Source organism: Prionailurus bengalensis, chromosome C2 (genome assembly GCF_016509475.1).
Source record: "Prionailurus bengalensis isolate Pbe53 chromosome C2, Fcat_Pben_1.1_paternal_pri, whole genome shotgun sequence".
NCBI lineage: Eukaryota > Metazoa > Chordata > Mammalia > Carnivora > Felidae > Prionailurus > Prionailurus bengalensis.
In genome coordinates, this window is record NC_057350.1 from 4875001 (window position 1) to 5897500 (window position 1022500).

A 1022500-nucleotide genomic window follows, 5' to 3' on the forward strand; every position below is an offset into this window, starting at 1 on the left:
TTGGTTCCTTATTTGTGACAGTTGCACCATTCTGGTGGAGAATGTTGCAGGGGGGCTGTGTGTATGTGGGGTGGGTGCTCTCTCTGTGCGGTCCCCTCAATTTTGCTGTGATCCTAAAACTGCTCCAAAAAAGAAAGTCTTAATAGGAGAATATAAACAAGTAAACAAAGGAAACGGAGACGACCTATCTCCCTTCTCCCAAACTAAGAATACTCGTTCTCAATGACAAGGGGATGATAGAATACCCAGAATTGTGTGTTTCTCCCCCTTTGCACACGCAAATCTCACAATACCGTTGCTCATACCATCACAGGATTTTTGCTGGAAGCATCACACTTCGTGTTTGCACGTGTTCTCCCTGTTTGCTCTGATACCAGATCTATGTTGTCGGAATGCACAGCCAGTTCGCACCACACTCTTTCTTTTTGATCCCCCACGAAGACTTCGCTCTAGAAGGAATGCTACAGTAGATGCTTGGCAATAATAGTCGCGTCTACGAGTCCTCTGGTTTTCTGAAGCCGTTTCCTTAGCAGGTTCCCCAGGAAGAGCTCACACATGCTGAAAACAGTGCTCCTGTGCCTTTCATACACGGAAGTCAGCTTGTGGATCGTAAACCTTGGACTCACATTTTTTTCTCGTAGTCGTAAACATTTATTCATTTTTGAGAGACAGAGAGTGAGCAGGGGAGGGGCAGAGAGAGGGGGAGACACAGAATCCGAAGCAGCCTCCGGGCTCCGAGCTGTCAGCACAGAGCCTGACGCGGGGCTCGAACTCACGGACCGCGACATCGTGACCCGCGCCAAAGTCGGATGCCCAACCGACTGAGCCCCCCAGCGCCCCGCAAAGCACGCACTCTTTTCTCCTAGATGCCCAGGTAACTTTTCATTATGTATTTATTTAATATTGTTAATTTTTCCAAATACATTTTTAAAGCTCAGTCATTTTGGGGAGGGGGGGCACTTGGGTGGCTCAGTCGGTTAAGCGTCTGACTCGATTTCGGCTCAGGTCATGATCTCACGGTTCATGAGTTCAAGCCCCGTGTTGGGCTCTGTGCTGACAGCGTGGAGCCTGCTGGGGATTCTCTCTCTCTCGCTCTCTGCCCCTCCTCCCTCTCTCTCAAAATAAATAACTAAACTTAAAAAATTATCAAATTAGGTAATCTTGGTATGTGTTGGGAGGATAGGTTATGTCTGGGTCGTTCTGGGTCGTATCGTCAGATACACAATATTGTCAAGTTTGTTTATGGAAACAATGCTTTTCTGTGTATAATTTCCTATCAACATTTTAGTGGGACAGTAGCATTAGATTCCGGAATTTCGTGAACAAGGTTTGGGGAAGGTTCTGGGGCAAAGCTCATTGAACCACAGCCTGTAGGCCATATCCGCTGGCCACCTGGTTCCTTGGGGCCCACAAGCTAAGAATGGTTTTTACATTTTTAAATAGTTAAATTTGAAATGGTTACATAAGTTCCTACATAATATCTTCCATGTTGCCTTTTGGACCTCAAAGCCCAAAATATTTACCATCTGGCCTTTAAAAAAAAAGTATGTTGACCCCCGTTCTACAAGAATTATTGCAATAAACAGGGGGAAAGTATCCAGGGAATAGGAAGGGGCTGCTCAGAACAGGAGATGAAGTGTATTTGTCCCAGACACTGCAGGCTTTGGTCTCCTAGCTTCTGCCTTAGACATTCTGCAGCGACACCGAACCCCTCCTCCCTTCCTCTCTCTCTGTGTCTCTAGAAAGCTCCTCTCACAGTGGGGACTTGAGATTTCATTCTCATTCAGGTGTAAAAACCTGCTGGGAAATATTGCCCATTCAGAGAATTTTCATCTTTATAAAAGGGGATAATAGCTTTAAGACAAAAGAACAGGTGCCCAATTTTTTAACCCCAGGATTCAGCCTGTCAGTGTGTGTGTATGTGTGTGTGTGTGTGTGTGTGTGCATGTTTGCACGTATGCACATGCACGTGTGGGTGATAGTGTGGCAAAATTAGATGAGTACATAGGGGAGAAAAAGCCTGAGAATTACCTGGAAAATAATTAGAACAGTAGTGGGGAAATTTATACTACATTTATTTAACGTAATCAAATCAATATTGTTTTAGCATAAAACAGATGAATTAATGTCATAGAACAGAGGATCTCGAAGTCAATTCCAGTATGCAGGAAAATTTAATTTATGATAAAGATAGAATTGACATTTATTTGGAAAAGTTGGCTTATCAAAAAAAAAAAAGGATTCTGGCACAACTTATTGACTGTCTATCTGGAAAAAAACAACATTAGACCTTAAGTCAGATTATGCCCCAGAAGAAATTGCAGGTTGATTAAGGAACTATGGTGTTTAAAAACCCAACAAAGGTTGTAAAAGGAACTCTAAGGGTAGAGAGACATTGTTCACAAAGAAAACAGAAAAGCTACGAAGTAAAGAAACCCCTATTTTTCTCTCTCAACGCTCCTATGGTAGGAAGATGCCATGAACAAAATACAAAATGAATCGTCTGGCACTATGTTTGCAAAGGAGGTGCCCAACAGAGCTCTGATGTTTTATAAAAATGAAAAAGAGCCCCAGTGCAAGAGGACAACGGGCTGGGATAGAACAGGAAGATGGGACTCTCCTGGAACGGGACCAGGCCAGAGGAGGCTGGGACCAGGGCCCGCGTGGTGGAGAGAGAGTCACCACGCGCCTCCGGCACTCCTTACTGCTTTCCACGTCCCGTCACTCCTCCTGCCACAGGCGTCGGGCTCCCGCCGCGTCACCCCTGACTCGTGCTCCCGCCTTCCCTCAGGGAGGGGTCCTACAGCCCTGCCAGGTGTCTTAGCTCTGACATTTTCCTGCAGTGACAAGTTTCTCTCTCCCCAGTAGACTGGAAGCCCCAGAAGCTTCTAGAAACCCCATGGGAACAGAGACCATGACTGTCCTTTTCAGCATCTCGTGCCTAGACGCCACAGGGAGCCCAATCCACCTTGCTGTCCCGTGGGGGGTGTATGTTGCCATGTAAGACTGTCGTTTGCCCCCTTTTAAATAAATTGAGCCAACGTTGAAAACTCGTAGCTGGAAAAGCCACTTAAAAAAGGGAAAATCCGGCAGCGTGTGCCTGCACCCCCAATGTCTGCAGTGGCAGTGCTGGAGCTGCTGGGTCCCTCCCCCCCCCATTCAAACACCCCCCTGGCCTGCGGGCACTCGAGCTGGGAAGCTTGCAGGCTGGCCTCACACACGCTCCCCCCACCCCTCCCCCTCCCCACATACCCTTGGTTTTAGCCTGCTGCCCTCCGGCACCCTGGAGGGTTCTGGAAGGAGTCTACGTGACCGTACCGGGAACTTTGATTTCGCTCAAACCTGAGTTTGCTCTGGTGGCTTCTGCCTTTAGGCTCAGTAGACCTGGCTCCTGTTTTCCCAGCTTCTGAAAATGGCAAGTTTCATGGTTTGTGTCTGTCTGTCTTTCTACCTACCTGCCTACGTGTTTCTCTATCGCTTACCCATCCCTTTATCTACCTACTTACCGTCTATTAGTCTATTATCAGTCCTCTATCCACCCATCCATACACACCCACACATGCACTTACAGCTGCATACAAATAGATGTACGCGTGTGTGCATATACACGTATGTAGGCACACATGTGTCTCAACATTTATTTGCATATGTACATGCACTCACATACTGTACCCATGTATCTCAACCTTTTTTTAAACATTTATTCATTTTTTGAGAGACAGAGACAGTGCAAGCAGGGGAGGGATAGAGAGAGGGAGACACAGCATCCGAAGCAGGCTTGGGGCTCTGAGCTGTCAGCACAGAGCCCTACGCGGGGCTCGAAAGCACGAACCGTGAGATCATGACCTGAGCCAAAGTCGGATGCCCAACTGACTGAGCCACCCAGGCATCCCAATCTGTACCCAAATATCTGTACTCTAGATCTATACTTATATCTGTGTCTATACAATAACTTTTAGGCTATTTCTGTCCCAGGGATTAGGACTCAGTTTCCCGCTGCAGAAAACATATATGGAGACCTCCCTGCTGCTCGTTTGGGGATCAGTCATGCCCTCCTCAACACGCCCCTCTATTTGAAGTCTGTTATCATGAGCAGCACAGCAGACCCTTGTGGGAGCAAGGCCTCAGGAGAGCCCCGGGCCTGAGCTCTGGGAAGGGGCTCTGTTCGTCCAAGCTCTTGCAGCAAACAAAAGCAGAACCGAACTTTGAAACTCATATGAAAAACTTAGGCTTATGTTAAAAAAAAAACAGGGGCGCCTGGGTGGCTGAGTTGGTTAAGCGACCGACTTCAGCTCAGGTCATGGTCTCACGGGTTTGTGGGTCCGAGCCCCGCATCGGGCTCTGTGCTGACGGCTTGGAGCCTGGAGCCTGCTTCGGATTCTGGGTCTCCCTCTCTCTCTCCCCCTTCCCTGCCTGTGCTCTATCTCTCTCAATTAAAAAAAAAAAAAACAACAAAAACAAAAGCAAAGGCTTGTTTCCCCTTGTGATAAACCACCCTCCCAAGCTGCATTTTCTTATCCCTCGTTTACAGAAAAGTTAAAAAGGAAAATTATGAGATAAACCCCTTGAAATGTACAGATACGTTTATTTTCCAGTGTAAATTGTTTCAGAAAGCTGCCGGTCTCTGGTGGAGACACACCTGACCCACGATGCCGGGCTTCAGGTTCAGCAGGAACAAGCTGGTGACACCAGGCTTCCCGGATGCGTCTGGAGAGTGTCACCTGGGTTCCGGCCGCCCGTCTCTTGCTTTTGGCCTGAGCTTCGGCCTCAGCTGCAAGGCCCCCTTGGCTGACTTGTTCATTCCTACTCGTGCTCAAGAGAAAGCTCGGTGGGGCTCCCCATTTGTGTCCTTTGGGTGGTTGGAGCCCTCAGCTCTTCACAGATCTCCGGAAGGCAGTGCTTTCTCCTCCACCTTGCTCTTTTGGAATCACTAAGAGAGATGCAGGTTTTTTGAACTGTTTATTTATTTATTTTTGAGACAGAGAGAGAGGGAACGAGCAGGGGAGGGGCAGAGAGAGGGAGACAGAGGATCCGAAGCAGTCTCTGTGCTGACAGTAGAGAACTCCCATGCAGGGCTCGAACTCATCAACCACGAGATCGTGACCTGAGCCGAAGTCAGACACTTAACCGACTGAGCTTAACCGACTGTGTCCCAGGGAGATGTGGTTTTAATCGCCTGAAACCACCATTCAGCCGGCACCTCTGCTTGTCTATGCCCAGGAGAGGCGGGCAGCAGGGGCCTGTGGCTCAGGGGCATCCGGGAGCCGTCCCGGCCCCAGGGAAGCCAGCACTCTGTGGCTGTGTGGTTCTTGTTTGTCTTCCACAGGCTCCGTGTGCGGTGTGGGCCCTGCCCTGCTTGTCCCTGCTGCTCTAGAGGAGGGGACCGCAGCGGCCACCCCCACAATGCAGTGCAGGTTCTGACCTGGGGCAAGTTACTAAGGGTCACTGGGCTGAGCTTTTTGCAACTGAGCATTCGAGCAACTGAGTCTATGTGAATGCAGGTGACTGGCTTGGCGGGCAGGTCTGGTCCTGCCTGTCTCCCCACAGTGGGGGGCCGGGCACCGATGGCCTGGAGGAAAAGCGGGTCCCCCGCTTCCTGGCTGGGTGACCACTTACCCCCAGCACCTGTTTCCTCTTCTGCAGCATGTGGATGAAAGAGTCTCTCCTCTTAGGATCGGTGTGATCAGTAGTAACACGTTGAAACCCCAAAGCTCTCACGAGAGCCTGGACACATCCAAGGACCGGGTGTGGTCATTGTCCAGTCACCCCAGACAGGAAGACAGCATTTCTCAGGGAGAAACTGAGCCGATTAATTGTCAGGCATTTGCTACATCAGTGTCCGGATCACATTCTTTTTTCGTTATATTTTTTCCCTTTTCCTTGTTTGTTTTTACTGCTCTCAGATTTCAGTCGCGCCCAGGGTCTATTTTTCACAAACCCCAAACATCCACGTGTGCGGTGATGCTGTTGGGCTCCCAGAAAGCACACCTGCATGCGTGGTGATTCGTTACCCACATGGTAGTTACCCTGCATTTGGGGGAGCTAGAGCTTTCGAGAAACAGCCCTCATTTGGGTAGTGAGCACATATTTCCCCTGGTGGTGAAGGAGTCTTTGTGGTGACTCCCCTGTCTTCTCCAGGAAGTCACGGCAGGGAGAGGCAGCTGGAGTGCCTTGGGTCTCCGACTCGGTCCTTAATTAACCCCTTGGTGTTTAAGCCCCTGCAGGGATCTTACAGTCGTCATCTGACTCCTTCCCTGACCGTGGCCCTGGTTCTCCTCCTTCCCCACCTCCCAGGCTCTGCTGGGCGTCTACTCTGGAGGTACACCCAGGAGCCCAGGTCAGTGAGGAGAAGATTCCTGTTGTATCTCTTCTGCCTTTTCTCAGTCAGGCTGTCTCGGGAACCTCTACCCTTCCCGGCCACTCCCAGTTCTTAGGTCAACATGCCTCCATTTTTATCAGGCACTATTATGCGCTGAATCGTGTCCCCCGCCAAAATGCATAGGCTGAAGCCCTAATCCTTAAGTGATTGTATTTGGAGATGGGGGTTTTTAACAGAGGCAACTGAGGTCAAACAAGACCACTAGGGTGGACCCTAACTCAAGGTGTCCTTAGAAGGAGGGCAGATGAAGACACAGATACACACAGGGGCAACCACCAAAATACAGGGAGAAGATGGCCTTCTAGAAGCCCGGGACAGAGACCTCAGGAGAAACGAACCCTGCCCATGCCGTCCAGCCTCCAGGACTGAGAAATGATACATTTCTGTAGTTTGAGGCACCCAGTGTGGGGACCTTTGTTGTGGCCGCCCGACTAATCTGGGCATTCGGTGTCAGATACCAAAAGTCAGCTGTGACTCTGTCACTCTGAGCAAGCCGAGTGATGCACACAGAGCGGCCAGCCAGTGCCTCGTCTGCTCCCGGATGGTGTCGGGCACTGCACTTTCAGGGGGAGCGTGGGAGGGACGCAGGTGACCACACGTTGACTCAGAATATTTTTACACTGAGTGATCCCCTCCCCACCCTCCAAATTACATTAAAATAGATGATACGTAGGTTTTAGCAAGAAAAATAGTACTTCTCTTTCTCCTAATTAGCCATTTTTACTCTTGTTTTTTTTTTTTTCCGAACAAAGAAAGAGTGATATTTAGAATTCTGGCGGTAAATTATAAGAATCCCCATTGAATTCAAAGAGAATAGCTCTTCAGCTGGCACCTTTTTGCGTTTCGTCCTATTTTTTTTAATATGAAATTTATTGTCAGACTGGTTTCCATACAACACCCAGTGCTCATCCCAACAGGTGCCCTCCTCAATACCCATCCTCCACCCCTCCCTCCCTCCCACCCCCCATCAACCCTCAGTTTATTCTCAGTTTTTAAGAGTCTCTTATGTGACTCCCTCTCTCTCTAACTTTTTTTTTTCCTTCCCCTCCCCCATGGTCTTCTGTTAAGTTTCTCAGGATCCACATAAGAGTGGAAACATATGGTATCTGTCTTTCTCTCTATGACTTATTTCACTTAGCATAACACTCTCTAGTTCCATCCATGTTGCTACAAAAGGCCATATTTCATTCTATCTCATTGCTAAGTAGTATTCCATTGTGTATATAAGCCACAATTTCTTTATCTATTCATCAGTTGATGGCCTTTCGTCCTGTTTTTTGAGAACAAATTAACCGGAGGAAAGATATAAACAGAAGACAACTGAGGCAAGAAGGAAAGTTTATTTTAACGTCCACAGAATTTTTTATTTTTATCTTTTTAATTATAAATTTTTAATGTTTATTTTATTTTTGTTTTTGAGAGACAGAACATGAGCAGAGAAGGAGCAGAGAGAGGGAGACAGAAAATCTAAAGCAGGGTCAGCCCAGAGCCTGATGTAGGGCTCGGACCCACGAACCGTGAGATCATGACCTGAGCTCATGTCGGACACTCAACCATTGGAGCCACCCAGGAGCCCCAACATTCACAGATTTTTTTTTTCAACGTTTATTTATTTTTGGGACAGAGAGAGACAGAGCATGAATGGGGGAGGGGCAGAGAGAGAGGGAGACACAGAATCGGAAACAGGCTCCAAGCTCTGAGCCATCAGCCCAGAGCCTGACGCGGGGCTCGAACTCACGGACCGTGAGATCGTGACCTGGCTGAAGTCGGACGCTTAACCGACTGCGCCACCCAGGCGCCCCTCACAGATTTTTTTTTAAAAGAACCATGTGGCACCATGTTAATTCATTTTATCCAAGAAGGAAAATACCTTTCTGTAAAATAGCTCACCAGGTCCTCCTGAAACACGACATGTATTTCCAGGGTGCATAGATATGTTCAAGCCTCCAAACATGAGCTGCCTCCTGAATATTCTATGGCTTTGGACAAGGATGAGTGAACAGATGACATGCACCTATCTCTTGCACCTGTCCTCAGCACATGCGTCCTCATTGCTGGGTGGTGCACGAACCACGGGACTTTGGCTTTCATTTTTTACCGCCCTGAACATGCTGAGAAGAGAAACCGCATCACAAGAATCCAGTGGTTTAAATCTTGCTGTGCAGGTGTTGGAATGCCATCGAGTCTAGTTGCCCTTAGAAACCCAAGTTCGTTACTGATACCCGCCCTCCACGTATCTTCCCATGAACATCTAATCATAGAGCAATGCTGCCCCGCTTTACACCCCTTGGAGACTCTCTTCTGCACACAGAATAAGATCCAGACTCCTCACCAGGGCCACCCTTGATGGTGTCTTAGCCTTGACTTAGATTATTTGTCTTTAATGCATTGGTCTGAAGACGATTGTTGAGCTTTTCGAATATCCTAAGCCCTTTCCAGGTTCAGAGTTTCTCTGTCATCAGAGAGAACGGAGAGAGGTCACTCTCACCTTCCAACCTGAACCATGAGCCCTGTTCAATTGCCTCACGGTTTCCTAAGCTTTTCCTTTATGTCACCTGGCTTGGTTATCAAAATACATAATTTTGTGTGATCGTGGAATATCTATCTCCCCTAAGCTGTAAGCATCATGGAGGAGGGGCCCCAACTATTCTGTCCGGTTTCCCTCTGAGCTGATATGCACCCTTGCTGTCTCGCTACGTACTTGTTGAATATAGGAATTAATGAAGGCACAGGACTATTACCTGGCATCTGACTGTTGTTTTAATAAAAGTGAGTACAGACTTCCTGAGCCTCGCTTCTTTAGGAAAAGAATGCTATCTTGGGATACTCCGTATTTTGCTAACCGATACTCATTAGCAGCTGGGAATGAATTTTCAAGCAGTTTGAACTGGAGGACGTACTCGTCACCAGATGGGAGGAAATTACTCCTCCCTAGTCTTGAATGAGGTCTCTTAAGAACGATTGGTCTTAGACAGCTCCCTTGACCTTGGGCAATTGTGAGTTACCTCGCATGCAAATGAGGTCACGTGGATCCCCTTTTCCGGGGCCCCAGCCTTAACACGTGATGAGATCACAAACAGCAGTACTAGAATGCCTTTGATTGTGTAGCATTTCAGCATGTACAAAAGGGCAGTTTTGCCTTGCAGCTGGGATGCACAGGGAGAAAGCCTTGCCGTGCAAACCTCACCATATCCAGGCCTCATCCTTGGGGGTCTTTCAGCCCCGCTGCCCACCGCTGCCCACGACCTCCTTCTCGGCTCACCTCCAGGGTCCGTAAACTCCAGGCCATGGGCCAGATTAGGTCTGCCGTCTGTCTTGTGTCACCTGTGAGCTAAGAATGGGTTTTACATTTTCAATTGGTTGGGAAAAAATATCGAAGGAAGAATAATTTGTGACATACGAAAATGCCATGAAATTCAGATTTCAGTGTCCATAAATACATTTTTATGGGAGCACATCTTCTCTTGTTTATTTACTGTCTGTGGCTTGTGCTATAATGGCAGAGTTGAGTAGTTGGGACAGATGTGGTCTGCAAAGCTGACATTATTTTCTAGGTAATTCTTCATGGGGGAAGTTTGCCAACACCTTGCTTATGTGGGGTACGTTCCAAGGTTATCGCCTTGCCTGCCTGTCCACTGAGCTTCTGTCCCCTCCTTCAGCATCTCAGAGTCACTGTCCTTGCTTCCCGGAGGCCCTCTTTCCCCTGCTTGGTGTAGGTCCCCAGTCCCTAGTCTCTTGTGATTCCCCTCCCCTCCCCCACCCGCACTGTGTCTCTGTCCTAACACTCGCTACCATTGATACTGGTGGGATTAGGGGGTTCACATCCGTGCTGCTCCACAGACTCAGCTTTGTGAGAAGACCATGTCTGTTTGGCCCAACATTGTGTCCTCAGTACTCAACAGCAGGGAGATATTGCTAGAGTACATGACCGAGGTTTTGAATGCCCATCGCACACCCAGAACAACCTCATATACAAGAGAAGGAGCCTCCAGGAACTCAGACCATCAGAGCCTATTCTTCATACGGGCAACTCCTCCTGATCCTGAGCCACGAGACACGGCTAATCAGATCCAAGGGTGAAAACCTCCTACTTTAACTCAGGAAACCTCACAGAGATCGCTAATCAGAAGCAGAATAACCATGTTTACACTTCTTGGCAGAAATTTGTGTTTTAGGTTTATTTATTTATTTTTGGGAAAGAGAGAGAGCACAAGCAGGGGAGGGGCAGAGAGAGAAAGACACAGAATCCGAAGCAGGCTCCAGGCTCTGAGCTGTCAGCACAGAGCCTGACATGGGGCTCAAACCCACGCACTGTGAGATCATGACTTGAGCTGGAGGCTTAACCAACTGAGCTACCCAGGCTCCCCTTCTTGGCAGAAATTTTACCAAATGATGGAACAGGCGGTACCGAGCGATCTAGATGGTGAGCTCACTTTAATGGACTTTTACGATACACACATCAGGGCTAAGTTCTACAGGCATCATGAGGAAATACCCCTACGCCCATCTTAAAGATGCAAAACACAGGCAGAGGAGTCATATCCTTGTTCAGAGTCTGGATTAAAAACTATATCCACTTATCCCATTGTCCCGTGAGTGGGACAGGGTTGAGTATAAGGGTCCTTCACTAAATGTTAAGTCTAAAAGCTTGCCAATGCTTTGGCATCCCTCGGGGCCAGAAGGGGCTGTCAGACATGTGGAAAATGGGCTCCAAGGAGCGGCTGAGAGAATGTTCCAGACCCAGTTGCTGCTGATGGCTGCGGGGCACCTTACCTGGAGCTGATGATATGTTTATGACACAACACTGTAAAAACGATCCATTTAGAAGGTATTTGTCTCAAGATTTCCCTTGGGTAATTCTGAAGGGCAAAGTCATTTTGAGACCAGAAGCTCACGGTGTTGACTGTTCCACCTTGTAATGGGAATAATTGACTGCTTGGGGCCGCTGACTTCAAAATCAAGCTAAGGGGGTATGTGTAATAGACTGTTTTTCTCACACTAGGTAATGCTTACAACCCACGAATACTGTATACAGTGAACACGACTTTTGGTCATCATCCGCTAAACAATCCCCAATCAGTATTATTTTTTCCTCACCTCCATATCCAACCTGACAGGAAGCCTGGGTGTTTTTTGCCTTCAACATAGAGGACTTTGAAAGTCATTACTCCCAGCCTTACAACAAGAAAAATAGCTGAAAACCAACACGTTTCTCTGACCCCATTGGAGAACTGACATTGAAGGGAAAATGGACAATACAGAGTCTGGAGGGATGGATGCATTTGGGGAGAGATACAGCCACGGAGGTCTGCTCCCCAGAAGCAGAACCGCTGTGGCCATCCATGGGAACACTTGAATGGTAATTTTGATGAATTGCTGGAGGCTGAGTGTGCATAGTATGAGGGAAAGAAAGTCCTGGGAGTATCAGACTTCGGGGCCCCTGCTTCTGACTCGCCACCTGGTTATCACGTCGAAGAGCGAAGGAAGATGTTCTTGTGTCTCTGGTGAGGGGAGGGGCCAAGTAACGGCTTTGAAATGTGCCTGGGGCATCCCCCATGACAAAGACACCAGAAAAGATTTAACCAGAACCTCATTCCAACATCCCAGCTCTCCCCCTTTAGCCCTCTTGTCTCCCGGGAGGGAGGACAACAGCTAGGAAACACTTGTGAAGATCAGAGACCCACTGACAATACTACGACGTAAGCGCAGGTATTGGAATGCGTCCTCCCCCACATCTGAGCATCACATCGCCAGGCTGCAGTGTAGTGACAGTGGTTTAGAGCGGAAAGAACCACCAGGCACATACTCCACTTAAGGAAAAGTTCTTAGAGAAGCATAAGGACAACAGGGAAGGACCAAAATAAGGGCACCGGAGGAAGATGAAGTCACTAACACACAATAACACCAAAGAAGGAGGGTGAGGAGAAAGAAGACAGAAATACTGCGATGTAAATCTAACAAAGTGGGGGTGCTGGGGGCAGGTTTGTCACTGTTGAAGTGGTAAGTTTCTAGATAAGCAAGGGGAGGAGGCTAGAATGATCCGCGTGGCGATGGATGAGAGTTTGAGACATCAGTATACACTCATGTTTAGCTTAATATATGGATATAGATGGTGACATATAGGAGTATTTAGGAATATGTGTCTATACAGGATTAGCATGCACACGTATATTTGCTTGTTCTGTCTACTGACTGGGCTGAGAAGCAATGAAATCCCTGTAGCGAGGAGCACAGCTCGTGCTCAGATCTCGCGTTCTAGTGCCGTTCTCCAGGAAGAGGAACCAGCACTCCTCGGAGAAATGAGTAATCCTTTGACAAGTACGGGAAATATACCAGATGAGCCCGGAGCATCCTGAAGTGCCAAAAAGTAAGGAACATACACACACACGTACACACACACTGATGTGAATTTATCAAAGGAACACAAGCACCAATTGAAAGAACTCCCAGGGATCAGAGCTGGACCCTAGTGAACACCAACACATCGGATTATAACTCAGAGTATAAAATAAATATCCATGAGTCCATACTGATAGAAATGTGAGATAGAATGAATATAAACAAACAAACAAATAAATAAAATAATAAGGAAAAATCTCCTATGGAAAGAAGCGTACATCTATGTGGATACCACATCCTCAAGGAGATGGAATATAATTAATTACTCACACCTTAGGTGTGGACTATATATGGCGACTTCCTTTCAGAGAGGACAGTAATGGAAGGGGAAGGAAGAGATATTTTTACCATGAAGGCAGCTGAGAAACATGACCTCAATCAGGTGACCAAGGTCAACATCAACAGTGGACACTTCATGTTAATGTTATGTGTCCTTGATATGAAGCAAATGGTACTTTACCTCTGTGATCTGCCTCAAACCTACAACCTAGTCCAACTGTGAGAAGGACACTGGGCAAATCTTTTTTTTTTTTAATTTTTAATGTTTATTTCTTTTTGAAAGACAGAGAGGGAGGGAGACAGAGTGTGAGTGGGAGAGGGGCAGAGAGGGAGACACAGAATCTGAAGCAGGCTCCAGGCTCCAAGCTGTGAGCACAGAGTTGGACGCGGGGCTCGAACCCATGAACTGTGAGATCATGACCAACCTGAGCCGAAGTTGGATGCTCAACTGACTGAGCCACCCAGGCACCTGCTTGGTTTTTTTTTTTTTTTCGGGAAAATCTTAATTGGGGAACATTCTGCAAGTACCTGCTGTGTGTGTGTGTGTGTGTGTGTGTGTGTGTGTGCAAAATCTGTCTTCTCTGCTCTCCTATATGACAATTCCCATGTCATATACAACCATCCTACCTCGCACAGAGAGAGCTGTGGACATCATTTCTCAGCCCTCGTTCACTCGCAGGGCAGCCCATCCACATTTGGATCTTTCCCTCCCACTGGTCTGTTATTTCCCTGTTTTGAACCTTGTAAATAATATGAGGGGGATGGTCCTAGGATGGTTGTGAATATTTAGTAAGACAATGTAGTATTGTAAGACAATGTAAGAGTATTACCATGTAAGACAATGTAATATTGTCTTACTAAGTCCATATATGTACTAAATACAAAGAGTAGACCATCAGTCCATTTTAGTTTCTACCATCAAAAGTGCTGTATTTGGCTGTTTGGCTCTACGCTTGGGTCTTGACATCACTATCCTGACGAATTTCACCTTGTGTTACTCCCCACTCCGCAAGGACGGTTCCTCCTCGAGCAGGAGGCCCGTGTTTTCTTCTCTGTGAAGATATCTTTCTCCTTCTCTAGAGGTGACATCACCGCTGGGTGAGGCCACCAGGGCTGCAGTTGACAAGATAGTACGGAGACAGTACGGTAGGACACGCCGGGACTCTGAGCCAGACGCACTGTGGGTCCGTACCCTTCATATTAAACAGCTGTCGTCACGGTGTTGCTTTTAACAGTAAAGACAACGTGTTACAGAGTCTGCAAAAGAAGATGAAAACATCCGCTTCTCTCCTACATGAACAAAACTGCTTTTGGTCTTTTCCTTCTTCGTTCCAATCCACGCCGTGACGCACCTATGTAAAATATCACCGACCTGAAATAGAAAGGAAACATTTTGATTTAACTCCTGCGTTCCTACAAGCAGCCTCTATTTCCTTTACGCTGATGAAGATCTGAGGGCATAGAAGACAAACATCAGCACCCCTCTGATGGTTTCCTCAAGGCACGCAGGGATGACAGGACTTTTCCCGGCGTGGCCCTTTTCAGAGGAACATTAGTTTTTCCAGGGGGATCTGGAAAAGCTGAATCTCCGTGATATGCACGTGCAGCTTGTAATATGTCCCACTGTTTGGAACAATTCTTTTGCAAACACATGCTTTTCCCCACAAAAGCCTCTAGGGAGTATGCTACGTGAATATTTAGGAAAAGTTGCCTGTACGTGTGGTCTATGACAGGTCGGGAGAGACGCTTTTCCTGGATAAGGGGACCCTTTCCACCCCGACAGAGCTGGGCTGGAATAGTGACGTTCTTTCTTTTTTTTAAAAATTTTTATCTATTTTTGAAAGAGAGAGAGATCGGGGAGGAGGGCCAGAAGGAGAGGGGCACAGAGGATCCAAAGCAGGCTCCACACTGACAGCAGAGAGCCTGATGCAGTGCTTGAACCCACAAACCGTGAGATCATGACCTGAGCCGAAGTCGGACGCTCAACCGACTGAGCCACCCAGGCACCCCCAGTGAAGTTCTTTCCAAGAAAAGCAACGAAGGCCTAACAGAGATCACTTCTTGGCCTCTCGCCATGCATCGGTGTGGTCACCACTGCAGAGGTCCTGTCTGTCTTCGTGTCCAGCCCCCTCCAGCTGGCCAGACGTCGGCGTGTGCTCCAGGCCAGAAGGAGACGCCTGCCTTCCTTGGCATCGACCTATGATTGGCTTCGTTGTCAGAATATTCTGGCATCCAAGGGGCCAGGCGAGGTTGAAAGCCGTGCTAGGTGTTCAGATTACTCCTTTGTTAAAATTACGAGAAGGTGGTCACGATGCATCTCGGTCCCCCCTGAGGTGGCTCACGGGTCAACTCGGTGGGCTTGCTCTCTATCTTTAGGTAGGAAGCCCTTCCCATGACCTCTCCTGATCGGAGTTTTCGCTGAGAAAAGTTGGTGGGCACGCTTCAGGCAGATCTGTGTTTCACGGCCCGCTGTCCCACTCTGTCTCATCTAGTCCTCGTGATGTCATCTTACAAGTGGGGCGATGGGGGCGTGGAGAGGTTCTGTTGTCCGGAAGTGGCGGGCCGAGGGTCCCAGGCACCTGCTGCGATTCCAGAGCCTGGGAGGCCCCCGCGGCTGCTCTTCAGGGCAGCAGAGACATTGCCCTGTTCTCCACCCTGGCCGCCCCGGCGAGGCAGACCCCGTCCGGCGTTCTCGAACCGCTGCTGGCCATGAGCGTTCCCGGAGCAGACGGGCCTCCCCACCACCCTTCCCGGCCTCAGTGTCATCCCGGCAGCGTCCGGAGAGAAGGGGGAGAATCCAGACCCTTCGGGGCAACTGTCAAACCAATGGTATAACTTTCTTTCCATTCTGATGGGTGAGTGTGTGTGTGTGGTGCCTACTGTGTGCATGTTTGGTATTAATATGTGCTGTGTGTGCACGTGTGGTATGTGTGGGCACGTGTGAAGCGTGTGGGGCACGTTTCTGCGGGGGTGTGTTAGCAGCTTCGCCCTCCCCAGGTGAGGGTAAGAGACTCGCAGAGAGTAAGTCTCATGTCCTGGGGAACTGGGAGGAGGTCGTGACAGAGCCCTGGGAGAGCCCGTTCGGTGTTCCCTTCCCCAAACAGGCAATGTGCACGGTCCTCTTCCTGCTCCAGGACTAAGGCTGAGAGCTCAGATGGTCTTATCATCACAGAAGCGAACGTTTTTCTGCCAAGTAGCACACGAATTCGATCAAGTATCACGCCAAAGAAAAAGCACATTCGACTCCTTTTATTGGAGAAATGTGTTTGATGTTGCACCATAAAAATTTCGAATAGAACATGTAAACTCTACTTAATAAAGCAACAAATTGAAGAAGTCAATTTCTGAACGTCCATGCTTAGAAGAAGGGTAGGAGATTCTGAAATGGAATCCTGAAGAAAGAGGGAAGGAAGCTAGTCAAGTCTGAAGTGTGCCTGGGCTCCGGGATCCCACGCTCGAATTCTCATTTAAAAATTCTACAAATGTATTCCTTTCTGGTGGGTGGCACTCAACTGGTCTATCCTTGAGATCATATCCCGTTGTCCTAATTACTGTAGCTTTATCATATAACTGAGTTATATATTTCATTAAATCTTTTCCAGTATTTGGTTTGCAGTGTAGATTTCATGCATATCTTTTGTTACATTTATTCTCAAGCATTGATGTTTTCTAACATGATTTGCAATGATATTTAAATGTTTCATGTCATAGTCTTTGTTGATAGTATATAGGCAAACATTTCGATACTTATATATTTACTGTTTGTCCAGCAAACTTGGCAAATTCACCTTTTAATGCCATTATTCTCTTTGGAGGTCCACTCTGTCTTCTTAATGTACAATCATGTCATCTGTGAATAATGACAGTTTTATTTGATTCTTTCTAACACTTAAAATTTTTTTATTCCTTTTCTTGCCCTTTGCACTGTCCAGGACCCCTAGCACAACATTGGATGGGAGTGATGATAGTGGAATCTTTATATTTTTTTCTAAATTTTAGAGAAAGATTTTAATATTTCATCATTAAGTATCATATTAGCTGTTGGCAAACATTTTCAACAGACTAAAGATTCCTTCCATTTCTAGTTTGCAGAAAGGTTTTTTTTTTAATATTATGAAAGGTGTCAGATTTTATCACTGCTTTCTGCACCTACAGAGATGAACATATTATTTGTCGTCTTTATTTTGTTAATGTGGTGCATTTAATTGACCAGTTTTCAATGTTAAACCATCTTTTCATTCCCATAATGAGCTTCCTATGACCATGATATTTTGTCCCTTATATTTAGGGCTGGATTCAATTTGGTAATTTTAAAAAAGACTTTTGCACCCATAGACATAAAGAGATTGGCCCATAATTATCCTTTCTTGAAATGACCATGTCAATCAAGATTATAAAATTATTTGGGAAGAGTTCCCTGATTCTCTCTTTTCTGAAACTGTTTGTAAAAATTGCTATTATATATTCCTTAATATTTTTTTAAGTGTTTATTTTTGTGTGTGAGAGAGAGAGACAGAGACAGAGCATGAGCAGGGGAGGGACAGAGAGAGGGAGACACAGAATCCGAAGCAGGCTCCAGGCTCTGAGCTGTCAGCACAGACCCCGATGTGGGGCTCAAACTCACAGACTGTGAGGTCATGACCTGAGCTGAAGTCGGATGCTTAACTGAGCCACCCAGGCGCCCCCCTCCTTAATATATATATTTTTTAGGTTTACCCATTAGAGAGAGAGAGAAGGAAGGAAGGAAGGAAGGAAGGAAGGAAGGAAGGAAGGAAGGAAAGGAGGGAGGGAGGGAGGGAGGAAGAAAGAAGAAAGAGCGAGCGAGCATGTGTGCACCTGTGTGGGCAGGGGCAGGGGCAGAGAGAGAGGGAGACAGAGAATCCCAAGCAGGCTCTGTGCTCTCAGTGCAGACCCTGATGAGGCACTTGAGCCCATGAACCCCAAGATCATGACCTGGGCCGAAGCTGGACATTTAACTGACAGCCACCCAGGCTTCCCTCCTTAAATATTTTGAACAAGTTCACCAGGGAGGCCTTCTTAATCTAGAATTTTTGGTGGGAAAAATTTTAATGGGATCAACTCTTTAGAAAATACCCAATTCTTCAGGGTTTTCAATTCTTTTGACAGTGTTACTAGTGTGTGCTTTTAATATCTTGTCCACTTAATTTTTCAAAAAATTGGCATAAAATCATTAATAACATTATTATTTTTTTAATTTTATTTTTAATTTTTTTTAATTTACATCCAAATTAGTTAGCATAATAACATTATTTTTTAATGCCAGTAGGATTTATAGTTATGTTCTTTTGTAAATATTGATACCAAAAATTGGTAATTTTTCTCATTTTTCATTTCTCTTGGGTGGTCTTATAGAGGGCATAATGACACCATTAGTCTTTGCAAAATATCTGTTTTTGGCTTTATTGATTTTCTGTATTAACTGTTTTCTTTCTATTAAATTGATTTCTGCTCTTAATTTTACTATTTCCATCTCTTCTGTCGGGTTGAATTTGCTTTTCTTTTTTCTAGCTTATTCAGATGCAATTTTAGATGATTAATTAACCTTATTTTTAAACACATTTATTAAAGCCATAAATGTTCTCCTGCTTCTTTGGCTTCTTTCCACAAGATTGGAAATGTGAAATCATCATTATTATTTCGTTGAAAATATTCTATAATTTCCCTTGTGATTCCTTATTTAACTCAGTGTTCTTTCGACTCGCATTGCTTAATTTTCAAGTACCTGAGACTATCTTAGTTACCTGGTAGGGATGTGCAATTTAATACCACCAAGTTAGAGAATGTGATTTGTATGATTCTGACTTCTCAAAATTTGCTGAGATCTACTTCATGGCTCATCCTAACGCCTATTTTGGTGAATGTTGCGTGTGAACTGGAAGCATGTTTCTTTTGTATGTCAGGATTAGGTTTCTACAACGTCAGTTGGGTCTACTCAGCTAATCATATTGCTTAATTTTCCTATGGCCTTACTAAATTGATTTTCTTTTTTTTCCTTTTTTTTAAATATGAAATGTATTGTCTAAATTGATTTTTTTAAATATGAAATTTATTGTCTAAATTGATTTTCTGTTTGTTTCCTATTCTCTCAGTTACCAGGAGAGGTTTGATAAAATCTCCAAACTTGACAATGGATTGTTTATTTTTCCTTTGCGTTCTGCAAATGTCTGCTTTAGGTATGTTTTAGTTACGTTATTAAGTACATACACATTTAGGAGTCTGGTTTTTTTTTTAAGTTTATTTATTTATTTTGAGAGAGACAGAGGGAGTGCAACTGGGGGAGGGGCAGAGAGAGAGGGAGACAGAGAATCGCAAGCAGGTTCTGGACCATCAGCACGGAGCCCCACACGGAGCTCGAACTCATGAAAACCGTGAGATCATGACCGGAGCTGAAACCAAGAGTCAGACACTTAACCGACTAAGTCACCCAGGTGCCCCTTAGGAGGAATTTTATCTTCTGGCTCAGTGGATCCTTGTATCATTATGATAAAGTCCTTCCTAGTCTCTGATCTAATTGTTGCCTTACAGGTACGACACTAATGTAGAATATGGCCACTACAGCCTTTCCTGGTTCTGTTAGAAGGGAGTTATACCCACATCCATCCTTTGACTTTTTTTATGACAATATTCATCTGTTATTGTCTCTCGCGAACATTAAATTATTGGAGGGGCGCCTGGGCTGCTCAGTAGGTTGAATGTCCGATTTCGGCTCAGGTCATGATCTCACAGTTGGTGGGTTCAAGCCCCATGTCGGGCTCTGTGCTGACAGCTCGGAGCCTGGAGCCTGCTTCGGGGTCTGTGTCTCCCTCTCTCTCTGCCCCTCCCCCCGCTCATGTTCTGTGTCTCTCTGTCTCTGAAAAAATGAATAAATGTCTAAAAAAGTATTAAATTATTGGAGCTTGTTTTTAATAAGTTATTTGTCTTTTAATTCGGCTGTTTATTCCAGTCATCAGGAATGTAATTAAGAAAATAGTTGACTTTGGGGAGCCTGGGTGGCTCAGTCGGTTGAGTGTCTGACTTCGGCTCAGGTCATGATCTCACGGTTGGTGGGTTCAAGCCCCACGTCGGGCTCTGTGCTGACAGCTCGGAGCCTGGAGCCTGCTTCAGATTCTGTGTGTGTCTCTCTCTCTCTGCTCCTCCCCTGCTCGTGCTCTGTCTCTCTCTCTCCTTCAAAAAATAAATGAAAAAAAACATTTAAAAAATTAAAGAATGTAGTTGACTTTAATTTTATCATCTTTTCATTGTTTTCTGTCTCCTCTGTTTTTGATTCTTTTATTTGTCATTTCCTGACTCCCTTTGGATTAGGTGTATTTTTTCAAAAATTCTCACTCTTTAGGTTTTTGTTCTATATTCTTCTCATTTGTGTAGCGGTACTGTGGGAAATTAATGTTCATCCCAGAGGAGGATTTAGCCTCACCACGTCTGGGAGAATGGGAGACTCTTACCCCAGTGTGACCCCGTCTGTGCTCAGCACCTGCATGAGCAGAGTCATACATTTGTACTTCTGCTTATGTGGTTAACCACATGAGACGCTATCATCACTTTTTGGATTAATTCATTATTAAGATTAAGTTATTGCTATTAAACAGTTAATGACATTTGCTTTCACCCCTGTATTGACTCCTCCCAGGACTCCTAACTCCTTTAGAACTTCAGTGTCTGGAAGTGAATTAATTCAGCATTTACTCTCCTAAACATATCTTTATTTCGTGCATTTTTGAAGGAAGTTTATGAATTTATGATGGAATAAAATGCTGGGTTGGAAGGTTCATTTTTTTCCTTCTCTCAGAGATTTGTAGACATCACCCGTTGTTTCTGGCTTCTATATATTGTAGCTCTTGGAAGGTTATGTGTCTTTCCTTGTTGGAAAGATTTCCCTCCTGTATCTTGTTTTCAACATTTTAAATAAACCTGCTTTGGTACTTTTTTTTTTTGGAAGTGGGTAACCACCCTGCTTATGTCATGCTGAGTTACTACAATATATGGGTTGAGATCTTTTATCGGTTTTGAGAAATTCTTAGCCGTTTTTCCTTCAAATATTTTTCTGTCCACCTTCTCTCCTCCTTCCTTTCTGGAACTTCAATCACACATGTATTAGAGCTGTGGACTATGTCCTGACTTGTCTTTATGCTTTGAATTGGTTTTCCATTCTTTTATTTTTAATGTGTTTCAGCCTGGATATTTTCCATGCACTGTCTCTGAGCGCATCACTGCCATTTTCTGCTTTGCCAGCTCTTCTGTTAAATCTATACAACGTCTTCTTAACTTCAGACATTTAAAAAATTCCAGAATCTCCATTTGCTTATGTTTTCTACGTCTACTTTATAGCAATATTTGCTACCCTTTCATTACTTTCGCTGCTATTTTTCTTTCTATTATTTTACATATTAATTATAGTTGTTTTAAAGTCCTTGTCAACATTCTACAATACCTGGGTCTTCTGTGAGTGTACCCCTAGTTTTTGAACATTTAGGGCCTTTTTTTAAATAAACTTTTTACTCTAGAATGGTTCTATATTTACAAAAAAGGGGGTATGAGAAGAATGCAGAGAGTTTTATGTCCTCTGAACCCAGTTTCCCTTATTATTAATATATCAGTGCAGTATATTTTTCATAATTAATGAACCCATATGGATACGTGATTAACTAAACTCCATACTTTATTCAGATTCCTTTTGTTTTTACCTAGCGTCCTTTTTCTGTTCTAGGATTCTGCATTATATTAGTTGTCACGTCTCCTTAGGATCTTCCAGGCTGTGGCCATTTCTTAGCCTTCCCTTGTGTTTGATGACAGTTTTGAGAAGCTCTGGTCAGGTAGTTTGTAGAAAGTCCCCAGTCATTGCTGATTTGCTTGACGTTTTTCTCACGATTAGAGCAGACTTACAAGCTTGAGGGAAGAACAGATATAATGTGCCATTCTCATGCACGTATCTAGGACACACATTATCAACATGACTTACCACGAGTGATGTTAACCTCAATCCCGCAGTGGTGTTCCACAAGTTCCTCTATATTGCACACTTTGGAAGGAACTCCCTAAGCACAGTCCACACTCAAGCGGGGAGTTACGCTCCACTTCCTTGAAGGTGAAGTATCCACATAAATTATTTGGGATTCTTCCAAATAGGAAGACTGTCTCTTCTCCACGTAGTTACTTATTCAATCATTTATTAATATCGGTATGGACGAATGGATATATATGTTACATTTTAGGTAATAATCCAATATTACTTTATTTTTTGCCCCAATTAACCTACTTTTCACCCTTAGGAAATCTTCCAGTTGACTCTCGTGTTCCTTTGACATAAACTATCATTTGTTTTGCTTTTGAGCATTTCTTTACATTCTGGTAACATGCGGGTTCGTCTTGTGTATTTTCTGCTCTGGTCCTAGAATCAGACATTTCTCCAAGGAGCCCTGGTTCCTTTGATGAGAAAGTAGTATTAGAAACCAAGTTTTGGGGCCAGATGTGCTGCTTGATAACACATCGACAAACATTTCCATATGTAACCATCTGGACTATAGTCCGTGAACTGTGAGTTTGCATCGATGGCTCTGACTCCAACCCATTACCACCCAGATCATTCTAGCCTCCTCCCTCTGCTAATGTGTAAACTCCCACTACAACAGTGAGGCACCTACTTTCCACCCCTGCCACACTTGCTGTGCTAAGTCTAGTACACACCTGGATTAGTTCCAGAATTAATCCATAATCCCGTGGGAACCATTACCAACGAGAGCCCTCTGCCTATGTGCTGTTTCTTTCACTTTTAGACTTACGGGCTTCACTCCTTTCCAAAGCTCCTTAGGTCAGTATATTTTTCACTCCTTTCTTCACTGGGGTTGTTTAGTAGGGTTGAATATGCTTTGATCCTTTTGTTATATTCTACATTCCAGGCTGGGATCGCTGAACTCTGAAGTGATTTAAAATTTGTATACGTTATCATTTGCTCTTTGTGCTAGAAAATTCAGTGGGTTTTGGTAAAGGCATAGTGCCATATCTCCAACAATACAGTATCAGACAGTTTCAGATAGTTTCACCAAGTCCAAGAATAGGGCTATCCCGTCTATAGTATACTGCATGTTGGATTTCATCAAGGCCGGTTCTAACTTGAGTATACAACATGGTATAACATCCCTGAGTGCCCCTTCTAGCCATGACATCATCTAAGTGTGTATTTTTGGGTGTGTGTCTCTTTTGAAGCATACAAAATACCCTATCCTATCCCATCTTTCACTTTTGGAGGATAGCTTGCTTGTATATAATTACAAGTTGATTCTTTTTATTTTTCAAATTTAATGTTTCACTTCACATTCTTCTTACTTACATTGTTTCTGATGAGACATCTGCTGTAATTCTGATCCTTGTTCCTCTATAAGTTAGGTTATTGTTTTCCCCTCTGACTTTTTTTCCCCCAAGATCTTTTCTTTGCCTTTGGTTTTCTGTAGTTTGAATTTGGTGTGCCTTGGTAGTTTGGGGAGAGGGTTGGTATTTATGTCATTTGGTGTTCTCTGACCATCCTGGATCTGTGGTTTAGTGTCTGCTTTTCATTTTGGAGAATTCTTGGCCATTATTATTTCAAATGTTTCTTCTGCACTGCACTCTATTTCCTCTCCTGTACCAATTGCACATATGGTACAACTTTGAAATTATTCCACCATTTTTGGATATTCTATATCGGGATTGCTTTTTTCCCATTCTTTTTTCTCTTTGACTTTCAGTTTGGGAAGTTTTCCTTGATCTGTCTTCAAGTTCGTTAATGCCTTGGCTCTGTTGCATCGACAGATGAGCCCATCCAAATAGCCTTAGTGTCTCTTACAGTATTATTCTTAACATTTTTTTATTCTTAGAGTTTCCAACTCTCTGCTTACATTACTCATCTGTTTTCACATGTTGTCTGCATTTTCTCTTATATACATCAGCAGAGTAATCATAGTTTTTTAAAATATCCATCTTTTCAGGTTTTGCTTCTTCTTGCTTTTTTGTATGGCTTGTAATTTTTTTGTTGAGAGCTGGCTGTGGCATTTCAGCCGGTGGGAACAGGAACTAAAGTAAATAGGGCTACGGTGCTAGGTGTTCTAATAATCTGGCCAAGAGTTAGTCTGCACTCAATGCTGGTTGCTGTAGGTTCCAGCAACTTCCTATTTCTTCAGTGTCGCTGTTTTTTCCTCCCCTGCTGACTTCGGGCTTCCCTAGGTACTCTTCCCTATATAAAGTCTGCATTCTGCAGCTCTTTCAGCTTTAATCCATTGTTCCATACACCACCAGCCCTGTTGGTATGGTGGTAAGGTGCAGGGGAGGGGAAGCTCTTATAAACTTACGATTAAATCTCACTGGTTAGTGGGACTGTGACCTTCACAAGTGTCTCTCTAGCAACCCACCTTTTCCTTTTTGCCCTTGCCTCCTACTCTGCAGCATTCCCAATCTGCTTCCTTGAAGCCTTGACCCTCGATGACTATGTTTTTTTCCCCTTACGTGAGGCAGGAAGGACACATGGGGCTTGACTGGGAGGGATGCCCTCCTCCCAGCTGAGCTAAGGTTCTGACACCTTTTTTTTTTTTTCTACTGAACACTAGTCCTGTGTTTTGAAGATTCTTTCATTTCACAAGGATTGCTTTTCCCTACCAGAGCCAGAAGGACATCTTTCTCAGATCTTTACCAGGGGAACCTGGTGTAGTTCCTGAGAGTAAAGGTCACAATCCCAATACACACACGCTAAAACTATGTCCCCAGGAATATCTTAGTCTAGAAATTAATCAAAATTGCTGTTTAAACATTCCTACCAGTCTGCAATTGCAGTGGCTTCCACTCCAGATAAGCAGATTTCAGCTGGGATTCTCTAGAGTCTGAGGTAGTGGTTTAACCTATGACCTCAATTCAAGGATCAGTTCAAGGAAAGTCATTGATTTTCAGTGTGTCCAGACTTTTATTGTTGTTGGTAAGTATAGAATGATGAATTCCAAGTTCTTTACATGCCAGAACTGAAATCATATACTGCTAATTAAAAAACACACACACATTTTCTTGGTTGTTGGTCCAATTGCTTGTCGAGTGATATATATATATATTATCATATCCCAGACGTTGCATACAAGTAGATCATGTGTGCTCTAGATAATACTTTCAGTCAGTGTGGGTTCCCTTTTCCTCTAGTGGGCATTTAGAGAGAGGATCTGATCACTCCAATGCAATTAAGAATACCTTGGGTTGGGGCTGGATTGTAATCTTGGCCAGATTTGCTCCTATCTGGTAAATCCTTGTTTCTTGGCTATAGTGTTCCTCAGCTTTTGCTTATCTCCTCACCCCCACCAGAATGTTCTCCCCTTCCAAGTTTTTTGAGCTTAGCTGTTGCCTCACACAAATGAGACTATGGCCAATAACCTGAAAGGGAGACTGGCTCTGTGTTTTCTGCAGAGCTTCTCTCCCTAATGGGACTTAGTTTCTTAAGCACTGTATGAAATTTCCGTCTGTGTCAGTGTCTACGGTCCGCAGTTTCCAGCACTGCAGCAGAGCTCAGCAAATGTCTCAAGGGGAGACATGCTTGTTTGGGGGTTACTCTTTCAATCCATCACTCCATCCACAAGGGATGGCCCAAAGTCTTCTGGCTGCATTCCTCAGTTTGGGCAAGCTTAGTCTCCAACTAATGTTCAGAATTGGCAACCACACCAGAAGAATAACACAGTCTGCGATCAGCATCTTATCTAGGAGAAGCTGTTGTATCTCTCTGGCTTGAGTTCTTCTGGTCTCCACAAATTCTATGCCTCTTCAATCCAATTTTCTGTCAAAAATATGAGTTGTGTAATTTGTCCAGTGTTTTTTAAAAAACTGGCCGTGGTGGGGGCACTTGGGGGGCTCAGTCGGTTGAGCATCTGGCTCTTGGTTTTGGCTTAGGTCATGATTTCATGGTTTTGCGAGTTCGAGCCCCGCATTGGCCTCTGTCCTGATGGCGCAGAGCCTGCTTGAGGTTCTCCTTCTCTCTCTGCCTCTGCCCTGCCCACACTTTCTCTGTCTTTCTGAAGAAAAAAAAAAGAAAGAAAGAAACTTAAAAAAATTGCCATGGTAGTAGAGGTCTGCATGTATAGGTCTACCTGGAATCAGAAGATACAGATCATTATTTTTTCATAGGAAAAATTAGAATTCTTTTATTTGGCAATTTTCTGTATGTACCATTATACCAGTGGGGATTGGCAAATCTACCTAATTCTATCTGTTGACTCACAAAGCAGTCATCTCCACATGCTTAGTGTTGAACTGTCAACAAGAGTGGGCATCCAATATCGGTGTTTCCAACTTTGAAAACTATAATAAATATACACCTATGGTTCTTACGGGAATTTAAGGCAGCACAGTGGAGGAGAATCCTGCATCTGTAAAAAGGAGCAGAAAACGTAATAGACAAAATTGCACAATAGTACATGAAGCAGAAGAAAACGGGGATATCCTGTGGGACACTTTAATTAAAGCCCAGAAAATTGCAATTTCTTAGAATCAACACAGAAAACAGGAAACACCCGGTATAGATTCACAAAGGGCTACTTAGAGGTATACCAAAAAAATTATACTGGAAATGACGAACAGGGGAGGAAAACGTAGAAACAAAAGAAAAAAAAAAAGACATGAGCTTCAAAAAACAAAATCTCAAAATGTTCCAACATCGTATAATGCCAGTGGGGTCAGGGTGCTGCAGAAAAGCCAGGAAACCCCCACATTAATGTCTCCATGTCCCTGGAAAGGATGTGAATTGTCAAGTCCTTGGAGGAAAATGTGAAACAAATAGTCTGTATTGACTTCAACTTGGTTGGAGTGCAGGATAGATGGTGGAGGTTAGTAAGGTTGTAAGTTTCCGACTATAAAGAGATCTTTGTTCACTTTTGATGTTCCTTAGCATCAAAATGCCTGCCTGTTCACAATGTAGAGTGTATTACACACATGTATTTGTGGCGTGCGTGTGTGTGGTGCGTGCATGTGTGCAAAGCCTGAAGAATTGTGTGTCACTAGGTGCATCCATAAATATGAGAACTCTTCTTCCCAAAACAAATGAAGATCAACCATCTGACATATGTGCATGTGTACTGAGGGCTCCCGAGGGACACAGTGTCTAAAACCAATGATGTTCTGTAAAATTCAAGGCACATTGGGATGCCGTGCTGGAGCAGTAGAGAGAGTGTGGATTCTGTGGTCGGACTCGGGTGCAAATCCTGGCACCGCACTTAACTAATAAACGAGCATGAGAAGGTCATTAACCTTTCTGAGCTTCAGTCTCCTCGAGTGTGGAGTTGAGATAATGTCCACCTCCTGGAGTTTTTGTGGTGACGAAACTAAGTGATACATGGTGAACACCAGGCACAATACTAGTGTATTGTGGGACTGGTGTACCAGAAATGATAACGCTCATGACTGCACAGTGCACACGAAAGAAGAAAGATTGGGTTGTTGTGGCAGAGGCACGACTAGGAGGGACACCTCAGGTTGAGAGGGAGGGGCAGAGGTGGCTGTGCACTAAGTGAAGTCACTAGGAGATCAGAGGTGGGGGAGCAGAGGTAGAGGGTGAAGGATTCTGGTGCCAGTATTTCTAGAGAACATGGGTTCTAGGAAAGCAAGAAAAAAATGATGAAAAATGCAAGACACAGGTGGGAACCCCTCAGAGGCAATTCTCTGAGTGTGGCTTCTTCTAGGTTCTTCCGAGCTGTGGTTTAGTTGTGAGCCTTTCATAAGGAGGTCACAACAACTGGTAATCCAGGGGTCCTACACTGTGGCCACGTCTCCATGGTTGCCCTCCCACAAAGCTAGTACAGTGTCTGATAATTTCCGGATTCATGTGTGATCTAATCCTGCTCTCAGGAAAGCCACCATATGGGCTTTGGCAGGCCTTGCGACGGCATCGTTCCCACTAGCCTCATCTGCAAGAGGAGGGGTTGATATCTTTGAAGTTTCTTACAAAAGGTAAACAAAATCCATAATATATAAGTTGAATAAATGCCTTGTAATGTTTTTAAAAAGGTCAAAATAAGAAAATAAATGTACAAGTGTAATCTGCAAGAAGAGGTAAAGCAAATTACCAATTGTAAGAATAAGAGGAAAATGATGCAGAGGGTCATAGTGGGCTACAAGCCAGACACACATCCTTGTTTGTGGCCCTGCTGAAGAACAGAGGTTGACTGGGGGCAGGACAGGCAGAAGGAGCAATTTCAACTTGTGCAATCAGGTCAAATAACCCTTCTCTGAAGCCAGTGCTTCCAGGTTGAGAAATGGTGGCTACCTTCCTCTCCACAAGGAGCCATCCATAGAGAGGTTTAGAATGGGATTCATTTTTGCTTCCATGGATGGAAGTGCTTTCTCTCCTATGTTTAGCCTTTAGCCCAGGCATGCTTGGACTCGCTGAGTGACTGGCCTCTTAATTAAATTTACCTGATGAAGGAAACATTTTGTGCTTGGTCAAACAGTGAGTAAGGACAGGGTCTGGAAACATACCATCAGGTTGGAACAAACCTACTTCTAATGAGGTCAGAAAAGAATAAGGAACATTTAAGAGAAATTGGCCACAGTGGATGAGGGAAGGACCAGTCAGATTTCCGGGAGCAGAAGGTTGTATATGTGACCCCTCATTACAAAAGATGTTAGCTATGATCAAGCTTCAAGTGAAGGGCTTCTGGTCCTGCCCTTCGGAAAGAGGGGGGTCAGTGCTATCTCAGTTTTCCTGCCAGGGAACAGTGCCCCAAAAGTTTACAAGTTAACACCTCAGTATTTCATCCCAAGGTTTCTGAAAGGATGGTCTTTCCTCCCCTTCCCCCAGCCCCACTTTGTTTAGGCAACAGGTCACAGTCATGAATGGGTTGGGACCAGAGACCTATCACAGTGAGAGCCACTGCATGGGAAAGGAAACCATCCTGCAGAGTTCTGTTTTTCCTTTAACTTTCCCACCAGTGGGTAATGACAGAACTGTGGCAAATTGATGGTAACCATGTCTCGGTAAACAGCTGCTGGGAAGCTGTGCTGGGGGAGAGTTGCTATAACTCTTTTTTATTTTATTCCCTCCTGTGGTGAGCAGATCCTAAGGTGATCCCCAGTGATCCCTGCCTCCTGGTGTTCGTGCCTTTGTGAGCATAGGTGGGATCCACAGCTTACTTCTAGTCAATAGATGATGGCAAAGGTGGTAAGATGTGTGTTCTGTGATTGCACTGTGTTGTGTAAGACTCTGTGGCATTAGCAGACTCGCTCTTGCTCTCCTGTGGGCCTTGAAGAAGCAATATGCCATGCTGTAGACTGTCTGTGGGGAGACCCATGGGACAGGGCACTGTGGGCACCTTTAGGAGCTGTGGACAGTCTCCGGCCAACAGCCATCAGGGGATTCTGCCCACCTCCTGTGCGTGCTTGGAAGTGAATTCCTCCTCAACCCAGCTTCCGGATGAGAACGCAGCCCAGCGGGACACCTTAGTTGCAGCCCTGTGAGACCCTGAGCAGTAGACCAGGTAGGCTGTGCTTGGAAGTCCTGAACCACAGAAACTGAGATAATAAATAAGTGTTGTTTGAAGCCACTAAGGTTGTGGTAATCTGTTAGGCAGCATAGAAAAAATTAACACACCTCCGCAGACTATATTCGACGTGGGGATTTTGACGTCTTCCTATTGAGAGTCCTTGAGGCCTCGGGTGATGGCGCCCAGCCCTTCCTTCTGTAGGCTATCTACAGCAGCAGCTATGAGCATCTATCCATGATTGGACGACCTTCTGAAGCACGTCTTTAATCTTGAGGCACAGCCAGCAGTAGTGGTTCAATGAACACAGTGCTTCTCTTTGGCATGGATTCACCTACTTCATGATTCTCCCGATGTGTCAGATCCTGGGCTAACGCCTCAGCAGAAATATTAATGGCGAAGATAAGAACTGCCTACAAAAATCTAGAACCCAGTGGAGAAGAGGAGTATTTAGATAAGTAGCCTCAATGAAAGGCACATCTGTTGTCCAGGCAGTGAGGCAATAAGGAAGATGTGGACCATTCCTCTCTGAACGTCTTCTTCCCCATTTTGGCCCCACTTGCTGGGCTGCCTGGCCCTCCACATTCAAATGTGCTCGTCTGAGCTGACTTTGCTGCCTATTCCCTTCTCTTCTAACACAGGGGCACAAATGAACCTCACCTCCCATGTCAGAGCTGGCTGATTTTTATGACGTTCTCAAATGTGCATTTTGTTTTCTAAGTGATTTGGTATACAGTGGTGCTCATTCTCTGCAAAATTTTGTATGGGGTGAATCTGGTCTTTAGCACCACTGCTCTTTGGTTGCCGCATCTTCCCCTATTTCATCAGTCTCTCTCCCCTTCAGGACTCCCATCCTTCCCCTCTATCAAGTGCCGATCTCAAAACGACCATGCATCTGCTGGGTTAGTCATCCATTCTGACGGTCTTTCCCAAGTGGTCCTATACGGTGGTGGCACCTTTCGTGGGGATATTTGCAGATTCAGCTTAATCACCGTGGATGAAAAGGTTTGGTTACCATTTAAATGGGTTAATCATGGGGGTGTCTAGGAAAACCTCTTCGGACAAGGAGGAAACGATCTGATTGGGTTGGGTGTAAAACCAGTTTTTCCGATCTCATCTGTGACTGGGACCACGTGAAATGCACGGACTACGGTATCACATGTGCGTTTACCATAGTGGTTCTCAACCGGAGCGATTTTGCCCCCTACTGGACATTTGACGATGTCTGGGGACATTTTTGGTTGTCACGACTTAGGGGGAGGGGTGTTTCTATTGGCATCTGGCTTTCAGAGGCCAGGACTACTGCTCAATCTCCCCCAGTGCACAGGACAGTCCTCACAATAAAGAATTAGCTAGCCCAAAGTGTTAGCAGGGTTGAGATCGGGAACCCCTGATTTCATAGACTCAAACTCAACTCCCTATATTTGGCAAAGAAAATAGCAATGACAACAAAGATACATAACGTGAGAATTCTCTCCCCATACCCCATTTTTTCCCCTTCAGAACAATCCTTCCCTCCCCTGGACTCACCAAAAGTGAAGCTCAGAGAGAAATGAAGAAGGGTTTTTTTTTCCCTTTGAATTGCTATTAGGATTTAATATTCATCTTTATTAACTTTATCCTGAATGTGTACCTGAGGTGTTCTGGATTAGAGACAGATGATCATTATTCATTTAGAAAGCAAATAATGTCTGCAGGCTCCCGTGTTTTGATTCTCACCCCTGGGGTGACGTGGGGAAGTAGGCCAAGGCCACACACGTGCATGTACACAGAGTCTGCATCTGAGTGAAGAATGAATTCTCTCCTGATGCAGGGGGGCAGAGGGGCGGGAGAGGCAGCTGCCCTCCTGTCCCCTCCCCAAAGGAGGTGCTCCCTGGAGGAGGAAGAGAAAGGATCCAGGGTTCTCTGTTCTGTTTGGAGTGTGAATTCATCCCTTCAAAGGCCAGGTGAGCCCTGGCGTCAGTTTTCATGGCTTAGCGGTGTTTCCAAGTCTCTGGGCTCGAAGTGTAGACATCCAGCCAGAGCTGGTGCATCCCTCTGGGGTTCTCGCCCTTGCCACAGTTGTACTTTAACTTCCCGGGGCTCTCTCTGAGCCCGGGCTCCCCCTTTTGCAGACAACGGTGTTCAGAAAGCCCCAACACTGCCAGAACACACACATAGTTTCTTCCCACCCAGCCATTTCCAGGTCCTTTGGGGACTTGGGGATGGTTTAAGGACCTTTTGTGACTCCCTGTCCCGGTATGTTCTCCTGTCATGCAGTAGAAGAGCAGGACGCATGTGAGCAGAGCCTTCCTGAGAATCACGTTGAGGTTCTTCTCACACATCTCATCAGAAAATTCTGCTGAGTTAGTAGAGCGCCCGCCATTTTGCAGATGGAGGGTTTACAGTTGAGAAAGAGCCTCCATTCTTTCAGGGTGGGAATTTGGCCCTAGGGCCAACTGGGGTGGGAATACTTCTAAGTTTCCCTGAAATCAGCCTAAGGGAGTTGTCATTTGCACCCAACTGACCGGCAGCTCTGTGGCCCCACCATGGCAGCCCTGGCTAGGAAGGACATCTGCCTTTTCTGGATTCTTTTCTCCCCTGCCATGCGCACGGCTCACACAGTCAGCGGCCCTGTTTGACAGTCGTAACACACTCCTGGCCTTTGGGGATTATTAGAAACAGTGCTAAAAATGAAGGGAAAGTCATTTTAAGATTCCTTCAAATTGCACTATTTGGGGGTAAATGTGCTCTAAATTATTTCCAAGGGGAAAAAAAATAAAGCCATCAAGTCGCTACTGCATATCTAGAATATAAGAGACCGAATAGCACATATTAGGAAGCAGGTGTTTGTAGTTTATGAAATAAAGCTCTAAGGTGAAACATTAAATATATTACTTACACTTCGTTGTGGAGGTTTAAGTATTCACTGGGGAGAAATTGGTAAGAAACCAGAAGCTGAGCTTGGATCCTGTCTTCCATGCTGAACATCCCAGGGGTGAGGGGCCGTTTGGCCCAAGTCCATGTTCTAGAAGGTCAGTGGCAATGCAGCCTGTCAGATTCCAGTGGTACTCCAAGCCTCCTTTATCCAGAGAACAACACACACAATGGCGTCGCGTTGTAAAGATTAGCTATTGGGCACTGTATTCCGTGATTCCATCATGTGACATGAAACTCATTCTGTTTTGTTTTTTGTTTGTTTGTTTGTTTTTAAGTAATAAGTAGATATTTTCAAAGAGGGTGCCATTTGCACTGAAGCTCAGGGGTGACATGCACCAGTTGCCATCCAAAGGTGTCTATTGAGCTTGTAATTGTCCTAAGATGACACACGTTAAGAGAGCCCAAGTCCTGCCTCCCAGAAACTTCCTATCCATAATGGGCACCAGAACTATTGAAAGGGAAATTGGGCATCTGCCTCTGGGTTTATTTTCAACTAGAGAGGTTCCCCTGTTTTAAGCGGGAAGGTGAGGTGTAGTCTCTGGAATAGTTTAACAGACTAATGGTTCCACTTCTCCAAGAGCAGTGTGGACATGGCCCTGCGTGAAGTCACTGTTAGATTAGATGGTTTCAAGACTCTTCCATTTCACCTGAGTTAAATGTATGGCACTTGGAGCCCAAGGTTCAGAAGACTGTCGAGGCGGGGGAGCCAAGGAAGCTGCCCATGGACAGGTTGGTCACTGTTCTTTCCTCAAGATCCCCAGGGTCCAACCAAGCCATGTTTGCAAGAGCTCAGTACATGGTCAACCCAGGAAGACTATAAGAAAGGACACAACGTCCTTTGGTCTCCGGAGAACACAGAACCTGTAGGGCGTGAGCGTGAACGTGTTTAACGGGGCACTCTGAGCTCACTGACACAACGACTGCTGAGGGTCGACCAGATGGCTCAGGGAACGAGATCAGGAACATGACAGATACCATCCTTTTCCTCACAGAGTTTTACAATTTAACAGAGAAGAAAAGAAATTGCAAGAAGGTCGTGGCCACATGTGGCGAGCACCAGAGGGAAAGACCCAGCCTGTTTCCGAGGTCGTGGGAGGTGTCCCTGAAGAGGCTCTGTCAGAACGCAACGTGAGGCTGGGGCAAGGCCACCAGGTGTGTGGCCTGCAATGTTGGCTGCTGCCCTGGGATGTGCCCAGCAGAGTGCAGGGTCCTGAGCACCGGGGGCTCCTCTGGGAAAATAGCTGGGGATTTATTCTTCGGTCTCTGATAGTCAGAGAAACCCACGACACCCCCTCCTACTGCAACCATGGACACCATTTTACAGGACGCAGTGTTTTTTGTTTGTTTGCTTTTTATAATTTCTCTCTTCTTCCCTCTTTCCCTTCTCTTTTCTTCCTTTCCTGTCTCTCTTGTAGAAAATATAAGCCAGCCTCATTCATACCTGTGAGGGCTCACGTTTCAATATCTGCTCAGAACTGCTCAGCAAGAGACATGACATAGGGAGGCACAGAGACTGAAGGTTTGGCACTGAAGGGTGAAGCCAGCGCTAGGTGAGAGGGATGTATAGCGACCTCCAGAAGCGAACTCTGGTTGTGCGTGTATTTGATAGTACTTAGCAGCTGTTGGCAAACAATTTTTATTATGATCTTCGTTGCTTGCCTGGCTTTTGTCTGTTAGTGCTTGTGCTTTGTCTTGATGAAACCTGACGACCCAACCCCATTCCTGGTTCATGCAGAATGCAAACTAACAACTTCTTAGCTGGTGTGAGGGCCACTGGTCTGGTGTCCAGTGAAACAGCCCTTGTTACAAAATGGCATCTGCACAGGAGACCAGGAGACTATTCCTCTTTCCATTATGTGCTCCCGGCGTGGGTTTCCAGGGAGAAAAGATCGGGCAAGATGATTTGTCTTCTCTTCTTGCTCTGAGACCTTCGGGTTTGTGGAACGGGACTTTGCCAGTTTCGGGGCTTACCTGGACATGAAGGAGAAAACCCTACAGTCCTTGTAGGCACAACGGGACATCTCTGGAGATGCTCAAATGTAGGAAGATCAGGTGAAATGACCTCATTAATTAGGGGGTGAAAAATAGGTCACACTGATCTTTCAAAATACGGTGGCTTACAGAAATTCAAATAGCACACAAATCAGAATTTTGTGCTACAAAATGATCTTGTCACGTAAGTTGGCTGTGCTGACCCGGACAGTTGTGGTGACATAAATACTTTTAGTGAGCACAACCTTTGAGCCCTGGGGTGTGACTTAATGGTCCCAGGCTCAGACTTACAATCAGTAATTTTGTGAGTCTTTTTTTTTTTTTTTTTGTGAGAAAGGTAAATGTGGGCCATTATTCTTATGGCCCCACATTAATGTTGGCATGCCTTGCCAGGAGTCTCATTATATTACTTATTTCAGAGTCAAAGTGCTTATGTTATAAACAAGCTAAAATTTCACCTGTAAGAAAATTGGCGCAATTTCTTATTTTCCCATCCTCAGTGCCAAGCATAAAAAATGCACTTTCTGTTTGGGCAATTTTGCACAGCAGGAAATTTAAATTATTTACAGCTTTCCTTGTCTGGAAGCAGAGGAAACACACCATTTTCCAGGCCACAATTTATACTGTGAAATGTTCTTAAGATAAAAAATGGGAGTAAATTCCTGATGTGTGCAAGAATGAGAGAAAGAACAAAGGAGTGTCAAAAAACAAGGGGTGTCTTTCCCTTCCTCTAACCAAGGTGGATCTGAGGGAACCGCAGGGCAGGTAAACATCAAGGCAACTGGAAATTGTGCTGTTCTTGGAGGCTCCTGCAAAATGGTTCCAAAACAGCTGTGAATGACCACCAACGGGAATGACGTGATCAAAACCTGGGTGTGAAATTGGAAGCCAGTGCTGGATGGAGGCGAGAGCTGGTGGCTAAGGGTGCTGCATGAAGGTTGGTCTGTGTCTCCTGGGGGCCAGCCGAGGACGTGCGTTTTGGGAACTCAGTGCTCTGAGCATTTGCGCACCTGGGGAGGCAAAAGGGAGGAACAAAAGTCATTTTCCTTTCCTCTCTTCCCAGCCTTCAGTGTTCCACCAGCCTCTTGCTCACTCTCCCTGCCGACCGAATAGCCTGTGTGCTCCAAGCACCCTCCACACAGCGTTACTAAGCGTTGCCATATGTTAATCAGTGTTAGTCTCCACTGCTGATGAAGAATTTCACCTCTTGGTTTGGAACTGCTCGCCTGCCTGTTCAATTAGTGAACATGAGTCCATTAAGGTTAACATTCTGGACCTGCATGGTTGGAGACCTCACCTGACGGTGGAGAGAGGGGTCTATGCGCCACTCTTCTCGGGCTTTCCTTCTAGTTCTATTAATGGACTCATTTCAGCTAAACATAATAACAAATGGTTTATATTCACTGAGCAGCGTTATAGTGAGTCTCATGGGGTCTCCTCTCTTCATGCTTGTCTCCAATCTATAGACCAATTCAAATTTTACAGCTGGGGAGACTGAGGCTCACAAAGGTAGAAAGAGGTGCTGGTGAGATTCAGCCTAGGTGCTCTGCCTGCAGAAACGACCCTCCAGGCTGCTCTTCTGTCCTGAGGAGCGAGTAAACCCTCCCCGGCTGGAAGCTATCACTGGATGGATCTCAAGGCGCCCAGACATTCAAGAGCACAGAAAAGAGCGAGTAAGAGAGACAACGGGAGAGCTGGTCTGGTGGGATAGCACGTCACCCCACTGCTAGCACAGCTACCTCCAATACTCTTTAAACTGGTTCAGGGTATAGAAAAAAAAGAATATCTTACTTTTTAAAAAAAGATGGAAGCAAACACAGCTTTGTTATCAAAGGATAAAAAAAACCAAAAACAGTATAAAAACAAAAACCACAGGCAAATCTCACCTAATAACAGCATCCAGCAACACACTGGGAAAAAATAATGTCGAGAGAATTTTGTTCCCAGAATACAAATGTCCTTCATTATTAGGAAAGGTTTTAGGGGCGCCTGGGTGACTCAGTCAGTTAAGCATCTGACTCTTGCTTTCTGTTCAAGTCATGATCTCATTGTTCGGGGGTTCGAGCCCCACATTGGGGCTCCATGCCCAGCATGGAGGCTGTTTGGGATTCTCTCTCTCCTTTCTCTCTGCCCCTCCCCTACTCGCGCGCTCTCTCTCTCCAAGAAAAGAAAAGAAAAGAAAAGAAAAGAAAAGAAAAGAAAAGAAGAGAAAAGAAAAGAACCAATGCAAGATATAGCAAACCAAATGAAACTTGTGATTTATGATTATTTCCTGCCATGTAATCCATTTTGGGGTCATCTGGGCACCTTTGAAAAGGTGAGTATTATAATAATAAAGCTGGGTATAATAATTATTAATTTTGTTTCATTTAATAATGATTTGTGTCCATGTAGACAAACAGCATACTTCTTTAGAGATCCATGATTTCTGTTATTTGCTGGAAATCAGTCAGCAATGTGTGTATATACAGATATGTTGTGTGTGTGTGTGTAAAACAAATAAGACAAGGATGTTAGCAATTGCTGAATCTAGGTTATTGGGTTTATGATGTTTATTTTCTTATAATAAACATATATACTTTCTAATTTTATTCATGTTTTAAATATTTATGATAAAATATTTTTAAATAGACACCTCAATCCAAAAGGCACTTTCATGCTTCGTAGGGAAACACTGAAAACATCCCCATAAAGTCAGGAGTAAGACCGAAGGACACGAAGCATTACTACTCTTATTGATTTTAACTGGACAGTCAATGCAACTAGAAAGGACAAGGAAATTAGACATGGAGGAAGTAACATTTTCATCTTGCAAAAAAGTGGAAAAACCAAGAGGAAACACATGAGAGAATCCAGAAAGGGTCAGAACAGAACAATTAATATACAGGTATTAATTGCTATCATACCCCAGCGGAAGGAGGTTATGATGGAAGAGAAAAGCCACTTATAACATCTCTGAAAACCATGATGTAACTGGGGACGAGCTTACCAAGCAAGGGTGAAGATCATGAAGAAAACGGTCAAGTCTGTAAAAGGATATGACAGACTTGATAAATGGGAAGGCATACCCTGCTTGGACAGCACTCAGCTTTATGGAATTACCAACTCTCCCTTGGTGAATCCATACATTTCGTGTAATTACAATAGCCTAATGGCATTTTTTGCAAGAGGAATAAACAAGCATTCTGAAAATGAATTTTGAAATAAAATTGCAAGAATTAAATCAAGGGGCTGCTGGCATTAGAAAAGACAGACAAATGGAAAAAAGACACATATAATACAGATCCCATTAGGTAAAGAATTTCAAAACGTTATTTTAAATTAGAGAGGAAAATTTTCATTATTAAATAAGGATTGTATAGATAACAAGATAGTATTTGGAAGAAATAAATTGTGGAAAACAAATTTTCAATAGTTCAAACTATAAATATATATATAAATATATAAAGGATATATTTATATACAAATAATATATATTTATATACAGAATATGTATTTGCATATATACATAATATATATTTGGATATATAAAAATATATAAGAATATATAAAGAGTATATACAATATAAAGAATATATTTGTGTACAAATAATATGTATTTGTATATATAAAGAATATATATTTGTATATATAAGAATATGTATTTGTATATATAAAGAATATATATTTATATAAGAATATGTAGGGGTGCCTGGGTGGCTCAGTCAGTTAAGCGTCCGACTTCGGCTCAGGTCATGATCTCACGATCCGTGAGTTCGAGCCCCGCGTCAGGCTCTGTGCTGACTGCTCAGAGCCTGGAGCCTGTTTCAGATTCTGTGTCTCCCTCTCTCTCTGCCCCTCCCCCATTCATGCTCTGTCTCTCTCTGTCTCAAAAATAAATAAACGTTAAAAAAAAATTTTTTTAAAGAATATAAAGAATATATGTAATATAAAGAATATATATTCTTTATATAATAATATACAATAATATATAAAGAATATATAATATAAAGAATATATATTTGTATATATAAGAATATGTATTTGTATATATAAAGAGTATATATTTGTTTATATAAGAATATATAAAGAATATATATAATATAGAGTATGTATTCTTTATACATAAAGAATATATATAACATAAAGAATATATATTCTTTATATATAAAGAACATATATAACATAAAAATATATATCCTTTATATAGAAAGAATATATATAACATAAAAATATATATCCTTTATATATAAAGAATATATATAACATAAAAAATATATATTCTTTACATAAGAATATATAATATAATATAAAGAATACATATTCTTGATATTATGATACATATAATATATAATAATATATATGATATAAAGAATATATATTCTTTATATAATAATATATAAAGACATACATAATATAAAGAATATATATTTGTATATATGAATAATATATATTTGTATATATATAAACAGTAAAAGCACAGAAAGAAAGCACAAGAATGAATTTCTCTTTGGCTGTTACACTAGACCTGGGCTGATAAATTTCACTGCATATAGCCCTGAATCACAAACAAATTCAAAACAAAAATGACAGTCTTGCAAAAAAAATTGCAGTTTTTATCACAAAGGGTTAATTTTTCTAGCAAATCAAGAAGAAAATATTTGAAATAAAATAGAAATTGAGTAGGCCATAATACAGATAGTTTCCATCATTCCACCAAATACAAATGCAAGAAGCTTCTAGACACTTGGATATGTGTTCTGCCTCACTCAAGTCGGGATTCGTGCAGATTCAAATGATATCCTGACTGTGGTTCACCCATCAGGTTGACGTGGATCAAAGACAACAGCATTTGGGGAAGTTAGGGGGAGAGAGACAAGCTCTTGTTTGGGGCTGGAAATTGTCCTTTGATAGATCTTTTGAAGGTAAATTTGGCCATTTTTATTATGAATTCTAATTATGCTTAATTAATCATATTTCCTTATATATTTATGATATTTGAGGATATGTCAGTAGTATTATTTACTAATAATATAGAAGGTCTTTATTAGGGAGACTGTTAAGTCCATCATGACACATTCATTTAGTGGCCGCCATTACAAAGGATAAGGTAAGAGTTTGGTGCTGACATTGAAACACCTCCAAAGTGAATATGAAGTGAAAACCAGCAAACGCAACAATATTGTGCCCAGCATGTTATGAGGTGGATACTTTTTCCTCACACGATTGTCTTGCCCAAGTCCAGGATACCCATTTCCATGAGGATCCACAAGCAGCTGGTAGCCGTGCTCGCATTGGGGGGCAGGCAGTGGAGAGGGGATTGGGGAGAAGCTTACATCCTGCTGTACAACACTTCTACCTTAACTTTTGCATCATCTGCAGTATTTGTTTTTCAAATCATGACTACAGTTTTGAAGACAACGACCACAGGGGCAAACAGCACATTCACCATATGCCAGGTGCTGCTCCCAGGGCCGTAGACATCTTGGGCCACACTGTCCTCCTGGCCTCCGGAGGCAGGTGCTGTCATTACAGACAGCGAACGGAGTGCGAGGCACAGAGTGGAACAAAAGATGGGGAATCTTTGGCCATCTGCCTTGGCGTCTCTGCTGCATCAGGTGCTTGTGGAGGAAATCCCAGTAGAAAGGGGATTTCTCTGTGGCTGATGACGCTGGTTAAGAACGGGGCTACAGAGGATGGAGAGGAAGCCTTTTTCCAGAAGTGTGAGTGCATGGGGTCCAGACTCCAGGCTGGGTTGGAGCTGGTTCAGACAGAAGTTTCCTGCTCGTCTCAGAAGAGAAGGATGTGGGAAGGACTGATGCCGTCGGCACGTGATTTGCATGGCTGGTGATCAGATGCTTCAAGGTCAGCACCAAAGTCCTACCTCATCCTTTGTAACAGCTGCTTCCAAATAAATGCATCATGATGGATTACGTGTCTCTTCTTATAGGTATTTAGAGTTCGTTATTTTTTTCTGCGGGAGAGAGAGCAAGTGAAAGTGAGCAAACAGCATGGAGAGAGAGAGAGAGAGAGAGAGAGAGAGAGAGAGAGAGAAGTGGGGCTCATCCGATGCAGGGCTCGAGCTTACCTGATGTGGGGTTTGAACTCACAAACCGTGAGATCATGACTTGAGCCCAAGTCGGGTGCTTAACTGATTGAGACACCCAGGCGCCCTCGTTTGTTTTTTTAAAACTAATTTTCTATTATAGTTTTGTTATAGTTTATATGTTATATATTTCTATTATATTTCAATTTATGTTCTATATAATATAATCGTATTATACTTACTATAATAGTGAGGTAAGGACGTTCAAGAACCTGAAGACCCGCCGTGCAAATTAGAGCCGTGTTGACATGAAGATTCACCCCAGCCCGGAGGGCTAGAATCCACAAGATGAATACTGGGGGTGGGCCGGGATATGGAAGAACTGGAAATCTCGCACACGGCAGGTGGGAACGTACAATGGCGCAGCCACTTTGGAAAACAGTCTGGTAGTTTCTCAAATGGCCAAATACACCGTTACCCTATGACCCAACAATCCCTCTCCTAGATGTGTATACATAAGACAAATGAAAACACGTGTCCACACAAACGTCTGTACAAGAATGTTCATAGTGGCTTCCCCACCCCCACCCCCCACCCCCAGCAATAGCCAAAGAGTCAAACAACCCAAATGTCCCTCCCCCGAGAATGCAACAAGTGTGGTACATCTACCTGACGGAGTAGTCAAGAACCAAGTACAATATGGACTGAAAACCACCTTGAAACATTCTGCCGTGTGAAAAAAAAAGCCAGTCACAAAGGCCACATATGGTATGACCCCCCCTCCCCCCCCCCCCCCCGGTCTTAAACAGAAGCTCCAAGAACGCAGGACTTGACTTTGCTTGCTGAGCATGGTGTGTCCCCCGCGGTGGGTGGCTCGTGCACAGGGACGCTGGCTGGAGCCGCGCCTGAGAGCATCGTGCCCTGATGACACAGGCATTGCCACGCCCACCGTTCCAGGGGGCCGGTGCACCCCCACCCTGCCCATCAGCCCAGATTCCATCCCGGCAGTAACCACCACACTGGAGACACATACACTGTGCCCTGGCTTTTTTTTCCCCCTCCGAGGCTGTGCAAGCTCCTTTGCATAGATGGTTTTTCATGTCCACAGCCAGAAGTGTTATCGAGGCCACAGTACAGATCGTGGCCGGGACTCAGAGGTGGTGGGCAACCTACTCAGGCCACTCAACTTGCAGGCTTTGAGTTTGAGTCTGAAGTGGGTCTGGCGTCCAGGTCGGTAGGACGGCCACGATCCTAGGCCACCTCTTCATTCATTTCCTAAGTATTTATTGCGCCCCCCGCCCCACACACTGGGCACCCAGCTTGACGATAAGAACATAGAGATGGCCTCCAGGAACCTGCAGACCAGCTGGGGAGACCCCACTCTCCCGCGTGGTACCCCTCGCAGCACCCCCAGTGCTTAGGAACCAGAACTTTCATGCAGCTGTTAGACTTGTAGGACATTTTGACATCCCTGGTTGACATTACCTGGGTCATGATGACTTTGTCAACATGTAAAAATCGCCGTTCTTTAAAAATACCAAAAAACTGGGTGCCTGGGTGGCTCAATCAGTTAAGCATCCGACTTCGGCTCAGGTCATGATCTTACGGTCTGTGGGTTCGAGCCCCACGTCAGGCTCTGTCAGGCTGTCAGTGCAGAGCCTAGAACCTACTTTGGATTCTGTGTCTCTGTCTCTCTCTGCCCCTCCCCTGCTCATGCTCTGTCTCTCTCTCTCTCAAAAAAACAAATAAACATTTAAAAAAATGTAAAAAACCCAGAAAACTGCTTGCAACAGGCATTCTTGGGTCTGACTACATCCCTAACTCCCACCCTTGCCGAAAGTTATTTCCATAATCTATAGTAGCAAGTTCTAGAGAGTCCCTCTCTCTCTTTCTCTCCCTTTTTCCATGGCAAGGTAGTGCTTTTATGATCAGAAAAGTAGTAAGGGGTTTTTTTCAAAGTTGATTAGAAGTAGACTCTCTTCTAAGCCTAGTCGCCCCAAAAATCACACGCTGTTAAGGGGGTTTTATGATATCAAATCTATCACAGAGAGTATAGAAAGGACATTCAGTTTTTGAACTGAGGATTTCCTACTATTGCTAGACTCAGAATAAAGAATGATTTTGTGGCACTGATTTCCTTTCCTTCTCACTCGCCAGCCCAGTGGCCAAAGGAGGTGTGGTCAGTCAGGAGGAAAGGGTATTGTGAGCAGAACAGGTTCAGCAGCGTGGATAACTGGGTGGTTTTTTTTAATACTAGTTTTTTTCAGATGAACAGTTTTACCACTTTTGGATGATACGTTTACTTGCAAAATGTTTATCGAATACAGAAGAGGCGAAGTTTCCCTGCAGTTCTGTCCTCCAGCCACCCAATTTTCTTCCCGAGAGGACATACAGGTTCCAGAATCCCGCCAGAGCTCTTACACACATACACCAGCTCATGGTTAGGCGTGAGTGGGTACAGAGACACAGACATGCGGACATGCATTTATGTGCATGACGCATGGACCCATAACACAGATGTAATATACATTACAGATAGAGATTATGTATTTTTACGTGGATCGTAGCTTTGTTTCATGCTTTCCTCTCGTTGTTTCTCCCAAATCCTGCCTTAATGAACCATCTTCTACAAACCGACATCAGCTAATCTAAGATGCCTTGATAATAAGACATCCGATTATTTTATGTGCCACGAACAAGGGGAAAAAATGCCGCTAATTAAAACATGCCACAGTGTTGATTGTCAAACTCGGCCAATTTCCAAAATGCATCTTAAAAACTGATAAAATATAGCACACTGCCACTCAAGGCTCTAGGATAAACTTCCAGGGGTGGGACGGCACGTTCAAAATACAAGTTTATTTCTAGTTTTTAAATATCTAATTGTGCTCACTGAGGATCTGCTAACTTACACTTGAACGCATGAAAATGCCTGATTCCCCACTTCTTCTCAAATTCAGTGTCTAAACAGACTTCTACTTTTTTTCAATATAATAAATTAGAAAATGGCATAGTTTTGTTTTGCTTTTTTTTCCTTAGAAATGATGCTGAACTTGACTTAACAGCCATTTGAGTTTTCGTTCCCGAGAACTGTTAAATTCTTCGTGCATTTTCCTATTGACTTGCTGCATTTTATATGACTTTCTAGGTGCTTTTTCTATTTTCAGAAAGTCAGCCAATTGTGATATGAGTTGCACATTTTTCCCCAGAGTTTTCAATTTGCCTTTTACTTTGTGGTGTTTTGCGTTGCAGATTTTTTTGGTTCACATTTGTTTATTTTTGAGAGACAGAGAGACAGAGTGTGAATGAGGGAGGGGCAGAGAGAGAGGGAGACACAGAATACGAAGCAGCTCCAGGCTCTGAGCCATCAGCACAGAGCCTGACGCGGGGCTCAGACCCACAGACCGTGAGATCATGACCTGAGCTGAAGTCGGATGCTCAACCGACTGAGCCACCCAGGGGCCAGATTTATGGTTTTGAGTATAAATTCATAATATGTATATTTTCTGAATGGCTATCAAGTTGTCCCAGTGACATGAAGCATCACCCTAAGTAGATAATAAAATCCCACTTGCATTTGGATCTATTTCTGGAATCCTCCCAAGTTCTTATGATATTATCACCTATTTCCGTTCTTTCTTGAATCTTGTATCTTTCTACTGGATCTTATCCTTTGACCTTTGGGCTTAGACAAGGTTTTTTATTTACCACAAAATAATACTCTCTCTCAACACTACATGACCCCACATCTGAGTCTATGCCTTTTCACCTTTTTTTTTATAGTCAAGCTTCTAGAAAGAAAACAATTCCATATTTTCTGTCTCTATTTCTCCGTGTTCTTCATGATCTGGATTCTACTCAATGCTACCTTAAAATCGTTCTTTTTTAAATTTTTTATTTATTTTTTAATGTTTATTTATCTTTGAGAGAGAGAGAGAGAGAGAGACAGAGCTCAAGTGGGGGCGGGGCAGAGAGAGAGCGAGACACAAAATCCGAAGCGGGCTCCAGGCTCCAAGCTGTGAGCACAGAGCCCAACTCGGGGCTTGAACGCACGAAACTGTGAGATCATGACCTGAGCCGAAGTTGGCCGCTTGACCGACTGAGCCACCCAGGCACCCCAGTTGTGTGCCGAGTTGACTTGTGTTTGATTCATCACGGCTGATTGTTACATTTTCCAGAATGGTGTGAGCTGGTTGTTAAATGCCAAATTATAAAAATGTGATTATTAAAAATCAGTGTTATTAACTTCCAAGTAAGAAAGTTATACTAAAACAAAGGTAATAAATATTTGAAACCATCAGTTGCTATTATCTATGCTCTTGAGATTATTTTGCTCGGAAGTATCTGCCTGGTGGTAATCCCATCCCTCCTGCACGTCTTCCCAGCCCTGCCTTCAGTGACGTCACGTTGGCCGCCTGAACTGTGCCATGGCAGGAATATTTTCGCCATGGAAATTGGCAAACGTTACCAACCAGAGCTGGATGTATTGCTTTGTTAGTTTGTTGGACTTAAAGTGTTGGAGGAAATGTCAATAATGTGGATTGTGCGTTAGAGGGCGTCATGCCTTTAACCGTTATGATGAGAATAACTCAAGCGTTTGAGGAAAGCAGCTTCCAGGATTCAAAAATTCCTGGCCTATTCAGGAAAGAAATAGGTCAGGTCGTTGACCAATGATTGAAGTCCTGACCTACACCGTCATTATTCCACTTTGTGTTTCTTGTAAACGAAAATAGCGACCAGTATTTGTGTGGGAAATTTTATCAGTTGGAACACAGGTTCTCTAGAGATTTAAGGGTTCTGCAAAAATAAATAAGACATGTTGTGAGAATCCATTTGCTATGTGGAATTGACAATAAAGAAAGAGTATCCTGTACATTGCTATTATTTGCACATTGTGGGCTGCAGTTTTCTATGACAGTGAAATTCCCTATCTCAGTCCAGTCACTGCCTCCTCCCAAATGAATGATCATGCTGGACCCCAAGGCCTCTTTGGAGCCACTCCTGCTTGGCCTTGGAGCCGCTCTCCCCCAGCCCCACCCTGTGCATCTTTCCCTCATCCCTGTTCCCACTGAGCCAATGAGAAACCAGCCTGGTGAAAGCCTCAGGCTCAGAGTTTGCTTGCGAAAAGAATTTGAATAAAATCTGGAGCCTTATCCTTATTTCAAGTACAATTTGTTACCCAACATGATTGCTGGAGGGGAAATGTCTAGGGGGAGCGAAAATGTCATCGGAAGTGCGCATATTTTAAATGAAGGAGGTAGAATCGGATTGTGCCGCACAGTGACTGTGTCACGGGAGCTGTGCCCTACGCAAATGAGCCTTTCTTTCCATGGTTCCACCTGCTGTCAGTGGGCAAACGATGGCCAGTGAATCTGCTATGGTCGGGCCAGTGGGAGGAGGGCCTTCTCCTTCACAGTGGTGGAGCAGGTGCATTAGTTTCTATTGCTGCTGTAACAAATCACCACTACCTCCATGGCTTACAACACAAATCTATTGTGTCACAGTTCTGTAGATCAGAGGCCCAGCACCGTGTGGCTGGTTTCTCTTCCTGGGGCCTCACAAGGACGTAATCGACATTGGCCAGGCTGGGTTTTTATCTAGAGGCTCTGTGGCAGAGCCCTCTTTCCGACTTGCTCAGGAGTTGGAAGATTCATTTCCATGCATTTGCAAGACAGAAGTCCCTGTTCCTTTACTGGCAGCCAGAGGTCATTCACAGTTTCTAGAGGCCTCCACTTTCTTTGGCTCACAGCCCCTTCATCTCCAAAGCCAGCAACGGCCTATCAAACACTTCTCCTGATTCAAATCTTTCTGCCTCTTTTAAGGGCTCATGTGATGATATTGGGCCCACCATGATAATGTTGCATAATTAGTCCACCTTAAAATTTTATTTATTTATTTATTTATTTATTTATTTATTTATTTATTGAGAGAGAGAGAAAGCAGAAGAGAGGCAGGGAGAGAGAGAGAGAGAGAGAGAGAGAGAGAGAGAGAGAGAGAGAGAATCTCAAGCAGGCTCCACACTCAGCATGGAGCCCAATGCGGGGCTTGATCCCACGACCCTGGGATCATGACCTGAGCCAAAATCAAGAGTCAGACACTCAACTGACTGAGTCACCCAGGTGCCCCAATGTCTTTACGTTAGTAGCCTTAGTTACATCTGAAAAGTCCCTTTTGCCAAGGTACATAAAGCATTCATGGGCATAGCGCCAGGGGTTAAAGTCACGATGACCAAAATCAGCCCCTCCCAGTCTGTCTGTTTCATACCCATCCCTCTCGCCGCCTAATGTCCTCAAAGGTCCTGTCTCATCACAGCATCAACCCGGAGTCCAAAATCTCATCTAAATTTCATCCGTTCTAGAGACCAGCACTCATCATCTGAATCGGGCGCAGCTCCTGGCACATCCTTCCCCATCTACAGGCCGGTGGCTAAAAGAAACAAGTCACCTGCCCCCCACACAGAGCAGTGGGACAGGCGTAGGCTAAGCGGCAAATATTCCCCTTCAAAATCTGGAAAATGGAAGGTCGGGTGAAACCCCCAGTCCCAGCCAGGTGAATTTTCTGAATTTCCAGGCCTGGGGCTAATCTTCTGGGGCTCCCAGCTCTGCATCTGGGGTCACCTTTCCTTTTTCATGCAAGGGTAGCTTGCTCTTAGCTCAACAGTTTGATCAGCCTGCCAGGAAGGAATAGAGTCTGTGGGGAGGGTCCAAAGCCTTTCATTTCATCCTCTTGCTGTCCCTTCTGGTCCCAACTAGCCGCACCTCAGCTCATCTGAAATTCTCAAGGACCGTGTGGGCCCGCTGGGAATACCTCAGAGTTCACGCCATTGGATGAAAGTCTGCTTCGTGGGTCCCTCATCCTAAAATGCCAGTGTCGTCGTAAAATCATTATCATGGAACTGCCCGTTTAGAATGTCTTTGTTTCTCTCCCCCAATCTTGGCAAATTAATCAAGAGGTGACATGAGAGCACAGATGTTCATTTGTTTGAGGTGAACTTGATTTCTGGAAATCTGATTTCAGGAAAATAACAATCGAGGAAGCAACCTGACTCTCTTTTAGTCTTGTGGTTACAGAACTTAACACTGTTGCAGCCTTAAGCCTCTGTGGCTGATTTGCTCTTTGTTTTTCGCACCTGTGGATCATCTCATATCATGAATAAGAATATTACAAAATATAGGAAAGCCTGGGTGGCTCGGTCGGTTGAGCGTCCGGCTTCGGCTCAGGTCATGATCTCACGGTTCGTGAGTTAAAGGGCCACATCGAGCTCCGTCTGTCACTCTGTCAGTGCAGACCCCCATCGGATCCTGTGTCCCCTTCTCTCGGCCCCTCCCCTACTTGCACTGGCCCCAAAATAAAAATAAAATATTAAAGAAAGGGAATGTTACAAAATATCACTCGAGATTGCACTTTGAGAACCCCTGGTTGGAGATAAATGCTAAAATATCACATTCATTTAATACACATTTCTGAAGTCCCTACTTCATGCCTGGGGTTGTTCTAGGCACTTGGGAATCAGTAGCCAATGGGACAGGTACAAAGACTCTTTGCCCTCATGGAACTTATTTTCAGTGTCGAATGTCACACCGTCTTAGGGTAAGGACCGACATATGCAGCTTCCTGTGAGTTACATTCTGGGGGTCCACCAGCGATCTGACTGGAGGCACACTCCAGCCCTGGGCTATCATCAGCCCAGAGCCAGCCACACCGCGTGCAATGCGCTGACGAACAAGCGAGGCACAGGCTGACATGGGTGGCGGAGGCTTGTGAGTCATGAGCAGACTAGCGGAGAATCACGACAGGGATTGAGATAGTCCTGGCAATGCTTCCGAGGACACACAGGATGCATCTGAGAGAGAACCAAAACTTCACTGTGTTGCATGAGTTCCCTGAGCTGAGGAGGGCTGAGACACTTCCTTGTGAAATGGCGAGCTGGAATCAGGAGTTAGCCTAGTTAACCTGGTAGTTAACCTAGTTTCCATGGACAGCCAATTTCTTGAGGAGTTAGAGCCTTTTCTGGACAAGAGGAGCCTTGCAGGGACCAAGGCTTGGTTCCCTCCTTTGGAATCACTGACAGACATACTTACCAGCAGAAAATCCACAGGGGGCAGATGCCAGTGACCAGCATAAAAGCAGAGGTGGCTGGTGGCGAGGACTGAATTAGAGGGCACGGGTCTGCAGGAGGGGTTATGCACGGACTCGAAGCCACAGAACCTCTGTGGTCATAGCAGATGGCGCCCCTGCCAGGGAAGAGGCACAGGAGGGGGAGAATCTGTAATTACCAGGAAGACGCTATCAGACTGAGAATGTTTGGGTAGGGGAGGCACCAGACTGACCCAGGATCACAAGGAAAGTTGGATCAGGTGAGACCAGGAAGATCCCAGCCCCAGATTTCCAAACCCCTCGAGACCTCACCTCAAATCTGAAAGGGGTTTGTCTCCTTGAACTGATAAAAGAAATCGCCACAGACTGGGTGGTTTGGAACAACAGAAGTTTTCTCTCTCGCTTCAGGTGACCCCTAGTTGGAAATCCCCTAGTTGGCAGCATGGGCTCCTTCTTGGGGATTCTGAGGGAGAATCGTCCCGGCTTCTCTCCCAGCTTCTGGCTCCAGGCAATCCTGTAGACACCCCCTTCCAGCGTCTGCTTTGTCTCCTCATGGTGACCTTCTAGTGTGAATGTGTTCATCTCTTCCTTTATGAGGATGCCAGTCATTGGATTTAGGGCCCTCCCTAATCTGGGAGGGCCTCACCTCAAGATCCTTAACTCCATCACATCTGCAAAGACCCGATTTCTAAAAAAGTTTACCTTCACAGGAACGGGCGTTAGCGAATGTCTGTTGGGGTGGCAATGGAACCTCGTACCTTGTCCTGATTGCCACTCTCGTCTGCCTTCTCCACAGGGGTGAAACTGGGTTGTTGGGGCTGTGGGGCTGGAGGGGGAGTCGGAAAGGTCCAGCTGTGCCAGGCTTGAGAGAGCTTGGAGGGGACAGGGGAGAGGACAGTGAGAGACCTGGGACGAGAAATACAGAAAGCGCCTCGGGAAGGGGAGATTTTAAAGTAGCAACACTGTGGGGGCGCCTGGGTGGCGCAGTCGGTTAAGCGTCCGACTTCAGCCAGGTCACGATCTCACGGTCCATGGGTTCGAGCCCCGCGTCAGGCTCTGGGCCGATGGCTCAGAGCCTGGAGCCTGTTTCCGATTCTGTGTCTCCCTCTCTCTCCGCCCTTCCCCCGTTCATGCTCTGTCTCGCTCTGTCCCAAAAATAAATAAACGTTGAAAAAAAAAAATTAAAAAAAATAAAGTAGCAACACTGTGCTCTGCACATCATGAGTGGAATCTTCCTTTGCCAAGTTTGAAAGACTTCCTTACAGGTTTAAACTGCATTTACATAATCATCTGGTAGCCAGACTGGGGATTCTTTGTGACATTGTTGCCACGTAGCGAGAGATGGTCTTCGCGGCAAGAGCGAGAGGGTCCGGTTTTATACTTTTGGAGCAGACCTGAAACGACTGTTCTCCCACAGGGTAGTATTCCAAAAACCCGTGTTTTGAAAAAATGTTTATTTATTTATTTTGAGAGAGAGAGAGAATCCCAAGCAGGCTCCACGCTGTCAGCACAGAGCCTGACATGGGGCTCGATCCCACAAACCCTGAGATCATGACCTGAGTCAAAATCAAGAGTCAGATAGTTAACCAACTGAGCCACCCAGGTGCCCCCCACCCCCATGCCAAGCCATATTGATATAACTGTATTTTTCCTACAGGCCAGAAAGAGTTAATTCCAAGGAGTCAAAAGGTATTGCCCAATCACCTGAAGGGTTTGAATCATAAATACTGAGTGAGGAAGATTCTGTCCCTGCCTCCTTTATCTCCGGGACACCAGGCTACATCTGTTAGTGTCTCTTCCTATGGAGAAACACGTTTTCTGGAAGACTCAAGCTTCCGTCCCCTACTTTCCTCTGACGAGCCCCCATGTTTGACGGTCTCCGCTTCTCTTCTGGAAACTCCCTGCAGTAACCTGATGCACACCTGAGCACAGGGCATGTGTCTTCCTGAAGAGCCATGACTTGACATTGGCAGAGAGGAGAGCCACATCTCAGTTTCAGCCACTTTACAAATAATTCGTAATACAATTCGTAATACAATTCGTAATACAAATAAAGTACAAATGTACTTTAAAATAATGCTCAAGTTAGAGGCAGCGGGAGTGACATTACGTGCTGTATGGAACTGGGAAGCTATCACAATTTCTTGAGGAGTCCTTACTTCAGTTTATTTTTCTCCATAAAAGCAAATACCGCATGGAAGAATAGTAATTAGAAATGTATCCCATGGATAAATCATTCCTTATAGTTCCCAATTTTAGTTGATTTTCATGCGTTCGCCCAGCCCATATTTCTTGAACTCCTCCTATGTGCCAAGGTTGTCTGAACTGGTTGATCGAATACAGCTGACTCTGTATTTCGGTGTTTTTACCGGTTCTCTTTTCCTGTTTCCGTGCATGGCCACATGTAGTTCCTTCCCTATTTCTCAAGAAGTACATTGTTAAGGGGCGCCTGGGTGGCACAGTCGGTTAAGCGTCCGACTTCAGCCAGGTCACGATCTCGCAGTCCGGGAGTTCGAGCCCCGCGTCGGGCTCTGGGCTGATGGCTCGGAGCCTGGAGCCTGTTTCCGATTCTGTGTCTCCCTCTCTCTCTGCCCCTCCCCCGTTCATGCTCTGTCTCTCTCTGTCCCAAAAATAAATAAATGTTGGAAAAAAAATTAAAAAAAAAAAAAAAAAAAAAAGAAGTACATTGTTAAAATCTGAATTCCCTTCTCCCACTTTTCTAAAGCAATAGTAATAATGATTACAGTCAGAAGAGGTCAAGCTGACTTAATATATTAAAATATTAACTTGCTAGCCAATTTCAAGGCCAACATTTAAAACCGCTAATATGAAAAGGGTTAAATGTGACAAGAAAAATAGAAAACTCAGGTACATTGTGCCCGTCAATGACCTTGGGAGCCTGTTATAAAGTCCCTTAAATTTTGAAAGGGTAAAATAAATGATTGGAGAGAGACATTTAAAAAAAATCATACGCAGTTATAACAGTGGGGGCCTGTTTGCGGTAATGAACCAACCCGACGTCCATCAGCCACGCATCAGTCAGTGTCGACAATGGTGACATTGTGTGCTCGCGGGATGCAGAAGGTTGTGATGTGAAAATTATCCTTCTGTCGGCTCCTTCAACCCTGGTTCCAAATTGAACCCTTGGAGAAATATTTGGGTAGGCCTGTGCTTTTCAAAAGAAAGCAAATGTACTTTAAAAACATTAAAATAAGTTAGAGACAATGGCTTTACCAGAACCATGTGGATTAGGGGGATTTTGCTGTAATTTTAGACGAAACAAGGTTAGCTTCAGGAAAGTCACCAACAGTAGTTTTAAAAAGTTAAAACCTGCCAATATGTTGGCGGTCCACACTGACTGCCTGGGGGTGGGATGAAGTCATGGCCTCAAACAGGACCACCTCAGAACTATAATGATGACTTATTAAGACCAAGGGAAATCAACAGGTATAGAGTATGCCCAGAGGTTTTAAAGGAGTTTAATGATTTGGGGACACCTGGGTGGCTTGGTCGGTTAAGCGTCGACTCTTGGTGTTGGTTCAGGTCATGATCTCACTGTTTGTGGGTTCAAGCCCCACGTGGGGCTCTGCACTGACAGCTCAGAGCCTGCTTGGGATTCTCTCTCTCTCTCTCTCTCTCTCTCTCTCTCTCCCTCTCTCTCTCTCTCTCTCAAAATAAACTGTAAAAAGGGGGGGGAGAGTTTAATGATTTTGACTAAAATCATCGGTAGACAAAGATGAATTTGCACAAGGTCCACCAGTGGAAGGGCAAAGCAAGTTTATCATACGCAGCTCAAAAGGACCACCTCTCTGAAGTCAAACCCAAAACAAACTAGCTGATATCGAAGCAAAAAGGGGACCGTATTGCCCAGCGTGTGGAGATTAACGACAGGTACCAGCATCCCCGTGTGTCACCTCATCCCAGGCAGCACTTGGAAGGTCTTTACCGCGAGGCCGGATCACCACAGCAAGTTCAGTCCAAGGGTTTGCTGGTCTCCTAACAGCCAGAGAAAACCCGTGCTCTTTACCAGGTGTCCAAACCTGGGCTCTTGTTACTGGTTGTTTCTTCCAGCCTGTGTATCGCTGACGGCGAGGCTCCCTCTTACCCCTTTGCTTTTCTTTCTGTCCTTCTGTCTTTTCACTCCCCTCCAGCGCCCAGCACATTCATTAAGACCAGGAGTCCTTGGCTCATAGGAAATCTGAAAGCTTCTCTCCTGTCTTTATGAGTCTGACCCCCTTGAACTGAGTCCACTAGTTTCTAGAGGCTGCTGTAAGAAATGACCACAGACTCTGTGGCTCCAAACAGCAAGAGTTTGTTCTCGTATGGTGCCAGAACTCAGAAGTCCACCAGGGGTCACCCAGGACAAAAATCAAGGTGTCACCAGTCCTGGTTGCTCCTGGAGACTCCAGGGGAGAATCTTTTCCTTTGCTGCTCTTATGGTCTGAATGTTTGTGTCCCTTGCCCCAAATTCATATGCTGAAATCCTAACCCTCAATGTGGTGGTATTAGGAGGTGGGGCCTTTGGGAGGTGAATCATCACGATGGTGGGGGTCTCACGATGGGATCAGTGCCCTTATGAAAGGGAGCCACCCCCCGGCTCTTACACTTTCTCTGCCACGGTGGGGGTGGGGTGGACACAGGAAGACGTCTGTCATTTGCAACCCACAAGAGGGCTCTGCCCAGACCCCGACCATGCAGGCAGCTGGTCACAGACTGGCAGCCTCTAGAAGCGCGAGGAGTGAATATCTGTGGTCCGGATTCTCGGTCTGTGGTGCTCTGGCACAGAGGCCCTAGCCAACTAAGGCACCCGCCTTTCTCAGCTTCCGTAAGCTGCCCACGTTCTTTGGCTCGGGCCCCCTTTCTCACCTCACCCTGACCTCTGCTTATGTCATCACATCCCTGACTGTCTCCCTTCTGTCCTGCCTTTTTATAAAGAAATTTGAGCTTACCCTGGACGCACCCACATAATCCAAGATAACCTCCCCATCACAAAACCCTTCATTTAACCACATTTGCAGGTTCCTTCACCAAGGAAGGTAACCTATTCACTGGCTCCGGGGATTAGGATGCGGACACCTTCAGGGGCCATTGTGCTGCCCACCACAGGGCTGACTAAATTGTCCCCTACAAAATGTGTCCTGTCTCCTCCAGCAGCTGGGATCTACCAGCCTGCCTGAGAAGTTTCCAACCCCTCCTTGTGATGTGTGCTGGCCATTCAGCTCTGATCCTTAATGGGGCAGGTCTGGTCCAGTAACCAAGCCCTCAGGCATTCTGCTGGTGTCAGGCTGGGTTCCTGCAGGGGGAGGCAGGGAGGATCCAGGGCATTTCACATCCATCTCTGGGTGGGTGAGGCTCCTGGCATCAGTACATGGCCTCCATGGTTTCCCTCCTGCTGGTGGCCCCACTCTGGCTTTTGTCCCCTGCCCTAGCATCTCCAGCCCCAGGTGTGGCTGTGGCTCTGTCGTGCTGCTCCTCTCTGGGTTGTCTCACATCCCCTTGTGTCCTCTTCCAATTCTTCTCAGCACCTTTGTATTCAATTCTCCCAGTTGTATTCCTTCGATTTCATTTATCTGGTAGGATTTTGTTTTCCTGGCTAGACCACGACGGATGCACTATTTCAACAGTGTCAGGGAGGCGGACATAGAAAGTGGCTTGACTCTTGCTCTCAGAAGTTGACAGCGTGGCCGAGGACACATTGGATCAACTGGTGTCATGCAGTACGGGTGGGGCGAGGCCACAGTCCTACACCAACAAGGCGCCGTGGGGTGTAGAGATGGGACCCTTCTGGAGACTTGAAGCTTAAGACACCTTTGGTTTTGAAGGATGGGGAGAATTTCAAGACAATGGGCAGGGAGGACATTTCAGGAGGAGAGAGGAAATCAGCAGGAACACAGAGGTGGGACCGGGCAGGGGCACTGAGGAGGGGACAGTAGGCCCGCGTGACTGCAGACCACACACATCCTTAGTGGGGGAGGGCAAAGGAAGGGCGGTGAAAGGTGGCAGGGCTGTCCATGCTTGTCCTGGGGCTGCTGCAATGAGTTCCCACAAACCCTGTGGCTTTAAGCAACGGAAATCTGTTGTCTCGCATTTCTGAAAGCCAGCGGTCCCATATGAAGGCATGGCAGGCTGGGCTGTCTCAGACCTTTTCCAACTGCTGGTGGCTGCCTCTCTCCCGTCTCTGCCCGGGCTGTCACATGGCACCCCTGTATGTATCTCTGCGCTCTTGCCCAAATACCCCTCTTCTCGCAAGGACACCGGCCACTGGAATCAGGGCCACCCTGCTCCAGTCTGACCTGCTTGTAACTTCGTCACATCCGGAAGGCTGACCTTTGAGCAACACACGTTTAAAATTCATGGGTTGGGGCTCCTGGGTGGCTCAGTCAGTTAAGCGTTTGACTCGTGATTTCGGCTCAGGTCATGAGCTCACGGTTCGTGGGTTCGAGCCCCGAGTCAGGCTCTGTGCCAACGATGCTGAGCCTGTGTGGGACTCTCTTTCTCTCTCTTTGCCCCTCCCCCATGTGTACTCTCTTCTCTCAAAAAGTAAACTTAAAAAATAAAATAAAATTCATGGGTCCACTTAGATGCAGAATTTGGGGGGCGGTGTAGATACGGTACAGCAGTCTAAAGATATTTCCTCTTCCTTATGATTTCCTTTTCTCTAGCTTACTTTAAGAATATAGTATTTAATACATATAACAAAACAAAATATGTGATAAACGACTTTTGAGGTTATCTGTAAGGTCAACAGTAGGCTCAGTAGAGAAGTTTTGGGCGAGTCAAAAGCTATGCCTGGATTTTCGGCTGTGCAAGGGGTCAGGGGTTGTTCAAGGGTCAACTGTATTTCATATCACACTCACCAGTACTGAGGGTTAGGGTTTCAACATATCTTTTTGGGGGACACAAAGGCAGGTGATGGAGAGCCCCCAGGGCTTTGCTGAGGCCTGTGTATTTGACGACGGATTATGGTTTATTGGGTCAGGACCACAAGAGAACTCTTGTCTGCTGCTACGTTTTCATGAGCATTTAAATCAACCAAAATAGAGCTACCTGATGACCCAGCAATTACACCACTAGGTATTTATCCAAAGGACACGGGAGTGCTGATTCAAAGGGGCACATGTACCCTAATGTTTATAGCAGTGCTATCGACAATAGCCAAAGTATAAAAAGAGCCCAAATGTCCATTGACTGATGAATGACTAAAGATGTGGTGTATACATACAATGGAGTACTACGCAGTGATCAAAAAGAATGAAATCTTGCCATTTGTAACAACATGCATGGAACTAGAGTGCATTATGCTAAGCGAAATAAGTCAATCAGAGAAAGATAAATATCATATGATTTCACTCAGGGGTGGGATTTAAGAAATAAAACAGATGAACAGAGGGGAAGGGAAGGAAAAATAAGATAAAAAGAGAGGGAGACAAACCATAAGAGACTCTTGGATGCAGAGAACAAACTGAGGGCTGCTGGAGGGGAGGTGGGTGGGGGATGGGCTAGATGAGGGAGGTGCATTAAGGAGGGTGCTTGTCGGGATGAGCACTGGGTGTCCTGTGCAAGGGATGAATCACTGAATTCTACTCCTGAAACCAGGACTACACTGTATGTTAACTAACTTGGATTTAAATAAAATTTTTAAAAATAAAAAAAGAAACCAACGCAGTCTTTTATCAGCAAAAACAAAACAAGACAGCGACCTTCCCCAGCACCACGTGTTCACATGTGTCTCTCCCTCCTAGAAGACAGCTTGTCCACACTTGCTGTCCCCCCGCCATTCACATCCCATCTGCTCCTCTACCCGCTGGCTCTGACTCCCATTACTTTCTTGTGCTCTCCGCGTCGTCACCCTCCACCCCTCCATCTGCTTGCTGATGGTACCCCACCCTGCTAAATAGCGGCACTTACCTGTTCTGGCCCTTGCCTGCGACTCAACTTCTCCAAAACGGAACCGCCTACCTCCCCGTCCTTGAGTCCCCCATTGCCAGTGAATGACCCTGCTAACCCGCTAGCTCTCCAACCAGCTCCAGAGTCACCCCCAGTGCCTTCCTCTCGCTCATGCCGTGTCCCCTCGTCCTGGAAACTCACCATCTCTCATGGGGATTGCTCGACCATCTCCTAAATGGTTCCCGCCCCTCAGTCTGGCAGCCCTGAAATCCTCAGAGCAGCCACGGGGACTTTTCTTGACCGTGAGCCGGCCGTGCGCCTCAGACTACCTGTAAGGCACAGACGGACTGCTGGCAGGCTGCAGGGGCTGAGCCCGGCTGACTTCCGCTTCTCACCATGCAGGGGTGTGTTGCCTGCGTGCACCCACTCAAGTACGACGCTGCTCACATTTCCATCCCCGAAATATGCTGCTGCTCGCCTTTTACCTCAACGCCTCTGTCCAACGGAAGAACTCTCTTCCTTCCTTTTCACCCAGCCAATGCCTACTCACTTCTTTTTATTTTATTTTATTTTTTTTAACGTTTATTTATTTTTGAGACAGACAGAGACAGAGCATGAACGGGGGAGGGGCAGAGAGAGGGAGACACAGAATCTGAAACAGGCCCCAGGCTCTGAGCTGTCAGCACAGAGCCCGACGCGGGGCTCGAACTCACGGACTGCAAGATCATGACCTGAGCCAAAGTCGGCCGCTTAACCGACTGAGCCACCCAGGTGCCCCTCATTCCTTTTTAATGAAGCAGTGAGCAGAGAGATGAGTGAGAAACAGAGGATTGCAATTTTCCTTCTGTGACTACCTACTCCCTCCAATCCTCTCCACTTAGGACAAAACCCAGGCAACTGCTCTGCGCACATCACAGGACCGAGCCTGGCGCGAATGCAGGCCCAGCCCCAGGCCCGCCTCCCTAAATGATGGGAGCATTTCAAATACTCGTCGGATCTCTAATGGAGAGGGTAGAGCTGGCAGTTCAAATGACTCTCTGATGTCCAAGCCAAGATGATCTAATTTACATAAGTGACAAAAAATGCATGCTCCTTTACATCAAAGCCCTGTGCGGTTCCGCGTGGACCTGACCATCTGTGAAGGGTTTGGCTAACAGAATCCACTTTAGAAAGCACATCCAAGGGAAATTCGCCAATTTCTATTTCGGGACAGACCAATAATATCCAGGCTGAAAATGGCCTTGGCCGTCACCTGTGCAACCACTTTGCTCTCTACAGGCCAGAGCAGATGGGTGCAGAGGCGGCTGACTCCCTCCAAGGTGACTCAGCTCATCATGGGACCAGCGGACACAGGGGCTGGATGTCACTTGCCCAGCACCTGTTCTTTCTGCGGGCAGTCCTCACCCCCATCACAGCATAGAGATGAAAAGTCAACCGGGATTTAGAATCTAATCCCAAAGAGCGGCTGGCCAGCTCCATGATCCTGGGGGAGCTATCTGTGGCAGCGCAGTACCCCATCTATCCCCAGGGGATAGAGATCTCTTTCCTGCCAACCTCAGGGACCTGTTCAGTCCGCCATTATTCGTCTATCCCAACATGCACTCCTTCTCTTGCTGGGCATTGGGTGCCGTGCTGTGTGGTGTAATCCAGACAAATAACATGTGGTCCCAACAGGAGCCTCCAGGGCTATCTCCCCAGCTTGTGGAACCCCACGTTTCTCCTGACACACACTGGAAGCGCCATGGCTAAGGCCTGCTTTCAAAGATGCTCTCGGCAGGGAGAAGCTGGGCTGTGCCTCTGACATCAGGCCTGGGTCCCAGTGCTCTCCAGGGGCTTCTAGACAAGACTGCTGTGACCTCAGGTGTCGGTCTGCTCCAGCTGCCATAATGAAGTACCGTGACCTGGGGTCTTCAACAACAGACATGGATTCTGTCCGAGTGCTGGAGGATGGAAGTCCAAGATCAAGGTGCTGGATGATTAGCTTTCTGGTGAGGCCTCTCTTTCTGGAGGAAAGTATGGTACCTTTCAGATGGTACCTTCTTACTCCGTCCCCATGTGGCCTTTTCTCCACATGTGTCACACACAGAGGGAACCAGCAAGCTCTCTGATGTCTCCTAAGGACACTCATCCTGTGGAATCAGGGGTCATCCTCCTGACCTCCTTTAACCTCAGTTACTTCCTTTGTGGCCCCATCTCCAAGTGCAGTCGTTCTGGGGATTGGAGTTTCAGCATACAACTTTAGGGGGGGAGGGTGATCCCATAAGTTCAAGGGCTGGAGCAACCACTAGGCTTGATGCCATGATGTTCCTCTGCTGCCCAAACAGCTCATTCCATGATGCACGTACCTGAATCTTTGGGGTTCCCAGGGAAACGCACGGCTCTTGTAGGCTTTATTCTTTACTCGTTCAGATGAGCAGGGAAGCAATCTTCAAGGTGTTGGTTTCTCTCTCCGGAATGAAGATTATTATCCTTCCATTCACTGAATTGACACAGCAGGGCCGTGACAACTTTGTCGGCCACCTCCCAGGCTCCTCCTCCTCTTCCGCAGGTATCAGGTGGGCCCAGCGTGTCCTGAACAAAGACTGCATTCCTCAGCCTCCCTTCCAGAGTGAAGGTGTTGCCCCTCGTGCAGATCCTGGCTGAAGGGGCAACAACAAAATACGTTTGGCAAAACAAAAGTGAATGGGGAGAGCCTGGGCTGCAAGTGTGCACAGAAGGTGCGAGAAGGCATGCCTACAATGGATTCACGCTGAGCTGTGAAAACAGCCATGTTTTTAGTTTGTTTGTTTATTTTGGGTGGGGGAGAGGCAGAGAGAGAGGGAGAGAGAATCCCCAGCAGGCTCCACACTCTCAGCACAGAGCCCGATGCAGGGCTCCAACTTACAAACTGTGAAATCATGACCTGAGATGAAACCCAGAGTTGGACACTTAATTGACTAAGCCACCCAGGTGCGCCCACCAATTTTTAATGTTGATCGATGTGGATTTCAAGCTAGGCAGTAATAGTAAGAGAAAATAACCTTCGCAAGAAGGGGTGGGATAGAGCTACTGAGGTGGGAGAGACTGAAATTCTATACTTTGTTAGAATTACAGGAAAGCTAAGGTGTTACCAATTTTAGAGCAACAACCACAAAACAGAAAGCAATTTCTGACTTCCTAACAGATGGGGATTAAGTGCTGGTGAGGAAAACAAGGGGCGCCTGGGTGGCTCAGTCGGTTGAGCCTCTGACTTTGGCTCAGGACATGATCTCATGGTCCGTGAGTTTGAGCCCCGCGTTGGGCTCTGTGCTGACAGCTCGGAGCCTGGAGCCTGCTTCGGATTCTGTGTCTCCCTCTCTCTCTGCCCTTCCCCCTCTCATGCTCTGTCTCTCTCTCTCTCTCTCTCTCTCTCTCTCTCAAAAATAAATAAACATTAAAAAAATTGTTTTTAAAGTGCTGGTGAGGAAAACTTAAAGAAATCAATGCAACAAAAGGCAAGAAAGGGAAAAAAATAATCAAAGAAAAAAAGCAGGATAAACAGAGCATAGGATGGCAGAAAGAGATCACAATAAATATTAGGTTGAATGTTATGAGATCACCATTTTGTTTAAGTTTATTTATTTTGAAAGAGAGAAAGAGAGAGAGAGAGAGAATGTGAGTGGGGGAGGCACAGAGAGAGAGAGAGAGGGAGAGAGAGAATCCCAAGCAGGCTCCACACTGTCAACACAGAGCCGGACATGGGGCTCGAACCTACAAACTGTGAGATCGTGACCTGAGCCGAAATCAAGAGTTGAAATCAAGAGTCAAAATCAAGGGGCGCCTAGGTGGCGCAGTCGGTTAGGCGTCCGACTTCAGCCAGGTCACGATCTCGCGGTCCGGGAGTTCGAGCCCCGCGTCAGGCTCTGGGCTGATGGCTTGGAGCCTGGAGCCTGTTTCCGATTCTGTGTCTCCCTCTCTCTCTGCCCCTCCCCCGTTCATGCTCTGTCTCTCTCTGTCCCAAAAATAAATAAACTTTGAAAAAAAAATTTTAAAAAAAAGAGTCAAAATCAAGACTCAAATGCTTAACTGACTCAGCCACCCAGGTGCCCTGCAAGATGGCCCTATTTTAAGTAAGAATATCTAAATATTAGTAACTGCATATGGCTTAACTTATTATAAAGCAGGAGTACGTGTCCTCACTAAAAGAGGACAAATAAGGGAATGGATTTTTTAAAACTCAAGTTGATGATGTTGAAAAAGGCGTACCTAAACAGAACGCGGGAGAAAGACTAAACGCGCAGAGCAGTATAAGATGTGCAGTCAGTACTAACCGAAAGGAAGCCAATGCAGCTGCTGTCATTTCACCAAAATACACTTTAAGGCAAAAAGTGTCCTTAGATAGGGGGAAGGGAAGGAAAAATAAGATAAAAAGAGAGGGAGACAAACCATAAGAGACTCTTGGATGCAGAGAACAAACTGAGGGCTGATGGAGGGGAGGTGGGTGGGGGAGGGGCTAGACGGGGGATGGGCATTAAGGAGGGCGCCTGTCGGGATGAGCACTGGGTGTCCTATGTAAGTGATGAATCACTAAATTCTATTCTCAAAAATCACTATTACGCTATGAAACCCAACTTGGATTTAAATTTTTTTTTTAATAAAAACCAATCCATCAATCAATAATAAATGAAATTTTAAAAAGTGTCATTAGAGATGAAGAATTATGTGGTAAGGATAAAACCAACATTTTCCTGAGAACACGCAGCAGCCACAAGCCTGTGCATGTCTGAAAAATGTGTGGCTTAAGATACATGAAAAAGGCAAACTGTCAGACTAGTGCACTCACTCATCTATGTCTCTAGCCCAGGAAACCGTAAGAGGAAGCAGACCTGTGCACAATCTTAATGGGAAAATTTAAGATAACTCTCTCAGAAATTGATAGAACAGAATAAAAGGTTGTAATGTTATAAACGGTACGAAAAATACCCTTTTACACAGTGGATTGGAAAAAATATATATCCTTGCACTGAAAAAATGGAGGCCGTACATTCTTTTTAAGTTCATGTAGAACATTTACAATGGTCCTGCATGAAATCACCGAGAAAAGTCTTCAACAAATACAAAATAACGAATACTATTCAGATGGCAATGGGATGAAATCAAAGGGGAAATTAAAAACCCCCCAAAACCTTACTTTGTAGAAAATTGCCCTGATGCAACCGTTGATCCGAAGTACACTGTTAGGGGGGCCCTCCCAGGGATGATGCAACAGAAAGGAACACGGGCCGTATTCAGATGCTTGAATCACACAGTTTATTAAACTCAACCTAAGTCACACGGAGGGAAGTGAGGGGAGAGAGGAAGGGTAAGTTAACACACTTCAGAGCAGGTGAAGTTCCTGAATCCTAGGTACACGGTGCTCATGGGTCCTGTTTCTCTCCCTGCTGCATCAACCTTCCCCCCAAGGATGCTGTTATGAGGCCGAGTTTTGAAGAAGGGGCTCCACAAATGGAAGTTCCCTGGGTCACTGGCACCTGATATCTCTTCCTTGGAGAGACACAGGGGCAAGGAGGCTTGACTTGGCCGCAGCTCACTAGGCAGACCGTCGAGAAGTTGTGGTTTTCATCTGCGCTCCTCAGGCAGAACATCGGGGCTGCGGAGAGATCACCATGGGTGTCACTGATGGCTGGCCAAATCTGGGGGCAACACAGTTACCTGCCCAGAGGTGGCCTGATCATGACCTAATAAAGCATCTACTTTATTATGTCATATTTTAAGGATTTATTCTATCTAACCTTGATATATCTTACAGGTTACTAACCTTCCTTTCTATATGTAACACACTTATTGATTTTACTGTATTTCACAAGCTACTTTAATATACTTGAATATTCATGGCCTATATTTAACCAGCCATATGATTTTACTCAATCTCATAAACTAAAAGCTTCCTTAAGATCTATGTTTAACTCTTTTGTGAGTGTCCTAAGAAAAGCCACATGATCTCTGGACTACCTGAATTATCTCCTTCTTCAAAGCACTCCAAGGTTTTAGTATGGGTATAGCCTCAAAGGACTGCACCACTGCTCACAGAAATACACACACATGCGCACACACACACACACATGCACATTCGGATAGTTTTCCTTATGAAACAATTGAATATTTTCAGATAACAACACACACTTTTCTTAAAAAAAAGTTTTTCATTAATGGAAAAATCTCAGTGGAAATTATGAACTAGTTGGGACAACAATGGAACTCTGCTTCATAGGTCTTATGAGATGCAGCTAACGCCGTACTTGGGTATACATTTATAGCCCTAAATGCTATTATTGAAAATAAGACTAACAAGCATGAATTAAGCATTCAATTAAAGAAACTAGATAAAGAAAAACAGAGAAAAATAAAGACATAAAATAGAGAAGACTTTGATTAATAGGAAAGCCTAGGTGGTTTCAGTTAATGAAGAGCTCCCTGGCCCCAGTGGGTGCTGAATTAACCAAATGCAATGTGAGGCTTAATATAAATAAAATGCCATGTGCCAGTGGTGGTGATTGTCACAGAATGTTCCTTATTGCAAAGTTCTTCTCCTGGGCTTTAAGTTAGCAGACCAGTACGCAAGGAACACTGACTTGTTCAGAAATTACTGTAGAAACTGTGAGTGTTTCACCTGGATAAAAGATCTATGGGAGAATCTGTAGGAAAATGGATTAGACTCAACTTGTCCAGGAATTTAGGAATAATTCGTTTGGAATTACAAAAAGTCAAATGTCAGGTTGTCGTAAGTAAAGACACCCATCTAACAACTAGGCATTGGTGGCCATGTAGAGCTGTTTCTCTTGGTTCCATTCTGAAGGAGTCTATGGGGCTGGGTTCCAGGGAGGAGCAGAGGTGGTGGTGGGGGTTCTGCTCAGGTCAAAAAGTCTACTAATCCAGAATAATAATAGTCTGCTGGCATGGAGGAAGCCCTGGTATTTAAATGCTGCTTTCTTCCACCAAAACTCTGTTAATGATAAAAGTTAGAAAATTATAATATCATAACATGCTCCTGGGACATGAGTCACCTTGGGCTGGGTGACTTTTGTAATGGTCAGAAAGTCAGCATGGCCCGCATGGTCAGAAACGATCTTGTGTCTTATTTGCTTATCCACATACTGTCTTTGTTCTCCCTGAAGGCAGGGACCATTTTATCCCAGACTTTGGACTACTTGGCACCTGGAAATGTGCTGGGACCTAGTAGGTGTTTGATAAATATTTGTTCAAAGAATGTGTCTAGGGTTCTTAACTCTCTAAGTTATCCATGGGTCTGCTTCAGGGGGTTTACAAACTCGCCAAATTTGTGTCTAAATTGGGTTTCTGGGGGGAGAAGGCCCATAGATTTTATCAGAGGCTCAAATGAGCCCCAGATCCAAGCAAGGTTGAGAACTATGAGTTTAGTGATGCCAGGAAGAGACAAAGAGGAGTTTGTCTTTTAAAACATTATGGAAAATTTAGGGACACGTGGGTGGCTCAGTCGGTTAAGCATCCGACTTCGGCTTAGGTCATGATCTCACAGTTCACGAGTTCAAGCCCCGCATCGGGCTCTGTGCTGACAGCGCAGAGCCTGGAGCCTGTTTCAGATTCTGTGTCTCCCTCTCTCTCTGCCCTTCCCCCACTCATGCTCTGTCTCTCTCTCCCTCTCTCTCAAAAATAAATAAAACATTAAAAAAAAACAAATAAAACATTATGGAAAATTTAGATTTCATGGAGTTTCAGCTGAATGTTAATGTGCTTGCATTATTGGAAAATTATACGCATTTTCTAGAAGTTGATCATCTTTACAGGGTGTAAATCTGATAACTTAGCCTTAACCACAATAGTTGATTAGATGAATTCCTTCTTCTGCCCCATCACATTTGTTGCAGATTCTTTTCAGTTTTCAGGAATATTTGTACTTCTTAATAACACAAAAATTTAAAAATATCTCTGGAGCACCCAAATCACCTTTTTTTTTTTAAAGTACTCAAAGATTTTAGTATGGGTATGCTCCTGGGACAGAATCGCTGTTTAGAGAAATACACACACACACACACACACACACACACACACACACACGCACACACACACAGAAAACACACATACATACACAGAGTCAGTATACCAAAGGGGGAACAAAAGTGACTTTGGGCAGTTTCCATGGCAAAGATGCATCCTTAAACTGCAACATTTTTATTCCTGAACAGGTAATTTATCATTATGTGTTTATGGGAATGATTACGGCAAGTCCAACTCCGTTAGTGGTTAAGTACACACTTAAAATGAATCCTGCTAACAGTTGTGATTGGCGTACAAAAATAAAATATTTTATCATGTACATACCCTATTATTATCAGTATTTGCATTATATTATTTTATCATCATCCTATTATAATGTTGATAAGATATCATAAAATCTTACGGGTTTTTGCTCTGACTTTAAATGAGTTACTCTGTCTCTGAATATCACTCATTGTCTCTTCCCTCACACCCGCTATAAAGTCACAGGGAATTACAATCCCACTCAGGACTATCATGTTGGCCCTCAAATGTTCAGCTTCTTTCTTTCTGGCACCTGTTTTCTTCTTAGAAGGCTGGTGGGCCCTGGGATATACAACAAAATCAATCAGGCACATCTCACCATTCTGCCTAAATATAAGCCCTTGTCTGACCCTGAACCACAAATGAGAGACACCCCCTATCTTGGAGATGCTTCCTCAGGGTCTCACATGCAGGAAAGAGAGAGAGGGCTCCCTTACCTGTCCACACAGGTGAGTGTGGGCACCTCCTTGCTGTCCAGTATGGCGTTCATTCAAGAAGGAGAAAGAATTTTAAAAATGTGAAAATATCATCTCAGAGGGCTCTTTCCGTCTTGTCCTTTGGTCTGAAGCTAGAAAATGAGTAAGAGTGACTTTTTTTTTATTCAGAGGGCAGAGTTCAAGTGGGGAGTGGGGCAAACATCCTAGTTTCTGCTTCCAACTCGGAGAGACGCTTCCCAACTGGTTAGAAAAACAAATTCTGTTTAAATCAAGAACCCAGACTTTGAATTGGAGAGAGATTGCTTTTTCACGAGCCTTACCTCTCCCCGCCGCCCCCCCCCCCACCCCCGAGACACACAGCATATATGAATCTCTTTCCACAGGGAGCATCTGGGATTTTCAATTATTAAAAGGAAGCTCAGAGCCAGGCGCTTCCTTGGGGAGCCCAACGAGACTTAGGCTGCAGGTTCTGTGTAACCGCTGGCATTCAGTAACATTTCCAATACCTTGGCTTAAATCTGGACGTTTTAGATTTGGGGGTGAGCACTGGCATGGCGAACGCAAGGGGAATAAATAAATAAAGGCGTGAGTGAAGAGAGATCAGCAGTTCTCCCCCACCTCTCCCATGCAAGGACCATGTTTCTTGCAGCGATGTAAACAACCAACCAGCGGGCAGGCAGGTCGAGCATCCAGCTCCAGCATCTTTCTGGCTGGGCCCCTCCTCTGCCACTTCTTCCCCAGCCCTGCCGTGCCTCTCTCGGTAAGATCCAGACGCCATTCCCTGGCCTGACACGGGGATGAGCTTCGCCAGTGTCTGCTGTGCCTCCTTCCAGCCCTTGTGGTTGAACGGGGCTCTTTTCCTTGTTGGCTTCCTTTTCCTCTCCATGGCCCAACTCTTGTCGCCTCCTAACACTTCGGACAAATGAAGTTTGTGAGGTCATGATTTCCCCAGGGCCAAGTAGAAAGTCGCCTCCCACTCCCCAACACCACATTAGAAGGAGAGACTTTCTTCCCCCCCACCCCTGCCCCGTTCCGATTCATGGGACGGACTTGACTTTTCTGGCTGATCTCTCTGCCGCCTTTCGAAGCCTCTTGGTGTGAAAAAGCAGCAAATGGTGGTCACCTGGACACTGAGCTGAAGGATGGTGTGGGCACAAAATTGTACCAAGGCGCCACGTACAGAGAAAAAGATGGCACCCCAGTGGTGTTGCACCTAGAGTCCGTTACCACCCCTAGAATTACCCTGCAGATTCTATGTCCCGTTGTGCCACTTAATTGCACAAAGAATCACGTTGGGTGCAAGCATGCTCCAACACTGTCCCTCACTGTGCACGTCGACCTGCGCTGCGGGTCCAGGGGCAGGGGCTTCCACTCGTCTCGAACCAGGCTTTTTTTTCAGAATTCACCAGCTGGGAGTGTCAGGCAAGGACAGCCACCGACCCTCCTCCGTGGGTCCTCCCGGCATTTCCATCCTCACATGCCTATGAACATACAAAAGTGTCCCCTTCACACCAAAGCCGGGCAGCTGGTCAAGCTGGCGTTAAAGGGAGGTTAAGGCAAAGACGGAAAATAATGAGAATGGGAAGCATTCTTCAGAGCCCCAAATCAAGAAACGTTATTTCCTTTCTGCATTTCTAGAGACATTCAAAAACAATTCCTGGACGTGAAAAATCCATGCGGAATAATTGAAATCGAACTGTGGAAGGCCTTACGTGGCGCTAATCCATTTACAGTGGTGTGAATTGCTTCTCAAAGCCAACTGCCAGCCGGGCTGCTTTATTTAATGACTCGAATGCTCAAGTTCCCTCGGGGGAGGAGACGGTTTTGCCACCAACTGTGGCATTTCCCCACTTTCTCCTTTGTCCTGAGGTGGCCTGGCTGTGGTCCAGGCTCTCCTGAGATCTCAGCCAGCGGGAGCAGGTACCTGCTCAGTCTGCTCCCAGCACGGCACATGCTTTATCCCACACCTGCTGCGTCTCGAGGAGACACAAAGGGGGTGAAGAACACGTCCTGTTTTGTTCCCATGCGCTGATGGCTCAATTCTCGTAATTTATGGGAATCAAATATGCATGGCTGTTACACCTGAAAAGAAGGAACAGGAATCGTTAGCAATTTGTCCACAAATAGAACCATCAGAGAAAGTGCCTGAACCAAGGGCCCCCGGGGGAAAAGGTGTCAGGAAGACGGCCGTGGTCGAGCAGCTCCAGGCTCTGGGAACTGCTTCTCCTAAGAATCCAGGCACTCAGGGGCCGCACCAGGATGGCCCTCCTGTCTTCTTCCCCCAGACCCTGAGCTCTTCCTGCTGATCAGTTTTGACAGCGAGTCCATTTATTTGCCTCGTGGTGAAGATTTGACATTGTAGAGAAGTCAGGACGAAAAGCGAGGACAGCAGTTTTCCAGGTGTGGGCCATGGACCGCTGGGAACGCCAAGTGCTTTCACAGTCCAGGATCACGTCATCGAAACAATTTTCTTTTTTTATTATCTTTATTTTTTAATGTTTTATTTTTTTTGAGAGAGAGACAGAAAGAGACAGCGCAAGCGGGGAGGGGCAGAGAGAGAAGGAGACACAGAATCCGAAGCAGGTTCCAGGCTCCGAGCTGTCAGCACAGAGCCCGACGCGGGGCTCGAACTCACAAACTACGAGATCATGACCTGAGCCGAAGTCGGACGCTTAACCCACTGAGCCACCCAGGCGCCCAAAAACAATTTTCTTAATGCCTTTTTCTTTGCCTTTTTCACTGAGTTGACCTTTGCATTGATGATGCAGAAGCATTAATATTAATAGGTATATTAGTCTCCAGAGAAACAGAATAGGGTGTGTGTGTGTGTGTGTGTGTGTGTCTGTGTAGAGAGAGAGAGAGAGTGAGTGAGAGAGAGAGAAACAATGCTCTTTGGTGGGATAATACGAACGTATGTAATGTATATTAGATGGATACATACAGATAACACATACACACACACAAGAGAGAGATTTTAAGGAATTGGCTCACATGATTGTGGGAACTAACATGTTCAAAATCTGTAGGGCAGGTCAGCAGGCTGGAGACCCAGGGAGGAGTGAATGCTGTAGCTTGAGTCTGAAGGCAGCCTGGAGGAAGAATTCCCTCTTCCCCGGGGGACCTCGGTCTCTTCTTGTAAGCCTTCAACTGATTGGATGAGGCCCACCCACATCATAGAGAGTCATGGGCTTTACTTCATGTTCACCGATTTAATGTTAATCTCATGTAAATAATCTCTAGACTGGGGTTTGATGAGGCAATGGGGAAACATAGCTTAGCCAAGTTGACGCATAAAATTAACCATCACAGCAGGTAAAACTGCTCGTGCCTTAGCATAAATGAAGGCCATGGTGTTAAACTGGACAGTAGTCATTGGCTTCTTCACTACTGTGTACTCAGAGGAAAGAGAGAGAGAGAGAGAGAGAAGAAAAGAAAGAGAAGGAAAGAAAGAAAGAAAGAAGGAAGGGAGGAAAGAAAAAAGAAAAAAAGAAAAGAAAAGAAGAAAGGAGGAAAGGAAGGAAGGAAGGAAAGGAAGAAAAAAAGAAAGCCAGTTTCACCTAAGAATATCTTTGATGAAATGCAGGAAAGAGTCAATTTCACTAACCACCCCCAGGAGACTGCTCATGACATCTACCGCCCACCGTCGGCAGAGGGCAGCCTCCCGCACTGCCCACCCTCCCGCCTGCAGGCCCACATCCGTGGGGAGCTGAGGCCCACGTGCTAAGTAGCGCCCGCACTGCGCGACACCCACACGGGCTGCCTCTCCACCAGCGACAAGTTGGCACGCCGGGTCGTGCTGGGGCTGGGTGGCGCCCTGCTCGCCAATTCCTGCCTCCCCTCTACGCCACCAGCCTTGTGCTGGCCGACCCCTGCCACGACCCCCCCCCCCCCCCAACTCTGAGCAGGGCCATCCACACCTGGCCCAGCCTAGACCGGGTCTTGGGGCCGTGCCTGCCTCCTCCCTATGCCCGTACCACGCTGCGCCTGTTTGCAGGGCCCCTTGCGGCCCCCTTGGATCCTACCCCCAATGCCTGCCATTGCCCGAGCCTCAACTGGAGCCTGGAGGGGGGACACTGATGTCGAGGTTGTGGATGTGGGCACCGGGCGCGTGAAGGCTGAGGCCTCCCTCGGGCCTCCCTCCCGCCTCTGCAGGGCAGCCTTTCTCCGGGGCCTTCCTCCAGGCTGCCAGAGCCCTCTGGAAGTCCTGCCTCCTGGCCTTGAAGACCTACGAAGCAGCCAAGGCCGGACCCTACCAGGACGCTCGCAGGCAGCTGTTTCCCCTCCTGGACCAGCAGGGCCCGGGGGCTTGACCCTCAAAACCAGTGGTGGACAAATTCAGAGTCTGAAACCTACCTGCTGAAGCAGACGAGGTCCCCAGGAATCCCCTGCATCCCGGGCCCTCCCTGTGAAACCTCGCGGTGCGAGCCCCTCCCCTTTAGCCTCCACAGCAGCTTTGACCTCTGCGGCCCTAGTTCCATGGGGACCGTCATCAGGTGCTCGCTGTTTCCGTGGCACTCTTACGTCTGGGTCTGAGCACCGCCTCCCACCAGTGCAGGGACGCCGAAACCAAACTCGTTGACTTGCCCTCCGGGGAGCAATCGTCGTGTGCTGCCCCCTAAGGGGCCCGATGGGCCGCCCATCTCCCCAACGCGCCATCGCGCATGCGCAGCATTACCGTGCTCGTGGAACGTCTAGGAACAGGAAGGACGTGCACCGCGCGCGCGCGCCCGCTGCTGTAACGGAAACGCACCCCTTTGCTGTCGTCGCCGAGAGCCCTGCTGTGGCCACTGTTGATGGGCATATTGCCCAAATTCAGCTTCCGCAGGGCGGGGATTTTGTTGTCGCGCTGTCCCCACGGTCTAGAAGAGCGCACGGCCTGTGATCGGGTGCTGGATTCCTGCTTGTTAATTCAACAAATACACAAAAAGGGTTCAGGTTGCTTCGGGCTCCCGCAAGGTGAAGCTGCCTTAAGCGTTTTGCACGACTGAGGACGATGCTTCTCTGCGCACAGCCACCCTGCCCGTGCGGGTGGCCGCCGCGTGCCCCGCGTCTGCTCCTGTGGCCGGGCAGCCTCGGCTGGGCTTCCTCAGTTTGCTCCAGCGATTTCTGCCTTCCCCTCCTCCCCCGCTGCCCTCGGCCACTTTCCCGCCATCGCCGTGTCTTGTCAGCGGTGCGGCTTCTCATCTGATGTGGGACAGTCGTCGCCAGCGAGTGTTCGCACATAGCGCAGGTGGCAAGTGCTTCTCGCCTAGACGGTGTAACAGAGACCGACGAAGGAGCTTATTAGCGTTTTAAGGGCATTTCCTGTGATGTTTGAGGAGCCCCTCGGCCCAATGAGGACAAGCCTGGGGCCTGCAGAGGGCTCCGGAGGGGCCGGCCGAGCTGCAGGTGCACTGAGCACTGGCTGAGGACGGTGCAGCTGACTCCATCGTCGTGTTGGTTTTCAGCTGCGCGTGGACGTTGGCCGCAATTCGGACGGGAACTTGAATGGTGGTGTTCGTGCTTCTAAAGAAAGAGCGCATTTATGAGAATGGGAGCAGGAGAGGGACGGCAGCCAGAAAGGAAGATGGTCTCAAACACTGCCTGGGGGAGGGGACGGCTTCTGGAAGCCTCATGCGTACACAGAGGAAGAGGGGCCTCTCTGTTACAGGCGAGGTGGGGCTCCCACCCGCTGGCCGCTGGGCCCGGCTGATGCCTCAGAGCTTCCAGTCGTCCTTGGTCCTTGGGCGGTTCTGGGTCCTCAGGAAGCTGTGCCCTGAGCAATTAGACAGGCAAGAGGCTTGGGGGGGGGGTGGTGTGGGGAGGAGAGGGGGTGTCTGCGCGGATGAACGAGAGAGAGAGCACAAGCAGCCAGGGAGGGGCTCCCAGAAGCGGGGCTCCCATGCATGCAGAGCGGGAGGAGGGAGGGCTGTGTAGGAAGGGGCCTGGTACCGAGATGCTTGGCCAGGGAGCCCTGGTGCAGAGATGGCTTTAGAGCAGCCGCGTGTCGGGCAGAAATGGCCTGCCTCTTGCATTCAACGGGGGTGCAACGGGGGTGGCCCCGGGAGCGTGAGGCCTGAGGCTGGGCGCGGCCACCCAGTTAGGCACCTTGCAGCTGGTTTCTCTCCAAGGGCGAGCTGAGTGGGGCATGCCGGTGGCTGCCTCCGGGGCCCCATGACCGCTCACAGGCAGAGGGGCCCCTGGAAGGTGGCAGCTCAGAGGCGGCCTTCTCTTCCTCCCTCTGGCTTCTCCTGAGCTGCCCTCATATTCCTGGTCCTGGTTGTGTGCCAAGCTGTCCAGCCTCTCCGAGCAGTGTTCTGGACCCCATTAGAGAGGGGGCCGTGGGGAGAAAGAAGACGCGGCTAACGGAGGAGCAATGTCATCAGGAAGGTGTCAGGGAAGGCAATATATTCTGGTGACGGCATTTTCAAACGCTCAGTTCCTGGGAAGGGACCCCAGGCCATAACCGAAACACCAATGACTGAGGGAGAGTGAGTCCTTTGAGGGAAGCCACAGCGGGGTTGGCAAAAGAAACACACGGGGGAGGGGACAGCAAAGCCCCCGGTGGGTACAACTGGCATGATTGAAAAGCCACTGCCGGGTGAATCGTTATCCATGGCTAATAGCTTTTGTTGGTTTTCTTTTCTCTTTCAAGGGCATTGGTCAAATTTAGGCTACCTTACATAGAAAGGCAGTTTTTCAATGTCGGCTGGGCTGTGAGGGGCTGCCACGACTTTATACTATGGTTCCTCGTGCAGTTGTGCAGTGTGCAACCTGGAGCACTGTGCCCCTGCTACCCTGCCCTGTGGGCAGCTGGGGCCTGAGCTGAGATTAGCGGTCACAGCTGTGGCCCATGTATATGTATGTATGTATGTATGTATATATGTATGTATGTATGTGTATATATATGTATGGGCATATATGTATGCATATATTGCATACATATGCATACATATGTATTGCATACATATACCATACATACCATAATATATATGCATACATATATAATATAATATATTATATATGCATATAATATATATGCATGATTGCATATATAATATACACATATATATAATTGCATGTATATTCATACATAAATGCATATATATAATGCATATTATATATTATATATAATATGTATATAATATATAAGTAAATATATAATACATAATATATATATAAAATATATATAACATATAACATATTTTATATATATAATATATAATTTACATGCATAAATATATAAATGCATATATATGCATACATATATATTGCATATATATACACACCATACATACCATAATATATATGCATACATATATATATTGCATATATATAATATAATATATATTATATATGCATGTATGCATATATGTATGTATGTATGTGTGTATGTATATATGTATATATATTATGTATACAATATATATGTATGCAATATGTATGCAATATATATTCATTTATATTCATTATTTATTTACCTAAAGATGTGTATTTGTTCAGTGTAAATTTATTTATTTAAATGTATTTAGGCTCAAATGTTATCTTCTTTTGCATGTGTAACATAATTTCACCTTAATACACATTTGATGTTTTCTAGGAACATTTTGAGCACACCAGTTTTCCATTTTTTAAAGTTTATTTATTTATTTAGAGAGAGAGAGAGAAAGCGCACAAGAGTAAGGAAGGGTCAGAGGGAGAGAGAGGGAGAGAGAGAGAGAGAGATAATCCCAAGTAGGCTCCATGCTGAATGTGTTGGGCTGGAACTCAGGAACTGTGAAATCATGACCTGAGCTCAGTATGATCTCAATCTTTTTGTACTTGCTGAGGGCTGATTTGCATCCCAGTATGTGGTCTATTCTGGAGAATGTTCCATGTGTGCTGGAGAAGAATGTATATTCTGCTGCTTTAGGATGAAATGTTCTGAATGTATCTGTTAAGTCCATCTGGTCCAGTGTGTCACTCAAAACCTTTGTTTCCTTGTTGATTTTCTGATTAGATGATCTGTCCATTGTTGTAAGTGGGCTGTTGAAGTCCCCTACTATTATGGCATTATTATCAATGAGTTTTTTTATGTTGTGATTAATTGATTTATATATTTGGGCGCTTTCACATTTGGCACATAAATGTTTACAATTGTTAGGTCTTCGTGGTGGATAGACCCCTTGATTATGATATAATGCCCTTCTTCATCTCTTGTTACGGTCTTTATTTTAAAGTCCAGATTGTCTGATATAAGTATGGCTTCTCCAGCTTTCTTTTGTTGACTATTAGCATGATAGATGGTTCTCCATCCCCTTACTTTCAATCTGAAGGGGTCTTTAGGTCTACAGTGAGTGTCTTGTAAACAGCATATAGATGGATCTTGTTTTCTTATCCATTCTGTTACCCTCTGTCTTTTGATTGGAGCATTGAGTCCATTGATGTTTAGAGTGAGTACTGAAAGATATGAATTTATTGCCATTATGATGCTTGTGGAGTTAGAGTTTCTGGTGGTGTTCTCTGGTCCTCTCTAGTCTTTGTTGGTTTTAATATCTCCTTCTATTTTGAATGAATCCAGCCTTGCTGGATAAAGATTTCTTGGCTGCATATTTTTCTGACTCAGCACATTGAATATATCCCACCACTCCTTTCTGGCCTGCCAAGTTTCTGTAGATAGGTCTGCTGCAAACCTGATCTGTCTTCCCTTGTAGGTTAGGGACTTCTTTTCCCTTGCTGCTTTCATGATTCTCTCCTTGCCTGAGTATTTTGTGAATTTGACTCTGATATGCCTTGTTGATTGTCAGTTTTTGTTGAATCTAATGGGGGTCCTCGGTACTTCCTGGATTTTTATGTCTGTGTCTTTCCCCAGGTTAGGAAAGTTTTCCACTATGATTTGCTCAGATAACCCTTCTACCCCTATTTCTCTCTCTTCCTCTTCTGGGACCCCTATGATTCTGATGTTGTCCCTTTTTAATCAGTCACTGATTTCTCTAATTCTTAAATCATGCTCTTTTGCCTTAATCTCCCTCTTTTTTCCTGCTTCATTATTCTCTATAAGTTTGTCCTCTGTATTGCTGATTCTCTGCTCTGCCTCATCCATCCTTGCCACCATGGCACCATTCAAGATTGCAGCGCAGTTGTAACATTTTTTATTTCATCCTGACTAGCTTTTACTTCTTTTATCTCCACGGAAAGGGATTCTAATCTATTTTTGACTCCAGCTAGTATTCTTATTATCATGATTCTAAATTTTGGTTCAGACATCTTGCTTGTATCTGTGTTGGTTACGTCCCTGGCTGTCGTTTCGTCCTGCTCTTTCTTTTGGGTAAATTCCTTTGTTTTGTCATTTTGAAGGGAGAAAAGGAATTAATGAGGTGAAAAACAATTCAAATTAAAAAAGAATTTAAATTAAAAATTAAAAACAACACACACACACAAAATCAAATAAATGACGCTAGATCCTAGGTGTGTTTTGGTCTGGGTGTTGAAAGGTGCTTGATAGATTAGAGAAAAAAGGAGAAAGGGAAAAAAAAGGAAATTTTTTGAAAATTTGAAAAAATGAATACACTGAAATGGAATAAAATGAAATGATGGAAGTAAAATAGAATTTGAAAAAATTTACACAAAAGTAAAAAGTATAGTAGAAAAGAAAATTACAGAAATGTTTTTAATAAAAATTGAAAATAAAAATAAAATTTTTCTCTGTGTTCAAGAAAAAGAAACGAAAAAGAGGGGCAAAAAAGAATACTGAATAGATGGACCAGCAAACAGACTGAAATATGATTGAAATTACTTTGTTTTCCCCTAGAAGTCAAACTATGAAGCGCTTTATAGTCCGTAAACTAAGCAGGCGAAGAGACTTGTGTTCTTCAAGAGCGTGGTTGGCCCAGTTGGGCGGGGCTCAGTGTAACGGCTCCGCTCTCCACTAGATGGTGCTGCTCAGCTCACTGGGGTGGATTATTGTGGCGCTTGCAGGTGCGTATGAGCATGCGTGGGAGTGGTGAAAATGGCGTCACCCGGCTCCCCAGTCTCGAGTATCGGAACTCTGTTCCCCTCCAACAGCAATCGCGCACCTGTCCTTTGTCTTTGGCTTCCACCCGCTCCCCACTTTTACACTGTCTGTGACCAAGCCCCAGGCAGCACCTCTCGCCTGAGTTTTATCTCAGCTGCGGCTGTGTTTGCCGACCCCCTGCTTCGGAGGGACTGCAGCTTTGACCCATTCTGCCCCTCTGCGGAGGGTCTCACCCAGCAATGGCCGGTGCCGGCCACAGCCAGGACAGTTCGCAGGACCGTGCTGCTGCCGATGCCCAGAGACTGCGGCTAGGCACCAGCCCGCCCGAGAGAAAGTTCACACGATCGTGTAGCAGCAGCATTTCAGGGATTCTGGAAAATCACAGCACGCGTCCGGCACCAGGCTTCACCTCCAACGACCTTGTTCCAGTACCAGCAGATGTGGTTGTTCTCCGGGGTCTGCTGGCACCTTTGCCTGTTGGGGTTGGGGGGTGCCACACCGCCTCTACCAGATGTCCTCCCAGCAGGGGAACCGCCTCTGCGTGTGGCCCAAAGACACCCAAACCCCACTCTGCTCCCGGGGATTCGCCCTTCTTACCAGCGCACCTCCAGGTATCGAGCTGCAGAGTTGCAGACGCTGTGCTCCCCCTGTTTATAGAGTCTTCGTGGAATTTAAACCCTCTCCTTTCTCCCTTTTTAGTTCAGTCCCTGCGGCTTTTTCCACTTTTCCACTGTCTCTCCAGCTGCTTTTGAGGGGGGGGTGCTTTTCCTATATCCCCCCCCATCCTGTCTCTTCCTTCCACAGCTTCTCTCTCCCCCAGTTCACCTCTCCACGCCATGCACCTGCTGAGTTCTGTGGTTCAGGTTGTGCAGATTGTTGTGTTAATCCTCAAATCAGATTTCTGGGTGTGCAGGACGGTTTAGTGTTGATCTGGCTATATTTCATGGATGTGAGACACACACACAAAACCTTCCATGCTGTTCCGCCATCTTGGCTCCTTCCTGACCTGAGCCCAAATCAAGAGTCGGATGCTTAGCTGACTGAGCCCCCAGGCACCTGGAGCACACAAGTTTTCCTGATGTGCTACTGAGCGCTGTCTGTGGTGGTTTGGGTCTGGAGCGGGTCTGTAATTGACACGTGCATCGGGAAGCTTAATTACCTAACGATGGCATCTATTTTTGCTGGTAGAGGTGAGGCTGTTGATGTCCACATTTCTCATGCTCCCGCTCCCCCAGTGTAATCACGGTGGTGGGGGGTGGCTGGTTAAACACCTCTCCACCGAGGCTCTGTAACCAGCAACAAATGAGACCCAGAAATGTTTCAGGAAGATTTTCATCCTCCAGATGCTGGCAGCCTGGTCAGAGAGGAGACACAAGGAGTTCTTTCTAAGGATAGACGCTGACTAGGTACCCAGTGCGAGGCAGTGACGTTAAATTCCATGTGGGAGGAGTCAGTAACAATGCCACATTTGGCTTGTGGGTGTCCCTGCATAGAAGAAATTGGACTAATAATATTTAATTACTGTGATAGTGTCTGAGTGGAGTATTGTGGGGTGGGGCTCCCCAGATGGCAAGGATATGAGAAAGTGTGACAGGGAGGCACATGGTGCTCTGGGCAGGGAACCACATAGAAAGGTGCTGGGTGACTGAGGCTGGGACTCTGACCTGCTCGATTGAAGCAAAAGGTTCGTTAAAGTGGGGTGGTGAGAAATGAGTCTGGAAATTAGGACAGACACCTCAGGGCTGATAGTTCTAGGACGCACTAATTCTCAAGTGCTGTGCTTTCAGCAAAGATGGCCAGCCTACCCGTAGCCTGTGACTCATCAGTGCCTCTGCCATAATTTTATGTAAAAAGTAATCCGATGTGCCCCAATGGAGCCTTTGATTTGGAGTTTCAATGCCCCAAGGTTTCAGCCAAAAAGGAAGGGGTGGTGCCTGATGGGAAAAGATGCATGTCCTAGAGGCATATCCAGGATGAGCCGGGGACACTCAGGACTTCTATTTCATAAGGATCTTCTAAAGGCTGAGCCTTTGTCCACTCGGGCTGTGATAACAGAGTAGCATAGACAGCATGGCCTGAGACAACAGAAGTTTGTCACTCACAGTGCTGGAGGCTGGGGAAGTCTGAGGTTGGGGGCCCCTGTGTGGCTGGATGAGGTTGATCTTCAGGTGGCCGACCTCTCGTGTCGTGTGTCCTCACAGAGGAGAGAGGTAGGGAAATCTGTGGGATTTGTAAGAGCATGAATCCCATTCATGGGGGTGCCACCCTCGTGACCTGATCCCCTGTCAGAGGCACCCCCTAAAACCACCACCCGGAGCGTTAAGACGTCAGCATGTGAATTTTTGTTGAGACACAGTCGTCCAGACCGTAGCAGTCTGAGTTTACTATCATTGCCAAAGGTGTTGTTCTTTTCTTACCAAATATTAAAACTATGCCCTTCTCTTAACCCTTCTGCTTGTTCTTACTTTCATCTTGGGCCATATCAGAGTTAAAGCTGATGGCCGCAAAAGCCATTTTGTTTGGCAAATCAGTTTCGTTTCCTACAATATCTTGCTTCATGACAATTCAATGAGGAAGTTGATGTAACGATGTTAGACGCTCAGGTTTGGGACTTGCTCCTCTGGTCAGGTCCCGTTGGGGACAATGAGTGAGCCCACATGCCCACTGAGCTGGTGACTGGAGATTGGCCCGTCCTGGGTGTTCTCGGCTCTGCTGTGCTGAGCTGACCTCCAGTATGTGTCTTCCCAGTGCCCTTGCCCACTGGCTTCTGATGGGGTCACCAGTAGAAAGTGGGGCAAAAGACTTGAGGGTAGAAGGGGAGAAAAGTTTAGAAGTGGCTTCCGGTGGTAGTCCCCAGGTACTCGGTAGCTTCCTTGTCTGCCTACATCTCACAAGACGGTTCTTTAATTTAACTCTCTTCCAAGAGACCGATGAGAAGGTGAAGGCATTTCCCCCTCCTCTTGAGGGGGAGGGACTTCCAATGAAAAGAGCCAATCCTTTCCATGTGCCACGGATCAGGTACTAAGCAGCAGACACCTCGGTGTTACACACATCGCCTTCCTTCCTTTTCACAGCAACCCCTTGGGTTTTGAGGCCATTTGGCAGAGGAGGCAGGGAAAGCCGAAACCCGGGTCTCTGACCCTGTAGACCACATTCACCCGTATTTGTGCTTGCCCACTATGATTCTTCCACGTCCCGAGTTTTATTTGATTTTCTCAATGAGATTCCCCATTTTTGTCACATCCATTAATAGCCAAGTGGACATCATTTTGAAATATTGAAGTCTGAGGAAGGATTTTTCCAGTTCAGATATGCGGGGGGAAAAATATCATTTTTGGTCATTTATTTCATGGGTTTCTCAATTCTATTAACATTTGTATTAAACTGTTCAAATGACCCGGCTTCGTTTTTCACAGGAGCAGACCTGGTACACACTGGACTTTGCTCTGTGGTGTTGTAAACAGATAACAAGTAGCATTTCTGAATCTCATGGAAGCATTTGGAGAGAAGTTGTTTTATGAGGCTAACGAAACAGATTCAAAATGTAATCTACTGGGTGACCTGGCTGGCTCAGTCGGTCAAGTGTCTTACTCTTGGTTTTGGCTCAGGCCCAATCATAAATGTTTTAAATACTGGGTTCTTTTTTTGATTTAAACAATAGGCATTTATATTCTGTTGTATTGAAAGACAATACTTTTTTTTTTATTTTTGGTACTATTGGGTTCTTATTTGAATGTGTTATTTATATCGAAGTCATGGCTTACCCTTCCCTTTGCACAAGTTGCCGTCCCTGAACTTGGACTTGAAACCAACATAAACAGGAAAAGAAAGCTCCCTAGTACCTTCTCTAAACATGTTCTTGTCTTCAAACCCATCATGAGTGACAGGACCCTTAACACCCAAATTTGTCACAACATGGCAAGAGGTGACACATTGTACCTTGGCTTTTAGCTCTAACACCAAGAAGATTTTACATACAATAAGCCTATTTTGTTTCACTGGGACAACCTTTTTTGTTTTCATCATGCGTTATTTATTGTGGCAAAATACACATAATAAAAAATATGCCTTTTAGCCACTTTGGGTGAGCAGGTCAGCGGCATCAGGTGGGTGCACGCTGTCGTGTGACTGTCAGCACCATCCCTCAGCAGACCTTCCCTCTTCCCCCGCTGGAGCTCTGCCCCCATGGGAGCACTGGGGTGTTTTTTTTCTCTTTTTCTTTTTTTTTTAAATGTTCATTTTCGAGAGAGAGAGGGAGAGAGGCAGAGCACCAGTGGGGGAGGGTCACGGAGAGAGGGAGACCCAGAATCCGAAGCCAGCTCCAGGCTCCGAGCTGTCGGCATGGAGCCCGACGCGGGGCTCGAACTCACAAGCTGTGAGATCTTGACCTGAGCCGAAGCCGGCCGCCTAACCAACTGAAGCACCCAGGTGGCCCTCTTTTTCTTTTTAAAAGTATTTATTTTTGAGAGAGAGAGAGTAAGAACGAGAGTGGCCAGGGGAGGGGCAGAAAGAGAGGGAGACAGAGGATCTGAAGTGGGCTCTGTGCTGACCGCAGAGAGCTCCATGTGGGGCTTGAACTCACAAACCGTGACATCATGACCTAAGCCGAAGTTGGATGCTCAACCGACTGAACCCCTTAGCACCCCCTGCCCCAGCAGCAGTGGTTTTAAAGCTCGATTCTGCATTGATGTAGGGTCACCTGTGACAGTAGGTGTGGCACGGACAGTCAATGAGCACAGTGTCCTTGTCTGACTTGTTGAGGAAATACGAACGCGGAAAGTCAAGATCACGGCCCTTTAGTATGCCAGTAGAGAATTGCCTGTCCCTGTGACAACCTGTAACCCCGCCCTCTGGAGACAGTGCGCAACTGGCTACCATCGAACTGTTCAAGGAGTCTCCAGCTTATGACGTCCACTGTGTCACAAGAATGTCACCCCTTGGTCAAAGGACTTGCTGAAATCAAGCTAACATCCCCCTGTGATCTCGATCCCTGAGATTTGGCAGATTCTCTTGATCTAACAGATCGGTAATCTTGTCTTTTTTTTTAAAGATGCCTTTTTTTAAAAAGTTTCTTTTGAGAGAGACGGAGCGCGAGTTGGGGAGGGGCAGAGAGCGATGGAGGGAGAGAGAGAATTCCAAGCAGGCTCCACACCGTTAACGCGAAGCTTGACGTGGGGCTCAAACCAAAAACTGTGAGATCATGACCTGAGCCACAACCAAGGGTCAGATGCTTAACTGATCAAGTCACCCAGGCTCCCCCTTTTTTAAAATGCTTCCTCTTCATGAGCCCGTGCCGGTTCTTCAAATACTCAGAAACACATCTGCAGGGGCTGTGTGTCCAGCGTGTTCCATTGTCTTCCCCAGGGAATTTGGAGGGCCCACTTGTCTGTGCTGTAAAGTGCCAGGTAGGGTCTCGTGGTCTCATCGCTGCCTGCCACACCATTAGGCATCTCCGGACCTTCCCAGCTGCCACTGTCCCCTGCAAGTGTCCTGTGACGGTGTCCCTTCGGGTAGCTCAGATTCACCGAAACGGGCAGCTTTGTATGTCTGACTTATTCTCATAGAACCTACCACTTGCCAGGTATTGTTGTAAACTTCCAACCTCAGAACAATCTTTTGGGCTAAGTAGCATTTCCAACCTTCTTCTTTGGGCGAGGAGTTGGTCATGGAAAGGCTGAGTCACTGCCCAAGAATGGGGACCACGTGAAGCTCACAGTGTCCCCCCTCCAGCCTTGCGCTCTGCCGGGACCCCCGATCAGACCGGTTGTGTGTTAGCATTTGTATTAGATGTCTTCTTGTCTCTTCTTAAGTCTCCTGAGATCCAATTTTCAGCCTTGCTGGCAAGCCGATGATTTATTAGATGTTGTCACTTAAAAGAATGAGATTTCCTGGGCGCCTGGGTGGCTCAGTCGGTTAAGCCTCCGAGTTCGGCCCAGGTCATGATCTCACGGCTCATGGGTTCAAGCCCCGAGTCCGGGTCTGTGCTGACAGCTCAGAGCCTGGAGCCCGCTTCGGATTCTGTGTCTCCCTCTCTCTCTGCCCCTCCCCGACTCACACTCGGTCTCTAGCTCTCAAAAATAAATAAACGTTACAAAAAGTTTAAATGAATGAGACTTCCTTCGGATGCTCACACGATGGAAACCCCCCACGCTGTGGTTACAAATAATACAGCCAGTGCTCGCCTCTGACTGGGTACAGGAGAGCCCCTCTTTGCTCCCCTCCCCACATGCTCTTCATGGTTTTGTGGGCATTCGGATAGTCACATGTCCTCTGGGCACAGAGCACCACAACTTAATCTTCTCAACTAAATATTGAATTTGGAATGGAAGAAGGCAACAGTACGTGTCATAAGACCCAAAGGAGAAGTATTCGTATCTTTGATCTAAAATTCTAAGTGCTCCGGACCCAATGCCCACACCATCTCAGGTCTCACCGTGGATGCACGCAGGGAGTAAAGCCGCCTAAGATTCCTAGGATCTCTGTGGAAGTAACCAGTGACGATCAATAATTTGCAAAATTGTAACAGCAGCTGGGGCATCATTATTGCTCCTTCTGCTTCTTGCTGAAATTTTTTCCCCAGCGATTATTCCCCAAACAATTTTAACCTAAGTGCATCAAGTGTATTTTCTCATGAATTTATTTTTCCTTCAAATCGGTTTAAATAGCTGCTTATGTCAAAAGGCACTGAAATCCAGTCTCCCTTTAAGACTCGATCCCAGTAAAAAGAAGATTGACATCAGTACGTATTGTATAAACACAACAGTTCTCGGAGATTTTTAGTAAGTTCAAAGAAATTGCTGGAGTTTTAAAAACCTCGTAAGTCTTACAGTCTTGGCTCTGAAAAAGCATGGGCTGAAATCCAAAGCTTCAGGTAACCAGACACATTTTTTTTTTTTTTTTTTGGTGAGAGACTGTGAGCAGGGGAGGGGCAGAGAGAGAGAAAAGAGAGAATCCCAAACAGGCTCTGTAGCCAGTGCAGAGCCCATCATGGGGCTCAATCCCATGATCGTGAGATCGTGACCTGAGCAGAAATCAAGAGTCAGACACTTAACTGACTGAGCCACGCAGGCACCCCCCAAAATTGAGTTTTTAGTCCACCTCGGCCTCAGAGGGGTTGATGAGCACTGCATGGCTCTGGTTACATTTTGGATAAATCATGTGTCTCCACCGGACACGGTCTCTTCTTTCATGCTGCCTGCTATTTCTTTCTTCTTCCTTTTTTTAAAAATATAATTTACTGTCAAATTGGTTTCCATGCAACACCCAGTGCTCATCCCAACAGATGCCCTCCTCAATGTTCCATCACCCACTTTCCCCTCCCCCCACCGCCATCAACCCTCAGTTTGTTCTCAGTATTTAAGAGTCTCTTATGGTTTGCCTCCCTCCTTCTCTGTAACTTTTTTCTCCCTTTCCCCTCCCCCATGGTCTTCTTTTAAGTTTCTCAGGATCCACATAGGAGTGAAAACATATGGTATCTGTCTTTCTCTGCCTGACTTATTTCACTTAGCATCATACCCTCCAGTTCCATCCACATCGCTGCAAAGGAAACAATCAACACAACTGAAAGGCAACCGACGGAATGGGAAAAGATATTTGCAAATGACATATCGGATAAAGGGCTAGTATCCAAAATCTATAAAGAACTCACCAAACTCCATACCCCAAAAAACAGATAATCCAGTGAAGAAATGGGCAGAAGACATGAATAGACACTTCTCTAAAGAAGACATCCGGATGGCCAACAGGCACATGAAAAGATGCCCAACACCTTCTCTTTCAATCAATGATCTGTAAGTTCGCTTCTTGAATCAATAGTGTGTGATTTTTTTAAATTTTTAAAATATTTATTTTTGAGAGAGAGAGAGAGAGAATGAGTTTGTGTAAGCAGGGGGGCGGGACAGAGAGAGAGGGAGACACAGAATCCAAAGCAGGCACCAGACTCTGAGCAGTCAGCTCAGAGCCCGACTTGGGACTTGAACCCATGAACTGTGAGATCGGGACCTGAGCTTAACTGACTGAGCCACCCAGGTGCCCCAGTAGTCTACAATTCTAAATTGCCAGAATGAAAACCTCCGTGTATACCACATGGATTGGCCTCTTTGCCTTTCTGGGTTTTTGTGTTCAATTATGTTTGTCCCTAAAAAGTCAAGCCTCAGGCTTTTCAAAAGCAAGTTCTGCCAATTCTTTTGTGGTTTGATTCGGAGGGGGTTGGGGTCATCCCTGCCCCCGTCCCAGCTCTCTTAAACAATGTGGGTTCCCTCCACCCCTTAATAAACTATTTTTAAGAGCAGTTTTCAGTTCACAAAAAAATTGAGTGGAAAGTTCAGAAAGTTCCCATAGTTCCCCTGCCCCCACACAGGTGCAGTCTCTCCCACTGTGGGGTGCCTTTGTCACAGCTGATGAATCCACTTGTCATTATCATCCAAAGTTCATTGTTACTTGCACTGGGGTTCCCTCTTGGTGTTGCCCATTCTTCTGGTCTTGGCAAATGCATAATGATACGTATCCACCATTACAACAACATACAGAGTAGTTTCACTGTCCCCAAAATCCTCTGTGATGCTCTGTCTTTCGTCCTTCCTTCTCCAACCCCCGCGACTACCGATCTTTTCACTGTCCCTCTAGTTCTCCTTTTCTAGAATGTCATATAGTTGGAGTCATACAGTATGTGGCCTTTTCAGACTGGCTTCGTTCACTGAGTGACGTGGCTCAGGTTCCTCCGTGTCTTTTCATGGCACGATAGCTCATTTGTTTCTAGCACCGAATAATTTTCCATTGTCTGGATTGATCAGTTTATTTATCACTCCACCTACTGAAGGACACTGGTTGCTTCCAAGGTTGACGGTTATAAATAAACTCCTGTAGACACTGTCCACAAGTTTTTGCGTGGACATAAGTTTTTAGCTCCTTTGGGTAAATATCAAGGATGTGGTTTTTAAATGCCCAGTGACAAATGTCTGGCTCTGCACTGGGCAGAGTTCCTTGAGAAGTAAGGGCTTGTCAGCATCCTTCCCTGACCCCCTGGGTCCTATCACATGGTGGGGACTACAAAATGAGCCCCTACCAGGTGAACTGTGCTGTTTAATGCTGTGGGAGAGACAAAAGTTGTCCCATGTGGACATGGCACCTAAGGACCTCAAAGTTTGGACTAGGAAACAAGACGGGGGCTCCCTAGGGTACACGAGTGACACCGAGAGTGGTTAGCCAGGATGGCTCGGATTGGGAGGGTGCAATGGTCTGGGCTGCAGCGAGCTGGAAAGGCTCTGGGAGTTGATGGCAGGCGCCTGTGCCCTGGAGGATGAGGCATGCTGTGTGCTGGGCACAACCTGCAGGGTCCTTTGTGGGGAGGACTTTTACATTTTTTTAACGTTTATTTATTTTTGAGAGACAGAGCGAGACAGAGCATGAACGGGGGAGGGTCAGAGAGAGGGAGACACAGAATCTGAAACAGGCTCCAGGCTCTGAGCTGTCAGCACAGAGCCCGACGCGGGGCTCGAGCTCACGGACCGCGAGATCATGACCCGAGGAGAAGTCGGATGCTCAACCGACGGAGCCACCCAGGTGCCCCCGTCGTGGGGAGGATTTTTAAAGGCAACCGGGGGCAGAAAGGTTGAAGACATCCGCCCTGCCCTCCCGAGGTGTCTGCTTCCCTCCCAGAGTCACCCTTTGGATGTTGCCTTCGTCACTGGGCTGCTGATGGGCGTCAGGGTCTTGGCAGTGGCATTCAGCCTGACTGGGTGGTCATAGTTTCCTTTCTCACCCGCCACATTGTCTCTTTGTCACAGTAAGCGTTTTCTATCTTGTCCAGAAGTACCCATCAAAATGCTAAGACACAGTCCTGCATGGCCCTGGTACAACGAACATGTTTCGAAAAGTCATCTTCGATATTTCCTGTGGCCCCGCAGAAGCCGCAGAACTTGATGTGGGACGTGGGTTGTCTTGCCTTCTGCCTCTTTCTCGGATGCAGTCAATAAGTGAATGGTCTATTACTGCTAAGCTTGGCAAAGCCCGTGTGCCTTGGCAAGGTCCAATCCTCACCCCAGCGGCAGCAGGAGATGGGCCGTGTCCCCGGGGGCCAGCGCACGGGGCAGACCCCCATCCGGCTTCTTTCCTTTGCTGTCTTCGGACGCACTCCCTGGAAACACCGTCTCCAGTCCCAGTGGTGAACGCGCCGTGGAAAAACACATATTTGTGTAGAACCCAAAAGCTTCGCAATCGTCATTCAGGAGGAGACTACGGCTCGGGTGATCTGCCGTGATAAGCCAGATTCGGTGGGACAACCACGGGAATCATGACGATTCCCAAATGCTGCGGGAATCTACCATTGAGGCCAGCATGGGGCGGGCAGTGTTTGGCAGGCTCGGCGTTTGGGGCCAACCCCGTGTCCACTTTTTTATTTGTGCTTTTTGACAGACGATGGCTTCTGTGGTTTATCTGTAGCCCCACCATTCTGTTCTGTCTTCCAAACTTTGTGCTTCCCGCCTGGTCTGAACTGGCCAGCCCCCCTCCCCCCACCCCCAGTGACAGCAGCCTGGGGTCCTCCTTGGGGACCCTACTACAAAGTTACCCGAAATCATTTTTGTCTGTCTATCGCCTCGTGTCTTTTCCGCTAGCAAACGATAGCCGTAAAGGCAGAAACCTCTCTCCCCGGTTTACCATGTCCTGTCCAGGACCCAGCAGGGGCTCTGCGACTACAGGTTGAAAGAATGATGTCATTACTGGCGGGCACTCCAATGTCCCCGAGAGAATGCAGGACAGGCTGTCACCCCACCACTAATGACACAGAAATTAGCGGACAAACCATTCTGGTGTGTGTGGCCTGTCTTTGGTTCAGCTCTCGGATTTGAAAGTCTGGCATGTGGATCTTTTGTCTCTCCTCCGGGCTCGGCCTTCCCTCCCAGAACACGACGTACCTTTTCTTCTTTCTGGCTTTCTGCATTTTGAATGCAGTCTGATGACACAGTGGAATGGAACTCTCTGAACCAAGCTAGGTCCCTTGAAAGGAAATCACTCTTTCTGCCGTATATATATGGAAGTCTTCCATTTTTCCCCTTTAAAAACTTGGCCTGTTTCTGTTAAGCACCCAGAGAGGGTCCCGAATAGCGAATCCATACCCTCGTCTTCATGCCCTAAGAATCTGGAGACATGAAGGAGGGATGCAGGGCAGCTGCTTTCAAATCTGATGTGACTGTTTACCTGAGTCCCTCCTGTGGGACAAACACGACGCACTGTGCGTGCCTCTGCTTGATGACTAGCGAAGCATCTGTTTACCGGAGATGATAGTTATGGAAAAGGAACGGCCTCTGTGGCCATGAGCCCTTGTCATTCTTCGGGCCGAAGCGGGGAAGACCCCGGACCATTTTAAGCACAGAGAGGTCACTGGGGGGATAATAAGGTTGCACAAAGATAAGAAGGGTTATTTTGATTCTGGTCTCGGAGATCGGGAGGGAGGCTGCCATAACCACGTACAGGAGTCATTAGGGAGGTTGGACACAACACGCTTTAGGGCCCCCAGATAAAGCTGTGGCAGGTCACCGGGACAGAGTTTGGAGGGCACACACTATAGGAGCTTCACTGAAAAGAGCGGTTTCTCTCCCTGCCAGCAAAAAAAAAAAAAAAAAAACCCGAGTGGTACCAAGGGCTTTGTGTTGTATCGTTTGTTCTTCCTTATCGTCTGGCCTTTATGTGGGTCTGTCCTCTTCAAGGTTCAAGCAAATATGCAATCACCACAATACTCGAGTAGGCACCCTTTGAAAACTCCCCGCAGAGCAGAAATAAATGTCGCTGGTTTGGTGTTCTGCAAGCCATGCGGCTGGTAGCCACCCCCCCCCCCCCACCAGCCCAGACCTGGGTCCTGGCTACGGAGATGGGTGCAGCTGGACCATTGAGCCCGGAGGTGGAAATCACAGCAGCTCCCGGGGCTTGGTTCTGTGTTGGCCAGGGTTGCCTGACCTCGCGTGGAGTGCCCCTTTGGCCAATAGAAGGTGACTTCAAATTAAATCCCAAAAGCGTTCCAACAGCACGGTCATTTCCTATGCCTGCCCTCCCCGCACGTGCCCCATTTGGGTACCCAATAGCGAGGGGTCCTTGGAAACGGCCCCCTGCCTTTGCTAGCTGGCCTTCCCTCTGGGTGAGCAAGTGGAACCTCCGCGGAACGTTCTGAGGATGTCATCTGTTAAGAGTGTGCGTATTCCTGCCATAGTTTTGTTTTGTTTTTTTAACCTTTATCTATTTTTGAGACAGAGAGAGACAGAGCATGAACGGCGGAGGGGCAGAGCGCGAGGGAGACACAGAACAAGAAGCAGGCTCCAGGCTCTGAGCTGTCAGCACAGAGCCCTATGCAGGGCTCGAACTCACAAACCATGAGATCGTGACCTGAGCCGAAGTCGGATGCCCAACCGACTGAGCCACCCAGGCGCCCCCCTGCCATAGTTGTAAACTCTCGCAGGGTTTTCTGTGTCCCCGAGCGGGCCGAGCGAGCCCGGCAGCCTCTGTCCAGGCCGCTGGGGGAGGCTGAGCTGTCCTGCCATTTCCCTCCCATGGTGACTGCCAAGCCCAGGTTGACGGTCCCGCCCGGGCGGGCCGGCAGCGCTGAGAATCACAACGAATGTATCCTAGCAGGTGACTCGGACCAAGCCGGGACCGCGTCCACAGCTGTTCCGAGCTCTTTCCCGGTGCAGATTCGCTCCATCTTCTCCGCGGCCCCGGGAGGCCAGGCATCAGCTAGGGCTCGGCCGGGACCGTGGGGCGATGACGAGCCCGAGTCTCAGGAGGACGCCCGGGAAGCCCTGGCAGACCTCCACACCGGATGCCTGCACAGCCCCGGCCTGGCTCTGCCGCGTCTGTGCCAGCCTCTCCTGGGCAGAATCTAACGGGAACCCACCGGCACCGGGAGGGGAGACGGAGGCTCCGGGCTTTGCTCCTGGGAGCCCTCCTGGGAGCTGGGCGGGGGGGGGGGGGGGGAGGGTTTCTGAGGGCAGCCAGGTGCTGGAGGCCAACGCGTCAACATCCAGGACTAGGTGATGCTGCTCTCGCGTCTGTTGCACAGACGGGAAACTGAGGCACGGAGAACACAACTCACGTGTGACTTGCCCGAGGTGTGCAGCTCGGAAGTGGGCTCCAAACCCAGGAACTCAGCTTTGCGGCCGCACTCCCGCCACCTGGACCGTGTGATCTTTCTTCTAGAAACCACGCGAGCCAGCCGCTGCGGCCAGAGGGCTTTAGGGGGCCACTCTGTTCCTTCCTCTGGGCGGCGGAGGAGGGGGACAGCGGCAGAAAAGGGACCCTGGGACTGTCCCCGTCGAAGAGATCAGGAGACACGCCAGGAGTTGTGTTTCCCCCGGGCGTGCTGGCAGCTGCCTGACAGCAGACAAGGAGCTGAACCATGTCCCCCATCCCTCTGGGCTGATGCTACAGAAGGAGGCTGGGCCGAGCTCCCCAAGACAGGACTTTGCCCTCCCGGAGATGTCTGCTGTGGCTTCCACAGTGGCTGGGGATCACAGAGGTTTCTTTCTTTTTTTTTTCAAAAATTTTTAATGTGTATTTATTCCTGAGCAAGAGACAGACAGACGGAGGGGGAGGGGGGGTGAGAGAGGGAAACACGGAATCCAAAGCAGGCTCCAGGTTCTGAGCTGTCAGCACAGAGGCCGACACGGGGCTCGAGCCCATGAACCGTGAGATCGTGACCTGAGCCGAAGTCGGACGCTTAACCTACTGAGCTGCCCGGGTGCCCCCATCACAGAGGTTTCTTGCCCGGGGCGGGGGGGTGGCGGAGGGTGTGAGGTATGCTCTTGAAAAACCCATGAGATAGGGCACCTGGGCGGCTCAGTTGGTTTAGGCGTTGGACTTCTCGGCTCAGGTCATGATCTCACGGTTCGTGGGTTCGAGCCCCGCGTCAGGCTCTGCGCTGACGGCTTGGAGCCTGGAGCCTGCTTCGGATTCTGGGTCTCCCTCCCTCTCTACCCCTCCCCTGCTCCCTCTCTCTCTCTCAAAAATGCATAAACGTTAAAAAAATTAAAAAAAAAAAGAAAAACCCATGAAAGCGGCCCTGAGGGAAGGAGATTTAGGAATTAGGCGAGGCCGACTTTGTAATATTTGGAAAGGGAACCTTACAAATACCTGAAGGGGACGGAGAAGCGGTGTCCCAGAGACATCATCCAGCTCCAAGGAACGGGGATCTGAAGGCAGTTTGGAAGATGACGATGCGGTGAACGCAGCAGGACGATGTCCTGATCTACCCCACCCCCCACCCCCATTTGGCTCCTTCGGTAAACTGGTTGCCTGCACATCGTCACCTCGATCCTCTCAAAACACTCAGAGGTGACGTCATTACCCACATTTTACAGACAAGAAAGCTGAGTTTTCAGCGTGAACTGAGTCACCTGCTGTAAGGTCACAGGCTGGAAGACAGAACCGGACAGACAGGTGTTCCCGTGGGTCAACGGGTTAATGCAGGTAAGTCAGGTGAGGACCTGCCTGAGGTCGGATGTGCTGATTGAATCCTCCTGAGAGAGTCCATTCCTGGCTAGATGTTGGACACTTGGTGACGGCATTGTCATAAAACCTCGTGGAAGCTGTTATATTAGCGCTTAATGGGAAACTGGTGTGTAGTTAATGAATCCTTAATATTCCAGCGAAGAAGCCACTAATCGTGATGTTTGGTAAAGAATCCACGTCTGCGGAGCTATTAATGCTGGAACCTGACCTAGATTTATTCAGAAGGGCACTAGAGTGGGATTTCATTACTGGGCATGAGAGAGACCTGGCCGATGTGACAGATCTGGGAGGCCAATAATGCCGTAGGGATCGGTGGTCAGCTGGGGGGAAAGAGGCTATTGCGGGAACCGGGATATAATATTGCAGACTCCGTTCCATGCAGGGTGATGCCCAGGTCAGAACGTGCTGCACTTCGGGGTGCACCTGATGCCTGGGGTCCGAGAGGAAGTTGTGGTAAGTAAAGTCCTTGCAACCACGAAGGGCCACGGGTGCCCTTGGCTTTCTAGCGTCTCCAGGTGACCGTGATGCCAGCTGGGGCGGTTCTGATCCAGGTGGGTCTGCCCCTCGCTCCCTGCTGCCTGCATGTGTTAGTTCCTCTTCCCTGTCTTCAGGATTCCACTTATCTGCGTATCTATTCATCCTAAATAGTCGCTCCCCGGATTATTATTGCCACGCTGCCCCTGTTACCGCTATCCCCAGCATCACCATCACTAATCACTATGTCGTTCGTGCCCCTGCCCCCAGAATGTCTGCACTTCGGTCACAGTCCTATTAAAGTCATGCGCGAAATCACATGATTTTGTCCCGTGGAACACTCTTACAACCTGTAAGCACAGCAGCCACGCAGAAGGTCCAAAAAGTCTACCCCGTAAATGTAGAAGAAAACACAATATGGCGTAATATAAAGTAGCACGTGCTGGGGAAGGTAGTCCGGAAGGGCCGGGCGGAAGATGGAATCTTAGCTTCAAGATATGTTATTGTGCTTTTTCATTCAGCCTTGTGTATGTGAATCCACGTGCCTGCCAAAAACATAAAAGAAAAGGCTCCTATCTTGGGGCAAAACTTCCTAACTTCGAGGAAAACTGAACAAATTAAATTTTTTTTCCAAATCTTTATTTTTGAGAGAGAGGGAGAGAGAGAGTGCGAGCAGGGGAGGGGGTGGAGACAGACGGGGATACAGAATCCAAAGCAAAATCGAGGCTCTGAGCTGTCAGCACAGAGCCCGACGCGGGGCTCCGACTCCTAGACCATGAGGTCTTGACCTGAGCTGAAGTCGGACGCTTAACCCACTGAGCCACCCAGGCGCCCCCAAATGGGGCAAATTATATTAAGTCAAATAAAAGCATCAATGATTCATAATTCTGCGCCCCAGGCCATTAAGGAAGTTTCAAGGCGACGTGAAAACGGTGTCTTCCGGGCCTCCAACCTGCAGCGTCGCGACGTGGTCATACGACACAGCTGTCTGGTCTCACGCCCCAACGGCTCTGGGGGGACTCCGCCAGTGTGGGAGGGAGCCCACGGATGACGGCGGGACTCGACTTCTGTTACCCTCGGGCGTGAAGTCCCACGAAGGAATGACAACTTAGAAGTCACTTGCAAGGGTACCACGTAAAGGTTTGTTAGAAACTCCGCACGCCCGTGCCGTGTTTGCGCCCCCCGGTGCGGTTAGAAGTGCAGACCGAAGGGGAGTAGCCGTGTGTGAACTCCACCCTCAGCATTTCCTGTTTGATAGAACAGTTATTTGGGGGCGTGGGGGTCGTAGTGCCCTTTGCTTCTGGATCAGACAGGAGCTGTTTCCGGCCCTTGGAGCCACGCCTTCTCCTTTACGGAGACAGACGTCGTCAAGGCCAGGCGAGCGGTGACCTGAAATGAGTGGGATCGTGCGGAAGGCGCACCGTGGCGATTCTGGGGTCACAGCTGAGCCAACGCGCGAAGCCCGTGCTTTGCAGGATCCAGTTAAGACTGCAAGCCCTCAGCAGTGGATGAGTTTAAGACGATTTTCTTTTTTTTTTTTTTTAACTTTTTTAACGTTTATTTATTTTGGGGACAGAGAGAGACAGAGCATGAACGGGGAGGGGCAGAGAGAGAGGGAGACACAGAATCGGAAACAGGCTCCAGGCTCTGAGCTGTCAGCACAGAGCCCGACGCGGGGCTCGAACTCCCGGACCGCGAGATCGTGACCTGGCTGAAGTCGGACGCCCAACCGACTGCGCCACCCAGGCGCCCCAAGACGATTTTCATCATCAGCTTGGGTAGGAACAGGGCAAAACTCTTTGCTGTTCTTATTATATCGCTCAGGAGTCTAAAATATCTTTTTGGGGGGTTTAATTTTTTCAAGTTTATTTATTTTGAGAGAGACAGACAGCGTGAGTAGGGGAGGGGCAGAGGGAGAGGGAGAGAAAAATCCCAAGCAGGCTCTGGTGGGGCTGGAACCCACGCTGTGAGATCATGTGCTGAGCCAAAACCGAGAGTCAAACACTTAACTGACTGAGCCACCCAGGCGCCCCAGGCCTCAAATATCTTATTAAATCACCTAAAATAAAATCAAGTAATGTTTTAAAGCTTATTTATTTATTTATTTTTTAATTTTTTTTTTTCAACGTTTATTTATTTTTGGGACAGAGAGAGACAGAGCATGAACAGGGGAGGGGCAGAGAGAGAGGGAGACACAGAATTGGAAACAGGCTCCAGGCTCCGAACCATTAGCCCAGAGCCCGACGCGGGGCTCGAACTCACGGACCGTGAGATCGTGACCTGGCTGAAGTCGGACGCTTAACCGACTGCGCCACCCAGGCGCCCCAAAAGCTTATTTATTTATTTTTGAGATGGAGAATGTGCGTGCGTGCGTGGGTACGAGCCGGGGAGGGGCTGAGGGAGGAAGAGACGGAACCCCAAGCAGGCTCTGCACTGTCAGCACAGAGCCCTAAATGGGGCTCAAACACGCAAACCTTGAGATCATGACCTGACCTGAAACCAAGAGTCGGACGCTTAACCGACTGAGCCACCCAGGTGCCCCAAGCCCTGGGGTTTTAAACATAACAAGCTTACTGTCCGACACCCTTTTAACTAGAATTCTCTGTCAGCTTAAAAAAAAATCTCTCTACTATGAAAATTGATGTTCAGAATAATGGCTGTGGAGGGGAACAGGTGAAGCTGGTTGAGTTTGACTTTGAAGGCCCTGGCCTGACGTTCTGGATTCTTCTGCAGAATGGTGTTTCCATTTTTTTTTCTTCCCTCAGAACTTAAGACCCTTTTATTTCCCAGTAAAGTTCTGCTTTTACATCAGTAAGTGTACGTGCTTAAGGAGGTCCCTGTATGCCTCCAGGTGTAACTGAGATCTGTCTACAAGCAGGAGCTCACGTCACAGACATGAAATACTAAGAAATTCTAGCCACTGAAGCGTTGGAAAGGCATTTGGGAGGGAGACACAGTAATACAATCTTATATCCCTGAAGCCGTCTTACAGACACTGCTGTCCCATTCTGAAAATGCCCTTGGACTCATAAAGACAGAACTGTAGTCCAATGGTTGGGATGCAAAGTACTTTAGTGCAGTCTTCTGCGTTCAAAAAATAGCAATCAGCTTACATAGGATGATGGTTTTTTTTTTTTAAGAGTGCCTCAACGGAGTGCCAGCCATCGTGTTAAGTCTTTTCACGTTTGTTGTCTCGTGTAAGCCACGTTTTGTACGTGCCCAGATATCACCGCACCCCTCCCCCCAACTCTCTCTGGACCCATGCAAGTCCTTGACCTTCAGAAACCCTCTTCTGACCTCTCCTGCCCCAGTGATGCTCAGTCCCATTGAGAGCATTACATTTGTGGTTAATATGTTAGTCCAGGGCTTAGGAAACCGCAGCCCACAGACCAAATCCAGCCAGCCACAGTGGCCTTAACATTTTCACATGGTCGGAAAATCAAAAGAGGCGTATTTGTGACATGCGAAAATCATGTGAAGTTTAGATTGGTGTCCATGGGCAAAGTGTTGTCGGAGTTGCGTCACACGCATTCATTTCCGCGTTGTCCGTGTCTGCTTTTGTGCCACTAAGGCCTAGTTGAGCAGTTGAGACTGAGGCGTGGCCCACAAAATCTGAAATAGTTCCTCTCTGATCCTTTCGGAAGGAGTTTGCAGACCCCTGCGCAGGCCTTCACACTCCAGGTCTTTAACCTTTCAGTTCATGCTTGAATGTTTACTGACCTTCTCACATACTGAGAGCACAAAGGGAGCGTGTGCTTTGGTCTGAGCGTGAGGCTTACGAAGTGATTCCCAAAAGAAATGGATAATTCAGAGCGGATAATCAGGATCTGACTCAATACTGGAAAATGCAGTCAAAACAGTGCATAAGACTGGCTGCATTTACTCAGTGCTACCTATCATCCACACTCCTTACCGCTATCTCATTTAATTGTCACTTTGGTCCTGCCTGTGAAGTATTATTTTGCAGCCATTTTACAGATGGGAAAACTCAGGCAGAGACTGGTTAGGGGATTTCCAAAGCTCAGCTTGTCCGATGTGGAGGTCAGCTTTGAAGCCAAATCAACCTGGCTCTGAAGACTGCCGTCCTAGCCACTTTACCCTGCTGGGTCAAACCTTTGGTGGAAAGTCAAAAACCGAGTTCAAATCCTGGCTCCCCCAGTAATTAGCCACGGGATCTTGGGCAAGTCCTTGACCTCTCGGGGAGCACGGAAAGAGTTTCCACACAGGCTTGGGGTGAGGCTAAAAGAGGTGGTGTCTGAGGACGTGGCTGGTGCACCTCATATAAAACATGGCGGTCAATGTCAATGAGCTATGGGCTTTCTAAAATAGTCTAATGCCCGGCAACATTTATTCTTGATTTTAAGTGAACTGTTTCCATTAATCACAGTACTTTACTTATTTCAAGATTTTAAAAGTGATGTGGCTTTGATGTTGATCCACACCGTTGGGATGGGCACCTGCCACAGACACCAAGGCCCCGAGTCTGGTGTCTTGTGCCAGAACCCATGAAGCAGTAACAGGCTAACGTGTCAGCGTGTGAGTGGGGTCGAGGGTCTCCTCCTTCACGGTTCCTGACGTATGATGCTGCGGGTTTATCAGGATGCAGACAGCGGTAGATAAAAGTATGCGGACCTTTCGTTAGTTGTACTCAAAACAGTTTTCTGGGGCATGAGTAAATAATGATGATGATGATGATGATAATAATAATAATAATAATAATATCTGATGTGTACTGAGCCAAACGCTGTTCACTGTGCTTTGTCTGTATCTCTCTTTTTTTAAATGTTTATTTGTTTTTCAGAGAGACAGAGAGAGCATGAGCAAGCTGGGGAGGGGCAGAGAGAGAGGGAGACACAGAATCCGAAGCAGGCTCCGAGCTCCGAGCCGTCAGCACGGAGCCCGACGCGGGGCTCGAACCCACGGACCGCGAGATCGTGACCTGAGCTGAAGTCGGACGGTCAACCGACTGAGCCACCCAGGTGCCCCTGTATCTCTCTTTTTCTTAAAGTTTATTTATTTATTTATTTATTTTGAGAGAGAGAGGGAAAGAGAGAGAATCCCAAGTAGGCTCTGCACTGTCAGCACGGAGCGCGACGAGGGGCTCGAACTCATGAACTGTGAGGTCATGACCCTGAGCCGAAACCAAGTGTCGGACGCTTAACCACCTGAGCCACCCAGGCGAGGCGCCCCATGTCTGTATTTCATTTGTCACTAAAAGCACCTCTGTGAGGCAGGTTCTGTTACCACCATCATTCTGCAGATGAGGGAACTGAGGTGCTGAGAAGCTGTGTGGCCACCGCTAGGGAGCGGCAGAAGTGGAATCCAGCCCACTCTCCTGGCAGGGCCCTGCCCCTGAGCAGTCGGGTGACGAGAGGGTTGGGCCCCAGGGAGGCGTGGGCAGAAAATTATACTGGATTGTACAACTTTCAAGGAACTGTTATAAATAGCAGTTTAAACCCGGGATAGAACTAAGACCTTAAGCGGATAGAGGGAATGATATAGATCTATTTGAAAGACCTGCGTTCCAAATACTGATTCCAAAACCTATACCGTGAGTGTGCCCACCTGTACACGGCGGCTTGACAGGTCTAGGAAGAGAAAGTTCAATTCAGTAACGTAGTCAGACACGTGGTCTGGTTAAATTGTTTATTCTGCCCGTTGACGGTATTGGTATCGTAGATGCAACGTGAGAAAAGGTCTAGCCTCACCAAAAGGGGTCCAGGAGGGCACTGGACCCCTGTCTCCATCCCACGCTGCAATGGTGCCTCAGCGGGTGGGGGTCATTGCCATCTTTCCCAACAGTGGGCAAACATCTCTCAGGCTTCTGGCATTTGCAGCCCCAAAGGGCAAGGGGGGCATGGAGTCTGGCCGGAGGAATTAACCGAAGTGCCTAAAATCCGAGACAAGAGGGTCCAAGAAGAAAAGGTACGTGGAATGTGACACGGAGGAGAAGACCAAGATGTGACTTTAAAACTGTCCCCAAGGTCATCAAGGGCACTTTATGGACAATGATGCCTGCTCTAGAATTTCGCTGAATAAATGAATGCAAATCATAACAACAATGAGTTAGGGAAAGACATAAGACAAACATTTTTTTTTTCCTGAAAGAAAAGATTTGTTAAACATGGACCTGATTGAAAAATATCATGCAATGTGCCCTGGGCGGCTAAAGAAATATATTGTCAACTTTTTCTTTTCTTTCCTTTATTTTTTTTTTAACTGACAAAATGTGGCTTCACTATGTGCTAGAAAGTAGGAAGGGGAACCAGGAAAAGATTCCTGGAAGGTAACCCTTGGAGGGTCTAACGTTTGTTCTACTGTGCACCATGATGTTGCTGGCTAGGCTGGGCTGGGGTGGTGGTTCTTTTTCCTCAGATATTTAGTCTTGGCTTATAACACTTTTGTCCCTTAAATGTTTTATTATTTTTATGATTTTAAGAAGTCATACGGTTACTAAGAATAAAGTTGAAACAGGAACTGTTGTGATTCAGTATTGAAAACTGGCTTTAGAAAATGCAGGTATGACCTCGGTGGTAGGCAGTCCTGATTCTCCGTCCAGCAGAGGAAGGACCTGGGGAGAACGTTGAGACCAGAAGGGAAATGGCAGGAGACCCCAATTCAAAAAAGTAGCGAGATAAAGGACAGGTTCTTTGTTCCCAGTATTTCTCCAGTTCACCTTGCTTGGATCAAACCCCACCAAACAGGTGCCAGGTGCCGGGTCACCCGGAGAATCCAGGAATCGCCGCTACTTTCCCGGGAGCCCTGGAGAACCCTACAAACCCCAACTGTCCCGTTAGTAGGTAATCCTGTGTAGGCTTCAGCCACCAGGTGGGGCCCAACTGCACAAAGGACTAGCCCGGATTTGGCCATGTGCCCAGAACCCCTGGGCAGGCAAGCTCACCCTGGATATTCATTAGCCTTGAAAGAATGCCTCCCTGCATTGACATCATTTATTTTATTTAATTTTATTTATTTATTTTTACACTTATTTATTTTTGAGAGACAGAGAAAGACAGAGCACAAGCAGGAGAGGGGCAGAGAGAGAGGGAGACACAGAATCCGAAGCGGGCTCCAGGCTCCGAGCTGTCAGCACAGAGCCCAACGCGGGGCTCGAACTCACCAACCGTGAGATCATGACCTGAGCCAAAGTTGGACGCTCAACTGACTGAGCCACCCAGGCGCCCCTCACTGATTTATTTTAAACACTGTGTGTGTGTGTGTGTGTGTGTGTGTGTGTGTGTTTATTTTTTCAATGGCATTTTACTCTGGCATTCCTGGATTATTGAAAAAAAAAGGGTACCTTACTCCACCCTCCCCACCCCCAGCCTGCATTCCTCAGAAGCTCCTTTTCATTTTTTAAGCCTCTTCCCCATCTTCGTATTTATCTCCATATTTCTCAATAACCTGCTTACCTTGTGATCTCTCCATTTTGTTCAGGTGAAGACATTGTCTATTGACTTCCTTCCTGTGGCTAATGGGGTCTTGGTTCTCTAATACCTCTTTCTGCCCCAGAAGAGGGCACGGCCCTTCCCTCCTCGCTCCCGATATACTTGTGTACTGCCTATGGCTAACTCAGTCCCAGAGTTCACATACTCACTGTGTAAACACCGGTCATGGTTGAGCCAATCCAGTCCTTCAATTATGTTTCCTTTCTTGTATCAGTTTTGTTATTCCTGGAGGTAACAGGTGCTCCGTTTCTTCCCTTTGCTTTGTTTTCTCTCTCCCTCATTGACCAGTTCCAGACCTTCAAACAGAACTATCCCCTCCATCCACTCAGAAACATCAGGCAATCTGCTAGTAACTCTTTCTCCCCGGAAGCTCTCTCTTGCAGCTCTCTGTGCCCCTGCTCCAGTGTGGACTGGCTGCCCTCGCCACGGGTGACACTCTTGTCCCAGGACCTCCCTTATCAGTCCTTCTGCGGGTTTGCTTGCCTTTCCCTTGTGGGGGTTCCTGTCTTCCTGAAGGCACAGAGGATGTCTCTATCTCCCATGCTTCACTCCCTCGTTTTGGTGAAGGAAGACTTACGAGGATTCGTGGTGTGTGTGGGGGGGTGGGGGTAACACCTCAGAGATCTGGTTTATTTTTATTCTACCCTTACACGGTGAGATTGGGCGAGGCTACCGATTCTCTCTGCTCAGATTTCTAGACATTGCTCCCGTGTCCTAACATTTGGGATTGGTATGGAGAAACACGATGCTCTTCTGAATTACTATCCTTTAATGTGGACAGTTGTAGGAAACGTTAGCATATTGCCCTTATCCCTGGCAGTCAGACATTTTCTAATGAGTGCTTTGGAATTAATTAATTAATCAATTTTACATTTTTATTTATTTATTTATATTCAGGGTACTCAGTATGCCTTTTATTTTATGCCAGAAGCTCACGTGCTTCGGTCCTGGGAGACTTTCTTGGATGATTTCCTTGATGATATTTTTACCTCTAAATTCTTTCTTTTCTTGTCTTTTCTCTTTCTTTCTTTCTTTCTTTTTTTTGAAATTCCTATAATTCAGATATTGTGTCTCCTTGAGTCATTTTCTAATTATCTTTTTTTTTTCCTTCCTGTTTTCCATCCCTTTCCTTTTTGTTCACCTCTCTGGGAAATTTCCTCACAACTTTTACCTTTCGATCATCCTACTGACTTTGTGAAAACGTTGCTGCTATCGAATTTCAGTGCTCAAGAGCTCATTCCTACTTTATAAGTGATACTCTCACAACGTGTTATTCTTGTTACAGTTGACAAGGTTTTGGTTATTTCTCTGGGGTCATCAATCGTAGGATTCTTTGTTTTTTCTTTTACGTTCCCTTCTGCCCTGTGTTTTGTTCCTGTTGCTTTCCACTTGTCTCTTGTCTTTCGTGTTGGAACTTGCCTACAAATGTCTGTTAAGCCTTGGACGTACACTTATATTTCAGAAAGAGAATCAACGTGTTCACAGGAAACTACACACCGTGTGTGTGTGTGTGTGTGTGTGTGTGTGGTGGGACCGAGGACCCTGTCAATTAGAAGCCTTCTCTCTAGTGGCATTAGTTGGCTTTTACCACTGGGGAGTTGCAACGCCAGTATCTGGGAGTCTTTTCACCTGAAAACATCACTTCCCCAAGGAGCAGTCTGAGTCTCACAGAGGGAGCAGAGGGTTCAGGCAGGGATAAAGTAAGTTTTGCTGCCTGTGTTCTGGAGCCGGAGCAAGCAGAAGGGAGGCTACCAGTGCAGGGATGTGGATTTCAACTGAATTACTTCTTTCTAGAGGGATGAACCACGCCTGTCCACAAGGATCCTGGTGACTGATGACTGAGTCCAGATGCTCCCTGGAGGTTTGCCTAAGTCTCCTGCCACGATCTAGGAGACACCTGCATCAGGCTGCCTGGGGAAGGGGGTATCTGGGATATCACCTGCCCTTTGAAGACTCTACCTCCAGAGTACCTGTGCCCCCAGGGCTCTCAGTCATCCCAGTGTCCTAGAGTGAAACCGTCTTCCCCTTGTTGACCGCCCCCCCGCCATAGGCAAAGGACGCAGCTTCTCCCCCTTGTGAGCCACGCCAGTGAGCACACAACCTCCCTTTCCAGCCTGCTCAAACTATATTGGTACTTTTTGCCTGTGGATATCCCCTTCCATTCTCTTTGTCCTTTTGGATTCTTGAGTGGGGTTCATGAAGGGCACTTGTGTCCAGCTCTCCATGGTTACTGGATATCCCTTAGCTTCTATCATATCTTGCATATTTTTAGGCCTTTAGAGAACGAGCCACAAATAATTTAGGAAATGTTTGCTAAAAAAAAAAAAAAAAAAAAAAAAGTTAGGGACTGTGAAGACAATGTGAGCAAGCCACAGAATGGAACAGGGCCCGGGAACACAGGCCGGCAGTTGGAAAGACTGAACTTTGCTTGTCAACCATTTGCTTATTTGTGGACAGGTCACATTTCTCCAAATCTATTTTATCCTCTGGAAAATGAGCCTAATCTACTAATAGCTGCATTATACAGTTACTCTGAAGATGAGGAGCAACCGGGAATGTTAATGTCCTCTGAAAAGTCGGAAGTGTTTCGCCGTAAGCAGCCTGTTTGGATCACCTATCTTGAAGATGGCATGTTTATGAGTGCAATATAGTATTTGTTTAGCCTTTTGAAAAACATGCTAGAAACAATGATGTCAGGCTAGCTTTTGATAAAGGACCAGGACTATATGCATAGAAGTAGACCAGTGCCCTTTAAATTTTTTCCGGATTGGCATGCCTGGGTGGCTCCGTCAGTTGGGGAACTGGTTTCACCTGGGGCCATGAGCTCCTCCTGGTTTGTGAGTGTCAGCCCCGCACTGCACTGGGCTCACTGCTGTCAGAGCAGAGGTGGCTTCTGATCCTCTGTCCTCTTCTCTCTCTCTCTGCCCCTCCCAGCTCACACACACTCTGTCTCTCAAACAAACAAACAAACGAACAAACAAACATTTTTAAAAAAATTTATGGGGCACCTGGGTGGCTCAGTCGGTTAAGGCTTGGCTCAGGTCATGATCTCCAGGTGAGTGAGCCTGCATGGGGCTCTGTGCTGATGGCTCAGAGCCTGGAGCCTGCTTCAGATTCTGTGTCTCCCTGTCTCTGCCCCTCCCTTGCTTTTTCTCTCTTTCTCAAAAATAAGTAAACATTAAAACAAATTAAATAAATTTATAATTTTTTTCCGGATTGAGCCTCCTCCCTCTCTGCTGTTCCAGACTCCATGGCACCCTGGGCTCTCCGTGGCTGCTTTAAGACTGCAGAGCGCCCCAGCGGCCAGAGGCAGGGGAGGGGGTCCCCGCTCGCCTCCGCGCCGCTCGCTCGCTCGCTCGCTCGCTCCGCGCCCGCCCGCCCGCCTCCCAGGCAGGGAAGGTTAGCGAGGGCTCACTGCGATTCGGGCCGCGGGAGAGGAAAGATGAGCCTGCCCGCCCGCCTGCTGCCTGGATGTGGAGGCTGAGGGCCGGCGCACGGGAGGCCGCTTGCTGCGCAGTCGGGGCGCCGGGTGCCCGGGATGAGCTCACGCCCGCGTCTGCGGCTCCGTCCACCTGCCGACCTGCCGGCGGCCCCCTGAGCTGACGGCGCACCTGGGCTGCAGCCCCGCCGGCCCGCTCTGGCCGCAGCGTTGGGCGCGGCGCCCGGGAGCAGGTGTGCAGGAGCGCAGCGCGCGGCGAGCGCAGCCCTCGCCCCGGAGCCCGGCCGCGCCGCGTGCCCGGGCGGCTCGGCAGCAGCGGCGGCGGCGGCGGCGGGCGGGCGGCGGCCCCCGGGCAGGTGGCGAGCGAGCGGAGCCGGGCGGAGCGCGGGGGACGAGGCGGGGGGCCCGTGGGTACGCGGGCTCTTCGTCAGAGGGTGCGGCGACCGCGCCGCTGGCGAAGGTTGCTCGGCGGCTTCAGTTTCCGCGAATTCACGCGCGTCCTAAAAGGACACTGACCTTCTAAACAGCTTTCCACTGATTTTTTCCCTCGTTTGTGTTACAGCTGAGAAGCTGCCAACAACCGTGTTCCCCTGCAAGCTGGATTCGCTAGCAAAGCCAAGGCTAAACTAACTTGTAGCGAATGGCCCTTTGATTTTCTCACCACTCCTACCCTTCGGCCTCCCAGCGCACTTGCCCCTCTCTCTCCCCTAACATTTTGGAAGAGTCTCTATTTCTTACCAGGGTCCTCCTCGAGGTGGTTGGACAGGGACAGAGTCTGGGGTTGTGCACAATAGAGGTACTCAGTTGTATGTTGTTGAAAACTCACGGGGTAGAGCCCGCTGAGGGGGCCTATGGCGATGTCTTCACTCTGCTTCCACATTGGGCTTACATTAGTGCTGACACCCACCCATCCCTGATTTAACCCACTTCTTGGTTTTGCTTTTGCAGTTGGTCGGAGAGCATCAGCGATGCGTCTTTCCTGGACAGAACAGGAAGTGAAATGAGCTGTTTCTGGTCATACTCCATTAAGGTTGGTCTTTTGTGGAACACAGGATGCCACAGGTTTGGGCTCTTTGCTGTCTTAAAGTGCTGTCTGAGAAAGGCATCCTGATGAACCAGGTGTTTCAAGGTCTGGCAGAGTATTCCCTCTTTGGTGCCCCCGGCTGGTGTAGGTATCCTCTGGGGACACTCTTCTCAATGCTTTCTCTCACTACTATCTGTGAACAAACTTGCCATTCCTGACTGACTCATGCTGTTCCCTGCATGTGCCCAGGACATTGAAGAGAGGCAACTTTTTATCCTCATCCAAAAACTGGTTCCTGTCTAACTGCCCCATGTCTGCCCTAACTGACCGATACACCTCCAGTGGAGCTGCCTTCTTTGGGGCATGATCAGTGATTTGTAATTCATATGTTTTGGTCACATATGTTGTCTTCCTACCAATAACCAGCCATCACAGTTCTGCAACATTGCCTGAGCGCCTGCTGTGTACTCTGAATCCTGGGCTGGTACCCTGTAGGTATCAGCTCCGTTGATCCACACGTGGACCTTAATAGGTGAACATTAACCTCCCCAAGGTACAGGTCCAGCACTGGTGTTGGTAGGTAACATGCGGGTCACACAGCAGTACATTATGAACATACATAATCTAAGAGAGTGGCTTATAGATTGATCTGCAGAAATCAGCCCTGACCCTCATACGTTGCTGGTGGAAATGTACAGTGGTGTAGCCACCTTGGAAAACAGTCTTCGAGTTCCTCAAAAAGTTAAAAATAGCATTACCGTATGACCCAGCAAGCAGTTCCATTCCTAAGTTTCCACCCAAGAGAAAGGAAAAGGAGTCTCCGCACAGAAACGTGTGCATGAATATTCAGACCAGCGTTATTTCTAACAGCTCAAAGTGGAAACAACTCCAATGTCTGTAAGCTGATGAGTAGAGAAAGCGAACGTGGAATATCAATACAGTGGAATATTATCCAGCCGTTAAAAGGAATGAAGTCCTAGCACAAACTACTACATGGAGGAAGCCGGTCACAAAAGGGGACATACAGTACAGCTCCATTCATATGAAATGCCCAGAAGAGGCAAACCCACAGAGAAGCAAGTAGAAAGGAGCTTGTCTATCGATGGGGGGTGGGGGGAAATGGGGACAGATAGCTAAAGGGTGCAAGGTTTCTTTGTGGGGTGATGGAAGTCTTCTAAAATTAGATTTGATGATAGTTGCACACCTCTGTATACATACAAAATTATTGGGTTGTATAGTTTAAATGGGTCAAGTGTAAGATGTGAATTACCTCTCAATAATGCCATTATATACAATATCAGCTCTCTGAGTCATGATCGCTTGGACATACTGAATGTATACCAGTTGTCCCCCTTATCTGTGGGGGATCTGTTTCAAAACCCCCAGTGGATGCCTGAAACTGTGGATAGTACTGTTCCCTATGTATATTATGTTTTTTCCTATATGCACATTCCTGAGAAAGGGGGGAGCAAGCGAGGGGAAACTGCTGTAAGAGACTTAGGGCTTGGGAATAAAATACTTGTCCTTAAAAGGGAAGAACAGAAAATAATTGCCCTTTTGAAATCTCGGAGGTATTATTGTTTTTGTGGATTTATGGACACACAGGAATCAGGGTTTGAAAAATTGTAACCATTCTTTCCTGAGTAAAATATTCATCTGTATTTGCATGAACAAACAGGCAATAATCAATCCACACTATTTGTTCCTTAATTTGGTTCAATGAGGAAGCAAATAAACCACTACTTCTGGATCGCCATGGAATAAAAAAACTGCTTTAGTATTTGAAAAAAAAAACTGTAACCCTCAGAATTTAAATACTAAAATGCAAAGCATATTTTCTGCTTTCTATTTCTTAATTCATAGTAATAAAAATAGAGAAATCATAACAATAATCAGACATTCCTATAAGCGTTCATAGATTCTTAATAATTTTTTAATGTTTTATTTATTCTTGAGAGAGAAAAACAGAACATGAGCGAGGGAAGGGCAGAGCAAGAGAGGGACGCAGAATTCAAAGCAGACTCCAAGCTCCGAACTGTCAGCACAGAGCCCGACGTGGGGCTTGAAAACTCATGAGCCGTGAGATCATGACCTGAGCTGAAGTTGGATGCTCAACCGACTCAGCCACCCAGGTGCCCCAATAATTTTTAAATATTCTATTTTTTGTTTTAAAAATATATGAGAAAAATAGCACAAGCGATTCTCATTCGACAGGTGCTTAATATCAAGGGTTAGAGATGTCAAGCGATTTATGCCAAATCAAAGAACTTGCTGAGGTGGGTGAGCCTAAAATCCAGGGCACCGCACCCCTGCCTTACCATACTGGGCTGCTTCATTTCAACGCAAAGAGGTGACTTTGTTTCCCCGTCCTTACGGACACTGAGAGACACATGGAGATTGTTTTATATTTCAAATCCCTTCTCTAATCCTAATCCTCAAATTACATATGCGTTCAGGCTCCTAAAAATCGAGTGCAACACTGGGGGCAAACACAGACACGTGCTCCTAGATAACTTATCTCCCTGTGGAACCCCCTGGCCCTGCCCCCTTTCCACCCCTGGAGAAGAGACTGCTCCCTGCAGGAGACCAAGGGTCTGGAGTGACTCTTCTCTTGGAGACCCACCTTATGGGCTGTTTTAATTCTTTCCCTGTTTATAGCGGACCGAGGGCTGGAGCTATAAAAAAAGGAGACGAGCAAAGTCATACCATGTCTCTGTTCATGACCCGTGGCCAGCCGTGGGCCCCACACCGAGAGAGGAGGTGCTGTGTGGGAAGCTGGGCGTGTGCACTGGGGTCAAGACGGCTGGCGTTGATCTCAGCCCCATCACTGCCTGGCTGTCATCTTGAGGGAACCCTCGTTGGTTCTGATTATCTGTACCTATTGCTGAGGATCTTACCAGAGGCAGTGCGCGGGAAGGCAGTTTTTTTTTTTTTTAACTCTAAAGCCAAATGTGATTGTGCCCAGCGGACAGTCTAGCGACGAAGCGGGACTCGGCATTTTCTGTGGTTTTAACAGGGTACGCAGCCCGGTGCTAACCGATGTGGTGGAGGGGTGAGGCATATCCTTGATGTCCCTGCATCAGTGTCCTCTGGGCAACACAGGACCCCACCCGACACTCACGCACCCGATCTCCATCCTTCCGGCTTTGGGAGCAAGGATGGCATTCACCGAATCTATGGAGTTTCTGGCACTCTGTTAGGAAGTTGACATCTGGTCACCCTGCTATGGGGTTGATAACAGAGGCTATCTCAGGTAACCTGGCGGAGGATTAAGCTTTATGAAACCAACTGGCAGTCCTGGCAGGTCCCGGGGGTTGCACAGATAAGACGCTCACGCTGCCAGCCCGGTGAGGAGTGCGTGATTTGACGTCTGGCTCCCAGGTAGAGTGTGGGCGCCCGGAGCTGGCCCGGCGGGATCAGCATCTGGGCTCCAGTGGCCACTAGCCATGTAACTTTGGGCGAATGCTGCAGCTTTTCTGCATTTGGGGTTCCTGGTCAGTAAAACGGGAAAGGAGTTGCCTCTACCTCCTAGAGTATGAGGACACGTGTGAAAAGCCCCTCCACAAGGGAGGAGCGAGGAGTGCCCCGTCAAGAGCTGATGTTGTCGAGCGCGATCCGAGCATGGGGGCACTCGGCGGCCCCCCGACGTGCCGTGGGTCGACAGCCAGCTGTGTGGAAAGTCTGGGGAAGCAGAGAGGGTGCGGTAGCCCAGTCTGGGTGACGAGAGGTGACATGTGAACTGGGTCCAGAAGGGCTAGGGGCGGGCTCGCCTCAGACAGGGGGAAGAAGGGAATCTCTGGCAGAGACCGGCACGATGCCTTTGGTGTGTTTGGGGTGATGCCGGCACCTGGGTGACCTGGGGAAGATGAGAGTCCGGGTTGGGATGAGTGTCCAAGGGCCTTCCACGCCATGGGAAGGAGCCTGGATTTTATCAGTGGGAAACTGTTTTAAACAGAGCTCCCAAAATGTGTTCCTAGAACACTAATTCTTTAGGACTGCTTTTGACCTTCTACATGCTTGATATTAAATTTCTCTTTCTAATTTTTTTTTAATATTTCTTTTTTTTGAGACAGAGACAGAGGGAGACAGAATGTGAGCAAGGGAGGGGCAGAGAGAGAGGGAGACACAGAATTGGAAGCAGGCTCCAGGCTCTGAGCTGTCAGCACAGAGCCCGAACGGGGCTCGAACTCACGGACTGCGAGATCATGACCTGAACCGAAGTCGGACGCTTAACCGACGGAGCCACCCAGGAGCCCCTTAAATTTCTCAAGACGAAGTACTTAAGTAGTACTTCTTGTTACAAGAAAAATGATGCCATGTAATAAATGTCAACAATCTCTCTCCTGCCAGATCCCCTCCGGCTCCACCCCCCAAGGTAACAAGCATGGTCAGCCGGCCGTATCTTTCTCCACACACATGTGTAGACACACGCTTAAACAAGCCCCTGCTTGAAGGGATGACCCTGTCACCGCACAGGGACCAGTGGAGGGGTTGGTACTGTCTGACAAAGCTCTGCCTGGAGGTCCCTCAACCATACCATCCCCACGACTGACTTCTCTTAAAGTCGGCCTTTGTGGAGGTCACGAAGAGACAGGCTCATGACAAACGAAATGCCGTAAATAGTTCTCACACTGGGCCTTTGGCTTGCTGTAGCGAAAAAGCTTCTAAATACACCTTCAGCTAGCACGAGGAGATCTGATATCACGCAACCTGAAGGAGGAGAGGCACCCAGACCATACTCACCGTCGATTCGCTTGGGAGGAAAAACTGGACTTTTAAAGTCCAACTCTGTTACTTGCAAGGGCCGCTCTTGTCTGCTGGCAAACAGACAAGAGACAAGGCCACCAGGTGGAACCGCCTGACAACCCATCCTGGCCTGCCAACTCGAATCTGCGCGGCCAGGGGCTACTTGGCGTTTGTGGACACACAAACGCCGAAGGCCAGATGTGATGTGATGAGTCTGAAGGGTGGAACTAATGCCTCCTTTGACCCTAGAGGGTTTGTGTTGAGGAGGAAACTGATGTGAAATGCCCTGTCTCCACTGAGGCCCCCAGCAGAAAATAGATGGCAGGCCCAGCGGACTGGGTACTGAGGCAAGGGCACCAATGAGAGATGAGGAGGTAACCAAGGCATGGTCCCAGGGGAAAGCTTTTGCATTTCTAAGAATGAAGAGGCTAGGGGGCCGGGGGCGGGGGGTGTTGTAGGACGCTGAGACGGTTAGAAGTTGTGGAGGACAGTATGGTAGGGAACAGAAGTTGTAGTTATGACCAAATTGGTTATTGCCAAACCGTGGTGTGGCTGGGAGGAGGAGAGTTACAGGATCAGACCTCTCCCTTCCGGCCCTGTGGTCTCCTGCCCTTCTCTTTTGGCTGAACCTGGGGAAGCCCGGATACCAAGGAGCCTGGATGGTGCAGTCCACGGAAGTCAGCTGCTTGAGGCACAGGTGCAGGGAGGGGTGGAGGGGCAGGTGGAGACCAGCCGGTAATGCTACACCTGGGGCATAGGCATCAAATCTGCCTTCATTACACTTTTAACATTATAAATAAAAATGAGTTGAACCTATGTTTTAATTATTATGTTTCTAAGCCTGTATTTTCTAAGATTTTATATTTTTTATAATTTTTTTTAATGTTAGTTTATTTTTGAGCACGAGAGAGAGACAGAGTGTGAGCAGGGGAGGGGCAGAGAGAGAGGGAGACCCAGAATCCGAAGCAGGCTCCAGGCTCTGAGCTGTCAGCACAGAGCCCAACGTGGGGCTCGAACCCACAAACCGTGCGATCGTGACCTGAGCTGAAGTCGGATGCTTAACTGACTGAGCCACCCAGGTGGCCCCTAAGATTTTATTTTTTTAAAGTTATCTCTGCACCCAACTGGGGCTTGAACCAACAGCCCCAAGATTAAGGGTCACATGCTCTACCAAGTGAGTCAGCCAAGCACCCCATTATTTTTTAAAGTTTATGGTTTTTTTTTTAGTAATCTCTACACCCAATGTGGGGCTTGAACTCACGGCCCCAAGATCAAGCGTCGCCTGCTCTTCCCACTGAGCCAGACAGGCACCCCTGTTAACCTTGTATTTTTAAGAGATGATGGGCTATTGCTATGAAACATTTGATCTTACATGAAGAATATCATGGCTTCAGGGTGAAAAAAATGTAATCAGCAAAGAGTATCTATGCTCACTGAGAAATTTTGGTAAATATATATAGTCTGCAACATTCTAGCTGCCTCTTGCTTAAGTATTTTTTAAATAGCGGTAATGAGGGGCGCCTGGGTGGCGCAGTCGGTTGAGCGTCCGACTTCAGCCAGGTCACGATCTCGCGGTCCGTGAGTTCGAGCCCCGCGTCGGGCTCTGGGCTGATGGCTCAGAGCCTGGAGCCTGCTTCCGATTCTGTGTCTCCCTCTCTCTCTGCCCCTCCCCCGTTCATGCTCTGTCTCTCTCTGTCCCAAAAATAAAAAATAAACGTTGAAAAAAAAAATAGAGTTTAAATAGCGGTAATGAGATAGAAATCATGTACCGTGCAATTTACTCATTTAAGGTGTACATTTCAATCAAGGGCTCTTAGGATATTCACAAATGTACATCCATCATCAAATCTAACTTCAGGACATTTTTGTCACCCCGAAAAGAAACCACTTACCCCTTAGAAGTCAATTCCCCTTTCCTTATAGTACTTCCCCAGCCCTCAGGAACCATTCGTCTATTATCTCTATGATTTGCCTCATCTGGACATTTCATATAAATGGAATCAGGGGCGCCTGGGTGGCTCAGTCGGTCAAGGGTCCGACTTCGGCTCAGGTCATGATCTCGCGGTTCGTGAGTTCGAGCCCCGCGTCGGGCTCTGGGCTGACCGCTCGGAGCCTGGAGCCTGTTTCAGATTCTGTGTCTCCCTCTTTCTCTGACCCTCCCCCGTTCATGCTCTCTTTCTGTCTCAAAGTAAATACACGTTCGAAAAAATTTTAATGGGATCGTAGAGGACATGGCCCTTAGTGACTGGCTTCTCTCACTGAGCATATTTTCATCCTTGTTGTAGCATGTATCAGTCCTTTATGCCTTTTTATTTATTTTTATTTTTTTAAACATTTATTTTTTAATTTTTTTTATAAAGGTGACTTTTATTTTTTTTTTAATTTTTTTTTCAACGTTTTTTTTTTTATTTTTTATTTTTGGGACAGAGAGAGACAGAGCATGAACGGGGGAGGGGCAGAGAGAGAGGGAGACACAGAATCGGAAACAGGCTCCAGGCTCCGAGCCATCAGCCCAGAGCCCGACGCGGGGCTCGAACTCACGGACCGCGAGATCGTGACCTGGCTGAAGTCGGACGCTTAACCGACTGCGCCACCCAGGCGCCCCAAACATTTATTTATTTTTGAGAGACAGAGCACGAGCAGGAGGGGGCAGAGAGAGGGGGAGACACAAAATCCAAAGCAGGCTCCAGGCTCCAAGCTGTCAGCACAGAGCCCGATGCAGGGCTCCAATTCACAAATTGCTAGATCATGACCTGAGCCAAAGTCGGATACCTAACTGACTGAGCCACCCAGGCACCCCTATGCCTTTTTATTTTTGAATATGTCATCAAATGTATATGCCATATTTTATTGATCTATTCATCATGATAGTTACGAATTATTATGAAGAACATCTCTAAAATCTTTATGTACAAGTTTTTGTGGGACTTAAGTTTTCATTTCTGTTTCCAAAGAGGCTGAATCATTTTACATTTCTAGTGACAGTGAATGAGGGTTTCAGTTTCTTCAAGTTTGCAAACATTTGTATCATCTCTTTCTGATACTTAGTGAAGTGGTTTCTCATGGAGGTTTTGATTTGTATTTTCCTGATGACTAGTGATGCTGAGTGTGTTTTCACCTGTTATTGTCCACCCACGTATCTTCTTTGGTAGAATGTCAAATCGAGATCTCGTTAACTTAAGTGGGTTATTTATTCTTAAATCATTGTGCTCTAAGAGTTCTTCATCCTGGCTATGTCAGACATATGATTTGGAAATACTCTCTCATTCCATGGCTGTGTATTCACTTTTTGATAGTGTCACTTGCAGCACGAAAACTTTTATTTTTGATTTAGTCTGATTGATGCATTTTTCTTCTGTCCTTTGTGCTTTTGATGGTGTGTCTAATAAGGCTTTGCCTCATGCAAGGTCACAAAGTGTTATTCCTCTGTTTTCTTCTGAGAGTTTTCTAGTTGTGGCTCTTACATTTATTTCGGTCTGTGATCATTTTGAGCTAATTTTTGTGCATGGTGTGAAGTCCGGGTCCAATTTCATCCATTTGCATTGTGACATCCGGTTGTCTCACACTATTTGTTGAAAAGATTATTCTTTCTCCCTTGAATTGTCTTAACATTTTTGTTGCAAATGTAAGGGTTTATTTCTGGGCTCTTCAGTTCTGTTCCATTGACTTCCAGACCACACTGTCTTCATAACTGAAGCTTTGTTCTAAGTTCCTCCTCTCGGTTTTATTGAGATATAATTGATGTATAACATGTATAAGTTAAGGTGTACAGCATAATTATTTGCCATATGTATATATTATAAAATGATTACCCCAGTAAGTTTAGTTAACCTCTGTCACTTTACATAATTACAATATTTTCCCTTGTGGCGAGAACTTTTAAGATTTACTCTCTTTGTAGTAAGTTTTTGAATTGGGAGTGTGAGTCCTCCAACTTTATTCTTCCTTTTAAGATTGTTTTCACTATCCTTTTATATATGAATTTTAGGGTTAGTTTGTTATTTTCTGCAAGAAAGCCAGCTGGTATATTTTGAAGGACTGCATTGAATCTGTAGATCAATTTGGGGAGTATTGTCATCTTAATGATATTGTCTTCTTTTTTAAATTAAGAATTTTTTTTTAGTGTTTATTTATTTTCAGGAGAGAGATAGGCAGAGCATAAGCAGGGGAGGGGCAGGGAGAGAGGGAGAAATAGAATCCAAAACAGGCTCCAGGCTCCAAGCTGTCAGAACAGAGCCCAATGCGAGGTTCGAACCCACAAACTGTGAGATCATGACCTGAGCCGAAGTCAGATGCTTAACCAACTGAGCCACCCAGGCTCCCCAAATTTTTATTTTGTTTTTAATTTTTTAATTATAATTTTTTTATTTTATTAATTTTTTTCATCCTCCAAAATGACAAAATGAAGGAATTCACCCCAAAAGAAAGAACAGGAAGGAATGACAGCCAGGGGTTAATCAACACAGATAGAAGCAAAAATGTCTGAACTAGAATTTAGAGCCACAATTAAAGGAATACTAATTGGGGTTGAAAAAAGCATAGAATGCCCTTCTGCAGAGATAAAAGAAATCAAATCTAGTCAGGATGAAATTAAAATGCTATAACTGAGATGCAATCTTGAGGGATGCCATGATGGCAAGGATGGATGAAGTAAAGCAGCAAATCAGTGATCTAGAGGATAAAATTATGGAGAATAATGAAGGAGAAAATAAGAGGGGAACAAAGGCAAAAGATTATGATACAAGACTTAAAGAACTCAAAGTGTCTTAAGGTCACTTAAAGTGACTTATTAAAAAGGAATAACATCCGGATCATAGTTGTCCCAGAAGATGAAGAGAGAGGAAAAGGGGCAGAGGTTTATGTGAGCAAATTATAGCAGGAAACTTTCCTAATCTGGGGAAGGATGCAGACATCAAAATCCAAGAAGCACAGAGAACTCCCATTAGATTCCCCAAAAACCGACCATCACCAAGGTATATCAGTCAAATTCAAGAAATACATAGACAAGGAAAGAATTATGAAAGCAAGGAGAAAAAAGTCCTTAACCTATAAGGGAATATAGATCAGGTTTGCAGCAGACCATTCCGCAGGAACTTGGCAGGCCAGAAAGGAGTGGCAGGATATATTCAATGTGCTGAATCAGAAAAATAGGCAGCCAATAATTCTTTATCCAGCAAGGCTGTCATTCAAAATAGAAGGAGAGATAAAGAGCTTCCCAGACAAACAAAAATTAAAGGAATTCGTGACCACTCAACCAACCCTGCAAGAAATTTTAAGGAGGACTCTTCAAGTGGAGAAAAGACAAAACTAAACAAGAAAGACCAAATGCAACAAAGACCACATATGGCTGGATTCAGTGTCTAGCATTTGGATACAACTTTTTACATCTATATTCATAAGTGACATTGTTCTGTAGTTTTCTTGTGACATTTTTGGCTGGTGTTAGCCTCAGTTTAATATTGGCCTAGTGTGAATTGGCAAATTTCTCCCTAATTTTTGGAGGAGTTTATGAAGAGTTAGTATTATTTACTCTTTAAATGTTTGGTAGAATTAACCAGTGAAGCCATCTGAGTCTGAGCATTGTGGGTTTTTGGTTACTAATTCAATCTCTTTACTTGTTATAGGTCTGTTTAGATTTTCTATTTCTTTTTTTTAATGTTTATTTTGAGAGAGAGAGAGAGAGAGAGAGAGAATGGAGCGGGGGTGGGGGGGGAGAGAATCTCAAGCAGGCTGCACACCATCAGTGCAGAGCCTTAACATGGGGCTCAATCCCATGAATCTTTTTTTTTTTTTTTTAATTTTTTTTCAACGTTTTTAATTTATTTTTGGGACAGAGAGAGACAGAGCATGAACGGGGAGGGGCAGAGAGAGAGAGGGAGACACAGAATCAGAAACAGGCTCCAGGCTCCAAGCCATCAGCCCAGAGCCTGACGCGGGGCTCGAACTCACGGACCGCGAGATCGTGACCTGGCTGAAGTCGGACGCTTAACCGACTGCGCCACCCAGGGGCCCCTCAATCCCACGAATCTTGAGATCATGACCTGAGCTCAAATCAAGAGTCAGATGCTTAAACAACTGAGCCACGCAGACACCCCTTCTATTTCTTTTTGAGTAGTGTCAGGAATTTGTGTTTTTCCAGGAATTTGCCCATTTTGTATAAATTATATAATTTACTCATATGTATTTGTTCATTATATTCCCTCAATATTTTTTAGTAGATCCACAATTTCCCATTTATTTCCTAATTTTAGTAATTTGAATCTTTTCTCTTTTTTCTTAGTCAATCTACAAAAGGCATACCAATTTTGTTGATTTTTTAAGTGTTTATTTATTTTTGAGAGATAGAGAGACAGAGTATGAGCAGGGGAGGGGCAGAGAGAGAGGGAGACACAGAATCTGAAGCAGGCTACAGGCTCTGAGCCATCAGCACAGAGCCCGAGGCAGGGCTCAAACTCACAAACTGTGAGGTCATGACCCAGGCTGAAGTCAGCTACTTAACTAACTGAGCCACCCAGGCACCCCCAATTTTGTTGATCTTTCAGGAAACTTTTCATTTTATTGCTTTTCTCTATTGTTTTTTCTATTTTCTAATTCCATTCCTTTCTGTCTGATCTTTATTACTTCCTTCCATTTGCTTGCTTTAGGTTTACTTAACTTTTTTTCTTCCCGTGTCTTAACATAGAAATGTAGGTGACTGACTTGAGATCTTTCTTATTTTTTAATATAGGCATACTCAGCTATGAATTTCCCTCTAAAACACCACTTCATCTGCATTCCACAACTTTGCGTATGTTGAGTCTTTCATTTTCATTTCATCTCAAAATATTTTCCAATATCTTTTTAGATTTCTTCTCCAACCCATTGGTAATTTAGGAGCATGTAGTGTCATTTCTGAATATTTATGAAGTTCCAAAACTTCCCTTTGTTATTAATTACTCATCTATTTCATTTGTGGTTAGAGAACATACTTTGTATGATTTCAGTACTCTTTGTTCAGTCTCGTTTGATGGCTCTGTATATGGTCTACGTGGAGAATGTTCCATGTACACCTGAGAAGAATGTGTAATCTACTCTTGTTGGGTGCTTTAGAGATGTCTGTTAGGTCTAGTTGATTTCTGCTTCGTTGTTGCATCCATTATTGAAATGAAGTATTCAATAATTAATTTTTGTATTATTTAATCCTTTCTTTAGTTCTGTCAGTTTTGCTTCACTCATTTTGGGACTCTGTCATTAGGACATATGTGTTTATAACTGTTATATCTTGTTGAAGAATTGACGTTTTATCATTATAAAATTTCCTTCTTTATCTCTAGAAACACTTTTTTTGTTGTTTTGGTTGTAAAGTCTAATTTGTATAACATTTATATAGCTGCTCCAGTTCTTTTATGGTTGTTGTATATCTTTTCTACCCTCTTACTTTCAAAACTTTTTTTTAATCTTTGCATTTAAAATGTGTTCTCTAGATACCATGTAGTTAGGTCTTGTTTTTGTTTTGTCCAGTCTGACAATCTCTGCCTTTGGGTAGATTATTTAACCTATTCACATTTAGTGTTATTATTGATATGGTTGAATTTATGTACCCTTTTACTTTGTTTTCTATATGTTTTTTTTTGTTTGTTTCTTTGTCTCATATACAGATTTCTTTTGCATTAAGTGAACATTTTCTAATGTTAATTTCTTTAATGGCTTTCACTAGGATTTTTTTTCTTAGTGATTGCTCTAGATTTACAATATATATCTTCATATCAGAATGTATTTTAGGGGTCCCTGGGTGGCTCAGTCGGTTGAGTGTCCAACTCTTGGTTTTGGCTCAGGTCATGATCTAATGGTTTGTGAGTTGGAGCTCCCCATTGGGCTCTGTGCTGACAGAATGGGGCCTGCTTGAGATTCTTTCGCCCTCTCTCTCTGTCCTTACCTGGCTCTCTCTCCCTCTTAAAATAAATATATAAACTTAAAAAATGTATTTTAGGTTTAGACTAACTCAATTCAAGTGAGATTATAGAAATGGTAATCCTATTTAACTCCACTTCTTCCTCCACTTTCTTATATAATTAGAAATTTGTTATATTAACCTTATTCACCATTTCTGATTTTCTTCATTTATTTCTGTAGATTTGAGTTATCTTCTTGTGTCATTTTCTTCCTCCAATATAATTTTGTTTCCATTGGCCTCTTTTATATTGTTATTGCCAAATATGTTATAATTTTGTATGATAAAAGACCAATAATGCAATTACATGCATTTTTATGCAATTGATTTTTTAAAATCTTTTATTTTGTTTTTGAGAGAGAGAAAGACAGCATGTGAGCAGGGGAGAAGCAGAGAGAGGGAGATACAGAATCCAAAGCAGGCTCCAGGCTCTGAGCCGTCAGCACAGAGCCCAACACGGGGCTTGAACTCACGAGCTGTGAGATCGTGACCTGAGCTGAAGTCGGATGCTCAACCGACTGAGCCACCCAGGTGCCCTTTATGCAATTGATTTTTAAAACAGGAGAGAAAGGAGAAGATATTTGGAATTAACTACATATATATGTAACTACAATAACAATTAACTATGTGATTACCTTTATTGATTCTCCTTGTTTCTTTGTATGAATTTGGATTACTGTCTGATGTCAATTTCATTCAGTCTGAAGTACATCCTTTAGTATTTCTTGTAAGTCAAGTCTGCTAGCAATTAATTTTCTGTTTGTTTGTTTTTTCTTTCTTTCTAGTAATGTCATTATAGCACTTTCACTTTGGAAAGATAGGTTTGTAGGATATAAGATCCTTCGTTGACAGTATTTTTTTTTCCAGTGGGCAATTTGAATATGTCACCCCACTGCTTTGGCCTCCATTGTTGCTGACAGTCAGCTGTTAATATTGGTGGGGTTCCTTTGTATGTGATAAATTGTTTTTCTCTTGCTGCTTTCAAGATTCCTCTTTGTCTTTGGCACTCAAAATCTTCTCCATAACAGATATGGGTTTAGATCTCTTGCATTTATGTGACTTGGAGTTCATTGAACTTCTGAAATACATGGATTAAAGATTTTCATCAAATGTGGGCTGTTTTTAGCCATTGTTTTTGAATATCTTTTGTGTTCCTTCCTCTCTCTTCTGATGCACTCATTACCCTGATGTTGGCATGCCTAATAATTTCCCACATTTACTGAGACTGTGTTTACTCTTCTCAGTCTTTTTAAAAATTTTTTATCATTTCTTAACAACTTACTGTCAAGTTAACTAACATACAGTGTATACAGTGTAGTCTCATCTTTTTTTTTTTTTTTTTTTTTTAGTCTCATCGTTTTTTTCTCTGTTCTTCAGACTGCATGATCTCTATTGGCCCATGTTTAAGTTCATTGATACCTTCTTCTGCCAACTCATAGCTACTATTGAGCCCATCTAGTGAGTTTTTTTATTTTGATTATTAGGCTTTCAACTCCAGAATTCTCAGTTGGCTTGTTTTTATGATTCCTATCTCTTTGTTAATATTCTCAATTTGATAAGACATTGTTATCATACCATCTCTTAATCCTTGAAGCATGGCATCCTTTAGCTCTTTGAACATATTTACAAGATATGCTTTGAAGTTATTATTTACTTAAACCAAAATCTGAGTGGGAAGTGGGAACCTCATGTTCTTGGCTACATCTGCCTGAGGTAGAGCTGCTGCTTCTTCTTCTTCTTCTGCCTCTTTTTTGTTTAAGTTTGTTTGTTTATTTGTTTATGTATTTATTTTTATTTTTTTATTTTTTATTAAAATTTCTTTAATGTTTATTTATTTTTGAGAGAGAGACAGAGTGCAGGTGGGGGGTGGTGGCAGAGAGAGGGAGACACAGAATCTGAAGCAAGCTCCAGGCTCCGAGCTGTCAGTGCAGAGCCCGATGTGGGGCTCGAACTCACGAACCATTGAGATCATGACCTGAACCGAAGTCGGATGCTCAACTGACAGAGCCAACCAGGCGTCCCTGCAGTAGAGCTTCTATCACACTGAGGTTGGAGTGGGGTGGGGAGTGAGCAAATAATGGCTCAGATGCTACAGACACTCACTGTTCTTACCAAGATATAGTAGGTTTTCTTCAATAAATGTTTCTCCATTTAACATATGTCTGCTGTAGTCCTTTAGGACAATTTCCAAAGACTTAATATTTTTTTAAATAATTTTTTCCAATTATGGTTATTTCACTGGGGAGAGAGTATATGTAGCTTCTCATGTCACCATTCCAGAAGTGTTCCTTTTTATGTTGTCTATTTTTGTTTACAATTTTAGTTATTTAAACTTTTTTCTCAGACTTACACATGTACTACATTTGGAGTTGTATAGTTTACAGGGTTTGCTGCAGTAACACTATTCCCACCCTTTTTCTTTTCTCCTCCACAGAGAAAAATCACTCACTTCTTTTTAATTCACTTAAAAAAATTATCTCCTTGTTTAGAAGTAAGATGCTTATATAGCATCTTTTTCTTTCTTCTTATTTTTTAAAAATTTAAATCCAAGTTAGTTAACATATAGTGTATTAATGATTTCAGGAATAGAATTTAGTGATTCATCACTTACATATAACACCCAGTGCTCATCCCAACAAGTGCTGTCCTTAATGCCCACCACCCATGATAGTTGTCTTTTCTAACTGACTTATTATGCTTAGAATAATACACTCTAGTTCCATCCACATTGTTGCAAATGGCAGGATTTCATTCTTTTTGATTGTCAAGAAATATTCATATATATATATATATATATATATATATATATATATATATACCACATCTCCTGTATCCATTCATCAGTCGATGGGCATTTGGACTCTTTCCCTACTTTGGCTATTGTTGATAGTGCTTCTATAAACTTTGGAGTCCATGTGCCCCTTCAAAAGAACACTCCTGTATCTTTGGATAAATACCTACCACTGTAGTTGCTGGTTTTAGGGTAGTTCTATTTTTAATTTTTTGAGAAACCTCCATACTGTTTTTTTATTTTATTTTATTTTATTTTTAATTTTTTTTCAACATTTTTATTTATTTTTGGGAGAGAGACAGAGCATGAACGGGGGGGGGGTGGGGGTCAGAGAGAGGGAGACAGAGAATCTGAAACAGGCTCCAGGCTCTGAGCTGTCAGCACAGAGCCTGACGCGGGGCTCGAACTCACGGACCGCGAGATCATGACCTGAGCTGAAGTCGGCCGCTTAACCGACTGAGCCACCCAGGCGTCCCCTCCATACTGTTTTTTAGAGTGGCTGCACCAGTTTGCATTCCCACCAGCAGTGCAAAAGAGATCCTCTTTCTCCGCATCCTCGCCAACATCTGTTGTTGCCTGAGTTGTTAATTTTAGCCATTCTGACAGGTGTGAGGTGGTATCTTATTGTGGTTTTGATTTGTATTTCCTTGATGATGAGTGATGTTGAGCATTTTTTCATGTCTGTTAGCCATCTGGATGTCTTCTCTGGAAAAGTGTCTATTCATGTCTTTTCCCCATTTCTTCATTGGATAATTTGTTTTTTGGGTGTTGAGTTTGATAAGTTCTTTATAGATTTTGGGTACTCACCATTTATCCGATATGTCATTTGCAGACATCTTCTCCCATTCCGTTGGTTGCTTTTTAGTTTTGCTGATTGTTTCTTTTGCTGTGCAGAAGCTTTTTGTTCTGATGAGGTCTCAGTAGATCATTTTTCTTTTTGTTTCCCTTGTCTCCGGAGACATGTCAAGTAAGAAGTTGTTGCGGCCTAGGTAAAGAGGTTGTTGCCTGTTTTCTCCTCTAGGAGTTTGATGGTTTCCTGTCTTACATTTAGGTCCTTCATCCATTTTGAGTTTATTTTTGTGTATAGTGTAAGAAAGTGGTCCAGGTTCATTCTGCATGTCGTGTCCAGTTTTCCCAACATCATTTGCTGAAGAGACTCTCTTTTTTCCATTGGATATTCTTTCCTGCTTTGTCAAAAATTTGTTGGCCATACATTTGTGGGTCCATTCTGGGTTCTCTATTCTCTATTCCATTGATCTATGTGTCTGTTTTTGTGCCAAGTACCATACTGTCTTGATGATAACAGCTTTGTAATCCAGCTTAAAGTCTGGAATTGTGATGCCTCCTGCTTTGGTTTTCTTTTTCAGGATTTCTTTGGCTATTTGGGGTCTTCTCTGGTTCCATACAAATTTTAGGATTGTTTGGTCTAGCTCTGTGAAGAATGCTGGTGTTATTTTGATAGGGATTGTGCTTATCTAGCATCTTTAAAAAATATTCCAGTGGTTAGCTGTGTGGCTCAGTCAGATGAGTGTCCCACTCTTGATTTTGACTCAGGTCATGATCTCAAGGTTTGCGGGATTGAGCCCCATGTTGGGCTCTGTGCCAACAGTGTGGAGCCTGCTTGGGATTCTCTCCCTCCCTCTCCCTCTGCCCCTTCCCCCCTACCTCTCTCTCAAAATAAGTAAATAACAACCTAAACAAATTCCAGTTTTAGGTACTATTAACTTCCCATGACGGATGAGGATTGAGCTTTAGTTCACTCTGACTTTGCCCTGTGCACATGTGCTTCCATCATGCGTCTTTCAAGATAGTTGTAATGTTGATTATACCGACATCCCATGTTTCTATTTTCAATATCCAGCGTCTTGAGTACCATCAATTTTCACAGCTGAGCTACACAGTATACTCCTTTTGTTTTCCTTCCCATTTTTAAACATTTGTTTTCCCAAGAATTAACATCCATTTGGGTCTTTTGTTTGCTTGGTTTCCTAAGTGCTTACTGCTAATTCCACACCCTCTTCCATTTGTGCAATTCTCCCCACAATGTGTTCAAACACCCAGATGTCTTGCCAGTTTTACCTCTCTGAAGACATCTCTCCAGGAGCTTCTGAGCAGATACTGTCTGGACTCACTGCTCTCCGGGCTTGTGGTCCAGCTGCTCTCTGGGGGCCTCACCACGATCGATCCTGGAGACTGTCGGAATCTGTGACTTGTTTTAGACCTCTTATCTCCTGGATGTCACATCTTCTTTCTTGGTTTCAGTTTCATTGTCGTGAAGCTCATCCTTCAGTATGACCTTGATAAAGGGTGTAGGGGAGGTATATTTTTTGAAAGCTTGTATTATGAAAATGTATTGATGCCAGTTATTAATAGTTGGCTTACCTGGGCACAGGATTTTAGGTTGGAAATAATTTTACCTATGATTTTGTATGACATGTTCTTCTGCTTTCTAATTTCTAACACCATTTTTGAGAAATGCAATGTCATGCTGATTCTTAACCCTGTGTATTAAACCTGATTTTTTTTTTACTAGGAGTTTATAGTATCTTTAGTGCTGTGCTCTAAAATTTTATAGTGTGCTTAGGTATAGGTCTGTTTTCATCTTTTGTGCTGGATATTTGATGGTCCTCTTCAGTCCAGAAAATCGTGTCCTTTGGATCTAACAAAGTTTCTTGAATTATTTCATTGATGACTTTCTTCTTTCCATGTGATCCTTCCTCCTTCTTTATCTCCTTTAATTTAGATGTTAGCCTCCATGGACTGGTCCTCTAATTAAAAAAAAAAAAAACTTTTCTCTAAATTTTTGTTTCGCTTTCTAGATCATTCTTTCCAGCCCCTCTATTGGATTTATCAATGTTGCTATCATATTTTCAGTTTCTGAGAACTTTGATTTTGATTTTTGACTTTTCCTTTAAAAAGTAGCATTTGTTCTTATTTTTGGATATCGTATCTTTTATCTTTTCTCCCCGAGACTATTGGTTGATCTAATGAAGTTTTCTTGCTGAAGAGTCTCTTTCCTCTAAGTCACTATTTTTTTCCTATTTGTTTTGATCACTCACTTTCATAAGTAATGCTCTCTTCACGTGTCTTTGCACTTTTGAATATTTAATCTCTGTATTTTTAAATGTTTTTTTTAAGTTTTATTTATTTATTTTGAGAGAGCGTGAGAGAGAGAGAGAGAGAGAGAGAGAGAGAGAGGTAGAGAGGGAGGTGGATTCAGGATCTGAAGCCGGCTCTACACTGACAGCAGTGAGACCGATGTGGGACTTGAATTCACAAACTGTGAGATCGTGACCCGAGCTGAAGTCGGACATGCAACTGAACCACCCAGGCGCCCCTCTGTATTTAAGAGAAGAATTATAAAGTGTTGTTTGGCAGCTCATCAACTCTCATTGAGAGTCATGGTTCTCAAAGTATGGTCCGTGAGGACCAGCTGTGTCAGCATTCCCAGGTGCTTATTAGGTATGGATGTTCTGGAGACCCTCCTGGACCTTCTGAATATGAATTTCTGGTGGTTGCACCCAGGAATCTGTATTTTAATGCCCCTCTCCCCATAATTTTTATTCGTGCTGAAGTTTGAGAAGCACTGAAACCTATAGCGTATTCTGCCTGGATGGTTTCATTGGGGGAACTCTGCGTGGCAGTGTCTTTATGCCCTTTTCTTGGACTCACCAGGAATCCCAGGGTGATCTCTGGCTGCCAAACTGCAGAGAGCCTGAGTAGGGAAGAAGCTTGGGAAGTCCCGAATCAGGGCGTAAACGTTTCTTTAATGCCCTGTTTCCAATTTGTATTTAGTTCTCAACTGTGTCTGCTTCCACCCAGCCTAGAGATTCTCTCCTTCTCTAGAATTAAACCTTCAGTCATCAGCTGTGTGGCAGAGGGGCTCTTCCCTTTGTCTTTGCTGGTTCTGCTACACCTCACCCTCCACGCCTCTGGTTTCCATCTCCCCATTTGGCTCCCCCATTCCAAATAAAGTCTGCCAGAGCCTTGCAGGATTGGGCGGCTGCCTGCACCACCACACCTCTTTTCCTTGGTTATCAAATTCCTGCTCCAAGGACTCCCAGCTGTTCTGTGAGTGTAGCAGCCCTCCTGGCCTGGAGCCTTGGCACAAGCTTCTTCTCTAGTGATGCTTTCTTCATCCTCCTTCACCTAGCCCAATTCCTTGCCACATGTAATGGGTTGAGATGTGTCCGCCCTCCCCCAAAGCTATTGAAGTCCTAACCCACAGCATCTGTGAATGTGACTTAACTGCTTAACTGGAAATAAGGTCTTTGCAGATGATCAAGTTAAGATGAGATCATTAAGGTGGCCCTAAGCCAGTAATCCAATAAAATGGGGGAAATTTGGACAGAGACAGGACTGCACAGAGAGTGAGAGCACTATGCAAACATGAAGGCAGAAATTTGGGTGATGCTTCTACAAACCAAGGAACACTGAGGATGGCCAGGAAGCCACCAGAAGCTGGGACAGAGGCCTGGAGCAGAGTCTCTGTCATGGCCCTCAGAGGGAACCAGCCCTGCAGACATCTTGATCTTAGACTTCTGGTCTTCAGAACTGTGAGAAAATACACTTCTGTTGTGTAAGTGGCCCGGTATGTGGTGCTTTCTTACAGTAGTCCTAGCCGACCAGTACCCTACCCTGTGTTCCTCCTCTGTGATGCCTTGTCTGATCTCCCACCCTTGGTTAAGGACTCCTTTGGTATATCTCTAGCTTGTACTTTTCCACCAAAGTATTTTCATCAGTGCAATTATTTAATTGTAATGGACTTATTTATTAAGTAAGTGAATACTTACTCAATTTCTTGTGCAGTTATTGGTTGTATTGGATTTATTTATTAAGTACGTGAACACTTACTTTCTTGTGCAGTTATTGGTTGTATTAGATTTATTTATTAAGTAAGTGAATACTTACTCAATTTCTTGTGCAGTTATTGGTTTTATTTGCTCCACATGGGTCTCCTGCATGCAGGGAATTGGGGCCATGTCTATTTTGTTCACTCCTGCATTGCAAAGTGTCTGCCAGTACATGGTAACCTCAGCGCTGAAGGACTGAATTTGCTTTTGTTCCATTTTTCTATCTCCCTGGGGAAGCTAGGTTGGCTTTGGATTTATAAAGCAGTCTTTGACCTTGGCCCATCTATTGGATGGGACGTCCTGAGCCAGCCCTCCAGCCACACTTACTGCGGGTGGGTCTCCTACTGCACTTCCTGGGATGCCAACGGAGAATGAGGGAACTGACCTTTACTGACAAAGTGGGTGGCCCACTGAACTCATCTGGGCAACTTATGTCAGAGTTGCCAGAGCCTTGATCCCACTCCCGACCAACCTCCCTGGGTGATTCTAACATGAGAATCACTGCCCCTAAGCCCGTTTGCATCTGTCTTAAGTGGAATAGGAACTTACTTGGTCACCTGGATTCCGGGCTCATAGCAGATTGAAATATATGAATATGGAAGGGGAGATTTACCAGAAACTGCTCCCATACGCCAAACAATAGAGTTCCCCAGATGCAACAGGGCCACTAAGTACAGGGACAAATAGACCTCTGACCTACATTGTGAGGCTCATAATGATGAGGTTAAGTTATCAGCAAAAATTTTAGAGCTCCACATGCATTCCGTAAGAAGTCAGGATGCAACAAATCACTGTCAAGAGTATTGCCAAATCAAGCATTTCTGATGTTTCAGGCACAGCCCTGAGCAGGGAGGATGCTTTGTTTAAACCTTACAAGAGCCTTCCAGGTCATGTTCTGTTGATGTTTGCATTTTGCAGATGAGGAAACTGAGGCCCTGAGAGATGGAGTGAGCTGCTCGAGGTCCCTTTACTAGTAATTGGAAGGACAAACCATAGCCCTCATTTGTCTGAGTCTGAAGTTGGTGATATTAATCTTTATATGAAGAAATTCCTTTCGTTCACCTAAAAGACAAATTTTGTTAAGAAAGTTAATTTATGAAGAACATGTCATCATTTATCAGCACGGTATTAATGAACCACTGTTACATTACTTAAAAATTACCCACAGGAAAAAGGGGCACCTGGGTGACTCAGTTGGTTGAGCATCCGCTTTGGCTCACGTCATGATCTTGTGGTTCGTGAGTTCAAGCCCAGCATTGGGCTCTGTGCTGCCAGCACAGAGCCTGCTTCGGATCCGTTGTCCTGCTGTCTCCCCCACTCATTCTCTCTCTCTCTCTCTCTCTCTCTCAAAAGAATAAATATTAAAAAAAGAGTTCACAAAATTATCCATAGGAATGGATTTGATAATTGTTGACAAATGTGAACTTTTCGGTACTTATTTAATTTATAATCAGAGCACTTTGGTGGATAAAGAGAAAAACAGAACTATCGTGTTTCATTCCTTTGCATCTTCCGAACTGTGGCAGATCCATACGAGGGATATATGTGCTGCGTTTCCACGGTCTGCGTAGCACCGACCGGCAGAAGACTGCTATTCTCCCACACCTTCCCCCTGCTGGCCTGTCCGAGGCTACCCGGGGAAGGGGCTGGCCCGGCATAGGACGCTCCTGGTCAGCTGGGCGCCCCCCACTTTGGCCTCACTTCCCTGCGTGGTGAGTTCAGATCAGGTTGTGATGATAAGCCGACGCTCACACGGAAGTGTGGGAATAAGAGAGAGGGGAGCTTGCAGCGGTGTGAGATTTACTTTCTTCTCACGGTAGCAGGAAGCTCCCTCTGGATCTCTGCTTGCAGGTACGACCGCAGCTTTGCGTTTTCTCTGCAGCTTGGAAGTTCTGTCCTCTAAGACAGGTCATCGCATTTTCTTCTAGGAAGTCCAAAGACAGGAAACAGACATGGAGTGAGAGAGCGTTTTGTATTCATCCCCACTCTTTCCTCTAGTGGTTGATCATGGAAACCCCCAACCTGACAGATGGTTGGGTGTGGGGCTCTGTGTTGAAGATACTATTATTAACAAATGACATGCACGTGTCCTCCACAGAGAGTTCCAGGAGGCCAGCTCTCCAGCCAGACGATGCTCTGATATGTTATTGTCTGGGACTAAGGCGGCTCCATGCACAGAGGAGAGAATAAGCTGTGTTCTCTCTGAAGGGCAAGGATAAGAACTGAATAGCTTATTGGTTTGAATGGCTAGAAAATACGTAAGTTCCCACCGGATTGATTAAGAAGCACAGATGTAATTTTCAGAGTAGACATGGGTGGGTGATCCCTAACTGATTTGTTGGTTCTCTGTGTTTATTGAATCAGATATACTGATAGCAACCCTTAGGGCTCCATGGTTCCTCGAGCTTCACTCTTAGCTGGGATTATACTTGTGGCTTCTCAGAGTCGAGAGGGTCCTCAGAAGCCTAAACGAGTTAGAGAATGAGGGATCCAAAAAAGGGAGAAGGTTCCAGAATTTATACAGTAATGAAAAAAAAATAGGATGATTTGGGGCTGTCGCTTATTTTTGGTACTTTATTCTTGCAACCAGCGTCCATAACTATTGATCAATTTAGGTTGCCAGGTGGCAAAAGTCCCCAGACATGGTAATACTTAAAATATATACGAAATATTTTAGAGCTGTAAGTCATGACACTGTAAAAAGTTGTAGGGATGAGTTTCTCACGTTCCTGCTGGTTAACAAGGAGAGAGAGAGGGAGAGATGTACATTAATGCCTGCCTTGTTCTGTAATGCAAAATTCGTTCCCTATTTCTCTTTTGCATCAATTCTATGAGGAACACCGAAGACCGAGATATTTCAAGAAAAATTCTCTGGCTCTGGGTCCAGCACTGTCCGATGTAACTGTCCACAATAATGGAAATGTTCTCTGTGTTCACTGTCGATGTGCTAGCCACTACCCACGCATGACCGCTGGACCCTTGAAACGTGGGTAGTGCAACTGAGAAACTAAATTTTCATTCGATTTTCACTAATGCACCTTAACACGTAAATAGCCACATGGGGCTCAGAGCTAAGATATTGGTTCTGACCTATTGGACAGAGTTATGGACAATATCTTCCTATAGCTCATTGGTGTCTTTTTATGCTAGTGACTTTTGATTGAAAAAGTACAAATATGCATGTAAAGTGAAATAAAAGTAATCAGAAAACATCTGTTTGGTAAGAGAAGACTATTTTGTGAAATTACCCCGCCCGACTTCTTCCGCTTCAAAACATCCTGACGGCGGTATACGGGCTATGAGGTTGCCTCATCTTTTTAATGGCGGCATAGTATTCCATTGGCTAGCTGTACCGTATCTAACTGGGGCCAGTAGTGGATATATATTGTTTTCACTTGCAGTTCAGTGACTTTTCCATCCACTTACCTCTTTGCACGTGTGCGGGGCCGGTCTTTTCTGTGACAGCAAACGGCACGAGAAGAAAAGTCTCTAAGACAACCCCGGGATACAGATCAGTTAGGATTTAATAAGTGACCCTCCTTGCGTTGTTCTCCGAAACGAACCAGAGTGAGCAGAGTTTCCACGTGGTGGGTGTGACGCCGACGGGAAGCACCGCGGGAGAAGTGGTTGCCGCCCACTTGTGCCCACCATCCCAGTCCGTAACAGGAGCTCAACAAAGTTTGTTGAATGAACAAGGAGATGTTCCAGTTGTGAGTCGTACCCTGAGGTCTTTGGCCTACTTTGGAAAGCATCAGCTGAGGATTGAATGGGTGCCCCTTGTCATGGAGAGCAAAAGCTATCACTAGCTCTGGTAATCAAATATTAATTAATTAATTACTTTTAGAGAGAGAGAATTGGGAGAAGGGGCAGAAGGGGAGAGAGAGAGACAGAGACAGAGACAGAGAATCTCAAGCAGGCTCCATGCTGAGCATCCCATGAGGGGTTCCATCCCATGACCCTGGGATCATGACCTGAGCCAAAATCAAGAGCCCGATGCTCAACCAACCGAGCCATCCGGGCACTCCCAATATTATTTACTTTTTAATTGCCTCATACCCATTCCTGGAATAATATCCACTCCTGTTCCTAGAGAAATAGTAATAAAGAAGCTAAAATACTGAGAGTTGCTCTTCAAAAGTTTGCCTAAAATTTGGTAAAATCCCATGGAAACTGGTAGGAAGAAAGAGGTCATTGCCCAATTTGTGCACTGCCAGTTCTGCTTAGCTGCTCCCGTGGGCCTCCCTAAACTGAAAGGATCCCGTCCCCGGCCAGTGCACGATGTCACATTTCTGCAAGGCAACGGACGGGAGCCGTGGCACAGGAGAAGCCGAGTTTGCACGGCCGAACTTGGGCACAGTTTCCAAGTGGAAGGTCTCTCCTTTCCAGCTCTGCCCACCACAGAGCTCCACGAACGCTCTGCCCTTTCTTCCATAACCACCCCATCTCCCTTCCTTTCCCCCGAGCGCTCACCTGTGCAGGTGCTTGAACCAGGGGAGCCCTGGAGACCGGCCTCCTTTTCTTCTGTCACCTCCTCTGGGTGTTGGCTTCTGACTCCTCCCCTACCCGATGGCTCAGCGTCTGTGGGGCAGTGGGGAGGTGAACCTTCCCTAGGGGTTTTTGTAAGAGACAGTCGGAATGAGCTCTCACCCAACACATTTTCAGCGTAACGAGGCAGGACCAGAAAGGTCAGGAGGGAAGGAGACCAGCGAATGTGGACCTTTAGGGTCAGCACTCCCACTCCGCATGTGCCCTTTGCATTATGGCGCCCACAGACTGCGTCAGCCTTCCCAGCTGACTTAATTTTATTTCATTATTGCCTTTTAATTTAACATTTTTATTTTTATTAAAAAATTTTTTTTAATGTTTATTCATTTTCGAGAGACAGTGACAAAGCGTGAGTGGGGAAGGGCAGAGAGAGAGAGGGAGACACAGAATCCGGAGCCGGGTCCGGGCTCTGAGCTGTCAGCACAGAGCCCGACGCGGGGCTTGAACTCACAATGTGAGATCATGACCTGAGATGAAGTTGGACGCCCAACCGACTGAGCCACCCAGGCGCCCGTAATTTTAGATCTTCTTATCAAGAAAATAAAAGGGATCGAACAACCCAGAAAACGTAATAAACAAATAAAATATGGATCTACTGTTACGCAGACAACTACCGTTACGTTCATTGCAACCGACTTCACACAAAGAGCTCATGTTATACGTTGTTGTACTGGGTTTTTCTAAATCAACCTCTTCCTTTTTTTCTTTCAGTGATTTTCTTGCTTCTTTCTCCCCGTTTCCCATCCTCAGCCCAGTCGGGGAAGAGATGTTTCTATCTGGTGTGCAACATTTTCCCACCTTTACGAAGTTGCCTGCACACACATATGCACTTACATGCGCACACACACACATATAGGCTTTCTGTTATTGTTTGATTTTTTTTTTCAACGTTTATTTATTTTTGGGACAGAGAGAGACAGAGCATGAACGGGGGAGGGGCAGAGAGAGAGGGAGACACAGAATCGGAAACAGGCTCCAGGCTCTGAGCCATCAGCCCAGAGCCCGATGCGGGGCTCGAACTCGCGGACCGCAAGATCGTGACCTGGCTGAAGTCGGACGCTTAACCGACTGTGCCACCCAGGCGCCCCTATTATTGTTTGATTTATGAAATTAGATATTTTATATATTCCTCTGCATCTTTATTTTCTCAATTAAATGTGATGGAAGTGTCCTCACATCACTGATTTTTTTTTTTTGACTGTGATGTTCCAAATGTTTGCATGTTCTAAAATTCATACAGCATCCCTCACTGATGGGCGCTCAGATGATTTTTCTCTTATTCATTCTTTCTTTTTCTGTCTATTGTCTCAGCAAACAATGCTCAGTGGATAGCATTGTGCAAATAGCTTTAAGTACTGGTTATTTTTTACCTCAATGGGAGAGATTCCCAAGAGTAGGATTGCTAAGTTGAAGGTAAGTGTATTTTTGTTTTGTTTTGCTTTTTTTTTAAATACATATTGCCAGAATCTGTTAACAATAAAGAAAGCTACAAACACATTGCATCGCCACCAGCAGTATCTGAAAGTGCCTTTTCTCCCTGCACCCCGCCAACATTAGGATTCCACCTGCTTACTTTTGGGTTTTGCGGTGAGAGGCAATGTGTGATTGTTATTTAAATTTCCATTTTGTTGCCTATTTACGCGATTGAGCGTCCCCTCAGGTCCGCTGGCTGGTGTTGTCTTCTGTGGATGGTTGTGTTCAAATCCTGTACGTGTTTTTCTATTGGCTCGATCGTCTTTTTGTTATCGACTGGTGAGTGTTCAGTCTTCTGTTGCTGTTGGGACGTTAGCTGTCCTGTGTGTGGTGACAGGGCCCCCAAATCACTCCACCTTTGCCTTCTATGTTGTTTTGCTGTATTTTGCTGTTTAATGAATGCTCGCAGTTGACTCTCTTTTACTTTATAGCCTCTGGACTTTCTGTTGTGTTTACAGGTATATCCCTGGCCCCTCGGTCACAAATACGTTTTCCAGGATATTCTACTATCTGAATTGCTTGGTTCAAAAACATTTCTTTTTCATCTTTCCAACGAGGGGATTTTTTTGGTTAGTTTTTCACATGAAGCATTTAAATATGTCTGAAATGAGGGAAGGGTCCAATTTTATCGTATCCCGTTTGACTCCTGTAAAGATGTCCAGTTTTGGTTCCTGTAAATCAAGAGGAGACCTTTGCTTGTCTAGTGCCGTCTGGTGTGCTGAGCTGTGGCTGGGGACACGGGGATCACCCGACGGCCCCGGACTGCCTCCCCGACTGCTGCCCTCAGGGCTGCACTGGGTCGCTGTCAGACAATGCCAAAGTCACAAGCTAACCCCGCGTGTGATTCCTTCTCCACGTCCAGAGCCGGGGCACCACCTGACGGGAGGCCCAAAGCCAGCAGCGTTGAACCTCTCAAGTCTCACCAGGGGGTGGTTTGTAACCCCTGGTTTCGGACTCAGGCCGACTTGCACGGGCTCAGCCGCAAGGGCTCTTGGGCTCCTGCCGGTGGACTCTGTCATGCTCTGCCGTCTCCCCTCTTCCCGGCCAGGCCGCCCTCCTCCCGGCCAGGCCGCCCTCCTGCACTGAGCCCGGGGCTGCGTGATGCACCCGCTCCCACGGGCCCATGCTTCCCTGTGAAAAGTTCTCTGCTTCTGAGACGCCTCTGATACCAACCTGTTTTGACCTTTTCTTATAATTCAAATCTCTAGATTCGGGAACTCTTCATTTGAAAATTAACTTGTTAGAGTGGCTATCAGCAAGGCACCTGCCTGGTTGGGAGTAAAGAAGGATTTATTTTGATGAAATGTTTACGCAGATTGAGATGAGTTGACGTGTAAGAAGGCTTTCTCCCCCTTCCATCTGGGGTCCCTTCCCATTCTTCTAATCCGCTCTGCCTCCCAGCAGGTGGATGAAATGTAGCGAAGGCCTTGGGGGGGAGTCTTGCCTCATGTGCGGTTTCTCTTAAAACCCCGCTTTTCTTTGTCGTCGTTCAGCAGATGTCCACTGAGCACTTACTACATGCTGGGCACTGTTGTAGGGGTGCTGACTGCGACAGGGAAGAGAAAGACCAGGCCCCAGCCATCACACAGGTGGATGTACCTAGGAATAAATACCTGTGTGTGTAATTAAATATGGAGGGTAAATACTGCAGGGCAGAATATGCTGAGGTTTGGGGGCTTGTCAGGAAGGCTCTCTGTGGGCAGCCGAGGGAACGGTGTTTATGGAGAGGGTGGGGACGTGTTGGTTGTGTTTGAGGAGAGGCCAGGAGCCAATGTCCAGGGTGGGAGTGGGGAGGCAGCAGGAGACCTACCGCACAGAGCAGGGTGGAGGTGGCGGAGTTGGTGGTAGTGGAGGGGCACAGGGCCTGCAGCCATGGTGCGGACTGAGCGAAAGATCAGAAGGCAATGGACAGATGTGAACGGAGCTTCCCGTGATCTGGTGTGTGTGTGTGTGTGTGTGTGTGTGTAAAAGATCATGTTGGCTGCTTTACAGCGGTGGGTGTGATGGTAGAAGAGAACAGGACCATGAAAAGCCTCTGAGAGATGGTGGTGTCCCTGTTTTTGGTCAGCGGCTCCTCTGTCCACACAGGCACCCAGATGGATCCCGGGAGTCAGCTTAGTGTCCTCCCTCTCCCGCACCTCTTCCTCCCTATCCTTCTCATCACTTCCTGCTTTTCCCTCACCACTTCCTCCCTCTCTCTTACCACTTCCCCCCACTCTTCCTCACCGATTCCTCCTTCTCCCTCACATCACTTCCTGCTTCTCTGTCACCACTTCCTTCCTCTCCCTCGCCTTTCCTCCCTATCCCTCACCACTTCCTCCCTCCCCCTCAGTACTTCCTGCCTCTCTCACCACTCCCCCCTCCCTCTCACTACTTCCTCCCTTTCTCTGACCACTTCCTCCCTCTCTCCCTCACCCTTCCTCCTCCCTCACCACTTCCTCTCTCTCCATCACCACTTCCTCCTTCTCTCCCTCTCACCACTTCCTCCCTGCCCCTCACCACTGTCTCCTCTCTCTGTCCCCACTTCCTGCCGTCTCTTCCCTGTTCTGAGGACACTGATCCTTACCAGACATAGAGGGCTGTCCTTGGATTCAAGCTCTGCCCCTACCTGGATGTTTCTGGACCCTTCTGAGCTGAGGCTCCCCCAGCCGAAGAATGGGAATGACAGTCACGGCACTTATGTCACAGAGCAGAATTGAATTTGGTAAGCATCCACAGCACCGGACATGCCAGCACTGAATAACCACCACGATGATGGTGACGGCAGCTGTCATCGCCATCACTGGTGTTTCCGAGTTGGACGGTCTCACCTTCCTACTGTGTCCCAATATTACAGGATGCAAATGTCTTCGTCCCAGTACCGTGGCTCTCATGGGGTCTCAGTTGTTCTCCATCTGGACTCAGGCTAACTTTCTGACTGTCATCCTGTGACCTTCTCAAGTCCCCTGGCCATTCTCCGCTGCGTCCCTAGCAGGGAATGCTTCCAAAGCATAAATCTGATCACAGCCACTTCCTGCTTCCCATATGTCAGTGGCTTCCGCTTACCTTCACGATGAAGTCCAAACCCTTCTCACACCAGTTCCTCTGTTCCTGTCTCGTTTCCTGCACACTGTTCCCAACACACACCCACTAGCTGAATCAATATGCCACCCCCCAATTACAGAGTTTATTTCATCAAATTATCGTAACTATTATCTGAATCCCCCATCGAATTGTGAGGTTAGTAGGGACAGTGTCTTAGCCACGATTTTTTTTTAAATGTACAGTCAAGTGTGTAAGTGCACTAATCTTAGGTGTACAGCTTAATGAATGTTTATGTGTGTACGTATCCTTGTGACTTCCACTCAGACACAGAGAACATTTCAAGCAACCCAGAGGCTGCCTAGTGCCCCCTACCTCCCTGCTCCATACTGACTCCTCTCTGAGCTCCCGGGGACCATTCTAGCTGCTGTAAGTAGCAGGCATGCTCTGAGTATTTGCGGAAGGTGTCCATGAGCTCAGTGGAGGAAAAAAGGGACGGCCCCCGGACACTCTTGGCCCTCTCTACCCTTTGCAGTTCTCAGACCGGAAGTATAATAGTGCCTGATTTCAATTCAACCGAAGTACCAGCCTCCAGGATCATCAATTTACTCAGCATGTTTCTACAGGTCCGGCCTCAGACAGTAATGACCGTAGGTGGCGGTGCTCGGTGTAACCCCTATCAAACCAGCTCCCATACCTCATTTTGTCAGCTTGACAATCTGTAAGGTAAGAAGAACATATATGCTTATTTTCATTTTCCAAGGGAAGAAATCGAGGCTCCAGAGAGCCTGAAGTCCTTCTCTGGGCACCACGCGGGGGGCTCTGGTACACACAGCACGAGCAAAGGGGTGTGGGGTCCATGGCCATTTCTGTCGGGACACCCTTCCCATGCCTTTTGCTTTTTGATTTCAGGCTTCTTGGGTCCTGTTACGGGGTCAGTTGTGTCTCCTCCAAACCATATACTGAAACGCTAACCTCCGGTATCTCAGAATGCAACCGTATTTAGAAGCAGGGTCGTTACAAGTTGCAGATGTAAGATAGGCCCATACTGGATTAGGATGAGTCCCTCAATGAGTATGACTGCCATTCTTGTACAAAGAGCAGAAGAGACACGGTCACGCAGTGGGACGAGGCCACGTGAAGCTATGGGCTGGCGCGAGGCACCTACAAGCCAGACGACGGGGAGAACTGCCTGACGGCCACCAGAAGCTGGGAAAGGCAGAAAGGATTCCCCTACAGGCGTCAAAGTAAAGCTGTGCCCACACCTTAATTTTGGACTTCCATCCTCCAGGACTGTGAGACCAGACATTTCTGTGGCTTTCAGTCATCCGGTTTGGGCATCCAGAGGACGCTGCTGCAGGCTCACTTTGGGCAACTACTTGTCCCCTTGGTCAGAAAGGAGCGAGCCCTCCCACTGCGGCCACTGCTGACATTTCTAACCCCAAGTGCCTCCTCACCCATCCCATCTATGTGTCACCCCAGCCCCTCCTTTAGAACGTGGCTCAAATGCCACCATAGAGAGAGATGCTCTTCTCAATCCTGCAAGAGAACATGGAGAAGAAACAGACGATGAAATCAGATGCTGCCGCAGCCCCCCACCCCCACGGCCCTTGTTTCCTATTTAACATAATTCAAGTGGGCGAAAAGTAGCCTCCCACACTTTTATCAGTCTTGTGCCGGGGGTGAGGACGGGAAGACAATAACTTACGGAATGCTTTCATTTCAGGTCAGAGGTTGATTTTCAGGAGGCCAGGTGTTAACATTAAGTTGGAATACAAAAAAGAATTCCATTGTTGGGAGAGGTTATGGAGAGGACACAACCTCTGGTAGACTGAGGGCTGGCCTGAGGCTCTTTTCCCCTCCACCTGCCCCGCCCCCGCAAGCACCTTCAACGATACAACCTGGAGAGAGTAAGGTGCAACTGAGACCATCTGGAGGGTACACGGAACTGGATCTCTTCAAGGCCTCTCTATAAGCTTTTAGGATTCTGGAAGGCAGGGGGAGATGGGTTCTATGCAGGGGAGGGCAAGCCTCCCATGTAAGTTGCCTTGTTTATTGCACCTGGGGCCGACCTGGCTGAAGCAGCTGGTCAGTTTCCTCAGCCTCCCCTTGTCAGGCCACGTGCAGGGTGTCACTTTCAAGTTTCACCCTTTAGAACTGGCAGAACTCCTGAGGGGGTTTTGAAATAACACAAGTTAAAACCTAAGTGTATTTGGTCAAGTTCCTGGTGTCTGCTTGATCAGGGTAGATCGCCCCCTTCCCCCGATTCAATTTTGCGTCTTGACATCTTAATGGAACCGGAAGGCTCAGCTAGATGGCCATTTCCCTCCAAAAGACTTATCCAAGGGTGAGGGTGAGTATTCTCTTTCTCTTCTGAATTTCCACATAGCGTAACGTGTACGTATCTTAGAGCAGGCTTCGCTTGCTCCCTGCATTACAGATCTGCATTCCGCTTCACAGCTGTTTCCTGGGTGTGTACATGTGCCAGGCCTCGGGGACAGCTTCCTAAGCAGGAGACATAACGGCGCCTCCATTCACGGAGCTCACAGTTTTGTGGTATATGTGTGTTTTTATATTGAAATATGTTCTAGAAGTCTTTGTGGGAAGAGCTGCTCTGTTAAGCCTATTCTAGATCACTACTAACATAGTCAATCCGGGGCAGGTGTGTTAGATAGACCGCCACAGACACTTCACTGGCCTCCTGGGGGTCAAATCCCAGGCATTTGCACTGGGGTCCTGCCTCTCAGAAGGACGTGCACTTGGGGTTAAATGCTCTGCAGTTGCCATCTTGAAATGTTCATTGCTTTGAACAATTATGTTGATTTGGCATTTATGGCTCCCGTGCTATCCTGCCACCTTCGCAGGAGGGGTTCTTGCCTACCCACTCCCTCACTCCCGTGGTGCCCTGGGTCTTGACCAGGCTCCTCCCCACCCCATCCTATAGCCAGTGCCCTCTGGGTAATGTGAGAAGAGGAAGTCTGGATGCTGTCACCCTCAGTGTGCCTGGTAGGGGCCTTGGGTGGGCACGCGGGGAGTGTTGAGGCTGCGCATGCACATTGCGTGGTATTTTAGGGGAGGGCCTAGCGGGGACTGCCCCTGCCCCAGGCTGCCCTTGCCGGGATGCATTCCACAGGTGACCTGACCGGGGCCAGACTCTCACCGCCCCCGATCCGGCTACAAGTGCTTCCCGGCTTGCAGACGGAAGCCCCTTGAGAATCTTCTATCTACTGTGCACCGGGGCAGTGGCCTGTGGGAAAGACAGGACCCTGCTGGGGGCACAGTGCATTGGCCCAGTGGAGGGCGGTAGATGGGAGCTCCTGGGGCTGTGCTGAGTCACACGCCCTTGCCCGGGGACCATTCCCAGGCCCGAGGGAGCAAGGCATTAAATAGGAAATAAAAACCGCTGCGGTCGGTTGAGAGAGACTGAGAAACAAAGGGAAAAGTTTCATATTTTAGTCTCTAATAGCGATTCTTTCCCTTTTGAAAAAGGCACTCCCCGTTTTCATTTTGCAACGGATCCCAGCCCCAGCCATAGCCGTGCCATGATTTATTACAGGGACCACACAGGCTAAGGAGACGCACAACCACACGAGTAAGGAACCTTGGGAATGTTCGTTCTGCACGTGACAATAACCAGGCACAAGCCGCACCTCAGGTAAGTGGCCAAATGGTGCTCTGATGTCTGATCCCAGTGCCTGAGCGCCTGACTGTGAAGGCGGAGAGGAGCCTCACACATGGCCGCTGTGCAGTTAGCATTCTGTGCACTGAATGAATGGGTCGAGGAGCCGGACGTGGGAACAGAAATCACGCCCTCCCCTGCCCTCCCGGACTGCATTTAGGAGAGCCCGGTGAGCGAGCACCCCACGGGTGCAAAGCCGGAGGACACCCGGGGGCCGGGTAGGGCAGGGCTGGGCCTGCGGTCCTGAGTGGGCGGCAGCACGTGACCACCTGCAGCTGCAGAGCAATGGCGAGCGCGCAGCATCACTGGCTCAGCTGGCCCTTCCTCCCACACAGGGCCTGGCCATCTTGTGCCCAACTCTGGTAAAGCACCATTTTGTTTCTGCCTCACCATTTGCTTTTCCCTTCTTTTGCGAGCCGTTGTAGGTGTGCTTATCCCTCCTTTTGCATATGGAGGGAACCATGGGGCCCACTCGTTTCCCATGAGCCCACCCTCCTCCACCCCCGACGCTTCTCCTCCTCGGGCCTGATTGCCCTGTCCCTGAGCATTCTACCTTGGATCCGAAATTGGGGTGCATTCCAGCTTGTTTTGTTTGTTTTTTGCAAAGTGATGAAACATGGGTGCATGTCCCTTTTAAGGCTTTTATTTTAATATTGTGACTTCAAGAACCATACAGAACACTCAGGAAATATAATCATACTGGCTTTTCACAGTAACGTGGAAGGGGTTGTAGGTTTGGAATTACTCAAATTACCACCAATTTTAATCAGGCTTTTTTTTTTTTTGCACCATCCAGAGAGCAAAATTAGAATTGCCTGTGTTTGTGTTCTACAATGTATTTGAGCTAATTAAAAATTAGCCCGTGAAACCATCGAGATCATTATAGGAGCAGGAAGGATTTGGAGGCGGCCTTTTCCCTCCGGGCAAATGAACTGGACTTTTATGAGAGTAAATACGAAATCTGAATCCGGCTGCACATTTTACTAAAACTGCTAACATCTCATGGTCACCTCTGCCTAGCTGGCAGGCCTCCGGAATAGCCACCCCCGGCCGTGTCTTATTAGCAACCTGCAAGAAAATAACTAAAAATAATCGGCCGTTGAAATGATTATTTAAGCCTCTAAGAAACGCATCCTGATGACTGTGCGTGACTGTGTGGTGGCTGCGCTCTCGTCGCTCCTGCCTCTCCAGTCCGGCTCCACTTCTCCGCTGCTGCTTTAAGACTGCAGAGCGCCCCAGCGGCCAGAGGCAGGGGAGGGGGTCCCCGCTCGCCTCCGCGCCGCTCGCTCGCTCGCTCGCTCGCTCCGCGCCCGCCCGCCCGCCTCCCAGGCAGGGAAGGTTAGCGAGGGCTCACTGCGATTCGGGCCGCGGGAGAGGAAAGATGAGCCTGCCCGCCCGCCTGCTGCCTGGATGTGGAGGCTGAGGGCCGGCGCACGGGAGGCCGCTTGCTGCGCAGTCGGGGCGCCGGGTGCCCGGGATGAGCTCACGCCCGCGTCTGCGGCTCCGTCCACCTGCCGACCTGCCGGCGGCCCCCTGAGCTGACGGCGCACCTGGGCTGCAGCCCCGCCGGCCCGCTCTGGCCGCAGCGTTGGGCGCGGCGCCCGGGAGCAGGTGTGCAGGAGCGCAGCGCGCGGCGAGCGCAGCCCTCGCCCCGGAGCCCGGCCGCGCCGCGTGCCCGGGCGGCTCGGCAGCAGCGGCGGCGGCGGCGGCGGGCGGGCGGCGGCCCCCGGGCAGGTGGCGAGCGAGCGGAGCCGGGCGGAGCGCGGGGGGCGAGGCCGGCGCGTCGCTCGCGGGAGGCCGGGGAGCAGCAGGGGCATGTGGATACTGGCTCTCTCCTTGTTCCAGAGCTTCGCGAATGGTGAGCCTTTCGGTTTGTGGTCAATTTCCTTGCTTGTATTGACCGGAGTGTGGGGGGCATCGGATGCATGGGGGAAGTCCTTCCCTTCTCCTTCTCCCCATCTGTGCTTAAACTGTCATGCGTTTCTTTCTTTCTTTCTTTTTTTAAATATTATTTTTATTTCTTTTGGGAGGAGAGGAGGCAATGTAGAGAGGCCGGGGGTGGGGGGGGGGGAATTGCTCTGTAATCATTTAAAGGAGCTTACCTAGCAAAGTGACAGCTGCGAGCTAACTCCAGGGCTAGATAGCTACCTCATTCAGAATAAACCAGGTTTGGCGAGAGGAGGAGAGAGGGGAGATCGCCACTTTGACACATTACAACCTCAAAGGGACATGACATTCCAAGTGTGGGCAGGTGGGGGGTCAATTAAGAGCGGCTGGCTTCGCATTTAGAGCTTTTTGAGCTTTGAAAACATGTGCTTTAAATCTGCTACAATTCGTCTCCGGCAGCACTGAAGCCTTTAAGAAAGATCTGTCCTTCCTCCCCCCTCCCCCCTCGGTAGTACATATCCCTCACAGTCATTTATGTAAAATTATGCACTCCTCAGCATTACATCATCTGAGCTGTTGACAAATTTTTAAAAACACCTGTATAGTTGCACAAATGACATCAGCGAATATTGTAAAGAGGTTCCTTTCCTCGCGCCCATCAGTGTCACATTTTGAGATGCCTTCTTCCTGGGGATTCGAAAAGCTATTGCTCTTGCCTGAGTCAGACCCAATTAGTAAGTGTGCCTGCACCTCAGTTTGCCTGTCGCTGTGTAAATATGAACTTACATGTATGAATGGCTTCCTCTCACTTGGGAACTAAGGGAAACTGTCCTCATTTGGTATTGCCCGGGAGTAGTTACAGCTTCAATTCCCGTTCCAAATTTTGGAACACAAAGCTGCATCAAATGTATGACTTGCTGACAGTGAAAATTAAACCATTAAGCAGAATCCCCTGCCCAGGTGAGACAGAGGGTGGGGGTGGGGGTGGGGGTGGGGGTGAGGGGGTGGGAAGGAAGAAAGAAATCTCGCCCTTGTGAGAAAATACCAGAAGCCAAGGGGAGGCTCTCAGATTTTCTTGAAAGATGCGCACGGGTGCATTTTCTGTGCTGTCTAGATAGTGTCTAAATCATCCCACTGACAGGCCAGAGGAAACACAAGAAACTTTGTAAAATTAATAATAAAAAAAAAAAGGCGACTGAGAACAGGTAGAGAAGAAGGCACTCCTGAAATTAACAGGGAAATGATGCTTTGCTCTCTAATATAACCTACAGCAAAGTGTGCACAACTTTCATTTGGAGGTTTCCCAGCAGGAGAGGATTGCAACAAGTTCTGACATGACCCCATCTTTCCCAGAGGGCACTCTCCCTCTCCTGCAGCCTCCTGGGAATTTACCTTGGGGGAGAGATCTGCTGTAGCTAATGTGTGCTGATGCATCAGGAAAGTCGGCCCTTTATGCTGCTCTGCTAATGTGAACCAGGAGAAGACGTAAAAATGCTCCCATACATGTCCCTGTGCCTCAGAGCGTTGACGGCCTGTCTCACCTGTCAGGGCGTACCTCTCCGGACTCCTGGAAAGGGCCGGGATCATAGGATGAAATAAGGTTTCCATCCTGTGGGGAAATATGTGTTTCAGGATGACAGACGACTTTGTGCTTCTGAGTGTCAGTACCTGTTTTACGGTTTTACTGTTAGAGGTGACAGAAATAGTGTGGAAGAATTTCTGGAACAGTCTCTGATGCAGGGATGCTGTACGTGCGTATGACTTTTAAAAAAATCGATCTCCATACTGAAATGATAAGAAAATCATAGTGAGACAATTGTGGAAAACCTCAAATGTTCTACAAGGAAAATCTATGCAAAGAAATGCATGCACATTTTGAGCATTATCCTCTTACACCTTTTTCAAGACCTTTAGGGTTGATTGATGACCACCTTATTGGCTCTGTAATGAATGCAGGTAGATTTCACAATATACGGATGCATATGCAAATGAATATTGGATGTGGCTGTATTACGTGGTCTGACGCTATCTATCAGGAGGCTGTGGAACTCTTATATAAAAATGGCCCTCTCTTTTTATGACCCAAGCATTCAAAAAAAAAAAAAAAAAAAAAAGCCTGACTGTAGAGCTTTGGGCTCTTTTATTCCGCGGCGGGGGTGGGGGGAGGAATTAGCTTTAAAGAGTTTCTCGATGAATGATGTTCAATGGATACTGTGCAAAAGGATCATAAAATACAGAGTCATGTGAAAATAGAGTAAGAGTCCAAATTGGAATGCTATCTGTTCATAGGACCACATTTCAAAAATGTGAAATGAAATGGTTCCTACCCATCTATCTGAATGAGACTTTAAAAAAAAATAAAAGGATTTTTTTTTTTTTTAACAACTCTCATAGTTTGGTCTACCTTAATTTCGAAAAATTCCTGAATGTGTGTGATAAAAGGTCTGTGAATTTTAATACCTAAGCTGATTACCACTAGGCCTCAAATAGCAAAATGTCTGACAGGATTTACACAAATATATTTGTAAAGGATTATGCAGTTTGATAGTCTGGGGTGCTAACAACATAAGAACCCCACAGTGCATTTTACCAGTAGACAATAGCGTTTTTCCCGCTGATGTAATGCGGTGCACATGTATTTCTTAGTGAAAGCACGGCTGCTGGAGAGGCTGCAGACGGTATTTTGGGTGAAAAATAAAAGTGAGCGAGCAGTCCCTTCATGGGTTAAACGCTTGAATGAATTACCTCACCTGATCAGGTGCTGTCATCATGTTTAAAGCAGTCAACTTGCCCTGCAACGTTCTGGAAATACTCACCGGAGACCTTCTGTTACAGTGTGAGGAAACGGGGTCCATATCTGTGCAGACACACGTCCCTGGATGTCTCTTCAGGACAGGATCACACTGCATCGTGCTTGGCCACAATGTCTCTTGGTTTTAACCCCCCAGAGCACATTGTAGTTTAAGATTCCTGTTAAAAGCAGGAGCAGGCCTCTGGGTAAGCTGAATAAGGAACAGGGAGCATATTTATTGCATAGAATACATTTCTGCTAGTATCTTTGCGTCTCTTTATGTACACACGTGTCCCCGACATCTTTTCCTGAGCCGTGGAATCTTGACCTTTGTGGCTTTGCTGTTTTCACAGAGCTCGTGGAGATTACAGGAGGTGGGTGCTGGGAGAGAGACAGGTGCTCATCAGAACAAAAGTAGGGTGTCAGCCCCTTCCCGGCATCACGGGCTCGTCTCGACAGGATATTGCACGCTGCAAACTGGGCATTTTATTTAAATTTAGGAGCAGGCCTTTGTGAGTACAAATGCACCTTGAGACTTTTTAAAATGACTTTTATTTTATTCGGGTAAATAGACGTAAGTAAACAGTGTTGCCAGGTGAATAATTTCAGGGCCTCCTGCCCTCCTCTCCTTCCCCTGTTTTTATTAAGCAGGTTCAAATTCTATCTCAGAATTTCAGAGCTCATCTAAAATTTCTAGGTCTCTTAAGCTGTGTGCCCCTGCCAGATGCCCTCTGTAGGAAAACAAAATGCCATGCAGACCTTTATTAAAGGCCAGCCCATCCTTCTCGACTCTCTCCTGGATGCCCCTTTGGTGTGATGGCAGTTCATTGCTGCCCCCGGGGGGAATCAGGGGCCCACTGGGCAGGAAAGGGTTCCATATACAGAGGTGCTGGTAGGGGAAATAATGTTGAGCAAAAAAAAAAAAAAAAAAAAAAATCCCTAATTCCTGGACCTCCACGTAGCTATCAAAGTGTTCTATCATTGATATGTGTGAAATGGGATGCAGTGAGGCTTTCCTGAAGACACTCCATGCAATGTGCGTTGAAACTCGATGTAAGAGGGCCGAGAGAGAGAGAGAGAGAGAGAGAGAGAGAGAGAGAGAGAGAGAGATGGGGAAGGTCATTTTATAAGGAGAGACCTATGAACACAGCAGGAGACTAGAAATTTCTGTTTGACAAATTAAAGAATGGATTTCTCAGTGGATGCATTTACAGAATCGATGGCATCCGAATTTCACAAAATTAGCTGAACTCTCGGGGTGAGATCATGAATGTACCTCATCAATAATGAATAGGCAGTGAAAATGATACACTTAGCGTCAGGTTAGGCAGGGCAGCGGCAGCGTTTGCGTGGTGTGCGTGTGTGCGGGGCGCAGCGGGCACAGCGCGCAGGGCCCTGGGGCGTTTCTCGTGCAGACCCGCCGCGTCTGGGCATTTTCTCGGCTGCTGCGCGCGGAAGTGCACGCTGGCTCCTGGTGACCGGCTCCCTCGGCAGGCCCGGGAGGGAGAGAGGTGCTGGTACCTGCCTGTCAATTGTGTCCCCGCCATAGGACACTAGTGGGCGGCAGACCTCGCAAGACTGCTGCAGCCAGCCTTCCTCGGCAGAGCAGGCAAAACGGCCGCCTCCGGGGAAGCTCTGCCGTGTGTGCGTGGCGATCGGAGGCCCTCCTCCCCGCGGGTTCTCCGGTTCCAGTGCCCAGACCCCCGTGGCACGGTGCACTTGCCCGGGGGCAGTGCGCAGGCTGTGGCGGGGAGTTGGCGTCCGGCCGCGTTTGTTGCCGATTTTTACAAAGGAAGACCGCGTTCGTTCGTTCGCAGCGCTCTCCTGAAACCCAGAAGGTGCACGGCGAGGAAGGTGCATTTGCATAGCCCCTTCCAAACTGGCGGGGGAGCCCGGCCCAGGCGTGTGTGCGTCTCCTCCTGGAGGTGGCGGCTCCCGGAGCAGCCCCGCGCCTGATTGGCTGACCTTCCAATGTCATTCCAGGAGGCCCTGCTCGCTTCTCCTCCCGCTGCTGGCGACAGGGGTGATGCTGCCGCTCCTCTGCAGTCCGGCTGTCTCACTGCCCTGCCTGCGGGACTCTGCGGCCAGGAACCCCCTCCCTCGCCCCCCCCCCCGGCTCCCCCCCCCCCCCCCACTCCGCGGGCAAATTGGGCAGCACCTGTTCACCTGGACCAGGATTAACTCTTCACCTCCCAGAGAGCCAGGTCGCCCCCGCCCCCCCCCCCCCCCCGATTTGTGTTCTTTCCTTTAATGTTTTGAAAATAGAAAATTCGGAGTTGTGTTTCCCTCCCTGAGTTTATGGGTTAAGATAAGACAGTGGGCATGGAAGATTCCAGCAACCCCACATGTACTCTGTGGGTGCAGCCCACAGGGTGCCTTCTGCAGGTGACACCATCCACGAAGGTGGCAGGAGGGAAGTGCCACGGAGCGGGTAGATTAATGGTTTCCGGTTCAGAAGTCAGACAGCTTCTGGCCAGGATGTTGGGCAGGGCTGGATGCAGAGACCTCCCCCAGATTCGGTCCTTACATTTAACATAGAACCTTGGACATTCCCTCCACGGTGTCTAGGGCAGCAGATAACCTTATTCCTTTGCTGCTTACGTGGCTAGTGACTGTGTCCTCTCTAGAAGGTGAGACTCACGCAGTGCTCCAGTGTGCCCTTAGACACCCTGTGCTGAGCGTATGCACAGAATAGGTGGAAATAGATGTTGGCTGACTGGAAGGAGGCCCAGATGATGGGTAGAGCCCTCCTCCCCTTCCCTCCTCCCCTCCCTCCTCCCCTCCACTCCTCCCCTCCCCCCTCCACTCCTCCCCTCCCCCTTCCCTCCTGCCCTCCTCCCCTCCACTCCTCCCCTCCCCCTTCCCTCCTCCCCTCCACTCCTCCCCTCCCCCCTCCACTCCTCCCCTCCCCCTTCCCTCCTGCCCTCCTCCCCTTCCCTCCTCCCCTCCTCCTCTCCTCCCCTCCTCCCCTCCTCCCCTTCCCTCCTCCCCTCTTCCCCTTCCCTCCTCCCTTCCTGTCTGCACCCTTCTCTCCTGTCCCCACCTCACCCTTCCTTTGCTCCTTCTGGGCCCCTGTCTCTAAACCATTGTGAGAAAGGTACCTAAGCCACCGTGAGGATTCCTTGGCTCCTGCCATCTCGTTCTGACACACAGACCTGATGGCTGAAGAAGCATTTGCTAGAAATGCGTCTCGGGCATTTTCTGCTCTTTACTGAAGTGGATTCACATCTGGAGTACACGGTGGGACTCCATCACAGGGTCACTATGGTGATGCAGCTGTTTGAGGTGCTCTTCCTGGTGTGGATTGGGTCAAGTGTCACAGAAAGTAAGGTTACAAACACACCGGCCCCCCTTGTTCTCAAGCGAATGCTGCTAAGTGCACGATTCAGAAACCCTATACGATGTTTACTGCCCTGTTGCATTCTGAAAGCCCGTCAGAAGCGTCAGATCCACACAGAACTTTCCCTCGGGATTCTTGGGAATTCATTTCTTCATCAAAGGGCCACCCAGGACATCAAAACAAAGCTCAGTGTCTTAGGCCTTAATTGACTTAAAAAAGTCACATTATTATTTTCTTAAGCGTCCCACTGATTTTGGAGTTTCTCAGCATTCTCTCTCTTTTTTTCCTTTCTCATTTTGCAGCAGTTGGTTGCTTCCTCAAAGTAGCATGAAAAGAATACGTTTTATTCATTATTGAAATTTCAACTTCCGTTTAAACGAAAGAATCACGTTGGGTGTCACGGTGTACAGTATTTATTATCTTTTGATATCGGGAGATCTGTATTCTGTGTTGATCAGTAATTGCAGTATTTAAAAAAAAGTCATCCAGGTGGACTAATTTTTGGTCTTGAAGCCCCCCTGGATTCTGTAAATGTATATCCTAGGTCAGCAGAGGGGAGAGAACGGGGGTCGACAAGATATTTGTTGAGGAGGAAGGGTCTCCCCCGCAGCAGAATGACAGAGATTAATAAATCTTGCTCGCATCCCTATTTAAGTTATTTTTACGCAGACAACAGTGAGTAAGATTTAAGAGTGAGCCAGCAGTCCTATTTATAGAAAGCCGTTTTTAAATGCAGTGGTTGAGACAGTGAAAGAAAGCGCTGAAAACGTGAGAGATCACCTCCATACCGAATGCCGGCTTCCTCTAACTTCCCAGCAGGGTGCAGAATTTTTGGAGGAGACCAAAAAAGGCATCCCAGCCCTTGCTGAAGTACTGGGAAACCGCTTCGGATGCTGCAGAATGTTCTAGAAATGCTCTGCGGGTTTAAGACCGTGTCTGATTCGGGGGGTGGGGCGGGAGCCAGTGTATATACTGCTTGGAAACTGGGCTTGGGTAGGTCTGGGGGGTGGGTAAGGGGACGATGTGGAGCGGGCTGCATGGCCACAGATACTCGTTGGGCGGCATGCGTCGCCTCTCTCGCAGATGGTCAGCTGCAGAAAGGGAGAGGGTTGGGTCCGCGTGCGTGTTTGTGGCAGAGCAGTTAGTGAGAGAAAGGTTCGGATGTAGGGTCTTGTGATTATCACAGGTTCGTCCATGTTACCTAAGTTCTGGAGATTTAAATTATGCTGTGCACTCCTCTAAATGGTCAGTTCAGATGGGCGGGCCAAGTCCCCACCAGCTGATTGACTGGCGTAAATGTCACCGGGCAAAGAAAGAACACACCTGCTCTTAAAAATGATGTAGTCTAGGGGCGCCTGGGTGGCTCAGTCGGTTAAGTGTCCGACTTCGGCTCAGGTCGTGATCTCGCGGTCCGTGAGTTCGAGCCCCGCGTCGCGCTCTGTGCTGACAGCTCAGAGCCTGGAGCCTGTTTCGGATTCTGTGTCTCCCTCTCTGACCCTCTCCCGTTCATGCTCTGTCTCTCTCGGTCTCAAAAATAAATAAAGGTTAAAAAAAAAATGATGTAGTCTTGGGGTGCCTGGGTGGCTCATTTGGTGAAGCATGTGACTTCGGCCCAGGTCATGATCTCGCGGTTCGTGGGTTTGAGCCCCGTGTGGGTCTCTGTGCTGACAGCTCAGAGCCTGGAGCCTGCTTCGGATTCTGTGTCTCCCCCTCTCCCTGCCCCCTGCTCCCCTGCTCACGTTCTGTCTCTGTTAAAAATAAATGAACATTTAACAAATTTAATAAAACAATAAACAATTATGATGTAAGTATAAGTTTCCTGTTAAGAATTCCTGGGGGCGCCAGGGTGGCTCAGTCGGTTAAGCATCTGACTTCGGCTCAGGTCATGATCTCACAGTCTATGAGTTCGAGCCCTGCGTTGGGCTCTGTGCTGACAGCTCAGAGCCTGGAGCCTGCTTCGGATTCTGTGTCTCCCTCTCTCTCTCTCTGCCCCCCCCCCCCATCTCAAAAATAAATAAACATTAAAAAATAGTTAAAGGGACTCTGGGTGGCTCAGTCGGTTAAGCGTCTGACTTCAGCTCAGGTCATATCTCATGGTTCATGGGTTCGAGCCCCGTGTCAGGCTCTTTGCTGACCACTCATAGCCTGGCACCTCCTTCGGATTCTGTCTCTCCCTCTCTCTCTGCCCCTCCCTGCTTGTGCTCTCTCTCTCTCTCAAAAATAAATAAACATTAAAAAAATCAAAAAAAATATTTAAAAAAATGAAATAGTCTTCCTTCCTAGGACTGCATCTGTTTCTTAAATTTTTTTTTCAACGTTTTTATTTATTTTTGGGACAGAGAGAGACAGAGCATGAACGGGGGAGGGGCAGAGAGAGAGGGAGACACAGAATCGGAAACAGGTTCCAGGCTCTGAGCCATCAGCCCAGAGCCCGACGCGGGGCTCGAACTCACAGACCGCGAGATCATGACCTGGCTGAAGTCGGACGCTTAACCGACTGCGCCACCCAGGCGCCCCTGCATCTGTTTCTTGTAACATTTTGGTTTTTCTAGTCCCAAGTGGGTTGTCCTTTCTTTTAGGAGTAGAACTCTTTTATTTTTTTTTTAAATAAAAAGTCTTTAGGGGCGCCTGGGTGGCGCAGTCGGTTAAGCGTCCGACTTCAGCCAGGTCACGATCTCGCGGTCTGTGAGTTCGAGCCCCGCGTCGGGCTCTGGGCTGATGGCTCAGAGCCTGGAACCTGTTTCCGATTCTGTGTCTCCCTCTCTCTCTGCCCCTCCCCCGTTCATGCTCTGTTTCTCTCTGTCCCAAAAATAAATAAACGTTGAAAAAAAAATTAAAAAAAAATAAATAAAATAAATAAAAAGTCTTTATTTTACTTTTTAAAAAACTTATTTAAGTTCAAGTTAGTTAATATACAGTGTAGTATTGGCTTCAGGAGTCAACGCAGCGATCCATGACTCCTATGCAACACCCAGTACTCATCCCAACAAGTGCCCTCCTTGGGAGGAGAACTCTTTTTATTTTTTTTATTTTTTTTAACGTTTATTTATTTTTGAGACAGAGAGAGACAGAGTATGAACGGGGGAGGGGCAGAGAGAGAGGGAGACACAGAATCGGAAACAGGCTCCAGGCTCTGAGCCATCAGCCCAGAGCCCGACGCGGGGCTCGAACTCACGGACCACGAGATCGTGACCTGAGCTGAAGTCCTACGCTTAACCGACTAAGCCACCCAGGCGCCCCAAGGGAGGAGAACTCCTAAATTTGCATGGAAATACTGCTGGTTTACAGGTTGTAAATCTGAACAAAAGCCACGTCCTGACCTACCCTTGAGCCAGATGCTGTGAAAAGCATTTGCCTTTCATCTTGTGAAGAAGTCTCTGTAAAATGGGTCATTTTGTAGCCAGCGTCTCCAGACTGCATAATGGCCACGTTTGCTGAGGTGATAGAAAGAGATTCGAAGCCTTTAATTACCGATTTTGATTGATGTGAGCCTTGTCTCTTTTATTATTGGGATGAGGAACCAGGAAATGGCTTTAAGCTTTATTTTACACAGAATTTAAGCGATTCTTGTTGGTGCCCGCTGTGCCCAAATGCAGCGAAAGCTTACAGTTTTTTTCTATATTATGCAAATTCTCCAATTATTGGCTACTTCTGCAAAACTGCAGTGGCGATAACGCTCCCAGTGAAGATCCTGATGACCTCGGGGTCCCCGAGTGCCCTCTGCATCCTCATGGGACCTCCATGAGGATCACGTTAAACTGAGACTAGGGCCTCCCAGAGGCAGGATGCTTATGGAGGGACCAGGCCGTGTGAAATGGCCGATGGTGGTGGGAGACCCTCACCATTCATGCCTCTTCCTAACCTTGAACGAAGCACTGATGTACCTTGTGAAATCCCCATTCACTGCATGAACTTCAGGGTGATGGGAACATTTCTGTGATTATGTCCGAAGACAAAAGCAAAGCCTGAGGATAATGAGAACCACCGCATTCCTATGTGTTTTAAAATTGTATTCCTTTTTTTTTTTTTCCTACATAAAGGACCTGAGTTATAGCGTGGAAACTTCTGAGTAAACACATTTTTCTCAGTCGAGAAACCCGAGATTCATTTCTTCTCTCCATGGTGGCCTGATTTGATCTTGGGTTCCCATGGGACCCCAAAACCCCCAGATCCCAGCCTGCTTCATTACAGTGTTTGTTTCTCAGTATTGGCTATAGAGCATTTTTAATAACTTGATTTGTAGCTGCCAGGGTAGAAATAACAATGCTTGGTAATATTACGTGTGAGACTTAGGGGTGAGCTAAAGACCCCCAACCACAGTGGCAATTGGCTCTTGCAGACGACTGGGCAACTTGACCGAGAGAGGGCACCGGGGTTATTCTGTCATCCACCTTGGACCTTGCCATTGCTGTGCCTGCAAAGGGCAGTCATTTGCCCATCTGGTGGCCAGTGAACAAGAAATGCATAAAAAATCATTCTAAGAAAAAGAGTCATTCTTTCGTAAATTATTCAGGTCGGTAGAACCCAAGTTAGCAGACTCTGTCTGGTACCTTGACGTGAGAGCAGAAAGCAAGAGGGAATAATTTCCAGATGTGTGCGTGCGTCTTATGATCCACCAGAACCAATGCCTATTAAGCCTTTGGTGGCTACTGTTCTACAACAGACTTGATGGATATTTACGTAGAAAACCGGGAAGGAAAAATTTGACCTACACGTGATGTTGGTATTTGTCGTGGCTACTTACCTTGATCCGTGGTTCCTCTGTGTCTTGTGGCGTCTCACATGACCAGCCACAGCCACCCACCTTGTTATTAATGGTCACAAGAGACCCCTCTTGCTCCCCTTTGCCCTGTCGCTGATGAGGGGAGTGGGCGGATCTTCTTTAGGCTTCTGTGGCATCAGGTGCTTAAAGGCAATGGGAGGAAAGGTTATGGGAAGACCACGAATGTGGAGGAAGGGGCTGCACCAGCCCCCGTGTCAAGATAACAGGAATAGACGGGGAGGAAGGAGGATACAGGCTGCCTCCAGGCCGCAGTCTGTTGACGTCTTGGGTCTTGTTCTAGTTAACGTGTCTCCTTCTGGATCTTCTCAGCTAAGGGTCAAGGCCGTTGGTTCTCAGTGCCCATGTGGGCTGGGTCAGGGAGGAAGAAGTTACAGAAATTTCCTGGAGGGTTTTTCCCCTCACGAGTCTCGTACTGGAGATTCTAATGCCAGCACCATTTTGGGAATGGGCCATAATTGGAAAAGTTCCTCAGGTCTCCTTCCAATGGGTACCTTTGCCATCTCTCCTCCACCCCTATAGGCCCCCAACTTTGTGCAGAAGCCTCAGATAATAGTTGATATGGTCCCCCAGCTCCGACCACCAGGGAGTCTGGTTCTGCAGCCCTGGGGAATGTATGGTTTGGGAAACTGCATTGTTTTTCTAGGTGGCCCATAATCCACCTCTGGAAAACACCTGCTGGGCAAGGGGCTTCCCAGCCCCTGTTTGACAGAGGGCCAGACACGAGCTAGAAAGCCAACCCAAAGAAATTCCAAGAGGACCTCAATTCTTGGGGAACTCTGTATTGAGTAGTGACTCCTTGGGGCGTGGGATGTGTGGGGTTACGTAGTCACTGACTACATATGGTAACAGGGATTTGGGCAGGTTTGGGGAGAGTTGCGGTAAAAGCTGGTGACAGGGAAGCACCTGCATGCGGGGAGGTGTGATCCCACCAGGGACACTTTTAATTTGCATTCTAGTCGCTGGAGAATCATTTATGGCTATATCGAATCTCTGTTAGCATCTAAATGTGGATAGGTGTGCATATATACGTGTGCCATTTTTTCGGATTGTTTGAGTTCGTTGGCTGTTCAGGTTCATTGCTAGGTATGCGCTTTGCTTATGGACTTGGTTCCGTTGTGTTTTCTCACACTGACCCCCTCGTTGCAGCTGGGGTCCTAGCAGGGAAGCCTTTTGGAACCTGAATGTAGCGCCACAGCTCCAAGCAAGGGGCCAATAGTGTGCAACCGTTTGGGTCCCTGTATTGAGCAGTCTTGAGACATGAGCGAGAGTGGATTGAGACCGGACAGCAGAATGGATCTGTTTGCAGCATGAGGTTTTACTTCGGTGCCAAACTGGGAACATTACATGCGCCTTCATTCAAATATCAGTGCCCAAGCTCCTTCCAAAGCCACATATAAACGACTTGGGGATCGTCTGCTCTTTGGGTTCTCTTGGTCTCCGCTTCCTCCGTCTAGGCAAATGACCCCAAATGGACCGTATTTATCACATGAAGCCTGTGCTGTCATGCTACGTTGTCATAAAAAGGAAAAATGGCGTATAGGGACATATATGCATTTTTAGACCTTGTCACATGCATGATAAAATCGAGGACAATTACTGGCGGCAGGATAATCCTTTCAAAACACCGTGTCCTTGATTTTTGCACTAAAATAGACTTGAATGTGTGCCGGGGAGAGGCCTAAATTCAGAGCCTTAAAAAATACCCTTTTGTGTCCTGAGATCTTATTTTAGATAATATTAAAAATAACTTTCCCTCCTAGGCATCTTAAACAAGTTTGATGTGACAATGCTCTGGCGATTTTATTGTGATTCACCACAGAGATGATCTTTCAGAGCGGCTGTTTTGATACTTTGCTTTAGAAGAAAACGGTATGAAAGACGTAGCAGGCCGAAGAAGTGGGATTTCTGCTTACTCAGAACTACACGAATTAGGGGAGACCCTGTCTCTCTACAACAATAGGTTCCTACTTCTCCATTCCTTTAAAAGGGGGGCATTGTGTTAGGAAGTCACAGGCTCTGCCCCGGGGATTTCTGGAAGAAGGAATCAGTCTAAAATAGCTCCTCGTCCCTCTCTGATCTGGAGATTTCACAACCTGCACGGTTTGTACGGACTGTTCTCTTCAAAATTTTGTAGTTGGCCTAGGTCACTCTTTCTTGATCTCTCCTCCCCCCCCCACCACCCCCCGGAAAGGGCATAAATATTTCCATCATCAAATTTAATGACCTGCGGGAGACTCACGAGTCATTGCAAATGGTTAAACACTTTCCTTAGAAAAAATACGAACGAGAGGTCGTGTGACTCAGATTTATTATTAGAATAAATCACCTTAACTCATAGAAAATATTTATTACACCCTGTAGTACGTGTTGAGTGTTTTTTTCCCCTAGGTTCCCAGCATCTGTGTCCACAAGCACAAGCATCATTAGGGCTGGTCTGTCTAGTGGCCCAGCCGCTTTGGGCAGTGCAGTGAGCCTCCCGTAGTGGAGACAGATTCGCAGGGAACGGAGGAGCTTTCTGCATTTAGTCTCTTGTCATTATTTTCACCTTCCTCTCTCCCTCCTTGGAAACTGGAGCAAATATCAGAACTTAACGTGCACACAACCGGAGTGTGGGAAGAGAGCCGTATTTCCCCGGGGTCTGAGGCCTTTGCTGGCTGTACAGATTTCACAGGGGGTTTGCTGTCACATGGACAGGGGTAGGGATACCTGCTGTGATCCCTCAGCTGTAGTCTGGAAGCAAGGGACAGTGTCCTTTCAGCCTGTGGGTGACCCACTCAGGGGACCCCGTGGAAGTCTAGAGATCGTTGAGTGGGGGCAGGCTGGTATTTAAATATTCTTCTAACGTGTACAGGCCTAGGCATTACGGGTAGCTGTAGAGCTCTAAACGGAGCCATGAGGTACAATTAAACTCCATGGTGCTGTTATTTTAGGCTCATTATTTTTGGCAGATAGAAATACCACCCCCCCCCACCCCTCCCGCTTTTATGATGTGATCATTTTAAAAAGGGGTATGGCCTTGACAAATGTGTTCTTCAGTTAGATCAGTACTTCTAACTAGGGGCGATTTCACCTCCCAGGTGACGCTGGGCAGTATCTGGAAACATCTGCAGGTGTCGCAATGCTTGTGGGGGAGGAGAGGCCACTGGCGTCTAGTGGGTGGAGGCCCGGGGTGTCACTCAACATCCTGGAATGTGCAGGACAGACACCCCCGCCTGCCATGACAAAGAATTATCTGGTCCAAAATGTTAATAGTGCAGAGGTTGAGAAACCCTAGGTTAAACAGCATAGAGCCGAGATACTACCATAGAATATCAGTTTTGTGCTTTTCTGTGGATGCTGGCCTGACCCTGGAGAGAGAAAGCCAGAAGGGGGATGTTCTCAATCTCGGTTATAATTCCTTGGCTACAAAACTCAGAGCTGGCGATACTCGTCATTGATGAAGCTTTCTTTACGATTTGCTTTTTCTTTCTTTTTTTTTTTTTTTTCGCGAATAACAAGAAAACCAAATCTGGATCCCCTTTTAGGCCAAGTCGCTAAGAGCAGGAGCACCGAGGTGTTCCTGCGGCCATTTCTCCCCTCAAGTGGTTATGCTAATTAGTGTTTGATCAGATGATTAAATTATAATTCGATTAATCCGTGCAGTGCGCTCTTGGGATGCGCGGCTCTCGCCGGGTTACCTTGCGCCCGAAGCGCCCTCCGTAGGCCCGCTCTTCCTGAAGACGTGGATTTCTGTTTTCAAAGCACACTGCGGATCCTTTGTTGCCTGGTCAAAGGGAGAGGGGATATTTCTGTCACCTGCTCGCCCCGGGAAGAGGCCTCTGGGAAACGTGGGAAACGTGGAAACCCTGATTAGAAAGCACCAATTATTGGAAGATGTTGGATGCAGAGGATCCGGAAGGGCAGGGAGCGTGCCTGCCCCAGGGGAAGGCCGTGTGGCCCCCAAGGCTGCCAGCCAGGGCTCTTGCTCCTGGAAGCGGGGAGGGCACCTTCCCTGCCGCCTCCCTCCCCGACCCTGCAGCTGTGAGCTGCCTGTGTGCACGCTGGTGGTGGCCCCCGTTTTCTGTGTTTATTTCAAGTGTGTATTTCCTTAAAGGAGGCTTCCACCATTTTGTTTCTGTGTGTTTCAGCTTTTAACCCGCGGCTTGAGGTGTCGGTGTTGTTTAGTGACTGCTTTTCCCCGCCGGGCACTTCGGTCTAGGTGACTTTGAGGTTTGTCCAGGTAGATGCTTATGAAATGCCCTCTGACAGGAGGCACTTGAGGTGAATTGGAAAGAACGTGAGTGGGAGCTCCTGAAGGCCAAGCTGCTGTGAATGGATTTCGCCTCCAGGACGCGAGGTTGCCATGGCTCATTTTGTGGTTCCAGGAGATTTAGCAGTGGTTGGATTTTCCTTTATACCCTGTCACTTTTTTCTCCCATTATGTTCTTGTAATGGGGGTCGTTTGGTTACCGGAAGCATAAGTGTTTGGGATAGGTTTTCTTTTTAAGTTTATTTTATTTATTTTGAGAGAGAGAGAGAGAGAGAGAGAGAGAGAGAGAGAGGGAGGGAGGGACTGGGAACATGTGCATGTGAAGGGGGGAGGAGTGGAGAGAGAGAGAATCCCAAGCAGACCCCTTGCTGTTAGCGCAGAGCCCGATGTGGCACTCGATCCCACAAACTGTGAGATCATGACCTGAGCCGAAATCAAGAATCAGAAGCTTAGTTGTCTGAGCCTCCGAGGTGCCCCTGGATTTTTTTTTTTCTATCAAAATGTGTATGTGTTTGGATCTGTCTGGAACTTACAGCATTTGCATTTAGGAACAGGCCAGAAGGCGATACGTTCACCGGCCCCTCATACCTCATCCTGAGAACTACTTGGGACCACGGAATTTATGACAATATAGGGACTAAATACCTGCTTAGGTTTTCACATCTCCCCTACTCTGAAAATCTTGCGCTATTCATTTGTGAGAGATTCCAGTCTCTTGATGGAGTGAAATTTGGCTTGTAATTCTTCCCAATAAAAAAATGAAAGTAAGAGGAAACTCACTGAGCATCTGAAGTGTGCAGGCACTTGGCTTACTGTCTTGGGTGCACTTGCTGTGTTTCTTAGTAATAATAGTGAGGATAATGTTGGTAATCGCTGGCGTTACTTACTGCTAAGAGGCAGGTCCTCCTTTAAGAGTTTATGGTATTTCCTGTAATGCCCGGAGCTGGGAGGTAGGCATTATTACCAGCGTCATCTCCAGAAGGTGGGGTTAGATGGTTTGCTACGAGTTCCATAGCTACTAAATGGCAGGACAGGGCCTGAGCCCAGGTTGTGTACAAACCCACGCGGCTGTCGGGCTTCCGTCCATCCTTACACGGTTGAATGAGGAGGTACTTCAGTGCAAGTTTTGCAGAATAAGATGTGGGATTTGCAGATGCTGGATGTGGACCCTGGTCAGGTGGGGCCCTCTTGATTACAGGTCCCGGTTATCTCTGCGTTGGGAGCCTTTTCAGATTCTCCCAACGAAGCCACACTTCCTCCTCTGACTTTTTTTGAACTTCAGAAATGATGATGTTAAGTTTCCTTTGGAAGTTGAGCAGTAAAAAGTTGTCTTGAGAGAGTGAAACATCAGCTTTGAAGAATGGGTGTGTACGTGGGGAAAATGCATGTACTTTCCCTTGTCAGCCTCCATTTATGTATGTGCTAAGTTAGGCAAGTATGGGACAGGTTAATTAACTTCTGTCGCCTTCAAAGGTAGAGCTCTTTCGCGGTATCGTGTTCTGTTGTTGGTGCGCTTAAGAGGGACATTTATATTCCCTTCGTGTTACGTTACGCGCTGGGACCTTCCCCAGCCCCCAAATTTCGATCGCGTATCTGTTTTTAAGTACATTACATTTCATTTGTCCCGAACAGGTCAAGGTCAAAGTGTTAGAGTAAAACTAGTTTTTGAAGTTGGGAATTGAAGACTGGAACAGGGTGTGAGTTTGGTATCAGGGAAAAAGACACAAATTAGTTTTGTGCGCGCAAGTCTGCGCCTTCTCAGTGCAGCTAGATTATTTCCCTGGCTCGTCCAACGTATATCTGGAGTCGAGACGTTCACACTGACGGTAGCTGAGAATAACACCTGTGTGTGTACACGGTAGCCACCTCGCAGACCTTGGGTACTGGTCCCCCAGAAGACGCGACCACAGAGAGACGAGAAGGTATCGGGCGTCCTCTCTACTGGCCAGGCAGCCTGGCGTTTGTGGCCAAGTATCCCTCTACAGTCCCTTTCGCGTGGCATGCGGACCGAGCCTGTGCATAATTATTGCTGATACTTACGGAACACCGACTACGGCACCAGGCGCTGTGCTAATAAGTGCTGGATTGTATCATTTCCTTTAATCGCGAGTCCTATCTTTGGGATACTTACTCATATTATCCCTCGTTTTATCCTTGGGAGGAATCAAGGTGAGTCACCTTGTAAAGGTGAGTCTTGTAAAGGTGAAGAGACTTTCCAAAGTCTACCTGCCTATTCTCACCCTTTAGGGAGCTCCTAATATCTGGGCTGGTTCCTGAGTGCACACGCTAGTGTAAGCGGCAGTACTCGTCTGGAGATCTGGAAATGTGGGGTGTATCACTGGAGAGTTGCGACGGGCCGGTTTAAGTTTTCTTGGAGGAAGATGCTGGAAAAATGTGGCAATGTGGGACTTTCGGGGTTGGGTTGTTTTAATCCCATTTCTAGAATCTCCGCTCATTCCCGAATTCGGATGCTCAGTTGCCAAAGTGTCACCAAGCACACGCTGCCTATCTCATGCCACCAAGCACCAGTCAGCACCATTTCCCAGCCTGGAGCACGTGACCCGTGTCTCTTCATATCTATCGCGATGGCGTTCGGATTGAAAATTAAACTCTCCGAGGGCACCTGACTGGTTTAGTGGGTTCAGTGCCCGACTCGTGGTTTCAGCTCAGGTCACGATCTCATGGTTTCATGAGTTCGAGCTCTGCGTTGGGCTCTGCACTCACCGTGGGGAGCCTGTTTGGGATTCTCTCTCCCTCTCTCTCTGCACCGCCCCCAGCTCCCAATCCCTCTCTCTCTCTCCCCCTCTCTCAAAATAAATACATGAACATTAAAACGTATTGGGGCGCCTGGGTGGCTCGGTCGGTTAAGCGTCCAACTTCGGCTCAGGTCACGATCTCGTGGTCCGTGAGTTCGAGCCCCGCGTCGGGCTCTGTGCTGACAGCTCAGAGCCTGGAGCCTGTTTCCGATTCTGTGTCTCCCTCTCTCTCTGCCCCTCCCCTGTTCATGCTCTCTCTCTCTCTGTCTCAAAAATAAATAAACGTTAAAACGTATTAAAAAAAGAAAATTAAACCCTCCAGATTTCAGTAGACGATGCCCAAAGCCTTGTCTGGTACAGCACCTGATGGCTGGCATTGCTGTGTTCTCTCCAACACGCTTTCCCTCTGATCCCTTTCACCCAGGTGCTCAGGCCTTCCTTGACTTCTCCTTGCCTCAGAGACGTTAGACTTCAGGGTACCCCTGATACACCCAACCCAGCCTCTACGCCGCCACGCTGGGGCAGCTGGGCTTGGCCAGAGGAACACACACACTGCTGTTCTCGTTGGTCTTGTCTTATGTTGTGACCACACACCTCAGCTGAGCCCTCGGATCTGTCCTCGGTCCCGCCTGACTGCCCCATTGCCTCCGGCTTCCGTGGGAAAACTATCTTACACCTTCTCCCTCCTCCGCGAACCTCAGACTCCCCTTCCTTCCCCGCTTCCAGTCGATGACCTTGATTCCTTTACCAAGAACCTAGAAGAATTGAGGGAACCGCTTGGAATATCCCCTCCTCCCACACCCAGTTGATCATTCTGTCATGTCTGTACCTGCTTTGAGTTTCCCTTCCTGGTTAGTGAGGGAAGGGTTCAGGTACGGGGATGTCTGGACACCCGACACTGGACGCGGTAACAGGTGAGGTCGACAGTCAGTCTCTGGTCTTGTACGCCCATGGCCCGAGGGCTGAAGACGGCCACACGGGCCGGGCCACGCTCAGGAACAGATGGAGGGCGGAGCAGGCCGTGTCACGTCAGGAGCGTGAGTGCCCCCGGTTCACACGGAGGACACAGTTGGCTCGAACGACTCTGCAGGTCCACAGGCTGGCAGGGAATCAAACCTTGCTGCTCAAGGATGGGCAGGAACTGTGCCCGGTCCCTCGATAAGGAGCCTTATTTGGTGGTGGGGGGTGGGTGGCTGGGGGAACTTGGCCTGTGGGAGCAGAAGGAGACAGAAGAACTACTGGCCCGGCCGTTTGTAGCCCTTCTGATTTTCCCAGGTGGGGAGAACATTAATTTCAGGTCTTGCGCCCCGATACCCACATACACTGCCTTCCGCCCCTGACGGCGGAAGCACCTGCCTCGATCCCCACAAGGGCTGAGGCCTCCGTCCGAATCCAGAGTCGCAGCGTCTCCCATCCACTCGAGAACCTTGGCTTCACATCCGTGATCTCACTCCCCGGCACCTCCCGATTTCCCTGTCTTCTGGGTTGTGTGCCACACGACGTTCTCTCTCCCATAAACACACCAGCACGTGGAATACACCAACAGATACACCTGTTCCTCCCCCCCCTCCCCGTCCCGCCGCTCCCCTCACCTACCTCCTTTCTCGGACACTGTTGATTGAAAAACTACCCAGAAGAGTTGCGATTGCCAGTACTTGTCCCACGACTGGGGCGGGGATTTGTTTCAGTGTCCAGTCGCCGCAGAGTGATGTGACGTCCCACGGGACCTGGCTAGCACGCAGGTGGTTGTGCACGTGACTCGGTGCGCAGTTTCCACGCCTTTTGGAGCTGCGTGTACCCCTCTGGCCGGGATCAGAGGCGGGCCACACGCTCTGGGACCGTGTGGCATCTCGGGGTCACGCGAGGGGCGAGTGCTTGCAGGTCTGCGGAGGGCCATCTGAACCCCCCAGTGCCTCCATTGCTCAGTCTCTCAAACACGATCCCATCCGTGTCGTCTCCCAAGCTCCACGGAAGCTGCTTTGCGGGGGTCACCGCTGACCCCCGTGTGTCTGGTCTCGCCTCGTGAGACCCTCTGCAGCCTTTGACAGAGGAGGCCCCCCTCCTTCTCGAGGCACCTTCCCTGGGATCCTGGGTGCCCTAGTCTTTAGGTTTGTCTTTGCGTCTCTGGGTTCTCCTTCGTGTTGTCTTTGCTAAGTCTCCTCTCCAGTCAACGCCAAGGGCTGGGATGCCCCAGGGCTCCATTCGCAGCCTCCCCTCCTCATCTATGCTTACTCTTTCTGTGATTTAATTTAGGCTGAGGCACAAAATACCACCTGCATGCTGATGACGTCCGCATTCGTCTCTCTGTCCGTGGTTTCCCCTCTGAGCTCCCATCCAGACCCTCAGATCCAGTCGCCTACCCACCATCTCCCCCTGGAGATCCCGTAGGCGTCTCCAGCTTTGACCTAACACGGACCTGCTAGATTTTTCTCCCCTCGTCGGCTCCTGTCCCAGGTCTTTGTCATCCTCACTGAGCGCTGCTGCTCATCCACTGCTCAGGAGCGAGCCTGGCTCCGGATGGAGTCACCCTTGACTGCCGTCTTTCCTCCCTGACTCCTGTGCAAACCACCAGCAGGTGCCAGTGACTCTACCTTCAGAATATGACCATTTCTGGGGCACCCGAGGGGCTCAGTCAGGTGAGCATCCAACTCTTGATTTCAGCTCGAGTCATGATCTCAGGGTCGTGAGTTTGAGCCCCATGCTGGGCTCTGTGCGGAGCACGGAGCCTGGTTGGGTTCTCTCTCCCTCTGTCTCTGCCCCTCCCCTGCTTGCTCGTGCTCTCTCTAAAGATAAATAAATTAATCAATAAAAAAAGAGAACATGGCCTTTTCTTCTGCTTCCATCTCAATTCACGCCACTGTCCTCTCTTGCCGGGTTCTCTCTGCACCTGCTCCCACCCCACAGTTGGATTTAGTAGCCCCAGGGGCCTGCTGAAATTATAAATCAGACCACGTCACCCCTCTGCTCAAAGCGCGTAGGGACGTCTCCCATCACCGCTAAAATAAGCCCAACACTCCTTACTGCGACCGGAGGCCCCCCTAGGACGTGGCTCAGGCTGACCACACGGGCCGCCTCCTCTCCAGCCACCCCAGCCTCCTGGGATTTGTTCCAAAGTGCTGAACTGTATGTGCCCAGCAATACTCGCTGCTTTGCCTTCCTGGGATGCCCTCCTCTGGACCTTCCATCGTCTGCTTTTTCACGTCATTCAGTTCTCTGCCCAGACACCATCTCCTGGGAGAGGCCTCCCACGATCACACGAGCTAAGGCGAAGTGGCCTTCTCGATAACTCCGTTCCTCCTCACCACACTCCAGGTTTCCTCAGAGTTGCTATGCGTGCCTGGAATAACAGAGCTGTGTGTCTGTTATCTGTCTCCTCCAACCGGGGAAGCAGGGACCTTGTCTCCAGTGCTCACCTCTGAGTCTTGGGCCCCAAGAGAGTCCCTGAACACCTCAGGTATCCAGAAAGCAATTGGTGATTGAACGATTAAGTCAAGGACTGCTGTTTTACAGCGATCTAACCCTGAGAGCCTTGATGACATTGCTTTTTTAAATTTGACTCTGTTCTGTTTTTCCCCAGTGCAATCACAGTATCTCTCTGCACACAAGGAGTTTCTGGGGAAGATTTAGACGTGCATATTGATAGAAAGATCAGCAAGCATCATGCCCTACAATTTTCAACTCTGACCTGCCCTTAGAGGCTTAACAATAAAAGATGCCTTAATTAGAAAAAAACAAAACAAAAACCTTTGTCACTATACTGAGGATTGTGCAGAAAGGAGACCGTTTTTTAGGTCTTCTGTCGGTCATGGCAAAGTCCCAGGGAAGAGAGGACAAGCTCACGAGTGCAGAAGGACCTGGTAATGATCACCACACTGGACACGCAGAGAAGGTTCTGCAGTGTTTATGGAGGCAGAAACCACTTCCCATTCGACTATTTAAAAAGTGCTTTAAGGAGAGGGAGATTTCAAGACTTGGCTTTTAAGGATGTGTATATTTTCTTTTTTTAAGTGTTTATTTACTTTTGGGAGAAAGATTGAGAGACTCTCAAGCAGGCTCCGCGCTGTCAGCACAGAGCCCAACGTGGGGGTCAGACTCGTGAATCGTGAGGTCATGACCTGAGCCGAAGTCAAGAGTCGGAGGCTTAACCGACTGAACCACCCCGGTGCCCCTGGGACGTGTATATTTTCACTGGGCAAGGTGGACCGCAAAAAAATATCAGGAGTTACGGGGAAAAGAAGTGGGTCCATTCATTCAGCTTCTGTGTGACATCAGGGTGGAAGGTACATCTAAAAATGGGGCAGGGAGCAGAATCCAGAAGCCCAGTTTATAGTTATGTTCAAAATCTTTGTGTTAAAATCATAATCTAAGTCCTGTGAGTGATCAGTGCTGTATTTTGCCTGCGGTGCGCGGGAAAGGAGAGAACATCGGTGGGAGGGTGGCCAGGCAGAGCTACGTCTGTGGTGCAGGAAGGGGCCAGTTGGCTGCTGGGATGCAGTGGATGTCTGGGTGCTGACAGAGGGGCAGGAGGGGTGAAGAAAGAAATCAGCGAGGATAACCTAAGCTTGTCTGCTAGCAAGGTGGGGTCTAGATTACCCCACGGGCCATCTTACTATGTGGAGTCGCCAGGAAGCCAAGGGCGTGAATGGGTTTGTAGCTTTTGTATAATAATTATGCTCAGACTACTCCACTTGAATATACATGTTTTTGAGACTCTCTGGAGTTTGCCTGCTGGAGAACTGTATGCCATTGGCAGGGTCTCGTAGCACCCGATGAGGGCCACTGTGTCCTGTAGTTATCACCGCGTAACCCGAGAGAGGCTGGAAACTGGACGGCAGTCTGTACAGATCAGGGCCACGTCCCGAGGCGTGAATCAGTGAAGTTAAACCAGCGGAAAACCAACAATCTTCATTTCTTTCAGTTTTCATATTTCTCTCAAAAATAAATCATATAAAAATTTAATATCGACCATGGGTTTGAATTCTAGTTCCACTAGAGCGACCGCTGTCTATTATTTTGTGGATGATTGAGCTACATTTTGGATCCGTTTCGGGTGAACCTGTTCGGGTTCCGGAGTCACCAGAAAAGGAAGGGTCAAGCAGAAGTAGGAAGATGTATACTTTCTGTCATGTAACCTAACTAAATTAAACTTAAGAGGCTCCAGTGTGGAACGTCGTCACCCAGAAATCCATTTTCTTTTGCTTACGTACTGTGCTCCACAGAAATCCTCGGTATGGTTAAGAAATTGTAAGTGTGATGCCTGGGTGGCTCGGTCGGTTAAGCTTCCGTGTCTTGATTTTGGCATGATCTCACGGTTCACGGGATCGAGCCCCACGTCCAGCTCTGTGCTGACAGTGTGGAGCCTGCACACGCCCATACTCCTTCTCTCTCAAAATAAATAAATAAACTTAAAAAAATTATAAGTGAAAAATTTTCTTCTGTGCTGTGAGTTTCCTGAAGTTTCTCCATTTTAAAAAAAATTATTGTCAAGTTAGCTAACATACAGTGTAGTCTCGGCTTCAGGAGTAGATTCCCATGATTCATCACTTATGTACAACACCCCGTGCTCATCCCAACAAGTGCCCTCCTCAGTGCCCATCACCCATTTTCCCCATCCGCCTCACCCCCCCCCCATCAACCATCAGTTTGTTCTCTGTGTTGAAGAGTCTCTTATGGTTTGCCTCCCTCTTTGTATCTTATTTTTCCTTCCCTTCCCCTATGTTCTCCTATTAGTTTTCTCAAATTCCACCTGTGAGTGAAATCATATGATATGTGTCTTTCTCTGACTTTTTTCACTTAGCATAATACCTTCCAGTTCCATCCATGTTGTCACAAATGGCAAGATTTCATTCTTTTTCATTGCCAAGTAGTATTCCATCGTGTGTGTGTGTGTGTGTGTGTGTGTGTACGTATGTATATATGTGTGTATATGTATACACACACACGTATATACATACCACATCTTTATCCATTCATCAGTTGATGGACATTTGGGCTCTTTCCATAATTTGGCTATTGTTGAAAGTGCTGCTATAAACATTGCGGTACATGTGCCCCTATGCATCAGCACTCCAGTATCCTTTGGATAAATTCCTGGTAGTGCTATTGCTGGATTGTAGGGTAGTTCTATTTTTAATTTTTTGAGGAAACTCCACACTGTTTTCCAGAGCGGCTACACCAGTTTGCATTCCTACCAGTAGTATAAAAGGGTTCCCCTTTCTCCACATCCTCACCAACATGTTGTTTCCTGAGTTGTCAATTTTCTCCATTCTTAAGTCAAATTTAGATTCAGCAAAATTCAGCTTAGTATTAACTTCAGCCTCAAAATGATTTACAGTCCAGTTCATAATCCACATTCATGGTCTCATTTCTTGTTGCGCAACTTACAGGGTGTCTTTTACGATTTATCTCTTTTGCCAACTCCTTTCCTCTCTTCCTTTCTTTCCTCATCTTCTATACTTGTTCACACACAGACACACACACACACACACACACACTATATGTGTCCTTATTTTAAGAATTATTTTTATAATACATTTATTAAAAATTTTTTTGCTTTTGAATTTGCTGATAAAGGGTTGTGTTTTCAGAAATGAAAATTGAAAAATTCAGTTTTCAGGCCTGGAAGTCATACATATATATGATTGTGATGAACTGTGATCATCTTATGTGGTTGATCATTGCTAGCATGTTACTAATGACCGATCATGAAAGCAACATGAACTCAAAACTCACCCAATGGGTTTTCTTTGGGGAGGATTTCTTTTTTTCTTTTTTTTTTTTAATTTTTTTTCAACATTTATTTATTTTTGGGACAGAGAGAGACAGAACATGAACGGGGAAGGGGCAGAGAGAGAGGGAGACACAGAATCGGAAACAGGCTCCAGGCTCTGAGCCGTCAGCCCAGAGCCTGACGCGGGGCTCGAACTCCCGGACCGCGAGATCGTGACCTGGCTGAAGTCGGACGCTTAACCGACTGCGCCACCCAGGCGCCCCTAGGATTTCTTAATTAACCAGAAAATATTTACTGTGCATATTTTATGTCCATGGGGAATATGGAATAAGAGAAGAAAAGTGTGAAGAAGATTTCTGCCCTTGAAGAATTGACCATTTCGTTGGGAAATCGTGACATATATTAAGTATAAGGAAATAAGATCTTTCTAAAACCGAGAGAAGATAAACTGGGTAATCTAATTTAGACTAAAAGATGAGCTGCTGATGGTTCAGAAAAGGCATTACATTTAAGAAAAAGAGAAGAGAGTAAGCTTTGTGAGGTGAAATCGGGGAGGGCTTTATGGAAGAGTGACTTCAACAGAATCCGATGAGGCGTGGATCAGTGCTGGGCAGCAATTTGAGAGTGGGCTTGGCTTTGGCAGCAGTGGTGTGTGTGCGTGCGCGTGTGTGTGCACGTGCCTGTGTGTATGCATGGGCATGCGTGCACACGCAGGTATGCATGAAGCTTGCAGGCTTGGAAGTAGGGGTGGGTGTTACAAATTTGGAGACTGACCCATGGTTCTGTTAAGAGGCTGAGAAGTAAAATTCAGGCTACAACAAGAAGTTGTGAAAGACTCTCAAAAAGTTAAGTTTCCCACGAGAGCGGGGCATTTAGAAATGGTCAGAAGCACCCAGGCGCGTGGGTGGCTCAGTTGGTTAAACATGTGATTTCTGCTCAGGTCATGATCTGGCGGACTGTGAGTTCCAGCCCCGCAGCAGGCTCTGTGCGGACGGCTCGGAGCCCGGAGCCTGCTTTGGATTCTGTGTCTTCCTCGCTATCCGCCCCTCCCCCACTCATGATCTGTCTGTCTAGCTCTCAAAAGTCAATAAACGTAAGAAAAAAAAGAAATGGTCAGAAGCACCTCTGGGGGACTCGGACCCTTGGTGAACGGCTGTGGCGTAGAGGCAGCAAGGACCGCAGCTATTTCAAACCCCAGGATTGGCCCAGGGCGAGATAAATGGAAGAAGTAAAATAAGAAAAGACAAAACCCAGTGAATTCCCCATCAGTTACAAAGGAGGAGCTTTACAAAAGGTAAAATTTATGACCTCTCCGTATGCTAACACCAGCCATGTTTTATGATCCTATAATTATCTCAAATATCTTGTGATGTCTATACACACACAGAGGGGTTTACACCGTCGATAAAATGAGGAAAGGCAAAGTCTGTGCTAAGATTATTTGCCCAGAAGAGGGTCTTTATCACCCAGCAGGAGTCTCGGGAAAAAAAAAAGATCTTTAATTATTCATCAAAGTTATAACCTAGTCAAATTTAGTCTTATTTGAGACTTTCACCTCAACCTTTTAGGATGCAGACTGGGTTTATATTTTAGTTCTCGGACTCTATTTGAGTTCGTGATGTCTCTTAGCTTTTGTGATTTGCTGTATGTTTCCTTAGACGTCCTTCCCGAAGAGAAGCTTACGCTTTTTCGTATCTTCCCTCCTTAAAGAGAGTGATTCTGTTTTTTAAAATTCTACTGTGGTGACTCATTGAATGGTGGTTTTGGAAGAACATTCTGCAAGTGGCACACAGGAATGATGGACCCTGGGGGGACTTGAGAGGGGACAGCGAGCTGGGCACCAGAAGGCGAAGCCCAGAGTCAGGGGTGAGCCCTGCCGGGAGGGGAAAGGAGGAGATTGAAAATGCCCTGACTTCTCGGATGGGAAGAATAAAAAAAAAAAAAAATGACAGCGTGATAAAATCAAAACGCAGAGATGTTTTGAGAAATTGGAATAAACGTGTTTGCCACGTCGGAGTGAAGATGCTGCCCCGATTATTGATAGTGGAGTGATTATTGATATTGATAGTTAAAGGCATGTAGAATACAATCTGTTATTATGCTTTGAGGAAGTTATTGCGTAATGAGGGAATGAATGTTAGTTCGCACATGGAACGTGCGAGGCCCTGATGTTTAGGGTGGCTTAGAGCCTAGACAGAGCTGGGCTTCCCGTCTGAAGACGCTGCTTTTTCTTTTCTTTATCTTTCCTTATGCCTGTGGAGTTCAGCTTTAAGATAATTTTCTTTCCCTCAGTATACACTTGTGACTATAATCTTTAACTCAGGTATTTATTTATTTTTTACTTTGTTGGCCACCTGCAGAAAGCCTTCATTTATTTGTATGTCCCCATGCACATTATCCTCCACAAATTTTCACCTTCCCACCTCCTCACGTTCTTGATAGTGACACCCCGATTTTGATGCTGAAGGCCTCGGCGTCCTTGGAGCCGTGGACAAGGAGACAAGGAAGGGACCCTGGCAGCCACCTTTGAGAGGCCCGAGGGAAGGGGACCAAAGATAGAGCAGACTTCTTTCCTAAGACACATTATGATTTGGACAGAGCTAACATTCATCCAGCTGACCTGCCTCCCAGGTACAGATGATTTCCATCATGCTGAATATGTGAAGGGGAAGGACACCAGAAGGGACTGGAAAGTCACATACAGGTCAAAGCAGATCAAGATGTGCGTACTCTCTTGCGTGATCTCACAGCTTGGCTCATGCTCGACTGTGATGGGTTCCTTATACCAGGAGTTCGTGAGGATTAGCAATTATGTGGCATTAGCTCTATGTCCTTAAATTTGTGGCTTCGTGGACGGTAAATATGGCTGCGATTGGAAACATGTCCACCGCTGGTGTGTGTTTAATCCTTGCGTTTTTCTCCCAGGACTGAGTGTCTTTTGTGAAAGTCTGGAAAGATGTTCTACTGACAGGGACACCCCCCCTGTCCCTGGGAGGGATGAACATGGGGACGGAAGGTGCCCATCCCTGGGTGCAGCCCAGCACAAGACTCTGGCTGCAGGCGATCTGTGTTCAGTTACGGTAAAACGTTAAATTAGCTGAAAGAGAATTTTTCTGGTTACTTGAGTTTGCCTGTTGGACTCCATTAATTATTCAGTCATTAAATCATTTACATGAACTCTTTCTTAGTCTGAAAAATAATCAGCCTTTAGGCGGCTTACTGTTTGTTATTCCTCACTGGAGCTTTTGTGGACAAGTAGCCCTGGGCCATGGAAAAGAATCCAACACAAATTAAGGTGCGCAGGGTCGATTGAATGGAAGCAGATCCATTAGATCACATGTTCTGACTTCTTTTCCTGCTTTAGTGAGGAATACCCCAGGTGCGCTTCAAATCTAATTTTTATTTTAATCTAGGAGAAACTCTTCTACAGTGGTCATTTTATTTATTTTTAAAATTTTATTTTAGAGAGAGTGAGTGTGGGGGGAAGAGGCAGAGGGGCAGAGGGAGAGAAAGGGAGAATCTTAGGCAAGCTCTGGGCTCAATGAGAAGCCTGATGTGGGGCTCGAACCCACGACCCTGGGATCATGACCTGAGCTGAAATCAAGAGTTAGATGCTCAACCGACTGAGCCACCCAGGCGCCCTCGTAATTGGTCATTTTAAAGTCATGGTGTCTCATTCAAAACAAAACCCTACATCTGTTATCTTTTTTGTACATTCATTTCTTGTTTCCAAGGCGTTTTAGTTGTTACATGAATTTGGTGTTTCTCTTAGGGATTACCATATCTTCTAGAAATGAACTTTCATTTTTTTTTTATTAAAAGAAAAATTTTTTTAATGTTTATTCATTTTTGAGGGACAGAGAGAGGCAGAGCACAGGCAGGGGAGGAGCAGAGAGAGAGGGAGACACAGACTCCAAAGCAGGCTCCAGGCTCCGAGCTGTCAGCACAGAGCCCGACGCGGGGCTCGAACCCACGGACCGTGAGATCATGACCTGAGCCGAAGTCAGACGCTCAACCGACTGAGCCCCCCCCAGGCGCCCCTAGAAACGAACTTTTAGAAACAAGAATGTTTTCAGTGCCATTCCATCCTCAGCCATCTTGGTGGGGAATTGGAAAAGCAAATGGGAAGCTGGGAATCTCCAAACTTGGAGTCAACTTGGGCCATTCTAAGAGCAAACCATCCTCGCATGTGAGCACAGAGCACACTCCCATCTGCCGTGGCTCTTTCGTTTTGTTCACGGAGAAGCCTCGTGTCGCCCGGGGAGGGGCTGCGTGCCTGCGGGGCCCACAGGGACAGGCCGCTGCGTCTTTTCCCATCCGCGGCCTGGGGACAGCTTTCGTCACCAGGGGGCCTGCGAAGTGATGAACTGTGCGGCATCATATTCTTACCTTCTTCCCTCTCCTATAAATGATGACAAATTGCCTCGCTGTAAATTTGAAAGTCCCTAAATGGCGTTTTTGTCAAAGCCTTTAGAACAAAATGCTTACTCAGAGAGATTTTTAAGTATTGGGAGCCGGGGTGGCTGGGAGCAGGCCTAATTATTATGCATCATGACACAATGCATTATGCATCACCCTTGCTTTTCTGCTTCTTAAACACTTGTTATGGATGATGAAACTAATTCAAATGGACAAACGGGGCGCTCTCCTGCACGTCGTTCCTGTGATGTCATAGTCGTCTTCCAGGGGGCCTCAGCGCCGCCTCCCACGGAAGCCCCTCACACGTGCACATTTTAATAAGACACTTTAATAATTGGCTCAGAGATAATTGTCAGTCAAGGGAAAATAACCTTTTATCAAAGGTGCCTTGGAGGTGGCCTGTTCAGAGAAGAAACGAACGATCTCATTTGCATTTACTCTGGCTCCCCTTTCCCTCCTGGCATTTATAGCGAATAAGCTACCTCGAAGGAATGTCAAAGAAGGAAGGGTGTGGTGTGGAAGGGAAGGGGAGCTGTCAAATTGTTAAGACAAATGGGGCTTCGAGAATCCTAATTAAACCTCAGATTGCTTAGAAACGGGAAGTATGTATTCCTGATCATTGGCACCAGGGAAAAAAAAGGTCTAATTTACCACCTATCTATCTTTAGATAAGGGTAGCCCGTTATCTGGCTGTGCGAGGTGTTGGCCTCACCTGTCGTGTAGGTGAAGGTAATGGCTTCAAAGGCTGTGAAATCCGCATCTGAGGCTCCGCGTCCGATGTCATGGATACATTGACAAGCTGGAAAGTATGTGTAGAGTTTCGTTTTGAATTTTCTTCTCCTGGAAGCTTTCTGGTTGTGTCCTGGGAGAATTTTAGTGCATTCGAACCGTCCGCGGTGTTGTTCGGGTATCAGAAAAATACAATAAATAACAGATCCGTATTCTCGAGACTCAAGGTATATATTCGCAAGAAAATAGGTTTGTTTGGAAGACAGCCCTGCTTTCAAGGGGCGCCTGGGTGGCTCAGTCAAGTCAAATGTCTGACTCTTGATTTCAGCTCAGGTCATGATCTCACGGTTCGTGAGTTCAAGTCCGGCGTTAGGCTCTGTGTTGACAGACCCTGTGATTCTCTCTCTCCCTCCCTCCCTCTGCGCCCCTCCCCTGCACACACACGTGTGCATGCTCTCTGTCTCTGTCTCTGTCTCTGTCTCTCTCAGGATAAAGAAACAAACTTAGAAATCCTAAAATGATTTTGGTTCCTCTGGAGGTGCTGACGGTCTCTGATGCCGAGGGGGACCACGCTTTCTCCTGTCACTCACCTCGTGATGCAGAGCATCAGCCCTCCTTTTCATGAGGGAGGCCGAAAAGGCTTCCAGCATCACAGAATCTTGACTTCATCCTGATACAGTCAGCAGCAGAGCTGAGGACAACCCACTCCCATTTGTATAGCCTTCGCTCAAGCTGCAAACCATACTTCTCTTTCTATAGGACTTTGGCTTCCATTAATTTAAAATACACGTTTAATACAAAGCCTCGCCCTTTAATAAAACTTATTTTTTTTTCTTTTTAAAGTTGTTTCCTTGGTACAACTTGGATTGCTTTTGGAAAAAGCAATCGTCCTGGAGTAGGAGGCAGGGCAGTGTCTCTAACTTCGGGATCCTTCTGTTTCTAGTCGAGTCTTCGCCTCTGGGATCTGATGGGATCTTGGCAAGTGTCCCCATCTGGGGGGAAAACGACACCCATGCAGAATATAGTAATGAGGGCGACAGTCTGCGGAGCACTTGCCAAATGCCAGGCGCTGTACGAGGACTATCCCACGTGATCTTGCTGGCAGTCCTTTATTTTACGGCTCTCTGTCCTTTACGACGAGCGCACTCAGTCGCAGGAAGGTTGAGAAAGTTGCTGAAGGTCCGTTGGAACCCAGATCTTCTGACTCAGGACCAGTGTTAGTGCCCCAGATCCCCAAATTCTGGCTCATGCCACCTTTTTTGTCAACATTTTTTTTAACGTTTATTTATTTTTGGGACAGAGAGAGACAGAGCATGAACGGGGGAGGGGCAGAGAGAGAGGGAGACATAGAATCGGAAACAGGCTCCAGGCTCTGAGCCATCAGCCCAGAGCCCGACGCGGAGCTCGAACTCCCGGACCGCGAGATCGTGACCTGAGCTGAAGTCGGACGCTTAACCGACTGAGCCACCCAGGCGTGCCTCATGCCACCTTTCTCACGTACCTCATGAAGTCATTGTAAACATCGAACCAAATGGTCGTAATGCCTGTGGGAGCACCTCGAAAAGAGGACATTACCCTGGCGTCTGTCGCGCTGCTGTTCTGACCACTTTCTCATCTGGGAAGCAGACACAATCACAGCTGCCCTCGAAGACATTGGTGCTCATTTAAGTGGAAGGGAATTGCTTAGCGTTGGAAAATTCTGTCTTTGACTTCTTCCAGCAGAGGTTGGTGCCAGCTTTACCCTGGGAGATAAAGGGACCTACATTTGCTCATAGTCACTGAATAGGTTTCTTGGGTCTCCGGGGGGCAGCAGCCCGCCTTTGAGGCATTATCTATACCAGCCCAGGTTGTGGGCTCCAGGAGGAGAGCTTTGTTTGGGGGAGAAAAGGGCCTTATCTGGTGGAACTCTGTCCATCCCTATTTGTCCTGAGGACGTTACCCAGCACCAACTGATGGGCCCCTCACCAGGTGCCAACGCGGAAAGAAACAAAATGGCAACAGCATGAAGGTTGAGGCTGGTGACAGCTGGTCTCTTTCCTCCGTTCAGCCCCTAAACGGTCGGCTCGAACTTTCGGCCCCGTCGTGGTGCTGTAGCATTTGAGCGTGGTCTGCAGAAGCAGATCAGTTCACGTTTCGAGGGTTTGACACGTGGCTCTTGTCAGGAGCCCGTTTTCAATCTGTGCTTATTTTAAGCTTGTACGTTGCCATCAGGTTTGTAAACATGGCGATTGCTGGTTCTTACTGAGAAGAATATGGGATAAATAGGCCTTCGTTTGCCATCCCATAACCAAAGGTCAGTGCACGAAGCTCCTAGGCGGCTCAGTTATCTGGTCTACCTCTCGTTACCCGGATGGCCTCGTTGCTTCTCGTGGATGGTCCTGGTATTTTTATTTCTGTCCGTTCACCTGAAGGACTGAGACCCCGCGTCAGTCTCCGGGTCGGCATTTCATCTTGTTCTTCCGTTCTTTCCTTTTCTCTCTTTGCCCCAAGACGAGCTAAAATCTCTCGACGTCGGTGAACGATTTGTCCGTGTTGCTGCTAAGCCTTTGGTGGCAACGTGGTAGAGATGAAGTCTCCTTCCTCATCAGTGCGTATCTTTGTGTGAGCTTTGAAAATAGCTCTTAGATGTAACTGAGCAAAAGCAGCGTTTCTTTTCATGGCCCGTCTTTGCACAAGAAGTTCCAGCATCTCTAACTTTGATCCTTCCCCTCCTATGCCAGGAGGCGGGGCTCCCACACTGATCATTCTTAAGGTTTCAGTGACAGCGCTGGTAAAGCTATAAGCTTGGTAGCTTCAGGTCAAACATCGGACGCGTTTTCTAGAAGGGTTCTGGAAGGTGCGCCTGGTCGTGGACACAGCCGGAGAGGCGACATGGTTCTGTGGCCGGCTGTCCCCGTGCAGGAAAATTGTGCAGCTGGCACACCCAGCCCCTTGTTTGGGGGCACGAGAAAAGCGGTTTTTCAGAACGTTCTAGTTGCATTCTGGTCACAGCTGCTTATTTATTAGTGCCTTTGCTTCCCGCTTCCTCCGGGGTATCATGTGGTCGCTTGGCAAGTGGCAGTGAATTTCAGCTGCGTCCGTGTGACCGCTGGCAAATCGCCAGTGACCAAAAGATCCATGCATCAGGCCTGCTTCACACCCCTGTTTGCATGCTTCATGGTGTTTTAGACTAATAAGCACATGCATGGTCTCATCACCCTCTGTTCTTTTACCCCACCATGGCCTTCAGGTCAAACAGCATGGTTTCGACTTCTTTTTTATTTTTAAAAATTTAAAAAATGTTTATTTAGTTTTGAGAGAGAGAGAGAACATGAGCAGGGGACGGGCAGAGAGAGAGGGAGCCACGGAATCCGAAGCAGGCTCCAGGCTCCGAGCTGTCAGCACAGAGCCCGACACGGGGCTCAAACCTACGACCGGTGAGATCATGACCTGAGCCGGAGTCGGATGCCCAAAGGACCGAGCCCCCCAGGCGCCCTTTCGTGTGACTTCACATTCACTCAAAATCCCTCAGCCTTTTTGTAGAATGAAAATCACATCTCCATTACGTTCTTTAGAATATACTCGATTTGGCTGCATTTTCATGCAGATTTGCTGTTTGTCATTTACCCCACTTGCTACTCCCCTCTTACCTCCCTTTATACTTGAGGCAGAATTTCCCTCCGCAAGTCTACGTTCACTGCTCCCACGTCCTCACCTTGGACTCACTCAACACCCCATCTGTCAGTTCCATGTGGCCCTTTCTGCCCTGTCCCTTCACTGGAACGGACCACTCCCAGGCCACCGGGGACTTCCATAGCACCAGATCCAGTGGCCAGCTTGCATGCGGTCCTCACAACCCTTCTCAGTACCGGGGAGGCCTCTGTCCTCGCTGGGACAACCTCTTCCTTGGCTCCCAGCTTCCCACGCTCTCCTTTCTCCTGCCTCCCCAGTCTTCTTGGCCAGCTCATGCCTGGCCTTTCAGCATTAGGCTCCCCTAGCACTTTACCCCTCTATCTTTATCCCCCACTCTTGTCCCGGCTGATAAAATGCATGCCCAGGACGGACTGACGGTTTCCTGCTCTCCTCTGAGTCTCATACCTGTCTGCTCAGTTGTTGAGGCTCATCCGCTTAGAGCTCAGAGTCACTTCTAAAGTGAGTAGGACCAACCAAAGGCCGTCTTCTCCCTCTGTCCCCCACAAATAGGCATGCCGTAAGGTGCGGGCAAACATAGTTCAGATGCATCTGCAAAGAGAGTGCAGGAGGTGGGAGTGAATTCGGGTGTCTTGGGAGCCCCGGGAGTGATTGACTTTGAGAGGCATGGTGGCAGGGTTGTCTGAGTGTTGAGGGATGGTTCAGGGTGTAGCTTGTGGGCTCCTGAACTCAGGATGTGAGGCTTCCTTACCTGGGAAGCCTGGGGTGCTCGTCCCCCTCTCTCACATGCTCCAGTAGGATGGCCTCTGCCCTGAGAGCCCACAGTGAAAGTGAAAAGGTTCGTTTCTTGTAAAGAGTGGCTGTTCAGGGTGAGGAGCTTTGTGAGGTCAAGAGCTGGGGATTTCCGGATGTTTCTGTTGTATTTGTTATATTACTTGGTACTGCTTTCTGTCCCTCCTCGGTTACTTTTCCTCATCTAAATTTCCGCCTCCTTGTAAGACATTCCTTCTCCTGCCCAATACCAGGGGATTGGAGGATGGAGAAGGAATGTTCTATTTTCACTGGAGCACCAGCTCTGCAGATGGAGAACATAGTGATTGTGAATCAGAAGCCAAAGGGAGTGAGAAGGGAGAAAGCCAGAACCAGCCAGAAAGTTGGACTTGTGCTAGGCCACATGCCTGTCCTATAGGAGATGCCATACGAGTCTTTGAGAAATCTGCTCTGCTTGGTTCAGCCCAAAGAGAGGGTAAGTGGGAGATACAGATTTCTCAAGACGAGAAAGTAAGGCCAGACCTGAGAAGTGACCCAGAGCTGACTGGCCATCTGTCTCGGTCTCCAGACTCACAGTGTCCTACCTGTTTCTCTCTGAGTATTGGATCAATCCCCTGTCTGTAGATTTCTTCTATCTGTTCTCTAGCCCGGGCGCCCAGTTCTGCAGTTCTGGGACTTTCTTTCCAATCCCTGGAGGAAAGACTCTGTCCCCGGTTAGGCCTATCTTTGGGTGAAATTTAAACCTCTTTATAATATATGTTCTGTTCATGATTCATGTTGGCGAACTGGGGGGGAATATTTAAGTCAATGAAAGTTCAAGGAACAGTTTCGGGCATTTGTTCGGTATCAGATACTTGGCCGAGTGAAGTCAGGATTTGTTCTTGAAGGGTCAAGGTTTGAAAGGGAAATGCGCACTTGAAATGATGGCTCTCTAAAATACAGAGCCGCAGATGCTAATTTGGGGGTTCTGACTAATAGAGAAATCCCTCAAAAAGTCAGACTGAGTTTCATGTATCATACCGCACTCTTTTCCTTCCTTTCTGAGTCTGTGTGTTCAAACATACAGTGATGAATCAGACTCTGCCCGTCTCCGACAGACACCCACTGGAAAGGGCTTTGGAGACCCCGGTCAAGGGCACACCCAGCCTTCCGGTCTTACTCGATGACAGGCTATGCCAGGGCCTCTGTTCACTTAGCTTAATGACATGCCGTCCCTGGGGGGGGGCTCACAGCACCTAGCTGAGTGTTTCCCTGCACAATGCCATCAGTCATGGCACATCTCCTTTCAAACCTGCAACGGACTTGTGCACAAGTGAGGAAACTGAGGTCCAGAGAGGTTACAGATGGGCAGCTGGTAACGGATGGGGCCGGGACCCAAGCCCAGATGTCAGACCCCACAGTCTGGACACTCTGCTCACCTGGCTACATTCCTGGTTCAGAAACTCCCCAGCAAGAGTAGGCTGGGCCTCCTGGGCCTGGGAGAGCTCCCACATGAGCCCTCTTTTGCTCTAAGTCCCTTTGCAGGAAAAACCAACCTCTAAGTTCCTCTAAGAGAACTCCCCTCCCCAGAATATGCCTGTGCTGTCCCTCCTGTGTGCGTTCCTGCTGGTCCACAAGGACATGTGTGCACAGCAGCCTCTGGACGAAAATGCAGAACCGCTTCAGCTGTCTTCCCTTGGCCCCGAGTCCAGCCATGTGGGCCGTGATCTGACGGTTTTGGTGGAAGAGCCAAGCAGCCTCTGGCTTCTGTGCAGCAGCGGATGGACGGCTGCCCCTTCCGGAGTGCCACTGTCATCTGGCCCGAAATCAAGAGGCCACACCACACTCGCTGCGGATGGTTGTTTTTTTTGTTTTTTTCTTCTCCCCGAAGACTGATTTGCTGGGTCTTTAGCTAAATGTCATGTCTGCTTCTCACACCCACATCGTTGCACTTTTCCTAGACGCGGTGAGTCACTTACGAGGGGCCATTTGGGGAAAGGATTTTGTAAAACCTTTTGTTAAAGCATTGTAACTGATGTCCACCAAAATGCCCCCCCCAACCCTGCCCCCCGCCTCCACTAGAATTCAACTCAACAAATAATTGTTGAATGGTTGCTATAGGCAAAGAGCTCTGAATATAACAAAGATGAAAATGCCATTTGACAAGTGGCCTTGAAGCTCCTCGGGGACACGGACACATACCGATAACTCTAGTCTGAGCTGGGCGGGGTCTGTGCTGGGCGATCACAGGCTCCGTCTATTAACTACCTACCTACTTTCTAATTTTATTTTTTATATTTTTAGCATCTTTACGGGGGTATAATTTGCATGCCGTCTGATTCACTTGCTTCTAGTGTCTAAGTCATTGATCTTTAGGAAGTTTTACAGGGTTGTGCAGATATTTCCACCATCTAATCCTAGAATCACCCTAAAATACTCCTGCACCATCCAAAAATAGCCTTCGTGTGTATTTGGCAGCCATTCGCCATTCCAGCCTTTCCCCCTAGTCCCAGCCTTGGGCAGCCGCCTCTGCTCTACCTTGTTTAGAGATTGGCCTTTTCTGTATATTTCATACAAATGGAATCATGTAATATGTGGTCTGCTGCCTGGCCTCTTTCACTTACCATTATGTTTTTGAGGTTCACCCACCTGTCGGCCCTTCGTTCCATTTTTATTGCCAAATAATACTCCGTCACATAGACGGACCACGTTTTGTTTATCCATTCTCCAGTTGATGGAACGTTTGGGTTGTTTATGCTTTTTGGCTATCGTGAAGAATGTGGTGCCATGAAAATTCATGCCCCAGCTTTTATATGGACATATGTTTTCATTTCTCTTGGGTCTAGACTGCTGGTGGACTCTCTGGGTCACGCAGTAAACTTACATTGAACTTTTACAGCAGCTCCCAAGCTGTTTTCCTAAGGGGCTTGCCCTACTCTGCCTTCCCACCAGTAATGTTCGAGGGTTCCAGCTTCCCCGCTGCTTTGCCAACACTGGTATGGTTTCTCTTTTGTATCTACTGGGGGTGAATTGGTATCTCATGGTGGTTTTAATTTGCACTTCCCTCCAGACATAACGTGAAGCGTATTTTTGTATGCTTCCAAGCTATGCGTATATACATTTTCGGTGAAATATTCACTCCAACTGTTTGCTTGTTTTTTTTTTTTTTTTTCCTGTTGCTTTTTAAGGAAAGTATGGAGAAAGATGAGCGACACAAAAGTCTCCAGGGGTGGGTGGTCCATTTTAGAAATTAGCACCAATACAACGTTCGCTACGTTCTGGCTTATCCTGTCTGGTTGTTGACGTCTATCATGGCACCTACGTATTTCAACGGCCACGGTAGGGTGTCAGACTTAATCAGTCTACACCATGGCAGGAGAGGGGATGCAGTGGACAGGATGCAGGCTGTGTTGGCCATCTGACATGCCACCTGGCCCTAGCAGATGCTGGACTGATGCCCACCCAGGTGTCCAGATCTTTCTGTGTCAGTACACTCTAGAGATTTCCAACTGCCAGCATCTGCCTCCTCCTGCCCGTGGGCTTTGCCCACAAGCTTGGTCCGCCCATATGGGGCAGGCTGGAAGTTTCAGAGGATTCACATCCCCATAGCAGCCCTCAACCAACAGCTGGTGATTGGGGGTGGGTCTTACCAGTATAGGTTTTTATAACAGAGCACTATAGGCATGATATCTTTTCAGAGGCTTAAATATCAGTAGATATTTACCAGCTAAACTTGGAGAGATGAGTTTGTTGGTCACCACTGTTTACTGAGATCTTACAGGGCTTAGCAGCAGCAGGAATTTTTTTCTCCTAGTTCTGGATGCTGGAAGTCCGAGATCAGGAGGCCAGCATGGTCAGGCCCTGGTGAGGGCTCTCACATGGCAGAAAAAGAAGGAGAGAGAGCTCTCTGGGGTCTTTTGCATAAGGGCACTAATCCCATTCGTGAGGGTTCTTATTACCTCCCAAAGGCCCCACCTCAAAATGCCATTGCATTGGGGGTTTGGATTTCAATATGTGAATCGGGGTGGGGGGGCGGCCCACAGATACCCAGTCCACGCCAGTGGGTATATAAATAACCTGACTCCCTTGAACCACAAGTACGAATTCTGGGGTATGTGTTTTGTACTATGTCCCAGAGTTTCTCTGCAGAATGAAGCCTCAGGAGCACTCTGACAGAGTTGACAGTGTATGCCCCCTGGGGGGCAGGGGCAGTAGATGTCATACACTTGAACTCTTGGGTTAGGATCTGCCTCAAGAGAACCCACACCCACACTGCCCGTGGTCTAGTCTCATGGGCCGCTGGTCCTGCCTGGGACCCGGAGGCCCCTGCTGTGGCAGTGATTGTGCTGGCCTGGGGCGCCCCGAGCATTTCCATACGTATCCCGTATCCCGACAAACCAGAGCTGGTTGGATGCAAAAGGACTGTTAGGGTGGGGGCAGGGCTCTCACCCAGTGGGCAAAGGAACACCGGAGATTGTTCAGGAGAGGCCAGGTGGCACTGGGAACGGTCAGCCGAGAGGGTGTAGGGCGGTCTCTGGGATGAAAGTTAGAGGCTAGACACAGGTTGAGGAGGCTGGGCTTGATGATCTGGAGGGGTAACACCACGATGCGAGGCAGAGGGCTGGCGGCCTGTGGACCGCATGTGCTCTGGGCACGATTCCGACCCACGCCGGGCAGCAGGTGAGGGTGTGACCCCAAAAGTCTCTTTCAACTTTAATATTATAACAGCTCTTGTCAAAAGGCCAAGACTGCTTAGGATCTCAAGGTCAGAGGTCATGTTTAGTGGGCGTCTTTGGGCCTGCTGGTCTCCCTGGGGCCTGGTAAGCAGGGATGCTGACTGCTAGAAGGACAGTGAGGACGGGGCCTCCATTGCCCCAGTATCGGAGCAGGGAGGGTTTACGTCCTAGGTCACGTCCAGGGAGACGGATCCCGGGAAGATGTGCGTGCAGGAGATTTGGGGGAGATGTTCTCAGGAGCCACACCTGTGAGCAAATAAAGCCAGGAGGGCTGGGCAGAAGAGAAGTGCAGCAGATCCCGGGAGAAACCCTACAACCCAGGTGTCCCTCGGAGTTTTCCCGGTTGGGCCGGGCTCCCACACCGCCTCTGACCAGTCTTTGGATGAGTGACGTCTGCGGAGACAAGGTTTCTTTTGGTTGAGCGCAGTTCTCCCTGCAGGGGGTCTGCTCTGAGCTCTCAGCAGGTAGCGTGCCTGGGAAGTAGGGTCCAAGTACCCGAGTCCTGAAGCAGATTACAGGGTCCGCCACAGACAGCAGCCCAAACGAAGCCCCCCTGAGACACAACAGCCCCCACGATCCTACTCAATGGACCGGTGCCCCTGTGGCGGATGCTGGAGGAAGCTGGATGGAATCCAGGCTTTCGTCCCCCGTCTCAGCACCCGCTTCTCGCTTCTCCTCCTTCCCCGGCCTGTGGGCTGAAGCTTTTCAAGAGAGGTGGCGGGGAGGATTGTCCCCCAGAGGGGGTCAGGGTGGGAGGACCAAGAGGCTGTAATTTGGCGGATAGCCGGGCCAGGCACTCAAAAGACCAGTGGCAAGAAGGGGTTCCTGAGTGGCCATCCCAAGGCCCAGGAGGCTGACCTGGAGGAAAGCAGGCATGAGAACCCACATTCAGCCTCCAGGTTCATAGGACACAGATGTTTCCTTATAGTGAAGAGATTGGGACGCAGTAGCGTCAGGTGGTCAGCCCGCCATAGAGTTCAATAATAATCAACCACTGATCACATATTTATAATGCTTTTTATTACATATTGCCTCACGTCTGCCTCTGCAACACTAATTTCTTAGGTTGATAAAATGAATGGGAGCCAGCCCTTAAATATGTTCATACTGAGGTCCAAAATGAGGGATGAGTTTTGAATACCTCTAGGGTTTAAAAGTAAATGATGTCACTTTTTACCTCAGACTGTCCAAAGGTATTTATGTAGCAATGCTATGTTATACGAGAGCTAGATTTACTGCATTTAAAAAAAAATTTTTTTAATGTTTATATATTTTTTGACAGAGACAGAGCATGAGCAGGGGAGGGGCAGAGAGAGAGGGAGACACAGAATCCGAAGCAGGCTCCGAGCTGTCAGCACAGAGCCCGACGTGGGGCTCGAACTCACCGCGAGATCATGACCCCAGCCGAAGTCGGACGCTCAACCGACTGAGCCACCCAGGCGCCCCTAGATTTACTTTAAATATCAGATATGCACCAGGTAAACTTGGAGAGACGAGTTAGTTGGTCAGCACTATCTACTGAGCTCCTACAGGGCATCAGGCACTGAGGGAATTGGGTGTCACCCACACGGTCCCTGCCCTTGTGGGGATGACGTTAGAAAGTTACAGGAATGGGAGCATTTCGAAGGGCATCAGCACCAAAGTAGACCCCACACTGGGAGTATGTAGTAGGGGGCTTCATCTAGCCTGTGGGTCAGGGAGGGCAGAAAGACCAGCCTTGGTTGTGGCCTGGCCTCCGGGGATACAAAACGTGGCCTGCTGAAGGATCTGAGAAAAGGCCAGCCGGGCTGGAGAGCAGAGGATGAGGGTATAACAGGCAGGGTCCCAACAGGAAGGTGATGGCACTCGACAGTTAGAAAGCACCAGGAATGTTTAATGAAGAGACCGCTTATGAAAGTGTGGGCTGCGTATCAGGCGGGCACGAAGGACCGTGCAGTGCCCTGGGTCCCGAGATGGCTGACATGTCCCCGTGCATAGGCCCGGTCGGGTCAGGGTGTGAGGGACTGGTTCCCGGGACCTGGAAGGAGATGGCCACCTTGACAGGGTGGGTGACCGTTAGTTGACAGAGGCACAAGCCAAGGAGACTCGTCCGGGAGTGAGCCAGGGGGTTAATACGTGACCCTGCTCTCCTGCCTGCCTCTGACCTGCTATGAACTGAGCTCGCCAGGAGTCAGAGGGCACGGGCAGCTGCTGATGTAGTCAGCACTCGTCAGAAAACCAGGTAGGGATGCGATATGGACGAGCAAACGGAAGGAGTCTTCCGAGAAGGAGAGGGATGCAGATAGGAATGGGGGTGTGGGCAGTGGCCAGATTAAAAAGAGATGGTTGGCTCATATCCAGGATTCCGTTTCATTCAAAGGCTACCAGGCAGCGTTTCATGCATTGAAGCAAGGAAGTGACGTGAGCGTGTTATCGTAGAAACATAACAGCGTAGCAGAGGATAGACTTTGGAGGAGGAAGAAGGGATTTTGGAAGGCTGTTTAGGAGGTGGTGACAGCTCACTAGGAGGCAGAGTGGGGGCTTGGACCAGCTGAGCCCTGTGTCTGGGGAGAAGTGAGCCAATTCGAGGTGTCTCGTTTGGGCAGCTGGGTGCATGTTTCTGCCACTGATGCCGGGAACATTGGAGTAGGGTGAACCAAGAAGAGGGCCCAGGTTAGAATCCCTAAAAGCACCAGGGTTGGGGGATTCGGCAAAGAGCGATGACCCAGTAAAGAGGGCTGAGAAGCGCTGTCTGTGGATGGGAGAAAATCCACAAGAACAGGGCAGGGGAGGGGGCACACGGGGTTGTGGAGCGTCTGAGAAACGAGGACACGGAGCCTGGGGTGTTTGCGTCTCCCCAGGGGATGTCTGCTGGGAATGGGGAGGTGCAAAACCAGCCAGTAGTGGAGGGAGGTGGGGACAGGGGGAGCACTGTACTCTGTGAGAGGACTGGAGCATCCTAGATGGTGCCCGGAGTCGGCAGAGAGGCAAGGAGCCAGGAGGACCCCAACAGTCGAGAACAGGGTGGAAAGGAAGGAGAAGCCAAGCCTTGCCGCCCACAGAATATCCGTCCCCAGGCTTCATCACCTTCTGGAAGCACAGCCGCTGTGCTTCCATATGAAGGAAGGTGTGCAGACTTCAGGCTCTCCTGATTCCAAACCAGACTCAGCACTGGCAAGGCCACGCCCACTCTCACAACCGTGGGGGCCGGTAGAGGTTAGTGACCACGCATCGGTAACAGCGCCGGTTTGTCCACTTGTGGGATTTTCAACAGCCACACTCGAGGGTCTGATACAGGCATGAAGGTGGCGTTTCCCCATCCTCCCTCCCTCCCTCCCTCCCTCCTTCCCTCCTTCCTGTGAAGGTCAAAACCAGAGTTCGAAGTGTAAGGGTCTCTGTATTCTAGGAATTACCAGCTCCCCGGAGAGCTCAGAGGCTTGGTGATCACAGAAACACAGAATGTTCCTTGTACAGGTGATGAGCTTACGAGGAGAAGCAGAAGGGAAAGGTGGAGGCCTGGGGTTGGTCATGGGCGAGGTCCGCGATGGCAGAGGTGTCTGGTGAGGGGACGTCTCTGCCTCCCGGCTCCTTTATGCCACAGTAAAGCCTAAAGGTTTTACAGTTTTCTTTCGTGAGGTTTCAGACACGTCTGTGGTCCGCTTCAATTGTCCTTGTTTCCTCGGGCTGGGAAGGGTGACCGGGGTGGCACATGCGCGCTCACAGGGCAGAGGGGCCACGGGAAAGTCAAAGGCATCATTTGCATTTGTGAAGCAAAAGCCGCTGCTCACATCTGTGTCTGCCATATGGCACACGTGCCATAATTGTTTCTAGAACGTGAGTTTTCAGCTGTGCAGCACTCAGCAGAGACTTGGGGAAAGAGCAAGGAATTTAAGAATGAATATTGCTTTCCCTCTTAGAAACCCACTTGTGTGACTTACCTCTAACTTAGTGCTTCTGAAGAGAATCCTGGCTTATCGGAATTCCAATATGTCAACAAAAGCCTACCAAGTTGCTCCTCTGAGAGGCGGGATTCTGTAGGTTGGGCCTTGCCTAGCTGACTGGCATGTATGGTAACGTGAATTATGTGGCCACACCCAGCAGGATGGACACGTGCTAACCCCTAGAACCTGTGCACGACCTACTGCATGGCCAAGGAGACTTTGCAGGTGTATTTCAATTAAGGCTCTGGACATGGGGAGATTATGCTGGATTATCTAGAAGGCTTGATACATTCACAGGGTTCCTTCTAGGAGGGAGGCAGGTGGTCAGAAGGACAGGAGGAGATATGATGTGGAGCAAGAAAGGGGAAGGATGGGAGGAGGGGCCATGAGCCAAGATGGTGCAGGTGGCCTCAGGACACTGGAGAAGTCAAGGGGACAGATTCTCCCCCAGAGCCTCCAGAGGGAGGTCTGCTGACACTTTCACCTTAGCTATGTGAAACTGATCTTGGATTTCTGGCCTCCAGAACTATACGAGAATACATTTGTGTTGTTTTAAGCCACCAACTTTGCGTTAGTTTGTCAGATTGACAACGAGATATTAGTATTGTATAATAATTTATTTGGAAGTTCCCCCCCCCTTTTATTACACTGATCAGTTGCCCTGATGAATTTACATGTTTGGTTTCCCTAGATCAGAGGAGGTGATGCAAGCAGTGAACTTGAGTTAATATGCTAGCTCCCATTGGAGCCTTTTGGAGGCCTATAGATCAGAGTTAGTGAGGAGGAATTTCCAATGTAAAACACCAGCAGCCTGATCCTGTCAACCCAGCTTGCTCCAGAATATAGCAGGTGTTGTGGAAGGAGAGTCACCTTGCAAAACCGGACTCTGAATTTAGGAAGTGGAATTTTACTTTGGGTCCAAACCATCTCCTTACATGTGTGACTCAATATTGGTATCTAGAAATGTCTGTGTGGATGAATGGCATTTTTCGAAAATATGCCAGTTTACTCTTGGAAGTAAGAAATATCAGTGGTTTAGGATATAATTTGATGGGATTGGAAAGAATGTTCCCCCTCATTTATGCTAAAATGTTTTATCTGAACTGCTTCAGTTTTAAATTATTGTATTTTTTTAATGTTTATCATTTTTTTCTAATTGAAAACAATATATACTGAATGTATAAAATTTGTAATACACTTGAACACAAGCCAAAAAGGCAGGAGAACATTTGTAGTTCTACAGTGTGGAGATAGATACTGTTAACATTCCAGATATTTTTGTCAGATATTAATAATCAGGCGCTTGCCCGATTGTTTTATTGCTTCCTGAGCATTTCCACACGTCAGGATATATTCTTCTGCAACGTGGTTTTGTAATAGCAGCATTCTATTTTATTATATGTATCTTCCACAATTTACTTAGCCAATCTCCCTAATGTGCATTTAGGTTGTCCCTGAATTTTTATTGTTGCCTGTTCATGTGCATTGCCCATTTCTTTTTTGGTGTGTTATTTGAAAAATAGGTTTGCAAACTTTTTGTTGTTGTGTGTTAGGATTATTAATTTTTAAATAGATATGTACAATTTTGAAGGCCATTGTTTGCACTTTAATTTTGTTGATGGTGAGCTTTTTTGGACATATATGTATTATTAAGTTTTATGTACTCTAAACTATTTAGCTTTTCATTTCTTGGCATGTCTCTGGCGATTTCTGTTCTCTATAATTTACAGATTGATTTTCTCCAGTTCTGATGGCATGCCAGATCTTAACCAGCTTTTCCTTTTAGATCAAAGGCAACTTTCCTTCTTCATGGGGGAGCAGTGGTATTTCTAATCCTTAACCAATCACTTAGTTCATTTTAGGTTAAGAATAGTTTTTTTTTCCCTTTAGCATATTTTGACCCCGAATCTCCTCTGTTGGATAATTTGATGGTTTGGCCATGTAATCTCATCTTTTAGCAGCTCCAGGCAGAATTCAGAATACCTAGGGATCAGTATTATGTGAGTCTGTGAATGTGCACATATTTATATTGTGAGTTAAATACCTATGAAAAGTAATTTGCATCTAATGAAGAGCTGCTTTCCCCCCCGATGATAATGAAAGAGAAAATACCTAGTATATGGCTTCCATTTTCCACATTAAAGTGATGTCCCTACTCTTAACAACATAAACTGATAAATTAGAAAAAAAAATCAGATCCTTCCAATTGCATTAAAATTTGAAGAAAAAGAAATGATTTCTTTCTAACAAGGCAGGAAAAAAAAAAACCCAAGCTGAATAAGCTCTGGGCTTCTGGAATTTCACATTCAGCTCTTTCTCTGCTTATGTTCCAAACAATTGCATAAAAGCAATCCTAAACAAATGTTTATAGAGGCTGCACTCTGAAATACTGATAATGAATTCTACATAACAAGCACACTCTTTCCCCCGGCTGTTTGAATTTAAAGTATACATTTTGCAGTAATTTTGATGACTTCATTTTGAAACGGTTCTTAACAGACATTTTGGAAATGTCTCATGTCATGAATTTATTCATAAACCAGCCTGTCAAAACCCTTAGCTTTCACCAGGGAGAACGTGTCTCAGATGCATGGGTACTTGCTCTGCCTCTGTCATCCGCCATCTTGAAAGATCATTACTCATTTCCGTTACCACTTGGATGTTCTGGCTCACTGCCACTGGGTTTTAGGACGTGTAGAGGAGATCATGGCTGAGTTTTCAGTTATGTACCATCTGGTAAGGACTATATTCCTCTTCTGATTATTACAGTAACTTGTACTTGGGAAGCTGTGGTGTGTACTGTTATGTTTAGTGGTCAATGTCACTCAACAAAAGGGTGATAAACCAATAATGGGGTCTTGGAACAGGAGAGTACAGCACAATGTGTCATTTTTTCACATGTTCACAGTCCCTAATGAGGACTAATAGGCACTGATGTTTATTTGTTCAATAAACAAGCCATTGGGTTGTGAATACAAGGTCAGCATAGCCAGTCATAAGGTGTGAGCTGCTTTATCAAAGAGCATTATATGGTGGCTAGAGCAAGTACTGGAATATATTAGAATGCTGTCATGGTAGTTACCACACAGATCACTCCCCTTCTAATTGGGGAGGGAAATAAGGTGATGCTTCTGCTTCTCTCTCTCTCTCTCTCTCTCTCTCTCTCTCCCTCCCTCCCTCCCTCCCTCCCTCCCTCCCTCCCTCTCCCTGTCTCTCCCCTTCCCTCCTTCCTTTCCTTCCCTCCCCTGCTTCCTTCCTTCCTTTCTTTTTAGTGGGGGGGGGGCGCAGAGGGAGAGAGAGAGAGAGCGCAAGCATCTTAAGCAGGCTCCACACTCAGCACAGAGCCTAATGTGGGGCTCAATCCCATGGCCGTGGGATCATGACCTGAGCTGAAATCAAGGGTTGGATGCTCAACCCACTGAGCCACCCAGGTGCCTCTCTGCCTTTCCATTTGTAACTCATGGCCTGTTGATCTTGCCCTTTCATGAAGCATGACATCATGCAGGTGTGTTAAACCAGCACTTCTACTTCAGTGTGAACATATATCGTCTGAAGATTTTGTTAAAATTCCGACTCTGGAGTGAGAGACTGAGATTCTAGATTTTACCCAACTCCCAGGTGATGCTCATACTGTTGCAGGTCCCCAGATCATAGTGAGTTGTGTGCTCATTCTGGTCTGCGGGACAGAGGGTACAGAGCCCAACCCAGGTAGAGTCAGTGCTTAAGGGGCAGTGGAATATATTGGGATAACAGTGTTATCCAGTGTAATCCAGCATTAACAGACTCTGGATGTGAATCCTGGCTCTGCCATTGCTGAGTTTTGGGTCATAAAAACCATAAACAGAAAGAGGAATTATGATTACGAAAATGGCTTAGGTGAGGAGGAAATTATGAATTCGATATGGAGCATAAATTTATGTTGCCAAAGGGAGAACCTGACCATGAAGTTGGAAGAAGGGTTTCAGACAATCTACGAACCAGCTAACCAGATTCACCAACTGACGATCCATTAACTAATACATTCTAAAGGTGTATCAGTCTCCGTGTATAGAAGGGAGAGCGTAGACCAAGGCATATGCCGTGCTTGAGTGGTGAAGAAGAAGATCTTTATTAATGCAGTGGCTTATCTTACCAGGTGGGTAATCTTCTTGTCCAGTTTGACTAAGAATAATAGGCACAGAGTATTCACGACTGTCTGTATTTGGAGCGGTATGTTGCAGAACAAAGTTAATGTGTTAAATTTAACCGTGATTTAAATCGATGTTGCCCGAGTCCCCAGAGACCAATGAAACCCAAGTAGGGTGGGAAAAGCAGCCACTTCTGTTGTTGCCTAATGATAGAGAAGATTTGAAAATCAAAGGCATTGGTTTCGCCTCACTGTGCAGCAAGGAACAAAACCGAATTAATTATAAATAAGATGAATAAATAATTCAAATATATCACTTATTGCCTCTTTATTGCTCAACCCTTGAAAAATTATTTCAATTAGAAACTTAAACGCAGTTTGATAGACGACAAAGAGTGTGCAGCTGAAGATAAATGTAAATCCTTTTGTGATATAAAAAATTTGATTTTCAGTATGAGGTCTATTAAAATGAAATTAATAATCTCCAGAAAAAAGAGGTAGTGACAAGAAAGGTTGGCTTTTTCCCACAGAATATTGGTTATTCTAAGAGAAAAAAAAATCAATAAGCTTATTATAGAGATAATTAAAAAAAAATCAAAACGACAACATCCTAAGCACCAGCCTTCCAAACAACAAAACTAATAAGTATTTGTTTCCCTGGGTTTCATATTAACGTCATAGAGGAGATGTGCTACTTATATTACACGTGATCTCAATTTTCTGTGCTCAAGGAAGCAATTCATTTTCTCTGTGTTTGTTGGCTTTGTGAAGCACAGTAGAGCACTGTTCATCTGTGGCACCCGCAAAGCAAGGGATTTGTCTGGCTGGAGCCATACTGGATCCTTTTCAAGGCAAGAATGTCCTAGTAAGTTGGTTTGATCCCTGTGCTTCCATGTTCTGGTGCTGCAAAGCTCTCCTTCTGCCATCCCTGATGGGTATGGCTAATTGATAAGAGCGCTGTCTTTTGTATGTTCAGTCTAAACCTCATTCCTTCTCATCACAGACTCAAGGCAGTTACTTCTGAAAGTTGATCAGAATAGGCATGAAACCTACCTGCCATCTCTCTGAGGATCTAAGAATTTGGTAATATTTATCTGGCATGTTAACAGTTTGCCTCATTTGTTAATGACATGCAAACATCTTTCACCTTATGCTTTAGTTCAGGCTGTAGAAATGAGTTCTTTCTGTCCTCTATATAGACAGTCTTAATATGTACTGATCATCAGCTTCCCTTCTGCTTCTCATCCCATAAGAAATGAAATACTCATTACCCAACAAAGAGTAAACACAAAACATGCAAACAACTGCTGGGTCACCAGTGCTGGTCCAGGCAGTTTTCAACTGATTTGGAAAGTTGCCAGAGCATTCAAGGTGGCAGTGTCGGAGATCCTGAGCTCACCTTCTTCCGTGGGCACAACAAATCTACAACTACCTTTGAATAATTCTCTCTTAAGGGGATGTAGAAACTGGAAGAACAGAGCCTCTATGACAAGGGGCAGTGCTGAAACAGGTAAAGGAGTCAGAGATACAGTCACAATAAGGAGAACACTACACTCCAGACGTGGAATTCCATTGTTTGGAGAGATCTCAAAGGTGTGGAACCTTTCACTGTGCAGCAAGAAATTTGACCTGTACATCAGACACCCCAATCCATAGATCCTGTGATGGAGAGATGAGCCCCCAAAACACCTGGGTTTGCAAGCCAACAGGGACTATGTCCAGGAGAAGTATAGAACTCCAGGGAAGGGAAACCCATTCTTAGAGGGCTCAGTGCAGACTCAGCACTAGAAACCAGCACAAAAACACCAGATTGAAAATTGCATAGACCACAGGTTAAGGAGACCTACGTAATAGTCTTAGAGCTACTGCCAGAGAAGCAGGAGGAAGCTGGGCCTCTGCCTGGGGACGAAGACACCGGTGGTAACCATTTTTACTCCTTCTTTCTACCAGCTGATCCCAAGGCTGGTGGACACCATTTTGGAATTCTCACTCTAGACTTTTCACACCAGGGGGCATGTCTCACTGCGAGCCGGGTGCAACCCTGCACCTCTGCCGGGCCTCACAGCAGATAGGACAGTAACCGCACCCTCCAGCACACAGCAATCATACCTGCCACAACAAGAAGTGTGTGCAGTCCATACAGGGGACTCCTCTAAAGCATCTGGCCATGGTGGTCAAGGGAAATTGTGCTTCTGGGTCCCACAGAACATCTGCATAAGGCCACTCCTTCAATACTGGGAGACATAGCTGAACTACCTAACACATAGAAACAAACAGAGTTAAACAAAATGAAGAGAAAGAGGGATAGGTTCCGAATGAAAGAACAAGACAAAATCTCAGAGAACGAAGTGAAATGGAGATAGGCAACCTACGTGATAAAGAGTTCCAAGTGATGGTGATAAGGAAATTTCAGCATACTGAAATTGTGTGAAGTCTGGATGAACACAGTGAGAGCTGCAACAAAGAAAGAGAAAATATAAGAAAGTACCAGCTGGAGCTGAAGAATATAAGAACAAATGAAAAACACTAGAGGGAATAAACAGATTAGGCGACACAGAAGAATAGATCAGCGAACTGGAAGATTGGGTTCATACTGAACAAGAAAAAAGAAAAAAGAATTGTAAAAAATGAAGATAGCGTAAGCCACCTTGTGACAAAATCAAGCTACTAACATTTGCCTTATAGGGATCCCCAAAGGAGAAGGGAGAGCGAAAAGGCAGAAAACTTACTTGAAGAAATAATAGTTGAAAACTTCCCAAACCTGAGGAAGGCAGCACAGGGCTTTTTTCCAGGTCCAGGAAGAACAGAGAATCCCAAACAAGGTGAACCCAAAGAAATCCACAGCAAGAAACAAGTAGAAATGCCAAGAATTAAAAACAAAGAATCTTAAAAGTAGCAAGAGAAAAGAAATTAATTACATAAAAGGGAAGCTGTGTAAGTCTGTGAGTGGATTTTTCAGCAGAAACTTTGCAGGACAGAAGGACATGGCACGACGTATTCGAAGTGTTGAAAGGAAAAACTTAACCACCAAGAATACTCTTACCCAGAAAAGTTATTATTCAGAATTGAAGGGGAGGCAAAAAGTCACCAGGCGAACAAAAGCAAAAGGAGTTCATCACCACTAAACCAGCTTTACAAGAAATATTAAAGGGACTTCTATAAGTGGAAAAGATAAGGCTATAACTACAAATAAGAAAATACATGCAGGAAGAATCTCATTGGTAAAGGCAGATGTATAGGAAATGGAGTGGATTAACCACTTACAAAGATAGTATGAAGGTGAAAAGACAAAAATAGTAAAATCAACTGTATCTACAATAAGTAAGGGAGTACACAAAGTAAAATTATGTCAAGTATGATGTCAGAAACATAGAACGTGGGGTGGCGAAAGTAAAAAACAAAACGTAACACGACGAAGGTCATCAAATCACAAGGGAAGAGAGCAAGAGAAGAAAGAACAGAGAAGAAATACAAAAACAACCAGAAAGCAGTTAGCAAGATGGCAATAAGTAAATCTCAATAATTACTTTAAATGTAAATAGACTGAATGTTAAATCAAAAGAGATAGATCCATCTATATATTGCCTACAAGAGACTCACTTCAGATATAAAGACACACACACATACTGATAGTGAAGGGCTGGGAAAACATATACCATGACAATTAAAATGTAAAGAAGGCTGGGGCGGCACTACTTATGTTAGGCAAAGTTTAAAACAGGATGTGACAAGAGAAAAAGAAGGGACTTACGTAATGATAAAGAGATCAATCCAACAAAAAGATAGAACACTTGTAAATATTTAGGCACTCAACATATGAGAACCTAAATATATAAAGCAAATATTAACAGACCTAGAGTGATACATTTAAAGTAATACAATAATAGTAGGATACGTTAACACCCCAAGTACATCAATGGATGGGCCACCAAGACATGAAGTCAGTAAGGAAACGTTGGCCTTATATTAGTGCTTGAGCTCTGCTGCAATGATGAGAATGGTGAGGATGTTGAGATCCCATTTATATGATACTCCGTCTACCGACTTCCCAATCCACAGTTCATTTCCAGATCCCTTCTAGTTGTGGCCAAACTTGTGCCTACCCAGGCACATCAGCCTTACATCCAATTGAGAACTTTTTTTTATTGACACTTTCTACTGTTTAGAATTGGAATTCTTAATAAAGAGTTATTAAAGCCAAAAAGGTAACATTGGCCTTAAATGACACATTAGACCAAATGATGTAACAGATATATATGAAACATTCCATCCAAAAACAATGGAATACACATTCTTCTCAAGAATATGAGGCACATTCTCCAGGATGGATCACATGTTGGCCCACAAAACAAGTCTTGATAAATTTAAGAAGATTGAAATCAGATCCAACATCTTTTCCAACCACAATGGTATGAAAACTGGAAAAAAAAAAAAAAACCCAACTAACCCATGAACACATGGAGACTAAACAACATGCTGTTAAATAAGCAATGGGTCAACAAAGAATTCAAAGAGGAGGTAAAAAAATACATGGAGACAAATGAAAATGAAAAAACAAATGTCCCAACATTTTTGGGACACAGCAAAAGAGGTTCTAAGAGGGAAGTTCATAAAGATACAGACTCACCTCAAGAAAGAAGAAAAATCTCAGTTTAACCTTACACCTAAAGGAAATAGAAAAAGAACATACAAAACCCCAAGTTAGTAGGAGGAAGAAAATAATGAAGATGAGAATGGAATAAATGAATTAGAAACTAAAAAAAAAAATTAGAAAAGATCAATGAAACCAAGGACTGGTTCTTTGAAAAGACAAACAAAATTGATGAACCATTATCAAGACTCATCAAGGAAAAGAGAAAAGACTCAAATAAAATAAGAAATCAAAGAAGATAAGTTACAATTAATACCCAGCAATGTAAAGGATCATACAAGACTACTACAAATAATTGTATGCTAACAAACTGGACATTCTAGAAAGAAATGGATAAATTCCAAGATTCATACAATCTTCCCAAAGGGAATCAGGAATAAATGGAAAATCTGAACAGACCAATTGCTAGTAATGAAGTTGAATCAGCAATAAAAAAAAATTACCAACAAAAGCCCAGCATCAGACAGTTTTACAGGTGAATTCTATCAAAAATTTAAAGAAGAGTTAATGCCTATTATCCTTAAACTATTCAAAAAACTTGAAGAGGAAGGAATGCTTCCAAGGTCATTTTATGACACCAAGAATTACCCTGATACCTGAACCAAAGACACTCCCGCCCCCCAAAAATTTACAGGCTAATATACCTGATGAACAGCAATGCAAAAATCCTCAACAAATTATTAGCAAATATTTTGCTAATATTCAACAATGCATTCAAGAATACGTTAAAAGGATTATACACCATGATTAAGTGGGATTTATTCCAAGGATGCAAGGATTGTTCAGTGTCCACAAATCAATCAACATGCTGTACCATGTTAATAAAACACAGGATAAAATCATGTTATCATCTCAAAAGATGCGGAAAAATCATTTGACAAAATTCAACATTTATTTATAATAAAAACTATCAACAAAGTGGACATAGCGGGAACATACCTCAACATAATAAAGGCCATTTATGACAAGCCCACAGCTAACGTTGTACTTAATGGTGAAAAGCTGAAAGCCTTTTTTCTAAGATAAGGAACATGACAAGGATGTTGTGCACTATTGCCATTTTTATTCAACATAGTATTAGAAGTACTAGCCGCAGTAATTAGGCAAGAAAAAGAAATAAAATGTGTCCAAATTGGAAAGAAAGAAGTAAAACTGTCACTATTTGTATATTGAAAACCCTAAAGCCTCCACTAAAAGACTATTAGAACTGATAAATGAATTCAGAAAGTCACAAGATGAAAAATGAACACGGAAAGCTTGGTGCCTTTCTATATGCTAGTAATGAAATATCAGAGAGAAATTAAGAAAACCCATTAGCAATTGCCTCAGAAAGAATAAAATACCTAGGAATGAACTAATCAATGAGATGAAAGAATTGTACCCTGGAAATTATAAGACATTGGTCAAAGAAATTGAAGACAGCATGAATAAAGTGTGAAGATGTACTTTGCTCATGGATTGGAAGAATTGATTTTGTTGAAATATTGGTACCATGCAAAGAAATCTTACAGGTTCAATGCAATCCCTGTCCAAACATCAATGGCAGTTTTCATAGAACTAGAACAAATAATTCCAAAATTTTTGTGGAACCACACAGACCCCCAAAAAACCAAAGCGATCTTGAGAAAGAACAAAGTTGGAGTTATCAGACCTGCAGGTTTTACACTATACTACAAATCTGTAGTAATCCAAATAGTATGGTTACTGGCACAAAAACAGACACATGGATCTATGGGACAGAATAGAGATCCCAGAAATAAACCCACACTTAATGTGGTCATTTAATCTATGACAAAGGAGGCAAGAGTATACAATGGGGAAAGACAGTCTGTTCAATAAATGGTGCTGGGGAAAACTGGATAGCTACACGCAAAAGAATGAAACTGGACCACTTTATTACACTGTACATAAGAATACACTCAAAATGGATTGAAGACTTGAATGTACGATCTGAAACAGTAAAGCTTCCAGAAGAAAACTGTAGGCAGTAAACGAGTTGATGTTATTCATACTGAATTTTTTCCGATCTGTCTCCTCAGGCAAGGGCAACAAGAGGGAAAATAAATAAGACTACCTCAAACTAAAAGGCTTTTGCATAGTGAAGGAACCCATCAACAAAAAGGCAAACCAATGAATGAGAAGAGGTATTCACAAATGATATATTTATATATAAGTGTACAGATAAGAGGTTAACATCCAAAATATATAAAGAACCCACAAAACTTGGCATCAAAAACCAGTCTGATTGAAAAGTGGGCAGTGGATCCAAAACAGATATTTTTACAAAGAAAACACAAAGATGGTCAACAGGCACTTGAAAAGATCCTCAATGTCACTCATCATCAGGGAAATGCAAATCAAAACCACAATGAGCCATTACTGCACACCAATCAGAAAGGCTAGAATCAAAAAGGCAAGAAATAGCGATTATTAGTGAAGATGTAGAGAAAAGGGAACCCTCGTGCACGGTTGGTGGGAATGTACATTGGTGCAGCCACGGAAGACAGTATGGAGGTTCCCGAAAAAGTGAAAATAGAAACATTATACAATCCAGAAATTCTGCTTCTATATATTTATCCGAAGAAAATGAAAACACTGATTTGAAAAGATTTTAGCATTATTTAAATAGTCAAGATATGCAAACTATATATATATATGTGTGTGTGTGTGTATATATACACACATATATACGTATATATATATGATGTGTGTATATATATAAAGATATGCAAACTATATATATGTATGTATGATGTATGTATATATATAACACATGTATATGTGTACCTATACATATATGTACATGGAGATATGTACATACATATGTACATAAACACAGCGGAATATTATTTAGCCATAAAAAGAGTGAAATAGTGCCACTTGTGATGACATGGATGGACCTAGAGAGTATTATGCTAAGTGAAATAAGACAGAGAAAGACAAACATCGTATGATTTCACTTATATGTGGAATCTAAAAAAACCCACACAAAACAAACAAAACGGAGACTCACAGATAGAACAAACAGGTGGTTGCCAGAGAGCAGGCAGGTGGGGGAGGTGAGCAAAATAGATGAAGGGGTTGAGAGGTACAATCTTCTAGACACAGGGATGTAATGTACAGCAAAGGGAATATAATTAACAATATTGCAATAACTTCATAAGGTGATGGATGGTAATTATACTTATGATGAGCACTGTGTAATGTACATAAATACCAAATCACTATGTTGCACACCTGAAGCTAATGCAATTATTTGTATGTCAGTTCTTCAACTAGAAAAAAGGAAGCTGCCAGAAAGTGTACAACAGAGGTTGCAGACTGTTAGTGCTCAGCCCCCAGATGTGTTTTGTCTGGCCCACGGGCTGCTTATTTCTTTAATTTGCGTGTGGGGGTCCCCGCTCCGCAGACATCACAGGCTCCTCCCGTGCCTGTGGCTTGATCCTGATGATGCCTGAGGACAGCTGATGTTGTGACTCCTAGCAGCAGACTCTGTCCTTCCTTTATCTCAGTCCCTCCTCCTTCCTGTCATGGATTAGAAACGTGTCCTCCCCAAATCCATGAGTTGAAGCCCTAACCCTGCAACATGACCAGATTTGGGATGGAGCCTTAAAAAAAGAGGTAATGAAAGTCTAATGAGGTCACAGGGTGGGCTGCTAATCCAGTGGAACTGGTGTCCTTAGAAGAGGGGGAGACCCCCGGGATGCATGTGAACAGAGAAGAGGCCACCTGAGGACACAGTGCGAGGCGGGCCACCCACAAGGCAAGGGGAGAGGCCTCTGGGGACCTTCATCTTGGACGTCCAGTCTGCGGAACTGTTTAAGCCACACACTGTGTTCGTTGGAGTGGACTCAGACACCTCCCTTACTCCTGAAACCATGGGTGGGACTGTGGTAATCTCTGCCTGGCGCTCAGAGGGGACCCAAATCAGGGTGCTCTGCCCCCAAGGGTCCCCTCAGAATTCTTCCTGGTTTTCTCTTTTTCTGAGGGTCTAAAGAACCACCTTGATCCCTGAGCCAGAAGGGACTCACCACGAGTCCAAAAGACCTCAGGGCTTCTTGTAAGAAACCAGATTTTTTTTTGAAGGGGCAATATTTTTTTACTTTGAATCTTTGGCCAGCTAAAAGGAAAAGGCAGCGTTAAAATTAATTTCATTTTCTCCCCAGGCCTCACACCTCCTCCACCCTCCACCTGCTAAGGAGACACCTGTGTTGGACAGGAAGATAGTGACAATCTGGAAGGCGTGGGCAAGGGAAACAAAAGTTCGAGAACCCAGAAAATGAGGTGTTTCATATTGGGAAGGGCAGAGAGCTGTTGGTGGAGGAGGAGAATCCCTGTTGTAAAGGGGGAGAGATGTGGAGGGGGGTGGTGTGGCCCAGAGACCACGTGTTTGGAGAACTTGGAGGGTGATGGGAGAGCAGTCTGGCAGATCAGCCTCTGCGTGCGTGTGTGTGTATGTGTGTGCACATGTGCCTTTGCACACAGGCATGCACGTGTACGTCTGTGTGCCCATGTGCATGTGCGTGCGTGTGTGTGTGTGTTGAGGACCGTGTGATGGAGAATGAGGACTCTGTCTTTGTGACTTGGCATGATGAGTGAAGTTGCCCTTCGCCACGCTGCTAGAGATTTCTTTTTTTTTTTTTAATGTTTATTTATTTTTGAGAGAGATGGAGACAGAATGCAAGTGGGTTAGGGGCAGAGAGAGATGGAGACACAGAATCCGAAGGAGGCTCCAGGTTCCAAGCTGTCAGCACAGAGCCCAACGCGGGGCTCGAACTCACAAGCTGTGAGATCCAGACCTGAGCCGAAGTCGGACGCTCGACCGACTGAGCCACCCAGGCGCCCCTGCCATGCTGGTAGAGATTTCTTAAAGCTTTAATCTTACTCAAATTGCCTTTGCCTGTCAGCCTGGTGTTGTTTTGATTCGTTTTTCCCAGTAGCACTGACTTTTATCCATTCAGGTTACGTCACCTAAGATTGTTATCTGTTGGGTTTAAGATGCTCATTCATGTAAATGGATGAACAATTTCAGTGGATACTCAATATGCCACATAGTTAAGTCAGCCTAAAGTGTTTTTTGGTGTTTCTGTGCTCTAACTAATATCATGAGTGACAGCATCCTAGCAGCATATACGCAGGTATGCATATATATGTATTAATGCACATACATGTGCATATAAACATATACACACATATATGTGCGTATGCATCTATATAGTGGGTTAAAATGGTTTTGGCTTATAGTGGTCTTAATAATAAACAGGATTTGACCCGTATTATATCAAGCACAAACCAAAGCAATGGCTTCCCAGTTTATAATTTTAGACAAGTTCTTGTTTTAATCATGGTTTTCCTCTTCATATAATTTTGAGTCAATGCAAACTGGTCTTTGGTCCTTTGTTCGCGGGTCGTGTTCACTTTTCAGGAGGAAATACTTTCCTTTGCAGCATCATTGTGTGACAGTGATCTCACGGGATGTGAGGGACCTGTTTTTATCAACAGTGATAATGTCGCTCTTAAACTTGTACGGAATGAGAGGCCAGAGCTACAAGGGGTCAGCTGCTTGACGATGGTTATTATATTATAACGAAATCAACCAAGAACGTACATGCAGTGGACGTTTGCCAGGACTGTCCCAGCACAGCCCCATAGACACTTGCTGCCTCCCGGTTCTGGAGGCTGCAAGTGTGGGAGCAGGGTACCAGCCTGGTTGGTTCTTCCTGAGGCCATGAGGGACGATTTGTTTCAAGCTTCTCTCCCCGCTTCTGGTGGCTTGCTGGGAATTTCGGTGATCCTTGGCTTATCTATCACCGCTTTCATCTTTGCTCGTCTTTCTCCCTGTTTGCATGTCTCCGTGTGTTCAAATTTCCACTTTTTTTTTGTAAGGACACCAATCATACTGGGCTAGGGTCCCACCCTTCTCCAGACTAATTATATTTGCAATGGTTCTATTTCCAAACAGGGTCATATTCTGAGGGAATTGGGGTTAGGACCTCAACATAAACTTTTAAGGGGACATAATTCAACCCATGACGCAAGCTAATTTATTTACCTAACAACTATTACGTAAGGCTTTTCTGTCCATCTAAGGAAAATCAAACGCACCTCCAGAAAAATGAGTATTTCTTTTCCCTTTCCAGTTTGTGCTCTTGAAGGATGCCTTATTCACTTTCCTTAACTGAGCAGTGTGAGGGGTGATGGGACAGGACGCTTGGGAAGCATGCCTCAGTTAGTCCGGGAGCTTGAGGACATGCCTGCAGTGTGTGCTTCATGGCCCAGGTTTCTGAGCCTGGGTTTAAGACCATGTACAGAGAAGCACACTTATTTATAGTTCAAACAACGATGTAGCCCCTTAGGAATAGGACAACAAACGATTTCACTCCGTCTGGACTTCAAGAATGAAAATGGTGTATGTTGATATTGTTCCATTTATTATACAAATAAGTAGCAACACGTGACCGCTTAAGAGGATATTGTCACAGTACCGCCTGCTATTTCCCTCCTTGATTTATTAGGGCTTCTTAGAAGATAGGCACAAACCCGTCCCACCCTCCACCCATCTACACGAGTGCTCGTAAAGGCAGGCAGTCAGTGCTAAACATACCTCCTTAAGGATGTTTTCCCATTACATGAAGCATCAAGTGTGTCCTTTTGGCTAATAACAAATATGAGTGGAATATTTACTGTTTATTTCTTATGTGATTCCCTTGGAAATTTCACAAATTCTCATTTAACTTATTTACTGCACTCTATTTTATAGTATCCCAAACATCTTCAATGCTTTATTGCGCTAGAATCAACATACTCCCATGTATACGTGCACATATGCACATATGCGTGTACACACGCACACACACATTCATGCCCTTATTTTCTTCGAGAGTAAGCCAACCTCAATAGCCTGTGCAACTGATCTCATATAACGGGATGGGAATATGAATCTCAGAATCAGAATGATCAGAAATCATTTACATGAATTTATCCCATATAGCATTCTTTATTTTTTATTAAAAAATATTTAAGTTTATTTATTTTTGAGAGAGAGAGAGAGAGAGAGAGAGAGAGAGAGAGAGAGAGAGAGAGAGAAAGCTCATGGCAGGGGAGGGGCAGAGAGAGAAGGAGAGACAGAATCCCATGTGAGGCTCGAACTCCTATGAGATCATGACCTGAGCTGAGATCAAGGGTCAGATGCTTAACCAACTGAGCCACCCAGGCGCCCTTATTTTTTATTTTTTTATTAAGTTTTATTTATTTACTTTGAGAGAGAGGGACAGAGAGATGAGGAGCAGGGAGAGAGGAGGAGAGCGAGAATCCCAAGCAGGCTCTGCACTGTCAGCACGGAGTCCAACCCAGGACTTGAACCCATGAACAGTGAGATCATGACCTGAGCAGAAACCAAGAGTCGGAAGCTTAACTGACTGGCACCACACCATATAGCATTCTTTAAATTTCCAGCACTTGGAAGGGTGAGGAATTGTGAAAGAAGGCAAAACCCGTTGTCCGCACCAGTATGGGTTTTGTTACGTCTGGGATGCATTGGACTTGAATCAGGGCCCGTGGTAAAGGCCACCTATAGCACTCCATCAAGGCAAGCATTCATATCCTGGGGGTGCTTTTTAACTAGAAGGTTTGAGGTTTTCCTGTGAGTTCTGGATAGTGGCTTGTGGACCTCTGATACTGGGAAAAAAACAGGAGTCCTGCATCCCGGGATCAAGTCTTAAAAGTAATGGCTTGGCTATAGTGGGGAGGGAGCTAGATCGGCTGGGGAGCCCACGCAGATGGCCCAGGTTCCCGGTGCTGAGGCTGGGAAGGAACGTCTGACTTTAAGAAGTAGAACAGATGGGGCGCCTGGGTGGCGCAGTCGGTTAAGCGTCCGACTTCAGCCAGGTCACGATCTCGCGGTTCATGAGTTCGAGCCCCGCGTCAGGCTCTGGGCTGATGGCTCGGAGCCTGGAGCCTGTTTCCGATTCTGTGTCTCCCTCTCTCTCTGCCCCTCCCCCGTTCATGCTGTGTCTCTCCCTGTCCCAAAAATAAATAAACGTTGAAAAAAAAATTAAAAAAAAAAAAGAAGTAGAACAGAAGGAATCCCATCTACTCTCCTGCATCATGTGTGACGTTTTAATTACCGAGGCAGCTTATCAGGACATAGTGAAGCAGCTGGTATGATTATGGCATTTTGTCCCAATAATTTACAAAGCCACACAGCCACTTAAACACCGTTGTTGTCACATCTAGCAAGTTAGATTCTCGACTAGGTGTTAGGCCTGATTTATTGTCCGACTCAGATAATTATTCTATTGCTGTCGCTTTTTTGTTTTTGAGCCAGAGGATTAAGATTTGAGTTATTCTCTAAAAATGGGGTTGGTTTTTTGTCTCAGTTGTCTTCTTCTGCTCTCCGCGATCTTCCCTCATGTTCTGGATCGTCTCAGGGCTTCTCTGGTTTCATTCTGTCTTCTGGAAGGACCTTCCAAGTCAGATGCTCTGGAAGTATACTTAGAGCAGAGGGGTGCACGGTATTCTCTAAGGATCCCAAAAGGCAGGGTGAAGCATCCAGGAAAATACTTTTTGTAGGTTCTGGGCAGTATGTGGCTGTTTCAGCTTTAATGAGTGCCAAGCAGTGACTGAAAAATATTAATATTTTTCTAGTAGACATTCTAGGCCTACATTCTGATTGCTGAAGAGAAAACAATTCTTTTAATGGTCAAATCTAAAACTATAGGATTATTGTGTTGTTCCATTGCACCATAAACTAGGGTAAAAAAGACACTTTGCTGAATTAATCCTTTTGCTTGACTCTTCATGCCTTCCTAAATAATCTGGTTTAAAATAAAAGTTGGATTATGGCTTTAGACTTGAATCATCATGGGTTCCCCTCCATATGTTTTTACAGTAAGTGGATTCTCGTATTGAAACAAAATCCACATGTGATCTCCTTTAGGAAGTTAGACGTATTGTGTGTCCAAATCGCTGAATTAATAGGACGCTGGAGTTTGGAGAACGTGGCTAAAAATAGCTATGGCCAGAAATCACTTAATGTGAAGAGCCCCAGGGCAGGGAAGTTGGAGACCAGAACCAGTGATCCCAATTCAAAATGAACCAGGAGAAATGGACTGACGCGGGTAAGACATGTGCAGGTTTACGAGGCCAGGCTTATGCTCCTGTTCTGTCTGGAGATGCCAACGTACGGCATTTCGCCAGCGAAGCCATAAAATGAAAAGTTCTTTGTCCTCCACTCCAAAATTACACTTTCCCCCAAAGGGGAGCCAGATTTATTTACAAACACGTAGGATAGGTAGTGTCCTATCCCTATTGGCTGAATTCCATAATGTTCTTTTAGGTTGAAAAGAAATGTGCCCTGGGGGTGCCTGGGTGGCTTGGTCAGTTGAGCGTCTGACTCTGGATTTCGGCTCAGGTCACGATCCCACAGTTTGTGAGTTTGAGCCCCGCATCAGGCTCTGTACCTGACAGCGCAGAGCCTGCTTGGGATTCTCTCTCTCTCTCTCTCTCTCTCTCTCTCTCTCTCTCTCTTCCCCTCACCCCTATTTTTTTAAATAGACTTTAAAAAAATGTGTGCTGGTTCAACACTTATTTTTACTCAGAACGCAGGAATACAGATGTACAAACCAAAAATCAAATTATGTAATGGCATTTTCTTAGTTAAATGGCGTGTGTTCGTGTCAGAACTAAGCACCTTTAGTTTGTTGTGAGTGGTTCAGGAATTCTGGGAAGAGAGGTGAGGGAAGGAGAAGGCGTTTTTGATTCTGGTGCCAGTTTTCTTGGTGATGCACGCAGATGGACGGTCAGCTTTCTGTGGAGCAAACCGAGTCTTTGACTCTGGGTCAGCAGTGGCCATTTTGCGGTGGCTTCTTTTCCTACTTCACGTTTGCTGTTAATGATCGTTTAATACCAATATCCTCAGCATGAAATTGGGGATGCAGTGGAGAAGGTGAATGCTGCGGCCTGTTCCCATCCCCCTCCATAATCTTCGGGATCTGACCGAATTCTGATCCTTCTGCTCCCCTCTGCGTGATTGGCTGCCGTTGCGGAGTTCCGTTAATTTGGGTTTGAGCAGTTCGTAATTGTGAATGCGAAGAGCTTCCCGCGATATTGAACTGCTTCTTTGTGTGTAGCAGGGACTCAATATATAGATCCAGAGGGGGTGAATAACCATGACTGTGTACGGAAATATCAGGACTGAGTGGATTCTAAGATGAACCACAATTCAAGTTTAAGGAATACGAGATAATCCACGAGTGCTGACATTATAAGGAAGGTGGATCTTGAGAAATGGTGTGGGGTGTGAGTCCCAAGTATGATATGAGCACATGGTGGGTCCATTTGTACCAGCTGTTTAGGGACAATGGGAGGAGATTTACAGAAGTCTGCTGTGTGTCTCATAGGATTTTTATGTCCTATATGGTAGTGGCATGCCAATAAAGACAGAATTGAACAGGATGTAGCCAACGTGCTGGGACTAGAGGTGATCCTTAAGTTGTTTTGTGACCCAGTAAATGGCCGGAATGTAAGCCTTACATTTAAAATTGACTTTGGGGTGCCTGGGTGGCTCAGTCGGTTCAGGGGCCGACTTTGGCTCAGGTCATGATCTCGCGGTCTGGGAGTTCGAGCCCCGCATCAGGCTCTGGGCTGACAGCTCAGAGCCTGGAGCCTGCTTCCGATTCTGTGTCTCCCTCTCTCTGCCCCTCCCCTGCTCACACTCTGTATCTCTCTCTCTCTCTCTCTCAAAAATAGACATTAAAAAATTAAAAAAAAATAAGGGTATTTACTAATATTTTTCTGATAAGAGTGGCCAGTCAGTGAAAACCATTCCTGCCCCTTATTTTAGAAAGTTCCGGAGCAGGTAGGACCATGAAGGCAGTTTTCCACGAGGGTAGTTCTGCGGTGAGGCCACGGGAGGTGCACGAATACCTCTGGTTGTTTCTTCGTTTACAGCCCCTCAAACCCTCTGCACAAGAGTGCTTTCTTATTAATGCGTTATCACAACTCCTGGAGGAGCAACCAACCAACTGGGAAGGTCATGGAATCCAGATTTCCTACATACGTGCCTGTTTGTATGTGCAGGTTCCTGTGTGCAGCGTTGAACGTCACCAGAAATAGTTGATGTTTGTAGTTCAAGACAAATTGCTTTGCCCTGATGTGAATTCATCTCCACCTGAATTGTACTGGTCTCTACTTCTAAAAATATTTTCAGTGCGGAATCATTCAGTTGATGTGGAAACTGCCTGTCCATGTTTTGAGACTTTATGAGCTAGAATACTAGCTGATGTATTTTAAGTGGGTAACCAAAAGCATGGAGTTAATAAGATGTGCCATGGGAATGGCCTCGTCTAGAATGAATGTGTTTATGCAGAGGTGACTCTGATGAATGTTGACTTATTTCTAGAAATTAATCTGAAGATGTTTTGTATATTTGCCAATAAAATACAGCACACGAGCTATACATACATATACATATATATGTATATATATATGTATAAAAACCAACACTTGCCTTAAGACAAAATTTTTTTCTAACCTCCCCAAACACTGCATGTTCCTTAGATGATATACAGAATCAAATTTGACCTTTTCAGTATCTTAAAGGCGTGTATAAGAAGAGAGAGGGAAAGCAATTTTGGCAGCTGCTTTGGGATGTGACCCCAAACAGATGTCTGTGGAAAGCAATAGATTCTTCCAAGTGGGATTGTCAAAGCGTCACAACCGTTTGCTCTCAACGGTTTTGTGCTCATGCACATAAGAGGGACGTTTTTAGGCAGTTGTGTGTGTGGTGAGGTGAGTTAAAAATACCATCCGGGAGCTGCGTCATCCTGGTCACATGCGTGCCGTCCGTTGCTCCGGCTCGCAGTGCAACAATTGCAGACATTTTTTGGCAATTTACTCTCTGTCCCATGTGACTCCCTGGGTGCCTTTCCTTTGTGGAAATGGCCTTTCCATTTAAAGTCGTCTTAAAGAAGGCCCATTCTCCAAGAGCCGCACTGAGGACTTTCCATGGCTTGCTATTTTACACACACACACACACACACACACACACACACACACACACACAGTGGGAGGTTTCAAGCTACATGTACAATATCTAGTCTCACCCCACCTGCTGCTTTGTAAATGCTGGGTGCAGCTTGGTGATGACCGATAGATGTGTTGCTGTAGGTCATTCCTGGCAGTGACACGTGTTGCCACTGGTCAATGGTGCGAGAGCTGGGGGCCACTCCTCGTCTGCTGTGAATCAACCCCCCGGTCTTGGGAGGAATTGCATCCTGGCGTGAGAACTGGGTGTCACAGCATCAGCAAGTTCTGCCTCCTTTGCAAGAACATCATCCTTTGATCGGGCTTTCTCCGGCTCCCATTTTTTATCCTGTTTCCTCTCTCTTCTTACAGTAATTTGGTTTGTCTGGAGGATGAAGAACAATACCAGTAAAACCACCAGATGCCTCCCTGGCAGGTTCAGGGCATGAGCACCATGGTCTTAACCTGTCACACGTGTGTCATGAAGGCAGGTGACCGAATGGCTGCTGTGGTCAGCCTCAACTAAAGCGTATCATACAAAAATAAGCGGAAAGTATTCCTATTGAGTTATTTTTAAAACACTGATGATAATTGAAGAGATGAATGTTTAAACATATATTTTGTTTCATGGAACTTAATAAATCACCTTCAGTGGCTTCAGAAATGATTATATGAATATATGTATGTATACACACACACACACACACACACACACACACACACACACACTCCATGTATGAGTTTGCTTGGGCTGCCATGATGGAGTGCCCCAGACGGGGGTGGTGGGAGCTTTGTCAGCAGACATTTATTTTCTCACCGTCCTTGAGGCTGAAAGTCTGAGGTCAAGGTGTCTAGTTAGGTCATTTTACCTCAATGACCTCTTTCAAGGCTATACCTACAAATACACTTATAGCCTAAGGTCCTGAGGGTCAGGACTTCAACATATACATTTGGGGAGGACACGAATCAGTCCGTGACACTGATTGTCTGAAGTGTTATGACAGAAGGAGGGACTGTTGCTATGGAGGAGCAGTTAGAGTGGTGGACCTACCTTGGGTCTTGTTGGCTGGGACTATGACCGCTGGATTCACAGCAGTTATCCTGGGGAAGGGTCTTCTCGGTGAAGGTCATAGACTAAAGACGGGCATCTGGAATTCATTCTCTACTTTAAGGTGACTTGGTCACACCTTCTTTGGGATCACGGAAATAATCCCTTTAGTTTTTGATTGTTGTTTCCTCCCCTGATGGGACTCTGAAAGGGCCACCCGGTGTTAGAAACAGGTTACCCAGCTTGCTGTTCCAATCAGAGCTCCCAGCCCTGCTCGTCCATCTCCGGGCTGCATCGGACGTAGCCGTTCGGCAGTGATTGATTACCGCCGACTCTCTCCTTATCGTTACCCCTGGGAAGCTGGTTCCACAGCAAAGAGCAGATACAAAGGAAAATCAGATTGTTGTAAACTCAAGTCATGCATTTAGATTTTTCCTCCTTTTCCTCCTTTCCCCACTGTGTTCCGCTCCTTAATCTCCCTTTAAAGAGAGGGAAAAACATCTACCACGCGTCTTTTGCTGTAGCCTGTAACATTAACATTGGAAGATAGAAACCAGCGTTTTATTTTTTTTGCAAGGCTAAAGAACATTTTCTGAGCCCAGGCGTTCCCAGTGAGGGAAGCCATCTATCCAAAAGATTATAAAACAGAATACTCTGCTCTTCGGTGCCCGTGCGTGGCAGAGGGAAGATAAATCACTTGCCTGTGCACAGGGAGTCGGCAGCGAATTTGGTAATTTGATCTCCTCCCACTTTGCTCTTTCTGCAACTCTATTGGGTTAAGGTGGACGTTTGGTGTAAATAATGCATGACACAAATTGAAAGTGGGGCCTCTGATGTTTTACGTAAATGCAGATGGATGAGGAGACACTTGGAAGTCTTCCCAGTCTGATTCCGTGGCAAATGAGACGGTATTCCATGATCATTGAACGAATGGGTCCATGTCTGCCTTGAGGTGGATGACAAGTGGCGGCTGTAGTCAGCACGTGCTGAGGTCATTCTTGTACAAATAGGAGAGTTACTGCAAGTAACGTCCCCCCCCCCCATCCCGTTTTACTCAGGAGGCGTCGCAGCGTGGGGTTAATGAGCAGGGTCCCTGGCTTCAAATCCTGGCCTTATCACCGAGGAGCTAGATAGCTTTGGGAAAGTTACTGAGTCTCTCTGTGTCTCATAACTCCGTCCATAAAAGCAGGTTATCAATAATAATAATACTTCCTTGTAAGGCTGCTGTGCTTGTTGAGTGAGAGAATATATAAAACACTTAGAACAGTACCTGGCACGTGGTAAGAAATAACACAAATACTGGCCACTATTACAGTTGCCTGTTGGCACAATGCCTCACCTTGATGCTTCAGACTTTCCAGAATATTCTAGCACTCATATAGATCGTATGTGACAAGACCTCCAAGAAAGGATGATTCCTATCAACGTGTCTTGACTTGTGAGGATCACCTTTTGGGATTTTATTTTTATTTTTTTTATATGAAATTATGGTCAAATTGGTTTCCATAGACCTTTGGGGATTTTATATCCTACAGCTAATGAGTCTTTGTTGCTAGCCTACTCTACTGAGTCTGTGCAGTTGCGGGACTGGCATGTTTATTGTGTGTTCATTCAGGCTAGGAAGACTTCAGAAACACATTACAGGAATGCAGCCAGAGCTCGGTTCCAACTCTTTGTGTGCACACATAATGCTTATTAAATTTAGCTAACATTCAGAGCAGTTAAATTGGAGATGAGATCAGGTCACAGAGCTTTCTGCCCCTAAACTTGAATGTACTAGGTAAAGCACAGCAGAGTGTACATGGGCAGAAACTAACAATAGGGCAGGAGACGACGGTCTGACCTTCAAGCAGTGGGTCCTTTCTGGGTAAGGAGAGGCAGGAAAAAATCTCAGGAAATACTACATCCCTGAACAGTAGCACCAGGGAAGGAGAATAGACAAGGTTCTGAAAAACCTCAAGAGCGTACACATCTCCACCAAATTTGGAGAGAAGCAGACTGGTGGTAAAATCCAGTCAACCAAGCTAGAATCCAAAAGAACTCAGGAATGGAGGAACAGGGGCCGAAGAAGTGCTGGAGAACTTTTACGGCTACCTGCCTGCAGAGTTGTAGTTATAGGATTTAAATGTCATTAAACATGAAAATGTGGAATAATCTATATTAAACTGGGGATGAGGAGGAATAAGGAAGGGCAGGTAACAGAGCTGATGGGACACTGCTTGAAGCCACTGAACAAAGTAATGAGCACTTAATATTATAACCTCCAGAAGGACTAACACTACATATAAAACTTCAAGATTACCGAAGGGGAAATGCACACAACAGAGTAACATCCATCCAGAGGGACAAAGATAAATGGAAATGATGAGAGTCATAGGGATTGAGTGCTTACTGTACCTGCTATGTGTGAACTGCTTTCAATCAGTCACTCCTCAAAAGAATCCTATGTGACAGGTTCTGTTCAGGTTAATACTGTATACGTGAGAACAGTAGGGGAAAGAGAGGAACTTGTAGTTCCTTATGGCCCGTAAGTACAAGAGCTGGGATTTGAACCAGAGTCCAGTCCTTTGGGGAGAAGGCGAGAGAATTTTGTAAAAGAATTAGGTGGGTGTTACATGACTTGTACCTATTTATTCAGCTTGTCTTGGATGCAGAGGCAGTTGATTAGAATAGAAACAAGTCTGGAAATAGGTTCAATTACATGTGGGGATTTATTATACAACAAAGGTGGCTAAAATCAGGAAGGGAAAGATGAATCTTCAGTGAATGAAACTGGAGCCTCTGGTTATTATTTAGGAAAAAAAAATAAATCTGAATGTGCCCCTTAATTCTTCCACCAAAATCAGTGATAAATGAAATAAATATTTATATCTAAATGTGAACCAAAAAAATGCTAGAAAAATCGATCTTCGAATAATCCTGGGAAAATATTTGTAATAGTAATAAGAAAGAGATATAACAAAGAACTTTCTTCTCTTACAAGGAATGCTTAAAAAGAGAGAACGATGAGTCACTCAATAGAAAAATGAGCAAAGCATATGAACAGGCAGATGCACCAAATGAAATCTGAGTGTCCAGTAAAGACGTGAAAACCACCAACTCTCATGACTGACGAAGTGCAAATCAAATCGACACCATGCCGTCTTTTATTTAGCAGATGGATAAAAATGGAAATCTGATGCTGCACTGGCATGGATATGGGGACAGGCCCCCTCACTTCCCACTTCTGGTGGGAGTGTGGATTGGAGCAGGAGGCACTGGGAAATGAAAACACCCAGCATGCCCTCTGCTTGGAATACTCTGTGATATTCTCACACAGGAGACATGTGCAACGATATTCATGCAGCACTATTGGCAACGATGAAAACAGGAAGCAATGCTGTGATAAAATATGTGGCCATTTATATTTTTAAATGTCTATTTTTGAGAGAGCGAGCGAGAGAGAGCGAGAGAGCGTGATGAGTGGGGGAGGGTGAGAGAGAGAAGGAGACCGAGAATCCCAGGCAGGTTCCACACTACCCGCACAGAGCCCAACACGGGGCTGGATCCCAGGACTTTAGTAAGAGCATGACCTGAGCCGAAATCAAGAATTGGATGCTTAACTAACTGAGCCACCCAGGCACCTCAAAATATACTGCCATTTAAATTAGTGGAGTGAGGGTGTGCCTGGGTAGCTCAGTTGGTTAAGCATCCAACTTCAGCTTAGGTCATGATCTTGCAGTTTGTGGGTTTGAGCCCCGTGTCAGGCTCTGTGCTGACAGCACAGACCCTGGAGCTTGTTTAAGATTCCGTGTCTCCCCCCCACCTCTCTTTCTGCTCCTCCCCCCTCTCTCTTTCTCTCTTCTCTGTCTTTCTCTCTCAAAAATAAACATTAAAAAAGTGTTTAAATTAATGGAATGAGGGAGATCTATGTGCATTGACATAAAACAAATTATCAAATGACCAAAATGAGGTGCTGTTATAATTGCATACATATTTTAATCTTATTTATGTATTTCAAAAGTACATGTTATGTACTTTTACATATATATTATGCTTCTGATCTTGAAGAATTCATAGGAAAATATTACCCAGTGGCTTTTTCCTTTTGTACCTAAGTTTGGGAGTCGTAAAGGCAAATTTTTGCTCTTAATTTACAATTTTCCCATACTTTAAAAAGTGTTTTACTGTAAGCATCATAAAAGTATAAGTCATCAGTTTTGGGGTACTTGGGTGGCTCAGTTGGTTGAATGTCTGACTCTTAATTTTGGCTCAGGTCATGATCCCAGGGCCGTGGGATTGAGCCCTACCTTGGGCTCTGCATTGAGTGTGGAGCCTGCTTGGTATTCTCTCTCTTTCTCTCTCTGCTCCTCTCTCTCATTCTCTCTCTAAAAAGAAAAGAGTAAATCATCAGTTTCAAAGAATTGAATGAATCAATTTAATGGCCACTACTAAGAGGTTTGGGGTTCATCCATGTGTGTTGAGGGCAGTCCTGCCCCTGGAGTAGCTTCTGGGGAGTACACCCCAATAATGGTTCAGAAAGGTAGTAGTGTCCCATCAAGGCTCTGCCTCTTCTCAGTTTCTCCAGAATTCTTTCCAGCTGTTCTTCTGTGATCCTGCAGAACCTAGAGTTCAAATCCATCTCCTATAGCCAAAGACCATGGCTTGGGAGATTTTTTTTCACTAGGATTTGCTAAGTCTTTTGTTGAATGATGGGCCCAAATCTTTGTTGAACACTTCCCCCTGTTTAATTATGCAAACATTATTCCTTTAAAATGATCTCCCAATGTAGTCAACCCTGTGTTCAAAATCGAAACCCTTGCACTACCTGATATCACGTACTCCTACTTTGTTGGAGTTTCCTTCAAAATGTTTTCTCAGATTTTCTTTTCAACTAATTATGGCTCCTGTGTTGGGTGAGGATCCTTCAGACTCCTCTGCACCTGTGGGCATGGCTAGCGTTCCTCTTCCTACTCATTAAAAAACTTTTTTTAATGTTTATTCATTTTTGAGAGAGAGAGAGAGAGAGAGCGAGCGTGAGGGAGCATGCACAAGCGGGGGAGGGTCAGAGAGAAAGAGAGACACAGAATCTGAAGCAGGTTTCAGGCTCTGAGCTGTCAGCACAGAGCCTGATGTGGGGCTCAAACCCATGAACCATGAGATCATGACCTGAGCTGAAGTCAGACGCCCAACCAACTGGGCCACCTAGGGCCCCTCTTCCTGCTCATTTGAAAATGTTTGCAAGCCATTGGCAATCACCCACTTCTGGCTTATGTATCCCAGACCCGAAAGTGCTTCTGTAAGCACCATTTTCTCTTTATTTTTTAAATTTATTATTATTATTATTATTAGTTTATTTCAAGGAGAGAGAGCACAAGAGGGGGGCAGAGAGGAAGAGAGAGAGAATCTTAAGCAAGGTCCACGCTTAGTGCAGAGCATGATGCGGGGCTCGATCTCATGACCCTGGGATCATGACCTGAGCTGAAATCAAGTCAGATGTTCAGCTGACTGAGCCACCCAGGAAGCCCGCGCCGTTTTGTCTTTTAAAACTTGCCATGAGATCGTAGCTTTCAGTGTTACCATTCTGAATTTAAAGATCAGTTGGCAATCATAAGCGGAGTTTATTATCGCAGGGAGTAACAAGACTATCAGACAACAATTTCTAGTTTGAGTGTAGATGTAGCAGTGATTACCAGGAACTAAATTTAATTCTTACTTGTGATGGCTACTTCATCATAGGATGCTGCCATACTTAATTTTCTCTGCTCTCTATAGTTTCTCGTAATAATTACTTTCGGCTTATATGCAAGATGTATAATAAATAGTGTACACATAATTTGCATGTAGGTGGCTCATAAAATCACAAGTGGTCAATAAAGTTGTAAAAACCATTTCCCCTTTACAAGTTTTACATGCTTGCTCGAGTGGTTGTATGTCAGGGTCTCAAGCCTCATCCCGGTGTCACCGCAAGACAATGTCTCTTGGCTCATGGTGGGAATAACACGAACTTTGGAAGTCAGCCCAGTGTGGGTTTAAAGACTCTGCTTCTTGGAAGCCATGTGACTTGTCTTGCTCTGACTCTGCTTCCTCAACATGACGGTGGAGGTGATATTGTCTACATGTGCCATTTGTTGTCGTAATTGGAGAGATGGTGTGTATGAAGTTTAGAGCACGTAATAATGCCCACTAATGGCACGATCCCTGCCTTGTGTGAAGGAAGACACGCTTACGGGTGTGACATACTCAACAGTGTCTTTGTCGCTGCTCCCTTCCTCACAGACATGGGTGTGTATATAAATCTTGGCGATCTCTTTGAAAAGAGCCCAGTCAGCTCCTCACCCATCATACATGGGCCACGTGGGCATTTTTCTGTCCCTGGGCTCTGCCCTGGGAGTTCCGCTTCACAGATTACCCCCTGCTGTCCCTCTGCCAGAGATGCTCTTCTCTGGGTCACTCAAGTCCTGGCTCAGGAGACCTTCACTGACTCAGACCCATCACCTCACCAGTTTTATTTTCCTCCTAACATTTTATTATCTGAAATGATTATTTCTTTTTTTAATTTTTTGTAAAGATTTATTTATTTTTGAGAGGCAGAGAAAGAGAGAGAGAGAGAGAGGGAGACATGCCATCTGAAGCAGCCTCCAGGTCTGAGCACAGAGCCCCAGGCAGGGCTCGAACTCACAAGTTCATGAGATCATGACCTGAGCTGAAGTCGGACGCTCAACTGACCGAGCCCCCCAGGTGCCCCTGAAATGATTATTTCTTGACTTAATTTTTGTGTGAGTTGCCTTCCTGCCTGCATGGTATGATAGGTCCACGAAGATGTGGATTTTGTCTGAGTCAATCCCTCCTAGGATCTAGAAGAGTGCCTGCCCTTGGTTCATATGCAACAAGAATTTAGCAAGACTATTTATACATAACGTGGTAGCATCGAAGGGGGCATACTTCCTGGAGAGAAACTTGAGCAGTGCCTATTAGAGATTATAAACATTCACATCTCTTTGACCACACAATTTCTCTTCCTCGGAATTTAGTCTGTGGACACAGTTGAGCATGTCCTTGAAAAGTTGGCTGGAAGGGTGTTTGTCGTCACTCACGTAGGGTTGCCCTCATGACCTCCTGATAGCCAGCTTTGCATCTCTCCATTCTCTTTTTTTCATACTCAACCCAAGAATGTTTTCTTCCCCTTTAGTCAATATTCTTATCGAAATGATCCTGGTTAAGAAGTGAAAGTCTGGTAGACTGGGAACCATTGGTTTGCTGTCCCATCTCTCCTGGGCCCTTCTTGAGACAGTTGTGCAAACTCTAGCTTTGTCTGTGTGTGTTCGTTGTCAACAATTGGTGAGTTGAACTTCTTTTTCCTCCCTTACTTTTTTCCCAACTTGGTTATATTTATACTCTCTCTTATCTTTCTTTGTGTGATGCGTTTTTCTTTTTTTCTCTGCTTGTTTAGGATTTATGTTTTCTATTTCTTAAAAGTGTAGATGTCGCCTTGGAATTCTACCGTGTGTATCTAAACCAGCAATGTCTACAGTTAAAGAATAGCCTAGCTATTCTCTATGAGACACAGCCCAGTCTGCTTGGTTTTTTTTTAATGTTTTTATTTATTTTTGAGGCAGAGAGAGACAGAGCATGAGCAGAGGAGGGGCAGAGAGAGAGGGAGACACAGAATCCAAAGCAGGCTGCAAGTTCCCAGCTGTCAGCACAGAGCCTGATGCGGGGCTCAAACTCATGGACTGTGAGATCATGACCTGAGCCGAAGTCAGACGCTTAACCGACTGAGCTACCTGGGCGCCCCAGTTTGCTTGTTTTTTTTTTAAAGAACATTGTCATCATTATTAACCTCTTACTGACAGCATGCTAGTTGCCTGTAGAACAAAGACCAGGATCCTTGAGTTGGTCTCCAAGGTTCTTTTTTAAAATTTTTGTTAATGTTTATTTATTTTTTGAGTGAGAGATTGACAGAGTGTGAGCAGGGGAGGGGCAGAGAGAGAGGAAGACACAGAAGCAGGCTGCAGGCTCTGAGCTGTCAGCACAGAGCCCAACGCGGGGCCCGAACCCACGAACCGTGAGATCATGACCTGAGCTGTAGTCGGAGCCTCAACCGACTGAGCCACCCGGGTGCCCCAGGTCTCCAAGGTGCTAAATCGCTTTCTCCCCACGTGGGATTTCAGCCTCCTCTTAAATCATGGTCTGGCTTGCTTTCAGCACTCTTCTTGTTTCCGATGGTGTCTCAGGGATTTGCACACATCCCATTCTTTCTGTGCGAAGGGCCTTCTCCCTCGGGCCCTCTCAGCCTCTGACCCTCTCCTCCAACTCCCAAATAGATAAAATTACCCTTGCACATAGCCTCATGACATCATGGATCCTTTGTAGCACTTATCAGAAAGGTCATTTTACTTCCGTTTCAATGATCATTTGATCAAATCTGTCTCTCCCACGGGAGCACCGTAAAGATAGTAATTACATCTGACTTCGCTTCCCAGCTCTTCCCCAGTCTCTGTTGAGTGAACAAATGCATGAAGGAGTGAGAACTGAGTAACAGCGATAAGAAATATTGGATGGTCCGTCTCGGCCTGTTTTTTGAGGCTCTTGAGGAGATCGGAGTTGAGCCCGTTGAGTGATCGCGGCAAGATGTTTAACCACACTGACTCTTTGATGTGTCTGAGAAACAAGCAAGACTAAGGAATGATCCGCGTGGCTTCCAGTGTAAAGATGCTTTATTTATGTCTCAGGCTTTCAACGTAGTGTCCTCTTAACTTCACGCGATACTCCCTTGGTTCATTATAACGCGCTGCCATTAAGACTGACTCATGTTGGTGGTAAAGGATGTGTTTGGGTGTGAGGATGCTGGGATCCTCAGCTGGCCGGCCAAGGAGTGGTTGCCCGGGCGGACCTTCCAGAGCTGCAAGGCAGCGGAGGCCCCCAGACAGCTGTGGAGACCATGTTGTTTCCTTGGTCGTCCAGGTGCAACTCAGGGATCTTCACTCTGGTTCCCACCATGCACCTTCCGTTAGGTTCTGGGCATAGCTGCTCTTACCTGTGTCTCTCTCGTTTCACTGCCCACTATGCTACCAGTATGCTTGTTCTTTTTTTTATTGCTTTGGTGTTCTTTGACTCAGTGTTTTATATTAGACTCTCAGAGAGGAAGAAAATATGGGTCTTAGGGCAGAGCTCTCAGAAACAAGTCCTGGGTGACTGTCCTCGTAGCATGTGGTGTGAAGGGCACGGGTGTCTGAGGCGCTCGGGGACGTCTCTCCTGTGTGCTGGACAGTGTCTCTGCTGGTGCTGGGAGCTCAAAGCAATTTCAGCTTCCCGTGGGACCAATGGCTTCCTTCTTATTGGGGGTGCACCTGAGCCCAGCTTCCAGGGGCTCCCCAAGTCTCCTACGTGCTGGATATTCAGCCTTCCCAAACCACTGGCATGGAAACCCACACTCCCTGTGCCCCAGTAGCCTGGCTTTTCTCCTGCTGACAAGATTGCTGTCACACTTGCCTTGTAAGGGACAGCGGCATAGTGAAGGGGAATGCCCTGGAGGGCCATAGCCACGCTGCATGTCCGTCAGTGTTCTGGCCCCACGTACCTTGCTGTGGGGTCAGAGCAAAGATCGGATGACTGCTGCCTTCTGTTGCGGACTGTGGCTTGTAGTATTTGCTCAGTTGTCTTAGTTTGGTAGAATGGGCTGAAAAGTATCCCCCCCCCCCCAAATCCACGTTCACCTGGAACCTCAGGATGTGACCTTGAAAATAAGGTCTCCAGTTCGAGTAATGATTTAGAGAGGAAATCGTCTTGGATCAAGGGTGGCCTCTAAATTCGATAACCGATGTCCTTATAAGAGAAAGTAGACGGGGATTAAGACAGAGGCACAGGGAGAAGGCTGTGTGTGGAGAGGGGGGTGGCAGATATTGGAATGACGTGTCCACAAGCCCGGGTCCACCAACGATTGCTGACAGAACCAGAAGCTTGTTCCTTCCTCAGTCTCCAGAAACCCAACTCTGATTCCACCTCAGTCTCGGATCTCTGGCCTCCAGAACTGTGAGCGAATAAATTCCGGATGTTTTAGGCCACTCCATTTGTGGCGATTTGTCACGGCCACCCCGGGGACCCCATGCCGTTGGTTTCCAAGAAGTGGAAAGTGAGGACGGGTTTCTTGGGCAGGTTCCCGAAGGGTTCATTGAGGAGAGGCAGCACGAGGAGCAGGTGTATCAGGGATGTGGTTCCTGTTGATGGCTGGAGGTTAGTCCAGGCTGTGAGTGGTCCAGCCTGACCCCCCAGGGGAGCCCTGGAGCACAGAGCATCCACAGGGTTGCTCTGCCCGTGGGGCCGACCTCTTGAACCCTCAGTCAGCCAGAGATGGGCTGTGGGCTGCCAGGGAGGACGGGGAGGCATCCTCCAGGGTGATCTGGTTCCCATTTGGTGTAGACAGTTCTCTGGGGGCGAGGAGGCCTCTGGGCAAAGCTGAGGAGCTGTTAGCTGCTAACTCTCAGCAGGAAGATGGGCGCACTGGCTCGTGCCTGGGTACCACTGCTCCGACCGTGCTGGTCATTATTTCTCTATCCAAATCCTGATGCCTGACAAGTGGCAAACGCTTTGCCTGACTGGGGACACCCACAGAGGATACCCACCAAGGACACTGTTCTTCCAACTGTCTGCAGTCGGGAGGGGAAGTCATTGGCTACAGACAGGTGTCAGGGACAGACAGGTAGCAGGTACTGGGAATGTGGCTGGACTCCCGAGCTGACAGGGACAGCTGGGAAGGTTGGGGCTCCTGCTGGGGGAGGACGGGGGCACCTCCTGAACCTGCCTTGAGCTCCCCGCGGAGCCGTGAGTAGCAGAAAGTGTAGGACCCAGCTCTGAAGGAGCGAGAGAGGCTATGATCGCCAAATTGCTTTTTCACCTGTTACAAAACGTTCAATAACCAAACCTAGGAATCGAATTTGCCTTGACACAGCAGGACGTTGTCTCAATCCATGTTCTGAAAATTCTGTATCAATTCCTGTCCATCTTATATTGCCCATTATCAGCACAGGGAACACAAATGACTATTTTTCATGGCCTCTTTCCCATTAACAGGGTCACGTTTTACAAAATAGTAAAGAACATTCCCACAAAGATGACATCATAAACTCCAGTCTCCATTTTTATTTTCCCTCCGCTGTGTGCAACGTACGCATTTTCCCCGGACATAAAACATGCATGTGAAATCAAATTAGCTGGCTGTGTTAGCTTGCGTTCCCGGCGTACCCACTTGGAATGCCTTTCCAAATCAAAAGCAAGGTTTTGAGGCAGTAACAATAGCATCACAAATCAAGCAGATCGGTTTCAGAGTTTTACCTACAGTAATTGAGAATAAAAAATGTATTGTCCGGGGCTCCCCATTGTATCTTCCTATTTCCTTTAACTTGCGCTTGATCTGCTTAGAGGCACAGTCTAGGTGGCAATGAACCGCACACTGAGGGACAGAGGAGGCGGACTGAGCAGGTTCTGGCATTCGCTTCCCTTGGCCGTGGACGTGCGCCGCGCAGAAACGGGGTCAAGGATTTGCCTTGTCTCACCCAGTGGAGGTGCCAAGACATGACTTGGTCACGGTCCTAGGCAGTGGAATGCACGGTTCCAATTGTCAAGGAGTTCTGCCTTCAAAACTCCACATTTAGAAAAAGCTTCACGGGCGCCTGGGTGTCTCAGTCAGGGAAGCGTCTGACTTCGGCTCAGGTCATGATCTCAACAGTTCGTGAGTTCGAGCCCCGCGTCGGGCTCTGTGCAGACAGCTCGGAGCCTGGAGCCAGCCCCTCTCGCGCTCTGTCTCTCTCAAAAATAAGTAAACACTTAACAAATTTAAAAAAGCTTCAAAAGGCACAGTGTTCTTTGCGGTGACCTTCAGGCTTTTCCATTCCCAATACTACCGCCAGCATCCTGTTCCCTCCATCTCAGCAGCCTGCCCATGACCGAAGCCGTTGGAGGACACCCAGCCCAGTGCCCGCTCAAAGAGGCCACTGGCGAAATGAGCTCTGTGGGTTTTGTCCTGAAGGCTCATTTCCTTAAGCAGCCCGTTTGTCCCGCCTGCGCTCAACCCACCCAGCCAACCCCTTTCCTACCGCTTGGAGCCCAAGCCTCTATGTCTGCCCAGCCCCACTCACCACTGATGCTCAGCAGCCGCTAGCAGGTGCCTCGGAGGTCGGCCGGCCTGGAAGCGCTTGTCATGTTCACGCCCTACCCTCCCGGAAGCTGCCTTATGTTCATCCCATCCACTCGCCTTCCGTGGCTGCTGCTTCTGTTTCTAGATGTTCTAAATCTTTCTGCGAGTTTCCAGAAAAGACTCCCTAGGTCCTCACGTGCCCCTCAACATGGCAACTTTTGACCTCGTTTATTTTTTACGCTTATGCCCTCAACATGGTTTTGCTTTTGCTGAGTAACTTCAAGAAGGTTTCTTCCTTAGGCTATAAATATCTCAGGGTCAGGAGCTCTGTTCCCCTTCATTCTGTATGGTTCTGGCAGCTTGCCTAACGGTTTTGTGCCTCTGTTTTCTCATCTGGAAAGTGGGGATGGTAATAATGTGTGCCTCCCATAGGGTCGCTGTGAATTTGTGCACTCTAAAGAGGTTTAGAATCGTTTCTGGCCACAGGCAGCTGGTCACTGCTGGTTTTCTTCCTCCTTTGAGACAATACAAAGGGCTGTGTTACCTGAATTGGCCACACCGGTGACTTGGGCAATATTAAACTCTGATTTCACGGAGAAAGTCAAATAAGGGCTACTCAGGGGTGAGTCTCTGTGTTGGTGCACAACCACCCCCGTATTTCTGAGCCCCGGACTCTGGTGGGATGCTTGCACATGAGTTCACCACACTCCTGGGCACTGAATTGTAAGCCCCAGCATGCTACCCTGACACTGTGACCCTCACGTGCCAATAGAGAAAAAAATGTTGAAAAGTATTGGGAGCTGATTCCAAATTTGGTTTCCGTATGTCAATAAATGTGAGGACACACTGAAAACATTGAGAGAAAAGGCTCTTTAAAAAAAATGTGAGGGGCACCTGGATGGCTCAGTCAAGAGCATCTGACTCTTGATTTGGGCTCAGGTCTCGATCCCAGGACCCTGGGCTCTGTGCTAAGTGTGGAGTCTGCTTGGGATTGTCTCTCTCTCTCTCTCTCTCTCTCTCTCTCTCTCTCTCTCTCTCCCCCCCCCTCCCCCCCCACCGCCCCCTCCCCATCTCCCTCTGCCCCTCCCCTGTGCTCTCTCACTCTCTCCCTCTCCCTAAGAAAATAAATAAAAACAAAATAAAACCGTATGAAAGGCGACCTCCTCTTGTATCCCGGGGATAATGAAGACCAGTTATGTAACACCTCCTTTTGATTTTTAGGAAGATGTAACTTAGAGGATGTTCCCTGGTTTGACTTGGGGAACAGCTCAGGGTTCTCTGGGCCTGCACACAAGCTTCCCGGGTGTGGTCGAAGGGGGCCTGGCCTAGGATTCGGGGCCCTCTGCAGGGCTCTCGCTCTGATGATGTCGATGCTGGTGGTGCTCCTCCTGTGCTGGGGTGGGTGGTGGGGGGACTCACCTCCTTTGCCCCGCGGATGCAACACCACAGGCCCGCCTCAGTGCCGGAGGTCATCTATGGGTCTCTGGTCAGGACCCCCCACGTTCCCCAAGAGGAAAAGGGGCTCTGAGCATGTAAGGTGCTGCAGTATCTTTTCTAGAAGCCTGCTCAGAAAATTCAAACTATGAAGAATATTTATGGGGCGACACGCGGTTTATCACAGGTGTAAATGTCACTCTGGTTCTGGAATGGTCCTGGGGAGGGGAGGGATGTGGCACTGATCACGGCCACTCAGAGCCTCGGGGGAAATTGCAGAGGGCAGGGGCAGGACACCCGAGATGCTAAGGCATCTACTCCAGGGAGTCAATATGAGCCAACATCCCCCAGCTGCCCTCTAGAGAGGGGTCCAATTTTTTTAAGTTTGTTTATTTTTGAGAGAGAGAGAAAGAGTGCGAACTGGGGAGGTAGAGAGAGAGAGAGAAAGAGAGAGGGGGGGCAGGGAGCAAATCCCAAGCAGTCTCCATGCTCTCAGTGCAAAGCCCAACATGGGGCTCAATCTCACAAACCATGAGATCATGACCTGAGCTGAAATCAAGAGTCAGATGCTTAACAGACTGAGCCACCCAAGTGCCCCAAGACAGGTCTAATTTTTTAGCTGCGAAATGACTTCACTTTGACATTGAAGGAGGCCTTTAATTGCCATATTTAATATCAATCCTCCTATAACCTCCCCTTTTGGAGCAACTTCAGCCATACCCCACGCAGCTCTGTGCCTCCCTTTCCAAAGGAGAGCAGTTTTTGTCTCATTTGCCATCAGCCCTCCCTCCCTCGGGCCGTGCCTCTGTTCCTCACTCCTGGTAGCTTCTGGCTTCACTCTGATCACAATTACCACGATTCCTCCTTCCTCGGGGAGACTGCTTTTACCTGCAAGCACTTCCAGACGGGGCAAAGTGCATGGGAGCCTCTAACAGCAGATGGATTCCTAAGTTTGCCAGGGAAAGACCGTCCCGTGGTGTTCCCTGAAGCTGACAAACACCGAAAATGGAAATTGTGTATGATGAGAACGAACTCAAGTCGGGTGGATTTATGAAGCCCGAGATATTGGTCGGCCGCTGGTCTTGTCCTCACCAGGACTTGCTGGGAGGGATGGCGAACAGTCATTTCCATTGGTGGAAGACAGGACCTAATGGTGGTCAGCGTCAGATCAGACCCATAAAGTCATGGGGAAACTTGCAAAAAAAAAACGCAGGACAAATGTATATTATGATGCTGTTCTCAGGTTGATCACCCTGCAGCCCCAGAGGGAGTGTCACCGTAAACTGGTGGGGCAGGTGGGCAGGTCCCCTCTAGTGGCCCAGAGCTTAAGTCTGGGGTCAGAGTAGACCCGGGGTGACCTCATTTCCTTTAGTGGAGCCACAGCCTATGTGCTACAAGCCCAGATACATTTCTAAAACCCACCCCTGTGTTGTCTGCCATTAATCAACACCAAAGTGGTTTTTTTAATGTTTATTTTATTTGTATTTAGTTTTGAGAGAGAGAACGTGAGAGCAAGTGGGGGAGGGGCAGAGAGAGAGGGAGACAGAGGATCTGAAGCCGGTTCTGCGTGGACAGCAGAGAGCCCCATGTGAGGCTTGAACTCACAAACCTGTGAGATCATGACCTGAGCCGAAGGCAGACGCGTAACTGACTGAGCCACCCGAGTGCCCCGAAATGTTTATTTTGGGAGAGAGAGTGCTTGAGCGCATGAGTAGGGGAGGGGCGCTGAGAGGACGGGGGAACAGAGGTTCTGAAGCAGGATCCGTGCTGTCAGCACAGAGCCCCATGCGGGGCTCGAACTCCCCACCCAGGCGCCCCATCACCAATAAGTAGTTTCCCACTCAGTCACATTCTTTGTTATTTTTTTTTTTGTTTTTTGTTTTTTTTTTTTTTTGCCCATCACCAAGCCTTTGCATATGTAGGAAAATAAAACTTGATACATCTCTTGGTAAAACCACAGAGGGAGGGAGAGAATGAGAGAGAGAGAGAGAGAGAGAGAGAGAGAAGGAAGGAGGTGGGGAGACAGGGAGGGAGACAACGGTGAGTGATGTACCAGGACCGTAATTGGCAGACTGGTGATGTGAAGTCTCTGTGTTGCTCACAAGATCCCAAATGTCACACGGGGCCGCCATCAGCAGAACTGGTAGTTTATCCCGTCCGTTACCTGTGATGTCCAGAACCAAATATTAGCATGGCTGGAATTAATAATACCAAGTGATCATTTAATGTAGCGGGAGCCACCGTGAGATACCCAATCCCGAGGTCGCTGTTCTGAACATCGGCCAGGCTGACACTTGGACGAGGGTTTGCGTTCCCAAACGTAGACGGGGCGCGTGTTCTTCTGTGCATTTTCCTAGCTGCGTAAGCTTACACAGACGTGTCAGCCTAAAGGTCAGCCTTTTCAGGCTGAGAGAGAAAACAGGCGTTGGGCAAAGCCGAGGGCTGCTGTGTGTAGGGAGTGTCTGGCCTGACTTAGTGGGTGACGGGAGCCCCAGTCACCCTCCGTCCGGCACCCGCCGATCGTCCGGCACCCGCTTTGCGCTTGGCTGTGTTCTTGCTCCGAGGGATTTGGACCCCGAGTTACTGGCAAGGGCTGTCATCACCCTAGTTTTGCCTGACACGCCCCTCCCACCAGGCTGCTAGCGTGTTTGAGCTGACAGTGAAACCCATCTGTGAATTCCTTTCCTTTCTCTCCCCTCTCCAGCATCCCCCGACCGTGAGTCTTCATATTCTTAGCTGAGTATCTTTGCTTTCAAAACAGAGTGCAAAATAATTAAGAGGCTTTTATTGTTGTTTATATATATATATATGTTTCTATATATATCTATACACACACACACATATTAGCGATGGTTAAAACTTGGAAATTGTCACTTCCGTGAGGCTTTCAAGGTTATGTTTCTCTCCATTTGGTGCCTTACCAGCAGTCAGTTTCTTGCAGTAAAAATCATAGGGGAAAAGAATTCTAAATGACCTACTTTATCATTGAGATCAAGCCTTAATGCTCATAGTCAGTTTCTACGTAGTATCCCGCCTTCCATCAAGTACAGAATGGCGTATGGCAGATACTCTGTTCTGATACATATTGAGTTCTTTCATACACATCCATAAACACCACAACACATATAAAGTGGGAAGGGTGTACGTTGAGTTTGGATACATGGGGGAAATGGGGAGAATTTCACCTGACTTTGCAATTTGGCCCTACCAGTTCATTATTTTTAATAAGTAGCGACCTTACCCATAGCACTTTCCCATCGTAGATTTAATTAGTCTCCCCCCCCCCTTTTCCTAGTTGACAGAGCTGAGAGGAGGGAAACGGCGGCAATTTGAAACCTTGTTAGAAATTTATGAAGTGCTAAAATGTTTTATTCCCAGAGGGTGGCTTGCCAGCTGTCACCGGAACGTGCTCGCTGGCTGCCCCCCCTCCGCGGGTCGGGGAAGCAGGGTGGAGGTAGCCTGCCCTGAGAGCGGGCACGGGGCTGGGTAAATGATGCCTTCCGTAATTAGCACAGGGTGGAGGGAAGCTAATTATTTCCCCTGAAATTGACCAGTGGTGTGTAAGATGAGAAATGAGGGGGCATCTGGAGAAGAAAAGGCAGAGCCTGAGCTCAAGACCCTGGGCTGCCTTTAGGAAAATGCGCTGGCAGGGCAGTGAGAGGGGTCGGCTTTGAGTGTGGACATCAAAACAAAGAAACGCCTCGCTCGCTCGTCGGTGGCTTCCAGCAGATACTGAGCCTGTTTCTGGCAAAATGGCCCCGAATTCATTTTTTTCCTCTGGAGAAAACGCCTTCTTGCAAACCTCACAAAGTGTTCCGGATGGTCTTGTAAAGGGGCTGTATCTTAGCTGCAATGTGTTAACACCCGCCAAGTCCTTCCCCCACCGTCTCTGCAGGGCCCCAGATTTCTTCCTCAGGGGACATTTTGTAGTGCTCTTAGTTGGAGATATCACTTGTGACCACAGACACCCTGGAGAATAAGCAACTCATGATAAAGGTGCCACGTGGGACGTGATGGAGACTGGGGATCCCGCAGAGGCAGCGGGGGGGAGCCAAAGGGCTGACCGGGGACGAGAAAGGGGCCTGGCTGCCCCCTCAAAGTTTGCCACCTAGCCGTGCTCTGTGCAGGGAGGAGCTGATGGTCCCGGGGACGGCGTCCTGGGCTGCGGGAGGCTCAGACCTTTGTTTCAGTCTCCAAGCACTGAGAGCTGGCAAAGACGGGGGTCAGGGAATGGTGCCCTAAGTCGCCCCTCGCCCAGCCACCTCCCCTGCCTCTCCAAAGAGTGAAATGTTTTTGGTGGCACAGAACTTTCTGACAAGTTAATTTTTGAAAAGATCTTACCTGGGGTGTAGCAAGACACTCTGATTAGGTTTACTCTCTGTGTTCGTTCGCTGGGACCCTTGAGACAAAGCACCACGAGCTGGGCACTGTAAACAATAGACGGTCAAGGTGTCGGTGCTCTCTGGCCCGGGAGGCAAGAATATGGTCCAGGCCTGTCCCCTTGACCCGGTCAGTGGACATCACCATCTTCACGTGGCCTTCTCCCTGTGTGCGTGTCTGGGTCCAGATGTCCCCCTTTTTATGAGGAGACCAGTCGTTTTGGATGCCGGCGTACCCCAGTGACCTTGTTTTACCGTGATTGCTTTTGTAAAGATCCTGTCTCCGAAGAAGGTCACGTTCTGAGTTAATGGGGGTTAGGGTTTCAGTATATGAGTTTTGAAGGGAAACGACACCGTCCATTCATTTATCCAAGAACTGCATGTCAGGTGGCCATCCGGGACAAGGCCCTTCAAGATCTAAAACTTCAGAAGAGACGGCTTCTACCTTGTGAGTCCGCACAGCAGACCCGCATGGGGCATGGATTATGACCCAGGTGGAGACTTACAGGCTGGGTGATAACTACCTGGAACCTGCCTGTATGCCACCTTGCATGACAATGAGGACTTTGCAGATGCAATTAAGTTAAGGATCTTGAGATGGAAAGATGACCTGGGTCCTTAAAAGGGGAAAGCAGAAGGGAGAGTGGGATGGAGGGGAAGAGAGAGAGACAGAGAGAGAGAGAGAGAGAGAGAGAGAGAGAGAGAGAAAAGGAAGGGGCTGCAGCCAAGGACTGCATGTAAGCTTTGGAAGCCAGGACAGGAAAACACCTTCTTCTCTTGTAGCCTTTGGAAGGAACGTAGCCCCACCGACCCGTTTCGTTTCTGACCTCTGGAACCGTAAGATGATAAATTTGCGTTATGTGAAGCCACAAAGTTTATGGTTATAACAGCAATGGGAAGCTAATAGAGGTCCCAAGCTGGTGGGCTCGGAGCAGCCTGGAGCTGTACCTGGGCTTACAGAACTGCACGGAGTAAAGGTGATAAAGTCCAGGGGCGCCTGGGTGGCTCAGTCGGTTAAGCATCCGACTTCGGCTCAGGTCATGATCTCGCAGTTTGTGGGTTCAAGCCTCACGGGCTGTGCTGACAGCTCAGAGCCTGGAGCCTGCTTCGGATTCCGTGTCTCCCTCTCTCTCTGCCCCGCCCCCCCCCATTCTCTCTTTCTTTCTCTCTCTCAAAAATAAACATTAAAAAATTTAACAAAAAGGTGGTAAAGTCCACTGCTCAGGAAGAGGGTGGATGACGCCTGCTGCTCGACTTAGCGGCACTCCCTGGCAACATTCAGGCCCCTGCCCAGGTTGCATTCAGTTCAGATACCAGACCAGCTCGTCCCCTGGGGAGTTAGCTGGTTGCAGACCTGATGGAAGCTCCGCGGTGGGAGGGGGATGCTCAGCACTGATTCCTGCGTCGAATGAGGAGAAAGGGGGTGCACACGGTGCACACGGAGTGGTGATCTGGAGACTCTAAGCCCTGACTTACCTTTTGGAGCACAGCCCAGGTATCCACACACACACACACACACACACACACACACACACACACTGTGGGGTGTAAGTGGGTTGACTTGGGGAACCCTGTTCTGATTATGCTGGAGCTCCAGCTGAGAGGAGGATGGGATAGATGGAGGGCAGTTTGGGGTCAGGCAAGCAGGGCGCACTGTTCCCAGAGGCCCTGGGAGAGTCACACCCGGCTTCCCAGGGACAGGGGACGACCAGGCGAGGCCTCGGTGAGTAGACTCCCGGAAAAGCCGGCTTCCTCCACCTCTGTGGGAAATGCCACCGCTGTGGGACTTCCCTGGTGGTTGCCTGTCCCTGCTGTGGACACAGAGCATCTGCAGGCGGCCCTCTCCTGCTTCTTGAAAGGTCTGTGGCTGGGGCCTCTGGTGAACAGAGCTGCGTCTTTGGGGTAAGGCTGGCGGCAAGCAAATCCAAATTCTGCTCGAAGGGCGGATTTTTGTGCAAGATCAGCACCCCTCTCAGCCTCAGTTTTCCCATCCGAGAAATGGGAACGATCCTATAATGTTTGGAGCAGGACCAAGGCAAGGACCAATGGAATGGAGGGATGTGAAATTTCCAAAGGCAGTGCCGGGTTTTCTGTGGGGTTCTGAAAGGCGGGTGCCTGTGGGGTGTGGAGGGCAGTGGCTGGGATAGCGATGGGAGGGGGGAGGGCAGTGCTGCGGGCAGGGGCACCCCCCTGGTCTACACACTGACCTCCTCCAGGGAGCACACTCAACAAGAGATCCTGCAGTTGGAGGAACTGGGCTAGTATTTGAACCAGGGTTAGCTGGTTCTCGTGCCCATTTCGCGAGTGGTCTGGGCGCCCCACCAGCCCCCCCACCCAGCAATCTGAGAACAGCACTGGGTCTGTGCCGAAGGCGGCATAGAAGGGTGTGTGTCCCCTGGTGTCTTGGATCTAGAAGAGGAAGGGGAGGAGATAAGTGAGCCAGTGGGCTGCCCTCAAGAATATGGGCATTTGCCAGCGACTGGCAGGGCAGAGAGGAGACGCATGCTCTAAAGGTGGTTCGACTAGTTATTTTATTCAGATTTCCAAAAAAGCACACCTGTAATCCAACCCACAGAGACTCCAAAGGGAGGAGAGGAAGCCAGAGAGAAGTTGGCTGTCAGGCTGCCCTGATGTTGGAAGAAGCGGGGGCAGTTGGGGATACCCGACTGATGGGGTTTTAGGCAACGGTGGGGGTGAGACGGGACGGACAGGATGGGGTGAGGGTGTGGGAGAGTTTGAGAGCCTGGGGTCCACCTGGGCTATTGGTTGTTGTTCCCTTGCAGGAAGACCCGACACGGATGGAGTGGGACAGGCTAACGCCCTGCTGGGGAGGAGCCCTGTTTTCCCCTGTCCATCCCTCCTCCCCCTGGCCCTCTCTCTGCCCCCCTTCCCTCTCCTACATGGCTCCACCCCTCACCCATAGCCAGCACTGCTTTCTGGCAGCCCCGTGCAGCCTAGACTCCTCTCCTCTGAGAAATGTCCCAAATGCACATCCCGGGTCTTTGTTTGGGGTAGTTTACTCACTGGGATAAGTGTTGGGATGCAAAGCCAGATGAAGGGCTGCAGATCAGAAGTGTTCCTTCCCATCACCTGCTGGGGTGGGAGAATGTCCCAATCAGGCCTTGCGAAGAAACCCATTTCTCCTGAATTTCTGCCAGATGTGTTTTCGCTGGCAGGAAGACGACTTGGGATGTACTATTTTGGGGTAAAGGCTCTTTGAGGAGCCGGATTAGCTTCTTGGTCTCCCAAGGTCATAGAGCTGACCCTCCTGGCCCTCACCCGAGCAACAGCTGACGCGAAACCGGAGGTGGCCCCAGAGAAGAATGGGTATGACCAAGATGGTTCATCCATTTGATTCCAGAAGCTACTGCACCTCCTACTTTCTGTGTCTCCGTTTTGGTTCCTCACTTTGTGTTTTCCTTCTTTCATGCCCAGAACATGTATGTGTCAGTCTCCCGGGGCTGTGACAGAGCGCCACAGAGCGGCTTTAAACAAAAGAAATCGGTGATCTCACAGTTCTGCTGTCTGAAGTCGGAAGTTGAGGTGCTGGGAAGGTTGGGTCCTTCTGGAGAATCCAAGGGAGGATCTGTTCCATGTGTCCCAGCTCTTGTGGTTGACGGCAGCCCGTGGTTTGTGGCCACCTGACTCCAGTCTGTGCCTCTGTCATCACATGGCGTCCTCCCGTTGTCTCTGTCCCCGCATCCCTGGGTCTTTGATTACATCCACAAAGACCCTATTTCTGTACAAGGACACATTCACAGGGACTGTGAACAGGGACTTGAACAGCCCTTCTTGGGGGACACAGTTCTGCCCACAGTGCTGTGTATACTGGGTCCTTCACGCAAACCAGTAGCAGGTGCACAGGAAGGACCAGATGAATCCCAAGACCAGGAATCAGAAAGCAATGGGACGAAAATCCTGCAGGCCATTCTCTCTCCACTTGGTTTAAATAAAGGGATTGGGAATATTCTGTCACCAAGGCGCGGATAGAAGTGTCACATTTGGAAAGTGCCCCCTGGGTGCTCTAGCTGCCCATCCAGCCCAGCACCAGCTGGGTGCTTTCCCGGCCACTCCTCTGGAAGGACACAGCTCCTCTGTGGTTTTGCTGTGCGAGCTTTTCACGCCTCTGATGAAAATGTTGGCTTTCTCCTTGATGGGGGGATTACTGCTTCATCGTAGCTAGGTTGAAAAGTATGGCAATGTTAAATATTTCCCTGAGGGTTTGGGAATGCTTCCTGGCTGTTTCGTTTCGTTTCTTTTCTTTTCTTTTCTTTTCTTTTCTTTTCTTTTCTTTTCTTTTCTTTTCTTTTCTTTTCTTTTCTCTTCTCTTCTCTTCTCTTCTCTTCTTTTCTTTTCTTTTCTCTTTTCTCTTCTTTTCTTTCTTTCTTTCTTTCTTTCTTTCTTTCTTTCTTTCTTTCTTTCTTTCTTTCTTTCTTTCTTTCTTTCAGGTTTTTTTTTTAATGTAATTTATTGACAAATTGATTTCCATGCAACACCCAGTGCGGCCGTTCATAAATTAGCCTTTTGACTTAGACCTGGAGGAGGTGGCAGTTTGAAAGCTTTCTAGGTGTAGTTTTTTCCTTTGAGCTACGCTGGCTTGGCCCCGAGCATTTAACTCTCCCTTTAGACACCAGCGATTTGCTCAGGGCGTGAGTGAGGTGTTTGCCTTCAGACTGTTGTCAGTCAAGGCCATGGTATTTGTTTGCTTTAATTTTTTGTATTTATGTATTTTTAAAAAAATGTTTATTTTTGAGGGAGAGAGAGAGTGAGCGCAGGGGATGGGCAGAGAGAGGGAGAGAGAGGATCCCAAGCAGGCTCCGGGCTGTGAGAGTGGAGCCTGACGCGGGGCTGAACCCACGAACTGTGAGATTGTGACCTGAGACAAAGTCAAGAGTTGAGACCCTTAACCGACTGAGCCACCCAGGCGCCCCCTGCTTTAACTTAAAAAAAAAACCAAAACAGAAAAAAGATGGTTCATTTATAATGACTCTTTAAGTTAAATTTTGGTAATTTTTTTGGGGGGGCGCCTGGGTGGCTCAGTCGGTTGAGCGTCTGACTTCAGCTCAGGTCATGATCTCGCGGTCCGTGAGTTCGAGCCCCATGTCGGGCTCTGGGCTGACAGCTTGGAGCCTGGAGCCCGCTTTGGATTCTGTGTCTCCCTCTCTCTCTGCCCCTCCCCTGTTCATGCTCTGTCTCTCTCTGTCTCAAAAATAAATAAACGTTAAAAAATTTTTTTAAATTTTGGTAATTTTTGATTATTCCACTGTTATTCCACTGTTACCATGAGCTCATTTTATAGATGAAGAAACTGAGGTTTAGGGTAGCCTGGTCCCTCAGCACTGGAGGCAGGGCTGGGGCAGGAACAGTGGGAGAAGCCAGAACTCAGGGCTGTGGGCCGGCAGAGCAGGCTCGGATTCGTGTGTGAGCGTGTATTTGGGGTAGTTTTGTAGTGGGGTGGGGTGGGCTGACCCAGACACGAGTAAGACCTTACCAAGGAGATACCGGGTAGAAAGAAGCAACAAGAATATTCCTCACCTGCATCAGGCGGTCAGGCTGACCTGGAGGGAGAGTGCGGGGCGGGGGGTGGGGGTGCAGAGAAGGAGCCATGGCTCCCAATTCCCAGGACCCGAGGGGGCTTCGTACGACAGGTGGCGCATCTGTTTCCTGCGACTGCTCTAACAAACAAAGATTTGTAGCTGGAAACAACACAGATTTGCCATCTTCCCATTCTGGAGGTCAGGCATCTGGAAATAGGTTTTATTGAGCCAGACCCAGGGTTCCAGCAAGGCGGTGCTCCTCTCCAGAGGCGCTCTGGGAGAATGCGTTCCTCACCTTCTCCAGCCCCTTCAGGCCGCCTGCAGCCCTTGGCTCGTGGCCTCCTTCTGGTGATGGCGTCAGTCTGACCTCTGCTTCCACTGTCTCTGCACTCCCTCTGGGATGGACCTTCCTGCTTCCCTCTTAAAAGGACCCGTGTAACTACAGTGAACCCACCTGCACACTCCAGGATGCCTTCTATCTCAAAACTGAATCGCACCTGCGAGGTCCCTTTTGCCGCATCAGGTCACACGTTCCCAAGTTCCAGGCATTCAAGTGTGGACATCTTTGGAGGGGCCATTATTCTGCCACACACAGATGGTAGGGTTGTTTAACCAAAGGAGATTTCTAGGCTTGGAGATGAGCCTGAGGCAGGAGACAAGGGGAGGCACAAGATGCATTTGGGAAGCGGGGATGAAGCTGTGTCCGGTGGGCAGCGCATAAGGAGGGAAAGACAGGGAGACAGAGCTGGAAAGTAGGGCTGATCCGTGGAGGGTCTTGAATGCCAGGCTAAGGCCAGAGACAGGGATCACTGCAAAGCTGCAAAGAGGTGTATCAGATATTTATTGTTGTGAACAAACCCTGCCTGGACTTAGTGGCTTAAGGCGGCCACCATGATGATTTCATGACTCCGTGGGTTGGCTGGCGGTGTTCCAGTAAGAGCAGGCTCTGCTGGGAAGTTGCATTCATTACTTGTCCAGGCATTAGCTGGGATGGCTGGGAGAGCCGAGGCCCCTCCACGTGTTTCTTATCCCCCCCCGTGGTCTGGCCCAGCTTGTACACATGGTGGCCGTCCCACATCTCCACCCCACAGCCCCAGGCATTTTCAGCCCTCTGCTTGTGTTACGCTTGTCAGTGTCGTGTTGGTTAAAGCAAGTCACGTGGCCAAGCCCAGATTCAAGGAATGGAGCAGCAAAGTCACATTGCATAGGACGACGTGCACCCAGGAGCAGAACTTTCTAGGCCATCTCTCACAAATAATCTACTACAGAAGTTGAGTGACAGGATCTCGGGTATTTGTAGTATAGTAAACATGATGCATATATCGGCCCTTGTCTTACAGAGCTGTAGAATGTTCTAGAAATTAATTGCACAGGCTTGTGAGTTACATCACCGGGCACACAGTTCTGGTTCCAGGACGTACAAACTGTATCACCTCTGACCAACTTTTCTGTGGCTGTTTCCTCATCTGCAAAACAGGAATGATAATACCTCCCTCCTAGGGATGTGGGTGCTAAGGACCCAATGAGTTAAAATCTGGAAAGTGCTTATCACAGTACCTGGCATACTGCAGCTGCTAAGTAGATGCTCTTTGTTGTAGTTACGATTTCATTTTGCTCTTGAACTCGCATGTCAGCTAATGTATTATGGTGCGTGCGTGTGTGCACGTGTTGGGGACTGCTATAGACACCACAACCAGCCATGGCACACCATGATGTTACCTCGAGCCTGCTCTTCTGTGTCCTTCCATTCACCGTGTCCACGCTGCGGTGCTTCTCAGGGGAGCTGGGCCTCCCTCTCCTCTTTGGGTCACCCTCAGCCCACAGAGGGTGTCTGTCGTCTCAAACCACCCCTTCCCACGGGGCTAAGCCACCTCTCAAGAGCCGACATGACGTCTTCACTTCAGTCTTATCCCCCCACGTCTGTCCGTGTCCTGCATGCTGCCGCCCTCACCTCTCTTCAGGATGCAGGATCTCCGTCCTGAGGTCATATCTTTGGTCTTTTCCACGCCGTGTCTTATAGCTGGACTCCACCACCAGACCACTTGGCTTTGCTTGCTCGGATGGATTTGGGGATTTAGAAAATGCTTTTTTCTCTCCATTGCCCCGTAAGACCCTTATCTCAGACTTAAGAAACAAAATCGGGAGCTCAGGGCTGAATCTAGGCGTATCTGTCCTCTCTGACCCAGTAGCTATCATGTTCTTGGTGGTTGAAGGAGCCATGGGTCAATTAGTAAGTGAAAACGTGCGGTTTTGTAGCATAAGCTCTTGGTGCCCGCCCAGGCCCGCCCAGTCTTTAGCATTTCCGGGCAAGTAGTCAGACTTCTGGCTGCTGGCAGGAGCCACGCTTTGCCTAAGGGCTCAGCCCGGAGCACTTGGGAATTGACTCCCAGGAGTAGCCTTGAACCCATGTCCGTAGGAGTTAATAACACATACCTGAGCCTCTCGGGCAGGCTGACTGCGGTGTGGTTCTATACTGGGTCTCAACGTGTCCCAAAGCGTAAGTGACCATTGCTCCTAGTGGTGAGTTGCCTGAAAACTCACCCTTGACTCACTTGCCCCCTTCAGTGCCTCTGTTTCCTGCAAACGCCTCCCAATAGACTACTTTCACTTGGGTCCCTGTCTCAGGGTCCCTGTCTTCTGAGGGGATCCGGAGGTGAAGCGATTTAACGTGTCGCGTGCATTACTCCTGCTACAATTTCACCTGTTGGCACCGTGGAGAATGGATTGGAGAAGCGTGGAAGAGGAGGCTGTCACGGTGGTCCTGGAGGAGGGTCCTGTGCATGCACGGGATGGTGATGACGTCACCAGGAGGCTCCCCCCCGCCCCCCCGCCAAGAGGACAGGACAGTGGCGGGGCAGCAGGAGGATGGGCTTGGGTCCACGGTGTCTGGTGAGGTGACTGAGAGGGTGTCGGTCCCTCCAGTGGAGCCGAGCACGGCAGGGTGGGGCTGGCCTGATGGCAAGAAAGTCTTGGCCACTGTTTCTTTCCCTTTCGTTTCTGCCACATTCATAGATTCACTGCCCAGAGCAACGGAAAGAAATGTCAAACACACAATTCCCTTCGAGCTGCAGTCGGATATTTGAAGTGCGGAGAGACGGGAGCCGCAAGCCCAAGGTCATAAAGCTAGCAAGCTGCGGAACCATGAACCAGTCACATGAAGGCTGGGGCCAGCTTTGCTCCAAGGGCGCTGCAGATGTTTGTCTGTCTTCATTCTACAAAGCTTCATTTTATCTTATTTTTTTTTTTTTTACTTTTCACTTCTTGATTCTGTCAGTTGTCCTTTGTATGCATATGAGGTGTGTGTCCCCCATTAGGTTGATCTGTGGCATAATTTCTACAATAGAAAAGGGAGTTAAATGGGACATTTGAGATGACTGTCCTCATCTTAAGGTTATTTAAAAGCAATTACTACCACCAGTTGGAAGTGCTATCTCGGGCTCCACTGATAGTAATGTGCGCCTAAGAATCCAATTAGCTTGTAAATGGATTAGTCTATTTGTTGACCGATGCATTTGCTTCAAATTCAGCACAATTTAGGTCTAAGGAGTATCCGTTTTATCTGTTTAACCTTTGTTTAAAGGTGTGTTTCCTTTTTAAGTAGAGGATTTACTCATCCCCTTTCCCATTGAATGTTACTTCATTTATATTTTTGCTTCCTCAACTATAATTCACGTCCTGATTCCCTAATCCTTATTAAATCATTTCAGCCCCTTCTGTTGTTTTAAGGTGTGCTAGTGGGCTTATCCACAGATATCCCAGGCGAAGGTGATGCTGTGACATCAAATCACATGCTAGCTCGGTACTGTCTGGCCCAACTTTCGGTGATGATAGAGGTATTCTAGAACATGAAGCCGTTTAGTGGCTGGTAGCCACTCGGAAGACTTGACTACTGAGCCCTTGGAATGGGGATAGAATGAGTGGATAGAATGAGGGGTGGAATTAGTAGTTTTGTTTAGTCTTGGTGAATTTGAATTTAATAGTCAAGTGGCTGGTGGCTGCCATATTGGAGAGCATAGTTCTGGAGGACAGAGAACCCTAACCTAACCCTGACCCTAACCCACAGAAGGTTTTGACCAACTCACAGTCTTCGTAGTTCAGAGATACCAGTCTTCGCATCGCCACGTTGGACTTGCCAGGTACAACTAGATTTTCCACGGAGTGAAGTCGTTTCCTGGAACCTAACAGACCAAAGAAGACTTCCTGATAGGCTATATTGGATGGATGCTTGTAGATACTCTCCTGAAACATAAATTGATTAATATGTGTTTTTTGTTCATCAAGCACCTGCCATGGGGCAGGAGCACACACAGGCTGGCTTCCAAAAGAGAAGGGCCCGGGATCCAGGAGACAGAGGCAAAATGCGTGTTTACGTGAGCTTTGCCACATAGTGGAGACTGAAGGGCCGGTGTGGATTCAGATGTAGGACGATAAATAAGTGTTAGAGATTTTGGACCGTATTTTATCCTGTCGTTTGACATCCATCACTGCATTCATTCATTCGACAGGTATTTATTGTCTACTATTTAATAATTGCTGGGGGATATACTAGTGATCAAAGCAGATTCCCTTCCTGTCTGTCTGTCTGTCTCACATCTATTTATCTATTGATCTATCTGTCTATCTTCTATCCATTATCTATCTATTGATCTGTCTTTTCATTTAGCTATCTGTTATTTATCAATCAGTTATCTATCGTTTGTTTATTTCCTTGAGCTTTTTTCACAGGGCTTTATTTGACCGTTTGAGTTCTTATCCAGTCTTACAACAATATTTTAAAAATCAGGGCATGTTTTCTCACGTATCGCCTCTAATGTTCTTGGTCTTCATGCCGAGTGGTCAGCTATCAGTGGAGCCACAGGTTCCACTGATTTTCCTAAGGAAGGACGGTAGGGGAGTCTCTGCCTCATGAAGCAGTTTTCAGCTGCTTTCAGCAGAAAGCCCCTGTGTGGGAGAGGGGCTCAGCAAGAGAAAGGGTGGGAGGTGTGGCAGAAAAGAAAGCACCCACTTTGACAGAGCCTCTGGGGACTCCTCCTCCTTTCTGGGAACAAACCCTCACAGTTTAAGTAAAACCTGTGGCTTGTATAATTCATCATTAGGTATTTTTTCATCATTCCCTTGTGCAAAGCGTTGTCAGGGTTCAAAAGGACAGATAGCCTTCGCTTTCTTACCTTGACTGTTCTTGGAGGTCAGTCATCTGGGGGGGAGTTTCGCCATCCAGTTGGGCTGTGGACCTAAGAACAGGTAACCTGGTTTTGCTGCACGGTCAGTTTGTAGTACAGCCACAGAAACAGAGCAGGGCATCACATCAGTGACGGGGCCATTTATATATGAATATCGGATTCCAAAGAGGTGATGTGGTTGGGTGTGCTCTACATGATTTTTCTTGCCTTTTTAAAATGTAATTTGGGGGCTCCTGGGTGGCTCAGTCGGTTGAGCGTCTGACTTCGGCTCAGGTCACGATCTCACGGTTCGTGATTTCGAGCCCTGCGTCAGGCTCTGGGCTGATGGCTCGGAGCCTGGACCCTGCTTCCGATTCTGTGTCTCCCTCTCTCTCTGCCCCTCCCCCATTCATGCTCTGTCTCTCTCTGTCTCAAAAATAAATAAACATTAAAAAAAATTTTTTTAAAAATGCAATTTAAAAATTTGTTGCGCCGGGGCGCCTGGGTGGCTCAGTTGGTTAAGTGTCTGACTCTTGATTTCACCTTGGGTCATGATCTCATGGTTTGTGAGTTCAGGCCCCCGTGTCGGGCTGTGTGCTGGCAGTGTGGAGCCTGCTTGGGATTCTCTTTCTCTGTCCCTCTCCCTCTTGTACACATGCATGTGTGCTCTCTCACTCTCAAAATAAGTAAATCAACTTGGAAAAAAATGTTACATCGACAGAATACAAGCATGTGTAGAACCTGCCTATGTAAAGAAACATGAGTGTCCTTGAAAAGCCCGTGTGCTCCTCTCCCATGACTCCCCTCCCCAAGGAGGGAGCCCCTCCTGAGTTCTGTGTTAGTTAACCCCTGCCTCTCTCTCTCTCTCTCGTTGTACCTCATGCGCGTACAGCCCCGAGTTGTACCTTGCTGTGATGTGCATGGTCTTGAACTTGAGGCCATTACAGTCACAGAGGAGGTGTCCTCGACACCATTGCTTTGAGATTTTTCCATGACAACCCGTGTCATTTGTCCATCGTTAAAAACAAAAAGTTTTCTGGGCAACGAACGTGTGCCACATGTTGATGCTGGGTGCTGGGGAAACAGAGCGAACAAAATAGGCAAACCCCATGCCCTCATGTAGCTTCGTTCAAAGGGACAGGGGGGCAGCACACAAGAGGAACAGAATGTGTAGCACGTAACTGGTGTGAGGAGAAACCCGAGGCAGTGAAGGAGAGACATTGTGGGGAGATGTGGAGTCTCAGGTGGGGAGGCTAAGAGGGGGGCTTCTGAGTGAAAACTTGGAGGGGGTGAGGGAGAGAGGCTTGGAGACGCTGGGGGGAGCACTCCAGGCGGAGCAAACAGCAAGCGCCAAAGCCCTGCAGCAGCCTTGTGTCTGGCCTTTCAGGTACTTGGGGGGGGGGCAGGGTAAGTGGCGGCAGGGGTGTGGGGGGAGGAGGTGAGGACAGAGAGGAGGTGGGAGATGGACGCCACCGGAAGGGTGTGAGCGGTGACACGGGGTGACATTGCGCATTGGCGTTTTGACAAGGTGTATGTGGCTGCTGTGTTGAGAGGACGTGGGAGGACATGGAAGCAGCCCCCAGGGAGGAGTCCCTTAGCACTTTGAGAGATGGCACCACCCGTGAAGGGGGTCACCTTGTCGGCGTAGACATATGAAGGCTGCGTGTTGGGATGTCCCGATGCTTGCATTGAGGCTGGCAGAGAAAGTGACAGTTGCTTTTTAATTCTCATCTACTTCTGATGGCTGTGTGACGAGCAATACGATGGCAGAGGGGCGGGGTGGGGGGTGGGCAGCGAGAGAGGAGCCAGCGGAGGGAGGAGGGAGAGACCTGGGCTCAGCTGGGAGCCTGCTCAGTTTGTGATGCGAAGCCACATCCTGTCCTGGTGAGCCTGGAGGGGGCTTCACAGGGGAGGTCTGGGCTGGGACTGGAGAAGTAGGAGACGCCAATCTAGTGACACCGCTGAAACCCTCAGGGTGTGAGTGAGCGCAGGGAGCAGGTGTGTGGAGGGGAGAGAAAGGTCCGATTCTGAGTGCTGGGACGCTCAAGTTCAGAGTCAGGAAATGAGCGGGAACCAGGCATCATCAGTCGTGTCTACTGTCCCGCCTAGGGTGACGCGTGTGGTCACTGGTGACTTTTGTGACGGCAGTTTTGGTGGAGCGATGGGGACAAAAGTCTGCCAAGAATGTGAGAAGAGGAGGCCGGAGGGAAAGGTGAAGCCAAGGGAGGACTTGAGGGGAGGAATAACAACACTTCGGGTGTGTGTATGCACCTAGGAATGATCTAGTAGAGAAGGGAGATGTGATGGTTTAAAAAATAAGAGGAAATAAATGGTTCTACAGTCTCTCTAGTTCGATAGAAAGATAGGTAGATACATAGATTGACATGAGTGGGTAATTGGTAAAGAATATATTCTGTTGGTGACAGGCTTTTGGTTAGTTCACCGATTTGGGGTTTTTGTACAAATATATACCAGCAACAGAAGCATGTTTTCATTTCCATTGTTTCAGATCCTGGTCAGCACTTGGTATTGTTAAACTTCCTAATTTTTACTAATTTCATGTGAAATCTACATCCCCCCCCCCCTTTTTTAATGTTTATTTATTTTTGAGAGAGTCAGAGACAGAGCTTGAGTGGGGGAGGGGCAGAGAGAGAGGGAGACCCAGAATCCGAAACAGGCTCCAGGCTCCGAGCTGTCAGCACAGAGCCCGAGCGGGGCTCGAACTCACGGACCGCGAGATCATGACCTGAACCGAAGTCGGACACTCAACCGACTGAGCCACCCAGGCGCCCCTACATTTCCCTTTTAATGAGGCTGATCATCTTTTTTTTTTAAATTTTTTTTTTCAACGTTTTTTTTTTTTTTTTATTTTTGGGACAGAGAGAGACAGAGCATGAACGGGGGAGGGGCAGAGAGAGAGGGAGACACAGAATCGGAAACAGGCTCCAGGCTCTGAGCCATCAGCCCAGAGCCCGACGCGGGGCTCGAACTCACGGACCGCGAGATCGTGACCTGGCTGAAGTCGGGCGCTTAACCGACTGCGCCACCCAGGCGCCCCGAGGCTGATCATCTTTTTAAAAAAATTAAAGAAAAGTCTTTTTTAGAGAGAGTGCTAGTGGGGGGACAGTGAGACTCTTAAGCAGGTTCTGTGTTCAGCACAAGGCTTGACACGGGGCTCGATCCCACGATCCCGGGGTCACGACCTGAGCCGAAATCAAGAGTCAGATGCTCAACCTACGGAGCCGCGCAGGTGCCCCAGAGGCTGAGCATCTTTCCACGTGCGTGTTGCCAGTCGTGTGAGGTGCCTGCCTATGTCCAGCGCTCTGACTGTTGTCATCGTATTTGTTTACTTCCCCCTCTTTGTTTTTAAATGTTAATTATACATTGTTTATGCTGATCCCGTGTTAGTTGTATGGCTATAAATATTTTAATTTTTTTTTTCAACGTTTATTTATTTTTGGGACAGAGAGAGACAGAGCATGAACGGGGGAGGGGCAGAGAGAGAGGGAGACACAGAATCGGAAACGGGCCCCAGGCTCTGAGCCATCAGCCCAGAGCCTGATGCGGGGCTCGAACTCCCGGACCGCGAGATCGTGACCTGGCTGAAGTCGGATGCTCAACCGACTGCGCCACCCAGGCGCCCCTGGCTATAAATATTTTAAATGTTTTCCCATTCGTTGCTTATATTTTACCTTTTTGGTTCTCTTCTTGATGAATAGGTGATCTTAGATTCATTTCACTATTTTTTAAAATTTAATTTAATTTTTAAAAATTTATTTATTTAAATTCAAGTTAGTTAACATACCCCGTAGTCTTGGTTTCAGGAGTAGAACCCAATGAATCATCTCTTACACATGACACCCAGTGCTCATCCGGACAAGTGCCCTCCTTAATGCCCATTTAACTCCTCCCCCACCCACCTCCTTTCCAAAAACCTTCAGTCTGTTCTCTGTGTTTAAGAGTCTGTGATTCGCGGGGCGCCTGGGTGGCTCAGTCGGTTAAGCGTCCGACTTCGGCTCAGGTCATGATCTCACGGTCCGTGGGTTCGAGCCCCGCGTCGGGCTCTGTGCTGACAGCTCAGAGCCTGGAGCCCGTTTCAGATTCTGTGTCTCCCTCTCTATTTGCCCCTCCCCCATTCATGCTCTGTCTCTCTCTGTCTCAAAAATAAATAAACGTTAAAAAAATTAAAAAAAAAAAAGAGTCTGTGGTTCGTCTCCCTGTTTTCATCTCATTTGTCCACGTCACCATTTTTGATTAGTGTTTTGTGCCTTAAAACATGGCTTCCTACCATAAGCTTTCCTACCTTGTTTTCTAGAATAGTTGGTATTGGGTTTTCTCTCCTGAAGCCCTTGATTCATCTGGGGTGGACTTTTGTCTGGTGAGAGACAGGGATTCGATTTCATTGGCCTCCATCAAGATCACGAATAGTCCCAGCCTCATTCAGTCGGCATTTCCTCCTTTCATTGTCAATGGCTTCCCCCTACGCAGGTGGGCTTCCACACGTGTGCAAGGTCTCTTCTGGCCTCTGTCGTCTGTTCCAGAACCCACCCGTGTGGCCGGGCATCAACACCACACTGGCTCTGCGACCATGGCTTCTTAAGTAGTCTGCTTTTCTGGAAGGGCGAGTCTGTGCTCCTCTTGGCTCGTTAGGCTTTTGTGTAAATTGTGAAGCAAAATATCCAAATTTCTCTGAACGTCCTTTTAGGACTTTGTTGGAACAGCAAAACATTGTGTTTAAGAAGACCCTGGAGCCCGTATCCTTAGCACAGAATTCTGCTTCTTACTAACTGTGTGCGTCACTTCCTTCCCCAGCAAAACAGAGATGGTAGAAGGGTTTTCTCACCATGGGAAGAGTAAAGAGTTGCTGTCCACGAAGCCCTGGAGGGTTGCCTGGTATTCAGGAAGTGCTAAGTAAGTGTAAGGTATCCTAATTATTGTGATTTTTTATTGGGCTTACTTTTGATCTGTTGATCAGTTTAAGGAACTTTGACCTCTTTATATCGCAAGGGCAAAGATCAATTTTGAGGGATGATAGGGAGAGTTCTCTAGATCCAGGACTCGTGAGAAATATTGAGAACTTTTGACCAGACGGGAACATCGTATCTGAGTCACTCTCTGTGTCGGGAAGAGCTCTTATTTACGAAAGTATAAATTATGAATTAAAATTCGTAAAAACTTGTGTATTAATTTTAAAAAGTAATTTATCTTAGACATTTTACCTTTTTGTAAAAATTGGATTTTCCCCTTCTTTTTGAAAAAAAAATTTTCTTAACGTTTATTTATTTTTGAGACAGAGAGAGACAGAGCATGAACGGGGGAGGGGCAGAGAGAGAGGGAGACACAGAACCAGAAGCAGGCTCCAGGCTCCGACCCGTCAGCCCAGAGCCCGACACGGAGCTCGAACTCACGGTCCGTGAGATCGTGACCTGAGCTGAAGTCGGACGCTTAACCGACTGAGCCACCCAGGCGCCCCGGATTTTCCCCTTCTGATACGAGCAAATCCTCTTTGCTTTTTTTGGGGGGGGGTGAAATTCAATCTTTCTGGTAGGTTAACCTCTTTTATTATATCAGGGTAGGGAAACAAGTACAGAAAAATTTAGCTTGTGGAGAAAAGTCTCTCATTTTCTGGGACTCGTAAAGACCTTATTTGTTTCAGGTGACAGGCCCCAAGTGCGATCAGAGGACATTATTGTCAGAAATGGCAACTGTGATGTAGCAGAGTTGCTGCCAGGAGTTGATGATGCAGAAACAATTCATTTTGGGTCAGATGGTGCCGAATGGGGGGTTAGTAATAGCACTTTGCCATATTAATTTCTGTGTGAATAGCGTCTGTGGGACCACCCATTACGTTCACTCGCGGGATTGATTGCTCTTTGCAGGTTGCTACCAACAATCCTGCCCTGTTGCTTTTCAAAAGTGAGTGCTTCACCACTTCGCTTTCAGGCCGTAAGGACCATTAATTGAGATCCTGATCTGCTCCAAGTGGAGTAGGATTTTATAACTCAATGCAAAAATATAAAAGAAAAATATTACTGATGAAAATAATGATGATGATGAAGATGGAGGTGGTGATGATCGTTGTGATGATGGTAATCATGATGATGGTGGTGGTGATGATGGTACGAAGATGGTGATGATGATGATGGTGAAGATGGTGGTGATGATGATGGTGATGTTATGATGATGATAATGGTTATGTTATGGTGATGATGATGGTGATGGTGAAGATGGTGATGGTGAGGATGGTGGTGATAATGATGATGGTGGTGATGGTGAAGATGGTGATGATGTTGATGGTGATGGTGGTGATGATGTTATGATGATGATAATGGTGATGGTGGTAATGATGATGGTGATGATGTTATGATGATAATGGTGATGATGAGGTGATGATGATGATGGTGGTGATGATGATGGTGGTGGTGGTGATGATGGTGGTGATGATGGTACCAAAGATGGTGATGATGATAATGGTGATGATGAGGTGATGATGATGATGGTGATGATGATGGTGGTGGTGGTGGTGATGGGGATGATGGTGGTGGTGATGGTGGTGATGATGATGGTGGTGGTATGGTACTGAAGATGGTGATGATGATAATGGTGATGATGATGGTGAAGATGGTGGTGATAATGATGATGGTGGTGATGATAGTGAAGATGGTGATGATGGTGATGATGTTATGATGATGATAATGGTTATGGTGAGGATGGTGGTGATGATAGTGAAGATGGTGATGATGGTGATGATGTTATGATGATGATAATGGTTATGGTGAGGATGATGGTGATGATGGTGATGGTGACGATGATGGTGATGATGGTGGTGATGATGATGGTGATGATGTTATGATGATAATGGTTATGGTGAGGATGGTGGTGATGATGGTGATGATGATGGTGATGATGGTGGTGATGATGATGGTGATGATGTTATGATAATGGTTATGGTGATGGTGATGATGGTGATGATGGTGGTGGTGATAATGGTGGTGGTGATGATGGTGATGATGATAGTGAAGATGGTGATGATGGCGATGATGTTATGGTGATGATATGGTGATGATGGTGATGGTGATAGTGAAGGGGGTGATGATGATGGTGATGAAGGTGAAGATGGTGATGGTGGTGATGATGATGGTGATGATATGATGATGATGGTGAAGATGGTGATGATGGTGATGATGTTATGATGATGATAATGGTTATGGTGATGAGGGTGATGGTGATGATGATAGTGAAGATAGTGATGATGGTGATGATGTTATGATGATGATGATGGTGATGGTGATAGTGAAGGTGGTGATAGTGATGATGGTGGTGGTGATGGTGGTAGTCATGATGATGGTGGTGGTGATGATAATGGTGATGATATCACCTTTCTCATGTGGTTTTGTGAGGTTGGGACCTAATCCATGTAAAATAACCAGCACAGAGCCTGGCCTACTAAAGGGGATACATTAAATCTCAGCTGCCCTGAACTTCTCTCCCACACCTTCTATTCTATATCTTCTGTGTTGTCTGGATTTTCTTTATTGGGTTACATATATCAGTTTTACATTGTTGCTCTATCAAATAATTATAAATTTGATGACTTAAAACAACATACATTTGAGTTGGGAGATCAGAGGTCTGAAATCAGATCTCACGGGCCAAAATCAGTGTGTCAGGGCACTGTGCTCCCTCCTGAGGCTGTGGGAGAGAATCCATTGCCTTGTCTTTACTTTCTTTAGAGCTCCTTCGTCCATATATAAAGTGAGCAGTGTAGCATCTTGTTTTAGCGGTCACATTGTTTTATTCTATATCAAATATACCTCTGTCTCTCTCTGACAAGGACACTTGTGATTGCTTTTATGGCCTACCCAGTAATCTCCCCATCTCAGCCTTTAACTTAATCACATCTATGAAGCCTTATTGGCAGATAAGAAAGTGCTCATAGGCCTGGATACCTTTGGAGGCCATTGTTCAGTTTACCACAATAAGAATAAAATAAATTCAAAATGAAAACACTTCATATTGGTGCCAGTTTATTACAAAATAAACCTATCATGCCCAGCAAAGTCATATTTCACACAGTGTCCCTCATTCATTAGTAAATGTAGGAGTTACACATAGAGTGATAGAAATCAATTCACTGGCCTTGGACTCCCTGTGAAGATTTCGGTTGGCATAGCCAAGAGTTGAGGCTAAAGCTGCTTGGAAGTTATGTATTCTACGTCTTATGGTGCCAAAATTACCTTGGGTTTTGACCATGGATGCTGTGTGTGGCTTTATAGGTTAGATATAAAGATATGCAGGGCACCCACTAGAGTTGTGCAGTGCACAACATGTGTGGCTGTAAATGGTGGGCTTTTTGTGACGCCCACCAGATTCTAATCTCCAGAAACGTGAGGGCCACGTCTGTCTTGTGTCCCCACTACTTACTGCAGTGCCAGGCATAGAGTAGGCGTTCGAATTTAGGGAAGCAAAGCAATGAACAGATGCGAATTCGGTGTGAGAGCCACCAAGTAGCTCCTCATCTGTGGTTCCCAGAACAATGGCTTCTCAACATCGGCTGCACATTAGACTGACCTGAGGGAGATCTTAAAAAAGAAAGTTCTTGTGCTGGATCCTGTTCACAGAGATTCTGATTTATTTGGTCTGGGTGGGGCCATGGTATTACTACACTTTAGAAGGATCCTGGGTGCCTCCACTGTGCAGCCCGGTAGCTAACCATTGTTCCGATATCGTGATTCTTGGATTTCAGTGTGCATTAGAACTGCATTGTTGGAATGCAGGGTCTGGAGCTGGGGGCTGAGCTGTGCATTTCTAACAGGCCCCCAGGTAAGGCTCACGTGGTTGGTCTGGGGAACTACTGACACTCAGTGCTCTGGAAGGTAATAGAGAAGGTAAATCCCTCCAGTATGCACAGGAGAAAAATAGTTGGGGATGCCATTTTGGAAGTGTGTGTGCATGTTTAATGCGGAAGTAAGACACATGGTAAGAACCTACGCCGTGAATTTACAATAAATGATACTGTTCCTTTCATCCAACAGCCTTTCAAAGTAGGCATTTTAAATTTTTGATTTTTTTAGTGTTTTTAAAATTTGTTTTTTGTTTTGTTTCTGTTTTTGTTTTTAGCCAACAAACTAGAAAGAGAAGGGAGATGACTAATTTTGCTCAAGCTACGCGTGACCTTTCCGTGTGTCCCAAAGTCACACCCTGTGGGAGGCTAGAGGCCACTTGCCCTATCTTGGGCTCACCTTTCTCCCCTTCTGATCACTGTCCCTGCTCTGACCTCAGGGGACTGTGTGACCTCCAGGGGCCCATGGAGCTCTAACCGGATTTTCTCGCTAACTTCTGTGTAAGGGGAGCATCCTTGGTCCTCCCTGCATGGTAGCAATGCCTGTCCAGCTAGGACATCTTTGGTTAGCTTGAACCAAAAGTCTCCACACCGACCAATACACGTTTGGAAAGTGACAGCAGCCTGAGATTTGCTGACCTTCATGTCATTCTCAACTTCTGATATTTGGACCAGGACCTTGTACATCCCAGGAGGCATTTTTCAGAGCTGAGCCACTTTTCCCGAAGCCTCCTTGCTGGCTGTCCTCCCTGTCTTTCTGAGTCCTCCTCTGACCCCAGTGTCCCTACCACCCAGAAGTCTGTGGTCCCCAGCCCGCCTTGCTTGGGTCAAAGACCTTGATGTCATCCAGAGGGACCCAAGACTTCCTTCCATTCGCTTTATCCAAACTGATACTGTCTGTTTTTTGAAACACACAGCAACACTCAACGAACGCAAAAGATTATATGATTAAAGTAGTTTGCACTCCGATGTAAGCAAGGCTTGATGGACGTCTTGAATTTTAAAGAGGAACTTGTCATGACTTTCAAATGTGAGAAAATACCGGCAAGGGAGACATCTGTGGACAGAAAACGCCACGGGCAATTTCCCGACCTTCTTCCCTGGGCTGCCCTTCACTCGGGCAGGGAAGAAACCCACAGCTTTAGGATTCTGACCAGACCATCCCCTCAGCTTCCTTTAGCAAGGGGCGGGCGTGGCTGAAAGCTGGCTGTGAACATTTGAAACTGCACGTCTCAGATCTGGAAGGAGGCCTCCTGTATTCATTTGCTCCTCCCTACGAGGTGTGAGTTTCATTTATGGCAACATTTACGGCGCACTGTTTTAGGTGGTTCAGGCAGGGGCTTTCCAGGGTTGCTGGCTATGGGGTTGCCTCTGCTCACATACAGGTGTTCCTGCTGTTCTCTAGTTAGAGACTGGTGTGCGTTTGCTTGTAACGGTTTGCTGTCGATGATGGCGAGGAAGCGCCTCACGCACATCTCCCAGAGACGGTCCGCCTGATGAAAGTTTCCGCCCGGGGACAGTGGGCTGGCTGTTGGAAATCAGGTTCGAGAATTACAGGCTAAGGTGAAGGAAGCAGCGGAGATCAAACTCCACGCCAGAGTTAGAACTTCTTTGCTGGAAGAAAACTTTCACCTAGATGCTGTAAGTGACACAGCAACCGTGGGACATAAAAGCTGTATTTTATCCGCGGCGTTACGGGCCGAATTGTGTTCCCCGCCCCCAATGCTTACGTGGAAATCCTGATCCCCAGCACGTCAGCCTGTCACTGGGTTTGGAGACGGGGCCTTTAAAGAGGGCCTTAAGTTAAACTGATGTCATAGGCTGGGCCCTAACCCAGTGTGATCGGCGTACTTACAAGTCATGGGAAGTAGGACACGGACACATGCAGAGGGATGGCCGTGCGAGGACACAGGGAGAAGGTGTCACCCACATGTGTACCAGGGAGAGAGGCCTCAGGAGCTACCCAGCCTGCCAACACCTTGATGTCACTTTAATGTCAGACGGCTGGCCTCCAGGACGGAGAAAACAGATCTCTGTTGCGGAAGCCCCCGGGGTGCGGTGCTTTGTTATGGCACCCAGCAAACCGATGCACCCAGATTTAATGAATGAAAGGAAGGGAGAAGTGGCCGGTGAACGCACCCCTTCCCTTACAGGCTTCCCCCGGTCACCGCCCCGGCCCCACGCAGGTGGAGTTTCTCTGTCGGGGTCCTCAGCGGCTGACCCCGAGCCTTCGCTCCCCGGTGCTGCAGCAGAGCAGGCTCCTCCCTTTGTCCTGTTTCTGCCTGCCTACATTTGTGCATCCCTTCTTTCCCTGTGTCAGCGGCTCAGATAAAGGAAGGTGACAAGAGGGAACGTAATCCTCAGCCTAAGTAGGCAAAGCAAACACCATTTACCTAAGATCTGGAGAAGGGGAACGCAGGCTTCCAGGAGGATTCGTGGCCAGGACACTGGTTCTGTAAGAGAACGGCTGGACGCTGGTGGAGCTGGCCCTGCCCCTCGGGGCGGGGGCTGGAGGGTCCCCTTGACCAGCCCCTGCAGAATTGATTTGAATTGAACTGATACCACTCCTGGCCCTCGGTTAAGCAGGAGATGCGTGTCTCTGTGCTCTGTTGCCTCTCCGTTGGCTGGATTTGGGGCACTGGTTCTCAAAGTGTGGCGCCCCGACCAGGTACGTCGGCGTCACTTGGGCGCTCAGTGCCCGCTTCTGACGCACTGAATCAGACACTTTGGGGTGGGGTTCAGCAATCTCGTACCGAGCCCTCCAGGGGATTCCTATCATCCTCCAGTTTGAGAGCCACTGGGTTAAGGAATGAGGGGCCACTAGAAAATTCTGGAGAGCCTGAAGAGAGAGACGCTGTTGCTGCCTTCAAGGTGTTAATCCTTGAGGAGTGTTCTCCTGGGAGAAGGTGTAGAAGGGCGAGTCTGTGAGCCCAGAGTAAGGATGCCAGGATCAGACAAGAACCACCCTGCCCCCCTCCGTCCTTTGTAAGCCAAGCTGGTTTTGAGTTCGTATTAGTCAGGTGTATGCGGAGAAACAGAACCAACCATGTGTGATGTGCATATTTGCGTGTGTGTGTTTGTGTGTGTATAGATAGGCATTTGTTTTAAGGAATTGGTTCGTGTGATTGTGGAGGCTTGCTGAGTACAGCCGCAGGGTAGGCCGGCAGGCTGGGGGCCAGGGCCAGGGGAGAGTTGCAGTTCAAATGCAATGGTCGTCTGCTGACAGAATTTCCTCTCAGTTAGGGCAGGTCCTGTCTGGTTGATTAAATCCTTCAACTGCTTGGATGAGGCCCACTCCCATTGGGGAAGGTGGTCCGCCTGATTCACAGCCCGCTGATTTACATGTTAACCTCATCAAAAACAAAACAAAACAACAAACACCTTAATAGAAACATCTAGAATACTGTTTAACCAAATGTCTGGGTACTGTGGCCCTGCAACCTGATGCTTAAAATTAGTCATCACAAGCTTCTTGTCTTCTTTTTATTTCTGTCCCCTTTTTGTTGTCGACGTGAGTAAGTGAAACCTTTTTAATAGCTGCAGCCTGTCTCCCTGTTATAAGCAAACAGCATCTTGACAAAGACAATGGACAGCACCGAGTGACCATGCTGTTCTGAGTGCTCCCCCGTGCTGGTGAAGTCAACTCTCCTGTTATCTCAATCTTTTTTTTTTAAAGTATATTTATTTATTTTGAGAGAGTGAGAGCACAGAAGGAGCAGAGGGAGAGAGGGAGGGAGAGAGAGAATCCCAAGCAGGTTCCCCACTGACAGTGCGACGTGGGGCTCGAACTCACGAACCATGAGACCATGACTGGAGCCAAAACAAAAAGTTGGACGCTTCACCAACCAGGCCATCCGGGAGCCCCTGTTATCTCAATCTTAAAGACATGGAAAGAGAGGCGCCCAAAAGGTCAATAAGCTGCCTGAAGTCATGTGTTCGGAACGTAGTAGAGTTAAGATGCTGAGGAGTTTAGTTCTGGAATGTTCCTAACCACAGTCTGAGGTCTTGTAGGAGGAATCAGGTGTGTGTGTGTGTGTGTGTGTGTGTGTGTGTGTGTGTGTGTGTGTGTGTTTGGGTGGCCAAAGATAGAAACAGGTGTGTTAAAAGGTCCCCTGCTCTTCAAATGAAGGGAGGGAGGGAGAACAGATCTGGAAACAGATTCTTGCTGGGTAAACAACATCCATCAATAATAGCACTGGGCCCCCTGAAATGTGCTAATTTTTAGTCAGGTGGCTATATTATCAGCAGCAGTGTTTTCTTTATGATTGCCACTATGTTAATGCTAAAAATAGTAAAGACCCCTCATTAAACATTTATTGGCCAGAAATAACTCTTTAAGTGCCTCATCTAAATATAAGCCAGTTACGATCAGTCCCGTTTTCGTGATAAATTCTTTGAGGCTTGGGTAAGTTAATTCTCCCTAAATTCCATGGCTGATAAGCTAGATAGAGATCAAACAGAGCTGCCCAGAAAATAGAATGGTCCCAGAAAACTTCAACAAGAAGCTGGTAAAGGACCATAGATGTCAGTTGAGGCAAACATACAATGGGGAAGAGGGAGCCCCAGGCTCTCTCCTTCGGGGAAGTTCTGGCTGTTTGGTTCATCAGAAGGGGAGACAGAAGTGATGCTGAGCCAGGATCATTCTTGCCACCTTGCAGCTTAGTGCTGTCGCCCTATAATTAGGTGTTGATCCGTGACATATGAATCACCTGCCACTCAAACTGCTGAGCTTTTAAGTGCAAACATCTCCGGTAACAGGAGTAAAGTGGTATTTCCTTATAAAGCTCTGTGTCCTTTTAACAAGCATCACATAATCCTATAATATGCATCATTTCTGCCTTTCGGTGAAATCAAAACCTGCCTTTATAACTAACAGTCAAAATTCAAGAACTACAATAGTGAAAACAAGAAACTGGAATAAGGGAAAATACCTTTTATAGTCTTAATTGCCATAATTCTAGAATATTCCTTACCATTTTTTCTATATATAAACTTGTTTTCTAATTGAAATCACATTGCAATCACAATTTTGCTTTGTGTCTAACATTGTGTCTTAAATATGTCCTAGCGTATGTCATGATCTTTTTACACTTGATCTTAGCCAAAAGGCCGAGAAGCGATGTCATGATCTTTTTAAATACAATTTTTGGCCCATAATATTCCATTAACGTCTCATAGTTAATTGTTTTCTTCTGTGGTTTATTTAGATCATTTCCAACTTTGTGGATTTTTTTAAATGTTTATTTATATTTGAGAGAGAGAGAGAGATGGACAGAGCATGAGTTGGGGAGGGACAGAGAGAGACAGAGATAGAGACAGAATCTGAAACAGACTCCAGGCTCTGAGCTGTCAGCACACAGCCAGACATGGGGCCTGAACTCATGAGCCATGAGATCATGACCCAAGTGGAAGTCGGATGCTTAACCGACTGAGCCACCCAGGTGCCCCTAGATTTTTTTAATGTTTATTTTTTATTTTGAGAGAGAGAGAGGGGGAGAGAGAGAGAGAGAGACAGACAGACAGAGGCAGAGAGAGTACATGCAAGCAGGGGAGGGGCAGAGAGAGAATCCCAAGAAGGCTCCATGCCATGAACACGGAGCCCGACATGGGCTTGAGTGCATGAACCTCAAGATCATGACCTGAGCCAGAATCAAGGGTCAGACAGACGCTTAACCAACTGAGGTACCCAGGGGCCGCCCAGCTTTGTAGATTTTTAATAAATAAGATTGAAACGAACAAGCTGGTGCAGAAAACATGTGTGCTGTTTAAGATTATAACCTTGGGGGCACCTGGGTGGTGCAGTCAGTTAAGCGTCCAACTTCAGCCAGGTCACGATCTCGCGGTCCGGGAGTTCGAGCCCCGCGTCGGGCTCTGGGCTGATGGCTCGGAGCCTGGAGCCTGTTTCCGATTCTGTGTCTCCCTTTCTCTCTGCCCCTCCCCCGTTCATGCTCTGTCTCTCTCTGTCCCAAAAATAAATAAACGTTGAAAAAAGAATTAAAAAAAGAAAAGATTATAACCTTGGAATGCAATAGAGAAGAAGATGCCCACAGATCTGGTTTGAGTCGTGACTGTGTCTCCCCAGCCACGTGGCTGTCGTGGCCTGCCCTACCTTAGCTAATGTCTGGGGAACCTCTGCTTCTCATCCCTAAAACGGGGGTACTACCTGCACATGAGGTTGTTGTGGTCCTTGTCTCTTGAGGCTCAAAGGATACATTTAAAGAGTCTCATCACAATTGCAGTGAGGAAATTCATCAGTGGTGACTATTAGCATCGGGCTTTGTGCTGACAGCATGGAGCCTGCTCGGGATTCCCTCTCTCCCTCTCCCTCTGCCCCTCCCCACTTGTGTGTGTGTGTGTGTGTGTGTGTGTGTGTGCGCGCGTGTGTGTGTGCGCGCGCGCGCGCACGCACGCGTGTGCACGCACGCTTTCTCTCAAACCATTTATTTTAAAAAATAAAAATAAAATGGTTTTCTGAAAGCAGAAATATTGGGTGAAAGATTACAGTGTTTTTCCGGGTCTTGATCACAGGCGTCCGCTTTCATTTCAAATGAAGGCGGGTGCGTTTGGAACCCGTCGGCTACGTGTGGCATTTCTTTAATTGCTAGAAATTCTATATGCCCCTTAACTAGTTGCATTTCCTCCTCTGTGACTTGTCTGTTCCCGTATCCTTTGAACTGAATTAAATTCAGTAAACAACACTAGAGTAGCTCCCGTGTGTCAGCGCTTCTTTAGACGGTAGCCGTGCAGGGGCGAATGGGATTCGATCCTTGCCCCCCTGGAACGGTCGGTGAGTGCAGTGGGGGTGTGTGTTTGCACTGCCCTACACACAGTGACAGGCATGTGGCCGAAGGAAGTGGCGAGAGCCCTTAATTCCTTTGCCGACTTATCTCTGGATGCCTTCGCGCTTTTTCAGATTGATTTGTGAGTAGTTGACCCGCTTACACTTCAAGCCAGTGAGCATTTCTCTTTTGTGTCATGGATGGAAACAAAGGTGGCAAGTCAGGACTCTGGATTCTCTTACTTTGTCTACTCGCGGCTCTTGCAAAAGCACGTTTCGTTTTTCTTCCTCCTGAATAGGTGAGGCCACCCCTCGCCCTTTGGAGGCCTGGACCGTAGAGCTGGGGAGGGGGGAGAGGGGTACAGATGGCTTCTGTTAGCCGAGAAGCCAGCTCCATAGTCTGCATTTGGGCGTTCTGGAGGAAATAAGATATTAACTGCAGAGAGTGTTCTGGAAAATCAAGGGTGAACCACCCGTATTGAAACTCTGACGGCAAGTGTAACGGCGGGCTTAATTGAGTTTTTAGAGCCAAGACTGCCGTATAAGATCCTCATATTTTGCAAGCAATTCCATTTACCTTCAGAGAGCACGTCAGGCTCCCACTGCTGTGGGCAAAAAGAAAGTGCGGTGGTTTACATACGAGAAGGGACTCCCTCGTACTCCTGGCTTGACTCCAGGCTCTGGCCATTGTCTCCTACAGTGGCCTTTTCCGACGCGGTGGATCATTTAAAAATAGAGTTTTAAAAGTTTTATTTAAATTGGTTTTTTCACCGAGATACAACTGACATGCGACATTGTGTTAGCGTCAGATGTGCAACGCCGTGATTTGATATTTGTATCTGTTGTGAAACGACCGCCGTGGTATGTCTAGTTGACATTGTCCCCATGCATAGTGACATTTTTTTTTTTTAATTTAAAAAATATTTGAAAGGTGTTTCTAGAGTAGGATTACAGTCCTCTCTCTTTGGTGGCTGTTAAAGCCAAGACTCTCTCCTTAAGGTTTCCTCCGATTTGAGGTCCTTGATTTCACTGTCAGGCCTCCTTGCGAATTCCTTAGGCTCCCGTGGCTCTCCCGAGGACCCCAAGTCAGTGCACCTCTAATTCACTACTCGCCGCGCCCCATCAACGCGTTATTTACTAAGCGCTGATGTTTGCAGAATTCAGTTCAGGCCTGCCATACATTTCAGATTTGGGGGTCACTCACTGATGTTGGGATTTTATTTTTAGGAAGCCAATGAGACATTCTAGTTCTGCTCCTACATCCGGAACTGATGAAGAGAGACATGGGAGAGAGAGGAGTCAGATGTAACTCAAAATAGCGTCTAGAATTCTATGACAGTTTTCAGTTTGAACCCCAGAACCGGGCCGAGCTGGACCCCGCTCAGTTTACCATGGGGGCGAGAGCAGAGCGGAGGAGGCGCTCCCTCGCGGGCAGACGGGGGCTGGCAGGTGACAGGTGCCAGCAGGTGAGGGGAAGAGAAGGGGATGTGCCATGCTTCTCCCAACTCCCCTCTCGTCTGAGGGAGGGAGGGTCCCGAGGCTCATGGGTGTTACGCTCCAGCACGGGCTTTGTCATCTGTGGACCGCTGATGCTTGGGGCTGGATCACCGTCGCGGGGGCCTGTCCTGTGTCTTGAAGACATTTAGCAGCACCGTGGCCTCTGCTCACTAGATGCCATAGCACCGTGCAACTCTGCTGTGACAATCAGTGCTGTCTCCCAGGCGTTGGCCGCTGTTCCCTGGGCGCAAAATAGCCCTCAGTGGACAAGCGATTCTCCAGTACAGGGATCCTCCTGGAAGAAGAGGCAGAGTATCCTTCCCGGTGTGCTTCCTAATCCCAGCACATAGGGTCTACGGCCTTCTCTGCTCGTCCCAGCTCCCTGCGTGTGCCTCCTCCCTCCCATTTTCTCTATCCTCCCCTCTCATAATGACTGCCACCGGCGGACTGTTGCAGGGGCAGCAGCTCCCTGGCTTTGTGGCCCTCAAGGGCCTACCTGCACCTCTGTACCCCTCCCAGGGCCCCCGCACTGCCCTCGGCACGGCACGGCCTCATGTGCATGGTGGTAATGACTTCAGAGAATGTTGTTCAGATATTGGAAGGAAAACGGGTGTGAACATTTTCCCGTAAATATTTAGCTGCCAGTGTGATTCCCTCAAAGCATTTTATGCACTCATCTGACCCACCAGACGCATGGATCTTACCTAGCACAGAAAGCAGAGACTCTTAAAACAGTGGAGAGAGTAATAAGTCATGTCTGTGCTGCTGGCTGTAAGCCCAGTCTGAGCTAGCACAAAGTGCCATTAAAAAGTGATAATAGTCGCATAGATTACCTTCTTCACATGTGATTCCTCTGAAAAAGTGTGTTTTATTCATCATTCTTATGCTGCTATCTTGGATCCAAACTACAGTTTTCCAGCTATGTGATACATGTAGCTAATTAGGACTAGTTGGGGGGTCGAAAGCAACTTATTTTGCAAAGCATGAACTATTTTAGGAACTAGGGCTCATATGTCATTAATTACAGGACCCTTGGTCACATCACTCAGAAAAGCAGCTTCCAAGGAGATGTGAAGTAACAAAAATTCAAGCGAGTAATTTGAAGATTTGACGGGCTTCATTAAGCCACTCACGAATGGGGCAGCGCCCCATCCAGGGAGTACAGGGGGCTCGCGTTCCAACAAAATGGAAGGTTTTTGTAGGAAGGAGGGTGGGACAAGGAAGTTATTAGCAAAAGAAAGGAAGGGTTGTTTCAGGCCGGGTCACCTTCCCTGGGTGGGTGGGGGTTGATCCCGCAGATGCCCTCCTCTTCCTGGGGTGGGGGCAATGGGGAAGGTCCAGGAGACCGGTCACCCCATCTGTGCCCACCGGAGAATTCCTGACTCCCAGGCTGAGACTACATTTCTGCGGGAGGCCCGACCCACAGTCAGGTCAGGTGTAAAGTCACCCGGCCAAAGTGACACCGCTCGGGGGCTGTGGTTTTCTTTTTGACAGGGATCAAGTTATGGATCCAAGGCACAGAAATAGGCATCTCTTCAGTTATATCATGCTTCTTAATAGAAAGGTGTAAGAACCTAGACCTCGTCTAATCAACCTTCAGCGCCCTCGGCCGCACCAATACATCCTCCCCGTTGAAAAATTGCAACGCTAGCCTCAGTCACGGGCAGTTCTAAGTGTCAGAACATTCTACCTTAACTGGAGGCAAAATCTGCCTGCCTTGAACTTCCTTCTGGAGGGTCCTGGGGCCACAGAGAACACCCCATCCTCTCGTTGATAGCAATGGTTGCAGGATCTCCAAGATTCTTCTGTCACATTGTCCCGAGTTGCCTCTCCTCACACCTCTACCTGGTATGGGATGGATTGTGCCCCTCCGCCAACAAATTCGTCTGCTGAAGCCATCGCCTCTGACATCTCAGGGTGTGGCTATAGTGGACATACAGCCTTCAAAGGGGTGATTAAGTTAACAAGAGGCCTCAACCTAATCTGACTGGTGTCCTTGTAAGAAGAGGAAATGTGGATCCACGGAGAGACGGCGGGGATGCACGCATACAGAGGAAGGGCCGTGTGAGGACGCAGCAAGAATCTGGCCATCTACAAGCCATGAAGAGAGGCCTCAGAAGAGCACAAGCCTGCTGGCACGTTGATCTTGGACTTTCAGCCTCCAGACCCTGAGAGAATAGATGTCTGTTATTTAAGCCACCAAGTCTGTGTTTTGTTACGGCCGCTGGAGCTGACATATACATCCTCTATCCCTGACCCCACTATGAGTGTGACACGTTAGTGTCCTGTCTCAGCTTCCCGCTGTGTAATCAAGATAACAATAGCACCTGCCCCGTGGGGCTGGCGAGGGATTACCAGAGATAATGAACAGTGCCTGGCACGCTTTGATGAACGTTACTTCTTGTGAACATGCCTATCCTTATATTATCTTTAAGTAATAAAAATATTAAATGCGACAAATCTAATAGCACGATACTTCAGAATTTCTGTAAGGTTGACTTCGATCCATTCCTAAATACATTCAGACATTTGTACTTACGGCTCACATCCTTGTGCCCACACCTTCCTGGTTGAAATTTAGATTTGCTGCCTCTGACATTTTCCTAGTTTACTGGCCTTTTATTTTTTAAATAAATGATTAAAAATATTTAAATTATTTTGTTTTTAAGTGTGTAATTCTGGTCAAAATACACAAATGGGAAAACTGTTCTTGTGGGATGGTTACTTAGAATCATGAGTTTACTTTCTATTGGCTAAAATTTTTCTAACAGTAGTAGACTTGCTTTGTCGTATTTTGTAATGGCACCCATGTTGGGCTTTAGGCATCATGAGTGAATTGCATGCACTATGTCGTTAATATACTGTGGACCCCCCAAATATGCAAATGAAGACGCTACTGACCTGGAAGCTGGAGTGTGGGTTCTAGACTCCTCTCTCCTTCTGTCCTGCACTTTGCATTGCTCTGGAAACCTTCTTGGATCTCACACCAGGTTATTCTCACGTGGAGACAGACATGACAGGATCAAGGGCACACCAGGCTCGTGGTCCTTTGATAGGCTGTGCGGATCTCATTTCCTCCTTATCACACCACCTGAGGTCAGAACTCTTTTGTCTTTACACAGAAGATTTGATTTTTATCCACCACTGGGAAGTGCTGTGGCTGGCAGTGGCCTCACGCTCCCTCTTGGAAATGAGCGAGGTGGGGTTGGTTTAATGTGAAACGTTCCAGTAATAACTTTCAGACGTTACAACTCAATTTGATGTTCTGAAGTCATCATGGAGGGAATATTTTAAAAGTCTTACTCCTTTAAGTTTAAAAATGCTCTGCAGAATTAATGTGGCAACAGCCAGCCACCCCGTCCAACCCCAACCTTCTAGACAAGATATGCCTCCAGGACATTTCTCCAAATGAAGTGTCAAATCCAAATCAAGTCAAATTTCCAGTGTGGGATAATGGGCTCTATTTTATGACTTTCTTCTGTGCCCCAGGGGGTGCTTGGGCCCATTACACAGCTGGTTGGTGTATATTAGGTATATTAGCAGAGGGACTTTGAGTGGCTGTGGGCTCTGTGCTTGGTGAAGCCCAAGCCACAATTCATAGGTTCTGGGGTTATTAACAGTGCGCCGGGTTTCCCCAAGAATGCTCAAACTCCATTCTGTTATGAATACTTAATAGCAAGGAGAATGTGATTCTTCTCTTTTTAGGGAAGTTTCTGTGACTCAGCGAATCCATCCTAGTGTGATAGGCAAACTGTCAAAATTAATGAATGCCAACTGAGATGTGGTCCCTACAGGGAGAAACCCGGCGCGGTTGTGAATTAGCATTAACGCCCCCATGCATCTCGAACATGCTACATTTTCACCACGGATTCGGGCCTAGGGGATGTCTTTAGAGGAAACCACAGTTTTAATTTTGGAGAAGCAGTACACCAAGGTAGATAATTCGGATTTTTCTAGCACCAAAGGAAAAAGAAAAGAAAAGAAAGAGGAACTGTAATCAAAGACATTTCGATGGTAGAGACTTGTTTTGGTTTTCGTGTGGCTTCAGGTTGAGGCTGTCATGGCTGAGCCTTACTCTGTCTAGGGTAAGAGACGACGTGAGGGCAGGTGATTTCGAAGGCCTTGGAGTGAGCCCCCGGAAATACAGTGCACCAAGACAAACGCATCTGATTATGAGAATTGTACGTCATTACTCTGCAGTGGTGTTTCGACGAAAGGTGTATAACTTGGGGATTTTGGCCTTTAAGGGGCTGAACGCAGAAAGGCAGGTGCCTTGCCTCCCTTCTGAGAAAGAGCACCCAGCCCGTGCCCCTCATTTGTGGGGGAGTCTGGGTCCAAACACAGTCCCTGCTGAAATGACTCCTGTAGAGCGAACCCCAGGTCTGTGTCTCCCTGCAGAGTTCAAACGTTATTCGTGTTCTCATCTCTAATGTGAAAACAGCAGTAGTGGCTGCAAGATGGGCTTTGAGAATTTGTTTGCTACTAAAATACTTCACATAATTCGTATTCAATAAATATCAGTCATTCAGCTACACCCAAAACAAAAGCAATGATCGTCGAGTTAACAAAATTGAAAGTTGGGTAACGCACTTGGTGCCACCGTCTTGGCAGATGTGAGGCTCGCGAGTTGAGATGACAAGAATGTTGTGTGTGGGTGCAGCCACTAAGTAAAGGGGACACGCTCTCATCTTTGTACTGCCCAGAACACGAACGTGAGATCTTGGATAACTCACGCCCTTCCTTCTTTTTGGCCTTTGTTCTCTGACCTCATACGGTATGGACCAGCACGCCCTCCCAGGGATTTAAGGAGATGGGGGGCAGGTGTGGGGGGCGGGGGCTGCACTGGTATGGGTACCATGGTCTATAAAAGTACAGGTGGAATTATTAATCATGTATCACGAAAGCCTAATTTTAGAATGTTATATTTCACTGAGATTTACTTATTTATAGTTGGTCGAACTTAATCAAGCAGCCACGTATTCAAGAAGCACTTCCCGGGATTCGACTCCCCGCTCGAAATTGTTGGAGGGGTCACAGATCTATCAGGGAATTCGACCGACCAAGTGTTGACCGTTTAGAAACTCAAACTTTAAGGAAGGGGAGAGACAGATAATAAAAAACTATAACGAATAAGTACATTAGGCAGCGTGCTACAAAGTGATCAACATTGTGGAGAGAGACCGCAGATGAGGGCAATTGGGAGTATTCACCGTGGCGGAGTGCGGGGTGAGAGCAAGCCTCGATGAGGAGGGGCTCCGCAAACACTGGAGAAGGTGGGGGGAACCAGCCCTGCGCTCTCTGCGGGAGGAGCATCCCAGGCAGAGGGAGGAGTCTGCGGGCACGCTGTAGGGACTAGAGGCGGGAGTGGAAGGAGCAAGGGGGAGGAGTAGGAGGTGACAGCAGAGAAGGAACAGTGAGTATGGATCACAGGGAAATAGAAGCTTTTGTGCCAGAGAATGAAGACCCCGCAGGGTTCTGAGCAGAGGAGAGCGATGACCTGATGGGCTCGCCTGGATCGCTCTGGCTGATGGGTTAATGAGTCTGTAGGGGGCAGAAGTGGATGCCGAGAGAGCCACGGGGCATCCTTGGGACAAGGATGAGAGGAGGTGGTTTGGATCAGGGAGGTGGCAGGAGAGATGGCCAGGAGAGATGGCGAGGTGAGCACATTTTGGAGGTTCAACTGACAGACCTCCTGATGTAGCGAATGTAAGGACTCAGAAAAAGAGGGACATTGAAAGGTTTGGGCCCGGCACCTCTAAGAATGGATGGACCTTAGATCTCTTATTCAAAAGCAGGTATTTTACAGCTCTATTTTTTTTTTTGTACGTATCCTTTACGGTTTTAATTTATCTCTTTCTGAAATATTAACAAATGTGAAAAAGAATCACGTGGGAAGAGGAGGATGGCCAGAGAGCTTCATGAATGTGATACGTTCCGAATGGTGGATCCCAGAATAGGGGTGTGATGGAAGGAACCAGGAAATTAGAGCAACAATTTACCAGAGTTCCAGTCAACAGATTTCCACCCCCTAAAGTCTTAAGTGTTTGAGCCTCCCAAATAAAAGCTGTGTAGGTGGTGGGATTCCTGTATCCTACGTTCCGTCATTCAGAGCCCGTGGGGGGCTGTTAGGTTCCATGCTGGCCGATACGGGGTGAGAATCGGTTTGTACACGGGAGGATGCACTTACGTAAGGGTCGGTTAGGGCTGCTGCTTCATGTGATGGAATGAAACACACTCTCTAGAAGCACAGTCACCTACTGACTTTGCTTTCTGTATTTTTTTTTCCTGTTTAAGCTTTTTTTCTCCTAGTATTCAGATCTGTATTTTCAAATGCTCTGTTTACACTGAAATACTTAATTTTTGAGGGCTAGATATCTATTTAACTTAATTTTATGGACTATGAATGGCTGCCCTCTCCATCTTCTCCTACTTTTCTCGTATAATGATATTACCATTTTGGGTTAAATCAATATTTAGGGTTTACATTATTATAACCATGTAAATATTAGCTACAGCTGAGCCACATAGCACCTTATGAACGCTTTTCCTTTCTGCTATAGCTTTGTGTTTTCCCTGGGATTAATAATCACTGACTTTTTTGTTTACTTAGTCTTCACGGCATGTGTAACTAAATCATCCCCCAAATTCTCCAACAGGACTAAGTACTCCTTTTAATACATTCCGATACATCAGGGTCTTTGAATGCTTATTTATTATTATTTTTTTTTTTTGAAACATGTCTGGGAGCCTTTTTCCTGCAGGAGTCTGGGCTAGTTTCCACTCTACCACTGTTAACTGGGAATCTTACAGTTTTTTTTTAATGTTTATTTATTTTTGAGAGAGAGAGAGAGAGAGAGAGAGAGAGAGGGCAGGGGAGGGGCAGAGACAGAGGGAGATGCAGAATCCAAAGCAGGTTCCAGGCTCTGAGCTGTCAGCACAGAGCCTGAACCCATGAACTGAGATCATGACCTGAACCGAAGTCGGCCGCTTAACCGACTGAGCCACCCAGGCGCCCCTTCTCTTGGAATCATTGTCTCTCTGGAAACTGCTTTTCTTGAATTCCTCACCTGCATTTTAGTCTCGGTTTCCTCTGTACGTCATATATTCCTCTCCCTTGATTTGCTGCTTTATTCATTCTAGTAGCTTTCTGAATAGGGTGCAGGAGAGGTAAAATTTTTTGAGTTTGCGTTATCTAAAAATGTCTTTGTTTATTTGCTCAAATACCCTGGGTGTAGATTTCTAGGTCCACCCCATGACTTTTTCTATAAATGGGCACACCAAGGTTCAGAGGTGAAAGATATCACCTTCATACTGTTCCACGTCAGACAGCAGGTTTCAATGATGGAGAATCCCAAGGAAGATGGCACCTTTGGTCCAAAGAAATGCCTTTCTCCATCAACGGAGCTCTGATTTGAGTCATATTTAAGTGTCCGCTGCATTATCTTTGTACTCAGTGCTGTGTAAGCAGATGGTGTACAAGGATGATAACATCCCCTTTGTTGCATACGTGGTATAAATGTTTGAGCAATGAAGAAAGTCACATAAACGAGCCATATCTTGGTGAAGCAAGGGCAAAAAAGTGAGAAAAGTGACATCAGCGGGTATGAAGGTTCAGATGATGATGGAGGCAGGTGAGTTCCGTGCAATATTCCCCAGTGTCACGTGGGAAGAGAGAGAGGTGTATCATACCTGGAATCCAGACCCTGGTTCCTCCCATCACTGCTTTGGAGATAGTAGGTATTGCTGATAAGACAGGGCAACTGAACGTCTATACTCCGTCACTGCTCATTCATCCTGCTCCTGAAACTCTACTCAAATGGTAGGAAAGACATTTGTACATAATCCTAAGGACAAGGAGAAGGAGGTAAGATGGTGGCAGCCATGAGTTGGCAGTGGTGGTGTGAGTTGTCCGTGACGTAACATACTGGAGAAAGCTGAAGAAAGTCTCCTGAAAGGAAGCCAGTGAGCAGGCTGCTGAACTGAAGGGGCCAGGTTAGACTAGAGCCAATCCTCTGAGAATCCTTCTAATTGAAAAATCGTGTTGTCACTTGCCACTTAGGCTACATTTTCAGTATTTGGAATGGTCATTCATTTGATTACCGGAACATGAAGGAAACCTGTGAATTACCTGGAAGAATACAGTACTCTAAGAAGTAGGCTTATGGAAGTCCCGAGGCCAGAGCAAAATGGAAAATTGAGCGGCCCTGAGCTCGGTAAAGTGATGCTGAATGATGGAAAGTGATGCTAAAGAAAGTGATGCTGAACGATGAAATTAACTAAGAAGAATTTTTTTTTTTTTTTGGTCATTACACTTCAATGCTTTCACTTAATACTGGAGCTTAAGGTTTCACGTCTGGAATTAGATTTTACAGTTTTCTGTTGGGGTCCCCTTGCAATCTCTGGCTTTAATTTATTTTGTTCTTTAATCACACGGCAGGTAATTCAGTTGGCCTCAGTTAATTTCATTTCACCCCTCCCTTTGATAGTGTTATTTTATTGCTTTGCTGTTCTGTTTGCTTCTGGTTCACATCGCTGTGCTTTTGGACACGCCGCTCGTTTTTGTAGTATTTTCTCTCTCTCTCCAAGTCTTTCAGTCTTCAGGAAACAGTTCTGTCAGCATCGTTATGAGGCATCATTATTTCCCACTCTTTCTTTCCCGAGGATTTTCTTAATTTCCAATTCCTCGTATGAGTCTGCAGCCATACTTTTTAAATTAATTTGTGCTATTCTTGTTCCCGCCTTTGTTCCCACGTGTCGCCAAATGCTGACGAGTCCTTTACATCGTTTTGGATGATGCACGTGCTGTATTTCTGTGATCGTAATTCCCGGAGTGCCTTCTGCTCCTCCTCAATCACTGGCCGCTTTCATGCCTGTGGGAGAACTTGGAGCTTTAAGGGTAAATGCTGGCACATAGCAAACTACATACATACAATTCATTACGGTGTCTGTGCTCTCCTCTAAAAATGTACATTTAACTGCCAGCAGTGTTACTGAGAGTGACAGTCATCCATCTAAAGGGATGGAGAGACTTTATCTCTAAATGAATTCCCTCTGCACATATGGAAATACTTCTCTAGAAGGATGTTGCGAACAATACCGAGACATTTTCTGAGCAAAAACATTAACATTTTTCTTATTTTTTTCCTCCAGAGATTTGTAAAATACATAGCAAAATTGAACTTTTTTTTTTCCTTTTGAAAAATCGGTACAAATATTGGATAAAAAGAACCCTTTTACACATGGTAGCTAAACCTCATAAACGTGTTCTTATAATATCTGAGAAGTTCTTTCTCTCAGCTCCTCATTCTTATTGTCCCTTGACATCTATATAATGGAATTTTGATCATAATAGATGATGCATATGACATACAGATTAAATATTGTTCCTTAAAAAGATTTTTGGGGGCCTCACACAGTATGAAAGTCATAATATTTTTCTTTTTGAACATTTATTTATTCATTCCGTAACAATTGGAGAGCCTCTATTATATACTAGTCAGTACACCAGGGAATGGGAATAAGTTGCATCGCGTGTATGCAGTGCCCCTCTTGTGGATTATAATTCGGTGTGGGGTACACACCAAACGACGAAGAAAAGAATTATGAGCGAATCAGGTAGAAAGAAAAGGTAGGACCTCGGGTCTACTCTGAGAGGTGGAAGACCAGGAACACGTTTCTAAGGACTTGATGTATAAGCTGAGATTCAAAGAATGAATCGTATTCAAAGTATGAACAAAAGTATCCCAGCAAAAGGGCCCCGGATCTGTGCTGTCCCTCACAAGGGAAGACGCTTGGGGACCCAAGGCAGTGGGAAGTCCAGCGTGGCCGGACTCTAGGGAACCATCAGCGTGAGGTAAGATTGAGTTTTTTCTATGCATAATGTATTACCGTCAAAATAAAAGAAGGCAGATCCAATCTCAACAAAAAGCACTGAGAGGCCACCCCCATGGAGGTTAGCGCTGCACAAGAAAGAAATGTTGTTGTGTGCAAATTTATTAGGAGTTGCTGAACTGTTTTCCAAAGTCATTGTATAATTTTACATCCCCACCATCATATATGAGAGTTTCAGTTGCTCCAAATCCTACGAAAATTTTGTATTGTCTTCTTTTTAAATTTTGTATTGAAATTCTAGTTAGTTAACATACAATGTGATAGTCGTTTCAGGTGTACAATATAGTGATTCAACACTTCTATACAACACCCGTGCTCATCACGGTGAGTGTAACCCTTAATCCCCATCACCTATTTCACCCCCCACCCCCCCACAACCTACGTCCCCTCTGGTAACCATCAGTGTGTTCTCTGTAGTTAAGAGTCTGTTTCTTGGTTTGCCCCTCTCTCTTTCTCTTTTTCTCCCCTTTGCTCATTTACCTTGTTTCTTAAATTCCATATATGAGTGAAATCATATGATGTTTGCCTTTCTCTGACTGGCTTATTTCACTTAGTATAATACTCTCTACCTCCGTTTATGTCATTGCAAGTGGCAAGATTTCATTCTTTTTGATGGCTGAGTAATATTCTATTGTGTGATTTGTGTGTGTGTGTGTGTGTGTGTGTGTGTGTGTGTGTGTGTGTGTGTATGTATCACATCTGCTTTATCCATTCCTAAAGCTATGGAAACTTGGGCTGCTTCAGTATCTTGATTATTATAAATAATGCAGCAGTAAACGTCAGGGTGCATGTATCCCTTTGGATTGGTATTTCTGTATCCTTTGGGTAAATACCTTGTAGTGCAATTGCTGGATTGTAGGGTAATTCTGTTGAGGAGCCTCTGTACTCTTTTCCACGGTGGCTGTACCAGTGTGCGTTCCTGCAGGCGGTGCACGAGGGTTCCCCTTCCTCCACCTCCTCTCCAATTCCGGTTCTTCCAGCTTTCACTACTTTTTTTTTTACAGTGGTGCTAACATGGGATTTTCATTTATCCTTTTAATCTACCTGTTTCGTCATATTTTACAAGGAATTTCTCCTGGATAATGTATAGTTAGGTCTTGATTTTTCATCCAGTCTGACAATTTCTGCCTTTTACTTGGAGTGCTTAGCTATTAATTAATTAATTAATTAATTAATTAATTTCACAGAGAGAGACATGAGCAGGGGTGAGGGGGAGGGGGGGGGGGAGAGAGAGAGAGAGAGAGAGAGAGAGAGAGAGAGAGAGAGAGAGAGAATGGATCCCAAGAAGGCTCCGTGCTTAGCATGACCTGAGCCAAAATCAAGAGCCTGACACTCAACCAACTGAGCCACCCGGGTGCCCCCGTTTAGCCATTTATATGTGATGTGAACGTCAGTTGTTAAGATTTAAATCTACTGTCTTGTTACCTGCTTCCTATTTATTCCATCTGTTCTCTGTTCTTTTCCTTTTCTTGTCTACTTTTGGATTAGTGGAGTACTTTTTTAATGATCACATTTTTTATCTCTAATGGGTTAATATCTAAGTTTTGTTTTGCTTTACCTTTTGTTTTTTTTTTTTTTAAGTGGTTGCTTTAGGGTTTATCATATTGAAACTAACATGGCCTAGTTTCCAATGCTATTCTAGTGCTTCGTGTGTGGCAGAAGAAATTCTAGCAGTAGATTGTCATTTCCCTCTTCTCACCTGCCTTTGTGCTCTTATCCTCACTCATTTTATCCCTATATATGTTACAAACCCCACGATACATTAGTATCATTTTTGCTGTAAACAGTAAATTGTCTTTTGATTTTTTTTCTATAAATGGGTAAATACATATGGTTTTTTAAATTTTTACTTACATACTTGCTATCTTTTGGCTCTCTTCATTTCTTTTGTGAAGTCCTAAATGTCTATCTGGCATTTTCCTTTTCCCAAAAGACTTCCTTTAACATTTCTTACAATTGCTGATCTATTGTCATGGAGTTCTCTTAGCTTATGGATATGTGAAAAATCATTATTATTTTGCCTTCATTTTTTTTGTTGGGCTGTGTGTAGAATTTTATATGGCAGGGTTTTTTTTTTCTTTATTCTCTTTAAATAATGTTTTAATTTTTTGCTTCACTGTCTTCTGGTTTGCACTGTTTCTGAGAAGTCAGTCATCGTGCTTGTCTTTACTCTGTATGTAGTGTGTATTTTACTTAGAAATCTGGCTGCTTTTAAGATTTTTCTCTTTATCATCAGCCTTCAGAAATTTATGATGTGTCATGGTGTGGTTTTTTTTCATGTTTCTTCTGTTTGGGGTTCTTTGAATTTATGGGATATTTGGAGTTCTAGGATTCATTCAATGTTGAAAAATTTGGATGGTAATTTTTCAAAAAATGTTCTGTCTCACTTTCTCCTTCTGGAACTCCAATTATACATATATTAGGTCATGTGATATGGCCCCTACATCTCACCGATTTGTTGTTCATGCTCTTTAAGGCTATTTTCCTTTGCTTTTTAATTTATTTAGTTTCTACTGCTCCAATTTTGGTTCATTGATAGTTTCCTCTGCAAGGCCTACTCTGTTATTCGTTCCATTTGCATGTTTTTAATTCCATGTATCATATTTTCAATCTCCAAAAGTTTCATCTCGGCTATTTGTATAGCCTCCATTTCTTTTCATCAATATGCCCTTGCTTTTCTCTGCTGTCTTGAAAGTGTTGGGAGATTGTTTATAATAGCTATTGAATGTTTATGCCTGCTAATTCTGTCATCTGTCGTTTCTGTGTCTATTTCTATTGAATCAATTTATTCCTGATAATAGATCATCTTTTCCTGCTTGTGTCCAATTTTTTACTGAATACCAGACATTGAAAATCTTACATTATCGATGATTAGATTTTGTTCTTTTCCATTAACTAGTATTGAAATGTGTTTTTTTGGGCAGTTAAGTTCCTTGGAATCAATTTTATTCCTTCTGAGATCCATTCTGGGATCCCTTTTAGGCTCTGTTATGATTAATTTGGCCCCCACTGTTACGCTGATAACACTTCTAAGTACTTTATCTGATATCTGATATCCCATATGTCAGTTCTTTCCACCCTGGCTGGCAAGAATATGAATTGGTCCCTCCTCCATGTGAATTTCACAGCTTTTCCACCTGTTCCTCTCTGGTGTCTCTTATCCAGCACTGGCCGTTTCCTCACACACATGCAAACGTCCATACACAGCTAAGGCTGTGTGTGAAGACTCATCCAAGGAAAACTTCTTTGGGTCTCTTGATCTCCCCATCTGTGCAACTTCCTTCTCTCTGCTTTGTAAGTCTGGCAGCCTTGGCCTCCCCACACCTCACATTTGTGCTTCTCAGCTCCAAAGTTCCACCAAGTTCTACTTGGGTTTCCTCCTTTTGGGAGGATCTGGGACCTCTCTCCAGGCAGTAAGCTGGGCACTTGGGGCCCACCTTGTTTGTTTATTCCCTTCTTTTGTGCGTTACTGTTCTGTATCACCTGAATGTCTACTTGTGAGAGGGCAAATCTGGTTCCTGGCCTTTTGGTTCGTTTGTTTTGTTTTATCATGGGTAGAAACAGAATTTTGTGTTTAAAAGTTTTATACCACTGTGAAGTTTTATCCAACATTTATTCATGAGAACAATTTCACCATTGCTTCAATGCTGGGGAATAGATAGAATAATTGAAATACATTAGCGTTAAATGCATATACCATCTGAGCACAGTTTTAGAGCCTGACTTGAAATTAGTTTATGGAAGTTTGGAATGCTTTTCAAGTCATTATGAGACCATTCATTTATCTGCTTTCAGATCATCTGATAAAGACGACACTAAATTTCAAAGCATTTATTCAAGCATGAAAACATTTTGTAGTCTGTGAATCAGTGAAGAGTTCTGCTTTCTAGATAATATTTACCTAAGGCTAAGTTATATCCCTTTTCATTTTGGGAGACCTTTACAGAAGCAGTTCATTTTACTAATAAGCACATTCATTGGCATATTCCTGTAGAATCAGTAAACGTATTTCAGTCCAAAATGGCATTTCCATTCAAAGTGAATATATCCAATTTGCACATCTAATGGTCTGTTTTGGTTCTCATGTTTTCTGATCTCTCTGTAGCAGTTGCCACTGTTGAAAACAACTGGTTGACTTCCTAAAATACTGTCTTTTTCTTTCTAAGGCATCATTCTCTCTCTGATTTGGGCTCCTGATTTCATAATTTCCTCTTTATCTTCATGATGGCTTTTTCTTTTTTCATTACTTTAAAAACATTTAAGGGGTGCCTGGATGGCGCAGTCGGTTAAGCATCCGACTTCAGCCAGGTCACCATCTCGCGGTCCGTGAGTTCGAGCCCCGCGTCAGGCTCTGGGCTGATGGCTCAGAGCCTGGAGCCTGTTTCCAATTCTGTGTCTCCCTCTCTCTCTGCCCCTCCCCCGTTCATGCTCTGTCTCTCTCTGTCCCAAAAATAAATAAACATTGAAAAAAAAAAATAAAAAATAAAAAAATAAAAACATTTAACTTTTTTTTTTATTAAAAAATTTTTTTAATCTTTATTTACTTTTGAGAGAGAGAGAGAGAGAGAGAGAGAGAGAGAGAGAGCGCGAGCCGGGAGGAACAGGGAGACACAGAACCCGAAGCAGGCGCCAGGCTCCGAGCTGTCAGCACAGAGCCCGACGCGGGGCTCGAACTCACAAACTGCAAGATCATGACCTGAGCCGAAGTCAGACACTTAACTGACTGAGCCGCCCAGGCGCCCCCAAAGTATTTAACTTCTTAATGAAGTATGGAATATATACATACAAGTGTACCTATCACAGCGTATAGCTCAGGGAGTTTTCATTAGCTTAGCGCATCAGTGTACCCAGAACCCAGATCAAGAACATGTATGCAGCTGGCAGCTGGATGCCACCCTGTCCTTTCATTCTCTAGACCCACCCTGACCTGTGATTTCTTTTTTTCTTTTTAATTTTTTAATGTTTATTTATTTTTGAGAGAGAAAGAGAGACAGAGAGTGAGTGGGGGAGGGGCAGAGAGAGAGGGAGACAGACTCTGAAGCAGGCTCCAGGCTCTGGGCTGGCAGCACAGAGCCCGATATGGGGCTTGAACTCCTGAACCACGAGATCATGATCTGAGCTGAAGTCAGATGCTCAACCGACCGAGCCCCCCAGGAGCCCCAGCTGACCTGTGATTCTTAACATTCTGGATTAGTGTTTCCTATTTTTATGCTTGATATAAATGGAACAATACAGCGTGTACTCTTATTGTGTCTATTTGCTTTGCTTCAGCATTATGGTTGTGAGATTTATATATGTTTTGTAACTATAGATTGTTCATTCTCACGGTTATGTGGTGATTCAGTGTACAAATACATCCTACTCTATTTGCCCGTTTTTCTGTTGGTGGATATTTGAGTGGTTTCCAGCTTGGGCCTCTTAACAAATGGCGTCGCTAGGGACATTCCAGGGTGTGCTCTTTTGGTGAGGATATGCATACATTTCTGTTGGATAAACACCTTGCAGGTGAATTGTTGAGTCATAGGATATGCATATGTTCCGCTTCGGGAGATATCGGTGACCGGTTTTCCACAAAATATGATTTTATCAGATTCCACCCCCATCTGCACCGTAAGAAGTTCCGATTGCTGTATGTCCTTGAGCCCCTCAATATATATAGTCTGTCGTTCCCACTTTAATCATTCAGAAGGCTGTTTAGTGCTAACTCCTTATGCTTTTAATTTCATTTGTTTGTTGACTAGTTACATTCAGCATTTTCTCCTGTGCATATCGGCTATTTATATAATGGCTTTTGTGAAGTGACTCTCCAAGCCTTCTACTTTGTAATTGGATTCTCTTTTTCTTACTGGTTTGTAGGAGTTCGTTATGTATTTTGCACACCAGTCTTTGGCCAGGTATCTTTTGTGCAACTCACCTTTTGTATATTAACTGTCCCTGAGGATCCATCTCTTTGTTGGTTTTTTTTAACTTTTATTTTATTTTGAAAATTTTCATGCCAGTGTAATTGACGTGTGGTGTTCCCTCAGTTTCAGGTGTACAATACAGTGATTCGACACTTCCCTGTACGAATTACTCAGTGCTCATCAAGATAAGTGTACTTTTTAGTCCCCCTTGCCTATTTTACTCCCCCCCCACCCCGCACCACCCTATCTCTGGTTTTTGTATCTCCTTGTTCGTCCCACTCTCCTTGGTATGTCTCAGCCAGTGGTGAGCTTCGGTTTCCTGGACTATGGCATCTCTCGCCGGGGACTTAGAGCCCTATTCCCACCTCACTACTGAGTGGCCCAAAGGCAGTGCCCCCTTGACCTTAGTAAAACTGACATTGTTGTGTTCTCTGCCCACCTCCGTTCTGCCTTGTATGTTCTCTGTTTTTGTTCATGGGGCACCACGCGACCAGGCATATGAGCTGTTGAATTCTGACCATAATGACTTTTTCCTCTTCCTCTTTCACATTCCTTTCATGGCCCTGCCCACAAATTCTGGCGGGGTCACATCAAGACACACTCATATAGGCTTTCTCCTCCCTTCACCCCACCCATGACCACGCAGGTCTCGGCCACCCCCGCAGCAGCCTAGTTGGACTTCCAGCCTCCGCTCCTCGTAAGCCCAGTGTTAACTTTCTAAGACGACAATTTGGAAAATGGCTTGCCCTGCATCAAAACGTTCACTGTTTCTCTATTTTTGTTTAAACCGCTTTCTTGAGATGTAATTCACATGCAATAAAATTTACCCATTTGTATAATTCAGTGGTTTTTAGTCAGTTTGCAGATATGTACAACCTTCATCAAAGTCGAGTTTAAACCTTTTGAATGACCTCACAAAGAGCCCCTGCATCCCAAGGTTACCACCCTGTTACCCCACACCCTCACCGCTAGCTCTAAGGAAACCACTCCCTTCTTTTTGTCCTTGTAGAGTTCTCTCTTCCAGAGACTTCATGTGCTGTAATTACAGAGTACGCGGCCCTTTGTGATTGGCTTTTTTCACTTAGCATAATGTCGCCAAGGCTCATCCATGTCTGTATCAGGTGTCAGTATTTCATTTCTTGTCATTACTGGAGAAACTTCTGCTGAATGGACGTACCAGATCTTGCTTATCTGTTCTTCGGTTGATGGACGTGCTGGCTGTTCCCACACCTGGCTGTTGTAAATAATGCTGCTCTAAACACCTGTGCACAGGTTTTTGCAGGGACACGTGTATCCATTTCTCTTGGGTATATACCTATGGACGGGACTTCCTGTGGCCTGCAGAATTAAGCATATGCTTGTTAGCATGAGATCTGATATCACTTAGGATCTAGACTTTATAACAAGTATCTGAAATGGAAGCTTCCTGAGATCACCCTCCAAGCCTTGGTGGCAGTGTCCCCGGGCCTTGGCACAGTGCGAGGCCAGTAGTAGGTGATGGGTGAGTGTGTTCAGAGTGAGTGGGTCTGAAGACTCTCAAGTTCCCTCGCTCACATTGTGCATCACTCTTATTTCTGTCCCGAAGTTCCGATTATCCGGGATCTTCTCGCTTCTCTCCTGCCTGTGATTGACTCCGTGTCCTAACTTGTTTATGCCCCCTGCCTAGAATCTCCCTTCCGCTTCTCTTCTTGAGAGTTGGCCTCATCTTCCCCAGGTCGGGGTGGTCTCTCTCATCGATGCATCCGTAGCGTTTCGTGAGTAGTTCTGCCACAGCGCTCAGCAAAGAATTTTCATCCGTCTCTTTACTGACCGTGGTACCCCCTGGACGAATGAGCCATTGTTTTCTTTCATGTCTCTTCACCTCGCCAGATCTGAATTTTCAAGAAAGCAACGTAGACTTAGTTTTTTCTTTTTAGTGTAACATTCTTCTTTCTGTTGTCACTGGAGCCCTGCTTATGCCATCTGTTATAACGTGATAAAACGTGGAGAAATCTGTACATGAAAGACCAATCCTCCAAAGCCCCTTCCTTCGGCATCCTTGGTGTCCGTACCCCGGGATTTTATACGCTGAATGTTGGAGCGAGATTATGCCAAATGTTTTGTTTAGCTTTCTGTTATTAAACTGCAGTTGGTTTCTGGGAAGTTTCACACGCACGTAATTCACAGCGAGATCGCCTGTGCCCTTACTGGAGGGAGCAAATGTTGCTGTATTTAAAGTACGTGCAGCATGCTATAAAATGAAGTACTATTATTTAAGCAGATGGATGGTCCCTTAGATGGAAGAAACAGAAGCTGCTGGAATGTAGTTTGGGTTTTCTTTTGCCTGTGGCCATATGATGTGTATCTTAGAGAATGAGTTTATGTTACGTTATTAAACCCAGTGGTGTGAAATACAAAGACTAAAGTGAAATACCTTAAAAATGTAAGGAGAAGTGACAGTAATCCCCCGTGGGTCACTTATCTCCTTAACTATACTAGGATTAAACATTTATTTTGCATTTTTTCTTGCAGGCATTTGAATAATTTCACATTTATATATGAAATATTTCTCACATACATTCATGTGTTCAAAGACTATTCTTAACAAGGCTAACTTTCGTGAGACAAGAGAACGAATTCAGATATGACTAAATTTTATTTAGTTCAAATTACCTAAATCCAGTTGACAGAAGAGTAATGTGGGGTGGGAACAAAAAAGAATCTGGTGGAATTAATTAGCCTCAGAGAGTGACAGTTTCCTCCCTCCTAACAACGTGTTTGGGGTGATGTCAGTTTCCTAGAAAGCTCAAATGTAAAATCACCGTGCTACCGTCAGCATTTTTATTTGAGTTGAAAGCTGTAATGTTTAACTATTAACTGTGCTTCCGATCTGAGCCAATTTCTTAGTTAGCAATAATTTTCATATTCTGATTTATGGAGCATTGCTAAAGATTTTAGTTATGGTTGGGAGAGGAAGCCATCAAAGTTACTACTTGATGAACACCCCCCCCCCCTTTGCCTGTCTTCTCTTTGAGTGAGTCTGTCACTTTTACCAAGTGGCTTTTTCTCCACCATCTTCTGGCATCGTGGTGTCTCCTCCACGGTGTCCCCTCTTTTCTCAGCTCAGAAGTAGTCAGCACTGGCTCCCGTGGGCAAGCTGGTGGACACTTCCGCTGAGACAGATCAGCAGGAAGCGGGTGGATGTTCAGATGAGCTACCTGGGGGATGCTGAATGTCCTAAACACAGCTTCTCCGGGATTTGGCTTTATAGAGGAAAGGCAGCCATATGCTGAAAGTAAATCTTCATCAGAAAGACCGAATCTGGCCTCTGTGAGCTCCTAGCCCTGAATCCACGGTCAAGTGACAAAATCCCCGCCTCTTCTTCCATAAAGTGGAGCCTGTACTCTCCTGGCAGAGCTCCTGTTCACAAGACTAAAAGAACACCTTGAGGATCACAGCATTGCCTGGGATGGTATAGACGCTCAGTAAATGATACTCTCATCTGTGCCCAGTGAGATTGATTCCAGGCGTCGAGGGCGTCTTTTCTCGCGTGAATATGTGACGAAGAGTGCGTTTGTTTTTAGAAAGTCACACAGGGGGCGCCTGGGTGGCGCAGTCCGTTAAGCGTCCGACTTCAGCCAGGTCACGATCTCGTGGTCCGTGAGTTCGAGCCCCGCGTCAGGCTCTGGGCTGATGGCTCAGAGCCTGGAGCCTGTTTCCGATTCTATGTCTCCCTCTCTCTCTGCCCCTCCCCCGTTCATGCTCTGTCTCTCTCTGTCCCCCCCAAAAATAAATAAATAAATAAAATAAATAAATTTAAAAAAGAAAGTCACACAGAAGCACAAATGTCTGCGAGGTAGGTCTTCACAGCGTTTTAAAACCTTTCGTTAATTTTTGGATTCTAGAAGTTGTTCTCTTTGTTCATGGAAGTGACACTCTGTGACTACTGGTTACCGAGTGCAACATAGGCACTCAGTAAATGAATTAAAAAGCCAACTATGTGTGAAGAGGTTTGCAGATATCTTACTCGTAGCAATGAAAACAGTTTAAATAACTAAGATCAGGAAAACAGTTCACAGAATCATGTTATATAAAATGTGCATCCACTATTTACTTGGAAGGTCTGAATAGAAATATGGAATCTTGTATATGAAACAGTGTTAAGAGAATGAAGCATAACCTATAACAATTGCATGGTTTATGTATTCGCATTATTACGTAGAATTATCATAGAGGTGCATACGGCACGTGGGCAGATGGACCGGAAGAGGAAGCTGCCATGGGCCGGTGGGATTGAATGATACAGCTCTCAAAGTTCTCATTATCACCGCTGCCCATTTTTGAGTAAAAAATGCCCTGTCGAGGGGCGCCTGGGTGGCTCAGTCGGTTAAACGTCCGACTCCGGCTCAGGTCACGATCTCGCAGCTCGTGAGTTCGAGCCCCGCGTCGGGCTCTGTGCCTCCTTCGGATCCTGTGTGTGTCTCTCTCTCCCCCTCCCCTGCTCATGCTCTGTCGCTCTCTCCCTGTCAAAAATAAATAAACAGTAAAAAAATTAAAAACAAGTGCACCATTGCTTTGGTGCTATTTGTAGAAAATCAGTTGTGCTTTTCAAAAAACGTTTTACATACCCACGTAGATTTTCATTGGGAAAAATTGTGACTGATTTCGTTCGAGAATATGTCCCCGTGTGCCTCCCACCCAGAGCAATTTAGTCCTAGCAGCTGGATCCAGTCCTTCATCCTTTTAGCTTGTGCTAATCGAGCGCCCGCTGGCTGCCAAGCTCTGCACTCTAGGTGACAGACAGTGTGAGCGAATCATGACACTTTCCTCAGGGGTCTTACGTTCTAGAGGGGGAGACAAACAATAGAGGAATACGAAACACAGAGCATGATTCCCAGTAGTGGTCACTCCTGTGGAGACAGAGCAGGGTGTGGGGAACGGGCTGGTAAGTAACCTGTCACAAGTTAAGGTCCAGGGTAACTTCGCAGTTTGTGTACAGAGTGTGTGAAATGATGTTGACGCCTTATTTGTTCGTACCGGCCTCTGTGTCCGTAGTTGAGCAGTTTTGAATGGTTTCGTTGTAGTCAAACCTGGCGATCGTTTATCAGAACGACCTTCTGAGGCCAGGCTGATTGAAGGCCAAGTCCAGAGCGTGCACCTCCCTGACCGATTCTTGTGTTGTCTTCTTGTAGTTTTCAGTGAGGACCTTCACTCCAGCCTCTACTTTGTCAATGCATCTCTGCAAGAGGTAGTGTTTGCGAGCACCACGGGGACCCTGGTGCCCTGCCCCGCTGCAGGCATCCCTCCTGTGTCTCTCAGATGGTACCTAGCAACGGGCGAGGAGATCTACGATGTCCCCGGGATCCGCCACGTCCACCCCAACGGCACTCTCCAGATTTTCCCCTTCCCTCCTTCAAGCTTTAGTACCTTAATCCATGATAATACTTACTATTGCACAGCTGAAAATCCTTCAGGGAAAATTAGAAGTCAGGATGTCCACATCAAGGCTGGTGAGTACGTTTCCTCTGCTTTGTTCCTTCTGTGCCTGCTTTGGGGGGGGCTGGGGGAGGTGGGTGTTGACAGACAGGAAACCATCATCAGCTGAGGACCAATGAAAACCCTGTGGTCGGATCATTCCGGCACTCCTGACAGCTTCCTTGAGACGTCAGAGCATCCCTTGACGGGCTTTCAAAATGCCTTGTGTCGCTGGAGCTAAGACGTGGAATTAGCGATAGCAAGTGGGCGAAGTTCAAGCTGCAGACGTATTGTGTTTTGACTGATTGATACTCTGACTCGGACTTTCAGTGTCTCCAGTCCACTGTGTTTGCTTCCTGCCCTGTCTCTGCTCTTTCCTCCCCTAGAGGCAGGCAGTGTGGGGGCGGGGAGGAAAAGGGGAGAGAGGAGGGACACAGAGCTGAAGTGGAACGGCACTTTGGCCTCAAGGTGTGATGTAACGGGAAATGAAGCACACAGTAGGTCTAATATTCTTGTATTCGTGAAATTAAAAAAGGAGCATTTTAAACTTTTTTCGCTGTGTCACAGGTTGCTGGAATATTGTCAATGAATAAATCCTGAATTGGTTGTATTCTTTTTAATACCATACACACACACACACACACACACACACACACACACACATATATATATATACATATCAACGTTATTTTATTTTCAAGGGAGGGGAGGGGCAGAGAGAGGGAGAAGGGGACAGAGGATCCGAAGTGGTCTCCAGCAGAGAACCCGAGGTGGGGCCTGAACCCACTGAGCCGCCCAGATGCCCCAATTACATTTCTATAGGTCAGCCCAGGAATACAGTCTGAGATCCACAGACCATAAAAAAAGTTACACATACAGGACATATTGTGTCATTTTACAGATTGAACAAAGCCCCGAAAAACTAACTCACAGCTAGAGTCTAGTTAGCAACCAGCATTTTAGGTTTTTTTTAAGCTTTACCCTACACATATACAGGAGACTGACACAATACAATGTCAGGGCAAAGAGAAGGTGGCTCTGGTTGTTATCTTAGGCCCCAGGTAGCTGGGGGAGCCTGGTTATAATTTCTGTGGCAAGTGAGGAGATGCTTCTTGAAGGCTTTGCAACATGAGCAAATTATGAGATGTTTCTGCATCCCTGCATATGATCTCTTTGATGTAAGCAATCAAACGTTAGACTACAGTTCATTCTGCTAGTGACTCATTTTCCCAACTCTGTTTTGATCTCTGTGACACGCTCACGAATCCCAGCACCTGAGCAAGAACGTACTCGAGAAAGGAAGGAAACGATGGGCTTTAATCAGCAGATATGAAAAGCTGATACCCCGAATAATTAAAATAAAGCGAACGCAATTTGTAGGGAGACCTCTAAACCTGACAGTCAGGAGGACGTAGGGAGTGCCTTTTACTTGACAGGCTGACAATGTTCATGATGTGTTACAGAAACATATTTAGAGCCTACAAAGCGCCACTTACAGACGAACCTGGGACTTCAAACAGCTATGCTTGTGTGTGTGTGTGTGTTAATCCGCTGTTTCTGCCTTGGGTTTCTTGTCAGATAAGGAATTAAGTGCTTACTCCTGTATAACTGCCATTTTTGAAATTCGTCATGGAATCGATTGCTTTTGCGTGCCACTGAATGTGTCAGGGGGGTGGAAATCGCATCGCCTTGTCTGGTGGCTGTTCCTTCCACTTCTGCAGAAGTGCGTTCTTGCTGTTCACGCGCGCGTATTCCCGACATCGAATCGTCCTGAGTACACGTGCAGCAGACAGACGTGTGTTTGCTGCCTCAGTGTGGACTCACGAGATGGACAGGCACGCTGCCCAAATGCAATTTATTTTCCCATTTGACGTTCCTTCTTGTTGTGAAGACGTTATGACTGTGATGGTCTTTCAGCCTTTTTTATTGGATGCTTGAAAATCTGGTTTCCCCATTTTTATGTAGATGCTCGTGTAGAACCGGATGGCCGTTTGCAAGAGCAGGTGGTGGGTGACCGGTGACACTACCCAGTGACAGGTGTAGGGTAGAGTTGAGCAGAATGGGGGCTGGCCCCCCGGGTGGTGCCTCATCTCAGGTCTGCGTGCCTCAGTGTCCCTCTGGATTGGGGCTGGGATTTTCGCGGAGTAATCCTTTAGGTAAAATGGCCTCAAAATCCCTCCTTTGGTGGTTCAGGGATTTCTCATTCTTCACATTTTTCAGTGACTTTGACTTAGGTGTTGGTGTCACCAAAGCGGGATGGTTCCTCTGTCATGTTGCAGGAGCTTTTACGTCAGTACCCAGGATTCACAGTCTCGCTGCTTAGAAGAATGAAGTGGACACAAAATGAGCTCCAGGCAGAAGTTTATTAGACTGTAAGATTAAAAAGTAAGGATAATAGGGAGGCTCTCTTTACAGAGAGGGGCCCTTTGAAAGTGAATGCCCCAGGACCACAGGCAAGGATCCTTGTCGTAGAAGGTTCCGGTCAGCCCTCCCCCCTCCCTTTCCCCTCGTCCCCTCTCAGGTCCCACCCTTATGGGCCTCACGGCTCTGGGTGCTGGGTGGTCCCTTCCTGATTGGCTCATTTCCATTGTATGAGGGGTGGCCTGTAACCGTAGTTAGGTCTCTTGTCACATTCCTGAGGGAAACCTGAGGGGGAGTAGGTGGGTCTGTTACATCACGAATCCCAGCACCTGAGCAAGAACGTACTCGAGAAAGGAAGGAAACGAGGAACCTTACGCCTGGGTCGGGGAGGGGGGTTTCTGTGGTCAGATACTCCCAGCATTTTTCCAAAATAGGACTCCCCCCCCCCCCCCCCACCCACCTCAGGTCCTAATCCTCCCCTCTGGGCCTGTTTTATCCTACCTTTTCCTATCATCATGTCACATGAATCTGCAAGGCCGGTCACCTTGCACATCAAAGACCTTCTTCCCCTTTCTGTTCCAAGGACAGGATGCAGAATGCAGCATGCTTCCCCTGGCCCGCCCCTGGCCCCTAGCAAACAGGGGCCCATACTGCCCCTAGCAGTATGGCCTTGGGCAAGTACAAAGAAATTCTAGTGGTTGTTTCCTCCTTCATTGACTGTGGCTGGGGCTCGAACCCAAAACTGTGAGATCATGACCTGAGCCGAAGTCGGAAGCCCAACCCACTGAGCCACCCAGGCGCCCCTCCCCCAGCCCAGTCTTAGTAAAACTCCTACTGTTCGGTCCTCCCCTCCCTTTGACATCTGGCCACTCGTAGTTCTGATCAAGTTCCTCACTCTTGCTTTGATGTGTGAGTCTGTCCTACCTTTGGCCTTGATGTATCCTCTTGGTAAATCTTCCTCCTACTGAGACCCGCACTCTGCCCTTTGGCTAGAAAACCCCACTTCTCCTCGCTCTATTTGGAGTTGAGAAAAATTTCTCTCCGAGCCTGCTGGAATAGTCATGAGTCCTATTACAACAGTCTTGAATAAAGTCTTCCTTTACATTTTAACAAGCATCAGAATAATTGCAATTTTTTTCTTTAACAATAAACAAACCATGGTGAATCTATACCATGGAATACTATTAAGCAATGTAAAGAAACAAGCTACCAAGTTTTGAAAAGACAGGGAAGAACCTTAAATGCGTCTCACTGAGTGAAAGAAGCCAATCTGAAAAGGTTATAAACTGTGTGATTCCCACTCATACACATTCTGGAAAGGGTGAAACTATAGAGACGATAAAAAGATCAGTGGCTTCCAGGGGCTCCAGGGGAGGAAAGGAGGGATGGATAAGTGGATAACAGGACGTTTTTAAGGCAGTGATGCCTCCATTCTGGATGATACCTTAATGGTGGGTACATGGCATTCTTTTTTTTTTTTTAAGTATTTATGTATTTTGAGAGAGAGAAGAGAGAGTGTGCAAGTGTGAGTGGGGGAGGGGCAGAGAGAGAAAGGGAGAGAACATCCCAGGCAGGCTCCCTACTTTCAGCACAGAGCCCAATGTGGGGCTCGAACTCACGAGAGCCGTGAGGTCATGACCTGAGCCAAAATCAAGAGTCAGACATTTAACCGACTGAGCTACCTAAGCGCCCCTACATGACGTTCTTCATGGAACTGTACAGCATAGAAAGAACCTTCATGGAAACTATGAGCTTTAGTTAATAACAATGTATTAATACTACTCACGAATTGTAACAAACGTATAACACTGATGCACTAATGCAACTTGCTAACCATGAGAGAGACTGCAGGGGTGGGGTGAAGAAAGTGTATGGGAACACTCTGTACTTTCTGTGAAAGTTTTCTGTAAACCTACAAATGGCTCTAAAAAATAAAATCTATTCCAAAAGAAGTGAAAACCTTATTTCGGGTAGCTTGGTATACAAACAGAGTCCCCAAAGGAATGGATGGGAAAACAAACAGACAAAATAGATGAAGAGTGGAAATACTGGCTGAAATTTTTCAAATTTGATAAAAACCATAAACTTGAAGATCCAAGGAGCTCAACAAACCCCAAGCACAAGGTACACGAAGAAAATTCCACCGAGGCCCATCAGAATCCAATTTCTCAGGACCAGCCTAAAGACAAAATGTTAGAAATGGCCAGGAAAAAGACACGTTACACAGGGAAGAATAAATACGAGACCAGCAGCAGATTTCCCTTCAGAATCAATGTGAGAAGACAGAGAAGCAACACCTTTAAAATACTGAAAGGGAGTGTAATTTGTAAATCTAGAAATCTATGCCCAGTAGAAGTATTTTTCAAAAATAAAGGTGAAATAAAGGCTTTTTTTTTTTTTTTTTGGACACACGAAAGCTGAAAGAATTTATCAGCAGCTGACCTGCGCTTGTAGAAATCTTAAAGGAAGTTCTACAATCATAAGATAAATGGCTCCTGATGGGTTCTTGGATCTACTGGAAGGGAAGAAGAATGACAATGGTAGCTATATGGGTAAAGAAATTACGTTTTTCTAGAATTAAAGTATAACCGACATACAATATCCTATCAGTTTCAGATGTACATCATAGTGATTTGATATTTTTACACATTAAAAGATGATCTTCCTGGTAAGTCTAGTTACCACCCATCACCACAAAACGTTATTACAATATTATTGAGTCTGTTCCCTGTGCTTTACATGATATTCCCGTGACTTATTTATTTTATAACTGGAGGTTTGTACCTCCTAATCCCCTTTACCTAGTTCACCTCCCTGCTCTGGTAACCAGCAGTTTGTTTTCTGTGTCCATAAGTCTATTTCTGTTTTGTTTTGTTTGTTCATTTGTTCTATTTTTTTTGTTTTTGTTTTGTTTTTTTAGATTCCACGTATAAGTAAACTGATGTGCTGTCTCTCTCTGACTTATTTCATTTAGCACAATACCCTCTAGATCTGTCCATGTTGTCGCAAATGGCACGATTTCATTTTTCTTATGTCTGAGTAATATTCTGTTTCATACACACACACTCACCCACCTCCCCCTATATTCCCTATCTTCCTATCTGTGGACACTTAGGTTGCTTTCATATATTGGCTATTGTAAATAGCACTGCAGGGAACATAGGGGTGCATATATCTCTTTGAACTGGTGTTTTGTTTTTGTTTCGGAGAAACATCCAGAAGTAGAAGTGTTGGACTGTATGGTGGTTCTGCTTTAAACTCTTTGAGGAACCTTCGTACGGTTTTCCCTGGTGGCTGTGCCATGAGGGTCCCCTTTTCTCTATGTCCTCGCCAACACTTACTATTTCTTTTTGATGATAGAAAATCTGAGCAGTGTGAGGTGATACCTCATTTCCTTGATGATTAATGATATTGAGGATCTTTTCATATGCCTGTTGGTCATCTCCATGTCTTTGAAATGCCTTCCCAATCTTTAATCAGATTGTTTTTTTGTGTTTGCTGTTGTTTGATACTAAGTGCTGTGAGTTCTTTATATATTTTGGGTATTAACCCTTGTCAGATGTTTGATTTGCAAATATCTTTTCCCATTCTGTGGGTTGCCTTTTCATTTTCGATATGGTTTCTTTCACTTTGCAGAAGCTTTTTAGTTCAATGTGGTCCCACTTGTTTATTTTAGCTTTACTTATCCTTGTATGAGGAGACCGGTCCAAAAAAATATTGCTAAGACAAATGTCAAAGAGCTTACTGCCTGTGTTTTTTTTCCCTTTTCTAGGAGTGTTGTCTATGTTTTCTTCTAGGAGTTTCTTCTAGGAGTTTCTAGGTCTTACATTCAAGTTTTTAATCCATTTTGAGTTGATTTTAGTGTGTTGATATGGTGCAAGAAAGTGGTCCAGTTTAATTCTTTTGCATGTGGCTGTCCAGTTTTCCCAGCACCATTTATTAAAGAGATTGTCTTTCCCCCCTTGTATATTCTTGCCTCCTTTGTCATAGATTAATTGACCACAAATGCATGCGTTTATTTCTGGGCTCTCTGTCCTATTCCATTGATCTATGTGTCTGTTTTTGTGTGAGTACTATACTTTCTGGATCACTATAGCATTGTAGTATAGTTTGAAATCAGGGAGCATGATACCTCTGGCTTTGTTCTTTCTCAAGATTGTTTTGGACATTCATGGGCTCTTATGGTTCATAAAAATTTTAGGATTCTGTGAAAAATGCCATTGGAAATCTGTAGATGGCTTTAAATCATAATTTTTTGGTATTTATAATAGATTATAAAAGATTTATAATCTTTTAAAAGACCATCTGACTATTTAAACAAAAATAATAATAATGACTTGTGGAGTTTGTAACATATGTCTAAATAAAATGGATGATAATTAATAGCATTAAGGCCTGGCGTAGAAATGTGGCAGTATAATATTGTAAGGTTATTTTTTTATACGTGAAGTTGTATAATATCACCTGACTATAGATTGTGATAAGTTACAAATGTATAGTCTAAGATGTACAGCAACCGCTAAAATAGCAAAACAGAGAATTATGACTAATAAGCTAATCAAGGAGGAAAAAAATGGAATGACTCAAAAAAATTTCAGTGCTAAACATATAATTAAAAAATAGGAAAGAGGAAACAATAGATGGTGAAAATAGACATAAAATAACAAGATGATGAATTTAAACCTAACCATACCAATATTCACATTAAATATAAATGTTATAATTATCCGAATTAAAAGGCAGCAATTGCTAGATTAGATTCAAATACTGTTTAAAAGAAGTGTCCTTTATTTATTTATTTTTTTTTTAATTTAAATTTTTTTTTAATTTTTTTTTAACGTTTATTTATTTTGGGGACAGAGAGAGACAGAGCATGAACGGGGGAGGGGCAGAGAGAGAGGGAGACACAGAATCGGAAACAGGCTCCAGGCTCTGAGCCGTCAGCCCAGAGCATGACGCGGGGCTCGAACTCACGGACCAGACCGCGAGATCGTGACCTGGCTGAAATCGGACGCTTAACCGTCTGAGCCACCCAGGCGCCCCAAAGTGTCCTTTATTTTTAAAAAAATGTTTAAAATATTTATTTACTTTGGTAGAGAGAAAGTGAAAGGGAGAGTGCATATGAGTGGGGAGGGGCAGAGAGCGAGGGAAAGAGAGAATCCCAAGCAGACTGTTAGCAGGGGATTCAATCCCATGAACTGTGAGATTATGACCTGCGCTGAAATCAACAGTCAGATGCCTAACTGAATGAGCCACCCAGACACCCTGAAATGTACTTTAAATATAAAGATGCAGATATGTTAAAGGTAACAGGATGGGAAAATATGTATTACGCTCATCAAGTCAAATATGTTTAATCAAAAATATCGGAAGAAATCTAGAGTAAGCACATTAATATCAAAGTGTATTTCATAGCAAAGAATATTACCAGGGCTAAAGGTCATTTCCTAATATAAAAGAGTCATTTAATTCAGAAGATATTGACCATTCTAAATGTTTATGCCCCTTATGTCAGCACTTCAAAATACATGAAGTAAAAACCGGTCATGGCCAAATTATGGAAAGAGCCCAAATGTCCATCAACTGATGAATGCATAAAGGAGATGTGGTGGTGTGTGTATATATATATATACATACACACATACACACACACACACACATGCAATGGAAAACTAATCAACAATGAAAAAGAATGAAATCTTGCCATTTGAAACAATGTGGATGGAACTAGAGGGTAGTATGCTAAGCGAAGTAAGTCAGAGAAAGAAAGATACCATATAATTGCATTCATGTGGAATTTGAGAAACACAACAGATAACATTGGGGAAGGGAAGGAAAAATAAGGTAAAAACAGAGAGGAAGGCAAATCATAAGAAACTCTTAAATACAGAGCACAAACAGGATTGCCGGAGGGGAGGTGGGTGAGGGGATGGGCTAAATGGCTGATCAGTATTGAGGAGGGCACTTGTTGAGATGAACACTGGATGTCCTATGTAAGAGATGAATCACTGGGTTCTCCCCCTGAAGCCAAGACTACGTCGTATGTTAACTAATTTGAATTTAAATAACAAACGAGTAAAATTTCTAGGAGAAACAGACAAGTCAAACTTTATCATTGGAGATTTCAATATCCCTTTTTTATTAAGGAGCAGTAGACAGAATCAGCAAGAATAGAGAATACTTGAAGGGCAGTGTTAGATATTCGACCACATTGACGTTTAAATAGAGAACATTGAATCCAACAGTGGCACAATACACACACTTTTTAAGGTCACACGGAAATTTACCAAACCATATTATGGGAAATGAAGCAAGTCCGAGGTGGATTTTTTATTTTTTTTTAATGTTTATTTATTTTTGAGAGACATACAGCACATGCATGAGTGGGGGAGGGGCAGAGAACGAGGGGGACAGAGGATCCAAAGCGAGCTTTTACAGCAGACAGCTTGATGTGGAACCCATGAACCCGTGAACCACAGGATCACAACCGGAGCTGAAGTCGGACGCTTAACCAACTGAGCCACCCAGGCCCCCCTCAGATGAATTTTTTAAAAATAAAATTATATGAAATATGTTCTTTGACTGCAGTGGAATTAAGTTAGCAGTCACTAACTCCAGGAAATCCCCAAATACTGGGATACTAAATAACACACTTCTAAATAGTCGGTGTAAAAGAAAAAGCAGGAGGAAAACTAGAAGGTATTTTTATTTAAGTTTATTTTTTTTAAAAAAATTTTTTTTTCAACGTTTATTTATTTTTGGGACAGAGAGAGACAGAGCATGAACGGGGGAGGGGCAGAGAGAGAGGGAGACACAGAATCGGAAACAGGCTCCAGGCTCTGAGCCATCAGCCCAGAGCCCGACGCGGGGCTCGAACTCACGGACCGCGAGATCGTGACCTGGCTGAAGTCGGACGCTTAACCGACTGCGCCACCCAGGCGCCCCTTAAGTTTATTTTTGAGAGAGACAGAGACAGCATGAGTGCGGGAGCGGCAGAGAGACTCTTGAGAGAGAATCCCTAGATTCTTCCCTAGATTCTTGAGAGAGAATCCCAAGCAAGCTCTGTGCCACAGAGCCTGATGAGGGGCTCGAACTCACGAAACCATGAGATCATGACCTGAGCTGAAACCAAGAATACCTAATGGACTGAGCCACCCAGGTGCCCCAGAAGGTATTTTGAATGGAGTGAAAATGGAAGCACAGTATCTAAGAAAGAATTTGGGGGACACCACTAAAACAGTGCCTGGGGGGGCATTTATTGTTTAAAAAACCCCAATTAGAAATTAAAGATTGTTTCAAGTACTGATCTTGACTTCTATCCTAAAACAAGAAAACAAGAGCAAATTAAAACTAATATAAGCAGAAAGGAAATAATATAAGTCAGAGTCAAAAATCAATAAATTAAAACACATAGCAAATCCAGGAAGCCAAAACTTTTACACGGATATTCATAGCAGCTTTATTTGTAATAGCCCAAAATGGGTCAAAGCCCATCAACAGATGACTGAGTAAACAAATTGTGGTTCAGCTGTAAAATGGGGTGAAAAGGAATGTATTACAGAGCTCCCCCCACCTTATCTACGGGGGATGTGTTCCAAGATGCCCAGTGGATGCCTGAAACCACGGATAGTAACAAAGTCTACGTATACTGTGTGTTTTCCTATACGTACATTTCTGTGATAAAGTTTCATTTATAAATGATGCCCAGTCCGAGATGAACAACAAAAGTGATAAAACGGAATGGTTAAAACAATGTGCCGTGATAAAAGCTATGTGAATATGGTCTCTCCCTCAGAATGTCTTATTATAGTGTCCTCCCCCTTCCTGTGACGTGAGATGATAAAGTGCCTCTGAGGTTATATGAGATGGGGTGAGTGAAGTACGCATCGTGATGTAGCCTTCGGCTTACCGTTGACCTTCTGATGATACGTCAGAAGGGGGATCATGTGCTTCCAGACCTCGGTTGACCGAAGGTAACTGAAGCCATGAAGAAAAGGAAAACCACAGATGAGGGGCGGAGTGCTGTGTTGGTAAACACAGCAACAGGGGAGGAATCTCAAAATATCTATACTGAGTGAAAGAAGCCAGATAAAAATGTGTGCACTGTATGACTCCATTTATATAAAACTCTAAAATGTGTCACCTAGTCTGTAATTATGGAAAGCACACCAGTGGTAGCCTATAAAAGGGGGGGTGGGTGGGGAGGGAGGGTTGGCAAAGAGAACAAGCGAACTTTTTGGGTGATGGGTCTGTTCCTTATCTTGGTTGTGACCTCATAGGTGTATACACACATCAAAACTTGTCAGTAAACATGCTCTTTTATCGTATCCTAATTTTATGTTGATCAGGTTGTTTTAAGACAAAGCAAGTACTAATATCTGGCTGATCTGTTCACCTGAGAGAGTTGCCTTGATGTTAATAGAATAACAGTAGCTGATAGGGACTGCACGTTCGGTGGGCACCTCCGTGCTTCTGTGCCCAGCCCACAGGAAGCCTCTTAAGTATGTCTTGGCATCCACGTCACTCGAAAAAGTCTTGAGCCTCTGGTGACAGGTGATTGTCCTGAGGGGGAGCAGCCAACCAGTCTGGTTCATTGGTTTCCCTGCTTTCTGATTTTGAAATTGAAGTCCTGAGAGAGTGTCCATCTATCCTCAGGACGCTTGGGGACCTTCAGGTGGGTGGGGCACCTTCCATCCTCCATGGGAACCAGAAAGCCAGAGGAAGCGTGTCTGTGGAAGAGGAGAAGGGTGAAGCCAGAATCAAAGAGGAAGAGGTTGAGGTGCCCTTCCCAGAGCCCACTTGCAGGTTCCAAAGCAGTCATGTCTTCAAAGGTGTCTTGTCTTTGAGCCTAAGGTAGTTCAGATCAGCTCCCCTTGCCAGCGATCAGAGAGATCAGTGAATAAAACGGTTGTGTGCTAGACATTGTGCCAAGCGCTTGAAGACATTCTCTCTTTCATTTTGTTTTTGAATTAAAAAAAAATGTTTTATTTATTTTTGAGAGAGAGAGCACGAGCAGGAACAGGGGAAGGACAGAGAGGAGGGGGGACAGAAGATCGAAAGCAGGCTCTGCACTGACCGCAGCGAGCCCAGGGAGGGGCTCAAACTCACAAACTGTGAGATCGTGACCTGAGCCGATGCTGGACGCTTCACCGACTGAGCCACCCATGTGCCCGGCCATTCTCTATTTTAATCTGCACGACCAGGCAAGGTAGATAGTATTTCCATTTTCAGGTGAAGGGAAGGAGGTCTCTGTGGGCTTGTTGTTGGTTGTTCATAGGAATTGCGGTTGGGAAGTCAGTTTGGCTAAGAGGTATGGGGCCAGTCCTCACAGTTTCTGGAATGTTCCCTGCTCATATCACCTTCACTCCTCTCTCTTTCCTCTCCACCTCTGCATCTTCCTGTCCTTCGGGGCCAGCTCAAGTGCCTCCTTCCCCACCAGCTACTCACAGGCTCCATGGTTCCGTCCTTCCCGAGATTGTTATTACCTGTTGTGACTCTCACCTGTGCCCTCGTCTCTGTTTTCTTCTAGTTCTGCCGCCTGAACTTGCCTCCTTCAGCTAATTGTTCCATAGATGTTAGGATCTCCGTAGTCCCTGAGACCGTGCTTGACATGAGGGTGTGTTCAAGATGTAATTGTTTGAGGCAGATCTCTTAATTTATTAAGTAACCAGCTACAAAATACAATAGAACAAAAAACCAATTTCTATACAACTAGTGTGGCTTGAGGTCATGTTGTGCCTCAGATTACCATTTCCCAAACAGGAAAGATGGACATCAACCCTCCTCCTGGCCCTAAGTCTTCTGGTGTTCCGGAGAAACCCACATGGGCATTTGTTAGTGGTTTATCACTTTGGACAGAGAAATCAAAGGGGTAGAAATAGTCTGAATCCAACCCATCAGGGGAGGAAGGCCACCCAGACCTACCTTCCCCCCCGCAGTGCCCACTTCTTCACTTTCCCCTCACTCACCTCCACCCCATCGTCCCCCATTGTAGGTGGGTCCTACAAATGCATGCCATCGCCCCATTGCTCCATGGATGGAGTCTGGATCAGGACCAACCTCATGGGATGGGAGCAGTTCAGTCACATAGGGCCCAGTGCTGAGAAGGTCCCAGAGCTTCGGGTTAAACTTCTCCCATTGCCATCTTGAAACATTTAATGCTTTTATCTTTCTGTGTTTAGTAAGTGAAGTGTGATAGGGCACTGGAATGTGCTCTGGGAGCTTGGGGCCTCAGCTCTTACACGGTCCTGCCTCATGTCGCCTCCCCCAGAAGGGGTCTCAACAGTCCACTTCCCAGTTTCTGGGTTCCCAGACCCCCCACTTAGCCTCCGTCTCCCTAACCCCACTGTGTCCACTGCTGCCCCTCTGATCTCTGGTGCCCTGGCCCTGCCTGGCCTCTGCTCCCTGTACCTGTCCAGCAGCCACTGCCCCCTTCCCCCCTGGCCGGGGCCCGGGTGGGGTGTGGGTAGGAGTGGGTGCAGACACTCCCAAGTGGGGTATGGCAGAAGCCACCCTTCCCCCAGCCAGCATGGAGGCTGCAATCTCTTAGAGGTCGCCTGATCGCTGCGGGTTGAGGCAATGGAGACGGGAGATTGTCTTTCCTGTCCCCGGCTGGGGCTTCGCACTTCTGCCCAGACGCTGGCAGAAGGGAGCCCTGCAGCTGGTGGGCTGTGTGTGCCCGGTGAAGTGTGGCCCAGATCACCCGTGGAGGCCTGCACCTGTTCAGTGCCTCAGTGGTTGCTCTGTGCCCCAGGCCGTGCGTCATCGAGCAGCGAATGAAAAACACCGTGGCAGGGTGAGAGAAAGACCACAGGAAAAAAGAGCAAGTTTTCTAGTTTTAGGACCCTTATGGCACTTTTCCCCTCCTTGGTAAATAAGAGGTCCTGGATATTCAGTTTTCCCTGGGCCCCACAAATTAGGTGCTTGGCCTGACTTGCTTAAATTTAGTTTCATGGTAGACTGTGAAAAGAGACTGTTCCTTGTTTACTAACACTTAGGTTTGAAAGGGTCTTTCCATTTGGAAGGATGACGTCTAACAGGGAGGGGCGGGCCCTACAAAGGCACACCAGCTGTGTGATCTCTGCTCACTGTATGCGCCTGATTTTCCCCCCAAGCCACGTCACTGCAGATTGTCTCTTCTGACCCCTTTTCCCGCGTTAGATCTCAATGGCAAGATTTCAGAGCTGGTAGGTTTGACCAAGGCGGACTCCCGTCGGTAGCCCTGGAGTCAGATCCCCTGGCTCTCTGTGCTGGTTGCTGAGAACCCACACAGACAGGCTTCAGAAGACTGTTCGTGCCCCGGACCCGCTTCACACACGCACAGAGTGGGAGGTGCCTGGGAATGCCTTGCCCTGGGACCGGTCCCAAGCCAGGGACAGACTGCTCGAAGGATGAAGTCCCGGCTCCTGGCACGGGATGATGGAGCTCTGAGGCGGGACTCACGTTCACAGCTCCTCTGGGATCAGGTGGAGGCTGGGACCGCCCTGAAGTCACACTCTGGCTTAGCTGCCCGCCCTGCCCTGCGCTCCTTCCCCAGCCTCTCCCTGGTTCTCCGGGGATCCTGTCCACAATCAGCCGCTTTCACCCCGCTCCTGTCTGCTCTGGGGAGAGCCCAGCTTAGGACCCAGGGGGCGAGACCTAGGTCACACTATTTTGTGATGCAAATGTCAGTCGTGTTTCAAATAACACTTAGTGTTTGCCTGGGTCATACGCTTGCAGCCTGGTCTCTGTTCCCATAATTAGTTGTAGTGAGGCCTAGATTTACCCAAGTATCCTGGGAGGCTCGCTGTGACCTTGGGAGGCTTGTATTGTAATATGAGACGTATATCCTGATCGATAGTAGTGTTGGCCTCTTAAGCTGTGGGGGCCTCAGGAGTAAACATTTTTACTCACGAGGGGGAGATCTATCATGAAAACCCGGGTCGCTTTTTAAAAATAATAGGTAATGACTACAGAATCAAATGTAGAATATGTGTATATTCTAACAATAGGGTTAGAAGTGTGGGTGGTGGGCATTGAGGAGGGCACTTGTGGGGATGAGCACTGGGTGTTGTATGGAAGCGATGAACCACAAGAATCTACCCCTCAAAACCAAGAGCGCACCACTGTGCACACTATATGTTAGCCAATTGGACCATAATTTATATTAAAAAAGAAACAAAGAAATTACATCATTAAAAAAAGAAGTACATGTAAAAAGGAAGCCCTGTTACGTCTATGTATTCATTCTCCAAGCATTTATTGAGTACCGACTGTATGCCAAACATTGTTAAAAGTTCTACAGTAATTTTTTGAAAGGCCCCATGCGTGGTCTGTCTTTGCAGAAGGAAGAATCTAGTGAGGGAATGGAGCATTTCCTTTGACGTCTGTTGTCTCTGAGCTGGGTGGGGTGCGGTGCACCCAGTTTGTAGCCCTGATTCAAGGAGATCTGGGCTCTTTGGGGCTGGCTTGGGGGATGGAAGGAACAAAAGTCCCAGACATTTGACCCTGGCTCACGGGAGGCCAGCGGGAAGCTGTGTGTGAGGCCCGGACTGAGGGGTTCCGAGGCTGCAGGACTTTGGGTACAAACAGGGCAAGTCGCTAGTTGGTCACTGTATGTTTGTGACCCCGGTGACCAGGCCTAGTGCGTGGCCGCAGGCCTTTTAGGAAGGCACTTCTCCTGTCTCCCTATGGGCACCTTCCCTTGTCCCTGCTCTTCCTGGCTGGGACAGAGAGAGAGGCGCCCTGTTTTTGATTTGCGTTACAAATTCCTCCACCTGAGCCATTTATGTGCGTGAAGTGGGGTTCACAGGAAGTATGGGGAGCCGAAGTGATTTTATGGCTTGTAGCAAACATCCTACAAACACACAGACTTACATTGGACTCCTACACTTCGCTCAGGTGGCCTTGTCCCTGTGCCGAGGGACTCTGCGGCTCTTGGCCATGTTGTCTGGTCCCTCCCTCTTCTCTTGTCAACCCCTTTCTCTCTTCTGTCTTCTTCTCTCCACCACTCCCAAATTCTCGTTCATTGATGACTTTGGTTACTTTGCCTCTTCGTCACCTCTTTCCGTCCTATGACTGCAGACCTCCACTCTCCCCAGAGTTTCATTTATCGAGGTATTTTCCGGTACAAAGTGAGCTCCTGCCCCTGTGTGTGATGATGATGTTTCTGAGGCCAGACCTGGTCACCCTGAGCTGGTGCCCAGTGGACGTTTTTGCAAGAGGTGTCGAATTGCCCCCTGGCACATCGCACGGGACCGCGATGGAGTGCAGGGATGGGGGTCTCAGAAAAGTCCCAAACCTCTGAAAATCTCTCTGGTTTGAGACAGGAATGAACAAATTCTCCAGGTCGGGAAAATAATAAATACTGATATTACCAGTGGGGTTTGGGGAGCAATACTCTGAGTAGTGGCATACTCTAATACTAAAATGCATATCACAGAACCAGTGCCACTCTTAAAGATCATTCTCCTTGAGCATTCACCTATGCCTATTAAGAGATTCCCCTTTAGGAACTCATTCCTATTTTTGTCGGTATGCCAATTTCTTTAAAAGTTAATTTCATGGCCGGTTTTCTTGGCACACATTTGGCCAGTAGACGACTAAAAACATCAGGAGAGCCGGTTAGATGATGAGATAGGAAGCTGTCTCTGGGGCTGTTGGAGAAAACCGGAGACTTCTGAAATTCAGACTTTGAGAATCTTCCTGTCCCAACCCCCTCATTTTAAGTCGGAGGAAAGTAAAGGTCTGCAGAAGTGAGGCTTGCTTCCGTATTTATCAAGCTGGGGTGAGGCACAGCTGGGATTAGAGCACTGATTTCTCCTTATCCGGGAGGCAGAGGCCTCCCCCCACATCAGGCGATGGCGTGACTCCAGTTCTGGCTGTTGGTCCACGTAGCCTCACCCAACCTGCTCGTGGCAGGTGCCGTTCTGAGTGCGGTATCCACATTAACGGACTGAGTCATTATGCTTGCCCTCGTGGTAGATGTCTGTCATCAAAACCCCCATTATGTGGATGGTTAGGGCACTCACTCACTGTGCAGGTGGCTGGGCTTGGGTGTGAACCCAGTCAGGTGGACTTGAAGGGCGGGCAAAGGGTCCCACTGCCACCCCACCTCTAACCCAGACATCTGGCTCATGGATGTCTCCTCTGAAGGTTTTCCGGGTGCTCCTAAGGTGCTTGGGCAGAGGCTTCCTCATCAGCCTCCTTCCCTAAGCCACGGGAAGTGGAATAATTGTGTCCAAAACTGCTTTGCAGCTGGCACAAGAGATTACTTATGCGGAGTTATTTTAATCGTCAGATAGTCTTTAAGAATTCTCAGGAGAGGTTGCCTTTCTTGATCTTTTTAACCCCTTCTTCTTTATAGTCAGAAAATTCTTCCCTCGTCCTCAAAGGACACGGAGAGCAGTGTCTTATGATCGTGGCTCCTTGAAGAAGCTACTTCTCCCTTCCAGGTGTATGTAAGGGGGCAGATGAGCTGTTTCTAGATATGCTCTTGCCCTTTGGAAAATACATTTGTCCAGGGAATGCCAGTTTTCAAGACACGAACTGCAGGTTTCTCTAATTTATTTTGCAATAGCTGTAGTCGATGCAATCACTATATGTAAGCAACCATGTGTATATTCGAATGAGGTTGTCCCAGAATGAGCCCCTGCCAAGGTCTTACCAACGGTCCTCTCCTTGCCTTCCAGTTTTACGGGAGCCCTATACAGTCCGTGTGGAGGACCAGAAAACCATGAGAGGCAATGTTGCGGTCTTCAAGTGCATTATCCCCTCCTCGGTGGAGGCGTACGTCACCGTGGTCTCATGGGAGAAAGACACCGTGGTACTCATCTCAGGTAGGCTGGGCGTGTCCGGGGCGCAGGGCGCCAGGCTCACCTTCTCCGTGCTCGCTTCAGGTCTTGAATTGGGTCTCTGGCTATGTGTCCATCATAGCTAAGAATCGGCCTACATCTGATTGATGCTGTGTGATGATTGTGTGACATCACTGCTTTATATCGGTTTCCCGACTCGATGCAGACATTCCTCAGTGAATTGACTGGTGGATGGGTAGAAATGAGTTACTGTGCGTACCACCGTCATGTTATTCTCTGAGGCAATCTTGGCTTATATCTGCTGCTGAAAATAGGGCAGTATGGTCATCGCGTCTGGGAGAGTCATCAGTAATGTGCTTAGGACTGATAGCCTCCAACGATAATCTGGAAAACAGAAGCTCTGGTTTTGAATGTTGTGACCCTTTCAAATGCCTTGAGAGCTATGTGATGTCTCTGACCTCTTTATTGAAGATTCTTCTCAGAATATATATTCAGCACTGAGATATATATATATATATATATATATATGAAATATATAACATAGTATTATATATATGTATAATTTATTATATTATTTATTATTTAAATTTTAATTTATTTAATTAACTCTTTTAATTTATTATTTAATTATTTTAATTTATTACTTAAAAATTTTATATATATCTATATATCTCACATACATAATTTATTGGTTTTTTTCCGGAACCTGGAAGTGACATGACTGAAATTTGAGCTTCTAAGAGGTGCTAGTTCTTTTCTCATGGTTTTTAAGTAGATTTCTTGCCCCCTTGCTGCTTAGCTGGAAAGGCCCTATGGGCGGTACCCACGTTTCCTGTTTTGCTCGTCTTTGGAGAGTAAGTGACTGTGGGCTGGTCTTGGAGAAGAGCGATGATGAGTACCAAGTCAGCTAAAGCTGATTAAAATGGTTGCTTTCCTCTGTATGTCTGTGTGGATGCGTGTCCACATGGGCACACACACGTCTTATGCAACTCTTGAATACCGTCAAAATTTTGCCTGTTTACAGAGATAGGAAATTAGAACTCAGTTCTCATGGTGACCTAGCATTTATGCTTCTGAGCTTTTTGGTTTTCTAGACAGTATAGGTTACTATTCAGGGACCATTACAAAAAAAAAAAACCAGACAAACCACAAAACCATTAGAAAGTCCAAACCAAAAATTAAATCTTTGGTCTTTAAAGTACATCCAGTAAACTGTCACGTAATTGATGTTTTCAGGTTTTCTTAACACGTTCAGCTCAGACTCCCTCTAACTTCAGTGAACATTAAATGTCTAAACCACCACGATTTAACTTAAAGTATTGAAAACATAGTAGGCTTAATGACTGAAATATGATTACACGTAGTCAGAATGGACTCACCTGTGCACTTTTATTTGTTGTGGTGTTTTTTAAAAAAAATTATTTATTTGTGTTAAGCAATCCCTGTACCCAACGTGGAGCTCCAGCTCAGGGCCCCAAGATGAAGGGTCACACGTGCTCCCGCTGGAGCCAGACAGGCGCCCCCTCTTTGTTGTTTGGTGAAGGGTCTTACTGGCTTCTGTTTAAAGGTCATTTTAGTTTCTGAATGGCAGATGGAGAGATTTGATGACAAATCCATCTGGCTGAGCCCAAGGCCAGAGTGGAAGGGCATTCACATGCACATGTTGAGGGCCGGTGGGCTCACTGAGGGGGACAATGCAGGACGGTACTTGCTGTCTCTCACACTCAGGGGCCTGGGCTGAGGGAGGTGTGACCGTCATAGAACAGCCATGGGACAACTTCTGGGGTTTGCCGTGGAGGGGGAGGGAACAGGGGAGGATTACAAATGGATTTTTACTTGAGGAGACATATGTCATTTCTGTGAATATTTGATTGGCCAAAGCCAGTCACATGACCTGTCTGACTTGAGTGAGACGTGCCCAGGAGAGAACGACTGGAGATCTGAGTGGGAGATAGAAATAATCTACCAAGGTGTTATATACCTGTTGATATAAACATCTATATCGATAGGTATGTTTTATATGTTTGTAATACAGGTTATATATTAATATTTATCAATTTATTATTAAATATATTAATATTGTATATTAAATAATTATATGTTATATATAAATTATATACCATATATAATTATATGTGAAATGAAATATATTTAAAATATATTAATATTTGTTAATTTATTATTACATACATAACATTAATAAATATTAATAATACAGGTTATACATTAAAAATGTAATGTGTACATTCTTATGTTTCCTAGGCATCTTTTTTTTTTTTTAACATTGATTCATTTTTGAGAGACAGAGAGAGACAGAACATGAGCAGGGGAAGGGGCAGAGAGAGAGGGAGACACAGAATCGGAAGCAGGCTCCAGGCTCTGAGCTGTCAGTACAGAGCCCGACGCGGGGCTCGAACCCACGGACCGTGAGATCATGACCTGAGCTGAAGTTGGGCACTCAACCGACTGAGCCACCCGGGCACCCCCCTTGGCATCTTTAATTAGCGGTTTACCTATGCAGATTTCATCTTTTTGCAATCTATGTGAATAGACTTGTTTTCTTCAAACATGAACCTAATTAAATTAAAGGAATTTTATATCTGGCAAGCGGGAGAGGGTGCTGATATGCAAACCCAAAGCTGGTGTCTTCCTAACAGGAACTGATGACACTCTCGTCTCCTCAGTCACGCCTTAGAGCTTTATCCTTTGGCAAAATTTTGAAAACAATGTGTACCATGGATAAGCACTTGGCCTTTTTTTTTTTCCCACAAAAGTATCCACAAAAACCAATATAGTATAGGCTTTTATCTCATCAAGGAATACTTCAGTAGCAAGTTTTTGTTGGTTTATAAGCTAGCCATTTCATCAAACACGAGGTATTCCCAAGATACTCAGTGTGGTTCCCATGGCGTGTGTGTGTGTGTGTGTGTGTGTACGTTTGTACACAGAGAAAGAGATGGGGAGACAAAGACACAGAAACAGAGAGACTGAGACACGCACAGAAAGAGAGTGAGTTAGAGCTGTTTTCATTCTCAAGGAGTTTAACCTGAGAACAGGGCCCCGATGCAGCGTTATGACCTGTAAATAGGAAGTCCGGAAGTTAACCTTGTAATGTAACTGGTGCACCTGCTCCCAGCGCCTGGCCCCCACCCAGTGAGGCTGTCAAAAATGCCCAGGGAAGGAAGTCAGGAAGCCACTGGAGATGACAAAATGGTTAAAAGCATTGGGGATCTTAATCAATAAACGGGTTTTGGGTGATTTTGGTGGAGAAGGATTACATTTCTTGCTGGTGGCCGGGTCCCCGCGTGAGGCAGGGCACAGGTAACCACACGTAGGAGGCAGGGAGGCTCAGAGGCTGAGCCTGGGGTCTGCCTCCTCCGGGCAGCAGTGGGGGCAGCCTCACACAGTCCCAGGGACCCAGGGGCTTTTCTGAGTGAACTCTTAGCTCCAGCAAAGGCATCCCAGATCGCGTGCACGGTAGATGGTCCGCAAAATGTTAATGTGTCTGTGATTTGTAAATAAACCGATAACCCTGGTGGTCCCTTGCTGATCTGGTTTAGGTTTGGTGGTTGGCAGGGGCGGTCATCCGCCTCGGTCTTCCCGGGATTCCGAGACAGCCCAGCCTACGGTGAGTCTGGCTGGGAAATTTGTCCCAGGGGACATGCCTCCTCCGTACACGTCGCTTCCTTTGGTGGAAGAAGGCAGTGAGCCAAATCCGCCGTGAAAAGGAGCCTGTGTGTGTGTCTGCCTCAGCGGGTAGAGTGGGAAGAGAAGACCGACTGTGGGCCGATCCCAGAAAGCCGGAGCTCCCGCAGGTCACCGAGGGCCTGGCCGCTGTCCCCGCGTGTGCACATGGTGCTAGTGAAAGGAAGCTGCCTGTTCTCCGGGTCCCTGCTGTCCTCCCGCCGCTCTGTGGGTGCCACCACTCAGCCTCTCGAGTCCAGAGCACCCCGGGGAGAGGCCAGAGCGCCAGGCCTGCTCCTGGTCCGTGAGTGTCAGGCTTAGGCACACGTTCTAGGCCAGGGGTGTTTGGAAATCCAGGCTGAGGTAAGTGGGTGTCTGTCGCCTAGGAAATCCTTCCAGTGAAAAACATATTTAAATATTCGTGTGTTCCTATAAAAAGAAAGGGCACGTCTTCCTAGTTTTTGCTCTTTAGTTTGGTTGAGCAGATCGGTGACTGGGCTATGTTCTTCCAGGGGTGAGGGGCACCGGTCATGTCTGTCTGGGTTTCGGCGTGAGCTGCATGGTCTCATTAGCTTACTGCACATAAAGTCATCATTGATTTTTTCCGGGGGAGGTTTCAGGTGGCCTGACTCTAGACTCAGGCATCAAGCAGTGCCTCTCTGGCAGATGAGGTCGTTAGATCACCCCTAGTACGAGCATAAATGAGTGCATTTATTCTAAATGATCTTTGGAAAGAATCGTCCAGTGGTCTCGTTATGGACTACATGTTCATGTCCCCTTAAAGTTCGTGAGTTGAGGTCCCAGCCTCCAGTGTGATGGTATTTGGAGGTGGATGGAGCCTTTGGAGAAAATTAGAGTTAGAGGGGGTCGTGGGAGTGGGGCCCCCGTGATGGGATTTGTGTCCCTAAAAGAAGAGACACCAGAGCCCCCCCTCTCCACCAGAGGAGGGCAGTGAGCAGGTGGCCATCTGTATCCCAGAGGAGGGCTCTTAACAGAACTTGACTGTTCAGGCAGCCTGAACTTGGACTTCCAGCCTCCCAAACTGTGAGAGATAAGACTGGTGTTTAAGCCCCCCACTCTATGGCCTTTATTTTTTAATTTGTTTTTTTTTTGCTTGTTTATTTATTTTGAGAGAGAGAGAGTGAGTGCATACATGTGCAAATGGGGGAAGGGCAGAGAGAGAGAGAGAGAGAGAGAGAGAGAGAGAGAGAGAGAGAATCCCAAGCAGGCTCTGAGCTGGCAGTCTAGAGCCCGATGCAGGATTTGAACTCACAAGCTTTGAGATCATGACCTGAGCTGAAACCCAAGAGCTGGACACTTAACTGGCTGAGCCACACAGGTGCCCGTGGTATTTTTTTTAATAGCAGCCGAAGCTGAAAAGACAGGCTGAGAAGTAAGAGCCCCAAAACTCCCCCCGGGGAAGGAGGGGCACATAATGTCTGATGTTGCTGTGCTCTCTGCTTTGCTGTCTCCCTGGGCTGTCACCCGGCCACAGGATAGCACTTGGTTGACCTTCACTCTCGTACTCTGGCAGATGGATGATAGGAACCGGGGAACGTGTGGTGGGAGGGCATCTCAGGGACAGGCACACCCTGTGCATCTAGTGTCCTCCGTTAACCCCATGGATCCCGATGGGGCGCCTTCTTACCTAACGAAAATGAGCCCGGAAGAACAAGAGCGATGATGTCCATACTCATTTTCCAACATCCTTATCACCTCCTCTGAGCGCAGACGAGAGCCTTTTAAATATCAGAATATTAATATGGCCCAATGAAAACACAGTCGGGTGGATGGTGGTGTGCCTGGGGAGGTATGGCTGATGTGGAGATAGGGAAGACGCCGTCCCGGCAAAGAACAATATCGGCGATTTTATATTTGGGTTTCACTCAGTGGCCCGTTGTGAGTTTCTTCCCGATTAGGGAGGCTGGTGACGAGCGAGCCCAGTATTCTGTGTCTGTTTCCTCTGATAAAATTCTGAGAGTCTCACTGGGGGTTTAGCTACATTAACATCAAAGACACAGCCCAAGGGTAACCGGATTTGGAAAATGGAAAAAGTGAACATTTTACTATTCCCAGAGATCTGCCTCCCTCTTTAGCACTGGCCCAATTTTCCGTTAGGATATTTCCCATCTGAACACCTCTATTACTGATGACTCAAGGAGAATTTTATCTCCGAGGATCAATGAGTTCAAGTCCACGGGTGATTATCTTTTTCCTGTATTTTGGGTAAAAGTGAACAATTTTCTGCCCACATTAAATATCAAAGCCCCAGCACTTGACATGAAACACTCACTGTAGTTTACGAATGCTGTGTTTGGGTCTGGTTGCCGTAGATAAGGCAGGATCTGGGCTTGAAGACACCCCCCCCCCCCCCCCCCCCGCTCCATGGAGATGACTTCTGCTCCCAGGGAGCTGCGGGTAGAGGTTACGGTGCTGTGTGTGGGGTGAGCTTGGTGACAGGCAAAGAGGTAGACACCACAGGAACGCGTACCTTCGGCGTTTCTGCCTGGGGAGGTGTGGAAGGTTTCACCAAAGAGGTGGCCATTTGAGAAAATGGTGGTTTGCATCTTAGGGTGAGGAAAGCAGTTGCATCATAGGTAGAGTGACCCCAGTTAGGCCGGGTTTTTCAAGTTTCAGCAAACTTAAACTAAGAGAAGATTTGAGGTGCCCTGTTCCCTTTTGGAGTTGGGGGCATAGCTGCTGGGGGCAGGGAGGGCTGTGATGTGGCTGGTTGTCTCTGTATTTGTGCCCCCCCGCCCCCGGCTATAAGAGAGTCCATGTTCCCGCCTTCGAAGGCACTTATAGTTTAATTTTACTCCTGGTCGCTGGGCATTTTCAAGGCAATCTCTGCAAAGCTGCTCAGGTTGCCATGGTGATAAGACCCAGTTCTGCCCTCAAGGTGCTTATGAGTAAAGGGAATGAGATCAGCATCAAAATGATTTCAGGGACCTAAATCACCCATCGTCACCTGAAAGCCCCGTCTTTGATTCTAAAAGTCCTAGGATGTTGCAGGAACAAAAAGAAGCATTAATTTAACATTCACTGAAAAAGACATTTTTAGGACTAAATGGAAGTTGTTAAAGGGGCATTTTCCTTTCTTTCTTCTTTACTTCCACTCATCCCTCTGTCTGTCCATCCTTCTGTCTGTCTGTCTGTCTGTCTATCCATCCATCCATCCATCCTTCTGTCTGTGTATTCATCCATCCATCTATTCATCTGTCCATCTATCATTTATCTGTCTATCTATCTATCTATCTATCTAATCTATCTAGATTCTAGATTTCTGGCAAGTCAGAGCCTCATTAAAAACACTGGAAATGATTCTTAGCACAGGAGGGATTCAGCAGACTAGAATTGGAAAGGTGGAGACATGTTGCATTTTCACTGCACCGTGTTTTGGGAGAGTAGGACAACTAAAACCTGGGCAGGTGCACAGGAAGCGGCGAGGTACCTGGTCTCATTCCTTTTTAAAGCCACTAATTGGTTACACTTCTGCCATGTAAGTCTATTCTCACGAAGTAAGTTTTTGCATGTTATTCCACTGCCACCTGAAAGTGATTCTCAACAGGGCTGTTTCCAACACAGAGCAAACTCCACCTGACTCTGGGAATGACAGGTAAGTTAGATGAGCTGCTCGAGTCTGCCATTCCAGAAAGAACCCACCAGTGGGATCCTGAAAGAGCCAGAGTAAACAGAAGGTCTACTAAGTGTGAGCCTTCAGAGAGACGACACATTCCTCATTCTCAACATTAGAAATTGTATTGAAGATTATAGCTTCAAGCAAACAAAAAAAATACGTTTTTGACTTTTGAACTTCTGAGACAAGTAGACACATGGCTAAAGACTTGTTAACATAATATTTAAAAAATATTTATATTGGAGTATAAAAAATATTTATACTGGAGCATCTCAGTGTGTGTGTGTGTGTGTGTGTGTGTGTGTGTGTAGAAAACACACCTTCTGCCATGAAGGTATTGGGTCAGCCTAACATGCCCCTTGGTTTCCTACCAAGGATCACCAGAGGAATATGGCCTCACCGCTGTGATGTATTACAGCGAGAGGGTGCAGAGTGAGACCAGCAAAGGGAAAAGGTGCGTGGGGACAGGTCTGGAGGAAACCAGGCAAAAGCTTCCAGCACTTTTCTCCTCATGGAATCGTATAGGACACACTTAATCCCGGCAGCAGGGACTAATGACAGCAAATGTAAAATACTGTCTCCCGAGCACTTTAGAGATGCATTAGAGGTTCATTGTCCAAGGATTTTCCTGGAGGCTGGTCACGTGGGCACCCTCTGACTGGCATGTCCCAAAATTCCAGACTCCCGGAAGGAGAGCAGGTGTTCTGGTGTTCAGTAAACCATATTGTTTGTATAGTTCAGGCACAGGAAGGTGGTGGGGACTCTCCTGAAATTCCAGTTCCTAGACATCGGCCAAGAGGCAGTCTCACAAGCAGGCTTGTCTAATGAAAGCAGCTCTAGACGTTCCACGTTGACTCCTTTCTGTCCAGGGCTGTTTTCTCAGAGATGGCGGCTCAGTCCACTCAATCACGTTCTGAATGTGCCCAGCATCAAATGGGCAGGTTCAAAAAGCAGGTTCCAGGCTCTGAGCTGTCAGCACAGAGCCCCATGCGGGACTTAAACTCATGAACCACAAGATCACGACCTGAGCCATCCAGGCGCCCCTGCTCAGTCCATAGTTTAAAGGTTTTATCACCTCATATCCATATTGCCGCCGTCTTTAGGCAGATGTCACCCCAGTTTTTTAAATATCCCCAAACACATTGACCCAGATTTTCCCCTTGCCTCCACCTAAATGTAAACGTAGTTTCATTTTGTCTTCTGCTAACAGGGGCCTTCTGCCTGCTCTCTCTATGATGTTGGGTTCTTTCTAGAGAGGAGAAACAGATGGTCAGCCAAGTCAGTCAGTTCTAATTTGGACCCAAGTGCATTTTCTTCTGGTCTTTTGTTCGTCTGTGAGATTTTATTTCAGGAACACTGAAGAGAACAACAGGATCATTTGCAAAATAATATCAGGCAGTGATGGCAATAATACGGTCATCGTTATCATCAAGCTAAAATCAGATGTCATGAATCGAAATATGTTGAGGCAGTGCGCCATTCTGTAAGAAAACAGGATTCGCAATTTATAGATGTAATTTTTGACTCAGAATAAGAGATCAGAGTGAATTCAAGGTCAGGACCTGAGTTAAGTGTAGATTACATTGTATGCGGCTTTTGGTGCTTCTTCCTGTGCGCTAGGTTAACCCAAGGGCAGGAAAGTCCCTCCCTAGGTGGTTTGGTGGCGGGAACTCCAGAAAGCCGCCGGGCAGAGTCACAAGGCCTGTCAGCCCTTTGTGACTTCGCTTCTGGGCAGATGAGACAGGACAGCACATCTCCCAGCAGCCTAGACTCCCTCTCTCCTCAGTAACCCCATGACCAGTAGAATCCCCAGTCAAGATGGTTGCCACCATTTTATTTTCTCTTCTCCAGCCTTGGGAGAAGCCAGAGGCCGGGTACCCTGACCATTTGCGCCAGTCAGTTTTTCACTGGCCCTTCATCGTTTCCCAAGATTTGGGGGTATTTCTGTTGATTGCTTGTACGTTACGGACAGTGGGTTTCCCAAGCTTCTCCTCGGGAGTCTGAAAATTTCCACTCCTAGCCCCTCACGGATCTGTTCTCCAGTCCTCAAGAGGTAGTCACTTTCTACTTCTGGAGCCTGAGCCCTGCTCCTCCTCCCTCAAACGTTGTCTTCGTGCTTCCTGTCATAGGAAGACACAGACAGACACAGACTCTCCTGTCCACTCTGATCCCCCACGTGTGCTGCTGTCAGGACGCCTCTTGCTTGTCTCGGACCTTCTCCTCTGGCACCTCTGCCATCACCTCTTTGGTGATTATCATATTTCTTTTTTTTTTTACTTTTTTTTATTAAAATTTTTTTATTTTTATTTTATTTATTTTTGAGAGAGAGACAGAGTGTGAGCAGGGGAGGAGCAGAGAGAGAGGGAGACACAGAATCTGAAGCAGGCTCCAGACCCCGACGTGGGGCTCAAACTCACGAACCGTGAGATCATGACCCGAGCCGAAGTCGGATGCTCAACCGACTGAGCCACCCAGGCACCCCTGATTATCATATTTCTTATGACACCGATGCTCAGCGGTTATCGCAACTTTCATGTTACTGTTTCCATTCATACTTTTTTTCCCCTCTTGGAAAGCTTATTGAAAGGAGAGTCTGAACCCCCTACTCTTCCTAATCTCGTGTGGTCTGGGCTCTGCCACTTGCATGGTACTGAAACTCAACATTTTCAAGGTCACCCACGACTTCTAGTATCACGTGCCAAGGGCAAGTTCTGACTTCCTTGAAGAATCTGTGCCCTTGACCTTCTTCCTCCATTGGTTGCCCTCCTTTGGTTGGCGAACTACCGTACCCTGTCCTGATTGACTGCGTCCATATTTCTACATTATCTCTTTCCTTATCTTTTCTTCCTTGCTCAGAAGTGTAAATAGACCCCGGAAATCAGTCTTCACGCCCTCTCCTTTCAATCTCCACTTTCTTTAGTGGTCATTTCATTTCTTTCCCAGGGCTTCATCCACCACGTCTGTGTAGATGACCCTAACCTTGGAACTGTCTTCTCTCCTGGGCTTGCTTATTCCCCACTGTCTGCTCCCCTCCTGCCACCTCTAACAGAGCGTAACTAAAGCAGAATTGAGTATTTCTTCCAACCAGTAATTCATTTTGCCTTTGAATTACTTTCTTTTCTTTTCTTTTTTTTCCAGATTGTACCTATTAGACTCCAAAGTATCACAAACTAGGTGATAAACAACACACATTAAAATAACAGAAATGTGTTCTATCACAACTCTAGAGACTGGAAATACAGGGTCAAAATGTCAGCAGGGCTGTGCCCTCTCTGAAGGCTCTGGGGAACAATCCATTCTGCGCATTTCGCCCAGCTTCTGGTAGCCGAGGTGGTCCTTTGGGTTCTTCACTTTATAGATGCATCACTACAATCTCTGCCTCTCTTGTCACAGGGCCTCTGTCCTGTGCGTGTGCCTCTGTGTCCCTTCTCTTCTTATAAGGACACCAGTCAGATTGGATTAAGTGCCCACCCTCTTCCAGGATGATCTCATCTTAACTAATTACATTTACGATGACCCGATTTCCAAATAAGGTCGTATTTTGAGGTTCCAGGAAGGACATGACTTTTGGAAGGAGGCTCTTCAGCCCAGTACACGAACAAATCCTTCTGATTCCTTTTGACCCTCTCTCACACCTATTTTCCATCTTTTTCTCTCCTGCTTGACAACTGACGGATGTACATTAAATGAGATCCTTAAATGAAAATAACTTGGAAAGGAAGGAAACCACAAGCAGAGAGTTTCAGGGACGAGTATCCACACCTGAGGGAGTGTTCCTGTGCTGGCCTCTTTGCCCTGCCCAGCCGTGCTCGAATGCCAGCTGGTAGCCACACCATCAGCTGTATGTGGCCCGCCCTGGTGTCAGACTGGGCCGGGGGCCAGGATGGGGACAGAATCAAGATGTTCCAGAGCCAAGACACCAGGGACTGTAGGCAAACTGCTTGATTTGTATTTTCAGATCATGCTGTGGACTGAAAGGTGCCCCCACGCTCAGCAGCCCTAACCCCTTATAGGGTTTCTAGTTACCAAATAAGGTTAAATGAGGTCCTAAAGGTTGGGCTCTCATTCAATAGGACTGTGGCCTTATGAAAAGAGGGAGGAAGACATGTGACCACATGTGAGAAGCAAAGAGAGCTCTCACCAGACACTGATCATGCTGGCACCCCAATCTCTGACTTCCAGGCTCCAGAACTGTGAGAAGTACATTCCTGTTGTGTAAGGCCCTCAGTCTATGGGATTTCGTTACGGCAGTCTGAGCTAATACAGATAATACGCATATCAACTCACTTTCTCAGTCTAATTCTGCAAATTCTGAATGTCACGTGTCACCTTGCTCCCTACCCAGCTTTCTTTGTTGTACAGACACATGAGTAAATAACGTATATGAAGCAGTCTGATGATAAAATGAGCTCTCACCCTTTTGATGAATGATTCTATTTTCAGGTGCGGTGTTTTCTTTTGGGGGGGGGAGAAATTTAAAGTCCAGGCTTCCCTCCTCTAAGGGGAAAGGGGGACATTTATGACTGGAAAAATGAATGATAAATTTCCCAAGGGACTAGTCATCTGAAAACTTATACGCAATATAAAATGTCCCATGCGAGTGAAATCATATGGTATTTGTTTATGCCTGAAACCAGCATAACATTTTGTGTCAACTAAAATTAAAAAATCGAAAAAAAATTTCCTCCCAAAGAACCCCAGATTCAAAAGTCAGTCCCCAAGTAACTGTATTCTTGTTGGGTAAGCAATCATTTAGGATTGAAACATCTACAACTAAGCCTGGTTTGCATTGACTGTGCTGTGTCTATGTGTGGGGAACTGATGGGAATATTTACAGAATGTTTTAGTCTGTTTAGTTTCTGGAAATAGAGTGATGATGCACACTATTGAGTGTCCAGAATTGGGCTTTTCAAAGAACTGAAGATCTCCAGTGCATGTTGCTCTGCGTGAGCACAGTCAAGATGTTCTCTGTAGAGAAGCTAATAAGCAAGTACAGTAAAGAAGCAGATATAGACTGTTTTTAAAATCTCCGGTTGGGTCACATGCTCTTCCAGGAAAGGTTTCAGGCTACTGTTCACCTTTCACTTTGCCAACAGTCTGCGTGAGGTCTTGGATTTGAACTTAGAGAGATCTGGCTTTGGGTCCTAACTTCATAGCTGTGAGGGATTTAAGTTAATTACTTCTCTGTGGAATTGGACTCAGTGTTTTTCTAAATATTAGAGATGCCAGGGATGTGCTCCATGAGTTATAGATACCTGACCAATTCTTGGTCTCTAGCTGTGCATTTGTCTTTTTAGTCTAAAGGCAAGAGGGTTGACCCTCAAGCTGATGTCTAGGTCCATGTTCCCAACCCATCATAGACCACACTGTGACCTTGGGCTAATAGTATAACTTTCCTGTGCCTCAGTTTCCTCGATTGTAGAATGACAGCAACAATAATAAGTACATCAGAAGATTGTTGTAATGATGAAATGAGTGAATATGCGTAAAGTAGAAATTACAGAAATAGAAATAATTCTATTTAAGAAGAGTTACTAAAATGCCAGGGGTGCTGAATGATGAAATCCTGTAATGTCAACATTAAGGTGCTAGAATGCTACTGAACTAACCTGTTGTATTTTATCAAAGTAAACACACTTCCTTTATTAAATGTTTACTATTTTTTTTCTTTTAGAGAGAGACAGAAAGTGCGAGCAGTGGGGGGAGAGGCAGAGGGCGAGAGCAAGAATCTTAAGCGGACTCCAGGCTCCGTGTGGAGCCTGACGTGGGCTCAGTCCCACGACACTGGGATCATGAGCTGAGCCAAAATCAAGAGTCAGACACTCAATCACTGAGCCACCCAGGCGCCCCAAATGCTTACTTTTCTTAAACAGAGACCAGATGATGTGAAATGAGCAATACATTAGAAAAAAGGCTCTTACTTTTTGCCTTACCCCGGAGGTAAATCAGAAGACATGTTTGAAGGGGCGTCTGGGTGGCTTAGTCGGTTGAGCGTCCGACTTCGGCTCAGGTCACGATCTCACGGTTCGTGAGTTCGAGCCCTGCGTTGGGCTCTGTGCTCACAGCTCAGAGCCTGGAGCCTGCTTCTGCTTCTGTGTCTCCCTCTCTCTCTGCCCCTAACCCACTCGCATTCTGTCTCTGTCTCTCTCAAAAAATAAACAAACATTAAAAAAATTTTTTAAGATAAAAAGAAGACATGTTTGAGAGGAAGTTTGAAGTTACATCAAAGCACTTGCAACACTTTTGGGTCAGTAAGTAACTGACAATGTATGTTAGGTTCTATAGAACAGCTCCAACTGTCCCCGTAGGTGGTGTCAGCAGCCCCCACTTCCCAGGTGAGAACACTGAGGCACACAGTCCTTGATGCTCTCACCCAGGGTCTCCCCTTGCAATTTTTCCTTTCTAGAAAGTAGAGATTCTGCCTTCTGAGAAGTCTTCCGGTTTTTTTACAGCACCCAAGTGTGTAAGCGTCGACAAAAATTGTCACTTGAATGACAAACAACTTGTAACAGCTGTAACTTGAGCGTAGGGACTTACTTAAATAAGAAAAACATTTTCAAATATGGTATGATTCTGGATAGTTGACACATCTAGGACATTTCATGTGGTTTGGGGACAATATGCTTAATGTTTTTTGAAACAGTATCCTGCAACTAAAAAAAAAATCCAAATAGAGGAAATTGCCTCGGATAAAAATAATTTTCTTAATTTCAATTTTATTTAAAATCATCCCTTCCCACTGGCCCCCAGTATAACATTAGGATGCCTGGCAGACCATAGTAGCTTGATTGGTATTTATTGAACGAATGTTGAATGAGCAAATGCTCCATCGAAATTGTGGTATTTTCTTTCAAATTAGTCGTAATGCTTTAAGAAGTGTTTTACTTTCCTGTATATTTTTCCTACTACTCTGAAGCACAGTTTCACATCAACTTGTCCTTCCGTGCAAAGTGTCTGGGCCGGCCAAATCCCAGGCAACATGCGCTCTCACAGCCGACTTTTCACCAAATGATGCTGTTGTAAGGGAAACAGATAGTCCAGGATCCTCAGTATTTATTAGTCCCAAAGCAAAAGTGATCGCCCGTTATTTTCACGAAATGATTTTATCTTTATAACCCCACAGTTTTATGCTGTGACGTTTGTTAAAATACGGCACTAATGGACAATGGAGACCCTTACACGCCAAGACCTCTAGAGGCATTTTAGAACATTTGTGAAGGCACCAGGCCCACAGTCAAGCCATTCTTCCTCACATCCTTACTCATTTCTCTAAAGGGAGGCACGCACATGTGCACACACACATGCACACACGCAGACACACGTGTGCGCATGCACATATACACACACACACAGACACCTTCAGTAAACACAGCCACCTCTTCCGTATGGCTTTTGCATGTGGGGATGCTTGTTTCAAACACGGATCGGCGTGCTTCACCAATTTATGACGCTGTGTCTGAGAACGATAGATTTCTGTGTAGCGGATGGTCAGAGTAGCTTCCTGATGCAGACAGTGGAGCCCAGGAAGGGTCCCCTGGCAGGGAATGGCGGCTGCCTCACTGGCGGGCTCCCCCGTGTGCATTGGGGTGAGGGTGGGGATATTGCCTAGAGCATCAGTCCTCTCTGTCACAGGATCAGATGTCGTGTTGGAAAATTATTTCATGGAGGAAGGAGGAGTCACCTGGGCTCTGGATGGCAAAGTGGGGGCTCAAACCTGGGATTTTTTTTTTTTTTTTGGTGTGGTTGTTTTACACTAGTAACTTAAAGATCTTCTGTTAATTTCATTTAAGTACTTACTGTACATAAGGCATTGTTTTTAAAGTTGCCGTTTGGAATGATGTGACCTGCGTAAGAGGCACACAGGCAAGAAAGAGGTACCTGCTCAGGATTTATTTCAAGTCAGTGTGTTTACTGTAGTAAAGGTGTTGGCCTCGCTAGCACGTTTTTGGAACTGTTGATTGAAAAACAGTTCATGGAAAACTGTGAATTTTACATTTCTGAGGGGTGCTTGGGTGGCTCTCAGCCGGTTGAGCATCTAGCTCTTGATTTTGGCTGAAGTCATGGTCCCAGGGTCCTGGGATCCAGCCCTGCATCAGGCTCTTTGCTGAGTGTGGAGCCTGCTTGAGATTCTCATTCTCTCTCTCTCTCTCCCTCCCCCCCCCCCACCCCGCTCCTCTCCCCTGCTCACATGTTCTGTCTCTCAATTAACGGGTGGTTGGTTGGGCGTCCAACTTCAGCTCAGGTCATGATCTCGCAGTTCGTGGGTTCGGGCCCTATGTCGGGCTCTGTGCTGACAGCTCAGAGCCTGGAGCCTGCTTCGGATTCTGTGTCTCCTCTCTCTGTTCCTCCCCTGCTCACGCTCTGTCTCTCTCTCTCTCTCTCTCAAAAATAAATAACGATTAAAAAAAATTAAAAAAATTTAAATTCTGAGTTTCTGAGTTTTGTTTCAATATGCAATATTTAAACGCATTTTGATGCAAACAAGATGTTATATATCTGGGGATGTGGGTAGTTTCTAAACTCTAAATATATTCCTTTAGAGGTAGAAATGTTCTTAGCTGAACGTTTCTAGACTTTTTTGGATCAGGACCAGCTGAGGAAGTAATGTGAACTATACAACAGTGGATCCCCAGGAAACACATACGCACCCAAACCCGCACGAATTCTAGGCTTTTTGTGCTTTGCTTCATTCAACCTTGCAACTCATCTACACCCTCAGCTACCCTCACCCAGACTAACTGGGTGTTCATCCAGGTGACGCCTCCTGATAGGTATGTTGAGTAGTGCTTTTTTTTTCTTTTTTTTAGCGACGTTTGACCTTGAAATCTTAAGCCTCATCCTTTTTCTGCTCTCTTATTTGCCCTCGTTCCTTCAGCTCCCTCGGTTAGGCGTACATTTCCTCTGCTTCTGTGCCCATCGCCTTGTACCAGTGGTTTTCAGTACAATAGTTCTTGTACCGGGAAAAGTGAGAGGCTTTTATAAAAAGCCTTCATCAAGTCATTTTCAAACTACAGATGATTAGGAAAGAAAGGCCATACTGAGTCTCCCCCTCCCTAATTAGATGGTGAAATTTTTAGTTCTTGGCATTGTTATCTGTTTGAATCGAAACCCTATCATTGAGAAAGCCAAAATGAACTCGAAACCGAGGAGGGCCATTTCCCAAAAGGGAATGCAGCCAGACTTGAACCCTCCGTGGAAAGCCAAAGCACACGCCATCTGGACGCATGTGACGCGTGTCTACGGCTCCGGTTTCCGAGTTTCAAGTAATTGGTTCTTTAAAAAAATTATTCTAGATTTCAGGAGTTAAAAAGAAATTGTCTATATTGCAAATACCCACCGTGAATAATCAAATGTGGAAGAGAAGTGTGTCTCAGCTTTGTAGATATTCTTTTTTTTTATTTAAAAAATTTTTTTTAACGTTTATTTATTTTTGAGACAGAGAGAGAGCATGAACGGGGGAGGGTCAGAGAGAGGGAGACACAGAATCTGAAACAGGCTCCAGGCTCTGAGCTGTCAGCACAGAGCCCAACGCGGGGCTCGAGCTCACGGACCGCGAGATCATGACCTGAGCCGAAGTCGGCCGCTCAACCGACTGAGCCATCCAGGCGCCCCTGTAGATATTCTTTAAATGACCCGCACACGTTATCCAGGTCCTCCAAACTTCGCATCGTCTTTATTTTCTGTCACTCTGTGTCCCAATCTGTGTCCCAGTCATGTCCCTCTTTTGCTGAGTTTTCCTCAGTCTCCTGCCACTAAGTGGGGAGAAAATATACCAATACATGTTTCAGCTCTTTCCTCTTCTGCTGAATTCTGTGCCGTCCCATCCATCAGCAAGAAAAGGAAGCCTGAGCACCCACTTGCTGGCTGTGCCTTCAGTGACTCTCCAGCAAAATGTTTCTACAGAACTCCGAAGCCAATTTTATGTGCGAGATGCTCAGGACCTCTGATTTCCTTGGGGCCTGATGAGTGATTTTCATTGGTCTCCTTGTGTAATTTATTTATGGCCCTCAACACTTGAACCCGGGTTTATTTTCCCGAATCCCTTGCTCTTTGTTTACTGGATTTGATTTCATTGCTACAAAAGGTAATTCATATATGTTCCTCTCTTCCTTATCAAAACTACCAAAGTCTTTATTTATTTTTAAATTTTTTAAATGTTTGTTTATTTTTGAGAGAGAGAGAGAGAGAGAGAGAGAGAGAGAGAGAGAGAGAGAGAGAGAAGCTGACCAGAAGTGGGAAAGGGGCAGAGAGAGAGGGAGACGCAGAATCCCAAGCAGGCTCTGGGCTCCGAGCTGTCAGCACAGAACCCGACGACGCGGGGCTCAAATTTGTGAACCGTGCGGTCATGACCCAAGCCGAAGTTGGACACTTAACCAACTGAGCCCCCCAGGCACCCCCCCAAAGTCTTTGTTTTAAATGTCTTTAATTTTATGTTGAGATTTTTAAAAAGAAATCCTTTGTAGATGGTGAGGGCATGCATAATTACCGTCTTTCAAGGAAAAGTGATGAATCCGGACAACCCATTTTCTGTACTTAACATGTACACGGAGTATACATTCATCACTGATGATCTCAAATTTTATACCTGTTTGCTGTACACGGGAAAAATACACATCCATAGTTGCCTTGGTTTAGAATCTAAGATTGGGTTACTTCTTAGTAATGGGGGCTGTTGATTTACAGATGTTTTATATGTGCCCTTGTGAGCTAGTTACTCAGAAGTAGAATTGGAAGTCCTGTGGATGTGTGATTTAGGGGATTTCTGTTTTGGAGGGTCATTAAATGGTGACGGCATGAGTGTCGATGTTCTTAAATGCCGTGTGTAACAGCAGGATATCCAAGGTGGTGGGAGTCTGCACCCACGTAAAGGTTCAGCAAATTCTTTGTGTACATAAGGTTATTAGGTGAGATGTAAAATCCAATTTTGCAGAGAAGTGTATTTGTTTGTTAATAACCATCATACGCAACCAGAATTCAAAGCAAGTTAGGATGTACTTTTTCCTTTAATGTAGATTTGGCTCGTTTATCTCCCGTCTCAAATCCTTTTCTAAAAGAGTTAGGGGGGACAGAAACTATAAATTACGGGCAGTCACTTGCGCTCAGGTATTGGAGTGGGTGTCCTGGACCAGGGCATGCACGCCAGGTGGAAATGAGAGAAAAACACAAGAAGTTAACCATACGTATATGCTTCGTCCTGCTCGCCCACATTCTCCCTGACAGCCGCATGATTCATTCAAAGGTTTATTGATTTTTTTTCTTTTCTGCTGACCTGCTTTGTTGACAGGTGTGTGTGGATCACAGCGATTTGACAGGCCAGAAGTGTGCTACCCCATTAGTCCCTGTGGTCTGGGAGAAATATTTTATACCTAGTAGTCCTCATCCACAGTAAGAGAGAGATCCATTAACACACCTTCTTCCTATGAATTCATGTCATGAGTTCAGAGATGGCAGCCTGAAACCAGAAGCAGCTAGAATTACTTGTTAGAGTGACTGTGCAAGGTGTAGATGAGTGTGTGTGTGAGTGTGTACGCGTGTGTTTATGTATAACTATAGGATGGTTTGAGAGCTGTGGCTTTCTCACTCTTAGCAACAAACATTAGCCAATATTTCGTTCTTTTTTTTTTTGAAAAAATTTTTTTTTTCAACGTTTATTTATTTTTGGGACAGAGAGAGACAGAGCATGAACGGGGGAGGGGCAGAGAGAGAGGGAGACACAGAATCGGAAACAGGCTCCAGGCTCCGAGCCATCAGCCCAGAGCCCGACGCGGGGCTCGAACTCCCGGACCGCGAGATCGTGACCTGGCTGAAGTCGGACGCTTAACCGACTGCGCCACCCAGGCGCCCCTATTTCGTTCTTTAAAAATACCTTTTTGGGGAGCCTGGGTGGCTCAGTTAGTAAAGCATCCGGCTGCGGCTCAGGTCGTGATCTCGCAGTCCGTGAGTTCGAGCCCCGCGTCGGGCTCTGTGCTGACAGCTCCGAGCCTGGAGCCTGCTTCGGATTCTGCGTCTCCCTCTCTCTCTGCTCCTCCTCCCCCACTCATGCTCTGTCTCTCTATCAAAAATAAATAAGCATTAAAAAAAGAAACCTTTTTGATATGTGGGATTGGCTTCAAATTAACCCAGTGTGTGTGGGAGACCGGGGCTGGATGCGGCAGGAGGGGATCATTGCTGAAATGGGTGATAGATATATGGACGTTCCTTATGGTCGTATTTATCTTTTGTGTATGTTTAAAATACACTGTAATGAGAAGCTGAGGGAAAAACACCTGGGTAACAACCCTAAGACTTTTTATTTGAACCTTCTGAGTACACGGTTACACATGAACTATTGGCACATCATCAAGCCAGAAGTCGGCAGATTATGAATGTCATATTTTAAAAATTAATGATACATTAAGTGCAGTGTTGTATTCCTGCTGGTTATGAGCTCTGAAATTCTGGGACACCACTAGAACCATAAAAAGAATGTCCTTTAAAATTAGTGATGCTTCTCCAAGTTGAGAGTGTTCCTTCTCAGTTAATGAGATGGGATATTTTCGACCAGCATCTCCTAAGCTGTGTCCATGGAGAGGTTGAGAGCATAGAAAACATTCATGGATTCTGGGCTGAAAAAAATTCGGGAAGGATGTATTAAACAATAGGACCATGGCTCTTTATGATAGGACCATGCACTGTGAATCCTAAGTGATCATGGCAATGTTTATTTTTATTTACTTTTATCTTCTAAGACCATCTATGATATTCCTTAGAATGCAGTTTGGGAAACAGTATGTTGGAATTTAAGGCCACTAAAGCTGATCTGTATAAAAGTGTTCCTTTAGGGGTGCCTGGGTGGCTCAGTGGGCTAAGCATCCGACTTCTGCTCAGGTCATGGTCTCGCGGTTCGTGGGTTCAAGCCCTGCGTCGGGCTCTGTGCTGACAGCTCAGAGCCTGGAGCCTGCTTCCGATTCAGTGTCTCCCTCTTTCTCTGCCCCTCCCCTGTTCATGCTCTGCCTCTCTCTCTCTCTGTCTCAAAAATAAACATTTAAAAAAAGTGTTCCTCTTAAAAAAATTGTTTTCTATTTATTTTTGACAGAGAGAGAGAGAGAGAGAGAGAGAGACAGAGCACAAGTGGAGGAGGGGCAGAGAGAGAAGGAGACACAGAATCGGAAGCAGGCTCCCAGCTCCGAGCTGTCAGTACAAAGCCCGACGCGGGGCTCGAACCCACGAACCGCGAGATCATGACCTGAGCCAAAGTCAGACGCTTAACCCACTGAGCCTCCCAGGCGCCCCCAAAAAGCATTCCTTTAAACCTTAGGTTCAGTGATTAAGGGTTAAATATGGACTGGATGTTGTCATAGGATCAAATGCCACCCAGGGGTAGAATAAATCTGAAAATTCTGTTTTTCTAGTATCTAGGGTGTAGGTGTCTCTGATTTTGTTGGATTCTGATTCTATTTTGTACCTCTAGGCATCATTTGTATCCTTTGGACTGTAAGGCGAGGCACCATCGTGCCCAGCTCCAGAACAGCCCGGTAGAGAGTGGGAAGGAAAGGGCGTGTGCTTATGCTGAGTTGGAACAGCAAGAGGGGGCCAGCCCCTTGGGGTCCTCAAGTGAGTCAGAGACACCTAAGAGGGACAAGCATGGGAGGTGGGCAAGGCTAGTGCATCAAGAACCTTCTCAGCTCAGTCAAGGCGATTGGATTTTTTGTAGGGATGATGGAAAACTGTTGAAATCTGGGCACGGGGCTGATGTGACTGTGGCTGCTGTATGGACCATAGCGGGAGGGTAGGGAACAAGTGGATGGTTGGATGGGTGAGCACGAGACACGTCGGAGACTGGATCGGGTCGGTAGACATGGTGACAGAGAGAAGAGGACAGATCTGGGAGACGTTTGGGGAAGATTTGGTATGTTGGCTAGGTGCAACGGGAGACAGATGAAAGAAAGTTGTTGGCATAGGGAGTTTACCGGATGGCACTACCATGAACAGGTGGAGAAACCGTATTGTTTAATTTCATCAACCAGAAATTGATCAGCTTGAATAACAGGGAAAACCCCTCAGGAATTCTCTTCTTGAGGGCCGGTGGGAGAGGAGGCCTGTTAGCCCCTTATGCTCACCAGAAACGTCTTCAGGAAGCTGGCTCAGGACCTGCTTCTCTCTTGGTTTCGATCCCAGTGTTATTCTGTGTCGCCGTGGGCTTTACGTGGCTTACCACGCTCCTGCCTCACCCCCTGACCTCACCCTGTTCCCCGGGGCTCATTCAGGAGGGTCCACACCAAGGCGAGTGAACGGTGGAGGCATCTGGGACAAGAAGGCTGCCCTGCTCTGGACCCCGTACAGCAGCCGACCGCGCACAGCAGTGGTCAGCGACCGTTCAATTTCACTTAATTGATTTGAGCCCGAAGTCAAAACCCCATGGCACCTTCCCACTCTTCTTTGTGGACGCGGTTTCTCAGAGAAGTGCTGTCTCGCGTCCACTCGCCCACTGGTGACCAGCTGCCACGCACAGGGCCTCCGCGGTCGGCTGGCTTTGGTTCGTCTTCACGACCTTGAACTCTTCTGCTTTGCCCACGGTCGTCCTCTTCTCCGCTTTTGTTTCATGAGCACAGACTTGTTCTTTTCCAGTCTGCTCCATTAGTCGTCTCTTCTTCAGGAGACCTTCTTTCCACCTCTTCTGAGTTTTCCAATTTCTAACCTTCGGGTCATTTTCTTCGCTGCCTTTGATCTCTCTCCGAATATTCCTTCATTAAGGACAGCACGTAAATTTTCTTCTAAACTCATGCGGGGGTGGGGGGGGGGGAAGAGAATAAAATTTTATGTCTCTGCAAGAAAGTAAGTGCAGTGAAAGACGGTACTGGAGTTTCTTCGCAGAAACTTAAAATTTTTTTTTTCAACGTTTATTTATTTTTGGGACAGAGAGAGACAGAGCATGAACGGGGGAGGGGCAGAGAGAGGGGGAGACACAGAATCGGAAACAGGCTCCAGGCTCCGAGCCATCAGCCCAGAGCCCGACGTGGGGCTCGAACTCCCGGACCACGAGATCGTGACCTGGCTGAAGTTGGACGCTTAACCGACTGCGCCACCCAGGCACCCCACGCAGAAACTTTATGTGGTCATGTTTCTAATTAGAACACGGATGTAAATCTTGCCCTCCGTTCACTTGTCTCATGCCATGTCCCGCAGGAGGCCTGCCTCGCTTCTGCTTTAAATTGAGGGATGCGCTCTCTCCTAAGGGAAGAGCCATATTACCTGATGAACACCAAGCATTGTCTCTGGCACGAGTTACATGAAAAACACCCGTTGGACTTGTCTTCTGTTCGTTCTAACTGATGGCGTTTTCAGGAGAAATGCTGTCACCTGTGCGAAAGCAGTCGGAGGCTGATTTTTAAACATAAACTGTGGTAGAGGGGCGCCTGGGTGGTTCAGCCGGCGGAGCGTCGTTTCGGCTCAGGCCGTGATCCCAGGGTCGTGGGATCGAGCCCTGCGTCGGGCTCTGCGCTGAGCAGGGAGCTTCCTTGGGATTCTGTCCATCTCTCCCTCTGCCCCTCCCCCACGTGTGGTCTCCCCCCAAATAAATACATATTTAAAAAAAATGGTTGAGAAAGTAAATTTCATATTATACATACGTAACCACAATTTAAGACTCGTTTTAAAGTAGATTATTTCGTCTTCTCCCTTAAATAATTACATGGGGAAATGGGAAAACTGATTTTGTTCATGGAAAAGACCTAGGTGAGTTCACAGTATCATGTGTAACACTGTATTTTACAAACAACGTTAAAAATCATAAGAGTTGTTTTGTCCTAGTATTTTTAATTTTTTAAATTATTATTATTTTTTAATTTTATTCAAGTCCAAGCTAGTTAACTAGTGTAAACATGGTTTTTGGAGTAGAATTTAGTGATTTGTCACTTACATAGGACACCCGGTGCTCATCCCAACAGGTGCCCTCCTTAATGCCCGTCACCATTTAGCCCATCCCCCCCCTCCAGCAGCCCTCAGGTTGTTCTCTGTATTGAAGAGTCTCTTATGGTTTGCCTCCCTCTCTGTTTTCATCTTATTTTTCCTTCTCTTCCCCTATGGTCATCTGCTTTGTTCCTTAAATTCCACATATGAGTGAAATCATAACGGTATTTGTCTTTCTCTGACCCATTTCGCTTAGCGTTTCACACTCTAGTTCCATCCACGTTGTTGCAAATGGCAAGATTTCATTCTTTTTGATTGCCGAGAAATACTCCGTTGTGTATACATACCACATCTTCTTTATCCATTCGTCAGTCAATGGACATTTGGGCAGTTTCCATAATTTGGTATTATTGATAACGCCGCTATAAACATTGGGGTGCACGTGTCCTTTCAAATCAGCATTTTTGTATCCTTTGGATACCTTCCTAGTGGTGCAATCACTGGGTTATAGGGTAGTTCTATTTTTAATTTTTTTGAGGAACCTCCATACTGTTTTCCAGAGCGGCTGCACCAGCTTGCATTCCCACCAGCAGTGCAGGAGGGTTCCCATTTCTCCGCATCCTCGCCAGCATCTGTTGTTTCTTGAGTCGTTAATGTTAGCCACTCTGACAGGCGTGAGGTGGTGTCTCCTTGTGGTTTTGATTTGTATTTCCCTGATATTTAGCATCTTTTCATGCGTCTGATACCCATCTGTATGTCTTCTTTGGAAAATTGTCTGTTGATGCCTTTTGCCTATTATTTTCTTTACTTTGAGAAAGGGGGAGGGGCAAAGGGAGAGGGAGAGAGAGAATCCCAAGCAGACTCTACTGTCCGAGTGAGCCTGACGTGGGGTTTGATCCCATGAACTGTGAGATTATGACCTGACCTGAAATCAGGAGTCAGACGCTTAGCCAACTGAGCTACCCGGGTACTCCTGTCCTAGTATTTTTTAAAAGAATGTGGTTGATGACATTGAATTTGGATTTTTAAAATGATAGCCATATGTTGGAAAAAGCCCTTAGAAAACAAAATACAAGTAAACGGTAGACTTAACAGTGTGGAGGTTCCTCAAAAAACTAAAAATAGAACTCCCCTATGACCCAGCAATTGCACTACTAGGCATTTATCCAAGTGATACAGGTGTGCTGTTTCGAAGGGACACATGCACCCCAATGTTTATGTGTTTATAGCAGCACTGTCAACAATAGCCGAAGTGTGGAAAGAGCCCAAATGTCCATCGATGGACGAATGGATAAAAAAGATGTGGTATATATATTCAATGGAGTATTACTCGGCAATCAAAAAAAGACGAAATCTTGCCATTTGTGACTATGTGGATGGAACTGGAGGGGATTATGCTAAGTGAAATTAGAGAAAGACAAAAACCATAAGACTTCACTCATATGAGGACTTTAAGAGACAAAACAGATGAACATAAGGGAAGGGAAACAAAAATAATATAAAAACAGGGAGGGGGACAAAACAGAAGAGACTCCTAAATATGGAGAACAAACTGAGGGTTGCTGGAGGGGTTGTGGGAGGGAAGGATGGGCTAAAGGGGGAAGGGGCACTAAGGAATCTACTCCTGAAATCATTGCTGCACTAGATGCTAACTAAATTTGGATGCAAATTTTAAAAAATAAAAAATAAAATGAAAAAAATACCTTTTTTTAAAAAAAGAATGTAATAATCTAAAAAATAGAGTATTTTACTAGTGTTTATTTTCTTTATCACTGTGGTTGCCCAAATGGCATATATCTGGGGTACAGGCTACAAGAAGGCAGGGATTTTGATCTGTGTTGTTAACGTCTAGAATAGTAGGTGGCCCCAAGTGTCAACTCGGTGAATATTTGTTTAATGAGTGCATCTGGGGGATCTGTGCTAGTCGGCACTCCAGTATGTGCCGTGTAAACCAGTAGGTTCCTCAAGCAATCATATGGAACTTCTGAGAGGGGAGATGGGGAGCTTTTGGTTATGGGGGACACAGCGTCAGTTTTGCAAGATTAAAGAGTTCTGGAGATGGATGCGGTGGTGATGGCGATCAGGAGCCTTCCCTGTGTCTAGCACATAATTGTTACCAGTGAGCTTTCAGTTGCTAAGGGTGTTGTATCTCGGAGTAAATAATTTAAGCAGATGCTGCAGATGAAAACACTGAAAAGCAGCGGGGCGGAGAGATTCGTCCATTGCCTCAAATTAGATAAGTAACAGGGCCGCCCTCTGTTTAGGACACTAGATGAGGCACCGCACATTTAGTGAGCACCTACTACGTGCCGGCCCTGTGCTTGGCTTTGTGAACGTCACTGTGATCAAGAGAGATACACTCAGGGAAGGTATACTCTGACGTGTGTGCAGAGGGGGATAGAACCACGTTCTGAGGTTCATACTGTCTACCCTCTTCCATATTGCCTTCTCTTAGCCCCAACATTTTTACTTATTTTTTTTTTTCCTAATTGTAGTTGTTTGGTGGGATTATCTTAAAGAGAGAGAGTAGGCCCCTTTGTCACCTCTGGGTGGTCTGGGTGAAAGCGACATGACAGGCAGCCTGCTGTAGGGCAATCTGTTAATCCAGTAAAGTTTCATCTAAAGTAATATCCTCGAACAGCGTGTCTTAAACTGCTGCGTGCACACCAGTCACCGGAAAATCCTGTTAAAACTGATTCTCATTCAGTTGTTCAGGAAGGAGGCTGAGACTCTGAATTTTTTTTTTTTAAACTTTATTTGTTTTGAGAGAGAGACAGGGTGTGAGCAGGGGAGGGGCAGAGAGAGAGAGGGAGAGAGAGGATCCCAAGCAGGCTTTACGCTGTCAGCACAGAGCCCTAAATGGGGCTCAAACACGCAAACCTTGAGATCGTGACCTGAGCTGAAACCAAGAGTCGGACGCTTAACTGACTGAGCCACCCGGGCGCCCCTAGACTCTGAATTCTTTTTTTTAAAAATTTTTTTTCAACGTTTATTTTTATTTTTGGGACAGAGAGAGACAGAGCATGAACGGGCGAGGGGCAGAGAGAGAGGGAGACACAGAATCGGAAACAGGCTCCAGGCTCCGAGCCATCAGCCCAGAGCCTGACGCGGGGCTCGAACTCACGGACCGCGAGATCGTGACCTGGCTGAAGTCGGACGCTTAACCGACTGCGCCACCCAGGCGCCCCTAGACTCTGAATTCTAATGAGCTCTCAAGTGTTGCTGAATTTTTTGGTCCAGGGGTCACACTGTGAGTGGCAGGACTGTAAGTTCTCAGCCCTACCTGTATGTTAGAACCATCTGGGGGGATTTTTTTAAATACCGGTGCTCTGTTCTTAGAGGTTCCCTCTAAGTAGTCAGGGCGGGGCCCTCACATCTGTATTTTAAAAGCCCTCCAAGTGACTAAATGAGCGGCCAGCACTGAAGGCCAGTGCCCTGGACTTGTCTGTCACCCCATGTAACTGGGTCCACCGATGTGATCTGTGCAGACCAGCGTCGCTTGGGGTCTAAGGAAGGCGGGGAAGTTGTCAGAAGACAGGGCCCAGCACGGGGACTAGTGTGCAGAAATAAGTGTGCTGGGCAAGTGAGTGGTCCTTTTCAGACATCGTAGATTACGGTGAGCAACTAACTTGATCCCACGGCTGTGGCTCTGGTGCTCCAGGCCCTGACTTCATGGAGGCAGGAAGGGGCCTTGCCCTCTGAGATGGAAGTTGGGACAGGTACCGGAAAGAAAGTGGCAGGAAGATAACTTTACATCTGCGGTAGATAGGTGGGTGATGGATGGATAGTTGATGGAGGGACGGATGGATGGATGGATTATGGATTATGGATTATGGATTATAGATAAAATAAGGTAAGAAACGAATGAAATGAAGAATGGAGACCATAAATTCATGGTAACTTGCCAGGCAGTAAAGTCAGAAGAACAGGTAGACACAATGCACACATCATTTCAATATGCTCAGCGTATTAAGCAATATAAGCAAGCATTTATTTTTCGGTACTAGGTCTCAACGAAAATAGAAACCGAGCCTTGGGGCGCCTGGGTGGCTCAGTCGGTTAAGCGTCCGACTTTGGCTCAGGTCGTGATCTCTCGGTCCGTGGGTTCGAGCCCCGCGTCAGGCTCTGGGCTGACGGCTCAGAGCCTGGAGCCTGTTTCCGATTCTGTGTCTCCCTCTCTCTCTGCCCCTCCCCCGTTCATGCTCTGTCTCTCTCTGTCTCAAAAATAAATAAACGTTAAAAAAAAAATTAAAAAAAAAAAAAAAGAAGATAGAAACTGAGCCTTAAAAAGTTGCTTCTGGATAAAAATCCATTTCTCTGGCTAAGGAGTGCTTCTCAGGTACTGTTCATTTGCTTCCCAGCCCGTGACAGTGTCTCCAAGAGGCGTGACCTTGCTGTGCAGGTTGGGGGGTGGGGACATGCATCGTTCCGTCTGAGCAAAAAGCACTTTCTGGCTCTGTCCCGAGACCTCGTTTTCACTGCATTGTCAGATCCAGGCAGGAAGTGGCTTTCATGGGGTTCTGTCGTCCTGGTTGTGTTCCTGACGTCCGTGTTGGGAAACGTTTTCCCCGACGGGAGGCTCAGCTCAGCAAGATCATGTACTGCCAATGTGGCTCCGAGGGTGACCGCAGGAGGTGGCCCCTGCAGACAGGAGGGCCGCGCGGGAGCTCTGCAGTGTCCCTCTCGCAAAACGCCCGCCTTTGTTCACGCTCGGGATAAAGTCGCAGGGCCGGCCGAGGAAGCCAGCTAGCTGGGAGACGTGAACTTGAGAAGAGAATTAACCGGCCACGGTGGCTTTCGGCATCTCTTGGGCTCTGCCCCACACACCGCTTTGAACCAGTCTGTGGACTCCTTGCTCCGGGCCCCTGGAGCACCGGGTTGGCTTTGTATCTCTCAGTGGTCCTGGCAACAGCTGGCTCCCTGGAGCGGACCCGAGGGACAGAGCAGGGCCCGGCCATGAGTGCTGGTGGCTTCACCACTCCAAGGGGACATTGAGGGATGTGTCCCCTAGAAAGTGGCAAGGAGTCCTTTAAATGGGTGAGAGACAAGGTGGGAAAGGAGCATTCAGTCAGGGAACAGCATGTGTGGGGCCCCTGAGGCAGGAGGTGAGGGCAGAGGTGATGAAGCAGGAACAGACAGCAGTCAGGAGGAGCTTGAGGGAGGACAGAACGGCCCTTCCCTGGTCACTGAGTCCGGTCTTGTCCCCTCGTTCCTGCTTTGGGGATTTTTTCCCATGTGTCTCCCGCCAGAATATTCTGTCCCCAGCTATTCACGGGGCCTGTTTGATCCCTCCTGGCCAGCCATGGTTGGGGACACACCTTTCTTCTGTACTCGCTGCTTCATGGTGGTTACCACCGTCGGAAGTTCTGTTGTTCCCTCGTTCCTTTGCTTGTTCCCCACCTGTCATCCCTCATCTATGTGAAAGGCCCTGGGGGCGCCTGGGGGGCCTAGTGAGTTAAGCGGCCGACTCTTGGTTTTGGCTCAGGTCGTGATCTCACGGTTCGTGAGCCCGAGCCCCACGTCGGGCCCTGCACTGGGTGTGGAGCCTGCCTGGGATGCTCTCTCTCTCTCCCTCTCTGTCTGCTCCTCCCCCCCCAAAAAACAAATAAATAAACGTAAAAAAAAGAAAGTTCCTGGAAGTAGGTCCTTTGTTGTGTCCAGCGCCCTTCCCGGTGTTGAGAACAGCGTGTGGCATGCACTAAGCCCTCTCTGTTTACGCAGCCACGGATGAGGGTTTCCAGTCTGGCCAAAGTTCCGGAAATATACCAATGTGAAAAACGCCTGCTCTCATAGGCGCCAGTTTGCAGGGCAGTGCTGGGCATGGCTGGCTTGCGGCAGCTGCTGGGCTGGTCCAAGTCACCGATTTGGGGACTTTGAGCCTACCAAGCGGGAAGGGGGGGATGGGCTTGCTCCCTCAGCCCGCTTGCAGTCTGGTATTTTTCTTAGCGTTTGTAACCCTCGGATGGTTCCCAGGTGCGCCTTCCTCCCTGCATGGGGGGGGGGGGGCCCTTACCCTAATGAGAGGAGGGTCCCTCCAGAGGGTGCTCTTGTCAGGAAAAAGGACCCCAGTCTTAAGGTGGCCACTGCTCTGGTCCCTCAAGGCCCACACTCATGGTTTTTGTCATTTTTTCGGAGGCAGCTTTGTAGTCCCCATAATCCACACCTTCATCCGTAGGGACACCCAACAACCTTCTTCTCCAGTGACTAACGATGCACAGAAGCAAGCTTGAGGCTTGATGAGGAGGGTGACCAGATCTTTACAAATCTGATGAGAAAACCCGGGAGTCCCTGGGGGAAGGACCCCTCTCTCTCCTTCCATGAAAGTACAGATTTTCCTTCAGACTTCACAGCTGGTTCTATGGACACCAGATGGCATTGGGACGCTTCTCTGCCTGTTGGAAGAACCCACTTCTCTTACCTCAGGCTGTGGACGAGGGGTCGTTTGCAGATGGAGATAGAATTCTGAAGAGGAGGAACACTGGCTTTGTAAATCTGAATATGATTTGTGTGTATGTTGTACTCAGACAATACGTGGGCAGAGTGACATCTGAATACATAGTTACAACATAGTATAAGCTTCTCGTTTGAAAGTATTATACTTAACAGCAACAAACTGAGTTCAGGGGTTCGCAGTTCTTTGTATTAGCCAGGACTATTTTGATGGCAAATGACAAAGCACCCAAGAGGATGTTATTGGCTCACATAACCAAAAAGTCCAGCAGTAACCACCTTCAGGTCCAGCTAGATCAAGGTGTTCAAGCAACTCCAGTGGGAGCACATCTCACTCTTGCTGTCAGGCTCACTATAGTGGGATTTCCTCTGGGTTAGACTGGCCCCTCAGCACGCAGGTACAGCACACATCTTATTACCAGGAGAGCAGCTTGGCAGGCGAGAGGAAGAGTTGTCTTTCTCCTGTCCCTGAGATGGGCTCACGTCACATGCACGTCTATGAACTACTCGCTATGTATAGAGATATGATGGTGGTGACCTTGGCCCCACGTCAGTGATGGAGGGCTCCTCACAGGAAAGCCCAGGTGCTCTTACCTTGAGAGGGGGAGACGGATGCCTAGAGACAAAAGTGACAGATGTGCACAGATGGTGCTTAAGGGGCAGGAAGAGAGTGTTGGCGACGTGGATGATGCCGTGATGTGTGGGATGGCCCGTGAATGGCTGGGTGGCCCTGGGCCCTCGCGCTGGCAGGCCACACACACACATCATTGACGACCACAGTAAGCCCTTGTGTATTCCGAAACCCCCTAAAACTGGGCTTCTGATGAACACTCTTCTACTTCTGTGTTTTTTTTTTTTTTCTATTTACTTCTATTTTCATTCAGTGCCTCGAAAGGGAGCTAGGCCAATCCCAGTGTGCCATTTTGGGGTAAAGGAAAACTTGGGGAGGACCATCCCTGACACCTGTTCTCCACCTGTGCACGTGGAGGGAAGATTTGGATCTTGTGTTCCCTGTGGGCCAAGGCGCGACACTCCCGTCTGCTCTCAAGTTCAAAGGCACCACTGCCCAGGGAAAGCATGGGACTCCTTGTGTTAAAAACAACACAAACTTAGATTGACAGCGCTCGCAGGAAATACATTTTGAGAGATGGCAGATAAAAGGGAAACGTCTGTAGACTTGAAGAATAAGAGATACCTGAGATTGGACCTTTCAAGAAAGAAATATCAGCAGCGAACTTCCTTTTGACATTTGTTTCTTACATAATTGTAGGTGCTCATAAATTCGAATGCTTTTGTCTCCTCGCAGATTTTTTTTTACAACTTAATGCCATGAGTATTACATTTTTAGGATCTCTCTGTAACACTAACCAAGCGCCAATTCCCAGGGGCTCCCAAGAGAGCGATTACGTGATTTTATGCTCCACTCCTGCGTGCATAATCACTTTGAAAAAAAAATAATATCTTCATAGGAATAGTCTGAGTAATAAATACCTCAATTTGATGATCTTATTTCTTCAAATATTTATTTGCTATATCATTTGCATTTATTTACCAGGCCAAGAACTTTTGCTCAAAGAATTGGCCCACTTGTGGAAAATGGGGCTCGACACCTGTCTGTTTCCCTGTTACCTTCTGTCCCTTTGGGGACCTATAGAGCAGAGGTACGGCTTACCGCAGAGGCCCTCACGGTCTCCTGTCCCTCTGTCCTTCCCTCGCTCCCTGGGAATACCTGACGTTTCTGTATAGTTTGAGAATATGTCCATTTTGTTAGGGAAACCTACTATGGTTTGCAAATCAGCAAGCCAAGCACTGTTCTCACCCATGCTGAGAAAAGCGTGTTTTCTAGACCTAAGAAGACACAGTAAATTCATACAAGTTTTTTCTATTAACAAAGCCTTTCAAATAGGGATTTTTGTCTGTGTTCTCCCTCATCTGCTCGATGCCTGGTACAGGGCTGGCATTCACTGAGGATTGTTTTTCTTGAGACAAATGTCGAATGAATAGATGCACTCCAGCCAGACAGAAAAAGACAGAGAATAACGAAACAGGCGCTTCAGTCCAGCACAGAGATGGACGTTTGTACTTTGCCACGTTTTATCCGTTCTTTTCGTAAATAATACTGTTAGAACTGGGGTCCCACTGATGTTTTCACGTGCAGGTTCATACTTTACAATATGTTTATAAATTCATACATCACAGAAGCTGCGGCTCGTTGGGTTTAGAAATGGGTAGACATCCTATCATACACGTTAAATCTGCCCTTCTTATAAATCATTTCTCTAGTCCCTTCTCTGTTTTCCTACAGAAACCACTGCACCAAAATATTGCACTTCCCAGTTGGGGGTTGGTGAGCCTGGGGGTGGGGGTTGGGGGCACAAATGTAATCAGGGTCCAGAAGTGGCTGTCCTTGGGCTCAAACCAAACTGGGTTATGAAATTAGCCTGGAGGGGAGAGAGGATGATGTCAGATCCTAATGTGATAACATTGCCATGGGCTCTCCTGGCAACCGAGCAGGCTGCTCGTTCTTTTTTTTCCCCCCATCAGTTATTGAGATGTATGTTCCTTTTGTCATTAAGTTTATGTCATCGCTGGTTTGACTTTGGCCTCAAGTCGTTTCCTGGTCCCTCTGATTGCGAAGGACATCTCATGGTGCGGGGGGCAGGGGGGGGATTCTCTGGGTCAGTGGACACTACGTGCTCTCAGCCCTTGTCCAAACCTTGGGGGCCGAATGTGTTTCGGAACCCTTGGATTTCACACAGGCGACGGTGTGCACACCCTGGATGTTTTCTGCACCGCCCCCCATCTGCTCCCCCCTGCCCCACTGTGGAGCGCGGGGCACTATTGCTCTGACAGTTCTCTGCAGCAGAATGTTGGACTTTTCATTCTGAGTGGGATACACAAGGACCGAATGGAGTCTCCTGTCCATTCAGGTTTTCCTGGCAGGTGAATCAGGAAAATTCTTTTTCGGTTTTCAGACAGTTTTCGATCAAGGAACTGCAGATAAGAGATTGTAGATGTTTGTTATTATGCTTATGATGATGATTCCATTATAAGTTCACGTACTTTCTGGCCAGTTGATGGCATCGTCCTCTGTTTATTAGCACTGACTCAGATTCCCTTCTTCCTCCCTTCCTCCCTTCCTCCCTTCCTCCCTCCCTCCCTTCCTTCCTTCCTTCTTTCCTTCCTTCCTTCCCTCTTTCTTTCTTCCACCCTTCCTTCCTCTCTCTTTCCCTCTCTCCCTCCTTCCCTTCTCCTTCCCTCCTTCCCTCTTTCCTTCCTCCCTTCCTCCTTTCTTCTCCTCCTTTCCTTCCTCCCTTCCTCCCTTCCTCCCTTCCTCCCTTCCTCTTCCTCCCTTCCTCTTCCTCTTCCTCTTCCTCTTCCTCTTCCTCTTCCTCTCATTATTTCAGTAAGATTGGGAGAGACACAGCAGTGTGTATGGCCTTTCAAGACTCAGGTTTTCAAGTCAAACAGATCCATGGCCCCATCCTGTTTCTGCCGCTCATTCTCTGTGTGATCATTGTTCCGTGTAACTCCTGGGACTTGATTCCTGAGATAATCATCACATCTGCCTCCTCAGGGATATTGTGCAGACACAACAAGGGGATGGGTGTGAGAACACTTAAAATGGTTCCCAGCACATAGCTAGTGCTCGGTGGACTGCAACGGCCATCGTGGCTGCTGTTGGCCTGGTGTACAATATCCCACCACATTTGCTATTCTCTTTTGAGCAATGAATTTACTCATATTTAATTGTTTGTAACTGGGAAGTGAATTTGGTCTTCATGCACATGTAAGTTCTTTGGCAATAACTGTCTGAAACTGTTCTCCATAATGGTTATCTCCATCAGCCTTAGCTTCAAATGTTATGTGAGAGTTTGTCGTAAATAGCCGTATGCCTGACCACGTAAGGGTGCACAGCTGCTGCATCCTGTGAGTTATAGATGGATGATAGATAGATAGATACATAGATAGATAGATAGATAGATAGATAGATAGGTGATGGATGGACAGATGGATGATAGATGATAGATGGATGGATAATGAATAGATTATGGATGGATGATAGATAGATAGATAGATAGATAGATAGATAGATAGATAGATGATGGATGATAGATGGATGATGGATGGTTGGATAGATGGATGATTGATGGATGGATGGGTAGATAGACGATGAATGGATTGATGCCTGGATGATAGATGGATGATGATAGATAGGTTGATAGATAGATAGATAGGGATGATACATAGGTGATAGGTGGATAAGTGAATAGATAGGTATTCATCTGAACCCCGAGAGGTTGTGAACAGGAAATGCCATGAAATACCCCGGGATTCTATGTTTACTATGAGCCAAAGCACACCAGAGAATCTCTCCAAAAGGGGAAAAAGAAGGATTCATACAGGCAGAGGTCATTTCTTTGCTTGGCATTCGTAGCCCTGCCGGAGTTAACTGCCTCCGTTTTCTAATGTTTTTTTTTTTTTCAACGTTTTTTATTTATTTTTGGGACAGAGAGAGACAGAGCATGAACGGGGGAGGGGCAGAGAGAGAGAGGGAGACACAAAATCGGAAACAGGCTCCAGCCTCCGAGCCATCAGCCCAGAGCCTGACGCGGGGCTCGAACTCACGGACCGCGAGACCGTGACCTGGCTGAAGTCGGACGCCTAACCGACTGCGCCACCCAGGCGCCCCGTCCGTTTTCATCAGAGAGTCAGACACGCGGAGGTAGCTGTTGTCCCGCAGGCCACGCTGGCAGGTCCGTGTAGGCACAGCGCTGCTATGGGGGTTCTGTCCCTCTGTTGCCAAAGCCCCTCAGCCTCGGTTATTTCAAGACGCTTCTTCCCCCTCCTCCCCAGAGGAACACTTAGGATTTCAAGTTGGTTAACGCAGGGGCTTCAAGACGGAGCCTCATTGGGACCATTCGCGAACAGATGGGACGCGTGTGCGGCCCTCTGCCACTTCGTACTCATCCCTGTAACGAAAACGTGTATTATCCGTAGGACTAATGTCTTAAACTTGTGATTTTATTTAGTTCTTTCTTCGCCCCTTTGAATGTTATGGTTGATGACGAGTGCATAATAAGACCCGTTCTGTGATTGGCCTTTTCACTTCTCTGGGTAAGTGGAGTGCCTCTTGATGTGTTTTTGTTTGTCCTCCCTTCCCCCCCGAATTCCCTCTCACGTGTGCCCTCTCTGCACACACGGCCGGGGTGTCTCAGGGGGACCGTCGTCTCCTTGTTCGTGTTTCATACTTGAAAGTAGTATTCAAATGCAGCCGTATTTTACAGATTGGCAATTTTGCTATAATTAAGCTTCATGAATATGAAGATTCTTGTAGAATTCCCCCGGTGCCCCATGGTGAGGGTTTGCAATAAAATTCCTTCTCAGCTCACTGTGCCCCATTGGGGTGTCAGTCTGGCTCAATTACAGCATGATGTTTACTCCCAGGAAGGGCGCACCACGTATTAGATCGTTTTTAAACCTTGGCAGAAACGGTCTGAGAGGCACATTTGTTCAGAGGGCTTGACAAACAAACAGACAAAACCAAACAAAAACCCCAAAACAACAACAACAACACCCCCCCCCCCACCCCCGCCGCCGAGAAGGTCAGTGTTTCACAGATCCAGGGATGTTCAGATGTTAAAGGCTAAAGTTAAGGACCTGGGAGGAGGCGCCATTTGTGGAATGGCCTGTTGGGTTTTCTTCTGATTGGCTTCGTCCCTGCAAAATCTAGGAATGAGCCAACCTCTCTGTAACTGAAACGGGCTTCCTCCTCCTGGGTGGCTCTTTTGTGACGGCCCCGGGCAGCTCCTGAATTGGAGATCACTGTTGGTTTCTTCTTGTTCGTTTATTTACTTTTGTAAACAGGTGATGCGTTTGTAATCCAGAACTCAAGAAGCATTTTATTTTATTTTGTTTTACTTTATTTTTTATTTTTTGAGAGAGAGAGAGAGAGCACACGTACACAAGCAGGGGAGGGGCAGAGAGAGGGAGAGAGAGGCACCCACACACACAGAATCTGAAGCAGGCTCCAGGCTCTGTGCTCTCAGCACAGAGCCTGATGTGACGTGGGGCTCGAACCCATAAACCGCGAGATCGCGACCCGAGCCGAAGCCAGATGCTTAACCGACGGAGCCACCCAGGCGCCCCCAAAAGTATTTTTAAAAAGTACGTACAGGAAATTCTAGTCTCACCACAGACCCTCACCCTAATTCCCCCGTAGGCGTACCCCGCCCTCAAGTAGGTGCCTACAGTCACTCTCGCTCCTTTGTGTGCTGTCCTTCTGGAAATTTCTCTGTGCATACATGCATGCACAGATACACGTGTACTGCTTTGCACCCCTAGTACTCACCCATCAGGCGGCGTTGGCTCTCTGACTGAGCACTCCCTAATCTAACTGCCACACTCTGTCTGTCGCTCGGATCTCCAGGAAACCGTGGCCACGTTGTTTCAGGAGCTCTCCTGTTCTCAGCCGAAAGTAAAACCTTGGACTTCGTCCATTTCATTTTTTTTTTTTTTCCTTGCAGTTTGAAAGGCACTTGAACCAGCCCCCTGATGTTGCTTTTAACATCTTTTACATTTTAAAAAGAGTTGTACTCTGGTCTGTTTGCTTTTATCCTCGGTGAAAATGGCCCGAATAATTAGGCCAACAGAGAATTGCATCTTAAGGGATAATTATTGATGTATTCCTCGTGTCAGCCCGAAAGTAACCTCTGGGGGTGAATGATCGGATGGAGCCTCCTCGCCTGTGAACAGCAGCGTCTCATGACTCCGAAAGCTTCAATCCATCGAAGATCACGCTGAGGTGGTTTATGCCCTCTGCTGTGGTTTGGGAACATGGCCACCCATGTGGAGCTTGTGGATACCATGAAATCAACCCACTCCTGCGCAAAACCTTCTTAGGCTATAGGCTCAGCCAGAAAACCTTAAGACGTTTTATTAAGCAGTAACAAGTTTTATCTTAAAAATCTATTTAATTTTTAAAACAGTTGCTTCTATTTTTTTTAATAGACATAAAATTTGGGGGGTACCCTACTTGTATTAGGGGGTTAGGTGAAGCAGTGCTTCCTCTGCAGCTGGGACTTAGTATTTTCACCTCTGGTCTGCATTCGTTACTATGAAATGAAGGGCATCCTACCATCACGCCCTTACTTAGGGTTCCGTGGGTTCCTGTGTTCTTGCTTTCATTTGCTGTGGGTGTGGAATGACCGGGCTTGGCCGTTTTGTCCCAACCGCGTCACATGCAATTAAACTCGAGGCTTTAAATGGCCACCATCAAAGACGGCTCGGACGAAAACTCACATTGTTGCAGTTCATTGTCTCGGGGTAGAAGCCACGACAAAAGTGGCCCAGAAATGTGGCAGCGAGAGTGCGCGGGATGATCTCCCTTGTTCCATTGCAGGCTTGTGCCGGCGAACACGCTTTTTACGGAAGCGTCTAGCAGTGCATCTCGGCTCTCCCTGTCAACTCGAGGCCGGAGCCAAGAAACAACACAGAGCCCGTTTGACAGTGCGGCTGCTAATGGAGCAAGCGACAATAGCTTTCGCTCAGGCACGACAGGGCTTGGCGACGGGCTCTGCAAAAACAGGTGAAAACCGTTCACGCTAGGATCTGGACGGCGCTTGCAAGGAACCTGGAAGTCATCAGCATGGGTGTGCGGAAATAAAATAGAAACGCTAATAAAGGATAGAAGGTGACCTTAAAAAGGGGTGAAAAGGACAAAATGAAACAAGAGTAATGTTTTGGGCTCCTGACAAAGGGAAAAAGCCACAGGCATAATCCTCGAACGCCCAGTTTCTGGCAGGACCTCGACACGCGTGGGGCATGTCTGGGACCGTGCGCGGCAAAAAGGCAGGAGCCAGACTCTCTGTCTTCCGGTGGCTGCTTCAGAGGCTGCTTAAACCAGTGGTCACACGGCATGAGTTTGGGTTCCCGTGGTCATCTCCCCGGTGGGACCGAGCCCCTTGACGGCAGAGATGGGTAATTTCATTCACGAGGTTGCAGCTTAACCCCTGGGCTAGAGTCTGGTACTTACTAAATGTGGACAGCAGAGTGATTGGTCCTAAGGATCCCCACGTCCTCACTTCCAGGACCCGTGACAATGTTAGCTTACACGGTGAAAAGGACTTTGCAGATGTGATTGAGGCTCGAGATGGGGAAGCATGTCCTGGATTATCTCCATGGGTCCCAGGTAATCACACGGGTCCTTTCAAGGAAAGGGGGGGGGCAGGGTCAGATGCAGAGGGATCCCAGGTGAGAAAGACTCTATTCCCCATTGCTGGCTCTGAAGACGGGGCCACGAGCCAGGGAATGTGGGAGCCGCTTGAGGCTGGAAAAGGCAAGGAACAGACCTCCCCCGGAGGCTCCAGAAGGAACAGCCCTGCCAACAGTCAGCAAGATCCATTTATGATTCTGATCTCTCATTCTATAAGACAATAAGTTTGTGTTGTGGTTTTTTATATATAATTAAATAAATTTTTAATGTTTATTTTGGAGAGAGAGAGAGAGAGAGAGAGAGAGAGAGAGAGAGAGAGAGAGAGAGCGCGAGCAGGGGCAGGGGAGGGGCGGAGAGATGGAGACACAGAATTGGAAGCAGGCTCCGGGTCTGAGTTGTCAGCACAGAGCCTGATGCGGGGCTTGAACCCAGGAATGGTGAGATCATGACCTGGGCTGAAATCGGACGTGTAGCCTTCTGAGGCACCTGGACACCTCTAAATTTGGGTGGTTTTAAGCCACCAAGTTTGTGGTAATTTGTTGCAGCAGCCTCAGGGAACTAATACAGTAAGCAGTCAAGGTGGAACAGGTCCCTTGCTGCACATGACCTGTGATGCGTGCTGGGACCAAAGCACTGCCAGGGATCACTGCTCTTGGTTCTGTACCAACACCGGAAAGGCAAAAATTCGACCTAGAAAGCCGTTTCTATCGGAGCAGTTACATGGGGCTTTGTCTCGCGTATATTGTGTTTGTGCTCATTCTCCTGATGGCCTGTGTGATTTGTACAGAAAAACAAGAGGTTTACCGGCCTTAAGACTATGTGTAGGTGATTGGGTCAAAAAGGAACATCTTGTGGGGCACCTGAGTGGCTCAGTCGGTTGAACGTCGGACTTCAGCTTGGGTCATGATCTCACAGTTCGTGGGTTTGCGCCCCACGTCGGGCTCGCTGATATCGGTGTGGAGCCCGATTTGGATCCTCTCTCTCCCTCTCTCTCGGCCTCTCCCCTGCTCGTGCTCTCCCCCCCCCCTCAAAAATAAATAAACGTCAAAAAAAGGAACATCTTTTTATGTGTGTAACGGGTATATGTGGCATATTCCGGGCTTCCTCCTTGGGGGCCGGGCATGACGATGTAGGTAAACGTTGCCTAAGTACCTCTACCCCGTTGAGGTGAAACACTTAGATAATGATGAGTGGGGATGTTGCCTCTAGAATAATGCACAAGGTGATACGTAGGTGGTAAGTGCTCACAGATCCTTGGATGGAAAGGAGGCCCTTCCCCCAACGAGAGGTTTTTGTTTTCGTCTTTGGGCTCTGGAAGCAGTTCCAGTCAAAAGAAGAAGTCCCCAGCCACGACTTTGTGGCACCACGTAAAATGCTTCCCCACCCCTCCGCTTCTCCAAGCCCCCAGAAAGTGGTGTTCTTTGTCCCGCGGGTTTGTCACCACTGCTGTTGCAGCATGGGACACGCTGAAGTGGCCCCCCACCCTCCTGCAGTCTCTAGGGGTGCACCTGGACCGAACGCTCCTCTCCCTCCGCCAGGTCTCTCTCCAGAAGGCAGTGCTAACGGGTAGAGCAGGTGAGGCAAAGGGACCCGGTGCCAGCTGATCCAGAGAGGACCCAGCCTGGCCTGCGGTGCCCTACGCGCAACAGTCTCTCTCTTCGGTGACGTCACGGTGGTGGCCACCTCTCAAGCTCCTTCCTAGACTCCCTCTCACCTGGAGCTTCCAGGCCTTGTGTTTTTCCACCACCGCTTATTACCATCTGCACGCCATTGTTCTCATTTCCAGCTGGTTCTACCGGGGTTTCATCGCCAGGGCAAAAGGGACCTTATATTCAGAGTGGACATTCAGCTGAGAGACAACCATGTGACGTTATCTGTTGTTAAATACATATATTTTAAATGTTTATTATTTTGAGAGAGAGAGAGAGAGAGAGAGAGAGCGTGAACAGGGGAAAGGGCAGAGAGAGAGGGAGACACAGAATCAGAAGCAGGTTCCAGGCTCCGAGCTGTCAGCACAGAGCCTGACGCGGCGCTCCATCCCACGAACCGAGAGATCATGACCTGAGCCAAAGTCAGGAGTTGGATGCTGACGGTTCTCCTGTTGCTAAATATGTTTTAGAAAAATCTTCTGTACCGTTTGGGAAACAGAAATCGTCTACTTCTTGAGACTACAAAGGATGTAATGGCATTGCCCCGTGGAGGCCATGGAGGTGGTGAGCACGTGACAGTGGGGATGTCGTAGATGTGGACAGGGATGGGGGTTAGAGGCGGGGATACGTGTGATGCCCCTGTTGCTTGGGTGTGGTCCAGAGTGGAGGAGATGTGAATGGCTGACAGGCCAAAGGCGGTGGAAGGGAGCTGGGATTGGGGTCAAGATAACGGTCCGTTAAGTCCGGGCCATGTGGAAACTCCCGGCGTCCCGGGCACACCCAGCCCAGATGCCTCCTCCGCAGCCAGGTACAGGGGCCCGAAGACAATCTGCGTAGTGGGAAGCTCGTGAAAGTGATGCCAAATCATGGCTCACCATTCAGCCGGGACACGAGCAGCCAACGAACCATCACACCGGCAGTTTCTAAAAGTCAGAAATATAGGAGTTATTTGGTGAACAGTTGGTGCTCCGGCTTCGGGGACCTGCCGAGTGGTCGCCGTGTGTGTGCCTGTGTGTGCAGACGTACGTGCTCAGGAAAAAGGGTGGGGGGAGGTGTTCACTTATTTCATGTAATTAATGACTTGTGTAATTGTATGGGTTGTTGAGTATTTTTTTTTAATTTTTTTTTCAACGTTTATTTATTTTTGGGACAGAGAGAGACAGAGCATGAACGGGGGAGGGGCAGAGAGAGAGGGAGACACAGAATCGGAAACAGGCTCCAGGCTCCGAGCCATCAGCCCAGAGCCCGACGCGGGGCTCGAACTCACGGACCACGAGATCGTGACCTGGCTGAAGTCGAACGCTTAACCGACTGCGCCACCCAGGCGCCCCATGGTTGTTGAGTATTTTAACATCACCCCGGGGACTATGTGCCGTGCAGTAGCTCCTGAGTCTTTTCCTTTTTCTACTTTTCCAAAACCCTGTTGTTTTTTGGTTGTGGCAAGCACACAAAATACGCTTTTGCCAGTTTTGTTTTTCCGTGTACTGTTTCCTCAGTCTGTGCGTCTTCTCTTCCATGTACCCCCTTAACTCATCGTACCTCTCTAGGTAACGGTTAACTCTAACCTGAGGAGTTTGGAAGGTAAAAAGTTGCAGCGGGAATATTTGCAATGGACGTGATTTGTTAGGTGACATACAGTTTACATTCCAGCTATCCCAAAGGTTCTGTCTTATAACTAGGCTGGCACTGTTAGATCCTTGTCCTGGCCCGAGCAATTTTAGCATTTTAGGTAAGGAGAACAGACCTTGGGCAGTGGTTTATGGAATGGGATTTCTTGGAGGTCCGTCAAATTTATTTAGTAATAACAAAAACTCACATAAAATTTGCCATAGCACTTCAGATGTTACTCTGTGTTATTAATTGAAAACTGATGTTTGATCAGATTTTTATTTGAAATGTCAGATTCGAAACATTTGATGGGCTACTTATGGCTATTTTCTCAAATATGTCTGATGGAGAAACAAAAATTCGAAATCTCTTTGCAGAAAGAAGGGTATAATTATCAGAGAAATGGTACTTATACACGTAGGGACTAAGGCAAAGATTGTTGCATTTGTAATTCAGGAGCAAACCGATTGGCCTTTCTAAGCTCTAATGATAGTGCATACATCTTTGCAGTAACATTTGGCTGATGCCAGTCTTGTGAATTTTAACAACTCCTATAATGCAGAAGCCAATAAAGTGATAATTATAGGGTTGGAAAACTTACCTTCACAATGGTAGATCAGGTTGGCCCCGTGACTATTCATGGCTTGAACTTTTCCTCCTTTAAAAAGCCAGAGCACAATTTAAAACAACTTTGTGTCTTTAAAGGGTTATAGATTCCCAGCGAGAACGCACAGGGCCATAGCTAAGAGCAAAGAGAAGCTTTGGAAGATGACCTGGGGGCTGGGTGGGCTCGCGGCTTCCCATCATACGTGTGCACCTGCACGTTGGGGGGCAGACACTGAGCTGCTCAGAAGCTCTGGTGAGGCCTTGGGGGGGGCAGTCCAGTTCTACCTGGAGAGTCTATAAGGGACTGGAAAGAAGAATCAAGGTTTTGTGCTCCCTTGTCTTTGGAGTGGGCAGGTCAGCCCCCCTGAAATTCAACCACGTGCCAGGTCTCCCTGTACTGTTGATTTCGTGTTCCGTTTTCCCCGTAATCCTTTCTATATTTTATGTTTGAGGTCACTCTTCCTGTCCTCTCTAAATATTTCATCCAAGGAAGAAAAACTAAGTTGAACTCAGAGAAAAGAAGTGAAGTTGGGAAGAAGTTCAGTGGGCACAGAATGGACTCTAGACCGAGGCAGTGGCTCATTATTTCTCTTTGGGAAAATGAAATCAGAAGTCAGGGTTTCAGGCGAACACCTGCTTCTTTTGGTGAGTTGCAGGGTAGTTACATCCTGGGCCTTAGGCTCCAGCCATGCCTCTCTCTTCAGTCATGATGCTTTCCCCAGCCGAGTGCCTTCCTTGACTGGAACAGCACGGTAGCAGTTTATCCCCAGCCTCCTCCCTGACAAGGGTCTCTCTGTGGTTAACACAGTTATTTCATGGTCCAGAGCATCATGGCCCGATGTGTACTTTGCATTACGCACTATCTGCTCTGTGTCCCCTGTAGTCCATAGACAGTGTGTCTTTAATGTCACAAGACTTTTTTTTAATGTTTATTTTTATTTTTGAGGGAGAGAGAGAGAGAATGAGTGGGGGAGGGGCAGAGAGAAGAGGGAGACACAGAATCCGAAGCAGGTTCCAGGCTCTGAGCGGTCAGCATGGAGCCCAATGCGGGGCTCGAACTTACGAACCGCGAGATCGTGACCTCAGCCGAAGTCGGATGCTTAACCGCCTGAGCCACCCAGGCGCCCCACAAGACCATTTACATAACCCGTTGCTTTGGAATATTCCGTGTGTAGAACAACATGTTTTTTAGGTTAAGGAGCGTTTTCTTTCCTTGTTGCCTCCACCCCTCCTCCTTCCGCACGAGTTACCTTTAGTTTACCAAGAAACCGTGGTAAATACACTTCCATGTTAAAAGATTCCTTTTTTTTGTTTTAAGCCAAATTGAGTTGGATGTTAAAGTGAATGGGATAAGTTGCCTGTGTAATAACTACACGGTGTTTTGACCCTTGGCCCAGTACCCCCAAATAAGGACCATGTTTTGCTCAGACAGAGAAAAGGATGCATGTTTATTACACGAAAGAGGAGTGGGGGAGCCTTGCGGTCTTGCCAAATGGCCGTGAGGTTTGGGTGCCCCTGCTCCCCACTTGTTCTTGTTTTACTGTGGGTATAAACTAACTAGTGCATGCCTTGAATAGGGTGGCATCGAACCCTCACAGCGCTCCATGTATATGCACGGGTTTCCATTTTCACCCCTCTCCCGTAATTCAGCTAACAGGCTTCTACACTCCGTCCAGCTTTCATCTTTGTGTCTCATCACCTCTAATAGTCTTTTGCTCTTGGCGCATGACTTGCGAGGCTGTTTATAGGGACTTCATATTCAGTGACTACATCTTCGTGGCTCCAAATGCCTCTGTAGCGTATTAAACCAAAACCACGAGAAACTCTGTGGATTGTTATTCCTGAGCTTCACAGTTTCCTTAATTGCTGTAGCTTCCAGGGCATCCAACAATCACCAGAGAAAGAAGAAAGGGGGAGATGTTAGGGAGAAAAGTTGTAGGGAAAGAGTGCATAAAATCTTCATGAGAGACTCCATTATACTGTTATACTAGGAAAATGTCATCGCTTTGACAGCTCCCACTGTGTGTTTCTGTGGTCAAATCTGGAAGAAAACGAAACGCCCCCCGCCAACTCTCCTTAGTTGTAAAACGTGGTAAAAGACTGTGAGTTGTGTGGCTTTTAGTTACTTCAAAAATAATTTTATAAATCTTGAAGTTTTTTTTTTTTAAATCTATTGTTTTGAGACAGCGAAGTGGGGGAGGGGCAAAGGGAGAGGAAGAGAGACGGAATCCCAAGCCGGCTCCCTGCTGTCAGCACAGAGCCTGATGTGGGGCTTGATCTCATGACCCGTGAGATCGCGACCTGAGCTGGGATCAAGAGTTGGGAGCTCAACCTACTGAGCCCCCCAGGTGCCCCTTAAATCTATTTTCAAATGAAAAAATATCATAAATCCCCTCAGGTTGGAAGTTGTGTATCCTATGGTTTCATGTTCCAGGATTTTCATGTTTGTACATGTGCTCGTTGAGGGTGTTGACTACAGACAGATCACCTTGGTCCTTCCCCAAACACTACTTGCCACGGCGAGAAACGTCATAAAATCTGAGTTCAGCTTTATACTCTTATTAGAAAGAGTTAGTTCATGCATCCCTCCAGAAAGTATTTATTGAGCATGTACTATGTGATGGCTTTTCTTGCTCTGTCAGGCTATCAAATCTAAGCAGAGCTCTGAAACCACACACATTCTGAGTCTTCGTCTTGGACCAGTTGAATCAGAACTGCCGGGCTGGGCCTTGAGAAGTTGGGTGTATAATACCCAAATGACTATTTTTTTTTTTACTTTATTTTTTTTCCAGTTTGATTAAGAAATCATTGCCACCCATCACTGTATTGGTTTAAGGTGCACAGCGTGTTGGTTTGATGACATCTGTTGTGAAACGGTCACTACGATAGGTTTAGTTAACAGCTGTCACCTCTTACGGATACAATGAAAAGAAATAGAGAAAAAAAGTCTCCTTGCGCTGGGAATTCTTAGGATCTCTCAGCTCTGTTGTGTGTCACACAGCAGTGGCAGCCGTATCACGTTGTGCGTCGTATCCCCTCACGTGTTTATTTCTTCACTGGAAGTTCCCATCTTTGCACCCACCTCCCTCCAGGTCCCCCTTGTGTTGCTTCCACAGCGACTTGTGCGCAGTGAGCCTGATGGCCTCAGCAGAGCGCGTGTGGACCAAAGGGAGTGTGTATTAGTTTGCTTGGGCAGTCGGGACAAAAAGCACAGACTTGGTGGCTTAATCAACCCAAGCGCGTTGTCTCAGAATTGAGGCTGGGTGTCCAAGATCAAGCTGTCGGCAGGGATGATTCTTCCCGAGGGCTATCTCCTTGGCTCATCGACGGCCACCTTCCCGGTGTGCCTTCATGTGCTTAAATGACCTCTTCTCACAAGGACGCAGTCAGATTGTATTAGGACCAACTCCGGTGCCCCCTGTTAACTTAAACTCTGTAAAGAGCCTGTCTCCACAGACGGTCACATCCTGACTGTCACCTTCTGTCACATTCTGTTGGGCTCAGGACTTCAACGTACGAATGGGGGATCGTGGGCACCGTTCGGCCCATGACAGGCTGAATTGGCTGCACTCTTAGCTGGTGTCCTGGTCCGCTCTGTGGAATGCTCTGTGTGGATGTGGTTCCCTCTCTCTCGAGCCTCGCGCTTCTGTTGCGGCCCTCGGGATTCCTCCCAGGGAGGCTTGTGTAAACTGAATCGAACCCAAAGTATCTCAAGCTATTGGATCGTGATGCTCCAATGTTTGCCAGCTTCCTATTGATAACACGTTGCTCACTCATAAAATATGTTGTGCATCCGAGTTAGAGACAATAAAACAAGAAGTCAGGCCCTTGACTGAAGGCCACCCGAGTGTGAGTTAGAGTTGAGAAGTTGTTTTACTTAATTCAAGATTTTGATAAATACGAAGTGTCTGTTTACACATAGTAGCCATCACGCACATCCACCTCATGCAGATATGAGCTGCGTTTAAGAATAATTTTATTATATTCCTCCCTACACTTTCTCCGTCTACCCACCCATCACTCACCATCTACTGGAAAACATTTTATTCTGTTCCAGATGCTGTGCCGCATGCCAGAAAGGCATGCCACAAGACAGCCCTACTCTGTGCAGTCACAGAGCACAGAATCCAGGCTCTAGGCTCTTATCAGAGCAAATACGACCCCCTCACTGGCTGGCTGGGGGGCTGGCCCCCAGGATCATGGCAGGTGTATCAAGGTCACAGGAGAGCTTGTAAAAAGGCTTCCTCGTAGACTCAACACTCATCTCCAGAACAACATCTTATGTGAGTGGGGGTGGAGACTGGGGTTCTAGACTGTGAGTCTCTACAATTTCATCTCTCGTGGCTTCTAAGGGGAGCTTTTGACCGTGACCCGGGGCAGTCCTTCCCTGCCATTTGCCTCCACTGCAGTGTTCTTCCCCTGGGCGTCTCTTCATCCCGTAGCCCAGCAGCCGCCCCTCCCGCACCATGAAGCCCGCTTAGTGGTTAGAGCCCATGTAGAGATTTTCATCTCTGAGTTCCTTCTGGGTTATGGAGTGCTGTGTAACAAGATATGTGACCCCGGACAAATTACTTCACTTCTCTGAGCCTCCATTTTCCCATCCAAGAGCCTAAGTGTGAATAATAACCATTATATTGTAATGACACCATAAGGATAAGTGAGAGAACGTCTCTAAATCATCCTGGCGATATTAACACCTAGTGGGCCCACTAGGAAATGGTACATCCTCCCATGGTTTGTGCCAGCACTGAATTTTGCGACCTTCTTTTATTCTCTAGATCAAAAGAAGTAGAGCAGCAACCACAAAGATTAACAAAAAAGGAAAAAGAAAGAAGGTGAAACATTAAAAAATAACAGTGTGAAACGTTGGTCTCTCTTTTTTTTTTTTTCCCCCTCGAAGTGCAGTATAGATTTATTCAAAGGAGCAACTTTTGCACTTGGTTTTGGTCTCACGGTGTCTGGCAAAGAGAGCATTCTGCACATAGTAGATGTTTCATGTCCGTTATTAAAGGGTCTTGCCCTGAAAGCATCCAGTAACGAGCCTCAGAGTGCAGCGCTAACATGGGGAACGCGTTTTCCTGAAGTTATGCTCCCCTCTCCAGTTTAACTTTGTACGACGTCCTTTGTCAGTTGATGGCATGTCATATATGGATATTTCTTGAAAACTGATGCTATTAACGTATAATTTTCAAGTGTCCTAGTCGTGATTCAGCTATTATTATTTTTTGCTACTGCACATCTTTGAAATACATGCTCACTTGGCTTCTGCCAGTCGGTAAGTATCTCCATTTGGGAGCAGAAAAGTCCGCTGAATTGGGAATCAAATCAATTCTTCTCTGATGTCTTAAGATCAAGGTATTCTAGAACTTGCCTTCTAGATATTTTCAGTCGTAGTAAGTCTTTCATGGTACATACTTAAAAGAAGGGAAGGAGAACGCTTCTTTTGAAAGCCAGTGGCCTCTGATGACCAAAATGGACCACCGAGAAAAGCATCTGGTTTGTTTCCATTGAATGTCTGTCTGCCTGACTTAGATATGACCCGTCTAGTGGGTATTAATTAGCACATGACACGCGAACCCTTTTGGAGCATTTAGAGAAAGAGGAGGCATCCTTGAATGCTTAGTCAAGATACCTTTTCCTACAAGTAGCCCCAGTGTCTTGCCCATCTCCTCTTTTCTGTGTCCAGCACCTGTGGCATTGCGGTGACATAAGCTTAAATGTCCAGCACACGGACCGCACTGACGTGGCCACCAAGACCATAATGTGGCTTGCCAGATGCCTCTTCTCCACGCGGCCACACACTGTCCACCTCTGTAGAAGAACCAGGAGGAAGCACAGACACTGACTTACACATACAAAGCTTCATGCCACGGGTTCCTTACATATTAATGGGGGCAAGGATTTCACGTGAGGATGGGATCTCCCTCCCCCCTAAGCCGTAGGGTTTCCTGTGCCCGTACTCTTCCCACATGAGCACAATGGAGTGGGTAGCAGGGACTGTCTGTGTTTCTTGCAGAAAGTAGAAATGTTTTCCTAAATTGCTTTCACATACTGTTTGAAAGCACTGTAGAATTTTTTAGCAGCTTATCCAACATCTCCCCCTCTGGAGTGTGCGTGTGCGTGTGTGTGTGTGTGTGTGTGTGTGTGTGTGTGTGGTGGTGGGAAAGGCAGGGTAAGCAGGACAGAGAAAAAGGGGGGGCTATTTTATCTGTCCTGTTTCTGCCTTCTTCCTTTCTCTGTACACCGTTTTGGATCATTATGGCAGACTGGGCCCTTGCACACACAACAAGTGTCTAAACCAGTGTCTCCCACCCACACCTTCTTTTCCTTCTTTCCCCTGCTCCCTTTGCCTCAGCAGCTGGCTGCCTAGGAGACCCAGCCCCCACCCCTCTCACATTCGCGTCCATCAATCATTGGCTAGCCATGAACCCAACTGGCTTTAGGTTATTTACTTCCCGTACCACATGTCTCGCTCAAATTGTATGACGCTAGTTTGCACACCGATGAAGGCAGGGATGCCTCACCTTCCCCTCTTCCCCTCGTTTGCGGGAAGCTGTGGATCAGGGGCTGATTAGGGTTACACAGATGTAAGGGGCACGGACCAGAGCCGACTCCGGATCTGCCTGATGTCAGCCGATTGTGGAACTGCTCACGGTCACTGCTCTGGAGTGGGGTCTGCGCATCCCCCCCGCCCCCGCCCCGTTGCCCCATTGTCAGGGAGGAACCCTGGGGAGCAGCAGGCTGCAGCAGCTTCTCCTACAAGAGAGGAGGTGTCTTTGCCTCCAGCTCTGCTCGCAGGTTCCACCCCTCCCACGTTTTTCTGCCACTTGCTCTTCTCGGCTCCCCTCTTGATGGCTGCTCCGAGACAGGTTTTCTCCAGTCGCACACTTGCCCCTGCTTTGCATGCTGCATAGTGGTAACAGCACGATCGGAGGCTCATTAAGGGAACTAATCAATTCCACGCGCCGCACCAGCACAGCAGATCGCCACACGGGCAGAGCCATTAGCAAGTCGGTGCATTAACACATGGCATTTCCGTGAATCAATATGGAGCCCATGTCGCACAAGCATGTGTGTGCCTTTTCTCCCAGTCAGGAAAACTGATGCCAGAAACAACTGTTCAGATGTTTTCAAGTATGCCTTCTTGGAAGGGGAAAATATTTTTTGTTTTTCTTGAAAAATCATGCTTTTGCGGGGGCCCGTGGTGGACCGTGATGGCTTTTATTTCTCCTGGGACTGTGTCATCCAGGGCTGAGGATTTGGAGTCATACCCTCAGCCATCATGATTCACAAAATGCTTTGTAAAGCGTCACAGCGACAACAACAACAAAGAAACCCTGTGCAAATGGAGAACCCATCTTACACACGGGGACTTACTCTAAAATAGGTGTCATTTTTAATATTAGCTGAAATCTATGCCCAAGGAATGGCCATTCAGTGTGGGCTCCTCTGTCATGAATAGTTCTCTCCAAATAGCATAATTTTCTGGCCCACATAAATTAAAAATGAATAATACTGGCTGGAAGCATGGTTGCTGAAAACGCATTCGGGTGTATTTCCCCACTGGTGAAATCCTGCTCACGCCTTGTCGGGAACTAACATGTAAATATCGTGGGATCTGAAAAGTGATGTCACTTACAGTGAAGGGCTTCCCAGGAGAACCTGAGTGAGGAGCTCAGTATTCCTGTTTCCTGGACAATGTGTATCATTTAACAGCGGTGGGAGGGAAATGGACTTCTAGTCCTAAAACCCACGAAGACAATAGCCGCGATGTGTTTTCGCGGTCCTGGCTTCCTCCAGACACAGGTGAGTCTCTGCTCTCCTTGGTCACTGGACACAAAAGGAAGGAGCGTGAGGGGGAAAACGGGTGCCGGTATTTCGGGTGCCTGTGACGGCCCGAATAATTAGCACACGTGGAAGTCCCCTTCTGGAAAGCCACCACAGAAAGGAAGGCTGCCTCCGAGTATTTTAAGAATACTTCCATCATCTCAATAGGATCTAAAATGAGCATTCTGTCAGTATAGATCAGGAAGAAGGGCCTCCTTCTATTTTTAAAAAAATACCCAACATTCCTATTTTTCATATTTTTCTAGCCTGTAATTACTCTTAATCAAAGTACAACAAATAGTAAGCAGTAAAAATGAAATAAATGTGGAGACAGTTTGCCAATAACGAGGAGAAAACGCTCCATCTGTCTAGCCGCGAGTGAAATGGGTGTAATTACTGCTCATTTTTCTCGTAATTGCTGAGTTATTAGTTTAAAGCTTACACCCAACTGGTGTGCAGTGAATGGTACCCATTCCCTAATTACACCCCAGCCTTGCCGAGCTTGGAATCAGGGAACACAAGAGCCGAGAGGACGACCTGAATTAACCCTGAGTGCTTGCCTAGCGTTGCGACTGTCTGCTTAATTTGAATTTGATAAACTCTGGGTTCCCTCGCCACCCAAATACCAAACCACAGTGCTTGTCATTCTGTTTCCAATTGCAATTTACTTTTGGCCAATAATCTTGAATCCCTTTCCAGTGACAAACTCACGAGGTTATTGTTGCTAGAAATGATCCAAGCCGACTTCCGCCTTTGCATCACACATGTCCTGGTCGTCCACGGTTTCTTTATGTGCAGGGTTATAGTCGCGCCTTGTCGTCAAGGAAATTCCATTGGAAAGTTCAGGATTACCCGTGGGTGGAGATGTCTGACGGCACAGATTGCATAGCGGGGCACATATAGAAAAGAAGACTTCCTTCCTCATTTCTGTTTAATATGAATTGGAGCCCTGAAGGCAAATAGAGCTGTGATTTGTTTATTCTTCTAACACGTTGTCTTATCTCTGAGGCTCACGTGAGAAACACTAACCTCAGTTATAGTCTCATCAGAAAAAGGAAGTCTGTAGATACTTCTGCCTATGACTGTTATAGCAAGAGTGCATTTTTCTGGGTTAATTCTATCTGGATCCCTCTTTCTGTCTCAACGTCACCATTACTGCCTTTGGACAAAGACAGCGTGTGAGTGACGGAGGTAGGCTTGATCTGTATTGATCACTGGGGTCCTGGGGCGTACTTAATGAAACCTGACTTTGCGGCGTGCTGCTGAGGACAGGGATGACAGGAACATTTATTTGAGGGGCGTATTCTCAAGCCATCAGTATTTGTTGAACGAGATGCTACGTGTGGAAGCCATGAGCTTCCTAGACCACAGTCCTCAGACTGGCATGGCATTTCTTTTCTTAGCAGGTCGTTTGAGTTACAGAGGAGGAGACAATGGAAATATAGCACATTATATTCATTTCATTCCCCTTAGCCTAAGCGATAGCAAGGCATATTTTTCTATGCTGGAGATACGACTCTGAAAAAAAGAATCACTCTGGTGAAATTTGGTATGGCATATTCCCTGGTGTAAACCTCACACTTGGAGAAAGAGGGGAGATGAGCAAAGGCCTCAGTGGTTATTAGAAAACCTAAAATCAAAGAATCAAAGTCATTTTCATTCCTGGCTGCAGGAGCAGCAAATCCCACCGCCCCCCCGCCCCCACCTCTCTCTGCAAAAGAGAGAGAATATTTAACCTCTTGGTTGAGATAAGCTGGTGAAAATCATGGAACTGTATTTTAACAATCTTCCTTCTAAGCCCCCGAGACCTGCAGTATCCCAGATCCTTCTGAGCTCCGCATAAATGTCTTTGCTGCCGGATAGGGAGTGCATTACGCATAATCCTTTGGTTGTGCTCGCCAGCTGGGGAGCAGAGATAGGGAATGTTGGGGGCTTACAGCTTTAAAATGGTGCCGATACGTCACCCAAAAGCAGAGAAATGAAATGAGTATTTGCATAATCTATCAGAGTTTCCCAGCTTTCTTTCCATCTTCTTATCATGTTTTAAAAAAATCTATTAAGAGAATATTAGAACAAAATGTATTTTCCTCTTCAGAGAATTCATTTTGCCTCTGTCTTTGGTCCTATAGGGCTTTTCATTTGTTTTAATTTTTTACGCAGGCTTTTTTTTTTTTTGCTTTGTTCCTACTATTCTCTTTTTGAGTCAACAGCACGTTTAGGTCGATTCTTTTGACCTGAAGACTTAGCTCTGAGCTGTCTTAAAATTATTATCTGAAAAGGTCCTAAATAAATGCAAGTGTGGACGTGGTGATAGCTTATCTCCTAGAATTGAAATAGAGAAACCAAAATTCACTGTGTCAATGGCATTTTAATTCCATGTTAATTTCTCCTGCCTCCTTAAAAGAAAATGTGGTGAGGTCAGTTCTTGAGGCGTTGAAGGGACTCCTCCCGGGTTGTCCACCACCCCGTCGGTCAGCCACACATTCAGACACACAGGCACCCCCCACCCCCACACTCAGAGATGCACACTCGTCCATGAACGCTGACACGCACTCACACGTATTTACTCAAAACATACAGACACACATTGGTGACATACACATGCATACATACACACACACACACACACACACACAACTCTGAAGGCAGTAAGCCTTCTTTCTAGATTCTGGGCTGCTAAGAACGCTGACCAGCCTGCCTCCCTCATTCCCTCTTTCTCGGTTAGATTATTTTCATCAACACTGTTTTCTAAATCTTTCCTTTAACTTCTTAGCAATCGGCAGTCTGGACCATCGTGCTGAAAGTGCTCTCTTGACAGTCACTGATGATGGTTTAATTGTGAAATCCGGTGGTGGCCGCCCTGTTGGACCTCAGTCGAGCGGTTGGCCTCATCTGCTGTCCTGCCCCTCTCCTTCTGAGACCCCTCCTGCCCTTGCTCGTTTCTGTCCCACTGCTCCTGATGGGCTGTCTCTCCATTCTCCTGCCCTGGCTGCCCCTTGTCTGCGTCCTGTCCTCCTTAAACTCCGGCCTCCGTAGAAGGTCCCCGGTGCATTCATCGCTTTGTTCCCCAAGTATGTACTAAGTCCCTTGTGTATGCCAGGGGCTGTGGATACAACAGAGAACAACCAGGATGAAGCACCTGCCCTCAGGGTGCCTGCCTTCCAGTGGGGGAAGAAGACCAACTAGTATTACAGAGATCATGTACACTGTGGTGTCATTGCTGATAAGTGCTGCAGGGAGAAGCAAACGCAGTGTGATCAGAGGTTTTAGACTATTTAACACTTGCAGTAGGATGGTGGGTGAAGGCCTCTTGGAGATGCAGACGTCTAGACAGACGTGAAGGGAAAAGATGGGAGTATATGTGGAGGAAGAGCCCTCCGGGCAGGCGGGAAGTGGAAAATTAGTGCTATTATGTTTCCATAGCAGAAGCCACAGAAGGCCCTGTGGCTGAGACCATGAGAGCGTCACGCTGCAGTCACAAGGTCCCACTGTGTGGGCACAGATAGTGGGCACAGCTCTGTGGGCGGGTGCAGAGAGCTGTCATTGCAGGTGGTGTGCACGCCAAGAGGAACGGCCATTCCTCAGTCGATTTAAATAGAGAAGCTTACATTTTGTATCTTTGAGACTTTTTTAATTTTTTATTTATTTTTTATTAAAAAAAATGTTTAATGTTTATTTTTGAGAGAGAGAGAGAGAGACAGACAGACAGACAGATGATGAGTGGGGGAGGGGCATAGAGAGAGGGAGACACAGAATCGGAAGCAGGCTCCAGGCTCTGAGCCATCAGCACAGAGCCCGATGCGGGGCTCAAACTCAGGAACCGCGAGATCAGGACCTGAGCCGAAGCCGGACGCTTAACCAACTGAGCCACCCAGGCGCCCCTTTGAGACTTTTTTTTTTAAGGAATGTATCCCAGAAATAACTGCTGTTTTTTGTTTGTTTGTTTAATTAGTCCATATTCCTGGGTCAAGAAAAAGATGGCAAATCCATCACGTCCTTCCTCTGGAGGAAATAAGCTTGTGTTTTCCATATATGGTCCTCTCCAAGGTACACGCTCAAAGATCTTCTGTTGGACATTCCCTCCCACAACTCGCTCATCTGTCGTGGATTTGCTCTATTTGTCCCCATCAAATTGTCTTTCCCCTACGGTCCTAACTGTTGCTCTTTATGGGTAATCCTCTTATCCCCAATTTCTAGCTAGTCCCCTCCTTCCTTCCCACTCACTTAACTGCCCAAATGGAAAAATCAGTACGTGTACTTTCTAAGGACATAAAGACGGATAAAGGCTTCCAATGAATATATTGAGATGAACCCATTTCTTGACGCTGGGATTTTTTGAAAGAATTGTTTTAGATTTATTTATTTGGTTTATGCATATTTTATTTTATTCATTGCTCATGTCATTTATTTAGGTGCTGTTTTATTTCCAGGACCTATTGATAGCGAGTAGTGGGTGACAGGTTTGAAATGACGGCTGTCCTGTTGCATCCGAGCTGTGGCTCTTTGTGCTCCCAGAAGTGATGGGAAGGCAGGTTGCCTTCTTATCTTGCGGGGTCATTGCCTGCCTCCCAGGGCCACCGCCATTTGGTTGTGAGGACTGTGTGTTCCTCCATGGCCGTGTGATGGATGCTATAGAAGAAATCGTTTCAGGCTGTTGTTCTTTCCTTCCAAACCAAGAACCACATCCAGAGGTGCGATCTATTAAAGTAATTGTCATTCAGCAGTTAAAAACAAAATTCTCTGGTGGTGATATATTAAATAAGAGAGAAGCACAGACTGGGAAGATATCAATAAACAATTTAAAGGCTGTTTTGGATAACAAATCGATATGGAACAATGAATGTAGGCAACACGATGAAATGGGTAATTAACTCCCCCACTAGCTCTTTTGCAGGATCTCTGGGAATAAATTCTCTGAGGAGAAATAAAAGGGCAAGGTGATGCAGGTGAATGCCTTCAGCACATGATCTGAGCGTTGGTACCGAACATGATTCAGGTACTTGTGGATCAGGATGTGATCCACCCCTTGAAGGGGTGTCACCCTTGATCACTATTCTCAATCTTGGTTCCAGAGCTGCTGGGCTTCATGTCAGTCTGATTGTGTAGCTCCCTCTTTCCAAAACTATTACACAAAGTCAGGACTGAATAAAAACTATAGGCTTAGAAATAAAGAGTGAGGGGCGCCTGGGTGGCGCAGTCGGTTAGGCGTCCGACTTCAGCCAGGTCACGATCTCGCGGTCCGTGAGTTCGAGCCCCGCGTCAGGCTCTGGGCTGATGGCTCGGAGCCTGGAGCCTGCTTCCGATTCTGTGTCTCCCTCTCTCTCTGCCCCTCCCGCGTTCATGCTCTGTCTCTCTCTGTCCCAAAAATAAATAAATGTTGAAAAAAAAATTTAGAAATAAAGAGTGAATGAGAGCACTTGTGAATTCCAAGTGAGCAGTTTCAGTTCTATAATATGATCAGCCGTGTCCTCCCAGTAGGCACAGCGCACGATTTCATGTTGGACTTAGTATTTGATACACTAAGGGCGGTTATAATATCCCGTGTTTGTGGCACACTCACAGGGACCCTTAGGCATTTTATACGTCTTACCTCTTTAGTGTGTGTGTGAAACAACCCTTGGATATATGTATGTATACAAGACAATTCTATGTGTGTATGTATGTATATATCTGTATCTATATCTATATCATCTATAATGCACGTGTTATACTCATGTATATAACATAGTCCATTGTTATATATATATATATGCACATGCATGTGTGATTATATTTGCACATATGCATGTATATATGTGTACACATATGTAAGGGAGTATGTGCGTGCGTGCGTGTGTGTGTGTGTGTGTGTGTGTGTGTAAAGTGATCCTGCTGAATCGCCACTGTTATTCTTCTCATTTTATGGATGGGGACTCCACTTGCTGCGGCGCCCATGTCTACCAGATGAGGACCTGTGGGAGCCCCAGGGACCCCTAGCCTGTAGGGACTGTGCTTTTTCCCTCTATATGGATAACTCTGATGGTCCACTGTGTAAGTGAGTAGATTTTCTCTTCAGTTATGCTTTCAAATTTGGCCGTTGAAAAACATGTCTGTCAGGGCGTCTGAGCGGCTAGGTTGGTTAAATGTCCGACTTCAACTCAGATTATGATCTCATGGTTTGTGAGTTCGAGCCCTGCATCCAGCTCTGTGCTGACAGCTCAGAGCTGGGACCCTGCTTCGGATTCTGTCTCTCCCTCTCTCTGCCCCTCCCCTGCTTACACTCTCTCTCTCAAAAGTAAATAAACATAAAAAAAATTAAAAAAATGTCTGTCTAATCAATGCTTAGAAGTATTCCCAAGATGGTCCTGATGAAGAGGTAGAAAGAAGAGCTGTGATTTCACCTCCTCCAGCCACTCCCTTCCCCAGCCCTTAATCCTGCCCTCCTGCCCCAGGTCAGGACTCAAGGATTGCCCTCACTGCCTGGAAGAAATTCAGGGCTTTTCCTTGGTTAATAGTTACAGTCTCAGTCTGTTATTCATCATGCTTTTGTGATATAGTTGGTACATCAAAGTTTGAAAGATTTTATACTTAATATGATTTTTCTGATTCAACCACAAATAGCTATACACTCTCTTGACCTCCCATATTCTATCCAGTGTCTCTAGGTAAACATTTATTGAATGCCTGCTATGAGACAGTCTGTTCCAGGGTCCAGAGATGGTGTCCACGTGGTTCTTATGGTCCAGGAGATAAATAAATTGCTACCAGCCATACACTGATGGATGTCTTGGGTCTGTGAACATGGCTATTGGTGACTGCTGAGACCAGCAGTCACTGATAAATAGGTACTAATCAGGAATGCCAGAGAGGAAAGGACATTGGGAATGTCAGAGCACTGCTATCTGCAGATTCATGGAATCATGTGTGTGAAATGTATCCACAGTAACATATTTATTCATTCTTTGTTTCAAAGCTAAGTTTTGAGCACTAACTTTGTATAGTAAGGCCTTGTGTTAAACTTAGTTGGGTGACAGAGTCGGATACAACTTAGTCTCTGTCTTCAAGGAGATCAGAATTAGGTGGGTAGAAAATCAGAGGCACTCGCTAACTATAAAATAAAGTACTAAGGCACTTGTATGGGAGGAGAGGGGAGTAAACAAGCAGGGGAGCTCAATGCCACATGCCTACCCCCATGGGATAGCAGGGAAGGTATCAGAAAATGCTGTATTTCTCTGGGGCTTTTATCTCTGCTCCTAGATTCTGACATCTCTGTTTTTTTGCCACAACTTTGTAACAGTCTTGCACTCTCTCACTTTCTGGGTTCCATTCTCATCGTCACTTGAAATTTTTAGTACAAACTAATTCCATTGGAACTTTGCCTTATTCACTCACCTCCACGCCCTGACGTTGTTTGTTGAATAAAGTACTGGGTCTGTTAACCTTAAAAAATAAAACAGGCAGTTATCATACCACCAAAATGCATTTATTCTGGAATAGCAGGGAATTGTAATTTTCAAACTACAGCAAAACCATAAACAAGTCCAACAAACTAATGAGAGGGATGGTGTTTTATGGAGAAGAAGGTAGATGTTGCTTTGAGTAAAACTCGTTTGGAGAAAAGCAAGTGTTCAAGGTGATGATGGTCTCGCTGGCTGATTTGCAGGGGTGGCTGACTGCTTGTAGGAGATGCAGAGCACTTCTTTCCCTGTCGGGACCGGTAACAGATGATTCTTTACTGTTGAGGATTCTTCTGTTGAGTCTGTAATTGACAGCTCTTCCTGTAATTGATGTGGATTGGTACAGCTTTCCCTCTGGCCTCCCCTTCTGGCCTTCTGACTCCATTTTAGTGAGGTTTCCCTTTATTAATTTTCATGGGTCACATCAGGATTTGCTTTAACCAATGTGTTTCTAAAAAGAATTTTGACTCAGTATCAAACCTCAGACTTTGGAGGAGCCATTTACCTTTATGGTTTTTATATAAGCTGCTAATTTAATTAAATGTGTTGATTTAAAATATATATGAGGGGCGCCTGGGTGGCGCAGTCGGTTAAGCGTCCGACTTCAGCCAGGTCACGATCTCGCGGTCCGGGAGTTCGAGTCCCGCGTCGGGCTCTGGGCTGATGGCTCAGAGCCTGGAGCCTGTTTCCGATTCTGTGTCTCCCTCTCTCTCCGCCCCTCCCCCGTTCATGCTCTGTCTCTCTCTGTCCCAAAAATAAATAAAAAAAATAAACGTTGAAAAAAAAATTAAAAAAAAAAATTAAATATATATGAGTTAGGGCTGGGGAATTTTGAAATCTCTGAAGTGTATCAAAGTGTGCTCTTTTGGCAAAGAACATCGACTTTGGTTTTTTTTATTCAGACCGGCGGCAGCACTGTTGCAGACCTTTTTTCTTTTCCTTTCTTTGTCACAAGGTTAGCAGTGCCGCAGAGAACGAGGGGACACTTAGCAGAGACCTTGCTACATAGGCACGTGTAGAAAGCCAGGCTGGACCCCTCTTTCCTGCCATGCCTGTTGATGGGGTGCACCGAGGTTGATAAAGGCTATGTGGTCAATCGACTGCCTAAGAGGCATTATTACTAAAAGGAAAACAAAGGCCACGAACAAGCTTCCAGCTTTGAGCCAAAGCAGCCAAGTTCCAAAGCCAGGGTCAAGTCAAGAAGAACCCGGTTCACCAAAGTGCCGCTGGGGTGTCCAGGGCCATCCGTGCTCTCAGGTGGCCCAGAAGGGCCACGAGTGGACAGGGCGGCCTTGGTGGGGGAAGCACCAACGGCGAGGTGAGGAGATGCCCATAGGGGACACCCAGATGGGCCCGACTCAGTTGGGTGGCACCGAATACCTTTCTTCTGGGCCAGCGGATGGCTGCTGTGGCGGACGCTGACAAACGAAGGTCTCTCTGAGTGCTGGGAGCTACAGCTGGTTCCTGGGTGGGCTTTGGTTAGGAGCAGCCCACATTTCCAAGTATGAAAAGGTACACTGTTCTCAGACATTTGGACCATGCCCTTTTAGGGGGCCTTGCTTAAGTCTGCCTACTCAGCTGCTCCTGGCTTTCCTCCCCTTTGTGTTCAGCCTCCTAGAGGGAGTCCCGGCATCTAGGGCCCCACTCTCCTTGGTAGCCTCTTTTCATCCCTCTCTCCCTCTCACTCTGTCCTGCCTCCCTTCCTCTCTATCCCCCCACTCCTTGCTCAACTTCCTTTTAATCTTGTGAGCTGCTTTCGTGTAGAGAATGATACATATTAATACAACCAGGCATAGGCAGATTCTACAGTGGGCTATAGTCCTGGACTCGTTTGGGGGCGATTTCAGTTATTACTTCTGCCCTCCTGTGTCCAAAAGGCCTTTGAAGCCTGGTTATTGCAGTCACCCGGCCTCGCCCAGGAGCACATCCATCAGCATTGGTGTCAGCAGTTCTGGAAGCCGGCACAGCTCCTCGGAGGCCTCACGCACAGCCAGAGCTACCCTTGCAAACTCAAACCTGTAAAGGGGCGCCCACTTCCGCTGCGTGAACACGTGCTTCCAAAGGCCCACTCTTCTAGAACCTTCCAGGGTGCAGGGAGGCAGGCATTGCTGCTGTCCCTGTTTGACAAGCAGAGTTTGAGGAACCTGTTCACAGTTGCAGGGACAGTGTCACAGCCTGGTTTCCATCCCTGGGAACTTCTGTCACCATTGGTCCTTTTTCTTTGTCTGCACTAGAAGCTCGTGTCTCATGTTAGACTGGGAGGCTTCGTGGACATGAGGTCGACAGAGGCTGTGAATGACTACATGTTGTCGTAAACGCCTAGTTTAGCACAGAGATAATCATTGAGACGTCCCTGGCTCTCCCAGCTCTGAGATTCTATCATCCAGTTTCATTTGGGCAAATATGGAAAACCATCTATATTGTTTCCAAGTGAGCAGAAATGATCTCTTTAGATGGCAGATTCCAGTGTCTTAGCTCCTTCTCATCATTCCCAACATTAGGGCACATGAGAGAGAGGGCAAAGAAAGAAATGATACTGGGAAGTAATTTGGAGGGCACAAAGGTGCAGCGTTCATTGGAGGAAAACTGTGCGTTCACTTGTATGAGCAACCCAACTATCACATGGGCCCAGAGTCCCACCCAAAAGCCATGGCCAGGAAAGCCAACAAGTTTCATTTAGAAGAAATAACAAAAGTGGTCAATGAGGAAGATGTGGGAACAGTTTACTAGAACTGATCTGAAAGGCAGGAAAGGAGATATGAGCCAGTAGAGCAGGTAAGCAACTGGTTTAAGTATCAGGTGGAGTAGTTTGCCAAGAAGAGTCGCTTAGGAACCAAGAAGACAAATGAGGGGTTGCAGGAAGCGTGGCCTGGCTGAGCTGACCTGCAGGCCCATGGAGGTGGGGGTGAGAGCCTTCTGAGCCATATGGAGAGGGCATGGGGTGCCCCTAAAAAGGAGCACCTATAAAGTAATTCCAGGTGACTTGGAATAAATGTGTAAGAGCAAAGGGTCAATTCAACACTGGCATACAAACTTTCTACTTAGTGTGTGGTGTATTTAGGGGGTGCCTGGGTGGCTCAGTTGAGAGCTGGACTCTTGATTTTGACTCAGGTCATGATCCCAGGGTTGTGGGAGGGAGCTCTGTGTTGGAGTCTGTGCTGAGCCTGGAGCCTGCTTAAGGATTCTGTCTTTCTCTCCCTCTGGCCCTCTCCCCCACTCATGCTCTCTCTAAAATAAAAATAATAATAATAATAATAATAATAATAATAATAATAATAATAACAACATGGCGTATTTAATGGTTATAACTGCTCAAAAGCATGGGAAAAAGTTTTGTTATCTAATTTTGGAAAATCATAGTATTTTCACTCTCCAGATTTACTACAAAGATATTCCAACTTCCAGGGTCTTTCCTTTGTCAGCTGCTTGACCTGGGTTCTCTGCAGGGGCTCCTCTCGCTGGCCAGCCTCAAAAGCCCATTCTTTTTGTCTGACTTCCCAGGCATCCTGCCTCCCCAGGGCCCATTAGCCCTGACTCCTCCTCCTCCTCCAGATGGCCAGAGACAAAGGATTGCATCCTCCACATTTCTCAACTGAATGTCCTCAAGAGTCCCAGTTAAACATCAAATTATGTTGTAATTCTTTGTCTATTTAGGGATTACTCATCATTGGCCAGACTAAGTCACATGGCCAGTCCTGATGTCAGTAGACTATGAGCATGTGATTTTTCCCCAGAGGAGTTTGACTTGTTGTCATTTAGCTGCATATGCAGTCTGCACACAAAAGATACACAGTTACATGTTTCCATGAGACTCACTCCTTCTGAAGAAGTCCTTCCTGTTAATTTTCTTTCAATTTAATTTTTATTTCCCTGAAACTAAAGGGCTCAAGGAATTTTATAAGGATAATCACATCCAATTCCAGGACTGTTTCACCCATGGTTCCCAACCTCTGGGCCTCTGTGTGGGGATAGGGAATGAATGACCTTGGAGAGCTAGCACTACAGCATATATCCTAGTACTTCCTGCCAACTAATATGTATGACACACACACACATGAAGCTAGACAGGCAGGCAGATAGATAATAGACAGATAATCATGATAGATAGATGGATAGATGGATGGATGGATGGATAGATAGATGAATGGATGGATGTTTGGATGGTTTGATGAAGAGATATAGAGATAGATGGATAGATGAATGGATAGATGGATTGATGGATTGATGAAGAGATGATAGACATGGATGGATGGATGGATAGATAGATGGATGAATGGATGGATTGATGGAGAGATTATAGAGATAGATGGATGGAAGGATGGAAGGATGGATGGATGGATAGATGGATGGATGGATAGGATAGATAGATAGATAGATAGATAGATCGATCGATCAATATGTAGATAGAGTACTTATGAGACGCCACTGACTGTTCTACACCTGATCTTAGCCGGAAGGCTGAGAAGCAATGCCGGTGACTGTTCTAAGGGCTTTACATATATTAACTCAAGAGTTAATAAACTTTTTCAGGGAAGGGAAATATGCTAAATCTTTTAGTCTTTGGGGACCATGAGTTCTATGTTTTCACTACGTAACTGTGCCATTATGTAGAGCAAAAGTGATTGCAAACACCCTGCAAACAGTTGAGCATGGCTTTGTTCCAATACAGATCAGCTTACAAAAGCAGGACGTGAACTGGCTTGACCCCTGGGCTATATAGTTTGTCATATATTTGCTTATTTTTTCCTTACAACAACCTTACAGTTATTCTTAATTTATAGGTAAGGAGACTGAGGCTCATAGAGGTACAGTAACTTATTAGAGGTCACCCAGCTGGTAAGTGGGGAAGCCAAGTTTTTTTTTTTTATTTAAAAAAAAATTTTTTTTTAACCTTTATTTATTTTTGAGACAGAGAGAGACAGAGCATGAACAGGGGAGGGGCAGAGAGAGAGGGAGACACAGAATCGGAAGCAGGCTCCAGGCTCTGAGCTGTCAGAACAGAGCCCGACACGGGGCTCGAACTCACGGACTGAGATCATGACCTGAGCCGAAGTCGGAAACTTAACCAACCGAGCCACCCAGGCGCCCCATGGGGAAGCCAAGTTTTGATGAGGCAGCCTGGCCCCAGGACCCGTGTTTCTAACCACTGGAATGAACTGCTTCTCTGTGATGCGGCTCTGGTGGGTTCAGATAGGCTGTTGAAGTGTAGATCAGATAAAGAGGGATCGGCTTTCCAGGTATTTAATAGCTTGGTCCTTTTGCTATGTAAACAAAGACACAAATTATTCAAGCTCCCCTCATGCTGGGGTTGTGTGCCCTGGTTAATATAAGCGCATGAGACCCCAAACTGGAAAATCTACAGAGTGGTAACAACGTACCATCTGAATGTTTTTCACCGTTCACTTACAACTTAGGGGACCTTCAGGTTTCTTTCTGGTGCCTCTCCACAAGGGGGGCATAAAAGGCAAAGTCACCGCAGAGGCGCTCCACCCAGGAACAAGGAAAAGTCATTGTGGTGTGTGGGAAACAAGTACTGTTAGAAGGGCTGAATGTGTGTGGCCGTCAGTCATTTCTGCTGAGGGACCATGCACCAATCACTGTGCTTCTCTAAATCTGAGTTTTCTCTTATGAAAAATGGAGGTAAAGATATCTAGCTACAGTTGGGCGGTGAGTAATGGAGGAGTTGAACTAAATGTAACTTAACACCTCACAGACACGTAAGGAATCCTCTGTCTTTGTCGCCTTCAGGGTAGGGTTTTGCTTTTGTTGTATTTCTCAGTTGATTGTGTTTAGAGAAGGCTCTGACCGTGTATTAACTGCAAATGAGAGTCATTGAATTCCAAGTTGCTCATACCTGTTTAAGGAAAATGACTAGCTCTTTAAATTTCAAGTGATTTTCTAGAAAAGTCAGAATGTTCGGGATCTCTGGAGCATTTTCTTGTAAGTGATGGTACAAGCCATGTGGTCAGCTTTCTTTACTTTTTCTGCTTATTCTAGTGCCACATAACATTCAAGACTTGGCCCTCCCAATTGTTGTTATGATCTCCAAGTACATGTATCCCTGATTCTTCTGTCCTTACCTGGTCCTTTGTCCTTCCCTCTGTTTACAAGAGGTCACTAGGTTACCTCTGTCTACCAGAGGTTACGTTTGTTCGTTCATTGATTCAACACATATGAAGCTGTCTGCTATGGGTCAGGCAACGTGCTAGCTTCTGGGGAAACAAAGGCATGAAATAGACATGACTCGTGTCCTCAGTACATCTCTCTCTTCCCAGCATTGGAATGACTTGGCACGACAGGCGCTTTCCTACTTTGCTGAGGATCTGAAAACTGGATGTCCAGTTTTTTTTAGTTATTATGTCGCTGGTTTATAAAGAGCGAATCCAAGAACTCAAGGTACTTTTTATGAATAAATTTTTTAAGTTTGATCGCATTGGCTTTGTACTACCTGTTCTGACCTTGCTGAGAAGTTTTATTTCTGTTAGCATCCTAATTCCTTATCATTCTAGCAACAAATACTTACTTAGCATCTGCTATGTGATGGTCACTCTGGGAAAACATTGGCAAATTCTAGTGATGGACTCCTGCCTTCAAGGAGCTTACAGTCTAGCAACAAAGATAGGCAGGAAAAGACCTCAACAACTTAAACGTAATGAATGAAAATAATGCCATCAATGTGAAGGATGAGTTGGAGGCGAGAGAGACAAGGCAGGCAAGGGGATTATTCAGAGGGTTATTGTAGACAAGGCGGAATAAATAGAAATTATCGAATTTTCCGAATACAAAAGTAAAAGGTATGACTTCACCGCAAGAACTATTTGAGTTGAATAAATTGAAATAATTAAGGTTTGTTGTAAATGTTCCAAAGGAAACAAACAGGGGAGAGAGGTAGAGTGGTGGTACAGGGTGGGAGAGCATCTATTTTGAGTTAGGGAAGCAGGAAGGTCCCTCCATGTCCTGAGGAATGAGAAAGGACCAACCACTTGAAGAGCAGAGGGTGACATCAATGAAGGATGCAAGGAGACAGTGTGGCTGGAACTGAGTGAGACTAAAAAGAGACAAGGTCACAGAGAGGGGCGATTTAGACTTCCTGTTGCTATCCCGAGGCTGGGAGGCAATGGGAAAAGTTTTGATTTTATTTCAACTTCAGTGGGAAGTCAAGTGAAGGACTTTGACAAGGAACATGACCTGATTCGATGTTGGGTTAAAGAGGTCACTCTCACTAATGAAGATCAGAAGGAATAAATTGTAGAAGAGAACGTGTGAATGCAGAGAGACTAGGTAGGGAGCTATTTCAGATGCCTACCTAAGAGATGATGGTGAACTCAACTGAAGTAGAGACACATGGACTGACATGTGAGCTATGTTTTGGAAATAGAATAGGATCTGTTGAAAGATGTGCTGAGGTAGAATGAGAGGGGGGAAGGAACGTAGGGCAGAAGGACGGTGAAATCAAGAGCAATTCCTGATTTGAGGGATTGGGTTAATGGCGGTCCATTTCCCTGAGAAGAAGAAATGTGTAAGAGGTTGTATGAGGGGAGTTAAGAATGCTTTAAAACAGATTAGGTTTTAAATACAATAGACACTCATGTGGAAGGGCCAGGTTGGCAGTTAAATATGTGGATTTTATGTGGCCACATAAATCTGTGAGTTATCAGCTATATAATTGTATCTAAAGTGCGTGGACGAATGTGATACTCTATGAAGGGAAGGAAAGAGAGCCCAGGACAAATTCGTGAAGAACACTAACATTTAGAGATGAGACAAAGGGGGAGGAGACGTCAGTGCAGCACCCAGTGGATCGGGAGGAAATGTAAGAATGTGGGGTGTCATGGACGTCATGACAATAATGGTAGCGGGAGGCTTTAGCTGTATCAGATGCTGCTGAGAGGTTAAGATGAGATCCATGAGATTGTCACCTGGACAAGGCCAGTGTCTTGAGGGACATAAGTTATATTGAAGAGGTTGAAGGCAAATGGCTGGTGAACATGTGAAGATGAATATTGGACCTGCTCCTTTGAAAAACGTGGTTGTGCATGAGAAGCAAAAAAAAAAAAAATGGGATAGTAGTAAAAGAGAAAATCTAGTAAAGGGAATTTGGTTTTATTGTTGTTATTTGTTTATGTGTTTGTCGTAGAACAAATAGCAAGCATGGTTGCATGATGGTCACAGTGATCCAACAGAGAATAAGATACTGAGAAGCAGTTACAAAGAAAGAAGAAAGCAGAAGGACCGAGGTCCTCAAGAAGCCCACAAGGTGGGGGCTTCCAGAGCTCCGGCCGGGGAGTTTGTCTTAAGAGGGAAACTGGAGATGGGTGCAGAGTTGAGGTTAGATTCTAACTGAGAAAGTTGAAGGTGAGATTTCTGTTCAGAGAAAGGGTGGGGAAGGCCTTGGGAGAGCTTTTAGGAGAGAAGGCGGAGATGAGAAACTTAAGGTTCTGGCTCAGGGAGATGGGAAGAAGCTCGTTAGACACAGGGTTGTGGACCCTTGTTGAGCAACTTCTTCAGGTGAGGAAGACTCTGGGAGAGCTGGGTTCTGGAGAATTTAAGTGTAACTGTACAGGACTTGGTAGTGCCTCTTGATGGAATATTTTTCTCTTGATCCCCACGGTTTTTTATTTTCCTTTGGAGAACCTGGACGAATTGGTCTCCATGTTTATCTCTGTAGTGTTTCCACTCCTGGGTAAATTTTACTTGAGGTTTGGTATCTATTGAATTTCATAAACATCTCTCACTTTTCCACGTCACCCACGTCTCCTTCAGAAATTGTGTCAGTGTTCGTTTTGTCCATTTGGGAGCCCTAAAAAATAAAGATTTAAAATGAAAATTTGCTTAAACTTCAAGATGTAGATATTATTTGCATCTTTTGTAATATATTTGTATAATACATAATCAAAACAGTAACAACCAACATAATAAACATATTCTTAGATTACAAAAACTCAATTTATATAAACAAAGATTATTTTTCTGTATGTTGCTTGAGAAATGATTGGTATGAATAAGCTCTTTGGAAGATTATTCCATTAATTATACTGCCTCAGCTTTTCAAAATATATTTGAAACATTTTATAATTTAGATTTGCCTGTAAAATTGACTTGTATGAGTGTGTATGTGTGTGCGTGCACAAAGATGTCTTCTGACATTTCCTTGGAATATATAATGGTCAAGGTCACTAAAAGCCAATGTTTAGGAACACAGAAGACGCCAGTATTGACGTTCCATCTTCCTCCGTGCTTCTGTCCTTTGTCTGGAAGTTTCTTCTGCAGATCCTACTCTGCTCATCTGTAGTATGGCCATGCAGTTCAGATGCCCACCACCCCATCTGGAGACGAGGCTGCTTTATTTCCCTACCTTCTGTAATCTTCTGCCTCCGTTCTAAGGGTCTGGGGAAAAAAATAAACAATCTTAGGAGTTGTTGTTGTTGTTTTTTTTAATCTGGTTGTTTTCCGACAACGCTGGGGATATCTTCTTCTAGATAGATGTTCAGATAAGACAGGTCTGAAAAAAAGGTTTGCTATCTCTGTGCCTTGTTCACCTGTTTCTAACTTGTATTACCAGAAGCTAACTGAGAGCCAGTTCTGTTTCCTTCCATGTGAGGGCAGTGGTAGAGGAAAGGACATGTTTCCATGTTGGTGATGGATGATGAGGAGGGAGGCTGAGGGGTGAAGCAGGGTCTGGATAGCGAGCTGGTGAGTCCAGCGTCCTGTTGGGATGCTGTGCCATCGGGGTAGGCGGGCACCCCCCCCCCCCCGCATGACATAACTTGGAATGGGGGGGAAATGTGTGTTCAGAACATGGCCCCAAATCAGCGTCAGGGCCTAGCCCCACAGGAATACTGGAAAACAAAACAAAACAAAACAGAAAAACCCTCTGAGAGTGAACTCATTGGAAAAACCGTGTGCCTTAAAACATTCCGAGAGGAGACCACCCCTTAGGCTGTAGGATGACGGGTGATCAAGGTCACGATCAGGCCAGTTAGAGGTAAGCTTTTTGGAGCACAAAGTTGCAGTACTTGGCCATACCTTAAACAACTAAACAAGACAAAAACACCCGCCATGCCCGGGCCCAGTGTTTTCTCCTGACCCTGTATTCACACATACTAGTCTATTCTGGGGGAGGAACAGGACAGAAAATGATGGCAGAGTCGCCTTTGGAACCTCTAGTTGCTTTCAAGAGGCCTGTGTGTCAAGGGCGAGCCCTCCACACCTTTGTGTTTGCAGAGCCTCAATTGGTCCTGTATTTATTTAGTCTCTTATTTGAAAAGACGCTTCCCTCTTGCCTTAGAAGAAGCTCATTACAGATAGACTTCACCTTTCTGTTGCCAAAGATGTTTCCTTGAAATGAACATGTAAAGAATGTTAGATCAGTAGCATGTCGCTGCGAGGCTATCCCTTTGATCCAGTTCGGAATGCATTTGTTAAAAAGCCGCTTTATTGATTTTTTTTTTTTTTTAGCTGCTTTTTGCTGTGTTTGGAGCATTTGTACATATGCACATCACAATTTTTGCTACATCAAAGTGCTTAATAAGTTCACTGCACTCAGGAAACAGCATGCAAAACAGAGCGACTTTTCTCCAGGAAGATTTCTGCCACTTAACCTGCGGTATGAAAGTTGTTTTTAATGCGGTCCTTCTGCATAGCTTCAGAATAGGTTACGCAGTCTTCCCTGGAAGAGGCAGCCTGGCTCCACCCTGCTTCTCGGAAAAAGGTGCAGTGTTGAAAAGGGGGAGTTTCATCGAGCCAGGCGATGCATCTGATGGCCTTCTGTTGGACAAGAGTGATTTCACTTCAATTAATTATTTAATTGCTCACATTTGTGGGTGTCACTGGCTTCCAGGGAAGTGTTGACAGTGTTCGATGTATATGAGGCTCGTCCTTCATTTAGTAATAAATTGAAATCTATTTAGGTGACTAAGGTGATGTTTCTGTATTAGGTCCAATTATATTATTAGGCATGAGCACGGTAGGACCCTTATTTTTATTTATTTATTTTTTGTATGGGGTACTGCAAAGCAGTGTAGAGTGCTTTTAATTCAAAATAAGGAGGGCGGGGCGGCTCTGCCAGAGGAGGCTGTTAAAGACACCTCATGCAGGTATACAGGTGAACGCGTGTTAAAGATGTAACTTCTTTAATGACGGAGCAGAGAAGATGTTGTAACCAGTTCCAGTATTCATCAGGAATATTGAAATAAATGCGCCAGTGCCGTCAAAACTGCCTTTTCCATGGGGAGGAGGGGGGAGGGCTGGGGAGGGAAGTCAATCAGACCCCTACCAGCTAAGGCAGAATTTGTGTCTATCAGTTCCCGACAAACTATACGATTCAAAAGTAGCTCCAAAGTGATGAAAGCCCAGAATAATCTCTGCACATTTTGCAGTTTTTTCGGTGAAGCACACATTGGTTTTTTTTTTTTCTCTCTGCACCTCCGACAGAGTGGCTGATCCTCAAATCCTTTATTTGGCTTTAATACTAGACAAGCACCTGACTTGGGGGGACTAGCTGAAGGTCAAGGAGTAAGGAAAGAGCAGAATAGGTATACGGAGCCAAAGAAATTCAGCCTAAAACAAGCAACCCGTCAACTTAGTATTTAAACACCTTTTGTCTCTTAGAGATTTATTTTTATTTCATGTTCATTTATTTTTGAAGAAGCCAGAGACGGAGCATGAGCGGGGGAGGGGCAGAGAGAGAGGGAGACACAGAATCCTAAACGGGGCTCCGGGTTCTAAGCTGTCAGCACAGAGCCCAACACGGGTCTCGAACTCATGAACCTTAAGATCATGACCTGAGCTGAAGTTGGAGGCTTCCAGGTGCCCCTGTCTCTTAGAAGATTTTTTTTTTTTATTGTGCTGGGAATTGAGGTAAAAGGTGGCTTTCCTGATTTCTGACTCCTGTCTCTTGGACTGTTCTTGCAGCCAATCCATGACTTGGCTCAGACCCTGCCCTTCATTCCACTCTGATGTCTCCCTGTGCACCAGACTCTCCACTCTCTGTAAAAGCCATCCCTAATTGGGCCGTGGGATGGGCATTTGGGGCCATCTCTGTGCAGAGCCTGCAAATAGAGTGACCAAATGCCCTTGATGCAGAATCTCAGTCCCTCCCGGCAGCTTAAAGAACACAGAGGGGGGCGCCCAGCAGCCCAGGCCTGCTGCCTGCTGCTCAGGCATTGTTCTGTAAATTAGAGCTTCTGACAACTGGATCCTCAGGCCTCTTCCAGCTGCCTCTTGGGGGTGATCCACATCCTGAGACATCCGCTTTCTTGCTGTTTTCTTCTTGGCCCGAATGAAATCTTACCCCAAGTGCTAGAACATTGAAACGACGTCCACAACAGGTCTCACAAAAGGCTCCTTGGGAGTCCGGTCGTGAACCCCGAAGGCTAAAATGTGGGCGAGAGGGTCCAGAAGAATGTCTGGTGTGAGGAGAGCACCCCATGTCCCTCTCTGTAAGTAAGCTCACCTCACCTCAAAATTGCTGGCTTTGCTACTGCATACGGGCTAGCTGGGTTTTTTTTTCTTTTTATGATGCGATAATTATATATATAACAAAATTACGTTTTAATGTACAATTCTGCAAGTTTTGACAAATGCCCGGAGTCGAAAAACTGCTGCCACAATCAGAGAGGAAACATTGGCACTGAACTCCCCCAAATACCGTGAGGGTTAGTTAGTTACCTCACCTCTCATCTCCGTTCCCCCACCTGTCCCCTGCTGGTGCCACCTTGCCTCTGAGTGTGGCTTTTTTCACTTTAGATCTGCCCCTGTGATTACGTATATCGTGCGTGCTGGGTAGCGGCACTCTGCTGACTGCAGTGGAACACGGTGGCTGACAGGTGTTCCATTGTAGGGACGTACAGCTTTTTTATTGTCACACTTGTAGAGAGACGTCGTTTTGTTTTGTTGTGTTTACTTACGGGAGATTATGAATACAGCCATTATAAACATTCATTTACAGGTTTTATATGAACGTGAGTTTTTATTTCACTGGGGTAAATACCTAGCAGTAGCATTTCTGAGTTGCAGGGTAAGTGAATGTTTAACTTGGTAAAGAACAAATAGTTTTTCAGAATGGCTAATTCATTTTGAGTTCCCACCAGCAACATGAGAATCCCACATGCTACCTGTCCTCACGTCCTAACCCCTAACCGGTACTTGGTACTATTAGATGTCCTTCCCTTCCTCCCTCCCTTCCTCCCTCCCTTCCCTACTTCCCCTTCCCTCCCTCTGTCCCTCTGGCTCTCTGTCCCTCCATCCTTCCTTCTTTCCTTCCCTCCTTCCCTCCGTCCCTCTGTCCCTCCGTCCCTCCGTCCCTCTGTCCCTTCTTCCCTTCCTCTGGCCTGCCTGTGTTCCTTTTTTCCTCCCTTCCCTTCCCTTCCCTTCCCTTCCCTTCCCTTCCCTTCCCTTCCCTTCCCTTCCCTTCCCTTCCCTTCCCTTCCCTTCCCTTCCCTTCCCTTCCTTCTTCCCTTCCTTCTTCCCTTCCCTTCTTCCCTCCCTCCCTCCTTCCCTTCCTCTGGCCGGCCTGCCTTCCTTCCTTCCTCCCTCCCTCCCTCCCCTCCCCTCCCCTCCCCTCCCCTCCCCTCCCCTCCCCTTCCCTTCCCTTCCCTTCCTTCTTCCCTCCTTCCTTCCCTCCCTCCCTCTCTTTCTTTGCCATTCTGATAGGCATGTAGTGTTGTCTCACATGATTTAAATTGCATTTCCTTGGTAACTAATATATTGGAGCTTCCCCCCCCCCCATTTGCTTATTTACTATTTGTATATTTTTTTTTTAATTTTTTTTTCAACGTTTATTTATTTTTGGGACAGAGAGAGACAGAGCATGAACGGGGGAGGGACAGAGAGAGAGGGAGACACAGAATCAGAAACAGGCTCCAGGCTCCGAGCCATCAGCCCAGAGCCTGATGTGGGGCTCGAACTCACAGACCGCGAGATCGTGACCTGGCTGAAGTCGGACGCTTAACCGACTGCGCCACCCAGGCGCCCCTGTATATTTTCTTTATTGAAGTACCTATTCAAATCCTCTGACTGGGCTTTTTTAAAAATAGCTCTCCCATCCCCATTTTGTCTTTCATAAAACAAGAATGCAGTTTCGGGTCTCGGAACTACAGATTGGCACGTCCACAATGCCTCTGGATGTGGTGGGAAAACAAACTGGGAGGACAGATTATTTTGTGGATCCTTGAGGAGCAGATATTAAATAAAGTCGTAATCAACAGAAGCCTTCACTAAAAATAAGTTATGCCAAAGGGACCTGATTTCCTTCCTTTCTGATGAGTTAATTAAATTGTATATTAAAATAATTTCATAGATACAATATTGTGTTTCAGGCTTGTGAACAAAATGGAGAGATGTGGACTGCATGACAATAAGATTAGAGTGAATTATATTTTGTTGAAATAATATTACCCTAAGATATTGATTTTTCTTTTTCTTTTCTTTTTTTTTTTTTTTTTTGAGTCTGCCAACCTAGAGGGATGTTCCTGGCCCCACATCACTTACTCATCTGTAATATTCAAATTAAGTCATCCAGAATTAAGTGTTCTGTAGATTCTATCTGACAGGGCATAAATGTGCCGCAAAGCCTTAGGCAGAATGGACCCAGATGTCCAGAATGTGGATCTGTGGTCCTCCCTGCCCTCCCCCCGCCACTGCCCCTCCCCGGGCCATCAACGGGAAGGTAGGGGTGGTGCCTGCTAGGAGGAGAGCTTTGAGGTGCCACCCCCAATTCAGCCTGCAGATGCAGGGGTGGCTGTCGACCTCTCCTCCCCTCTTTCTTTAGACCACGTCTAGTGGACGTCTTTTTAAGGGCTGAGACCACAGAGAGTTTATCTGTGGATTTCATGAGGTGACGTTTGCAAATGCATTTATTCATTCTTCATTTAGATTTTATGAAAAAGGAGCACGCGTTTTGAGAGGCATGGAGAAGCCCATTGATTTTTGGTGTGCCAACTAGCAATTTTCTTCTTATCAGAGATGTTTATTGAAACGCGATGCTTTAATTTCTTAAAGCAATGCCATATTTTAATCAGTCCCACGCAGCTCTTCCTTCAGGAGCCAGAAAGTGAGGAAGGAAAATGTTCTTTGGAAAGCAGACATGATGACATTTCTGTTGCTTTCCACCCTTTACCGTGACAAAGATCCGAGGTTGTTTCCAAGTGGACGGACGCCTCCCGTTGGAACGTCCCTCCTCCGTCTGGGGGTTTGTCTGGCATCGTTTTGGCGGAGGGAGGAGCTGTCAGGAGAGTCTCAGTCTCTGGCTGTGCTTGTAGCTACCACCGGACCCCTGACCCAGCTGCCTCCAAGTCAGCGGTTCCCGACCGAGGGCCGTTTCCCCCCCAGGAGTCCCGAGGCAACGTCTGTAGACGCTTGATGGTCCCAATCCGGAGGGAGTTGCTGGCATCTAGTGTGTAGAAGTCCGGGCACTGCTGACATCCTACGTTGCCCGGAACGTCCCCACAGCCAAGAATTATGTGGCCCCAAATGTCTACGGTGCTGAGGATGATAAACCCTGCAGTCCCCGGGGGCCAGCGATGTCACGATGTAGGGATCTCAGGTCCATTCTGACTGCGGGTCATTGGGTGTCTGGAGCAGTGACGGAATCTGGGTCTTGACTTCTGTTGGGCTCGTTGTTTTTTTTAATGTTTATTTATTTTTGAGAGAGAGAGAGAGAGAGTGCTAGAAAGTAGGGGAGGGGCAGAGAGAGAGGGAAGCAGAATCTGAAGCAGGCTCCAGGCTTTGAGCTGTCAGCCCAGGGGGGGGGGTCTCGAACTCCTGGACCGCGAGATCATGACCTGAGCTGAAGTTGGACGCTTGACCGACTGATCTCAGTGACGGATGCCCAGGGTCCCAGGCCAGGGAAGCCACTGGGCTCTCAGAGTCCGTGGCTCCTGGGGGGGGTGTGGTCACATAGGCACACACACGACCGGAAGGAATGCTGACGACCGCCACCCATCACACCGATGGCACAAATAAGCCAGGTGAGCTCGTGCGGCATGTTTGCAGGTCCCCGGTGTCTCAAACGGCCTTATTCACGTGTAGCACAGGGAAGATTTCAAGGGTTCAGGCCAAGGTCAGTTGTGTAAGCAGGCCCCCCGAAGATGTGGGAGGTGAGCAGCATCATCCTGCCTTTTTCACACGCTGCAGTCATCAGTACCCTTCTAGCCAAGTCCTTCTGTTTCGGTCAGACAGGGTTGGTTACTGGTGCTTGCAGCCCGCAAGCGGGAGCTGGCTTGTGCATGACGTCATTCACAAAATGACAACCAAGGCCACTTCTGTGCTTTGCATTGATTGCGCGTGTGTGTGCGTGTGCGTGTGTCATTTCAAACTGTTATCTCATCATTTACATCAAAAGTGAGCTCTTTGGGGGCGCCTGGGTGGCTCAGTCAGTTAAGCGTCCGACTTTAGCTCAGGTTATGTCCTCGCGGTTCGTGGGTTCGAGCCCTGCGTCTGGCTCTGTGCCGACAGCTCAGAGCCTGCAGCCTGCTTCAGATTCTGTCTCTCTCTCTCTCTCTCTCTCTCTCTCTCTCTCTCTCTGCCCCCGCCCTGCTCATGCTTTGTGTCTCTCTCAAAATAAATAAAATAAAATAAACGTTAAAAAAATTTGTTAAAGGGGCGCCTGGGTGGCGCAGTCGGTTGAACGTCCGACTTCAGCCAGGTCACGATCTCGCGGTCCGGGAGTTCGAGCCCCGCGTCGGGCTCTGGGCTGATGGCTCAGAGCCTGGAGCCTGTTTCCGATTCTGTGTCTCCCTCTTTCTCGGCTCCTCCCCCGTTCATGCTCTGTCTCTCTCTGTCGCAAAAATAAATAAAAACGTTGAAAAAAAAATTAAAAAAAAAAATTTGTTAAAAGTGAGCTCTTTGAAGGCTCCACTGGAGACCGTACCTGAGTCAGGGGGAGGGTATAATAGGGAATGCCATTTACCTCCCTATGGCTTTAAAAATTTTATATTTAAAATATTTTCTTTTTTCTTTTTTTATTTTATTAAAACATTTGTTTAATGTTTATTTATTTTTGAGAGACAGAGACAGCGCGAGCAAGAGAGGGACCGAGAGAGGGGGAGACACAGAATCCGAAGCAGGCTCCAGGCTCTGAGCTGTCAGCACAGAGCTGGATGCGGGACTCGAACCCGCGAACCGTGAGATCATGACCTGAGCCGAAGGCTGACGCTTAACCGAGTGAGAGCCACCCAGGCGCCCCTCTGTCTTTTTAAAAATAGACTAGAGTCAGCAGCCTTGCAGAGGTGTTGCCTACATCACGTTTAGACCTTTGTCAGTGTGCAGCTCTGTGCCTCGGGGTGCCTTTAGCTCTGGTGTCCGGGTGTTGGTACAGGTCCCAGGCCACCTCGGGGGTCTGCCGTTGCGTTGTCTGAGGCATCCTGGTTTTCTTATGTGCGTACTAAATGTAACTCACGTATGTAGTGCAGATGACAATCTCCAAGGAAAGCAATGTTACCACCCGCAATAATGAAAGAGTTCGGTGGGAAACGTTTGGCCATGGCTGGGGCACATCGGCCTGATTTTCTCCCGCACCAGGCTCCTCTCTTCTCTCTCGGATTCGTCGAGGATGACGATGAGACTGCTGTTAAGATACTTTTTCCCCTTTCTTTCAGATTGTAAAAGTAGTTCAGAGTTATTATTTAACACCTAAAGACACAGGAAGATGTCAAGTTGGTCATGAAAATAATTCATAATTCTGTTATTTAGAAAATTGTTGCCATTTTGGTGCATAATATCCCCACCTATTTTGAAGGCATCTAGATGGGGACTGTAATGTGTGTGTGCGTGTGGATATGCATACACATGCCTATGAATATGCATCCACGTAGTTGTAACGTATATGTAAGTGATATCCTTTAGGTCCTATTGATGTCCTTCTGTGACATGCTTTTCACTTGCTCTGTTGACACTACGTCAACATTGCATATTCATCCACACTTTTGAAGGATGTTACGTGGCCTCGTGAGTCTCCATCCCATGGCTGTGCCATAGTTAGAAGTGCTGGCATCGACATACGGCTGCGTCCACGTTTTATATCACGTGTCATGCTGTGATGAGAATTTTCCATCAAATCTTGGTACACATAGGATTTTCCCTCAAGAATATGTTCTTACGGGTGGCATTTCTGAATGGAAGGACAGGCACGTTTTTCCAATTTTAACTTGTGGTTTTGGTGGCTCAGTGGGTTGAGCATCCAACTCTTGATTTCAGCTCACATCACGGTCTCACATTTCGTGGGTTTGAGCCCCACGTTGGGTTGGGATTCTCTCTCTCTCTCTCTGACCCTCCCCCACTCACAGTCTCCCTCTCCTTCCCTCAAAATAAATAGACTTAAAAAAAAGGGAGAGAAATTTATGGTCAGTGTCCTCCATAGAAGGTTCCAAATTTCACAGAGGGCCTACTTGCTCACAGATTTACCCATCTTTTTTTTTTTTCAACATTTATTTATTTTTGGGACAGAGAGAGACAGAGCATGAACGGGGGAGGGGCAGAGAGAGAGGGAGACACAGAATCGGAAACAGGCTCCAGACTCTGAGCCATCAGCCCAGAGCCTGACGCGGGGCTCGAACTCACGGACCGCAAGATCGTGACCTGGCTGAAGTCGGACACTTAACCGACTGCGCCACCCAGGCACCCCAACAGATTTACCCATCTTAACAATTAGTGTGTGTGTGTGTATGTGTGTGTGTGTGTGTGTGTGTAAAATCTGAGCACTTGGTGTACAGAAATGGCTTTTCATCATAATTAAAATGTAAAATAATTTTCACTAGTAAGGATTAGCCAGAAAACCTTGAAATGAACTCTGTTGGCTTCTCTTTTTTTTTTTTAATTTTTTTTTTTAACGTTTATTTTTGAGACAGAGAGAGACAGAGCATGAACAGGGGAGGGTCAGAGAGAGAGGGAGACACAGAATCCGAAACAGGCTCCAGGCTCTGAGCGGTCAGCACAGAGCCCGATGCGGGGCACGAACTCACGGACCGTGAGATCATGACCTGAGCCGAAGTCGGACACTTAACCGACCAAGCCACCCAGGCGCCCCTGTTGGCTTCTCTTTTAATCAGAATGTCAGCCTGGTCAAACGTACCAAATAACACGAAGTAGCAAACGAAGCAAAGTGGTTTCTTGACCCTAAAGAAGCTGTTGGTGTGGATGATCGCCTGACCCCCCGCACTTTTGTGACCTTGGGTCGGTTACTCCTGCAGGAAGCCCGGGGCCCGTGGGTGCTGAGGGGGCCATGTCTACAAGGCCCGGCTCTTGGGGCCGGGACTGGGTTCTGGTTGACGGGGTGCCTCTCAAGGGCTCTCCGAATCTCAGGGGGGCAGTCTCTGTCAGTATGCTTTTCTCCCTGGGCAGGACTGGTTTTCGGGACCCACAGAGACTTTTTCTTCATGTGCAGGAGAAGTAATTTGTCTCCCAGATTTTGATTATGTCACACTTATTCCTTTTCTAATTATCCCTTATTTGTTCAATATAAGATAATAAATTCTGACAAACAATCAGCGAATGGGTACCAAGCGATGTGCTTCATTTTAATTGGCTTGCTTTTTTTTTTTCCTTCTCTGCTAAATTATAGCCCATCAGCATGAGGTTCCCTGTGGTGAACAGCTAATAATATGCCCAGGTGCAGCCAATTTTACTTCCTAAATAAGAAATAATAGCTACGGATCCCCCAAATGTGAAGTGGAAAAGTGGGCCTTAATATCGCTTCTCAGCAGTATGCTTGCTGGGGCAAATTTTACATCCCGATCTCTATTCTAACAATGTGGCCTTCAGTGAGGCGCAGATGGCTTTCTTAGAGACGTCCGAGAAATCTCTTGTTTACAGTAGGTGGCCTTAGATTTCACAGTAAAAAAAGCTTCTTTAAGACTCGAGAGCATAAAACTAGTTGAGATAAATACAAATGAAAAGATCCCCGTTAAATGACCCACTTCAACAAAATTTCACCCCATTTGTTTCCCAGAACGGTGCTAGGAGGTGGGGTTGGATTCGTGCGACGACCCCAGGCAGATCTATCCAGTTGCTGGGGACTCTTTCCTCTTGTCACTTGACCACTAGTAATACTTGTTCCGAGTTAGGGACACTGTCATGGGTTTTAATTAGCTACAATGGGGTGAAGGTAGATGGTTGTAATTTTTTTCCAATTAACTTCATTATTTCTTACGCCGCCTGACTCAAAGAGGTACGGTTTCCGGCAAATCCAAGCATCCTCTTTCCGAGGATAGGTTGACCGGCATTTTCTCTTGGCAATATGGATGTTATTTTCATGGCCAGGTGGCTACAGACACTCTTGAGACCCCTCCTCCCCCCAAAACATAGGGGAAAGGTAGCAAAGGAGAAAGAATTAAAGATCCTTACCTTAGTTCTCCGATGCCGTAAGTACAATTATGGATGCGAAAGCTAAGATGAAAAGAATAACATAGGTTGCCGACCCCTTCCCTCCTTCCCTCCTGCAGATTTCTGGCTCACGCACTATTTTCCACATGCCCTTGTTCCCTTGTCGGCCACCTCTGCACCACAGCCAAAGGGATTATCAGAAACCATCCAAGTTATCCATGGCTGTGAAACAAACATTTCCAAACTTGGTTGCTTAAAAGAACTACCCTTTCCTTGGCTCGTGGGCAGGAGATTTGGGCAGAGCTCAGCAGAGAAGCTCACCTGTCCTCTGAGATGCGTGGACCTCAGCTGTGATGGCATGAATGACCAGCAGGATAGAAATCTGCTCTCTCCTTGGGGAAAGGCTGATTTGGAGACTAGTGGAGACTGTTCTCATTCACAGGATGACCTTTCTCTTTAGCTCATCACCTTGGGCCCTCTCCCCTTGGTATCGCTCTTGATTTGGCTCTCTTGCAGCAGCTAGACTTCTTACACGGTGGTTCAGGGCTCCCAGAGACAGTGTGTCCAGTGATTAGGGCAGAGCTACAAGGCTTTTTATGACCTGGCCTTACAAATCCCAGAACTTGACATCCACCAAATTCTCTTAGATCGTTAAGGTCAACTTGGATTCAAAGAGAGGAATTAGACCCCCACTCTCAATGAGAAGTGTAGCCAAGAATCTCCATCTATCTCTCTAATTCCTCATAAAAACACAGTGGATATTTTCTTTGGGGGAGCTTAAAATACATTCTTATTAGATTACAGTATTTTTAGTTTTCACCACCCTCCTATTACCAGGAAACCAGATAGGATTAGACAGGTTGACACCCCCCCCCCACCTTCCAGCCCCTTTGATATTTTCACTCTCTAGCTTAAAACCCTCCAAGGCTTCCCAGTGCTTTTAAGATAAAATCCAATACTGATTCAGAGCCCCCTACGTGTTTCTGTCAACCAGGCTCATCTAACATGGCTCTCCCAGGGTCTGCGGTCTGTATTTTAATATCCCAACTTTCCTCCCCTTTCTTGAACCAACCACCACAGTGGTGGTCCCCACCTCATGTTCTTCTCTTTATACGTCGTCTGTATGATGCCTGGCTAAAGCCAAAGTATCTTCCAGTATCCATTTAAATGTCACTTATTGGGAAGCCTTTATTTACCTCTGGATGCAGTCAGGTGTCCTTTCTTAGCACTCAGTGTTAAATGTTAGTTGTGTAATCCAATGCTTGCATACCTCAGTGGAATGAAAGTCTCATTAAGGTAGGGTTTTGTAAAAAAAAAAAATACTGTCCAGTACCGTTTGTATAGCACCTAACCCAGTACCTAGTATACAGTAGGCATCTAACAAATATTTATTAAATGAGTTAATATCCCATTGGCCTACATCCCCAAGTAGTGCTTACCTGTACATCTCAAATCCTACCAAGTCCGTGAAACTTGCTTGGTTTCCCAAGATACTTGTGGATCTGCACCATCCAGTAGGGCAGCCACGGCCACATGTGATGCCACACTGAACCCTGGACATGTGGCTGGTCTGAACTGAGAGTGCCCCAAGAGTGACCTACGTACCGCATTCCAAAGATGTAGTGCGACAAAAAAGAATGTAAATGTCCTCATTCATAATATTTGATGCAGATTATCTGTTGAAATGATAATAGTTTTGCTCTACCGTGCTAATGAAGTGTATTAGGAAAATTAATTTCACCTGCTTCTTTTTACATTTTTAGTGTGACTTAATCTTAAGATCTTGAATCACATACATGGCTTTCATTTGGGGGTTGTGTTGTGCTTCTATCGAACAATGCTGCCCTGGACAGAGGGCTCGATGGTGAAATCTGCTGGGAGAAATGCCACCAAATTCTCCCCGTTTAGGAGATTTATAATGAATGCACCAAAGGTGCCGAGAAGTCTTGCAATGGCACACCTGTTTCCTTTAAGCCAGTGTTTTTGGAAGTGATTTGACCACGCATGGGATCTATTTTAGCACCCTAGGTATTCATTTTCCATGAAGCACCCTTAGGGAAACATAGCTAGGTACCTGTCCCCAGAATGCCTGATCCTGAAGTCATGGAGTGTGACTTTCTTAAAATCTTGAATCACCTACACGGCTTTCGTTGTTGGTAGGAGGTGGAGTGGGAGACATTGAAGAGAAAGCCAGATTTAGGGACCCCGCCAGAATTGCAGAACACCTCGTAAAGCCACGTAAGACCTGCGTGTCCCCCTGGGCGGTGGAAGTCATGTCCATTCAGGTAGACAGAGCCTCCCCAGCCCCGGAGGTAGGAACGGCCCGCTCTGGGATCTTCACAGAGGTCTGGGCTGTTTTTGGATTTGCCTTATTCAACTAGTTTGTTTTAGTTTGCTCAAGAGGTGAACCAGAGGTGTGGTGTACAACTTGGCCAGATACAGTGTGTGTGCGGAGGCGTGCCCAAGGGACGGGGCGGAGGGGGAGTAAACGTGTCACAGTCACAGTGCCATATCGTCCTGCGGTTGCCTTGAACTGGCTGCCAGAAATGTGGCAGAAATGCCAGAAATGTGGGCGTTTTATTCTTGCCACCATCAACGATAGATGTTTTCCTCCCTGGCCATTCCACATTTTGGTCTTGAGGGGAGAGACAAGAGACGGAAATGTGCCATGTATCAACACGGAATCCTCCAGATTGCCTCTTGGACTCTGCCGCAGGCCTCGTTTCTGTTTTAAAGGTGTTTAGTCCTCGCGAAATTGTGTTCTGCAGCTCTCTGAAACTGGGAAATCATCCTTCTCCCCGTAAGGAAGAACTATGGCATCTTACGAATTAATCTCCAGAGGACTGGGACGCTCTTTGATGGACTGTTACTGGACCACAGATGTAAGAAGTACAAAGAGCTCTAACCAGAGCTTGACAAGGTCTTGACAGCCTTACCACCTTGCTCTCATCCTGGCACTAGCCTTTCCCAGGAAGGCCAGCCTGCCCTTTGTCAGAGCCAATACTGGGCTCTCATTGCCACCTAATTCCAATAAAGTGTTTCCAGTTTAGAGTTCTCCTCCTCAGTCAGCATCTCCAATGCTATTTTCATCCCGATCCCCAACATTTTTCTCTTTCTCATGGAGATTTGGCCCCCCTCCCCACTGGGTGATTAGAAGGAACATTGCACTGTGTTATTCTACACAGAGCAGAGCGGCAAAGCATTTCCTATAAGCATAAATCTTAATTGCTATCCTTGCTCTAAATCATAAATAACCCTAGCCCAAGTATCATCCCACACGAGAAGGAAGAAAGCCAGGCAGAACATAATAAAAAGGTATTAATTGATAACTAACCAGGTGCTCTATCTCGCTTCAGTATAAATTTTATGACAACAATATTGTATAATTACTTCTTCTGGCGTTGAAAATTCCATATGATGTGCATACTTTAACTCTTTCTAGACCTAGCTGGAAAGAAAGCACTGCTTTGGAAATCCGAAGCAATTCAGCATATTCAAGATATTTGACACAGAAAGGACATGAGAATTGCACTGGGAATGGAACCACAACCTTGATTTAAGGAAGGAGGGAAGAAATGGTGGCCTGGTACCCTTATAACCAAAATTGTGGCATCCTTTAAGAAAATTTCAAATTTAAATTCTTTATATATGAAGTTGTTATTTAAGCTTGCCAACAGTTAAAATAGACCAGTCTTTCCCAAATTATGCTCCCTTAAGTGCTTCTTTGGGGGAGAGTTTATAATTTGTTCATTTGCCTACAGGCTTTGATGGCCAGCAAATTTGACAAATACTTTCACAGCAGAGAGATGTTATTGAGGGTGCAGCGTATGAAGCATAGTAAAAAGGCTGAGAGATTTTATGGTAAAAATACCTGTTTAAATTTATCTAACCTGCATTTCCACAACCTGTTGGGCCACAAAACAATTTATTTTGAGCCACCTGTCTTATTTTTCTTTAGAATACCAATTTAGGAAATGTTGAAATATACAGCGATGGGGGGGGTGTGTGTGTGATGGGCTGGTTTCTTTTACGTTACTCTGCCCAGTAGACCCAGCCCTCTGTCCCCGGTTTTATTGAACACATTGGATCACAACATTTTATTGTTCTTTCCAGCTTAAAATATATTTTTGAAACATCCAGTCCTAACACCTGTATCCATTAAAAAAATACTCCAATGGCAGTCCAAGATTATAGCAATGAAATATAATGTGATGTCAGCAGGTTTTTAGGATAATTCTTTTTTTCTGCTGTTGACGTGAAAATCTTTCCAGTGAGTTCATTATGATTGTGTATATTTGATAATCAATCTCTACCAGTCGTAGAGCCTTCCGGAGTCGATACTCTTTTGAAAAACTCCCAGTCAAGAGCTCTCGATAGAAGGTAACGAGAAACTGGAGGCTGGCCTCTCTGTAAGTCCCCCACTGAAAGCTTTGTTCTCCTCCCTGTCCCTCCGTCCTCCGCCGTCAGCCTCCATGGAGTCCCCTTGGTCCTACCCCTTTGTGCCAACTTCCTGCTCCATCTGGGATAGCGCACAGTGGGTGGGAACATACTAACCATTCTCTTGCTCTCATTTTGGCCCTGAAGTCCCTAGAAAGATGAATGCTTTTGAGCAGCTCAGAATTAAGCAGGACCGTGTTACACAGGAAAGTAGGATATGAATAACTTGAAGCACATTTTTTTGAATAAGATGTTCTTTGCAGACTTCCTGTAACTGATTGGGATCATTTATCTTGCTGTGATTTCACAGCACAAACATAATTGTGGTTGTTGTTCTTTGCTGATTTAAGTGAAACATAATTGTCCTCTTTGAAAAAAATGAAAAAAAAAACCGATGAAGTTGGTTAATTTAAAAAGCTACCTGGGTTTGTTAAGCATGGAGATTATTGATATTGTGAGAAGGAAGTGACACCATGGCTAGACCAAATACAGAGCAGGGGACGCCGATCCTGTGGAGGCTAAAGGGACATTTGATGGGGGATATGAACAGACCCAGAAGTGGTTACTTTGTAGCTACAGCACATATCCCACCTGGCCATCTCAAGGCTGTGTGACCTTGGGAAAGTTCTTAGCTCCTAGGCTCCGCGTCGAGAAAACTTGGAGTTGTCCTAGACTGGAGGACAAATTCAGCCAAGGGCCAAGTTCAGCCGGCTTTAATATTTGCATTTGGTCTAACACACTGTTGGCCTGTATGATATTGAATGTTTATTTTGAGTAATTGGCAACATTGAACATGGTAAAGGTGTGCTATGAAATCTAGATTTCTGGCTCCTCTTGAAAAACTTTAATTCTGGCTATGGAGACTCGTACTCCCATGGGGTTGCAGCTGGCTACTCTGCTTTCCAGTTCATCACTGTCCCCACCAACCCCAGTGTCCCTGGCATTGAGGCAAACCACCAGTCACCAATCATATTCGCCACGTGTGCTGTTTGCTTATAGTAATTTAGAATTACTGAATGATCGGTGGGACCCGCATTTCTAGCCAAAGTAAAATGTTTTCTCAAGAAAAATGAGATCTGCCCTATTTCTTTGTATTAGTAAACAGTGTGTATTTCATATAAAAGCCAAGTGCATTTTATTTTTTATTGACACGCATCCAACTTTGCTCATGTTGGCTACCATCTTGTCCTTTGGAGCATTTCAGTTCGTGACCTGGTTTGGGGCTGCTAAACACATCTCTGCCTACTTTTTTTGGAAACAAAGTTTTATCGGGACATGACGTACCTATTCATTTGCATTCTGTCTGTGATTGCATTCACATTCCAGCTGCAGACTTGAGTCGCCACAATAAAGACTATATATTTGACAAAGCCAAAAACATTTATTATTTGACCATTTATACAAAAAGCTTGATGACTTTTTTTTTTGAAACTTCAGCTCTGACATATATAGAACCTGGAAGTCATTCAACTTCTTATAACAAGAAAAAGAAAAGAGAGAGAGAATGTGTGTAAAAGAAAGGACAATAAACATCATACTCGCGTCTTGTTATTACAAAGTAAGAAGAGCAGAAATGATAAAAAAAAAACACACAAACAACTCAACAACCAAAGACCGATGGCTTTTCTTAGATCCATCAGAGAATTGAAGTCATGGGGCCAACTGCCACTCTGAAATATTGAAGCAATAGGTTGAAACACAGAATGACGGCTAAGGTCAGTTTACTGGGAGAAGAATTGGTCAGAACATTTCAATGGTAAGTTTGACAAATTGCAGGGGGTTAAGCATGGATGGTTAAAGAAGTAACATTTTCTGGATGCTCCCATATACTTTCTTCAGTTTTACCTCCAGGAGCCTCATTAAGTTCTCACCTGGAGATCAGAGAAAATCCCCTTTGTGTTTTGTGCACAGGGAGTGGAAAAGCATCATTTGAAATAAGCCTAGTGCCTTCTCCATAACAAAGCCTTGTCTTCCCAGGGAAGTTACTTTACCAGAGCCTTATCTAACCTGGGAAAGACCACTTAGCCAACAGCGGACCCCTCTAGGTTCCTTCTGGTCTTGCCCAGAAAGGGAGAAAGAAGAGATTCAACAAACAAACAACAACAACAACGAAAACAACATTTGAAAGTTACAACCCAAGGACTCAGAGATACTGAAAACTGAGATTCAGTTGTAAGATTATAGAAAGCTCCCCCTTCTCAGCCCCTTCCCATCACATCAACAGGGCTCCAAAGTAAAAGCAGTGTATTACCACTGAGAAAGCTACAAGACACAAACTCCAAGGAGTTCTACAGAAACACAGAAAACAGAAGAGAAATAAAATACAATAAAAATAAAATAAAATAAAATAATAAATAAAATAAAATAAAATAAAATAAAATAAAATAAAATAAAATAGAAACCCAGAGCAAGCTGAAGTCTCTGGCCCCTATAGCCACAACAGTATTAAGTATAGGCAAGCTGCTTCTCAGACTTGACATAAAATATCACACTAAAAGTCTAATTATCACAGTTCCTATTACTCAATATACCATGTCTATCTGTTAAGAAAAATTTATGAGGAATGCGGTACAAGTAAAGACACACATGAAGGGACAAAGCAAGACTTAGGACCAGACTCAGGTATGACACAAATGTTAGATTTATCAGACTTGGAATTTAAAATAACTTTGGTTAATGTGCTAAGGGATCTAATGGAAACAGTAGGTAAATGCAAGAGCATATGGGTGGTACACACAGAGTTGAAAACTCTAGGGGCGTCTGGGGGGCTCCTTCGGTTAAGTGGCCGGCTTCGGCTCAGGTCATGATCTCACAGTTCGTGAGTTCGAGCCCCACGTCGGGCTCTGTGTTGACAGCTCGGAGCCTGGAGCCTGCTTTGGATTCTGTGTCTCCCCTTCTTTTGGCCCCTCCTCCACTCATGTTCTGTCTCTCTCTGTCTCTCAATAATAAATAGATGTTAAAAAAAGTTAAGAAAAGAAAACTTTGAGAAAGAGGTAAAAGAAATGCTACAATAGAAAACAATGCAACAACAATGAAGAATGCCTTTGATAGGCTCATTACTAGAATAGGCACAGGCAAGAATGAACAATGAGCCTGAAGATATGTCAATCGAGACATCAAACTGAAATGTAAAGAGGAAACACATGAAAAAGGAGCAGAATATTCAAGAATTGTGGGAAAATTACAAAAGCTAACATACGCAAAATGTGAAAGCTAGAGGAGAAAAAAGAAAAAGGTACAGAAGGAAAATTTCAAGAAATGATAACTGGGAATTATCCAAAATTGATGGACACCAAATCACAGATCCAAGAGGCTCAGAGAATACCAAACAGGATAATCATTCCCAGATTTGACACCCAAGCATATTATATCCAAACGTCAGAAAACCAAAGAAAAAGAGAAAATAGTAAAAGAAGTTGGAGGCAGGGGACCTTACCTGTAAAGGAACTGGGATAATAATTATATTGGACTTTTTGCCACAAACAATGTAAGCAAGAGAGTGGAGTGAAATATGTAATGTATTGAAAGAAAAACAAAAGCTATGGACACACAATTCTATATCCCACATAATTATTCTTCAAGAGTGAAGGAGAAGTCTTTTTTTTTTTTAACGTTTTATTTATTTTTGAGACAGGGAGAGACAGAGCATGAACAGGGGAGGGTCAGAGAGAGAGGGAGACACAGAATCGGAAACAGGCTCCAGGCTCTGAGCCGTCAGCCCAGAGCCCGACGCGGGGCTCGAACTCACGGACCGCGAGATCGTGACCTGGGCGGAAGTCGGCCGCTTAACCGACTGAGCCACCCCAGGCGCCGCAAGAAGTATTTTCTTAGACACGTAAAAACTGAAGAAATTTGTCAACAGTGACTTGCCTTGTAAGTAAGACATGTTAAAAGTTGTTCTACAGAGAGAAGGAAAATAACATAAAGTCAGAAACCAGACCTGCGTACAGAAAGAAGGCATATCGTAGAAGGAATAAATGATAGAAAAATAACATTTGGAAGGCAAAACAGACAAATCCACTATTATAGAGACTGTAATACCTCTCTGTCAGGAATTGACAGCAGGCAGAAAATGAGTAAGGATATAGATGACCTGAACATCGCCATCAAACAAGCAAATCTAATTGACATTTATAAAATACTTCATTAACAGCAGAATACACATTCTTTTCAAATGGAATGTTCACCCAGATCACATTCTGGGCCATAAAACACACTCCACCAAAATTAAAATCATAGAAACCACACAGAACATGGTCTCACACCACAACAGAATTAAACCACAGTGGAATTAAATTTGATTCAGTTAAAGATAGTTACAAAGTCTCTAAATATTTGGAGAATAAAAACACACTTCTAAATAACACATGAATCAAAGAAAGTCTCAAGGGAAATTTAAAAACATTTTGAACTAAATGAAAACACAACTTATAAAAATGTGTAGAATACAATGAGAGAGCATTACCTCAACAGAAACTTACAGTATTTAATGTGTATGTCAGAAAAAGAGGACTGTCTGAAATCCATCATATAAGCTTCCAACTTTGGAAACTAGAGAAGGAAGTAAAATATAAGCCTAACACAAGCAGAAGAAAAGAAATCATAAGAATCAGAGCAGAAATCAATTAATTGAAAATGGGAAGCCAATAGGAAAAAGAAACAAAAGTAAAATCTTTGAAATATCAATAAAATTGGTAAACCTCCAGCTAGGTTACCAAGAAAAAAAAGTGAGAAGACGTAAACAACTAATATCAGAAATGAAAGAGGGGTCATCGCTAATGATTCCATGACCGTTAAAATGATAATAAAAGAGTATTATAAAAGACCCTATGCCCACAAATTTGATAAATGAAAAAAACTAATTTCCTGGAGGACACAAACTATGAAAATTCATGCAAGGAGAAATAGATCATCTTAATGAGGCTATATATATTTTTAAAAATTGAGTTGGAGTTAGTAACCTTCCAAAAAAGGCAACAGCGGGCCAAAATGGCTTCACAGGTGCATTCTACCAACCAGTTAAGGAAGAAATTACATAAATTCTCTACAACCTCTTCCTAAGACTAAAAGCAGAGGAAATATTTCATAATTCCTTCTAGGAGACCAATATTACTCCAATACCAAAACCAAATAAAAACGTCACAAGAAAGCTGCAGACAAGCGTCTCCCATGAACATGGATACAAAAGTCTTCAATGAAGTATTAGCAGATCCAATCCAACCATGTATAAAAAGGATTATAGTCCACAACCAAGCTGACTTATTCCAGGTATGGAAGGCTGGTTCCACATTTGAAAATCAATTAATATAATCCATGATGATTAATAATCTAAAGAAAGAAGTCAACTGATCATAACTGATCATAATAGATGCAGAAAAAAAAACATTTGATAAAACCAACATTTATCTGTGATTGAAAACTTTCAGCAAATTAGGAATACAGTGGAACTTTCTCATCCTTTTTTCATAGCCACAAAAAATATACAACAAACATTATACTTAATGGTGAGAAAGTACTTTCCCTCTCAGACTGGGAACAAGACAAGGATGTCCCCTCTCACTGATCCTATTCACGATCACACTGGAAATCCTAGCTAATTCAGTAAGGCAAGAAAAGGAGATAAAAGGTATATAAATTAGGAGGGAAGAAATAACACTGTCTTTGTTCACAGATGACATGATTGTCTATTTAGAAAATTCAAAAAAAAATCAACAATAAAACTCCTGAAAGTAATGAGCAGTTATGGCAAGATTTCAGGGTACAAGATTAATATACAAAGTCAATTACCTTCCTGTATACCAGCAATAGGCAATTGAAAATAAAAACACAGTATCATTTATGTTAGCATGAACAAACAAAAAAAATAAAAAAAAAAACTTAGGTATTAATCTAACAGGATGTATACAGGATCTATATAAAGAAAACTATAAAACTCTAATGAAAGAAATACAAGATCTACATAAATGGAAAGATATCCCATGTTCATGAATGGGAAGATTCAATATTGCAAAGATGTGATTTTTTTCCCCCCAACTTGGGTCTATAGATTCCATGGAATCCCAGTAAAAATCTCAGAAAGTCAATTTTTGCATATCAGCTAATTGATTCTAAAGCTTATTTGGAAAGTCAAAAGACTCAGAAGAGTCAATACAACAGTGCAGAAGAACAAAGAGTACTACCACTACTTGACCTTAAGACTTCCAATGATTATGACGGTGTGATTTTGACAAAGGGATGCCAAATACATTAATGCAACAGAATGAGCCCAGAAGTAGATCCACACAAATACATTCAAGTGAGTGTTGACAAATGAGCAAAGGTAATTCAATGGGAAAAAGATAGTCTTTTCAACAAATAGTGCTGAACACAATTGGATATTCATATGCAGAATGAATAAACAAACAAAAAACAAAACCAAAACCCCCCTGAGAAACTAGACACAAACTTTAAGAGTACAGAATTTACTTTCACGAAAATTAACTCAACGTGGATTGTAGATTTTTAATATAAAATGCAAAACTGTGCAGTCCTTAGAACACAGAAGAAAATCTAAGGGACCCTTGAATTTGGTTATGACTTTTTAGCTTCTGTGTAAGCACAGAAGCACAATCCGTGAGAAAAAATGATGTAAGATTTTATTAAAATTAAAAAATCCTACTCTGGGGGCACCTGGGTGGCTCAGTTGGTTAAGCATCTGACTTCCCAGGTCATGATCTCGTGGTTCCTGAGTTCGGGCCCCATGTTAGGCTCTGTGCTGATAGCTGAGAGCCTGGACCCTGCTTCAGATTCTGTGTCTCCCTCTCTCTCTGCCCCTCCCCCACTTGCACAACTCTCTCTCTCTCTCTCAAAAATAAACATTAAAAAAAATCCTACTCTGTGAAAGACGCTGTTAAGAGCATCAAATGATAAGCCACACACTGGGGGAAAATCTTTGCAAAACATATGTTTGAAAAAGACTTGTGTCTAAAATATACAAAGAACCTTTAAAAATCAGCAATAAGAGGGGCACCTGGGTGGCTCAGTCGGTTAAGCGGCCGACTTCGGCTCGGGTCATGATCTCGCAGTCTGTGGGTTCGAGCCCCGCGTCGGGCTCTGGGCTGATGGCTCAGAGCCTGGAGCCTGTTTCGGATTCTGTGTCTCCCTCTCTCTGACCCTCCCCCGTTCATGCTCTGTCTCTCTCTGTCTCAAAAATAAATAAACGTTAAAAAAATTAAAAAAAAATCAGCAATAAGAAAAACAATCCACTTTTAAAAAGGACAAAAGTGTTATGAGCAGACACTTCACCAAAGGAAATATACACAGATAGTAAATAAGCATATGAAAAGATACTCATCATCATACATCACTGGGGAATTGCAAATTAAAACAACAGTAAGATACTAGTACGTATCTGTTAAAATGGCTAGAATCCAAAAACCTGACAATACCAAATGCTGACGAGGAGATGGAGAAACAGAAGATACTGGTAGGACTACAAAATGAGAGAGCTACATTCAAAGACAGGCTCTCAGTTTCTTTCGAACTGCATGAAGTGTTACCATACAATCCATGAATCACGTTCTTAGGTATTTACTCAATGGGTTGAAAACTTAAGTCCAAACAAAAGCCTGCAAAAAATGTTTATGGAAACTTCATAATTGCCTCAAACTGGAAGCCACCAAAATGTCCTTCAAAATTGAATGAATAAGCCTCCTGTGGGGCATCTGGACAGTGGAATATTATATAGTGATGAAGAGAAATGAGCTATCAAAGTATGAAAAGACATGGCCAAACCTTAGATGTATATTGTTAAGTGAAGACAGCCAGTCTGAAAAAGTTACATACTGTATGATTCCAATGATGTGACCTTCTAGAAAAGTCAAAACTGTAGAGACAGTAAAAGGACCAAGGGTTTGGGGTTACGGGCAAGAGAAAGAAAGAAAAGAAAGAAAGAGAAAGAAATATGGAGGATTTTTAGGACGGCGAAACTATTCTGTATGATACCGTAATGGTGAATATGTGACGTTATGCATTTGTAAAAACCCATCAAATGTATAAGACAGAGTGTTGCTTAATATAAACTATGGTTTTAGTTAATAAAAATCAATAGAGCTTCTTCAGTTGAATCAAATACACTGATACAAGGTTTTCACAAGAGGGGAATCTAGGGGGTTGGGGTGGAGAGAGAGGTATATGGAAACTCTGTACTATCTGCTCAGGTTTTTCTATACATTTACGACTGTTCTAAAAAAATGCAGTCTACTAATTTTCAAAAGAAAAGTGAAAAAAAAAAGTTGGCCATTCTTGATCTGGAGCCATGAACCTTTCTGTCCAAAAACTCTGTGGGATGCGTGGTATCCCATTTCTGTAATCACTCCAACAGAGGAGATCTTTCATTTGTTTGAAGAGGACATTTTTCCAAGAAATCAACCTTCAGTGTAAAATACGCAAGGTCATCTTACATTGGGAAGGTAGGTTATTTTGATTTGCCCTATATGCTGTTTACACTTGAGACATAATGGTGATGTCTTATCAGGCAGAAGCTCATTTAAGCCAGCAACAGCCAAATTAGCTTAGACGGGAGACTATAAATACATTCTGTACATTATGAGTGCTTACAGTGTATTAAAGGAGCACTGTGTTATTTGAATTATGTGATTGTGGATTCTTAAAATATGTTAAAATATTGAAATTGGTAAAAAATAACTGGCAAAAATATGAAAAAAAAAAACCACACACTCCCACAGAACCTTAATTACAAAGAAAACTATAAGGTGTTTTAAGTGTGGGGGAAAATGCAAAAGGCAATGCTATTTATTTTGTTTTTAATATAGCCTCACACTGACTCACCTGTTATCTCGTGATAGATTCTAGAACATGGAGCAAAATGAACACATGTATATATTTATATTTATATACATGTACGTGTATAGTTTCACATATTTATATTCATTTGATATATTCAAGAAACAAGGCACCTATGAGCTATTTCATTTTTCCTCCAGAGTGATTTTCAGCTATGAAACTGTCATGTGAGCCAAGCCTTAAATCACAGAAGAAAGCATTATATTTCCCTTAAAGATAGCGTGAATAGAGTTCAGCCACTTAATGTGCACATTTAGTATAACCCAGATTGTTTCGGAGGGGTGATGTTTAAGAATATTTTCTTGCTGAGAGGCAAGTGGGTGGCTCAGTCCATTAAGCATCCGACTCTTGGTTTCGGCTCAGGTCACGATCTCACAGTTTCGTGAGTTCGAGCCCCACGTTGGGCTCTGTGCTGACAGCATGGAGGCTGCTTGGGATTCTCTCTCTCTCTCCTTCTCTCTTTCTTTCTGCCCCTCCCCTGCTCATATCTCTGCCTCTCCCAATATAGATAAATAAACTTAAAAAAAGAATATTTTCTTGCTTCAAGGAATTACCACGATAATGTATTCTGTTTTCTTTTGTTGTTGTTTTTTTCCCCTAAGATACCTACCTGTCAAGCATACAGCATGTTTGTTCTTCCCACCTCTCCAGTAAAGACTCTTGGTTTCCTTGTATTGTAGAACTTTGAAGAGCAAAGAGGTTTCTTGTTTTTAATAAATTGATAATGGAACATGGAGTCAGCTGCTGGACAAGGAATGGGCACTGAGAACTTCTGATTCACCAGCTCCTACCCTTCAGTGAATATCAGAATATTGACTCTACTATGCTTTGAAAACAGTAGTTCCTTAAAAGGTTATCATTCGGGGAGCAATTTTGTATTTGAAAGTATCCCGACAGTTCGATATTGCAACTAATCCTGTGGATAGAAAGTTATTTTGGTGATTTTTCTAAAACACCCATTTTTATAAGTAGTAGTTATGCATTCTTTTTTTAAAATGTTTATTCATTTTATAGAGAGAGCACAAGCAGGGAGGGGCAGAGAGAGAGGGAGACACAGAATCCAAAGCAGGCTCCAGGCTCCGAGCTGTCAGCACCGAGCCCGACGTGGGGCTCGAGCTCAGGAACGGTGAGCTCATGACCTGAGCCGAAGTCGAACAGCTTGACGGACTGAGCCACCCAGGCATCCCAGTAGCTATGCGTTCTCATAGAACAAGTGAGCCAGCTGTAGTCCTATGGCAATGGTAGGGGGTGTCTTGCTCTATACTCCTGTGCCGTTTTAAGGCTTGTGCTAGTGCTTGAGCTCAGCAAACCAATGCAGGAAAAATGGGTTTCTCAGAGTGCCCTGCCTTGTTAGTCTTTGTCGAAAGTAAAACCGGAGGCCAGCTGGGACCTAAGAATAAGGCCAGATGCACACACACTCAGAACAAAGAGGCCACAGTTTGCTGCAGCCTATATCCCATTAGCAATGGGGGGGGGGGAACATTAGATGCTAGGACACCTGGTCTCATAAATTTTACTTTGCTGAAAGAATTCATCATTAGCAATGTTTGTGTCCTAGGACCATTATAGATGTGGATCTCCTTCCTCCCTCCCTCCCTCTCTCCCTCTCTCCCTCCCTCCCTCCCTCCTTCCCTTCTCCCTCCCTCCCTCCCTCCTTCCCTCCCTCCCTCCCTCCCTTCCTTCCTTCCTTCCTCCCTCCCTCCTCCCTCCCTCCTTCCCTCCCTCCTTTCCTCCCTCCCTCCCTTCCTTCCTTCCTTCCTCCTCCCTCCCTCTCTTCCCTCTTTTTAAAAATGTTGCATTGTCAGACATTCCTTTCAGTATAACATTAAACAGAGTTTGGATCTGGTCCAAATGCTTACAAACTGGAACCGTAATGTGGTTGCCTTTTGCCTTTTCTTTCCTGTTGATAAGCATTCCTTCTGTAAATCGAGTTGGCAGAAGCGATGAATTAAACATCAGCTGGTCTGATAAGCAAACTATTGAACGCTTTCCCCTCAAAGAAAGGAGGCATTTCACTTAAGACGTACCTGTAAGATTCACAGTCTGTATGGATTGAACAGAAGCGAACAAGTCAAATGTTACTCTTTTCTGGGGCACAAAGGTGTTCCGGCAAGTGTGTGCAGCTGTTCCAACGTAAACAAGTCCGTGCACGCACAGATCTTTTCAGCAACTCAGTCTGTTTTGAATAGTCTTGTTCCCAGTACATCCAAGTACCACGGTGCCATCATTTCACAGTCACATTCCGTTGAAGTCGGGGGTCTGTAACAGCAATTTCATGTATGTGCATCGACGCATTTGGGCTACCCCCCGAAAGAACGTTCATCCCAGATTCGGAGGGATCAAAAGAATAGCTCTGATGGCTTATGGTAAAAAGTCTATTACGAGGAAGAAGGAGCTACGTGGGGGAGTTTCTCAAGAAGTTACTGACTTCTGGGTGGGAAGGGTGCGTTCGTATTCCGTAGCCCAGCAGAAGCCACTGGCCGTGAGCTGCCTGGTGGAGCTTGGGTGTGCTTCTTGCAGTATGAGCTTGCAACGTGCCTTTGAGTGGAGGTGGCTCCTTAAAACCTCAGTATGTTCCCTTCCCTGGAAAGTCCCTGATGCAGAGAAGGTAAACATGATTGTCCATTCATCCGTTCATCCGTTGTGGCATACCTACCACGGACCTCGGGCTGTTTCAGATGAAATTTCGAAAAGAGGCGGCTTCTGGTACCTACGAGGTGGATGGGTGGATGGGAGAGATGATGGGGGGGGGGTTGGTGAAGTCACTGGTGAGCACAGAGACACATCGTGGCACCAGACGAGGCGTGACCGGTGCTCCCTGGGACCGGGGGCACTCTAATGAGCTAGCATTAGAAGATGCTAGCGAATGCGGGCTCCCTCGCGGAACCCAGGGTCATCAGACAGCGCACAGAAGTGGCACCAGGGGCCTGAAACGTTCTCCGGCGGTACCGTGAGCATACGTAGTGGCCTCCGGACTGCGGTTGCCTTGTTGGCGTCAGCCTCTGAACACCACCACGGTCACGGTAATTTGTTCCTCCTCCGTGGCTTCCATTGCTGTACCCCGTTGAGACCTCCCATCTCGGGACTGCAGATGGCCCGGTCATGTTGGAATGGGCATCATTCCTCCGGTCGTGACTCTGTGCTCTGCCGTCCCCTTGGCCTCACCGTCTCCGGGACTGGCAGAGAAGCCGTCGCTTATTCATCCCCCACCTGATGCCAAATACAGTGTGACAGCCTCACAAATGCCATTTCAGTTCATAGTCCTAACAATCTTATGAGACCATCAGTAGCGTTTTTATTTTTCAGACGGTTAAAAGGGAGTTTCAGGGGAGCCCGGGTGGCTCAGTCAGTGAAGTGTCCGGCTTTGGCTCAGGTCATAATCTCGTGGTTCGTGAGTTCAAGCCCCACGTCGGGTTCTGGGCTGACGGCGTAGAGCCTGGAGCCTGCTTTGGATTCCGAGTCTCCCTCTTTCTCTGCCGCTCTCCCAGTAGTGTGCTTTGTCTTTCTCTCTCTCTCTCTCTCTCTCTCTCTCTCTCTCTCAAAAATAAATAAGCATTAAAAAAAAAAGTGAGTTCCAAAGACGTAAGTGTCTTGCCCGGGGCATACTCTGCCCGCCTGTGTGAGTTGAGTCCGATCCCGGGCTCCCACCTACTACGGTGGCCCACCGGCCTCTGCCCCCCTGTACAGCATGCACGTGTCCTGGTCACCTTCCAGTGACTCGCGGCTCTGCAGACTCTCTGTCAACAACACATTTCCCAAACCCATTGCCTCGCGCATATCGCGCCCAATCTCATATTGGGTCCTGCTGCCCTCGTTGACCTTTTAGCACGTAACCCCTTCCTGACCTTGTTCCGGTAATTTGGTGCGGAGCGGGGCAGGGGCATCTTCCTGAAAACAAAACAAGCAATGATACCATCCGGTTTACCCTGTGTGTACACAGATTTAGGATTCCATTTTGGAACGTCAGATTCAGTGGAAAACACTTGCAGCTTAGCTACTGAATGTTAGCGGCCACCTAAGACCTACGTCTAGCTTATTCACTCTTGACCGTCGGAAATGGGTCACTCGGAAATTCAGCCTGCCCGCCAGACGCTCAGAGGTGCTCAGCTTGCTCAGATCTCTCCACCTCGGGACACGTGCCGTCTTGAGCCACGCCAACCAAGTTCACCCGTTAGAAGTTCACAGGGCACGGGGGACAGCCCGGCAGCCGCGTGCCTGGTCTGCATCCCTTCCCCTCCATTCACGTTAAACACGTTAACAACTTGCGACTCTAACACCTTTGCTGTTCCCTCCCTCAGTTTCCCCACATTTTCCCTGGCCGTGCTTCGAGCTGACCGTGACTCTGGACCGTCATTTTCAGTTTTGGAGTGTCTGTGACTCCTCCCTTCACGGTTATGGGTTTGTTCCCTGGTGTTGCATGACAGTCCTGTGCAGCCCCAGAGAGGGGAAATCCCTGCTTTGTGCGGTCAGCCCGGACAGACGAGGGGTCTATACCTGTCTCCACCTGCCACTACCTGGGGATCTTGATCAAAGCACAGTCCTCCACGTTGATCAGCTGGGGCTCTCCCGGAGGCTTAGCACTGAATGACATGTTCAGATCATTTCGTACGGTTTTGTAATATTGAAGCATCTCACGCGAAGGTGAAGATTGGAGGGCTGACAGGTGACATGGCCAGGTCGTGACTCAAGTCCAGGAGTTTAGACTTCATTCCATGGGTTAGTGATTTCTAATTTCTAATTACTAATTGCTATTAATAAGACTTAAAATAACCTGTAGCTCTTTAATGAAGTTCTAATCTAGAAAACATATGCTTCAATTCATAAGTAGTGTGGTTTAAGTTAGCTGAAAGATATCTAAGGCAGTTCTAAACTTCAGCTGGGGACAGAAAATATTTTTGTTTTTGTCCTACTTTGGAACAATTCGACACCTGTTCTGGTTCTTCAACTATTTAAAATCGTCAAGTGTTGGGGCGCCTGGGTGGCGCAGTCGGTTAAGCGTCCGACTTCAGCCAGGTCACGATCTCGCGGTCCGGGAGTTCGAGCCCCGCGTCAGGCTCTGGGCTGATGGCTCAGAGCCTGGAGCCAGTTTCCGATTCTGTGTCTCCCTCTCTCTGCCCCTCCCCCGTTCATGCTCTGTCTCTCTCTGTCCCAAAAATAAATAAATGTTGAAAAAAAAAATTTTAAATCGTCAAGTGTATTTTGTTTTGCACGTTTTCTTACCTGATTTCAGTTTAACCACTGACAAATGATCTGCAGCTCAATGACTCAGCAAATATTGAGTACCTGTGATGAGTTCCTATGAACTCTCTTAAGGGCCGGGGACAGCAATGGGTTAGAATGATGTGTGTGCCCTCATGGGGCTTCTATTCTGTGAGAAAGGCGTTCATATGCAATCAGAGGGGATGCCCACGTTGCACTGAAAGATGACCCAGGGTGTGGGGCTAGAGAGGACCTGGGGTGGGCTGATGGAAGGGGCTATCAATGAGAGGTCTTTAAGGGTTTCATCAGGACTTGAATGGAAAGGATCTTCCTTTCCAGCCTGGCAGAGGGAACAGCACCAGCAAACGCACAGAGGCAGGAAGGGGCTAGGTGTCCTGGAGGACAGAGAGAATGTTTGTTTCAGAAAGACCAGCTGAGGAGGAGGATGGTTTAAGGTGACGTGGGAAGGACTTCAGGGAATCAAGCTGAGCCTTGTAGGTGAAGGGGGGCATTTACATTTTATTGTAATCGTGATAGGAAGCCATTGCCCTTTTGTTTGTTGACAACTGGAGTCTTGTTCAACTTATTAAAAATTCTGAGATACACCAGATCCTGCAACCCTGTGATATTTGATAGACATTCAGCTAATGGAGTTTCTTTGTCTGCCTATGTAGATGGTGGATTCTAGACTGTTAAAATATCCTTCTCAGGGGGCGCCTGGGTGGTTCAGTCGGTTAAGCGTCCGACTTTGGCTCAGGTCCTGATCTCACAGTTCATAAGTTCCAGCCCCGCGTAGGGCTCTGTGCTGACAGCTCGGAGCCTGGAGCCTGCTTTGGATTCTGTGTCTCCCTGTCTCTCTGCTCCTCCCCTGCTCGTGCTCTGTCTCTGTTGCTCCCTGTCTCTCAAAAATAAACAAATGTTGAAATGTCCTTACCAGTACCTTGACTTAGGAAAAAAAAAAAACAAAAACATCAGAATTCCCCGGGGAACAATCATATTTTAAGGGTAATTCCTTGCCTGAAAAACATAATGTTAATGTATGTAATAGATTTTTTAAACAATTACATTTAGTGCTAAAACTGTAGTAGTGTATCTGTCATCTCCTTCCTGGATGGCGTAGATCTCCTTGAATGTGTCGTTTGTAGCGATTCTGAATGCCACGGAGCAGCTGGGCTGTGATGGAGAGTCCTGAGCAAGGTGGGAGGAAGTCCTGCCGCTTCATCGCTGTGGTTTTCTTGGCCAGATCGTGTCATTTCTCTCGTATGGGATTCCTTGCTTGGTACCGAGGGGCCAATGTCTGCTTCATGGATTTAGCGCGGTCTGGTGCATAGGGAAACGAACGGTAAGCTGTTAACGGATGTAAAAATCCAAGACATCTTCTCCAAATACCCTGGACCATTCATATCCTCAACACATACATGGCATATGATTAAGGGATTGAGATGGAAATTATTAAATTAGAATTCAATATGGCCCTACTGTAGCTGTGAGTGCCTCTGGGGAATAACTCCGGAGTTAAGCTGTGTCCACGCTCTGTCAGCTGACCTGGTTCTTTCAGAACTCATCTGGAAGAGAATTCCTCCAGGACCCTTCACCTGGAGGGGGCGCTCCCAGTACGGCCCCCTACCCCTCTCGTGTGTTTATAGTACTGTCACGGTATATAAGTTAAGTATTTCCCAACTCCAATCACATTGAACGTATGGGCCCAGACAATAAGGGGGCTTTTAACACATGATATGATGTAAAAATAGTGTTGCGTCTGGATGGCACATGGCTGTTCTGTTCTTCATGGACAATGGTAGTCATGACTTACTGCCTACTCAATGGCACCAGAGAAACACCTTTTTACTACGGAGGATCCGTGATGTCTTTTCTGTCCCCCTTTCTCAGGTCCACCCAAGGGAAAGCTTTAAATGATTAAAGTTGGTAACGATGTTCCCCTCCACAGGGTTTTCTGCACATGAATCCAGTCAGCTAAAATCCTCTGTTAGCATCTGTCTTCTGTAATAGTCTGTAGTTGTGTTTTCTTTTCCTGTGGAAATAGTTTGTGGAAATTAGGCTTTCAGCCTGGTTCCCTCCTGGGGTGGGAGGCATCCACGTTTCACAGATACTCTCCTTTCTTACCTCGGTGACATTTCAGCCAGTGAGAAAGCCTTTTCCTCTGTGGGGCAGGCGGACAATGAACCAGACGTGAATGGGAAACCCGGGGACTTGAGTTCTGGCTCCCGCGTCCCGGGCCAGATGTGTCCAGCCCCGGCAGATGTGCAGTGGCTTTCCTCCTCTAGGTGTGCAGTCACCTGAAACAAGAGAGCCACCGGGCTGGAAGATGGCCACGCTTCCCCCGCCCACCCTGCCCCAAGATACCATAGTGTATCTGGGATTCTGTTCCTTCACACCCCCCTTCCCCCGTTGAGGATGGTGTTTAAGAACTGGCGAAGTTAGAAAATGACATACAAGGGGAGATTGAAGAAGGAAGAAAACCCCGGAAGGTTCCCCCAGACTTTTCTCTTGCACCGTGCAAAGCCACTGCGTCCTTCCCGTGTCACTGCGTCATTCGTTGTCCCTTCCCGGAAGCCCCCACTCCCTGCCCTGGCTGCCAGCACCCCTCCACTCTTCGTCCTGCCCCTCAACACGGCCACGGCTCTGTGTGTGTTTATTTATCCTCTCTAGAAGGGAAGTCCCCCGAGGGTGGGGATCTGCTGTGCTTAGGCCACCGCCGTGTCCCCAGCACCCAGAGGAGTGGCTTACTAGTGCTCGTTTACGTCGGATGCACGGCAGCCGGGTGAGGGGTTTGCTTCATCGCTGCCTCTTTGTGGAAGGATGTTGTGAATACCTTGCTCAGAGTTCAAGGTGAGGAAAGGGAAAGACCTTGCCCCTGCTACACCCCCTTCCCCACCTCCGGACGAGGCGCAAACGTTCTAAGGTGATTTCTGGTCTGAGAAGTGAGGCTGACGATATTGCACAGGACTTTTGCTTGTGAGAAAACATCCAAGGACTTTACTTATTTAATTTTTTAAGTTTGTTTATTTTGAGAGAGAGAGAGAGAGAGAGAGAGAGAGACGATCCCAAGCGGGCTCCACGCTGTCAGCCCGGAGCATGAGGCAGGGCTCGAACTCACAAACTGTGAGATCATGACCTGAGCTGAAATCAAGGGTTGGATGCTTAACCGACTGCGCCACCCAGGCACTCACGGCCAAAGGCTTATATTTAAAGAGGAAGACGCAGGGTGCCTGGGTGGCTTAGCCGGTTAAGCATCCGACTTCAGCCCAGGTCATGATCTTTCGGTTCGTGCGTTCGAGCCCCGAGTCGGGCTCTGTGCTGACAGCTCGGAGCCGAGAGCCTGTTTCCGATTCTGTGTCTCCTTCTCTCTCTGCCCCTCCCCTGCTCATGCTCTGTCTCTCTCTGTCTCAAAAATAAACGTTAAAGAAATTGAAAACAAAAAAGAAGACGCCAAGTCTAGTTTCTTGTTAGTTTCTCAGGTTTTTGACTTTGAGACCTATTTTCAAGGTAATACTAAGTTATCACTTATATCTTATTGCAATATCTTATTGCCATTACTAACAATACCACCTGCTGAGGGCTATTACCTCAGTCCAGTGCTGAGCCTTTTCGGTATATTACATCATTTACCCTCCCGTGTGACCCTTGAAGCCAGGGCTGTTTTCCCGTCTCGTATTGATGAGACATCTGAAGTCTGAGAGTTTAGTTAACTCCTTGCTGTTTGCACAGTTTGCAAAGTGGAAGGGCTAGGATTTGATCCCAGGTCTCCGTGCATTGAGTGGGAGACCCATGGAGACCCCGTGGGTGGTTGACATGCCCATGCCTGGCTGAAAAGAGTGAATGTAATGGTAGAGCACCAAATAGGGGGTATTAGAAACTCACATTTTTAAACTGTGGTTTTCCACATTATGTTAATATTCTTTATTTACATACTTCTGAGTAATCTGCAGACTCAATATATGAATGTAGGCTTTTGATTGCAAGCTTCGGGTATGAATGCTGTTTTGTTTTGGGTTTATTTCATAGGAACGCTGGAGCTTTAGTTCAGGGATGTGGGCTCCCTTCTGAGTTGGTGGAAACCACCTGCCAGCCTCTATTTAATTCTGTTCTGGGGAAGAAGAGTTCTATGTTTAGATTTATTTTTTTGCATCCTTAAAAAAAAAAAACTGGTCGGTGGAGGGAAAGGGGTTAATTTATAATGGCGGATTTAAAAAAAAAAGCCATCCAGGGGCACCTGGGTGGCTCAGTTGGTTAAGTTTCCGACTCTTGACTTTGGCTCAAGTCATGGTCTCATGTTCCGTGAGTTCGAGCCCCGCATCAGACTGTCAGCGTGGAGCCTGTTTAAGATTCTCTGTCTCTCTCTGTCTCTGTCTCTCTCTCTCTCTGTGCCCCTCCCCTGCTTGCTCTCTAGCTCTCTTTCAAAATAAATAAAAATTAACTAATTAATTTAAAAAAGCTATCCAGACATAAGCCACCAGGTGATGAAAGAATACAATGTATCCATTATGTTTTAACTAGTTTGTATTCAGAAATTTAGTAACGAGAATAGTTTTGTGGGGTGTGTAGTTGCTATACTGTTAAGCTCTGTACTTCACCATTTGTATGCATTTGATGTCCTACTTGTTGCTGTGGATGATTTCAAAAATTACAAGCTCGTTTTTTTTCTTTTTAAACTTCTGTCTTGAAAGGAGGCAATTCACTTCTGTTTATTCTGTTTGGCCAGAAAGTGTGAATAAAACATTAATCTGAAGTTTATAAATTGTGTTTTAGAGGCAAGGACTGCAGGCTGTGTTGCTATTTCTTCATGGCTTCTTTCTTTTTTGTGTGTTTATTTATTTTTGAGAGAGAGAGAGGCAGAGAGGCAGAGAGAGAGGGAGACAGAGGATTGGACACGGGCTCTGCACTGACAGCGGAAGGGCTAGAACTCAGGAACGGTGAGATCATGACCTGAGCCGAAGTTGGACCCTCAACCAGCTGAACCACCCAGGCTCCCCCTTTGTTGATTATTTCTCTGGAAAAAGTGACTTGTTGATAGATTGCAGTTCTGTTGTGAGTAACAGTTCCTTTCATGGTCTTTGAGAAAAAATGCAGAGGGGGAGAGAGGGCCACACTAGCAGTGTTGTGACATGTCACCTCAGGTTACTTGCCCAGATCTCCATCTTCCCATATGAAAGCAGTCTTGAGTTCCTAATTAGGAAGATGAAAAATTCAGCTTGTGAAAATACTACTACGGAATAATGATAATTGATTGCAGTTTCTTTTTCTTCACATAAATGGCTTCGCTTTCTTTTCCACGAGAATAAGGTTTTCTTCTTCCTCAGGCAAAATAATTTCCTTTGTTCTTATTCAGTTATTTTTCTTGTGAAACATTTTTCCACATGTGGAGTGGCACCAACTGAATAGTACGCCCAGAAAAAGAACATCCTTTTTTTTTTTCTTTTGTCTAAGTCCTGGGAGAATGAAAGACTAGAATATTTGTGAGTATTTGATAGTATCATTGTATATATTAAATTATTATTATTTATTATCTTGCGAATCAATCATTTTTATCCATCATTTTTTAAAATGAACTTGTCGTAAGACAAGAATAAAGATTCAGTCTCCAGGATTTCAGCAAGGAGAGTCTGTTGCTCTAAAAATGACAGTTTCTCTACAGTTTTTCCCCATCACGACTAGCTTACAAATTCTTTTACCACCCTGGTCCCTGTTCGAGACTGTTACAAGCATATCCACCTACTTAAACGTGACCTGACCACTGTTGATATTAACCAAGTGATATTCACAAGGTAATTTTTCCTAAGAATATATAAGATCACGAGGTTATGTAGTGCGGTTAAAAGAAAGTGGGCTTTGAGGTCAGATGGACACCTTCTCTTCCCGGAGGGGCCAAGGGGCCCCCCAGGGTCCCGAGGTAGGAACCCGAGGACTGTGGCTCAGCAATGATGTGAGCCCATGCTCCACAAATGTCGCTCACTCACCAGGCAGGAAGAGAGGGGAAGGCTTTCATCAGTGTTTTTCTGTCACTGAATTCGGAGCACTAGCCTGCATTTTAGATTCTCCTTGTATCAATTTTGCAAAATCTCTGTGATACCTGGAACCTGTGCGTCCCAGGCAGGTGGAAACAAGGCCGTATGAAGTCGTAACCGTGTGGGCAGCGCTGTGCCAGGAGTGGCTCTTTGTACTCGAGAATCAAATGATTGACTGTTGGCAAGGATTAAAACCGAGGCTTTCCGAGCGCGGGGCTTTGATCTTTGCCAAATCCACTGAGACAGCTGAAAATTCATGGGAAAGTGACAAGGATTTCCTAAACCCAATGCAAATAGATGTTTAACTTTCAACTCAACCTCTTGCCCAAAGGCGTTCAAGTGCATGAAAAGAAAACCCTGGTTTGTAAATGAGAAAATGTTGATTTTTACAGCATATTCCAACTTGAACAAATTAAAACTGGATTGTGGCATCCTTAAATTTTTTTTTTTTAGTTATTATATGGGTGATGGGTCTTTTAATACAATTTCAATGATAGATATCTATAAAGTAGACACGATGTTCTTTCTGGCTTAATACAATTTGGAAAGGAAGAACTTACCAAATGGCAGATTTAACCTTTTGTGATAAAGACCATGTACCCTCATTCTTTGGGTAACACAGCCAGTTACGGACCACACATCATCTTTTTTCTTTGATTAACTGATGCTAATGAATATTACATAAAACTTAATAACATACAAAACATTTTCCAACATGAATATGTGTTGTAATGAACCTATAATTGTGAGTGCCTCTTTTAAAAAACATCAGCGTGTAGGCTAGCATTTATACTGGTAAATATATGTAGTTTTGTGAGGTGTAGCCCAGGTTTTGTCATAAAAATCATGAACTTTAGGCCTGGCCATGGTCCTAGTTGTCTGGTCAGAAAAAAAAAAGGGTAATCAAACATTAGGTGATTCCAAGGTAATTCATAGTTAGAAGTCTGCAGGCTGTGATCTTTCCCATTTCTCCTACAGTGGACAAGGTTATCGTATTACTAATTACTCTTACTAATTTCCTCGCAAAGCTCTCGTTCTCCGTGTGTGTGTGCTTAGTATGTGGTGTACTTTCTACGTAAATTGATTGATTAGATTTTTAAAAAATTTTTGGAAATATCGTATCCTCTGGACCCTTTGAATCACCTCCCCGCTCTTTGTAATTTTTGTGTGGAGGAATTAGTGTCTTGCTCGTTATCCTGGACACTGTGTCGTATGGCTGCCACGCAAGATGTCATCTCTGCTGTCACTTAGGACCCAGCCTTCCTTTGTGGTTAAATTTTATGATCTCATGATTGGAACATGGGGTTAGGAGGCACAAGAATTTGCTTTGGCAAGAAATTGAGGATTGCACAGACATTGAGGAGACAGTGATCCTTTCTGCAGCGGTTAACGGAATTGTGCCTGTAAGTCTTGTCCACATACTTCCTACCCGCCTGGCAGATATTTCCTGCCCCCTGAAAGGGTGTCTGTGGTTGTTGGCATCCCCTGGAAGCTGGTCAGAAGTGCAGAGTCTCAGGCCCTGCCCCAGAGCTCCCGAGTCACCATGTGCACGCTGTCAAACCCTCAGGCGATTCTCACACACGTTGGAGTTTGAGACGCACGGCGCTAAAATGACCTTGTCCTTTGAGTCAACCTTGGGCCCAGCATTTCCGCATGCTCCGGCCTACCAGGCAGTTTTCCGTTCTCCTTAAACAGTCTCAGAGGCATGGAGTAATCAAACACGGCCCTCTCATTTTATGAGTCAACATTGGTGAGAGCTGCGTGGGGTTCTTTTGCCTTTAGTTCTGAACAGGGGAAAATAAACCTCTCCCAGATCATCCATGTGTTTTGCTGTTGCCTTGATACACTGAGAAACGAAAAACAACCCTGTAGACCTACTAATTCTTAGGTCTTTCTTAAATATAGGTCTTTTGATACAGGTCAGTTTAAAACATGTTTAAAGGCATTTAGTAGAATTTCTTCTTCTTCTTCTTCTTCTTCTTTCTTCTTTCTTCTTTCTTCTTCTTCTTCTTCTTCTTCTTCTTCTTCTTCTTCTTCTTCTTCTTTCTTCTCCCCCTCCTCCCCCTCCTCCCCCTCCTCCCCCTCCTCCCCCTCCTCCCCCTCCTCCCCCTCCTCCCCCTCCTCCCCCTCCTCCTTTTGCTTTTAAAAACTTTATTTTATAAGTGCTTTGCTGTTTGGCGCTCTATCTCCCTTGTCAGACTCGCTGTAGAACTCAGCCCATTTCACATTTGCTCCCCACCCCCAATCTACTTGCATTGTACATTTAACGAGAGATTTTGCAGAGAGCGGGAGGTAGGTGTTGGGTTTTCATCATAAACTTACAGCAATTCATTCATTCATTCATTCGTTTATAAAAATTTACATCCAAGTTAGTTAGCATATAGTGAAAAATAATGGTTTTAGGAGTAGATTCCAGTGATTTATCCCCAATGTAAAACACCCAGTGCTCATTCCAACAAGTGTCCTCCTTAATTCCCCTTGCCCAGTTTAGCCCATCCCCCCAACTCAAAACCCCTCCCGCAACCCTCAGTTTGTTCCCTGTATTTAAGAGTCTCTTATGTTTTGTCCCCCTCCTTTTTAAATTTTTTTTTAACGTTTATTCATTTTTGAGAGAGACAGAGCATGAGCAGGGGAGGGGCAGAGAGAGAGGGAGACAGAATCTGAAGCAGGCTCCAGGCTCTGAGCTGCCGGCACAGAGCCCAAGGCGGGTCTCGAACCCACGAAGTGTGAGATCTTGACCTGAGCCAAAGTTGGCGGCTCAACCAACTGAGCCACCCAGACGCCCCAAGTTTGATAAGTTCTTTATAGATTTTGGATACTAACCCTTTATCTGATATGTCATTTGCAAATATCTTCTCCCATTCTGTCGGTTGCCTTTCAGTTTTGCTGATTGTTTCCTTTGCTGTGCAGAGGCTTTTTATTTTGTTGAGGTCCCAATAGTTCATTTTTGCTTTTGTTTTCCTTGCCTCTGGAGACATGTCAAGAAGTTGCTGTGGCCAAGATCAAAGAGGTTTTTGCCTGCTTTCTCCTCAAGGATTTTGATAGCTTCCTGTCTTACATTGAGGTCTTTCATCCATTTTGAGTTTATTTTTGTGTATGTTGTAAGAAAGTGATCCAGGTTCATTTTTCTGCATGTTGCTCTCCAGTTTTCCCAGCACCACTTGCTGAAAAGATTGTCTTTATTCCATTGGATATTCTTTCCTGCTTTGTCAATGATTAGCTGGCCGTACATTTAGGGGTCCATTTCTGGGTTCTCTATTCTGTTCTATTGATCTGAGTGTCTGTTTTCGTGCCAGTACCATCCTGTCTTGATGATTACAGCTTTGTAGTATAGCTTGAAGTCCGGGATTGTGATGCCTCCAGCTTTGGTTTTCTTTCTCAGGATTGTTTTGTCTATTCAAGGACTTTTCTGTCTCCAAACAAATTTTAGGATTGTTTGTTCTAGCTCTGTGAAGAATGCTGGTGTTATTTTGATAGGGATTTCATTGACTATGTGGATTGCTTTGGGTAGTATCGACGTTTTTAACGATATTTGTCCTTCTCATCCATGGGCATGGGATATTTTTCCATTTTTTGTGCATTATTCAATTTCCTTCATAAGCTTTCTATCGTTTTCAGTGTATATAGATTTTTCACCTCTTTGGTTAGGTTTATTCCTAGGTATTTTACGGTTTTGGGTGCAGTTGTAAATGGGATCGATTCCTTGATTTCTCTTTCTGCTTCTTCATTATCGGTGTATAGGAATGCAGCCAATTTCTGTGCATTGATTTTATATCCTGAGACTTTGCTGAATTCCTGGATCAGTTCTAGCAGTTTTTGGACCGAATTTTTTTTGGGTTTTCCACATAGAGTATCATGTTGTCTGCAAGGAGTGAAAGTTTGACTTCCTCCTTGCCGATTTGGATGCCTTTTATTTCTTTGTGTTGTCCGATTGCTGAGGCTAGGACTTCCAACACTATGTTGGCCAACAGTGGTGAGAGTGGACATCCTTGTCGTGTTCCTGACCTTGAGGGGAAAGCTCTCAGTTTTTCCCCATTGAGGATGATCTTAGCATTGGGTTGTTCATATATGGCTTTTGCGATCTTGAGGTATGATCCTTTTATCCCTACTTTCTTGAGGGTTTTTATCAAGAAAGGATGCTATATGTTGTCAAATGCTTTCTCTGCATCTATTAAGAGGATCATGTGGTTCTTATTCTTTCATTTATTAATGTGATGTATCACATTGATTGTTTTGCAGATATTGAACCAGTCTTGCATCCCAGCAATAAATCCCACTTGATTGTGGTGAATAATTCTTTTACTGTATTGTTGGGTCAGGTTGACTAGTATCTTATTGAGAGTTTTTGTATCCATGTTCATCAGGGAAATTGATCTGTAGTTCTCCTTTTTAGTGGGGTCCCTGTCTGGTTTTGGAATCTAGGTAATGCTGGCCTTGTAGAATGAGTTTGGAAGGTTTCCTTCTGTTTCTGTTTTTTGGAAAGGTTCAAAATAATAGGTATTAACTCTTCTTTAAATGTTTGGTAGAATTCCCCTGGAAAGCCATTCAGTCCTGGACACTTGTTTTTTTGGGAGATTTTTGATTACTAATTCGATTTCTTTACTGGTTATGGGTCTGTTCAAATTTTCTATTTCTCCCTGTTTCAGTTTTGGTAGTGTATATGTTTCTAGGAATTTGTCCCTTTCTTCCAGATTGCCCATTTTATTGGCATATAATTGCTCATAATATTCTCTTATTATTGTTTGTATTTCTGTTGTGTTGGTTGTGATCTTTCCTCTTTCAGTTTTGATTTTATTTATTTAGGTCCTTTCCTTTTTCTTTTTGATCAAACTGGCTAGAGGTTTATCAATTTTGTTAATCCTTTCAAAGAACCAGCTCCTGGTTTCATTGACCTGTTCTGTTTTTTTGTTTTGTTTTTTGTTTTTTTATTTCAATATCGATTTCTGCTCTAATCTTTATTCTTTCCCATTTTCTGCTGGTTTGGGCCTTTATTTGCTGTTCTTTTTCCAGCTCTTTAAGGTGTAAGGTTAGGTTGTGTATCTGAGACCTTTCCAACTTCTTTAGGAAGGCCTGGATGGCTAGATACTTCCCTCTTATGACCACCTTTGCTGCGTCCCAGAGGTTTGGGGCTGTCATGTTACCATTTTCATTGGCTTCCATGCACTGTTTAGTTTCTTCTTTAATTTCCTGGTTAACCCGTTCACTCTTCAGTAGGATGTTCTTTGATCTCCAAGTGTCCGTCATCTTTCCAAATTTTCCCACCCCGAGAGCTTCCTTTGGACCAAAGAGCCCCAGGCGCTGGTATTTGTGATGAGCTTCTGGGTAGAGGGGTTTCTGGTGGTCTGTCCTGTCTGGAGCCTATTGACCTGATGTTACAGAGCCCCTGTTTCTTCTCTGAGTGGTGAGTGTGGCATGAGGGCCAGTTCCAGGGATGACTGTGGGGCACTTCACAGACTGCCCACGCTGCCTCCCATCTCCACGGGCATCCTTTGCTTTCTCCTTCCATCCTGCACCCCTTGCTGAGTCCCCGGGCCCCTGCTCTTCCGAGCAGCTCCCTGCCCCACCGCTGACGCTTGTGAGATAGCTGACTTCAGTCCTTGTCATTATAACACTCGAGCTGCGTGCCTCAAGCTCATTCCAAATTGCCTTCCATCTTCCTGCAGATGAATTTGCAAAATATATGTAATTAATTTATTCCCCAGCCCCGACCCAGTGATCTCCACCACCAGGTAACTCACATCCAAGGCTTTGAAGTTAGAGCCATTGGTGCGTTAGTTGAACCGTGCCCAATCCCCCCATAGCATCAAGGAAAGGAGTCAGCGGGAGGCTTACGGGAGGAATATCACATTTCCTGTGCTCCCTTTCTTACGGATTTCTCTGGGACACCCATGGGCAGTGGAGACCAAGCTGCAGTCTTCTTCTGACTGATGTAGAATTATTTTTCCTTTCCGTTTTCTTGAGGCATAATTCCATCCACACAAGCAGCTTTGCTCATTCCTTAGTGCATAGTAATCATGCTTTTCAAAACACAGAAGAACGCTTTCATCACTGAATTTTACTCTTTTTGATCCTCAACTGTCTTTTTTTTTTTTTTTAAACCAAGCTCAGAGTGATGCCCGATGGTCAAACTCTGAGATGCTTGGAACTTTGAACATTCATTCACTTTCAACATGAATCCACAAACTCAGTGACCTGACCTAGCCGATATGAGCCCCAAACATTGCCTCACTACAGAGAGTGGATCTTTTCCAGGTCACTTGGGGCTCTAGACATCTTTAAGAGCGTAACAGAGGTGGGGCCATGCAGTGATGAGAACATTGGGATTTTCTTTAGTGTTTTTTATTTATTTTGAGAAAGTGTACACATGCATGTGAGTGGGGGAGGGGCAGAGAGAGAGAGAGAGAGCGAGAGAGAGAGAGAGAGAAAATCCCAAGCAAGCTCTACACTGTCAGCACAGAGCCCAACACAGGGCTTGATCCCATGAACCATGAGATCATGACCTGAGCTGACATCAAGAGTTGGATGCTTAACCACCCACCAAACCACCCAGCTGCCCCGGGGATTGTTTTTTAAGTTGGTGATTTTCCTTCACAAAGGGGATGATTTTCTTCCATGTAAAAGAAGGCTTTTTCTTCATCACTGACCATATTACTGGGCTACACAGCAGCACACTAAGTAAGAAAATAAAGACTGAGTCAGCCAACATTTCTGGGATTTAACTCCATCATCTATAACACAAGGTGACAGATACAACCAGAATGTTCTATATTGTGCCTTCCGGGCTCTACAGGAGAGCTCATTCTGCATGCATGTGAGCACGGTTCTTCGATATACTTTGGAGGCTATCTGTTATTATATTGGTTTCTTTGAAAGTTCTGGAAAGACTCTAGGATTTCCTTTAGAGCCAGTTAGCCAGCCAGAAGGAAATTTGGATATTCTTTTGCTCTTTGCTCTTTTCTGTTTTCTCCTGCCCATTTCTCTGGTTGGTTTGAGGGCGCTCAGAGTTGGGGTAAACTTTGGCAGAAAGCACTGGGGACAGTTGAGGCAGATGTAGGGGGGTGTGGGAAGAAAGGAGGGCAGAGGGGGAGCTCACATTCCCTTCACATGCCCACCCAGAAGCATATTTGTTTCTGTGGGTTCATTTGTAGCCTTTATTTCTGAAAGCTGATATGCCACAAATGTGATTCTCTGAGAGTTGTGTGACCAAACATTAAATCAGTGGAAATCAAACCCAGCCTGGAGTTGTGAATATAATCTGTCTTCAACCGAGAAACCAGCGACTGCTTTGGATGGTACACGAATATACGCTGGTACCCAAATAGCCTTTTGCATGGCTGGCTGTGCCCACTATATACCATTGCTTTCCATTTATAAAATGGGTCTCTTGAAAAATACAGGACTGGTTTTGTAAACATCCTTTTGTGATTCCATCTTGTACTTTTCGGAGTTCCTAAGTGGGTCTTCCTTCAATACTTCATAGTACGTTGTCCTTGTCTTTTTTTTTTTTTTTAATTGCTTTCTAAAATTTTGCGGTAAATTTAATTGAATTCCCTCATCTAGTCATGACCTTAATAGTCTGTTCCAAATATTGCATTGCCTTTCGGTTGCTTCAATACCAGTGTGCAGTCTGTTTGAAGATAATACCTTTGCTCACTTAGGGACGGTCTCTCTCTCCGCTAAACCTGTTGTGCCATCTGGGCCAGGGTGTGGGTCCTGCTCACCTATGCTTTCTTCTGAATCTAGAGTACTTTGTTCTAAATGCTGGCATTTTATTTCCAGTTAGGCAATGTTGAGAACACCATTTCAACTTCTAGTAAGTATTTACGAGCGTGACCCTGTGTGATCTAACCAGAGTTCATTTTCTCCGGAACTTATCTTCATGTGCATGGGCTAGGTGCAGAGTCCCAGTGGCTGGAAATCCCTGCAATATTTATTCTGTGTGTCCATGTCTATTTCTTCAATTACTGTCTCTCTTCCTCTGCTTACTGGCACATTTTCGAAACACTCTCTGAGAACTGTTGCCAAGTCTGTATGTTGACCACACATATGTTTATGACATATAACCTGCCAGTATTTTGTTTCTGCTCCTTCCTGTTGGGGATGTTATCTTGCTTTCTGAATCTGGACTGTGTGTGTATGAGATTATGTGTTTCTTTGTGTGCTTTGTCCTATCTTGGCACTAAAAGAAAATTAAATACCTACAAACAAAATCAGAGTGACAAGATTTGATACAGGTGCATATTGACAGTGTGCCTTTCGGGTATGCATTCTCATTATTTAATTTTTAATTTATTTTTTATTTTTGAGAGAGATAGGAGAGAGAGAGAAAGGAGGAAAGAGAATCTTAAGCAGGTTCTATGCTCCGCATGGAACCCAATGTGGGGCTTGATCCCCCAACCCTGGGATCATGATCTGAGCCGAAATCAAGAGTCAGATGCTTAACTGACTGAGCCGCCTGGGTGCCCCACATTCTCATTATTTAAACACAATTGTGCCTGCTAGTTCTTCTCTTCTTGCTGCTTTCTGATATAAAGATTTGGATTTAGATGTAAAATCATCCCTTGGGATAGATGCATCAGAACTGACTTATGAATGAGTCACTTCGTAGGATTTTGTTACATACAGTCCCCAGGACTATATGGCCAATCCAATGAGGTCTTAATTGGGTACCATTAAAAACTGGACTTATGGCCAGAATCCTAAAGCACAGGATGGCATTTATCTAAAGTAATTACCTGTGACTCACCCACAGTTCACTATGATTTGCTCCTCTCACCAGCATATGGGATCGGGGAATTAAAAGTAAGATGTGGATCAAATAAATTACATTTTACAGTTGCCTTAGAGAATAGTGTGAGACTCTAGAAGTGAACGTGTATTTTACTGAGTTACTTGTTTATTTGTTTTTCGAAGAATTAAATGAATTCTACGAATATGGTGGTGTCATTGTTAAGCTTTAAACGAGAGAAACACGGAATTCATAGTAGCTAAAAATTACCAGCTTTAATGCCTCTTCGCCTGTTCCCAGGTGAGACCAGTGTTTTCAGATTCTAGTGTTCTCTGGAAGGCGTGGGTGCAAGTGGCCCCACCTGACAGAAAATGTCAGCGTTGCCATGACCCAAGTGACAGAACCGGAAGGTCACATTTTGTCAAGAGTGAAGGAAAACTGAAACCCTGACCTGACGTTTCCTCCTCGTTTCTCTCCCCATCCCAGCGCCCCTACCCTCACCCCTGAGAGAAACGTAAAAGGTGATGCAGTTTTAGGATTATGCGTTTTGGAAGGAGACAAAGCTGAGCTTGGATCCTGGCGTCTTCACCAACCAGCCGAGTGAACGGGGTGGGTTGTCTGATGTCTCCAGGCCCGTGTGTCCTCACCTGTAAAACAGGGGTGACAGTGCTTACCTCACAGCTGCTAAAGATTTAAAAAGGTGATAAGTGGACACTTCTGGCTTAGCACTTAACACAGAGCCCCATAGCTAGGGCAGCGTTCAAGCAGTAGCACTGGCTGTGACTGGCGGAAGGTGGCCCCCGTGCATTAAGAAGGAAATGGGGGGCGCCCGGGTTGCTCAGTCGGTTGAGCGTCCGACTTCAGCTCGGATCTCATGGTTCGTGGGTTCGAGCCCCACGTCAGGCTCTGGGCTGATGGCTCAGAGCCTGGAGCCTGCTTCGGATTCTGTGTCTCCCTCTCTTTTTCTTCCTCCCCAGCTCCCACTCTGTCTCTCTCTCCCTCTCTCTAAAATAAATAATACAACATTTAACAAAAATGTAAAGAAGGAAGCTGGATTTCCTGCCACTGCAGGACACTGCATGACACCAAAGTGTCATCGTCTCCTTTGAAGTATTTGCTTATGATTGAAATGGACCTGGTCGACCCATAGTTGTGTCTCCTTCTTCATCCCTGTTTAGTATTTGTGCCTTGTTGAAATATTTTTCTCTATTAGTCTCTTTAAACACATAACTTTTCTTTCAGTTTAATTTATTGTTTTGTATTTTATTTATTTAATTTATTGTTTTGTATTTGTACATCTTCCTTCTAATGTCTTTGAGTTTCCTTTATTTTTCTAGCTTATAGAATTGGATATTTAGCTGACCTGTTTTCAGTCTTTCTCTGTTTTTTTTTTTTAATTTTTTTTTCAACGTTTATTTATTTTTGGGACAGAGAGAGACAGAGCATGAACGGGGGAGGGGCAGAGAGAGAGGGAGACACAGAATCGGAAACAGGCTCCAGGCTCTGAGCCATCAGCCCAGAGCCCGACGCGGGGCTCGAACTCACGGACCGCGAGATCGTGACCTGACTGAAGTCGGACGCTTAACCGACTGCGCCACCCAGGCGCCCCTAGTCTTTCTCTGTTTTAAAAAGAAATACATCGAAAGCTATAGATTTTTCCAATGAACACTGTAGCTACACTCCCCAAGATTAATATACGTATATATTTATATATGTTTTTAATAGGCCACTTAAGCCTGCTTATATTTCCTTGAATTTCTGGTACATTTGGTATTTTCCATTTATCACACTTTGTCATTCATTTTCCTACCCTGCGGAACTTCCCTGCCGTCTGTTAAGTTGTTAGCATTCTCCCCATTTCTTCTACTGGTGTGAAAGTTACAAATCCATGTCTGGTATTTGTGGGTAACCTAGTGACCTTGACATCTTTAGCTCATTACAGAGGTTGTGGTTGGTGATTATGTCTATCATTCTCCTGAACCTGACTTTGTCATTCTGATCTCTTTCTCCTACTTTCTACATTGTTTTGTCTCAAATTTTAATTCTGCCTTCTTAACATGCTCATTTGTTTTTTTTAAAAGTGAATGGTTAGGGGCGCCTGGGTGGCTCAGTTGGTTAAGTGTTCTACACTTGATTTAGGCTCAGGTCATGATCTCACAGTTCATGAGATCAAGCCCCAAGTCGGGCTCCATGCTACAACACAGAGCCTGCTTGGGATTCTCTCTCTTTCTCTCCCTCCCACCCTCTCTCTCTCTCTCTCTCTGTCCCCCCCTCCCCCACTGTTGCTCTCTCTATAAAAATAAATAAATAAACTTAAAAAAAGTGAATACTTATTTAAATTTACCAGTGTATTCATGGAATTCTTTATTCATCATTGCTTGTGGTGGGACGGTCTGAATAGTTAAGATCTGGTATGGCATGTTGTCTAGCCAGTTGGAACAGAGGCCTGATCAGGCAGAGTGGGCCTAGCAGGCTGTGTCTAGCAGCAGAAGACCCACCTGTTACGGCAGGACTCATTTCATTCTTGCTGAGGTATAATCTTCAATACTTTCTTCAGTGACAATCTGGGAATAGGACGTTCTCATATTCTTTTTATATCTCAAAAGATTTTTGTTTTGCTTCAGTTGGGGCTGATAATATAGCTGGGTATAGAATTCTGTATTAACATTTATTTCCTTTAGAAGTTCTGTGGTACCTTCTCATGATTTTCCTACGTATTTTATTGCTGGTAAGCAGTCTGTTGTCAATGTATCAGACCTTACTTTGCTAGTAATATTTTTCTCTCCAATAGGATCTAATATTTTTCTCTGGCTCTGTGATGCTGTATAGTTTAATATAGTTAAGACATGGATTTAAAAAAATAATTGTTCTGCTTTACTTGTAATATTTCTGGAATCTGAAGATTCATGTGATTCATAATTTGGGAATTTCCTTTAGGAATATTGTCTTTCCTGTTGTCTTCTTCTAAGATTCCTATTAAAAATGATTTAGAATGTGTTACTCTTTTCTCTAACTTCTTTTTCACAATGTTCAACTCTTTACCTCTCTGCTGTACATTGGGTGATTTCATCATCCAAACTTTTTCTGTATTAATCCCTCTTCTCTGTTTTTGTGAATTTTTGTTTAGTTTTATCTTTCTGGTTTGGTTTCAGAGGACTCAGATACTCTGATGTCATTTTGTGGCACACCGTGGTCATTGGTCTTAGTGAGAGGCCCAGTCTTCTGTTGTTCATTTTCTTTTATTCCCCTCACCCACTTCCTCCTAGGCTTGTCCCTGTCATTTGAAAGGTCCCAATATGTTTAATGTGCATCTTTTGATATGTATTTCTGTACACGGTGCAATGTTATTGTGTGCAAATGTTGGTTTTAGTTCATATAATCAATAGGTGTAATATATCTTTTAATTTCAATCGATGCTATGTTTGGGATTCATTCATGTTGCTATATATAAATTGAGTTTCTTATATCTTATAGCTGTATTGCACTCAGTGGTTTGGTAACCACCACATTTTATTTATATACTTCCCCAGAGATAGACACCCAGATTATCTTCAAGCCTCACCATCACAAATTTTACTACAGTGAATATCCTTGTATTCCTCCCTTTCTGGACCTGTTCCAGAGTTCTTTGGGGGCATAGATACAGAATTACTTGACTGACTGTCACCAGATTACTTTGTACCGTGGCTGCATTATTAGTCTATACTTTTTTTGGCAAGGCATGAGGGTTTCCATATTCCTGTATCCTTGCCAACTCTTGGATATATTTGGTTTTCTAATTTTAGATAAATGAAAAAGCTGTAAAGTAACATCTAATTGTTTTAATTCTTAGTTTTTTCGATTGGTAATTAATTTTAGGATTTTTTTGTGTTCATTTGAGCCTTATGGTTTTCTCTTTGAAAACTGCCCACTCATAACCTTTGCTATGTTACCAGTGATATTTCTGTCTTTTTCTTTTTGATTTTCAAGAGTCCTGTATATATTCTAATATTAGGCTTCATTGACTTTAGACATTGAAAATATCTTCTTCCATTGTCACTGTTTTGACTTTGTCCACGGTCCCCTGCATTAAACAGAAACCCATACGTTTTCTTAGTGCATTTTTTGAGTTGTAACCTATGTGTAGTCAAATGCACTCATGAAAAATTTTCGGCTTAATGTGTTTTGTCATTTGAATATACTTATATTAACGCCATCTGAATCATGATGTAGAACATTTCAGTTAAGTACTATCATGGGAAATTGGCTTGTTCCTATACCAGTCATGTCCCCAAACGCAATCCCTTTCTGATTTCTATCAACAGAGTGGTATTACCTATTCTTGGACTTTATATAAATAGAATGAAGCTTTGCATTCTTTGATATCAGGCTTCTTTTTCTCAGTATAATAATTAGGAAATTCACACATGGTGTTGCCAGTTTCAGAAGTTTGTTCCTTTAATAAATTTTTTTTTCATTCTCCTGTTGCTAGACTTTTGAGCTATTTCCAGTATTTGACTAATATGAGAAAGACTGGTTAAATATTTTTGTAGAAGTATTTTTGTGGACATATGTGTCCTTTCATGGGGTAAATAGTAAGAGCGGGATTTCATGTTTTTAACTTCATAAGAAACTTCAAAAAGGTGCCATTTAAACTCCTGCCAGAAATGTATGATGGTTCTCACTGCTTTGTGTTTTCCCCGACTTTTAGTATAACAATGTTTACAATTGAATCATTTTGATGCGTGTAAAATAGTATTTTATTAAGGTTCCAGTTTGCATTTACCTGATCATTGAATGATACTTTTTCGTGTGCTCATTTGCCACAGTATATCTTCCTTTGTGAAGTGGCTGTTCCAATGTTTTGCTTAATTTTAATTGGGTTGTTTGTATTGTTATAATTGAATTGTAAGGGTTCTTCATAGATTTTGGATGTGAATTGTTTGTGTGATGGGATATTTTGTTTCTTAGTTGTAGTATATGTGTTTTGTCATTGGTGCTTCTCAGTTTGCAAATGAAGAAAGCATTGATAAAATCTAATTCATAACTTTTTATGGTTAGTACCTATTTTTTTTTGTTTTTGCTTATTCCAAGGCTGTAAAGATATTCTCTGCAGCTTTCTTTTATACATGTATGGTTCCAGCCTTTCCTTTTAAATCTTATGATTCATCTTCTATTAATTGTTACGTAAAGAATGAGGTAGGTCTCCAGGTTCATTTTCTTCTGTCTATTTATCTTCTTCTTACGACAATATTTGTGAAAAAGACTTTCTTTCCACCCCCAACACCCATTTAATTGACTTTTCACCCTGGTTTAAAAAATTCATCAATCATACACGTTTGGATCTTAATTCAGTTCCCCTGATCTCTTTGCTTATATGCATGCCAATTCTACACTATTTTAATTATAGACAGTTAGTCTAAAAATCAAACCCTGTAATTTTGTGGAGGTGGTTTTGCCTATGTTGTCTTGATTACTAAAGCTTCATTACAATCTTCAAAATCAGGTACTATGAGTGACTTCTTTTGAGATTGTCTTGGCTTTTTACATTTTATTTTCTTGCTGTATTGCACTATCTAGGACTTGTAGTACAATGTTAAGTATTGATTAGAAGTGAATAAATGTAACAAGGATGGGTAGCTTTGCATTGTTTCCAATCCTAAGGGTTGAAAATATTCAGTATTATTTCCACATTAGATATAATGTTATTTGTGTATTTTTCGTAGATGCCCTTTATCAGATTGTGGACGTTTGTTTCTCTTCCTGGTTTCATGATGGTTTTTTTCATAAATGCAGTTAGATTTTGTCCAGTGATTTTTCTGTATATACCGAGATAATTATATGAAATTTTTCTTGACGAATTATTTTTTATTGGTTTTTGAATCTTAAATCAATTTTGTATTTCTAGGATAAACTCTACTTGGCCATGATATGTTATACTTTTTATGTTTATAGTATGTAATTGCTAATATTTTATTTATTTGTTTATTTTAATTTTTAAAAAAAAAATTTTTTTTTTCAACGTTTATTTATTTTTGGGACAGAGAGAGACAGAGCATGAACGGGGGAGGGGCAGAGAGAGAGGGAGACACAGAATCAGAAACAGGCTCCAGGCTCTGAGCCATCAGCCCAGAGCCCGACGCGGGGCTCGAACTCACGGACCGCGAGATCGTGACCTGGCTGAAGTCGGACGCTTAACCGACTGCGCCACCCAGGCGCCCCTGTTTATTTTAATTTTTTAAATGTTTATTCATTTTTGAGAGAGAGAGAGTGTGAGTGGGGGAGGGGCAGAGAGAGAGAGAGAGAGAGAGACAGACAGACAGACAAAATCCGAAGTAGGCTCCAGGTTCTGAGCTGTCAGCACAGAGCCTGACATGGCGCTTGAACTCACAAAGCTATGAGATCATGACCTGAACCGAAGTTGGATGCTTAACCAACGGAGCCACCCAGGCGCCCCTCAATTGCTAATATTTTAATGATTTTTTTGCATAAATGTTTATGGTGGATATTGTTTATTATTTTTTATCTTGTACTGTCTTCGTTAGGTTCTAATGCCAGGATTATGCAGCCTCAGAAAATTATTTGGGAAATGTTCCTTCTTCCTCTGTTGTCTAAAAGAAATCTGTGAAGGATTAGTATCATGTCTTCCTTAAATATTGATATATAACCTGAAGATTGTTTTCTTTTGTGTTTTGTTTTTATGGGAAGACTTCTGGTTGCAAATTCCATTCCTTTAGCAGGTATTGAACTACTTAGATATTTTTTCTTCTTGTATCAGTTGTGATGTTTCTCAAGGCACTTGTCCATTGCTTATAGTATCTTTTTATTAGCTTTCAAATACTTGTAGGAACTGGAGGTATGTTAATCTCTTTTATTCCTAATATGGGTAATTTGCATTTTCTATCTTTTTTTCTTGGACAGTTTTGCTGGAGTCATAGCAATTTTATTCATCTTTTTAGCAAATCACCTTTCCATATTGGTGATTTGCTATAGCTTTCATCTGTTTTTATTTTATTAATTTCTGCCCTATTTTTTATTTATCCTGTTACCTCTGCTTTAGCTTAGATTTTTTTTGTTTACTTTTTTGCCACTTGTTAATCTAGAAGCCTAGACTTTTTATTTTATAACATTTTCGCCCTATTTGAACAGGTGATTACAGCTAGAAATCTCCCTCTGAGCACTGCTTTCATTGCATTCCATATGTTTTGATATGTTGTGTCCACTGTCATTCGATTTAAATGTTTTCTATTTTTCCCTGTGTTTTTTCTGTACATCAACACCTGTTTAGAAATATGTCATTTAGCTTCCAAATATTTGACCTCTTTTATTTTTTTTAATTTCTTAAAAATTTATGTATTTATTTTGAAAGAGACAAGGAGAGGGAGATGGAGAGGGAGAGGGAGAGGGGGAGAGAAAGAGAGAGAGAGAGAGAGAGAGAGAGAGAGAGAGAGAGAGAGAATCACAAGCAGGCTCCGTGCTGTCAGCACAGAGCCCAATGCGGGGCTTGAACCCACAAACTGTGCGATCGTGACCTGAGCTGAAATTAAGAGCCAGACACTTCACCAAATAAGCCAACCACGTGCCCCCAAATATTTGAGTATTTCCAAAGTTATATTATTATTACTGATTTTAATTTTAATGTTTTGTTGTCAGAGAACACACTTTGTATGAATTAATATATTTTGAGGTTTTTTGAATAAAATGTCCAAGAATATGATTTATTTTAGCGAATGTTTCATGTGCCCTTTGCAAGAATCTGTATTATACGGTTGTTAAATGGAATGTTAATTATGTTAAATTGGTTGAAAGTATTACTCAAGTCTTCTATATTTTTGAATTTTCGGTCTACTTACGTCATCAGTCCACAAGGAGAGGCATGTTCATTTTTCCCATCATTAATGTGAGCTTAATTTTAGCAACTCTTAGTTCTGTCAATTACTGTATCGTGTGTTCTGTAGCTCTTTCATTAGGTGCATACAAATTCAAGGTCGTTATTCTTGAGAGTGTAACTCTTAACATTAAAAAAATATTTTTTAAATCTCTGCTGTTACTATTTACTTTTCTTTTTTTTTTTTTAATTTTTTTTTCAACGTTTATTTATTTTTGGGACAGAGAGAGACAGAGCATGAACGGGGGAGGGGCAGAGAGAGAGGGAGACGCAGAATCGGAAACAGGCTCCAGGCTCCGAGCCATCAGCCCAGAGCCCGCCGCGGGGCTCGAACTCGCGGACCGCGAGATCGTGACCTGGCCGAAGTCGGACGCTTAACCGACTGCGCCACCCAGGCGCCCCTATTTACTTTTCTTTTTAAAAATATTTATTTTTGAGTGAGAGAAAGAGCAGGGAAGGGGCAGAGACAGAGGGAGACAGAGAATCCCAAGCTGGCCTCGTGCTGCCAGCACAGAGCCCAGTGCGAGGCTCAAACTCATGAGCTGTGAGATCATGACCTGAGCCGAAATCAGGAGCCGGACACTCAACCGACTGAGCCACCCAGGTGCCCCTGGTGTTACTATCTTCTTGGATTGTATTATGTTGGATATAAGCATAGCCATGTAGATTTCTGAGCACAGCGATTGATGGTAGGTTGTTTTTCAACATTTTATTTTTAACCATCTGTGTGTGTGTGTTTACCTGTGTTCTAAGTGTGTTTCTTGTAAGAGGCATATATTTGGGTTTCGCTTTTTTACCTAACCTTTAAGTTGTATTAAGTCCGTTTTTATTTAATGTAAGTATCAATTCAGTCGTTTAAGTCTTTCACCTTTTTCTATGTTTCTCTTAATCTTATTTCCTGCCTTATGTTGAATGACCAAGCAATTATTTAACTCTGTTAACTTTTTTGGGTTGTTGTTGTTTTAGAATCGTTGATCAAACCATTTTTTCCTATTGAATGTATCTGACAAAGTTTCAGTTTCACAATTAAATTAATGTAATTTCAAGTAAATGGTTAGGTTGTTGATCAAATCTGACACAACTTCTATCAAGTTTTTTCATAAATGAGACATCACATTTCAGGACATTTTAAGATTTTCTTGTGCAGCAACTAATTTTAGATACTCAGTACCCAGGTTTTCACCAATGTCCTGTTGTAGTGACATGCGTTTTCTGTATTGTTTGTAGATACCATTATTTTGTGTCAGATCAGCAAAAAATCTGTCTATTTTTAGATGTTCATTGTTGTGTTATTTTTTAGAAGTTGCTGGAAATTTAAACACATATAACTTAGCATCATCTAATTTCCAATTACATTAAACTCTTTTTTCTTTGAGAGAGAGAGCGAGGGAGAGCGAGAGCATGCATGAATGGGGGAGTGGCTGGGTGGTGGAGAGAGAGAGAATTTTTTTTTAAACTTTTTTTAATGTTTATTTTTTGAGAGACAGAGAGAGAGAGAAACAGAGCATGAGCGGGGGAGGGACAGAGCAAGAGGGAGACACAGAATCCGAAGCAGGCTCCAGGCTCCGAGCCGTCAGCACAGAGCCCGATGCAGGGCTCAAACTCACAAACTACGAGATCATGACCTGAGACGCTTAACTGACTGAGCCACCCAGGCTCCCCGAGAGAGAGAGACTCTTAAGCAGGCTTTATGCTCAGTGTGGAGTCCAACGTGGGGCTCAGTCCCACGACCTGGGGGATCATGCATGACCTGAGCTGAAACCAAGAGTCAGATGTATAACAGACTGAGCCACCCAGATGCCCCATTAAATTCTTTTTAAAAAGTAAGAACCTCATGGTTGTATAATTCCGTTCCTCCCCTTACCCGTGTTCTTTTTTTTCCTCTGTGTTCTATAAACTCTACAACGTGTTGTTACTATTTTTGTTTCGAACAACTGGGGCCTGAATCCGTATATATAGCCCATATATTAGAATCTGTATACATACACACGCGTATTAAAGATAATGAACGGGTCCTTTCTTTTTACCCATATATCGCACTGCCTGTGTTTTAATTCTTTCCTGCAGACTGGAGGTTCTCTCTGGTATCACATCGCATCCCTCTGAATAAATTCTTACAGCAAGTTTTTGTAGCACAGGTTTTCTAGCTGCAAAAATCTCTTGAGTTTTTCTACGGCCAAAAGTGTCTTTACTTAGCTCTCATGTTTGACGCATCCTCTGGCTATATATACAATGCTATACTGGCAGCTTTTCTTTTCTCTCGGCACGTTGTAAATTCCATTCCGTGGTGAGAAATTCAACCCTCGTTCTTTTCACGCTTCCCTTGCGTATGACATGGGTTGTTTTGGGGGCTACTTTTAAGAATTTCTTTCCATTTTCCAGTTTGCCTCTGATGTACTAGGTGTAATTTGCAAGTTATTTCTTAAACATGGTGTTCATGGTTGGCTGAGCTTTTTGGATATGTATGCGGATGTATTCCATCAATTTAAAAAATTATTGACAATTGTCTCTGAAAGTACCTTCTCTTCTGCACTTCTCTCCTCTCCTTCTGGGACTCCAGTTATTTATATTGCTTGGTAGTATAGTACAGGTGTTGGATGCTTTGTTTTATTGTATTTTTTCACTTGTTATTCTCCTTGTTCAGTCTGGATGGTGTCTGTTGGCCTACCTTTGATTTCACTGATGTTTTTCCTCTCTTGTTCCCAGTCTGCTAGTAAACACACCAACTGAATTCTTCCTCTCTGGGATTATATAATTTCAGTCTCCTAGTTCCATTTGATTTTTGTCTTTGCTAGTTCCCTTTCTCTGCTGGAATTCCTCATCTGTTCACACTCGTCAACATTTTTCTCTAGATCCTTCCTTATAATGGCTTTCAAAATCCCGGAGTGACTATCCAAACACCTGGGCCATTTCCACATTTGCTACTAGGGACGCTTTCATCTTTGTGTATCTTGTGATTTTTATTTTATGTTAAACATTGTTTTGGGTAAGGGATATTCACCTGCTGAGAATGCCATGCCACTCTGTCGGGCTGGCGGTGTGAGGCTGAGCCACTGCAACAATAGCTGAGCTGGTCCTGGACTCTGCTGCAGAGTCTGTGTCTTTAGGGGATTCAGTTCACCTGTTGTGAAGGTGGGTATGAAACTTTGCCTTCAGAAGGGCCTGGGATCTGAGCACCAGCCAGACTCTTTGGATCTCGTCACACTTGGCAGGGTCGGCCACCAGCTTTCTAAACTATGGGAATTCTCTTTCTGCCCTCTAGCCTGCCTGCCAGCCTTTTGAGTTTCTGGAGGCTTCTCTTTGGTCTCTAGATCCGTTCCTGGCTTTCTGCACACGGGGGCCCTCTCTTTTTGCCTTAGAGCACCGCCCTCAGCCTTTGCCGAGCCACCACAGTGTCCTGGATGAGTGTCCGGGGATCTTTGTAGGGTTTGTCTCAATTCCCCTGACTTTCTCCCGGCTTTTGGCATTGATTTTGTTGGCTAAATAAATTCTTGTCTCCTTGTTTTCCTACTATAACCTCCCTTTTGATATTTGATAATTATTTGGTGATAAATATTCTGTGTGTTATTTTTATATTTAAAATTTATTTTTTTCCATTAAAAATTTTTTAATGTTTATTTGTGTGTGGGGGGGTGTGTGACAGAGAGAGAGAGAAAGAGAGACAGAGAGAGAAGGAGGCAGAGAGTCTGAAGCAGGCTCTGCACTGTCAGCACAAAGCCCGACATGGGGCTCAAACTCTCAAACCATGAGATCACAACCTGAGCCAAAGTCAGATGCTCATCTGACTGAGCCACCTAGGCGGCTACCCCCATATTTTAAATTTATGTTAATAAATTTAACATTTGCTATGTTGATATCTTAAATCCTTGCTATGTTGATATCTTAAATCCAGACTGGAAAGGGGACATAAAAAACAAAAAAGCAAATTAAGTGTGTGGTGGGTGGGTGGGAGAAAAGTTTCATAACGTTTATCTAAAGAGGTCATTTTTCATTTGTACAGAGCTTAAGCTTATGAAAAATATTATACAGCTTTGATGCAAGGTGAGTGTACCAGTCAAGGTCTGCAGGAGAAATAGAACCAGTAGGTTATACAGACAGATGGATAGAGAGCTAGATAGAGAGATAGATACATAGATGGATAGATAGATAGATGGATGGATTTCAGGATATTGGCTCACACAAAAATATTGGAGTTGATTGGGCTAGACAAGTCTGAAATCTATAGGGTAGGCCAAAGTCAGGCTGGAAACCCTGGGGTAAGAGCTAATGTGGTGATCCACGCGCCGAATTTGCTCTTGGGCAGGAACACCTCTTAAGGCCTTTGATTGCTCATGTTGACCATATGTGCAAAATACCTTCACGGCAATGTCTTGACTAGCGTTTGACTGAGAAACTTAGTGCTGCCGCCTACTTACAAGTTGATGCATCAAATTGACTGTCACAGCAGGAAAGGGCATATTGCGCAATATGGTTTAGCGTGCTCTAAGGAATAATCTTTAAGGAAGAAAGTAACTGTAAGCAAGAGAAGGAAAGAGTTCCTCATTCATTCGTGCTCTCCTGGGAGGCATGCTGGGGCTAGGCATCCTGAACAGTGGGGAGGGTCTGTGTCCAGTTGCGGGGCCCTCTGCACTCCCTGATTGGCCTTTGTGACGAACCCAAGAGAAATCCTAGTACACGGGGAGACAAGCGTTCCATCTGGGTTTAGGCATCAGCTGCTACTGGAGTCGCCTGGAGGAGCCAGATGTCTGGCACCTAGAGACTCTGAGGCCCGTGGGGAGGAGCTGTCCCTCTTGTCAGGGGAAAAGAAGTCCCGCTCAGATGCGACCTCTCATGCCAGCAGGAAGGGGGTTCCTGCTTCCAGCTGGCTTATCATCCAGGCTACTGTGAGTGAACTCCCAGGGCCACCTCCGATCATTCTGCTGATTGCACTCAAGCAGTCCGTAGGGTATACATCAGCATGTTAACAGAAGGCATTTTGTTTTTGCAAGATGTAATTATGCGATCATGGGTCATTTTTTCCCACCTTCCCATATTTAATACAGTTTTTACAGTGAGTATTTCAGTGTTACAATTCAGCCAATACAGCTATTAACATTTTCGATAAACCAGGAGATGAGTTTATGTTCTGTAAGGAGGAAAATAGGACTCTGAATAGTTTGCTTTTTTCCATAAGTCTCCACCTATAATTACCATAAGCGTCTCCTTGAACGTACGGTGCCTTGTGGTCGCAGTGGTTCATGGGGGTGACAAAGGACGTTCTAGTACTTGAGAGAGCCCCTCTTTGTGGAAATCGGGCAGCTTCTATGCTCAGGATATTAGAAATAATTAATCCAAGTCATTGCCTTTTTTTTCCTTAAAAAAATTTTTTTTAATGTTTATTTATTTTTGAGAGAGAGAGAGGGAGACAGAGCATGAGTGGGGGAGGGCAGAGAGAGAGGGAGACACAGAATCTGAAGCAGGCTCCAGGCTCCGAGCTGTCAGCCCAGAGCCCGACGTGGCACTCGAACCCATGAACCATGAGATCATGACCTGAGCTGAAGTCGGATGCTTAACCGACTGAGCCACCCAGGCGCCCTGTCTTTTGTTTTGTTTTTCAGGTAGAGAAGCCATTCTTCGAGAAAAAAATATATATATTTGAGCCATATTCTTTTTTTTCAATATATGAAGTTTATTGTCAAATTGGTTTCCATACAACACCCAGTGCTCATCCCAACAGGTGCCCTCCTCGATGCCCATCACCCACCCTCCCCTCCCTCCCACCCCCCATCAACCCTCAGTTTGTTCTCAGTTTTTAAGTTGAGCCATAGTCTCAAATACCTTGTGCTTTGATAAAGCTAGCCCCGTAACTTTTTAGTGATCTCTTTGTTCTTGCTTTATCAGAAACTGTCAAATTGGTGTAAAGTTTAGATAAGCAATTCTGGCACAGAAAGAAGAACTTGGCAGGGGAGAAAGGAGGTAGCACATATGCATTGCTGAACGTTTCAGTCAAAAATAGTTTATGTTTGAGAAATGGAAGAGGAATAGACCGAAAAATTATTATTCTACACTATTGGGAATACTTGATCAAGAGTTGTAGTTTGCAGAAAAGAAGTTCTCGTAGAAAGTGACAAAAATATTCTAAAGGGTGAATTTTAATGTTTTTCAAACTAGCATTCCCGATGATTTTCACATCAATTCAGTTGAACGAGTCATATTCGCTGAGTGCTTCTGTTGTGACTGACACCAGTCTAAGTGTCAGAAATAATAACACAGCAGTAAACAAAACCTACCAACTGTTGCCCTTCCAGGGCTAAGGCACCAGTGAGGAGAGACAAATGACGGACGGAATAAACAACTCGGTTATAAAGTATTTTTTAAAGAAATAAGGAAAAGAGATAAAAGCTGGGGGGGGGGTGCAGAGTTTGGTGTCCAGTGAGAATTCTTTCAAGGGGTGAAATAAAGACCCTACGTCTCTGTTCCTTGAAGTGGGTCCTGTATGGTTTAGCGCACTCAACAGCAGGTAACTGATGAGAAACAAGTCCCACTCCAATGGGGCTTGTTTGGTCTGGATGCTCTTAGGTTTCCCGAGCCCCAAAGGGAAGACATCTGTGATCCCGCCTCTCAGCGTTCAGTGACTTCCCGGGGAGTTGTTATTATTGTCGTTATTGGCAAGAGAAGGAGAAGCAGGCACAGAGTCCTAGCTGTGTCCCAGACAGTAAGCCACATGGTTTCATTTCCATGTCCCGTCTTAGCAGGGGAGACAGGGGCACAAAGGAGTGAGCTACCAGGGGCAAGGGCATTGCTATTAACGGTGTTGGAAGACTGGGGTGCCGGTGTGAGTGACCCCAAAGCTGGGACCGACATATTCGCGAGCACTGTAAGCACAGAGTCCACGGGCCATGATGATTTTAAGAGTCCATGAAAATGTTTTTTTTTTTTTCAACGTTTTATTTATTTTTGGGACAGAGAGAGACAGAGCATGAATGGGGGAGGGGCAGAGAGAGAGGGAGACACAGAATCGGAAACAGGCTCCAGGCTCCGAGCCATCAGCCCAGAGCCTGACACGGGGCTCGAACTCACAGACCGCGAGATCGTGACCTGGCTGAAGTCGGACGCTTAACCGACTGCGCCACCCAGGCGCCCCCATGAAAATGTTTTAATTTCTTTAAAAACCAGAAAGAAAAAATGAACATAATGCCCCTAAGATTGTATTTGCTTTTATACTGATGCGGCCGTAAAATATAATTCTTTAACAATTTCTTTATGGAGAAAGGACCCAAGGATGTCCTAATGTGGCCCTGCCCACAGCCCGATGTCTTTCATGGTCCTATGACCAATACCTCCCTTCTGTTCTAATATTGTTTGGCATTTCTCCTTCACCCTGAGGAGCCCAGTGTGTCCCCCCTCCTTGTGTGCCGTAAAGGGATGTCTACAGAAGAGCCAAGAATGTCATTTTGCACAGTTCCCAGCACGAGGTAGTCATGTGATGCTTATGTGTCAAATGAGTGAATGAACAGGTGAGTGAATGAATGCTTCAGGGAACGAATGAGTGCATTCTTGAATCGATGAAGTCTTGAGTGAATAAATGACAAATGAATGCTCGATTGAATAAGTGAAAGAGTGAATGAATGCATGAATGAATGCCCGAATGAACAATGAATGCGTAAATAGATAAGTGAGTGAATAAATAAGTAAATGAATTAATGCACGAATGCGTGAGAGAATGAACCCTGCCATGCCAGGGTTGGTGGCGGTGGTGATGTGATCTCTCTTTTGCCCTCGCTGACTTTTCTTCCCAGAAAAACGTGGCATCAGCTCGCTGAATGTTTCGGACAATGGATTTGTTTTAAAATCGTTCTGTGTCACATAACGCATACTGCCTTGAACCAGAGGGAGAATTAGAAATAATTTGGAACTCAGTTCAAAATAAATTCACTAAATCCAGTCCATGATAAATCCTGATTGCTTTTGAGCAGTGAAGAATGGATGGTGGGCATCTGTGTACAAGGCCAAATCGCGATGTACCCAAGCCTTGACGGTCGGTGCGCCTAGAGAGTCTTAAGCTATTTAGCAACTATTGAGGGTCGGGGGTTCAGCCATTTCTGCCTTCTGATGTAGAGAAGTTTACATGGAATTCTCTTGGTTTTGTTACTAAGATTTCATTGTATTACTTTGGATCGTCCCCCGTGTCTGTGTGTTGGGCTGTGGCATCCGGCCGCCATCTGAGAAGGTCCTTCTGGACAGAATAACTCTTCCAGCCCCAATAGTGCCTCACACATCTGCGCTATCTCCTGAAACACATGCTTATGGCTGGCTAATTGGAAAACATCAACCCATGAAATTCAGGACAATAGTGACATGTGAGTGTGGGGACAGGATGAAAGCAGAAGGACCCGTTGAGCAGGGGAAATGACAATACTGGTTTTCAATCTGGACTTTGATGTCTACCATTTTGGTTTGAGAACTCGAATTTTAGCTTTATTTATGTACTCCCCCCCTTTTTTCCCCTCAGGAAGCTTCTATCAGCTGGTGTGTAATGTTCATCTAAAAGGACACATGTTGTAGGTGTGTGCGCTGGGGGTGGGGACACCCAGGTGTGGAGTTGTTGGCAGGAGTTAGAAGGGTCCAAGTTCCAAAGTCAGCTCGGAGCCTGAAATTTGGGAGCAAGAACTTTATGGTTCCCTAAATGTGGATGACAGTGATTCGTTAGGGTGTATTTTCCCTTTCCTAAAGTTACATTTTGCCTTTTTGTATAATGTCAAATAACAATGTGAAGGAACCATGAGCCCTTCCACAGATAAGGAAATCTGGCTGGTGTTTTTGTACATCTTGGAGACCCCAAGGCACCGATTGCAAACATATGGCTGGCGATGATAGTTCAGAAGCTATTTACATGGTGGGGACAGAAATTGAGTTTCAGAGAAATAAATTCCAACTTAAATTGGGTATGTTACTCATCCCGGAATGTTCCTTATGTGGGATTTATTTCTATGACAAGTGTCACAAGGCTTCTCCATGAACACCCTTGCATCATAGCATTCTTTTGTGGGAACTGACATCAGCCAAATAGATGACCGATATCCTGGATAATATAAGGTCAGTTTGAAGACCCACGATCACCGCCCCCCCCCCAGAACACGGAGAGTTTCTTATGTAGCAATGAAGGGCTTCTTCTCCTTTCTGTGAGAGTAGGACCTGTCCTTTGTTCTTTTCTCCAAGTTACAGTGTCTTCTCATCTAATTGCCTCAGATGGCTGCTAAACCGTCAGGTGATATGAACTTCATTGGGTGCATTGGTCATAACAGCCATAGATGCCTAGCAGCTCAGGGACACGAGAACAGGTGGCCCGCCCGTGGCTGGCAGAAGAGAACACATATACAAAGGCTACATTCCTTGGCTCTCGTCTTGTGTCTTCACGTCATGGTCTTAACAACCTTAAATCTTAATGAAAAGGTGCCACGTTGGTGTAATGTGCTTTAGGGAAGAAGCATTCTCCTTATACTCTGCCCCTGCCTGCCCCACCCCTGCTTCACTCACCTCCAGCTTCCAGGTACCCACCTTGGAGGCGTGGGAACCACCTGAATCGATATGGTGCATCTTACAGGCACACCAATTTTCCTTAATGCCAAGTAATTTCTCACCCTAATTCTGTGTTAGAGTAAGCTTACGTATATTATGTGTAAAATGTGGTCTCATGTGTTTTTAAGCCATGACGCAGAACTTCCAGAAACGTGGTAGCTATGACAGAACACTTGAGGTGGTCTTTGGCCATTCCCATCCCTGTCTCAGAGCTGCATGAGCGCATCTTGATTCTTCGGCCTCCTTGTGACTCCCTCTCCCCTTCCTGCCAAAGCCCACTCTCTTCTCTTCTCCCCTGTCAGGTCATCTACTACCTCACACATCTACCTGGGTGCCTTTCAGCTTCTGCCCCATCCACGTGTGCTTCTAGGCTCTGTAGCTCACCTGTTCAGCCTCCCCAGACAGAGGGTCTGATATTCAATATGCCACACAGGGCACACCTCTCCGCACTGGCCGGGATCAGGTCCAAACAGGTGTGGCCAAGGAGGTGAGACCCATGGTGCAAGGCCTGACCCTCCAAAGGAAATGCTGGGGGCTGGGGAGATCCGGGAGCTTTTCTGAGTTTCTCGGATGGGGCTGGGGAGCTACAGATCCCACCACATAGTCTGACCACCGTGACTTTGGATTCCACTCAGCTCTCCTGTTTGCACTCCCAGGGGCTGTTTCTCTCCTGTTCTGTGCCATTTTTATCATCATCCCCACTTTCCGCTGCCAACGTAGACTGGGAAACTTACCCTTGAATAAGCCTGAGAGCCAAATGTCTTTGTCCAACAGGAAAACCAGGAGAGAGTTGCATGCTTTAGGAAGCATGCGCGTCTTAAGACGTGCAAAGATGTGTGTGGTGATTGGAAGAAGTAATGCTACAGTGTCTCCTGCCGCTATCAAATCCGACTTCCCTTCTGATAACAGATACTTTGGAATAACCCTTTACTTCCTGGTGTGAAATTTGTAGATAACATCACCCACCTGCAGACACACTGGATCTGTGTTCACAGACGTCACATTCACAGCCATTCAGTGAGGGGACAAACCTCTGGCCTCTTGTGTCTGAGCGTGTACCTGGTGAAATACACATTTCATTGCGTGATTTTTATTTTTATCTTGTCATTAGATTATAATTAACTCATTATATTGAGTTTTTAAATAGCTTTATTCAGGCATGATTTTCTATCACTTCCTTTCCTTCTACATGTTCAGTTCAGTAATGTTTATATGTACAGAGTTGTGAAACCGTAACCAGAATCTAGTTTTAGAACATTCTCGTCAACCCAAAAAGAAACCGCATGTGTGTTAGCAGTCTTTTCTCATTCCATGCTCAGCCTCAGGCAAACCACCAATCTATTTTATGTCCTATAGATTCGTCTTCTTTGGACATTTCATGCACGTGGAATCATATAATACTTGAGATCTTTTAGGTCATGTTTTTTTCACTTTCCACAGTGTTTTTGAGGTGGTATCAGTACTTTGTTCCTTTAAAAAAAATTTTTTTTTATCATTGATTCATTTTTGAGAGACAGAGAGAGACAGAGCATGGGTGGGGGAGGGGCAGAGAAAGAGGGAGACGCAGAATCCAAAGCAGGCTCCAGGCTCTGAGCCATCAGCACAGAGCCCAATGCAGGGCTCGAACTCACAAACCATGAGATCGTGACCTGAGGCAAAGTCGTACACTTAACCAACTGAGCCACCCAGGCGCTCAATACTTTGTTCCTTTTTATTGTCAAATGGTATTCCGTTGTGTGGCTATATTACATTTTGTTTATCCATTCACAAGTTATAAATGGGGATGCTATGAACACTTGTATACAAGTTTTTGTAAGTTTGTTTAAACATTACATGGGTAGGAAGGTCACGTTATTTATTATTTTTCAAGAGCTCCAGTGGTGTCTCTAAAAGGTGGAAAGATCCTGTGGAAAGTTCTGGGCTGAAAGACATACATGGCGATCACGTTCTTGAAACATTCACTACAAATTAGAACTGGGTGCAAAATATTCACGTTTATAAGCCAGACAGATTTAGAGTCTGGCTCCAGTGATGATCAGCAGATCTCTCATCTAGAGAAACACGCCACAGAACGTGGAAACACTTGTGAAACTGGGTGCCATTATCTGCCAGGTGGGTTGGCCTGCACGGTTAGGACGTCGAGAATCCTTGCTTCTCCCTCGCATTGGCAGCCACGCCAGGGCCCCAGTCATAATGGAAACACAGAGTCCCTATAGATTTCCAGAATGCCCCCCAGGATGGTACCAACCCATCGAGATTGCGCCGATAGAATCCACAAGTGCAGACAGTTCTTGACCATTCGTCATGTGCCAACCATCCTGCTCGTGTTTCACGAGCTCCTTCCATTTAGTCGTGACAGCAATCCCATGGACTAGGGCAGTCTTAGAGGAGCAAAGTGGGCCAGAGGAGCCCCCTTGAATTACCCGGCACCGCCTCGTGTCCCAGTGGGTGTCCACCACAGGACAAGGGCGAGCAGAAATGGCGATGGCAGGGCACAAGAGCAAGAGGGTGGCGGGAGGCATGCTGAACGAGGAGGTAACCCTGCCTCCTTCACACTGGCACATCTGTGTGCAAAGCCGGCTCTGTTTCCCCAAGGTTACTCATTCACCTTCGGAGAAGAACTTTGAGGAGGCAGACTTACTGTAGTTTTCATTTCTGTTCCTCACAGGGAAATGCGTGCTTTATCATCTTCTGTTTTTTTTTTTTTTGTCCTGCAGATGGTGTGTTTAGGAGTATACCCTAAAGCACCCTCTTTCTGGTATGACTGTGCACTTCGCTCTAACACAGGGCTTCGAAGGGGAAGACCTGTCAGAGATGTTTTAGGGTGCTTTCCTTTTCCGTATTAGGGAAGCCTAACCAAATACACTTGCTGTGGTCATCGTTAAAGGCTTGATATTTATTTATATTTATTTATTTATAATTTTTAAAGTTTATTTTTATTTATTTTGAGAGAGAGAGCAAGAGAAGAGGGACAGAGAGAGGGAGAGGGAGAGACAGAATCCCAAGTAGGCTGTCCACAGTCAGCGCAGAGCCTGATGCGGGGCTTGAACTTACGAACCGTGAGAGCATGACCCGAGCCGAAATCGAGAGTCAGATGCTTAACCTACTGAGCCCCCCAGGGGCCCCTAAATGCTTGATATTTGAAACCCGATAGCAGGGCACAGTGTAGGCCTCATGTTGGTAGATGGTAGCCGGAGAGCTCTAGCCGTTGTCTTGTGCAGTGTCTGGGCCTTGAGATCATAGCTTCAGCTTCTCATTCCAACTCCTGGCTTCTCCTTTGGGATGTGCTTTCTCAAGAGGCACATCAGCTAGAGGTATTTATCCACTAGGAAATGTTATAATACATCTACGTTATATATATATATATATATATATATATATATATATATATATATATATTTTTCCTTTGAATTCAGGTAATATCATTGATCTGGTAGAGTTTGCCAACTCCTGGAATGGTCTTCCATTGCTTTCCTAGCATGTTATTAGGTCTCATGGTCTCAGGTGACTTTAAACACGAGGACCGACCATCCTGGTTAACCAGGGACAAAGGAGGGAACCAGGATGTGTGACTCTCAGTGCAAAAACCTGGACAGTTCTGGGCAAACCTGGACAGTCGGTCACCCTAGAGATGGTTTCAGTTGGCAAGAGAACCTTGACAGCTCTGTCATTTTAATATGTTGTGTTCCTCCCCCCACCCCATCTCGGACGACAGATTCTCTTCCACTTCTGTGTAAACTTTTCTTGGGGAGAAGTCAGCCTGCCCAACACCCGCTGGCCACTGCCTTCGTATGCGAGATTCTTGACATGCTTTATTTTAACGTCTCTCTCCTGTGGACTGTTGATTTTCAGCAGCACGTGGGCTGCGGAAGTCCCACCGCTGAGACCTCCAGTGGTCCCTTTTCTAGGGCACCGTGCGGTAAAAGATGACATTCTGTGTGAATTGCAGCGAGAGATCATTTCCCCTTTTCCCTTTGAAGGCCATCAAGGTGACCCTCCAGCAGCTCGGGGTAGGAGAATTCAGGGCTTCGGTCTCCCAGGTTCAGACACAGAGTTGAGCACCTAGTTTAAGCTCCGTATAATTTTGTGTAATTGCATTCAATTGCTCGCTCAATCTCTGATCGCTTTCTAATGAGCTGTTATTTTCAGAGGTAGAAGAAAAATCAATTCAGGAAGAGAGGACGACACAAAATAAGTGACGGGGAAGGGGGACCAGGCCTACGTTCCCTGAGCAAGGGCTCTCTGGGGAGGGGTGTGCTACGCAATGCTGGAGGACATCGAACAACACAAGATTATGTTATGGGAGCTGGGCATCCCTTAGAAAGAGAGGCTAATACGTGGGGAGAGTTGGCAAAATGCACAGGTGGCCAGGTTTGTTCAGTCTTTGAAGAAGTCAGCAAAGTCATTGTTCAAGACTTCAGTTTTTTAAATCTTTATTTATTTTTGAGGAGGGGGGAGGGAAGTGAGAGGGGGGACAGGGGATCCATAGCAGGTTCTTCACTGACAGTAGAGGGCCTGATGTGGGGCTTGAACTCACAAACCCTGAGATCATGACCTGAGCCAAAGTCAGAAGCTTAACCTACTGAGCCACCCAAGCGCCCCAAGACTTTAGTTCTTTAGAGCAGTTTTAGTTTCACACCAAAAATAAGGGAAAGGTACAGAGATTTCTTTATTCCCCTGCTCCCACCCATACGGAACCTCCCCCACTATCAACATCCTACACCAGAAGGTGCATTTGTTACCAGTGATGAATCTGTGCTGGTACATCATCATCACCGAGAGGCCATAGTTAACATCAGGTTCACTCTTGGTGATGTGCTTGCTACGGGTGTAGATAAATGGGTCATGGCAGGTGGCCACCATGAGTAGCTTCACTGCGTTAAAAATCCTCTGTGCTCCGTCTTTTCATCCCTCTGTACCCACCCCGAGTGCTGGCAACCACTGATCTTCCTACAGTCTCTGTAGCGTTGCCTTTTCTAGAATGTCACGCAGTTGGACTCATACAGCATGGAGACTTCTCTGATTGGTTTCTTTTGTTTAGTAATGCATATGTAAGCTTCCCTCCTGTCTCTTCCCAATTTGATTGTTTATTTCTTTTTTTAAAAAGTGTTTATTTATTTTGAGAGAGCAAGCGAGTGAGCAAGGGAGAGGCAGAGAGAGAGAGAGAGAGAGAGAAGTAGAGAGAATCCCAAGCAGGCTCCACACTGTCAGCGCCGAGCCTGATGTGGGGCTCGAACCCACAAACCATGAGATCATGACCTGAGTTGAAACCAAGAGTGAGATGCTTAACCAACTGAGCCACTCAGGTGTTTATTTCTTTTTAGCGCTGAATACTATCCCATTGTCTGGGTGTGCTGTTTATCTGTCCATTCACCCCCAAAGGACATCTTGATTGCTTCCAAGTTTTGGCAGTTATGATTGAAGTTAATTTAAAATAATGACAAAATACATGATATTAAAAGTGAGATGTGCCTGGATGTTATCATTGAAATGCACGCAAAGGGCCTCCAAATCCAGGCTCCCTTCACGCTTTTGCCAGTGGGTCTGTTCTCCCCTAAGCAATATCAGTAACTCCCTGTACATGCCTTCCCATCTCCAAACACGGAAACAACTACTTGGTCCACTTGCTTTTGTCATTATTACATTTCATGAAAGAATATCATCATTGTCGGAGGACCTAGGATATGAACTAATATTGAAACCAAAGAACAAACAAATGAGAGAGAGAGAGAAAAGAAAACCGTCTCACTGTGACAAATCTTCACAAACCCCGCATTTTATTAAGATGTAAACCACTTGAAGAAAAGCCAGAGGAAAATAGAGGGAATGAGGTGTCATTCGGCCAAACAAACGCTGAAAGGTGACCATATAAATTGTCTCAAATGGCAGCCCAGAAAGCAGGGATCTGTCACTGTGGAAACAGAGTTAGCAGAAACAGACTTAAATGAAAACGAAGCAGTTTATGTTCTTGCGGAGACATTCCGCACGTGAGAAAATGCTAGAACAACGTGTATTCAGAATACACAGCTGGACACATTTTTGTTGTTTATACTTTCCCAAGATTTACGTTCTTCCCAAGAGATCTGTTGTGTGCGGGATATGTGGCCACCAGGGGGCACTGCGTGCGTGCGTGCACAGTTAGTCTGGGTGACTGGGTTTCCATTGTAGACTCCCGTCAAGGCCACCAGCCCGGGTCGGTGGACAGGTGTGGAAATGGAGGTCACACCCCAAGACTCTGGCCCAGCTCCTCATAGTCCAAAGGCTTTCATGTCTGTTAACTCATGACCTCTAGTGTCATTCCCACAGACACAGAGGACTGAATGTGATATTAACAGTGGATTTACTGAAAACACCCGTGTGCTCACTTGGTTCAATGCGCGGTGGACGCCAGTGTGAGGTGCTCGTGGATGTTCATGGGAACGTGGGGCCACAGAATCTGGCGCTGGCCAGGAATTTCCAGATCGCGTCTCCCAAATCCCCACCCAATGCCTACCTGACTGCTTGTCTTCTAGCCATCTCTGAGATTTTCTAGGCAGATCTCACTTCACACGGAACTCATTCCATGGAACAACAGAAGGTCCCTCCTTGTATTGAGGCCACATGGGAGGACTCTGTAATTCCGCCCCTTGACTTTGACATCTTTTTATCTAACTGCTCTAAGAACAGTGGTGGATGACAATCATTGAGTTGAAAACACTGAAAATCTTGAAAGTACAGAAGATAGCCTTAATAAGGTGTCAACAAAATACTTAAGTATCATTATGTTGCCCCATTTTGATAGGTGTTGTAATAAGATGACTTTTATGTGACTTACATGTCCTGAATCATATTTTAAAGCTGCAGATTTCTGTGTGTTATGTAAATGAGGCCATCAGGCCCCAGATCTACAACATGAGCTTCTAATGAACTTCTAATGAGTTCTGTTTCTGCACACAAGGGGGAAATTTTCATCATTTCCTTCTATACTTCCTAGTGATGGCCACAAAGACAAAAGCTATCAACTTACAATGCCACCTACACTTTATAGCAAAATGGAAAACACAAGACAATGTCAATGGTGAATTATTTTATGTAAGTATAAATATACATACACACACATACTCACTGTGTTAGCGTGTGCCACAGGAGAAATAAAGAAGAAAATAATAACTAAAAGCGATGGTATAGTATAATTTCCCCAAGCTGGTGGTTCATGCAGTTCCAATTTGTTTTGGCTGTGTAAGGTATATGATAAATAATTTTCTCCTCTTGACCATAGGCTGATATCCAAGAGACAAGAAAGGTAACAAATTGCCTATTGTTGCCTTTATTAAGCTGATATCAAAAAACATGAGGCTAGTTCTAATATTTGATTTGGCTTAATTGATTGGCAGAAAGAGAAACACAGAGGGAGTTTCCCTGTAACACTAGGTTTTTAATCCCACTGGGGGGGGGGGAACCCATAGAGAAAGGGTCACACTGGGAATCCTCAAAGATGGCTGGCGGAGAAGTCAGAAACTGGTTCCTTTTTATATCCAGTGCCTCAGAAGAGCCGAGGAGGAGATTGGGAGGCTGCAATCAGTGCTGAGGTGTCCATAGCTGAAATCCCCAGGCTCATGTCTGCTCGGAGGACAGCCCACATTCACGTCTTAATGTGGGCAGCCCTTCCCAACATCACTTGCAGGAATTACATTGCCAGGAATTCACGGTTAGATAGTGTATTATTCTCACTGGAAAGAAGGAGCAGGTGGAAGGTTGTCTGGAGTAGAGCTTCCTTCACCTTGAGGTGACCTTCACCTGCCTGGGGTGGGGAACTTGGTGCTTCTCAAGTGAAAAGCTGCCAGGTGCGTGGGTCTTGGGAAAGTTCAGGCTGAGCTTTGGCCATCTTTGAAATGCTTATTTTTCAAAGTGCACAGCAATGACCTAGAGAACTCTAGAAATGCCTAGGCCTGCTCTCCCACCACACAACCCCCCCCCCCCACACGCACGTGTGCACACACACGAACACACACACACACATACCACACACACACGTGCATGCGCAGGCATGCAGAATTAGCCTTGGAAAAGGACTAGGAATATGGATTCGGGCTTCCCACTGAAACTTCCGGGCTCTGCCCTTGATCCTTTCTGCTGATTAGGACTTGCTTTCTTTATTTCAGACATGATGTCATCTCATTGGCCGTTTAAAAAATAAACACATGTCTGTCTGTGCACATTTATACATTCGCGTATATATCCTTTTAAAAGATGCACACTTGGGAATTGGGGGGCATACAGGTTGTGAGATGGTTGTACCTGCTTTTTAAAAATGTTACCGGAAATGCGTGCAGTGTGTTTGCTCATATGGTTACCATTACCGTATGAGTGAATCGTTTCTTCTCACTTACTCTCTTGTGCCTGTAGTCCTTCAAACACTGTATTTTTTCCTTTTCTTGTTAATTGCTGGTTTTAGACCAGATTTTTCTGTTAGTAGATTTTTTAATTTCTAAAAGAAATAAAACATGATGTAACATGTGTTGTCTCTCTCTCTCTCTTTTTTTTTCTCCCGCAATAGACAGTACTAGGAGAGACACTCACCCTGGCCGTCTCTAGTAGTCTTACTGGACAGTCGGGTCTTACTCACTTGGGGATTTTATGATAAGCGTCAGATTCTAAACATGACTTTGACTCCAGATCTACTGAGGTTCTGTGTAACTTGGGAAAGTATGGATTCACTCTTACAAATTGACAAGATTGTGGACCCCGTGAGGCACTCAAAATATGAGAGGGTGTTTCTCTCAGTTTCTTATTCTGCTTATAATCATTTGTCTCTACTTTGCTGTCCTTAACTAGGCGGCTTTATTCTCCAGATATTTTCCCCTGGTATGTTTGTGGCTTTGCTTAATCGCGTCTCTTTATGCTTTAAGGATTTCCATTTTAAACTTTAAGTTTCTTATAAGGTTACCTTAAAAAAGAAAGCCTATTTTCTGGAGTGACATAGGACAGATTGTCAGGGGACGATGTGACTGTCCTTTAATCGGGCACTGTTTTATGTACATAATAAAAATGATTTCTGCCCGCTTATCAGATCGATGTATGGGCTCATAAATTCACTTTATCCTGGCATCCCTAGTGAAGGACATTTCTCCATGTGCTGCTAAGAACAATCAAGGTTTAAAATCATTTTCAAAGGTGATAAAATAACCAGGGTGGTTTATGAAAAGGGATGGGAATTTGATAAAAATAGCATGACATATCTCACCATATACAGTGAGAAAGCCCATCCTTTTTAAAATGTAGAGACGAAATGCTCTAATAGTTGTTTTTATCTAGATTAAGTTACAAAGAGAACCATCATTGTTTCCGTCCTGCTACAAATGAGATATGTCTGGTGGGACATCATAACTTGGTTGTCAGCTTGAGGTCTGGCTGCTCTGTGATCGCACACACAGTCACCATCTCACGCTACGCGTCACCCTACTGGATAGCAGTCTGGACTTTAATGTAATTAACTTAGATCACTTTCGTGACAACTGATATAGCTACAATCGAGTGATGACATCATTTCTTCTTTGATATAAATGTTGGATGGAAAGGTTTGGAGACCGAAGAAAGGAATGGGCGTTCATTAGTCTAATAATCCTTGGATACTAGTCATTTAGGTTGACTTGTGTCATCTATATAAAGACACAGGATTTTTTTAAAAAAATGGTGTCCTTGGATATATGCCCCAAAACACTTCTGTTCAATGCAGCTACAAATCAAAATATTACTGGATCACGAAGTAGGTATTCCTAATACTTACAGCCAAAGCATCTTGATCCACGTTGGATCTTTCTGACATGTTCCCATGACATGTCCATGTATACATGATCACATGTCCTGAAGGTTACGTCATCATTAACGTCAAACATACCTCTTTCCTTAAAGGTGGTTCTATATCTTGATTTGGAGGTAGAAAAACATGTTGAGCAATTCAAAGCGAATATTATATATCACTTTTTGTTCTAGACATTCTGTTTTTTTTTCTTATCGACAGATGTGTTTTCTTCATATCTAACAGTATTATCCAACTCGTACCCCTTTTGCTCAACTGATAAATTTTCTACTATCAGAACAAAAGTTAGTTTAAAATTGGTTGACATGTCCTGCATTTACACTTAGAATAATAATTTTATATAAGAAAACTAAACTATATTTCATCCTCTGTAAGTCAGTAAAACGTTTTGGGGGTTAATGATCAAATTTTCATTCTGCTTATTTTATTATCAGTGAAAGTGTTAGTGCAACTGAGTCTTGATTTTAAGCAGATTTCAGAAGCCTATTAAATTCTGCCTTCAATAACTCAGTTCTGTCTATAGAGGTGATGTGTGACGGGTCTCTGGTAGTGAAAAAGGGTTACTTTTGCTATTTGGGTTTTACCATTAAAATAATTTTATATACGGGGCACCTGCGTGGCTCAGTTGGTCAAGCCTCTGACTTCGGCTCAGGTCATGATCTCGCGGTTGGTGGGTTCGAGCCCCGCATCGGGCTCTGTGCTGACAGCTCAGAGCCTCGAGCCTGCTTCGGGTTCTGTGTCTCCCTCCCTCTCTGCTCCTCCCATGCTCATGCTCTGTCTCTCTCTCTCTCTCAGAAATAAACATTAAAAAAATTAAAAAAAAACAATTTTATATATATCTGCCTGTGTGAAGTGTTTTAAGCACTCAAGATCATGTGCACTTTTATCTTCGTGGGTTTCCCTGAGCGGATGGAGTGTTACCTAGATTCTAGCTTTCACCTGTCTGAAAAGAGGAGGCAGTAAGGCCTGAGTATTTGATTTTAAAATATTCATGTCAAAAGTTGTAAAATATTCATGTCAATTTTAAATAATTTTAAAATATTCATGTCAATAATTTATGGTGTTTTAGAATATAAGGTATTTATCATTTCATTTCCTCATTAATGGATTCATTAATGGATTCATTGATTCATTCACATGTCAACCATTTATTGAAAGCCTTATGTGTGCTAGGATCTGGGCTTGCTTCTTAAGTACTAACAAACAAATAAGATACTGTCTGTAGAGAGCTTCGAGTGCAACGGGGGAACCTGAAAAGTAAATACCTGATTCTGACACAATGTGTTGAGTGATAAATTCCAACACAGTGTGTCCATGGTCACAGAAAAGTCATGATATACCATGACAGTGGGGAAACCAGGCTTGGTATCCTACAGAAGTTCACCCTAAAATGAATTCCACACCTCACATCTCGTTGGGTCTGCCGTCTTTCAAGAACACCTAAAAATAGGAATCGCTTGCGTAATTTTTGCAAACGTGATTCAGTGCAATACACAGCCCTGAGGAGAGTATGCATCTCTGCATGTGAGCGGAACTATCTCTGTATGATTTTCTGAATGAGGATTACTGTTCACATTATTAACTCAATACCATATTCAGCACACAGCGCTGGTCAACTGACTGTCAACATTGGACCGATTTCCCCAGAGTTGCCCACGTGGCGAGATACTCGAGGGGCCCTGAGTGGCTGGGATCACACAGCCACACCCTCTAGGGAACTGACCAGAAGCAGAAAATGCCTGCAGCTGGTGACAGGCACTTCTAAGGCGCATCAAGCCTGAGTTTTCACTCATAGATAACCTGAGTCTCTTCCACCTAAATAAGACTTCGCCAGAAAATGGTCCAGTTTTGTTCAGCTTGCAGTTATGTTCTAGAACTTCTTAAGTTAGTTCAATAGAACCGTTTGAAGTATCATAAAAAGCCATACCCACCATCAAATGAAGAAACAAAGCCGCAGACTAAGAACACAGCCACAAATCACATTCTACAAATATGAAGATACAAGCACCCTGTTTTCGTTTTGGGATTTTTTGGTTTCCTCTCAGCTTGGCTCTGCCACTTGCTGTGGCCCAGACAAGTCAGGTGACCCCTTGAGACTCGGATGTGTCCTATGTTAAGGGAGGAAATTGAACTGTCATTTCGCAGGAAGCTACCGTTTCTAAGTCTTTGGGGTGCACGCTTGATGTGCTGTGCTGAGAATTAACGGTGAGCAGGGTTTCGACGGTTACCACAATTCTTGGTTGAGAGAGGACTGGCCGGAGAACGTGGGTTTGGTTTGATAACGTCAAAAATGTACCTTATTTGTTTGCAAAAAAGCTAAGAAAAGAAATACCTGCATTTCCCTCGGTTACATGTTACAAACCAGGGGCTCCCTGCTCATTCCGCACCGAGAGGCGCTGTCACACAGAATGATCTCTCAGGAGCCCCGGTGGACTGGCTAATCGCCACCGGCCCCTTCCACAGCAAATGCGGATTCACAGGAGGTGCTGTTATTATGTGGGTCCCTGGAATTCAGTGGAAATTCTCAGAAGGGAGGAGTTGATCAAAGACAGTGCATATGTCCTTTCTGAGATGTAAAGGATAAGCCCTTCCGTACTTTTCGTAAACACACCTCTCCAATATAGCAACAGACACTCTTGATGGAGTTTTAAAATTGGGAAAGAACTGTTGGGATATGTGCTCTTTCTCCTTTCGTTTTAATTTTATTTACTTATTTTAAAGTTAAATTTATTTTGAGAGAGAGAGAGAGAGAGAGAGAGAGAGAGAGAGAGAGAGAGAGAGAGAGAATCCCAAGCAGCCTCCTTGCTGTCAGTGAGTGTGGAGCCTGATGTGGGACTCGATCCCAAGAACTGTGAGATCATGAGCTGAGCCGAAACCAAGAGTCAGATGCTTAACCCACTGAGCCACCCAGGAACCCCTATTCTTTAGTTTTTAAATTCCTCCAAGAGACTGTTTCTAAGAGGGTTTGCCCTTTAATCCTAGCTGATACATGATTTGTTGTCTTACAATTAAGTGCAGATGGTTTCCAGCAGTAATCAGATAAACAGCGATGCAATTTAGGGATGGTTCAATTTCCGGGTTGGATTTTCATGCTAATCCGGGACTAAAAAAAAAAATTAGAAAACTGTTTCCAGATGACCTGTAATGTTCTTTTACAACATTCACTTCAGAAGCCCTTAAGCATGGCAGATAATGCCCATGGTTACGTTGGGCGAAGAAAATTAGTTCACAGAAGTAGGTAAAAATGTGGAAATGCCTACAGGTTATGCAAGGGCCAACTCCTCTAGAAAAAAGAGTGGCCAGTCATAATAGATTGAAATTGGTTTGAAATCCGGTTCGGATGGAACATTGACGGGGCACTTGACCCTTGTCAGCAGTGTGCAGGGGGGACTGCTGAGGTGGACCGTCAGGTCCTGGAAGACGAGGGGAACATTTCTACCACAGAGGAGGGCAGGACAAGGTGGCAGACTCTTAGTGTCGCCTGCACCGGGAGCAATCGGGAGACACACGTAGGTTCCTCAGTGAACTGTTGCCTCACAGAGATGTGAGTTTCTGGCTGAATGAGAGCTGAGAAACGCAGTGCGGGGAAGGCCGTCCGACCCAATTCTGATCACAGATCTGAAGATGGGTCTGGGGAGGTGGGGATGGGCTCTGTGGTTTTTCCGGCTTTCTCATTTTGGAACTTCCGCTGTCCCTTTTGGCTGTTTCTCTTTCCACTTCTGGAGCCCTGGTGCATCTCCAAGGACAGGGTGGTGATGGCTTGCTCCTGGAGCTGTGTCCACTGGTCCTCATCAGTTCAGCTTTGCCCCTCAGTCCTGTAAAATGGCTAAAGAAGAAGAATCATCCTTTACAAGCTGACCTAAGATCGGCTCGCGTAGTGCGATCTTCACGTGAGGAGGGGAGACGGATGTGGCCTGCTTGGCTCTGGGACACTCAGATCATGCTTGTGCACCATGGACCCTGGTGGGATCATCGGGGGCCATGAGAGAGGGCAGTGGAGCCTCCCTGCCCCCACCGTGTAATCTTGTACTCACACTATTCCAAGAAGTTCAAGCTTTGATCTGAGTGCCTTTCTAATAAGAATTTGGCTCTAACTTTTATTGGAACTTAGCTTGGGCCCACCTTGCATGCCCAATAAAATTCCCTGGGAATGCTTGAAATTCTTTAAAAGAAGAGAAGGGGTTTCCTACAATACTGGTTGCGGTAGGCAGAAGCCTTGCTGACCTCCAGACACCCTTGCTCTTGTCTAATTTCCTCCCATTGAGAGTTGAGAATCCTGCCAGTGATTATGTTGTATTCTATGGCGAAAGGGGTTTTGTGGATGTGATTAAGGTCTCAAATAAGCTGACCTGAAGGTAGGGAGATTATCAGGATGGGCCTGACCTGAACGCATGATCCCTTTAAATCTGAGTCGGAGGTCAGAGCATGAGAAGAGATTGGGGCGGGGAGGACAGGTGTGAGCCACCAGGTGCTGAGAACAGCCTCCAGCTGGCAGCCAGCAAGAAAATAGGGGTCTCTGTCTCCAAACCCCAAGGGACTGAATTCTGAAAACAAGCATGTGCTTTGGGAGTAGAGTTTCCCCCAGAGCCTCCTGATGAGAACCCAACCTGGCTGACACCTTGATTTCAGGCTCGTGACATCTTGGGCAGACAAGCCAGCCGTGCCCCGGTGAGCGTCTCATGCACAGAAGTGTGAACTCATAACGGGCATTATTTCCAGCTGAGTGCAAGGGCGTCTGTCTGCCATGATAGAAGCTAACACATAGGCACAACTGTAGTCAATTGGACCATTTCATTTCTTTGATTAAGGATTTGATTTCAGCTCTGACCCGCCCTCTCTACTCTGTGTGTTGATGCCAAGGCTGGGATCCTGCAAATCCACCTCTCCTTCACCAGCTGTGCATCCGGGCTCTGCCATCAGGGCCCCTGGGTGTCTGGAGGCTGGCAGAGAGGGCAGGGCGAGGTCCCAGCTATCGATTCCTGGTTGTCTCAGTAGCATCTAAACTTGACCCAGCTGGCAGTGGGCTCCTGAAGTCACATTCAGTTTCAGTGTGCAAGGTTATCATTCCTGCACCTGCAAAATCAGCCTTATTGTACCCCCTCCGAGATGCAAATGCCACCCAGTAGCATCCTCTACTTACAGGTCTGAATTTACAAGGTCCTTCTTTTTTTTTTTTTTTTAAAGTTTAATTATTTTTAAGAGAGAGAGTGCACGCATGCACGGAGTGGGGTGGGGCGGAGGCTCCTGGCTGCTCAAGCAGAGCCAGACTCAGGGCTTGATCCCGCGAAGCGTAAGGACGTGACATGAGCCAAGATCAAGAGTTGGCTGCCCAACCAACTGAGCCACCGAGGCGCCCCTACAACGTCCCTCTTCTGAGCTCCTGAGGTTCGAGCAGCTGCCGGTCACCAAGATAGCCCCTCGTAGGTCCCTTGGAGGCTGGAGTCTGGCTCGGTGGGTCCTTTCCCCAAGCCTCCAGGTTCTAGTAACTCTACCCCTTCTTTTCTGTTCTCTCAGCCCTGAAGTTACCAACTCTCCGAAAGGAGGCAGGGCCTCCTTTTGCCTTTCTGTTCTCCAGTACCTGGTTAGTAATTCACTGTGTTAAATTCTTCCTGTTAAGATCACAGAAGGGCTTTTTGATGTCCTGACTTGACCCTGACTTGATACACTTTTCACTGTCTCATTGAGTCTTATGTGGGGTGGACAGGAATCAGAGGCATGAAGCCTCCACCGACTTCCACTTCCCCTCAAGTTGCTGGCCCTCCCGTTGAAGGATAAATATCTTTGGAAACACCCTCTCTTTGGGAAGTGTAGACTCTTGATGAGCACTGAGCGTTAGTCCTGATGTAGGGACACCGGCCCTTTCCCCCTCATCTGTGAGTCCCCAAGTGAGAATTCTGGGGTCTGGATGATGGTGGGGCTGGTGGAGCCTCGGGGTGCAGTGTAGCCCTGTGCACCTGCCACAGTCTGTGCACCCTCAGCCATCTTCCATGACCCCTTCTTGTGAACCTCAGGTCCCTGACCTTCTGGCCTAGAAAGACCGTCCCAGCACGTCTTTGAGGCCTGTGGCTGCCGTGGCCACACATTCTAGCAGCTAGTTCTCTACAAAAGTGCTCCCTGAAGAGAGTGGCGTGTTGGGAATGTCTCCTCCAGTGGCAAGAAGGGGGCATCCTAAGGGGGAGTAGAAAGGGTCCAGTCTTACTTGGCAGGGATTTTGACGAAAAAGCAATTTTTGCATGCAAAAGGATGTATGAAGCCTGTGCGAAATTTTTACTAAACTTTCAGTAAAATTTTAAAGTATGTATGTATCTATTTATTTATTTATAGCAGTGGGGAAGGGGAAGACAGAGAGGGAGACGAGAATCCCAAGCATGCTCCTCACTGCGCTCCGTCAGCGTGGAAACCGATGTGGGACTCGATCTCGGAGCTGCGAGATCATGACCTGAGCTGAAATCAAGAGTCGGATGCTTAACTGGCTGAGCCACCCAGGCACAACCTCAGCAAAATATTTTTAAGCCAGCGTATGGGAGGTGGAAGTCACAGGCCGAGCAGCTCAGAGAAAGGGTATGGAGTCAAGTTGAGTCTCAAGCTGGCGTCTGCATGTTGGTCCGGAGCGGGGATGCAAATGCCCCCCTGCCAGCTGGTCGGTAGTGGACATTTCCTGTAATCGGGACCGGCACTCTGATGGGGTTCTGTTCGCAAGTAAAGGAGATGAAGGACAAAGGACCAAGTACGGTGCCTCATACTTGGTAGACGTCCCATAAAACCGGGCTCTTTACTTCGCATCTTGGCACGTCATTCATGCCAACATTTTGTTCAGTAACTGGTGCGCTTGTCAGAGCGTGGCAGGTTTGGTTGAGGCCGGATTTAGCGGGTACCTTTGTCAGCCTGTAGGTCAGTGCCTGCCAGCGGCGTCTTGCGGGGCACACCTCCGGCGGCTTTGTCTCCTGTCCCCCTCTTCACCCCACCCTTGCCTCCATTGGTGTGGCTGGGGGTATGGAACCTCAGCATGGCAGACGCGGTCTCTTTGTTAAATAAGGAGTGATGTGCAGGTGACTTATCCCCAGATCTCACATCTTCTATATGGAAGGGGCGGGGCCGGGACCTGCGTCTTCTTGTCCCAGGGTGACCCCTCTCACTGTGCCTTGCTGCTTCCATCCTATCAAAGTAAATTCATAACCTATCTGACTGGACAGCACGAATAAACCTTTCAGAGAGCTTTAATTTATCGAGAGAGACGGTCCCATAAGGACCACCCTTACCCTTCTCAGCTGCTCAGTTTGTGTGCACGGCTTCACAACCTTGGGCGCATTTTTTAACCTCCACGTAGGGGACCAAAAAACCTGCTGAAATTTTCTGGAATGAAAACTTAATACCTTGACCTGTTTGGAGCTCAGTCAGTCCCTTAGGAATGTCCTGCCAAGCTTGGTTGATTTAAAAATTGAGTTTATGCCTTGATTCATCGTTAATTTTTTGGTGTGTGTGTTTTCTCAAAACGAGAAGATAAAAGTCATTCCTTCCGTTGTGCCTTATTTCAACTCTTCGATGGCTTTTGGAAAACGCATTTGATTTTTAACTCTCTGGACCACTTTCAGATACAATTTCAATGTGTCCTAATCTTGACATGTTAATGTGTCTTTTAAAAGATGAGTATATATCCCGAAGTTGTGATATTCATGGTACTATTTCGTGGTACTTTGGAAGAAAGGACTAATTTAATGATCGCTGTATAGTGAGTGAAGGAACCCTGACCTTCCCCTTGCAAACCTTCTTCTTTCAACTCAGTAAATTGAGAAAGAATTTCAAGAGGAGAGGGACCTCTTTTTGGTGTCAGAATTAAATAACTACTCTAATAAAATCGGAAGTGATTTCGGGAGCTAGCTTCTGCTGTTGAGCTCTTTCCCTGGTAATTCAGATGAGGAAATAAAAATTTAATGTGGATTTTAATATATATGATAAATAATATATATTTTTTACATAACAGACTCTAGTTTATTTTATATTTATATGTGTACATATATATATATGTACACACACACATATATATACGTACACATTCTACTGTTTTTTTTTTTTCAACTGGAAATTAATTACCCCAGGATTCTAAATTGCTCATGGCTCATTACCAGTCACCTACAATCTTGCCGCCGAGCGGGAAATCAGACGCAGGCGCTTTAAGCCGAGCCGGTTTGGCATTTACTTACTTAGTTAAAGATCATCACCAAGCAGAAACCCCTTGGGAAGAGTGGCTGGCTCATTGGGCCCCATGGGGAGGGCGGTAATTAAACTCTGAAGGCAGCACTGATGTTCAGCTAAAAGCTTGTCTTTAAATAGTAATACGCTTGCGTTGTAAAGTGGTAGGCCCTCGGGTGGCTGTTGACACAGTGTGAGGAGCTGGCGCTTTTTTATATAAAAGCTAAATTGAAGAAACTGTTATGAGCTCATCTGCATAAAGCAATATGATTCTGCCTGAGGGTGCAGGCAACGGGGAGTGATTAGCCAACCGGCTCTCTGCCTGCTCCTCCACGGCGCTGCTAACACGCCGCTTGTCACTAAAAAATTGGAGGCCCCATATGCCAGGCTGCCTCTGCCGGGCGCCCCTTCTGACGACACGCCGAGGAATTCCTGCCCGGCTCCGGGTGCCGCGGGAGCCCGGGCGCAGTCTGCAGAGGACGTGCGTGTGTGCGTCCTGCCTTTCCCGGGGACGGCCCATTGTTCCGGGGAACGTGGCAGAGACCTTGTGGGTTCGCCTCACTGATGGGAGGCACGTTCGAAGGACGGGGAAGCTTTGCTCTGGAGCCCTGCCAGGCGCCCTGGGCGTCTCCTCCGTGTGCCACTCGGGGTGGCGGCGTTGGGAATGGGGTCCCCGGCAAGAAGCACCTGCTTCCGATTCCGCTGGTCTCCTGGGAGCTGAGCAGGACGAGTCAGGAGGCCATCCTCTCTCCTTCGTGGACTGTTTCTCTTTAAAACACGTTTTGTGCTCCGGCTCTCAGTTTTCTGTGCTTTATTAATTATGCAAACCTCTTTTGCCTCAACGTGTAAACAGCGCATTAAAATTTTAATCTTGAGGCGAATGGCTTTTATGCGGCCTGACAGCTGCATCCCAGGGCTTTGAAAAAGGAGACGCCTCCATTTGGCTTTTGAGGAATCCCCTTTCGGGTCCCTCCAGGTGATGGGTTTGGGTGCAGGGTGGCTTCTGGGCTGATCTGATTTCGAGCTGCCTTTGCAGGTTTCCCTCTGTCACTGGGATCAAGACCTTTCTAACAGCAGGTGCTGGAGAAGGGAGATGGAGTTTTAGGGAGGGCTTGCGCCACACCAAGGCATACAAAAGGAAGGAGCTTCCTTCCTGCCCAGCCCAGCCGTCACCCCAGGGACGATGAGGTTATATCCTCCTGGAATGGGTGGGGTCGGGGAAGGAGAGATGGTAAGATCCCTCCCTGACCAATGGTGCTCTTGGGTGCCATTTTGGTTGTTCTGCTTGGTCTTTTGGGGGAATGTGGAAGGCACTGACTTAGGCCTTGAGAAAAAATGTTCTCCAGCCACCCTTCTCCCCCATAACTAGGTGTCAGCCTTCTTAAAGTATCCAGACCCCACCCCAGCCACCAGAACAAAGCCACCACCGGCTCACTAGTGCTGTCCGGAAAAGGTACTTCCGGGAAGGACAGGATGTGACCTTCCTTAAGAAGACCCACACTTCTCTGTTTTCTAGGTGGGTTGTGGGATGGGGGTGGCAGTGACTTGATCCCAATAAATATTACATGTGTCACAACTCCAACATCCAAATGTCATCTATAGATTTTTTAAAAATTCAACTTCCTTTTTAAGTGAATAGGCTGCATTTCAAAGGAATAAAACTAACGCACAAACCAAAGGCCATTTGAGGCCTGTGCATGGCCTGGGAAAGGGGAAGCCCATTTATTTACTCTCTTCCCTATGCCAGGGGCTGTGTTCATAGGGACCAGGCCCTGTGGAGTAGGTGTTATCATTGCATTATCTGCATGTGCAAACCAAGGCCCTGAGAAGGTCCAGGGGCTGGGAGGTGACTGTCATTCAAATCCAGGTCTGTCTCACCCAAAGCCTGTAGTCTTTGACCACTTTCCATTTTGCTTCTGGCCAGAGCTTGCCCGGAGTGCTGGTGGGGACGTTGCCGACGTGGCAGGGGCCTTGACCCAGTGAAATGCAGCCTCCTGGAAGCCACTCCCTGCTCCCCTCCATGGTTCCTGACCCCAAAGCTCTCCTCCACAAACACCTGAAATTTCTTTTCCCTGGGCCATGGACTCTTCCCCCACACTGGCTCTCTTAAAATGCCTGTGTCCTACGGGGCGCCTGGGTGGCGCGGTCGGTTAAGCGTCCGACTTCAGCCAGGTCACGATCTCGCGGTCCGTGGGTTCGAGCCCCGCGTCAGGCTCTGGGCTGATGGCTCAGAGCCTGGAGCCTGTTTCCGATTCTGTGTCTCCCTCTCTCTCTCTGCCCCTCCCCCGTTCATGCTCTGTCTCTCTCTGTCCCAAAAATAAATAAACGTTGAAAAAAAAATTTAAAAAAAAAATGCCTGTGTTCTAGAAGAGAGAGAATGTCCAGTCTGAGTTCTGTGCAGGGAGTGTTGGAAGGGGGGTGGAAAGGAGCATGCGTTCTATCGCATCCCCCAGGCACTGCATCCCATCATTTGGGTTCCAAGACCTTTCCACTGGGGATTATCATCCCCAGCAGATGGGGGTCGGGGTGGGGAAGGCTTAGCAAGGCTAGGAAAGATTCCAAGGTCACATGCCTGCAAGGGAGGCCCAGATTGGGCCCGACTCTGCCCCTAAAGCCCTTGGCCACTGCTTTCCTCCACAACAGGCTCACCCAACCACATGAGGTCTTAGGATCTGAGACCACTGCAGTGGACAAATGGGGACAGACATTCAGAAATGCCACGGATGGCTAGAGACACACATCCTGCCCCCGAATTGCTTCTGGCGTCATTTGGGGGGTTTCTCCTACAGCCCTGCCTGCGTTGTATGGCACAGTGGTCACACCCCCCCAGAACGGCCCTTGCGGCGGAGGAGACCGAGTCTCCCTGGAGTCGTGGCAGGTGCACAGACCGTGCTCTGGCCCCCGCTCTGCAGCCTTTCTGGTTCTCATGCTGTTTTCTGTCTCCTATAAACTGTTAAAGACTTGGCAGAATTGGTGGGACTTGCAAGTGAGGCCTTTTGATTTGCGAGAGGGAAGTTCCGGAAGTCACGGGGGCCTGATAGCTCCGGCGGAGGATCTCAGGCCAGAGGTGTTTTCCCCCCGATCGATCCGTGAAGATCACTGGTAGGCTCTTCACTTTTGAATGCTGGCCCCCCAGTCTGCCTTGTTTTGCATGCTTTTAATTAAACGATAGTGACCGCGCGTGTCTCGCTTTCCTTATTTGGAAGAAGGACGCCTGTCTCCCACGTTCAACGTGGCTGTCAAATGCAAACTGAGAGTTTCCATTTGGAAAGGAGTAACCGGCAGGTCAAGAGCAGCAGCAGCAACAACAACAACAACAACAACAACAACAACAATAAAATGGCGACTGTGTGAGTTTCCCACGGCTGCCTTGACGCATTAGCATGAACCAGGCGATTTAGAACAACAGGAATGTGCTCTCTCATGGTTGTAAAGACTAGAAATCCAAAGTCAAGGCACCGGCAGGGCTGGGCTCCCTCTAAAAGCTTGAGGGGAGGATCCTTGCTGCCCCGTCCAGGGTCTGGTGCCTCCAGGATCATTGTCATTCGTTGGTTTGCTGCATCTCTGTTCTGTCATTGCGTGGCCCTCTTCCCTGTGTCTCTGTGTGTCTCTTCTTCGTATAAAGACCGTTGTTAAGTTAACCACTTTAAGGGAAAATGGGCAGCCTCCGCCAGAGGAATAAAAACCTACAAACCAAAAGCTATTCGAGGCTTTCTGCCCATCTTCAGTGCACACCAAGTAATGTCAAACAGATAAGAGGGCTGCTCGGGCTGACTCACCGTGAATGTTCCCTGCCACAGTCCCCGTGTCCAGAGACCCTCCTCATTTCCCCGAGACTCCTGGGAATGCACCTTGAAAGCCATCAATACTGCCTCTGCTTTGTGTGAGCGAAGGCACCGGGCCAGCAGATGTGTTCCTCGTGGCATCTTTAACCCTAAACATTTTTCTCTCATCACAGCTTCAAATTCACAGTGAATAGGGCATTTCTACCCATGTCTGCAAATAATCATTTTCACTTTTATCTTCTTTTGAGATTCAATGTTTATTTTTGAACAGTTCCAGAGAGGTCGAAAAACCGAGCCCCTTTTCTAAAATCAATTAGTCTAGGAGAGAACGCTGGGCAGGTGGTCGCAATGAGAAGGAGAGGAAGCAAAAATGCCATGTGTGTTTAGAAAACTGGTTTCTCTTGTTAAGTCTCTGAGCCACTGTGCCTCTTTCTCCACCTTCCTTTGTGGGCTTTGCTCTGCTCTTTGTTTCTGGCTACTGATGGACGCAGGTGGCATTCTTTGTGAGCACAGAGATACAATTTTATTCCAAACTAACTTCTCTTAAGAGGCGTGCTTAAAAACCACAATCAAACACAGTTGTTCTCATTGTGGCACCTACCAGGTCTAAAGCAAATATAACTTGAAATTTACCCCAAATACCTATTCTATATATTTAAAAAAAATTTTAACGTTTATTTTTGAGAGAAAGAGAGAGAGAGAGAGAGAGCGTGAGCATGAGTGGGGGAGGGGCAGAGAGAGAGAGGGAGACACAGAATCCGAAGCAGGCTCCAGGCTCTGAGCTGTCAGCACGGACCCTGATGTGGGGCTTGAACTCACGGACCGTGAGATCATGACCTGAGCCAAAGTCAGATGCCCAACCGACTGAGCCACCCAGGAGCCCCTAAAAAAATTTTTTTTAACATTTATTTATTATTGAGGGACAGAGAGAGACAGAGCACGAGCGAGGGAGGGCCAGAGAGAGAGGGAGACACAGAATCCGAAGCAGGCTCCAGGCTCCGAGCCATCAGCACAGAGCCTGATGCAGGGCTTGAACTCACGAACTGCGAGATCATGACCTGAGCTGAAGTCGGAGGCTAACCCACTGAGCCACCCAGGCGGCCCCATATTCTATATTCTACTGACTTCAGGGCGGTGTATGTACCTGAATTTGGATGCATTTCTTCAAAGTCTTTCTGGACATTAATACATAGAGCAGATGATTCTTCCTTAACGATTCACTAAGTCTTATTGTTTCACTTGTTAACGTGTGTTTGATAGATTTAGTCATAAGACCACAATGTTCAGAAAGCTGGCCTTAGGTCTTCTAATGCATGTATTTCTGTGCATACACATATGCACGCATATCTTTCTCTGAAAACCCGCAGGACTGCAGGTGTTAGTACAAAGTATCTTTCTCCTTAACTGTGTCTTGATTTCCTTTATTATTTCTGGCTCCCTGTATTCTTCTCTCAATACTTTTCAAAATTCATATATGCAGAGTGCCTCAGACTTAAGACCCTACCGGAAAGAAAAATCCTTTCCTGTCAATTAGAGAAACCCGCTGCCTAATAATGATAAGCACATATTTCAAAGTGTTTTAGTGAGTGTGTTTAAAAGTTCAGCTCTGGGGGCGCCTGGGTGGCGCAGTCGGTTAAGCGTCCGACTTCAGCCAGGTCACGATCTCGCGGTCTGTGAGTTCGAGCCCCGCGTCAGGCTCTGGGCTGATGGCTCAGAGCCTGGAGCCTGTTTCTGATTCTGTGTCTCCCTCTCTCTCTGCCCCTCCCCCGTTCATGCTCTGTCTATCTCTGTCCCAAAAATAAATAAACGTTGAAAAAAAAAATTAAAAAAAAAGAAGAATAAAAGTTCAGCTCTGGAAAAGACCTCTATTCATTTAATTAGCAGGAAAACAACTCTTAATTTCTGAATACAGTAGACTGAAAGCACAGTACAAAGAACCATTTGGGACGAGGTTGTTAAGATTCCTCTCTTAAAATACTTGCACTTAAGCTTTGCAGTTTATTCTTGCGGATTTAGAACATTTTTTATCTGATGGTTATTTTATGTGCCTTATTCTGTTTGTAAATTCACCCTCCACCTGACATGTTCAAAGCATGCAGCGAATACTGCCGTGGACCCCTCTTCAGACACTTCTGGGTTAGTTAGAGTGGAGTAATGTGAATTACTTTTCTCTTATTGAAAGTTTGTACATCTTTTTGTAATGCGTAGAAGACACAGATAAACGGAAATAAAAAATAATGGTGGCCTGTAAAAATTGTGACGTTTGTCATTATTTTGATGTGTGGAAAGGCCTCTCCTGTGGCAACATGATATTGATGTGATGTGCAGCTGTATTTTCTTCCAGAACACTCCTTGCTTCATTGTTAACATACATTAACGATTTCTTTTGATAAAATATGTTGTCAGTGCTTTGGTGGTTCGCTCAGTATTTGTGGGTGGAGTTCATGTGGCTAAAACCAGACCGGAGTGCGAGAAAGGCGGGGGACCCTTTTCAGACATTTTGGCCTAAAGAGAAAGAGATACAGTGCGGGGGAGAGCATATATCAAAGGGAAGGCCGTTTCTTTTTGTAAATACTCGTGTATTATCCGTCTTTTTCTGATTAACGTTTTCCAGCCTTTGTATCCTAGAAAATTGCACTTGTTGGCTCATTTACCAAGCTTCGTATGATTTGGAGGGATGAAGCCCATATCTAATGAGAGAAGAACACACAAAGAAAATAAACCATGGTCCTGGTGCTCCAGAAACCCAGTCCCGTGTGGGGGTGATGGAAGGGATAGACTTGGTAATTAAGATCGACAGGAAGCAGATCGTGCCTGTGTTAAAGTGGAATCTCCGAGTCCCTGAGGAGCAGGGAGAGAGAGATTGGTTCTATCTGGAAAATCGATGGAGGCTTCTTAGAGGAATTGCTGTTTGATCTCTACTATACCTTCTCGAGAATCTAAAGGTGCCTTAATTAATGTTTAGTGAATGAATTAATGAATAGAGAGTGTTTTGTTTTTCTGTGTTTTGGTTGTGCATGTGAAGGGGGGGCGAGCAGGCTTCTGATGTAGAAGGGACAGCCCACAAGCCCGACAGCTGATAATTAGTCAATATTTGTTAAGAATTCATGAATTCTAAGAAGGATATTGAGGCTGGATCATACACGAAAGTAAAGCATCCCTAAATGAATAATGCAACTCTGTATTAACACCATTTGCAAAAAGTTATCCATACTAAAATTATAGGTGCTCTGAGCCTAAAGGCAGTGTCTTCTTTATCGTGTTTTCCCCATAGCACTAAAAACAAAAATAAATATTAATAAAGCCATTATGTAAGGAGAGAGCCACCAGGAATGCCCTGGATTATGTCCGCATACAGGGAATACGCCTTAATCTGAATGTAGACAGCTATGCCATATTTCCCTTTTGCAAAAAGCCTACAAATTGATTTTTATAAATTTACCGATGACACCATCCATCCTTTCTCATCCTGGGAAAAGCATATGCACAGGAAGGAAAGCATGGCCTTGCCTCAGCTTGGCCACTAATTATAGGTGACTTTAGCTGTATTCCATCTTGCTGTGATTCTGTTCATTACATTTGCAAATGGCCACAGGATTGCAAACTTGTTATTAAGCGGTGAAATCCTTTTCTTCAATAAAATCTCATTGGCAATCTCAGTATTTCTAACATATAATCTCTGGTTGAGCCCGTGTGAACGTCTGGAGACCCAGAGTCCAGCCTGCTCAGCGCCTGCCCCCAACGCTGTCCCCGACCCCCACACCTACCCTCCCCCACCTGCTCCTCCCCTGGGGATCCCTGGGGACTCCGGCGTGTGGAGCTCCCCAGACAACCACTGGACTGTGATCATGAGGTTCCTCCCTGGCCCCAAATCCTGATCTGTAATAAATCTTTGTCTGGATTCCTTTTCATCCTATAAAGGGCAAGTCTTCTCTCCAGTGTATGAGTTAATTTACCTTAATGGCGTCTTTATCCTCTACCCCTTTGCCTGTGTGAGAAAGATGCAGCCCAGAGAAATAGATCTCAACCTTTATTGTGTACGAAACACTTGAACAGTTCATTGAAATTCAGGGCGCTGTCCTGTTTCTCGCTGTGTATGCCCTGCTTCCCAGTCTTACTGAGCAAGTCCGTCTGAGAGGCCATGGATCTGATTTGAAGACAACATCCCTGATGATTTTAATAGCAGGCGGTCCACAGACTACACCAGGAGAAAAGAAAACAAAACCAAAATAAAGTAAGAGCATTGCTGTAGGGTTCAGAGGATGGCAAACAGAGAGAGTAAGCACCGTGTCAAAGCGAATTTTCATTTCATGCTTAGGGATTGTTCCCTTTTACGTTTGGGCCAAATTCTCCGTGATCCCACGATGGAGACATCAGGATCGTTTATTAAGGTGGAATTTTTTTCCAAGAACACTTTAAAACTGGGGCACTTTACGGTTTGGAGCTGTTACAATAAGGAATAAGTTTGAGGAAGCCGCATATTATGGTGTAGCCACCAGATCCCATTCCTGGAGGACGGTGCCGGTTGGATGCAGTGGGTCCTGCTGGGTTCAGGCCCCTCTCTTCCGTATTCCTGGTGATTTGCTTTGGCTCAGTGAGGATCCCCTTACGTCTCTGAGCTAGGCTCCCTATCAAAACCGTGGGGGAGCCCCTGCTCTGCCCCAGCGTGAGCTGAGCCCTGCGTTTGCCCCTTCTGCTGGTCCTTAGCCCACCAGCTCACTCACTCACCTAATTAGCGTAGACGGAACACTTCCTCTGCGGCCCCAAGATGAATACCGCTGGGCCCCACCCCAAGGAGCTGTAAAGCCATATGGAAGAAATGGGGGTACTTTACATTATGCAGAAGTGCTTGGGACGTGTTTCAGTTTGCTAGGGCAGCTGTGATAAAGCCCCACAGACCGATGGCTTACGCAACAGAAGTCTCTTGTGTCCCAGTCCCGGAGGCCTGAAGTCCAAGGTCAAGGTGTGGGCAGGGCTGGTTCCTCCCGAGGGCGGGGAGGGAGAATCTGCCCATCCTCTCCCCTGGCGTCTGGTGCTCCCCAGCATCTTTGGCGGTCCTTGGCTTGTAGACACGTCACCCCATGTCTGCCTGCATCCTCACAGGGAGCTGAGCCCCTCTTACTCCAGATGACCTCGTCTCCGCTTACCTCTTCGGGAATCCTGTTTCCAAATAAGGGTCTGATGTGCTGGGGATTAAACATATCGTATTTGCTCAACATTGACTTGGTCAATACGTGTTAAAAAAGGAGGTGGTTGGGGAGAAAGGGAGGAGCGAGGGGAGAGGGAGACTGACTTACAAATGGGTGATTATTGACTTCTGTCCTTGCAGATGTTTCCGGAAATGGGCAGTGCTTTCAAATAACTGTGAGAAAGCTAAAATTGTTCTTTCCCTTGTGGCCGCTCTAATGTCATAAGACGGGATTAATTAAGGGAAGAGCATGCTATCTGAGAAAGACCGAATTGTGGCCCCCAAATTCACACGTTGAGAATAATTCCTCCTTCCCTGGGCACTTCAGTGGAACTGATGGATGGATGGAGTGATTCTGTAAAAGTGTAAGGCAGCTCATACTCTCTGCTCACATCCTCTGGTGGCTTTCCCTTCCATGCTAGGAGAAGCCAAAGTTCTACAAAGTTCTTCCTCCCCTGTGCTCTGATTTCCCATAACCTTAACACCATTTGACACAGCACGCCTCTTCCTCAGTTTCTTTCTCGCACCCCATCTGGAAGGTGGGCGCCATTCTGTCCACTGATTGCTTGGCTATTCTGTCCCCAGCATGTGGGACAATTCCTGCACGGAGTGAGTGCTTTCTCAAAGTAGCTGCTGTGTCAGTGAGTGGACCAAGGACTTAGAGACTGAAGGGACACAGATCAACAACACACAGTCTGTGACAGCCACTGCGGGGAGGCGGGTTGTACAGAAAGGATATTACGTAAGTTATTCGGATTTGCAGACCACACTTCTCGCCAGCGCGATGGGCATGCTGATCTCTCTGGGCTTTCGTTTCTTCACCTGGAAAATGGGGGCAGTAATTGTACCAGTCTCTTGGGTAACTGAGAGGGTTCAGTAGCTAATATCGTGAAGTTCTAAGTGCTTATGTTAGGTAGAAACAGTCAGCTTAGTACATTTCAACATCTTTATTCCTTTTCCGTTTTTTTTTTTTTTGAAGTTTTCTATCATGAACATGAATTGCCTTTATGATCAGAATTTTAAAAAGCCGCCTTTAAAAGAAAACAAAGGGAATACAATGCTCACATATGTCTGGTTTAAACGTTAGTGCCTGAGAGCTTTGTTCTGGGCTCAGGTTTGCACCAGATGACTTGGTGGGCAGGTCAGGACTCCCAGATCTGCTATAGCTCCCCTCTACCGGAAATAACAATGTGCCTCACCAACGTAGATCGCTCTGTCTGTGCACAGTGGCCCCTCTTATCATATTTTCCAATGTGTACGATTTTAAAAAGCATATATTATCCTTTTGCTTCTCAAAACAATCCTGTAGGGAAATTAAACCATTTTCTTTAATAACATGGGATGTGATGCTGAGATTTTTGCCTCAAATCGTGTCCGTGGAAGGTGGCAGAAATAAATACCAGCTGATCCAGCTTCAGTCATTGTCTTTTTGCTCGAAGCTGCCTCCTTTCTGGCCACAATTCCTCCTGATAATAAATCTTTTTAAAACCATGTCCAAGTAATTAAAACAAAACCAAACCAATAAAAGGATCTCCCAAGATAGAATAATATGAGGGAGGTAGGATGTTTAGGAGACAACTTTGCTCTCTTTTATAAAATCCAATGGCCTTTCTGAGCTTTGACATGAGGAAGAGTTTTAGGAGTGAGTGTAAGGTCCACTAACATTTCAGTTAGGGGCGCCTGGGTGGCTTAAGTCTGTTAAGCGTCCAACTTCACCTCGGGTCATGATCTCATGGTTTGCGAGTTCAAGCCCCATGTCAGGCTCTGTGCTGACAGCTCAGAGCCTGGAGCTTGCTTCGGATTCTGTGTCTCCTTCTGACTCTGCTCCTCCCCAGCTCACACTCTGTCTCTCTCTCTCTCTCTCAAAAATAAACATTAAAAACAAACAAATACAATGTCAGTCAAATGCTCAAAAAAATCCAATTTTAATTCTCTTTCCATCCTGACAACAAACAAACAAGCCATGCCCAGGCCTGCCAAAGTGGGATTCTGTTCCAGACAACCTGCAAGGCATATGTGGGACAGGTTGAGAATTCGTGCTCTGCTCTAATCCAGGTGTCCTGTCCAACACCTGTGTGATCTGCCAACTTGTCTGTCTCCCACCCACCGGCCCAGAGTGTGTTCTATATTTGTCTGCTGGTCATTCCCACTAGACTCTGAGCTTCTGAAGAACAGAAACTGGCTCTTATATATCCCCATATCCAGCTCCTGGTACATAGTAGATGTTCAGTTCATGTGTGTTGAGAATTGAGTTGAATACAGCTTTGAAAAATATATTATCACATCTAAACTGAATTTCCACAGTATTTATGGTGACAGTAGTTTATTTTTTGACCCTATAAAGCATCATAAATCTCATGTCCTAATTAGCAAAATGAAGACAAAGGTTGTAAGGAAGTTAGTGCACACCAAGACGGAACTAGCATCAGCTGGCGTTTGCTGAGGGCGAATCACGTGCTGTCACAGCTGATCCTTGCCCTAACTCTGTTCCTGTTTTTGCCAATGGATGAGGACACGAGTCTAGGGCACTTATTTGCCCAAGTTCCTATGTATTATAATAAGCAGAGCAAACATTTCTTTTTAGTGCTTACCCTGCATGCACCGCTCTTGTAAATCTTCTAATATGTGTTATATCACTCGATTCTCCCCTAAACCCTTAGGATAGGAAGGATTGTTGTATTCACGTTACAAATAACTAGGCACAGAGGATTAAGCAAAGATGCAGATTAGACTAGAATAAATGGTGGACCACGATCAAAACCCAACTTCTTGGTATAAAAGGTCATACTCTTAACCCTGACCCCCTCTTGGGGAACCAGGTCTATCCCAGGCATAGTCTAAAGCACAAGTCTATCCTTTTTCCCAAAAACTAGAACTTTCTATTTTTCTTGTCCTATAGTAGCTGACCTCACAGAAATTCAGAGACTACATCATAATGCTATGACAACTTTAGAGGTAATGCTGGCAGAGATCATTATGGCCACCCATAATGGGCCATTCTATACATTCTATACATTATACATTCTATACATTCTATACATTATTTCCAAATCAGAGAATAAGAAAAAAAATAGATAAAAGAATACTATGGGCTAATTACCCTGTAGAAAAGTATTGCATAAAATGATGAATAAATTTTAAAAAATCTATATATATTCCACTTCTAAATAATTATCCTGGATAATATTATTTTTAAAGTACTCTTCAAGTGAAAATAATGTTGGTCAAGAAATATGTTCGTGAAAACAAGCTCTTGGTGATGAATGTCATTGGCCTGTGGGTAAAGGGGGAAAGCTGATCCCTGCCTGTGGGGTTCAGGCGAAGCATCTCGGAGCCGGGTCTGTGCACCTTGATTCCCGTGAATGCTGTCCAGATGCTAGAGGTCCCTCCAGCTACACTTGAGATGCATGTGTTGCCTCGTCGATCTTCTTCTTTTTCCTTCTCTTATAGACGAGAGAAAGTACAACCTTGACTTTCTTCTGCACTGTCACAAATGACATTTACTTTTTTCCCTGTGGAAACTACTCAAAATAATTAATATCCAAGAATATAGTCTTTATACAACTACTTTGCTCCTAGAGAAATTCGAAGGTTAGAAAATGTCAAAAAGAATCTGAATTGATTTTGCCACCTGGGGTGAAGTTTTCTATTCTTGTTACAAAAGTCAATTTTCATAAAAAAATTTTCGTATGCCATACCTTGGGAATATCTTAATTTCAATGGATAAAAAAAGCATATAGTTGCCTGTTTACAGTTTTACTTTAATATAGAGCATTGGTATGAAGGGTTTATCATCTACTTTATAAATTTCTGATCTTCTGTAGGAATAAAGTAAAAGAAGAGTCACTCAAGTAAATTTTAAAATACTGACTCAATGCTTTCAGTCATGTGTGGGTGAGTAGCTAGATGGGTGGATGGATGGATGGTTGGATGGGTGCATGGGTGGGTGAATGGATGGATGGGGAAATGGATAGATAGTGGACTCATTTCTTTGAACAATGCTGATACATTGGTTAAATGTTGTGCTTGTGATCTTAAGGTGGGATACTGGAGAGAGAGAACAACTTTTAAATAGGCTTGGGATATTTACAATATCATATCTGTATATTTATAACACAATATAAAGAAATGGTTTTCACGTGCATTTGTACATGTGTGGATACAATGAAGAGGATGAGAGTAGTTTTGATCATCTGTAAGCTTTGATAATGAAGTACCATTGTCTTTATAATATCCGGAAGCAACCTATGGATCCTTAAAATCATTTTTTATTCCACTTCCCTGCCTTTGCTGACCAGCTACAAGTGAGATTTTTTTTTTTATCCTACTGGTAAAGTCAGTCAAATCAAATGAAATTCTTTCTCTTAACACATACACAGATCCAGGCTGAGGTCTGACTATATAACACCATTAACTGAGGCTCTCTTGGTGGTCCCTAGGGCACTGTGAGATGTCCCCTTGCCCTTGGACTTTTCCTTTTATCCCTGTTCTTTGACGTACTCCACAAAGTCTTCTGGATGTTTCCAAACACTCCCCACACACTTCTGCCTCAGGGTCATTCCATTTGTAGGTGTCTCTGCTCAGGATGCTTTCTCCCCAGGTGACCACTGTCTCTCCCTGTCTCTCCCCTTTGGGTCTGTGCTCCTGGGTCACTTTATCAGGATGGCCCTGACCATCTCATTTCACAGCACAGATGTCACCCTTGATCTCCTTTCCCCCGTTCTTTTTTGGTCAGGAGCCTCCTTGGCCCCCTCCATGTGACCTAGCTGACCACTGTATTTAAAATCATGACCTTATGGGACATCACTTCTCACTTCCCTTTCTCTTTCTCTGTAGCATCCGTGCCGCCTCACACACTCCTTTATCTTGTTTGGCATCCATGTCCCTCTTATCCGGGGCGGGGGGGGGGGGGGCTCCTGATCCTTCAGTGACATATCCCTAGTGTCTAGAATAGATCCAGAGGGATCTGCTGCAAAACAGTGCAGAGGATTTAGGTGTGTGTGGTGGGGGGCAGGCAGATAGGAGTAACCATTGGTTTTACTGGAAACCATAGCTGCCTTATCTGAAATTTGTTAGTATTTTAGCCTCATTGTTCATTCTCCTTGTTGCCCACCGTTGTGAACCCAGAAGGAATTTCTTTATATAAAGTGTCTACAACCACCTCTTTTATATAAAACAACATTTATTTGGAGCCACTCAATTTACATGACCTTTTTTCTTAAGCAGCAATGAAAGGATAAAAGAGTTGACTAAAACATAATGTAAAAACTCTCCAGTATTTGAAGATGTTCACCTTGAACTGATCGGTTTTTTTTAATGTTTATTTATTTATTGGGTGGGGGGAGGAAGGGGAGAGAGAGAGAGAGAGGGAGAGGGAGAGAGCATGAATCCCAAGCAGGCTCTGCACTGTCAGCTCAGAGCCCGATATGGGGCTCAAACCCATGAGCCGTGAGATCATGACCTGAGCCAAAATCAAGAGTTGGAGGCCCGACCGACTGAGCCACACAGGCGCCTCTCATCTTGAAGAGATTGTAGCTATTTCACTTGCCGGGTTTTGGAGTCTGGGGTGGTTGGACCCCAGCTCTGCCGCCTGGTGGCCCAATGTCCGTGACTCCACGTTTGCCCTCCCTCAGCCCAGTGCCCATCTGCAAGTGGCACCCACGTCAGTCATTGGGGCAGAGGACTGAGTGGGGTGCTGAATTGCACTTCCTTGTTGTTGGTTCATCAGTTTCATTGAATTTCTGTCTGGAAGGAAGGCAGGGAGGGGGCAGGACCAGCACTGTCCGCCACGTGGCTCGGGTTCTAATGGCCAGAGCCCTGCTTCCTCCCACGTGTGGGGCCCCCTCTGGTGGAGAAGGCTCGGGAATCAGGGTGGACACCTCTGCCTGCTTCCTTGCGCTCCCTGGAGTTCTGGTGGAATTCTGGTAGAATTCTCTGGTGGAATCCACATTGTCCTCCGTTTGCCCCACGCTTCCTGAGCAGACCCCTCCGTGAGCCAGAAGCTTCCAGGCATGGAGCCCGAGAGTGGGAGACACTGACATAGGCCTTGTCTGCAGGGCAGGCGGTGACACCTGCAAGGCTCCAGTGAGACAACAAGGTGTGCTGATGCCAGGAGAAGAAATGGTCAGGACCCGTGGGCATGTCCCCTGTGGGAAAAGGCAGGCACACTCCCGTACAGGGGGAGATGTGGAGTGAGACAGATATGGGGACATGGGCAGGGTGTCAGGCAGAGGGGACCTGAAGGAGAAAGAGAGTGTGGTGTGCTTGAGGTGGGGAAGGGTGTGGGGGAGGGGATGGATCAGGTTCAGAGAGGGAGGCTGTGGATGCCAGCAGGCACTTACCCTGCAGCGTCCCGGGGGCCACAGTAATGGTCCTGTTGGCGTTAAGGAGACACAGACACGTCACTGCTGGGGAGACACAATCACGTTTGCAATATAAACTTCCACTCTGCCTGCGGTGTAGCAAGTGGTTGGGAGCAAGGGGCTGGCCAACTCCCGAAGTGGGGTGATGCTTGAGTCATAATGCAGGTGAGAGCTGTGGGGAGCCTGACCCAGAGGACAGAGGACAGGACGCCGGCAGAGCTGAGAGATGACGTGGCAGAGAGTGGAATGGACTTGGTGGCACCACGGATGCTGACGGAGAGGGAGAAGGAAAAAGAGGGAGGGCGAGGTGACTTCTTTACTGGGAACTGGGTGGGAACCCCCACAGAGGGAACCAGGCGAAGTGTGGGTTTCGGGTAGAGGAGGAGGAGTGGTGTTGGAGGTTGATTTTGAAGTATCTCCAGGATTTCTTGGTAGAGGGGAGACTGTCTTTGTATGTGAGACAACACATTCTGTCTAGGAAAATAGGTTATTTGCTATTGTAAATCAGGCAGTTGAGTCCTTTTATAGGGTGGATGTGGGATAATTCAGAATTTTCCTAACATGGCGTAAAATGGGTCAAAGGGTTTTACTTTCAGTGCAAAAGCAATTAGAGGGATCACCTGAAATCAGAGTTTCCCAATGGATAAATCGTAGACAACTGGTCACCTAAAAGGGTGGGAATCCTTTCTCGGCCACAAGAAACGGTTTTCTACCACACTCTTATTTACCAACAAGGGTCAGATGGAGACCCTTGGTCAAGTCTGTGTGTGATTCTAAAGAGAAGAGGACGATCAAGTCCAGAATAAGGACGGCTATTCTAAAAAGATAAACAATATTGGGAGAACTGATGGTTGGTGTTTTCTTTCTTCGAACTGAATTTGTATTTCAGTTTCCAGGTGCTGGTTAGTATCTTTTGCTTGGTCCAGACCCTCTCGAGGTCCAATTATATATGGAGCTGGGGCAATTGTCAACAGTTTGGTGTGTGTTATTTCATCCTGTTGGTGAGGCATCCCTTGAAAATAAACAGCACCCTCAGAGTTAAGACAATATATCTCCAATGTAGAAACTGTCTCTTCAAAGTATTGCTGGGGGCAGTAGCAAATAAAAAATGGCAATCCTGTTTCCATAAACTTTATTGCATCCTGTAACTATGCTTTCTAGGTAGATAAAGGTTCTTAGTTTAGTTTAGTTTTGTTTTTCCTGCATAAAAGAGAAGAAAGACAGGTACCAGAGGGAGAGATGGCCAAGGGTTATCCTAATCCTCTAATATTTTATAGTGAAAAAAAAAATATTCCCTCGAAGAAGCAAGGTAGGTTTTTAAGGTAGTTATGAACATTTCTTCCAAACTCAGACACGCGGGCAACATTCTTAAAGCCCTTTTATACCTAAATGGCTAAGGAGCTTAGAAATTGACCTCGAATCTTTCTCATCCAGTAAGATTAGGGTTGGGTAGGAGCTGATGTGAGAGAGATGATTGTAACATATCCACTGACAGACAGAAATGACCACCAGTCTCTGAGGGTCTGGATACAAACCTTTGATCGGCTGAATTCTTAGTATTAAGGAGATCCATGTGGCTTTGGAAGGCTTTGAAAGGATCCAGGACTTTTAAGATAAGGTTGCTCCTAATCAACACAAGCAAACATTAGACCTTGGAGTAAAATCTCTGCAAACATAATTCCTATTCAAGAGGAAAAAAAAAACAAAAAACAAACTATTTTAGCAGCCACCAAGGAACCCCACCACGTTCTGTAATAGAAACACACAAAACTCGTGATGGATGTTTGTCAGTGCCTTTTAGCCCTGGAAGGTGTGGTAAAAGCTTTCTGGTGACTCGCTCAGGAACCTTCCCGAAGGTGAGTGTCATGGCATGCTTTGAAAAAGAGGGGCCCAAAATGGAAAGCCTTGACATTGCTAAGGGTAAACTATGTCTCGAAGCATACCTATGAGGATTCTCTGGCTACTCACCCCGACTGATTGTTGCTACACCAGCTGTCTTCCTGGATTCTGAAACCAGAGACATTGCTTTACAAGGTGATTTCTCGAGACTAACTCACCAAAAGCAAAGGACACAAAAACTGTCCCACAGCAGGGGAGGAGAGACATAAGGGCATTTCTCAAGCCTCTGGCCTTAAGGAACCGAGCCTGGAACTAGAAATATGAGGCACGAACACTCACAATTTATCAGTAACGTAGGGCAATGGTGCCCACAGTATCTAAACATGAAGATCATAGCTAAGCCGTCTTTCTTTTAGGTCATGGAATAACACCATCCGGTAAATACTGGGAAGGGATATTTTAAGCCAGGGCTGTCCTAGAAAATCCAGAGCAAATGTTTATGCATATTCTATTTGTAAAAAAAAAATGCTTATATTTTACATTTTCTGAATACGTGTAACAATATATCAGAGGCCGGGAATTAATATAGCAAAGCGATCCCATGATGTTCTTAGATGTACTGCTTTAGTCCTTAGCTTCATGTGGTGAGTCTTGCCTCGTGTCTCTTGTGTCTTATTTGAGCCACATGCGAGAAAGAGGAGAATTCCACATGGAATGGCATTCTAGCATTCACCGTTCACCGTGGCCCGGGAGTCGTGGCTTTGGCCACGCGCGCATCATGGAGAGCTTTGTGAACGAAAATCGATGGTAACTTACCAGATCGTCCTGAGGACTTTGAGGACTATTGTAGTCTCTGGCACTGAAGCAGCCCAGTGCTGAAGGATCACTTTTGGGCTTGGAGTTTTCAAATGGGGCCATGATATTTTGGGACACAAAGAGGGAGCATGGCCGCAAACCTGTGTCACTAGACACTGTGGAAATCTCGGGGATGTCTGGACGAGAGGCTTGCTCTCACGTTCTCATAGCTCTGAGTAGCGCATTCTTCAGAGAGAAAAGAGAGCCCCACACGGGGGTCCCGTCTCAGGCTTTCACGCAGGATTCCTCCCTGGGAGGCAAGAGTGGCTTCAGGCTTCCTTTGAACCAGCAGCTATGACAGCCAGAACCGGCACTGCTGGATGAAAACGCTGGATCTGTGCCAGGGCGTTCCGGTTACCCACGGCTGTGGAAGAAACCACCTCAAAAGTCAGTGGTTTAAAACAAGGGCTATCTGTTCGGCTGGTGCCTTTGCAGGTTGGCGGTTTGGGCTGGGCTCACCCGGGCTGGGGCATGCATGAGTCTGGGTCCAGCCGCTTGTCAGCAAGGTGGCTCTGCTTTGGGGGATGGCCAAGCTGTGTTTTGGTGTGATGGAAGGAACTGCTCCATTCGCTTCTTGTCATCAGCAGCCTAGCCCGGGCTCGTCCGTGGGGCATCTCCGCAAGGTTCAGGGAGAGAGAAGGTGTTTAAGGTCTCTGAAAGTCCCGGTTGGGGGCTGGCACACCGTGACTTCTTCCTCATCATATAGGTCATCGTGAGACACAAAGCCCCTGCCTGTGGTTCTCTCCAGAGTGTCTCAGTCAGCATAGTTCCTGGCTTTCTAGCTGGTTCTCAGACTACTTTCATTATCTCCAGGACTCCAAATCCCATCCACCTGCCATGCCAACCCTCACCCCAACCCTCTCCTGGAAGATGGCCTTGTCTCCTCATAGCTAGAAAGGGGAGAGCAACGGAGCAATTCTGTTTAATTAATATTCTGATCACAGGACCAGGGACCATAAGGCCAGGACCCCATGAGTAGCCCTCACATCCCTGGCCTGAAGAAGCCAGGAAAAGGGGTGGAGATCATTTGGGGCAGTAGAGCTTCCCTGGAAGGCTTGGCCTTGTGCTAAGTCACATGCAGCGTGAACAATATCCTGCCCTCTCCTCCACATTCAGGTCTCTCCTGAAAACACACGGTCCCTGCCACGTGATCAGCCGTAGGGGCATCACAGCTCTGCATCTAGAACCAGTCCCATTTGAGCAGCTGATGGGGCTTCCCCGAGACCCCGAGATAAGAAATTGAGTGCAAGCAGTGCATTTCAGAGGCAGTCCCAGAAAATATCCTAAGGAATTAGGGAAGGGAGACAGGAAAGGAAAGAAGGCAACGATGTGAGTGTTGTGCAGTGAGTTACTGCCCTTCGTAACGGGGGCTCAGTCCCACCTGGGGAACCCCGAGAGACCTGGTGGATTACCCTTAAGGAATGATCATACCTGACGGACAAGGAACCTGCCGTATCTGTGGCTGAGAGCTGTTCCTGGGGACTTTGACCCCCCAACGCTTGCTGTCCTGACTGCTGGCGAGAGAAGGCTCTCAGGTACAGGGGTGCAGCTGTTTGCAGTAGGACCCCTCTTGGCCAGAACTGGAACACAGGTGCCTCACAGCATGAAGTGAACTTTGTGAGGCCACACAGCCGGGAACTAAATCTGACTCTAAAGTCCGTGCTCTTTTTGGCTGGACGAGGCGCCATCCCAACCACGGAATACATTGCCCCCAAAGGGAGAGGATAGGCCAGAGGAACAAAGTGTGCTGGGGAAAGATGCAGTGAGCTCGGCAGGGCTGAGGGCCCAGAGGATGGATGAACATTGTGGAAATGGAGAGCAAGTAAGCAAAACAGGAAAGAACAGGAGAGAAGAAGAAATGATGATCACACCAGTAGTTGCTGGGATCCAAGATGATGTTGGGTGTGCAGAAGGCTGGGTGATAAAAATCGAAGGCCACCAAAAACTGACTGTTTGAATATCTTAGCAAACCACTGATGCATTCACGGAAGAGTTTATCAGCAATGTATAAATGTTCTTCTTACCCAAATAGTGTTTGTTTCATGGCAGTCTGGGTCCTGTGACACAAAGCCCCACATTCTGTAATGATCTATTCTGATCTGTTCTAAATGCACCCCTGCCCTCTGCTAGACAGAAAACAGGGAGACCGACTCTTTCAAACCCTGGGGGCATGGCGTCGCTCTTTAGTTTTATGTTCCCAGGTATATTTATTGGATGCCCTATTATATGAGTATATTTGCATGAAATAAATACACCATGAATAAAGATCCACTTTGGGAACACCATCTGCCAACACAAGTGGTGAAGTGCACATTCTTATTTGTATAGTTTTCATGAACTTTTCTGGGATCTCGGGAACATTATTACTTGTATCAACGTCATGTGGATTAACATGATGTGCTTAAATTCCATAGGTATCTATGAAGTTTTTTTTTCCCTGAGCCAAATAAGTCACCTTTGACCAGAAAAACTGAATAAAAAATGAATGAGTAAGTTTGCTGGCCCAAATTCTGTGTTTAGCTGACATATTGTATACCAAGAGATTGCACTGATTATTAATAAATGGCAACACCACCCCCCGCAAAATGCTAGAAAAGCTTAACTCTACAAAATGCTTATATTTTATTGTTTATATTTATGTGTATCTTAACATAGAGTTAAGATTTTATAAATTTTTTTTTCAACGTTTATTTATTTTTGGGACAGAGAGAGACAGAGCATGAACGGGGGAGGGGCAGAGAGAGAGGGAGACACAGAATTGGAAACAGGCTCCAGGCTCTGAGCCATCAGCCCAGAGCCCGACGCGGGGCTCGAACTCCCGGACCGCGAGATCGTGACCTGGCTGAAGTCGGACGCTTAACCGACTGCGCCACCCAGGCGCCCCAAGATTTTATATATTAAGAGAAGTTAAGATTTATATGTATATATAATACATACGCAGTACAATTTTTACAATTATCTAAACTTTAACAAAATCTAACATTGTAAATTCCTTAATCACAGCAGAAAAGGGGGGGAAGACTTCACTCTACAAATACTCATTGTGTTATTTCTTTGCATTAGTATTTTTGCGCTAGTAATATTGTGGAGAAGTTCAGAAATAAAGACATAGAAAAGGAAGAAAGAGAATTCTCATGTGTGGTGTTCTCCCATAACCACACTAACAATAAAAGTTTTTTAATATCTCTTTGTTGCTTTTCCCGATTTTAGATTTTTTTTTGATTACTTGTGTTGAAAATTACCAAATTTTTAAAAAGTTTACTTTGGGAGAATTTGTTCATGAAAATTCTAACTTTTAAGTTGTTCATGATCAGTTTTCTTAAGGACCCAAACTGCCGCTAGTAATTTTTTTTAAGGTAGATGTGACATGTTTTGTTATAAACCAAATTCTCTTCATCAGATTAAGCTCTCACATTTATTCAGATTCTTGAGACACTCTTTGCGTTACTGACTCTGTTCCCTGTGCTCTGCTTTTTATCTTCATGACTTATTTTAAAACTGGAAGTTTGTGCCTCTTAATCTCCGCCACCTAATTTGCCCATCTTCCCATACCCCTACCCTTTGGCAGCCACGTTTGTTCTCTGTACTTATGAATCTGTTTCTGTCTTTCGTTTGTTGGTTGCTTGCTTTGGTTTTTAGGGTCTGCATATAAGTGAAATGATATGGTATTTATCTTTATTTTATAGTACCCTTTAGGTCCGTCCATGTTGTCATAAATGGCAAGATTTCATTCTTTTTTATAGCTGAGGATATTCTCTTGCACATGTGTATCCCACATCTTCTCTCTCTGTTCATCTACAGATGGACATTTGGGTTGCTTCCATATCTGGGCTACTGTAAACCAAGCTGTAATAAACATAGGGGTGCACATATCTTTTCAAACTAATACACAGCCCCCCTGAAGATGTAGAGATGAAATGAAAGTTGTTTTGCCCCCGACCAACTATAGACATCAGTTGATCAATTTTGTTTCCTTTCCAAGGGAAAATATTTGTCATGCACCAGCAAGGGGCCATGAACTCCAGTTTGAAAAGACTCACCAAGTACAACTCTCCAGTTTGAAAACTGGGGAGTTGAAGCCCAAAGAGATAACGTGACTTAGATTTAGTTATCAGTGTTTATTGTTTCAAAGGGGAAAAATTAAATTAATGAAGGCATTGAAAACTACATTGCATTCTTATTAAATACATTTTGTAGGATTTGTGGTTGATGATCGTGAACATCAAATCTGACTTCCCTGTTGAGCAAAATGAACGATAATCAAGTGGAACAAATTGCATTGCTATTATCCCTTCTTGTTGATTTGAGCTAGCACATGATAACTGAACTGACGTGGGCTTTGTTTGCTTAGCTCTTCTCCTAAGGAGACCTGCATGCATTTTGCACTTTGAATTTATACCAGTTTTCTATCTACTAACTGCCTAGTCCCGACCTTGATTTAATCAAGAGTTCTGTCTCCCTCTTCAGTTTAATTATAACACATACCCATGGAAAGCACATATTTTATGCCTAGTTTTGTTCTAGAATGCTTGTCAACCCGAGCACTGTTGACATTCGGGGCCAGATAATTCTTTGCTAACGGGCTAGGGGGGCTGTCCTGTGCATTTTACAAGATACTTAGCAGCATCCCTGGCTTCTACCCACTAGATGTCAGTATCACCCGTTCTCCCACTCCCACTTGTGACCAAAAATGTCTCCAAATATATTAACCCAATGTCGTCTGGAGTACAAAATTGCCCCCCATTGAGAACCCATATTCTAGGTACAGTAAGGGTTGTAAGTATTGTAAGACCACAGAGAGAGGGTGTTTCTAGAGCCTCTTGTGGTCTGATTTTGTTAGAATCTGCTAGAAGCTAAGCAAACAAGGGCCATTTCAGCTCAATTATCGTGCGCTAATTCAAACGTGATCATTGGTGATGATTTTCATACACACCATCTTCATCCAGTCTCAGTTTGTTGGTGTTTTTGTTTGTGTGTTTTGCCCCCTCAAGAACTTACAAAACTGTAAATACATTTAGGACATTTAAATTGTTGACGGCAATCTTTGATTTTTACACACTTTCGGGGGAAAAGTATTTGCTGGAATATAGTAGCATTGCGTTTAACCTCCCCTCCATTTGACTTGCTATGATTATAGAGCATCACTTTCTCTAGAAGGAGGAGGATATTTACAGTAAGGCAGAGCTACCGACACACAAGCCTGACACACGTATCGATGTGTGGGCATTTCAGGTCACCCCTGAAATTTAACTTGAAGTTTATAGGTCCATGGCTCACAGAATTTCTTCTGGTGGAAATTTATCCCTGCGTTGAGAAGAACTAATCTACTGCATGCATAATGTAGGGCCAAGGCTAATGCCATTCGGGCAATGTATTGGCTCAGAGTAGTTATATGTCTGGAAATAGATGAGAGGTCTGAAATAATATACGTATTCACGGGTATTAGGAGTCAGGAGCTATAAATGTTGGGATCCAGAGAACGCAAGAAGGGTAAGGCACATGCTTCGTGATCTAAATTACCCAGGTGATGGAAGTTTCAAAGGTGCCTGTTTGTTATTGTTGCTTAGGTTTGTTGTTCACGCAAACAAGTATCATATTAGGGTTCTCCGGAAAAATAGAACCAATAGGGTGTGTGTGTGTGTGTGTGTGTGTGTGTGTGTGTGTGTGTGTGTTTGTGTGTGTACACATACCTGCCCCACCAAATTCTGGGCATACCCTCCCTCTGCATTAAATGCCAGTATCTCTGTGAACCAGAATTTATCAACCCAGAGCCTGGGACTATAGCTGAGGCTCAGGGCCACCTGCAGGGCCAAACAGGTGCTTCAAGGTGAGACCAAGGGGCTGGATTCAGGAAAGCAAGAGCCGGCTGCTGCTACAGGTACCCAGTGGCAAGGGAATGGAGAGCCCGATTGCACAGACAGCACATGTCCAGCGTCCCTCCTGTGTCTCAAGAGCTAAGGCTCAGGCCAGCACAGGGCTGCAGGTCCCCAAACCACCACAAAACGACAGTTTTTGTAAACCCGAAGGCAGGAGGAGGGCAGGGGGGAGTTACCTTGTATTTATTTGCTGTTCTTATATCCACGGCCTTTCAGCTGCTTAAGTCGTGACATTTATGTTTAGGTCCAGACAGAATGGGCTAATGCCTATCCACACCGAAGACAAAGGGATGCCTGGGTAGCTTAGTTGGTTGAGGGTCCAGTTATTGATTTTGGCTCAGGTCGTGATCTCATGGTTGTGGGATCGAGCCCCAAGTTGGGGCTCTGCACTGGGCATTGAGCCTGCTTAAGATTCTCTCTCTCTCTCTCTCTCTCAAAAAATGACTGAAAACAGAACATTAAATAGCATCGTGGAAATGCTCAAATTGGATGGTTTAGTTATCACCTGGGTTGATGTTATGGGGCAGGCCAGCAAAGGTTGGTCTTAGGTTCTAGGGGGAAAAAAGCGCTAACAGGAAAGAGAGAGGGAGGGGGGAGAAAGAGAGAGCGCTAGAGAGTAAGAGAGACAGGAGAGAGTAGAGAAGAGAGAAGGAGAGAGAGAGAGAAGATGGGATGAAAGAGGGAGAGGGAGGGAGGGAGGGAGGGAGGGAGGGAGAGAGAGAGAGAGAGAGAGAGAGAGAGAGAGAGAGAGAGAGAGAGAGATTTGGACCCTAAAGGCAGTAACGTGTGTGTATCTTAGCAGAAAGAGCCATTTGGATTTCTCCAACACCGTAGGGCGCTGCAGAGACCCTCCCCTCCTCCTGCTTCCTTCCTGGGCTGGTGTTTCTTTCCTTTCTGACCCCTGCCTGGTCACAGAGCGAGATGGATTTTGACAGAATCAGGAAGAGTTGTTCTATTTCCATGGCAACGTCAATTCACATTCTGCAGGTATATCGCGGCCACTTAGGCCACGGACTAAATGAAGGCTCCTGAAGGTTCTGGCCAAAAATAACTTGGCAGGCCACCGTTCCTCCCAGCCCCACGGAGATGGGCATTAACTGACGGGATGCCAGCTGTCAGCTCCGCTCCTGTCTCCCTGCTAAAGAGGAAGGAGCAGGACTTGCCAGTGCTTGGGGGAGGGGTGCCAGCCAGGGGCTGCTCCATTGTTTCCACGGGCTCAGAAATAGCTGAATGGAACATGAAATACATTCTAACTTGTTCACCCCAGGGGCGCCAGATAATTTGTATTTCAGCACAAGTATTATAATTACATAGCTTAGAGTTAGAATTAATTAGCATTTGGGGAAGTCGTGATAAAACCGAGCAGTTATTAAAAAATTAATTTTAATAGAAATCAGTTTGGAGAGTGTTGCTTGTCTTTTGAAAGAGGATTGATTGATTGATTGATTGGTTTATGATAGCGAAGGGAGAGAAATGGATAACATGATTCAATAGTCCCATAACCAACCTAGAATAATAACTGCCCTTATCATTGGGTGTTACCCATGGGTAACTAACTCTCCAGGGATAGTGGATAGATACTAAAAACCCAAACCAGTGGCACAAATGCCCAGCACGTTTAAAAATAACTCAAGAGTTACGGTAATGTTTGAGGGTTACCTGTGGGGGGAAAAATGCTTAGTATTATCCTTTAAAAAAAATACATCATCTCCCAAAGAGATGGGTTATGTCAACGTTACTGATAATAAACACAGTGGAGAATCGCTTCCTATATTTGTTCTGGACACACAAGATGCTCGGCAGGCATTAGCATGGGTCGAAGAGTAACTCCCACAGTCAGCAAATACTGTCTGTGCATGTTCTAGGTATAAAGCTGTCCTGGGGCTCTGGGGGAGAATACAGAAGACACATCCTTGCCCTCAGAAGCTTTTACCCTGTGTGGTTCCTTGGCATGGGGAGTCAGAAAAGACTGGTTTATATGAAGGAAAAACATTTCGACCTTAGGTTGGAATTTAATGACACCACCTCTTAAAACCAAAGAAACGCCTAATAAAATCTTAGTTTTCTGAAGTTGTTCATCTTTCCGTGGTTCTAGCAAAGCCTATCCTTACTCTTAGGAGGTAACGTTGAATGATTTGAGGTGAAACGGGCATCAGGTGCGCAACATACTTTTTAAATTGTTCGGCAGCAGCAATGGCTGTGTCACTCTTGGAGGAAGTGACAGTGGTGATGCAGGTGGCACCTTGTCAGCGAGTGGCCAGGCTAAGTGAAAGGTATACTGCGGATCACCCTGCTATTTTCGTAACCGTCCCTTACTTTGTATGTTTTCAAAATTGTAAGTTAAAGAGTCGTGGGAGTACATAGCTTTTGATGAAGTGACCATTTTCAGATTTTCAGAAACAAAGGTAAGAAACCATCGCTTTGGAAATGATTTCCACTTCAGAAAAGGGATGCGTTCAGAAAAAGCTCTTTCCTATTTCACAGTAACAGTAGAGAGGTTTCTGCTGTGTGACAAAAGCCATAGAAAGGGATGAACTTGTAAGGACTGAAGGTCTAGCTTTTTCTAAAGGCTGGGAACTCGCTCTTTAAGCAAAAATAGAAATAACTTCTGCACACTGCCTCTTCTTGGAAACAGTATTTCACCGTCTCTTCCCAGACTGTACCCTTGCCACTGTTTCAGGATTAAATGATCAGGTGTCATGCTCAACGTTTTCATATCTAAGATGGATTGTTCCCTTCAGAAGGTCCTTTGGAGAAGAATGTCTGGGGTTTCATAAGCTCTGTTATGTATCTGGGGTTTCAGAAGCTCTGTGTTAAGAATGGTCTAATAACCACCATTATTTAACACACATTACGTATTTATGTTATATTTACTAGTACGAGAGAAAAAACAAGGAATAAGAGTAAATTCTTCTGCAGGGTCTGTGTGTACATGCTATTACCGTGCTCCAAAAAGAAAAAAGAACTTTAATATTTCAATCCATTTTGGCATTTTTTATCTTATCACTGGATATTGTCATAGAGCATGAGAATATATATATATATATATACACACATATGTATATATGTGTGTATATATATACACATATATACACACACACACACACACACATACATACACATACACGTACTGGTGCAACCTACATTGTCTGACTATTGCTTGTTGAAAATTCGTATTGGTTTTATGTAACATCTAGAGGAGAAAACAGAGATCCAGAAGTTCCATGGTTTACTTCGAGTAAGGAGACAATAATCTCTTATATTCTGATGTGTTGAGTTAGAGCCTGGGGCATTTTCTTAATACTCCAGAGTTTTAACCATGAGCCACGTCTTAAGAGGAATGAAAATTAATAGGAGAACCTCGTTCATGTTCCCCGGGCTGATGACGCATCGCATGGCTCCCTGGCTCAGTGACGACATACGGTGAGAGAAAAGGTGATTCAGGGGGCGCCTGGGTGGCGCAGTCAGTTAAGCGTCCGACTTCAGCCAGGTCACGATCTCACGGTCCGGGAGTTCGAGCCCCGCGTCAGGCTCTGGGCTGATGGCTCAGAGCCTGGAGCCTGTTTCCGATTCTGTGTCTCCCTCTCTCTCTGCCCCTCCCCCGTTCATGCTCTGTCTCTCTCTGTCCCAAAAATAAATAAATGTTGAAAAAAAAATTAAAAAAAAAAAAAGAAAAGGTGATTCAGGAATTGTAAACAGAGTACAAGGGACTGAGGCAGCAGCTTTATCCTAATTCTTTGGGAACAAGGAGGATGGTTGTTGGATTTTCTTCGTACTTGCCCTGTTTCTCTTAAATTATTTCAGGAGGATGCTTTCATGTTTTGAAAGGCAAATTTTTGAAGAGAATTGTGTGCCTCCTAGTTCACACCCAGCCGATGCCTGCCTCCGCTTGCACAAATGGCCTCGGATCTTCCGTGTGGATTCTGTATACCGTCTATCACTGCGTTGTTTAGCGAGCAGTTCTGAGACCAGAGTGTTGAAAGTTTATGAAGTGCTTTTCTGTTAGCTCTTCCGGGGTAGAGTTTTGGTTTCTGGAAAATACTTTATTTTCAACTGCACTTATGTTTTCTTCATTGTTGCATACATTTTCCAGTTTTTAAGTCCTCCTTCTAAATATGTTCTTTTTCTTGTGTTCTCTCCATGTATTCAACACCCATATGCGTGTTTTTGCTCTTAGGTTTTTGTTTGTTCCCAAGATGGAGTTTATTCTCTTAACCATTGTGGTTCCTGCACTGGGATGTAAATAGTGTGCACATATGTTTGGAGGTGGTAATTTCCATCCTGTCTTGGCAAGATGCCCCGAAGCGCCCACCTCTTTCTGTCCAGGGGCAAGTTACATCTCTTTATTTTTTATTATTTTAGATGTTTATTTATTTTTGAGAGAGAGGGGGAGAGAGGGAGAGCACAAACAGGAGAAGGGCAGAGAGAGAGAGGGAGACCCAGAAACCAAAGTAGGCTCCAGGCTCCAAGTTGTCAGCACAGAGCTCAACATGGGGCTCAAACCCATGAACCGTGAGATCATGACCTGAGCTGAAGTCAGACACTTAACTGACTGAGCCGCCCAGGTGCCCTACAAATGACATCTCTTTAGAGACACTGTGTGACCTCACCATCTACCACTATGATCTGTGTTCTCTGTGGTTAAGAATTACCTCTCTACACAGCGTGAGATTTAGTGGTATTCATGGCAAAGAAGAAAAGACAGGAAGAGAAGGTACGTTGAGTGAATTAGAGTATGTAATAGAAGACAGAAGCATGCCAGAAGACAGACAAACGCTAGTGAGAGAAAAAAAGAAAGGCGTAGTAAGAAACAGGTAGAGGAAGGGAACATGAGAGCCCCATTGATGCCCCATCGGGCCTTGTTGTCAGAGAGAAATTTTGGAGGAAACAGTCAGCACTGGACAGATCTGCTGTCCCCTCCCTGAAGTTCTGAGAGCGGCCACCAGGGACGCAGTTCATTGTGCTAATGCACAGGCGCTGTCCAGGCGTGACCCAGAAAGGCTAAAGACTACTACTCCCAAAGCTTATAACTAGAAAATGATATAAATTCACTACAAAAAAGGTAAAATGTGCAGTAATATTTAAAGATTATTTAAAACTACAAACCGATGAGTCTTTCCGTTAAAATAACCAAGTAGTCAGAAGCTGATGCTTCCCAAACGCTGTCCAGTTAGAGGACAGATCTATAACATTTCTCCTGGTGATCAGTGACGTGGAATAATGCGGTGTGAAGAAAGCCTGGCACGCTCTCCTCTTCCCTTTCTCAAGCTTTGACGACTATTGAATTTTGCTCTCTCTGCCCATTTAGACTCCAGAACATCACGAGATGCCCGCATTTCCAACAGCTCTAAGTAATAGATGTAAGATTGGGAAGGACAGTGAGGATGCCTGTCCACTTCCCATTGTATCCCCAACGAACAGCAGAGGGACTACACTGAGTAGGTGTTAAATTAACACTTGTGAACGAATAGATGAGAAAGAAAATCGACTCAGTCATTTTTGTGAGTGACAAAGAGCAGGGCTCAGTTAGGGTGGGATGGACAAAATGCCTTTGGTTTCCTTTGCAATCACTGAATGGAGTTCGGTTGGAAGGAGATCTTTGTGCGATTGATTCAAGCACATTCGCCGTCCTGTTGCAAAACCGTGCAGCCTGTCTCCCTCTCTGTTCTCATTCTAGAGGACTTCTTTCTGTGTGCAAGCCCTTTTTTGATAAAAACAATACCTCAATCTGATACCTGCTAGGTGGCAAAGTGGCAGTTGATATGTAGTCAGAGGGGCAAGGGGCTAGTTTTGGCGGAAGTAAAAGACCCTAACTTTATCCGATGAGAATTATAAATTCATAAACTTGTGGGGTGTTTGAGCTGAAAGGGACATTAGTGATCTGATTTTGGTTCAATCCTTTCCATTTTTTTGTAGTTGATGAAAGCTTTTCCTCGAGGAAGTGGTAAAGTTGCTCAACCCAGATCATGTTTATTTTGCTTATCTGTGTTAAGTAACATGCATGCCATTTAGAGTATTTCTTTTTCAAAGGGAACTCTCACGTGTTACTCTGATAAAGAAATTCATGTAATAACTTGCCTTAAGCTTAATTCTTTGAAGTTTTAATTGTATTTATGTGAAAATGTATTTTTAACATCAGTCCTTAACAGCTGTGTTTCCTGGGGGCTGTCAGAAAATTTCTACTATATTTCTTTATCTGTAAAATGGACACAAATATTTGCTCTTTTCCATTCTCCTTTCTCGCGTGTAGCTGAGGACCTGTGAAAACACTTTATAAACTGTAAAGTAATATACCACATACAGAATTACATAAATTCATAGAATTTTATTATCTATACAAATAAACCTGATCTTTATTATTAATACACGTATGCACAATACAAAATGTTTCTGATAAATTTTTTTAAATTGGAATTTTGGGGCGCATGAGTGGCTCAGTTGGTTGAGCATCTGACTCTCGATTTCAGTTCAGGTCACGATGTCACAGTTCATGGATTTGAGCCCCACATTGGGCTCTGTGCTGACAGTGTGGAGTCTGTTTGGGACTCTCTGTCTCCCTGTCTCTCTGCCCCCTCCCCTGCTCACACACTCTCTCTCTCTCTCTCTCTCTTCCTCAAAATAAGTAAGTAAACTTAAAAAATAAATAAAAATGCGGATTTTATGGAGTGTTTGGACTGTAGAACAAACATGATGTGATTTTTCTGAAACCAAAATTTCTGACTTTTGTTTTAATATGTAAATAAGCATGATACTAGTTCTTGAACAACTTCTTATTTAGAACTTCAGCTCTATTTTGATTCCGCAAAGAAAGATTAGGGGTGCTTGGGTGGCTCAGTCGGTTAAGCGTCCGACTCTTGATTACGGCTCAGGTCATGATCTCACAATTTGTGAGTCTGAGCCCTGCATCGAGCTCCATGCTGACAGTGCAGAGCCTGCTTGAGATTCTCTCCTGCTTTCTCTCTCTCTCTACCCCTCCTCACCCTCTCAGAAATAAAAAATAATAAAAACGTAAAAAAATAAAAATAAAATTAAAAAGATTAATTAGAAGGCAATATCTAGACATGTCCGACTACATAGCTAGAATATTAGTGTTACAAGTACTAGCCCCACCGAAACTAATAAATTTCCCCCTAAATTTGATTGCCTTTGATTGAAGTATGGCCCATACTTTATTACTATATCAGGTTTAGCTCTGTCCATTGGCGATGTCGTAGCGATTGTTTTTTGTTGTTGTTTTTAATGTTCAGGGGTTAGTTTTAGAGTCCTTCGGAAAAAAAAAAAAAAATTCCAAGCACTTCTTACAAATTTGCTTTCCGGTCTGGTTTTGTTTTGCTTCGAAATGTGCATAGGCCGTTTTTATAACTTCACAGCTTATGAAGTCATCGTGCTTGAGCCTTTGTTCCTGGTTTTTAACGTGATCCTCTTTGATCATCTAACGGTTTGCACTGGCTGGCCGCTGTATGTGAGGCGCTGCGTATCGAGCGGGTCTGCGTCCGTGTCTGTGTCTGGTCTTCCTTGTCAATCTGCACCCACTGCGGGTTGACATTTGCCCTTGGGGTGAGCATGTGCAGGCCCCCTGGGAAATCAGGGACAGGCCCCTGGCTCTGAGTGAAGTGCACAAAGAGGAAATGTCATTCCTCCTTCAACGCCCTCCCGGTGAAGAACGGAAAATCAAATCTCCTAAGGCCACTGAAAGTGGGCAGATGTCTACCCGCTCTTTCTCCAGCCTTATGGGTAAAAGAGAAGCAGTCTTGGAGAAAGACCTTTTGCTAAGCAGTAGGTTGCTGGGGAATGGTAGCCAGGCTTTGTTTTATTTTGAAATGTTTGTTTGTTTCTTTTGAGAGAGACAGAGAGAGAGGGAGAGAGAGAATCCCAAGCAGGCTCTGTGCTAATAGCTCATGCACTGTGAGATCATGACCTGAGCCAAAGTCAAGAGTCAGATGCTTAACCAACTGAGCCACCCAGGCGCCAGGTGTGACATCATCTTGGGTGTCTGGGCTTACTGTCCGTACTCCTTTTAAATTCTGCTTGGTGCTTTATTTTCTTGGCTTTATGGCTATAGATGACTGTGCTCTTGGAAACAGGGTCGAACAAAAGCCTTTCCGTTTCCCATGTAACACGTGAGTCTCATTGAAACACATCATCTTCCAAAATAGGTAGAATTCAAGAGAACAGGGAATGACAATTTCTCATGAGAACGAGTTGCAATTCGAAGAGGAAGCCATGACAACTCTGTGTCTCAGACATTAGCAGCTTAACTTGCTCAGGCCCTGGTTCCATTTTTACCAAATCCTTACTACTTAGTAACCAAACCTTTACTCAGAAATGCATCATTCTGCCCTTATTCCTTCTATTGAACTCTTGTTTTTCTGCGTGTTTAAATGCCAGACTATTTAGTCAGCATATTTTAAATTTGATTAAAGTAATCTATCCTTGGGATCTTGGTACCATTACTAGTTTGCATTTAGCAATTATAAATAAGTCATTCTAATAAGCAAAAACAGGCTCTTTGGATCTTCTACTTTGTCCCGTTGGGTTAGGAATAGCCTAGTAGTTCCCATTTAAGGTGTGGATAAAGCGTGAATCTCAACATATTCCGTTTCATCAACTTCATTATTCATTTATTTATTTTCCAAAAGTTACAAAAACAAATGCCCATTTACGTTCCCAAGTCAAACAGTTCCAACTGGTGAATGCCCAAAGAGTCTCCTTCCGTTCCTGTTAGTGTGATCCCTACACATGCTTCCCTACGCCAAGATTAAATACGATAGCCCGATTTAGGATTGTTCCACTTTAGGGAGAAAAAATGGGTGACGCATTCATCTCCACTCATTTTTTCCCCAACTACATTTAGCACATAACCTGTGGATTTCTGGCCATGAAGTTCCAGGGTTTGGTGCTTTGGTAGAGCAGTTCAGTAAGGAGGCATGGAACAGACTGTCTGAAGGGCACATCTGACCATCTTCTATAAATGAAAATTATTTTAAACAATGAGAAGCACACATTCGAAATGCATGAGTTTACTACATGAAAACAGCAGGGTGTATGTAAATATCTGAATGTGGTGTCTGTCATCTCAAAGTCAAATAGAAGAGCTGCCTGTCTCAATAATAAGACTATTGTCTGAAATCAGACCCTGGTATTTACTAATGATTGATGCCATTTTAACAAGGAAAGTCTATTTTCAAATCCAAGTATAGCTTCTCTAATGATATGCTTCATATTTGTGGATAATGTTTGAGTAACAGTGGGGCAAAAATGCATTGTTTTCCTCCTTTGACTGCTACCAAATCAGTATCTTCTACATTATACTTGGGGTTAATATTTTGCTCATACAGTGAGGTCAAAATATGTTTTTCCTCCTAGAAAACCACCCTTTCCTTTGGCCGTATATGTGGACAGATTTTGGTGAGCGGACATGGTGTTAGAAGTGTAGAAAGGGCTACTAACTCTTCCAGAGTTGCTGCTTTCAGTCAATAATTGATCCTCAAATATGGTTTCGTGCTTCCTCTTTGCTCTACGAGGGCAGTGGGTCAGCAGCTCCCATTGGCGTTTCCTGTCTTTATCAGGGAATCCACGGGCAGTCGTAGGTTCCAGGAGACGGTGTGAAACCTTCAAAGGGAGGATCTTATTTGCTGGGATACCCATTCTTTATTGTTTATCTGAAAACCAGATGCCATAGGTGCTGTCGCTGCCCCAGTGCACACGAGCTTGGCGGTTGAGACGAGTGGTGAGGAAGCCTTGACCATGCCCGTTTGACTTGGAGATGAGCCACAGAGCGGTTCATAGGATTGGTTGCACGTTTTTGAAATGCAGTACATCCGCAGCAAAGCTTCCATAGTGAGCCTTGAAGAGCCCTGGAAGAAACACAGGCTGATTCAAGAGTATTACATTCGATTTTTTACTCTACGGTGGATAATTTGGTCTCTCTCATTTTTTTAATGGTTCTCTGCATCGTTTTTAGCATCTTCCTGAATGAAAAAGAGCCAAATATAGCTACTTGGCTCATTTCATAGATCCGCACTTTGATTAATAGTGTTATTGGCGAGGTGCTAAAAGTCAAGGATGCTGTTATCACCATGCGCACGGGGACTGGCTCCGTGAAGCGGGTGGGATTTCACGTGAGGAGTGCTGCGTATCGCAGTCATCAAGAGACCCCCTGTGTGACCTTGTGTGACGAGCGGAGATCCCCAAAGAGCAATTGAATCAGCATAGCTCAAGCTGGAAGTTTCTGACGGCCGCCTCCTACCTTAGCAACAGCCTCGTCTCTCTGGAGCACAAGCGTTCCTGTAAACAGGTGGAGAAATTGAGGGACCCCAAGCGTTCACCAAGTGGAGGGAACTCACGATAGCATTTGCCACTTAACGTGTTCCCTGAAATCCAGAAGGCAGAGTTGAACGGCAACCAGCGATTGTAAACCGACTGAGAAAGGTCTGAAACAATAGAATTCTCTTTAGACACCAGCAGGCTTTTTCTCCGAATGGTAGGAGTGAATATTGCAGGCGTCTCTACCCTTCCCTATTCTAAGCAAAGGGCAAATAAACCAGTTAAAAATAACCGGACAGAGGTTTTAGCGTGTGAGGATACTTGCCTGCTCTGTCCCCTTGGTCCACCTTTACGAGGTACAATGGCACAAGGCTACAGGTTTATACCAGGGCTGAACTTCTGACAGGTTCTGCCTTTAGCCGCACATACGGTTGGGGTCTCACCGTACTTCACGCGGGATGGGCTCAATCCTTTTCCGCTGATCCTCAACCTCTCTCTTTTCTGGGTGTCTCAAAGCCTTCCCAGCATATCCACCACCTGTGAAATGGGAAGCCGGTCGTGGGGTGCCGTCGCAGCCACAAAACTAAATCACGCATGGGGCCTCACCCCGTGTCTTGCAGAGGAGAACACGAGAGCTGGCCTGGGGTAATGTGTTTCACTACCTCTTTTTTTTTCTTTTTTTCAGTAATAGGATCTTTTTATTTTCTCTTTGTCTTTCTAAAAAATATTCAAATAATTTTCATCTGATAACAAAATACTACGCGTCTCCCTTGCATCATTTAAGAACTGCAAAGAAATCCCTCTCCTTCTCCCTCCCCTCTCCCCCTTCCTTTCTGTTCTCTCTTCCGTCTTTTTCTTTTCCTCCCTGTTCCAGGCCTGGGGCGTGTGAGCTTCCAGAACTGGCCAGAGGGGACAGCGAGCGTGAGCGCGAGATGTCCCTGTCCCGGGGCTGGTTCTTCCAACACTCTTCAGAGCTTCTAATGGGAAACTTGAGCTGTTTTGAAATATCCAAGAACAGTTTTCCTTGAACAGCCGGGAAGAGAAGTTCCGCCAGTCAGTGGCCTAGTGGTGATGGTAAACTCTAGTGGTAACCAATGCTAATCGGTCCACGACGACGATAAGTAAATGTTGAACTCAGAGCCGAACCTCAGTGAGTCCACCAGATTCGAAGTCACACGGTAAAGATGCTATCTGGCTGTAAAGCGACAGCAACAACAGAGCCAGATCTTATCTCTGTGACTTGAACAGTCCAGGGGAAATGGAATCCTGATTAAATACTTCAATGAAAGAGAGCACTCTCTCTCTACTGTCTCTCTCCCTCCCTCTCTCTCTCTCTCAAAAATGAATAAACATTAGAAAAAACGGGGAGCGCCTGGGTGACTCCGTCGGTTGAGGGTCCCACTTCGGCTCAGGTCATGATCTCGCGGTCTGTGAGTTCGAGCCCCGCATGGGGCTCTGTGCTGACACCTCGGAGCCTGGAGCCTGCGTCGGATTCTGTGTCTTCCTCTCCCTCTCTCTGAAAAATGAATAAACATTTAAAAATTGTTTAAAAAAGACCAACCATCGGTGACAAAGATTTGGATTCAAGATCTCAGGGTATTTTTGTCGGTGAGTTCTTAAAGCTACCTGAGGGGGATAATAGGTGACCACAGCAGTGGCCGTGGATGGCGTGGTCAGCGTGGGGCAGCCCCTGGAGAGCATTAGCATCTGTTCCCTGGCTCATCTGGTTACAGCGGTCAGCTAGGGAAATGTGCTGTCTTGTCATGAATGCGTGTTAATACAGTCTTCTTGGATAATGAGAGAAAGCTAGCAACAGAGGTGACTGCAATTTGATTTTCAAGAATTGTTCCCACCTCTGGTCAGATAAATTAGTTAAGAGATGGAAAAACACTATATGCTGATATTAACACTCACTTTTCCTTAGTTGGTAAATGAATGCACTGTGATGTAGAAAGACTCGCAGGGGAATCCTCAGCTTAGTGGATAGCTTCTTTTAAAAATATGATTTATGGAAAAATCGGCTAACATACAGTGTGTAAAGTGTATGTTTTGGGGGTAGATACCTGTGGTTCATCGCTTACACACAACACCCAGCGCTCATCCCAACAAGTGCCCTCCTCGATGCCCGTCACCCATTTTCCCCTCTTCCCTACCGCCCCATCCACCCTCAGTTTGTTCTCTGTATTTAAGAGTCTCTTATGGCTTTTGCCTCCCTCCCTCTCTGTTTGTAACCATTTGCTCCCCTTCTCTTCCCCCATGGTCTTCTGTTAAGTGGATGGCTTTGAATTCAGCGCTGCAACTCATTAGCGGTGTGGCCAGGAGCAAATCTCTCTCTGCCACCCTAGTTTCATCTTCTAGAACAACACCTACTAAAGCCTCTTATTGTGGAAGGTTGCTGGGAGGTAGGAGATTTCTATCCCAAAGACGCCTATGTCCTCCCCAGGACCTGTGTATATGTTGCGTTCCATGACACGCGGGGGGTGGGGTGGGGATGAAGGTTGCGGGTGGAATTAATATTGCCAATCAGCTGTCTTTCCAAGAAAAGAACAGTTTCATGCAAGAGTCACAAGTGATCATTGTTAGATGACCCTCGTTGCCTCAGGGCCGGAAGATGGTTAAGGTGGGCCACGGAGGGTAGTAACCAAGTGTCATTTCCCACGTGAAGATGAACAGAAGCTGAAATATCACTGAAGCCAGAACACAGAGCACAGGGCTTACTGCTTCCCTCAGACCAGAGCTCGAGTGTTCAATTACGGTGAATTACCTGACCCATCAACAAGAATGTGGAAATACACAGACAGGGCAATAAATCTAAATCTAGACGACTAAAGCGAAAGATGAATTAGCTCAGAAGTGACAGATTTTTCCATCTTTTTCTTATCAGCTGATGAATGTTTCCCCAAATACCAAAGAGGTCTTCTTTGATAAAGCCATGCCAGCAAGTGGATTTCTGCCCTCTCCAAGGCCCAAACGTCCATCGCTTTCCTTCCTGTAGATCTTGATGTAAGACCAGCAGGTGTTTAGCGATTATAGACCCTTTAGCGTTGCACACATAAGATACCAAGTTGAACATCTCAGACTATGTGGTTGTAGTGAATTCTGGCAATGAAGATAATTTTTTAAAATTTTGAACTTAAGAAAGCCTAAGTCATAGGCACTAGAAAGTCTCATCTCGGTCTTTGAGTTTGGCTACCATGTCTCAGAATCACCTGGTTCAGTAAGCCTGGCCATGATGGACTTGATCTGTGTTATGGGGTTAAATCCTATCCCCACACCTGATTTGGGTATTGAAGTCCTAACCCCCAGGACCTCAGAATGGGACCTTATTTGGAAATAGGGTCATTGTAGAAGTAATTAGTTAAATTACAATGAGGCCACGTTTGGGTAGGATGGGCCCCTAATCTAAAATGACTCATGTTCTTGGGGTGCCTGGGTGGCTCAGTCGGTGAAGCATCCGATTTCTGCTCAGGTCGTGATCTCGCGGTTCCTGAGGCTGGGACCCATGTCGGGCTCTGCGCTAACAGCCTAGAGTGTGGAGCCTGCTTCAGATTCTGTGTCTCCCTCTCTCTCTGCCCCTCCAACCACCCTGCCCCCATGCCCATGCTCTCTCTGTTTCTCTCTCAGAAATAAAAACATTAACAGTATTTTTTTCATTAAAAAAATCAATAAAATGACTCATGTCCTTATAAAAGGAGAAATCTGGACACATGCACACACACACTCAGAAAGACGGGGTGGGGGCGGGGAAGTCACGTCAAGATGAGTTACGCCTCCATAAATCAAAGAAGTACCACGACTCAGCAGAGGAGCCTGGAACAGATCCTTTCCGAGAGAACTTCAGGGGGAGCATAGCCCTGCTGACTCCTTGATCTCTGACTTCTAGCCTCCAGAACTGTGGGTAAGCTACTGTATTTACCGTACTTAGTCATGGCATTCCTAGAAAGCCATTGCCACCCCAGCAGCACACGCCCGTCAAATTCAACCCACAGGTGCTCAAGCAGCTCAGACACTTAGGCACATTATCCCATAAAAAACAGGAAAGGCGTGACATCTCGTGAAATAGCTAGTTCTAACATCTTTATTAATCATTTAGCTTGTCTGGGGCTTGAGTTTTATTCATCTGCTAATTGAGGAGGCTTAGTTTTTCTGAAATCTTTCCATTTGCCTACCCCCGAGGGCAATATAACATAAAACCCCAGAGAGTTGGGATTTGCCCAAAGCAGCCCACTCCCAGCTTAAGTGATCTGTGAAACCCTGTATTAAGTCTTGAAGACTCGTGTGGATCTAATTCTTTTCCACATGATATGTGTTTGCTTTCATATTAAATAATATTTGCAATTGCTTATCATCGCCTAACGTTGAAGCACTAATGTTATGATCTGTACTTATACCCTAGATCCATATTCCTTTACACATTATCACATGTCCCAGTTCCTGGCACCTCTACTGGAGAACAGTAGGGCTGCACGATCTGTGGTCCCTTCCAGCCCTAAAACCCTGGACTCCTGGGACTGTTCATATATGGCTTACATCATTAAAGACCAGATTGTGTCTCTGTGTGTGAGGCCCCCAGATGAGTCCCCCTTTGTCTTTGTGGATGCCAAATGCACACTTCCAGAATGAGTTAATATAAAATTAAAGTACCACTCGTTGAAATGATTTCACTGGCTTGTATGAAAAACAGGTGTCTGCTGGGTGGCTTCCCCCTAAGGCACTTTGATTAGGGCAAATTGCTGAAGGGATCTGTTCATTTTGTGTATAGAAAATTAGGATAGTGGGGGAAGATGCCTCAAATTAGATTCTGTAATCATCTGCCACTGCTTTTGCCACTGAAGTCGTGTGTGACCGAATCACTTACTGACAGAGCCATCACACACAGCCTCACAGCCACAGTGAGGGAGGAGCCGCCCCTGGAACTGGGCATTGCCTTTAGCTCTGCTCAAACCCCTCTCAACCTGGCAAGTTTCCTCCTCTGTGAAATTGGGGAAACAATTCATCTTGGGTCTGCTGTGAAGACTAAATACAATCATGCAGATCAAATTTCTTTTATAAACTTGAAAGGGCCAGATAGCTATCAAAATTACTATTTTGTCGTCCTTCCTTCCTTCCTTCCTTCCTTCCTTCCTTCCTTCCTTCCTTCCTTCCTTCCTTTTTTAAAGTAAGATTCATACCCAGCACAGGGCTTGAACTCATAACCCTGAGATGTAGGCCTGAGCTGGGATCAAGAGTCAGATGTTTAACCAGCCGAGCCACTCAGGTGCCCCTATTTTGTGCATTTCTAAATAGACCCAAAAGACATTGATGGGATTGCCCATGGGGCTGACATGCCTTGTGCTCAGGGCCCTTTAGTCTGTAATGAACTTAACCAAGAAGGATGAGATACCAAGAACAGGAGTCTCAGGCTTCAATTAATGTAAACATTTTTGGGGAAAATAGCGGTGACTCCATGCTAAGACTAAAGCAGTGTAGACACCTGTCGGGAAAGGGGTGAATAGGTGTCAAATACACTTTTCAATATAGGACAGTGTGGCCAATCATCTTCTGAGGAAGGCAGTGAATTTGTATTGTTGAAGTACCAGCAAACTCAAAAGGGATAATGCAGTGTATTAAAGGTGAAATCGAATGAACAGAAAAATTGGGCGGACTGGTTGCTTGTCTACAGGTACCAAGACTTTGATGATGATAGCATCCAACTCCAACTCAATTTGATTTTAGTGATTATTAAAAAAAAGAAGGAAGGAAAGGAGGGAGGGAGGGAAGAAGGAAAGAAGGATGGACGGACAGACAGGTCTAGTTCTTTTGATTATGTGGAGGTGAACTCTTCAAGTACTGGACACTTACAGAGTCAGCAGGTGAACACAACATATGTGTCTTTTGAATAAATGTGTAGTGTGATATCACACGGGATGGGGACCTTACAGCAATTTGTTGGGGTCTCCATGTGTGAGGGACCGTACTATAGATACTAGCTATATACCACTAGCGAAAAAAATAAGAGAAATACATCGTCTCACAAAACTTATATATGTTATATACAGAAATATAGACAAATGATCACCTAATAGTGAGGTGATGATATATGCCCGGAAGAAAGATAAAACAGGTAAAAGGCTGAGGAATGGTGGAGTGGTACCATTTTAAAGAGGCTGGTCAGGGAAGGCCATAAAAAGTGAGGGAGCAAGGAAAGGGGCCTTGGGAAAGGGAGGAACAGGTTTGTAGGGAGTAAAAATAGCAGGTCAGGAGCCCGGTCATGGTCCTAGAAAAGCCAGGACCCCCAAGGAGGTCAGTGAGGCTGAAGGAGAGCAAGTAAGAAAATGAAGACAGAAGAGCTGAGATCTGAGTGTGACAGGACCAGGTCATGACAAGTCCTGTAGGACTTGAGGCAACACTCTGAGTGGGATGGATTTCACCTGGGGAGCCATTGAGAGGAAGATGGGGAGGAGAAGCAAGACACCATCTCTGTGCCCTTCCACAATACCAGCGTCTCCCTCTTCACCGCACCGTGGCCATGGTGCGTCCTCTTCTCCCGTAGTGTCTCCCACCCTGGACAAGTGAGGAACAGTGATGGTCCCGTGAAAGTAGAGTTCTGAGAATGTTCTGAGAATGTTCATGCTGTAATCCATCCTAAAGATGACCTTTCTTTCACTGACCCCCTAGAAGCCTTTGGAGCTGCGGAACCGCCGTCTTGCTTGCTCTTGTATTAGTTCCTATAGATTCTTGCGTTTCTTATCTTTGGAAACCTACTGAAGATCCCTAAATGAGGGCCTGCTTTTAAAACCCGTATTTCGCACTTGCACACAGAAGCCACGTAACAAAGCTTCGCTACCGTGCAACAGAACACTAAGTTCAATGCCTTTTTAAAAAATGTATTCTCATGAGAAAAGAAGCAATTCACGGATGACCTCAATGAGAATAAAATCGGTACATTCTCAATGGAGGCAGTCTTTATATATCACAATGAATAAAAATAGCGAGCATAATTTTTTAAAAGGAGAACCCAAGAATTAAACTGGAAAGGGAAGCAAAACTATGAAACTCACGAGATTAATACTAAATATAACATACTTGATGGAAACTCATCGTTTGCCCTCGGCCTCTGGGACAGAAGTCATAACTTTATACAAAGACAGAGGGCTGCCGGATTAAATGCGGGATGCTCTGTCAAATTTGAATTTCTGACAAATAGTAAATAATGTCAGTGTAAGCGTATCCCGAGTGCTCACACTCAAAATTGCACATCATCCGAAATTCAGATTTAACTGGTGTCCTGCGTTTTTGTTAGCTAAATATGGCAGTCCTACAAAGAAGAGGCAATTGACTCATGGTCTCTAGACTACGAAGAGTCATTGCTGAAGTAGCAGCAAGAGGTTATGTTGAGTCTTCTGTATCCACCATTGTCTTTGACCTTGCTCTGCTTAGGAAGAGCAGCCTTGGCTGCACTCCTTCCATATGCCTCTCCAGGTCCCCTCTGTCACCTGTCTCCACCCTGCTTTGGGCACCTGGTGGCTAGTTGCCTCAATGGGCTCCCTGGTCATCTTGTTCCCATTGGGCTCAGCTAATGGGAAACACCAGTAGGAGACAGGAAGGCAGGGAAAGAGTGCTGTCAGGGTATTTAATTTTTTTTCACCAGTTCCTTCCCTGCCGTGTTGTTGTGGCTCCTTTTGGGGTCTCATTCACTCTTTGGTCCTCGAACAGGTAACAGGTTTGAGCTGCTGTTAGCCCGAGGGCAGTACTTTGTAAATTGTCCCTTTATAAGATTCTCCTCAAATTTCTGAGCCTAGGGTGTTGTCTCTTTCCTGCTGAAAACATAATCCAGGAAAGGATATGCAGTAGATATCCAAGGTCACGTGTATGATCTGTGAGCGTGAAAGCGTGAATTAGAAAGAAAAAAAAAATAATAAAGAACTGGAAAGAAAATGGCAGAGTTGGCATTCTGGCTGCGCCATTCAGATGGTGAGGTCCTGGTGGGCACTTAATCTCCTTTATAAAATGGATATCTGCTCCTGAAAAGTTCCTGGAAAAAATGAATAGAAATAGAAATCTTAACCGGCTACAAAAATAAAAATAAAAATAAAAATAAAAAAATGAGCTCTGTGGAAAAAAGCAATTTATCACTAGAATGCCCACGTCCCCATAGAATAAGACCGTAAATCCTGTATTTATAGAACATGGGTTTTTAAGAGGCTTTTTTCAGAGAATCTAGAAATTTACTAGGTGAAAAGAAAAAATCGACCATTCACATCTTGTCTTATGCCATTCTTTCCTGCAACCCCTCCTTCCTGCTTGTCCCTCACTGTGCTGCTGAGTTCTCTTCCCTAAAAATGGTGCTCAGCACTTCACCTCTGGCTCAGAACTTGGATGAGTCCTTTCAATGCAACTAGGAGGTTTTCGAGAAATATTTGCTAAATTTAATTGCATTTCTGCTCCTTTGACCCAATTGTCTTAGATGCAGTTGGGAGACAAGCAAAAGAGAAATAGCTAAATCCCCTAATAATTATTTCTCTAAACTTTTGCAGAGAATTAGCCAGCCTATTGAAGCATGGCTGATCCCACACAGTAGAGAAGACACACACCAGGCCAGTGGGTGGATTCTTAATTAAGATCGGGGCTCTTTTATTTAGAGGCTGGCCCAAATCAGAAGATCCTAGCTACTATCATCATAGATGTAGGAGGGTTTCAGGAGTTCTTTGGTTTTGTTTGGTTTTACTTTGAGTATCCAGACAAGGTTGTTGAAGGGCAGGAGAGCAATCAGTGAAGACATGGACTGTTCTTGTCAGAATTCTTCAGCCCTGATAAATTTGAGGGCTAGAATTTCTTTGTACTGTTGAGTGAAGATTCCTTAGCAGATTTCTCCATATCTGCCATATTGTGTTTTACTCTCTCCTGCCATCTGATTACATAAACAGATAGAATAGTTTCTTCTTAATCTTTTATAGTTTGCAAGTATCTGTAAGTGTATTTCATTGTAGTCTGTTTTCTAGCTTAGTAAATTTAACTGATTTCATTTTGTACCGAACTGATCTGTTTTATTCCCAGATAATTTTTCCAGGAATTATTACCCATCCCAATTATGTACAATGTAAGGCTCCAGCTCTCTTACTTGGTACAGGATGGGCTGTGTATGACATTGTTATACTGAGAAACTCTCTTGTGTTCTAATCAATCTTCCCTCTTAAGACTGGCTTTTTGGCATTCTTTGGGTTCTAAAATTCTATTTGAGAATTACTGGAGTGTTTATTCTCCTTTTAATATTTTCTACCTTTTCTCAATACTGGTGATGGATACTACGTACAATCTTTTATATTATAATGTAGGCATATATAACCTTAAACTATTTCTTTTAGATCTGCCTATAAATTCTGAACAACTGTTCAGCTGTTTCTTGATCATCTCCACCAATTTCTCCCAGTTTTCTTCTGGTCTTACAGAAATTGTGTGTCCAAAATACCCTTGTGTAAAGGGAAGGGAAGTCAAGACCCTCTACCTTTGAAACCTCTACCATGGGTCATTCACTACGTTCAGTTCTTTATATGCATTACTTTGCTTAGTCTCCACAGGGGTCTTGCAGAGCAGATGGTGTTATCCCTATTTTTTTTATGAGGAAACTGAGGCTCACTGAAATAGGTAGGATAAGCCTTCCAAGGTCACTGAGTCAGTAATGGTGGGATCAGAATATCACCTAAAAGCGATCATAGCAATCCTTATGATGGCAATAGCTAACATTTCCTAGATTCCCACTGTGACCCAGGCTCTGTGTTAAGCATTTAGGAAACCCAACAATAACCAAATGTTATTAATCCCATTTTCCAAATGAGGAAGCTGAGGCTAAGCAAGGTTGAGTCCCAGTGGATCAAACCCAGGCTCAACACCAATCCCACACACGTTCTTCCCCTACATCCTGTGTCATACCCTGTGCTCAACTTTTATGAGTATCTTGGATGACACCCCAAGGATTATCTCCTTGAAAATCTAATTATTCATATTTCATAATTATAGTAGTTTGAAATTTCATGGCATTTCAACAGAAGATGGTGGCATTTCCCAATATTAGCTGGAAATATGGTAGAAATATTAAGCTTCTGTTTGGTGACACAAAGCTGTGCAAAGGCAAATGTATATACCTGATTTTTATGGGAAGCGAATATCCTAATTATCTTTAGATCTGAGTTCCTTGGAGCACAAGTGCGCAATGTTGAAGTTTTGTTGAGAGAACAGTGACATATATGATAAGTGCTAACTGTAGCAGATTTTGAAAGCATGGTTTGCATTGTTGATGTGCATTCAGTCATGGAGAATAAATGAGTTAAATGCTTGCTGGAGGAAGGCCAGTTGGAAGTATACCATTCAAATGATTTCTGGTATGCTCCCATGAAAAGGGAATGATTGCCTTCTAATTAAAACATTCATTGTTATCTTCTGGACACTGGATGCCCCACGGTTTAGATCTAAAACCAGCTGACTTGGGAACCCTGCACTTCGCCTTTTTCAGCTTCTCTACCCTATGGAAGTGGCACGGGGGCCTCTCACTGGTATCCCATGGCAGGGCTTGAAGGAAAGACACATCCTGCCACTAAAGACACACAAGCAAGGGTAAGGGATCAGAACAGGTGGGAACCATCTGTTCTGGGGGTGGGAAGTGAGCCTTATGCTCAATTATTTCCCTTTTCTTATTTTTATATAATTGGTCTTCACTGACCTGCATTACTGTTCAAGGCATACAGATACAAAGCAAACCAAGTTTTTAATTTAAATGGAACTGATCCCCATTATGTGTAATACATACCTAATAATTTATGCATTATAAAGTAGAATTTACCAATGGCACTGGAGCTCTGGAATAACATTTTTTTTTCTTAAAACAATGAAAAAATTTGATTTATTCAGACGACATTTATTGAGTGCATATTAAGCACCAATCACTGTTCTAGGTGTCTGGGATACTTTAGTAAAAAACCAGACAAAAATCTTCCCTCCTGTGACTTCTTCTGGGGAAAAGGGTACCTCCATTAAGCACAATCAGTATACAGATGATGCTGTCTGTTGGGGGGTGAGCACCGTGGGGGAATGAAATGCACAGGGCTGAGAAGAAGACTTGTGAATGACAGTGGCAGGGTCGCTGTACTAAAGAGGGGCAGGCAGCCAAAATGGGCCTCATTGAGAAAGTGGTGTTTGAGGAAATGCAAACAGGAGAGGTAGAGGAAATGTATTTGAGGGCAAGGAGCAAATCGAGGCAGGCCTTAGAGCCAGGATGTGACTGGCATGTTTCAGAAATGACAGAGAGGCTGGCAGGGGGCTGGGTTGAATGAACGGAGCGGGGCGGAAGTGGAGGGCCAGGCCTCATAGGGCATTGCAGCTCTGTAAAGTCTTTGTGGCGTGGGGAGCCACTGCGGGAATTTGAGCAGGGGATTGACTCTGTTTTAGAAAATACAGTGGCTACTGAGCGGAGAAAAGACAGTGGTGGGCACGGGCATGGCTGAGACTAGAGATGGGGGACCGTGAGCAGGAGCCCTAGTAAAGGACAGGATGGTGGTCACGGCATCGAGGCGGGCAGAAGGGTTCACATTCCCGGCACAATTTGATTGAATGGGGTTTACGGACGACCTGGGTATGAGGTGTGAGAAAAAGAGCTCAATTAACAATAACTCCTGATGCTTTCGATCGTTTACTGTCAAGTGGGAAAATAGATTTTGTTTTTCCTGGGAAATCTTTATTCTTGTAAAGAGCATTACATTTGAAATGTGCATAACCCCAGGGCGGGGGCAAAGAATATGGGGCCAGGAGGAAAGCAAAGAAAGATTAATGGCTAAGCCAAGTCCTGCTCTGTGCCAGGAGCTTCGCCTACACTCGCCCACGTGTCCCATTTCCTCTGGGCCATCCAGCTGGGGTACGTTACTCCAGTTGGAATCCAAAGAATCCCAGGCAGAGCTCAGATCTTTTCTCAGCAATGACCTGGCAGTAAAGTGAGGGTAGGGCAGAGGGAGGAGGGGCCCCAAGGACACCCCTGCCCTTCCCTCCTTCCCTCCTTCCTCTTTACTCACTGTCCCTTGTGCCTCCTGACCAGGAGTTGGATGGTCCACCATTGGCCTCAAAGTGGCAAAGTCATGGTGTTAAGATCCACGTAATGGAACCATCCTATGCAAGTTTGGTTAAATAAAAAATAAAAATGTCTAGACTCCAATTATAGATCTAGATTTTTTTCTAAAAAAATGTTTGTTTATTTTGAGAGAGAGAGAAAGGGAGAGCGTGCACGTGAGTGGGGGAGGGGCAGAGAGAGGGAGTGAGAGAGAATTCCAAGCAGGTTGTACGCTGTGAGCGCAGAGCCCGACGTGGGGCTCAATCCCATGAACCATGAGATCGTGACCTGAGCTGAAATCAAGAGTCGGACGCCTAACCAACTAAGCCCTAAAGGTTCCCCTCGATTTTTTAAAAATGAGCCACATTTATCATGCACAGCACTGTTCTTAGCAAATCAGACAGACTTACAAAGTCTTACATTGCATCCTGGTTGAAACAATTCATCTTTCATCTTTGTTTACATTTCCAAAATTTATGAAATGGAAGTTTGGGTTTTTTTTTTTTTTTGCATATTTTATGGCATGATTTTTTTTTAAAGTGTAGATCTACAGAAGAGTGTCCCGTGGTTTTTGACTATCCAGTTACATATGAGTATAGCATTGTGGTAGAATCTCATACAGTATTCTTTGCACATAGCTGGCGAATCTCTGTGAATTTTCTTTCAAATCTCCGGGAACTATCCTGAACGCGTCTTTGTTGCCTTTTGCTGGGGAGATATCTAGAATTTAAATTGTGTTTGCTGAGGATGATTCTGGAAATGGAACCAAGGGAAAACAAGCCATTTTATTAATCTTTGGGTGTGCGTGGGAGTTGAAGCAGAGAATAATAAAATTAAGGTGTTCTTTTTCACCGTGGAAGCTACAGTCAGGATAATTCTCCCTCCCTCCCAGGTTAGAGGTTTCCCGGCAGTAATCTCGAAGGGAACTCTCATCAGAATGGTGTCCATGGAGGATCATTTTCCTTTCCTGCCTTCTTCAGGTGGATGGATTTCTCCTCTTCTTTTCTTTTCTTTTTTTTAAAAATTTTTTGATATTTATATTTGAGAGAGAGACAGAGACAGAGACAGAGAGCAAGCAGTGGAGGGGCAGAGAGAGAGGAAGACACAGAATCTGAAGCAGGCTTCAGGCTCCAAGCTGTCAGCACAGAGCCTGACGCGGGGCTCGAACTCACAAACCGTGAGATCAGGACCTGAGCCAAAGTCGGACACTTAACTGACTGAGCCACCCAGGTTAACCATTTTGAAATGAACAGTGCAACAGCATTTGGTTCGTCCACCATGTTGGGCCGCCATCTCTCCCCACCCGTGGTCCTGGCAGACCATCAGTCTGCGTTCTGTCTTCATGGGCTTACCTGTCCTGGATGCTTCCTACAAGCAAAGTCAAGCAGTGTCTGGCCTCTTGCATGTAGCATGCCTCCCTGCTCACCTCGTACTGTCTGCCTGCCAGGAACAGAAAACGAGGACAAGCCTGGTTGCTAAAGCCAAACACCGATGACACCAAGGCAAGGGAGCAGGTGTTCAGAAGGAGAGGAGACCCAGTGAGGAGCAAAGCAGGAGCTCAGAGGAGCCCCTCAGGGGTGCAGCTGCTTCTCGAATGTCCGCCCTGATGAGGGCTAACTTCAAGCACTGTTTGAGGACTATGCTGTTGAGTGCACGGGCTGAAGGCGTGTGCCGCTCAGGGGATGTTCGAAGGTGAAAGGAAGCATTGCGTGGCCTCCTGGTTACCCGTTGACTCCATGGAAACTCAAGCCTTCATTTTAGTGCCAAAGCACTTCTCTGCTGTGGGTGAGAGCACAAGATCTGTGTGCATTTCGAGGTTAAAACATAAACTTTAAAATACTACCTTGCACGGTTGTGGGCCTCTTTTTACACTCTGACCCCAGACCCCAAAATAAAGCCAGGTAATCCCAGTGGCCTTATGTCATCGTGTTTTGGGAAATCTGTGTGTCATGCTTGGTGTCATACCAGATGGACAAAGGTCAGCAGCTTACAGAGGTGACAGAGCCAGCAGGAAACCAGGGCAGAGAGCTACTCACAAACGCTACTAAAGGATTTTTTGAAAGGAAGTAAAATCATGATTCATGCAAACATGAACACGAGTCAGGGATTTTATTTAATGTATTTACTAATGAGGGAACTGGCAAGGCGTGACCTGGTTCCGTTGAGGATTTGGCTCATGGGACTTGTATTATCTCTAGGACAGACTCTCCCACACTGCCAGGAACAGACAGAAAATGGTTGTATTGCTCTCAGTCTTCTAGTAACGTCTTCCTAGGTTGCAAAAGGTTAGTCACAGGTGAGCAAAGGTATGGACGGCCAGGATGGGTGGACTTGGTAAGACACCCAAAGCCCATTTAATCATTTTTTGCCCGTTTGAGTCCTTCACAATTTTTCCTGACAACCTACTTGAAGTGGAGAAATATTGGACTTGACCACTCACAGTCCTTAGATTTGGTCTGTCTCCAGGTAGGCTGCCTGCTAAAGGTCAGAAGATATTCTGGAAAGCAAGAACCATGCATGCCCAGTCCTCCGTCCACTAGGATGCCTCTACTCCATAGAATTACTAATCCATACATGTTGGGCAATTGCGCAAATATTGAGATTAAAATAGCCTGCTTCCTGGAAAAATAAAAAAGTGTTTGCTTGGTGCCTTGATGGGGAAAGGAATGCATGCTTAAATACCTAATATTTAAACTTCCCATTTGAGGGGCGCCTGGGTGGCGCAGTCGGTTGAGCGTCCGGCTTCAGCCAGGTCACGGTCTCGCGGTCCGGGAGTTCGAGCCCCGCGTCGGGCTCTGGGCTGATGGCTCGGAGCCTGGAGCCAGTTTCCGATTCTGTGTCTCCCTCTCTCTCTGCCCCTCCCCCGTTCATGCTCTGTCTCTCTCTGTCCCAAAAATAAATAAACGTTGAAAAAAAAAAATAAAAAAATAAATAAAAAAATAAACTTCCCATTTGAATTTTATTTTTCTTATTTTAGTATTACAGTTTGTTTTTACAAAGAGAGAGAGAGAGAGAGTGAGCGCGTGTGAGCAGGGGAAGAGGGCAGAGGGACAGAGAGAGAGAGAGAGAGAGAGACGGGGAATCTCAAGCAGGCTCCACGCTCAGCACAGAGCCCAACGCGGGGCTTGATCCCAGGACGCTGGACTCATGACTTGAGCCGAAGTCAAGAGTCAGAAGCTCAGGCACCCCTTCCATTTGACTTTTAAAAGAGCTACAGTCATGGAACTCCTTTCACGGATAAATCACCAGTTCTTGAGATGTCTCCACCAGGGCGACCAAGACATGTTTCAATTGAGCTCTGGTATTAAAATGATAAGGAAACCAGCTATGTTTTCCAACCCAACCCAGAGATGAAACTCTCCGTGGAAAAACAGTAATCTACGTTTATTCATGGATGTTCATAGTTGCTAAATGAGTTATATAGAAATGTTTCTGCTAAACAGCATAAGCAGTTTTATTGTATATGTTTAATTATAGTATGTCTCTATCAGGTAGGAAATTAACAGACGTTATTAAGGAGAAATTTTTCATAGTTCTTTAACTGAGTAAAAACATCATGGTTTGTCAATCCACATAATACATTTTTAATGAAAAATGGCTAATAAAGATACAATTCCCATTGTAACTTCTCTCCAGAGTGTTTAGGTCAGTGACCTTACAACCAAAACAATGTAACTCTTAAATCGATGCTGCCCATGTAGCTGGATTTTCTCTTTTAAAAACTGTAATAATACTTTAAATGACTAAAACCACGCTTCTCCATAACAGGTTTCCAGTAAATGTTTCCGCTTTCCTCCTTACGTTGCACGCAGAATCAAAATTGAATTAAAATAAAATCTCAGGGCAGTGAAACACTTCTGGAAATTTTTAAACAGATCATCGCTGTTTTCCACGTCATGCAGAATCTTTTAGAATTCGTCTGTCCGTGTGTATGCACACGTTTGCTTTTTCACAAAACTACCTTTCATTATGTTTCTTATCTAGAAACGAAGAGTCATGTGTTTTTTTTTAAATTAGTCACAACTAATTTATTGTCGGATTTTAGGAGATGTCTTTCACTGACAGAGTCCATCAGTATATAGCCAGCAAGTCGGATATCTTGTTGAAAATAATTCCATCCACAGGACAGCAGCTCTGCCTTAATTACATTTTCACAATTAGGCAGGCTGTGTGTCATTAGTCTCCTTGATAGCATCCCATGCATATCACCTCATTTTCAAGCTCAAGTCTGTTAGAGGCAGGCCACTCTGCACCCGCCATTCTTCTCTGTTTCACACCTATGGAAGGTGCCGAGACTTACAAATGATCTTGCTGAAATGCTTTGGGAACAACACAGGGGCCTCACACAGGATATAAACAAAGGGAATCAAACATTCTAGAATCAGAGCATTTATTGCCCTCCCGTCAGGCCCAACCTCTGGGACCATCGGATACCTTTTGCTCTAATTCTTTGTGAAATGGTTCCAGAGAATGGGAAAATGCTGTGATTTCTCTGGTCTTGATTCTCAAAACCAATAACGTTTTCCTTTTGTCCAGTTTCAAAAACATGAAATTGTTTCACACGATGCTTGAGTTGTAGTAAGAAAAAATTTTTGAGTAGTTTTCTACTTAAAAAAAGAAAGAAAACAGAGAAAAAGTTGAGCCTGGAGAAGACAGGGAGGGAAGGCCAGTGTAGAATATTTACATGTAACCAAAGCAATTATGAGTTTTATAATTTGGAGGTTAAGCAAATGTGTTTTAAATGTGTTCAAAGAAAACATGCCCAATTTAAGTGTGCTCTTCTATAACTGTAAGTGCATAAAATTCAATTTTTTTATGTTTTATTTTATATTTGAGAGAGAGAGAGAGAGAGAGACAGACAGACAGAACATGAACAGGGGAGGGGCAGAGAGTTGGAGAAAGAATCTGAAGCAGGCTCCAGGCTCCAAGCTGGCAGCACAGAGCTCAATGCAGGGCTCGAACTCATGAGCAGTGAGATCGTGACCTGAGCCGAAATCGGGTGCTGAACCGACTTAGCCACCCAGGCGCCCTGTAGGTGTGTAAATTAAATATCGACTAGAAAAGGTACTTCATAGGGTAGATATGTATGCAGTAGCTATGCTTAGAATACTGGTTAGAATGGCCATATTAAAAAAAATTAAGAAATAATAGGAGGAAATTCACTTACGTGAATGAAGAGGCCAGGAATGATCACCTCTGTGCCAGCGTGGCCACAGCAGGCTGGTGGTGAGCGTTTCCATGTATGAACGAGTGAGTGGCAGTCTCAGCCAGGAGAGAGGATGCTCTCGTTCTTCCCGTGGGAGTTGCTCTCGTAGTAATTAGAGGGACTTAGCAACTTCTGAGACTTCTTGTTTCCTGCTCAACAGGGGACCAGGAATGGACCCACGGGGGTGAGAGAACAGCCTTGTATCAGTAGCAGACGCAGTGGCTCCCCGTTCTTGCTTTGTCATTCATTGGCTTGTGGCTGCAGGACATCGCTCTGGCCCTCGCTCTGCTGCCCGATGACCATCCTGTCCGCCCCTCAGCGTAGCTAGTTACGGTGGGTGGCCCTAAGCCCAAATGCTGATGAAATGACTGGGCATTGCCCCCAAGTTAGGACGGTGCTTCTTGCTGTCATAATTTACTCTTTGCACTATTGAAGGTGGTTCTGGTTTTGTTGCACATTTTTTAAAAAAGAAGAAAATCATCCCCTTCGTAGTTTTGTTGAATCATTTTGTTCATGTCCACCGATACCGAATGTTGGATATTTGAGTGTATTTCAGTATTAATCAAATATTCATGTTGGATATTTTAGTATATTTCAGTATTACTGAGCAAGGCTTCCATAAAGTGAATTTAATGGGGTGCCTGGGTGGCTCGGTCGGTTAAGTGCCTGACTCTTGGCTTCGGCTCAGGTCATGATCTCCCAGTTTGTGGGTTCGAGCTCCGTGTCGGGCTTTACTCTGGCAGCATGGAACCTGCTTGGGATTCTGTCTCCCTCTGTCTCAGCCCCTCCCCTGTTCATTCAGTATCTCTCTCTCAAAAATAAATAAATAAACATTTCACAACATTATATACATTTCACTACACTCAACACGATGAGTGTAGAAACCATCTGTCACCAAAATTTTTACAATATTATGGACTATATTACCGATGCAGTATTTTTCATCCCTGTGACTTATTTATACCTGGAGGTTTGCACCTCTTAATTCCCCTTCACCTGTTTTACCCCACTCCTCTGGCAACCACCAGTTTGTTGTCTGTATTTATTAGTCTGTCTCAGTTTTTTGTTTATTTGTTTTGTACATTCCACATATGGGTGAAATCATGTACTATTTGTCTTTCTCTGTCTGACTTATTAGCATAATGCCCTCTGGGTCCCCCCCCCCATGTTATTAAAAGCAAGATCTGCTTTTTTATGACTTGAGAAATATTCGTGTGTGTGTGTGTGTGTGTGTGTGTGTGTGTGTGTGTGTGTGTCTCACATCTTCCTTATCCATGGATCTATCAAGCATATTTATTAGGTTGCTTCCATATCTTAGATAATTTAAATAATGCCATAATAAACATAGGGGTGCCTGCATGTCTTTTCAAATCAGTGTTTTTGTTTTCTTTGGATAAATATCCAGTAGTGGAGTTACTGGATCATATAGTATTTTTATTTTTACTTTTTTGAGAAACCTCCATACTGTTTTCCACAGTGTTTCCACCATTTTGTATTTCCACCAGCAATGGACAAGGACGGAGACATCCTTATCTTTTTGATACTAGGCATTCTGACAGGCATGAGGTCGTACCTCATTGTGGTTTTGACTTGCATTGTCCTAAAATTCACCCTGACCATATCCCAGGTATGTAGAAAACAAAATCTATGATATTTCTACAAATGGGCCCAATTTTTTATACATAGAATTTGACTTAATGTACATGAGCCTACGGACAAACTGTATCAGTCCTTGACACTACTTGTTCACAAAGAATTTAGATGTTTAAAGGGAGGGACACAGGGGCAAGGAGATCTGTCAGCCCAAAAGGACTTGTGAAATGCTTTGTCTCATGCTTTAATAATTCCTTGACTTTTATGAATGATGCCACATCTCCATCAAGAGACCTCCCTTTTTTTAAAGATTGTTTATTTTTGAGGGAGGGAGAGAAAGAGAGACAGAGACAGAGAGAGACAGAGTGTGAGCAGGGGAGGGACAGAGAGAGAGGGAGACACAGAATCCAAAGCAGGGTCCAGGCTCTAGGCTCTGAGCTGTCAGCACAGACCCCGATGCGGGCCTTGAACTCACGAACCAGGAGATCATGACCTGAGCTGAAGTCAAATGCTTAACTGACTGAGCCACCCAGCTTCCCCAAGAAACCATCCCTTTTCTTTTTTTTTTTTTAATTTTTTTTAACGTTTATTTATTTTTGAGACAGAGAGAGACAGAGCATGAACGGGGGAGGGCCAGAGAGAGGGAGACACAGAATCTGAAACAGGCTCCAGGCTCTGAACTGTCAGCACAGAGCCCGATGTGGGGCTCGAACTCACGGACCGTGAGATCATGACCTGAGCTGAAGTCGGCTGCTTAACCGACTGAGCCGCCCAGGCACCCCAAAACCATCCCTTTTCTAAACAGGAGCCCAGGCCTAGGCACAAGAATTTGTGTGGGGGCTCTGAGGCTGGAGCAGCGTCTAAACACAGACTGTTAAAAAAAATGGCTCCTGAGTTTCCATTTGACCCCACGTCCTGCCTTCCTCCTTCTTCATACTGTAGGCAGGCAGTTTCTGTCCGAGCTCACCAAGCTGAGAGGGGGAATTCCATTGCACAGCACTCAGTTTTGCTAAGTGAGATAAACAGCATGGTAAAGGAAGCCTGACTTTATTTATTTTCGCTTCAGCTCACACGTATTGCTATCATTTAGCTAATGCAAAAGACCATTAGGTGTGTGTGTGTGCGCGCGCGTGTGTGTAAATACAATCTAAAAATAGTTGCAACCCATTTCTCTTCACTGCTGGAATTCAAAGTTTTCCGGTTAAAAAAGAAAATGATTCTTGGCAGCCCATGCAGAGGATCCCGTAGGAGATATTTCTAGAAAGACCAACGAAATAACCACGTGAGGAGATCCAGAAGAGCGGTACGTCACCCTTGCCTCCCTCTGGGTGATGGTCACAACCCGTGTGCTTCCCAGAGCTGCCACAGGAGTCTTGGCTTCAGAGGCCAGTAAGAGCCGGGTTTGGAGCCCAGCAGACCTGCGTGGGAAGCATCTCGATCCTGGTCAAGTTACTCCTCCTGTGTGTCTGGTTCCATCATGGATAACGGGGGGGCAATGGGAGAAGCCACATGCTTATCAAGAGGATCAATACATTACTACAGTAAAGCTCCTAGCACAGTGACTGGTACCTAGAAGAGCTTCAGTTACTATTTCTATTGCTGTGGGCACTGTAATCAGTTGTACTTGTGGGAAGTTGTGGTAAAATCATGACATCGCTAGATTTGTAAGTTTTTGTTCCAAATCTCAGCGTACCACCTGAAATGACAAATCTTTCTTGTTGCCAAGAAGTGATTTTTTAGGCTATTCTCTATATTTCGAAGATTGTACGTAACAGAGAAATGGCCACCGTTTTGGTATGACATAATCTTTTTTGATACCTTACTCATTTAGTTAGCAGATAACAAATTAAGCGAGTACAACCACTATGGAAGATGGTCAGTACCTTATACAGCTGGTTACATGCTGCCCTATGACAAAGCCATTCCGCACCCAAGTGTGTCCCCAACACAAACACCTTTGTTCACAATACACAAGAATAGAGTATTCTTAGCGGCATTCTGCCTTAAGAGCCCCGAACAAGAAGCCACCTGAATTCCCCAAAGAGCTGAATGGAGAAGAATGAAGGCCTGTTCCCACAATACGTGACACCACGAAGAAATAAGGATGAAGAGACACCAGCTATACGCAGCATGGACCAGTCTCACAAAGGCAATGTTGAGGGAAGGAAGTTAGACACAAAGGGATATGTACTGTGTGGTCCTATTTATATACAGTTCAGAAACAGGCAAAACTAACCTGTGTTGTTAGAATTCAGGGGATGGGTGACTTTGGAGGGTGATCACCCCAAAGGCGTACGGTTTTGCGGGAGGGGGGACCCCTCAGGGGTGCTGCTCATTTGTTGTGTCTTGACCTAAGTATTTCTTACGTGGGTGGGGTCAGTTGGTGAACATTCAGTCGAACTGTTCACTTTTAAAATAAAAATAAATGTACTCTCTTTAAAGTATATTACACTTTACTAGCAAGTTTTTTTTAAAAATAATGGGGCAGAGGGGCGCCTGGGTGGCTCAGTTGGTTGAGCATCTGACTTTGGCTCAGGTCATGATCTCACGTTCTTGAGTTCCAGTCGTGCATCGGGTAAATAGAGCCCCACTTCGCGTGAGCTCGAGCCCCGTTTTGGGTGGACATGAGCCCTGCTTCTCTCTCTCTCTCTCTGTCTCTGCCCCTCACTCACTGGCGCTCTCTCCTTTTCTCAGAAAAAAAAAAAAGAAAAAAATGTCAATACAGAAAATGTATCATTTGTATCTTTTAAAATCCTGAATACAGTTTTAACAATTTCAATGGAAATGTATGCTTGGGTTTTAAATTAATTATGTAATTTCGATAAAGTTCGAAAATAGTTTCAAATCTGTGCTCACATTAAAAGCATACCTCTCCGTTTTGATAGACATTTTACCTAACTGAGCACACCGTGTAGGGTGGGTTATCACTTCCATCCAAAACAGAAAAAGTGAAGCAGGAGGTTTGGAATGCTCCTGCTAATGGTAATGGGTAGGTTTGTCGGAGGGGATGTGAGTACATACAGTGGAAATAATTGTGGGAGATTCGTAAGCATCAGCGGAAATTAAACGTTCCTTTGGAACTCCAGTGGCGAACATCAGAGAAGCAGCCAGCTCTAAGACTGCAGAGAACACTAGTGGATTAATGCTCTTTAGCCATTATCAGGTTCTGATTTTGTTTGTTCACTTTCTTCACCTTCTCCTTCTTCCTCTTCTCTCTTTCTCCTTGTCCTTTGTTCTTGTCCTCGTCCTTCCCTTCCCCTTTCTCCTCCTCCTCCCATCCCTCCTCCCCTCTTTCCTCCTTCTTCTCCCCTTCCCTCCTCCTGTCCTCCCCTCCTCCTCCTCCCCCCTCCCCTCCTCCTCCTCCTCCCCCTCCCCTTTTTTCTTCTTATCTAGAATCTCTTTTTTCCCCATTCCTTTTTTTGGTTCTTATATTTCATTAGGTCAGGTTGAAATTTTCCATGGCACATAGAGAGCCATTTTTATTTTTCTAGACTATTAAGCAAAAAGGGATTAATTTTTATATTCCTTTTAACTTGTAAGTATGTCTCAATGAGATTTGAACAGATGTATTTTGAAAATATACTTATGAATTAAAATGCATTTCATATTTTTCTTTTTTTAAATTTTTTTAACGTTTATTTTATTTTTGAGACAGAGAGCAAGCAGGGAAAGGGCAGAGAGAGAGGGAGACACAGATCTGAAGCAGGCTCCAGGTTCTGAGCTGTCAGCACAGAGCCTAATGTGGGGCTTGAACTCACGGACCGTGAGATCGTGACCTGAGCCGAAGTCGGACGCTTAACCGACTGAGCCGCCCAGGCACCCCTCATATTTTTCTACATTGAGGCCCTAAATGCATGTAGACAGGCTTCAGTCCTCACTAAGATACTTTTTAATTCACTCGTGGAGAGCATAGCGTAACGTATACTTTGTCAAATCACTAGGTTATACGCCTGAAACTAATGGAACATTGTGTGCCAAATATACTCAGAAAAAAATTAACAGAGATTCACACACACAAAACTTATTAAGAAGCTCTAGAACTTTTGTTTTATTCTTTGGCCTTTTCCACATACCTCAGTTTTATGCAATGAAAATACATTGTTGTTCAATTTGAACTTGAAGATAGGTAAATTCAGAAATAAATAGCTGGTGTTCGTGAGGTCTAGGCGCATCAAAACTGAGGTCACTGGATGAAGGTGAGGGAATGGACTTTCTCATTGCCACCCTCTGAACTTCCCATCAAATTTGCTTCCTAGTTCGTGGTCATGCGTTGACATTCTGGTTTGACCCCCATAAACACTGAAACGCTCTTTGGTTGGTTAGGCCACAAATGCTTTCGCTGACAAAATTGTGAGTAAACTCTGTTTAAACACCCAGTTTACTAAATATTTGCAATCATCATCATTTCTTTTTTTAAATTTTTTTTAATGTTTATTTATTTTTGAGAGAGAGAGAGAGCATGAGTAGGGGAGGGCCAGAGAGAGAGACACAGAATCTGAAGCAGGCTCCAGGCTCCGAGCTGTCAGCACAGAGCCCGACACGGGGCTTGAATTCACAAACTGTAAGATCATGACCTGAGCCAAAGTTGGCGCTTAACTGACTGAGCCACCCAGGCTCCCCAGTCATCATCATTTCTGTCCTCATCAATGTGATCATTATAAATTGATTACCACGTGCCAGGCACTTGGCTGTACATTTTACGTGTGTTATCTGAATATTTAAACATTATAACAACCCAGTGGATGATATTAGCCCCACCTAACAGAGGAAGAAACTGAGTCTCAAGGAACTTAAAATTAAGAAATGGTTCTGGAGTTTCTGAGTGGCTCAGGTGGTTAAGCATCCAACTCTTGATTTCTGCTCAGGTCATGATCTCCTGGTTTGTAAGTTCAAGCCCCGCACGGGGCTCTAGGCCTACAGCACGGAGCCTCCTTGGGATTCTCTCTCTTCCTCTCTCTCTCTGCTCCTTCCCTCCCCCACTCTTAAAATAAACTTAAAAAAAAAAAAAAAAGAAATGGTTTAACTTCACGTCAGTAACGAATAGTTGAGCAAATATTGAGACTCAGAGTTGATTCTGCTTTCCCCATACTGTATTGCTTTTCAGAAATGTATCAGTGTACCTTGACTAAGTGCTTTCTAATGGGGCCACTTCAATAGAAACAGAATGAAATCTCAGGTATAATTCCTTCTCCCGTAAGGTTCCTAGTCCAGCTGTGATGTGAAGGAGCATCTATAGCAAGATAAAACATGATGTGGGATGGGGCGCCTGGGTGGCTCAGTCAGTTGAGTGTCCGACTTCAGCTCAGGTCATGATCTCACGGTCCGTGATTTCGAGCCCCTGTGCTGACAGCTCGGAGCCTGGAGCCTGTGTCTCCCTCTCTCTCTCCCTCCCCCACTCAAACTGACTCTCTCTCTCTCTCTCTCTCTCTCTCTCTCTCTCTCTCTCTCTGTCTCTCTGCCTCAAGAATACATAAACATTAAAAAAATAAAAAAACATGATGTGGGATAAAGCAGCCTATAGTATTGGATAATTAATAAACAACAATGTGACAACACTACAAAATCAAGGATGAAGTAAAAGACCAAAAAAGCCAGAAACTACCCAAATGGAATGGGCAGGCCATTTTGTATGTAAAAGGAAGCACATTCGTTAATGAACACACCGATAATGCAACCGAGGGTGACCTGATCCACGTAACAACAGGACTCGAAAGAAGGCAACAGAAGGAGCCCCTGACTGTAACCTTCAATCACAAGAATGGCCCCAGTCCCATTCTAAGAGGAGCATCCCTGCACCGTCTACTTAAGAGTTTTACAAGAGAAGGAATCTTGCCGGGTCAGTTAGCCCTCCAAGATGCGAGGCACCACGCACGTGTCCTTCTGAAGGACACTGGTCTGAATGTGAAGACCTAAGTCAAAGCCTAGTTGGAAGGTTTAAATGCAGAAAATAAACTCCAGAGCGTCCCAGAAGAACTGACTGAAGAGCTAATGCCCTAAGAAATGGAAGCATGTCATTAATTGTGCATGGCTGGCTAGAAGAGTGATGCAGAGTGCCTGACCGCTGGAGAAGCTTCTCCAAGTTGCAGGTGTTCTTCAGAATCCAGGGGAGGTGAGGCAACCTCCAGCCTTGTCATTGCCGGGATGCTGGGGGTTTTTGTGTCTGTGGTGATGGCACATCTTCAGACGCCCTTGAGAGCCTGCAGAGCGAAGGTGAAGGTTATAGGGCCAGGGAGTGTTGGTCTACCTGCTCTGGGTGTATGCGGGGTCAGGCGTCCTGGGGAGGGTCTCAGAGGACCCTCAGAGGACATGTCAAGAACAACTTTTCCCTCTGTCTCTATGGACTCGGACTCCGCTTCATAGGCGTGTATGCAAACTCACACACACACACACACACACGCTCTGGCTGCACAAGCCTTAAGGTCATCATTATTTATTATGTCTGAGGGAATGCTCCCATCCCCCGTGACAACTGTGATTAATGATAATGTGCAAACCTGAGGTAATTTGCTGACATATTAGATCTCTGTGAGGCACCAGAATGGAAGCGGCATTTTTCAAATCCGCTCTGCTGGAGCCCCAGGGGCTGCGCTGGCTCACGGTGGAAGGGGGGGGGGGGCCCGTGGCTGCTGCTGCATTTTGAGCAATTTTCTGTGTTTATTTGTGTATAGCTGTTCGTTAATATTTTGGATGATGAAAAGTAAGTGCTGTCTACAAAAAAAAAAAATGTTAGAAAACAATAGGGTGGAACATTACATGTGGGCAGAGAAACATACCAAGGGAGTTCTTGGGATGTTCTGTAGAACCTTCTAGACCTTTGTGTGTATGTGTGTCTGTTTTGATGATCATTGGTACTTGTTCGCTCAGGTCGCCGTAACAAAGCACCACAGGCTAGGGGCTTAAACAACACGAATGTGTTTTCTCATGGTTTTGGAGTCCAGAAGGCCATCATCAAGGTGTCTGCAGGGCTGCTTTCTCCTGAGACCTCTCTCCTTGGCTTGTGGACGCCATTTTCTCCCTGTGTCCTCACATGGCCATCCCTCTTGTGTCTGTGTCCTAATGTACTTTTCTTATAAGGACACTAGTCATTGGATTAGGGTCCACACCAGAGACCTTGTTTTAATTATCTCTTTCTTATTAATGTTTATTTATTTTTGAGAGACAGAAAGCATGAGCAGGAGAGGGGCAGAGAGAGAGGATGACATAGATCCAGGATCTAGGCTATCAGCACAGACAGAGCCTGACGCGGGGCTAGAATCCATGAACCGTGAGATCATGACCTGAGCCGAAGTCGGACGCTTAACCAACTGAGCCACCCAGGCACCCCTAATTATCTCTTTAAAGGCCCCATGTCCAGATACAGTCACATTCTGAGGTGCTTGGGAGTTAGGACTTCAACGTATGATTTGGGGGGGTGTGGATACCATTCGGCGCATTGTCTAAAAAGTTGTCTGTGGGTATTGTGATCACAGAGAGCGTGTATGATCTGTGCAGCGGTGACCCCTGCCCCATTTCAGAGCCCTCGCTTGGGTCGTGATTTACCTCCAGCGTATCGGAAAGCCAGGCTGCCTTAGGGGACCTGCTTTGTTGTCAGAGGATTTCTTGCTCATTCTCCCCTTTATTTAGTTACTGCATATTTCCATGGGAGGTCCTCAATAAAGCTTCTCAGCAAATCCCAATATTTGTCTCATTATATTCAAATTACATATCGGATGGAACTTTAATCATCTGTAGGTCCTGTAACGCCTCTCTGCCACGAACGCAGGCCATTCTGTGTTTTCTGTATCCGTCTGGCTGACAAGTTCCTAACTATGAACTGAGATTGGCCGGGGGTTCTTGCTGGCAGGTAAACTGAGGGATGATGGCTGCTTTTTAGCAAGGTCTCTGCCAGTTTGCTGAACTTCCCCCTTCGTTCCCCCAGAATGACATTGATACTTCTCAAAGAAATTAGTGCCCCATATGGACTGTCTTGTTTGCTGGGAAATAGGTTCATAGCCCACTGTGAGGGCTGACCGCAGTGACCTTTGCAACAAAAATGTCAAGTGCACTGCTGTGTTCGTGCTAATAAGCATTGAGAAGCTGTGCGTTCTCCCTTCTCATTTCTCCCTTCCCGGTGGCATACGTTAGCCTGTACCCAGTTTCCTCATTGCGCGTGCATCTGGGAAGTGTTAGTGTTCTAGAAGGACTGGATAGGAGGCACGGCATCTAATTGTTTTGAGAAATGAGTCCTACTGGCTTTTTTTTTTTTAATTCAAAACCACTTTAACACACAAAAATTAACCACCCCCCAAATAACCCACCCCTTCCCAAACAAACGGACCAACGAGTCAAACCTAATCAGCTCTTCTTGTGTTTGATTTGGAACTAGTTCCAGATTCCCACAAACCTGGTATTTAAAAATTCCAAGACAAAATTACTTCCAAATGAAGTCTTACCATTATTTTTTTTTTCCATTTAGGAAACAATCATGTCCAGCGCAGCAAGATGCATGTGTATCGTCAGTGAACTAAAACACACTTATGCAAGTTAGAACCGACACACCCATAGCTTAAAAGAGGATTAGTTCCGAAACGTTTTCTTTAGTTAAAAAAAAAAAAAAAAAAGATTTACTTCAGGCTTGCTTTAAATAGCCTTTGGCGAAGGTAAACTATGATTTGATGTGAAAAAACGTTCACACCCTTCTCAGAAACATATGTTTTGAAATGCGGTGTAATCTTGTGTTCTGAATCGAAGGATCGAAGAGCGAAGCGTCCACATTCCCTGTTTTTATGCAGACATGCTCGTTTCCTTGACACGAGTAAGTGACATCCCAGATCTAAAAGCTGCCACGGAGAGGAAGGGTCTGAAAAGCGAGTTGAGTCCAGCTTTGTCCCTGGACGACAGGTGCCGGGGTACTTGGACAGTCTCTGCTCCTCTCGGCTTTCCCCGTTGGTGAAATTGTGGCACAGGTCGCTTCTCCCTCCAAGCCCGGGAGGGATGTGATGATGGTGGCTCCTTGGGCTGTGGAGCCGGGTTGCCTGGAGGTGAAGCCGCGTGTCCTTGGGCACGTGGTTGGCACATTCCAGTTTCTCCATCAGAAAGGCAAGAAAAAAAAATAGTACCCAGCTCATCAGTTTGCTGTGTAAGATTAAATTATTTAATCCCCCCAGAGCACTGAGATCAGGAGTGGGACCCAGTGCCCCTCCATACACAGTCAGTTGACAAGCACTGGGTTAAAAATCATGGTAGCTGAGATCTGTCACTAACTAGCTGGTGGCAAGAGTGTAGATTTTCCTCAGTTGTGTCACAGGGAGTGGCCGATGGCCTTGACCCCATTAAGTCAACTGGTCCCTGCCTGTAGTATGAAGTGGTTTCTCAGCATTGACACGCGCTTGGTTCTCTGGGACATGAACAAACCACCTTCTGTGCATCCGAGGTCAGAGCTTCAGCAAGGAGCTTATTAAATTGCCGGGATAATTTGCCACTAATTGGTCAGAGTTCATGTTGATTCAGCCTAACCTCTGAAAGGAAAGTTGCCACTTATGGATCTTTACCAATTACATTTTACCCCTCTCGGATGCATCCAAGGGAGAAAAATACCAGAAATGAAATGACGAGATAAAATTGAATATGACAGCCGAGGTCTAGGGAAGGAAAACCGTGAAATGTCCATGATGAAAGTAAAGTTGCTAAACAAAACCAAAATAATTCATAATAATTTTTCTTACATACGTAGCATTCTGATGGTGGTTGTTTAAGATTCTGGGATCTTTGTTAATATTGAATTAATCATACAAATTAAAAGAAAACCCAAACTCTTCAGGCTTCATGACTTGGAGTAATCATAGTGCTGGGCTCAAAATGCAGGACACCGAAGAAGGGCTAATGGGAAACTGACCTGCGGTGTCGTTTTGCACTTGACCCCACTGGAGACCAGGCAGTAGAAAGCTCTTGAATTCTGTGAACCACCTTCAGCAGGCACACCTTGTCTGGGTGAGGGAAACACGGAACAGTGCAGGTGGCTTTGGTGGGACATTATTGTAAGCCTACCACTGGCATGAATTACAGAATTCAAGGCTCTCGCATATTCTGGGTCTGTGTGTTTTTCTTATAGGCCTGAAACGTGAAATTCATGGCCTAATAGGACCCTTGATTTTCATCGTATGTACTAATCTCTCATTGCTTGGAAAACTCTCTGTGCTGTGTCAAGGTACAAACCTTTTCCTTTTGCGGCCAAATTTGAAATAAGTAAAACGTATTGGTTGCATTATTTTTACTGATTATGACATTTATATTAATTATATCACTTTCAGGTTAAAAAATACAAAAACAAAAACAAAAGCTAGATACACTATAAAATATCTAGAAACAGGACTAATTATCAAAAAGTGAGAGGCCCCTATTATCCTGAACATTTTCAAACTTGTTGGGGTAGACTTATTCAGGTTTCTTCCTGTGATAATATGTGACATTATCTTATTATAGATTCCTACGGAAGCTATTAACATGCTTTTCCATAGAGTACATGCGCCTCACTGGTATTTTCTCAATCAGACACCACATATGAATAGTTCCAATGTCATATGAATGTAAAGAGCTCAGGGGCAGCTGGGTGGCTCAGTCGGTTAAGCGTCCGACTTTGGCTCAGGTCATGATCTCATGGTCTGTGAGTTCAAGCCCCACATCGGGCTCTGTGCTGACAGCTCGGAGCCTGGAGCCTGCTTCGGATTCTGTGTCTCCCTCTCTCTCTGCCCCTTTCCTGCTCTCTCTCTCAAAAATAAATAAACATTAAAAAACTTTTTAAAAAGAACTCATATATGGCACCCCCCCCCATTTTTGTCCATATTGGCAATGACTGTCACCATTGTTTTACTAGTCCTTTGGTATTTGCTTTGATTTTTCTAAATCCTGTTGAGGTATCTACTGACTTCATGTTATGAGAGATGCAGAGTTTAGTCACTTACCCCGTATCCCCATGCTCCTAGAATTTTTACGGCTTCAGCCCATCCATTGTAACCATGGAAATGCCATCAACTATTGAGGCAGGCAGTGGACCAAGTGTTGAGGGGCAAGGACTCACACCCTCCAGGGTGCAGCACCGTTGTGCACCTGGTCAGGTCTGGCAGGTAAGGCTTCGGTCCCAGCTTGTCTCGCCAGCACAGGGGTCGCCTGGCACCCCCACTGGCTTCCATTCTGAGCTGCTCCCCCTGGGCAGCCCCGGCCCCGCATCTGCCTGTGTTCTTATCTCCTCTCCGGAACTTGCCCCCCCCTATTTCCTAAGTCCAGCATCTCTGCCCGAATTCTCTTTCTCTCTCCTTGCGAGAGGGCACATCCTCTTGGATCCTCTTGGGAAAGTAGTTTCCCAAAGAGGGTGCGTGAGAAGTGCATTTTGAAGAACTTCCATTTGCAAAAAGAATTTCAGTTTGAGAGTACTGGTTTTTTTTTTTTTTCTCTCTCGGAAATTTAAAATGATTTTATATGAAATCATTTCTCCATTGCCTTTAAGCTTCCAGGATAGTTAGCATTCTGATTTTTGATCTTCGGGTATAAATTCATTTTCTTTTTTTTTTTTTTCCTCTTTAGAAACATCTAGGCCCTCCTCGTAATCCCTGACATCCCATAACATTATGAGGATGTGTCTGGCCCCGCTTCCATTCGTGGTGCTGGCTGCCGAGGGTGCACAGCCCTGTCCGTCACGGTGGGGCCACTGCCTCCCACTGCCTTTTGGATAATTCCCTCCTCGCTCTTTCCCTCCTTCTGTCCTGCTGGGACTCCTGTTGTCCAGATGTTAGACCTTCAGGATGGAGATATTAGTGTTTTAAGCCTTTATTCTTTTGTTGTCCAGATGTGATTGTCGTTGTTGTCTGACAGTCCACAAATTTCCTCAACGTTTTCTTCTTGTCTTTCTATTCCCCTAACAAGGAATTCTCCACTTTGCTTTATAAATACCCCCACATTCTGTTTCCGTTTAGTAGCCAGACAATGAAACTTCGGGCTCCTGAGTTGGCAGGAGAAGGTTGGTCCCAGGATGCAGGATCGGGGGATTTTCAGGCAGTGTCTCCTCCTCCAAACCTCAGAAGGATCTGGAGCCTCCAATTCCTGAGGGGTGTGTGTGTGTGTGTGTGTGTGTGTGTGTGTGTGTACAAAGTGTCCTCAGCTCGCCTTCCTCCCCCGTCCTTCCATGTACAGCCCGCTGCCCTTCCATCTACGTCTGGCCTCGGAGAGTGGCGCTTGTGTGTGTGGACACATCACAGTGGCCTTGGAGCACTGAGCGGCTCTGCAGTGGGTGGTTTTCTTATCACCCTTCCTTCATAAGCATCTCGTCGCCCCCCTGTTGCTCTTCCTTCCTCCCTCCCTCCTGCTCCCCACACACCCCCCCCCAAGGAACTGTGTTTTCTACAGCTACTTTTTCATAGGAATTTCACTTATAACAAGTATGTACAAGAGCTTTCACTCTGCTCCTTTCTTCCCGGAAGGAAGGAAGGAAGGAAGAGCATGAGCTCGCCTTTTGTCGTCTTCCATGTGATCAGTAAATTAATTTCAATAAATTGTCATCGCTCAGTCGCTCACACTTCTGCCTGTGCCTCCAGATAGGTACGTATTTCCTAAAATAGAGCATTCACTCTTTCACGGAAAATTGTCACAAGGCAGTTTCTACAGATATAGACAGCGTATCATATCATCTTAAGTAAAGTTATGGATAAGGGGCGCCTGGGTGGCCCAGTCAGTTAGCCATCCGACTCGTGATTTTAGCTCAGGTCATGATCTCATGGTTCGTGAGTTTAAACCCCACATCAGGCTCTGCGTTGACAGCATGGAGCCTGCCTGGGATTCTCTGTCTCCCTCTCTCTCGGCACCTCTCCGCTTGTGCTCCCTCCCTCTCTCTCAAAAATAAATAAACGTTTTTTTTAAAAAGTAAAAAAAAAATCAATAAATAAAGTTATAAAGACCAACTAACTGTTCAGTTCCTTTAAGGATTAAATCTGTGTGTGCACATATATCTGTAAGAAAGGATGCAGTGTGTTGAGGCTAAGAAACGAAGACAAATAATTTAAAACTTTTTTGATGCATCTTTGTGTCAATAGCTGGTTATGTTTAAATTTGATTATGATTTCCTCAAATCACCTTTATTTTCTTAATTCTTTAAACATAGGTGAAGTACTAATGACCAAAATATGGGAGCCCTCTGGTGGTGGTTGGTGGTAAAAACAGCTTTAGATACAGACTAACGTGTTTCTCCTCAGGCTGAAATTCTAGTTCATGCGATCCGGTTGTTTTAAAGTTTCTGAAAATGTAGGAAACATTTAAATAAATAGACGAACAAAGCCCGCTAAAAGTTTTAAAACATTTAAATATAACTGCATTAGGAAAAAAAATATATGATTTTGAAAGGTGATTATCAACTAAGTTCTACCAGGTTCTTACGAGTGTTCCTGGAAGCCAACAGAAATCACAGAGGAGCCCCGATATTCTTGGGGCCCTGCTGTCCTTTCTCAGCAATTCAAAGGCCTTTGGGATGGCCCCGAAGAAATTACTACCACCTAGCCTTGAAGGAAGTGAGGGAATGTAAGCTAGAGTAAAGAAGGGTTGTGTTAGTTTTCTTCTAGGGTCAGAAGGGACATATTTGTCATGCTGATTTCACCCCTCACCTGGCCAGGGAAGGCAGAAGTGGAAGTGAGGTGGGGGAAGGCAGTTTCGGGTCCACGTAAGGAAGAACCTAGTAGCAAAAGCAATATCAGAAAAATAGAATGGGCTGCCTTAGGAAGTAGTGAGTTCCCCACCACTGTGTCGTCAAGCAGAGGATAGAGACCTGCTTGTCGTGATTGCCATGAGGGGATTCAGCCTTTCAGGGGTTGTCCTGGACGCCACGATCCCTTCTGACCCTCCAACTTGGGACTACGTGGGTTAATTCATCAGCCGTCATATGGGAGCCGCTGAAGGCACTGACGGCTTTCTGTTTAAATCAGAGTTTCAGGGGGCACCTGGGTGGCTCAGTCGGTTGAGGGGCCGACTTCGGCTCAGGTCATGATCTCGCGGTCCGTGAGTTTGAGCCCCGCGTCGGGCTCTGTGCTGACAGCTCAGAGCCTGGAGCCTGTTTCGGATTCTGTGTCTCCCTCTCTCTGACCCTCCCCCGTTCATGCTCTGTCTCTCTCTGTCTCAGAAATAAATAAATGTTAAAAAAAAAATCAGAGTTTCAGGAATGGAAGGCAGTATGGGCACATGAGGTGGGTCTCGGCAGGGATAAATGTCATTTGTTTCCAGGTCCAGGAGGGTAGATGTATCCAGGCTATGTGTTGCCTTCTCTCTGAAAGGATAGCAGCACAGATCACTCCTGATCTCTGGGAACTCTCTAGCTGTTCAGGAGCCACGAATTTAGAATCACAGATGGGGTTGTGCATATGTCTGTGGGATGCTGGCGTTTCTTCCTGAGCAACAGTTCCATTTATACTGTGCTCCTTGTGACCACATCTCTGCATACTTCACAGTCTTTTTGAGATTCTCGTAGGCATGGTTCCGTCACCCAAAACAGCGAGGATGTGCTCCTCTTTTATTTTTATGCTTTCCAAAACAAACAGACCTTAGAACTTGACAAGCTTGCAGAAAATATTTTCCACCAAATGTGTTTATAATCCAACAAGTTGTTACAGCAGGGGGTCATTGTTCCTTCCTCGACTAGCTCAAGACTTAGCTGGGAGTTAGCTGTATGCCCTTTGAAGAGAGAACATAATTTTATTCTCCAGAAGGGGAATGTGTGAACTCGTCATTTTTTTTTAAATTTTCTAATGTTTATTTATTTTTCGAGAGAGAAAGACAGAGTGCGAACAGAGGAGGGCCAGAGAGAGAGAGAGAGGGAGACACAGAATCTGAAGCGAGCTCTATCTAGGCTCTCAGCTGTCAGCACGGAGCCCGACGCGGGGCCCCAGACTCAGGAACCGTGAGATCATGACCTGAGCTGAAATTGACACTTAACCGACTGAACCACGGAAGGACCCCACCAACTCATATTTTCAATAGGACACAGTTTCTAATGTTAATCTATATCAATTTGAACAACTTATTGTGCTGGTACCGACCTTCCACACCGAATCATTCTAACTCCATTGGTCTCAGGTACAACCAGGAGACTCAGAATTTTTCAAAAGCCCGAAGTGATTCCAATGTCCTGTAAAGTTTGGGAGGCAGTGCTCAGCCTGAACCAACCGCTACCTTAAGCCAATTCTGTTCTTACCCACGGTATTAATTTCCTATTGCCTTAACGAATCAGTATAAATTGAGGTAGCTTACGACAACACAGAGTTATTATCTTACAGTTGCGGAGGAGGGCTACATGAGCCTCCACGGGCCAAAATCAAGGAGTTGACAGGGCTGTGTTTCCTTCTGGAGGCACCAGAGGAGAACGGAATTCCTTGCCTTTGTAGCTTCTCTGCAAGACTGCCCGCACCGCTTGCCGCACGGCCCCCTTCTGTCCTCAGAGCCAGAAATGCTGGTCCAGTCTTTCTAACATCACATCATTCCGACATCGTTCCCCTCACTTCCACTTTTGAAGCCCCTTGTTATTACGTTGGGTCAGCCTGAATCGTTCAGAATAATCTTCCTACTTTAAGATCAGCTAATTTATTCACAGCTTCTGGAGATTGGGATGTGGGCACCTTCTGGGGCTGTAATTCCTCTCTCACACCTGCCTTCTGGATGCCCGACTCCAGAGACAGAGGCTTTATTGTGAAACTGGCTTCATGGCATTAAAACCGGGCTGAGCGGGGGCAGGATATTGAACGTCTCTAAATATCTGGGAGTCAAAGAATTGAAGTGTTTACCTCACAATATTAAGACAGTATTAAATATGTGAATATCTAATTAGATAGATAGCAGATAGAAATAGATACACTGGATGTTGGCAAAGGGATGTTAGAAGACCTTAGCTATTCTTTTTTGTTTTTTTTTTTTTTGTTTTGATTACAAAAATTATCATTTTTATTAAGAGTTGTTCACCTTTCTACAGTTCCCCAGTTCTCCACTTTGAAGGCAAATACTTTTACCCGTTCTTGGGATTTCCTTTCAAAGATGTTCTACGCATTTACAAACACGTGCAAATACATAATTGATTTGCACGAGTGGTAGACGCCAACACACTTTTCTGAATAATAATTTAACATCACCCCCCGAATGTACATCAATTTATTTAGCCAGTCCTTTGTGGAGGAACATTCATTTATTATTATTATTATTTTATCGGTGAACATGGAATATTGTTTAGTTCTTTGCAACTACGACCATGGCTCTAACTAATATTCATATAAATTAATCATCTTGCACGTGGTCTAAGTATCTTTATATAAATTCCCGGAAGTGAACCTTCTGAATCAAAGATAATCGTGTGCATTTAAACATTTGATCTATGTTGCCAATCGTGGCTTTCGAGTCTCTTATCCATTTTCATGCCCATCAGCATAGTGTGTGTGTCCACACTTTCTTGGCTGGTTCATGTCACGAAGGACTTTTATTTCCACCACTGTGACAGGTGAAAACAGCAGTATGCATTAGATTAGCATCTCTCACTGTGAGTGAATCAGGCATCTTTTCATATATTCCTTTGTGATCATATTTTTTTTCGATTAACATTCAATTTACGTCCCTCATTGATATGTCTCTGGAGTGTTGGAGTTTTCCTTAATGATTAATTGACAGGATTTCATCACAGTTTAGGAACTGTCTCTTTTCTATGATACGAATTAACAAAAATTTTTCTCACTTTGTTTGCTTTTCATTTGGCCTCAGACAAATACTTGATTTTTATGTGGTTGAATTTATATATTGTTTATAACATGACAGTTTTCTATCATACTTAGAAAAACGTTTCCTATCTTTGGTTATAGAGGACAAAAATTTCCTATTTTTCTTCTAATAATGACATTATTTTGTGTTGTTTAAATTCCGAAGCTTGTTTTGATTCAATGAATTAAGGGAGGGATATGTTTTCAATTTTTTTCCAGAAAAAAAAAAAAAACCACCATTTGTTGAATGATTGATTTTCTTTCTACTGATACCCAATACCATTTTTATCACATACTGAAAGATTTATATACATATATGTATGTTTTGTGTTTTTTTGGTCTAGTCTTTCCTTTTTGTTCCATGCTTCTGTCTATTCATGCACCCTGCTATAACCTGGAAATACATTTAAATATCTGGTAGATCTACTTCTGCTTTATTGACTCATTTTTTGAAGGTTTTTTTTTTTTTCTGGCTGTTTTTGCGTGATTGCTTTCAAATTAGATTATCTATCTATCTGGAAAAAAATGTGTTTGGTGTTTCCTATGTGTGGTCTGAAATGTGTAGATTAATTCAAGAACTGCCCTCCTTGGGATATTGTGTTCTCATCTTAAGTAGGGTCTGACATTACACTTGCCCAAATGTCCTTTTGAGTATCTGAGAAGCAATTCAGCATGTTGTCTGTGGGTCTGTACACATTCGTTACCTCTTTACTTCCTGTTCCTGTTGGGAGTAGGATCCTGGCTTCAGAGGAGGGGTTGTTTGCATGTACTTAGGCAGTCTCGTGTCACATTTTTTTACTCCGTCATCTCACAGAGTTATCTTTACCATTTAATGGTTTTTCAATGGATCCTCATGGATTTTTCAGTTGTGCAATTATATCGTGTGCGAGTAACGCTAAGCCCCTTCTCTGTCTTAGGAGACTTTGTTCTAATCTCCTTCCCCCATCACATTGTGCACATTTAATCTCATCACTATCTGTGCCTCATTCCCCACTGCCATTGTCAATTTTGTGTGTTTTGTTCTTCCTCTCCCTATTAGCTGAACCATTTTTCTGTTTTGTTATCTTAAAACTTTAGATCTATTTAATACTTCTAACATCAGTCTGCTTCCAATACGTTGATTCTTGCATTTATTTTCAGTTAATTTCCTCTTTTTGCTTTACTTATGTATATTTTATTCATCCTTTTTCTAATTTTTTTTTAAATTGGACGCTTAATTCATTTATTTTCATTCTTTCCTGTTACTTATATAAGCATGCAAGGCTTTAAAATTTCTTCCAAGTCTTGCTTTTGCTATGTTACATAGGTTCTGATATGAAATGTACTCATTACCATTATTTTTAAGATGTTCTCCAATCTCTGTTTTGGTTTCTGTGGTGACTTAGGAGCAAATTCCATGTGGGAAATCCTGTTTAGTTGTAGTTTTGTATGGAGTTTAGAGACTGCTCTGCTCCACACCATTTCTACTTGCAGAAATATAATGAACTTCTCTGTGATCTAACGTGTCTTTAAGATTGGCGATGGTGGGGGGCGCCTGGGTGGCACAGTCGGTTAAGCGTCCGACTTCAGCCAGGTCACGATCTCGCGGTCCGTGAGTTCGAGCCCCGTGACGGGCTCTGGGCTGATGGCTCAGAGCCTGTAGCCTGTTTCCGATTCTGTGTCTCCCTCTCTCTCTGTCCCTCCCCCGTTCATGCTGTGTCTCTCTCTGTCCCCAAAATAAATAAAAAACGTTGAAAAAAAAATTAAAAAAAAAAAGATTGGCGATGGTTTTCCATGGATGGTGGAAAGGAGGACGGATTATCTGTCTTCAGATTGTAGAATTACATAAATTACATATAGATCTAACTTATTAACGGTGTTGTATACATCTTTATTATCCATTTATGTGTATTTGGTCAGTCATGCGCTGAGAGAGGTAAATTAAAATCTGCTACTTAGAATATTTCTGCCTATGTTTTCTTTTTCTTGTAGGTTTTGCTTTATGAATTTTGATGGGATATTTGTATTATATATTGATATCCATTCTTCTTTTTTTTAAATTTTTTTAACGTTTATTTATTTTTGAGATAGAGAGAGACAGAGAGCATGAACGGGGAGCGTCAGAGAGAGAGGGAGACACAGAATCTGAAACAGTCTCCAGGCTCTGAGCTGTCAGCACAGAGCCCGACGCGGGGCTCGAACTCACGGACCACGAGATCATGACCTGAGCCAAAGTCGGACGCTTAACCGACTGAGCCACCCAGGCATCCCTGATATCCATTCTTCTTATATGTTTGTTGCAGATTTAATAAAGGGCCATTCTTTGTCACACTAATGGTCTCTATCCTAAGTTTCTCTTTGTCACGTGACCAGTGTTTTCACTTTGTTTGTACTTGCCTGATATGCCTTTCCACATTTTTGATATTTAATACTTTCAATCACTTTAAAATTCACCAAAATGGTATATAATTAAATTTGTGATGCAAAATGGGAGTAAAATTAGCAAATTTACATTGTTCTGTATCATATTTCATGTTATGTTTTTATTCCATATGATTTCTTTTGTTTTCTCCTCTTTGTGTGTGTGTGTGTGTGTGTGTGTGTGTGTGTGTGTTTAGTTTTATTTGTTTGCTTATTTATTTTTTAGTTTCAGGTGTGGAATTTAGTGATTCATCACTTACATACAACAGCCAGTGCTCATCCCAGCAAGTGCCCTCCTTAATCCCCATCACCCATTTAGCCCGTCTCCCACCCACCTCCGCTGTAGCAACTCTGTTTGTTCTTTATCATTAAGAGTCTGTTTTCCGGCTTACCTCTCTCGCTCCCTCCATCTCTCTCTCTGTCGTTATGGCACTTTGATGGACTGTTTTTAGTTCTTCAAAGGCTAACTCTATAAATACAAATTTGTATGATACACTTGATCTTCTTTTGCTAAAGACAGCATCAACCCTCCATAATGACTTGTGAAGAAATTATGAAATATTTCCTAACAATTCCAGTCCCCAATTTTATTTGATTACATTTATATTGGTTCTTCTAGTGTTTACATTTGTATCTGGACTAATTGATTTATCCGCATGAAAGCATCTGTATTTGATCCCTGATTGTAAACATTCCTCCACCACCTATCTCCTCTCTCCTGTGAATTTGTGTTATAATAATTTTAAATTGCCATGATGTAAAACAGGGGTTTCTGTTGTATAATTCCCAGTTTATATTCCTAATCCTATGGTTAAATGAACGAATGCAGAGTCCATGCTTTTCATATGATTTCTTGATTTATTTTTCCATCACTTTATTATTAGCATTTTAAACATGTAGAAAATTAAAATAATTGTATAGTGAACACTTATTAACTCTTATCTAGAGTCTACAATTGATATTTGCTATATATGTTCTATCACCTATCTGTTTAGATTCACCCATCTTATTTCTTGTTGCATTTCAGAATAATTCGCAGGTATCAGTAGACTCTTGAACAGTTCAGCCAACACATCATTAAGCAGAGTTCAATAGTAATAGTCTTCATTCGGTTTTTCCATTAGCTGTTTTTTTTCTAATTGTCAGAATGATTTCACAGCAACTGTAATTTCTGACTCTGTTTCCATTTGAAAATGTGTTCTGAAGTCTTTATAATTGAATGCTACTTTTGCTTTGGTATAACATTTTATTCCCATGAATATTTTACATTATCCCACTAACTTCAAACGTGGGATGTCATTGTGAAAGAGATGAGTAATTATGATTTACTTTCTTAAGTGACTTTCTGTTTTTCTTTTTTTTTTTTCACCCAACTGCAAAAAAAAAAAAAAAAAGAAATGTCTATCTTCAAAAGTCCTGTGAAATAAATCTTAATAGACATAAGGTTCTTGTTGGCTTTTCTATATCAGATATTCTTAGGACATTATGACCAGTTCAGTCCATATATTCAGATCTTCTTATTCTGGTATTTCTGTATTGCTTCCGAAATAACATTTAACATTTTTGTAATGTTTATTTATTTTTGAGAGGGAGAGAGAGAGACCGAGCATAAGCAGGGGAGGTGCAGAGAGAGAGGGAGACACAGAATTCAAAGCAGCTTCAGGCTCTGAGCTGTCAGCATAGAGCCCAACATGGAGCTCGAATCCAGGGACCATGAGATCATGACCTGAGCAGAAGTTGGATGCTTAACCAACTGAGCTACCCAGGTGCCCCCCTAAATAACATTTTTAGTACTTCTTAGTTCATTTATATGCTTCTCTTACCAGCCATGTGGATTTTGGATCTTCTCTTCTTCCCTGTCTGTCTCGATTCATTTTTTTTTTTAATTTTTTTTTTCAACGTTTATTTATTTTTGGGACAGAGAGAGACAGAGCATGAACGGGGGAGGGGCAGAGAGAGAGGGAGACACAGAATCCGAAGCAGGCTCCAGGCTCTGAGCCATCAGCCCAGAGCCTGACGCGGGGCTCGAACTCACGGACCGCGAGATCGTGACCTGGCTGAAGTTGGACGCTTAACTGACTGCGCCACCCAGGCGCCCCTCGATTCATTTTTAATCATCTATGTATCTGTCTGTCCATCCATCCATCCATCCATCCATCCATCCATCCATTCATCTAGCCATCTAGCCATCTATCTACTTATTTACTTAGGCTATTTTCCTAATCTAATCCTACAAGTTATGGACAAGGTCTACTTTCCTTGTGCTGATCACCACATGACAGTCAGTTTGTGATTTAAAAAAAATCCCTTCCTTTACTTTCCTTTGCTTTCGAATAGCTTATATTCCATCTCCTTGTCTACGCTGAGCCTTTTACCTCTGCTTGAAGCTATCTTAGTGTTTCCGTACGTTATTTTCACCCATTGTTTTATATTTTGTTTAAATGATTCATTGGCTCACTAACTACCTTTTCTGGTGAAGTGTTGATGTTTCATTTGTTTTTCCAGTGTTTTTCCTAACCTCATCTTATGTTATATTTATAGAGACAGTTCCATGCTGGGAACCTTTTGATTTATTTCATACCTTTTAATGGAAGGCCTTCCTAAATCAGGTACCTGTAAAAGGTATATTCAGGAGTGAAACCATAACCAGGTTTGCAAGAATCATTCCCACTTTATAATGAAGCATCTTCATGTGTGAGCTCTTTTGCCTTTACTCCTCCCCAAGCTACAGAAGTCAGCAGATCCTGGGCCGCTTCTCATCCTTTAGAGATGGTGGTAGAAATTACCCAGTCCTACCTCTCTTGCTGTATCACCGTGCCAGACAAGCTCTGGAGAAGACCCGACTACCAACCCACCATCGTATTACCCCAGTTAGTGATTAATGAAGCCATTAATTATTCCTGCAGTAGAATTCCCACACTCTGACAAGGATGCTTGGTTGGCTCTGCCTGGGTTGCTACAGATAACTTTTTATGGTCACTTGCCACCTTTTTAACCTCATTCTCCCTGCTTTTGCAAGGACATTTGAATTCATGGAAATCTCTTTCTTTGTTTTTACTTGTTTTGTTTTGTTTGTTTTTTTTTGAAGACAGATGATATATGTAAAGGGCCTTTTGGTGAATTTCTTCTACTTAGAAACTCTTCTCCCTGTCCATCCTGCCTCTTCTTTATGGTAGAGCTCCTTTGTTCTATGTAGTGTCTTTAAAGTTGTGGTACTGCTTTTTTCTACTTGATTGCTACATTTGAAAAAATTTTATCCGTTCATCAGTTGATGGACATTTAGGCTCTTTCCATAATGTGGCTATTGTTGAAAGCAAAAAAAAAAATGAATTTATGTTTATTTATTTTTGAGAGAGAGAGAAACAGAGCATGAATGGGGAGAGAGAAGAAAGAGAGGGAGACACAGAATCCGAAGCAGGCTCCAGGCTCTGAGCTGTCAGCACAGAGCCCGACGCGGGGCTCAAACCCACGAACCACGAAATCATGACCCGAGCTGAAGTCGGGCGCTTAACTGACTGAGCCACCCAGGCGCCCCATATTCCTACATTTTTAAAGGCAGGAAATTTGGATAATTGAAAAGTGGGTGTTTCCTTCAAAGTGGTCCTGACAGAAAACTTCCACCTGTATCGTTTAATTTCATCTTTTCGACAATCCTTCAAAGCAGGCACAGTTACCCTCATTCTCTAGGTGAACAGAAGCAGCTCTGGTAGAACACCTGCCTTGGCCAATGTCACCCAGTGAATACACAGCAGACTGAGTTCCTGACACCCCTCTTCACTTCAGCGCACCAGCCCTCCTAGCTGGGAATGGAGAGCAAACACAAGGAAAGGAACAGCCCTCAGAACTTGGTGAGAGCTTTGACATTTGAAACAGATTAGAGAAAATAGAAAATTGCCCTTATTTATCATGAGCAGGCTTTGCCATGGTGACAGACTGTCTAATTGGCTCATATATATCTTTCCATTTCAGTATATGATTCCGCTCATTAGTATGCAATTCTCTTCATCCCTGCTGGGCAGGGATCCGAGGGCACTTATGGACCGTGTTCCCACCACCGGGGCCCTGCTGGAGAGTGGAATGGCTTTCATGTGATATGAAATGTCTCAGCCAAGGACTCCCCGTTTCTACACTTGGACATGATTTGTGCCTTTGCTAATCCAGGGACCAAGGCTTTTACTTCTTTCTCAGTCTTATTAGTGAGCGATCGGTTGTTCCCCTGATCTTTTCAATTAAGATAATTTTATAGGAGGGCCAAATCTGGTTGCTCTTCATACACCTCAGTGCTTCAAGCATTTTCACTGCCGTATAAATGTTTCTTTAATTGACTGTTACCTGTTCTTAAGGAAAGAGGTGTAGCACTTCTGATGGTCTCCTTTTATTTATCTTGCATCACTCTCAAGAATACGTATTTGTTGACATTGTACCAACCAGTACTCAGATGGATGGTAAATTTCCCCAGGATCGGGAGATGGGCAATGGTCCCCAAGAATGGCTGGAAGAAGGCTGGGGGCAAATGAAGCTTTCTGGCCTGTTTGTGAAAACACGAAGGGAAACGTACATTTTGTTGCCGTAAGCACTTTGTGCAGTGAGAACGTAAACTCACCCGCCAGTCATACTAAGGATTCCTCCAGAATCGCAGCTACCAGCCTGTCATCGTGACCTTTTCTAGTATCACATGCCGTGGAGTTTTATGTTACCCAAAGACAATATGACAGAAAACTGCGCATTACTTCCTCAGTAACTTTACCCCTCCTCCTTATCCTCTCAAGAAAGAATACGTTCCGAAAGAGAAAAAGGCACATACTTACCACACATCAAGCTCATGAGCTCAGAAAACAGGTGGAGAGTTTACACATTAATTAAGCTTCATCTTATGCCATTAGCTGCATGTGTGTTGGATAGTACTTGTGTGTGTATGTGGACACCACATGTGCACACACATTCACGTGCTCACACACACAGCCCGTCAAGTTCAGAAACAGACCCAGCCATCCTTCTGCCTCCGAGTAGAAAAGGAAAGATTAGAAAGATCAGAATTCATCTTAAAGGGCATTTTGAATGTAATAGGAATTATCAAATTAAATCTAATTGAACAACAGAGACCTACATCACTAATTGCAGCCCCAGCCAGAATTTTGCAGATTTGTCCCATTTTCCTGTGTAGAATATGTCATTTGGCACAAATCCTAGCTCAGACCCTCTATGCAGCTGCATAACTGTTAGCCTTGATAGAGAACTGTTTGCATCGTGCCTCAGAAAAAAAGAAATCCTGCCACATCGGGTTTCTTCTCTTCTGCTGGTAGAGAGCTCTCACACTCAGTGATACCACGGAACCTGGTAGGTCCCACTGGTTACCTGAGCATGGACGCCATCTTGTGTGCTTTGTATAAACAGAATGTGAAGACTCACTCTGACCAGTAGGCAGGTAGCATATTTTCTACTCTGTATCGTAGTCACTTTGTCATATAAAAAGTTGTTCACACAGTACAACAAGAACTACAAGAGACAGGGCCGCCTGGGTGGCACAGTCGGTTAAGCGTCCGACTCGCGGTCGCCAGGTCATGATCTCGCGGTCCGGGAGTTCGAGCCCCGCGACAGGCTCTGGGCTGATGGCTCAGAGCCTGGAGCCTGCTTCCGATTCTGTGTCTCCCCCTCTCTCTGCCCCTCCCCCGTTCATGCTCTGTCTCTCTCTGTCCCAAAAATAAATAAACGTTGAAAAAAAAATTAAAAAAAAAGAACTACAAGAGACACCGTGTTATTTAATTTCCTTCATTTCATATTTTAATGTCACTGAAGTGCCTTAAATGGATGCATGTCTGTGTGCACACATCTCTGAAACCAGCTTGTATAAGATGATAAGTGTTCTCAAAGCCGCTTTGAATACTGAAGTCACTTGACAAGTCAGATTTCTGCATTTACTGGTATTTTCCAGGATGGCTGTTTTTCTTCGAATATTTATTGAGGGCTCTGTATCTACCTCTCTCACGCACTTTTCTCCATATTTCAATCATCTTGATTTTATGTCAGTAAAATAAATTGTATTCATTTATTTTTTTTTATTTTATTAAGTTTATGTTAATTCCACCATCATTAACATACAGTGTCATATTAGTTTCTGGTGTCCAGTATGGTAATTCAATAATTCTGTACATTACTCGGTGCTCATCGTGATATGTGTGCTATTTAATCCCCATCACCTATTTCACCCCCACCTCATCCACCTGCCCTCTGACAACCATCAGTGTGTTCTCCATAGTTAAGACTCTGTTCCTTGGTTTGTCGCTTTCTTTAGATATTTTTCCTTTGCTCCTTTGTTTCTTAAATTCCATATGTGAATATAATCAAATGGTATTTGTCTTTCTCTATTTCACTTAGCATTGCATGCTCTAGCTCCATCCATGTTGTTGCAAATGGCAAGATTTCATTCCTTTTTTATGGTTGAATAATAATCAATTTCAATTGAATTGTGTGTGTGTGTGTGTGTGTGTGTGTGTGTGTGTATCACATCTTTATCCATTTGTCTATCAGTGGACACTTGGGTTGCTTCCATAATTTCGCTATTGTAAATGATGCTGCTGTAAACATAGGGGTGCATGTATCCCTTTGATCTAGTGTCTTTGTACTTTTGGGGGGTAAATAGCCAGCACTGTGACCACTGGATCATAGAGTAGTTCTATTTTTAACTTTTTGAGGAGCTTCCATACTGCCTTCCACAGTGGCTGCATCAGTTTGCATTCCCCCCAACAGTGCACAGGGGTTCCCCTTTCTCTGCATCCTCATCAACCCTTGTGGTTTCCTGTGTTTTTGATTTTAGCCATTCTGACAGGTGTGAGGTGATACCACATTGTGGTTTTGGTTTGCATTTCCTTGGTGATGAGTAATGTTGAACATCTTCTCATGTGTCTGTTGACCATGGCCATCTTATGTCTTGAACAAACAATTCTAAAACTTGTATGGAACCACAAAAGACCCCAAATAGCCAAAGCAATCTTGAAAAATAAAAACAAAAGTGGAGGTATTACAATTCCAGACTTCAAATGATATTACAAAGCTATAGTAAAACAATATGGTACTGTCACAAAAATAGACACAGAATCAAAGGAACATAATAGAATATCCAGAATACACCCACAATTATATGGTCAATTAATCTTCAACAAAGGAGGGAAGATATATAATGAGAAAAAAGGTATATAATGAGAAAAATGTTGACTTTCTTCAACAAATGATGCTGGGAAAACTGGACAGCTACGTGCAAAAGAATGAAACTGGACCACTTTCTTAAACCATACACAAAAATAAACTCAAAATGGATTAAGGATCTAAATATGAGACCAGAAACCATAAAAGTCATAAAAGAGGGTACAGGCAGTGATTATTCTGACACTAGCCGTAGCAACATTTTTCTAGATATGTCTTGTTTGGCAAGGGAAACAAAAGCAAGAATAAACTCTTGGGACTACATCAAAATAAAAAGCTTCTGCACAGAGAAGGAAACAATCCACAAAACTAAAAGCCATCCTACTGAATAGTAGAAGATATTTGTAAATGACATATCTGATAAAGGGCTAGAGCTAGTATGCAAAATATTTATTTTTTTAAATATGAAATTTATTGTCAAATTGGTTTCCATACAACACCCAGTGCTCATCCCAAAAGGTGCCCTCCTCAGTACCCACCACCCACCCTCCCCTCCCCCCACCCTCATCAACCCTCAGTTTGTTCTCAGTTTTTAAGAGTCTCTTATGCTTTGGCTCCCTCCCTCTCTAACCTCTTTTTTTTTTTTTTTTTAAACAGGGATCCTGGGTAGCTCAGTCAGTTGAGCATCTGACTCTTAATTTCAGCTTAGGTCATGATCGCGAGGTCATGGGATCCAGCCCCATGTCAGGCTCCACACTGAGCCCTGAGTGTGGGGCCTGCCTGGGATTCTCTCTCCCTCTCTCTCTCTCTCTACCTCCTCCCCCTTACTCATACTCTCTCTCTCTCTAAAATAAAAAAAAGCAACATACATAAAAAAATGATACAACTCAACACCCCCAAAACAAATAATCCAGTTAAATAAAAAGGGAAGAAAACATGAATAGATTTTATTTATTTAAAAAATTTTCTTAATGTTTATCTTTTGAGAGCGAGAGAGAGAGAGAGAGAGAGAGAGGGTGCAAGCAGGGGAGGGACAGAGAAAGAGGGAGACACAGAATCTGAAGCAGGCTCCAGGTTCTGAGCTGTCAGCACAGAGCCCGACCCAGGGCTCAAACTCGTGAACCGAGAGATCGTGACCCAAGCCAAAGTCGGACGCTTAACCAACTGACCCACTCAGGTGCCCCTAGATTTTATTTTTGAAGTTCACCTAGTTGAGTGGCCTCTCGGTACTTCAGCGTCTTGGGAGGTAATATGATTGGTATCTTTCAGCAGAACACTAACTATCGAGGGACCTTGCTGTCATAACCAGCATTCACAGTGAAGTAGTAATTCCTTGTTAGATATCACATTTGTGTTAACCTCTGAAATAATTTCTGGTATGCATACGTATCACAGCTATCCCGAACCTGTTAACCGCAGTGATTTGATTTATTTGTACACTTGAATGAAGTACAGCACATGGTCTGCTGGAAACACTTGGGGCCAAATTGCTATCATTACTGTGCTTTACCACACTGATGTTTGATGTAGTTGAGAGGGCGATTTTAATTTAGTTTATTCTGACACCTATATATACCTGGTACAGACTTAATATGATTCAAGGCACGCGTGCATACTCACGCAGGATTCTTATGAATACACCACATGGATGGGGACCAAGAAACACTCAGCATCTCATGCATTTGGTGTGGAAATTCCTTTGCTACCCCAAGTATGTTACCTTTGATACACCACTAAGGGAACCCTACTAATCTGTTACGAAGACTTATGTCTCTTTCAATGAGAAGGGGTGTCAAAGCTGTAGAAATGGTTACGGGGAGCTGGACTGTAATACTCTCCACTCGTTAAAATAATATCTGCCTTCTTTTATAAACACTGGAGCTTCTCCTTCTCTTTCATCTGGCCCTTTGGAGTCGGAACAGTTCAACCTCAGCTATTCAGTGGGAGACCCAGATTCCAATTGGGCAGTCTTTCCATGAGGCTGAATGCCCAGAGATGGCTTGCTAAACATCGCAGACACCTTCTACTTCCCTGCCTTCCCCTCCCACTCCAGTGTGCTGTGTGATAAATGAGGGATTATTTATAGACCAGGCCTTGAAAGAACAAGACATACAGACTTTCATGTATCCTGGAATGGCCCAACTCAGCCAACTGGCCAGAACACCCACCAGCAGGAAAGAAACATGAGCAGCAGGCAGGTAAACCACAAGAGATTCACTGATTTACAAAATACAGTTGAGATCCTAAGATGCAAAAGAAAAAAAAAGATAGATAGGTATAGAAATATAGCTGTAGTCCAGCTGTTGCCAGAAATTTCCATATGAATTGTATATGAATTAAGCAGCCTCCTAAATACTTTATTTCAGAGCTGCAGTAATGTCCACAATTAAAGAGCAGCAGCTATAAAACATTCCTTCAGTAAAGTGTCAATATGCTTCATGAAAACCATGCATAGCCCTGATAGCTTTGATAAACTTAATAGGTATGAAAGATAAAGCCTCAGAAATTTACAAATAAACTTCACTCCTGAATTAAAACCTGGGTAAAGACATGGGCAATTAATCGAATATTTGGAAGTCATTGTCCCTGAAAACCCCAAGGAATCTTCAACCCAGAGCTGTATCCTGGGAAATACTCTTCTTCAAGGTCATCAAGATTGCCTTTATTGGTAAATAACATTTATTGTGTTACCAAAAGCAAGGTACTGAGTATCATCACGTAGCTGTGAATGAATAAATAAGATTCTGGCTAGAATTGGAAGCAGACAGTGGTGTATCAAAGACATGTGGGGTCCATTTTCAAGCGCTAGTCTGGGTTCAGGACATTCGAAAGATTCAGACTCTACACAGTCCTTAGCAAAACAAATCTGGTTTGTTCTGCTGGTTTTCCCAGTATTCAAGGCAAGGAGAAATCCTCACACATATTATTTTATGTTATGTGGTTTAGTTTGATATAATATATAAAGCTGCTGAGTCCTGTGTATACCAGGAAAAAAAATTCAAAAAAGAATGTCAGAATAACTTGTTAACTAACGCCTGTATAGCATTCTAGAACATTTTAATGCTAATTAACATCTATGTTGCTGTACATGTAGAAATGTCATTAACCATTTCATTGACTTCTTATTCTGTATATCCCAATCAGAACTTGCTTAAAAGAAACAAAAAAAAGTCACACTTAATATTTTTAATTTTGTTTTCACCTTATGGAATGGTTCTAATTGCTGGCGGTGATTTACAGCATTAATAAAAATAGGCTTATATCAAATATATTACGGTGAGAAGTGTCACTAGGAAAAGGAAGCCTAACCTTTATTAAGAAATCTAGGGGCGCCTGGGTGGCTCAGTCGGTTAAGCGTCCGACTTCAGCTCAGGTCACGATCTCGCGGTCCGTGAGTTCGAGCCCCGCGTCGGGCTCTGGGCTGATGGCTCAGAGCCTGGAGCCTGCTTCCGATTCTGTGTCTCCCTCTCTCTCTGCCCCTCCCCCGTTCATGCTCTGTCTCTCTCTGTCTCAAAAATAAATAAACATTAAAAAAAAATTTTTTTTTAAAAGAAATCTAAGGGGCGCCTGGGTGGCTCGGCCGGTTAAGCGTCCGACTTCGGCTCAGGTCCTGATCTCACGTTTGTGAGTTTGAGCCCCACATCGGGCTCTGTGCTGATGGCTCAGAGCCTGGAGCCTGCTTTGGATTCTGTGTCTCCTTCTCTCTCTGCTCCTCCCCCAATTTGTGCTCTGTCTCTCAAAAATAAATAAATATTAAAAAAATTTTTTAAAAAGAAATTGAAAACAGGTTCATTTATTAAGGAACTTCAGTCAGAGTTGGGCAGGAAAGAAGACAGTAGATTTTAGAAACACTAACTATTTTAGTCTTTCATGTCTTTGTGCCTCCAACGAAAAATACCAAGAGAAGGATATGGACATAAGCTTATGTGAGTCAGTAAAAATGCCTTTTTTCCTTAACTGTCTCTTTTATTTATTTGTTTTTAAGGTTTTATTTCAATTCCAGTTCATTAACATACAGTGAGTGTTATACTAGTTTCAGGTGTATAATATAGTGATTCAACACTTCCATACATTCTCCGGTGCTCATCACAAGTGCCCTCCTTAATCCCCATCACCTATTTCACCCATCTCCCCCTCCGTCTCCCCTCTGGTATCATCAGTTTGTTCTCATAGTTAAGAGTCTGTGTCTTGCTTTGCCTCTCTCTCTTTCTTTTCCTTTGCTCATTTGTTTCTTAGATTCCACATATGAATGAAATTATACGGTATTTGTCTTTCTCAGACTTACTTCACTTAGCATTATTCTCTAGCTCCATTCGTGTTGCTGCCAATGGCAAGATTTCGTTCCTTTTTATGGCTGAGTAATATCCCATTGTGTATATATGCCCCACATGTCTTCTTTATCCATTTATCTATCGACGGACACATCTATCGAAACCTTTCCCAACTTTCCGTAGTTTGGCTATTGTAGGTGATGCTGCAGGAAACATAGGGGTGCATATATCTTTCGGAATTAGTACTTTTGTATTCTTTGGGTAAATATCCAGTAGCACAATTGCTGGATCATAAGGTAGTTCTATTTTTAACTCTTTGAGGAACCTCCATACAGTTTTCCAGAGTGGCTGCACCAGTTTACATTCCCACCAACAGTGCACAAGGCTTCTCCTTTCTCCACATATACACCGATGCCTGTTGATTCTTGTGTTGTTGACTTTAGCCATTCTGACAGGTGTGAGGCAATATCTCATATTTGTACCTCCCTCACGATGAGTGATGTTGAGTATCTTTTCGTGTCTCTTGGTCATTTGGATGTCTTTTTTGGAGATATGTCTCTTCATGTCTTCTGCCCATTTTCTTAATTGGATTATTCATTTTTGGGGTATTGAGTTTTATACATTCTTTATCTATTTTGAATACCAATTAACCCTTTGCCAGATATGTCATTTGCAAATATCTTCTCAGGTAAAAAATGCCTTTTAAAAAAATCTGTTCAATTACTGTTTAGAATATAACGTTAAAGAATATATCAACGATAACTTATGAAATCAGTTATCTTGGTCACACATGAAAATCTGTGGCAGGTGAAGCTTTACTTTGATTCCTAAATAGTGATTGTGAAGACTTGATGTTTTCTTTCCCATCTTTCACTTCTGAGACTATGAGAATACAGATTGGTATAATGAGCTTATACTTGGCATTGTGGGGTACACAATTTTTATAGGTCGGACATTATTTTGAAAACATAATTATATATATATATATATATATATATATATATATATATATATATATAATGATGTTGTGGTAGGCAGAAAAAATGGCTTTCCAGAGGTGCCTACGTCCTAATCCCCTAAACCAGTGACTATGGAACATTACATGGCATAAAGGAATTGGGGTTACAGGTGAAAGTAAGGGACCTTGAGATGGAGAGATTATCCTAGATTACCCAGAAGGATCAATCTAATCACACAAGCCCTTACAAGCAGAAGGCCTCTCCCAGGTGTGACCAGAAGGAGATGTAACCACAGAAGGGTTGGAGACAGGCGGGAGGGGGGGGGGGGCTGAATTTGGAGATGAGGGAGGAGGCCACTGCCAGGAAATTCAAGTGGCCCCTAGAAGCTGGAAAAGGCAAAAACGATAGCCTCCCTTCAGAGCCCCCAGAATGAACCCAGCCCCATCCACCTTGGTTTTAACCCAGCGAGACTTATGTCCAACTTCTAACTTCCAGAAGTGTAAGATAACGAACTTGTGCTGTTTTAAGCCACTAAGTGTGTGGTAATGGGTTACAGCAGCGACAGGAAATCTGCACAGATATGAATAAGATTTAGCATTTTCTCCCTCCACACTGAGAGAAAGTGCTGAGAACTATATTTAAAGTTGTTACGAGGGTGGGGTGGGGAATATAGCCCCTCAGAACAAGAGAAACAGGTTTTATGTTTGCACAGTAAATAGACTATAACTATATTGATAGAATCAAGGAGCTCAGCCTTCCTATTGTCTGTTGTTCAAAAGACACAAGAAACATTTAATTTTATTAGGCCAATATTCCAACAGCCGTGGGGATGAAAATGTATGCGATCAAGAATTCGCTCTGCTAAAGCAAATGGGTTTTTAAGAGTAGAGCAATCACATAAAAAATCAGTGTTGACTTTTTTTTCCCCCCTTAAAAATTTCAGGTAGGTTGAGGTTGGTTGATGTACATATCACACCCCTGCTCGTTAAGCAGCTATACTTTGTGGAATGTCATATGCGAGAAAAGACTTTTTCACAAATAAGTTGTTTAATGTAGGAGAAAAAAAACTGTTGGCTAACACCAACAGAAATGTGGTTGTTCGGGGCTCCTGGGTGGCTCAGTCGGTTGAGCGTCCAACTTCGGCTCAGGTCATGATCTCGCGGTCTGTGAGTTCGAGCCCCGCGTCGGGCTCTGTGCTGACGGCTCAGAGCCTGGAGCCTGCTTCGGATTCTGTGTCTCCCTCTCTCTCTGCCCCCCCCCACCCCCGCTCATGCTTTGTCTCTCTCTGTCAAAAATAAATAAAACATTAAAAAAAATTAAAAGAAATGTGGTTATTCTTTCAAGGGCAGTTATTGCCGCCGAAGTACAAATATATCTCATTCAGGGCATACCGCAAGCACAGTGATGTGTTGTGTGACAAGCATGGCCTTAAGTGGAAAGCAAAGAGAGGGACAGTTGGCCATGGCATTTGCCTGTGTAGGTCTCAGAAGTTCTGGAACGTCTCAAATGTTTTTCCCCAATGTGAGCAGTGTTTTTCCTTATCATGCGTTACTTCTTACTCACTTCCGTTCTACACGGAATTTTTAAATAATTTTTAAACCATAAAGTACATACATGGCCCCCAGTAAGGAAAGAACAAGTCTTTCACTGGTCTGTGGAAAACGCTATACGATTTCAGTTGTCCTTTATTTGCCCTAGACATTTTAGAACCAAAATGGGAATTCGGTTTTTTAGAAGGAAATCGTGGGTCTTAGGTTTTGAGTTGGTAATACAGAGGCCTTCCGTGCCTTCCACCAGGCAGCCCCCACTTGGGTGGGAGAGCCCTGGTCATTGAACGGGTTGGACTGTATTCACTCACACGTCCAACCTTAACCCAATGAGTAGTCCTCCATTCCGAGGAAGAGTTGACATAAGGGGTTCCTCACAGCGACTGCTAAGGCTGCCTGGAAAGACATCCCATCAACATTGTGCACCAGCCCTGCCAGAGCATGAAGGGGTCAGCAGAACATGGGGCACAGGGAGGTGCTATAAAAGGAGTGCCCTCCTGATGGGCAGGCCTCCCCGTCAGTAGAGGAGGAGACCCCAGGTCTTCGGTACCGCTCAGTCCTTACTGTGAGCTGATGTGCCACACGGTCTCTGCTGCACTGAGAGCCAGTACGGACGCTGGAATTTTCCAACAGCATTTTCAACGCCATGAGCATTTACCAATATAAGACTTCCAGGTATCTTTGGTAACATACAGCTGCTGTACCTCATTGGTTGGAATGAATGTTGTTCATTTTGGGGTCGTCAGTAGAATTAATTACTTTGGGGAAAAGCCACATCCATGAGTTGCTGGGAGTGATTCTTAAATGAGATTCACTTTGCGACTTGGTCAGAGTCCGTGCTGGCCATTGCAAACTACGCACTGAGTGCCCTTGCTTTGTTTGCTAATTTTATTGTTTCTTAACAGCAACGGTGACTGGGAATCATTTCTTCTTTTTTCTTTTTTTTTTTAATTTGGGTTTATTATTTTTTTAATTTAATTTTTTTTTAATTTACATCCAAATCAGTTAGCATATAGTGCAATAATGATTTCAGGAGTAGATACCTGAGTGACCCTTGCCCATTTAGCTCATCCCCCCTCCTGTTCCCCCTCCAGTAACCCTCTGTTTGTTCTCCATATTTATGAGTCTCTTCTGTTTTGTCCCCCTCCCTGTTTTTATATGATTTTTGTTTCCCTTCCTTATGTTCGTCTGTTTTGTCTCTTAAAGTCCTCATATGAGTGAAGTAATATGATATTTGTCTTTTTCTAATTTCACTTAGCATAATACCTTCCAGTTCCATCCACGTAGTCGCAAATGGCAAGATTTCATTCTTTTTGATTGCCAAGTAATACTCCATTGTGTATATATACCACATCTTCTTTATCCGTTTATCCATTGATGGACATTTGGGCTTCTTCTGTACTTTGGCTATTGTTGATAGCACTGCTATAAACATGGGGGTGGATGTGTCCCTTCGAACAGCACACCCGTATCCCTTGGATAAATACCTAGTAGTGTAATTGCTGGGTCATAGGGTAGTTCTATTTTTAGTTTTTTGAGGAACCTCCACACTGTTTTCCAGAGTGGCTGTACCAGCTTGCTTTCCCACCAACAAGGCAAAAGAGATCCACTTTCTCTGCATCCTCGCCAACATGTGTTGCTGCCTGAGTTGTTAATGTCAGCCATTCTGACAGGTGTGAGGTGGTATCTCATTGTGGTTTTGATTTGTATTTCCCTGATGATGAGTGATGTTGAGCATTTTTTCATGTGTCGGTTGGCCATCTGGATGTCTTCTTTGGAGGTGTCTATTCATGTCTTTTGCCCATTTTTTCACTGGATTATTTGTTTTTTGGATGTTGAGTTTGAGAAGTTCTTTATAGATTTTGGATACTAACCCTTTATCTGATATGTCGTTTGCACATATCTTCTCCTATTCTGTCGGTTGCCTTTTAGTTTTGCTGGTTGTTCCCTTCGCTGTGCAGAAGCTTTTTATTTTGATGAGGTCCCAATAGTTCATTTTTGCCTTTGCCTCCCCTGCCTCTGGAGACGTGTTGAGTAAGGAGTTGCTGCAGCCAAGATCAAAGAGGTTTTTGCCTACTTTCTCCTCGAGGATTTTGATGGCTTCCTGTCTTACATTGAGGTCTTTCATCCATTTTGAGTTTATTTTTGTGTATGGTGTAAGAAAGTGGTCCAGGTTCATTCTTCTGCATGTCGCTGTCCAGTTTTCTGAGCACCACTTGCTGAATTGCTCCTTCTTAATGCAGTTGAGCATGTGCTACGTGGCATAGGATCCCAGGGTGCTTGATGGAGGGTGACTGGGCGGATGTTGGCTTGTGTATGAGAACCAGTGAAGCACTGTGCATGGGAAAGATTTCCACTGATGACATCTGAGACCAGCCAACATTTCTTGGCCCAGTGCCCTTAGAACTGAGCCCTCCCGTTTGATGGATCCCATGACATGGCCTTGGCAGAGTCCACTGTGGCCCTGACTGATGAAAGTAGAGCAGAAAGGTGGGCATGTCAATCCAATGTGAGCTGACTGTCAACTCAGCACGACTCTTTAAAGTAGACTTGAGTTTCTTAATTTGTATAAAACAGTGACTTGGACTACCCTTTCTATGACTAAGTGGATCACACAATGCACAGAAGTCCCAGCATCTTTTGTTGCCATTTCTAGATGGCCTGCTGACAAGGGAGACCAGGGAGGGATGGTCTTCAACAAGGTATTTGGAAGAACAGGTGCTCCAGGAGTGAGTGGGACCAGTGGTCTGGACAGAGGGAGGTTCTAACAGTTGTTGGTATTCCATTCTGTCCATTTGATCCAACTCCTTGGTATGTTGCCTGGGTCACTCAGTTTCTTCTTCTTATTCATTTCTCCTTGACCAAGAGCAGATGGTATGGGTACCTCCTCTGCTGAAGGATAAACCAGGATTCCTAACTGAATCCATCAGTCCCCTGATCTGGCCCCAGCTGTTCTCAGGTCCCCAGATCACCAACCTCTTCTTTGACTTGGTCTTCACAAATGTGGCCCCAACTTCTCCCTTCCAAGCCCCTCTTGTCTAGCCAACTCCTCCACTCAGCCTGGAGGTCTCAAAGAGAAAGGCCCTCCATGATTGTTCAAGTCCATCATTTTCCCCTTGCCAGTATTGTGACCTTTAATTATGGAGTAATTTACAGGAGCAAATGTTTACATTCTGATTTTCCCGTTAGATGCTGTGCTCCATGAAGGCAGATCCACATCCATCCCCCTTTCGGGGAAGAGCCCAGCATGTACCTGATGGCTATGCCAACCTTATCTGCCAGGGACCCTACTCAGTGCCTGGTCTCCCCCTCTGGCCTCCAGTAGTGCCCTTCAGTGCCTTTTCCAGCCAGCCAGGCTTGGCTGACCCAACTCTGGACTCACCTACCTGCCTGACCCAGGAGCTCCAAACATACACAGACGAGGGTGTGCTAAGATGAGCTCTTAACCAAAGTAAGCTTCTGGTGACTCTTCAGAAATAAGCATTTTCTAGAGTCTAGAAGCGTATATGTTTAGACTGAGGATGCATGGCAAATTTCACTTAGTCTAGCCACCTTCTTTAGGCAAGCAGAGAAGTGGGGGGGATCGCCTCCACTGTGCTCACATTGTCCACCCCATCCCTACCATCCTGCCCTCCCCTCCCCCACCACCATGCCCTCTCCTTCCCCCACCAATCTGCCCTCCCCTCCCCCATCACCCTGTCCTTCCCTTCCCCCACGACTCTATCCCCTACTCTGCCCTCCCCTCCCCGACCACTCCATTCACCTTTTTCACTTGTTCCTTGCATCTGGAGAGTATCACTGCCCTATGGCACTCTGGACAGTTATCACTGACCTGTCCCACATCTCCCACATCTGCCTTCTGCGTCCAGATACAGCAGTCTGCAGGCCATCCCCTGAAGTTACCACACCCCCACCATAATGCATGTTTCCTTCTTTGGGGAGACAGAAAGGTGACTGAAACTGAGCGGGAGGACAGATCCTCATAATGGCCCAGCAGCACCGGGACATGTGTCATGCATCCATCACCCAGCTTTCCAGCAGTTACTCATCCAGCTGAGTGCTTTCTTGTGCCCACCTCAGCAGTGTGCCCACTCTTGTGCCCACCTCAGCCAGTCCCTGCCCCTGAGACCTGGAGTCTGCTCGGGGAGACACAAGACTGCCCCTTCAGGCACCAGCCTGCTCAGCTCCTCTGCCTGAGCCATGATATTTTCCTTTCTTCTGATGGTCATGTGCTGTTACCAACACGTAGTACACTGGGTTTCTCTAGAGATAAAAGGCCAGTGCTAGCAGAAAGTCAGACGGATAGGAGCACAATTGAAGACACAAATGCTTGCTGCTATTTGCCAGGGTGCTTGTAAGATCTGGAGTGAAATCAGCTCTAAACAGGCACTCGGGCCTCCTTGGCAGTGAGCCCTCACAGAGGTGCCTGAAGTTGTCGTGTCTGAACCATCCACTTCCGCTGGAGCTTTCAGCCCTGGCTCCTTGGCCACGTCCCCCCTGCCACCCCAGGAGTCCTTAAGTAAGATCGGGATGTCTTAGTTCTGTCCTACCCACAAAGGAGTAGGGCACTATAAATTTTCTTGAGAAAAGACCACATAAAGTAAAGACATGAAGACATGAAGATTTAAAAAATCTTGTTAAAAAAGGGGGCGCCTGGGTGGCTCAGTCGGTTAAGCGTCCAACTTCAGCTCAGGTCATGATCTCACGGTCCGTGAGTTTGAGCCCCACGTCGGGCTCTGTGCTGACAGCTCAGAGCCTGGAGCCTGCTTCGGATTCTGTGTCTCCCTCTCTCTCTGCTCCTCCCCGGCTCACACTCTGTCTCTCTCAAAAATAAAATAAACATTAAAAAAATTAAAAAAAAAAACCCTTTAAAATCCCGTTAAAAAGATTGTCATAGTAATGTAACTTAAGAAATCTAAAAGGCTGAACCTCAAAATATTCACATAGATGATGCTAATGACCTTGATAAGCTCTCTTTGTTTTTGAATGTCAATATCCATTATTCGAATCATTGAATAATCTTTCAGGAGCACTGCAACAAGCTGTATTCAGCTTAGAGGCATTCCTGGCCGATACAGCTTAGAGGGCACTTCTCTGTAGGACAGTAAGATCCCAGGCAGGACTACAAAGCTAACTGTTCTGTTTAACCTTTGTTTCCGGGGCAAAAGGAATTTTGCTAAGACATTAATATACAGGCAAGTTGATTCTTCATTAAGTAATGTGTTCCTCTCAACAGATACACATATATCTTATTACATTATACATCTTTAATATATATTTTTTATATTTTTCTCTAATACAGAAATGAATTTCTTAGACTATTTGGACATCTTTGCGTTGAAAACATAAGAGTCTGGCAAGATCTCATTTTTTTATTGTGACTGAGATTATATATATATATATATATATATGTATATATATATATATATACACGCACCACATTTTCCTTATCCACTCATCTATTGATGGACACTTGGGATGCTTCCATATCTTGGCTATTATAAATAATGCTGCAATAAACATAGGGGTGCATGTATCTTTTCCAATTAGTGTTTTTGCCTTCTTTGGGTAAATACTCAGTAGTGCGATTACTGAATCATATGGTAATTCTGTTTTTAAAAGAACCTCCATACTGTTTTCCACAGTGGCTGCTTCAGTTTACAGTCCTACCAAAAGCATATGGGGGTCTTTTTTCTCTACATCCTCGCCAACATTTGTCAGTTTTTGTCTTTTTGATTCTGCCCACTCTGACCGGTGTAAGGTGATAGCACATTGTAGTTACAAAATAAGTAAGTCACAAAGATGAAAAGTTCAGCATAGGTAATATATTCAGTAAGATGGTAATAATGTTGTCTGGGGATAGAGGGTCACTGTGCTTACTGTGGTGGTCACCGGGTAACATATAGAATTGTTGAATCATTATGTTGTACATCTGAAACTAACATAACCCTGTATATTAGCTACACCTGGATTAGAAAAAAAACAGAAAAAAAAGGAAGTGATAGAGTCTCATGATCTTTATTCAACATAAACTGTACAATCTGAATCATTAGAGAAAATAAGAATATACTTTTCTTTCCAAGAAAAGCAAGTTTTATATATTCTTAGTTGCAAAGTATCACAGTTATTGCGTGACGACGGTTACCTGAAGGAGATGGAGATTCTTCAAAGTAAGGGTTAACTGATGTCCGGAAAGCAGCTCATGTTAAATCCTAACTGGATTTCTGGAGGAAACTTGGAGGGGCTTGGGGGCAGCAGATTTTTATATATGATCTCATGTTCCAGATACACATAGCTGAGCTCTGTTCTCTCTTACCTATATAGGAAATGAGTTGAGGGAGAGGGGAATCATCCGTGAGAAAGGACTTTTATACTGAACTGTAGATTCTACCCAAATATGAAATCGGCTGTCTAGTAATGCAGTACACATGACTGGTTACAGGCTTCCTAGCTAACACACCCCAAAGGGTTTAACAAAGACTTCCGGTACCGTTAATTGCTTATCAAAAAAGGTGTTCCATTTTGCCTGTTAAATAATGCGGGAGGCGAGTGGCAAATCCAATAACTTGGAGGACTTTTGAAAGATGAAAGGAAATTTGCATTTAGAAAGGCAAAGATGAGAAATTAGGCAAAACCCTTTAACCTTACGGTATTTCAGAGAAGTGAGCCAGAGTGGAGTACGCCATGGCCCTTGGCAAACCTGGGTGCTGGGGACATAAGGAAGAAAGCTGGTGCTGACTGTTCCAGTATGGCGCATGAGGTTCTGCCTGCCAGCTTCCGGTGGGGAAAGGTGCCCCCTAGTGGCTGCCTGGTCTGGATGCTTTTTAAGACAGCTCCAACATAGACAGGTGGGGAGACTGTGCAAGAAAGATCTTTATTCTGAACAGACGTGAGTAGTTTGACATCATAATCACTATCATAAATATAGCACCACTCAGGGGCTGTCTTGTGCATTCTCCTACCTCTGACAATTTTCCAGGAATACTATGAGACGTGTGTGCCCAGTTATTGGGAGGAAACTCATGTTAAATAAATTTCTCAAGATCATATTGGTGTTACAGGAGAGAATAAGATCTAGACTTTCTGCCTCCTCCATCTGGCTGCTTCTCACATTTGGGAACCCATAGCGTGGTAAATGTGCAGGCGGCTGATGAAAACATAAACCCGCCAAAACAAGCGATTAGGTAGGAAGGGAGGCAGTGTATGCTATTGTTTCTCTTTTGCTTGAGGACTGCTTCAAGTTGAGAGTGGGGCTTTTGACACTCATTAAACCAAGAAAGGGAGAGGATTCATGCACAGGACAAAGTTGGAGACACGGGTTAGAGAGGAGTATGGAATCGTTAACTAATGAGATCACTGGGTGAATCTGTTGGGGGTCAGCACACCTGGTAGGTCGACTCAAGGGACGTGAGCTGGTCTGAGAGATGCAGTGAACTACGTGGCTTTGTTCGTGCACAGGTCAGAGGACATTTCATAAGGCATTTTATGAGCAGGGGCACCACGTGCAGAGTAAAACTTTGGCTGTACTGAGTACATTTTTAAAGAGAAGTATTACTTATTTGGGGGAGCCCACTGTGGAGATTCTTGAAGGTCTTGAACTATAAGCTTCAGCCCTAGAGAGAGTAATGAGGTGATCAAAGAGAAGCTGTACAGGGATAGAAAAATGTTCAATGCGCTGAGCTATCAAAGCAATGGCGAGAGAAGTGGTTCTGGTGTGAATAGTATCACTACTGCTATACTTACAAAGGAAAAATCTATTTGTGTTGGATTTTTACGAACTTCCAGACATTTTGACTCAGGCCTCAGATATGTTAAGAACTCCCCGTCTCTCTCCCTCTCTCTCTTGCTCCTAAAATAATGGGGAAGGTGTGGGATGAGACACCCTCAAGACTCCATGCAACTATGAGATTCCGTGACTCTAAAAATTAAATTTGAGATTTGGAAGGTTACTTAGGATAGCCACAAACAAATAGAACTTACGGAACGACACTGTTCACAGACCCGTATTCATGTTATCCCAGAGTGAGCTGAGTCACCTCACAGCCCAGAGGCCAGCACGACAAAGACTTCTGAGGTTGCCAGGTGGAAATCATAGCAAACTCTGAGGACAAGTATAGATCTATGATGGGGAAGCACAGGGATGGGAAGGAGGGAGGAGAGTGGGACAGACAGAGTGAGGTGCATGTGGAGCAGCAAAGTGGGCAGTATAACCTAGAGCTCATAAGAAAATTCCATGCCACTCTGGAATCTGCCATTACTCAGTCAGGAAAGGCATGGATATCAGGAGATCTGGATCCTACTCCCTTCTCTACTTCGGAGCAAGTTACAAGTTTGGAGCCTCAGTGTCATCGTCTACCAAAAGAGAGGAGCAGGTCCACATGATCCCTTCAGTTCCTGTTTAGTCTTTGAACATATTGTACTTTTTGTTTTTAACAGATTGTGTATTAGTCAGCTACTTCTTCAATAATGCAGTATAACAAATAGTCCCCCGGATCAAAAACTATTTATCTCTCTTTCCCTTGAGTTCCTAGTTGGCTGGATATTGACTGGCCTCAGCTAGGTTAGGCTGGGCCGGGCTTGTTTCCAGGTACCAGATGGGGCCAGGTAGGCTCCACTTGATTCTCTTCCTCTCGGGACCAACAGGGATGTGGGGTTTGCTTTGCTCAGGGCAGAGGGCAGCAGCATCAGAAGCATGGAAAACCGAGCACGCACACTGAGAGCCTCTGTTCCAGACACTTGGCTGGCATGATCTTGGCTATAAGTCACATGTCCAAGCCTAACTTTAGAGCCATTAAGAAATGCATGCTTCCCTCCACGTGAGGCTGGCAATGGAAGGGAACAATAAAGGATCAACTGCAATCTAGTATCCTGAGGCTTCCAGTTCAGTTATTGATCCTCCCGTCAGCATGTTTTGGCATATTTTAAAACTGAGAAAGAAAGAGTAGCTTCTGTTGATATTACAAAGGCAAGAGGGGAAAAAGGAAAGGAAAAGCCACTTTTCTCCAGTACTGTATGTGATCTCTTGTCTCAGGAAATCTTCAATCTATACAAAGTCAAGGTATGTAAGTGTTCTTCCTTCACACGCTTCTAAATTCTCAATGAAAATATTAGGGTAATAGCTGGAGAACTTGACATAAATGCCTGTTTGTCAACTTTGTAAAGTGAATAGGAATATAAGCATGATGTGGAAACCACCGTAAATCAGGCAGAATTATTAAAACGTTAAAATATCTCATGCTGTTGTCACCTGTAATGGCTACAACATTAGGATGGATGGAAAGCCAGAGAAAACAGTACCCGCCCTTCCTCTGCTAGAATTTGTGATGAAGATCTTGCCTTTCTTTGTTCTTGATGTTTCCAGTGGAATTACGTTGACCCAAATGAAATGTCATAGATTGCCAATGTGATTTTACTTTTTCGAGATAATGTTCAACTCCATTTGGACATGCACGTAAAGATGTAAAGCTAGATTTTATTGTGATAACGAAATAGCCTCATGATGGGGGAGTGGAACCATGGGGAGCTGGCTTCCCCAGCAGGGAAACAGGTGCAAACACAGACCCCTTGAGTGGAATCCTGTAATCCACCTGTGGCTTCAGCCCTCTAATTTACCTTAAGGCCGTATGAACATTCTTGTTAATTAGAAGATGTTATAGGGACACCTGGGTGGCTCAGTCAGTTAGACATCTGACTCTTGATATCAGCTCAGGTCATGATCTCGTGGTTTGTGCGTTCAAGCCCTGCGTCAGGCTCCGAGCTGACAGCGCGGAGCCTGCTTGGGATTCTCTCCCTCCCTCCCTCCCTCCCTCCCTCCCTCCCTCCCTCTCTCTCTCTCTCTCTCTCTCTCTCTCTCTCTCTTTCTCCCCCTCCCCCACTCACATGCTTGCTCGCTCATGCTCTCTCCCTCCCTCCCAAAATAAATAATAAACTTTAATTAAAAAAATAAGAAGATGTTACAGTATGGCCAGATACGAAACATTGCCAAAATAGAGAAAGGATTTTCAACAGCTTTACTGATCCTCCATTCCAGTATAAATCCATTGACCAAGAAAGGAGCATCGTGTGGATTTATGCCCATAGCAATACAAGTGTGAATTAAAACCTTGTTTAAAATTTTTATTTTGGAACGAGTTAGCATTTTACAGCGACATAAGAAGTTGATTAAATAAAGTACATAAATTAGCCAATACTCAGAAGATCTGCACAGCCTTTCTGCCACTCGTGCAGATTCCTGCCTTCAGCAGCACTGCTAGACCTAGACATGTGTGAGCAGACACAAAGAAGGAAAACAAGGAGTCTATGGTGCTGATTTATGTGGCTCGGCATTTTTCCGTCCCTGGTTTACAAGAATAGGACTTATGCTCTCTCCCTGCTGTTTTGTGAGCTCTCATTTCATGCTTATACACACACATACTGGGGGAAAAGAAGGGGTTCATAGATGTATCATGTATGGTTTCTTGCAAAAAAGGACGTATTCCATTTGGGGAGTCTAGACATTCATCAATAATTGAATAGCAATTTAAAATCTGCATTTTTTTCTTTAAAAGATGTTTAATACGTAAATGGTACACATCCATTACTGAGAAATGAAGAGGTACAGGTTAGTAAATTAAAAAAATAAAATAAAATAAAATAAAATAAAATAAAATAAAATAAAATAAAATAAAATAAAATCGCTCTATGCCAGCAAACTAAGGTGGATAATGTGAGCATCTTGGTTGTCTACGTCTAGACTTTTGTTTTTTTTCATGTGTGTATATAACTTCCTGTAAAAGTTCTACACATGGGTATTTCATACATATCTCTTAAAAGAGATCACACAGTATCTGATGCACTTTTCTAATGTACTTTTTTACTCAACAGTATATTTTGAACCACTTGTCTCGATCAACAAATGTATTTATCAGTTTGCTCTTTCTGCAGATATTTTTTGGTCCCTTCCAACATGCCCTCCCTGTGGGAGGTGAGATTACTCAGTTGTGTTCATTGTGTTTATAACCCCCATCTTCTGGGCCTGCAGTTCAGAGGAGAAGACAGTTGTTGATGAGCAACAGATGAGTGCATAATTACAAGTTGTAATGTTCTGAGAGTAACGTAACAAGAGCACAACAAGAGAGAACGTGTCAAGGTGGGGTGGGTGGTGAACAGAAGCTCCAGACAGGTGGCCAGGAAACTCAAGGGTAACTCAGTCAGGGGGGACCCACATGTGCGATGGTATTTCTGCTTCAGGACATCTTCCTTTCATCTGTTGAAGAAGTGTCAGAATATACAGATTTTTGGAATCGGCCACACTATGGCCATCTTCCAGAAAAAAGGTCATAAAAAGCTATGAATTAGGAGGTCAATATCCACAGTGTGCAGGGGTTGAAGTTAGGGAGCTCAACTCCAGCCCTGCACTTTGCGCCTATATTATGCGCCTCATGAGAGAGTAAAGGTCTGCTCATTATCAAAAAGCCCTGGAAGACACACTGATTATCGAGAGCGAAAATATGTCATCTCACTCAGTCCCCACTTCTTATGTTGTTGACACCAAATGAAGGCCAAGTGCAGCTCTCCCTTAGGCTGACATGAAAGCTTTCACCTCAGAGACACTGTGTGGATCCTGCTTGTGAGTTCCTGTTACCAGCAATATGTCGGGTAACTAGAGGCTGGTAGGACTTCTGACATTGAAGTTGACCAAGACCAAATAAAATTGCAGGATTCTGTTTGTTGTCATGATTCGTGAGGCTTCTAAAAATACGTGATGCTCCTTTGCTCTGTGTTGGGTTACTGAATTCTCTCATTTACTCACTATTCATTCATTTACTTATTCATTCATTCATTCATTCATTCATTTAACTCAATACGTATTTGAGAGCCTACTGTGTGTCAGGCACTGTTCTAAACTATCAAGACACCAAATAGAAGACATGACCTTTGCCCTCAAGAAATTTATATTCTAGACTAGTTTCACCTTGGACAAAACAAAAAGCTATGTCTCATTGTGTTTGATCATTTAAAAATTTGTTTAATGTTTATTTTTAACAGAGAGAGAGAAAGAGAGAGAGAGAGACAGAGAATGAGCGGGGGAGGGGCAGAGAGAGAGGGAGACACAGAATCCGAAGCAGGTTCCAGGCTCCGAGCTGTCAGCACAGAGCCCGACGTGGGGCTCGAACCCACAGACCATGAGATCATGACCTGAGCCGAAGTTGGACACTCAACTGACTGAGCCACCCAGGCACCCCTGTGTTTGATCATTTTAGAGTTGAAAAGGACCTACAATATTATTTTATCCTCCTCATTTGAAGTTCAGTGATAGAGTGGCTTCCCTAGGATCATGGAGTCAGTCCATGTCAGAACCCAGATTACGCTCTGTCCTCAGGCTCCTAGTCTTGGGCCTGTTACTACTGTCAAAGATTTAACTTTAATCAGGTACTGGATTCGGGGACTAGACTCCCTGAGCTTTTCTTTCTAGGTGTGGAACTTGAGAAGGTTATTTAATCTCTCTGTGCCTCAGTTCCTCCCTTGTAAAGTAGGGATAATTATAGAGCTTGCCTCATAAGATTCACACCAACATTATGAGATGGTTTCTGGGACAACTTAAGCCTGTCCCATAGTCAGCACTTGGTGAAGCTTGGCTGTTGTTGTTGTTGTTTTATTCCCCGTGACTGTGTGAACACCCTCGTATTCTCCCTTCTTGGGATTCTCAGAGCAGAAGGTTCCCCTGTAGACTCCTCCTTGTTTGAAAACCATCCTGAACATGAAGTGACTGGTGACCATGTCACAGAGCCTGTTTCTATCCCTTCCAAAGAAAGCCATCTATAGAACATTCATTAAATAATTGAATGGTTTTGACCATTTTCAAGAATTCTGAAAATAAATTCCTACATTTTTGGTCAAATGTAATCCATTTCCTGTGTCTCTAAGCACTATATCTCATTACAGGTATACAGAGAATTTCTGTAACAATTGTGATGCAGTCTTTCACAAAATACAGTCCCAACACACACACATGCACACACACACACACACACACACACACACACACACAGTCACACACACTGAAATTCATCTGAAAAATACTACAGTCCCTTTCTGGAAACTCAAAATTTACAACAGCTTATTAAAAACTCTGGAAAGTACTGAGGTTACAAGAGCTGAATTCTAGAACTTATTTGAGCAAGGAATACCTCAGGGCCAGCTTCACTGGGTGTGTGACCTGTGCAGTCGCACAGACCATGTGCCTAGAAAGACCTGGCAGGGCTTGGCTTAATGCTGTGTTGTTGTCATCTTGAAATCCTTAGTCATTTTTTAAACAAGCAGATGTGCATTTTTATTTTCCACTGAATCTTACAAGTCTTGTAAGTCATGTAGCAATTCTAAACACCCCCATTCATATCCCAAAGAGCTGGCATTCTGTCACACAGTCTCTGGCGAGACCCCCCAGTGCCTGCATCTGTCTAGGGCACTGCCTCTGTCTGGTCCCCAGGTGTGCACTGTTTCCTGTCGTCTGGGTCAATGAGACAAACTCAATGAAGAGTCAGGACTCTACCTTGATTCTTAAAAATATGCACCAGATTTCCAGATCTCAAACATACATGCACACACCAGTAACTAACAGCATATACCAGCCAGGGTACTGAATGCCAAGCTGAGTAGAATTTAGCTTACCCTTGTTTTGATAACCAGAATTCTAAGTTCTTCCCCAGAGGACTAGAACTGGTCACTTAAGCCAGAAGTACATGTTTAAGTGTAATCTGTATAAGCTAAGCATCTCAAGGGGGTTGTTCCCCAAATTCATCTTTATATAATTGCTGAGTTATAAGACTATTTGTAGGTGAAGAAATACATGGCTGGGGTGCCTGGGTGGCTCATTCAGTTGAGGGCCGACTTCGGTTCAGGTTCTCACAGTTCATGGGTTCGAGCCCCGCGTTGGGCTCTGTGCTGACAGCTCAGAGCCTGGAGCCTGCTTCGGATTCTTTGTCTCCTTCTCTCTCTGGCCCTCCGCCTCCCTCCTTCTTTCTCTCTCTCTCTCAAAAATAAATAAACATTAAAAAAATAACACAAAACAAAATCCTGACTTAGTCTTCAGGACCTTTGAGTCTCCTTTTAAAATCTGAACCTACAATACAAATAATCATTTTTAGCTACTTTCTGGAAACAAAGCCCTCGCCTCATCAGTGCACTTTTGTTAAGAGAGTCCACAGACTAGGGCGCCTGGGTGGCTCAGTCAGTTAATCATCTGACTTCAGCTCAGGTCACGATCTCACAGTCTGTGAGTTCAAACCCTGTGTTAGGCTCTGTGCTGACAGCTCAGAGCCTGGATCCTGCTTTGGATTCTGTGTCCCTCTCTCTCTGCTCCTCCCCTGCTCACGCTGTCTGTGTCTCTCTCTCAAAAACAAATAAACATTAAAAAAAATAAAAAAGAAAAATATATGGCCTATAACTGATAACAGAAGCACTTTTGAAATAGCACAAAGGTGAGTTTAAAATTTCTACAAGTTGGTGGAGGGATGGACACACAGATCAGTGGAACAGAACCTGGAAACAGACCCACATACATGTGCCCAGCCGATTTCTGACAAAGGTGTACAGCAGTTCCGTGCAGGAAAGATTGTCTTTTTTTCAACAAATGTTCCCAGAGCAATTAGACGTCTGTAGGGGGGAAAAAAATAGACCTTGACCTAAGCCTTCTATCTTGTACAAAAATAAACTCAAAATGGGTCACAGGCTGAAATATAAAGTGTAAATGCATATTTCCAACTAAATCAAACAAAAAGTATAGAAATCGAAAGCCTGGGAGGACTTTGCAAATTATCTAGCAACTACCTTGTACTCTGACCCCAGCCATTACGAACAAGGAACTGTTGGCTGATGAGGCCTTCTTTCAACTGAGGTTTCAGCTCAGCAGCTGTAAAGCAAGGCCACCAATAGGCCATGTCACCTTGTTCCTCAGCCACTAAGTCAAAGAGCTGGGAAATACGGATCCTGGAGTAGTCTCACCCCGTCTCCTGCCTAATGGAAGGCTCTTGTCTGTGCCCTTGACGTTCTGTTATTGCTGATACATCCCATTATTGGAAAGCTTTCTAGAGCATTATGGTGGGGGGCGGGGATGTGGGTCTTTAGAGACAGTAGTCCTAGGGTCAGACTTTTCCTTTATCTCCTATTAGGCCCAATCTACAAATGACCATACTTGTGGCTTCTATTCAACATTATGAGAAAAAAACCTAGTGACTGATAGCCAAAATAGGTTTTGCAGACAGGTTTAGTAAATGGTTCTGCTCCCCAGAAGTTTTTGATATGGCATCTAATCAGATGTTTCTTGTGATACCTGGTGTATTGCTGATGATTAAGTTTGCTGAGAATGATAAATAATTACACAAATCCAAAAATCCCTTCACTTCTCCATACACAGTGCATATCGGAATTGCTTTTTGGAATCATAATTGAGGTGCTGCCGTGTTAGTTCGTTTAATTATTTCCACTTGATGGCCTGATTAGCAAAATTGCTTACACTGTTTCCCTTGCATAATGCACCATGATGAGGAACAATTACTGAAGAGTCTGTGTCCCAGACCCCAGCTAAGCAACCATCCCAAAGCGAGGGTGGCTTTGCAGGCATCCAGAAGGATGTTTGAGTTCAGCCACTTGATTTCAAGATTCTGAGCTCAAACAATCTGTCTTTCAAGATAGGTATTTTGGTCAACTCCAAGACATTGGGAAATTGATCCACTGCTTTGCATGTGCTGATGTTGTACTGTCTTTGCATCCCAGTGTTAGACAATGCCATTCTCTTCCCGCCTTCAAGTTGTTTGTTCACACATGCTCCGTCTGCACTAGCTGGAGAGGTGGAGATTTCTTCCTGCACATGTCCATCAGTGTGATTGTAAATATATTATCTCCTGGTGGACTTTGTGTGGCATTAGTGTTTGGCAATCCGTATGACCTGCCACTAAATTATGTGTGCATAAACCCTCTTAAGAAGGAAAATAGTGAAGTGGTTCAGAAGGAAGTTTGTGGTTGTGTGGGCTGAGTAACATAGTAGGTTAGGACAAGAACCCAAGGGAAGGCTAGAATGAACGGCCCAGTTAGGAAGTAGAAAGATAGTCTAGAGACACCCTGATGGTTACCAGCTCCTCCCAAGAGGAACCTTGTGCCTTTGACTGGTGTGATACTTTCCAGTCTTTACTATTTGCCTAGACCTGGGGAAAGATAAAGAAGATCAACCTGCCAGCCAGCGGCACGAACAAACCCAACCTGCTCCCAGATTTTATTTGTTTTCATTGATAATTAGACTTTGGGAAAACACTTTGCAAGAAAACTAAAATTGTGTGCAGGGATCTGAGATATGGGCAGTCCAAGCAAAGGGTAGCATGTGAACCAGCAGGTGCCAGGCGTTCTCTGTCATTACCACGTAGCACCTTGAACAGCCAATGTCCTGTTTGGTACTGGCACTTACTTTGTTTTCGATGGATGCATTCATAGAGGAGAAATGTGAATTTTGTTGTGCCTGCAGGGTGCTGGTGACTTGAGACAAATAGAAATTGTGTATCAGTCACAGAAGAAATCGTGCTTTTCACAGCCAGGAACAAAGAATAAACCAGAGGGGCAGTGTGCGGTCCTGGTTATGAGAACAGGCTTTGCACTCACATGGCCTGAGTGCAAACCCCAGCCCAGCAGCCCTGGGCAAATGACTGAATCATCTGGGCCTTGGTTTCTTCATCTGAATAACAGAGATGACCACACCTAGACCACAGGTTTGCCTTCAGGTTCAATAAGTTGATGTGTGACAAATGAAAGTTACTTGCTGTTTTTATTATTTTATTTTTTACTGCACCTATTCAGGGCTCATTTTGTGGCTTCATGATGAAAAAGGGCTTTCTGCTTTAGGCCAAGATAATCAGCTTTCTCCTACCTGGTAGGCTGAGTGATGGTCCCCTGAGTATGTCCACAACCTAACTTCCAGAAACCTGTGGATGTTACCTTGCATAGCCAAGGGGACATTGCAGACATGATTAAGTGAAGAATCTTGAGATGTGAGGAGATTATCCTGGATTATGGGGTGCAAGAGAATCAGTGAGAGAAAAAGTGGTGTGAGGATGGGATCAGAGAAGGATGATGGCCAAGGAGCCAAGGAAAGCTGTAGCTTCCAAAGGTGGACGAGGCAAGGAGCAGGTCCTCCCCTGGAGCCTCCAGGAGGAACCAGCCCTGGTGCCATCTTGACTTAGACTTCTGTTTTTCAGAACTGAGAGAGCATGGATTTGCATTGTTTTAAGCCACTCTGTGGTAATTTGTTATAGCAGCAAGAGGAAGCTAGTACATCCTATTACATCAGATTTCAACTAGTATAGATGGAGTTTTTCTGAGAGTTATTGCATAATATCAACCTTTTATTTTTGTTTTTTTATGTTTATTTTTGAGAGAGAGAGAGAGAGAACGAACAAGTGGGGCAGAGGCAGAGGGATAGGAGGACAGTGGATCCAAAGCTGGCTCTGTGCTGATGGCAGAGAGCTTGACGCAGGGCTCAAACTCATGAATCGTGAGGTCATCACCTGAGGCGAAGTCAGCCGCTTAACCCACTGAGCCACTCAGGCAGGCACCCTAATATCAGCCTTTAAGATTAAAAGAAATGGGGGCGCCTGGGTGGCGCAGTCGGTTAGGCGTCCGACTTCAGCCAGGTCACGATCTCGCGGTCCGTGAGTTCGAGCCCCGCGTCGGGCTCTGGGCTGATGGCTCAGAGCCTGGAGCCTGTTTCCGATTCTGTGTCTCCCTCTCTCTCTGCCCCTCCCCCGTTCATGCTCTGTCTCTCTCTGTCCCAAAAATAAATAAACGTTGAAAAAAAAAAAAAAAGATTAAAAGAAATGATGAAGGCGTGACAGAGTAGCTACTTATGTTCTGTCTGTTTCCCTCCATACACCTTCTGTCTGATATAATGATGCTCAGGTTGTTTTGCGTTTTAAGCTACTAGTTCTGCCTTGGAAGGTTTTCCTGTTGTAGTTCTTCTCCAATCATCTCAGGATCTGCTTCTACTTACCACGGCCCCACCCTTATCATCGCCGGTGGTTGTACAATTAGATAATAAAGTAGTAATAACAGGGAACATGTACCTGCCATGAGCTCAGCCTAAGTGCATCACAAGCTTTCTCGCTTTTAATTCTGCAGCAACTTGTCAAGGTGGGACCTGTGCTGACCCTATGTATAGATCCTGAAACTGAGGTCCAGAGAGGCCAAGTGGGCACTAGTTCCACCAGGGATGAAAATGAGCCCAAGCTCTGGAAGATGTTCTAGGCTGCCTCTTGACATCAACTTCCCAACAGTGCTGGCTGGCTGGAACCGTCCCCTAAGAGTTCTGATCTAGGCTGGAAGTGTAGATGTGGTTAATTCCCCATCAAATACGTGTGCGTGGAGTTGTTTAATTATGTTGGTGCTGATTTTGGTAACAGGTGGGGGTGCAGTGGCCACCCCCTCCAAGTGTGGGAAGACATTCTTTGAACTCTTGGCATTACAGAAACATTAATTTTTGTTTATTTGTATTGTGCGCATGTACTTAATGACTTTGGTTTGAGTTGCTCTGTTCTTAGCTAGGTGTTAGTGCATTTAATTCTTACAGGGTGAAATTCCATTAAGGGCAGCAGTCATGCCTCATTGTCATCTGTCTCTCAGCATCTAGATCAGTGCCCAGCATGGAAAGGCCCAGAAAGTGTTTATCAAATAACTAAAATAGGTAGCATACCTTGTGGTTTTAATGGCAGCCAGCATTACCTGAGCACTTAACTGCGTGCCAGCCAGGAAACCAGGTGTGGTTCTTGTATTAACTCACGGATCCTCCCATCACCATTGTGAGAGTCCAGGTACGTGGGGGTTGGTAACTCTCCAAATTGCTGTGGGAGCTGTGAGACGCAAGCCCAGGCTGCCTGCATCCACAGTTGGCACTTTTAAAGCGGTTGCAATATGTAACACCGTATGTGATACGTTGCAAAAATTTGCAAAGCTGCGGTTTTGTTTGCACTGAAATAAATCATTTTCTTCTGATACCATATAATAGCACCTAAAGTTTGGGTAACTGTAAGCTCCATGCGAATGAAGATTTTTGTCTTGTGAGCTAGTTTATCTCATAAGCCTAGAACCCCATATATAGTGTATGCTCAATAAATGTGGGTTGACTGTAAAAATCATCATATCTCAAGGGGTTCCAGTGATACTTGTGAAAGTGCATAAGAGTAAGGCTTCTAAAACATTGAGATGATTTCTGGTTTATATTTTATTTTTCTCAACGAAAGGACTCATGTGATACAGGTTGTGTCTCTGTGTGCATGCCTGTGTGTGTGTGTGTGGAAGGGGGTTTTGTGTGTGTGTGTGTGTGTGTGTGTGTGTGTGTGTGTGTGTGTGTGTATCGGGCCGTTGTATGAAAAGGGGAGTGTCATGGTATTCCCAATACTAAAATAGAGTGTTTGCTGTAGGGGGAATTTATGTTTACATATCACGTTGGGAGATGGCTTTGTCTTATACAGTCCTGAGTTACCTTAGATTCTATATAAAGACCCACCCACACTCTGATAATTGATCAAAAGGTAGTATTTGCACTCATTGTTGGCCTACCTGAGGGTGGGTGCCTTTGTAGAGAGAACGGAACGTAAGTAAATCTGTGGTCAGCTAGGTATGTGGGGCAAGACAGGATGAGCACACCAAGCCCTCCTCTAGAGAGTGAAATTCAAGTGGCATTTCAGGAGTTTAGGAGGGAAATTTGCCTTCATCATGGATCAGACGGAACCAGAACTGTGAGGACAAAAAAGTAACATGTGGGAGGTCTTCCCCTCTGGATGGATGAGGCAGTGTGGTTTGAGATGTAATTGGTAGAAGGTAGAAACATTTGCAATCAGAACTGAGCAGATTCATTGATATTATTTGGAGAATTCCCTTGGAAGAATGGGTCTTCCTGTCTAGAGTGCCAATACTCAACCTGGAACGCGATAGCTTGGCTGACTTGATCACCTCACCAGTCAAGTCTTACAGAAAAGTAATAGCACTCAGGGCAGCATATAGCAGACAAAAATCGAGGATAGCCTCCCTGGCCTTTGTTTTATTTAGTCTGATGCATCAGGATACGAATCTGTGACATTCTTCCAGAGATGGAGCAGGTATGGGGTGGTCGATCATGCCCCCACTTCTTTGCCTGTGTCTCCTGCACTGTTGAGATTTGGAAGAGAGCGCTACAAGAGAGGCAGCAGTATAGGGGCAGAGGTCTTAGTCCTCTGGGAGGGCTGTGGGGAGGAGGGATCCTGGCACTCACTCACTGCAAGGGGCCAATGTGTTTAGTAAATCTCTCTTGCCTTGACCTTCCCCTTTGAGGATCAGGGAAGCCATCCTGATACTGCCCCAGGTCTGAAGGGATGTGGGAATTCTGCGTCACGTTAACAAAGCTGACAGGAGCTCTGAGTCGTCCAGCATGCCAGCATATGAACGGCTGGATCCAAGGCTGCAGTCAGCTGGAACCGGGAAGCCCACTCCTGCTCTTGAGGGAGGCTCATGGCACAGAATCTGCTTGGCCGCAACGTCTCAGCCAGCCTGGAATCCCAAGGTGAGGGCGGCTTGTTCTCTCAAGTGGCTGATGACACCAGGCTCCTAGGCTCACACCTAGCAACGGTGGGCATTCTTCCACCAGATGGAACTGTAATAAACATCCCAACAATGGAGGGTAGTGAACTTGCACATTGCATTTCTTTCAAAGGGTTAGCCAAGCACTGATGAAGAAAGACCAAACATGAGCTAAGAAGGCAGTTAGGGTTTGACAGAGGGAATGACTGTGGACATTATCCCATTTATGCTGCTTCAGGCTCCTGTATGGGTGCCATTTTGGTTGTCACGTTGACTGTGGTGATGAGCTGGTGTTTCCAGGAAGCAATGAGGAAATCTCTTCAAGTGCACGCCTCTGGGAGTATCTCTGGTTCTTCACTTCATCTCTCGTGTCATTGTACTCTCTAGAACAATTATCTTCAATGGTAATCATGTTTAAAAACTGAATCGTGAAGCATGATCCTTGATAATGTTAATGTGGCTATTTACATTATTATTATTTAAATGTTTGCAGTATATTGGAAGATGCCAAGTCCCTAAATATTTTGGCAGGTAGTAACAGGGATATAGATACTCTTCATCTGTTTTTACCGTATGCAGTTTCCATCCGGGTACATCCACACGGGAACCACCTCGCCACATACTGAATGTCCAATGCAAGGGTGAATAGAGACAAGGAAGGGGTCAGAGGTTTCCTAGAAAACTGCCCACCAGTCTTGTGAGGTGGGAACCTATGTGGATGTCATAGGCAAACATGTCTGTGTTACTTACAGAAACCATGACTGCACCCTGGCTCTTGGGGACCAGACGTGAGCCACGATCTCTGCACTGGTTTTGCTAGACGTGCTCTTGGGCTGCCCTTTCATTCCAGTGCTGCCAGCTTGTAAAACTGGCTTTCCTCCGTTCCCACACCCAAGCCCACAATTGCCCACAAATATATAAATTGACGATAAGGTTCAGAGAAGCTATTTTTGTCCAGCAGGCAAAGTGATCGTTCTAAAGACCTTAAATTATTTGAAAAATTTAGAATCTTGATCCTTTCCTTTTATGAAAACTGTGTGTGTGTGTGTGTGTATTATATGTGCATACATATATATACACATGCATACGTACATAATATAGCTGATACACATATACATATATAATATATATATGCTTAACATATATACCTGTAACCTATAAATGTACTGTATAGACATATATTGGTCAGGTACATATATGAATGCACGTTTGTGTATACATACGTATATACATGTATCCATTTATGTGTGTTCGTGGAGTGTGTGTATATGTATACAAAAAAGGTTGGTTAGGAAAATATATACTTTAGAATTTAGTAGAAAAGATGCTGGGCTCCAATTTTATGATTGAACAAGAAACTTGGGAAAGAAAATTTTAATCTCAGCTATATCATTAACGTTTTGACCCTAAGCTTCATGTAAGTGACCCACTGTCACTTACTACATGGTAGGTGGCATCATTGTTGAAGCCTGAACTGGCATTATATTCTGGAAATAGGTATTTTATCTTTAATCCATGGTAAATTGTATTAGTTTCCTGTGGCTGCCAAAGCAAGTTACCAAAAACTGCATGGTTTAAAACAGCAGAAATTTATTTTGTCACAGCCTGGAGTCCAGAAGTCTGAAATCCAGGTGTCTGCAGGGCCACACCCCTCATGGCTCTCGAGGAGGGCCCTTCCTGCCTCTTCCAGCACCTGGTGTGGCCAGCAGGTCCTTGGCAAGCAATCCTTGACCTGTAGACTGGATCCTCCAGTCATGTGGCAGCCTTCTCCCTGTGTCTCACATCCTTTCCCTCTGCCTGTCTGTCTCTGGGTCCAAATTGCCCCTTTTTTTTTTATAAAAACATCAGTCCTGTGGGATTGGAGCCACCTTAGTGACCTCAACTTGGTCACGTCAGTAAAGAGTCTTGTCTCCCAGTAAGGTCCCATTCTGAGGTTCTGGAGTTAGTGCTTCAACATATTTTTGGGAGTGGGGAAAGGAACACAGTTCAACCTGTAACAAAATTCTAAATGGAAAAATAAAAGAAATAGATTTTAAAAGATATGTTGCTAAGGTATCTGCCCACGAACAAGGTTCCAAGTCTGGTTATCTATGTCTACAAATTAAAAAAAAAATAGATTAATTACATTTTTAACTTCATATTTTTTGAAATAAATTCTTATTTTTTATATTAGTTTATTTATTAAAGTGGAAAAACTGGCATTTGCTATTTCTAAAAAGATAAAGGACGATGGAAAAGAAATGAAATATGAAATTTCGTTTACAAGATTTCTCGATTTTTTTCTCTCTTTTTAAAAAAATTTAATTCAAGTTCGTTAACATACAGCGTAATATTGGTTTCGGGAGTCGAACTCAGTGATGCGTCTCTTACATAGGACACCCAGTGCTCATCCCAAAGCGTGCCCTCCTTCATGCCCGTCACCCATTTAACCCATCCCCCACCTACTCCCCTCCAGCAACCCTCAGTCTGTTCTCTGTACAATATTTGTCTAAATTCTTATCGCAACATCCCACCTCTATCCGCCCCACGCCCTTCCCCTCTTAGATTTTTGCCCTACGAGATTAAGAACAGGAAGTTATAAAGTGCCATTATTAACTTTATTTTTACTACTGAGGATGGCCCAAATAGAGGCTGTCAAATTGTGTGTACATGTTTTCAGGTATGATTCTGACCGGAAACTGAGCTAGAGTTGATTCTGAAGCTGAAGGGGGTGGGGGTGGGGGTCTTCTCTAACGTAGGAGCCCTGGTGCCTTTGTACGTGCTCTGGGTTTGTAGCAAATTCCTTCCATTTCAAGCATAGCTGTAAATATTCCCCCTTGGGATGCTGTACTCCAAAAATGTGTTATTTGAGACATGGGCTGTAGGTAGCACTCCATTAAAATTACTTAATTTTAGTGGAACATGTAGCATTGTTTAGGGATATTCATTCATGTAAATTTCTGAAATGGAGAAATCTATATTCTGTTTACATATATGTTTTCTTTTTCTCTTTGTATCTTTCACTCTCTTTTATGCCTTATGGATGGTGAATCAATTCACAATTAGCGGTTTTTCTTGTTAATGAAAACCTGTACACAGTATTTCTGTTCAAAATGTTCATGAGCAGAGTCAGCATTGAGAGCAGAAGCCCATTTGATGTAAAACGCCTCGAGATTCTCACATATGCCACTGCCTGGCAAAGTCAGAAAAGGGTAAATAAATTATCCAGGCAATACCTTCTATGCCCTCTGGACTTGTATGCCTTGTTAGTGTCTAAGGTTACAGAAAAAAGAAATGGAACGCTGGGGTTGCCACGGAGACACCCAAGTCCTGTCAACAGCTCTTGCTCTAATAGTGACAAATGGTACTTATTACATCAGGACTAATTTCATCGGATTCTGCTCAGATAAAGATACTTAACCTTTACTGATAAAATTGTGTCATTATAATTACTTAGTCAAAGACCTTATTAGACAACAGTAGTCTATATCCATAGATGCACATTTTATTGAGGTTTATTACATATTATGTCGATGGCATATTGGGAAGTTTGCTTTTTCTGCAACACCTTTAACTCTTGGAAAAACCTGCAGCAATGATTTTTGGGTTTTGTAGCTGCCTCGTTTGGAAAACACGAAAAGTGTGGTTTCTGCAAGTTCTGCTGAAGGTTTTTGTTCCATTTTATTTTCATTCCCTTCCTGTATCCTTTTTCTCTTAACTTTTTTTATATATGACTTGTTTTCATAACCACCTTTTCTCTAGAAATTTGCAAGGCATGTGTTCAGTACTTACTCTACTGATGATTACTCCCAAATTTATATAGAAGCATACAAACACATTTTCCTGGTCATAAATGCCAAAAAAATGAAAAGGTATCTGTATGTTTCTCGGGTATAAGATGAGTAATTTGGTATGCTTATAAATTTGTTGTTCTCCTGACAGAGCCTTATTTTGATAGCAACAGTCTGGGACTTTCCATCATGACGATGGTGGCAACAGAATTGCTTTCACCATTTTGTCTCACAAGAATATCAATAACACATATTTGGACCTAGTTTATATTTAACTGAGTTCATTGAAAGTCATGCCATATGTCATTGAGTTCTTTATTTTATCTTTTGATAGTCTGGGATATAATAGTTTTTCCAGAAGGGCTATGTGGGTGGTGTATCTAAAATGCAATCCTGAATGCAGGCAATGGAAGACAATAAGGCTAGGTATAGAAATTTACTCACAAAGCTGTACGTTTTGCTTCATTTAAAGATGATGTGTTTTATCTAGCTAGAAGACTTCCTTTATCCTTATTTTTTAAATGTCTTCAATGTATGTTTAAGAATTTTTCTATTTTCTTGGGCGCCTGGGTGGCTCAGAAGGTTGAGCATCCGACTCTTGATTTCAGCTCCACTCATGATTCCAGGGTTGTGGGATTGAGCCTCACTTGGAGCTCTGTGCTGAGCGTGGAGTCTGCTTTAAGATTCTCTGCCCCTCTCCCCCACTTTCACACTCTGTATCTCTAAGAGAATTAAAAAATTTAAAAAATAATTCTTCTGTTTTCAATACAGTTGCCTGATACTTCATGAGCTCTTTCTATCTGAAAGCACAGGATTTTGTGGGCTCCTGAATAGACTTTTAAACCATTTTTCTTAGTGTTTTAAATTGCATCAGTGTTTTAATTTTTCACTCTTTACTGTCAGTGCAATTTAATTTTTTCTTTTATCCCACCAATTCAATTTCATGCAATATTTCATTTTCTATTTACAGTGTTTAATTCAGGAAACATATTTTTTAATCCCCACCAAATCAGTTTGTCTTTATGCTAGTTTGTCTCTTTATTTTAGCAGTTCTAGTTTTGTATATGCAATGTCTTTTTCATTTATATTGGGATTAATAAGACATTTTCTAAAACCATGTACTGTGTGTACTTTCTGCTAAAATATTCATGCTTTGCCCTCCAGTCCTTCCAGTCCTTAGCAAAACAGACCTTTCCTTCCTTCACTGAAAATAAATCCCATGTTCTTGTTGCCACAGTCCCCTTCTCCCTTCCCTGGAATGGTGTAAAATTCTCCTATGCCCGCGTATGGAACTGTAAGATTTGGATTCACAGATACTGTAGTTTACTTGGGCATCTTCATATTTAATCTGAGCTTCCATCAAAACTGACTGGTGGCTTAAACATGAACTCATTTACGCAGGGTGTTTTGTCGAGGTAGCCTGAGAAAGCTTAATCTCATGGCCAACCTGACTTTCCTATCTTTCCAGCTGCACAGTTTGCCAGGATGTGAGGTAGATAATGTAAAACCTTCTCAACACACTTGATTCTCTGGTGTCATTTGACCTCTTCATGTTCATGGAGTTTCTTTACTCCCTTCTGGACCCCTGTGTTATTACATCTGGGCTATTCCCAAAGGAGTTCTCTCATCTTTTATTGAGAAACCTTCATGTGGAAGAAAGAGTCATATACAGTCAAGCAAAACATCTGTGTTTCAGCGTGCATGAGTCATGGATACACCGAGTGATTCTAGGCAAGAGATTTTCCCATTTGGGACCTCATTTTCCTCATTTGTATATGGGGATCATAGTGGAGAGCAGACATTTGTCTTAAGAATAAATGACATAATATATATGACAGCATTTCTTACCTTTCATCGCAATGATCATCCATATCCTTGACTTAGGGTGACTTACTGTCTGACGGGGATGCTTCTTCAAAAATCTTGTGACTAACATTTATCAAGCACAGTGATTATTATTTACTGAGTTAAACTGAATGAAGTTGAACTAGAGTCATACCCAAAAACTCTGGGTGGCGATTGTAGCTACATGTCACTCTACTACTGTAAGATAAAATCTAAGTTATTTACTCTCTGGTATGGACATACTATGTGGTTCTATATATGCTCTTTGTTTTTCTTGTCTTTATCAAATATCAAATTCAATATTTGCTTAGACTTGTGGTCGTGTTTCTGAAATGAATTCTAATGTGTTTTTTGCGGTACTCAGAAATTCAATATTTCTTTGCAAAATCTTTATGGTTGTTTAAAAATCACTTATTCCCTCTGTCTTTTGTCTTCAAAAATGGCTTTTAAGCAAAAGGAACAAAATCTTTGTGAAATATTTTAGGTTGTCAGTAAAAATAAAAGCAAGCATATAGATATCAACTCAATTCTTATGACTCTATAATGCTATTAAAAGAGTAGTTCTGGAAATTGTCTACTCATTTAAGAATGGTTGGTTATATAGGAAATGAAAATATGAACACCAGCATTACATATATATATAACCAGATGCCTCAACCGCATCGGACCAATGTCACCTTTTCAGATGACAGAATATTGGGTCAAGTCCTGAAGGAATATGAAGCATTTCAGAGTCCTTTGATTTGTCCATACAGTAGTAGTTACATGAAACGTTCTTGAATTTTAAAATTATACAGTTTTTTTTTCACGAAATGTCCATTAAATAATGATATTTTGAATGTTACATATATTGCCCTCTCTGCCTTCCTAAAAAATTCTACGCTTATTCTGTAAGTATCTTGCTTTAAATCCAACCACTAGAGAGTACTGTAACACCTAGACACCATCAGTCGTGAAATATTATTGTAATTTTTCAATATTGTATCTTCATTATTTTATTTTACTAATTCGGGCAATTCAATTGACCTGAATATCAGTCCCCATAATTTTCTTTGCAAATAGCTGAATATGATCCCTCCCCCCCAAAGTCCTGAGTTGGTCAAATTATTATTTTTCAACTTTGATCTTACTTTGTTCTGAAATAGAAAGCATATGTTTCTGTCCTGCCTCCATACTAATTGGCAGATCATTTTGGAAAAACATTGATGCAAGAAATGATCAGAGGAATGTCAGCTTTGTTTACGAGATGTAAATTCAACAAGCATCCATTAAACACCAAGAACCTACCAAGCCCAGGGCACTGCTTAGCATGTGTGGCTACAAACAATTGCAAGGCTTCCCCTTAACTTAATAAAGTCCGTGCAGACAAATGAAGACATGACCTTGGGCTGAGCACGTCAGGTCAAGAGATTGGCACAGAAGAGGGTGACCAGAGATTGGGGATGGGGAAGAAGGCAGCGCTGAGTGGGGAAGTCAGGAAGACACCCCAGAAGAAATAGAGAAGTGGGAGGGAACCGACTCTAGAACAACAGTTTGGAATAGAAAAAATTAAGTCAAAGATGCTCAATACAGAAAAAAGAATGATCCTAATGTCCACGCGGGACAGGACTTTTCAGGTTATAAGTGGAGTAGAGTGTGCAGGTCATTTCGTTAAAAGGAAATGTTTGCATGCCCAGACTGATGGGGTCTGGATTGTGAATGGCCCCTCATGCCAGTTTTAGGAGTTTAAATAACAATCCATTGTGCCACAAGATCGTAACCTTTTCATCTTAAAAAAAAAAATCCACAGTATGACAGACACACATTATTAATAACACTGGATGGCACTGTATAATTTAAATATATATATAATTTTTTCTCAGTTGTACCTCAATAAAACTGGGGGAGGGGATGTGGATAGTATAACAGGGATACATGACAAGGTTGTGCCCTCCAAGGGCTGGGGTCGGGTGGAGGTGTGTATAGGAATGATAGTGGGGGTGGGGAGAAGATAGAGAGGAAGTGGCCTAAGGAGCAGGAGAAGGCCTCCACGGTGGGTCTCAGATGCCCCCTAGGGAGCTTCTGTGAAAGGTGCCTCTTAGTTCTTACCGGGATGTGGGCTGTTGTGCAGATCGGAGCTTATTTCTTTCTCTGGGCCCTGGACAACTTCCTTGTCCAGGCATGGGTCAATTCCCTTGTGCCCCCAGGACTCCACACCTCTGTTCTGGCATTCCTCACAGTCTCCTACTCATTTGGCATCCCCACCACACTATGCTCCTTGCAAACCTCTGGTCTGTCTCTGGCATCTTGCAAGGAGTCATCCGGCCCCGGGAAATTCTTTGGTTTCTCCACTGTTTCTTTGCTCCCTCTTCAGATAGGTCTGGAAGTCAGTACAGAACTCCATCTACAGTATGAACAGCCTAACAGTGGGGCTCCCACCTCTTGGAGAGCTCTACTGAGGGGACCATAGACAACAATAGCCTTTGATATTGAGCCGTTTACACTGTTATTTTGTACTAGAATGTGAGTTAAGTTCTGTCTTTTCTTATAACAACTGTCATAAACTCATGACTCTCATTTAATTACAATTATAAAAAGCCTTCGGTTGGAAAAAAATCCATCTCTTTTTTTAATAATAATCTTTAGTATTAACATTAATAAAGTTTATTGAGTGCCTAACATGGACAGAAATGTCCAAATCACATTCTAGGTGTTTTCTCTTTCTCCTGAGTGATTTCGTCCTTGACTTCCACAGATCACACCTCGTGTCTGTAGACTCGATCCTGGAGAAGGTTCAGGTGTATATCACAAATCCTGCCATATGTCACTGTGGATATACTTTTGTTGAGGGTGAGAAAATTTTCTCTCAATTACTCAAGAATATTTATATGCTGTGTAAAGCTGTAACTATTGAATATTTCTTCCTTCCTTCCTCCTATGCCTTGATAAATCTCTTTAGCTCTGAGGCCTTGCCATGTACCTGGTGCCTTATCTGAACACTGGGTAGCCTCAGGCAGGTCTGTGTTGGCAGGCGAGTCACTGGTTGAGGATCTTCCCTGCGCTGTGATTATAATAATCCATGATTTTCAACACGTGCCTCTATTGCTAACTGGATCTGTGTTTCTCACACTGTAGGTTTAATTGAGATGTTTGCCTTCTTACCATTGCACTCTAAGAATTCTTTATTATTGTAGATACAAGTCCTTTATCAGAGATTTCCTTTGTAAGTATTTTCTCTTAATCTGCAATTGGACTTTTCATTTTTTAAATAGTGACTTTGGAAGAGTAAATTTGGAAACCGTGATGCAATTTGTTTCATTGTTATTTGTTCTTTTGTGATTTTGTGTCCTTGATGGGTCGCTTCAGTTGTCTTCAGTGTCTTCCAGAAGTGATATGGTTTCAGCTGTTACGTTTAGGCCTGCGATCCACTTCAAGTTAATTCTATGTATATTTTGAAGTAATAATTGAGGCCCACGTTTGGCATATGGATAGCTTACTTATTTTGCATATCGATAGCAAGATCTTTTAGCACTGTTTTCTGAAAACATCTTTTCTTTCCCCGTTGAATTACCTAAGTACATCAGTCAAAAATCAACCCATCATGTATGTCAGAGGTCCTGGCTTCTCTTCAGTTCCATTGACCTACATGTTTATTTTTATGGCAATAATATAGTGTCTTGATTGCCCAACTCTGTAAATACTCTGCAACCAGACAGCCTAAGTCCTTCAACTGTGTTCTTACCAAAAGTTGTTTTAGCTATTCTGTAGTTTTTAAATGTCTTTACGAATTTTAGAATTCACTTTTCTCCCGGGTTTATGATTGGGATTGTGTTGAATCCAAGGATAAATTTAGGAAGAATTGACACTTTAATAATATTGAGTCTTCTTACCCATGATTGTGATTTAACCCTCTATTTATTTAAGGGTGTTTTCATTTCTCTCATCAATATGGTATATTGGTGTGTATGTGTGTGTGTGTGTGTGTGTGTATTTAAAATTTTTTTAATGTTTATTTTTGAGACAGAGCATGAGTGGGGGAGGGGCGGAGATAGAAGGAGACACAGAATCGGAAGCAGGCTCCAGGCTCCGAGGTGTTAGCACAGAGCCCGACACGGGGCTCGAACTCACAAACTGTGAGATCACGACCTGAGCCAAAGTCAGATGCTTAACAGACTGAGCCACCCAGGCACCCCGGTATATTGGTATATTGACTGGTATATTGATATATTGATTTAGTAGATTGATTCTGTAAACTTGTTAGACTCACTTTGTGGCTCTGGTGTCTCCCCTAGTAAATTACTTAAGGGTTTTGTTGTTGTCGTTGTTGTTTGTTTTTCATGTAGACTATCATGTCACCTGTGAATATAGTTTTACTTCTTGCTTGCCAATCTGCATGCATTGTATTTCTTTGTTTTGTCTTATTGCACTGGCGAGGACCTCTATTGCAACACTGAATGGAAGTGCTGACAGCGGACATCCTTGTTGCTCCTGATCTCAGGGGAAGGGCATTCAGCCCTTCTTATTTTGCATGTGTTCAGATGATCATATGGTTTTCCTTCTGCAGAATGTGTGTCCTCTGGGGTCTTCTAAGAAGCTGCCAAAACGGAAGCGAGTTGCAAAACATGTTTTAGGGGAAACGCTTGTTAAATAAATAGGGCATCAGGAACAGGAGTGGGTGGAGAGGCTTTCAGACCACAGTGCAAGTCCGATATCTGTGAAAGGATGGAGAGAGTGGAAAGAGCCTCAGATGGCTGTGCATGGCTGAGAAATTCTCAACCAGGCCAGTGAGGAACCCCAGAACAAGCACTGCTCGTCAGACGTGTCCTACATCTGGCGGAAATGGCCCATGTACTGCCCCACCCCCACCCCAATTCTTTGCTAGGAGCAGCCTGAGTACAGTGTGGCTGCAGCATTAATGCTGTAGTAGATCTGAGGTCACTTCAGGTGGTGGCATTTGGTGAACTGCATCACCCAGGGCAGATTCTCTTGAAGAGGAATTGACTGGCACACCTCAGTGTGAGTGCCGGCCGACTCTGCAAATCTAGCAAATTACACCGGTTGATTTTCACGTCTTAAACCAGTTTTCCCTAAGCAAGATAAATCTCATTGGCTATGGTGTATTATTCTTATATCTGTATATCTAGATATCTAGATTATATATATCATTGGATTCAACTTGCTAATATTTTGTTTGAGGATTTTTTTTCCTATAATGCCTTTGGTTCTGGAATAAAGCTAATATTGGACTCATAAAATGAGTTCGGAGCTGTTTCCTCCTCTCCTATTTTCTGAAAGACATGGTATAGTATTGTGTTATTTCTTTCTTAAAGGCTTGGTAGACTTCACTAATTAAACCGTCTTTGCCTAAGCATTTTGGGGGAAGGTTTTTAGCTGTAAATTCAAGTACTTTGATAGTTACAGGATTCTTAAAGTAATCTATTTCATATCAGGCAAATATTGGTAGTTTGTAGCTTTTCGAGAAACTGATTTCATTGAAGTTGTTGAATTTATGTGCGTGACGATGTCCATATTATTCCTTTCCTATCCTTTTAATATCTAGGAGGTCTGACTGATATTACTAATATTGGTAATTTGTGTCTCCTGTCTTAATCACATTGTCAGTCTTGCTGTAAGTTTATTAATTTTATTTGATATAACGGTATATCAACGGTCTGGGCTGGGCTAGCTTTCTGATGAGTAATATTGACATGTTTATTTTTAAACTATCTCTTTGCTTTCGATCCTTCTGTAACTTAAGAATTAAAGTGCATTTCTTTTACACAGTGTTTAGTTGTATATACAGTCTATATCTTGTTTTCTTATGCAGTCTCACAATACCTGCCTTTTAATCGAAATATATAGACTGTCTATATTTAATGTGACTATCGACAAGGTTGGGTTTGAATCTGTCACCTTGCTATTTGTTTTCTGTTTGTTCGATTTATTCTTTGTTCTTTCCTCTTTTATTGCAATACTTTGGATTAGGTGTATATTGATCATATTCATAAAATTGTATCTTTACTCTTAGCTTATTAGTTGTGTTTTGTTTTTGTTCGTGCTATTTGTTTTCATTATTTTGTTTATTTGTAGTGTTTTCTCAATGATTTAAATACACCTGTGGAACACATCACTGTGTATCTTCAACTAACATTTTCCCTGTCATGTGTTCCAACTGCGAACTGTGTGCTTGCAACTCACTGGGAGAGCCCGTCAGGTTGTGCATTGTGGCTGCGGACCTGTCTCCAGGCAGGAAGCTAGGGCAGTCATAGAGGCCACCCCCCTGGATTTCTTTCTCTCAGGTCCCGCTGCTCCATGCTGCCCGCTTTTCAATCCTACAAGCCATTATTTCATAGATCTTGCCCATTTTCCGGGTGGTTTAAGATGAGAGGGTAAATATGGATCTTGTTACTCTATTATGGCTGAATGTGGAAGGGATTATTACATATTTTAACACTTAAGAAGCCCCAATAACTTTCTAATGAAGCTTTTTATTTTTTTTTATTTTATTTTTTTTTCTAATGAAACCTTTTAATTCTGAACTTCTCTATATCCAAGAACTGCAGGTATTGCTAGCATTTACTCTCAAACTTTTATAAGAATGAACATCTAAAAGTGTGGGTGATAGGTATTAAGGAGAGCACTTGGGATGAGCACTGGGCGTTGTATATAAGTGATGAGTCACTGAGCTCTACTCCTGAAGCCGATACTGCACTATACATTAATTAACTAAAATTAAAAAAAAAACCCTTTTGAAGTATTTAAATTCCCTTTATGGTTGCCATGTTTTTGTTTCACTCCATCAGTGAATTAATATTGGGCCGTAACACTGTTATTCAAGGAAATATGAAGTGATTGCTCAGTGAACAAATTAACCACAAATCACCTAAACATCTAGACAGGTCAGAAGGTAATATTCAAATCCCATTCATAACTCACAGAAAATGGGCTATTTGCAATTGCTACCCGATAGAGGACAAATGCCCCGTTAATCAAAACTATGGCAGCCTAAGAACACGAGTTATGTCACTGAACGGGATGGCTGCATCACGGAGCATTTGGCACGCCGTGCTGGACGCACGAGTGAGCACATCTTTTAGCCCTCACTCTGCGTGTGGTGTAGACAGGATCCTGTACAAATCTGCCCGTAACAGTAAATAGACTCAGGAAAGGAAAATGCAGAGCAAGCTGACAAGCAGAAGTGAAACCTACTAAATACCCATTTCCCTAAATTGTTTAGCTGAATCTTAGAGTAAGAGAAACCTCCAATATGAGCGAATACCAGGTTAAGACTGTTGAACGTCTGCTCTTAGGTCAGAACTATAAAATATTCAGTGTTCAGATTGCCAGTGTCCCTCGTTAAATGTGTCCTCAAAAAGAAAATATTCGGTGTTCGGATTGCCAGTGTCCTTCATTAAATGTGCCTTCAACACTGGACATGATGCTCAGCAGTGACCTTCAGTCCTCCTCATTCTGAACCCCAGAGCTTTTTCTGTTAAATATTGCATACCTAGCATTTCCCTTCATATTATTTGCAAATGCTTCTCCATCTCTGAAACCTTGCAGTTCCCATTGTATTACTTGCTTTTACTTCTGCCTCCCATCCATCTTGCTAAGTGACCTTAAATTCCACCTTGTCTTCCAATATGCTGTCCACCTGCCTCGTAAGAGAGAACCCAGCTATACCACGGATGAAAATTGCCCATGTTAGCTAGCCTGGAGTCTAGGCTTAGTGTCCTTTATTATTTCTCTCATTTAAAATATTCTTTATTAACATTTCCTTATTTTTTTTTTTATCCTTTACTCTCATGTTGGGCAGTCAGTGGCCCAGCGCTCAAGCTGTTCCATGTCCCTCAGTGGCAGGGCAAGCCTACCGCCAGGCACGATGTGCAACATCTTTCTTCGTTGTTAATAACTCAGTGGGCATAAACCCACCAAGTAGCCGAAGAGCCTTATAAAGAACTGGGTCCCTTTGATGGGATCCTCGAAAGATAGTGTTGTACCTCCACGTTGTTCATCTGGATCCGGTTCATATACAGAGGGGTCACGCAAGTTACTCATTGATGCTTAATAATCACTCTGCAGCTTAGTTCCCAAGAGAAGCGTTATTCTATGGCTCATGATTCTTTGGGGCAGGAAACCGCAGAGCACGGGGAGGTTTGCTTGTCTTGGCTCCTCGTGCTGTCTGCTGGATTCAGACTGAGATGTCAAAGGCAGCCTTCCCCCACCCGCCTACGCCTTAGCTTCCATGGCTCAAATGACCCAGCCCACTTGCTTTCCTTTCATGTGACCTTTCTGTTTATATGGAGCGACTTGTCCCTCAGGGTCTCCCTCCCATGTGGTTTCTTTCCATCAGGGTAGCTTAGACCCCTTTATGTGGCTGCTGCATTCTACCTGGACCAGAGAGAAAGCTGTAAGACCTCTAAAATGGATGGCCTTGAAACTCCCATGATGTCACCTGCATGGCACTCTTTTGGTCAAAGCAAGTTATGAGACCATCTGAGATTCAAGGGGTGGGGAGTATAGATTTCCCCTTTGAATCTGGGAGTTGAGGCAAAGTCACATCACAAAGGGAGTGTTGACACAGAAGCCTGACTTACTGGGGACCATTTTGAACAGGTATCGCTAAGGCTTATCCCAAGACTGCACCAGTAATTATAATTCTAGGTCACGATAAATAGCACAACTTCTAAATTTAAACATGACTGTTATACACGTGTGGTCTCAGAAGGATAAGATGATCAGATAGCTTCTCTGGTCCCCCTTAGATGGGCAAATGGCCCCTGTTATGTTTTCTGGGAGTCCCGTGTGCTCCGTGCCCCTAGAATATCAGTATCACTCAGTAGGAAAATTGCCTTCTTACTTGACTGTCTCTGCCACTAGACTCAGTTCCTGGGGGCCATGGGCTGTGTCCTGTTCTCCTCTGAATCTCCCAAAGTTGGTATGACACCCTTTATACAGGAACTATCTATTCACGCAATGAAAATAAATACCTGTACTTAAATAATATATATTTTGTATGGAGCTAAATTAAAATCCTTACTGTCTGCACATTAGATTATTTTTCACATATCCTATGTCTTATGTCTAGTAATCTAATAGTTGAATGAAAAATAGTCTTTTAAATGCAGCTAAGATTTTGTTCTGTTTTCCCCATATCGCGTAGCGGGCTGCCTGTCTCCTCCTATGACTCAGAAGGTTCTTGCAAATCTCCTCTTGATCTAGGTGACAGTCAGGGCTGAAATAGAATTTCATTCAGTGATTTCATTCTGCCATTTAATAAGCATGACTGTATGTGTTGGGTATGCCTGAAGACCATATAAATATCAGTCATTCTAGGAAGGAGGACCCATTCACTGAATCAAAATGGAAATGAATACAAAGCAAACGATGTCAGGGGTGCCAGCTGCAGAGCCTTTCCTAGACAGTTACAACATGATAACCTCCAGTCAAGAAGAGACCACACCCTCCTCTGCTCGTCCTATTCCTAGCGGCTGGCATAGAGCCTGGTGGGTGAGGGACCCTATTTGTTGCATAGGGTTTTAGTGGTGTTATCACTTTCTGAAGAGGATGCCCTTAACGTTGAATTTTTCCCCATGTTTATTTGTTTAAATGAAGGACGATTCAGAGAGCAGATTTCGAGACACACAGCAGGCGCTTGGAAAATACGTGACGTCCAAAGGGGCCTATGCTGTATTGAAGAAGCACCTTGTTTCCAAGGAAACGCTCTTAGCTGTGTGCTCAACCTTTGGTCTCCAGTCCTGAGAGGCCATGTGAGCACATAATAGTCTCTAACTAGTCAAAAGACTGGGTCTGAGGGGCTTATTTGCAAAATTTTACCCAGTGTCACAGACTTCCTCTAAAATCTTTAACAGATCTGCAACCTTTTCTTTGTTCTGAGAATCTGAAAGATTAAGGTGAGTTTAGTGTCTAAACCCTTTCCCTGTTGCCATTCATGCAAATTTCCAGAGCACTTGGCAAATGTAAAGTGTTTTGCTGCAGCATTTTGTTTATGCCACAGATGCATGCCTTTGAAATTAACCCTCAGTGAGACAGTTGTCGAGGGATGTGTTAGGGAGTCGTATTCACAGAAGACAAGAAAGGTGTAAGATAGGAGTCTTGATATAAGAGGGAGTCGACGTGAGAAACTAAGACCCATCTTGGAGCTTTTTAGGTTTGTGAGGAATTGTCTACCAAATGTTTATAGCCCCCCATATTCATACGCTGAAACCTAGCGCCCTGTGTGATAGCCTTTGGAGGTGGGGCCTTTGGGAGATGATTGGGTCATGGGGGGGAGCCCTCATGAATGGGATCAGTGATCTTATAGAAGAAACCCCGTGAGCAACTTTTACCCTTTGTTGCAAGAGGAGAAGCAAGGAAATAGCCATCTATGAACCAGAAAGCAGGCCTTCACCAGACATTGAACCTATAGATGCCTTGGTCTAGGACTTCCAGCCTTCAGAACTGTGATTAAAAAAAAAAAAAACTTATGTTGTTTATAAAGCACCCAGTATAGGATATTTTTGTTATAGCAGCCTGAGTAGACGAGACATCGGAGAATCGATCATCTATGTTCATTATTTGGCACAGTGCTTATCGGGTAGTTGAATAAATGGTAGCCATGATGGTCATGGTGGTGGTGGTGATGATGGTTAATATTATAAAACAGAAATGCCCGAATTTCACATTATTTTCTGAAATATTTTATTAGTCAGATTTCCTGAGCACTTAAAATTATAACTGCCATTCCCTTAAAAAATGTCCAAGAAAACATCCAATTCTCAAGCTTTGATAAAGAGCCTAATGTGCCTATCAGCTTTCAAATCTAAGGTCCCCTGAAAACATTTTAGGCTCTAGTGGATTCTGCCTGCTTTGTGATTGGCATTGTCATGACAAAATCTGGGCTCCTGATAGGGGTAGAGGTACGTGTGTACGTGTGTGTGTATGCTGTGTATGTGTGTGCGTGTGTGCATACACATTAATGAGGAGAATGATGTCGGTGTCACAGCGTGAAGTGGATGTCACTGTGGAAGGCAGGTCATACCTGGAATGCCTCCCTGTTGTCTTGCAGGCAAACCTGTCCTACCTACAGCTGCCAGTGTATTAACATCAGACAGGCAAGCCATCCATGTAAGAATAGGGCTATGGAGGGCGTAGTTTGATAAACTACGGATCTGACTTTTAAGGTATCTAATTCCAGGGAAAATGCCAGCGAGCATTGTCTTTAATTTGTTCTTTTGGAAAAGTAGGTTTGCTAACCACTTGTATTTTAAAATTTGTTGTCATTTGATGTTAATATATGAATGTGCATTCTCTATTAGAGCATGCTGTTCTGTTGGTACATTTCCCTTTCGGTATTTTAAAGGATCCTTGGTAATATATAATGGTGATTTTCATGTACCACTTGGTATATACAGACATATAATTATGTCCGTTCTGATGATTCTGCATCACTGAGCACTTTGTCGAATACACCTACACACACCGTATGTCAAGTAGGTGCTTGATGAAAATGACACAGTGATGGGCACGTTATAGGAGGTGCCTCTTTTCAGCAGCTGGTGGGGGGGAGATGGACACCTAATTAAATGGACGGTGATCAGAAAGGACCGTGACAGGGAGACAGAGGCATAATGTATTCTCCAAATGTTCTCAAATTTGTTTAATTCATGTTTTCCTCAACTTATCGCTCTCAGGTGATGTGAAGAGATGATTTATTACCTGCTGCTATACTGCTCTGAGTTTTAGCATTAAAATCAAGCCTTCCATTTTTGTATTTCAAAAGGTGAAAAGAAAGGTTAATATCGTAAGAACCCATTTTCCTAAAATTCAAATTCAAATACATACGTTTGAGTCTATTGAACTTAGGACTTTGCCCTTAAGAAATAGTTACTAAAAACAAATGGAGAGATACAATGCTAACGTTGAGGTAGTTCAGTTGTTTCTCATTTCTCTGGTTTAATTATTTTTTAATGTTTATTTATTTTTGAGAGAGAGACAGAGCATGGGCGGGGGAGAGGCAGAGAGAGAGGGAGACACAGAATCTGAAGCAGGCTCCAGGCTCCGAGCTGTCAGCACAGAGCCCGACGCGGGGCTCGAACCCACAAACAGTGAGATCGTGACCTGAGCCTAAGTCGGACGCTTAACCGACTGAGCCACCCAGGCGCCCCTTGTTTCTCTTGTTTGCCTGCCGGGATCCATAGTCTGCCTAACCTTCCTATTCCTTTGGAAATACACACGTGTTTTACCCTCTTTGGAAAAATTGCCTTTTCTCCATTTAGAAATGATTTCGTATTTAAGCTCTCCAGAAATTTTCTTTTTCTCAAAGCAGATACCTGTTAATAATAATCTGAGATAGCTCAATCTACTTATTAGGATCCAAATATCATGTGTCCTAGAAAGAATAAAACTCACATAGCCACCCAGATGTTATAACGGTCCCCTGTCAACCACACTGGGTGTTTTAAAAAGGTGAACCATTTGATTATTTTCCAGCACCATTCCACTGTCTGTGTGTAAAATGCCTCCAGCAAAGCTGGATGGCCCTCTGTAGAAAAAACTAGGAGAGCTAGCAAGGCTGGTCCTTGGTAGGTCACCAGAGACACAGATGGGGCAGGTCTGGGAGGCAGAGCTTTAGAAGTGCTGGGCCTTCATGTGACCCCGATGGAACCATCCTGACTCCCTTCTCGTGTCTTCTAAACAGGATGTGATCCCATCACAACCATTCTCAATATGTGGCCCTAGACCCCTGAGGGTCTCCCACACTCTTGTAGGGATCTGCTGTGTCTAAAGCATTTTCAAAGTAATACTAACATGTTCTTGGTCTGCTTCACCACCTTGAAGTTTGCAACGATGGGTAAATCGCTAGTGCCTTAGCACAAATCAAGACCGGGGACCCAGTCACACTTGTGTTGTACAGGAATTATACTGTATTCCTCACTACCACACACTCACAGGAAAAAACTATTTAAGAATGTCCCTTCATGGGGCACCTGGGTGGCTCAGTCGGTTAAGCGCCCGACTTCAGCTCAGGTCATGATCTCACGGTCCGTGAGTTCAAGCCCCACATCGGGCTCTGTGCTGACAGCTCAGAGCCTGGAGCCTGTTTGGGGTTCTGTGTCTCCCTCTGCCCTCCCCCACCTCACGCTCTATCTCTCAAAAATGAACAAACATTAAAAAAATTAAAAAAAAAAGAACGTCCCTTTGTGCAGCCATCAAACTAATTGTGTTAGATCTCAGCCCTTGAGTACATGACTTCTTAATACTCTATGTGAAAAAATGGAAGTTCACATAAAATACTTTGGGAATATACACAAGGAGAATGAATACATTAGGGGAGAGCACTGTGCACTTGAGTTGCAAGCTGAATTATTGGGTTTTATTTTGTTTTGTTTGTTTTTGGTTTTGCTTTGTTTTTTAATGGGATACCACTTTTAACATAAAAGAACAATGAATGGAAAAACTATGATTATTCGGATTATAGATATTTAGCAACTGTTTTCTTAGAAATGAACCAAGGTGCGCCCATCACTTTCCATGCCACTTCAAGGAAAATAACTGACACAATTTGGTCCAGGGGTAAAATTCGACCTTTCAAGGAAAATTTTTAGATTTGGGGAAAGTTTTATTCCACTACTGTGTGCCTGACAGTCTTCCAATATCAGAAAGACTTTTCTGGTGAGATCGGTGATGATATTCACAAAAACGATTTTTTTGACATTGAATATCGAAACGTGTCAACATTGAGAAGATCTGCAAAATTCAGCGAAAGATATCTTATAAATGACCAAGGATGACGATACAAAAGTCATGCATCAATAATAGATCCACTCAGATTTGAGGCAGAACTTTGGGCGATGAATTTTAACGGAGTATGAAAACACCATTGCAACTAACCTTTCAGAAACTAGCAAAGACTAGCCACAGTGATCCACAAAAGCAATTCAAGCACTTTTTTCTTTGCCGGCTACATACACGTGAAGCTGCTTCACCTTGATAGACTTCCACCAAAACGGCACGCCGCAGGAGATTGAATGCATGAGAATTTCACGGTCTTCTATTAAAGCAGACATTACAAAGACTTCACAGAAATGGAACGGCGTCACTCTGGTCCCATTTTTTTTTGTTTTAGAAAATATAGTTATTTTCATTAAAAGAATGCTTGTTTATGTTAACGTGTGATGGGTTACTATTTCATTTCCTAGAGAATTAACAAATAAATATTTTACAACTTTAAAATTTTCTGCCACTCTAAATATCAGCGATTCTCATAATCAAAGTCTATTTGAGGTTCTCAATAATTTGTAGGGCTCTGAAATGGGGTCCTGAGAGCCACAGCTTTAGACCTGCTACATAAGGTATCGGAGGACTGTGCCTCAGGGATGGGAGCACCTCTGACCCACTATGCCTGCTTCAATCACAGTAGGTTAACTAGTGACTATTTTTCACCTGGGATTCTATGGAAAATCCCACTGGGAGAATCCATCACATACCTATGTAAAATTTAGAAATATGTCCTCTGGAGCAGAGAAATTCCGAGACAAAAAAAAAAAAATCTTTACTTAATTTCACTTGTCATGTCACACACACACACACAAAAATGGGTATGATTATGTCACATTCCCCCCCCCTTTTTTGTTTTTTTGTTTTTTTGTTTTTTTTTACTTTTGAGAGAGAGAGAGGCAGAGCGTCAGCAGGGGAGGGGCAGAGAGAGTGGTATACACAGAATCCGAAGCAGGCTCCAGGCTCTGAGCTGTCAGCACAGAGCCCGATGTGGGGCTCTAACTCACGAACCATGAGATCATGACCTGAGGCGAAGTGGGACGCTTAACTGACTGAGCCACCCAGGCGCCCCTATGTCACATTCCTTTTAAGGTCAGTGTGAAGTTGATGTGAGTCAGTGTTGGTAATGCACTTAGAATACACCTATCACTACTAAGTTCATATAAGTGTTTGCTGAATAAAAAATTTCTAACATCAGCAAGTGATGACATATTTGCAGGTCACATTGCTAGGCAGCTAACCAGGTTGATGTGACTCTTGACCCCTGGGATTCAGGAAGCTTGTCGAAACCAGGCGGGTTCAGGAAAGACACCTTTCGGTGTTTGCGTTCCAAGGGCCGTTCTCTGTACACACGGTGACATATAACGGCCATACAAGGCCACACTGATCAACCGCGGATTGGACTGAGCACATAAGGAATTAGCCACCCTGACTGTGCAATTTAAGCGGGCTGGTCCTCCCATGAGCCCTAAGTCTGTTTAGAAACTAAAAGTAACTCAGCTTCCAATACAGAGCTCTCCACCCACACCCCTAAGAGCCGTGTGTGGCTGGGAGATCTCTGGCTTCTCAATTGACTGACCCCTTCACTCCTTAAGCAATGAGTGTTTATGGGCGATGCAAAACAAAACAAAACAAAACACTGCCTTTTCTTGACTCCCGACTTCACTGTGCAGAATTCGGTATGTATGCCCAATTCCAAAATGAACATGGCAGGCAGAGCATGATGTTGCAGCCCTCGAATCCTGGACACTTACTTAGGTCCAGCTCTAAGGATTTCTTAGCTGAGCCACCATCAACAAATTGTTGACCATTTTAACATGAGATGGGGAATTGGTGGCTTCTGAATGTGGGGGAAAAGGAAATGAATAGCGACAGTGAAAGCTTTAGCCTAGGGGGAAAAACACGCGGGGTGTGTTGTAGAGCCATTTGGAGTCGGCTGCAAAAGGTTAGGATTTGGGATAAGGTCGAGTTTGAGGTGACCTTGAACTTTAGGATAACCATTCACACTTTGCTCAGAAGCACTGTGGGACCATTATAATTGAGTCACTTCTTAAAACAGCTGAATGAGGGGCCCCCAGGTGCCTCGGTCGGTTAAGCGTCCGACTTCAGCTCAGGTCATGATCTCGTGGTTTATGAGTTCGAGCCCCACATCAGGCTCTGTGCTGACAGCTCGGAGCCTGGAGCCCGCTTTGGATTCTGTGTCTCCCCCTCTCTCTGCCCCTCCCCTGCTCATGCTCTGTCTCTCTCTGTCTCAAAAATAAATAAAAAAATTTAAAAAAAAATAGCTGAATGAAAGTGGCAGGTCACCGAAGAGGATGCGAGTGCCCAAAGGGCAGGGACTCTGGAGGCTGTCTGTGGCCCTGTGCCAGGGAATTTAGGTAGGTGTTTTCACCAACAGCCAGCTGAATACAAACATCCTCAATGAGGTGTGGTTCGTGACACCGCCATGTAAACTGAATTTGTTATCAAGATATATTTCATTGCTAATGCTGCCACTGGTGTTTATGGAAGTAGGAAGACTAAAAGGCCTTGCGGGGGCTGGTAGCAGGATTTAGGGGCCTTCATTCACCGTGTTTGCCTCACGTGAAGGGCCACAGCCTTTTCAAGTTAGGTATTTTACTCATGGTAGTGCCCGTTCTGGAACATTCCAATGGGCACAGATGTAAGTTGCTCCTAGCCAGTGTATTTTCACTTGTAATCTCCCTCATCACATAACCGAAACCACCAAAAGCAACCAACACCATCCTTGCATTTGGAAATCATCCTTATTATAGTGGATAAATGAGCACCAAATCTGATCTAACTAAATTTAGCTAATTCCCGAGGTTAGAAATTTGGGGTGGGGGGTAGGGATGATGCGCCTGGGTGGCTTATTCGGTTAGGTGTCCGACTTCCGCTCAGGTCATGATCTCACAGTTTGTGGGTTCAAACCCCACATCGGGCTCTGTGCTGACAGTTCAGAACCTGGAGCCTGCTTCCACTTCTGTGTCTCCCTCTCTCTCTGCCCCTCTCCCGCTTGCTCTCTCTCTCTCTCTCAAAAATAAATAAACATTAAAATAAAAAAAAAGAATTTTTTTGGAAAGTAGGAAAATTGTGAAGAATCTCTTTTACATAGTCTCTGTTATGCGTGATTTTCAATGAAATTCCATTACGTTATTGTTTGCCGTCTAAACATCCTTTTGACCTATTTTTGTGAACTAAATATATAATTTGGGATTTGAATTAGAGTTGCCTTTTGGGAAAAGATGTGGTAGCGATGAAGACAAAAATAAACAAAATCTCTCTAGTAAGTTCAAACTTAAAATTGCAAACGTCGTCTTTATTTAGGAAATTAACACCGTCAATGCTATTCTGAAGCATGAAGAGTTGCCCTGGAGTTGGAAGGCTTGGTGAGGTGCATTTACATCATGCAGACACCAAGCCACAGCTTTCCCTCACTAATGGCTTGGAAGGGGCTTCAGAGAGAGTCCTGGTAATCGGGTTTGACATTCTGAATTGATGGCTGATGGAGTGTAAGGGCCAAGGTAGAGAGTGATCTCAGGGACTTTTAATAAAACTTGGCAAATGATCAGGATGCACAGTCAATCATACAGCAAAAGCCCATATTCCCCACCCCCATTCTTCCCCAAGAGGGCCCCTGAGCAAACAATAAAATAAAATAAAATAAAATAAAATAAAATAAAATAAAATAAAAGTAAAGTAATACCACAAACATAAAGAATCTTTAACAGAATTTGGTCCACAGAGAGTGGGATTCTTTCTTACAACTGCTTTATCATTCAGTTTCTTTGAGTTCATTAATTTAGAGAGAAAACAAAACTAATAGCAAGGTCTCGATATTTCTAAATTTTGTTTTTGTTCATTTGGTTTTAGTTTTGTGACTTAGGAAAAAGAAAGCACAGTAATTCCTTGCAAAGACCACTATGGCATCTGCACAGAAGTCTTCAAATTCTATTATCAAATCAATTGTCACTAATTTCAGGGATCCTAAAATATGAACTTACACATTGCTCTCAGCCCTTCCAACCGAAAATAGAGGCAAATGTTATCATCTCCAGGTAGAAAACTTGCTTCATTTTAAAGCTGGGTACCAAAGATACTGAATTTTTGATCAAAAAAAAAATTGAAAGTAAAAATAAACCTGACCTTTGAAGAGAGGAATTTCTTGCCTTCAAATCTGACTTTCATTTTTTTTTTCATTAAAATAGAAATAAACATAAAGTAAAAAAGAATGTCCCAGAATAATCTCTTCTCAAGTTAAAAATACGGAGCCACATCAACTTATTTTTGGAACCGGCCAAGAAAAGAGAGGGAGGAAGAAGTTCAAATGTAATGTCTTACCATTTCTTTTTGGAGTTAGGTTTCGTGAAAATCTTGCAGTTCTTTTGGCAAATTAAACTACCTTGACTCCGTATAGTTGTATCACCTATGTTAATAAGCATCTCTTGACCATCTCCCGACCCCAGTTTATCCATGTTATTCTACCTTTCGTTTCTTTGAAATTGGCCTTAGGGTCTCCTTGGGAAGTAAGTAGCATATATTAAAGATTCTGGGGTTCACTGATGTTTAAACCACTCTCCCATCTAAGACCGCCTATCTCTCTATTCTAATCTCTCTTACCGCTCCACAGTTGCACTAAAAAACAAAACAAAACAAAACCCAAATGTGAACTTGTGAGCGGTGGTGCAGGAAAATTGCCCTCTACCCTTCAAGGTTCTTTAGCTGGTCTAAGAATCAAGCTGCCATGAGACAGACTAACAGGAGAAAATCAAACAAGTGTAATAATGTGCATTCCTCCTGGTTACGTGGGAGAAACCCAGGAAAACTGAGTAACTCTCTGGAGTAGACGAAGCCATCACCTTAAATTCCATCTTCAACTAAAACCAAAAGATTTGGGGGATGGGGAGTCGGTTACGGGAGGTGATTAAGAAAAGCACAGTGAGTGGAGTCAGGTTGTTATGCAGATTTAAGTCCCTGCCTGCTCCAGTGAGCAATTTCTAGAGATTTAGTCTTCCCCCCTCTTCCTGGTACCATGGGGGAATACCTTACACGGGAAGACTTATCTTCTACATGGAAACCTCTCTTACAAAGGGTAACGTCTACTCCGTTTTCAGAGTTTCTCTGCTGTCTGCAGTTTCTTAAGAACAACCAGCTTGAAATAATCAATATGCCAAAGAAACAAAGGTTGGAGGGGCCAAATGTGCTCCCCTACTTGTGCCTTTGGTCCTGTAGTTCTGTGTTGAAAATCCTTCTCTCCCTGTCCTTTGGATGAAAATCTTTCATTTTTTAAAAATTCAGCACAAGATAGAGGCTCTCCCAATCTGTCCTCCTCTAGGAAAGACATGGTGTTGCCATTCTCTGTGCTCTCTCTTCTGTAAATATTTCTGTCTGAACAAGGGCTTGGATTACCCAGTGTGTGTTCCCACCTCCTTATGGTTTGTCGGCGAGGTTGAGACTCAAGGAAGCAGAAAGCTACCTTCTGAGATACCTTTGTAGCCAGGACTCTGGGAGGGGTTAGGATGCTGTCAGAGGCATAGGGGCCGATACAGGTCCGTGTTCTATCATTTTTCACCTTAACTGTATGAAAGTCATCTGGTCTGGTGTAGTGGAAAGGATGTGACATTGAAAGTCAGGCAAACCTGGGTTATGTGACCTCAGACTTTATGTTACATGACCTTGCTGAACCTCAGATTCCTCATTCAACTCATAAGAACGTTGTAGGGATTGAATGAGATAATAGGCAAAATGCCTGAAGATAGTAATCAATAAGGGTCACTTGGTCTCCCTCACATTGATAAACAGAATATTCTGAGTGAAGTAGAGTACGGATTTACTGCTGTATTTAGACCCTTACAGGTTGCTGTTGTGCGAAACCACTCAACAACTATATTGTAGAATTTATAACTGTTATAAAACGTCATCAATTTAATGCCTTTCTTTAAAAAAGTATAGGTTTGGGCCAGAAACTTTACCTTGAGGAGCTAATTAAGGAAATAATTAGAAATACAGATAAAGATCTATGTGGAGCATTTTATTTTATTTTATGTTAATTATAATGGTGAAATATTAGAAGCCCCCAAGAGTAGATAGGTTAATTATTGTATATCCACCCAATGGATTATTACACAGTATTAAAATGATGTATTAAAACCTTTTAGGGATAGGAAGTCATGATTTAGTAATATTTATACAATATCCATTGCGTATACACATGACAAAAATACTGAGTAAAATATACTGCATGAAAGATATTTAAATAACAATATAATCTTAATAATCTGAATGTACATAATATATGTAGTAGAAAGAATAGAAGGGCTATGCAAAAATATTAATCATGGTCAGCTGTAGCAGCCAACTATTCCACTGGTAATGGAATTATGAGGGATTTGTGTTTTATTCTTCAACGTTTCTTTATTTTTTAGATTTTTCACAGTGTGCCTATATTTGTAATCAGAAAAAAATATAATTTAAAAATCTATGAAAATATGGATACCTGTATACCTTGAGTTTTAAATATATACATATAAAGATATACATTTAATAGTTTTTCTCAGACTGCAATTTTCTTTGTGTTTTCTCCGAAAAAATATAAACTCCCAAGCCTTGGGAATGTATCATTTTATATTTAGATTCCAGCTCACTTCTTGGGGGAAATTCATTCATTTTTCACTTCTCTTATAACTAGTATTTATGGACTACCACTCTGCCAGATGCTGTGTGCTTGGGTCCTGAGAGATTCTCAGACATGAGGGCTTCTTTGGATGTGGCTTTCAGAAGTGGGTGAGATTGAGAAGTCAGTTTACTTACTACATTATTATTTATCTGGATGTGAACTTGATTTGAAGGTATCCTAAACTTTTCATCCAGGAAGACTTTAATGGTCATAATCTGAAGTCGGTATTAGAAAACCACACATTGAGTGCTTTAAATGTGGTCTTACATTCGATGTCCAGGAAGCAGAGTTTGAGTGATGTCTAACGCAGTAATGTTCAGTTCTGTACGTATGTAACATCTCAGGGCTCTTTTTAATGCTTGGTTTGGGGCTGGTAGATTTTATTACCTTTTAAATGTTTGTACTTTCATACACGTTTTTATTTATTTGTTTTTATTTATTTATTTATTTTTAATTTTTATTTTTGGGACAGAGAGAGACAGAGCATGAACGGGGGAGGGGCAGAGAGAGAGGGAGACACAGAATCGGAAGCAGGCTCCAGGCTCCGAGCCATCAGCCCAGAGCCTGATGCGGGGCTCGAACTCATGGACCGCGAGATCGTGACCTGGCTGAAGTCGGACGCTCAACCGACTGCGCCACCCAGGCGCCCCTGTTTGTTTTTATTTTTACTTTTTAGAGAGAAAGGGAAACTGTGAGCAGGGGAGAGGCGCAGAGGGAGAGAGAGAATCCCCAGCAGGCTCTACTCTCAGTGTTGAGCCCCATTCAGGGCTCAATCCCATGACCCTGGGATCATGACCTGAGCTGAAATCAAGCGTCAGTTCATCCAACTGAGGCACCTGGGTGTCCCTTATAGATTCGTTTTGAGAGAGAGAAAGAGATAGAGAGAGCGCATGTGCACACGGGGGAGGGGGAGAGAGAGAGGGAGAGAGAGAATCCCAAGCAATTTTAGGCCCAGCACAAGCCCAGAGCAGGGCTCTATCTCACTGCCACACGATCACAACCTGAGCCGAAATTCGGAGTTGGTTGCTTAACGAACTGAGCCACCTGGGTGCCCCGAATGTTTGTACTTTAAAAATATTTCTTCATTATTAAAAATTATCCTGGTGGCTCCCCTAATAACATCGATACTATCTCAGGAGCAAAAGCTTCTGGCAGTGCTTATCGTGTGTGTATTTACTTTGTTTTTCACCTGTGTCACGTTTTTAAGCGCCTCACAGAGTCAGGACCATTGTTTCTGAGGTCATATGCACGATGAGGTTGCTGTGTGATCCTTTCTGGGAAGCATCTCTACGGTTGCATTTCATGGAGCTCGGGGGGAGCCAAGGGAAGGAGCTCCTGGTCTGGAGTAGACCCAGAGGCTTCTCCCGCCCACGCATGGCTGCTCCTTTCCCTCGAGTCATGATGCATAACACAGTCTCCATCCTGGAACCGGGGGCATTACAAGAACTCGCGTGCTGTTCTTCTCTGCGACTCAGAAGAATATTCAGAATAAATTCATGTGATTATTCCCTTCTAAGTTTTCTTGGGGTGGTTTCTTAGAAAAACAGTTGCAAGTTTATGCCATACAGGAGTATTTTTTTCTAATCCATGCTCATCCTGTAACTATTCTGAATTTTTTTTTAACGTTTATTTATTTTTGAGAGAGAGAGAGAGATGGAGCATGAGTGGGGGAGGGGCAGAGAGAGGGAGACACAGAATCCGAAGCAGGTTCCAGACTCTGAGCTGTCAGCACGGACCCTGATGTGGGGCTTGAACTCACGGACCGTGAGATCATGACCTGAGCCAAAGACGGACATTCAACCGACTGAGCCCCCCAGGCGCCTCTCATCCTGTAACTATTTTAAATGTATTCCATTTTAGGAAGGGCATGGCTTATAGACGACTGTCCGATCTTGTCATTTGGGGCTGTTTCCTGGGTGTTTGTGCTTTCTAAATGCTTACAAATCTTGTTTCTCTGTAGTGTTTATCCACACTAGGAACACAAATAATTTTTAGGGTCTTGAGCCATATATATGACTATTTCCTGCTTACAGGCATTTTTACGGCATTAATAGCATTCATTATTGGATTAATAGGATTACATGTTAGAGAAGCAGAGTACTAGTTATCAGGGATTTGTCTTGTTTATTCAGTGTTCAACTATGAGGTTTGGATAGGTATGGAATGTTTGATGGAGACATGTCATCATGGAGATGAGGGCAATTGGAGAGCACTCTTGAAAGGAGTGGTGAAGAGGTGGGGACTCATCCTCTGGTGGTTGTTCAGTAGGTGTTGGTCCCCACAGCCCAAACTTCCTTCTCTGCACATCCACTGCCACCTCAGAGGGGAGGGAGGAAGGGATTGCCCACCGCTCCTTTTCTCTGAGATGACCCGGGCCACATTCCAACTCTTAGGATATGCACATTATAGTCAAACACTCTACCCAAGTGACATGATAGAGTTAGCAATTCTTCAATTTTTTTGTAGCAAGGAACTTCCAGTAAAAGCAATGGAACAGTAGGATGATGTGCTTCTCTAAATACTATCGATAAGCAAGTATTTACTGAATGAACACATTCCATGCTCTGTGAGGTACTATGGGGGATATCAGCAGACACCAGTTCGTAAGAAGCATGTGTTCTGGGGATGTCCTGCGTTGACATTGTAGTCAGTCTCACACTTGCCTAGAGAAAAATTCCGTAGTAGGCATGAACATTGGAGAGAGAGAGAGAGAGAGAGAGAGAGAGAGAGAGAGAGAAATCTCAGTACGCGCTAACAAAATTAAGTGTTTCTCCCAAAAGAAAGAAAATTAGAATACTTTGTAGTGGTACTTTGAAATCACTCACAGGCATGTTATTTCATTTGATTAAACTGAGCAGGGGGTTCTTTCATGTTCTCACTTATCTGTACTTTTTTTTTTTTTGCCTATAATTTGTATTAGGAACTATGGCATTCTCTTCTCAAAGAGGAAGTGGGTGCATTGTCTAAAATTCAGCATCCCTCGAGATTTCTGTGTTTCGTGTTTATACACCCATAGACTTTTTAACATAACATTTGCTTGTTATTTAAAGCTCATCTGAACGGGTAAATAAACACTGATGCTCGTTCTAAAAGCTATAAGGTCTACCCAGGGTAAGAGCGCCTATGTGCATGCACATTGCTCATATACAGCAGTGACTGCTGATGTGACCCATGCTCCGTGGAGTGTGTTCAAGACTACAGTGATTTCATGCAACTTGATCTATCTGATAGGAGTTGTTATAAATCTTGAAGTCATTTTCCATGATAAAGCTATTCTCTTAGGAGAAACTCTCTCCCTATCTCCCCTCCCTTGTAAAGAATTATGGGTATAGTTTGTGCCCTCTTATTTTAACTGTGTTCTACATGAGATGGGAAGAGGTGAGCTTGCTTTGAGATGACGCTGTTATAGCTTAAACTGTGTCCTCTCAAAGTAAACGTTGAAGCCCTTACTTGCCAGCAGCCCAGAATGTGACCATGCTTGAAACCGGATCGTTAAAGATGTAATTAGTTAAGAAGAAATCAGACTGGAGTAGGGTGGCCCTTGATCCAGCATGACTGGTGTCCTTGTGAGAAGAGGGAGAACTGGACACAGACGCGGAGGGAACAGGGTCATGGGAAGACAGCGGTAAAGGCTGGAGTTAGATGGCAGCGAGCCAAGGAATGCACACGGCTACCAGACCTGGAAGAGGTAAGGAAGGATCCCGGTCTAGAAGCTTTGGAGGGAGTATGGCCCTGCAGACAACTTGGTTTCATACTCTTGTTCTCTAGAAATGGGAGAGAAGGAATCTGTGTGGTTTAAACCACCCAGTTTTTGGTACTTTGTTATGGCTGCCCTAAGAAACTAATACAGACGCCATATTGAAAGATGAAGCCAGAGGCAAAACACAAACCAAGTGCCACTGGCAATCAACTCATCAAAGGCCTTCCGTCTTCCTGCCATGAATTATTCAAATCTCCTTTCTGCACCTGTCAGTTTGAAAACGAACATGGTCTTCTCTTGGTTGGCTATTACAGATCCTCCTACAATGGTTGCTCACAGATGACTGGTAGACTCCATATCCTTTACTTCTATGCAGTGGAGAAAAAAATGAACAAACTTTGAGCTTGGATGGAATATTGAAATTAGCCTCAGATGCCTCCCGAGAAGGTCTGAATTGGAAATTGGGCCAGAGAAGTCAGAGGGGTCTTGGTTTGTGTTAGTGAACATCGTGTGGGGTAAGGTGTGTGGGGCCAGTTGAATGGCAAACTGTGTAGGCAAAAAGGTTGGCCAGTGCACATGGAGAAGACCTTTTTGGCAGGGCTTGTTCATCCAGGGATTATACCTCATTATATTTTCTTTTTAGAACAAGAGTTAAGGGTATACTTTTCTCATTCCTTTCATTAATCTGAGTTAGTTGAATATAGATTACTGTTGCACTTCAGCTATGCTTTTTTGTTTTGTTTTTTTTTTACGTGAAGTCCACATTTTCATGTTATTCATTCAAAAATAGCATTGTATCAAGGTGACACTTGGGCTATGGTTTTGGTGCTAAGACCCTCGTCAACTTGGTTCATGTGGTTAAAAATGATTTCGGGAATTTAACAAAGAATTGTTTTAATATACCTGGAAAGCATTAATGCTAAAATATCTGTGATGGAACCTCATCACTCTTTTTGTATAATCCTTTGTGGTATTTGTTATATACAGTGGGTATCCTTAGGATGAGCCAGGAAAAAAGTAGTACCCAACAGTCAGATGTCTTTTTTTGTAACATTAGCTTTTTCCTTATGGCCTTCATTTTGTGCTATTTCTCTCTATAAAATATCAATTACTTAAAAGGATATTCTCTAATTAAAGTTTAATATCCAGAAATGAAAGAAAGATGGCTTCAATGCTAGACATTTATAACGACTTTATTATATCCTTGCTCAAACGGCAAGTTGAAGTTTTCACAGCATGGCATGAGAATAATTTATCAGAAGATATCAAAATGAGTAAAATCTATGTTGGAGAAAGCCCTTTTGTACTCTCTCAAGAAGAGAGCAACTTATCTTAAAATGCAAGGAATTTTCATTCATCCTTTTTAAAGGACTACCCTACTTTGATGAAGCACATGTTGAATTAGATTGAAGGAAAGGGTAGATTTACCATGTTGTGTTCCACTGATGTGTGAATGGCAAAGGATGTTTAACTGTACACTGTATTTATTGTGAGAAACGCTTGTATCAGCTAGTATAAAATGAACGTGTTCCACTTGGAATTTGTAAACAATTACTAGGGGAGAACATGTGGGAAGAAAATGTAGAGAATTTAAGAAAAAAGAAAGATTTGCTTACCTTAGAGCAATGAATGCATGCAGCGTACTCCGTACTTCATTTGCATTGGAATGCATCCTAATAGGCCTTGGTAAGATTGGACACACTTCTCAAAATGTAAAGTTGACATTTCTTAGAATTGTATCAAATATTTTGAAAGAACACAGCTTAAGTAATCGATGGGAGAGAATGGGAGAGGGTGTGTGTGTGTGTGTCTTAAAATGGCATTTATTTATGTGGTTTTGCAACGAAGATTCAATGAAATAACGGCCATAAAACTTCTCTGTAAACTGTTAAGCCTGTTCTGGTGTCTCATATAGTAAGTCAATGCCTACCAGGGTAAGACGCGGGTGGGATGACATTTGTGGATCCATATCATAAGCAGACTAAAGTGATTACCTTCCTTTGGGTGCAGATATAATGCTACTGACCTTCCTCATGCTGAATGACACAGGGCTTGAGAATACCCTAACTCCTGTAACATCCCTCCCATCTTACAGGCTATTGCCCAGTGTTTTCACTTCATACAGGCATTATTTGTTTAGAGTTAACCATGCACACCAGCCCCTTTGCTCAATATTCCGTTGGGCTCTCCTTCCTTCCTTGAGTATCTGGCCTTCCTGGGAGCACACCCCGGAGTCCCAGGAGAGTGAGTGTTATTGGCAAATTCTCTCTGTTCTCATCAATTCTGGGGTGTTGTCAGGTCTTTTTCTCCAAATAGTGATGTCTGCCATTGATGTCCTGCTTCCTCTTTCTGGACTATAGCCGTGTAGATCTCCAACATCTCTCTTCCAAGCCTCTTATACCTCTCATTCATATTAATGCTTCTTTTTCTCTTTAGGAAATATTTTGGGTAGTTTCTTTGGATTTATTTTACAGTACACTGATCCTAACTGCGTCTTATCTAAATATTTATATCAAGGATTACTTTTTATTTCTAAACATTCTATTTTCTTTATCTAATTTCTCTTTTCTGATGATGTCTTACCTCTTTTTCTTATTCTCGATTCAATTTTGTATTTCTGCAGACATTTCAGAAACACCTAATGAGTAATCTGTACCCTGTTATTCCACTGTCTGGGGTCTCTGTCGTTTCTTCTGACTCTTCTTACAGTAAATTGTTCTTCAATGTGTTCTGTGGTTTTGGATTGGGAGCTCAGGAGTGGAATGGAGGAGTGGGTTTCAACATCCCTGGTAGCTCAGTTCTCCAGGGAAGATTGACTTTTGCTTCTGGAAACTGGGCCACTCTGTGCTAATTTCTTGTCATGACGTTTCTTAGACCCTGCAGATAGTGTAAATCTAGCCCCCAAACCTGAGCAAGCATCGTGCTGCGGTTAGACGTGTTTCCTACCCAAAGCCCCGGTAGGAATAAGCAAGGGTATTTGCTAAGAATCGTGCTCTTCTAGTCTGTCCTTTGGGGGGGGGGGCGGGCAGGGGGGGGGCGGGGGGGTGGGGGGGGTTAAGTTTCTGCAGAGGCTTCCTCACCTTGTGTGGTACTAAAACCTTCTCCTTTCCTCGTTGTCCCCTGAGAGAGCAGATGTCCCATAACACCCACAGCATCAACAAGATCTTTGCTCTCGAGTCTTTGCTTCTCTCCTCATGTATAGGTCCCTAAGGATTTTCCTCATCTAACAGCTCTGCTGCCCATTTAAATGGATGTTTATAATATATAATATAATATAATATAATATAATATAATATAAATCATATACTATATGTTATATATATGTTATATATGTATATTATATTGTATCATATTATACTATATATTATATATGCTATGTTATAGTATATATATTATATTGATCCACCATCTGTAGTTCCTTATACCTGCAAGCATTTCAAAATAATTAATATTTTACATCATCAGAAAGGAGTCCTGCTACAACTCACATTTGACTTGTCGACCGTATTAAACTATTTGCAAGAAAAACAGGAAAAGAAGTTCTAAATGATATGCCATAGTGGGTGATGGGCAGGGAGGAGGGCACCTGTTGGGATGAGCACTGGGTGTTGTACAGAAACCAATTTGATAACAAATTATATTTAAAAAAGTAAATAATAAGCCATATTTTTATGGCAGAAATGACTGAAATGAACCCAAGGAGGGATTTTACCTCAGTATTTTTAAAAGAAAGGTCATTAGATGGTTGTTTAACAATTAAAAATAATAATGAAAAGGCTGGTCTGAGTGCAGTGGTGTTTACAATTGATCACAGGCAGTTATGGATTTCTTTGTTCCTTCTCCACTCACACTGCTTCACTAGACTAGCCTAAAATAATAATAATAGTAGCAATAATAATAATAATAATAATAATAAAGAAATATGTGTGGAATTGAGAATCCTGATTGCTTAGACTTTAAACTGAGAAGTAATCTGATAGGGCCCCATCAAAAAATAGAATTCTGCTGATCACTAGTTTCTATCAGAGCCCAAGAAAGAGTAAATGGGAATTGGTTAGAGGATAATAAAGTGGAAATCACGTGTCTTATGAGGAAGTATTAAGGGAGCAGAAATCCCACAGGCATTCACTGTTTTGTTTCTGAGAGTGCTTCCCACACAGTGTTTCCCAACACATATGGGTTCAGTCCTGTCCCCTAGGGCGAGCCTCTGGGGCTCATGTGGGTTCCGTCCTGTCCCCCAGGGCGAGCTCATGTGGGCTCCGTCCTGTCCCCCAGGGCAAGCCTCTGGGGCTCATGTGGGTTCCATCCTGTCCCCCAGGGCGAGCCTCTGGGGCTCACGTGGGTTCCATCCTGTCCCCCAGGGCAAGCCTCTGGGGCTCAGACAGGCCAGCAGGGGCACCAGGTGTTCTCCAGGTAGTGCAGGGTGTGGCCAAGGAGTCCCCTCACGACCCCAGTGCCTCCGCAAGGAGTGACACCTACACATGCTCAAAGCGCGTCTCAGAAAGAGCCTCGTATGTTCTACAGTTGCCTTCAACTGAAGGCTCAGTATTTGGAAATCTTCGCAGAGACTTTAGGTCCTGGGTCCATTTTCCTTTTAATAGTTCCTAGGAGGTTACAAAACCCATTAAGAGTTGCTTTGCGATGAAAAATAAATAGGTTCTATTCCAGGGTTTATTCCTTTTCCAAGGCCTTATTTCATTTATCTTCGCCTGGGAGGTGGCCTAAGGAAAGGCGAACTAAAAGCTCCCTGTTAGGATCTAGAAGGCGACTACATTGCCACGGGTGTAATTAATGGGGCATGATACTGCTTTTAGGCAGTGATGTGCATTAACGTTTATCCAGTACCCTCCTGGCGTGACGGTAAGGGCTGGAGCCACCCTGAGCTCCTTGTTACCACTGAGAGCCCTGGGTGAAGGGAGCTCTGCTTTAAGGCAGCGAGGCTGGTATTGACAATACCCCATCGGCCCAGAGAGGACCCCCCCCACCCCCTTCCTGGCTGTGAGTCGTGATAATCCCTTATTTTCTATTCAGGCTTATTTCATGATTTGGAATAACGCAACCTCTCCTTTCTCATAAAAGTTTATCCATTTAAAAATGTCTACTATACTTTTGAAGGAAAGACATAACCTGACCCAAGGCTGCAGTAGATGCATCGTAAACCCAACAGTGTGAACTCTGACCCCGTCCTCCTCCATGGGCTCGGGAACACCCGTCCTCTCAACCAGAACTGTGGCCCACGGTGCGGCTCGTCAGGCCTTTCAAAAGTCACACGGCATTGCAGAGGACCCAGGAAAATTGAAAACACAGCCTCTCTCCCCAGTAATTACATATGTAGGAAGACAGTTAGTGAGACGTTGTCTGAGGAGACTTTCTGTAAGAGCAGACTATTGACATCGCCGAGGCCATTAAGTAGTGCGGTGGATGGATCCCTCATTCACTGGACGTGTATTTAATGAGCAACTACTGTGTGTGTGTGTCTCGCGCTGTTCCCGGGCGCTGAGGCTACAACAATGAAAAGAATAAAACGGAAAGATACATGTCTCCACCGAGCTCAATTGTAGTGGTTAGCCTGACTTAATATTTATACAATATGATGTCATGCTTACGTTCAAAAAGAATGAACTAGCTTTCTCTGCGTTAACCTGGAGAAAGCTTCAGAAGCATAATGTTGGGTGGAAAAAAGCAAGTTTTTCCAGGATAAACAGTAGGCTGTTGATGCAAATTTGAAAAAGGAAAGAAGACACAGAACAATAGGTATCTGGTTCACGCACATATGTGTGTGTAACGGAATAAAATCTGTGAACAGAGCACATACGCTAGATTCCTGATAACAGTGACTTTTGGGGAGAAAAAGATAGGGCAGGGGAGGGAACAAAGAGAAGAATTCATCTTTTTTCTGTAAAGTGTCATTTCTTTCATGAAAATAAATAAAGCAAATAGTAGTGCTAACAGTGATCAATTCTGAGCCGTGGGCACACAGAGGAGCATTTTATGTCTGTGTGGGTCGTTTAAATACTTCATTTACCCAAAAAGACGGAAGGAGGATGAGGGACTGAGGACACAACGGTGGGGGCGGGGGGGAAGTCAGAAGAAAATAAATCGTGGTGAGGCCAGGACTTCCTCTAAAGGACTTGGTCCCTTGTAAACCAGGGACGCCTCGTCGTGAAGCTGAGCCCGCTGCCCCGTCTCTGCCCTGGGCTCGTGCTGCCCTCCGGCTTCCCCAGCAGCCGTCCGTCTTGCTGCCTGGCTTTGGCGACATCGTTTACATCTTCCCAGCTCTGCTCCCCGCAGCATCCCATAGTCAGCCCACAATTTGACCTCTGCCTCGCTGGGGTTTACCTCTTGCCCCGTAATCTGAAAATCATCTACCGCTATTCTGGCGCCAACCCCCCGGCCGTCTGGAAGCCCTACTGTACCCTTCATGACCTCACTGGTGTGACCACAAAGTTCCTCCACCGAGGGTCTGCCCTGTGCTTCCCCAGGTCACCCATTTTGCTGCTCGCCTGGCCCTCTGTGAGTCCAGATTTCTCTGGCCATCCTTTTCTCCAAGGAACAATGTATATAACTCACCTCCTTGTAAGCATCACGCATACATAGTTCATCTCAAATTCTGGTCAGTCACGAACCACCTTTATGATTTCTGCAGTCACTGAATGTCATCTTCGCTATTATTTATCTAAGTAACTCATATTCTTTTAAGGCAGTGTAATATAAAGCAAATGTGCGTTGCCGACTTTAAGTAGTATTATTAGCTGCGTGTGTGTTTTTGTGTATCATATACAAATATAGAGATAAATTTCACTCCTATGTGGAATGTAAGAAACAAAACAAATGAGCAAAGGAAAAAGAGAGAGAGAGAGAGAGAGAGAGGCAAACCAAGAAACAGACTCTTAACTATAGAGAACAATCTGATGGTCACCGGAGGGGAGGTGGGGGAGGGGAATGGGGGAACAGGTGATGGGGATCAAGGAGGGCACTTGTGATGAGCACCGGGTGTTGTAAGGAAGTGATGAATCACTATATTCTCCCCCTAAACCAATATAACATTGTACAATAGCTACATTGGAGTTACAATTTAAAAACTTAATAAAAAATCTCAGATTAAAAAAATACAAAAAAACATATAGTGAAAGCGAAACAATGCTATGAAAATCTGGCCAGATACAATTGCCTTCCAGAGGCTCTTAGCCACTGGCTTACTTTTCCTATGTTAAAAAAAAAGAAAAAGAAAAAGAAAGAGGAGATCAGAAATTGTTGCAGGAGGAGCAGAGAGCATTCATGCCCACAAAACACCCCGAGAGTCATGGCAGAGGAAAGCTGGGTGCACAGAGCTGGTGGGCAGGTCAGGGGAACCCTCCAGAGGCTTTCCCTTGTAGCTTTCCCAGCAGTGGTTCCTGTCCCACCCTGATTAATTACAGATACATCAGTCTTCCACATGTATGTATATTCAGCTGGCACTATTTCACCCTGCTTTGTATGGTGGTGGGTTTTCTTTCCCTATAACAATGGGAATTTAGTGAAACAACAACCTTTAGTCACGGGGTTATCTTCATCCCCATCCGTAGCTCTGCACATTGTGGGCAATTGCTATGTGACTGTATCAGTAATGTTTTGTTAGGAAAGACCTTGCCAGGCAATGGGTTTCACGATCAGCTGGGTCTTGAGAAGCCAGTTGGGGAACTGAGTTAGCCTCACAGTGGAAGGCTCTGGGACATGGAAACTGGTGTTTTGGCTTCTACCCAATCCCAATGGGTCAGGCCACTTAAAACCAAGAGGGTCTGGGGGTGGGGGAGTGACACTAGGCGCTGTATCTGAGACAATTTCTACCATTGTATGGAGGGGGGAGCTTTGTAACTATGTTACCTGCATACAGATTTGCACAAAAGCTCAGTACACTCCTTGCAATTCCTGTAGACATCTTCGTGCATTGTCAAGAAACAGGCATAATCCAAGACCTTCAAGTGATGCAGCTTAGAAATGATATCAGCTGCCTCGTCTGCCACTGTTGCTATAAATGCAGCCACGTTTGTGGCCTCTACACACTTGGCAGTCTGCATATGTGAAAGGAAGATGTTGAGAATCCCGAATATATGAAGTCTATTAGACTTGCCCAGAGGCGGGAAACCTAGTGGGAAAAAAAGAGGAGCCAGATCTCCAGGTGCTGCATGGTGCTCTTCAAACATTTTTTTTCTTGACTCGCTGTGAGAAGTACACAGTGAAAAATACGTTTTATAGTGGAACCCAGTGTGCACAGAAGCACGCATAGACACATGCATACACACAGACGTATACACACACATCCACAGTCTTATATGGGCGCCTGTGAACTACAACAAAGCTTTCCTAAAGTTCTTACACCTCCTGTTTGTGATGCATGCCAATTCGTTCTGTCTACTCTATTTTATTTTTAAAAAACAAAGTTACAGTCCGTGAAATTGACTTCACAGCCCATTAATAGGTCACTGCCCACCATGGGAAGAACCATTACCCTGTAATATTAAGTGGCCACGACGTTGTGTCTATTTTCAGTTTTAACGGTTCCTATTTTTCTAAATTCTTTCTGGTAGCCATGTGTCATATTCATGAGGCAGAGCAACTCCATGATTAATTTTCACGGCCTTTCAGCAGTAAGCCCAGGGACTCCAGTTCCACTTGGGTCCATAGCACGGTTAGACCGCGTAAGCACCATCAGCGCGGATCAAAGTGCCATGCTTTGTTTTTGCTGCTCTTTCTTTTCTTTCTGAACATGTTGCTTTTTAATGAGAACTGTATCACATAGCCACAACTGCAGCGGATGATCAACATGGAATATGCATTCCCTTCGGCCTCAGAGTCAGAAATCTCGTGGGAAAGGGAATACGGTTGGTGCACTTCTCCAAATATGAGTTAGACCCCATGGCATTCTTACTCTTCCCTTTCCCCACAGTCTATAAGGGGGCCACTTTCCGTGCCCAGAAATCCAAAACAAGTCACCCACGAACAACCAGTGCCATGCCCCAAGGCTTCTTCTTTCCAGCAAAGGCTTTCCTCTGTGGCCATCCCATGCCCCTCTCCAGAACCTAGGAGTCACCTTTGACCTCACCCCAGCATCCAGGCCAAGTCTGCATCTGGTCAATTCTATTTTCAAAACGTATCTTATTTCAGTCCCCGGAACGTGCCATCATTTCCCTACCTCAGGACCTTTGCACATGTTTTTCCTGTCTTCCTTGTTCTCAGCCCTGCTCTTCCATCTGCGGTGTCTCTTCTGAAACCGGCCACCCTCCCCTGCCCTGCCTAAACAGCAGTTTTCTTCATGTGAATTCAACCTCCATGCCTTAATCCTCTTAAGAGCACTTACCACCTTTTGTAATTATTTTCTTGGTCTGTTTACTTGTTTTGATTCTCTCCCCGACCAAAAGTTTTGCTCCTAGATGTCACGGCCCAAAACTGTTTCGTCCAGCATATAAATGAGTAAATACAATTTAAAGTTTTCTAAACTTCTTTGTTGGCCCTTTATAAAAACCCTTAAAAGAATTCCTTTAAAAAAATCAAATTCTATTCTTTGTAAGGATTTATTCCTTTAAAATAACCAGGAATCTAACTAGAGGAAAGATTAATGGCATCCTGGAATATCTGCTCAAGAACGAAGATGTGATCATTAAGAGACTAAATAGGGTAATTAGGTATACAGTCAGAATGCAGGGTGCAGGCTGAAATTAGTAGTGTATAATTGAGCCTCATTTAACTGCAGGAGAATTTCACTGAGAGAATTTTATTTACATAAGAAAAATGTCTTAGTGAGATGGCTCTGCGAGAATTTAAACACATATATGCCAAATCACCCTGTCCTTCCCAAATCCAGCCCCGGGTTGCTAGCTTATTCTTCTCGCCCTGTGTGCAGAAGCAACGCCATCCTGTCTGGCCAAGTGATTTCTCCCAGACAGCCCAAGGTCCAGGCTGGAGCCTCACGACCCCTTGAACATCTTGGTGACGATTTTGTAAACCTAGCAGATCCTGACAATATGATGCCCTACGTCCTGCGCCTGTTTTGGGGGAAAATCCCAAATAAGTGTGTCATCAGTGTCCAAACAAGTATTTAATCCAGCCCTGTGCGAGGTGAAGGGGCACAGCAGGGGAAGAAAGGCAAACGTGGGGATTATCCTGCCTCAGAGAGGCTTCTGTCCTTGGGGGAGGCAGTGCTAACCCACATAAGACTGGACTGAATGCACTTAGGTATGAAGTTCCGTGTTACCCAAGTGGGCCGGAATCAGGAGATCCGCTCCATCCTGGCTGAGATGTGGGGTTGGGTGTGCAGAGGGGAAGGATTACAAAGACCAGGGTGAACATTGAGAGCCCCCCTTCTGCTGTGACGCACGCGCAGATGTGATCCGATCGAAAACCGTGCTAAACAGAAGGCCACCCTCTGACACATTTACTCCCAACATCAATATTATCCTGGATTTCTCTCCTTCCCCTCTGCCGTGCCGCTCAAATGAGTTTGGTCTACGCCTGCTGCGCCCATATGCTCACCACCCACTGACACCTTCTTCAAAATAAATTTCAGCCGCACAAGTAATGCAGTAATAGAGTCTTCTTTAGACATTTTCAAGTACGTGAGACCATGGGGCAAAGCCTATTGTTCTCCCTTCCCTTCCCCTCGTCCACAGGTGACTTCACAGGCAGCTATGGCTAACGTTTTGGTGGATGGCTTCTGACACCTTCCTCTCTGTCCGTTTACACCCACTGATTTATACACACATGCACACATTCCTGGCCTTTTGTACAGAACATCGTGTGTTGTTCTGTACTCACTTTATCGGACGTCTTGCAGATCTCAGCCTGCACCACGCATACATTTACCTTACTGTCTTTTCAATGGCTGCATAGTGTGGCTACACCCTAACTTGACTCACCCCTGATTGGCATGTAGGTTTGTTGACGGTTTCTCATTTTCATTTTTTTTAAAAATATTTTTAAAGTTGGTTAATTGATTTTGAGAGAGAGAGGGAGAGGTGAGAGAGAGGGAGAGAGAGAATTCCAAGCAGGCTCTGTGATGTCAGCACAGAGCCCGACTCGGGGCTGGGTTCCACGAACCGGGAGCTCATGACCTGAGCCGAAATCAAGAATCAGCGGCTTAAGTGACTGCGCCACCCAGGCGCCCCGACGGCTTTTCATTTTTAAACAAGGCCTCCGTGCACTTCTTATGTGTACCTTGGTGTGTGTGCATGTATGAGTGTTTCCACGGGGTAGACTCCTTGAAGGGTCCAGCTGCTAGAGCAAGTATGCAGTTATTTCTTACGTTTGAAATACGCCACCAGAGTGCCTACCAAAAACCAAGACTTCACCAGTTCACCTCCTCCTCGTAGATACGCATTCACCCGTGCGAATATGGGTGAAGACCAATATTATCAAATATTTTAATTTTTTTCTAGTTTCCTGCATAAAAAAAATCACATCGTGTTTTAATCTGCATTGATTTTGTACAGTTCTAAATGAATTCAGTTCAGAAATCAAAACACGATCGATTTCATTAATTAATTAATGCAATTAATTTCATTAATTAATGCAATTGTTTTCACTTGTGGAAGATGGAATGTTTTGCAGTATCAAGCTGTCTGATGCTGGACTTTGATATGCTCTTTATTTCCCCAAGTATCATTCCGTTATACCCTTTGGTAATGATGTTCAGTGTTCTTAAAGTGTACTATATATATTACTCACTGCTTGTAGCTAGATATTTAATGTTTGTATTGATCTAGCAGGTGAGATACGTTATCAGTATATTTTATTGCAGATTACAGCTATTCCTGAATTCCTTTTGCTAGCAGGCACCTACACGGACACTCTTGTTTAACATCCCAATATTCTCCGGAAGGTATTACTGCCCCGTTGCACGGAATAGGACACCGAGGCCCTTTTACGTGACATGGGTATTCTAGTTTATGCTGGAAGAGAGACTCAGAACTGACGTGAAAGTCCTTTGTCAAGGTCCTCCCCGCCGTGGTTTTCATAATCCCACACCCTCCCACACCCCACCCAGACACCTCCCAGGGTCTCTGTCCCTCCTTCTCTGGGCTGTGTCTCACTGGCCCTTTTCCTTCGCTCCCACACAGGGGGTCCTGGACACCAGTTCCTATAAAGGGCTTCTTGACATGCAGAGCTTGATCCCCGCAGCTCTGTCCCCAGCTTGACTTGCATCACACAAGCGAAGTGACCCAGCACCTCCTCCCTAAAAGTAGACACACCTGCCCAGCTTCTCTGCCTGCTGGTGCCACCACCCCCCACCCACCCATCGGGACCACAGATGGAGGGCTTGGAGCATTCTTCTCCCCAGTCAGGGCCTGTCGATTATTTAGTTTAAATGATTCTGGGCTTGTCACTTCTGTTCCATGGGCCCTGGTGCTGTGCCCTGCTGACTCACGGGGGCCGTGACCCAGTGCCAGGGAGCACAGCGCCTGAGCGTGTGAGCTCCCAGCCAGGACACCAGGGCATCACGCTGGTGGGATGTCAAAAGTTGTGTGAACACAGGCAAGCCACTTAATCTCAGTTCCTCACTTTTCTCATCTGCAAAGTGGGAATAATACCTGCCTCGTGAGGTCGTTGTGAGAACAAAGTGGGTCAAAATGCAGGATGTTTAGAGCAGTGGTGGTTCTTCCTAGGCTTGTAATAGCTGTTGGCTCTGATTAGGATTAGTATGCATACCCAGATGTCTCTGTGTCTAAATTTCCACTTTTTCATGACAACTGTGACATTGGATTAGGGGTGCACCCTACTTCAGCTTGACCTCATCTTTTTTAAATTATTTTTTAAGTTTCATTTATTTATTTTGAGACAGAGAGACAGAGAGAGTGCATGAGCAGGGGAGGGGCCAGGCGAGGGAGAGAGAGAATCCCAAGCAGGCTCCGTGCTGTCAGTATGGAGCCTGATATGGGACTCAAACTTATGAACCATGAGATCATGACCGGAGCCGAAATCAAGAGTCGGACACTTAACCAACTGAGCCACCCAGGCGCCCCTCAGTATGACCTCATCTTAACTAATTACACCTGTAACGAACCTATTTCCAAATAAGGTCACATTCTGAGGTCTTGGGGGTTAGGACTTAAGTTCTGAATTCTGGAGGGGACACACGTCGACCCATAACACCGGGGTAGAAGTCTTACCTTAAGGGCCTCCTCCTTTCCCTTATGTGTGGCTTTCAACATAGTTTTCTTTGAAGAATCCTTTTTATCAGGCCACCCAGCTGCTCAAGAAATAACTGCTGCTCCTTCCTGCCTGCCTCTGATTACAGCTTGGCCCCCACCCATCACGTCACCAAACAGACATACCTGAGACCCAGGTGAAGAGTTAGATTCTGTTCCAGTCTACATCTGGATTAAGAGAAAGTGATAACTTGAAGGTTACCATAGATTATATATATATATTTTCTGTTTCCACTTCTGTTTTAGTTAATGCTAATTCAAGTTTCAAACTAAAAGATGTGAGATACTCATTTAGAGGCTCATCTCGTTTCTAGCGCCATATACTTAGAACTTAGATTTCAATCTTGTGCTTATTTCTTGGAGGCTGTTAGGAAAACGGCTCAGGACGAAGCTGTTTCATTACACAGTTGGCTGTCAGTTGGAGGTGGCAGGCACAGCTGAGAAAAGTTTCATTGTGTTTTACTCTGCCACTTGGCATCTTATTAGAGGAACCATCTGTTCTTTTAATTACTATTAACTCGATTCAGATTGCAATAGCAAAAGGAAAAAAAGAGGAAAAAAAAACCCTAAGATATATTTCTGACTAAGTGAAAAATCAGATACGCTTTAAAAAATCTTCCTGAAAATAGTGTCGTCCCTACTGAAGATTTAACGGCCTGACTGCATAGGAAAAAGCCAGAAAGCATAATGCAGGAGGAATTAACATCAAAATCCGAAAATATGCTCATTTTCATATAAGAATATATTATGGTTTCTCCTAGAGGGGGGAAATACTGGTTTTTATGTATTATACATGAGGAAATTTCACGTTGAAACCTAGAAGGAGGTATTTCAGCTTGCTTTCTTGTTGTCCAGGCTTAAGAAGAGACATTCTGTATACACGTGGTGATAGACTGTTTGATCACCCATCTCTCGAACAAATATTTTCAGCTAGCATAGCTAGGCGCAGCTTGGTGTAATGGAGATGAAAAATTGAGCAAGACAAATCAAGTTTCTGCTACTCTGGTTGGAGGAGAGAAAAGCTAAGCCAACCTGAAATTCACAAAAGGCAGCCTCACGCTGATGTGATAAAATCAAGTCCCATGAGCATGAGTGATGGGGGGTAAGTTAATGCGGGCTGGCATTGTTGGAAAGTTGCTTTAGAAACTGAGGCCAGAAAGATAAGAAGGGGCCAGCCAGGTAGAGATACAGGCTCAGGTCCCTTCAGGTGGAGCGACTACGAGAACAGGGTGGCTGGTGCATGGTGGCAGAGGGAGAGAGGGGGTTGAATGGCTTTTGGAAATATGATCAAAGCCTGAAGCATTGTAGGCCACCATGAACAATTCGGTCTACTGGGACCTGGCCAACACGAAACCATCTACCCAATCTATTGCACTGCATGGCCATGGATGCTGAGCGGGGAGCAGGCTGAAAGGAGCAGGAATGGAAACAGAGAAGGTGGGGAGCCCCAGACTGGGGTGTTTAGCAGAGACAGGGAAGCGGACCATTCTGGAATTTATTTTAGAAGTCAGAACGGAAGGGCCTTGTATTAGATGAGATACGAGAGGTGAGGAATGGTTAATTTGGAAAACTTCAGACTATGCATCTTGTGTTCGGATACTGACAAATATACCGGCAAATATTCCTATTCAAATTACATTTCAATGATTATGGAGGAAGACCTCAAGCTTCCATGAACGTCCCAGTCCACTGCAAGAAGGATTTCTGAGCACAGTGTCTCTATTGCCCTCCCTCTCCCTACAGCCCCTCACTGGGACATAGGAAGCGACTCTGAGAGCCTTGTTCTGTTTCTCTGCACCTTGGCCGTACCCTGTGGTACATACAGCCTGTCTCACAGGGGGCTGGGAAATGTTTTGCCTGTGGCGACACAGCTCCAAGTGGCAGAACTGTGACATAAAACTCAGCCATGTTGCTTCCACTTTGATGTTTTTCCTGATACATGAGGCTGCTTCACTTAGCAAATAAATGAACAATTAAATATTACGTTCATGTCCATGTGGGCTCTTCCCTGTCTGGCTCAGGCACGCCGATGGCCCTGGGCAGCTGTGTGCATATCTTGTCGACTGACGACTGACCTATGAGAACAGAATAGCAAACATTACGCTTGCTTTTATAGATCCCCTACGTAATACATGGCTCTCTGCTGGATGACGTCCTTGTGTTAATCTAAACTTCAACACTGGAACAGAGAGGATACTATTCACCATCTGTCTTTAATAGACAAAGTTTAAAGAGGCTGAGTGTCTTGTCTGAGGTCACACAGCTGGAAAGTGACGTGGACAGGTCTGGAATTCAGATCCACTGGATTCGGGACTCCAGCTTTTTTTTTTTTTTCTCCACGATGAGAAGTCTTTCCAGGGGGTCAGCTCGTTTTACTTGGTACCAAGGAAAAGATCTTTTAACTTGATTATAAGAATGAGAAGAAAAAAATGGCTGAGTAGACTGAACACTCAGGTTGGTAAAGGATGCTTGGACATATAATGTTAATTATGTATGTCCGAGTAATCCGCAAGGATATGTAACAATACATAGGTCTGGTAATAATACACGTTTCCTCCCTGGGTATTATTGGTAGTTACCTTCATGAAGGTGAGACGGGTTTCCCGATTACACTTCTCTCTCCCATCCTGTTTTCTCCCCTTGTTGCCATGTGTCCAACCCTAAGACTGAAATCTCTTTCGATCGTAAGCGCCCTGAAGACAGGGGCTGTGTCTCCCTCCGTTTGGGACTCCCAGAGCCCAGGAGAGTGCTGGCACGAAGAACGGTGGACCATTCAGCTCCGGTCTTCCTAGAATCAGCTTGTATACGCTTTCTTCCGGAGGTCACGTATGCCTGCTTTCTGCAGCTCAGATCTTCAGCTACCCATAGTTGGACCAATGGGTTTCTAGAACTGTTGCCGTTTTAATTGCTGCCTCTGATGCGTTCACATAGAAAGCTCAAGAAGGTATTGTGTCTGAACCTCAGGAGCCGGTGCTGTCTGAGCCTACTCCGCCGTTCAGCACAGCAGCAGCGGGAGGAGTGTGGCCGTGGACTTACACCCTGAGTGTTCCTACGACACTCCCAGTTGTGCAGACATCCCATTTTCCTTGCTCGTCTTGTCTCTGGATAGAAATATCCTGCCAGGTGCTGTGCTGAGCTCGCGCAACTGGTACGAAGCTGTGGGTTTATGTTCACAGTGCTGACGTACAAGCTCATGTCAATAACGCTGGAGAACCACACCAGCACTTACTCGTGACCCATTAACTCTTAGTTTCTGCCAAGTTCTAACAGCTGGGCTATGTCTGGTTTCTACCTTTCAGCGTACTGAATGCATCACTTTGTGAACGTATTGACGAGGATATTGACGGCAGAGAGAAGTAATGATTCTCAGTTTGCCCGGTTGCAAAGGAAGGAGCAGATAAACCGTTAGAACGAGGGGCTTAAACATCTGGGAACCGGTTAGTGCATGTTGAGAAGTCAAGAGAGCTACTGAGACCTCCCTCTAATAACTCAGCAGCGCCCCTCCATAACTGATGTCCACAGTGGTGATCTGGAATCCAAAACTCATTCACTATTGTTCAGTTGACCGACTGATTCGCGATGCGTTTGACGTGACAAAAAGTATGCGCTATGTTTTAGAAATGTTTTAATCTAAAGCGCTAATAGCTTTCCAAGGGAGAGAAAACTACCTATAAAATTTTGGCTTTGCACAGTTGTATGCTACAGGACAGATGTGAGTAGTAAAGGTGTGTGTGTGTGTGTGTGTGTGTGTGTGTGTGTGTGTGCGCGCGCGCGTGGATGAGACAGAGACAGAGAGTTTGTGTGTGTGTGTGTGTAGTTTATGGACATCGGCATTTTGTATCTTGCTGTTGGAATATTTTAATAGAAGCACATTCTTCAATCCCATTTAGGGATGTGAATGAACCATTTATTCTGTATGACACAGAAGGCTCTGATGACGTAAGGCAGGAAGCTGTGTGCCTTGGCAAGTTAGGGAGCAGTTACGATTTCTTATCACCATGGAGACAAGACATCTGGGGCTCCAAAGACTGTGTGCTGCCCCTGAAAATGCCATGCATCTTGGGAGTTCTGACTGTTCCCCAGGACCCTGGGTCTTCAGGGCCTCTCTCTTAGTCAAAGGCTCCTGTTCTTTGTCTTTATTTTGTTTTAAAATGTCGATGGCCTTTGAAATGGGTTTCGATGAGAAATGAGGGGCGAGACGGAGATGGTTCAAATGACGTACAGTAATTAAGTCAATTCCCTCTTCTTGCGAACGTCTCAGGAAGGTTCAATACAAACAAGGTTCAAGTTCTTCTGAAACAGCATGTCTGAACAGTCTTCTTTAGCATGCTAAGTGAGTAAAAAAAAAAAAGTGAGATATTACAGGAGCGAGTGAGTGATTAAATTAAATGTGCCTGGAGAATGGAGCCCTCTCAGGAGTCAGCAGAGTAATGAATGCACACCGCTGTGCGGCCCTTCCGCATTTTCCAGCACTCCTGAGCTGTGCTACCCAGAGTGCTCCCACTTACGTTTTACCACCGCTGATGGCCTGCCAATTCTAATGAAAATACCCTGTGTCAGAAAGGCGACGGGAATTATGTACATGAGCTTTTGGTTCCTCTTTTCTGTCCACTGCTCAGTACTTAAAAGGGGCTCGATATTAAAACATTATGTAAGTATGCAAAATCTATTGCAAGAAAAATGTTTCGGCTATACACAATGTCTCTTGGCAAGGAATGCTGGTGTGCGATGACATAGGAAAAGTGGTAAAATGTATTTTTAGCTGCTTTCCCTGGGGAGAGGGGAGGATAAGGCAAAAATATCTAGAATACAGAGCATTTGATTTTCTAGCTATTCTAATACATAGCGTATTGGTGGTATATTTTAAAATATGTAACTAAATAAAATTGTTTAAAAAAGTGAATTTTTTACTTAAAGATTTCTATAGTGTTTTTTCGGTTAATTTGTGTCCTTTCATTTATTTTTATTTTTATTTTTTTAATGTTTATTTATTTTTTGAGAGACAGAGAGAGGCAGAGTGTGAGTGGGGGAGGGGCAGAGAGAGAGGGAGACACAGAATCTGAAACAGGCTCCAGGCTCTGAGCTGTCAGTACAGAGCCCGACGCGGGGCTCGAACTCATGGGCTGTGAGATCAGGACCTGAGCCGAAGTCGGACGCCCAACCGACTGAGCCACCTGGGTGGCCCCAATTTGTGTCCTTGTAAAAAGCTTATTCTAGATTGGTATTTCTTTCATGATTTCTTTTTCTTACCCACACCCTTTTGAATTGCTCTTTCTTGCGCAAGAAATCACAAACCATTTTTATTTTATGTGAACAACTGATCGATGGATAAAGTGTAGTCCTTATAAGAAATTAAAGGGTTGTGGGCATTATGTTCAGAACTTAAATATTGGAGACTTAAAATTATTGCAGTCAAGACTCCTGGTCAATTCTGATTAAAGTAAACCAAAGGAAGTTTCAAATGAACATAGGACAACAAACAATAAAAGAAGGTGATTTTTTGGCATTTTTAGCCTTTTCCCAAAGAGACAAGATCACATTATCCCCCAAGTAGCCTTGCATACAGTGGTGGAATATTCCATAGGAGGGTCTAACAGTGGCAGGGGAGTGGTATCCTCAGTCATTCCCCATGGGGGTGCCACAGCTCACTCTGGGGTTTACTGGTTTGCCCTTATTTGGCTCATCATCAGATTATAATTGAACAGTAAAAATTGTCTCCAGGTATTTACATTTTCAAAGGGAAAATTATCTCTATCATTTTTTTTTAATTTTTTTTCAACGTTTATTTATTTTTGGGACAGAGAGAGACAGAGCATGAACGGGGGAGGGGCAGAGAGAGAGGGAGACACAGAATCGGAAACAGGCTCCAGGCTCCGAGCCATCAGCCCAGAGCCTGACGCGGGGCTCGAACTCCCGGACCGCGAGATCGTGACCTGGCTGAAGTCGGATGCTTAACCGACTGCGCCACCCAGGCGCCCCTATCTCTATCCTTCTTAAAGCACCACTGACATTTGATCTCTTAATGTGGATGGTTCGGTACAGGTAGAGCTGTACAGACAAACGTCTAGGGATGTAGAGAGTGCACCCACCCCCGATGTCCCACAAACTTTATATTTTATGTATTATTGATTTATAATCTAACGTTTATTATTTTTTAAGTTTTATTTATTTTTGAGAGAGACAGAGAGAGTGAGTGGGGGAGGGGCAGAGAGAGAGAGGGGGAGAGAGAGAGAGAGACAGACAGAGAGAGAGAGAATCCCAAGCAGGCTCTGCACTGTCAGCACGGAGCCCGATGTGGGGCTGCAACTCACACGCCCTGAGATCATGACCTGAGCCGAAACTAAGAGTCAGACTCTTAACCGACTGAGCCACCCAGGCGCCCCTATAGTCTAACATTTATAATTTATATATTTATTGATATATAATCTAACATTTGTGTGTTTAATTGAAACACTTCAACCAGAGACAGTTCATACATATATGAGGTAGAAATTTACTAGAGAAAGTTAATACTCCTTTGATGTGTCACATTCTAAGAGAAACGTGGTCAGCAAGGAAAATCTGCTAAATTAGCCCCACAGCAATTATATGCCGGGTCTGTTGCTCAAAATATAAACATGTATGGGACACCTGGGGGGCTCAGTCGGTTAAGCATCTGACTTCGGCTCAGGCCATGATCTCATGGCTTATGGGTTCGAGCCCCACATCAGGCTCTGTCCTGACAGCTTGGAGCTTGGAGCCCGCTTTGGATTCTGTGTCTCCCTCTCTCTCTGCTCCCCACCCCGCTGCCCCCCCCACCACTTGAACTCTGTGTCTGTCTCTCTCAAAAATAAATACACATTAAAAAATTCTTTAAAAAAAGATAAACATTTGACCTAAAAACTTAATTCATGAGATGTAATTTTCTAAGCATATATTTAACGTTTAGCATACTTACTAAAAACTCCTAACTTAGGGTAATTGAAAAGTTAAAATAGCTTGGACCCTTAAGGTAACCGACACACTCCTATCATTAGCCTTTGTTTCAGGTTCTTTCAGTTGCGGGGGTGGGGGTTTGAAAAATTCCACGTCTTTGTTTATGTGGTTGGCTTGCTTTTGTTCTATGTTAATTGCGTAATCATTCTCTTCTATTTCAGGATCTAGATTTCTCATCACATCCACGGGAGCCTTGTATATTAAAGATGTACAGAATGAAGATGGGTTGTATAACTACCGCTGTATCACGCGGCATAGATACACCGGGGAGACCAGGCAGAGTAACAGCGCTAGACTGTTTGTATCAGGTAAACACCCATCCAGCCCGTGTTTCCTGTTTCCGTTACACCTTTGTTAGTGCTCTGAGCTAAGTCAACTGAACTTGTAGGACTCATGACTCAAACAAAGGCTTCTTTTGTTTTTTCTTCCAAAACAGTTTAGCAACCAAAGGTTTGCCAATGCTGAACGCTACAAATATAGGTATTCTGAGGGAAGTCATCTCGGGTTTTCCAAAATTCCACACTCCTTTGAGCCAACATGGCTTCTGTTTTGAAGGGAACGCCTCCTTGCCCTGGGTGTGTGTGTTCCGTCCAGCAGCACCTTGACACAGAGCTCCGAGGGAGAAGAGCGGGGACCCAGGGACACACCTCTTGTTCCCCATATTCCGTCTAACAATATTGGGGAAACTGCCCACATCTCAAGTTAAAGGGCTAGACGCTCCCTCCCGCCTCCTGCCAGGATTATTGTCCAATGGAGGAGACTCGAGGGCAGTTGATTCCACTCTTGTAAATACGCCAGCTTTGTGCCTTCCTTTATGGGATTTATACTTGGAGAAAATATCAGCCGCTTGCATCATCGTCACAACTGGCTCGTCGCTGGCCCACCTGTCCCACAAGTAAGCAATCCGCTCACACAGCGATATGCCAGCTCTTCACGGAGCGGTTTGGAATGTGAGATGTCCCTCTTGGTCCTAGAAATGTAGTGTGGAGTATGTGACATTTGCCCTTGGCGGCTTGAGAAGGTAAAACCGTTCCCCTAAGTGACCCTCTTTAACCTATTTGTAGTGATACTTGTTTGAGGGAGAAGTGATGGAAAGCTGTTGACCGTTGGGGTAATGAAAAACATCTTGGCCGAACACCCCCTTACCGCGCTTCTTCTCTATCTTGGTTCCCGTTCCACGTTCACATCCTTACGACAGCCAGAGCCCACGCGCGCTCTCAGGGGCTGTGCAAACACAAGTCAGAATTCAGCCATCTCCCCTCTGCACAGGGAGACATTTTTTCTTTACCTGTTGACATGGAAAAGAGAGTTATTTTATCCCTTGTTTCATAGTGCTGTGTTTTTGTCTCTGTAAGGGCAAGACGATCAGTACACTAAAATTACACTGCGTTAAAAAGAAGGAAAACCTGGAAAAAAGCGAATGAGAAAGCGAGTGGCATCTGTGATCGTAGCCCATGGTGGCTTTAATGACAGCACAGTGTCATACTGGCTCAGAATATCCTAGGAAAGGTCTTGTGTGCAGTGAGGAGAACATGGTAACGGTATTGGGACAAGAAAGGAGAAGGATGGAGGGGTGGATCTGGGTACAAGATTAAATTGAGTTTTAGCAAAAGAGGCAATACACATTTCTCCGTCCAAAAAAAGTGAATTAAGTGATGAGAATCTGGGAGCCCATCTTTCTTGGAAGAGAAGACTGAAAAAAAATCTGAAAAAAAGAGAAAACCAGGAAAAGGAAGAAAGAGACAGAGAGAGAGAGAGAGAGAATCCTGAAAGATGGAACTGTTTATCTCTACTCTAAATTATTAAGTACTTATTTTCAAATTCGACTCTCAGGGATCAGGAGGCAGATTTGCTTTTCTTAATCCCAAGTTTGTTATTGTTGTTGTTTTGTTTCATTTCATAGAACATTCTGCTGATGCTTTAAACGTTGACAGCAGGGCCCATGAGCATTTGGTCACCATGGAAGTGAGGGGGTCCATGAGGCTGTCCAGCGAGCATTTGTGACGGGAAGTGAGGTGCTTCTGGGCACAATCTGTGGGGGAATGTCCCACACTAAGACACTGAGCATTTGGGGTTAGAGGTGTAACTGTGGGGTCAACTGAGTCAAGTGTCATGGAAAGGCACTTGAGAGAGTCTAGTGTGTGTGGAACATAACTGTTAGGACTTTTGTCACAGAAACATTAATAACACAGTTGAGGGGGGGAAATTGTTAATGCTAGAAAATGAGACCATGAACGCTGAGTGAGGATGACTATTCTAGAAATCTAAGCCCTGGGGGAGCCTGGGTGGCTCAGTTGGTCAAGCATCCGACTCTCCGTTTCAGCTCAGGTTATAATCTCACAGTCATGGGATTGAGCCCTGCATCAGGCTCTGCACTGACCGTATGGAGCCTGCTTGGTATATTCTCTCTCTCTCTCTCTCTGTCTCTCTCTCTCTGTCTGTCTCTCTCTCTCTGTCTCTCTCTCCCCAAAATAAATAAACTTTTAAAAGATGTTTATTTATTTATTCTGGGGAGAGAGAGAATGTAAGCAGGGGAGGGTCAGAGAGAAATGGAGAGAGAGAGACTTCCAAGGAGATTCTGCAGCGTCAGCACAGAGCCCAATGCAGGGCTCAAACCCACAAACCGTGAGATCATGATCTGAGCCAAAACCAAGAGCCTGACACTTTACCACCTGAGCCACCCAGGGGGCTCCAATAAATAAACATTTCTTTAAAAAAGAAATATTAGCTCTGAAGGAAAAAGAAAAATCAATTTTACTTTAGATTTAAATGCATTTAAAAATGCACACATGGGGTTTGGGTCATGTGGGTAGCAAGGTTTTTAACGATCTCAAACTCACCCTGAAACTAAAACGGACGGACTATGATGACAGAGGAAAAAGCACGTGGACGAGACCTTCGGCAGCACGCAGTGGGACGTGGACATGAGTGGGTGTGGATGAAGTGCGGACAGCAGTAGGGGCACGGGAACAAAGCAGTGTCACAGAAGTGGCGGGAGGCAAGGGGGGGAAGACTGGCGAGGACTTCAGAGTTGCAGATCGGCAAAATAGTCAGCAAATACTTCTCTCCAAAGCAGAGGGTCAGCCCTCGGGTGGGCCCCCGGGGCAATGGGCGTAGGAGTATTCATGGCACTCAGATAGACCTACCCGAGTTCTGAGTTGAAGACGAGTGTGGAAGGACCATGAGAGTAGTCTGTGGTGATCGCATCACTCAGTGGTGGCCCAGCTCCTTGAAGACCTCACAGGTGTTCATTCAGCAAGTACTCCTTTCAGAAGAACAGGAAGTCGCCCTGATGGAAACTGCTGGGTTTAGCAGTAAAATAGAGTCAGAGTGACTCAGCATTACTAAAAGTGACAGAGAGAGAAGGCTCAGGGGAAGGCCTAGAGGAAGTCCATCCTCTAAAATACTATAATGGGGTACTCTCTGGACCCTAGCGTCCTTTAAAGATCCCCAAAAAAGGGACCATGGCTCCTTAGAAGAATGGTGGATTGCAGTGTCTGGGACAGGAAATGGATAAGATGAACCTGAAACATTAAGGTTGTCCAAACGAGACAGGGGGCATCTTCTGAAGGCGTTCTCGTTGGCCGAAAGTGTGATGAGTTGAATTTCAGAAACAACCGATGACACGTGATTGGTGACCATTAGACATTTTAAAATCTTTTGAGTTCATTACGAATACGCACACGTCCATATATATGCAGTAAAACCTTGGTTTGCAAGCATAATTTGTTCTGGAAACATGGTTGTAATCCAAAGCACTTGCATCTGAAAGTGAATTTCCCCGTAAGAAGTGCTGGAATCTCAGATGATTCATTCCACAGCCCAAAAATATTCATATAAAAATGATTACAGGGCTGTACTATAATACGAAATAATAAAGACAATATAAAATAGGGGCGCCCAGGTGGCTCAGTCGGTTAAGCGTCTTGACTCTTCATTTCAGGTCAGGTCATGATCTTGTGGTTTGTGAGTTCCAGCTCCTCATCGGGCTCCGTGCAGGTAGCGTGGAGCCTGCTTGGGATTCTCTGTCTCCTTCTCTCTCTGCCCCTTCCCCCCTCATGCTCTCTCTCCCTCTCAAAAATAAATAAATAAACATTAAAAACATGTTTTAAAAAAAGGAAATACAAAATATATAGAAAAATAAACAAATTGACCTACACTTACCTTTGAAAACCTTCATGGCTGGTGTGAGGGAGACAAGAGAGAGGAGGGTTATTGTGTAGGACGACTTTCACTATCACTAACGGAATCACTGCTGCCTATTAGCTCAATGGAATCTTTTTCTTTTTGTGCAACTTTAACAAGGAACCTACCCAATGACACTTGCTTTTGCCTCCTTGGGAGGATTTCGCAGAAGTGTGACATTGCGTTGTCGTTAAACAGATTCATCGCTTGCACTGCTACAGCCTTGCTTGGGTGGTGCTTTTCTACAAAATCTTGCACCGTTCCCCACATTTTACACATCTCCCTGATCTCAGCTGAACTGAGGGATTCCTCTGCCTTTTTCTCCTCCTCTGCAGACGAGATGCAGACATAGACTTCTTACAAAGTCTTGCAATTTTGGCCACTCACATACCTCACTCATACTTCTTGATCATTTCCTTCTTAACTTCCACCGTAATCATCTCCTTCTTGTTACCCCCTTTCTTTTCAACCTTTGTCTGCATGGGGGCCATTGTATATGCTCACACACATGTTGGCTACAGGAAAGTATTAATAAACTCGTTATATGCCGTATTTAATGTAACTGGCAATAAGGCAGCAGAGGAAAGGGTCTATATCTGCAGGCAACCTGAGCTAGAATGAAGCAAAGCATCCCTGGCTTACTCTTGTACGGAAAAGTAAAGGGCTGTCCAGAGGTGCTTTGAAGCGATAAAAAATACACCAGTGCCACTTGTGGGCACCTTCCAACGTTCTGAAAAATCACTGATTTCTGCCAAGCACCACGGCCTAAAGTCAAGCATCTGAGCATGTGAGACGATCACCCACAATCCTGCAGAGAGAGAGAGAGAGAGAGAGAGAGAGAGGGAGAGAGAAGAAGAAGAAGGAGGAGGAGGAGGAGGAGGAGGAGGAGGAGGAAGAGGAAGAGGAGGAAGAGGAGAAGGGAAGAACCATTGGCTCAGTTGTGATCACATGACATTCGACATCACCTACTGCTCGTATTACAAACCGCTCATTTATCAAGTTAAAGTTTATTAGAAATATTTGCTCATCTTGCAGAATACTTGCAGAACAAGTTACAATCCAAGGTTTTACTGTACTTGCATACTTAAGTTCATACATATACTTGGATACATGCACCCATATCTATTTAATGACAACAAAAGCAGCAATAGGAATCTCATTGGTCTACACAGAGGAAATTAGGGCATCACCACTTGGTTTTGGTAAGTGGTAGTTTAAAGAGAATCACAATTCTCCTGTCTTACCTATGACTACTGTATTTCAAAATGACCAAAGAATCCTAGTTCAGGAAGGATAGTTCTTATCTCCCAAATAATCACATCTACTGAAGTTGAAGGAAATATGACAATTAGAAAATCATTTAAACCCTTAATGAAATAGTCCAGATAAACTTTATTACCTGAACTTGCTGATGAACTTAGCATGACCAAAGATGAGAAAGCCACACATGATATGGGTGCAAAGAGAGAGAGGTTGGGTGGCACATGGGTGGCTCAGTTGGTTAAGCATCTGGCTCTTCACTTGGGCTCAAGTCATGATCTCACAGTTTGTGGGTTCGAGACTCACACCGGGCTCTGTGCAACAGCATAGACACTGCTTTGGATTCTCTGTCTCTCGCTCTCTCTCTCTCTCTCAAAATAAATTTAAAACAAAAGAAATAAAGAGGCTGAACCTGATCTAATCATATCATTAGAACTAAATTCCAGTTTGTGAGGAAAATGGCCACAGAGGAACCCACTGAAAATTCAGAATTTGGGATTTGCTGCAAAACAGCCCCCTGGCTTCTTCAGTAAGTTGAAGACATGAGAGAGAAACGAAGGAGGACCTTCTCTGGATTCAAAGAGAATCAAGAGACATAGCTGTTAACCATAGAACAATCCAGACTTAATCAGATCAGTTGTAAATAATAATAATACTTAATAATGATGTGTTTTTAGCCCCTTGGGTAAAAATGAATTTGGAATAGATACTAAATGGTACCAAGAGGTTATTATTACTATTGTGTGTTACCGACATTGTGGTTTTATGAGAAAACTTGTGTTTTTATTCGAGAAGCATACTAATGATATAGTGATAAGATGACAGACGTTCTATGATTTGACTCAGTGTGTCAACACCAAAAGCAAAGACTATAAAGAAGTAAACAGATAGATGATAAAAAAATTTTTTTGCTGCCTCTTGTGTCTGGGTGGTGAATATGTTGGATGCATTATATTATTTTTTTCTAATTTTGTGCGTTTGCAAATTTTTGCGATAACTGGTTTTTAAAATGTAGATATACAGTTTGAAGACAAGGGGATGAAAATTAAATACGATGCTGTTTGTACTAATTTTATACATGAGCAAATATCCCTCCAAGAGCCTGTCACAAGGGTTGCTTAAATTGTATACTTAATATACAGAAGAAATGCCCCACTCCTTTTTTGTAGTTTTATTGAGATTTAATTTACCATCCCTAAACTTCACCCACATTAACTATACAATTCAGTGATTTTAGTAAATACAGAAAGCTGTGAAACCATGGATGTCATCCAATTTTAGAACATTTCCGCCACCCAGAAAAATCCCTGGGGCCCATTTGAAGTCAATTCTAATTCCCATCTCCAGCTCCGGGCAACCAGTAATCTACTGCCTGTCTCTACAGGTTTGTGTTTTCTGTATATTTCATATAAATTGTACCTTACAATTGTGGCTTTATATCAGGCTTCATTCACGTAGCATGATCTTTTAAGGTCCATCCGTGTTGTAAGATGTATCCGTAGGTCACTCTTTTTTATGGCTAAGTAATAGTCCATTGTATGTATATACACATCTCATTTATCCCTTCACTGATGGCCATTTGGGTTGTTTCCACTTATTGGCTATTATGAATCCTGCCTGAGGATTCTAGTGTTTTCTCTACTTCCACTTGAGCCCTTGTTCTTGTTTGTGGTTTTTTATTAGAGCCATCCTAGTGGGTATGAAGCAGTAGAAACACTGTAGTTTTTTTTTTTTTTTAATATAATTCTAATGTGTATTACCCCAGTGGCTAATGTTACGGAGCATCTTTCCATGTGCTTATTAGTCATTTGTGTGTCGCCTTTGGTGATTTATCTATTCAAATCTTTTGCCCATTTTTTGAGTGAGTTGTTTCTTCTTATCATAGAGATGTCAGGGTTCTTTATATTTTTTGGAGATAAGTCCTTAATCATAAATACTACTTGCAAATATGTTCTTCTAATAGGTTGCTCCTTATTGTTTTCTTAATGGTATCTTGGAAAATATAAAATATTTTAATTTTCATGATGTTTAATATATTGATTTTTTTTTTGCCCCTGGTGTTTTGGTGTTGTATCTGAGAACTCTGCCAGACCCAAGGTCATGAAGATTTGTTTTAGCTCAAACGTTTAGATCTATCACCCACTTTGAGTTAATTTTTGTAGGTGTTGTGAGGTAAGACTTCTAAATTCTTCTTTTTGAAATGGATATCCAATTTTCCCATCCCTTCTTTTTAAAAAGTCATTAGAATTATACAATGCTATCTTAAAATTTCTATCAATGATTAGTTTCAGAATTATAAAATTTAAGTGAAATAATTAGGTATTGCTTTTTTGTGACTAGTGTTAGAAGTGGCAGCTTTTGGGGGCGCCTGGGTGGCGCAGTCAGTTAAGCGTCCGACTTCAGCCAGGTCACGATCTCGCGGTCCGTGAGTTCGAGCCCCGCGTCAGGTTCTGGGCTGATGGCTCAGAGCCTGGAGCCTGTTTCCCATTCTGTGTCTCCCTCTCTCTCTGCCCCTCCCCCGTTCATGCTCTGTCTCTCTCTGTCCCAAAAATAAAATAAAAAACGTTGGAAAAAAAATTTTTTTAATAAAAAAAAAAAAAGAAGTGGCAGCTTTTGGGGCACCTGGGTGGCTCAGTCGGTTAGCCTCCAACTTCGGCTCAGGTCGTGATCTCACAGCTTGTGAGTTCAAGCCCCACGTGAGGCTCTGTGCTGACAGCTCAGAGCCTGGAGCCTGCTTTGGATTCTGTGTCTCCCTCTCTCTCTCTCTCTGCTCCTTCCCCACTCACACTCTGTCTCTCAAAAATAAATCAACATTAAAAAATGTAAAAAAGAAAATAAAAAGGAAAGAAAGAAAGGAAAAGAAGTGACACCTCTTGTTTCCTGGGTTGTGAGCTTCTCCTGTGGAAAAACTTCTAACCCCTCCTACCAAAGGAGTGACACCTTCTTTGTGTTACCTTCTCCAGCACCAACACTACATCCCACTCTAAGCAGAGCAACAGATTTTATAACTCTGTAGTCCGTAAGAAAGTAACTTGCTCTTCAACACTCTTCCAAATCTGTCTGTAACTTCCATCAGGAGGGTATTGAAGCAATAAGGCCTCTGCTGGCAAGGGCTCCTTGCTGTTGTGGGCCTCTTAGGTCTATAATCCCTCTGGAGCCCATACCCAAACAGTGTAGGAAATGTGAGTGTAAGTAATTACGGGCTATGGAATTTTTCAGTTACGGTGGGTGAACCACGGAAGAGTCCTGGAAACTCGGTCGGTCACATATCCTTTACGAGATCATTAGGTTCCCTCATTGTATCCCATGAGAACATTCATGTTGTTCTTATAAAGCTCCAGGGAGGTGAGAAGAGCAGCGGGTTTGTGATGGATTTCATCTCTGATGATTGTAAGGGAAGCAGCTTCAGCTCAGTGGGTCTGCCATTTTCCCATGGTCTATTGGTCGTCCCTGGTGGCTGTGGAATCACAGCACCTTCAAGAGGACATTCCACATGGTTCTTGGATACAATAGGGGGTATCCAGCCCTTTGCTTTGGGGGTTACTGCAGGTACATTGAAATAGGCACAGTGCTTTTCTTTTTTCTTTTTTATTTTTTTTTAACGTTTTTATTTATTTTTGGGACAGAGAGAGACAGAGCATGAACGGGGGAGGGGCAGAGAGAGAGGGAGACACAGAATCGGAAACAGGCTCCAGGCTCCGAGCCATCAGCCCAGAGCCCGACGCGGGGCTTGAACTCACGGACCGTGAGATCGTGACCTGGCTGAAGTCGGACGCTTAACCGACTGCGCCACCCAGGCGCCCCGGCACAGTGCTTTTCTAACTAAGGCGAAGATAAGATTTCAGGAACGAGGAGCCCATGTCTGTTCTTTATCCTTACGGAGACCAGTGTGACCACCCATGTGTGTGGTCCAGTGCAAGTTCAGAACAGGAAGAATAAAAGAGCAAGGAGACTTTTATTTTGGGCACCCAAAAGGGGATCTCTATTTTCACACTCTTAATAATATTCCTTGAGAATATCAGTTCCTCAAAGCAAGCTTAGACATTGAGCTGGGTGTTTTCCACTGACCCACTTCTTGAGAGTATTTGGTCCCTTTCCTCATTGGGCTCAAGAGTTTATAAAACCAGCTAAACATCATTTGGGAGAACGGGTGAATTAGACACTGTCATAATGTCAAACGACTATTTCTGCTACTGTTGTTCTTTGGAAAGGAGAAGTCTGACATCGTCTGGTTATAGAACAATCCAATTTCTGGCCTGGGCCGACAATTCCGGTAGAAGCTTGCTGATTCTAAAGTTCTTCATTATTTAGTGGGAAATGAAAAGTAGAACCCTTTCTGCTGCCACCTTCTGAAGATTTTGAGCAGAAGAAATGTATATGAATAGGGCTTTTCTTTCTGTTCTTTAATAGAAACTTGAAGATCTGTCGTCAATAGTTAGTATGACGTATAGAATTTAACTTATACATGAGGTCCTCTGATTCTAAATGGCCACTTCAACTCATTCACCGTGTCTAATAAGAGTTTTTCTTTCTTCCTCAGACCCAGCGAACTCAGCCCCGTCCATACTGGATGGGTTTGATCAGCGCAAAGCCATGGCAGGGCAGCGTGTGGAGTTGCCTTGCAAAGCGCTTGGGCATCCTGAGCCAGATTACCGCTGGCTGAAGGACAACATGCCCCTGGAACTTTCTGGAAGGTTTCAGAAGACCGTGACAGGGCTGCTCATTGAGAACACTCGTCCTTCAGACTCAGGCAGCTATGTGTGTGAAGTTTCCAACAGATACGGAACTGCTAAGGTGATAGGCCGCCTGTACGTGAAACGTAAGTTGGACGGTAGCTTGGAACAGTGATGTTGGCTGCCATTGATGGAGCTCTTGATACAAGATGACTTCCGGGCTCTTGCTATAGCCTTCCATTAATCCTCACAACAGTCCTGCTGAGACCAATATTACCCCATTTTGCAGATGAGGAAATGAATGCTCAGACAGATTGCTCAAGATTACACAGCTGGGGTGTTTGGATTTAGGATGGGAATTCAGGTTTATCTGAACCTCCAAGCTTCCCATCAGGCCACAGACTATGTATCTGAGATCCCATTGCCTAGTTGTTGAATTAACGATGGCCAGCCTGTCTGAACACTGACGGAGGAAGAGGGGTGGGCTTGTGATGTCCCTGTAAGGGATGGTAGTCCGATCACACTGGGTGTCCTTGGCTGGCTTTCAGATGCTACTTTATGTTCCTGAATGGGGCTATTATCCACAGAAACATGGAGCTCTAAGTTATCAAAATATTGGACTTAGACGCATTATTACATATCATTTAATTCAAATATGGTGGGTGTATTTCATCTCTAATTGGTTTGTCGTGACTGTCTTGAGAAGGATGCTGAAGGCAGACCCCAGAGGAAGGAGGGGTGTGACCACAGTGAGGAGCACTCTAATCTAGTCAAACACCCTCCATCTTACTCACGCAGAAACCAGATCAATGCGAGTCACATGACCACAATTGAGCGGCAGGGCTTTGGTCAAAGCAAGTGGCTCTGAGATGCCACTAGAACATTCTTTTCATAGTGTATGATTTTATATATTACATACGATAAAATATTTTTTTTATCTGATGAACTGACTGATCAAGCTAAGTCATAAGAGTTGGCATTGAAAGGGAGGCATTCTCTTGACCTGGATTTTTCCAACCCCATGCCTATTAATGCAACTGCCTGTTCCAGTGTCACTCTGGGTGTGGACTGTTCTAGCACAATACCACCCCAACAGAATATGTTAAATATCCCAGTGACTGCTTGGAACCAGCTGCCCAGGGTGAGTCCTGAGAATATCATGAAAACGTGTTTAGGCTGGGCTTCAGAAGAAATGGAAGATAAGTTCCGCACAGCTCTATTTCTGAAGCTGAAGAAACTTCCAGATGCAATGATGCAGTACTGGAAGGCAAGGAAGAAGTGTCCCCACAGGTTCAAAACCTCCTCTGTGTTAAAACACCTTTCATGGCTCCCCATTTCCTGCTGAATATGTTTACATTTTAGGGTATTGTCAAAATCATTGTAAGTAAGCCTGTCTGGTGATATTGCCCATACTTTTGCTTGAAAGAAAATTGACCAACTCCCGTTACATTTAAATTCTTCCTATTCCATGTATAAAGCCATCCCTATCCTGACCACAGGCCACACTCCTCCCTCCACATGGAAGAGGGTTTTCAAATGCTTGAAGGTCTAGACTTTCTGTCTTTCTAACCCCAGTGCAGCGCCCTCCCCAATGACACCCCCTGTCCCAACCATCTCAGGCTGAGCTCTCAGTGTTTAATTTATTGCTTTCTCATCAAAATCTACACTTTAGAAGTTATTTGCGGAAAAGTGTTAATTCTGACTGTACTTTGTTTTCACCCTTGTACTCTTTTGCCACATCTGGACAAGTCCTGAAGTGCCCCTCAAATGTTCCCCAACTCCCTCTGACTTCATGACTTCTGTCTTTCTTCTCTAGACAGAAAGCATTCTCTTGGGTTCTAAATCCAAAGCCCTCTCTTCTCCCGTCTCTTCTCCTCTGGTGCTCTCTTTATTCATAGGGCTCTAGATTCCTCCCCTCTGAGAACAAGCCTGGATCTGCAGCCTTAGCCTGGCTTCCTTCCTGAGTGTTAGACAGCATGTCTCCCAATTTTAGATCAGATGTGCCACTGGCATTTCAACACAGCAGCATCGCAAAACAAACTCTCCACCATCTCTACCTGGTCAATGGCTCTTCTTATTTGAGATGTCTTCCCCACTCCCGAGCCCCCTAAATGCAGGCTTTAACATCCTGGATCCTCCTTAAGCCTTTCCTTTCTGAGTCCAAGTCCTGCCAAGTCCTATAGATTGTAGCTCATGGTGCTTCTTAGCCACCCTCCCCACGCCCCTCCTGTCCTAGATTGAGACTTAACTGCATCTCAACTAGACGTTTGCAGTGCCCCCTTACTGACCAATTTCCCCACTCCAGTTTGTGCAATACAGTATGATCAATCAATTCTCCTAAAAATGTGTTTGACTATAAACTCACTTGCAAAAAGTTCTTGAATGCTTCCTTTAGTCCCCTCTGACTTAATTCCAAGATCGTGAAGCCTTTTGAAATCTTGTTCCAGATTGCCGTTGGAGTTTTGCTCCCATAATTTTCCTACAGAGATTCTGTGTCGTGTCCAAAGTGAACAGGCACGCTCTCCTTGTGACAACGGCTATGCTTCATGCCCTAATTCACAAAATGCCCTTTCTTTCCAGCTGGCCTCAGCTCTATTCATCATTGATATCTAAGGAATTTCCTGATCTCTCTACCAATCCCCTTCCACATGGTATATGTCTCTGATGGACCCTATATCACTTCTTGGCTACTATATTAACTCTTGTATTTGTCTCATCTGCCAAAAGACCGAACTCCTTGGAACCAGAGACTTCGTGGTGTGGTGACAGGAGGTGTCAGGAATAATTGGGGTAAAAAATGGTTTTAGCTATTTACCGCTTGAGTGGATTTGGTTCAGTTAATTAATCTCTCTGAACAACCACTTCTTCTTCTGTAAAATGGATATGATAAGGCAAAACATGCAGGACTGTGGGAAGACTGACTTATATAATGTGCAAAAGAAGTGTAATAATTTTATGGCGCATGCCAGGTGCACCATGAATATAATTCATCTCTGTCTTACCTGTAGCATTAACCCTACTTTTGGCTTCTATTAGATGTTCAGTGAATGAACTTGCTACACAAGATTGGGTGTGTTTTTGTTTCATTGGTCACAAAGTCTAATATCAACCCATTTTCTTACAGCTGTGTGTTATGGGCCCTGGTTGAGCCACAAAGGGGGTATGAGCAGGTGTTATGACTGTGTGAGAATGGTCCAGAGAAACCCGTCAGTGCTACCGTGGGACAAGGCAAATAGGATTTAAATGTTCCAATACCTGTGTCCTTATTGGTGGCCAGAACTTGGCATTTCTTATTGTCAGTGGGTGAATCCCCACACTTACCCAGTGAGAAAGCAGTTTGACCAAATGTTGGTCTGTTTGCCACACAGAGAAACAAGACCAGAAAAAAAAAAACAAAAAACAAAGAGTAAAGAGGGTGCTCCTGAACAAAATGGCGCACTATGGAATAATCCAGAACATAAGAACTGTGTAGCATTGCTTACAATGATGCATTTGCCTTGTCAGAAGCTCAGGATGTTGTTGAAATGATGTCTATGTATGTGATGTTCTTACCTTCTTTTTTTTCTCTCACCAAAATTTCCAGAGCCACTGAAAGCTACCATCAGCCCCAGGAAAGTTAAAAGCAGCGTGGGTAGCCAGGTTTCCTTGTCCTGCAGCGTGACAGGCAGTGAGGACCAGGAACTCTCCTGGTACCGAAACGGTGAAATCCTCAACCCTGGAAAAAATGTGAGGATCACAGGGATCAACCACGAAAACCTTATAATGGATCACATGGTCAAAAGTGACGGGGGCGCATACCAGTGCTTTGTGCGCAAGGATAAGCTGTCCGCTCAAGACTATGTGCAGGTGGTCCTTGAAGGTCAGTGGGCCTTGTTATAGGGTTCAGCTGCAAAAGAACCCAAACGCAGAGCACTCAGAAGAATGATGAAGCAGTACTGATAACTCCCAGTGTTAGGATTTCTGTCTGTCTGGCTAGCTAATAACTCGGCCCTGGTTTCTCAGGATATGCCGGGCTAATAAGAGACCAAGTGTTGGTGAAAGTTATAAATGGTAGAAGTCATAAAAGTAACTTCACATAAAGTTAAGTAACATAAATGTCGCCCACTCATGTGTTTAGTTACTTGTCAAGTTACAGACCTCAGAAACGTGGAACATACAGTTCGGTTGACGGTGTGTTAGCCCAGACTGGAGTTTCTCGATGATGCTTTGTTGGAAGAGCCATTTGTTGCTATAGGGTGGTTACCAGCATCTCTGGCCTCTGCCCGCTAGATGCTAGCAGCATCCGAGTTGTGACAACCGAAAATACCTCCAGACATTGCCAAATATCCCAGGGTTGGGGGTGGGGAGAGATAAGGAAATAACAGCCCCCAGCTGAGAAATACAATTTTACGGGCAAAGTGTAGGGCACAATTTCAGTATCGTACTTGGTGGAAAGAAAAAAAATGGCGTCTGGTTTGCACAGTTGTCACTGATCGGGTCCAGATATTCACCAATTTAGGTGAACAGAATTTGTGAGGAATGACCTCGGGTTATTATAGTAGGTTTCAGGTGTGTTGTTTTCTTTTCTTACTGTCCTGCTTACATCTTCAAGGTTATCAATCAGCCAGGGAAAAAAAGCTATCAAGGTAACATTCAAGTGAGACATACATTTGTCACCGGATAATTGAACAAGCTTTTGTCTGTGTATGTGTGTGTGTCTTATTGGAAATTCTGTCTTTACGTATAATTTCAAATTCATTTGATGTCAATTGATTAAAATAATGACGTGACTTTCATATAGTCTAAAGAGAAAAAATATTTACGTACAAACAGTAGTTTAAACTATGCCTTGATGCTCTTAGGGGATATTTCTGTTATTGTTTTTTTAACCTTAGCTTGTTTTTAAGAAGAAGCGGGCTTAGCAATGAGATTCTTATTTTGATTCGGGCATTTTCTTGCAAACGGTTTTTTTTTTTTTTTTTTTTTTTTAAAGCAGAGGCGAAATTACCAGAAGGCTTGGGACTCGTATGAAATGCCTGACACCGTGTTCCCCGTAATAATTAAGTTCAGAAAGTAATCAATTTGTACAGAGCCAGTTTGGTGCTGCTGATGCACTATAGTCCTTACATAGCCACTATTTTTAGATTCTTTGTGGAAGAGGGACAGAGTACCTGTCTAGGCCTAGTTACCTTGGCAACTGGCTCGTGTGACTAAGAAAACCTAAGGAGCATATTGATAATCCGTAATGATGTCGAAAGATTTCAGGTTATCAGAGAGTGACAGCGAGAAAGATTTCAAAGACACTCAGGTCTCACTGGGAAAATAATGTCTGCTTTCATCTCCAAAAAAGGCTGTCACTTGAATAAAAAAAAAAAAAAAAAAAAAAAGGCGGGGCAGAGGAGCACAGCGAGCATTCTCGTGGATTTATTTGTCGCGTGTCAGTTTCCATTCAGGACAAGAAGCTTCACTTTGTTTTTTCTCTTCTGAGAGATGACAGGACGAATGTAGCAAAAGAGAGCAGAAGCGTAGTTATAAATACATACCTAGTAGCTGCCTTAAAATGGACTCTAACTAGTATCCTTGGCTATAACCTCCTATTATTCCCATTGAAGTAGCTTTAGGTTAATGTAAATTATAAAAACTCACAATCCTGTGAGCTGAGAATGACCACTGATACAAACGCAGAATCTGGGAGTATTTTCTAGGAGGCCAAAGAAACTGGGAGTTTTGAAAGAAACTGGAAGTCTGAAGAAACTGAGATCTGATAATTAGAGATTCAAGATCAAACCAGAGTAACTGGAGAATGGAATAAGAAAAAAAGAATAAGAACAGGTCCTACTTCAGAAAACGATAGAATAGCATGTATCAGATTAACCTGGAAGCAGATCAAAATTATGAACTTGGGGAAAAGCAAAGCTGTATGTAGACACTGGAGAAACACGCAAGAGCGGGTGGAAAGGATTTGACTCATGAAAGAAGAGGAAAGGGTTAGGTGATATGTGCACTGATACCACTTTTCCCCTGAGGACAGTCCCCAGGCTTTGTGAGGTAGGAGGGGAAACCTCGAATACTAGAAGAAAAGCAGAAAGCTATAGTTCTATGGGATTGACATACAGAAGGACAAAAGTCTGCAATGTCAAATCACCTGCCGTTGAGGAAGATAAGTTGAAATTCCAGTAAGGAGGGAATTCCTTAAATTCCGAACAGAGGGGAGTCCTAAAATCTAAAGGTAAACTTCCCTGAAAAACTTACTTGACAGGGGCGCCTGGGTGGCGCAGTCGGTTAAGCGTCCGACTTCAGCCAGGTCACGATCTTGCGGTCCGTGAGTTCGAGCCCCGCGTCAGGCTCTGGGCTGATGGCTCAGAGCCTGGAGCCTGTTTCTGATTCTGTGTCTCCCTCTCTCTCTGCCCCTCCCCCGTTCATGCTCTGTCTCTCTCTGTCCCAAAAATAAATAAACGTTGAAAAAAAAATTTAAAAAAAAAAAAAAAAACTTACTTGACACCCGGACTGGAAAATGCGGAAGATAATCCCAGTAAAAATTAAAAATAAAAATAACTAGACATACAACAAAGAGAAAGTAGGTAGTAGAAATAGACCTTGAGAGAACCCAGATGAATGTTAGACAAAGACTTAAAGACTTCTATTTAAAATATGGTCAATACCTTAGGGTCACCTGGGTGGCTCAGTCGGTTAAGCGTCCAACTCTTGATATCAGCTCAGGCCATGATCTCACTGTTCCTGGGACTGAGTCCTGTGTTCAGCTCTGTGCTAACAGCATGGAGCCTGCTTGGGATTCTGTCTTTCCCTCTGCCCCTCTCCCCCACTCCCCCACTCATTCTGTCTCCTCTCTTTCTCTCAAAATAAGTAAACATCTTAAATAAACAAACAAATAAATAAAATATGTTCAATAAGGAAAATATGGGCGTAATGAATAATTATCTGGGAAAGACCAGAAGAGAAAATGAAAACTATAAAAAGGAACCAGTAGAAATATAAAAATTCAGTGTATTGGCTTTAATGGAAGATTGGAGAAGGAAGAAAGGATCAGTGAATTTGAAGATAAATTAGAATACATTATCCTGTTTGAAGCACAGAGAGAAAGAAATCTGCAAAGGAAGTGAGCAGCGTCTCAATGACATGGGACATTCATTAGATGGTCTGATCTCCATATAATTAGAAGTCCAGAAAAACAGAAGATTGAGACTGGGGAAGAAAAAAATATTTGAAGAAATAATGGTGACAGTTTTCCCAATTTTGGTATTAAAGTTACAGAGCCAAAAATCAGTAAATCTCAAGTATAAATATAATCACATGCAGACACATTATAAAGAGTCCTGTTGCTGAAAACCAAAGATAAATAAAAAAATCATATAAATCTGAGAGAGGAGAACTCTTTTCTTCTTTTAATTTTTTTAAACATTTATTCATTTTTGAGAGTGACAGAGACAGAGCATGAACAGGGGAGGGGCAGAGAGAGAGAGGGAGACACAGAATCTGAAGCAGGCTCCAGGCTCCGAGCTGTCTGCACAGAACCCGACGTGGGGCTTGAACTCACAGACTGAGAGATCATGACCTGAGCTGAAGTCGGACGCTCAAATGACTGAGCCACCCAGGCGCCCCTGAGAGAGGAGAAATCTTAAGTAAAGGGAGATATCAGTACAAATGATGGATGACTTCTCATCAGATATTTTGGTGGACAGAAGACAGTGCAACAACATCTTTGAAATGTTGACAAGGATAAAAAAAAAATCCCTGTTGACCTAGGTTCCTATATCTGTGAAGAATAGTCTTTAAAAAACAGGGAAAGTAGATATTTTCAATAAACCAAAGCTGGAAGAATGTGATAGCAGAAGTTTTGACACATGAAGTCACTGAAGGCAAAAAGGAAATGACCTAAAATGGAAATTCAGATCTATAGGCATAAAGCCCATTAGAAAAGGCAGGAAATATGTTAGTAAGCATTCAGAATTTTTTTTCTCTTTTAATGTCTTTAAATAATAATTGACAAATTATAAAATTATAACAGTTTTATAGGGTTTAGGTATAAATAGATGTAATAACACAAAGCACAGAATATAAATGAAATTATTTGTGCTAGGGTTTTTACATTTCACATGAAGTAACGTAATTTTTACTTTTAGTACGTGAAATCAAAATTATATAGATGCACACACACATATATTAGACATATGAATATTTATGTGTATGTACCTCTACATAAATATGTGTGTGTATATATATATATATGTAGTGTGTGTGTATATATATGTATATATACACACACAAATATGTATATCTGTATCTATATCAATATAAAACTGAGTTCGAATTTATCCCATAAACGTACGATTGGCAAAACATAAAATCAAAATTTATGTATGTATAAGGCATCATGTTAATAGAATATAGGAGAAAAACCAATTGATGACTTCAGTATATTCAGAAAACACCATTTGACAGGATTCAACATCCATTCAGAATAAAAAATTCTCAGGAAACTAGAAATGTAAGGAACTTCTTTGACCTAATGGTATTTATGAATTTATTTACTTAAATGATTTATTTATTCATACTTAATGGTTGAGGACTAAATATTTTTCCTTTAACATTGGGACTGAGGATGTTCACAAATACCTCTTCTATTCAACACTGTTCCAGAAGTCCTAGGTAGGCATGAATAATAAGTAAATTGCATAAAATTTGGAAAGGAAAAGTCTCAACTGTCTTTAATCACAGACCTTGTTGTTTACATAGAAAATTCCAAGTAATCTATAAAACAATTCCCAGATAAGTTTAGAAACTCAAGATATAAAAGCACCATTTTTTTGTGTTTATATAGTAGAAACCAACAATTGGAAAATAATATTTTAAAATTTCCATTTATATTAGGATAACACAAAAGATACTTGGGAATAAATTTAACAACAGATGCGAAAGATTTCAACACGTGAAACTATACAACTATACATTGCTAATATAGAATTGTGCTGACCTAAAAAACTGGAAAGTATACCATATTTAAGGACTAAAAAGCTAAATATTTTACTTTACAGAGGTCGCAGTCCTCTGTAAGATAATCAGTGTAATCCTAATAAAAATCCCAACAGCGTAGAAAAGTGAAAGCCCGGGGACACCTAGGTGGCTCAGTTGGTTAAGTGTACAACTCTTTATATCGGCTCAAGGCATGATCTTGCAGTCGTGAGCTTGAGCCCCATGTTGAGCTCTGCACTGAGCATGAAGCCTGCTTGGGATTCTCTCTCTCCCTCTCTGTCTGACCCCCGCCTCTGTCTCTTGCTTTCTTCCTCTCTCAAAATAAATACATAAGCACTTAAAAAATAAAGAAAAATGAAGTCCTATAGTCTAAGTTGATTTAAAATACATGCATGAGAAAGTTAAAGGACTGAGAATTGTGCAATCTTTAAAAAAGAATAAAGTTTGGGGCGCCTGGGTGGCTCAGTCGGTTAAGCGGCCAACTTCGCTCAGGTCATGATCTCGCGGTCCGTGAGTTCAAGCCCCGCATCGGGCTCTGTGCTGACAGCTCAGAGCCTGGAGCCTGTTTCAGATTCTGTGTCTCCCTCTCTCTGACCCTCCCCTGTTCATGCTCTGTCTCTCCCTATCTCAAAAATAAATAAAACGTTAAAAAAAAAAAGAATAAAGTTGGAGGATTCATACTAGCTACATTAAACAACACAGATACATAACTCAATAGAACATGCTGGATGGTCTGGAATATGCCCACACACATATATGATAAATTAATTTGCAAGAGAGTCCACAATATTCCAAAGGTAAAGGAAAGTCTTTTTGACAAACAGTACTACACAATGAATGTAATAACAACAACAACAAAAAAAATGAATATCAATCCCTATCTCACACCTTATACCTTACACAGATTTAATTTGCTCTAAAATATAGACTGGGATATAAAATCCCAAACTATGAAGTCTCTAAAAGGAAACGTAGAAGAATTATTCATTGTCTGAATGGCAGGCAAAGCTTTCTTAGGATAAAGAAAGCAGTAAAAGTCAAATACACCATTAGGAAAATAAAAGGCAACTACAAACTGAAAGAAAACATTTTACATATGCAAAAACACACATCTATAATATATATATATATATATATATATATATATATATATAATGTCTGGCACACATTTTATGTAACTAATATATCTGACAAGTATATTTGACCATTATAAGATACATGATAAATATTTGTTTTCAACATACATAAAGAACTCCTACAAATCAATAAAACGTAGTCTAACATAACAACAGACAAAAGATTTGAGTAGATATTTCACAAAAGGAGATACACAAATGGCCAATAAGCACATAAAGACAACATTATTTCCATGATACCCTTGCCAAAAATGCACAACCTGCATCTAATCATGACAAAACAGAAAAAAACCCAGTGTGAACAACTGGCTATGGAGTAATTCTTCAAAATGTTAAAGCCAAAAAATACAGAAGAGACCAAAGAATGATCCAGATTGAAGGATGCATGCTAAGGAAGCCTGACAGATAAATGGGATGTGTGGTCCTGGTTGGGCTGGGAGAGAGAGCTGGGAGGGACATTGTTGGTCAGCAGACAGACTTTCCATATGGACTGCGTGTTAGGTGATAGAACACTTCCAAAGTTTCATTTCTTAATTTCGCTGCCTGTCCTATGGTAATAGTAGAATGTTTGCAGGATAGAGAACCCACACTCTAGGATTATATGGATTTGAAGTTCAAGAAGAGGCAAACAAAGTCACATTGAAAGAAATCAGGACAATGATTCCCTCTGGTGAGAGGGGATTGGTTGAAAGGAACCCTGGGCAAGTCGTGGGGTCCTGAAACGCTTTATGTTGCAGTCATTTGGGTGGTTACACAGTGTACATATTTAACAAAACATTGTGCTTGTACACTTAAGATCTGTATGTGTCACTGTGTGTAAACTATATTTACAAAAAAAAAAGGTGTAACTGAAGAAAACAGTTACAAAACAGATTTTTTAAAAAGACACGTTTTCAGTGCATAGTGTAAAAATCAGTGCAAAGAAACATACAGCTCTGCACATTCAAAAAAAAAGTTGAATTGTAAGATTAAATAAAATAACATTCCTCAGCATCGACAGCCAATTACGTACAAAGAATAACAATCATGGTGACGTCTCACTTCTCCGTAAATAAAGGCAGAGCATGATGAAGCAGAGTGTGTGGTGTCCTAAGGGTAAAAACACAGGTTCTTTACTTTAGTACTATGAAGCCCTTTTTTTCATCTTTGATACTAAAGCAAGATGCTTGCAATTCAAGAACACTGCAATACTCCACTGTGGTTGCATGTGGGGAAAAAACATACTCAAGGGCCTTCTCCAGTCACCCAGGAGTTGGAATGAAATTGACATTCAGGAATTTGCAAGAGGAAAGATGGTAGAGGGCTCAGCAAAGCACCCCCATCAGGAGAACCCTACATGGCTGGTCCCTCTGGCCACAGAAATAGGCTTCCCGGTTTCCAGAGAGGAGGAGTGGGTGGGGCGGGGAGGGGGGGAGAGCAGAAAGAGAAACTCTTCAGGGGTACTTGTAAGTGTTAACAGTTATCTTTCTGTGATGGAATTGTGAGCTAGCTTCAGGTGTGTTTCCTCCATTTGTTTGCTTTCCAATTTGTCAGCAGTGAGTGTGTGTGTGTGTGTGTGTGTGTGTGTGTGTGTGTGTAAATATATATATATATACATATATGTGAATATGTATGCATATATATGCATGCATTTATGATTGCTACCATACAGTATGAGGGAAATGGTTCATATATATGATGGAAAGACAATGGAGTATGAAAATTTTGTCTTTGTTGAAAATATTGGAAATTCCTGTGGAAAACTCCCTAAGACCTAGATCTTACTTTGCCTGGGACAGTCTGAGGCTGTGCCTGCCTCCCTGGCATAATTACTTCTGGTATCTGTTTTGTTCTCAAAACGGTCCCATGTTGGATGATAAATTTGTACAGCCACCAACTTAAGACACTTACAGAGATATTTATTACACACTGGAAGACTCAAAGTTTATTTGGCTTTGATCCCACTCTCAGAGTTTCCATGACATTTACATGGACTTCCCACTTATCATTAAAACTATAAAGGATGATTTTTTATGAGAAAATAAATAAGGTGAACCTATCCGTCTGTCAGTCTTTCCTTTACTCCTCTGAACAAGTCCCTGGGCCATAAGCCCTAATTATCTCAGAAGTGGAAGGCTAAAGTGACCATTTGGAGGGGTGGGTTTCCTCTGTGTTTATAACATGTAATAGGGACCTAACAGTTCTAGATTGTGGACTTCTTAGGAGCTGACGTTGTGTAACTTGAGCATCTGGGTTTCATGATTGTTCTTCTTAGGACAGTCAGGAAATATATAGAAGTAATTTATTAAAGGTTGCTAACACTGTTTGCCTATTTTGAAAATGAAATCTTGCTGTGCTTGGAATTTAGCTCTAGCCATAAAACCAGACTTGCCTGTAGTGTTCAATGACCAGCATGTCTATCTCCTAACCATTACACAAATGTACTTGGAGGTCGTTTAATTATTTGTATGTGCCACTTCCTTCCATCCTTTGTCTTCCTGCAGACGGAACTCCCAAAATTATTTCTGCCTTTAGTGAAAAAGTGGTGAGTCCAGCAGAACCAGTCTCCCTCATGTGCAATGTCAAGGGAACTCCGTTGCCCACCATCACATGGACCCTGGACGACGACCCGATCCTCAAGGGTGGCAGTCACCGCATCAGCCAGATGATCACGTCGGAGGGAAACGTGGTCAGCTACCTGAACATCTCCAGCTCTCAGGTCCGGGATGGGGGAGTCTACCGCTGCACTGCCAACAATTCGGCGGGAGTCGTCCTGTACCAGGCTCGAATAAACGTAAGAGGTGCTTGTCAAATCAGCTCCTCAAAAAAAACAAAAAACAAAAAACAAAAAAAAAACAACAAAAACCCCAAAAAACAAAAAAAACACACCTAACTCACTGTAGTGGAGAAGAAGGTTTCTGCATGCCCTGAGCTGAGTCTCGGAATGCCGAAAACAGATTGGCCGTTGCTTCCCATTTCCTACCCTCTCCTTTCGGCTCCAGAATGGCCCCGATTGGGTTCCTGTGGGAAGTGGCATTTTGTTCTTTTCAGTCAGCTTGTTCTCTTTGTTACTCTTCGATTTGTCCACTTGATCTTTTCTTTCTCGGTTTATGCTCTGCACGCTCTTTTGCTTCCTCCTCCTCTTCTGTTCTTCCACATTCATGGTAAAGCTCCATGTACCTGGTATTTTAACTTACATTCATAGTGCACCATGGCATAACCTCCATCTTGATAAACCTACGTCATAGAGAGAGTTTGAAAATGGAATTGCTCCCAGTGTTTTCACAAAAAAACGGCATGACTGTTCAGGGCGGACTAATTACTTTTTGTTGAAGAAATTGCCTCTTCTCTTGTAATTCAAGACGTTTTCATAGAAGTAGTTGATACTTAGAGTATTTAACACTCCTTCGATCCATTTGAAAGTAATGAAACTAAAAGGAAAAAGGACTGCTCAGTAGAAGAATCCAAATGCAGAGAAGATCGTGTAATAGAAAAGTTGAAAAAGATATTTTTCACGTGAAAATAATCTACATTGTTTTTCTTTTACTCAAGGAAAAGTGTACCCGTTTCCACACATGAGATGTACCCTTAAATTATTTTCAAGAGTCCCTTTGTGTCTCTCTAGGGCCTGCAAGCATTCGGCCAATGAAAAATATCACGGCCATCGCAGGACGGGACACGTACATCCACTGCCGTGTGATTGGCTATCCGTATTACTCCATCAAATGGTACAAGAACTCTAATCTGCTTCCTTTCAACCACCGCCAAGTGGCATTTGAGAACAACGGCACTCTAAAACTCTCAGATGTGCAAAAGGAAGTGGATGAGGGAGAGTACACGTGCAACGTGCTGGTTCAACCGCAGCTCTCCACCAGCCAGAGTGTCCACGTGACGGTCAAAGGTAAGGCTGTTCTCCCTGTCCCCACACGTCTTGCCCTTACTCAGCTCTTTCACCAGAGGGATGATGAAGAACAGGGGGGATCTTAGAAGCTGCATGTTTACAGTAGGACAGTTCCAAAAACAGGAAGGAGAGAGTACCTCACATGTTCTGATCTCTTGACTCCTCGATGCATCCACTCCTGCATCAAGATCTGTGGTTGATATGATTTTCTTTTCACGTGGAATTTTTGGTTTGGTTTTCCAGAGGACATGTGTTGTCAGTATTACCACAAGAAGAGAGAGAGAGAGAGAGAGATCATTGGCTTCGTTACCTAGTTGTCCGACAGATCATTTTAAAACACAGGTAGATCTTCCTCCACTTACGATGGGGTTACGTCCCAATAAACTCATTGTAAGTTGAAAATGTAGTAAGCCGAAAATGCATTCAATATATCTCACTACCAAACCTCGTAGCTTAGCCTAGCCTACCTGAAACATGCTCAGAACAGTAACATTCGTCTGCAGTTGGGCAAAAATCATGCAATGCAAATCTGACTTTATAATAAAATGTTGGCTATATCCTGTAATGTATTGAATACGGTACAGAAAGTGAAGAACAGAAAGGTTGTGTGGGTGAAGTATGGTTGTCCGTTTGGGTTGTTTACCCCTGTGACTGCTGGCTGACTGGGAGTCGTCTAGCATCAACGTGAGGGTATCTACTGCATAGCACCAGCTCTGGGCGGCGGGGGGGGGGGGGATGTAGGTTCAAAATTCAAAGTACAGTTTCTACTGGATGCACTCGTCTTCTACACCATCGTGAAGTGGAAAAATCAGAAGTTGAACCATCCTAAGTTGAGAACCATCTGAATCTTTGTTTTCCTAAAAAATCCTGAAAGCACGTTCTTGCAGAATCCTACCAGAAGAGGTTTTCTGTAACAGATCAAGACTTCAAACAGACATCTCATGTTGAATAGATGATCAGGTCAAAACAACAACATAGGAATTATATGATTAATGAGCTCCACAGAAAAATTCCTTGATTTTTAAATGATTCTTTACATCTTGGTTCACCAGGATGAGCTTTGGGGGATGAACAAAGTTTTCCATGGCCTTCCCCAACCTTTTTCCCCTATAAACCTTGTTAGTTTACCTTTCCAGGACACCTATAAATACACACACACACACACACACACACACACACAGATGTGCATGCACACATATAATCTGTGTACTATATCATATATGTTATATAATATGTAACATATATTAGGTATAATTTCACATTAATAATTTTGAATCTTTTAAAAATAGCCACATATCTTAAGACTTTTCTCAGATCATTAGAATTTCTTGGTAAACCAGACTGTGATAGCTGCATAAAACTTCATTTTGTAGTTGAATTTATTTCTTCAACTGCCATTCCTGAAACATCTGCTTGATGCTGGGCTCTACTCCAGGCATTGAGGGAAACAGTGATGAAGAAGGTAGACAAGTTTCTTCCCCTGTTGAACTCTCCTTCCAATCACGAGAGACAAAGAGTAAACAAACAAGACAAGCAAATAAACCAGAAAGTATAATACGATGTAGAGAATTAAAACATGTCAGTATCTTAAATATTAGCTGCATTGGAGAATTAGAAGCTAGATCAATGAATGTTTGGTGCTTTGCTGTCTTAAAATTCATTTTCTATCTGAATGAATGTCTTACCCACACATTGTTTTGTAACATAGTAAGTTGGTCATTTGGAAATTATTGGTTTGCTGAGTTAGGTAGATTTTTGAAACATTGACACAATTTATAATAATGTCAGAATATCACCATGGTTTCATCAGAAAAGTATTTCAGTATTGGGAAGCTGTCGAGTTCATAGTGACAGATACAAGTCTTACAAAAGTCTATTCTTTTGCTTGAAAGTTTCAGTTTCATTGTTTGCAGCAAATACAGTCAGTTGTGATCATAGGAGTGACAGGCTTATTTCTTTTTTTTCTAGGAAAATGTCTGCTAGTTACCCAAGCCTGAATAGCTATAGCTTTTAGGCAGCCATTCTCTGTGGAAACAATGGAATTCCATGAAAAGAGTGGCTAGTTGAGCTTGTAACTCAGACAAGTGCACAAGTACTTTGCTTCAAGACAACCTTCCTGCTCAGCAGACAGATCAAGTGCTTTGTGCATTTTCCCCATTTTGTTACACAGAGCATAGAACTCTGGAAATGTCATGGGCTTATTATTTTTATGGCTCCATAAAGTGTCCTTAGAAACTGCTTTTGACAAAAATTGGGACTGTGTGGTGGTAAACAACACAGTGACAGCTAGTACATTTTGGTGTCACTGCCATGATTTGTGTGAAGGCCCCAGCAGTCTTACCCACCGTTACTTTTGTGTATCTATGCAAATGTCACCCCAATGAGAAAGGTGAATAATACCTTCGTGTTACAGTGAAAATGATTATCTTTTTGCCATCTCCCTAAACTGTTCTCAGGGATCCCCAGAGGTCTTCAGATTACATTTGGAAAATATCTTGGTGCTAAATATTTCTTTCTTTCTTTTCTTTCTTTCTTTTTTTCTTTCTTTCTTTCTTTCTTTCTTTCTTTCTTTCTTTCTTTCTTTCTTTCTTTCTAAATTAGCTGCCACCAGAATATAAGCTTCTTTTTTAATTTATTTATTTAAATTCAAGTTAGTTAACATACAGTGTAGTGTTGGTTTCAGGAGTGGTACCCAGTGTTTATCACTTACACATAACACCCAGTGCATCAGCAGTCAAAAAGAATGAAATCTTGCTCTTTGCAACAATGTGGATAGAACTAGGGTGTATTAGGCCGAGGGAAATAGGTCAGGCAGGAAAAGACAAATATCATATTATTTCATTCATATTTGGAATTTAGGAAACACAACACATTACCATAGGGAAGGAAGGAAAGGAAAAATAAGATAGAGAACCTAGAGAAGGAAGCAAACCATAAGAGACTCTTAAATAAATATTTCATTTATTTCTAATATTTAACCATTTTGAATGATGTGTCAAGTGCCCTTCTCTATGCATTGGCCTTTATCTACTTGTAAGATGATTTATTTCAGGAAAAATTGCCAGGAGTGTGACCGTTAGATAAATGGATACAGATATTTTAATGTCAGGTTTTTAGGAGACATAAATTCAAACAAAGACCATTTGAATTATTCACTTATATTCTTAAAATGTTCTCGACCAGCAGAAATCAATGTATTAATCTTTATCCTTTTAATTTTATGTGACAGAAACTGACTCAAACTGGCTTATACCCAAAAGGAGAATTTATTGGCTCTTAATAACCAAAGTATCGATCATTTTAGAAAACAAATCAGATAGTTTTGGTTTCAAGAATTTCTTTTCTTCTAAGGATATATTATGTAGAATAATCATTTTCAGGTTCTTGGCGAGGATTGTCAAATGAAAGAAGGAACATATTATTTTGTGCAATATTTCATTATAGTTGCCTGGTGAGAAATAGCTGTCAGTGGGTGGGGAAGTTGAAGGGATTTGGGATCTGCACTGCTACCGGGAGGTTGGGGAAGGCTTCTCTGAGAAACTGACATCTGATCAAGGACACGGAGGTGGGCAAGATAGCCAAACATATACCTAGGACAAAGAGCATTCTAGGCAGAGGGAACACAAATAGTCAGGGGTGGGCCTGGCAACCTAGAGAACTAGTAGAGAGGCAATATGGCAGGAACAAAGTGGACACAGGGTAGAGGTATGGTCAGAATTAGCAGGGTCCTCTCATGTAGGACCAGGGCTGGGCTCAAAGGGTTTGAGTTTTTCCTTTGAGTGAGATGGAGGGGTGATCAGAGATGTCAGATTAAACAGAGATGTCACCTGGCCTGGGTTGTAAAAGGGTGTGCCTGACTTCTATTGCTGAGAAAAGGCTGAAGCCCAGAAGGGACAGAGAGGGGGTGAGGAGAAGACAGATTCTGGATATATTTTGAAGGTCTCCTCCATGGGATCCCCTGATGGATCGGATGCAGGTGTAAGAGGATAACATCTGGGCCTGAGCGATGGAAAGACTAGTGCTTCTGTCAGTTGAGCCAAGAGAAGATGCGGTGAAGCAATTTAAGGGAAGAAATCAGGAGTCTACTTTTGGATGTACTGAGCTTGAAACATTAAGTGGATCCACTAAATAGACAGTTGGATAGATAAGAGTGGAATTTAGGACAGTGGAATCTTAAGCAGTAGATTTGGAGACATCGGTGAATAAATAATGCGTAAGACACGGGCCTACATGTGACCATCAGGAGACTGTGTACCTCACTGCAGATTTTCACTCATATAGACAGATTTATCAATCCCTTAGTTAGACTCACAGTAAATTTAGTTCACCAAATATCTGAAGCTAAAGTCTGATGGAAATTCGTACAAGAACTGTTTGAAATTTATTTATTTATTTATTTATTTTAAATGTTTATTTTTGAGACAGAGAGAGACAGAGCATGAACAGGGGAGGGGCAGAGAGAGAGGGAGAAACAGAATATGAAACAGGCTCCAGGCTGTGAGCGGTCAGCACAGAGCCCGACGCGGGGCTCGAACTCATGGACCATGAGATCATGAGCTGAGCCAAAGTCAGACGCTTAACCGACCGAGCCACCCAGGCGCCCCAAGAACTGTTTGAAATTTAAATCTGTATCTTTAAATTTCCTCAATGAGGACAGATCAGCGTATCAACCATGATCCTATCGATTGCAAAGCGTAGGAGCTCAAATCAGACTGGTTTAATAGCAACTACTACAGTGTATAGGGGAGGTAGGGGTGGAGGTCAAGGTTGTATTGAACTAAACTTTGGGAGGGACAGAGAGAACGTAGGCCTTGGGGGAGGCCTGGTCTAGACCTTTAATTACCATCTGAAGCTTCTGATTCTTTGGTGTTTCCCTCTGCACATCGGCTTCGTTCCCCCTGAGCAGCCCTTCCATTCGGCAAGAAAACTGGCCCTGAGTGTCCCTGGGCTCACATGCCCTTTCCCCAATGGTTCCACATAGGAAACTTGTAGGGAGGGATTCTGGCTCCCTCCCAGGAATAGGCCACCACCCATTCCTGGACCAGTCACTGTGAGCAGACCTATGGGGTGCCTGGACAGGCTGCCCACTTACCCCCATACCTCCACACCAGGAAGAAGGTTGCACTTATCTAAAGAAAGAGGGACATGAAAGCAACAGACATTGCAAGCTGTCTCAAGATAGTGAATTAAAACACGAACGGAGCTGATCATGACTTCTGAATGTGTATTCACTTTACTTAGTAAAATGTGCTCGGTAAACAAAGGCCCCCAAGCAGGTCAACACCTCAGAAAATAAGTTCTGTCCAATAGCTAAGAATTCTCCCTGAAGGAAACCAGCCCCAGGGCCAGAAGAATAATGTTAGGCAGCAAACGCCAAGTAAAGACCATTGATAGAAAGCATGGGGGAAGGGGCCAGGTGGAAGGAAGACGTCAGGTGCCGCAGGAAGTCAGACGGACAAGGGGACGAAGAAAGCAGAAAACCCTCTAGATGCGGGATGACGTTGAAACCAAGCAGGTCTTGATGAAACCTACAATAGACAAATGAACAAAGCAGGAGACGTCCCCGGCAGTCTCTGATGGTAGCCTTCTGGATGACAGGTTACATCTCCATGGAGCCCACCAGATGAGACTATCACACACTAACAAACATTTGATGGGAAAAACCTTAACAGTGGGTTTGCCAAGAAGCCTGGACTACTGAACTTGCTCAAAGAGGTGTTGAGTTGGTGTTCTTTGGATGTGTATAGCCTTTCGCGCAGATGTCTTGGCAGAGGAGAGAGTATAGACTTTTGGTTAGTCGTTGCTTCAAAGCATGTTTTAAGAGGAGCATCTTGTGAACTAAATACAGTTGTCGGCTATCAGTACTCCAGCACATCCCCTTTACTTTTATTTAATTTCATCTCTTCTGTGTTGACAGATCAAACTGTAGACACCAAAGGAGGAAATTGCAGGCTGGGTGTATAAGGATAAGCCGGCGTATGTCTGTGTGGGACTTCCCAGATGAAAAATAATACATTCTTGGTTTCTATGTATCACCTGACATCCCCTTTCATTTTTTTATTCATTGGTCACAGTTACCTGCATTGCACTGCAGCAAAAATATTTAGAGTAATTCAGTTTAAGACACTACCTGCATTTCTTGCTTCAGATGACTTCTAACTTTCAATATATAGTAGTAATTATACACCATGAGCAATTTTAGCCTTTCCTCAGATGTTATTAGAAAGGTTGTAACCGAATTGACTTCTGAACATTTACATTTGGATTTTAAAATGTTTTGAAATGAAATATGTAAATTAAGTCATACTCCAGTGGCCGGGATTGTGGTCTATCAATGCTTTTAAAAAATTAATAACCTTTACTGATTTCAATTAAGATAAAGGTTATGATAAGGGAAGAGATAAGAAATCAACTGAATGATAGGAAAAGACAGATTTTTTTGCTTTGTGAATCAGGATTGAAAGACAGTCTTTTCTTATTTATATAAATAACAGCTCGATTACCTTTCTGGTTACACTGCACAGTGAATATTTTATTCGGATAATTTCAGAAGAGCAAGTGTGATCCCTCACACGTCGGCTTCCTTGGAAAGTGGGCACACTCATTGCTGTCAATAATGCCACAAACTTGGGGGGCCACACCATTTCTGTCTTGTTTCCAGGAGGTTCTTTTTTTTTTAAACACTGAAAGCATTTGTGTGTGGGAGGGGTGGTGCGCGTCTGTGTGCGTTTATTTCAACAACATTTGGAAGCAATATTATTTTCCAGCCATGTCCTTTTTGCTAATAGTCTTTGCCCTTTGCTTATTTTGTAGCATTGACCTACAACTTTGAAAAAAAAAAAACAAACTTCAAAGATCAATTTAAACACCACGTTAACTATTGATAATACCTAAAACGTAAGCGGTTCTGAATTATATTAACCAACTAGAAGCACCATTGTGCTGCTTTCGAGCATGTAGGGAGAAATGAAAGTCAAAATCCCTTCACTTCATTTCAATTTAACAAGCAGGGTTATATTTAACACATTTCAAAGCTTTTTCTTCCTCATTTTAGGTGCCACATTGAACTTGAACAGTGCCTAATTGAGTGTTTTAATTGCTAGGGACCAGCACTGCCAGGAAAGTTAATTGGCTGCTACATAAAAATGTCACCTTCTATTTATATTTATATAAAACTTTATAGTTTACAAACACTTTCATATGTGTAACCTTAATTAATGCTCACAGTGACTCTGTAATGTACATAAAGCATGAGCAGAGAAGCGGAATTAAGAGCGTGCGGGAGGCTTGCTCAAAGCTGTCCAGTAATGTATTCGGGATTCAAATACACGTCTTTGGATTCCAGTGCAGCCCTGTAGTGGGCCTTAGAAAAGCAATCGGCATTGCAGTGGGAGGCCACGGGGGAGGGGAAGGAGATCAAGGCAATGAACCCAAGAAGAAGGCTCCTTGAAAAGTTAAGAAAGAAGATTATTTAACAATTAGGAAGGGCGTGAGGTTATTGAGGGCTTAATTTAAGAGAGAGAATGAGAACTAGTTACAGTGATGAGAAGGAAAAGGATGAATGGATTTGGAAAGTGAGGGTGGGTAAGGACCCGAGGCGACTCCAGAAGTCCTCGCCTGGGTGACCGAGAGGCTGAGACAGGGAGCCTACGGTAGTCATGGCTTGGGAAGGGCTTTTGGAGAGTGAGGTTTGGTTGACAGTCTCTGGACCACCATTCTGGATTCGGACCACAGGGACTTTGGAACATGGGTTTGGAGGGCTCCAATGAGTAGAGAGCGACAGTCAACACCGTAAGAGGTCAAGGTGACTGAGGAGCATCAGGCTTTCACAATGCTTTTTCATGAGTTTTTAAAAATCAGTGTTGGCCAATAATGAGATGAGATGATGATGCTCGAAACACAACAAGAGCGATCACGGACATTAGCTCCCCCTTAGTTCATTTCACCGTGATCGTGGTGGCACTTTCCCATCCTAATGGAAGACACGCCTTTCTCATGCCCTGCTTCAGAAGAATTAGGCGCCGTTGGCAGTGTTTCCGGCCTGACCGTAGAGACCTTTTGCGTTCTGCTCCCTGACAGGGACAAGGCTCTGCACCAGTTGACGCGTTCCGCCCCCAGCACAGCTCTTTGTCCTCCCCTGCACCTGCTCTGTGGCCACGACGATCTGGCTAGTGCTGCTGTGGGTGCAGCTGGGGAGGTGGAGGCTGAATTAAAAATGGGGCTCGCCTCCCATCTCTGAGCGAGCAGTCGGGAATCTGCCTGCCGATGACATCATTCTTCGGGGGCTCCTGACAGCTGATGCCGTTTGGCCCCTTTGGCCCCGGGAGAGGCACGGCTCTGTGTGCGGCACCATGGGCAGGGGCATCCACTCCGGACACTTGCCCCTCTGTTGTTCCAACCAGCCTCGGGACCCACCTCTGTCAGGGATGATGTTCTTCTCTCTTTATCAGCTCCGCTTGCTGCTGGGGTCATTGTTAGTATTGTTTGGGGGGAAATGCGGCATTTCCAGGCTAGTTTTCTCTTTCAGGTGCCTCATTAAAGTTGAGCGGCGTTGAATGTAGGGTCCTATTTGCTGGGTCTCGCGTGGCCTTAGACTGTTGTCATTCACAAAATTTTTGCACTGATTTTCAGCAACTGCTTAGGGAAGGTATAGTTTCTCTTATGAATAATATGGGAGAAAATAGACCTAGTAGAGGAATGTAAGGTAAGGTGGTAAATGTGCATTCCTTTTGTGGGACTTTGTGGTTTCAAATGGAGATTTACATTCTTTTGGTGACTCCCAGTGTGACTGAAGAAGGCTGATGAGGTGGGGGACTTGTACCACCCCCCCCCCTTAATAAACTACCAAGGAGGAGTTTAATGGGTGCAGGTGGCTGCATTCACTCCCCTGGCTGACGATTTACGCTCTCAAGCTCCCGCAGGAGAGAATGACTCTCCTTTGGTTAGGATGTCAGAAATGAGCTCTGAAGTCAGCTTGACTGTCTTCTTCAGACAGGTTTGTCCTGGAGGTGGAAGACCTTGTAATCCCCCCTTTGATTCTGGAAAACGAAGCTGGTACCTTTCTTCAAGGGAATCCTTCGTTAGATTTTTTTAGAAATGACACCCCAAATTGTTTCTCTCTCAGTAGAAGAAAAGGAAAAAGATTATGTATTGGCTTTGTTACGAAGTCAAAGAATGCAGGCTTTTACTCAGTTAAAGCTAAGATTGTGGAAGAAATAATATTTTGCAATACTGGGGCTTGTTAAACATGGGAATGTGAAGAAGGAGAGAATTATGTAGGCATGAGAAAAAAAGAAAGGATGACAAGAAAATTATTGCACTTTCCCTGCCTAGCCTGTAATCAGTCTCTTTGCAAACATACACAAGTGTACTTGTACCTATATCCAGCACACAGTAAAAGACCCTCAGGTTGTGCTTAAGTAATATTTTTCTGATAATATTTTAAGTCAGGAAAAAAAAACCCACCTCTCAATTATTCAAAATCATGCAGTGGGATCTTTCATGTGGATTGGTACATATTATAACTATATAACTTTGTGCACATGTGATATATAAAATAATGTTTGCGTATTTTATTTATACTTATATATAAACATAAAATATATGCATCAGTTAAAATCATGCATAAATATTTATATTTATATGCATTGGGTGCTTGGGTGGCTTAGTCAGTTAAGCTTCCAATTCAGCTCAGGTCAGGTCTTGATCACAGGGTCATGAATTCAAGACCTGAATTGGCCTCTCTGCTGGGCATGAAGCACAGAAAGGAGGTTATTTAAAAATTAAAATTATTTAAGATCATTAAATATATATATACACACACACTATTCATATATAGATAGACATATTTGAGTATATATAAGAGATGCCTGCATATGCATAAATAGATGATACAAAGGTAAATCCTTAGGGATATTAATGAATGTGGAGTTCACCTAGATGAGACTACCGTGTGATACTCACCTTGCCCTGGACTGAACCTGCATTTTTCCCGACTCTGTCTGCACAGACTTGTGCAGTGCCCCACCCTAGGCTCTGAGCCCGTCCTGATTCTGCACAGCCCACGATCACCGTAGTTCTTCCTCCTGTTGGACACAAATCTGCCTCCTCTAGCTGTTCCCTTTTTCTCTGGTCCCATTATTCCCTCCAGGGTGGCACCGAACAGCTGACCCCCTACCTCCCCGGAAGCTGCCTACTGAGTATTTATGTGTGTATTTATTTATGTGTGCACTTATTTATGTGTGTACTTAATATACTTATTTTAAATCTACTTTTTAATGCCCTTATTGAGATAGACATATAAATGGGGGCGCCTGGGTGGCTCAGTTGGTTAAACATCTGACTTCAGCACAGGTCATGATCTCACAGTTTGTGAGTATGAGCCCCGTGTCGGGCTCTGTGCTGACCGCTCAGAGCCTGGAACCTGCTTCCGATTCTGTGTCTCCCTCTCTCTCTGCCCCTCCTCCGCTCACGCTCTCTCTCTCAAAAATAAATAAACAAAAAAAATTTTGTTTTAAATAAAAACTTAAAAAAAGATAGACATATAAATGTATATTAAAGCATGCAAAGTAAACCTTTTTGCTGTTGTCCCCCAGTCCTTTGACACTGTGCCTCGTGCTACGATGAATATTCTAGTAGATGTGCCCCTGTGTGATATTAACTTGGTATCACTAATGACTGCAGAGCGCCCTCCAAAACACACTTTAGGCTGCTACCAGCCACACACAAGAGTCCACATTTCCCCATATCTGTGCCAGTGCTTGATATTATCTGCCTTTCAAAGTGTTGCAGATCTAATGCCTGTGGATTTTATTTTAATTTGCTTTTATTCCATTACTACTGACGTTGAGCATCAAACTCTTCATTATTAGATATCTGGGTATTCCATCTGTGAATTTCCTTGGCCCACCTTGACATCATTTTTCCTGCGATTTTTTTCCTGCTTTGCTGTAATTCTTCCATGTAAATTTGAATCTCTTATTACATAGAAATGGTTGTGAGTACCTTTTTCACGGCTGCCTCTCAGTTGTCTTCCATGGGGTCTTGATTCAGAAATCCCTGAGCTCATGGAAGATCTATTCCTACACTATTTTCTGTGTTCACTCTATGTTTATATTTCCACTGTGCACATTTAGGTCTTTAGTCCACGTTGAGAGCTGTAGATACAATAGAAGTGGGTGTCAGTGTCTTCTTTGTCTATATATTGAGACAGGTTTCCCAATACCATTAACTAAATGACCCATACTTTCCACTCTTCTCCATATACCGAGATCCGACGGTGGTGTCATCACAGACAGTCTTAGTTTTGTGACATGTGCTAATGCTTTCTTTGTGGATCTCTTATCCATTAAAAAAAATGTTTCTTCTTACATTTGTTGGTCGTAAATCTGTGTATATGTGGTCAATTACATTTAATAGTTGTGTTATGTGTCATCTCTAGCTTTTCTTTATCCCCTTCATTGATCAGTTATTAAACTGGGTGTTAATATTACTAAGTATAATTGTTGATTTACCTATTTTCTGTCATAATCTCTGGGTTGTTTTTGTTTGTTGTTTTTTTTTTGTCTTCAATTATCTACTGTATGACTCAAAAGTTCCTCTTCTTGTCTTCTTTGTTTCACATTTTTCCTAGGAGATCTTTTCTCATCTTTAGCTCCTGTTTTTCTGTAGCCTTTTGTTTTATGATGTTTGGATCGAATTTTTTTTAAATGTTTGTTCGTTTTTGAGACAGAGACAGAGACCGAGCATGAGCAGGAGCGGGGCAGAGAGAGAGGGAGACACAGAATCTGAAGCAGGCTCCAGGCTCTGAGCTGTCAGCACCGAGCCCGACACGGGGCTTGAACCCACAGATCATGAGATCATGACTTGAGCTGAAGTTGGACTCTTAACTAGCTGAGCCACTCGGGCGCCCCTGGATCTAAGTTTTAATCATGTATGTGTGTGCATGTGCGTGTGCATGTACGTGTGTGACTTTTGACACAGGTTTAACACAGGTTTAATTACATTGTTAGCCCCATATTTTCCATTTAATCTCTATTTCCTGTTCTCTGCTTTTACTTAGAACTAGATAGACTCACTCCAGTACTGGTAATTAGATTTATAATACGATCTGTTTAGGCTAAATGGTCATAAATATGCTGCAGTCGTATTTCCATACAGATGAAGTTCTTTGCCCTAGCTATTCACTTCAGTCACAGAATTTGTTAATTTATCCCAGAAAGAATCAGTTGCTTGTGTTGTATATTGATCTAGGCGCGGGGACAGCATACCTTGGTTCTGCAGACCTGACTTGTTCAAGTTGTCTATGAGTGATAACAAAACCCAGAGGGTTTTACTCTACCTTTCACTCAAAGATGCAGAACATGTCACTGCTGATGCCCATCTAGTGTGAATCCTCACCATGAAGAAATTGACACAGAGAGTTCCAGAGACTGATGCATGGACACACATCTGGTCTGACTACGTGGAGAACTGTCTGTGTAATCAGTTCTGCAAATTTACGATGATGTGAATATTGTGTGGACGGACTACCAAAACAAATATGCTGTTTGTCTATTTTCAGGCATTTAAGCATGTTGCTCCTTCATTATATGAAGTTCAGTGCCCTGAAATTTGTCAAAGAAATTTAATTGACTTACAGCTTCATTGCAATGGTGTAACCACCTTTTTATACCCTTGTTTCACCATGACGTATTTCGACCTGTTGCTCAAGAAATGTAGCAACTTGAAGTCAGTTATAATTAATAAGCTTCTGAAGAAGGGTGACCTTTTCTAAGTCAGGATCATGGAAAATACTCCTCAAGTAAATAGATGACTGACAATCATTATGAAACAGCTGTTTGGAAAAAAAGGAACAGGAGCTAAGTTTTAAAATGAATGCCTGTGCTCTTTTGAATCTTGCCAGTTCTTGTCATGTCACCTCACTGTCATCACCTCTGGTTAGAGCCACATGGCTTCGCTTCCATGGATAATTTATATAAGCAAAAGCAAAGTACTTGCAATCCACCTGGATGAGTCTTTCCTCTATCTGGATTAATAAAACCTGAGCTAGATTTCATTTTCTTTTTTTTTTTTTTAAGTTTCTTTATTTTTGAGAGAGAGAGCACATGCACACGTGGGGGAGGGGCAGAGAGGAGACACAGAATCTGAAGTAGGCCCCACACCATCAGGACAAAGCCTGATGTGGGGCTTGAACTCATGAACTGTGGGATCGTGTCCTAAGCCAAGATCAAGAGTCGGACGCTTAACCAACTGCACCATGCGGGTGCCCCTAGATTTCATTTTCTTGAAGCCATGATGATTCAAATAGCTTTTCTTTAAATATTGGAGATGCAGTCTACTCAGTTTTATTACCAAGTGTAAATGTGTTGCTGCCCTTCACTGGGGGAAAAGCAACCTGGCACCCTCCTCGGTCCAAGGTGACGCTTAATTGTAAAATACAGAAATTCTCATGAATTCTCGAGTTGTTCATCATTTGTGAATGTTAAATGAACTATTTATTTCAGCATGATATGGTTATGGCTATGAAGCACCTTCCAAGAAGAAACAGCTCACACGACTAGGATCTAGAATCTCCTCTGGAAACCACCCAGCTCCTTCCAGCCACGGGTTGATGATAGCATAGGTGACCCGTTCTTCTTGAAAAGTGCTTTTGAAGGAGACACTGCCATCCTTCTCAGAGTTGGTTGTAGTGTTTTTACATCCCTAAATTCCAAGCAGTCTGTCTTTCCTTTATGTCTAATTTGTATCTTCCTAGCTGACGGGAACAATAGTTTCTGTTTCTCTTCATTATGATTCCGCATTATGCCTTAAGGACGTTTTTTCTTCCTGAAATGCTTTAAATGTATTTACTCTCATGGGCTTTAATTGGTAATTTTAAGCAATTTTTTTTAAAAAAAAGTTATTTCTCTTACCTATCTCCTTACGTTGTCACATTTATGGCTCTATGGTTATCACAATTTGGCAGTCCAAAATACCTTGTTTAAAAATCATTGTAGAAGAGTATGTCTGCACTCTTCCGAAGTTGTACTATTTTTATGTCAACTGAGCTACTCTGTTGGCAGGTGCTCAGCTTAGGAACCTTTTGCTTTAGGCCTCATGTGCTAGGAACACTTTACCTAATATATGTAGTATGTAGATATGCTTGGGCACTCATACCTATGTGTGTTTTGATTTATATTTGCCATGCTTTCTTGTATTTCTGAGTTGAGGCTTTTGCGAGTTCTTGAGTACTGATTCCAGTATTAGCACTGAATTCTTACTCATTTTAGTTCTATTTTACGTATATTCGTGAGCTTATGAATATCCATAACCCCTTAGGATAGACAAAATTTCAGTTCTAAACATCGGCTGAACTTGGGATACCGAAATGAATACCAACCAACCAACCAGCAAAGGAACACAGACTATTGTTTTAGGTAATGAGTAACAATCTTAAAAGTACACTTCTAAACTATTTTTTTTTCTTGTGCTTCTATCAATGACAGAATGTTTCTATTCTATTCTGAAAGGAAGATACTTTCAGTCAAATACAGAGTGGTCTCATTAAAAGAGAACCCAGCATGCATGATAATTGTCTTCTGGTCGCAATCTGAAATGAATAAAAACATGGATGGATGGACGGGTGGATGGATGGACGGATGGATGGATGGATGGATGGATGGATGGATGGATGGAGTATATACTGGCAATGTTACATACAGATTTGGTTTTGTTATTAATAGTAGATCAATTTTCACTGTAGGTGAGTGAGACTGTTGCAGGTTCAGCTCTCCAGGAAGCAGTCTCTGAGAGAGAGAGGTTTTAGTGTGTATGGTGTTTATCAAGGTGTGTCCCAATAACCAGCAGGAGAGGAGCTGTGGTGCAGGCTGATGACAGCCTTACCATTCCTGCAGGGAGCTCTGGAGAAAAAAGGACTTTCAGAGCCATCATGAGTTGGGCAGAATTGTCCTTTTCAGCCAGTCATTGGACGTAGGCCACCCCAGAAAGAGTCTGTCCTTGGGGAGATGGATCTCTGCAGCCGGAACAGTCTTCAGAGTGGCTGATAACTGAAGGGTGCTGCCTGACATCACTCCCAGCACTCGGGGCACACATTCGTTCTTGAAAATGAATCTGGGCCACGTGTCACCGGGTGCATCAACTTCTACCACTTAAATAGATGCCAAACAGCGATCGATGTGCATCGTAAACGCTTTTCCTAAAAATATTTTTCCTTAAATTGCTCCCACTTTCTATAGTGACATTAGTCCAATATTTCAAATAAGAAATGAAAAGGATCACAGTGTATGATGATAGCATAATCGAACTAGACTTTTGTCATCAAGATAATTTGTAAGCCAGAGGGAGGACCTCTTTAGTTCTTTGATTCTGTAGCAGGATTCTCACACAGAGAGTCATGACACCGAGGCCTTTTTCTTCCAGGAAGCAACTTGATTTGTGCCGGCATGGCTCAGTTGGGCTCCTACCCGAAGAACTGAGCCCCAAATGCCATGCGGCATGTTTTTTATACATTTTTTTACTTTTCGTCTCCCATATATGGTAACACACAAACATGCAATCTGATTAAGTGGTCTCACGTTACATGGTGGTGAGGGATGTTGTCATGTACACGTATAGCCAGGTTACCTTGAGGTTTGTCTTTTTTTTTCTTTCCTTAGAGAGGAGACCCTCTCTACCACAATTCCTGTGCCTTACTGAATTTATTCAGGGAATATCTGTGCATTTACTGTGAATGGGCTGCAGTCAGTGGAAGGACCTGCAGACAAATAACCATTACGTATCAGCAGGTACCAGATGTCTTGAAAAGGGAGCAGCACGGGATGAGAAATATTTCCGCTCGCCGTGGGAGAGCAGTGGATAGACAAATAGGAAAACACCGATTTCAACACAACACCGTCAAAGAAATGTGTATGCAGGAGGTCTTTTAGGGACAGAGAAGATGGACATCTAACCAGTTCTGGTGCTAAGGTGGGATGGGAAGCCTGGAGTCAAGAAGAAGTCTCCAAGAGAAACTGACTTGGGTCTCGAAGGGGATCTGGAGACTGAAAAAGTCTCCGAAGCAGCTAGCAATGGAATTGAGTGTTCACCGCAGAAGATGGTGGGAGTGGGCATGGGGTCCTGGGGGGACATGGGGCAGAAATGGGATCAGAGGATAGTTCCCTATGCTCAGAGTCAATCAGCCCGAAACAAAGAATCCCCAAGCAGCATGAGTCAGCACAGAGACAAGCATCAAGTTGCAGTGTTTGTTACCTTCTGCTTGATCCTAAAAGCAGTGAAGGAATTAAGGCAGAGGGACGTGCTCACAACTATGTTTTAGGACATTAATATGGTGGAGGTCTATAGGATCAGTTGCAGTGCAGAAAGATTAAAAAATTAGGGAGACCTGTTAGGGCACAATGGAAAAGGTTTTAATAAAAGATGATGGTGGTGTGTTTGGAGGAAAAGGAGCCAGACCAAGAGATACTGAGAAGTGAAGCAGAAGAGACACCGTAGCCCGCTGATCGTGGCTGGAGATAAAGAGAAATGCACAATGAGGAAGGCTTTTATTATCCTAGCTTCTTGTAGCTGGGAGGTTTTGTAAGCGCTAACAGGAACAAACACTGAACATGAAGCTTAGATTAAGGGAAACCTGACACTTTTGGTTTGGGATTTGACATGCTTCTGGGACATCAAGATGAAAATATTAGCAGACATCTAAACAAGCAGGCATGAAGCTTGCGAAGGAGTTTTTGGTTGAAAAATGTAGAAATAAGTCAGCCGGAGAAAGACAAGTATCATATGACTTCACTCATATGTGGAATTTAAGAAACAAAACAGATGAACGTATGGGTGGAGGGGAAAAAGAGAAGAGAGGGAAACAAACCACAGGAGACTCTTAATGATAGAGAACAAACTGAGGGTTCATGGAGGGAGGTTGGTGGGGAGATGGGCTAGATGGGTGATGGCCATTAAGGAGACACTTGTTGGGATGAGCACTGGGTGTTGTGTGTAAATGATGAATCACTGAATTCTACTTCTGAAACTAAATTGTACTGTATGTTAACTAACTAAAATATAAATAATAATAAATAAAATATAATGAAAAGTTAGGGAGAAAAAGAAAATGTAGATCGGGGAATCAGCAGCATGGACTTAACATCTGGAGTGGAGGGACAGATGAGGTCATCAGGGAAACAGGAAGGAAGCAAGGCCAGGACCGGCGGCCAAGGAATGAGGTTTCCACCAGTGTAGGGTCAGTAGGGGGCACACAGTCTCCAGTGAATTGGAAGCCTCTGGTTTCTTTGGCATCTATTGGCCCCAACAATGCCCTTCGTACTCACACATCCTGCCCTCCTGAATCTCGGCCTCCTGCCTGTCCTTCTCTGGCAGGCATGGGCCCAGGACTGACAGCCTAACTTATGGTGAGTCCAGAGCAGCTCTGGCTCAGGAGATCATGCTCACATAGCAGTGCTCCATTGGCCCAGATGGCCATAACTGAATAAGTGAGGCCAGATCTTGACTTTATCTCCCCAATTCGCCCTACCAGTAGGAGTAGAGATGGCTCAGCACAACCTCGAATCAGAAGTCCGGGGCCCTTACGCTAATCAGACTGTGAAACAAAGCCTCACTTTTGTCCTTATCATCTCATCGTTATTGTATACTGGATCTATTTTCCTTTCTACTCCCTAACTCCGGGCTTGTCTAACATTCAGAGTGTAAATACATGTTCATTGTCACCTGGAAAAGATATTTTTCAAAACCATTATGCAATTAGGACTTACAAGACGTTATTTATTCCACTGGATGTGGGAAGTAGGGATGAACGTGATACAGCTTCTGCCTCCTGGGTCATTCTACTGAAGGGAAGAGGCATGTCCAAAGACTGCTATGCTCATGCGCCATACTGTGACCCTTTCCTCTATAGGATCTTAGCAGCAGGCTCGTGGAGCGGGTGGAGGAAGAGTTTAATCCAGTGGTGTGAATAGAGCAGAGAACTACATCACATGGGGCTAGGAATCTACAGTTTTGGAATCCAAAGCATGTTGTAAAGTAGCAGAATCGGACAAATAATCAGTCTTAGGAGTGGAGAGACAATTGAGTGACATGCTCCTCTCACAACAACGCGTGCTCCTCAGCCTCATCGTTTTAGAGTCACAGCTTGTATTTCAACAGATGGTACGGGGCGGTAAGCCTGTGCTGGTCCTGGGCATCTCCAGTGGGCATGTGGGCACCTCAAGTGCATGTGTAATCAGGACTGAGCTCCCAGAGATCAGCCGTGGGCTTTGCATTTCCATAATGGACAGGATCCGCAGATGCGGTTTTTGGAGACTTTGTGAAACAGGCAAGATATAAAACAAGAAAACTTCTTGAAGGATAAGGAGAGAGAGTTTGTTGGAAAGAACGGGGAAAAGGACATGGGAAGATGAGAATATTCATTGCTGTAACCAAGAAGACTGGCTTGAGGTAGGCTCTTGGAGCAGCCAAGACCAGAAGCTGTCAACCTGAGACTGTCTGGAGGCATGGGGCATTACAGCACAACTAGAAAAGAGATGATAAATGTGGACTTGATCAAATTATATATGGCGGTGCAAACTCAGCCCCCATGCGTCTCGACATCCATGTAATATATTTGCTTTTTCCCAGTGAGTTGTGGGCCCTGGGGCCAAAAAAAATGGTAGGAGAAGGAAAGAAAGGGCGATGCTTGCTCACTGAGCAGCGTCTGTGCACCCCTGGGGCTCTGTGCCTGTGTGTTCCATGAAGCCCTCACCAACGCTCATGAATTGTGCTCTTTATCATCACCTTACACATGAAGAAACTGAATCACAGACTTAAAGAAAGTGGATGAGGAAAACACTGCAAATTACCCAAGATCGCCAACACCCAACCCATGTATCTTTCATGTCATACTTCTCTCTGGGAAGAAAATAACAGCTCTTTTTTTCCCCATAAAGAAGAATATACAACTAATTTTTGAGGGACAAGACAAAAATATATGAGCCTGACTTTAGAAAGAGTAAGTGTCTATAAATTAACATTTGGTTGCACTTGATGGTTCCTAACTGCTTGGGAGAGAGGAGCCCCACCAGTACAGAGAATGAAGTCAACAAACCTGGTAATTAGTGACATTTAGCAGATATTTATAAGCTTTGTGAGGGCAGGTTAGGTCAACACCTGTTGTAGGTCACATTCCGCATTTCTGTTCCCGTGATATTACCACCTTTCACTGTCAAATAAGATTTCAGAGAATTTAGCTTGAGAGGTGATCTAATGGACCAGATACAGCAAGTGATGTGTCTCAAGTAGGGGGTTTGGCTCCACCAAAGTCATTGCGAGCACTTTTTAATCGCTTCGTTTATTTTTTGCCTCTAATTTTATAACTTACAAATGTACAGCAAGAGATTTGGGGCCCTCTAAGAAAATTTAAGCATTTTATACAGCAGACTTGTGTTCATGGCTAAAGTAATAGAGGCAGTCTATGTAGTGAGGTGAAAAGTGTCATGATCCGCAAATCAGTCTGATGGTTTAGTCTGCATTTTAAAAAGTACATCCTGATGTGGCAAGTAAAACAAATAACAAACCTGATTTTGACGTTTTTCTGGGAAAATGACTTTTCCCTCTAACAAAATCCTCTTTTTCATCATGAAAATCTTTAACTCTTTTGGGTGGTTTTTTTTTCCTAAATATATTTTAAAATATTTTATTTTATTATTTTTTTCCTTTACAGATATACCGCTCAACACTTTATGTCACTTATATTAAATTATGTTTCTATATGTTGTATATCCATTAACAGAGTTTGACAGATTTTATGCTTTTGTGTTATAAATTCTATACAAGAATTAGGGTGGACTTACACATCAAAATTGCAAAATACAGCATTCTATACTTGCCCACAGATTTAATTTTACCAGAGAACTGCATATTTCCATATGGCTATGTGTTGCAGTCTAGTGTCCTCTTTTTACATTTTTTTAAACATTTTTATTTATTTCTGAGAGACAGAGAGAGACAGTACACACAGGGGAGGGGCAGAGAGAGAGAGAGAGACACAGAATCTGAAGCAGGCTCCAGGCTCCAAGCTGTCAGCACAGAGCCTGATGCAGGGCTTGAACCCACAAACCTTGAGATCGTTAGCTGAAGTCAGACACTTAGCTGACTGAGCCACCCAGGCGCCCCAGGTGTCCTTTTATTTCAACTTGATATTTCAAGTTGATATTTCCTTTAGGTTCTCCTGCAGGACAGCCCTGGTAACCTTCCTCTGTTTTGTCTATCTGGGAAAGTCCGTCTCTCCTCAGTTTTTGAATAACAGTTTTGCTGGGTGCGACATTCTTGGCTGGCTATAGTTAATCTATTAACTATAACTTACGATTCGGAGTATGCAACTTTAGGTATGTACTATGATTGTGTATTCATTGCGACCATGCTGGTGATGAAGGGCAGTTTGTCCCAGCTCAAAATGTCCCCCAGCTGCTGTGTATCTTGCACTCTTGTGTCTACATTTTATAAAGTTTATGCCCGGTCCCTCACCCCCTTGCTTGCCAACTCTGCCTTCTCACTGAGCCCGCATCAATGTGTCTGTATTCGCAGCACCAGGTTTGGGCTAAGAATGAGATTGCTAAGAGTGTTATGATAGTTCAAAATGCAGTGTTGAGGGACACCGGGGTGGCTCAGTCGGTCATGAGTCCAGCTTCGGCTCAGGTCGTGATCTCACGGTTTGTGGGATGGAGCCACTCATTGGGCTCTGTGCTGACAGCTCAGAGCCTGGAGCCTGCTTCAGATTCTGTGTCTCCCTCTCTCTCTGCCCCTTCCCCCATTCGCACTCTGCGTGTGACTCTCTCTCAAAAATAAATAAACATTAAAAAAAAAAAACCAGTGTTGAAAGCAAGAGATTATCCTTTGAGCACTGCAGGTGAGGGTGAGCATGTGGGCTTCCGGGTGCTTGCTTTCACTGCATGGGAGGCACAGGTCTTCAGCAGTGTCTCTCTGTGGTTCAAATTTCTGAAACTTACTCCCAGAACTATAATTACATCCCTTAGAGTTCTATAAACCAATGAATTCCAGAAACTTTTAAATGATAGAATCTGTTTTTGCATTCTTCTTAAATTCTGATTCCTCTGTAGCTACTTCTTGCCTCTGTTCTTGAAAGTAACATGTACCTGCTCTGTCTGTATTCTAGAACTTTCTTTTGCTCTTAGAAGTAGACATCCTTGGGACACCTGGGTGACTCAGTCAGTTGAGCGTCCGACTTTGGCTCAGGTCATGATCTCACAGCTTGTGAGTTCGAGCCCTGCATCGGGCTCTGTGCTGACAGCTCAGAGCCTGGAACCTGCTTTGGATTCTGTGTCTCCCTCTCTCTCTGCCCCTCCCCCATTCATGCTCTGTCTCTCTCTCTCTCTCTGTCAAAAATAAATAAACATTAAAAAAAATTTAGAAGTAGAAATCCTCATAATGAATAATCACTGACAGTCTACATCCTACCATATTGTGTTCTTAATAGGCAAATCAAAAATATGCTGTCTAACCTTTCTTGATCTGGAGAATAGAAAGTCAGTCCTATTTTTCTTCTCCCTACTATAACTGGTAGAAATGGAGTCCTTTCCTTTGCCAAGTGACCTTTCAACTTAACTGTTTTGCTGTTTCCTCATCTGAAAGGCTTACAAAATAGAACCAATGCTAAGCAATGGATTCAGGTGTCCTCGGATGTTTGTAGACCCCAGTGCTCGCGTCGACAGTACATATACTAAAATTGGAAGTTCATAAACTCCGTGCTAACTCATTCACACCTGACGGCAACCCCCACCTTCTACAAATAAGGAAGTGAAGGCACAGAGAAGGGGTTAAAAACTTTATTTAGTAGCACGGCTGGACTTAAACCCAGGTAGTCTGGCCTCGAAGTTCTTATCTCAAAAAAAAAAAAAAAAAAAAGAAAGAAAGAAAGAAAGAAAAGATCTACAATTCAGATAATGAGCACCAAGCTCCTGAGTGCCTACGTTTTTCTCAGTGGACTGACACTCAGGTTCCTACGTGTAAGGAACTAAATAAGAGGAAATGTAGCTGCTTTTTTATTTAAAAAAAAAAAGTAGTTTATTAAGTGTCAATAATAAGTACACGTGTAATAAACATTTATGCCGTTTGGGTTAATATTTAGAGAAACATGAGCACGTCTGCTACAAGTTGGTACTTCCCCACCCAATGTCAACTATGAGTAATCACAGCCTAATCCAGCGTGATCGTTGCTACCAGCCCCAGCTAGAACCTCATCCCGAGATCTTTTTCTCCTGGTGTCAGATTGACTCGTTGCAGATTCACAACTGTAACTTTACCTTGAGAATCAGCAAACTGTCAGCTGTCACCAGTTTTGACATTGAATGTGCCTGGTACCTTAAGCTATTTTTGTTTGTTTGTTTGTTTCTCTGGTGAGACCTAACTGGAACCATTTATTCACTCACTGGTCTAACTCTGGCTGTATTTGCAGTTCTGAGTTCTCTCTTCCAAATGCTTTTGAAAGCATATTGTAGGAGTAATAATAATATGGAATAGCAGAATAGCCACGGCTATGCTCTGTTGACATCTGCTGCCTATGACTATGCTTGAAAGCTCCACTGAACAGAGACCGAGGTGTTATGGTCATTGCTGTGTGGCCAGCACACACAGTGTTGTCACACGTATATCAGGAACTCAGTAGGCACTTCTTGTGTGAACGAGTGAATGAATGAATGGATGGATGGTGTCCATTCAGATGTTTCTCAGCTTGATCTCTTATATCTCCCCAAGCCTGATCATTGAAATGTATCTATAATTGATTTAGTGAACAAACTGTAGATATCCTACTATTTAATAATTTCATATAAAACCATCTGGTATAATAACTGATTTATTGCATGCATAGTAATCTCAGTTTACAACCTTGTATATTTCCAAACTTTTGAAATAAAATTGGTAAAATCTGAGCCCTCACTCCTTAGTGTACTAGTCCTATGGCCAAGGGCAAAGTAGTATCGTAGTATCTTTGAATAAGTTTCCCTCTGTACGACTTGAGACTCTGAATAACAACCCCATAAGGCCGATGGGAAGAGCATATTGATAACTTGCCCTTGATCCCATAACCAAGAAGTAACCATGGTAGGATTCAAAGTTGGCTTCTCTGGCTCAGTTTTAAGCATTTTATGACTCTGACACCCTGTGAGACCATCCAGGAGTGGTCCTGAGGCAAGAAGGTAAACAGAAGCTTATCAGGGAGATTAAATCAGAAAAGAGCTTTCCAGACTGAGCTTGGCTGTGTCCATGGCTGGCCAGGTTGAAGGCTATAACCTTGTCCCCACTAGCAACACATCTCAGCAACTCAGGACATTGGCCATGGGACAGTCCATAATTTAAAGTCATGCACATGGCATGTGTAAAATTGAGGGTATAGAATGAAGACATGGTTATCCTAACATAAAATGTCTTTTTCATTAACACTTGCTGTTAGTTGGGCATTAGTCCTAAAAAAGCATGTTTAACAATGAAAGTGGAATCTCTTCTTGAACAGGCTTAAAGTATACCCATTAGCAAGGCATGGGATGCATTAAAGAGGGAACAGTAATTGTTGCGGTAGTATTAGTGAAACGGGAGAGAAATCTTTTCTTGTACACATCATTTTCAAAAGCTTCTAAGGAAAACACAGACTCAAATGCCTCTTTCACAATGAATAGTACAGAGTGTGAAATATTTTTATTCAAAAATGATTATGGTATTTTTTAAAGTTTGTCGAAATAAATTCAGCTTGTTTGCCAAAGTACAAATTAAGCCATGCTTTTCATTTAGAACAATGAGAAAATTCAAGTAACGGGATGGCACAACTTCACCTCTTCTCCCAGTGCATGTATTTACATGTTATGGAAGTGACTCTGTTACTCTTTCAATGTCACACAAAGTGGTAAAAGGGAAAAAGAACGTAGAGCGTGCGTGCAATTCATTAGCCTCTTTCCTCTGTTACGTTTTCTTTTCTTTCAGTTCCACCTTTCATCCAACCTTTTGAGTTTCCAAGATTCTCCATTGGACAGCGGGTCTTTATCCCATGTGTTGTGGTCTCAGGGGACTTACCCATCACGATCACTTGGCAGAAGGACGGCCGGCCAATCCCAGCGAGCCTCGGGGTGACCATCGACAACATTGACTTCACAAGCTCCTTGCGGATTTCCAATCTCTCCCTCATGCACAACGGGAACTATACCTGCATAGCCCGGAATGAGGCCGCAGCTGTGGAACACCAAAGCCAGCTGATCGTGAGAGGTAAGGCGAGGCTAGTGGGATGTGTGGCATCAGCACAGTCAAATCCAACGATGCTCACGGAGTGCATTCACTTGCAATAACGTGAGAATATTAGACTTTGCAGAATCTGCTCTCGTCCCATTCAGATAAAACTCACAACTGTAGGAGCCAACTACAAACTCCGCTAACACCCGACCAAGTCTTTATTTACCTAAGATATGAAGTTCCAAATAATTAGCAGCTAAGAAATGCATGCAGGAAGAAGTGAGAGAGGCATTTAATTGATGAGTGAGGCTTTCCCTGAATTAGCCCCCAAAGTCCATAAGCTCCTGCTGTGTTGCATTCACTCTAAATGGCACTTTTTATAAGAGTATTATTTAGATTGACGGCCTTAAAAATAATGTTTGTCGAATATCATTTGTCAAATCACACCTTTTCCAAAGAATCATAAAAGGGTAACTTTTCTTTTTTTGTTATTTTTTATTATTTGTTTTACTGAAGTGTAGTTGACACATAGCAAAGAGTAGCTTCCTGTATTTTTTTTAGTTTAGTTCTAGAAAGGCAAAATTAGTTTCAGTTTAGAAATATGTTTTGCTCCTCTCTTCTGTTTAGCATCAGACCTCTCATTAATTTAGAAAGCTATGATAACATTCATCAAATTAAACGAAGTGGGGTGGTATTTATTTAGAAATTAAAATAGGATCGTCCAGGGGTGCCTGGGCGGCTCAGTTGGTTAAGTGTCCGACTTCAGCTCAGGTTATGATCTTGCAGTTCATGGGTTAGAGCCCTGTGTCAGGCTCTGTGCTGACAGCTTAGAGCCTGGAGCCTGCTTCGGATTCTGTGTCTCCCTCTCTCTCTGCTCCTCCCCTGTTCATGCTCTGTGTCTCTTTCAAAAATAAATAAACATTAAATTTTTTTTTAAGAAATTAAAATAGGGTAGTCCAGCTTGTAGAAAATATTGGCAGGGGACTCGATGCATCTAAAATGTAGGCACCAGTCTACTTCACATCTCTCTTGTAGTCACCAAATTCCCATGAAGGCTCCACTCCACATGTGCAAAATGAGCAGCTAGTATTCTCTAATGTGTGTTGGGCACAGACATGTGGTTTTATGATTCTCCAAGAGCAGTATGCATTCATCTCTCAGCACAGTTTTCACCCACATTGTAAAAGCAACTGTATGAAATTTAAAGACTTATGTTAATGTTGATTACTGGCATTTTAAAGTCTCCAAATATTGGGCTCTCAGAGTAAGTGTTGGGAGAGGTTGATTTCCATTATCTTCCAAACATCTGAGCAGATCTGAGCAGATTGTTTCTTGATCAACAGATGCCTGTGGCTTTCCTCAGTCTTTGAATCTTGTCCCCATGACATCCTTGCTTCCTTTCTGGCTGAAAAGTAGTGCATTTTCTATGTAATGGCCAACAAAAGAAACTGAAGTATACTTAGAATTTATATGAAGAAACCAACTTTGTATTTGTAAAACATATTTTCCCTGAGCAAGACAATATATTTTCAGTCAGATACTGAAAGTAAGTGTTGCAGATGAGAGGAAGCACACCTTTTGCTTAGTAAAGTAAAAAGAAGCGTCTTTAACAGAAGTGAAGAAGAAGCGAGGAGTAGCAGTGTGACATGGGAGAGAAACGAGAAGGTCCAGACCCAAGGCATCCCAACATTTGAGGTTCCAAAATAAGAGAAGGAATTAGCAAAGGAAACAGAGAGGGAAAAGGAGAAGCCAGTGAAGTAAGAGGAAATCCAGCAGACTATGAAGTCATAGAAGCAAATTAGGAAATGTATCAAGAAACACAGCTAACAAAGTATATACAATCCCACTGGAAATAGAAAAAGGCAATCCAAGAATCGGCCATTGAGTTTAGGGAGATGGACATTGTTTGTGACCATGAAGAGTGGTGTGGTTGCAGTGAATGCCTAATTAGAAGGACTAAGGAACAGACAGGGAGGTGAATAAATGTGTGGGAATTCAAGAAAAGACAACTATTTTCATATTTTCAGACACATTGCTATGATGGGGGGCAGAAAACTGGTGAGGAAGTTGGAGGAGGACATGGGACAAGGGAAACTTACATGCTGATGGGAATGAGCCAGTAGAGAGGAGAGAAACGTGGCAAAGACAAAGAGGAGATAATTACAAGATCAAAGTCCTTGGGTTAGTGAATTGGAATTGGATTTGTTGCACCAATGGAGTATGTTAAAAACAGTATATAAAGAGCCATTGTGGGGTATTCTAGAAGATTGAACCAATAAAAATGGTTAGAAATTTTAGGGAGGTGGATTTTGGTTCAAGTAACTTGAAAAATAAATTTAAAAATTTAATGAATGGCACCATTGAAGAGTACCAGGTAATGGATTTGTCCACCTATCATTTAAAAAAAACCTATAAAACTGGTAATATATATATATATATATATATATATATATATATATATATATATATATATATATAAAACAACCATTTCCAGGCAGTGGAAGGCAGGAAGCAGAGGGTTGTGATCCTGGAGAAAATGGAAATATAGGAGTTGAGCTCCAAAATGTACCCCAGCTCTCTGAGGCACTTTCCAAACCATGACAGAGGGATGCAGAGCCCAAGTAGATAACTGTGATCTTGCTGGATGGAGAAAACAGATAGAAATTTGGAAACCATCGAAGTGTGAGATTTTGTAGTGCTGGGGAATAGGGAGCTATTCAGAGAGCTCTAAAAATCTCCTTGTGAGTCTTTAGCTAAATACTACACTTCACATGCATAGGATGAGACTTCATGAAATCTATCAGAGAACAAGTACCAGGTAGATGTGAGATGAATGAAGAATTCAGAGGCTACACAGTGCTGGGATGTATTGGAGTTCTGAACAGCCAGAATAGAGAACACATGGAAATTCAGTTAAAATCTCAGAGGGGACACTAGGAGGAGAGCTAATATATCCTTGGAATAGGGGCTATTCTAGACAAACCCTAAAAGAGCCTAAAAAGATCCTTGGTTGTATAAAACTTCGCCAGTGAATTAACTGCAAGAATAACATTCAACACTTTAAGTCAACAAAACCCATACTTTCAATAGCATAGCATATCCACAGTGTGTTACACATACTTACTAGATATGTAAAGAAGGAGGAAAATGTGAGCCATAAACAAAAGGAAAAACAATTAAAGTAATGGACTAATGGACACACGGATGTCCCAGTTAGCAGGCAAGGGTTTAAAGTGGCTGGCTACCCTCTTATTTCAAGGGTTCAAGTGAAAAGATATGTGCAGTAAATGAGTGCACAGGGAACACAAGAAGGGAAATGTAAAATATTTTTTAAAACAAGAGCCAGAAAGAAATTCTAACTCTGAAAGATATAATGTCTGAAATGAGAAATTCACTAGATCTATTTAATAAGATATAAAGAAATTGTGGTTTATATATACAATGGAATACTACTTGGCCATGAGAAAGAATGAAATCTTGCCTTTGGTAGCAACGTGAATGGAACTGGAAAGTGTTGTGCTAAGTGAAATAAGTTATACAGGGAAAGACAGATACCATAGGTTTTCACTCTTATGTGGATCCTGAGAAACTTACCAGAATACCATAGGGGAGGGGAAGGGAAAAAAAAAAAAAAGGTTAGAGAGGGAGGGAGCCAAAACATAAGAGACTCTTAAAACCTGAGAACAAACTGAGGGTTGATGGGGGTGGGAGGGCGGGGAGGGTGGGTGATGGGTATTGAGGAGGGCACCTGTTGGGAGGAGCACTGGGTGTTGTAAGGAAACCAATTTGACAATAAATTTCATATTAAAAAAAGATATTAAATACTGCAGAATAAAGGATTACTGAACTTGAAAAGAGGGCAAGAGAAAATACCAGATATTTTCACAGAGAGGTACAAGCTGGAGAACAGTAAACAGTGCCTCACTGAGCTTCGGAAAATGTCAGCCCTTCCAACATATACGTAGTTAGAGTCAGAGAAAAAGGTTCAGGGAAAAAATATATATTTGAATAACAATGATTGGAAATTTTCCAAATGCGAAGAAAAATGTAAATATACATATCAAAATGGTCAATGAAACCCTCAAAAAATAAGCACAAAGAGAAATCGTATCAGGGCTCATTATAATTGTATTGTTAAAAACCAATAATAAAATATTAAAAGTAACCAGAGAGAGTTACCTGGATGGCTCAGTCAGTGAAGCATCCAACTTCGGCTCAGGTCATGTTCTCATGGTTTGTGAGTTCGAGCCCCACATCAGGGTTTTTGCTGTCAGCACAGAGCCCACTTCAGATCCTCTGCCCTCCTCTGTTTGCCCCTCCCCCAGTCATGTGCACTCTTGCTCCCTCTGTCTGTCACAAATAACCATTAAAAAAAAAAAAAAAAAGTAACCAGAGAAATTAAGCTTGTTACATTCAAGAGGACCAAGTAGGAAAACTTTAGACTACTCATCATAAACAATTCAAGCCAGAAGAGAATGGAACAGCATCTTTAAAGTGCTGAAAGAAAGGTGTGGAGGAAGAACATTTATCAATCTAGGATTCTGTAACCAGAAAAATATATTCTTTTTTTTTTTTTAGAAAAATATATTCTTAAAAAATGGATGCCAAATAAAGGCATTTTTTTTTTTTAAATTTTTTTTTAACGTTTATTTATTTTTGGGACAGAGAGAGACAGAGCATGAACGGGGGAGGGGCAGAGAGAGAGGGAGACACAGAATCGGAAACAGGCTCCAGGCTCTGAGCCATCAGCCCAGAGCCTGACGCGGGGCTCGAACTCCCGGACCGCGAGATCGTGACCTGGCTGAAGTCGGACGCTTAACCGACTGCGCCACCCAGGCGCCCCAAGGCATTTTTAGACAAGTAAAGGTTGAGAGAATTAATTACCAGCCAGATTTTACTACAGTAAATGTTAAGGAGTGTTCTTTAAGCTAAAAGAAAACAATTCCAGATGGAAACTGATCTTCAAGAGGAATGAAGAGCTCTTGATAAGATAAATTTGTGGCTAAAGATAAAATATACCATGTTATCATTTTCATTTCTTTAAAAACATTTAGATGTTTAAACAACAATAATTTATAACATGCAAAAGTAAAATATACAACAATAATTTCACAAACAGGAAAAAGGAAAGTGGAATTTTACTTCGTAAAATTTATCCTATGTTATACATGAAGTGGCATGAAATTATTTGAACATAGATGTTGCTAGTTAAATACATACACTGCAACCTCTTGAGGAATTATAAAAAATGAAACAAATAGGTATAGATGTGAATGCAACAGAATAGAAAAAAGAGCATTAAAATACACTTGATTAGTTACAAAAGATAGGAAAAGAGAGACATAATACAAAGAAGAAATGGAAAATAGATGGAAAACTCAAAGACAACTATATCAATACCTTCATTAGGTATAAATGGACTAAACATACCAATTAAAAAGCAAAGACTGCCAATCTTAATTAAAAAGCAAGATTCAAGTACATATTACCACATTTTAAATATAAAAGACATAGTAATTAAAAGTAAAATGACATTGGGGCGCCTGGGTGGCGCAGTCGGTTAAGCGTCCGACTTCAGCCAGGTCACGATCTCGCGGTCCGTGAGTTCGAGCCCCGCGTCGGGCTCTGGGCTGATGGCTCAGAGCCTGGAGCCTGTTTCCGATTCTGTGTCTCCCTCTCTCTCTGCCCCTCCCCCATTCATGCTCTGTCTCTCTCTGTCCCAAAAATAAATAAACGTTGAAAAAAAAAAAAAAGTAAAATGACATAAAACCAATCACGAAAAGCTTAATTGGATGTATTAATATAAATAAAATAAGTCTCAGGACAATAAATATTACTGTAAGCAAATAAGGGCATGTTATAATAATAAAATGGTTAATTCATCAAGAAGACATATACAACTGAAATCTGGATGCACCTAATAACAGAAATCCAAGCATATGACTATGAAATAGAACTGAAAGGAGTAACAAACAACTAATGACAATTGGGAGTTTCAGCACTCCTTTCTTAATACTTAAGAGAATAAGTAGAAAAAAGAATCAGTAAGAACGGAGAAGATTTAAACTACCTATCAGCCCACATAACCTAATTGATATTTATAGATTATAGCCAACAACTGCATAATGCACATTCGAGAATTCTGATCACCTGAAGAATAAGAATGTAAGTTTTATTGTTTAAAGCCACTAAGTTTGTTGTGATTTATTCCACCGGCTCTAGAAAACTAATGCAAAGGCAAATATCACTATAGCTCCTACAGACATTAATTAAAAGGGTAGTAAAGAAATCTTTTGGACAATTTTATGGCAGTCTATTTGACAATTTAGATCAAATGGCCAATGATTTCAAAGACATACATTATCAAAATGGGTACAAGATAAAAGTGAAAATTTGACTAGCCCTATAAAGCATTTTCTGTTTTAAAGTCCTTCTGTGTAGCCATCTTTACTATGTTTTTTTTTTCTTAAAATTTTTCAGTCTGGTGAGTTCAGTATTTTCTTGTTTCAGTTGCTTGCAAAAGAAAATAAATATTCTGAGCTGCACCTCTTTGAACCATCAATGGGTGGATACAAGTACATTCTTTTGCACCCATTCCCAAATGACTGCATTTTTTCTGTCTTTCATCTTTCTCTTATTCCATCATTAAACAGCGGTGTCTTTAGCACATACTTGTAATTGCTGGCCCTGGAATAGTCGCTGGGATGATGAACGCTCATTTCTTCCCAGTGAGAGCTCCCATCTAGTGGGAGACAGGTGACAGCCTTACATGGTTGTGTGACAGGCCACAGGGAAACTGTGAAGGAAGAGAGGGAAGTTACCTTATTTAGGTTAGGAGACACATGAGGCAGATACCCAATGGGAGGGAGGGATCCTGATGGGTTAGAAAATACAGCATCGAGTTAAAAAGAGACAAAGGAAGGCAATGTGTTCCTGGAAGAAGGTCTGTCACCTGCAGTGGCATGGAAGGCTTGAGACAGCAGGTGCATTTATTTCCCTGGTGTGGTAGAATGGTGTGGCTGGGGAGCCAAATGAGGAAGGATGAGACTCTAGAGCTAACTCTGGCTCACAGTTTGTAGATTCTGTGCCCTAAGGTCTAGAGGCCATGGGAATTGATGAGGGAATCTAAAGCAATAAAATCACACAGTTTATGGCAGGACGTTCCATGCACTGAAATAAAGTGAGACCATGAGCCCAGAAGTCCAGAAGGGAGGCCTTTGTGGTCTATGTGAGAAGGGGTGATGGTTGGAGCCAAGGTGGTGGTAATGGGGATGGCAAAGGCGGGGCTAATTCAGAAGACAATTTGCAGGAATTGATGGTCTACTCTTTGAGAAAAATATGTGAGAAGCCTTGATGACAGACGTTCTCCCCAGAAGTAGCTGGCCAAGGACCATGCTGGGAGTGGGGAGCTGCTCAAGGCGTATAATATCTCAGAGTTCTCCTCTGTTTCCCGTCTTCCCTCAGTACATAATAGTTGGGACAGGGAGGTTTCTCTGTGGATGGTTAATGCCTGCTGTGAGTGACAGCCTCTTGTTTTTGATTGCTAGAAATCAGGCAGCTGCTCAGATTGCAGCTTTTAATTTGAAGGGTCAAGTGGTTGAATTTGGTCATCACTTCAGCTGGATCATATTCTGAATGAGCTAAATAGACACTGTAGTAAGATGAGGAATCTTAGTTATTATTGCCATTTAGAATGGAGGAGCATTCCATATTGCAAAGCGTGGACTTACCACTTAACTTTGGAACACGGCTTGTCATTTGGTTCATGAAAAAAATATGCAAAGGTATAGTTGGGGAAGCAAAACCAACATGAAAAGAGCAAACAGCATTAGAGAATGATTATGTGGGTCTTTATTTAAATCTTTAACTGGAGCTAAGTGGTTTTCTCTTGGAGGCTTTAAAGCTTTTGGTCTGAGATGTAGTTTGGGAAAAATAGAATGAGGAGTTTAGAAACCTTGAAATTGCCTTGTCACAGTGAGGGTGGTTTGGAGGACTTCAAGTGACAGACTATTAATTACAAGAGCAAAATGAACTCTAATAAGGGGGAGATCAGTGATACGTTCAAGGGAGGCTTCATGGAAGGAGTGAGCTCCATCAGCCCTGATGTGCATAGGGTTTAGAAAATAAAAATGCAACACTCTGTCTCCCAGTTAGAAAATCAAGGTCCCCCTTTCTGCTTTTTCATTTTCTATGTGACTTTGAAAACATAAGTGAATCTCTCTGATCCTCAATTTACTAACCTATAAAATAGGAACAGGGAGACTTCTTGGAGCTGCTGAGAAAAATTTTTTTTTCAACGTTTATTTATTTTTGGGACAGAGAGAGACAGAGCATGAATAGGGGAGGGGCAGAGAGAGAGGGAGACACAGAATCAGAAACGGGCTCCAGGTTCTGAGCCATCAGCCCAGAGCCTGACGCGGGGCTTGAACTCACGGACCGCGAGATCATGACCTGGCTGAAGTCGGACGCTTAACCGACTGCACCACCCAGGCGCCCCTGCTGCTGAGAAAATTTAATTAGGTGACAAGGTAACAATTGGTATGACCTTTGCACCTGGCTGAGAGCAGAGCACTCTGATTACTGTCCATGAATGGGGGGCGGGGGTGGGGGTGGGACGGAGGTATATGTTCCAGGCATATGTTCTGAGGTCGGAGAGTGATAGCACCAGCCAAGACGTAGAGGCTGTGCCATAGCCAGAGTTGGCCCGTCTGCTTATTTTCAACAAGTGTGTACTTGACATAGGAAAGGCTGGGGAACTACAAATGTCCTTGAATGGATTGTCTTGAGGGAGAAAGACCGTCTGGTAGCAGTTGATGGGCTGTGCTTTGCAGACAGGAAAGCCAAGGAACACCCACTGGCCTGCAAGCCTGCCTCCCCAGACCTCTTCCCTGCTTCTCTTCTTTCCGTTTTCTTCCTTTCAGCCCTGTGATGATGTGGACACCTCTTAGCTCTGTGACCTTGGGTAAACTCCTTAACCTCTCTTAATCTCCATTTTTTTATTCGTAAAATGGGATACTACCTAGTAATGATTTCCAAGGGCTAAATAAAATAATGTATTTATCATAGTGCTTGGGACATAATAAACACTCAGGGAGTGATGACATCCTTCCACCCTTGTCCCTCTGTATGCCCCCCTTCCTGCTACATGATTTTGGAGCATGATTGAGGGTATACTGCATAGAAGGGCCATGGGGTAATCCAAGCATTAGGCAATTAATTAGAATGAAGGCCTTGGGAATATGGCCAAAAAGGTAAAAGTACAATATAGTTTTGGGATACCACAGCAGCTGGGACAAATTGCACATGGGAGATGAAGGTAACATCTAAGACATTTCAGCTGAGGTGTGGAAGAAATGGGTAGGACAGCAGTGGAGTTTGCGAGCCCAATTCCTAGTTATTCCTTCCATCGCAACCTTATGACCTAGAAACATTATAGAACGTAGCACAGTTTTTGACTTGTCAGGTAATTGGGAAGATTTATAGAGACTTAATTTAAAATAAATTAGCTGTTTTCCTACAGGAAGTTAAAAGGAAAAAGAAAACAAAACAACCCTTAGCTCTTACGTGTGTGCCTCATGGCTTACACTGTCTGTGGACCAATGATCTTCCTAATGTCATGCTCAGTGGGGTGACCTTGGCACTAAAGAAGCCATTTGGAGGGAAAGCACTAGACTTAATGACTGAACACACCTGCCCTTTGGTTCCTAATATTGGCTCTGCATCACTGAGAGGAAAGCTGCAGATGAGATGATTTTCTATCTGCGGCTCCATAGGAGGTCAGTTTTCTCACATTTCTTTGTGTCCTATGATGTAGCTGCTGTTTCTGACTTTTAATGATTAGCTGCCCCATAGAAAACAAACACTACTCAAAAGGCCTCTAGTTAACCTTTTTTGGCAAGGAAAATAAAAGTTACACAGGGCCACTATCTTATTGCTATGTTTAGCGGTCTAACTTTTGTGCCATATTTCTACTATAATTTTATTTCGTTCATTGATTCTTCCAACAAATATTTCTGAAGCCTCTATTCTGAGTGCTGGAGTGCAGCGGTGATCAAAACAGAGATATCAAGTTCCTGGCCCATAAGACTCACATTCCAGTGGAAGAAAGAGACAACAAACAAACAAACAAACAAACAGTGTCAGGTATCTGCATGTACTATGAAATTAAAACTCAGTAGGAGGATTGAGAGTGATGGGGATAGGAAAGGTATGTCAGATAGGATGGACAGGGAAATCCTTTCTCGAGAGATTTTTGAGCAGACTTGATTAAGGTAAGGGAGCAAGTCACAGGGCTCTCTGCAGGAAGTGAGCTCCAGGGAAGAGACCAAGCATGAAGGCCCCAAGTCAGGAGTGAGCTTTGTGTGTTCAAAGAGCTGCAAGAGACCAATGTGCTCAGTGTTACATAAGGGAAGAGGCAAAGGAATGAGGGCGAGGGCCAGACCATCTTTCTGGTTGTGACAGGAAGCCATTGGATTTTAGTGTCTGGTGTCATAAATTAAATCTTACCTAGACTTTGACCGATTACCATCTTGACTAAATGCCATCCAGTAGAGAGTGGCAATATTTATGTGTATGTCCCCTCTTCCCCACCACCGCCACCAAATAGCTCCTAGTTTTGCTTTCAGTAAAACTGAATCCTTGTTCCTGGTGACAGCTTAGGGCAGCTTACATCCATTCTTTGGAAATATGTAGCTTCTTGGAGGCCATGAATTTTAAACATAAAAAAACATTGAATCACGCCTAAGATTGAAAAGTACCTGTCCTATTACAAACATATTACTATTCCTCTCTTAAAAACAGCAAAAATAATCCCCCTTCCTTTAACAAAACAGACCAAGCCAAAGAACACTGTATTTTAAACAGCCCTCATTTTAGACAAGGTGACAAGAAGGGATCCCTTGGGGACTTCAGATGTTATCAGACTACATGGCTCCCATGACACAATTTGGGTATTTTGGAACATATGTATCTCAAATTTCTCTTTTGGAGGGACAGATGTAATGTTTGTGTAGTTATGATTCAGACAAGTGTATGGTACAGATGACCTACCATTGCCTTTTGGGGGTGTGGCATAATTATTTGGTTGAATCCTTCCCTTCCATTTCCTTAATCACCCTCCTCCCCATTGGAAAATCCTTCTATTGGAAAAACCAACCATATTGGCAAACACGCTCACTACAACATACAAAATAAAGTGTTACACAAGTTAAAGGAGAGCAAAATACAATTTTAAGAAAGGAAACCAGCAACTTTTGGGAATTAAAACCTAGACAATACAGAGTACTTAGTCTTTGGGTCCTATAGGAAGTTTTAGCTCAGATTGCAACAGTTCCACCTCTAGTCTGTTTCTCCTTGGCCAAAATCCTCCTGTAGTGCTTTCTGCTGTCTTCCCTCAGGAGAAAATAGGTCCATCCTACTCTCAAGGGCTTTGGGCGTTGGGGTCACTATGATCTGTGTTATGATCTTAGCCATGATACTTTGGAGAAAGCCTATTTCCCTGTTCTGTAAAGCTGGAGTAATATCCATTTGTTTTTCCTTTCAGCAGATATTTTCAGAGTGCTTTCTATGTTCCATTGCTGTGCTCTGTGCTGGGGATACAATGGTCAGTGGGAAAGGAATGGTTCTTATTCTTATATGGTGAAGAGCCTGATGGGGGAGACAGGCAATTAAACCAGCAACACCAAACAATTTTGATAAGGGCTATGGTAGGGCAACAAAGAGTTCTGTGGGGGCATTTAATCTCATTCATAGCCCTAGAAAAGGTGTCTCAGACTAAGTGGGCTCTGAACTGAGATGCAAATAATAAGTGAGAGTTTGTTAAACAAAGAAATGCAGAAGCATGTGTGAAGTCCAAGCAGCAAGAACAATCATGCGGACTGGAGAACAGACAGAGTTTTAGAACAGCTGGAGAAAAGCCTGCAAGAGGGGAATGTCAAGAGATGAAGCTGGAAACCAGGGACCCAAGTCATAAAGAACCTTCACAATATTGTATGATTCTGGATTATATCAAAGGACAATTGGAATGCACTGACGATTTTAAGCAGGCAGTCACATCGTCCAGTTAGTGTCTTGGATTCTTCTAGCTACTGTGTGGAGAACAGACTCAAGAGGGGCGGTAGGTGCCAGGTAGACAGACCCCAGTGACGAGGCTACTTCAAAAACCAGATGAGAACCAGTATTGGCCTTTGTCTCCGGGAAAGTTCCTCCAAAAGCAGAGTGTGAGGTACATGATTGGCTGCAAGTCACTAATGATATGTGATTCCTGGATTCCAGAGTGAGGGCTGGATGGCAGGAGTAAGATCAGAAAGAAAGGGAAAAAATCAATAAAGGTTGTTTCAATGAGCTTGTTGCCACTTTGGGCAGTGGGGGATCCTTTATACTGGGAATTCTCTGAGGAATCACAGATAACACTGGTTCTTAAAGTGTTGTCTCTGGACCAGCAGACTCAGCATCGCTGGTAGCTTATTAGAAAGGCAATATCTTAGGGGCGCCTGGGTGGCGCAGTCGGTTAAGCGTCCGACTTCAGCCAGGTCACGATCTCGCGGTCCGTGAGTTCGAGCCCCGCGTCAGGCTCTGGGCTGATGGCTCAGAGCCTGGAGCCTGTTTCCGATTCTGTGTCTCCCTCTCTCTCTGCCCCTCCCCTGTTCATGCTCTGTCTCTCTCTGTCCCAAAAATAAATAAACGTTGAAAAAAAAAAGGCAGTATCTTAGATCCCTCCTCATATCTACTAAGTCAAAACTTTGGAAGATACGGCTCAGCAACTTGTGTTTTAGTCAGCTGTTCAGGTGATTCTGATGCCCTATAATGTTTGATCACAGGCATAGAAAGAACATGCCTCAGACTCGTCCCATGGGATTGGAGGATGGAGAGGAGAGGCATTTCCCTCCCCCAACTCCTGTCCCTCATTGGTATATGTTTGTCACCCATATTTCTGGGTGGCATCAGGGAGAGTGAGTAAGCATTTGTGACACCAGAGAAGGCCCTGGGAGAGCAGAGACTCATGCTCTTGGTGTGGTACCTTGGCAAGTGCATGGAACTGTCCAGCCCCTGGTGTGCTGAAACCAGATGGCTGGAGGATATGATATGTGGCAATTTACCACACACCTTGTGTACCCATGGTGACTAGGATATGCAATAAATATGGAGAGATTTTGAGGCTGTGTGATACATTTTCGAGGAAGAACCATCAGTGCCAGATATAAGGAGATGAAAGATGAAGTTATAAAAGATAATTCTCAGTTTTATAGGCCATTTCCATCTATAATTACCTTACACTTACAATATGTCAATGGCTATTTCTCATGTAAACCTCTTTGATCAGTTTTTAAGTAGTGTCCCTTTGGATTAGAACCAAATTGAGGGGAGGGGTCATGGATCAATTATAATTAGACAGGCTTCCAGAGAAAATGCAAGAGAGTAGTTATCCTGTCCATTTGACAAAAGGTTTCCTTCTCTTAGCAGAATTTGAGCCAAATAGAGCATAGACTATAGATGACTGCATATTTACTTTCCACCTGGCCAGAGTGATTTTGGCATTGTGCCTTAAACTTTATAATCTATCCTCAAGATTTATTACTTTTACTAGAAAACTTTGCTCTATATAATCTCCAGCATTTTTCCTAGAAATAGTTTTCTCAGCTTGAGACAGCCATCCCTTATCACCTTATTTTAAATTTATTTACATTTTATTGAATATATTTGTCTCAGAATACCATCTAAATGAAGTAAAATTGCTTGCCAGTTAGGCAATATTGAGGAGACCCATTGGCTGCATACATGATTCAATTTGCAAGTTGGGAATTGTATTTGTTAAGGATATGTTAAAGCTGGACATACCTGCATTTATTAAATTAACAAGCACTCCCAGAGCACTTAATATCTTCCAGACACTGTTCTGAGAACACTTGTAATCTTAATTCCTTTGATCTCCACACCAATCCTATAAAATGAGTACTGTAATTATACCCAATTTAAAGATAAGGAAATTGAAGCCAAGAGACATTTGATAACTTGCACCAAATCATCCAACTGGAAGAAGCAAAGTTGGAGCTCAAACCCTGGTATTTAGTCCTTGGCCCTGTACTCCTAGACATCACTGTTGTCTCTTTCAGAAACACAGTACTGATTACAATCTCCAGCTGCTTCTTGTGTCTTGATATCATTCCCTCCTCCTCGACTGTTTTATGGACAAAAGGATCTTCGCTGTGATTCATATCTTTCCAACGTGTTTTGAAGCTTCTAGCAAACATGGACTCTTATTTTTCTCCCAGCCCATTTCATGTTGTGGCTGGAATTACTATTGATCTGTAGCATATAGGCCCATATTTCTGTCTCAAAATAAGAATTTTGGAAATTGCAAGGCAGACAAGACTAGCTTTACCAGGAATTAAGGAAAGGAGATGAAGAACACTCACATTTGCTAAGTCCCTGGCATGTGGTGGACACAGTCTATCTCCTCTCATATAATGGAGTGCCTCATTGAAAGTTCATCCCATAATTAATCATTGATTTTGATGGAAAAGATTCTGAGATTCTAATACCTTCAGATGCTGCCTTTCCTAGAAGTATATGTATCTTCTCTTTAAGAGAAGACTCAAATACTCTTACAATGACAATAACTTAATTCAAAGAATTTGCTTTCTCTTGGCAGGTGTGTTTCAGGACAGAGTGCATGTGTATGATTTGGGTAGGGATGCATTTTTTCCAGCACTTCATAAAACTCACCAAATATGCAGTTATTTAATATGCTTTTTTAATATGTACACAATAAAGTCTTCATGGTACCTCACTTCACTTAGCTTCCATCATCCTCTGTTGGCCTAGAAGAGTGCTTACTGACATCAGGAATAATGGTCTGTGTGTCTTCATCAGATTTTGGGGAAAAGTTCAATACCATGCTGTGTTCTTTATTGCCTTTAGGGGATGCCTATTAATTTTCCCTTCATCTCCTACTAGAATAAGAATAGATACCAAATGCTTTGACCAGTGCACACCCAAGAGGAATACTTCCTCTTGATAATTGCTCTTTGTTCCTTAAATTGTGGTCCTGATTCTATTTGCCATGGAGTGGATTGCTCAAGATCTTCCATAACCCAAGTAAAAACCAATGTCCTATTCCCTTGGTTTATTCAACTCCCACACATAAGAGGCCACACATAAGAGGCCAGTTTTTCCCAGAGCAAATTAACTTCAGTCTGCAGAATCTCACTGATCTAAATAAGAAAATTTTCCTACACTGAGGTCACTTTCCTGATTTATTCCAGATCACATATACTATTTTTCAGTCTTCCATATAGGTAACCTGTTGTTTTTATTTTAATGTCCATTAAAATTATTGGCATTATTAAAATCATAGCTTTGAAAGTTGTGTTCTTGTCCAAATTAAGGGTGACATTTCTCTCTTTTCAGTTCCTCCGAAATTTGTGGTTCAGCCACGGGACCAGGACGGGATTTATGGCAAGGCTGTCATCCTCAATTGCTCAGCTGAGGGCTATCCTGTACCCACCATAGTGTGGAAATTCTCTAAAGGTATGAAGTTACTTGATTTGCTTGTTACCTGCCGAACATATGTTAGAAACTAAAGAATTAGATGAGCATGTCGAGTCCTTCCAGATGTGTTTCTGGCAAGTAAATATGTTCCCACCTCCACTAAGTCTTTCCTCTCAAAAATAACCCTACTCCACTGAAATGTTTTTATTTGGACCAGGAAAGTATCTGGTCTTGCATAGCATTCCCTGGGAAAGATCACAAATGGGGCAGGTTATTCCATGGAAGCTATTTCAGCACCAAGGATAGCTCTGCATTGCCTACAGGAGTTGTGTAACCATAATCCACTTGGAGAGAACTGCATACCCCGACATGTGCAGACACAAGGATGAATTGTCAGTATTGCTCATTGTTTGGAAAGTATTTCCCTGTTGTTTATACATTTGTGGTTAAGTGGCTTTAGAAGGTTAAAAATAAAAACACATCCATGCCCTATTTTCAGCATCCAGTGTTCTTTGTTTTCACTCCTAATCATGCTTTCTCTGTGCAAAGGCAAAACAGCCTCCCCAGTTATAAGGTAACACTGTCAATGTTGCAGGAATAGAAACTTGTAACGTGCAGACTGATGGGGAACATTCTAGACACCATGAAGATCATTTGTGTCCAACTTATTGTCTTCTCCGGGAAAGCGTTCTTAACTGTGCTTATGAACATATTGGAATTTCTCTCTCTTTTTTCATTCACTCACCTTCACTCATTAATGTGTCAAGCAGTTGAAGGCCAAATACACACTGGTGGGATAAACAAACAAATAAATCATGGTCTCTTTTCCTAACAGTCTAAGACCTACTATATGTGTTTAATTGTTCTGAGTCTGTTACCTATTTGTTTGCTTTATTATGGTTTGTATTCCACATACTGCTTTTTAAAATAACATGCTGTATTTCTTATTATGGAAATAACAACAATAGAAGAAAGACAAAATGGGTCACTTACCACCTCCTTCCTGGTATATTTCCTTCCAGGGAGAAAGAGAAGAGGGAGGGAAGAGGATGCTAGAAACCATTTCATTGCAGGAAGGAATCGATTACATTTTTAAGAATTCCCCGAGCCTGCTCTCCTATAGCCTGCCGCATACACTGTCCATGCCAAAGCACTTTATTCAAAAAGCAAAGCCTGTTGTTCAGAGTAACTGCCCACATGACTTTTTATTTTAGGCCATATTTGAAGCCTCATGTTGCATCATATGGAAACAAACAGCGTGCATTTAACTTAGTTTGCATACATGTCCATATATGATATTATGAACATTTTCCACAACACTTACCTTCTTCAAAATTATTTCTAATGTTTGCCATTGTGCAAGGCTCCCTGTCTCTCCTTGAGATTGTTTTCAGTTTCTCCTATACACTCTGCAGACGAACATCCCTGTATGTGCATGCCATCCAGTGTACATGTGTGTGATTGTTTCCTTAGAAGTAAAGTGGCATTTAAGGCTTTGGGTCTGTACGGCCCAGGGTGCTTGGGAAAATATTGTGGCAATTTGCACACCCACCAGCAACGTGAGGCTTTGTGTATCCCTGTGTCCTCACCAGATAGAAAGGATCTTTTTATTCTTAATCTTTACAATACGATGGGCGAAATGGCTTTCTGTTTTAATTTGTATATTTGGATTACTAATGATGCTAAACATGTTTATCCTATGTTTACTGCTTCCCTTTGGGGGAATTTCTTATTCATGTTACTTGCACACTTCCCTCCAAATCTTATTTATTTGTAAGAGTGTTATTCTTAGATGAAATAATGCTTTGTCTGTCATGAATCTGGTAGACATTTTATTCCTTCCCATCACTGATGTGTGAATGAAGTTATAGTAGCCTTTTTTATTTTAAAATTTTATGTGCAATATGAAATCATCAAAGAAACAATGAGAGACTTCAACAAACAAATTTTTATGAATGTGTTTTAAATTCCCCTCAAATAACACCATTCAAAGATAAACAAGGATAAGTGCTCTGAACGTTTTTGGCTAGCCTTTCAGACCTGTCCCCTGGAAAATGCATATATCTGTGGATATACCTGTAATTTTGTGGGCTCTTTAAATTGATCATATGATTCTTCCTCACTTATAATCTTCCTTCTTCAGTTACCAATATACTGTGAATGTCTTTCCCTGTGAATAAACATGGGTATTCACTATGACTTTTTAATATCTGTGTAGAGCTTATATTAATACATCCATAAGTCCATCTAACTATCTCTTACCTTTGTTAGGATTGGGCTCAGTGACTTAAAGCCACAAGGGTTTACTCTTTCTCGTATGAGGAGTCTAGACAGACAGTTTAGGACCAGTTTGTTTTTTCCTCTAGGTCGTCAGGGACCCAAATTGCTTACGCCTTTGATCTGCCCCTCTCGACAAGCAGTTAGCGCCACTGAGCTCCGTGGCCACTTCCCCTTTCCCCAGAAGAGGGAGAGCAGAGCTGCCACCCAACCTGAGTCACCTCCCCCCAAGGACCTCTCTGAAATGTCCTTAAATCAATTCCTCTAACAACCCACCACCCAGGTCACCCCAGCTATAGGGGGTCTGCAAGCTGCATTGTAGCTACGTGCTCAGCCACCATGCCCACAGCTTGGGCTATTTACTAAGAGGGGAATATGGAGACTTGGCAACTAGGTGTGTCCAACACAATTGTTGGATAGTGTTTGCTTTTCCCTGGGTTTTCACTGTTACAAAAACATCACAGTGACTCTGTCTCATCAATATTTGTACGTGTTCATTTTTTTTCCAGGGGTAAATTTCTGGAAGTAGAGTTGCTGGCTCAAAGAGTAAGCGATTTCTATAGCTTTCAATATGCCTTGTCCACTCGCCAGAATTTCATTCATGTGCACATCCTTCCGCAGTTTACAATGTTGCCTGGTTTCCTGCAACAAAAATAATATCGTGTGTTAACGCTTATTTTTAAATATCTTCCAATGGAATAGGGGGAGATTGTGTAATATTATTTTAATTATACAAGTGACACAGATGTTTCTTAAGAAAAATTTAGCCTTGCTGATGGAACGCGTTTCTGGTAATCAAATATTCACTGAGAGCTTAAGGGCACCTTTGTTATGTGTGACCAAGGGGGGAAAAAAAGTTGCAGACACAACAGACTTGAGCTGTTTCTCTGAGAGCTGCGACAATCTAATCCTGAGGCTGCAGAATTCCAGCGTAAATCGCGGTGGCTTAAGGGCGACAATTGCAGGAATGAAACAATCTTTGTGGGAAAATAACGTTATTAGAGTCTTGACCTTGGGTCCAGATGCATGAGGTCTAAAACATTCAATTCTGTCTCCTGTTGTTTTTTTTTTTTTTCTTCCCTTTACATGAACAAACGAGGTCTCTGGTCTAAAGAGATTTTTTTTTAAATCAGGGCTTAATACCATAGTGGGCCTCACCTGTGTTCCCAGAAATCCAGAACAAAGCATACATATGTCATTTATAGTGGAGGGAATGGGTTTCAGTCACTGTCCTAGGGACCATTCCCTTGTTAGCCACTAAGGCCCAAAGAAGGGCTGCTAAGGTAAGATACAGCTAGTGCACTGGCCCGTGGCCGGCCTGGGTATCCTTTGCTCTCTGGCTGCCCATGGACAGGGCCACTTCTGACCCCCCAGAGAAGCGTGGTCATGGAAATGTTTAAGGGCAAGGGTCAGAGCATGCCTGGAGGGGGGCACAGGGGAGTGGGGAGTAGTTTGCATTTCAAGTAAGGTTGTCATGGAGAAGGTAATGTGAGTAAAGCCTTAAAGAAATGGGAGATGAGGTTTGTGCGTGTCTGCAGGGGAAGACTGAAGGCCTTAGTGCCAACTAGTATCAAAGCCAGGGGCAGAAGTTTGTTTGTGCCTGGAATGTTCCAGAAACACTAAGGAAGACACTGAAGCTGGGGCAGAGCGAAAGGAGACCTCAGAGGTCCCAGGGGGTCAGATCTCTCATCAATCATTACAAGGGTGTGATGGTGCCATGGTGGGGATGAGTAGGGGGTCACAGTAGTGACAGTGACGCTGTCCCTTTTCTTCCACTGCCATGCTGAGCCCAGAACTAGGAGGCTATTGGAGCAATCCAGGAGGGGTGGTGGGTCTGCCCATCGGCCCTGCTGTGTTGAACGTAGACCATGGGAAGGCAGGACTCGCGGCAGGAGCCCATTAGGAGGCCTGAGCTGTGATGTGGCTTGGATCAGGGTGACAACAGTGCAGGAGGATCAGCAGTTCAGAATCTACAGCCTGATGGGCTGGTGTGGGTGTGGGTGAAGGGGCAAAGCCTCTGAGAATAGATGGAGCCATGCTGGGGGGGCAGATTGGGTCATGGTCAGTATGGGAGTGTGAGCCTCTCTGTAGACATACTCCTCAATTCCCAAGATAAGCAATGAGGAATTTCCCAGGTATACTTTTTTTTAAATGAGTGCTTTTTCTGCTGTCATAGCTTTTACCTTCCACCTGTTGGCCGCCATATACCCAACTTGAGATTTACATCCATTCTGTGACCTGGGCCCTGTGCTATCCCTATCCTTAGCCATAGTTTTTCCAGCGAGCAGTATTCCAAGCTCTGCTTTACTCAAAATGGTATGTCTGTGTCTTTTCACACATACATCCAGTTTGGCCTGTAGGAGATGGGTGGCTCACATTATCGTCCAGGAGGAAACCGAGGCTGCCTGACTTCCCGGTAGAAGGGACTTAATCATCTTCCTGCATGTACCGAAGAGCTGACTTTGGAGTCTGGCGAATGTACAGTCTGTGCCTTGATGTCATTCATTTGGGGTCAGTTTTCCCACAGATGTGGTGTGCTATTTAATATTTAGATTCTTAGCATCTTTTATTTAAGAAAAAAATCTCTTACGTTACGTCTGTAAATATTTGTTCTCTTCCCTTTTCCATTTGCTTCTGCAGGGTCTCCAAATTTTTACCTTAATGTATATTTTCTACATCTTTTACTCAAGCAAATTTGTTCTTCTTTGCACCGTCTCCAATTTTTCCTTCCCGTTTGTGATTTTACTTTTTCTTCTTCTTTCGCCACTTCTGCCAGTTCATATTTCACTCTTTCTGGGGCTCTCGCTTCCTAGGCAAGTGACTGGTTCACAGCGTTCATCTAACTCATGGCAGCATTCTTCTGGTGTGATCCCATGACCCGCTTTCTTTTCCTGTGTCTGTCTTCCAGTGTTCTTGCAGTGTCTTTGCTTCCTTTCGAGAACTCCCATTTGAGGAAAATTCAGATCCCTAGAAAGAGAACGCTGTGTGCAGCTATCTGGTTCTGCACTTAATGCTGCCTGTCTGACTCTAAGAGCCACAGCAGGTGCAGGGAAGCCTCTGCCCGACCCAGCCTGGGCACACTGGTGCTGGTTTTGCCCCTCGCTGTGCCCCCACCTTAACAACACGTCCTTTGCTGATGCTTGCCCAAGTTCACAGCCACCGTCGTCTGTCCTTTTCTTTCTGCATGTACCTCTGCTCGTGTACACTTTTGGTTGTCCATTTGCCTCCTTTGTAGCTCACATTTTCTTTCCCTCTGTGTCCTAATTGTTCTTGTATGGTTTCCAAAAAAAGAAGAAATATTAGTTTTATGCTGCCATCTTTAAATCTTACACCCTATTTGTTTATATACTAAGCTATATAAAATTTGGACTTTCTGTAAGAAAAACAAGTAAAGTGGGAATCTAGGAGGAGGAGTTAAGAAATCGTCAGTTAAGAGAGTCGGCGGAGCTCGGACCCAAGACACAACACTGTGTTACCGCAGGAAAATTACTTAACCTGTGTGAACCACAGTTTGCTTGCGCATGCGCGTGTGTGTGTGTGAGAGAGAGAAAGAGATAAGATGAGAAGATTAACGTGATGGTTTAGTAAGATGATTCATGGAAAGCATTCATTCTGGTGCCTGGCACATCGCAATTAGTCAATAACATTAGCTGTCATCAGCAGCAGCTCACATGGGAAGCCAGTTGTCCGAAAACCATTTATTGGATAGCCCAACCTTTCCCCCACTGACATGAACTGCTTTATAGTCTATGAGAAAAAAAGGTGTCCACCAAAGTCTGATGCTCTCTTTTACTCCGATCTGTCCATTCTGGCATCAGGACCACGTGTGTTAGAGGCTTAGCTCTTCCAGACACATTTTAATACCTAGTACGATACTCTCCCCATTTGTTTTCCAAAAGTGTCCTGTATTTCTCACATGGATATTTGTTTGCTTATTTCTTCTAGATGAATGTTAGGATAATTTTGTCAAGTTCTAAAAAAAAAATTATTCTGAAAACTTTGGAAGATTGTAATAAATCTAAAGGTTAATATGGAGAACAGGGACTTCATTAAAATATTGAGCCTTCCCAGCCAATGGCATGGACATTCTCTGCATTTATTCAGATTTCGTGTGTGTGTCCTTTATAATTCAGTTGCTTTCTTTCTGTGTGCCTCTGGCAGTGAGTATTTGTAAACTTCTGTCTGCAAGTGTCTTTGATTGTCTTCGGTTTTCCGGGTGGAAACGGGGCCCATCTATAGCCAGGGTTTGTTGGCTCTCCAGGGCCACCCAGCGAGGGAGAAGTTGTCCTTAATTTGGCAGAGTTCCTATTTTCTTCCACTCTCCAGAGCACACAGAGGACTGCAGTTGGCATGGGGCTTCCTTGCCCTGCCTGCTTCTCTCAGATTGCCTTTCTCCCTGCCTTTGCCTGTGTCCTTCCTCCCTCAGCCAAGAAAGGCATGTTCACACAGGAGTAAAGCTTCTCTAGCCCCAGTTTTCCTTGGATGCTCAGAGCATCCACACCACTTGGCGCATGGCAGTTTCGCCCGTGCTCTGGTATCTCCCACTGTCCCCAGAAAGCTGCTCCACGTTGTCATTTCTGTACCCACAGGTGCAGTCTACCAGAGAGCCTAGCTGTCCCTTACCACCAAGGTCCCAGAAGTTTCCTCTTCTTCTGGGTGTCTACCCCCCTGCCCAAACCCTCCTCGCTCGTCATATATAGGGGCCATTGTCTGGATGTTTTCATGCACTGTGTTCAATTCCAAATTAAGAAACAAATGCTGCACTCAGTACCTGGTCCAACAGCTCAGGCGACCCCTCTGGAGCCTCCTCCTACTTCAGGGGCTGGCCCTAGAGTGCTTCACCTTGATCCTGCTCACCCCTTCTCTCCCAAGGTCGAGGTAGACATCCCGGGGCCTGTGTCTAGGGATGACACGAAGAACACACAGCATGGGGCAAGCCTCAAGTCCCTCCAGTTCTCCTGGGCTCACCACTTCCCTGCCCTCTGTGTGGTCAGAGCGCCCTGAGCCTCTGACCCCATGGGTTCACCCTCTTCCATGTCATTGGTTTGCTGGCCCTGCAGCGATCCTCCCAGCTCCTTCTAGCAACACCTGCCTCAAGCTCATGCATCAGGCTCATCCAAGCTATTGGGGCCCAGTTGTTATCCAGTGTCCTTGTCCCCACTAGCACATAAATGGGTGATGAGAATCTGGAGTTAATGCAGGGAAAGGGTTCAGAGAATCTAAAAAGGAGAAGACAACGCCTCCCTGTGATGTGAGTGGTGAACGCAAACCCAACTTCAAGGCTGAATGTGGCTCCCCGTTTACGACACTTGTGTGGTCCCCACATGGGGACACTAAGCATAGTGAGTTGTTGGGGAAGGACCGTGAGCCGAACAGAGAGGATGGGTACTCAACTTAGTGTTTTATTTTCTTCCTTTGATGGTAGAATAAAACTCACTGTGGATGAAAATCTGCCTTCCTCTGCTAAATGGGTGGAGTATAGTGGCCCTGGGAGCTCCTCCGAGGTCCTTCCCCCTCCCAAGGAAGCTGAAATTCCGACCAGCCTTGGTAGAGTCACCAGGACGACAGGCCCCGGGCCCTTCTTGTGCTTCATTTCTTTCTTTGTCTCTACCCCTCCATCCGCCCTCTTCCTCATTGTCTTCCTCACTGCTCTTCTAGATAGAGGCAGCCACACCCAGGGCAAATATGCAGGGGTCTCTTGCTGCAGGGAAAAGGTGGCTGAAGGCCTTTTACGGCAGATACAGCTGCATGATCCCAACACACAGTGATGGCGACCTCGAGCCGTTTCAACACCCTGAAGGAGAGATCATGTGTCCTGTCAGCAAATGCAGACTTGGGTCAGTTCATGGTTACGTCTTCTGCTAAGCGACTCGAGGGCATAGTGTTCTGTCTTTGTGATTAAAAAAAAAAAAAAAATCCTTGCCAGCTAGGGATAAAGTCATGCAGTTGGCATGCTGAGCTAGTCAACTCCCGAATTGTAGTCACCCCGGGGCAGGCATGAGCTCGCCCACCTAAGGGAGGTGGTTTTCTCTGGATATGGGCCTTCATTATAGACATAAAGGAATTAAGGGAAGGAAACTGAATTCCAAGTGAGCATAATTGATGGCCTTGATGCTGACCCAGTTAGGGTGTGGTGTTTTATCAAGAAAGGATTTATGGGGTGCCTGGGTGGCTCAGTCGGTTGAGTGTCCAATCTTGATTTCTGCTCAGGTCATGATCTCATGGTTCGCGTCAGGGTCTGTGCTGAGTGTGGAGCTGCTTGGGATTCTCTCTCTCTCTCTTCTCCTCTCTCTCTCTCAAAATAAGTAAAGAAACAACTTATGCGCCCTCTCTGTCTCTCTCAATGAACAAACAAACAAACATTTTTTAAAAAGAAAGGATTTAATACCGGGAAGTAGAGGCATGCAAAATTTTGGTAAGGGTAGGAGAAACTCAGCTTCCTTTCTGGAACCTGAGAAATGTGACAACCTCGAGAAGCCACTTCCGTCTGTGGTTGCAGCTGCCTCCGCACCAGGGCAGTGATTTGTCCTCCTGGAAGTCACCTTGGCACCTGCCTGTGCACCGACTTGTTGCTTCTCAAGGAGAATGATGGCTTTTCCATCCCTGCACCTTCCAAACTGTATCCAAGTGCCTCTCACTGGTGAAATACAAACCAGAACCTGGTGACAATTCAGCAGAAAATGGTTTTTCTCAGGCTTCCAGTCCCTGCAATTTAGGGAAGAGATCAAAATGTTCCAGTAGGCTGAGGATAGACAGACCATCTCTGATGCAAGCATATGGACAAAATGTCACATGCACATCCTGTACAGCCTGGAAGATTCTTTCTTGGGAATAGCTTGGGCTTGGGAATAGCTTTCCGGCCTGGACCTGGACCAGTGCCTCAGGACCCTACCCCTGTCCACTTCTGGGTTCTTCTCCAGAAGGAGACACCAGAACTTAGCACTCAGTCACTGAGCACCGGTGCCATGGGCGGCTGCTCACCTTGGAGCAGGTGCCATCTTGCTGTTGGTACTTGCTCTCCCCTTCCCATCTCTGCTTCGATCTTTGTGCCCCCTCACTCCCCGCAACCCACCGACTATTCCCAGACAAGGAAGACCACCTCCCTGAGCAAGCAGAACATACTCATTCTTCAGGGAAACACCACCCTCTCCAGAAGGACAAGAGGGATTGTGTTTTCAATTCCTTGGTGGGCAAAGGGACACACTTCCTACTTTGCCATTGGGTGCAGTCCAGGGAATATAGACAGATCTCCTTTCTGCCGTTCTGCTGTTCGACTTCAAATCAATGTTATTTCAGCCCGCTAGGGAGACCCTCTGAATGTGCTCATTGACCAACTTCTTCATTTCTTATGTGGGCATTTATGTGCACATTCACACGGCCTTGCTTCCTTTGGTGAACAGTAATCTGTAGAGCATGGAAATGCATTACTCTTCCTGTTCCATATACGGTGAAATTAAGGATGCAGAGAGAATAAGCTACTTGCTCAAGGGCACAGTTCGTAAGTTTCCAATGCTTCTGACTCTTAGCCAAGTGCTCTGGCTACAGACCAGCAAAGACTCAAGAGTGGTAGAAAAGATGAAACAATCACCATCTTCGCTGCTGCCTTCCAAGTGGGCGTGCTTGGTGACACTCAGCTATTCTTTCCCGCCCTGTGCCCACTCCCCCAGTCCTTGGGAACACTGCTAAGTGTATCTTTCCATAAAGAAGAAAGGTCACATGGTATTAACACACCCAGTAATTCCGTATGTGCCTTACATAATGCTTTAACATTTTCTTTTCATGTAATAGAGCATTAAAATTGTCCCCACTTGACCCCAGCTATCCACAGAAAATTGGCAGCTTTTTAATTAATGACTTCTGGCTGCTACAGTGTATCTTCTAGCTAATTTCCCAGAGCACTCACCTCATGCCAACAAGATTACAGAATTCTGAATATTGTATGCACCGTGTTATATTTTGCTCTTTATAATAATGATGAACAACCTAACGTGGACGGCCGATAATTTTATCAAGCTGTGACAAAGTCTACTCCCCTCCAGCTGAACAAATGGGTAACCCTTGGGACTGTTGTTCTTATGGCAGATGAATTGGTTCACTCTTCTGTTTAGCAAGCGTGATCAGGTTTATAAATTGTGTAACTCTTCCAGTTAGGTTCACTTCCTCATGAAAAAAAGATTTAATGTTTTTCAAATGCATATACTTTATTCCTGTCTTTGTTAAGACCTTTTCATAATGAAGAGGCTTCTCTTAGTCTATACAGGAATTAATAGATAATCCTATTCAGTGATTAAACTGAGACAGCTGAGCTTAACACTAGTTAAATTTTATATTGTAATGCTTTAGTATAAATGTGTCAAATGTTGTAAGTATTTTTCTGGTGAAAATTCTTTTAAGGAGAGGAAAGCATACGTGTTTTTGACATCAATGATCCTATTAACTGTCTCATATTCTATCAGCATTTTGTTAGATTTTTTAGGGTGTTGTACCCCGTTTTACATAATTTATAAATCCCATTACATTTTCAGATTTCCTGGTTTTCTGCCTTATGGATGTATTTTTAAAATCCTACGTTTGGCTGAATTTTTAGGTTGTGTGTATTAAACTACATCTGGCTCTCTTACTGCAGTAAACTTTGGGAAAGGCATCAATAGCCTCGACAGCTTCAAAACATGGACTAAATTTAAGCACTTAAATAAAAATTAAAGGCTTTTTCATTAAGTTCTAATAGTATCCTTTTATCCTTGCCCAAAAGAACACGTTATCCATAAAAACGAATTTTATAATTGGTAAAAACTGAATTTTTAAAGCATACCGTCAACTTTTACAGGAGAAAAAAAACATATGATCATTTCAATAAATATTGAAAGGCAGTTGATAATATTCAACATTCAGGCCTGACTTTAAATGAGGGGTGGGGGTGGGGGGAAAGTGGGTGATGGACATGGAGGAGGGCAGTTGTTGGGATGATCATTGGGTGTTGTAATGGAAACCAAATTGATGATAAATTATATTTTTTAAAAATAATAAAATAAATAAAAATATAAATAAATAAATAAATAAATAAATAAATAAATAAGCAAAAATAAATTTGTGTAAAACCGGAGTATAGAAATGCTTTATAAGACCCAAGTGCTTTGGCAAATGAAGGAGGAAAAGACAGGAAGTCCAATAGATACATAGGCAAAGGATGTAGATGGGCTGTTCACCAAGAAAACAGGTATAAATTGCCAAAACATGAGGTTGTGAAAAGATGCTCAAACTTATCTACGGGCAAAACAAACAAAAAATATCAAAAAAAATTGTCAAAGCATGCAAATTAAAATAATGATGAAAATCAAAAAGGTCAGTCATGTACATGTGTGAGGAAAAAATAACCCTTAGCCAACACTGATGGAAATGAAATCGACGTGTTTCTTAGGAAACAGCTTAGCCATACATTTCAACACTAAATGCGCAGAATTCCCCTTCGAGCATTAATCCCAGAGGTTGCCTACCACTCTATTGACTGACTGATAAGTGGAGAGATTCCTTGCAACATGGTCCTTCTTCTTGTGGAGTAAGAAAGACAGAAAGTCAACTAATCATAAAATCATCGTAAGGAGAAATCTTTTAAGAAGGAGTATTGTGGGCTTACTCTATGCCATACCATAGTTAAAGAATTTCAATGCCTACCTCACCTTATTAAGGAGATTCTATATTATCTCCACTTTTACAGGTGGAAGAAACTGAGGAACTGAAAGATTACCTCATTACCTAGTTATTCGGTGTTACTGATGATCTGATGCCTTGCAACAAATTATCCCCAAAAATTAGTGGCATGAGATAATGCACATTTATTACCTCCTATGTCTGGGGGTCTGGAATCTGAGTATGGCTTAGCTGAGTCCTCCTGTTCAAGGTCTCTCCCAGCACTGCAGTTAAGGTGTTGGCCAGTGATGCAGTCATGTCAAGGCTCAGCCTGGGAAGAGTCTCGTCCCCCAAGCCCACTCATGTGGTTGCTGTGTTGTATGGCAGGATTCAGTCATAGACTGTTGGTTGGAGAACACCCTCAAGGGAGCCTCTCCATAGGGTAGCTACATTCCCCACAGTGAGGCCACTAGCCTCAGAGAGGGAGGGATTGAAAGAGAGACCACAGAGGCTCCTGGGTGGCTCAGTCCGTTGAGCAGACAACTCTTGATTTCAGCTCAAGTCATGATCCCAGGGTCGTGGGATCGAATCCCGCATTGGGCTCCATGCTAAGCACAGAGCCTGCTTAAGATACTCTCCCTCCCTGTGCCCCTCCCCACTCACTCTCTCTAAAAAAAAAGGGAAAGAAAAAAATATGTATATGTAAAGAAGAGAGGTACCTGGGTGGCTCAGTCTGTTAAGTGCCCGACTCTTGATTTCAGCTCAGGTCATGATCTCACAGTTAGTAGGATCAAGCCCCGCCTCAGGCTCTGCACGGACAGCTCAGAGCTTGCTTGGGATACTCTCTGTCTCTCTCTTCCTCTCCCTGTCCCTCTCCTGCTGGTGCTCCCTCTCTCAAAACAAATAAACTTTTAAAAAAAATGTTGGGGGCACCTGGGTGGCTCAGTCAGTTAAGCATCTGACTTCAGCACAGGCCATGATCTCACGGTTCGTGAGTTCAAGCCCCATGTCAGGCTCTGTGCTGACAGCTCAGAGCCTGGAGCCTGCTTCGGATTCTGTGTCTCCCTCTCTCTCTTCCCCTCCCTAGCTCACACTCGCATTCTCCTCTCTGTGTCAAAAATAAATAAACTTAAAAAATTTTTTAATGTTAAAAAAAAAAGAGCAAAGAGAGCCACAATCCTTTGTGATCATAGCTACATGCCCAGTATCTGCCCCACAGTGGGTGCTCAGTAATCAAACAATAAATCCCATTTATGTAAAAATAGAGCACATCTTTATATTCACTTATAAAATATTAGGAAGGGAAAATTATGAAATTGGGGTCTTGAGAAGAAAAAGAGGGCATTTACTTACTTACTGTTTGAATTTGGGGCCCAAAATTCTCAGATCCCTAATCTGGGATTCTCATGTTTTATACTATAATAAGTAAACTAACAGATACCTTTCATTAATTACTTTTCAAAGCCAATCACTCATTTACTGGCATGTTCATACTTCATCAAACACTTGTTAAAAATCCTCTGTGAATTTCATGTGAATTAGGTTTCTAATGATCCACAGTACACATGTTTCTAAGTTTGCATTTTTTACATTTTGATGATGTCTCTATTCCCCAAGAGCAAACAGATTAGGGGTCAGAATGTTTTTCTTCATTTTGTCTCACTTTAGAAAGTATTCAGAAGCTGATACTGGAGAGAGCAACATGTTGCGATTATGAAAGAAAAGTGCTGTTACTTACATGTTTAAACTTTCCATCCTTGATTTTGAATGCTTTATGGATGAGACATATTTTTAAAAAATTCTACTTAAAATTATGTTACGATATTTCATGCATCAGCTGTGTGATAAAATACTAACCCAAATGTGTATTATTTGTATATGCTCCTCCTTCCAACTTTGTAGTGATCTTACAGATGTGGGCTTCTTACAAACCAGATGTCAGCCACGTGTGGGACATGAGTCAGATCCTACCCACACCCAGTCTTTCCATTGGATGCTATTAGAACACAGGCTGCTTTGTTTGGGTATTTTCTCTGGCTACTTTTGTGCCTCATTGGCAGAAGTATGTAGTTATATAACAGTGTGGCCTGCAAAGCCTACAACATTTATTATTTGGCCCTTTTGGAAAATGATTTCCTAGTATTGTCTGAAAAAATTGAGAATTTTGATCCATGAACATTTCTTTCAGTCTTCATTAATTGTTAGCAAGAACTTTTATAGTTTTCAGTAAGGAAGTCTTGCACATATCTTATTTAATGAATTTCTTAGCATTTCATGTTAGCATACATGCAAATGTATCATTTTTTTAAATTTCAATTTCCAATTGCTTTTTACTAATACATTTATAAACAAAATTAACTTTGAGTTGTGTACATCGATGTATCCCATGACGTCCCTAAACTCACTATGTTTCTAGCAACTTTTTTGTAAGTTCTTTTTTATTAAGTATGACTTAGTTATAGTTTTTTTTGGAGAAACCTTTATCAGGTTAGTTCATTGTCTTCCTAGTTTGCTATGAGATTTTATCAGGATGTTGAATTCTGTGAAAAACATTTTTTTTTTGTATCTACTCACTCTATTTCTGTTTTTGTATGTTGAAGTAGTGAGTTTCTTTCATTGGCTAATTCCTGAATTCAAACCAACCTTGCATTCCTGGAGTAAATCTCACTTTGTCATAATACATTGTTGTTTGTATGTTGATATACCTGATTTGGTAATGTTTGGTTAAGGATTTTTATGTCCGTGTCCATTAGGGATATTGGTCTCTAGTTCTCTTTTCTCTTAAGATTCTTGTCTGACTTTGGTATCAGGATAATTCTGTGTAAAATTGGTTTTATTTCTTCTTTAATTATAGGTAATATTTACTAGTGAAGCTTCCTGGGTTTTGGGTGTTATTTGTGGAAGGTTTTTAACTATAAATTAAATTTATTTATAGATATGACTATTAGATCTACCTCCTTTTTCTTGAGCGATCCTTGATAGTTTGTGTCTTTCAAGAAATGTATTTAATCTAAGTTGTCAAATTCATTGGCACAAAGTTATTCCTAATATTTTGCTATTATGCTTTTAATTAAAGTAGAGGCTATAGTGATGGTTATCTTTTTATGGTTATTTGTAACTTGTGTCTTCTGTCTTCTACATCAGTCCTAGAGGCTAACCTACTATGTTTTTTTCCAAAGAGCTAGCTTTTTGTTTTACTGATTTTTTTTTATCTGTTGTTTTTCTGTTTTGTATTTCACTGATTTGAGTTTTCCTCCTTATTATTTCCTTCCTTCTTCATACTTTGGGTTTTTCTTGCCCTTCTTGTAGTAGCTTCTTAAGGTGGGTGCTTAGATAGTTGATTGGTGACCTTCTTCCTTTTCTAATACAGTAATTTAATGCTACACACTTCTAAGTTTTGCTTTTATCCGTATCTCACAAATAATGATATGGTATTTTTATATTCATATGTATATATTCTTATTACTCTGGTGATTTCTTCTTTGACTCATGAGTTATTTAGACATGTATCATTTAATTTTCAAATATTTGGGTTTTTTTTCCAGATATATTTGTGTTATTGTTTTCAATTTTCGTTTTGCTGTGGAAATAGAACATAACATGTATTATTTTTATCTTATAACATCTACTGAAATTTGTATTATGGCTAACAATATTGTCCCTTTTATTAAGTGTCAAATGTGCCCTCAAAATCAGTATGTATTCTGCTATTTAGGGTGCAGAGTTCTGTAAATGTCAGTTAAGTCAAAGTGATTAATAGTGGTATTAAAGTCTTCCGTATTTCAAATCCCATTTCCTCTGCCCCCCCCCTTTCTTTTCCTTTTGAGACTCTAATTTTCAGTGTTAGAATATTTGATGTAATTTCAGAATTCCAGGATAACCTATTTCATATTTTCCACTTGCGCACTTTTTTTTTTAACTTTGGATGTTTTCCACTGACCTAGGTTTAAATTCACTAATTTTTTTTCCTCTGTCTAACCTACTGAGTAGCTTGTTTAAAGATTTATTCATCTCTTACATTGTGGTATTTGTTTTTATCATTTTGTCTTTTCTTATAGTTTAATGGTTTTAATATTGCTTCTGAACCCGCCCCCCCCCGTTTATGGATATTAATCATAATTATTGTAAAGTCCCTGTGGAAGAGCTCCCCTACCATAGTTATGTCGGTATTTTTTTTCTGGTCCTTTTTTCTTGCTTCTTTGTGTGTCTCGTAATATTTTATTGAGTATGGCCCTGGTGCATGAAAGGAAGGAAAAGTAGAGATTGCGGGAGGTTATACTTACTTCCAGTCCTTGTGAATCTGCTTTTATGCCGAGGTCCTGGTCCCCCCATCCTCTGCCAGAGATGGGATTATTTATCTCCTTGTGGGGCTTCTAGCTTTTTGTAACTAATTTCACTTAGTTGTCTGTGACTTCGACTTTCTAAGCGACTCAGAGAACAGTATGATTTTGTAGATGAACAGCCTCTCTTTTTTGTTGTTAGAATGGAAGCGACATTCCTTCGTGTCTCTCTCCATCGTCAGCAGAAATGGAAATCTGTTCTTTTAATTGCAGTCTTCATATGTCCTCTGTGGCAGTTCTGTGTTGGTAGCAGCCACCTGTTGTGGGGATTCTGCTTGTCCTTCTTGTTCGGTGTGAAATGTCCCCTCGGTACATTGTGAATTTCCCTGGTCTCTTTGGTGGGGCTGGGTTACCTGATCTAGACATGAGGGAAGGGAGGGCACAGCCACGGTCTCTGCCACTGTGAGCTAAGGAGTACCAATAGATAAGTGATCAGTTTGGCACGGAGATAGCATGAGAAAGTGTGTCCCTTCTCGTGTCCCCAGATGCAAAGCCTGAAGTTCCCTGCAGGTGGGGTATGGTGACAGTGCAACAGTGTGCATGTTCAGCTCCCACGAAGGATCTGGGGCCATGGAGACCAGCATGGGGCTCACGCCGTGGGCTTTCTCCAGGAAGATGGAATTGGTCCTCACCACTGGGTCCTCTCCCCAAATCCTCAGACTCAGGTCACACAGTAGGGAAGCTCTACCAGCTTATCAAGACTTAGATCACACTCTCCCAGGCTCACCCAGGGCCCCTTGCACAGGGATAAGCAACATAGCAAGTTAATCCAAACCGCCGTCTTCCCAGAAATCTCCCTAGACCACCCTTGGTTCTGCTTTTTTATTATTTCTAAAAGATATTTTTTTTCAGAACAGTTTCGTAAGGATCTTCCATATGAGTCATATCACACCTCTGTCCACGGCACATGTCATCGGTGGCATTTTCTCCTTGAACGCCATACTCTGAGGAGAGAGGTGTTTTAATTCTGTGCTGTCTTACTGGCACCATCTGACTTATTTATTTAAATGACATTAAGTGATACTAACATGCACGTGTGTCTAGACTGCAGCGTGACTGTGCTTAGAAGAGAAACCTGCGATACTTGTATTGCCTTTGTAGACTCACCGCAAGCAGTCTTCAAATGCCCTGTCCCTGGAACATTCCTTGTTTACATTCATAGTAATTCCCTGGGAACACAAGGCTTCTATTTCGTCTCAGGAGAGAAGTCTACTCCTGTGCTGTTCCACTGTGATGTCTTTGAATAATTTATCAGCTACTTAACACTCATCAAATTTGGCTTTTTGTGTAGAAACGACCTGTAACAGTCTCTTACTCTCTATCTCAGAGTCTGAAGCAGTGTCATTTTAAATAAATGTGCTTCTCTCCAAACAAGAATTTACATGTTGGGGGGAAAAAGTTCCGCGTATCCCACGACTGCCCTCTAGATGTTAAATACCCCTCACTTCTCTGTACTAAGTTGCGTGAACTTGAACTCACTGTCTCCCCTTGTGTGTTTCTGTTGGCATCATTCTTCCTCCTTCTTGTTCTACTCCAGGTGCTGGGGTTCCCCAGTTCCAACCAATTGCCCTGAATGGCCGAATTCAGGTTCTGAGCAACGGGTCCTTGTTGATCAAGCACGTCGTGGAGGAAGACAGCGGCTACTACCTGTGCAAGGTCAGCAACGATGTGGGTGCAGACGTCAGCAAGTCCATGTACCTCACGGTGAAAAGTAAGGAAGAAGAATGCTTTGTTTTACCTAAATAGGTCTTTTTGTGCTTAAATTTGCCATTGTCTCCGCACACATCTGTTTAAAACAAAACAAAACAAAATGTTGGTTGGCTACAGCTGAGGTTTGAGGTTTTGCTCGCCTGGGACACAACCGAAGAGGAGGGCAAAAATCCAGCCGGTTGCAATAGCCTGACCGTGTGCCCGGTGTCTGGGGCCACATGCTCGTGTCCCTTGGGTTCCCTTGGCCATGCATACCTAGCAGGTGAGTGGGCCTCTGCCTTTAGTGCCCACATTTCTATTCTGCTGATTTTACTGTGGAAAAGCCTAGCGTATGGTCTTGTATGCGCTCTTTTCAGACGTCTGTTTCCACACATTTTATGATTTGCAAGCTGGCTTGTCCCTAGGTTTCCTTTTAGAGATCCTTATGAAATCAAGCAGCCGGAAACCTCATTACCAAAGACACACAACTACAAGACAGGAACATGTAACACCCTGTCTAGGGTCCATGTTGCTGACCCGTTTTATAGGAGAGGGCAACTTATAATGAGATTATTTTTCTACTTAGGTAAGTAAACCACCAAAGGAAGGACGTAAAACGGGCCAACTTTTGTTTTTTATTTTATTTATTTTTATTTATTTTTTATTTTTTTTATGAAATTTATTGACAAATTGGTTTCCATACAACACCCAGTGCTCATCCCAAAAGGTGCCCTCCTCAATACCCATCACCCACCCTCTCCTCCGTCCCACCCCCCATCAACCCTCAGTTTGTTCTCAGTTTTTAACAGTCTCTTATGCTTTGGGCCAACTTTTGTAAAGTTGCTGCTTTTTAGCAAATGGTTGAGCGCCTAGTTTACAGCGAATTACTTATGTCTTTGTCCATTTGTGCAATTTTCTGTTAGATAAATTGTGATCTCTTCCAGATAAGGCTTTGATCAGCCTTTCTCTTTTTTATTTTAATTGTGTTCTCGGTAGGCTGGAAAAGACCTCTACCGTATCACTCGTTAGAGGGATTGAATTTAAAAGTGAATCTCAGTGGGTCTTATGTATATGTGTGTGTGAGAGAGAGATATTTAAGCTGACTGCACAAATACTAGTATCCGCCCTATTTCACTCAGAATTTATTCTAGTCCGTTATTTCCAACGTAACGCTGAAGATATCAAGCTATTTATTTGCTACACTTTTATACCATGAAAAATTACAGTTTGAAATAGGGTTGCTTTAAAATATGTTGTGTAGGTATCCAATACATAAATTTGATTCTAAATTTTATACTCTGGAGGAACTGATTTGCAAGAATCTGAAGACAAATTGTCGTTTCATATAAATCCAAAGTTGAAAGGATAACTTAAAAAATTATAAATTGATGATATTTGAAGGAAACCCAAGAGCTGAAGACCAATGTTGGCCAATATTGATCCATCTTTCCCCAATAAGAGAAATATATTTTTTTAATTTGATTATATTTAATAGAATATGTTTGATTCTAAATTTGGTTATATTTTGCCACTTTGAAATATTTTAAAATTATAAAAATTCCGCAAGTCTATATCTATGCTGTAATAGATACAGGGCCCTGTGAAGGATGTGAATACTTCATCCACGGACTTATGTTTTGGAAGAGGAGATAACAAGGAAGTATATAGAGCTTACTAATATTAATGCAAGATGGAGAGTAATATAATATGTGCCATAGTTGTACCTTTCAGAGGAGGATATAACTTTCATTTTGCGGGGACTAAGGAGCGTTTCATGGAGAAAAAGTCTTTTAAGTGGGTGGAATTTAAAAATACAAAAGCTGGTTTTCCCCAGATTTCCTCTCTATGCACCTTTGATGCTCTTAGTGTGGGGCATGGGAGAGGACCACGGAGATGTCTTCCTGCCCTTAGCGACCTTTCTTTCTTGTGGGTTGATGGGGAATGGGTGTATACAACTGCCATCCAGTGGAATACACTGGAAAAGAGTTCCAAACACAAAGGTGCGCAGACGAGGGCGTGATTGACGTTTGTGTGTGGGGCCAGCGACTGCACAGTGACAACACGTGGATTTAAGTTCAGTCTTAGACGATGCAGTGGGTATCAACAGGTACAATCCTTGAGGGTGGATAGGGACGCTTGAGGAAGAGGGAACAGAGAGAAGAAATTAAAACTCCCAAGGCAGGAGGTAAACTCTGTCCGCGTGTTGTACCCTGTACATGGAGGGGGTTAGACAGGGAAATGTTTAAAGTGAGCAAATGTCAAACAGAAATGGTTCTTAGAGGTGGCCAAGTTTAGATTCTCTCAAACCATACAAACTATTAGCAGAGAGATGCTTTTAGGTAACAGTTAATTCTACCAGTTTTTAGCCCTTGGTGGGTTTATAAATGTGTTCAGTTTCAAGTGTCTGGTATATTTAACCCTTTAAAATCATACTATTTGAATTCTGGAAAGTAAAAAGAATAATTTAAGAAAGCTATAGAAGCACAAAGACAGGAGATATACAACAAATAGCGGTGTTACTCAAATGATACCATTAAAAAAAAAAAACAGTAACAACAAACAGGGATAACTTCGCTTTTTCTGTGTGTATTTGTGTGACCAGACTACTTAGTGGATTAAAATGGACTGTGGAGGCAGCACAGAGCAATGCACATCTGCTGCTTGGTATTATCTATTTTGCCATGAAAATAGGGAGGAAGGGGGCACCTGGGTGGCTCAGTCAGTTGAGCATCAGACTTTGGCTCAGGTCATGATGTCACGGTTTGTGAGTTCGAGCCCCACGTCAGGCTGTCTGCTGTCAGCACAGAGCCCGCTTAGGAACCTCTGTCCCCCCTGTCTCTGCACTTCCCCTGCTCGCTCTCTCTCTCTCTCTCTCTTAAAGATAAATAAATAAACATTAAAAAAAGGAAAGAAAATAGGAAGTTTGAGCACAGAGCACACCCTGGCTGACTTTATGCCCCTATGAATGGTAACATGTTTTATTGTTACTTCTGTAGAGGACAGAAGGGGAGCACTAAGCTGTAGACACACACCCACATGCACATGTGCACTTACAGTGTGTGCACAGCAAACCCAGATGCCTTCCAGGTAGAGGCAAGAAGAGAAAGAACCATCATCCCATTCTCTTTTATTTTAATCTCTTAACATGGCCCTAAAAATGGCATGCACCCACACCCATGTACACACACACACACACACACACACACACACACACTGCATTCCATACAAACACAGAAAAATCATCCCAAATGAACTAAAGCTACCTATTCAAACTGCAGCCAGGAGAGGAATGAGAACATAACAGGGACACTACTGGCCCATCCCCGGGAAAACCATTGCATGGTATCACCAAAAAAAAGCAACAAAGCGTCCTCCCCCTCTCCCCCAAACAGTTGATTCCAGTATTTCACACACTAAAGAATTTCTCTGTATTGTTGGAACTGATTCCATAAAAGTGATAGCAAGTTTCCTTTGAGGTGGTAATCGCTATTTTGACAACCTTCAATCAGTTCTGTCCCCTAAATGAAGACCGTCTTGGGGAAAAACAAGGAATCCTACATTCTGGGTCAAAATTAGGAAAGTCCTCAAAGCCTGTGTGCCGTGGACATGGAGGGCTGAAGTGTCATGTAATTAACAGGGAGCCCAGGGTAGGGTGACGAGCCCCCCCGAGGTTGCAGCCCAAACAATCTGGTCCTTCTGGTCCTCCACTTCTCATTAGTGATCTCAAATTGCTTTACTTCTCTGACCCTGTAAAATAAGAAGAATCACACCTTTCCTGGGGAGGGGGGTATGAAAATTAAATGGGGTAATGTATGTGAAGATACACTGTAAATCACAAAGCACTCTATGCACCGATCTAGCACATACACATAGCAGGTGATCCTGCTGGTTAGAGAGAAAAAAACCGTAGATGCTGATGGTGCTGCACACTGGAATACTTCCAGAAAATCATTCTGAACAGGAAAATTAAAAGGTTGTAGGGTAGGAAGAGGAAGAGGAAACATGACTTCCAAGATCCAGGCGGGGGGTACTTTCACTGTCCCTGTGATGCTGACCCATGGGGGTGGTGCCTTTGGAAACTCTTATTCCTGACTCCAGCTGTTTATGAATCATCAGTAAAATGTTTGGGGATTTCAAACTGAAAAAAAAAAATTGTTTGGGTAGAAAGGAAATTTCACGGCTTTAAATAAAAATTTTGCGTACTCTCTCATTTTTATAATTCAGATTTTTGAAAAGTGGGCTGCAAATATTTCTAAATGTAATAGGACAGAACTTTCTGCCCGATCAAGCAACGTCAGGAAATTAAGGCGGCTTCTTGGACAATAGTCTGGATTCCCAGGATGGCTGGTGCTGGTTTTATACACATCTTAAGGACCTGAACTCTCCCAACAGCGCCGGTTGCCAGGGGCTCACTGGGGACGCGAGAACCGTGCACTGGCTGAGCGAGCCTCTTGTCTGGGAAGTTCTTTCACTCGGGTGCTTTCAAAAACCACTACTGCAGTAGCAGAGAAATTTGATGGTGAACCCCCCACCCCCACCCCACCACCACACACACACACACACATACACACACACACACACACACACACACACACACACACATATGTTTTTGACATCAGACACATGGAGGCTGTGGGCAGAGATGAGGCAACCAAGCTTGGATGAACCGGCAGGGACAGCGACCAGTGGGATAGAAAAATAACCCTTCAAATCCTTCAGGTTTGTTGGTCTTGCTGTTTCTGGAACCACATTATTCATTATTATCCCAATCATAGTTTAGCTTTTACCAAAACGCGTGCCGGGAATAGGGACCCGAAACATCAGATGTTGTTGAGGACTTCGGCAGTAAAGACAGAGGGACCGGGCTGTCCTTTCCATCAGACTCTACTTTCCAAACTTTCTGTTTGGCCTCTGGCGACAAAGCTGCACCCTCGCCCCAGGCCCACGGGGGCGCTGCAGAGCGTCTCCATCCCCAGACCTTGTGAGAGCTGGGAGATCTGGTTGGTTGTAGTAAGAAAAGAGCTGCCCCAGACCTCTGGATCTCTCAAGGGGATGAGTCCTTGTCCCGAATGTTTCTCCCAGGTGCCAGAATTACGTCCTCCCCTCCCCACTTTCTGCCTCTGGGCCCACATGCTCCCTGGAACTGATCTCTGTATGGATCTGAGGCCCCGATGCACAAACAGCTCCTCTTCTGTCACTTGCATGCAGGATGAAAGAACATCCCTTACCAAACAGGAGCAGGGTGCTGCCCAGAGAGGTGGTTGCTCTCCGGATCCAGTGATGCCACTGCCTCTCAGAGCCAACCTGCAGGATGTGGTGGGGCCTTGGTCCCCAAGCCTCCCTCGGGCTCAGCCCAGGCAGGTCCCTGGGTATCATGCACACATCTCTTTTTCCTCCAGGATTCGGGCACATAGGCCTTGCAGCTCATGTACACTCACTGTCAGCTTTGGTCAGCCTGCTGGACCTTGGCCATGATATTTCTGGATAGACCTTGGTGATGTGATACGATCTAGGCCACTCAAGTCCTGCCTTTGCTGGGGAGGATATGTTGGGGGTGGTGTTCAAGAATCTACCGCCATCTCCGAGAATCCGTATCTACCCCTGGGTAGTCCATTCAACTTCTGTGACTTCCTACCCTCACACTGTGTCCCCACAGATCTTTACCCTGCACCTCGTTAGCTAAATAAAAATCCCCTCTAGTCTTTGCCATTGCTCTGTGAAAGTCCTAAAAGAGGAGCAGGGCCCCCAGCTGGCCCTCTGTGAGGCTGTGATGGCCTTAATAATTCCTATAAAATGTTTTCCAGGCCCCTCACAGTCACTTTGACAGGACACCCTTTCCTCTAAAAGCAAAATAAGGTTTGTTTTCAGGCTGCTTTGTTCTTAACAGAGCAAGAGAGGACAGTTTTGAATATATAGAATTACTAAATTATAATTTTTTTGTTTCCTAACCTGCCAAGATAGCTGAGTGGGTCCAATGCTGTTTTCCCTGATATTTTAATTCAGGAGCTTCTAAAATTTTTTTTTTAACATTTATTCACTTTTGAGAGACAGAGGCAGAGCATGAGCAGGGGAGGGGGAGAGAGAGTGAGACACAGAATCGTAAGCAGGCTCCAGGCTCCGAGCTGTTTGTCAGCACAGAGCCCGATGTGGGGCTCGAACTCACAAACTGCGAGATCATGACCTGAGCTGAAGTCAGACGCTCAACCGACTGAGTCACCCAGGTGCCCCTTAATTCAGGAGCTTCTAAATCACACTTTGACTCATGGGCCCCTGTAGGCAGATCCCATGAGGTTGTGGGAAACCCTTGACATCAGGTGCAAACATGTGTGTTTTTTTGCTGAGGGGAAACACTGTGGCCTTCGTGATTCCCTCAAAGGGATGCATGATGCAAGAAGATCAAGAACCACTGTTCTGGAAAAATCACACCCTGGATGGCCTTGTGTATTTTCCTTGCAGTGTCTCTCGGAGCATTGGACTGGAAGCAGCCAGGCACACAATGGGAGGTTAGAAGGGGCTAAGGAGGAGTAAGCAGCCCTGAGGCAGGCAGCAGCCTGGGTTCTGTTGCAAACTAGGATTTTCTATTTCACTACCTTTGCTTCATGTCCACACTCTTACCGCGGCCTTACACCACGTGTGACGTAAATGAATCAAAGCGATGTAACTCTGTGGTTGCCAGTCAGGCTCGAAGCTCACACAGCCTGGGCTCGCTCTCTCCAAGCCTCCGTAGATTAGAGTCACAGAAAATACGTCTCTCGTGGGATCCCTATAAGGCTGACATGACCCATCACTGAAGCACTCAGTAAAAATTCCTGACATGGTTGTTGCAGAGCAATGGCGGCTACTGTTGTGGTTGATGTTAGGGGTGTTATTATAATTATCATCATCATTCCTGAATTACAGCTTATGACTCCCCCCAAACAAGCCACATTAGTGTCTGTTAGAGAGTATGAGGTGTCCCTGACTGAAAAACATCCAGGTGACACATTTTCATGAATTTAGAGTCCGCCAGCCCCCACTCCAATGTATTCTACATGTATGCACACACTCATATCCCTCACCCTTCCCTTTTCTGGTCCGCTGTCAAAAATATCTACACTTTTCATGGCAATGCCTGGGTGCAGGAGCAGAGGATGGGAAGGGGCATGGGAAAGTAAGAATGGAAAAGGGGGGGCCACTTGTTAGCCAGTAGACGACGCTCCATGGCTGTAATTGCCAATGGTGGATGGCGGCTCCTTCCAGGGAGAGCATCTTGTACTCCACATAAACATTCGCATTTCACTTCTTAAATGAGCCTGGAATTCTACCAGCTGAAGATCCTTTGGGGTTAATAAGGAATTTGTAAAATGAGAAGACTAAATCACTGTAATTTGTTGCCAGCTCCAATTTCGGCCTCGTCTCTCAGTGTTAAGTGTTGAATTGTGTGCCCCCAAAATTCATATATTGAAGTCCTGACCCCCCAGTATCTTAGAATGTGACCTTATTTGGAAATGGCGTCCTTGCAGATGAAATTAGTTAAAATGAGATTTTATTAGAGTAAGGTGGCCTTTAATCTAATATGACTGATGTCCTTATAAAAAGGGAAATTTTGGAACTAGTCATGAGGGCACAGGGTCATGTGAAGACAGAGACAGAGACAGGGTAATGCTGCCACCAGCAAAGGGAAGCTGGAAGAGAAAAAGAAGGATATTCCCCTAGAGTCTTCAGAGGGAGAACAATCCTACCAACACTTTGATTTCAGACTTGGGGCCTCCCGAGCTGTGATAGAATACATTTCTGTTGTTTTAGGCCACCCAGTTGGTGGCGCTTTGTTGTGGCAGGCCTGGAACACGAATGCACACGGTGATAACAGAGATCTTCCGTAGAGTCTTGTGTTTGAGAGAAGCACACTGTAACTACATCACCTGCTCCAGCAGGTAAATCCTAATCTGTCTAAACCCATGGATATGAACTCTAGTCTGAAGAAACCACGAGCAGCCTATTCCCTTTGGACATAATTGGTTTAAAGATGGGCATGAGACCCAGTTTGGGCCAACAACATGTAAGAAGAGACCTTCTGGAAAAGATTTCCTTATTCTTAATAGGCAGCTGTGCCAGAGATGCTCATCTCTTTTGATTCTTGGCCCCGCCTGGAGGTGACACCTTGATCCGTGGCAGCCATTTTGGTATTGTTCCCAGGATACAACCAATACCTAGAAGAAGGTAGCATTAAGAAAAGAGGAAAAGTGGAGTTTTACCCCTACTGTACTGCATCTTGAATCCTCTGAACTCATAGTTGTAGGAGACTAATTACTTGGTTGCCTTTCTGTCTAAACCAATGTGGGTCAAGGCCTTCTTGTTTGCAACTGGAGACATCCCAGCACAATAGGTAAGGAGATAGCATCCTCAGAAATTCCTGGGACTCAGCCATGCTTCTCTCCTCCACAGTCGAGCTGAAATAAACACCTGTGAGGGGCTGGGGAGTTTTATTTGAGTGGAGGAACTATTATAGGGACTCATAAAGCCTGATGCTTTGGGTCGGGGTAGAACAGGTCTGAGGGAAGAATGGCATTGGAGGGTCAAGGACAGCATGCAGGTCTGGGGAACATCTGGTGTCCCCGGAGCAGGGAGGCCAGTGCCTGGTGGAGGGAGACTGAGAAAAACAAACAGGATTTTTAAAAATGTTTCTCAGGATGGTACTCTTCCGAGGCGAGGCGAGTGTATTTTTCTCTTTTATTTAGTTGCTTCCTCTTCCTCCTCCTTCTGTTTAGAGGCTCCCTTCTACCCAGCAGCTGAGAAGTTACGTGTTGCCTCTTTGGGGTAATCTCAGCTCTTTCGGGGTTTCTTGGTTGATTAAGATCCTTCTTCCCCCACGGCCTTCTGTCTGGGGGCATCAGTCTTCTGAGTCCTCAGTTAGCTGTCACCCTCCACGCCGGCACCCACTGAGATGCCTTTATTCCCATCTGGCCCTGGGCCATGGGGTCGCTGCCTAGCTGCCCCCTTAGGTCCTCTGGCTGACCCTTGTCCTTTCTGCCCACTCGTCTGGTCGGCAGTATTCACTGGGCTCCTGCTAGCCTCCAGGACTGTTCTAGACACTGCACATCGGATGAACAAGACACAACTAGTTTACATCTCCATGGAGAGAATGACATGTGCATCGGTATTTAGCATAAAGCCTGGCAGAGAACAGAATGAAGGAAATGGGTTGTGTGTGTGCTTGGAGAGAACATTCCAGATGATGGAGTAGCAAGTGCAAAGGCTCGAGGTAGAAATTGGTTATGTTTGCAGAGCAGCAAGGAGACCATGCGCTTGGAGTACAAGGTACATGGCAGGGCCAAGAGACCTGGGCAGGGGCTGGATCCACAGTCAAACTTTGAACTTTATTTCAATGATGATGAGACACCATTGGAGGATTTTGAGCGGAGGAAAGGTATCATGACAATAATATCCTCATTCTGACACCCACACTCAAAATTCTATATTACATCTGAGTTATGGGAGGAGCGCAGAGAGGCAGGAGAGCCAGCCAGAAGAGCAGGTGGCAGTCTTGTGACAGTCCCAGGAGACGGGGGGTTTGCGTCTGTCTCTGGGTCTCAGGGATTCTGCTTCCCATGGCCTGTGGTTAGAAAGGCCACCTTTTAGAAACCCAGAGAGATCCCTCCAGCCCCCATGCTGAGCTGGTGGAGCCCAGAGCTCCTTGATGGGACCGTCCCCAGTGGCCAGCTCCTTCAGCTCCACGACCACCCATTTTCCTAGTGCGCTAATCTCTGCAATCCTTCTAGCAATGGGGCTTTGATTTCTGGTTTGCTATGCTGATAAGAAGAGACAGTTCTCCCGGCGTCCACTTGGCCTTTCCTATCGTAATAGCCCTCACTCAGCAGTTTGAGAACCGTGTGGGCATTCTGCCAGTTACCAAGTGACACATTCTGGAATGGGGGAAATAACCACAGGATGGGTTTGAAGATTCATTGGGTCCACTGGAAACCAGACCTACGCCAGAATGTATTGCCCCCTGACCTATAGAAGCCCCTGACTGGGGGACAAGGGTAGTGTTTTGGTTCTCCGAGAATTAGAGTCAGGTCAGTGTTACCACCCCCATACTTGATGGGTCATTTTTCTCTGACCGCTTTTAAGATTTTCTTTCTCTTGGGATTTCAGAGTTTGACCGTAATGTACCTATATGTCGTCTCCTTTGTCCTTATGTTGGTTTGGATGGAGGAGCTGGTAGGATCTTTAAACCTGAGAAGTTTTCAACCATTAGTTCTTCACATGATTTTGTTGTCATCGTTTTATTCTCTCTTAGGTCTCATTCTAGGACACATATGCTAGTCCATTGGATACGGCCCCAGGACTAAGGTTTCTGATACTTCTGACACATTTTTCTTCAGTCTTTTCCCTCTGTCATCAAATTTCCTATTTTTAAATCTATTTTTATCATTACTGACACTTTCTCCAGCTGTCTCCAGTGTGCATTAAGCTCATGCACTGAAGTTTTCATTTTAGTTAGTGTACTCTTCAGTTCAAGGATTTTATTTGGTTCCTTTTTTATATTCTCTATTTTTTTGCTCAGTTTCCAATCTGTCTACTCATTATGCACATGTATTAAGTTACAGCATCAGCCATATTTACAACAGCTGCTCCAATCCTTGTTTGCTATTTGCAACATCTGAGTGCTTTTATGGTCAGTTTCTATTGATGGCTTCTGTTTCATAGAGAACACATTTTACCTGTGATTTTACATGTCTGGAAGTTTTTAAAAATCATGTACTTGATAAGTGATACATTGAAGAGACTCTGGATTCTGTTATGTTCCTCCAAAGACTGACTTTTGTCCTAGCTGGCTTTCAGCTAGCTGGAGTTGAACTCCAAGGTCTCTCTCTCCCTTGCAGTGGGCAGCAGCTGAAACCTTGATCAGCCTCTAGGTGATGCTTTTCCCCTGAGCCCACTGTGAGCTTCTGCACTCTTCAGTAGTCATCCACGATTTGGGCTCATGTGAAAATGGTGGGACTTACACTCTCTGTGACTCCCTTCTCTCTAGGGTGTCCCCCTAATGTTTTCACTGCTCCTCCAGACCTTAAGTGTGCCCTCTGGTAGATGGAGTAATTGGCCTCTACAGCTAATTCATACTCCAATCTAGAGAAGTGTCCAGTAAATTCACAGATCTCACCCACTGAGGTTTATCCTTTAAGGGAAGATACTATTTTAGCTCAGCTAATTCAGTTTCTGCTTGCTTTCAGTGCCTGAATACCTCTCTCTGTCTCCCTCCCTCCCTCCCTCTCTGTCTATACACACACACATATATACAAATACATGCATATATACATACATACCCAGAATACAAAATCTAGATGTTATAGTTATAGGAGGAAAGGTTAGTCTATCCGAACTCTGCCAGTACTGCAAGTCTGAAACATTTAATTTTATTTTATAGTGTTTTGATATATAGTTTAAATTTTTTTATGTAGCTAAATATAACAACTTCCCAATGTTTCCCCCCCCATTTTGTACCCTGATTAAAAAGTTATTATCAACCCAAGGGATATTAATAGTCTATATTAAATATATAATATATAAATTCCTTTAATTTCTATAAACATACAGATTTCTATACTTGCCATTAACTTTGTACTACTTAAGAAAGATATTGTGATGTAGATTGTAAGAGTGAATATATTTTCTGCAAATGGTTAGTCAGTTGTCCTAACGTTATTTGCTGAACATCTTGTCCTGTCCTTACTTTTTGAAATAGAAATTTCATTTTAGGAAAAGATATTTAAGAAAATGGCGTCTCAAGTCAAACTTTCCAGCCAACAGCGTATGACATAAGGAAAAATGCATAACTTGGACTTCATAGAAATTAAAACATTGCATGCATCAAGAAAATGAAAAGACAGTTGAAGAATGGGGGGAAATATGTGTAAATCCTATATCTGATAGGGTACTTGTGCCTAGAACACTTATAAGTCAACAATAAAAACACAGCTAAACCAATTAAAAAGTAGATAAAGGATTTGAAAAGACATTTATCTAAAGACGGTATACAAGTGGCCAATAAGTACATAAAAAGGTGTTCGATATCATAGTTCAGTTAGGGAAATGCAAATTAAAACCCCAATCACATATCACTTCATACCCATTAGGTTGGCTTAAAAGAAAAAAAAGCAAAGTCCATCGTCAAGGACATGGAGAAATTGAAACATCATGTATTGTTGGTGAGACTGTGAAATGATGCAGCCACTTTGCACAATGGTTTAGCAGTTCCTCTAAAATTTAAACAAGGAGTTACATATGACCCAGTAATTCCGCTCCTAATCATATACCCAAGATAAATGAAGACATATGTATACACAGAAACTTGTACATGAATGCAACTATTCATGATAGCTAAAATGTGGAAACAATCCAAATGCCCATCAACTGGCAAATGGATACTCCAAATGCAGTATGTCCTGTAACAGAGTACCATTCAGCTATACAAACGAAGTAGGAATACATTCTACAACATGGATATACCTTGAAGATATTCTGCTAAGTTAAAGGAGCCAGACACAAATAAATTACCATGTATCATGTGGTCCCTTTTATATGAAATATCAGAACAGGCAAATCCACAAAGACAGAAAGTAGATTAGTGGTTACCGAGGGCTGGGAATGTGGAGCAAAGGCGAGGGAGTGAAAATGGGTAGAAGGTTTCCTTTGGGGGTGATAAAAATGTTCTAGAATGTTCTAGAATTAGTGGTGAATTTTGCAGAACCCTGTATATATACTAAAAATCACTGAACTGTACAAACTATACACTTTAAAAAATGAATTTCAGGGCACCTGGGTAGCTCAGTCAGTTAAGCATTGACTCTTTATTTTGGCTTAGATCATGATCTCACAGTTCTGAGATCAAGCTCCGCATCAGGCTCTGTGCTGATAGCTGATAGCATGAAGCCTGCTTAGGATTTTGTCTTTCCCTCTTTCTCTGCCCCTCCCCTGCTCACTCACTCTCTCTGTCTCTCTGTCTCTCTCTCTCTTTCGGAAATAAATAAACATTAAAACAAACGTGAACTTCATGGTATGTGAATTATACCTCAATAAAGGTATCAGTTTTTATTTTTTATTTTTTTATTAAAAAATTTTTTTTAATGTTTATTTATTTTTGAGACAGAGAGAGACAGAGCATGAATGGGGGAGGGTCAGAGAGAGAGGGAGACACAGAATCTGAAGTAGGCTCCAGGCTCTGAGCTGTCAGCACAGAGCCCAACATGGGGCTCCAATTCACAGACTGTGAGATCATGACCTGAGCCGAAGTCGGACGCTTAACCGACCAAGCCACCCATGTGCCCCAAGGTATCAGTTTTTTAAAAATCCCAAAATACCTAGCAACTTCTAATGAGCCTGTGTAATAGTTGTTAAGAGTCTGGGTTTTGAAATCAGACAATCTGGTTTCAAATCGCATTTCTACTACTTTTGTTTAAGTTTATTTATTTATTTTGAGAGAGAGAAAGAGTGAGGGGTGCAGAGAGAGGGAGAGAGAGAGAATCCCAAGCAGACTCCACGCTGTCAGCGCAGAGCCCAACACCAGGATCAAACTCACGAACTACAAGATCATGACCTGAGCCAAAATCAAGAGCCGATGCTTAACCCACTGAGCCACCCAAGTGCCCCTTAGTTCCACTACGTCTTACTTATGTAGACTTGGGCAAGTTCCCCAACCTTTCCAAGTCCCATCTTCCTTATCTATAATGGAGATAATTGTGTATACTGCCTAGAGCTGTGGGCGTTAACTGCTAGAATATTCTGGCAGTAGAGTGTCTACAAAAGTGTGAGATAGCCTCTTAATTAGTGCAAGCTGTTGAGCTTATAGCCTACATGCTCATGGATACATGGAACTTTTAAGGCCCACACCCACATTGTGTGGTTAAATAATCGAATCTTTGTAATATGATAAAGGTATGATGGCATAAGTGTGGCCTCTCTCTGACCCCTCCACTTCCAGCCCTTCCCTCCACAGTTACTTGCAATTATCTTTGTTCTGCCCTCGTGTTTATCCTTCCAAATAAACTTTGGTCTCTTCCAGAAGCAATTATTGGGGGCGGGTGGAGATTAAACTTTAATTTATAGAACAGATTGGGGTGGAGAACCCGCAACTCTACAGTATGGAGTCCTCACAAGCAGAAACATGACACTTCCTTCCAGGCTCTGCAGTTAGTTGTAAGCCTCTCACTAGAGATGCACTTTTTTTCCCATTTGAGATGCAGACATATTTCATTGTTTTTTCCCACAGAAATCTCAAGTCCATATGCTATTTTAAATACATATTTTGCCTCCCCCTTTTATTTTTACAAAGCCCACATTCCTAATAATTTTGTATTATTATGGGACTCCATGTGTGAATGTTTCTGCAGCATTAACAGTTTCAGGGTGAGACGGTGAGTGCATGTAGATCAGTTTTGACAGCCGTTGCTTAGGTCTTTCATTAATTTAACAAACATTTGCTGAGTTGCGTGCCAGGGTGTCAGGGTGTCAGGCATCATCTGAGCTGGATTCCCACACTTCTGCACTCCTGCCTCCTTTCTGCCCATGCCCTTCAGCCAGAGCCTACCAGCCACACTGGTAGTGTAACGTGTTGGGTTTATGGTTGACTCGAGGGAGAACGGACACCACGGGGTGCTGGTGGGAGGCTGTCTCCATAAGAAGGTGTCGGAAAGGATGTATTATATACTTGGGCTTGTATTAGGTGATTTGTGCAAAGGGTCAAGGAAGCAATGCTTGGCTCTAGATTGGATACTATTGGGAGTGGGGGCAATTCTATGATCGGTGTCTTAATGAATCCTAAGGGAGGAAGAACAGAGCCAGGCCAACGCTTAGTAAACATGTGGCAGCCACTCATTAGTCAAGATGGTGGATATTTAGCCAAGTAGTGGTTTATTTGGACAACAGTCATTCTGTTGTCTGTGTTCAGACATGATGGAGAGGGCTTGTTTTGTCTCGATCCATCTCAGCCAGAGTGGTCTGGTCTGATGTCGGTATTTTGTGAAACTGTCAAGGAGAGAATACCAAGGCCCACCTGGGAGTTCCCAGCCAGCTCCTGGACATCAGGGGCTACTTTCCTCTTCCTCCTTTCTCTTAATCACTGCTGTCACCTCATTGGTTTTAATGTAATTCATCTTGAAAAGGATGCAGAAGACAATGGACAGTTTTGTTTAGGCACGACTAAAGAAAAGCAGCTACAGATAAATGTCCTCAAGGGCCACGGACCAGTTTTTTTTTTTTTTTTTTTTTTTGCAAGCTCAGCTGTACAAGCTCAGGAGTCATCCAGTCTTCCATGGGCCTCTTGAACAGGTGCGTGGAAATAAGCTTACAGAAAGGTGAGGCTTGGAGATTCCCCTCTGATAATTTATTGTATGTAGAGGATGCTCCCTTTTCTCTTGGGGACGACACCAGGTTTGACCCTCTGCAGGGACAATCTGAACTACTCATGTTAGGGTACATCCAAAGACAACATCCCCAGAGAGGAGTTGCTGATGAACATTTGTAATGCAATGGTAGGTCATGGCAGGATGCCCATGGCCACCAGGGCAGTGACTAGCATCTGCTTTCTGCAGTTCTAGCTGTGGCTGCAGCAGAAACAGAGACGAGTTGATGGTGGGCCTTTGAATATACTGTTTCCCCCCCTATGCATTTAAATCCCCGTGCCCTCAGCCAGTTGATTCTAGCACCTCAAGCTAGGTATCCACATGTGTGCATTTAGCCGTTGACTTTAAGGCCCATCGTGGAGGAGTACAGCCCATATACACATAGGCCGAAAAGAACCTCTTCATTGGAAGAGGTCACTTGAGTTTTAGCACATTCTGGGCCCCAGAGCGTGACTGTAATGGTCAGTGTTTTATATTATACATCAAAGGACTGTACATGATTTTATAAGCACAGGAGAAGCATTGGTGGAGAATGGCTATCTCAACACTCTTGTTCTCTGTAAAGAGAACTTTAAGATGAATGGTATTCATCTGATTCTGATTTTAGTCTTCTCTCTAAGGAAATGGGGAGAACCCATAACTTGGGGCCCAGAGGCACCACTTCCTGCTGATGTGACCGGTTTCTCAATGCTGGGAGGTCCTGTAGGATCTGGTCCATACTCAGTACTCATCTTGTTCCCTGCCTCATTACTTAACTTCTGTATTTGCTCAGAGCGGAGTCTTAACTGAGTAGGGAAGAAGTTGTGTGAGTTCCAGGAAGCAGGCACAGCCAGTGCAAATGCCCTGAGGCAGGAGACAACTTGATGTGTCCCCTCAGTGGTGCTGCTGGTAGAAATAACAGAATTCAGGGCACCTATGTGGCTCAGTGGGTTAAGCATCTGACTCTTGATTTCAGAGCAGGTCATGATCTCACAGTTCACAAGTTTGAGCCCGTATCCAGCTCTGCACTGACAGCACAGAGCCTGCTGAGGATTCTCTCTCCCTGTCTCTCTGCCCCTCCCCTGCTCATGTTCTCCTTCTGTCTCTCTCTGGGAAAATGAATAATAAAATAAATAAACATTTCTTAAAAAAGGATAATTTAAAAAAAAAGAAAGAAAGAAAGAACAGAGTTCAAGAAGAGGGGACAAAGTCTTTACGGGGCAGCAGGGAGGTGGGGTTGCAGTCTGGGTGAGCAGCACAACCTCTTTTGTTTCTTCTCCTAGTGGGTACATCTGTATGTGTCACCTTGTCCTTTAAAAAAATGAAAGCATGGGGGCGCCTGGGTGGTTCAGTCCATTAAGCGTCTGACTCTTGATCTCAGCTCAGGTCATTATCTTACAGTTCTTGAGATTGAGCCCCGCGTTGGGTTCTGCACTGACAGCATGGAGTCTGCTTGGGATTCTCTCTCTCCCTCTTTCCCTCCCTCCCCCATGTGCATGCATGTGCATGCACTTTCTCTCTCTTTCTCTCGAAATAAATAAACGCACTTAGGAAAAATGAAAGCACACAATGTTTGTTGGTTTGATTTGCCTTTTTCAGTTAATAGAATAGCCTAGTTGTCTCTCTGGATAAATACACATACCTCCTGCTCATTCCTTCCTTTTTTTAAAATATAATTTATTGTCAAACTGGTTTCCATACAACACCCAGTGCTCATCCCAACAAGTGCCCTCCTCCATGCCCATCACCCACTTTCCCCTCTGCCCCACCCCCCATCAACCCTCAGTTTGTTCTCAGTCCTTAAGAGCCTCCTTCCAATGGCACCTCATGGGGCACCAGGTGCCTCGGCATCACTTTGGAACCCATTTCTTACTGGACATATAGCATGGAAACAACTTCATGGGTTCATTTCCTTTGAGAGTAACCTACTCTGAGCCTTAAGTCGTAGATTCTCACCCCTACTTGCAGCAGGAAGTGTGCAGGATGGAAGGAGGAGGAGAGCTGAGGCCAGATCATAAAAGACCCTGAGGAGGGAGTTTCAGACTGTATATTTTTGGGTTTTCATTCCTTCTGTACATTTTGTATACTGTTGAGTACCACTAAAGAACGGTATCTTTCCCCAGAGATGCAACACAAATGCCCCACCTTCTGTGGCTCGTTTATGGATTTGTTACAGAATGGGCCCTTACTGGCAAGTGGAAACAGAGTCGAGGCAGGAAGTGCCTCACAATTCTGAGTCTGCAGCCGTTCGTCCTGGAGGGGAGAGAGGAGAGAAAAGCAGTTTTACGTAAAGCCTTCATAGGCACCAAGGGGAGGGCACATCCCTCTGTGAAGAGAATGAGGAGAAAGGGGACTCCTCTGACCTTAAGTTGCGTTAGTAAGGACAAAATACCCTGCTGGTTGTCACTGTTATCACACGCCGCACTGCCAGCTCCGTCGCCTTGGCCATGTGCTGAGGGTAGGAGAAAGGCATGGGAATGTGCGTGACCATTAAGACAATTGTTGTTTCCTGTGTGGTCTCTGGGATGAGTTGCTGACACTTCCTGTGAACGTCACTTTGTCATGTGCCGCTGGGAAGTCATTTCTGCAGCTGTAAAAACTGGGAGCAAAATAATTACCCCACAGGTTGTGTTACCATGTTGGTATCATCTAAGTGAGCCCCTTCTGTTCATGCAGTTCTGTCCCCTCAGGACAGGCAGGGGCCAGGCACTGAATTTGGCATTTGTGTGTGTTTGTGTGTGTGTGTGTGTGTGTGTGTGCATATAACATATATATATATATATACACACATACATATATATGTGTGTGTGTGTGTGTGTATGACATATATATGGGGGGAGAAATACACACATACAACAATTATCTTTGTTTTCTTCTCTCTCTTATGCCTTTATCATAGGACATAAGAGGTATTGAGTTTATATCATAGTATTTCATTTACAGGACAGCAAAGAGAAGAATGAACATCCTCCAGGGACTTTGCTTCCTCTTTTCAGGGAGGGATTAGTGTTTTTGGTCTTCCACAGGATAGTTGCATCATGTTAGGTGGAAATATGACCTTACTATCACTTTTATTCAGAGGTGAAGTGTGGTTTAAGGAAATATGGATGGCTGCCATTGACAAGCGGCGGACTTTGAAGACTAATGTTACATGTCAACTTGGCTGGGCCATGGTGCCCCAATGTGTGGTCAAACGCCAGTCTAGATGTGGCTGTGAAGGTATTTTGTAGACGTGACTGACACTTCAATCAGTGGTCTTTGAGTAGAGCAGATTCCCCTCCATAATGTGGGTGGGCCTCACCCAATCAGTTGAAAACCTTTAGAGGAAAAGACGGAGTTCCCTGTAGGAAGAAGGGATTCTGCCTCCAGGCTGCCTTCAGACTTGAGCTACAACATCAACTGTCCTCTGGGCCTCCAGCCTGCCCTGCAGATTCTGGACTGTTGTGTGAGCCTGCTCCTAACGTCAATCTGTCTATCCGTGTATCCGTCCCATCGGCTGTTTCTCTGCAGGACCCTGACTGATACAGACCTGGGAGCAGGAGGGTTGGCTGCTCAGGAAGGATGGCATTTCCACACACGTGGCTTGCCGTGCTCACAACATAAACATCTCCTCCACAGAACCGTATGCTTTAACGTGCCACGGGGATTCCACCTTGTTTACTAAGAGTTGGATCTGAGAATGTTCTCTCTATAAATGCTCAGGGTCTGCCTCTGCCTTTTACTTTGGGAATACCCAGTTTTAAAAACTCAAGTCGGAGGGGTGCCTGGGTGGCGCAATCGGTTAAGCGGCCGACTTCAGCTCAGGTCACGATCTCACGGTCCGTGGGTTCGAGCCCCGCGTCGGGCTCTGGGCTGATGGCTCGGAGCCTGGAGCCTGTTTCCGATTCTGTGTCTCCCTCTCTCTCTGCCCCTCCCCCGTTCATGCTCTGTCTCTCTCTGTCCCCAAAATAAATAAACGTTGAAAAAAAAAAATTAAAAAAAAAAAAAAACTCAAGTCGGAAATATCCAGTGGATACCTACTGTCTTTGTTCTCTCTCGCTGCCGTGACAAATTGCCAAAAACTTAGCAACTTAAAAAAAAAATACCCATTTATTCTCTCAGGGTTTGCAGGTTTAGAAATCTGGTGGGCTTGGCTGGCTTCTCTGCTTTGTCTCTCGCAGAGCCAGAGTCAAGGTGTGGAGGCTGCATTGCTTTCTGGAGGCTCTAAGGCAGAAACTGCGTCCCCACTCATTCGGGCTCTTGGCAGACTTCCCCTCCAAGTGGCTGTAGACCAGGGGGTCCTTGTTTCTGTGCTGGCTGTCGCTTGGGGTCAACCTTAGGCCCTAGAAGCCTCTTTTTGTTCCTTACATATAACCACTTGATCTCAAAACCGGCAAGTACAGGTTGAGTGCTTTTATACTTCAAAACCCTCTGACTCTCCTTCTGCCCCATTTCTCCTGCCTCTTCTACAGCTGAATCTAATTAACTGATGCTTATCCTTTCCTCTTCCACTTTTTCTTAATGTTTATTTATTTTGGGGAGAGAGAGGGAGAGAGGGAGCACACACAAGCGGGAAAAGGGCAGAGAGAGAGGGGGACAGACGATCCAAAGGGAGCTCTGCACAGACAGCAGAGAGCCCGATGTGGGGCTTGCACTCAAGAACCGTGAGATCATGACCTGAGCCGAAGTCAGACACTCAATCAGTTAAGCCACCCGGGTGCCCATCCTCTTCCACTTTTAAGGGCCAGGGCCTACGTGACTATGCTGGGACCACCCACATAATTCAGAATTCTTCCTATTTTAAGATCATCTGATTAGCAATCTTAATTACACCTGCAAAGTCACTTTTTCCCTGAAAGGTAACATATTCATGCCCCAGAGACTAGGGTGTGCACCTTTCTGGGGCACTACTATTCTGCCTATTGTACCCGCTGTGAATTAGGGCAATGAATGTCCCTGCCCTCACAGCCCTGACCAGCACATTGGAGAAAAGAGCCATATGCTAATGACAGATCTGTCCTCACACCACACTAGACCAAAAGGGTGAGGCTCAGAGTAGCACCTAAATCGCACAGCAGTAATGGAGCAAAGCGGTCTGAGTTCACTGCTACCTGACCCATAAACCCAGCACACTGCAACACATGACAGCAGGTGCTCAGTGGTTGAATGAATGGAGGCATAGAAGGGAATATGGACCCAGAAAGCTAAATCTATTGGAATTATCTCTTCAATGTGATTTAACATCTTTTATTGACGTGTCCATTCCTTAATTGTATGTTGAAAATGCACTCCATGCTGCATTCTGTGCAGGGCCCTACAGGTATAATGGTGAATAAACCAGATGAACACGTGTGTAGTTAACCACGAGGCTAGTGGCGTGAGAGAAATGCACTAAACGCTCTGGCACCACTTAGCAAATGTCACACGCGAGATACGCGAGGAGACTCCGAGGAAGCTGTTTTTTTTTTTTTTTTTTTTTTTAATTTTTTTTTTCAACGTTTATCTATTTTTGGGACAGAGAGAGACAGAGCATGAACGGGGGAGGGGCAGAGAGAGAGAGGGAGACACAGAATCCGAAACAGGCTCCAGGCTCCGAGCCATCAGCCCAGAGCCCGACGCGGGGCTCGAACTCACAGACCGCGAGATCGTGACCTGGCTGAAGTCGGACGCCCAACTGACTACGCCACCCAGGCGCCCCGAAGCTGGTTTTTAAATGGAAAGCCAAAAACCAGAGACAGTGTGTCCTAGGCTGCCTTCCAGAGGAGACAGACTCCAAGGCACGGGTTTGGGGGCAGGAAGCCGGTTGGGGACTGCTTGGGATCGGCACCTATTAGCACCCACGTAGGAGAGAGTCCAGGAGGTAGCAGGGCAGAGGGAGATACTGGGGTGTGGGTGCAAGCAGGGCGTCGGCTGATGCTACAGAGGGCTCGGAAGCTGAGCTGGTCCTCCAGAGTTGTCTAGAGCTGAGGCTGGAGGCCTGGGGTTCATGCCAGTTACCTTAATCCTTGTGTTAAGTTGCAGTGTGCCTCAGATTCCTTGGGGGTAGATATGATATATGCCCTCAGTGATTAGAAAAGCTCACAATTGCAATAATCACATACAATTAATACTGCCAGCTGTACATATTATAATCACGAGCATGCTGGAAAGTCTGGTCTTGATGGGGGGATGTAGAGGTATAACGAATCAGTTTTCATTTTCTCCCATCATGATGGTCTTCACCTGGGTTCTGTTGAAGCTACTGTAACAACTTCTTGGACACGTCTCAGAGCTTTCTACTTACTCCTTCGTGCAGTAGGAGTCAGACTTAAGCTGTGACATTCCACACTCCCCCTGGCTAGAGGTTCTGGTCTTTTATTCTGGGGGTTATAGGAGGAGATAGTGAGAGTCAAAGGAGCCCTTATTATCTTAGCTATGGATATTTCTCTAATGCTTGATGACTGTCAAAGCCTGTAGCCTACATTGTAACGCCATTCTCTGACACCAACAGGGTGTCCTACGATTCAATTCAATTCTGTCGCTAACTACCTACAGTTAGTGTCTGATCCCAGAAATGAAAGGACTCAGTACCTCAGAACTGTTCTAACTTCTGACATTAAGTGGAGTCTCCAGGCCACCTACTTCTGTATGGCCAGCTACAAATTAGGGGTTTCCCAAGACCCTATCAGTTTAAGAGTTCTCTGGAATGACTCAAAGAACTCGTGAAAGCACTATGCCTAAAAATTGTTGTTTTATTGAAAAGGATATGAACGAACAGCCAGGTGAATGGGTACATAGGCGAGATCTGGAGTCATCCTGGGTGCAGGAGTGTCTGTCTCTGTAAGAGTTGAAGCAGGTTGCCGTCCCAGCACATTGATGTGTTCAAAACCAGCAAGTTCTCCAGGTCTTAGTATTCAGAGTTTTTATAAAAGTTTCACTGCTGAGGTATGATTGATTACATCATGATGGGACTCAATTTCTAGCTCCCTATCTTCCACCAAGGTCAGGGGTGAGACTATGATTTCCAACCTTTAATCACATGCTTTGGCCTTCTGGCATGGCCAGCCCCTACTTCACGCTACCTGAGAGCCCACCATGGATCACCTTATTAGCATAAACTCAGGTATGGCAGAAAGGGGTAGAACGTAGTAATTGGGGAGTCTGAATTTCATTCTCCCACTGTTTTGGCACTCCCAACATCTATGGGTTCCTCTTATAGCCTCCTTTGCTTGGATTTGGGTGGGGGGCAAGTGATTCAAGCCATAGCACTCTCTCATGTCTCGGTACAATTGCCTCTTCCATCTCTGTGCCCCCCAATTTTGTTTTCTGCACTAGGAAAGAATGGGTACTGGATTAATGGTTGTAAGTAGCAAGGCTTAGTAAGTCCTAAGTGGAAATCTGGTCCTGGTATTCTTTAGGAAATTTAAGGACAGGGCACTTTGATTCTTAACCTTGAGTCATAGAAACCAAATCTGAGGCCATAGCAACATGCCTTCTTAGCACCCGCTTATATCTTCTAGCTGGTCCCTTTAAGTAAAATACTTTCTTTTTTTCTGATTGTAATAAGTACCCTTGTCCCCAGATCTTTTAAAAATGGAATAATAAGTAAAAAGGTAGAAAAATCTTCCCTGATCCCAACATTCACATGGGGTGTTTTCAAGGAGACCTCATAGAAGTATTTTTCTTTTTCCTGCCCAAGAAAAGTATATCTGAAAAGTATGGAAGAGGCAAAAGAGTCAAACAATAGCATCTCATTTGTTGATGACAAAACAGATATGGGACAGGGCTGCTCATATCTCTGGGCAAAGAACTTCCTAACTTGAGCCGAGAATTCAACAGACTTACCCAGGCAATCCTGTGCATCACTGGGCTCCTGACAGCTTTTGTGCCTTACCAAGGCATGGACCTGTCATGCATGCCTCACTGCCCAAAGGTGGACATTCGTTTCTGTCGCTTTGTAACCAATTATCCCAGACTTAGTGTCTTGGAACAGCACACATCTATCATCTCCCAATGTCCATGGGTCAGGAGGCCAGGCATCACTTACCTAAGCCTTCTTCAGTGTCTCTGAAGGCTGCAATCAAGGCGTGAGCTGAGGTCTCATCTGAAGGCTCACCTAGGGAAGGCCTTGCTTCCAAGTTCATGTAGTTGGTGTCAGGATTCATTCCTCCAAAGCTGTTGGACTGAAGACCTTACCTCCTTTGTGGCTATTGGTCAGAGGCTGCCCTACATTCTTTGCAATGGGGATGTCTCCACCACGGTTGATTGCTTTACCAAAACACGCAAGGTGAGGAGGCAATAGACAGTCACAAGATGGAAGTTAGAATCTCATGGGGCCTGTGCACAGGAGCAACGTCCCATGAAATTTGCCACGTCTGTTGGTTACACTCACAGGTACTGCCCACACTCAAGATGGAGGGCTTCCATGGGGGCATGAGTACCAGGGCCAGAATCACCGGGGGCCATCACAGAATCTGCCCACCACAGGTGCATGTTTCTTGGGGCTGCCAGCTCCCAAGAAAAGGCAGAGGAGAGGACAACTTACTTTTTACAACTTTTTTTCATGTTTATTTATTTATTTTGAGAGAAAGGGAAAGAAAAAACACACATGCGTGTGCACAAGCTGGGGAAGAGCAGAGAGAGAGGGACAGAGAGAATCCCAAGCAGGCTTTGCCCTGTCAGTACAGAGCCTGACGCAGAGCATGGTCTTGTGAACCATGAGATCATGACCTGAGTTGAGATCAAGAGTTGGACACTTAACCAACTGAGCCACCCAGACACCTCAGAACAACTTACTCTTTTTTTTTAATGTTTTATTATTTATTTTTGAGAGAGAGACAGAGAGAGACAGAGACAGAGTGCAAGCAGGGGAGGGGCAGAGAGAGAGGGAGAGAGAATCCAAAGCAAGCTCCAGGCTCCGGGGCTCTAACCCATGAACCGCAAGATCATGACCTGAGCCGAAGTTGGCTGCTTAACCGACTGAGCCACCCAGGCACCCCTGGGACAGCTTACTCTTAGAACACCTGCCCAGTTCTACCTATATCCTGTCAATATTTTTCTGCCATTCAGTATTCTTCTACTGTGTGCTTTGTAGTGGCCTTCACTCTCCATCACATGCTAGTCCTGTGTCTGTTCAGACCTGTCTTTGGCAGCCAGTTATGCCTTATCATTTCCAAGCTGCATCAACAAAATGGCCTCCTGAATATACTGCACTGATTAACAAAGAGAATATAGGCACCATGATCCAGAACCAGGATGCGGGAGCCCAGAAATATGCCGCAAAGCCTGCACTGTTTTTCAGGGTGTGGCAAGACAGATCGAGCTGGATCTCGGTGGCCTCCGCAGCCCCTGAACTGGTGTGATGAACAGGGCAGGGCTGGGAAGGAGGAGGTCTTGGGGACGCTGGGCCAGGTAACACACGCTCACAGCCCCTCCCTCACTCGCTGGCCATTCAAGTCTTGGATGTGCCAACGTAGCCCTCCACTGAAGCTGTGCTTAATTACTTCCGGCAGCCTCCGTGGACACGACACGTCAGTAATCTTTCAAATGTTCTCATTAGCGGTGAGGCTGGGGATGGCAGCCGCACGCAGTGCCACACAGCAGCCGTCGCCAAGCCGGCACTGGCACTTTGGCGGAGTCTTAATGTGTGCTGCCCTTTTACTGATTAGCAGCAGAGATAAAAGGAGGCCACGGCGAGGCTGTCTGGGGATTCAGAAATTCTGGGTTGATCCTTCTGGAGGAATTGTAAAATGCCTTCATTCTGCACTGCATTAGCAGGCCATCCATCACGTATGCCCACATGGGATTTTAAAACAAACTATAGACGATGCATCAGGCCAACCTAAGATTTCCATTCCCAGCTCACCATGCGGCACCAAATCTCTACTCTCGTTCCGTCTTGCCTGTCCCTCCCCTTTGATAGCCTTTGATGCAATTCCCCACACTCCTGATCCATGCCTCTGACCTTTTCCTTAAAACTCCAGACTCCTTGCCCTTGTAGGAATATTCCATAGATCTTACAAGATGCTGCATCCGTATGGATTGAGCTTGTTACACAGTCGGTGAATCCCCAAGCTTCTATAGGGTGTTCTGCCTTTCCCAACCCTGGAATTGCAGGGCCCAGCCAAGTACAGGAGTGCTCTTGGGTTGAAATTCAAAGGTTATGAAGTCAAGGTCATTGTGAGCAGGACCTCTTCAAAAACAGCACAAGGTGCCTGTGTGCTGAGGCTTGAAGTCAACAAGGAGGCCAGAGCATTGATTCAAAACCGTTCCACCCAGGCCTGAGACCCGGGTCAGCACAGGAGCCTCTCGCCCAAGTGGCCTGGCCCAGCGTGGCCCGTCTGCCAGAGTACAGTCCCCTGATGCAGCCTCCAGAGGGGCTGGAAGCCCCCACTCACCAGCCAGAGCCATCTCTGGGCTCACGCACCACAGTAGACAATACGCCTCAAGGCTCCTTCCTCTCCTGGAGCTCCATGACTTCCCCCTCCACCGTGCAGCATGGTGGCTTACTGGCTTCCTTCTTACTTACTGGCTGCTGTCACAGAACCACTGTGTTTCCCCACAAGGTCATGACCACCTCAAGTCTGGGCTCCCCAAACTTAAATCTCAGTATCCAGGCTGCAAAGAGAGTTCCCATTTCACCCCTGTGCCTGGAAATTCGGCTCATCCCACATGTCCATGCAACAGCTGTCTTCATGGACAACCTCCTTGAACCTTTTGGAATGTTCATGTATGTCCTCGGTCACAGCACTGCAGCCTGGAAGTCCTGGGCTCTCCAGTGGGAGGGGACGTCACCCGGTCCCCTGGTCCTGCATGAGGCTTCAGCTCCCTTCATCAACCTGGGAATGTCTTCATGAGTGATAAATTGGAGAATTAAACCCATGTGTCAGAGGATGTGCAGGCCTTCCTCTGGGGTCATCCGCCTTGCCCAAATGCAGGCTGATGGGAGCCCAGCCGGCCGGGGACAAACGCTCCCAGGAAGGGTCATCTGGCGTGGGCTTGAACGTGTCCATTGACAGAGAGCTCACTACTTTCAGAGACATATTATTCTAATGGAAATAGCATGACTGCTATTTTTATACTATCGAATCCCTGGGTTGTTTGATACGTTTATATGCTAATGCGCAAAAACGCTACAATCCGGGCCCCTGCATTTGCCATGTTTCAGATGATGAAAGTAGTGTTCGTCAAGGTTAAAGACGGACTCAAGGTCACATATAGGGTAATCAACCATCCCTGTTGGCCTGGGATTCAAACTCCAGCATCTTGGGGATTCCTCACTCAAGAGGAAGTTAGGGAGCTGACATGTGAACCTTTGCTCGTCCAGGCTGAGCACTATCAATGTCTGCATGCTTTTCTCACTCTGCTTTTTACTGTCTTCCTGTTCCTGCTTTTCCCTCATGTTGGGCCCCTCTGCCCCTCAGTCCTGAGTAGGATGCGTCACCCGCAGCAGAGCCCTGCTCCACTGGGGCCTCCCCTTTTGGCAGTTCCTGCCCTCGGGGACAACACTGGGCACTTGGGAAGCGGTCAAGCACTCTTGCTCGTGCTCACAGAGGCCCCCTGGACATGCTTCTTGATGAGACTTGAAGGACCAGGAACCTGGGTCTCCCCCGAGCTTGAAGCCTGTTCTTCCCCTGCCGCCCCCATCCCTCCCCCTGGCTGCATCTGTGTGACCGCTGGAAGCCTCGGTGGTCTGTCCACCTTTAGGACGCTGCAAAGCATCGGAGCCACAGCACTCCAGATGCACACTTTCCCCGGCTCAGAGAAGCCTGTGGAAAATGACTTCCTCACTCATTGACCCCTGGGATGAAGGGGGAGGTGAGGTTATGAGCTCCACCTGCTCAAGCCACCCTCTCTGCCAGCACCAACCTGAAAGGGAGGGCAACAAAGAGAGACTGGGTGAAACTCCCCTGTCTGATCTGTGCCGCATGTCCCCCAGGGCCTCCCTGCAGGAGGGGTGAAGGTGGGGGTCCACAAAGCCATGCTGATGCCCAGCAAGCGGGGACCGGTTGGGCCTGCTCCCAGCCCTCCCCTTCTCTTGGGCACTGGCGAGAGGCTCAGGTAAATCCTGCAAGCCCCAGAAGGATCTGTTAGGATCTGTTCAGGAGAACAGTCCCCTTTTTGTCCTAATGAGGTGCCCCCACTCAGAGGGGTGAGCAGGCTCCGAGGGCTGTCTGCTGCCTTTTCTGACCATTGACACAGCTTCGATTTAAGGACCTGCCCTTCGATCACCCATCATGTGTCATTAGCCCGACAGGCGGCAACAGTGAGGAGACACAAGAGCCAGTAAATCGCGCTGAAAGTCACCGGAGCCACCCTTGGTTGATTTTCCCTGAGCGATTCCGTGGCAGCTCGGACATTGTTGGGATGACACAGTGCCTTCTGCAGCGGAGGCGAAGGGAACAGGTTCGAGGTAGCTGGTGAAGGCAGGAACATCCCTCCTTCTCTTGATTTCCTTCCTGTGGGTTGGACTCTCACGAGGTCGAGCTCCTCATCAAGGAGCAGAGATGAGCACTGCTTTGTTAAATAACGGCGAGGACAGAATTTGAAGCACTTCTGCATGCGAATCGGGGTGGCACTGAGCTTTCTTGCTTTTTTTAAGACCCTGCCTTCATCCACCCCACCGCTGGCTGCTGGAGAAAGTCAGGCCTGTGGCAAACCGCACGTCTGGTGACTTCTGCGGCTTTTCTGCCTGGCTTTTCTCTCCTCTTGCACCCCCCTCTGAGCAAGGCTCCCACCTCCAGGTGATGCTCCTGGGTAGCCTCCTGCTTGTCGAGCTTTGACAGAGCGCACCCTAGCTTTCGTTCAGCCCCCGTTTCTCCGGAATTTCTCTGAGACCTCTTAGGTCTGCATCGTGAAAAATGAAACGCAAAACAGGCCCAAGGTCTTAAGGAAGTGATTAAGCAGAGAATAGTCCGTGGCAGCACAGTGGTGAATTGTAAGAGCCATGGGGCTGCAGCCCGGATGATAAAAGATGTGGGGTGTGAGACCACTGGGAGAGAATGGCCACTTCCCATACAGCAGCGCGCCAGCTGAGGAGTGGTCTCCCCCACGTGTCGTCTGAATGTGAAAAGGAGAATCCATTCGGACCCAGATGCGCATTTATTTTCTGCTCTCCTTTAGCTGTGCGGTCTGGGGTTGACAGGGCTGAAACGCACACAGCGGATGGGAACTGCAAGGTGGACCCCTGTGTGGATCCCTTGTCACCGCAGGCCTTCTCCGTGACATTGCGAGAATTGAATGGGATGACAAGTAACGGTGGCTGCCGGATGGGGGGGGGGGGTCCTTATTTTCTTTGCGTTATCCCTCTCCCCTCCAGAGATGCTGGTCTCATTCAGCCGTCACAGCCCCACACTCGCCATGGTCATGGACTGCCGTGCACGAACAAAGTACACGAGAGCAAGACGTTTCTTAGAGTCTTGCAAGGCGTCTGTGTTACAGGCAGGGCTGGCTTCACGGGGGAAGTGCCCAGCACCCAGAAAGGTCTCATGCTGGAGTTAGAGTTCTGCTGTCACTGTTTGGAAATTCTTAGGAATTTTTCAAAAAAGGGGCTTCACATTTTCATTTTGCATTGAGCCCTGTAATTCGTCTCTCCCGTTTACAGGTAATAGAATATGAAACTAGCCTTTTTAAAAAATACTCATTTCTTGGGTGGCTCAGTCAGTTAAGTGTCGACTCTCGATTTCTGCTCAGGTCATGATCTCATGGTTTGTGGGCTTGAGCCCTGAGTCAGGCTCTGCACTAACAGTGCTTAGGATTGTCTCTCTCTCTCTCTCTCTCTTTCTTTCTCTCTCTCAAAATAAATACGTTACTTTTTAAAATTTTTTAAATGTTTACTCATTTTTGAGGAACAGAGAAAGAGCACAAGCAGGGGAGGGCAGAGAGAGAGAGAGGGAGACACAGAATCAGAAGCAGGCTCCAGGCTCTGAGCTGTCAGCCCAGAGCTCGATGAGGGCTCGAACTCACAGACCCCAAGATCATGACCTGAGCTGAAGTCAGACACTTAACCGACTGAGCCACCCATGCACCCCAGTAGATAAACTTTTAAAAAAGAAAGAAAAAGGAAAAGGAGTTCTGGATCTCTTTACCAGAGTAAAAACAAGCCAACAAATCCAGGGCCCATGACCCCTGAAAATCTCCTCCCCCAAAGACTTTATTTTTCTCTCTGAAAAAAAAACCATTTTGTTACTTTTCTTTTTTCTCTTTACTTATGATATGTTCATTTGCTTTAATTCTAAACTGTGAAGTGTAACAAGACTCTTGCAGGAAGACCCTTCTTCCCGAGCTTCAATGTTCCAGAGTTGGCATGGACATTCAAGAACATTAGCTGTATGTACGCATTCACGTTAGGGGTGATCCCAGAGCTTGGGCACACAGACGGCCCAGCTGTGAGCTGGGCCCAGAGGTCATTAGCTGTAAACAGAAAATAAGGTGCAAAGACTCAGAGACAGGGAAGGGCTGTCAGGTTGCCAAATTACGATGGTGATGAGGGGTCACCACCAAGGTCATGGTTATGGTTGGAAGGGTTCATCGGGAGGTAAAAATGAGCAGAGAGGAAGAGAGCCCCAGGGGCTTGCACAAGTTAGGATAGAGAGGCTATGCCCCAGTAACAGGTAACCCCCAGCTCTCAGCAGCTTAAAACAGAGTTTTCTTGGTTTGTCATGCACATGATAAGCCCACCATAGGGAGAACATGGGGCCCTGCTCCTTGTAGTGGGAGTCTCTCAGGCTCCCAGATGATAAAGCAGGCACTATCTCAAAGTTGCCTGTCACCATGCCAGTGAGCAAGTGTGTTCTCAGTTGTTTCATCCTAGTAAGTAGACATTCCAGCCTGGAAGCTACACGTCACTTTTGCTCACAACTCAGTGGCCATAGCTAGTCACCTACCAATTGTCTCCTGTCATCACCAACCACAAGGGACCCAGAAGAGCAAATCTCCCAGGTGCTCAGAAGGTAGAAGACCTGAGGCCTATGGTGAACAGCATTAATGACCCTTACAAAGGCTAAAATATGACTTTTGTACTTGATTGTTTTGACCATCCATCCATCCATCTATCCATCCACCCACCACTCCATCACTCCATCTATTACTCCATCTGTCCATCCATCACTCCATCCCTCCATTCATCAATCCATCACTCCATCTCTCCATCAGTCCATCCATCCATCCATACACCCAACACTCCATCACTCCATCTATTACTCCATCCCTCCATCCATCCCTCCATCCATCCTTCCATCCATCAGTCCATCACTCCATGTGTCCATCCATCCATCCATCCATCCATCCATCCCTCCATCCATCAGTCCATCACTCCATCCATCCACTCATCCATCCATCCACCCACCACTCCATCACTCCATCTATTACTCCATCTGTCCATCCATCCTTCCATCCATCACTCCATCCCTCCATCCATCCCTCCATCCATCAACCCATCACTCCATCTGTCCATCCATCCATCCATCCATCCATCCATCCATCTCTCCATCCGTAACTCCAGGAGTCCATCTAAAAAATAGCCATTTTTTTGTGTGCAGGATGTGATGCTAAACCTTAATGGAGTCATCAAGATCTCTGCATTTAAAGAGTTTATGTTTGTTGGAGGAGCTGCACATACTTTGTGAGGAAGGGAGCCTTGTGTCACAAATGTCATGTATACCATGCAGGCAGTTTGCCATGGGAGTTTAGAGAAGGAAAGCCAACATTTTTTCATAGGCACATCAGTGGATGCCTTCATAGAGGAGGTAGCATTGGAGCTGCATATTAAGAATGTATGCAGTTGCAATAAGCAGAAAGATAAGGAGGTTGGTGGGAAAGGCATTTCTGACATGGGGAAGAGCCTGAACAAAAACCTAGAAGGTAGAAAACAAGATATTTTAAATAGAAAAAAAGCAGACATGATCTACTGTCAACCTGTGGAAGATGCTGAATACTTGTGAGAGCAGAGAAGACATCATCAGAGAAGTTCTTATGGAAAAGTCATTAACATCTGTCTATATGCAATATGGTTGGGAATACATGGAGTAAGTGGAATAAAAATGGAGTAAGCTAGTAAGGAGACTGTTGCAATAATCTAGACATGAGGTGATAAATGTTTACTCCCCACAGGTAAGGTGATAGGAAGGTCAGGACAGAATAAGAGCTGTCAGGAGGGGAGGTCAATAAAAATGACAGTGACCAGACAAGAATGGAGGAAGGGGAGCAGGTAACACCCATGGAGGGCAACTGTAGGTTCAGCATCAGGCCAGACTCTGAGCACTCACTCGCCTCTTCATTGTTACAAAAAGGGAGAAGTTACAGATAACATGGAATTTTCAAGACCTGGCAGTTATTGGAAGGGTAATCGCCTGCATGGTTAGTCAGAGTTCCCAAGAAACTGAGCCAAGAGAATATATAGACGTAAATGTAAATATATAGGATATCTATATCTAATAGGATATCTGCATAGGTAGGTAGGTAGGTAGGTAGGTAGGTAGGTAGGTAGGTAGATAGATGGACAGACAGACAGGGAGACAATGAGAAGTTGGCCCACATAATGGAGGTTGAGAAGTTCCGCTATCTGGCATCTGCAAGCCAGAGACCCAAGAAAACCAATTCCAGTCTGAGGGGCAAAAGGGGAAAATCCCTTCTTCCTCCACCTTTTTGCTCTCTTTAGACCCTCAGGGGATTGGATGATGCTCCCCCACACACATTGGGGAGGGCAGTCTAGTTTCCTGATTCCACTGATTCAAATGCTAATCTCATTCGGAAACACCCTCACTGGCACACTCATAAGTAATGTTTAATCTGGGCGATGTTTAACATGGGCCAAGTTGACTAACCATCACAGGAGGTGAATGTCAGGGGTGTCAATGGTGATACAGACCTTGCTGGGGTGGAGGTCCCCATGGCAGAGGCACATGCAGGTGGCAAACTTTCACCTCCTCAGGTTGAGCCTTAATCATGATGGTTCCCTCATATAATCATACAAAGTGGGGTCTAGGGACCCAGAGCATCAGCATCACCATTACTGGTGTCTGTAAATTCTCTTGGAATGGGGCTAGGAAGTCTGTGCTCCGTCAAGATCCCTGGGAAATTTGTCTGCACATTGAAGTCTGGGAAGCTATGGTGTGTTACTGTACTGAGGAAGCCAGAACAAAATACAGTAGACCAGGGGCTTAAACTACAAACATTTATTTCTCTTAGTTCTGGAGACTAGAAGTCCAAGATCAAGGTGCTGGCCAATTCAGTTCCTGGTGAGGGTTTTCTTCCTTGTTTTCAGATATCCATCTTCCTGATTTGCCTTCACATGGTTTGTGTGTGTGTGTGTGTGTGTGTGTGTGTGTGTGTGTAGAAAGAAAAAGATCTCTTCCTCTTCATATAAGTCCACCATGCTGCCAGTTTAGACCCCCACCTTTATGACTTCATTTAGCCTTCCTGACCTTCCAAGAGCCCTGATACAGTCACCCTGGGGAGAGCACAACCAGGACCCTGCAGATAGACCCCTGAAATTGACAGAGATTAGGCAAATTCTGAACACATTAAAAAGTGGCCAGTATAAGAGCACTCAAGGTCGCTGTTAAAACATCTCCAATATCTAAGTCCTTCTCCATTTGCAATGACCAACTTTTGGATGCTTTGTGGACCCTTTCAGAGCTGGATTATATAACTACTGCCATTGGCTATGCCACTTCCAGGGCGAGCGGCCATATTGAATCTTGCCTATCCTAGGTCAAGTGCCTTTGGAAGTTTCCTGTAAGAATCTAGGCAGTTATGCTCAGTCAAGTAACTTCTTACCAGCACAGGACAGCTACCTAATCTAAACAATATAATCCACCTGAGGCTGGAAAAGCCATTACATTTTGTTTCTTCTCCTCCATAGTTTATTTCCTTTAAAAACTTAGAAGGTGTCCCTTAGTTCAGCATTGTTTTTTGCTGGTTTCATCCTGCACAAAAAAGCGACTAAGTCATATTTAAGAACGGATGTCTCTGAAACGGGCCCCCTTCTTCGTCCTGTGATCTAAATCAAAGTCACTGTAGCCTTGAGCCTTCTTTATTATTGCCTTCTCTTCCTGAGAGACTTGTGATGTCAGAAATCCTGTTTCTAGTACTTACTGTTGTTATATCTCCTCACTTTGTAAAAGACTAATTTCTCTCTCCTTCACTAGAGCCAAAATTATCTTTCAATATCTTAACAATCTTAATAGTATTTAGGATTTTGACATCCTGAAATGTTGCCTATTCTTCTCTGCAGAAAAGACCTTTGAAGCAGACCTTCTAGAGATGGGGAAATCAGTGAAAACCCATAATAATTGCTTGATTCCCCTCTGGACACATAAACTGTTCTCCGTATCTGAGGTCGTTCATGGGGAAACTTTAAAGGATTATAAATTAGAAAATGAATGGTACATGTGATGAACATATTAAAACTCGCTCTTTTTCAGAAAGGTACTTCTGCTTCTCCCAATTCCAAGGAAATGGGAAAGTCACCTCTAATGGGGACTTGTATCCCTGTCAGAGACTCAGGTGAGAAGGGTACAGCCATGCTCCCCCTTGAAAGTGGTAAGGTTCTGTTTCTTTGGGTAATTGCCCCATAGTTGAATTACTGGATCATATGTTATTTCTGTTTTTAATTTTTTGAAGAACCTCCATACTGTTTTCCAGAGCGGCTGCACTAGTTTGCATTCCCACTAACAGTGCGCGAGGGTCCCCCTTTTTCTGTCCTACACCTGAAAGTAATGTAACCTTGTGTGCCAACTATACTCAAAGAAAAGAAGAGAAAAGAAGAGTAAGGTTCTAGAAAATCATGGAAGGGCTTTTATTTTTTTCCCAGACACTGCACTGTCATCTCTGGTGGCTATCACAAAAAAAAGAACACCAGCATCCCATTAGGCCCATGCAAAGCCAGTGGTTAGATTTAGGCCTCAAGAAGGAAGGACGTGCTGCCTGATGTTATTGTTTATTTAGACAATACACAAATTAGTTAATTTTCCTTTTTCCTGCTGCCATGAATGCATCCCATGGAGTGGATGAGAGGCAACAGAAGCTTACCCACTTAGAGTACCTTGTTCATTCCTCTCCCTCCTAGAGGCCAACCAGGCTGACCCTGCATGTTTCATGTTTATTCAAGCCACCAGCTAGAGTTTGGGGGTTAAACACCTCTTCCCTCTCCCCTCATCACCATTAGACCCAATGTCCCCAACAGCTATCCAGCTCTCCCAACCCCAGAAGCAAGGGCTGTGAACTACCACTTAAGCAGGAGGATCTCACGAGGGTCAGGCTGTAGACCCCGGGTGTGGAAGAGGCCCACAGTCCCAAACCACTGAGAGTCATGTGTCCATCAGGCCAAATGAACACAAAACACAAGAAAGGAATGACTGGCACTGCCCAAGGGATCTCTAAGACAAGACTTTAGACACTGATGGCATTTTCTCCTCATACTTTGTTTTCAATAACCCCCAAGAATTATGTATGATCAGTTTTATCTTGTACGTAGTCCCTCTGAAACCAGCTCTCAGAGTGGTGACGTGATTTTCCCAGTCACTCAGCCCACAAGAGGTGAAGTCAGATTTCCCGACCGGGTTTGTTGAAGGCGATTCCGTGATGACCGTCCTATCAGCTGTTCGAAGTCCTCGTGTTCCTAAAGGAGAAGCTCTGTACTTGAGTCAGTCTAGTGTCCCTTCATGGTCTCGCCCCAATTCTTACTAATTATTCCTGAACAAGAGTGTGGTTTGATATACAGGCTCCCCACCCACCATGCTGCACTGGTCAGGCTCCTACTTCCGTTCCTTCCCATAGTCTCCATGTTTGCCACAGTGGGGAGCTGTGACCTCCCTTGTAGGGTATGCCTCCCACATTTACAACGTATGAAATACATTCAAGACACCAAATTATTTAATGCCATAAAAGATATTCAAGGGGCTGCTGACCATACCCAGATTGTGTATTAAATTAATTAAAAGTGCCCAGAAATACATTGCTCAAACAGTCATAAAGGTCTCCTGAGTGTTTCTTCTCTCTCTTCTCATTATTTGGTTTATCTATTGAACCTGACCCTTGAGGTCACTGTTTTTGCCCATTTGACCCTAGTTCCTTCATTATCTCCAATCTCTCAACTCCTCTGTTCCTAGAGAAGAAGCCTAGACCTGGCTGTCAGTCATGTTGGCTTTGGGTGAAACTGCACTCGTGCGCCCACGTTGACCTTCATCCACAGATGCACCAATAATTGGCCTTTTTCTGTTTGAACACTCAACTCTGAATCAGTCTTGTCCTCAAAACTCCAGGGGCGCCTGGGTGGCGCAGTCGGTTAAGCGTCCGACTTCAGCCAGGTCACGATCTCGCGGTCCGGGAGTTCGAGCCCCGCATCAGGCTCTGGGCTGATGGCTCAGAGCCTGGAGCCTGTTTCCGATTCTGTGTCTCCCTCTCTCTCTGCCCCTCCCCCGTTCATGCTCTGTCTCTCTCCCCAAAATAAATAAACGTTGAAAAAAAAAATTAAAAAAAAACTCCATATTTCCATTGTTTACTCCCACAGAGACCCACACAAATTGATTTTTCTCTCAAACTTGCAAAACCTCTGTGGTGGACTCTGGTGGACAGGGTGATGACCTTCCCAAAGATGTCTATGCCTCACCCATGGAATCTGACAATACATCACCTTGCGTGGCAATGTGACTTTACAGCTGTGATTTACTTAAGGGTCTTGATATGAAGAGATCCCTGTATTATTGGGGGGGGGGCAGCAGTGTAGTCATAGGGGTCTTTATAAGAGAGAGGTAATAGCATCAAAGTCAAAGAACAGGATGTGACAATGCAAGCAGAGGTTGGAGTCGAGGGTGGGTGTTGAAGATGGAGGAGGGGCCAAGAGCCAAGGAATGCAGGTGCCTCTAGAATGTGGAAGAAGCAAGGACACATGCTTTCCCTTAGAGCCTCCAGAATGAACATAGATAGCCCTGCTGGCACCCTGAATTTAGACTTCTACCCCACCAGAAGTGTAAGAGAATGCATTAGGGTTAAGTCACTAAGTTTGGGGTACCTTGTCACAGCAGCAGTAACAAATTAATATAACCCCCTAGCATTTTTGCAGCACTGTTTCTGGCAAAGCTTGATGAACAGTCTTCATGCAACAGACAACATGCAAGGTCTGGGAGTGAGGGATGGGCACTGGGGCTCCGGTGCTCCTGGCATTGACAGGAGAGTTGGACAAGTGTCCAGTTGTTGTGAAATGTTTCATGGCAGCACTCAAATAAAGCCACCCCATGTGCTTCCCATCCAGTTCTCCCAGATGCCCAGCCCGGTGACATTGGTGGCCATGACCTCCTCTCAGACATTGCTAAAATAGAGCATCTGCGACTCACTGATAGTAATCCAGTGGACACTTATTTAATACTTATTTAATGACTGTGTACCAGTCATTCCCCAAGCTCTTTAGCAATATTAACTTGTTGAATCATTATTCCATCACAATGTTGTAGGTACAGTTATTAGCCCCATTTTAGGGGCGCCTGGGTGGCTCAGTCAGTTAGATGTCTGACTCTTGATTTTGGTTCAGATCATGATCTCACAGTTCATGAGTTCCAGCCCCATGTAGGGCTTTCTTCTGACAGTGAGGTGCCCACTTGGGATTCTCTCTCCCTCTCTCTCTGACCCTCCCCCACTCATGCTGTCTCTCTCTCTCTCTCTCTCTCTCTCTCTCTCTCTCTCTGTCTCTCTGTCTCTGAAAATAAATTTTGAAAGAAAAAAAGAAAAAGAAAGAAAGAAAGAAAGAAAGAAAGAAAGAAAGAAAGAAAGAAAGAGGGAAGGAAGGAAGGAAGGAAGGAAGGAAGGAAGGAAGGAAGAAAAACTGACAGAACTGAGACTCATAGAACTTACTTAAGACCACTGGGATTGATTGAGGCAAAGCCAGGATGCATGTCTGAGTAGCATGTTCTCAGGGGTCTTCAGTTGAACCCTGGCTTGCCACATCCCTGCTGGCCTGGGTGACGTCCTTCCTCCAGCCACAGGGACTGAGGTCTAGATTCTTACTGCATATGTTTGTCCCACTGGAATAGTACCCTACAGAACCAAAAGTTCCATAAAATTATGGAATGACAAACTAGCCCATACCTGCTGACAATCATCGGAATAGAAAAGAGCCAGGAAGCCATTCGCGAAGGTGACCGTGTAACATGATAAAAAGATGGCGGAAGCTCAGACACCCTTCAGAGTGGGCACTGTGGGGAGAGCATTTTGACTTATCTGCTCATCCGATGTTGGTTGAGCCTACACTTTGTGCCAACCCTTGGGCTCTGTGCTTGGAATACCATACAGAACGGGGAGCCATTTCTAGAATGTGGGCAGGAAACATGGCAGCCAAATTCAAGGTTTAGAATTCCATTGTAATATACGTAGTTGTGTAGGAAGAAACAAATTGTTTTCTATTATGGTGTACAGATCAGAGCAGACATACAGAAGAACTATGCTGTTTCCAACCCCAATATAATGCTTAGTAATAGATCCCCACGGGTACTTCATTACCTGGGGCTTTGGTAATTTTTATTTGAGCACAACAACCTTCCTTTTGAGTAATGGAAAAATTACCCATGTGATAGTGAGCTTTCTTTTTTTAGTTCCATTCATGGTACAAACATATGTTTATCATATCTAATGTGACAGAGCTCTATATATAATGATGATGGCCTCTAGCACGGTGTAAATAGATCTGATTTTTTTTTCCCTGAAAAGAAACGCAAGCCTGATGCGTTATCATTAACTTTTTGGTTGCATTGTTATCCAGAGTGAAACTGAATTTGCTTGCAAATGAACACATTTGAAGAAGTGACAGAAGAGGTGGCCCTAAGCAGGGGAAGAAAAGATGAGATTTGACCCTGATGGATGTGGTTCCATTTTCTTCCCTCCAAATGGACTGAATTCTGTTTCCCATCTCATTGACTGAGCTTTCTTGCTGAAGAGGGACAAGGTGAATTAAGGGGTCAGAAAGAGCCTTACATAGTTTTAAATAGCAGCTCTTTTAGTCTTAATTATTGGAATTTCTGTAACATTCTTCACATGAACTATGACAGAAGGTATATCATATTTTTGCTGACCTGACATTTTTCTCTCATGTTTTCCTGCTTTGTAAGTAAAATGTATTTCACTATGGTGGGCCTCACAGATGATTACCATGGAACATAAAGCCGCTGACTATTTTGGGTTTCACGTATATCTTGGTTCTGTGGCCACTCTTGGCCCCTAAATATGTCCTGTTGTCTCAGTGGGATAAAGGTGATTAGTTCCACAGTAATATGTCCCCAACCCCACAGAACAATATGAAAATGTCCAGTCTGCTGTGTGCAGTCCATAGGAGGGTTTCAGCCACAAAGGCATGTCAATTATCCCCAACACTATCACATTTCTGAAAAGGCCAGTTTCATCAGAGTGTGGACAGGTGACAGTGATCTTATTAATAGACTCAGGCCAATGAAGTCATGATATCTCTGGTGTGCATATAAAGGTGTGGAGCTGGAAAGGGACTGAGAAGTTGAGCCGATTGAAGCCTCTTGTTTGAGAGAAGAGGAGAAGACCCACCCTTGGGATGTATGACCTGCCTCTAGTCCTCGGCTTTATATGGATATGTCATATTCCCATTGCACGTTAGGAAGAACAACTCATGGAGGCGGGTCAGGATGTGAGAGGTAGAGCCACGTAAAAATAGAAACACGGATGCACCCAAAGAATTGCCAGTTGAATTCTTTGAAATGCTCCAGGAACTGGGGCACCTGGGTGGCTCAGTCGGTTGAGCGTTCGGCTCTTGGTTTCGGCTCAGGTCATGATCTCACAGTTCATGAGTTTGAGTCCCACATCGGGCTCCATGCTGATGGTATGGAGCCTCCTTGAGATTCTGTCTTACCCTGTCTCTCTGCCCCTTCCCTGCTTGTTCTCTCAATCTCTCTCTCAATAAATAAACTTAAAAAAAATAAATGTTCCAGGAAGGATGACATAGACTGGGACATCACAGAAAATTGAGAGAAGATGGGGCAGTGAGCTGGATCAAGGAAAACATCACAGAGTAGCAAGGAACAGAGAGAGGAAGCAGGAAACAGAAGCAATAAGGTCACTGCAGACAGGAGTCAAGATAGTCACAGAATTTTTCACCTGCCTTATTTTATAAAAATTGGAAAGCCAACCACATCTTGTGCCAACATTACCAAGAATGGAAAAGCACATAATAGCTTCATTTACTAATTGTCCACTAAGGGTCAGGCCCAGTGGGAGGAGGTCTGCGTATCATACCCATGCATCAGCCTCTTGAAGTGGTTGTGGCCATGACCTCCGTTTTACAGATGAAGAAACTGTGACTCAGAGATGTTGAGCAACTTGCCCAAAGCCACAGAGCGATTCCATACCGCAGACTGGATTTGACGTCGAGGCTGCACGGGTTCAAAGCCCACCCTCTTGACAACTCACCTGGACAGCTTAACTCGACTGGATTCCAACTCAGCAGGATAACTTCATTTGCCTTGACACGTAATACTAAGTCATCCAAAGAAAGTACTTTATCCTAAAGGGGAAACATTAAGCCATAGATATTGTAAGACAAGTATGACGTTATGAGAGCACAGGTACATTTAAGCCTCCCTGGTTCCACAGGCTGACTTTATGCAAGGACTTTTTTGTGCTTCTGTGTGTGTGTAAGCGTGGGCCTCTGGGTATCAGCTGTGGTCGTGTTTCACCTGAGAGCTGAGACAGGAGGCATGAAGAGGTGGACGGGGCCGAGGGGGTCATACAGCGGCCAGAGTGAGGCAGAGAGGAGTGTGCAGTCTGTCCCTGAGGCTGTCAGGTGTCTGCACATCTGGAAGCATCTTCACCTGCAAGGAATATTGCGCAGCAATGAATGAAAGGGAAGCGGGGCTGTACCAGGGTCCGTGCAATTGCCCTGAGCTATAGCTGTGTGGGAAAAGCAATATGCAGAGAAATATGTGCAGAAGATACCCTTTTGGCAAGTGAACCATGACCAAAACCCTGCACTGTGCACATATGTGCTGTGCGTGTGTTGGGGGGACTGTATGGATACAGAGAATAATATAGAAAGACCTACTGGCGGTTACAACAGAGTGTTCTCAGGGCAGAGGTGAGAGAGAGTGTGTTCCTGTGGAGGGAAGAGAAGAAAGGAAATGTATGTCATTAGATAAACAGGATATAAGATGCATCTGCATTTAATCAAAATTACGTAATCATGTGTGTGCGCATGTGTGCACCTGCATATGTAAAAAGGGCTGTGAAAATATGGTCCCCAGAACTTGGGGGGTAATTGTTTTGAGGTGGCTTAGTTTTATTTTTTTTCAATATATGAAATTTATTGTCAAATTGGTTTCCATACAACACCCAGTGCTCATCCCAAAAGGTGCCTTCCTCAATACTCATCACCCACCCTCTCCTCCCTCCCACCCCCCATCAACCCTCAGTTTGTTCTCAGTTTTTAAGAGTCTCTTATGCTTTGGCTCTCTTCCACTCTAACCTCTTTTTTTTTTCCTTCCCCTCCCCCATGGGTTTCTGTTAAGTTTCTCAGGATCCACATAAGAGTGAAAACATGTGGTATCTGTCTTTCTCTGTATGGCTTATTTCACTTAGCATCACACTCTCCAGTTCCATCCACGTTGCTACAAAGGACCATATTTCATTCTTTCTCATTGAGGTGGCTTAGTTTTAAATGATCTTCGTTTTCTTCTTCAAGTGTAAGTATGTGGTTAGGGTTCTTGCAGCCTTCAGCTACTTTTGAATGGAGAAAAAGATGGTTTAAATTATTACTTTGGTCTTAAAAATTAATATGGCCATTTATTAAAGTTAGTGCAAAAACCCTCTATCTTCCTTTAACTTTTAGTCCAACTCAATAATCTTACTGTATATATATGTATATATATGTTACATATATATGTTATATACATATGTGTATAATGTATATACATGTACATATATATGTATATAATATATGTATAATATATATATGTAACATATATATACAATTTGAACAAGTACTTTTAAGGGACTTTTGATTAATGTTTTCTTCCATTAATAAATTCAGTTCATTTTTCATCTTTGTGGACTTAACTATGGTTATAAATTAAGCGTACTTGATTTCCTTTTTAAGTCCTCCAGTGATCTGACTGACTAAAGATTTCCAAGCATCCAAATAACTTTTGTAAATCAAATACATTAAACTTACAAGTAAATTTAGTTATTCTTGTAATTGCTTCAATGTTATATGATTGGACCCAACCTTGGTAAGTGTCCCACCTACTCTTGCCTATCTAAATCAATTACTCCATTGTATATTAGAGTTAGAATTAAAAGTCTGATATGGAATACTAATACATCTCATAAACATAGAAACTGCACTTATTCTCACAAACATAATATGTGAATTTTCTTCTCTACAACATTGCTATACTGTATTCTAGCTCTTTCTGGTGGTAGAGATATTTATTTGCTGAGGAAACATGACATGTCAATGATTTAGGGGGAAGCTTCCTCAGAATCTTCAGGGGCATTTTCTTGGTGGACTGAAGTTTCTATTTTTCTTCTCTTTTTTTTCCTTTATTTTCTTTATTTATTTTGAGAGAGGGAGAGGCAGAGAGAGAAGGAGAGAGAGAATCCCAAGCAGTCTCCACACTGTCATGGCAGAACCCAGTGCAGGCTTGAACTCGTGAACCCTGAGATCATGACATGAGCCAAAATCAAGAGTCAGATGCTTAACTGACTGAGCCACTCAGGCGCCCCAGTGGACTGAAGTTTCTTTATCAAGGAACCCCCTTGTAGATACACTGGCTGGTTCTTTGATTTTGAAACTCACTCCCACCCTATTCTATGGCTGCTGAATTAAGGCTCCTCAAATGGGGTTTGTCATACTCCATTCTCCCTGAAGTCACGTTACGCATTGCCTGACTCCATGGCTGTTCCATAAGTCTGCCACTCTTATGCTGCTGAACCACTTGATTTGATTTAACAAATCCATGTTGGGCTCTATTATTTTTGAATTTTTCCACATCCCTCTGCCTTTAGGGTCATAACAACAAATATAATTCAGTATCTTAATGCATAATGCATGACTTTGTCAGACTCCTGTTCAGGGTATAGGTCTGCTGATACAAAGGGAGGAAATTCCATTTTGTAAACATGTGTTATTTTACACTGTTGAAGGAAGGAAGGGAAGAGAGGAGAAAGAAAAAAGGGAAAACAGTAGTGGGGGTATGTCAGAGGGACGCTGGAGTCAGCCAAAATAGTACTCAATGGCTAAATCTGGAACAATTTGAGAAAGAAAATAAATAGTGTTGGATTATAATCCAGAGAATAAAATAAATATCCTTGAGTCCACAGTGCTATAAATAAATGATTGAATAAATAAGAATACACACACACACACACACACACACATATATATATATATAAAAAACGGAATATTACACAACAATCAAAAAGAATGAAATCTTGTCATTTGCAACAACGTGGATGGAACTAGAGTGTATTATGCTAAGCAAAATAAGTCAGGCAGAGAAAGACAAAAACCGTATGATTTAACTCATGTGTGGAATTTAAGAAGCCCAACAGATGAACATGGGAGGGGGAAGAAAAATAATATAAAAACAGAGAGGGAGACAAACCATAAGAGACTCTTGAATACAGAGAACAACTGGGGGTTGCTGGAGGGGAGGGGAGTGGCGGCGGGGGGGTGGGCTAGATGGGGGAAGGGCATTAAGGAGGGCATCTGTTGGGATGAGCACTGGGTGTTACACGTAAATGATGAATCACTGGGTTCTACTCCTGAAGCCAAGACTACACTGTATGTTAGCTAACTTGAGTTTAAGTAAATAAATTCAAATAAATAACAAATAAATAAATAAAGTGCTTCCTTGCAAAAAAAAAAAAACAAAGGAAATCTGAGTAAACTATGAAATTAGTCATGTGAAAATGGTCATTTAATCATTGTATAATGTAAGATGTATACATAGCAGGAGAAGCTGGGTGTAACTTACATGAGCAGTTCTCTGTATTATCCCAGCTTGCCTATAAATCTAATTACCTCCTAAAATGTTAAGTTCATTTAAAACAAAACGAACGAACAAAAAGTAACAGCAAAGCAGAGGCATCCTCCCCTAGGTGGATGAGTTAGGTGGGAGTGGGGAGAGTACAAGGACTTTTAGCTGCAGTCTCCACAAACAGGTCTGATCTCAGGATAGAGTGGAGGCATTCCAGATTCTGAGAAAATTGACAGAAGGATCTGGGCACAAATGCTGGGCATTTATGAAACAGTTTGCCCTACATGCTGTCTAGCGTAGCAGCCCTTCCCATAAACTTTCAGTTTTGTGAAGGGCTACAAAAATGGCCCTTTTTGAAAGACTTGGTTAAAATGTTTTGAGCTGCCTTCCACCACCTTCAGGAAGCTGGAGTTGGGGACTGTGCTCTTACACTGTGGCCGTCAGTCTTCTCTGAAAGCCTGGAACATTCCAGTGCTGCTTCTTCAGGGGTGGAACCTCTACATGAGCCGTGGCTCATCACCCCCTGCTCATATGATCCTTGATCCTTAAGTGGTTTCTTCCCTTCCAAAATGCCTGAGAGAGCGTGCATGATCGCGACCAACAAAAGTAGCAAATGCACCTTTTAAAATATATTGCTACGCTTCAAAGAGGCTCCTGAACATTTGAGTATGATTTGGGTTCCCGTGTTACAACTTGGCACAGCTGGTCAGGTCTTTGTGGACGGCTGCTTCACGGGGTTGGAACATTTTGTGGCGTGCAGGCTTCTTACACTCAGCATGTAGCTGTCTTCCTTGCATTTGGCAGCCAAGTGGAATAATCAGTATCATTTTTTTTTATTTAAAAAAATTTTTTTTCAACGTTTATTTATTTTTGGGACAGAGAGAGACAGAGCATGAACGGGGGAGGGGCAGAGAGAGAGGGAGACACAGAATCGGAAACAGGCTCCAGTCTCTGAGCCATCAGCCCAGAGTCTGACGCGGGGCTCGAACTCATGGACCGCGAGATCGTGACCTGGCTGAAGTCGGACGCTTAACCGACTGCGCCACCCAGGCGCCCCTAATCAGTATCATTTTAATACCACGTTTTATCTGCAGCTTGATAATCTCTCTCAGCAGTGAAATATGGCTTCCAAAAGAAATGGGAGACAGTGGACCTAGCTACTGTAAAGTCAGTACTCATGGGGGAGTTTTCTGGTTCAGCCCGAGAAAATGCTGGCAACCCATGAGTTACAAAGAATTACTTACCAAATAGTAAGTGAAATGATGGATTCCGCGTTTACATCTGCATTTTGTCTTCCAGTTCCCTGTGCGTCTGACCTGCATTCTTAATTTCATAGGTAGCCGTCATTTAGAGATTATAGTTAGATAATCATCAGATTATCTACTCATTAGATTATCATCATTAGATTATCATTAGAGATTATCATCCGGAGGTAAGGTCAAGGGCACAGATTGTAGGAACCAAACTGTCTGGATTGGTATCCCAGGTCTGCCGTGTAGTAACTTTCTGTGCCTCAGTGTCCTCACCTCTACAACAGGAATAATGAGAACCCACCTCATTGGACTGATGTGTGGATATACAAGAGAAAGTATATGTAACACACTCAGTAGATAGGTTCTACTGACATGTGAGAGGTTATTAGTGAACCTATGTAAGAATGGATGTGTTTCTGTGTTGGAATCAGCATCATTCAAAATTGGACTACGTCAAAGTGATGATGGGACTGTGGTTTCACGGCCGGTGCAGCAGCACCAACATACTGGTGTCTGATTCCAAGAAGGTGTTGGCCCAGGTAGAGCTTAAGGAGGTCGATGAAGGGGGCCACTATTTGTCACGCCCCCCCCCCACCATCCCAGTGAAATGCAGTAGAGCCAGGAGCCACAGGGGTAGTGGTTGAGAAGGAAGGAGCAGCAGCTTGCCTCCTGGGTGGCAGAGACCTTACCCCCAAGCTTTGCACTTTAGCAGGGCTTATGGGTGGCCTCTTACCTGAGGGACCCGGGAGGTAGCTATCGAGCTCACACAGACAGGGATGGGAAAGAAGATGCCCCCGTTTCTCGCACATGTGGTCGACCTTAGGCGTTTTGAAGATGTGAGAAGGAGGGTAAGAAAGGGCATAAGGGTAAGAAAATGGAAGGTAGAAACATGAGAACCTGTAGAGTGTTGGAGGAGCAGCGGTGTGGGTGGCTGGGGGTGTTGAGGGGCCATGACTGGGGTAACTGGGGGTTGGGGTTCAGTTGGAGATGAGCTTCCCACCACCAGGTGAGTCTCTTGGGCTTGACCTCGAAGGCCACTGAGTGTTGGTGAGGTCCAGGTAGTCAGGGAAGGTCTTGCAAACAGGAACAAAGACAGTAAACAGGAGAGAAAAACATGTATGTACATGTATGCATGTTAATTTCCTATGGGCATTGTGGGAGGGAAGGTCTGTGTCTGAAAACGGGCGGGGTTTTTTACCCACTTGGCTTGGCCAGACTCCCTTGAACTGGCAGCTTTCGTCATTTACCAATAAGCAACCTGAGTACACCATGTATGTATGATACATGTATGCTGTGTACCAGCACATCATAGCACATAACGTACTACTTTTAAAGGGTAGTCTTTATGGGGCGCCTGGGTGGCTCAGTTGGCTAAGCATCCGACCTCGTCTCAGGTCATGATCTCACGTCTCCTGAGTTGGAGCCCCGTGTTGAGCTCTGTGCTCTGTGCTGACAGCTCAGAGCCTGGAGCCTGCTTCAGATTCTCTGTCTCCCTCTCTCTCTGCCCCTCCCCTGCTCGCTCTGTCTCTCTCTCTCCTTCAAAATAAATAAACATTAAAGTAAATAAATAATAAAAAGGTAGTCTTTAATTCATTCCAATTGATGTTATCAAGAGCCCATGGTCAACCACACTAGAGATCAACGATTTCAGCAACTGACAATTCAATTAAGACAAGAAGCATTACTTACTTATCTTTTTCAAGTAGGTGGCATTTTTAGTTTGGAAACTCTCTGGCGTGTTTGTGTGTGTGTGTGTGTGTGTGTGTGTGTGTGTGTAGCCCTTCAGACAGTTGTCCTAATTAATGTCACTTGAAGTGATATAGTCTCAGATACCAACTTTAGAAAACAGGAAAGTCAGTTTTTAACTTTCTAATTTGTGACTATACTGAAACTTCCAATAAGAATTCGAGGGATTTCTTTACCGCCAGTATTGTACTTTGCACATTTAAGCATCGATATTTATTTATGGAATTAAACTCACATTCATTGATGTTACAGATAATCTTAGTGCACACAGGGAAAAGCTGGGTACCCTGGCTCATCTTTCCCAGTCAGAAGAGTCTCCCCGTAGGTGTCATGGGCTCCGCCCTGACACCTAGCATTTCTCATGAAGTGTTGTTGTAAAAGACAGACCCATTTCAAAGTATTGGTTTCATAGGCAGTCAAATCAATTTCTTTCCTTTCTTTTTAATGGTCATTTAAACTGTTGACTAAGTTCAAAACTACCAGAACTCTTAAATGTATATCTGTGTGTCCCCAGATGTATTCTCCCATGTAACTTAACCAAATCCTCTTTGAAACAATGTTAGTTCTAAATAGCACATCAGTGGGGGTGCCTGGGTGGCTCAGTCGGCTAAGCATCGGACTTCGGCTCAGGTCATGATCTCGCGGTCTGTGAGTTCAAGCCCCGTGTCGCATCGGGCTCTGTGCTGACAGCTCAGAGCCTGGAGCCTGTTTCAGATTCTGTGTCTCCCTCTCTCTCTGCCCCTCCCCCACTTATGCTCTGTCTCACTTTGTCTCTCAAAAATAAATAAATGTTAAAAAAAAATTTAAATAGCGCACCAGTGATTAGCTAATGAAAGATTATATGCCCCAATGTCTTGGGAAGGAAAATAGATTGGGTTGTAGGATATTTAAAGAGGTTTTCTTTTTAATTAAAAAAAATTCCCATCGTATCTGTACTTAGGCACATGTTTCTCAATTACCTTGTGCAGATGTTGTGAGGGTCTTGTGGATATTGCTTCCTCCTCATGTGGTTGTTTCTTCTTTCTGAAATTTAGGAAATGCACAGGGACCCCCAGCATGGGGGGCGGGGGGTGTGCATCTTGAAACTTTCCATCCTTCACAAACCCCCAGCCTGTCTGAACAGGTGGGAGGTACCTCTCTTAGCTCTTACCCAGGGTTAGGGGCTCAGAGGGGAGGGGGAGCTCAGGGGGAGACTCGAAGGCCCTCCTGCAGAGCCTGCTGCCCACATGCCCAGCAAGGCAAACTTCATGACTTACAAAGCTGTGGGGGATGGGCCCAGGGCAGGAGAGAACCAAGAACAGTCCCAGGCGTTAAAGTTTAATTGGAAAAACTTCCACGAGGCTCTAAGCCTTGGAAGCACATCAAGACAGAGTTTGAGTTTGTAAGCCTTCCTGATTATATAGAAGGGCACTCCTCAAACATGCTGGTCTCAGGATAGCTTTATACTTTCAAAAATTATTGAGAACCCCAACATGCTTTTATTGATGTAGGTTATATCTATCAGTATTTATTGTATTAGAACTCCAACTGATGGGGCGCCTGGGTGGCTCAGTCTAAGGTTAAGCAGCTGACTCTCAGTTTCAGCTCATGTCATGATCTCACAGTTTATGAGTTCGAGCCCTGTGTTGGGCTCTGCACTGACAGTGTAGAGCCCGCTTGGGATTCTCTCTCTCTCTCTCTCTGTCTCTGCCCCTCCCCTTTTCATGTTGTCTCTGTCTCTCTCAAAATAAACTTAAAACAAAAAACAAATCTAACTGAGAATTTAAAAGAAAAACATTTTTTTTTAATTTTTTTTCAACGTTTATTTATTTTTTTTTGGGACAGAGAGAGACAGAACATGAACGGGGGAGGGGCAGAGAGAGAGGGAGACACAGAATCGGAAACAGGCTCCAGGCTCCGAGCCATCAGCCCAGAGCCCGACGCGGGGCTCGAACTCACGGACCGCGAGATTGTGACCTGGCTGAAGTCGGACGCTTAACCGACTGCGTCACCCAGGCGCCCCTAAAAGAAAAACATTTAAATGACGGTAATAAGCAGACCTATTACCATAGATACCACTTTGTATTGAAAAAAATTTATATTGTCAAAAACAAAATTTAGTGACAAAAGAGACATCACTTTTACATCCTGAGAGTCTGGCTACAGCTGGACAGCATAGCAACTTCTGCGTTCAGTCTCCTGTGACATGTTATTTTGGTTGGAGTATGTGAAGAGAATATAGCCACACGCCAAGAAGTAGCTGTAAAAGGGAGGTGTAATAATAGCCTCGTGAGATCATTGTGGCCGTTCCTCTTTATACGCCACCAAAATTGGACAGGTGGTAGTCTTTAAAGGTTAGGTGCCACACAGAATCAGAAACGAGGGGCAACCTAAGGGGGTGCTCAGTCGGTAGAGTGTCCGACTTCAGCTCAGGTCATGATCTCATGGTTCGTGAGTTTGAGCCCCACATCAGGCTCTGTGCTGACAGCTTAGAGCCTGGAGTCTGCTTCAGATTCTCCCCATCTCACACTCTGTTTCTCTCTCTCTCCCCCTCTCTCTCAAAAATGAATAAACATTAAAAAAAATAATAAAAATAACCAGAAACCATATCAACAGCCTTATTTGCACTATTACCTTAAAATGTATTGGTTTACTTTGCACTTGGAGTGGATTTTTTTTAATTTTTATGTTATTTATTTTTGAGAGAGAGAGAGAGAGACAGAGCGTGAGTGGGAGAGGGGCAGAGAGAGAAGGAGAATCCGAATCCGAATCAATCTTTTTGCACATGCATGGTTTTGTGGCACCCAACATTAGATTTTTGAGAAATATTGATTTGAAAAATTTGTGTGGGTATTCCAAATGTTGATATATTGCATCAGACAACATTTCTAAAAGGCGCAGTTTTTAATATCATCACTAAAATCATCCAAAAGTCTTTAAATATTAGGAAATTATATTATGTGCATGATGGAGAATGCAAGTTTTTCAAAACTGAATTTCGACTTGAAAGCTCAGATTTTTTATCCGTGGCAACAAATACATTCTCTGGTTTTCCCTGAAGTGACAACCCGCTTCATTCATTTCGAGAACATGTGTGTCAAATACCCAAACAAAAAATGGTTTTTCAGCTTCCTTTCCATAAAAACGCAGTTGCACGATGAAAGCAGCCAGTGCATCTCACAGCAGCTCTTTCTGTTGACCGCCCGCACGCGCTCACGTCATGCGTGCTTGCCACTCTGTCACATGGAATATTAAAGGGATGTGTCCTCGAGGGTCACAATGGAATGAAATGAAAGGGTTGTTACTGCCTTGTCAAGGACATACTTAAATGGAGCTTAAGTGGTAAGCACTGCGTTTGTTTTTGCTGTGAGTGTTTTTGCTGGCGAGGACACGGGCCACCAAGGCAGGATAACGTCACCACTTGACTGCCGCGGCATGGCCACGATCCATTTCTTAGTCTTATTCTGAAAACACCTTTTAATCTCACAGGTCCCCTGAAAGATTCTTGGAGATACCAGGTATGTGCTGACCATACCCAAGGTCATCTGAGAACAGTTGATAGAGAAAAATCCTACCATTGTTTTATGTGCGTGTGTGTTTACAAATACACATTTATTTTATTTATTTTTTTAGAGAATTTATTGACAAACTGGTTTCCATACAGCCCCCAGTGCTCATCCCAACAGGTGCCCTCCTCAATGCCCATCACCCATTTATGTTAATATTTTTCAGGTTATACAAATCTCAAATCTGAGCAATCCAACCAGGTTGGATTTTAGGGTTCTCTGCAGGTTGTAGGGTAGGGGTACGCCATAGGTGGGCAGGTAGCATAATGCCAACGGGACCATTCTGTTATTCTTGTGACACTAATGAGGCTTCGTCCTTTTGCATAATAATGAACAGAGGTACAGGAATCAGAGAAAAATGCACTGACGTCCTGACTTTCCTTCTCATCCACTGGGTGATTTGTAGCATGTGTCCAAACGCCTCTGAGCCTCAGTTTCTGCGTCTGTGAAGTGGAGATAATGCAAAGCCAACTCCTAGGACTGCGTGAAGATTAATGAGATGGAAAACCCTCTGATGGAGAGGTTTTAGAAGATACCTTATAAAAGTAGTCTCCTCCAGCCTCATGCTCCTCTGAGCGCAGAAAGAAACACAGGCGGGATGGCCCCCCTCGGGCTGAGTGGAGGGGTAGGCCTCCAATGGGTGAGGGCTTCTCCCATTGCCTCCAGCTTTGGGTCTGTGCACAAACACCCAGGGAAGAATTGTGTGAGGGAAGAATTGGGTCCCCCACCTGTTTCCTTGGTGACAGAACAGTGAGCTCGCATGGAGAGAGTGTCATACTTTCTCATCATTGTATGGCACCAAGATTATGGAGACTTTTTATAAATAGGATTATGAAGTATTAGACTTTATCACAGCAGAGTATACAAGACATCCAGTTCCTTACACTCGATATACATATCATGGAGAAAAATACCCTTTTTTAAAAGTTTATTTAAACTTTATTTTATTTAAACTTTATTTATTTAAACTCTCTCAGAGAGAGACAGAGAGTGTGTGAGTGTGAGCTAGGGAGGGGCAGAGAGAGAGGGAGACACAGAATCCAAAGCAGGCTCTGAGCCATCAGCACAGAGCCTGACGCGGGGCTCGAACCCACGAGCCATGAGATCATGACCTGGGCCGAAGCTGGATGCTTAACCGACTGAGCCACCCAGGCGCCCCATAAATACTTTTAAGTAAAAGGTAGAATTAGTTCATTTCCCTCTTGAATACCAAATACCTTAACCTCAAAACCCAGGCTGAGACTGATACACGGACTAGTACACAATGTTTTTAGAGAAGAGAAAATAGCAAATTCAGTTAATATTTTATTGCGTATTCAATTTGGCATCTTCAGGTAATTAGAAATCAAATTCAACATGTATATTCACTCTATACTTTTCTGATTCTTGGCTTGGCTGTGTTTGGAGAGTAGCCACCTGAGGTCAGTTATGGAGAAAGAAATAGCTCGCTGCACACAGACATTGGTCCACTCTTCCTTGAGCGTCCACATCTTCCTTCCATGGTGTCCACATCATCCTGCAACTGCCCCCAGGAGCCCAGTGCCCGGGAGGGAAGAAATGAGGCAAGGCTTCAAGGCAAATTAGGGATATGTTTTTAATTTTTTTCATGTTTATTTTACTTTTAGAGAGAGACAGAGACAGAGACAGAACATGAGCAGGGGAGGGGCAGAGAGAGAGGGAGACACAGAATCCAAAGCAGGCTCCAGGCTCCGAGCTGCCAGCACAGAGCCTGATGTGGGGCCTCAACTCACAAACTGTGAGATCATGACCTGAGCTGAAGTTGGTGCTTAACCAACTGAGCCACCCAAGGGCTGCAAGGCAAATTAATATCACCCAGTCTTTCCTGTCAGAGGAAAAAAAAGAGAAAAAAAGAAGAAGATAGAATAGAACTTAGCCCACCAAACACTGTCAACCATCTACAGATTTTAGAAAAAGCACATTAACTCCTTAGATGCAAGTGATTCCAGTCTCCTCTGTCTCATCGTGACGCATGACTGAGACCATAGTGCATTAACACATGCTTAAAGCTAATTTCCCCAAACTGTTCAATATCTTTTATGGAGAGAAAGAAAATTTGTGTTTGATCTCCATCCAGCCTATCCCCAAAATATTATTCGATATATAACAACGTAAAACATGTGGCCAGTCTCAATATATTGAAACGCGTATTAATTCACAACAACAGATATATTGCTTATGAAGTTGAGTACTATCTAAAAAGAATTGTACTTAATTCCACAACTTACGGAGCACTGGCTTGACTAATAAACACGTAGGGAAACTTTTAAAAAATTGATAAAATGGAATGCCGGCAGGAATGTACAAAGGTACACGTTTGGATATGGCGTTCAGCAGGAAACTTTCTCTAAGGCAATTTGACAACATGTATCAAAAGCCATAAAAATATTCATTTCTTGTGATCCACTAATTTCATCCTTAATTATCCATACCAAAAAAATAAAGTGTGTAGACTAAGATTTATGTAGGAAGAGTCAACATGGCCCTTTATAATAATAAAAAATGTCTCTTTGCATAGCCAATTAAGTGAATGCGTATGCGAACTTTATGGTGCCTCGACCTAATTAAACAGATAATTTTAAATGATGCCTTTCAAAAGTTTCCTTAGTGTCGGGGAAAGTCATATGGTACAGCTAAATTATTAAAAAGCAGGACATGGAAGGCATAAATGATACAATAATCTTAGCAGTGTGAGGAAAAGTGCGTGGAAAACACGAGCGGGAAATGTCAGTGTTAAAAACATTAGCTTCTATGGATCAGGATTACGGATGATGTATTTTTGTGCTTCCTTGTGGACTGAGCTGAATGAATCCACCCCAAATCTGTATGTTGGAGCCCTGACCCCCAGGCTGATGGTGTGTGGAGACGGGGCCTGGGGAAGGAAAGTCAGTTTAGAGAAGGTCAGGGAAGCAGGACCCCCATGAAGGAATTAGTGTCCATAAGATGAGGATGAGACCAGACCTGCCCCTGGCTGCCAGGGACGGGCCGCGAGAGGGTTGGCCCTCTGCACATCAGGAAGGGAGTCCTGATCTCAGACTCAAAGCCTCCAGAGCTGTGAGACATACATTTCTGCCATTTCAAACACCCCATCTCTATGGGGTGCCTGGGTGGCTCAGTCAGTTGAGCGTCCAACTTCGGCTCAGGTCATGGTCTTGCGGTCCATGAGTTCAAGCCCCGCGTCGGGCCTGGAGCCTGCTTCCGATTCTGTGTCTCCCTCTCTCTCTGCCCTTCTCCCGCTCATGCTCTGTCTCTGTCAAAAACAAATAAACATTAATAAATAAATAAATAAATAAATAAATAAATAAATAAATAAAACCCCCCATCTCTGGTATATTTTTTATGGCAGCCCAAACTAGGACATGCTTCTCCCTATTTTGCTGCATTTTCCGAATTTTCTAAATCACTCTTCCGGTTTGCCATCAGGGAAAATTAATCAAGAAATGTAATAAAATATTATGAAATACGCATTGTCCTCTGAGTCACTGGATATGAAATAATCTTGAAATAATAAAAATCTTTGTCATAATATTTTTTGAAAAAGGGAGAAGGAATGTTCTCTTGTAGAAAGTCGGGGTGTTTTCGTAGTCATATGAGAGAAATCTATCTGGGCCTTTCTCCCCACAAAGGGGGGCAATCATTAGTTCTGTTGAGTTTTTTCAGATCCAGCGATCTTTGTTTTCCACCTATGGAAACTGACTTTGAAAAATAAGGCAAATGACATTAAATTCTCAGCCGGGAAGAGACATTTGTCATTAGGCCCTGCTGAGGCATCTCATCTCTACTGTCACCCTGGAGCAGGACAGAGACCAGGCAAGAGACCAGGCATCCAACCACCTTCTCATCCCCAGTCTTCCCTGGTCATCTGTACGAGTGGTCCCCAGCCACACTGCTGGGCATCACCCGTGCTATTCAATAAGCCAAGTCCTGTCTTCCAGGTGCAGAATTCTGTGATCCTCTGATGAACTATTCAAATGAGTTCACTCATGGCTGTACAAACTTAGCTGTCAACAGTGGAGTGACATTTTCTACCCCTCCCCTCTCACTCTGGTAGTATAACGAACTATAGATTAACAGAAAGTGTTGATTATAGATATCCACATATAGAAATCGCTGTGATTTCAAACATTCTAAAGTCGGCTGACCTTGCCTCCAGATGTTTCTAAGAGCTTTTCAGGAAGCAACTTATTTCATATAAATTTCATAAAAAATGGATCATAGGTCTGATAGGAGTCCGAGAGAAATCATGGCGCACCTTGAGGCACTTATGCTTATCACTGTTCTACAGAAGGAATATTGGAATAAAATGCATTTTAATGTCTGGTTCCTTCTCTAGAAAGACTCTGGAAATGATACTCTGGGACTCAAGAAAGATGGCTCAGTAAGGAAAAGAAAAATTCAAAGTCCTCCTGGAGATAGGGAGCCTATGTTCTGAGGATGCCCTTGGTCCAGAAGTAGGTAGGCAAGACTCAAGAGTGGATATGTACATAAGATAAAATATGAAATGTGGAGTCTAGTGTATTTGAAAATCTATAGTGAATGACTGTGCTAACAATATGTAAATTAGAAGTCTCTGCAGGAGGATGGCTCCAGGTGGCGAGGCTGGTTGGCAGTTCTGACTGGCTGGGGAGAAGGCATCGATCCTATCCAGCCAGAGTGGACTGGGCAGCAAACTACCTGAAAAACATTATGAGCAGGAGTGAAAGGGAGGGAGGCTTTGTTTTGCAAACCCAGGTATCACTGACTGCCCGACACCTCACCCTATGTGTGTGGGTTGTTTTGCCGTCTGTCTAGGAAGGGAAGCTGCAAAGGGATAGAGACTCTGAAGACCTTGAGCACTGCCGTGGTGCCGGCACCTGGTGCAGTGCCTGACACAGTGGGTGCCTGATGAATACTCGCAAAATTGAAGGAATGATTGAGTGAGTAGATGAGGAACAAGGCGGTTGAGTTGACTAGCTAAATGAGGGAGTGCATGCCCCATAGTGAGGCCTCACACACCAGCACATGCCTACCGGTGGAGACCAAGCCACTGCCCAGAAGAGCGTTTGAACCCAAAGCAAATTTAAAAAAAACCCGGAATGTCTATAGGGGCAGTGGGACAGAGCAGGGTCAGAGCTCTGACATGTTGTAAAGGAAAGACACATGCAGGGAAGATGGGACCCCCAAAGGCAGGGGTGAGGTCTTCAGAGGAGAAGCTTCCCTGCTCCCACCCTAGAAACATGGGGTGAAACCAAGACGAAGACAGGTAGTGGCACAAAAATTAGGACACGGGTTCGGTAGCAATTAAAAACAACCAAAATCAATAGTGGTTTGAGAGGAGAGTGTGGTTTTGGCTCATGTGACATCTGCATATCCACAGTTCGGTCTCATAGGAAGCTGCAGAGAAGGGAAGGGGATGTTTGTTGAGCAACTGCCCTGCACGTTAGGGCTAATCATGGGGAAAGTGAGAGGAAGGTGAGTCTCGCATCAGGACTCCTACATAAACCACAGTCCATGGAGCAAAGCAGCTCTCTAGGGCCAATGAACTCAGACTAAAGTCAGAAGCAAACCCAGTGTCCACACCCTTCCAGCTCACATGTGGTGAGTTGCAGGAAGACAGGATTGGAGGTTAATTGGGTGGAAGCGGAAGAAGCATGAACTGCTCCCTCTGTCCCCAGCACCTGCCTCTACCTAGATGGAAGATTCTGGAAATGAAGTGGAAAAGGAAGAGCATTGTGCCATGTTGTTGAAAGCTAGGGGGCCAGGTGCCTGCAGCATCAGAGCTTGCTAAAGAGACTTTGCCTTCCAACATGGCTGTCCCTTAGCTGCAGGTTGGAATGACCCTCAATGACCAGGCCAAGCCCTGAGGTGCCCCTAGAGGACAGAAGCTGAAAGGTAGAGACCCAGGGGTTACCCCTTCAGGGGAGAAACCCTATAGCACTCCTGGAGCTGGCCTCCTTATCTCCCTCCTCCAGGAACCTTCTTTGTCTCAGCTTATTTTTAAGAGAAGGAGTCCGTCCTTCTGTGTCTTCTCTAATCAGTTCCATCCTAGCCTTCTTCTCCCCTCCGTCTCCACACCAGCAACCCAGCAGTGTCTCTTAGCTTCTGGAAATAATCTGTAGTGGCCACTAAGACACCTCCTACATAGAACCCAAGTAAGAACTCAATAAGTTAAATGAGACTTCTCTACAACTATCATATATTACTCATGGCAATGCTACCTACAGGTATCCGTATCTATGTATCTCTGTCTATCTATGTTTCATCTATCTAAGTAAGTAAGTAGGAATGTATGGTGGAGCGGCGTCTGGGGGTGCTCAATTGGTTAAGCTTCCAACTATTCATTTCAGCTCAGGTCATGATCTCATGGTTCGTGAGTTCCAGCCCCGTGTTGGGCTCTGCACTGACAGTGTGGAGCCTGCTTGGGATTCTCATTCTCTCTCTCTCCTCCCTCCTCCCCCCTTTCAAAATAAATAAATAAACATTAAAAGAAAGAAAGAAAGTAACGTATGGCGGAAACAACTTCTTAACATGTATTTTGGTGGCCGCTTACAAGCTGTTTCTAAAGCTGCCTTGTTCATGCACCTTCCTGACATACCTAACACCAGAGCCTGATCGGAAACCATTGAGGTACCCGGGGAGGCAGAGGCCATGAAGAAGCAGTAGGTCACTTCACTTGGTTGCTGGCTCAGGGTGCACTTTTTTAACCACATCTGGTTATTATGTTCATGCTCCTAGGATTAGACACAAAAATACCTCAGAAACCCTGATACACAAAATAAAGCAATTCGTATAATAGGAAGTAAAAAACACGGAATAGTAAGTTTTCATGAAATGATATTTAAATTATTTGGGGGGTTGCCTTCATCTTCTAGGGCTGCCGGAACAAATTCCCACAAATCGGTGACTTAAAACAAAAGAAATGTATCCTCTCACAGTTCGGGGGACCGGAAGTCTGAGATCAAGATGTCACCAGAGTTAGCTTCTTCTGGAGTTTCTGAAGGAGAATTCATTCTTACCTCTCCCCTAGCTTCTGGTGGCTTCCAGCAACCCTTGGTATTCCTTGGCTTTAGATGTGTCGCTCCAGGATCTGTCCCTGACCACATGTGACTTTCTTTCCTGCATCTCTGTGCCCTTCTTCTCTTCTGTCTCTTACAAAGACACTCGGCATTGGATTTAGGACCTACCCTAATTCTGGATGATCTCATCTAGAGGGCCTTACCTTATTTAATCTGCAAAGACCCTTATTACAAATAAGATCACATTCTGGGGATCCAGGGTTTAGGATGTGGATGTATATTTGGCAGCTCACAATTCAACCCAAGGCAGGGATGAAAATTAAAATGGAAAACAGGGGTCAGTCCGTTAAGCGTCTGACTCTTGATTTCAGCTTAGGTCATGATCTCACGGTCGTGAGATCAAGCCCCGTGTTGGGCTCTGTAATTGGCATGGAGCCTGCTTAAGATTGCTCTCTCTGGCCCTCTTACCCTCCCCCATTCATGTTCATGCTCTCTCCTTCTCTCTGTTTTATGCTCTCTCTCAAAAATAAATACGTTAATTAATTAATTAATTAAAATGGAAAATATCGACCCTCCTAAAGGATAGTTTTATTGCCGGGGTGCCTGGGTGGCTCTGTCGGCGTCCGACTTCAGCTCAGGTCATGATCTCACGGTTCGTGGATTCGAGCCCCACGTCAGGCTCTGTGCTGACAGCTCGGAGCCTGGAGCCTGCTTCAGATTCTGTGTCTCCCTCTCTCTCTGCCCCTACCCCCCCCAATAAATAAACATTAAGAAATTTTTAAAAGGAATAGTTTTATTACCAATGATGTAAACGCCTCAGCCTCACGGCATCTGAGAGAGGCCTCACAAAGCAGATGTGTGCCCTTGTGTGAGAATGTGTGCCCTTGTGTCAGAAGCAGCTTAGGATGTGCAGAGGGATGTGTCATCCTGTCGCCATGAGTGATAGGCATTCTCACAGCTCACAAAGGAAAGCAACGGTAGCTGTCTTAAAAGCATTTCCCAGTAAGGATGGCGTCCTGAGAACTCAACACAGAATGCTGGGACAAGTAGGGCATTTTCAAGCCGTATTTCCTAGTTCACTGTCTCTTCCCTTCTGGCACCATGACGACTGTCTGAGCAATTTAACTTCATTAGGTTCATGGGGAAATGAGCGGGATTGATGTGCCTTGAGGATACTGTTGGGAGAGAGTGACAGAGGGCTTGCCGTGTGTTTACGGTGGCGTCCCTGTTTCTGATCTCCAGAAATCCATTGTTACGGATTAAAAAAATCCCTGTGAATGTCAGGTTTGTGAACAGCAATAGATTACCATCACGATATAGCACCCCTCGGTGTTGCTCCATCACAGAAGTTTCTAGAAAAGGCACTGGCTCTACAACGATGCGAGGCACTACTGACAGCACCTCCTTCCGAGAAATCCTACAGAGAGTCGTTCAATGCTGGTGAGACGGCCATGACTCTCGCTTCTCAGCTCAGGACTGCATTTGGGCATTGATAGTGGGTTTCTCCTCAGATCAGCCAAATACAGGAGACTAATTACTTCATGAGAAGAATAGCTGTTCCCCCTTTCAGTAGATGGAGCCACATGAGAAGACAAAGGACTGCCAGAGAGGGCTTGGCATGATGACTAGAATCACAACAGAGGGCCCTAGAAACAGAAACCTAGAATTTAACAGTGTTGACAAACAGGACCGCTCTGCATTGCCTTCTGCTGTGGAAGCTTTGCCAGTCCAACCCTAATCCTTGACATTTTGGGGTCCAGATATCTCTGTTCTGGAAGGAACATGGGCAGCTCCTTCCCTGCTTCCATGTGCACTTTCTTGTTTGCTTGCATAGCTGTCAACTCGCTTCATAATGACACCTTTTTCCTCTAGATTTCTGTATAGGTTTATAGTTAGGTCATAGCCAAAGCTTGCAGCTCTGGAACAATCTGGGGCTTTAAAGCAAAAATTTGGAAATTTGGGGGCCAGGGACTCTTTGAAACACTGGAGGATAGCTCTGGCTTCTTCCCATAGAAAATCAACCATATCCATACAAGTTGGAATTCTATTTGTGACCCCCTAAGGACCTGCAGAGCCCTATCATGAATTCCTATGATAAGTAAATATTTCTGTTCTATGCTGGCATAGGCAGCTTTACAAGTGCTGTATCTCTTGGATTCTTGGAACCCTTTGTGTTTGACCCTATATACTCCCTCTACCAGTAGACAATGTTGAAGAAATAGAAATAGTAGCTTCCTTTTGATTGTTAGATACATAAAATATATTACATGTAATAAATTTATTTGTGCACAGTTTACATTTGAGTGTGGGTGATAGAAGAAAGAAAGCTGAAACTCTTTCTTGGGAAGATAGTGCAAGAGCTGAGGTATAATTTTAGGAAAGAATATTCTGGAAACAGAGTTAATAACACCTCCCACAGGGTTCTAGATGGACAAATGTGGACACTTTATCATTGTACTCCTCATTGGTGTGTGATACATGTTCATATGTCTGGCCATGGCCAGCTGGTCCTGAGATTTGAGTATATGCCATAGATAGGGTTCGTTCCCTCTGTTCCTGCCCCCCTCCCCAGTTTATCTCTGCCTGGGAAAGCCAGATGGAATGGACTAATTCCTTGAAAGATACAATCTGCCAAAACTCACTCAACAAGAAATAGACAACTTGAAAAGGTCTGTATCAGTCAATAACAACCTTCCAAAACAGAAAGTGCCAGGCCCAGAGGAATTCACTGGTGAATTATATCAAACATTTAAAGAATAAATTATACCAATTCTCTACAATCTCTGTGAAAGACTAGAAGCAGAGAGAATAGGGGTGCCTGGGTGGCTCAGTTGGTTGGGCAACAGACTTCGGCTCAGGTCATGGTCTCGTTCTTCATGAGTTCAGGTCCCACATCAGGCCTGTGCTTACAGCTCAGAGCCTGGAGCCTGCTGCCCCTCCCCAGCTCACACTCTGTCTCTCTTAAAAATGAATAAACATTTAAAAAATTGAAAAAAAAAGAAGCAGAGATAATAGGAGCAGCTGAGTGGCTTAGTCAGTTGAGCATCCAACTTTAGCTCAGGTCATGATCTCATGGCTCGTGAGCTCAAGGTCTGTGTGCTGACAAATCAGAGCCCGCTTCTGATTATGATTCTGTGTCTCTCTCACTCTCTGCCCCTCTCCTGTTCATGCTCTGTCTCTCTTTCTCAAAATAATAATAATAATAATAATAATAATAATAATAGTAATAATAATAATAAACATTAAAAAAGAAGCAGCAGCAGAAAGAATACTTCTTAACTCATTCTGTAAGACCAGAATTACCCTAATACAAAAATCAGACAAAGATATTCCAGGAAAAGAAAACTAAGACCATTATATCTTATAAAATAAATGCAAAAGTCATCAACAAAATGTTAGCAAATTGAATCTTAAAAAGTTTAAAAGAAAATAATTCTATACCATAAGCAAGTGGGATTTATCCCACATTTGAAAATTAAAAAATGTAATCCATCACTTCAACACTCTAAAAAAGAAAAATCACATGATTATTTTATTTTCCCTACATCATCAACAGATGTAGAGGAAATAAAAAGAGCATTTGACAAAATTCAACATCAATCATGAATAAAACTCTCTGTAAAGCAGTAGAGTAGGAATAGAGAGGAACTTTTTTTCAACTTGATAAAAGATTATCTATAAACCAAACTTTCAGCTAACATCATACTTAATGGTGAGAAACTTGAAGCTTTCCAGATCAGGAACAAGGCAAAATGCCCTTTCTCACCACTCTTTTTCAACACTGTCCTAGAAGTCCTTGATAATGCAATAAGGCAAGAAAAGGAAATAAAAGGTATATAGATTGAGAAGGAAAACATAAAGTTGTCTTTGTTTGCAGATGTCATGTTCATCTCTGTAGAAAATCTCAAAGAATGGACAAAAGACTCCCAAAACTAATAAAAGTTTAAACCAGGGTTTTAAAATACCAGTTCAATATATAAGTCATTTCTTTCCTATATACAAACAATGAACAGGTAGAATTTAAAATTTAAAAATATAGTGCCATTTATATTAGCATCCAAAAACCGAATTACCTAGGTATAAGTTTCACAAAATATATGCAAAATGTATATATGAGGAAAATTCCAAACTCTGATAAAATCAAATAATTAAATAAATGGAGAGATATTTCATGCTCATGGTAGGAAAACCCAATGTCAGTTCTTCTCAAATGGATTTATAGATTCAGTGCAATCCTAATACATATGTTAAGAAGTTATTTTATGGATGTTGACAAACTGATTCCAAAATTTATATGGACAGGCAAAAGACCCAGAGTAGCCAACACAATATTGAAGGAGAAGAACAAAGATGCAAGACTAATGCAACCCAGCTTCAAAACTTACTATAAAGCTACACTAATCAAGACAGTGTGGTGTTGGCAGAACAGACAAATAGGTCAATGGAACAAAATAGAGAGCCCAGAAATAGACCCACATTAATATTGTCAACTAATCTTTGACAAAGGAGCCAAGGCAATGCTGTGGAGCAAACATAGTCTCTTTGACAAATGGTGCTGGAATAACTGGATGTTTATATGCGTAAAAAATTAATCTAGACACAAACCTTACCTCCTTCAGAAAGATTAACTCTAAGTGGGTCATGGGACTAAATGTAAAATGCAAAACTATAAAACTCCTGGAAGATAACACAGGAGAACACCTACATGACCTTGGGTATGGTGATGACTTTTTATCTATAACACCAAAGGCATGATCCATGAAAGTGACTAATTGATAAGATGGGCTTCACTGAAGTTAAAAAATTCTCATTTTCTATTAACAGTAGAAATACAATTAGAACACAAGCCACAGACTGGAAAAAAATATTTGCAGAAGTCACATCTGATAAAGAACTGTTATCCAAAATATATAAAGAATTCTTAAAACCAGCAATAAGAAAACTAACAACCCAATTGAAAAATAGGCCGAAGATCTTTTTTTTGTTATTTCTTTTTTTTAATATGAAATTTATTGTCAAATTGGTTTCCGTACAACACCCAGTGCTCATCCCAACAGGTGCCCTCCTCAATGCCCATCACCCACCCTCCTCCCTCCCACTCCCCATCAACCCTCAGTTTATTCTCAGGTTTTTTTTTGTTTTTTTTTTTCAACGTTTATTTATTTTTGGGACAGAGAGAGACAGAGCATGAACGGGGGAGGGGCAGAGAGAGAGGGAGACACAGAATCGGAAACGGGCTCCAGGCTCTGAGCCATCAGCCCAGAGCCTGACGCGGGGCTCGAACTCACGGACCGCGAGATCGTGACCTGGCTGAAGTCGGACGCTTAACCGACTGCTCCACCCAGGCGCCCCATATTCTCAGTTTTTAAGAGTCTATTATGGTTTGGCTCCCTCACTCTCTAACCTTTCTTTTTTTTTTCCTTCCCCTCCCCCATGGTCTTCTGGTAAGTTTCTCAGGATCTACCTAAGAGTGAAAACATATGGTATCTGTCTTTCTCTCTATGACTTATTTCACTTAGCATAACACTCTCTAGTTCCATCCATGTTGCTACAATAGGCCATATTTCATTCTTTCTCATTGCCACATAATATTCCATTGTGTATATAAACCACAGTTTCTTTATCCATTCATCAGTGGATGCACATTCAGGCTCTTTCCATAATTTGGCTGTTGTTGAAAGTGCTGCTATCAACATTGGGGTCCAAGTGCCCCTATGCATCAGCCCTCCTGTATCCCTTGGATACATTCCTAGCGGTGCTATTGCTGGGTCATAGGGTAGATCTGTTTTCTATTTTTTGAGGAACCTCCACATCTCCGCATCCTCTCCAGCATCTGTAGTCTCCTTGTTTGTTCATTTTAGTCACCCTGACTGTCATGAGGTGGTATCTCAGTGTGGCTTTGATTTGTATTTCCCTGATGAGGAGTGACCAGAGATCCTAACAGGTACCTCACCAAAGAAGATACACAGTTGGTAATCAAACCTATGAAAAGATGTTCTACATCTTATGTCATCAGGAAAATGCAGGCGAAAACATCAATGAGATACCACTACACGCCTGTCAGAATGGAAAAAACCAGAACACTCAAGAGTACCAAATTCTGTCAACAATGGGGGACAACAGGAACTCTCATACATTGTACGAGCTGTCCATATAAAGCTAAACATAACTTTAGCCATAGCACCCAGCAGTATCTCTCCTTTGTATTTGCCCAAAGGAGCTAAAAATTTATGTCCACACACACACACACACACACACACACACACACACACACAAAGCACTTAGATGTGTATAGCAGATTTTTTCATAATTACCAAAACGTGGAAGCAACCAAGATGTCTTTCAGTAGGTGAATAGATGAACAAATAGTGGTACGACTGGACAGTGGAATGTTATTCAATGCTACAAAGAGATGAGCTGTCAAGCCAATAGTCATGGAAGAACCTTAAATGCCTATTTCTGAAGGAAGCAAGTATGAGAAGGCTATGTACTGTATGATTCCAACTATATGACATTCCTGAAAGGGAAAAACTATGAAGACAATAAGAAGATCAGTGGCTGCCAGGGGTGGGTGGGGAGAGAGATGAACAGGCAGAACACAGAAGATTTTTAGGGCAGTGAAGATAGTCTGTGTGAATTTATAATGATGGACGGATGTCATTATACATTTATTCGTCCAAACTCATTGACTGTACAACACCAAGAGTAAATGTTGGGTAAACTGTGGACTTTGGGTAATTATGATGTGTCAATGTAGGTTCATCCTTGGTTAAGAACAAAATGTATGATTCTGGCGAGTGATGTTGATAATGGGGAGGTTGTGCAACTGTGGGGGCAGGAGGTATATTGGAAATCTCTGTACCTTGATCTCAATTATATTGTAAACCTAAAACTGCTCTAAAAAAACAAAAATCTCTTTAAAAAAAACTGAGCACATGAGAATATTGCAACAATAAATATTTTGTGGTTGCCTCTCACTGTGTAGCCCCCAGAACGAATGGCCCTGATGTCCCGATAAAAACTAAGGGTCAGGAGAGTAGAGGTGAGCAGTGACCTGGGGCCACATGATGGCAGTGTTTATCTATAAAGGCATATGGATGTTCATTTGTTATTCTGTATTTCGCTATACGGGAATGAAATATTTCCTAATAGATTGTAAGAGTACATATAACAGCGTTCAATATAAAAATATGACGAAATTGGTATGGGTTCATGCTGCCACTGGAAAATGTGATCACCCACCAAGATAACTCCCAGGGAGCCATACCTGGTCTGTAGGAAAGCTGCTGGCCTACAGACGGACATCTGGTATACCAAGCACTCGGTTGCCTTCACTGATAACTGGAATAGCAGAAGGTCACTTTGACCTGCTATGTCAACTTCTGGGATTCAGAGACACTAGGGTCTGATGGAGCATGTCCACTGGATGTGTTTTGGCACCACAGACTGACTAAGGGAAAAGAAGCAGGTAAGTTGATGAGGGAATAAAGCCATAGGCATCTCCAAAAGGACATGAGTCCAGTATCTGCTGACCTGATGGACTGGAATCAGAATCTCAGGAGGTTGGAAAAGTGCTACAAGAAAAAAAAATGAAACGAAAGAGCTATATCATCAAATCTCTAAGATTTGAGGGTGGAAGGCCATTCTTCAGTGCCACGGTGCAGAGAGGCAGTGGTCTCTGCCCTTTGGTGGAGGACTCAAAGAACTTCAGTACCTGGAAGAGCCCAAAGAACGACATCTTTTCTTTGTACCTCAGAGAATCTGCCACGTCAGAAGCAGAAAGCCTCTCGGGGGAGAAAACAGCTTCTCAGAAACAGTGGCAAAAGCACGTGGAAATGCACACACATAAAAGCAAACTGTGCAATCTTTGTCTCCAGCAGAATAGAACCCAGGAAGAAAGCACTTACCCAGAAAAATAAGATGGTCCTTTGTTGAGCAAATGGATGGACGATAACCCACAGAGTGAGGCAGGGAGACTTTATAAACTAATTGTGGTATCCAAGCGTGAAAAACCAGCTAGAATATAGCAGGAAGTGACAGAATCAGAATGCTGAGGGTTTCAGCACATGCTTCCCAGCAAAAGTCCAGTGGAACCTAACAAAGGTCAGGCCGTCTGTGGGAGTCCCTGTGCTTTCCCCTCTGATCTGATGTGAACCTTTGCTCTTAAAAAAAAAAAAAACTCAACATACATTAAAAAAAATAAATGCTCACATAAATGATATAATAAGTAAATTAATAACAGAATATCAAAGGCAAAGGAGAAACTCCATTTCAAACCAAAAAATCAAATAAAATGCATGCTACAGTCTATGTTCTTTGACTACAATGCATGAAAACTTGGTTGTTTGACTCCCACTTCAAACTCTAAAGTAGATCTTCACTTCCTTTATGTTCAATCCAGATACCCTGGCCTGTCCCAGAGCGTGCTTCATGGTCTTACCCCTTTTTAATGTTTTACTCTGCAGTCGGTTATAGGGAAACCCCTTCAGCAGCTCACCTGAGCCACACAAGTACACGTCTGTGCCTTTGAATGCCTGCCCTCTCTGCCTTGAACACCTTCCTTTGGATAAAAGTTCTAGTATTTTCTTCTCATACAACAAACGTCTGTATTCATATAGCAGCTACCATGTGCCAGTCACTGGAGTATATAAAATTAAGACACAATCTTTGACCTCAAGGAATTTATAGTCTGGAGGGGAGAGGTAGCAAGAAAGGAGTGAGGCAGGAGCCTGGGTGGCTCAGTAGGTTGAGGGTCCAACTTCAGCTCAGGTCATTACTCTCAGTTCTTGAGTTCAATTCGAGCCCCACATTGGGCTCTGTGCTGACAGCTCAGAACCTACAGCCTGTTTCAGATTCTGTGTCTCCCTCTTTCTCTGCCCCTCCCCAGCTCGCTCACTCTCTCTCACTCTCAAAAATAAATAAACATTAAAAAAAATGTAATGTCTCACCAAACATGTATAAGAACAGCAAAAAAAAAAAAGAAGGCTATAATACCACATGCTGGCAAAGATGTGGAGAAATTGGATCTCTCATACACTACTGGTGGACATGCAAAATGGTGCAACCACTCTGGAAAATAGCTTGGCAATCTCTTATAAAACCACATGTATACTTACCACACGATCCAGCAATCACATACTTGGGCGTTTGCCCCAGAGACATGAAAATGTTCACAAAATGTTCACAAAAGTCTCCACTCATGAATGTTCGTAGAAGCTTTATTAATAGTAGCCAAATTCGGGGGGGTGGGAGGGAATGTCTTTTAATAGGAGAGTGGTTGAAAAATCTCTGGTCCAACCATACAATGGAATAGCACCCAGCGATAACAAGGAAGAAACTATGGGTGAATGCAACAACCTGGATGGACTTGAAGGGTAGTATGTAAGCTTAGGGAAAAGAGTTGGTCTCAAAAGTTGGTTCTGTTTTGTAACATTCTCAAAGGACAAAACTGCACAAGTAGAGAATAATTTAGTGGTTTCTAGGAGACAAGGAAAGAGGTTGGGGTGGGGCCAGGGGCAGATACAAAAAGGTAGCAACAGGGACTTCTTTTGTGGTGATAAAACCGACGGTGGGTGCCCAGCTTTATAATTAGATAAAGTTACATAGAACTACACACACGAAAACACACACACACACACACACACACACACACACACACACACACAAATGTGGGTTTAACAGGTGGCGAAACACAAGTAAGGTATGTATTTCAGTTAATAGAGATGTCCCAGGGCCAGTTTCCTGGTTTTCACATTGTGCCACAGTGATGTAAAATCTCAATATTGGCAGAAGCTGGGTGAAGGCTCCACAGGACTCAACGCTATGTTTGCAATCTCTGTGAGTCTGTATTTCAAAGTAAATTTTTTTAAGTTTGCTTATTTTGAGAGAGAGAGAGAGTGGGGGTGGGCTGGGGTGGGGCAGAGAGGGTGGGAGAGAGAGAATCCCAAGCAGGCTCCAAGCTGTCAGCGTGGAGCCCCACGTGGGGCTCGATCCCACAAACCATGAGATCGTGACCTGAACTGAAATCAAGAGTCAGACGCTCAACCGACTGAGCCACCCAGGCCCCCCTCAAGATAAGTCGTTTTTAATAAGTAATGTCCCCAAACACATAAGGCCAAAAGAAAAAAAAAAGATAGCAGGTGGATATGTAGCACATTAGTGGTGTAGATATGACAGTGTTGGGAGAGTTCAGAGAAGACATCATCCTGGAGAGGTGAGGTGGGGGGCGGGGAGGAATGTGAGTTTACACGGGAGGGTTGGGTGGTAGTCGGACTGGAGAAATGGGGGTGACTTGGGGAAAGCTAGAGCAATGCCAGCCAGCTGTGCTGGAAAGGGAAAGTATGTTCCCATACGGGATCGGGGAGGTGGCGGAACACTCAAAGTGAGTTCGGGTGCGAAAGCAGAATTTTTGGTTGAAGGAGGAGTTACCTGGTCAGTGGAAACGCAGTTTGCAGGGAGATTGCAAACACCTTGGACTTCAAGCTGTGGGAACAGAGAGCAGGTAGTAGGAGCCGCCGTAAATTGCAAGTGAGAGACTGTCATACTGGGGGTGGCATTTTGGGGGGCTGAACCCGGCAGAGGTGGGGAGTGGATTGGAGTGGGGCGAGACGAAGGGTTCGAGCGCCGTTGTCACAGCCCAGCAATGGCTTGCATGGAAGTGACAGTTGTGTGCCAAGGACGTGAACGATGCTGTGAACATTCACCCAAGAGCACCAGGTCCCTGATGAGCATGGGGACCCGGAGTGAGTCCAGGGTCGATCCCGGCCGGGATGCAAGAATAGGGAGGAGAGACTTTGGGGGGAAAGCCGCCACCTCGCGCTTTGTCCACGTTGATGAGGTGCCATGCCCTCCGTCTGCAGATGTCTGCGGCTTGCTTCCCGAGGTGTGAGACAGCAGGTGAGCCACTGTCCCAGAGTAACCCGCCGCCACAGCCCAAGCGGATGAGACCTGCAAGGGCGAGACTGGACGGGGCGATGCAGAAGGGAGGAGTGGAAGCCTCTGCACGTGCAGGTGTGCCCACTACAGGGTCTAGAAAATACGACGCCCTTCCTCGCCCCACCCTTCTTTTGTCGTTTTGCCTGGCATCCCCCTGGACAGGACCAGGCCTGGCTTCCTGCTCTGCCTGAGCCCTCCCTCACCCCCCTGCTTCCTTAACGAGCTCCTGGCACAGGCTGTTGTCAGGTGCACGTCGTCAGCCATAGCAACCAGCCCTGAGCGTCCCCGGCTCCAGGGATGAGGGGAACACCGCTCTTTGTCCAAGTGGCCACAGGCAGTCTAAACCCCCAGAACCTCGACTCCACAATTAACCCTGATTGCAAGTTCTCGAAATGGTGCCCCCTCATCTAGCCGTCAGCTCCCTTGCACTTAGAGCTTCCAGAAAGAAATCACAATAGCTCAGACCTGATCTTCGGGGCTGTTTGTTTTGAGGGCTTTTTCCTTAGCTGGAGGGGGAGAGCTGCTTCCCATCGCTGGCAAGCACTTCTTACGTCTCCCTAGAGGATCAGATCGCCCTGTTTTATGTTGCTGTTGGGTTTTTAATAAGAGGGTGAGAAGAGGGAGGGAGGACAGATGGGGGAGGGGGGCTCCAAACAGGCGGCTGCAGCTGTCTCTCCCTGTGTGGGCTGTGCGACCCACGAGGATTTCATTCGGTGCTAAATCGGACCTTCCTATAGACAGTGGTTATCTAAGGATCACTTTGTTCGTGTTCTCTCCGTGCCCGAAGTGTTCCTTCGCGAGTAAGATGGAAAGGGACTGTTGCCACTTCTCCCAACTGGATGGGAATCCCTGACCGTGCAGCAATCTGAGCTCCTTGGAAAAAAAAAAAGACACAAAGTTCTAGCTCAATGAGAGGGTTTGTGTGTCCAGCTGGAGACCTCTGGAGATTTTTCTGTCATTTGTTTGACAGTGGAACTGTGGTCTGATTCAGTGCAGCGATGCGGCTTCCAGAAGAGTCTTCAGCCAGGGCTTGAAGACGTGTTGATGCACCTTTTTTTTCCGGGTGATCCCTGTACTGATCACACTTGAATCTGGGGTGTTTTACTGGGACCATAAACTCAAGCCAATAAGTTCATATCATGTCAAAAACAAAAACAGAACAAAACAACTATGTCTTCTGCTTATAAAAGTAAATGTGTTTATCGTAAAAGATTCAGAAAAATCAAAGAAATAAATGAATAATGAAATAATAAATGAAATGAATATACCTATCATTCCTCCTGTTAACATATTGACTATCTTTTAGGACATGTAAATTTTTATTCCTACATAGAGATATATAGATTTGTCTGTATTCAAAGAGAGAGGGGAAGAGAGTGAGAAAGAGAGGTTCTTAAATACATTTTTAAGCACAAAAAATGACTATGCCTTATAGGCTTTTTTATCCAACAGATAATATGTTATTGGTATTGTGGACTGAATTGTGTCCCCTGCCCCCTGCCAAAATTCATATGTTGAAGTCCAGCCCCCCTCAGTGTGACTGTATTTGGGTGAGGGCCTTTATTTTTTTTAATGTTTTATTTATTTATTTTGAGACAGAGAGAGAGAATGAGCAGGGCACAGAGAGAGGGAGAGAGAGAATTCCAAGCAGGCTCCATGCTGTCAGCAAGGAGCCAGACGCAGGGCTCGATCCCCTGAACCGTGAGATCATGATCTGAGCTCAAATCAAGAGCTGGGCATGTAACAGACTGAGCCACCCATGTGCCCCTGGGAGAGAGCCTTTAACAGGTAATTTAGGTTGAATGACATCATGAGACTGGGGCCCTAATGAAATAGGACTCGTGTCATTGTAAGAAGAGGGGAAGGCACCAGGGGTGTGGCACACAGAGAAAAGGCAGGGTGAAGACACAGGCGGCCATCGGCAAAGCCAAGGAGGGGCCAAATCTGCAGACACCTTGATCTTGGACTTCCAGCCTCTAGAACCGTGAGAAAATTCGTTCTGTGATTTAAGTCACCAAGTCTTTGGTGTATTGTTATGGCAGCCCAACGAAACCAGTGCCGGTATCTTTTATTTAGTGTTTTAATGGCTGATTCCTAGTCCATTCTATGGCCGTGTAGTTACTTATTTAAACAATCATGAACATTTGTTTTTATGACGAGCAAGGTGGAAAGAAGCATCCTTATACATACACGCCCATCAAATCATTCTTAGGGTGAAATAGGAGAAATTGTATTGCAGGGTCAAAAGATGTGTTTGTGCAAAATTGTGTCACATGTGGCCAAACTAAACTGGCTTCCACCCCCACCCCCAAAAAAAAGCTGTGCCAACTGGCATTTCCATTTGCAGGATTTAAGTACCAGCATCCCCACCTCCTAGAAAACCACACACTTTCGGTCTTTAACATGCTCTACATTCGTGGGCAAAAATGATCACTTAATTTCCTAACAGAAAAGGTTGAGTATCTTGATGTTTGCTGAAATTTTGGTTTCTTCTTTTTAAATAATTTCTCTGCATCCTTTTTCATTTTCCCAGTATGCCTTGTTGGTCTTGATATTTATCACGTGACAATCCTTTCTCCCGCATATGTCACAGTATCTTTTCCCGTTTGCCATTTTTCTTTCACGTTTTGCTTAGAGGTTTGCTTATTTATCAGTAGAAAGATCTCTTAAAGTGTTGTGTAGACAGATCTACGAAGCTCTTACTGCACAGTTTCTGGTTTGGATGTCGTGCACATAATTTTTTTCTTCTTCTCAAAATATTCGCCTAAATTTCTTGCGAGTGAATATCATAAGGAAAACCAAGGTTAAGGATGTTTGGCACACCATTATTTGAAATGAAAAACAACAGGGGCACCTGGGTGGCTCAGTCAGGTGAGCATCTGTCCGACTCTTGATTTTGCCTCCAGTCATGACCTCAAGGTTTGTGAGTTCGAGCCCCATGTGGGGCTCTGCACTGACAGCTGGGAGCCTGCTTGGGATTCTGTTTCCATCCCTCTCTCTGTCTGTCTCTCTCTCTCTCTCTCTCAAAAATAAATATATAAACATTAAAAAATATTTTTTATTTTTATTAAAAAAAAGTAAACATTCAAAAAAATTGTAAAAAAAAAACCCACTGTTTATACTTTTTGGTGTAACACATCCAATTAGCCATGTCAAAGTGGGTAGGACGTATTTGGTGCTAGAGTCACCCGGTCCTCTGGGCCAGTGGGTTTCAATATGTGGTGGCCAGGAACTTGCGGGGCATACAGGCTCTGGGGTCCCTCCCTAGACCTGTAGGATCAGACACTCAGTGAGGCCAGGTCACCTGGACTGTGACACACCCGCCATTGATTGGGAAGCAGGCTCAAGTCTGAACACCGCTTCTCTGGCTGTGCAGACAGCCGCCTCCCTGCTGGGGACCTCAAGTGCCTTTCCCCCAGGCAGCTTCGAGCGGTGTTTACACCTTACATTCCGTCCCTGTCATTAGGGACACATCACTCGGATGCGGGCGTTTTCATCACAGCTCATTTGCACACACAGACACACATGTGTTTTAAAGCCCTCATTACATACATGCATTGACATTACTTATTCTTAGAACCAGGTGGATTTCAGAAAGAGGGACGCCCTTGCGGGACAGGTTGGATGTTGAGCCAAAACTCACCATCCCTCCTCCTTGTGCACCCAAGACTCTCTGAAAAGGAAACAGGTGCTGAGGCCAGTGCCAGGATGCATCTACAGACTTGAGGCTTTCATGTTAAATATCAGAGGCCAAATGAGGTAAAGAAACAAAACAAGGGGCGCCTGGGTGGCGCAGTCGGTTAAGCGTCCGACTTCAGCCAGGTCACGATCTCGCGGTCCGTGAGTTCGAGCCCCGCGTCGTGCTCTGGGCTGATGGCTCGGAGCCTGGAGCCTGTTTCCGATTCTGTGTCTCCCTCTCTCTCTGCCCCTCCCCCGTTCATGCTCTGTCTCTCTCTGTCCCAAAAATAAATAAACGTTGAAAAAAAAATTTTTTTTAAATGTTCTTCAATGTGCCTGAATCTCTCATGACAGGCTTAAATACTCCCTACACCTGTTTTTCTCCATTTTTCTTTTTTCTCGTCTTTTTTCCTATGCCTGTTTTGTATATGGATAAGGTGAAATACACAATATCAGTATGCACCTATAAAGACAGCAAATTGGGGCCATGCTAAAGGAGAGGTTTTTCATGCGTTGGTTAATATTTCTCGTGGCTTTGCAGCTCAGGCCGTGTGCTGCGGGAGCCTGACCCCCGTGCTCAAGTGCACACGTCCGTGCATGAACGAGCAGTGAGTGAAAACCGCTAACGTCCCGGCAGCACTCACTTCGCCCGAGCTGAGTCTTCTAGCGGGTTTCTGCTTCATTTAGAGCTGTCAATACCTCAATTAGTGCCTGCTCGCCTGCCCCGGGAGGGACGGTTACGCATTGCACTTCCCAAGCCTCTGAAATCTAAAAACCCCCTGAGAGCGGCTCAGTCATAAAATATCTCCTGATTAACAGTGCCGTTTGCCAAAAAAATCCCCTGCTCCTTTCTGTTTCTTCCTTTGTAAGATTTATCGACTGCCGTAAACAGAAGACACCAAGAGGTGCCACCTGCCAGCAGCTGACGCTGAAAACGTCCCCCAAGCATGCCATGTGAGGGGTCACTGATTTTATGCCTGGATCTGAAACTCACAAGTCCACAGCACAAAGCAAGGAAAAGGCACCGATTTCAGCTGTTACGTGCGCCCGGGTGTGCACGTATCCTGGCGTTTACGTGTGAGCTTGGACGTGACCTCCACCCTTCCGTATCGTTAACCCTACAATTCAGTACGTGGAGAGAATTTCCCTCGCCTTGAGTTAAGAAAGGGAAGGCAGCTGGTTCAGGCTCCCACAAGGCTGTGTTTAGCGGTGCCGCTGGCTCCTTCAGAAAAGGTGTTTTTCTGTCTGCAGAGTCGTCAGTGCGTTTAGTATCTCCATAGGCTCTTTTCCCAACAGATGTTGCCTTAGCAAACCTATCAAAGAGGGCAAGAGACCATCTGAGCACGTTATTTATTTTTGCTTCTTGAAGGAGAAAGCTCTTAAAAAAGGAAATATATCATGGCATATTTATTTTCTAATAAACATTATTAAAAATGCATGCCATTTTGGCTTTCATATAAAATTTGGGAGAAAGAACTTAAAATAATCAAATGCTCTAGTGGCTTAGAAATTGCCCCAGATGCCTCCAACACCCACCCACACCCACCCACCCCCCCCACACACACACACATATGCACACTGTGCACATGTCGAATGCATGCACATAGACACAATCACACGGGCACACCTGAGTACACATGCACCCACACACCTGTACAAATATAGACTCTTCTGGTGATCTAAGGCAATAATCCCTTTGAAAACAACCCTCAAGGGGTGCCTGGGTGGCTCAGTCGGTTAGGTGTCCGACTCCAGCTCAGGTTATGATCTCACAGTTTGTGGGTTAGAGCCCCGCATCGGGCTCTGTGCTGACAGCTCGGAGCCTGCAGGCTGCTTCCAATTCTGTGTCTCTCTCTTTTTTCTGCCCCTCCCTGAACTTATGTTCTGTTGCTCTCAAAAAATAAACAATATAAGAAAGAAAATTGCACTCAAAACCTTCTTCTTGGAAAGTAAGCAGTCCATCACCCCATTTTCTTCATATCAGAGGACCAGAATTTAGCACTTAGGAAACACTCTCTTTTTCCTTTTTTTTTAACCTGTGCTGTCAGTTATCCAGGTGATGTGATGGATACAGCCATTATATTATTTGCCAAATCCATTAATATTTCATTTAGAACCTACAAAAGGGAAATTTACTTTTAAATATGTTTTATTTATCGCTCAAATGTTATATAAACCACATGGCATAGTTAGATCTTTAAAATCTCTACAATCCCTTCACCCTAATGCTGTGTTTCCCACCCCCCCCCTTTCTGGTCCTTGCCTATATACATATATAGAAAAGCTCCTTCAGCCTTGGTGGAATATAAATCTAATTGGGAAAACAAGTCATGGATGCAGATATTAGCTAGAGAAAAAATAACTAATATTGTAAACGCTTAGAGTCTACAAAGGACTTCCTGTGCATTTGATCTTTGCAGCTGCTCTGTACTGAGGCGGCATCACCATGGCACCCACTGAGGGCTTGGGCTCAGAGTATAAACACTCCCGGAAGTTTATAGTCCACAAATCGGTGGAACCAGAGCTCAGTCAGCTCTTCTGATTCCAAATCCTGCACTATTTCTGCAGAACATTTTCCCAGTGATTGGGAGTGATTGGGTTGGGGGCGGGGGGCAGGGGGGTGCCAGGAATAGCTCTAAAGCCATGGTGCTCATGTGTGGCATGCACCAGAATCTCATGGAGAGTTCTTCAGGCTGCCAGCCCCAGGGTTGCATTTCTAGAAAGTTCCCAAGTGCTGCTCCTGCTACTGGTCCAGGAGCGACTCTTGAAGAACCACTGTTGTCGACAAATGAATAACAAAGATTGATGGTGTACAACTGTTTTTGAGAGCTGCTTGGCACTGTCTCATAAATTTAGAGAAATACACATACCTTAGCTGGAAATTTCAGTCCTCTCTACGTTCCCTAAACAAGTTCGTGCATGCTTTTCCAGGGGTCATAGTCATATGGAATCTGAAACTTCTGAAATAAATAAACCACGGAATATTCATACAAAGAAGTATTATACATCAGTGAAAACGCCTGCAGGCAATGCGTATGTGTTGTAGATGTCATATAAACACAGAATAAGGGTGCCTGGCTGGTTTAGTTGGTGGAGCGTGTGACTCTTGATCTCAGGGTTGTAAGTTTGAGCCCCTTGTTGGGCATAGAGGTTACTTAAAAATAAATTTTTTAACACTAACAGAATAAAAGAAGGAAGACACAAAACAGTGCAGACAGTATGATTCTACTGTATAGACAACTCAAGAACAGGCGAAACTAAACCCAGTTGCTCATGGATGCAAAACCAGGTAGGAAAAGTAGAGGCTGCCTACATCATCATTCTGGTTCCCCAGCTTACTACCTGGGTGACTGTGAATGAGTCACCCAGTTTGTCTTTGCCTCAGCTCTGCACACCTGAAATCAGGGTATTAATAGCACCTACCTCCTAGGGTTGCTGTAAAAATGAAAAGCAGGTAACATTCTCAACATAGGGCTTAATACATGCTAGCTATAATTACCATCATCTTTATTACGTGAGATGTTTTTCAAAGGGCATTTTATGTCCTTGATATTAGCATAAACAAATGAAAAAGACATGCAGGGAAAAATGGATAAGCCAAATGACAGAAACCAAATCTTACAACCAAATCCAGATAACCAAATTAACAAAAACACATACGCATTTATACAAGCAAATGAAAGCATACATTAGAGGCCAAATAAAGAAGGCTCCGTGAGAATGGATGTTGAACAGGATGAATATCAAGTGGACAAAATAGCTTCAAGGAAAAGGCGAACCATCTGAAATTAAAAATAGGGTGGGGATTGCAGGGTTCAGGGCAGGATCCGGGTCCTGGGCACTGGCCCATCTTGGACAAGAATCTTCCAGTGGAGAAGCCCCAAGGATGCTCTACAGAGGGAGGTGGCACTTCCGGGAGACACTTTCCTGAATTCCAGGGAACCACAAGGCAATCCGCTGTTGCAGCTGATAGCAGAATGTGGCTGAGGCCGCCACCACAAGTGTAGTGGAGATAATGGCTTATCTTCTCCCTTGGAGCTTCTTTTGAAAACTGGCTGGACAGAAAAGCATTTGCTCAAAAGTTAGAACATGGTTTTGGACTCAACTATTCTGTGTATCCATTCCCGAGCCACGGGAGCTCCTGGTTCTGTTTCCATGGAAACTTCTTGCCTTCCAAGAACTATATCAGAATACGTGAGGAGGAAGAGGGCTTGACTGGGGGACATCCATTTCCCAGATCCCACATGGGTTGTTGGCCAGCCTGGGATCTTCACAGGCTATTGGCCAGAAACTTACATTCCTCATGGTCCTCTCCAGCCACCTTCATGTCCTGGTGACATGATGGCAGGCTTCCATGGAACAGGTGATCACACACACACACACACACACACACACACACACACAGGTGCTCCAGTGCCCAAGATGGAAGCTGCAGTCTAATCTGAGTGATTTGCCACCACTTCTGCCAGATTCTATAGTTCATGCAGACCAAAGAGTCTGGCAAAATGTGGGAGAGGCTATACAATGGTTTGCAAACCAGGATTCGAGGACCACTGGGAATCACCTTGGGGGACAGTCAATACTGCTGATTTTTTTTTCTAATTAATATTCTAGACCTCATCCAATTTTTCATGATGACATAGCCTATTTTCTTATATTTTTAAACTTATTTTTTACTATCACTGTCAGCAGGAAATCAAAGTTTACTTACCATTTTCCTTCTAACTACCTGGAAGTCTTGTTAGGTAAAACATAACATCTATGTGCATGACCAGACAGGAATAAAAAAAAAAGGAAGAAATTTCTGCCTATATCTATGTGAATTGGAGGAAAATACTGTTTTTAATAAATTTTGGTTAATATTCACACTTGTCATGCAAAATAAATCAACTTTCTTCCTATGTCACTTGAAACAAGTTCAGAGTGAATAGAATATGAATCCTAAATGTTTTCTGTCTTTACCCTGACACATTTAATCACGTTAGGAGACCCTGGCAAAGCTTCCAGAAAGAAGAAATGTTGCCATTCTTGTTAAAGTTTAACATCAAATAAAGCCCACTGTAGCTTGGAAACACAGATTTGATTAATGGTTATAATCAAAGTAACTTCATTATGTAAGCATAATAAGCCAGCCAAGAAGATATTTTAGTGTGTGCTAAGAACTTATTAATTCCTGGCTGGAGAAATCATTTTCTTTATGGGGATTAGAGCTGCCCAGTAGGTAGCCTTACTTGCTAAAACTTTTATGAACAATAAGTATTTGGACAGGAGGAATTTTTGATTCAGCAGCAGTGATAATAGGCACTTTGTGCTTCTGCGGGGCCTTTCTGCCGACACACTCAGTGGGTTCCACTAACATAATCTCATTAATCCTGATCACAGCCTCAGGAGGCTGGAGGTCTCATTGTTCTTACAGATGAGGAAATGGAGAAGAAGCTAAGAGGCAGAGACCCCAAATGGAGAAAAAGCCACTCGGCCTTTGAATGAAGCAGACACAGGATCGCAAACCATTTTCTCTAGCAAAACGCTATAGACATTTTCAAGAATAATACTTTGTACACCAATGATCATAGAAGCATTATTCACAATGGCTGAAAGGTGAAAGTAACACAAGAATCCATGGATGGATGGATGGATGGATGGACGGATGGATGGACAAAATGTGGCGTATAGACACGATAGAATGTTAGGCTATAAGAGGGAGGATTTTCTGACACGCGCTACAGCATGGATGAACCATGGTTACATTATGCTAACAGATTAGCCAGTCACAGAGGGACAAATACTGCAAGATTCCTCTTGTACGAGGCCCCTAAAGAGGTCAAATCCACAAAAATGGGAAGTAGAATGATGGATGCCAGGGGCTTGGAGGGAGGGGATAGACGTTAGTGTTTACTGGGGACACGCTTTCAGTTTGGGAAGATGAAAACGTTCTGGAGATGGATGGTGGGGATTGTTGTATGACCGTGTGAGTGTGCCTAACGTCACTGACCTACACAGTTAAGAGTGGTGAAGATGGTAAATTTGATGATAGGTGTGCTGGGGAGAACATGTGTTTGCTGTGCTTGGGAAATGTGACTGTGGGTTCATTGAAGGCCCCAGGTGATGCTGCGACAGGAACCATAATTACAATGAAAGATAATGTCGATAGGTTTTACTGTATTAGAAAGGAGACTAACCACTCAGGGCTTGCCCTGTATGCACACAGGGCAACAGAGAAAGAGGAGGTCAGTGGCTCCCTGTTCCCTCTTCAAGACTGTGGTTGGTCATGTCCAAGTCTTGCCCAAGAGACCACCTCCTCCCAACTTCTTTGCCCCCTTCAGGTGACTAGGTGACAGGAGTGGCTGCCTAGGAAGCTGAGTATTTATCCGCTTCCAGGGCCAGCGTCCTGGGCAGGTGACCAGTGCAGTGGCATGAACCCCTGAGCTCTCAAGAGCCCTGTGCTTGGGGTTTCATGTTCTTCAACTGCCATCTTGAAATTCTTAATAACTTTATCTTTAAATTTGTGTAAGTAAAGTCCAATGGAAGAGTGGAGCTTGAACTCCCCAGTTCACTTGAGCCTCAGCCCAGATGTCATCCTCCTCCCACAGCCACCTGTCTCTCCTTTCTCTGTCTCCCTGAGCCAGCCCCAGGCTCTCTACCCAGCAATCCCTGAGGTCCTATCCACATGGGGACCTTAGTGTGTGTTGGAAGAGAAAGGTCAGGCTCCCCACAGCATCTCCTTGCTTTCCCTGCCTATAAGTGGCAACACCAGGAGCTTTCAGAAGGTGACTCAAAATGCTATTGGGGCCACCCACTCAAGACCTGGGTATGGCTGTCATTCTGGTGGAAAGGGGACCCTGGCAGCCAGTGTGGTGTGCACATATGCAGGCCACCTCCCAGGCCTTGTCCTCATGCCTGGGAGGGCTGGAACTTGCCCAGCCCCAAGTCCAAGGGAACATAACATTAAACAGAAAATATAAACCCTCATTATATGTGGGGGGGTTGGGGGAGAATGAGAGAGAGAGAGAAAGACCACAGAATAAAGAAAAAGCCTTATATTTTAGGGGGAAAAAAGTTAGAGAGGGAGGGAGCCAAACCATAAGAGACTCTTAAAAACTGAGAACAATCTGAGGGTTGATGGGGGGTGGGAGGGAGAGGAGAGGGAGTGATGGGTATTGAGGAGGGCACTTGTTGGGATGAGCACTGGGTGTTGTATGGAAACCAATTGGACAATAAATTTCATATTAAAAAAATAATGAAGTGAGGTACACCCCCCCCCAAAAAAGAACTTTAATGGCACCTTTTTCCTGCTTTTTGAACAAGGGCCCCACATTTCCATTTTGCTCTGGGTCCTACAAATCACATAGCCAGTCCTACCAAGCAGTCTCAAATATGCAGTGGGCTTACAGAAGGCATGTTATTTTGCAGCTGAGGAATTGGAGCTATCAAAGATGTCATAGGGAGTCTCCCCTGAGTGGACCCAGCCCCGGGGCCAAGGGGCTTCCAAGGATGCCCTGGCTACCCCATGCCCTGTAGTCAGAGGTGGGCCAGCCTCTGGTCCAAAGAGGCTTTGCACTTGGATTCAGGAGATCTAGGGTCTCCTTCTAGATTTTCTACTTACCTCCTAGTTGCATGGCTCTAGGCTTATTACGTCCCTTCCCTGATCCTATTTTGGTTCATGTAAATGGAATTAAGAATTCTCTGCTCTACTGAGAACATGGGTGTTGCCGTGAGATCATGTTTGTGAAAATGGTCACGCAACTGAAAGAGTGAGAGGCATGGATGAATTGTGAATTTCATGTGGCTTGGCTTAGACCTGCTTAGCTTCTGCAGGCCCTGGAAGAAGAAAGGAAGAACCAGGAGGGAAAAGACAAAGCAGGGAGGGGAGGGGAGGGGAGGGGAGGGAAAACTGTTCATGTTAGAGATTAACATGACTACTAGATGAAGCAGACCTTTGGATTAGGGGTAAGTAGAGGCACAAAGAGAACGTGTTCCAGTTTAGCCAGTCATAAATCTTCTTGTTCTCTGTTTCCTTGCTTATAAATAAAGGCAAAGGGGAGAAGAGGCCAGATATTAAATGAATCCTTGCATTCGCTTGGGCTCTATTCTTTATTTTTCCCCACTTCAAAATAGGTATTTGGTGTCTGGTTCTCTTGGATCATCTGCATGGACATCTGTTAATATAAATTTAAATCCAATGAATGTGCTAAAAACGTTATTTTTGCATCTCTCACACATCTTTATAGCATAATTTAGAATCTACTTACAGTGGAACTTATAAATAGGTCTTGGGCCATTTCTATGACCAGAATGTCTATCCCGTCCGGTTGCTATATGGGTTAAATACATGCAGGGCATGTGAAAAAGTTCTAGCACAGATGTAAGTCAGCACTCATGCAAGTTAGCAATGATGATGGTGATGATGATGGAATTGTGAGAGAAAGAGAAGAAGGGTAGAAAAATAAGGAAGGAGGGGAGGGGGATAAGGGGACAAAATGGAAAGGAAAGGGACAGGGACAGTGGAGGAGAATTAGGGCTGTCACAGACCCCTGGTCACCCTGTAGAGTTGTTGCAACGCAGGCTGTATGTGAGAATCCCTTGGAGAGCTTCAAATAAACCCATTCTGGGGCCCTGCCCCCAGAGACTCTGACTCCGTTGGCCTGGGGTAGGGCCTGGGCACTAGTCTATTTTAAAAACTACTCAGGTTAATTCCAGCTTCTGAGGTGCTGCCCAGGTTGACAGCATCTGGTCCCAGGCAGCCCTCCTAGGAGTCACGCGAGAAAAAAGAGGCTCAGGACAGTCAGTGGTCTTGCCCACTCATAGCATGTCCTGGACAGTATGAGGCTGGAGCCCAGGCGCCTTGCTCCGAGTCCCCTTCACACCTCTTCCTCCGATATGACACATGTGAGAGTGGCACCAGACCTCAAGTCACAGCTGCAGAGTCCAGAGTGAGGCACGTGCCGTCCGTCTCCCCCCAGGGCAGCAGATTTCAGGAAGAAGGCTGCTATCTTAGTGCCTTCGCCATCTTCCAGATGCTCACTGAGTCATGCTTTCGCCAGGTCTATTTTAAAATAAAATAATGAAAATTCTGTATTCAGTAAAGTTTGATTGGCTGATGAGAGAACACTGAAATAAATTTAGATTCAAGTCTGCGCATGAAATATTCATTGTGGAATCCAGGCAGTGGGTATATGGCTGTTCAACTTTCTGTATGTTTGATTTTTTTTCCCAGACAAATGTTGAGGTGGGGGCAGGGGGAGGTGGGGGATGTTAAAAAAAATGTACTTGAAGAAGTAGGTTTAAAATATGTGTTCATGTCTCACAACATCTGCCTCCCTGGTCCTCCCAAGCATAAACCCTTGTGTCCCTGACTCTGTTTTCCAGTTTGGGCTTTGTTGCTTCATCCTTGGACCATACCCTCTTCTGCCACCTCTGTTCTGACAGAGTGGAGGCACTGAGGGGGACTCCCAGGAGACAGGGCTTGTTTGCTCCAACAGAGGGAGTCCTGGGCACCCAGAAAGATCGGCCACTTTCTATGTTGGGATGATTATTGACGATGGTAATGATGGGGCTAGAGTAGACCTCGTTTAAGTCAGATCCTGGTTGACTCCTCTCCTGAAACTTTGACACCCACTTCTCTATTCCGGGCTCATCTTTCCTTCTCTGGAAAATGAAGGAATTGAACCAGACGACCATGACGGGCAGGTTGTCTAGTTAGAGATTATCTAAGCTTCTCGGTATTTCATTTTGTTCCTTTTTCAGTGCTAGTTTCAGCAGAGCTGGGGAGGGAGGAAAAAAGACAAAAATGTATTAGAATTGGTTTTGTGCCGTTAAAAAAGGAGAGTAATGTTTAGAACTCGTCTTGAATATCGGCAGCTTATTAATATAACTGTCCCCTCTTCTGTATCCCTGAGTTGAAAAAGCAACATATGTGTGGACTCTGCTGAATTACATGTCAACACACAGTGATGAGCTGTTCACATCGGTAGGGTTTACTCTTATGAATAAGATTAGTTACTGTTCTCAGGTGAACTCACCGCCTCCTCAGTGCCCCCTGTATTACGGGAACACTCCTTAAAGTCATCAGTATAGTGACACACTCCCCTGTGCAGTTTTGTGGTCTGTATTAAAGAGGAAAAACTGTTGTAGGTGGAGGGAAGGAAGAGAGTCCTGATTTCTAGGGTTTGCCAATGCCTGTGGTGTAAATTCTCCCACTGTTCACACTTCAGGCTACCTAGCTCACGTCCCACGAGTGTGAGTTGGGCTTCAGTGCGCACAACTTTTCCCGACCAGTGTCAGAGGCCCCACCGGACACCTGCATCTTTATGCTGCAAGCAAGTAGGTCAGATGATGCCCCCTTGTGCCATAAGAACACAGATTTCCTGAACAGGGAGGTGCTATTAGATGGTATCGTGGTGTATGATGGAGATCTACAAGCCAACATATCACAATGTAAAAATGGCACCTTCCGTAGTGGGTAACTTGGCAGGAAAAGTGCACAGCACACACTCTCTGAACAAAGCTTTCCTGGTCTGGCTTTCCTTTGCCCTTGCTAGCAGGGTTTGCCCACAGCCTCTGCGTGGTACCAATCCCTGTTAAATTACCCCACCCATTTGTTATGCTTCAGAAATCCTTGCAAAAAGCACTGCTCTGCTGATATGTTGTCATCTCTCAGCACCCATGACTGTGACAGGTGAAAAGGTCATCCCTTCAAACATTAGCATTGCAAGGAGCCATGGTAATGATCCTTTTTTTAAAAAAAAAATCTTTTTGACCATTTCTTTAAAAGGCTGAAAATATGTGGGTGGACCAGGGAAACATGAGCTGGCCATAACATTCGTGACTCAATACAGAGTTTATTCACCAGAGCTAAATACCTATTTTGGTGGGGCAGTCTTCCAAAGGGCAAATGTGAGTAGAAAGAGAGCATCTTTGGAAGAGGAAGACGAGCAAACCATTAAGAAGCCAGAGGCGGGTGGTTTTGTCAAGGCATCGCTCCCATGTGGAATGCAATTAAACCTCTCCTTATTAGGAAAAGGAAAGAACAGAAAACAACTTCTCAAAGCGATGCTGTGTTTTTCATGGGGAGCAGTAACATGTTCTTCCATGGGTTTTTATTTTTAAGGAATAGGAAATTACATTCTGGGTGAACAGCAAGCTTCACCGAGCATTTGCTTCCCTGCATAGCAGCGCGTGAGGTAAGACAGAAACCCTTATTTCAGAACTGGTTCACTCTCCAAAGAAGGAGAAGGAGAAGGAGAAATGATAAAATGCCCCGATCCAGGGAATAAAATGCCATATCCCCATGGGAACTCTCTCTGTTTTCCTCGTCTGGCATTTTACAAACTTTTTTTCGTACCCAGCAGGGAGCCCTCTCCGTTGCAGCCTTTACACACCCCTGACACTGTGAGGCACTAATATGTACTCGTTTCTGGAACCCAGCTCTGCCACCAAAATTTCTCCATCCTGTGCTCCACTCAGGGGTCTGCGGGAATCAGGCTCCTGACTGGAGGGACCGGGGGGTCATGTCTCAAAGCTAAATTATATGTGAGTTTCAGTTTCTGATTCATACTCCCCAGCTTGGAGAGGAAAAACGGAGAAGTCAGTATATTCTTCTTCTTGGACCTACAACGGATTTATTCACAGTTATTTTTTTTTCAAGGTCACTTTTGTGGCCCTGGAATCTTTAATTACCATGAATTCGAACTTGGCACTTGTGAGAAAAAAAATCTTGGTTAATGGATTTGAGCCCAGACTGAAAATGTCTTTGCTAAAAGATGTGCCCCAAGTCCTGAGCAGACCACAGACCCCAAACAAAAGTCCACATCCATTCCTCATCTGAAGACATCACAAGTCCCTGCCATCAGACACATGGGGATGCCATCAGTATATGCTTATCTAGCACTGACCCTGCTGCGGGCTGGCCTCTTTAATCCTCTCAACGGTCATTGTCTCCCTGGGACAAAGAACAAAACTGAGTGAGGCACAGTGTAGTTAAGTGACTATCTGGGGCCACTCAGGAAACAAGTGGCACACCTAGGATTCACACTTGGGCAACGACCGTGTTATATAGGCTGATGGTAACCCATCCTATAACCATGAGTTTGCAACTGAGGATCACTTTGGAAACTATACATGCTGCACATTGTATCTTTCTCTGCAAAGCCATCCAATATAAATTGTTTTTTGGGGTGGCGCCTGGGTAGATCTCTCGGTTGACAGACTCTTGATTTCAGTTCAAGTCTTGATCCCAGGGGCATGGGATTGATCCCTGCATCAGGCTCTGCGCTAAGCATGCAGTCTTCTTAAGATTCTCTCTCTCTCTCTCTCTCTCTCTCTCTTTCTCTGTCTCCCCCGCCCCTCTCCCCTACTTGTTCATTCTTTCTCTCTAAAAAATTTTTTAAAAAGAAATTGTTTTTTTCGGTATAGAACATCTGCCATATCATCCTAAAGAGTCAAGACCCATGATTAAGGTCAGCTCAAAACAATTCTTAATCTCCTATTATAGAAAAGCCCCAAATAATAATAAATAAACATAATAGTTTGCTTTTTTCTCATATAAATGTTTTCTGGAGTTAGGCGGGCCAGCTTGGGCATGACAGCTTCATGGTGTCAGCAAGGACCCAGGCTCCCATCTCCCGAGTCATCTCAAGGTCCAAGATGGGAGCTGGAACTCCAGGTATCAGACCCTGATGTCAGGCTGGCACAGGAGGAAACAGAGAAAGCCTAAAGGGAGCTCAACTCCTAGGACACCTGGATGCATCATTGCCTTGAGCTGGCAGCACCCAACTACAAGAAGAACTTGGAAATACATTATTTTATTAGGGTATATTTTTAATAATGTCTCTTGCTAAAAACTGGGGAAAGAGGAGCCTGGGCTTCCAGAGGTAACTAGAAATTTCTGCTTGGTGAACAGTCCATACCTACTGTCACAGTTTAAGAGGCCCCCCAAAATAATACCCCTGAGTTCAGAATCAAGCAAGAGATAGACACAGAAGTAGAGTGGTTGGATACTAGCTTTCTGGAAGATGTGCGTTTGCAGATGCTACATTCTAGAATTAGGGAGACTTACCCCAGTCTCTTCCCAGGCTGGAGATGCACACACCTCTCACTCAGGCACATCTTCTTTCACTACAGGAAGTTTGTAGATCGGAACACGTGCCCTCTGCCAACAGATATCTGGAAGGAACTGGGTCACACTTGTCAGTTCCTCCCCAACCCTCAAGTCAGGTTAGTCATTGCCCCTCCATTCGGGGGAGGGGTTAGAAGTGTTGCTTTCATACAAGGTCCCCCCACACGGAAGAATTTCCCCCAGCAGCCACCTGCCCATTTTGACAGCTGGTATTATTTTTTCTGGTCTGCAAATTTTTCTGCATACATCCAACAGTACACTAGGAAACATTTAACCACCAGATCTCCAAAAAAAATGTACAAATAATAATAAAATAGGCCATATCAGCCTCATCAATTCCATTGAGCCAACTCCTTCTCATAAAATACTTTGGCTGCCTTTCTGTGAACTCTTGTGTCTGTAGCTACCACATGGCTGTTCCTATTGAACAGTGTTGCTCCAAGGCAAAGGTTTCTTGGTGCTTTTATTTGTAGTAACAAGGAAGATGGAAGTAAAACAGGAAGACATATTGGGGAATGTCATTCATTTGTCAATGGTGCGAGGGAACTGTTTGCTGAATCAGATGCATCAGACTTCTTTGCTGAACCTTGCATCCTGGAAGGATGGTTTCACAATACTTGGCACTATGTAAAATGTAATAGCTTCAGACATTTAATCTTTGCCATTAACTTTTTCTCCATCCCTTTTTTAAATCCAGACAATCCACAAAACAATAAACCGAGCCTGATGGTGTAGCATCTATAAGAGCGGACAGGCACTGACTCATTAACTCCTAAGTCCCACCCTCTATGGTTCTATACAAATCCACTGGTGTCTGCTTGAGATGCCAAACAAGCACATCCAGGGCCCCAAATCCCTGCAGCCCTGGCCGTTGCTGCCGAGGTCTCCACCTGGCGTTGGATTTAAAATGCAGAAGCCACCAATCAACATTACACACGTCCCCACCAGTACACCTTGGCTCACTCCCTCACCCCAGTCGCCCCCATTGTTCAACATCTGTTACAGTGAGGTCCACGATGGTTGTCACAGACCTAGTGGATGCAAAGCCGCCAAGTGACCCTTTGCTTTAACCCCCAGATAAATCCACACATCAACATACATCCCAAGTGAGAGCAAATATGTTGTCATCTATGTGTCTTTTTTAGCAACAAGTTGACAATTATGGGTTAGACATAACAGAGACTGTCTTGATCTCGGATATTTGAATCATTTTTCCTATTTCTATCCACATTTTTTGCCCTCAGTTTTATCCAGTGAGTCTTACGATAGACAACCAATTCCTGTCTTTATTTTTTTTAATTTTTTTAACGTTTTTTTACGTTTTTACGTTTTTAGCATTTTTTAACGTTTATTTATTTTTGAGACAGAGAGAGACAGAACGGGGACAGAGAGTCTATGAACGGGGGAGGGGCAGAGAGAGAGGGAGACACAGAATCGGAAGCAGGCTCCAGGCTCTGAGCCATCAACCCAGAGCCCGACGCAGGGGTCGAACTCACGGACCGTGAGATCGTGACCTGAGCCGAAGTCGGACACTTAACCGACTGAGCCACCCAGGCGCCCCCCAATTCCTGTCTTTAAAAGATCGTGTGGTTGTTGGAGCAAAAGAAAGCCTCTTGGGAGATTCTCAAATAATTTGGCTCCTTAGAACATTTTTTTAAATTAAAAACTCAACTGCATTTCACATATCTAAGTAACTTGATAACATACACAAATATGGACTTTACCATGATCACAGAAAGGAATTTTTCACAGTGGCAAAGACCCTGACTTAATGCATTAATGAGCATGCCTGAATACATCCTACGTAGCCAGCACCCCACCGCTGAGGACATTTGCCAAGGGTCGATGTTCTACTGACACCTCCAGTATTCAACAGGTGCCCCTGATTCTTTCACCAAATCTCTTGGGGGAAAGTGGTTGCTACCACCTTCCTTCCTGGCCTATTTTCAAGGGAAGACATCAAGGGATGCTTATAGAGAGATGTTGAGTTCATCCCACGCCTTTTCATGAATAAAATGTCTACACAACTTATTTCTCCTACCCTCTTGGACGCTTAAAATGTTTTTATTAACCATTTTGGAAAGGAATCTTCTCGAATACTTAAAATAGTCCTATCTCTCATTAATCAAACCACACCAGGCCAGTGAACATTTTCTCAATGGTCAAGGGTTATCATTTGGAAACCCATGATGATGGGATAATGGTCTTCTTGGTATGGGGGCATGTTGAGCACAGGGTGCAGGGAAGAGAGACATCGTGTTTGCGAGCCCCACGTGGGCCTGGTCACCATGATCTTGGGATTTGTGTCATTCTGCCATCATCTCTCATGTCAGCTCTTGGGCAGTTCCGCCTTTCTTTCTGGTTCTACCCGGGGAATAGCCAGCTGCTGTCTCCGGGGAGGGTGTTAATCCGCTGTAGGCAGGAAAGTAATTGAACTATACTCATCTGTCCTGCCCATGAACACGAAGAGACTTGGAAAGAGCATCCAGTTTCTCCTACTGCTAACATGTTTGCATTTTGTAGATATTTTAGGGCTATTTGGGCGTTCTTAGACACAATTTACGATTGCTTCCTCTTCCCCATAAATATATTTCCTGTGGTTGGGGTTTTCTGAAACGATGCCACTCTAAACGAAATCCTCACTCTGTGCTTAAAGGGAAAGTGATAAGGAGACATATGGGAAGAGCCTCACAGGCTGGTCTGGCCTCCCTCCATAACTGTGTTCCAGAAAGTGGTCCCCTGCACCATAATGAGCTTGCATCACAGTGCACTGGGCAGGGTGGGATCACACACAACGCTCCATGCAAGGAAGCGGGTGTCCCCCGCACTGCCCGGCCGCAAATATTCAGTGCCCTTGTCCACTTCCCCCTTGGTCAGGGTGGGAGTTTTCCCTTTCAGCTGCCCTTCTACACACCAGATGTCCAAGTTCCATGCCTCCTGTCCTGCGCAGAGGTTTTCTGTAGCCTTCAAAGCCTTGACAAAGGACGGTGCGAAGTTGCAGGCAGGAGTATCAAATAAGAGGGAGTGGTCCACCCGACTGCCTGCTCCCCCTAGGGCCTCCCGCTTGGAGGATGCCCTTGGAGAGGGACACCGTGTCTCCCTTTGGCCCCTCCAACTGGTGTGCACATTCAGCCCTCTGTCTGGGTAGGGCCCCTCAGTTGGTGACTATCTGGACCAGCGAATGGGGCTGGTGAACTCCCAGGGCTTTAGTCCCTTCCCCTCGGTGGGGTGAGGAATTGGAATATGTTGAGAAGGTCCCCATCTGTTGTCCCAGGATCACATTTCAGTGGAGCCTTCTCATGCTGCTCACAGGCCCTGATCTCAGAGAAGGAGGGGCTCCATCCCCTGTGTTTGCCTCATTCTCCCAGATGGCATGGGTCAGCCTCTCCTGGAACCTTCCTCACCACCCTCACCTCTGCGGTGGCAGCACTGGGTTGGCGCTGGGCTTTCTACAGCCGGTGAGCGTCAAGCTGGAGCTCACCTATGGCTTTACCCTGCTTTTATGGTTCAAGGGAAACATTCCCCCCATTTCCTCTTCTGTGCTCCGTCTTCTGACACAGAGATTGTAAAAATGGTGAAGCCACTTGGGATGACAATGTGGCAGTTTGTCAGAACGTGAAACGTAGAATTTCCGTGTGACACAGCGGTTTCTCTAGTAGAGATCTACCTGGGAAAAGTGAACCCATAGGTCTAAGCGAGAACCTTCATGCAAATCTTGGTAGCAGCATTATTCGTAATATCCCAAAAGTGGAAACAATCCCAATGTGTGTCAACTGTGAATGAATAAACGAAATGTGTTAATCCCGTGCAATGCAGTATTATTCAGCAACAAAAAAGAAGCAGCTCTGATAAGGGTGCCTGGGTGACTCAGTTGGTTAAGCGTCTGACTTCGGCTCAGGTCACAATCTCACGGTTCGTGGGTTTGAGCCCCACATCAAGCTCTGTGCTGACAGCTTAGAGCCTGGAGCTTGCTTTGGATTCTGTGTCTCCCTCTCTCTCTCCCCCTCCCTGTCTCACACTCTATCTCTCTCTCTCAAAGATAAATAAATATTTTTTTAAATATATAAAAAAATTTTTAAAAAAAAGAGAAAACGCTGATACATGCTACACTATGGCTTAACCTGGAAAACATTCTCAGTGGGGGAAAAAAGGCAAAAATTAGACACAAAAGAATACCTACTATGGGATCCCATTTGTAGGAAATGTCCAGAAAAGGCAAATCTAGAAGGACAGAATATTGGTTACTGTTTGCCTGGGATGGGGAGTAGGAAAGGACTATAAATGGACAGGGGAATCCTTTTGGGATAATGTAAATGTTCTAAACATTAATATGGTTGGGACGCCTGGGTTGCTCAGTCAGCTAAGCATCTGACTCTTGATTTGGGCTCAGGTCACGATCTCGTAGTTCATGAGATAGAGCCCCACATCAGGCTCTGTGCTGTCAGCTTGGGATTCTCTTCTCCCTCTCTCTCTGCCATCCTCTGCTCTCTCTCTCTCTCTCTCTCTCTCCCTGTCTCTCTCAAAAATAAACTTACTAAAATGATTTTCCTTTAAAAAAAATAAAACCAAATTTGATGTGGTGGTAACTATACAACTGTATGTACTTCTGTTGGGTTGTAATAGTGTGTGTGTGTGTGTGTGTGTGTGTGTGTGTGTGTGTGTTGGATAATACAAATATATGTGTATGAGCCCCCCCAAAAAAAATTCATGCCTACATGAACCTCAGAATGTGAATTTGTGTGGAAATAAGGTCTTTGCAGATATAATTAGTTAAGATGAAGTCATACTGCGTGAGGGTGGGTCCTAAATCCAATGACTGGTATCCTTATAAGAAATCCACATGAAGACCCGGGGAAACCCTTAAGGAAGAACATGACGTGAGTGTGGGCAGAGATGGGAGAGTTGTGGCCACAAGCCAAGGATCGTGGGGGCCAGCGGAAGCTAGAAGAGGCAGGGAATGATTCTTCCCTAGAAGTTCGGAGGGAGCATGGCCCTGCCTTCACCTTGATTTTGGACTGGCCTCCAGAACTGTGAGAGAACAGATTTCTGTTGTTGGAAGCCACCCAGCTCGTGGTGATTTGTTTCAGCTCTCCTAGAAAACTACTACAATGGACAAACCCTGTGCACTTAGGTGAATATTATGGCATGTAAATAAGACCTCAAAAAAGCTGTTGGTAAAGATTAAATTTTTTTCTTGAAGCGGCTAGAGGAAGTGAGTGATCGGGACTGAAGGCTGGGGCCCATGCGCCAGTCTGGCTTCCCCTCAGTTGTACTGGAAGGGGGATCTCACCACCAGCGAGGATAAAATGCGGGGCCCACGGTGTTTCTTCCCTTCAGTTAGTCTGTCCACTCCACGCCTCCTAATCTCTGCCACACACCTGCTGACTGTAGAGAAACTTCAAAGTGTGGGTTCTCCTGCGGGCGTCCAGGCTACGGAGCCGGTAGGTTTCTTACTCGTTGTGGTATGTCTCAACCCACTCTGGTACGCTGTGGGGAAGACGGGACCCAGCACGGGCCAGGAGAGATCCAATGGGCATGGATGGAGTGTGCCTCCCACTGGGGTGTGTTTGTGTTTCTTTCGCTAGGATCTTCGGGCCCACGGCCCAAGTAGGAACACCAGCGTATTGCCCCTTTAGCATGAATTTAACCCCAAACCCACATAGAGGCAGACCAGCTGTGGGTTTTCAGGGGAGGCTTTTTTTTTTCTCTTCATCCATAACACAAGCCAAGGCTGTTTGCTTTTCCCTTCCCCCCGTGTGGGTCTGGTTGTCCTTGTTGGAGGTCCTCGCTCTGAAGGTGGGGCCCTTTGAGCAGTCTGGTTTGAAGGTCCCACTTTCAACTCCCTGCCTCCAACATCATAATACCTCTGGCCTTTCAACAGCCACTTCTGCTTCAGGCTCCTGGGATTTCTCTCACTTTCTTAGAAGCTGCGTGCGCATTTAAAAGGATGCTTGTTTTGTGCCGCCCTGCATCTCTAAGTGGTGTGTGGAGTGGGAGCAGAGTCCTACATCACCCAGCACATGGCCAAGAATGGAGGTCTTTAGATGAATTTTGAGGTGGGAGACAGGGAACTTGAGAAGTTGCACAAAGAGAGGTTTCTGGTTTCTTGGTGCGCTGGGGATGAGATGGCCTGCCATATGTTACGGGAGAAGGGTGGGTCTGGGGTCTCCAGGTGACGGTGACAGTTTGTAACAACGGTGGGTATATCTAGAAGTCACTCCGAGGATGGGTCAGCAGCGATCAGGGCCCCAGCCTCAGTTGCTCGATAAGGTTTCAGAGTTCCACAGTTGAAAATCAGAGTTAGAAACTGTCATTTGCTACTAGAAGCCCCCTCTCCCATCTATTCAGCAAGTAAAGTTGTTTTCCTATGTGTCCTCGGGGACACAGGCTATATTCCGTGACCGGCGTGTGCCCTCGGTGGGCCGGGAAGAGAGCAGCGCCCCCTGAATATGAAATCCCATGGCAACTTCTGAATGAATGAGCTTAGGGCTCATTTCGTCAGGTTTCACTTTTCTGCCACCTTGCCCCTTTTCTGTTCATGATTCGTGCTCAGCGGTTTCTTGAATACATTTTATTTCAAAGAAATACCTCTTATTTAAAAATGTTTATTTATTTATTTTGAGAGAAAGAAAGCACAATGTGGGTGGGGAGGGGCAGAGAGAGAGAGAGAGAGAGAGAAAATCCCGAGGAGGCTCCACACTGTCAGTGCAGAGCCTGATGCAGGCCTTGAACTGACAAAACCGTGAGATCGTGAGCTGAGCCAAAACCGAGAGTTGGACACTTAACCGACTGAGCCCCCCCAGACGCCCCTCAAGGAAACACCCCTTTAAGCCAGATTCAGCCGAGTGTTGAGGTGGGAAGTCAAGAATCCTGCTTTGCCAAATAAGTCGTGTCCTTCTTGGATTTTCAGTTCCTGCGATGATAACGTCCTATCCAAATACGACCCTAGCCACTCAGGGTCAAAAGAAGGAAATGAGCTGTGCAGCCCATGGCGAGAAGCCCATCATCGTCCGCTGGGAGAAGGAGGACCGTATCATTAACCCCGAGATGGCCCGTTACCTTGTGTCCACCAAGGAGGTGGGAGAGGAAGTGATCTCAACGCTGCAGGTAAAACGCAGCAAACACAGCGGATCAGCATCTAACTTTGTCGGCAGAATAATCCTGTCCTTTCACCTAAGCGGGGGCGTGCGGGTGATGAACAGCAGATAATCTTCCGGGACTGCCATTTCTTCCCCGCTTCTTAAGCAAGATTCCTGAGCAGCCCGCAAAAACAGCGCTTTACTTTCAATGTTATTAAGAATAAAATTATAATGAGCATGGCAGGGAACCCAACGGTAGTAAAAACCAAAAAAAAAAAAAAAAAAAGGTAGGAATCGAGTCTCTTAATGATAATTAATCCCAGAAAAATGGCATCTTACGCTGTGCACATGTTTTAACATGCTGTAAAAAGAAACAAATTGGATGGGCTTTCTAAGGAAAAGCGGTTTGCTTTTCTTGGACAAATCCAACAGAAAAGCTTCTGTCTTTCACATAGGATCGCAAAAACTAGAAAAAAAGTATTGTAGTCTCTTAGATTTTTTTTTTTTAGTACTAGTGGTAGTTAACTGAGTGGTGTTTTTAGTGGCGGGGGGTGGGGTGAATGATGCTATAGCCCACACAGAGAAAAAAAAAAGCCCTGTGTTTGAAACACTGATATTGATTCACTCACAGGTCCAATCCTGGAGTCCTTCTAGAGAGAACTCTAATGACGGTCCTGTAGGACCAAGCATTTACTGCAGGATTTATAGATCTGCTTCTTTAGGTACTCTGGATACTCTAAGCACACACCATGAGAAAAAAAAAATGTATATATATATATATGGAATATACATCAACCTGACCATGGCATCCTACATAAATTACACATCCAATTTAACGAGCACCAGCTGACACTGATAACGTACGTCGAACCTATCCATCTACACCGTTACAATTGCACTGAAATAATTTGCTCTCGGGGGTGTGTGTGCGGGTGTGCTGGGGACCGGAAGGGTAGGAATGGAGAGATTTTTATCATCAAAAGTCCTTTTAGTTGCTCTGGCTCCCTACTACTGGATAAGATGGATTTCTTTCTGCTTTACACATAGATTTTGCCAACTGTTAGAGAAGATTCTGGCTTCTTCTCCTGTCATGCTATCAATTCTTATGGGGAGGACCGTGGAATAATTCAGCTCACAGTGCAAGGTAGGAAGGAGACCAAATTGGGGGAAAACATGGCTTTTAGGACAGTAAGTGAGGGGGTGTGGGGATGGTGGTGGGGTGGTCTGGAGCTGATGGCCAAGAAAGAATCCTTGAAGGTGTCTTTGGTGCAAAAAGGTGATTTTATTAAAGCACGGGGACAGAACCCACGGACAGGAAGAGCTGCACTGGGGTCGTGAGGGGTAGCTCGTTCTCTACCCTCAGGTTGGGAGGGGGTCCAGGATAGAGTAAGTCTCTAAGGTATTTTGGAAGCAAGGTTTCCAGGACCTTGAGGGGCTAGCTGTTGCTAAGGAAACACCATTTATTACCATTTAATAAAACCTCCGTCACGAGCCCCTTCAGATCTATATCAGGGGCCAGAAGCTTGGAGTAGGGTCACCAGCGTATGTCTTGGGGGAGTTGAGATAAAGGAAGCAGACTTACAGGGTCCTTGAGGTTGGGACAATGTTAAGGCAAGATTCCCTTTTGTCCCCAGCAAAGTGTCATCCTTGAGGCAGCTGAGTTCCTAGAGGGAAGGCACTCTGCTGGTCTCCAGGACTTGTCAATGGGCTGCAGGCAGTAGGGAACTTAATTTTTCATTTGCCTTAGTTTCCCCACATCGCCATGGCACGCACTTCAACCCCTTTCCTTTATTCTTGGGCCGCCAGGACTGTCTGAGGAATATCACACATATTCCACTGGGGCGGGGGGCGGTGTGCCAGCCTGTATTTTGCCCTCAGCTTGTCCCATGCCCCCCCCATCCCTAAGTGTATGCCCAGGCTCAGACCCCTGTGTGGGCTCAGCTTGCTACATAACAGCTCCTGATTCCCAGAAAATGTTGAACATGCACACAGCTGGTGTTAAAACAGTTTCTTGCAATGCCCATGATGATGTCAAGGTGCAGCCCCCAAAACACAGGGAGCAAAGTCCTTAAAGGAATTGGGTCAGGTGACCCTGCGGGCCCACGGAGTGCACCACGTGTAACAGTGTACCTGGTTAGCCCACCTTTAGGAATCCTTACGCCAAACGGTGCAAATGACAAGGGAAGTTTAACATTTGAAGCCCAGACATTCTTTTGAGCTCGAGATTCCAAACCAGAAGAGTGACATCCTCGTTTGGTGGCCCAGCCCCGCGATAAAAGCCTGCTTACAGAGCCCTGCTGTAAACATTGGCGTTTGGGGGAAAGTGGAATTTCTCGTCCCTGCTATGCGAATAGGAAAAAAAAAAAAATGCTTCCAGGTCAAAGTTTCAGCTGCTGTCAAAGGCTGGCGGGGCTTTTCGGGAGCCGTACTCAGCATTTCCACCCGCGTCCTCTGTCTGAGCCATGTTTGAACTAAGCCCGGGTTTTCCTGTCGATTGCGCAGAGCCCCCAGACCCTCCCGAAATTGAGATCAAAGACGTGAAAGCTCGCACAATCACCCTCAGGTGGACCATGGGGTTTGACGGCAACAGCCCCATCACGGGCTACGATATTGAGTGCAAAAATAAATCAGGTAAGCTCTTTATTCCCTCCAGCTTTACTTCCACTTCAAAAGGCCCTGTTACTGCTCTCCTTTGTTATTCATGATCACCTGTAAGAATAAACCTGGACTCCACGGAAACCCCGAGGGGGCTTCTTTTACCGGTTTGTCTCTCTTCTCGCACAAAGGACTCCACATTTCCTTTCTGGGGTGCGGTCTGTGTGCAGGGGCCCATCTCTGCCTCAGGGCCCCCTCCTTTCTCTCCGGGCCCCCGGCTTGCTCCCTGCCCGCCACCCTGGCGTTCTTGCCACCAGCCGGCAAGGGGGCAGCTACGGACAGCACCTGGCCACTGGCCACTGATGTCCTCTTTCCTGCCCCCCCTTGCTGTCCTCACGTGCCATTTTCCCTGTGGCTGCTCGCTACGGGGACTCCGTCCAGAGCCTGGGCTCCAGCTGTGCTTGGAGTCCGTGGGCCGAGTCTGTGCAGAGGCAGGAGAGCTGCTCCCGGCGGAGACGGGCACTGACCCCGCAGGGGACGTCCTGGAAGGACCACAGGGACAGGCCCGCGTTCGGCCAGGTCGGCAGAGGGGCCACGAGTAAAACAGACCCAGTGTCAGGACCGTGACAGGTGTGTCCGTTTATCCCCTTAAAGGGATCACGAACGCCAGGGTCACTTGGAACTTTACGATCCATCAGGCCGAGGGGAGAACACCTACCTCACTGTGGCCTCTGGCGGGAAGTTTTCCTGCCTCTCATAAGAGGAATCAGAGCCTCGCCAGCATGCGTAGGGTTAACAAGTTCCTCGCAGACCACGCATAGCCTTATTGTTTCCTTTCCGGCCACCAGACTTTAGGTGACACTGTCCGTGACCTGCATAGTATCTTTTGAGCTGAGACCCTGGTGACAACCAAAGCTCGGGGCAGCTGGAGGCAGGTCACGAGTGAGGAATGCTTCAGGAAGAGTGAGCAAGGGGCAGGACGAGAGGGTGGCAGGAGCTGGAAAGGACAGCCGAGGGTGGAGTGTCCCCAAAGCAATGCGTGAACGCTAAGAACCCCCAAGAACGGGGGTTTTAGAAACAGCACTTGAGACTTGCAGTGCGCAGCTGGGTTGGGAAACGCACGCTAGAGCAGCTTGTGACCCAGAGTCCCAACAGAGACCTGGCAGTGAGCCATGCGTGCACGGGGCCCGGGGGGGCTTCGGGAGAGGCCCTCCATGGCTGCCTGGGGCACTGTCATCAGCGGACAGGACAGCCAGCGCAGGCTGGAGGCGGGGGCACAGTGACGGCGAGCAGGCTGGAGACGGTGCTGGCCCAAACAGGGCTCTTTCAGGAACTGGGAGAAATGGGTTTCCAGGGCCAAAGGGAAGCAAGGAGGCCCTGCCTTTGTTCTAAAGACCTAGGTCAGGAAGGAGCCCAGGGATCCCAAGGTCCGCCCTGCCCGTCTTGAAGGAAAGGAAACACTCCTTAGTGAAGCCAGCATGTGCCTAGCAGAGAGTGGCCCCGAAACTGATGGTAATAGTGAGCTCTCCAGAGAAACGCACGCACACATCATGGGGACAGTCCACAGAGTCCTGGGTGGGGGAGGGATGGCCCCGCCAGCCTCTGGCCGAGCACTGACTGCGGGACCCCGGGCTTCTGTGCTCTTGGCGTGGGTCCCCAGGCGGGCTCCCAGGACAGCAGGGTCAGTGCCTCGGTGCCGATGTCCAGGTGCCGGTGATGGTCCAGTGGTTGCACAACCAGTCCTGGCTCCGCCGCTGGCCCTGTCTCTACCTGGCCGTGTGCCTTCACTCGTCCCCTGCCCTCAGCATTCCCCTCTGTGACATGGGACACCACAACCTCTCCCTGTGATGAGTCCTTCAAAGGTCACAAGCCATCCTCCGGCTGGAGAACCGCCCCCCTTCCCTGGACCACACGGTTCCCATGCTTACCCCCACCTGCTCCCTTAGACCCCACTCCTCACGTCACCTCTGCAAGGACGCATTTCTGGCCTCCCGCTCGCGTGCTCCTAGAGCATCATCTCCTTTCTTTCCTGGCTGGGCTGTGGTGGGCAGTTTGTTTGTGTTTTCTGTTCCCACGTTTATCAACATTTCCTTTTATCGCATCTGGATGTCGAGTCAAGTTAGAAAAGCTGTTCTCTACAGCCGGGCTATAAAACGATCCCCCCCTGCTTCCTACGTGTATGGTTTCTTTCTCTTGCTCTTTAAAATTGAGATCTCTAATCCATTTGGAGTTGATTCCTGGGTATGCTGGGAGATTTGTCTCTACTTTGACCTTTTCCCAGATGGGAATCCTCCTGCCCTAACATGATTTACTAAAAAGCCCACCTCTCCCCAGTGGTTTCAGATGTCACTTTTATCGCCTCCTGGCTTTCCACGTGCACCTGTGTCTCTTTCTGGACTTTCTAGTCAATGCCACCGTTTTGTCCATCTCTGCCTCGGCACTAGACTGCGGTAGTCACGCAGGCTTTGTGGTTCAACTTCTGGTGGCCCTGGTTCACCCTTACGACTTTTCCTTTCAGTGTCTTATTAGCTTTCTACACACGGAGCCATCGCATCAACCTGTCTAGCTCCATAAAAATATTTTTGGCATTGCTACTGGGATTGCATCAGATTTGTTAATGACCTTAGGGAGGACCGACACTTGTATGACGCGGTCGTGGGTTGCATTTTGCCCACCGAGAAGTTCTAAGCCCTGCTACCACAAATGCCACCTTCCGTGGGATGAGGGCCATTGCAAGTTGACTTGGTGGTGGGTGTGCCATGTTCACTGGGCTGGAAGTCCCCGTGCCACCAGATTGAGTTTCCCCCAACCCGTTTCCCCAACACCTAGCGCAGCACCCAGCATGCTGTGGGCGCCCAATGCGTATTTGGTGAATACTCTTTAAAGATGGGAGCGGCTTTAAAACACTTGCCCCTGCGTCTGGCAGATGGCAAACCTCTATTAAATAGCAGCTTTCGCTCTTACTCAAGCGTGCACCCAGTGCTTATGAATCGAATGCCTCCCAAACCGTCGGTGTCCCCCATTTAAGAGTCCTCAGTGCGCCCCCCAGCGCTCCCCATAAGTTCCCGGAAGGCAGGAACTCTGGGATCGTGTGCCCCTAGGTCCCAACATCTAGCATGGTGCCCGTCATGTTGGGAGCACTCAGTGAATACTGGTGGCACTTAATTTACCTGCGACCCAAATCTAAGAATCCTCTCCACGGCATTCCCAAATTACAAACTGATCGGGCTCTACATCACGCAGGTAGGAGAGCTCCTTCTCTGTGATGTGGCTGCAGTCAGTTTCCATCCATCCGTCATACTCTCTTTCAGCCACACACAGGACCAGCCTGGTGGGTGGCTGAGATGTTCACGCAGCCCTGGAGCGCGGTGAACCCAGTTTGAGATAGAATGCGTCCCAGGAGAGTCACTGGGGAGGAACCCGGACTCCATGACCTCAGATTTCCAGGAGGGCCCTCCAGACCGTCCACCTCTTTCAGTGCGAAAGGCCTGGACAGAAGATCTGCGTTGGCAGCTGGCAGTAACTGTATCCACTGCTGTAAAAAAGCACGTTGGTCTGGGATTTTCTCGTATTTGTTGCCTCCTCATTAGATTTTGGGTGTATGAAAGGGACAACCATAATTTAAGATAGTTAATTTAAGCCTGCGTACATAGAAAACTGGTCCTTCAAATCACAGCTTAAATGTCACTTCCTCCAGGAAGCCTTCCCTGACCACCCATTTTGTAGTGTGCTCCTTTGTCTACTCATAGAGCATCCTAAACGCCTTGGAACATTTGGTCGGCTTCTGACTGCTTCTTTAGTACCTGGATCCTCTACTGGGAAGATATTTAAGATCCGTCTCCCCTGCTGGGAAGTTGTCCCTCTGAGGGCTCTCTTGACCCCCTGGGGGACCCCTGCAATCCCCCTGCAGCCCTGTGCTACGAGCCTGCATCCCCCACAGCGAGCATCATACAAATGACACTTGTAGTAAACATTTGTTAGCGTGTTGATTCTCATTCTGTTTTAAGCACTGAAATCACACCCAAAAGGCACTTTCCTCTACTCTTTGTTAATTTACGTATGGCTGTACTTTGTGTTCTTAACAGAGCGGGTCCCTGCAAGCCGTCATTCCATCTGTGCTTGGACAGTCCCAGCAGTGGGAACTCACTAGCCCCAAGGAAGCACCATTCTGCCTTGACCCAGCCACGACTGTCAGAATTCTCACATTTCTTGCACCAACACAGACCTTCCTGAGGCCGGTGGCCCCCTTCCCACCCCTGAAACCTTTGGTCAAAGGCTATCCCTTCCAGGATTTGAAGACAGATGACTCTCTTGGTTTTCTGTTTAGCAGGGAAAAGAAAATATCCCAAGTCCCCTTACTGGTGTCTCCTGCGACACCCTCCCGACCATCTCAGTCTGGCCATGCCAGTGTCATCGAGTTCTCTTCATGTAGTCCAACCAGTTCCACTGGCTGCTTTGTCTTCCACGTTACTTGGTTCCTAATCACCACTTCTCCTCCGGATGGACACAAAGAAGCCCTTCGCCAAACAATTCCAGCATCTCGCTCTGTGTGTGCCACCAGCTCAGCAGCTCACTTCCTTCCCCTCTTTGGAAGGTAGGCTGCCTCGTGCCCACGTCCCCTCTTCTGGCACCCATCTCCTCCTCCACCGTGCCCCACAGATTGCCCAGTGGGCCTCAGTGCCTTGGCATGCTCTCTTGTCCCAGAATGGAACCACCCAGCCCCCAGGAAGCACAAACTCTCTTATGCAGGCAGGTGCCATCGTCCAGAACTTTCTTCTTTCTCCAGCCTCCCTTCTCCCTCTCACCCCAAGAACATTCTCCTCCATGGAGCAGACAGAGCAAAAGAGGCTTTCCCTATGTGCTACGTCTCCCTTCTATTAACTGATGCAGTGGAACTGGCCCTTCTCTGAGCTGCCTCTAAATTTTTAAGCATTTAGTGTCATTTTGTGTACAGAAAAGCCCTTCTGGTCACCGTCATGCCTCCTGGTCTTTGGCCTCTAACAACGAACACTTCTTTAGATCAAGTTCACCCTTCTTACGTTTGTCCTTGGTGATCTGCTGACCCCTGACTTAGGGTGTTGGACCCCCAAGTGGGGCTCCCCAGCGAGCATCCCTAATCCCGTACAAGCACCCTGGTCCCTGTGGGCTCCCTCAGTCCTTTCCCACAGGGATTGCTTGGAGTTTCAGAGGCAGGAATATGACTGTGAACTTCTCCATCTCTCTGGGGCAGGTCAGGGAACCCTGCCCACTGTTTCCAAGAACGCTTCTGACATGCCCTGTCTAAACCATCGTGCACAGCCCTCCAGACCCTTTTTCTACATGTCCATAGGCACTACATTCATTCTTGGCCAGAGTCCCCTCTCTTGCACTTGGCCAAACTCCTCGTCAGTCAGCCACGTCACACACTTGTCAGAAAGCCTGCATCTGAACATGAGAGATGTTCAGCACGTGTCTGGAAAATTGAAACCCAATCTCATTAGGTGTTCTGCAGAGAATATGTGGAGGTGATATGCTACAGGAAAATGACCTGGAGCTTCAAGGTAACACAGGTGAGGTTAAAGCCCAGCCCCAGCTCAGAGCGGCCGTGTCAATGGCCTGAGTTTCTGGACCTTCATGATGAAAATAAAAATCCTTACCTCACCAGGATGTTGTAACAATTCAGCCAAATAAATGACTCCAAACTCTAGCCATGCATCAGAATGACCCAGAGAGAGGCTTTTTATTTTCATTTATTTTAATTTTTCTTAATGTTTATTTTTGAGAGAGAGAGAGAGAGAGAGAGAGAGAGAGAGAGAGAGAGAGTCAGAGCGCAAGCAGGGGAGGGGCAGAGAGAGAAGGAGACACAGAATCCGAAGCAGGCTGTCAGCACAGAGCCCGACGCGGGGCTCGAACTCACAGTCCACAAGATTGTGACCTGAGCCGGAGTCGGATGCTTAACAGAATTAACCACCCAGGCGCCCCAGAGAGAGGCTTTTTAAAAGTACAGGTTCCTGGGCACCATTACCCGGTGATTCTGATTCAGTAGGTCTGAAAGTGCCATTGTCAGAAAGCTCCAGGGTGTTTCCACTGTGCCCACACATTCGAGGACTGCAGGAGTCACGTTTGTAAATTGCCCTGCACAGTGCTGGGTGACCAGGTCCTACTCCACAAACACGAGTTCCCTGTGCCGCTGGTTGTTCTCTGGCTGCCGCCTTGACCCGCCGCACAAACCCATCATCTGCCCTTCTCGGGGAGGCTGACCTCCAAGACTACAACACAGACTTTCTTCCCTCTGACCTCTCCTTGGCTTCACCCAGTGCCAGGCACAGAGAATGATCAGACAAGGATCCTGGCAGCCGCTGCGTTCTGTGTATGCAGCTTCTATTGGGCTCTTCTTCTGAGGTCCCAGCCCTGTCTGGAGTCCGACCACGCTGTCCCATCCCTTGGCCCCCCCGACGCAGAGGGAGCAGCTCCACACTCTTGCTAGATGCTGGGAGTGTGAGCAACCTCTGCAAGCTCCTGTAGCCCAGCCCACACCTTGGTAAATGGTCCCTCGTGAACGATCTTCCATCGTGACTTATAAACCCTCCTTACACTGCATTCGTTCTCTGCATCCGGACAGCACCGTCCCCTTCCTCCACTGGGCAGGGAGACCCGTGATAAATTCCCCTGACAATTTCATTCCTTGCCTCTTCCCGTCCGTGCCCTTAACCAGTCAGTACTCTCCATTCATGCCTGCATCCCAGGCCTCTCAGATTCCCCAGCCTGCATTTCTGTTCGTGACGTGCCCCTAAGTTTCTGTATTTTGTCCGTGGTACACCCTTCCTAGTTGTATTTGCATTTCAGTGTGCATTTCCATCCTCCCAAGTGCCAGGATCGCTCTGTGGTTGTTTGTAACGCCCAGGGTTACGTTCTCCAGCACACTCTGCTAATAATCCACGTCCTGCCTGTCCGCACGTCGGCGTCTGAGATCAGAAGCCGCATTTCCAAGCCCTGTCCTGACTCTTTTCTCCTGGGTAGTCACCCCCTTGTTTTTATTCCTCCTTTGATGCTGTATCATTTGCCAGAGGGTGTCTGGCGGATTGAACTACGCTTTCTTCTCCTTCTCCACTCGGTTACTTTCAAATCTTCCGGGATAAAACATTCTTTCTCATCTTCTTGACCTTCAGCTCAAAATCCACCCTGTGTTGTTTTGAGCCTTATTCTAATAATCATGATCGTTGACATCATCCTTTTTTCTGCGAAAGAGTAAGAACTGTAAGAAAGAAGCTAAAAACACCTTCTGCTTCCAGCCCATGACCCCCGGCCTTGGCCACGACCCCACGGACTACTCATGAATTGATTGGCAGGAGGAGGAGGTGGTCAGTGGGTGTCACTATGCCTCTTCGGGCTCTCGGCCACCTCCCAGACACGTCCTGGCAATTCCAGAAACCTCCACGTGGCCCTGGGCAGAGCCATCAACACCACAAGTATCTGCTTCCTCCCAGGGCTGGTTAGCTACTTTCTCTGCACCTTCTAGTGCCTGGGCGTTCCTCTCTTGTTCCAGACGTCTTCTCCAGAAGGCTTGGCTTTCTCCTTGCAGGACAAGGCTCGTGTCTACGTGTCAGGCCACTGGCACTTAATCCCCTCACTTCCGGATCCTCTGTTGAAACCCACTCTTCCCTTCCACCATTGGAATTTTTGTACCATCGTCTTCTACGTCCGAGTTCTTCTATCTTCAGTCTTCTTGACTCAAGTGACAGTTTTCCTTTTAGGTGCAATGGATATTCATTGTGCTGTGTTCTCTGATAAGATACAGCATTCCAAGGCCACCTTGAAGAAACCTATTTTGGTACAAGGTCCAGAAGACCTCTTAACATTCACGGCTACCTTTAGGCAGACCAGCCCTCTAAACGTCCGTGCTCATCATTAACGTGGAAGGGGGAAACGAACCCGGGGCTCGGAGGTCTGTGTGTGTGCCATTTATGTACCTATCTGTTAAATATGCATTTAATCGTGGCTTGTCTGCTGTGCATCAGGCACTGTGCAAACACTGGGGACACGGCATTGAACACGGCGAGCATGGTCTCTGCTGTCATGGAGCTCAGAATCCAGCAGGGAATGCAGAATCTCAGTGAGGTTCCTGCAAGCGAACGTCACCCTAGGGGACCCCGGGGGCTGTGGGAGTACATAAGCGTCATCTCTGTCTTCCACCTTCTGTCTTTTTTCTCCCACAACTGATCCCATCTCTTGATCCCTCACCCCCCGCCCTTAACAACCGCCCAAATGTTTTCTGAAATAAGAATCGTTTGCTCCTTATTGGTTGAAGCCTACATATCAGCAGGTACAAACTGTCACCTCTCCAATGCTCCCTCTTCACATGGGGCATGGGTTCTTGTTAATATTACTGTGGTTGAAAAAGAATCCCTACAATAAATTCTTTGAAAGTAAACGTTGACGCTGGAGACTGAGATTCGTGTTTATGGAGGTATTTCACATTCACCCCTCTGCTTCTGGAGAAGGAAGGATCTGATATGGCTAGAGGTCTTTCTGCTCTTCAAATGCCTTTTAGAACCAGGGATTGGGGGGGGGGGGTGGGGGCAGTGCCTGAACCGTAATCCCCTTTGCTGTTCTGTACAATATGAGTGCCTTGCTACGGCTGTTTACCGCCTCACTGACATGTGCTTTTACCGCGTGTACTGTCCTCCTTCATAGCCACCGGGACACGGGTGGGGTTGCCTCAGAGGTCCTCCCGGCCTCAGCCACCCACGGCCCTTGTCCCCGTCAGCGTGGGTAACGAGAGTCTGATGTCCCCCTCTGGTGGCCAGCCCGCTGGAACACGCTGGGAGCATTGCTTTGAGAATTCACTTAGAGTTGTTCACTTTTCTTTCTTCCCTTCCTCCTTCCTTTCTGTGTGTGTGTGTGTGTGTGTGTGTGTGTGTGTGTGTGTGTGTTTAATTCCTGCTTGTGGACTGTCAGAGGCAGAGAAAAAAAACTCACGTCTCTATCTCTTCTTTTTTGAAAAACAAAACCCAAAAGACTCCTGGGATTCCGCTCAGAGAACCAAAGATGTTTCCCCTCAGCTGAACTCGGCCACCATCATTGATATCCACCCTTCCTCCACCTACAGCATCCGCATGTATGCCAAGAACCGGATTGGCAAGAGCGAGCCCAGCAACGAGCTCTCCATCACCGCGGACGAGGCAGGTGCGTGTGACCGGGCGAGGCCCACACCCCAGAGCCCCCCCCAGCCGGCCCTCAGGGCTCAGGCAGCTAACAAGGAATCAGGCCGTTGCCTGTGTCTGGCCTTTGAAGGGTTCCCTCCGTGGCGCCAGGCCCTGTTAGAGACGCGGGCAGTACCTTGCCTCCTGCTTTGAAGGCGCTGCTCTTCAAATAAGGCTTCGTTCAGGGTTCTCGTATCCAAGAGTTAGAAGGCAAACCTGGAAGACTAACGATCTGGTGATATTTAAAGAGCTGCACGACCACTTTTACGATTGTTTACAGTTGACTTGTACAATTGTAAAAGCTGCCATGTTTACACTTCCTTGGTTTGGATGCGTGGAGTCCAGGCTGACAGGAGAGCCTTGAGTGTACGTCTTGCCCAAGGCCCTACGCAGCCCAGGTGTGAGAGGATGGCTTCAGTAGAAAATGGCAAGAAAACTCTGTGCGTGAGGAGTTGGGGGGACAGTGGTAGGAGATATTTTGTTGGCTAGAAATGTCAATATTTCTATAGCACACTTTACTGTTCTTTTTCCTATTACAAAGAATTTCATAGTCAGTGTGGAAAATTAAGAGGCGAGGGGCTCTTGGGTGGCTCAGGCGGTTAAGCGGCCGACTTCGGCTCAGGTCATCGTCTCGAGATTCGTGGGTTCGAGCCCCACGTCGGGCTCTGTGCTGCCGGCTCAGAGCCTGGAGCCTGCCTCCGATTCTGTGTCTCCCCCTCTCTCTGCCCCTTCCCCTGCTCATGCCCTGTCTCTCTCTGTCTCTTAATAATAAATAAATGTCAAAAAAAACTTTTAAAAAGGAAATTAAGAGGCTAGAGATCAGCATTTTGTAGAAGGTAAAACCGCTTCCATAATCCCACCACCTAGAGCTACTAGTGAACATGGCGATACCACCTCGTAAATCAGTCATCTCACACACACACACACACACACACACACACACACACACGTGTGCACGCTCCCCCACATGCATGGCTACCGGGGGGTGAATTAACCAGTTTGTAGAGGACTGAGAAAGCTGACTGTCAACCCACCTCCTGGCAGGACAGGGGGAAGGAAAAATAAGGAATCAAGGCCGGGCTCATCTCTTGGGAGGAAGAGTGTCCAGCCCCAAACCTAGCTTTTCTTCCTCTGCCTGAAATCGGAGATAATCAGCTACTACCCACCACTGCCATAAAGTTGGAAACGTAGTCTCAGATCCCTTCTTCATCACCAGGGGTAAGAGGATCATCCCCAAATGAGTGAGAGTCCACGGGAGATCTGTTTCAGCTTTCACCGGGGGAATTAGGGCTGTTCTTGACTTTCTTCCTTCCACGCACTTCTCTTTGGCCCTCATTAGCGGCCTTCTGGAAGGACATCAATCTTGTATACCCTTAAGTACTCATCTGCGATTCCTAGTGATACCTTCCACCATCTACTTAACAAATCGTATCTTATTCGATCTTATATAGATCTTATTAGATAATAAGATAGATCTTATTAGTAGTAATAAGAAATTTTCCATTTCTTATTACTACAAACACCACTGTGATGAACATCCTTTCTGGTATATCTTTTGACATTTAAGGCTATTTTTTTAGGTGAAATTCCAGGAAGTAAGGTTGCTGGCTCAAAAAAAAAATGCAAACATGTATTCTTCTGATTACGTCAATACCGTCTTCTGTCAATATGGGTTGGAATGGACAGCTCTTCCCGAACTAGAGATGAGCACTTTTTCTCAACCCAGGAACACATCAGTTCTTGAAAACCGTTTTTAAGGGCAGGCAATAGGATAGCTTTATGCTTGAGTGTCCGGGACTGAGCCATTTCTATTACTTAGAAACTCGGTGTGATTGCTCATCTGCAAAACAGATGTAATGATGGCTTTCTCCTCCTGACCCCAACTGTGTGGGTCATTGGGGGGAAAAAGGCAGGCTGTGAAAGCACTCTGTAGGTCTCAAACAAGTGAGAAATGCGCATCAACACGCTCCTGCAGAAATAGAATTTTATTTAAATATTTCAACAACCCACTAACTTCCTGGAATGTCATCACGTTGTATATTTAGGGAAGACACACTGTCCCCAAAATGTAATCTTTGACGCACTGTGCAAACTTCTCCTTCCTTCCTAACGCTGCCCCGTCTCGACAGCCGTCTCAAGAAAACTGTATTTTCCCCTGGTGCATTTTGGGGCTGCCTTCCTGATCGCCGTTATGAATCCTGCTGCTTTTCTCTGGCTCTGCGTGGCCTCTGCTGCAGCCGGCCGTTGCCATGGCAGCGCGTCCCTCCGGGCTGGGCGGTCAGGCGAACAGCCGCTCCGGTCACCGGCCTGCAGTACAGATTCCCAGCATCTCTGCAGACGCTCAGATGCAGAAGCCACCTCCTTGGCTTCCAGGGCGGCCTCTTGGATTTTACCTGCACGCTGGCTGCTGTCGGCTGCTCCTTCCCGCCAGAAGGAATTCATTACTATTCAGATGAGCGAAGGGAAGATGCAAGGAGAGGGGTAGGTAGAACAGAGTGAAGCTTCAAAACAGAATTTGGCTTTGTCTGGGTGCATAGGTTTTGTGGCTGGAATTTTAAAAAGCAGATTTTCTCAAGGGAGCCTGGGTGGTTCAGTCGGTTGAGCGTCCAACTTCCGCTCAGGTCACGATCTCGCGGTTCGCGAGCTGGAGCTCCACATCAGGCTCGCTGCCGTCCGCACAGAGCTGCTTCAGATCCTCTGTCCCCCTCTCTCTCTGCCCCACCCCTGTCTGCATGCTCTCTCTCTCTCTCAAAAATAGATTAAAAAAACATTTAAAAAATAAAGGAAGAAACAAAGCGGTTTTCTCACACGCGAACTCACGTAGGAAGAAAGGCAACCGTCCTGACCAAAGATGCCCTCGTCAGAATTGCCTGCGGTGGCCGCAGGTTGCTGCGGCTTCCCAGCAGGGATACCCAAAGGCTCATCTTCTAGGAGTTACTGTCCTCTCCAGATGACCATCTTTCGTGGCCACTTTCCCCTCAAAAAAAAAGAGGCCGCCTCTCAGGCAGTAAGAATCCTCAGATGGAAACTTCCGGAATCTGTAGACCCACTCATTTTTGTGGTGAGGCATTGCCCAAGTCTGAGGTACCGGGGGACATCGGTCGGTACCCACCTGGGTGGGGACATGAGTCGGGGAGGTGGTTAGTTAGGTCCGGGTCTCCCCACACCCCCTGTACTTGGAAGGTACACTCGGCTTCCTCTGGCCCTTTCCTGCCCCCCACCCGCCATTCTCTGCATGTGTGCTGAGTCCTCTGTCTGGAAGGGCAACCAAGTTCCCGTCTCCCTGGATGACATCAGGGCTCCTCCCCAGCACACGTAGGAATCCTTCTGGCAATTGCCTTTGAGGCATATCATCATTTCTCCATGGAGCTCAGTGTCCCGGATGATGCCGTGACCCCCCTCATCATCAGGGGCTACACGCTGCTCAGGTCTCATTCTTCTTGTGTGGCTGGCACAAGGCCAGCCTTTCATGGAATTCCATACGTTTCATGGAATCCTGATGTGGGAGGAATATTCATGAAGATGCCTCACAGGATTGTGTTAGAGTGGGTATAACGGTGAACCCCCTGTGTGTGCGATGAGGATATATTTGCACTGAAGCTTTGAAGGGCCTCATGAGGAGAGAAAAGGAGAGGGGCACCTGGGTGGCTCAGTCGGTCAAGCGTCTTCACTCAGGTCATGATCTCACGGTTTGTGAGTTCGAGCCCCGCGTCGGGCTCTGTGCTGACGCTCAGAGCCTGGAACCTGCTTCAGATTCTGTGTCTGCTTCTGTCTCTGTTCCTCTCGCACTCGCTCTCTCTCTCTCTCTCTCTCTCAAAAATAAGTAAAGATTAAAAAAAATAAAATAAGAAAAGTAGAGAGAGGCAAAAGGGAAGGGGTGGAAGGTGGAGGAAGAGGAAGCCACACGTGTCCGAGCACCGCTAAGACACGGGAATCACCAGAGCCAGCAGCCTGAGATTCCTGACCCTGTCCTGATGGGCTGGGCCTTGTTCCCAGTCACAGACTGCAGCCCACAGCACAGCAGGCCCAAGTGTGTGTTCGGCTTGGGTCTGCCTATTAGCGTGCCAATCTTTCAATTTAGGTGTCAGTTTTTAAAATCTGGAAAAGTCAGATCAAAATCTAGTAACAGTTCCTCTTGAGTGCCTGCTTGTCAAGAATCAGCTGGGGCCAAGGGTACAGAGGTTACCTTGAGGCTGACCATATGCTCCCCTGAGTTCATCATCGCCCCACCCTTCTTTCATGTAACGTTTCAGCAAATTACAGCCCATGAGCCAAATCCCACTTACAACCCTCAAGCTAAGAATAGGTTTTTCATCTTAAAAAGAAGAATATGTCACAGAGACCTCCTGTGGCCTGCAAAGCCTAAATATTTACTACTTGTCCCCTTACATAAAAAGTTTATAGATCCCAGGGGCACCTGGGGGCTCAGTTGGCTAAGTGCCTAACTTCAGCTCAGGTCATGATCTCACGGTTCATGAGTTCAAGCCCTGCATCGGACTCCGTGCTGACATCTTGGAGCCTGGAGTCTGCTTCCAATTCTGTGTCTCCCTCTCTCTCTGTCCTTCCCCCACTTGTGCGCTCTCTCTCTCAAAAGTATTAATAAATAAAATTGTTTTAAAAGTTTACAGATCCCTAATTTAGGCCGTGGTGGGAATGTGGGTTCTGGACTCCTGCTGTATCTTCCGTCACAAAGCTTAGTGCAGAAGGTGTCACTGCCACCTACACAGTGTCCTTACCCAACATTAGAAAATAGCACGGTTCCAATGCCACAATCCCAAGTGTGTTTTCATGTGAGGGCTCACAGATGCGTTTGTCAGACACCCTGGTATATGCTTGACATGCATCAGGGGTCTCACTGTCTAGAGCTGTCTTCCTGACTTCCCTCGGCAGCCTCTAGCCCCTCAGAGAGCAGAAGGAGAGAGAGGAAGTAGGGACACAGGCAAGAGTTAATGGGATTAGATCTAATGGACCGGAGGCGCACTGTCTTACCAAGTTCCTTCAACACCGATCGTCGCATCACGTCCACAGCTGACCCTCGCCCAAGACCAGCTTCCCCATTAGCAGCTGTGCTCCGAACACTATGTGTCACCAGCGCCGGTGCCCGAGGTTGGGTGGCTGATCCCTTCACCGTCTTCGTTATGAAACTGCCCATAGAATGCAGAAGTTCAGATATGCAGGAGCTCGCGGAGAAACCACTGAATTTTTTTCCAGACGCACCAGAGGAGAGAAGGTCAGGATGATGGAAGGGTCACCACATGGAGTCGTTGGGTTTCCATTGGATCTGGTGCTAAGTTAACAGCCCTGGGCATCAGCCTTGATCACAGTCCAGAGAAGCAAGATGTGATCCAGAGGAAGAGTGTCCTCTCTGTGCTGAGCTGGGGACTGAGAGGGAGAGGATATGATGAGGGCTTAAGGAATAAAAGGCATCCACGTGTAACAGTATTCATGAAGGTCAGTGCACAGTAGGACCCTGTGTGGCGTCAACCGTGTTCTTCCAGAAGACGGTCAAGTGAACAGCGTCTGCCCACAGGGAAGAACCAGGCACGCCCTGCGGCTGAGCCTTTAGCAATCTGCCCCCATGGCTGTTGTTTTTCTTCAGCTTCCACTGAAAGACTTTGAGAATTAAACCAAACAAATCACGGGCTGCCTCGCTGTCCCTCATCCATGCCCTATAGTCACTCACTGGCTAACCTAGAATATTCTAGAATGGTTTGGAATGTTCTTCCCCCACCTCCCACACCTCCTCAGGTGTTTGGTCTAACCCACTGCCTGCTCAAGCATACTAGGTCCCCTCCCTCCCTCAACATTCTCATTTTTTAAAAATAGCATCACTCGCCATCCACATAGCATATAATCTACCAATTTATTTTGTTTATGAGCTATTTTTAGTCCCTCCCACAAGGTCAGGAATAGTTGCCTGTTTGGTTCATTGCTGCATCCCAGCCACCTAGAATACTGTTTGGCACATAATAAGTCTTAAGTTAAAAAGTTAAATTAATAAACTATTCACTTGATAAATAGTTATTAAATGAATTCCATTTTTTCCCATGTAGGGGTCAACTGTTCTTTGTTTAATTTGATTTTTATTAAACACTGTCTTTGTCTCCTTCTCCCAGCAAAGAACATTGCTCTCATGCCCAATACCTCCATCAGAAGTGAATGTGTGATAGAATTGTGCAGTTGCCCCTCGGACATTTTTTTTTTCCTTATTTTTTTATTTTTCTTAAGTAGGTTCCATGCCCAGCATGGAGCCCAGTGCGGGGCTTAAACTCAGGCCCTTGAGATCATGACCTAAGCTGAGATCAAGAATCAGACACTCGGGGCGCCTGGGTGGCGCAGTCGGTTAAGCGTCCGACTTCAGCCAGGTCACGATCTCGCGGTCTGGGAGTTCGAGCCCCGCCTCAGGCTCTGGGCTGATGGCTCGGAGCCTGGAACCTGTTTCTGAATCTGTGTCTCCCTCTCTCTCTGCCCCTCCCCCGTTCATGCTCTGTCTCTCTCTGTCCCAAAAATAAATAAAAAAACATTGGAAAAAAAAAATTGAAACTGGCACCAGCCATAGATGAGGGGCTGGAGCAGGCTGTCGGGTGAGGCTGAGAGCCTCCGTGGGGACAGCGGCCGACCAAGCACAGAAAGGAGACCCACAGGGCAGATCTCAGGGCTGGCGTGAGCAGGACGGAAGGAGGCATGGGGAAGGAAGCCAAGTGCAGACTCAACTCCTCCTCTCTCTCTCTCCCGGCCCTTGTAAACATTTCCAGCTGCTCATTACACACCCAGTATCTCCAATTCCCTCCAGGTTCATATTTCTAAAGCGCGATGAACCATTTTTTCTGGAAAATCGTCTTCCCCTCTTGGCATTCTTACTCTCTCCTGGTCCCACCAGCCCTGGCCTCTGGAGTCAGCTCCCTACCCCCGCTTCTCCCCCCTGTATGGAGTCATAGGGTCCTGTTGTCCGTCCTCCAGTAGAAGTTGGGTGCCAGCTTCTTCCTGCCCAGTGCGCTGCTCACCCCAGCCCACCTGCACACTCCGTCTGCACCTGTCGGTGGCCTCATGAAGGCCCACACGTGAGCTTCTCCCCGTGTCATGTTCATGTGCCAAACTGGGGGTCCCTGCTCCTCTGTGCTGTATGGGGCACGCTTTTCCGCAGGCCATTCCTCAAGCCTGTGTGTTCCTAAAGCCCACGGCCCTCCTTCCTGCTCCAATTCTGATTTCCTGACCTTGCCTCTTATGATTTAGCTGGGAAAATGCAATCAGGTTTGAGCCTGCTTCCCTCACCCAGCAAGTCCCCTGAAAGCATCCCCATTCTTTCTTCCCTCCTCCCACCTGGAGGTGGTTGCTCCGATGCCCCCTGGGACCCCTACCACCTCTGCTCCTGATAGAGCCCTTGTGTCTGTGCTTACACGTTGTTCCTTCAAGTGTACCTTTTCATTGTGTGAATTTCCCCCTTTACTTCCCCTTATGCAAAACACTCAATGGCAATCACTATTATTGCTTGTATTTACAGCGTCCATGATTTTCATAGCAATCCTAGGACATGCATTTTATTGTCCTGTTAAATAACGAGGGAAACAGACAGAGAATTAAGTCACCTGCAAAGCACCACACAGCTACTAAGTGATAACAGCCAGAATTTGAACTCAGGCAGAAAGACCAAAACACCCACCAGCTTGGCAACTCCATCCGAGTATGGCTCACGCTTCTCCTGAATCAAGGGAAACAGGTTTCCCTTGACCTCCCTTCTCCCCTAATCTGACCTTTATCTTAGCCCTGCCATTGACTTGCAAACCCTTCAGACCAGTTCACACGCACTGTTTCTGCTTTCTTATCTGCCACGTGCTCCTTCCCCTGCCGCAGAGGGGCATCTCCAAGTCCGTAGATGTGGCCCTTGTGCAGCTCAGCAGGGATCACAGAATTGTCATTCTGACAGCACGTTTGCACCCGAGGGGAGTCTCTTCCTCTGAGTCCTGGGTTACCAGTTGCTTCCACTTCTCAGAAGACACTTGAGTATCTGGTCTGCCGTACGGTGGTGTTTCTCCCAGAGCGCGCATTCGCCATTCTGATAACACGTGAACTCTCGGCGGACAGAAATATTTTCCGCCTCTGAGTTCTACGCTGTGTGCTTAGTGCCGGCACGTCGCTCATGCTAGTGACCGACTGGAACTGGAACGTAATCGGAATCTCTACAACCGTTGAAAATAAGGTGATGCGACTTGCACGCTTTGACTCTTCAACTTTGCTTCTTCTGCCTTCCAAGGCGACAGACTTTGGGTAACGAGAGTTTTTTAATCAGAGAGTGCGAAAAACTAAAGTCGTCTAAGAGACTCAAAGGCAGACGAATCCTGATTTTTTTGTTTTGCCCCAATAGCTCTGAACAACCTGCATGGCCCCAATACCATGTCACTAAACACGAGCTTCCAAGGGAAAGAGAGGGCGCTCCAACAGCCACCGCAGAGGTTTATAAAAGAAATACTGTTGGGGCGCCTGGGTGGCGCAGTCGGTTAAGCGTCCGACTTCAGCCAGGTCACGATCTCGCGGTCCCTGAGTTCGAGCCCCGAGTCGGGCTCTGGGCTGATGGCTCAGAGCCTGGAGCCTGTTTCCGATTCTGTGTCTCCCTCTCTCTGCCCCTCCCCCGTTCATGCTCTGTCTCTCTCTGTCCCAAAAATAAATAAACGTTGAAAAAAAAAATTAAAAAAAAAAAAAAAAGAAATACTGTTTTTCAACTTCCTGTTTTACCTGTGAACTCGCTCAGACTTAGGGTTTATTAATCACGTCGTCAAAGGCGTGGTGAGGAGGTGACAGAAGGACGGGTCCCCAAGGTTCGTTGTTCCTGGGACTGGGTAAACACGGGGTAAATTTAGGACCCAGTTGACTCCGCCAAATTGATTTGCTCCCTGAAGCTGCAAACACGTTTCTCTGTGCTTCCGGGGGGTGTGGCGGGGGGCGGGGGGCGGGGGGGGGGCGTCTTCTGGGCCTGCATGTTGTGTGGACTTCAGTTGGCTCTGGAACTCGGCTCTAACGGGCCTGTGGGCTTTGTTCTTCACAGCTCCTGACGGCCCACCTCAGGAAGTCCACTTGGAGCCCATCTCATCTCAGAGCATCAGAGTCACCTGGAAGGTAAAAACACTTGCATTCCTGACGCTTTTTGCGCGGGGTGTGCCCTTCACTCGTGTTAAATGGTAGGATGCTGAGGCACTCACATTTCGTACAACTTTTGTTTTGCGAAATGAGATTAACCACCCTTTTCTTGAAATCGAATGTGCGTATCCCCATGTTGAACACTCGTGCGGCCGATTCTGTACCCACAAAGAGCGAGGTCGTTTTGCCTTGTTTCCATGCGTGGAATTTGATGGAGTCCTAAGAGCTGGTCTCCACACAAAGAGTGAAACAGATGTGGCCAGCGCGTCTCATTTCTGTCCGGTGGGGCGGGGCGCTCTTTCTAGTGGCTTTTCTCCCAGCGGCACATCAGAGACTGGCACAAAGGCCACTGAGCTGGTGGAATGGACCCCTGCCGGCACTGTTCCACCAGCTCGCGGTGTCCCGGACAGTGCCCGTCACGTCCCCTCAGGGAGCCAGGTGCCATCCTAGGCAGCAGTGACCGCACGTGGCCACAGGTGCGGACCGGCCGCTGGTCAGCCGGTCGCGGGGAGACACAGCTTGAGCGACAAACTGAACAGCTGCCCACTCGGCACAATTTCGTCCGGCTGGCATGTTTTTTCCTAGCAAAGCTGTTGGCGGAGGAAGCGGAGTTGGTGAATGTCCTGGAACAAGCCGGTCACAAGCACCCCCTTGGGTGCACTGCCCGACGTCACTAACGTGGTGGGGGAAACTGTCTAGGGGATTAGTCACCCCTCGATGTGCTCTTACCATTCATTGATGACTGTAGGTCCAATCCCTATTATCCAGAATATTCTTGCCGGAGCCAAACTTGTGTAAGTGGCACTGGCTCTTCCGGCTCTGGTTTCCCTCCCTGCGTTCCATCTCAGAGGAGAAGTCGACAACCACAGCGGGGTCCTTAAGGGGCTCGCCCCTGAAACCCGGGAAGACCTAACTCATCACACCTGCTGTTGCTGTTGCCCTTCCGGTCCCAGCTCCTTAGAAAAGTGAGCTGCGTCCATAACACAAAAGGATCCTCGTTGTCATGGTGGTGTTGACACACTTTAAGGCCACAAGCCCTCCTGCGGCGAGCTCTTACATCCCCTAGCCAGTGCTGTGGCTCCAGAGGACAGCAAGCCAGGACCGTTTAGCCGGACGGACAGTGCAGTCCAAGCAGCGTGGGACGGGGGTGGTGTTTGTCTCTGTGAGCACATCCGCCAGCTGCGAGCATCACACACTGTGTAATAAAAGGCACTCAGCAAGCCGTAACCCTGTCTGCATCCCAGCCACGCTACAGACGGAATGCTGACTCACTCGGGCTCAAAGGCTCTGTGAGGCTTCCTCCACTGGCCCTGCAGCATCTCACACTTTGCCACCGGAAAACACCAGCTATTCCTGTGGTCCCTAAAGCGTTCTGGTCCCTCATGAGAAAGGTGTCTGTCCACAGAGCTCGTACACCGAAAAATGGAAACTTTTGAGACTTTAAAGGGCGTTGCTTTCTGTCTCTAGAAGGAAAAAAAAAGCCAAAGTCGGTAAATTGCAGTTACGTTTCTTGTTAGTGTCAAAAGAATGACCATGTTGTGGGCTCTCAGAAGAAAGCCTTGCTTCCATTAGGTCATGAGCCGGTCGTAATGCATGGTTCAGTGTTTTGCCTCGGAGCAGCGGGCCGACGTTGTGTGGCCCGTCAGCACGCGGACAGGTGCACAGGTGACTTAACAGACCGAACGAGGTAAGGGCTGCTGTTCGCTGGCTTGGCATTTCCTGTTGGCCTGATTATGTAATGGAAGTGCGTCCCCGATTCAACTAAATTGTGCTTTTATCTGCAACCCAAAGTATATGTAAAGGATGATACATTGCAGAAAATATGCCTTGATGTTATTATGGTGTAAAAGTCCCAGATTTATATCTTGTGTACGGAGACTGATCAGAAAAGGGAAGAGAGAAGGAAGTAAAGAAAGAAAGAGAAATCACATTTCCCCAGAGAGGGAGCCCCGTGCCAGTCAGCGGGATAGAAATCCCCCAAGTTGTGAGAGGACTGGGCTGGACACTCATTCAGGGTCACGGGACAGCTCACGGAAGTAGAAGGTGAGCTCAGTGGAGAGAAGACAGAGGAGAGAATAGCCCTGGGGCTTTGGTGGGAAAGCAGCCATTTTAGGCTCTCGACCTCTTAAAGGTCGGGGGCACTTTGGCAGCCTTTCTTTAACACTGGAGCTGGAGACTAAGTTCATTTAATTACTGTGTAAGCAGTGCTTCTGTGACATGCCCCTTCTGTTGAACAAAATAAACAACACGGCTTTCTTTTTTATCCAGCCATGTCTTTCACCAAAGAAAAGTCAAATTTTAAAATTTTCAAGTCTGGTGAAGTTTCCCCAGGGCCGACTGAATGGTCTACCCATAGGGCTCGCCAGGCCACTCAGCACTGGCTGCAGGCTGTCACCCTGCTTTCCTCCAGTGACAATGGTCCCTTAACGTGCCCACAGCTGGCCTCTGCCTCCTCCTTGCCGGTCATGGCCAACACCGTTTGTAACGTTCCCCCTTCTGCCTGCTCGGTCCCTCTGACTTGACTCTCTGTGAAGATGTGTGCATCTCCGAAGTGGAATTAATTATCGGAGCGTCAGTGCCACCCTCACTCTTGGTGACAGCTCAGTGAGACCCCCATCACACGGGTTCTACGTTCTGTTCTATGTTCTGTTGTTCTGTGAGCTCCTGAAGGTCAGGGAGTGTCTCATCCATCTTCGGTCCCCAGTGACTGGCACCTTGGCATGCATGAATGAGTGAATGAACAAATGATTGGCGGAGGACATCTGTGAGCTGAGAATGATGAGGTCCATAGCATAGATGTTCCATATCACAATGGCCTCTGAAGCCTTCCATCGTTCAGCACCTGCCGTGGAGAAGGCACCCTAGCTATGAGGAAATCCGAGCCTCAGGCTGTACTATCATGAGGGTCTAACCCATGCTACAGTGAGGTTCTCCCGAGCCTACCGTGGGAGGACACCCAAAGATGTGAGCCCTGCTCTGTGGGGCAGACGGACGGCCAATGGGCTTCTCCTGTAATTTATTGAAAACTGAGTGGCCGTAATGGTTCACAAATTTTGTGTTAGGTGTCAGAGGAAATGGCCCTTTGCACGTCACATCAAATGTCAGCCTTCAGGCAGATGTCCGAGAACCAGGGCCATATTAAATCGGGCTTTTAATACTTTTACGTATTTGGAATTAAATAAAAATGCTGAGCAGCACCTTGGCAGCAACTCTAGAGGTAACATCAGTGGTTCTAAATAAATAAAAATAAATGATACTAAAGGTTCACTTTCTAGCTCTGGCTCCCCCCTCAACCCTTTAAAGAACAGAAGGGTCTGCAGAAGCAAATACAATTTACTGCATGTTTTTGCTGGCATTCCTTAAAATCAGAACAAATATGTAAAGCTACCAATTATTGATAAAAGATTTGATAAAGGACCTGCAAAATCATAAAACTTAAAGGAGAATTCTTTGGTTTGTCAGAAAACTGCGGTTTCAGTCCGTGTCCCTAAGTGTCAAAATACCGACGGAACAAGTCTCTTTTGAAAGTGCCCATCACCTTCTCTTCTTGCCAGTCTTAGAATCCACGGATTCCATTTTATTGCAAATGCAGGACAGTTTGATTGCCCGCTATTTGCATGTGCTTATAACAGAAAACCTTAAGCCTCTGGAATATTTAACTATCACAGGTATTTTAAAACACTTCTCCAGGGGCGCCTGGGTGGCGCAGTCGGTTAAGCGTCCGACTTCAGCCAGGTCACGATCTCGCGGTCCGTGAGTTCGAGCCCCGCGTCGGGCTCTGGGCTGATGGCTCGGAGCCTGGAGCCTGTTTCCGATTCTGTGTCTCCCTCTCTCTCCGCCCCTCCCCCGTTCATGCTCTGTCTCTCTCTGTCCCAAAAATAAATAAAAATGTTGAAAAAAAAATTAAAAAAAAAAAAACCACTTCTCCAGAGGACACAATTTAAGGCAGAGGTTTTTTGTTTTTTTTGTTTTTCCTATTGACGTAAATATTTCCTTTTGTTTAAAACGAGAAGTCCGTTTAGAGCCGCAGGCCATCCGGAAACTACGGAATTTTCAGCTGTTTCAATATTGCCGTGCTAAAAACAGCTGTCAAACTGATGACTCCAGAGAGGTCCCTGAGAATGACTTGGCCACTTTTCTTGCCCCTTCGGTGTCCACCCCTCTGGCTGGATTTCATTTAGAATGAACAATGTTGGAAAAGAGACACCTGATTTCCATAAAATATGAACATCGCGTATTTAGGGGGTTAAATTTCAGTAAGCTGAAGAATGCTTTTAACCAAACACCACATCTACACAATCCCCAGTAATTCCCACCGATTAAAGCACCACTGCAATCTATCTATCGTATGTTTCTGAGATGAGCTCTTCCAATGAGAAAATGGCTTAGCTCGTCATTTAAAAACAGAACTGCCTTCTTGCCAGTGACTTTCATCATAATGATTTAATAAATGGCAGGTTCCCCTTGACTCCTGCATCTAAATCCCCCTACCCAGGAAATGGCTTGCTGTGTTGGAAAAGACAGCCTTCTAGAACAGTGTTCCCTGGCTGGGATCCCTGAAGCACTTGCTCTCTACCAGGCATTGTGTTCAATTTTGCATACATTATGCCATTAGATCTGTGTACCGAGTACGTCAGGTTTTGTACAAACTCCTGACGTTAAAGGGATTTGCCCAAAATCCGAGGGCTGCGGACTATCTGCTTGAGGACCCTCACACAGCTTTTCCAACTGGTTTCTAAGCAACCGAAAAGCTAAGGTACTTGAAATGCCAAGATTGCAGCTTGGGCCCAAGTGAAGTTCAACAAATATTAGTTTCTTGTCCTGTTCCTTCCAACCTCATGTTATAAATTTTACCCGACATTAGTGTTAGAGGAGAGAAGAAAAATGTAACTTTTACCTTCTCCCTCTTTCTTTCCAACTGTAAACTTGAACCTTAGCGTAACTGGACCAGTAAGTCAACACCCCTTTTTCCAACATCAGTTGAAATTGAAAAGGGTTGCCTTGAAATTAATTTTACTTCATTTCTTGCTTCTCACTTTAATCCTCAGGCTATGAAAAATTACAGAATTTACATTTCTTAATTTGTTCTAGAGTTGGATTTACAGCAGCTTTATTAAAAATCCCGATGACCAACATGTGTTACAAATATTTAAGTAACTATCAGCCCTTCTCATATTAACAAGCCAGGCTCTTTCCCCTATAGTAAGAGAAGAAAAATCCAAGCTGATTTAAAAACCTTTTGGGCATCCACATAGCCTAGGAGTATTCTCTCTCAGCTTCTTAAAGTTGAGTCGCTCTGGGAGGATAGAGGGCATATCTTGTCTTGTTTTTGTTTGTTCACTGTATCCCCCGTAGAATTATATTTAAATATGTGTTAAATGAACACATGAACAATTTCTATTGCTTGCATTCATGTTAAAATATTCATATCAAGAGGAAGTACCTTGTTTTTGGAAACCTTTTTTTTTTTTTTACTGTGTTCACATCTTACTTTTTTGTACATGCATAACATACACAAATCCCTTTAACAACCCCATCCATTGCTTATTTGCTTCATTTGGCAGGTATTTGGCATCTCTCTCCATCTACCCCTTGGGTTAGCCTTCCTGGTTTAGCTGTGTGATTGGCCTTCACCACTGACCCTAGTTCTCTGTCCCAGAGAGAGCCTTGATCCAGACTGCCCAAGGGTCCTGGCTGACCTCCCAACCTAAGCAGGCAAGTCTCTTGGTTCCCAGCCCCCAAGTGCAGCAAAAAGATGCTGGCCAGCTTCCCAAAGGCTGCTTAGTGGCCAGGAGTGTGGGTCCAGGTCTGACACCAGGCATGCTGGAGAGATTGGCTGGAACTCAGCATAGGAGGGACATCCCATTGTACGGCTCCAGTTAATTGACCCTGACAGGACACAAGTTGAGCTTGGACTAAGGACTAGGATCAAGGCCATCTCCATTCACCAGCTGGCAATCCTTTCAGATGGCTTGTTCTATAAGTTTCACACTGAGGCTGGATGAACATGACCCAATACAAGACGTCAGAGGCACTTTCGTTGTTCTGTTTCAAAGATGTTAGGTGATAAACTGCTAGCGAAGAGTGTTAGGAGGCAGAGATGGTTTTTTTGGCTTCATAGAGAACACTATCAAAAATGCAAATAAGAATAATGATAACAATCACAAAGTTAGAGCTAAAAGAACATTCTGGACATTTATTGATGACCAGCTACAGGTCTTTCTTTGTCTAACACAGCAACATCATATTTTACAAGTGAATTAGGTTGTAAAGGTGGGACATTAGGGGAGAAAAGGTGGGGAGCACCTGAGTGGCTCAGTCGGTTGAGCGTCTGACTCTTGATTTTGGCTTAGGTCATGATCCCAGAGTCAGGAGATCGAGCCTCGTGTCAGACTCCTTGCTGAGCATGGGGCCTGTTTAAGATTCCGTCTCTCTCCCTCTGCCCCTTTCCCCCACCCATGCTCTCTATTTCTGTCTCTAAAAAAAAATAAAATAAAATAACTAAGATGGGACATTAGGATAAAAATTGCTTATGAGTGAATAATATTAAAAATTACTTAATTTCCTATTAAGTACACTATGCATAATTTTAGCTATGAAATTTTACAGGGACATATGTGTATGAATATATACTACTTCTAGTGAAAAATTAAGAGTATATGCAAAAATATCACTTGACGACATTTCATCATGCATCAAGGAGGATTAACATAAGTTAAATGTCTCTACAAGTAAATTGCATATAATAAGAATACTTGGATATCATTTAAAAAGTAATAGATTAGACTTCAGGAAAATCACGTATTACTCCCATGACCACACCTAATAAAAATGACCTCCAGCAACTTACTTTGTCTTTGCTGAAACTCAAACCCTTTACAATAGTTCCATTCAGAGAGTTTTTTCTTATTTTATCATAAACGAATGGACATGTTTGTAAGTATTATCTTCCCTACTCATCTGTCAGTACTGACTTGATAACAGAGAGGATAAAAGACATGATGACACTTTAGAATATGCAGGTTGAACCCTTGAATGACAGCCTCAATTTTGATCCCTATGCAGGATGCTGGCCCCCAGGTGGCTCTGGGTAGCACAGCCCATTCTGCTAACAATACATCCCAGTAAATATAAATATTGTGAAATTTGCCTTACCAAAAACAAAACAAAACAAAACAAAACACAAAGCAAAACCAAAACAAAAAACAACAGCAACAACAAATAAATAAAAATTTTATTTTAAATAATCTAATAATGAATGACTAGGTAGTAACTTTAAGAAAAATATTCATAAGATTGCCTCGTGTTTAGTTTTACTGGTTCTCATAAAATACTAACTCTGCTTTTAACAGAGAACAAGTCAGATCAAGCTACAGTGAGTATGGTTCTAACCATCATAAAACCAATTGGCACCCATCAAGTGAGTGAATGAAGATACACCATTTTATTTGCCTGATTTTCCTGGAGAGCAGTCATTAAGCCATCTTGCTGATGACATTTCTCATCTTATCAGAGAAATCAAATAAGGTAGTTAAGTTAATAAATGGGGCACCTATGTTAGAATGAAAAAATCAAACAAATAAAGGAACACATGTCCGACCAAGAATTGCACAGGCAATGTAATGTCCTAGACATGTCTCTTAAGGCAAAGGAAGAAATATGATGCTGCTTTTATCATTTAAAACCAGGCTGGACATAGTTCTTTGTGGTCTGTTTCAGGAAGAACTCTGGCCAGGACAGCATGAGCCAATTGCTGTAGGAGACTGTCCTGTATCCAGTTTCCACATTCTATGTTCAGGATAACATGAAAGCAAACAGAAAAACACAATGTATGTTTTCAGATTCATTTCACCACTACAAATGCATTTAACTAAATGCAGTAAGATGTAACCAATCAACTCTATCTCGTATAATTTTTTTTTAAAGCCAGCTCCTCTTTGTAGAAATCTCTTTGAAAACTAGTTTTACGTTCTTTCAATTCTTGTGATGGATTCCTCCCGTTAGCACATGCTTTTGAAAAGTTTAAGTTGAGATGTAAAATAAAAATGCTATGTGCTTTGAGTAATCACAGAAATATGGGCAATGAAACAATTCTATCTTTTAAAGATATATTATCATTTTTTTGTGTTTTTTCTGGAAGTTAACCATCTAAAGTTGAAAATAAGCCCTGTTTTTATGTACATAACAGAAGAATTCAGGAGGCATATTATTGACTTCTGGAAGTCAGAATCCCCAAGGAAGGAAAGTATGAGGTATAGAATGTGCAGGGTCACTCCAGGGTCAACACAGGACCTGTGGCTCTCTTTGCGTTTGGGCATGTGTTGGCCTCATCCCCCATCTGAGAACCAGACTGGTCCCTTGGGGGTCCCATGTCCAGGATAGCGTGTTCCTGGCAGGGGAGACTATCCTATTGAACACTCAACACTTCTCCTCCATTACATTCGTGAGTGTTCATGCCCATAGGTCCTTCAGTTGAGGCCAATGCCTCTCATTACCAAAGCACAAATAAGAAGCCAAGTTTAATAGCTCTGTGGAAGCAATGGGCCGTATGCTTCAACCATGACATAAAGAGTAGATGGTCGATACTAAATCCATGATCGAAAGTCCACTGTTGATGCAGGCACTGCTGCTCTTCCCATAGGACCCCAGTTAGAACTTTGCCATCCCCGCAAGAAGGAGGACTGACTCCCATCAAACACTCAGCCCAAACCCTGGCCCCTCTCAGACCCTCCTGTCACAGAGGTGCGTCTCCTCACACCATTGCTCACCTCCCATCCCCTCCCCGCCTCCAACCCCAGCGCAACCCATGAATTCTACCCTGCACGTTGATTCAGTCCACAGCATTGTGTCCCACAGGGGTCTGTATGCCATTTCTGTCAAGGGCCAAAGAGTAAATACTTGCAGCCTTGTGAGTCCTATAGCCTCTGTCTTAACCATTTAGCTCTGCCACTGGAGGGCAGAAGCAGACAGCCAAATGAGTGCATCCAAGTTCCAGTAAAACTTTACTTAGACATACTGACCTTTGAAGCTCACATAATTTTCACACGCCACAAAACATTCTCCCTCCTTTCAATTTTGCAGCCATGTAAAAATGTAAAAAGTGTATACGTTCTTAGCTAAGGGCCACATAGAAGAAATACCCAAAGAGACCTGGCCCCTCGACCATAGTTTGTCAACCGTGCTTTACTGAAGAAGGCAACGCCTGGGAAGCAGCCGTATGCAATTGGAACACATCACAAATAAGCTTCCTGTCACTTGGCTCTTTGAACCAAGATTTAAAGCACTGAAGGACTTCCTTCTGAAGTTTGGATCTTCTTTGGTTCTTCTGGATAGAAAATACATAGCAAAAGTTACAAAAACTGTGACAGAAGCAACTCTTCGTATGGTTGAGGCAGGCCATTTCTCTACGAAGACACTAATACCTTTGAAAACACTGCCTTTTGCACTTGCTTAGCAGATCTGGACCAACTGTGCCCCCAGATCTCCTTGGCCACCCTACCATCCCCAAGGGCTCCCATTACCTACAGGGGAGGTAGCCCAGGTTGTCACCCTCTAGTCTGCATAGGAGGAGCCAAGCCCTTTGAGATGACTCAGGTGTTGCTAAATAGTTGGGGTCCCAGCCCTATGTTCACAAACTGGTACACGCTCTCTTTCGACATCCTAACCAAAACTCCTTTCCCTCTACATCCCCATTGCCTGCACGATGTCTAGACACTCAGGTGGGACCTGTCTCCCCAAACATCACAGTGTCCAGGTTCATTCTTTCTTGGCTGGGCCCTGGCTACATCCCTTGTGGCCAACGGAGATGTCTCCTGCACCCCTCCCCACTCTATCCCTGCTCATTCCCTCGTATGAACCTGGGCACCTTCATTCTCCATGCCATTTCTCTCCAACAGACTCCACTCGCAGACTCTGGGACACTGTGAGTCATCTCTGTTGGCTCTTCTGGCCAACTCTGTTTCTCAGAAACATCTAGACATCTAGAGGCGCTGACATTAAATGTGGGATATTCTGGAGACCAGCTCTCAGAGCCAGTACATATAAAATCAAGTAGGGTCTGCGTATGTGCTGTGAATTCCTTTGTTAGGTCTTTGGTAGAAACCGTTGGATAAGCCTCTCTGGCTGGTGAGAAATGCTGTGTGTGGTTATCAGATGGCAGGGACAGTGACATTCCGAAAAGGGAGGGGACCCAGCAAGAGGAGCGATTCAACAAATGTTTATTGGCTGGATGAATGAATGACTGAGTGAATGAATGAATGAAATGAGAGCCACCCCACACTTTAGAAAATAAATAAATGAAGTCCTGTTATGCAATAGTTAACCTCAATTTGATCCCATAAAATTGTAAGAGCCTGTTTCTAAAATTCTACATGTGTTTTCCAAGCCTGCGCATACGCTTGGCCCCTGCCTCTTCCCTAGCTGCCAAATCTGACTGGAATAGTAACTACCAGCTACAAGTCAGAGTTCCTGGCCTCCCAATACTGTGTGTATTTCAGAGTTCTGTCATTCGCTGTCAATTTCTCAGCCCTGAACTGAATAGCTTCTGTGTTCCAAAGCACATCTCATGGGCAGATCACATGTCCACTTTGTATTTCACAACATGTGACCCTTCATTCTGTCCTGACCACTGGATGACAGTAACTTTTGGGGAGGGCGTCACGTGGCCATGTGTATCCCTCATAGGAGACACACGGCGTGGACACTGTATTTTGTGCAGACAGAGACAAGGGGCAGACCTCTTCTCTTGGACATTGCTTCCTCAAAACCCACCGTCCATTTACTCAGAGCGGCCGCTCAGCCAGGGGTCTATGCAGCAAGGCGTGGTCCCCCTCCAACTGAGGCCGCATGTGAAGCAGAGCCCCTTCCCCGCTGTGCCACTCACGGGACTGTGAAGGTCTGACAGTCATTATTTGCTCGTGTTCCCTTTGGTTCCACAGAGAGACCAGGAAAATGGGTTATTAGTGACCTGAAATTTGAGGAATCAGTGGTTGTTTAACTACATTGTCCATCCCAAGCAAGGCCAATATTCAACTCTGTAAAGACTCCCCAAGACAACAACAGTGGTTCTCAGGCTTGAGCATACATCAGGATGCCCTGAAGGGCTTGTGAAAACACAGATCACCACCTCTACCCCTCAGCGGGTTTCTGATTCAGAGGGGATTCCCTAGCTTTCTCCCACTCCAGACATCCCCACCCCCACAGTCATCACAGATCCCTCCTGAAGGGTCCCTCGGAGGTATTCCTTCCGGGGTCATCTCTTGTGATCTCGCCTGGGTGCAGCAGGGAAGGTCGACTGCATTCCAGCAACGGCTGGTCTTCCTCTAGGCTCAGGTGAAGTGTTCCTTCTCGGGAACCTTTTTGCCCACAATGGGAAAAGGCATCTCTCTCTTTTCCCTTCCATGCTACCCAGTGCCAACCTTGGGCACCACAAGCACAGTGCTCTGCTTTAATCACGGATTCACTTGCAGGTGTCCACTTGTATGGGAGAGGCACCAGCCCGTACTGCTCTATTTAATGCATCCGTTCACTGCGCAAGCTTACTGAGTAGCTGCTATTTATGGTGGGGAGCAGGGAAGGGGGCTGGAGGGATAACGTGAACGAACATGAGAAAAGACAGACCGCCACCCCTGTAATAAAGGGATATGAGGACAGGTTTCATTTTAAGTGAATTTGGAGCAATCTAAAAGGAAAATTTGCGATTCATTTTTCCCCTGAGTTACTCAACATGCCTGAGCAATGTGGTGTTCCTGGAATGCAGAAGTCTGCGGTAGAGGTTTTAGCTCTCATGGTTGGCCGGCAGGTGAATCCTGGCAGTGAGCAGAGTCCATTCACCTGTGGTGGGAAGGGGGAGGGGAGCGTGCCAGAAACAGGCCCCGGCTAGTGCTTTTCTAAAGAAGAGATGCCTGTTCTCATCACTCACGTCCTTGATGGTGCTGTGAGCATTTGCACATCCCTGTTTTTACCAACTTTTTAAAGACCTCTACATCTGCCACTGCGGCTCCCAGGCTGATTTGGATGAATGCATAAAATACTGGCACTTGCAAAACCACACAGATCCATTGACAAGGTGCTACTGTTGTCATGGAGATCAAAAGAGACAGTTTCTTAAAGGAAGTGGGGGTTGGCAGGGGGGGATCGGAGGCTGGAGAAAGGGCGCCTAGAAGGATGAAAGAAGGCTGTTTAGGGAGACTAAAGGAGGAAGAAAATGCCAGGGCCAGAAAGGGGACAGAGTACCCCAGATGGCAGATAAATGAGGCACATGGGAAGAAACCGGGCTCATTACTGGATCCAAAGGCAGATGAAAGGAAGAGTAGTATTCAACGTGGAAAAATAATTAACCCCTACGTGAGAAACGCCATAGTGAATAGAGAAGGGCTTCTCGTGGAACTGTAGCACACTCTGAGGGGTTTGAGAGAAGGTAGGAACAGAACCCCCCATAAATCAGAGCCGTCTGTAAATAACGACATCTTCCAGTGCGGAAAGGGACTCAGAATGTTGAATTCTACAATATAGAGTGAAGGGGGCCCTCCTCCACTTTAGACTTCCTTCCTTTGTTCTTTTTGTCTTCATTTTTCCGTTCACTTACTCTCCAGAATCTTCCTTTAATATGTATTAAGAGGACTGGTTGGCAGGTGAGGTTTGCTCTAAACCTGTGGGTCTGCCTTAAGTGATCCTTATTGTATATTTTTTAATGTTCTTATTTATTTATTTGTTTGTTTTTGAGAGAAAGAGAAAGAGAAAAAAACACAAAACACAAGTGGGGGAAGAGCAGAGAGAGAAAGGGAGCTCCAGGCTCTGAGTGCAGAGAGCCCAACGCGGGGCTCAAACCCATGGACCGTGAAATCATGACCTGAGCTGAAATCAGCCGCTTAACCAACTGAGCCACCCAGGCGCCTCAAGTGATCCTTATTATGAAAACATGTAGCCCATCAGCTGGCTAAGGAAGTGAGCAAACTTTCTGGAATACCTGTTTTAAGAAGGAAAATAAAAAGATCACTTTGTCCAAATAAGTTGGTTCTTTGAATGCTATTTGCTGCTTTAACGGGGCCTGGAAAATGAAGCCGGACCCTTCCAAATCCTGCCTGGATCTCTCATCCTGATGCGTGAGCTGCCACACTAAGTGACCACGTGGAAGCCAGCTCTCAGCTTGAATCTCAGTTGCACGGTGCTCCTGAGACCTTCTTCCGTACTGGCTCATCCAGGCCTCTGATCGGGCCTGTATCGTGATTCCTGATTCCGGGCATCTCGTCCATCTTTAAGCCTTTCCCATTAGCCCTGGACCCAGTCAGATTATAAACCTGCAACGGAGGTCATTCCTACCCGTCACTTTTGTTGAGCCTCATCTGTGCTCAAAACCCTTCTCTTCTGCATCTCCCGTAACATTTTCTGAGAATGTCGCCTGTGCTGAAGTTCCGTTTTAGACGAGTGAGTGGGTGAGATTTCAGGCATGCTTGTGAGAATCCTTGTGCGCTTGGAGCTTGCATTCAAGTCCTTGGAAACCAACATTCGATACGGACCGGTGGCCGCAGGAGGGGATGGAAGTGATCAGTTCTTGCTGAGCCGATGGCTGAAGGAGAGAGAACAAGAGGCTGAAGGAGAGAGAACGTGGATGGAGGCAGTCGAAGGAAAACGATGAGCTGGAGAATGAGTTGGGTTTTGACAGAGGAGGGAGAGGAGTAGTCTCTGATGCGGGGGAGCAGTGGGGAGAGGCTCATGAGATGGGAAAATGCAAGAGAGCTAGAACTTCCGTGCTTGTTCAGCAGCCCGAGAGAACCCTAGGTCATCAGGGAACGTCCAGGAACATCCTTGTTAAATCTCAACTACAGGTACAGCTGAGATTTGGAGAGAAGGGGCATGATCGAAGTGGTTTCTTAGGAAATTTGCCTTCTTCAGTAACCTGCAACCCAGATTCAAGATCTCTACCTGGTTTCCTCTTTTTCCTTTCTTCCACTGTTAACTCCATTCATTTAGTTTCATTAAACAAATGAAAACATTTTTTTTCGATCACAATTTGATGCTATTTAACATCAAACTGGTTGATGGTTCTGAAACCATCTTCCACATTAGGATTTCTTCTTTACATACATCTACCTTTATCCCAGGTCAACACATGCTCCAAGGCTCAGATGTTTAAAGCATCATTGCAAACAAACTTGAAAGTAAAGGGTATTCTGTACTAACTTGCCTTGGGATGATGTGAAGCTCATTGCCAGACAAATGGATTCAGGGGCCACCACTGTTCCACACCCCCTGTCCCCACTGGCCTGTTGCCCATTCAAATCAGAGAGAATCTCCAGGGTCACTTTCAAAACACTTTGGAATGCGCACCACAGTCCCTAACATTTCCTATACTGAATGTACAAAAATCCTGTTTCTATGGATTTGTAAAAAGGTAAGAGTTTTTCAGTGTTTCCAAGGATTTCTTTCATGTAAACACATCCCTGAGTTGAAATCTGACTGCTCAGCCTACAAAATAATGATAAAACATAAACCCTGCCTGATATAGTTAGAATTTTGTCTCGTTTTTGCGCATGCAAGCAATGCTTTCTCTTCGTGTGATTTGTTAAATGTTTCTTTGATTTAAAAATGTCTAGCATAATTATGCTAGTTAGAATGTATTCTTACCCATGGGAGGGAAAAAAAGGAAGATTTCTCCACCCTACCCATGCAGCCAGATCACAGGCATGATTAATCTCCCAAACCCAAGGAGCTAAAAGTCAGCAAGCAGGTTCCTCTACCCTGGAAGGTTTAGCTAAATTGGTTGCCGCGCTGTGTAAACGTATTCTGATGGAAATTGCCTCTATTCCCTTCTCTCGCTTCTTGATCCGATGCGTAACCACCGTATTGGGATCCTGACCTAGTGTCTGAGGGGGTCTTAAACCTACACAGTGAGTCACTTGAAAAATTAGAATATTTAATGAGTCTAAACCTAATCTTAAAAAAGATATATCATTTATATTTGGGTCACTATATTTAACATTAAAAATGTTTTAATGCTTATTTATTTTTGAGAGACAGAGAGAGAGAGACAGAGCATGAGCAGGGAAGGAGCAGAGAGAGAAAGGGAGACCCAGAACCAGAAGCAGGCTCCAGGCTCCGAACTCTCTGCACAGAGCCCAACGCGGGGCTCTAACTCACGAGCCGTGAGATCATGACCTGAGCCGAAGTCAGACATTTAACCAACTGAACCACCCAGACGCCCCATGCTGTATTTAACATTTAAAAACTACATGAAATAAAAGATATACCTGTTTTAAATTTGACTTAGAGATGACTCTTGCAGGGAAATTAATTTCATTAATTAATGAAATGATATAAATGCCACTCAGGGGTTGTGGTAAAACAATTTCCATGTCATCAAATTCTCAAAATCTAAAATCTTTTGATCCGATTTCATACAAAGTGAAAAGTCATAGCTCATCACTGGAAAAACAAGATTGCATAGAGCTGTGCTTATAAAAAAGATCTCGCGTCAGGATCCAATGGTGCCGACTTGACTATGAACGCACTGGTTTACATGCCTGTTTCGTCGATCTCTATCCGATCTACGTATTCGCCTGAAATCAGACTGCTTGTTGAGGAAGACAGCTGCAATCCAAGAAAACCAAATATGAGGAAACTTGCTTTAAAAGATGTGATTTTACTGCTCCTCTATAGCTCAGACTAACACTCCAACGTAACCGGTGGTATCTAATCCCACTGGGAGGGTGCCTATTAGGCAATTCATCAATATTTGCTGAAATTCATTAATGCTGCCCAGAACCTCCTTCTGCCTGTGTGGATGCTGCTGCCTCGCGCTTTGCCCTTGATGAAGGACTAGCTCACCAGCCAGCCCCGCCCCATCTGCTCCCTAGCCACCATTCCTGGCTGCCCTGTGCGGCCACCCTGCCTCTCCCAGCCGCTTTCTGCAGGCATCTGGCAGTATGTCCTCACCTCCCAGGCCCGAGCCCTGGCCACCCTTCCAAGTCCACGGGGAATGGCCCCTTCCAACCGCTCCGAGTTCACCGCTTTCTGGACGCCTGCTGGCCTTCGCATCCAGGGCCGGACACTCGACACTTGAGAGTCTCTCTGGTTTCCTAAGTGTTTACTCCCTCTCTCCAATTGGATTGTCAGCACTTGGGGGACAGAGAAAGTCCTCATGCTCCTGAGGGCTCTAAGCCCACGGTTTGTAGTGAAATACAGACACACAGATACTCACACGCACACCAGACAAAACACAACTATGCACACATACACAGTTGCACACACTCGTATGCAAACACACATGTACTCACACACAGACATAGCACAAATACACATACACGCTTGCACATACACTCACATACACACTTGTGCTCACACATAATGCACACGCAGACATAATACAAATACTCATATATGTACACTTGCACACAAGTAAGTATCTCTTGACTGCCTGAAAGTCTGCAAAACCTCCCTGAAAAATCACCGTTGTGTTGCTCTTATAATTGTAAAGAGTTTGGCTTCTTTTAAAAATCCAAGATGTTGGCTAACATGTTCTGTCTTCAACTCAGCAGACCCTCTGTCGTTAGCAGAGACTAGCCAACTATAGCCTCACCCCTGCCCAGGTTACATCCCCATGAAATGATTCCAAAACGATTTGTGCCTTAAGGAAAGAAGTCTGCCTTCTTGTCATTGGTGGACCCCCTTCACATGCAGCTCTCAGCTGGAAACACCTTTATTCTGGAACATTCCATTAAAGTGGAAGCTCCACGAGGGCAGGGACCTTGTTTTAAAAACTCATTTCTGGGGGCACCTAGGGGGCTCAGTCGGTTAGGGGTTCGACTCTGGCTCAGGTCACGATCTCACGGTTTGTGAGTTGGAGCCCCACGTCAGGCTCTGTGATGACAGCTCAGAGCCTGGAGCCTGCTTCAGATTCTGTGTCTCCCTCTCTCTCTGCCCCTCCCCTGCTCTCTCTCTCTCTCTCTCTCTCTCTCTCTCAAAAATAAATAAACATTCAAACAAATTTTTTTAATAAAATAAAACAAAAAATCATTTCCGCTCCCTGTCAGAGCAGCTCTTACTCAGTAGATTTTGCTGGGTGAAGGTGTGAAGATTGGTGTCCCCGTGGGATGGCTGGTGGACCTGGGGCACCACATGCGTACGTGGTGTTTCCGACCCCCGAGGAGGAGTACGCGGCCAAAGGCAGCTGCGCATGAGCTCACTGCAAACATCCCTGTCTCGACTCCTGTTAGGACACCTCCTACCTTCATCACCATGGCCGTCCGACTGTATTCCGCTTCCCTAAGAGGCGGGTGGGTGCGGGCTTCCCTCCTGTCCTTCTCAAGTTTTCCTTAGTGCGTTCTTTTCTTCTCCTCTTCAGGCTCCCAAGAAACATTTGCAAAATGGGATTATCCGTGGCTACCAGATAGGTTACCGCGAGTACAGCACCGGGGGCAACTTCCAATTCAACATTATCAGTATCGACACCACTGGAGACAGTGAGATTTACACCCTGGACAACCTCAATAAGTTCACCCAGTACGGCCTGGTAGTGCAGGCCTGCAACCGGGCCGGGACGGGACCTTCTTCTCAGGAAATCATCACCACCACCCTCGAGGATGGTAGGTTCTGGAGGCGGCCGCTCGGGCCTTTCCTTCCTCAAGCGTCTGCTCTGGTCTGGTGGCCACTCTGGCCCCCGACAGCCTGGCTCCTGCTGGCTCTGCCGTGACAAAGGTGCCAGGCCCGGGCCGGGGACTGGGGGTTCCAGGGAAACTTGCCTTAATTCACTCACCAGCTGCAGGGACTGGGTCTCACCCTTGACTGCAGAGCCCAAATCTGTTCCTCTCCAGCATCTCCAGCATCTCCATCATTCCAAGCAGGAGAATTGGGCTTTTCCCGAGTGCATCCAAGGCTCTCCCTAGGACCGACTAGGATGTAGAAATCTGATTTTCTAAGAATTTCTTCCAAATCAATGTTAAAGGGGATTTTTCTTTCTTTCTTTTCTTATTTTTCTTCTTCTTCTTATATTATTATTATTATTATTATTATTATTATTATTATATTATTATTATTTTGGATTGCTTTCTATTTTCAACCACTCTGCACCAGAGAAAGGAATGAGCAGGGTCCTGGAGCAAATCTCACGGTGACCAAGCACCCCCTAGTGACCATGAGGAGTTACTTCACCCTTCTCCCATGCCTTCCAGTCGTGCTGGAAAAGCAATAGAGAACGGTGTCCAGAGGCCCAAGGTTAGGGGCAGAGATAAGGCATGGGGTTCATTGTCACACTAAGTGTAGATTTTTAAGGCGACAACTTCGCACGCTGGGGACTTGCATCCATAACTTCCGACCATTTTTACAGGGAGAGAAGTCTTACAAAACCAGGAACCCTAAAACTGGGATTTTTCTCTCCGACTCCATGGTCTTTGCAATCATGGCTACGTATGCCTTTTGGTTTTCACTTCAATGCTCATGGTGCACCGATGTGTGTGTTTCTGTTGATACTTTGTCCCTTCTCCCAGCCTAAGCTTTGCATAAACTCAATGTGAAGAAAACAAGACCTCAGACATCCTTCCGGCCTCTGTCTTAATCCATTCTCCCTCTATCCTCTGACAAAATACTATACTTTTGAAAGGGGAGGCTGGCCTGGGGGGAGGGGGACAGTGAATAAGCTATATGGCTGTATGTCTGCACTGTAGCACTTGCCAATAGCTAGGCTTCCAATTTACATGCCAGATGCAGCTAAATACAGAGGGTCACTTACAAGAGTGATGGGGAAATAAATCGGACAAGCTATGGTGTTTTACTCATGCAGTAATATCAGAAGCGTTCCCCATTCCCCAGTCCCAGTCCAGCCTCCTTCAAAGTGAAGCAATTAACTCAGAAAGGGAGACTATGGAAGTATGTTAGGACATAGACTCATATTATTTTACATAAACTCATATTTTACATTTTACGGAGTTATAATATTTGCATAGGGTAGTGGTACTCGGGGGTTTTTTTTTTTCCTTAATTTTGTGGACTGAGTGCGAAGTTTTTCTTTTCCTTGCACATTGCAGTGTTAAACTAATGTTGCTTATTCGGTATTGCTCTGCCAGTTAAACCTCCCACGGTTGTTACAGATTCTAATTGTTTAATTTCAGTGCCCAGTTACCCCCCTGAAAATGTCCAAGCCATAGCAACATCACCAGAAAGCATATCAATATCCTGGTCCACACTTTCCAAGGAAGCCTTGAATGGAATTCTCCAGGGGTTCAGAGTCATTTACTGGGCCAACCTGATGGACGGAGGTAAGAGGGCTAGAAGAGCTGTTGAGTTTGCCCCCAAAGGATGTGTGCTGGGATTAGCAGGCCCTCCTCCTAATGTGGGATACAGGCTACGGAGGGCCCGTCTTTATCAGGGGACACAGTCCGCTTTCCCCCTGTCGTCCTGTTCTTGCCTCTCCTCTTATGCTCTCACAGGTGTGCACAGCTGTTTAAAACATCATGTATCCTCAAAAAGTGATGTGAGGTAACGGAGTGGGTGGCATCTGGGAACTCTGGGCACGGATGCATTTTCCTAGATGAGTATCTATGCCAAGCCCCCGCCTCCACAAGCAGCACCAAGATGTTGATTTGTATCTAGAAAGTTCTATGTGACGTGTATCCTAAAAGGCTGACCTCTTCCAAATTCCCAATAGAGCTCAGCAGGGAAACTTCTTAAGTGCCTGTAGCTGACCCAGGAGAGGGCTCGGGAGGAATGCCGGAATATTCCTCACGAGGAGCCATTTAATCCCAAACCTCCTTCTGTCTTTTTCCCCTTCCCCTTCCCCACCTCCCGTTTCTCTTCTGTCGTTCTTCTTGTTTCTCTGCGTTTGTTTTTATTTTTCTTCCAAGTTACAGGACAAAATCCTTCTGTTGGTTTGGGCAAGACTCTGAATGAGAGCCTGCTCAGATAGAGACGAGGTTGGGCCCAGAACTTTCTTGGGGAGAGTACCTCTCGGTGTGCCTGCTTTCAGAGGGTGGGTGTCGCTGAACCAGACTGAGCGCCTCTCCGTGAGCGGGATAGACACACACCCGTACCACAGCCCTCACGGGGAAGCTACTAAGGCCTGCATCCCAAGACCGTGTGGCCCACGCTCCCACCCTCCCCTTCAGTCCAGTCTCAGCCTCCTCCTGCACCTCCCGTCCCAGGGCAGGGGGGTGCCTCTCCCCTTGTGTGGGGCTTCTTTGAACCCCTCTGACTGCATGTGGCCTCCTGGTGCATGCTTGCCTCTGAGTTTGGGCAAACACAGCCAGAGCCCCCAGATATATCTCGAGTCTGCTCTGCCAAGCAGGTGGCTGTCCCCACCCAGTTAAACAGAGCACACAGGGCCTCAGAGGGCGCAGGGGGCTCTAATATTGATGCCACAGTACAGGAAGGAAGACATGTTAATAAATAAGCTAAGTAAATAGCAGTTTGGGGAGCCTTAGTTATTTATGTCTTCATCAGACCTGCTTCTCAGCACTCAGTAAGGATTCACCTGCTCCATCCGAGGCAGGCACACTGAGTATCTACTCTGTGCTGGCCTCGTGCTAGACCAGTGAGCCCAGAAGAATCTAGTGGGCATAGAACCACAAGCCCGGTAATGCACAGCCAACCTCCACAGCGGGACAGAACTACGTAAATGATTCTTTGACAACTTCACCCTCTTGTCCCCCAAAAGAGCTCTTTTAAAATCCCATAGAGGTAAAGTGTAGGGCAAAAATATTTGTAAAAAGCAACTATTTTGTTGACACAGTGTCATACTATATCATCGTATATTCTTGTTCTGGTTTCTCGTCCTCCTCTTGAATGACGTGAAGCTAGAACCCCTGAGCGCACTCCCCTAAAGGCAACGTGACACCGAAATGATTTTGTTGTTCTTCCTGTTGGAAATGTTTTCCAGAACCCGGTGGTGACGACTCATCCGTATTTTCACACATCGCTCCTATTCGCTAATATTGCCTATTAACACCTTAGCTCTACGAAGCGTAATGTGGTGAAGAGGGTTCTTTTGACTTGACGCTTCTAAGCGTTAAATACTTGAATATTCAAAAACATGAAAGGCTTTAAGTAAAGACTGCTTAGAAATGCATACGGTTCCTAAAGATACGTTGGCTCACGGTATTCAGATCAAAGCGATGTGCTTAATGCCTAATGTAGGAGTTCTACACTTAATCTCCGAAAGATGAGAAAGAAACCCTTAGAGACATAAACCTGCTACGAACACTCACTCCTTACCTGCTGCTTAAAGAAGTGACATTTATGAATTAGCAGGTGATTCCACGGGATCACTGATACTTCTGCAAAAACTTCTCAGGCTGCAGCCCGAGGCTCCCACGGACGTGAGACATCGTGACTGTGTAAAGGACTGGACCCACTCACCCACACCCCACAGCCACACTCGCACGCACCCCCCACACTCACGCACACAGACTCACACGCAGCCTCACACATATATCTACACACTCATAGGCACACACACTCGCAGACTGGGAGACGCAGGTTGTCACTACCACTGTGATTAGCAACTGCCCCGAATACTTTCAAATATGTACATCAGAAAAGCATTTGTTATTGTTAACGTGATCAGATAAAGCTGGTTAATATATCTGATAGGACAGGCGAGCCACACACCACGTTGGTGAAATTTCCGAGTGTCTTATCATCTGAAAGCTCAATACTTTGCAAGACCTCACAAAGCCGTTCACTGAGATTGCTAGAAAACTTGTGCACGCCGAAGTCCCGTTTCCGTCTGAATCCGAACCGCTTGTCGTCTCTTCCGTCTTTCCCCAAGACAGCACAGTGGATTCTGAAGCGAGGTGGCATTTAGGTGCCATCCGGCTGTTAGCGTCGATGGTGGGCCAGTTCACGGCACTTCAGAAACGTTATTCCCACCCCCGTTTTTTGTCTTAAAACCTTTGAGAACGAGGGAGGGCATCGATACATAAAACAGTTTGTTTTCCAACAGAAAGTGAAAAAAATGTTAGAGTAGAAATGATACCTCTAAATTCATTTCATGTATTTATTTCATGTTATTTTAGTCATGATTTCACCTGAGCGTTATTCTTCAGTTCCTGTTTGTTTTTTAATAACCTTACTGAGGCTGTGAAAGGTAGATGATAGAAATCCTCCTTAAGCCATAAAAAAAAGCACAAGGGCTCAAAAGAATGGCAAATGAAGCATGCCGTTTTGATTGGGCTTTTTGTCATAATTGTCCTCCTTAGTTCCTGCAGATCCACTAAAGATCAAGTGTCTGCCAGGCAGGACCATGCCCTTCCCCTTGGGGCAGCGAGAGTGAGGTGCACGTGTGGCACATATTAGGAAGGTCTGGGGGGTGATCTTGAACTGGGGTTCTGACCGCAGTCACATTCCTGGTTCATGAATAAATCAGTTCCTCAAAGCAGTATGAACCCCAATACGAGTAAACATCCAAGTGTTCATTCTGCTCTGTCTCATGCTTCTTGAGCAGATGGAATTCTTCTGTTTTAACTATTGCTTGAAAAAGATGGGGGCGACCCCCTCCACCTTTTCCTTCTTAGCCGCCCTCTTCCCCATCACTGTCTCTCATCCAGGAGCCGCACTGATGAATCAGCACCTCTGTCTCTCGCCGCAAATGCCTGCAGCCTACTTTCTCCACCAGGGAGAGACTCCCGGGTCCTTCTTAAAGATAACAGTTGCAAAAAAACAAAAGGAAAAACCCAGAGACCCCAGAGGTTAAATAATTTAGACAAGGTCTCATAACTGGCTGCTGGCACGCAGCCCTGTGAAACCCCATTTTCCTGGTGTGCGTGTGTGTGTGTGTGTGTGTGTGTGTGAGACAGAGAGAGAGAGAGAGATCTTTGGCACAGCATAGAAATTCCTAAATCTGAAAAGATCTTGATGACATCTATACTTAATGTTTTTCCCATTAGCATTGAAGTGTTTATCCTCATCCTACTGACCCCTATTAGATATGTTTAGGAAAATGAACGTTGCAAGTGCATAGGACAGTACGAAGAGCCATGGTGGTCGCCAGGCAGAACCTTCCTTCGGGGGGAGACTTCCTCACCCTTCTGGCCTGACAGTTGTCCACTCTCTGAATGTGCAGCGACCCCACACACGAGCAAGTATCTTTTTACCTTTGTAAGCCATCTCTTGAGGCTTCCAAATCGTGGCCCCAAAAGGTCTGCATACACTGCTGACCTCCCCAGAAGACACCCGGCCAAAGACCCCTCCTGGGGACCCCCTTCCTTGCCCACTTTCTCCCCCAGGAAAGCGTCCTGCCGGAGAGCTGGCCCACAGTCTGCTCAAGGCGGTGACGGGCCTCTGGCTCCTATCCAGGTCTGCAGCTGGGTCTGTGACCCAACATCCCTCACATCCCCCACAGCCCTCCCCCCATGCAAAGGCCCCAGCACGTGCGTGACAAGCCTTGGCCACCCCATGACTATTTTAGATTCAGCTTTTCTCCTATGTCCAGCTCAACCTTGATCCTTTGGTGACAAACACCAAAGAGACAAGAAGACACTCTGTGGTCTTCATAATCACAGAATACGTGGCTGTTAATTACTAGGTGGCCTTCTGTGCAACGTGTGAGAAGGACAGGAGGGCGGGAAGAGAAATCCACGCTGGTGGAGAGCTCAATAATCTGACCGACATGATGTTTTTCACTGAGTGACCACCGCAGAGCACGGAGACCATGGTCTGTGGACCTGAGGCCGTGCACTGTGGCTCCACGGCCCATGCTCTCGGCCGCTCTGCTAGGCTCCGTGACCTTAGGCAAGGTACCTCCCTGCTGTGGTTTCCTCGCCTGTAACATGCAGGCCAATAACAGGATTGGTGTGCTGGCTAAATGAGTTAGCATCTGAAGCCAGAACAGCGCTGGCCCGTAAGTGGGTCCTACTGCTTGTCGACTGTAAGCACAGGTGCACAGGTGGCCTTGGCTACGGCCAGCCACCCAACGAACAGTCCCTCCTGGACCTGTGCTCTGCCAGTCCTCTTAGTAACTGGGGGGCCCAGGCTCGCAGGCAGTGCCCATCCTCCACAGCTGGCTGTGCCCGGGGGTGAGTGGTCCTCAAGCCTCTCTCTCCTGCACCAGCTGCTCCGTAGGTGGCTCATTTCAGAACCTAGAACACCCGTGGAGGTACTTAACACATCATTGTAAGTTTTCTCAAATTGCCCTGTCTGATACGCCTAAGAAGGGAGAGCAAAACGTTCCCTCTCTGAGTATTATTAGCTGATCCCACTCCAGAAAATGAAGCATTTTTAGCTGACGCCAAGTTTCTGACACATCAGCGTGTCACTTTGGCAAAGAAGCTCGGGGGGTGGGGGGCAGCGGCGGGGGTTCACTCCAGGGAAGAGGAGCCGTTTCCTGAGCCACCTCATCTCAGTTCAGACACCTGAGAAGTTAGGTACTTAAAAATACATGTACATTAAAGTACGATTTGTTTGTTTGTTAAACAAAAGACAAAACTCGACTTGCAGAAGTTTTTTTTAATGTATTTTTTAACTTTATTTATTTTGAGAGAGAGAGGGAGAGAGAGAATTCTCAAGCAGGTCCTGCACTGTCAGCACGGAGCCTGATGTGGGGATTCGATCTCAGAAACCGTGAGATCAGGGCCTGAGCCGAAACCAAGAGTCAGATGCTTAACAGATTGAGCACCCAAGCGCCCCTGACTTACAGAAGTTTTTTGATGAGCAGTTAGAAATGCACCTGCAGGGGGCGCCTGGGTGGCTGGGTCCGTTTAGCATCCAGCTCTTGGTTTCGGCTCAGGTCATGATCTTGCGGTTTCATGGGTTCGAGACCTACATCAGGCTCTGCGCTGGCAGCACAAAGCCTGCTTGGGAATCTCTCTCTCTCTGTCCCTCTTTCTCTGCCCCTCCCCAACTCGTGCTGTGTCTGTCTCTCTCAAAATAAGTAAATAAACTTAGCAGAGTGAGCCCTGTACAGCCCCAAGCTCCCCGGGTTGAGTGTGGGGGGCACGCTTGATTGGCTGCTGGCCCCGGCCGTCGGGTTGGGTGGTAACACTTGGAGTGACCTGCTCCGTTTTCCAGACTGATGTTCTGCCGTGTTCCGTGGTAGTTGCACATGAATGAGTATCGGTGCCGTGTGCAGGCTGTGCACGGTCCCTCTGAGCCATCTCAGGGTGTGGCAGCTAGAGGGGGAGCCCCAGGGCTGGCCAGTGAGCACGGCACGCCCACAGCCAGTCACCGGATCCTGTTCTCTTGTCCTCCAGAGCTGGGCGAGATTAAAAACGTCACCACGACGCAGCCTTCCCTAGAGCTGGACGGGCTGGAGAAATATACCAACTACAGCATCCAGGTGCTGGCCTTCACCCGTGCGGGGGACGGCGTCAGAAGTGAGCAGATCTTCACTCGGACCAAAGAGGATGGTAAGAGACGGGGCAGGTGTGGATGGGACTCCAGGGGACACATAGGGCCCCACAGAGTGACAGCATCCCGGGCAGAAGCCAGTGTTGGGAGGGCTGGGTCCTGCAGACCAGTGTTCCTCCATCGGCCTGGCCTTGACTTTGCTCTGGACAAACCTTTTGCTGCCCTGCCAGAATATTCCAGCTCAATTCAGACCATTGACTCCCTGTGTCGCCTTTGTTCGTTGTATCCTTTGTCCCTCTCCCCTATAGTTTTTCTTCTTTTTAAAATTTTTTGGCCAAGTATTATTTAAACAAAAATGCCTTTATCCCAGAGCTGTAAAACAGGTCGTACCTGTTTTGTGTCCCATCAGAATAATTTTAGTGATGCTTCAGCTATGAGTGTAGGCTCTGATTATTTCCATCCTTCCACTTGAAAATTATGTAATGGCCTAAGACCTATTATTCTGTGCCAGCTTTAGAATCACTTCAGAATAAATCCTTAATTTGAGATCTTCATATTAATCGTTTTGACTTCTTAGAAGAACTGATAATGATTTAGTAAAATTTTAAATCATGGCTCACTTCAGTTCAGACCATTAATTCTTGCTGTTCCACACCATCTGGACTTGGTTGTGTGACTCTTTCCCCAACCTACCAAAACTCTCTGGCAAGTGGTTTTTTCCTAAGTTTTTAAAAGTTTATTTATTTATTTTGAGAGAGAGAGAGAGCGCGTGTGGGAGGGTCAGAGAGAGAGGGAGAGAGAATCCCAAGCAGGGTCCGCACTGCCAGCATAGAGCCCGAGGCAGGGGCTCGAACTTGGCAAACCATGAGATCATGACCTGAGCCAAGATCAAAAAGCCAAAAGCTTAACCGATTGAGCCACCCAGGCGCCCCTTTGTATTATTTTAAGGGAAACCTGAGGGGCCATATCTGAGCCTGTCTGAAGAACAGCTGAAGTTGTGATAAATGTTACAGCAACAGTGAGAAAAGCAAGTCTCCACCTGGAGAAAGGAAAGAGCAAAACGGATGTCCAATGATACCCATGTGGGACTCTCCAGATGAGAGCGCAGAATTGTACCAGAGGTAGGGGCAGGATGAGGCACCGGTGCACCTACATTCCGTGCAGGTTTGGGCTCGCCGAACTGTTTTGTCTTCTTGCCAGGACTCTGCTCCCAGGAAGCCGGGCAGGGTGCAGGGGGGAGGTGTTACCCACATAGAACATGCAATATCAAACACACTGTGGTTCCATCCACATCCCTCCTGTGGAAGCCCCAGGCTCAGAGGCCTGGATGGACTCTTCCTTCAGCCTTTTCTGTCCCCTAACAAAGCTTCTCTGACACCCGCAGCATACTACCTCTCACCTTACTCTCTGCCCTCCTCTCCGCAAACCCAGCCCTTCTTCCCCCCAACTGGTCCCATCTATCTATGCTCACACATTATTTTCCCTGTCTCTGTCGCCCTTCTTGCTTAATTGGGGGCACACACAAATTCATCCTCATTAGCTGTAGCTTTTCTAGAATACACAGGCAGTTCTTTCCAGGAATGTGCAGGTGTCAGCCAATTCTGCCCAAGGAAATGGATTATTTAGGGCAATCCGAGGTCAGAATGAAATGCCATTAGAAAGTCACACATTAATGGAGAGATCTACAAAGCTATGTCCTAAGTGAAGGGGGTCATAATTTAATTTTTAGAAATGCGGTAGACAAAGAGCTGTGTCTAGAAGCTGGCTGTGCCACTTGCTGCCCAAGGGACTTCGGGCACCTTACCTCACCTTCTCTGAACTGCTGTACAAAATTGACATCATAATCAGACTGCACAGAGTTAAGATATAAAAAGTCAAGTGATGTCTGCAAACACCCAGCCTGACACATAGTGGGATGGTTCTGACACTAGATGTTTGATTATTTGATCTTCACTCCTTCGGAGTGGGGGCGGAACACTCTTTTGCCCTGCTAAGCAATAACACAAATGTCACTGGAATTATTATTTAAAGAGCAAATTGATCGGCAACACAAATTTTGACACCTGCATTTTTTAGACGAAGGTACAGAAATCCGTTAAGAAGGGAAGGCTCGCCACAGCTTTTTGACCGGTAATTTGGATCAATTTGTAATTAATTCTCCACTTTTAGAAATCATAGGGTTCTCTCTCAACACTTGACCCCGACACATAAGGTCTGATTTGTCATTCAGCCATTCTGTGCTTTTGTACCCAATGCTGATGGTATATGGAGGTGCCATTGATTGTAGAGGGCCCTGCCCTCCCCCAGGAAGGAGGTGAAGGACCCACTGGTCCAGGTGTACCTCCAGACAGAGATGCAAGCCCCGAATGTCAGTATTTACTCGGGATGAATCGCCAGCATTTTCAAAACAAAGCCCAGCGGAGATTCGGTAGCAATCGAGAAAAAGTGGTATAATAAGCTTATCTCCCGGATTCACATGAAACATTCACTAATTTAAAATGGTGAAGAACTGAGCTAGTCACCATGGTTAACTCAAGACCCAGCATAAATAGGCACTCGAGCAATTGATAGAACTGAATGCAAGTTGGTGTCTAATTGAAAGAAGCAACAAGGCTAATTACCATAGAAGGAATGCTTAATCAGATTGAGAATACACAACCTGTTTAAACTTGTGCTACAAAATCTTACAGTTTTGAAGTTTGGATTAACCTGCCAGGTTCAATTAAATTATGTAAGATTGTGGATAAAATTCCAGTAAAATAATAATTGCCAACATTCATTAAGTTCTTCCTCAGTAAGGCACTAATCTAGGCACAGAGTAAAGTTTCAGTGTTTGTTGATAGTCTCACAAGGAAAGAAATATTTATGCATTGAAAGCAAGCATTAAATTTGGTTCTCTCTGCCCAATTTCTTTCTTTTTTTTTAAGAGCTGTAGTATTTTTTGAGAGAGAGAAAGAGTGTGTGTGTGTGTGTGTGTGTGTGTGTGCGCACAAGCAGGGGAGGGACAGAGGAGGAAGGAGAGAGAATCCCAAGCAGATTCCACGCTTAGCACAGAGCCCTATACAGGGCTCAATCCCATGACCACAAGAGCATGACCTGCACCAAAGTAGAGTCAGACACTCAACAAACTGAGCTGCCCAGGCACCCTGGCCCAATACATTTCTTTTTTTTTTCTTTAAAATGTTTTTTTATTTATTACTTTTGAGAGAGAGAGAGAGAAAGCACGTGAGCAGGGAAGGGGCGGGGTGGGGGGGTGTACAGAGGATCCGAAGTGGGCTCTGTGCTGATAGCAGAGAGCCTGATGCAGGGCTCGAGCTCACAAACCGTGAGACCATGACCTGGCCAAAGCCAAACGCTTAACTGACTGAGCCACCCAGGTGCACCCCCCACCCATACATTTCTTAAATGAGGTCCCTAAACCCCCCGTGTCAGGAGGCCTAGAGTTTAAGTTGTGTCATTTGGTCACTGATTATCTTTTTTTTTTTTGATGTTTATTTATTTTTGAGAGAGAGAGAGAGACACTGAGTGTGAACAGGGGAGGGGCAGAGAGAGAGGGAGACACAGAATCCAAAGCAGGCTCCAGGCTCCGAGCTGTCAGCACAGAGCCCGACGCGGGGCTCGAACTCACTAACTGTGAGATCATGACCTGAGCTAAAGTCGGACGCTTAACCGACTAAGCCACCCAGGTGCCCCTCGGTCACGATCATCTTAAGGAGGAAAAATGTATCACTTGCTAATAAAACATACAAAAATAGGATAAAATAACTAAAAATAGATTAAATAAATCGAATCAAAAATTAGAACATTTTTTATTTATTTTTTTAACATTTATTTATTATTGAGAGACAGAGAGAGACAGAGCATGAGCATGATGGGGGGGCAGTGAGAGAGGGGAGGAGACGCAGAATCCAAAACAGGCTCCGGGCTCTGAGCTGTTAGCACAGAGCCCAACACGGGGCTCAAACTCACAAACCGCGAGATCATGACCTGAGCTGAAGTTGGACGCCTAACCCACTAAGCCACCCAGGCGCCCCTAAAAAATTAGAACATTTTAAAAAAAATTTTTTTTCAACGTTTTTTTATTTATTTTTGGGACAGAGAGAGACAGAGCATGAACGGGGGAGGGGCAGAGAGAGAGGAAGACACAGAATCGGAAACAGGCTCCAGGCTCTGAGCCATCAGCCCAGAGCCCGACTCGGGGCTCGAACTCAGGGACCGCGAGATCGTGACCTGGCTAAAGTCGGACGCTTAACCGACTGCGCCGCCCAGGCGCCCCAAAAAATTAGAACATTTTTTAAAAGTTTACTGCTGCCAGGGATAATTTGCAATTGAAGTGTTTGCTCAGAGAACAAGTTTCCAGTTTCTTCAGTAGTTGCTCGGCCTGTGTAAGGACTCTTGGGCCAGTAGACATATTCTTAAATCTGTGGACATATTCTTGGGTCCACAAACATATTCTTGGGCCCACAGACACCACCTCCTGGGGTCCGTGAAAATTGCTCAGGCTTCAGATTCTCTTTCCGGGACTGCTCAATCGATCAGAACTTGGACTTTCGTTATTCCGCAGGAACACAAAAGATGATTTGCTGATCTGGCTTTGTGTTTTTGAACACAGGACAACCAATTCTGAATTCTAAAGGGTTTGTGAAATCCTAATGCCATTTTATTTGCTGAGACTATAATCTGAGCAAAGCCGTGGGGAAAGAGAACACAAACAAAACACAATCTATTAATTTTCCAATTGTTATTTTTATTCTGCAGGCATCAGGTAGTTTCCACCCTGATCCTTTTCTGCAAAAGTAAACACTGTGTGTGTGTTTAAGTTCAAATATTTACTGAGTACATTACTAATGCACATTACTCTGTAAATCATTTTCTATGCGAAGGAGGCCGGCGGGAGGTGCAATATGTGATCTTTGCTCTCCCGCCTCTTGACTAGCAATCTCTTTGAGGGGGACCATCTGAAAACAGAGCCAAGAGTGGGTGAAGAATAAACAGACATCAGGCTGTCTCTGAATCCTCAGGGCCCCCCCATCTTGAGCCCTACGTTCTCTTGGAGGCATAGATCATACATGCTCAGGTGATCATGTGACCACCCCTCAGCGTATCTTAAAAGCGATGGACTTTGAGGGCGTGTGTCTGGTCTGTTTGCTGATGCACCAGAGGCGGCGCGCCCCAGTAGACAGGTATTGAGCGCACGGCAGTGCTGGGCTCTGTGCAGTAGCAGGGACAGCAACAGCACGACAGGCCAGGGCGTCCCAGAAGGCCTCCCACCGTGAGGATGTCAGAGCTCCCTCCAATGGCGTGCTTCTCATGCGGGTTCCTGTGACCTCCCTGGGCTCCTGGGTGGGCCCCTGAGGTGCCCAGTGGGGGGCTCCACACTGCACGCTCTGCTTCAGGAAGAGCCACTCCTGTGCTGCGTATTGGTTCCCCCACACGACGCCACCGTAGTTAAAAGATTTTGTCTACTTTGAAGAATGTTTAGGAAATATCGCTCTTGTAGGAGCAAAGGCCAGAAATATTGGCGTCTTGTGGAAATGGGAATGGAAGCGCGACGTGTGCCTTGCATGCCCATGATGACAGCCACAGTTGTAGGTGGTTCCATCCAGCACCAAGCCGTCTGCACGTGGCTCAGGGGGGCCTCTGTGGGGTGTTGGGCTCAGGTGGGTCTGGCTACCGTGGTGGATCACATACGCAGCAGGCTATCTCACACACACACACACACACACACACCTGCCGAAACCTGATCAGCAAAACCAGAGAAGTGATCGTGACGTTAACTGAAGTATCTGTGTGTGTACCTATACTTCAAACCAAGGCAATCATCTTTCAAAGCACTGACTTTGAGGCTTTACATTAAGATACATCATTAAAAGGCCCTAACTGAGTGGATTCATTTTCTGTGGTGTATAATGCATCACCTGAAACCTAATACTTAAAATGGCACAAATTTGTTGTCTCACCATTTCCTTGGGTTAGGGGTCCAGGTGCCGGTCAGCTGGGTCCCTGGCTCAGGGCCTCATAGGCTGAAATCGAGCTGTTGGCTGGGGCTGTGAACTCATCTGAGGTCAGGTCCCCCCTGCCCAAACTCACCGGTTGTTGTCAGCGTCTGGTTCCTTGTGGGCGTGGGGCTGGGACCATCTCCACAGCTCCCAGAGGCCACCTACTGTTCCCTGTCTTATGGCCCCTCCACAGCAAGACAGTTTGCTTCCTCAAGACCAATGAGAGAGCATCTCTAATGCTTTAAATCTCTCTGACTTCTTCCATCTCTGACATCTAGACCCTCTTGTAAGGGGCTTCTCTGATTAGGTCAGGCCCACCTAGAATGCTCTCCTCTTGGTTAACTTAAAGTCAGCTGGTTAGGACATTAATTATATACGCAAAATCCCTTCACCTTTGTTACGTGACATAACCTGGTCATGGGAGTAATCCAACCATCATAGCGACAGGTACTACCCACATTCAAGGGAAAGAAACTATCCAGATATTTATATCAAATGATAAAAATCTTGGACACCATCTTAGAATTCTTCCTACCACCCAATCGCTAGTGGAATCACTTTTCTATACACTTAGAATATCTGCATTGAGGGTTAGTATGTTCCAGATACTGGCCCAGGCACTAGAGATACAGCAGAGAACAGGGTGGGCGTGGCAGGGCTTGCAGGCTGGTGGAAGAGACTTAAGTGGATTCTGACATGTTCCATGAAGGAGAAGGGTCTTAAGAGAAAACACAAGAGCCCTGGCTTTATCTAGGCTAGTGGTCAGAAAAGGTTTTCTCAAGGAAGTAATGTTTAGTAGAACCTGATAGAGGAGTAAGAGTTGCCAAGATAAGAAAAAAAAAGAGAGAGTGGGAAAAGATTTCAGACAGAAGGAACCCAAGATCCTAGATCATCATGTGTCAACGTCCTGGGATGGGCTAAGAATGCCACTTCCAGTGTTGCAGAACAACACTAAGCCATAGGGACAGCTCAACTACTGACCACGTCCACATGGAGGTCTAAGAAGCTCTCCAACCTTACACATCCTCTGGGAGGGATAAGAGAGAATTCTAGGTTCTGGCTTTTGCAACCAAGAAGATAGCTGTGCCATTTCTTGCAATGGGGTACAGGAGGAAGGGAGGTTTGGAAGGGAAGATGCTGATCCTGGTTTGGGACATGGTGTATCTAAGATACCTATGAATCAGATTGGAGATGTCAGTGGCAAGTGGGTATGTGAGCTCTAAGAGCTTCCGCAATACAGAAAAGAGGTGTAGGCAGATTGGAAGAATATAGAAGAAACGGTTCTCCGGACCTGTGTTCTTTACTTCAACCAATTAAATCTGAAGTCAGAAATTCACTCAACAGTGTCTAGGAATTCGTGAAAACTGCCTAAGCTTGCCTGTATTACACACACACACACACAGAAAGCAGATTACCAAAATGTGTTCTGATGACTAAGAATGTTTTAGGAAAATATGTCCCAGACAGACCATCCTACACCATCTCCGTTTTCTGCAACTCTCAACATCTGGTGTTTATAGTTCAACACTGGGTCACAAAGTAAAACCCAGGATCCTTTAGTGATGCACAATGTAAGGAAATGATGATTGCCATTACGAATGATAGCTAGAATTTATTTGGTGCCTGCTGAATGCAAAACTCCATCTAAATTCTTTAGATGAATTATCTTTTGTAATCCTAGCAATAAAACTGTAAATAGGTACAATTATTGGTCTAGCTTCATAGAGGAGGAGACTAAGGCTTGTTGGAGAAGTTAATGAATTTGCCCAGGACATGGACCTAAGTGTTGGAGCTGAACAAAAGCCCTCGGTGGGGCTACAGGGCTCACACCTTGAACCATTGTGGGATAATCCAAACCAGAACTACAATTTACATTCTAACTCTTAAGATAGTGGCTCAGCGATGCAGAAAACTTTTCCAGAATGTCTTGTTCCTCAAAGTTTCTATGTAGCTATTCCTCTGTGGTATAAAATTCTAATAACCCTAGAAAAAAAGATTGCACGAGATAGATCATGCATCATCAAGTGTATGAGGAGTCAGATAGGGATTTACATGGTAAATGCCCTTTGATATAATCGAGACAAGTCAATGGAAATAATCAAATAGAGGAAGGAGTGTAAAGTGGCCAACAGATATACCTTAAACATTCTATTTTAACTCAAAGCAGACAATACAGATTGATTCTCTAATCATTCTTTAATTAAATAATATGGTCTAATTTCTATTAAGTTTTGGATGAAGAGATTAGAAGTCTATGTCATTGTTTCCATAAACTGTTTTCATCATGGATCATCTGCCATTTCCAGTTTAAGTTCTCTGAGAGTAGAGTAAGGCATGATGCCGTTTGCCAACAACTTATGCTTGATTTTTTTAAATCTGTTTGTCTTGATATTTGCTACGTGTGTCATCTTTTTCAAGGGTCTTGGCCCAAACCTAGCCGAACCTTCTTTTTTTAACTTACCTTTAAGAAAGCTTTTCCAAAGAAGTCCCATTAATTGTCACGGAAACAGCTTTATTTGGCACTCCTATTTCATTGGTTTGGATAATGAATTAAATTACATTACCACGACAGGTTTAATTGTCACAAACAAGGTAGAAACAAATATGGCTGACTTCTGTCGAGCAGCCACTCAAGTGGTTGTTGCCCAAGCCCTTGGGCTTCTAGAAAGAAGCTGGCCAGAGGGAATGTTGGGTATGGTGAATGCCAGCCAGGTGGTTGCTTTACAGAAGGAATGGAGTGTGTTGGAGAATCTGGGGCACCCGTTAGGATGAAAATGTCAAACAAATGTCCACTCTACACTTGGTGTTCAGGAGGAGCCCTTGTGGGTCTCAACCAGGTTGTGGATTTGGGGGTGTCTTGGCTGTTCCCCTCACCAATAGGAAACCTAAGCACAAGTGCCCTCCATACTCAGCACAACAGTGCCTTGTTCCCAAAGACTTAGTAATCCTGGTGTCATCACTTACTTGTGTCCTCTTTTCTAGACCCTCTGCCACCAACAGGATGTGTCAAAACCTGATCCCAAGATTTTATATTTTCAAGTGGTGGTGATGTCACACCCACATTAGCTCTCATGGTGATTGCTGGTTTTGTTCTTTTGACCTTAAAGAGTCAAGACGACAATCATGAGACACATAGTCAACTCCACAAATATTTAGTGAGCAGTCATGTTGTTACTGGAGCAGGAAGAGACTCAAAGATTCCTCCAGGGGCTCACAAGGGATGTATATCGGTTGGAATTTCAAGACCTCCATCAAGGTGGGAACCACCCTCCAGGTGGACAGTTAGACCAACGAGGAACAAAGCAAGATCCTTAAGGCTTATCCCATAGCAATTTTTAATGCTCTTTTCTCTTCTCCCCATGTCTTGTCCACCTCACTCCATCCTCCCCCTTCTACCTGGAAAACAGAAAGATGGGGGGAAGGAATACGTGCATTTGATCTCATTGACAAATTATGCTTAATATTGTTAGCACCATTTCCTTCTTTCTTAGATGGCTTACAGAAGGGTATCTCTTGTCTATACAAATGTGAATCTTTGACACAAAAATCCATCCTCGTAAAAAAGTGTTTCTGTACCTCCCCTGAGCCAAAAGAGATGTCATTACAAAGTGTTTTGGGCAAGGAAGAGTGGTCCCTAAAGACCAAGATACTTTGCCCTCATTCGTCTCTAACTCAGGAGGCAAGATGTACGTCCCCAGCCTGTTCAAAGCCAAACACTATAGCAGCACAAGAAACTAAATTCTCCAGCTGTTCAGAGGCAGGAACTCACAAGGGACTGAAATGGGTAAAGAAGGCTCCCAGGAAGTCAGGGACTTGAACTGAATGTATTAGTTCTGTTGAAGCAACAGTTATTCATGGCACTTGTTAAAGAGCAGCAGCAGGCACACTTCTCAGGGGCACTGCTGTGACGTGAATATGTGGGGTCGACCTCAGTGGGAGTTTGTGGCAGGGGAGAGAGGCCGGGCTCGACTTCACGTACAAGTGGGAATTTACAGCCAAGGAGTGGAGGGGAAGGATGGGGCTGTGGGTGGAGAATTACTGATAGGAGACCTTGGGGGTAAGGGTATTCTGACTAGAGTGATCAAACAGGACTCTGGTTGAAGGCACGCAAGGATGATGGGATAGTACCTGGGTGTGGAAGAGAATGAAGTCTTTGATCATGTATCAAGTGATCCGATATTGAGGGGATTCTGGCTGAACTGACCGAGCAGCGTTCTTGCTAAAATTAGGCCATTAGAGGACATGCCCTTGGACAGGGTTCGTGTGGAGCACGGGTCACTCGTCAAAGAGAGGCTCTGTCAGCTCCTAGGGCTGCTGGCGTAGGGCCCCGCAGAGGGAGGCCTTCAACACCAGAAATGGGTTGTCCCATGGTTTTTGGAGGCCAGGAAATCCAAAATCAAGGTGTGGGCCAGGTGGGCTCCCTCTGAGGGCTATGAGGGAGAGTCTGTTCCAGGCTTCCGCCCTTGGCTTTTAGGGGGCCATTCGCCCCTCGTGTCCTCACATGGTCTTCTCTCTGTATATGTCTTTGTGCCCACATTTCCCTTTTTTCCTAAGGACACCAGTCACATGAGATTAGCGCCACCCTAGTGACCACAGTTTCACTTGGTCATCTCTGTGGAGACCCCTTCTCCAAGTCAGGTCACATTCTGAGCTTCTGGGGGCTGGGGCTTCACCACGTGGATTCCGAGGGGACGCGGTTGAGCCCACAGCACTGACCCCTGAGGAGGTGGCCAGAGAGAGGGGCCAGGCCTAGCCGGAGCGGGGGTTGTGTTGGGCAGCGTGGGCCAGAGCGCCTGGTCGGAAGCCCCATCGCTGTGACTAAATGCCCGGCTCTTCAGTTCCAGGTCCTCCTGCGGGAGTGAAGGCAGCGGCGGCCTCAGCCTCCATGGTCTTTGTGTCCTGGCTTCCCCCTCTCAAGCTGAACGGCATCATCCGAAAGTACACTGTATTCTGCTCCCACCCCTATCCCACAGTAAGTTGGTAAATAACCAAGTGCCTTTCAAGCACCTTCCAGAAAACGAGCTGTGAGTGCTCCTTTGGGACACGTTCATACCTTTGTTTCCCACCTACTTGGGTCTTTCCAGTGGTTTTATTCGCCACCCCCCCACCCCCCGCTGTTGTCTCTACCACAAAGCAACATCCTCATTTACACCTCACTTGAAAATACACATCTGAATCATTATAAGGGACACAGTCATCTAGAAGTATTGTTCAGTTGGTGACTTCCCACAACACCGCCAGCCGGCTTCTCAAAATCAAAACCCAGAGGTCTGAATTGTGCCTTAATTGGTAGTCAGTGGACAACGCTTATTGGTTTTGCTCTTGGACGCGTCATTCTGTGCCTGCCAGGCCCTCCCTGCCTCCCCCCCCCTTCCCTCTGACCTCCCTCCTGTGCCCCCAACTCCCACCCCATCTTCCTGCCAGGTCCCGTCCCCCACTAAGAGAAGCAGGCAAGCCACTGTCGGGCCAGAAACGAGGGCCTGTGCTGAGGATCTGTGACCCCGACAATCGCATAGCCCACCTCATTCACTGAGACAGAGTTAAAAGAGTTCGTGTAATTAATACTTCAACGTTCTATATTTATTACCATTAATATTATTACTACCGGGTCATAATTATAGAGCTAAACTGTTTCTTAGACCAGCTACAAAAGCATGTCGAAAAGGGAAATTTTAGAGGAAAGAAAGCCAGAGTAGGACCACAAAATTCATGCTATCTTCACAGGAATATTTACGGCATTTTCTGGGGTTGGCACCACGTGACCTGTCTTTCTGTCCTCCTGCTGGGGTATATAGAAGGAGACCTGTATCGTCAGTCAGTGTTTGTGGAGTGAATACACAGATTAATTTTGGTTTTTATTGTGATAAAATACCGTAACGCAGAATTTGCCATCCGAATCACTTCTAAGTGTCCAGGTCAGTGGCATTAGGTATATTCACATGGTTGTGAAGCATCATCCGCCTCTAGAACGTCTCTGTCTCCCCAAACTGAAGCTCTGTCCCCGTGAAACACTGACTCCCCGTTCCCAACTCCTTCCGGCCCTGTCACCTGTCATTCCGCTTTCTGCCTCTGTGACTTTGGCTACTCTAGGGACCCCACGTAAGTGGAATCGTACAGTATTTGTCTTTTTGTGACTCGCGTGTTGCACCTGTATGATGTGCTCAACGGTCATCTTGTAGCAGCTATCAGAATGACCTTCTTTTTATTTAATGTTTTATTTATATTTGAGAGAGAGACAGAGCGCTAGTGGGGAAGGGGCAGAGAGAGACAGAGACAAAATCTGAAGCAGGCTCCGGGCTCTGAGCTGGCAGCACAGAGCCTGAGGTGGGGCTCGAACTCACGAACCGTGAACTCATGACCTGAGCTGAAATCAGACACTTAACTGACTGAGCCACCCAGGCGCCCCAGAATGTCCTTTTTTAAGGCTGAATAATATTCTCGAGCTGATTTATTCATTAATTCTGTAATTCACATGCTGCATTTTCCTAAGTCTAGAATCTGCAGGGGACCCCACACGCCCCAGACGGTGAGCATGGTTGACAGCAGAGAGACGGGGAGAGCGTGTGTTCAGCTCATGTCAACAGCAGCACCTCCAGAGCTGGAGTAAAGATTTAAATGTAAATGGTCAGAGTTGCGCTCCAGAACGTTCTTGTGGGTTCCTTCTTCGGTTTCAAATATGCTGTTAATTCTCCCCTGCTGAATTCTGTCAGTCAAAGTGCAGAGGCACAGAGCGGTGTGGTGCTGAGGCGAAACGCCAGGAAATCATGTTCTGGGACTCCTGAACTCAGGGCTCACGGAGGACCCCTGGGCAGGCCCTGGTTCTGTCTTCAGCCCCAACGTATAACCGTGCGCCAAAGAGAGACAAAATCTTGCGAAAATAACGAATACCTATGTTCCACTGGAATTTGAAATGCTTCTTTATTTTTGTTCACTCATTCCTTCATCTGTTTGCTGTAGGACTCACATTTGCTGTTCTGATTCCACCAAGCTAGGAAAAGAGTTCAGGGTACCCAGAACACCCTCAATCTGCTCTTTATCTCTAAACTAAAACCCCAGCCTGGCTTACTTGACTTTAGTCCTGATGGACCGATGCTTGGATGAGATAGCCCCACAGGTGGCCGCTTTGGGCCATGTTAGTCTTTGTCCCCCCAGCCTGTGGATTTCACACAATAAAATAGGAAGAGTCACAAATCCTAAAAACATGAGCCAACTGTCTATAAGAAAGAGTAGAAAAGATTTGCCCAAGGATTCCCACCATCTCTCCACGCACACCACAATAGGATTCAACCACCCAGTACCTTCCCAACAAGACCCTTCTGAAAACAACAATCGTAAGATCGAACTAACCAGAAAAGATGGGAATTAACAGCCAAATTTCTCACCTCCTTCATGTCTGACTGCCACTCACCGGGTGTCTCTGTGCTGCCTTTGACTCTATTATAAAGCACTGTAGATCTAGAAATATGATCGTTACAAAGCACTGTGGTCTTCTGGGTAGTGTCGTGTAAGTTTGGCAAAGAGGGTCCAGAATCCCAAGCTGTGTGCAGTAAAGTGGAGGGAACCAGAATCAGGCTGAGTCCATCTCTAGAGTCACATGGCTGCTTATCCACGTCAAACATCATTTAAGACCCCAGGGCCTAGTTTTTTCTTTAATAGACTTTATTTTTAAAGCACTTTTAGGGTGACAGAAAAACCAAGTGGGAGGTACAGACATTTTCCCCTAGGAGACCTATTTTTAAAATAAAATAATACCATTATAAGTGAAGACCAGAGAGAACTAATACATTTCTCTTAGGAAGGAAACATTGGAAAATCTCACCCATTGCTTTGTGGAGCTTTCTTTCACATGGAATTAGTAAGAGCGTACAAATTGCTGGAAAGAAGGGTTTTTGTTCCATCTTGGGTTTCTGGAATTTGACTCTAAGTTAGAAGAAGGGATGGGATGACGTTTTGTGAGGCTTTCACATTTCCGCCCATGTGTCAGAATGAACACCAGAGGGCAGTGCTAGCTGCGTATGATATTCTTGCTCGGCCGAGTATTTCTTTTCTTTGAAATGATTTCACAGTGGAATGTAGAACATGGCAGGATAAATGAGGACACAGCACAGCCTGTAATTTAATCTTCTTTAGAGGAGTCCCTCGGCTGACTTGCCCGCTGATGTAAATTTCCTCTTAAGACCCCCAGTGAATGGACCTTGTTACAAGACCCACGCTCTTCTCTCTAATGGGTAAAGCCCATTGTCTAAGAATAGACGCTGGTTTCACTGCGTTCTCTTGGGTTAGCCTAGTAAAAGGTGTTGGGATTTGAAACTTTGTGTGGCCAGATAAGAAAGTGTAAATGCATCTAAAGTCTGGTGGCGCTAGGTAAACGCAGAGTCTCCCGGTGCCGGACCAGCAGATGCACGGAGACATTAACCGCCCCAGGCAGAGATTCGAGCAGCAAAACTCAAAGTTCATTTGCTTCAAGGAACTCAGGCGTATAATTTGGGGGGCGTGACTCTGAATTTTCATAGATGACAGTTTGAAGGATCAATTCACACACTATCTTGTAAGGTCCCAGGGAGAGAGTCGCGAGGCTGGATCTCCCCTCTGGCCCTCCTCCCCTCATGAAAGCAGCCTATGGGGAGTGCCCTAGATTAACCAAGGACAAGGATAGAGAAAGTGTCTCTTCTACAGCGCTAAGCCAATTGAGATGGGACTTAGAAACGTGAAATCAGACAGCATGAACTTCTCAGCAATGAAGAACAAAATCAGAAGGCTTGAAACGATCATATCAGTGAGCTGTGACTCACCTCAATTATTCCAGTTTCAAACGATAAGGTGATCCAGCCCCTGCACAGGATAGGTGTTCCATCGATGTTGCCGGATGAGCAACTGAGAATGTTCCAGTACCCTTCTTCTCCACAAGACAGCTTTCAGCAACAAAACTCCCCACAGTGTAGCCCACGACTTAGAAGTAAGCAAGTCTTCAGAGACACCAGGGAAGTAACCTTCGCCAGGTCTGGGCAGCTTCCAAACCAAAACAGCAGGTGTGGGTTTTCCTTGGACCCGCCCCCCAGGACTGCATTTAATAAATCATGGGGCTGAGGACAAGAGAGAGTGGCTTTAGGAAGCCAGAATTGTTGAGGAATCTCAGGTCAAACCACGGTGCCGTGATGGAATTGTCAAGCGGGGTCAACTTGACCATCTGTATTATAATGCTGTCCATCTCACTGGCCACTGCTCCTGTCTCAGAAGTCACCGTGCACCCTCTGGGTGTACAAGGCTATTCCCTTTTGGGGAGGTGGCACTCTTCCCATTTCAGGCTGCCATGTAGCATGCCATTATTATACAGCTATCTGTGTTTAAATTCTGACTTAACTTCCCTTCTATTTTTAGACTTTCTCTTCTCTTAGGCTCCCTCTCCCTTGACAGCCACCCTTCAATGTAGGCATTTCTCAATACTCTTCCTTTATCCTCTTTTCCTATTCTTTATTGTCCCCATGAATCACTGAATCTTATATACTTTTTAAAGTATATTTATTTATTTTGAGAAAGAGAGAGAGCACAGGGAAGGGGCAGAGAGAGAGGGAGAGAGAGAATCCCAAGCAGGCTCTGGGTTGTCAGTGCAGAGCACAATGTGGGGCTCAAACCTATGAACCGTGAGATCATGACCTGAGCCAAAATCAAGAGTTGGATGCTTAACCGACTGATCCACCCAGGTGCCTTTGAATCTGTTTTTATAATTTAACTATCATCTGAAGTTACAGAGATCAAAAATGTTTCTCTCCAACCCCGACTGACCATCTTAGAGGACCAGGCAACCCCATATTTCCAAATTCCTTCCATCCGTGTCTTCACGGAGACCCCACCGCATCCAACGTGTTCTGAATCAAATTCATTCTTGTCCTCCTTCTCTTCCTGTTTCCCAGCTAAGCCACTGATCTAACAGTACCCTTTGTCCTCTGACCAGAGGCCTAAAACCTCAGGGATTTACACCAACAGTTTTATCTTTCTTCCACATTCACGTCTGTTGTGAGTTGTCGTAGCTCTGGTCCATATTATCCGTACTCTGGGAAGCACCCATGCAGGTTTTATGGCAGAGGGAATACATCTCTGGAAGGTCTGACATAGGCATAACGTGGCCTCCCCCAACCACAAGGGGGCCAGGAAGCACAATCCTAACAAGTACCCAGAAGACAGGAAAACCAGGGCAGCTGGGAGAACAGCTCCAATGGCGACCGTGGGACCGCGGTGATAAAGGATAGTGTCTGCCTTTCTTTGAGGAGTTCCTGGTTCTAGGGAAGTCAGAAAATGCCAGGGATTGTCACTGTCCTTGTGACGTGGCAAAGGACACGACTGTGACCTGCAGAGCACAGGACACTGTGGCAGAAGCCACAGGCAAGGGGGTGTTTCTCAAACAGTGGGGTCAGAGACAGCTTCTTGGGATGCACCTGTAGCCCTGGCTTGTAGGCAGGGAAGAGCTCTACCTTATGAAAAGGTATTATGACCAGAGGAAATAGCATCTGCGAGGTGACATTGTGTCATGAGAAGTCTCTCCCTGCAGTATCTTTTAATCTTCTCCCTTCTTTTCATGCCCACTTGGGGAACCAAACCAGTCAGAAGTCCTTCCACTGCCAGGCTCAAGGGCCTATCCATTGTCCACATTGCTGCCATAATCATTCTTTCCCATTCTGTATCTGACCGTGTCACTCCCTTGGGCAAATTTTTGGATGACTTCTCCCTTTTTACCTAAAAAAAAATTCAAAATCCTCAAGATGACCTGAACAGATTTCCATAATCCAGCTCTAACTCCTGTCCAGTGTCCTATCTCCTATTCCGTTAACCTATCCATCTATTCCTAAGCCATTCCATCGTGTGTGTGTGTGTGTGTGTGTGTGTGTGTCCTCCTCCCATTTAAAGTCTTTATTCTTAAGGCTCAACTTAAATGCTTTATTATTTATTCCACCATTTTTGAGCATTTTCTGTATTCTAGCCACTGTCTGCTAAACACGTTATGCCTATGGTTTCCAAGCTCGTTGTTTCATGACTCACAATAGGAAATGCATCTTATAATCACAACCCAGTACACACACAACAAAAGCTTCATAAACAAAACTTACACTTGCCACACAGGATGCGCTATGATATTTTCCAAACCGTTGGATTTTTGTTCTCTTCTGTTTTGCTCTGTAAATGATTGTCATAACTCACAAAATTGCTTCTATGACTCACATCTTTAAAAAATCCTGGTTTTCATCAGTTAATTCCAATGGTTATCATATGCAGGTGGGGTTATGATTACCTCGTTGTAATGGTACTGAAATGGAGAATGTACTGTCTGCCAGGACCATGCAGTTAGCAAGGTAAAGACAGGGTCTGCAACCCACAGGTGTCTGAGCTTAGAGTCCAGGCCCTTCACGATGACAGCCTATGGCCTTCCCTGGGAAGCGGGCTCCGTCTCGCCTCGGAGGTCCCCAGTATTGATTTCCAACCTCACTTTGGTGTAACCACCACAATCCCTTGTGTTATCCTTAGGTGGGGACATCGTTGGGCCCCCAGTTCAAGCGCACACCCCACCGTTAGTCACCCTTATTCCTTTAGGAAGCCTGGTATTATGCTGAAATAGCGGATGTTCATAAAATGTTGTGTTGAATTAAATTGTATGGATTACGGCAGTAAGTCATGCAATAGAAGTTAAACTGTATGATGAAGTTTCTGGTTCATAACGCAGGAAAGCATATCCTCTGCTTGGGGAGGCTTTTCAGTCTCAGCAGGAGTTATATACAGTGCCCATGCTTTTAAATCACTGACATGGAGATCATCCTTCCATAGTTCTGTCTAAAAGACCTGATGGTGGATCTCTTTTCTGTGATGGCAAAGCCAGAAATTTTGGAGCAGCCAAAAGTTGGCTAAGAGTGCATGGGTTTCTTCCATTTACACCTGTGCGATGAATTACTTGTGCGTTACCGAATAAGTGATAGTGATCAAGTCAGCTTAAGAAAGCACTTTTGCAGATAGATCATTGGTACAGCAGATGGGGTGAGAGCAGAGGAGAGACCAGGCAAAACTGTAGTGCGTGGAGGTGACTTTGTTCAGAAGAGCCTGGGAACCAGAAGGACCCCGTAATGCCAGTCTGGCTAACCGGATGAAACCCCGATTCTACACAGGAACATGGAGACACCAGCTCCTTATAAGCATTTTCTGGGTGTCAACTTTAATGCACTTGCAAAATAATGATTTTTATATTTGAAAGGCCCAAAAGTAAAATATCTTCTGTTTGGAAGACTTTTTTAAAAAGTAGCCAACAGTGGAAGATATAATGGCGGTTACAGGCATCTCAGCCAAGTGCAGAGGAAACCACCAGAACTGACTTGCATAAAGCAAGTAGCATTAATATGTTGTTCCCACCATGCAGGCTCCCCACCCCGGTCTGTCCCTTTAGGATGGTCTTCATTGATCCATTATCTTCTGTTAGAGGTGAAAATACTGACATAAAATGAAAATCAGGGCAAAATGTCTTATACGTAAGAACGAAGACAAACCTGAAGTCGATCCAGCCAACTACTGATTCTGAACGTAATCCAGATCATTTTCTATGCCCCTAAACAGAAAGATTTGATATGGCCTCGGAGTGTCCAATAATGCAAAGAGCTGCCTATTTTGTTTATCTTGCTTTGGGAGAGGTTTCTTTAAATCACTGCTGTGAACGTACTATCTACAAAATCAGAACATTCGAGTCTTTTTTTTTAATAGTTAGATATTAGGGCTTTTTAAAGCACCATACTTCTTTGATGGAATTAGTTTTTCATTAAAAAGTTAATTGAAATTTTTTTAAGTGGAATTCTTTTTATATCCGTGAGATACGCTGAATAATTTGATCTGAGCGGCCTGTGAATCCATAGTCATTCTCTACACAGTTTTTCTTGATTGCATTCAAGTCATTTCTAGGTCATTAGTCAACTTAATGCAACAGGCATTTCCTCAGCCCATTCCACTTTGTGGTCTGTGAGCCCTGATTTTGCAACACTGGGATCTAGGGTGTCCGGGGCATCCATAAAGGGAGGGCCACTGCAAGGCCACCCTCAAAGAACCTGAACTCCATCCAAGACCACAAGGTTGCACCCAGACTGTGCAAGACCACAATCCAAAGTGGGATAAAGATAAGGGCCATGCATGACCTATAAACAAAGGGCAGATGTGCCTTGTTGAGGGGATGTGAGAAGGCTCACAAGACTTTGCAAGCCACCCATCGAGCTAAGTAGTGTGAGGGATTTGGAAATGAATCCAGCAATTATTGGTTAAGCATCCAGTTTGATAGAATTTGCTAAAGAGCGTTTGAAGTAATTCATTGTGGCTAATTTTATCTTATTTACTGGTTAAAAAGTGTCTTAAATATGAGGGAAATTATTGCACCAAAACCACAAGGCAAAAAGAATTCTGTAGTGAAAGCAGCAGGCTCTTCACGGGTGACACTGGAGCACAGGGAGAAAACCGAGCTTCCAGCAACCTCTACATTCTTTGGAGGAGTATACTGTTGGGTCCCTCAGAAATCTACGACTCCATCCACCAGACCCAAAGCAATAATAAGAAAGGAATAACACATGAACGTGAGCTGCCTGGCTTGAGGATTGCAACGTTTATATCACAAGCTATGTTTTCCACTCTTGGTACAATTTTAGGGAAGCCAGCATGTCTGAGGCTTTATAAAAACAAACAAAGAAACAAAAAAAACTTTGCCATGAATATTTTTTTAAATCAAACACATGCAGTTTTTTATTTATTTTCCTAGGTATTTTGCAAATATGAATCATGTCCTCCGCTACAACTGGAGTAGTTTTGGCAAGGGAATTCAAATGATTTTTATTTCTAGATTTTAGCAAGAACTTACCAGAATTTTACTATGCCTCGTGTAATTAATCCTCCGTTTGCCAACCCATGATCATCTCTTGTTCCCTTGGGGCAGGAACTTACCTCACAGTCTACACACTGGACTTGAACTCAGTAAACGCCTGTGAATTCAAGCACAGCAACTATTTATGAGGTTTCCCCATTACAGGCATGGGGCTAAGAGCTCTTACGTACCTTTTCTTTGCAAGACCCAGAGGAGAGATCTGTAGTCCAGTGAGTTTACATGGCTGTCCCCAGATGTCCTATTCCTCTGGCCATCCCTTATCAGCCCAGTTATAGTGATCCATTCAAGATTAATTTGCATCGTAGGCATAATCAAATCTTCTAGAGTGGCTAATATCTCTGTCTTAACTTTGAAGATGAGACGACAGAGTTATAGATCTGCCAGCAGGAAATTAAATATTTAGACATTTAAATATTTAAATACTGAGAAAAGTGTCTCTCTTCCTCCTCCCCACCAGTTTCTCCTTCTGCCATTTTTGATTCATTAATCCTAAGAACCTACATTTGGGGGGTGCTTTTCCTTGACTACAATTTTTCTGTCTCGCTGCCCTTCAGAGAGAAGCCTTTCTATTCCCTCCACACTCTCAATGCTTCAAAGTCTCTGATGCATCATTGCAGCTGGAGTGTTAGGAGAAATCTGGAAAGAAAATGGAACCCTTCTCACTGACCATTCCCAGAGAGTGGGAGGCAGTGACACATGATGGAATGCACATGGAAATTAGCAAGTCAGCTCAAACGTGGTTAGATCGTTGTGTTGAGAAAGCTAGTGTCCAATAAAAAGACAGTTGATGGAAGGTAAACATAATCAGTTACTTTATCTCATATAGAATATTGAGGAAAATCTTTCATAAGGAAGCAATATTCATCCCCCCTCTTTCTCAGAACCTGTATTTTTAACTGAGCATCAAAAGGAAGGCTTTGAACAAACAGATTTGCTTCACTACCCTGAGTGAACATCTGATTATCTTTTTTCCCAGTTGGCTCTTTGTCTCTTACCTGTTGCCACCTCTTGGACTTGTTAACGTTGGTTAAATTACGCACCATCTACAGATAAACAATTATGGAATTTGCAGTACACCCCTCTGTAGAAGGCATCTTACACTCCTGGAGGCAGCCAGTCTTGCTGTCTCCTTGCAGGGCCTACATGGAAGCATCCCTAACCCACCATGATGGAAGTGACAGCCAGCCCCAGGACCTGCTCTCCTGCTGGGAGCAGGACTAGCCTTTGCCACCCTACATAGCCTTTGGCCTGATTGGTGATTCACCTATCTCTGTGTTCTTCCAAACTCCAAGCTCTCTGAGTGGTTTTCTTGGAGCTCCTAACCTCCTGGCACCGCTAGGTGGGCATGGACACGGACTTCTGTCATTGAGAAGGGCGCCTGTTGGGATGAGCGCCGGGTGTTGCATGGAAACCAATTTGGCAATAAATTTCATATTAAAAAAAAAAGAATATCCTATTCTTGACTTAGCCTCTCATGGGGCCCAGAGATGGATGATGGACAGGTCATCAGAATCAGAAAGCCCTGCCTGATTGATCTCACGTCTCTTGTTAGGAAGGAAAGTACCAGCATCTTTGGGATGATTCTCACTTGTGAAGCTCATTGCTAAAACTTTAAGACAACAGGAAAAGTCGCATTTAATATCCAGTTACACATATTATGAAGAAAAAAAATCAACTCTTCTATTGTTTAAATTGCTCATTTGGCAACCTTCTGTTTTGAGAGACAAAAAAATTGTGCCTAATTATGGCAGCCATAGGGAAATAGGCTGGTATCAGAGGGAGATCACACCAGTGCAACTAAATTTCCCGAATAACCAATAGGAACCCCTGAACAGCCTGACTGTTATTTCTCACCCTCATCTATAGAGAAATTTCATTCCAGCGGGAAGAATTTTCTATAAACAAACCTTTTTACTTTGGCTTTGGATGATCTATCATATAAATAGTGAAACAAATATTATTGCATAAGAAATTGTATTTTTATCATTGATTTTATCCATGCCTTGTGTTGCAGATAAAAATTCAATAAAATGCCTAGTTTGGAGGTAGTCAAGAGCAAATTGTACCTTCTAGACAGGATGCTTATTGAGTTTTAACTAAAAGCTATGCGCCCTTCACAGAAAACCCTTATTTTGTAAATATATTTTAATGCTCTGTTGATGCTTAATGTTCAGTAGGAGCGATTGTTATAATTTGCACATCATTAAGCTTTGTAAAATTAATTTGGCAACAACATAGCCTTGGAACATTACAGAATACAAATACACACAGTCTTGGGATTGTCTCGTCGAACTGCTAGGAAACAAGCCAAATTCCCCCCGAAATTCTAGAAGGATTTGATTTCCCCGTGATCTTCTGAACACAAGACAGGACTGGTGTGTGTGAGAGGGGTGGGGTGGCAACGGGGGCAGGTAGGGTAATGATAGTGCATGCACGTGAACATATGTGCACACCTGAGGAACTTCTCCAAGAGCCCTATCGTCTCCCTTTAATCATCTGACACTGTGTATATACAGAAGTCAAATACTGGACAATGGGAAATTCTCTGACTTTATTTCTTATTGAGTGAGCATGAGATCTCTGACAATGAACAGGTATAGTTAACATTTGCACCCCTTGGTTAATTATAGAGCTGGGATTGCAGTTCACACAGCCTAATGACCTACAGCTTACAGGGATAAAAGTAAGCCCTTCCTGTGTCTGGTTGCTTGTAAATGGCAGTACTGGACTTGGGCCAGAGGCACTGAGCTTGAACCTCTGCCCACCCTTTCTGCCACTCTGACCTTAGTGAGGCACTTACTTTGTCTGTACCTTAGTTTCCTTGCCTAGGTCTCACTTTTATATCAAAATACCACACTGGTTGGCTTCAATAATAGATCTTTATTTCTCATAGTTCAGGAGGCTGGGAAGTCCCAAGATCGAGGCACCCTCAGATTCAGTGTCTGGTGCAGGACTTTTTCCTGAGTTTTCATTGTATTCTCACATGGCAAACACACACACACACACACACACACACACACACACACACACGGAAGAGAGAGATAGAGAAAGAGATCTCTTGTTTCTTCATCCCCTTATAAGAGCACAAATCCCACCCATGAGGGTTCCACTCTTATGACCTAATTACCTACCAATGGCCCCACCTCCTAATACCACATTGGGGTGTTAGGATTTCAACATATGCATTGGAGGGGGCACAAACATTCAGTCAATTCTGCCCCTGGCCCCAAAAAGCCTGTGTCCATGTCAAGTGCAAAATACATTCTTTCCATCCCAGTAGCTCCCCAAGTCTTAACTCATTGCAACATCTACTCTAAAGTCCAAAGTCTCATCTACATACTGGCTGAATCAGGTATGGGTAAGACTCCAGGTACATTCATCTGGAGACAAAATCCACTCCAGCTATGAACCTGTGAGACCAGGCAAGTTACATGCTTCTAAAATACAATGGGACATGCATTGGGTAGACATTCCCTTTCCAAAAGAAAGAAATAGGAAAGAAGGAAGGACTGATGGCCCCAAGTAAGTCTAAAACTTAGCAGATCCCGCTGGATCTTCAGAAACAAGAATAATCCTCTTTAGTTCAATGCTCTACCAGTGACACCTCTGGGATTGCAATCTCTCCCCGACTTGTCAGGAGGGTTCTGCCCATGCTGTGGCTCTATGCAGAGGCTCTGTCCTCTGTCCATGTTGCAGTTCTGCAAGGCTCTGCCAGGCAAGGCTCTCCGCCACTCAGCTCTGGGAGGTCCAGTCCTCATGGCTTCAGGTGGAGGCTGTCTGGCCTGCTGAAACCAAGGCCGTGACCCTGATGATCTCTGAATATTCTTCAGAGCTATTCTTCCCTCTTCTTGAAGAACAGCATGAGTTGAGGGCCACATAGCTCTATCATCCTGTCCTGTAGAATCTAGAACTCAGCTCTTTTTACTTCTATCCCATCTCAGTCTCCTTAGGTTCAACTGGCAGTGTTCCTGCTGGTGTGGCTGTTTTCAGTCCATAGTTCTCACCCACACCAATCTCCTCACCACAGGGCTGCTAGGCCACACCCTTACTGTTCTCACACTTTCTCCTGTTTTTGCCATATGGATAGGCTGAGAATTTCCCAAATCTTTAAGTTCTGGTTCTTCTTGGCTTAACAATTCCTTCTTCAATTCATCTCTCTCTTTTTGCATTTTTCCATAAGCAGTCAGGAGGAGCCACACTTACAGCAGCTAAGTGCCCAAAATCATCGCTTGCACGTTTGACCTTCCACAAAAACACTAGAACATGAACATAATTCAGGCAAACTTTTTGTCGCCGTACAGCACAGACCATCTTTTCCCATTATCCAATAACACTTTCCCAATTTCCATCTGAGGCTTCACTAAAATGGCTTTTACCACCCACATTTCTACCCACACCCTGTGTGCCATCATTTATGTGTTCTCTAAGAAGAGGCAGACTCTCTCTCCAGTTCTCCCCTTCTTTGTGAGCTCTCACCAGTGTCATCATTAACAGTCCCTTCACAGGATCTTAGCTTTTTCTAGCATCAGCCTCAAGACTTTTCCCACCTCTGCCCAGTTCAAAGCCACGTCCATGTGTTTCTGTGCTCGCTACAGCAACACCCTACCTCTCAGTACTAATTTTTGTATTTGTCTGCTTGGGCCGCTGGAGCAAAATACCACGCTGGCTGGTTTAAACAACAGACACTTATTTCTCAGAGTTCTGGAGACCAGCCTCCACATCCAAGATCCGAGATCGAGGTCCAGTAGATACAGCATCCATTGTCTTCCTGGTTTAGAGATGGCTACCTTCTTGCTGTGTCCTCACATGGTAGAGAGAGAAAGCTCTTGGGTCTCTTCCTTTTTTGTATAAGAAAGGGTATTAATTATATAATGAGAGCCCCACTCTCATGACCTAATCTGAAGCTGATTAGCCCCAAAGGCCCCACTTCCAAATCCCATTATTTTAGGGATTAGGATGTCGACATATGAATTGTAAGGGAACACACACATTCAGTCCATAGCATTCCTCATCTGTAAAATGGATCTGGTATCAGTCTACCTGTCTTATATGGATTCTTTAAGGAAGAGGTGTGACCTGTCTGAGCCTATGCCTCCTTGACATTCCCTGGCTCTTGCTTCATGTATTTTGAAGCTTTGTCATTAAGCTCATAAATGTTTAGGATTGTTATGTCCTCTTGATGAATTGATCCCTTTATTATTATGACATTACCTTCTTTATCACTGGTAAGATTCTTTACTCATAAATCTATTTTGTCTGATATGAATATAACCACTCCAGCTTCCTTTTGATTAGTATTAGCACAGTATCGTTTTTCTGTCCTTTTACTTCTAACATACTTGTGTTTTTATATTTGAAAAAGATTTATTGTAGGCAGCATAGAGTTGTGTATTGTTTTTATATCCATTCTTACAATCTCTGCATTAATTAGGATTTTAGATCATTTATACTTAATAGATTATTGATCTATTGATATAGATTTAAATCTATAATCTTACTACTTGGGTTTTTTATTGTCATATTTGTTTCTTTTCTGCTTTTTTGGGTTTTTTTAATTAACTAATATTTTCTATCACTTCATTTTATTTATTTGGTTGGCTCATTAGCATTATTTTACTATTTCTTTTGTAATTTCAGTGATTTTTTAGGATTAAAAGCATATATATTTAACTTATCACTTTATACTTTCAACTGATGTTATACACTGCACATAGAGTACAAGGACCTTATAATAGTATGCCTCCACTTTTTCTTCTTAATATTTGTGCAACTGTTGTCATACATTTTACTTTTACATGTGTTATAAACCCCACACTGTGTCATTATTACCTTTTGATTATCAATTATTTTTAGTGAGATTTAAAGAATAAGAAAAAATCATATATTTACCTTTGTAGTTACTGCTTCTGGTACTTTACATTCCTTTGTGTACATTTAATTTCTATCTGGTATCATTTTCCTTCCAACTGAAAGACTTTCTTTAACATTTCTTGTAGTGTGGATCTGCCGATGGTTAATTCTTTCAGCTTTTTACATTTTGAAAAGTCTTTATTTCTTTTTAGTTTTGAAATATATGGTTTTTTTTGAGTATAGAGTTCTAGGTTGACTTTTTTTTCTTTTAGTACTTTAAAAATGTTGTTCTACTGTTTTCTTACTTCATGTCTTAATCGGCTCAGGCTACTGTAACAAAAATACCATAGATCAGGTGGCTCATAAATAACAGAAATTTATTTCTCACAGTTCTGGAGGCTGAATATCTAAGATCATGGTGCCATCATGGTGGGGTTATGGTGAGGGACCTCTCCTGGATTGCAGATTTGTCATTGTGTCCCCACATGGTGGAAGAGGGCAAGGGAGCTCTCTGGGGTCTCTTTTATAAGGGCACTCACTAATCCCATGATCTAATCACCTCCCAAAGGCCCCCGCCTCCTACCGTCATCACCTTGGGGGATTAGGTTTCAATGTACAAATTTTGGGAAGACATTCAAAAACACTTGGATTATTTTTGACAAGAAGTGTTCTGACATCATTGTTTTTGTTCCTCCACACATAACGTGACCCTTCTCTGACTACTTTTAAGATCTCCTATCACTGGTTTTGAGCAGTTTGGTTATGATATGCCTTGATGTGGTTTCCTTCATATTTCTGTGGCTGAGGTTCATTGAGATTCTTGGCTGTCTGTGTTTATGGTTTTCACCAGATTTGGAAAAATTTCATGAAACATTTTTCTGTCATGCCTCCCTTTCCTCCTTTAGTGATTCCAGCTACATGTATGTTAGGCTGCTTGATGCTGTTCCATAGCCCACTAAAGCTTTGTTAAGTTCTGTACTCTGTTTTCTCTCCGTGTTTCATATATTAATATGTCTTCATGTTCATTGACCTTTTTTTTCTCTCTGCAGATCTAATCTGCTATTAATCTAATCCAGTGTATTTTTCATTTCACATATTGTAATTGCATCTCAAGCTTTGACTTGGGTCTTTTTATATCATTCATGAATCTATTTAAATTCTTGAATATCTATGGTCATAACACAACTATAACTGTTACAATGCCCGTTTCTGCTAAATTTAGTATCTAGGTCAATTATGGGTCAATTAGGATTGATTGAATTACATTTTCTTTATGAAAGAAATGTTTCTCTGGTTTTTTCCATTCCTGAATTTTTTTTTCTAACAGCTTTTTTGAGATATAAGTCACATATAAAAAAATTCATGCTTTTAAAGTGTTCAGATCAGTGGCTCTTTGCATATTCACAGAGTTACACAACCCCGACTATTATCTAATGTTAGAACATTTAGCATCATCCCAGAAAGGAACCCTATATCCTACAGCAGTCTTTCCCCATTCTGTCCCAACTCTACTCTGCCCCTGACAGCTGCTAGTGTACTTTCTGTCTCTCTGGATTTGACTATTCTGGAAATTTTGTAAAAAGGGAATCATAAGTATGTAATCTTTTGTGGTTGACTTTTCTCACTTAGTATAGTATTTTCAAGATTTATCCAAGTTAAACACGTATTCGTACTTCATTTCTTTCTATTGTTGAATAATACTCCGTTGTGTGGATACAACACATTTTGTTTATGCGTCCATTCACCAGTCGATGGATATTTGGGCTGTTCATATCTGGAAAAATTTTACGGGATGTCAAACATTACAAAATTCACCTTGTCTTGTACTGGATATTTTCACTGCTATAAATATTCTGACTTTCGTTCTGGGATGCAGTTAAGTTAGTTAGTGACAATATCATCTATATGAATTTTGCTTTTAATATTTGTTAGGCAATACCAGTGTGGTGTTCAGTCTAGACCTAATTATTCCCCACCACCGAGGTAAGACCCTTATGCGTTTCATCCGATGCCCTGTGAATCTTGAGGGCTTCTAATCCGGCTGGTGGAACAGGCACTATTCCCAACCCTGTGTGAATGCTGGGCACCTTGACCTCCAATCCATTCAGGTAGTTGTTTCCCTAGTTTCTGGTAGTTTACTCGAATACCTTCACAGATCTGCTTGGCGGCATACCCAGGTGGGACCGTCTTCAGAGTCCCAGAGTGCTCTCTCTGTGTAGCTCTACCCTGTGAACACCAGCCTCTTCTCAGTCTCTCAGGTGAGAATCCTTAACTCAGGGAAGCTGCTGGGCTCCTCCTGGACTCCTTCTCTGCGCCACAGCCTGGAGACTCTCACAAAAACGTAAAAATTCTGCAATCATCGGCTTACTTCGTTTGTTTTCCACATCTCAGAGAGCTCTGTCCTTCATTACCTTAGGCAATACCTTTGAGACTGTGGTTATACTCTGTGTGTTCTCTGGTTGTTTGGGGTCAGAGGGAAAATCTGTTTTTGTTACTCTATCTCAGCCAAAAACATTTGGGCCATGACCCATCATATAAATGGTTAAATTACTCATTGGTGGCTGCCAAAGCTGCTGCATAGAGAAATGTAAACTCTCTATGTGTATATGTGAGATGTCAATATCAATATCAGTATCAATATCAATATATCCCAGCCTTTTAGAAAAGGATTAGTGGTGACTTTTGTTTCTGAGGACAGATAATATGTTGGTAACCACGCCTTTAGGAAATCCCTTTGTGCCATTTGCCTCCTTGAATGTGGGAACATTTATGTCTCCTTCCACAGGTGATCAGCGAGTTTGAAGCCTCTCCTGACTCATTTTCCTACAGAATTCCCAACCTGAGTCGGAACCGTCAGTACAGCGTCTGGGTGGTCGCGGTGACTTCAGCTGGGAGAGGAAACAGCAGTGAAATCATCACGGTAGAGCCATTAGCTAAAGGTGTGCCACTGTAGAAAAGACCTCATTTCCCATCGTAATTGGACTGTTTTTAAATCCCTGTTCTATCAGAAATAAAGCTTACGGTGCCCTAAAAATCCCCAGAAAACCAGAACATCACGTGTTATCACATTTCAGCGTAAGAAATAAGGTTGCTGCTAGCTGGCACTGGGCTTTTGTGCAAATCAGCAAAGACTCCACCAAGGGTTAGTGGCTTTACAACTCAAAGTGCCTTAAGGAAAGTAAAAACAAAGAGCCCCCACTCACCCCTTGGAGTAAGTGAAAATCACCCCATAGTAACTCCTCAAGGAACTTCTACTTTCATCAAAATCAAGCATCGTTATTTCTTAAAGAGAAATGTTTATTTTATTGTGGAAACTTACGAATATAAGAAAATCGTCAGTTCTTCCTGTATTGAGAGAATTGCTGTAAGCAAGACCTTAATTAATAGTGGGAAGTCCGAGTCACCAAAGAACAAAAGGTTCCTAAAAATGAATACGGTACCTTCACACTGAGATGTTATACTGGTCCTTAGAAAGCACATATAGGCGCAGAATATTCTTACTCTACTTCTGGTAATTGCTCCCACCCAGTGTTTAGGGTACCGCTATATTAGCACTTTTCACAAGTAAATGTACTAACATCACAATTCCAGGGCCAGCAGGAGGTGGCCCCTGATTTTGGAATGCACCACATTGGCAATGCTTTACTAACAAGGCTGCTAGGTGCCCAAAAGAGAACAGAACGCTCCAAGATTCCGATTTTACCTCTCAGAGCTCATGATAACGTGCTTATTAGTGTGATACTAAGAAAGAAGCAGAATAGAGTAGTGAGGGAAAAGGAGAATACTGTCACATTTTGAACACAATTACAGTTAGGGAGTAAATGTATTGTTGTTGAAGAAAATAAATTCGTGGATTTTTTTGTCTATTAGAATCTTTGATTATGATATCCAGCCACCCCTAACGTACCCTCTCACATTTAGCAACAGTGATTATCAGTGGACATAAGGACTGCACCGTGGGATAAAAGCAAACCAGCACATGAAATGCTGCAGTGGCTTTACTTCTTCTCTCCTGCTGTGTGTTCATTGTCAGGCAGGTGGTTGGAAAAGTCCTTTTTCTCAAGAGACATCTGGCAGGAGGCAGAAAGGGAGAGGGGTCAGCACTCAGACACCCCCATACCTGGGATGGGAAGAGCCTACCGGGGAGACAGAGTCAGGTCCAGGAGTAGCTCTGCAGAACACCAGCTTTCTCTAGGGAGGGTGAGGCACAGGGGATGCCAGAGAGGAAGGGGCGCGGGCAGACAGCAAGAAGAACCAGGAGCATAAGGCCAGGATTAACAGAGATGTTTCGGAAAGGAGGGAGTGGTCTGCCATGGCAGCAGCTGCTAGGAGGTCAAGGCAAACAAGACTAGAAGTGCCCTTGGGTTGGCCACACAACCTCGCTGACCTTGAAAGCAGTTTCCTGGGGATGGGAGCTGGTTGAGGGGACAGAGTAGATGGGAGGTGAGGAAACAGGTCTGCTTGGCAGAAAGTTCTCCAAAAACACACACCACCTGGAAGAAGCCACAGGCCAGAGTGAGGATGGGTCTCACCCAAGGAAAGGTTCTGGTTTCACTGTGGGCTAATGTGTCAGCCAGCAGATTATGTTTGTATGGTGATGGGAAAACCCAAGTGGAGAGGGGGAGGTGATAATCCAGGAGGAAGAGCAGGGCCACAGGGCTGAGGTTTGGAGAAGAAGCCCAAGGGGGCTTATAGGTTTGGTGACAGGAAATGCAGAGTTCCCAACCTGGGTTTTCTATTTCCTCTGCCAAGCATTAGGCAATTTGGGGTGTGGTGGAGAAAGGAGTTTGAGAAAAGGAAGGACAGTAGGAAATCATCACTGCAGAGAAGCGGGAAGGAACTTACTAACAAAACAGTAAGATTGGAAGGGAGAGCGGACAGGTCAGCCGAGGTCGGTGATTGTAAATGTTTGGTGGGTCCTAAATTCTCTGTTGTATGGATTTCTCCAGAAATGTTCAGCTTCTCATGTTCAAGTGGGGTTCCCTCAGAGTTAGGCTTGATCCAGATGGGTTTTCCAAAAAGAGACTGAGCTAAGGAACCTCTCAGGCACGGAGCAGATGTTCTAGATAAAAAGCTCCACCCAGAAGCCCCAGACACTGGCAAACCACAAAGGCTGACGGGATCAAGCTGGAGAGGTGAAGCTTCCGGCAGCTCAAGGAGACTGGTCCGGGTTATCCTGTCATTGCTGGGAGATGGATGCAGGCAGCATCAGTGCAAATGTGTCGGTGGGAAGCAAAGTCCAAACTCTAGAGTTCGGGAGTCCAGAGTCCCCGCAGAGAGGACTGCTGTTTAGCAGATCAAGTGGCAGAACGGAGACATGGACCCAGTCTCGGAGGAACACCATCCCGAAGGAGCCCAGGGCCAGGGTCGAGCAGTACAGGACCCAGGAAGGACGTCCAGGTGCAGGTGGATTGATTCTCGGAATCACCTGAGGTGCTCGTTAAGACTCCTTAAACCCATCAAAGAGCCATTGAGTCACAGGTCAGCATAGGAATCTGCATTTCTAACAGAGATTCTAGATGATTCTCTTGCCTGTGCCCATTTGAAAACCAGTTCTGGTGAGCTCTGTAGCTTATTAGTCTTGGAATTTCAGATGAGGACCCTTGACCTTCCAGCTGCCCCCAGTGGGCATTAATTCTACACACTGGGTGTGTCGGGCTTCAAGACGAAGTGGTTCTGGCCTCTGTTTCTCAAAATGCTGGTGGGAAATTATTCATAAGGCCTGGAATTGATTTTAAGGGTTATAGCTAACACATGACAGCACTAAAATGGAATAGAGTCAGATAGTCTAGACTGACTTGAAAGGAGAAAAGTACAAAAGATTGGAATGCATGAAACATGGCAAGTATTAATTTGGGGCACTTTGTTTTCACGCACATCCCAATACGTGTATAACTTTTGGATTCAACATGTGGTTTGTTCCTTACAGTAGGACGGGGGATGTTCAAAAGCTTGGAAGTCCCTACCTCTAGCTGGATTTCCTGATCATCCCAATTTTGCTGCAAAAATACTCCTCATCCTATAAAAGGATGGTCTGAAGGGCTTGAAATGGAGCATGCCACACCACCAATGCCAGAAGTCCAATGCGACCTGACCAAAATATTTTTGTTACAATAAAAAATTAAAAAACGTCAATGACTGAAAAAGTGGCCTCCACCTTAGAATACCATGGAGAAAGTGTGCCGTCCATGAGCCGTCTCTGAAGGCTCTGCTCTAAGGAGGAAGACCTTGCTGTAATATTTGGTGCACAAAACAGGCTCAGCTTCTGAACCCACCAGCATGTCGTTTCAGCTCTGGCCCACAGCACTCCGAACAATGAAAATAAGAGTTGTTTGGTAGACCTTAATGACCAAGGCTGGTGTTCTAGACCGGGATGCCTCTGTAATGACTTGACTCCATATTTCCTGAAATTCTAGGGCTTTCCTGGAGAGCCTGCTCCCCATGCCCATTGGCCAGTCCAGACCCTCAAGTCTCAGATGATTGAGGGTCCCAACACTGGTCCAATCTTTACGGGTCTAGAACCAGACTGGGGCTACCTTCCATATGTGGTCTCTGTGTCTATGTGTCTGGGCTGGCTGAGCTTCCAGAGGGTGTGTCCCAGAAAGCAGCATCCCGACAAGCAAAGGTGTGGCAAAGGTGGGGCACATTGTTTCGCTTCTGCAAGACTTATGTCTTGGGGTCAGCTTCCGTGTCTCACTCAAGATGATAGCGCTAGGAACCTGTCAGGGCCAGCTCCTCGGTCTTCACGGAGGCCCCTGCCGACACAGGTGCACCCGGGCTCTCTCCTGTCTACTCCTGCTGCTTTGGGACCGTGCCGATACCATATGCCTCTGGCAGATGCTTCTGTTGGAGCATCTGAATCACTGTCCCAATCAAACAGTGTTCCTCGAGAGAAGCCACTCTGAAAACATTCGCTGTCCGTAACGTTTGTGACGAAGACCAAATTGATACAATAAAGCCAGGAAAGTACCACAGAATTGATAAATAGAAGTTGTTCCGGTTTACCTCTCCATCTTTTGGGGCTTTATGCCCTGTATTGTCTATTCTCTCCGATATTAAAAGGATATTGAATGTGCATTTTTGGTGTTGAGATAAATTGCTTAATAATGTGCCTTGACAAATAATTGGGCTCATAGAAAACACAGCTTGGGGCTGCTGGGCTTATGAAGACCCAAATATTTAATTTCGGCTCCTCACATTTAGTCAATAGAAGGGGAAAATGCTCCAGTAGGGATTTTCAGGTATTCGTATGTTCTTCCAAAAACAATCCTTTATACACATCCTGATACCAGGGAATAGTGTTGACAGGTGTGACATCAGTTGGCTGTGATGCATTCACCCTTGTAGGGGGTGTTACTATATTGGGAAAGGTCATTTTGGCCTTTATGTCACTAAAGCCATGGTGCAATTGGACTTCTGCTGTGTTTGGTGCTCCAGCTCCGGCACGAATCCTGACCTTCAGTGGCACAGTGACTACCCCATGGATGAAAGACATCGCCTTACCTTGTAAAGCTGTTGGGGACCCTTCTCCTGCAGTAAAATGGATGAAAGACAGGTAACCAGTAACCTAATGTATGCCTTTAGTGAAACTCTAAGACAGTACATCAGACATACCAGGATGGGGCTAGTGGTCTAATTCTAATTCTCCAGGAAAATTCCAGGAGACATCAAGTCTTCTGATGGAGAGGAAGTTGGGGTAGGGGGCAGAATCTCGGCTTCGGCACCAAAAGGGTCTGGTGTATTGTATCAATTTTCTGTAAATTCAGAGCCTTTCAATTCATAAGAGAATGCTTGAGAGGAAAATAATCTAACCAACCCAATGATCTCTGCACTTCATCATGTAAATTTCCTCTATAACCAAGATGAACACTCCCGCCCTCATATGAGATCGGGTGGCCATTTTTCTCCTTCTGAGATAATGGTCCAACTAACCCTACCTCCAGTGCTCTGAGAAATAACTTCAAGAAATGGAATGCATTAGGACTTCGCTAATAGAAAATCTGGTCTTCCACATTAATAGTAACTATTAAAATAATAGCAGCCAAGATAGGAGGGGGAAAGTGGGTGAGATGTGTTCTGTCCTGTAACTTTTCTAAGTGCTTTCTCTATGTTCAGAAGAAGAAATTGGAATATAAATAAAGGGCTGAGACTTCACGAATGAGCATGGAGATTTGATATAAAATGGGTTCAGAAGAGTGCTGATTTTCAAAGAAAAGCACTTAAAAGATATAAACTATTGAAATAATGGTCTTGGCCCAGGGACCACTTTTCTCCTCTCTTTTAAAATCAGTTAATCCAAATAAAAATAAGTAAATAAAAAAATAAGTAAATAAAATCACTTAATCCAAGGAAATGAATAAGCTCCCAAGGGTCAAGAGGCATTCTGCCTGATAAGAGGATGACCCTAGGTGACTGGACAGTCGCCACCAAGGATATGGTTATGATCACAGGGAGCTCCCTTTACACTGAGACCCACTCATCACCCTCTTGAGAGACCACAGTCCACTTTCTTTGTCAAAATCATCAACACCTGTGAATTTAAGCAGATCTACAAGAGACCCTCAAATTTAGTTGTCCCTATGCGATTGGGTCCAAACGGCACTTCTGTCCCAGAAGGAATTTTTACAAGAGGAAGTTGCCATGCATACATGGTGGAGGAGAAAGAGAGACACCCATTAGGGATGTGATGGGCCCTGACAGATGTGAGAGCCAGAATCCAAGCCCCCGGCACAGAGCTAACTTCCACCATAGCCTGTTTTTTTTTTTTTACAAAGAACGAAATTCAGCCGTTTGATTGTTTATGTCATAGAATCACAGTTTAGTTCCAAATGTGTTAACTACCTCAGAAAAGACTCTTTATGCTTTTCCCCAGCCTCAGCTAATTTGGATTGTAATTTCTTTAATCTGTGCCCTTTTCTTCCTGTGAGGCAGTAACGGGACACCCAGCCTGGTAACGGTTGATGGGCGGAGAAGCGTCTTCAGCAACGGGAGCTTCGTTATCCGAACCGTGAAGGCGGAGGACTCCGGCTATTACAGCTGCATCGCCAATAACAACTGGGGATCAGATGAGATTATTTTAAATTTACAAGTACAAGGTACAAAACCGGGGGACTCTTTTTAACGGCTTCTTTAGATGCGTGCCTATATGCGAAGAGTCACATCGACCTGATCTAAAAATCAGCCTTTCTTTTTTTTTTTTTTTTTTTTTTTTAAATTTTTTTTTTCAACGTTTTTATTTATTTTTGGGACAGAGAGAGACAGAGCATGAACGGGGGAGGGGCAGCGAGAGAGGGAGACACAGAATCGGAAACAGGCTCCAGGCTCTGAGCCATCAGCCCAGAGCCCGACGCGGGGCTCGAACTCACGGACCGCGAGATCGTGACCTGGCTGAAGTCGGACGCTTAACCGACTGCGCCACCCAGGCGCCCCTAAAAATCAGCCTTTCTGAGGAGCTCATTGCTATTTTCTAGTACAAAAATAGATAAATGCATGCTCATTTTGGAAAATGGAATGCTGCCAATCAAAGAAAATAGAAACGTTCATCATCCCAAAGATAACACTATAAAAAGGATAAAAGATATATCGTTATTATCTTTTACTAACATTTTTGCATCGCGGAGAAAGTTCATCTTGATAATGTCCGCCAGTTGCATGGCTTCCTTTACATATGTGGAAGTGTAACCCAGAAGACATAAACAAAAGATAGGCCTAAAGTGAGGCCTTTTATCTGCTAATTGGCTAAACTTTTCTATGCAATGTACATTAAAAGGACTCCAACTAAGCAAACTGCTATAATATTTAGTGGGGTTTTTAATACAGCGTATATGGTTTTTCTTGATACCAGACACCAAAAGTACATGACAAATCCAAGATGGTCAAATTAAAGCCAGGTGTAAAATCCCAAGTGGTCACCGTCTGGGTTCAGGTTTGGTTGCACAGTGATACTTTATCAGTAGAAAAATCAAAGGGTATGCTTCTTTGGATTTAAGTGGTGTCACATTAATAAGTCACAGCGAGTAACAATGAAATTAGTATTGTCCTCAGTGAGAGACGAGGGGAAGAGAGCAAGTATATTGTCAAAAAATGATGCAAAGTCGATCTGCAGCTTCAAGTAAATTGGAGCAAGAGAATCCCATGGTGTTTTAGAAGACTGACGTGATATTGTGACTCTTAAAGAGGTCAGTTTTCCCCACCTTCAATATCTATGGGCCTCTCTCAGAAGAAAAGAGATGGGCATTTTATGGGAAGCTTTCTATATCATTTGGATAACATGATTCTGAATTTCTTCCATGGTTCTGTCTTCGGTGCTGATCCAAAAGAATATTGAGGTCCATTGGTTGGAAGTTATGTATTCTTCAACCCTTGTATGAGTATGCAAGTTCTTGTGTAGCCACTCAATGGCACGCCTTTGATTTTCAGAGTTGTGTGTGTGTGTGTGTGTGTGTGTGTGTGTGTGTGTGTGACATCTTGGAAGAGTAGCTTAAAAAGTGGAAATTTTTGCAGTTCTTTTTCTCACTAGCCATTCTCGCCTCCCCCTCCCCCTCCCTGAGAACAGAACAGCTAAGTGGGTGCCACTTATCTTTCTCACTTGAATCATGGCTGAAATTCAGAGTAACGCATGCATCCTTAGTAAGTTGAAAGAAGATTTCCATCAGCGACGAACAACTCAGAAATTCAAGGAATCCGAGCGGAAATGTGTTAGATATAAATCCAAGTAGAAATGCGGTTGTCCGTTAAGTAATAGATTCAGTCTGCTCTGTCTCTTTAACCCAGGACATCGACTAAATAGACACTCTGACAGGAGTGAGTTGCGTATTTTGGCACCCTAAAACACTTATTTAATAAATGGTTGTTAAAAGTGATTTGGTAAATGGCTGTTAAAGCAGATGAAAGATGTGAAAAACTGATTCTTGTTTCCTAAAAACTGTTCCCTATCTAGTTCCACCTGATCAGCCTCGGCTTACAGTGTCCAAAACAACGTCTTCTTCCATTACCCTCTCGTGGCTCCCTGGAGACAATGGGGGCAGTTCCATCAGAGGTAATAAGCAGTAGGTTGTCCACAGTCATTACTTGTCATTATCCCCAGGCCAATAAGTGACACATCTCCATCAAGTAATCGTTGTGCGTTAGTTATAATTAATTCTCCCACTACCTCAACAGCAAGCCACACATCTATTTTTATGGTATGTACTGAAACTCATCATCCATCCAAGGCATCTCGTTCACAAATTTATCATTATGCCTCCAATTTGAGTGAAAGATTAACAAAGGCGGAAGAGAAAGGAAGAATTTGGTAATCTCTCCCCCAAGATTCTGCATACTGTTTCTTCCCCATGTTGTCAACACTCCGTCATTCATTCACTCTTGTACTCAATCATTCATTCAAATAACCACAGTTTTTGTTCTAACTTCTTAAACACGGAAAGATGGAGAGCCTAGAATTTATATGGGAAATGATCTATTTGCACAAAGCTTTTGCAATTAGTCCATAGCAGAAAAGAGTAAAGGATGTTTGTCCTGAGGAACAAAGTAGCGTGATATTTCTAGCCGGCGTGAAGTTGGGAGAGCATCACTCTAAGCAAGCTGTGGCCCCAGGAAAGGAAGAGAATCTGGAGGAACAGACTGAAGATGCACAGGGGTGGGGAGCTAGTCCTAGAGCACATGGGAGGGGGTAGCCGGCTTGGATTTCCAAAAGCAGAGACCATCCCTTCTTCTGAGTAAGGAGCAGACAATTGGAAATAGGGGCCATTTCAGGGCAAAACCAGTGGGATGCTGGAGTCAGCTCCTTCCAACTCACGAGAGCAAGCTGTCTTATCTCTTCCCCACCTTGCCCTTACTGACTATACCCAGGCTGGGGATCTTTATACACCACAGAAATCAGAAATGCTACTGGTCAGGGCTCCATTTCTTTCTTTCTTTCTTTCTTTCTTTCTTTCTTTCTTCCTTCCTTCCATTCTTTCTTTCTTTCTTCCATTCTTTTTCTTTCTCTTTTTCTTTCTTTCTCTTCCTTCCTTCCTTTCTTCTTTCATTTCTCTTTCTTTCTTTCTCTCTTTCTTTCTTTCTCTTCCTTCCTTCCTTTCTTCCTTCATTTCTTTTTCTTTCTTCCTTTCTTTCTTTCTCTTCCTTCCTTTCTTCCTTCCTTTCTTCCTTTCTTTCTTTCTTTCTTTCTTTTTCTTTCTTTCTTTCTCTTCCTTTCTTTCTTCCTTCATTTCTTTATTTCTTTCTCTTTTTCTTTCTTTCTTTTCTCTTTTTCCTTCCTTCCTTTCTTCCTTTCTTTCTTTCCTTCTTTATTTCTTTATTTCTTTCTCTTTCTTCCTTCCTTTCTTCCTTCATTTCTCTTTCTTTCTTTCTTTCTTTCTTTCTCTTCCTTCCTTCCTTTCTTCCTTCCTTTATTTCTCTCTCTCTCTCTCTCTCTCTCTTTCTTTCTTTTTGAACAGCCAGTTGTTAAACATTTATCAGCACTCCACTGAGTGAAAGGGAGGATCTTCCCTTTAAAAAAATACCACTTGTCTTATTGGGTAGTGAGGATGTGTTTGTGGTTTTGAGGGAGTGTGGGGAAGTGAGGAAGATTTGTAACAGCTGCCATGTGAAATGCACAGGGAGTCATTAATAGACGAACAAAGTCATTGCCAAGAGGGAACGAGGCCCCAGCTGCAGATAAATAGCCCAAATTGTGATGGTCACAATTTTCAGTTTAATGACTTCCTCAAGTGGTGCCGGACAGCTGGGAGGACAAGTGGATCTCAGGTTACCAGAGCTGATGACTGGCCCAGTAAGTGTGGCCAGAAGTCGTAAGAGTGAGTGAAACCAAGTTCCTGGTGAAAATGGCCTCCTGAAGAGTCTAGCCTGGTGAGAGAACATTGTTATGGGGGAAAAAATGGGGCATTGAGGTAAAAGAGTTCAAGGGATTCTAGGACCCCAGTCTCAAATGAAATGAAGTTTTGGTTCTGTAAGCGTGAGAGCAGGGGAGAGGTAGTACAGAAAGCGTCAGAGTGGAAGGTCTTGGAGATGAAGCCAATTTTAGTAATGAAGAATTTCCAAAGACAAATGGGGGTCCCTGAAACACAGCGGTGGCCAAAGCCATTGGCATGGGGGATCCCATTGCCAAGGGTTAGAAAAGCTTCCCAGATGTGATTTGGATGGAGGAAATTAGAAGGAAAGTATACTCCTGGTTATGTCCAGGACAGCAAGGAGGTGGTTTGGGCAGGGCTGGAGGGGAAGCCAAGAAGTGATGTTGGGAGCATGGGGAACACAAACCCTCAGCCACCTGTCAGGTACTGAAGGAGATTTGAGGGGTGCAGATAGGAACACTCAAAGAGAAAAGAAGGCTGGGAAAGAAAGAGGGACCCCAAGGATGCAGAGGACCAGAGGGGAAGGAAGGAGCAAAGAACAGGGAGGTTGCAGACCCTGACCCCAGAAGGAAGAATCGAGGACAGGGGACCTCCATGTGGGAGGTCTGCAAAACACTTAATGCTGCCAATGTGGGGTTAGGAACCTCTGTAGCGCGGGAGCTGAGAAGTGTCTTGCCTGTGTTAAAAATGGAGCCCCACGGGCTGGAGGAAGATACAAGCCCACTGGTGTGGAGGCACCATGCACCAGGCAGACTGGTACCTGGGTTGTCGGGGTATGAACGTGGAGGAGACAGGGACAGAGAAAACCAGACATGTTTGACCCCAGGAATTGGCTGGGGCAACAGGGGTGAAGGCCATACCAAGGAGGAATGCCTCAGTGATCACAAGGGCCAGGAGTGCTGGCTTCGGAGTCTGAGGTGGGTTTTGAATGTTACTGATGGGGCTCTAGGATAGTCCCCTAACCTCTCTGGACTTCAGGCTCTTCATCTCACTGTGGAGACAATCACTGTCTCAGAGGTCCAGGTGAGGTAGTGAGAGGAACGGGGTGAGGACACCGAACGGCACGTGGCGAGCACTCAAGAAATGGACGGTGGATGTTCGTGATAGTATGAGTGCAGGTAATAGTGGTCAAGTGTGGAGATGAACTGTTGGAAGGATTTTTCAGACAAGGAGAGGCAGGTTGCCGTTGAAGGGTTGGGATGGCTACAGGATTTAGAGCTGGTTCCCTTTGTGGTTGTGGACTGGGTAGGGGTTCGTGGATGAGATTCCTACCCCCTTGATCACATCGGTCCAGCTTTTCCAGAGCTTTGGTTCTCTTGAAAATAATTCAGCTTCGGATCATGATGATAGCCCAGGATTCAGGCACGTGTGCTCTGAAGCCAAACGTCTAGAGATTTCGTGCCTACTCCCTGCTGCCCGCGCCACCTTTTTTTTTCTTAAATTTTTTTTAATGATGTATTTTACTTCTGAGAAAGAGAGAGAGAAAGAGAAAGACAGATTGCGAGGGGGGAAGGGCCGGAGAGAGGGAGACACAGAATCCCAAGCAGGCTCCAGGCTCCAAGCTGGGGCTCAAACCCATGAACCGTATAAGATCATGACCTGAGCCGAAGTTGGATGCTTAACTGACTGAGCCACCCAGGAGCCCCCACTACACCATTTAAAAGGAAATGGGGAGAAAGTGGTTTTATTTTCACCATCCCACTTAGCGATACACTATAGTAATGTTGGGTATGGCCTAACTACTAATGAAAACATCATTATGGCACTCCTCCTAGCCTAGGTTCAGTTTCCTGCATCAGGGATACTTCAGATGTTCTCTTCCAAAGATGTGTGAATTCTGAGAACTTTCACCCCATACAAAATGCAAACCTCCACCAGCTTCTAGGAGAACGGAAATAATGCTCTTTTAAATATCTCGTGCTTTCTGTAGGATACATATTGCAGTACTCTGAGGACAACAGCGAGCAGTGGGGAAGTTTTCCAATCAGCCCAAGTGAGCGCTCTTACCGCCTGGAAAACCTGAAGTGTGGTACTTGGTACAAGTTCACTCTTACTGCGCAGAATGGAGTGGGACCAGGACGCATAAGTGAAATCATAGAAGCGAAAACGCTGGGGAAAGGTACGTATGCCTTCTGGTTTCTTCTACATTTCCTGTTTTCGAGATCAGAAGGGGGATCGGAATCCCAAAAGATGCATCATATATTTGCACGCTCGGTTGTGAGTTTGAACCTTGTGGTTCCCGAAACAGGTCTGGAAGTGTTACAGTGCAATGAGAGAGGTGGCCAGTCTTCAGAGAATATCCTGGTTCTCTTTTTTCATTATCTCATTTGCAGTGGAGAAAAGGAGTAGCAGTTGAAGATCAAGGGCTTTGGTGCCAACATAAAGTGCCCCGGCTGGGTGGCCATGAAATAAGACATTTGCCCTGCCACCTTCTTGTGGTGTGATCTTCTTCCTCAGTCACCCATGACCCCTGTATCCAGAACTTTTCACATTGCCTCAGAGGTCCCCTCCCCTTTTCAGGTGGGAAGTGAGTGGGATAGACTGTTGGCCTTTAATGTGAATTGGGTTTTAATCTGAAACATGGACGTTGGAGGAGATGAACCCCAAGAGGAAAACGACACTCAATGATGTAATTGCAATCTGGGGACACCGGTAAGAGGAGGGGTACAGTGGCACGTGGGTGTAGGTGAGGCAGTGAAGAGAGAGTCTTTGTAGCTCCCCCTCACATCTGACTCCCATCTGGTGCACGGGATGGCAAAAGAGGTAGAGATGGGAAGACAGAGGCGCTCTTTGGATCTGGCATCAGAGGTGCGGATAAGATGCGGCCAGGGTTCAAAGGGTGAGGTATTGACTTATGCAGAAATATATCCATTAGGCTCTGGGCTCCAGCAGGAAGTGCTTGGATAGCAAGGGATACCTGCTTGCACTTCCCAAATTCAGCTAGACTTCTCTTGAGTCAGATCTGTCCGCATGAGAGTAGAAACAGGTCAGCTCGATACACAACACTGATTCCTTCAGAACCACTCAAGGAGGGGCTCCTGGGTGGCTCAGTCGGTTAAGCACCTGACTCTTGATTGTGGCTCAGGTCATGATCTCACAGTTGTGAGATCGAGCCCCACATCAGGCTCCGTGCTGAGTGTGGAACCTGCTTAGGACTCTCTCTCTTTCCCTCTCTCTCTCTCTCTCTCTCTCTCTGCCCCTCCCCTGCACTCTCTTGCACACGCTCTCTCTCTCAGATAAATAAACATTAAGAAAAGAAAGAGAAACACTCAAGGAAACGCATTCATGAAAATAGCACTGTTCTTCAAGAGCTCTAAGATACACAAAAATAACCCCTACCCACCCAGTTTTCCCTCTCACACCCAGGTTATTATGGTTGGAGACTGCCCATTGGTCCATAGGTCCCTATAAATAGCGGACACATTGCAAGTGGCCTATGATCCAGACTTGGGCCGAACTCCTCCCCCAGGTGGGGAAGGCAGCCAAAAGAAGCTGTGTGACTGCTCTGACAGCCTTCATGGGTGTATCCCATGAGCTGATCCCCCCCCCCCGACTGTGCCTTCCCCCTCAGAGCCCCAGTTCTCCAAGGAGCAAGAGCTCTTCGCCAGCATCAACACCACGCGTGTGAGGCTGAACCTCATTGGCTGGAATGATGGCGGCTGTCCCATCACCTCCTTCACACTTGAGTACAGACCCTTTGGGACCACGGTCTGGACCACGGCTCAGCGGACCTCTCTCTCCAAGTCGTACATTTTGTACGACCTTCAAGAAGCCACCTGGTACGAGCTGCAGATGAGGGTTTGCAACAGTGCCGGCTGTGCGGAGAAGCAGGCCAACTTCGCCACACTGAACTATGATGGCGGTAAGCCGGCTGGCTTCACGGCCCTCCTGTTTGTGCCGCAGGACGTGTGCATGTGCTTACTGTCCCTCTCCCATTCGGCATTCATCCTTGGCGCGGGGCGACCAGCGCCCACAGAACCCTTTAGGCGTCAGGGCCATTCCGTTGGCTCCCTGTGAGGCTCCCTAGTTGACTGCGCTGACGTGACCATGGCTCTGTTCCAGAAACAAGGGGCTGAGGGCCAACGGGAATCTCCTTAGGGCATCTTGGTGCAGGAGTGATTTGTCTTCGGGCTGAAGGATTCTGAACGTTCACTTGCCGAACACGTGGTTCTCTGCCTTTGTCAATGACCGTGAGCTAACGCTGCCTTTGTTGTCTCCTCACCCCTCCCCCACCCCATCCCAACCCACATAACTTCGTCTTTGCTCTCATTTAGCCCTTAAATTGCATGCGCAGAAACAGTTTTCATGGTAAAGGAGCTTATGTCAGGCCCTGAATGGAAATGGAGGCACTGATGAAAATAGAATAGTGTCATAAGATATTAGTGTGTGTCCCGCCCCCCTGCACACACACACACACACACACACATGCAATTCACATGGCCTTTCTGAAAACCAGGCGAGGTGTCTTGTGATGTTTAGTCAATCAAAAATAACTGATACAAGTTTTTATCCTTTTCTTTTTCCTACAACTAGTATCAAAGGCCATTTACTGATATCTGAACAAATGCCCAGCCCCGTGAAGCTGAAAGGTAGTGTGTCATTGATTGCTCTGTGGTTAGGGAACTTTAGAAAGTCTTAAATAGCAGCATATGGGTGCTGATTTCTGCAGCTTTGTGGTGACTTTCACTCAGGGAAAAGCAGTGAGTAAGTTAGGAGCTCAATCACAAGACCCACCACAGTTCATCAGGATGCTTGGAGCTCCTGGCTTAGCATTCCCCTCGCCCCTCTGAGCCTTCTGGCCAACACCACTGATCAGGTCAGACCACAGAGCTGGATGGCTTAGCCCAGAAAGTCTATACTGGAGCAAATACCCCAAAGCTTTATTCATCACTAGGCAGGCTAAAGGGTGTCCCCTCCTCTGCTCATGTGTACTTGGGATCTTGCTTAATTAAAGCTCTAGCAAGAACCTCTTTGGGGTGGAGGCTATCCTGCCCTAAGCAGAGTGTCCGTGAACCCACAGACCCTCAGAAACAACCAAAGGAAGCCGACAAGGTGACATGGGCTAGGATCCTCATTTGCCCGTTTTCTGTGGACTGTGCTAGATGGCCCAGAACGAGTTCTTCCTGCTCTGGAACACTGTAAACCTATCCCCAAGTCTCCTTTCTGGGGCCGTCTCTCCACAAAGTCCCCCTCAGCTGGAGTCCAGACCATGCACGTAAGAAGGCCCTGCGGTGGAAGCCTTCCTGGCATTGGTTACATCAGCCCTCAGTTATAGGCAAGGGATGTCGTTCAAGGGTGTCCCGTCTCCAAGCATCACCCACAGGCAGAGAGCAGCCCTTCCTATCGGCTTTCTCTTCCAACATGGTTTAAGTCTTTGATCTTACAAAATAAAGGACTTTCGTGTACCAAACACCTTGCTTTGTATTTAAGAGTTCCCCCAAAGCCCTCTGCTAGCAGGTACATTTTGGGGTGGTAAGCGTACTTCTTTTTTTAGCGTGTAAGTAAAATAATTAAGTATTTACGCTTAAGTAAGCGTACTTCTTATTATCGGCTTACAGTAATTGACTTAAGATAATCACATGCCGGCACATCGCTTCTCTGTAATCTGTGGACATGCCAGAGCACTGGGCCTCGGCGTGCACATTGGCGATACAGTCACGCCAATCTTTGAATTAGAAACCACTCACATGCAGAATTGGAAACTATGATTCAAACTTACAAAGCAATGTGCAGATTTTAAATGCTTATCTTCTAAAAAACAATTTAAAAAAAGCAATGCTCTCATTTCATCCGAGGTCTTAGATTGCAATCACGCAAAAGTCCCGCGAGCTACATTTGATTTTCTGAAATCTGAAATAATTTTATCGCAGTAGGAAACAAAAATACATTCTTATATTTTCCTTGAAAAGGATTATGGATTTCTTTGAACTGATCCCATGGATCTATAGCTTCAACATCTCTTTTGTCATATCTGGCTGAAGGTTTTCCTTTGATTTTTGGAGAAATGGACGTGGGCAATTAGCCTCACACCCGTGCCAGTCAGACCTCAGATGCTTCCCTTTCTTTCTTTGACTCTTTCTTCTGCCATTTCCTTAATCAAACGGTAGCACGTGTCCTTCTGCCGTCTTGCTTTTGCAGACCATCTTCACTGCATCCTCTTACGTGGGTTCTGAGCATCCCAGACTCGGGTTTCCAGCTAAAAACACTGCACAGTTGGAAGAACCCTTTTCCTGGCCTCGGCAGATAGCATAGGGGACTGGGATTCTGTTATCCCTGCTCTATTTACGAAATGCAGGCTGAAGACCATTGGTGTGCGGGGACGAATTGCATTATCTTTGCATTATTTTTTCCTAAGACCCTGACTTCCTGGCCCTTGGTTTACCTGGAAAATACAGTGGGCTGGAGAGTCTTACATAATGGAAGGTGCCAGAATGCATGCCCCATGAAGTGAGGATGTATGTTTGAATCTCTGCACCCATTGTATTCAGGCTCTACGTAGAAAGCAGCTTGAAATAACTCAGAGTTCAGTCTACTTAGGCATTTCCTTATAATTCTAAGTAACTTAAATTTCATGACACTGTATCATAATGCCTGATCATTAAGGAGCTTGCTTTGGGGACCTGGATGCTTCCTCTTTTTCCACAGCTCTTGTACCCTAAAAGGAGAGCTTCTAAAGTAGAGTTGGTCTTAAGCCTGTGATAAAAAGCAAGGGAAGAGCCCCACAAAAAGGGATGTTAAGCTTCTTGAAGCCAGTGTGGCTGGTACAGTCTCCCTTCAGACTCCTGTCCACTTGCCAGACCTATTGTTCCTTCTTTGAGGTGCAGCTTTTCAAACAGCCTCCGTCAGTTGCCCTGAGGGTGACAATTCCAGGTAGATGCCTGTGGCTTTTTAAAGCCCCTCGCCTGGACAGTGTGGTCCTCAAGGGCCTGCGCCCAGCAGTACGTTGCAAAATGAAGTTCCTTTCAAAGAAATGCGCTTCACCCTTTGTGCAGATCCCGAGTTGAAGTGCTGCCGCATAAGTTGAAAGTTGGGCAGAGGAGGGGCGTGAGAAAGTAAACAAATCAGCAAGGACCTAGATAAAGAGTTCCTCTCATCTCTCATCACCCTGGACACCCCTGGATCACACAGCGCGCCTCTTGTAACCGTCATCCCTAAAACCTCCTCCATGCTGTCTTCATTAATAGCCATCTAACACCATGGCCCTGCTTTCAGGTACAATCCCTCCACTCACTAAGTCGGTTGTCCAAAGCGAAGAAGGGCTGACGACCAATGAGGGGCTCAAGATGCTGGTGACCATCTCCTGTATCCTGGTGGGGATCTTGCTTCTGTTTGTGCTCCTGCTGGTGGTGCGGAGGAGGCGGCGGGAGCAGAGGCTGAAGAGGCTGAGAGGTGAGTGGAGGCCCCGCAGTCACCGGTCACCCGCACGCACCGTCGCTGGACAGCCAGCCTGGCAGCAACCCGGCGAAGGTCCCCCAGCTGCCTGACTCTGTGACGTGCCTTCAGCAGGACCGCAGAGCCTTGGAGGAAAGCTGCACACGTGTCACCACTCGCACGATCAGAAACTGAGCAAGGGTCAGCCACACCCCGGTCTCCTAAATCCTAGACATTAGGAGGCCAAAATATATATACATATATATATATTTTTTTTTTTTCTCATGGTTTTGCAACTCTGCGTGCTTTCATTCTCAGCCCATTCCAACGATGCCGTCAATTATGGCTTCCTTTTCAAAAAGCCCTATCGCATGTGCTGTGGCAGTGAGAACTGTTTTATTGCTGGGAAGCGGAAATTGAGGGCTTGTGGTAAAGCATTGTGAGGCAGAAGACACATTCTCCCAAATTAGAAATTTGAGCTGAAGCCCAGTGTAAGAGTTTCACTCTAACTAAAAAAACAAAAAAACAAAACAAAACAAAACAAAAAAGCCATGGAAAACAAGAGCCTAGGCCAGACGAGAGCCATTGTTAGCAGGCTGGTCCCATTATTACTCTGTCCCGCTCCGGGAGGTCCTGGTGATGAAGCTATTTCCAGCTTCTGGCCGAGGGCCCGTCCTTGCCCTTGCCCTGCGGTGTGAGGACAGCGAGCCCTTTCAAACATGCATCCCCCTACAGGAAGAGCATCTGAGTCCTTGGCTTTTCACCTGTCAGGGTATGTAAGCAGGCCACTTTTTTTTATAGAAAATGCGGGGACACGATGTTCTCATTTTAATGTCAGTCCAGGGTGGAGTGATGTCACGCAGCCTCCTGCATGCTCCTCAAAGACACGTCTGCAGAACAAGTAGCACCGCCCCCAGTACGTATCTGTGACGTCCCCAGACAGCGCTGATGCGCACGGAAAACGTTGACCTCTTCCGTAAGCGCTCCAGTTGACCATAATCCAAGTAGAGCAGCAGAATGTGGTAATATTTTCTCCAGTCTGCGCTTATGCAAAGCATCCCTCTTTATGTGACCCTAACACATTTTCCCTTCAAGTTGCTTCCACCTTGCCGACAAATTAAAATATCTGAAATACGTTGCACTCCATGGGTACACATTAATAACCCTTCCACTTAAATCTCCTGTAGCCCCATAAAATTTCAGATGAACCGTCGATCTCATGGAAATATCTTTTCTAAAATGGCGTTAACCACCTACTTAATTTTGCAGGCTTACCTTAGTAAACCCCACATCCCAAGCACTGTGCTTGATGCCTTGATGTATCCAGATGAAGAGAAAGAGCCTTCTGAACTTTGGGTTTAGCGTAGGAGGCAGACATATGAGCATCTACCAGGAAAAGAACAAAAATGTCACGAACGCTAAAATCGGGTTTCAAACAAATCCTACGTAAGCACAAAAGAGGGAGCAATTAATCCCAACTGGGGAGAGACCGGGAGGCCATCTAAGAGCTCTCTAAGAGCAACGTATTGCTTAACATTTGGAGAAATCCAGGATAAAGGGAGCTGTGTTGTATTCTTTTCACAAGTGCTCATCACTAAGATACCGAAAGGATGTTTCTGTAACCCTGTCACAGAAAACAGAATCCCACCTTCTGGACTTCGGGGACAATGTTATCGAGGAGTCAATAACTGACAGACCGGCAAAGGTCTGTCCTTGTCGCGTTTCGACAGCCAAATCCAACTAGCTGCATTTCGAAGGCTATGAATTGTTCATGGCACGTCTCATAAGACCCACAGTAAAATTTTTGGATTAGTCATTTCTATTTGACCACGAGGGTTCCGCAGCAAATGCATTAAACGTGAAGACACTCCTTCCCAGCATTCTGCGGACCCTCTGCCAAATTTATCGTTCCCCTCTCCCCCGGCCCCATTGTGTTCTCCTTCTTGCCCAGTTCAATTTACCCTATGCTGCTTGTAATTTAAGCACCCCAGTCTCCAAAGATGCTAAGGACGCTGCTGACTCTTCCCAAAGCATGGGGCTGGACTGATGGCAGGCCCATGCTTCCTTTATTTTCCTTCTTAACAATGCCTTGTAATTTAGTAATTGTTTTGCAAGGGCTCCTGCCAGAAAATATCCAGGGACTGGCATTTTTATTGTTGGCATCTCTACCTCTAGACACCAGTATTTTGTGGCGGATCTTGGTAGAGAAAGCAATGCATCACATGAGAGAGCACAGCCTTTCACTACCCGGGAACAGTTTTGTTTTCTTTATGCCTGAGAAAAAAACAGAGCCAACACAAAGGTTTCAGCAGGAAGAAGATAAGTGCTGTGGCAAAGAGGCTGTGTTTATGCAAGATGCCGAGAAGACAGGAGCTTCAGAGAAGTAGACTGCCATAATACAAAAGTCACTGCAATCTTGCATTTTACACGCTTCGTAAAGCCTTCCTGATCCAGAGTCAGACAAGAGGGCAGCAAGAACGCAGAGGGCTTGGGCACCCACTTCTACCTGCTGCGTCACGGCAAGTTTTAATGCGGACGCACAGAAGGAAGTCGAATTCAACAAACCATTCTTGAACCATTATCTACCACGTGCTGGGTGTAACTGCTTTTCAAACCAACGTAAAATGTTCTTTTTAATTACTTCCGTTTGATCACAAGGGTTTGACCAGGTCCCAGGTGGAAAAAAGATGACTAAAACCCCATCCCAGAACTGTAGAAGCTGACACCCTAGTGGCAGCGAGTAAAGGCTTAACAAGAGACAGACATCTGCCTATAACTGTGAAAAGTATAGCATAAAAGGACAGAGTAAGTGTCATGGGTTATAGGGGAGGGGGTGGGCAGTTGTGAGTGAAAGGCCAGGTCTTGTCCCCAAAATATCTGTCTTTCAGCCCGGCAGGGCTCCTGAAATATTAATTAATGACATGAAATGTTTCCAGTTCAGTCATAGAGGAAAACTATAGCCAGAGCTTAAAGTAGTAGGTGCCTACCTATTAAACAGAGCTCATTAGTAGAATCACCCACTTACAACCTGACCCACATAAGGCACAGGTCCTGTGCCTGCATTAGAGTGAGTTCAAATATATTCACAGATTCAACAGCAGAGTTGCTTCATAAAATATTTTTACTGCCCTCAAATAAGGGCACTTCTAATAATATGTCGATGTTGCTTGAGCAACCACCAATCAAGATCAAAACTGGAAATAAAATTTAGATTACAGAAAAATACTGTGATTTAATGAACACTCTAGCGGGTTACTCTTTAGGGTCACCTCCATATTGTTCACCTTGTTTGATTTTTAGAAACTACTAAAAGTTTATAAGCAAAGTATGCTTTACCATGTAGACAAGCAACCTAGTTAGGTGAATATAACATAATGTTCTTTATGTAAAAGTGAAGGAAGGAAAGGAAAGGGCAGGGCAGGGCAGGGCAGGGAAGGGAAGGGAAGGGAAGGGAAGGAAAGGAGATAGAGGGAGGGAAGGGAGGGAGGGAGGGAGGGAGGGAGGGAGGGAGGGAGGGAGGAAAGAAGGAAAGAAGGAAGGGAAGGAGGGAGATGGGATATAAGCAATTGAGCCAACCTATATTTTTTCTTACCTGAGAACTTTCCCAATTTTAGAGCATAGTGACCTCCTAAGTCTAAATTGTCTACAAGTGCTACATTTTTTAAAAACCTGTAACCTTATCCAGGAGTCCAGAAGCCACATTTTTGCATGTAATCATACCCTTATTTTTTCCCCACTTCTAAGTCTTTCCAAGTGCAAGATTACAGAACAAATTCCTGGCTGGGCCCATGATCCCAGAAGCCCTAACCTTGTAAAATGCGATTCCCACATCAAGTAATCGACTCCATATCACTAAAAACCTCCTTTAGTGTGAGTCTACCCAAAAAGGGGCAAAGTTATGTTGACACCAGCCAGTGCGGGTCAACTCACAGGCCAAGTCTAAGAGCTACTTCCGGGACTTCAAATAAGCTGTAGATTAAAAAAAAAAAACAAAAAAACAGTGGATATCAAATTTGACCATGCTTCTGTGGCAAAATGCCTTTCTCCCTTTGAACAGAAGCATAGTTATTTTAAGCATGCTTTAAAATGGGTTAATATTATAAAAACAGATCAGTTCCAGAAGGCCATTCCCAGAGAGAATCTGGCCTCATGGTTCTACACGGGCACAGTTTAAGGTGGGGGGTGGGGTGGGCATGAGGAATTGTCATCATTTTCTGAGGTCTGACATTCCATTCATCTGTTCTGCAAATGAGCTCGAACTCTCCTCCTTTGTAGGAACAAAAGTCAGCTTGAATTTTAATAATCTAAAGGAAGAGCAGTAAAGAGACGTCATCACCAAGCTAATAAATGCCCAAATTGCAGTTTATTTGGGATCAGAAGCATGTGCTCTGAAACTTTATTCCTATGCTTTGCTTGCTTCCTACCTACTTTCCTTCCTTCCTTCCTTCCTTCCTTCCTTCCTTCCTTCCTTCTTTCCTTCCTTCCTCCTTCCTTCCTCCTTCCTTCCTTCCCTCCTTCTTCCTTCCTTCCTTCCTTCCCTCCTTCTTCCTTCCCTCCTCCTTCCTTCCTTCCCTCCTTCCTTCCCTCCTTCCTTCCTTCCCTCCTTCCTCCTTCCTTCCTTCCTTCCCTCCTTCTTCCTTCCTTCCTTCCTTCCTTCCTTCCTTCTTCCTTTCTTCCTTCCTTCTTCCTTTCTTCCTTCCTTCTTCCTTCCTTCCTTCCTTCCTTCCTTCCTTCCTTCCTTCTTTCCTCCCTCCCTCCCCTTCCTTCCTTCCTTCCTCCCTTCCTTCCTTCTTTCCTTCCTTCCTCCCTCCCTCCCCTTCCTTCCTTCCTTCCTTCCTTCCTTCCTTCCTTCCTTCTTTCCTCCCTCCCTCCCCTTCCTTCTTTCCTCCTTCCCTCCCCTTCCTTCCTTCCTTCCTCCCTTCCTTCCCTCTTTCCTTCCTTCCTCCCTCCCTCCCCTTCCTTCCTTCCTTCCTTCCTTCCTTCCTTCCTAGCTTCCTTCCTTTCTTTTTTTTCTTTTTTTTACCTTAATTTCTTAATAAAACTATTCTTTCAAAACACCAAATTTGCCACAGGAGAATCAAGTAAACAGAGGCCTCTGCATCAGAGAGTGGGGAGCAAAGGAACGTTGGGATGGCGGCAGGGCCAAGCCAAGGGCAGCCCGTGGATTGAGGGACAGAGAGGGGGCGGTCAGGAGAGAGACAGTAGCCTCAGCCCTGGAGCTGTGCCCCGCCTGGGTGGTCTACTTGGTCCGTGTTTGTACTTACATTTTTCTCAGATTGCAAGTATATATGGCTTTGTTTTTTTGGATGTTTAGTTAGCCATGACTTTTGTGTCAGCTTTCATAGCATGCCAAGGGTTGGAAGTCCTTTTCGTCATCTGGTAAAAACATAAATGCAGGCTCATAGCTTTTACAAAAATAGCTACTTTATGAGACCCATTTCAATGCCACAGAAGGGCAGAGATTGTTGTGAGGGAGCCTGCAAGTAAGAATTTTGATAGATAGTAAAGCTGGGTAAAATCTGATGCTCCCAAGCTGGTTTTTTGCTTTTGTGGGTGCGTGCAAGGGACTGTCCCACAGAAGCATGAACCTGAGCTTGTCCCATTTTGCCGAACTAGAACTTCACAAATGAGAAGTGTGGTCATGTAGCTATGAGTGGGATTTCTCCTCTATAAGAAAACATCTGGGCACACAAACCAGGAGGCAACTCAGACCCTCCCTGGGCACAGCTGCCACACTTGATGCTCGCCGCGAACCCTCCTGACTCACCGTTCGTGGTGTTGTCCAGTGGATGAGAACCTCCGTGCGGCACGCGGACCCACGGTGGGAACGGTGGTCTGCAAAAAGAGCAGGGGATCTGGGCGAGACCACGCCGTGATAGTCGTAACCTAGCGGGGGCGCTTCTTCCCAAGAGCCAACCGAATCGTGCATGCATCAACAGAGGACTCATATTTTCCACTTTTTTGCCTTCCTCCTCCTCTGTAAATGCCTTGTATTAGTCTCTCCACAGCGGTGCAAACAGCTTAAGTATAAGCTTGACGTTATTATGCCCTGTTTTGCCGACGTGACAAAGGAACTTGTCCAAAATCACGTATCAGGACCGAGCTAGCGAGAGCGCCCAGATCACCGCTGCTTAACCCCGGCTCTCTTGCCATGAAATTTCTTGGCATCGATATTGTTGGCTTTGAAAGAGTTATCAGTGAAGCCTGAGGTCAGAAAGATACATTAACACAGAATCAACAGCTACTGTATAATTTTATTTTTTCCTATTGAAAATATTTCACTTATCCATTTTCTATCTCTATATTCACTATCTTTCCAGCTTCCCCTATATTTAAAAATATATGTTCTTTCTTGTTTGCACATCTTCTACCTGATGCCCTTCTCTCTACTGCTTTTCCTCACTGGATTATTGAAAGGGGATTCTATACTCAGACGCATCACCTCTCACTAGCTCCTGAATCCTCATGGTCTCACTTCCACCCCCCACCTTCCAAATGCTCTCCTGAAGGCAGATGACCAGTTACCTTCTGATCACCAAATTCTCCTTCCAGCTACCATTTGCTAGCCTTCTTTGCACGTTCAGAGTGTTACCAAATCTTATTTTTTAGAGCCCCTTTCTTCTGTGTTTCAGTATCATTAGACCATCCTGATGATATTTCATATTTCTCCATGCCCCAACCCAGAAGAGTAAGAGGGAAACACAGAGCCAAGGATAGATATGTAGGAGTAGCAAAGGGCTTTAGGCAAGGTGTCACAAAGTCTAAATCTCAGATTGAGCTGAAATTTGTGGGGGGGGGGAAATGTGACAGGCAACACAAGAGGCTGTTTAGCAAGAGAACAAGGCTTGAGATGATGTTCTCATGTTAACAGATGGCAGGTAGAAAGAACAACTCAGCGTCTGCTTCGCTTTGATGTGCACCAGGAGGAGTGCTATTCAAACCATAAAACGTGGAACAAGAATTATAAAAAAGGAAGGAAAGGGCGGAAAGAGGGAAGGGAACAGGAAAGGGGATAGGAGGGGAGAGGCAGGGAGGGAAAGAAAGACTGGGAGAGAAAAAAGGGGAGGGAAGGAAGGGGAGGGAAGGAAGGAAGGGAGGAAGGGAGGATAGAAGATGCTTGAGAAAGTAATCAGAGCCCCTGATTATTTAAATTGATTTTTTCTTTCAAAATCTACTATATTCTAGTATTATGGGGGCAAAAGAGGGGTTACTGCATAAAATAATAGTTCTGATCTCTTGCTGACAAGAAGGAAGCCATGTTTACAACAAACTATTACACAAATTCTGAATCATCAGCCACATACCGTGGACACTAGTAAATGCTATGAAAATACACTGAAAGGAAAGATTTTTTCCCACTGGAAATATTAGGAAGGGTATCACGTGGCACTGGTCCTTAGACCTCAAAGGATGATGTCTTGGGGTTCTGGACAAAAATTTCCAGACATAATCCCCAAACCTTTGTGAATAATCTTTGAACCATCGAAATTAGAGGTGTTGGAAAATAGTCATACTCCATACCTCTTCGCAAAAACAAATTCTAGAAATTATAGACTGAAATAAAGCAGGTTGTAGAAAGGAGGGTTTGTGAGCGATCAGAAATTATGGGGATCAGCCGAGGCCCAGACAAACCCCATTTGCATTTGGACAGGGCATAAGGGAGTACCAGGCTGAGCCCATTTTTGATGTGGCAACTCTCCCAGAGAGAAAGCTAGTGCATTAACGGGAAGAATCCAAATGTTAAGAGATTTTGAAAGGCTGGAACCAGAGATAAAATGTAGTGGAGAGAATTGTAACGTCTTCTCTGTAAGTTGTAAACATTCATTTGCAACACACATAATGAGCATTGTGTTCTCACGGGTGTGTGATAAAGAGAATATCAAAACATACGCAGTTTCTGTGCTCTGCCTCACTTAATAAAGGACAATAAGAAAGCACAGGTCTTTCACAGAGGAGGGTCCCAGGTAGAGGATTACGTAGAAATTATGCCATCTGAGGAGGGATTGAGGAAATGAGAAACTTCAACTTGGAAAAGAGACAGATGGCACGCAGCTGCACGGAGATATTCACGTGGCTTTTGAATGGAATGGCTCCAGGTGTCGTCATCGTATCCAGGCAGAAATTACATCAAGGGAGTTCAACACAAGAGCGGGAAGATGTTTCCCACAATTAAGCGTATCCTCAGGGAAAGCTTGTGTGGACGCACCGTCTAGCAGGGACTGGGCTGAGCCCGGAGAGGAAAATGACTCAGCACATGGAGAACAGGAAGCCACCGTGTGAAGGCGGCAAAGGCTGCATGGGCCGTGGTGCAGAGGTGCATGAAGTCCAGAAAAGCAAAGCACCAACTTCACCTGGGGGGCTTGGGAGGGTGCACAAGGCAAGTCACATCTGCATGTGGTGCTACGACAGAGGACGCCTTACAGGAGCCAAGTCATGGGGTCTGCAGACCAAGTCATGGCGTCTACGGTGAATGCAAGAGGGAGAGCCTCAGAGAGAGTGCTGGAGGCCAGATGCAAGGGGCAGCAGGGCAGGGAAAACAGCTTAGCATCAGCGTGCGAAGGTTCTTGCTCTGCGCTGAATCCTACTGGCAGGGAGGTCCCTTGGAGAGTTTCAAAGCACAGGTGTGACACCATAAGGGGGTGTGTTCCCAATCCATCACCCTTTGGGTGGATGTTGCTTAGAAGACCGGTGACACTGAAGGTGGCAAGGCCAGGGACTGGGCTGCAGATGAGTAATGAGATTCGAACTGAGAAGATAGGGAAAAATAAATGTCCCCTGGGGCCATGTTGAGGGTGACAGATCAACAAACTAGACAGTGGGTCAGAACTGAGAGCAGGAGGTAGGGCGCTGTACAAGCAGTGACAGCATCGACCCCTCTCGGGAGCACCTAGTGTCCAGGCACATTTTAACATCTGCCCAAGATACTGTGGGAGGGAGGCAAACATCTACTGGGGGACTGACTTGGAGAGTCTTTAATGCTCTTAAGATTCTATGATTTCATGATTTTAAAAACGTTCTTCATTTGTCCCAGATTCTCTCCTCGCCACTAAACAAAAGGTTTCGTCATCTCTTTGCACTGTCCCTACACCTACATGAAGAAGACCCTGAACCCCAACTCAGCCCCGACATCTCTCTCAAACTTGATCCCAAATCGGCCTTGAACGGCCTCACCTCATGTCCCCCAGCTTACCATCCCCCTCAGTCAGCTGACACTAGGTGTCTCTTCCTCTGTGCGTCCCTTAGGATATGACACAGATCCTGCTCTATGCATAAAGAACCTGAAGGATAGTGATGGAAAATAAGTGTGGTTATGACATTGGTTATGGATTCCTGCTCAGCTGCCACAAATTACTGAACATGTTCTGGGTCTGTTTCCTGGTTTCTGAAGGAGGGCATCATAGTCCCCAGGCAGAGACTGGCACAATGCAGATGCCTAGTGCTCCGTTATGACTGCAGCCCACCCCATGCCCACTCCCAGAAGACATTCATGGACAGTCGCTGGTGCCACCTGTGCTGTCCAGACCCCATCACTGGGCATAAAACTCCACCAGCGGTTCTCAAAGGTGAACTCGCACAAGAAGTGAATTTCAATTAATGTCGTTTTTCTCACAATTTCAGATGAAATCAGGAGGAGGACATAGCAGCTAGGCAGAAAGAGAAATGGACCTGCTCTAAGATGATAAGCACAGGGCCGCGTGGGCCAAAATGCCTCACGGCACCTGCAGCTGTGGACCAGCTGAACCCCAGCGGAGATGCCTGCTAATTTTAGATGAGGGGAACTTGCAGTCAGAGCTTGTCGGTATTTGAGGGGAGCTCTGTTCCCACTTGGCCGGATGCTGCAATTCCTTGCACATGGGTATGAAAAAGTCACGGGACAGAAAACTGCACTGACTTCAGGAACAGAAAGAAAATGATGATGATGAGCAAAACAAGGACACCCGGTCCAGTCTGAAGACGTTTGAGACTGAGTTACCTTAAGTCACGAGCCGAAGTACAGAGCATACTCCTTAAAATTTCCCCTTCTCTTTTACACTGTTGAGCTAGCCACTGCTTGGCTGTTACACAGAGCTCATTAATCCCACACTTCTGACATTATATATATATTGACTTTGCAAGTGTTAAGTCATTCAGGAAGAGAAGAAACTCATATTTGCTTGGTCTCCGCAGAGAAAGACACGAACTGGGAAGTTAAATGCTGTTTTGCTTTCTTGGCTTCACCATATGGGCAAGAGTAGAAGGGAGCTGGAGCTGCTTCCTTTTCCAGAATGAACCCATCTGTGCATAAAACCAGGGTCCCCTTGTGAGGTTTCCAGTGGGAACTGGCATAGCTGACTTTAAGAACTGAGCTTTGATTTCCGGGGGTGCCAGCCCACGTGTGGTTACCCCTGTGACTGTCCACACCCCTTGGTAATACCACGCTGCTTCCCAACGTGACGGTGATTGCACTTAAATGTCAGCCCCCAAAAGATAAAAGATGAGATAAAAGTGTTCCAACATATGTATTTTCTCCACTATACAGCCAGTCACATAGCTGCATCCATTTCCGGAAAGTTCTGTTCATTGAACGCTACATTTAACATCAAGACGTTATAGAAAGCAATGAAAAAAAAATAATAAAGCACGAAGAAGGTTTTTGTATTCTAAGAAGGGAAACACTCATTTTTGCCAGGACAAAATGTGTAAAAAGAAAAACAAATTATATTTTAAGAGAAATGAGAATTTCAAAGCAATGCCACCAAAAATGTAGAATGTTTTTTTTCTACATCATTTTTAGGCAGAATTGCTTTTGTCAGGAGTGGGAACCAGGTCTTGGCAAGCAATGTCCTCAGAGACAAAAAAATAAAGAAAATTTTTACTTTGGAGTTTGAAATAAACATCTGAGTTTCTAGATGTAGTGATACGCCATTTATACAATTATTTGATCAATCTAAGGGACTCGCAGCTCTATAATAATGCCTCTTTAAAGTGATCTATGGTGTCATAAGTTTTCAAATTTTGGTATTTTGATACAAAAAGAATAGAATTTTTGCTACATAAATTATTTTCAAACTTAGTTTTCTGACTACTGAAAATAAAATTGGGTTTTCAAAATGTGGCAAATAAATTCACCGTAAGAAGACCTTTAACAGGTGTCTGAGAATTTTTATGGCCCCAGAGTGTTATACTTTCTGTAATATATATATTTTTGTAATATATATTATATATATAACATACTATATATATAATCTGTCATGTAGAAGAAATAAGGAAGCCATTAAACTTTTGGTTATTAGTAGTGATATATATACAATTACATTTTAAACTGGCTATTGTCATCTGATTCTGTAGAAAATTTGTCATAAATGCCTAAGTGAATGTCAATGAGTTATTTATCATGTACTAATATTAACTTTCTTTCCCCAGATGCAAAGAGTTTGGCTGAAATGCTCATGAGGTAAGAACAAAACCTAGCATTCTCAGATATCAAGTTCAAAATAGTAATTTCCAAGTTGCTTTAACGGTTTTTAAAATAATTGTCTGAAATTGGTGGCACATTTTGTTTGTGACATATAAAGTCCATTCTGTGTACCAAAATATCCATGTTATGCCTAACAGGAGACATGCAGATATCAAATATTATAGTACTTTTATACACGGCACAGGTAGTTTTCCTGTTGACCAGGCTGAACCAGTGGAATGTTTCCCGTTATACTGGGAATAAAAAGGCACATTGGAAGTAAATGGCTTTGGTTTTGCTTTCACCCAAATATACCACCTTTGAGGCTGAGGCTTCTTCCTAACAGAGTTAGCCAAGGGGAAAGAAAACCAAAAAAGGAAATGTGATGTGTGCTTCCAAGGAATTGGGATGGTCAAGAAAGATCCTTCTTGCCGTCAGCTCCCATGGCTCCTTGAGCACCACTCCACTAGAGCACCAATCACCAACTTCTGCAAATATCTAGTCAACATCTGGTCTTGAGATCATAGCCTCATACATCAATCTCATATTAGAAGTACGATGAATGACTAGTTGATGAATGACTAGTGGTAGTTGAATGAGTAAGTGAACGTTCACCCCTGTAGAAGACACCCCAGTATTTGCATTTAAGTCTTTTATATTATAATGATTAAACCAAAAGTGAAAAGGGATAACCAGAGTCTGGAAATCAGATAATAACAATGTCAGGGATCCCAATGGTGTTGCCATTTTAGGATATTTACCATAGGAGAAAAAGAGGATGGGATATGGGGTCTCTCCTACTCCCCACTTCACCATAGGTGGATTTTACTTCCTTCACCATCTTTGCATATAAAATTTGTACTTTTTTGTTATTCACAAAGAACCAATAGCCCAAATCACTAGTATCTTTGAAGACCTAAGACAGAGATTGACTACCATTGTCCCATGGATTACATGTTCCACAGATATGTCTGTTTGGCCATCCTGTGTTTTAGTTTTGGTTTTTAATTTTTATTTGAGAGAGAGAGAGAGAGAGCACATGAGTGGGGGAGAGGAGCAGAGGGAAAGAGAGAGAATCTCAAGCAGGCTTCCCCCTCAGCAAGGAGCCAGACACGGGGCTCGATCCCACGACCCTGGGATCATGACCTGAGCTGAAACCAACAGTCAGACATTCAACCGACTGAGCCACCCAGGCGCCCTGTCCATACTGTGTTTTAAAACCATGTGAATTGTAGGTAAAGATACGGAGGACTCAGGCTTACTCGGAAATATTTGGTGTGAGCAAGTAAATAAACATGGATGCCATTTGCCAACAAAGATGATGAAAACCTATATGAAATGCCATGACTTCATGCTCTAATGAAAGTGTGTACTTGTTTGCTAAGCAAGTCTGGGACATTTTTGTGGTCACATGGAAGGCATCCAGACACATATGCACTTGTGCAGAGCAAATCTGACAAAACATCTGGAAAACAACAAACCAGACAGAGTCATAAGGTTTATAATGACTTATCCACCAAATAAAGTAAATTTTCCAATGTAGACTTAAAAACATGGATTAATTGATGACATTTGGAAATCAAAAGATTTCATATGAAATTGTAGCTTTCTGACTTCTCTTGAAAATGCTCTGGCCGTACTGGGTATAGCTCAGAGATAATGGCTGTCTGGAGCCACATGAAGTGCTCCCTTTAGACTGGACATGACTTTTGCTCAGTGTAACAGGTCATCATCCCCCTCCCCATCCCAGTCTACTTCACTGGTTTATACCCCAGCCTGGGTCCCACAGCCCCCTCAGAGAGCGTTGGGCCACTTCCTTCAGCCACTCTCCAACCAGAGATCATGCCTCTGTCTGAATCCCATGACATTGGAACCTGTGACTTCTGACATGCTCAACATTTGTTTGGTTGGAATGAGATGGTATCAGCTTTTCTGAGGTCCTAGAATGCATCCTTCCCCCCTTCTTATTAGCTCCAAGCAAGACATCAAAAAGCATCTTCTTCATTCATAGGCCAATCATGGTGGTTGAAAAACCACCTGTTGAGGAAAGCAGGCATGAATAGTGGTATTTGAGGCTGACAGTTGCCAACATGAAATTAGGAACATCATAACTACCAGTTACTACCACTGAAGGTAGTTGAGGGGGTTTTCCTCACAGGGGTACAGGGGTTGAAAAGGAAGAGAATTTCCAAGCTCCTCAAATAGGCAGGGTTTTATGGGATTTATTTAGAAGTAAAAGCAACGCTTTTAATCAGTTCAGTCTGAGTTTGGCAGGTTAGTGGGGCCAAGCAACAAATGTGTTGTCATCTACCTGGAGATCTGAGGGCCAACCATGTTGAGAATGTAGTCTGGAAGATCCAGGCAAGTCCTAGCCATTGGTACAGAGGAAGCTACCGAGGTCCTGTCTTGGATCTTCACCGCTGCTTGCATGGAAGTTGAGGACTGAGCCGGCTGGTGCAGAAGAACACGAAACACAAGCCTACTCTGTAGCCCCATGTTACCACTGGCTGGTTTGTGATCTTGGGCAGGTTATCTACCTTACTCTCCTCATCTAGAAATAACAATTTGAAATCGCTCCCAGCTCCATCATTATGTGATCTTGGTGAAGGTAACGTATTATCTGACCATGTTCCACAAAAAAAGTATCTGTGTACTTTAGTGGGATTAGCTGTCCTAGGGCCAGAAAGGCATATGTGACTGTAGGACAGACACCTATAAGCTGGTGCTGGGGTGTCTCCCACAGGGTGTCCTCTCCCATCATTGGGCTTCGTGCTTCTGGACACTCATCTATTTCACCCAAGCAAATCGCCCCACAGAGAGAGAGATAAGAGAGACTTCACCTACCCTGGCCAGATAGAAAGAAGTTTCCTTTTTTGTGATTAGGCAAAAAAAAAAAAAATTTAAAGAAAAATACCAGACTTCTAAGAGATAAGACTAGCCCGGTCTAAGGCATTAGCCAATACATGGCTAATATCCAAAGACCAGTATTTTATTTTTAATTTTTTTTTAACTTTTATTTATTTTTGAGACAGGGAGAGACAGAGCATGAACGGGGGAGGGTCAGAGAGAGAGGGAGACACAGAATCTGAAACAGGCCCCAGGCTCTGAGCTGTCAGCACAGAGCCCGACGCGGGGCTCAAACTCACGTACCACGAGATCATGACCTGAGCCGAAGTCAGATGCTTAACTGACTGAGCCACCCAGGCGCCCCTAAAGATCAGTATTTTTAAGAGCTAGCTGTAAGTGGAAAGGGGTGGAGAACGGTTCAAACTGAGAATTTAAATAAATGTTGCTTTTTTCATGTTCATATTTTTATGCACAGAGTAACAATCATCACCCACTCAACTATTATAATGAGGTATGGCCCTGAGATCCCTACAGTTATTCTAAACTTAAAGAAAGCTTCATATGATATTTGGGAAGGCGGGTGATGTGCAGCTTCCTTCATTTGTTTTTTATTCCCCATAAATCTTAAGGAAATATTAACTTTAAAGAGTTGTAACAACTATGAGTAGTTCATTGGCTAAGCCAGAAATACCATCCTCTGTGAACCAGGGTCAGCTCTCTGTCATTTTAGTCCGACAACTAGATAGCAAGTAGATGGTGGAAGATTATATTTCAATAACAACTAACAAAAATTTAGCATGACCCCACATCATACAAAATGTGCAGTTTTGTTTCCGCAATGAAAACATTCATAATCTTTTCTCTAGGTCACAAAGGAGGTTTCTTCTAGTAGCCTTTTTTTTTGAAAGTTTGTTGCTGTTTTAATGACCAATTATTGTAATTTTGGAGAATCAGCTTTCCTATAGCAATAGACTATAAAATATGGCAGTCGTATTAAGGTGAGACCTAATAAACCTGTAGAATGAGAAGAATATTACTGCCTCTGGGACATATCACTCTGGTCCCACTGTACCCCCAAAACAAGCTGGTTTATTCAACAAGCATCAACAAATATTTATTGAGCACCTCCTTCTGCCACATACTGCCCTAAATCCCAGGGTTTAAAAGGGTACAGAATAGAAGGAAATATCCCTTGTGGAGCTCATATTCCAGTGGGAGAGACAAATCACAAATAAGTCAATTAAATGATGCTCGACAGTAGTAAGTGTTGAGGAAACAAAATTAAACGAAGGATGGGGAGGCGGAAAGTGTCAGCAGAGCCCATAGCTGGGAAAACCTGGCTGCCAACTGTATCATCAAGCCCTGAAGCAAGGGAGGGAGCCAGCCAGGTGGCTATTGGGATCCAGGTAGGGGATGTTTCCTCCAAGCGAAGGGAACAGCAAAAGGAGAGAAAAACAATTAGCTCCTGAATCTCAAGGCTTGTTGGGCCAACCTCTTGCCTTCCCACTGCAGGACTTGACAGCATGCGCTCCTTCAAGACAGAGGGGAAGTTTATCTCCAGCTTAGATTGTCTTTGCTCATAAACTTGAACCATATTCTAAGTCCTTGGGCCAACTGCCGTAGTGCACAGCAGTCACGTAGCCAGCTACCTGTGATAGTCTGACAGTGGACCCCTTATTGTTAAGTAGGGTCTGTGCTTCGATTCGTAGTGTTTAATGGAACAGCCGCTGGCTGCCTCATAACTATTCATGATGAGCAGAAGGAACTAGCTCACGTTTCTATTTCTGGTGCAAGGACAAGCTCAAGTCCCTGGTGGAGTTTCTAAACAGACCTTCCGGATACTCACAGAGGAGTAGTTTCCCATCTGTTTTTGTGGAAATAGAGCTTGTCTAAACATGACATAACTACAGCCCCCAAGTCACCAATATGTTCTTCATCTTATACTAAGTATGTGAATCTTTGCTTTAAAACACACACACACACGTGCGCACACACACACACACACACACACACAGTGAAAACGTAGTTAAGTAAATAATTTTAAAAAGTATATAGACCATGTGAAAAATTCAGGCCACACGTTTGAATTTGGGCTCTGCGTAATTAGCATGATCTAGCTACATAACCCACTTACTCATCTGCAGAGCAAGAAATCTGGTTCAAGATCAAGTCCTCAATAAGGAAGGTGCACCTTTCAGAAGCTGTTGTTTTTGTAGGTTGTTTTGTTTATACTCAAATGAAGGAAGAGCCATTATAAAATATTCAGAATATTAACACAGACTTCAACATGCAGATGTCTTCAGGGGGTGTTGGGTGAACTTGACCTTCAGAGTATTAATATTCCTTCAGCCACAGGGTTCAAGGGTGGATGAGTCCTCATCAACAAAAAAGGATCTGGGGTTCCTGGTGAATGCTTAGTTGGGAAGAAAAGCATTTAAGATGTAGTATGGATGCCCCCTTTATTATAATCTACTAAAAGCAACTAACACAAAAGTAAAGCATTAAGTGAAGTAGGCTCCAGAAATCTCTCTCAAAGTAGATTTTGGCAATTATTGAACTAGATTTATGGATGCCGTAGTTTATCATGATGGATTATTCTGAGTGACTGCTGCTCCTTAGAGGGTGTTCTAATATGCATTTGACCCTGGACAATGCAGGGGTTAAGGGCACTGGCCCCCCTACACACAGTCAAAAATCCACATAGAACTTTTGATTTCCCCAAAACTTAAGTACTAATAGCCTACTGTTGACCAAAAGCCTGAGCGATAACATAAACAATGAATTAACACATATTTTGTATGTTATACGTATGATATACTGCATTCTTATGATAAAGTAAACCAGAGAAAAGAAAATGTTATTAAGAAAATAGAAAGGAAGAGAAAATATTACAGTCCTGGACTGTATTTCTTGAGAAAAATCCACACGTAAGGGGACCCATGCAGTTCAAACCCATGATGTTCAAGGGTCAACTGTGCATTATTTTAAAATCTTCTCAATTCTTACAATTCTGTAGAAACTAAACAATCACTCCTAGCATGTAGATTTCTCCTTTTTTTAATGTTTATTTATTTTTGAGAGACAGAGAGAGACAGCGTGAGCAGGGAAGGGGCAGAGAGAGAGGGAGACACAGAATCCGAGCCCGACTCCAGGCTCTGAGCTGTCAGCACAGAGTCCAACGCAGGGCTCGAACTCACGGACCACGAGATCATGACCTGAGCCAAGTCAGATGCCCGACCGACTAAGCCACCCAGGCGCCCCTAGATTTCCAATTAAAGCCTTTATTGACTTTTTTGCGTTTTTGTGAAACATGCAGTGTTTTTTGTTTTTTATTTTTTTTATTGTAGGATGTAACTGAATTTGATTATACCATGCCATTTTAGTACCTTTTTACATTTACTCCTAGAAGACAGCTCGCTCTAAGAGTAATTTTCTGGTACACAAATTCTTACAGTAGTTTGGGTTTTTTTTTTAATTTTAAAACGTGATATCAGTTAGGATAAACTAGTGCCAGGGAAGCCAACAAGGTTTATGATTTGTTACTAGAACAAAAATAAAACGACACCATATATAAATACAAATCCATTAGTAGATCCCCTACCCAATGAGCAGCGAGCACAAATGCTTCCTCTGTTGCCATCACTGGAATATCTCATGTGTGACAAATAAAAATGCTGCTGGTTTAAAAATCTTTTTTTTTTTGTTTTACTTAGCTTTACACGAGAGAGGGGAAATTCTGAAGGTTCCATCAATATGGAACCAATGCCTATTGACAATTTTCACTTTCTGAACCTCACAACCAATTGCTGAAATTTAATAAATATTATTTGAATGAAGGAAGAAATCTTTTTTTTTCTTTCTCCTTTTCCCCTTGTCCTTCCTGGCTTTTTTCAGTTGATGTACAAGCACAGGTTGGCATCATGTAACTCTGTTTGTTAAGGCACCCTCTGTCTTGTATTCCCAGTAAGAATACCCGGACTTCGGATACCTTGAGCAAGCAACAACAAACCTTGAGGATGCACATTGACATACCCAGGGCTCAGCTTTTGATCGAAGAGAGAGACACAATGGAGACCATCGGTAAGGTGCCCTGTCTGTGGTTTCACACAGTGTGGCTTCTATGGCCATGCCCTCTCAGCCAAAATCCTGTAAGTTACGGGAATGTCTTGAGGGCCACATGAGCAAAGTTAGAAGACAGTTCATTGTTACTGAGGAGAATAATAAATACCAGCAAATGGGGGTTGGGAGAAAGGAACTTACACATACCTCAGAGGTCACCTAAAACAGGAGTTCCCCAACTTTGATCCGTGTTGGATCTTTCTTGGGGAGACTATTGGTGCCTCTCCAAAGAACAAACACCTGCAAACAAATAAACCTAGAAGGGCCATGCACGAAAGCCCCATCTTGGAAATCCACTCAGTGCCACCTTTTGCTCCAGTAAGGCCTCCATTAAAGAAAATGTCCAAACTCTACTTAGCACTTAACACACAATGGTCTTTGTACAGACTGTCTTTTCTCTATCCCTCAGCACCCTGTAGACACCCTGGAATGGGTTCCTTCACAGTGCTTTGGGAAATTCCCAGGTCCCCGTTTCACAGTCGCAAAACAGACACCTGGAGAGTTTTGTGGCTGGTTTTCTCAGAACCCTGCTGTCTTGACTTCTTCCAGCCCTTTCCATTCGAAGTCTGCCATCCCACACTGCCTTCCAACACAGTGCTATTTACTCCAGAATCAGAGGCTTTGTATTTCCACTGCAAGGATGATCAGAAGAATAGCTAACATCTACTGAGGCCTCTCTAATGTCACATGCTTGTAAAAGCACTTTATGGATGTAATCTCATTTAACCCTCAATCAACATAGGAGAAAGGCACTCCTTTATAACTGGGGCATCGAGAGTTTCTATAGCTTCCAGGTCACATAGACAGGAGTAGAACCCATGCCCAGCCACCAGCTTAGCCTCCTGTAACTGTCACCACCTACTTCCATATCAACAAGCTACTTCCCAGAACCCCTCACCTTTAAAGTATCACTCAGCTTTCCAGTAGCCATGGAAACAGACCCAGAGGCAGGTCACCCAGTCTGCCCCTTTGCAAACTTCGCTCTGTTTGTTCTGGACCGTGTTCACTGGCACTCGGTCCCAGGGCAACTCTATCCTGTGGTTTGGCTAAGACTACCCAACTCCTGGAACCTATTCTAGGAAGCTCCTGCCAGAAAAACAGTGGTAAATGGCCAGATGGGCAGAACATCTATGCTATTCCTTACCCCCTCCCTGCTTGATTATGTTCTAATAGACTTACAGGCTCCTAAATTCTAAGGCCTGGGATGCTCTTGTTGGATTTTAGTTTGGTCCAGGCATCATAGCACTTGGGGAAGGTTGGTCAAGTCCAGTGTGGCCCTCGATCAACCAAATTCAGTTAAATACCACCCATGTTGTATGAGGAACCACTACTCATCCTAAAATACCCGAGATTTTATTAGCTAGCTCACATCAGGACAAAGCACCCTGCCTTGTTTTTGATAATCTTTACTTTTCAGTAGTAGAGCTGAAATCTCTTTTATTGAACTCAATAGGTTGGCATTGAAACCAAAATTTCCTTTGAAACGTGAGTTCAAAAATCAAAATGTACTTCCTTTGACCTTATAATATAGTTACAACATTTGGTAAATGTTCCTCATCAGACTTATCAATCATTGTACCCATGGTGGTTAAAATAGATAGGTAGTCGTTACTGGCCTAACACCAGAGAAGGGTCTGCCCACCATTTGCAAACAGAGCGAAGTTTGCAAAGGGGCAGACTGGGCAACCTGCCTCTGGGTCTGTTTCCATGGCTACTGGAGAGCTGTACTACCAACCTTTAGCCAGCGATGTGTCATAGTCTTCATGGGATCATCTATCACCAAGAGTCATTTATCTCCTGGTGATGCCTGACAGTTGGTGGATGGCACTTGCTAATTATTGGGAAGTAGAAATGTGATGCTTTAAAACGCCGGGGTCTGACTACCAGCATCCAATACAAAAGTGCCATTAATTTCTAGCCAGAATGAATGGTTAACCTCACAAACTGACAGGCACCTGAAATTTCCCATTAGAAGTTTGTAACTTATCCCCGCAGATAATCTGCAGGGCTCTTAACAGGGCTCCATGTTAGAGACCATAACATGTCAGTGTTACTAATGAAAAATGAGTGTAGCTGTCAGGCTTCTGATGCCGGGTCCAATTGTAGGAACCTATTTCTGTAGAAAGGCCACCTCAGTTGAGGGCCGGATGAAGTCTGTGGCACGACCCCCACGCCGAGCCCGGGCTCCTGCCGCAGGACCAACCCATGCTGTGTCACACGCTGTGATGCCAGCAGACATCCTGGCAAGGTTTCCTCTATTTCCCTGCCAAGAAATTTTATTCTAGCTTCAAGAGGCTTTCCTCTCCTGCCAGAGCCTGAGTAATTGGATTTTGCAAGGTTCATTCTGTTCAGAGCCTTTTTTGGGCACAGAAGTCTAGCTGTGTTGTTTATGACTTCCACGTCACCGCTCCGTGTCAAGGCACGCTCTAGCGTGGTCCCAGCTGACTGATAAACTCATATGAACAGCATCCCGGGCTGCGGTGCTTGAAAATGTATGAATATATCCATCTATCCTACGGGAAGTTTCCCTTGGAGTAAAAAAGCCCTTAAGAAAGCGTGAAAAGTATCACAACAAAGTAATGAAAAATGTTGAGGCAACCGAATAATGACACGCAGCTCAACCAACTGCTTCCTTCCCAAGCCCTAGAATGCTCCAGACTCATCTGAACCCGGGCTCCTCCTTGTCTAACCTTCAAATGCCAACTGGGCTTGGAAATCTGACAAGTGAGTCATTCTGAAAAGTCAATTAAAGGATATTCTAGGGTAATTAAAGCTCAGAAGAGGTGGGAAGAAAAGGAATGTAGCTCCGAACCTTTAAAACAGAGGAATCCATAAACTCTGAAGACCAGCCCTTGTCTTCCCCTCCCCTCACCCCAACCCCAAACATTGGCCAGGTTCGGCATGAGAGCCACCCGAGTGTAGACAGCCTCAGCAGTGTTTTTCCAGTACTGAAAACAGGCCTTGTTTTTGATGGCAACCTCATCACTGGTGGTGCCACCATCTCTGGTGACATCTCAGGTGAGCTTTTGGCAAACACATAAATCCCAAACTCTGTCAAACAGGTGGCTCCAACAGGCCTCCCCAAATGCGTGTTTGTTTGGTAAGAAGACCCTTCTGTGTGGTCACCCTCTTTCATTCACGCTTCGAAAGCCAGCTCCTAAAGATCATCTATATTTAGCATTCGACAGTGATTCCAATACGGTGCTTGAATTTGGGGGTTGTTTCTGCTCCTTTAGATGAGGTGATAATTGTTGCCATGAACAATCACACAAGGAGCTAGGGGAGAGAAGACAAGAGAGCCGTTTAAAGGGGGTAAACATGTCTGGTTTCCTGTGTTCCTGCTGTTCTGCAGACGATCGCTCCACGGTCCTGTTAACGGATGCTGACTTTGGGGAGGCGGCCAAACAGAAGTCTCTGACGGTGACACACACAGTGCACTATCAGTCAGTGTCGCAGGCCACCGGGCCCCTCGTGGATGTGTCGGACGCACGGCCAGGAACGAGTAAGTGGTCCGACAATACAAACTGTGTGGGTGGTACCGATGCTGAGAAGATGCTGACGCTCTGTCCCTGTCCAACGAAAGCAGGGCTCGTTGGCCCTGTGCCTACGAAACAAATACGTACGATAATATCTCTAATTGGGACATGGGAGTTTTTACTGTTTGATCTAAGCTGGCGTTCAAACTGTGTCACTGGAGGCCAATAACCCTTGGTGTCGATTCACTATCAAAGTGCCAGAAATTTCAGGTCAAGGTAATTTTTTTTTTTTATTTGGACGACGTGGGAACGGGGAAAAGTAATTAACATCAGTGAGTATCCACTCTTCGCCAGGATTAGGATAAGCAGGTTATGGCAAGTGTGTTATCTGTAAGGCAGCCCTGCAAGGTGCCTACTTAGAACAGATATGAATAGATACGATAGCCGCTATGTTACAGATAAGAACATGGACTCTCAGAGCAGTTAGGTAAACAGCCTGACATTGTACACACAATGTGTAGGGAAGCCAGGGTTTCACTGCGGATCCGTCCATCCCTGGAGTTTATGTTTTGTCCTGAACACACTATTTGAGAAAAACTGTAGTTCTGGCAAATCCGGGGATTATATTTGACTTAGTTATTAATATCTGTATTCATAATATACAGGAATTAATTACTGCAATGAAATTAAATACCCTAATATGTATCTAGAGCTTATTAATTAGACATTCTTATTCCTTCATAATTGAAATTGTTTCTAAATCTCTTTAAGAGACTGAGAAATTGATGTCCCGATTATTATCTTTCGGAAGCTTTGATGTCTAACTTTTAATCTCTAATCGCTCTGCAAAAATTTACATTCTCGGAGTGTTATAATTAGGAAAATAAATAATGTAATGTTAAAAGCTGTTATTCATACATTCTGACTTGTAAAGCATTTGTGAAATGTACTGATGTCATGAAGCAAACCAGGTGACTCCTAAATAACTTTGTAATATGCAAGAAAACAGTTTCAGCTGTTACTGAAATTCATTTCAAAAACTGTCCTCAACTACAGGCTGAAGAAATCTTCTGTTTCCCCCTTTCGTCTAGCCTCACCCCTTCCTTCCTTGATGACATCAGCACACACTGAAGACATGAATGGGCCATGAGTGGGAATTAACTTTGCTTGGGGGTGTGTGAGTGAGATCTTTGCTTTAGAAAGTGCTTCATAGTCCTTGACCCTCTCTCCGGCTATTGGCTTTCCCATCATGATCTGCCTGGTCCAGCTTCTGGATGCTTCAGGACACGGCACTGATGGATTTCTGAGACACTTATTGCTATTCAGTGAGGGAAGAATTACAGACCCAGGGGGACTGAAATGGAAGGATCCTTGACCTCAGAATTCCCTCAGCCCAGTCAGCGTGGAAGCTAATGGAGACATTGGCAGGAAAATAGGCAAGAGGCAGAGAAAACATGACAGATGCCCAGATAGTGGTTCCCAACCTTTCGTGTGCATCAGAATCACCCAGGGTGCCTGTTCAAAATACCCATTCCAGAACTCCATCTCCAAAGATTCTGATCCACTTGGTCTAGGGTGGGGCCCAGGAATCTGCATTGTAACAGACATTCTGGGCCATTTTGATGCTGATTTGTCTGGAGCCCTCACAGAAAAATACTTCCCCAAGTGTTAGACATGGGTCCCTGCCACTTAGCACAGGGGGACAGGACCTCTCAAGCTTGCCACTCTCATAGCCCGTGACTTCTTTCTGCCAGGTAAAATAAGCGAGCTTCCCCAACTTCCTGTCAATGTTCAACTAGCAGAGGAACCACAAAGGCCAGTCATAATAGGAAGGAAACAGTCACACTAAAGCACTGGGAACATCCCAACTGCATGATCACCACCACCACCTCCCCAACTAATGGAAACATTGATTCAGTGACATTCAAAATATCAACAGAGGTGTGAATGTTGGTCATAAGCAGAAGCGATAACCAGCAAGAGGCAAGTGGCAGGGCCAGAGGCACGTGGAAGGGGAGTGTCCGAGTGTCTCATACCTATAATGCTGTAAGCATAGTTGGGGAACTTTAAGGATTCCTGCATTCAGACTCAAAAATATTTATTAAGGTTTTACTTTCCATATGGCCCAGTGATGGGGGTGCATCATAAGATGCAAAAAGGCATTCATTTCATCTCAGTAGAGGAATTGGACATTAACCAGGGAACTCAAGCATTTTTCATTTACCTATATGGACTAGGACTAGGACATGATGGTGAGTGGGGGGAGGGAGGGCCGTGTGGGGATGATGGGAGGGGCTACTTCAGATCCAACTCTGGGAAGATCCGTCACGGAGTTGAAAATCTGAGTCCAGGCCGGGAGCTGGCCTGCCAGGCAGGGGAAACAAGAGGCAATGGCTCCTAAGGCATGTTGGGGCAGCAGCATCACTGGAATGCCATGGGCAACAAGGAGGAGCCAGAGGAAAGAGCCAGCCTGGTCGCCAGGCCTCCTGGTCCAGCCTCATGAGTTTGTACTCCACTCTGCGAGTGTTGGGATGAGTTGGCAGAGTTCAGTCTGATGATCACATCACACTGAAGCATCCACAGCTTACAGAACGATGCTTCTTTCGTTTGTGACGAGCTTCATCCAGTAATGTTTACAAACATTAAGCAAATCTACTCAACGTCATGCATCAGTCTCTAGTTCAAAAGAAAAACACAGAACTATTCATTTAGCATCTGCACCACATTCTCTACTAGGGATCATTTTTTTCATTAAATGTTCCCTCTGGAACCACATTACGAGGCCCCAAGAGCCTCCCATTTCCCATTTCGAAGTGGAAACAGTGGGTGACTGGCCCCCCAGCAGATGAGCCCCAGCAGAAGTCTGAAGCTGGGAGCTCTGTGAAGCCCGGTTTACTGCTTGTGTCCTGCACCCCAGAGCTTGTCTCCTGTGCCCGGTGGTTCACCTGTGTCATCTCAGATCCCGTGTGGCAGTCTCTGCACACTGCAGTTTGGCACATTTGCAGAGGCCGATTTATGATCTATTTCCTCGACTGCAAAAGACACTATTACTCTGTTCTAATTATACTAGGACTGTGTCACCATTGTGGGAATTCTTTAGTTATAAGTAGAGCATCTACAATATGTTGTCTGCACATTATAATGGCTGCATGGTAGAAGTTGTGTTTCTAGGCATTTTGTTTAGTTTTCCAGAGTTGCAACAAAGATTCACTATGAGGATAGGAGAAATCACAGCAATTGACTGTTGAGCTCTCCAGCCGGTGAAAACAGATGCCCTGGCTGTATCTGCAGCTCTGTTCACGTCCCTGTCGCTCCTGTGGATGAGGGTACACTTGAAAGTGGGGGGCTGATGGTGTCCGTGTCTGTGTCCACAACCCCCCACCCCAACTCCAGCCACAGGGTCTGACACATGGTAGGCACTCAATAAATAGATTTAAATATCAACCAACTGCCAAGTTCTGAAATCCGAGTAGAAGGGGTAGAAAAGAAAGGATGTTCAGCATTTTAAATAAACAGGACTCAGGAAGTCCATTTGGCCCCTTTCTTTGTTCTCCATTTCCTGGAGATCCTGAGGAGATCCATTTCCTAAGATGTCCTGAGACATCTAACCGGCTGTCTGTTTGCTAGATGATCAGATGTTTGTAAGTATGTACACAGTCTCTCTCCAGCTCACTTTGTGGAGACTTACCGATGAGATCATCACAGGAGAACTTAAATTAACTTTCTTACTCAAAAGATGTGCAAGGATACAAAGACACGTGAAATGATATGTGTTCGACTTGGTCCAGGTTTTTGGGTCATATTAACCTGGAAGTCATCCCTTGGTTCACCATCCACCCATCTGGGCCGAGAGCATGTACAAGCACCCTTGGTGCATGAAAGGGCTAGACCAGGAATGAGTGGGAGCTCCTGTCCTCACCAGCTCTACTTTTCAGCTCTTTTCTGAAGCATGGGGAACTCTCCAGCATCTGGCTTTATGATGTTTAATGGGTATTTTTTTTTTTCTGCCAAACCTTCTCTAAATTGAGTTTCAAGCCTTCCTGATCAGCCTACCAAATGTCCCTCCACCCTCTTCCCAACAAACAGAATGTGTTCCAATCCTTACCAAGTGTTTGGCACTCAGGAATCGTGGGCCAGGCCCCAAGATCTACAAGGCCCCATCACCACCATGTCTCACAACAGCCCTGTGGGTGGGTGAGATGATAACCCCACTCTCAGAGATGAGGGAAGTGGGCATGCCTGATGAGCTCACAGCCAGCGAGTAGTAAAACTGAGTCAAAGGCAGACAACCTAACTCCAAAGCTCCTCCTCAACTGCTCCGTGTTGCTGTTGAGTGGAGACCATGATTCCCAGGGGATATCCACGGACTGAGTAGACTTCCATATCTACATAAGAAGAGTTTACAACATGGATGGAATCTTTTTTTGTTTAGACTTTGAAAGCACATGCACACTCCAGCCATCACCCAGAATGGTACTAGACATCGTCCTGCAGGAAAATACCTGATGGGGTGAGGAGTGTGCCATGTGTAATGAGCCCTTGATAAATACTTGTTCGTTACGCAATGGGAATGTTCAGGCCTCCACAGCGTCATCACCATGTGAAGCTGAGCCCACAGCACCTACAAGATAGGACTGGGAATAGCAAGGAATAAAAACAGATTAATACCTAGATCACAGTACACATGACATGTTTTATAACCCTATTATCCCCCAAATCCTCTCTTATCCTGAATTCAGGATGATTAAAATAATTTGATTCAATGGGCAGAAAAGCTTAATTTAGGTTTAGACCCAGTGTTCAAAAGCCAAGAGTTATTTGTATCACTTACCTTCTAATTTGTTAGCTGTTTAGCAAGCATGATGGCTCATCACTAAGTTTTATTTATATTAGAATGTTGGGGAGCCAAATAAAATGCTTTCCATGCAAGGACAGTAAATCTCAATGTGTATTTCCTTAGTAGCTTAGCTGGTAAGACCTACAAAGAAGGTTAGCAAGTGGAATCCAAGTCAGATTTTTATTTTAGCTGCTATCATAGGAGTTATCATACAGAAGAGTTCAACTGAGGTACAAAACAGCTCCCAAAACCTGATTATTTTTAAAAAATGTGTCAACTACCTCAATATTCTACCAACTGAGATCATTTTGCCTCTAGGAGGCTTGCTTAGAGCAGGACAGAACTGCAAGCTGTGGTTCAAGGAAAGTAATACCATGACCTATATTCCCAACATTATCAGGCCATTGGTAAAACTGTCCTCATCTAGAAGAAAAAAAAAAAAAGGATAATGAACAAAATTAACTTAAAAAGAGTTCTAGCTTTGAATAGAGACTGACATGCATAACTTGACCATGGAATTTTCCACATAGGGAGATCTCAGTGAGAAAGGGGTAAGGTCCTGCCCCACTATAGGCGGGCAGGCTTGGTGGGAGGAAACACGGCAGGGGGAGAGGGATGGGAGTGAGGAGATTTCGTCCTTGAAGTGAGAAGATCAAACTGACATCCCCGCCCCCGCCCAAGCATCCATGCCAGGAGTAAATCTGAGCCACGGCTGTCTTTGCAAGAAACTGAAAGAGGAATAAAAATGTGAATCCTCAAATCTTATGTAAGGGACTGGGTAATTTTCTGGAAAAGATTCATTAGCATTTAAATAACAAGCCCCATTTATCGAAGCTCTACTTATGAAGTCCATAGTACCTGGAAGATATTTAGCCTCCTACCCGCGAGAATGTTTTTCTGTCTCTTTGAGGACCTCTCTCCTAGCATTTCAGTGGAGAAAATGCAATTATCATTCATACCTTGCTGTCCAGAGAGCTTGGAGCTCGAGCATAACACATTTACATTCTAATCAAGGCAAAAAAAAAAATATCTTCCAATAAAGTCTTCTGTGGAATTTTGCAAGTAAGTGATGAAATGTGTCTTAAAATCAATGCCCCAAAGAATATGCACCAAGGCGAAACATTTTGATGACCCAGGAAATCTTAAAATATATCGATTTGCCTGCCATCTTAATGCTTCTCTCCAGCATTGTAGAATGATGGATTAGGTTCAAAGCCCAATAACTATAATTTTCCAACAAGAAGAAAATCTTCCATTTAAAAAGAAAGTCATTTCACTACATTCAGTTGTCTGCCTCCCATGATCCAACATGGCATTACACACAAGCCAGTGTCATGGCAGACACTGTATTAGACACTTAGATGTCCAGCATGAGGACATGTGTGGTCAAGTGATGGGCAATCTCTGAACCAAAACATGGAGTCTTGGGCTCCATTTTTACCACTTAATAGCTGTGTCACTTTTCCTCTCTGAGCTTCCATTGTCTCATCCGTAAAGTGACCCTGGGCTGAGTGTATCCATCCAGGGGCCTATGTGTACTAGAGATCATCATGGGCTCTGTGAATGGACCCAAGGATGAACATCCTTACCCCTACCCTGGAGAAACTTCCAGGCCCATGAAAACACATAAGTAAGTCACTGTAACAATGCCAAGGAATGGCCCCCTCGGCGTTGATCTTCTGACACTGCCTCATTAGGGTTGAGCAGTAAATATAGACTGTTGTGTTTAGAAGTCTCCAGGACATTTTGAAATATAACTGCATAAAATTCCTTTTTTAGAAGCAGAGAATTCAGTGGTGTAAAAGGCCCATCTAGGACCTTATGTTGCCTATAGGCCAGAGCCCAAGAAAAGGTAACTGAGCCTCTCTATTCCCTATTCCACAGGGTTCTAGAAAAGACAGTGTTGCTTGTCCACTCCAGTGTCCCCCCAAAGAGCTGAACTAAGAACTCTGTCCACTCATTGACCTGCTGTCTTTGGTTCCAGATTTAGAGAAAATGAAACCAATCTGGTGCCAGCCTCTGTATATGTAAATCTCTGGTTTTGAGGAAGGCAGACATATGAAATCCAGATACCCATTAACCACGTGTTCTCCACATTGAATGACCCACATCTTTGACAAAGTTCAATTCCGTTGAAGACATATGTTACCATATGCAAAAGAGTAAGTGAGTATTAGGACAAGAGGGTATCACCATCTCGGTCTAGGAACTTGAAATTTAGTTGATGAGTAAAACAGCCCTGATCAAGGCAATGAGTAAATAGAAAACCACAATAACACAGGAGATGCCTGGAGCTGCTGTAACAACATACCACAAACTGGGTGGCTTAAAAGAACAGAAATCTATTGTCTTCTGGGAGCCAGAAGTCCAAATTCAAGATGTCAACATGCTCCTTCTGAAACCTGTCAAGAAAGATCCTTCCTTGCCTCTTCCTAGTTTCTGGTAGTTGCTGCTGACAGTCTTTGGCATTCCTTGGCTTGTAGCCCCAGCACCTCAATCTCTACTCCCATTGTTCCGTGGCATTCTCCTCTCCTGTTCTTATAAGGACACTAGTCCTGTTAGATTAAAGGACTACCCGGGTACAGTCTGACTTTATCTTGACTAATGACATCTACAGTGACCCTATTTCCAAGTAAGGTCACATTCTGAGGTACTAGGGGTTAGGATGCGGACATACCTTTTGAGGGGACATGAGTCAACCCATAACAACACCTTAAGGTAGGAGAACCATTAAAAAACAGACCACATTAGAGCATATTTGGCCACGCATGGAAGATGGTGGCTATTCTCTGGAAGTTTAAGTGATGTGCATTGAGCCGCGAAAACATTAAGGGCCAAGAGAAAGGTTTGAATCCATAATTCCTGAGTCCAAATCTAACATTCTTTACCCCACAGGACTTTTTAGAGTGCTTAAGTATCACATAAATGTCTCAGACCACAAGAGAAAAGAAATGAATCCTCTAGACAAAAACAGAAGGAAAGGCTTCCAGGATGCATGAGTCTTACAGGGGCGTCTTAAGGCTGGCGGGGGTGGGGAGCGGGGGGCAGGGGAAGAACCACCCTCAACACTTTGATCACAACTGATCATACTCCTAGAGACTAAGACATACATTATTCTTGGCCTCTTCACAGATCCTACCACCAGGAGGAATGCCAAGGCAGGACCCACAGCAAGAAACCGGTATGCCAGCCAGTGGACCCTCAACAGACCCCACCCCACCATTTCAGCACACACCCTCACCACGGACTGGAGGCTGCCGACGCCCAGGGCTGCGGGATCAATGGACAAGGAGAGTGACAGTTACAGTGTCAGCCCCTCACAAGACACAGGTAGGGGTCTACACGCCTCCTCCTCAACCCTGGGGATGGGCACAGCCCTCAGATAGCCTTCACAGGCTCCTCCCTATGCTCTTTCAAGGCCACTTTCAAATTGTTAGGCTGTTTTTTAACCAGTATTAATACAACCATGCAGCACTGATGATATCCAGGGCCTGGTGATTTCTGCAGGGCAAAACCAACGGGCATCTCAGATGTCCTGAATCTCAGACTCATGCTGTCCTCTCCTTTTAGTTCCTACCCCACTGAGAGAAACACAGATACTTTAAAATGCTCACCCAAACTGTTGCAGTAGTTTCTGAGTATACTCTGAGGGCACGTGACCCACTACCGTCTCTCGGTTTAAGACGGTGCACTGGAGGTGTCATGGCAAGGTCATGGCACCCTCTATAGGGAACATGGGCTGATCCTTTTGACAATTCAACAGGGGTTGATTATAAGGTAAGTCATCCAGTCTGTGCCATCAACCACCAAGATTTCACTTCTGAGAGAAGACAGGACCTAAGAATAGCGCTCGGTTGCCCCAGCCCCCAACCTTAACTCTAGAAAAGAAATTATATCTAAACCTAATAGCTGTGGGAAATTTGAGTACTCATTTTCTTTTGTTCTGGCTGATATACTTCAAAAATAATGTTCCAAAGGTGGAGTGTTACCCTGTGCATTTATTTTTATGGCTGTTATTTCTCTTAGAAGAGTCTCAGAGTTGCACAGAGGTGATTCAAAACTTTTTCGTGTGTAACATACAGATTCCTCTGGCCAAGATGCACCTCCTTTTGTCCTGGGGGTTTCCTGGGCCCCACAAAGGGTGGTAGTCACAAAGGATGAGTCCAAGGGATCAGGGGCCATTCTTCCCACTGGCCACTTTCGTGCAGAATCACGGCTTCGTATCTAACCACTGTCGTGTCTTCCTCGCAAGCTGAACTGCAGAGCTCAAATCATTCGTGTCAATTAAAGTCCCTGCGGAACAGAGTGATCCGCAAGTCAGAGCAGGGGGTGGACACGGCCATTCATTTACACGACACTCCCAATCATCTTAACTAAACGCAGAATTTTTTAAGCATTGCTGATTGACGGGCATGTCCCAGGCTGGGAGCATCTGACTAACGCGATTGAGCTGAAACAAAGCTTCCTGAGCCCACTGTACTGAGACGTAAAGCACAGGCCCCACGGTGACTGACGCAGTTCTCGGTCAATGACCCAGGACCCTGCCGGTGTGTACCATGATCTGGGAGAAACAGCCACAAGCCAGAGAAGGCCATCCAGTCGGTGCGACCGTAAAGCAATAATTTATCCGTCTCGTTCTCTCTTTTTATGCTATAGATCGAGCGCGAAGCAGCATGGTCTCCACAGAAAGTGCCTCCTCCACTTATGAAGAACTGGCCAGGGCCTACGAGCACGCCAAGATGGAAGAGCAACTGAGGCACGCCAAGTTCACCATCACAGAGTGCTTCATATCAGACACATCATCTGAACAGTTGACGGCAGGGACAAACGAGTACACGGACAGTCTGACCTCCAGCACCCCTTCAGAATCGGGGATCTGCAGGTTCACTGCATCCCCCCCCAAACCTCAGGATGGAGGTCGAGTGATGAACATGGCGGTTCCAAAGGCACATCGGCCAGGTGAGAAAAGAAATGCACGGACCACTGTTTAGGAGACTTGTCTTCCTGATTCGCTCTCGTCTGCTATGAAAGCCCATCCTGGTGTTTGGACTCAATGCTCCATTTGTAGGTTGGTGTGTAATGAACCACCCCAGAGCTTATTGGTTTGCAACAGTGACCATCATTCATTTTGTGTACAAATCTGAAATGTAGTCAGGGCCTGGTGGGGCAGCCCATCTCTGTTCCAGTGGTGTCAGCTGGGCAGGCCCACTTAGGTCTGGAGGAGCCCTTCCCAAATGGCCATGTGTAGGATTCTCCACCAGGTGGCTTGGGCTTCTTCGTATCATGGCAGCTCGGCTCTAAAGCAAGTGTCCCAACAGGCAAACAGTGGACATAGCTGGTCTCTTAAGGCGGGGCCTGGAAAATGACACATCATTTCCGCCATGTTCTGTTGTTCAAGCAGTCAGAAAGCCCAAAGAGCCCCGATGGGAGAGAAGGAGATCCCACTATGTGAGGAGAGGAGGCTGAAACGCAGGGGGCTTGTATTGTAAAGCTGACGTACTTAAGGCTTTCAGAAGGAGAGAGGTCTTACCAGGGGGCCGGTGCTTGGGCCTTGGTTTCATTGAGTTACCCAAAGTGACAGTAACTGGCTAGGGTTTTGTCAGCCACTGGTTCAGTCTTTGTCTTGAGCACATGAGAGGGGTCTGGGTGTGTGGATGGCAGCTCTGAGCCCTAAGGCCTACAGGGCCCGGCAGATCATGTACATAAGTGAAGAGAATGGAGAGCAAGGGAAAAGGGGAATGGTGCAGGTGGAAAATTTAAGAGTTCACAGGCTATCTAGAGCCTGTGTGTTCCCAACTAATCCCCAGTGGAAATGGGGGGTTAGGATGAGTGACTTTCTCAAGAGAAGCCAGAAAGCTTGGTTTTATACGGAGACCCACAGTTTTCAAGTGTTGGGCCAGATACTTGCAAACCATTATACGGGGCAAATAGACACATCTTTAGATGGAATCCAGCCATGGCAGCCAGTTGTACTCGTCATGTGAAGAATCCCTTTTTCTTCTTCACCCTGAAATAGCTGCCTGTAGACTTTCCTTTGTGGACGGCCTCTCCATTCTTGTTGAATCCAGTTTTATTTCTCCTTTTCCCATTTTCTGAACCTCTCTACTAGTCCTATTTCAAAAATTTATCTTCACTTTTAAATTACTGCAATTCCCTTGGGTTTTATGGCATATAGCCCAGCTGAAATGAGCCTTATAAATGCATAAAAATATATAAAAATAAGAATTGTCTAGCCAGCAACTAATCTTCCAAACTGAGTCAAGATTCATGCCAGCTTACAATAAAGAATGATGGCTTCATTTATTTTCATTCTGTCTACCTCCTCAGGGAGAAGATGAGCTGTGATTTGTGGGTGTTTTTATTTCCAGCATTTTTCGTTGTTGGCATTTATTTGCAAGGCAAATGCGATAAAAACATAAGCTCTTTATGGCCGTAAAGCCTGAGAGTGAGGAAGATAGGAGAGGAGAAAATGTGCCTCTGGACATGTTTAACCTTGGTAGCCTTCAGTTGCTGTCTCTATAAAATGGGCATTGACATGGGTGCCTACCGTATGGGGTTTGTGTAAGATGCGTGTGGCTTAATTTGGGTAAAGTGGTTACTTAGCAGTTGTTTCTCTTGTTGCTTTGTTGACGGGTTCTCGTGGTGACTCCAGTGTGGTCTCCAGATGTGCGGCTGGCTCCTCTCCTCCCTCCCTCTTTTGTTGGTCTCCCTTCCGTGGCCACTGAGGTCCTCAAAAGCATCTGCCTTATTTGCATATCACCCAGTTACTACGCGACGCTTCCATCGGCAACCATATTCCCTTGCCTACAAGAGCTCCTGGGTGACATGATGCTCCTATATGTGCAAGCTTTGAATTAATTAAAGGCTTGGGTTTCTTTTTGATGTCTTGTTTGAACAGAAGTTCAAAAAAGTTTGCACTTCTGTTATGACATTGTTGCTTGGATCCATCAGAACAATCGAAAGATCACAACGAGATCAGGTAGTAGAGTCTTAAAATGCTCTTTAGACTAAAATGAGTTTATAACTTTAGGTAGGAGTAATGTTTCAAGTCAGCACAAGTCCTCACGTCCACAAACTTTGCTTTGTCCACCCTAGATGACTGTATTATTATTGAATATTTCTCAGGCTTTTAGGAAAGCCTTTCAGTTGTGTCTTTATAAGGAGACTACATTCAACACCAGGCACCAACCCCAAGGTTACAATTTATCACTCTGCTGACTGGAGGCTGCCTCAAAATCATCAGTTCCTTGAGTGCTTTCAAACCTCATTCCTACCTGTGTTCCCGTGGTTCTAGATGGTATCAGTCAGTGTCAGCAAAGCCTCCCCAGTCTCTGCCCATCTTTCCCCTCACCTTCGCGTCTTCTTGGGACCCAAAGCTTTTAAATGCAAATCAAGTCAGGGTCAAGTTAAATCAACTTGGCCAGATCCTGGCTCCAGGAAGACAGAAGACATGTCTTAATTGCCTCCAAACTTCTCTCCCGGTGTGTAGCAGATAATCTGGCCGCATAGTCAGAAATATCTTGAATGACTTAATGGCACTGAATATATGCTCCCACCCCTGTATGTGACACCTATGGTAGGTGCTTAAAGATATGGAATGAATGCAGATCTCTGTGATAATCACATAGCTGTTATGATGACAAAACTCACCAATTGGCTAAGATATTACAATTACTAGAACTTGTTAGTAAAAAGAACATTTCAGTCCACCCCCTCTTCCAGCCTAACTTTAAATAAAGTGACTTATTTTCTGTTCTTGCTCTTGACAAGTGGAAAGGAAGTCTCTTCCACAGAAGGGGAGCCCCCCATGCAATGTGAAGGCTCTCACACATGGCAAACATCAGATCTAGCTTTCGATGTTCAATAGTACTTGAACTCTGCATTTACTGAATTTTTAGGATGTTTATATGTTATGTAAAATGCCAGTTGTGTTATTGTTTTATTTTCTGCAATAAGGGATGGTTATTTCCGTCTTTAAAAACAAAAGACAAGCCAAACTCTATCTTCCTCCGAGAAATAGCTGGAAAGTTTAACAGCTTCTTTCCCTCTTGGTCAAGGCAACTTCCAATACTTTGATTACAGTAGCTGTTCTTGGGTTCGGGTAGCATTCTGAGCCAGTTTCTAATGTTCTTGAATTACTGCTCCTCCTTTATTCATGAGATTTATCCTCATGCCATCAAGAAATGCCATTGCACGAAGCTACTAAAATCCATTTAAAGGTTCGCATAGGCCACCTAATGCATCCTGGCCTCGGGAGCATCTGGAGAAGGGTTGGTCCACTTAGATCTCTGCTCTCACACTCTGGGACCCCAGCCTTAAATATATACCCATCAGCCCCTCCCGTGATGAATGCACTTGAGGTTTTCCAGCCGGAAGTGGCCACTGCCTTCTGTTGACTTGTTGGTTCTCTGAACAACCAGTTACACGAAGCAGTTTGGGGGACTTCAGTGTTCGGATCCATCTATGCCCTCCTGGATGTGTGCATTCATGCAAAGAGAAGAGCATGGGCGAGAGGTGCTTACCTGAAGGGCAAGCCATCCTCTGCTCCCTTCGCGACCTCCAAAGAAGGTTTCTCTTCCTGCTCTCAGCTACTGCGATCGTGCTGTCTCCCCTCCGAAGCCCATGTGGTTCTTGTGCTGGCTCTTGAATCAGAATTACACCCCAGAGAGAGCTTCACTGCCCCAAATCCCCCTCTTCAGCCTCATTCTACCTCCATCTCCCTCGCCCTCTGAGGACGTGGCTCTGCTCGGGGCAGGTCACCTGGTGCAGACTCCCTCCTCCTGACCCAGGGTGCCACACAGTTCCTCTCAAGCAGCTCTGCCTCCCACCTTCCCTAATCCCTCTGGGTTGAGCGGCTGGGGCCCCGTGCCTCAGACTTGCATCGTTCTCTTTTTTGCACTCGTTAAAATTAGATTTTCAAGTTTCAATCACGAATGTTATTCTAAGAGCTATGGAAAGGGTCTCCTTTCCAGTGCAAGTATCTCTGATATTCCCACACGCTCACACACCCTGCACACGTGCGTGGTTCTGGCCTCCATCCTTCTAGAGATGTCCCTGACCCTTCTCTCCTGGCCTCTCAGCCTCCTTTTTCCCGTCAGCATGTATTTTTTGAGTGCTCACTCAGTAACTGGCCCCACTTCCAGAGCTGGAGATAGGATGATAGACGAAACCCACAAACACCCCGTCTTAAGGCAACTTGCATTCCTGGAGGTGGAGACAGACACTATTCAAGGAAGCAAATAATACAGCTTCAGATGGTGGGGAGTTCTGGGAAGGGAAGTAACTGGGGAAAGGGACAAAGCCTGGCAGGGGTCAGGAGTTGGGGAGAATGGTCAAGGAAGGCTTCTGGGAGCAGTGAGACGTGAGCTGAGATCTAAATGGTGGCTGGGGCAAAGAAAGCCTGACAGACACCATAAAGGGACAGCGGTCCAGGCAGAGGGAAGCGCAAAGGCAGGAGACTGGAATGAATGAGCTTCACATTCACCTCGTGGAACAAGACTTTGCTCTGAGCTGACAAACTCTCGAATGCTCCCATAGTATTTATAGTTAGAAGGACCCTGGGGCCATTAGCAACACCTCTGAATACTGCTGTACGCCCTTGCCCTGGATAGACCTAAATATTCCAAGGAGCTCTTCCTGGCTCCCTGCTGGGAAACCGATGTCTTTGATGTGCATTTGTGATTTTGTCTTCTTAAGGACTGACTTGTTATTTTAGTGTGACGTCTCCAGAACACAGGAAGTGATGGTGGGCTTGTTCTGAGGGGCTCGCCTTTTGCACCGGCCTCCTCCCTTTTGCTAGTTCCAGGTGCCCAGGCTTTCCCATCCTTCCGAGGACTCTCGCGTGTTTATCGTAGGTGCTGCCGTCGTATCTGTCCTCCAGTTCCTAAGTGTGCATTCTTTTGTTCTGACTGCCTGTTCTCGGACCCCGAGCCCTCTAGCTCAGTTTTTCTTGGCTGGCTTATTGGGATTCAGCTTGGGTTGCCTAGGAGCCAGCCCACAGGTAGTGCAAGGTAAGGAGGAGACCCACGCCTGACAACGTGTGAGGAAGAGGCAGGAGGCCCAGCTGTGTCCTGCTGAGCGGCCAGAACGAAGGTTCTAGATTCCAGTGCCACGGATGACAGGCAAAAAGTTTTGCCGCAGTGCAAGTCTGGCATCTCCAGAAAGACACAAATGTTTTACACTCATTTATGCAACCCACATTTATTGGATATCTTCTCTATAAAAAGATACTGCACCGGGTATTATCCTAAGACATAAAAGTGTTAACATATTAAACCAACACTTCCCACAGTCTCCTTATTTATCAGAATAGCATGTAGTATAGTAAACAGCAGACAAAGAAACCTGAAGACACAAGGCAGATAAATGAGGAGGTCCAAGAAACAAGGTCCAAATCCAGCCTATGGAAGACAGGGACACCCCCCCCCCCACACACACACACACACAAGTGAGATGCCATGATAAGCCAGGAGCAACTCAAAGGTGCTGGGAATATACAAAAATGTAAGAAGACAGCAAAGTCCTGTGTGGACACAGCTGGCCCCAACTTCTAACGTATCTTATATCCCGAACTTGGAAGCAACAAGCTTTAAATTCAAGTGATACAGTCAGTCCTCTCATGTTGAAATCCCTTGTGTGGTTGCCCATTGCTCTCAGGATAAAGACTCATGGGGCTTTGAGAAGCCAGTCCCGTCTTCCTCACCCATCAAGACCCCTGCTTTCTGGGCTCCTCAACTCCACAAATGTCTATTTCCTCTGCCTAGAATCCTCTCACGTCCAGATTAACTCAGTCCTCCTGTGGGATGATTCAGGGCACACGGGTCTGCCAGCCCCCTGGTGGAGCAGGTCTAAGACTCCAACCAGGCCACCCTCTCAGTAGTCCCCAGCACGTGGGTCCTTGTGGATCTTTTGTGGGAGCTGGAGCTTCCTTGAATCTCACGGCCCCCTCCTCACCGGGTGCTCCAAACACCCTGCTCAGTGGTCCTGACCTTGCCCAAATGCTGGGGCAGGTCTTCTGATCCTGTTTTTTATTCAGAACTACTTGATTTCAGAGGAATCGTAAGCAGCAACAAACTCAAAGCCCCGCTTCATACCTCAGTGTAGTGTTTAAAGTTCACCAGTGAGTAGGAAGATCGCGGTATTGATGAGCTCTTAAAAATGCATGAAGCCTCCTAAGTACAAGCCAAGAATGGTAACAGAATCAGCACACACAGGCCTCCGCTATCGGTCTCACATTATTTATTTAGGGGTTTTCCTGCTTGCCTTTTGGGAGCGAAGATTCATTTACCAAGAGAGGTTCATTTACAAGTTTTCATTACCTTGCTTCAGCATTAATATTAAACTCAAAAAGTGTTAGATCTCGTTTGGCTCCAGAGTGGGCAGACTCCAAGCTTACCCTTTGTAAGTAGCTCTTTGATGTTGTAGCATCATTACAAGCCTGATCTGTGTGGTTCTTAGTGAAAGTGCTGGAAGCATTCTTTGCTTCTTACCTTTGCATCAATACCCAGCCCCATCCAAGCATAGAGATGAAGCCTTGTTAGAAATTGATGAAAGTTCCTTTGTATTTGGCCCCAGAGGACAGCCAAGCCCCCCGGGACTCCGGTTCACTTTCATTCCCAAAGAATTTGTTGTGAAAGTATCCGCGTGCAGTCTTAGGTGCATGGAGGGGGAAGAGGGCTATTGCGGTGTGAATTGGAATCGTAGCCTCCCCAAAATGCATTTGTTTGTTTCATACTTACCCCCGGATTCCTGATACAGATGTGCTTACCTAGTGTCCACAGGTGAGATAGTGAAGAGCATAAGGAAGGCTTAAAGATGCCCTTAGAACTCACCGTGCCCCCTTCTCTTGACTACAGATAAGAGGCAAACACCAAAAGGGTCACAGCACCGTTTCGAGGCAAAGGCAAGAATTTTGCGTGAAACCCAGAAGTTGCTAGCTCATGCTCTTACCCCATCCTCATCTCCCACTGCATCGGGCCACGTCAGAGGCAGACCCCGTGGCCACTGTTGCATGGGAACCGTCCCTCGCTCTCTCCCAAGAACCGAGGCCATAACCCCTTGTGGACCAGTAGAAGCTGAGCAGTGAAATCCCTTATTCTGATTGAGTTAAATGGTTTTCAGATAAAATTAAAGAAAAATGAGGGTCCACTTGGAATTGTGAACTTTGGCCCCTTTAAACTATGGTTTCTCAACAGCACAGTGAGCACTGGAATCAGGGTCACTTTTTTTGGCGGGGGGGTGAAGGGGAGGGGTTGTCCTGTGCTTTGTAGGGTTTTAAGCAGCATCCTGAGCCTGTGTGCAGTAAAGGCCAGTAGCAGCCACCTCCCAACTGTGACATCCAAATAGTCTTCAGACATGGCCTCCTGCTTCCCGAGGGGTAGAATCACTCTTTGCTGAGAACCACTGGTCTAAACTCTAGACGTTTCCTTCCCTAGTGTGGGGTATGCCAAATGGCTGGAAGCATCGCCCGAGAATAGATTCATGGAAGGCACATCATTATAGATTTTCTGAATCAATGCATTCTTGCTCTTCTTCCGTATCGATTTTGCCATCCTTCTTCCAAAGCTGAAGTGCATTCAAACTGTGTGTGCGTCTGAGTATCCTGAGAAAGTTCGGGAAGTTTTGCTTTCCCGATAGGAGGGAGCGTCTCCTGGCTTCAGATAAGTGACACAGGTTCACTAGAGCCGTTTTCGCAAGGCTGGGCCAACCATGGCTGGAAGCCCCCGTGGGGGTGATGGCAGGCTCTGAGTATGCCATGCACCTGCTGGGGGGTATGGGGCCGTCAGAGGGTCTGTGCTGGTTCACGACTGGCATCAGTAAGCAAGGTGGTTAGGGACAGAGGGAGAAATCAATGCCACTCGTTCAGTGTGAACTCTCAGAGAGACTAGTGGCGCCGAAGGTCCCAGGGGCAGTGACAGGAAAATGAGGAATGGACCGTTATGTCAACAATAAGGCATAACATTGAACAATGGCTGCGCCACCCCCTCCCCCCTAGTCCCTGGAGGTGGATGTCTCGGGGGCACAGGAGGGACAGCCTGTGATCTGGAGTTTGCAGGCTGAGGAAGTATGCAGAGGCCCCGAGGTAGGTGAGTATGGCCAGGAGAGGGGACAGGGCCACACCCTCACCTGTGATCTGCATGCTGGGGGCCCATGTGGCCGTGTCCTCCTCCACTCCTGTGCTGCATCCCATCTGCTATGGCTCTTTGTCTCCCATTTTCATCCCCTGCCCAAGTTCTCTGTTTCGTGTTTCTTCCCTCTGCTTCCCTGTGTGTGTGTGTGTGTGTGTGTGTTTCCATCGCTCATTCTGCCTCTGTCTCTCCATCTGTCTCTGTCTCTCCCTGATCACTCTCTGATCTCTCCATCTCTCTCTCTCTCCGCTCTCTTAGCCCCGTTCCCCCCACTCACCCCACCCTGACCGCCCGTGTCAACCCCTCTGACTGTGGTCCGGTCCGGCACCTGAGCCCCTAAGCTCAGCCCCTCAGAGCACCTTTTCCCAGGTGTCCGGACCCCTCCACCCCCACCCTCACCCCACGTCTCCAACACAAGGGCCAGGCCTGAGGAGCAGGGCACAGTGGGGAGACTGCTCACAACACACAAATGCATGAATTAAAACCCACAAAAATCAGTGGGCAGAGTGTGCCCCAAAGTTCCATTTGGGACTCTTCCCCCATCACCGTGTTTGCATTCATGCTGGGTTTGGGAAAGTAGCTAACAGGATCTAGCTAACTAGGAAAGTGCTAGAAGTGTAGGCCGTTATGGAAGTAGGGCAGAAGAAGACGTGGAAGGCGGCTTTGGGGCCCCCATATCCTTTCCCTTCCAGCCACCAGTATGTGAGCCCGGGCCCTTCTACCTGTCCCTTCTCCTGTGCATTTCCACTTCTCCTTCGGTGGCAGCTTCTCCCCAGGGCTTCCTCCCCTCTGTGTGTCACACACACACACACACACACACACACGCACACACACACTCACACATGCATACACACATACACGAGCACAGACACACACATAATCACATGAACACATGCATACACACATGCACACACATGCACGCACATACACGTAAACACATGCACACTTACACTCACATGCACACACATACACACATACATATACACAAACACATATGCACCCACCCGCACACACAGACCCCTGCACCCACATAGTCACACGCACACACACACACACACACACACACAAACATGCACACACAGTTACAAGCACACACACATCCACACATATAACACACACGCGTGCGCACGCACCCCACTTTCCTTGCCATCTGTGCGCTGGTCACTGCATTGCGTGTCGCTGCCACCCCTGCCCCCTCCTACCCGCACTATTTCACCCCTTCCCTCTGCTCTTTACTTCTTGGAGAAGAGGGTCCACATGAGGGAAACAAAACGAGAAGGAGAAAGAGGGAAAGAGGAGGGGTAAGGCGGACTAAAGCAAAGAAGAGGAGTTTAAGTAACAAATGATTGAATCCTCCTGAAAATAGAGGCAAACCCCACTGAAACTGGTTTTACTGGAAACAGCGCTAAAGCCACGAGTTTGTGGCCACAGTGGGTTGACACACACAAGGATGCCAAGGGCCACGCGTGCCTGACGGAGGTGACTGTAGGCTTGAGCTTCTCCGGGATCACTGGTCCTCTCACACGTGTGGGACGACTCCAGAGGGTTCTGGTGGGTTCTCGTCAGGGCGTATTGCTCCACAGAACATTAGAGAAGATACAGCAGCTGGGGATGGGTCAGCTGGGGAGGCTGGAGTGGGAGGGACTCAAAGACCTGCTCGCTGTGGAGACAGATGCCTTCAAAGAGGCTCTGCTCCCCGCTGAAGGAGATCCAGCCCATCCCAGACAAGATTTAAGGACATCTGTGTGAGTGTCCTGCGGCCGCCATAGCAAAGTACCACGGACTGGGCGGCTCAGAACAACACAGATTTGTGCTGTCACAGTTCTGGGAAGGCAGAATTCCAAAATCGGTGTCAGCAGACATGTGCTCCCTCCAGGAACTCCAGGGGAAAACCACTTCCTTGCTGCCTCCAGCTGCTGGTGGCTGCAGGTGCTCCCTGGCTTGGGGCAGCACCTCTCCACCCCTCCTCCCCTCTTCGCATGGCTCCTCCCTCTTCTCTTGTCCCCAGTCTCCCTCTGCCTTTCCCTAGAAGGACACCTGTCCCCAAACTTGGCACCCACCCCAAGTCCTGATGACTTCATCTCCAGATCCTTAACTTAATTACATAAACGAAGACTTTCTCCAAGCAAAGTCACGCTCACAGATTCTGAGGGCTGGGACATGGACATATCTTAGGGAATAGGGGGTGGGCACTAACCAACCCACTGAAGACAGAAGCCAAGGTAGAAAGAAGAGTTCCCAGCTCATTCCCCTGGCAGGTCTCCAGGCCATTAACTTCAGACCTTCTGAGAAGGGAGATGTCTGACAGTAAAGCCGTTTCACGTGCATTATCTAATGAAATCCCCACCGCAACTCCGTGTGGTGGATTCTGCGAGTACCCCCATTTTATGAGTGAGGAGACTGAGCCCAGATTAAATGCAGGCAACGTCTTCCAGACCTCTGCTCCTAAATCGCTCAGGGAAACGAGCAGGCGGAGGGCAGGACGCTAAGAGAAGCGGGTGTGCCCCTATCCAGATTGTCAGCATCGTCAACCCATATTCAGGTTTTCCAGTCCCCTTGTCTCTCCCTGGAGTGATGAGTGCATGAGTTCTCTGGGATCTGCAGGCATCTGAAGAACATAGAAGACGGAAGGGTGCGAGAACTCAGTCTCCCTAGTGGTACTTGGATTGGCACGTGGGGTGGGATTTTAATGGACATAAAGTGCCTTTAATAAACACAGCTCACCACCGATTACTCGGGTGCTTTCTTCCTCATAAGGGCATGAATTATTAAGAAAGCTCATTTGCAGTATTCACACTGTCAAAAGGGCTAATTAGAGCATCGTACAACTTAATAAAGCTTTGCCTGAAAAGTGGATCACTCAGAGATACTGGATAGTCACAGAGAGTTGTCAGACGTTCAGTAGGAGAGCGCGGGCAGCCTTCGTACACAAAGATGTGGGGGCTGGGCTCTTTCCGTTACTAAGGATTTGCAATTCTCCCCCACCTTTCTCAGCTACCCCAACCCTCTGATCACGAAATCGAACGTGAGAGCCCTTGCAGGCAGAGAGCAGCTATCATGGGCTTTGTCTTTTCATTTCAAACACATTTGTTCTACCTCATCTAGGACCTGAGCACCCTGCAATCCAGCTGGGACCAAGAAGCTACTGCTTTGCAAGGGGCTTAATAAGTCCTGTTCATTCAGTGGGGACTTAGCGGGATAGACAGCCATTCCCGAATCTGTCCCAACACTTTGCAAATATGCCACGGGTTCAACATTCAGTTGGATCTCAGAAACAGCAGGAGGCATTCTTGACCTACATTTTCCAATCACCCTGGGGGTAAAGGAATGCCACGTTTTCTTAAGTCTGAGAACAAAATGACAAGAATAATAGTCATGTAAATAAATAAACGAGCAAATGAATATAATGGGCTTATTCAACTCTCAAGAATAAAGATGGGTCACGGCTTTTAGGAAATGGGATGTGTAAATACCCACCCACACCGTCCTTCCCTTTCACCATGAGGCCACCCTCCATTCAGAAGCCAGGATCCTTGGGCCCTTTTCTAGCTCACTGTTCTATTTCCTCTTACATTCCATGGACATCCCCTGAGCTCAGACCATCACCATGCCTCCCGCACCTGAACATCCTCCCGTCTGGCATCCTGGCTCGAGGACAGCACACCCCCAGCCCACTTTCTAACCAGAACCGCCCACCCACCCAGTGTGCCATGGAGAAGTTACAAGTGAGCCAAAACAGTGAGCCCCTCGGCCCCCAGATGGCCGGGAAGAGCCCCCTGCATTCATCCCAGCTGGTTGCTGCACAAACACTTCTTGTCTGTGTGCGTCCTGGAGAAAGAAAGACCCGAAGCCCTGGGCTAACCAATGACCATTATCTTTTCCTTGGCATCGCCGCCTCCCTCCTCAAGCCCTGTGCTCCCCCCAGTGCTTCCAGTCACCACCCACGGGGTCCAGTGTACCACACTTTGTACCTGGGGCACGCTGTCGCCTTTGACGTATGTTTTTCTTTCCATGGTGGGATTTTGAAGGATCTCGTTACTTCTCTTTCTCCTGCTGAAGCATGACACTTAAGAGCCTAAGCCAAGGTGCCCTAGAAAAGCCAGTGGGACGCCTGGTGGGACGGGTGTCAGGACAATTCCACCTGCTTTTGTAGTGAGCTCTGACAAGGGGTCCTGCAAAGCAGTGGCGAGGTCCAATGACATCTCCGGCTCTAAACGCTGAATGACACTAGGCACCTGCTTAGCAGATGAGGAAGCCAACTAACCACTCTGTGTTTCCTTCCAGGTGACCTCATACATTTGCCTCCATACCTTAGAATGGACTTTTTGTTAAACCGAAGCGGTGCCAGCACCAGCAGGGACCTGAGTTTAGGGCAAGCGTGCTTGGAACCTCAGAAAAGTCGGACCCTGAAGCGACCCACGGTCCTTGAACCGATCCCCATGGAGGCGTCCTCCTCCACGTCCTCCACGAGAGAGGGACAGCAGTGGCAACAAGGGGCTGTGGCCACATTACCTCAGCGAGAGGGAGCAGAGCTGGGACAGGCAGCTAAGATGAGCAGCTCCCAAGAATCCCTGCTTGACTCTCGGGGCCATTTGAAAGGAAACAATCCCTACGCAAAATCCTACACCCTGGTATAACAAATAGCATGACTGGACAGCAGTTGTAAATACAATTTAAAAAATTCAATCAAAGCTACCTTTTTTTTACGGAATTCCAATATTTATAATTAAAGAAAATTGCCAAAATATATTAAAAAAAGAGAAAATACTGAAACCACAGACAGTGCAAAGACTCTCCTGCTTTTTTTCTGTCTGAGTGTGAGCTCCATCTGCCTGGGCATCTGATTTTTTGGGAAAGAAGTCCAGTTTTATGATCTTCACAGGCTATTGCATTTTTACTGATTTTCTACAAAGTGCATGGGGGACTAATTAAACCTTCTGACTGGAAGTTCTATCACACAAGATTTAAGAACGAAAACAGGAAAAAAAATTTACCCTCTTTGTGAATTTAAAAGGAACCTTGATTTGGGGGCAGGGGGGGAGACTTCAGTCACGTTTGCACACCTTTCTTTCCCATTAGAAACTGGGTCCTCAATTTGACCTCCTTCTGTTGTTAATTAGGATGAGTGCCGTCAGTGAAGGGGTTGGGGGGGAATCAATTTGATTTTCTTTTTTTCTTTTTGTTTATTTTTTAATTTAATGAGACACTCTTTGCATTTTGTCTAAGCGAAATAAAAAAGGAAAGGTTGTCTGCCTTTATTTCGGTGTCTACCTCTCTTGTCTCCTACTGATCGCTGGGTCCTCCTTCCTCTTGACTGTCGTGTTTGCAAACACCAGGACTGACCCAGACAGAGCCCAATTTAATGAACCAGAGAAGGTAACAGCACTCCAAGCTCCTCAGGAATGGCTGAGAAGAGCACAGAAGACACAGCTGGTCCCGACCATAACCGGGGGCTGGCCAGGTGTTCTAAGCTTCCCAGATGTTCCATTCCTTCCTTGCCTTTCCACAGCACTTCGCCCTCTAGCTACGCCAGGGGTCAGCAAACCATGGCCCACGCGCCAAATCCAGCCCGCTGCTGCTTTTGTAAATAACATGTAATTGGAACACCGCCATGTGCACCATTTGCATTTTGCCTATGGCTGTTTTGTGCCACGATGGCAGAGCTGAGTGGTTACAACAGAGATGGTATGGTCTGTAAGGTGGAAAATATTACCATCTGACCCAGCACAGAAACGTTGGCAGACTCCTCCTCTAGAGTCCCACAGGTAGCACCAGCTTGCTGGAGAAATGAAGAGAGGACCAGGGAACTCTATGCACCCTGCCCTCCGGGACCTGTTCTGTCACCACCATGACTGGTATCTAAATTTGCAATAGACCATGTTAGAATATGTTGCCTCTGATTCACTCCTCTGTACCCGGAGGAAAACCAGCCAATAGTAAGTGAAGTTCCTCTGAAATTCAACGTTTAATTTTTTTTCCTCCAAGTTTAAATTATTTATCACGTGGCTCATCCTACCAGAAAACGTACTCTTAAGTAGTCTGAACTTCATTCTTCATCCCATGACACACGGTGTGCTTTAGAAAGTGCACATCATCCGCCCACGGCACCCACACTCACACCCCATCCCAGACTCTCTTAGGTCTTCACAACAGGGGTCTGGCATTGATCAGAAAACTTGATCAAATGACCATGGCAGCTCAGTTGCCCAGGTAACACACTACACAAGTACCTTTCTCTCTCTTAATAGTCTCTACAGGCTCCTATTTAAGCCACCAGCACAGACTGGTGCCAGTTATTACCATCTGAGGACATGTTCAGAAATGTCTTTCCTGTTCTCCCCTCCTCCTTCCTTCCTTTCCTCCCTCTTTTCCATCACTGCTTCCTTCCATTTATTTTCCAGGTAGGCACATTGACCTACCTAGCCTGCAGACCAGGTCCACAGCTCATCTGCCGGAACAAACATTAGATGACTCCGTGCTTGTGAAGTGTGCTTTCTTTATTCTTGCCACAGTTTCAGAATTTGATCCCTGTTGACAGTTTATTGTCTGCACCCTTACAGACCCTCACAGACTGCTTTTGTATGCAAAGGAAATTAAATGCTACTTTCTGGGGAAAAAATTAAAACTATCTTTCATCAATTTAAAACTTCTATAGTCCCCAAACTTAGAAGTTTACCATTTTTTTCATTTTCTCTCAAGCTGTGCAAAAATAAAAATTCTGCATCATGACTGCCTCTCTAATGGATTACTTTCATAATCCTGCCTTGACGATGTTCGTTAAAATGAATTCAACACACAAGCATTGTATCAAAAAGTCCACTTCTCTCTCTCTCTCTCAGGAAGGAGCCTGGAGTTAATGGCCACAAAGAGATCCAGATCTACAGATGTAAAAGGCGTGCTGTGTAGTAAAACAGCCATTATCCAGGGTGACAATAAATTAATTTTCCTCTGGACCTCTGCCTGTCTCTAACCTGATTTATAATGTCTTTGAGAGGTCATCTTGTTAGGCTAAGTCTGAAACCAGAGTGCTTTATCTTAGATCAATGGGACGCAGGTAAGTTCTTTATCCTTTGCCAATATCTAGAGGGTCACCGGACAATAGCCATTGGGTCAATGGGCTGGGTTTCTTCTGAGGCACCCATTCAGCTGGCAGTCTAAAAAAGGCCCACCTTCCTAAAGTGAACAAGGCCTTTGCTTAATACAGGGCCAATAAACCACACAGCATTAGTACACATATATCTACACGAACCCTAGTGCTTGCATTCGGTTCGCATGTCTGCCTGCCCACTTTCTTACATCCACATCTGCCATGACCTTCCACGAGGAGGAGAAGGTGTAGAAGTGGAGGTGAAGAAAGATGAAGGGGTAAAATGATACAAAGCTTATCATAGGTCAGGATGGATAAGCTCCCATCCCACCATGTTTGTGCCCATGCTACAGAGAATCATGATAATACTTTAAGACACCGAAAACACACTGTTGCTTAAATTGCTCATAAAATAAGCAGGAAATCACACTCAGTTAAGGCCCTTCTGATCTGGGACTTTGATCTCCATAGGCCAAAAGCTTCATGTGACTTTTAAGGAAATGACTGAGGCCTTCCAGAAAAGCTGTGAACTCTGTAAATCTATTTCTAGCAAAGGTGGACAGCCTCCGTGGACTAGGATTGCTAATCCAAGAACTAGTTGATTATAATCACCTACTCTTGAAGGTTCAGTGGGAGCTGATGGTATGTCCGTGTTCAAAAGTGTTCCTCTATTACCTAAAGAATGTGGCCCAGAGGGCATCATCAGCTCTCTGAAGATCACTTGGGAAGATTAAGTATCAATAATTTAATATCCAAGGGTCCTGAGCCCCATGTTACTTTTTCACTCATTGGCTCAAAGTGACCTGTCAAACAACAGAGTCAGAGGAATAAAGCTGGAGCGAAAGAAAAGTTTTCCTCAGTTCTTAGAAACCAAACTGTTGCAATCCTAACAAGGGCATAAGTCAAGGAGTCTTCAGGCTTATGTAGAACCGTGTCTGTTTGCTCTTGTATGTTGTTTATTTGAGAAGATTCATGATGGTAGAGCTCTTGAGTAGCCTAAGGAATTTCTGAGCCTGCTGAGCCGTGGCTAGGATAGGGTTAGGTGGTAACTAAGGATGGGATCCTGGCTGAGCCCCTCTTCCCTCCACAAGCTGGGACCAAAGATGGGATGGACCTCAGTGTTGGCTGGGTCACTTAAGTATCAGCAAGCATGAGAGTGGGAATTAACGGTTGAGAGACAATCCGCCATGAGTCCCTTGCATTTGTGCATATCCGCTGAGAGGAGACATTAATGGATTCTGTTCTGTACTATATTTTCAAGGATGTCTGCATAACAAATAGCTTTGGAAGATAGAGATATGTCTCCCTTCTGGGCAAGAGGCAGTTATGTTTGCTGACCAAGATAATAAAAACAATGTCTTTCTCTGAGGCAAAATTTAACAGGCTTGCCAGCAACCCTTTTTTTTTTTAAGTTTGGAGTTTCCTAGGCATTAGACACAGGCATTCACACCCTCAAGCTCCCCTGCCTGTCTGCGTGGCCTCAGGCAGGTCCCCTGGTGTTCTACCGTCTTCACCCCAATTTCTCATCGTCTCAGCCCGCTCCCAACATTCCTGCTGCCACATTGTGGCTCTCGGTTCATACCCTTCTCATCTGACTTACTGTATAATTTAGTTATTTATGATCATTGTCTATTCCTACAAGGTCGGCTGCACAAGGACAGAGCTCCGTTTTCTCAGTGTGTTCTTCATTCCTAGATCAGCACCTGGTCCATTGTAGGCATCCTATGATTATTTGTTGAAATGGAAAAGAAATGTTTGGTGCTTCTTAACTTCATGGTTCCTCGACTGTGACCCAAACCTACTGTGTGCACAGTCTACCTGGCTCCTCTGTATCACCCCATGGGCCTTGAGGGCACAAGAGAACTGATGGGGTCGTGGCACTCATGACCTTCTCTGTGCTGTGAGTAATACCACACTGAGTCTCTGACTTAGGAGACTGGAGTCCTCTGCCATGGAACTGTGGCAGACCAAGCTATTAGCTTTTAAGTGTGATACAAATCTGAGACTCTCTATACATCCTGACAATAGCAAACCAGATGTGGGCAGCACCAGCCCCCTCCTCAACTCCCTAGCAGGATCCTTGTAGGTTAGGCTTCTGGGTGTGATCCTCTGACTCACAAACTTTTTACAATTTGATGAGAATATTGTTGTTATAATTGTTTTGCTTTTCACAATCTCTCACCTTCAGAAAGAAAGGGAAAAGGCTGGGGAAAAGTAACTTTGAGCACATGGCAAGGAGTGCCTGTTTCATCTCCCAAGACAAGCTTGGCAAAGCTGGAAAGCTCTTTGTGTTCCAGAAACTTCAAGCCAACTGTAAGAAGAAAAGGCAGTGTTTATTATCACTGGCATCGTGCCTCCCCACAGAGGGTTGTGTTCTGCCTCAAAGAAATAACCCTTCCGTGGAGAGAAAAACAACTGGGATTAACATTCATGTGTGTATTGAAGCGAAGGTGCTCAGAAGTGTCCTTGAGACAGCAGGGCCCAAGGCCAAACCACCACCAAGGGCGTTACCATGACCACCTGGGCATCGCAATCGGAGGGAAGGCAGCCATTTCCAACAATGCTGTGTGTGGGCACAAAGTTCTGTTTGCAAAGAGTTAATTCGCGTTTGCTTCAGTCTCTCATTCTCTGAGGTTCCCCTAAGGGCTGAATGCCTCAAAAAAAGAGAGGGGACCTCTTCTTGACACTGCATGGAAAAGTATTTAACAAAATATTAAAAAGATTCTTTCTGTTTCTAGATCTAAAATGTTAAGTGTCTTACAAAGATTCAGCTTCTAAGATGGAGTAGTAATGGTGCCAGCATGCTGACCCAGCACTCAACCCCAGGTAATGTGAAAAAAAGACCTTGACCTGAGTAAGAGCACAATGTTCCATCAACCACTGTGCCCATACTCAATGACACACAAGTAGGACACATCCTAGACACCACATCAGCAACCTTCCAATGTCTATTTTCCCATCCAAGGTAGGAGGTTGCTCTGCCATTGACCAGGAAGGGAACCTGATGACAGTCCGAAGACGAGCACTCTGCACATGCAGAGCAAAGCACCAGCCAGGTAAAGATGTACTGTTAGCCCAACACTACCTGTTTTACTTGGCCCCATGGCAAGAGAACATCCCTGTTCCATTGAAACCGCCATTTCTTTCATTATCTTTAGCTTAGTGGATCTTGGTGGAAGACAGCCCAATCATGTGGCAAGAGTTAACCTTCAACATCAAGGAGCTGATGTTTTCATTAGTAGTTAAGAGTCTTTTGTATCAAACCAAGCATCCAACAAAGGCTGTCAGAGCAGGCAGCAAGGGGACGTTCTAATGGCTAGGGAGCTAACTGGAAACTCTCCAATGTCCATTCTTGTCAAAGACTGTTATCAAGATGTCTTTGCCTCCCTATGTGCCCATTCTGCCGAATATGAAACATGTGTGTTTAATGATGTCGGGTAACAGGAGGATTTGGGGCTGACAAGGCACATGGTATAAATAGCAAGAACACTGTGCAGAGAGGCTCAGCTCTAGCACAAGTCCAGGAACTCACCGTGAGATCTTGTATTTGGCCATCTGGTTTGGACATCTGCAAACAGACCTGATTGGATCAGCTCTTCAAGGCCCTTCCAGTTCAACAAGGGGATGATCCTCCTTGGTGTCAATCTCATTGGGTAAATATCCGAGCTCCTTAGAAGTGTGTGTGAGAGGTGAGAATTGTATTGCATTCTTTTTTCTTTTTTCTTTTTTTTTTTTTTTTACTCCTACATCCAGCTCAGGCATCAGCCATACCTGGTAAATGTTTTCAAATGATGCCTATGAAGTAGGTGTGCAGCTGTTTTGTAGAATGTGAAAGGATGCTCTAAATATACATTGGCCCTTTTTAATACACTCCTAAATTTTAACCTTTTTAATAAACTCCTAAATTCAGCTAATTACTGTGTATGTATTCTTTATTCTGGGGGAAAGGGGAAATAAAGAAATGTGATTTGGACTGCTTGGCCACGAGGCAAGAGAACATGCCTGTTTCACTGAAACTTTCACTTGTAAAGGTTTTATGTAGTAGAGATGTCTCTGCATGTTGCATAAAATCTCACATACTGGTGTTGAAGAGACTGACCTTCTCCCAAGTCCTTCAAAATAAAAACTTTTTTTAGGTAGTCTGTATCCTCATATTTAACAGATTTCTAAGTTTGTGCTGATAACCCTTGTGTGAGAGTCAGCAGAAAATTGACTTTTATTGTAACAAGCCTGTTGGTAACAAGGCTGGTATCTGTCCTTCGTGGGTGCAGCCCCAGTGACTCACATTTGCCAAGATATCACACTTCTCAGTCTTGGAAATGTAAACCAGCCTTCTGTAGCTGAGGCTCCTGGGAAGCCAGCACTTCTGATGCCATCCTAGGTCCACTGGGTTGGTCTAACCCTTCAGGACCCTCTCTAAAGCCCAATGCTCTCCCCTGCCCTCACTCCCAGCAAACAGACCACCAAGAAAAATTCTTCCTTTTTCTGCACACACCCCCAAACTTTTTGGAGCCTACACCCTTCCTTACTCTTATCCTCCCAGGACAGTAGTAAAAGTGTCCCCCTCCTACCTATGTGTCATCTGTCCATCTGTAGGCTGGATCTCCACCCCTCCCACCTTTCCAAGACTTCCCTCCCCCACTCACTCATGTCTTCTCTCACATTTGTATGATATTCAAGTCTCTCACATCAAGAAAAAATAAATCTCTCCTTCCACCCACCAACCACTGCAGGCACTGTCCTGTCCCCACTCTCTTTCACAATGAAGCATCTTGAAAAATTATACACCATGGTCACACGCCCATACCACCTGTTTTCCTCCCATCTACTCTTTCCCCTGAAGGTGACCTCCTTGAGGACATATAATTCCCTGTGGCTTGATCCCATGACCCTTCTTTCAGTCAACCTCTTCTGCAGCACTGGAGAAATTATCTTCTTCCTGGTTCCTGGTTCTTCTACTCTTTGGGATAATTCTTCTCAATTTCATTGATAAGCTTCTCATTCTCCATAAGTCCTTTCAAATGTGCATCTTCCCAGATGTCCACCCTCACTCCTATACATTTATTTCTCACCTTGGACAATTTTAGTAGCCCATCTGCAATGATAGCTTCAATTATCCACATTCTGGTGAATCTTTATATCTCCGACCTGAACTTCTGCCCTAAGTTATCAATCCACATCCAACACTCTCCTGGACACCTCCACTTGGATGTCCCATGCAAAGCTCAACCTCACCCTACATTAACACATGGCTGTATACGATCTCATTGCTCCTGACTCCCCTCCTCCTGAGTCTCCACCCCAATGATGGCTTTACCATCCCATCCAGGACTCTTCTTCACCTCTGCAGTCACTAATCGTGTCTCTTATTCTTTTAGACTTTTCCCTGTGCTTCTTAATCTCTCCACAACTTCTCTGGCTCAGGTCTTTCTTCACATAGACTATAGAAATGACTTCCTGGAATAGGTCTTGGTATCTCCAATATTATACCCTTTCCAGTCTCATTCTCAATACCAGTGCCAAACTAGTCTTCCTAACATGAATTCTCATTGAGCAATTTATTGCTTAATACTTTTCCATGATTTTTCCATTGCCTTAAGTAAAATATCCAAGCTCTTCAGTAGACCATATAAGGTCATTCATGATCTGGTTCTTGTCAAGTTTAGTCTTTCTAGACTAGACTAATTCATCTCTATCAATACCCCTTTGTCCCCCACCACCACCACCACCCCTCTACACACATTCAATGTTTCTATCAGTGTTTTTTCAACACTTGTACTAACTCTATCACCCTGTGACTTTGCACATGCCTATTTGTCTATCTGGAACGTCATATCCCCTATCCTACTTGTCTGAATAATCTTTGCCCATCTTTCTGAGCTCAGCTGAGAGGTCACTTCCTGGGGCATAATTGTCCTTTATCCCTCATCACACTGTTAAACTCAAGAAAAAAACAGGTTCAGTGACCCTGGAATCACCTATCTTTGCCTCTGCTATGACACTTACCACTCTGAATTATAATGGTTTGCTTAGGATTTGTCTCTCTCCCTAGCTTCACTTCATCTAGAACTCTTCACTTCCCTTTTACCACATCCTCTGTGCCAATCCTCTGGCTTCAATTGCCTATACATGTAACTCTTTTGGGAAGAACTCCCTTCGGCTGCTGGAGTCATTTTACACACAGGTGAAGAGAGTGACAAGTGCCTAAGATGTCCACTGGATGAAGGGCCTTATCCAATGACTGGCACAGGAGTGTGGAATCGAAGCTCCTTTGCTTACGAGCAGGGAAACCAACCTGATGACCTGTACCTTATTCTTCAGTCTTCCTGAGACACAAGTCTGAGCCCAGGATTTTGCCTGAAGTTATACTCTACTTCACATCTTCCTTACTCTTCTCTGGTTTTCAAAGGGCAGCAATCATGATCAAGATTCACGTACATCATTTTTCCTTTCCTGCCCCAGTGCCAAGGTTGGACACAACATCAGAGATCTCATGGAGTGTTAAATGTACCAACATGGAGTCCTGCATAACAAAATGTGTGGAACAAAGAGACCACTTATGGAAAAGAAAGTGTGACATTGGGCACATGATGATGGGTCTACTGTCCTACTATATCTATAAGTAACAATAGAGTATGATAACAGTATCTTGAAGATGTAGCCAAGAGGCTACCATGGACACAACGCTCCCTGAGGTTGGGGTGCTATCATATGGGATGCAGCACATATCGTAAACCAACATCCATCATATGGTGCTAAGTCCCCAGTGGTAGAATACATGGATCCAGAGACCAAAGTTGGGAAGCAGGAGTAACCTTACTGATCATGACTCTCAATAACTCACAAGGAAATGTATGATTTACTCCCCACAACTTTAGGTTCTATGGGTGTAGGGGCCCACTTACCAGAGCAGAGCTGTTTCCAGCAGAAGACACAGTAAAACATTAAACTTAAAATTACAGCTACTGCCTAGTCATTTTGGGTTCTCTTTAACAGCAGATCAGCAGGCAAATAAAGGTGTTACCATCCTGGAAGGAGTGTTTGATCTGGATCATCATGAGGAAGTAGGATTTCCATGTCATGAGTGCAGACACTCACCAATGTTCACCAAGCAGTTGACTCACTGGTGTATCTCCTGGTGCTCCCATGCCCATTTTTAACTGTGCATGAGCAGTTACAGCAACCATAGTCTTAAATAGATACAGCCACCCAGGGGGTCCTTCCTCTCTGGGATGAGGGTCTTGGCAACTTCTCTAAGCAAACCACCCGGGACAGTAGAAGTGATCCCTGATGGTGAAGTTTATCTAGAATGGATGACAGATGAAAGAGATAATGAACAGCAGATTCTGCTTTGGGACCAAGTACAGCAACAGTGGCTATATCTTGTCCCACTCTCCTCTTGTAGGGTTTTCCACAGAAATTGAACCCAACCACAATCTGGAAGTAGCCATGACATGTTGGACTGAATATAATGTGAGAAGAAAGTAGATCTAGGCAGAACATGGGGTGGACTGAACAGACCTGTTGGTTCCCCACCCAGACCCCTCAAAATTCTTCTTAATCTTTCCAGGTGCCCACACTCCAGCTTCTGTGGACCTCTTTCCTAGAGGCACCACCTCCTTCATTGCACAGCTCTTGAGCTCCTGGGGTTGTCTTTCCTACAAGAACAGAGAGCCAATTTGTCTAGGAATTGACATCCCTGGAGAGAGCTTAACCAGTAACTGACGAGACAGGAATAAGGAAACCCAGCTCCCTTGCCTCAACATGAAGCAAAATCCCAACTGCAATTCATCCTCCAGAATTCCATGCAGACTAGCCTAAAGCTGGGACTTTGCCCAATATCACACCCTTGCTTCTTCTCTTTTCCAACTTTCCTCCCCACTCCTTTTCTGCTTTCTTTTGGTAGCATTTTAACAGATCATTTGAACATAAACTCACATCTCAAGTTCTATTTCTAGGGAGGCTTACCTAATGTAAGGTCCCACTTCATCCTACCCTTGTACCTGTCCTAGTGTCTAGTATATAATACATGCTCAATAAATATTGAGCAATAAATGAATAAATGAATAGATAGCATTACAAATGTTAATACCTCTTGGGGGCAGCTGGGTGGCTCAAGTAGGTTAAGTGTCCAACTTCAGCTCAGGTCATGATCTCACAGTCATGGGCTTGGGCTCCACGCTGAGTGTGGAGCCTACTTAAGATTCTCTCTCTCTCTCTCTCTCTCTCTCCCTCCCTCTCCCTCTCCCTCTCCCTCTCTCTCTCCCCTCTGCCCTTGCCCCCCAACAAATAAAATTTTTTAAAAAGAAAGAAAGTTTTCCCACCCAGGCCTTCTCACAGATGAAGAACTAGCAGGACGCTGTTAAAGCAGGGACTCTACAAAGGATATTTTCAGCTGTATTGACAGGCTGGGGGAATAGGTAAATCGGTTGGGCTTTGAAGTCAAGGAGGAGAAGTCATTGGTTTCTTCAGCAGGGTTGGACTCAGCTAGGAGGCACCCAATTTTAACTTTTATCTTTTAACTTTGATGACAAAATCCTTTCCAGGCTTATAACCGAATGAGGATTAACATTTGGACTAGAAGTAAAGGTTTTCAAAGATAGAAGATGAGATATTTATAGGTCTTGCAATACATGTGGAACCTTTAACACCGTTTCCAGAAATCTGAGTCTGGTTTTCTTTTAAGGCTTATTCTGTGATGCCCCACATTGTGGCTGATGCATCCTCCCACCTCCCTGCTAAGATGGACCCAGTGTTGCTAACACATGGGGCAAGAGGTTGTTGAGTTGAGCACAATATTTTAAAAGAGGGCCAAAAAAACCCACCATTTCACACAAAGTTAATATGACCTAATCTTTGGACCAAAAATAATAAATACAGGAGAACGGGCTTCATTAGAACCTGCCCCATTATACAGATGGAAACCACTGAACCCTGAACACATACCACACCAGGATTTTTCCTCAAGAAATTAATATTGAGACTTAATGAAACAGCTCAAAGAGGTCTTACTTTTCTTTAGGTCATTTCAAAGACTTTTGTGCTGACCTGTGTACATGCACTAACACTGCTGGAAAGTTAAAACATAGTGATTAAGACAAATCAAAACCACAATGAGATACCACCTCATGCCAGAGTGGCCAAAATGAACAAATCAGGAGACTATAGATGCTGGCGAGGATGTGGAGACACGGGAACCCTCTTGCACTGTTGGTGGGAATGCAAACTGGTGCAGCTGCTCTGGAAAACAGTGTGGAGGTTCCTCAAAAAATTAACAATAGATCTACCCTATGACCCAGCAATAGCACTGCTAGGAATGTACCCAAGGGATACAGGAGGGCTGATGCATAGGGGCACTTGTACCCCAATGTTGATAGCAGCACTTTCAATAGCCAAATGATGGAAAGAGCCTAAATGTCCACCAACTGATGAATGGATAAAGAAATTGTAGTTTATATACACAATGGAATACTACATGACAATGAGAAAGAATGAAATCTGGCCTTTTGTAGCAATGTGGATGGAACTGGAGAGTGTTATGCTAAGTGAAATGAGTCATACAGAGAAAGACAGATACCACATGTTTTCACTCCTATGTGGATCTTGAGAAACTTAACAGAAGTCCATGGGGGAGGGGAAGGAAAAAAAAAGGTTAGACAGGGAGGGAGCCGAACCATAAAAGACTCTTAAAAACTGAGAACAGAGGGTTGATGGGGGGTGGGGGAGAGGGTAAAGAGGGTGATGGGCATTGAGGGGGAGGGCACCTGTTGGGATGAGCACTGGGTGTTGTATGGAAACCAATTTGACGATAAATTATATTTTAAAAATCGAGTATAAGATCTATAGTCAGACTACTGGATTCGATTTTGGGCTCTACCATGGATAAGGTTGTAATCTCTGGGCAGTTACTTTCCGTGTCTCAATTTCATTATATGTAAAGCATGATAAATAACCCTAACTTCTTTCAGGGATGTTATGAGTATGAAACAAGTTCATGCATCTAAAAAGCTTGGAACAGTGTCTGCTTTGTATAAGTTATTAATAAGTGTTAACAATTGTGGTTAGCTATTCCTTTGACCCATTTAAGACCATGCGTGCTGAGTCATACCTGTCAACGGAGAATGTCCCAACAAGCATCCCTCTCACTTCCAAACACTGTTTCAACATTTAGGCTGAGAAGGGTCACTTTGTTGTTTAGATCAGCATAAGGCAAACACTTTTGCCAGGAGCTTTTGATTAGGTGAATGTCCATGGTGCTGAAATCAATTCCTAGCCCAAGAGCGCACATGTAATTGTGTCTAATCATGTTTACATGTTTAATTATGCAGTGACTTTTCAATTTTATATCATGTCTTCTGTTGTTTGAGCCAGTTTGTTTCATAAAGCTATTATATTAACATATATTAAAGAAGAAAGGAGAGACTGCCAAAAGGGAGGGAAGGGAGACAAAGAGGGGCTAATTAAAGCCACTTCTTAAAGGGGGTCTACCAAATATCTATAAAGGACAGCATGTATGGATTCAACTTTAAAAGAAAGTTCCATCACTCTCCAAGAAGCATGTTTAAATTTTTTAAATAGCCATTAATGTCATGTAGCTACATGTTCTCATGTATTTCTTATTTATTAGACATAATAAAAGTAATAAAAGCAAGTTCTTGTTTCTCAAATGTTTTAGCTTTTTTTCATAGCCGAATTACATTGAGTAACACTTGAATAACCTCAAAAAGCATCCGTTTGGACCCTGGTGATGTCTGAAATGGCAACAGCTCACACCCACCTGGAAGCCATTCCTTCCTGCACAGCCTCTAGAGTCCTGTTCACCTGAGTTTTTCCATCCTTCAACAGTGGGACAGCATTTACACAGCTTCTATGTAAAGCTCCACAGAGAAGTTCTGTAACCACTATAACCTTAAGTTATGAAGTTTAATAGAACTTCATGAAATTGGCAAGACTTCACTGAGAACCGTTGAACTCGTATGCTGGAATGAAAGCTATATGCAGCCAACAAAGCGGATACAGCAAGTTGGAAGGTTTACATACGATAGCAGAGAGACCCTTAGGTGATCCCCCATGACCCTTGCCTTCTGATATGTATGCCTTTGTGCAATCCCCTCCCTCTGAGTGTGGGCATCCCCTGTGACACTCTTTCCACAGAATGTGGCGAAGGTGACTGTCCCTCCTGTGACTACATCACATAAGACTTCACCTGGCTAGCCACCTTGCTTTCACATTCCTCCTGGCCTTCAAGAGGAGTCACGCTGTGAACTGTCCCTGGGCAAGATAGCATAGCAGGAGACTGTGGGGACCCCCCTCAAGGGGGGGCAGCCTCTGGCCAACAGCCAGCCCTCAGTCTTGCACTTAGGAGGAAATGTGTTCCACCAATAACCCGATCAAGCTTGGAAATACTTTCTTCTCCCGAAGAGCGTTCTCAAGAGACTTCAGTCCCCGTGGCCCTCTCAACCCCTTCATTGCAGCTTGGTGAGACCCCAAAGCAGAGAACCTAGATACTTCATGCCCCAAAGCCTCATTCAAGAAACTGTGAGGCCGTGACCATGCGTTGTCCTCAGCCACTAAATTACACAGCGTAAGTAACTTTACACACACTAAGAAGCCAGATGTGTACAGATGTAACCATCCTGATTCTCCAGAAATGCATGAAGCCTCTACTTGAATGGGTGATTAAAAATTAAAACTCAATCCAAGGAAATTGACCACTTCCAATTTGTGACTCGGCCTGTTGAGGGCAAGTACTTATCCAAATGAAGGATTCCTTCCTGCCCCTTCTTTGTGTCGTGGTGACCTAAGTTCTGGGAGCAGTTGTGTCCTGAGGAACACACACACCCAGTTCAAGACAGGCTGGCTGGGGTGAGGGTTGGCCTCCAGCTCTGCTGCAACCTGAGTCTCGGTGAAGCTGCCACTCGTGGCCTTCAGTATTCTATGCAGACAGTGCTGAGCCCCATGGTCCTTGCCACGGCCACTGTGTTTGCCCTGTTCTGACTTAACAGGCACTCTGGTCCAGCTGGGGGCCTGCTCCTCCCTGGAATGTGTGGGGCCTTGAGATTGCCTTGGGATCTGTCTGGTTGAATGCCTCCCTCAACCTTAGGTCATCTACATAAGGGTCTTCTTAGGTCATCCTAGGAGGCTTGCAGTGTTTCCAGACTGTGGTTATTGGGCTCCTCAAACCTGTGTGCACAATTCTTGCCTTGTTAGAATTTAAAATTGCCTCTGGGAAGAGTCAGAATGTGGACAGAGATGTTCTCAGACACCGACGAACAGATCTGTTGTAACCTTATTGCCTCCTGAGCCCCTTGCTTGTCCAATCTTTATTTCCCTTTGCAAGTAGTTGAAAAGCTGCCTTTGCATTGTATTCTGTGTCTTCTCCAGAAATCCAGCTTATTTTATACTCTCTGTAGTCCACCCTCCAATCTTCCTTAACAAAACTCACAAATCCTTTTGTCTTTCAACACAACCCAGCTCTCACAAATCAAAAATCCCTTGGTTTTTAGAGTGTTATCTTTTACAGTGACTTTCAAGAGCCAGTTTTGGAACTCCAAGTCAAGAATTTGGCCTTTTTTCTACACATTATCATCTTTTCCCTTGAGATCCGAGAGACAGAGTTTGCCTGAATGCTTGTGGAAAGATAGAAGGAAAAGAGGAGACAATATCAAGATAATCATATGCCATGCATGGCCATGTGTAAGGGGACAGTGGGCAGAGCATGTCCTCCCCCAAAATATGTTGAAGTCCTAACCCTGATACCTAAATGTGACTTTATTTCAAAATAGGCTCCAATTAAGAAGTCTAGTCCATTAGGATGGGCCCTACTCCAACGTGACTGGTGTTCTTAGACATTGTCACACAGGGAAGCAACCACGTGTTGCTGGAGACAGAGATTGGGATGATGCATCCATAAACCAAAGAACACCAAAGATATCACCAACATCATCAAAAACAAACAGCAGATTCTCCACCAGAGCCTTCACAGGGAACATGGCCTTACCAACGCCTTGATTTCAGACTTCTGGCCTCCAGAGCTTTGAGAGAATCAATGTCTGTTGATGTAAGCCACCCAGTTGGCATAACTTGTTACAACAGCCTAGGAGACCAGTGGAGACAGCTAGACAGGGATGGGTTGCTACCATGCAAAGACAGCCCACACCACCTCTCTTCTCCACCACCAGACTCCAAATTCCACAAACATATCTGTTATCATCCCTCAGGTGCAAATAAGTGGACATGCAACCTATCCTGATTTAAGCAAGAACAAGATTTTGTTGGGAGATAGATCTGACCAGCTTCAGGAGCGGCTGGATACAGGTGCTCAAACAATGTTACTCTAGCCTTGCGGCTTTGTCTTTTTTTCTTCTTGCCCTTCATTCTTCAAAGGTCAGCCTTTCCACTTGAGCTATTGATCCCATCCTTTTGTTCTTCCTTTGCTATTTTTTTCCAGTAATCATTCTTTCTCTTTCTCTGTTCAGCCTACCAATCAACCATGGAATCAATTTTTACCCAGAAAACTCATTTGGCATGCGATAATGTTGCATGACGATTAAGAGCAAAGATTAGGGAGCCAGTGTCTCTGCCAACCATTAGCTCTGTGTTCTTGGGTGAGCCATTAACCTCTCTGTGCCTCATTCATCATATGGAGATAATAAAAGTAATTGCCTCACAGTGTTGCTTTGAAAATGAGGCTGAAAGACATTTAGTACATACAACCCAGTGAGTTCATATACATTAAATGTGGAGAGTAGGGTCTGACAACCAGTAAGCACCATTTATGTATGCCTACATATAAAAAGTACCTGTGTGTTATGCAAAGTCATTTTAAACTAATGGTAAAACTTTTCAAAGCAAGCCTGTGACATAACTTGCCATTCCTAAAAGTTACACAATGAGGAAAGTGAAGCTCAGAGATATTTAGTATCTTGTCCAACATCACCAAGTTAGCAAAACCTGTAGCCAATATTCCAAAATAGTTTTCTCCTTTCCAAATGTACAAATCTCTCCCTCTATTTGTCTCTTTCTCCTCTGTATACCAAAATACCCAAGTGTCCCTTGTCCTAAACACAGGCTTCTGTCCTCCTGCTGGGACCTGAATGTCCCACCTGAATGTCAACCGACTGCACCACCCAGGCGCCCCGTGGATGTCAAGTTCTTAATATCTGAGGGTTTTTCCAAGCTATGCCCAAGGAAAAAAATGAAACAATTTTAAAAATACTTTCTTCTCCTAAGAGGGAAAAACACTCTCTTTAAACCAGAAAAGAGCCAGTGAAATGCAAATAATTAGATGTGTACAAGGTCTCTGGGAAGGAGCCATGAACCCACCTCAGGACTGGCCCCACGGGGATGAGGCAAGGAAGCCTCTGATATGATGGGGACCAGGGAGTTGAGGAGACGTGGGGGCCCTTGTGCACATCTGCATGGAATGCTGAGGCCAAGGGCACAAGTTGGCTCGACAGAGCCCCCACCCCTGATAGACTGGAGCAGAATCAAATTCAGTAGCAGGCAGTGTCAGAGGAGGGGTCACAGTCTTGAGGGGAGGGGCGGGGGGCGGCCAGAACCAAGCAGCACCCATGGAACATACGTGTTGCAGAGGCCAGTGTCTGCAGATGCCCAGTGATGCCTTCGTCTTAGTCCCTAGAATGAATCTTCCCCCACCCCCGGAAAGCAGCGGAGCAGGAGAGGAACCTGAACATTCACTGTGTTTACTGTGAATTGGGGAGATTTTGTTTCCGCTACGTGCATAAAGGGGCCTCCAGGGAGAAAGTCAGTTACAGGACCCATGCACTGACTCTTGTGGTTCTGGAAACTGGTCCCTGCAAAGCTCTGGGGTTTGTGTCTGATGCTGGTGCTTAAGGTCCACAAAGAAGGCAGTGGAGGCAGGAAGGATGGGTATCTGATGGGAGACAACAAGGACAAGGGAAGCCACGAGCGGGAACCATAATCCATGAGCACAGATGGGCACCCATGTGGATCTGTTTTGAGCATGGCCCCACTGGTGAGGGAGGGACTAAGGCCGTGTGGTTAGGGGATGGTCAGACACACAGCACCTGACACTGGACAGGTGTGACCCACAGCAGCTTGCTGGTCACATACCCTCACACCACACTCCGTGCAGGGCCACACGAGGGCCACACTCAGGGTGCACAGCCAGGGCTGTGGGAGCAGGCTTTGCAGGATCAGGAGGATGTGGCTGGCTTGTTTGAATATCCTGCGGGCTGGCAGAGAACTGAAACCTGCCACCAGTGTTTTGCCAGGTGGCAGGGCACACATAGCATAGGCTGTGTCCCAATCCGCACCTTGAACGTCAGGAGCAGGTGGCAAGGTGCCCTTCAGGGGAAGCTGGCCTTCTTGGTCATGGAGTCACACCCTCCCCCATCCGTTCCACGGAAGCCACCACAGCTGAGTCAGCAGATGAGGACAATGTGTACAAGCAATGATCGTGCCTGGACTCTGTGCACTGACCTCCCAAGGGCTGAAGGATAATGGCTGCAGCTTTACCTGCACCTTCAAAACCTGTGCAAAGGCCCTGTGGCCCACCCTAACTCCACCCTATGCACAGAGCTGGATCCTGGGAAAGGTAGTTGCCGCTTGGTCACGACCAGGTGGTGAAGCCACCACAAAATCCCTCCGGAGAAGGTTCCCCTGATTATCTCAGCTGAAAATGGGACCCTTCTCCTGGAAACCTCCAAAACACCTCATCCCTCCCCGACAGTGCTCCTGATTCTGTGCTGCAGATCTGCTTGTGGTTACCTTGCATTTCCCCTGATGATCACAAGCCCCTGCCTGCAATCTCTAGCCATATGTCTCCCCTACTCCTCCCACAAAGCAAGCGTTATCATCCCCATTTTCCAGGTGAGCAAACACGACTGGGGGAAGGTGAGAAACCTGCCTGAGGTGGTGAAGTAAGAAAGCTGCAGTGAGGCTGAGTGTCACCACCAGACTTCTCTGATCCGCCCTGGGCTCCGCCCCCTGCTCCCGGCTCCCAGCTCCCTGAGCCCAGACACTGAGCTTTATCTGGGTGACTTTCATAGCAACTAGTTCTGAGACTTGGACAGGATAAGAACACCCTTGGGATCCATTCAAATCCTTTTCCTGGGTGCGAGGCCCAGCACCCATCTTCATAGGAACCAGAACTCCACCTGGTAAGACTTCGAATCAGACCCCTCCTTATTTGCGTGGCCTCAGACTCTTCTGATGACACCTGCCATATGTTCGGTCTGGACCTCCGGACCAAGGCTCGGGCTCCCGGCTCAGCACACTTGTCCCCTTGTTTGATGTGCACACGGCTCCAGAGGAAGGTGTTACTAGCCCCATTTTCAGGGTGAGAAAACTGAGGCTTGCAAACAGTGGTTTGCCCACGGCCAGAGACCATAAAGAACAGAAGGTGGGATGTCAGGCAGCCACACACCTCATGCCCGTCAGAGTTGTTCTTGCTCCCAGCCCCCACCACAGGTGGGGTGGCCCTCACTCCGTGCCGCCTGCCAGTCCCAGTGTCCCTGCGCCCCCCTTCTCTCCTCCAGTCACCTCGGCTCCCGCCTTCAGTAGCTGCCAGTGCTGTCCCCTCCGGGCTCAACCTGCTGTCACTGTGTCTCCTCCTGTGCACCCAGCTGCCCCTGTGGGAGCCCCTTCCCTACACACCCAAGAGGTGCTCATTCTCTCCACGGGGTGTTGCTCCCAAAAAGCCACTGGGATCCAGTCCCCACATTCCTGGAAAACCCATCATCCTGAGATAGAAATATCATCAAATAGCTTCTCGGTGGCTTTTCATTGCCCCCTGGGCATGCTCCCTGAGGTCCCTCTGATCTGACCTGCCCACTCCCCACCCTGAGCCAGTGACTCCAGACTCTCCATGCCTCAGGGCCTTTGCTCAAGCTCCTCCTGTCCATGGGAATGCTTTGCTATGTCCAACTCTGACCCAGCCGTCAGAATCCCCTGCAGGTGTCACCCCCTGAGCCCACACCCGGGCAGATGCTCCCAAATACCCTGGAACCTCCATCGAAGTCAGGATCACCCCCAAACTCTCATGGTCAATGTATTTGTCTTGCTGCTTTCGTACTGTATGCTTCTAACATCAAGGGACTCATCATTTCCTCTTGGCATCCTAAGAGGTCTAGACCAGTGCCTGGTGCATCGTAGGGTCTCAGTAAAGGCTTGTGGATTAAAAATAACCATAAAACAGCTATTTCAGGTTGAGTCCTTCACATGTGCAGGGCACCAAGAAAGCGCTTCCTAGGTGTTACTCCATGTGATCCTCCTGATAACCCTGTGAGGCAGGAATCTTCATTTTGTGGAGGTACGGAGGTACAGAGGTACGTACCTGACACAGGTACGGAGAGCTGCAGCAACTTCAGCTGACCCGTGGCAGAGCCAGGAGTTGAGACTCCACAGCTCGCCTCCCGGCCACCACACGGGTGCCTGGGCTGAGGGGCAAGGATTGCATTGGAGCTGCCGGCCAGGACCCTTCGCAGAAGGGGAGCTAGGCAATAAGATCCGCGGCAAAGCAAGGGTTAACTCAAGTAAAACAACCTGCCCTATAGGCTCTTTGAAGACAGTAGGGTGTTATTTGCTGAAGGAGCATTTTCAGGATTTGGACGATAGAAATTAGCCAACTAGGCTTAGGTCTATTTATGAACTCATAGGGTTCTCTTCAGCCTTGAAGAGAATTGACAACTTCATCAACGAGGAAAAACAGTGCCTATTTAGCAAAGAGCCCACAGCTGATAGAAAAGATATTCACAATTTTATCGAGGGAGGAATGTATGATCAAAGTTCCAGGGGAGCAGGGCTGATGCACTATGGAGATGCCACCCACCCCTCACTTGGCAGAGATGCACAGCCTCGTGGGGTGACCAGCTCTCCTTTGCAGAAGAGACTATTCACAGACACAGCCCCCCGCATCAGTCAAGGCTATCACGTTGCTATTGTTTTTCTGGGGGTTTTAAAGTCTTATCGTTAGAATGAAAGCAAAGTTGATGCGGTAAGCAGTTTAAAGACCGTCCCATAAGAGGAAAATTCTCTCAGAGTAGTAAGCAACAGCTATTTTTAATTAAAGTTTCCCTGCTGATGTTTCATGATTTTCAAGTAACTGTTCAAGTTGATATTTCCAAAGGATGGTCTTAGGTTGAGACCCAAATGGGCAATTTGTGAAAGACTGAAACTTGCTTTGTTTAAATGCTTCCAGTTTAATGAGGAGTTTTTAAATGTTCTTACTTTCTTTTTCCCTTTTTACTTTGGGTCTTAGATGGATGAAGCTCTTCCCAAAGGCTGTCATGCCTTCAGTTTCCCCTTCTAACTTCTCAGCACTCTTTGCCCTCGTCATTCAAGGTGCCCCATTCTTCACACCAGACTCACCACAAAGGCAGGGCTCATGGCATCGTGAGTACAATGAGAGGTCACTGGGATACCTCATCCCCCCTTCCTTCAAACTCTAGTGAAGAGTAAGTATAAGTTCATAAATGTTCGTAAGAATGTTTTTGTGGAATCGTTATGAAATACAATTAGAAAAACTCATTAGTAATAAAAAAGAATCCAATTAATGGTACATGTGAAAATATTGGGTGTACAAATGTCAGGGTTTCCTATCATGGGCATCAGTATTACCCTTACGTGTGCATCAGATAGAGCAGCACAACCTTTTTGGTTTGCTGTGCAAATGTGAGTCACCATCAGAGGGCACAAAACTTAAGAGCGATCTTGGTCCCCTCCCCTACTCTTGGGCTGTGCAGGTTGAGACATTTGCTAATTCAGGACCCATATGCCCTCTAATTCAGAACCCATATGCAAAGGGATCAGTGGCAGAAATCATGTGAAAGCATTGTGAGGTCAGATGAGTTGGCCAAAGATGAGTTGACACACTGCTAATAAGCAATCATAGAGATGGGAATCCACGTCTGGCTGATTCCAGCTTTCGCCTTTGTCTGCCCCCAAACCAGAGTGGATTACAGAACCCAGTCACTGAAATGAGGAGAAAACAAGAGCCATTCCTGGGAAGGAGTTGTCTAGAACGGCAGCCAGTTATAAGGAACCTGCACGGGGCAGGGGAGGGGGGTGGATTGTGCCTCTTCCAGTTTCTTCAAGGCACCTCTGCCTTAGCACAAATGGTGGTGGGGGTGTAATTCATGAAAATTCTGTATTTTTTTTAATTTTTTTTCAACGTTTATTTTATTTTTGGGACAGAGAGAGACAGAGCATGAACGGGGGAGGGGCAGAGAGAGAGGGAGACACAGAATCGGAAACAGGCTCCGAGCCATCAGCCCAGAGCCCGACGCGGGGCTCGAACTCACGGACTGCGACATCGTGACCTGGCTGAAGTCGGACACTTAACCAACTGCGCCACCCAGGCGCCCCAGAAAATTCTGTATTTTTAAGTTAATATCTTAAGTCATAATTCCTAGCTAGATGAAGACTTTGCTGCCATTTTTATATCAGCCAGAACACAAGTAGCTACTCATCCAATGTAGTTCAGTGAAAGGTCAGAAAGAGAAGCAGGGTGGGTCACCCCAGAACCAGATGAGTGGAGAGGGGAGCAGTGACAAAGTTACTCAGGTTCCACTAGTGCTTTGGGGAGAACATGTTTGTGCTCAGTACCAGAACCAGACTGTTCTTGTGACTGCATAGGGTTTTATCCACATGCCATAGCTTACATTTCCTGCTTGTTAAATTACGTATACATTTTCCATAGTATGGTTGTGTTCTTCTCAGCCATTCCCTTGGATATCTCTATAAGGCACTGATGAGAGATCCTTTTCCAGAGAGATTAAGGGGGTTGCAGAACAAAAGACCCCAGGTCTTTGCAGGTTCCAGATCTGAAAATATATGGGCCAGGGAATCTCCCCTGTGAGAATCTCCCCTACCAATGGGGTCTGCCCTTGGTTCGACCTGCCAAAGGTCATTCATTTGCCCATAGAATGAAATGAAGGAGTTGGAGGGTTCCATCAACCAGATCTTTTCAAGCACATTAGAGTTGCCGATAAAAAAGGGCTAAAGGAATTACCTAATTAATCCAAGCTCCTAAAACTAGTATGGGCTGCTTTCTCCAGTCAATTAAGAAATATTTTTATAGTACCCACTAAATTTTCAGCATTTTCTAATCAACTAAAAGGAGAATATAAGCCTTAGAAGATATGATCCTCAACTTCCAATATTTCATCATCTTGTGAAGGAAACAAGACAAATACACTTGACAGCTAAAAGAGGATAAAAACAGATTAAACTTAGTGCTGAAGTTAGTGTCCAGGAGGAAAGACCACGAAGGTCAGCCTAATCAAGAGGCAGTTATCTCTGTCTCAGTATGAGGACAGATGGAGAGTGTACAAGAAAACACAATGTGTGGTACGTTTCCTCATATTTACCTTGAGGGCATCAGCCCTAATAGCCTTATGGGATTTCTATGAGAAGACAATTTAAGTAGATAGTGTGTTTTCATTCAAGGCTGATGATGGACATAGACACCATGTAGTTCACTTGAGGATGACCCTCTGCAACCAGTCAAGAGATTCACCTGGAAGCTTCCCTCCCTTTCCTGAGGAGCCTACTGACTTCACCATACCAACTCTACCCACTGCTCCCCGACAGGCTTTCCTCAAGGTGGGGAGAGGAGACCATGGGCTCCATCATGAACACAGCTACTGTGTCACCTCCCCTTCCTCTCCCCAACCCAAGCAGAGCAGCACCTTTCCTCCATGATGACCATGGAGGATTATTCAAGATGGACATCTGGAGCAGGCTGGACCTCTGTCATTTGATGTTGCAAGAATCCAGGAGTTTCTTGAAGGTTGAGTGACTAGCTCGACGTTCTGCTGACTTGTGGAGACCCAGTCAAAAGGAGTCTTTCACTTGAGCAGTGAGAGTCTGAGGGTGAGACTTCCTTTGCAGGGGCTGAAGAGATAGAGATATCCCTAGGTTCTCCAAAGAACCACCTGAATGCCCACTCCATGAGGGCCCTAGCGTTTGGATTCCCAGCTTAAGAAGAGCATGAAATGTCATCAGTGAGTGGACTGCAGTTTTGCCCAGTCAATCCAGGAAACATTTGCCTTTTTCTGTTAACCTTCTCACCCCATTCTCAAAGGATCCAGTGCCCGGAAGTGAAAGAGGGAGGAGGAGGAAGGTGAGGAAGTGTGCCCTGCTTTGTGGGGAGGAGAAGAGAGACATAAATGAAGCTGGAGAGTGGTGTCGGCTGAAGAACAGCCCCAAGTCTTGAGTACCAGAGTGAGACTGTTCTAAGAATGGAGGGGAGTGATGCAGAAGTGAGAAGTGCAGGCTGTATTCAGGAGTCTGCTGCCTGGAGGACCCCAGAGACAGTTCAGAAGCATGCATATTGCAAAAGGAAAACTACACAGTTCCTGGCCATCATCCCAACCCACTGACACTTCACAAGAGGCCAATTCCATGCTAAATGTGAGCCAATGAATGTGTTCAAGTTTCCGAAGGTTAAGCTTTGAACTTGTACATAAACCTATAGCTCAAGCTTAGTCAATACTATCACAGGTGCTTTTTATCAAGGAAAAAAGAAAAAATAAGTAACAAATGACTAGCTTGATCATAGGATCCTAAGGTACATGATTCATGGCGCTATTTTCTTTTTCCCCTGCTGTGTCTCTAAGAAGTTTTAAAGTGACCCAGAAAAGGCCATTTCCCCTCATTCAGACCAACCTCAATTTCAGTTGAGAGAAAATTCTCAAACAATGGTTGTTTTGGTGAACACGACTTTTATCTTACAAAGACAGTAACTATATGTGTGAAAGCCATATTCATATAAATAGGCATCCTCTCAACTCAACCACCGGCTACAAAGCAGGTTTCAGGACTTACCATTTTAGGTACTTTAACTGTGGGAGAATTACTTGGATGGGGGAATCATTATGGCCCACGTATTCAGAAAGTCCCAATTAGGCATAGAAAAGTGCACATAGAATTGCTATGATGAATATAATTTTTTCAATTGTAGTTTATTTTTTATGCTTAAGTTCCAATTTACTCCATAGTGCTCTGGCATCCTGAAAACATTAATGAGTATGCTCAAAGGGTCATTGTGAAGAGGGCCTATAATGTCATTCACATTAGACCCCAATAACCTGCTCTAAGGTCCTGCTATTTATTTTTGGCATACAGCAAAAGGGAGCCTTTTCTTATGTGAGCTTCCTTCTCATGTGTGAGCCCCCCTTCACAACAAGAGAAGAAAGTTGGAGGGGATCCACTTGCTTTGCCCAAGGTCACGAAGCTAGTGCTTCTAAAGATGAGATGGACATTTTCTTGGCCGTCTTACCAAGCTAACATCCACACCGAGGCCTTCTTAACATGGCGAGGACCATGAGGGGCCATCACCCTCATTACTCCCATGTCAAGACCATAGAGAAGATATGCAGACAGCCTTAGGCTGTGACTCTGGACAACAGACAGTCATTTCCTAAAAGTGGTAGATGTGAATCACCACCCAAGTTATTCCTCTGTTTCTGCATGAAACTTCCCAACTCCCAAAGAAAAAGAATGCCCTTAACAAAATATCAGTGCCTTTTGCTTGACTGTTGAACTTCAGTGTTGGTCCTGCCCAGGCTCCCTGACCACATGCATAGGCACAGGGAACCCTTTCATACCACTGCCATGAAACATGGCCATTGGTCTGAGTGGGTCTGGACCAGAGGAAGTTGGTGTTTACCACTTCTGATGGCAACAGTAAGATAAATCAGTTTGAAGCTGTATTTTGGGTGACTAGCTTGATCCTTGAAAACCAAACTTTATTACAAATTTTCTTTTCTTTTTTAAAAAATTTTTAAATTTAAATTCAAGTTAGTTAACATACAGTGTAGTTTTGGCTCAGGAGTAGAACCCAATGATTCATGTCTTACATATGACATCCAGTGCTCATCCCCAAAAGTGCCCTCCTTAATACCCATCACCCATTTAACCCATCCCCCCATAAGAGACTCTTAAATACAGGGAACAAACTGAGGGTTGCAAATTTTATTTCCTTATCCTTATCAATAAAGACATGTGGTCACTGCAGACCTTACCTCAAAATCCCAAGGTTAGATCATTTTCAGTATATTCTAGAACTTAACATTCTTGTGAAAAAGCTTCTGAAAGCTGAGCAGACAGATGAGTGTGTGTGAGGATAATGGACGGTGTCCTGGCTTGAATTGTGACTTCCAAAAAGAGATGTTGAAGTCACAAAACCCCCCGTAACTGTGAATGTGACCTTATTTGGAAATAGGGTCTCTGCAGATGTCATCAAGGTAAGATGAAGTCATACTGGATTAAGGGGGGTGGGATTTAGGGGGACCTAAATCCAATGACATGTGTCCTTATAAAGAAAACAAAATTTGGACACAGAGGCACAGGGAGAACTCCATGTAATGACAGAGGCAGAGACTGGAGTGACACGGCCAGAAACCAAGCCACGCCAAAGAGCCACGACCACCACCAGGAGCTGGTAAGACGCAAAGAAGTTACCCACCCCCGAGTCTCAGAGGGAGCAGGCCCCCCAGGATGTTGATCTCAGGCTCCATAACTGTGGCAGAATCATGGTCTGTTGTTTAAACCACCCAGCTTGTGGTACTCTGTGACCGCAGCCCTAGGAAGCTATTACAAGGTTGCATAGATTCTAGGGTATTTTTTAAAATTTTTTTGCTCATTAAAAAGCATATATTTAAGAGGGCTGCATACCCCACTGACTTACCCATGTCTCCCTTGTAGAAGCTCATAGGTAGCAGGGTGTCTGGGTGGCTCAGTTGGTTAAGCATTTGATTCTTGGTTTCAGCTTGGGTCATGATCTCACAGTTTGTGAATTCAAGCCCTGTGTCAGCCTCTGTGCTGACAGTGCAGAGCCTGCTTGAGATTCTCTCTTTCTCTTCTCTCTCTCTCTTCTCTCTCTCTCTCTCTCTCTCTCTCCTCCTCCCCTACTTATACTCTCTCTCTCTCTCTCTCTCTCTCTCTCAAAATATTTAAATAAACTTTAAAAAATTTTTAAAAAACAGCTCATAAATAGGAAAAATATGATCCCAGGAACGCTTCCCAGTGGCCCCGTATTTTGTCTTCTTCAGCTTCAGGCTGCAGTCTCATCTGGAAAGAGAAAGGGCATAGGGACCCACCCTGCCCACTGCACATCTGGATCCTGGCTGCAGGGCATCCCTGGCATCTACTCCTTCAACGGCAAAATATCAAGGGTTTGAAAACCCCATGTGGGTGAATGGATAATAAAAAGCACATCAAGTAGAATTCCTTGAAACCCTGGTACAGGACCTGTATCAGAGCACACGCACTGAAATTGCAGTGACAGGTGTCTCCAAATTTGGTCAACCTAGATAGGGTATGGTTAAAAGCTGAAACATGGGGCCGTGAGTCAGAAATGTTGGCATCCCCATTTCTGTCTCCTTGCTGCTCTACAGAGCATGCATCCGTGAACCGCCCCAGCCTATCTGGACCCCAGGAATCCCAATATAACTACCCCTGACTCCCCAGTACTTCAAATCACCACATTATCAAGAAATCGCAGGAAAAGTAAGGAGTCACATTAGATCTAACAACAGAGTGATTTGAGTTCCTCAGAACCGGTGAGGGAGTCGGGGGGGGGGGGGGGGGGACACATTCTGAATATTTGGTTCTTTAAAAGCTCCACATCTGTATTTCAAGCAAGCAGATGCTGAGGAGTAACGATTCTGGAGATGACATTGACTCTGATCAGTCACCTGTGATAATTGTTATTAATAGTGAAGTTTGATCTCCAACCCAGTAACATCCTTCACACGGGCCAAATCCTGGCCCATGTGTATCTGAGCAGCCCAACCCCTCATCCAGAAAGCCAAACACTTGTAGCAATCTGGCAGGACAAGAAAAACTAAAACAATGAAAGCCAAAACCACTCTGAGATGATCTCAAACTGAAAGTGCAGCTTTGGTAAAAACCAGTGAGGAACGGCTGATTGCATCCAGGATTCCAAAGACAGGCGGCCAAAGGGGGTCAGAGCACAAATGCAGATGGAAATGGCCCATGTTGGAGAAGGAAGACTGGTCAAAGGAAGACCAGGATAACGGTTACATGTTGTTATGGGTTGAATTGTGGAGTCTCCCCCAGAGACATGCACGGGTCCTAGTCCCCAGTACCTCAGAATGAACCTTACTAGGAGATTGGGTCTTTGCAGAGGTAATTGAGGTAAATGAGGCCATCAGGTGACCCTAACCCAACATGACCTTGTCCTTGTAGGAGGGAACACATGAACACAGGGACTCAGAGGAAAGAGGATGTGAAAAAAAACATGGCGAAGACAGCCGCCGGGAGCAGATTCCCCCCTCTCAGCCTTCTGGCCTCCAGAACTGTGAGACAGAAAAGTCTTGTAGTGGGTTTGCCACAGTGGCCCCGGGAAACTGATGCAAATGTCATCTCCAAATCCCTCCTCAATTATTTCCGTTAATCAGAATGAGTTTTCCGTCCTACGTTTTTAGGGTAAAAATGTATACGAAATCACATCAGCATCCTTGATGTACTCTTTTCTTTTTACCCATAGGGATTATTCTACCAGGCACTGTTCTAAACACTTAATGAAAATGAAGCCATACATTCCCCAGGACACCTCTCTGAGGCAGGATTATTGTCACCCGTAGTGTGTGGATGAGGAAACCAACGCCAAGGGGGGGAAGGAGTGTGTCAATGTCCTTGACCACTGGGTGACCCTGCTTGTCTTAAAACTACTCCCCCCCTCCTCCAACTTCTGGCCTATCAGTTCACCATGGTCTGACAGCTCCAGTCCTGCCCCACACAGATCCCAACATTCAGTTTGGGGGTTTGGGGAGATATAAGACCCTGTCTCACTCAAACCAAAGCCCCCCCCCCCCAGGGGAAGAGCGTGTAATCCAATCAAATTGTGCAATTAAGTTGACAGCACCTGGGTTTCAAACTGAAAATAACACCATCAATACCAATGTTGGGCAGGCCTGGTCTTTGACCCTCTTCCCCAGCAGAGTGAACAGGCAACGTCACAGCCTGAGACCCCAGCTCGGCTCCCTTCCCACTCAGTGAATTACAGAGTGGGCTGAGATTTAGGAGAAGATTCTGCTGGGAGGTAGAACAGAGCCGTGGCCCCCGCCCCACATTCAACCCTCTTGTCCTACCCACCAACCCACACCTGGTCAGGTGATCTGGGGATGCCCACTCGACCGTAGCTGGTGACGCAGCTCACAGGCTGGGGAAGCTATTCCTCATGTGACAAAACAGAATATGCATGTCTAAGTTGTTTTCCCCTCCCTCCAGATAATTGCTGAAAGGGATGTGTTCAGCATCCATGGGAGTCAGGTGTTTAGAACCTGGGGTTTCCGGATTAACTGCAAAATGTTAACCAACTCACCGTAAGCATTCCTACCTGACACTCCTCTGGGAACATGAACGCACATATAACAAGGCATTCGGGGGTTTCCATTCATTAAAATTAATTTCACTGCTAAAATTAAAATGCGGTTGCAGATGGAAAGTGAAAATGTAGAATAGGCAGGCTGTAAGAATGACTAGGGAAGCAGGAGCTACATGGGAAGTGAGACAACAGAGCAGAAAGAGGTTGGCTGGGGTGTGGGGCCCGAAGCTCGGGGCTGCCCCTCCCCAGGAGTGTCTGTGGCCGCTGGGCAGAACAGGCCTTCTCTCCTCAAGGTGAAGTCCGTCCCAAAGACCTGATTCCTCTCAATCAACACTCAGTAGAGGGTTTGTAAACCTGGTGGTTTAGTTCAGTGCTTCTCAGACTTAGTGCATCAGAATCACCTGAAAGGCTTGGACAAAAACACAGGTTTCCGGCCCAGAGTGTCTGCTTCAGAATGTCTGGGGCGGGGCCCGGGCCTCTGCATTGCTGACGAAGGCCTGGGTGATACTGACATTGTGAGCCAACCCAACCCTCTTTGAGAACCACTGCTTTGGGTAGTAGAGGCAGAGAGGAAGTGGGAACAGTGTTACCTCAGGAGCAGGTCCAGGACACCTGAGAGGGCCCTTGAGGGCAGGTGTGCAAGCGTGCGGGGCATGAAGACAGAGTCCATTTGTCACTTGTCTGTGAGCAGCCCCTCCCCACACATGCTGAGCCTGGTCTTTCCATAAACCGCCTCCTGGTGCTGCTGAGCTGATGCCCAGTGCATTTACCAGCTGCGCACCTCGGGCACGTGTCCTGACCTCTCTGAGCCTTGCTTTCTTCATTTAACACAAATGGAATAACACATGTAAAATACTCAGCCTGGCACATAGGGAACTGTAATAAATGTTAGCATCAATATTATATCACTTATTACTATTTAAAAAAACTTTTGATGTTAATTTTTGAGAGACAGTTTGCATGCCAGTGGGGGGAGGGGTAGAGAGAGCAAGAGAGAGAGAGACACAGAATCCGAAGCAGCTCCAGGCTCTGAGTTCAGCACAGAGCCTGACCTGGGGCTGGAACTCTGACCAGTAAGATCATGACCTGAGGTGAAGTCGGACACTTAACTGACTGAGCCCCCCCAGGCACTCCTATTGCTTTTTACTGTTAATGAAGAATTGACAAAATGTACCAGCTGCAGCAGCCACAGGTGCCCTTTGACCTCCAGGCCATCACATCCTCCATCAAAAAAGCAGACATACTTCAAGGGACCAAGGGACCAATCTCTGCCTCAGAGAGCTCTGCCCTTTGAAGAGGTTTTCAGGACTCGCTTCGTTATAGAAGCTGGAAACCCCATTTTGGCCCAGGGACCATTAGGCCACCACCAGAAATCCTAACCTTCTGACATTGCTTGTATCAAGGGCCAGGTGGGAGTCTAAGACTTACTGGAACAGGAGGTAAAAGAAAATACATAAAATTGTAGGGACAATATCTACCATCAATTTTCCCCCTCCGTATTTGTTATGGGTTGAATCGTGTTCCTATATTGAAGTCCTAACACCCAGGACCTTGCAACGTGACCTTATTTGGAAATAAGGTCATTGCAGATACAATTAGTAAAAATGAGGTCATACCAGAGTAGAATGGCCCCAGTGCAATATGACGGGATATCTGGACACAGACATGTACGTACACAGACAGAACGCCATTTGAAGATGAAGGTAGAGGTCCAGGTGATGCTTCTACAAGCCAAGGAACGCCAAAGACTGCCAGCAGCCCCCCAGAAGCTCAGGGAGAGGCTTGAAGAAGATGCCCCTCCATAGCCCTCAGCAGAAGTCAACCCTTGCAGGCACTCTGATTTCAGACTTCAGCCTCCAGGACTGAGAGGTGGCACTTCTGTGAGCCTCTGTTACAGCCGCCCCTGGAAACTGATGCATCTACTCAAGAGGAGCAGCCCTTGGCTTTGCTCAGCTCATACTGTCACTGAAGGAAGTGACAGGCAGAGGAGAAACACAGGAGACAAGAAAAGACCAGATGTCTCTGCTTGGCAAAGATGGAAAACCTCCAACAGAAAGGTCTGAAAGGAGGAGGAGATGGATGATGCGACGTGCATCCTTCCTGTCCCTCCAAGAAGCTTCAGCAAAACCACTGATCTTCAATGTCTGCAGCATCAGAACTGAGTGCAAATGAGAGAGGGTGTGAGCTGGTGAGGGTCCGTGTGTGGGTGTGTGAATGTCACAGTGTGAGGCTGGTCCTGCAGCCATTCCTGGGCACAGCTACACAAGGGCTCTGCTCTTCCATCATGTGCGTCTGTACAGCTCCCTGTGGGCCTGGCCCTTGTCCGGATACACGAGCGACACAAGTTGATGCCTTAGGTAAGAACCCTGTGCAAAGGGATGGCAAGGAGTTTTAGCAGTGGAATGTTTGTGTTTGGACATGTTGAAGACCCCGTGTACGTCTAGATCCAGGAGGCAGTGGTGTCCCACAGGGTTTGGAGCTAAGAAGTCCAGGCTGGAGATGGGAGTTTGAGACTCTACACCGTAGAGACAACATTGGAAGCCATAGGAGTGGACGGGAGCCTCCTGGAGAAGAAAATGAAGTGATAAGGGAAGAGGTAATGCCTTAGTAGGTGACCGGAAAAGAAGGATCAGAGAGCGAAAGAGAGAATGGTAAATGGAGTATGAGGAGAACCAGAGCCCTATTCCAATAGGCAAGGGAGAGCTTCCAAATGAAGGAGCAAGAAGAGAGTGAAAACCAGTTTATAAGCTGAGAGGAAACGGAATATCCATTGGAGACAGCAACCCCCACACCACTGGCGAACTTGACTTTCAGTCCAGTGGAGATTGAGAAGCCAGATGACAGTGAGTTGAAATGCAGGTAAGGTGTGACTACAATATTTGTGAGACCCAAATCCTGGGGCTGTGCTGGGCTCACTCTTCCTATCTAAATGAAAAGTGTATCCTTTTTTGAAAGATAACATGAAATTGGATCCTAATCAATGGTTCAAAATCTCCACAGATGATTTGAACAGCTTGTTATGATTTCACCAAGTGTCTACTGTGACCTTCTGTGTTTGGGGCAAAAACACTTCCCACCCCCCTGTTCTTTTTGTCCTATGGCTCTTACTGTGGTTGAGGAAAAAGTCCATATTGAAGCGAAGTCAAGAAACACAAGTTACTATTGCAGGAAGTTTGGATGTGATGGGAGGGGTAGAAATTGACTACAGAGCGATGGATGTCAAGGAAGGGATTTTTTAAAGGTGCTGGAGTCTTCACCTTACACATAGACCCTTAGAATATATGTAAGTGAATGAGGGAAAGATTGAGGGTGGGCTGAGAGCAGAGGCAGCCCCAGATGTCTACAGAACAGGCTGCCCCACAACTCTTGACATGGGCTGGGAATATCAGTCTTCTCTCTGATGGTTGTGGGTACCATGCTGTGTCTATCTGCCATGTCTAGATAGATTTACCGACTACAGAATGCAGATGACACTGTGTGTGCCCCCCATTCTCCCTTGAAGACCAGAGCCACAGGTCACAGCTGAGATCTTTTCCAAGACTGGCCTTCGTTGGGGAGGGAACTGTCCTGTCCATGGCACCACCCCCTCCCTAACCAGCCAGCCTCCAAGGACTGGTCAGTGCTGGGTACAGACTTAGCGTTGACTTGGGAGGACTCTGATGGAGCCCAGTTCTGGAGTCCCTTGTAAGTCTGGCCGGGCCTTTTGCAATTACATCATCTCCCTCTCCCCAGGTCTTCTTCCCTCCTCCCTTCCGGGTGCTGCTCCCCAGAGCACACCCCTAAAAATTTTCCATCAGACCCACCTGCCGGTGAACTCCTCAGATGCTAAATCATAATATCCCCAACAGGAGGACAACATATTGGCAAATTGGAGGAGAAAGGGATCCTAACATTCATTTGAGAGCCTGTTTTCAAAAGTTTAGGTATAGATAGGAATTGAGAGGATAATGCTAATTTCTTAGGGAATTTTAGAGAAGGAAAACCTGTGTTAGCAGTTTGGATGAGCAAGTTATCCATTGTGAAGTAGCTTATTGGTTCAGAGAGTCAGTCATGTGCCAGCTATGTGCTGGGTACTGGGTGCAGGGTGCGCATGATGAGGCCATGGGATCTTGTCCTCCAGGACTTCACACACCATTGGGCATCACTGTCAGAGAAGGTTGGTGGGGGAGTCCAAAATCCTAGTGTCTTCTTCTGTTTGCTTATCCTGCAGACACTTCTGGCCTGTGGTGACACTTCATGAAGGGACACTCTGTGGTCTTTCCTGCAGCTCCCTGTGCAAAGGTTTAGCAAGGAACTTGCAAGTTTACTGCTTATGGTTGGTCAATGCAAACATACCACCCATAAACCAGAAGCAACTTAGGTGTCCATTCTGGGGGTGGGATGTTCACTGCTACACATAGAAAGGGTGCCAGACCCACAAGCCCACAAGTGGATGCAGTGGGTTCCAGTCTTAGCTCAGCCACGGAGGGGCTATGTCACCAATAGGCTTGGGTAGACGTTTTGCCTCTCTTTGAACTTCTTGTTTCTGACATACAACATGAAGTGCTTGGACTAGAGAATCTCTCCTTTCCTTACTGGTTCTGCGAGATTCTTGTATTGGGGGTTTTAAAGGGTCTTAATTATAAAGGTGTGGAGAATGACTTATGGGTCACCCAGAACCCCCGTCAGGACAGAGGAATTCATTCCTCAGCTGCTGGGATTGTTGGTGGCTGAAGGTCTCAGAAGCATCCATGTGATGAGTGCCCTCTCACAGGAAGTCCTGTCCTTCCCCGGGGACAGTTTGCACCCAATGATAGATCAGTGTAGGGTGTCTTGAAGTCCTGGGTCCCTTGCCTCAGGGGGTCAACTAAAGTACTACCCCAGGCCTGAGGCTCCCTGAAGATCACAGAGGTCCAGCCCTTCCCTCTGCCCCATACCTCTCTTTCCCTGGAGCCCACCCAGGGGAAATACCTCTCAGAAACAAAAAGCAGTGTTGAGCAAGCAACAGAGGGAATTGACATAAAGTGGGGTGCAAGATGGCAGGAGCCATGGAGTAGCAAAGGGACACAGCCAGGTGGTGTGCAGGAGCAAGAGAGGCAAAGTCTTGCCCACTGTCACCAAAAAGCAAGACCAGGTGGTGCAAGGTGACGTTGTCCTGCTTGTGTGTGAGAATCTCAGGTGTGATGAGAGCCAACACAGGTGGCCAAGTCACCACCTCATGCTCCCTGGGCTTGCATTCAAGGAATGGAAAGCCAGTCACTTGCCTGACCTTGGAGATACTAAATATGGGGCCGCCATGTTCCACATGGGTGGCCTGTGCACAGGACTGCCCAGCCCCCTCCCCACCCCTTTCTGCTCCTTCCTCTCCCTCATAGGTAATTTCCTCCCTCATTGGACCCCACAGGAGTTGCAGAGTTTCTGCTTTCTTAGACTGAATTCCCAAACTTCCTATCAGCACAAGCCCCTCTCAGTATTCCTTTCCCACACACCCATCCCACCAATTATGTGGCCACCACTTAAAAGATTTGGACAGCTAAAAAGGAGGTCACATTCCAAGGGCCCATGTCAGACATAGCATGTATGTTGTGTGTGCCAGTGTGGTCTGGGGTGCATGTCTGTTTGTGTGTGTCTATATGGTATGATGTGTGTTGTGTGTATCTGTGTGTGATGTGTATTGTGATGTGTGTGTCTGCATTGTGTGGTGTATGTGTATATGTGTGTGGTGGGGGGGGCTTGTGTCTGTGATGTATGTGTGATATGTGTATCTACATGTGGGATACATGTGTCTGTGTGTGCTGTGTCTATCTATGTGTGTGATGTATGGATCTGTGTAGTGTGGTGTATGTGTCTGGGTGGTGTGTGTGTGTGTGTGTGTGTGTGTGTGATGTGTGTATCTGCATGGGATATGTGGGTACATTTGTGTAGGAGCCAGTCAGGGCTTAGACTGGAAAGGTCAGAGTGACCTTGATCATACAATGTCATGACTTCTTGCTAAAAGTCAGGATTATACCTTGGGGCCACAAACGTGTCTGAGCAGAGGAATGTGATCCAATCAATCCAATCAATGCTTCTGAGAACAGTGAGGGCACCAGATGGCAGACGGATGGAAGGGAGAGAAGAGAAGGCCAATGGGATGATGATCCCATCTGAGGTGGGGAGAGCCTGAGCCCAGACATCATATCTGGGATCTGATTGGAGGAGAGGCTATGAGAGACATGTGGGAGGCACATTACAAATAACAAAAACACAACAACAAAATCCAGGCCTGGGCAGAGGAGGGAAAGAGAGGAGTCTGGAGCATTAGGTAAGTGATAGTGATATGAAGCCATGTCCAGTAGAGAACATGGTTTTGTGGTTAGGGTCCTTAACTTTGGTGGGCAATGGGGTCAAAGTTTGGACCTTACCTCTAACATCCATTAGATATAAGCTTGGTTACTTACCAATCTCACTGTTTTTTCAGTGATTATCATCACCCACAAAAATGGGAGACACTAACACATCCCATCTCAGGAGACCACTGCAATGATGCACAGTAACTCAAGCAAAGCATGTGGAACAATGCCAGGCACAGGGTAAGCACTCATTACACATTAGCTATGGCAGAGGAAGGGGGCACCAGGGGTCACTTTGAAAATCTGATAAAATCTACATACCCTTTACCCAAAATATGCAAGTGGACATCCTGTGGCCATTCCTGGACTCCAAAAGTACTCATGGATCCAAGCTAAAATTTCCAATCTCCATGGGGTGCCTGGGTGGCCCAGTCAGTTAAGTGTCTGACTCCAACTCAGGTCATGGTCTCACAGTTTGTGGGATTGAGCCCCGTGTCAGTCTCTGTGCTGGCAGCTCAGAACCTGGAGCCTGCTTTGGATTCTGTGTCTCCCTCTCTCTACGCACCTTCCTGGTTCGTGCGTGCTCTCTCTCTCTCTCTCTCTCTCGCTCTCTCTCTCTCTCTCTCACTCTCTCTCTCTCTCTCAAAAATAAAAATTAAAAAAAATTTTAAAATGTTAAAAACAAAGTTCCAACTCCATGCAGATATGGGTCTGAAATTCCAGAGGCAAGTCAAGACCAGAGAAGGGCACTTGAGAACCCCCAACATATTTTACACTAATTTGCGAGCACTGGAGACATCCCCCAGGAATGAGATGGAACAACAGGCTGCAGTGGAAACTTGGAAGGAAGTGTGCCCTCCACGGGCAAGGGGGGCCCTCAGTCAAGGGGTCAGCAAAGTGCAGAAGAAGTGCCCAGTAGCAGAGCTCTGCATACAGTAAATTTTAACCTGGGCCATGTCTCAGGAATACAAACCAACATGATGAAAGCTCATATGCAATCATTTCAACTTTCACTGAACTATACTTTGCCATCAAACCTTTCCATCTTATTTAGAGACTGAATTTTTTTCTAGCTTGTTTCCCCAGCTGTTCAATTTAAATTTGTTCCTTTGTGTCATCTCTAAAAATTGTATTTCCCCAACCAAAATCATGGTACACATTTAGAAACGAGATTTTTTATGATTTATGAATTTATTTATGAGAAGTTTTACAAGCATACAAAAATAGCATTTAGTTCTGTATTTTCAGAAAATTGACTTTATTGAAATGAACAAAATTACATAAAACCATAAGGACTCTGGAAAACATCATGCATGTTTGCGGAGGTTTGGGGAGATTCCAGTGTGTACCCCTGGTGGGCAGAGTGTAGCAGCCTGACGCATATTAGTTTCTTTTCTTTCTTTTTGGCCTCAGTTTCAAAGAACAAAGCAGAGAGAAGGAAGGAAGGACGGAAGGAAGGAAGGAAAAGAAGGAAGGAAGGAAAGGAAGGAAGGAAGGAAAAGAAGGAAGGAAGGAAGGAAAGAAGGAAAGAAAGAAGGAAGGAAGGAAAGGAAGGAAGGAAGGAAGGGAAGAAGGAAGGAAGGAAGGAAGGAAGGAAGAGAAGGGGAGGGAAGGAGGGCAAGAGGGAGGACAGGGATACAAAAGGAATACAAAAATGGTGGCAAGTCTTGAAGCACACATGATGCAGAAGGAGTGGGGTAACTGCATCTGTTGACGTGGACCTCTGACTCACTTAGATGTTGAAATTTGTGGGGTTATCTTGCCACCAAAGTTCACAGTATTTGGTGCCCATGGGTTTTTAGTTTTTTTACCCTAGTTGCTTTGTGTGTTCTTATGGGGAAACCAGGGGGCTTCCAAAGTCATGCCTCCTTCTTTCTCTTTGATGTTTTATTCAATGAACTTGGTAAGGATCATCTGATGATGGAAGTAAGTACCACTGTTAATTAGAAATTTTTCCTGTGACCCTGGTAAGCATCACATTCAAATTTGCAGAAAATCTGGAGTCAGTTGCTGATCACTCTTGGCACAGAGGGGACTGTTAAAAAAATCTGTTAAAAAAAATCACAGACATTGATGACTGAGGCCCCAGTTTCAATCTAAAGTTAAGAATCAACCCCCACAGTGGAGCTTGTATGTTTGTGTCATGATGTTTCAAACAATGGTAACAGGTGGCCTCCTCCCACCTCAAAAACAGGAACCCTATCATAATCATGTTTTCATCCCCAGAATACAATGTAGTCCCTGACACGAAGATTTTTTTTTTTAATCTACTAAGTGGAAAAATGATACTTAAGTTCTGAGTCTCATCAACTGAATCTTGTGAAATGCTTTTCTTTACTGCATAAAATCCAGGCTGCCTATATTACTAGGAAATAGGAAAGATGTGTGGAAACAAAGCCCTCTGATGGAATGATTTCTATAATTTATTTCCAGGCACCACTGGCATTGGTGGCACTGGAGGGGATTCTGTAAAGATTCTTCACTTGAAATAGTTACTTCTAGGATGTAAGATGGAAATGGGTGTATTTCTGTGTTACAACATCAAAACCATCCTATTTCCCTCCCCCATAATGGCAAATCATGGCTTTACTCTTAAATATTTCATGCCTGACAGCACACAGCTTACATAAAAAACATATTCATTCATTTACTTAGACATTCAATAAATATCTTTTCACCACCTGCCACATACAGGCAGTGAGAATATAGCAGTGAATGATGGTAATACACACCACACAAATATTTTAAAGAGAAGTTATATTCATGAAATAGAACCCAAATGTGACTAATTACCTCACTGATCATGATCTATGCAATATGAAGAGGTCTTCTCATAAATAATATGACAGCATTGTGATGTAATAAGATGTAAATATTTGGCCTTTGGCCCCAGTTCTAGGCACATGGCTCCTGAAACCCTTGGAATCTCCAAGGTATTAAGAGTATCTTTTATGTGTCACAGAGATGACTGTGGCTGGAGGTCCCCCAGTAGCCTAGGGTCCGTACAGCAGAAAGACCAAGACATGATTAGAAGATTGTAACTTTCAGCCCCATCCCACTCCTACCTTAAGAGAAGGGAAAGTATATGGAGGATGAATTCAATCACCATGGCCAATGATGTAATCAATCATGCTTATGTAAGAAAGCCTTCATTAAAACCCCTAAATAATGATTCAGAGATCTTCCAAGTGGAGGTGCTAGAAAGGTAAGATGCCCAGAGAGGACACGGCAGCTACAGGTACCCTGCCCCCATACCTTGCTCTTCCATTTGGCTATTTCTGAGTGATATTCTTTATAATAAACTGGTAATGGTAAGAAAGGTGTTTTCCTGAGTTCTGTGAGTCATTCTTGCAAATGACTAAACCTGAAAGGGACAGAGGGTTGTAGGAACCCTGAACTTAGTAGCCAAGAAGTGTAGGTATGGTGTAATAAGAAATAAATTTGGTCTTTGCCTCCATTGTTGGCACAGGGTTTCCCAAACCCTTGGAATTTCCTGAGTGATAAAAATATCTTTTTTTTTTTAATTCATAACAAGTGCATTTTGATCACACCAGAGTTTATGCTAAAGAGGTGACTTAGTGTGGGGCCCCTTGCTAGCCTATGATGGGCTGGTCTGCAGAAAGACCAAGTGATTTGAGGGTTGGAACTTTCCATCCCACACAGACTTCTGGGAAAGGGGGCTGGGCATTAAACTCTATAAGAACTCTTGAACAACAAGATGATGGGCTGTGGGAAATCAAATAGCTATGTCCTGGGTTAGGGGATTATAGGGAATGCATTGCAAAGCAGAAAACTGCTTTCTGGCCTTGCTGAAAACAGCAGGCCATGCTTCACTTATCTAGTTAATGTATATCTAGGGGTTGAGTCCTGCCTGTGCTCATGAATTCCTAAGACCAAGTTATCTATGGAATATCTTATCTTGTTTTCCACCCTGCTTTCTGTATCTCCTCTTTTGTAGCCTCAGGAACGCCTTAGCTTGTTTTTCTGCATGCTTTCTAGACATTATTACTGGCACATAGCCCACTGACGTTGCACAATGTTTCCTTAAATGTATGCTTAATAAATACAGGAGCTTGGGAGCAACTTAGGGAGACTTCCCTTAGCCTCCCTCTCACCTCTCTTGACTTGCCTAAGGTCTTGAGTAATCCTTTGTGCCGTCCTCAGCTTTGTGGGACAAAGCCGAAAGCCAAAGCCACAATGAGTTCCTGGGTGGGTAAGCACATCCACATTGAGGTGCTCGGGGAACAGAAAGGAATGGCAAAAGTGGACAGGGCTTCAATCTTCACACAAGCCTCCCATACTTGGCCTGCACATCTCTTCCATTTGGCTGGGCCTGAGTTGCATCTTTTATAATAAACTAATGAATAGAAATAAAGTGGTTTCCTGAGTTCTGTGAGCCCTTCTAGCAAATAACAGACCTAAGTTGGGGGTCATAGGAACCCCCGATTTACAGCTGGTCAGTCAGAAGTGCAGGTGGCTTGGGCTTGGGCTTGATGTCTGAAATGGGGGCAGTCTTGTGGGACTGAACCCTTAACTATGGGGTATGGTCATAACTCTGCACAGTTTAATGTCAGAACTGAATTGAATTTAGAACACCTGGGTGTTTTTCTCAGAAAACTGACGAATTGCTTGGTATGGAAAAATCCAGAGATCTGGTGTCAGAAGTGCAGTGAGTAAAAATAGTTCAAACATTTTGGACAAATTTGTGTGTACTTATCCCAACGTTGTGCATTTATAGGCAAAGGAAGAGAAGGTGGCTCTCCATATAACTGAACCTTACATAGGGAATACTACTAGGGGAAATTCTGTGTGCTGAAGTGTATATACTTTAGTGTCTAGGATATTCCAATTCCCCATTAAGATCCTAGAACCTTTCTTTTCTCTGTTTTTCTTTTACTAGGGTACTTAAAGTGTCTTTTTGAGGTTGGTATGCTATGACTTTTCACTAATGGGGAGTACCATTATCTAAGTGAGAATTACATAGAAACAGACCCTCAAAACAATATGGTCTAATGTCTATACTTCAGATATGAGGACACTGAGGTTCAGAGTAACTGGGGACTGTCAGCAGTTTACCAAACTAGTTAGTGGCATAACCAGATCTAAGACTCAGGTAGTCTGATTCTCAGTCCAGGTGGTCTTATTCAAGACTGTAAGTCTTGGTTAAAAAGAAAAACAGAAAGTAGAGAACCCTCAAGGAATGACTCTCAAAAAAATCACTATCTTCAGATAAGCTCTATAAGCAGAGTCTATGTCTATCATGTTGATTTTGAGACAAGGCCGGTAGGTCGAGACATGATTCTCATGGTCCAGACTGAAGACTGGAAAATAAATAGGCCATCCTTTTCTTTCTTCAAAACCTTTTCTTTTCGACTTGTCTGATTATACAAAAGAGAACATCTAAGCTCCCCACCCAATCAGTTCTATACAGTTGGAAATCTACTCACCTCATGGCAGCCATAATAGTTCTGATCCACTCAGCTGTGACCTAAAAGATTTACCCGCCATCTGTAGGACCTCATTCTTACTTGAAGGACCTAGGAAAGCGCTATAAATGTTCAGCTCTTGAACCTAATCTGGGTTTTCATATGGGGTTCCTCTATTGTTAACCAAATAGCAGTAAATGGAAAACAGAGCACTTAACGGTTGGAATAAAACTGGTAAACACCTTTGAGAGACATTTGGATGCTCAACATATGTAGAGTGCCTTCTGGCTGGTGCAGGTGAAAGAAATAGGAATGGCTTTCTTTAATTTCCTTAATGGATGTGGCAATTTGCTTCTTCTAGTCAAGAATCAGCATAAATTAGCTGCCTTTAACAAGTGCCAGCCGTTGAAATTAATTCTTGGTTACTCTACTTATTTCCTAAATGGAAAATACCTATTAGCATGAATATTCAAACGGCACTGCAGGTCATTAAAACTTCATTTGTTCTACAAACAGAGCACTTGATGACTTTGGAGCCAACTTCTTTTAAGTAGCATCAACAACAGAAACTTCTAGACCTCCAAAGTTAGTCTTTTGAGCTCACAATAAGAGACAGGATTGTATCCATTTACTGGAGTAGTTATGGTGAGGGGCTGGGAATTCACTATGTCTTTCCTCCCTCGTTTCCCAGAATCACTAGACTTCTGAACTGTCTAATAAATCCCAACTCTGTGATAGCAGTCAGTGGAGCTTGGACCAAATTGTTTGTTTCCTGCGATGATCACAGAGAGATGCGCTGGGACCGCCAGTGAGTTTCTTGGATTCTGTCGAGATCTTTATAGCTCTAAAAGATGACTTCTGCCAATAGAGGCTCTGTGTTGCCGCAGTCTGGAAGGAAAGTCACTGCCTGCCAGCAAGTACAGAATGTAAAAAGATTGAGTAAGAAACATTAAATCCAGAAACCCCTGGAGAAAAGGCACAGATTTCCCAAGTGAGCTGTCAGGCCATAACCACTGATATCTTTTCATATTCCTTTTGACTGATGCCATCTGGCCACCTTGTTCTGGGAGGAGCCTGGCCATGGAAGGTGGGGAGAAAGAGCAAGGAAAGGGGTCTCTGAGGCAGAGAACAAGCATGAGTTAACCACAGTGTACTTTCCCCTCCAACTCAGTAAGAAGAATTTGCCCCATCTTTTACGGCCAATGTATGGACTAATAAAATGCATGTGACTCTATGTGGCCATAGAGGCAGAACCTAGATGTACATGGTCACAAACCAAGGAGCACCTGAGGCCAGCAGGAACTGAAGGAGGCATAGAAGGACCTTCCCCTAGAGCCTCAAAGGGAGCAGGGCTCTGCTGACACCTTGACTCTGGACTTCTTCTCCGGAACTGGCAGGATACATTCCTGCAGTTGTAAGCCACCCAGTTTGAGATAATTTGTGATGGCATCCCCAGGAAACTAGCAGGTGGAGTGAGGAGAAGATGCGTTTGATCACAATTGTCTTTCCATAAACTCTTCAGGAAACCTACATACCAGTATTTGACATGAATCCTTGTGAGTCTTGAAAGGTTTTCAGTTTCAGAAGCTGCATATTAAAATGTGTTCATTTATTTTTTTTAATGTTTATTTATTATTTTGAGAGCAAGCGAGCAGGGGAGGGGCAGAGAGAGAGGGAGAGAGAGAGAGTCCCAGGCAGGGTCTGCACTGTCAGCGCAGAACTGACACAGGGCTCAAGCCCACGGATCATGACCTGAGCAGAAATCGAGTCAGACGCTTAACTGACTGAGCCACCCAGATGCCCCTAAAATGTGTTCATTGAAAATACGAAAAAGCCTAGTAGATATTAGTTTTCCAAACATGACAGCCAACAAAATAACAACAATCCATAGGCATGAAATCCCATGTAAGTGCATGTAGGGGAGACACAGAGTACAGGATAGAGGCCTGAGGCCTGGTGGAAACGAAGACAGGAGGCACATGAAACAAAGGTCACCCGTTAGCCACTTTTGCATCACACACACACACACACACACACACACTTAATAAAGACAAATTTTTAAATCCATAATAGTGCCTTCTCTTTTCCCCAAGAGCTGAATGTGCCTTATGATTGTTACATAGTTTTTAATGACTCACAAAATCTATGAATCTTTAATAGGCAGTTGATGCACTAAGCCCAGATGCCAGCTCCCTGGGAGACATTTACTGAGGCTGTTGTTGGGTTTTCCTAATTAGATGCTCTGGAGCACAGATCTCCTACTTAGGACATGCCTCTTTTATGTGAAACCAACTACCCCACAAATTCAGTGCAACTGGCACTTTTGTTTATCCACAGACCATCGATGGAAGTTAGCTGAAGTAATTTAAAGAGGCAGTTATGTGCTGCTGGCAAAAAAATGAAAAATAAATCAGCATTCCATGGCTCTTAGCTACCCTGGGCCAAAAGTACGTTGGGCTGCAGCAATTTCCTTCAGTTTGAAGTTGATTGTGCATGCTTTCAAATGGCGGCAGGATCCTAGGGAATGGCCTTCTGGTCAAGAGCACTTTGGGGGGAGATTCAGGAGCCTCAAGGGACTTGTGTATCCTGACTCAATGAAGGGAAGGGAGATACAGGGCTGAAGAGAAGCTGACCCTCTCGTAGGAAAGGTGGTTTGTGGCCTGGCGTTTATTACAGATGTGGCTCCAGGTTATAGGTGTCCCTGAATGGCAAAGATTTTAGGATTTATGCCTTTGGACAGACATGGAACTGCTGGCCAAACCTCGGGCCATCTATACTTATGACCTTGGTGTATTTGAGACAAACCAGGACTCCCAGAACGTGGGAATAGACAACAACCTCGTGAGCAAATGGAACATTCCAGAAACCCACACAGCCAAACATTCTGTTGGAATTTTTTAAACACGTGCTATATAACTAAGCAAATCTGAACCTTTGTAAAGATATTGGCCACTGAAAGGAATAGAAATTACCTCATCAGAAGAGATACTTGGGAATAAGCTCACAGACAAGGCTGCAGAAGAACCTGGGGAAGCCCGGAACCGGAAGAGTATCTGCAACATAAAAGAATGTCAAGTTGAAAGGGATGGCTTAATCAAGTAATATAAGGGAATTAAAGGCTATTTCAAGTCCGAGGAAGTACCTTTAGACCCACTCGTCCTAAATGATTCACCCGTTTGCTTTGGCAAGATCGAGGGGCAAGCATTCCCGCCAATGGCCACAACTTACCGTCTGTTCCATGAAGACTCAGCAAGGGGAATTCGGCAGAGATTCTCAATAACACCATAACTCCAAAGCGAATTTTCAGTGACCTGCACCATCAGACCCAACATTTATCCTTCTACTTCTTTGGGAATTCTTTGTCAGCCTTCATGAGTCTTGGAGGCTACTCTGTTTCCCTGAGTTATCTCAACAGAGGCCCTGACCTGCAAAGAATTAGCTTCTCTGTCAAAACACCAGAGATGCTGGGGGATAGAAATGGATGTTAAAAGAGGGAGCAAATGGGACACCTGGGTGGCTCAGTTGATTAAGCGTCCCACTCTTGATTTCAGCTCAGGTCATAATCTCACAGTTTGTGAGTTCCAGCCCCTCATTGGACTCTGTGCTAACAACATGGAACCTGCTTGGGACTCTCTCTCTCTCTCTCTCTTTCTCTCTCTCAATCAAAATAAAAAAAAGAGGGAGGAAATATTTAACTAAAAAAGTAAAACCGCTTTGTTGTCATTAGAAAGAAAGAGGTCATGGTTTCCAACTCTTTAAAGAAACAATGTTTGACAAATTAACTTTGAACTTGACTTTTGAGAGTTAGCACACCATCAATTCAAATGTCATCTACTCTGCTTATGCCAGTCTTCAACAAATGTCTCCACTTAAAGCTTTCTCGGCATTTCAAATATTTTGTTTGCCCCATATAAAAGCTGCTTTAGAACACAAAGGTCATATTTTCAGTGATTTATCTTTTAAAAGAAGGCATGCTGCATATTTTTTAAATGAAGCGATCCAGAAGAGTCTGTGAGAAAATCTTTAAATGACCAGTTGATGGATGCTGGCTTGGGGAGGACCTCTCCCTAAACTGCCTTGAGGACAACCAGTAGAAAGCTGCCATCTTTGATCATTGCCAGCAGAATTGATTTCGTTTTGCTCCTGTCTTATGATAACCAGACCCCACTTATCATGGGCCCACTATGTGCCTGGAGCTTCCTCTGCCCTCTCTCCAATCTTCACAGAAGCACCAGGAAGTAGATATTGTCTTCTCCTATCAGCGGATTTGGAGACCTTGAATCACATGCTTATTTGTAGATACAAGACTTGAAATCAGGCTCTTCTGGCTCCTACACCCTGGGCTTGCTGGGCATGGGATCCCTCACGAACTTGAGCCCCTGGGATTGTCTCCATACACTGAAATGACGGTCTGGTAAAGATTTATTCAATTCAGCTCACCTAGCTGGTTGCTGAATATTAACAAATAACAAAAAACTTCAAAAAAGAGCAAAAATTAATTCTTGGCCTTAGGAAAGTGAAAACAGTATAGAAAATTAAGACTTGTGATGGTTAATTTTATGTGTCAACTTGACTGGGGTGCGAGTGCCCAGCATTTAGTCAAACATTATTCTGGATGTGTCTGTGAGGTTGCATTTGGATGGGATTAACATTTGAATTGGTAAACCTAGTATAGCATTGTCCTTCCCCATGTTGGGGGCGGGGGGGGGGGGGGGGGATCTGGTCCAACCAGTTAAAGGACTGGATGGAACAAAAAAGACTACGTAAATGGGAACTTCTCTCTCTGCCTGACTGCAGCTGGGACACCGACCTCCTGCCTTCAGGCCTGTACCCAGAATAGAACCACACCATCAGCTGTCATGGGTCCCCAGCCTGCCAACTGGAGATCCTGGCCTTGTCAGCCTCCAGAATGACATGAGCCAATAGATAGATGATAGATAGATAGATAGATAGATAGATAATAGATAGATGATAGATAGATAGATAGATGATGGATATACAGATAGATCATAGATGATAGATATATAGACAGATATAGATATATAGGTATAGATATAGATGATACAGACATCTCTTACTGGTTCTGTTTCCCTGGAGAACCCCAACTCCTATGGGCCTCCTCGATGCCCCCTCATGTTGTTTTCTTTATCAGTGGAGTGGGCAGCAATGTCAAGAATCAGCACTGGGAGAATGTGAAAGTAGGCAGAAGGTGGGGTAGTTTGATCTATGAGCTGTGGATTGGCCAAATTGGGTTCAAGTCTTGACTCTAAGCTTTGGTTTTCCCATCTGAAAATCCAGGCAATAACAATCATAATAACGATCTCAAAAAACGTGAAAATTAAGTTCGTTTACACCAAGGAGATAACACGTTCAAGGCATTTCATTCCATGCCCAACATGTGTGCACTCAGCATGTGCGTACTTACGGAATGCTAGTTATTTCTGTGGCAGTGAGTGTCAAAGACTCATTCACTGAGCCTCGCAAACTTGAAGATCTTTGCAAGCTTATCGTGTAAATACAAATAGCTCTGCAGCGCTGGTGTTTAAGCCATTCTCAGCATAAACTACTCTAACAAACACTAGTTGAGCACCAGAGCAAGGTCCTGTGGCATGGGAAACAGAGGAACAGGCAATGTGGAAAAGAAGTGGATGGGAGAGAGTCAGAATGCAGGGAGGCGGATGTCTGAGACATCCCGCTGCACAATTGCATGCCAGCCAGCCCGTGGACGATTAGTTATTACCTACTATTTTAAAAATCTGGCCAAATCTGTACTCTTAATAATGATGATAATAAAATAACCATAATAACCAATGTTCATCACAAACTCAACACGGTGCTAAGTGGCTCCATATAAACATAATGCTGCTTTGCTTGGGGATATGCTGATTTCTTTCTTGTAAAACTACATTGGCTCATGAGTCAGTCTCAACACAACAGTGAACATCATTGGGAGTTTTGCTCAAATGGGTTCTGGACAGTCATTTTGGGGAGGAATCCCTGCATTGTATAAATTTTGGTGGATGACAATGCTGGGCATGCCACACTGACTGCTGCTGAGTGGGCTTCTGACTTCCACTCAACCAACAAGAAGCTCCTGCCTGAACCTCTGCATCTGGGACGGTGACCCAAAGATGCTGGGATGATGGAGAAAATTGCTCATGGTGGCTGCCACACAGAGCAGATGTCCTCTGTGGCCTCTGCCCCTAAGGCATCTCAGTACTGGCATTAGGTGTCCAGAAGTGGCCAACATCAACATTGACCTCCAGACTGCAGGCCTCTGGACTCTAGCCTGTGGCTGAGTGTACCGTGGTCCCTGCCCTTCTCTGAGCCAGATTCTCCAGCCTTCTCTTCAGTCCTGGAAGCTTCCAGTGAATTCCTCTCTGGTTCACCCTAGAGACCTTGACACTTACTGACAAAGTGGCCCTCAACATGGGAAATGGACATGGTAATATCTGTGCCAACAATGCCAGAGAGTTTAAGCCACATGGACGAGTGTCCCTCCAGTGGCTCAGTGACTAGTCTCCATTTTATATGAGCACCGATATTGTTAACATGTGTTTGTTCATTCCACAAATAATACTCAGAGCCTCCTCTATGCTGGTTGTATAAGGTAGTGTGTCTTTTAACAAAGAAATAAAGGCTTAGACTTATGCAGGTCTTAATCAGTAATTAAAAGATATGCCATATTTCACAGAGCCAGCTTTTTTTCCAAGACAAATTAGAAACTCATTCAAGGACACGGAGGCCTAACTATTAATGATGCAGTTAGATCTTCATTCTAGGTCTTACTTTCCAAAATGTAATTATAATAATTGATCTGAGTGACAAAATAGATGGGTTTGGCTTTACAAGCTAACCATAGGAAAGGGCTTTATCAAAATAGGGGGTAATTCATGAAGCCCTGGGTCTCAGTGGTTGTGAAAACATTCAACTACCTTAAAGAACAGTGCTAGCCAGAGAGTATAAAGAAATCCCTGTTCTTTTTAAAGAAATTTATACTTGCTGTGTTTCCCGGCCTGTGTCAGACAGTCATCGGGTATAAGGAAACACTGGAAGCTTCCTTCCATTCCATTCCACTTCTTTTCAGTGAAATTGAGCTGTGGAGTAGACACAGGGTGAATGATATGCAGAGGTGGCCACGGAGAAGGTTCTGGTCCGAGTGCACAAAACACACATGCCATCTTATCAACACACAGCGGCCTTCAGGATGATGTGGTAGAAACGCAGTCACCCACGTGGTGATAGCCTGACTCCAGTGTTCTTACTCCCAGAGACTCCCCTTGTGCCCCATGTTGCTCCCCCAGGCCAGACAGCAGCTGGAACATTCACAGAGTCCTTTCTGTGATCCCCACCTGCTGCAATGACACAGCAGAACTAGGGTGTCAACTCTGTCTTGGGGTCTAAAAATAGCCTTTGCAGCTCACTGAAGGAACTATAATGTAATCAAAAAGCCATTTGAGTGACAGAAAGCACAATCCTGAAGGGCCCAAGGAAACACATTTTACACCATAAACAACAGATTTGGAAGAACATAGAATAAAGTAAGAGCCAGTTTTTTCCACCCCTATGGGAGACTTTTTAAATGTCCCCAGGCTGGAGAGAAGGAGCACAAGAAAGGGTGCCTGATGTCAGTGGGTGTCCTGAGAAGAGGCTCCATACCCAGACTGGTCTGTCTTATGGAGCCAACTGATGAGGGAAGGGTGTGACAGTTAATGTTATGTGTGAACTTGGCTGAGCCATGGTGCCCAGTTCTGTGGTCAAACATCAGCCTAGAGGCTGCTGTGAAAATATTTTGTAGATATGAACAACACTTAAATAGTAGACTGTGAATAAAACAGATTATAATATGAGTGGGCCTCTACTAATCAGTTGAAAGCCTTCAGAGCACATATTGGGCTTTTCCAGAGAGGAAGGAAATCAAATCTAAGAGCAGAACGTAGAAATCCTGCCTGAGATTTCAGCCTGCTGCCTTGTGCGACCTGAACTTGGGACTGCAACATCAACTCACCTGAGCTGATGGGCTTTTTGCCCATCTTCAGTAGTTTGTTGCAGGAGAAGAGATAGCTTGGGTAGGCCTAAAAATCTCTGCACAAGACAGAGAGTATGCCTCAGTAATAGCAGGGTCCCCCAGAAAAACAGAATCAATAGGATAAATCGAGATACATAGAAGAAGAGATGTATTATAGGAATTGGCTCATGCAGTTATGGAGGCTAAAACGTCCCACCATCTGCTGTCTGCAAGCTGGGGCACTAAGAAAGTAGGTGGTATAATTCAGTCCAAGGCTGAACCAGATGGGATGCGGGTCACTGGTGTGAGTCCCCAAGTCCAAAGGCCACAGAGCCAGGGAAGTTGATATACGAGAGCAAGAGAAGATAAGTGTCCCAAGAAAAGACAGAATTTGTCCTTTCTTCCACCCATTTGTTCTATTTGGGCCCTCAGTGGATGGTGTGGTACCCCACCTTAGGGACAGCAGATCTTCTTTACTCAGTCTACTGACTCCAATGCTAATCTCCTTCAGAAACACCCTCACAGACACACCCAGAAATAATGTTTGATCAGCTCTCTGAGCATCCCCTAGCCCAGTCAAGTTGACACAAAACTAACCATCATACCTTCCTTGATGAGAATCAGTCAGTCGATGCCAAAGGGGAGGACTAAAACACCTGCCAACGGCTCCGTGTAGAGAGATATTAGCCTTAAAAGGTGTGAGCACACTCCCAAAGCCTGGGTGTTCATGCTTGCCTCTGAATGTATGATGATACAGGCCAGGTGATCGCCAAAACGGAAGTGTTTCACTCGTGTGTTTCTCATAAGAAGGCTTTTCCTGTACAAGTATTTTACAGGGGTCTGTCCGGTACTTGAGTTTGAGAAGCACTCTTGTAATGAAGAAAGTGAAGACCTGAGTCAAAGACAGGTTTTTCAAGTCCAGCCTGGTCAACTGTCTCTTCTCTGGTGAGTTACCTCCCCTCTAGTGATTGTTTTTGGAAATCAAACAAACACAAAATGTGTGCTGCAAATTATGAGTCCATATAGACCTGCAATGTCCACTGTAATCCAATCCCCGCACTGTAGAATTAAATTGCTCTAGAATTTTCCATTGCAATTTGCCGTGAATGTGTGTGTGTGTGTGTGTGTATTTTAAAAAGGAGGATGAAATTAAATGTCCAACATTAAAGTCCATCAGTTTGTACAACCTGGTATTACTGTTTTGGAAAAGACAATTCATCAATTTTGGAATCCCAGTGAAAATGAGTTCAAAACAGCTGGTTGGGCTGGAGGGCGTGGAGCAGAGAATCTATTATCTTTCTTTTCTTGGTTAAAGAGCTTGATGTCTTTCTTATACTGGATCTAGATTCTGGCTGGTGGCCTAGGGCACTGAGCATGTCATAGCCACTCGGGAGCAAGATGATTACTCTATTAAATTGAGTGCAAAGTCAATCAACTATATATCATCAAAATAAAAATGCAGCTTCTAAATGCAATATAGTTCCCCAATGATATGCTTGTGTTAGAAGCACAGAAAAACCTAATCTAAAATGCCTGGAAGTTTCCTAGCTGGAGGCAGAAAGGAAACACCATGATTTAAGGTAATAAAAGTATTTCAAGGAGTCATTCACAAGAAGGATGTTGAATGTTCTTTCTTCCCCAATCTTCTGAATATTCTAGTCGTTTCTATTAGAGTAGGAACCACGGTCTCTTTACAAGGTCTTTAAACACACTTTCAAAACAAGCTTTGATTAACAGATAATGAGACCATGACAGAATGTGTGTGTGTGTGTCTGTGTGTGTGTGTGTGTGTGTGATCATGAGTTTGACCCTCTCAGGAGCCACCTGGAGTCTCTGGAAGATGTTAATGATGCTGGAGCACATAAAGAATGTTGGAATGGCTTACTGAACTTGTTTATAAGTGATTCCAGAAAACAGGTTTCAATGCTTTAACTTGTTTCTAACTTGCGGAGAGAGTGCAGGGCTACCCCTCTTTGCTCTCCTTTCTCAGCTCTGAATGATTCTAGACATTTCAGAAATTCAATCCTACCATCAAAGAGCAAGAATTTGACAACACCGAGAAGGATGTGTCTGTCTCTGAAAGAGTGTGTCACTCAATGCTCCATGCCTAGTGCCGGCCTGTAGGGCTTGTTAAATAAAAGGCTGTACTTCTAAACTTGTCCATCACGGTCTGGAGTTGCCATAGGGGTGCCTTTTCCTCTGCCTATCTTAGGTTCCTTGGCTGGAACTCTGTAAATTAGACCGACAAAAGACAGATTAACAGGAGAAAAACAGGTAGAAGCTTATTAACACACGTGTACACATGGGGGTACCCAGTGATGAGTAACTCCAAGGGATCACTAAAACTTGGGTGTATGTAGGGGCACCTGGGTGGCTCAGTTGGTGAAATGTCCAACTCTTGGTTTTGGCTTAGGTCATGGTCTCACAGTTTATGAGTTCAAGCCTCACATCAGGCTCCTCACTGACAGTGTGAGCCTCCTTGGGAATCTCCCTCCCTTTCTCTCTGCCCCTCCCCAGCGCTCTCTCTCTCACTCACTCTCTCTCCCTCTCTCTCAAAATAAATAAATAAACTTAAAAGAAAAGAACTTGGGCATATATAGCATGTGCACAAAAGAACAACATATTCTCAGAGAAGTGATAAGACACAGGAGAAAGACTTTGAGCTTCTAAGAGTGGCAAATTCTGGGACAATAAATACATGGAGGAACCAATTGAAAATAGAGCTAGCTAGTAAAGCTCACTGTTGCTATGTAGATTCCTCTGGGGCCATCTCAGGGCTGACAAAGGTCCAGAGTTTTCTCCAGGGATTAACATCCGTCTTTCCTGGTAGTGAGTGGAGCAGGAGACGTCTCTACAAACATGCCCTGTTTTTAGGCAACAGGAGAAGAGCAGGAAGCTTTTCTTATATCTGTTTCTGTCTTCAGTTCAAAATAATCCTTTATGCCAAAGTGTCATATTTGGTGGTGGCAGTATTCTGCTGCCCTTCAGTGTTGCACACCAGGTGTGACTGTTTAGTGACATGCTTGATTTTTTTTTGTAAACATGCTGGTATTTATGTACTAAAATTAAAATCATCCATCATTACAGAAAGATATGTATTAATTCCAAATAATGGTGTTATTGAACAAGGTGCTTGTGGAAGTCCTTTGGTTGGAATTTATATGATCAATACTATAGGGTGTCACCAGCCTACCAGAAGTTTTCAATGAGGCACCAATCAGGATGTTCAAAGAATCCATTGGTTTCTGCATCATTTGAAGGAGTGCAGCACGGTACACAGGAAGGACTCTGGATTGGAAGAGTCTGAGGGCCATTTGGCAGCATAAGTTAATTCATTCACGATGAAACACAGCTCCAGTATCCTGAGGCACTGCACAGGGCCCCAGGAACATTCTAGAAAGAGCAGTTAGCGAACCTTGCTCCCAGGGCACTTAAGAATCACTAAGGGAGGTGATGACAAAAGCAAATAAACATGCTTCTCCAGAAGAGGGGATAAATGTTGCAGGCAAATTGCTGTGGGTGCACACGGGAGACAGAGGGGCTCTGGAAGGGCAGTGATGGACCTTAAGGAGAGCTCCTAGTGTTTGATCTGAATCCTGTATATGATTTTAGTCAACAAAGAAGAGAATAAGGTATTACAGAATCTAGAGAAGAAGATAATGAAGCAGGGGAACTTGGATGGCTTAGTATGTTAAGCATTGGACTCTTGATTTCAGCTCAGGTCATGATCTCACAGTTTGTGGGATCGAGCCCCAAGTTGGGCTCTGCACTGACAGTGCAGAGCCTGCTTGGGATTTTCTCTCTCTCTGTCTGTCTCTGCCCCTCCCCCTCTCTCAAAATAAATAAATAAATCTAAAAAAAAGAAGATAAGGCAGCACAGTATAATTGATGTGTTTCTCTTTTTGTTTTGGATATTTAATGGATATTTATTGAGCGCACATAGTGAGTCAAGCACTGTGGGTTCACAAACAGGAAAACATGTTGCTGTTGTTTGAAAGGCTCAGTCTCGTGCAGCTTCTTAGCACCAGACATGGGATTTCTTTGCTGTGGGGCTGGCCTGTGCCCTACAAGATCCTCAGCAGCACCCCTGGCCTCTACTCATTAGATGCCAGTAGCAGTCTCTGAATAGTCACAACATAAAACATCTCCAGACATCGTCAAATTTCTCTGGGGGCCGGGGGAGAAGCATGAACTTCCCAGTTGAGAACCACTGCTCTGGAGAGGCAAGAGAGACAGCTAGCAGGCGATGCGGTGCCGAGTACGGATGCCCTGATGGGGACCTGAGGGGAGCACAGAGAACACCCCCTCCAATACCACACAGCCTGCAGGACCACAGCTGCGTGCAGGCAGAAGGGCAGCATTATCTGAGTCTTGAAGAATAGAGATTATGAGAATAAAATTACAAGTTAAAATACTGTTTTCAGGGTACTAATGGTCCAATCATTTGGAGATGTCTGATAGGCACTTGAAATCTGGTCTGTTGCCCATGGGAAAGGTAAGAGACTACAAGGTGAAACTTGGGGAACACTCGAATAGAAATGAAAGGTGAAGCCCTGGGTTTTAGTGAAATTAGGAGGGAACACCCAGTAACAAGAAAAGAGCATAGCAAGTGGCAAAAGGTATGCTGAGAAAGGATGCCTGGAGGGAAACACCAAAGAAAAGCAGAGAAGGGGCAGTTTTCAACAGTAAAAGCTGCTGTGTGTCTGGGTGCAGGCAAACTGAGGACAAGACTCTGGGCTTTGTCGCGAGGTCACTAGAGGGGTCTCTGCAGGACCTTACAGGGAGATTTCAGAAACCAGAGCATATGGACCCTAGTGGGAGATGAGGCAAATGTGACCCCTAGCATTGGAATGGAAGAGGAGGGGGATGCTGGTTTCCAAGAGACATCAGGGCTGAAAACACTAGAGAACACTAGGAGAGCAAAGACATAAAGCTGTTTGTCGGGTAAAGAGCAGGAGCAAAGAGAGATTCCAGGGAAAGAGCGTGCACTTTATGGAGCAGGACCGCAGAGGACTCAGAAACAAGAAAACAAATGGGGACATTTTCTTTTGAAGGAAGACAGCTGGGTTTCTGCCTCAGGGTAAGATGTAGTGGTCACGGCAGGCCAATGCTTCTACTGCAACAACCACAGAAAAGTGAATAAATTACAAAATTATGTTTTTAAAGCAGAGAACTGTGGAAGCAAAACGATGGACATAAGATTCCCACACGACAGAGACACTCTGAGATGGCATGATGATGACTGCCCACCAGTCCCCCAGGGGGGACTTCCTGTTCTGGGTGGGTGCTGAGGGTCACAGAGAAAGAGAAACAGCAGAGCTCTCAGCAGCACAGGAAGCTTCTGTGACAAACAGGAAAGGAGAGGGGCCTCGGGACATTCTCTCAGTTCTGGAGCCATGTGGGAGACTGGGGAGGCAGGCCACAAACTCTAGACAACAAGGTGAATTCTCCTGAATTCTCTCGATGCTTAAAAAGCAAGGGGTTGCAGGGAGTCTACCTCAAACACAAGGCAGATCTTCCCTCGAGACATCTGCCAGATGTTGAAAGACATACGTGGAGGTGCGGTGGTTTAAAATGTGTTCACAAATGCTTTGATACCCTTTCCTTTAGTGGAGCTAATTCCCTCTCCTTGAGTGACTAACTCACTTCTAAGCAATCGATGTGGTAGATGTTATGGAGAATGGTTTTTGAGTCCAGGTCTTAAAGACATGTGACCTCCCCCTTGCTCTTTCCGTTGAATCACTCATTCTGGTGCAAACCACCTTCCATGTCATAACAACACACAAGTGCCCTCTAGAGAGGCCATTGTGGGGAAAATGAGGCCTCTGGTCAACAGCCAGAGAGAAGAAAAGGGTACAGCAGCCAAGTGACTAAGCTTGCAGAAAAATCCTCCAGCCCTGTCCAGTCTTCATCTTGATGGCAGCCCCAGCCAACACCGTTTTTGCAATTTCATGAGAGACCCTCAGCCAAATTGCCCAGCTAAGCTGTTCCCAAATTCTTGCCTCATAGAAGCTGAGATAACAATGTTTGTTGTTTTAAGTCTCTACATTTGCAGAAACATGTTTTGCAGAAAGAGGTAACTAACACATATATGAAGTTAAGGAGGTAAATCGAAAACCCCTAAAGGGCAGAATTGAACTTTCTGGTCTTTCAAGGCTGAGATAAAGACTTCTAGGCTCTCAGTCAAAGCCTGAAACAGCAGTGAACCAGATGTAAACCAAGTCTTACTAAAATTGCCACCCAATGGCCAACTCACTCAATCTTGACTTTATTAAGGTGATCGGTCTCTCATCCTCTCTGCCCAACAAAAGAAAAAACAAGTCTTCTTGGCAGAAGATAACATCAACTGTAGTATCTACTACTTTTTGTATACAATGTGAATTTAAAAATTAGATATGCAAAGGGGAGGTCGAATGACCAATAATCAGTAGAAAAAACATTCAAAAGAAATAGAAACACAGATAAGCTGCATACTAGAGACAGAAAACAAGGATTTAACTTGATTAATATATTTCTTTAAATGAAGAAAATAATCATAATATGGACCAAAAGATGGAGAATTTTGCCAAAGAACTTAAGTTCCTCAATAACCAAATTGAACATCTATAATTGAAAGAAGTATAATATCTGAAGTTGAGAGAATAGTGGATAAGTTTAAAAGCATACTACTGGACACACAGCACACAATACTACCACATTGGAAGAAAAGCTAATAGAACCCACCCAAATTGCAGAAAGAAGAAAAAGTAGTGGGAAAAACAATTAATAACATAGATGACATATGGGATATTCTCACCAAGTCCACCATAACTGTGCTATGTTCCAAAGAGGAGAGGGAAGAGGGGAAATTGAGCAGAGGTCATAGTCAAGGAAATAATGCCTGAGAATTTTCCAGTAGTGAAAAAGGAAGAGACTTACTTCATCTTCTGGAATATTAGCCAAAGATAAGGGAATAGAAGATGAAGCGTAATTCCGATATCCAGGTGTGAGAAGCCGAGAGTGAGGGAGAGCTTATACAACCCTATCTTCTCCTCAGGGCAGGACACAGTTCACCATCAGAGAATGAAGTTTAAGGAGTAAGTTTGAGACTTGAAGAGAATAGATAGATCAGCCACTGTGAGCAAGTCTCTGGGGAATTAACTAGAATAAATGATAAGAAATATCAAGCGGCCAGGGAGCCTCAGCTGTGGTGAGACTAATGAACATTATTGAGCATCTTTCTCCAGTAGCATCTGAAAGTTCAACATCAAGGCTACAAAAACACATGCATGTTCACAGACACACACACACACACACACACTCATATACTTACACACATACACACACATGTGCACACACAAGCATTTGACCAATGTTAAGCAAAATCCACATGAGTGATGAGGAAATTCAAGCAGATCCTGAAACTTACAACATTAGCGAAAGAACAGTTGGAATGGCTGGTCATCTGACCCAGACCAACTGGAGACACTAGGTGAGAGATGGTTGGTTATCTGACCCAGATCAAGTGGGGAAGCTAGGTGAGAGATGGCTGGTAGAATGGGAAAAGCTGGTTTACTAGTTACAGGACTACTGGTTTAATAGAGAGTAAAAGGTCATTCTGAGGGAGATGGTGGGATAGACCAAAGGTCATAGCCATGGTGAAGCATCTGCCCTCCTTAAAGTTGGAGATCCAGAAAAAGACCCATGAATGACAGTTTATGAAATAAAATGAAAATAAAGATTGTTGATGTCAAAAGGTTGAAAACCTGAAGCCAAAAATTACGTTATTTCTCTTGCTATGAGGAAAGAACGCAGGCCAGCCCCATATACTCTCCCATGTACTTGATCTCCACTCCTGAGTTTGCTGCCTGATGTGGAAATGCAGTGTTTTTTTCTGGGATTTTGAGGAAAGTTCTGATTTTTAAGAAAAGTTTTTTTCTGTAAGCTTCCTTGCTGACATGAAACAGTCTTTTTAAATGTCTGCTCAAACTGTTAAAAATAAAAGTATAGAAATAACATTCTTTGAAAAGTCTCTCTTTCATAAACGCTTTCCTATTTTCTTTGTGAGCCCCAGCTAAAGATCACCTACACGCTTACAGAATTTTAACTTCTAAAAAAAAAAAATCCACCTGGCTCTTGAAATTCAAGATGGAAAACGTCAGGTCAGCACGTTTCAAAAAAAGAAGCAAATAAGAACGTCCAACACAACTTGACAGCTCAACTTATCCATTAAACATCATTACTGACAGAAGAAACTTCTGGGGACAACTTGAAAAATGCAACACGGATACTTGAGTAGTGCCCATGGTGCCACAGTCTCCCCTTGACCCAGACTTGACAGTTAAACATGCTGCGTGTTTGCCTGATGGCGGTCTATACCTGTGGAGTCAGGGGTGACAATCTGTGCAAACTCAGTGGAGAAGTATTCTGTGGATGCTTGGAAATGTCCAAGTTGGTTGGATGGCACTTGGAGAGTCAGACAATGGAAGGCATGACAGACACCTCTGCAAATGGGGCTTTCTGATTTAATCACACATTCACAGAAACGTCTTCCTCCTCAGAGGAACTTCACTCTGAGACACTTAGAAGTGCCACTTTTTTTGATGAAACTTGGTTTCTTACCAGAAAGTTTCTTTATTTTTTTAAGAAGGAAAAAATAAACCCTTATTATTCTTAGATGACATGATCATCTATGTGGAAATTCGAAAAGAATCGACAAAAAAAAAAATCCTGAGACTATTACATAATTAATTACAGCAAAGTTGCAGGATGCCCGTTTAATATATATTAGTCAAGTGATTTCCTGTGAACTAGCATTGAACAAGTGGGATTTGAAATAAATAACCCAATATCATTTACATTAGCACCCAGAAATGGAAATGGTTAGGTAAAAATTGAACATAATATGTGCAAGATCGATATAAGGAAAACTACAAAACTCTGATAAATGAAGTCAAAGAAGAACTAAACTGAGAAATAGTCCATGTTCATGGATAAGACCCACTGTCGTCAAGATGCCACCTATTTTTAATTCAACCTATAGATTGAATGAGATGCTCAAGTTGCAGCAAGTTATTTTGTAGACACTGGCAAACCAATTCTTGTGTGTGTGTGTGTGTGTGTGTTTGTGTGTAACTTTACTTTTTATTGCTTGATTTGTTAATATTTTGATTTCAGGACTAGAATTTAGTATTCATCACTTACATGTAACACCCAATGCTCATCCCAACCAGTACCCTCCTTAATGCCCATTACTCATTTAGCCCACCCCTCCACCCATCTCCCCTAGAGCAACCCTCAGTTTGTTCTCTGTATTTAAGAGTCTCTTATGGTTTGCCTCCCTCTCTTTTTTATCTTATTTTCCAGAAAGTTTCTTTAAAGTGAGTGCATAGAAAGAAGACATCCAGATGGCCAACAGGCACATGAAAAGATGCTCACTGTGGCTCCTCATCAGGGAAATACAAATCAAAACCACACTCAGATATCACCTCACGCCAGTCAGAATGGCCAAAATGAACAAATCAGGAGACTATAGATGCTGGTGAGGATGTGGAGACACGGGAACCCTCTTGCACGCTGGTGGGAATGCAAACTGGTGCAGCCGCTCTGGAAAACAGTGTGGAGGTTCCTCAAAAAATTAAGAATAGATCTACCCTATGACCCAGCAAGAACACTGCTAGGAATGTACCCAAGGGATACAGGAAGGCTGATGCATAGGGGCACTTGGACCCCAATGTTGATAGCAGCACTTTCAACAATAGCCAAATTATGGAAAAAGCCTAAATATCCATCAACTGATGAATGGATAAAGAAATTGTGGTTTATACACACAATGGAGTACTACGTGGCAATGGCAATGAGAAAGAATGAAATATGGCCTTTTGTAGCAACGTGGATGGAACTGGAGAGTGTGATGCTAAGTGAAATAAGTCATACAGAGAAAGACAGATACCGTATGTTTTCACTCTTATGTGGATCCTGAGAAACTTAACAGAAACCCATGGGGGAGGGGAAGGAAAAAAAAAAGTTAGAGAGGGAGGGAGCCAAAACATAAGAGACTCTTAAAAACTGAGAACAAACTGAGGGTTGATGGGGATGGGAGGGAGGGGGAGGGTGGGTGATGGGTATCGAGGAGGGCACCTGCTGGGATGAGCACTGGGTGTTGTATGGAAACCAATTTGACAATAAATTTCGTATTTAAAAAAAGATTTAAAGAGAAAAAATAAAAAAGAAAGTGAGTGCATGGAAGCCCACAGGCACTTTTAAAACCAAGGACAGAGTCTGCAGGCTTATGTAATTTTTAGGTACTATTTCTATTTAGTTTTATCCCACCACATGCCATCATGACTCCTCAAGGTCGGAACTTATTTTTTAAAATCTGTTTTTCAGTGTTTATTGAGAGCGCTAAAACCAGGATGAAACTTTTTCCTGAGCTTCATTTCATTTACATGACGCTGGCTTATGCATCCAAGTTTCAAAGACATTCCGCAAGCTTACAGAAGTAGCTCAGAAGTAGAGGTAGAATAATAGCTAAGAGAATGCGGCCAGCATTTATCAGCAGGAAGCCTGGCTACCCTTGGATACACTTCTTCTTTTTTAGCACAAGAAGTTCATTTTACAAAATTCACCTTGGATTTGGGACTTGGTGATAAAATGCCTAACAATTCCATTCAACATTTACAAGGAACCACCATACGAGTTTTTCTAACTTTTTGCCAAAGTGACTGACACAGGAGTATTAGTATTTCAAATAATGGTCTTCCCCTTGATGGGAGATAATTTGTTCTATTTTGTTTTGCCAGTTTAGAGCCTTTGTGTCGAATGACTTCCACAACATTCAAAAACGGTCATCCTCTCTTTCCCATATTGCAAACTCTCGATGAAACGTGCAAATAAATCCCAAAGAAAACATCATCTAAATTACTGATACTTTTGCAAGCCACGCATTTTTTTTTTATGTTAGCCTTCCCAAATTAAAAACTTCAATAGCAAACCTGTGAATTAAAACCCAGAGCACAGTAGCTTACTAACAATTCTTTTTTGTTAAAAAAAAAAAAAAAAAAAAGGAGGAAAAGGCTGCAAAGCCTGTCACACTACCCTATTGTATCTGGACAAATTGCTTCTATTTTTAGCGATAAGCACTTTACAGTTTCTGTAAGTTCATGCTGCAAAGCTAGCTGTGGAGTTAGCTGGGAGAACGGAGTATTGGACCTTACATCTTTACACAGTACAAACTATGTTAATCACATCCTCTTTAAAATCACTATTTCAACACAATCGCTTACAGTTATGCTCTGGGCCAATCATGTTTGAGGGCTCTGCAGGAGGAAGTTGAACCCCAGGATTCAGGAGGAATTGGAAATAAAGTAGTGAAATACCAATGACATGTCTCCCGTAAAGACTGGTTACATTCCTTGGTGGGCAATTTACAACGCAAACACTGGAGAATAGAATGGACATCCATGTGAATTTTTAGGCGAGCACACCAGCTTTCAAACACACTTTGGACCTTTGGGCTGGTCGTGTCTTGGGCTGAACATGACATTAAGTGTAACTTAGAATTTCTCCTCTGCAGTCTCAGAAACGAAGTCAGACCCATAAAAACAGCCATCGCAGAGTTTCAAAACAGATTCTCTCTGGATGCAAGAAACACCCACAAAGTATTCTGCTGTTACAACGTGTTAGACGCTGCTAATTCCCTTAGGCAGAGTTCATTCAGCAAACTGTCACTGAATGTTTGCAAAGAAACAAGGTATTGAGCTGTGCTGGTGGCCCCATCACCCTCTCCCAGGCCTGCTGTGTTGATCCCTTCTCTTTGCGTTCTAGAACATTCAGCCACCTTTTGAGGCCCATGCAGGCAGCTCCATTCAAATCACGACTGAGCCAGATTAAGTAATAGTAAAAAAAAAAAAAAAAAAAAAATGGCAAGGAACTATGAATACATCTCTACCAGACAAAATACGACTGTTCCCTGGTGCCGAATCTGGGTGTTTTGACAGTGAGAAAACGCGGGTGGCCTGATTGTTGTCCTTAATCAGTAATCTCAGTGTGCAGAAGAGTGGACATGAGACAACTGATGAACATCTTTAGAAAAATAGACAAAGAAAAAGTGTAACACATCACAGTACATGCAACCCGGACAAGGCAGTTCATACAGTGGTAAGTTCACAGGATAGTACAGAAGTTGAATATCAGGAAAACCACGACTCAGACCTCAGCAAGGATGTAGGAGCCAGAGACCCCTCAGAGGCAGCCAGTGGAACAACCAGAAGAAATGGAGAAAACAGTATGCCAGCCAGAGGGCCCCACACAGATCCACGCCTGGTTTCCAGGGCAGGGCCAGCCCAAGGCATGGAATCCAAAGACCATTGCCAGAAGACCTGCCATTCCTGGAGCTTTCTATATGCATCTTAACCTTCCTCTTCCAAGTATTTGGGACAAAGGCCCTAGAAGTGACACGAGGTGACAGGGAGTGGCCCAGATCTCTCACCTGGGCTCTGCTCTGTCTCCGTATAGTCTAATGGTGGAAAGGTACGAATACCTTCCCAGATCACAAAAAAGCATCCATCTCTGACTCCAGGGCTCAAGTCCTTTCCCACTGGTCAAGCACGTGCTAGCACTCTCCAGGTTTCTCCACGTGCTCTGTTTTTTGCTCCCAGAGCACAAATGCTCCAGAACGTTTCTGACAGGACGCCCACAATTGTTGGGCTGCCGTATCTTGCATAACAAAGTGGCACATTTAATATTAATAGATTTTCTATTTACATCATTTACTGCTTAATGGCCTACTATAGATAATCTTCAGAACTTTTTAATATATCAGGTTAGCTGCAATCCATTGGCTTCTAGCCTGTTCTTTCTGGGAAGCATTTTACAGACTCATTAGTCAATCCGCCAGTCTTTGTGGATACAATGTATTTTCAGAATAGCTCACTTTTCATAAGCAGGAGAAACAAGAAACACCCCCAATAGAAGAGCAGTGCTTAGGGAGACTCTATTAATTCCTGTGACAACTGTAATAAAGGACCACGAACTTTACACAAAGCTGATACACAAGAGAAATGTATTCTCTCACAGTTCTGGAGAAGTCCAAAATCAAGGAGCCAACAGGTCCACACTCCCTCCTGCTGGAGAAGGCTCCAAGGGAGAATCTGTTCCTTGCCTCTTCCAGCTTCTGGTAGTTCCAGACGTTCCTTGGCTTGTGGCTGATTGCTCCACTCTCTGCCTCTGTGGCCACATGGCCTTCTCCTCTTCTGTCTGCAATCTCCCTGCACCTCATTATTTTAAAGACACTTGTCATGGGCTTTGGGGCCTAGGCAGATAATCCAATATGATGTCCTCGTCTCAAGATTATTCTTACTTACACCTACAAAGACCCCCCTTTCTCTCCCCGAGATCACTTTCACAGGCTGTATAGATTAGGATTGGGGACATATCTTTTTGGTGACCAACTGTCTCAGTTTTCTTGAGACTGAGGGCTTTCCCAAGATGTGGGACTTTTAATGCCAACATGGAGACCACTCTAACTCTGAGAAGCAGTCTCCAAAAAACTAATCTCTTAGGTGGAGTAAGGCAGTGGTCCTTAAAGTGCCATCCCCAGACCAGCAGCAGCATCACCTGGGAATTTGTTAGAAATGCAAATTCTTGGACCCCACCAAGATGTACTGAATCAGAAACTCCGAGGGTGAGGCTCAGAACTCTGGATTAATAAGTGCTCCAGGTGATTCTACATACACTAACATTTGAAAGCCTCTACAGTAATATTTGAGTGCCAGCCAAAAGAGAAATAAAAGATGGGCAAAGAAGAAAAAACCCAACCAAAAGTACTGATGCCCAAGGCTTATAATTGGTCTGGGGTGGAGCTTGAACAATGGTGTTCCTCACAAGCTCCCCAGGTGATTGGAGGACAAGCCAGAGCCAAGAACCTGAGCCACAAGAATCAAAACCAGGGTCAACATAATGAGTGTGTGCGCGACTGTGGGTTTCACAGAAGGTTTGCCTCTCTCCTTTGTGCTCCAAGTCACGGAATAAACAAAATTATGCTTTCATTTTGAACTTAAAAAGCATGAAACACTGTATTTCTTTTGTCTAGCTACAGATGGACAACAAAAAGTAATTTCAGGGTAATTTGGGAAACAGAAGTATGTGAATAGTTTAGGTGCGAAAAAAAGGTCCCAAATTAAGACAAAGTAGGATTGAACGTGGAAGAAGAGCAGAGATGCTGGCTCTTCAGCTGAGGTGGGAGGCTGCTTCCCACACTTGGTGGCCTGGTGTTCTCTGCCCATATGTATTGAGCCATTACAGCAATATTTTGGCCACCATCTTTCCTGCCTCCACATAATCTAAAACCAAAGGGTTATTTCTCTTACATGTGCCTTGCATGGAACCGGAGCATTTATTTTCTTTAAGTTTATTTATTTAGAGAGAGATTGAGATAGCACAAGTGGTGGAGGGGCAGAGAGAGAGAGAGAGAGAAGGAAAGAGAGAATCCCAAGGAGGTGCCATGTTGCCAGCACAGAGCCCGACATGGGGCTTGAACTCACGGAACCACAAGATCATGACCTGAGCTGAAACCAAGAGTCAGACACTTAACCAACTGAGCTATCCAGGAACCCCAAGCCTGAGCACTTAAAACCAGGAAGCCGGTGATGGAAATTTGAAAGCCAACTGAGAGAAGCCATGGGTATAAATAACATTATCCTGGAGTCAATCATAGTGTTAGTGTAGCTGTTAGTGCTAGTGCAAGAGGAAGAGCCAGTAGAGAGGACAGAAGAGATCATCAAAAGAAGGGGCAGTGGCAAGAGGGGGAAGCATGGGGTCATCTTCCAAGGTGCAGGGCGAGACTATCACCAGTGATGCGGAAGGACAGAAGTGAGGGCCAGTCCACACATGCCAGTTGGCAAAATGCTTTCGAGAGGTGTAGATAACTTGTAAAAAGAAATTTGGCCGTGAGAGGAAAGATAGGAGTCTTGGGAAATATTGGGGTCATGGGATGATTTTGTTTTTAAAGACCTAACCATATCATCTCAGAGAAAAGGGAGACTACAATGAGGGAGAAATTAAGGATTCAAGAAAAGAGGGAAAGGGTGGGCACCTTTCCTAAGAGACCTGAACGGGTTGATCCCGCACAGGGGCAATGGTGCACCTTTCCAAGGGAATAGGTATGTCTTCGTATATAGGAGAGAGAGGCGAGGTGCAGCTAAGAGAGAGAGGCGAGGTTGCCCATGAGGGGAGTGGAGTCAGGGGTTTACGTCGGAATGGCTTCTGTCTGAGAAGTCAGGTGGGAGGCGGGGTCATCTGCTAAGAATTTAAGGAATGGCTGGCAGTTAAGGTGGGTGTTTAAGCAGAGCTCACAGGGTGCATGGCAGCTGCTGTGTAGAAGCAGTGGAGTCAACTATGAAAGAGCAGGTGAGCCCCAGGGAAGATGGGCTGAGGTGAGAGCTCAAAACGGGAGTCTCTGGGTATCACCAAAATCAAGATACCGATTGAAAGTCTATGAAGGGACATAATAACCTGAGTTATACTCCTGGACCTAAAGGAAGGTGATGGTTTATTCTCTGGAGAGACTGAGACAGAGGCAACAAGGCAGCGTACACAGAGCTGAGGTCAAGGAATGGACCGAAGCATGAGAATGAAATAAGTTTACACACTCATTGGGGAGACCCCTGGCCCCTCTCTCTCCTCAGCTGGGAGCACACGGGCTGTAATGCCTGTTGTCTTCTTCCTACACATTCATACTGGGGAGAGTTAAGGATTTCTCTTTAGCTCTGACAATGACCTACACACAGCAATGAAAGACCCAGCCACATTTCTCTATGTTAGATCCATCAGTCAGCAAGCTCTGCCAAGAGATACTTTTTACTGCGTTGCACTTTAAATATGAACTGACAGCCAAGGACCAGCAGACATCTGACAAAAGCATCCAGCAACACAGGAGTTCTCAACCTCTGCACCATTGACATTTGGGGCTGAATAATTCTCTTTTTTTAATGTTTATTTTATTTTTGACAGAGAGGACAGGCAGGAGAGGGGCAGAGACAGAGGGGGACAGTTGGCTCTCTGCTGACAGCAGGTAGTCCCATTCGGGGCTCAAACTCACAAATTGTGTGATCATGACCTGAACCAAAGTTGGATGCTTAACCAACTGAGCCACCAAGGCACCCCAGAGGCTGGATAATTCTTTGTCATGGGGTAGGGGGTGGGCATCCTGTGCACTGTAAAATGCTTAGCAACATCCCTGGCTTCTACTCACTAGAGGGGGTAACACCCTCTCTCCAGCTGTGACAACCGAAAATATCTCCAGATATTGTCAAATATGTCCTGAGAGTAAAATCCTCCTCCTCCTTCTCCTCTTCTTCCTCCTCCTTCCCCTCCTCCTCCTTCTCTGCTCACACCTGCCCTGTGAAGAATCCCTGAGCTAGTATGAAAGGAAAAGCAAATTCCAAAATAAATAGGAAAAAAGAAACAAAAATGATGCAAGAGGAATAATCTATCTTGGGGGTGTGGGGTGAGGGAAACTACAATTAATATTCTGATAAATATGGGTATATACTGTAATAACAAATCAACAGTATAATGTGATTAAAAAACAATTACATTCAAGAAACAAATAGATCTTGGAAATTGAAAATGTGAGATCAAAATGGAAAGCACAATAGAAGTATTGAAGACAAAGTTGAAAGCAAATCTCCCAGCTAGTAAGACAAAATGATAAGGAGATGGAAAATAGGAAAGAAAAGTAAAAACAATGAAAGGATTGGTGTAGAAAGCCAACATCCAAACAATGGAGGTTTTAAAAAAAATGAGTTCAGGGAAAAATAGAAGGGAATAAATTTTTTTTTCAATACCCATCACCCATCCTCCCCTCCCTCCCACCCCCCATCAACCATCAGTTTGTTCTCAGGGTTTTTTTTAATTTTTTTTATTTTTTTCAATATATGAAATTTATTGTCAAATTGGTTTCCATACAACACCCAGTGCTCATCCCAAAAGGTGCCCTCCTCAATACCCATCACCCACCCTCCCCTCCCTCCCACTCCCCATAAACCCTCAGTTTGTTCTCAGTTTTTAAGAGTCTCTTATGCTTTGGCTCTTTCCCACTCTAACCTCCTTTTTTTTTCTTCCCCTCCCCCATGGGTTTCTGTTAAGTTTCTCAGGATCCACATAGGAGTGAAAACATATGGTATCTGTCTTTCTCTGTATGGCTTATTTCACTTAGCATAACACTCTCCAGTTCCATCCATGTTGCTACAAAGGGCCATATTTCCTTCTTTCTCATTGCCACGTAGTACTCCATTGTGTATATAAACTACAATTTCTTTATCCATTCATCAGTTGATGGACATTTAGGCTCTTTCCATAATTTGGCTATTGTTGAAAGTGCTGCTATAAACCTTGGGGTCCAAGTGCCCCTATGCATCAGCCTTCCTGTATCCCTTGGGTACATTCCTAGCAGTGCTCTTGCTGGGTCATAGGGTAGGTCTATTTTAAATTTTTTGAGGAACCTCCATACTGTTTTCCAGAGCGGCTGCACCAATTTGCATTCCCACCAACAGTGCAAGAGGGTTCCCGTTTCTCCACATCCTCACCAGCATCTATAGTCTCCTGATTTGTTCATTTTGGCCACTCTGGCATGAGGTGGTATCTGAGTGTGGTTTTGATTTGTATTTCCCTGATGAGGAGCCACATTGAGCATCTTTTCATGTGCCTGTTGGCCATCCGGATGTTTTCTTTAGAGAAGTGTCTATTCATGTTTTCTGCCCATTTCTTCACTGGGTTATTTGTTTTTCGGGTGTGGAGTTTGGTGAGCTCTTTATAGATTTTGGATACTAGCCCTTTGTCTGATACGTAATTTGCAAATACCTTTTCCCATTCCGTTGGTTGCCTTTTAGTTTTGTTGGTTGTTTCCTTGACTGTGCAGAAGCTTTTTATCTTCATAAGGTCCCAGTAGTTCATTTTTGCTTTTAATTCCCTTGCCTTTGGGGATATGTCAAGTAAGAAATTGCTACGGCTGAGGTCAGAGAGGTCTTTTCCTGCTTTCTCCTCTAGGGTTTTGATGGTTTCCTGTCTCACATTCAGGTCCTTTATCCATTTTGAGTTTATTTTTGTGAATGGTGTGAGAAAGTGGTCTAGTTTCAATCTTCTACATGCTGCTGTCCACTTCTCCCAGCACCATTTGTTAAAGAGACTGTCTTTTTTCCATTGGATGTTCTTTCCTGCTTTGTCAAAGATTAGTTGGCCATACATTTGTGGGTCTAGTTCTGGGGTTTCTATTCTATTCCATTGGTCTATGTGTCTGTTTTTGTGCCAGGTAATAAATTATTTTTAAAAAATAATAATTTAGGAAAATTTCCAGAAACTAAAGGAAATGAGGCTTCAGTTGGAAAGTCTGTTTTAAATAACCAGTACAAAAGGATGAAAAGCACTTGTCTCAAAGCACATCACTATAAATTTTCAGAAAACTGGGATACAGAGAAGAACCTCAAAGCTTCTGGGGCAAATCTTGCCACTTGCAATGACATAGATGGAGCTAGAGTGTATTATGCTAAGCAAAATAAGCTAGTCAGGGAAAGACAAATACCATATGATTTCACTGATGTCTGGAATTTAAGAAACAAAACAAATGAGCAAAGGAAAAAGAGAGAGAGAAACCAAGAAATAGACACTTAACTACTGAGAACAAACTGAGGGTTACTAGAGGGGAGGGCGATGGGGGAGATGCGTGAAATAGATAAAGGGGATGAAGGAGTGCACTTGTTGTGATGAGCCCTGGGTGTTGTATGGAAGTGATGAATCACACACTGTACACCTGAAACTAATATAACACTGTACGTTTCCTATACTGGAATTAAAATAAAAGCTTAATAAATAACAAAAAAATTAAGACACTGATAAAAATAGGAAATCAGAATGGTATGTGATTTCTCTTTAGGAACAGTGGAGATGGTAATATAATAAAGAACATCTTTAAAAACCTTAAGAAGCAATACCAAGTGTTGACAAAGATATGAAATTAGCCAAATAGCCCAACACTGCTGGTGGGAATGTGAAACAGCACAGCCTCTTTGGAAAACAGTTTGTTTATTTCTCATCAATCTAACCACAAACCTGCCATGTAACCCAGAAATTCCACACACTCACAGAGAAAGAAATGAAATAGAAACATATGTGCACACAAAGACTTGTATGCAAATGTTTGTTGCAGAATGACAAATAAAATCCTAAAACTGATACAAACCAAATGTCCAACTAGTGAAGAGACAAATTGCAGTACATTTATACTATGGGATACTTTTCAGGCATAAAAGGAATAAAATATCAATACATATAACAATATAGTCTCAAAAACATGCTAAGTGAAAAAGGACAAACACAGAAGTCTATAAACTGTATGATTCCATTTATATGAAATTTTGGAAAAGATAAAACTATAGTGACACAAACCAGAGCAGTAGTTGCCTGAGGACTGGCCATAGATGAGTAAATTTTTAGAGTGATAGAACTATTCTATATCTTTTTTTTTTTAAGTAAGCCTCACACCCAGCACGGATCCCAGTGTGGAGCTTAAACTCACTGTGAGATCAAGACCTGTGCTAAGATCAAGAGTCAGACGCTTCACTGACTGAGACAGCCAGGTACCCCGCTCTACATCTTGATTGTAGTTGTGGTTACACAATTACATATAATTACCAAAATCATAAAAATATATACTTTTGAGAAATAAATGTTATTATCTATAAATTATGCATCAGTGAAGCTGGGGGGGGGGATGCAATATAAGAAATCAGAAGGTAATTATTCACTACCTAAATTTTTATACCTAGCCAAACTGCCATTCAATTGTAAAAGTTAAGAAAAACATATCTTCAAAAATTCAGGATCTCAAAAAAATATACCTTCCAGGTACTCTTTCTTAGTAGGAACCCAAAGATCTGTCCCATCAACATGAAGCAGTTAACCAAGAGAGGCACCTGGGTGGCTCAGGCAGTTAAATGATGGACTCTTGGTTTCAGTGCAGGTCATGATCTCACGGGTCGTGAACTCAAGCCCCGTGTCGGGCTCTGCACGGACAGCATGGAGCCTGGTTGGGATTCTGTCTCTCCCTCTCTTTCTGCCCCGCCCCCCAGTTCTCTCTCTTCCTCAAAATAAATAAATAAACATTTAAAAAAAGAAGTTAACCAAGAAAGAGGAACATATGAGAACCAGAAGATGAGAACTTTAATTCAGAAGACAGGTTAAGTGACTGCCTGCAGGATAGATAGATAGACACTCCAGGATGAAAGCTGTGCTGTAGTCCTAATGAAGAAGAGGATGGAGGAATATGTCAGAAGGAAATAATGAAGGAAAATCCAGACTATTTGAAGTATTTGAAGATATTGAGGACAGATAAAATTGGGTGGAAATTTTGAGCTTGAAATAGTGGTAAGTACATAAAACCTAAGCAAAAAAAAAGATAATTTTTAACTCTGAGGAAAGCAAATGCAATGGACGGCACATTAAGTGACTCCGCTAAGACTGTATTAACACAGACGTAATAATGACAATATCAAACCTGGTTAAAACATAATTATATTGAGAAAATAGAAGGGGAAGATTGAGAGGGAGGTAAATGCTTACATTCAATTTAGGAAGTCCATGAAACATCTGAAACTGAAATATTAAGAGTTATGTAAGCATGTTTTAGAAATAGAGAGGTAATGCTCAAAGAAATATCTGAAAACACTCAAAGAGTTTCCTCTGGGAAACAGGACATGGGGATGGAAAGGGTAAGTCAGAGCATTGTTTTTGTTATAAGCCTAGTGGAACTTTGTAACATTTTTGAAAGTGAAATTTAACTAAAAACTACAGACAATGAATCAAGAGAGCAAGGGCATGTGTATCATGAGAAGTGACTGAGATAGGGGCAGAAGCTGAAAAGAAAGTGAAGATGAAATGGAGGCAGCTGGAAGGAAAGTAGAGACTAGAGACACGGGTCATGGCATGGATGAAGATCAAAGTCAGTAAATGATGGTAGTCGTAGAGAGGTGGAAGGAATTAATGGAGGTAGCGGAGGGATTCAGCACTCAGATCAGAACATTTTGTTTCAAAAATCATCTCCATCAATTTTCTCTTCCACCATAGGTTAAGTTTCTAAACAGCTAATTTTATTTCTCAAACAAAATGTCCATTTTGTTCTGTCCTATATAATTTCATCAACAGAGCAAGAGTCATAATAGTGAAAGACAGTTATCAAGGCAATGGCTGTTACTGCTCACGTTTTAAAAAGTCACATGACACTAAACATTTATATGCTGTAGCACTTTGCTGGGAAACCCTTCTATCTGCAGCTGAATGTGCTTATCTTTGAAAACCCTGGTATACTATTCAAAATTAACTAAAAGACTCATGGCAAACATGATTAGGAAAACAAAGCTTAAGGGTGCCTGGGTGGCTCAGTCGGTTAAGCATCCAACTTCTGCCCGGGTCATGATCTCACAGCGCGTTGGTTTGAGCCCTGCATCGGGCTCTGTGCTGACAGCTCACAGCCTGGAGCCTGCTTTGGATTCTGTGTCTCCCTATTTCTGCCCCTTCCCTGCTCGCACTCTGTCTCTCTCTTTCTCTTAAAAATAAATAAACATTAATTTAAAAAAAAAGGAAAATGGGGGCGCCTGGGTGGCGCAGTCGGTTAAGCGTCCGACTTCAGCCAGGTCACGATCTCGCAGTCCGTGAGTTCGAGGCCCGCGTCGGGCTCTGGGCTGATGGCTCAGAGCCTGGAGCCTGTTTCTGATTCTGTGTCTCCCTCTCTCTCTGCCCCTCCCCCGTTCATGCTCTGTCTCTCTCTGTCCCAAAAATAAATAAACGTTGAAAAAAAAATTAAAAAAAAAAAAAGGAAAATAAAGCCTAAACCATGACCTAAATACTGTGATTTAAGAACTAACTTCACAAAAAATCCAAAACCATAAATGCACTAAAATCCCTGAAATCTAGAACACAACCAGTGGTTTTAAAGATGTCTTCAAAATTGAGTTTATCATAGTACATGTCACAGGGTCTATGGCAGGGTTAATGAGACATATAAGATGTAAGAATACTTCGAATAACACCTGGCATGGCATGTGCACTATGGCAGTAGTAATGGCATCAGGATAGTAGTGAAGGTAACTGTGAGTCTGACAGTGTTGGGGATGATGAGGATGGAGATGACGGTAATGGCGATGGTGGTGGCAACCGGCATGATGAGAAGTGGAGGTGCAGTTGCACAGGCTCACCCACCATGGTGTCTACTCTTTTCTGGCAGATGCCTTCTGCCCCTGTTTCATTGGTTGGGATTCTCATGTCACATGGTCACATACAATTGTGAGGAAAGCTGGGAAGTGTAAACTGACTGTGTTTCCAGGCCAAGGAGAAGACAGGCTGGTAAGTTACTTGCTGTCTATGCCACGATGGCTATCTCTAATCTGGCCTGGCCTTAACCTACCTCTCCAGGCTTTCATTCTACCGCATCACTCAAAGCTCCCTGCACTTTCCCCAAATAATAAGAGCTACTATTCTGCCAAACAAGCTTTCTTGCCGCTGTATCATTCCCTCCAAGAATGCCCTTTTCCCTATCCCCACATGTTTAAGTTCTATGCTATCTTCAAGACTCACACTTCCCCTGACGTAATCTCTTGTTGACATTGATCTCACCCCCTTCCATTCTTCCTCTGTCTGCCAAAGAACTTGACATTTTATCTTATTTGTGGGCATGTCTATCACCTCCATTAAAAATCAAGCTCCTTGCAGACAGATGGTCATGCCTGAACATTGTGCCTAACCAAAGCAAACCTGCAAGAATGATTTGTGCCTAATTGCATCATTCGCTCTGTGCCCCTGTGGAATTGGTACCGTGCTTCTTACACAGCAGGTGCAAAGTGAACTCGTGCCAACTCACACCCTCAGGTGCCCCACACATTCATGGGTTGGCCTTAAGTCTCCAGCTCCTATAATGAAATCTACTGCCTCTGCAAACACTGAGAGAGAATTCACAGAACTTTTAGCAGCCATGGATATCTCCTGACTATGCACCAGCCAAGGGCTTGGTGAGAAACATTTTCTCTGACCGCAAAACCAAGCTAGAGAGAAATCTTTCCTCCTGCTTATTTGTTCCTTTTTTTGTGAGAAACATTTTTCTCTTACCACAAAACTAAGCTAGAGAGAAATCTTTCCTCCTGCTTATTTGTTCTTTTTTTTCTTCCCTTCTTGCGTCTCTCCCTTTCTTTGGTTCCCTTCTTCCTTCTCCTTACCCTTCCTCCAGCCTCACTCTTCTCCTAGACTTCATTTTCTTCACAAAAATATTGTTTTCTGCTCTCTATACAAGACAGATCTGGATCAATAACCAGTAATGAAATCCAAAATTACACAAGCATCTTTTCCCTCTTAGACTTCTGCAAGCCAACAGAAAATTTTCCAGAACAGAAGGGGCAACAGGGAAAGGAAAGTAACCCTGATCCCTTCCTCCCCACACGCAGTGAATCCAAGGCCTTCTTGCTTACAAATATGCTGTGTTCTCTATTCAGACGAGGTAGTTTGGATCCACTTCAAACAAGCGGCCAATTGATGTTTTGCAGCTTGATGTAGGTTATGCTAAGCTGCCGACATGCAGTCCTGTGGGCGGCCAAAGCAGAAATAAATGTTCAGTATCCTCTAGCTCAAAAGTCAATAATTGTGCTTGCGGGCCACTCACCAGGCTACACTTGCCAGCTCTTCTTTGGCAAATGAACTTGTCAGCATTTACTTCAATCAACTTGGGACATCTGCATTGTCCTTCCTGCCAGTAGGTTCCATCCAGTTACTGGGCTGGCAGGTAACAACTTTGGCTGCTTCATCGTGTCCATTGAAGTGTCCTTGAACAAGTCACTGTGAAGGAAAGAAGGCTGAGAGACTTTCCAGAGTGAAGGGAAAAGCATTTCTGAGGAAAGGCAGCACCTGAAAAGCATTTGGCTCCAGCCAGGTCAGTCCCCAGGCTTGGGGACATGCAGGGAAGGGTAACAATTGTGTCCCCCAAGGACAAACAGCCAGAGGTCAGTGTAGTAGAGGACATGTCATACAGAGGCAAAGGGACAGGCTTTAAAACTGTCAGTTTAGATGAAAACAGTGCTTCCATCACCAACAAATAACCTTGGGAAATCATTCAAAGGACTCTGTGCCTCTGTTTACTGATCTGAAAGTTGGAGAACTGAGGAAATGCCCCTTGAGTGTTAGCTGCTGTCAGAGACTGGCCAGGTGCCCACTACCTCCATTTCTTTTCTCTCGACAAACTGGAACACCATCTTTCCCAGGCCCCCCCAGAGCTAAGGCTGTGCTGTAGTGATTAGCTCTGACCAGTAGAAAGTGGGTAGATTTTTGTGCGCCTCCAGGATCGACAATAAAACAAACTGTGTGTGCTAGGTTGAGTAGTGGTCCCCCAAAAGATACATCCAAGTTCTAGCCCCTGGAACCTGGGAAGGTGACCTCGTCTGGGAAAAAAAAAGGGGGTCTTTACAGGTGCAATTAAGTCAAAGGTCTTGGGTAGGTCCTAAATCAAATGACAGGTGTCCTTTTTTTAAATTTGTTTAATGTTTATTTACTTTTTTGAGAGAAAGAGAGTGTGTGAGCATGAATGGGGGAGGGACGGAGAGAGAGGGAGACACAGAATCTGAAGCAGACTCCAGACTCTGAGCTGACAGCACAGAGCCTGACACAGGACTCAAACCCACAAACTGCGATATAATGATCTAAGCTGAAGTCAGACAACCAACTGAGCCAGCCAGGCACCCTGACAGGTGCCCCTATAAGAGAAAACAGAGAGAGAGAGAGAGAGAGAGAGAGAGAGGACACACAGATGCATATAGGAGAGGTCTAAGTGAAGGCAGATATTGAAGTTGTGTGTCTACAAGCCAAGGAAACTCAAGGATTTCCAGAAGCACAAGACACTAGGAGAGAAGCATGCAACAGATTTTCCCTCAGTGTCTCCAGAAAGAACCATGACTGCCAACACGTTGATTTCTGACTCCAGCTTCCAGAACTGAGAGACAATAAACTTCTGTTGCTTCCAGCCCCCATTTTGTGGCAATTTTCTATGGAAAACCAGCACACGGTGTAATCCCTCAAGCTCTTTCTCTCAGAACAAATGAACCAAGACAGCAGAGTCACCCAAGGGATGGACCCTGAGTCCCTGAGTCCCTGAGTCCCTGATCCCAGGGATGGATCCTGGGTTGAGAGCTGCCCAGGGGAGCTACACAATGCTCATCAGACTTCATAGAAGTGAGATACTTCTTGTGCAGTAAACCATTGCGATGTGGGGATGTGTGTTACAGCAGCTAGCATTAACTATCCTGAACGACAGCTATTATTATTATAGGATCTAAAATGGGAATCTAGATGAGACAGGAAAGGAAAAGCAACCTGAATAGTAGGAAAGACAGGAAGAAGAGGAGGGAGGCAGTCCACCGCCTCATCTTCAATGGCAAATCAAGTTCTGGATCTTTCTTGTGAATATGGGCCCAGGATAGAATGACTCACACAATAGAAACTCACACAACACCCTGCTAGTCCTACCTTATCCCTAAAACCTACTGGAGTCACTTTCCATTCAGAGACCAAGTCAGACCACTTATTGCAAAGCCAAGTTTTAAAGTCCACATACCCCATGGAGAGACACTGACATGATTTCCTGGGGAGAACTCACAATGAAGATGAGTGTGGCCCCAGACCAGAGGAAGCCAAGAGGCACACCCAGGATTGGTTCAATCCAGGTCAGGCATCTAGTTTAAAGCAAGATAAATATGATGTAATCTGTCTGAAAGACAACTCCATTTGTTAGGTTGCCCATTAAGAAAATTGGAAGCTCACAGCCTGGGGCTTAGAAACCACAGGAAAAAGTGGAGAATTGGAACTCAGAAAATCTTGAAGGAACATAGTACAATTGGCCTCATCCCAAACTGAACTGATTTTTTTAAGTTTATTTATTTATTTTGAGAGAGAGCATGAGTGGGAGAGGAGCAGAGACAGAGGGAGAATCCCAAGCAGCTTCCACACTGCCAGCACAGAGCCCAATGTGGGCCTCGAACTCATGGACCTGTGAGATCATGACCTGAGCCAAAATCCAGAGTCAGAGGTTTAATCTACTGAGTCCCCCAGGTAACCCCCAAACTGAACTTATTTTAACTGTAATAGTTCTTCATGATTCTAGAATAGCATAGGTGCTGGGAAAGAGGCTCAGCTCTGTGTAGGCTGTCAACTCAAGCTTCTCTGCAGCCAGGACCACTGAGAGTTTGTGTCCACCAGAGAAGTGCTGTCATGAAGCATCAGAGAGCTTCCTGGGAAGAAATTACCCCTCAGGCAGAGAATCTTGAGATTATTAAGACTGGACCAAACACAAGGAGTTGCTCTTGAGAAGCAAGTCCCTTCCTGAAAATGGTCTGGAGGGTAAGGGACTGCGACAAAGAACAAGAGAGAGGAACAGAGAGTAAGCAGTGACAAACATCACTGGGGGGAGGGACAGGGGTACACATGTGGAGAACACCATCCCTGTTTAACCTGAGGTGCAGAAGCAGATCCAAAATGTCAGCATATCCCAGAGACCTGAGCACCAAGTCATAAATCAATGAAGAAAGCGGCGTCCCTGAAGTGATCTGTAGTGCACGTTCAGCTAAGCTGAGGGAAAGTGGATGTGCAATCCCCAAGGAGCCAGAGGGAGGCTTGCATGGCTCAGTTTCCTGTGATCAAGTAGTTGAAGCTGATGCAACAATGCGTGGGCTTGTTACAGACAGGTAACTCCCATTTTGGACTGTCCTCTCTCCCTTTTCCAACTCTCCAATCCAAGAAGCTTCTTCCCACCCAACCCTGCCACAGAGACCCTTTCATTTCTCAAGGCCATGCTCGCTCTCTCATACACATGAGCTCCACATGACATGTTTGTGGGCTGCTCATCCAAAAAGGATGATCTCTTGGCCAGTGTGGCTTTATTTTTTCCTCCTCATCTAGTTACATCTTCAATCTCCCGCTGGAAGGGGGCCTTCTGGGGGAAGTAGAGGCCGAGTCTCTCATTTCTGCATCTACGAGACTTGTCCAGAGCCCAACACAAAGCAGACTGGTTACACCATCTCCCTCCACTGTCCTTCTCCCTGGCAGAAAAGTTTTTCCTTCAAGGAAAGGGACAAAACAACTCTTGATGGATAAAAACTAAATCAATTCTTGCCCGTTTTAATCTTAAGAAGCTGATTTCTTAATAAAAAGAGGTTGTGAAAAATAGGATGTAAACAAAACATATGGTCCAGATGCCTTGGAACCTGGAGTGTTAGCTAAAAATGCCCACATGTCTCCCTCACCATATGTCTGGGACTGGCTTCTCCCAGAAGTAAACTTTGAGGCAAAGATTGAAGTGTAAGTGGTTTACTGTGGAGGTTATCTGAGGGCATGGGGAGGGAGGTGAGGACATGACACAGGAAAACACAAAGCCAACAAAGATGCATCGTTGGGCATGTTGCTTGCGTGTGGGGAACAGCCTGGGAGCGATCTCACCCGAGGAGCGAGGGAGCTGGGACAGTTGTCCTCCAACCACCATCAGTCATTGGCTGGGGGCTATAATGAGTGGCAGTGACATCTTATCACCTCTAGCTGCCCTGCACGCAGGCTGGGAGAAGTCCCAGTGGAGTCACAGAGGCTGGAAAGAGGAGGCCATTGCGTTAACTGAAATGACCAGTGCTGGGCGGTTATGGGAAAGCATAGAGAACAGATGGGTCTCATGCTCCCAGGCCACCCTGGCCAAGAGAAGTGGACAGATGTCCACTGTCTGAAGAACTTGGGCCATAAACGTGCCCATCTCCATAGGTCAGGCCACAGGATGACTCACGTGGTGTAGACTGTGTGCTGACCCTCTGTATCCATCCTCCCAGGCGGCTATCCCCATGTGCCCTTCCTAGAACTGGAATGTGGACCCACAGTGACCAGAAGGGAAAGGGCAGGGCCTGAGGATGATGGAACGAGCAGGTAAGAACACTGTTCCTGATACCAGGAGGGGCCCTGGAATGCTTCATGAGGACTGTCCCAGGTGAGACAGCCCTCTTGTTGGAGCCACTATTATTCGGGGTGTTGGTGAAAGCAGCTGGGCTTAACCTGAGGGCCACGCTTCCTCCTCTCCACTCTTCTGAGATCTGGACTAAAATAGCTAGGGAGTAGCCCATATTTATTTCTGATCTTTCTTCCACTGCCACTCCCAGGGAACATGAGCAGGAAGTTGTACAAGCTGGCCAGCAAGGGGTCCCTAGGATGTGGGTCAGTGCACTTTCATGTGTCTGATGGCAAGGCCAGATGGGCTGTATCAGCCCTGTCTGTGGGCTAACCTTGTCTGGAGACAAACCATCCCTGAAGGTCTCTGGGCCGGGGCCTGGCCAGGCGGCCACAGACAAGCCATTCCATTTCTGCGAGCTTTGCTTTATTTGTTTATAAAATTCAGGGGGTGGTTGAGATCCCTACAGCGGTTTGCAGGACTGAACACTCTTTGATTTATGAGCACAGAGGCACAGGAGCTATAACAAGTGAGTAAGGGCTAGATTGAGAGCCCGCCCATTCACCAGAGAGCTGGAGAACGCCTTTGTCCATTTAGACCCAATCATAAGAGCCAAGCCCAGCCACCCCACAAGCAGCTCCATGGAGGTCCCACACCCCTGAACGCCCGCCTAGGAGGTCGTCAAACTAAGCAAGTTGTCTGCCTCACCTACTGTTAATCTACACCGGGTTGATGACAGAGATACGCATCTTCCTTTGCTCAGCGCTTGGGGCTGGGAGGATGGGTGCACCGGAGGAACATTCCAGGTGGTACAGGGCCTGCACCTGCTCCGTCTCCGCTCACGGCACTGCAGCGGCAAAACCATTCTTGCGGCCGCTGTGTTCATCAGCTTGGCTCAGGGCCTGGTGCTGCAGAGCCTGCTGGCTTGGGTTGCAAATGAATCACGCGAAAGAGCCTGGGCTATACCTGAACCACGAGGTAATCGGTGGTGACAGCTGATGCTGGCCGCCCCCAAGGCCTGACACCGCTATGTGTTGAGTCCAGCTGCAGTAGTCTGGCCCCACCAGCTGCGGACCCCATAATGCTGCCAGCTCTCTCCCAGCATCAACACCTCCCTGTCTGAGGGGGTCCCACCAAGGAGGCTGCAGTGTGAAGTTGTGCAGCTTCTACCCCCAGAGCCGGGGCCAGTGACACGGTGATCTGCTGCCCATCTCAATGGCCTCACCACTAGGCCATGGTTTTGGACCCAACAGATTTTTTTCTCAACCCCTCTTATGTGTCTGCAGTGTCCTTATGGAGAGGGATAAACCGTGGTCTCCCCCGCCCTAGCTGCTCCACAGCTAGGGCGGTAATAGTCAACGCACTGGTCACAGCGAAGTGACGAGACCACACCAAGTGTTAAGGCACAGGAAAACACCACCGTATTAGTGTCCTGTTCCCGCTACAAGTTACTGAAAGCAAGTAGCTTAAAACAACACAAATTTACTGTAACAGTTGTAGAGGTCAGAAGTCCAAAATGAGTTTTATGGAGTAAAGTCAAGGATTTGGCTGGGCTGAGTTCCTTCTGGAGGCCCCGGGGAAGCTCTGCTTCCTCACCTTTTCCAGCTTCTGGAGGCTGCCCATACTTCTTGGTTTTCAGCCCTTCCACCGCCTTCCAAGGGCATCTCCCCAACCCCCGTAGCCTTATCTTTTCTGACACGTCCTTCCCATCTTCCTGTGATAAGGACTCCGTGATGACACCGGGCCAGCCAAACCACCAGGGTAACCTCCCCATCTCAAGACCCTTGACTTCATCACATCTGCAAGGTCCATTTTGCCCTGTAATGGAACATAACCACAGGTCTTGGGGACTAGACCGTGGGCATCTTTGGAGGCCATTGTTCTACCTGCCACCAACACTGTCATAATTCAAAGTCAAGAAGACCCCCTAAGGCCTTGAATGGGTGAGGGAGGCACCATGGGCGTCACTGGAGACTATAGAACCTGAACGGTGCCCTATGTGGATAAGAAATATCATTAGCTACAGGTGCATTGGTATTTAGTGCCTCAAACCAGGTGATGTAGGTGTCAAAGACCACAGGCTTTTAAGTCAGACCTGGGTAAGAATTCCATCTCTTCCCTCACTGGCTGCATAACCTTAGCATTTCTTTATCCTCTTTCAGACTTAATACCTTAACATCTTCATCTGAAAAATGGGTATAATCTTTCTAAGATTAAATGAATACACATAAAGTGCTCAGCATCTTGCTTCAGGCTGACATATGGAAAAGATTTCATTTCCTCCCTTCCTTGCTGGGAACTTACTATACCCACTTTACAGAGGGGAAGACTGAGGCAGGAAGAAGTTGTAATTCCCACAGCATAACACGGATAGTAGTCACTGAGTTGAGGCCAAATCCTGGCTCCGCTGATCATAGTCCAGGGAGGTCTCCTCTCCCCAGAAGGGTGAGTGGAAAGGAGGGGCTCCATTCTGTATGGAAGGAATGACGTGAAAAAGAGTATAATAGCCAGGATCCTGGATCTGCAGTGTTGAGAACCCTCTTGTCCTTGAAGCCACCACAAGCTTGGGGATTTGTTTGCTTTTTTCAGGAGAGAGGTGGCCTACAAACATGCCTTTGCCTCAGTGCCCATCTGTCCTGAACTCTTTGTATGTCTGTCGCCGTAAAGTGGGATGACAAGAAAATCCATAACAGGCTGGCTTTCTAAGGCCCTCTTCAGAAAGGAAAATGGAAAGCCAAAGACTACAGGCTGACTTTGACCAAATCACAATCTTTCTTGGCTGCTCACTGAATGAAAGCACAGGGTTTCTCTACATCCCTCCGCCCTCGACTATGTCGGGGGAGACATTTTCTGTACCACACATGCAAAACACTTGGGCTCGGATGTATTCATTAATTCTCAAGGTGAGTATTTACCAAGCAACTAAACTACCCATAAAATGAGTGTTCCTGACCTCACGGAGCTGAGGGGAAGAGGCCAGCCTTGATCAAAGAATCACATAAACACGTGCGAGATTAAAGCTGCAATAAGATGGGGCGCCTGGGTGGCGCAGTCGGTTAAGTGTCCGACTTCAGCCAGGTCACGATCTCGCGGTCCGGGAGTTCGAGCCCCGCGTCGGGCTCTGGGCTGATGGCTCAGAGCTTGGAGCCTGTTTCCGATTCTGTGTCTCCCTCTGTCTCTGCCCCTCCCCCGTTCATGCTCTGTCTCTCTCTGTCCCAAAAATAAATAAACGTTGAAAAAAAAAAAAGCTGCAATAAGGGCCATTTAGAACAGGACCTCATGCGTGGGGTGGGGATGGGACAGGAAGGCTTGTGGCGGAAACTACAGGACGTCCCCCCAAGCCTGTTTCCTCCACCTCCTGGGCACACGGGTAGACTACGTTCCTGGCTTCCCTAAAACAGGTGTGGCCACGTGCCTGCATTCTGGCCAGTGGAACTGATGTGAGTCACCTGTGGGTCTGGCCCATTACAAACCTTGGATGCCATCTCCCACGTGGAGAACAGCCGTGACTCAGAACACCTGCATCAGACTCTGCCGTGAGTGAGGAATAAAACTCTATGGGCTGCAGCCTCCAGGATTTGGGGATTCATCTGTCACGGTAGTTGTATCTCAGCTGTTCCAGGAAGTAGCATGTCAGCTCAGAACTAGATGAGCAGACTCAAAGGAGCTGATGTGGGAGGAGTGCCCCTGCGGAACAGAAACCCCCGGAAAGGGAGGGGAAAGGGCGCCATGCAGGGCTTCACAGGTCACGTCAAGGAAATTGGCTTTATCCTGAGAGCACAGTGCAGCCCTGAAAGATTTTAAGTTTGGGGGTGGGAAGGCACGGAAAAGATCACATGATTCAATCTGCGTTCTTAAATGACGGGCTGACACAAAGGAATGCATTAGAAAGAGGAACAAGGGTACAGAGTGGAGAAATCAGAAGGGGGACTGCTGAAATTACCCGGGTGTGGAAAGGCATTGGCTCTCTCCCCACCATGGGTTCTTTCTACCAGTCAACACTTAACCAGTCAGCCAAAGCCGTCCTGTCTGGGGCTGGACACACGCCGTGTGATTGCTTTAAACACAGGGATTGGTTAAAGGTCCGGGACATGGGTGGCTGTGGCTGCACCAGAGGGGGACGTGCAGTCATGCAGAACCCAGCAGGGAAGGTGCAGACCCCTCCCGGTCTCATCAAACACTGCACTGTGTGGTCTCATCTGTATCTAGGTGTTTCTGCGCTGGAATCCATTCCACGAGTCAAGGACTCAGGACAAGTGAAGCTTCTAACTGAAGCTCTGCCATTCATTTTATAGGTGGGCTAGGAAGTGAGTCTTGAGTTTTGTGGGCTAGAAGAAAGACTCCCAACCAAAGCTCAAAAACCTCTATCAGAGAAGCACTTCTCCATCCTTTGTGAGCAATCGTGACTCATGGGATGGCATCTTTGAAAGCGCTCAAGTGGCCAAGACCCTGCAGAACAGGCACACAGAAATAGTGAGAATGGTTGGCTTCAGGATGGGGTGTGGGTTAAAATCTTCATATTCAGATCAGCTTTACAGGGCAAGGGGCAGAGAGAGAACAAGGTTAGTGGCTCCAGTTTTCACAGTCCCTGGTTGTTTTATTCAGGAAGCCTGATAGGGCCCTGCCAAACCCATCATTATCCCTGCCTCCCAGGGAGGTCACAGAAAGCATAGCAATGTCTCACTCACCCTTAATTCTTATTCAATTAAGCATCTGTTAGCAAAGAACACACTACTTCCAAAAGGGCAATGTGGCACCGAATGGAGTCCACTGCCACGGCCATGAGGGAAGGAGAGCCAACCTCAAAGCAGCAACTGAGAGGAAATAGTGTCAGGCAGTGGCTACAAATTCTAGCCCTGCAGTTAATCAGCAGGGTCGTGAATAAAATCCAATGCACTATTCAGTCTGATCACATTACAGTCCCTGACATCTAGGAGAACTGCCCATCCCTGCTTCTGCAAAGGTGGATGTCATGGGCTGAATGCTTGTGTGCCACCACCCCCCCCCCCCCCACCGAATTCATATGATGAAGTCCTAGCTCCCAACGTGATGGTATTAGGAGCTGGGACCTTTGGGAGGTAATTGGGTTTAGGTGAGGTCATGACAGTGGGGTCCCCATGGTGGGACTGGTGCCCTTATAAGAAGAAAAGACACCAGAGGTCTCTTTCTCTCCACCGTATGAAGACTCAGCAAAAAGGAGGCCATCTGCAAACCGGGAAAAGGGCTCTCACCAGGAACTGAATTAGCTGATACCTTGATCTTGGACTTACTGCCTCCAGGACTGTGAGAATAAATGTCTGCTATTTAAGCTCCCCAGTCTGTGGTATTTAGTTATAGCAGCCTGAGCTAAGACAGTGGACGTTGTAGACTGACCAAGGGACCCCACCTCAATGATCTATGCTTTGAGTTGAATCAAGTGAAATCTCCTAAATGTGCAATCCATGTGAATCCTCACCTGAAACACAAACCCTAAATAAGCTCCAATCCTAACCTCTTTCCCCTCTCCACTCTTCCCCTTACAATTCTACCTGTCCATGCAGGCTAATCATCAGGGTGTACAAAATGTGTTTATTCAAAGGTATGACAAAAAGACTGCAGGACTCGAGACTACATGTCCCAAGAAGTTACAATCAGTGGACCCAAAACAGATGACCTGGAGAACCACACCTCATGAGATGGTCTGTCACTGTCACTGGAGGCTGACCGAACCCCCCAGCCTCCCTCAAAATAGAAGAACCAAGTATAAGGAAGACAAGAAAAAAGAAAGAAGCTAAAAACTGGGGGAAAGAAGACACGAATTATCGTTCTTTGCAGATGATAGGACTGCCTACCAGGGAATCCCAAAGAATCCACTGAAAAACCACAAGGTATTATATAGTTCAATAAGATGAATAGTTACAGAGTTAAATACACAATGTCAGTAGTTTTCCTAGATAACAGTAAAATCAACTAGAAAATACTTTGGGCAAAGATACTATCTAGAAGGACAACAAAAACCATGAAATATCTGGAAATAGAACAAAAAGACCCATATGAAAAAAACTGTAAAAGTCTACTGAAAGTCATAAAATGCTATAAAGATAATAATATAAAGATGTCAATTCTTTCCCCACTGTGCCCAGTTTATTTATAAATTTAATGTCATTCCTCTGCCCATGGCATTCTATTCTTTTCTTGGACATCTTGGATGCTCTATTCTTGGACATCTGTGACACCTGAATTGTTCTCTGTTTTTAGCTCATGTGAATGGGTTTCCGCTCATTGCAACCAAGTAACTAACTCAACCTAAGCTACCCTTTGTCTCTCGTGGGCCCATATTTCTTGGCTCTCAAATTCCTCTTGGTGCCCTCCTGTGTCTCTCTCCAAATGGGCTTTTTTGCTACTTCTTGAAAAAAGAGGGGGGTGCTTTTTTGTGGAAAGCTTTCTTGCAGACTTACCTGCCACAATACTAGCTTTGACCCCAACTCAACATCTGTTTCTCCTTAATTAGCTCAGTACCATGACCATTAGCTCAAACTCACAAGAGAAGGATTCTGATTGGCTGATCCCACTTCTTGGGTCTGGTGTCCATCACTGACCCAACTGGCTGTCACCAAGAGTAGTGGAGTCCTGTGGAACTCTGCATTGGGTTGAGCTAGGAAAAAGGTTGTTGCTGCTGGAAGCAATGATGAACTCTTTACCACATGGCTCTGTCATTATTGACTTTCATATGTTGGACACCTACATTGAGCCAGACACTCAAGTATTTTATTTCTAACATTTTCCCATCCACCTTTCCAAGTACACTTTATCATCACCTTGATGGTCAGGAAAAGCGCTGCTTAAATAGGTAACTTGTCTGCAGTCACTTGGCCAATCTGAAATAGAAGATGACTCCAGTTCCAAGACTCGAGGGTTGGGTCCTGCCTTCTAACCTGCCCAGGTGTGGGTGACATAACCACCTGCCCTGGGCTGGGATGTGGTAATCCAGTAAGCCTCTGCAAAGCTGACCATCCCCTTCTCCTGGGCCTTGCCCAGACCCTTCCCCACCAGCCAACCCCAACCACCCACCTTATTTATCTAGTGACTCCCATAATCTTTCCCATCATTGCTGGGGTGGCAGTTCGTCGGGGAGACTTGGGTGATTTTCCAAGCCTGGATAAGCTGCCCCTACCTATGTTCTGCCACAGCACAAATCTCTCCATTTTATCATCTGTTTACCTGGGCTTCCTCCCCACCAGCCTGCCAGCACCTTGACAAGGCACGGCCACAGCCCTGGTGCATACATGTACTAGGAGTCCAATAAATATGTGTGGAATGAAGTTGAATTAATGATGTCCCAGCTTGCTGATACCCTATGTACTCCTGCTTGGGCACACCCTGAGGAAGTTCCCTCCTCCCTTCTGGGATGAACACTGCAGCCCACGGGAAGAGAAGGTTCCTCCAAGCCTGGAGCCATAAACCACATCTTCCACCTGCTCCAGGAAGCCATCGGCTGCACATACCCAATTCCCATGCAGAGGGGGGCACATTTGGAATCTTCCCCTTGCTGTTAGTTGGAGTTTGACACTTTTATGAATCTACCTGGGAAGTGAAAAATTAAATTCATTCCCATGGCTCAAAGGAACCCAGATGTACCCTGGTCCTGCGATTAGGGTGAGAGAGGTGTATCGGGACCATTTAGGGGTCTCTCCATACATGAGAGCTCTTGCCTGCCCTCTCCTCTTTCTTCACCAATGGGCCATTATTACTGAGGAGTGCCTCCCATCCCTTTGGAACATTGGGGAAGAACACTCCTTAGATTCTCCAGCTTCCCATGGAGAGTCCCCTCTAGGGGGAGCATCCTAACTGTAAAACCAGACTTGCTTTGAGGTGAATCAGAGCTGGAGGAGACCCATGCCGGCCATCAGGGCTAGACATGCTTAGTAAGGCGGCCACTCCCTTTATGTGATAATATTCAGAGAACAAGGGGACAGTGGGAGCACAGAAGGACATAAAAGAAATTCAACTGAATTGTGTTCCCAACTTTCTTTACCTCCATAGAGACTACACAGCAGCCCCTAGGACTTCTGTGGCATTTTCCCCTGCTGTCTTGGGAAGCTTGTTCTCAGTCGTCCCCCCCCCCCAACCTGCTGTCCTGTTTTCAGTGAGTCCCTGGCTGCCGGGAGCCCCAGGAAGCCCCGGCTGGTTGCCGGCACTGACGTGATCCGATTGGGTACTCATCTAATCAGAAACCTGTTAGAGGAACTCCAGAGCCCAGCCCTGTCTTGTCTCCAACAGCCACAGAGAATTGTCCAGTAGGAGGGATCTCCCCACCAAACACAATAGACACACTTTCGGGTGCATTTTGTGAAGCAGTGCATCTTCCCAAGGATGCCCGTCTTTCTCGGTCCGGACACCTGTGGCAACAAGTGAGCCCTGCCAGAGGCACAGCATGGGCCCCACCCCCAGCCGTCACCATGCCTGCTCCCACCATACTTCACACCCACGCTCCCAGGCACAAGTGTGAGCACATGCAGGCACACAGAGCCCTGTCTCTCCTCTTTCCACCGTTCTGCGTGCTCCAACTCGATCCTTGGTGAAGGAGCTGGCGCAGGGAGACGGGATGGCCCTCGGTGGTACATCGTGCCTTCCCCGAGCACCCCAGGACGCTGAACATGAGATTCGGCTTCTGTACCAGCTTCCCACCTGGCAAAGCTCCAACGACAGCAAGATTCAGTAGCTCAGGGCTCCTGCCATCTGGGGCCCCAAGGCAAGCATCCAACCCCCTGCTCTTGACCCTGTGGACCATCCTCTCCTCCCCGGCTGGGGAGCCCCTTCAGGGCGTGTGAAACCATTTACTTGCAAGGTCCTCAGGGGAAGATATGTGATAGGAGAGAAGCCAGACAGCTTCTCCACATTGCAGGTCTTGGGAATGATCCTAGCAAGTAGCACATCACAGGGTGAGGAGCTCCGGGAGGTGGGGGAGACCAGAGGGCCACCTTTCCCCACGGAGCCACACGGGTGCAGAGAGAACGGCCGCAGCGGGGGCGGAAGTGGGGAGCGTCCCCTTTGGAGTTGTGAAACGCACCTGCTGAGCACACCTGAGTGACACACGCCAAATGCTGATGCACCACCCACCCCCTTCTCGTTCTCCCGGGTGAGTCATAATTCCTCTGGGAAGCTGCTGACTCTTTGACACTCCCATCAGAAGAGGAAAACGCACTCTCCAGATGACACAGGTATGGCAGAGAGCGGACGTCTCATTCCCACAGAAAGCCTCCTCACAGAAGCACCGTGTTTCAGCTCCAACTCTTAAGGGATGGAGAACACAGACAGCTGCCCTGCAGTCACCTCTAGCTCTGGGTAACTTCCCAGGTTAATCTAAGGGGAGAGAGGAAGCAGACACTTTAATCACGCTTCGTAACTCCATTTTATTACAACATCAAGGAAAACAGGTGCAGGAGGAACGATACTAGAGATCAACAGAGATGAAGCCACTCACAGCTGCATTGTCTACACCTTCCTATCAGGGAATAAATATCACGGGTCTCTGTACATGCATTGCAGGTCGGGTGTGCATGTGTGTATCGTGTGCAGATGAATTCTCTCTAGGGTGTTGTTCTTTTAATTTCTTTGACAGATGATGGTTGAATTCGCTGTCTTCTGGAAGACTAGGAGGGGGCTCTCCCGCTAGGACTGGGACCCAGCCTTTTTCTTCTGGAATTTTCTGAACTGAGACTGAATGGCCACCGCCGCGCGTTCTGTCTCTGGCGCATCCATGTCAATGTCAAATTCTTCTTGAACTTTCTTCTGCCCGTCTGTAACAACAGAAAACACAAGCATCAGGCGGTCACCGAGCTGAGAGCCGGAAGGCGGACAGCCGTCCGTCCACCGTGAAGCACACACCCACCACCCCCGCCACGCGCACGACCCCTGGTTTGCAAGGGGTCCTGATCCCCATCAGAGTCCAGAACGGGCTGTTCTCTGGCTGCCCCAACTCTACACCTGCCAGAGACCACAAAACTCAAGAACACAGTCCCAACCTCTCCGACATTTTCTGTACCTGCTCTTCTGTGTCTCGTGGCCGTGTTTTACATAGTGTTAAAAATATTAGCTGTGTTTTTACTGTTTCCTGGTGCCTCACGGAGATACAGTTTTAATAGTGCCACAGATATTGACCCAGTGGACGACTGACGTTCACAAGAGCTCCGGGTTAAAGTCACTGGGTTTCTGTGTATACTTGCGTTGTCAGTGACATTGCTGATTGGATTAGGACTTTTGTCTTCATCATGGCCGCCAACGGATGACCCCATCTGACCTTCACAATTTGGCCAAACTTCCACAGGTTTTACATTTTGTTCCAAGGAGGTACACTTAGTGGTGTGTTTGCTATGCCAGAAGGCTTTAACTAATTCACACTGTAATGATCACAGAAAATAGGATAGAAGCCAAAGCAAAGTGAACACACAGGCTTTTGTGCTGAACATCAGCTGACTTCTAGCCAAATATAAAAACGAATAAATAAATAAAATCCTCCAGTCATAAAAGGAAAAAATCTTTACAACTCCTTTAATCTGATGAAAGTTAATCACAATTGCCAAGGTAATTTTTAAATCTTTTTTTAATATTTATTTATTTTTGAGAAAGAGAGAAAGAGAGAGAGAGCACAAGTTGGGGAGGGGCAGATAGGAGCACAGAGGATATGAAGCGGGCTCCACACTGACAGCACAGAGCCCAACGTGGGGCTCGAACTCACGAACTGTGAGATCATGACCTGAGCCGAAGTCAGACGCTCAACCGACCAGGCGCCCCAAGGCATCTTTTTAAAAAATATACAGGCCTAGGGGTGCCTGGGTGGCCCAGTCGATTAAGCATCCGACTTCGACTCAGGTCATGATCTCGAGGTCCATGAGTCCAAGCCCTGCGTCGAGCTCTGTGCTGACAGCTCGGAGCCTGGAGCCTGCTTCGGATTCTGTGTCTCCCTCTCTCTCTGCCCCTGCCCCATTCATGCTCTGTCTCTGTCTCAAAAATAAATAAAACATTATTTTATATATATATATATATATATATATATAAACAGGCCCTGGGCCCCACTCCAGACTCGGGGTTGCACTAGGAAGAGACCCTGGTGGCAAAACCAAGTCAAGGGAGTCAGTAGCCCTGGGGGAGGACCAGACAGCCCTACTTTATAAAAGGCTCTCAGGTGGTTCTAAGGTGCAGGCAAAGTTGAGACTCAACCACTCTGTCCACAGATGAAGTGCAGAATAAAGCCCTAGAGTTGGCTCGAGGCGGAAATGGGGACACGACCTACCCCACCACACCTCACTGCCACCTGCACTTGTACCTGGAGCCCAGCAGTGTGCTGGGCTCATCCAGCTTGGAATGGGAATGTCAGAGGCATTTGAGGAAGGAGAGAAAGCCCCAGCCAGGTAGCAGGGACAGGGTTCTATTCCTGACTTTGTCACCAGGCAGCCTGAGTTCATCCATTCACTCACTTCCTCTCTCCACGACTTTGGATAATAATGTTCAGGCGGCACCCTAACAAAGTGGAGGATATGAGATTCCTTTCAAGTGAACCAGGTTTGTTCCCCCCTGCCTGCTTGTTCTCTCTCTTAGGTGGATGACAGACGGATAGATAGATAGATAGATAAGTAGATAGATAGATATCTATCTACTAGTAGATAGATAATAGATAGATAATAGATATAGATAGATAGATAGATATAGTAGGTAGGTAGATAGATAGATGATAGATAATACATAGATAAGAATATAAATATACATGAGTTGCCCCTTATTTCAAGTGCATCTGGTTATGTGACATTTCCTTTGCAGACCCTTCAGCAGGTTCCTGTCAATTTTACCAAAGACTAAGCAGTTTCTGCTTAGATCCCTCCAATCTCAACTCTATCTGGGAGGAGAGGCCACTGGCTTTGCAAGCCTTGCCAGACTGATTGGTCTGTGACCTCAATCGGTACAACTGTTTTCCTTGATCCCAGGTTGGCTGCCGATGTCCATGACAGCAGGGAATGTGAAGAGCCGCAGTGTCCAGGGAATATTTGGGAGCCATCTTTTTCTAACCCACAAGAGCCCAGATGATACGGAGGCACACATGGGTTTGTCTGGTGCTGCATCGAGTAGCCATTCACATCTCAAAGGGCGTGGCAGGAAATCTACTAAGATTAGGGCCTCTGGGCGGGGCAGGAGTTCCCTGAGGCTCATGTCAGGACCTTAAACGTGTTCCATTAACATTATCGCATGAGCCCGGGATGGGACAGTGTCTGGCAAACCTGAGCTGTGACCCGCTGCAGCTGACGTGCCCCCAGAAATGGACCCTCTGCACCAACCAGAGCGGTGATAAGACCTTCAGCCCTAGGACTTGTCATAAGACGGCTCAGGTCCCCACATCCTCTTTCTCCCTGAGGATCCCCAGCATCTGGTGTGTGGTGATCACAAAGTGGGAGACCAGCTCTCCTTCAAGGGGACGTGGAAGGCCTTTCGGTCTTAAAACACTGCAACCTGAAGCCTTTGAACGGCCTGACTCATCCGTCCCCTTAACAATAATGAAGAAAACAGCAATATTATTTTTTGGCAAACGACAAAGGAAGGTGTGGAAAATGATGTATATTTAGGAGCTGCACGAGACCGTGAAGATGGGCCATAAAAATAAATTTCACAATCTCATCTGAAACTAATACCTTCAGCCAAAAGTGATTTATACATTCCTCCCTAGTTGGGAAAATATTATAACGTTTAAAGAAGAAAGCATGACTATTTCAGGAATGGTTACTTGGTCGAGTCAAGCATCCCCTGGGGAGGGTCTGATACTCTTACTCTTTCGAGACTTGTAAAGCGGGGGAGGGGGGCCCAGAATGCCGTGGGGAAGGAATAGTTACATTTGGTGCCGCAGGTTCACTGCAAATGATGCAAATGATGCAAGTGATCCGTGTGGTCCTAAGACGAGGAAGGCACAGCTCTGAGCGCCCCAGATTCAGCAGGAGCCGAAGAATGGGGGGGGAGGGAGGGCGTCCAGAGGCACCACAGCCCTCAGGGTCACTCCGCGTCTGCAAGCCTCAAGCCCTGGAGAAACCGAGTCACGGAGCTGCTCCAGAAGGTCTCCTTCCCACCCTCCAGATGATGGGGACAGCAATAGGGCACAGGTGGCTGTGTGAGTGCCTCCCTTCCCCATCGCTCTCGGATGCTGCTCGGAGCAGCATCGCCCCCTCTGCTGCTCGGAGAGAGGATTTGGTCCACGTCTGCGGGGGAGGTGGAGTGGGGGGGGGCGGACGGGAAGTGCCGACACACCCCAGCCCTGCACCCCACATTATGGCTCCTCACACGCAATCACTACCTTGTTCTTTCTCTCCTCCCTACTCTGTGGTCCCTCGTCCTACGACAGCCTGAGCTCCATGAGGTCAGGGGCTTCATCTGCCTTGTTCCAGAAGCTCACAAGGGCCAGCACATAGTAGGTGTTCAGTTAGTGACCGCTGATTGCAAGTGAGTCTGGTAATGGAGAGGACAGGCCGCTGTCCGGTGCTGCCTCTATCTCAGGACTACACGAGTCGGTCGCCCTCAGCGGTAACCGTCTCCTCTCCACTTCTACCTGAACTCGAAAGGGGGGAGGCTGGGAGGCGCTACGGCAAAGCCTCCAGGGGGCCAGCTGAGGGGCACCGTCCACGGATGACTTGTGCACGAGTTGGAAAATGGGGCCACGTTGGAGTGACATGAGGAAGCATCGTTTGTGGGGGGTGGGGGGCTTGCCGCAGGGAATGGTCGGGGCCTGGGCAGACAGAAGGACTCACAGGCATTCAGGGGTGAGCTCTGGGTGGGCTCTGTGCCTAGAACAGGGCCTGGCATCAGCACCTGGCCAAAGAAGAAAGGAAAAGCAGCCTCGGGCAGGCAGTGCCCTCCAGCCTTCTCTGGGCTAAGGCTGACTCCCTCCCAACCCTCAGGTCCTCCTGGTCCCGTGAGGCAGCTGCCGGAAGCAGGGGTCGTGGGTCCAGGTAGAGTGACTTGGGGGTATGTCCCACTGCTCTGTGACTCTCATGAAGGTTCATCGCCTCACTGGGCCTCGGTTTGCCCATCTCCGAAATGGGAGAGGTCAAGTCATCTTTAAAAGCCACTTGCACCCAGCCACCGGTGTTCTGTGCAGGTCAAGGCCATGTTGCACACTGAAGCGCTGGCCCAGTGAGTGGTGTTGAGCAGGCCACGCCAGAGCTACAAAGCAGGTGGAGGGGGGTGTGGGCGGTCACACGGCTTTCCAGCCACCAGGCCCTGCACCCGCTCAGACCTTCAGTTGTCGGGGCCTCATGAGGAGGCGAAGGGAATGAATGCCTTCCAGCAGGGCCGGCCACGCGGCCATCACGTGCGTCTGAGCGGCGGCGCCGAGGCGTCAGGCCCTCCCCAGCCTCTTGGATGGCAGGAGGCGTTTGCTGGGCTTGTCGCCTCACGTCCTCGCTCGGCAGCGTAAGGCCCAGAGGTTGTACCAAAAGACAGGTGCAGCCCACACTCGGCTGATTAAACGTAAACCTGCAGTCCCCAGTCTCCGTCGCTAGGGGGCACTGCGGGCGCCCGCCCCCGTCTGCACGGCTTCTCTCTCGGGAGGGACAGATCTAAATGGCAGCTGGCAAACGTGCGCCGTTCTCATCTCCAGGCCACCCTGCAGCCGTTCCCCGGATTCTTCCACGTGTCCCTTCATAAAGACGTGCGCCTGCTCCCCGCTGGGCCGGGTGGGCTCCCTGACATGTGTCTCTAGGATCCCACTGCCGGGAGCAGACAAAAAGGCATGGTGACACCCCACCCCCACCCCCGTCCCTGACAGCGGCTTTCCACCAGCCCGAGTGAGCAGTGTTTCCCCCCCAGAACACTCTGTAACCTGCCCGCTGCTGCATGGTCGTTGTTATTCCTGTGCGTCTGGGGTTCTGGAATCTTACCGTTTCTGTGCGTCTCTCCGTGAAGAAGTCCTGAGGCCGGCCGGGAGAACGGTCAAGAGGTTATTCATACCAATTAGCTGGTTTCATATAAAAAGCTCCTGGCGAGCAAGCAACTCCCCTGGGGAAGGGGAAGGAACCCAACTTTCTGACGTGTAGCTCACGAACTCCCCCATAACTGCAACGTCCTGTGAGCCCAGGTGGGCCAGGAGCCCCCCGAGCCCCGCAGGTTTCACCCAGCTCTGCCAGCTCATTACCCAGCAGCCTTAGTCTCAAAGGTAAGGGTCCTGGGCCATTACTGTCTACTCTGTGATCCACCTTCTCTTCCATTTACCCCCTCTCCAATCCGTGCGTCCACCCGTCTTCTCTCCCCCACTTCCCTCTCAGAGCAAGGAGCACAGCGCAAAACAGTCCCAAACAACTGGACTTCTCTCCCTGGGCAGAAACCTCATCACACACCAAGACACGACACAGAGCCCCGCCGACGGCCAGCAACGTGAGCGATCACGCTCCCCCGGGCTCAGGAGCCTCGCGTTTCAGTGCTGCCGTGACCTCCCCTCCCCAGGAAACAACCCAGTGCTATTCAGACAGACTCTGCACTGCCGTGGATATCTCTTACGCTATTTTCCTGAAAGATTGCCTTTTCCCTGCAGACACCGAGATAGGAAGTAGGCCTGCTATTTTGGATTTTATTATGCCATAAGAGAGACGGTCAGGTAGCCGTTCTTAAGACGTCATTGTAATAAGAGCCACTCTTCAGTGAGCATTAAACGGGTCCTCCCTCATAGATTTAAGTGGGTTTTCTTTTACAGATCATTTGATGGCAAATGTAAAATAGAGAATCATAAATATAAAGGGAAGGAGCTATACCAGTTCAAGACAATCCCGAATGAATATCGCCAAGTCTCTGCTGTCGCCATGAAAATCTGTTGAAGGGGAAAATGGGTTGACGTACTACGATCCCGTTTTTGCGTGCATCTATTCTAACTTTTTTTTTTAATGTTCATTTGTTTTTGAGACACAGAGAGACAGAGCATGAGCAGGGGAAGGGCAGAGAGAGAGGGAGACACAGAATCCGAAGCAGGCTCCGGGCTCCGAGCCGTCAGCCCAGAGCCCGACGTGGGGCTCGAACTCACGCACCGTGAGATCGTGACCTGAGCCGAAGTCGGACGCTTAACCGACTGAGCCCTCCAGGCGGCCCACGTGCATCTATTCTAGTAAATGCAGAACTATCGATAGCGTAAGTGGTCATCAAGTCAGGGCGACGGCCCATCAGCAGGTGCTTACCGAGCACCTGTGTTAGTCTGCAGGGTTGCTACAAAGTAGCCCAGACCACACAGCTGAGATGAGAGACGTTTGTTCTCGCTCAGTTCTGGAAGCTGGAAGTCCAAGACGAACATGTCAGCAGGCTTGGTTTTTCCTGAGACATCTCTCCTTGGCTGCCTACCGTGTCCTCACATGGTCTGGCGTCTCTTCGCCTTCTTAGAAGGACACGGGTCAGACAGGGTTAAAAAACGCGTTTTAAAGTAATCACCGTGTTAACGTCCCCATCTCCAAATACAGCGTCATTCTGAGGCACTGGGGGTCAGGGCTTCTGCATATGAGTCTGGGGGGACACAACTCAATCTGTAACACCAAACCTAACTTTGGGTTCTATAGGTTCTAAAGTAGCTTTGTATTCTTTCCCTTGTCTGGCTTCTGTCTTCTCAAGAGCTGCAGGAAATGTATGTCCACTGTCCCCATTTCACGAAGGGGCAGTGACTATAACGTGCCTCTCCCAAGATCACCTTGTGAGTGCTGGCAAAGGGCTGATTCGGAAGCCCAGTCTCGCTCCACATCTTGTTTTTAATCTGCAGTGTTGGTTACTTTCAGATTCTTAGAGGCCAAGATGACAGCCGTTTGTACGGACCAGTTCATTTTGCTTAGGGGGAAAGAAAATCTTAAATGGTCCACGTTAAACACATGATGGATGCAGTCAACCAGTTTGCAAAATCTGCTTGTTTAATGGGCAGTCCAGGGGGAATTTACACCGAATTTCATCATTCAGCAAAGGGTCTCAAATGCCTAGTGTGGGTCCATCACTGTTCCAGAGGCCGAGAGAAAGAGCAAAGAACCAGCCCCAAACCCTGCCGTCTTGGGGGAAGACAGAAAATAAAAAGGTAAATGCACAAATAAGTAATGGGATTTTATAAATTCCAAGAATACAATGTGCGTGCGTGCGTGCGTGCGTGCGTGTGTGTGTTACAAGGTCAGGGAAGGTGTCTGGGAAAGACACAGGGTTGGGGGAGGAGGCCTGTCCCCAAAAATAGCCTAAGACCCATCTGCCCGGGAGGGAGGGGCGGCAGGGGCCCTCGGCTGCCAAGAAACAACTCGTTTTGAAGAATTATTCCCCATCCGTGCATTTGCAATCTAAGTCGCAGACGTCAAATAATTAGCATAAATTCTTTAGAAATTATCAGACACGTAGTCATCCAGAGCATAACAGATCTATTCCTGGATCCTGTGACAGCCCAGGATCTGATTAAAAGTTTGAAATTCAGCATCGTTCAAAAATATATCACACTAACCCCCATGCTGGATCGAAAGAACTCTTAAATACATTTGTTCCTGAGTTTGTGATGATGTACAGTCATTGCCTAGAGGTACTAGCAATAAGTCGTGAACACAGGGGCTTGCACACGCACACACGCACACTCATTTACGTAGATCTAACTCCCCATACTTGAAGGGCTATTTTACAGAAACAAATTACCTCCTAAGTCCTAATCCTGTAGGTCAGAAATTTGCGCATAAGCAGTAAATTGGGATGTAAGTGTCCTGAGTAGGAGTTTGCCTTGATTAAGGAGATGCAGCTCAGAGCCTACTATAAAAGGACCTAGGTTTTAGCACACCATAAAGAAATAACAGCCACTTAACCTAAGTGTGCCTTGCAAATGGGGTATTTAATACTAAGGTTTTTAGAATGCCCTACCTTCTTTCAAAATATAATAATAACTTGGAAAGAATTAACATCTGTCCATTGTGTTACCCTTAATGTACTTAAGCTAACTGATCCAGGGCGACTGTGGGCTCCCAGGGCCTCTCAGCGGGCTCTCCGCCCTCTCCCTCACGGGGGCCACCTACCTATTGGTCACGGACAGCCAGGGTGGCTTCCTTCCTAAGGACACAAACCCAGGCCTTCGAGGCAGGGAGAGCAAAGAGACAAGCCAGAAAACCAAGCAAAGATTAGAAACTGTATCCCTCAAGCTTCAAGCTGAATCAAACTCCTACCCAGAGAACAAAGCACCTGGCGGTAGGGAAGGGTAACGTACTCCCCTCCCAAAAATGATAAAGATAAATTTGTACCCCTAGTTCAAACAAATGCTAGCATCAAACATCCATCTTATGAAATGACAATTAAAAAGAAAAAAAAAACAAATGACAGCATTTTCTTTCAAAAGCTGGGGGGAAAGCCAGTTCCTCCCGAGTTAGAGCAGCTCCCCCCACGCCGTGGCTGGGCGGGAGCATGGAACCCCAGCAAGCCGGGGCCGGAGCTCTGAGCTCCAAGCCGTTTCTCGTTCCTGCCCACTGGCTCAGGATTTATTGAACAGGGGCCACTGGTGCGGAGAATTGCAATTTTCCAGGTCTTGGCTAAGCAGCGGAGATTAATGAGCAAGGGCAAGGTCAGGCATTAGCAGCAGCCGGAGAGGGGGCTTTCTGCATCTGTTGTGTTCTCACGCGGGATAAACACCCATTTCCCGCTTCTTCCAACTTTCCACACTACGTTAGCACCTTTTTGGTACTTACAGCTTTTTCTCCAAGACCGGGAAATTCTCTCTTGTCCTAAAATAGAGGCATTCGGAAACCCACAGTCTCCATTATTCAAAATGGGCTGTTGTTAATGCTAAGCCTAATTTGGCCGGCTGAAAATGACGGCTTACTTCTAGATTCTGAGCCCTCGGCTTCAGTTACGCGGCTGCCCCGGCCCCTTCCTCCATGCACCCTGCTTATATAAGATGACTACCCGGCCGGGGCATTTAAGTAATCACATGGGTGCCCGTATGTGCTGCTGAGATCAAATTTTCCCCAAAACCCATTAAGCCTAGGAGGAGCACAAACAAGAAGATATAAATATCATTGAAAACACTAACTTTTCTACTGGAAAGGCAAAATTGTTCCTCGTTGTATTAGTCAGCTGGGGCTGCGTAACAAAGTAATACAGGCTGGGAGCCTAAACGATACAAATGCATTTGCTCACAACCTGGAGGCTGGAGGTCTGAGACTGAGGTGCCTGCAAGGTTTTGTTCCTCTAAAGCCCCTTTCCTGGGCATGCCGACTGCACCTACTCCCCCTGTCCTCACATGGTCACCCCTCTGTGTGCGTCTGTGTCCTGATCTCTTCTTATAAGAACACCAGTCGTGTTCTTAATCAGTTGTGACCTTAATTCTCTCTTTAAAGATGCTGTCTCCAAATACAGTCACGTTCTGAAGTACCAGGGGTCAGGGCTTCATCATATGAATTTGAGGGGTGGGGTGCACCATTTGGGGGGTGGGGGGCACCAGCCCATAGCACTAGACAAAATGCCTACATTTTCTAGGGGGAAAAAAATGAAGACAGGCCGATGAGGTGTGATGAGAGAGCTATACCGGGGAGAGCTCAAATTCCAATTCCAACTGATTGAAGAATGTGGTCAGATTGGCCTTGCTGAGGTTCAAATGCTCCCCCCGTGTTTGAAATGGGGACGACGAGGAATTGAGACTTGGTGGCCTCTCAAGACGTTTAGAGGGACAAGGAAAAAGTGTGCACAGGCCTGCTTGGTGATGTATAAAGAACAATTACAAGTGCAGGGCTCCTGCACGCAGACTGACTCCCCCAATACCCGCTCCTCCCACCCACTCCCTCCAGCACAGATGCTGAGAAGCTGGAAGAAATCCATTCCCAGATGGCCCGGAAGTAGGATTCTGCCCCCCACCCCCTCCCCAGGCTCAGGGCCAGGAGGCAGGTGCAATGTGTCAGGATCTGAGAAGGCAGAAGTGAGCCCTGGGGGGTTGGCAAACAAACACAGAAAGCCCCCACAGCTGGTAAGCACAGAGGCAGAGGCATCGGGTTTCTCCGGGGCAGCCATAGGGACATCGACTGGCCTGTGTCTACGCCCCAGTGCGGCTTCTGCCGGAAAAACTTGCATGCGGTTGGGGGTTTCTGGATGCACTGTTCTGGCTGTGCATGGGACGGGCTGGGGTCTCTGCCGCTCAGAAATGCTGTAAGGCGCTGATACCCTGTAATAAGCCCCTTCTACTGAATCTACACGAGTGTATTCTATTCTCTGTGCCATCATCTGCTGTGGGCACACCTAGTTCACATGGGGGCAGGGGAAGGATGGGGCGTTCTGTAAGGAAAGGGGGTCACCCCCTGTGTGTTTAGGGATCGGAGAGCAGGCTTTCATTTCATTCGCATAGGAAACTTTTTAGTGCTTACTGGAGAATCGCCTGAATAAAGTGGGCAAATGAGAGCCCTTTAGGATAACACACGAAGTGTCTCTTTCCTCTTCTGAGCACGTGCGAAGAATGACAATTCTTCCCAGGAAACAGCAGCTAACTTCCCTAACAGCAACCCCCTCAGAAAAGCCACAGTTTGCCTTCCTTCACATGCCAACAAAGAAAAATGACTTCAGGCAGGTGGGAGGACGGAGAACAAACGAGCCATCCATCACCTTAGACCAGCCCTCCAAGCAAGCCAGCCAGATAGGTAAGTGCTCGAGAAACTCCATGAGCAGAAATGTATCATGGCCGAGTCTGCTCCTGGCCTCCACCTATCCCCTTTTCCTTAGTTCTCAACCCCTGATTTAAAGCTGAGTACATAATTACCCAGAATTACCCGGAGGTTTCCAGCCTCCTTGCTGTTGGGTGTTAGGTTCTGGCTGATGTGACGTGGGTAGGAAAACAGAAATCTCCTTTAGAGAAAGCTGACAGTCTTTGCCCTTTTCTCTTATTCCTATCTGCTTTCTGCTAGCTGGAATCCAGATGCAATGGCTAGTGCTCAAGCAGCCACTTGGGGCCCTGAATTAAGAGTCTTCTGCTGAGAATGGCAAAAAGTAATACAAATGTTTGATGCTCCTTGAAACTGCACTGACTGCCCTCAAGTACAAACCTTTTATATGAGATCGAAATAAACTTTATTACTTAAGCTGTTGCTATTTTAGGATTTCAGCTTCTTGTAGATGAACCTTATCTACTTACACATATATTATAAAAGCACATAATCATTTTAATTCATTTCAGGCTGATAACATAAACTCAAATATATATCACCGTGCATGGTATGGCTATATTTCCCCTTAACTATATGCTTTTTCTTCTGATGTGTACATCTGTCCAATTTCTGATATGGATAGCCATTCCTTTACAGCACTTAATACTTTTAAAACCTCAGGATTCGGGGACACCTGGGTGGCTCAGTCGGTGAAGTGTCCAACTTCAGCTCAGGTCATAATCTCATGGTTCATGAGCTGAAGCCCTGCATCAGGCTCTGCGCTGACAGTGCAGAGCCTGCTTGGAATTCTCTCCCCCCTCCCCCACTCATGCTTTCTCTCTCTCTCTCAAAATAAATAAACTTTAAAAACCAAATAAACAAATAAAACCTCAGGATTTTTATAGAAATATGTCTCTATTTGGCAACTTTTGCCAACCATTACTCACAGGCTTTCTTACTTTATGGTTTGTGCCTTCCCCTTCCAGCTTGTGAAAGTATGCAACTTGAAATGCTTGAACACATAGGAAAGGAATATGAGTTTTCCTTACTCAGGGTTTAGCCGACACCCTTCATTCTGCTCCGGGCCCATTTTTTCTTCTTCCGGAGCTTTGGAATATTAGTGGTTTTTCCTTTCCTTTATATTACCTGGTTTTACCATTTCAGAAGGGTGGGATCTTGTTGGGATCGTTTGCCCCTAGCTGCTACGCTTCCAAGTTTTAAAGGATTAAATTCTGAAGATGTCAGCACCATGGAGAATTTTACAATGTTCTCCAGGTTTAAAACGAAAGAAAATGCAATCATAATTACAGGACATCTTCAAGAAGCCTCAGAGAAGCAGCTCACCTCATTAATTTAGAAACCTGACTTGAGTGCATTGAGTGTGCTGACTCCCCTCGCCCGTCATTCCAGAGGAGTTGCCTTTGGAGAGAAAGAAGGGGCTAACCTTCCAGACTCAGTGAGGCTCAAAGAGGTCTATGGACCAGACGAGCCCCAGGCTTACGGAGCAGCAGTGAGGACAGAAAGAACATTCCATGCACACCGGAAAGAGACCGACATTGCATTCAGACTTTGGACTGTGGGTCTCTTTTCCTCCCCTTTGCACCACCAGGTGCTGCCTGGTGAGGGATGCCTTCCTCCAGCCGTGCGCCAGCAGCTGGCTTCGGCCCTGGCAGACGTAGCTCTGTTCTTCCTGGACCCCCACGGGCTGCACTATCTCACTGGACACGTTCCCATCCTGGCTCTCGGCCCTGCGTCTCTAATCTGGGTGGACAGGCGTCCTCCTGCGTGGATTTTCAGGGATTGCAAGCTTCCTTAGATGCACAGGACTCTTGGGCAGATGCGTCCGCTGTGTGTCCAGAATTTGACTTTGGGGGTGACGCTCCAGACGGCAGCTCGGAAGGGGGTCTGGGAAGCACAGCCAGAGTCAGGTACAGTCAAGCCACTTCCCACCGCCGCTGCTTAAAGCCTCAAACTTGAGGCTGCCGCCAACCTTGACTCCCCATCTGGTCACACATCGTGCACCTCACTTCACTCTGCACCTCTCGTTCATGGCGAGAAGGAGAAAAGCGGGATTAGACGCGACTATTCGTGTCCCCGACTTCCCGTATTTTAAATACCCTTCACACGTCCTGAATGTGACCACGCGTTCCACGTAGGAATACCCTACGCACAGGGATGGCATTTGCACTGGGGTGTGACCCTCTTTTGTAAGTGTGCGTAAACGAAGACAGGCGCTGGGTTCCAGGAAACGCCCGTTGTGGATTTAAACTCCTTGCACGCTGGTGTCCTGCCCCCACAAGCCTGTTCTTCCACATTCCTCTACGTATGTTTGACACATCGCTTCTATTTGCTTTTTTTTAATGACACTTGTCTTAAGAGCTCATGGCCGAGTACTTGCTGATTTGGCGGAAACAGCTTTTCAGAGGTGAGTCACTTTAAGCTTTGGATTTGTTATTCTCCTTACCGGGAAGATGGGTTCACATATTGGTAAAAAGAGAATAAAATCAAATATGCAAGAAGGAATGAGGTTGTGCGGTCTGGACCAAGCAGGTGAACCACATGTGGTACCCAGACTCGGAAGGACTAGCCAACAGGAGAGCTTCGGTTTGAGTTTTAAGCGTTGTTTAATAACAATGTTCTGACAACTCATCTCAAGAAGAAATGGAATTAGAAGTGAGTCCCCAGGTAGTGGTGAAGTTCTGAGGCTCCAGGCGTCTCCCCTACTGGTTTAGGTGGGCAAGTGCCTGGGAAAAATTCAGACGTGCACTGTGCTTTGGACCAACAAGCCATCACCACTGTTTAATCAAGGCTTTTATTTTAATGTTTACTTTTGACAGAGAGAGAGAGACAGAGCATGAGCGGGGGAGGGGCAGAGAGAGGGGGAGACACAGAATCCAAAGCAGGCTCCAGGCTCTGAGCTGTCGCACAGAGCCCGACGCGGGGCTCGAACTCACAGACTGCGAAGTCATGACCTGAGCCGAAGTCGGACGCTCAATCGACTGAGCCACCCAGGCGCCCCTACTCAAGGCTTTTTATGTGACATTGGGACAGGACAGTCATCAAAGTCCCCTCCCCGCCAAACAGAAGTCCTTACGGACCAAAAGTAAAGCAGAGTATTTTTATTTCAAGAATTCCAGAAACAGAGAAATTTCCAGTGTCAGGCAACATGATCCAAACTTAGTTTCTAAAGAGCTTTTAAAAAATAAAAAATAAAAAAAATAAAAAATAAAATTTAAAAAAATCATTTTTCAAAGGACCGGCATTAAAATGACATCCCTTGAAGTACTCTGATTATCGACAGAGGTAATAGAAGCATTTCTGTCTAGATCAAAAATTTAAGCAGTGATAAAATCTCCATTTTTAGTCCCAGTAGCTCAAGGGAACATTAATGCAGGCTGATATCACGGAACTGATACGGGAAACCAATTTAGGCAGAACATTAGGGGAAAATGTCTAACATCAGTCTGGCCGAAGACGGGAGTGTTCCCCGGAGCTGTGGCATCTGATCTCTCACTAAAGTCATTGTCAGCTGAACTGAGGAAGTAACACACCAGGGATATATTTTGCCAGCTGTGGACGGCCAGGGTGACCTAACAGGCTGCTCCCATCCCAGATATGTAATTGGCAAGGTTTTATGGTTTTGTTCAACTTTGAGGTGTGTGAACAGAATGAGACTGCACACTTTATCGGCAGGTGGCTGGCCACGTCTTTTAAGACACTATTCTAACCTTCCACCGGCTAATCTCGCTCATAATTTCTAGATCATAGCTCAACTCCTCCACGCATTGCTGTCCTTTAAAGTGTCAGTGGGGGGGCGCCCTGGGGGGCTCAGTCAGTTGAGCATCCGACTTCGGTTCAGGTCATGATCTCGCGGTCCGTGGGTTCAAGCCCCGCGTAGGGCTCTGTGCTGACAGCTCAGAGCCTGGAGCCCGCTTCGGATCCTGTGTCCCCCCTCTCTCTCCGCCCCACCCCTGTTTGTGCTCTGTCTCTCTCTGTCTTTCAAAAATGAATAAACATTAAAAAAAATTTTTTTAAATAAAGTGTCAGTGGGCTGGGTTTATGGAAAATGCCAGTGAGACATTCTTCAACACGTAGCTGCAACTCCATATCCAAGTTGCCAGGATCTGGGGGGATACTCGTCGGCAAGCCCGTGCACGATTCCAGTAATGCGTGGCACCGGGCGGCATTGCCTAAACCCACGACTGAAATGTTTACAAACGTTCAAGAGAAAACTGGCATACTTTCTGGCTGCAACACCACGTACACAATTTAATTTCAGGGGTAGCAGGAAGGCTGACCCACTTCCTTTGTATTCCTGCGATGAGTGTACCCTTGCTGTCTACACCTGCCCGCACCAGGAGGCTAGTCACTGGTCATGCAGCCTAACCACAAACCCGAATGCACGCCGTGGAAATGTCCCAGGAAACGAGCCCTCTTTGTGTGTTCTGCGGAGAGCCATGTGGAACGGCGGTCCGTCCAAAGCAAAGAACAAATTCTCCCATTTTGTGCAAATGGTTATATAGTTGCTATCACATGTTCACAGCCGGCGAAAGCCCTATTCAGATTCTGCTCGTTGTACTTGCTTTCCCCTCTCCTGCCTCTACCAAGAAATAGCGTCAGATTTCTCCTTGGGACTCGCAGGCAATATTCCCTCGATGGGTGCAGAAAATAAAATCCAAAGGAGTCAGGCAGCCTCTCGGGTCCCAGAAAGGGACAGCCGTAGGATCATAAAGCGTTAAAACTAGGCAAGAGGCTAGACACGACGACGCTGTCCCACAGTGAGGAATGGGACCCGAAAGGTGTGAAGCCATTCGCCACAGATGAACCACCAGCCAATGGCCGAGCCACAAAGGGCAGGGACAAGAAACGGATCCATTCTTCGCCCGTTCCTTCCTGAGCAAACGGAGACTTGAACGTGGTTTTCTTGCCAGACCGTGCGGCCAAGCAGGTTCACCAGCACTGCAATCAGGGCAACAGCCAAAAAGCAAAGAAAACCCTAAAAACGAGCCGACTAAAACATCAAAATTCTGCGGAGATGGTGGCACGGTCATGGCCAATTCACAGATGAACCCAGCAACACTTCGGTGCTAAACGTGTCTCTATTTTCTCCTGAAGTTCCTATGAAATCATTGAATGCCACTACCTGGGAGGAACATTTAGGGAACTCTTTGTGGCCAGAAAATCAATTATGATCTACAACGCACATCTTCGTGGGCTGTTTCTGATGCCCCAGACCGTTGGCAAAGCGCACCGTAGGAATGCTTGCTTTATGGACTGGTGAGAAATTGCATTTGGGGGAGTGCACCTGAGTTCAAACTGCCTAAAGGTTTATGTTTGCCTTGAAACTCCAAAGCTCTAAAATCTCAGAAAGATCAGAGCCCAGAAGACTCATCGACGCCATTCTGATCAGCACAACTAGTGATTCTGTGCCGTGGGTAATGAGTTCTGCCGTGTTCAAAGGTCTATCTTGCTGCACTTAGGTCTGTGAGCTTATTATGATGGGAGGAGTCTAAAGGGGAAATTACTTTGCTCACATCAGCACCTACCCAGGAAAGCCTCTCTCTGACACCCAAGGTCACTTCGCTTTCTAAACGAATGCTGGAGCACAGTTCAATTTTCAATTATCTTCAGGGTCTAGGACAGTGGAATGGTAGAGAGAGAAGAATGTGTTTTAGAAATATTGAAGAGGCCGCTTGCCAAGCACAAAAATGGCATCAAGCTTCCATTTCGCATTATCGTAAATTACAGGAAGGAGTATCCTCATAAACGTTGTGAAGGAGGCTGTATCTCCGTCTTCTCATTTCCTACTCCTCACCCCCCTTCTGGGTCTGTGGAATCAATGCATCTTTCAGCCAAGTGTTGGTCTACTCAGTTCCACATCCCAACAGGAAAAAGGAAAGTAGCCCCTGGCACAGGATGGCAAGAACTGTTAGGAATCCCAGATTAGGAGCATCAACTACTCAGTTATTTTTTTTTTCTGGGGGAGGAAGGGAAATATAATTTTTTTTTTAATTTTACTTGAGAGAGAGAGAGAGAGAAACAGCGAGGAAGGGGCAGAGAGAGAGGGAGACAGAGAATGCCAAGAAGGCTCCGAGCTGTCAGCACAGAGCCCGATGTGGGATTGAACTCACAAACTGAGAGATCATGACCCGAGCTGAAGTTGGTCACTTCATTGACTGAGCCATCCAGGTGCCCCGGAAATATATATTTTTTTAATATCTCATTAAATTAAATCTAGTGATATGCAAATAGCCTTCTCAATCACAAGCAACAATCTCTGTTAAAAATAATAATAATAAAGGGGCGTCTGGAGGGCTCAGTTGGTTAAGCGTCCAACTTTGGCCCAGGTCACGATCTCGCGGTTGGTGAGTTCGAGCCCCACGTCAGGCTCTGTGCTAATGGCTCAGAGCCTGGATCCTGCTTCGGATTCTGTGTCCCCCTCTCTCTCTGTCCCTCCCCCACTCACACTCTATATGCCTCTCTCTCTCTCTCAAAAATAAATAAACATTAAAAATTTTTTAATAAAACATAATAATAATAAATATGCCTTCAAATTAATATTGGAAAAAGCAAAGTTTACAGATAATTACATTTTATTTTATTTTATTTTATTTTATTTTATTTTATTTTATTTTATTTTTAAGTAGACTCCAATGCAGGGCTTGAATTCATGACCCTGAGATCAAGACCTGAGCTGAGGTCAAGAGTCGGATGCTTAACCAACTGAGCCACCCCGGTGCCTCAAATAATTACATTTTAAATTCAACGATCCCATAATATTGGTCACCTTTTTTTCTCTTGAACATTCAAAGGATGGTTTACATTAAGAGGCTCAAATCCTCGTATCTGTGGGAAATGGCCTTCCCCGACATGCCTGAAGGAACAATCCTGCTGGCCACGTGGGGGAAGAGAAGGAGGAATATCTTGGTTCTGGATGGCACTTAATGAAAAGGAGGAGATGGTGTTTCTCATATTTCCATATTTCTTAAGCAACTGATCTTGCAGTCACAAGTTTGAAGTTTAACTCAAGGTTCCGAAACTCAGGACTGCAAGAGGGACTAAATGAAAGCGACCTGCAGCCGATCCCTCTCCAGGACAGTGAAAGCACACCTCAGCATTTCCCGTCTGGAATGTTCCCAGGCCAGACCTCCTGGGCAACACCTAGGGTCACTGGCAGCCCCCCTTCTCCCCACTTTTCCTGTGGCTCAGGGCAGCTGGGTGCAGTGGGAGGCAGCTTTTCTGGAAGCCTTCGGTTTGTGGCTTCCAGCCCCAGATCCCTGGAGGTGCCTGACCACGCCCCACCCGTTTGGTCTGGGGGGCCCCAAATCCCAAGAGGCTGAAACCGCGGTCCCTCCCTCCTGTCCTGATAAACCTGACTTTGGGAGGGGGTGACGGTGCACCCTCTGCGCGTGCACACGCACACACACACACACACACACACACACACACCAGCCTGGCTGCATTCCTGTTCAGTTCTCCTCTCAGACTTTGGCCACCTCCCTTTGCTCCTGAATGACACCTGCAGGGGTCTGTGGTATCTTCAACTGACTCCCTGGAAAACACTAAACTTTACAGGACAGCCTAAGTGATCTTTCAAAATAGATCTGACATCTTTCCTTCCTTTAAAAATACTAAGCCAACCAATGACACCATACAGTTAAAAGGATAACATCAACAGCCGGTCTTTCTTGCTTGCTTGTTTTTTTGTTTTTTGCTTTTTCTGACACCAATCCAGAATTCGTATGCAAAAGTCCTGCCTGTTTTGTCTGTGTAAAGCTTCAACCACTTACCTTTTCAATTGGGGAAGACTGAAAGGGGAGCAGATGACCCGGCCCCAAGGTTCGGTGAGGAGAGCGCATGGGCCAAGACGTAATTTGCTCTCCCTGCTTCCCTGCTTTTCCTGACCATCGTTCTGTGGCTTTGGTTGGGTTCCTCCAACGGGTGGTAGTACAGGCCATCAGAAGACAGAAAGAGAGAGAGCTGGGCATTGGTCTCCTTGCCTCCTTCTCTGCCAGGGTTGCCAGATAAAATACCGACTGCCCAGTTAAATTTGGACTTCAGATAAACGATGAAAAAATGTTCAGTCTAAGTATGCCCCAAAGACTGTGTGGGGCATACTTACACTAAAAAAAAAATTTTTTTTTTTTTTTTGCTTATGTGACACTGAACTTTTAACCGAGCATCTTGTATTTTTATTTTAAAATCTGGCAACCACGTCTGCAAAGTTGTTGCAGCTCAGATACGTCCACCAACAGAAGAACACAGCCCCCATCAGACTGCCTCTTCGGACAGCATCTTCTCTGGATCCCGGTGCCTCCTGTCAGGCTCTGCCACTGCTCGTCTGAGGTTCTAAGTAAACTATTCTGTGTGGCTTTCCCTGAACCCCGCACACATCTTTGCAAACAGCCCCTTCCTAGTTGATGCTCCTCAAGTTACTCAGGGGCGGGGTGCTCCCCCCCCCCATTCCCTCCCAGGACCATGGCCCGCGTATTTGTCACTAAGGACTTCTGGCCCCATTGTCCCAGCACTGCTGTTTCAAAATACGCCTTTACCCGTTCTGATCCCAACATACAGCACATGGCAGGTGCTGAGCAAATACTCTGAATGCCCAAAAGAAGCTAGAGTTGACACTGTTTCGCGACATCCCTTTTCTGGTTTGTAAGAACCTCGAGGTCTGCATCCAGAAGAGACTACATTCCTACCAGCGAGAACGGAACACAATCCAGAATTGTGTCTCAAGAAGCAGGGGAGAGGAGAAGCAGCCAACGGGTTAGCGAAGACGAGAGGTTTAGGCATGTGACAGTTAACTACCGTCCCCAAGTTTAACAGCGTAAACACAGGAAGTGTTTATTCTGCCCACCGGGTCCATGGACTCAGCTGGGCACTTCTTGCGTGGAGTCGTCCATGGGGCTGCCGCCAGATGGCCCTGGGGCTGGAGTCCCCTGGAGGACCCTCACTGCACATCTGGCAGTGGGGCTGGGAGAACCCGCACCGTCACTGGCTGGTTGGGCATGTCACCAGGCCACTGCTCCACGTGTCTAGCTCAGGCTTCCTCACGACATGATGCTTTCAGGATACGGGACATCTCACACGCCAACGGGCTTCTCCCACAGCAACTGTTCCCAGAGAGAAAAAGTGGAAGCTGCCAGTTTCTTAGGGCCTGGGTTCAAACCCCCCCCCCCGTGCATCCCGTCTGCTGCCTGCTGCTGGTCGGAGAGGCCACACGGGCCCGGGTGTGAGAGAAGAGGACTCAGAACTCCCTCTCCCTGAGCTAAGACTTCATAGCCATCCTCTACAAAGTACCATGCAAAACCAGAAATCATCCATAATTACAGCCAGTGTACAAAGTGATCCAGGAGTGTTCACCAAGTGCATTAAAAAGTAAGGAAAACAGGGGCGCCTGGGTGGCGCAGTCGGTTGAGCGTCCAACTTTGGCTCAGGTCGTGATCTCGCGGTCCGTGAGTTCGAGCCCCACGTCGGGCTCTGTGCTGACGGCTCAGAGCCTGGAGCCTGTTTGGGATTCTGTGCATCCGTCTCTCTCTCTCTCTGCCCTTCTCCTGCTTGCTCTTTGTATCTTTCTCAAGAAGTAAATAAAAATCAAACTTAATAAATAAATAAATAAATAAATAAATAAATAAAGAAATAGAAAGAGCCAGAGGGGCGCCAAGGTGGGTGGCTCAGTCAGTTAAGCGTCCGACTTCGGCTCAGGTCATGACCTCACAGTTCATGAGTTCGAGCCCTGTGTCAGGCTCTGTGCTGACAGCTCGGAGCCTGGATCCTGCTTCGAATTCTGTGTTTCCCTCTCTCTCTGCTCCTCCCCCGCTCATGCGCTCTCTCTCTCTCTCTCTCTCTCCTTCAAAAATAAATAAAAACATTTTTTTAAAGTTTAAAAAAAAAAAAAGAAAGTGCCAGAAAGAAAATGTATTATAAAATGAATGATACATATTTACCGGTTTTAAAGAAAACAGTCTGTATGCCCCCACCCCCCGCCTCGAGGCCAGCCTCACAGCCAGGCAACGTGTGTAGGGCCCCCGCGCTCAGCAGGGTGATTTAATGCTCAGCTTGGTAATTTCTGAACAAGGGGGCCATGTTTTCATTTTTCCCTACACCCTGATGTTGGTGGGTCTCTCCTTTGCCGAGAGTGAGAAAGGAAAGGAAGTAGCAATCCACGAACAACCAGGAATGAGTTCGCTAGGTCTGGTGGTCCAGAGCACAGGGCTGGGTGAGCTGGTGAACAGGACAGCGTTTGCTCTCCTGACTCCTCCAAAAAAGCCAGGGCAAAGCCTCTGCCCTCTGCCACAGTGACTCTGCCCGTCTGCTCCACTAGGTTTTAGCAAAGGGGGAAAAAAAAAACACAAAAAACGTTATCACATTTTTGAAGTAACTTTTAAAAAGAGGATTCAGAGCCAAATCTGTTCTCAGCTTGCCTAAGTTAATGAAAATTGGTTGCTTCCTGAAAACACAGAGGAGCTCGCTAAGGAGGCATAAAAATGGTACTTGGAACAAAATAATGCCGTCTCTTGATTGAACAGTCCAAATGCGGCCAAATTGTCACAATTAATTAGTATTGATCAGAAACGCAGACTCGTTACTGATGCAGAATGCTGGGAGAAACCAATCAATGGCTTGAGTGGAATTTACATAAGTTCACAACAGGCCCCAGGGGCTCTCCCCAAAGCTGTGTTCTAGAATGTTGCAGAGAGCTTTCTTGGGAGGCCCGGGGCAACTTCTGCCCTAGGGTCTGAAGCGACATCTGTGGTGGCCGTAAGGATGCGCAGGGAGGCATGTTTAGAAACCCCAAGACTTCCTCTTCCTATGAATGGGAGAGTCAGTCCAGCCTGAGAGGGAATTCAGCTTCTGAAGACACTTCAGCCCACTATCTACCGAGAACACCCTTTCTCAAGAAGGAACATTAGCATTTACACATGCTTCCGTAATCGCAGATGAACTCACAAATATGAAACCTACAAATTTAAACCATCTTATCAGAGAGCGCAGGCTGAGATGCCAGTCGGTTTTCTCTTCTGAAAAGCTGCTTGCTGTGCAAATTAATTCTAGAAGTAAAATTGTGAGGGTTTCACGTGCTTAAAAGAGCAAAATGTTTTCAAGCACTTGAGAAATATTATTTCCATACGAATAATTGATTAGCAGAATATGAAATGTTCCTGTGTCCTAGTTAAGGAGGGGTTCCAAAGAAAGGAAGGATCACCATTTTCCTGCTTACAAGCTGCTTTGTAGGCTTAAAAAGACCTTAAACAGCAATTCTTTGGGCATAATTTCTACCTTCAGCTTTTCACCAAGGCATATGGGCCTTCTCCATATGATAGGAAACAGAATTCTATCTTCGGCTGGTCTAAAGTTATCCAATGTTCAATCTCAAAAAGGAGGAAGGAAGGAAGGAGGGGTGGAGGGAGGGAGGGAGGAAAAAAAGTGAAAAATATGGATAAGCCCATAAATTAGCATACTGCTTCAATGTTTTAATTTTAAAAATTAATGTGGCTGACCCTGTAATGAGTCTGACATCACACATATTTTCCAGAGGCTGGTTAACTAAGTTGATGAGATAACAGTGCTGTGGAGACTATGGTTTCTGGCTTGGCCAGGATGTAAGCCTGTGAACCTCATTCTGTTCCATGGGCTCAGACCCCAACCCACCCTAGTTGCCAGTTTACAACCAAGACCCCAGGTCAGGAGGAATCTCAGGAGTGAGTGTCTGTGGAGACAACCTGGAGTGTCTACACTGCTGGCCAGATAACCAAAATCGTTTTCTTCTGATTGGTGTGACCTTGGACAATTCACCGACGTCACAGGGAGCTCTGCCTGACGCAGCCTCCCTACGCACCTCCCAAGGCTGCCTTGACAGAAGGTCATGCATGAGAGCATTTTAAGCTACACAAAATATACAGATGTAGAGAATGACAACTAGGCACAGCTACAAATCTCGACTCCTACTGACAATCGTTCAAGCGCGTTTACTCCAAGACAGCGGATTAGAAGCACCATATTTATCCAAGGTATTATCTGCACACTAAAGTTATTATAATGCCCAACCTGAGAGGCAAAAACAAAAAACAAAAAAAAAATGGCTCATATAACTAAGATTAACAGAAATAAATTTCCTGTCAGCACTAATCCCTAAAATAACCTTCACACGGAATCGACTCACTTGTTGAACAACATTACCCACTGACCAGGTTTGTGCGGAGACCCTGGTGGTTTAAAGACCCGGCTTAATAAGCAATTCCGATTTCATTCTGTCTCCCTCTGGATCAATATCAGAAGCAACCTTGTGTGCCCATCCCTTCCTTCTGGAATACAGATCTTCAGAGTGTTGGACGCTGACAGCAAAAGGGGACTATCCCGGTATAATATCTGAAGGCCCTGTTAGTGTTTCTTGTTTGGATTTTGTTTTGTTTTGTTTTTATGCTGGTTGCTTTGAGACCGGAAAAAGGAGGAGAGAAAGGGCCAAGAGGCCCCAGATGGAGCCCAGAGTCATTTGATTTTGTGCCTTGAAAGCTTCATGTGTCCGTGGCATTCGTGGCAGTTTTCACAATATGTCAGCACAGGCGAACTCCGGGCTTCATGCAGCTCCCGGCTTTATTACGCCAGCCGGAGACAGATTTAGAGCTTTCCGGGCTGGTAATTGTTGCACACCTAGAGATTGATAACTTTGGGGAAGTGCTTTTCCCGCAGCCAGGTGCAGGCTGGAAACATTTTAAACAGCATATTTCGGATACATTTTGCTGCTCGACATCCTATTTCCCCTCCCTTTTCAGGGAGGCTTAGCAGAAGATGGTAAATTCCCGCCTGAACTCCTATGGGGATTTATACTGAGTTGGCATATTAGATCTCAGTGTGGAGCAGGGCTTCACAAATCCCTGCCTTCCAGATGCCTGCACACGCCAGCCTAGATGCACGCCACAAATCCACACTGAGGGGCCACGGCTTTCTCTCCATCAGCCCTCAACCCTGGTCTATCGCATCTGCCTTCGAAGCAGAACCAGGTCACCTCCCTGCTTTAGGCGGTGGCATGGCGTGATGCCTCTGTAGTCTTTCTAGAAACTGCGTTTATTCCTCTTGCGTTCCATCCAAACTTCCCGTGCACACAAGCAGGATCAGCCAGGCAGCGCCTCCTGCCAGAACTGACGGTCCTTCTCCGGCTCAAGAGAGAGCACTCAGTCACCTCTGTTCCTGGACCCATCCCCCTCCCGGACCCATCCCTCTCCCGGACCCATCCCCCTCCCACACCCATCCCACTCCTGGACCCATCATTCTCCTGGACCCATCCCACTCCTGGACCCATCCCATCCAATGTACATGGACTAAATGCTCCAACCAAAAGACATAGGGTATCAGAATGGATAAAAAAAAAAAAAAAAAAAAAAAAAAACCAAGACCCACCTATTTGCTTACTACAAGAGACTCATTTTAGACCTGAGGACACCTTCAGAATGAAAGTGAGGGGATGGAGAACTATCTATCATGCTACTGGAAGTCAAAAGAAAGGTGGAGTAGCCATACTTACATCAGACAAACTAGACTTTAAATTAAAGGCTGTAACAAGAGATGAATAAGGGCATTGTATAACAATTATAGGGTCTATCCATCAGGAAGAGCTAACAATTATAAATGTCTATGTGCCAAATACAGAAGCCCCCAAATATATAAAACAATTAATCACAAACACAAGCAACCTTATTGATAAGAATGTGGTAATTGCAGGGGACGTTAATACTCCACTTACAACACTGGATAGATCATCTAGACACAGGATCAATAAAGAAACAAGGGCCCTGAATGATACATTGGATCAGATGGAGTTGACAGATATATTTAGAACTCTGCATCCCAAAGCAACAGAATATACTTTCTTCTCAAGTGCATATGGAACATTCTCCAAGATAGATCACATACTGGGTCACAAAACAGCCCTTCATAAGTATACAAGAATTGAGATCATACCATGCATACTTTCAGACCACAATGCTATGAAGCCTGAAATCAACCACAGGAAAAAGTCTGAAAAACCTCCAAAAGCATGGAGGCTAAAGAACACCCTACTAAAGAATGAATGGATCAACCAGGCAATTAGAGAAGAAATTTAAAAACACATGGAAACAAATGAAGATGAGGGGCGCCTGGGTGGCACAGTCAGTTAAGCATCCGACTTCAGCCAGGTCACGATCTTGCGGTCCGCGAGTTCGAGCCCCGCGTCGGGCTCTGGGCTGATGGCTCAGAGCCTGGAGCCTGTTTCCGATTCTGTGTCTCCCTCTCTCTCTGACCCTCCCCCATTCATGCTCTATCTCTCTCTGTCCCAAAAATAAATAAACGTTGAAAAAAAAATTTAGAAACAAATGAAGATGAAAAGACAACGATCCAAACGCTTTTGGATGCAATGAAGGCAGTCCTGAGAGGAAAATACATTGCCATCCAGGCCTATCTCTAGACACAAGAAAAATCCCAAATACAAAATCTAACGGCATACCTAAAGGAAATAGAAGCAGAACAGCAAAGACACCCCAAACCCAGCAGGAGAAGAGAAATAATAAAGATCAGAGCAGAAACAAACAATATAGAATCTTAAAAAACTGTAGAGCAGATCAATGAAACCAAGAGTTAGTTTTTTGAAAAAATAAACAAAATTGATAAACCTCTAGTCAGGCTTCTCAAAAAGAAAAGGGAGATGGCCCAAATAGATAAAATCATGAATGAAAATGGAATTATTACAACCAATCCCTCAGAAATACAAGCAATTATCAGGGAATACTATGAAAAATTATATGCCAACAAACTGGACAACCTGGAAGAAATGGACAAATTCCTAAGCACCCACACACTTCCAAAACTCAAACAGGAAGAAATAGAAAACTTGAACAGACCCATAACCAGTGAAGAAATTGAATCAGTTATCAAAAATCTCCCAACAAATAAGAGTCCAGGACCAGATGGCTTCCCAGGGAAAGTCTACCAGACATTTAAAGCAGAGATAATACCTATCCTTCTCAAGCTTTTCCAAAAAATTGAAAGGGAAGGAAAACTTCCAGACTCATTCTATGAAGCCAGAATTACTTTGATTCCTAAACCAGACAGAGACCCAGGAAAGAAAGAGAACTACAAGCCAATATCCCTGATGAATATGGATGAAAAAATTCTCAATAAGATGCTAGCAAATCAAATTCAACTGCACATAAAAAGAATTATCCACCATGATCAAGTGGGATTCATTCCTGGGCTGCAGGGCTGGTTCAACATTTGCAAATCAATCAATGTGATACATCACATTAATAAAAGAAAAGAAAAGAACCATATGATCCTGTCAATTGATGCAGAAAAAGCATTTGACAAAATTCAGCATCTTTCTTAATAAAAGCCCTCAAGAAAGTCGGGATAGAAAGAACATACTTAAACATCATAAAAGCCATTTATAAAAAGCCCACAGCTAATATCATCCTCAATGGGGGAAAACTGAGAGCTTTTTCCCTGAGATCAGGAACACGACAGGGATGTCCACTCTCACTGCTGTTGTTTAACATAGTGTTGGAAGTTCTAGCATCAGCGATCAGACAACAAAAGGAAATCAAAGGCATCAAAATGGGCAAAGAGGAAGTCAAGCTTTCACTTTTTGCAAATGACATGATATTATACATGGAAAACTCGATAGACTCCACCAAAAGTCTGCTAACTGATACATGAATTCAGCAAAGTCGCAGGATACAAAATCAATGTACAGAAATCAGTTGCATTCTTATACACTAAAAATGAAGCAACAGAAAGACAAATAAAGAAGCTGATCCCATTCACAATTGCACCAAGAATCATAAAATACCTAGGAATAAATCTAACCAAAGATGTAAAAGATCTGTATGCTGAAAACTATAGAAAGCTTATGAAGGAAACTGAAGAAGATATAAAGAAATGGAAAAACATTCCCTGCTCATGGATTGGAACAATAAATACTGTTAAAATGTCAATACTACCCAAAGCTATCTACACATTCAATGCAATCCCAATCAAAATTGCACCAGCATTCTTCTCGAAGCTAGAACAAGAAATCCTAAAATTTGTATGGAGCCACAAAAGACCCAGAATAGCCAAAGTAATTTTGAAGAAGACCAAAGCAGGAGGCATCACAATCCCAGACCTTAGTCTCTACTACAAAGCTGTAATCATCAAGAAAGCATGGTATTGGCACAAAAACAGACACATAGACCAACGGAATAGAATAGAGACTCCAGAAGTGGACCCACAAAAGTATGGCCAACTAATCTTTGACAAAGCAGGAAAGAACATCCAATGGAGAAAAGATAGTCTCTTTAACAAATGGTGCTGGGAGAACTGGACAGCAACATGCAGAAGGATGAAACTAGACCACTTTCTCACACCATTCACAAAAATAAACTCAAAATGGATAAAGGACCTGAAACTGAGACAGAAAACCATCAAAACCCTAGAGGAGAAAGCAGGGAAAAACCTCTCTGACCTCAGCCACAGTGATTTCTTACTTGACATATCCCCAAAGGCAAGGGAATTAAAAGCAAAAATGAACTACTGGGACCTCACGAAGATAAAAAGCTTCTGCACTGCAAAGGAAACAATCAACAAAACTAAAAGGCAACCAACGGAATGGGAAAAGATATTTGCAAATTACATATCGGACAAAGGGCATCCAAAATCTATAAAGAACTCACCAAACTCCACACCCGAAAAACAGATAATCCAGTGAAGAAATGGGCAGAAAACATGAATAGACACTTCTCTAAAGAAGACACCCAGATGGCCAACAGGCACATGAAAAGATGCTCAACGTCGCTCCTCATCAGGGAAATACAAATCAAAACCACACTCAGATACCACCTCACACCAGTCAGAGTGGCCAAAATGAACAAATCAGGAGACTATAGATGCTGGCGAGGATGTGGAGACACGGGAACCCTCTTGCACTGTTGGTGGGAATGCAAACTGGTGCAGCTGCTCTGGAAAACAGTGTGGAGGTTCCTCAAAAAATTAACAATAGATCTACCCTATGACCCAGCTAGAGCACTGCTAGGAATTTCCCCTAGGGATACAGGAGGACTGATGCATAGGGGCACTTGTACCCCAATGTTTATAGCAGCACTCTCAACAATAGCCAAATTATGGAAAGAGCCTAAATGTCCATCAACTGATGAATGGATAAAGAAATTGTGGTTTATATACACAATGGAGTACTATGTGGCAATGAGAAAGAAAGAAATCTGGCCTTTTGTAGCAACATGGATGGAACTGGAGAGTGTTATGCTAAGTGAAATAAGTCATACAGAGAAAGACAGATACTATATGTTTTCACTCTTATGTGGATCCTGAGAAACTTAACAGAAGACCATGGGGGAAGGGATGGAAAAAAAAAAAAAGTTAGGGAGGGAGGGAGCCAAACCATAAGAGACTCTTAAAAACTGAGAACAAGCTGAGGGTTGATGGGGGGTAGGAGGGCAGGGAGGGTGGGGGATGGGTATTGAGGAGGGCACCTGTTGGGATGAGCACTGGATGTTGTATGGAAACCAATTTGACAATAAATTTCATATTTAAAAAAAAAAAAAAAAACGAGAAGAGAGCACCCAGTACAACATTTGATCTTATTCATTGTTAGCGATCATAGAATCATATCAAAGCAAACTGCACGCTATATGGTCCTAGTGTATCCCACACCTACTAGAAGTTTCTCAAGCCACAACCCGTTTCCCAAAGAAGGGGCTCACCTACTCAAGCATGGCGCCTGAGATCTTGGCACGCGCACTCACACCTCAAAGAAATTACAACTGCTGTGAGCCCCACAGGTGGTACAAGTGATGCAGAATAAGACGTTCCTTCTGGACATCTACCCAGAGCCTGGATAGGAGGGGAGACTTTCCTGAAGTCAGGTGCACTCACGCCCTCCACCTCCAAAGACAGAACTTTCTGGAAACAAACGTATCACAGCTCACCAAATCAGGAGAAATCCATTCCAGTTTTAGAAATTCAATTTCGCTGGGGTAAGCCTCCAGGCTCTGAACATAAGCTCTGCCAGAGGTTTATTATTCGTAAATCTTTCCTTCAGACTGGAGGCCTCCCAGAGGCCACGCTCTTTCCAGTATTTTTCTACTTTCTATGTCAATAAAAACTTTAACTCTTGGAATCCCTCCGATGACAAGTATCAAGATACAGATTAAGGCACTGAGGAAAACTACTGACTTGAAAAATACCTTTGGCTTGTGTCCAAACTAGTGATCGGAGGTGAATACTCTGGAGTCAGATGGTTTGTGTCTCTATTTGTAAACATGTGTGAGATTACCACAGCCCAGGAATTGTAACTGGAGTGACAAATTATTGTGTCCCTCCAGGAAGAACACTGTGTCAAGGGATAAATGAAGTTCTCGGCCCAAACTAATCAGCCAATGCAGGTAGTTCGTTCATATAGGAATGAATATCTCTGAACTAACAAGACCCCTTTTTCCTAATACTTTTTAAATGTTTATTGATTTTTGAGAGAGAGAGCACAGCCTCACGTGCAAGTGGGGGAGGGCCAGAGAGCGAGAGGGACAGAGGATCTGAAGCAGGCTCTGAGCTGACAGCAGAGAACCCGATGCGGGGCTCGAACTGGCGAACCGTGAGATCATGACATGAGCTGACGTCGGACATTTAATAACCCAGGCGCCCCAGAACTAACAAGATCCTAACAAATTCATTTTTTAACTAAAAAATATACCCCTCAGGGCGCCTGGGTGGCTCAGTCAATCAAGTGTCCGACTTTCACCTAGGTCATGATCTCACGGTTCATGGGTTCGAGTCCCATGTCAGGCTCTGTGCTGATGGCTCGGAGCCTGGAGCCTGCTTTGGATTCTGTGTCTCCCTCTCTCTGCCCCACCCCTGCTCACGTTCTGTCTCTCTCTCGCTCTCTCAAAAGTAAATAATAAACGTTAAAAAATAAAAATAAAAAATATAACCCTAAAATTTCTGAAAGACCTGTCAGATGTGATGGAAAACATTCGAATTTGCTGGGTTGTGTGTCCAGAGGTTGGCATCCCAGAGACTGAGGAAGAAGTCAGGGGCATTCTGAATGTAATGTGGATAAACGTCCTTGTTCACATCCACAGCAACAACACCAGCAGTAAAAATAATCTTGGGATACCAAGAACCCAGAGTCCCTGTCACTGGCCCTCTTGAGATAATATTTAATGTCACAAAATTCCAGCAGAGCCGACCGTCTGGATCCCTCTGGAGCTTTAACACGTCTGACTTGTGTCTTCTGTGATCTGGTGATCTGACCAAGAATGTGGAGCCCCTCACTCCTCACTCCTAGAGTCTGTTTGGCTTTAAGTGGTAAAATGAAGGCCTAAAGTACATTTATAATAGTTGCAATGAGAACACTTGTGGACAATAATGAAATTTGGGGATGATCCTTTTGTGTTTAACTACTGCCCACCTCTCAGAACATCTTGGTGGGTCCCTGTTCCTTCAACATATGCGGGCACCTTCATTTGTGTTAATAGGAAATATACATTCAGACAAAAGATCTCCCTCCTGTGATGACAGAGTAAAATAATTTGAATTTCAATGGAATGTAATATTAGTTTAAAACAAATTCCAAGATGACATTCCCATGCTATAAATTTAAGAAAATTAAGAAATTTAAGAACTAAGTGTCTTAGATTTTTAGGAAAATGTCTTTTAGACCTCTTCCAGAAGGCTTCACCCCAATCACCACCGGGTTGTTCCTGACTTTTGTCTTGGTTCATTTTTAGAGGCAAAGCACAAATTTAATATTAGGATAAAATACCGTGTGCATATATCATGCATGAGCAGTTTTGTCTGAAATTAAGGGGTGACACGTTAATAATTTGAATTTATACAGCACTTTGTTATACAATTATTGAGGAATGTCTAATTCTAAACATCCCATTTCTTACTCAGAAGTGAATGTCCTCTAATATCTAGAATTCTATAAAGGAAAGCTTTATCCACAGCGTCTCGCATTTTTCTTTCCACTAATTTTCATACCTCCAGAAAAGACACATTTAGTTTTCACTAGAAGGGATCAGGTTTTGGCTGAAAGAAATTACATGCCTCAGAATGGAACCTCAGATGGGGTGCCTGGGTGGCTCAGTCAACTGACCGTTAGACTCTTGATTTCAACTCAGGTCATAACCCTGGGGTGGGGGGACTGAGCCCCACGTTGGGCTCCACGCTGAGTGTGGAGTCTGCTCAAGACTCTCTCTCCCTTGGGCGCCTGGGTGGCTCAGTCGAGTATCAGACTCTCGGTTTCAGCTCAGGTCATGATCTTATTAGTTCATGAGTTCGAGCCCTGCCCCGGGCTCGGTGCTGGCAGCGAGGAGCCTGCTTGGGATTCTCTCTCTCCCTCTCTCTCTGCCCCTCCCCTGCTCACTCTCTGTCTCTTTCAAAATAAATCAATAAGGGGCGCCTGGGTGGCTCGGTCAGTTAAGCGTCTGGCTTCGGCCCAGGTCATGATCTCACGGTCCGTGAGTTCGAGCCCCGCGTCGGGCTCTGTGCTGACTGCTCAGAGCCTAGAGCCTGTTTCAGATTCTGTGTCTCCCTCTCTCTCTGCCCCTCCCCTGCTCATGCTCTGTCTCTCTCTGTCTCAAAAATAAATAAACGTTAAAAAAAATTTTTTTTAATAAAAAATAATAAATAAATAAATAAATAAATAAATAAAAAACTAAAATAAAAATCTCTCTCTCCCTTTCTCTCTGCACCCCCCTCCTCCCAAAATAAAATTAATTACTTTTAAAAGAACAATGGCAGGAAGGCATGTCTTCTGTAACAGCTGACAATTCTCTTGGGTGCAAAGCACCCAGCGTGTCCGCATGCTTCCCAGCGCCTATGGGTCTGACGCCAGGGTGGAGCCATGGGGCAGAGACAGTGACCAGGAGGGACTGGGCCCCCTTTGGGCCCTGACTCTGCCTTCCCCGCAGACTCCCGGCTCCTCGCGGCTGACACAGGAGCCACAGTAGCTCTCACGGTGTGAACCAGGCGCCCTGGGGGTGCTGCCCTCCTCTGAGGAAGGCTCACATCAGAATTATTTGTTATAAATACTAATACAATAATGCTTTGTTAAACCGAGTTCTCTCACGAGGGCACAGTGGAATTTTCCTGCGGCCACGTGACCCGACGTCGCCGGATGGAACGCGGAGGCAGCTGGCTTCTATTAAGTCAGACATTAAAGAGGTTTGCAAAAATGGAAAACGTTGCCACTCTTTCACTAAAGAGTTTTTTCTGTTTTGGAGAATGCAATTACTCTCTATTTTAAAATGCGACTTGCGTGAACATGTCAGGGTTTATCGCTTTATTTTTACTGAACTAGTACCTAAACCTTTTTTAAAACGATCTTCCCCCTTTTAGTTTCTCCCATGGGAACCGTCGACGGACAAAACCAACAAAAACGACAGCTCCCCGTGGTCTTCCAGACCCGGGATCGCGGGGCGGTGGGGTCCGGGAAGGGATGGCGGCCACCGTGCCACCAACCGGGGAGAGGGGGCTGCCGCCCCACCCCCACCCCGGGTCTGCACAGCTCCCCTCCCGCCGCCAGCAGCCCACCCCCCGCGTCACACGGAAAAGACCGGTGCCCCCCCCCCCCCCACTGCGATCAGGGCACTCTTGGCCACCAACCCCTCTCCCCATCCACACAATGCCCTTTCACCCCGGGGTCGGCCCACTGACCTTGCCGCACCGAGGAACGAACTTTCCGGCACCTGGGTCTCGCTCGGGCCCCAGCGCAGACTCGGGCAGCGGCCCCTGAAGGCCGGCTGGGAGTTTCTGCAGCCGGTACTGAGAGGGGCACCACCCCCCGGAGGAACGGGCACCGGCACAGACCCCTTCCGGCAGGAGGCGGGACCCGCGTTCCAGAAACGTGAGTTCATTTGATCATCGACACAAAATGACGACATCTGGAACCCCACCTCACCGGGGGCACACTCTGGTCCCCATTAGCATGCGTCCTTCCCTTCACCCGCTAAAGCTGGGGGGGGGGGGGGGGGCGCGGGCTAGCCCCCGGCGCGCCCCCTCCAAGCCTCAGATCCCGTGCATGTCGATCGCTCCTGCAGATCCAGGCCGGCTGGGGACCGCAGCCCGGCGTGCACGCGCTTTGGCCTCTGCAGCACACTCACGACCCTCCGGGATCCAGACCTCCCTGGGGCCAGCGCGGAGCTCTGTGTCCTAAGTCCGGGGGGGGGGGGGGGGGGGGGGGGGGGGGGGGGGGGGGGGGGGGGGGGGGGGGGGGGGGGGGGAGGGGGGGCTGGGACGCGAGGCAGGCTGCAGAGCCTCCCGCCCGGAGCTGAGCGCTTCACAGCTTTCCGAGCGCTTGTGTCCCGTGATCTCATTTTATCCTCACAACAACTCCGACGATTCTCACCAGCCCTAATGAAGAAAGCACAGAACTATATTTGCATTGTAATTATCACGTCGCCCAAAACGGGAGTCCTCCTCTGGGAAGGACTTATCACCGCGTGCAGCTATAGCTTGGTTTTCTTTGCAACAACTGGACCATGGCGCACGCCGTAGGTTGCTCGGATCCGCTCTAACCCGAAGCACAAACACGGCTGGTAAGCTGGTTTGGATAGGAGGCGTTATTACCCACGCGCGCCGCGTGCACGAGGCCGCAGAGGCGGCAAAAGTAAATGTCTAGACTACGCACGTTGGCTTACCATTTTCGCCAGACGTCTTGTCTTTTCCATTGGTTGCCCCAGTGCCTTGTCGCTAAGGGCATAAAAAAAGAGAGAGAGAGAAATTGTTATCAGATGTATTCAGGATTATTTTTCATCTCTTCTGGTGCTGCAAATATCTGTTGCATTATATCACATTCTGTGTTACTTTGGCTCAGATGGTTAAAACGTGGTGCTCATGAGACCAGGAAAGGGTCAACCCCAGGAAGGATCTGTTCAAGTTGCACAGACTGCCCCCCCCGCCCCCCACGACCTACATCCAAGGAGCACCAGATGGGAAGCTGTTGTCGACTGACCAAAACCTCATCTGGAATATGAGGAGGACGGCCAAGACTTTGTGCCAACCGTGGAGAAGATGAGAATTGTCGTTTTTGCCAGCGATGGCCATTGTCATTCTAATCACAATGTCCAGGGTCTTATTGTTAAAGAAAAATGTTAATCAACTAAAAAATTATTATGTTTAGTCAGCTTCGCCTACTGTTGAGACACCTTTCCGTCCTCGTTTAAGCCTACCCTGTGCACTTTCATTTTACCAGGCTGGCCTCTTATGGTTAGTCTTGGGTCGCTGGGCAAGATTCTCCGGCCGTGAGGTGTAGGGAGCCATGGGAAATGCACTACACATGTCAACATACAAACACGTTTCTTCAGAGCTTATGTAACTACTGTCTTTAACATCATGCTCAGAGTTGTTGTAGGCTGTGGAGAGAGAAGCATTGTGTCAATCCAATTTTCTGGTCATTCTCAGAAAATGTGCTTCAGGTCGAACAAGATTGAAGAGATGATAAAGTTTCTAACTTTCGAGTGAAGAAAATGAAGCCAGGAAGGGAGCCTGATTTGTCCAAGGTCAGAAGCTAGTAGGTAGCACATTAAGACTACAGACATGGGGCGCCTGGGTGGCTCAGTCCGTTAAGCGGCCGACTTCCGCCCAGGTCACGATCTCGCGGTCCGTGAGTTCGAGCCCTGCGTCGGGCTCTGGGCTGATGGCTCAGAGCCTGGAGCCTGTTTCCGATTCTGTGTCTCCCTCTCTCTCTGCCCCTCCCCCGTTCATGCTCTGTCTCTCTCTGTCTCAAAAATAAATAAACGTTAAAAAAAAATTTTTTTTTAAAAAAAAAGACTACAGACAGAATTTCCATGCCCAGAGGTTAGCGTCTTGCAGGAATTGTCATTGTTACTAACTATTCAGATAGGATCCTGGAAAGAGACAGAGGCGGAGTGCTAAACAAGGAGAAAACCACTACAGATGACTCTCACTGAGGGATAAGGATATCCTCAAAATTTATATTTGGGTCGAGGACTCCAGCCTAAAAACAGTACCATGAAAATAATTATCAGCTCCCATTAGCGTTCAATGTTGTCATAAGAAATTCCCAGATCCTTAGTCCACCCTTGATTAACAGTCAAGGGATCATCCGGAAAAATCTTGCTTTCAGGTCCTAATTAGTGTAAATAAATCGGGTGAATGGTAAAGACTCACGTAAACCGAGTGAACCATCCCTACGGACTCCTGATGCCCCGCGCAGATGGTTACTCAGGAGAATGTGGCAAAGCCAAGCGTCCCGGGGCTCGCCCAGCCCGCCACACACCCTATCCCGGTCAATGTGAAGTGCAAATTGCCCACCCAATTCAGGGGTGCTCTGTCCCGTTCTGGGAAGGTAAACCACTTCTCTGTGGCAGGAGGTGGAAGGAATGGCCAAGTTGGAAAGACTGTATACACGTGGGCCCCGTCTTCATGTCTAATGTAGAACACCTTGAGTTTTCAGAATGCCAGACCTGCCGGTGTGTTCTTATGGAGAAAGGCTACACTGCTTAACCAGACATCAACTCTTCTTCATCACACTTCGAGGAGGGCCCGTGCCATGCAGGGCGATGACGCCACGGCATCATCGGCTGAACAGTCAACCAAGAGCGTGCATCATCTCCATTTAAATAAATTACACATTTTTTCAATACAGATTTACCAGTAAAAGGCCCCCTTCTTCTCGCCTGCGCTTGTTTCGAAGTCCCCTTTTCAACCTCAAGGCGGTGAGGTGGCTGTTCCTGGAGGGAATCGGACCACCCATGCGGAGGATCCAGCTGGCTCTGCGGCAGCTGTTGGCGACTGAACTACTCCAGTGTTTATGCCTTCCATCCCTCCCAGCGTAACCCAGGGAGGGGCCGGGGGGAAAAAGCAACTCTCAGAGAATAAAAGGACAGGGTTGGAGAGCTGAATAAAGTCGAACTAAATGGCATACGGATGCAGAATAGATGCACAGTCAACCCTCACTGTCTTTAAAAACCTTCAACACTGACACCTTTCAAATGTCACAAATACTTCGTTCCATCAAAGGTCACATTGTAGAAACCCGAGGAGATCCAACATGAGAGGTGCACAGGGAAGAAAAGGAGTTCGTTTTTTCAGGATCTCTAAGAAAGGGGTTTAGTGTCAGGTCTTATATGATGGAGGCAAGGTGAAACTGATGGGCGCCACGAGAGATGATCAGAAAATGATCCTGACAAAAGAGAACTATTCACCGGGAGGATCTCTTTTCAAAATTCTCTGAGACCTTGCAGCATTTCTCGGGGAAGGCTGAGAGCAGCGGAGAACAATCCAAGAGCTCTCCCATTCTGGGGGTCTACGGCGGTCATCACACCCGACTGCTTTATCGCCATGGTTCTTGCTGTCCGCCCCTTGTCACGGCCTTTGGCACAGATGCTCTCATTCGGGTCCCCTCCTGGTCCACTCCAGCCTCCCCTGACCCCCACCACCACCCTAACAACTTCACATTCATGAAACACTCCTGTCTGGGACCGTCCACCACATCTCGTCCCACCACAAACCCAGAACCTTCTTCCACGCCCTCCTAAGTGTCTGAAGAATAACAGACCCTTCCCTCCTCGGCCATCCGAAATCAGCATCCCTGCCGCTCAAGCCAGCTCTGTGCTCATCTCCTCGGACACAATGGCATTCTCTCTTCCAACGGATCAAGACAGTGTCTCTGTCATCGTCCCCAAGACCTCTTGAAGGGACAGAGGGTCTCGTGTGAGAAAGCTTCCACTGAATTTGCCTTTGTGGTCACCAATGAGACAACTGCTCAGCTTATGAGAACACAGACGCATTTTCCTGAAAACTACCTCCCTATATTGCCTTCATTTCACCATTAGGAAATGCTAAAGAGCCTGGGTGGCTCAGTCGGTTGAGCGTCTGAATCCGGCTCAGGTCATGATCTCCTGGTTTGTGGGTTCGAGCCCCGTGTCAGGCTCTGTGCCGACGGCTCAGAGACTGGAGCCTGCTTCGGATTCTGTGTCTCCCTCTCTCTCTGCCCCTTCCCCACTCACTCTCTGTCTCTCAAAAATGAATAAACATTTAAAAAGTTGAACAAACAAAAGGAAACGCTAAATAGCCATTTAAGGAACCTTCTCCAGTCCAGGCTGCTGGTCGGCACGACTGCTGCAGAATCTGCAGAGAAGCAGGGAGAAGACGGGAGGGAAAGAGGCAGAACCAGTGCCAGAGAGGACTGTCCTCAACCCTCACACACTTGCCAAGCAACTCACCGGGGTCTCAGAGGGGAAGTGTCCTTCCCCAGGGATGTTAGCTAACAAAAAGCTAGCATGTCAGAATTTAATAAAGTCCCAATTAAAAGGAGCCTAAATGAAGACTGGGTGGGTGATAGTTTCTTCTGAAAATCTAGTACATGCCATGTACCATAAAAAAGGCAGGATTGGTACTTCAAGGTATAAATTTTGAAGGAATTTTTCTGACAGTCCCACTGTGCCAAGGGCTGCAGGGAAATAACAAAGAATCTCTTCATTTGGGTTCCCAGAAAGCAGAGCCTGGGCAAATGGCATCTGCAATACCCTTTGTTAGAGAGGAAGAAAGGAGAGAAGGCAGACCCATCATAAGCCGGCCATCCAGGTGCGCCTGACCCTGACCTTGCCCCTCTGAGAGCTGTGTGACCCAGCGGACCCAGGGGAGGAAAGGTAAGCCAGTGAGCCACCAGCTCCTGTCCCTCGCCAGTCCAGACCCACGCCACCAAGTGTCAGTTCCTGGTGCTTCTCGACTGGGCGATGTCTCGAAGCTGGAATCTGCCGGGGGACTGGGAGGAAGCCCCAGAACACGAGATTCAGAGGTGGAGACTCCTGGCATGGCTGGAGCTGCGTGCTGTCGCCTCACACCCCCCTGAAGCCGGTGGAGCCCGCGCTGAGCCGGCCACCCACGGGATCCTCACCGACAGAGCCTGAAGTGACATCTGAGCGGTGTCTGACTCAGCACGTACATTTGTCTGGCTGACTCTTTCAAC

At 45.1% G+C, this 1022500-nt stretch overlaps 2 protein-coding genes and 1 long non-coding RNA gene across 3 annotated transcripts in view; 1 reads left to right on the forward strand and 2 right to left on the reverse strand.

Moving 5' to 3' along the window:
* Nucleotides 1-61712: 61712 nt before the first annotated feature.
* LOC122492279 lies at nucleotides 61713-65506 on the reverse strand. Its single transcript, XR_006299583.1, has 2 exons — nucleotides 65200-65506; nucleotides 61713-62075 (listed from the first exon to the last, which is right to left on the reverse strand). It is a non-coding gene; the product is annotated as an uncharacterized LOC122492279 (long non-coding RNA).
* A 71280-nt stretch (nucleotides 65507-136786) lies between these two features.
* Nucleotides 136787-900423, forward strand: DSCAM (DS cell adhesion molecule; the record flags this gene model as incomplete). The annotated part of the gene is made up of 33 exons (XM_043595968.1): nucleotides 136787-136949; nucleotides 268367-268684; nucleotides 285680-285826; nucleotides 588518-588664; nucleotides 598342-598620; nucleotides 602058-602333; nucleotides 611064-611360; nucleotides 612185-612460; nucleotides 636434-636712; nucleotides 652085-652204; nucleotides 669947-670120; nucleotides 761599-761795; nucleotides 762815-762911; nucleotides 764270-764398; nucleotides 773360-773527; nucleotides 782585-782655; nucleotides 800018-800258; nucleotides 801780-801926; nucleotides 807852-808007; nucleotides 818786-818919; nucleotides 836477-836630; nucleotides 841129-841246; nucleotides 842623-842786; nucleotides 844631-844729; nucleotides 848473-848661; nucleotides 850114-850404; nucleotides 853755-853931; nucleotides 865317-865347; nucleotides 872162-872277; nucleotides 875669-875818; nucleotides 883762-883959; nucleotides 885286-885588; nucleotides 898041-900423. Coding segments are annotated over 33 exons (6159 nt in total), but the record flags the coding sequence as incomplete, so codon positions are not given.
* An 83863-nt stretch (nucleotides 900424-984286) lies between these two features.
* PCP4 (Purkinje cell protein 4) overlaps nucleotides 984287-1022500 on the reverse strand; it is a 62597-nt gene continuing 24383 nt past the window's right edge. Inside the window, exons 2-3 of the mRNA XM_043593564.1 lie at nucleotides 1018206-1018257; nucleotides 984287-984693 (exon numbers count right to left, since the gene is read on the reverse strand). Coding sequence (XP_043449499.1) covers nucleotides 984566-984693; nucleotides 1018206-1018257 — 180 coding nt within the window. The 3' untranslated portion in view covers nucleotides 984287-984565. The remainder of the gene's footprint in view (nucleotides 984694-1018205; nucleotides 1018258-1022500) is intronic.